General features: G+C 35.0%; 5 protein-coding genes, 3 long non-coding RNA genes and 4 pseudogenes across 18 annotated transcripts; 5 read left to right on the top strand and 7 right to left on the bottom strand.

Moving 5' to 3' along the window:
- Positions 1 to 31,025: 31,025 nt before the first annotated feature.
- Positions 31,026 to 44,431, top strand: LOC306665704 (protein LEG1 homolog; the record flags this gene model as incomplete). Its single annotated transcript, XM_079147355.1, has 6 exons — positions 31,026 to 31,326; positions 32,387 to 32,470; positions 33,917 to 34,101; positions 35,358 to 35,458; positions 42,086 to 42,324; positions 44,340 to 44,431. The coding sequence occupies 6 exons, from the start codon at positions 31,026 to 31,028 to the stop codon at positions 44,429 to 44,431; spliced, it is 1,002 nt and encodes a 333-aa protein (XP_079003481.1).
- Positions 44,432 to 49,955: 5,524 nt separating this feature from the next.
- Positions 49,956 to 73,031, bottom strand: LOC306665703 (protein LEG1 homolog; annotated as a pseudogene). The gene is made up of 7 exons: positions 72,732 to 73,031; positions 68,449 to 68,535; positions 67,548 to 67,732; positions 66,558 to 66,659; positions 54,494 to 54,732; positions 51,534 to 51,691; positions 49,956 to 50,082 (listed from the first exon to the last, which is right to left on the bottom strand). The product of its transcript is annotated as a protein LEG1 homolog (transcript).
- A 37,030-nt stretch (positions 73,032 to 110,061) lies between these two features.
- LOC306665702 (protein LEG1 homolog) lies at positions 110,062 to 118,890 on the top strand (the record flags this gene model as incomplete). The annotated part of the gene is made up of 6 exons (XM_079147354.1): positions 110,062 to 110,362; positions 111,761 to 111,844; positions 113,704 to 113,888; positions 114,762 to 114,862; positions 118,248 to 118,486; positions 118,790 to 118,890. The coding sequence occupies 6 exons, from the start codon at positions 110,062 to 110,064 to the stop codon at positions 118,888 to 118,890; spliced, it is 1,011 nt and encodes a 336-aa protein (XP_079003480.1).
- A 50,859-nt stretch (positions 118,891 to 169,749) lies between these two features.
- LOC306665701 (protein LEG1 homolog) lies at positions 169,750 to 184,386 on the bottom strand (annotated as a pseudogene). The gene is made up of 5 exons: positions 184,083 to 184,386; positions 183,091 to 183,177; positions 181,040 to 181,224; positions 180,446 to 180,582; positions 169,750 to 169,930 (listed from the first exon to the last, which is right to left on the bottom strand). The product of its transcript is annotated as a protein LEG1 homolog (transcript).
- Positions 184,387 to 255,850: 71,464 nt separating this feature from the next.
- THEMIS (thymocyte selection associated) lies at positions 255,851 to 451,691 on the bottom strand. 3 transcript variants are annotated; one of them, XM_079148197.1, is made up of 6 exons: positions 451,355 to 451,472; positions 409,438 to 409,596; positions 386,252 to 386,710; positions 369,172 to 370,220; positions 269,163 to 269,315; positions 255,851 to 257,744 (listed from the first exon to the last, which is right to left on the bottom strand). In XM_079148197.1, the coding sequence occupies exons 1-5, from the start codon at positions 451,443 to 451,445 to the stop codon at positions 269,184 to 269,186; spliced, it is 1,890 nt and encodes a 629-aa protein (XP_079004323.1). In that variant the 5' UTR covers positions 451,446 to 451,472; the 3' UTR covers positions 255,851 to 257,744; positions 269,163 to 269,183. The 3 variants fall into 3 exon arrangements, with proteins under 3 accessions (XP_079004323.1, XP_079004322.1, XP_079004321.1); XM_079148195.1 differs by having other exon boundaries at positions 255,854 to 257,744; positions 269,185 to 269,315; positions 451,355 to 451,691; XM_079148196.1 differs by lacking the exon at positions 269,163 to 269,315 and having other exon boundaries at positions 255,853 to 257,744; positions 451,355 to 451,691.
- Positions 451,692 to 490,609: 38,918 nt separating this feature from the next.
- On the bottom strand, positions 490,610 to 491,832 carry LOC306665217 (glyceraldehyde-3-phosphate dehydrogenase-like; annotated as a pseudogene). The gene has a single exon. The product of its transcript is annotated as a glyceraldehyde-3-phosphate dehydrogenase-like (transcript).
- A 19,469-nt stretch (positions 491,833 to 511,301) lies between these two features.
- PTPRK (protein tyrosine phosphatase receptor type K) lies at positions 511,302 to 1,072,598 on the bottom strand. Of its 4 annotated transcripts, none has more exons than XM_079148160.1 (31): positions 1,072,250 to 1,072,566; positions 952,966 to 953,088; positions 872,263 to 872,534; positions 795,213 to 795,294; positions 793,079 to 793,194; positions 775,231 to 775,405; positions 746,971 to 747,264; positions 641,921 to 642,223; positions 636,417 to 636,526; positions 628,523 to 628,724; positions 624,637 to 624,742; positions 607,433 to 607,706; positions 604,106 to 604,142; positions 553,568 to 553,706; positions 545,395 to 545,555; positions 543,545 to 543,580; positions 538,600 to 538,787; positions 536,766 to 536,853; positions 535,620 to 535,696; positions 532,687 to 532,723; positions 531,148 to 531,245; positions 530,403 to 530,519; positions 524,276 to 524,430; positions 521,920 to 522,055; positions 521,549 to 521,698; positions 520,483 to 520,656; positions 518,506 to 518,637; positions 518,245 to 518,370; positions 515,171 to 515,334; positions 514,503 to 514,638; positions 511,302 to 511,867 (listed from the first exon to the last, which is right to left on the bottom strand). In XM_079148160.1, the coding sequence occupies exons 1-31, from the start codon at positions 1,072,350 to 1,072,352 to the stop codon at positions 511,814 to 511,816; spliced, it is 4,365 nt and encodes a 1,454-aa protein (XP_079004286.1). In that variant the 5' UTR covers positions 1,072,353 to 1,072,566; the 3' UTR covers positions 511,302 to 511,813. The 4 variants fall into 4 exon arrangements, with proteins under 4 accessions (XP_079004286.1, XP_079004283.1, XP_079004285.1 ...); XM_079148157.1 differs by having other exon boundaries at positions 553,568 to 553,703; positions 1,072,250 to 1,072,487; XM_079148159.1 differs by lacking the exon at positions 543,545 to 543,580 and having other exon boundaries at positions 553,568 to 553,703; positions 1,072,250 to 1,072,598.
- Positions 540,532 to 541,634, top strand: LOC306666248. Its single transcript, XR_013765252.1, has 2 exons — positions 540,532 to 540,956; positions 541,104 to 541,634. It is a non-coding gene; the product is annotated as an uncharacterized lncRNA (long non-coding RNA).
- On the top strand, positions 646,982 to 648,642 carry LOC306666224 (BUB3-interacting and GLEBS motif-containing protein ZNF207-like; annotated as a pseudogene). The gene has a single exon. The product of its transcript is annotated as a BUB3-interacting and GLEBS motif-containing protein ZNF207-like (transcript).
- Positions 1,043,362 to 1,050,424, bottom strand: LOC306666243. The gene is made up of 2 exons (XR_013765248.1): positions 1,047,736 to 1,050,424; positions 1,043,362 to 1,047,510 (listed from the first exon to the last, which is right to left on the bottom strand). It is a non-coding gene; the product is annotated as an uncharacterized lncRNA (long non-coding RNA).
- Positions 1,062,735 to 1,072,242, bottom strand: LOC306666245. Its single transcript, XR_013765249.1, has 2 exons — positions 1,069,099 to 1,072,242; positions 1,062,735 to 1,067,762 (listed from the first exon to the last, which is right to left on the bottom strand). It is a non-coding gene; the product is annotated as an uncharacterized lncRNA (long non-coding RNA).
- Positions 1,072,599 to 1,072,672: 74 nt separating the features above from the next.
- Positions 1,072,673 to 1,104,813, top strand: LOC306666234 (uncharacterized protein; the record flags this gene model as incomplete). Of its 2 annotated transcripts, XR_013765239.1 has the most annotated exons (4): positions 1,072,673 to 1,072,994; positions 1,073,341 to 1,073,549; positions 1,100,803 to 1,100,885; positions 1,104,461 to 1,104,813. XR_013765239.1 is itself a non-coding variant. In XM_079148220.1 (2 exons), the coding sequence occupies 2 exons, from the start codon at positions 1,072,673 to 1,072,675 to the stop codon at positions 1,073,352 to 1,073,354; spliced, it is 336 nt and encodes a 111-aa protein (XP_079004346.1). In that variant the 3' UTR covers positions 1,073,355 to 1,074,147. The 2 variants fall into 2 exon arrangements, 1 of the variants encoding a protein (XP_079004346.1); XM_079148220.1 differs by lacking the exons at positions 1,100,803 to 1,100,885; positions 1,104,461 to 1,104,813 and having other exon boundaries at positions 1,073,341 to 1,074,147.
- Between the last annotated feature and the right edge of the window lie 48,620 nt (positions 1,104,814 to 1,153,433).

The raw sequence follows: 1,153,433 nt of genomic DNA, 5'->3' as shown, positions 1-1,153,433 counted from the left end.
CTGATCTCTTTTCATTTTAATTTTGGTGTTTCATTATTTTTTTCATTTGAACATTTTGAAAAAACTTTTAATATCCCCATCAAAAAAGGTGGATTCCAGTCCTTGAACTCTCAACACAAGTTCTAAGCTTCTTGAAAGCAGCACTGTCTCGCTCATCATTACATGGTATTGTGTCTCTCAATCTAACCAGTATTCTTTGCATTCCTTCCAGAAAGATTTGCACATGTGAATTATATTGTTATATTACCATATTGTTTTTCTCACCAATTGGTTAGGAATTTGTGAAGCCACATCATATGCTTCTCAGTTTCTGGGGCAAAACTTCACGATTTTTGAGTGATTAATTTTGAGTGTTTTTAACTAATGAGAATACTGTGACTGGGAAGATGAATTTAAGCAAAGGAATTGAGAGCTGTAGCACAAGTGCAGGAAGGAGGGCAAACTGAAACACACAATCTTTCTGTGAAGGCATGGCTGGATACCTTCAGTAGTTCTCCATGGTCAGGTAGTAGAAACACCATCTTTCTAGTTATTTAATTCAAAGTCTTTGGTTCCTTTCTTTCTCCTCGCACACTACCCCAGTCAGTCACGAAATCTTGTCAGCTCTACTTACAAAATAAATTTCTAATAGAAACCCCTTTCCTTACCACTTTCACTGCTACCATCGTAGTCCAGGGGAAACTAGTGTCATATTTGAAAGAATCTTTAAAAAACAAAACAAAACATTTTTAACCCATAGTATTTCTTATTGCAAAGACTTGGAGAAGGGGGATTGAACACAGCACTTTCAAAGTGATAAGAACTGTGTCTTTTTCAAGTCATGTTTTTACTTTTGTTGTATTTTATTGTTCCACCACAAAGCAGGTAGTTGTAACTTGACCTGCATACTAGTCAGCTCCAGTTTAGGGAATGATTCTGCTGACTCCAACAGTCATAAAACCAATCAATGAGTCCCCAGCTTCTCTCTGGTTCCCCCTCTCACTCTGTTCTCATTTTAGGAGTTTTAATAGGTAGTACACTGGAATAATGGATTCTCAAGATCCTGTAGTTTTTAGACACAAACACACACACACACACACACACACACACACACACAGAGAGAGAGAGAGAGAGAGAGAGAGAGAGGAAATCCAATCCAGAATTGGTTTATTGCTTTGAGGTTCTGCACTGGACTAGAACTCCTAGTATGCTTTGCTATTACCTTTGGTTTTTGATTTCTGAGAACTTAACATTAAAAGATACATTTACCCTATTATTATGTTATATTTTATTATATTTTTTAAAATATTTTTATTGTTTGTTGATGAATCTTTTTTTTTTTTCCATTTATTTGTACATGGTACTGAGAATAGAACCCAGTGCCTTACACATGCTAGGCAAGCACTCTACCACTGAGCCACAATCCTAGCCCCTACCCTATTAGTTTATAATGGTCAAATCTGGACCTTTATAAATGAACAAAATAAAATTACATCATTCACCTACCTTCCACAACTATTGAAATCCTCAGTAACAGAGTGTCTGGAAAGGCTGAGTCATTTAGACTTTTAGGATTTTAGTGATGGCTTTATGAGGTAACACCCACATGCAAAGTGCTTGGCATGTTAAGCAGGTGTATCCCTTCAAGCTTTTTGTCAGTTTTAGTGAGCTGCTTCAATCTTATTCTCTTTCTTTTGCCTTTTCCCTCTTTTGCATTTTCCCTATTTTGGGATTATTAAATATGATGGGAGTTAAACAGACTGTAAGGTAAGGACTTAAATTGTTCAGTTACTCTCCAGAATGACAATTCTCTTGAGTAACCACCTGGATTGGTAAGAATTCCTTCTGTTAAAGTCTCTGTAACCTCAAAGTAGCTGGAGCAAAATAAGTATTTACTAGAAGGACACCATGTTATTGAATATGATTAAAGAATGAGTAATCTCCTGGACAGGTAGGTCTGCTGTGGGCTTCAGGAATAGCCAGAACCAGGAACATGAACACTGACTGCCAGGACTCCTTATCTCATCCTGTTGTCTCTGCTATTCTTTGCATTACAGTTTCATGTTTTCCCCCTTCTCAAGATCAGCTTCCCTCAGCACCAGCATTTCACATCTTGCTGCTCCTACTACCAGGGAGACACAAGGTAGTTTTTCCTAAGTCAGGTTTGAAAAATCTCAGGAAGGATTCTGAATCACTCTTCTCAGGTCATAGAAGCGTGCTTGATAGATTCAACCAAGATCAGGACACGATGTTGTGGAATTCTATACCAGAACCAAAATCTTCGGCATACTTAATAGATGAGGAAACTGAGGAAGAAGGAAGATAAGTGACTTGTCCAAGGTCACTCAGCTAATATAATATTATTTGACATTGTCTATAGAAGTTGACAAATAATAATTGTGATTGAACTTGAAATTGCTAAGAAACCATCCCCAAAGTCTTAAGCAGAGAATAGCAAAACGAGGAAGAATATACCAGTTTGAATAAGTTTTATAGTACCATCTAGTGATGATCTAGAGAATTTCAGCATTACAGATATTTCATTTTGTAACATCTGAGGCAGGTTTTTTTTTTTTTTTTTTTTGAGGTGATCTTTATAAAGTTATTATAAATTGAAAATATATTTATAATAACATTTATTTACACATTTTATGGCTCAGCAAGAGAATAGCACTAAATTACAATTAATATTTGTAAAACTCATTTTTGTGCTAACATTGCAATAACTTTGAAAATAACTGGGATAAATTATCTTGCAGAAAATAGGCACTTACTCTCAGGTACAATATGAAAAGAACCAGATGTCAAGGTTTGCAATGTATAGTCTGGTATGGGAGCCTGCATTCTGGGAAACATAGGTGGGCTTAAGTGCCGGGGTCCAGCCCTAGCAGGAGTCCATGGGTTCCACACTGGTAAACGGGGCGCGGGGAGACAGCGTCCGCGATGGATGGAGAATGAAAGACACAGACTCTAGTTCTGGTGCAATCAATCCCACTTTATTCTGGGGAAGGCTGGGTTTATATACATTTTTCTTTAGGCTTTGATAACAGGCTTGTCACTAATAAAATCAAAGAAGTTTCCAAAGCATAGGCAGAAATTGTTTTTACCGAAAGATTGAGAAAACAGTAATGGTACAGATTATCCTTACTAAATCACAATTATTTTAAGAATATCTAACTATGTCAATGAGCTAATACAATATTTATTTCCTTAATATCTAAACTATATATGACCTAAGACTATCTTTATTATTTTTGCGGTAAAGCGATAGACAAATAATGTCATGTGACCATCTCTACTAGGTCCTTCTGGTTAATATCTAAATTGCTGAGTTAAGGGTTACAGGAGGGCAGTGGTCCCAATGGTTATTGTGTACCAACGTTTATTATAGGGGTGACATATTTTTTGTAGGAAGGAAGGAATGTTATGAAACCTTATTTTTTTACCTTACCACCACACATAAACAAAACCATCATCTGGATTAAACCACCCTGGAGGAGACAGGGGGAGATCTATATCTACCTTCTCTAAGGGCTTGCCTTTAGGGGGGTACCAGGGCTTGCCATAGATAAAATAAGCTAGTCCATATCTAGTAGCTACTGTGGGAGGTGCTTTGTGCTTAGAACTTGGGGAAACATTGTTATATATAAATTTATGTGGCCCAATAGGTTCTGGCTGTGCCAGTAAATGCAGTGTTTGATTTTTAACATAATAAAAACATTCTCCTGTAGTGAGGTGAACATCACAGGGTTTCAACATGTGTTTTGTCTCCGTGATGTTTTTCTGGAAATTTGTAGAATTATTCCCATCACCTCTAGCAAGATCCTCAGACTGAAGTGAGTAATATATTATTGGGAAAACTCCACAGAATAACATCCAAGCTAGGGAGGCATACATCTGGCATACAATCCTTTTAGGATGAGTCTCTGCAATCATCCTTCAGTGGAACTCTGTCAAGCACTGCCAGGAGAGCCAATTGCCCCCGCACTTAAGAATGAAGTAATGAGTGACAATTAGTGCAGGTATGGGTTATACATCCACAGTGACACAGCACTGTATTAACCTCTTGCCATCCATTTCTTCTTGGGTTCTTTCAATGCCTGTCCTGAAGAAGAAAATTGAATAAATATGTTTCTATCATGTTTTCTTCAGACAATGCAATGCCATGAGAGACTGCTACTGACTTGTACAGCAATCCCTTTATGGTCCTCATTTTCGTGAAGTTAGACCTCTGAAAGACATAAATAACTGAGAAATAAATAAATCTAAACATATGTCTAGAACTTCTTAGACCACACAAGTTCCCCTGGATGTTTTCATAAATCGATTTCTTCGGATAGCTGATATACTTGTATGAATGACCTTGGGAAATACCCACTCTCTTTGTTTATCTAAGTAACCTCTTCCACTAGTCTACCTTGGTGGTCCCTGTTCCAACTGTCTTGGGGCAGACTGAAGCAGCACCATATTTGATCCAGTGCTGAGAAGCATGTATCTGAAGACTTGTCATGGGACTTCCTGGATCTGTTCTATCTTCTCTGGTTACCTATGGTCATCAAAGTCTCCATTCACTGCTTATGAAGGGCTCAACATGAAGGACATACAACAGATGCTGGAAATCAGTGGGTTACTCTAGCCCATTCTCACATCTTTACTTCCTGTGTAGTAGGTTTCCTTTTACATAAAAAAATGATCTTCTCAAGTTCATTTTTGGATTATCTTTTGGTGACATAATTTGATAGGTTTCTCTTGATCTGAAATGGGTTTCCAGTATTTTATCTTACTATTTCTATAATTACATGTTTTCATTAACTCTTTTAAAAATGTTTTTCTTTCCTTTTTATCTGCTTCTTTTCTTTCCTCCTCCTCTTCTTCCTCTTCCTTCCTCTTATTTATTTTTGGTTTGATGTAGCATTTATTTTTTCAGAGATAGTGGTCTAGTTGGATTTTTCAGAAACTGAGACCAATATACAGTTCAAAAATCAAGATTATTTGAAACTCTATTTTTACCACATGCCAGATTTTTCAAATACTTGGGCCAATTTCTTGACTTCTACTTATGTTCCATCTGTAGGTTTGTTCTTTAACCATTACCAAATATCTTTTTTCCTTTTCTATTTTCTTTCTTTGATTTTATTTTCTCCAAAGGTTGAAAAGCCTAGATTTTTCTACCTTTTCTTTTTTATGTATCAATAGCTCATTATTTGTCTTGGATTTGTTCGGTAAATGATTTGATTGCTTGTAAGCGATCATAAATTGGTCTTCTTTTTCAATTTGAATGCTCTATAGATTTCCTTTCCTTCCTTTCATCAGTTCTTTTCCCCCTTTTTCCCTTTCTTTCTTTGTTAAAACTTTCTAAACAATGCTGAACAGTAATAGAATGTTTATCATATCATATATGATATCATATATATTTATTTCACCTTCTCTATGATTCCAATCATAGGTTTGGTTTATTTTTTTCAATCAAATATAATATAATATTTCCTGTTGTATTCACTTACCATTGTACCTTCTGGGCCAAATGCAAGATGGAAGTGACAGCCTGTAAACCAGCCTCCAGGGCTGCCATATGTACAGGGTGAGGTAGAAAGCCCTCTTTGCCCTTCCTCCCTTACCATTTGCTCTGCTGTAGGCTAGCCTTGCCTACATTCCCAGCCCAGTAAAGCTTGATTATGTTTTCAGACCTTATTGAAAACTGTGCATTGATTTTCCAGGTGAGTGAGTGAAGTGCTTGCCTTATACCAAGTTCAGTCTCATTAGTTTCACATCTTCTAGAGATTGCTTGAAGTCACCCTTTTCTGAATTCCCTTACTTTTTGTAATAGTTATTTGGAATTTCAACAGAATGTTATATAAACAAATAAGCTCACCCAACCCACTTGAAATGCTTAGAAAAGTAAAAATTTATCATATTCAAAAAGTAAAATTTATCATAGTCAATTTTCAAGTGTCAAAATATATATGAATCCTCCATTAAGTAATAAAGACAGGTAGAAATAATTCATTACAGTTTAGCTTCTAACATATCAGGGATGGTAGCTCCCTTAAAAATATTATCTGGCTTAATTTAATAAGCATTGGGATTAAAACTGTGTTTATAAAGTGAAAATATGTACACTAATAAATTGTTCCTTTCCAAGAATAGTGAAAATCAACTACATGCACTGAAAGAGTATTTCTTACTTAAATTATTTGCTGAATTATTTTTCTTTTTATTTTCTTAATGTTAGTAAAGACCTTTCCTAAGAAACAATGTTGAATTTTAGATCAACACAGAATATTAACTAGGAGGAAAATCCTCTTATTATTCTGGGTGAATAAGAAGTATTTTTTCAGTGGGACCACTGTGGTTTTGTGCATATTAATGCCTGATTTTTCAAAAGACTTACTACTGTGATCCCATGTATTGCAGCACTAGCTTTCCTTGTGCCTTTTATAGTGAAATGTCGTCATTGTTTGAATCACATTTTTGGCAGGATGGTGTTTTGTTAGGTTTCATGGGAATCATGGGGGATGGAGAAAGGAGGGGGATGATTTCTCTTCTATGAAAGTTCATGCATAGAATTTTTGTTTTATGTAGAAAATTTCCCCCTGTGTATGATAAGGACATTAAATAATTTTGTAATACTTGATCAAACTAGTTTCTTCTACCAAAGGAAACTCTTTTCTTTGAAAAACTCTTTTCTCTTTTGTTCATACACTTTTAAACTTAGTTCAAAATTCAAATGAATTTGAATGCTGCCTCTACATCATTGCACCCCAACTTCTGTTCTCATATCCTGTTTCTTCAAACAGCGAATATTCCCATTTTATTCCTTTAGTAAAGTTACACAACACTCCAGTCCCTAACCCAAACGTGTTCTCTCTGTCCACACCTCTTGTTTAGAATCTTTCCTATTTCTTTTTTCATTTACCTCAACTAATCCTCTGCTTTTTTTTTTTTTTTGACCCAGTTCCCTGATTTTCAAGGGAAGAACTGGCTGATGCGTCAAACTAATTCTAAATCCTTCTATTGTCTTCTCTATACTACAATTTCACATTAATTCATTATTATGACTGTGTTAGAGATGTGATAGTATTATTTTTCAGGAACTGAATTTCAGCATGACATGTCTTTGTCCTAATTATCCTGAGCATTTATACTGACTCCCCCACTTTCAGGCTCACTGAAACTATTATATAACTAAGCTGTTATCACAATTAAAAAAAAAAAAACCCTGAAAATATTATCACCCTCTTCAATAGTTTTCAGATTAAAGGAACTTAATATATCAGAATTCTGAAAAGTTCCCAAGCGTATAATCATCAATGACACAGACTGGATAGTAAGATTGTTTCAGGGCTGGGATCTGCTGGGAAACTGAAGCAGCACAGAGACCCCTATTTGAACATCAATTCTTGTGATCAAGTCAGAAATATTTCAGACATGTCACTCAGAGTAAAAGGTATGAATTTATGTTATTAATTACTTCATTAATTAATTTATTTTTGGTACCAGGGATTGAATCCAGGGGCACTTAACACATTCCCAGCCCTTTTCATTTTTAATTTTAAGACAGGGTTTCCCTTAGTTGCTTAGGGCCTCATTAAGTTGCTGAGGCTGTCCTTGAACTTTTTCCTGCCTCAGTCTCCCAATCTGCTGGGTATAGATGTATGCCATTACTCCCAGTAAGGCATGAGCTTATTAGAAGGAATAGGTAAGGGAAAAAGGGGAACTCAGGGAGACAGTCGGTCCTCTCAGAGAGGAGAGGGACAGCATGCCTTTCCTGCCCTCCAGTTTTATGTGGATCCCAGGGAAATTTCCAGAGAATCCTGTCTAGATTTGCCCCTTGATTTTTGACTGACAGCAGCATGATACCAAATTTTCAAGTCCTTGCTGCCATGACAACTTCAAGTCATTTTGGCCCATGCTGACCCATTCTAAATGGAAACTGTTCTTATAGATTTTATTGTTAGGGAGAGTTATGCTTATGTCCCTGAGTTCTGGGATCTGGTTTGTGTAAGAGTCACAAAAGTCCCCCTCTTCAGGATAACTTGTGCTCTACTTATTGGCATTTTGGGGTCTGCATTTCTCCTGCAGATAGCAGGTAGTTTGCTGAGGAATGTAACATTTCCTGTTGACTCAAGCCAGCCAGGGCTATAGCATGTAGTGGCGGCACAGCGGGCCCATTTTATAAAATTATTCCTTTAACTTCATGCTTCTTCCACATACATCTCTCTGTTCCCTATCAAGATTTACCAAGTTGGTTGTTTCTTAGACTGAATCATTTTTCCAAAGGGCATCTGCAAGCTTCCTGCTGGTTGGTAGCTTCAATGATGAGGCCACTCCATGGATGGAAAGGCCCACCTGTTCCCTGGAACTGCTTCTTCTTCTTTGTGGCCACAACCATCTCCAGCTTACCCTCTGTCACAGGGCACCAGTTTTGCAAACAAAAGTGTCAGATAAAGATCCGTAAAACTTAGACTCTAGGCCTGGTTCTATTCCTGACCCAACAAGTTGTTTTGGGAAAATCCTTATCTCTAGACTAGACCTCAGTTTCCTAGGAAGTGTGAGTATTTTGAATTATATGATATTTAATGACACTGCCTATTCTAAAGTTTTAAAACTCTTACTTACTTCAAGATTACTTTTCTGCTCGTTTAAAACTTGCTGTCTTGGCCCCTTAGCTCTGGGGAGAGAGGATGAAGCAAGCTACTAAATGTCAAGTCTACATTGCTAGGAAACTAACCCCTATCCCAGGTTTGTGTTTTATTCTTCTCCATGTAATTCATCCCCACCTAGTGGCTCAAAGCTGAAATAACAACCCGTACTTGAGAAAAGGGATTCTACTTATCACGCTCAAATGATACATTTCTTTAGTGGGGAATAATACATAGTGAAGGCCATACTTCCTAACATCATTGGTATGGCTGGACCACAGGGTAATCCTCTTCTACCAATCCTACATGGTGAGTGAGTACACAGGCTTGATCTGGCAATCAGAAAGGGCCAACAAATTAAGAAAAGAAATGGGAAAAGGTCATTTTCCTAGAAGCTGGTAAGAAAACTTTATACCTCATGACAATGATCAGAATTTTTTGGTGTGTGCTTCAGGTCTTAAAGTTTATTTGAGTAATGAGATTTGAAGACAATGAATCCCTGACAACATCAGAGATAATAGCAGAGATCAAAACAGGCTCATTTTTAAATTCACTCAATTTTCTTTAGTCTCCTAAAGTGGAATCATAGGTTATTAATTTTAGATTTTTTAACTACCTCTACAAGCATTTAAAGCTATAAATTTCCGCTGAAGCATGACTTTTAATATATCTCACTAATCTTCATTGGCATATTTTCGTTTTGATTTCAAACTATATTTTAATTTATTTTGAGACTACTCCTTTGAACCTATTATTATTCAGAAATGTGTTTAATCTCCAAATATTTGGGGATTTTCCAGTTAATTTTCTGGTATTATTTATCACTTAATTTTATCATGGTATGAGAACATACTTTGTCTCAAATCTATTACTATAAACATTATGTAGAAAGATAATAAAAGTGAGAGCATAAATTTAAAGACAAAAACTGATTATTTGAAAAGATCAATAAAATATATAAACCTCTAGCAAGGTTAACCAAGACAAAAATTTAGGGAGAAGTCATGAATTATTATATCACAAATGAAAGAGAGTCATTGCTATTGAGCTCGTGGATGCTTAAAGCATTCTCTATATTTTAGGGACACAAACTTAATTTCTAAGTTTGATAACTAGGAAAGTGGGCCAATTTTTAAAAATTTGGTAATGTTGCATTTTTTTAAAAAAATTTCAGTTGTAGATGAACACAATACCTTCATTTTATTTATTTATTTTTATGTGAAGCTGAGGATCAAACCCATTGCCTCACACATGCCAGGCTAGTGCTCCACCACTGAGTCACAACCCCAGTCCTTGGGCAAATTGTTTGAAGGACAAAAACTAGAAAAACCAATTCAAAGAGAAAAGAATAACATTAATATCCTTATATACATTTATGCACTAAAGACATTAAATAATAATTTAAAACCTTTTAGAAAAGAAAGTACCTGATTCAGCTCCACAGGTAAATTCTCTACAAAAACTAGGAAAGAAATAATTCTCTATAATATCATCCCCAAAATTAATTGAGGATATATTTCTTATTTCATTTTATGATGGCAACATTACTCTAAAACCAAAACCAAATAAAGATGTTACAAGAAAAAAAATCTTACAGACTTTCTTATGAATACTGACAAAAATTAATTAACAAAATACTAACAAACTGAATTCCACAATATGTAAAATAATATATCATAACTAAGTGGGGTTCATTTCAGAAACACAAAACTGGTTCAATATTCAAAAATCAATTTTTATGCCTAGAAAAGAAATATCATATGATTATATCAAAGGATTAAGAAAAGAATTTGATTGTCTAATACCCATTCAGGATAAGAATTTTTAGAAGAATAGGAATATTGGACAGCTTTGTTAACTTGGTGAAGGATATTTATAGAAAATCTACAACTAACAATATACTTAATGGTGAGAAACTGGACATCTTCCTCTTAAGGGGGAAAGCCATTTATTTTTTTTTTAACCATCTTTAATCATTATCTTACTAGAAGCACAAGTATGTGCAATAAGACAGGAAAGAAATAAAATGTCTACAGATTGTAAATAAATAAAAAAATTTCTCTATCTTTATTTGCAGATGATATGATTCTGTATGTAGAAAATGCCAGAGAAATTAAAAACAACAACAACAACAACAAAATTTCCTTGGAATGAATAAGAGAACATATCTAGGTTGAACCCATAACAATAACTGGAATTAGGAATAAGAAGCATAATATTGCCAAGCATGGTAGAGCATACCTAGTGTCCTCGCTACTCAGGAGGCTGATGTGGGAGGATAATATAGGCTCACTCAGCAGAATAAGGAGACCTCCTTTTGCAAAAATCAAAAAGAAAAAATCACCAGGACTGAGGATGTAGTTTATAGTAGAGTGCTTGCTTAGCATGCATGAGTCCCTTTGCTAAATACCCAGCACTGCGAGGATAAAGCCAGCAAGGAAGCCAGCCAGCCAGTCACCATGATGTAATTACAAATGCAAATATTTGGGTACAAATCTAACAAAATATATATGGGTGTGCATGTGGAAAACTACAAAAATGATGAAATATAAACAAATGGAGAGATTAATTATATTAGTTGATTAGGAGATTCTTTATTGTCAATTCTTACCAACTCGAACTAAAGATTTAAAATAATTTCAATCGAAATCTCAGTAAGCTTTTTGTAGACAATGACAATTTTATTTGAAAATTTACATATAAAAGAAAAGGACATTAGACAGAAAACAATAGTGAGAAAGAAGAACAAAGCTGAGGGGTTTACACAATGTAATTTCAAGTCCTATGATAACCCTACAGTAATCAAGACACAGTGACATTGACTGAAAGAAAACTAGGCATATAGACCAATGGCAAGAGAATAGACAACCCCAAAAGAAGCTCACTCAAATATGCTCTCCTAATTTTGACACAAGTACACAGGCACTTTACTGAAGAACATATTATTGTTTTAACAAATGATGAGGGAAAAATTGGATATTCCACAGGCAAAAATAGCAACTAAGACCTAGACTTTGCACTTTAGGCAAAAATTAACTCACTATAGTTCATAAACCTAAACATAATACCTAATGCTGTCAAACTTCTGAAAGAAGACAGGGGAAAATTGATATGCCCTGGTTTTGGTGATGAATCTTTAGATACAATACCAACGTGATGATAAGTGAAAGAAAAATAAATGTTACTTCATTTCATTGAGATTTAAAACTTTTGTTCTATGAAATTATGCAATAACCTTACCAAATGCTGACCTAAGTTTTATGCAACTGAGTGGAATAAAGGCTAACAGAGCTATACATAAGCACTATACTCCATTTGTCAATAGTGTGTCCATAGAGTATGGGTCAACAATTCTGAAATACCTGAGCATACATGAGAACTGAATTACGTAAATGCATAACAGATAGTGGGAACTTGGTTTCTTAATTTTGGAGTTGGATGTTACAGACAAGCAAAGGGTGAAGGCTAGAATAGTGTACATTGTAATAGATCTGGAGTTAAAGACACCAATATAAACTCATGTTTAGCTTAATAGAGATACAAATAGATATTTAGAGAAATAGTTGTAGGAACATGGGTTGGCATATAAACACTTATTTCTATGTTCTATCAGCTTAGAGATCCTAGAAGAAATGACACCACAGTAATAATGAGCACACCCAGTGCCCAGATCTTTGTTTCTAATACCATTCTTTAATATAAGAAATCAGGATACCTTGGAAAAAATGATTGATACTTAGACTGCAGCAAATAAACCTGGGAGATGAATCTGACTATCTTATACCACCAGAAAACAAAGTGCTGAAAACACATACAACATCAACAACGAATAAACAAAAACCCCACAAAATACATAAAACACAATGATAGGGACATGTCAAAGAAGCATAGAAGACAACTGAAAGAACTCTCCATGGCTAAAAGTAGATCAATTTGGGCAAGAAAGTGAACAACAAAGTATCTATTGAACCCTTGTTACAAAAATAAATCTATTATCCATACTGATAAATAAATGATTGAATAAATAGTTTCCCACATGGCAGGTGTGGACTGTGCATAAGTGACTGCAAAGATAGCAGTGGAAGCCTCTTTGTGTTTTTCCTTCGTCTTTTACTAGGGACGCTGTGCCTGATCTTTTTTGTCACATGGTGGTAGCACCTTAACACCACCTTTTGATTTCTTCCTGGCTGTGCATCCTGCTCTTGCAAAACCAGGCTCCTACAGTCTGATTGGAGGGGCATGGTTAATTGAGACTTCCTTGTCAAGATTGCTAATGTCCTTTGTATTGCCTTCTTACAGAAATACTGTTAAGGAAGAAGAAAATATCTAATGTTTGATTGCTGTTTATGAAAATTATGTATATTTTAGGACACTGTAATTTTTAGAAAAAATCTTACGAAGGCATCAAAAAAAGTTACTCTTCAGTACTAGTAAAACTTCAGTACTAAATTTTGGTACTAGTAATGCTTTTGAAAGCTACTCATGCTTTTATTTTTAAGTCTAGTCTCGTAAAAAGAAAAATTTGATAATCCTAATTTAAAGTACTCTTGCTGCTTCTTATTAAAATTAAATGCAAAATGTGATTCATATGTTTTCTGGGGCAGGTGAGTGGAGGAGGGAGAACACTTTTAAGATATTGTATTTTAGTTTCAGGACATTAGGTTGTGAACATGCAGGAAGGTACATAATTTCCATGTTCATGGTTCTCTCCTTGGTACCTAGTACTTAGTCTGGAATGAATTAATAAATTAACGACTGCCTTTCAATCACCATCTAATGATTCATCTTTCTTCAAGCTGCTGTTTTGACAAATCCTTAATATCATCATAGAATTATGCTGAAAATTGTTCTTAAAGTACTTCTAAAATGGATATGCATTTGTGTTAAATACCTGATTAACATGTATTTAATATTAATACAAAGAAAAACAACACTTTAAACACCTTTTTTTCACTATGAAAATGTGCGTTGGTAAATATAGTTTTTGTATCACCTGTTAAATGGTGGTCTGTGTGAGATGACTATATATTCACATAAGAACAATTTTAGAAATATCATTTGGTCAGTTATGGTTAAGAAAATCTGCCTCTGGTTAGACTTTAAAAATTTCTGTTTAGCCACATACTTGGCTGAATGTCTTACATGCTTAAGTTCTCTAAAACCCAATTTTCTCATGTATTAGGATGAAAAGTCATCTCTTACAGAGTCTGGGAAGATTCAGTGTGATAATGTATGTAATAAAATTTTCACAGTGCCTGGAGATAAATGTTATAAAAGGCACTCTAGTTACTATTATTTTTATGGAAACTAGAGAATATACTTCTAAAAATGGGAATACTCAAGTCTCTGTATTATAGTGAGATCATTCATTTTGTAAAGTTGAAGAACATGTTGCATGAGACAACTGCATAGGGATTCATCACCAATTACAGTTGCAAGGTGAATGCATGTTTGTGTGTATATGTGTGCACACAGGTGTGCGTATTTGAAGTAACCTTAATCTAGTAGATGGAATAGGTCAATACTGAGTCTCATTCTGGCCCTATGAGAAAAAGTCACACAAAAAATTCCATTCTGTTAGTTCTGGTTTTTCTCTACTTGGTGTCATCTTGTGTAAAATATCTCAAAGACTTCAACTGAAAAGCAATGATTTTTGACCATTATTCGTATTTCAAACACGTATGGCCATTTTTGCATGTTTGTATTATTTAATATGAATTTTATTATACTTGGCCAAGTTCCCAAGTTTTGGGTTTGCATTAATTTATCAATCATAACACATCCATCTGTAGCAAAACCTGATTAGATGAGTCTTGATCAAATACAAAATTGTTTCCATTTCTTGAGGGGATGAAGAGGTAAATATTGAAAAAAGCATAATTTCTCAAGTTTCCATTGACTTGTCTATAAAAATTGCAATAAACCCTCAATATTACCATTATGAGAGAGGAATTCACAATCATATCAAATGAATCAGTGAGTGATGTGAATAAAGGAAGATTTGTATATCAGTGTCATGGTTGATAAAATGCTATTCCATATAAGCATATAGACATATAATTAACAACATATTCAGCTTTTTGTGAAATAAATCAAAATAATTTTTGAAGGTTTCCAAAGTATTCTTTACCTGATAAACGTAGTTGTTAAATTCTATTCCACAAAGTTATTTATATGTCTTCCATGTCACCATTGTCTGTCAGAGTGAAAATTATATATTGCTATAAAAAGAGAAGTTAAACTAGCTGGACATGGTGGTTGTAGTCCCAGTTGCTCAGAGACAGGTAGGAGAATCACAAGTTCAAAACCAGCTTCAGCCACTTATTGAGGTCCTAAGTAACTCAGTGAGATCCTGTCTCTAAATAAAACATAGAAAGGGGTATGTTGCTCAGTAGTTGAGTGCTCCTGGGTTCAATCCTCAGTATATATAAAAAACAATTAAACTAGAACACTAAAGAAGGAATATTTTTCTTTGCCATGCCCTCTCTTGTACATTTTCTACTGCATTTTTCCAAGAGTACAGACCTTTTTAAATAAAATATACTGCTTTGAACTTAACATTTTCCAATGTGTTGCCTAAAATATGAAAAATCAGTTTTTCATATTTTAAACAATCATATCAATTTATTTGTTCATAAATTTAATTACTACTTTTGAAAATTTTCTTATGGAAAAATGAGACTTCATGCCACAAGCTGGATTTCATCTCAGAATTTCCAAGTTGTTTAATATTATAAAATATATTAATTTAATCCACTAAATTTATAAATCAAAAGAAGAAAATAAGAGATTCAAATAATTGGATAACACTCAACCTCAGCAAATGATACAGCACTCTAAGCAATCACTGAATAGACATGAATTTCCTTTTTATGATAAGTGGTATTTTTCAGAGGCCTGGAGTAACATAATTTCTATTTAAATACAGGAACAAGATAAGAATGCTCCATTTCCTATATAATTTAGCATTGTATGATAATGTCTATGGTAAAAAATAAATATAAATAACACATATAAATTAGAAAAGCAGATGAAAATCTGTCATTATAGTTAGATATGTTACATTTATAAAATTTAGAGAGTTCTAATAATACAGGTTAGAAATAACAAAATCTTGTAAACTTGTCAAATGCATGATTAATATACAAAAAGCAAATGCTTTTGGATGCAGCAATAAAAATCCATTTGACAGTAATTTCATAAAGAGTATCATTTATGAATGATTGTAAAATACTCAGGAGTATACAAGTCTCTTTAATTATAAATATAACTAAAAGTAATGATATACTTGTGACTAAGAATACACAAAAGTCTAAAGACATCAGGTCTTTATAGATTTGGAGCAGTGAGAATTAAAATCTCATAGGTACTATTATTTGTAAATTGTCGAGTTGGTTTTAAAAGATGCTTAGAAGGACAAGGTAAAGAATAGTCAAGAACATAAATCGGAATTTGCCATACCAGATAACCAGATATAAGGACAGAGTATAAAACAGTTCTTATGAGTGGCAGATTAATGGATCAAAAGCACAATGGTTTAAATAAGATCGATGCTTGTTTTTTCTTCCTCAGGAACATGTAGGTGAGGGGGTGATTCAGGCTGGTAAGCAAGCAGATCTGCCATCCCGATCTTATGACTTGTTATCTCATTGTTCAAATTTCTTTTATCCCCCAAACTGTTTTTGAGATTATAGAAGCATTGATACATCCAGACACACAAAAAACATCAGGAAACACCATTTTCAAGCACACTAAAACAACTACCTGTAAGTTCTAGAGGAAACTCCATCTCCTAAGGGACATGGAGTGGTGGGAGAGAGGCTAGAGAGGTGCATATGAGGCAGTCCTCTTGCTTCCCACTGGATACAGATGGACCAGGAATTTCTGTGTAAGAAGACACAAGTTCTAAGTGGAGTTCGTGACAAATCAACCATACCCTGAAGTTACATGACTCCTAAAGGTCAGACAGTTCCTTGGCAATCATTGACTTACCTTCCTGCTATGCTGTGGCAGAACCAATCACTATTCAGAGGGCAAGCAGGGAACCAAGAAACCTTGGTCACCCACTTCCTCAGAGCAAGAAAAGTTTAACTGAAATAAATGGTAACAGATTCTTTCTGTAAAAAATAATTTATTTTCTGAATCATCTGGGTGGGTGTGACAAGATTAAAAATATTTCATAGCTAATGTTCTTAGACTGCACAAAAGTTAGAATATGTGCATTTTTATATTCATAGAATTTTTGTATGTACAGCCAAATTGGGCAGTATTTTGTGGAAGCAAGTACAATATGCAAATACAGTGGTTTAAGAATAGTTTGAGATCTTGCCAAAGTCAGAACAAATGGCACATTATTTTATTGAAACATGAACTTTAAAACAAACACTCCAATATGATCTTCTTTACTAATCCAGATTTCTACCATATATGTACCACACTCAGATGTCAATATTATTCCTAATCCATAATATAACCCTCTGATTTTGAGTAGTAATAGTAAAAATAAAGCAAACATTGTAAAGAAGCCACTGAACCACAATCAAATGTGGACCTTTCCTGGAGGTGATTTCTATAAGTTCCATTGAAGCAGAGTAGCAGGTGGGATGTATTATGAAAAGAACATTATAAACACAGAAAAAAAAAAATAGAAAAGTAGACTGTAAATTAGGGTTTCAAGTGTAGAACCAGCATAGATTAGAAGTGCCCCAAAATATTAAAAGTACCAAAGGCAGACTTGCTTGTACAAAGCACTGATTATCAGGGACAAACACAAATAAAGTCAATAATCTAGGTGTGATCAGTAAAAGATCCAAAAGGCTTATCATGGCATTTAAATAATCCTGGTCTGAAAATGTGTCATCCATCATCTCATCCTTGAGGCATTGGTAAAAGAAAGACATATTGTTCTTTACAGAATAGGGCCTCTTTGCAACAGATATTTCAGACAGAGCAGGTGATGAAAACCTGAAGAGTACAACAGACCATGGAAGCATTTCCTGTAAAACAAAAACAAACCAAGGCAGAATACAATGGAGCGCTGTGGGCACATAGCATCAGGGCTTGCAGCACAACACCCCCATGTGGCACCTTGGGAACTGAGAAAAACTGCAGAAACAAAAGTGCACTCTGAGTTTCCCGTCTTTCCCTGTGAGAGATAGATATAGAGGGGTTTTCTGACCCACCTCACTTGAAAGTAGGTCATAACACTTTCACTCTACTGGGGCTCTGCCTTGTACCCCAAAGCAGAGGCCACTCCAGGGAGAGGCCAAGGAAGATCTGAACACACAGGCCTTGCTGAGGTCCTCCCCGTTTCGCTGCTATTAGGTCATGCATCTTTTTGTCCAGCACATTTCTACAACTGTCCATTCTTTATTGGACCAAAGCATAAAAGTACAATTTCTCTGATGTCTGGTCCTTTCCCTTCTGAAATCTCTTGTGCCACGTGGAACATGTATAAAGAAGTCAGTTAGTGCTCTTCCCTTGCTAATCTGCCATTCGTTACAGGGATATCAGCCATGACTCTTGCCATGGGTAAGTAAAGGATGTTACTTTTTCTCCTCTACAATACAATATACAAAAAAGTGATAGAACATAATAATGTAAGGTAAAGTTACACTAAATTTAAGTAAGAAGTTATGCTCAACTTTCATAATTCAAAAAGAAAATATTTCCAATGTATTAATTCATCTATATTTTATAGATCAGGATTCAGTAGAATAATTGGTAAAATGTATACATCAATGTGTCATTTACAAAACATGAATAAATACCTGAAAAAATGAATTATTTTTTTATGGTGCTGGGAATTGAACCCAGGGCCTCTTGCATGCTAGGCAAACACTTGACCATGGAGCAACTTTCCTACTCCCAAAATCAAAATATTTTGAATTGGCCTTTAACATATGCGTATTTAAAATGACAAATTTTTAATATTAGACTTCCTCAATATTACCCTAGGTGTTCTGTTGATAAAAAGTTGTGGGAACAATCTGAGGAAGCAAAGAATTATTATAAACATTATTAAGCAATATTGCTAAGTATGCCCATGTAAGAATAGACAAAAGAGGGATGAAAAATTATGATAATGAATAAATACAAATTTCTGAAATTTATAAACCCCAAGCATCACAAAAAAACAAAAATTAAAACTATTATATAATTTTTTGCCTTATTGATTGGAGACAAAAAAGAAAAACTATCTTTAAGCATTGGCCTGAGGGTAGGAAAATAGACACTCTTATTAACATCTATAGTGAAAAATTATAAATTTCGAAGAGAGCAATTTAAAGATATGTCCATATCTTTAAAAATGTTCATATCCTTGGATCCAGAAATTTATTCAAGAGCTAATAGAACAAAGAATGTGATATACAGTAGCAACAGAAAAGTGGAAAAGTTTGAATTTGGTTTTAGTTTTGTTTCTTCTTCCTCTAAAAGTGCTGAGTTTTGACTCTCTCCTCCAAGATTAACCTATAGGAAAAACACCAAATAAAAAACAGGAATCTGGAAAAATCTCTGGAATGATGGTTTAAAGATGGTGGTAGTTTTCACCTGGCACAGGGGCAACCATGTAGTGAGACAAATAACTACCTCAATTCCTGCTGCTACTAAGAAATGGAGTTGCTGAAGAAAACAGGAGAGGGCAAGAAAACTTCTGGAAGTCACATCCTCGCTCTATCTCCTTTAAACTACCAATATGGATGAAATACGAATCTTTCAGATTCTGCTTTCTGGGTAACAAAGATGAAATTCCCACCTGAAAGTTTATTTTACTGGTTGAGAAATAATTGGAGTTTCCTCTTCCTTAGAACTCTTCTTCAGGGTCTGTAATGGTTTGGATATGGAATGCCCACCAAGGGCTTATGTTTTTGTTGGTCCCCAATGCAGCAGTGTGCAGAAGTGGAGCTTTAATGAAGCAATTGGATAATGATGGCTCTAGCCTCATTGGTGGTTTAATCCATTGGCAGATTAAAAATTTGATGGAGTTATTGGGTGGTTGTGAAAACTGTAGTAGATGGGGCCTACTCGGAAGAAGTAGGTCCCTGGGGAGGTGCCTTCGAGGGTACATGTTGTTCCTGCTTCCTTTTGCTCTCTTCCATCTCTACTCACCAGTCAATGTGAAACATAAGCAGCTTTCCTCTACCATGCCATTTCACCATTCATGGTGTTTCTGCCTTGTTACAGGTTATAGGCCTGAAGGCAATGGAGGCAGAGGATCATGGAGTGCCATCTCTAATACTGTGAGCCAAAATAAGTATTTCCACCTCTGAATTGTTTTTTTCCATGCATTTTGTCACAGTGACCAGAAGTTGACTAATGCAGAGCCTAACTACTCTCCACTGAGCTTATTGAGATGATACAATATGATACTAACAAAGTATTCATGAACATGAAATTGAAGAACACATTACAAAGGGCACAGATATTTCAAAGGAAATGGATCCTTTTAATCATAGATTCCATAAGGAGTAGAAATGTTTAAATAAATGATAAAAGAATTAAAAATTAGTGTATGAACATACTTAGTTAGATGTTACTTTCAGGATATAAGAAAACACAAAAAGAACCAAACATAAGAATTAAAGAACTAAAATAAAAATTCAATATATGAATTCCCAAGAGCTAGAGAACAGAATGGTTGGTCTTGAGGAATCATTTTATGACACTGGAAACCAGATAATGAAAATCTTCTAGTGATGGAAAAACAAACAAGAAAATGATTTTAAAAAACTAAGAAATATGGGAAGTGCTAATATCCACACAAAAATGGAGCAAGGCAATATTTGCAGATATTTTGATAAAAATAGTTACATTTCCAAAAATCTTAAGAAGAAGTGATAAAACAGTATGTAGAATGAAAAACAGAAAAATAATGAAAAAAAAAATAAAAGAAAGGATAGAAAGCAAGCAAGTTTATACCTGGACACATACTAGCAGATTTAAGAATATAAAAAATATATACATACTAAATACACATATACATACCAAAATACAGAATATACATACTAAAAATTTCCAGAACAAAAGCAGATAATATACAATAGTCAGATGACATATATTTCACTAGCAACTGCATAGAAAAAGACAATGGAATTGCATTTTTGAAGCATTGAAAGGAAAAAAAAATTAGATCCTAGGATTATATATCTAGTCAAATTGTCATTTAAATTTAAGGACACAGAGATATATTTTCTTTTCTGAAATCTAAGACCTCCAAATTTTGCAACGAATAAAACCTTGAATGAGTTTTAAATATGAGAAAAAGTATCTATATGAGATGTTACAAGAGATCTATGAAGTCGATGTGGTCAAATGAATAAAATTACTCTAACAACCTTGGTAAGATTTCTTTTGTCTTTGAAAATTACAAAAGATAAAATATATGTGCAATACCTATTTCAAACACATAAATATGCAGACACCTATTTTTATGTACAAATATTTACATGTAAACATAATTTAAAAATACGTATCTGAAACGAAAACATTGGATATTATCAATAACCTTTCCATCAACTGACAAATGGACAAAAAATGTGGTACATATACATAATGGAATACTTCATCCATAAGAAAAGAATAAACATTACCTAAAATATCATATATCACTTGTGACATCATGGATGGATCTATGTTAAGTCAAAAAATCCAGGCACAGAATGACAAGGTCTGAATGTCTTACTCATAGGTGAACTCTGAAAGGCTTGTTCTCATAGAAGTCAAGAGTTGAATGGTGGTCACAAGGGACTTGAGAGAGTAGTGGAAAGGGAGGAGTGGAGAAAGTTTGACCAATGGGTTTAATTCACAGACAGGTATAACAAACTATGGTATATATACCTATGTTGAAACTTCACTTTATATTATTATGTCCACTTTTTATGGATTTTTTTGTGTGAATAAGTTGAAAAATAAAACAAAATGTAAAAAAAATCCTGTTACTATTTCTCATTCTTATTGTGCAAAATTATATATTAAAATGTTGGTAGTGCTCAATCTATTGAAGAACATGGTATGACTTTAAAATTGTTGGATTTTATTAGTATATTAGTATTTTTCTTCCACAGAAGATTGAACCCAACCTCAAGCATGCTATGCAAATGCCCTACCACTGAGCTGCACCCATCCCAATTTTATTAGTATTCTTAAATTCTTTTTTCATATATGCCGCGTACATTTCCTGCCACTCTGACACTTGACACGGTCTGTTGGAATAAGGGACTCAACACTTGACACGGTTCTATTGATTGTCCTCCCTCTTGGGGGCCATAGGCGTGGCATGTGTAGTTGCTTTTTAAAATATTAATAATCAATATATCATTTAGAAACTTATTGGAAAAACATTGGGAAAGTTTTACTGTATTGGGACACAAAATAGTGCACAATAAAAATTTGGCAGTATTACATAGATAAAATATATAAAAATAAACGATTGTGGCTGTGCTTGAGTTTAAAGGAGCCTGTGATTGCTTTAGTATAATAATAGATGGATAAAGAGGCATTCCTCTGAGCTTGGAAGCCGTGTTTAGCCTTTGTTGCTTTCTTAGTATTAATAGTTGATTCTAGAGGTACTTTGCATAATAAAAACATTTAGGTTAGTCATAAATATAATATGTGCTTTTCCTATGTTTAGTCTAATTCTTTGAGAATCAGAATAAGATTGTAGTCCGTCATTGTGTGAAATTAAAATAGACTAAATGTTAATTATAAGTTGATTTCTTTGCCCTTTAATAATAGTAAAAACTTTTCACTGGTAAACACTGGAGTTCATGGTGGGGGTGGTTTCTCAGAAAATCTAGTGATGTGTTTGTTCTGAAGGTTGAAGGTTGGCAGATCATGGTGCCCTCAGTTTAGCTGGGAGACAAGATTTTTTTAATCAAGCTGGGAAATAAGATTGTTTTGGTCTGGACTGACATACAGAGAGAATGTGTACTTTGAGAAGAAGCATAGATTGTACTTTTGAAATTTTTCTTGTTTTAAACTAACCAAAAATGATCTAATCATTACTAAAGAAAAATAACCTATAAAAAGACTAGCAGAAAAAATACAGATTCAACCTCAGAACACTTGGTGTCTCTGTGTGCTGTTTCTCCACTGCCGACGCCTCCCATCCACGGAGAACCCCGACCCCTGCTAGGGCTGGACCCTGGCACTTATAGACCTAACAACTATTTATTCCTGAGATGTTGACCCTTTACTGATGTTGTAAGTGGGGACTTTCTTCCATTATATATTCATCTATTGTATTTTGTAATTGTCTTATATGTAAAAGTTCTTTTTTAAAAAATTAGAGCATTATATTTATACATAGCATTTGGGTTCCTTTTGGCATAATTATACATACAAGGAATTTGAGTTCAATCTACATTCCCCTTCCACTTACCTCCCTTACTCCTTCCTGCTGTTCTCTCCACTCTGCTCTAGAGATCTTCCATTCACTCCTTTATTTATTTTTGATTGCTACTTTTTACATATACATGAAGGAGATAACCCCTTTGGTTCATTTATATATATATATATATATATATATATATATATATATACCATGATTCTGTTAGATTCATTCTGTATTTCTTGTCCTTTCCCTTCCTTCCTCCCTTCTTCTCATTCTCCTACTTCTACTCCACTGATCTTCCCTATACCTTTATATCTGATCCCCTCCCCCACTGTTATCTTTCCTTTATTTACTTTAGCTTCCATATATGAGAGAAAATATTTGACCCTGGATTTTATAAGTGGGGCTTATTTCAGTTAGCATGATTTCTCCATTTCCATCCATTTATTGGCAAATGCCATTATTAAGTCCTTTATGACAGTAAATTTCCATTGTGCACTTATACCACATTTTCTTGATCCTGTCATCTACTGATAGGCATCTGGGTTGATTCCATAATTTGGCTATTGTGAATTGTGTTGCTGTAAACACTATAGTAGCTGTGTCACTAAAATATGTCAATTTAAGTTCTTTTGGATAAATAATAAGGAGTGGAATAGGTGGGTCATATGGTGGTTCCATTCCTAATTTTTTTTTTTTTTTGAGGAATCCCTACACTGCTTTTCAAGGTGTTTGTACTAATTTGCAGTCCCACCAACAATATATGAGTACCTTTTTTCCCCACATCCTCATCAGCATTTATTATTATGCATATTCTTGATAATTACTATTCTGACTAGAGTGAGATGAAATCTTAATGTAGTTTTGATTTTATGTCCCTAATTGCTAGAGATGTTGAACATTCACATTTTTTTTTTTTTTGGCTGTTTGTGTTTCTTCTTTTGAGAAATTTTTTAAAAATTTCTTTTGTCCGTTTATTTCTGTTTGATATTTGTTTTTTTTTTTTTGGCATTGAATTACTTGAGTTTTTTATATATTCTGAATATTAACCCCTGTCAGATGAGTAGCTGGCAAAGATTTTCTCCCATTCTGTAAGCTCTCTCTTCACTCTCTTAATCATTTTCTTTGGATGCAGAAGCTTTTTAATTTGATGGCATCCAATTTATTGATTCTCAGTTTTATTTCTTGAGCTTTTGGGGTCCTATTGAGGAAGTCAGTTCCTGAACCTGATATATGATGAAGTGTTGACCCTATATTTCTTCTAGCAGTTGTAAAGTTTCTGATCTAATTCTTAAATCAGTGGTCCCTTTTGATTTGAATTTTTATACAGGGCAAAAGATAGGGATCCAATTTTATTCTTCTATATATAGATATTCATTTTCCAAAGCACCATTTGTTAAAAGACTGTCTTTTCTCCAGCATATATTTTTGGCTCCTTTGTCAAGTATCAAAGGGCTGTAAGTATATAGATTTGTCCCTGTGTCTTATATTCTATTCCACTGGTCTTCATGTCTACTTTGATGCCAATACCTTTTTTGTTATTATATGTGTGTGGTGTAATTTGAGATCAGTATTGAGATGCCTTCTGAATTACTTTTATTATTAAGAATTGCTTTGGCAGGGCGCAGTGGCACATGCCTGTAATCCCAGTGGCTAGGGAGGCTTAGGCAGGAGGATCACAAGTTCAAAGCCAGCCTCAGCAAAAGTGAGGAACTGAACAACTCAGTGAGACTCTTCTCTAAATAAAATATAAAATAGGGTTGGGGATGTGGCTCAGAGGTCAATTGCCCCTGAGATCAATCCCTGGTACCTCCCCAATTAAAAAAAAATAATAATTGCTTTGGCTTTTCTGGGTCTCTTGTTCTTCCAGATAATTTAGGGACTTTGTTTTTTTATCTGCTTCTGTGGAGAATGTCATTGGTATTTTGATGGCGAATGCACTGAATCTGCATATTGTTTTTGGTAGTATGGCCATTTTGACAATATTAATTCTCCCTATTCAAGAAGATGGTCTTTCCATTTTCTGAAGTGTTTTTCGATTTCTTTCTTCAGTGTTCTATAATTTCATCATAAAGATATTTCACTTCTTTGGTTAGATTAATTCCCAGGTTTTATTATTATTATTTGGAGGATATTGTAGAAGATATAGTTTTTCTGATATCCTTCTCAGCTGATTTGCTATTGGAATATGCAAAAGTTACTGATTTATAAGTGTTTATCTTGTATCCTGATACTTTGCTAAATTTATTTATCAGCTCTAGGATTCTTCTGGTGAAATCTTTTGGATGTAGTATCATGTCACCAGCAAACAGTAATAGTTTGAATTTTTTTCCTATTTGTATCACTTCAGTTTCTTTCTCATGCCTGAATGCTTTGTCTAGAGTTTCAAGAACTATATTGAATTAAAGTGTTGAGAGTGGACATGCTTGTCATGTTCCTGATTTTAGAGGAAAGGCTTTCAGTTTTTCTCCATTCAGTATGATGTTATCTCTAAGTTTACCATACGTAGCCTTCATAATGTTGAGGTAAGTTCCTTCTATCCATAGTTTCTCCAGCATTTTAAACCTGAGTGGTTACTGTATTTTATCAAAGTCCTTTTCTGTGTCTACTGAAATGATCATAGGGTTCTTAATTATATTTATGTGTTGAATTACATTGATCAATTTGTGTATGTTGAATCAACCTTGCATCCCTGGGATGAAACCCATTTGGTCATGCTGTATTACCTTCTGAATATGATTTTGAATATGGTTTGCTAATATTTTATTAAGGATTTTTGCATCTATGGTCAACAGGGAGGATGGTATGTAGTTTTCTTTCCTAGATGTGTCTTTTATCTGGTTTTGGTATCAGAGTTATACTGGCTTTATAGAATGTATTTGGGAGAGTTCTTTCCCCTTCAATTTCATGGAATAATTTGAGAAAGACTGGTGTTAGTTCTTTAAAGATCTGACAGAACTCTTTTGAGAATCCATCTGGTCCTGGGCTTCTCTTTGTTGGTAGGATTTAATTGCTGGTTCAATTTTATTACATGATATTGATCTGTTTAGGTTTTCTATATCTTCTTGGTTCCATTTGGGCAGGGCATATGTGTTTAGAAAATATTCAATGTCTTCCAGAGTTTACAGTTTATCAGAGTATAAATTTTCAAAATAGTTTCCAATGATCCTCTGCATTTTAGAAGTGTTTGTGTTGATATAACCTTTTTCCTCTCTAAGTTTGTTGATTTGGGTCTTCTCGCTCTTCCTTATGGTTGGTTTGTCTAAGGTTTATCAATTTTATTTATCTTTTTGAAACACCAACTCTTAGTTGAATTTTCTGTGCACTTTTAAAATTTCAATTGCATTAGTTTTGGTTCTGATTTATATTATTTTCTGTCTTTTACTGATTTGGGAATTTGTTTTTTTCTTTTTTTTCTAAGGCCTTGAGGTGGAGCAAAGCTTATTTGGAATCTCTGTCTCTGTCTCTGTCTCTGTCTCTCTCTCTCTCTCTCTCTCTCTTTGGTACAAGGGATCTAGGGAGCCAATCCAGGGTTTCTTAACCATATCCCTCAGCCCTTTTAATTTTAAATTTTAATTTTGATACAGGGTCTCACTAAATTACTTAGAGCCTTGCTAAGTTACTGAGGCTGGCTTTGAACTTGTGATCCTCCTGCCTCAGCCTCCAAAGTCATTGGGATTACAGGTATGTGCCACTGCTTCTGGCTTCTTCTTTTTTTAATGTAAGCACTCAATGCAATGAATTTTCCTCTTAGTACTTCTTCCATATTGCCCCAGAGTTTTTGGTATGTTGTATCATTGTTTCTATTTGTTTCTAAAAATTTCTTGATTTCTTTCATCCATTCTTTATTGAAAAGAGTATTCTTTAATCTCCATGTATTTATATGGTTTCTATTATTTTGTTATGATGTTGAGTTCTAGTTTTATTCCATTATGGTTTAATGGGATGCATGGGATTATATTTCTCTCTATATATTTGTATTTGTTAAGACTTTATGATCTAGAATATGGTCTAATTTGAAAAGGTTCCACGAGCTGCTGAAAAGAAGGTAAATTCAGATATTTTGAGGTGAAATATTCCATACATGTCTATTAGGTCCACTTGATTATTTAGGTTGGGTATACCTTTGTTAATTCTATGCTGTGATAACTGTCTATTAGTGATAGGGATATGCTGAAGTCACCCAGTATTATTGTATTGGGATCTATTTGGTACTTAATGTGAAGGAGTATAGTTTGAAAAATTTTTCAATGCACTAACATTTGGGGCATACATATTTACTATTGTTATATCTTGTTGAATTGCTCCCTTTACTGGGATGTAATGATCTTCTTTGTTTCTCTCTTTCTCTCTCTGTCTCTTTTTTTTTTTTTTTTTTTTTTTTGGTGGGGGTACCAGGGATTGAACTCAGGGGCACTCGACCACTGAGCCACATCTCTAACCCTATTTTGTATTTTATTTAAAGACAGGGTCTCACTGAGTTTTTTAGTGCCTCACTTTTGCTGAGGCTGGCTTTGAACTCGTGATCCTTCTGTCTCAGCCTCCCAAGCCACTAGAATTACAAGTGTAATCCACATGCCTGGTCTTTCTTTATCTCTTTTGATTAACTTTGCTTGAAATCAACTTTGTCCAATATAAGTATAGCTACTCAAGCTTGCATATGGATTCTGTTTTCATGGAATATTTCTTTTTCCATCCTTTACCTTCAGCCTATGAGTGTCTTTGTCCATAAGATGAATTTCTTGCATTCTGCATATAATTGGATATAGTTTTTTGATCCATTCTGTTAAACTATGACTTTTAATTGGGGAGCTGAGACCATTTATATTCAGTATTATTATAGATATGTGTTTGTGGTTTATTGCCATTTTGATATTTTGTTATGTATAATTCTGTCTTGATTCTCATTTAGCTGATTAGTCTTTTATTGATTTTCATCTATTTGAGAGTTTTGGAATTTGTTTTTGGGTTCCTCACTGAGAAGTTTCTTTTTGAGAAATCATTGTAATGTTGACTTTGTTTTTATGAATTCTTCTTGTTTATACTTATGGAAAGTTTTTATTTCGCCATCAAATATGAAGGAGAACTTTACCAGATCTAGCAATCTTGATGGGTAATTGTTTTGTATGGAATCTCATTCCAGGCCCTCCTGTTTTTAGTGTCTTAGTTGAGAAGTCAGACTTGAGTTTTATTGATTTGCTTCTATGTGTGAGTTGATGTTTCTCTCTTGCAACTTTTAACATTCTCTCCGTATTCTTTACGTTAGACATTTTGGTTATCATGTGTCTTGGAGAAATTCTCTTCTGGTTAGGTCTATGTGAGATCCTGTATGACTCCTCTATGTGGACATCTATCTCCTTTCTGATATGGGGAATTTTTTAATTCTGTGATTATCTCATTAAAAATATCCCAATGCCTTTAGCTTGTTCTCTTCTAACCCATAGATACTTAGATTTATTCTCTTGATGTTGTTCCAAAGTTCTCATATATTCTGATCATGTTCTACTTTCCCTTTATAGTATTCTGTGTACTCAAATTCATGTATCCTCTCTTCAAGGCCTGAGTTTCTGTCTTTAAGCACTGAAGTTTTATTTTCTATGTAATCTAATATGTTGGTGATGCTTTCAAGTGAATTTTAAATTTGATTAATTGTGTCTTTAGTTTACAGGATTCCCGATTGGTTTCTTTTCAATATTTCCATTTCTTTGTTGACATGGTCTTTCATCTCCCATATTTGCCCTCCTAATTTATTCTTTAGATCTTCTTTTAGTTTATTGAGCATTTTAATGATCAGTTTTTTATAATCTTTCTTTGGTATTTTATCCTCTTCTATATATGTGGAATCTTTCATTGGGAGATTATAAATTTTGGGGGGGATTGTTTTGCTTGTTTCCTTATGTTTTCAGAGATACTGAACTTTTGAATCAATTGAAATGCACTCCCCTTCCTCTTTCATATGCTCGTCCTTATGTGTGTAGTTCTTTTTTATTCTAGGATTTCTCTCTGTTTGTGGCATATGTGTAGGTGACAAGGAATGTGACCTGAAATTTCTCTATGGTTGTTCTTTATAGGGGCCTGGTTTTTGGTTGGTGTTTTTGTATCCCCAATTGTATGAGTTGAAGTGATGTGTAGGCTCTGGTGGGGCTAGGTAATATGTGTGGTGAAAACCATCATTGCTTGGCCAAGTTTTGAGTACTTCTCAGCAGCAGGATCTCTACTCTGTGGTCTTGAAGTGTCCCAATTATTTCTAGCCCCTTTTAGAGGGAGAGGGAGCCAGCAGTATCACTAATTTCAGTTGTAGATGTATAGTTTTTGAGATGAATATCCAATATTAGATTTATTCCACAGTCTTTAGCCCCCTTCCATTCATTCCCCTTTGTGCATCTTGCCTTCCCCTCCCCCTTTATTGTGGTTTAGCTTCCACATATCAGCAGCACATACATTTTAAGTGTCTGAAATGCTTGTGTTCTTAATGAAAAACACAATAGCAAGTTCTACCACTTCCTTTTTATATTAGGAAATTTTAGCAATTAATGATCAAGTGACTGTTGGGTGAATAATATGACAGGAATAATGAATTAAATTATGTCGAGGGATATCTAGTCTGAACTATACCAGAAATGAACAGTACCATTGAAATGTTATGAAGAATATGGATATAGTTATTCTAATCATTGAGATTATCAAATGAATTGCTTTATAATGATGCAAATTGATTATGTGTGAATGAAACCCAAACTGTGATTGAAATGAGAGCAAGATTTTTTTTTTAATAAGGCAAAAATTCATATCTAGGTAGTCAGGGCTATCTCATGTTCCCCATTCCTCTGGGACTCAGGGAACCTCCACTTTTTCATTCTGAAATCTTTAAAATTGTGCCTTGTGTTATGGATCAGGATTGAGGTTTATAATCCACAATCCAAGCCAAAATATGGAAGAAGGGAAGGGAAAGTGGTATGTACCCTCTACTTACCGATGTGTCTCAAAATTTGCGGACACCTGTTTGCGTCTTATTTTTCACTGCTGTGATCAAAATACCTGATAAGAACAATTTTAAGGATGAAAAGTTTATTTTGAGCTCACAGTTTCAGAGATCTCTGTCCATATAGATGGCTGAAACTACATTCCTCGTGGCCTGAGGTGAGGCAGAACAACAGAAAAGGAGTGTGTGGCAAAGGAAAGCATGCGGGACACAGCACTAGGTGAGAGAGGGCTCTGCTCACCAAGAAAAATATCTAAATCTTTCTCCCAAAGGCGTTCCCCCAAGGACCCACCTCCCTCAACCACACCCCTCCTGCCTTCAGGTACCACGTAGTTAATCCCTATCATCAGATTAATGCACTGGTTAGGTTAAGGCTCTCATAACCCAACCACTTTACCTCTGAGCTTTCTTTCACTGTCTCATGCATGAGTTCTGCTTATGTCCCAGTGACCAGCACTTATTTACGTGTTTGTTCACTGGAGTGCTAGTCAATTCTATAAGACTATGTTCTCAGGTAAAGTTCTGAGATTCTTTTATTGAAAAGAATGCAGAAAGGAAATTGGGAAATAACAGCTCCCCCCACCACAACCACCAATAAACAAGTTTTATGTATTTGGACTACTTGTATATACTTTAAGCTTCTTTCTTGAAGTAAACACTGTATTATAACTGGTTCACACATAATATTTTAGTGCACCTTTTCACATTATTATAAATTGTAGTATTTCCATTTTTAATTATTCAATATTTTCTGTGAACGATATAAAAGTATGTTAACGAGAGGGAAACATTCTAATGGCATTGGTGATATAGTTTATAAACATAATGTAGGGTGATAAATTCTGGAAGACTTTGTGTGAACAAACAGTTTTATCCAACCTGTTAAAACAAGCCTACTGAAAAGACAGCAAAACTCCAGTTCTCTTAAATGTCAAATAATATACCAATTTCCTCTACATCTCTGCCTTATCCAAAAAGAACAAAAAAGAATGCCAAGTGGTAGTAAGATATGATGTAAGAAAATAGTGTAACTTCCTCCTCATTCCATAATAAAAGTCCTGCCACAACCTTAGTCTCTAGCTTTGGCACCATGGCTTTCCTTCCTTCCTGGGTCTGTGTACTAGTTGGTTCCTTTTCTTTTTCTTTAGCAGGAGATTTAAATTTCTCACATCTGTATCCCCCTTTGTGGAAGGAGAGTCCTGGTCAGTTCAGTGACTATACAGTGGAGAATGGAATATACATTATTGATCCCTGGGTATTCCCAGAAAGACTGGGGATGTATAAAATTCTATTGAACCAAACAGCCACTTATTTTGAAAAATTTGCTTCAGAAAATGAACAAAACCTTTTATGGGGATTGCCTGTGCAACATGGTTGGCAATATAGTTCAGGTAAGGAAGACTGCTATTTTTATTCTCTCCATCTATCAATATTACCACAAAACATTTAGAAAATCAAACTTTTATATAGTTCAGATACGAAAGACTACTGTTTTATTCTAATTATATATCTCTCTATATATCCATGAAGTATTTGAAAAATGGGACTCTGTGAATCTTATATGGGTTTTTGAAAATTAGATCTTTTACTTCCCTCTTCCCCCCCCCATAACCATTTTTCTTCTCTTATGGATTATCCTTCCCTTATGGATTATCTGTTCCTACCAGAAACTTCAGTGAGACATAAGGCATAATGACCAGCCTCAAACACTCATTATATCTAATCTGTTGAACATTTTACAAATATTTACTAAACTCCTACTAAGTGGTACATTCCTTTCTAAGCACTGGGATGAACGTAACAGTGAAGGGAATATACATCCAAAACAGAACACAATGCCATGTTAGTTTGAACTTCTCAAGTTTTAGCTGTGGTTACCTGATTGTGGATATGAAGACATAAATGCACATTGTCTGTAGGCTCATTCTCTCAAAGTGATTGCACCCTCTTGGAAATAAGACACCTTCCAGTGCATACGAAGAAGGTATGTGCCATGAATATTATTGACTCTTTTACTCTTTGTGAGTATTGCTTCCATAAAATTTATCAGGAGGTAGAGAAAGCAGTAATTCATATTTTGTGAATATTTACAAAAGCAAAATATCTAGGACCTATAATTCAAAGGTCAAAATTTGTAGAATGGTTAAAAAAATTGATTGAAAGGTGGGAAATAAAAGATAAAGAGCAATACTAACACCAGTAATTCAGAGATGAATGTCAGGAATTTAGAATGAGGAACGATGAAGAAAGGAGCTACTGATCTTCATTGCAAGGTCATAGTAGTACTAGATCTTTTAAAACCTTGAACAAATATGATTTTAATAAAATGAAAATTAAATAAGAAAAATGTTTGTGCATCTACAAATAAAATGTTTCTAGTTAAGTGATGGTCATACTTCATTTTACACTGTGGATGACAAATACACAGTGTGCATGTTTGCTCTTTTCTAGGCAGATTAGCTGATCCCAGCCGAAGGACAGACTGTGGCTATGAATCTAATCATCTGTGCATCTCTGTGGACAGTTGGTGGGCTGGTAGGTTCACTTTGAGAACAAAACAAATACTACCCTTCCACCTCAGAAAGTATTCAACCTAAAATTATAGGGTCAGAGATAAAACAAAAATAATTTGTTCCTTTTGAAAAACAAATGTACATCACCAGAGACCCAGTGATCTTTGTGTCATGTTATAGAATTTAAAAGTCACAATGCCTGTAATTTTTTAGGACACATTTATCTTTTCACAGAAGGATTGAAACAAATAATTACAAAGGTCAATGGCCTCTGAGTAAGCAACAAAGGCAGTTAGATGTCAGGTCTCAAAAGTGACAGGGAATCTTTGGAATAAGGAAGGCCGAAAAGAGTGAGACCAAGACAATAATGCTTTTTAATTTTGTTCCTAGCATATTTGATAATATTGAAACTCATAATCTTGTCAGAAGTAAATGCCAACTGTACTTCATTTTATCAATCAGTAATCTACATTTTCAGTAGTATACTTAATGCTACAATCATCAGAAATTATTTTCTAATTATTTGATTTTTTTTGTTTTAGTTGTGAAATTAATTCACACAATTATTTCTTAGAAGTCTTCCCAATAATTAGAATGAAGATCACATCAAATTTCACTTCCTCAGAGTGACACTCATAGTGTGCACTCCTATGTATTTTCATCATAAACTGAATCAATCTTAAACACTCACAAATAATCATGCCCACAGACCTGGCATTCAACCTTTATCTTGCTCGGATTGGCTTAGGAGTTTGGAATATCAGGCTGCTATGCTAGGACTGCATTCACAAACTTGTCTATGATGAAAAATATTTTTTAACACTGATTTCCAGTGGGTAATCAGTACAAGTCTAAAATCTAACTAAATCAAAGCATTTAAATCTACTGCTATAGTAAGCAATCTGTAGGTAGGAATTTTAAAGAGTCTTATTTGATTGTCAGTCCAATTTTTATTGTTCTAATTGTCTCTTGCCAAAACTCATCAAAAAAATCTTGCTTTAAAGACATAGTGACATCATATCTACAAATTAAACATAATATCTATTTACCAAAGCTACTGTTAGAATTCTGTTAGAATATTTTAGAAGAGATATAACTCATAGTACAACCTCAGTGATAGGTTTTAAACCTTTTCTCTAGACAGTTTGATAGTTTTCTTCCTTTTCAAATGTAGTGCTTTAAAATTCATATTACCAAACCCATTAAAATTAGTTTAAAATACAAGGTCAAGAACTTTAACCAATATATATACATGATCAGAGCATTATTAACAAAGATATATTCAAGTTATATAGATGTATGATCCTTAGTGGGATTTTGTTCAGTAATTTTTCTTAGTCCTTAAATTTTACCCATTGCTTTAGGAGCTGGGAGTTTTTTCCTTAATGACTTAGGGCCTCGTTAGAAATATATGCTTTGAGATTTGCTAGTGCTTCATGTAATACTAATGAGCCTTTTGTTCTTACAGATTTAAATTATTTTCTTTGTGTATTACCTTTCCTTGCTGCGGTTGATTCTGGCATACTGGGGATATCATCAGACCAAGTCAGGCTTTTACCACCACCTATGGATCAGAAGAGGTTTTGCTATGATGTGTCTGGCTGCCTTTTATCCTTCCCCAAGGCAATGAACAAGTGGAGTGACTTTTACAAGGTTCTTTCTTTAAATGTTGTATTTTGTAATTTTAAGACATGGCAAAATAATCCTTTTGTTGTACAGGCTTCTTTGTCTAGGGTTTTTGTGCTTTGTGTAATAGTTTTCTTAACATGACACTGTATATTGATAATGCTTGATATAGTAATAACATATGTTGCAATAGGACATTGCCTGTCATCGGCACACATTGTCCCAGTACAGGGCCAACATAAAATTTACGCATTCTTCACACCTCAAACAAATGACACCACAAATAGTGAGCATACAACAATATTTTGATACAGGTGAAGGGGCTAGCATGGTTAATTAGAACTCTAAGTCAACTGTGAGATTTTAGGAAGAATGTGATTATAGAATTGGTTTTAGATCAGTTGTAATTCTCATAGCCCTGTTGTATTATGGCAGTGAAATGTGTTATGAAGATATCAAGGAAGACAACCAGAGATTGGACATGAGATATCATGTTTATTGAAAAATGGTTACAGGGAGATCTAGTGGCAAGTGGCTGAATGGCTGTTTCACCAGAAAGTCCAGTGGTGATGGGCTGAACAGGTACACCACTGCTCCACACAGTACTTCCAGTGCCTTACCAGAAAGTAGGGCTTCTCGTATATATATATTTCCTTGGTTATGATTTTTGGGAATAGAAAGGGGCATTCAGGGACATAGTATTTTATTGTTGCCTTCTCTTTAAGGATGACACACCAATCATCTTCTTTCAACTAAACTAAAAAGTGATCACATGTGGGTAGAGATAAACAGTTATATGGTGTTCTGAACTAAATATTCAGTGATCAAAACAAAATACATTGGCAAAACATAGATATGGAATAAAATCCATGATGAAAAGATAGATTTATTAGTTCTTTCGAAGGCTTATTAATTGCTTTATGTATATTTAAATTTAACTTTCAAGCAAAAATTTTTCTTCTTGCTCTTAAGATTTTATGGTAATTTTAATAATGGTGGGGGGGAAATGACAAAAAGACTCCTGGTCTATATGAAATACATTTCAGATATCTTCTTTGAAGATATTTGAAGTTCATTTCTTCTAGATGTGGGTGCTTTACTAACTGTAAAGCATCTTTTTTGCCCTTTACAAGGGTTAGACACTAATGGTCTTACATATATTAATTTTTAGAAACATTTTCATTTCACGTGGAATATCACTCAATTATGTATCTGAACCAGTTGAACTTCAGGGAGGGGAACTGTTAGAGTTGCTTAAATACTAACAAGTTTCTCCTCTTTAGTATGTGCTTTCACCTTCTAGTACCTTTGATGACCTACTGAAGTACTTATGGGATGCACATATCTTCACCTTGACTAACACTCTCAACACATTTGAAGATAGGTAAGAATGGATCCAAAGTCATCTCTCTTTAATATGCTGTGCTGAATGATGTTTGTCTTTTTTTTTTTTTTTTTTGGCACCAAAGATTGAATCCAGGGGCTCTTAACTACTAACCCACTTCCCCAGTCCTTTTTTGTATTTTATTTAGAGAGAGTCTCACTGAGTTGCTTAAGGCCTCACTAAATCGCTGAGACTGGCTTTGAACTTGTGATTCTCCTGCCTCAGCCTCCAGGCTGCTGGGATTCTGAGTTTATGCCACTGCACCCGGCTGAATTTTGTCTTATTTATACTGTTTTCTTCTTGTAGAGTGATGATGATTTTCATTCTTAATATTAGATAATACATCTAACAATTGGCATTATAGTGATGAGTTGTAAATATTTTAGCATGACCTAGCATAGAATGTCTTTTATAATGAGGGCCAAAATATGAGAATAAAGGTTGTATTTTAAAATCACATCCATGAAATGAATTTTTCTAAGTGTGGAAAACAAAACAGAATTATGAATATGTGGATGATTTTTATTGCTTTGGACCTAGATAAATGGTATAAACATACATGAGTAACTATCTGCTGGCATCATGGTTAGCACACATGGAACTCTAGAAGATTGTCAAGCCACTCCACATCCTGAACACAGACTAGCAGGAGTAAGAATGACTTGAGTTGGGAAGTGAATGGCACCATCTAGGGGGTGAAATCTATCATCTATAGTATGGTATGAGGCAAAGAACTAGATATGGCAGAAACAAAGAAAGGGCTTCAATGGTGGTGAACAAGTAGATATATATATCTACTTGCCTAGGCAGCAATTTCTGAGTCCTTCATATTTCACTCACTCATGTTTTTTTCCACTCACCATCACTAAAGGTAAAAGCCTCCATCATAGGGAATTTCCTTCTCTTCCTATTGATTCAGTTTCAAAACTGGGTATTAGATTAGGCAATGAAGGAGTTTAATCCCTTGGCAGTGTCTGTGATATAATCTGAGGTTGCATCCATCCCAGCAGCTGGGACTCAGTTGTTGGTTCTGGGTGATGACGGAAACATTTGAGATTATTCCTGTGCCTGGTGGATCTTGAGTGCTGATGGTCAACCTTGATATTTTGATTGATAGTAAATGATTATTATGGTTTTTGTTTTCATTTACAGATTTTTCATGTTTATATCAAAAAGCAAATCAATAGAAAAATATAACTTTGAACATAGAAAACATGAATATTTTGAATATTTAAAATTTGTGAAGGGTTGAAGAGATAGCTCACGGGTAGAGAACCTGCATATATGAGACCCTGAGTTTGATCTCTAGTACTGAAATAACGCAACTACAAAAATTCGTGGTGATTAAAGATTTTTTTTAGATATATTTTCTTTCCCTAACGAACTTAGATATTCAAGTAGCTTGTATTTATTCTTATTTATGCAATGGAATTATGTGTGGGAAAAAATCACATTTTTTACATGTACATGACAGAATAGTCTATTTTGACTTATTGTACATACATGGAGTGTAACTTATTCTAATTAGGATCCTATTCTTGTGGCTGTACATGATGCGGAGTGACCCTGGTTGTGTATTCATATACAAGGAGGAGAAAGTTATGTCCAATTAATTCCACTGTCTTTCCTATTCCCTTCTACCCTCAGTTCCCTTCATTCCCCATTGGCAGATTTTTTTAAAAAATTGTTCCAAAATCACATAACATGAACTTTTTGGTGAGTAGATTTAAATTTGTGCATGACTATTTTGATCACCAGGAAATAACTTAAAAAGTATTTATTTAATGGGTAATTAACAGAATCCCATCTTCACTGATTACAACAAAGACATTGTTTTTGATCAACACATTCTATTTCTTGAACTTCTTGTCTTTTAACTTTCCCTTTCCCTTAGGCATCAATAAATTTCCTTGTAAATAAAATTTTAAACAGCTATAATTTTAAGTAAAAGAATAAAGTACATTTTAATGTAATAATAAGTAAAAGAAAACTGTACTAAATACTCCCACGTAATAAAACTCATTTCAAAATCATTGCTTTTACAAGATAACGAATCTGTCCCTGAGTGTTTGGTACAGTGCTCAAAATCTCACAGTGAATGACAGGACAGGTATTCAAATTCCTTAATTCACCAGTCCATCTTCTTACCCTGCATGCTGCACAACCTAAAATGCACAGATTTTGCAAACTGCATTCACAGATCAATTCCACTAAGGTTTTCTCTTTTTCTTAAAAGCTAAATTGAGAATTAAAAATATGCTTGAACATTTGCAAGGTATAATAAGTAGAAATGAATGGAGCAAAAGTAAAACCCAAGAAACACTTCTTTTTATGAGGACTCTTTCAATCCTAAGAAGAGATAAGTCACAGCTGCCAGGTTAGAGGACAGGTGAGTGTAAGCAAAGCCCCCTCCCCCCAGGGAATGAGGAAGGACTGTCCTTGGAGGTGGCCTGCTGATTCTGCTGCAGAAATCTTTCCTTCTTTCTGTTTATTTTCAACTGAACTCAGGTGTGATTTTTTAAAAAAAAGTTAGTTTGTAATTATATACTTTTTATATGCTAATGGTTTAAAGAGTCAAATAGTTTGATATTCACTTTCTTTAAAAAAATAGAACACCACAGCTGTATTCAGAGAGATCATCACTATTACTAGATATTATTCACTATTTGTGCATTTACTATGATATTTCTAAAATATCTAAATGCACTATTTGTGCATTTACTATGATATTTCATCTTCCTCATATTTGGGCATTATCCTGGGAACTAGTGGTTTAACTCACATCATCCCCACAGCACATGCCAAGCCGTTCTCAACCAGCCCTCTGTAGAGTGGATGAGTAGTTCATGCTGATGCTCAGAGTTCACATTATTTTGGCTGTAATCACTTTTCACATCTTTGGCCTGGAATAAACTGTTCACTGGTACTTTTCCTCATCATCTTAATTCCCTTAGAGCCGATCATGGCCCAGGGTGTTTGATTTCTTTGTAGTCCATTCATTTAACACTACTGTACTCCACATCAGCAAGCCAATGACCTGTCTTCTCAAGTTGCTCAAAGCTTCAAGAATCCCATCCATAGCCTCTTCTTAAAGAACTCTGTTTCAGAGCCATTTACTGGCACTGATCAATGATCATGTGATGTCTCCAGCTATGCTGCTGGAGATTCTCTCTGCCTATTTTGTGGTGTATCACCCGGGATCTTTGTATGTAGGACACTCTGCTCACATCCCCTGCTTTCTAGGTGATGTCCCTCCCTTCCACTATGATGAGTTGACTCAGGGCAGATGCAGGGACCCTCTGCTCTACTGGCTCCAGGGTGAGGAGCAACAGGTCCCCTGGAGCTGGAAGCAATCTCTGTGCATGCTTTCCTGTGCTCTTTCCATTTCCCTGACTCCAGCCTCTCCCTTCTCCCCATCTTAAATTGGCGGAATTGTACAGAATATCTCAGCATTAGTTCTCTATGCAGGCTCCAAATTGTGTCACTCTCTTCCTGTTTTCTGAGTATGTTTCTTGCTATTGTCATTTTAATGGGAGCTTTGGTGGGTTACAAACGTATAACTGTTACCAATGGCATTTTTACTCAAAATCCTTTAATTTGAACATTCTCTTTTGTTGTTAATTTGGATCATTTAAGAATACTTCAGGGGGCTGGGGATAGAGCTCAGTGGGTAGAGTGCTTGCCTAAGGCCCTGGGTTCAATCCCCTACACCACTTAAAAAAAAAAAAAAAAAAAGAAAAGAAAAGAAAAAAAGAATACTCCAGGTGTATAATGGATAAATTTATAGGTAGTCTCACTATTAATTCAGGTTACAGTATGTATTTTGTACTAATCCACCTCACTTGAGATTTCAATAATAGCTCTTCAGGCAGTTTGAATCTGTCTAAAGGCCTACTGGTAAAAGGCAAACCTCTTAGTAATGACTACCACGGAAGATTCCAAATGTCTGTTCAGGTGTCCTCTCATTTGTTACTCTACCAGTTGAGGAGACTTCTGGTTGTCAAGTTCTGTGAGCTCTGTTTTGTAGATTCTAAGTGGTTGATAGTTGCTGAAATACTGTAACAATGTATAGAGTAAGATCTCTTGGTTTGGATTTTCACAGATCTAATTTTTAAACCCTGACCCCATTTGACCTGGGTATCCAAAGAGCAATAAATACTTTACTCATTTTTGAAATGGCGATAGTAATAGTACATGCTACACTGAGTAATTTTGGCGATTGAGAAACACATGCATCAAGCTTAACAAACCACTGCACATGGGATACGTTCAGTATAAAGTACTGATTATTACCAGAACAAGAGGCAGGGAGAACAGTAGTAAAGAATGTGGGTTTGAAAGGCATACTGTCAAAGTTAAAACCTGGCTCTGCAATTTTTCATATATGTGACCCAGTGTTTTGTTAGCTTCATTAGGATAAATAAGAAAAAGAAAAGTGACAGCAGGACCCACACTATTCAACCTCAGTGGCATACCATGGTGTTTCCTGCTCACATGTGTGAGTTCAGCAGGGGGCTCTGCTGGTTCCTCCTGGCCTCACTCTCAGGTGGGCTGACTCTTACCACCCCCAGCAGGAGTGAGTGGGGAAGCTCAGCCCTGATGCACTTGTCGCCTTCATCCTGTGGGTCTGGGCATTGTCCATGATGGTGGCAAAGTTGCAAGACAGACATCAAGTATGAAAATCCATTTCAAGCTTCTGCTTCATCACGTCAGTTAATACCGTGTTGTCCAAATCAAGTCAAATGACTGAGCCAGGGAAAGGTGTTTCTGTGTCTGACCAGATATAGGGAGAAGGGGTCCTGGAAGTTACATGACAAAAGATAGGATTATAAAGTTATAGGGAGTAGGGAAGAATTGGGGCCACAGTTGCAACCTACTACACTTTGGTAAACAGCCTTAGAATCTTATCAGTTACTTTCTTTAGCCCAAAATACTAAGAGGTGTTTATTTAAGTGATACTATTCTAATACTCTGTAAACTATGTAAATTCCAATCAAATTCTGGTCTTGGATTAGCTAGTTCACACATACTTATATTTTTTTATTTGAGGACCATAAAGTTTATTTATTTAGTTTCAACCACATTCAGTCTCACTCATTAGATCAACTGACCACTGAATCATTCGTCCACAGAATTTGAAAAGTTTTCTATTAAATTTCATTTCTGCTCATGCACCTTTTGTGTACTGAACTGGTGTCTTCATTCTCTTTTCTCCTCTCCCACATTTCTGACTTCTTTGCAATTTACCTTTCTTTTTTTGCAGTACTATGGAGTGAATGCAGGGATGCTCTAAATTGAGCTACGTGCCAGACCTCTATTTGTAGATAGATAGGGAATCAATAAATTGCTGATGGTAGCCTTGAACTTTCTATCCTCCTGCTTCAGTCTTCTGAGTGGTGCAATTTCTTTAATATACTCTTAGTAGGGCTTAGTGGCCCTTGCTCAAAATCCTTATGAATTGGCTTTTCTTTTCCTTTCATTTTTCTTTGATAGACAACCATGACATGTCATGGAGCATTGAATCCCAACACAACACTTGCCATCAAGGATCCATGTCTGTCTACTCTACAGTGTTCAGGCTGGGGGAAGGGAGAGTCTGTCAGAATGGGCCCCAAGGAGACAGGTTGTGTCCTCTGGGTTATGTTATGGTTTACTTACTACCTAGGAGCATAATGTAAACATCTTATATTTTGTGGATCCTACATATGTGCTGTCGAAATAAAATTAGATGGTCTAACTTCTGGAAATTAGAATATAATCTAATGTTAAAACAAAACCTCAAATATGTGTATGTGCTGTCAAAATAAAATTAGATGGTCTAACTTCTGGAAATTATAATCTAATATTAAAGCAAAACCTCAAATATGTGGATGTTGCCATGGGATAGGCAAGAGTGGGAAGTCATTGATTTTGATTTAGGTGGGCTGGAATACTTGTGGAGGAAGTCTTATTTGTGATGAGACGTGAAAGAGATTGTTCCTGGTGAACCAAATGGGGAGTGTACAGCCTTTTAGGAGAACAAAAATGTTTGCAAAAGTTGTTCAGTGTATTTAAATAGTTCATAGGGACAGGAACTGTGAATTACATAGTTATAAAACTATTTTCTGTAGTTATCAGCAAGAAACTTAAGGTTTGAAGACGTTTTCCTCTAAGAGCACAACTTTTAAATTCCAATTACTTAGAAAATTGGACATGACAATCTGGCCTGTATCCTAGGATGATCAATGTTTTGGGGACTTCATGACTAAAGGAAATCAACAGTTTCATAACATGTCTCAGTCCAGTAATAATTTTGATTTAGACCTTTGATATCTTTCTCTACATTGTCAGAGAATATTATTTAAACATGTTTTATATAGTTATCTTAATATTTTTGAGTATAATATGATTAATTTAAATATATAAAATGCAAAGTAAATTATTAGTAAGAAATGGAATGATTCTTCCCAGACTACATTTTAACTATGCATCTTCACATCTCCTGAAAGATGGATAAAAATCATCATATTAAAATCCATTTTCTATATCATGAATTTTGTAGAAAGAGATAATCTTTTCTTAAGGAAGTGAAGTTGAAATTCTGAGGTGATTAATCATAAATAAATACTTTTTCCATTTGTCTTTTAGATATGTCTATTATTCTGAACAAGAAGTAAAATTTGAGAAAGACTGGTCTGTTGCTGTGGAGTATATAGGTGTAGCCCGCATTCCTACAACCTTGATCAGAGTACATGAGTCCCAGAAGGGTCTGCCACCACGAATCCTCAATAAAACAGACGAAGACCCTGAAATCAGTGACTTTACTGCTCTTCAGAATACAGTGCTGATGGGTCTAAATGTTCTTAGCTCGGTGCATAAACTTACAGGTAAGAATTTTAAAAGAATACTTCACAAAAATCAAGACAATGTTGAACAGTCATTGGTAAGCTAATTAAATCAGAAGTATAGATATCATGACATATACTCCAAAAAGAAATTTTTTTTTTTTTTTAATGGTGCTGGAGATTGAACCCAGGGCCTTGTGCTTGCAAGGCAAGCACTCTACCAATTGAGCTCTATCCCCAGCCCCAAAAAGAAATTTATGATTTCCTATGATTATATTTTACATTTCATTAGGAATAATCACCGTATGACCATTGATAACAGTGTTCCTTACCCTCATGTCCTGTCCTTCCGTCTGTAGTCCATATTGAAACTTGTAGTCTGCATATCAACTAAAGCACACTTTTGTTCAATACACCCCTATATACTCATTATTTTGCGCATCAGAACTTTTCTTTTTTTAAACTTTGTACTTTGATCTTAAAAATTTAAAGAATATAAGAGAATTTCAAAAGCAAACTTGCCACAATTAATGAAATTACTAGCAATTTGACTTCTCTGTGTTTCTTTGATCCAATATTTTTATTCATGGAACAAGTTCTTGCCTCATTACTTCAAATGCTGAGATCTCTAGGAGAGTGAAAGCAGAAGGACTGTATAATTACAGGTTTGAAAATTATCATTTCATCCCTATTATCCATTCATGTACTAAGCCGCTGACCCAAACTAAAAGCATAATTATAATAGTGTTTTCAAAGCAAAAAGTTTGAATCTGAAAGCATATAAATAAATAAAGCAAACAAAACATGAATAAATTACATTTTTGTTTTTAAAAAACCCAAATGTGTTACTTGGATTAACAAAAATTATCCAGACAGTAGGGTCATGATGCAATTCAAGTTTTTTTCTTAGAAGTTTCCTCAGGAATCAGGGCTCTAATTAGACATTGTCAGTCACAGGTAGCTTTCCTTCACACAGCAAGTAGTGAAACAGGTCACTTTCCATATATGGGAAATCTTTCTTAGAGCTTTATCCCAGAAAACGGGTCAATTCCCCTCATTATGTTTAATAGATATGAAGCATTTCATTTAAGGAATGTACTGCAACTATGAGCATTAGTTTTTATTTTAAGTTATTGTCAACACGACAGTGGCATTCTACATATATTTTTCTTGTATAATTTATGATTTCACCACTAAATTCATAGAAAGAATGAAATAAAATTGGTAGGTCAGATATGCGAAATAATATTACCTATAATGCAATGGTGAAAGCCATGTTTATTTCTATTAGTATAACTGAAGATATTACTACTAATTAGTAAAAAGAAAAATGAAGGAAATTTGATTGATCGTGTATCCAAATGGAACTAAACCAAGCTTGCAGAGTTCATACATAATAATTTTGTTATTCTTCCAGGTTCATTTTCTTTGACTTCATGGAAAATTTTAATGAGTTCACGAGATTCAAGGAAGCAAGTTCTAGAGGTTTTTGACAAACTTTTTGAAATACCTAATTAAAAACTTCCCCAAATAGTCAATGAATTAAAAGTCAACCACTATAATTTTTTGACAATTAGTAATTTTGAACAAATAAATATGATCATAACCATGTAGTCCTGCCATTTCTGGTGATTTAGATTTATGCTCACTTGTTAAGAATGTCCATGCATTCCTACCTGAAATCAAATTAATACTATGATTTTTCTGCTGAAGAAATATTTATTTTTTAAAATTCACCAATACCTAAATTTTAAGATCTAAGGAGATTGCATGAAGCTACCAAAAGAATCATCATTTAATTAATAAAAGGCTGTTATTCTTCTATGGCTCTTTTGGCATTATCCTGTGTCCCACAATTTCATGAAACTTGGAGGAATATAGTTTGTTAATTTATAACTAAAATCCAGAAAAATTTGAAATGAAATTCTGAAAGTTAAGTTAAATGTATGAAACTCATAAAACTGAACTGGCAAAGAGTACACTGATTCATCATTTTTTTCCTGCGAGGTTTTGCTGACCCTAAGTTTACTGATAGCGTTTCCCTCTTTGACCCACAGTTGATAATCAGTACTTCAGAGTCACGTTTGTCAGGACTGCTCTCTTTAGGGGGAAAGGATGCACTGGCCAGGACGTGGTGATTTCTGGCTGATATGAAACTTTTATAAAAAGACTTTGCTAAGGGTTACATACACAGACTAAATATATCCACCAACTATTGAGAAGTGAAATTGGAAAAGTTGATTTGAATAGCAAGAATTGCAATAGGAAGAATATAGCTCATGAGAGCTCTGTCATTTGCCGGGTGAAGGTGCTTGGGCAGTTTTTCTAGCGCTCTCAAGGTTTCAGTTTGCTTATTTGTTATGTTGATTAACATTAAACCTACTCTGAAATACTATATTTGGGAGTCGATAAAAACATGAATATAAAGTGACTAGTACACTTCCCAACATGTGGAAGAGGTGTGCAAAAAACAGAGGTCGTCACAATAATCAAGCTGAGAGTTATATGTATGCTGTATTGGTGGGATAGTAAAGCACTCTATGATGAGCCAGAACCAGAAATGCATTTTTGTTGAATTGAAAACCATGCATGGAATTTCCTGATAGCTGTAACAATGGATGCAGTGTAATCAACACCCTCCCAAATCTCCTTAAAAAGGGCAAAATAACTGCATCTATGAAATGTCTATTGAAAACAGCATTTCTTGAACACTGACCATACCGAAGTGGTAAAAACTTAGATTAAAAAGCGAAATACCAACAAGCATACATACCCTAGTCCCATAGACTTCTACTTCATCCCACAAATCAAAGGTAGTTTGCAAAAACCTTGGGGAAAGACCCAGATAAGACAGACCCTGAGAGTTGGGTAGAGTGACCACCAGAAAGATTAAATCCAAACTGATTGTGAAAATAGCAAAATGCATGGGAAGATGAGGGCATTTCAGAGCCAGCTACAGAGACAGATTTCATAGTAGGAGCAGCTCAAAGGGCCAGGCCTTGGATTTAAAGGCAGCAACTAATAAGGACAGCCTGAGTGAAAGGGACAGGCAGTTTCTAGTGACTGTCTTTCAACAGCATAAATTCCAGGAAGAAAAAGACAAACAGGAAGGGATCTAAATGTAAAAACAAACTAACAAAAGCACAACACAAATTTACTAGAATTATGGGCAAATTAATCTTCAGATTTGTTTTGGTATAGCCTTTGTAGCTAAAAGTTAAAATCTACAGACAAAAAATAATAATTGACTTCGTCACATAACAATTGAAAAACTGTCATGACAAAAATAGCAAGCAAAGAGACAGTGAGATTTATCTGGAGGAGAAAATATTCATAAAATCAACCTTCAAGATAAATTAGACATTATTACCCTATGTACATATATGACTACATGATCAGTGGAATTCTATATCATGTGCATTCACAGGAATGAGAAGTTATACTACATTTATGTATGATGTATCATATGCATTCTATTGTCATGCATAACTAATTAAAAAAGGTTAAAAATATAGAGCCAGTTCTCTTATAGAGAAGAAACTTTTAAAATTTGAGTAAAAAAGATTAAAAACACAGTAGAAAAAATGGAAAAAGACATGAAGAGACAATTGATAAACAACATATAACAATGATATAAAAGAAATATGAAAAATATATTAGAAGTAGCCCGAAAAAATATTTAAACTCAGTTATAGACATGCAAGTTAGAACATTGAGATACTATTTTTAATCCAACAGACTGAAAAAAATTAGAACATGTAGTATTTATTCCATCAGTGAGCCTGTGGGAAAGCAGGTGTTATAAAACGTTTCTGATATGGATGTCAATTAGTTCAACCCTTCAACAGGCAAAGTTGGCAGGACCTAACAAAACTAGGTATTTGATTTCCCTTTAAACCAGTGGTCACACATGTAGTATTTCTTTGGAAGATATGTTCCTACTATTAACAAAATAGAAACTTGGAAGTTTAAGTGTTGTGCCATTATCTGTAATTACAAAATATAAAGAACATAAGTGCCCAAAATAAAAGAATGTTAAAAAAAGATTGCTATCCATCTAAGAAAAAGGGTGATGAAGAGTGCTATGAAATGTTGTGGTATGATTTGCAGGACATGCTGTTAAGGAAATAAGATGCATTTTAGTACATAAGAAGATAACATCACTCTAATCAAGTGATAAAGACTGACGTCTTTGATAACAGCACTTTGACATTAGCAACCTCTTAGTGGCACACTGAGAAGGACACACAACTTTTCTGAAATGTTCTTGTCAAACCTGATAATTTTAGTCCTTCAGGTATTCTTTAAATACATGGGATGAAACACCAGCTCATCCCTGTTTCTCTCTTTTTTTAAATTCTTCTCTGGCTCTCTGAAGGCTTATTAGTTGTCAGATAAGCGATTACATTTGTCTTCTATCACTGTCCCCCAAATATAATCTAAGGCTACGAATACATATTACTTTGTAGGGTCATACGTCTACAAGAAGATAGCACACATTAACTGACTTACTCATGTTAAACATCTAAATTTATAAGATATTGTTTATCAGAAAGAAAGCAGTGGAATTTGTTGTACATTATCAATCAGCTATGAAACTGTGCTTAGAGGCCACTATTTTGCAGACCAAGGGTGGGTAAGTGCCCAGTAGGAAGGGACACTCTGCAGGACATCCAGTTTCTCCTCTCACTGGCATTTTCTGAGGGATTTACTGCATGACAACCTCATTTAATCAAGAAACTACTGGTAAAATTGACAGGGTGACTGTTGCTGAACATTAAGTATATTAAATTATATGTAATTGTAAAAAAGTATATAAGAACAAGCGTGAAGAAAAATTTTAAATGGCATATATTCTGATAGATTATCTTTAATGCAACTAATAAAAATACGAGGACAGCAACTAGAATGGAGAAATTAAAAAATCCTTATCAATCATCACTTAATAAGGATTTAAATGCTGTCATTTAAACCTGTCAAATGAAATATTAGAATGTTAATTTAGAAAAAGTATTACCAAAGACATTAAAAAGACATTTTACAAAACCACTAGAACACAATGAAATATTTTAAATCTGAAAGACAATCAGATGAAAAAGAAGTAAGGAGGGAGGAGATAGAGAAGAAGGGATAGAAAGATTATTAGAGAAATATGTGCTAACAGTTAAGAAAAAACATATATGCATATTGAGGAATGTTAAGGGACTTGACATGAAGAGAGGAGAACTTTTCAAATGATTCACAGAGCCAAATCGCGTTCTTCCATGCACATAAAACACCTAAACCCCACCAGTGCATCTCAAAGACAACTCTACCATGGAATGGCTGGCTGGATTTTTTTTCTTCTTTTGAGCCAATAACCACCAGAAACACCTTTTTTCCCTTTTCTGAAAGAATGATTATATGTTGTTTTATCTAGATGGTTGAGATATTTAATGTATTTATGGGACTTCATGGTTTTCTTTGTGTCAGTTGGTAAATGTTTATACATAGCACCTGTTAGTGTGCCAGACACTGAGCATTACACAATTATCTAAAGACACAGTCATTTGTTTCTTGCTCATAGATGAGGCAGACAGATTTGCAAACACATTTATCCAGGTACATGATATAAATGATAGTACCCGAAAGTATAAAAATCCATCTCCACAGGAGTGGGACTCAGATAAATGAAAATCCATCTTAATAAATGTTTATAATAAATGAAAGGATAAGTTGATGTTTGACAGAAATCGAGGGCAGGAAATAGCACTTCTGAAGGGCAACTAACTTGTGTAAAAGTATGAAGATATGAAAGATAACAATGTGGTCCAAGAAATATTTTGGTTTGTTTAAATACATGTCCAGAAATTGTTTTAAAGAAGACTGTTGTGGAAAAACTAAAATCAAACAGATAAATGCAGATTGAAGTATCCCAAAAGACTAGGCAAAGAGGATATGAGAGAGAGGTCTTCAGTCACATCTACTTTGAAATAAACTTTTGACCCAGCGTAAGCTGCACATCATTTCCCCAGCATACTGAAACCCCAGAAGACACAACATGCTGCCTCCTGTTTGTACCTGCTGACTGCTGTTGTTTCATCTATGGCAGAACACTCCAGACTTACAGATAGCCTCCAGGCTCATCCCTCCCTTACCTCCCTTCCTTTCCACAGGCCTTCTCTCTCTCTCTCTTTATGTTTTGTGCTCCTCCCTCCCCATTTCAGAAAAATGTGTTATGTATTCTTTGAGTTCCTCAGTCCCTTTCCTACATGGCATCTTGCTACTGTGCCTGTACCAATCTCAATTCTCGACAAAGAACTGATGTAATAACACTTCTTTCCAGGTGTGCTTTTGGCCTTTAAAACTTGTTTGAAATCTGTTGGACCCTGGAGCACACATTCAATCTGTCTGAATCTGTGTGTCCCCATTGCAACTCTAGTCAGCCCAAATAAATCTTTTTGTTTCTTAATCAATTTGTGTCTTGGTTTCTCTTAAGGGTCAACCTTGTTAAGATATATTGTTGGTCAGATCACGAAACCTGACATGCAGTCTAATAAAGAAAAGGGGAAATGTTTAAGAGTTTTAATGATGGGGGTGATATGACTAACACATCATCCTTAGCCAAAATGTTGTTTCATTTAGGTCGGAGTGCAGCAATCTTTTTTTTCTTTCTTTCTTTCTTTTTTTTTTTTTTTATCTCAGAGCCATATCTAGGCATCTCCTTGCTTTCATAAGTTTGTTGGAACACACCATATTCATTCTTTTATGTATTCTCATTGTTCTACAAGAGCAGAGTAGAGGAGACATGATAGAGTGGCCTGAAGTAACTTAAAAAATTTATCATTAGGTCCTGTTAAGAAAAGGTTGACTGATAAGTGTAAGCAAATAATGTAAGTAAATAAGCCTGCAAAAACATCCAGAACATTTTTTTGTTTTCTAGGAAGAAAAAAATACATATAGTCCCAATTAATTATTAAAGTTACCTGTTTAGCCACATTCTTTGGGCTTTATATTTTGTCCCTGGTGAGTGGGGCACCCTCTCTTTCTCTCTCCTTCCTGATTGTCAATGTCCTGAGCTGCTTTCCTCCACCATGATGTTCTGCCTCACTTGAGGCCCAGAGCTATGGAGTGAGGTAACCATGGAGGGAACCTCTGAAACCTTGAGCCAATTTTTACAATGTATTTTAAGCACTATTTCAGACACTACTAACCACCATTTCTGATACAAAATAAAACAATTCCTATTGTATTAAAGCTATTAGTAGATAACACTTATATCACTTTGTAATAATGCACTCCAATTGATTGTATACATATATACATATATTGCAGTGAAACTACATATGTACCATTTTCTTATGTATTTCAGTACCCACAAAGTAGAGATAATCTTATGAATAGTATGATAGCAGAAATAATGGTCCCCCAAAGAGTCCATGCCTGAATGCACAGAACACTTGAATATGGTAATTTATGTGACAAAAGGGAAATTGCAGATGTGATTAAATTAGGATGTTATATGGGAGATTATCCTGGATAATCTGATTTACCCCTTATAATCATGATGATATTTTAAAGTGAAAAAAGGAAGCAAGAGGATAAGAATGAGAAGGACTTGAAGAGACTTTTGAAGATGACAGAAGGGGAAATGAGTCAAAGAACAAACATGGCCTGCCAAAAATGTCATGTTTTTACACTTCCAAAAGCAAGGGAATAGATTCTCCTCTGTAGTATCCAGAAAGCATTTCTGTAGTATCAAGAAAGTAAATTTCTTGATTTTCTTCCAGCGAACCCATTTCAGACTTTTTATCTCCAGAACTGTAATATAATAAATGTGTGTTGTGTTAAGTCTCTAAAAGGGTGGTAATCTTTTATAGCAGCAATAGGAAACTGATACAAATTGCTAAAACTTATTAGCAAATAAAGAAGATTGCTATGATAATAAAGTTGGTATAATTCAATATACATATAGTTCCTGACTTTGAATTCCTGGAGTTTTATGGTTTAGTAATGATTCATTTTTTTATTCAAAAGAATTATTTTTCTCTTGTTCATCAAATGGGTATATTCTATGCAACAATTACAGTATTGCATATTATACTGGATGCTCATTAGCTTCTGGTATTGAGCTAATACCTTTTTATAAGAAAAATCTTGTGCACTTTCTTTTTGGTAATTTTCATTTTTTCAACGTCTATTGAAGTACAGGGCAATTGAATAGTTTGAATAGTTTTGACCAGCTGATATCAACTGAAGAATGAGAAAACTTAGATGCAAATTGAGGTCTTTCCAACATCAATGCCCAGGTTTTTTTTTTTTTTTTTCCTTATTAGTATATGGTGTTTTTCTTAAAGGAGAGAATATTTGCTCTCCACGACCCTGAAGCACATATAAAAATTATGTACTGTGTTATGGTTTAGATGTGTTCCCCAGAAGCTCATGTGTGAGACAATAAAAGTTCAGAGGTGAAATGTATGATTGGGTTATGAGAATCTTAATCTAAGTAATCTCCTGATAGGAATTAATTGGGTGAGGGATTAACTGGATGGTTAACTGTAGGCAGGTAGGGTGTGACTGGAGGAGCTGGATCATTGAGGGCAGGACTTGAGGTATATATTTTGTCTGTTGTGAGTGGAACTCTGCTTCCTGGTGTGATGTCCTGAGTGGCTTTCCTTTGTCACACCCTTCCACCATGATGTTCTGCCATACCTTGGGAACAGAACAACAGAGCCAGTCATCTATGGAGTGAAAACTTTGAAACCATAAATCCCAAAATAAACTTTCCTCGTCCTTAAAACTGTTCTTGTCAGGTCTTTTGGTCACAGTTGTGAAAAAACTGACTAAAACATACTGAAAACCAGAAATGTTCATAACATAGATTTTCAAACTTTGAGATAACTGACAACCTTTGAAAATATTGATACCAGGAAGTATATTTTAAGCAAAGTTCATTTTTAGAAATCCAAATGTATCAGCCAAAACTTTTACTTACTTAAATCTTGTGACTTTTGTCCATAAAATCTCTTATTTTAAATTTCGTGAAATTAATTTAGGCAGAACAACAGCCAAAAGCTTAACTAGTTTTTATGGCCTTTTAATATATCAGAGCTGAATCTACATTGAATAGTAAACATTCTAGTTATGATGTTAGTTCAATAATTATTAACTGGGAAAATTAACATTAACATCAATTCAAATTTTAAAATATAGGCACATATAATAAAAAAATATGCATATATGCAAAGCCAAAGACAAAGTTTTGAAAGTACTCTTGCTTGAGAAAGTAATATTGTGTTTTTATTTTATCATAGGTTTCCAGAAGCATTAAATTTAAAAAGTGAAAGATATATTCTAGAATCTCTAGAAAAAGTTTTCCTTGCAACTTTTAACTCCATTAAAGTTTTCCATACAATGAAAGACAATGTTCTTAGAAAAAGAATGAAGACATGTTAAAAGTTACAGATAGATTTTTTATTTTGAGACCAAATATTAAAATTATTTAAAACATAGCCCAATTTAGTTATTATCAAATCAGCAAATGCTTCTATACATTTTTTTAAATTAAGCATGTAATATTTGCTATTTGAAATTATATTTTATGCTTTCATGCTCAAATTTATAAAGTACATATATAACTGAAGAGAATGGTAAACACAGTGATGATTATATAGATAAAACATAAAAAGTTAATTGCCATTTTTTTACATATAGAACTGTTGCAAATTAAAAAGTTCGTTAATACATACACATTTGGTGTCCATGCGGAAACATGAAACTTAATTAGTTCGAGTATTTTTGCTTTTGTTTCAGCAAGAATGTGATCTATAGCACACTTTTAAATTTATATTTGGCACTATTTAATCTATGGATTCATTTTTAGTAAATCTAATAAAAGTATACATTGAATGTCACTTTTGCATTGCCTAAGCCTTTGAAAAAATATAAATCCATTCAATGGAAATCTATGTATTACATAATGAAAATGATGTATGCTAATGGTCACTGACTTACTAATATCCCAAAGACTTATAATGAAAAAGGTACAGCACAAAACAATTCTGTACATATACTCTATTTTATGCAAACAATTAAGTTTCTATCAAAAATTTATTCTCTTATTTACATACACCAATGTATATAATCTTTTTTTGTAGGAGTGAACACTACAAACACATGCAACACAGAAAAAAAATCCCTAAAAAATCCAGTTAAAAATAAATCTATGAAGGTTAGAAGGTATGATTAATTTGTATTAAACAACTTTACACAGCAGTTGAATTTTTAATAATAAACATATTGAATGTATTTTAAAATAGTGAAATTATAGCTATAAATATTAAGTGTTATCAAGTTTTGGAGAAAGAGTATTTAGTAACAGTATGAATTTTGAGTATAAGAAATAGATCAGGGTAGATAGATAATTTAATGTGCAAGAAGGGAACTATGCAGAACTCTGGATTCTACTGCACTAGCAGTAAGGCAGTATAGTCATCCTATTAAGAGACCAGTTTTTCAAAATAAACTTGCTCTTAAGTAACTTTCCCTTCACCTAGTTAAGGTAAATAAAGGACTGTTTTTAGAAATGTCAAAATGCTAAAGATTTAAAGCATCAAGAATATCAAGATAAAAAGACTTAAAATAAAAGGATGTTCAGTCCAGTGTACAGTGTAAAGTAAAACCTGAAAAATTCTGATGCAATGTAGCTGAAAAACATGTCAAAAAGTTTACTTAGTATGTTTTTATTGACTGAACATGCTCAAATGTAAATATATTTAAATTTTCACACTTTATTAAAGGTATTCTCTTTATTTAAAAATTTCTTTTCTATGCTAGACTTTAAAAAGATCTCCCAAAGGCTTCAGTACTGTTTCTGAATTCTGAGTATTGCTAGGAACAAGCAATTACCAGAGAGGATAGGAAGCAAGGTAGCTAGCTTAAACACATTCCAATTTGTCATTTTGTTTCTTGCATTATTATTGTTTCATTATTGTACCTCTGATAATTGAATAACATCTCATCAACACAAATTCAAAGCTAATTGTAGTAAAACTGGTACCTAGAGGAAACTAAAAATCTATTGTATACATTCTTTAAATATAATTCTAACCATGCATGATCCTTCATTTTTTACATCCTAGGAAATTAGCAATTGTTTATAACATCTGGGCCTAGAATGTGCTCTCTGTCCCTGAGAATGTGGTGAAGATGGCTGGCGGAACACCAAATTCTGAGATTCTCCTCACAGAGAGGTTGATGTGGGAGTTGAACTTTCCCAAGTCCTTCCATTCCCAGATAGTGGGCTTCTGTGACTATTCATGCCAAAGGAAAGTGAGATAAAGTTAGGTCTTTCATTTCCAGTTCTGAGTCTTTAAAAAAGGGGCTCCTTTCTTTAGGTTCTTTAGTTCCTTTTACTTTGCTAGGGGTTTACAATGGAGAAGTTGTAAGGGTAGATGGAGGCAGAGATGGAAGAGCCATAGGTCCACGAATCACCATGGAGTAAAGCCTCCGTCAATGAATAAACATCCTAACTCATTGTGTGAGTCAGAAATAGAATCCCATGACTTGTGACATCAAAATTTGAAGGTTTATTCATTAAAATAGTGTGTCCTACGTAATGCATATGATTTTTACATTTAATATACAATGTATTCATTTTAATTTTTTTCATATTTGGATTTTATGTTAGAGAATAGAAGTTACATATACATATCTGTATAGTACATTTTGTTTTTCCTCCATAGAGTAAGAACAAATGATATTTAAGGAATCAAATGACACAATAATTTTCAAATATACTATTATGAACTTTCTTCTTTATTTTCTACTAATAGCCTAGGATTTGGAAATTTTGGAAATATTTACCTTTTTCATAACAGGAATTTTTGGGGTCAGATTTTTTCTTTATATCTATAATCATAGAACTCAATGGGACAGTTTATTTAACACAATTCATTTTGTTGTTCCTTTAGACAAGGCAAGAGTCATTGTTATTTTCATTTTAAAAAATGGATGAAGTATATGAACGTGAGACAAAATAAATCTTATCCAAGAAAGTGCATGCTCATTAAGTGAAATCTATCATCAGTCCACAAGGATTGCTGCCAAAACTGAAACTGATACAGGCAGTCAACATTCCTTTAGATAATTATTATTTTAATGTTTTTACATCATTCATAAAATCAACACAGCATGTAGAATTTGAGAAATATGAAGCCTAAATGTCTTTTACCTGAATATTTATACATTTTATGGAGGAATTTTAGACCAAGTAGAACCTTGTTCTGAAAGCCAGTAAAGTCACTAATGAAGTGGACTGAATCCTCACGAATAAGTACCCGCGGTGGCAGGCCTTTCTGGAATTCAAATACTCTAACCAAAGTTGAAGGAAAGAGTGATGGAGCCAAATAATCCATAAATAAAGCCCAGTTGCTCTGAAAATTTGCTTCTTGTTTAGAATAATATTTGGACCTAATAGAAAATGTGGGATTTGCATTTAAAATAAGTCTACTCAATTTTGCTAACTAAATTTTCAAAATAGTTGATTTGTTTATTCTACCTTCAAAAATATAGATTTTTCAGACGGGGGATGTAGTTCCATGGTAGAGTGTTCCCCTAGCAAGCTTGAGGTTCTGGGTATGATTCCCAGCAACAGACATCCCTACACAATGAGAGAGAGAGAGAGAGAGAGAGAGAGAGAGAAAACGAATGGATTGTATAAAGTTGTTGTTGATTTAAACACCCACATTTGAAAATGTGAAGAGGAATTATTCAAATTTTAAATGTGGAAATTGCCATTTCAAAAAATCTGTATAGATTCCTATATCTCACCCTGCATAAAAATCAATTCAAATCAAATTAAAGACCTAGGAATTAAACCAGAAACCCTGCAACTGCTAGAACAAAACATAGGGTCAACACTGCACAATGTAGGTGCAGGGACTGACTTACTTAAAAAAAATCATATAAAGTGTAAGAAATAAAACCAAGAATCAATAAAATGGATGCTATCAAATTACAAATGTTCTGCACAGAAAAGAGTACTAAGAGAGAACCTACAGAAGGGGAGATCTTTGCTACCCATTCTTCAGACAGAGGATTAATATCCAGACTACATAAAAAACTCAAAAAACTTGGCACCAAATAACAGATAACCTGATTAATAAATGTGCAAAAGAAATATACAGACTCTTCTTTAAAGAAGAAATACAATGCCTAATGAATATATGAAAAAATGCTCAACATCCCAGGCAATCAGAGAAAAGCAAATCAAAATTATACTATGATTTCATCTCACTCCAGTCAGAATGACAAATCAAGAACTCAAATAATAATAAGTGTTGGTGAGGATATGGGGGAAAAAGTACACTGAGGCATTGTTGGTGGGAGTGTGAACAGATACTTCACAGAAGAAGATATACAATCAACAAACAAATGAAAAAATGATCATCATCTCTAGCAATTTGAGAAATGCAAATCAAAACTACTCTAAGATTTCATCTTATTCCAGTCAAAATGGCAATTATCAAGAATACAAGCAATAGTAAATGTTGGCAAGAATGTGGGGGAAAAAGATACACTCATACATTGCTGGTGGGACTGCAAATTGGTGCAGCCATTATATAATGGACATTCCTAAGAAAACTTGGAATGGAACCACCATTAGACCCAGGTATCCCACCCCTCTCTTTTACCCAAAGGACTTAAAATCAGCATACTACAGTGATGCAGCCACATTAATGCTTATAGCAGCTCAATTCACAATAGCTAAAATATGGTACCAACATAGATGCCCTTCAACAGATGAATGGATAAAGAAAATGTGGTACATATACGCAAAAAAAAAAAAAAAATTACTCAGTTTTAAAGAAGAATGAAATGATGACATTTGCAGGTAAACAGATGGAACTAGAGAATATCAGGCTAAGTGAAATAAACCAATCACAAATAACCAAAGGACAAAGATTTTTGCTAATCAGCGGATTCTGATCCATAGTGGTGGAACAAATAGGGAAGAAGGAAGGAAGTTTGGGTTGTGCAGAGGGAAGTGGGAGGAGGGGTGGAATGGTAGGGATGGGAAGGACAGTAGAATGAGACAGACATTATTGCCCTACATACATGTACGATTTTACAGCCGGTATGGCTCTGCATCATGTACAGCCAGAGGGATGAGAAATTATGTTCCATTTGTGTACAATGTGTCAAAATGCATTCTACTATCATGCATCACTAATTACAACAAATTAAAAAAATTTGTACAACCACTCTGGAAAGTAGTATGAAGATTCCTCTAAAAACTATGAATGGAATCACCATATGATTGAGCTACCCCATTGCTTGGCATTTAGTCAAAAGAATTAAAATCAGCATACTTTTGTATCAGCATATCAATATTTGTAGCCAGCACAATTCATAATAGCCAAGTATAGAATCAGCCCAGATGTCTGTCAACAGATGAATGGATAAATAAAATGTGGTATGTAGACTCAATGGAGTTTTACTCAGCCATAAAAAAAAAAAATGCAATTTTGGCATTTGTTGGTAAATGAATGGAATTGAAAAACGTCAGGCTAAGTGAAATAAGCCAGGCTCAAAAAGTCATGGTCAAAGCCAGGTCAAACAGTCAAGGTCAAGTGTTTTCTCTCATATATGGAAGATAGACCAAAATAAGGGAAAAAAAGGGGAGGGAATCTCATGAAAATAGAGATCAGTGCAATAGAAGAAGGGGATTGAAGGGAGGGGAGAAGGGGTGGTAAAAGGGAGGAATGGTGGGATGAAACTGACAAAATATAGCTAACTTTTATATGTATATGAGTATACGATAGTGAACTTCACTTTTATGTGCATCTACAATAAACTAATTAAAAAAAAACTATAAATAAATGTGAGAAAGACCATATGTGGATGAATGAAACCAGATCGCTTTCTCTTATCCTGCATAAAAGTCAAGTAAAACTTGATCAGAGACCTGCAAGTTAGACTAGAAACCTGCAACTGCTACAAGAAAAGGTAGACTCAACACTGCATTGCATTTCTTTGGAGAAATAGCCATTCAAATATCCTTTCCATTTTTAAAACATGGATTATTTATCTTTTTTTGTTAGTAAGTTGTAAGAGTTTTAAAATATATTTTGAACAAAAGTGTCTTGTCATATACAAAAATTTGCCAGTATTTTCTCCCATTCTTTGTACTCTTCTGCTTTTTCAGTGGTTTCATTTATAGCATCAAAATTTTAAAATGTTGTGTTTTTTATAATTTTTTAATTTTTTTTTTTGCCCCTTGTACTTTCCACGAAGGAAAAATGTCTGAGTTAATATAAAAAATTTTATTCTAAGAATTTGATAGTGTTAATTCTTACATTTATGACTAGGATACATTTTAAGTTATTTTTGCTGGTTATGGAAGGCAAACTTCATTTATTTCCACCTAGATTTCCAGTTTTCCCAGAACCATTTGTTGAAAAGACTATTCCTTAATTATCTTGCAACTTTCTTGAAAATCAAGGGACCATCAATATAAGGATCTATTTCTGGACTCTAAATTCTGTTCCATTGATCTATATGTCTCTTATTATGTCAGTATTACACTGTCTTATTTATTGAGGTCTAGGAATAGAGATTAATAAGGATTTCACTGACTCTATAAATCAATTTAAGGAGTGTTTTCAACTTAATATTAAGCATTTACTTCCATGAACATAAGAGGTCTTTCTCTTTAAATGGATATTTCAACATCTAGAAGTCAATAAATGTAACTTACCACATCAACAGACTTAAAGTTAAAAGAATCTTTAATTTTTTTCAACAATATCTTTAATTTTCCATGTATCCAAATTTTGTGCTTCTTTTTTGAATTATAAAGATTTTATTCTTTCAATAGCATTGTAAATATATCTCTTTTCTTCATTTTATTTTGTGATTTTTTTCATTGTAATATATAGAAATACAGCTGATTTTCATATGTTGCTCTTTTATCTTGCCAGGTTGATGAGCTCATTTACTAACTGTATTTTTTAATGGATTTTATTGGGAAATAGACAAAGTATTGGTTCATTTTTTTCATCTGTAGGGCTTTTATTTCTTTGCTTACGGAATTTTCCTCACCAGAACATTCAGTTCAATGTTGAATAGATGTGCCAAGAGTGAGAAAAACAGGCCTTGTTTCTAATCTTTTAATATTATTCCATTATGATGTTAGCTATGGATTCTCTAGATGCCCTTTGTCTAGGTAATATACTGTTCTCTTATTTCTAGAAGTTTTTTAGTGGGCTTTTGTTTTGTTTTGTTTTGTTTTTAATTATGAAAGGGCATTGAGTTTTGTCAACTCCTTTTGCTCTGTCTCTGGTGATCATCACACATTTTTTACTTTTAATCTCTTAAACTCAAATACTATATTGACTGATTATCAGATACTAAACCAACTTGCATTACTGGAATACACCTCACTTGGTTGTGGCTTGTGATCATTTTTATTAGTGTTTTCATTCTATTTACCATTTTGTGTTGGGGACTTTTGTTTCTGTATTCATAAGAAGGGTAATTCCATTGTTCTCATTCTTTGTGAAACCACTGTCTTATTTTGGTCTAATATTGACAGTTAGCTTAGCTATTCATTCTTATATAGTTGCTCTTACTTTCCATCATTGCTGCTGTGGTTACCAGATATTTTTTAGTGCAACTATTTAGATTCCCTTGTCGTTTTTTTCCCTCTCTCTATGCACACATGCATGTGCATGCACACATTTATTCTATTTATTGAATTGTGAATTGTGTACTGAATTGTGTATGTATTATACGTACATACACACCAACATATTATATAAATACAATTAATTTTCTGTTGCTTTTAGGTGATGGGATAATAATTGCCATCTTAATATAACACAGCTTATTTCATGTTAATACTGATATTTCAGTTGTTTACATAAACTGCACTGCAATTTAGCTCTAATCCTTCACTCCTCCTTCATGTTATTGTTGACCATTCTATCTTCATCACATTATAAATCCGTGGAATTATTTTCTAACTAATGCCTTTGGCAGTTGTATTTTAAATGAGATAGAGAGCAAACTGATAGAAAATATACATTTGCACTATCTTATATATTTGCCTATAGAATTCCTTTAATAGTAATGTTTATTTCATCAAATGGATTTGAGTTACTCTCCAAGTATCCTTCATTTCATGATAAAGGACAACTTTTATTATTTCTTTTTTTTTAATACTTTTTAGTTCTCAATGGATGTTTTATTTATTTATTTATTTATTTACATGCAGTGCTGAGGATTGAACCCAGGGCCTTGCACATGCCAGGCAAGTGCTCTACCACTGAGCTGCAAACCCAGCCTGAACTTCTATTATTTCTTGGAAGGCATATCTACTAGCACTGAATACTATCAGTATTTCTCACAAAATGTCTTCATTTCTTCTTCCATTTTAATTGTTAATTTTGTTGAACGTATGTTTTATTGTTGACAGTCATTTACTTTTATCATTTAGGATATGTCTTCTGACCTCCCTGGTTTTTCAGAAGAAATGAATTTTAAATTTTATTAAGCATTTCCTATACAAGGGGTCACTTTTATCTTGTTGCTCTTAAATTCTTTCTTTTAACAATTTGATTTTAATATAATTTGTTCAAATGTGACTCTTCTGGAGCTTATCCTGGAGTTCCCTGAACTTCCTGGATATATAATGTACCTGAATCAAGTTAGGGAAGTTTTTGCTCTTCTTTCCTCAAATATTCTTTCTGTCCCCTTTTCTCCTGCTTTTGGAAATCCCATTATGTATATGTTGTACCTTTGATGACATTCTATAGGTCTTTGAAACTCTGTTCATTTTTCTTCATTCTTGTTTCTTTCTGTTTCTCTAACTGGACAATATGAATTTGCCTATAATCAAGTTTACTCACTCTCTTGCTAGCTTATTCTGCTTCTGAATCTCACCTTGAATTATTCTGGCTATTGTGTTTTTTTACTCCAGAGTTTGTATTTCTTTTTCTGTATATTCTGTTTATAGATATTGTCAACTTAGTCACATTATTGTCAGTTTTCATATTTTCTTCAAATTTTGTGACATGGTTTCTTTGATCTCTTTAAGCATGTTTATAATAACTCATTAAAAATTGTTGACTAGTATGTCCACCCTCTGTACCTACTTAGAAATAATTTTAGTTGACTGAATATGTGTGTGTGTGTGTGTGTGTGTGTGCACGTGCTATTTTCCTGACTCTTTGCATATTTCCTACTTTTTGCTTTTGAACATTGGCAATTACAGAAAATATAAAGTACCATTTCTGAAAATCAGATACTCACCCTCACCAGGGTTTGTTGTTGTTTGGTTGTTTGTCATTGTTATCTTGATGACTTGCCTGGACTAATTGTGGGTATTCAGTCTGCATTCTCTGTAGTGAGTCATCACAGAAGTGTCTGCTCAGTAAGCTTGGCTGTTAGCTAATGATCAGTTAAGGACATAAATTCCTGGAGCCAATATGTCTTCTACCCTTTGCTGAGGAGGTCTGGTGTGGGTGCGCGCATGGGTGTGTGTTTTATGTTCAAGCATAACTTCAATGTAAGTAAGGCCTTGTGCAACTCCACCTTAGCCTTCCCTTCTTCCTTGTTAAAGGCCTCCAGGTCAGTCAGGGGTTAGAGACTGAGGCCCTCTCAGTTCCTGTCTGAGTATCTCCACAGTCATGCTTGTGTCTGTAGCCTTCCAGATCCCCAGGAATAGTTCAGAACTTTTCAGAATCTTCTATGGGTTTCTTATTTCCCAGATTGTCCTTTTACATTCTGGGTCAACGTCTTGTTTCTCCTAACTGCTGTATCAGTTTCAGGGACCAAAGATGTTTATGATTATCTGTTGCATGAATAATGCTAATTTTATCTTCAAATGCCCTGGGCATAAGGCTTTTCCCCCTAGAATGAGAAGTATAAATAACTGCAACACTCTGAGATGCAGCTTTTCCAAAGAGTTGTAAGTCAAGTGAAATAATGGCATAGCTCTGGAAAAGGGACTTTTTGAGAAATGCCAAGTCCAGCCCTTTCTGTAATGGCACAGCTGCTAGTTTCCCCAGTAGAGCAGTTGCTAGTTGCTGGTGTTCAAGGCCACTGCAAAGTTAGGAAAATGGTAGAAGCTGAGTTAAAATATCACAGACCCTATTTTTCTTATCAATATTCTTTACTTTTTTGAATAACTTTTTTTTCAGGAACTTTTAAGTCATTGGTTAATTCTGATAATTCTGAAATTCTGATTTTTATCAGGAGTTTTATTGTTTTATGAAAGAACAAACTTAGATCTTCATTCTTCTATTCTGGAAATGTTTCCTGGATTATTATTTTTTTCCTGATAGATGAAGAATGGAGTTAGGTAGAGAAAATTATCTAATTTTCTACAACTGATAATAGGCAAATCTAGGATTTAAGACATGATATTCATGGTTCTAGGGGCATATATTTAGTTACTTATCCAGTATGTTTTGGAATAGAAATCACTTTATATTCATCTCTTTTTCTCTGGCATAAGTTATATTATAGATGTTATATGTATTTATCATATTGGGTTCTGCTATTCATCCCATTTTACTCGTGCAAAATGGATTAGAGACTTCTCAAGTCCAATAGAGACAGGATTTAATACTCAGATTGCTCTGACACTAAAAAAAAAATGAACTTAAACTCTAAAAAAGTATTTCTATCAAAGAATGATTAATATGTTAACAAACCAAATATGACAACATCTAAGTTTATAAGCTATGAGACTTATCATCAGGACTTGAGATTTGCATACTATTAACACGCATGATACCTACCTCCCATCGAAGGGTAACTTTGGAAGGAATATTGGCAGCATGACAATCATACGGTGAAGTAATTTTTCAGCAGTTAATAAATTGTGGTATTTTAAAAATAAAACTAGTACTAAATAAGTTCATAAATTTATCATATTACAAAAAAAATTGCCAAATAATAAAATTTTGTCTAGATTCTTAAGCATAAAGATGATAGAAGACCTGTAAGGTAAAGATGGATATTTGAATACATGCATCTCTTTTGGCTCCCTGAGCAACCAAAGCTGTAGGGAAATAGAAGAAACAATTACATGACCGTTAGGATTGAAAATCAAATGGATGAGCAAAAAAGGGTTTAGCAGGTCCTGGAAGTCTCAGTTTAAGCAGCAATGGAGAAAATATATACTATATGTTGTGTAGAATTCTCAAAACAATTGTGTGTTACCAAGTGACTCGGATTTAGGAGCAAGGGTGAATTTCTGAAAAAAGGAAGCATTCTTTGAAAAGCTGCTAAAAAGCAGGCAGATCCAAAGGGTCCTACTGAGCTACTGTACAGTGATGAGTTGATTATCTGGACTTCAAAGCAGTGGGTTTTGAACTGCATTAAATTGGGCACAAATGAAAGCAACAACAAGCTGGATATTGAGGTCTTAAGTGAACATAGACACTTCTCTCACTGGACTGTCATCATGCTCTGAGTTGGGCCTTCCCTCTTAAAACAGGAAATGGGAAATATATGGTAAGTTCAACCAACTCAGGAAGAAAGGCATAAAATTTGTGAAAGAAAAGTTACTCAGTTTAATTGCCCAGATCTACCTATGCTCTACACTACACAGTAAGCAAGCATTAGTTATGCTCAAGAGATTTGAGTCTGATCCTTAATGCTCCTATTTTAAATATCTAGGAGTTAGCATAAATAAAACATACCACACAAAACAAATAATGAAAAGCAACAGAAAATACTGGAGAACAAACAACTATCGCTAATATTCTGATATTCACAGAGGTATGAAAAGTAATTGCAAGGGAAAAGCAATAGCAAGTTACTATAAAAATCCTCATAGATACAGATTCTTTGAAATCAGAAATAGTACAGTAAGTAAAATATTAACAATGGAGTTAGAAGATAAAGTTGTGGAAATTTGGTAGGACGTTGGGAAAGACAAGAATGTGGAAAATGAGTGAAAATTTTACTTAAATTAGAGCTGTTAAATAGGAGATTTAATGTTGAATATGTTGCTGCCCGCAGCAACAATCCCGCAAATATTTGTTACTGCCTGCAGCAACAATTGCGCGGGTATTTATCGGAGGTGGACTGGAAATAAACTACTTCTATTTCTGTGCTGCTTCCTTCCTTGCTTGCTTATTTAGAAGAAGAGAGGCTTCTTTGAGAGGAAGGGAGACTTTGCTTAGAGGAAGAGAGACTTTGCTTTTAGATGAAGTTTTTAGAGAAAGAGAGGCTTCCTACGCTTATCAAAGGTCTATTTCTTCTTAGAGTTCTGCTGCTTCTTCTAAGTGGTAGGTCCCGCATCCTGTGAACTAGGTGCTATCTATCTGAGGTGCTTCTTAGTGGTGTGTCCCCCGTACTGCGATCTGTGATCTATGACCTAGAGGTGTGTTCTCAGTTCTCAGCTTTACGATCTGCCTTCTGCCGCTGCCTGCTTCTTACTGCTTGCTGCTTCTTCTCTCTGCTAGCCGCTTCTTTCTGCTTGCCGCTGCTGCTTCTTTCCTTCTACCTACTGCCCGCTTATATTCCTTCCAGGAGGAAGAGGGCAGGGCCACACCAGTTAAGAAGCCAGCTGCCCTATCACAGCAAAGGTTAAAAAACGAGCAGGCCTGAGCAGGAACACTGGAGAACACCTGTGCATGTGTTGTGTGCCTGGACTTAATTGAATACGGCCAATGATAAATCACCTGGGTGTGCTTATATTAATCAACCTCCTCACTGCCGATGTGATCAAAACAACCTCCAGCTGGCCGCCAGGTGCCATCCCGGTGCAGCCCATATGGCACAGCCCCCAACAGAATAATAATAGATTGAATGTTGAATATTATAGATTCAACATTCTATAACAATGAGAGAAAACATTTTAGATAGACTATGCATTACTTGAAAAATAATATAGTAAGATATAACTAATTGAAATTTCAGAAGCTGTGTGGAAAAAACATTCTACAATATTCTGGAAGGACAAGATATATTGAGAGGGTCAGTAGACATAATAATTCAGACTTGTTAATAGCTAAAAATTAATGGAAACATTTTTCTATATCTGAAATAAAATATTTTAAATCTGGGACCATATAATTAGCCAAATAATGTTGAGCACCAAGGTGGAATAAAGCTATTTTGAATCTATAAAGATTCTATTTTACCTACCATCAACCGTTCTTCTCCACTCAGAAATGGGAAGCAACTAAATGAGGGAGAAAACTAAGGAAAATGTTGACACAAAACACAGTAAAGTAGATGTGAGGAGAATGTTTGTTTACTTTATCTGATAAAAGTTTTGATGTATTTCAGTTCATTTTCTAAAATTCTTTATGCAATAAAATCCATCTTATATTTTTGTATCAAAAAATGATTATCTAATTCACTGTTTTGCACATCAGAGCCTTCAGGAACTGATACTAATTGGTTAACCTATATCCAAAGAGGAAGAAGATCTGTGGTTGACATTGACCTTTGGACAATATTATGCAAAAGCATAGTTTCCTAAATAAATAAATAAATAAATAACAATGAGGATAAAAGCATGGGCTTTTGAGCCAGGCAACACTTCAAATACTTTCTGCTACTGATTATCTGTTCAACTTCAGAAGAGTTACTATATATCAAAATGTATTGTTGTAAGAACAAAGTGAGAGATGATAAGAAAATCCATAGTCCAGATTCTGGCACATATACTTCTATTACAAAAAAAAAAAAAAAAAAATACAAACAAAAAAACCAAAAAACTTTACATGGCTAGAGATTGACATCTATGTAGACTCATATAAGAAAGACAGAAGCTCAAGAAATAAAGTCAATATGTTAGTTTAAAAAAAGAATTCTTAATTGTACTTATATATGTCGGTCTTTACTAGGAACAGGAAAAGAGAGTTTCCCCTGAGTTAGTGTGGGAAAAAACAAACCATCCATCTTTAAATAATGTGGGTCTTGTTTCATCTTTGATTATTTATAAATTTGGTCTATCCAAAAATTGGTTAAATATTTCCAAATTAGTTACATTTCATAAGAATAAATAAAATTAATATGAAAAAATAAGAAAGTATGAGAAATAAATGATGGAAATGATATCTGTTTCTGAGTCTCACCTGGGTAACTTGATACAGATGATTCAATTCAGTACATATATGAAAATCAGTCCCTGAGCTCTGAACTTCTACAAATTTCTGCAAGATAAGCAGATATTGATGTTGCTCCTGACTAGCCTGGCTTATATCCCCTTTAGGAAGCAATTAATTTAGCTCTGAGTTTTTCATTTCAAATACTGAGTGTGAAATTCCACTACCTCAAGAGCTGCAAACTTCTAGATAGCTGTCATTTTTTAAGTGATGGGGAAAGCCTATATATGAAAAAATAGTTTTTTTCTAAACTATTTTCTATAATGACTTGCTCTAAGATCTAGTCTTGATGTTGGCAACCACTTCAATACTTGTTGGCTAATAACCTCACTTTTCTTTGTCGTCATCAGAAATAGATTGAGCAGTTCATTATAATTCATCTCAAAGATATGCCATTGTAGAATATGAACATCTGCTCTTTAAATGGATACTGAGATAAAATACACGAAGCTATGTAAGCTTCCTGACTCTGATTTGTTTTTCTAAAGTGGATTTAGGGTCAGGTGGTTAATAAGAAATCCCCAACCACAAATGCTTTGTTTATAAATAGTCCTATAACTAATCACACATTCTTCCTTTTTTTCTATCTGTTGTCTCACTCTGGATAGCAGATACCATTCCTAACACAGTGTTTTTTGCTTTCCACCAAGTCATGCTCTCTTTTTCAATTTCATTTGCTATGCAATGGGGAGAAATTTGACTTTATCTTAGATGTCTGTTATAATAAAAAAGATGGTAATTTGATATTTCCATCCTAATATGTTTTAGTCAAGCTGTAGTCTCTGATCAAAATGGAGCAGAGATTCTATTACTATGTCCTTTTGTTTTATAGATCCTAATTTGTGTTTAAACAGCTTTTAACAACAGCAACAACAAAAAAGTTTCTCTTTTTACTTCTGGCTATGTTTTGTTTTATTATTTTTATTTTGTTATACTTTGGAGGCACAAGTCCACTGTTCTTATTTTTTCCATCCTACTATGAAATACTTTTTGAATTTATCCAGCAAAATGTTTCCTGTCAGTTTTCTTTTTATCGTGATACTACTCATGGTCAACATATGGGTAAAAAAGTAAATTGATAAAGAATTCAGTGAAAAAGATAGTAAAAGATGGGACCATTGTTATTGTCTTATAATAAACTAGCAATAGGTCTGTTCTTACCTACTCTGAAAATTCTTACAAGCAATCTCCAGGAATGAAATGTGTGCAGCCCACATATACTTCAACAGGTCATCAAAGGTACTAGAAAGGTGACATTGCACACTAGAAGGAAGGAAGCCAAGAAGGAAGGTATTATTAATTTTTAGGAAATTACACAATCTTTCTTCTTGAAGAACAATAGTATTTACAAAAAATGTTTTTCAATTTGCTAAATGAAAGGAGAATATTGTTTTAAAGAGTTAAGGTATGACAGGTTTAATGCTTGATACTTTCCAAAGTGTTTAACATTAGTAATATTAATTAATAATGATAATGAATATATCTGAAAGCAATAAAGCAAGATTTTTAAACATTTTTGAACTATTCAAAATTTTACATTGTTCAAAGCCAGACCTTTAGTACTTCATTTGTTTTTCTCTGGCCATGCGATGAAATTTCCAAGTCTAAGGTGTCAGAAATGGGGGGAAGAATAGGAGCATGTGATCTAATCATATGCAATAAAATGATCAGTTCTCAGAAGGAAACTTTTTCATCCATGATACATTACTTTGGGTATCAACATTTAATTCTGATTGTCAAATGATCATTTCAGTCCACTCATAGGTGATTGGTTATCAAGAAATGAAATAGAATTATCAAATGCATGAACTATTCTAAAATTCTGTATTATACGAATTATTGTTCACTTACCTGAAATTAGGATGAACCAGAGCACTTTATATACCATAAAGTCATAATTTCTGTGGTCACACATCTGTGTAATATATTGGTGTTAGAAGAGTGCATATAGTCTGCTCAATAACGTGTTGGGAATAAGGATGCTGATGAGATATGATGTTAGGTGGCAATCTAGTCCTAGTAATATTACTAACATCATCATTTTGGAAATTATTTCTTAGCAATATATCGTTCAGTGTATAAAAATACTATATAAAATAACAAAATCTGACTACCTTTGAAGATTACTAATTAGAATGTTAAAAAAAAAACCTTGTAAAATTTATTCCACATTTTCATTGCTTCTGGAAAAAATGAGTGACAGCTGGAAACGTTATAACAAAAATTTGTCTGATCCTTGGATGGTGGCAGAAAAATGACAGTATCTGGTGATGTTCTCAGTATGCCAGAATCAACAGCAGCAAGGAAGGGCATTGTGGAGAGATAATAATTAAGGTCTGTATAATCAAAAAAGTTACTATTAGTGTTGCTGGTATAGAGAAGAAGCTGTTTTTAGATAAAGAAATCTATCATAAAAATTCCACAGATATAGAAATATGTGGTAAAACTTAAGCATTAATTTTGAGCACATTGGAAATTGTATCAAAATTTCTCTAAGGATCATATGCAATACTAATATCCTACTTAAGAAAACTTACTCTAATGAAGAAAAATGGATTTATGCTGTAGACATTATTTTAAATCACAATAATACAAATTGATGGCATTTAAAACACTAAATTCCAAAGCACAAGTAAAAAGGAAAAAAATGATAATTTTATAGATAGCTCTACTTCCCATTTTTCCAGAAGTTTTTAATTCTAAATTTGAGTCTAACTTATCTTCAGATATTACAATATATAGATTTTTCTTGTTAACAAAATTTTATTTTATGACATGACATGTATTTCTACTGCTGTCCTATGCATTTAGAACAAGTTTTGAGATTACTAGTCTCTTCCAATTGACATTTTCATAATTGAACACACTAAGTAGCAAATTTTAAAAATATCTATTTAAAAATTAATTTCAAAACATTCAGAACATTTAGGTCAAACAATTGCCTTTTGAAAAGCAGGAATTAGAGTTTGGTTATTTGCTTTTGTAATTGGCATTCTACCTTGAATTGATTCTTTATAGAAAGTCATCAATTTGAGTCATACATTAAACTCACCAGCCCACCAACTGTCCACAGAGATGCACAGAGGATCCCCAGAGTCGTGGCCACAGCTCGCCCTATGGGTGGGATCAGCTAGTCTACCTAGAAAACAGAAGATGCAGAGTTAGATTTATTAGGCCCACTTCTAACCAGCATACACAAAACTTAACTATATATAAAGAAATCTATCATAAAAATTCCACAGATATAGAAATATGTGGTAAAATTTAAGCATTAACTTAAGCTTTAATTTTGAGCACATTGGAAATATATATATATAGTTGAGTGTTGATCCTAACTCCTAGGCAATAGTTTTTAAATCTTGGTACTTCTTGTCTCTTCTGCTTAATAAGTTCTTTATTCTGTATTAACTCAAAGTTAAGGAGTCCATATCCAGGTATGTTAAAAATATCTGGATTTCCTTTGCCTTAAGTCAAATTCCTTTCCATTGCTTATTCACAGTTTGACTTTGGAAGGATAAGTTCTCTAAGCTTTAATATTTGAGTCTATATACTAAGGATCTAGAAAAAAAATTACCTCTGAGGGTTGGGGAGTATTATATGAAGACAGACATACAAAATGCCCAAAGCAGTGAACATATGCTCCATAAATATTAGCCATTATTCTATTTCATTTTCCTTTCTTTTCAGAACCTTCTTTTATGTCTTACTTTCAAAATTTCCCTGGCTCATTCCACATTTGGTTTTGTTATCAAATGTACCTTCTACATATACTCCCTACATATCCCTTTAGTTATCTTCTGAATCCATGCCCATCCTTCCCCTACCATCAGTTTCCATACTTGGCTTCTGCTCACTAACCTTGCTAACCCCATTTTAACCTCTATCTTCCCCCAGTGTTTTGACTTCACTCTTGTCCCTCCAGTCTCTCTCTTACCCAATCCTTGCTCTGCCATTGGGTACTTCCATTTGTTTTCTCCTAACAACTCTTTTTCTAACATATTTGGATTTTTCTTCTTTTTCATTCTTTCCCCCAATATTGTATTCTTTTCCTCTCAGCAGTCCACATGTGTTTCTCACAAACCTATATTATTTCCTTTTTGTTTTGTCTTTCTACATTCTCTCTTGACTTTTCTTGTCCTACTTACTTTCAAGTGGGCAAGAGTAAAGAGCTGGATAGTTTTGCTAATGGATGTAATTTCTTAAAATTAGTATTTTTTAAACTGGAATACTATTTAATTGACTGTTACAGGAAACACTTCTTTTTTAGCTCTTGGTTTTGTTTCATTGGTGATGTTTTGAACCTGTTTTTAAGACTCTCCCTTTTAAATTAATGTTCTGAGTGAACCTTATGCTGCTCACTTCCATATCTTGACCTCTGAATCCTTATTATACTCCATTTCCATCTTTGTTAAATTTCCACAGAGTTACTCCATTGGTAATTCCATGCCATCTCCAACAAAGCATGTCTGAGACCTGGTTCTTGATCTGGAGAGCCAAGCAAGGTTACTTGTAAACTTGATGTTTTTGTTATTAACCGGTTTGGTTTTTGGCAGAGCAGTTTCCTTTTTATTCTTAACATCCTCAGCCCTTCCTGTCCCTTCTTGATAGCCAGCATGGGCCCACTTTCTTGGAAGATGTTTTTGCTAGCCTTCCCATGGAAAGAAATACATTGTTCTCAATTAACTTGACTAAGAGCTGTATTTTGTCATATCTTCTAAGGACAAAATTAATGCTATAATTACTGCTATTCAAACCCAAATTCTTGCCCCATATTTATCCTACTTTCCAGCTATATTATTTCTCTAGCATAAGTTATACATCTTTCATACTCCCAACGTTTTCTTTTTGCTCTTTTTCTTTCCTACATTCCAAACAAATTTCAAATGTTTTTCTTTAGTTCATTCTATTCTTAATCCATCAATATTTCATTATTTTAAAAGATTCACTTCAAATTTTATTCTACTCCCAGATTTTTCAGTCCTGTAATGCTCTCACTTTTATTCAGTATCTTGTGTTTTGACTCTTTATTGTCCTTTGGTTGTTTCACTTCTAACTTTCTTTCCCAAGGGTTGTAAGCACTTGGAGGGAAATCATGAAATCCACCTTAAGTTTTTGTACACATGCTATGGTCATCCCCTTTAATCTTTGATGATACTTTTTTTTAAACCATACTCCAGACTCCTCATATTTTCTTCCCAGTTTCACATTTTTTCTGATTAAAATTTCTGCTAAGCCATAAAAATGCATGAACTCTTGATATATAACAGTAAAAATGCATGAAATGTCAACATATGATTCAAGATGGATGAATCTCAAAACATTCATGACAACTGAAATAAACCAGACCAAAAAAGAGTACAGAGCTGTTCATGTGAAAATTCTAGATAATGCAATCTCATTGGTAGTGATAGAGACAGGTCAGTGGTACCTGTGAAGATGGAAAGTTGAATGGGATGATTAATTGAAGCATGGAGGTTGGGGAAGTTACTGAAGGTAAGAATTCAAAAGGGAAACATTTTTTAGCATCATACCTTTAGTTATTATCAATGGTGGTGGATTCAGGGCCATATACATACCACAAAATTCATCAAACAATACATTTTTAAATGTTTAATTTATTGCATATTTATTACACATTAATAAAGTTTAAAAGCTCTGCTGTGCAAACAAGAAACAAACTTTTAAGATATTTAAGTATTGTGCAAGCATTTAGTTGCTAAAGGGTTTAATTAAAACACCTTAGTCTGACTTTGAAGACATCTCTTAAGCTGGCCCTAATTGATTTTTTTAAATTTACTACTCAGTAGTTGTTTCACATCCCAATTTCCATGCCAATCTATTCGTCTTATTCCCAATACAACCTGCTACCTTGCCATCTATCAAGTAGTACTCCAGCAATGTTTCCTGCAAGCTCTATGGTTCCACTTCCTTCCCATCATTATCTTAGGCTGTGGTTTTCACTCTTTCCTGAATTACTCTGGTTACTCATGGTCCTTACCTTGTCTTTGAGTTTCAGTGAGGTGTTGAAGCAATACTTTTGTAGACTATTTTCAGTTTTTAATCCCGCTTTCATTTTCTCTGCTTATATCATTTGGTTCAACTCAGTAAAATACTAAGTAAAACCAATTGTTAAGTGAAAATGAAAATTCGAAAGGCATCCAATCTAACATTCCACCTTCCCATTTGCTTCTTACTGAACCCAGAGTAAAAAACTTTCCTGGGAGTTAGCATGTGTCCCATTCAAAGGCATTATTGTTTGCAACGGGTCTTATGTTTGGGCTCCTCCTGAATTGTGTTTCAGAGTTCAAATATTTCTCTTTTCCATGCCAAGGACAGTAAAAATAGTTATACCAGGTGTCAGGAGATCACCTGACAAGTGTGAGTGTAATGCCAGCCCAGGGTGTCATCACAGATCAGATCTTGCCAGTCTCCTCTCTTTGTCTTTCCCACAATAGCAACCCTTTGCTCATTGGGTACTTTCTGCCAAAACAGTTTCTGGAAGGTGATAGAGAAGGTTCCTTACTTCTTGAGTTTCATGGTTGACCAGAAAAAGGTAGCTTTGAATTTATAATGTTTTTGTCCCAAAACAAATCTCTACTCTAAATCCTAAGTGTAGACCCTATTTTTAAGAAGGGAATATTTGAAATGTTCTCCTACAAAGGTTTTGCTCTCCTGTGTCCCTCTACCCTACTTAGTAGCTAATCACACTTGAAGTTGTAGATGATGCAAACTAATTTTTTCTACTCTCATATATTTAATGCATATCACCTAAATTGTTTTGCTCCTGCATCTAATTCTCAATGCTTGGAAATGAGTTTAGTCTTAGAAGGACCTTGTTTAAAAATAGTTGATAGTGTGAACTAGGTCTAATATGCTGTATATCAGTGTGATAATCACCAGGACTTGCATATTTAAATTTAAATCAATTAAAATTAAATAAAATTAAGACTTCAATTCTGCACAAGTACTAGTCATTTCAGGTGCTCAATAGCTACATGCAAGAGCATGTGAGCACAGTATGGCTTCTGCTTCTGTACTTTACAATGGAAATATGGAAGATTTTCATCATTGCAAGCATTTTTTTTTTGACAGTGCAGGTGGAAAACTTGTGCACATGGAGATTCTAAAAATGCTTGGTAAAAAGGGATTCATGAAGAATGAGGGAAAAGATGAGGAGGAGTGTGAAATGAAAGGCAAAAAAAAAGGAATAGGAAGGAAAAATTAAGAGAATGTCGATTATTTTTCAGAAAGAAAATCTTATTTATAGGCTACTATGTTCTAATTAATTTATGGCTAAATCAAAATGTCATTGTAATGAAAAAGATGAATTCTTACCTGTATGATATTGCCATCTATGATCTACAGGCAATCCCCATAAAAATTTTTGTTCATTTTCTGGAGCAAATTTTTCAAAATATTTGGTGTCTGTGTCAGTAGAATTTTATACATTCCTATTCTTTCAGAGTAATTCCAGGGGTTAAAGAGGTACTTTTCATTTTCTACACGATAGTCACTAAGCTGACCTGGGTTCTCCTTCCATAGAGGGGGAAACTCATCTGAGAGATTGGAAACTCCTGCTAAAGAAGCAGAAATGTAACCAATTAACACACAGGCCCAGGGAGGACTGATGGTCATGGTGCATAAGATGGAGAATGAGATTATGACAAGTCATTTATTGGGAAGTGGTGGAAAAAGTCATTATTATTTTGACCTCTGCCAATCAACATTTCATTCCCTTTCTTACAGGGTGGAGATAAGAATGTCACACCAAACATAATAGAGTACCTCACTTGCTAAATATCTCCTAGTTAAATAATGTTGACCTGGTATCAGTCTGGAGAATTTTTAGTAAGACTTGCTTTCTTTATAAGTTTTTTGCTCTACTATCTAGCAATACCTGATCCATTCCTTTCTAATAATTTACTTCATGTTCATTTTAACAAGTAAGTTAACAAAAATACATATTGAATACCATTCTTCTATTGCAAAAGACTAAAATTGGAAATAATGCAAATCCATTCAATGGAAATCTCTATTTTCTAAAAATCTTTATAATGTGAAGTCTTTTTTTATTCATTAATTCATTTATTTATATGTGGTGCTGACAATCAAACCCAGTGCCTCACATGTGTGAGGCAAGTGCTCTACCACTGAGCCACAACCCCAGCCCTCTCTATTTTTTTAAAGAGGATGATGTGACCAATATTTGATAATTTGTCAATATCCCCTAAAATATTATTTGTAAAAAAGGTTACCAAACAGTAATAAGATACCGACAAATTCCATTTTTTTAGAAACGACAGTTATGTTAATCATTTTCTTATTAATTTATTTTAGAGTGAGTTTAAATTTATCTTCAGAAGAAAATTGTAAAAAGTATTTAAAAATATTGAGTAAGGAATCAAGGCTTGATGATGGAAAGCATAGCATTTATTTTAATTTAAATTTTTTTCTGTGCACTTTCAACTTTAAAAATAGATAAAATTTAATATATTTGAAAATAAGCATAAATTGAAGCTATTAGAAAATGAAGACTTATGAAGAAACAAAGGTAATTAGTAATGGTATGAAGTGATTTTAAGTAGAAGAAATATGCTAGGTTTCAACTAATGTGTAAAAAATAATCACTTTCAAGGACACAAAAATCTTTGTTAAGTTTATTCCTTGTCCTTATTTCCTTTAGGAATCAAGGAGACATGGTGTATGGTTATTTTTCATTGCATTTTTCCAGGAAATGTTATTTCTAAATATTCCTGGATTATTTCCCCAACCCTCATTCTTTTCTATGGAGATAAAGGAAGGTATTTAGACAATGATTGACAAGTAGTTGGAACTAATATGTCTGATCTCCCATGACACCAGCACCTTGTATCTTTTCCTCTTATTTCCCATCCAGTAAATCAGCAATTTTATGAAAATGTCCATCTTTTGCAAGCTAAACTTTTCCTTGTGTTTGCTTTCTCAGCCCCAAAATAACACAAGCAGAACAAACTTAAAAAAAAAAAAAAGCCACAAATGAAGGTACAAAAATGGAAAATTAACTAGAAGCCTACAAAAATGTTAATTGTATGTTTCAGTTGAAATACAATGAAATTTATCACTTTCCTGCATAATATAAAATCATAACAATTCTGATGTCCTAAAAGTAGCCAAATGTTATGCTAAAGGCTTGATTAATATATTAATATATTTACTATAATCATACCCAGGTTTAAAAGCATTTTAATTAATATATTAATCATATAATTGATATATTAATATATTTACTATAATCATACCCAGGTTTAAAAGCATTTTAATTAATGGTTTTCTGGCCATAAATTTTCCCTATATCTTCACATAATTAAAAAAAAAATCTGTCCAGGCAGTTGGCCTGAAACTAGAGCATCAGTGGAAGTATAAAGCCACTAGATGATGCTAGATAGCTAGTTATCTTGTTTTATTACACTTCAGTTTGTTATTTTTACCTGTAGGAGGAACTCAAAAAATCCACATTAAATCTAATACCAAGTTTCAGTAAAAGGGAATTCCATACAATTTAGACACTTGTTTCCCAGTCTCGAGTGAAATATTCCTGTCTATTCAAAGCAAGAATGTAAGAGTTTGTTTATGTCATTCAGGAATAGAATATAATTGTTACATCTGATGAGGTGAAAAAAAAGTCAGTTAGATCATTCACTTTTATGCTCTTCCTGTCAGTGGTAGAGACAAAAGAAACCCTTTCCTGTAGGGGTGCCAGGCTAGCTCAGGCGCAGGTAAGAGCCGCAGAGTTAAGACCCAGACCCCGGGAGTTGGGTAGGAGTAAGCTTGTGGCGAGCAACCTGCAAACTCATTTATTGCAGGAACAGGTATACATTTTATAAGTTTCTTGCCCAATCACAATGTGCCATGGGGGAGCAGACCACCAGGCCCCTATACAGCTTCCCTTGGTAACACTAGGTCAACTTGGAGCAGTTGTTTACATTCCTAGGTGGTCAGACTGGAATGCTCCTCTCTGCAAGCTTACACACTTGAGACATTAACTGCTGCGAGCCAAGAACTAGGATTTCCCACCAGCCCACCAGTCCCACTACCCTACCCTGGGTAGTTCCTGTGACTGGTTCTTGTAAATAGAATGTGAGATGAAGTGATGTGTATCACTTCTGGCCCTAGGCTTTTAAAGGAAGTGGTGCCTCCTTTAAGCTCACTACTTCTTTTTATTTAGCAGATGCAGACAATGGAGAGACATAAGGGACAGTTGGATCCACAGATGGAAGGATCCAAGTTCCCTGAATAACTGTGGAGGAAAGCATTCTGACATGGAGAACATGGAAAGCAAAAATAATGAAAGGAGGGTTAGTATATCTGGAGCATGTGCTCACTGTACTGAGCACTCTTCCCGGTTACTATGAAAATACCTACATCATTGCTCATAGTCTGGTCAAAAGTATATATAAATTATTAATTATCATTATTATCGGTTGCTGTTCTAATTATAGGTGAATCTATAGGGTTGTTTTGATTCCTATTTCCAAATATCTTTCCTTTTAAATGTACTTACTCTCTGATGAACTTCACCCATTACACTAATATGGCATTTTTCTTCTATTGCCAGTGTCCATTAGCATCAGCTGAATCCTCCCTGGAGTTCAGTCCTGTCTTTGTCAAGTCTGTTGAGCTCCTTCATCTAGGATTTCAAGTCACTGGGAACTGAACATACCGGAGACTGAACCCATGGTCTTGAACACAAAGGGAGTCTGCTTTGTGAACTTTTTTTTCTTTCTTTTGGAAGAATAATGTCTTTTTCAATAAAATAATAATCTGTGTAGGGAAAACTATGAGATTAAATAAAACCTGAGCTTGCAAGTAAATTTCTTTACACATCTGTTTCAATACACATCCTTATCTTTTTGACCTTCCTTTGTGGTCTATCTGTGCCAGCATGTGCCTACTTTTTCCTTTGAATGTTTTTGTTTTGGTTTGCTTCCCTTGGCCACTGCTTAATCCAGACTTGCGCCTTGTACGTAGATTACTTCTACAGTGTCTGACCTGGTCCCATTGATTCAGTTTTCCTCTTCAAGGCAGACATGTTGTTTTTTATAACCCTGATCAGCAACAACAAACAACAAACCTGTTTCTCTCAAATTTCTTTCTTCCTTTAAGAAACGAAGTAATTCTATGCTTCTTACTGCCTCAAACTCAAATTCCTGGTTCAGGAATTATCATCTTTATAATTATTTTATCTTTTAAGAAAATGATATGTGTTGCTGCTCTGACTGGGCCTTTCCTTCTCTTTTCCCCCTTTCCCCTTCCTTTCTCTTTTTCTCTTTCTCTCCCTCCTCCCTCGTAGACACCACACTACTTGGAAACCCCCTTTTTTCTTATTGTCATTATAGTTTTTCATTTGTATATATACATACATACATATATGCTAATATTATTTCTTTTATTCATCCAAATTCTACCCATTTTTGAGATTTATCCCATTTTTCCTTTCCTTCAGTGATTATTCTAGCAGGCAATACTCTTTCTCTTCTGTGAATCTTAGCACACTACTTCCTACTCTTATATCTTGTCTTCTTATTGATCAATGGTTGATTCCTTCCTTTCCTTCCTCCCCAATGAGTTGCAATGTTTTGAGGGAAGACATGAAAATCTCCCTCCAATTCCTTGCGTCCTCTCCATAGCCCTGAGAATTGAGCTACAGATTGGATACAAACAAATATCTCCTCACCAGGTGTAGTCAGTCTTGTTCCTATTCCACATCAAACTCTGAAGTCAGTTGGTAGTTGTTCAGTGCTCCTCCCTTTTTGCATTCCTATTTATCCTTCTACAAATTCCCAATATCTTTTCCCTGGCTTCATTGTTTTTTCTTCTTATAATCGTATGCGAAAGAAAAAAAAAAAAAAAAAAAACTATATGTATCTCTAACCTGATAGGTGAATTTCCAAACATGCATTCCTAAAAAAATAAAAAATTGTGTTGGACTTTATTTATACAAAACTATAGAAAAAACAAAGAACTACATAGTTAGAAAGCTGAAGCATGGTTGCTGAGTGTAAGAGGTAGTAGTGATGCTGGGAGGCAAACAGGAGAGGAATGCATAGTGACTTTGAGGGTAATAGGTGACAAATGTTTGCAATTCATTATGTCAATAAAACTGTTTTTGAAAAACCCTCTGCTAAATTAAGTAAGAAGCAAACATAAAGTAGACTTAATTATTGGGTGAGTTCTGCTTCCTCACTTTTAGCTAGGACCACAAACCATGCCTTTTATAATTTCCTTTAAATCTTTTCCCCAAATGACACCAACTTTCTCACTAATTCTTGATACTTACCTCCTCAATTGCTTTGGTTGAAAAAAAAAAAAAGATAATTTGGATTTATGATAATTTTTGCCTCAAATCTCCAATTTATTTCCTGAATGTGGATGCAATTTTTTGAGTGGAAAACCTTTTTAAAAATGTTTCTCTGAAACACTTTTTCTTGTCCTTATTATTCTAATTTCCTCAATCACTCCAAGCAGAGATTTTCCTATATATAGCAAGCATACTAATCTTGTGCAGCCTTATGTCTTTAGTTTGGCAATGTTTGTGGCTTTACTACTTCATTCCTGGTTGCATTCTCAGTGCTGAGAACTGAGCCTAGCGCATAAAACGAATTCAATTAATAGCTGTTGATTGCAGAATGAATTTTCTTTAAGTCTCTAGAGGTTGGCAACCATGTGTTTTGCCTTAGTTAATACTCACTGTCTACTATCTTTCTAATACAGTAGCAACTAGGCACTTGGTCATTTAAATCTGAATTAATTCAAGTGAAACAAATTAAAAATTTATCTCCTCAGTCACACTGGCATGGTTTCATGTGCTCAGTAGCTACATTTGGCTATTGGTGTCATACTGGAAAGTGGACATGCATAATACTCATCAAGCAGGGAAGTTCATTTGGCCAGGGTACAAAATCTTGAACATAAAAGCATTCATAATTGCTTAATTCAGAAAAATGAGAAGAAAAATGTGAGACATAGGAGAGGGAGGAGGTAAGAAAGAATATAACAGTAAAGAAGCACTACAGATTCAAACTCAAAAATCAATCTCACTCTTCTTGGTCTCTCTTCTGACCACAGCCACTGCATCTCTGACCGCTTGGGCTTTTGGCTTAGTTTTGCAGGTGCAACCTGACAGCTTCGGTGTTCCTCTGTACCTCATACCAGTTCACTCCTCTGCTGCTATACGGGGGCAGCTGCTAGAACTTGTTTGGACTCAAGTATGTGCAACCAGATTGGCTGGATTGTTTCTACGCTCTGGGATTTGCAATCTAAATACAGCAGTGATTTAATTTATAAGTTATGACTGAGTGATGACCCAGGCCAGTACCATTGAAAGAATTTATACCTGGGCTCCCATCATTCCCTGCCCCCAAGTACTAGCCACTGAACCTAGGAATGCTCTACTACTGAGACATATTCCCAGCCCTTTTTACTTTTTGCTTTGAGACAGAGTCTCTCTAAATTGCCCAGGCTGACCTCAAACTTGTAATCCTCCAGCCTTGGATTCCCAAGGAGCTGCATGTGTTACTGTACCTGACTAGAATTTCTACTCACATTTCTTGGGGGAAGGGAAAGTGCCACACCACACAGGGCCACAGGGAAACATCAGAATGATCAGTAGGCAGATGACAGGAGCAAAAGAAATCAGGTTAGAGTCCTTTTTGGAGTTTCCATGGAAAAGTTTAGGATTGGATGGTTTGAATAATTCCAGTAGCCTGGAACAATGGAGGTGTTCCTTAGATGCCTGGTAAATGGCCTTGTCATGATTTAGGACAAGGGAAATATTGGCTTAGTGTATGAGTGGTACATAACAAGGTGGTTGGGCATGGCCTATTTGTACACAAAAGACGTTTGAGGCAGCAGTACAAACCTTTAGGCACTAGCTAGCCTTGGGAAGGGCACTGTCTCCCCAGGTCTGTGAGGCTGCCAAGAAAGTTATTATTAAATAAATCATTTTCTTTTCAGATTTATCAATATCAACTATCATCTACTTACCTAATTTTAAAGTATACAATTTTATTTCATTTAAAAATAGTCATATAAAATACTGTAACATAACATGGATATGTCATTATTTATTCAAAGATCAATTTGTTAATAAGAATTTAATAAATTTGCATCAAAATATCTTTCCTATGTAAACTTTAATATGGATGCTTTCACACCTTTAAATTGTATTAGCGAAGTGAAATGAAGAGTTCATGAAATTTATTTTCATATGAAGTTGAGTAAAAGATGCAATTTCATTTATTTTTCCAAGTAGTTAATCAATTGACTCAATTACATGGACTAAGTAATTCTTTCACTATTTTAAAGAGCCATATTTTTCATATTGCTTTTTTTCTTTTTTGGAAAATATAGAAGAAATTTTCCATAGGTTATTTCTTAATTCAGAAATTCTTTTTCAAAATTCTACTCCAATGAGCAAGTTGTCTGTCTAGGGCTCATGTCTATAAAGACTGTTGATGTACAGTAAACTTAAACACTGCATTGGATAGCCTCCAAATTTATTTTTTTCATAAAAAATTTCTGGTCATTCTTACATATAAAGAGCCACTTAGTAAATATATTGAGGTCCTCAGGTCATTATGTCTCTATTATTATTATTCTACTCTGCCCTTGAAGGATGCACAAATAACCAAAAATGCATAAAATAACAAGCATGGTGTGTTCTGGTAAAATTTTGTTTATGAAAACAGGTTATTTTCTGGATTTGGTCTTGAGATTACTCTCTACTGATCTAGATATAATTTGTAATATCTTGGGTAATGATAATGTATTGACTCATATCACCCCTGTCATTAAAACTTATAATCCTTTTCCCATTTTTTCACTAGGCTATATTAGAGCTTTCATCATCTGAGTTCAATCCCTGGTACCAAAAACAAAAACAAAACTCCCCAAAACTCTTAAAGTTAAATACAAAGAAAAATAATTCAATTTCAAAACAGGCAAAGTACTTTTTATGGTTTTGATTTGAAATTCCTCTCCAACAGCTCGTGTTCAAGGTTATGTAGATTGAATTGTGAGAACTTCAGCCTTATCAGTGGATTAATCATTTAACAGATTAATAACTTGAATGTACTACTGAGTGATAATTGTAGGTAGATGGGGCCTGGCTGGAGGAAGTATGTCACTGGAGTCATGGCCTTGAGAACTTTATCTGTCACTGACAACTTCTTCCCTCTTTGTGTAATTATAGACAACAATTTAATGGCAGAATTCCAATTGATAATTATAGTAGGAATGGGGGAAGTTGAAAATCAATATTAGAACATCATAGTAATAATTGCCTCTGGTATTCTCTCCTCCTGAAACTCTAAAGAGAAACAATATTCCCCCCAGAGATTAATTACTGTGGTGGTTCTAATACATGTTCATAAATGCTGATACTCCTGCCCAGTATAATTTTATTGCCAACCTCTTGAGTGTTTCATTAGACTTATCTAATGAATAAAATATAAAAGGGAACATTTGTAACTTTACAGTGAAAGAACCTTAATAGACACCACTGTAACCATCAACCAGAGTTGATAGCAAGTCATGTTAATATCATGCCACAAATGATTATATTCATTATGTTCTTTCCAAAGATCTATTACTTTGGTCTGATCATGACAAAATAACTGAAAAATCCAAATCTAATTATTGATATTGATATAATTCAACCCCTTTATGGATTCTAGAATACAAAAGGGGGACCAGTAGGAAAATGAGAAAATCCAAATGGAGTTCGAGATATTAATGTTATTTTCAATATTTTCATGATTTTACCACCAATATCATGAAAGCACCTAGGTGAAGAACATAGAGGAATTTTCAGAGGTAGCTTTGTTTCTAAATTGCAGGTCTAACATTATCCTAAAATAATATAGTCAAAAAGTCAAATAAGTACAATAATGTAAATACAGAATCTTACACTGGATATTATTTTAAATATTGTCTTATAATACATACTTACATTTATTTCACTGATAGTAAATGAATGCTTGACAGATTGAACAAGGATCCAAAATTTCAAAAATTTCACAACTGAAACAAAATCACAAGGTTTCTAATTCCAGTCTTCTGTTCTCTCTACTAAGCCAACCTAATACTATCAATACAATAATTATGGGAATATGAAATATAAAACAAAATAAAATAAGGGAACAAATATTCTTGAAAAGGCATCATAGTATTTGAATCTTTCTACTATCTTAATAGTAACAAGGCAATTTAATGAATTCAATAAATCACAAAAGTGAACACCTTTCTTGTGAAGGATGTCATACTAACCAAATCAAGAAAAATGGATAGAGGGAAAAATCACACAAAGCAAAAATAATACCATATGTTTAGTCACATTTTCTGCATACAGAAATTTCAATGACTACATTTCTGAAAGACATTTTTGAGCAACGTCATAATGCAGTATTAATTTATAATCTCATTTGTAGAATTTAAAAAATTTAAGCAACCCAAAAGGGCAATAAAATGTTACAATAAAGAAATTTATTATGCTGTATTATTTTTTCTAAAAAGGCTTATCCAATCAGTGACAATTGTCATGATGGTTTGACAAATGTCAAACATACAAAAGTACACAAAAACTCATTTTCTTTTTGATACCGAGAAGTGAATCTGGGAACCTTAACCACTGAATCACATCCCCAGCCCTTTTTTTTGAATTTTATTTAGAGATAGGGTTTCACTGAGTTGCTTAGGGTCTCACTAAGTTGTTGAGGCTGACTTTGAGCTCGAGAACCTGCTGCCTCAGCCTCCCGAGCTGCTGGGATTGCAGGAGTGTGCCACTACGCCTGGCCTCAAAAACTTATTTTAAAAATGTCTACTGTTATCAGTTTTATGTGAATGATCACACTTGATAAAATTGTGTTGCTCAGAGTTTCCTACCCACAAAAGAAAAATGATATATGACATTAATTGTCTTAGATATAATATGATTTCCAAACAATAATATGAACTTTCTCCTTATTGGTATCCCTTGTATTTCCTACTCATGCCTAATTGCTATGGATAGAATTCCAATTAGTATAATAAACAGAAGTAATGAGAATGGCAACAGCCAAAACAATTCTAAGCAAAGAAAAGCAATGTTGGAGGCACTACAATACCCAACTTCAAATTATTTGACAGAGCTATAATAACAGTAACTGCATGAGACTGGCATAAAAATAGACACAGAGACCAATGGAACAGGATGGAAGACATAGATTCAAACCTACATAGATGCAACCACTTGATATATGACAAAAAAAGCCAAAAACTTATGTTGGAGAAACATAGCCTTTTTAGTAAATGTTGCTAGGACGACTGACTACCCATATGTAAAAAAAATGAAACTCAATGCCTGTTTCTCATTCTGGACACAAGTCAACTCAAAATGAATCAAAGACCCAGGAATTAGACTAGAATCTTTGCAACTTCTAGGAGAAACTATAGGATCAACACTCCAACACAGTGGTGCAGAAAATAGCTTCCTCAAAAGTACTCTTAAAGCTCAGAAAATAATACCAAGAATTAATAAATGAAATGGCATCAAATTAAAAAGATTCTGCACAACAAAGGAAATAAAAACATGAAAGGAAAGCGTACACAACGGGAGAAAATCCTGCTAGCTACTTGTATTAGGGTTCTCTATAGGGACAGAACCAAAAGGATGTATCCTCATATGTGTATAATTTTAAGAGGGGATTAATTGGATGCCCTTACACAGTGAGGTGCTGGATGGTCTCACAATGGTCGTGTGGCAGGCTGGAAAGACAGGAAGCCAGTAGCTGCTCAGCCTGAGGATCTGGAGCCTTAGAAGAAGGGGGCCCAGTGATGGGGCCCCAGTCCAAGGCTGAAGCCTAGTGAGATTCTGCATTGGAAGCGTGAAGGAGCTCAAAGTAGCTGGAGTCCAATGTCCACCAGAGATAGCAACAGCATTAGATACATAGGCTAAAGAAGAAGGAAGCATGCATCTGCTGCGGCTTCCTTGTTCTTTCAACTCTTTGTTCCATCCAAGCCTCCGACCTATTGAACTATGCTGCCCACACCTAGGATGGATCTCTACTTCAGTAGGCTGTCCCACATGCAATCACTCCTAGAAATACCTTCATCCAGACATCCATAAACCTCTTAATCGTAGGCATCTCTTAATTCAATCAAGTTGACAATTCAGATTAACCATCACCCTATTCTTCTGACCAAGGATTAATACTCAGAATACATAAAGAACTGAAAAAACTCATTATCCAAAAAATAACCCAATCAGTAAATAGGCAAACTAATTAAATGGACACTTTTCAAAAGAAGAAATACAAAAGACCAACAAATATGTAAAAAGCAATATTCAATAGCTTTAGCAATTAAGGAAATGCAATCAAAACCATACTGAGATTTTATCACTCCAGTTGGAATGGCAGTCATAAAGAATACAAATAATAAGTGCTGAAGAGGATGTGGAAGGAAAAGAAACAATTATACACTGTTGGTGGAATTGTAAATTAACATACCTTTATGGAAATCAGTGTGGAGTTTCCTCAAAAAACTAGAAATATAAACTATTCCAAATTATGGTATGTCCATGTATAAATGTACCACAATAAATCATGCTCACATAATTATAGCACACTGATTAAAGTAACAATAGCAATAATAGAAGGGAGATAAAACAGATTAGAAGAGGAAGGAGGGGATGGAAAGGGAAAATATTGGGGAACGAGATTGATCACATTATGTTATATGCATGTCAGACATGCATACCCACATTTATAGAAACACAATTCACAATAGTCAAACTATGGAACTAGCCTAGGTGTCTGTCAATGGATCGTTGATAAAGAAAATGTAATATGTATACACAATGGAGTTTTATAAGGCCATGAAGAATGAAATTATGTCATTTTCAAAAGGAAAATGGATACAATTTGAAAGCCTTATGCTAAGTGAAGTAAGTCAAACTCAAATAGTCAAGGATTCTAAATTTTCCCTCATATGAGGAAGTTGGAGAGAAAAAATAAAAGTTGTTGTTGTTGGTGGTGGGGGGAATATCATGGAAATAAAATGGAGATAGGTGGAATAGAGGGAGGGGACCAAGTAGAGGAAGGAGGGCAGGGAAAGGGGAGGGACTGGGGGATGAAAGTGACCAAATATATTGTTATATTGTGCACACGCACAAATATGTAACAGAGACTTCCACTGTTATGTATAATTACAATGCACCAATTTAACAGAAACAATAAAAAAGAATTTATAAAACAAACATGTCAGATCTATTTGGGGATAATCTCTAAAAAGATGGAAAATTCTACCACATCAGTAATATAGGATATGATTAATCTATGCCAGAAATACAAAGAAAGCTAATGATAGTTTGTAGAATTATGTTAACAGAAGATACTATATATAGAATAACTTAAAAAAAGTAGGTTCCCTTTTCTGAATAAGCTAGAGAAATGCAAAAATCCTTCTATTATCTATTCTTAAGAATTGGTAATGCCTCAGACATCAGCTTCACGACACAGCTCATAAGCTCAAACCATTTACTGATTTTGTCCAGATTCTGTGTCTCTAGGGAAATTTGGCTTTCTTGCTAGATTGCTCAATAGGAACAAAATACTATGTTCAGGGACATGAGTATACAGCTTAGTTGGCTTCTCTATTGTTCTGTTCTGTGTATATGATATGGTTCTTTTCTACATTGTTCAGTTCTGTGTTTAAAATAGGTGGTACTTCTGTGTGTTGTTGGTTTTTTTTTTTTTTGACCTGGATAATGTAAGCAAGTTGTACCAGTTTCATTAATGCTGGCTCCAGGCACAATTAACTTTTCTCCATAAAGATGAACACCAGACCCTGGATGAGATGAATAAACCAAGTAGTCCTTGTCGTAAGACGCGGCCAAGTTTACCTTTGTCACATTGCTTTTAAAATGCCTCTGTTTGTTTAGGTTTTCAATAATTGATCCAACATTTACTGAATGCTTATGATAAGCTTGACTAACACTAAGTTGTGGCCTGGGAATATAGAAATACAAAATTTCAAAAGGTAATTCCTACTGTAGTGGTGCCCTGTCCAATTTAGGAAACTAAGCAGATAAGTGAGCATGGCTTATATAACAATTGCTTTCATCTATGTGTATGCAGGATAGTATTTCCAATTCAAGGAAAGTCAAATATTATTTCCCAATTTAGATTCACATAGGTTTGAGGGAAAATGGTCCTTCCTAAGAGTTCTGTTTATCCTTAATATGGGGTACTATTGACATTTAGGTTGTGGATAGAGGGAAAGATCTGGAAATACACAAGAAAGTTACACATGAAGAAAAATGTGGGGAAGGGAAGATGGCAGATTAGAAGTAGCCAACACTTACTTTCTCCTCCAAAAGGTGGAATCAAAACAGCAAGACAGCTGCTCACTGAGGTGGGGGCTATGGGGAACATGCCGAATGTCAATAGGGATAGGCAGGGGCTTGGGGAAACCCAGAGAATCTGAACAGTAGAGCAGGAAGTTTAGGAAATGTCTCAGCATGGAGCATGTGGCAGTGTGGCAGAGTTCAAGGTTAGCTGAGGGAGACCAAAAGAACACAACCAGCATAAAATTTGGCACAGTACAGAGGGTCAGTAAGAACCCCGCTGTTTAGGGATCAGCAAAACAGGCTTGTGTTAGAGGAAGTCTCCGCATTTCCCAATGTTGACTTGCAGTTCTATAATGAGAGGCTAACATAAGAAGGTCCTGTGTGAACTTACTGTTTGGGAAAGAAAAACTTACATTTTCCTGTCTCTTGGAACACCAGTGTAGATGTTGCTGCATTGTCTCAGCTTGAGACCTAGTTTGGTCTCATAGAAATGCAACCTAAACAATCCCACTGAAAATTTTATATTGGATACACAGTGACATGGAAAGGAGCAGAATTTTCTTCTCTATTGACTGTGGCTGAGTAGATATTGGAAGAAGAGCTGGGGAATGAGTTAGTATGGCACGTGGTGGAGCTAGAATTTGAGTCACCACAGTTCTGGGTGTTGGATTGTGAAGAAGCTACCATGCCCCCTCCATGCAGGTAGTTGCCCTACCTTCCTAGTAGGGAGTGGTCTTTGCAAAGATCTCTAGAGACCCAGAGGTGCTATAACACTCTGCCTCAGCATGGCTGTGGGAGAGTGTTGGGCAAATCTCTCTGGAATAGATTTCCACTGGGGGAAATTTGTGTTCCATGGTAGATCCTATTGGCAAGGAAGAAAGTTCAGAATTATTTCAAAGGGATCCAGTCCCAAACAACTCCCACTGGTCATGTGGAAATCAAGGCAAAAATAAGAACTGAGTGGTGAAGATCACCCCAAACTTTGCTCTCTCTAAGAGGTATATTGCCAAGGAAGACACAGAAAGAAAAGCTGAGAGGAATAGGTAGCAACGTCCTCTCTTACCAACATCATCAAACAACTCAGTAGGGACAAAACTTCCATTTGTATTAAGACTTCCTTTAGATTTGCTATGTGGTGTGTGTGTATACACACACACACACACACACACACACACACACACACGCACACACACACATATATATATATACATATATATAAAATATGTATTCTTTTAAACTTTACTCTCTATTTGAATTATTTTATTTAATTTTCTTCTTTTTATTGTTTATGTTGTTACTTTAACTTTCTACCTTTCATCTTTCTTTTGTCCTTTTACATTTTTTCCTCTTTTAATTAATTTTGATTATCATTTCCAACTTTTTAGTTTATTCTGTCAATTTTGCCTCTGACATTCCTGTTATTGGTGGTATCTTAGATGGCACAGTTTTTACATGTTTTTCACTTCATTGCTCTACCTAGTTTGATTTAGTGGTTGCTAGTGTTATTCATGATCCTTTTTTTCTGTGGTTCTGGGGGTCAAGTCTGACACTTCAAGAATGTTGGATATATGCTGTACTGTTGATCTACACTCTCAACCTAGCTAAATCACACCTTATTCCACCCACACCCAGTCCCACTCAAAGCTAAGCAAATACCTCACCCCGATGAACAGGAGAAAAAAAAAATCCCCAGATACTTACCTGGCCCCAAGTAAGCACAGCTTGTAAGCGACTGAAAACTGATCCTGGGCAGCCACTGCTACAGAATTAGCAGACAGAAACAATACAGATATCATAAAAAGAGCACCTACAAGGGGTCTTGGTATTGGTTGTTCCCATACCTTTCATACCATACATTGCTGATAAAACCAGAGGTATAACCACAGAAGGTATACTCCATATACCTTGTTTTGTATAATACAACTGCCTGAAGTACCAGAGGAATCCCACTCTTGTGAGACATACAGAAAAAGCAGGAATCTCGGGTTATGATACATTATGTTTTACCATGAAACCTACTAATCACGAGTAAAGACACAACATGGAAACCATACTACAAAGTCCAGTTGGAATTAAACTCAACACTACTTAACAAACTAATAGCCCATTAATATCTTAATGTCATCAAGAGGAGGCAGTTCCCTAAGGAGGCACCCAAATAAATGTGGCCAACAGAATCACAAAATGAAGTAGAACAAAGTCAGACTTAATTATACAATTACCACCTACTGTAAGTCTCATTGTAAAGTTACAATAACCAGGAAAGTATGGTACTGGCAAAAATAATAGTCAAATATGTCCGTGGAATAAAATAGAGATTCTAGAATTGCAACCACACAGTCAACTGGTCTATGAAAAAGGAATAAAAGCAATACTTGTGAAGAAAGATGGAGTTTTCAGCAAATGATACTAAAACAACTAGACACTTGCATAGAACAAAAGTGAAGCTACTGCAGATATTAATACAAATTTACTAAAAGAACAACTTAAAGGTAAACCAAAGAGGTAGGGAAGAGCAAGGGATGAATAGGCATAGCACAGTGGAATTTCAAGTAGTGAACTAATGGTAAATGCATGCCATTATACATTTGTCAAAACCCATAGAATGCCTATCACCAAGAGTGGACCTTGATATAAACTATGGACCGATGTATCAATAGTAGAATCATTGATTGTAATAAATGTACCACTTTAGTGGGGTGTTGATAGTGGGATAGGCTGTGCATGTGTCAGGTCAGGAGGTGTATGAGGACTGTTTTTAATTTCCATTCCATTTTTCTTTGAATCTAAATCTGTTCTGAAAAGTAAAGTCTATTTAAAAAAAAAAATGAATGCTTACCAAGTTTTCTTGTGAGAGAAAGGAGTAGAGAGGCAGGGAATAAATATTCCACCAATGCCGAATTACAAACAGAGAGCAAGAACTGTTGTCAGGCATATGCAATTGTTTAATCAACATTAGAAATATGAAATCAGAAGTTGTTTAATGGAGGTATTGCTAACTGGCTAGAGACTGGAGACAGTGAGAACAATGATAATCTAATTCAGTTCACTGTAAGAAGAAACAAGCAGGAAAATGTGTGAACTTTCCAGAGATAGAGAAATATAGAGGAAGAGAAAGTGATTAGCTCAGCTTTTTAAAATTAGCAGGGAATGAGAACTTTATTTTTTCTTTTTAGTCTTGACCTTTAAAATAGCGAAGTGAAAATTTTAAACACACCAAGTGGAAATGTTAAACACATTGAGACATTTAGTAGCATTGTTTTCCTATTCTTAAATATTCTTAGCAAAAAAAAACAAAAAGAAGAGGAAGAAGAAGAAAAAAAAGAAAGAGGAGGAATAGGGAGAGGAAAGAAAATCTAGGATATTGCCAGATGGGGGTGACGGATAAGAGTATGTCTCATTTTATTTTAAATATATGATGAATGTTTTTCTCTTTTTATTTTTTACTGGTTCTTTTTAATTATATATGAGAGAAAATCCATTTTGACATAATTATACAAGCATGGAATATATCTTGTTCTAGTTGGAGTACTATTCTTATGTATGTACATGGTGGTGGGATTCACTGTGCTGTTTTCATATATGTACATGGGAAAACTATGTCAGGTTCATTCCACTCTTTCCTTTGCTTATCCCCGCTCCCTTCCCTCCATTCCCATTGTCCAATGTACTATTCTTCCACACACACCTCCCCCCTTTTTATGGTTAGCTTCCCCCTATCAGAGAAAACATTCAACCTTTGGTTTTCTGGGACTGGTTTACTTCACTTAGCATGATAATCTCCAGTCATTCATTTACCGGCAAATGTCATAAAGTCATTCTTCATGGCTGAGTTAATACTCCATTGTGTATGTGTACCACATTTTCTTTATCCATTTATCTGTTCAAGGGCACCTAGGTTGGTTCCATAGCTTAGCTATTGTGAACTGAGTTTCTATAAACATTGATGTGGCTATATCACTGTAGCATGCTGATTTTATCACCTTTGGATATATACCAAGGAGTGGGATAACTGGGTCAAATGGTGGTTCTGTTCCTAGTTTTTGAAGAATCTCCATACTGCTTTCCAGAGTGGTTGCACCATTTTACAGTCCCCTCAACAATAAATGAGTGTGCCTGTTCCTGCACATCCTCACCAACATGTATAGTTCCTTGTATTCTTGATAATTGCCATTCTTAGTGGAGTGAGATGGAACTGTGTAGTTTTAATTTGTATTTCTCTAATTGCTAGAGATGTTGAATGCTTTTTCATGTATTTGTTGACCATTCATATTTCTTCTATGAAGTGCCTGTTCAGTTCCTTTGTCCATTTATTGATTGGTTATTTGGTTTCCTTTTGGTGTTAAGTTTTTTGAGTTATTTTTATATCCTGGAAATTAATGCTCTATCTGAGATGCAAGTGGCAAAGATTTTCTCCCATTCTGTAGGGTCTTTCTTCTTGCTCTTGATTGTTACCTTTGCTATGAAGAAGTTTTTCAGTTTGATGCCATCCCATTTATTGATTCTTGATTTTACTTCTTGCACTTTAGGAGTTTTATGAAGGAAGTCAGCTCCCGTGCTGATATGTTGGAGTGTTGGGCCTATATTTCTTCCAGTTATGTACAGCATTTCTGTTCTAATACCTAGAACCTTGATCCACTTTTTTTTTTTTTTTTTGCCTTAATTCACTGTGAGCTGAGTCTTGTGCAGAATGAGAGATAGGGGTTAAATTAATGGTAGAGGGAAGCTTCAAGAAAGAAGACACATAATCCTCAGTTTTAAAAGGATGAGTAGGACTTCAACTGGTTAGCTGGGTGAGAGAGGACCTCAGGTCTGGTGATGGCACACAAGACATTATAAAGGAAAGCTCCTGGTGCATGCCTAGTCAGTTAAGAGTTAACTAATGTTAAGAGTTGGATATGTGGTGTCTCTAAAAGATCATGTGTGAGACAAGAATATTCAGAGGTGAAATAATTAGGTTATGAGAGCTTAATCTAATCCTTGGGTTAATCCACTTATATACAGTAAGTAGGTGGTAACTCTAGACAGGTTAGGGTGTGGCTGGAGGAAGTAGATCATCGAGGGTGTGTCTCTGCTTCCTGTTTGCCATGTCTCAAGAGCTTTCTTCGGTCAAGTCTTTCTGTCATGATGTTCTGCCTCATCTCAAGGACCAGAGCAATGGAGTCAGCTATCTATGGACTGAAACCTCTAAAACCCTGAGCCTTAAATAAACTTGCAAAGCCAACTAAAACTGGGATGATGCAAGAGATTGTATAGTTGGGACACTACGCATTGATACTGATGTTGATATTTAGTTTTTAGTTAGTATCTCTCTTAAAGAAATCCTGTCTTTTGAACAAAAGAATCTAACTTTGGGGCAGAATATTATCACAAAACTAGTAGATTTTTAAGAAGTAATGGCAGTTCTTTCTCAAAGATGCTTCATGTTCTCCCTGATTTTAGCAGAGCAACTTTACTAAAAGATTGTCTGATTCTAGCAGAAATGTTGTCTCACTGCTTTTGCTTTCTAACTCTATACTTTCAAGGAGTGTTATTAGTCATGGCTCTAGGCAGTGGTATTATCTGATATTCAATTATTAGATAATAAGTATCATTACATTGGGAAAAGTAAGTAAAACTAAACATTTGATAAGAGACTCTTTTGTAAATTTAAAGGCCTACGTACTTGGTTTCACATTCCCATACAATAAAGGGAAAGTCACTATCATCTCCAAAAATACATATTCTACCGAGTAAAATTTATGCACTTAGTTTGAGGAGCAGATAATCATTATATCATCTTTTTTGAAAATTATAGGAAGTGAGATTCAGAAAAATACTAAATTTGCATTTATTTCCACTTTCCTTACCTTTGAATATTATGAAGCATAATTTATAAGAAACTGGGCTTTATTTGAGGACTGCAATCTGTATTACTATAACCTTGATAAGTCTTTGTTCCAGAAACCAGTCACCATGCATCCTTATTATTGGAGATAAAGACCTGTTTAGTGGTCATAGATCTCTTTAGAGGTAGATCATACATTTATCAGTGGCTTTTGTAATTCATGTATGTTTTTCCACAAATCACTAATTTTTCAAGTAAAAGCCTTTGACACATTTGGCATTGTATGGTATGAACAAATGAAAGCCCGGTGGCTGAATCATAGATATAAATCATTGCAATGCATTCTTGAAGATAAAAGTGTGACTCCCTCTCAATTTTGTTCAGTGTTTCAGTCACAACTGTTTATGGGGACATCTATGGTCCCCCCACAATTGGCTTGCCTTTACACAGGGATCTTAGGCAGCAGGCCTCTATAATATGCCCTCCAAGTTACCTGGAGCTCATATGAACCCTTTCTATCTTGCTTTACTGGGTCTTATTGTTTAAAATTGTTCATCACATTTAAACAGAAAAAAAAGGTGAAAAACAGAAAACATGCCTGATTGATGGAAGCAATTTGAAACTGCTTTACCAGAAGTTTGCCTAACCTAATCTGTTGATTGTGGACATAAGAAAAAGTCACATTCCCAAATCATACTTATCTGCTCCAGCAATTCCCAACTCTTAAGTTACATAGCAAAGAAAGTGTTTTCAGCAATTGAATGTTTGAAAAGCATTCATTTCTCCTGGTTCTGGAATAAAGTGCCAGTTGAACCAAGTTGTAATTAAATCATTCGAAGTCACAGAGCAAAGAAATCAAAGTTAAAATAGAGGTAGATCATATACTTCAAAAATTACATGATAAATACCATTTGTGTTAAAAGTATTTTCTAGATTAGAATGGTTAGATTTTAGAATGTAAAGAAAATAGGTTGAATGAAGAGTCAGAAGCAAGTTTTTAAAATTTTTGGTTTTATGCATTTTAGCTTTTCATATGATCCAAATTTACTCAAAGTATTCGATTAGATATTGTGTTAAAAAAATTGGTAAAAGGGAGAAACAAGCTTTAATGGAATCCAACTGCTTAGATTTATAAGCTAGATAAGTAGCAACATCTAGTGGTCATATCCATTGTTACAACTCTGTTATAGGCTAAAAGGATGAGCAGGATTGTTGACTTAAATAATAATAATAATGATAACGATAATAATAAAAGAACTCAGAAAACTAAAATTAAGCATTAGTTTTAATGTATATATATTATAAACAGACATCACACAAACCATTATTTTCAGCAGTTAGTGTTCAGTTTATGATCAATAGAATTTGATACACTGAGTAAAACTTATTGAAGAAAATGTTCAGCTGCTTTGCTTATCATAAGAAAGACTGTTTTGTTACACACACAAGACAGGACTTTGCAGGAATTGAGAAATGGGACTTGATCAAGTTAAAAAACTTCTGCACAGCAAATAAAACAATTAACAGAATGAAGAGATGGTCCTCAGAGTGGAAGAAAATATTTGTCACCTACTCTTCTGACAGAGGATTAATATTTCAAATATATAAAGAACTCAAAAACCTTAACACCTAAAATCAAATAATCCAATAAATGGCAAATGAATTTAACATGCTTCAAAATAAGTAGAAATAGCTAGCAATTATATGAAAATGTGTTCAACATTTTTAGCAATTAAGGAAATGCAACTCAAAACTACATTGAGAGTCCATCTTACCCCAGTCAGAATAGCTATCAGCAAGAATCAATTTTCAATTTTCCCTCTTCAACACGATGTTGGCTTTGATATGTCATACTATGTTGAGGTAAGATCTTTCTATACCTACTTTCATCAGGACTTTCATCATGAAGGAATGTTGAATTTTGTCAAACACGTGATCTTTTTAGTGTGATATTGAATTCATTTAACAAATATTTTGTTTAGGATTTTCGTTTCTATGTTCATCAAGCATATTGAGCTGTAGTTCTCTTTTATGTCATGTCTTTATCTGGTTATAGTATCAGAGTAACACTGGCTTTGTGGAATTGGTTTGGAAATATTTCTTCCATTTTTTCATGGAATATGAATCCATTTAATCCTCAACTTGTGTTTGTTGGGTGACATCTTATTATTGCTTTAATCTCACTGCTTGTTATGGAACTGTGTTTAGGATCTTTGCATTCTTTTGGTTCGATTTTGGTAGGATATAAGTGTTTAGAAATTTATCAATTTCTTCTAGGTTTTCCAATTTGCTTAAATATAAGTTTTCAAAAGAGTCCCTAATGATCCTCTGGATTTCAGTGATATTTGCTGTACTATCCTCATTTTTAAACCTAATTTTATTAATTTGCATCTTCCTTCTCTTACTTTTGATTAGTTTGGCCAAGGGTCCATCAATTTTTTTTTATCTTTTCAATAATTCATCTCTTTGTTTTATTGGTCCTTTGTATTGTTCCTTTAGTCTCTATTTCATTGACTTCAGCACTAATTTTTATTATTATTTTCTTTCTACTAGTTCTGAGTTTGGTGTGCTCTTGTTTTTCTAAGAGATGCATCATTAGGTTTTTCTAATTTGAGTGCTCTCTGATTTTTTAATGTAGGGACTCATAGCTATAAATTTTTCTCATAGAACTTCCTTTGCTGTATCCCACATACTCTGTTACATTCTGTTCCCATTTTCATTTGATTCTAAGAAAACTTTTATTTTCCCCTGATTTGTTCAATGACCCACTGATTGTTCAAAATTGTACTGTTCAATATCCTCTTAATTCCTCTTGCTATTGATGTCTAATTTCATTTCATTATGATCCAATGAAATATATGAAATTATTTCTCTTCTTTTTGTATTCATAAGGTTTGCTTTATAGCCTATAATAAAATCTTATTTGAGGAACGTTCTTGAGCTGCTGAAAAGAATGTGTATTCAGCTGTTGTTGGATGGAGTATTCAGCAGAAGAATGTGATGTCCATTTGATCTATAGTATATCTTAATTTTGGTGTTTCTTTGTTGATTATTTTTTGTCTAGATGAAATATCTATTTGTGAGAGTAGGGTATTAAAGTTACCAACTGTTATTGTATCAGGACCTCCTTGCCCCTTTATATTAAATAGTATTTATTTTAGGAAATTTCACCAATATTCAGTGAATAAATATTTACACTGGTTATATTTTCTTTGGTAGATTTTTCTTTTAATCAACATATAGTAATCTTCTTTGTATCTTCTGACTACCTTTGTTTTGTAGTCTGTCTTGTCAGATATGAGTGGAGCTAATCCTGCTTGCTTTGGGGTTCCATTTGCATGGAATATCATTTTTCATCCTTTTACTCTATGTTTTTGCTGGCTAAGTGTTTCTTGTGAGAATAAACAACAGAATCTTGGTTTTTGATCCCTTCGGCCAGTCTCGGCTTTTAGTTAGAGAACTAAGACCATTTATATGAAGTGTTATCATAGAAAGTATGTACTAATTCTCATCATTTTGCTTTATTTCTAATATTTGATTCTTTCCTAATTCTCACTTGTTTATTTGCTCTTCTAGTGAGATTTATTCTTTCCCATGTTTTCATGGTTGTGTTTATCTTCCTCTTCTGCATGTAGGATTCCTTCAAGTATATTCAGCAATTCAGGCTTAATGGTCATGAATTCCTTTAGTTTATACTTATCTTGTCAGGCCTTTATTTCTTCTTTGAAGCCAAATGAAAGCTTGTCTGGATATAGTAATATCTATTTATAGCTATTTTTTATAGACTTAAAATATATCATTTAATACCTTCCTGAACTTCAGGGCATCTACTGAGAAATCTGTTATTACTTTGATGGGTTTAGTTTTATATATGATTTGTTGCTTCATTCTTGCAGATTTTAATATCCTTTAATTATTTTGAATTTTTTGTTATTTTAGCTAAAATTTGTTGATAAGAGGGTCTTCCCTGGTCATGTCTATTTGGGATTCTAAATATCCCCAATACCTGTATATTTATGCCTTTCCCAAGATTTGGGGATTTTTATGCTATTATTATTGGAAACTAGTGATTGAGTGGGTTTCTTTTGTTTTCCCTGTTCTTTGTATTCTTATCTGCAGCTGTTTCCATGCATTTTTATCCAATATGCCTCTTTCTTTTTTCCTTTGTGTTACCCTCTCCCTCTGCCAGGTCCCTGTGCCACTGCTACAGGCTCAGTGACCAAACACCAGAATCTCTGGGTCACTCCAATGCTCTGATTTTCCAATATTGAACTTCATGTCTTCCCTCAGTGACCTACCTCCCTGAATAGCTATTCTAAACTGCTGAGATTCTGAGCTGCAAGAAAGCTAGAAAGTATTGCTTGCCTCCACTCTGCCATCTTGGCTCCTTACCTGGTAAGCATAGTTGTTTTTTTTTTTTTATTTTTTAAATTTTTTTTGGCATCAGCTGTTAAACTTGTGGATCATAGTGATAATGCTGTGTGAGATGACTATAGGCTCACATAAGAAAAATAAAATTATCATTGGGCCACTTATACTTAAGGAAATTTATCTCCTGTCATATTTTCAATATTTCAGTGTGACCACATGTTCAACTAGATTTTCTCTTATAAGTTACTTAATTCTCTAAAACTCAGTTTCTTCATCCACAAAATGAGGGTAAAAATTAAACTCTCATGGAGTTCAGGATTCAATGGGATAAGCATGTAAGGAGTTTATGGTAATACCTGGAGCTAAGTGCAATCAAAGGTGCTCTAATTCCTATTATTTTGATAGAAACTAGAGGAAATACTTCTGGATGTGGTCTCTGCTTTACAGTAAAACAGTTATATAACACAGGAAAACCATTTTGTATGATGCAGACTACACAGTAGTTCATCACCAGATAATTAACATAGCTGATAAGGTGAATGCTTGTTTGTTTCAAGAATATTAATTTAGTAGATGGAATGACCCAAAGCCAACACCAAGCCTCCTTGTGGGATCTGTGTGATAAAAAGTGGGACAAAAAATTCCGTTCTTCATTACTTCAAAAGGTTTTCTCTACCCAGTGTTGTTGCATAAATATATCTCAAAAATTTCACTACTACAGAGTAAAAAGCAATGGTTTTCAATATTTACTCATATTTCAGATGTTTCTGAGTGCTTTCATGTTTGTATTCTTTAACACAAATTTGTAATAATGGGAAAAATTCCCAAATAATTACTTTTGGATTTGTTGGGTTTGCCTTAAATTTTTGAATCATAACATTTCCTTCTCTAACAAACCTAGCTAGATCTGTCTTGATCAGATGTCAAAATTATTTCCATTTAATAAGGGGGTTAAGAAGTAAATGTTGAAAATGTATAATATCTTAAGTTTCCTTTGACTTATCTATAAAAATTATAATAAACCCTGAGCTATTACCACTAGAGTGAAGGAATTCATAATTATACCAAGTGAAGCAGACAAAGTGGGAAATAAAGAGAATTGTATGTCAACGTTGTGGCTGATAAAATATTATTCAAGACCAATATATAGACATGTAATTAACAAGAGATCTTTTTAATATAAAATAAAGCAAAATAAGTTTTTTGCAAGCTACTGAAGTCTTCTTTACTTGATAAATATAATTGTGCAATTCTATTTCATAAAGCCATTCATGTTTCCTCCACCCATTATATTCTGTTTGACTGAGTTAGGTTAAATGTTGTTACAAAAGAGGAGTTAAACTGTAATTCTAAAAGAGGAATATTTCTCTTTTCATGACATCTCTTCCACATTCTGTGGTGCATTTCCTTAGTTTATAAAATTCTTTAATAAAACTTCTTGTTTTGAATTTATTTCATGATGTGTTGCCTAAAAATAAATTATATACAATCCTATCAATTTGTTTTTTTCATAAACTTAATTATTACTTTTAGAATGTTTCTTATGGCAAAATGAGGCCCTATGTCACAATTTAATTTTAGAATTTCATAGTTGTAAAGTATTATAAGATATGTGAATTTAATCCACTAACTTTGTAAATTAAGAGAGCAAAATAATATGATATGTTAAATAATTGAATAATACAAGTATTCACCCAACATCCACAAATTTCCATTTCATGATAAAAGTTATTTTCCAAAGGCCTAGGGTAAAATAGCTTCTTTTTAAATTCAGTAACAAGACAAGAATGCTCCACCCTTCAAACAATTCAGCATTATACAGGAAGTTCTAGTATCTATAATTAAAAATAAAAATAAAGTATATAGGTTAGAAAAACATAAAAATCTGTCCTTATAATTTTATATTTATAAAACTGCCAGAGTTCAAATGATAAAGGTTAGAAATAAAGTATCTTGTAAACTTGTCAAATGCTTGATTAACATATAGAAGATCACTGCTTTTCTATGAAATAATAAAAATTTTTTGGTGGTGCAATTTTATAAAAGGTATCATTCATAATAGAAAATTCTAAATAGCAATCTTTGTATTATACAAATCTTTGTAAGTATTTTAAAAATTACAACTCTAACTAAAAGTACTGCTATCCTTATTACTATGAAGACACAATAAATAATTATGCCTTATCTTTATAAACTCTAGATTTGGAGCAATGAGAATTAAAATTCCATGGGCACTCTTATTTATAAATTGACCAATTGACTTTAAAATATGCTTAGAAGAATAAGGTAAAGAATAGACAAGAACCTAAATTGGGAGAATTTGCCACACCAGGTAACCAAATACTAGGACAGAGTATAAAACAGTTCTTACGAGTGGCAGATTAATGGATCAAAAGCACAATGACTTAAAAAAGACTGACACTTACATTTTATTCCTCAGGAGATGTAGGTAAGTGGGTGATTAAGCTGTGAGACAGATCTGTCATTCTGATCACATGGTTTGTTACCTCAGTGTCTGACGGAGATTGGAAAACGAAATGTTTAGGTGGATAGAAAGGAGTACAACTGAAACTGTTAATGTATTTAATAGTAAAGGAGGGCTCAGTACCTCTGACAGATTTCCCAAATTCATCTTGCTGGGACTCTGACACCCAGTGCCATACCACCCCTCATTACAAGTTCTCTCCTCATCATGCTTGGGGTTGTGACACGGGCTACCAACTTTTCTTGGTGGAAAGCCCTCTTCATTGTGCTACCTCTGGCAGCCCAGCCCAGAGCATTCCTCAGGTTAGCACCTTCCTCCCTAGTCTTGAGCTCTGATTCCTGACACTGGATGCCCCCTTCTGTGGGCACTCTTTTCACTTCGTCTGTGCCTCATCACTCAGCACTAGGTATTCCCAGGGCAGGGATGCCCTCCTCATTCTGCCTGGTCTCTGGCCTCTCATGCTGGTCCACTCCTCTCTGCAAATACCTGCTTTGTTCTGTCCCTGTTCAAGGGCTTTAAGACTCAGTTTCTCAGAAAGGAAGCAAAAAGGAAGAATATTCTTAAGGGAAGGGAAGAGAAAGTAAAGAAAAGGAAGGGAAGAAATGGAAAGAAGAACCAATCTTTAATTCTTTTTTTAAATTTTTTATTTTTATATATTTATTTTTATTGTAAACAAATGGGATACATGTTGATTCTCGGTTTGTACATGGAGTAAAGGCATACCATTTGTATAATCATACTTTTACATAGGGTAATGTTGTTTGATTCATTCTGTTATTTTTCCCTCTACCTTACCCCACTCCAATCTTTAATTCTTAATTATAAAATATTGAAGACTTGAAATAAGAAAGTGTTTGCTTATTGTGGGGATTTTTTGGTGACAGCATCTTAGCTGCATCTCAGGCTTGATTGAACATTTATGCTTTTGACTAACTTTCAGATTATCTGAAATTTTATTTTGATTCCCTTTAAATTAGTTCATAATTAGAAGACTTTTTTAAATTCAACATTAAGAAATAAAGTGAGGTGATTTTTAGCATTTAAAAACATTCATTGGAAATACATTTATCATTATTCACATACATATCTGAAATTATTTCATGGAAATATGAAAATAATGCATAACTTGTACTTTTTAATTAGAATGAATAGAACATTAAATTTTATACATTTTCCTGATCTTCTCAATTTGAAAAATGCTACAGTAGTCCTCCTCTTAGCTGTGATTCTGTTATCTAGGGTTTCAGCTATCTATGGCAAACTGCTATCCAAAAAAGTTAAATGGATAATTACAGAAATAAACAACTGATAGGTTTTAAGTAACTTTTATTATGGTATTTTGTTTTAATTATGCTATTTTATTAGTAGTAATTATTGTTAATGTCTTATTGTGTCCATTTTACCAATTAAAGTTTGTCACAGGTATGCATGTATTGATAGGTCAAAATGTATTTCCAGTGTCCATCCATGGTTTCAAGCGTCCACTGAGAGTCTTAGAGTATATCTCCTGTGGATAAGGGAGGGCGACTGTATTTGCCACGCATTCATTCAGCAAACATTTCCTGAGTGTTCATGATCTGGACATGAATTTAAGCATCCAGAATGCATCAATGAAGGAGTCTGACACAATTTCTACCCTCTTGGAACCAGAACTATAGAGATTCTATATGACAGACTATAAACAATGATAAACAATGAAACACAGAAGCTATATTATGTCTCTGATAAGAATAAGTGCTGTGTAGAAAAACAACAGGGAAAGAAACAAAGGAATAATTAGCTTGATAGAGTTTTAGGGAGGAAAATGCAGAACACACTTTTTTCCTTTGTAAAGGAAAAAGATATGTTAAAACAGACTTAAGATATTTGATTTTGAGCCGTTCCTGTCAAGAAGAAAGTGATTGCTCTAATGAATTCAAAGTTGTATATCTTCCTAATTTAGGCATTTCTAGTCAGTTTGGTAATATCCAGGTACAAATTTTCTTCCATGTTTTATCTTCCTTCTCATCTTCTCAGAGTTCAATGCATATTTTTTAAAAATCATGAAAACACATATTTGAAGATAGCAAAGTTTGCTTTTATCCTTGAATTTCAAAGTGGCAATTTGAATTTTTCTTTTTTTTTTTTTTTTTACTATGCTTGGGGATCTCTGAGTTTTTTGAAACAGCGGCTTGGTGATTCTAAGTTAATTTTAGAAAAGTATATCTGATTGAATTCCTTTTCTCCTTTTTTCTTCTTATATCCCCATAAAAACATAGAATATTTTAAAATTGTGTCCTTAAAGGGTGTTATCCTGTAGTATTCTATTCACCTAGTTGCCGTAAGTAGAAACTCTGAGCATTCTTAGACCCTCTTGGATGCTCTGCATGAGTTTTTTTTTTTTTTTTTTTTTTTTTTTAACTCATATTTTTCTTCTTATTTTCTGTTTCATTTGGAAAATTTCTATTGGTCTATTCTCAAATTCAGTTTTTTTCTTATGCTATTTTTAATGGTGGTCTCAGTTTCACAGAAGGAATTTTTCATCTCTAGTAGTGTGCTTTTCACTTCCAGCATTTGCATTTATTCTTTTTAAATAATTTCCTTCTCTGATAAATTTCCAATATTTTCATACATATTTTAACCTAATCACTAGATGCTTTAACATATTTATCATGACTTGACTGATAGTTCTAATGTCTATGCCCTCTCTGTGTCTGTCTTTATTGCTTTATCTCTTTACTACTGAAAACTATTTCTATTGATTTTTGAGCATGCCTAATAGAATTTGAGTAAAATTCAGAATTATGTGTAATGTATATTTAACAACTGACATCATCAGTTTTATATCCCCTAGTTAGTATGCATCTTTGTCTTCGGGCTCTTAATTTGTGAATTTGAAATAACAACAAAGTTTGGTTTTGATGTTTCTATTGCTGTCATCAGTGCATCAAAGAATTCAAGTCCATCTAGGGGTGAACTGCTCCTTCCCGTGCTTAGTGCAAAGCCTGGAGTGCTGGTATGTTTTTGTAGCATTTGGTAGTGACCAAATTCCAGCAAGACTTACATAATAATCCATTCCTCTGTGGACTATAGGCTGTTCTTTGTAGAGGAGGTCTGCAGCTCCTGCTGGGTAATGGGCAGAATTCTCTGTTCTCTGCCAATCTGATATATGCAGGGTCTTCTGTGCCTGGAGCTGGAGTAGGGAGAATGCTCTTCCTGTCTCTTCCTGTCTCTTCCTGTCTTGGCAGGGGAACTTTGCTCTTGGTGGTCTTGTGTGGGAGTGAATTGACCACCTCTCTCTAGCAGCAGTAGTCTTTTCTGTTGGGTAGGGTCTTGGATGTGAGGAGATTCTGCCCCTCTCACAATGACCAAAAGTTTTTGCTTTTTTTACTCTCTCAGCAGCAACCAAACTTTGCTTGTGAAAAGAAACAAAAGTTCTTCCCTCCTGCAGCATCAGGGCTTTTGCTTTATGTGAAAGAATGGTCCAGATATGATTCCTGTCTCTCACTGACAGCCAAACATCACCTGCACATCTTCCTGCAGAGTGAACGTTGCAGCTCTACTGTACCACATGAAGAGGTTCAATGAAGAGAGCTGCTGAGAGGGCTGTACTCCCATTATGCTGGACTCCCATGAATTCTGACTGTCACCTTAGCTTACACAGTTTTTAAGATTGTGTTAAAATTTAGGTTGTTTTTCTCTAACACATATTATGGCTGCCACTTCTTACCCTGGCTCTGCCTGAGGCAAAACTGTTCATATGTCTCATCTCTCCGTGGAAGGATTTCATGCCCTGTAGAATTTGTTTCACCTAGGGGCCTTTGCATTCCTCTGATGGGCTCAAACAAAATTATAATTTTTTTTTTAGGTTATCTGACTTTTTCTTCTTAGAGTGAAAGTGATAGTCTGATATCTACCTCCAACTTCTGCTGAAGCTGAAACAAATCATCTGCATTTTTGTAGATAATAGTATTTTGGTCTTCTCAGTTCATAAAGTTCTTAAATAGTGTAGAAAAGACACTTCTGCTCTACCCTAGGGTACTCACAGCATGTGATGTAGAAAATTAGAAAAAAGTGAATTCCTCTTCTACTTATCCAAGTGTATACGGAGAATAAAAGGGGCATGAGGCTGGGCATGGTGGCACATGCCTATAATCCCTGCAGCTCAGGAGGCTGAGGCAGGAGAATTGAGAGTTCAAAGCCAGCCTCAGCAATTTAGCACTAAATAAAATATAAAAAAAAGAATGGGAATGTGGTTTAGTGGTTAAGTGCCTCTGGGTTCAATCTCCAGTACCAAAAAAAAAAAAGAAGGAAAGAAAAAAACAATCCGAACACCCGAGTAGCAACAGGAATCATTCCATAATTCCTTTATCCCCCAGACTTAATGTGTTTGAGATTTATAGAAGCACTGATAGATCTGGGCTCCCAAAGGACATTAGGGGACAGATAACCCCACTTCCTCTGCAAGATAATTTAAACTAACAATAAATGTTAATAGGTTATTTCTCCAAAAAATTATTTTTTGAATCATCTAAGTGGATGTGGTAAGATTCCAACACTAGAGTTGATCTTATATCATTTATAAGTATTATAGCACATATAGTCTTAGAAGCTTTATGCACGTAATTCCAATTTGGGGGGATTAAGTTGAAGTAAGTATAATATGCAAATGTAACAAGTTGAGAATATTTTGAGATCTTAAATAATTCAGAACAAATGGCACACTATTTTACTGCTAGATAAAGTTAAACACAATCACTCCGAAGATCCAAAAGTGATCTGTACTTGTCAAGACCTCTACCATACTTGTGCCACACTCAGCTATCAATATAATTCATGATCCATAACATGACACTCTGATTTTGATCAGTAATGTAATAGTAAAAATAAATATTCTAAAGAAGTCACTGAACCACAAACAAATATAGACCTTTCTTGCAGATGATTTATATAAAGCTAACCTCCACTGAAGCTGAGTAGGTGAGATGCATTAAGAAAAAGTCAAAATCAGCACAAAAAGATTAAACATAAAAATAGATTTTTTCCCACGACTAAGCTATGTCCACAACCCCTCTATCTAACTTTTTGAGGAAATAATTCCCACCATTAGTTGTGAATTCTGAATTCTCCAAATTTGTCATTACCTTTTTTATTATAATCATCCTAGTCTGTGTGGAGTATTATCTCCTGAGATTTTGATTTGCATTTTCCTGATGGCTAATGATTTTCTTTTCATGTGTTGATTGACACATAACTTATTTTGAGAAATGTCTCCAGTTCTTTTGCCCTTTTGAAAAAAAGTTATCTTTTTATTATTGAGTTTTTTTCAAATACTCTTTATTTTTTCTAATTATTTATACATGACAGTAGAATGCATTTCTGACACATCATACGCAAATGGAGTATCGCTTCAAATTCTTCTGGTTGTACATGATGTGGAATCATGTAATCATAAATGTACATAGGGTAATAATGTCCAATTCACTCTGCTGTCCTTCCTATCCCCATATCTCTCCCCTCTCTTCACTCTCCTCTTCCTAATCCAAAGTCCCTCTATTTTTCCCTAGCTCTCCCTTATTGTGAATTAGCATCCACATATCAGAGAAACATTCAGCCTTTGGTTTTTTGGGATTGGCTTATTTTTCTTAGAATGATATTCTCCAGCTCCATCCATTTAGGTGCAAATGCCATAATTTCATTCTTCTCTTAGGCTGAGTAATATTCATCTGTGTTTGTATACCACTTTTCTTTGTCCATTCATCTGTCGAAGGGCATCTAGTTTGGTTCCATAGTTTGGCTGTTGTGAATTCAGTTTCTATAAACATTGATGTGACCGAGTCACTATAGTATGCTGATTTTAAGTCCTTTGGGCATAAAACTCAGAGTGGGATCCATTCCAAGTTTTCTGAAGAATCTCTATACCACTTTACATAGTGATTGTACTAGTTTGCAGTCCCACTAGCAATATATGAGTGTAGCTTTCCCCCACATCCTTACCAACATTTATTATTGCTTCAATTCTTGATAATTGCCATTATGACTGGAGTGAGATGAAATCTCAGTGTAGTTTTGATTTGCATTTTCTAATTGCTAGAAATGTTGAACATTTTTTTGCATATTTGTTGATTAATTGTATTTCTTCTTCTGTGAAGTATCTGTTCAGTTGTTTTGCCCATTTATTGATTGGGTTATTTGTTTTTCTGGTGTTAAGTTTTTTGAGTTCTTTTTATATCCAGAGATTAATGTTCTATCTGAAGTGCAGGTGGTAAAGATTTTCTCCCATTCTGTAGGCTCTCTCAGCCCATTACTGATTGTTTCTATGTTGTGAAGAAACTTTTTAGTTTGATTCCTCCCACTTATTGATTCTTGATTTTACCTCTTGTGCTTTAGGGGTCTTGATAAGGAAGTGATTTTAAAACAAGTGTTTCAAGTGTGGAGTCAGTTTAGAGCAGAATTGCTAGAAGTAATTAAAAGTAACAAAGGCAGTAGAGCAGATAATATCTACTGATAATCAGAGGACAACTGAACACACACAAAGAAAGACAGCAGTCTTGGCGTGATCAGTGAAAGAGTCAAAAGGCTCATCATGGCATTTAAATAATCCTGGCCTGAAGACATCCATCATTCATCCATCATCCATCATCCCATCCTTGAGGCGTTGGTAAAAGAAAGACATATTGTTCTTTATAGAATAGTGTTCTTTGCAATGGACATTTCAGGCAGAGCAGATAGTGAAAACTTGGAGTACAACAGACCATGGAAGAATTTCCTGCAAAACAAAGACAAGCCAAGGCAGAATACAATGGAGCGCTGTGGGCACATAGCATCAGGCCTTGCAGCACAACACCCCCAGTGTGGCACCTTGGAAAGTGAGAAAAACTGCAGAAACAAAAGTCCATTCTGAGTTTCTCCATCTTTCCCTGTGAGAGCTGGAAATAAGGGGTTTTCTGACCCAGCTCACTTGAGAGTAGGTCATCAATCTCTCAATCTACAGAGGCTCTGCCCTATAGCCAAAGCAAAGAATGCTCCAGGGAGAGGCCAAGGAAGATCTGAACACAGGCCTTGCTCAGTCCCCACATCTCGGTACTATTAGGTTGTGCATCTGTTTGTCCACGCGTTTCTACGACTGTCCATTCTTCATTGAATCAAACATGAAAGTACAATTTCTCTGAGTGTCTGTTCCCTTCCTTTCTGAAATCTCTTGTGTCACATAAGACATGCACAAAGAAGTCTATTAGTGCCCTTCTCTTGCTAATCTGCCTTTTGTTACAGGGGTATTAGCCAGGGGTAAGTAAAGGATGTTACTTTTTCTCCCCTACAATACAATATACAAAAAAGTGATAGAACGTAATAATGTAAAGTTACTTTAAATTTAAGCAAGGAAAAAAAAATCTATTCTCAACTCTAAAATTCAAAAAGAAAATATTTCCAATAGGTTAATTATACATTAATTAATATTATACATATAAATCAGGACTCAACAGAATACCTTAAAATGTATGAGTTTATGTGTTATTTACAGAACATGAACAAATGCTTGAAAAATAAAAATTTAAAAATTGGTCTCTAATGTGTGTACTTAAATAACATTTCAAATCATTAGACTTTTTCAGTATTACCATAGGTATTCTATTGAGTCTGATCCAAAGAAGTAAAGAAATATAAACATTATTAAGCAATACAATTGCTTTCTAATTTATATGATTTACTAAGACAAAGCTAAATATGCCCATAGAAATGTTAGGCAAAAGAGAGGTTGAAAAACAAAAAAAAGAAAGAAATATAAAAGGTTGATAGATTTACAAAAAAACTATCAACAAAAATACATCCATAAAATGAAGATTAAAACTATCAGACATGTATTTTTTCTTATTAAGTGAGGGGAAAAAAAAAGTCAGACCCATGTTGTTTTGAGTGTAGGAAAGTAGACATTCTGATTAATAGACAGGTTGAAAATTTTTATTTTTCAGATAGCAATTTAACAATATGTGTCTAAACCTTTAGAAATGTTCATATCCTTGAATTTTATTCAAGAAAAAAATAGAGCAAGGGATATGATATGCAGTAGCACATAGCAAAATTAAGGAAAAGTTTGAAGTTGATTTTAGTTTTTTTTTTTTTTTTTCCTTCTTCTCCAAAGGATAATTTCTGGCTCTTTTATCTGAGATTAACCTACAGGAAAACACCAAATTAAAAAAAAAAAAAAATAGAACTCTGGAGAAATCTTTGCAGTGAGTTTAAAGGTGGTGGCAGTTTTCACCTAGAGCAAGGGGTAGCCTGACAGTGAGCCTAAGACCCTACCTCAATTCCTGCTGCTACTAGGGAATAGAGTTGTTGAGAAAACAGGGGAGGGCAAGAAAACTCTAGGAAGTCACAGCCTCACTGATAAACCACCAATATGGATAAAATACAATCCAAGGAGAAACTCTTTCAGATTCTGCTTCTTTTTGGGTATTCAAGACGAAACTCCCATGGAAACTTTGTTTGAGTAAGAGGTAATTGATAGGGGTTTCCTGTTGCTTGGGGCTTTTCTTAGGGGTTATCTATTTTCCACGGATTTATCAGTGGGTCAGTGTAATCTCACATTAACAAAGAAGTCAAACTTTGAGGGGATTGTGAATTTACAGCACAAAACACATGGAGTACAGATATTTCAAAGGAAAATGACATATTGGACTATAGAGTCTATTAGAAGAAGAAATTTTAAAATACATGCTAAAATCATTTAAAATTAGTCTAAAAGCATTCTTAGCAAGATGAAATGTTACTTGCACAAAAAGGAGCCAAACGGAATATTAGTTTTAAGAATTACAATGACTGAAGTAAAAACTCAATAAATGTGTTAAAGAAAGTAAAGGGCTATCAAGAGGAAAAATTTTTTGACCTTAGAAATCAGAAGATGAAAATCTTCAGGACGTGAAAACAAAGGATAAAATTAATAGACAATATCAAAAAATTAAGCTAAGAAATGTGGACTTAAAGTGGAACAATGGAAATATTTAAAGATATTTTGATAACATAGATACATTTGCAAGAGTTTTAAAGAATGACAAAAAATGACAAAATAGAAAAAGAAAACCCATATCTGGATATATAACAATGAATTTAAGAATATAAAAAAGTCATAACATTATAAAAATTTACAGAAACAAAAATCAGAGCATATACAATAATCAAAAACACTCCACAATGGAATTGTGTGTTTCAAAGAACTGAAGCAGGGAAAGAAAAAACCTGAGGATTCTGGATCTAGTCAGAGTGCAATCTAAGTTTTAAGAGATATGCATCTATTTTCTGTGATCTAAGTTTTCCAAGTTTGCCATGAAAACCAACCTTGAACAAGTTTTGGGTGAAGATTTTTAAATAAGTGAAAGAATAAGTCTGGAGATGTTGCAAGGAATCAATTAAGTTGTTGTACTCAAATGCATAAAATTAACAAAATATCTAGACAAATTTTATTTTTATCTTAGAAAAATTGCTAGAGATTAAAGTGCATGGGCCTCAAATATATGGATACGTACACACATATTTCACATAGATATATTTATACATAAACATAACTTTAAGACACATATCCAAAACTTGAATGCTATATATCATCAACTAAGTGTCCATCAACAAATAATAGATAAAGAAAATGTGGTATATATACACAGTGAAATACTATTCAGTCATGAATTAATAAAATCCTGTCATTTGCAGCAACAAAGATAGAACTGGAGATTATTCTGCTTAGTGAAATAAGTCATACATACACAGAAAGACAAGTACTGCATGATCACATGAATATGTGTAATCTAAAAATTGTCTCATAGGAGCTGAGATAGAATGATGTCTACCAAAGATGGGAAAGAATAGGGATACAGAGAAGGCTGGGGAAAGTTTGATTGATGGGTATAGTCATGGTTGAAAATAGTAAAAAGACTGGTGCATAGTAGGATGACTGTGACAACAATTATGTCCAGTATATTTCAAAAAGCTAGAATAAAAGAGTGTTTGTACCATGAAAATTTGGCAGTCAAGGAGATGGATGTTTAACCTGATTTAAACATCATACAATGTATATGCATATTGAAAAATTGCATGGTACTTCATTATTAATTCCAATTTTTATGTTTTTATGTATCCATTAAAAACAAAATGTAAAAAAGTTAAAATCTTGTTAAAGTTTCTCATTTTATTGTATAAATTTACAGATTAACATACTGCTCATATTTGGTCCATCAAAAAACATGGTATGACTATTTATTTTTTGATAGGTACCACAGATTGAACCCAGAGGCATTCAATCCCTGAGCCACAACCCCAGCCCATTTTATTTTTTATTTTGAGACAGGATCTGGCTAAATGGCTCAGGGCCATATTGTAAGGTCTCACTACATTGCTGAGGCTAGCCTTGAACTTGGAATCCTCCTTCCTCAGCCTCTGGAATGACTGTAATGGGATTACAGGTGTGCACTACCAAACCTGGCTATATTGTTATACTTGGAAAGCTGAATAATCAATGATCAAATGACTATGGGGAAAATAATATGACAGGAATAAAGAGTTAAATCATGTTAAGGGATATCTAACTCGAAAAATACCAGGAGTGAAAAGTATTCTTGACATGCTATGAAGAATATGAATATAGTTATGCTAATAATTGAGATTTTCAGATATATTGCTTTTTAAAGAGGCAATTTGACTATGTGTGAATGAAGCCCAGATAATAGTCATTGAAATGTGAGCAAGATGTTTATTTCTAAGGTAAAATTCAGATCTAGGAATTTATGGCTATCTCATGGTTCCATATGCTCCTGGTCAAGGAACCCCCTGCTTTGCATTCTATAATTCCTAAAATTGTGCCATGGGCCTAGGGATCAGAATTGAGGTTTATATTCATAATCTAAGACACAATATGGAGGAAGGAAGGGAAAGTGGCATGTCTCCTCCACTTAAGGACATGTCTCAGGAATGTGGACACCATTTCTGTTTATGTCCCAGTGACCAGCACTTACTTACATGGTTGTTTGTACAAGGGACACTGGAGATCTTGTCTTAATTCTAGGAGACTCTGTTCTTTGCTAAAATTTTAAGATTTCTTTCTTGAAAAAAAAAAATGGAGAAAGGAGATTTGTAGTTAATTAGCAGCTTTTTTAACAATAAAATGACTTTCAGTTTCTTTCTTGAAACAGAAACTTCTAACTGGATCACACATATTTTAGTATACCTTCACATATTACTACCAATCCTAATATTACTGGTTTAAATTATGCAATATTTCCTATGAAATATGTGAAATTGTACATGAGAGGGAAGCATTTGAATACTATTGGTGATATACTTTGTTATCATGAGCTAGACTAGAAAAACTTCTGGAAAATTTTATTAACAATAGTTTCATCTTATATACTATAAGAAGCCTACTCTTGCATTTAGTTTCAGGCACAATGTGGTAATACTGAAAAGGTGACAAAACTGAATTAGTTCAACCATTAACTAGTATACCAATTTCCTCTACATCTATCTCTATCTGATCTAAAAAAAAAAAAAAAAGCAAAATGGTAGTAAGATGTGATGCAAGAAATTACCATGACTTCCTCCTCCATTCTCTAATAAAAACCCTGACACAACTTTAATCCCCACCTTTGGCACGATGGCTTTTCTTACTTGCTGGGCCTGTGTACTAGTTGGTTGTCTTTCTGCTTCTTTCACAAGAGCTTCTGACCTCTCGGGCCTGTGTCCCCCTCTGTGGAAGGAGAGTCCTGGTGACTTCAGTGGCTACACAGTGGAAAATGGAACGTACATTATTAATCCCTGGGTGTTCTCTGAAAAAATGGGGATGTATAAAATCCTACTGAACAAAACAGCCATTTATTTTGCTAAATTTGCACCAGAAAACGAACAAAATCTTTTATGGGGATTACCTCTGCAGCATGGCTGGCAATATAGTTCAGGTAAGGAAGATCCTTATTTTCATTCTCACCATCTGTTGATACAACCATGAAGAATTTGAAAAATAGGCCTCTGAATATGCCATATTTTGAAAGTTGATTCTTTTTCCTTCTTCCCTCATAGCTACCATTTTCACTCCTCCTTCGCCAGAAATTCTTCTCTTTTTTCATTTTTAAAATTTTATTTGTTCTAATTAGTTGTACGTAACAGTAGAATGCATTTATACATTTTGATAGATCATATATAAATAGAGTGTAATCTCTCATTTTTCTGATTATACATCTCTTAAGGGTTGTCTGTTTCTATTAGAAATTTCAATGATACAAGCCATAGTGACCAGTCACAAAAGATGTCATACTAATGTATTGAACATTTTATAAATATTTACTGCATGCCTGTTAGGTGGTACCTTCCTTTCTAGACATTGGGATTAATAGAAAAGAAAAGGGATGTACATTACAAACAGAAGGTTATGTCACACTGGTTTAAACTCTCTTGAATCTTAATTGTGATGGCCTGATTACGGATATGAAAATATAAATGAGCAGCTTCTTGTTCATGGGGATTTTTTTTTTTGCAAATGCCTGCTTCTCCTTGAAAATAAGGTACCTTCCAATGCATACACAGAAGATACATTTTGCTATTAACTACACATGAGTCAAAATATATTTTTTTCTTGATGACAGAGAGAGCTCATGAGAAAGTGGTGATGATGACTTTTGCCCAACACAGATGATAAATAAAGTATTGAGAGAGAGAGAGAGAGAGAGAGAGAGAGAGAGAGAGAGAGAGAGAGAGAGCTCATGAGAAAGTGGTGATGATGATTTTTGCCCAACACAGATGATAAATAAAGTATTGAGAGAGAGAGAGAGAGAGAGAGAGAGAGAGAGAGAGAGAGAGAGAGAGAGAGAGAGAGAGAGAGAGGGGTGGTGGGAGGTGGAAAGGGAGGGAGAGAAAGAAGTAGGGAAAATGGCAATTTCATTTTAAGGAGATAAATATTATTTTCAAATGTTTATGACACATAGAGTTACCAGATGAAACACAATTGACGGTTCTTCTCACTTCACACAGCAACCTTGGTAACTCTTTTACTCCATGTAAAATTATTTCCATAATTTTGATCAGGAGGTAGAAAAAGGATGTAAAAATGTGAATACTTACAAAAGCCAAAAATCTAAGACCTATAACTAAAAAGCCCAAAACTATAATATGGTTATTGAAAAGAAAAGCGATTGGTTGAGAGATGGGGAATAAAAGATGAAGAGTGATGGAAATACAAATATAAGTTACTCAGAAATAAATGTCTGTGCTTCTGCAAATAAATACATCTCATTAAATGATGATCATAACTGTTTCATACTATGCATGATAAATACTACTACACATTTTCTCTCCTGTAGGCAGATTAGCTGATCCCAGCCAAAGGACAGACTGCGGCCACAAACCTGATGATTTGTGCGTCTCTGTGGACAGTTGGTGGGCTGGTAGGTTCACTTAGAGCACAAGATAAATATTACCAATTTCCAAAAGAAGACATTCAACCTAAAATCTTTGAGACTGAGACTAACCAGAACCAACACTGTTCCTTTTAAAAATGAATCTAGGGCTAAGGTTGTGGCTCAGTGGTAGAGCACTCGCCTAGCATGTGTGAGGCACCAGGTTCCGTTCTCAGCACCGCATAGAAAAATAAATAAAGTTGTTATGTCCAACCACAACTAAAAATGTTCTTTAAAAAAAAAAAAATGAATCTAGGGTTGAGGGTGGAGCTCTGTGGTAGAGTGCTTTCCTAGCTTGAGTAAGTTCCTGGGTTCAATCACCAGCAACACAAATAAATTAATGAATAAACATTATACCAGAATCAGTTTGCCATGTCCCTAGTTCCTTTATGTCATGTTATAGAATTTATAGAACTTAATAGCCACAGTGTTCACATGATTTTCGAGGCTATATTCACCTTCTCACAGAACTGAAACAGGGCACTACAAAAGGCCATGGTCTCCAAGAGACCATGACAGTTAGATGGCATGTCTGAAAGTGACAGGGACTATTGGAAAGTGGAAGACTGAGAAGTGTGAGATTAGAAAATACTGCTTTTCATTCTGCTCAGATCAAATGTGTTAAGTATTAAAACTCATAAACACGTCCGAGAATAACACCTACTGCACTCCATTTTATCATTCATTAATCAGGGGCTTCAGTTGTACATTTAATGCTAAATAACAAGAAATGATTTTCTGTATCTTTAATTTCATTTTTAAGTCATGAAAATAAATTACAGAACAACTTTTTAGAAATATTTCCCAATAATTAAAAACAAGAACACATTAAATTTCACTTTCTCAGAGTAATACGCATGATATATAACCCTAAGTGTTTTCCTCATACTACCCTGGGCCTTTATTCCCCCAAACTCACAAACAGTCCTACCCACAGATCTAGAATTTGAACTTTATTAGTCTCAGATTGATTTAGTAGTTTGGCTCATCATCCTGTTATACTGGGGCATAGGACTGCATTCATGAATGCTTGTCTATGGCAAAAAATATTTTGCCACCACCCAGAGACAATGAGTATGAACCTAATATATAAGTAAATTAAGGTATCTAAATCTTCTGGAATAGGTTAACTGTAGGGAGACATTTTAAAGAGTATTATTTAATTGTCAATCTAATTATTTATTGATCTAATGATCTATTGCCAGAACTTAACAAGAAAATTTGCTTTAGAGACAGGATAAATCAAGGACCTAGTGATTATATGCTTACAAATTAAACTTAGATATGTTAAATAGAAAAGATATATTAATCAAAAAACTATATAATCATGTTACAGTGTTTTAGAAAAATACCATACAGCGCTCTCTCACGCTCTGCTCTCTCTCTCTCTATCTCTTTCTTTCTCTCTCTCTCTCACTCTGCAGGCAGACACTCTGCTTGTCTGCTTAATAAAATCTCTTAAAAAAAAAAAAAAAAAGTACCATACACAGCAGTACCTCAGTGAGAGGTTTTGTACTTTTCCCTGGAAAATGTGACAGTTTTCTTCCCTTTTAGTTCTTCAAAAAACGAATATTGCCCAATCCATTAAAATTACCTTTTTCTTTAAAATATAATCAAGTACTTTAAATAGTATATATTCATTATTATAAGATAACATCAAAGTTATCTGTGATTCCTTCATCATATGATTCCCACAGGGATTTTGTACAATATTTTTTCCATGTGCCAAAATTTTATAACGTTTCTGGATCTGTGAATTTCTCCTTAATGACGTATGGCTTACTTAAAAATGTGCTCTTCAACATTTGTTACTGCTTATGGTAATAATAAATATTTTGTTCTTACAGATTTAAATTATTTTCTCAGTGTAATACCTTTCCTTGCTGCGGTTGATTCTGGCATTCTGGGGATATCATCAGACCAAGTCAGGCTTTCGCCACCACCCAAGGATCAGACGAGGTTTTGTTATGATGTTTCTGGCTGCCATTCATCCTTCTCTGAGATGATGAATAAGTGGATTGACTTTTACCAGGTTTCTTCTTCAAGTTTTATAATTTATACTTTAGAATTTATTTTGCTGCATAGCATTTTTTAAGGATTTTTGTGCATTGTACAATATTTTTCTTAATATAAAAATGTACAATTGTTATGCTAGATACATTGTTAATGTATATTTTACTAGAGCATCGACACTATTGGCCCAATGCAACATTAACAAATTCTATGCATTCTTCTTTCCTCAAACAAACTGCAGTGCAAATTGTCAACACAGGCTATTCTACTACAGGTGAATAGGTTAGTACACTTAATTGGAACTTCGGGTTCATTGTGAGATTTTAGAAGAAATGTGATAATAGAATTGTGTTTGGATCAATAATCTTATTTCAACTAAATTAACAAATAATCACCTGTGGATAGAAGCAAACGATTATCTGTTGTTCTGAACTAAATATTCAATGACCAAAACAAAATACATTGGTCAAATATAGATATGGAATAAAATCTATGATGAAAAGATATATTTATCAGTTGTTTAGATTAATTCATTACTTTAGGTATAATTAAATTTAACATTCCAACAAAATTTTTTCTTCTTGCTCTTCAGATTTTATGGTAATTTAATATTTGTGGGAATAAAAGTGACAAAAAGATTCCTGGTCAGTACAAAATATGGACTCTGAAGATAATAGAAATTTTACTTCTTCTAGATGCATGTGCTTTACTTAATATAAAAATTTTTCTTTTGCCCTTTACAAAGGGTTATAGACTAAGGTCTTATACATATTAATTCTTAAAAACAAATTTTCCTTTTGTGTAGAATATTGTTATATATCTGAACAAAATTAAATTTCGGGGAGGGGAATTGTTAGAGTTACTCAAATCCTAATACGTTTCTTTTCTTCAGTATATGAAGTTACCTTCTAGTAACTTTGAGGATCTGTTGAAATACTTATGGGCTGCACATACCACATCCTTGAAAAACATTGTCAAATCTTTTGAAGATAGGTAAGAATGAATCCAAAGTCATTTCTCTTTAATATACTATATTATTTTTGTCTTATTCATACCATTTCTTTTTCTTCTAGAGTGATAGTGATTTTTAAATCTTAATATTTTATCACAGGTCTAATCATTGGGGAGTACAGTGATGAGATGTAAATAATTTATCATGATCTGGTTTAGAAGGTATTTTATGATGGGGAGAAAATATAAGGAAAAAGTACTGAATTATAAAACAAATAACATGCAATGAATTTTTCTAACTGTACAAATCAAAATAGAATAGAAATATGTAGATGATTTTTAATACTTTGTTTATAGATATATGGTATAGTGGTATCTACTGGAGAAAATATCAACTAAAACATGGTTAGCCACAAAGTATCTAGATTACCAATCTCTCCATATACTGTGTGACACAGAAAGCAGGTGTAATAATGACTTGGGTTTGACAGTGAACGGACCACTCTAGAGGGTGGAAATCTAAATGTGGCAAAAAGCAGAAACCAAGTAAGGAGGGTTCGTTGGTATTAAACAGGTAGATAAGTAAATCCAGGCAGTAATGTGTAAGTCCTTCATATACCACTCTTTATTCTTCCAAAGTAAATGCTTGATCAGCTGATCACAGGGTGTTTTCTCCTCCTCCTGTTGATACAACTTCAACAACTGGGTACTAAATCAGTCTAGGAAGGAGTTTAATCCCTTGTGGTGTCTGTACTTTAATTTGGGGCTACATCCATCACAGCAGCTGGAATGCAGTTGCTCCTTCAATGGTGGGAAACACAGATAAAATGATGCAGACAGGATCTTGAGTGGTAATGGTCAACCTTGGTATTTTTGATTGATAGTAAATTAATGACATAGACTATGTTTTTCATTTTCAGATTATTTCTGGTCTCACAAAGTAAATCAATAGAAAAATATAACTTTGAACACAGGAAACGTTAATATTTTAAATATCTAAAATTCACAGAGAGCCAGAGCTTTAGCTCAGTGGTAAAACACTTGCTTAGCATTGTGAGGCCCTGAGATTGATCCCCAGCACTGAAAACACACATGCACACAAAAAGAAAAATCAAAGATACTGCAGATTTTTTGCTTTTTAGTTTTGTTTCTTTTCCCTTATGGATTTAGATGTTCAAATACCTTGTCTTTATTTCTCTTCGTACAATGGAATTATATTTGAAAAGAAATCATATTTCTAACAGACCAGATTTATTTAAAAATTGGTTCAAACTCAACATTCCTTTTCTTGATAATGAATCTGTGCCTGAGTTGTTCATTAAAGTTCTTAAAATCTTACATCAGAGCAGAATGGCAGGCCAGGTATTCAAATTCCCTGACTTGCCAGCCCATCTTCTCATCTTGCACACTGCCATCTGTAATGCACAGGGATTGCAAACTGGATTTCAAAGATCAATTCTACAAAGAAGTATATTCGCTGTGTGACCCAGTATTTTATTAGCTTTGTTCAAAAGAAAGCAGCACAATCTACACCATTGACCTCAGTGGCATACCACAGTGTTTCCTTCCCAAACGTGTGGGTTCAGCAGGGGGCTCTGCTGGTCCTTCCTGGCCTTACTCTCAGGTGGACTGACTCTGATCAGCCCCAGCAAGGGAGACTGGGGAAGCTCAGCTCTGATGCACTTGTCTCCTTCATCCTGTGGGTCTGGGTGTTGTCCATGGTGGTGACAGAGTTGCAAGAGAGAAATCAAGAGTGAAAATCCATTTCAAGCTTATGCTTCACCAAGTCAGTTAATACAGTATTGTCCAAATCAAGTCAGATGACCCAGTCTGGAAGTGTTCCTGCCTCTCACCCTACTGCTGGCTGGCAAACAACCTTAGAATCTTATTAGTTACTTCTTCAGGCAAAAACACTATGAAAAGTTTATTTAAGTGAGAAAATATAATACTGTGTGACCTACACAAATTTAATAAAATTCTGTGGTCCCAGATTCTACGATTGGTTGGTTCATAGGTATCTGTGTTTTCTATTTATGAGAACCATTTAAAGTTTATTTTTTTATGGACACATTCTATCTCACTCATGATCTTAACTGACTGATGATAAATCATTCAAATGAAGCATTTTCAAGCTTTCTTCTGAATTTCATTTTTGCTTATGTGTCCTGTGTGTTTTAAACCTGTTCTCTCATCTCTTTTCCCCTCTCCTATGTCTCTGTCTCCCTTGAAATTTGTGCACTACACTGTTACTAGGGTTTAGAGGTCTTTACTCAAAATCCTTATGAACTGATATTTACTTTCATCTTTACTTCACAGAAAACTGATGTATTAAGGTTACTGAAATCAATTCCAATCCTTGTCATCAAGGATTCATTTCGGTCACTCTACCAATTCCATGCTGGAGGCAGGGAGGATCCTACAAGCCTGGGGATTAAGGCGACAGGAAGTGTCCACTGGGTTGTTTTATGATTTACTTAACACTGTCAAGCTTCTTTGGTCTGGTGGATCCACATGTGTAATGTCAAAATAAAGTTAGATTGTCTAACTTCTAGAAATTAGAATATAATCTGATGTCATAACAAACCTTCAAATAAGCCAGTAGTGCCATGGGAATGCAGAAGAGTGGGAAGGGGTTGATTTTACTTCAGGTGGAGTGGAAAACTTCTTGAAGAAGGTCATGTCTGTGATGTGACTTGAAAGAAAATGTTCCTGGTAAGTCAAGTGGGAAGTGTAAAGTGTTTTGTGGAGAACAAGAAAGTTTGCAAAACTGCAAACTTTTTATCATGCTTATACTGCTCATAGAGACAGGAGCCCTGAGATATAGTTATAAAACCATTTACTACTTTCCAATGTAGTTATTTATCACCCAAATAAATGACATAGTTCAGTTTTTAAGGGACTTCCTCCAGTAGAATTTTTTTTGTAACTCAAGTCGTTTAGCAAGCTACACAAGAAAATTAGACCTCTATTTCACTAGAATGCTTAATGTTTTCAGGACTCCCTGACAACAGGAATCAAATTTTGCAAAAAATGTCTGAATCCAGCAACGATTTTTACTTAGATCTTTTCTTTTTTCTCTACATTGCCAAGGAATATTATTTAAATGTATTCTTACATTCAGTTATTTTATGGATTTTAAGTATAATATGCCTAATTCAAAGCATAAAATATAAACTAAAATATTAACAATAAAATATTAAAAATATTAAAATATCAGCAGATGGGTTGACCCTTCCTAGACTGAATTTTTAAATTATGGTTCTTCACATTTCCTGAAAGATGGGCAAAAGTTATCACATTAAAAATCTAGCCTCTAAGTAGGTAAAGTATGAATTTTATTTATCAACAAGGTACCATATTTTGTGAAAGAGGGAGATTGAAATCCTGAAATGATTTACCAAAATTGAATACTTTTCCCATTCTTTAGATATGACTTCTACTCTAAAAAGGAATCAGAATTTGCAAGAAAATGGGCTATTGCTGTGGAGTATATAGGTGCATCCCGCATCCCAACAACCTTAATTAGAATACATAAATCCCAGAAGCACCTTCCACCACGAATCCTTGTCAATACTGACACAGCCCCTTTAATCAGCGACTTCACTGCTCTTCAGAACACAGTCCTGTTGGGTCTAAATACTCTTGGCAGAGTGGATAAAACTTCAGGTAAGAATTTTAAAAGCATACTTCACAAAAATCAAGATTATATAAAACAGCTAACCAATGAATTAATTAATTAAATCAAAGTTTAGATGTCATAACATATATTTCAAAAAGAAATTTGTGATTCCCTATAGGTACCTTTTGCATTTTCTAGGTATAATCACTCTGGATATATGGCAGAACCATTGAGGGACTATCATCCTCACCCTCGTTGCCTGTTCTTTCACTGGGAGTCCATATATACAGCTGGGAGTATAAAAAAGTTTGCAGGATTTAACTATAATAATTTTGTCATTTTTTCCCCAGGTTCATTTTCTTTGACTGCATGGAAAATTGCAATGAAGACACAAACTTCAAGGAAGCTACTATTAGAGCTTTTTGATATACTTTTAGAAATATCTGATTAAAAACTTCCCCAAATGGTTGAAGACTCAAAAATGGACCACTCTTAATTTTTGACAATCAATGTCTTTTAAAAAATTAATATTATCACAATCATGTAGCCTCGTCATTTTTGGTGTTTTAAAATGATGCTAATTTGTTAGGAATTTGTCCATGCATAAATCTAATTTGTTATTATGATTATTCTTTTAAAGTAATAATTCTTGGTTTTTTAATTCATCAATACTTAAATTTTAAGATACAAGGAGACTGCATGAAGCTACCAGAAGAATCACTATGAGATTAATAAATAGCTATTAAACTTGTATGCCTGTTTCATGGTATCCTATGTAACATAATTTCATGAAACTCAAAGGGATATATCCTGCTCATTCATGACTAAAACACAGAACAGTGTGAAATAAAATAGTAACAGTCAATTTAAATGTATACAATTCATAAAATTGAATTGTCAAAGTGTATACTGATTCATCAATTGTTTTCTAAATGTTTCTGCAGACCCCAAGTTTCTAGCAATGACTTGATAGAGTTTCCCTCTTTGACCCATAGTTGGTAATGAAAAATCCAGGGTAGTAAGATCAGCTAAAATTATTGCTTCCTAAAAGGAGGCCTAATAAGGAACAGCATTTCAAATGCAGAGTACTGATCTCACTAGCCTTTGAGAGTTGTTATCAGAAATGTTATCTTTAGAGCAGTATAGTTTCACAGTTGATTGGGAAAAATCTGAAAATTAAAAAAATAGTATTTCATAGATAATACTTTGCAACTCTAGTGACTTGATCTAAGATCTAACTGTGCTGTTGACAATCCCATCTCTTCTTGGCTAATGGCCCTCCTACCCTTCTTTTTAATCCTTGGAAATAGGTTCAGTAGTTGAGTCATAGCAGTAAGCTGTAATGATGGCTACACCTAATTATCTCACACACATGCCAAGAGAGTGAACTCTTGCATCATGCAATATAAATATCACCCACTAAAGCGACACTAAGAGATAAAATACACAAGGCAATGTAAGCCTCCTGGCTGATTTATTTGTCTAAAGTGGAAATAGAATCAGTGGGAAAGATAGCAGCAGGTAGTTAATAAGAAATCCTCAACCACGTATGTCTGCGTTTGTATTTATTTTGTAAAACAGTCACCCATTCTTTCTTTCTACCTGGGACTCCACTCTGGATATATGACACCATTCCTAATACAGAGTCTTTGCTTCCAATTTTGACATTATCTTAGTTGTCTGCCGTAATAAAAGAGATGATTCTTTGAGATTTCCTTCCAAATGTGTGTTAACCAAGCTGTAGTCTCTAATCAAAATGATGCAGAGATACCCTGCTATCATTTGTCATTGTGTCATCTTGGTTTATAGATCCCAGTTTGTGCCAAACTTTAAAAAAAACAATCTTCTTGTACTTCTGGTTACATTTTGTTTAACTGCTTTTATCTTTTATTATACTTTTCTTCACATTTTTATCCCCTATTATAAAATATTTTTGAACTTTATAGATAAACATTTCTTGGCAGTTTTTAATCATAATGTTTATCAATTGACATATTGGTATATAACCTAATTGAAAAAATCTTCAATGGAAATAAATGATGGCAGAAGGTGTAACTATTCTTATTACATTATAATAAAATCACTTTGGGACCATTCTTACTTGAGGTGAAGCAACTTCCAATCTCAAGAGATGAGGTCTGCAGCCTATATATGTACTTTCCCAGGTTTTCAAATCTGCCAAAATCTACATGTTATCCAAGAAGGAAAAGATTAATATTTAGGCAGTTGCAACAATCTTTATTCCTAAAAAATAACTATTTACAAATAAAACAAGTTAAATGAAAGAAGAATTATGTTTCTAAGAAATAAGGTATAAAAAGTTTAATGCCTAATAGCTTCTTGAAGAACTTAAAATTGGTAATTGGTCATATTTACTACTAGTAATTCTGAATCTATTGAAAAGGAATAGACTGCAAAATTATTTGGTTGTTTTTGAACTTTTCAAAATTTTGAATTATTCAGAACCAGACTTTCAGTACTCTGTTTTTCTCTTGCCATGCAATTAACTTTCCATAAATTTTACAAGTCAGAAATGGGGAGAGTGGAAACATTTGATCTAATCAAACACAATATAATGAACAAGTTCTCTAAAGGGGAAATTAATCTTTGGCCAGGCATTTTTTCATCCATGACACATTACTTTGGACATCATTATTTGATGCTGTTTGTCAAATGATCATTTCAGGCAATACATATGTAATTTGTTACTAAGACATTTGAAATAAATGATTGCCAAATTCAACACCTTTTCTATAAGTTTATTATACAGGCAATTGCTCACTGACCTAAAATTATGAAGTACCAGAGCACTTATATACTCTTAAGTCATGCCTTTGCTGTTCTCTGTGAGTAATTTATTGGTGTTAGAAGAGTGCATTAGGGTTACCTCAATAATGTGTTGGGAATAAGGATGCTGATGAGATGTGATGTCATGAGGCAATCTATTCATAGCAATACTATTAACATTAAACATTTCATATTGGGAATCACTTCTTAGGAATATATTGTGCAATCTACATAGTATATAAGGAATTAGTCAAATCTGATGATTATTAACTAGAATGCTTAAAAAAACCTAGCAAGATTTATTCAGCATTTTTGTAGTTTCAGTTAAATATGAATGAAAGCTGGAAATATGATAACAAAAATGTGATTCTTGAATGGTGGTAGAAGATGGCATTATCTTATGATATCTCAGTTATGCCAGAATCAACCTCAGCAAGAATGTCATTGTAGAGAAATAACAATTAAGATTTATAAAATAAAAAATGTATTATTAGTATTATTGATATTGAAAATAATCTATTTTTGTTGTTGTTGTTGTTGTTGTTGTTGACTGGGGTGGGAGGGTACCAGGGATTGAACTCAGGGGCATTCGACCATTGAGCAACAGCCCTATTTTGTATTTTATTTAAAGACAGGGTCCCAATGAGTTGCTTAGCACCTCACTTTTGCTGAGGCTGGTTTTGAATTTGCTATCCTCCTACCTCAGCCTCCCCAGCAGCTGGGATTACAGGCATGTTCCACAGTGCCCGGCAATAATCTGTTTTTGAGGTAAAGAAAAATCTATCATAACAGTTGTTATGGTTTAGTTATGAAGTGTTCCCCAAAAGCTTATGTGTAAGACAATGTAAGAAAGTTTAGAGGTGAAATGATTGGGTTATGAGAACTTTCACCTAATCAATGCATTAATCCACTGATAGGGATTAACTGGGTGGTAACCATAGGCAGACAGGGTGTGATTAGAGGAGGTGGTCACTAAGGCTGTGATTTGGGGGTTTATATTTTGTCCCTGGTGAGTGGAGTGCTCTCTCTGCTTCCTGGTGCCATGTCATGAGTCATTTTCCTCCACAACACTCTTCCACTGTGATGTTCTGCCTCACTCAGGCCCCAAGGAATGGAGTCGGCCATTTATGGGCTGAGACCTCTGAAACCACAAGACCCCAAATAAACTTTTCTTCCTTTAATTATTTTTGTCAGACCTTTTGGTTACATCAATGAAAATGCTGACTATTGTAATGGTAAATACCACAGATTTTGAAAAATGTGGTAATATTTTAGCAGGACTTTTGGGCACTTTGGAAATTTTATCAGAATTTTTCTAAAGATCACATGCAACATTAATATGCTACCAAAAATCTGTTTTCATAAAAATGCATTCATGTTGTAGATATATTAAGTTGCAAATAATGCTAATTGGTGACATTAAAAAACAGCTAGTTAAATTCCAAAGCACAAGGTAAAAAGATGAAAAAAAAAAGTAATGTTATAATTAGTTATACTTTGCTTTTCTCCAGAAGTTTTTATTCTAAATTTGAGAATGTGATATATGTTTTGAACATACTAATATTCTAGATTTGTTCTCGTTAACAAAGTTTTATTACATGACATGTATTTCTACTGTTGTCCTATGTATTTAGAGCAAGTTTTAAAGTTACTAGTCTCTTCCAATTGACATTTTCATAGTTGAACACACTGAATAGCAAATTTAAAAATTATCTATCTAAAGATTCATTTTAAAATGTAAGACTTAAGTCAAACGATTGTCTTTTGAAAAGTAGAAATTGTGTCTTGGGTTTTTGTTTCTGTAATTGAGATTCTGGGTTGAATTGATCCTTTATAAAAAGAAATCAGTTTCAGGTTTGTTATATTAAACTCACTAGCCTACCAACTCTCCACAGAGATGCACAGAGGATCCCCAGAGCCATGGCCACAGTCAGCCCTATGGGTGGGATCAGCTAGTCTACCTAGAAGAGAGGACACAAAATTGGGTTTGTTAGGCCCATTTCTAACCTATATACTTAAAAACTTAACTATTATATATATAATATATAATGTAATATATATTGAATGTATAATGTATATAATTTATATATAACATATATAAATATATATATATAAATATATATATATATATTTGTGAGACTATCCCAAATGTTTATTCTCCAGAAAAAATTGTTCCCTTCTCATTGTTTTCCTTCCACCTCAGAGATCTTGCTTCTCATCTCTCATTCATTTGCTTACCCTTTCTTTATCATCATCCTCTACGGTGTCTCCTAGGCATTCATTTCCTTAAATACCTTGAGTTCTTAATTTTCACTTCATAATTCTTCTACTCTTCACTAAGTCAAAGTTAGGAGTCAATATCTATGTATGTTATAAATATCTAGATTTCATTTTCCTTAAATAAATTCTTTCTTACTATTTATACACTGTTTGGCCCCAGATGATTAAGTTGAAACGTACAGTTTAATGTATATTTTTGCACATTCATAAGGCTTTAAAAAAATTCTGCTATGGAAGCAAGGATCAAATATTTAAATATTGTGAACCATTGAGTCCCTATTGCTATAGGGCCTGATTAAAATCCCTTAGTGTTTCTTTGAAGATACATATTAAATTGAACCTAACTGATCTTCTCATATTTACCACCCACTATTCTTTATCACACTCCAGTAACCCTAACTCCTGTCAACCTAGTACTCTTGTTCTCAATACTACCTACTACCATTTCCATCTTGTAAACACAACTCTAGCAATGGTTCTATTAAGATCTCTTGTCTTAGTTCCCTCTCCAAATGATTTCAGTCAATGAAAAGATTAATTTTCTGCTGAATTCCACCAGGTCTTTTAAAGAACTAAGCTTAAATCTCCTCAGATTACTCAGATTATTATTAAATAGAAATAGGGGACACTGTCAAATACATTCTATGAGGGCAGTATCACCCTGATACCTAAACCAGATAAGGACACATTAAGGAAAGGAGACTGCCAGACAAATATCCTTGATGAACATAGATGAAAAATTCTTTTATAAAATATAAGCAAATCACATTCGTAAACATATAAGAAAGATTGTAGATCATGATCAAGATAGTTTAATTCCAGGGATGCAAGTTTGGTTCAACAAACATAAAACAGAAGATGTGATTTGCTACATAAAGGGAAAATAATTAATAATCATTAATTAAAGGGAAAAAATCACATAATCATTCTAATAAATGCAGAAAGAGTTTTGACAAAATTTAGTACCAATTCATGATAAAAACATTGAACAATCCAGGCATAGATGAAACTAAGATCAATATCATATAGAATATAAAGACAATTTTGTTGTGAATGCTGAAAACAAAAAGCATTTCCTCTAAAATCAAGAATAAGACAAATACATGAACCTCCTTCTCCTATTCACTTAAGTACTTGAAATTCTAGCCATAGAAATTAGGCAGCAGGAAGAAATAAAAGGGTTAAAAATAGTTATGAAAGAAGGCAAATTTTTACTTTTTTGCGGATGATATCATTCTATACTTAGATCCAAAAGCTCCATTATAAGACCTTCTAGAGCTAATAAATTTAGCAAAGTAGCAACATATAAATATCAACGTAGCAACATACAACTATGAATAGCTTTTCTACCCACTAATAATGAATCCTCTAAAAGCTATTTGGGAAACAAATCAATTCACAATATCCCTAGCATGCCTGCCCCTCAAGAAACAAAACAAACAAACAAACAAACACAAAAACAAGGAATAAATATAACCAAGGAGGTGAAAGAAATCTACAATGAAAATTACAGAACACTGAAAAAAAAAAAAAAAAAAGAAATTGAAGAAGACACTAGAAGATGTAGAAGATGGAATGACCTCCCATGTTCTTGGACAGTCAGAAATAATATAGATAAAATTATAGTTAAGCTCTTTACAGATTTAGTACAATTCTTATCAAAATACCAATGGCATTATTTACAAAACTATGAAAATCAGTCCTAAAATTTATATATAAAAATAAGACCTAGAATAGCCAAAACTATTCCAAGAAAAAAAAAAAAAAAAAAAAAAAGAGCAATGCTGGAGGCATCATATATGCCCAATTTTAAATTATTCTACATAGGTATATTTACAAAAAACAGCATGATACTGGCACAGAAACAGCACATAGAACAATGAAATAGGATAAAAGACACAGAGACAAACCCCCAAAGATTCAATTATTAAGTCTTTGACAGAGGAACCAAAAAGCACACACTACAGAAAGATAGTCTTATTACATACATAATGGTGTTGGAGAAACTGAATATCCATTTGTATTAGAATGAAGCTATCTTTATCTCTCACCCTGCACAGAAGTCCACTCAAAGTGGATCAAAGACAGGGAAATTGGACCAGAAATACTGAAACTGCTAGAAGAAAACAGGGTTAACACTGGTAACACTTACATGCAGGCAACAACTTTGTAACAAGATTCCTACAGCTTGGGAAATAATACCAAAGAGTTTTGACATCAAATAAGAAACGTTCTGTAGAGCAAAGGAAGCAATTAACAGTGCAGCAAGAGCCTATAGAATGGGAAAAAATTTTTGCCAGCTACCCTTCTGACAGAGGATTAGGAATCAGAATATAAAAAGAACAATCCAAATAATAATCCAATCAATAAAAGGGCAAATTAACTAATCAAATACTTGTCAAAGAAGAAATCAGATGGTCAACAGATGCATGAAAATATTTTCAACAGTTTTGCAATCAGGAAAATGCAACTAGAACTACTAGATTTGATCTCACTTCAGTTTGAATGGCATCATCAAAAATACAAATAATAGTAACGTATCTATGTTTATAACAGTGAAATTCACGACAGTCAAGTTGTAGAACCAGTCAAGATGTCCATCAGTAGATGAATGGATTAATAAATGTAGTATATATACACAATGGAGTATTATTATAAAGAAGAAGAAAGTTATGTCATCTGAAGGAAAATGGATGAAACTAGTGAGTATTATGTTAAGTGAAATAAACCCAACTCAGAAACTGAAGAATCATATGCTTTCTTTCACGTGTGGAAGCTAGAAAGAAAAAAAAAATGAAGAGAGGGGGTCTCATGGTTTAGAAGTGAGGTGTCCCTCAAAAGATCATATATGAAACAAAGACTATCCAGAGGTGAAATGATTGGATTATGAAATTTATAATATAATCAGAGGATTGATTTACTGATGTGGATTAACTGGGTGGCAATTGGAGGAACAAGGGTGTGACTGGAGGAAGTAGATCACTGGGGGCATGCCTTTGAGGGATATTTTGTCCCTGGTGGGAGGAGTGTTCTTTCCTTCTTGGTTGTTATGTCTTGAGCTGCTTTCCTCTGCAATGCTCTTCCGCCATGTTCTGCATCACTGTGGGATGGGAGCCATGGAGTGAGCTGCCCATGAACTAAACCTTGGAAATTGTGACCCCAAATAAACTTTTTCTACTCTAAGTTGTTCTTGTCAGGTCTTTAATCACTGCTAAGGGAAACTGACAGAAACAAAATAGAAGGGAGACCAACGGAATAGAGGAAGAGGACCAGGGAGAGGGAGGAGGGGAGGAAAAGGGAGATACTGAGGAAAAAATTGGCACATAATTATGTGATGTGCATGTATGAACACGTCACAATGAATCCCACTATTATGTATAATTATAATGTGCTAAACATTAATTTTTAAAAACTTAAATAATTAGGTTTAAATCTAAGAAAATATGTAAAGGATCTGAAATATGAAAAGCACAAAATGATAAAAGAATCAAACAAAACATATACTTACAGCAATATGCCATATTGTGATTTAATAATCGTAATGATATCAAAGTTTTCTTAATTTAACTAAAAGTTAAACATAATTTCTACTGACATCTAAGCAAGATTTTTCTAGATGTAAATCATCGTGTAAAATTTATAGGAAAGGGAAAATACTTTTATAAGAGCTAAAAATTATTTGGGGCTGGAAGAATAAATTGGAAGAAATTATTCTTCCTGGCTTACTACACAGCCATATTAACCAAAACAGTGTGGTGCTACTAGAGGAACAGACACATAGATAAATAAAAGAGGATAAAGAATCTTGAAATAAATCTACACAAACATGCCCAGTAAATTTTTGAAAGAAGTTGCAAAAGCAACCTAATAGAGAAGGGATGACTTTTTAAGTAAATTGTGTTGAAACGATTGGGCTCCATAAGCAAGCAAATAAACCTTAGTAACGTACCTTATAAAAAACTTACTTCAAAGTAGATCAGGGACATAAATGTGAATCATAAAACCATGATGCCTCTAGAAAAAAAATAGGGTTGTTTTGGAGCCTCGAATAAGCAAAGAGGTTTTGAAGACATCATGAATAACAGGAAAATAAATAACTGGATCTCAGCAAAATATTCAAAATTCGATTTTTGAAAAATCTTTTTTCACATTTTTTAAATTATTTTTTTATTTTTTATTTGCATAGACTGCATTTTGATTCATTGTACACAAATGGGGTACAACTTTTTGTTTCTATGGTTGTACACAATGTAGATTCACACCATATATGTAATCATACATGTATATAAGGTAATGATATCTGTCTCATTCCACCGTCTTTCATACTCCCACCCCCTCCCTGCTCCCATTTCCCTCTACATAATTAAAGTTTCTCCATTCTTCTCTCACTCCCACTCCCCTCCTCCATTATATATCATTATCCACTTATCAGAGAAAACATTTGGCCTTTGGTTTTTTGGGACTGGCTTATTTCACTTAGCATGATATCCTCCAATTCCATCCATTTACCTGCAAATGCCATAATTTTATTCTTCTTTATGGCTGAATAATATTCTCTTGTGTATATATACCACAGTTTCTTTATCCATTCATCTATTGAAGAGATTCTAGGTTGGTTCCACAATCTAGCTGTTGTGAATTGAGCAGCTAAAAACATTGATGTGGCTGAGTTACTGTAGTATGCTAATTTTAAGTCCTTTGGTTATAAACCAGAGAACTGGGATAACTGGGTGGGTCCATTCCAAGTTTTCTGAGGAATTTCCATACTGCTTTCCAGAGTGGCTGCACCAATTTACAACTCCACCAGCAATGTACAAGCATGCCTTTTTCCCCACATCTATGCCAACACCTATTAATGCTGTGTTCTTGATAATAATCATTCTAATTGGAGTAAGATGAAATCTCAGGGTGATTTTAATTTGAATTTCTCTAATTACTAGAGATGTTGAACACTTTTTCATAATGTTAATTGCCTATATATTGTCTTCTGTAAAGTGTCCAGTTCCTTAGCTCATTTATTGATTGGGTTTTTTGTATTTTTGATGTAACATTTAGTAAGTTCTTTATAAATTTTGGAGGTTAGTGCTCTATCTGAAGTGCATGTGGAAGAGATTTTCTCCCACTCTGTAGGCTCTCTTTTCACATTATTGATTGTATTCTTTGCTGAGAAAAAAACATTTTAGTTTGAATCCATCCCATTTATTGATCCTTGCTTTCATTTCTTGAGCTTTAGGAGTCTTGTTAAGGAAGTCTAGTCCTAAACCAAAATGATGAAGATTTGGGCCTACTTTTTTTCTATTTAGTACAGGGTCTCTGGTATAATTCCTAAGTCCCTGATCCATTTTGAGTTGAGTTTTGTGCAGGGTGAGAGATAGAGGTTTAGTTTCTCTTTACTGCATATGGATTTCCAATTTTCCCAGCACCATTTGTTGAACAGGCTATCTTTTTGCCATTGTATGTTTTTAGCTCCTTTGTCCAGTATGAGGTAAATTTATTTTTGTTAGTTTATCTCTATATCTTCTATTCTGTACAATTGGTCTACCTGTCTATTTTGGTGCCAATACCATGCTGTTTTGTTACTATTGCTCTATAGAAGAGTTTAAGGTCCGATATTGTGATACCTTCTGCATCACTCTTCCTGCCCAGGATTGCTTTGGCTATTCTGGGTCTTTTGTTCTTCTAGATGAATTTCATGATTGTTTTCTCTATTTCTATGAGAAATGTCATTGGGATTTTAATTGGAATTGCATTGAATCTGTATACCACTTTTGGTAGTACGGCTATTTGACAATATTAGTTCTGCCTATCCAAGAACATGGGAGATCGTTCCATCTTCTAAGGTTTTCTTTAATTTCTTTCTTTAGTGTTCTGTAGTTTTCATTGTAGAGGACTTTCACCTCTTGTTAGATTTATTTTTTTGAGGCTATTGTAAATGGAGTAGTTTTTCTAATTTCCCTTTTAGAGGATTCATCACTTATGAATATAAATGCATTAGGTTTATGTGTATTGATTTTATACACTGCTACTTTGCTAAATTCATTTATTAGTTCTAGAAGTTTTCTGGTGGAGATTTTTGGATTCTGTAAATGTAGAATCATGTTGTCAGCAAATAGTGGTAGCTTGAGTTCTTCTTTTCCCATTCATTTCCCTTTAATTTCTTTGGTCTGTCTAATTGCTCTGGCAAGTGTTTCAAGGTGATGTTGAATAAAAGTGGTGAAAGAGGGCATCCTTGTCTTGTTCCAGATTTTAGAGGGAATGCTTTCAGTTTTTCTTCATTTAGAATGATTTTGGTCATGAGCTTAGCATAGATAACCTTTACAATGTTGAGGTGTGCTCCTACTATACCTATTTTTTCTAGTGTTTTGAGCATGAAGGGGTGCTGTATTTTATCAAGCATCTATTAAAATAATCATATGATTCTTAACCTTAAGTCTATTGATGTGATGAATTACATTTATTGATTTCCAGATGTTGAACCAACCTTGCATCCCTGTGATAAACCCCACTTGATCATGGTGCACTATCTTTTTAACAGGTTTTGTATACAATTTGCCAGAATTTTGTTAAGGATTTTTGTGTCTATGTTCATCAGGGATGTTGGTCTAAAGTTCTCTTTCCTTGAAGCATCTGGTTTTGGTATCAGAGTGATACTAACTTTGTGGAGTGAGTTTGGAATGGTTCCCTCCTTTTCTATTTCATGGAATACTTTGAGGAGTATTAGTATGAGTTCTTCTTTGAAGGTCTTGTGGAACTCAACTGAGAATCCATCTGGTCCTGGGTTTTTCTTGTTTGGTATGCTTTTGATGATTTCTTCTATGTCAGTTCTTGAAATTGTTCTGTTTAAATTGTGTATATCTTCCTGCTCCAGTTTGGGAGGATCACATGTTTTTAAAAATTTGTTAATGTCATTGATATTTTCTATTTTGTTGGACTATAGATTTTCAAAGTAGCTTCTAAATATGTTATGCATTTCAATGGTGTCTGTTGTGATCTTTCCTTTTTCATCACGAATTCTAGTAATTTGTGTTTTCTTTCTCCTTCTCTTCATTAGTGTGGCTAAGGGTTTATCAATTTTGTTTACTTTTTCAAAGAACAAACTTTTTGTTTTGTCAATTTTTTGAATTATTTCTTTTGTTTCAATTTCATTGATTTCAGCTCTGACTATAAGTATTTCTTGTCTTCTATTACTTTTGGTGTTGATCTATTCTTCTTTTTCTAGGACTTTGAGGTGTAATATTAGGTCATTTAGTTGTTGACTTTTTATTTTTTTAATGTATGAGTTCAATGCAGTGAACTTTCCTCTTAGTACTGCTTTCAGAGTGTCCCAGAAATTTTTATATGCTGTGTCATTGTTCTCGTTTACCTCTAAGAGCTTTTTTTTTTTTATCTCCTCCCTGATGTCTTCTGTTATCATTGCATCATTCAATAGCATATTATTTAGTCTTCAGGTGTTGGAGTAGTTTCTGGTTTTTTAATTTTTTTTGTTGATTTCTAATTGCATTCCATTATGATCTGATAGAATACAAGTAGTATCTCTATTTCTTTGTATTTACTAGTGGTTGCTTTGTGGCATAGCATATGGTGTATTTCAGACAAGGATCCATGAGCTGCTGAGAAGAAATTGTATTCGCTCGATGATGGATGATGGATGAAGCACTCTATACATGTCTGTTAAGTCTAAATCATTGATTATATCATTTAATTCTATAGTTTCTTTGTTCAGTTTTTGTTTGGAGGATCTATTCAGTGGTGAGAGCGGTGTGTTAAAGTCACCCAGTATTATTGTATTGTGGGCTATTTGTTCCCTCGAATTGTGAAGGATTTGTTTGATGTGCATGGATGCATCATTATAAATATTTACAGTCGTTATGTCTTGCTGGCTTATGCTTTCCTTCAGTAGCATGAAATTTCCTTTATTTCTTCTGATTAACTTAGGCTTGAAGTCCACTCTATCTGATATGAGGATGGAGACCCTCATTTTTTTACTGAGTTCATTTGCATGGTATGTTTTTCCACATCCTTTCTCCCTTAATCTGTGACTATCTTTTTCTATGAGATGAGTCTCTTGGAGGCAGCATATTGTTGGGTCTTTCTTTTTATTCCAATCCACCAGTCTATGTCTTTTGATTGATAAGTTTAGGCCATTAACATTCAGAGTTATTATTGAGATATGACTTGTATTCCTGGTCATTTTGGCTTATTTTTGGTTTTTAACTTGATTTGGTTTCTCCTTTATTTGGCTATTCCTTTAGGGTAGTTCCTCCCTTTGCTGACTTAGATTGTTGCTCTTCGTTTCTTCCTCATGGAGTATTTTGCTGAGAATGTTCTGTAGTGAAGGCTTCCTATTTGTAAATTCTTTTAACCTTTGTTTATCATGGAAGGATTTTATTTCATCTTCAAATCTGAAGGTTAGTTTTGCTGGGTGTAAGATTCTTTGTTGGCAACCATGTTCTTTCAGAGTTTGAAATGTATTGTTCCAGGCCCTTCTAGCTTTTGGGGTCTGGGCTATGAAATCTGCTGAAACCATTTTGGTTTCTTCTTATATGTAATCTGACACTTTTCTCTCACAACCTTTAAAATCCTATCTTTATTTTGAATGTTAGGCATTTTCATTATAATGTGCCTTGGTGTGGATCTGTTGTAATTTTGTGCATTTGGTGTTCTATAAGTCTCTTGTATTTTATTTTCTGTTTCAATCTTCAGGTTTGGGAAATCTTCTGATATTATTATTTCATTGAACATGCTGTCCAATTCTTTGGTTTGTAGCTCTGTGCCTTCCTTAACCCAAATAATTCTTAAATTTGTTTTTCTCATGACATCCCATAATTCTTGGAGGTTCTGTTCATGATTTCTTACCATCTTCTCAGTTTGATCAACTTTATTTTCAAGATTAAATTTTTTTCTTCATTGTCTTAGATTCTGTCTTCCAAGTGATCTATTCTGTTGGTGATGACTTCTAGTGAGATTTTAATTTGGTTTATTGTTTCCTTCATTTCAAATATTTGTGGTTTTTTTCCCAGAATCTCTATCTATTGAAATGCTCTTTAGCTTCCTGCATTTGCTCTTTTATCTGTTTATTGGAATGATTATACATTGCCTGCATTTGCTCTCTTATCTTATCCTTTGCTTCACTGATTATTTTAATAATGTACATTCTAAACTCAAAGGCTGTCATTGTACTGCCATGCTGTCTTTGGACTCTATTAAAATGTCAATCTTGTTTTGTTAGCAACACTTTCTTCCCCTGTTTTTTCATGTTGTTATTGTATCTTCCCCTCTAGCAATGAGAATCTCAGGTATTGCACTTTCCCCTCTGTAGGTTTATTGTGACCCCACAGGTTTCCAGTACCTCTCCTTTGAGAGAGAGATCAATATTAGCATTACTCAATACTAAAAATATGCAACCCTAAACCAGATATCCTCTATAAAGATGTTTAAAGTATTCTAATAAACAGATAGGATGTGTTCGATTATTTATCTACAGTATAGCTAATAGACTTGCAATGAGATCTACAAGTTCTAATGATGGGCAATGAGGACAGGGAGGGGTGTAGGATGTAACCATTAATGGGATAAAAAGTGAGAACATAGAGGTACTAGATCATGGGAAGAGTGAGAGCGGAATCAAAAGAAGTTGGTTATTAGCATATGAGAAAAGGAAGAGAGAGAGACTCTGAGAAAACAGTAAATAAAAAGAAAATAGAGTGAGAAAAAATGAAGATAAAAAATTAAAAATTTAAAATTTAAAACCTCTATGGTATAACAGTCATTTACTATTCAAACCTCCCAGTCATTCAGTATTCCAATGCAAGAGAGATAGATACCCAACAAAGAACTCCCAGTCTCCAGCAGGCATCTCAGGATGGAGTTGTCCCACCTAAAAATGGTAGCTTCTCCTTTGGGGATAATCCAAGATGGCTGTACCAGTTTCTAAACATGTTGGGGAGCTGCAGTGCGGGCACCACAGTGGTGTGGGTGCTGAGTCTGTGTGTGGCACAGGTGGGTGGGCTGGGGTCCAGAAATGGCAGGCAGTCTTGATACAGAAGTGGAAAGATAAGCTATAGACCAAGAGAAAATGTTTGCAAACTACGTACTCTATGTTATATTTTAGATATGATGTGTTCCCCAAAAGCTCCTATTTTAATGTAGGGATGTTCAGATGTGAAGTTATTGGATTATGAGAACTTTAACCTAGTCAGTGGATTAATCTACTTTATTAATAATGTAAAGACTTCTGTACTGGATAGTAACTATAGACAGGTGGATCCTGGCTAGAGAAGGTGGATCAGAGCAGGCATGCCTTAGGGAATCATATCTTTTCCCTCTGGTTTCTCCTTCTTTCTGCTTTCTAGATGCCATAAACTGAGTAACTTTTCTTTGCCATGCCTTTTGGCCAGGATGTTCTGCCCTACCTCAGACCTAGAGCAATGGATTTGGTCAACCATTGATTAAACCCCTGAAACCATGAACTCCAAATAAACTTTTCCTCCTCTGTGGTTTTCTTGTTAGGTATTTTTTCATAGTGAAGAAAAGCTCACTAAAGCATCCAAAAAAACAACCCGTATTCAGAACACAAAAAGAATTCTTAAAACTCAACAATAAATAATCCATTTAGAAAATGTTTATAGCAGTTCAATTCACAAGAGCTAGATCGTGGAACCAACCCAGTTGCCCTTCAACAGATGAATGGATAAAGAAACTGTGGTATGTATACACAATGAAATATTATTCAGCCATAAAGAATAATATTATATCATTTGCAGATAAATGGATGGAATTGGAGAATATCATGCTAAATGAAACAAGTCAATTCTAAAAAACCAAAGACCAAATGTTTTCCCTGATAAATGGATGATGATATATAATGGGAGGAGGGTGGATGGGGGGGGGGGTGAGAGAAGAATGGAGAAACTTTAGATTACATAGAGGGAAATGAGGAGAGGGTTATGAAAGATGTTGGAATGAAACAGACATCATTACCCTATGTACACGTATGATTATATGAATGGTATGAATCTACATTGTGCACAACCAGAGAAATGAAAAGATGTACCCCATTTGTGTGCAATGAATCAAAATGCAGTCTGTAAAAAATAGAAATGATAAATATTTGAAAACAAAAAAGAAAGTGTTAAAATGGCACTAACAGTTTATTAAAGAAAACATAAAGATGACAAATAAATCCATACAGAGATGTTTAAAATCATTAGTCACTGAAGAAATAAGAATTAAAACCACAATAAAGCTATTACTGCATGCCTATCACAGATGCTAGTGAGGATGTGGAGAAACTGTGTTGCTTCTTTGCCAGAGGGAGTGTAAAATGGTGCAACCACCCTGGAAAATAGTTTGGCAGACACTTTTAAAATGAAAAATGCACTTACCAAAATCACCTGTCAATTACACTCATGGAAATGATAACTTATCTCCTGACAGGAAGTTATGCACAGATATTCACAGTACCTTTATTTGTAATAGCCCATAACCTATATTTACTTTAGTGAATGAATGAACAATGGTGCATCTATGATACAGAATATTATTAAGCTATAAAAATGAATGGAGTGTTGATCCATGCAGCAACTTGAATGAACATCAAGGAAATTATCCTGAGTTGAAAAAAATCAGTCTTATAAGGAAACTTACTTCATTATTCCATTTGCATAATATTTATGAAATAGTCTAACTATCACCTTGATAAACAGATTAATCATTGCTGGGGTAGAGTATGAGAAGGAATAGGATAGATGTGGAAATAAAGAGCTAGAATGAGAGAGTCTTGTAGTGATGTATAGCTAAGTATCACAATTTTGTTAGTGACACAGTGCCAACAGCCTGGATTTGATAACGTAAAATGTTGACATTGGGAGAGTTTAGATAAAAGGATGCAGAGAATATCTCTGCACATTTCTTTGCAACATTTTATGTATCTTTAATTATTGAAATATAAAAAAATTAAAGAAATTTATAGGTTGTTATTATTGACCAAATTCTCCTGTAAATTTTGTGATATTTTGCAATGCTGCTGCTATTGAAGGTTTTAAGCTGTCAAGCTTTTTGCTAATTTCTGAGTAGAGATTGGTATTCCAGTATTTGTTTGCACTTCTCTCATAACAAATATGTTAACACAATGTATATAACTGTCAAAGAATAGTCACACAAATCATAAATTTTCCCACTCCAATCTTGACAAAGATTTCAAGTATATAAGCAAAAGCTAGACCCAATATAGTTTTAGAGAGGAAGAAATTTTGAGATGCTGCATCCTAATTCTTATGCTGTAGCAAAGTACAATTTGAAGTTGTATTTGCACATCTTCTGAATGATGTATACAAATGCAGTTTTATTATTACAGACATAAAATGCCTACATGATTAACTCCCATCACCATCTATGCCCAATAAATTTATGAATTCTATGTTTATTTGCAATAAGTGATCACAAAGATGTCTGGTACAATTTATTTTTAAAGAGAAGGTTTCTGTTAACATTCCACCTTTATCTTGTTTACTGAGAGATCTGTTATGGGTTATTGACAGATGCATAAAGGTATCTGTTTAAATTGTTATCTACACCGTTCTGCTTAGGGAGTGTTGAAACACATGCCTGCCATTCAATTTCTCCCACTGAATGAAGTTGAACAGTTTTTTTTTTTTATGTTTAAGTGACAGTTAAATATTTCCTTTGTAAACTTCCTTTTCATGTCTTTTGCATATTACTCTATTTTATTGTTTTCTTTGAATTAAATTTATTTTTAAGTAATATATTTTATATATGTACCAAATTTCCTTTAGCTATTCAGCAGTTGATGAACTCTTAGATTGTATCTATTTCTTGACTTTTGTGAATAGTGATACTATAAACATGGAATGCAAACAGTATTACTTTGACATACTGATTTTATTTACTTGGATATATACACTGTAGTGGGATTGCTGGATCATATGGTAATTCTAGTTTTAATTTTTTAAGGAAACTCTGGAGTGCTTCCCATAATGTTTTCACTAATTAAATTTCTCACCAACAGTATGCAAGCATTCTCTTTTTTACCCATTCTTAACAGCACTTGTTATCCTTTTGATAATAGTCATTCTTATTGAAGTGAGGTGACATCTGATTGTGGTTTCAATTTAAATTTCCTTGATAATTAGTGATGTTAAACATTTTTTCATATACCTATTTTCCTTTAGTAGTAGATCTTCTTTTGAGACAAGCCTATTTATATCAATTATTCATGTTTTTTTGGGTTGCTTTGCTATTGAGTTTTAGATTTCCTTATATGCTCTGGATATTAACTCTTTGTCAGATGCATAATTTGCAAATATTTTCTCCCATTCAATAGGTTGTCTTTGCACTCTGTTTCCTTGGCCATGCAAATGTCTTCAAAGTTGATCAACTTTGAAACTTTTTTTCTGTTTTTGCTTACATTTCCTGTGCTTTTTAGGTCTTCTTCCCAAACTCCTCGCCCATCACAATGTCCTAAAGCACTTGCTTATGTTTTTTTCTAGTAGTTTTATAATCTCAGGTCTTATGTTTAAGTTTAATTATGCACTGATTTTTGTGACTAATTAGAAATAGGGGTCTCTCATAGGCTTCATTCTTCCGTATGTAGACATCCAATTTTCCCAGCAAAGCTTATTAAAAATCCTGTCTTTTCTGCAATACACATTTGTAGCAACTAGCCTCTCTATTCTGTTCCATTGATCAGTAGGTTTATATTTATAGTAGTACCTTGCGGTGTTGGTTATTATAGCTTTGCAGTACATTTTAAAGTTGGGTGGTGTAATGTCTACTGATTCTTTTTTCTCAAGATGCTTTGACTTTTCATGGATTTTTGTGGTTCATGTAAATTTTAGGGTTAGTTTTTCTAGTTATGTGAAGAATGTCATTAGTAATTTAATAGAGAATGCATTGAATCTGTATATCATTAGGGTATATGGATATTTTGATAATATTGATAATTCCAATCCATCAATATGAGATTATCTTTCCATTTTGGGGGGGTCATGTTCAATTTCATTGGTCAATATTTTATGATTTTCACTGTAGAGATATCTTTCACCTCTTTGATTAAATTTGTTCCTTAGTGTTTTATATTGTTGTAGCTATTATAAATGGTATTGTTTTCCTGATTTCTATCTGCGATTATTTGCTATTGACATTGAACAACACTAGCAATTTTTTAATGTTGATTTTGTGTCTGGAAAATTTACTGACTTCGTTCATTGGTTCTAACAGTTATTTAGTGGAGTCTTTTGGGGGGTTTCTCTATGTTAGATCCTGTTATCTACAAACAATCATAATTTGACTATTCTTTTCCAACTTGGTACTGGGGATTGAATTCAAGGGTGCTTTACAGCTAAACTGTATCCTTAGTCTTTTGTTTTTTATTTTTTTAAATTTTTCACTGAGTTTCTAAGACTGCCCTTAAGTATGTATCCTCCTGCCTCAGCCTCCAGAGTCACCGGGATTACAGGAATGTGCCACTGCACACATCTCTTTTCTCTTTCATAATCTGGATACCTTTTATTTATTTTTCTTGCTTTGGTGTTCTTCATAGAACTTCTAGCACTCGGTTGAATAAAAGTGGGCTTGTTTGTCTTTTCCCAGATCTTAGAGAAAGATTTCAGCCTTTCTGAATTCTGTATGTTAGCTGTTTGCAGTTTATATATGGCCTGCAGTATGTTGAGAAATGTTCCCATTACACCTGATTTACTCAGTATTTTTATCAAGAAGGAATATTGAGTTTTATAAAATGCTTTTCTCTATCTATTGAGATGAACATATGTTTTTGTCCTTCATCTGTCAATGTCATGCATTTTTTTTATTGACTTGCATATGTTGAACCCTCCTTTCATCCCTGAAACAAATCCCTCTTGATATTAGGGAATTATCAATCTAATGTGCTATTGAATTCAATTTGCTAATATTTTGTTGGGGATTTTTAAGTTTATGCACCTCAGATATTGGTCCATGATTTCTTTTCTTCTTCCCTTTTTTCTCTTTTATCTTTCTTGGTGTTCTTTGGTTTTGCTCTCAGGGTTATGCTGGCCTTATTGAACAGGTTTTGAAGAATTCCTACCTTCTTCCTCTTCTCCCTGCCTTCTCCTTCTTCTGGAATAATTTGAGGAGAATTTATATTAGTTCTCCTTTCAATGCTTAAAAGGAATCGTCAGTGAAGAAATCTGGTCCTTAACTTTTCTTCGACGGTAGAAATTTTTTTAGTGATTCCATCTCTTTAGTTGTTGTTAGTTTTTTCAGGTTTTATACCTGTATGTGATTTGGTCTTAGTAAGATGCATGGGCCCAGGAGTTTGTCCAGTTCTTCTAGGTTATGAATTTTTTTCATGTAGTTGTTCATAACAGTATCTAATGAGTCTTTGCATTTTGTGGTGTCTTGTAATATCCCCTTTTTTATTTCTTATTTTATGAGTCCTCTCTCTCTCTCTCTTTCTCTCTCCCCACCCCGCCCCTGCTAGTGTAGCTAAGAATTTGTCTGTTTTGTCTTTTTGAAGACACAATTTCTGCTGTGATTTCTATGACTTATTTACTTCTATCAATTTTGAGTTGATTTACTCTTATTATTCTGGTTCCTTTGAATGCAGTGATTTGAGAACCTGAGCAGTCACTGATTGCTATAAACTTCCCCCTCAGTACTGCCTTTGCTGTATCCCTGTGCTAATCAGATTCACATCACTGTGACCAAAATACACAGCATGAGCACTTTAGACAAGGAAAAATTTATTTAAAGTTCATAGTGTCAGAGGTTTAGTCCATGGTCAGTTGACTCTGTGGCTCTGGGCCCAAGGTGAGGCAGTGCACCATGGCAGAAGGGCATGGCAGAGGAGTACTATTACCTCATGGCAGCTGGGAAGTGGAAAGAAACAGGGGACAGGAGAGAGAGAGACAGAGAGAGAGAGAGAAAGGCCCTCAGTGACACAGGTCCTGTTGCCTGCAGTTACCACTAAGTTGATCCATTTAAACTAGGATGGAATAATGATGTTACAGTTTTTAAAATCTAATCATTTCACATCTGAATATTCCAGCATTAACACAGGAGCTTTGAGGACACTTCATATCCAAACCATAATAATCCCATTAGTTTTGGTATGTTATAGCTCCATTTTCATTTATTTCATGAAATTTAAAAATTTTCTTTTCCTTCTTGATTTCTTTTTTCAATCCATTGGTTGATCAAATTTGTTTAGTTTCTGTGTACTTTTACAGTTTCTAAGGTTTTTTTTTTATTATCGACTTTTAGTTTTATTGAAATGTAGTCATGAAAGATAGTTGATAACCTTCAATTTTCATTAATTTGTTGAAACCTGTTTTGTGGCCTATCATATAATCTATCCTGCAGTATACTCCAGGGACTAATGAAAAGAACATGTACTCAGTAGATGATTGATGGAATCTTTAAATATCTCTTAGTTTTGTTTGGCTTAGCCTGCAATTAAACTCTGCTGGGATTTTTTTTTTTTTTTTTTTTTTTTTTTTTTTTTTTGGTTCTGTTGATTTTCTGTCTGTTTTATGTGTCCAGTGTTGAAGTATTTAACTCCCGAACTATTATCCTATTGGAGTCTACCTTTCCCTTTTACTGTCTGTTTTATGTGTCCAGTGTTGAAGTATTTAACTCCCGAACTATTATGCTATTGGAGTCTACCTTTCCCTTTAGGTCAATTGATTTTTGCTTTCTGTATTTGCGCGCTCTGATTTTGGATGCACATGTATTTAAATGTATTGTTTCCTCCGGATGATTTGACCCTCCTCGTCACTTTTTTACTGATTTTGGTATAAAGTACATTTTGACCTATTTAAATATGAGTACTCCTGCTTTCTTTTTTTATTCCATTTCAGTGAAATACCTTATTCTATCCCTTCACTTTCAATCTATATGTACCTAGAGGTGAAGGGAGTTTCTTGTAAAGGAACATATAATTGGATATCCATTTTAAAAACTCCATTCAGTCACTCTACATCTTTTAATTGGAGAATTTTTTTCTGTACTGGGTATTGAACCCAGGAGTCTTTTACCACTGAGTTACAACCCTAGCCATTTCTTTTTTCTTTATTTTGAAACAGGGTCTCCCTAAATTCTTTAGGGCCTAAGTTGCTAAGGCTGGCCTCAAACTTTGATTCTCCTGCCTCAGCCTTCTGAGTGGCTGAGATTAAAGGCATGCACCACCATGCCCAGCTTAATTGGAGAATTTAATACATTATCATTTAAGAGAGTTACTAATAGGTCAGATCTTACATCAGATACTTTGTAACTTGTTTCCTAATTTTATTGTAGTTCTTTTTTCCTTTCTCTCTCATTTTCTTATAGCCTTTCTTTGTTAAATAATTAGCTCAGGTAATGCATTTTGATTACTTTCTTTTTTTTTTTGTATTTATTATAGATTTTCAGTTTGCTGTTACCATAAGACTTACAAAAAATATCTTTTAATTATTGCAAGCTGTTTTGAAATTATGCCCACTTTGGTACTGTGAAAAGAACATAATTGTTAGGTTGATAAGGAAAGAAACAAAAGAATTAAATACTCTTAATAAAGCTTTTACACTTCTGTTACCTTCACACTCTTCACAACTTTGCATATTCTTATCACTCAACATATTACTGTAGTTATAGTCATTTTGATTGTTTAGTGTTGTGTTCAAAATGAAGATATGAATGTCTTATGCACCTGTTTTCTTCTTACTCACTGATGTTTCTTTCTTTCATTTTGAAGAATTCCCTTTCTCATTTCCTATGGGACAATTACGGTGGTGATATATTCTCAACCTTTTTTTTTTTCCTTCTTCCGCCTGAGAATGTCTTTATCTCCCCTCCACTTCTAACAAATACCTTTGCTAGATAAAGTATTCTTGGTTTGTAGTTCCCCTGCCCACACTGCGGTACTGTGAAAACCTCCATACTACTTTCTCCAGTCCTATTATGTCTACTGAGCCCTCTGCTATCAGGAGAATTGGGACATACGTATGTTTGAGCCATTTCTTTTCTCTTGTTGCCTTGAGTATCTTCTCTTTATCTTTCACGTTTGAAAACTTGATATAATATATTTTGGGGTAGACTTGGTTGAATTAAATCTGAATAGTGATCTTTGACTTTTCTGTATGTGGATATTTATATCCTCCTCTAGGTCTGGGAAATTTCCAGTTGTTATTTCTTTATATAACATTCCTGCCCCTTTATTCCAAGTTCCTCTTTGAACTCCAATAATCCACATTTTTTTTCTTTAATATTGCTTCAAAATTCCTGTAAGTTTTATTCATTCCTCTTTTTTCCTCATCCTCTGACTATATAGTTTCAAAACGTAAGTATTGGAGCCTACTAATTCTTTCTTTTTCTTGATCCATCCTGCTATTGATGCCTTATATGGTCTTAAATTCAGCTTAAATATGTTTTTCAGTTCATGGGTCTTTGGGTAATCTTTAAAGAATTGTTTCACTTCTTTTTTGCATTTTCCTGTAAGAGTATTGAATTATTTCTCTCTGTTTTCTTGAGGTTCACTGAGTTTCCTTGAAATAGGTGTCTTAAATTCTGAGAGTTCTCCTGTCCTGATTACCACCTGGTCAGTTTCTGGCACTTTATTTTGCCTCTTAGTTTAGGACATCATTTCCTGAAAGTTGTTTATGCTTGTTGATAAGCAATGCCATTTGGACATTGAAGAATTAGAATCTTATTTCACTGTTCATAATCTGCCTTTGTACCTGTCTTTCCAGAATTTCTAGTAAGGAGGCTTATTGTATCTGAGTCTGCGGTCCCTTTCACTATTTCAGCAATGCATGATGCTCAAGTCCAGGTTTACCACAACACTACTTTGGAGTATTGTCAATGTTTGGGGAGTACGGGACAATTCAAGTCCAGGTTTTCCTCATGTTTGCAGTTGGTGTGTTGTTGAGAATCGACCAGGGGAGTGTCTAGAAAGGGTAGTCCACCCCATTAAGACTGTCCCTGTGACTGGGGTAGGTCCAGATGTCTTATTCACAGTCACCAACCTGTTGTCATTACTGCAGGATTCTTCCCAGCTTTACCCAGAATCGACATGGATAGATGAACCCAGGTTTTTATATCATGACAGTGGCCATCAATGAATAAACTCTGACGCCCCAGCCCACAGCTGCCAATACCAACACTGCAAAATTCCATGGCCCATGCTGCCATGGGCTGTCTGTTGCTGAGGCCCAAGACAATTGCAGTTGATCACAGTTGATGCTGGAACAGAAATGCCCCCAAATGGGCCTATGTGTCTTTCCCTGGAACCAGGGATATTTTGTAGAATTTCCCTATGGGAAGTCCTTGGGATGGGGGACATTAGGATCTGTCTTGTATTAGGTTTAACCAGCCTGCCACTAAGTCCCAAGACAGAGTCCTATGATTACTACCCTGTTATGCCTCTGGCAAATGTGGATATAACTTCCCACTGTGCTTCTTAAAGTAGTGTTGGTAAATCCCTTTGCACCCAGGCTGATGCTAGGCTATATTGTGCTTGAATCACATAACTGCACAACAACCTGCACAGTCTCAGGGACGCACCAAGTCCCATACCACAGATGGCGGTGATGTAGGCTGAAGCATATCTTCATTCTACCAGGGTACAGTCTCTGTCTGGTACTGAGGCAGGTATAGAAATCCCTCTGTGAACAACGACCTGGTAATAGCTGAACTACCCAATGTTGAGCAACAGACATTCTCTTGGATACTAAGGCTGATGCTAAACTGATCAGAACTGATTCTCACAGGCATAGGGACCTGCAAAGTTTTGAGTGAAAAGAGTAGCCTAGGTCCACTTTAAAGCTGTCAATCATGTAGGCCCAAACTCAATTCTGTTCATAGGCACATAGTTCTCCATCTGATGCAGGGTAGGTTTAGAGGCTATTTCTTTGAATTCTGACCTAGGTTTGGGCTTTTGGTTCAATTCTGGTGCTCACCATAGCAGGTCAAGAACTCCAAGAGGAAGTCCTCTTCTTGCTTGTGTAGCTTATTCCCCAGCAGGTATGGTCTTCCTCTGCTCTGCCACCTAAGGTAGAGGAGTCAGGTGAGGAATTCTCTTTCCTGTTTGATTAACATAGTTACAGTTGCTCAATCTATGAGTATTAGCCATGTGGTGTTGGCCTTGGAGCTTTGCCCAGTGCTGGACCTGTATTAGGTTTCAAGTCCAAGGCCTGGAATTAATTCCCCTTTCCAGGCATCTCTCCAACTATAACTTCTTCACATGGGGAGAAGGGTGAAGTAGGCAACTGCCTTCTTCAATGCATGCATTCATTTTGAAAGAATACTAAAAGTAGGCACTGTGGCCTACAATCTGATTTGTTTAGCTCTTGTGAGGGTACTTAGTATGTGAACAGCTGTTCAACTTGGTATGTGTATAGGGAGTGATAGTCCAAGAATTTTACCCAAGCACTATGTTTCTATACCCTCTTTCCCAATTTTTTTAAAAAATTGGCCTTTTGCCTTCTCAGTTGATTTATAAGATTCTCTCTATAATTCTTGAGCTAAACTTACAATTCTCCCACTTTGTCATTCAACTTTGTACTTTGCATATGTGTGTATGCTGAACACATATCCAGAATTATTCCTATATCTATCCATCTGTACCTGTATTAAACAGAGTTTATATTGACAACTCTGCCTCTAAGGTGACACCACAGGGTTCATTCTGGCCTTCTCAGGACTCTACAACGCCCTTGTACTTACTTGTATCTTCCTTTTCTGATATAGATAATCCCACCTGGTTCTGACTGCCTATACAGAATTTACTTTTTTGGTGTTCCAATTAATAGTTCCAGAATTAGTACCCTATACCCTATACTTCTTGGAGAAATAAACATTTAGGGTGCATGGGAACAATTGCTTTTAGCATCATGGTATCCAGATCATTTTCTAAAATTACTTAGATCAAAACCCCTCCTCCATTTCTGCAGAGGTGTGTGTTTGTCATGCATTTACAATACATTCAATGTCATTTGCTGCAGTCTGCATTTCATCCTGGTTTTTCCTAGTATGATTAAGAATGAGCTGGGTATAGTGGCACAAGCTTGTAATTCCAGCAGCTCAGGAAGCTGAGACAGAAGGAGCACAAGTTTAAGGCCAGCCTCAGCAATTTAGCAAGGCTCTAAGCAATTTAGCTCTAAGCAATTGTCTTAAAATATTTTTAAAAAGAGTTAGGGATGTGGTGGCTCAGTGGTAAAGTGCCCCTGCTTTCAATCCTCTGTAAAAACAAAAAAACAAAAACAAACAAACAAAAAAAACCAGAATGAAGCCCTTTTCCCAGGTGACCTCTGGAGTTTGGAGACAACACATACTAATTAGGGCATGCTATTCTGATTCACTTGTGAAGTGACCTGAAAAGCTGACAATTTAGTGGTGCCTAGAATAACAGAACACTGTCATGAGTCAGAGCTGTTATGCAACATGCTCCCTCACTCGAGCGATGTGAATCAACAGACTGGATGGCTCTTGAAGACAGCGAGGAAGACAGGTTTGTCAGGCCCTTATGTTTGAATCAAAGTCATAGCCTTGGGATTCCTGGAGTAAAAGGATGTCTGTCCTTCTCTTCAGATGAAGACTTTCCTTTTGAGAAGGCGCTTCTCCCTGGTTTCTGCCTCTGATCTAGCAAGTCACCATATAACTTGGGCTATCCCTCATGATAGGATGTTGTCTGAACACCAGGCCCGTCGCATACTACAGTGATATGGGAAAGACTGATCTTGAACAGATAAATTGCCTGAGGGAGTTGCTCACTTTCCCACAACTCACAGTCCTTCTATTTTCTCTATCATACCTCTCTAATACTGATAAATTGGGTAGTACATTAGCATTTAACAGTTCAATTTTGTTTGTCTTAGAAATACAAATTTTCTTTTAAAATCTTCTGCCTTTAGACAATGGACCCTAAAAATCGATTTCTGCAAAATTTGCAAAATTATACTTCAAAGAATAAAAACCAAAATCTAGTAGTTTTCAGATCTTTTATTAATTTATCAGCACTTTTAGTAATTTACCTGAACTTATGCTGGATTTAAGTATTATAATTATTGTTGACTACTAATTCAAAATTATTAATTAGCCAATTAATAGCAATAGAAATCTAAATTTATAAAACTGTGTTAAATTTGTATAAAACTAAGAATTAACTTTAATAGTGTTATTCCTTATGATGCTACATTGTGAATTTTTATTTCATTGTACCTTTTCGGAAACATTGGATTAGATACTGAAGTATAAGTTCTGAAATATCTAAAAACGTTTACTGGAAATTTGTAAGTTTGTTAAAATTTTCCTCATAGTTCAAAACAATATTTCTAGAAAAATAAATAAAAGTTATTTTAAAAAACCATTGGTTTAAACTTAATCTAGCTACCAAAAGATTGACAATATTAAACACACAATTCAATTTAATTAATGTAAAGATAGTGTATTTTCATATACATACTATAATAAATCACATGTTTTAAAATTTAAAATTAGTTTTTTATATTTATAGTGATATTAATGATAATTTAAGAAAAACAAATTAAATAATGGATAAAACAAACCACAAATAAAGAAAATAGGGAAATAGCATTTTTCATGTCAGATGAGCACAAATTTAAATATTTTCTAGACCTCATTGTCAATAGCTTTATAGGATAAAAATTCTTAATAAAAATTTTGTTGTTTTTGGAGGAACACAAAGTACAACATTCTTATTAAACAACTCTTTGGTAATGCCTGATCCATTAATTCATTTCTAGTAATTTACTTATTTATTTTAACAAACTAAGATAATACAAATACATATTGAATGTCACTCTTATACTGCTTGCAAATAACTATTATTGGAAATTGGAAATGATACAAATCCATTGAATTAGATCTCTAAATTCTTTAAAGAAACTGATGTGGCCAATCTTTGATGGCTTGCTAATATCACCTGGAAACATAGCTAGTGAAAAACAATAATATGAAAAACAGTAAGCAGTAATAGGATACCTACAAATTCCATTTTTGAAAACAACAAGGTTTTAATAGTTAGTTTTTCATTTATATTAGTTGGAGTTGCTTAAATCTATTTTGTAGAAGATGGCAAAAGTTATTTTTAAATACTGGGCAAGGAATCAAGGCCTGGAGATGGAGAGGGTAAGTTTTATTTCCATTTAATGATTTTTTTTTCCTGTGCAGTTTCAATTTAAAAAATAGCTACACATTAAATACATTTCACAATGAAACACTAAAATTTTCCAGCTCTGAGAAAATAAAGAATAAGACATGAAGTAAAAGAATTTAGCAATGTTGTGAAGTGATTTTAAGTAGAAGAAACCAATCAGGTTGCTTTAGCTAATGTGTTAGAAATATAGTTTTCAAGTGTATGGGAATCTTGATCTTAAGCTCAATTTTCTTTTTTATTTCTTGTTGGAAACAAGGAGACATGGTGGATGGTTATTTTGCCTTGCTTTTTCTCCGGGTAGTGTTATTTCCACAAATATTCCTGAATTCTTTCCTCACCCTTGTTCTTCTCCGTGGAGGTAAAGCAAGGTACCTGGTCAGTGATTGACAATTGAATGGAACTAAAATATCTCATTTTCCAAGAGATATATTAGTTGCTTATATCTTCTTTCTTTCCAGTAAGCAACAATCCTAAGAAAGTACATGCCTTCAGCAGATTCAATTTTCCTTTCATTTGTTTTTTAAAACTCCACCTCCTCCCCCACCAAAAAAAAAAAAAAAAAAAAAAAAATAGTCACAAAGGAAGGTCAGAAAATGGAAAATATATTCTGACTTCAAACTTACAAAAATGTTAATTGTACTAAGGTAAGACTTAAATGCAATAAAATTTGGTTAGCTTTCCTGAGTAATATAAAATTATAACCATTCTGATGTCAAAAAAGTAGCTGAATGCTATGCCGAAAGGACTGATCAATATGTTAATTTACTTACTATAATCAAACACACCCAGGTTTAAAAGCATTTTAATTAATGGCTTTCTGTCTATCTTTTTACTCTTTTTTTAACTCAATTCAAAACATCTGTCTAAGCAGTTGGGTCTGTGCCTGAAAACTGAGCATGAGGGGGAATACAAAGCCACTAGATGATGCTAGGTAGATAGTTATCTTTTTAAAAAATTATTTCATTTCATTTTCTCATTTTTACCTAGAGGAGGAACTCAAAAATCCACATTAAGTCTAATGCCAAGTTTCAGTAAAAGGAAACGATGTATAATTTAGACCCAGCCTCTAGTGAAATAATCCTAACTCTTCATTCAAAGCAAGAATGTAAGTTTGATTATGTCATCCAGGAATAGAATGTAACTGTTTTATCTGAGGAGGTGAAAAAGAAGTCTGTTAGATCACTAACTTTTATGCTCTTCTGTCAGTGGTATAGACAAGAAAAACCTTTCCCCTATTTCCCACCAGCCCACCAGTCCCACTACCCTACCCTGGGTAGTCTCCTGTGACTGGTTCTTGTAAATAGAATGTGAGATGAAGTGATGTGTATCACTTCTGGCCCTAGGCTTTTAAAGGAAGTGATGCCTCCTTTAAGTTCACTAGTTCTTTTTATTTAGCAGATGCAGACAATGGAGAGACGTAAGGACAGCTGGAGCCACAGATGGAAGGATCCAAGTCCCCTGAATAACTGTGGAGGAAAGCATTCTGACATTTGAGTAAACATTCTTAATCATTGTGCAAATGATAAATAGAGAAATTCTATTGGGTTAAGTCATTAAACTTTGGAGAATTTATTAGTTAATGCAACTAGACTTAGTCAAGAGATGCTGACTCTTGTAAAAAATTAATATGCAATGTGTTTATTTTAATTTTGATGTACTTCTTATTTTTAATTTAAATTTTGCCTTAGGAGATTAAATGCTTGGTATTTAATAATAATGATAATTAATAATTTATATATACCTTTATCCAGAGTATGAGCAAATGATGTGGGTATTTTCATAGTAACCAGGCAGCATGCTCAGCACATGCTCCATTTATGCTAGCCCTTGTTTTATTTTTTCTTTTCTTTTTCATGTTCTCCCTTAATCTTCTATTTTGAAAACTTAAAAAATTGTTCTGTAAAAATCTATTTACCTTCTCCATGTGCTCCCTGCCTACCCTTTCAGCTGTCCTGACTCCATCTCTCTCCTGCTTGTTCCCTGTGCTCTTACTAGCCTCTCTTCTTCCCTAGCTTCCCTTCAGCAGGGTCAGACTTTTCCCTGGCACCACCAGCCTTACTCTCCTAATGGGTACATCCCCTGTTTTCTCCAAGTCCTCTTCTCTGCAATCCTCACTGTTTCTTCTACCTCACTTCCATCCTACATGCTGTGGAATTCACTGTGTCCTTCCCACCAGTTCTTCCTGCATCCCTTTTTTTTTTTCTCTTTTCCCTTTCAAGTTTCTCCTTTTGCCCGTCTGGACCTCCTGACCCTCAAGTGGGTATGGGTAAAGGTCTGGAGCATTTCTTCAATGCATGTGAATTTTTACCTAAATCATAATTCCTATTTTAAATGGAATAAAATTCCAGATCGGTTTCACATTTCTATCTTAATTTTAGGTAAACCTCTTCTGAGGGTGTTGAGAATCCTGCTTCCATATCTCTTCCTTTTAAATCTACTCACTCTCTGATGAACTTTACTTTGGGATTTTCTTTCGTTGCTGGTATCCTTGTTCTCTGAATCCTCCCCAGAGTCCAGGTCTTGTCTTTGTTAAGTCTCTAGAGCTCCTCCATCTGGGATTTCAAGTCACCTGGACCTGAACATGCCTGAGATTGAACCCACGATCTTTTTTTTTTTTTTTTTTAAATTTAAAATTTTTATTGGTAGATTACAAATACAGTGGGATTCTTTGTTACACATTTGCACATGCACGCAAGTTGATCAATTTCACTCCCTAGTATGTTCCTTTCTCCTCCCCTCTGCTCCCCCTTTGGTTCCCTTCCTTTATTATACTGGTCTCCCTCCTATTTTCATGAGGTCCCTTTTGTTTAATTTATTCTCCAGCTTCTGCAAGTGAATAAGTTTCAGAAAAAGTATGACCCTTGACTTTCTGAGACTGGTTGATTTCTGGCTTATTTCAAATGATGCTATCCAGTTCCATCCACTTCTTTGCAAATGATATAGAGGTAATCTACATTAATATGATTATTGATATAGTTGGGTTTCGATCTATTGTCTTTTCTATTGTGTCCCTTCTTTAGTTCTCAGAAGGGAAGACAACTTGGATGAACTCTTGGTTTGGCAAAGTGAGACCTATGTCAGACTTCTGACCAACAGGACTGCAAGATTTTCACTATATTGTTTAAGTCACTAGGTTTATGATCATAAGCTCCAATATAATAGAAAAACTAATATAGATCATTAAAAAGAAAAATAAAATGAAATCATCAAAGAAATATTTGATGAATCCAATAGAGAGAATAAAATGAAGAAAGGAGGACTGAACCCATGATCTTGAACACAAACAAATCTCTATTGTGAACACTTTGTTCTTTTGGAAATAAAAGGTCTTCTTCAATAAAAGAAAAACAGTAATCTCTATAGGAAAAATATAGTGGGATAAAGAAAAAACAGAGTTTGCAAGTTAACTAATTCTTTTAGACATCTTTATCTCTTCATCCTTTCTTTGTAACCAATCTGTGCCAGCATGTGTCTCTTTTTTCCTTTAAACATTTTTTTATTGTTTTCTGTCTTCCCTTGACCATGCTTAATCCATACTCTTTACCTTATATATAAATTAGCTCTATAGTGTCTGAGCTATTCATGGTTACTCAATTTTCTTCTTGTAGTCAAACACATTGTTCTTTATAACCTTGAACAACAAGAAAATCTGTTTCTTTTCAATCACTTTCTTTCTTTAATAAATAAAGTATGTCTATATTTCTTATTGCTTTAAACTCAAATTCCTTGCCCACTTACCCAATATTCAAATTATTTTATCTTTTAAGGACAAAATATATATTGCTGCTCTAAGTGGGCCTTTCCTCTCTTAACCCACTTTTCTTCTCTCTCTCTGTCTCTCTGTCTCTGTCTCTCTCTCTCTCTCTCTCTCTCTCTCTCTCTCTCTTTTTCATACATACACACCCACACCCTCCCACACACACCCCAAAATACTTACAAACTCTTTATCTTAATCCCTTTTTGTTTTTTCCTATGTAATTACTATTCTCTTTTTTCCTTTTATCCATCTAATTCTACTTTTTCAAGATTTACATTCTCTCCCCTTTCCTTCAATTATTACACAGCAAACCACACTTTTCTAATATATACATCTAATCACACTAGTATCTACTATCTTATTTTTTGACCTCTTATTGTTCACTAATTTATTTTTTCCCTTCAGTGATGTTGCAACATTTTAAGGGAAGGCTTGGACCTGTTTGTCACTAAGGCATGTCCATCCAGAATAGCTGGAGAGTTTCTAACCATGGGGTGGTCACTTCTAATTAAGGTATGGATTTTATTTCTAATGTATGACTTGGTGCTGACACTGGGGCCAGTGCCTTTGCAGGAAGAATTTCTACCTACATTTCCTGGGGGAAGGAAATGTGCCCACACCATATAGGGCCATAGGGATACGTCAGGATGATCAGCAGGCAGATGACAGGAACAAAGGGAAGTCACGCTAGAGCCTTTATTGGAGTTTCCATGGAAAAGTCAGAGCAAAGAATTTAGGATTGGATGGTTCGAATAATTCTAGGGAACAATGGTAGGGGTTCCCTACCTGCTCTTGAATGATTTAGGGCAAAGGAAATAATGGTTTGGTGTGTGAGTAGTACGTTAGAATAGGGTTGGGCATGGCTTTGGATTGGCCTGTTTGCACAGAAAAGGCACATTTGGGGCAAACTGTCTAAACTCTCAGGAATTACCTAACCCTGGGAAGGGCATTGTCTCTCCAGGTCTTTGAGGCTCCCAAGAGATTTTTTTATTAAATAATTTATTTTCTTTTCAGATCTATCAACTATTTATGTACTTACCTAATTTTAATGAGCAAGATTTTAGCTTATTTTAAATAGTTGTATAACATATCACAAGAGATATTGTTGAGAACAGGGTGATATCTGTGCAGCTAACTGTCTTAATCACCAGGATGCAGGCAGTTGCGACTGCACCCTCAAAAGCCAATACAGCACAAACAGGACTGCTGAGCCCCCATTCTTATCGAGGTTGTTAAGAAATATTTGTCTGAGAAATGTGCAGCTGCCTAGAAACCTTATCTATCAAGGACAGGGGGGCCTAACTCCAACTCATCTCCTGCACAGTTCACCCCTTCCCTCCTCCCTTCTTCCTCTAGGACTGTTCAGTTCTGGTGGGACCCAATGAGAATCAAATAGATTGGCAGGACCCAACCAGAGGAGGACTAATGTTTAGCTGTTCAAATGTTAACCAATTAAAAAGAACACTGTAAAACTATTTGCCTTTCATTATAAAAGCCTGCTGAACAAAGGCTCAGGGCCTCTTAGCGTCACTGGTTACCGAGTGCGCGGAGGACCAGGCTTGAGCTTGCTAATAAATGACTCTTTGTTGCTTGCATTGATCGTGGTCTCTGGTGGTCTTTGTGGGGTCTCGAGCCGCTGGGCACAACAATATTTTATTATTCAATGATCAATTCGTTAATAAGATTTCAATAAAGTTACATCAAAATATCTTTCCTGCTTAACTTTAAAAAATACGTCTTCACATCTTTCTTTAAATTATATTAGCAAAATTAAATGGTTGAAGAGTTCATAAAATTTATTTTCACAGAAAGTTGAGTAAAAGATCCAATTTTGTGTATTTTTCAAAATAGTTAATCAAGGGACTCAATTGCATAAATTTAACAGTTCTTTTACTTTGTTCTAAAGTGCCACACTTATCATATACCATTTTTTATAAATATGAAATAAACTATTTTTTATAAATATGAAGAATTCAGAAATTCTTTTAAAAATTGCTTCACAAGCTAGTTATCTGTCCAACTTGTGCATCACTCAGTACTTATATCTATGAAGATTATGAATGTATCGTAAATTTTAATATCTGATCAAACAACCTCCAGTTATCTTTTCCAGAAAAAAAAATTGTTCTATCTTACAGGCTTATTTATCTACACTAGGTATTTTCCAACTTTTTATACAAAGGACAAATTTGTGAATATTTTAAGCTCCTGAAGTCATTAGGTCTCTATCACAGCTACTGCACTGTGCCCTTTTGGGCAAAAGTTCAGTTAACAATATATAAATGAATTAATGTGGTGTGTTCAAGTAAATTTTATTCATAAAAACAATGGATATCTGGATTTGGTCCTGATCCAGAGATTGCTGTCCTCTGATCTAGATATAACATAATATATTGGCTAAGGATAATGTGCTGGCTCATATCACTCCCATCATGAAAGCTCTTAATCCTTTCCTTATTAGGTTATATGTCAGGTTTCATGATCTCATTCAACACGTACCATAATGGACTTATTTTCAATAATTTCTGCACATATACTCAAACATAGCAAAATAATTTTTGGACCCCACTATGATTTTTTGTATCACCAGAGTTCTGCACAAATTTAGTTGCCATTCAGAAATGCTATTTCCTGCCTTTGATTTCTGTCAAACACCAACATATCCTTTGGTTTATCATAACACATCTGCGTTAATATGGATTTTCATTTGTCTGAGTTCCACTTTTGTGCAGATAACATTTAATACTTTCATGAATTATCATTTATTTTCTTTATCTGGATAAATTTGTTTGCAAATATGTCTGCCTCACCTATGAGCAAGAAACAAACTAATGTGTCCTTATATATCAGTGCCTAGTAAGCATTTGGCATGTTTATAGGTGCTTTATATAATCATTTACCAACTAAATGAAATCAGTGAACACTATGGACTAACATAAATGTGTAAAATATTATGACTCTGTCTAGATAAACTTCATTCTATTTTTCTTCTAGGAAAGCTCAAAGGGGAGGTTCTGGGGCATATCTGTTCAAAAGAAGAACTAAAGAAGAGAAAAACCCATGGTAGAAACACATTTGAGATACCCTGGTGGTATTTAGATGTTCTCTTGTGTGCATCGGGGAACTGGATTTAGCTCTGTGAGTCCATTTAAAAAGCTCCCCTTACTTCATTCCAAGTTCCTTAACATTCAATAACATGCTGATATGTTTCTTCTTAAAATTGGCATATTTTTTACTCTTGTAATCACTTTTTTGCTGCCTTTTCCCCTTTTTATCTCCCACCCTCCTTCCTTCTCTCTCATCTGATTATGTCTGACTTTTGTATTTGAAATATTTTCATTATGCTCGAGTGATTACACTTATAATGCTTTCCATGCCCTTGGTGACTTTGTTTCTAATTAATATTCTAATATTTCACTGGACTTTTAAATTACACCATTTTACTTCCTATTGTGGGATGATCAATGAGGATTTTACATTTGCATTCAGTATGCTTCACCCTCTTTTTTTATTACTTGCATTGAAAATAATATATCAGAATACATGTCATTTAAAATTATTCTTCACACTTGTTCTCATATTTTTTACATATGCAATGTAATATATTTATTGATTCCTATCCATCATTCTCCCAATTTGATCAGTATTTTCTCCCTTAAATGAGATTATCATGCAATAGATTCCTCAGGAATGGCTAGTGAAAGGAGAAACTGGGTGTCTACATTTCTCTTGGACCTTTGCCCACTCATTATCTGCACAATACTGGCCTCTAAACAGTTTCATGGTTGATTGAACTAGACATGACAATTGAAATAGGCAAGAATTTTATTGCTTTCTTTCAGGTACATAAAATCTATCTCTAATAAATTTAGACATGGATAGGTAAGTCATGTGTGCTATATTCTTATGGACATATAAGCAAATAAAGTAACAAGCATTCTTGGGTTTTGTTATGGTTTGGATGTGATGTGTTCCCCAAAAACTCTAAAGTGAAACAATGCAAGAAGTTTCAGAGAAGAAATGATTGGCTTATGAGATCCATAACCCAATCAATGAATTAATACCCTGACAGGATTAACTTGGTGGTAACTGAAGGCAGGTAAGGTGTGGCTGGAAGCAGTGAGTCACTGGGGGAGTGCCTTTGTGGTATATATTTTGTATCTAGCAAATGGAGTCTCTCTCTGCTTTCTGATCATCATGTGAGTCATTTCGCTCCACCACACTCTTCTGCCATGATATTCTGCCTCACCTGAGTCCCAAGCCCCACGGAATGGAGTTGGCTGTCTATGGATTGAGACTTCTGAAACTGTGAGCCCTCGAATAAACTTTACCTCCTCTAAAATTGTTCTTTTCAGGTCTTTTAGTCACAACAGTGAAAAAGCTGACTAAAACAGGCTTAGAATATGTTTCAAGGAAAGTGATATTTTAGGACTAGGTATAATTGCAGATTTGAAAGTCTGCAGAGAGCCAAAGGTTCATGAAGGAAATGCTCAAGAAGAAACAGAGATGAGCTGGAATTTTATTCAGGTATATAAAGAATAACTGGAGAACTAAAAGTATCCACTTTTGACAATGAAACCACAGAAAAGCTAGAACACCTTCTCGGTGCATAACTAAGAGTTTGCTAATGTCAACATGTTATTACTGAAGATGACTTGGTTAAGGTGATTTGTTCTTTTCACTAAAATGCTCTTTTCCCAATAACACATGTCCTGCAAATCAGTCCCAAATAGTTCATTTTCACAATCAGTTTATATTTAATCTTTCTGGTGGTCCCTCCACCCGACTCTCAGGCTTCTTTACTGCCTGAGCTTTGACCTGCAATTTTCCTCAACCTCCCTTTGCTCAGTGAGATGAAGTAGAAATCTGTGAGGTGAGGGGTTTTTGTTTCTTCTGGTTTTATTTCCATATTTTTTATTAGTTAACATAATGATAGGATTTTTTGTTACATATTTATACATGTATTCAATATAACAATATAAATTGGCCAATATCACTCCCCACATTGTCCCCTTCCTCACCACCTCCTACCCCTGGTCCCTTTCTTCTACTGATCTCCCTTTGATTTTCAAGAAATCCCCCCACCTTTCTTTTCCTTTTTTTTTTTAAGGCAAAATAATTAATTTTATTTCTTAAATGCCTACATAGTTACAATAAAAAATTGTTATGCAATATATAACTTATGACATAATATGCTTTCACATTTGTTAAAAATTAAGAATCTTAGAAAAATCTAATTTAACCACTTAGAAATAAATTAATGGCTCATCAGCAAATGTTAAATTACTTTTAGCCCAAGATTTTATCACAATCATTAGTAGCATTTAATCATGAATACCACCATTTTACTTTTAAAACTATACTTACATAATTTAGATTAAAATCTTATATGGGGGCACAAGATGTTATGCTGAATTACCATCACATATGGAAGGGAGTTTTAATTCAAGATTTGATTATGGTCCACAGTATAAAGATATATTTTAATGAGGATTACATGATGAATAGCCAGCAAAGGAAATATTCTAGCAGAGAGTAGTAAATTGCCAACTAAGCATGCACTGAATTAACAGACTGCTAGGCCATGATAAGTCCTTGATTATTGCCAACTTTTCTGTAATATTCAGGTTCTAATGGAAATGCAATCCACTTTTAGGCCAACTGACCCACACTCAAACTACTAGGAATCTTAAGCAGAAGATGATCCTTCCTGTCAGACTAAATAAACCATGTTCCAGTCTGTTTCTACTTTTCTGAATATGAATTCTATTTTCCACACACCATTCTCCCATCCAAAAATGGTCAGATTGTTATTCAAAACTCGAACATAGTGAATGATCTTTCACAATATTGTAACGAAGGTGGAGTTGTTTAGAAATCTCCTTTTCAGAGGGAACGAATAGGGCTCCCTTTCTCTCTAGACCCATTTCACCTTGGGCTACTCTCCAAGCCACTGACCCAGATATTCTTTCACCAAGCTGTCCAGGTTTAGGAGTTATGAGAGATGTAAATTCAGCAAGCTGAAAACATAAGACCCTTAACCTTCTGATTTTGACTTATTTTGCTGAACATAATGGTCTCCAGTTTTACGCATGTTCCTGCAAATGAAATAATTTCATTTTTCTTTATGGTTGAGTAAAACTCCATTATATTTACATGCCACATTTTCTTTATCCAGTCACCTGTTGATGGACACCAAGACTGGCTGCATAATTTGTCTGTTGTGAATTGTGCTGCCATAAACATGTGTGTGCATGTATCACTCTAGTATGATTAATTCATTAGGATACATACCTAGGAGTGTATAGCTGAGCCATATGGTGGTTCCATTCCTAGTCTTTTGAGGAATCTCCTAGTCTTTTGATTTCCATAGTGGTTTTACTGATTCCACCAACAGGGTAAAAATGCTCCTTTCTCTCTGTATCCTCTCCAGCATTGATTATTATTTGTATTCTTGATAACTGCCATTCTAACTGGTGTGAGATGGAGTCTCAATGTAGTTTTGATTTGCATTTTCCTAAGCAGTAATAATAAACTGAGTTATTTTGCTATTTTCAGCACTGTCTATCTTTAGGTGATGTGAAGGGTTTAATTTTAAATTGACACTCCATAGATGAAAAGTTATTTCACCTGATTTGGGCAGGAGACTTGGGAAGATGTTCAGAACACTGACTACATTGTTTACAGCAACCAGGAAATCCTCTGTGTGTTTTGGATTGAACAAAAATTTATTCACAGTCTAGGTCCATCACAGATGTTTTTGCTTTTCTACCAATGGAGCATACATCCATCTCTCAGCTCAATGATGGTGACAGTTGCTGCTGTCTGGTGCGTGTTGGGGAGATTTTTAATCATTTTATATTTTTATTGATTCCTCAAAATAACCTTGCAATGTAGGTTTTGTAATCATCATTCTAACAGTATGTAAACAGAGGTACGGATAACACTAAAAAATGCCCCAGGTCAATTGGAAAATAGGATTTGAAATTTAAACTACATTTTTCCTACTTCAGTTCATGCCATTGAAACCAATTTATCCAACTTTATTTCCTGACAGTTCTTTGGATTATGCCCTTGAAAAGCTTTCATATGAAAGCTTCCTGTCAGCTGTGGAAATCATGTCTTACCTCAAGTGTTTATTACTAACTTTGGATCAAAGGAAGGGAATTCTATCATGCCAAAGGAAACTTGTGGTCTACCAAAACAAGCAGAAAGTTAGTCAGTTAATAAATTCTATTTGCCCGTTCAGTTTTATAAGTTTTAAATTGACTATCAGTATTTATTTCAATTGTTCTAGTAGTTAATTATAAATCAGCAAAGATATATTGCCCTAAGTTTCATGAAATTAGGTCACATAGAATAACTACCAAAACAGTTATAAGTTTAATATCTGCTTATTAATTTTTTAGTGATTATTTGGTTGCTGTATCCAATCTTCTTAGATATAAACATTTTAAGTATTCATGAATTTGAAAAATAAGAGTTACTGCTTAAGCAAAATAATCATGTCATTAATTTGAATTTAAAAGTTAGGAATGCATAGGCAAATATTTAACACATGAGTATAAGTCAAAACATCAGAATTAATAAAGCTACATGGTTGTGATCATATTAATTTTATGAAACTACTTATTTGCAATATGAGAAATTTATTTTTAATTTATCAATCATTTCTAGAGATTTTAATTAAAACTTTCAAAACTATCTCAACAATCTGTAGAATTTGCTTCCTTGCAACTTATGGCTTCATCAAAATTTTCCACATGGACAATGAAGCTGGAAAAGATACAAAATTATTACTTATAAACTTTTATTTAGTAGTACATAGCAATAGCTGACCTTCCAATATTACTTCATTTCCTTTCTACTAATTTAGTGGTAAGATAAGAAATGATATGAAGAAAAGTAAACATAGCATATCATTGTTGCATTACTGACAAAGCTATTTGGCAATATCTGGCCTAACAGTTTTTATTTCCTTTCTGCAGATTCAGTGGTAAAATCACAAATTGTGCAAAGAGAACATACATAGAATGCCACAGATGTGCTATTGGCAAACCCATACTTATAGTAAATTCATTCAGTATACTACAGTAATGCAGCCACAGCAATGTTTATAGCAGCTCAATTCACAATGGCTGGATTGTGGAACCAACCTAGATGCCCTTTAATAGATGAACGGATAAAGAAACTGTGGTATATATACACAATGGAATATTACACAGTCATAAAGAAGAATAAAATTATGGCATTTGCAGGTAAATTGTTGGAGTTAGAGAATATCATGCTAAGTGAAATAAGCCAATCCAAAAAAACCAAAGACTGAATATTTTCTCCGATAAGTGGATGCTGATACATAACGAGGGGAAGGGGGTAAGGGAAGAATGGATGAACATTGGATTGTGTAGAAGGAAATGAGGGGTGGGGAGAGGGTGGGATAAGGAAAGATGGTGGAATGTGACAAACATCATTACCCTATGTAAATGTGTGACTACACAAATGATGTGACTCTATATCGTGTACAACCATAGAAATGAAAATTGTACCCCATTTGTGTGCAATGAATCAAAATGCATTTTGTAAAATTAAAAAAAAAAGCACATCTATGAAACACATTGAGTCAGATCATCTCATTTTTAGGGTGAAGTTTAAGTAAATATTTGTGCAGATGGAAGGAGACTGGGTCTATTAATAATTTTGTGAAGAAAAGCTACCTGCTACCTGACAGTGCAGCTCTAGAGTCTTGTTTCCATAAGAACTTCAACTGCACCAAGTGTTAACGTGTTTTGATGTTTCATTATTTCAAACAATGCAAAGGTTTTTAAAAATATGTAATTTATTTATGATAATTAACCCATCCATATTTTTTAGATTATTCAAATACTTTGCTGCGAACAACTCTAATAATATAATTACGTTTTTAGTTTGGCTTAATGTTTCAGTGTAAATATGGGAAATGGGGATGATATGGTAATTTTCAAACTCGTAATTATAGAATCCTTCTGTTTCTCACTCTGATAGGGAATCCTGCCTTCAAAGGGCTGGAGCGAAAGACTTTATCCTTGAATAATAATAGTATTGAATCAAAGAAATCCAGATAAGCCAAGTTGCTAGTAATTTTGTTAATTTTGGCAGCCTTTTCAAAAATTGTTTGATCTTTCTTGTAATTAATAACACAGTGGAAAGATTTATTTTAAAGAGCTGATGTGTAAAATAAAAAAAATATATGGGTGTGTGGTACGAAAGTGTGCTTTTGTTGATATGCACACCAAGGTGCAGTGTGGGCCCTGGATGAAATGACAGGCCATGAGTGTGAGGACCAAAATATGTGTTCCTTCAGTGTTCCTGCCGTGTGTCAAGAGTGACGTTGGTAGAGAATGGAAAGGATGTCCATGGGGAATAACTAATTTTCTTTTATTTTTATTTTTTTTATTTTTACAGACTGCATGTTGATTCATTGTACACAAATGGGGTACAACTTTTCATTTCTATGGTTGTGCATGATGTAGAGTCACACCATTCATGTAATCATACAGGTACATAAGGTAATGATGTCTGTCTCATTCCACCATCTTTCATACCCCCTTAATTTTCTTTGTAAAGTATATTGTAACTTCAAAATTCTGATTTGATTGTTATTTCTTCATCTATTCAATATAACATTTTTAAAAAGTATTCTTTCAAAGTATACTCCATGTATATTTAGCCACACTGCAAAAATACTTAAACCAAACAGGACTATTTTGAAAATGAATAAAATCACAAATGAAAGAGGCTGTGTCAGTAGAAACAAGGATCCGTGGCAGCAATGCCCTAGAAGTCAGGTACTCTAATGGCTATAGGAAGAAATGATGCAGCTAAAGTCTCCACAGGCACATACAACTTCTCTAAAAACAATTTTCTGGTTTAGAATAATCTAAAGGACAAGTGGACAAAGTATACAATTATAATTAGTATACAATTATAATTAGTGACTTCAGAATTTGAAGCTTATTGGCAACAAACAACATTCATGATTTCACTATTTAGAATACAGGTTTTATCATGTGATATCATTTTCTGTACCTCAGGAAATGTGGAGATAACTGTAGAAAACTTAAAATCTAGGTAGGATGACCCCACCTGTTGTTAGTGTTTATTTTTCATTTTATCTCTTTAAGTTAGGCACAATATACTTGAATGTCACAGAGTAACAGAATACAAGGCCATATGTAAATCATACCTTTGTCGATGTAGAAATAAATATCAAATGTTTAAGGCAAATTCTTTGTTGGACTAAAACATCTTTTGTTGATTTTCTCAAAGTCATTAAATTTTTCTGAGGAGGCTGAGGCAGGAAGATGGCATGTTTGAGGCCAGCCTCAGCAACTTAGAGAGGCCCTAAGCAACTAAGTGAGACCGTCTTAAAAAAAAAAAAAAAAAAAAAAAAATTTAAAGAGGGCTGGGGAGGTAGCTCAGTGGTAAAGTGCCTCTGGATTCAATCCTCAGTAGCTCCCTCCCTTAAAAAAAAAAGGCACCAAATTTTGAGCATCCTAAAAATATCAGATATCTATTTGATTATTTTCAAAATATTTTTTGTTTTGCTTTTGTTTTTACTGAAGGAAAATGGGAGTTGACCCTTCATCACCTTGACTGCCTTGTTGACCGGCTCACTAGGGTGGGGAGTGGATTCAGTATTCTTGATACGTCAGTTTTCTACCAAGTAAAAAAAAGGAAAGGTGGTTTATACAGATTTCGAGTAAGGGCCACTAAGCCCTAGCGACAGCATAATAAATCGCAAGTGAACCAGAGGGGAAAAGAGATGAGGGGACTGGTTTATAACACACAGGACACATGAGCTAAAGAGAAATTCAGAGGAAACCTTGAAAATGCTTCATTTGAATGGTTCAGTGTTCAGTTAGGCTAATGAGTGACACAGAATGTGACTGTAAAAATTAAAAATAAACTTCAATTAATTATCATAAATTAAAAACCTAGCTATACATGAACCGGTAAGTCTTAGAACCAAAGACCACAGAATTTGGCTGGAGTTTATGTAGGCCATGGATAATTAGTATTGTCTCACTTAAATAAACACTTAATTTTTTTTTTTTTTTTTTCCTGAAGAAAGTAACTGATAAGATACTAAGTCTGTTTGATAGATTGGAAGCTGCGGTTCCAGTTCTTCACTTCTTATAATCCCTTCTTTTGTTATATGACTTTTCAAGGAACCCTTTTCCCTACATCTGGTGAGAGGCCAAGACTCCTTCCCTTGGCTCAGTCATATAATATGATTCAGACAGTACGGTATTAATTGACCTGGTGAAGCATAAAGTTGAAAGGGATTTTCATATTTGATTTCTCTTTTGCAACTCTGCCACCACTGTGGACAATACCCAGACCTGCCTGACAGAGAAGGGGAACTTTGTATCAGAGCTGAGCATCCCCAATCACCCCTACTGGGGCTGGTCAGTGCCACCCCACCTGAGAGTGAGGCCAGGAAGGACCAGCAGAGCCATCCAGCTGAGCCCACATGTGTGAGCAGGAAACACTGTGCTGTGACTCTAAGGTTTAATAGTTGTGAGTCCTGCTGCTTTTTTTTTTTAATGTTGTTGTTGTTTGTTTTTCTTCAACGAAGTTAACAAAATACTAAGTCACACACATAAACAGTCAGGTGTTAACCTGTCAATATGCCTTAAAACCCACGTTCATTACTATGATTCTCCCTGCCTCTCGTTATGGTGGTAAAAGATAATTTATTCTGAGTGTGTTGCATGTGTCAGTGACTTGTTAAGCTTGATACATGTGTTTCTTAATTAATGACCCAAATTACTTGGTGTGGCGTGTATTATTACTATTGCCATTTAAAAATTAGAGACGGGATTTATAACTCTCTCACTGCTACTTTAAAAATGAGAAAATAGGACTTATTGCTCTTTGGGCTGCCAGGTGAAATGAAGTCAAGATTTAAAAATCAGATCTGTGGAAATTTAAAAAAAAAAATTTATTCTACACATGATTACTTTAATTCAAGGAACAGTCAACAGCTTAGAACCTCCAAAACAGAGTTCATAGAACTTGACAACCAGATGACCCGTCAACTGATAGATTAACAAGTGAGAGGGCACCTGAACAAGCATTTGGAATCTTCCACCGTAGTCATCTCTAAGAGATTTGCCTTTTACCAGTAGGCCTTCAGACAGATTCACACTGCCTGAGGAGCTTTCATTGAACTCTCAAGAGACATGGATTAGTAGACAATGTGTATTTTTTTTTTTTTTTTACAATGTGTATTGTGACCTGAATAAATAGCAAGCCAATAAAAATTTTTATTCATAATATGACTATTTCGAAATGATCCCAATTAACAACAGAAAGGAATGTTCTAAGTTAAAAAAATTTTTTAATAAAAGTGTCAGTTGTAACAGAGAGGTATACATTTGCTACCCACTTAAGCCCATTAAAATGACAGGAAGAAGAAATAGACTCAGAAAACAAGAAAGAAACCATAAAATGTGAAAGCTGGATATTAAAAAGGACTATCTAAATCCACCAAAACAGAGGGGAAAACTCATAATCAATGTTTATACCATTTGTAGAATTTCCCCCAATTTAAGGCAGGGCTGAGCCCTCTGGGAGAAGGGAAAGACTAGAGTCAGGAGGTGGGACGGGCACAGGCAAACATGCACACAGATGTCACCTGTGACCTGCTGCTTCTCACCCTGGGTAGGTATAGCAGAGCATCCACTTGTCACAATGGAAGGGAGGGACTCTGTCTGGGATTCAAGTGACCAAAGTGTCCTGGATGGTGAGACACTGCCTCTGACTCTGGCTTCCCGGTCTTGACTTTAACAATATCAGCAGCCACGTCTTCACTTTCCCTGCAGGTGTCTGAAAGACCCTCTTCTGGAGAATTGGGGGAACTCAGGATAAGGGCATTGACACCAGCTCAGAGCTTCTAAGTGCTAATTTAAATATGAATGGATGACTCAGTTAACCAGATACCTCAGAAGCCTCCACCATGGGAAAGAGACATCAGAAAAAAACAGCAAACAGGAGGGAAAATAAAAGAGTAGGAAGGAGAGGTTATATAGAGAAGATGCACCATCTGACTATATATAGACTTTTCAACAGCAAAAGTGAAGTTAAAATTTAATGGAGAAAAGACCAAGATACTAAAATTTACCATCCTGGTTTCCTGTACTGACCTAAAGCCTCAGCCATTAATAATAATAGAATAAAGACTATTCATATATACAGTGCATCAATTTTATCCATCATTTACATGTTCAGAATTGACTGAGTGCCCTACCAAAACAACATACATCAAGAGATACAGAGATATGGCATTTAGAGATGGGTGATACAACACAAAATGGGAAGAGAGAATCTCCAGCAGGAAACACTCCAGCATGAGACATCACAGAGTCATTAATCAGTGCCAATAAGTGACTCTGAAACAGAGCTCTTTAAGAAGAGGCTATGGGTGGGATTCTTGAAGATTCTATCAACTTGAAAAGACAATTCCTTGGCTCACTGATGTGGAGTGCAGTAGTGTTTCATAAATGGACTACTAAGAAATCAAACACCCATGGCCATGATCAACTTATTCCAGGTCAAAGATTACAGGATACAGTGTTTACAACCAAAATAATGTAAGCTCTGAGTATCAACATAAACCACTAAACAACTCTACAGATGGAGTACTGGTTAGGAATGGATTCAGTGTGTAGTGAGTACGATGTGCACTAAACCATGATTTTCCAGAGGGGTGATTCAAAGGATAATACCTAAAGCTGAAGATAAGTGAAAACTCCTATAGTAATATTTTTCTGGAATATCATAATAAATACACAAATAATCACAAGTGGTGGTCTCTTTGGATACAGTACCCATTCATATTAAAAACACTGAAGAAACTAGGAATTTACCTCAACACCACAAAGACTACATATGAAAAACCTAAAGCCAACATCATAGTAAAAAGAGAAAAACTGAAAGCATTTCCCCTAAATTAGAAATAAGACAAGGATGTCCATTTTTGTCACTTCTATCTGACATAGTACTTGAAACTCTAGCCAGAGCGATTAACATGAAAAGAAAAGTAAAGGAATATCAACAGGAAAAGAAGTAGTCGAATTATCTCTCTTTGCAGATGATATGATCCTATACAAAAAGATGCAAGAAACTCCACCAGAAGACTTCTAGAGTAAAGTAGCAGCATACAAGTTCAAAAAACAAATATCAAAAGCTTTCTTATGCATCAATAATGAGTGTGTTGAGAAAAAAAAAATCATAAAAACAATTCCATTCACCATCGCCTCAAGAATGATTAAGTAAAAATATGTGAGAAGAAATCCAATGAAGAAGATGAAAAACATCTACAATAAAAATGATAGAATTGTGAGGAAAGAAATTGAAGAAAACCTTAGAATATGGAAAGACCTCCTATGTTCTTGGATACCCAGGTGGACAAAATAGTCATATTACCATAAGGGATTTACAAATTCAGTGAAAGCTACATTACAATACCAATGAGATTCTTCACGGAAGTAGAAAAATGCTGTCCTAAAATTCATATGGGAGAATAAAAGAACCCGAATAGCCAGAGCACTTCTGGGCAACAAGAGCAATGCTGGAGGTATCACAATACTGATCTCCTATTACACTGCAGAATTACAGTAACAAAGTCAGCATGGTTTTCCCATTAAAGCAGACATGAACCGACAATTAAAATAGACAATGGAATGTAAAGAAAGACTGACTCAGAAACAAATCCACGTAGAAAAAGTCATCTCATCCATGACAAAGGTGCCAAAATTATATTTTGGAGAAATGGTGCTGGGAAAACTGGATATATCCAGTTGTCTAGATCCCTATCTCTCAATCTGCATAAAAGTCAACTAGAAATGGATCAAAGACCTAGAAATTAGTCCAGAAACTCTGCAACTGTTAGAATAAAACACAAGGTCAATACTTCAACAAATTTGCAGAATCAACTTCCTTAATGAATCCTACTTTTCAAGAAATAAAACCCAGAATCAATCAGTAAGATAGTATCAAGTAAAAAAGATTCTGCACAGCAAAGGAAACAATAAGGAGTGTGCAGAGAGAGCCTAAAAAATGTGAGAAAAATCTATGCTGCTATCTTCCCACAGGGGATTAATATTCAGAATATATGAATATATGAAAAACTTATCACCAAGAAGAAATAACCCAATCAATAAGTGGGCAAATGACCTAAACAGGCATTTCTCAAAAGAAGAAACAAAAATGGCCAACAAATTTATAAAAAAATGTTTTACATCCTTAGCAACAAGGGAAATGCAAATCAAAACTGCACTGAGATCTCATCTCACTCCAATTAGAATGGTTATTAAGGATACAAATAACAATAAAAGCTGGTGAAGAGGTGGGGGAAAAGTACACTTATACATTGTTGGTGGGACTGCAAGTTAGTACATCCATTTCGGAAAGCAGTATGAAGATTCCTCTAACCGTTAGGAATGGAATCACCATATGACCCAACCATCTCACTCCTTTTTATTTACACAATGAAAATCAGCATACTATAGTTAGTTACATAGGCATACCAATGTTTATAGTAGTGTAATTCACAGTAGCCAAGTTACGGAACCCACCTAGATACCTGTTAACAGATGAATAAAGAAAAATTGGTGTATATAAACAATGGAGTTTTACTCAGTCATTAAGAGAAATGAAATCGTGTCATTTTCTTAGGAATGAGTGTCACTGGAGAGCATTATGCTAAGTAAAATATGCCAGATTCAGAAAAAGGGATCTCAAGAAAATACAAGGGAGACTAACCAGAGTAGAGGTAGGAGATTGAGAGGGAAGGCGTGAAGAAGCACTGGGGAATGAAATCTACCAAATAATGCTATTCCATATGTGAATATACCACAATGAATCCAATTTTTATATATAGGTATATATGGCATTAATTAAAACAATGACAATAATGATAATAATAAATATCAGTAAAGTAGAGCAAGCCAATCAGGGAAAGGAAGAGGGAGGGAAAGTGAAGATACGAGGGAATGAGAGTGATCAAATTATAATGCACAAATTTAAAAAAAGAAAAAAATGTAAAACCTTAAGTACTATTGCCTGCCATAAATGTAGTTATTTGCATATTCATATGTAAGTCTGACATTTTTTTAGAATTTAACTAGACTTCAAGTCGATGTGTAGTTAAAATGGGGTGGAGAGATTATTGGCTAAATTCAGAAATTCAAAAATTTCAAGGGACTAGAAGGAACCAGACAAACCTCCATAGAATAGTGATTTAACAATTTATTGCTTTTTATTATGAATTAAATTGACCAACATATAATTAAATATTTCAGCCACTAAATATTAGGTATTAAGAGTAGATTTTTAATAATGAGCTGTCCCAGAAACTGAGCTACTTTTGAAAAATTCATGATCTTCTTCCATATTGTTAGAAACAAACCTCCTGAAAAAATAGGAACGTTTATGATTTCCGTTAATGAAAATGTGAACACAACCCAGAAATCTCAAAATATACAACATAAATATTCTAATTACAAGATGTGTAGACTATAGTAATAGCTCGACCTGACAATTAGATTTGGCATAGATATAAGAAAATGTGAAGTGTTGGACATCTGACAAGAATGTTATCCAAAAATGCCTTAACCACAATATTATATGGAATCAAAAAAGGATAATTTCTAAGTTTGGTCATGCTACTTCAAATTTTAAAAATTAAAGCCCACAGTCATACCCTTCTTACCCCAGTTTAGAGTGTTTTGTTTTTTGTTTTGAAAGTTTTCCTGAGAGGAAGGGGACATGTTTATTATCTAAGTGTCAATAAAACTAAGTGATATCTGGCAAGTTTATTCCCCTGGGCTTAGAGGCAGTGCATGAAAAGATGGTCTGCAGCTAATTAATCTATTCAGTTCTCTCTGATTCTGAAATGCTGAAATTTAAATGTATAATATTTATTAAGTCATTGAGATCTCAAAATTTTAAGGAAGATATGCCTATCTAATGAAAAAAATACCCTCAGGGATTAAAGTTAGCTTCTAGTTTAAATCTGTTTTAGATTTAATATAAGGTGTATGACTTTGGGCAGTTATTCATCTTCATTGGAACTTTTAACTGAAAAATAACAATAGCATCACCCATTCCATATAGTTGTTATGGATATGAAATGAAATGATATATGAAGATTTTTTTCCTTTACATATAATTAATTCTCAATAAATGTGAAACTACCTTTATCTATGCCTGGTCTTTCTACTTTCACCTCAACCATCTCTATAACTTGTTATATTCTCCATCTTGGTGAACAACATTAATTTTCACTCCTTTAACTAAACAAACAAAAAATTGGTGAGTCATCATCCATGCTCTGGTTAAATACAGTTGCCAAGTGTTAATGATCTGATATCTCCAGGCCCACTGAAATCTGTCTTGTCTTGTTGACTTCCATTACTATTGCCATATTAATGTCCTTGAGAATCCTATCAGGAATTCTGGATTTGAACCTTTACAATTCACCCTCCAATATCTCTAGTCATTGTAGGTTCTAAGTCTGAAACATTATATCACTTCCCTGCTTCAGAGCTCTTAGTTCCCCTTTAATCAGTCTAAATAAGAGGGCACTGTGCAACTCACAGTAATTTCCACAGTTATCTATCTATGGATGCTCATTTTCTTTAGGAAAAATCACTGCTCCTTCCCTACTTTAGACTCATGACCTAAATGGACATAGCAACCTCTTACATATTCCCCTTTTCCTAAATTACGATTATGGATCAAAACTTGGACATCTGCCCTCAGTTTAGCCAGATAGAGTTTAATCTAGATACTGGAGTCAAAAACAGCAAAATAATCCTGTTTTTCAGTGCATAGGAAGAAACTAACAAGCAAATCATTACATGATTGTACATAATGAAAAGGGTAATAGTGGAGAGTCTACTTTAATATAGTACGTGATAAGAATGCAATTATTTTTATTACTATTGGTACTGGGAATTAACCCAGGGGCACTTAACCACTGAGCCACAGCCCCAGTACCCCCCACCCCCCGCCTTTTTTCTTTGTATTTTATTAGAGACAAGGTCTTGCTGAGTTGCTTACAACCTTGCTAAGTTACTGAGGCTGGCTTTGAACTTGCAATCCTGCTTCACTCTCCACTCAGGGATTGCAGTTGTGCACCAGCAAGAATGCAATTCTTGATGGAGACTTAGGTTAGCCAACAGAATGGTCAGGGGAGTGGTCAGAGGAAATAGACCTTTAGAAGAATTGAAAAGAGGAGCAGGGTCTGTCATTGAAGCAATACAGGGAGGTGGATGACTTCAGGTAGCATGCTATGCCTGGGAACTGCAGCAGTCTGACAGCCAGGGTATGGTGCTACAGAGCCAAGTGAGAGGTACATAGCGATAATACAGGACCTGATTATCACAGATTGTTGAATTTTAATCTTAATCCAGAAACCAGAATGCCTTTAGGGTAACAAAAACCATTTAAGACACATGTTAAGATATTTATTTTAGAAATGCTGTTACTGCAGTAGCTAGATGATACATTGAGGATAAATTACATAAAATCTAATTAAGACCACATAGAGGGATAATGATGAAATTTTTTGAGAAATGATAAAGATTTTCCCTAGGAAAATCCAGATAACAGAGAGGAAGGAACAGAATAAAGTCTGAAAGGATTCAAAATGATAGAACTTCATAATTTAGGAGAAACAACTTATAGATGAACATGACAGTATGATACAGAAAATGTAAAATATCTATGAGATATATAAGTGAAAATTTCCCAGTGTTAATGTAAGGGTAAATGTTCCAGAATTAATGTTCAATAGTTAGGTCTTGACTGGATATATGAATGAACAAACTGGTGTTAATTCAAACAAAGTGCTTTGGAGTTTCATTCAGAAAGAGTGAAAAGAGCAGCGAGTTGAGGACAGAAAGCATCCCAAAAAACTGAGGAAATGGAAAAGTCTAGAACAAACAAAACATGTTTTTTTTTATGAATGATTTAACTCCCTCTGTGCTTTTTTTGTATGCTATAGCACAGAAGCAAATTTTGAGTATGCATATTTTATTGTATTAATTAAAATATGTTGTCATCATTTATATATCTATTTTACTTGTTAATATATGAGGTCTTAACTTTTTGTCATAATTATATTCAGTTTACTAAAAGAATGATAAATCATAATTCTTGTTGAATGAATTATTAAATGTATTCAGATCTCATATGACTTTGAGTCACTCAAGTTGCATTTGTATTATAGTTCATAGGCAATTGATCTGTGCTGGAAAGGAGCCAAACAGAGTTCATCATTGCTTTTCTCATATGGTGAAGTCTCTTGTGAGAATTGGATCATCCTGATCTGTGGGTGACCTATGTGAGAAACCCACCAGAAGTTCTGTTGAACTTTCAAAGGGGTGATATCTTGCTGCCTCACAAAATTTTATAGTAACTAGAAAGTCTTGGGTGAAGTTTCTTTCAGTCGCAGAAGAATATTGGAATCTAAAAGAGATAATTAGCAACATGAGTTACAAGATGTTTTATTATAAATGTAAATTAAGCACCAAATATGTGTTTTCTCCTATGTTCCTTAGAGTTACTATGCAATTTACTGACCAGTTTATTCTCCAGAATCTACAACAACAGTGTGTTAGAGTTAATCCCCACAATGTCTTCTGTATTCTACCTGGTTGGACAATCTCTTGTACAGGAAAAGAGAAGCCTAACTTTTGAATTATAATTTTTAAAAAGATAGCATATAACAATCCCTCTCTTAACTTCCATAAGATTTATTCTTCATGATTCCCCATTGTATTCTCCTATAGTTAATTTCTACCCTACTGATTTCTTTGAGCATTAATTGCTATCAGTGAAGGAAGCGCAGGTACTGGGTAAAATGAGTTAACATCAGAGGGTTATCTGATAGCAATTTCTTAGAATTTTACAACAAAAGCATATTTGACATTAATGTTTATTAAGTTCAGATTATTAGGATACTTTTTCATTTGTGGTGAATAAATGGATTCAGAATTTGCTGTAATAATTAAAGTACCTTCTTGGTTGGATTTAGTTCACAAACAGTTCCAAGTTTCTTTTGATTCCATTTAACTTAAAGGGTTTTTTTAATTCATTTTTATTGTAAACAAATGGGATACATTTTGTTTCTCTGTTTGTACATGAGGTAGAAGCACAACATTTGTGTAATCATACATTTACCTCGGGTAATAGTTTTCGATTCATTATGTTATTTTTTTCTCCCCTCCCATGCCTCCCACCCCTCTTATCACTCTATAGAGTCCCTCTTCCTCTATTCTTGCCCCCTTCCCACCCCCTATATGTGTCATCAGTGAGATCATTCGTCCTTTGGTTTTTGACATTGGCTTATCTCACTTAGCTTGATATTTTCCAACTGTATCCATTCGCCTACAAATGCCATAATTTTATCATTCTTTATGGCTGAGTAATATTCCATTGTATATATATACCACAGTTTCTTTGTCCATTCATCAATTAAAGGACATCTAGGTTGGTTCTACAATCTGGCTATTGTGAATTGAGCAACTATGAACATTGTTGTGGCTGTATCTCTGTAGTATGCTGATTTTAATTCCTTTGGGTATAGGCCAAGGAGTGGGATAGCTGGGTCAAATAGTGGTTCCATTCCAAGTTTTCTAAGGAATCTCCACACTCCTTTCCAGAATGGCTGAACTAATTTGTAGCCCCACCAGCAATGTATGAGTGTACCTTTTTCTCCATATTCTCGCCAACACCTATTGTTGCTAGTATTCTTGATAATCACCATTCTAATTGGGGTAAGATGGAATCTTAGTGTAGTTTTGATTTGCATTTCTCTTATTACTAAAGATGTTGAACATTTTTTCATATGCTTGTTGATTGCTTGTAGATCTTCTGTGAAGTGACTATTCATATCCTTAGCCCATTTTTTGATTGGGTTATTTGTATTCTTGGTGTAGAGTTTTTTGAGTTCTTTTATATAGTCTGGAAATTAGTGCTCTATCTGAAATATGAGTGGCAAAGATATTCTCCCACTCTGTAGGCCCTGTCTTCACATTGCTGATAGTTTCCTTTGCTGAGAGAAAGCTATTTAGTTTAAATCTATCCCACTATTTAGTTTAAATCTATCCCAGTTATTGATTCTTGCTTTTATTTCTTGTGCTATGAGAGTCCCGTTAAGGAAGTCTGATCCTAAGCCAACAAGTTGAAGATTTTGACCTACTTTTTATTCTGTAAGATGCAGGGTCTCTGGTCTGACTCCAAGGTCTTTGATCCATTGTGAGTTGATTTTTGTGCAGGGTGAGAGATAGGGATTTCGTTTCATTCTGTTGCAAATGGATTTCCAGTTTTCCCAGCATCATTTGTTGAAAAGGTTATCTTTTCTCCATTGCATATTTTTGGCCCCTTTGTCTAGTATGAGAAAATTGTATTTATTTGGGTTTGTGTCCATGTCCTCTATTCTGTACCATTGATCTACCTGTTTATTTTGGTACCTATACCATGCCATTTTTGTTACTATTGTTTTGTAGTATAGTTGAAGGTCTGGTATTGCAATACTGCCTGCTTTACTTTTCCTGCTAAGGATTGCTTTAGCTATTCTGGGTTTCATATTCTTCCAGAAGAATTTCATGATGCTTGCTCTATTTCTGTGAGGTATGTCATTGGGATTTTAATTGGAATTGCAATGAAGCTGTATTGCACATTTGGTAGTATGGCCATTTTGACAATATTAGTTCTGCCTATCCAAGAACATGGGAGATCTTTCCATCTTCTAAGGTTTTCTTTAATTTCTTTCTTTAGTGTTCTGTAGTTCTCATTGTAGAGGTCTTTCACCTCTTTTGTAAGATTGATTCCCAAGTAATTTATTTTATTTTTTTGAAGCTATTGTGAATGGGGTAGTTTTCCTAACTTCTCTTTCTGAAGATTCATCACTTATGTATAAAAATGCATTGGATTTATGAGCATTAATCTTATATCCTGCTACTTTACTGAATTCACTTATGAGTTCTAAAAGTTTTCTGGTGGAATTTCCTGGTTGCTCTAAATATATAATCATGTCATCAACAAATATTGATGACATATTCATTTCCTATTCATTTCCTATTCATTTCCTATTTCCTATTCATTTCCCTTTAATTTCCTTGGTCTCTCTAATTGCTCTGGCTACAGTTTTGAGAACAATGTTGAATAGATGTTGTGAAAGAGGGCATCCCTGTCTTGTTCCACTTTTTAGGAGGAATGCTTTCAGTTTTTCACCATTTAGAATGATATTGGCCGTGGGCTTAGCATAGATGGCCTTTACAATGTTAAGGAATGTTCCCACTATCCCTATTTTTTCCGGTGTTTTGAGCATGAAGGGATGCTGTATTTTATCAAATGCTTTTTCCGCATCTATCAAAATAATCATGTGATTCTTGACTTTAAGTCTATTGATATGGTGAATGACATTTATTGATTTCCTGATGTTGAACCAACCTTGCATCTCTGGAATAAAATGCACTTGATCATGATGCACTATCTTTTTAATATATTTTTGTATGCAATTTGCTAAGATTTTGTTGAGAATATTTGCAACAATGTTCATTAAGGATATTGGTCTGAAATGTTCTTTCCTTGATGTGTCTCTGTCTGGTTTAGGTATCAGTGTGATATTGGCTTCATAGAAAGAGTTTGGGAGGGCTCCTTCCTCTTCTATTTCATGAATTACTTTGAGAAGTATTGGAATGAGCTCTTCTTTAAAGATTTTGTAGAACTCAGCTGAGAACCCATCTGGTCCCGACTTTTCTTTGTTGGTAGGCTTTTGATGACTTCTTCTATTTCATTACTTGAAATTGATCTACTTAAATTGTGTATGTCCTCCTGGTTCAGTTTAGGTAATTCATATGTCTCTAGAAACCTGTTGATGTCTTCGAAATTTTCTATTTTGTTGGAGTAGAGATTTTCAAAATAGCTTTTAATTATGTTTTGTATTTCAATCCTGTCTGTTGTGATATTTCCTTGTTCATTCCGAATTTTAGTGATGTGGGTTTTCTCTCGTCTTCTCTTTGTTAGTGTGGCTAAAGGTTTATCAATTTTGTTTATTTTTTCGAAGAACCAGCTATTTATTTTGTCAATTTTTTGTATTGTTTCTTTTGTTTCAATTTCATTGATTTCAGCTCTGAGTTTAACTATTTCCTGTCTTCTACTACTTTTGGTGTTGCTCTGTTCTTCTTTTTCTAGGGCTTTGAGTCATAGTGTCAGGTGGTTTATTTGTTGATTTTTTCTTCTTTTATTGAATGTGCTCCATGAAATAAATTTTCTTCTAAGTACTGCTTTCATAGTGTCCCAGAGATTTTGATATGATGTTTCTTTGTTCTCATTTACCTCTAAGAATTTTTAAATTTCCTTCCTGATATCTTCTGTTATCCATTATCATACAATAGTGTATTATTTAATCTCCATGTGTTGGAGTAGTTTCTGTTTTTTACTCTATCATTTATTTCTAATTTCAATCCATTATGATCTGATAGAATACAAGGTATTGTCTCTATCTTCTTGTATTTGCTAACAGTAGCTTTGTGGCATAATATACGGTCTATTTTAGAGAAGGATCCGTGCTGAGAAGAAAGTGTGTTTGCTCTTTGTTGGATGGTATATTCTATAAATGTCTGTTAAGTCTAAATTATTGATTGTGTTTTTGAGATCTATGGCTTCTTTGTTCAATTTTTGTTTGGAGGATCTGTCCAATGGTGAGAGAGGTGTGTTAAAATCACCTAGTATTATTGTGTTGTGGTCTATTTGATTTCTGGATTTGAGAAGGATTTGTTTGATGTATATGGATGAGCCACAGTTTGGGGCATAGATATTTATGATTGTTATGTCTTGCTGATTTATGCTTCCCTTAAGCAGTATGAAATGTCCTTATTTATCCCTTTGACTATCTTTGGCTTGAAGTCCACATTATCTGATATGAGGATGGATACTCTGGCTTTTTTGCTGTGTCCATGTGCATGGTATGTTTTTCCCCTTCCTTTCACCTTTAGTCTGTGGGTATCTCTATGAGATGAGTGTCTTGCAGGCAGCATATTGTTGGAATTTTCTTTTTCTTTTTCTTTTTTTTTTTTTTTTTTTGCAGTACTGGGGATCGAACCCAGGGCCTCGTGCTTGCAAGGCAAGCGCTCTACCAACTGAGCTATCTCCCCAGCCCACTGGATTTTTCTTTTTAATCCAATCTGCCAATCTATGTCTTTTTATTGATGAGTTCAGGCCATTAACATTCAGGGTTATTATTGACATATGATTTGTATTCCCGGTCATTAGGCTTTTTTTTTTTTTTTCTTTTTTTTTGACACGACTTGATTTCTCCTTTATTTGGTTGTTCCTTTAGGATAGTTCCTCCCTTTGCTAATTTACATGGTTGTTTTTCATCTCTTCCTCATGGAATATTTTGCTGAGAATGTTCTGTAATGCTCGCTTTCTTTTTGTAAATTCTTTTAGCTTTTGTTTATCATGGAAGGATTTTATTTCATTGTCAAATCTGAAGGTAAGTTTTGCTGGGTATAAGATTCTTGGTTGGCATCCATATCTTTCAGAGCTTGAAAAATGTTGTTCCAGGCCCTTCTAGCTTTTAGGGTCTGGATTGAAAATTCTGCTGATATCCATATTGGTTTCCCCTTGAATGTAATTTGATTCTTTTCTCTCACAGTCTTTAAAATTCTGTCTTTATTTTGTATGTTAGGTATTTTCATTATAATGTGCCTTGGTGTGGTCCATTGTAATTTTGTGTATTTGGAGTCCTATAAGCCTCTTGTACTTGATTTTCCATTTCATTCTTCAGATTTGGGAAATTTTCTGATATTATTTCATTGAATAGATTGTTAATTCCTTTGGTTTGTTTCTCTAAGCCTTCCTCAATCCAGATAATTCTTAAATTTGGCCTTTTCATGATATCCCATAGTTCTTATAGATTCTGTTCATGATTTCTTACCATCTTTTCTGTTTGGTCAACTTTATTTTCAAGATTAAATATTTTGTCTTCAATATCTGAGGTTCTGTCCTATTGGTTATGCTTTCTATGGAGTTTTTAATTTGGTTTATTGTTTCCTTCATTTCAAGGATTTCTGTTTGTTTTTTTTTTTTTAATATCTCTCTTTATTGAAATGATCTTTTGCTTCCTGTATTTGCTCTTTTAACTGTTGATTGGTGCGATCATTCAATGCATGCATTTGCCCTTTCATCTCATCCTTCAATGCCTGCATTTGCTCTTTCATCTCCTCATTTGCTTCCCTGATCACTTTGATTACGTACATTCTGAACTTCCTTTCTGACATTTCTTCTGCCATGCTGTCATTGGATTTTATTGCTATACCATCTAGGTTTGTTTGGGACATTTTCTTCCCTTGTTTTCTCATATTGTTCAGGTATCTACCTCTGTAGTAGTCAAACTCTGGGATATTGCAGATTTCCTCTATTGACTAATATTGTCTCTGTAGATTTCCAATAACTCACCTCTTAGCCTTCAGTAGCCTGAAGTCTTGGAGGAACTTGATAATGCATTGCTCCACTAGGAAGCTGGCCTTCTAGGGGTGGTGGCCTTCAGGTGGGGTATATTCCCTAGTGGCTCTGAGTTGGTCCCGAGTCTCTCAATACCTCCTCTTCTTGGCTCCTGGGTCTTGTCAGGGGTCTTCTAGCCTCCTGTAGGTGTCTTAGGAAGGGAGATGCCCTTCCAATGATGGTGGCCACACCCTCAGGAGTAATTCAAAATGCCTGCTCCAGCCTATAAAGAAACTTCTGGCTAACTCCATGATGGTGACAAACCTCGGGCATGGTGGTGGGTTGGGTTGTTCAGTGATGGCGTCTGTCTTTGGCCTGGTGGTTGGGCGGGTTGGGTGCCCACCTGCTACCTCTGTGATGCAAGTGGCCTGATTCACCTGCCAGCTGGCTGCGCAACTGCAACCAACCAGTGATGGCACCAACCTAAGTGCAGGGGTCCGGTGGGGTCGCTTAGTTAAGATGTCTGTCCTTGGCCCGCTGGCTGGGTGGGATAGCTGCCCGCTGCCTACCTTCGTGATGTAGGTGGCCTGGCTCACCCGCCAGCTCCCTCTGTGACTGTGACCAACCCTAATTTAAAGTTTTAAAGTTATAAATTGAAAGCTAATTTTTTCTTGGAGAAAATAATTGTAAAAGTTTCATAAAAATATGATATTAAAATTATATGTTTGATGATATCAGAGAGGGAACAAGTTTTGAGAAATTATAAAAAAGGAATTCAGGAAAGAATGGAAGTCATGTGATAAATATAATATATGTGAATATTGTTCACCCAAAACAATAGATGTTTTTGAGTGTAGTCTTTCTCTAATCCACATCTTCCCTTGCTTTTGAAAACTGTGGTTTGAATGTTAAGATGTGAAGAGTCTGAGAAATCATGGACAAGGAGAAGAAAAGTTATAGTTAATGACTAATTACATAGGAGAGAACATGATATATACTCTTAAATTTCATGTAGGATCAGGCACAAAAATAACTCCCCCTGAAGTAGAATAATACTATCGTTAGGCAAAAATTTTTCTCTACAATTTTCAATTGCGTTTTCTAGCACACAATCCAAAATATCTGACTAAATAATAAAATAACTATCTGAAAAGCAGGAAAAATCACACAGATACATGGGCATTCATGCATAATAAGAGGTAAAGTATATGCATATATTGGAGCTATTAGGCATGGACTTTAAAATAGACATGATAATAAAGGGTAAATTGATAAATTTCAAAGGACAGCTTATATATGAAAATTTAATCAAATGGAATTTCCTATAGTAAAAATGTAATGATAAGTTAAGGTCTCAGTGGATGAATTCAACAGTATAGCCCATGTAGCAGAGAGAATGAAACAAAAAATAACATCAAATCATGAATCCAAAGGTGAGATAGAAAAAAAATACTTAGAGAAAAGAAATAAAAGTAATGAAAGTAGGAAAAAATCATGAAAATTTCCTGTGGCACCTGAAACAAAAGGCTTATTCTTTATTTAAGGAAGTTTCTAAAGAAGAGAATTTATACAAATGGATAAAAGTAATATTTGAAAAGAAGGTGACTACAAATTTTCCAAAACTGATCAAAGATATCCAGTTACAAATTCTAGCAACTACAAATTCCAAGCAGATTCATTAGAGGTTATAAGTTAAGGAATATCAAAGTAAAATTACAGAGAAGGCAAAGAAAACATTTCAAATTAAACAATAAATTTTTCTAAAAAGAAATCAATAGAAAGCTAACTTCTAGACTTTAAGAGTAGAAGTCAGAAGTAATGTGAAAAAAAAGTTCTAATAGAAAATACAGTTAAATATATATGCATATATACACATGTATATTTTTGTAGAGGAATATATAAATTTATAAAAGTTAAATAACAAATTAAAATATTCTTTAGAAACAGAAGCAAAATCACAATATTTTAGACAAACATAAATTCAGAGTATTTGTGATCACAGATCTGAAAGAAAGCAATTTCTAAAAAGATTTCTGAGGAGAAAGAAACAATATACCAGAAGATAATTTAGAGACTCAGAATGAAATGTAGAGGAATGTGAAAAAATATAATGCATGTACAGCTAAACAAATGTTACTTTTAAAAATAATTTGAAATAATATTTATCAAGATAAATTATGAAAGTTGTACACCATGCCCCTTTCACAAATAGTAAAGACCCTATTTTTAATTCCTCCAGAATATCAAACTTAACAAAGAGCAAGGCAGGAATATAAGTGACACCTCCTTATGGGAGTGCACATGGGAAATTTCTAAACTTGTTGCTCCAAAAACCAAGACTCAACAAATTGCAATGGATTAAAATTATACACAATTATTTTTTTACTTCACAAATTTTTCATAACAAAAAAGAAAAACAGGAAACTTCATATAATTCAAATACTTGGAAATAACATAACATATTAAAACTGGGTCAAAGAAAAATTCACATTGAAAGTTAGAAAATATTAATTCAGCCTATCCAAGAACATGGGAGATCTTTCCATCTTCTAAGGTTTTCTTTGATTTCTTTCTTTAGTGTTCTGTAGTTCTCATTGTAGAGGTCTTTTACCTCTTTTGTGAGATTGATTCCCAAGTATTTTATTTTTTTCGATGCTATGGTGAATGGGGTAGTTTTCATAATTTCTCTTTCTGAGGATTCCTCACTTATGTATAAAAATGCATTGGATTTATGAGCATTGATCTTGTAACCTGCCACTTTACTGAATTCACTTATGAGTTCTAACAGTTTTCTGGTGGAATTTCCTGGTTCCTCTAAGTATATAATCATATCATCCGCAAATAGGGATAGTTTGAGTTCTATTTATTAAATGTAATGAAAATATGGTATGTCAAATTTTGCAATATATAGATAGAATCATATCTAAAAGAAAGCTATAGTCAATGTATCGGAATCATCTAAATTTTCATTTCTTGATGTGAGTAAAAATAAGAACAAATAAAAACAAATTAACTGAAACAGATAAAATTACAGTTAGGAGATATAATTAATGAAACAGAAAATAAACCTAAAATAGAATTCTAAAAGTGAAAAATTATTCTTGGACAAAATGTGAGACAGAAATTATACCAAGTTTACACAAAATCTTGTAGAGATACTTTACCACTCATTCTCTGAGCCAGCATACCCTTTATAGTCAAAGTTAGACAATACAGGAAAAGAACATTTCCATAAAATCTTGCTGAAGAGTATAGATGAAACTTGTTAACAATTTCAGTTTATCAGATGACATAACATATAAATACACAAGCAACCATGTTATGACCAATTTGATTTATTCCAGAGGTGAAAGGTGAATATGTCATTTGAAGTCAATATACTTTTAACATTAATCAAAAAATGGAGGAAAAAACTCACAATTTTCTAAATATGTACAAAAATTATTCAGTGATTCAATATCTATTGACAAGAAAAAATAACAAAGTAGGACAGATGTTATCTGACAAGTTATCTATCAAAATTTTTATCCTGATTTTATCATTTTCATTCAACATTGTACAGTAATGAAATAAGACAATAAAATAAACATCAGAATTAAAAAAAATAAATTCTCAGTACTTACATAGTAATTTATATATATAGACCATGAAAGAAAAATATCAAGCCTATTTGAAATTAATTAGTGAATATAGCAAGATTCTTGGATACTAAGTTATTCAAAAAATTCACTTGTATTTATATGTACTTATATATATATATATATATACATATATACATATATGTAGCAAAATAAATGGAAAAGATTAATTACATGAAATGGCTATTTATGTTTCAAAAACAGAAACATATGGCTCAACTTAATAAGTTATGAATTAATGGAGGATAACTGTAGGCAGGTGGGGTGTAGTTGCAGGAAACAGGTCACTGAGGGCATGGCCTAGTTTATATCTGTGTCTCTGTTCCTTCTTTCTCTCTCTCTCTCTCTCTCTCTCTCTCTCTCTCTCTCTCTCTCTCTCTCTCTCTCTCTCTCTCTCTCTTTCTCTCTCTGCTTTCTAGCTGCAATGAGCTAAGCATCTTTCCTCTACCATGCTCTTCCACCATGATGTTCTGCCTTACCTCAAGCTCAAAGCAATGGAGTAAGTCGATCACGAATTAGGATCTCTGAAACCATGAACCCAAAAGAAGATTTTCCTCCTCTAAGTTATTCTTGTCAGTTATTTGATTACAGTGGTGAAGAGTTGACTAATACAGACATAAGTACTATTTTAGTATAAATAGTATTGTCAGAGAATGCCAGGGAACTTACATCTGAAAAAGTGTATGCATCCAACAATCCTTTCATTCTTCTCTGGTAGACTAAATGACTCTAATTTGAGTTACAGATAAAAACAGTAAAGCTATTTCCTGAGACACTCTGGAAAATATAAAAACTGAATATTTGAGGGAAAACAAAAACACCATACATGTTATGGAGTACAAACTACAAAGAAACTAACATTTAATTGTGTCACAGAAGGTAATTATCTTATAAAGCTTTGAACCTTGGTTTTCCAATATCAATGGCAGCTTTATAGGCATCCCTCACACAAAGTATTGCTGTGTCTTTATCAGTGTTGTACACAGAAGTATCTTTGACAATAGAAAATGTCTTCCTGGACTGAAAATACTTCAGAAAAATGTAGAATCAATTGTGAATAGAATTCAAAATTAAATTAAAATAAATTTAATCACTCAACTCATAAACTCCTGATTGAGAAATACTAGACTAGGTGATTGTGTAGGCACAGATTTATTATCAAAATAAAATTGAAGAGTTAAAAATGGCATTTGCTTTACACAGAGATTTATGCTAATTTATTTGTAAAATCATAATATGATAATTATATCTATTGTACTGAAAAACTTTTTTACAAATAAAATTATATTAGCTTATTACTACTTCTCCATTTAGTATCATTGCAAGATACCAACAAGAAGAATTCCAGAGGGAAAGGGATATCATTCTATACTAAGAGTTTTATACTCCTGTAAATGTTTAGTAAATTTTTAAACCATAAATCCAGTGAAAGATCTTCAGTGTCTTCATTCATGCAACTCAGAAAAAAATCACTGCATTCTTTTACCTGGTAAAACTTTGTGGCTGCATCCATAGCTTGTGGGTAGGATGCACAACATTCCTCAATAGAATAACAGAAGTCAGATCTGTGTTCTTCCGGAGTTAGAAACACTATCTCGTGGGATATGTTTTTCAAAAACCCAGATTCAGTTGCAGCAAGTAAATACATCATAATCACACAGAAGTTAATGCCTGCAAACTAGCAGAAGAAAGGTGTCTGGAAGGGAAGAACTAGCAAAATGCCTACAACTCTGCCTATGCAACTCAGTCAGTTTATTCCACAAACTATTGTATTGGAATTTGTTCTCTAGGAAATGCAAAAGACTGGGAGAACTTAGGGTTCATCACACTCAGGAAATCTTCCACATCGTACCTTAAATCTCCCTAATTAAACCAAATTCACAAAAATATATGTTATATATATATTTATACTCATATCTGCTCAGATAGGAAGTATACAAAAAGATTTGACAAAAGGAAATATATCCCTCAGTTGGGGTATATATGTACATGATACTTAATACATGTAACTTATGGAAACTCTGCCTAAATTGAGGAAGAAATTTTGCATTAACTCTTTTCCTACCATCCTTTCAGTTCTTTGAGATATCCATGTTTCTTATTTCCTTTCAAATCAACCTGCTAGACATTTCCTTAACTTCAAATTCAATATATTTCTTTTGATTCTTAAGGCTTACTCATTTTACCAAAGGGCTCACTCTTAGACTCTTACATAAAGAGTGAACAAGTTCTCTGGATTGTTCATCTATTTCTGAGTCCCTGTGTTCATCTTGTGTAATAGGACTCCATCAGCTTCCAGGTCTGGGTTTGTCCTAAACTGACTGCTCAGAGTGACTTCTGTGTTTACAGGTATGATTCAATCCTTTCTGTCAGTATAGCACATCCTCCAGAGTTTCTGCTTAACAACCAGAGAATAATTATGACTGTCAATATGGTTGATAAGGAGAAGCAAAGATACTAATGACACAAAACATGAGGGCAAAGACACAAATCATAGACAAAGAATTGCAAGGAACATTCTTCTGTCATATGGATGGCAAGTCATTTCCTCATTATTCAAACCTGGTATGCTAGGTGACTTCATTCCACTTGTTTAATATGAATCATCACAATTGAATGATTAATAATAAAATCTTTACTTTGTCTGTAATAGACCTAAAAGAGCTTTATTCATTGCAAAGTATGATCATAATTTTGAAATGTGCATTTATAAGATTCATTTTAACATTTTGTCTCTAATGGGTTTTGTTTGGGAATGAACCTTGAAATCAACAGATACATTAGAATTAGCCTATAGTGAAATTCTTCCATAAGGACTGAAAAAATCTTTCAGTTGCAAAAGTGAAATCGCTATCAAGTTTTTTGTAAATTCTTTCTTGGAGATTAGGGATTTAGGAAAGCAAACTGTCACAGCAATTATAAAGTAGACTTTAGAGGTAGGAGGGTGATCTATTACTATCTTTATACAAAGAAGCAAATTACTCAACCTCTTTTACCTTCTATTTGAGATCTGTATTATAGGAATAGTAATACTGTGGTAAGGATTGAATTAAAATAATTCTCTGAAGGGCTTCAGTAAAGTTCTAGAGTATAGTTAAGTGTGAAATAAATAGTGGAGTTGGGAAAGGGCCTGAGAGTATGTAAAACAAGCAGCAGAAAGTCTAAACACTATATTAAAGAAGTTTGTATTTTCTTTTTTTTTTTTTTTTTTGCGATACTGGGGATCGAACTCAGGGCCTTGTGCTTGGGAGGCAAGCACTCTAACAGTTGAGTTATCTTCCCCGCCCTGTATTCTTTAATATATAACTAAACATAATAATATGGTATATATCATAATTTAGAAATACCCATGGTAAGAATTATCTTTTTTATTTTGTTTTTAGAACTTTTGAATCCCTAGGGAGATGGAAGAGAAAATTGCATATTGTTACAAGAAAATGTCAGGATTTACCCTAACCTATCCTGTATGACATAAAAGGAGTACAAGCCACCTAGTCACAGATCAGTAAAGAATCATGGGGCAAAAATAACACTTACCTCCCCAGCCACTGTCCATTGATATACAGCCAGTGAACCCAGTCTCATAAGAACAGACTGAACTATTAGAAGGCTTGGCAAATCATTCTACAGAATCAACAGAGTAAGTGAAAAAAAAAAAACCCTCTAAAACGAAAGTTTAAACTTCAATAGAGAATCATGAAAAGAGAGGAAAAGGCACACATTATTCCTGAGCAAAAAAAAAAAAAAAAAAAAGAAAGGAGGATTAATTCTTGCTGGTGATGTGATCCATTCACCACACCCCATTTGTTAGCCCATACTTTGAGTGTTGGAAGATTTTCCAAGACATCACGTCTGTCTAAGTCTTTCTTGACTAAACAGACCAACAGAGCATTTCACTTCCAAGGCAGCCTCTACAAGTCAACTGATTCTTCCTAAATAAACCAAGAACTTCCTAAAGTAATCAACTGTACAAGAAGTGATTCTCTACACCAAAGCATGACATTTTAATACTGGACTCAGACTGAGTTTCTTAGGGGTCTAGTCACATCCACAGAAGACAAATTTGAAAAATAATTTCAGGAGATGTATGACAGTTCAGCTAGGCAACCTCAGTAATAAGAAAACTTGTCCAAGGATTAGAGAGAAGGTATGCTAGGTAGAAAAATGCTCCCAGATACGGAAAGAAAAGAGAATTTTCTAAAAATGCTGAATTCTAAATTGAAGCATCTAATCTCTACTTGATTTTCCCAACCTATGTGTTTCAGTACAAGAAGTGAGTGGTTTAGTCACTTGTAATGATTTTCCCTATTTTCTTTCCAAAGGGACCAAATACTAAGTGTGATGTCTTATATTCTCCCTCCATTAATATTATATGAGGCAAAGCTTAGGCTTTTAAGAGAAAGTATGTTCTTTCCTTTATTTTGAATGAAATTTCTCCCTTGATTTTAAACACTTTTAAATACATTAAAACTCTTAGTAATGAAAAAAAGAAAGATGCAAATTTTTTTGGAAATAATTAAAATATACACACCTGTTCTATATAGCTTTCCATAAAATAAGGTGAGTCCCCACAGCACATTGCCTGTATTGTGTTTTCCAAATTGAACAAAATATTTGTTTGATTCTTTTATAAGGATTTTATATATTTGCAGTCAATCCTTATACTTCCAGAGATCAATGATTGTTTTGTTATCCTTTACTGGAAATTCTGCTATGTACCTATTAAGGAGGGTAGCTGTCAATTTCACCTGTGGCTGACCCTGGAATTTGGGCTGATACCACAGAAAAGCAGCTCAGGAATAGAAAAGTGATGATCTTCAAAGCAAACCACATCTTCTCACTGTCCTTTGGGGTTAAGCCTAGGTCTCAAACAAGAACAAATTTATAGTTTGTTAAAGTCAAATAATCCCTCTGCCAGTTGAAGAAGGACAAATCTCTGAGCAGATAGTAAGCTGATCAAAGTGTGCCTATATAACTAATGAGCAAATAAATGGACACCCACCTGTCAACATATATTTACTAAGATGGTTAAAGGCCATTTCAAAATGCCTTAAGCAAATAATTTTAATAGAACATTTATGGCAGATAGTAAAATGGCCAATTATTTCTTATATTTTAAATTAAACATGGTCAAGTTTGCCAAAATAATGCTTTGAGTATTCATTCAACCCAAATTAATACTTTAAATATTTTGTGAAGGCTGTCTCACAGTTGACAATAATCAACCAAAAACAACACCACCAAACAAAAAGAGAGAGAGAGAGAGAGAGAGAGAGAGAGAAGGAAATGAAATTACTTTTTGCCTTGGGATAGATTAAAAGATAAAACTAAATTCTACGTTCAATATCATATATTAATATATTTTTCTTTCTTTCTTTCTTGAAAGGGCCTTTTAAATCATTGTTATATATAATCTTAAAATAGTTCTATGAGAAATACATTTTTATCACTACTTGAAATATTATAAAAAAGAGTAGAACCCAAAACAAAAGATTTAAGTATCATTGCCTGCAGTTTACATAGGATATAAGTGATGTCTATATCTAAAGGGTAGATATAAAAATATCATAACTCATGGGTCATTGTGTAGATAATACAGAAGTTATACACCTCATAGTCAATTAATCAAAACTAACAAGAAGTCATGATGATATATCACAGAGGCACTTCACCTTCAGTGTGTTCATTTCAAAGATTCATTAATTCAGTCTAATCATGAAAAAAATGCTAAAAAATGCAAATTTAATAAGTGATATTTGATATTATGTATCCTCTGCTTGGATTCTGGAATATAAAAGGAAAACTAGCAGGAAAAATTGAAGAAATCCAAATGAAGTCTCTGGATTATTATATTATATCATATTAATATTAATTTCTTAGTTTCAATATTTCTACCATAGTTCTATAACATGAGGGCACCTCAGTGAAAAATAAAAATATACAGGAAATTCAGCAATAACTGCTACTCATTTGTAAATCTAAAATTATCTCAAATTTAAACCAAAACAATTTAGTCAAAAACTTAAAAATTTAATGTAATCAGGTAAACAAAATTATACACTGATGATGACTTAAGAGTTCATCTTATGATACAAAGTTCATTTCACTGACAGGTAAATGAATGCATGGCAGAGATTTGACCAGGAACTCAAAACTTCATAAACTTCACAGCCAAAACAAGATCACAAGATTTTTAAGCCTAGCTCTCTAGTCTTTCAACTAAGTCAATCTACTACTGTCCTTAAAATTATTGTGAAAATATGAAAAACAAAACAAAATTTAAAAAATTCTTGAAAGATCATTATTGAAGCATATTAAATTTAGATAGGAACTTCTAACAATATTTGAATTCAGCCATTATCTTTATAGCAAAAAGGAAATCTACTAAACTCAATGAATCACAACAGAATGTTTATTCTTTATGAATGATACCCATTCAAGAAAAATGGATAAAGGATAGGGGAAATTCTAAATAGGGAAGATAATACTATGTATTTTGTTATACCTTCTGTATATACAGGCATACCCTTCAAAGTCCAGTCGTGATAGGGCAGTGGGACAAGTTGCTGAGAACCCAAAGAAGACACCCAGAGATGGGACATAAGATGCAAGTTTATTGAAAACTGCTTACTGGAAAGATTCGGTAGGATGGGCTAGGAGAGGTGCTTTACCAGAAAGTTCAGTGGCAATGGACTGGATAAGTGCACCTCCATTTCGCATGTTGTCTCAGGTGCTTCACCAAAAAATAGCACCTGCATTCCCCGCAATGTTTTGTTCCATGGTGGTCAGCTGGACAATCACTTCCTTCTCCACAGTGGTCTGATGTATATCTCTTGCTATCTGGAGGGGGTTTTTATAGATGAGGTAAATATGTTGCAAAAGCAGGGACATTAGCTTACCTTGCTTTGTCTATTATATAACCAGCATCCCAAGGAACTTGGCATACACACAAGAAAACAACTTTCTACTTACTAACATTAACTTGCCCTAATTCCTTGTATTCATGAGTGAATGTCAGAGTCTTTCAAGATTGTATGTATCTGGACATTCTGTCCCAGACTTGCAGACTTGCTCTTCTTGTTCCCTTCACTTGGCTAGGTTCTCAGGTACAGAGGGGCCACTTCAGGGGACATAGTGTTTCATGGTCCTCCTCTTTCCCAGGGATAACACTCTCTACCCCCATGTGCCTAAATTCCTTTGCATTTTTACTACATCCATCTTCTGTGATGCATCTTGGGTACCACACCAGTGTGTGCCTGCTAATCAAATTCCATAACAACAGTACAAAGAGTAATAAACTATAATAAGAGTAATAAACTATAATAAGTCATGCTATAAGAGCAAGGAGACTGAATAAAACATAAACAGTATCAACATTAAGTTTATATAGACACAACATTCTGTTTTAGGGAAGGAATATGTATCTCCCTGTTCTGTAATCAGCATATCTAACATCATTCTGTTCTGAAGTACCAATTTTTGCTGTTGGTGGTTTCTTCATTAAGCAAGGCCAGTGTTTTTGGGTATTATTTAAGTCAACAACAGTGTGTTAACTGAAGCTTCAACTCAGAATTCAACATGTATTTTTTCTGACGGAGGGGAAATTATACCAAGTGGGCAAAACCACCAGGCAGCTTGAGTTACTCTGTGCCTCTGTCTTTCACTATGTCCCCCTGTAGTGGGTGTCATAGACAAAGTGGGAAGTATGAAAGCTGGTATGTGTGGTCCTTCCCAAGGACATCCAGTTATAAGGAAGGTATGTCCACCCAGGGGTGCCCATGCTCATAATCACCTCCATGTGCAGTTGACTTTTCCTTTCTATGCAGGTAGCAACTCTAAGTATAATGGTTAAATTGCATTGCTTGATGAAGTCCAGCCCATAGTTAGAGACAGTAGAGAAGTGTTACTTCCAGGGACTTTCCCTCTCACTTTTATCTGTGTTTCACTTAGCCAGCTCAGCCCACCCAATATAGTGTACCCAAGCAAAGGCCTGGCCATGTTCATTTGTTCTTGTGCCAAGCAGAAGTCATGATGTTGGAGTTCCAAAAAGTTTGTGAATTTATGTTTAAGTATAGTAGAATTGGTTGACTGTGTCCATGTGTCAGCTGTTACTCCACCTTAGCAGCCTCTTCCTTCATGCCAAGACATCTGATTGTAGATGCCAGAGGAGACAAGTAGAGGATGATGATGAAAGGAGTTCATTAAACCTCCAACAATGCATTTTTCTCTGCACTTACGTAACAGCATCCACATTTTTTTTGCAAATAGATTAGCTGTAAAATAGTTTAAATATGTTAATGAAGACATACCTTTATTATCCAATAAGACACAAGCAACCTGATCATTTCCAGTGAGAACAGTACTAGCCTGCAGCCCCATCCATATGTGAAATATGTAAACCATATTTTCTGCCCTGTTTGACCCTGTGGTTTTGGCAAAGAGTATGACAATGGTAAGGTTGTTACAGACCACAGTGAAATGTCATATTCTCCTTTGGAGAATAATGGTCCTGGGTTACTAATTTTATTAGGGGAAGAGAAATCATATAATTAGTAGTTGTATTTCTATGTCTTATTTTAATCTTTTCCCCCATGGTTCTAGGAATAAACACCATCAAGGCCTTTTTTGCCATTCTCATAGTCAATATATGCTATGGGTCCTCTGTGCTGTGTCCTGCATCAGCAGCAATATCAAATTACTTTGTGTTTCCATTCATGTAATGCAAATGTCTTATTAAGTATTACTACTTGAATCCAGATTATATTACCAGTTCTTAGCATGAACATTGGTAGGCATGGGCCATGTGCTGTCATGCACATTCAAGGTTTTGAGGATCATCTAGCCATCCACAGTTGCTTTGTCCACATTACCACAGATTCTTTCATCTTTAGTTTTTGTTTTAGTGGGTCATTAATTAACTCATTCATTCATTCATTCATTCAATTGGTCTTGCTACAGTTAGGTTATAAGGTAAGTGGAAATGAAAATACATGTCAAAATTCTCAACCCATTTGTACATAATGTAACCATCGAATTGTGTCACCATGTCAGTATGCATGTCAATAGGGGTTCTACATGCAGTGCAAAGCATTTGAAGTATGGCTGCCTTCTGTGTGACCTTTACCCAAGAGTATTCCTGTAATACTCTAGTATGAATGTCTGCACTTGTTAGGAGGAACTTGCAACCCTCCAGTAAGGGCAGGCTCTAATGATGTCAAATTGCCATAATTGTGCAAGTAGTCTCCCCTGAGCTATATGTCCCATTACATATATTTACAATGTCTGATGATCTTAATAGGAACCCCTGCTTCTTTGTTATGGACCAGAGAGCTTTATTTCCCTTGTATCTCTTTTTTATTATGTAGCCAAACAATCATGTCTTCAGCTGGCACATTTTCCAACCATTCAACTTTGGCTTGTTTATCTGCTTATTGATTGCCTGTCAAAGAAGTGTAGGCACAAGATACACAGGCAGTTCCAGATGTGGCAATCACTTCCCAATGTCTTTCCACACTTTTAATCACTATTAGGACTGATATTTTATGGTCCACTTTTTAGAGGTCCAGTCACTGATCTGTACAAGCAATCGCTTACAGGCAGAAGAACTGGCAACATACATAGCAAGGAGATTTATTTCATTAGCAAGTACCATGGGTACAGCTGATAGCTCAGTCTTTTGACAGCTCCATTCAGTCCCTGAATCCAGCCACAAGTGGCAGTAGCAGGTTAAATGGCAGCTTCTGTCCAAATTGGGTTGTTGCCCCTTGTCATTGCCTGAGTCAGTAGGGGTGCCATATATACCGCAAAGCATTTGAAGTTCTGGTATCTCTGTCCTTCCTTGTCACATTGGATAGACAGATGAGTGCCACAATATCATCTAGTACTTCCTTTTCTTTACTAGTTTAGTCCTAAAATATGTATAACTACATCTAAAGGACTGGAAGTCAATGTGCTCCTTTGCTATAAATATGCATGCCAATTGACCACTGTGCCTGCTTCTGATGATTCAGATGCTGCTCAAAAATGTCCCACAACCATCCTATGATAGGAAGATGTGTGTTCCTCCAGTATAGAGCTGCATTAGTGATGGTCTCCACTTGTTGTGCCAAATTTGTAGCAAAAAGAAAGCCCCCACTTTCCAAGGCACTGTATTGTATTTCTGCTCCTTTCCATAGCTGTGACTGAGATAAGGGGAAGTTGCTAGGCAGTTAGGCAGAGAAAACTGGCTCAGGCAGGTGCTCCTCTCCTCTTCTTCCTTATCACAAGTTCGAATGGCCCTGAGCTCAGGACCACAGGAAACAAACAACACCAGGAAGTTAAAGTTGCCCTATCACCTGAGGTTCCAAGGCATGGATCAATCAGCAAACCCCAGTAATAGTCACCAATTCTATAACACCAAGACTCTAATACTCAAGCCCCAATCAATAATTTAAAAAATCAACCAGTTCCATTTTTCTGCAAATAAAAGTAGGACAGTTGGCCCTAGTGGGTGGCACTCTTATCCCTTCCAGTCACTGTGTGGGAGCTTTGAGCTTTCTTTTTCACTTTTTTTTTTTTTTTTTCAATAAAATTCCAGCTTGGTTCCTTTCCTGGAGGGTGTTCATTCTTCATCTCCATGAAACAGGAACTTGATCCTGACTCCTGCATATAACTTTTATGACCCAAATCCTATGGGAATTTGAATGTTGCCTTGCCATTGCCAAATGCCCCACTTAAACTGTCAGGGTAGATAGAAACATCCAGTTCATAGGCTCATTCTTGGACAAATATTGTCTCAGGCTTGTACTTGCTTATAGCTGTTTTTGCTTGTGAAATGTCCTCAACTTTTTTAGGTTCTCAATCTCAATGGGCTTCATTTTTTATAAAATGGCAAGATGGTCTTAACATCTGTGCTAAACATGAAATGGAGAGGCACCAGTACCTTAATGATTCCAAGAGAGTCTGCAACTGGTTGAGATTATTCAGGGTAGGGGAAGCTTGTATTTTATAATAGTAGTGAGTACCATTACATTTTTACCTGAACGGATATTCCCCAATTATTTGATACATAGCCACATGTTGGAAATTTGGGGCTACTGACAGTCCATCCTCTCTCTTGGAGATATATCACCATCATTTGAGCTGCTTTTTTCTAGTTGGGAAATAGACGAGATTCATAGTTCATTGTCTTTAAAATTAGTATCCAGACAAATGCATTTCAGTTGAACTCCTTGAAGCGTTTCTCCTATAATGTCCAAGTAACAACTGAGATCTCTTTTAACCCCACACAGGATGGCAGTGAATGGTAGGGCCTAAGACAACTTTCTCACTATCTGCACTATGTGTGTTTGTGCTTATTTTTCTGGGGTTGAGTCAGAAACAGTAGAAAGAACACTGACTGTTAGCCATGTGAGGAGTGCTGGGTGGTGGCTTTCTCATTCCCAATCCCAGTGGCAGGCTGGACCATCTACTTCTCTCCCATTGTTGCCATCATCTCTGCTGTGACCAATCTGCATCCACTGCCATGACCCTCTACCATGGCCATCAGTTTCCAGAAAGGAGTAAGAGGGTGGCCACAGGTGGTGTGTGGGAATAGGTATGTGGGCACCTGGAGAGCCCTACCCCTTTTGCCTCACTTAGTTGTGAACACTCCAGGAAGGCAGGTGCATGGTATAGCTATTTGGCACAACACCAACTTGACACTCAGCATCCACTGTACTCTCTACAGCCATGAGGAGGGGCTGCCTCACAGCTGCTGAAATTTTATCCAGACCTTTCCTTTACCTTTAATCATAATGCCACCAACAAGCAGCAATATTCTGTCTGTGTAGAAGGTCCTCCCTGTAATCACACAGTAGCTACCAAACACACATAATAGCTGCTACCACACACACAGAGGTAAAAGACCATCCCAGAACTTCCCTCCAGCATATCTCCTTTTTCAGTTGCCATAGTCCTGATGTCCATGGAAGTTTCTTTGGTCTCCTGGTTGGCCTACCAAATGTATTTTCCACAGCCTGGTTGTGCTAGCAGAGTGGGATAAATTTCTGAGAAATGAACAAACAAAAATGACTAGCCAGGCATGGTGGCACAGGCCTGTAATCCCATGGGCCTGGGAGGCTGAGGCAGGAGGACTGAGGATTGCAAGTTCAAAGTCAGCCTCAGCCACTCAGCTAGACTCTGTCTCAAAATTTAAAAGGGTTGGGGATGTGGCTTAGTGGTTAAGTGCCCCTGGGGTCAATCCCTGGTTTAAAAAAAGAAAGGTAGAGTGTGAGATATACCTTTATTGAGAAATTTTTGCGGGGAGGGTGGAGTAGCAATATGCCGAACAGGTACTTCTCCAAAAGATCAGCAGTAATGCATTTGACAGGTGCTTTGCAAAAATATCTGGTGGCAATGGGATGAACAGGTGCTCCATCAGAAAGTCCAGTGGTGATGGGTTGAACAGATATACCTTCATTTCACATGGTACCTTTGGTGATTCACTGGAATATAGTGCTTCCATTCTTCTGTAATGCTTTGGCTAGTGGCAGCTGGTGGGATAAACACATCCCCTTTCACAGTGCGTTGATCTGAAACTGTTATCACAGGAGTGGGGGTGTTATAGGCTAGGTAACTAGGTGACAGAAGCAGTGACATTATTAGCTTAGCTTTCTTTGTCCCATTGTATAACCGGTATCCCAAGGAATCTGGCATGTATACAAGAAAGCAATTTTCTACTGATAACACTAATGTGCCCTAATTCCCAGTACTAAGATTATATGTATCTAGACATTCTGGCCCAAACTTGCTCTTATTGTTTCCTTCACTTGGCAAGGTTTTCAGGTACAGAGATGGGTATGTCTGGGACATGGCTTTTTATAGTCTTCCTTTTCTCCAAAGATGATATAATGAGTATTAATAATTATCTTTAAAATTCTGGAAAAAAAAAGACTTTTTAAGCAATTTAATACAACTTTTTAAGTATTGCAATCTCATTCTAGAAATTTTTTAATTTAAACAACTATAAAGGGCAATAAAATGACACTGGAAAGAATTTATAATGCTCTCTTATTTCTTTCAACAATGTTTACTTATGCCAGGGGGAATGGAGCACACCGACAATTTCAGCAGCTTGGGAGGCTGAGTTAGGAGGATCACAAGTTTGAAGCCAGCCTCAACAAAAGGAAGGTGCTAAGCAACTCAGTCAGACCCTATCTCTAAATAAAATACAAAATAGGGCTGGGGATGTGGCTCAGTGTTCAAGTGCCTCTGAGTTCATTCCCTGGTACCTGCCCCCTCAAAAAAAGTTTACTGATAGTAACAATTTTTAGCAAACATTAAATGTACACAAAAATTTCATTTTAAAAATTCCTATTATTATCAAGTTTACATGAGTGATCACAATAAAAACTGCTGCTCAGAGATTATCATCTATGAAATTATACAACATTAATGCTCTTAGAAATGATTTCTAAGCAACAATATCAGCTCTGCTGTCCCTAGTTTGCATGTGATCCAAATGCTGATAATGCTGAGTTCCTTTCCATTCAAAGGTTCTTAGTGTTAAAATTACCCAAGCTCTCTTTAAGAAGACTATACCAATATTGCTGGAACTAGCAGTTATGCGAGGGTTGGAGGAAGTTTAAGCACTTAGTAGAATACTTCACATGTTAAGAGTGATCAAGTACTTTTGAGGATATAGTAGATGATTTTAATGATACAAGATTAGTGTAATTAGAAATTGATTTTTCAACATAATGGTAAATAACCTATACACGTCAGATCTCTGTCTGGGGAAACCATCTTAAAATGTGTGATATGTAGTTAATTAGTACGTGCCAGAAATACAAAGAAAGCAAATGACAGTTTGAAGAATTGTGTTAGCAGAAGAAACTACGAATCCAATAATTTTTAAAAAATAGAATCCAGTGTCTCCTGTTCTGAATAGGCCAGAGAAGTATAATCATCCTTTTGTTAATTTGTTTTTAAGAAATGATAATTTATGTCCCAAGCCAATATGGTCTAAACATTTACTGATTTTGTCCAGAATCTATGTCCATGGAGAAAGTTGGCTTCCTTAGTAGTTTCCTGTATGGGGACAAAATGCCATTTTCAGGAGACATGAGTGTACAGCCAAGATGGCTTCTCTATTTTAAATAAATAATTCTGTTTTGTTTTTTAAATAAGGTGGCATTTGTGTATGTGTGTTTTGGCTTAGTTATGTGAACAAGTTATGCAAGTTCCATCAATGCTGGCACACAAGCACAATTAACTTTTGTCTATAAGGATGAACACCAATCCTTGAGCAAGAGGAGGAAACCATGGAGTCCTAGCTCAAGGAATTGGCCAACTTTACCTTTGTCACACTGTTTTTAAATGCCTCCATTTCCTTAATTTTCTAATAGTTGAGCAAATATTTATTGAGTATTTATCATAAGGTACTTAGGTACTATGTTAGGGCCTGGTAGGATAGGAATTTAAAATTGGAAAAAAAAAAAAAAAACTATAATTCCTACTATACTGGAGCTCAGTCCAGTTTAGGAAACTAAGTAGATAAGTAAATGAGGCTTGTATGAAAAGTTCTTCCATATGTAGTGTACTCTGACAATACAGGAAATGCATCAGCAAGGAAGGAAAATCAAGTATTATATCCCAATTCAGGTGCAAATGGACTTGAAGGGAAAGGGGTTCTTCCTGAGAGTCCTGCTCATCCCAAGGACTGGACACTGACTGGCATTTAGTATAAAGGTAGATAGAAGAGATCCAGAGACATACAGGAAAGTCACACAAAGAAAAATTTGTCCTATAGCCATACTAACTGAAGCACTCATGTAGTTGTAAGTAGGTAATTATTTGAGCCTAACTCCTAATTACATTAAAGGAATTCTTTTATAATTTCAATATAAAAGTCATTATAAGGTAATTCAAAGTAAGATTGATAAAATTTTTGTCAGTTGATAGGTTCTTATGTTGGTAAAAAAAATTGCCAATAGAAAAGCTGTTGATAGATTTCTACTTTCAGCAAAGCAAGTATATATAAATCTACATTTGCAGCAGTCACCTTAGTGTGGCCTTATCTATTGGTATGAGCATATGTTTTATTTTATTTTGCAATGTGTGTTTGTGCGTCAACACTGGTATATTAAATACATGTTTCATTTTATGTATTTTTTTAAATTCTTGTCATGTTTCTATTAGGAGTTTTCAGTATTTTCTTATTTAATTGAGGAGAGCTTACATTACTTAAAAATTTTACCTCATGATAAAAGTGAATATAAAAATATTTATTCTAAAAATATTTTATTTAAAATAGTTCTCAAATAAGTTAAACATATAAATGTACAAATAGATTTGTAAGGCTAGGAAAGAATGCGTTGAAAGCTACTCAGGATTTTTAAAAGGAGGTAGGAGTCAAATTTATAAGACCCTTGTTACCAAAGAAGAAAATTTAATTCTGTTCTAATTTTGCTCTCCTGTAGACCCACCTCCTCCTGAGTCTGCCTCAGAAATGATGTGAGCCCTGACTAGTTTAACTAAACTCTTGGCTGAAAATATGGTGATATCCTAGGTGTTATAACCTAATAGGTCTGTTTATAAAGCAATTGCATCTTTGGATTTGAAGGTAATCTTATTTTCATATTTTTTTATTTTTTAATTTATACAGACTGCATTTTGATTCATTGTACACAAATGAGGTACGCCATTTTGTTTCTATGGTTGTGCACAATGTAGATTCATACCATTTGTGTAATCATGCATGTACATAGGATAATGACATCTGTCTCATAATCTTTATAGTAAATATTTTATATATATGTCCCCAGAACTTTTGGTTTGGAGGTGAGCCATCTGGTGAGCAGTTTGTTGCTGCTAATTTACCATTTTTGTGTTGCTAGCTTTCTTTCATCTAAATGTACAGAATATTGACCTGAGTGTTTTTGTTGTTGTTGTTATTGTAAGGCAGCTTGGGACCTGCGGCAATTCTAGCCACTGCTGCGAGATCCCGCTGAACTGCCACCCGCTCCCTCATCTGAGTTGCGGCTCGCCAATACCTCCCAGAAAAATGCACCCGCAGACACGAGGTTTCATGCAAGAGACTTTATTATGTGGACGACTAACACATCTGCTCCAGGGTAAAAAGAAAGGAGAAAAAAGAAAGATGGCGTGTGCACTTCTCCCAGATATTGGAATCTCCAGGGCTGGAAGGAACCAGTAGCTGAGGAGAACACTTGCAAGCTGACTGATGAACCAACAGCTATTTAGCATGTTAGGATATAACGTGGGAAGCAGGAAAATGGCGGCAGCGTAAGCCGGAAATTCCTGTAACATAAGAGGCGGGCAGAGCGCAGATTGACAAGTGGTTGGGAGGCAGAGTATCAGCTTTATATTACAGTTATTGTTGTTGTTAAATTGTTCTGTGTCTTTTGAATGCATTGGGTGTCTTCAGGAGAAAGATAATAAGTGTAGCTCTGATGGGTAAAAGGCAAATTCTTTTTTTTTTAACTTCTAGTAATAGGAGTTGTATTGGGGGGGAGTAACTGACTTGCCAAAATGAATACAAGGAGGTCCTTAAAAATAATGAAAAATACTTCACAAGAATAGTCAGCTAATGATAATTTCAAATTAATCTCTTAAAACTATTATATCCTAAATTAAGATAATACCTCTTTGAATAAATGTTTCTCTTCACAAGCGATTCACATTCCAACTATCCTTTGTGCTATTGTTTTTATTTCCCCCAAATATATCCTATCCTCAGTTTTTCTTTCTTTTTTTTTTTTCCCCCAGAAAAACAGTAAATACAATATCCCCATAAAATTGAAAGTCTGTGATTCAGGTATAGAAAACATGAATTTGGGCATTTCTCTAGGTCCAGAAAGGGATAAAGCAAGGCAGAAAAAAATTTAAGACAATAGACCATTGTTCTGTACCATTACACCCACAGAGACACACATGTGAATTTTTAAGTATCCAGAATAATTTTTTAAAGAAAATTCCTTTCTCCTGTTTATTATATTATTCATTGATTTTTTTCAGTTCTGTGTTATTTACTTTCCCTAAAATTAAATAGTGACTTAAAAATTAATTTATTTCCCCTTGATACTTGGAAAATGAAATGATCAGTTTAGGGAATGGTGCTCAAAAGACATTTGAACAACATAACTCAAGCATCTTTAGCACTAATTGAACTATTACAAAACTCATATTTCTGCTTTCAGAAGGAATAATAATTCCCTTCTGGAGTAAATGAATTGGTTAGATTTGATCTATATAACTTTTTATAAATTATGATATATTCCTCAGAAATATACTGCCTCAATAAATAGGCCAATTACACATGGAAAAATATTTGGTTCCTAGTTCAAGGATTCTCATGCATTTTCCAAGGCCACAGAAAAATCCAGGCATCTATGCATTATTTTGCCTAATCGCCAAAATATTTTGTTTCTACAACTCTTTATCCTCTTCTAGGGATAGGAAAACTTTTGTTTTGTTTTTCAACTAAACTCAATGCTGAATTTTGGGTAAACTCAATAAAAAAATTCAGTTTGAGATAAATGGAATCCCTCACAGCATTCCATCTTTAACTGACTACTGTGTTGGCAAGCAAGATGCTCACAGAATCATATTTCAAATGGAACAAATAATTTATACCAACATGATATTTTTTTTCCCCTTACATGATTTTATCCAATTCTCTCAGAGATGGTACTTTGGACAGTGAGGAGTCAAGTTCCAGGCCCAAACCTATGTGTGATCTTTCAGAACATCTAGTTAATGACAAATCTTCACCAAGCAGGTCTTTTGGGAAGGGACTCTTCCCCAACTAGACATGTTGAACATCCAGTGCATCACCATTTTCTGGAGAATGTTGTAGTTAAGAACTTAGCAAACAAAGAGCACAATACACACATAGCGCCCCTGGGTGAGTGATTCTGGTGTGTGAATCTGCATTCTAAGCCCAGCCGCCTTTCTGAGGTTTCCTTATCAAAGTTCTTGGAAGAGGCCCTTCCTAGAATCATGTTTATGTGATGATTAATTTAACATGTTAGCTTGACTGAGTCATGAGGTTCAGATATTTGGTTAAGCATTTTTTCTGGTTGTAATGGATAGAATGAGATTAGCCTACCATAGACTGGATGAAGCAGATGCCCTTCTTATTGTGACTGGACACCATTTAATCTTTCTCAAGGACTTGACAAGGACAACAAGGTAGAAGAAGGTTAAACTCATTCTCTGCCTAACTGCTTGAGCTAGGACATAGGTTTTCTCTTTCCCTAGACCTGGAAATTTACCATTCCTGGAAAGAAACAAACCTGATTGTTGTCCAATGAACACTAAAACTGAGTGATATTAGGCATCTCAGTTCACCCAGGCCATTGAGTCTGTCAGTGAAAAGATGGACTAAAAACTAAATACTCCACGTAATAATCTGAATCACGAATCCTGAAATTCAAATATATAGTTTTGATTAACTCAGTGATAGTTTAATATGTCTAATGAAGGTTATATTGTGCCCTGGGAAAAACTTGCCGGAAGTTAGACAACTCCTATTTTAAATTAACTTCAACTATATAAAACATGTAATGACCTTGTGCTTGATATCTAATATTAATGGTCTTTTTTCCTCAAAATTAAGGACAATGCCACCCATTTCTTATTTTATCATATACATTAAATAAATGGTGTGTAGGAAGAGATTTTATCTAATATAAATTGTTTAGTTGATGCTCAAAAATGTCACAGAACTACCTCTGTGTACATCTGTTCATCCCAATTCTATCCTGACCATCTCACTTTTTTAATATAGTTTTCATCTCCGTGGACGACATTACCTTATTCATCAACATAATCAAAAAACACTGAGGATGACTTTCACTTCCTTTCTTTCCCTCAAGTCCTACAGGCAGGTCCTACAGATCCAGTGCCTTCCGTGCCTTCATGTCATTTAAATCCATCATAAGGATACACACTGATATTGTCATATTAATATCCTTGAGAGACCTATCAAGAGTTCCACACTCAGGGTCTTATCATTCTTCTTCCAAGACAGTTAGTCTTACTAGTTTTCTAAACTGATTGCCATAGACCTTCCCTGCTTGGAAGCCTGTAGCACTGTAGTCAATCCCCAAACAAGGTGGATGTGCAACTTAAATGGCCTTCACAGCTGTCGTGTCTCCTTTAAGGAGAACTTTCCTCCTCCCCTGTTCTGACCTCATGTGCTAAACTAAAGCTGCCTTCCTCCCAGGTGTGCCCTTCTGTCACTGCCTGTGGCAATTTGTTACCGCCTGCAGCAACAATTGCGCGGGTATTTATCGGAGGTGGACTGGAAACTGAGCTACTTCTATCTTTCTCTTTAGTGCGCTGCTTTCTTGCTTGTTTATTTATAGAGGATAGAGGAAATGAGGTTTACTTGTTTTGAGAAGAGAGAGAGAGACTTTGCTTATCAGAGAGAAAGAGAGATTTTGCTTAAGAGAGAGAGAGACTTTGAGAGAAGGACAGGCTTTGCTTAGAGCTTAGAGGAAGAGAGACTTGCTACGCCTTACTTAAGTTCTGCTGCTTCTTACTGGTGCGTCCTGTATCCTGTGAACTAAGGGTGCGTCTACCTAAGGTGCTTTAGTGATGCGTCCCGCGTACTGCGATCTGCCTGTCTGTGATCTGCAACCTAAAGGTGTGTTCTCAGTTCTCCGCTCTGTGATCTGCCTTCCGCCGCTGCCCCTACTTGCTGCTTCTATCTGCTTGCCACTTCTTCTGCTAGCAGCTGCTCCAGCTGTCTTTTCTTTCTGTTTGCCGCTTCTTTCTGCTCTCAGCTGCTTCGCTGTCTCAATCCACCTATGTTTATATCACCTCCAGGAGGTGGAGAGCAGGGCCATGCCTCTTATGCAAAGATTAAGCAAGACGCTAGATGTCCGAGCAGGCACAATTAGGAGTGCTTGAGAACACATGTGCATACATTGTGTGCGTGGACGATAAATCACCTGAGTGTGCTTATGTCAATTAACCTCCTCGCTGCGGAGGTGATCAGGCATCATTCTGGTGCCGTCTGCATGGCACAGCCCCCAACACCCTTCTTCCTGGACCACAATGATAGGTCCTGGCCAGACACCTGACCAGGCTGCATCAGTTATGAATTTTTAGCTTAAGGATCAATTTCATCAATTTTCAAAGCACAGTTCCTGATAAACAGACTTCCTCTCTGTCTCCACTGCCCTCTCTCCCTTTCTGTTTCCTTTCTTTTGCTTTTTTCCTTTTATTCCTTTCTTCCATCTTTCCTCAGTTCTTCTCTTTTGTTAATAAATATTTCTGAAAATATTTTAACTGCACTATCTGAGGTACCTGGAGCTGCTGGTTAAAAAACCCTAAGCTTCTTAGTCCATATAGAGAAACTAACAATTAAATCACTGTATGATTGCAGGTGAGAAAGGCAATGGAGGTAATTTCTCTCCTATTCCAGTTTGAAGAATGCAGTTACTGCTATTGACATGAGATGGGCAAGGGAGGTCAGAGTAGTAACAAGAAGAAATGAACCTTTAGAGAAATAGAAATAGGAACAAGAATGTTATTTTATTTTTAAAAAAATTTAAAAAGAATATTTAAATTTTTTTAAAGAATGTTCTTTTATTTTAAAAGATAAATTCATTATTTCATCTACTCCAGATATTAGAAAAAATTATAAAAATTGGCACCAAGACCTGGTACTTCTCTTGACTACCTACTCTGAGTAGCATCCTAGTTAGGTTTTTTATAACAAAAACTGGGAAGGAACTTTAAGGAACCAGTGAAAGGAGAAAAAGAAGGAAAAGAGGTGCATTTATTGGTGGTGGTTCTTAGAAGCCACCCCTTTCCTTCTCCACGAGACCCTCAATCCCCTGAAGATGTTTGTCATCATTGTGAGCAACCAGGGTGTTAGAAGAAAGACTGTCCCAATAAGGGTTGAACCCTAAAAACCTTTATGTGACAGGAGAGGCCACTGGAGAGTCCACTGCCCTGAAACATGTAGGGGCCTCAGATCAGATGTTCTCCAAATGATGGCCCAAGAACAAGGAGGCCTTCAGGATCAGCCAGCACCCCACAGTCAACATCAGAAGGGATGAACCTGGAGGGCAACTTTGGAGGTAGAAAATAGGGTCATTCAATCCTTTTGGATACTGGTGCCACTTCTAATGTTTTAACCTCATTCCCTGGACAGCTCCTGCTTATTCCTGCTTAGTAGTGGAAGTCAATGGAATACTCAAGGTAAGATGCTTTATCCCTCCTCTGTGTTGCAGTTGGGAAGATATAATATTCACTTGTTCTTTTCTTGATAATGGATTAATGTCCACTTCCCTATTGAGTCATGATATCTTAACAAAGTTAGGAGCTTTTCTACATTTTCCACTCAAGGCACCTAGTTTTTTTCTTTTTATGTCAGTAGATGAACAGTCAGAATAATTGATTGATAATACCGTGTTGGGTATCTCTCTATAAGGGAAGGACTGAATAAAATCACAATCCTTAACAATAAAACTAAAACAAGAGATGTACTCATTACAAATTACTATCTTTGCAAGTGTACATTATGGCCTATGAAGGGACTTTGTTACTTAAAAACTTCTCTTTAGAGCAAACCAACTTCCAAGGTTTTGCAGTCATTAAGCCACATTTGAGGCCAACTGCTCCTCATCTCCAACAGTTCATGCCATAATGTCAAAGGTATAAAAATGGTAACCATCAAATTTGGGATGAATATATATGACTTATTCCAATCACAGGACATCTAGATCAGAAAACCCCAAAATGATGGAAACAACTACATTTATGGTAAGAGGCATAATTCTATTCAGGAGTTAGGATGGACCCATAATCTTTTTTTTTTTTTTTTTTTTGAGACAATAATAGTTAAGTTTATTGCTGCCAAGTAATCAGACTAAAGGGGACACACAAACACAACTCCAGCAAAACCAGAGTACTCGCTATTCCATAAACAAGTGTGAGACTATCCTGCATAATCTTAATGTCAACATAATGTGATTTTACTTGATAATTGGTATGGAATGAGTTGGATCTTTAGGCCTATAATTAGAAGTTTAACATCAAAGGGGACTCAAAGGATATGTGGGACCCATTTTTGGCCCTGACTTCCTCTAAGCTGTTTGTGAAGATGCAGTATAGGGTACCCATGGATGCAAGGAAGGTGGGCGTATAAAGCAGGACCACCTGCAAACCTCCCCAATTGCAAGCAGAGATGGGGGCCATCTGTTTTTCATTGGTATGATCATTTAGTTTCACAGTTTATCCCACAAATTGGTGTAGGGGCCTTAATCTGGCACGTAGAAGCTCTAATTATAACCAGAAAGCTTTTGATGACGTTGAGAAAGGTATGTCCTTAACACAGAGGTGGCACTCACGAGAAAGCTGTTTTAGGAAACTGAATGGCCCTGAATTTTTTTTTTTAGCAGCTTGGGGTGACACTTGTGTCATCATCCAGAATGTTGCGTTTGCATTCCTGATAACTCTGACGACCTGACTCAAGTTCTCAAAGATTTGCACTACCAAATAGATGCTGTGTCCTCACTGGCCTTGTCATTGGGACAGCTTAATCATTCCCTGTTTTCTGGCAAGTTCTGTGGAAGAAATAGCTGGTATCCGTAATTGTTGCCTTACTCATTGGTGTATTCAGGTATTGCCTGTTTATTGCTGTATTAATCTTTCTACTGTTGCAGTCACAGTGACAAGCAGATATATTTAACAGCAAAGCACACCAAATGAATACTGTACAATGAAAATTTAAATATGAAATTCACCTGAAGTTCTCTTAGGTCAAAGAACATCAATATTATTTTCTTAAAAATCTGAAATACAAACAACCAGAACTGCATATATCAATGAAAACATTGTACATTATAGTTTTAGCCTAATAATAATGGCCAAAGTTATGCCTAAAGAGAAAATTATAGTTCAAATTTCTTTATATTAACTATATTAAATGACAATATATTATTTAAAAATTTAAAAGTTATTTAAAAAGAACAACATAATAATCTTTTCCTAATATTTACATCTTCTTATTTTTCTTCATCTAGGGCATCCATTCCCAAGATGGCTTTACTATCTACTGAATCAGAGATTTACTGTGGCCCCTTAGGTAGAATTTGCTCATAATCAAATAATTTCACTGACAGCAAAGACTGGCAATACCTATCTTTAAGCCTTATACCCTAATGAACAGGAAGTAGTTAATAGTTTGATTTTATTAACTCTAATCCCCTATATGATTTAGGTCTCCAATCTTTGAAGGCAGGGAATATTAGGTAACAGTTAGTAATAGTGAAATGGAAACCAACAGCATAGCAGGGCCATGGGATTTCTTTGAATCACCTTTAATGAACAATCAAGTAATGGTATCTACCAAGTAAGCATTTGTTGAATTACTTGATAACCCTTTCATTCCAGGCACATATCTGTGATAACTAAAAATCAGACATGATTTTTTTTTTTTAATTTCTGGAAGGAGTTTTGCTGTCTTTTTGTGAATGTTGAAGTCATTTTTTAAGAGATGGATGTTCTTGGGCTGCCCATTCACAATGAAACTGTAGAGATTTATACCATGAGAATTTGGGTTTTGTTTAAACTCAAAGGAGAATGTTGGTATTTTTGTTTTAGTAGTCAATCTACTTGCCAAATCAATATAAGTCAGACTGTGAATTTCTACCCATCTTCTGCAGACTATTTTTTTGGTGTCAGTGAAGTTTTAAAATCTTCAAGGAATTTCCATACTGCTTTCCACAATAGTTGCACCAATTTGCAGTCCCACCAGCATTGTATGAATGTACCTTTTCCCCCACATCCTTGCCAACATTTATTGTTGCTTGCATTCTTGATAACTAACATTCTGACTGGAATGAAATGAAGTCTCAGTGTAGTTTTAATTTGTAATTATCTAATTGCTAAATGTTTAATACTTTTTCATATATTTGCTGACCAGTCATATTTCTTGTGCAAAGTACCTGTTCAGTTCCCTTGTCCATTTATTGATTGGGTTATTTGTTTTTCTAGTGTTAACTTTTTGAGTTCTTTATATATCCTGGAGATTAATGCTCTATCTGAGGTGCAGGTGGCAAAGATTTTTTTCCATTGCATAGGCTCTCTCTTCAGATTCTTGTTTCCTTTGCTGTGAAGAAACTTTTTAGTTTGAGTCCATCCCATTTGTTGATTCTTGATTCTACTTCTTGCAGTTTAGGACTCTTCCTAGGAAGCAGCATGGACATTCCTTAGAAAATTTGAAATGGAACCACCATTTGACCCAGCTATTCCACTTCTTGGCCTATACCCAAAGGACTTAAAATTGGCATATTAAAGTGACACAGCCACATCAATGTTTACAGCAGCTCAACACACAATAGCTAAACTATGGAACCAATCTAGGTGCCCTTCAACAGATGAATGGATAAAGAAAATGTGATATATATACACAATGGAATATTACCTAACCTTAAAGAGAAATGAAATTTTGGCATGTGCTGGTAAATGGATGGAACTGGAGAATATCATGCTAAGTGAAAAAACTCAATCCCAAAAAATCAAAGACTGAATGTTTTCTCTGATACACAGATGCTAATTCACAATAAGTCTGGAGTGTGTATAGGGAAGAATAAAAGTACTTTTGATTAGACAAAGGGAAATGAAGGTAAGGGAGGGGGAATAGGAATAGGAAAGATAGTAGAATGAATCAGACATTACTATCCTACGTACATATATGATTACACGACCAATGTAATTCTGCATCTTGTACAACCAGAAGAATGAGAAGCTATACTCGATATATGTATAATATGTCAAAATACATTCTACTAGCATGTTTAACTAACTAGAACAAAACTTTTAAAAGTCTTTGCAGTGCCCCAGGGCTATTTGAGTTTGCCTGATGTTCTACATTACTCTCTGGTCAATCTGGAACCTGTTCAAAGACTTTTATTTATTCAGGTCTCAAAATCTGTGACATGCTACTTGTAACCAGATGCAGGTACATGAATGTTAATGTCAAACTAGAACATAATAAATAATTGTATTGGTGGCTTTCTGGGCTGTTCCTTCAGGAATCTGGATATTAGGTCTATCAATTTAGTTTGTGGCCTTTTAGGTTCATCCAGATAATAAAAGAATGAATTAAAACCATCTTACAAAGAATCTATCCAATTTAAAGTAAATAAAAATACAAAAAAAGTCAAATACACAAAATAAACATTTTCTGAAAATTGTTATACAGTTTATTCCTGTGTAATAGCACCACCCTGTGGCTTTTAAACTCTTTTCTAAGATTTAAAAATATCACAAATTGAGTTTTCCTTTAGACTATCTCTTGGTTCTGCTTCGTAAGAAATAAAATTACAACCAATTTAGCTTAAAGATCTAATTGAGTTGCATCTCATTCTACAAAAAAGACCAAGTGCTCTAATGGGCATTGCTGAACAGTTGGTTTGGATAATGTGGGAACAAGAAAACACATTACTATTATAAAAAAGATTGGTTAAAGTTAGGATACTTTTTTTTAAGGGCTCAAGAGGGAGGTCTTTCCAATTATACTGACTCAAGTTGGCTGTGCCTTTTCCAATCCAATTTATGACTGAAAAATCTGTTTTTCAGGAAAATATTACAAGTATCAATGACTGTGTTAGATTAAAATGGGGAGAGGAAACTCATGTTTCTAGAAGTCTAGTTTTTTTAAAGTGACAAGTGGTACAATATTTTTGGTGGGGGATACAGGGGATTAGACTCAGGGGCACTTGACCACTCAGCCACATCACCAGTCCTATTCTGTATTTGATTTAAAGACAGGGTCTCACTGAGTTGCTTAGCACCTCGCTTTGCTGAGGCTGGCTTTGAACTTGGGATCCTCCTGCCTTAGCCTCCTGAGCTGCTAGGATTATAGTTGTGGGCCACTGTGTCTCGTCAAGGGGTACAATTTGAAAGAATAGTTACATTAGGATTGTTGCTAAAGTGAGCCATTGGGTGTGCTAAAGAATCTCTTAGGTAATGGACAGATTTGTGCTTGACAGATCCATCACTCCATCAGATTACCTACATTTGCTTCTGTTTATGAAAATCTAATTACTACATAATCCTGCCAAGCAAAAGAGGAAGAGATAATAAAAAAAAATAGGAGGGTTCAAAATTTCATTATCATGGGACCTCATATGAGGTCTGGGGAAATGCTGTCCATAACTTGAAGTTCTTAATCTCTTATTCTGGTTTATAGCTCAGAGTTCTCTTGTTATGGCATCAGGCATTTCAGTTAGCTCTCTGCATGTTCTACACCTCAAGTACAAGAGTTATTCTGGTCTTCAGGAACAGGATAGTTACTGTTTGTGAATCTAAGCCAGAAAAATCAGATCCAGTATTGGAGGAAATTTGAAAATTTCAGGATCCAGCCCAGTCCACAAAATAGATAATAAAATCTTATCTAAAAATCTCTGAAGGCTAGCATGCCAAGACAAGCCTCACCATCAAATTTTGCCTCTAAGATCTATAGGTTTTGGTAAATTCCTCTCTTCTTGAGGCTTCGCAAATATCCCAAAGTTCTAGAGTCTGCCAGGAATCGACAGTTCTTACTCACTATAGGACTGGGAATACTTGAAGCAAGGTATTCCAGGCACATTCTCAAATATAACATCTAAATCAAAGCCTTGGTTGTTGGGGGCTGTGCCATGTTGGCGGCGCCAGGATGGTGCCTGATCACATCAGCAGCGAGGAGAGGAGGTTAATTGACATAAGCACACTCAGGTGATTTTTCTCATCCACGCACACAATGTATGCGCATGTGTTCTCGAGCACTAATTGCCTGCTCAGAGGTCTCGCCTAATCTTTGCGAAAGAGGCCTGGCCCTGCTCTCCACCTCCTGGAGGTGATATAAGCGTAGGCCGAGCGAGACAGCAAAGCAGCAGCCATTAGCATCAGAAAAGCAGTAGCAGAAGACATGCGGCGGGGCAGTAGCCAGAGAAGACACGCCACAGCAGCCATTAGCAAAAAAGCCAGAAGAAAGAACACAGCAGCGAGTAGGGGCAGCGGCGGAAGGCAGATCATGGAACGGAGAACTGAGACGCATCACTAGGGCACCTTAAAGTTCTGAGGAGAAAGGAAACACTGGGGAAGAATTAGAAAATAAGGAAACCAGTGTAGATCATATGTTCAAACTCTAGCAGAAATAAGCCCAGGGTTTATAGAGGAAAAGTTGCTCAATGCGCCACAAGGGGATCTTCATAAACAGGAGGTGGACGTACCCTTAGTTCACAGGATGCAGGACTTTAAGGCGTAGCAAGTTTCTCTGATAAGCAAAGTCTCTCTCTCTCTCCTCTCAAAGCAAGTAAACCTCATTTCCTCTACCCTCTATAAGTAAACAAGCAAGAAAGCAGTGCACTAAAGAGAAAGATAGAAGAAGTGCCTCAGTTTCCACTCCACCACCCATAAGACCCGTGCAAGTTGTTGCTGCAGGTGGTGACAAATATCCACGGATTTTGGAACCGCAAAGAGCCAGCGACATTGGTAATACGATCAGTATTTACAATTTTATTCTGTTATAAAGAGAACAACTCTTATTCAAAGTATGACAATAACTATATCATCATAAAATAAGAATATTCTTGGGATTATCCTGATATCAGATGCCCCCAGCATTGCAGAAGTTCCTTCTCTTCTCCTCTTCTCAAATAAACCCTATTCATGTAAAAGAAAAAAATATTTAGGGATCAGGTAACAAGAAAAAAATAAATATTTCAATTCTATTTACAAAAGTAAACATTACCAATCTGCATTTAGGTATAAACAGCTTAATTTAAAAAAAAGAAAATGAAAACATTTCCTTAGATCTGGAATACTCTGGCTCACATTCCACATGGGCGAGGGAAAGGGTTCCCATTGGAGAGATGGGCTGGCTGTGAAATAAAAGCTATGAAAGTAGAACCACAAAATAGACACAGAAGACCAGAAATAAATTTTAAAGAACGGGGTCAGTAACCAGTTAAGCCTACCAGAGGGGTAGGGCTTCTAACAAAGTTGGAGCCCGAGCTTGCTTAGTTTATAGTGGCACAGATCAAAGGTAGGTATAAGGTTTCAGTGTGGGAGAAATCTTGTCTGGGTGCGTGCTTCTTCAGGGTAAACAGGATATGAGTGGGGTTAAGCAGGCTGTTTAGCTCTTACTTAGCAGGTTACTCCCATATCCAAGGCTGTGCTTGACCCTGAGCGGTGAGTTAGAACAGGGGCGCCATGTGAATCAGGCTTTTGAATCAGTGGATTCCAACTGGGAGTCCCCAAAACCAGGCTTCCCTGCCTAATGGCTTGAATGTGGCTTAGAGATGGCTTCCCGCAGAAACAAAATGTTAAAACATGAACAAGCAGATTTTCAAGTTAAAAAGTCAAAAACATCCTCATTAGCTTCTTTAGTCCAACATAATTCTTGCTTTTCTTGATCATTGGATAGTTTTATGAAGCCATGGGTTTCTTCATTAGAATTTTGAATATTCATAACTAGTTCAGTGGTCTTAAAGCAATTAACAAAGGTCTGTATTTCAGAGTACCTGTCAGTCTTCTCCATGGATCTCCTTGAAGAAAAAGCAGTTTTGTAGCTGGCGGGAAAAAGGCTTTCAGAGAAAAATCAAAGTAAAACATCTGAGTCTGAAAAATAAGCTTAATATGGTTATGGTTAAGGATTTGATGGAGGCTCATTAAAATAATAATGTAAGTGACAGGGAAATTTGGTTATTTCTGTGTCATAAAACATTTTCATATAATAACATCATTATTAATTATAAACACTCTGGATATGTCAATTTCCAGAAATTTCATGAAATTTCTGGAACACTTATCTCAATAGCACATTTATCTCATATAACTTAAAGAAGGTTTAGCATCATTTATTATTTAACAATATTTGCTATATAATTTAACATATCAAGTAAACCTAATTAGTCTAATATCTCTGCTTCTTTATAAACCCTTTTAGATTTTTCAGGGTACCTCTAGAATGTTCCAAATTTAATTCAAGCTATCAACAACTGAATTTAGATTTGATTTTGGATGTTCACAAAAAATTTCAAAATATTTAAAACAATCAAATATGATCTTGTTTTCTATTTAATTAAAATGACAATAAAAGTTTTCATAAGGAAGGACAAAATGTTATATGCTATAAAGAAGTCCTAACTTTTTAAATATTTAGGAGATTTAGTTATCTTAAATAATCAATAATTTTATAACAGGGCATTTTTAAACTTAGGAATTTAAAGAAGCTTTAACTTGTCTTTCTTTTCCTTAGCCCCAGCTTCCTTTAGACAATATCTCTTGCTGGAAGAGGAATCTGCTTCCCCAACCACCATGAAGTAATACTGCCCATGGGACTCCCCAAATCAGAATTAAAGCAGACCTCTCAGTTGGCAGGTCTATAGCCTGGTTGAATATGTATATTTTTGTTTTGTTCGGTGTGCACGATCTGTCCTATAATTGTTCTATATGAATGATCTCTCCTATTGCTGCTGTGGGTTCAGGAGAGGCAGATTTAAAATGGTTGCCTTCCTGGTTTTGAACAAACCATGAAAAATCCGTTTCTTATTTTACCATTATGTCTTTTTTGTTATCTAGACTCCCAATGCAGGTGGGTCTCTGAATCCAGTCTGTTCACATTGCCTTTTTCAAGCCTCTAACTGGAGTTCTTGGTAATAAAATGATTATAAAAAATAGCATCATGCACAAGAAATTATCTAAATAAAACACATAGTCTTCATTTCCTAGGCAATTACTTAAAGGGGAAAAAACTCCTTTGTATTCTCAGACCAATACTCCAAAGAAACTTAATTTTTTGCTGTTTTATAGAGAAGACCAAATTCTACTTTGACTTCAGTGCACTATTAGTACTAAAGATTATTTTAAGTAGAATGCTATAAATAAATCTTTCCAATCTCAGTCATCTTCAACCACATAAAATAAAATTTCCACAATCATATACAATCTATTTTCATTCTTTTTTCCTCCCTACAGTTTTCTCTTTTTCAGTTTGACATAATTACTTATTCTACTTTATTACAGAATTAATCCCTCTCTTTAATTTCTTTAAAGAAAATACATCTTCATGCCTTAGAACTTTCATTTCCCAAATTTTCATTTATGTGAATGTTTTACTCATAGAGCTGTTTCCCTTATTATTTGCAATAGTTCTATTTACATATATAAATTATAATTTTAATGCTTGGTAACCTAGCTACTGGAGTTTTGGGGCAAAATTCCCAGCTTTGGGTGTCCCCATAGACGAAGTGTCCATCCATCCCAATCTGCCAATCAAAAAGATAAGCAGTGGAGAACTGAAAAGGAGCTTTTGTCCTCACTGGGAAGAACAGATATAGAGGTACAGTGTGTAAAGATCTGTCCTCGATGGGAGTATTAGTATTCTGTAAACAAATATCACCTCAATTTCTAGAAAATATTTCATCATAATAAAAGTTTTCATGTTAATTAACAAACTTAAATATATTTAGCTTTTCTCTACTGTATATAAAAGTCTGCCAAAGTATACAAATTTAAACTTAAGTTTAGAAATTCTTTGAAGAAGTTTAGGTTCCAAATACCAAGAGAGAAATCTCCCTTTGTTGCTGCCACCACCCAAAAGCTATTGGGAGGACATCTATTCATAGCTGCTACACAGGAACCCAAGTTGGATACCTGGTATTTTGTATTTGTAGCAATGAAGGTAAAACCTGTGGAGGTTTAGGTCTATATTCTGAAGTGATTTTACTGGAGGCCTGGGAGATCCAGATGTCCTGCAAAGACTGGCATCTCCCTAGCAATAGGGCATGTGGATCAAATTTCAAATACCCACCAACAGAGTTCCAAAGTTTGATCAAGACTAAACCCCAACACTACCGGGTATTCCAATTTAGAACTCTACATCACCCCTGCTACAGAAATACACAAATTTTGAGCATCCCCCATGCCTTCTCTATCCCATTCTATACTGGGAGACTAAAAGATGACATCTACGACAACCAGCTTTGCCTTCTAGCCACAAAAGCTAAGTGAGGAACACAAAGGCATTGGATTTAATAACTTCAGCCATTGACCCAAAGATTATAGAGCTATTATAAAGAATAAAAATCCACCCCTGCCAATAGTTTTGACCACCTTAGTAGAAACAAGCTCTTTATTTCTCAGTGAGATTTTTTTTTCAATTTTCTTATCTTTTTCTTTTTTCTTTCATTTTATTTTTCTGTATTACTGTTTTAAATTATATATATTTTTATTTTTAACTCTTCTTTATAAAATTTTGACCTTTAAAAATTTTTTAAATATTATTTCATTATATTTAGTGGTTTTTACTTTTTTCTATTCTGCAAGATTTTGTGTGTATGTATGTGGGTATGTGTCGGAATGTGTTCTTACTGTGCAAATAAGTTTGACACGTGTGCTGTGTAATCTTGCTTTCACTTTAACTTCTGTCTGTTTAGTATTTAGCCTTGGTTTGACATAAGTGAGGTATAATTATACCTGGTGTTGAGTTGTTTTGATCTTACATTTGCTTCTTTGTGTGCACCTTGGTGTTTGTGCCTTGTATTCTCTCCTCTTCAATCTTTTGTCCCACTAAAAGTCAAATTTTCCTTTTCCTTCTTCTTTTCAGTTTTTTCAATACTTTCAGTTAATTTTTTATTCTTCCTTCTTTACAACTGATATCTTCCTCCTATTTTATACCTCTCCTATGTTTATTTTTTAATAATGCAAACTTTTTCTAGCCTTCCTGCAGTATTTTTTTCTTCACTTAAGAAACCATAATCAGACTAAATAATAGAATTATATAGTTCATGTAACTTTGTTTATTACTATTATTTTGTTTATTATTACATTCATGTTATGACTATTATTTTGTTTATTAATACATTGGATGTTATAGTACACTCCCATTGTCTAATGCTTGATCTAGTTCGTAATTTTATTGCCAATACTGTTGTTAAATGCTGACCCCATAAATCCTGTGTAGGTGGCAACCAGAGTGATAGATGTCAAAGTAGATACTGGGCATTTATCTTAAGGCATACATCTGTTTCTAATATTAATGATATTCCTCTAAGAGTGACTGGAAAGATATCAGGACACTTCAAGTTTGAAGAATAGAGATCTTGCTGCAGAGAAATACTCAACAATTCAGCCAAGTAACAGTTAATATCACCTCATACACTGAGCCTCATTACTTTATCACATAGAACTAGGGAGTCATAAACCTCAACACCAACAACCAGGCCCAAAGGAGGAACAACCATATAGGGTCTTCAGGTCACACCCTGGACATCTACTCATTTCTCAAAAATAGAGAAGTCCCAGAACAGCAACAACAAAGCTACACACAAAAGGACACATGTATAAAACAGGAAGGGAAATTCATCTCAATTTTTGCACAAGTCCAAGATCTCTGAAAACTTGAGGAAATAGGCAAACAAATCCCCTGCAACATTCACAACCCCCAAACAAATGATCTCACTTATAGGGAAGGAGAAAAAATTCCAGAGAAAGAGCCCAAAAAACTGATTATTAAAATGTACAATGAACAAAAGGAAGACAAAAGAAATTAATTAACAGAGAATATACAGAAGATTAAGCATTTTTCATGGAAGAAACAGAAATATTGAAAAGAAATCAATCAGAACTCCTAGAAATAAAAGATGCAATGAATCAAATTAAAAATTCACTTGAAAGCATCACCAACAGATTAGATTGTATAGAAAATAGAACTTCAGACCTTGAAGACAGAATATCAGACCTTGTGGATGGGATATACAAATTTAAATGTTCAGTATGCAATACACTTGGGGGAAAAAGACCATGATCAGAGTATACAAGAAATTTAAGACACCATCAAGGGAACATACCTGAAAGTGAATGGGATAGAAAAGAACATGGAGATGCAGACTAAAGGCATTAAGAACATTTTCAATGAAATAGTAACAGAAAACTTTCTCCATGTCAGATCATCAATATATAGGAGGCAATCAGGATCCCAAATAGAAAAGAAATTCTCCAAGAAATCTCATAATAAAACCTAACATAGGAAATAAGAAAGGAATATTAAAAGCTGGATAGAAAAACTTCAGATCACATTTAGAGGCAAATCAATAAGGCTCACATCCAACTTCTCAACTCAGACCCTCAAATCCAGGAAGTTCTGGAATGAGATACTCCAAGCTCTAAAAGAAAACAGTTGCCAAGATTGCCATATCCAGCAAAGCTTTCCTTCAAAATTAATGGGGAATATAAAAGCTTTCCTTGATAAGTATAAACTAGAACAATTCATAAACACTAAGCCAGGACTACAAAGAATGCTCAAAGATATACTGCACACAAAGGAACTTAGAAGAAACATCCACAGTCCCAAAGCAAATGAAGATCACTAGAAGAATAATCAACAAAGTGAAAATAAAGACAGAATTAAATAGAGCAAACAAATTGAAATGGCAGGAAACCACAAACACACATCCAAATTAGCACTAAATGTATATGGCCTCAACTCCCCAGTTAAAAGACAGCTTAGCAAAAAATAAGATCCAAATATATGCTGTTAACAAAAAGCTCAACTCACTGGCAAAGATACCAATAGGCTGAAGGTAAAGTGATCCAAAAAAAAAAAAAAAAATTCATGCAAATGGAGTCCAAAAATAAGTAGGATTAGCTGTTCTTATATCTCAAAAAGCAGATTTCAAGTAAAAATTAATCAGAAGAAACATACATCTGGGTGAACAGTGATTCTTCTGAAAAACCTAAATAAAAATAAAATTAATCTGGGCATGGTGGTGCACTCCTATAATCCTGGAGGCTGGGGAGGATGAAGCAGGAGGATCACTAGTTCAAAGCCAGCCTCAGCAACAGCAAGGCACTAAGTAACTCAGTGAGATCCTGTCTGTAAATAAAATATGAAAAAGGGCTGGGGATGTGGCTCAGTGGTTGAGTGCCCCCAGTATCCTCCCCAAAGATTAAAATAAAATAAAATTATTTGGGAATTAATGTAACTAGGGAGGTGGAAAATCTCTACAATGAAAACTATAGAACACTGAAGAGAGGAAATGAAGTTGATCTTAGAAAATGGAAATACCTCCAATATTCTTGGATAGATAGAATTAATATTGTCCAAATGGTCATACTACTAAAGCAATATACAGATTCAGTGAAATCCCCATCAAAATACTAATGAAATTTTTCATGGAACTAGAAAAAAACAGTTCTTCAATTAATTTGGAAGAACAAGAGATCCAGAATAGCCCAAAGCAATGGTGAGCAAGAAGAACAATGTAAGAGGCATCATGATATCTGATTTTAAAGCTATAGTAACAGAAGAACAGCATGGTATTGTCAGCAAAATACACATGAATACCAGTGGAACAGAATAGAAAACACAGAGACAAATCCACATAAATTCAGCTATTTGATACTTGACAAAAAATATATGTTGGAAAAAAGACAATCCTTTTAACAAATGGTACTGGGAAAACTGGATATCCACATGTAGAAGATTGAAATTAAATAGCTATTATTCACCCTGCATAAAAAGCCAAAGTGAAATGAATTGAAGACTTAGAAACAAACCAGAAGTCTTGCAACTGCTAGAAGAAAATAGGATCAACATTCTATCACTTAACTTCTGGCACCAAATTCCTCAACAAGACCCCTAAAGCTCATGAAATCAAACCAAAATTCAGTGAGTGGGATGGCATAGAATTTAAAAGCCTCTGCACAATAAAGCAAATGATTAAGATCCTGAAAAGAGAACCTGCCAAATAGGAGAAAGTCATTGCCAACTGCATCTCATACAGGGATTAATATCTAGAATATATGAAGAACTCAAAAAACTTAACATGTATACACACAACAAATGACCCAATCAATAAATGGGCAAAAGAACTAAGCAGACATTTCTCAAAAGAAGAAACACAAATGGTCAACAGGTATTTGAACAAAGGTTCAACATTTCTAGCAATTGGAGAAATGCAAATTTAAACTACATTAAGATTCTATCTCACTCTAATTAGAATGGCTATCAGGAACACAAATAATAAAATATGCTGGCAAGAATGGGGTGTATACTTACACATTATTAGTGGGACTGCAAATTAGTGCAAACATTCTTGAAAGCAGTATGAAGATTCCTTAATAAACTAAGAAAACTACCTCTACCACTCATGGTATTTATTCAAAAGAACTAAAATCAGCATATTATACTGATATAGCCACATCACTGTTTAGAGTAGTGCAATTCACAATAGTCCAGTTATAGAACCATCCCAGATGCTAATCAACAGATTAATGGATCAAGAAAATGTGCTTAATAGTTTTACTTAACTATACATAATGAAATTATGGTATTTGTCAGTAAATGGATGGAAATGGAGAACATCAGGCTAAATGAAATAAGCCAGACTCAGAAAATCAAGAGTCTGATATTTTCTTTCATATGTGGAAGCTAGAGCAAAATAAGGGAAAGAAAGCAGTGGGAAGAATCACATTTCAGAAGTATATAGGGAAGATCAGTGAGTAGGAGAATGAGAGAGAGAGGACAGGGAAGGGGAGGAAATACGGAAGAATTTAACTAAATCTCATCATATGCATATATAAATGTACCACAGGGAATTTCACCTTCATGTATATATAGAGAGTACCAATCAAAAGTGAATAAATGAGCAAAATAAATGAGGTTACCTACTCAATAAAGCTAAAACTCTTAACCAACATTTGTGGAGACTTTTAATACTTTTCAAACAACTTGCCAGTTTCCACATATTTTCTTCCTCTTTTAGACAGAAACCTGATGCTTCTTAACAGAGATCTTGAAATCTTAAGGTTTCATTCAAATGTCTGACTATATTTTTTTAGTTTTATGGAAGAAAAATCCAGGCATCCTGTCTCCAAATCTTTATCTTGATTCTTCTGTCCATTACTCTGTGCAATTACCAGTTAGGGTTTTCAATGTAATTTCCATCTTTCAGCCACTTAAACTTCTACAAATGGTTAAACTAAGAGACCTGATTTGAGGTTTTGTAAGTTTGCAGAACTGATGTGTTGTTCCTCTGACTCACCTGATCTTTGCTAATACCATATAAAAACACTGTTCTCTAAAATGAAGAAGGGTGTAGGCAAAGGCTCAGTTAAGACTAGATGGTGAGTAAAAGTGAGGCTTGTTTTTTCAGAATAACTACCAAAATGTCAGAAGGCATATTTGGAGATTAATTTACTTAGGATATTTTGGAACTCAGTTTGTCTTTTAACTAGATGACCACTGAGGGAGCAGCCTTTGACAAATAGGACATACAAGCATTTTCTTTCTTTCTTTTTAAAAAATTTTGTTCTTTATAGATATACATGACAATAGAGTGTATTTTGACATATTATACATATGTGGAGTATAACTTATTTTAATTAGGATCCCATTCTTGTGGTTGTACATGATGTGGAGTTTCACTGGTTATATATTCATATATGAATATAGGAAAGTTATGTCTCATTCACTCTACTATCTTTCTTATTCCCATCCTCCCTTCCCTTTATTCCCCTTTGTCTAATCCAAAGTACTTCTATTCTTTCTTCCCCCCACCCCTTATTTTGTGTTGGCATCTGCATATCATTTGGCCTTCAGGTTTTGAAGACTGGCTTATTTCATTTAGCATGATCAACTCCTTAGATGACCACATTCAGGAGGCAGTCATAGATGAATAGAGCAGTCAAGCATTTTCTATGCCTGGACTAAGTATTGATATCTCCAGGCTCAAAGCTTTGACCAAAGAGTATAAATGTGGTTAAAGAAGCAAACATGGTTGGCCCGAGGTTCTAGATTTCTTCTCAAATTCAGGTTGAATGGTAACTAAGCCAAAGACTAATAAATTCTTAACCATTAAGTGTTTCAACTTTTCATGTAGATTTTTTAGGGCATGTGGAGAGTAGGCTGTGCCCTGCCCTGAGTTACTCCATGATGTATAGAACAGTAATTCTCAGACTATGCCTAAACCTGCATTACTCCAACTTATAAAGCAATAGTTGATAAAAAAAAAAAATAATAATGTTTGGAAAATTCTCAAGAATCCTTGAATTTTACTTAATTTGTGAAAACATACTCATAAATAAGTACTCTTTGATTAAGACAAGAAGTACAAAAATGCACTCCAATTAGCTGTGAAACAACTCTGGGCATTACATGGAAACCTATAACTTTGTCAGAATGAAATAATTATCATATTTACACTTTTTTGTTTGTTTTATTCTCCACTTGATTCGATTTCTTCACATCAACCACCAACTGCTTGCTCATGCAATGGTGGTGTCTTAGGAAGAATTCCACTGAACTTCAGTTTTGTTTTTGTGCCCTTGGTGTCTGGATCTATTATCCTCATCCCTTTTCTTTTATGTGCTGCCTACTATCCTGCAATTTACTTACTGTCTGGATATGTGTTTGTTAAAGCTTTGCTGTCTTTACTGAAAATACTTAATGATTCGCTTTTCTTCTCTCCTGTGTTTGACAGGCAGGTGTGGTATATTGGAAAAAGCTTTGGCCAATGAAATACCAAAACAGAACAAAGTCAGAGGACTGACACCACTATATCTTAATGCTTACTGTACACCTACAGCAATCAAGACGGGGAGGGGCTGGCAAAAGGATGAACAAAGAGACGAATGAAATGGAACAGAGAGCTGAGAAATTGAACTATTCAAGTAAAATCAACTGATCTTTGAAAAAAGAACAACAGAAATAAGGTGAAGAAAAAGTCTTTTTAACAAATAATGCTGAAATCACTAAATGTGCACGTGCAACAAAAGCAAACAAGACACAGACCTTAAAACAAATTAACTCGAAATGAAACAGACTTGACTATAAAACACAAGAGGTTAGGAAGAGTGAGGGATGAATTGGCAGAGCACAGAGGACTTTTAACAAGTGAAATATTCTGTGTGTCTTCTAGTATTATTAGAATAATAGATGACATTATTTGACAGATACACATTTGTTACTATAGACAAATATATAATGTCAATTTGCATATTTGACTAAACCATCTCTGAAAGTAAGGTTTATTTAAAAGGGGGGAAAATATTGAATGCTTATCAAATTTTCCTGGGAGACAAGGGAGTAGACAAGCAGGGAGTAAGTATGCTGCCAATATCAAATCCCAAACTGAGAGCAAGCTCTGTGGCCTGGCTTATGTTACTGTTTAGTCAACATTAGGAAATATGATATCAGCAGCTACTGTATAATGGAGCATTGCTGGGTGGCTAGACACTGGGAGATCTGGAGAGCAAAAAAAAATCTAATTGTGTTCACTATAGGGTGCAAGAAATAGGGGAATATGTGATTTCTACGAAGTTAGAGGGATATGCCAAAGTGATTAGCTTGGCTTTTAAAGGTACAGGGAAAATGCCAGACAGATGACCCATAATCTTCAGTCCTGAAGGATGAACAGGGTTTCACCTGGTGAGCTGGGAGGGAGGGGAGCTCAGGAAGGGAGATAGCATTGAAGACAGTATAACAGAAGCTCCTGCTGCATGCCTAGGCCGTTAATGGGATTGGCACAGGAACTGTGCAGTTGGAACACTATGTTTTGGCTTGAATGTTTATTTTTAAACTATTACCTCTTGAAGATGCCTTTAAGTCAGGAAAAAACTAGCTTTGGGGCAACTATCAAAGATAGGTAACACTTTTTAAAAAAGAATACTAATTTCTTTCTCAACAGTGTTGTATATTCTAAGTTCTCCTTGGTTTCAGGCAAAAAGTGTTACTTAAATGATTTCCTGATTCTAGCAGAAATGTTAACCTCATAATTTGGCCTTTTAATTCCAATTCCAGTGTTATTTAGTCATGGCTCTAGATGGTAGTATTTTCTGATATTGAATTATACTAAGTATGATCACATTGCAAAAATAAGTAAAAAACATTTGATGAAACAATCCTTTATGGATTGAAAGGTCTAAGAATCAGGTTACACTTTGCAAAAGAATAAATGATAAAATATGTTCGGCTGAGTGAATTCATGCACTTCGTTTGAGGGGCTGATAATCATTTAGTTATCTCTCTAGAAAATTATGGAAGGTAAGACTCAGAGACAACTAAATCAGTTTGCATTTATTTCTATTTTCAGATTTGAATATTGTGAAGCATAATTTGCAAGATGCTGGCCTAAGTTTGAGGACTACACTCTTATTCCTACAACCTCATATCTTTTTTAACAGAGGACCTGTCACCATGTATTCTTACTTCTAGAAATAAAGACTTCTTCATTAGTGATCTTGTTAATTTTTGTATGCTGTCTGACCTGAATTTTTTTTTTTTTACAAATCTCCTAATTCTTCAAGTAATAACCTTGATACTTTTCATATTGTATGGCCTGGATAAATGAAAATTTAGAAGTTGAATCATAGGTACAAATTGTTTCAATGACTTCTCAAAGAAAAAATGTGACTTCCTCTTATAATCTTGTCCGAAGTTTTTGCCTCAATAGTTAATAGGGATCTCTAGGGTGTTCCCACAGTGGGCTTGCACTCTGCATGGGGTTCTTAGCTGTGAGCATCTGTTACACACCCTTCAACTGACCTCTTCCTTTCCTTGGGCTCATTATTTTGTGTTTTCCATTACTATTCAATGGGAAAAAAATTGAACACAAAGCCTGCCTACTTTACTAGAATTTTGCCTATCTAGTTTGTGGATTTTGTACATAAGCCAGAAAAAAAAAAAAAAAAAAACCCAAAATCCCTTCCCCAAATCCCAGACTTCTGATGAAGTCCTCCCTAATTCCTAGATTATGCAACAAAGGAAGAACAGAAGCAATTGAAAGTTTTAAAATTATTTCTGGGAAAAATGTGCTCTGTTGAACCAAGTTATAATTGAATAATTTGCAGTCCTATAGCAAAAAACTAAAGAGGGTATAGGAGGAATCAGGGTATACACTTTTAAAGTTACCTTAAGAATAACATTTCATATAGTAAAACTATGTTCTAGATTTGGATGGTCAATATTTAGAACACACACAAAGAGGTAGAGTGAAGAGTTAGAACTTTTAAAAAATTTAGATGTTATACATTGTATGACAATTCAAGTTTACTCAAAATTGACATCAGATTAGATATTTTATTTGAAAAAAAATCAGTGAAAAAAAATGGAGAAGCAAGCTTTTGCAAATGCAACTGCTTAAATATATAAACTAGACAACTAGCAACATCTAGTGGTCATTTCCATGATCAAACTGTCTCTTCATTTCCATTGTTACAATTCGTTACAGGCCAAAACTTTTGGCAGGATTTTGAAGTAAGTTTAAACAAAAACATAAGAGAATTAAAAGTAAGCACTAGTTTTAATGTATACCTAATGTATTCAGACAACTCATAAACTACTTTTTGCAACTGCTTGTGATCAGTTTATGATCAATATAAATATGTTATATATAATTATTATATATGATCTAGAATATAAATATTATCAATATAAATATGATCACTGAGTAAAATTTATCTAAGAAAATGTTCAGAAGGGCTATGATTTGGCCATACACCGGCGACGGAACTGTGACAAATTCAATCTTAAAGGTTGAATTGATACTTCAAGTCTTCCATTATAGAAAATTCCATCATCTAACTAATAGAGTTGACATGAATTTTGAGCCTTTATTTATACTTTATCAGCTATTTAAAGTTCAATATAAGGACAGCAGCTTCTAATCTGTGATATATATGTGTATATATATGTATATATGTAATTACTGCCAGATTAAATACATGAGTTCATTCACATAAAAAATAGTAATAGCTAATAATAATTTGGCAAAGTAAAGGTAGCCTGGGGCTTTTATATTTTTCATGGTCAATCTGCAAATAAAGAGGAAAAGTTGAATATAGATTAAAATCTGCCAATAAATGATGATTCCTACTAGGATAATTCAAATGCTCTAAAAGATTATTTTACATGCTGATAACAAACCTTCTTGACTCTGAAAATGCAACAAGATTGCACACTAAGAGCAGGGAGGTGAGATGGAGTAACGAAATTAATGGTTAGCCCACCCATTTCAAGCTCCAGGCTCTGTCTGTTGCTTCATGTATTTCCATCATCCTCCTCCATCCCCATGACAATTCTGGAAGCAGATGGCTTTGTCCCTGTTTTTTTTTTTAAATTTATTTTTTAAATATATTATAGACTGCATTTTGATTCATCGTACACAAATGGGGTACATCATTTCATTTCTATGGTTATACTCGATGTAGATTCATACCATTCATGTAATCATACATGTACATAGGGTAATGATGTCTGTCTCACTCCACCATCTTTCATACCCTCCCCTCATTTCCCTCTACATAATCTAAAGTTCCTCCATTCTTCTCTCACCCTCATCCTCCCACCCCCACTGTATATCATCATCCACTTATCAGAGAACCCATTTGGTCTTTGGTGTTTTGGGATTGGCTTATTTCACTCAGCATGATATTCTCCAATTCCATTCTTTTATCTGCAAATGCCATAATATTATTCTTTATAGAAGAAAAAATAGGGGAGTCCCACTTCTGTGATCACACAAAGGTGGATCTGAATTGAACCCAATGCAACTCCAAAATTATATTCCCAGAGTTTATGAACTCATCATATACACTAAATTTAAAGTCTGGGCAAAACATTTTGAATAAAATATCAGATTTTTTGGTATCGTATTGTTTCAGGAACCTGAAAAAAAGTGGATCCAAGGCCACATATTGCCTCAAAAGATTTCCTAGTGGTCAAATTTGACTTTTATCCATCTGTTAACAAAGTCTTTCATTTCACACATTCAACTCTTATGCTAGGCATTCATGGGACTGGAAAATATAAAAGGAGGAATGTTGCCTTCATGGATCTTACCACCTCTTTGGGAAAGACAAACATGTTTAAAAGATAATTCATCTGTGCAAAGCATGAGAAGAGAAAATACAGAAAGTTTGGAAGTGCACAGTTCAGGTATCAAAACTAGAGAGGGTGTTTATATTCCCCAGTATAAAAATTCTTTTATACTGGGGAATATTAATCCCTGTTAGAAGAGTAACTGGAAAAGATTTTTTTTTCCCATTTCATAGGCTTTCTCGTCACACCCTTAATTGTTTCCTTTGCTGTGCAGAAGCTTTCTTTTTTCCTTTTTATTTTTTATTTATTTATTTAATTTTTTGGTGCTGTCCCACTTATTGATTCTCGATTTTATTTCTTGAGCTTTAGGGGTATTATTGAGGAAGTTGATATTACATCATATGTTGGAATATTGACCTTATGCTTTCTTCTAGCTATTGCAAAGTTTCTGGGCTAATTCCTAGCCAGTTTGAGTTGATTTTCTTGCAGGGTGGAAGATAGGGATCCAGTTTTATTCTCCTACATATGGATATCCCTTTTTCCCAGCACTGCTTGTTAAAAACGCTGTCTTTTCTCCAACAGGTGTTTTTGGCATCTTTGTCAAGCATCAGATGATTCTCTCTATATTGGTGTTTTTGATCTGTTGTAAAATTCGAGATCAGGTATTGTGATGCCTCCTGCCTGCATTGCTCTTCTTACTCAGTTTTGCTTTGGATATTCTGTGTCTTTTATTGTTTCAAATGAATTTTAGAACTGTTTTTTTCTAGTTCAATGAAGAATAGCGTTGGTACTTTGATGTAGATTGCGTTGAATCTGTATAATGTAATATGGCCATTTTGACAATATTAATTGTCTACCCAACAAATAACCTCATCAATAAATGGGAAAAGAAGAAAACAGGCATTCCTCAAAAGAAGCACAAATGCCCAGCAGATATGTAAAAAAAAATGTTCAACATTCCTGGAAACTAGAGAAACACAAATCAAAACTATATTGAGATTTCATCTCATTTCAGCAAGAATGGCAATCAAGAATACAAATAATAATAAACGTTGGCAAGGATGTAGGGGGAAAGATACACTCACATTGTTGGTAGGACTGTAAATTAGTACAACCACTTTTACAAACAGTATGGAGATTTCTCAAAAAACTACTCATGGAACCACCATATACTTCATATATCTTGGTAAATATCCAAAAGAACTAAAATCAGCATACTATATACATCGAGGCACATTAATGTTCATAGCAGTGCAATTCACAATGGCCAAATTATGGAACTAGCCCAGGCACCTGTCAACAAAAGAATGGATAAATGAAATATGGTATGTATACACAATGAAATTTTACTCTGCCACAAAGAAGAATGAAATTATGGCATTTGCTGATAAATGGATGGAGAACATCATGCTGAGTGAAATAAGGCAGACTTAGGAAATCAAGTGCTGAATGTTTTCTCTCATATTCAGGAGCTACAGCAAAATGAGAAAAAAAAAAAAAAGGTTGGGGGGAATCTCATGAAAACAGAAGGGAGATCAGTGGAGTGAGGGAAAGGGATTGAGGCAGGGAGAGAAGGATGGGAAAAAGGACGAACTGTGAAATGAAATTGACCAAATTATGCTATGTGCATATATGAGTGTACCACAGTGAATTTCACCTTTATGTGTATCTATAAAGCATCAATTTAAAAACAAATAAATAGAAGGAAGACCAGTAGATGGAAGGAAGGGAACAGGGGTAGAGAGGTAGGGAGGAAAAGAGGAAGTACTGGGGACTGAAATGGAGCACATTATATTCCTTGCATGTGTGATAATGTCAAAATGAACCCCATTGTTATGTATAACTATAAAGCACTAATAAAATATTAAAAAATAGCCATGGCAAAGTAAATTAAATTTATACAGCATTGGAGATTTGTTCATTCAAAAATCATATATTTTGCAACTACAATGTGTCACTGAAGATGCAAAGACAGATGACACAAACAGTCTGAACACCAGGAAGTCAGTGAAGACACTGCATACAAATAGATTCACAATACTGAAAATCTGTTATTGTATGGGATGTGCTATGGTAATAGAGGACATGAGGGTTGACTGGGTTTACATGAATAAATCTTGCAGAATTTACAGAGATGTTTGAACTCTGCACCTGATGAGTTCATTTGAGGTGGAATGAAAGATCATGATAGTTAGAAAGAAGAATCCACATAAGGGAAAGAAATGCATCATCTCCAACATAAGACCCTGTTGACATGAGAAGGAGCTATTGATACTGGCACATTATCTGGTTTAAACTGACATGCTCCCTTCCCTGACACCACTCCAAAATAGCTCATAATTATTCATTTTCAGTTTCTGTAGCACTTACCACTTAACATAGTTGAAACACTGTTTCTTAGTCATTTTTAAGTATAATACAATTGCCATCCAAAAATTGAACCATATACCTCCAAAACAGGCCCTCAACAAGAAAGGGCATAGTTTTAAACGTTTTTATTAACATGTATTCATTGTACGTATGAATGTGGTTCAGAGTGATATTTTCATTCATGCATACAGCATGCACTGATCAAATGCCATCTCTCATTTCCCACTCCACCAACATACCCTTCCCAGTTCCTAGTAATCACTCTTCTATGGTTGTGGCTCAGTGGTAGAGCACATGCCACTCATTTGTGAGGCACTGGGTTTGATTCTCAGCACCAAATAAAAACAAATAGAGGGGCAATCCAAGATGGCGGACTAGAGGGTGACTGCATCTCCAGTCGCTCCAGAACCCAGGATTCAAGAAGGGGAGGCATTGAGAGAATCGGACTAAAATAGAGCCTCAGGGTGAGTCTCCCCCACCCGGTGAAGCGCTGCCCAGGCAGTAAGCCCAGATTCGGGTGGCTTATTAGAGTAGGGCAGAGCAGGTAGAGTCCTCCCCAGGCAGCCCTGCGCACTCTGGCGGTGGGCTCCTCCCACAGAACCAGATTCTCCAGCATCTCGGAGCAGGCCCCCCAGTGAGAGCCTTTCTGCACAGAACCAAGCTTCAAGTCCCTGAACCAGGGAGGCGAGTTCCGGCCCACAGGTTGCTTCAGGGACCAGGACAGGGCAGCCAGGGACTTCGCCAAGCAGCCCGCAGCCTGGCCCCCTACGACGAGAAGCGCCTTTCCAGGCTAGCTTCTCAGAGCAGACCCCCCAGTGAGAGCCTTTCCACACAGCGAGCTCCAAGTCCTAGAACCAGTAGCGGGCTAGGGGCAGCTTTCCTTGGAAGCACTGCGTAATCAAGGTACTCCAAGACATCAGGTTACTGAAGGCAGGAAGGTGATACACTGGAAATCTACAGGGACAATATAAGCCAATAGAAGAATTCTGCAATATCACAAAGTCCCACTGACATCTGACCAATATGAGAAAACAAGGGAAGAAAATGTCCCAGACAAACCTAGATACTATGTCAATAAAACCCAAAGACAGCACAGCAGAAGAAATGTCAGAAAGGGAGTTCAGAATGTACATAATTAAAACAATCAGGGAAGCAAACGAGGAGATGAAAGAGCAAATGCAGGCATTGAAGGAGGAGATGAAAGAGCAAATGCAGGCATTAAATGATCGCATCAATCAACAGTTAAAGGAGCAAATACAGGAAGCAAGAGATCATTTCAATAAAGAGTTAGAGATATTGAAAAAAAAAAACAAACAGAAATTCGTGAAATGAAGGAAACAATAAACCAAGTTAAAAACTCCATAGAAAGCATAACAAATAGGATAGAACACCTGGAAGACAGAACCTCAGACATTGAACACAAAATATTTAATCTTGAAAACAAAGTTGAGGAGTTTCAAGATGGCGGCCTAGAGGGTGGCTGCATTTCATGTTGCTCCAGGACTCAGGATTCAAAAGAGGAGATATTGAGACACTTGGGACCAACTCAAAGCAGCCAGGTGACTCTCTCCCGTTGGGTAGGCGTCCCGGATGGGACAGTAGTCCCGGAACGCAGGGAACTTTGTGAAGTAGAGCTGCCGGCGAGACGCCCCTCCCCCCGCTGGAGCAGTGAACTCAGACAACTGGGAGCGCCGTAAAGGAGGCCACTCAGCACAGCGCTGGGACTCAGAGCAAGCACTGGGGCTCCGGCGGCTGCCCAGGGGAGGAATGGCGAGGAGAGCTGTGTAGACTCAGAACACCAGGGCCTACCCTGAGGATGAGGAGGAGGAAGAGGAGCACAGCTGCTTGGATTCGGAGTGACTACACCAAAGCTACAGGCGGTTGCCAGAGGAGGGGCTGCGTGGCGAGCTGTTTGGACTCAGACCACTTCTGAACACCGGGGCCTGCCCGGAGGAGTAGGAGGAGGAGGAGGAGGAGCACGGCGGGTCGTTTGGACTCGCAGTGACTGCATTAGCTCTCCAGGCGGCTGCTCAGAGGAGAAGGCGAGGGGGGAGTTGTTTGGACTTAAAGTGACAGCGCCTGAACACAGGGGGGCTGCCTGGAGGGAAAGCGTGGTGGGTCCTTGGTCTCGAGTGACCACACCAGAGCTCCGGGCGGTTGCCCAGAGGACGCGTGCAGTGGGTCACGTGGATTTAGAGCCACTCAGAGTGACTGCTCCTGAACACCCGGGGGGTACCTGGAGGAGGAGGAGGAACAGGGAGGGTCATTTCGACTCAGAGTGATTGATTGCCCCGGGTTATGGGTGGTCGGTGGGAGGAGGAGGCAGGCAGTGAGATGCTTGGATGCCTAGTGACCGCACCGGAATACTGGGCAGCTGTCTGGAGGAAGAGGCGTGTGGCGGGTCTCTGGGACTCAGAGCGATTGTACGGGGCCCCAGGTGGCTGCTCAGAGGGGGGGCCGCATAGCCAGGCGATTAGGTGCAGAGCAGGGTCCCAGGATCTAGGAGGCTTCTGGGTGGAAGAGCCGCACAGAGGCAGGCTTAGGGGCGGAGCGAAGGCTCCAGGCCTGCAGGCAGATTCTCTGAGGAGGGGCAGCCTAAGGAGATTCATCTGTGAAGGGTGAGGCTCCCAGGCCCAGGAGGTAGGGCCGGGTCCCTGGGAACTTTGCAGAGGAAGGCAGCCCAGCCCAGGCGGTAGCTGTAAATTGAGGGGAACCTCTAGGAGGGAACTGACCAGCGAGACCTCCCCACCGGGTGAGTCTTCCCTGCCGGGTGAGGTTTCCTCACAAGGACGGTAAAACCAGAGATTCAGGACTAAACAGGCCTTGCCTCAGCCTGCAGCCTAGGTCCCCTTTGGATGACAGTTGGTCAACAAGTGGAGGCACCTCTGCCCACTAGCAGGGATTATACCCCACCTGAAGGCCACTACTCCTAGAGAGGCAGCATCCTTGTGGAGCACCGCATTATCAACTTCCTCCAAGACTTCAGCCTACTGAAGGCTAAGGGGGGATATATATAGAAATCTTCAGGGACATTGTAAGTCAATAGAGGAAATCTGCAATATCTCACCGGTCCACTGATACCTGAACAACATGAGAAAACAAGGAAAGAAAATGCTGCAAACAATTCTAGATGTTACATCAATAAAACCCAATGACAGCATGGCAGAAGAAATGACAGAAAAGGAGTTCAGAATGTACATAATTAAAATGATCAGAGAAGCAAACAATGATATGAAAGAGCAAATGCACGCACTGAATGAGATGAAAGAGCAAATGCAGGCATTGAATGATCGCACCAACCGACAGTTAAAAGAGCAAATACAGGAAGCAAAAGATCATTTCAATAAAGAGTTAGAGATATTGAAAAAAAAACAAACAGAAATCCTTGACATGAAGGAAACAATAAACCAAATTAAGAACTCCATAGAAAGCATATCCAGTAGGATAGAACACCTGGAAGACAGAACCTCAGACATTGAAGACAAAATATTTAACCTTGAAAACAAAGTTGAACAAACAGAGAAGATGGTAAGAAATCATGAACAGAATCTACAACAACTATGGGATATCAAGAAAAGGCCAAATTTAAGAATTATTGGGATTGAGGAAGGCCTAGAGAAACAAGCCAAAGGAATGAACAATTTATTCAATGAAATAATATCAGAAAATTTCCCAAATCTGAAGAATGAAATGGAAAATCAAGTTCAAGAGGCTTATAGGACTCCAAATACACAAAATTACAACAGACCCACACCAAGGCACATTATAATGAAAATACCTAACATACAAAATAAAGACAGAATTTTAAAGGCTGTGAGAGAAAAGAACCAAATTACATTCAGGGGGAAACCAATACGGATATCAGCAGATTTTTCAATCCAAACCCTAAAAGCTAGAACAACATTTTTCAAGCCCTGAAAGAAAATGGATGCCAACCAAGAATCTTATACCCAGCAAAACTTACCTTCAAATTTGACGATGAAATAAAATCCTTCCATGATAAACAAAAGCTAAAAGAATTTACAAAAAGAAAGCCAGCATTACAGAACATTCTCATCAAAATATTCCAAGAGGAAGAGATGAAAAACAAAGAAGCAAATCAGCAAAGGGAGGAATTATCCTAAAGGAATTGTCAAATAAAGGAGGAAACAAGTTGTGTCAAACAAATAAATAAATAAAATTTAAAAAATGAACCAAATGACCGGGAAACCAAATCATATCTCTATAATAACCCTGAATGTTAATGGCCTGAATTCATCAATCAAAAGACATAGACTGGCAGATTGGATTAAAAAGAAAGATCCAACAATATGTTGCCTGCAAGAGACTCACCTCACAGAAAAAGATACTCATAGACTAAAGGTGAAAGGATGGGGAAAAACATACCATGCACATGGACTCAGCAAAAAAGCTGGAGTATCCATCCTCATTTCCGATAATGTGGACTTCAAGCCAAAGTTAGTCAGAAGGGATAAAGAAGGTCATTTCATTCTGCTTAAGGGAAGCATAAATCAGCAAGATATAACAATCATAAACATCTATGCCCCAAACAGTGGCTCATCCATGTATGTCAAACAAATCCTTCTCAATTTAAGAAACCAAATAGACCATAACACAATAATACTAGGTGATTTTAACACGCCTCTCTCACTACTGGACAGATCTTCCAGACAAAAATTGAACAAAGAAACCATAGATCTCAATAACACAATCAATAATTTAGACTTAACGGACATTTATAGAATATACCATTCAACCAAGAGCGAATACACTTTATTCTCAGCAGCACATGGATCCTTCTCTAAAATAGACCATGTCTTATGCCACAAAGCTAATGTTAGCAAATACAAGAAGATAGAGACACTGCCATGTATTCTATCAGATCATACTGGATTGAAGTTAGAAATAAATGAAAGAGTAAAACACAAACTATTCCAACATCTGGAGATTAAACAATATGCTATTATATGATGAATGGATAACAGAAGATATTAGGAAGGAAATTAAAAAATTCTTAGAGGTAAATGAGAACAAAGAAACATCATATCAACATCTCTGGGACACTATGAAAGCAGTACTTAGAGGGAAATTTATTTCATGGAGCACATTTAATAGAAGAAGTAAAACTCAACAAATAAACGACCTAACACTACAGCTCAAAGCCCTAGAAAAAGAAGAACAGACAGCACCAAAAGTAGTAGAAGACAGGAAATAGTTAAACTCAGAGCTGAAATCAATGAAATTGAAACAAAAGAAACAATACAAAAAATTGACAAAATAAATAGTTGGTTCTTCGAAAAAATAAACAAAATTGATAAACATTTAGCCACACTAACAAAGAGAGAAAACCCAAATCACTAAAATTCGGAATGAACAAGGAAATATCACAACAGACAGGATTGAAATACAAAACATAATTAGAAGTTATTTTGAAAATCTATACTCCAACAAAATAGAAAATTTCAAAGACATCAACAGGTTTCTAGAGACATATGAATTGCCTAAGCTGAACGAGGAGGACGTACACAATTTAAATAGACCAATTTCAAGTACTGAAATAGAAGAAGTCAGCAAAAGCCTACCAACAAAGAAAAGTCGGGGACCAGATGGGTTCTCAGCCAAGTTCTACAAAACCTTTAAAGAAGAGGTAATTCCAATACTTCTCAAAGTATTCCATAAAATAGAAGAGGAGGGAACCCTCCCAAACTCATTCTATGAAGCCAATATCACACTGATACCTAAACCAGACAGAGACTCATCAAGGAAAGAAAATTTCAGACGAATATCCTTAATGAACATCGACGCAAAAATTCTCAACAAAATTATAGCAAATCGCATACAAAAATATATTAAAAAGATAGTGCACCATGATCAAGTGGGTTTCATCCCAGGGATGCAAGGTTGGTTCAACATCAGGAAATCAATAAACGTAATTCACCATATTAATAGACTTAAAGTCAAGAAGCACATGATTATTTCAATAGATGCAGAAAAAGCATTTGATAAAACAGCACCCCTTCATGCTCAAAACACTAGAAAAAATAGGGATAGTGGGAACATTCATTAACATTGTAAAGGCCACTTATGCTAAGCCCATGGCTAATATCATTCTAAATGGTGAAAAACAGAAAGCATTCCCCCTAAAAACTGGAACAAGGCAGGGATGCCCTCTTTCACCACTTCTATTCAACATCATTCTTGAGACTCTCCCAGAGCAATTAGACAAACCAAAGAAATTAAAGGGATACGAATTGGAAAAGAAGACCTCAAACTATCCCTGTTCGCTGATGACATGAGTATATATTTAGAGGAACCTGGAAATTCCACCAGAAAACTCTTAGAACTCATAAGTGAATTCAGTAAAGTAGCAGGTTACAAGATCAATGCCCATAAATCCAATGCATTTTTATACATAAGTGATGAATTTTCAGAAAGAGAAATTAGGAAAACTACCCCATTCACAATAGCCTCGAAAAAAATAAAATACTTGGGAATCAATCTCACAAAAGAGGTGAAAGACCTCTACAATGAGAACTATACAATATTAACGAAAGAAATTAAAGAACACCTTAGAAGATGGAAAGATCTTCCATGTTCTTGGATAGAAAGAATTAATATTGTCAAAATGGCCATACTACCTAAAGTGCTATACAAATTCAATGCAATTCCAATTAAAATCCCAATGACGTACCTTACAGAAATAGAGCAAGCAATTATGAAATTCATCTGGAAGAATAAGAAACCCAGAATAGCTAAAGCAATCCTTAGCAGGAAGAGTGAAATGGGGTATTGCAATACCAGATCTTCAACTCTATTACAAAGCAATAGTAACAAAAACGGCATGGTATTGGTACCAAAATAGAAAGGTAGATCAATGGTACAGAATAGAGGACATGGACACAAACCCAAATACATACAATTTTCTCATACTAGACAAAGGGGCCAAAAATATGCAATGGAGAAAAGATAGCCTCTTCAACAAATGGTGCTGGGAGAATTGGAAATGCATATTCAACAGAATGAAACTAAACCCATATCTCTCACCATGCACGAAACTAAACTCAAAATGGATCAAGGACCTCGGAATCAGACCTGAGACCCTGCAAATTATAGAAGAAAAAGTAGGTCCAGATCTTCAACATGTCGGCTTAGGACCAGACTTCCTCAACAGGACTCCCATAGCACAAGAAATAAAAGCAAGAATCAATAACTGGGATAGATTCAAACTAAAAAGCTTTCTCTCAGCAAAGGAAACTATCAGCAATGTGAAGAAAGAGCCTACAGAGTGGGAGAATATCTTTGCCAATCATACTTCAGATAGAGCACTAATCTCCAGAATCTATAAAGAACTCAAAAAACTCTACTCCAAGAATTCAAATAATCCAGTCGACAAATGGGCTAAGGAAATGAATAGACACTTCACAGAAGAAGATCTACAAGCAATCAACAAACATATGGAAAAATGTTCATCATCTCTAGTAATAAGAGAAATGCAAATCAAAACCACCCTAAGATTCCATCTCACCCCAATTAGAATGGCAATTATCAAGAATACGAGCAATGACAGGTGTTGGCGAGGATGTGGGGAGAAAGGTACACTCATACCTTGCTGGTGGGGCTGCAAATTAGTGGAGCCACTCTGGAAAGCAGGTGGAGATTTCTTAGAAAACTTGGAATGGACCCTCCATTTGACCCAGCTATCCCACTCCTTGGCCTATACCCAAAGGACTTAAAATCAGCATACTACAGAGATACAGCCACATCAATGTTCATAGCTGCTCAATTCACAGTAGCCAGACTGTGGAAACAACCTAGATGCCCTTCAATTGATGAGTGGATAAAGAAACTGTGGTATATATAAGATGGAATATTACTCAGCCATAAAGTATGATAAAATTATGGCATTTGCAGGCAAATGGATGAAATTGGAGAATATCATGCTAAGTGAGATAAGCCAATCTCAAAAAGCCAAAGGACGAATGATATCGCTAATAAGTGGAGGATGACACATAATGGGGGGGAGGGAAGGGTTAGTGTTAGGGTTAGAGTTAGGGTTAGGGAGGGGGGCAAGTATGGAGGAAGGAAATACTGTATAGAGGGAAAAGAGGGGTGGGAGGGGTGGGGGGAAGGGAAAAAATAACAGAATGAGTCAACCAACCTTGTTCTATGTAAATTTATGATTACACAAATGGTATGCCTTTACGCCATGTACAAACAGAGAAACAACATGTATCCCATTTGTTTACAATAAAAAAAAATAATAAAAAAAAAAGAAAACAAAGTTGACCAAACAGAAAAGATGGTAAGAAATCATGAACAGAATCTACTAGCATTATGGGATATCATGAAAAGGCCAAATTTAAGAATTATTGGGATTGAGGAAGGCTTAGAGAAACAAACCAAAGGAATGAACAATCTATTCAATGAAATAATATCAGAAAATTTCCCAAATCTGAAGAATGAAATGAAAAACCAAGTACAAGAGGCTTATAGGACTCCAAATATACAAAATTACAACAGACCCACACTAATGCACATTATTATGAAAATACATAACAAACAAAATAAAGACAGAATTTTAAAGGCCATGAGAGAAAAGAACCAGGTTACATTCAGGAGGAAACCAATAAGAATATCAGCAGATTTTTCAATCCAGACCCTAAAAGCTAAAAGAGCCTGGAACAATATTTACCAAGCCCAGAAAGAAAATGGATGCCAACCAAGAATCCTATACCCAGCAAAACGTACTTTCATATTTGAAGATGAAATAAGATCCTTCCATGATAAACAAAAGCTAAAAGAATTTACAAAAAGAAAGCCAGCATTGCAGAACATTCTCAGCAAAATATTCCATGAGGAAGAGATGAAAAACAACGATGCAAATCAGCAACGGGAGGAACTAGCCTAAAAGAATAGCCAAATAAAGGGGAAACCAAATCACGTCAAAAAACATAAATGAGTCAAATGACTGGGAATACAAATCATATCACAATAATAACCCTGAATGTTAATAGCCTGAACTCATCAATCAAAAGACATAGACTGGTAGAATGGATTAAAAACAAAAATCCAACAATTTGCTGCCTGCAAGAGACTAATCTCATAGAAAGAGATACCCATAGACTAAAGGTGAAAGGATGGGAAAAAACATACCATGCACACGGACACAGCAAAAAAGCTGGAGTATCCATCCTCATTTCAGATAATGTGGACTTCAAGCCAAAACTAGTCAGAAGGGATAAAGAAGGACATTACATACTGCTTCAGGGAAGCATAAATCACCAAGACATAACAATCATAAATATCTATGCCCCGAACATTGGCTCATCCATGTACGTCAAACAAATCCTTCTCAATTCCAGAAATCAAATAGACCACAACACAATAATACTAGGTGATTTTAACACACCTCTCACCTCTGGATAGATCGTCCAAACAAAAATTGAATAAAGAAACCATAGATCTCAATAACACAATCAACAATTTAGACTTAACCGACTTATATAGAATATACCATCCAACAAAGAATGAATACACTTTATTCTCAGCAGCACATGGATCCTTCTCTAAAAAGGACCATGTCTTATGCCACAAAGCTACTGTTAGCAAATACAAGAAGATAGAGATACTACCTTGTACTCTATCAGATCATAATGGATTGAAATGAGAAATAAATGACAGAATAAAAAACAGAAATTTCTCCAATACCTGGAGATTAAATAATACACTATTATATGATGAATGGATAACAAAAGACATCAGGAGGGAAATAAAAAATTCTTAGAAGTAAATGAGAACAAAGACCGTCATATCAAAATCTCTGGGACACTATGAAAGCAGTACTTAGAGAAAGATTTATTTCATGGGGTACATTCAACAAAAGAAGTAGAAATCAACAAATAAACGACTTAACACTACAGCTCAGAGCCCTAGAAAAAGAAGAGCAGACCAACACCAAAAGTAGTAGAAGAAAGGAAATAGTTAAAATCAGAGCCGAAATCAACGAAATTGAAACAAAAGAAACAATCGGAAAAATTAACAAAATAAATAGTTGGTTCTTTGAAAAAATAAACAAAATTGATAAATCCTTAGCCACACTAACAAAGAGAAAGAGGGAGAAAACTCAAATTACTAAAATTCGGAATGAACAAGGAAATATCACAACAGACACGAGTGAAATACAAAACATAATTAGAAGCTATTTTGAAAATCTATACTCCAACAGAACAGAAAACCTCGACATCAACAGGTTTCTAAAGACATATGAATTACCTAAACTGAACGAGGAGAACATTCACAACTTAAATAAATCAATTTCAAGCAATGAAATAGAAGAGGTCATCAAAAGCCTACCAACAAAGAAAAGTCCGGGACCAGATGGGTTCTCAGCCGAGTTCTACAAAACCTTTAAAGAAGAGCTCATTCCAATACTTCTTAAAGTATTTCATAAAATAGAAGAGGAGGGAACCCTCCCACACTCATTCTATGAAGCCAATATCACCCTGATACCTAAACCACACAGAGACACATCAAGGAAAGAACATTTCAGACCAATATCCTTAATGAACATTGATGCAAAAATTCTCAACAAAATTTTAGCAAATCGCATACAAAAATATATTAAAAAGATAGTGCACCATGATCAAGTGGGTTTTATCCCAGGAATGCAAGGTTGGTTCAACATCCAGAAATCAATAAATGTCATTCACCATATCAGCAGACTAAAAGTTAAGAATTACATGATTATTTCAATAGATGCAGAAAAAGCATTTGATAAAATACAGCATCCCTTCATGCTCAAAACAGTAGAGAAAATTGAGATAGTGGGAACATTCCTTAACATTGTAAAGGCCATCTACGCTAAGCCCATGGCCAATATCATTCTAAATGGTGAAAAACTGAAAGCATTCCCCCTAAAAACTGGAACAAGACAGGGATGCCCTCTTTCACCACTTCTATTCAATATCATTCTTTAGACTCTAGCCAGAGCAATTAGACAATCCAAAGAAATTAAAGGGATACGAATTGGAAAAGAGGAACTCAAACTATCCCTGTTCGCTGATGACATGAGTATATATTTAGAGGAACCTGGAAATTCCATCAGAAAACTTGTAGAATTCATAAGTGAATTCAGTAAAGAAGCAGGATATAAGATTAATGCTCATAAATCCAATGCATTTTTATACATAAGTGATGAATCTTCAGAAAGAGAAATTAGGAAAACTACCCCATTCACAATAGCTTCGAAAAAAATAAAATACTTGGGAATCAATCTCACAAAAGAGGTGAAAGACCTCTACAATGAGAACTACAGAACACTAAAGAAAGAAATTGAAGAAATCCTTAGAAGATGAAAAGATCTCCCATGTTCTTGGATAGGCAGAATTAATATTGTCAAAATGGCCATACTACCAAAAGCGCTATACAGATTCAATGCAATTTCAATTAAAATCCCAATGGTGTACCTTACAGAAATAGAGCAAGCAATTATGAAATTCATCTGGAAGAATAAGAAACCCAGAATAGCTAAAGCAATCCTCTGTAGAAAGAGCGAAGCAGGGGGTATCGCAATACCAGATCTTCAACTCTATTACAAAGCAATAGTAACAAAAACGGCATGGTATTGGTACCAAAATAGACAGGTAGATCAGTGGTACAGAATAGAGGACATGGACACAAACCCAAATAAATACAATTTTCTCATACTAGACAAAGGTGCCAAAAATCTGCAATGGAGAAAAGATAGCCTCTTCAACAAATGGTGCTGGGAAAACTGGAAATCCATTTGCAACAGAATGAAACTAAATCCCTATCTCTCACCTTGCACAAAACTCAACTCAAAATGGATCAAGGACCTTGGAATCAGACCAGAGACCCTGCATCTTATAGAAGAAAAAGTAGGTCCAAACCTTCAACTTGTTGGCTTAGGATCAGACTTCCTTAACAGGACTCCCATAGCACAAGAAATAAAAGCTAGAATCAACCACTGGGATAGATTCAAACTAAAAAGCTTTCTCTCAGCAAAGGAAACTATCAGCAATGTGAAGAGAGAGCCTACAGAGTGGGAGAATATCTTTACCACTCATACTTCAGATAGAGCGCTAATTTCCAGAATCTATAAAGAACTCAAACACTCTACACCAAGAATACAAATAATCCAATCAACAAATGGGCTAAGGAAATGAATAGACACTTCACAGAAGAAGATGTACAAGCAATCAACAGATATGTGAAAAAATGTTCAACATCTCTAGTAATAAGAGAAATGCAAATCAAAACTACCCTAAGATTTCATCTCACCCCAATTAGAATGGTGATTATCAAGAACACGAGCAACAATAGGTGTTGGTGAGGATGTGGGGAAAAAGGTACACTCATACATTGCTGGTGGGGTTGCAAATTAGTGCAGCCACTCTGAAAAGCAGTATGGAGATTCCTCAGAAAGCTTGGAATGGAACCACCATTTGACCCAGCTATCCCACTCCTTGGCCTATACCCAAAGGACTTAAAATCAGCATACTACAGAGATACAGCCACATCAATGTTCATAGCAGCTCAATTCACTATAGCCAGATTGTGGAACCAACCTAGATGCCCTTCAGTTGATGAATGGATAAAGAAACTGTGGCATATATATACAATGGAATATTACTCAGCCATAAAGAATGATAAAATTATGGCATTTGCAGGCAAATGGATGAAATTGGAGAATATCATGCTAAGTGAGATAAGCCAATCTCAAAAAACTAAAGGACGAATGATCTCGCTGATAAGTGGATGAGGACATATAAGGGGGGGTAGGAGGGGTTAGCATTAGGGTTAGGGTTAGGTTTAGGGATAGGGATAAGGAGGGTGGTAAGAATGGAGGAAGGAAGGACTGTATAGAGGGAAAAGAGGGGTGGGAGGGGTGGGGGGAAAGGGAAAAAATAACAGAATGAATCAATCAACATTGCCCTATGTAAATTTATGATTTTTAATTAAAAAAAAATAGAAAAAAAGCTATTGTGTTCATCTATAACTAAAAATATTTTTTAAAAAGAAGGGAATTTTCAGTACAAGTTGTCTTTACAATTTTTTGAAACAAATTGAAATGTGTTTATACACTCATATACACACACTCTCCACAACTGCACTGTCCCTTATTTATCTCATATCTGTGTGTCTCATAGTGGTACATATTAATGAGTATTTAAAGGTTTGCAATTTTACACTATTAAAACAGTGTCCATCTGTTCTTCACCCCTGGACTGGACTAATTTGTGATTATAGACTACAATACATTCCTGTAAGTAAATACATAAGATAAAAAAGAAATGATTTTTAACAGATTTTGCCAAATTGAACTCCAAAATTTTGTGTTATTTTATGTAGTCACCAAAAAACATTAAAGTTCCTATTTCTTCATTCCCATACTCAATATAGGAATATTTTAAATGTGTGCCTCTATCATAGAATGAAACAGAGTACTTAAACATTAGGTTAATTTGCTTTTATCTTGAGTTTGTATACTCTGTCAAGTTTTAATTTCATAATTTATGTTTTCTTATTGTTTTGTATGTGTACTTTGAAATGAATGAATAAAACTTTGTTATTAAATAAACATTTCATTTTAATTAAATTGAGTTTATTTAAAAATATTTTAAAATTTTATTCTGTAGTTTAAATTTTAACCATGATCTTCTGGATATATTTTCCAGAAAAATTTAATTATTTTTCTATATGGGAACTTGTAATGAAATCACAAGTTTCAAAGAGGCTATTTTGAAATCTTTCAGAATTATTCATTCAATTATTTAGTAATTTCAAATCACTTTTATCTCCTCCATTTATCAACTGATAACTTTGATTCTAAATTCTAAAGTAAAACAGTGAAGCAATCAGAAGGGTACTTTCACAACTTCTGCTATGAATGTAATGTTAGTGTCCCTTACCCAGAAATTTCTGTTGAAATTCTAATTTCCAATGATGGTATTTGCAAATGGGGCATATGGTAGGTAATTACATCATGAGGAGAGAGCCTTCACAATGGGATTACTGCTCTTATAAGATGAGATAAAAAAGCATTTGCTCTTTCTCTCTTCTGCAGGAGGATGCAAGGAGAAGAAGGCAGTTTGCAAAAGACAAAGTCTTTACAAGGAAACAGGCCAGGCAACACTTCGTTCTTGAATGTTCCAGTTTTCATAATTCTGAGAAATAAATGCTTGTTTTCCCGGTCGCCCAGACTTGGGTAGTTGTTAGAGCAACTTGAATTAAGACAACTTCCCACCATCACTTCTGTCTTCCTGTTTCTGGGCCTGTGTATACTACATTCACTCTTGTTCTTAGGGATGAATCATGCATATTTCTAACCAAGGCCAATTCCACTTTTAGTGTAATATATCCAATACTAATTTTGAAACAGGATTTTACAAAGATTTTCACTCTCCTTTAGACCCTTTATTTTCCAGACCACCAATAATTCTCAGTTACGTGATTAGAAGCATTTCGCTGTTCCTCAGTATACTACATTCCAAGGTGTAGTAGTGTGCTCTAGGGCTTAGCCCTTACACATTTTCTGGTATTTATTGGGGACCTTGTAGGGTGTTCTGTTCTTGAATTAGATAAATAGTTATAAACACATAGATCATATATATAAACATACATATGTATTATACATACACATATAAATATATGTGTATATGTATATAAAATATATTTATATATATATTGGTTATGTTATGCTTACCTTAAATTATATGAATAGTTATAAATACTCATGCCATATATAAATATGCAGTTCTTGCTTTACACAGTAGTTCAGGATGATAAAAATGATTATCTGAGCTGAACCTGAGCAAAGTGAACTTGATAATCACTGGGAACTATAAAAATTCTGCCACAATCTTTAAAAAGTGTCGAAATATTTTTAGAATCTTACTTTGAGTTATGAATGTATAAGATGAAAAGAATGAAAGTAATTACCCAGTTTACTATAATTTAAAATACTAGGAACCTTGAAAATTAAAATGTGTTACTTCTTCATAAAGCTCATCAAGAGCCAGTTATCAGCTACTTGGAAGATTGAAGCTGCAGAGATCCCTGATCCCAGGAGTTCAAGGCCAGACTGGATAGCAAGTGGAACTCTGTCTCAAAGACAAAGGGAGGAAGAGAGAAAAGAAGGAAAGGAAGGAAAGGAAGGAAGGAAGGAAGGAAGGAAGGAAGGAAGGAAGGAAGGAAGGAAGGAAGGAAGGAAGGAAGGAAGGAAGGAAGGAAGGAAGGAAAGAAAAGCATCAAACATTGTGAAGAGTCCTTTCCTTCTTTCACCATGTATCCCACAATACAGAGCAGGCATACTGTGGTAATTTGTCTTACTCCTTTCTAAATTTGGATCATCTTCCAGTATTGCATCCTTTCAATGATGTGAAATATCTTGGAGAGTTCCCTTAATGTGCTGCCACAGCCTCCTCTGAGTACCTGCATTCTCTGTCCAAACCGGTTTCCTCATTATCATGGAGTGCACCCTCACTGAGATCCTCCAACTGCATACTAGAGTCCTCACAAGTCAGCAGTGTGCACCTCCTCCCACTTGGCTATTGTCTCTTACCCCCATCCCATTTGATTCTGATTTCACCATCATGTTATCACTCTTCCTTTCTTTGCTGTACTTTCAAATCTGTTAGCTTCTGTGCCTCTTTGGATCATCCACTTTTATAAAATGTCAGTGGAATTATCAGTGGGAGACAATTTTGTATCTGTGTGAACTGAATTATAGATCTTACATGACCCATCAGCAATTCTTTAAAAGAAATGACACAATTGTGTGTGTTATTTACATAGAGGAATGTGGACTGGAGAGCTAGCTAGCAGTAGTTTTTCAGTCAGTTTCTTCATCACTGCTGCCAAAAGAGTCAACCAGAACAAGGTGGAGGATCCAAGGTTTATGTGGGTCTCATTGCTTCTGAGGTGAATGGCTTAAACGATAGAAATTTACTTTCTCACAGGTCTGGAGGCAAGTGTCTGAGATTGAGGTATCTACAAGGTTGTATTCTTTAGAGGCCTCTCTTGGTTTGTGTATGGTAGTCTTCTCCCTCTGTTTTCTTGTAATCTTTCCTCTGAACTTTGTGAGTAATTTCCAAGTCCAGTTATACTGGATTGCAGCCCTCTATTTAATTTCCATTTACTTTACCTCTTTAAAGCTCCTTTCTTTATGAACAATCACATTCTAAGGCACTAGGGTTTAGAAATTCAAGATATGAATTTGAGGAGCCTCATTCATCCCATAAGACTCCACCCTATGGCCTCCAAAACTTACTTCCTTTTCAGGTACAAAATATTTTGATCCTTTCTCACCATCCTAGTATTATTATTAGTTTATTCTAGTATCAACTCCGAGCTCAGAATTTCATCTAAATATCACCTAAATCAGGCATCTTGGAGACTCAAAATATGATTTAGGTGAAGGCAAAATTCTTTCCAAGGTGAATCTGTGAAACAAGACAAGTTATCAGCTTTCAAGATTCAGTGGAGAGACAGGCATAGAATATGCACAGCCTTTCCAAAGGTGACATGTCAGAATAGAAGGGGTTCTAACAAGTCCAAAAACCAGCAGGTCTAATTACATTACATGGTGTGGCTTGAGAATAAGGCTTTATTTATTTTTTTCAATACATTGTCCTCCAGGCCAATTGGAGGTGGTGGCCCTGCCCTCCACATCCACTGCAGTAGTAATCCTACTTCCTTGCCCTTGATGGAGGCACTCTGATAACAGTTGTAACCCCACATTTTGAAACTGAGGGAGAGACATCCCTGTCTCTCTGGCCTAGGCCTTTGGACACAGAATGATTCTGGCTATGGTGTGAATCTCTAATTTACCTTGAGATCATTCTTCCTTTTCTTGAAGTATAATACTTATTTGCCGGCAGATAACTCCGATGGCCCATTATGTAGAATCCTAGAATATGATAAATCCTTTTTTTCATTTTGTCCCATCTCAGTCACCTTTAGTCCAAGCTGGCAAATTTTCTACAGGTATGAAATTCACAAAAGACTTTTTGGCTTGCTGCGTAATTCACAGAGGTCCAAACCATCATATACATACATTGTCCTCCACAGATCTTCCCTGGAAAATTCTATCTCTATTCCTGGCTTCTGCTGGATGGTTAATTAGTTCCATGAGTCACACCCGTGATCTAATTAAATCACTACCCACTACTCCTTGATCTTCTCTCCAAAACAAACCGTTCTCATTTATTGTCATATGATAGACAGGATTTTCTAAATGTTCATGTTCTTTTAACTTAATATTTCTTTGATTCATCTCTCCTTTTGTATTTTATTATAAACAGCAAGTTGAAATCTGTCCCTACTTCTAACAGTTTGCTGAAAAACCACCTCAGCTAAATATCTATGTTCATGATGTACAAGTCCTATCTTTCACAAAGAATAGAGAACATTTTAGCCAGGTTCTTTACCTCTTTACAACAAAAGTCACCTTTCCTCTGTGGCCCAAAAACGTGCTCCTCATTTCTACCCAAGGTCTTATGATAAATGCTCTTAATGGCCATGCTTCTACCAGCAATTTCTTCAAGGTAATCTAGGTGTTTCCAACGTGGTATTAATAAGCCACTTTCACATTTCTGGTTACTTGTGATAGTAGCCCATCACTCCCCATGCCAAAATCAGTATTGGTTAGACAGGAATGCCATAACAAAATAACACTTGCTGGAGCTGAGGGTGGGGTGTGGTTAAATAACAGAGATTTATTTTCTCACAGTTCTGGAGGAAAGATTGTGAGATCATGGTGTTAGTAGGACTGGTTTCTTTTGAGACCTGATTCCTTGGCTTGTGGATGGCTTTCTGACTTTGTCTTCATAATGTCTCTCCCCTGCACATGACCTGGGATTTGATCTCCAACACTACAAAATAAATACATAAAACAAAAAATAAAGATTCCAGTCAAATTTGATTGGGGTCCAATGATATGACCTCATTTTACTTTAATTAGCTTTATCCCAACTATTATCACATTCTGAGGCCTTGCGTATTAGGACATCAACATATAAATTTGGAAGTAATACAATTCAACCCCTAAAATATGCTTGTGTGTGTGTATGTGCGTGTGTGTGTGCTACTCTAAAATCTGTAATTATAGTCTAGATAATTGTTCTGACCCATATATTCCATTTTTTGATGACTTGTAAGCATCCAAAATTAATATGTCCATTGTAGACATGAATTAAAATATCATACTGTAGCTTATGAATATGTACAATTATTAAATATTAATAAAAAATTTTAGAAATGCTTAAAGAGATAGAGATACAAAATAATTTGATCATTACAAATCATACCCATGTATTTTATCACACATTACCCCACAAAAAATTAAGTGTCCAAAACTAAGACTCAGATTTACCCTAAATCAGTACCTTCTCTGGTTTTCCTCAGCGGTAATTCCATTTGAATAGGCCAAATTTCTTTAATTCATCATTGATAACTATCTCCCACAATTCATCCATTCCTTCCAGTAATTTTATAGCTTGAACTTTCAAAAATAAAAATAAAATTTGATTCTTACCCTTACCACCTTGATTCAGTCTACCACCATCTTTGGAGAATGTCATAATTACTGTTTCTATTCTTCATCACATAAGTTGTACTCTAAAATAAGAGCCACAGTGGTCCTATGAAAATAAGGACCATGCCTTCTTGCTCAAAATCATACAAGGACTCTGGTTTAGTCAACATTTTTGCCACTGTGACCAAAAGACCTGACAAGAACAATTGTAAGGAGGAAAAGTTTAATGTTCATGGTTTCAGAGGTCTCCGTCCACAGATAGCTGACTTTATTCCTTAGGGCCTGGGGTAAGGCAGAACATCATGGCAGAAGGGTGTGGCAGAAGAAAGCAGCTGGTGGGAACATGTCACCAGGAAGCAGAGAGAGAGAGAGAGAGAGAGAGAGAGAGAGAGAGAGAGAGAGCTCTCCTCACCACGAAAAAATCTAAATCCCAAAGGCTCACCCTCAATGAACCATACCCTACCTGTCGACAGTTACCATCCAGTTAAACCCCATCAGTGGATTAATGTACCATTAGATTAAGTCTATCACAACCCAATCATTTTACCTCTGAACTTCCATTCATTGTCTCACACGTGAGCTTTTGGGGAACACCTAATATCTAAACTATAACATCTCATTCAAATTAAATGCTAAACTCCTTAATGTTACCTATAAGGCTCTATTATATCTGGCCCTTAACTTTTCTGACTTGTTACTCTGACTATACCTCCCATAATTCTTGCCATATCAGCAACCTCATGGTCACCTTCAAGAGTTTTCAAGGGTTTCAACTCCAAGAGATTTGCATTTGCTAGTGTCACTGCTTGGTACTCTTCTTCTATATATCCATATGACTTATCCCATCACTTCCCTACGATCTTATTCAGATTCATCTTCTAATTGAGAAACTCTCTGGACATCTGAGTTTACACTGACACTTCAAGGGCCCCTTCCCTATATTAATCTCTCTCTTTGAAAGTTATTACTACCTAACCTATTGTATATTTTATTTGCTTATGTTATTATTTTCAGATTCATCTTCTAATTGAGAAACTCTCTGGACATCTGAGTTTACCCTGACACTTCAAGGGCCCCTTCCCTATATTAATCTCTCTCTTTGAAAGTTATTACTACCTAACCTATTGTATATTTTATTTGCTTATGTTATTATTTATCTTACCCATTCCACAAAGGCAAAGTATTTATTTTATTCAAAACTATATCCCTAGCTATTAGAAGAGTACATAGGAAATAAGAGATTCTCAATACACATTAGTTGAATAAATGACAAAAAATAATGAATTAATCAAACTTTAATTTTTAAAAAAATTATAATAAAATAAATACATAATATTAAATTACTGAGAAATTGTAGTTTTTAAAATGGTCAAAATCAAGTTATTTTTCTGAATCTAGTGTTATGTGTTTATTTATTTTTGTAGACCTTTTACTATGTAGGTTAGTATTGCTCCATATGACTTGCCAATTAATTTTTATGCTGCAGTTAACAAAAATGTGTAGAAGAGCATTTATAAATTTCTGTGGAATTTAAAAAAGTTTTGTTCAATTTAATTGAATAATTTATGGTTGTTATCAGTGACTTTATGTTATGTGTTACGGAATCTTTATCAGGGGCATGACCTTGAAGGATGTGTCTTGTCCCAATCCTCTCTCTCTCTCTCTATCTCTCTCTTTCTCCCCACCCTGTTTCTGTTTCTCTGTTTCCTGGTCACTATAATGATTGCAGCTTTGTTCTGCTATGCCATGTCTCTGATAATCTATTGTCAGATGCAAACCACTTCAAATCAGTGTAAAAGTGATTTTTGAACAGAGTACACAAACTGATTTATCAAATTTTTATATCAGTTCTTACCACTTTGCCCTCATTGTTTCCATCTTGTCTTGGTCCACACTGCAAAAGGGTCAAAAACGGTAGGATTGCTGTCTTTTGGGATAATATAAGGACAATATGGTAATAATATTCCTTTACATCATCAAAAAAGATTACAGTGAATTGTTGGTATATTATACAAGTGTGCAAAGAAGTTTACACTTTCTGTCTGAAAAAAGCCTGTGAATTTTTCTTCTCTTCTTATAATGTCCATCCTTGATTCAATCAGCTGTGGACAAGGAATAGTACACTCAGGTAAAACGTTGTTACGCAGGTCTACTCTGGTGGGTTTGGGAGGACATATTTTAAAGACCTTACACACTACATGTTGCCTGAAAAGATATAACCAAATCCAAAGTGGTAGACCTCCCGTGTTAGTTGGCTTCCCATAGCTGGGACAAAATTGCTGAGAAAATCAATTTAGAGAAAGAAAGATTTATTTTGGCTCATGATTTCAGAGGTTTCACCCTAAGGTCAGCTGGTTCCATGGCAGAAACATCATGACAGAAGGGCAGGGCAGAGCGAAGCTGATCATTTCCAGAGAGCTAGGGAGCAAAGAGAGACAGAGAATGGGATCAGGGACAAGATAAACCCTTCAAGGACAGATCTCCAATGGCCTTTTACCTCTCACTACGTTCCACTTCCTGCAGTCTCCACTACTTCTCAGTGGTCCATTTAGCCATGAATCCCTAGGGATTGATAACATCCTCATGATCCAATCACTTCCCCAATGCTCTGCCTTTTAACATTGTTGCTTTGGGGACCAACCATTCAACACATGAATCTTTGAGGGACACTATATATTTAAATCATAACATTTACCCCTCGTGTTCAGAAAAAGGAAATTTCTATACTGTTATTAATTTAAAAGTTTTTCTTCACTTTGTGAACTCTCAAATTGTATAGCTTAATAAATCATGCATGATATTTTTGTAACATTGTGACTAGTATCCCTGTTGCTAATTAGTCAATTTTAAGGGAAATTAATAAAAAATTTAAGAAGATAATTCTAGAGTTCAGGAATTCCACAGAATATCACAGAAGGTACATTTTTTAAAAAGGAAAAAAAAAAAATCAAGGCTTGGTACAAACATAATATCTTTATTTTCTTTATATTTCTAGAATATTCCAAATAAATATTCCAAAACCTAAAAATAGAACTATCATTCTGCCTAGCAATCTCACGTCTGGATATTTACCCAAAGGAATTGAAATCAGGATCTTAAAGAGATAGCTGTAGCCCCATGCTCATTGCCACTGTGCAAAATAACTAAGATACAGAATCAACCTAAGTGTCTGTTAACAAATGAGTGGATAAAGGAATCTCACACACACACACACAGAAAGTTAACCATATGAGGTGATGAGTATGTTACTTAGTTTAATTGTGGTAATCACTTCACAATATGCATGTATGACAAAATGCATCACAAGCTTTAGATATATACAATTTTTATTAGCCAGTTTAGCTCAGTAAATTCAGGTGGAACAAATAAACAAATGGGCAAAAAAACTATGATTAGGGGAATTCCTTAGATATTTCCAGAAGTTATTACTTTTTTCTTCTTCAGTGTCTTAAGATTCAATTTCAACATGTTTCTCAGGTGATTCAGTGGAGGGTGACTATGAACAACACTTTGAAAAATAATGCAATAAATCAATTGTGAACAACTTTTCTCTCAGCAGTTTTACTCATCACCAACTTTACCATTCCTGAATTTCAAATAATTTTAAAATCTACATTGAACTCTAATTTACATAGTTTAGAATATTAGAATTCAAATTTTCTTGGACCTGTCCATCAAGTTGTTACAAAACTTGTAAACATGGGTCAAAAATTTCACTTTCCCAAGACTTTCTTGTGACAATAGGTTGCAATAGTATTTTGAGTAAAATCAGTCCTATGTACCAGTGGATTCTACATTAGAGGATATAACCTATCTTGTATAGAAAAGAAAAAAGAAAAAAAGAACAAATCAACACAAAAAGCAGTGGAAAACAGGAAATACTTAGAATTAGAGCCAAAATCAATAAAATTGAAACAAACTAATAAAAAGCAATTCAAAAAATAGACAAAACATTTGGTTCTTTGAAAAAACAAATAAAGTCAATAAACCCTTAACCACGTTAATGAAGAAAAAGAGAAAGAAAACCCTTATCACTAAAATTCATGATAAAAAGGAAATATCACTATTGAAATACAGACCATAATCAGAAACTATAAAACAGAGAATCATGATGATGTCAACAAATTTCTGGAGACGGGTGACCTACCGAAATTGAAAGAGGAAGATATAGAAAATTTTAACAGATCAATTGCAAGCAATGAAATTGAAGACACCATCAAAAGTCTATCAACAAAGAAAAGCTCAGGAGCAGATGGGCTCTCAGTCAAGTTCTATGAGGCCTTCAAAGAAGAACTTACACCAATACTCCTCAAATTATTCCATGAAATAGAAAAGGAGGGAACACTTCCAAACTCATTCTATGAAACTAGTATCACCCTGATACCAAAACCAAAGACTCATCAAGGAAAGAAAACTCCAGACCAATATCCCTAATGAACACTGATGCAACAATTCTCAATAAAATTCTGGAAAATCACATACGAAAACATATTAAAAAGTAGTACACCATGATCAAGTTGGGTTCATCCCAGGGATGCAAGGTTGGTTCACCATAGAGAAATTAATAAACATAATTCACTACATCAATACAAGAATTATATGATTATCTCATAGATGCAGAAAAAGCATTTGACAAAATTCAGCAGCCATTCATGTTCAAAGCACTAGAAAAACTAAGAATAGTAGGAATATACCTCTACATTGTAAAATCAATATATGCTACCTAAGGTCAACATCATTCTAAATGGAGAAAAATTGAAAGTATTCCCTCTATAAACTAGAACAAGACAGGAATGCCCTCTTTCACCCCTTCTATTCAACATCGTCCTTGAAACTCTAACCAGAGCAATTAGACAGAAGAAATAAATTAAAGGGATCCAAATAGGAAAAGAACTCAAATTATCACTATTTGTTGATGACATGATTCTATGTATAGAAGACCCAAAAATCTCCACCATAACACTTCTATAGCTCATAAGTGAATTCAGCAAAGTATCACAATATAAAATTAACACCCATCAATAAATTGGATTCCCCAGTGAGAGTCAACTGAAAGATAAATCAGTTATACAATAGCGTCAAAAAAATAAAATATTTGGTAATCAATCTAAGATAAGAGGTGAAAGACCTCTACAATGAAAACTATAGAACACTAGAGAAAAAAATTGAAGAAGCTCAAAAAATGGAAAGATCTCCCATATTCTTGGATAGGCAGAATTAACATTGTCAAAATGGACAACTTCCAAAAGCGCTATACAAATTTAATGCAATACCTATTAAAATGCCTAAGAGAAGAGAAAGTAGGCCCAACTCTCCACCTTGTTAGCTTAAGAACTGACTTCCTTAAGAAGACTCCCAAAACACACGCAAGATGTAAAATCAAGAATCAATAAATGGAATGGAATCATATTAAAAAGCTTCTTCACAGCAAAGAAAACAATCAAGAATGTGAAAAGAGATCCTACAGAATGGGAGAAAATCTTTGCAACCTGTACCACAGATACAGCATTAATCTTCAAGACATATAAATAACTCAAAAAACTTAACACCAATAAAATCCCAAATAACCCAACCAATAAACGGGCAAAGGAACTGATCAGGCAGTTCACAGAAGAAGAAACACAGTCAACAAATATATGAAAAAATGTACAACATTTCTAGCATTTAGAGAAATGCAAATGAAAACTACACTGAGATTCCATATCACTCCAGTCAGAATGGCAATAATCAAGAAGACAAGTAGGGCTGGGGTTGTGGCTCAGTGGTAGAGTACTCAACTAGCATGCATGGAGCCCTGGGTTCCATCCTCAGTACCACATAAAAATAAAATAAAGGTATTGTGTTCACTTACAACTAAAACAAAATATTAAAAAAATAAAAGAAGACAAGTAATTGACACCATCCAGCGGAGTCAATTTGGAGCGGGGGATAAAAGAGTAGCAAGGCTCTTGAATTCCAAACGGTTTATTGATGAATCAGGAAACCCAGGAACTGGAACCTCCAACCTGGAACCTCGGGCCTCGAACCTCGAACCTCGAGCCCCGGTGCTAGAGGAGAGCAGGCTTATATCCAGGCTTATATCCTTCACCTCCAGGAGGTGAAGGCTAGGGCTGACGCCAATTATGCAAAGATTAGGCGAGGCGCTAGCTGCCCAATCATGGTAAAGGTCAAAATGAGCAGGCAAGATCAGGAGCACTCAGGAACACCTGTGCATGCGTTGTGTGCTCAGACTTAATTGGATACTGCCAATGACAAATCACCTGGGTGTGCTTATGTTAATTGACCTCCTCATCGCCCATGTGATCAAAGCAACCTCTGGCTGGCTGCCAGGCGCCATCCCGGCACAGTCCGCATGGCATAGCCCCCAACAAGTAATAATAAATGCTGGTGAGGATGTAGGGGAAAGAGTACACTCTTACATTGCTGGTATGACTGCAAATTGGTGTAATCACTCTGGAAAGCAGTGTGGAGATTCCTCAGAAAACTTGGAATGGAACCACCATTTGACCCAGCTATCTCACTCCTTGGCCTATACCCAAAGGACTTAAAATTAGCATACTACAGTGACACAGCCACATCAATGTTTACGGCAGCTCAACTCACAATAGCTAAACTATGGAACCACCCTAGGTGTCTTTAAACAGATGAATGGATAAAGAAAGTGTGGTATATATACAAAATGAAATATTACTCATAAAGAAAAATGAAATTATGGCATTTGCCGGTAAATGGATGGAACTGGAGCATATCATGCCAAGTGAAATAAGTCAATTCCAAAGAACCAAAGCCTGATTTTTTTCTCTGATATGTGGTTGCTAAATCACTATAAGAGGCAGGGTGTAGGGAAGATTAGAAGTACTTTGGATTAGACAAAGGGAATGAAGGGAAGAGAGGGGAAATGGGAATAGGAAAGATAGTAGAATTAATCAGACATTATTATTCTATGTATATATATGAATACATGACCAATGTCATTCCACACCATGCACAACCAGAAAAATGGGAAGTTATACTCCATATATATAATAATATATTATATATAATGTCAAAATATATTCTACTGTCATGTATAACTAATAAGAACAAATTAAAAATCCACCCTGCTGTCATGTATACCTAAAAACAACAAATAAAAAAATTGCACCTGTACTGAACATTTACAGTCTTTTTTCTTGTCACTATTCCCTAAAGAATGCAGAACAGTAACTATTTATATAGCATTTACCTTGTGTTCAGTATTATAAGTAATCTAGAGGTTATTTCAATATGGGAGATGTGCATATGTTATGTGCAAATTCTACACTATTTTATATAAATGACTTAAGCATCCACAGATTCTGGTATTCTGAGGGGCAGGGCTATTACCAATCCCCTGTGTTATCAAGGATTACTGTACATCTTTTTATATACATAACAAAATCAAATAATTAACTTATTCATGCACAAACCAGTTTAAAGAAATATAAAATAAATTATATGGTATATTTTCCAATTCCAAAAGAGATGCTTGTCATATATCTAATAAACTGGATTTCTATTTTGAATTTTTAAAACCTAAATAAGAAATATGTGTGAATACCTTTTACATTTTAATACTTTTAATCTATATAAACTTAATTATTTTCACATAATGAGGAGAGAAATATTATAGCAGGCTTCCTCCAGTAGTATACTATTGCTCTAATCAAGGATAAGAGCACTGTAGAAACATTTTTGCTACTATATTACTACTAATCTCCAGCTTAGAAATATTATTCTTTACCTATCTTTTCATTCATTGGAAATATCCAACCATAGCTTTCAGTTTCCTAAGAATGCAAACAAAAAAAAAATGTCAGGGTTATATCTTAAAGAATACAAATATTATACATGTTAAGTACTTTATATACTTTGATAATATAGAGTGGAGAGGTTAGCTTTCACTTTTGAATACTGCTCAAAGATAAGAAATTGAATCACAATGTGGAAAGCATTTATTTTCAACAGAAGAGTTTCAGGCATTTTAAGGAACATACTGAAGAAAATGTACTTCTTATCTTTTATTAGTGTGTAGGATAAATACAAGAAAATATTTATGAGACCATTCCAATGGAAAAATGTATGCAAGCAAGAAAGCTGAGCAAATGTGTATGCCTAAGAACATGACGTATAATTAAATAAAGTGCATACAAAGGATTCTAATATGTATTTTGAGGGAAGTTTGCTGAATATCTGCCCCCACTGTTGGCAAGGTTAAATAGTAATGCTCTCCATAGGCAGTTTTTTCTTCTATTCATTATGAAATATTTCATATGTACAAAACACACACACACATATGTATGTATACAATGAGAAATATAACCCTGCCAATATAAGTCCCATAGGCTCCTTAACCTCCCATCAATATTTACTTCAAGGGTAAGTATTATTCTGAAATTTATGCTTACCATTCCATTTCTTTGTCACATATACATTGCACAATTCTAAAGTGTAAAACTTAATGAATTTAGATCTATGTATATCACATATAACTGCAGTGAAGAAGAATAAACTGTATCATTTCATTGTATGATTACACTACATTTATTAGTCTACTGCTCACGGACATTGGTTGTTTCTAGTAGGGAGTTTTGTTAGATTTACACCACGACTGGAAATTCTGGGTCATAGGGTACAAATGTGTTTAGTTTTTAAGGATACTGCCAGTTTTCCTTATGATGTATCAGTTTAAATTCCCACCAGTAATATGTGAAATTTCTGTTTGCTCTATGTTCAGCACTTATTCTTGTCACTTAAAAAATTAGCTATCTGCTGAGTTTGTAGTGATAATGTCTCATTGGTGTTTTAATTTGTATTTTCCTAAAGATTGCCTATGATTTTGAGCACATGGTCACGTTTATTGGCACTATTTGGATAGCCTCATTTATGAAGTACTGCCATAAGTTCTCTATCCTGTCTTAAAATTAACTTGCCCGCATTTTTCTTAGTTATTTTTGGGAATTTTTCCTTATGCATTCTGGGTAGAATTCTTTGGTTGTATATCTATAATACAAATATATTCTCCCATTCTGTGAGTTCTCTTTTAACATACTATTTCGACTTTATTTTCAAATCTTTCTCCTGGATTTATTTTCTTTATTAGTGTACATTCCTTAGATATTCTTGTACCAAGGATTTAATTGACTGCAAACTTTTTTGTTTACCTGTATAAGTGATTTATTTTTATTTTTGAGTATTAAACTGTATTCATTATTCTTAATGGAAAGCTTCCCTGGCACCAGCATTTAGTCTTCTGACTTTTGTATTGAGATTAGAAAAGATTATTGTTGTACATTTGATACCTAGTCTTGTCTTTGTATCTATCTCCTCAAATTTCATTGATATGACTTTCTGGAATATCATATTCTAAGTGGCATAAACCTATACTACCCTCAAAAATCTAAACCTCACAGGGTGATGGTCTCTGTCATATTCCCATCTAATTTAGCAGTTGGACTTCATAAAAACTTGATGTAATACGGTAGCTGATAGTCAACTTAATTCTGTAATTGCCCTAATTATAGCCACTGTATTTATCAGTGTTAAAAAGACTCTATTGTGTACCATGTGATCTCTGATCTTGCAATTACATTATTTTTAGTGTCTATGAGGAACAATCAAAATAGTTCTTGTGTTAGTTTGACCCCAGGGCAATGCTGACTCTTACGCTTTCTTTCATCATAGCATTTGAAGATGCAAAATCACCTGGAAACATTGTATTGGTCCACTATATGTCAAATATCATTATGTTGGTGAGATGTAAAGAAAGATATTCCCTAGTAAGACATATGCATTCAGGGACTGCTAGATAAATTCTATAAAGATTCAAGATGTTACCCTGTGGATAATGTTGTTAGGATTTCAATAATCTTGGGAAGTCAGGATGTCTCTTCCTCTAAAATGGAAAATGGCCACAACAATTTATCAAAGAGCTATCTACCATTTGGAAGGCAGCTGTCACCATGCTACTTGGCCCTGGCAGAGACTGCATAGATGACTATAGAATATCAAACTATCAAGACTGCAGCTGAGGGCTGGGGATGTAGCTCAGTTGGTAGAGTGCTTGCCTTATAAGCACAAGGCCCTGGACTGTGCAATCCTCAATCCTCCATCCTCAGCACTGCAAAAAAAAAAAAAAAAAAAGACTGCAGCTGCCCTCATAGCTTCTATGAGACACGCCAATTCTCAAGATCAGGAAACTACTGTAAGATAGAAGTATCATATCCAGAACTGGGGTTGAGCAGGTTAAGATGATACAAATGAGCCAGGTGAATGAGCAATCAGACCCTTAAGTTACCAACTACTGTTATGCCCACAAGATACTATGGAGCTAATGGTGAGGTTCTTTATAAAAGTTGATAAAATAGATTACATAGAGGGAAATGAGAGGGAGAAGGAGGTGGGGTACGAAAGATGGTGGAATGAGACAAACATCATTACCCTATGTATATATATGATTATGAATCTACATCATGCAACAACCATAGAAATGAAAAATTGTACCCCATTCGTGTAAAATGAATCAAAATGCAGTCTGTAAAAATAAAAAAAAAAATTAAGAAAGTTGATAAACTTTAATGACAAATGGCTAAACTGAGTAATCAGACGCCTAGAATGCAATGAATTATAAGATGAAGAATAAAGATACCTTTAGAAGGGGATGTATATATGCCTATAGTAGAGTAGAGAGTATAAATTTTGGGTAATGCCTTTAATGTTTATCAAAGAGCATCCACTGCAGAGGATGCACTATGCAATCAATTAAACAAGATGACTCAATCTCTAGGTGTCAATCAACCCTTCTGCATTTTCACTCCAGAACTATGCAAAGGGGTCCTGAGTAGAGTAACAATGGTGGCTGATATGAAGGTAGTTCTGAGGCTAGCAACCTAAACTCTTTCTTCCAAAGACTGATACAACTACTGAAATAGCGTTCAAATTCCTGCACCAAGACCATTGCTAAGTACTCTCTCCCTGATAAGATACCACATTTTGAAGATGTCACCTAGATATTTAGCTACAACTTTATTACACTGGAATCCTTCCATCATGGAATAGTCTACGGTTTGTCCTAACAGGAATCAACACCTATTCCAAGTATGCACTTCCCCTTCATTTATACAGTGTCTTAGTCAGCACCATGCATTTGAGGGCTTGCAGAATTTCTGTTCTCCCAGTGTGAGATCTGCATAATATCGCTTCAGGGAGACATACACCTGAGATCTTTTTGTCCTATCAGATACTAAATCATCTGGAAACTGCTGACTTTCTGGAAATGAGAGGAACGTTTGAAGGCTGAGCTGAAGGACCAGCATGGTCCTGTTGCAATCAGGCTGGAAAGATGAGTTTGGGCTTGTCATGATACCACATATTTGCCTAAATTTTTTTGTATTGCCTATTACTTTCACTTCCACACAGATTTCTCTTAAGAACACTCTTTCAAAACACACTGAAAAAAAAAATCTCCTCCCTAGCTTATGTTTTTAGGAAATATAATTTAAGACAATAAAGGATTAGACAGGTATTTGTTATGGCACTTGATTGGAAGTGGGAAGACAAAAGCTAATGGAGAAAAGATGCAAGTTCCTAACAATAAAAAGGCTTAACATTTCACACATTATTTAGGGGGAAATATATTTTTCATGCAATTATAACAGATAAATATGTTAAAGACTTAATCCTTGTCAGGCAAAGCTCTAAGCACTTTGAATGTACTTATTCACCAAATTTTCATAAGAAACCTATCATGTAGCTTCTATTTTCATCCCAGTTTCTCACAAAAAGGAATCTGAAGCAGAAGGAAGTTGACAGACATACCCAAGGAAACCTAATAATCAAGTGAGTCAAAATTCAGACCTGACCAGTCTGGAATGACTATGTTTTTAATTCACATCAATTTATTCAGCAAATACATAAATGAGCATCAACTATATGCCAGACACTATTCTAAGTGTCCAAGTAGACTGAACAAACCAAACAGAAATCTGTGCCTTCGGGGAGTTTACATGTAGAGGAAACAGAAAAGAAATGAAACATGTAAAATATATAATAAGTGAAATTTATTATGAAGAAAACTAAATCAGGAAAGGAGATGGAAAGGACCAGGCAGAGTTGAGGTTTTGATTTGAGAAAGAGTGGTCGGGACAGACAGCACTGAGAGGATATTATGGGTAAAAACTTTAAGAAAGTGAGTGAATGACTTTCATAGAAAGCCACAAAAACATTCCAGGCATGAAACACAGCAAATGCAAAGACCCTGAGACAGGACCTGTCCTGTCTTGGCTGATGAACAAGGCCAAGATCAGTTACTTTCGAGTGAAAGAAGAACATCAGAGAGAAGTGGCCAGAGGGATGGCAGGAATAGATTATGTAGGATCATTTTAGGAATCTGAGTGAGGTATGCAATGACTGCTATATGTAGCTGATTTTTTAATGAGATCATCATGGCTATTGCAGTAAGAATAGATTGACAGGTAGCAAGGGAAATAATGCAGAGAATGATTATCGAGTTATTGCAGTAACCTAAGAATGATGATTGATGCCTGGAACACAGTAGAAATGGAAACAGGAAAAGGTGGTAGAATTTTGGAAATGTTTTATAGTGAATTCAGAAGAATACTTTCATGCTGTTGGATTCTAGTTTTAGTATCCCACCCTATCAAGACATATTTATATACCAATTATTGCTCTTTCCTTCAATATATTTTGTATATTCTCTTCCTTTCAGAAGTCACTTGAATCATAAACCTTTGGATAAATATCTGGAAGTCATATTAAATATTGACTTGAATCTTACAACAGTATTTTTTAATTAAAGTCCTTGTTATAGGAGGGTAGGCAGCTCATCTCAAGGAATCACCTTTTCTCTATTACTCACTTCCTTTACATTCTAATTCCTAAACTGCTTCAATGGCTAATTATGAAGAAGAGAGCTTTATTAATTAATAACATTAATAACTGGTTGTCTTAGCATCTATCTATGCAGCATACCTATACTACAGAATTTAATCATTGTGATTGGGCCCAACACTGCAGGGCCACTGGAGATGGGGAGAGCATGGAAAACAATTCTCTCTGGACTTCTTTAACACCTGCAGCCTTGTCCTTAGTAGAGAAAAACTTATTTCAACCCTACTTGTTTTAGTCAGTTTTTTTCACTGTTGTGATTAAAAAATCCCTGAAAAAAACAATTTTAAGGGAGGAAAGGTTTATTTCACAGTTTCAGAGGTCACAGTCCATAGACAGTCAGCTCCATTCCTCTATCCTTGAGGTGAGACAGAACATCATGGTTGGAGATTGTGGTGGAGGGAAGGAGCTCACAAGATGATCAGAAAGCAGAGAGAGACTCCACTCACCAGATAAAAAAATATATACCCCAAAGGCATGCCCCCAGTGACCTACCTCTTCCAGCCACACCCCACCGGTCTATAGTCACAACTCAGTTAATCCCATTAAGGGATTAATTTACTGATTGAATTAAGGCTTTCATAACCCAATCACTTCTATAAATCTTGCATTGTCTCACACATGAGCTTTTGGGGGACACCTAATATCTAAACCATAACACTAGATATATAAATTTTAATTTAATAGTTATAGAGAGTTAGTTATCTTAAAATTGGCAGAGAACACATACAGATGGAAATTAGGAATTTTATTTTCAATTTTCTAACATCTTCCATAGGTGAGCACAAAGTTTATTATACTTTTAATATCAAGACAATTAGAAACACTGTATATAAAAAATGTTAAAATGTTCTAAAATGACTTCTGACAAAAAAAACCTTGATGATTTATAATCAAAATAAGATATATGCATTTTCTCAATTTTCTAATCAAAGAATTGTGCTTACTAAAAGTATAAATCTATTCTCATATGCCTAATTAAAAATAATAACTATTCACTAATATTTGAAAAATAACACATTCTGTGAGTCCAAAAACACCTGTGGTGCAGTTTGCTACTGTTGTGGGATTAAGTTAGGACTCTCTCTTGTCTTCAAAATTAGACTTTGAAAATGTCTTGCTCTTATAAACAGAAGTAAAACTATCTCATATAATTTCAGAAATCGTAGATACCAAATGATATTACCACAATTCAACCACTAAACAATCCTTAGGGCATTGGAAATCAGGATTTATTGCAACTTAAAAGGAGAAAAAAAATGTTTTTTTCTCCTTTTAATAAGGGGAAGTAAGCTACCTCAGAATCTAAACACTGGAGCAAAGATCACTAACTCTAATTTTTTTTTTTTTTCTGCTGAAAAGTTGTGTCATGATTTATTATTCTCAGACACTCTTTGGTGCTTAACCATCTAATAAGTTCTCCACATAGTCCAAAATGATTATGAGGTCAAAGTGAGTTTTTATAAGGACTGTGACCTATAAAAAAGTCTAAGGCTTTGCACGTAACTTTAACCAGATAAATTTGGTTTCTTCATTTTTATAGGGAAAAATATCATTCCTATATACTTTGTACCTAATAAGATAAATTGTCAAAATGTGATTGTTCTTTAAGTATTTTTTTAAAATCTACAACTTTAAGTGTTATTTTAATATACAATTAGAGTCATTTTGGCTTCTAGTCAACCAAATTTATTATATTTCATTACTACTCTGTTGCCCTTCTATTTCCATCAAACATTATGATTATCTAAGTGGTTTTCCTACAATTCTAATAAACATTAATCTAAAGAATTTTCTATATAGTACATAAAATAATAAGGTATAATATATTTCAGACACAAACTCAGAATTTTAAGGGGCTAGATGAAGAAGTTTTGGGAAGTTTCTACAATTCACAAAGAGTTTGCCTATGAGACTCCAAAACATTTATTTACTGTGCATTTATAAAACAAACTACCAAATAAATTCATTTCCACAATTCTCAGGGAGTCACATAAGAAACCTGGGTTTTTAAATCACTCTCTGATATGATTTTTCTTTAAGTTAGTTAAATTTTCTTTAATGTTAGTCTTAACATTTATAATGATATCACTAGAATAATGGCAAAATAAATTAGAGAAAAAAGGATAAAAATGTTTGGAGAGCTAGCATCCTATTTTTAAGTGATTTTACATAGAAACTGAAGTCTAAAAATATTTTCCCTTTCCATTATTGGTAGTAGAAATAAGAACCTCAAAACTGTTCACATTAAATAAATGTGTCCTAGTGAAAAGACAATATATACAGATTTGGGCACAACAAAATAGTCAGTGTGAATTCCATATCACAGGATTCTCTTTGAGTTTTATCTGTTAGAATTTTAAGATTGTTCTCTCTTCACAGTGGCCAGTCAAGATTCTCCTGGAGTCCTTTGGGGATAGTTGGTTTTCAGCTCAAGGCAAGGTTCCATTTCCTTTGCAACATTTATGTTCACTGCCCAAGTGACTTCCATCGCATCTTGTTATTTTTGATGTTTTTCATTTTTGAAGATTTCTACAAGTAAAGAAAAGAAAAGAGGGGCCCATCAAAAATATGTATTGGATCCATCCAGCACAGAAACCATCTACTTTCAAGTACTGTTTGTAAGACACTCACTTGCATATATGCTTTTCAGAAATAATTGGGAACCAAATAAGAAGAGTCAAAATGTAAAATAAAATAAGTGGAAGAGATGCAAATTCTGTAGATTCAGGATAGACTTTTCTATGAGATAGGAGATAATACCTTAAATTCCTAAAATGCTTTTCAGTTGACAGAATGCTTTTCCATGCATTTTAGTTTATCCTTGTAACAAATCTATTTTATGGGTCATGCAAGGTGAGCCACAGCAAAGTTGTGACCTGCCAAGCAAGCACACAGCTAGTAAGGGGTTGAAGTTGATTGTGATCTAAAAATGTCTGATTCCAGATCAGCACTGTTTGGTCTCAAGCAGAAGCTACATGATCTAAAGCTGCAAGTTAACCTGCATGGAGACCTGACACTAAGACAGTCTTTCCAGACTCTTGAGTACAGCAAATAGGAATTCTGTCTTCAGACAGGACCTTCCACTCCCTTGCACTGTGGCTTTATGAAGAGTGAGGTGAATGGTTTAAAAAGCCCCGCTAGCAAACACTGCAGTTATCAAGAAGCACAGAGACCCAGAAATCTACAGCTTGCTCACACTTTGATCATCTTAGAGACCTATGGAGGGCTGGTCACTGGATCTGGATGGGAGCCCTCTTTAGCTTTTGCTCCTGAGTAGTCATTACCTAAGACAGCCTTCTTTCCTTCCTTCCTCTCTCTCAATTTCTTCCTTTCTTTCTTCTGTTTCCTTCCCTACCTTTCTTTTATCTTTTGAACCCTTTCTCTGTCACTAATAGTAACATAGTTAAAAGTAAAGTTACTTAACCCTACGGGCCTATTTACTCATCTTTAAAAACAGGAGAGGGGCAGGGATAATAATGCATATTTTATGAAGTTACTACAAAGATTAAATAAGTCTATAAATACTAAGAGCCTAAAACTGTCTGAACAACTCTTAGTAAATTTTATGATCCATGTGAAACATAAGAACAAAATATACAGCTTTGTGACTTCTGAGTTCACAAACTGAGAAAAAAAAAAAAGAAAGATGATGTCAAAATACTAAGAAATAGAATTTCTCTGAACATCATGTGAATCCCCCTAATGACAAGAATGTATTTCTCTGTTAACCACCCTCTTCTGTGCTCACTGGGGCTAGAGTCCGGGATCTCAGTGGCTGATGGGGAAGAGAGCCTGGACCTGTGTTCTCTTCCCTTTAATTCCCTCTCCTCATGATCCCCCAAATGCTGTCTTTAGATCTTTTAGATCTTTCTTAAATCACAAATATCAATACAACTAGCCACTGTAGAATATACATTATAGATAAAAGAAACAAGATTTTTAGGCAGTATGCCCAGATTTAATTCCCACTTCTATTAGTTACCATCTTTAAGATTTTATCTTTAAAAAGGGATAACAACAACATTTCTTCCTTCACAATGTTGCTTGTTTTTGGTGGGTGATAAGGAGAAATGAAATAGATATATAGTATTACAAAGAAATGGAATCTGAGAACCTAGGTCTGACTTCTGAGTCTATGACTCAATGGCCATGTATTTGAGTAATCTCTGAATTTCATTTTGTTATCAGTAAATGAGGTTTGATAATAATAACTGAATCATAGAGTTGAAGAAATATCAAATGAAATAATGGATCTGCAAGTGCTTTGTAAAATATAAAGTGCTACAGAAATATTACCTGCTATTACCATCTCACATGCACATAAAACTATTACAGGCCTGTAGTTGGAAAGTTCAATCTGTCATCTTGACAGTTATTAGTCTCACTCTCCCTTGTCAATAAACTGATTTAAGATAGTACACAGTCAAGCAGAAAAATGGGAAGCAAAGAAATTAGAATAAATATGTTATTTCAAGATGAAATAATGGGACTTAACCATGTGAATTTTAGAGGGGTTTTTTTTTACTTGCTCCCCCCTGCCTTAGCTGGCCCTATCGTTATCTGAGCGGGGATCCTCTAGAGATCCTTAGTCTGATGACCAGCTTAGTGGATAGAGCAGAAGAGTTCACATAGGATAGAAACCCTGTTCTTCATTCCATTAACTTTCAAGAAAGCTCAAAATGTGCAGAAACTGGTTTTTCTCACAATTATTTGTATTTTAAACCCTAATCTTTTTTGGCATTCATCACCCATTCCTTTTGAAAATGTTCCAAGTTTAATCAGAGGTGGTCTTTTATATTGCATTGGATATTTACCAAACCAAATGCTTAGATGATGAATTAACTGAAGAATTCAGAGTCAAATAGACTAAGTTCCTAGGAGAGCAAGCCAAACACTTCATCTATAATGGAACAGGCCGAGTTTTATTTTGTTTTTCTCTGTAAGACATATAAACCTTTAAAGAAGTGCCCTTCAATAGTCAGAATATATACTTTAGTAAAAATAATCTGTTGTTCAGTCCACAAAATGAAGTTATGAGCATAAAATCAGAGGGGTAATTCTTTGAACAAAAAGATTGAAGTGACAGAAAATCTCCATTTCCTCATATTTTACAGGAATCAAGATCAAGTATATCTAAAACTGATTTGCATTCCCTTATAAAGCCAGTGTTTCCTAAAGTGTTAATTTGAATCAATGCTTTTCACACCTCATGCTCCCTCTTGGGAACTTTGGGTGCCAGACTCCTAAAGTTGCTCAATCTGATGTAGAACAGTAAAACCTGAAGTCAGCCAGCCACCTTCTGTGATTGCATTCTATTCTGAATATTTCATGGAATCTCTCCTCAACAGTTTCAGCGGGATTTCCATCCATCTTCTCCTATCTGTACCAACCATCTACTTTCCTTTCGTTAGTACCTTTTGTAATGACATCGTTGGCTGAGTCTGAATAAACAAATGGTACACATTAATAGCTGATTTATTCTCTACCTCATTTGCAGTGATTAAGTGGTTACTGCACCATTGTTCTGAGATGAGTCATATTTGTACTTCTGGCAACTGTTTTTGCATACAGAAAATATATTATCTGTCAAGTACAAAATAGGAGCCTGGGGATTATTTCTTTATTCAAGAAATAGGTGACCTATAACAGGTCAGACACTTCCCTAGAATTTGAAGTAGAGAAAACTGGTGGAAAAAAATCCCCCATTCATAGTACCCTTACTCCAGGGAGGTGACCAATAATCAAAACAAGAAAGTATACAAAATATATAGGTAGGTTAAAAGATGTAGTCATACCCAGAAAAGAGGGTTATACTTTTGGTTAAAGTGTCTATGGAGGGGATGACCAGTAGCTAACTGCTAATGGAAGGCCTATAGGGGAGACAACACCTAAAACCATAAGGTCACTAGGGGAAGATTAAACCAATTAGAGAAAGCAGCTAGTGTGAGCCTTCAGGATAAAGCTCCTTGGAGTTTTTGAGAATCAGGTAGGAGGCTGACACAGCTAAAGCAATGGAATGGGGGAAGAATGGAGAGGCTACTAAGAATTTTTAGAGGAGTTCCATGATTTGACTAAGGTTCCATCATGTTGATTCTGGCTTTTGTGTTGAGAATGGACACTCTGAAACAGGGGTGGAAGCAGACAGACTAGTGGGAAAGACCCTATAAAAATCCTGATGAGATGATCATTGATTGCAGTGCATAGCTTAGACTAGGTTGATAGAATTGGACTAGAAAGGAAGTGGTCATATTTGAGATATCATTTGAAAATAAAGGCAATATGATTTTTCTGGTGGAGTATGTGTGATAAATGAGAACACAAGAGAGATGATTCACAATTCTTATATTACATTATTTTTCAAAGTGTGGTTCATAGACACACAGCATCAAAATCACCTGAAAAATATGCTGAAATTGGTTTCTGGTATACCTTAGGATCTCTGAGTCACTCTCTAGAGTAAAGATTAGTAAACTTTTTCTCTAAAGGGCAAGGTAGCAAATACATGTCACAACTACTCAACTTTGCTGATAGAGCATTGAAGTAGTCAGAGACAAAATGTAAATGAATGAATGTGGCTAAGTTTCAATAAAACTTTATTCATAGACATTGAAATTTTAATTTTCTGTATATCAGAAAATATAATCTGATAAGTAAAATCTGTATTTTTACATTTCTAACAATTAAAAATGAATAAAATGTTTTAGCTCCTGGGCTTTACAAAAACAGGCAATGGCACAGTTTTGAATGAAGATATAAATCTAGAAAAATCCCCAAATAAGTGTTTTTAACATGCACATTAAGTAATTTTTCTTAATTCACAAGAACTCTTCTGTGAGGTAGACATTTTCACTCTAATTTTGAATATTGCAAAACAAAATCACACAGAATGTGTCATTCTTTGAATGAGAGTTCAATCTTGGGTGTTCCTTGTTACAAAGCCTTTCCAAATTCCACTGTACCCCACCACCTTGTAAAACTCTCCCAATGAATAATGATCCGGTCCAACCATAGCCTGAGCAGGAAGTAAAGTGAAAAGGAAAAGAAAAACATTGCTTTTTATAGAGAATTGTCTTTTTTCTTTCAACATAGTATATGGCTTTGCTTTTATAATTAACATTCTGCTGATGAGAGCTCCCATTGGTGAAGGCTGACGAAGAGGCTTACCACAAAGAGCAAGCACTGCAGGAAATAAATTAATCTCTAGGGAAGAAGAGGGGCAAGGTTGTCAGTGCTCACACAACTGCCTAACAGGAAATGATATTTCAGAACTGTTCAAACAATAAAATGACTGTGCTTCTTCCTCCAACACATTCTTAAAACATTCAGACTCTGAGAAGAGGGTTGCTATAAGATGAAGAGTGATCTTGTAAAATTTTACGTTAGAGTCATAGTAAGTATATTTTACCTATGATAGCATTCCCTAAATAGGTAAGGGGAATTCTACCAATATAATTATTTTGTTTATATTATGAAAAATCTGCATTAATATTAAATGGAAGGAAGAAGCAATAACTTACTATATATTTTACAGAAAACTAGAAATGAGAACCCATAAATAAGTACAAAATAAATAATAATCAATTAAAAATAAATCACTAATAAAAATAGAACTCATTTGGCCCAACAATTTTAAAATTAGCATGAAATCTGAATTGACTTTTTTGTTTGCCAACTTAAAGTTATCCAATATTTTAAATGACAAAATTTCTAGTCTTTAGAGCAAAAATAACTATTGGACTTAGAACACTATTTAGAATAACAATGGTTTGTAGTTATTCCTTAATTAAATCTGAGGAAACAAAATGTATTTTATGACAATGCTATTGAAAATACCTGATTTTTGATAGTATATAATTGGGTATTTGATCAAGGTCTTAATAGGGATCCCTACCTTATCTAATTCTCTAGTCCTAAGAGGGAACTGATTTATGTTAAGGTTTTGATATGGGGTGCCCCTCCAAAACTCCTGTGTTTCTGCAGGAACATTGAGAGGTCAAATCATTAGATTATGAGAGCTATAAATTAACCGACCTATTCTGGTTTGAATGGATAAACTAGGTGGTAACTATAGTGAGGTGGGGCATGACTAGAGGAGGCAGGTTACTTGGGGAATTCTCTGGAAGGGTTGTTCTTCTCTGTAACCCCTTATCCTGACTCTGCTTCCTGACCCTACCATGAGTTTAATGACCCTCCTCTGCTAGGTCCTTCTGCCAGGATGTGATCCTTTTCTTGGTCTAAGAGCCATGGAGTCAGTTGTCTATGGACTAAGACCTCTGAAACTCTGAGTGACAAACAAACTTCTCCTTCTCTAACTGTACTTGTCATGTGTTATGGTAACAGGAAGCTGACTAAAACAGAGATTGGTACTGAGAAGTGTTGTAGCTGTGACTAACCTTACAATGTGGTTCAGAAACCCTTGGAAATGATTTGCAGAAGATATCTGGAAAAGTTTGAAAATGCAGGTTGGAGAGTCTTAGAATGTTGTAAGTGGAGATTAATGGGCAATTCTAGAGAGAGTTCAAAAGACCAGAATAAAGATAGGAGTGCAGACTGTATTCATGAAGTTTTAGAGGGAAATGAGGTCTCTACTGGTAATTGGAGTAGAGGCCACCATTAATATTGTATTCTGGTTGAAAAAAAAAAATGAACTTGTGTATGTTTTGCCCTTATACTGAGATTCTGTGTAAGATTGAATTTTAAAATGATGAAACAATTAATCTAGTGGCGAAAATTTCAAGGTAGCACAGCATTCAATCAGTGGCATGAATATTGCTGGCAGCTTTTATCCAGAATTACTGTGAGAATTGGGAGCAGAAAGTAAAGGATTTTAAAAACTTGCCATTTGGCCAGAAAAGTACAGGTAAAGCTGAGGCCAAGGAAGCTGCACTTGAAGAAATTATAAATCTTAAAGAGATGCTAAGTACTTTGCACAGAAACAACAGGAAATATGCTTTGAAGGCATCTCAGGTATTTGCAAGACCATACTCACTACAGGCTCCAGGATACAGAAGAGAAAATCCCTTTGAAAGGATAGCATGAGATCACAAGATGCCCTGCTCATACAGTGGGGCCTAGGAACTCTTCACCATACTGAGTTAAATAGACACTCAGAGGTCACTACAAATATGATGTCAAAGGGCCCAGGTATTGTGCAAGCTATCATCCACATGATACAGGTTCTGCAGAAATGCAGGATGCTGGAGTTAAGGAGTCATGAAGACTTCCACCATGATTTCAAAGGAAGGCCTGGGAGACCAGGCAAGATATAACAGGGCTGAAGTCCTTCTGGGCTGCCTCTGAGAGGGCAGTGCATGAGTTGTGAAGGTGAAGCCAAAACTGGAATGGAGACCCCCAGGAATGAAAAGATACCAGTAATGTAAACCGCTGAGAAAAGCTGCTAGCTGTGGAGACAGGTAAAAGAGAGTCCATGTGCCTACAACCAACAAGACCAAAGAGGCAGGACTGTCCAAGTTATTCTGAAAGCACATCACATAGTCATGTGTCCTAGATGCTGTACACAGAGTCAGAGGCCAAGTTCGAGGATCTGTTTGCTTAGCTGAGTTTTGGTCTTACTTTGACCCCAACTGATTTCTGTTTTAGTGAGCCTGTGTCACTGAGTCTGAAACATTATATAAGTAAAACATTATGTAAGTAAAATCTTAAGTTTAGATTCAATATTTAGATTAAACTAAAGCTCAATAAAAAAAACTTCTTTACATTTCTACAGATCTATTCTCTATTCTATCCTCATTGACCTCAGCAGGGGACTTTGCATGGAGTTTGTTTCCTCTCACCTGTTTAGTTTCCCAAAATAAAGGAAGATCCTAGATGTGGAGAATCACATGTATATGAGTTTATGTAGAGATGAGACAGTTTGAGCTCTACAGTCTCAGCCTGTTTTGATATCAGAAAAGGTCACTGAATCAAAAGCTTTCAGAATTGACAGGATATGAAGATTACCTTGTGTACCTCCTGGTTTTATGAGGAAAGTGAAGCTCAGATAAAGGAAATGACATATGAAAAGCTACACATTCAGGTTTTAGCAGAGTTGATACTAGAACTTAGGGTACTATTTTTTGGTTTTGGGGCCCAGGGTTCCACTCACTGGTTGACTAATTTATGGCAGATTTGGGATAGTTCAAAGAACACAGTAGAATCTGCAAAAGGAAGGAAATTGCATTAGAGACCATGAATAGGAGAGTACAAAATTTTCTTGATAGAAAGTATTTATTTAGGGCAAAAAAAAAAAAAAAAAAAAAGGTATATTTAAAAACCATACTTTCTGGCAAAGACTTTGGTTTCTAGAGGGACACATAAGGAGGAAAATGAGAATAGCCCCTATTTAGCCAGACAAATCACCAGAAGCAATTGTAGTAATTAATGAGTGACCCACATAATAACCAGATCCTCCTCATAACTAAGCAATAACCCTATTACACCAAATGACTTTGCCCTTGGCTGAAGAAAGCCACCTTGTACACAGTCAAGTCCTGTCTCAGGGACAGCTGCACTCTATTATTGACTGATGCAGGGGGTAAACGAGCCTACCCCTAATTTAGAGCAACTCTCAAGACCTATGCCCACTCCAGAGTTGCCTTTGGGACTTTCTGAGGTCTTTGATGTGACTATATCATGATTCATCTCCTCCCTCTGCCCAGACATATTTCTGTTACTCTGCCTCTGCTTTTCTTGAGAATACTTCCCAATAGACTTTCCATGTGCAAATCAACCCAGGGAACTGGATGTTCATCAAACAGCTTAATGCAAACATTTCTTCTTAACACATGTTATCTACTAAAAATAGTATTTAAGCTGATTAAGAAACCCAATGCTTTCCTGAAAAACTGCTGCTGAGGTAGGATGGGTAAATAGTCCATTAGAGAGAATAAGATGATCCATGTGTCTCCAATGTTTCTTAGACTCAAAAAGTAGGAATGCTGCCAAAGAGGGTTTCTCATTCCTTCCTATGTTGATAGCATTAACAAAGGCCATACAATTTCCAAGAGGATACAGTTCTCAAAAGAAAAGAAAGAAAAAAAAAATATCAGTATGCCAAGGGACTGAGAGTTACAGTATTAAATGACTATAGCCAACACTTTGTAGAGATGTTGAAGGGAAACACAGTCGTCCTGAGCAACTAACTCACAAAGACTCTGTGGTTAACTACAATAGCAATGACTTATTTGGAGTTTATTATATAACTATACTAACTTCCACCTATTTGAACCAAAATAATGTTGAAAATAGCCAGTGGTATAATATTAACCCAAATTCACAAATAAAGACATAGAGACTACAGTAAATTTCTGTTGGTACAAAGTTAGCAAGTTGGGGAGAGAAAAATTAGACCTAGAATTCTCAATTTAGACTCCAAAGGACTGAACTTTACCCTCATGCCACTTATTCATGCTACTTTTAGAAAAGCATACTATTATTTATGGCAAAACAACAGGCAGAGTTAGTGATAATGTTCTTAAAATAAGATGTGAGCATTACCAAGCCATCAGAGTGAATTAAGGTCCACAGAAGAAGGTCATCTGAGATGTGGTGAAACATTTTCATCAGTTTCTTAGTGAAAGGAGCTGGTCTGACAGCAAAGGTCTAGAGTTATAGTTTATTATACTTCTGGCTGCAATGGAGTCAATTGTTATTATATAATTCATATTCAGCTGTTCACAGCAAGCCCTCCAAGTTGTTTACACTGAATATCTAGATTAAAAAATTCCCTTTAGCAATTATTGATGCATATTTGAAAAGGTTTTACCTCATCTAATTGAAAGAATATATCTGAGGAAGCAAGATCAGAAAAACAGCACCCCATCTTAAATAAGTTTTTTAAATTTTTGTTTCTTTTAGTATTTGATATGCTATAAAGGTTCCGCAATCCGCCATGCTCACCAAAAGAGAAATTTAGGAAATGAAGAACTCTTGTCTAAGCATTAGGAAAAAAGGAAGCTAGGAGCAAAGGCATATGCATGTAATCCCAGCTGCTTGGAATGCTGAGGCAGGAGGATTGTGAGTTCGAAGCCAATATCAGCAATTTAGCGAGGCCCTAAGCAACTTAGTGAGACATGCCTTAAAATAAAAAAAATAAAAGGCTGTGGATGTGGCTCAGTGGTTAAGTGCACCTAGGTTTACTCTCTGACACACATACACACACACACACACACACACACACACACACACACACACACACAAGGAAAATTTAAGAAAGCCTCCCATTTTTCCACTCTGAACACAAAGGTGGCTACTACACATTCAGAGATGAACTATGCACATCAAGTAAGGTAAATGTTAAGCATAAATTCAATTAGTTTTTTTTTTTTTACACAAAGGCACAAATACCATATTATATGAGGAGAAAGTAAAGTTAGAACATTTTTGTTTTGGTTCTATTTCACTTTTATGTTTTTATGTATGGAATTGTCACACATAATTCATAATGAAGAAAGATTCTGCAATTTATTGCATTTAAAAAATGGGAAAAGAAGTAAACCATATTGCTCAGATGTGCATATAGGGTAATTTCTAAGTAAATGCATGTTGAAATTATTCTAAGAAAGGACATTTCATTTTACTCTCTTGAATGAAGTCAGGAAATCTCACTTGCTTAGAACAATCATTTTAATTCCAGGTCCTTTTTGTCTTTAAAAACATCACTTACAGGCATATGTTGAAAGCAAGTGCTTCCCTGGTTTGTGACATACTCTGCATTATTCACTGAGTACAGAGAACCATGGCCTCTGCTGTAATCTCCCAGAGATGCACACCCAAGGAAAGATGAGATAACAAGTTTCTCTATGATTGAAACAAAAACTTTGATCTCAGGAATTGTGTTACCTGGTATTTTTTAGGATCCATAATCTTAAAGGAAAAAAAATTGTTTCCAATGAATTAATAATGGCTTGAGACTCAACACGCGGCAGCAATTTTCACCGCTGAGGTTGTTTCTTTTATAGTCACACTTGATTAGTATTTGAAATGTGGAGGAATTGCAATATGCATGGTTTTCAAAGTCCTTTACAGAATTTCATTTTTATCACTCGGAGAGAGTCAATGAAAAGGTAATAAGAAAAGCTCTATGGGATATTTTTATAGGAGTGTCAGAAGCCAGTAAGCTAACTACATGAAAGAACTCAGATTGTACAGACAGGGTTTGGAGCAGAAACACTTCAGAGACTTTATGTCTAGTATTTTGACTTTTACATGTCCTTGGAGAAAGAAGTGTGCTAGCTACAAAACCAAATAAGGAGGGAAAAGGAACAAATTGTATGCTTAAGAATAATTACAGTTTCAATTTTCCTTCAAACTAAATGTGAAGTTCCGAAGATAAAGTGTAATAGAAACTGAGCTGGTTTGGTGTATCTAAAATATTGCCAGAAATGAAAATTCTTATTTCCTTGCTAACTCATCTTAAATTTCCACCATATGGAAGTGAGTCTGTGTAGCTCAATTGAATGCTATCGCCTTCACAAGTCCATTTGTTTTTGTTTGGTCCTCAGCACAGAGAGAATTTCAGATCATCATCACTATGAACTAAAACATCATAATTCAAGTCTGCATTAGATATCTGATGCTTTTTAAGATTAAAATATTCAATTATTTTAACCTCTTTTCAAGGTATGAATCTTTCTTTTTCATTCTTCTAGCAGAGATGTCAAAATATTATTTTCATGACAATACGAGCAATCTTAAAAGAAAATACTTCCTTGGCAACAAAAACATAAATGAGGAGGAAAAAATTGGTAGTGGAAAACAATGAACAGTCCCATCATTATTGTGAATGTGTATACCACTTGCGGCATTTAAAACTTCAATGAGATTTTCAGGGCAAGGAAATCACTTTGGCTAAGCCATCTATTCCAAAGAAAATAGTAGGAGGAAAATACATATTGTGGGTCCTTCTCATGTAGGCAGTTGAAACCACTATTGTGTAACTAAACTGACCTGTAGTAACATTGGCACTTACTACTGCAGTGGCCCCTGCTTGCTCTTCTCTCTCTCTGCATCAGCCAAATCATTCTGACAACCAACTGGTCCTCTTGAATCTAGGCCAGCTTGATTTGAGTAAAGTTTCTTAGACATGTCTACACGATGACTCTGAAATGACAAAGGCCAGAGTGATTGATTTCACAAGTAACTTATCAGTCCAAAATAAATGTTTCCCAGAGATATGACAAGAATAAACATTTATCATATGGCAAGTCATTTCTATATGTCTCAAAGAGAATATTCTATATGTCAAAGCAAGTTATAAATTATAAGTTCCTCAATATATTTTGATAATTTAACCGTAGAATTTTTAAGGCAATCTAAGTGACTAGAATGAGAAGTTTCTGGGCACAAAAAATCATTTTCAAAGATTTTGTATATGTTACCTTTTTCCTTGTGAAGCTTAGAAAATATTTTTAATTTCAAACATTTTACCCACTTTTATTTTTGTAGTTAAATCATCTATAACTTGTATATTACATATTGTTTAATGAAGAGTGTCATTTCTGTATTATCTGTCCTCCTTACTAAAATATAACATCTATTTCAAATTTACACATATTTTATCAGCATCTTGAAAAGGTGACAAACTCTTCTAGTCAACCAAAGATAATTCATTGTACAAATGAATTATTAAGGCACAGTATCAATGGCCCCTATAACTCATCTCACACATAAGAGATGTCATAGTGCTTGACATTCTATTCACACATTTTATACTTATAAAGAATCATCAGACAGGAAGACCTAAATAGGAAATTAAGCTGAGAAACTTTGATTCATACCAAAATTCAGACTAGAAGTTTACAAGCTTGAATGTGATTGCAAAATATTTGAAGATTCATAGTCAAAATCAGCCAATCAATTTTGGCTATCCACATTAGTTATTTTGTCTCACTGAAGGATAGAATAATGAGCAAAGTTCTCTAAGATTCCTTCTACAGACTAGGATAGCATTAAATTAATTAAAGATTGATTTTATAAAATCAAAGACTTTTAAAGCTTGGAAAGGGCAAATAAGGAAATTAGAGTTCAGTGTGATTAAATAATTCACCCGTATTAGTGAAATGAATAGTGTCGAGCCTCAGGGATTTGTCTCCTGACCCTTAGTACAGTGCTTTTTGTCATCCTACGATTGATCTGCTCAGCTTTTCAGTGCAGGGGACTGACTGGACAGATGGGCCTAATTCTCCACTGTCTTTACATGAAATTTTGCAGAGCTGATCAACTCTGAGTTTTCTCTTGTCCTTTGGCTTCTTCTGGACGAACAGAATGTTGACAGAAACGGAGGCTTAAGAGATGCTTGCATAGTTTGTTTTCTTCATGCTTGTACTTCCACTAGGCCATGAGAGCATATCATGTATGGACTAGCCCACTGGAGTTTGAGCATGAGATGGAGCAGAGTGAGGTTCCTCAGTTGTGCAAGGTGAGGCAATCAACAGCCAGAGGAGCCTAGGCATTTTGAAAGCGGTCTTGAAAATCAGGATGGAGTCTCCATTACCCTGGTGTTGCAGATTGAACACCCAAGAAACACTGAGGCAAGAGCAAAAAGTTCCATTTAAAAAATAGAACAGCAAAAGAGAGAGAGAGAGAGACTCCTCTGGGGAAGAGGGGTCCAGAGTTGGTGCCCAAGGGAATTGGGGGTGTCTTGCCTCTTTTATACATTTCAGGTTTCCTTTCTTCCCATGCCCCCTTCTCCCATCCCTCCTGTTGACCAAAAGTGTAGATGTTCCTAGACGGGGGTCTGCTGAGGGTGAGGATGTACGATGCCTACCTAGTGCACTCAGACGTTGGAGACCAGGCTCTGAAGGCATAGATCTAATTTTACTTAGGATTGTACAGGACATATATATAGACACATTATCCAATCAGGTTAACACGCTTGTTAAAGCATAACAGAATCAGCCTATAGGTGAACTATATGTTGAGATAATGTAAACAAACCAAATATGCCTAAGTCATTCTGCCCAGCAACAAGTCTGAGACAAAAGACCGGGGGAATGGTAAGCTCCTGCACACAGCATGAGGCAAGGCAGCGCAGGCGAGCTCACATCACAGTTTGCTGGGTTGCTTGACAGAACAAGGCCTCCCCTCAGCTCATAACTCAGCCTCAGCAGCTGCAAAGACCTTCAGTCCATGGCAAGTCTTTACCATTACCTCAGTTTCTCTGTCCAGACTGTTTGGCTTACCTAGACCATGGTGTGTGTGGCTGCTGTCAGATAAGCTTGAGGAATGTTCCCTACACAAAAGAGCAAGAAGAGAGCTGACCAGGGGGTACTTCTCCTTAATTTCCATATCTGCCTGAAAAGGCAGGAAGGGAGCTGCCCAAGGGGTATTTATTAACAACTCCTTGCTGGGAGGAACAATTCCCTGGAGGCAGGTGACCTTGGCAACAGGTGCAGAGGAGGGGGAAGTGTTCTGGAGGTACTATCTGGTAGTATCAGCATTCCATTTCCTTCTGAACCAGTCACCATCTTCCACTGACCAGATTGGATCATCTATCTATACTGACAACTTTCCCTTTGTTCTGAACTCAGTTTCAGCAAAACCAGCCCAGGTCACCTGAAACCAATTCAGTTTGGAATTCAACAACCAATTTTCTATTTTATACCAGACGCCAGGTGTGAGGTGAGAACACAGATACAAAAGTGACCTAGTTTCACACTCTAATTTGTTCAAATAAAATTTCTTAAATTGTTTAAAAGCAGAGAATGAAAATGAGTGTGGTAAATCATTTGTAGATAATTCCTGAATTCTTTTTCTAAAAATAATGTAACCCAGTGTTATTGCCAGGAAAACCTAGAAGATCAGAGTTTGAACATCATTATTAACTAGAATTAAACGACTACCCATGTTTACATTTGACTTATCTGCAGCCAATGAAAAAGTCCATCAGCCAGTATGAATTTTGAAATTTGTTGTCAGGCATACATTATCACACAGATTTTGGAGAAAAGTGGATTCAACCAACATTTAAGTACCCCCATGATTTTTAATAAGATGCCTTTGGAAAATATATTAATTTCAAGTTATTAGATAGGTCTTAAATCATACTTTCTCAGAAATGAGAAATAAACTAAAGAAGGAATGTATTTAATGACTTTTCATATCAAATTCAAGTAATAACATTACAACAAGAGGGAAAATCTAACAGGTCATATAAACTATGTGTCTTACATTCTGGAAAGCAATGAAGAAATCCTGAATGAAAAAAAAAAAAAAAATTAACCTTAAACCTTTGTCATGAAACTCCCAATGAGAGAAAATAACCACAAAGGTCCTGTGCTTCTTGGTACAAACCTCTAGCAGATTGGACAGTTTAAAATATTAGTGTTTTAGAAATTAAGAACACCTCTTTGCTGGAGACAGTCCCCACACTGGAGTCTCTGCTAGTCCAGGATGTCAGATTGTCCAACCTTTCCTTTGCTTTCGTATTATATCCTGTGACCTAAAAGGAGGCAGCTACGTCTCAAGCTACTGATCCTTTCACATTTTTTCATCTTGTTTACCTCAGCCTTTCCTTCCACTTCCCTGCATCTGAAACATTTATTTTCTGCTCCAGTAAAATTCCCTCAGTGTTCCATTCTTCATTGTCCTGTGCCTTTTATTAACTCCCAACTCTCTCCCTTCTCTCACCTCTTTCCTAGAGCTCAAATTCTTCCACTCTGCCTTTAGAACTCTGTCCCATGGTTTTCAAACTTCACTGACTATTCCACTTTCAGAACATCATCTCTACCTCTTACTTTGACTAAACCCCTATTCTCCATTGAAGACATCACTCGTCTTGCTAGTGAGGATAACTACATATTCTTCTACATCCCGATCATCCTCAGGTTTCATGCTCTCCTTGTCCTGAGTGCTATTATTGCATCCTTACCTCTTTGCCGCTCTGATATTCCCACAATGTCAGTCAACTTTCCTTATGGTAATAAAATACCTGGGAAAATCTGGTGTAGAGAGAAAAATGTTTATTTGGGATCACAGTTTTGGAGGTTTCTCTCTGTGATCAGGTGGCCCTGTCTGTGATCAAGTGGGCCTGTGGTTCAGAAGCACATCATGGAAGAAGGGCATGGAGGATGAAGCCTATTAACCTTATGGTCCAGACACAAAATAGGGGAAAAAGACTGGCATCCTAAAATCCTCTTTGAGGGCAGGTCTTCAATGATCTAAAAGCTCTCACTAAGTTTTACTTCTTAAATGTTCTTAAATGTTCCTATCACTTTCCAGTGGCACCAAACTGAGAACCAGACCTACAACCCATGAGCCTCTATGGAAACATTCAATACCCTATTTATATTACCCACCATCTAGCTATGTATCATCTCTCCTCTTGTTGGTATCATCTGTCTACTAATCTCCAGTCATCATGCATCCCTCATAAAAACTCTTGGGCAACTGCATTATTACTGTCCCTTTCAGCTTGAGTGTAACCATAATTCTAAATGACATCCACATCTATATAAGAATCCCTTTCAGTATTCCAATTGGATCTTCTTCTTACAAATGAACTTTTAATTTCTTTACCTCTGTCTTTCACTCCCAAAGTCACATCTAAAAATTTTCAACACCTTAAACAACCCCCAAATTACTAAATGGCAATCTCCTGTTCTCTCATTTTCTCAACTCCTGACAATTATCCTATCTCCAAGATAGCTTGTCTATGACTTCACTGAGACCTGAGATCCACTGATCCCGCTACATTCTCTATATGCATAAGGCTCTTGATCTTTTCCCTTTTTTCTCCATCCATCATCCATTCCAGTTCAAAAACTTCAATTTGGCCTGTAACCTGTCAGACTTTATCTTGTTCTTCCCCCAGCCACATCTGACCTGTCTAGTTATTCCCTCTCCTTGGTTTCTGATGTTCTTCCTATCACTCTGAGTAACTCGTTCTCCTTTGCTACACCAATCTCCTTCATCCAAACATTGAGTGTTAAGCATTCTCAAGGAGTTGTTATTGACTCAGTTTTCTTTTATCATCCCCAGGGAAATTCAACAACTCCATGGTTAGTTTATCATCTACATGCTTTTGACTCTAGAGTGGGCAATCTCCATTGTTATAAAATAGGATAAGGGTGATATGGGCTTGTATGTCATGGTAAATGCTCTAATGTCCTTTCCACTTCACAGTCAGATCTCTCTTCCTTTCTGTCTGAAGGTTTAGGCATTCCATTTGCCTGGAATATTCTTCTATTCTTCCCCCTTAATTTTACTAAATCTTGAGTTTCTGAAAGATTTCCTTTACCTTACAAATTTTAGGCAGGACTCTATTTTTTATTTGAGTACCTTGTACTTCTACAGTGATGCAACTTTCATAATTATAATCAAATAATACCGGGCTTAGTGTCTAATATCTCTCTTCCTAATTAAAATATAAACACTCCCTAAAAGTAAGGACTATGCCTACCCCATTCACAGTCCTCAGTTTTTATTTCAATGTCTTAACAATTACAGGTTTTAAGTAACTACACATTAGTAAATGGATAAATTCATGAATCATATTGTGAACTTAATTACTATGATGCATTTTTAGTCATTTATCAGTGACTGCTATATAGTCATGTTATGCACAAAACAAGTTTGTGTTACATCCAAAAAGCACTCCTAATAGTAATACTTTTTACATAGATGAAGGCACATATGACTTAACATGTTACATCTATAAAAATGCATATTTCAAATCCTGTGCTTTTAAATCAACTTGTTACTGAAATCATTGCAAACACTGTAATTATATAATGCCCCATACATCTTTGATTTGAATTAGATTAACCAACTATCAATGGAATTTATAAATCACAATAATTATTATGTTAGCAAAGTGAGACTTGAGAACTGAGACTGTTCACACAGTAGCCCTAGACATGAGAAAGTGTCATGAAAACAATTGAACATATAAAATTCTCTATCAGTCACTGGTTTCATATCAAGTCTTCAACCTACAAGTAGGTTCCACAGGAAATGAATAAAATTAAAATATGTACAAAGAATGGATGGGAACATGGATAAATCTGAATTGGACTTTGCAATCACTCTATCGTTGAACCAAAATTTAATTCTATATCATTTCCAATAGAAATGAGTTTTCAGGGTTTTGTCTGCTAATATAAAATGGCTATTAACTTGTTTTCAGGTTATTGGTTTATAGTTTCCATGTTGTTTTAGTGTTCCCATTAAATAATGATCCAATTACAAAGTGCTTAAATATGTATCTCATGAACAAAGAAAGGAACGAATGAAAATTGCCCCCCCAAAATAAGTTAACCCATAGATCCATTAAAAAGAATCAAACTATTTCCCCAAATCCCATATCTAAGGTAATTTTGTTGGATAAAATCATCCTTTTTCCAAACAATTTTGTAGTTTTGAGATTCCTAGATCATGATGGTATTCTTTGTGCCTCTTTTCTCCAAAGGACTACAGGCTTGCTTTTCCTGAGAGGTTTATGAAGGACCTGTCTTGGGCAGGGATGAAATATTATTCATATTTAAAACAACATGAAGTATCCCAGTTAATGTACATTCCTTTTTACTTTGTGAAAATGCAATCATCTTCTAACTGACTAAAAAAGGAACCTCCTTCTTTGCTTATATAAACAACTGTTCTGTTCCACGCCTGTTCTTTTTCACTTCAGAAAGTAAATTTAAGTGATACTTCAGAAGAAATTTCAAATGGCATTCGAAGATGTTTTTCATTAACTTTCTTTCTGAGAACTAAATTTGATTTAAAACAAAAACCATAGCAATAATTCAGAGACTATATATTACATTAAAATAAAGGAGGATCAAAAAGTAATCATAAGTAATACAGGCTTGTTGTGCATATTTAAACTATCATTCCAGAAGAAAATGCATTCCTTTATATAATGTGTCTTCACCATGTTGCGTAGGGGGTGGTCTCTCTTTTTTGTTATATGGTTGAATTACCATAAATAATTTAATAATTTAGAAGACCACTGAGTTTTTTTTTTTTTTAAAGAAAAAAATACCTAGTGAGCACATGCAATTTCGTGTCATTTGTCTTCCACTACGTCTTTCTACATATGTGTGTGTTCTCTGTTTTTATGATTGAATCACCATAAATAATTTAGAAGATTAGCAAGTGATTTATAAAAACACAAGAAATTTCTCATTGTGCATTATAAAGATCCAATTTAATGGAGGCTAATCTTTGGGATTTTTTTGAGTTAAGTATTTAAACAAGCAAGAATGTAAACTGTAATCTAAATCTGATCACCCATAAAGTCCTCCCTTTCAGACAATATTCTCAGGTTTCCTACAATTATCCATATATACTCTTAAACTGTCTTCTTTACACAGAACAGATGATTCTTTACATAAATTAAAAGACAGTGCTTTGGAGCTTGCTCCACCAGATTCCAAAGGAGCACTGTCTCTTGACGCCTCTCCTATTCTCTGCAGCCTTCTGTTGTTTTTAGAGACTTTGCTCAGGCTTGTATTTTCAGGTCTCACTTCATCAGTCCATTCGAATCACATCCACTCCTCCCCTTCTCCCAAAGCTTCAGGCTGTGAACCTCCGCCATGAAACCTCTTGCTGATATCATTCACCCTCCTCAGTCAGTGTTCTTTGCCCATTAACTGTGAACATCTTCAAATGAGACCTTGCTGACTGGAATCTACTCTGGAAGTGGATCAGGAACTTCACCAGAAGTCACTGGCACATACTTGTGGTTGGGCACTGGACATCTTTGGACCCAATTGTGGTTACCAGATGGTATAGACCTATCTCTCTCCTGCCTATTCCAAGTATCAGCAGAAAGTCAGACATATGAAAGAGATGGGGTTTCTATTTGCCCTGCCCTTTTCCTTGGGTCAGACAAGTGGCAAAAAGAAAGATGCTCGGGTAGGGGAAGCCCTGGAGAAAGGTGGTGGGTGAATAAGATCCTCTGGCATCTCTCCCCACAGATACACCAGGTCAAACATATATTCTTGTACCAAACTACATTCACAAGGGCTGAAGATATCAGTTGAGAGACCACTGTGCCTGCTTTTGATGACGACTCCCCCAACTCCAAGCAGCCCAGTGTGAAGAGAGGTGACACACCTGGCATGGGAAAGAAAATTAAGTCAGGGCCTTAGACCTGAAGCCTAGTACCAGGCTCATGGTGGTGAAATCTAGTGCCGGAAAAAGTCTTATGACCAGGGCTGGGGCTGTAGCTCAGTGGTGGAGCACTTGCCTCCCACATGTGAGGCACTGGATTCGATCCTCAGCACCATATAAAAATAATAAATAAGATATCGTGTAAAAAAAGTTTTATGACCAGGCCAATACTTATAGACGGAACCTCCCTGGAATTGTTTTATGCCAAAGGACTGAATGTCTCCAACACCCTTCCCCAAAACTTAGATGTCAGAGTGAAGCATGTGACTACTGCAGTTGAGGAACAGAGCACAAAAGCTAATTAATACAAGGCTTTGTCTAAGAGTCAAGGGTCAAGTCCAACACAGTGAGACCCAGCACCTGGTACAAAATGTAAGTAGCCATGTAAGGAGACCAGAAGTCACAAAGCCTCTAGACTGGTTTGGCATAAGGTAAAACCTATGCACTGGCAGGAAGACACAAAGTTTGAGGAACTTGGAGCAGACCTGGAGCAAACCCACCTTTTTCCTGAGACTATGAGGGTTTCAGTGGCTGAGATTTATGTACAGCTCAGGTTAGCATCAACTTTGGTTGTAAAGGGACTGTCCCCACCACCAGCTCCCAACCTCATGCAGCATAGCTATTGAAGCACCTGAGTAAATCATCACAGCCTCCAGCCCTGGTTCTACCTGTGGATGGGGCCTCAGAACAGCTCCAGTGTCAGGGAAAGATACATAGTCCTAATATATCATAATTCTATTCCAGTTATCATCACCTGTGGCTGGTTTCAGTAGCCTTGGGCCATGAGTTCATATTAGAAACAGACAACCTAAGTCAGCACAGACCTTGGTTGTAATCCAGTGTTGCACTGCTGTTGATGGGCTGTGGGCTCAGGCTGTGACATAGCTTGGCAGTTTCAGTATCCATAGGTGTGACATAGGTGCTTAGGTTTGGTGTATTCAGTGACTCAATTCAGATCTATGCCACATCCTATAGTATCTGATCACAGACTGATAACTATAGATGTGGCATCTTGGCCAATGGTGACTTCAGAATAGTCACCAATAGATAGTATATAGACAGAATACTATCTCTAGGTACTCTCCTGTTTCTTTCTGAACAATATACCAACAGCGTATTTGGAATTAACCTGGGCTTGGATTTGCCTCTGGGACTGAAACAGTGGCAACATACCAATGGCTAACTCCTGGACCTTGGTGACATCTGGTGTTGAAATACTGGAAGTGACAATATTATCAATAATAATAAGCATCTTGTTCAGAATTTATGAGAGCACAGGGATGCAAGGATGTTTCCACATAGACAAATCAATAAACATAAAACACCATATTAACAGAGTGGGGAACAAAAACCACATGTTCATCTCAATTGATGCAGAAAAGTTATTCAATAAAACCTAATATTTCATGATAAAAATGCTGAACAAATTGGCAAACAAGGAACATACCCCAACATAACAAAGCACATTTACATTAAGCCAATAACTAACATTTTATTGAGTGGGAAAACTGAAAGCTATCTCTCTAAGATCCGGAACAAGACCAGAATACCACTTTCACTACTCATATTCAACATAGTACTGGAATTTCTAGGAAGATCAATTAGGTAAGAGAAATAAATGAAGGACATGCAAATAGGAAAACAAGTCCAATTTTCACTGTTTGCAGATGACATGATCTTTGATATTAGAAACCCTCAAAACTGCTACAAAAGTCTATTAATATCAATAGATGTTTCCAGCAAAGTTGCAGCATACAAAATCAACATAAAAAATTAGTAGTGTTGTTATATGTCAATAGAAAATTATCTGAAATAGAAATCAAGGAAGTAATCCCTTTTATATTATCCCCAATGAAACCAAGAATATAATACCTAGAAACAAATTTAACCACAGAGATGAAAGTAAAAATTACAAAGCACTGATGAAAGAAATGAAAGATGACACAAAAAGTGGAAAGATATCCTATTTTTATGGATTGGATGAATCAATACTGTTAAAACGTCCACACTATCCAAAGAACTTTATAGATTCAATGAAATACCTATCAAAATACCAATTGCATTCTTTATAGAGCTAGAAAAAACAATATTGAAATTTATGTGGAGCCACAAAATAACCCAAGTGGCCAAAATCCTGTGAACAAAATAAAGCAGGAGGCATTATACTGTCTACCTTGAAAACATACTACAAAGCTGTAGTCATTAAAACAGCATATCACTGGCATAAAAACAGACATATGGACTAATGCAACAGAGAAGAGAACCTAAGAATAAACCCACATTATCTACAGTCAATTGATCCTTGACAACGGTGCTATAAACACACATCAGAGAAAGGACAGTGTTTTCAAAAAAGATGCTAGAATAATTGGATATCCTTATGCAGAAGAATGAAACTAGATGCCTATCTATTGTCAGTTATAAAGATCAGTTCAAAAAGAATTAAAGACTTAAACAGGTAAGACCTGAAACAATGTAACTACTGGAAGAAAACAGGAATTTCTTGAAGACATTGGAATGGACAAGGAGTTTTTGGCAATCACACAGGAAACAGAAGCAAAAAGAGACAAATGGTATTAAATCAAACTAAAAAGCTGCACAGGAAAGGAAATAATCAATGCAGAGCAGAGACCACCAAAAATATAAAAATTATTAAAAAATGATGTCTCTATCTATTTCCCTGGTTGCCCTGATAAGAGAAAACTGTCTCATATCCCAGTCCTTCAAGGACATCCTCTTCCTTCTGGACTGGCTAGGATTATATCCAAGAAAAACTAGTTCTAGGATTAAGAATCTCATCACGTATCATCTATCAACAATCTTACCATGTTCTCTGGGAGAGACGTCCTTCCTTTACTATTAAGACTATTTTAAATTTTCACTTTCAAGGACATATTTTAAGAACACATTATATATTCAAAAAAGATATTGCCAGTACTCATATTTCACTTACATAATTCGGCTGCATCTTCTATTTTCCTTGTTGCAACTGGGAAGAGGATAATTTGAGTCTTAGAATTCCCACCATTTTTATTTAATATTGATTTGATTACCCTCTCAGGAAAAATTCTAGCTCATGAATGCAGGAAGAAACTAATATAATCATACATTTTTTTATGATAGAAAAGTTTAATATTGTTTGCCAATGGTACTCTGGTGGAGACTTCAATGCTTTCTATTAAGCTCAATTAATGCTCCTTGCTACTCTAATGCTCTATGAAGTTAGCCAAAGATGAAACGGGCATTTGAAGTGAATGTTTATTCAAGGTATTTTTTTAAGTGTGGCCTCAACAGTTAACTAATTTAGACATTGCTGTTATAATTATTATAAAAAGGATATGCAAAAAGTCCTGCTGCCTTCAAAAATTACCCCTTTACTCCAGACACTGGACAAGCATGACAAAGAATTTGCTATTTTAGAGATAAACTGGCAAATGCCTTCCCTGTGTACAATACCAAGGTCAGCTTGCTTTAAATGTTGATATTGTGAAAACTGGAGTAGCTCTTTGTGTATCGGTAAATCTTCCATTTTCCTTATTTTGCCTTCCAGCAAATATTAAAGTAATTAATTTGCATGGTTATTGTTATAACCTTAACAGCTCCTGTTTTAATGGGAAAATCATAACTCTCAAATTCTAAAAGGATAATCTGTGGCCAAAGGGCAGAAAAATAATCTTATTTTGAATTACAGAAACAGGAATTACAACGGAATAAACTGTGCACCACACTTTTTGGTTAGATTAGCTTTTGTTGAAATTAATTTTGAATTAACAGGCATAAGAATAGCATTTGAACAGTCTCCAGAGAGCAATGCAAGCTGCAGATGGCAGATGGGAACTGTGGTATGCTATATAACAGGTCTGTATGTAGGAAAATTATTCCAAATTTACTTATTAAAAATTGCATTTTAAACCATCTTAACCTTCTATAATATATATGATATATTAGCATATCACCTTTCACATAAGTTTGGCAAGTATATGTCCTGGAAACTTGATTTAAAACATTGCTATGTTGTTATTCAAACTAGAAACAATTTTGATAAATATGAGTCATCATAATATTTCTTTGAGCATTTAGGTTATGTGACATATTAAGGGAATACTTGCCACTAAAGTGTTGCTAAAATATAAAACGTTCAGTTGGGCATGGTGATACATACGAGTAATCCAACTACTTTGGAGACTGAGGCAGGATGAATACAAGTTCAAGGCTAGTCTGTGTAACTGGGATGTTTCTCAGTGGTAGATTATATATATATATTTATATATAATGCCCTCTCCAGTTCATGTCTCCCCTTTTCCATTTCTCTCCCAATATGGTATCAAAGGATCCTAATATTCACACCTCTATTTAACTTTTCTCTTTATCTTTTTAAATGTCTTTTAAGTACAATTAAGACTTGGACTTTATTGTCTTTCAGAAGTTCTCCATCCTCCAGATCTTGGGTTTTAAGCATTCTTCTGTGCTCACACTTGCTGCTGCTAACCCTGCTCTGCCCTCTCATGCTTCTTTCATTTTTGGCCAATGGTCTCCTGATTCAAGGGGTCCTTAGAATCTGCATGCTATCAGCTTGCTTTCTCTATTTTATGAGAGCTTCACTTTCCATTCTGCTTTCTTTACCAGCCCCTAATCATTTATTTCTCTTCTCTCATCCATCTTAGAAAGTCTTTAAAGTTTGCAAGAGGAGAGGTTTGATTGTTTATAGACTGTTTCCAGCAACGAAGGCATATAACATTGGAAATATTCCAAACAATCATTCTCAATACGTTCTCTACAGGATGACTCTTTTTCTACAGTTATTTTCTGTCATATTTTAAGGAAATGACCAGCTCAAGAGTGCTTGTGCAGGTTCCTGGCTACTGACAGATACTTGTCAAAAATTTATTAAATAAATCTTAATGTTAATACACCCTTAATTTTGGAAAAAATGTTTTCTCAGGAGATAATCAAGAAATCTTTAAATACTGAGAAAAAGTGGCAATCTTTCCCCATATCACAAAGTATCATGAGGATTTCTGCTATGTTTTATATTTTTGTTTTTATACATTAACCACATTCAGAACATCCTGCTGAACTTTGTCAACTCTTGGCTACAATTTCTTTGCTGTTGTAACTAGTCTGTAAAGATGCTGGAAAAGCATTTCATAGGTAGATTCATCTCTTTAGTGTTCCTTTAGGATCACTTTTTAAAATTCTAAGCAATGCAGCTAACTCTGTCAGTGGTTATATTTACTCAGTTCATCCATAAACAAAGCTTTCACTAAAGAAGTCATTAAGGGTAGAATAATGGCTTAATACCTAAAAATACTCCTTTATGTATTTTGTTTTTGAAACACCTCCTAGCAACTATAATGGACAAATGTCAGGGGGAAAAACTGATCTCTCATGTGAATTAATATAAAATTTCCCAAACTTAGTTATTTTTTTCCTGCAAATAATAACAGCTAACATTTATTTGAGTGCAGCAAGCATCAAGCACTCTTCTAAGCCTATCACATGTAGCAGCATATTGAAATCTTTGGCATTTTTTTCTAAGCAACTTCCAAGAGTATTTTAAAAATGGTTTTAATTTATTACTGTATCACTTCTTTTTATTGTTGTAGCTATTTTTAGCAAGAAACAGTATGCTCAATACTGTCTTACTTTTTCTTCATCACTGTTAAAAGTACTCCAAAGAGTTAACATTAATTTTAGCGAATTTTAAATGTAATGACATACTGGATTGAATTTAACAATTTTAAACAGTACTGGAAAATTATAGATAATTATCTTCATATTCTTATTGCTTAGTTTTAAAATACGTTGTTAATCATGATAGCTTCATTTTCTCAGGGAATAATATTACATAATAAAGAATAAAATATGGTGAAGTTCATTGTCACAGTGTTTTTGTAAATCTTCATTTCCATCTTCTTTATAATTACAGATTTTGGACTGACATCTTGATGGGCAGGATTAGTTCATCTTTATTCCCTCATAATATGAGGGAATAAAAAACTCTTTTCTTTTGTCTACGTTATAATTACAATAATATAATAAATATGTTTACCATAATATACAGTACTTACAGAGAAATGCACAAAGAATGCAGTTCAATAACTTCATACAAATTAAATATATTTAATTTGTATACCTTTGCAACCTTGCCCAGATCTGGAAAGAGGATATTAATAGCCCCCAGATCTCCCTAATGGTTCAACCCAGGTGCACTTAGGATCATTTTAAAAAAATCTCAAGACAGTGCAGTTATTCTCTTGGTGGTTGTATTTAACCAATGTCCTGATACCTAATATCATAACTTAGTTTTCATTCTTATTTGACAACTTTGTACATTTTGAATCATTTCGTGTCTTCTCTTTTGTTTTGGGCTTCTTTCTTTATGTTCATGACATACAGAATATTCTACTATATGAACAGCAAAACATATTTGTCTATTTTACTATCGAAGAATATTTGAATAATTCAAATTTTTAGCTACCATAAATAATACTGCTATGAATTTTCCTGTGCATGTCTTTTTTTGCACATTCTGTTGGGGTTCACATATGCACAATCTTCTGTAGACATGTAATTACTGGGTCATAGGGTATGTATATGCCCAGCTATAGTAGATCCTGCAAATAATAATTTCCCAGAAAAAAACCACTCTAACCAGGAGTAAATGATGTTATAGGATCTCTAAATTTTTGCTAAGACTTGGTACTATAAGTCTACTTAAAAATCCCAGTGACTCTGAGATGTTGGTGTTATCTCACTGTAGTTTTAATTTGCATCTACCAGAGAACTGAAGAGATTAAATTGCTTTTCATTGTTATATTGGTCATTGGCAGTACTTACTGTGAATACGTGAATACCTGCTTTGTGAAGTAACTATTTCAGTGTTTCCCCCACTTTCTCTATTGTGCAGTATGTATTTTTGTTATTGATTAATAAAAGTTCTTTACATATTCTGAATACACATTCTTTTTAGTATCCCTTATCTATTTGCAAGTAGCTTCCTCTACTCTATCTTACCTTTCCATTCTCTAAATGGTGTCTCCAGTTTTAATGGTGTCTTTAATCTTCAGGCTATTCACAGTAAATTTTGAAATACTTGTCCATTTTTAAATGTTTAGTTTTGTTAGAAGTAGAAAATATAATTCTCAAACAACTTAGCTGTGTTCATTGAATCTGTAACAAAATATAACTCCCTGAAATTAAGGGTGTCACCATGTCCCCCTAAGTGAGGTCTTAGCTGGAAAGACACTCAGTCTTTGAAAACAAAAACAAGATCCAGAACTGTCTGTCTGATAATTTTGAGTTAATGATCATCATCATCAGCTGCTAACTTTCACTATAAGAAATAATAAGGTAGTCTATAAACTTTGATGAAAATGTGCAAGTACTTCCTATGGAGTAGTCTTTCTAAAACCTCAAATTTGCATCTATTAAGCCTTAAGATTTAACTATTTATTCACAGGAAATCAATATAGAAAAACATCTTGGAAGGAAGGTGCAGGCAAAGCAATCTTAGAACATATAATACCTAGAGTATATGACATGTAGAATATGTGACATTTGGTAACCAGAAAAGAAACTGATGCAAAGAAATCACATGTGAAGTACACAGAGTCTTGGAATGGATGTTTGGGAACAACACAGAACACTAAGACATCATTAGTGAATTCAAATTTCTACTTGAGCGACTGTGCAAGTGGCATTTGCACTCTTGTTCACTTGCAACTGAAGGAACATGAACAGTAAGACTCATGCTGTGGCAAACTCCAAGGAACAAATCCAGTTCCTTTAGCATATGGAGAAAAAAAAAAAAATGAAGAAAACCTATAACTAAAAGAGGTGTAAAAACATATCATTCAATTGCAATAATTAACATTTAGATTCTGATTCAAACTGTAGGAAAGCATTTATGAGACAACCAGGCAAATTTAAGCCTTTACCTGATTCATGATGACTTGGAGGATTTTAACACTGTTATTTGTTTCTAAGCATCCCTACCTATGAGAATTATCTACTGAAGAATTTGTATGTGTATTTAAATGAAATGATGTCTGTTTCCCCCCATAAATCCAACAGGGGTGAAGAATAAGGAATATTGATGGATGAAACAAAATTAGTCTTCAGTTGATGGTTGATGAAGTCAGGGGATAGTTTCCTGGAGGTTAGTCAAGCTATTCTATTTTTTTGTGTATGCTTGAAACTCTGCATGATAAAAAGTTAAAAGTAGTTTGGTCTAAGACTTGAGAATAATGATATGCTACAATGTGAGGACACAGGAACATACTGAATTTCAGAAAATGGGCTATTGTTCTTAAATCTTAGGGTCAAAGGTGATGATCAGTATTAGGTTGAAGGGTATTTCTGGGCCACCTATGATCTCAGAGGGGAGAACTTTAGAAACTTGACTATTCTCCAAGAACTGCAAAAGAAACTGTGGTACATACAGTTTTGCAAGGGTGGTGAGCAGGAACCAAGTTGCAATCTAACGATATAGTGCAAGTAAAGTCTGGGATTTTGTAAATGACTTTCAAAAACATCTGAACGATAGAGACAGCACATGTTTCAGGGAAACCTGTAACAGAATATGGGAACCTGCCACAAAAGCAGAAGCTGCCACTGGACTGAAGAAAGAGGCAGATAGATCCAGGATTGCACAATTACACTCTAAGTCCCTAATAAATTATAATTGTGCAATCCTGGATCTTGGGCAGCAGCAAAGCAGGAGGAGTCCTAAAGCCCAAGGAAAAGTAAAGTGCTTATACGCTTAGCTAGACATGGGGTGGGGGTGGGATTGCAACCAAACAGAATGTACCTGGACCTCCTCAAACTATTAACATGTCCAACATTCGTTAGGCAGTTTGGGCATCAGTGGCTGGCACAACATGCTCAGCTTATAATCTTAACGGCTTTGTTTGTGATACAGGGTCACCTGGAGGGCAAAACAATGGTTATGACCAAGACGACTATCCCATCAAGCTGGATTCTTAGAGCATGCTACTACATCAGTTTGAAATAGGTGTATATGTCTTGAGAGAAAAAAAAATGGAATTTTTTTTTTTTTTTTTTTTTTAGTCAGAAGTTTTTGTAGCAGCTTCAGCTTTCCTTAGATGTTCCTATCGGGTCTGAAGGGAGCAATGCCAACCAGTGAATAGGAAACCCATGGCTAGCAGATGCTCTAAGTGCACAGTGATCATTTTAGTTGAACATTGATTGTCCGTTAGGTGAAGTTCTTCAATTATATGTAGAATAAGTATTCTCTTTGTACTCTTACTATACCGAAAACATGTTTGTTGGCTTCAATTATCCTTTAAAAATGAAATGAATTTTCTGCATTCCTATTATTACGTTATTCAAGAAATACTGGTGTTATTATTCCCCGAGTATGTTTGGAATTTTTGAGCCTTCATATACAGGGTTCAAGGTGTTTTCAAAGTCCATATTGCAGATCGTGACAGGTACTTGGAAGAAGAAGCCAGACTACTTTTGTATCAGCTGACACTGTGTCCAACAACTTTGAGCTGGGCTCAAGACCAGGAACAATCTACTATGGATATTGAGAACCTCAGAAAGCCCAAAATGTCATTTTTCAGGATAGCTCCTCTAATTCTGAGCATTAATGGGTAAGGAAACTTTTCTCACATAGGTAATTATGTGTCACTTTCTCAGGGATGCAGGATATAGAGCTTTATTTATTTAATGATAGCCAATGATTTTCCTAAGGAATGCCAAATGATCATCTGGTATGAGCTCTTTTTGAAAGTTTTTAGCCACAAATCCTCTAAGTATTCATTAAACCACTACATTAAGAAAACAGGAAAGGAGACCAGATTGACACTATGTGCAGACAGACTCTCACCTGTTCTTCTGGGGGAAAGATAAAAATATTGCTGAGATAGTTTTTATGCCTAGAGAGACTTTTTACCTACACAACAAAAGAAATTTTATTCACCATACATTTCCTCTCCTCATGCATCCAGAACTAGTACCTCCAGAAACTCCAATTCCTTTCTGCAGCTCAGGACACTAAATTAGCTTCAATAATCTGACCCTCAAGTTTTATATTTTGTGGGGCTTCTGTACACAGCTATGTCATTAAATGTAACTTTACTTCTATTAACCTGTCTTATATCAACTCTTATATCAAGGAACCTAGAAGGGTAGAGGGGAACAATTTTTTCCTCACACACACACACACCATTCACATAGATCTGGACTACCTGGGAAGCTTCACTAGTGGACAATAAGAGGTCAGATTCTCCAGTGTGACCCAGATCACCATCAGTCATGGCATTTATGTTGGGTTAACTACAGGGAGTTAAAGAGAGAAGGATGTTTGGGTTCAGCTGTCTTTTTAACCTGTACCTGAAGTTGATGCTTAAGGACAAAAAATTTAGAAATGTTATTTCTCTTTAGGTTTGCTAGCAATTCATATTTTAAGTTATATATAAGAGAAAATTAAGTTATTGTATATTTATAATTTGTACATTAAATGGAGACACAAATTAAAACTGAAAAAATAGTGACTCTAAAGTACAGTTGACACACCATCTAAAACTGCCTAATATGCTTCAACCCACTCCCATATTAACTTTGGAGTAAGAAATTCCATAAGGTTGGAATTTTTCATTGATAAGAGACATTAAGAACAGAATATTTATTGATATGGTTTTCTAACACCAAAATCTAACCTCAGGATCATATAAATAAGTTTTTTAAAATTATTTATTTATTTTTTATTTTTTACAGACTGCATTTCAATTCGCAATAACTAGATTGTGAACCAACCTAGATGCCCTTCAACAGATGAATGGATAAAGAAATTGTGATATATATATATATAATATATATATATAATGTTAAGTACCTTAAAATCTCTATACAAGTACTACACAATCTGTCATCATTCACCAAGGTGAAACCAGCTGACGGTGGAGCTCTAAGAGCCAAAGCTGATAAAAAAAAATCAAGTAAAAAGAATTGTATTCTCAAACACAAAGCAAACTAGACTTAGGCTAAAGACCCATCCCATTTAGATTACTTTCATTATTTGTCATTTTATTAAATCATCTATGTTCTTTTATCACCTAATGTGGTTGAAGTTGAGTATTCCCTTAGCCTTTTTCACAGTAAGAGGACTTATAATCTTAGTTTTTGAAAACTGGGGAAATAATGAATGAGTTAAAAACTGGATGGTCAAATAGAATCAAAAAATTGTGTCAGCATCATTTTTTTTAATATGGAAGAGAATATGTAAAACAACAGAACAGAAAAGAAGAAATTTTTTAAATAATAATTATTGGCTATGAATTAAGAGGTTATTCCTTTGATCCCTGTAGTGTTCAATTTCAATTTTCATTCCACGCTTGCCTTAAAAGTTGGGTAAACAAGTTGTAAACAAATCCTTAAAAGCAACCTGGAGGTTGACTTGTGTTCCGGTAGTGAGCCTATACGTCCACCAGATGGCAGTCGTCTCTGACTCTTAGCGGCTACCTTTCAGCAGCTAGCTGTTCAATGCTGACAAAGCAGTGACATTATATCTATGCACTCGGTTTGAATATGGGAAATCTGCCAGAGCTCTGTGGCTCCGGGATTAAATGTCTCTCATTTGAAAAGAGATTTCCATGGGCAGAGGTTTTTATTTTTGCCCGTCGTACATATATCTTCAGGACAAAGGCTATTTACATAAACTCTAGGCTTCTGCTGAGCCTCTCAGGATCACAGTTGGCACCTTCTCTTGATGTTGAAGACTCCAACAGGCGGGTAAAAGCACTTGCGAGTGTCTCAGAGTATTGTGTCTCTTAAAGCAGAGCCAACTAAGAAGTATTCAAATGCCACCCATATCCCAAGTATTCTTATCAAATCTTAACTCCTCGAATATTTACTTAAAACATTTTCATTTTCTTGGCAAAGAGCTATGTAAATACATTTAATTTTACTTTTTTAAAAAATACATATGTCCCTGTGACAGCTAAATAATGTGTCAGATTTCAGGATTTTACTCTCCACCTACAAGGGCACAAATATATCTTAAACTAATTCAAGAATAAAAGGCTTAACACAATGATCAGTGACATTTGCAGTCAGGAATTCTAAGCAACTAAGAGTTCAAATCCCTTTACTGCTAGAGAGAACCCAGTTTGTTTTTTAACATTTTTTTTTATTTGTGCCTCTAACAAATTCACACTGCTGAAATGGATCTGTATTAGTCAATTACTTTTTCTGCACAGAAATTCACACACCCTAGATGCTGTCTGTGCTTTACATAGGGAATAGAATGAGGAAATTCTCACGGGATGCCTGTGTGGGACTTTGGGGCAAAGAGACTTCTCTGGGAAGGGCATACTATGACTTAGGGAGGGAGATCTGAGGTGGGGCTCTGTTCTTAATCCCTAGGCTTCGTCCGATTCACACCTAGAAAAAAAAATCATAAACTATGGAACAAAGTTATGGGTAAGTCCTCCCCAGCCATAGCCTCATTCCTTCCCCCACCCCCATTCAACACAGTGGAGCAGGCTGCAAATCCAGAACCTGCAAACTGTTTTTAATATGCATAATATAAAGGAAGTGTTAGAATTCAGTATAAATTTAAGTAAAATAAATACTCATTACCCAGAACTAAATTCACAGTCATCCGCAGAGAATGGGACTGTAATCCAATTTCCAAATAATGTAGCATATGTGAATACAATCATGCATAGAAAAGAAACATTTTCTATGGATGGGGAATTAGGGACCACATTTTTTTAGGTAAACAGTGCAACATGGAGAGACCACAGTGCAGTTTAGAAAACAGCAAGGTCTATCTTATTTCAGTAGTAATGAGTTATAGGTTTTTCATATAAAATTAAAGCTCCTAACTCCTATTGTCCACAAAACGAATTCCAGATGACTGACTGACTGCCACCTTGAAGATTATTCCCCAACCACATTTTGTGCCTCTCTTTCTATGCTTCGCTTTGTAATTCCCTGGGTAAGTCCCTACTTTGTTAATTTTCATGTCCATTCTGCCAACAGTGTTATCCTAGCAGTGACTCACTTGCTCACCTTTGGAATTTTTATTGAGCCCTTAATATATGTGATGAATCAGTTAATCAGGTAGCAAACCTGTAGGTTTTCTGACCATGCTATTTCTGTAAAATTCCAAAATGCCCAGGAAATATATACCCATTCATATTTCTTTGAGAAGTCATGGAATCCTTGTGCATCATATTAGTTTCCTTGAACTATTGTAACAAACTATCACCAAATGGGTAACTTAAACAAGATTTATTCTCTTAAAGTTCTGAAGGTGAGAAGTTTGTCACCCCTGGGCTGGTGGCTGCATTGTCCCAACCCCTGCCTTCATCTTTCCACTGACTTTTCAGTGATTGTGTCTCAACTCCTTCGGCTTCTCCCCTGCAAGGAAATCGTGATGGTATTCAGGATCCACCAGTTAATTCATAAGAAACTCCTGTTCTCAAGATTTTGCCATGTAAAGGAATATTCTAGAAGAATCAATAGAGAACATTTGGGAACTAAGTCCGAAGGAGAATAAAAAGCCCAAGATGAAAACTGAATTTCACGTCCATAGAACAAAAGAATTGAGAGACAGGAAGATGAAACACACAAAGGAGCAAAAATTAATGAAAACTATATCCTGCTGCCTCCAAGAACTTAAGAAAGAAAAAGGCCAGTTGGAAGGAGGCAGTGATCCTGTGAATTGGGAGGGCCTGGACAGCCTACTTACTGCTATTAATATAACAAATCGTGTACAGTGGATAGACTATGAGACTTTTTTTTTATGAATCTATACCATCTGATATTTGCCAATGTTCTTGTACTCCAAGATTACATTGTTTTGATTATTAAAGAGCAAAAACAAAAACAGACTTAATGCTGTTAACATAACAAATTATATCCAGAGGATAGACCACAAGATTTATTTTTATAAATCTACAATCTGACATTTGCCAATATTCTTACATTCCAAGATTGCATTGTATTGATTATTAAAAAAAAAAAAAAAAAAACCAGAGTAATTTTTAATACCCTGAATTGCAAGACTCATACAGCACATAAACATCCATTCTCCATAAGGCTCTTCTGAGTGGCCATGGTTCACATCAGTTTTCTCCAGTATCATCTCTGGCTGTTCCCAAGGACAGTGTTGGAAAACAGTCAATGGAGAAAGAAGCCTTGGGCCTTGAGAAGAGATGCTTCCTCTGATCCTCCAGAGAAAGACGTGGGGTGTTAATTAGAGCAGTGTTAATAAGGTGTTAATAAGAATCTAATAGGCTTTTTTCTGCTTTGAGAGTCTTTTTTGGGCAGGTAAGAAACTTTGACCAAAAAGAACATTTAAATATTACCTGTTAATATTAGATGCTAGAAATTCAAATGCTTTCAAGGCCCATGAAACAGGACTCAGACAGATAGAAAGAAAAAATAAATAAATACGATACGTGTGACTGATTCCAGGATTGAAGTTAGTTGGTGACCTCTGATCAATGAGAGAAGCTTGTCAGAGAAATTCAACTGAAGAAACCCCTCATGGATTTGAATGTTTCTAAAAACCTTTACTGGATATAAAGTGCAAACTGTTAATGGTCATAGTTCAGTGACTTTTTAAAAATTGCAACAAATGTGATTTAATCAAATTCAACTGCATAGCCGATCCAAATGATTCTTCTGAAAACAGTTCTTAATTGGCCTGAAACCTCCCACTGTCATCAAAAAGCATGGCCATATATAAGGCTAGACTTGTTTTGCTGACTTGCTGTAGAAGAAATGAGAGCATAAATAACTTGGCCATTTTTTTTTTTTTCTGCTGCTCTCTGAAAATAAAGTTAGTGTATTGTTACAAATGGCTGTGAAGAAGAGGATTTATTTATTGAAGCAATTTGTGATGGACATAATATTGTACCTCCAGAGCGCACTTATGAGTTACTAGGGCTCCATGATCAAAACTGTGAACCACTTACTACAATATATTTTTAAAGAAAAAGAAATAATAATTTAGAGAGCATTATATACATATATATGTACAGCAAAGACTAATTAACATTCCCAATGCCATTTTAGAATTTTAGTTTTATAATCACATTCAAAAATATTTCCACCTCTCCCCCTCCACTATATAAATAGAAAGACACACATTTGTTTTGCTTGCCTGCACCTGAAAAGTACTTAAATTTTATAGATTACATCTATGAGAACCCAATAAAACACTACAGATACTGTAGTTCAGTGAGAAATTCAGTTTTAAATCTGTGCACCTAGAACCTAACTTCACTATTCCTTAACAAACATGGTTTATAGACACAGAGGAAGCAAAAGATAATAATTCACAATATGTAAGTTATAAATATAGGGTAAGCTTCCTTGAAATTTGCTATTTTCTGGTGCCTTTTAGCACTTTTTAAGGCTCAAATAATTACCTGCACTTCATTTAAAATTAAATTATTATTTTTATTTCCTTTGGTGTTTCTTCAAATCTTGAAACTGGCTATAAAATAGCATCATTTGATATTGCTTATCAAATTTCACTTGGAATATTATAAACTTGGAATCATAAAAGGAACAAGAACCTGCAGAGCAGATTATGAAATCTACTACATAATAAAATAAAGACTTAAAAACTGGGCAAAAGAAGAGAATAAACCAACTAAGGAAAAAAAATTCCAGAATGAATTGTTCAGGCTTGAAGGACACAGAAATCTTATATAGGAAATGCCCTGAAAGCATCCAACTGGAAATTTAGAAGCCTTAATTTTATAATTATTTTCCAATTCCCAAAAGTAACCTTTGGACACCATTCATGGTTACTATCTTTCATTCCATGCTTTGCTACATTAAACCCATTTTCATAATAGACTTGAAGATCTAATTAACTCCTTAATCTGCAAAATGGGTCTAACAGCTAGTGGCTACCCAAAATAATAAGACAAGTTTACATGAGGGGGCTCAGGTTAGATGGAAGATAAAAGGAATCATCAAAACTCTTCAGGTGACAGTTGCTCCCCAAGAGGGTAACAAGCTGGCACTTGTGAAAAGTGACAAAAGAGTTGGTTGGCAAAACAAATAAATGATACTTTAAGCAAGTTCTGGCAAGAGAGCAAACAATCACATGAAACATGGTGGAAGTGGGGGAACCTTAAAGAAAATGAGCCACTGCAAAAACAGTAGAGAGGTTCATCAAATAATGGAGCATAGAGACTGGGGAAGTGACTCAGTGGTAGAGCACTTGCCTAGCATGTCCAAGGCCCTGCGTGTGATCACCCAGCACCACGAGAGAGAGATAGAGACAGAAAACATTATGTCCACAATATCCAGCAATTCCACATATAGTTATATATCCGAATGGTTGAAAGCAGAGATTTTAGCAGCTATTTGTATATCCACGTCCATAGTAGCCTTGTTCATAATAGCCAGAAGGTGGAAGCAACCCATAGAACCACCCATAGACAAGCAAATAAACCACTCATGGTTCATCCCTAGCACTCAGCCTTAAAAAGGATGGAAATTCAGACACCTGATGCAACATGGATACACTTAAAGACACTACGCAAAGTGCAATATACCAGAAACAAAAGCACAAAGATTGTATGGTTTCCCTTCTGGGAGGTACTTGGAGAAGTCAAATGCACAGAGACAGAAAGAGAAGGCTGGTTACAAAGGACAGAAAGAGGGAGGTAGGGAAGAATGGTGACACAACAGCGTGGATGTCCTAAATACCCTCAACTGCACACCTAAAAGTTGTTAAAATAATAAATTTTATATTATCCATATTTTTATATAAACTGTTTTTATTTATTATTATTTTTTATTTTTTACAGACTGCATTTTGATTCATTGTACACACATGGGGTACATCGTTTCATTTCTGTGGTTGTACACCATGTAGATTGACACCATTCATGTAATTATACGTGTACATAGGGTAATGATGTCTGTCTCATTCCACTGTTTTTCTGACTCCATCCCTTCCCCGCTCAATTTCCTCTACACAATCCAAAGTTCCTCCATTCTTCTCTTACCCCCACCCCTGATATGTATTATCATCCACTTATCAGAGAAAACATTCCACCTTTGGTTTTTTGGGATTGGCTTATTTCACTTAGCATGATATTCTCCAATTCCATTCTTATCTGTAGATCTGTTAAAAGATCTGTAGAAGCAAAGTATAGACTTGTGGCTACAAGAGTCTGGAAAGGGCAGGGAAGGATAGTAAGCAGAGATTAGTTAATAAATACATAATTACAGTTAGGAGGAATAAGTTCTAGTGCTCTGTAGCAAAGTGATTTTACAGTTAACATTAACTTACTGTACACTTCAAAATAGCCACAAGAGGATTTTGAATGTTCCAAACTCAAGGAAATAATAAGTATTTGAAGTGATGAATACGTTAACTGTACTTATTTGATCATTGCACATTGTATACACGTATCTACAACATTGTATTGCATAAATATAGGCAATTACTAATTAAATATAAATAAAACACCTGGAAAGAGGGGCATAAAGATTATTTATTCCTAGTTGTTGCAAAAATCGTTTGTTAAGTACACTACTACATAAAAAGAACAAATTATTTTAGAAAGAATATGCAGCATAAGGAAGGTGATTCCTTTTCAAGAATGAAGAGAGAGACAGTGGGGCTGCTCTGTGGATGGTCAGCACATTAATAAGTGGCCCAGTAAAGAATGCTAAAAGGCCAGAAGCATCACTGGGTGACTGTCTCCTCCAGGTTAAAATAATGATGTCACAGCTCCAGTGAAACTTTTGCATTAGAGCCTGTTAATTTCAAATTTATCACTTGGCTGCTAATCTTCTAGGCATCAAACACTGCAGATATGAAGTCTAAGCTTGGGAAAATGCCGCTCCCCTCAATTTTTCTCCCACCCAAAGCCAAGTTAAATGAAAAAGACTGCTTGACATTTAGAAATGTATGGATGTGAATGAAATGAAGAAAAGAAGTTCATGTGAGAGATGCACTTGTGTTTAAGAGGAGTAAAAGAATGAGATTTCTGGAAAAAGAGAAGAACTGAAATGTAATGTTCTAAAGGATGCACCATTCAGTCTTTAAAGGTAAGGGGACAGAGCATAAAAGATTTCTTAAGATGGATTTCTTAAGGAAAATGTACAAGTGCTTCCAGTTGCTAAGGTACTACCTTTGGGCAGATGCTGAATTCAAATAAAACCACAGACATTGTATTGTGCCCCAGGCTGCTTGACATATGTGAGATGGTGAAAAGATGATGATTAAATCAATTCCTTTCATTAAATCCTCACCCAAATTTCTCCACAACACAATGCATCATAAAAGCCAATCTTTCTATTTAGAATCAGTTTTGTTGAAAATAATGTATAAACAGTTAAGAGGAAGTCTGTTTTCCAATATTTTTCCAGTCATTTCTGTATTATGCCTAGAGGTGCTTCCTCTGGTAAAAGAACAACTGACTGTATTTGACTTCCAACAATATAATATACTATCCCTTGAAAATTCCTTTTGACCCAGGAAAAAAAAATAGTACAGACAAATAATTGAGATCTGGAAATAAAACTTTTATTAAATCCTTGAACTTGATCAACTTTTCAATATATGATATCAGGTACAAGAATCAGAGTTTCCCAGACAACACACTGTTTATTGACTACACCAGAAATTATTCTCCAATAAGTTACAGAAGCTTCACGTTTCTTTATTGGGTTACCAGAGTCATCTGTCACTTTGCTCACAAAGTTAAAATGGGGTTGATCTTGAAAATTTTTAGTGGAAATAAAATTTGTCTTTTGTTGTCTCTTCTTACCCATTTTCCTCTCTCAATTCCCTAACCTCTCTTAATATCCTGTGTTATTTCAAACCCTTCACACACTATATAATTAAAAAGTATGAGAAGGAAAAGACTAACATATTTGCAGTCACTGTTTATCACCACATTTTTCACACTGGTCAAGATATAGGAGCAACCCAATGCCCGTGGGTAGATGAATGGATAAAGATGTTATATGTATATATCATTCAGCCTTCAAAATGAAGGAAATCCTATTATTTGTGGCATAATGAATGAACCTGGAAGATATCATGATAAAATATACCTTTCACCAAAGGGCAAATACTCTATGATCCCACTTACATGAAAGGTTTAAAATAGTCAAACTTTAAAAAACGGACGATAGATTGGTGATTTCCAGTGGATGAGAGGAAGAAATGAGGAGTTCTAATTCAATGGGTATAAAGTTAGAGTTATACAAGATGAATAAGATGATACATGTTGTACAATATAATGCCTACAGTGAACAATATGATGTTGTGTGCTGCTTAAAAATTGGTTGAGGGTCGATCTCACATTAAGTGTTGTTAACACACACATGCAAGCAGAATTGTAAAGGGACAGGAAACATTTGGAGGTGATGGATATGCTTATTACTTTGTGGTAGTGGTATCATGGTATCTACATATGTCCAAACTCACAGTTGTATGCACTAAATACATTCAATTGTATTGTATAGCCATAAAGCTACAGGAAAGAGCGAGAAATAGAACGCTATGAAATTTGTGTCAAGAGGCATCGGGTTTACAGATACTTAAACAGAATCCTCTTTCTTCACAAAACAATAGGCCAATCTGACCCAAACAAAACTCTCATGCATATCTAACTAAAGAACTTCAATCATTCTCCTACCCTTATGAGCAACAATTTGAAAATATGTGTCAAGGCCTTTTTAATATGACTACCCTTGACCAGTCATTCTACTTATGGAAAATGTCTGCCTAAGTAATATCAACTATAAAATTCTTTATAGGGAAATATTAGAAAAAAATCATTTAATTTCAAATAATAACAAAAATACCCAAATAATACAAAAAAATCCTAGCCTGTAGCAATTGTGGATCCATAAGGTGACTTCTTGTTATTGTTGTCATTGCTTTCTTTCCCTATGTTGCTCGTGCTGGTCTCCAACTTGAGGGGTTTAAGTGATTCTCCTGTCCTAGTCCCCCAAACAACTGGAACCACAAGCATGAGCTACCACACCCAGCTGCATTTAATAGCTTTTACAGTCACTTAAAAAGATAATGTATAATTTTCATAATAATTTCTGCTATAATCTTATATGGATAAAGCCAATAATGGTGTTGATATGGCTGTACAACGTATCTATCCTATTCTGTTAAATTACAAGTACTAGTCTTTTAGTAACAACATGATGTATTAGTATTACAACCCTTGGGTGCATGTGATTTTCAATTTCAATTCAAAATATACAATTATGTTTTCTCTAGTGCAATGGAAAAAAATAGCAAAGGTTATTTTATGGCAGAATTTGGGTTATAAAAAGCTACACCTGTTCAATTTCCTATTGTTAGTCATTTGCTTATTGGTTTTATTTTTACAGTTAGTTAACCATAGATAATATTAATTAATTGGTATACACAGTCAAAAACATGGTTACTCCATAGGACACATGCATGCACAAAAGACCTACATGGTTAAGGTGAAAATTACCAGTGAATTCTACTTCAAAGTAAAGAGTTTAACAAACTACATTCACTTAAAGAGAGAAAATTTTGTCTGTCCAAATCTCTTTTCTTACATATATATATATATATATATATATATATATGTGTGTGTGTGTATATATACACATATATATATATGTAAAAGTATAATTTTCAAAGATTGTTCATACTACTAAAGTTTAAGAGCATAAAATGCCTGATTATATGAGTATTTAGAATATTGAGATTATTTATTTCAAACTCAGCTTATAACTAGCTATTTCTACATTTATTCCCAAATATCTTCCACTTTGTTCTACAATTATTTATCAAATATCACTAGGTTTGGGCTATTTTGAAAGGAAACACAAAATATTAATGATTCCTTTCTTTTTACTTTTTTCTTCTTCTTCTTTAGGTGATACAGGGGTACTGGAGATTGAACGTGGGACTTTGCACATACTAGACAAAAGTTTAACCACTGAGCCAGAAATTTTCTTTCTTTTTCACAGAAATATACAATACACGTAGACTGTCCACGGTTGACATGAATTGCATAGTACTGGAGGTACAGATTCCTACTCTTCTCTCTCTCTCTCTCTCTTTTCTCTCTCTCTCTCTCTCTCTCTCTCACTAACACTATCAAAATATTGCTTCTGTTGGGTGCATTGGCACATGCCTATAATCTCAGCAGCTCAGGAGGCTGAGGCAGGAGGATTACAAGTTCAAAGTCAGCCTCAGCAAAAGTGAGGTGCTAAGCAACTCAGTGAGACCTTGTCTCTAAATAAAATACAAAACAGGGTTGGGGATGTGACTCAGGGGTCAAGGACTCCTGAGTTCAATCCCCACTATTAAAAAAAAAAAAAAAAAGATATTGCTTCTTTCTTATAGTTAAGAGGGTTTCTGAAGCTCCAGCCATCACAGTTACTCCAGTGACCAGCCCTACATTTTAACCTCCCTTAGAGACATTTCTTGCAATTTACATATGCAGGTACAGCTCATTGACCCTAACTGTGCACTCTGACACAGCTCTAAGAGATGATGGGGAAAATCGTGCTTATACTGGAAGCCATACCTTAAAAATTAGGGCTTGTATATTATTAAGGAAGTAAATGAACATTCAGAAATTAATCAGTAATATGATACACAGTCGTTGCTCTTCATTACAACAAAATGCTTATCACAAAAAGGTGCAAAGGAAATATTTGATAAGTGATATATTTAAAATTTAATTCAACTGTGGTAAGAAAATTTAATCATAAAGTTGGTAATATGACATAAAAATGTCAATTCTAATTATATATAACTATATATGTATATATGTATATAGTTATAAATAAAAACTGCTTAAAGATTAAATAAGGGTGCTTTGTATTAACATGCTAAAATTTATAAAAATAAAAACATAATACAAGATTGATTATACAAAAATTTACAATATATCCATAAAATATAGTATACACAGAAAATGTTGGCTATATGTAAAATCAACTAAAGAGTTGATTACAAATCATACTGAACAGAAGTAAAGAAAAGAAGGAAATTCATCAAAATTAAGATGAAGTATAGGCAAGTTTATGCTCAAGTTGGTTATTTTTTTTTCTAATGTTTTTCTACAATAAGCACTTTTACAAAAGATTGCTCATGATAAAGTTATTTTTAAAAATTACATTGGAATGTGTAACATCAGCATCAAAGGGGTTAGTGCCCATAATTCACACCGAATACACATTCTTCTCTCTATTAAATGTACTTCCCTACTTTCCTCTCATTCATCTTTAGGTATTTCCTTTATTCAGGCACCAGCCCTCCCACCCGCACCACACACATACACATACACTAGCACACAGCACACTTGCACAGAAAACAAGCTAACTATAAATGAAGAAAGGAATAAAGAGAATAAACTTCTGGGAAAACCATAAAAACTGTTTAAATTGGAAATAGCTTAAAATAATGCCATAATATGAAGATAGCCCATACAAAAAGAGATTCAATGTTTCACTAGTGTTTTCTATAACTAGAATTAGTTTTGGGCTAGTGGCTGGCCAGATCTGCTGCCATCAAAGTGCTAATCTTGCCTCCATAGAGTGGATGGTGTGTGTTTGGGGCTACTTACTGGAAGAGCCTACTTTACCAACACATACAACCTGATGGCCAAATGCAAGTGTCACGGATACTGCAGCAAAATAGGAAGCAAAAATGCAATAATCTCAGCTCTGTTACCACTACTATATAACCTTGGGGAAGTGACAGATTCTCAGAAACTCAATTTCCAAGTTAACCTATAATAAAGTAATTTTGTAATATTTAGATGCTTCACTGAATTTGACATTCAGTAAAATTTATGCCTAAAATTATTACACAGTGAAAGCAGCCCTAGACTGAAAGACGAATTTCAATGTCCAGTCTCAGTTCCATTCCAAACTCTTTATTGGTATTAGTCTAGACAATGCTACTGGGAGCTAAACGTCTATCTATAAATGAAGAAGTCCTATAAGGTGAATTCTAAGACCTCAATGAGTGTAACATACTATGACTCTTTGAATGTGACCTCTAAGACAATTTTACATCCCAGAATATTGCCTTTGGCAAAACTCTCTTCATAGTCAAACCTGACCTAACCCAGAGGCTATTTCATCTACTGAATCTAGAGCTCACCACAGAGTGAAAGCTATTCTTCCTGTAACTGGAAAAGCATGTAATTACTGAGCCTATGCCCCTCACAGTGTGGGTAGCTTCATCATTATCCATTGTTCATATCTGACAAGATCCTAAAGATATGTGGTGATTATAAACTGACTGTAAGCGGGGTAGCTGAACTCTATATTTATCCAAATCCCAAGATTGATGCTTTCTGTGTCAAGTTAAGGGGTAAGAAAAATCTTCCTGAAACTAGATATGAGGTCTTGCACATCAGCATCTTATTTTGAAAGATTTGAAATAGAAGAATGATTTGTATTCCTAAAAAGCCCTATCCCAGTTTTAATTCTCTCTTAGAATTTTTGCTGCATGTGCCATATGCCCTCATAGGAATGTGCATCTCTAATGCAGCAGTAAACTTACAGGTAAGTCTGAAATAGATGCTGTGACAGGGTCAGAGATATTTTAGGGAATTTGTGAAAGGGGGTTGACTCCAATTAAGTAATCTTATTCTATAAGACCCTGACAAAGCATTATTGGGCCATAGGGTTAAATGTTTCTGGACCTTACTAGATTGAAGATGAAGTTTAAGCCATAAAATAGGCCTTATCCCTTGGACGTATAGCTGAACTGAAAGTTTATTAGAGTATAATACATCATAGAGAATTGCTTCTGGCTCCATTGACCACAATAACACCATGTCACAAATTTTACAGAGTATAGGAACAGATTTGGAGTTTTGAGTAGACTAAGATATTAATAACAGGTACTTTGTTTGATCTTTTCCTGTGGTGTTAATAAAAAACCCTAAGCTCGGTTCATTCCTTTCCAGAATTCAGTCACTACATTCTAGAGCATTTGGAAATGCTTATCATTTCTACAAGTATCATTGTCCTAAAAAAATGTTAATGCTTTCATTTTAATTATTGTTATTATGGAGGTATTAACCACATTTCTTTCTGGGACTTAGTCAACTTACTCAACTGACCTGACTTGTAGTGAGAAAGCTATCTTCACAAGAGTCAGAAAATTACTGGTGTCCTTTTCCAATTAATAGTATATTGTGATTTCCTTTAGTTGAAAAAAGAAAATTTCTCCCAAATAGGAGAAAACAGGAGATTATATAGTTTACATATCAATCTATTGAGTCAGGTATATGCATTTTTATAGCCTTGGCCTATAAAGAAAGTATCCCTCCATAACTAATTTCTAAGGATTGACTTTGTTCATTTATTGTATATACTTTATATAATATATCCTATAGTCAGTCCAAAGAAGAAAGCACAAAACTACTCATTAATTATAGAAACAGTTTATTCACGTCTGATCATAAACTCTAAATCAGGCTGTCAATGCATCATTGATATAAGAACTATTCTCTTAATAAAAGTACAGGTTTGGATTCCCTAACAGTGGCACAAAACAGTCAAATGAAATCTTTTTATCTGATCTGAGGTGGGAAAAACCTGCTTGTTCTCAGATTGACTGGATAATTACTGCTACTATTTTAAGTTAATGGTTAAAGTTTATGAGAAAGTTAAAATATGGTAAAGAAGCTGCTTATGAAATGTAGTAAAATAAATTTTAAGAGAGAAGTTTGCAGCAATAATTGTCAGTGTTTTAAAAAATCAAGATTTCAATTTTACAACTTAATTCAATATCTCAAGAAACCAGAAAGAGAATAACTAATCCCAAAGTTAGCAAAAGGGAAATATTGAATTAGTATAGAAATAAATAAAATAGATATAAGAAAAACTATAGAAAAGATCAATAAAACTAAGAGTTTAGTTTTAAGAGAAACACTCTTAACAAACCCTTAACTAGATTAAGAAAAAAGGAGACCTGAAAAAAATTGTGGATAAATTGTAGATAATTGTACATTATCCAAAGTATAATGGAAAACAATGAATGATTCTACACCAACAAATGGGAAAACCTGGAAGAAATGGATAAATTCTTAGACACATACAACCTACTGAGGCTGGATCATGAAGAAAATAGAAAATCTGAACTGATCAGTAATGTAAAGAGACTGAATTGGCAATGAAACACTTCCCACAAAAGAAAATATCTGGGACCTAACGGCTTCGTTGGCAAATCCCATCAAATATTTAAAGAAGAATTAGCACACATTTTCTCAAACTGTTTAAAAAATTAAAGAGGAGTAAATGCTCTTAAGCTAATGTTGCTAGTCAGGATTACCCTATTATCAAAGCCAGATAAGGACACTGCAAGAAAAGAAAACTATAGGTCAATATCTTTGGTGGAAAAAAAAAAAAAACTAGTAAACTGTGTTTACCAATACATTAAAAAGATCATAAGCCATGATCAAATGGGATTTATCCTTGGGATGCAAGAATGGTTTAACATGTGTAAATCAGTAAATATGGTATAGCATACTAGCAAAATGAACAATAAAAGTTGCATAATTATCTCAATAAATGTGAAAAAACTCAATAAAATTTTACTTGCATTCATGAAAAAAAAACTCTCAACAAATTAGGTATAGAAGAAATATATATCAACACATTATAGGCCATATGTGTATAACAAACCTACAGCTAACATTGTACTCAAGGGTTAGAAGTTGAAATCTTTTCATTGGAGATCAGGAAGAAGGAAAGACTGCCCTCTCTTGTCACTTCCATTCACCATAGTACTGGAAGTCCTAGCCAGAGAAATTAGACAAGAAAAAATAGATAAGATATCCAAACTAGAACAGAAAGAGTAAAACTATCATGGTTTGCAGATGACTTGATATTATATATTGAAAACCATAAAGATATTACCCAAAAACTGTTAGAAATAGGAACTGAATTCTATATAGTTGCCTGACAGAAAATCCACACTAAAAATACCAGTTACATTTTGGCAACAATGAGCCATCTCAAAGAGGAAATAAAAGGTTTTTTTTTTTTTTTTTTTTTCTTTATCTTTGTTAGTTTGGCTAAGGATTTATAAATTTTGCTTATTTTTTAAAAGAATCAACTTTTTGTTTTGTCTATTTTTTGAATTTTTGTTTCAATTTCATTAATTTTGGCTCTGATTTTTATTGTTTCCTGTCTTCTACTGATCTTGGTGCTGGTATATTCTTCTTTTTCTAGGGATTTGAGATATAAAGTTAGATTATTTATTTGGTGATTTTCTGTTCTTTTAGTGAATGAGCTCAATGCAATGAACTTTCCTCTTAGAACTACTTTCATAGTGTCCCAGAGATTTCAATATGTTATCTCAATCTTCTTGTTTACCTCTAAGTTTTTTTTAATTTCATTCTAGATTTCTCCAGTTATTCATTAGTTATTCAAGAACATATTATTTAGCTTCTCTTTTTTATTTTATTCTTAATTTCTAATTTCATTATCTGATATAATATAAGGCTTTATCTCTATATTTATGTATTTGCTGAGAGTTGCTTTGGGGACTAAGATGTGGTCTATTTTATTTTATTTATTTATTTATTTTTTTGTATTTGCTAAATATCTATGATATGCCAGCTATAGTGATATGTTGATCAGCCACAAATTATGGTCAGTCATTTTTTTTTTTTAATTGTAAACAAATGGGATACATGTTGTTTCTCTGTTTGTACATGGCGTAAAGGCACACCATTTGTGTAATCATAAATTTACATAGAGTAATGTTGTTTGATTCATTCTGTTATTTTTTCCCTTCCCTCACCCCTCCCACCCCTCTTTACCCTCTATACAGTACTTCCTTCCTCCATACTTGCCCCCCTCCCTAACCCTAACTCTAACCCTAACACTAACCCTTCCCTCCCCCCCATTATGTGTCATCCTCCACTTATTAGCGATATCATTCGTCCTTTGGCTTTTTGAGATTGGCTTATCTCACTTAGCATGATATTCTCCAATTTCATCCATTTGCCTGCAAATGCCATAATTTTATCATTCTTTATGGCTGAGTAATATTCCATTGTATATATATACCACAGTTTCTTTATCCACTCATCAATTGAAGGGCATCTAGGTTGGTTCCACACTCTGGCTGTTGTGAATTGAGCAGCTATGAACATTGATGTGGCTGTATCTCTGTAGTACGCTGATTTTAAGTCCTTTGGGTATAGGCCAAGGAGTGGGATAGCTGGGTCAAATGGAGGGTCCATTCCAAGTTTTCTAAGGAATCTCCACACTGCTTTCCAGAGTGGCTGCACTAATTTGCAGCCCCACCAGCAATGTATGAGTGTACCTTTCTCCACACATCCTCGCCAACACCTGTTGTTGCTCGTATTCTTGATAATCGCCATTCTAATTGGGGTGAGAAGATGTGGTCTATTTTAGAGAATGTTTCATGTGCTGCAGAAAAGAAAGTGTATTCATTCATTGATGGATAAAATATCCTATATATGTCTGTTAAGTCTAATTGATTAATTGTAGTTTTTAGTTCTATAACTTTTATTTAGTTTTTGATTTATAGATCTATTGATTGGTGAGAGGCATGTTGACATCACCCAGTATTACGGTGTAATCTATTTGATTCTTGAAGTTGTGAAGGGCTTGTTTGACATTATGTAGATGCTCCATTGGGGCATAAATATTTAAGACTTCTATGTCTTATTGATGCATAGTTTCCTTAAGCAGTATGAAACTTCTTTGTCCCTTCTGATTAATTGATTTGAAGTCCACTTTATCAGATATGAGGATAGAAACCCCTGGTTGATTGCAAAGTCTATCTAAATGGTAAGTTTTATCCCATCCTTTTACCTCCAGTCTGTGGATGTCTTTGCCTATGAGATGAGTGTCTTAGAGATAGCATATCGTTTGGTTTTGTTTTTTAATCTACTCTGCTAGTCCATGTTTTTTTTTTTTTTTAATGATTTTTAGGCCATTTACATTCAATACTATTTTTGAGAAATGATTCTTATTCCCTGTCATTTTGAATTATTCCTGGTTTTTAATTTGAAAAATTTTTTTTTGATTGACTATTCTTCTAGTGCAGTTTGCTGTGCTAGATTTGCTGGATTTTATTTTTATTTTTTATTTCTTCTTCATGAAATATTTTGTTAAGAATGTTTTATAGTGTAGGCTTTTTGGTTGTGAATTCTTTTAACATTTGATTATCAAGGAAGGTTTTTCTTTATTGTCTAAGCTGAAGCTTAGTTTTTCAGGCTATAGTATTCTTGGATGGCATGCATTTTCTTTCAGAGCTTGGTATATATTATTCTAATATCTCCTAGCTTTAAAAGTCTGGGTTGAAAAATCAAATGAAATATAAATTGGTTTCCTTCTAAATGTTACATAATTTGTTTTTCTTTGGCAACCTTTAGAATTCTTTCCTTTTCCTTAAATTTGTGATGAAAAAGAAAATATCACCACAGACACCACTGAAATACAGACAATAATCAGAAGCTACTTTGAAAATCTACACTCTAATAACATAGAAAACCTTTAAGGCATTGACAAATTTCTAGAGACAGGACCTACCAGACTGAATCAAGAGAACATAGAAATTTTAAACAGATCAATCTCAAGCAATGAAATTGAAGATGCCATAAAAAGCCTATCAACAAAGAAAAGCCCTGAAGCATATGGACTCTCAGTTGAGTTCTATGAAGTCTTCAAAGAAGAACTTACACCAATACTCCTCAAATTATTCCATGAAATAGAAAAGAAGGGAAGCCTTCCAAACTCATTCTATGAAGCTAGTCTCACCCTCACACCAAAACAAAAGACACATTTAGGAAAGAAAACTCAGAGCAATGCCCCTGATGAACATGGATGCAAACATTCTCAATAAAATACTGGCAAATCACATACAAAAAACATACCAAAAAGATGGTGGTACCATGATCAAGTGGGGTTCATCCCAGGGATGCAAGATTGTTTCAAAATGGAAATCAATAAATGTAATTCACAACATCGATAGACTTAAAGACAAGAATCACATAATAATCTCAAAAGATGCAGAAAAAGCATTTGACAAAATTCCGCAACATTCCTACTTAAAACACTAGAAAAACTAGGGGTAGTAGGAACATACCTCAACATTGTAAAAGCTATATATGCTAAACACAAGACCGACATCATTCTAAGTGGAGAAAAATTGAATGTATTCCCTCTAAAAACTGGAACAAGACAGGGATCCCTTTTTCACCACATATATTCAACATAGTCCTTGAGATCCTAGTCAGAGCAAATTAGACAGAAGAAATTAAAGGAAACTGAACAGGAAAAGAAGAGCTCAAACTATCCCAATTTGCCAATGACATGATTTTATATTTAGAAGATTCAAAACATCTATAAGAAACCTAGAACTCATAAACAAATTCAGTGAAGTAGCAGGGTATAAAATCAAGACCAATAAATCAATTGCATTTCTAAACACCAATGAAGTATTAGCTGAAAGAGAAATCAGGAAAACTATTCCCTTTACAAAAGCCTCAAAATAAAATAAATAAAATATTTGGGAACCAACCTAAGAAAAGAGGTGAAAGATCTCTACAATGAAAACTACAGAACATTAAAGAAAGAAATTGAAGAAGACCTAAAAAATGGAAAGTTCTCCCACAGTTTTGGATAGGCAGAATTGATATTATCAAAATGGACATACTATCAAAAGTGCTAGACAGAGTTAATACAATTCCTATTAAAATCCCAATGACATGCTTCATAGTAATAAAAAAGTTCATCATGAAATTCATTTGGAAAAATAAGAGGCCCAGAATAGCCAAAGCTATTGTGATACAGGAAGCATCACAATACCAGACATAGATTATACTACATAGCTTTAATAACAAATCCACCATGGTACTGGCATCAAAACAGACATGAAACCAATGGAACAGAATAGAAGACACAGAGTGAAACCCATATAATTATAGTTATCTCATCCCAGACAAAGTCACCATAAACATACATTGGAGAAAAGATAGCCTGTTCAACAAATTGTGCTGGAAAAACTGGAAATCCATTTGCAGCAAAATGAAATTAAACCCCTATCTCTCCACCCCACACAAAAATCAACTCTACGTGATTCAAGGACTTAGGCATTAGACCAGAGATCCTGTGCTTACAAGAAGATAAAGTAGGCTCACTTTCCATTATGTCAGCTTATGAACTGACTTCCTCAATAAGGCTACTAAAGTGCCAAAAGTAAAATCAAGAAAGATAAATGGGATGGTATCAAACTAAAAAGTTTCTTCACAGTAAAGGAAACAAACAAGAATGTGAACAGATAACCTACAGAATGGGAGAAAATCTTTACCACCTGTACCTCAGATAGAGCATTAACCTTCAGGTTATACAAAAAACTTAACACTAGAAAAATAAATAACCCACTTAATAAATGAGCAAAGGAATTGAACAAACATTTCACAGAAGAGTACAATAGATCAAAAAAATATGAAAAATGTTCAACATCTCTAGCAATTAGAGAAATGCAAATGAAAACTACACTGAGAGTCCATCTCACTCTAGTCAGAAAGGCAATTATAAAGGCTATAAGTAATAATAACTGCTGGTGAGAATGTGGAGAGAAGGGAACTCTCATGTATTGTTGGTGGGCTACAAATTGGTACAACCATTTGATCCAGTTATCCCACTCCTTGGCTTATACCCAAAGGACTTAAAACAGAATAGTACAGTGACACAGTAACACCCATGTTTATAGCAGCTCAACTTACAATAGCAAAGCTATGGCAACAACCTATATGCTCTTCAACGAATAAACTGATAAAGAAAATATGCTATATATACACAATAGAATATTACTCAGCCATAAAAGAGACTGGAAGATGGCATTTGCTGGTAAATTGATGGGACTGGAGAATATCATGCTAAGTGAAATAAACCAATCCCCACAAACCAAAGACCAAAAGTTCTCCTTAATATGTTGCATTTACCCAAAACAAGGGAGGGTCTAGCGAGGAATCCAAATCCTAGGTCCTTTGGATTAGACAAAGGGGAAGGAAAGGAAGGGCGAGGGCAAGGGACTAGGAAGGACAGTAGAATTAATTGAGCATAACTTTCCTAGCCTTGTATTTGAATACATGACCAAGGTAACTCTGCATCATGTAGAACCAAAAGAATGAGGTCCTAAATTGAATAAGTTATACTCTATGAATGTATAATTTGACAAAATACATTCTACTGCCATGTAGTATAACAGACCAAAAAATAAAATAAAAAATAGAAAGCTAATGAATTGATTTTAAAAAAGGAAATAAATGGAACAATATCTGTGTACATGGATTCAAAGCATTAATAGTATTAAGAAATCCATACTACCCAAAGCACTCTACAGATTCAATGCAATCCTTATCAAAATTCCAATGGCATTTTTCACAGAAATTTTAAAAAATCTAAAATTTATTTGGAACCACAAAAGACACCAAATAGTCAAATCAATTTTTTAAGAAAGAATAAAACTAGAGGCTTCATACTTCCTGACTTCCTCAATAAGACTCCTAAAGTGTCTTATAAAGTTATGGTTATTAAATTGTTACGGTACTGGTATTTTAAAAAGCACATCAACCAACTAAACAGAACAGAGACTAAAACATTAAAATAAACCCAAGCATATATTGTCAAGTAATTTTTCACAAGGATACCAAGAATATAAAATGTAAACGAGATTGTCTTCTTAATAAACTGTGCTTGCAAAACTACATAGAAAAAAATAAAATTGACCCATATGTTGTACCATACACATTAATGAACTCAAAATGAACTAAAGGCTTAAACATAAAACCCGAAACTATAGAAACTCTTTAAAAATTAGGAAAATTATTATTATTTTTTAAGTACCAAGGATTGAACTCATGGGCACTTGGCCCCTGAGCTACATCCCCAACTCTCTTTTGTATTTTATTTAGAGACACAGTCTCACTGACTTGCTTAGTGCCTCACCATTGTTGAGATTGGCTTTGAACTCATGATCCTCCTGTCTCAGCCTCCCAAACCACTGACAGGCGTGTGCCACTGTACCTGGCTGAAATGTTTCTTTCTTATTTTTTTTTAATATTTTTTTAGTTGTAGACGGACAAAACATCTTTATTTATTTATTTTTATCTGGTGCTGAGGATTGAACTCACTCCTTGCACGTGTGAGGCAAGTGCTCTACCACTGAGCTAGAGCCCCAGCCCCAGCCCCTGAAATGTTTCTTAACATTGGTGATGACAAAGATTTTATAGATGATATCAAAATCACAAACAACAAAAGCAAAAAATAAACAAGTGGGATTACATCAAACTAAAATGCTTCTTCCAGCAAAAGAAGCAATAACAAAATGAAACGGTAACCCACAGAATGGGAGAAAATTTCTCAAACTAGGGTACCGGGTTAATATCCAAAATTTATAAGGGGCTCCTAAAACTGGGTAGTCAAAACTGCCAAATAACCTGATTTAAAAATGGGCAAAGACCTGAACAGATATGAAACAAGATATGCATATGGTCAACAGATACATGGGGAAAATGATCAATATCACTAAGAACCAGGAAATGTAAATCAAAACCACAATGAGAGATCATATCATACCTGACAAGATGGCTATTACTAAAAAGTTAAATAAAACACAATAAGTGTTGGTGAGGATACAGAGAAAAGGTAACCCTAGTTTACTGTTGGTAGAAATGCAAAATGGCAGAGTTGCTATGGAACACAGGAAGGACAATCCTCAAAAAGATTAAAAAAGGAACTACCAAATGATCCAGCAATCCCACTTCCAGGTATTTATCCAAAGGAATTGAAATCAGGTTCTTGAACAGATAACTGCAGCCCATATTCACTGCAGCATTGTTCATGGTAGCTAAGATGGGAACAACTTAAGTGTTCATCTCTGGGTGAACACATAGAGTATGTCGTATATACAAACAGCAGACTCATATTCAGTGTGGTAGTCCGTTTTTTGATGCTGTGACCAAACAACCTGGCAAGAATAATTTTAAGGAGGAAAACTTTATTTAGGGGCTCATGGTTTCAGAGGTCTTAGGTCCATAGATGGCTGACTCCATTCCTGGGACCAAGGTGAGGGAGAACATGGAGGAAGAGTGTGGCAGGGGAAAGCAGCTCAAGACATGTCTCCAGGAAGCAGAGAGAGCTCTGCTGAACAAGGACAAAATATAAACCCCAAAGACACACCCCCAGGGACCCACGTCCTCCAGTCACACCCTACGTGCCTACAGTTACCACCAAGTTAATCCCTATCAGGGGATTAATGCACCGATTTGGTTAGACTTTTTATAACTCACTCATTTCATCTCTAAGTTTTCTTGCATTGTCCCTTGCATGATTTCTTGGGGACACCTAATATCTAAACCATAACATTCAGCTTTTAAAAAGAAGGAAATCCATCAGATTTTGACAACATGAATGGCCCTGGGAGATGTTATGCTAAATGAAAACCAAACACAAAGAAACGCCATTGTGATCTCACTTACATGTGGACTGTAAAGTATCAAACATAAACAGAAAGTAAAATGCTGATTTCCAGGAGCTGGGGAGATGGAATGGGGAGATGGGGTCCAAGTACAAAGTATATGATTCATGGTGCTCTATTCTATATAATAATGCCTAAAGTCTACAATAATATATTGAACACTTGAAATTTTTAAAGAGGATAGATCTTATATTAAATTTTCTACAACAAATTACAATAACAATAATAATAATAATAATAGCAGGAATAAATTTTGGGAGATGATAGATATGTCTGTGGCCCTGAAGACAGAGATGGTTTCATTGGCATATACTTACCCCAAACTCACAGAGTTATGTACATTAAATATGTACATATTTTACTTGTCAATCATAACTCAAAAATGTGTTTTTTAAAAAGAAGTTGCTTAATATTTTATTTCATATTATTTAAACATTTTACAAAGCATATATTATACAAGTAGTCCCCAACCTATAAAGAAGTTGTATTTCTACTCTTGGGTAAAAAGCTTTGGAGATTTTTTTTTTTTTTCTGCAAAATCATCCTGAATCATCTTTCTGGACTTCCAGGTACTTCTACAACAGTTGCTTTAATGTAATGGAAATTTAACCCAAGTATACTTTCATAAAAACTTATATTATTTACTAGGTTACATTTAGTACACAATTTATATGTTAAAATGATGAAATGTGTACAAAGTTGCAACTCAGGATGCTGTGGCCTAGTGATGCCACATGAACCTAGATTCTTGCTCTCTCTCTTCTCAGCAATTCTGAGCATGTCAATTTTGCCTGCTAACCATTTCTTCTCATGGTCATAATTACTAGCTGTAATGCAACAAAATTCTTCTTAATTGTCATCAACTGGAAAACAGAGAAACCTCTTCCTCAATCAAGGAATATAATTTCTTCCCTTCACTCTCTCCAGAACAATAATAGCGGACACAGAATTGCCTTAAATGAATGAGAACATAAACTTGGCGCTTGGGATGGAGGTTTATAACAGGAAGAAGTCAAAAGCAATGCATTCTGAGCTTTCAGGAGGCAAAGGGATTTGGGAAGGGCAGCAGTGGAGACAGTAGAAACAACTGAGCAAAGAGTGGTTTGTGGCAACCATTCAAATCAGTGAATTGTTCATAAATTATCTACCTCAAACTAACTGATATGATGGATGCTCATAATATTCATAATAAAATATGTATATAGGGTTATGGTTTTTAGAAATTATTGCAACACATTGGGATTGCCCCAAGAAATCAGATTAAAAATTATCTTAAAACTATCACACCCATTTCTTTTTAAAAGACTCTCTTTAAAGAGAAAAAAAAATGACAACTTATTACTTTGGTAATAAAATTTTTAAAAGACAAATCTTGGTCTGCTGATATGCAGGAAATCTTCCCATTAAAACTGCCAGAATCTACAGAGCACATGTATTTCAGGAACACATATTGCTTCAACACTATAACTGACATAAGCATCATCATCACCTACTATATCCAGGAGACATAATTTGCAGTTATAGTCCATGATAGGCACTGAATCTCTAACTAAAAAAATACTTGACTACTTTTCAAATTAAAAGTATTTCTAAGTGACTGGTTAGTTTGGTTTCCTGGTCTGAGCAAGTTTTGGATTTCTACTGAGACAGCAACACAGAGGTTGAAGAACAAGAATTACGAGGTTTCCAATAAAATGTTTAACATCTCACAGTGTATTCTAAAGTACAATTTCTCTTTCTCTCTCTCTCTCGACTGTTGGAAAAAAAATCTGGCATATAAAGGCATCATCTTTTTTAAAGATTGCTTTTTATCCAGGTCTCAACTTACTATAACTTTTAATTGGATATTATACAAATATTTTCCACAAACTAACAGTAAAAAAATAGCAACATTCTCATTATACATATTATAATTCAGCAATCAATATTCAACACTAACCAATCTAAGTATAGGAAAAGATTCATGGTAGGTAACCAAGGCTTCTCATTAAATAATCCTCCTTTTCAAAAGAAAAGGATTGGTCATAAGTTTCTTTAAAAAAAAATTAGGAATTTCATTTCAACACAGTTCAATCAAACTTCCTAAAAATTCTAAAATACATAAAAATATCAATATGCAAGCAGGAACTCATTTTTACAACTATACAAGTACAATTGTACAGAGTTGCTGTCAGTTTAAAAAGTAGCACACAAGCATCTCATTAACTTGTATAGCAATGCCACAAAAGCAACTGTAAAATCATGGACAGATTTTGCTATACTTAAGGTTATTACCAATCAATTTCACTTTTGCAGCAGACAGAAAAATTAAAACTATTGTGACAGTCCTTCACACCAAGCTTCCATGACCAAATTCAACTTTATTCAAGATGGCTGTCTTCCCACTGCTTCTAATGGCAACATTTGACAGGAGGATAATAAAAATAAAGAGAAGAGAATGATTAGTGTACAAAACTTTTCAGAAAAAAATTCTAGCACTTCTAGAGAAGCTCTTGTTTCTTCCCCCACAATTTTTCTAATTGTCACTCAAGTGCATCATCTTACATATTTCACTCATTATTAACTATTTACTGATATGACAGCCACTTTATTTAGCCAAACGGGGGGAAAAAACCTGGAGTGATAGTGTATTTTCCAGTATTTTAAAATGCTATCAAATTAATTCCATAAGTGAGTAGCATCAGAGTGGTTCACTGCTTAGCTCTTATAAGAAAAAAGCAGTAATACCACTTTGAACTCCAAAATATGTCTTTCCTCAGTCCAATAATTTATATCCTAATAGAAAATTCCACCATAATTAATCTTAGATTTTTTTTCTGATAGATGTACAACATATCATGAGTTTTCAATTCAGACATTTTCTCATTAGAATATTTCTGCCAATTTTTTAAATTGTTTTGTGGTAAAAAAAAAACTAGTACCATAATTTAAAAAATGGTTATCATTTTGATTTAAAAAGGAAAATCAGGAAGCCAAAAATATCTGTACTTCAAGTCAAAATAATATTCATTTCTTCCATAATAAAATTTTTCAATAGAACTATCTGTTACATTCCAGTAGAATATCTATTTCTGTACAGGTATGGAACAGTTAGCAGAAGAACTTGTCTGATTTCCATGAATAATTGTAAAGGGAAAGTCCATCTAGAAAGGAAAAGAAGAGCATGATTTAGTGTGCTCACCAGTGCACTCTTTGGATGATTAAAAATTCTCTATCCTTGATGTGCATCATATACTCCTTTTTAGTTTACAGAATGCTTTTGCATATGTTGCTATCTCATTAGATGATCAAAATCAAGACTTCTGTTGTATCTCTGGCTGGGTTAGCTAATTAATACGATCTTAAAAGTTAATTTTGAAGAATTGAAGGTTGTTTGAGACTGGTGTTTCTGAGCAACACTAGACTTTTGAATAATAGAGATTAATATTAGAAATGACTTAAAAACAAAAACCTGAAGAGAAGGCACTTGTGTGAGGTTTGCTACTCTCCTTATTTATCACGACCCATGAAAAAAACCACCTCATCCACTTGCAAATGATGAAAAATATATAATTACAGCATGTCTTCCTTTACCTTTATTTTTAGCTTATTCAGATCTGCACTCTTCTATATGTAAATATCAGTCAAAAGAGGCATGCAATGTAGCTAATCTGAACTGAAATGTGTGTAATATAATAGACACAAAAGATTTTCAGAATTTCAAAATGAATATAAATGATCTCTAGTAATATTACATTGGTTACATGTAAATCAAAGACATTGATGATATTATGTAATTATTAATGTAAAATACATAAGTAATTTTACTTATTTCTTTTGCTTTTTTATATGGTTATGAGAAAATGTAAAATTGAGGTGCATACATGACTCAGCGGTAGCTCACAAATTGCTGCTGAATAGATAATTCTGAAAGGGGAACATAATACAGAAATCTTACTCCTGCTTAAAACCTTATTTAATTTGGGGTAAGTAGGAAGACACAAATGAGAGAACAGGACATCTATCACCATTTTAAAAAGAGAAAAGTCTGAAAATAATCCCTCTCAAAAGATTGAGTTTTATAATTGGTAACAATTATTTACTACTTACTAAGTGTCTGGCATTGTACATATTTATCCCACTTAATACTTATAAAATCCCTATGAATAAGAGAATAAATCAGGAACAAACTAATTTTTTGAGATTTTTTTTTAAGTCATTTTCCACAGCTTAGCTTCTCTCTCTTACATTTTCTTGACGACTTGAGGTTTTTTTTTTTTTTTTTAATTCTAATAACTTCAAAGCTTTCCTTTAATTTTAGGATAGAAACATTAAGATGTTAAAAATAAAAGGCGGTTAAATAAGATATGTGTACAAGAGAATTCTGTGATCAACAGAATTATATTTATATTTTTATAATTGCAATTGTTTCTTAAGTGTATACAGAGCTATCATTACCTCACACAGAACCTGAATGGGACACTGGTCCCCATATTCCTCACCTTGTTCACCCCTTGTCTATTTAATGCTCTGTTTCCTACAATGATGTGCTTGGTAGTTACACTGATGGAAGTCAGTTCCCCTGGAAGAGTGTGGAATGCAGGCATCACCCTAAGGCAATGGGTATCATGTGTTAACCAACCTGAAGGGTTATGGAAAATAATATTCCTACAAGACAGGCCCTGGGGAAAAAATGGAATGACAGTATGGCTCAGGAGGTAGGAGGAAAATTAGCCAAACATTAAAAATCTCCCAGTAAATCCTCTTCCAGGAACCCTGAAGGGAGGAGGAAGATAGTGAATGACTGGGTCCTGGACTTTTACTCTTTCATATTGCTGATGAGACCTGGAAGGAGAAAAGCAAATAGTGAAGCTCTGGGAAATAATGAATCCCAGAGGAATGATAAGGATTTGAGTATTCATCCCTCCGGATCTGAGCTCCTATCTCTCCCGGTAAAATGAGTTTCAAACTTTTTACACTGCCTTCCTGAGATAAAATTATAACCTGCAAAACTAGATCCCTGGTTGTCCAGTCGGGATATCTTTAGTTTTCAATGATCCATTCACCCTCATTGTAAACTGTAAAACTCAGACTCCTTCTGTAACCGGGGGGCCATTTTCATACCCAGAAAATGAGCCCTTCCATTGCCTGACTGTTTGATTCTGCTTCTGAATAAAAGAAAGCTTGCCAATGCATCTGAGGTCTGCTTCTGTACTGGTTATCTGTATTTCCATTATGGTGCTGAAACCGTGTTGTTCATTTTGTGCTAACATGATCTATAGTATAGTTCAATCAAAACTGTGTCTTGTTTTCTTTTTTTTCTACCTAGTCTATTATTGTATTTTTGAGTATCTGTATTATTATTATTATTTTTACTTCTTACTTAAAATCTCCAGAAATTGTTTCAACTCTGCTTTTCTTGACAAAAATTAATATAAACATTCTTTGTTTTACAACCTCTTTCTATATTATCATAAAATTAGATCCACCCCCAACTGCAGCTAGAGTTTCAGCTTTGATTTTTATTCTGCCATCTTCATTTGTATCAGCCACCACAAAGTAAAACCTCATTAACTATGAATTTCAGAGCTTAATGTAAACTACAAGTGTCCCATAAATCGAATTCTGTTACTGGAGCCCCTTGCATTCTCAAGGGACACCCTCTGGGACTTTCAAGAATTCTTAAAGACAAGAACACTATTATAATCCATAATTTCTTCCTTAAAAATTGAATAATGCAGAAAGAAAAAAATGTAAGTGGTCTCTTCAGACTCTTGATGGTTCTACAAACACAAGGCCAAATTCATGTAGAAAGCTATTCGAGGGATAACAATTGCTACTTTCTTTTGACTCTTTATTACTCACCAAATTTGTCATTTGGCTATTGTCTAGGAAATATGAGCTTAACTGTGTAGAAAATGACCAAGGAGAATAACAGAGGCCCAAACTGGGATGGATTGACAACCTAAAAATATCTGTGAGGAAACTGATTCTAGTTCATCAGCTTTGAAGAATATGAATCTCAATTTCAATTGGGCAAATTACAAGTTGTTGCATGTTATTGCACCTGAAGATTATTTTTAAATAATGAAGATAATTTTGTAATTCCAAATGTAAGGGTCTACTATGCAAGCTCTTTAATTGAAATTGAAATATATTGGTATATTTGAATTCCAGTTTCCAATACAAAATGTCTTGGGAAAAATCTGCAATTATTACTAAATAAATTGTTATTGATACTCATCCTAAACTAAGGATTTATCAAGAGGCTAATGGTTAATGTAGAAGCAGAACAAAACTTAGCACCTAAATTTCAAAGCATTAGCCCTTATGACTTTCAATTTGTGACACATATTTAATATCATTGTCTAAAATTTTCTGTCCATATTATCCTGATAATCAGAATTCTAATAGTCTCTCAATTATCATTAGTAGAGCCCATTACATTGCATTTTTAGCTTCTCCAATAACTGCTTAGATCCTTATATATTTGTGATGTCCTCAAGGAATTCCCAAAGTAAACTCACAAATTCTATATACCTTTTCTGTTTGTTTAAAGTAGTAACCAACAGTTTAGTTTAATGTAGCATGAACCATAAACTATTAAGTAGCACTTGGAAAGCTTTGTTTTTGTCTCATGTTTAATTTAATATTTTGGTTAAAAAAAAGTTGACTATTAGATATAAGAGTTAGCTGCTTTTCTATTCTTCTCCCAGATATAAGAAATTACCTTCCTCGGGTAAATAAAAATGTAACATTTATTCCACAGGTACAATATGATAAAGGTCTTTATTGATGGTTATGATAGAATCCCCCAAATAGTCACAACTATAACTTTACTGTCTATTCATGATCTCCTTGAATTATAGCACACACATAAACAAATATACAATTTGTGCTCTTTATCCTATTTAATGATTTTTTTTCCATTCGCACAGATTATAAATTGGTAGAGGAATGATACTTCTTTCATTTAATTGAGGGAGAGTACTTTCAGAGTGAAATAATTGTTAACTAACACTATTTGTATTCCAGGGATTCATCTTCCATCCCTTCTAACTAACTTAAATGCCATGCTGTGTTTCTGGACTCGTTAGCAACTCCAGGCACATTTCCCTCCAATTGCCTCTGTCAACCCAGCAAGCTGTTCCTTCTGACTTCAAAGTGTAAATATTTTTGCTTCATCATCAGTTTTGTAGTCTAAAGGGAGAGTTGGCTTACCTAAAAAGAAACCATACTTTGCAAAGAAAACAATAGAATATAAATGCTAATCAATGCTTTCTTTTAAAATATGTATGCCTTTTCATCCAAAATGGAAAAGACAAGGGAATTTTGTTTTATGAAAGAATAAAGGCTAAGTGTAAGAGATTCCATCAAAGAGTATAAATTGTATTTTTAAAATTCAGGTTATTAAAATCACACAACACATTTAACCAAATTATTTATGTATTCATGTATTCAGATGATTATTCAAATCAGGAACTGAACAGTTCCCAAAAAAATTTAAATGTTTCTAAGCAAAAGTTCCCAAGTTACTCATCATTTCTGCAGAGTTACCTGAATATTACTGCATAATGAATGATAAAGTATCACTTTTTATTCATGTTGGTTTTGCTTTCAACTAACAGGCTTTAATCCTTTTGGCAGCCCTCATCTTAGATTTTAGAGTACCAAAGCAGACTTTCCAGCTTAACTTATGGCAAAACCCTGAAGAATCTTTCTACCTGGAAGTGACACAATGTTAAACTCAATCTAAAAAGGAAGTGTTGCAGGCAGGGTTTCCAAAATCCTCAGAAAATAGTGTGTATTTCCACTGTGATTTGCAAATGTCTTTGTCAAGTGACTGCCTGAACTCTGGTCAAATTTTATCTTTGTGGGGAAATGACAACCTGAATTATACGTGGGCATTCATTTGGTTTCTTAAAGCTACACTCCAAATGAAAGTTTTAATGAGAAAAAAAAAAATAGATGGGAATAAAACTTTTAAGGATCCCACTGAATTGGATAAATCATTTGAGTTAGTGCACATTGGCTTTCTTCAAGTTTTTCTAATCAGTAATTGAAGGAGCTGTTTTAAACTTCCAAGATTATTATACTTACTATGAGTAAATGGAAAAAAGATGCCAATTTTTAAGACCTATCATGTCTTGGCAGTGTCTGAAGTATGATCCTCTAAAACCTTCTTGGTCTCCCCAGGGACTTACCAGATACACAGCATTTCCTCATTTCACAAGTGAAGAGAGAGACACACAGAGTCCAGCAACATGCTCAAAATTGCAAAGTTTATACATTCAGGCATTGCTCTCCACTGCCAATCATACTTATTGTCTATGCTTAAGAATATTTTATTTCTGTCTCATAAGATAGAGGACCTTACAGATTACCTTTATATTCCACAAAAAACTACCTTCACGTTGGAAGTTGGAATGGTGAAAATAATTATATATAGTTCACTTACACATCACTTAAACATAAAGATGGAATTCTTGCAAGTTGTAGGATGGGTTTTCTTCCCCATTCTTTTTACTTCTCCGTAATTACAAAACTACCATATGCATATGCCTTACCTCACTAGTTCTCTCTCCTACCTCCCCAGAGTCACTGCAATCAGTATTGTGTATATCATACTATATACATGTATAGTAGTATGTATATGATCATGTGGAAATGCATGATTTTGTGATTTTCTTAATGAATGGAAAAATATTGTGCATTTTGTCTCACAACTTGCTTTTTTCACTCAATAATATATCTTGGACACCTTTTTTTTTTTTTTTTTTTAGTATATCTCTTAAGTCAAAAAGTATACATACAGTTTATAAAAGAACCTGTTTCCTCACTCTCCCTGATTCTTAAGTTTTCTCAAACCATATTTTTTTCATATGCGCCCTGTGAATTAAAATGTCTAATTTTAAAACTTGCATATTCTTGAATTTTAATGCTGCACATATTTATTGGTCATATGCATTTCTGTAAATTTTCCGTTCATTGTATGTATCTCTCTCGCACACGATGGGAAAAACAGCATCATATACCCATTTTTCAGAGAAAATGTACATCTGTTTACTTAGGTTTTTTAAGATCTTAAGGGAGTTCTTGTAGCTGACGTAATGGCGTTTGCTTCTTAATTTAACTGATTAAAGATCAAGTTCTTGAGGCCATCCTCAGAAAAAGAAAAAAAAATTTGGATGTAACGTTCCGTTTCTGTATAGCCAGAATCACTCAAATATATTTTTGTTTCTGACATTCCAATGATTCCACTCTCCTCCTCTTTAGTAAGCATGCTTGCCAACAGATTTTAATTCATATGGCTTTTTCTTGGAAACAACAATTATATCTTTCAAGTCCAATGTCATTATGATGTTTACTCTCTCAGAGAAGTCTAAAAATGGAAGAAGTTCTCATGACTGATTTAGAGGTTCAATCCTTTCATTTGTAGTTCACTGAAGGTGGGGGGGAAACTTTGTCTTGATGTAATTCTTATTTCTATCAGAAGTCAAAATTTGTTAGACTTGACTCTGCTAGTCATGACATAGTTTGTAAAAACTTAGTTATGTTAAATCAATATGATAGCATTGGATAAGATCCAGAATTCAATGTCTTCATGCATATAAAGATTTGCTGACTCTAAGTACCTAAACCTCCTCAGCAACTTTTTGCATGATTTTGAAGACAAAGAAAGCTAGAAGTAATTCCTAAATTTTACAGATAAAAGGATAGAACTTTGGCCTGGAATATACTCCTTTGGTGAGCAAGACAAACAATGTAGCTTTTTATAATACTCTCATATAAATAAGCTAATGTGGAAAAATAGAGACCTATCAGAAGATTTTTTGATTTACCATTTTATGACTCTGATCATCACACATATTCCTGATATATTTCAGTATGTCTAGTATGCCAAGTTACAGCATCAGAATCTTCCAAAATAAGAATTTACATTTTTAGAGTATGTGAATTTCTTTATCCCATTTTTACCATTAAAATTAGAACATTGTTAAAACATATTCAGAGATCTTTAAAATATCTATTTTTAAAACTGTTTTTCTATGGTCAATAAGCCGCTAGAAATCTAAACTTCCACTGAGATTTTAAAAAGATCTTTTCATGACAACAGGAAGATTATGGGTATTTTCATCACATACATGACATCTGGTATCTTTTTTCCTGCCAAGATCTATAAATGGTTTAAACTGTCACTTAACTTTGTAAAAAACCACCTTAATGAAGAAGCCAGAAAACTTAAAAAATAATAAAAAAAAACCAACTATATAAGGCCTTAATAATGGTGACTATGTAATTATATGCTAGAGAAAAGGATATAAGATGAATAAAAGTTCAAAGTGAAAAAAATCACAATTAGTAAATGTATTTGTTTTTATTCTAAGTAATCTTAAGTTCTTATACATAGTAGTTTAAAAATCTCAGTTACCTACTGCTGCATTAACACATCACCCCAAAATTCAGTAACTTAAGACACCATTCCAATAGCTCCATAATTCTATGAATAAACCAGATCCAGCGCCATATGATGCTGTCTGGGTCTGCAACATCTAACACAGCTCATTACATGTCTAGCATCTTGTTGAGGAAATGAGGCTCTTGATCCAGCCAGATAGCCAATTCTTTCACATAGCAGCTCAAGCCTAATCCACAAAGTGAAGCAGAACCCACCACTACTTAGGGCTTAGGCAGAGAACTAGCCCAGTAACATATCACATTCAATCAGTTAAAGCAAATCACTGGGAAAATGAAAATCCAATATGGTAGACAACTACACGGCGGCAGAAGATTAGGAGAGGTGGTTTACTGGGAGTCATTTTTGGAGAATAACTTCCACAGTTAGCCCTCTTGCAAGAATGTTTCATGTTACTTCCACTTTGAAATGTACTCACCAATTTCCTTTAACCTCCAAAGTCTCACCTCCATCAGCATCACAATTTAAGTTCAGGATCTCATCACATAAACCAAGTCTAGGTGCAGTTGAAGCTAGCTAGGGGAGCTCTAGCCTGAACTTGATCAGAAGACTAGAATAAAGAAACAAGTTATATGTATTCCACATAGCCAACTTGCAAGACAGGGTCAGAAGAATCATAAATAGATACCTTCACTCAAAAGTTGGAGTAGGCGTGACGTATAGTCACTAGTCTGAGAAAATTCTGAGATCCAGTAGAACACAATTGTCATTTCACTTTGCTCCGAAGGCAGGGAGCATGTTGATTAAGACTCAAATATGTTCCCTGGGAATTATACTTGGCTTCTGGTCTCATGTGTTTAGCACTGGGTACTACCCTCTGAATTATCCTTCTGTGCTTTAAAAAATACACCATGTTTGCAGCTGCATAGTGTTCTCAGTCTGCTTCCTGAACACAGGAAGTTGCAGTCTCAAAGGTCTTTTTTATACTTTATACAGTTTATACAGCTTTTTTATATTTTATACATCTTTTATATTTTATACTTTTAACACCTGTGGACTTATATACAATTTATAATCAAATTCTTTTGACAAAACTTGCAGCCCCATGTATTTCTGGTAAGGTCTTTCTCTGTTTGGAATCATTTATGAAAATGCAGAAGTGAACAGCATAGAGGATCAAAAATGTAAGTCCTAGCTGGGCATGGTGGTGCTAGCCTATAATCCCAACAGCTCAGGAGGCTGAGGCAGGAGGATCAGATCACAAATTCAAAGCCAGCCTCAGCCAAAGTGAGGCACTAAGCAATTCACTGAGACCTGTCTCCAAATAAAATACAAAATAGGACTGGGAATGTGCCTTAGTGGTCAAGTGTCCCTGAGTTCAATCCCTGGTACCCCATCCCCCTAAAAAATGTATGTCCTCAGGATTCTTAGAGGCAATTTCTACTGAGAAGGAAAATAAGATGCTCAATTTTTTTTTTTTTTAATTTCAACAAAAGTACAGTCAAATCTTTGGTCTGATCTTGAACTTAGTTAGGCAACAATACTTTACTGGCATTACTCTGGATTTAATCTTTTTCTCTGAAAGCTTTTCATCACTTAAAAAAAAAAAAAAAAAACTTCATTCCTCTTTGCAGTGAATGTTCCCCATCACTGACAATAAATGATCTGCTCTCTGTTGTCATAGGTCAGTTTTATCTTTCTGTAATTTTATGTAAGTGGAATCATATAGTATTTACACTTTAATATTTGGCATCCTTGAGACATTCATTCATGCTTTTTGAGATTCATTCATGCCTTTGTATTCTCTTCTCTGTTGAGTGATATTCCATTGGGTGACCATACATTGATGTGTTTATCTGCTTATCTATGAAGGGACCTTGATTGTTTTCACTTTTGGGTTATAATGAATAAAACATATATAAATACTTTTGTTCATGTTTTTATGTATATATGTTTTCATTTCTCTTATAAATACCTAGTAATGGAATTGCTAAATCTATGGTAGGTTTATGTATAACCTCTTAAAAAAACTCACAGAGTTGTCAAAATAGCTTGAATTACTTAAGGGCCATTAGCAATGTATGAGAGACAATTCTAGTTCCTCCACAAGCACACTGAGCATTGTTATTTATGACATTTTTAACTATAACTATTTTGCAACTCTTTCTGGTTTACCAATGATTTTAAACATGGAACATATATTCCTGTATTTATTGGCCATTTGAGTGTTGTCTTTTGTAAAATGTCTGGTAAGACACTCTTCTCTTAAATTGTGCTGTTTTTCTTCCCATCGTGAAGATGTAAGGGCATTTTTTTAAATGTATAACAAATGCAAGTACTTTTTCAAATTTGTGTATCACTAATATTTTCTCAGACTGAGGCTTTTCATTTTCAAAACAATATCCTTAAAACACAAGAAGTTTTTAAATCTGTTGAAGTTCAGCTTAACTTTTCTTTATGGTTCATGCTTTTACGTTCTATTTTTAAAAATATCTTTGAGTTCCCAAATCGTGAAGACTTTTCTCTTGTGGTTGCGTCTAAAAGTATAATTTTAACTTTTTAATTTAGATGTATGGTTCATTTTAAGTTAATTTTTGTTCCCGCTGTCAAGCTAAGTTTAAGGTACATCTTGCCCCAACAGATATCAAGTTGTTCCAATATCATTTGATGAGAAGACTATTTTTCTCCATTAAATTATTTGAGCAGGCTTGCTGAGAATCAGTCATTTATGAATGTGTGGGCTTGTTTCTCTGCTCTCTCATGGTATGTTAATCTGTACAGATCTGTCCTTATGCAAACAACATACTGTTTTGATTACACAGATTTAATAGTAGTACTAAAATGAAATTATGTTATCCCTATGACCTTATTCCTCTTCCTTCAAAATTACTTTAGCCCTTAAGGGCCTTTTGTATTTCCATATATTTTTTAGTATTCGTTTGCCAATTTTTACTTTTTAAGAAGGCAGCTAGAATTCTGTTTGGGCTTATGTTGACTGTCCAGATTAATTGGGAGTAATTAACATCATAACAATGAAAACCTTCAAATTAATGATCATGACATATCTTTCTATGAATTTGAGACTTCTATAACTTTTTCAATGTTCTTAGCCTTTTCAAAGAACCAATTTTAGTTTCATGGATTATTGTTTGTTATTTATTTAATTTCAGCTTTTACCTGTATTAATTCCTTCCTCTTGCTTACTTTACATTTAATGTGCTACATTTTTTTTCTTTTTATACATTCTTAAGGGGGAAGACAGATCATGGAACTTAGGTAGTACTACTGTAAGTACTTGAAACTATAAATTTATCTGAAATGTTACTTTAGGTGCATGGTAAAAATTTCAATATATTGTTTTATTTTTCATAGGTTCAAATCATTTTATAATTTCCCTTGAGATTTCTTTGATTCACCATTCTTTAGAAGTATTGTTCAAATGACAAATATATAGGCATTTTTTCCATAAAATGTTTCATTATTGATTTCTAATTAATTTCACTGTATTCAATAAATTTATTCTCTGTAATTGTTTATTCTCAATTTGTTAAGATTTTTTTAAAGTGCCTACATATATTCTGTGATAGTTTATAAAATGACCACTCCACCAATGCTTGCTGCCTCTCACATTCATGTCCTTGGGCAATCCCTGACTTTAAGTGTGGACTGATTTAATAACTAGCTTCTAGCAAACAAAATAAGACAACAGAGATTGAATCTCCCTTCTGAAATTAGGTTGTAAAGAGACTGCAGTTTCAATCTCAGGGGCTCTTTCATGAACCTCTCACCTTGGGGGAAGTCAGCTGCCATTTTGGTTAACAGCTCTATGCAGAAGCTCTTGCAAACAACCTTGGGTTAGAACTTCTGAGGCTGACCCCAAGCCAGAAGTTCTGAAAGCAGAACCTTCCAGAAACAAGATGAGGGCAGCCCTAGCTGATACCTTGACTATAGGATCATAAGAGACCTTGAGTCAAACCACTCAGGTAAGCTGTTCCACCAGTCTCCACTCAGTGAGAGTGTGACATGCTGAATGTTTGTTGTTTCTATGTCTTGTATTTTGGGATAATTTGTTATGCAGCATTAGCTAATACAGATGTTAGTCATATTTCTTTACTGAATTATCAGGGACTTAAAAATAAGTGTTTTTGTTATTTTTGAATGGAATGTTCTATAAAATAAAAATAAATCAATTGATGGAAGTCTTGTTCTATACTTCTATATGCAAACTCTATTTTTTCCTATGAATTACTGTTATATTAGTGTTGCAAATTCTCAAGACAATGGTGGATTTGCCTATTTGTTGTTCTATTTGTTGAATTTTTAGTGTTTGTATTTTGAAGTTTACATATAAGAACCAGGATATCCTTTTGGTGAATTGACAGTTTATCGGTATAAAATTTCCATTTTTATATGCAGCAATATTCCTTGCCTCGAAGTCTATTTTGTCTTTAGAGCCCTTCACCTTTTCCTGTTCTTTCACTTTTACTCTCTCTGTATCTTTATATTTACAATGAATTTTCTGTAGACAAATATAGGTGGATCTTTATTTTTTGTATTTGTTCTGACAATTTCTGCTTTTTGCTTGGAGTGTCTACCCATATACATTGAAGTGATTATTGATAAGCTTGAGTCTCAACCTCCAATTGTTTTGTTTGTTTCATATTTCCTTTTTTTCTTTATTTCTTGCCTGTTGGTAATTGCATGTCTTTTAGGATTTTGTTTTATCTCAACAATTAGCTTATTAGCTTTACCTCTTCTATTTATTTTCAGAGGTTGTTTTAGGATTTACAATACTAATGTGTAATCTGTGACGGAGTTGTTTCAAAAGATATTATAACTGTTGATTTATAGAATATTCATAATAACGCCTGAGATATCATGATCAGGAAAACACTTCTCAATTAAAATTGCCAGTATTCAAAATATAAAACAAAGAAAAGATTGCCATATGACAGAGTAACCAAATAAAGATTCAATCTTTATTCAAATAATTATATTTTTAAATAAAAGCAATTTTAGTTGTTGAAGATAGCATGCATGATATTTATTCTTTTAGACTGTGAAAACTTTTTTTAGTGCTGAATCAGGAACTAGAAAAGAAGCACTATGTAGGAGATAAGGGATAAAGACCATCAGGCTTTGTCTATGCACAGTTAACTTCAGATTATTTGCTGCTTCCAAATTCAATCAGGAACTATTTATATAAAAGTTATTTAAATGATGATAAAATTATTCATCATATTAAAAACATTACTTAGACTTTCTCAATAGGATGATTCATTAATGATTGCATTTTTGGTTTACAGTATAAATAGAAAAGCCATAGACATCGAGAGCTTGACTGATATCTCTGGAGGGGTGACAAAGTTCCCTGATATACATTCACCAGAATCTATTTGTGAAATCAAGCTCATAGGAATGCTGTTTTACTTAACTATTACAAAGGTTGGACCTTGACAAATGCATAAATGTGAAGTACTACTGAGTTCCTTTCATGACTTTGTTAGACTGAATGTAGAAATCTCAATGCAGGAGGGATTACTGAGGAAATGAAATAATAATTCTGGGGGGGGGGGGGGGGGGGGGGGGAGAGTGGGGAATGTGCAGACATGCATCTCAAAGCCAAGGCTCAGAAATAGCACACTGGAATGCAATCTCTAACAAACAAATGCAAACATGAAAAAAAGATGCCTTTTGATAAGCTACCCTATAACACAAGATAAGGGAAAAAAAATAACAGAATGAATCAAACAATATTGCCCTATGTAAATTTATGATTTTCAATTAAAATAAAAAAAAGAAAGAAAAAAAAAAGAAAATGAAATTGGGACTGAATTAGAGTTTTTAAATGAGCTAGCTTTTCTTATTTTTAAACTCTTCTTCCTTCTGAATGGTAGATATCTGTATAACCAATGAACATAAATTTCCACTCTTTTGCTTTCAACTTGTGCTTTTATATTTAAAATATATTTTCTATTGACCACACATAGCTGGGTCTTTACTTTTTATTCAATCTGACAATTTCTGTTTTTTAATGAAGCATCTACCCATTCACATTTAATGTGATAATAGATGCTTCCTCTTTCAGGGATTCTGCTAATCAGATGAACTTTGAAATTTCTTACCTTTAACTTGTTTTAATTTGCCACCCCTTGAAAAAGCAGGCAGAATATTGTAGATAGGTCACTAGAGTAATCGTTTTGTCATATATAGACCATTTGTTCATTAAAAGGAAAGCCCTAGAGCACAGTTTCATTTTCTTCATGTGTATAGTTTTGTATTTTATTTTTAGTAGGTTACATGTGATAGTATTTCATCCAGCCAGACTACATTGAAGTGTTCATTGAAGTCTAGTCCTAAAATTCATTCAGATGGAAAATTTGTTGCCTTTTAAAATATTTTCTTTCCTTTTATTCCTAAAAAATAGTGAAATGAATGGGAGAATAAAGAAATACTATCTAGTGGGTTTCTTGAACCCAAGTTTTCACTTCATGGGGTCCATTTTATCATTTTGCACAAAAGCAGATTCATCTAACTTAGGAACTACCTCATGTTATGCATCTCCGGGAAGTACATACAGAGTCATTACAAAGTTCTATATCTCTTGAGAAACATAGGCAAGGACTCAATGAAAGAAAATTTCTGCAGAGAATGGAAACTACATACTGCCTACATGTGATGATCAGTCGGTCTGTTGAAATAGATGGTTAGGAAGCACACCTGGGGTTCAGCACATTCCTCTGAGTGCCCCATCTCACTTACTGCAGACTTCATCATCCTTTATGAGGAACTGGAAGCCTTTCTCTCTGACTGATCCTTCCTGAGGCGTTAAACAATGATAAACTGCGTCTTTCAATAGAGTTCCACTTTAGACACACTCCCTTTAACAATATACCCTCCTCACATCTCTCAGTGATTTAGTAACAATCTTGAATTTATTTGAGCATTATCTTCCAGAAAGGAAATATACGAGTAGCTTTTTCAAGTCAATATTGAGAAGAGATAGTGAAATTAACCGTCTTCAGAATTTACCCAATCACATAAAATCAATCACCAATCATTTGAGTCATTTTACTTTAGTCATTCATTTACCAAATGAAATTTTAAGTCACTGAAATATGCTCTGCTTCACAGAATAAAATACCTGCCTTGAAGGACTCAGATGAAAGACAGTATTTCTAATGCAGTGTAGTAAGTGCTATAATAAAGGTATGAATTGATGCCTGTAATTCACCCTTCTCTAATACAATGGAGTCTGTCAATCTGAAAATCAAATTATTTTAAACTGTATGATATAAGACAAATTTTGTAACCTCTCTGGCCCCTCATTGCTCCATCACTAGAAGACACTAGAGGGGCCACTTTTTAAAACCTAATATATCCAATTATACTACTCTATATAGCTTCATTTATCCTAAAGTTTAAAAATTCAATTTTATAAGCAATAGTTCTTAGCATGTATTTCCCCTTTATAACATTCTCCATCAGAAAATTTGTTTCCCCAGAGTCCATTTTCCCTCTTCAAGAAAAGTTCTGACTCTCACATATGTTTTAACCCTCTACCCAGTTCACATGATCTAAATAGGGTAGGATGCCCATCTCTAGAGCAGAATGTGCAACTGACAGTCCATCAGCACATCACATCCTCCTGGACACACACACACATGTACACATACACTTCAGGGATGCACATAGGACTCAAAGCAGGTCAGATGGGGAAAACAAAACTGTTCTGTGGCTTTTGTTTGAGGCATTGCTGAAGCAGGCATCTCACTTTTGGTGAACCGAAGTCCAGATGGCATGTCTATTAAGATCCTGGGCACTGCAATAGAACTGAACAAAACTACTCAGGGAGGCACAGATAAGACCTCTCCTGTAATTTGCCCTTAATGCAGTGCTTCTGGGTTTTCAGATTATATGTATATTTATTTACTGAACCCAGTTTGGGATGAGTTTTCTATGGTTAATAACTGAGAATCATATCAAAGCACTTATTTAATTCCAGACTCACAGAGGCAGCCACAGGATCTACGTACCTACCTATGTACTTACCTATCTATACACACACACACACACACACACACACACACACACACACACATACATACATACACATAATAGCAATGGTACATGTGAAAAATTATATAAAACTAACTCAGAACTTTGCTTCTTAAGGAGGAAATTCTCGGCGGTATCTGTAGTGCTCGCCTATGATCCCAGCTATGCAGGAGGCTGAGGCAGGAGGATCACATTTGAGGCAAGCTTAGGAAAATTAGCAAGACCCTGTTTTGAAATAAAAGGGATTGTAGCTCAGCAGTAGAGCACTCCTGAACTCAATTCCCAGGACCACACACACACACACACACACACACACACGGAACACACGGAGAGAGAGAGAACAAAAGACAGAAATTCTTTCTCCAGATTAATACATCTAACAAAATTCTGTGTGGACTATTTCTTATCTTTAGATCTGTTTTGGTGTACTCTTTATCATATGAAAGGATTTTAAAAGCCCAATCATGAATATATTTCAGTTCACTCTTAAAAATGAACAACTGGAGAACTATTGTAAATGTCTTTTCTAGATTGTTCAAAAATCTGAGCCTATATATCAAAATAGAAGTAAGAATATCATTAACAAAATGAATCATTATAAAAATATTATACTTAAAATCATTTTTATAGAACGGAAGGTAAATGACTATGTTTCATAACTAATTTTTATTGCTAAAGTCTCTAGATTAGCTACGACTTTTATATGTGAAACCCATTCATGGAACGCCCATTACCCTCACTAACTGGTTAGGCCCTGAAGGAGACCTACCCTCTGGCACCCGCTTGCCCTCAGGGGAGCAGGGCAGTGGTCTCTTGAGGATGCAGCTTTGTTTGTCATCAAATATTAAGATGTTTTATGAAAACATCAATGTCATTGATAGATGTAGGTACCCAACAAAATACATTTTTTATTTGCACCCTGAGACAATCCTCTCAAAAAGTGCTATTTTATAAACCACATTGAAAAAATTACATAAATACATTTAAGACAATTATTTCTCTGAGGTCACAGAAAAGCAAAATTACCCTGTTATGGTATGTTTTTCACCCTACATATTTGAACAGTAAATAGAATCATAATATCTCCAACAGCTTGGCCATCTGTTATTGTTCCCAAAAGCTTTAGGGAATATTCAGTGTAATAGAATATAAAATAACATTATCAAATGCTATGGTCTGAAGGTTTCTGACATATAATCTCTAAATCTTCCTACCCAAATAAACCAATTTGGAAAAAAAATAAAATATGACATACTATAAATATGAATCTTAAACTTAGGATAAAAGGGATAGGCTTGCTCAATCTGAATGTATTTATTTTTATAATTAATTTTAACTGGCATGTAAACACATTAAAGGGATGTGTGTGTGAGTATTAATGGGAACATGTGATGTTTTGATGTTACATATTATGTAATATTTAAATCAGATTAAACACATCTATCTCCTCAAACATTATTTCTTTGTGGTAAAACCTTAAAAGAATCCTTTCTTCTAGCTTTTTGGAACACACAGTCATTACTGTTATCTACAGTCACTCTACTGTGCAATGACACACTAGAATTTCTTGCTCCACTTTAAGTGTAACTTGGTACCCATTGATCAATCTCTTTCTATCCCTCCCTCCCTGCTGCTCTCCCCACTTAGTCAACCCCATTCTACTCTCAAGTTCTAGGAGATCAACTTCTTCATATTCCACATGAGTGAGATCATGCAGGACTTGTCTTTCTGTTCCTGGCCTATTTCACTTAACTATGATCTCCAGCTCTACCCATGTTGTCACAAATGACAGAATTTCATTTTTTATGGCTTAATAGAATTTCATTGAGCATATATACCACATTTTCTTTATCCATTCATCAGTTGATGGACACTTAGATTGATTCCATATGTCATTTGTGATTAGTGCTGCAAGAAACATGGTAATGTCTCTTCAATGATATAATTTCCTTTGGATATATTGTTAGTAGTAGGATTGCTGGGTCATATGAAGGTTCTATTTTTAAAATTTTAAGGAAACTTTATCCTGTTTTCCATAATTTTTTACCAACTTACCTTCCCACCAACAGTTGTAAGGGTACCCTTTTCTCCACATCCTTGCCAGAATTTGCTATCTTTAGTCTTTTTGATAATAGCCATTCTTACTTGAATGAGATGAGATTCTGCTATGGGTTTTATTTGCTTTTCTCTGATGATTAAACATGTTGACAACTGATTCCGCTTACTCTCAAGAAACAGCCCTACCACTAGGGTATTTATTAAAGAATCAACTGCAATTATTTAACATTGCATCTTCCTGAGGTTGTGAGTCCAACTGCAACAAACAAGACACAATATGTCACTGTGTCACCAGTATGCTGATGTTAAATTCTTTGAGTATAAACCAAGGAATGGGATAATGATGGTTTCATTCCAGGTATTCTGAGGAATCTCCATACTGCTTTCCATAATGGTTGCACCAATTTGCATTCCTACCAGCAATGTATCAGTGTACCTTTTCCCCCACATCCTCACCAATATTTATTGTTTCTTGCAATCTTGATAACTGTCATTCTGATTGGAGTGAGATGAAATCTTAGAGTAGTTTTGATTTGCATTTCTCTAATTACTAAAGATGTTGAACACTTTTTCATATATTTGTTGATTGATTGTATATCTTCTCCTGCAAAGTGTCTGTTCAGTTTCTCAGCCCATTTATTGATTGGGTTATTTACTTTTTTTGTTGTTAAGTTTTTTCAGTTCTTTATATATCCTAGAGATGAATGCTTTATCTGAGGTGCATGTAGTAAAGATTTTTCCCCAAATCTGTAGACTCTATCTTCCCATTATTGATTGTTTCTTTTGCTAAGAAGATTTTTAGTTTGAATGCATCCCATTTATTGATTCTTGATTTAACTTCTTATGCTTTAGGGGTCTTGTTAGGATATCAGATCCTAGGCTGACATGGTGAAGATTTGGTCTACTTTTTCTTCTAGTAGGCACAGGATCTCTGTAGCATCTCAACTTATAATAGATAACTGTGGAACCAACCTAGGTGTCCTTCAACAGATGAATGGATAAAGAAAATGTCATATATATATATATATATATATATATATATATGATGGACCGTTACTCAGTTTTAAAGAATAAAACTATGGCATTTGCTGGTAAGTGAATGGAGTTGGAGAATATCATGCTAAGTGAAATAAGCCAATTCCAAAAACACCAAAGGCCAAATGTTTTCTTGGTTATGGGGATGCTAATTCACAATAGAGTTGGGGGGTGCTAGTGAAGAATAGAGTTACTTTAGATTAGGTAGAGGGGAAAGTGGTATGGGGGTAGGAAGGATAGTAGAGTGAAACAGACATTATTACCTCATGTACATATACGACTGCATGACCAATGTGATCCAACAACATGTACAATCTAAAAATGTGAAATTACATTCCATTTATGTATGATGTATCAAAACACAAAATGCATTCTACTGTCATGTACAACTAATTACTACAAATTAAAAAAATAAATACATAAATAAATAAAGATACAATAAGTAGGTAATCCTTCCATAGATCAAATCTCACCAACTTGTAGTTTAATTTGCCCCTGGTTCCCTCTAGCACACTGGCATATAAACACACAACTACACACACTTGCACACTTGCTGCCTTCTTTAGCCTGGAGGAAAACAACAGCAACAACAAAACAAAACCTCCCATATCTACTCATATAGATAAAATAACCTAGGGATCACCAGTCTGCTATGTTGCAGCATGAGTCCAGTTTGTTCCTAGCTGACAATCTACTGAACACATGCCACCAAATTCTTGTATGACCTAGTCTTAAGCTAGCATTGTTTCAATGAAATTCAATCCACCATCACCAGGAAAATGTTTTCATCTCTGCATTTCAGCAGTCCTACAAACATATACAAATACATACGTAAAGAACTTCAGGAGAGTTTCAAGATGGTGGCCTAGAGGGTGGCTGCATTTCATGTTGCTCCAGGACTCAGGATTCAAAAAAGGAGATATTGAGAGACTTGGGACCAACTCAAAGCAGCCGGGTGACTCTCACCCGTTGGGGAGGCGTCCCGGATGGGATGGTGGTCCCGGAACGCAGGGAACTTTGTGAAGTAGAGCTGCCCGATGAGACACCCTTCCCCCCGCTGGAGCAGTGAACTCGGACAACTGGGAGAATCAGAGAGGAGGCGCTCAGCACAGTGCTGGGACTCGGAGCAACCACTGGGGCTCCGGCGGCTGCCGAGGGGAGGAGTGGCGAGGAGAGCCGTGGGGACTCAGAACACTGGGGCCTGCCCTGAGGAGGAAAAGGAGGAGGAGTGTGGCCACTTGGATTCGGAGTGACTATACCAGAGCTACAGACAGTTGCCAGAGGAGAAGCTGCACGGCGAGCTGTTTGGACTTAGAGCGACTGTCCTGAACACTGGGGCCTGCCCTGGGACGAAGAGGAGGAGGAGCGCGGCTGCTTGGATTCGGAGTGGCTATACCAGAGCTACAGGTGGTTGCCAGAGGAGGAGCTGCGAGGCGAGCTTTTTGGACTCAGACCGCTTCTGAACACCGGGGCCAGCCCTGAGGAGGAGGAGGAGGAGCGCGTGGGTCGTTTGGACTCGCAGTGACTGCATTAGAGCTCCAGGCGGCTGCTCAGAAGAGGAGGCGATTGGTGAGTTGTTTGGACTTAAAGCGACCGCTCCTGAACACAGGGGGGCTGCCTGGAGGAGAAGTGCGGTGGGTCGCTTGGTCTCGAGTGGCCGCACCAGAGCTCCGGGCGGTTTCCCAGAGGACGTGTGCAGCGGGTCACGTGGATTCAGAGCCACTCAGAGCTACCTGGGGGGTTACCTGGAGGAGGAGGAGGAAAGGGGAGAGTCATTTCGACTCGGAGTGATTGATTGCCCCAGGCTACGGGTGGTTGGTGGGAGGAGGAGGCACGCAGTGAGTTGCTTGGACTTCTAGTGACCGCACCGGAATACTGGGCGGCTGTCTGGAGGAAGAGGTGTGTGGCGGGTCTCTGGGACTCAGAGCGATTGTACGGGGCCCCAGGTGGCTGCTCAGAGGAGGGGCCACATAGGCGATTAGGTGCAGAGAAGGGTCCCAGGATCTAGGAGGCTTCTGGGTGGAAGAGCCGCACAGAGACACGCTTAGGGGCGGAGCGAAGGTTCCACGACTGTGGGCAGATTCTCTGAGGAGGGGCAGCCTAAGGAGATTCATCTGTGAAGAGTGAGGCTCCCAGGCCCAGGAGGTAGGGCTGGGCCCCTGGGAACTTTGCAGAGGAAGGCAGCCCAGCCCAGGTGGTAGCTGTAAATTGAGGGGAACCTCTAGGAGGGAACTGACCAGCGACACCTCCCCACCGGGTGAGTCTTCCCTGCCGGGTGAGGTTTCCCCTCAAGGACGGTAAAGCCAGAGAAACAGGCCCAAACAGGCCTTGCCTCAGCCCACAGCCTATTTCCTCTTTGGATGACCATTGGTCAACAAGTGGAGGCACCTCTGCCCACTAGCAGGGAATATACCCCACCTGAAGGCCACCACTCCTAGAGAGGCAGCTTCCTTGTGGAGCACCGCATTATCAACTTCCTCCAAGACTTCAGCCTACTGAAGGCTAAGAGGGGATATATATAGAAATCTTCAGGGACACTGTAAGTCAATAGAGGAAATCTGCAATATCTCGGCGGTCCACTGATACCTGAACAATATGAGAAAACAAGGAAAGAAAATGCCGCAAACAAATCTAGATGTTACATCAATAAAACCCAATGACAGCATGGCAGAAGAAATGACAGAAAAGGAGTTCAGAATGTACATAATTAAAATGATCAGGGAAGCAAATGATGAGATGAAAGACCAAATGCACGCACTGAATGATGAGATGAAAGAGCAAATGCAGGCATTGAATGATTGCACCAATCGACAGTTAAAAGAGCAAATACAGGAAGCAAAAGATCATTTCAATAAAGAGTTAGAAATATTGAAAAAAAAACCAAACAGAAATCCTTGACATGAAGGAAACAATAAACCAAATTAAGAACTCCATAGAAAGCATATCCAGTAGGATAGAACACCTGGAAGACAGAATCTCACATTGAAGACAAAGTATTTAACCTTGAAAACAAAGTTGAACAAACAGAGAAGATGGTAAGAAATCATGAGCAGAATCTACAAGAACTACGGGATATCATGAAAAGGCCAAATTTAAGAATTATTGGGATTGAGGAAGGCTTAGAGAAACAAATAAAAGGAATGAAATAATATCAGAAAATTTCCCAAATCTGAAGAATGAAATGGAAAATCAAGTTCAAGAGGCTTATAGGACTCCAAATACACAAAATTACAACAAACCCACACCAAGGCACATTATAATGAAAATGCCTAACATACAAAATAAAGACAGAATTTTAAAGGCTGTGAGAGAAAAGAACCAAATTACATTCAGGGGGAAACCAATACGGATATCAGCAGATTTTTCAATCCAGACCCTAAAAGCTAGAAGGGCCTGGAACAACATTTTTCAAGCCCTGAGAGAAAATGGATGCCAACCAAGAATCTTATACCCGGCAAAACTTACCTTCAAATTTGACGATGAAATAAAATCCTTTCATGATAAACAAAAGCTAAAAGAATTTACAAAAAGAAAGCCAGCATTACAGAACATTCTCAGCAAAATATTCCATGAGGAAGAGATGAAACAGAAAGAAGCAAATCAGCAAAGGGAGGAATTATCCTAAAGGAATAGTCAAATAAAGGAGGAACCAAGTTGTGTCAAACAAATAAATAAATAAAATTTTAAAAATGAACCAAATGACCGGGAAACCAAATCATATCTCAATAATAACCCTGAATGTTAATGGCCTGAATTCATCAATCAAAAGACATAGACTGGCAGATTGGATTAAAAAGAAAGATCCAACAATATGTTGCCTACAAGAGACTCACCTCATAGAAAAAGATACCCATAGACTAAAGGTGAAAGGATGGGGAAAACATACCATGCACGTGGACTCAGCAAAAAAGCTGGAGTATCCATCCTCATTTCAGATAATGTGGACTTCAAGCCAAAGTTAGTCAGAAGGGATAAAGAAGGTCATTTCATACTGCTTAAGGGAAGCATAAATCAGCAAGATATAACAATCATAAACATCTATGCCCCAAACAGTGGCTCATCTATGTATGTCAAACAAATCCTTCTCAATTTCAGAAACCAAATAGACCATAAAACAATAATACTAGGTGATTTTAACACGCCTCTCTCACCACTGAACAGATCTTCCAGACAAAAATTGAACAAGAAACCATAGATCTCAATAACACAATCAATAATTTAGACTTAACGGACATTTATAGAATATACCATCCATCCAAGAGCGAATACACTTTCTTCTCAGCAGCACATGGATCCTTCTCTAAAATAGACCATATATTATGCCACAAAGCTAATGTTAGCAAATACAAGACGATAGAGACACTACCATGTATTCTATCAGATCATAATGGATTGAAGTTAGAAATAAATGAAAGAGTAAAAAACAGAAACTATTCCAACATCTGGAGATTAAACAATATGCTATTATATGATGAATGGATAACAGAAGATATTAGGAAGGAAATTAAAAAATTCTTAGAGGTAAAAGAGAACAAAGAAACATCATATCAAAATCTCTGGGACACTATGAAAGCAGTACATAGAGGGAAATTTATTTCATGGAGCGCATTTAATAAAAGAAGTAAAACTCAACAAATAAACGACCTAACACTACAGCTCAAAGCCCTAGAGAAAGAAGAACAGACCAGCACCAAAAGTAGTAGAAGACAGGAAATAGTTAAACTCAGAGCTGAAATCAATGAAATTGAAACAAAAGAAACAATACAAAAAATTGAGAAAATAAATAGTTGGTTCTTCGAAAAAATAAACAAAATTAATAAACCCTTAGCCACACTAACAAAGAGAACACGAGAGAAAACCCAAATCACTAAAATTCGGAATGAACAAGGAAATATCACAACAGACAGGATTGGAATACAAAACATAATTAGAAGCTATTTTGAAAATCTATACTCCAACAAAATAGAAAATTTCGAAGACATCAACAGGTTTCTAGAGACATATGAATTACCTAAACTGAACGAGGAGGACATACACAACTTAAATAGACCAATTTCAAGTACTGAAATAGAAGAAGTCATCAAAAGCCTACCAACAAAGAAAAGTCCGGGACCAGATGGGTTCTCAGCCAAGTTCTACAAAACCTTTAAAGAAGAGCTCATTCCAATACTTCTCAAAGTATTCCATAAAATAGAAGAGGAGGGAACCCTCCCAAACTCATTCTATGAAGCCAATATCACACTGATACCTAAACCACACAGAGACTCATCAAGGAAAGAAAATTTCAGACCAATATCCTTAATGAACATCGACGCAAAAATTCTCAACAAAATTTTAGCAAATCGCATACAAAAACATATTAAAAAGATAGTGCACCATGATCAAGTGGGTTTCATCCCAGGGATGCAAGGTTGGTTCAACATCAGGAAATCAATAAACGTAATTCACCACATTAATAGACTTAAAGTCAAGAATCACATGATTATTTCAATAGATGCAGAAAAAGCATTTGATAAAATACAGCACCCCTTCATGTTCAAAACACTAGAAAAAATAGGGATAGTGGGAACATTCCTTAACATTGTAAAGGCCATTTATGCTAAGCCCATGGCTAATATCATTCTAAATGGTGAAAAACTGAAAGCATTTCCCCTACAAACTGGAACAAGGCAGGGATGCCCTCTTTCACCACTTCTATTCAACATCGTTCTTGAGACTCTAGCCAGAGCAATTGGACAAACCAAAGAAATTAAAGGGGTACCAATTGGAAAAGAAGAACTCAAACTATCCCTGTTCGCTGATGACATGATTATATATTTAGAGGAACCTGGAAATTCCACCAGAAAACTCTTAGAACTCATAAGTGAATTCAGTAAAGTAGCAGGTTAGAAGATCAATGCTCATAAATCCAATGCATTTTTATACATAAGTGATGAATCTTCAGAAAGAGAAATTAGAAAAACTACCCCATTCACAATAGCCTCAAAAAAAAAATAAAATACTTGGGAATCAATCTCACAAAAGAGGTGAAAGACCTCTACAATGAGAACTATACAACACTAACGAAAGAAATTAAAGAACACCTTAGAAGATGGAAACATCTTCCATGTTCTTGGATAGGAAGAATTAATATTGTCAAAATGGCCATACTACCTAAAGTGCTATACAAATTCAATGCAATTCCAATTAAAATCCCAATGACGAAACTTACAGAAATAGAGCAAGCAATTATGAAATTCATCTGGAAGAATAAGAAACCCAGAATAGCTAAAGCAATCCTTAGCAGGAAGAGTGAAACAGGGGGTATTGCAATACCAGATCTTCAACTCTACTACAAAGCAATAGTAACAAAAACGGCATGGTATTGGTACCAAAATAGAAAGGTAGATCAATGGTACAGAATAGAGGACACGGACACAAACCCAAAGAAATACAATTTTCTCATACTAGACAAAGGTTCCAAAAATATGCAATGGAGAAAAGATAGCCTCTTCAACAAATGGTGCTGGGAGAATTGGAAATCCATATGCAACAGACTGAAACTAAACCCATATCTCTCACCATGCACAAATCTCAACTCAAAATGGATCAAGGACCTCGGAATCAGACCAGAGACCCTGCAGATTATAGAAGAAAAAGTAGGTCCAGATCTTCAACATGTCAGATTAGGACCAGACTTCCTTAACAGGACTCCCATAGCACAAGAAATAAAAGCAAGAATCAATAACTGGGATAGATTCAAACTAAAAAGCTTTCTCTCAGCAAAGGAAACTATCAGCAATGCGAAGAAAGAGCCTACAGAGTGGGAGAATATCTTTGCCAATCATACTTCAGATAGAGCACTAATCTCCAGAATCTATAAAGAACTCAAAAAACTCTACTCCAAGAATTCAAATAATCCAGTCAACAAATGGGCTAAGGAAATGAATAGACACTTCACAGAAGAAGATCTACAAGCAATCAACAAACATATGGAAAAATGTTCAACATCTCTAGTAATAAGAGAAATGCAAATCAAAACCACCCTAAGATTCCATCTCACCCCAATTAGAATGGCGATTATCAAGAATACAAGCAACAACAGGTGTTGGCGAGGATGTGGAGAGAAAGGTACACTCATACATTGCTGGTGGGGCTGCAAATTAGTGCAGCCACTCTGGAAAGCAGTGTGGAGAGTCCTTAGAAAATTTGGAATGGACCCTCCATTTGACCCAACTATCCCACTCCTTGGCCTATACCCAAAGGACTTAAAATCAGCATACTACAGAGATACAGCCACATCAATGTTCATAGCTGCTCAATTCACAATAGCCAGAGTGTGGAACCAACCTAGATGCCCTTCAATTGATGAGTGGATAAAGAAACTATGGTATATATATATACAATGGAATATTACTCAGCCATATAGAATGATAAAATTATGGCATTTGCAGGCAAATGGATGAAATTGGAGAATATCATGCTAAGTGAGATAAGCCAATCTCAAAAAGCCAAAGGACGAATGATATCGCTAATAAGTGGATGAGGACACATAATGGGGGGAGGGAAGGGTTAGTGTTAGGGTTAGAGTTAGGGTTAGGGAGGGGGGCAAGTATGGAGGAAGGAAGCACTGTATAGAGGGAAAAGGGGTGGGAGGGGTGGGGCGAAGGCAAAAAATAACAAAATTACTCTATGTAAATTTATGAATACACAAATGGTATGCCTTTACTCCATGTACAAACAGAGAAACAACATGTATCCCATTTGTTTACAATAAAAGAAAAAAAAAAGAAAAAAAAAAGGAATAAATTGAACGGATCCGGTGTGGGTGCAGAGAAGCCTTGGAGCATCCTGAACTTTATACCGGGCAGGTGCTGGATCCATAAATACTATAATTCAACATTTATAATAGTTAAAATAAAAACAAATTCATATGGGTCATAAAAGAAAAAAAAGAACTTCATACTTTGTATACATATTTCTGGAAACTTTCATTGGGATGAATCAGAGAACAAGTGACCTACATAAACTCTTGTCACCTCATACCATAAAATGAAACTTGTTTCTCATCAGTATGAACATTAACATGGCATGAGTCTCATGAAAAAGACATCAGTATTAAATGTGAAATTGTGAATGGCTTGTGAAATTACTCTACTTGTAAGTTAAGAATCCAGTCTGCCACAGTGATAGGTGGGTAGATGGGTAGACAGTAGGTGATAGTAAGTAGGTAGGTAAGAAGACAAGTAGATAGATAAAGGGTATATAAGTAAATTACGAGGTGGGGAATAAGGGGAAGGAGAGAGAGAGAGACAGCCCATGTCAGAACCCGGACCATTCATTTTTTTAATTCTAAGTACATTTCAATAGAATAGAGAGTTCTCTAAACTCCACAGAATCAACAAACAGTTGGCCCTCTTTATTTAGAGATTCCTCATCCATGGTTTCAAAAACCACAAATCAAAATTACTGGAAAAAATCATGCTGAATATCTATAGACTGTCTTGTCATTATTTCCTAAACAATAAAGCATAACCACAATTTACATAGTATTTACATTGTATTAGGTATTATAAGTAATCTAGAGGTGATTTACATTAACAGCAGGATAAGTGTAGGTTTAGATGCAAACACTATATCATTTTATATAAGGAAATTAAGCATCTACAGATTTGGGTATTCAAGAGGCAGGGGGAACAAATCTTCCGTTATTTAGGAAGGACTGTACTATATCTTGCATAACATATTTTCTATTCAATCCTCTTTTAATCAACTTTTCATGTGGTCTTTCCTCAAAAAGGTTAGACTGTGTGACAGCTTGAAAGAATTCATGGAGCACTACTTCTCAATAATCAGAATTACAAGTCAAGTTTAAAAGGTATCGTGACCTTTCCTGATTTATTCAATAGTTATTATTGAATAATGGAAGATTGGGGATTTAATATGACCCTTCTTATTCCATGAAGGAGAAACAAAAAATGTTTTCTTTGGTATTATTGACATCAATCAAACATGTGAATGAAACTTGTAATTATTGTCTTATTCTATACTACCTGAACTCTAAGTGTAATCATTTACTAGAAATTATGTTATTAAAATATATTTTTAGGGCAATGATGTCTGTCTCATTCCACCATTTTTCATACCTCCTTCCCTCTCATTTTCTTCCACATATTCTAAAGTTCCCCCATTATTTTCTCATTCCCCATCCCCACTTCCATTATATATCATCCTCCACTTATCAGGGAAAACATTGGGCCTTTGGTTTTTTGGGCTTGGCTTATTTCACTTAGTGAATCTACATTGTGTACAACCATGGAAATGAAATTATGTACCCCATTTGTGTACAATGAATCAAAATGCAGTCTGTAAAAAATTAAAAGCTAAATAAAAATAATTTTAAAAATTAAAAAATTTAAAAAAGAAATAAAAAATATATTTTTAGATTGTAGATTGATTCTAATTGAAAATAAATCTTTTAAACATTTTAGCCTGCATCTTTTTTTAAAAAAGACATGAAAAAGATGATCATACCAGCAGACATTCTTTCATAACTGAAGAAGCAATATAGTTTTACATTTTATAAATAAATTCTGCTCACTTGATTCTAACTTCTGCCTACTCTCCCATAAAATAACAAAACATTAGAGTAATGAAACCCATTTTATTTACTTTCACATAGTAAAAATACTTTCAAATAAATTTCAGAATCAAGACAAAATGGGCCTGATATCTGAATCATACTTAGGAACAAAGTTTCATTGTTCTGACCATTACTAATCACTTAGAATTCTCATAGAGTAAAAGCTTTTTTTTTTTTTTTTTTTCATTTATCTATCTATTTTGGTACTTAGGAGTGAACCCAGAGTGCTTTACCACTGAACTCCATCCCCAGTCATTTTTATTTTTAAATGTTCAACAGGGTCTTGCTAAGTTGCTGAGTTTGGCCTTGCATTTGTGATTTTTCTGCCTCAGCCTCCCAAGCTGCTGGGATTTTAAGTGTGTACCACTATACCCAGCATAATAATTATTCTTTTAAAGCAGAAATTATGTCTTCACTTACACCTCCAAAGTCTTTGATAGTTTCCAATTACAATCTTTGAAAACAAAATCTGAGGACTTTCAATGGCTTATAATACTCTATATGGCCTGCTCATCCTTGGTAATAGTATTTTGTTTTGATAATTTTACTATATCTACATATTTCAACCAACTGATAGATTATTTGATTAAATAATTGTGTGTGATTATCATGCAGCAAAAAAGAAGTCTTAGAGCTATTTAGCTTTGCCCTGAAACGTTATAAATTCAGCATATAATTCAAATATTTTCACTGGGAGATTTTTCAGGTGGCAAGAAAATTTGTTCTCTTGTTCAATACTAGACAAAGATTTATTAAGCATCTCTTGAGGACTGTCATGCACGTGTTCAGAACATGGTATTTGCTGTACAGAATATCTCAGTCTAACAAAGGAGATAAGACATGCATATAGATACTAATATTACCAAATAAAGCAGCAAAGTAAAAAATGTTAATGAATTCCAAGCAAACTATGGTCCAGATCTCTTGATTACTTCATTCAAAAATTCTATTCAGTGAAATTCTCCTGAGTGAAGTAAGAAATTTCCAGAAACTAAATCTGCTTGGAAGAAGATAGAGAAGATTAGAGAGACATTAATTTTATGAAGCTAAAGAAAATAAATGTGTTGTAATGCCAGCCTATGATTCAAGGGTATTGGCTATATGCATAATGTAGGTTCATCTGGGTAGCATGCAGAACTATAGACCCAACAAGAAAACTGCTATAAAACACTTTTCTCTCCATTAGCATGTCAGCAACACATTTTTGTGCAAAAATAGAAAGATATTTGCCTCTAAACTTGTTATTGATAAACAAAATCACAATATCTTTCACTGAGAAAAAACAATTTATTTCAAATCATGACACATATGAAACTACTGAAATTATCTCTTAGGTGAGACCATATTAAATATAAATATATATAATATACATATATAAATATATATATACATATATATATATAAAATCTCTATTATTTCTATGGATTTTGTCTGGACAACCACCCTGTGAGGAAGGCATTGTTGCTCTGCCAATAGCAAAAACAATAAACATGGCTTCCATGCAAATAACAAAAGAGCTGAAAAGTTGAAAAAGACACTCATAGGCCACCTTCCCAGGATGCATCACGGAACAAGTGCCTGGGTTCTCCTGGCAGAAGACCAGAGACCCAGGCTGGCCTGACACCAACTGTGAACCTCTGAAACCCATGGCAAGTGTCCTCAGCTATAAATGATGACCATGAAACCTATTTCACAGGATTGTGTTCTATTGGTCAAATAAGTGGAACTACATGAAACCACTATGTTTTATTATTACAGCTGCTGGAAGAGACACAACTTAAAAAATTTGCAATGTATTTATTGATAACCTGATGTTAGGAAAATTCTGGGAAATGTCATTTTGGATTCTGTTTCTGGCTCTTTCCGAATGTTCTTCATTTTGAAACTGTTCCCTGAAAAGCCTAGGTCGCCAATCAAACCTGAATTACTGCTTACCTCTACAGGACCACTCTCCCGAAGACTGATTACCTTTTAACCATGATTCGCAATTTAGTTTTCATAATAGGAAATAACAGTTTCGCAGAGTGGCCTGGCAGGGCTTTATAGAAAGCTCCAGTCAGGCTGACATGTGCTTTTATTAACCATATTTCCTGTAGCTGCACAGACAATGAGAAATCCACTTCTGTGAGCAGAACCAATTATAACTGAACAGGTACACTTTTTCCCCAGCCTGGTCATGATGTCAAATGTTTGATTAGAAAGGTCTTGTGCTTTTAGCTAAATGAGGCTAAATTTCTTTCCATTTGCAAGAACAAGCTATTTCTGCCTTTCACTGCACAGCCTCTTAGTATCTTAATTCTGGTCTCTCAATGGCAAATAGAGTCACAACTGTGAAACTCTCGAGATGGAGAAAACAATATTGTTGTATTTGTTTGAAAACAAATCAAGTTAGTTTCAGGAAGAAATAGTCTGCACTTCTGCAGTGAATGAAGGCATCAATTGATATAGGAGGGAATGGGGACAAGCTAAAGGTGAAGAATGGGTCCCCTTGGGGGTAACATGTGGGCAGGGTCGGTAGCCATGGAGAGGAATCTCAAGAAGAGGGACAAGAAAAGAGGAACCTTAAAACCCAACGAGTAGAAAGCCAGGTAGAGTACTGCCAGGTGCTTATGGGGAATGATAACAACCACACTAGATCAGGTTTGGACATCACTGAAATGGGGAGGAGTGGTTCTGAACAGAGGTAGTCCAGAGAATTCCTCTCTGAGAAGGTAGGGAAAGAGGAAAGCAGAAACCAAGTTCCTACTATGTGCAGAGTTATAAGGGAAAAGCTGGACCCATTAAACCAGGCATTGCCTGCAACACTCCTCTTTAAGTGTCAAGCACAGAGAGATTTACAAGACAACGTCACCAGGAAGACCACTCTCCTCCAAAATATCACAAGCTCATTTGGGAATCCTTCCTGTTTCTTCTCCTTAGAATTCTTCAGCTATAACAAAGCAGCCTGTTGATAGCTTAAGATACTCAAAAGTTTTAAGGGCTGGGGAGATAGTTCAGTTGGTAAAGTACTTGCCTCGCAAGCACAAGGCCCTGGGTTTGATCCCCAGCACTGCAAAAAAGAAAAAAAAAAAAAAATAGATAAATAAAAGTTTTAGTTATTTTCAATCCTTTACTGGTTAGTGTTTAAATATAGAATCATAGGCTGATAGCACATTTAAGATAGAAAAGAATACAATCATTCACTCTAACCCCAATTTATAAGCAAGGATTACCCCAGGTCACTGCAAGCTAGTAAGAGGACCCAGAAAGGAACCACATTCTCTTAATTTCTAGATCATGTTTTGTTTTGTTTTGTTTTACCATAGCTATCTAAATTCAGACTTAATTTTCAACATGTTCCAAAAAGAATTGCTGCTATATAAAGAAATTAATAAGAAAACCCAGGAGTAGGAGTAAGAAAAAATTTAAAGGTCAGCAGTAGGAAGTTATAAAGAATCCTTACTGAAAGCAAGAACAAAAAAATGTAACCAGAAAGAAGTACTTTTGACTTTGTACTAAAAATAGATAGGAAATGAACCATGTCTTACTACCTCCCTCATTCCCCTCCTGGCAGCATCAGGTATGGCAGCGTCCTCTTAACTGGTCTGCCTCTATTGCCCCCCACCAAACACACACACACACACACACACACACACACACACACACACACACACCACGCACAATGCTACTGTCTAATCACAGCACAGAATCAGAATGAGTCCTTTGGAATACATGTCAATTTATGCCATTTCTCCACCCAATCCTCCAGTGGCTTAATGTCTCATGAAAATTTAAGTCAAAATCACGATAATGGCCTCTTAGAAGCACTGACGGAATATGTTTCACACATTTCCTCTTGAATCTCATTCTCTTTTATCTCCATTAGTTGCTACGTTCAGTCATCCTATCCTTCTGGCTCACTCTTGAGCACCTTAGGCACATTCCTCCTGCCTTTTGCATCTGCCGGTAACACCTCCACCCCGCACCACCCACTGCACTGCTCATCTCACCTATTGGAGACTTTGGACAGAAAGAGAACTTGACACATCCCTTTGTGAAATTATTCCATCCTCATATGCTCTTATTCATCCTTATTTTTCTTTTATTTCCCTACAAGCAGGACTTGTCATGTGCCGACTTTTACCTCATCATTTAACCGTATCATTTACTCCCTCTGGCACTGGCTAGGTTTGCAGCTCAATGGTACTTGCCTAGCATATTCAGGGCCCTGGATTCCATCCCCAGCACTGGAAACAAACAAACAGAAAAGGATGTAAACACTCAAAAGAGTACCAAACCATTTATCAAGGTGTTTTGTTACTGATGGAAAAACAGCACTAAAAGTAGTACCTAAAACATAATCATATTTGCTCAGTGAGAGACTTCATTAAAAGCAAGTGATTGCCATTTCAAAGACAATCTGGTTTTACTCAGAAGGAAGTATATAAATCCTACACCATAGACAGTACCATAGCACAGAGGGTTCTTAATGATCAAGGAAGAGATCTAATATCTCCATTATGAATTTGAATAAATATTAGAAGTACACTAGAATTTTTAAGAAAGATACACATATCTTTAATGAGACTATTTACCTCAATAGATTAACAAACTATTTATCAAGGTAAGCAACCAAAATATAACAATTCAAGTTCTCCCAAATCAACATATGTTTAATAAGACTTCATTCAAAAACCCTACCAGCTTTTTATTTTTTATTTTTTATTTTTTATTTTTTTATTGTAAACAAATGGGATACATGTTGTTTCTCTGTTTGTACATGGCGTAAAGGCATACCATTTGTGTAATCATAAATTTACATAGGGTAATGTTGTTTGATTCATTCTGTTATTTTTTCCCTTCCCCCCTACCCCTCCCACCCCTCTTTTCCCTCTAAACAGTCCTTCTTTCCTCCATTCTTGTCCCCCTTCCTAACCCTAACTCTAACCCTAACACTAACCCCTCCCTCCCCCCATTATGTGTCCTCATCCACTTATTAGCGATATCATTCGTCCTTTGGCTTTTTGAGATTGGCTTATCTCACTTAGCATGATATTCTCCAATTTCATCCATTTGCCTGCAAATGCCATAATTTTATCATTCTTTATGGCTGAGTAATATTCCATTGTATATATATACCACAGTTTCTTTATCCACTCATCAATTGAAGGGCATCTAGGTTGGTTCCACAGTCTGGCTATTGTGAATTGAGCAGCTATGAACATTGATGTGGCTGTATCTCTGTAGTATGCTGATTTTAAGTCCTTTGGGTATAGGCCAAGGAGTGGGATAGCTGGGTCAAATGGTGGTTCCATTCCAAGTTTTCCAAGGAATCTCCACACTGCTTTCCAGAGTGGCTGCACTAATTTGCAGCCCCACCAGCAATGTATGAGTGTACCTTTCTCCCCACATCCTTGCCAACACCTGTTGTTGCTTGTATTCTTGATAATCGCCATTCTAATTGGGGTGAGATGGAATCTTAGGGTGGTATTGATTTGCATTTCTCTTATTACTAGAGATGTTGAACATTTTTCCATATGATTGTTGATTGCTTGTAGATCTTCTGTGAAGTGTCTGTTCATTTCCTTAGCCCATTTGTCGACTGGATTATTTGCCTTCTTGGTGTAGAGTTTTTTGAGTTCTTTATAGATTCTGGAGATTAGTGCTCTATCTGAAGTATGAGTGGCAAGGATTTTCTCCCACTCTGTAGGCTCTTTCTTCACATTGCTGATAGTTTCCTTTGCTGAGAGAAAGCTTTTTAGTTTGAATCTATCCCAGTTATTGATTCTTGCTTTTATTTCTTGTGCTATGGGAGTCCTGTTGAGGAAATCTGGTCCTACGCCGACATGTTGAAGATCTGGATCTACTTTTTCTTCTATAATTTGCAGGGTCTCAGGTCTGATTCCGAGGTCCTTGATCCATTTTGAGTTGAGATTTGTGCATGGTGAGAGATATGGATTTAGTTTCATTCTGTTGAATATGCATTTCCAATTCTCCCAGCATCATTTGTTGAAGAGGCTATCTTTTCTCCATTGCATATTTTTGGAACCTTTGTCTAGTATGAGAAAATTGTATTTCTTTGGGTTTGTGTCCATGTCCTCTATTCTGTACCATTGATTTACCTTTCTATTTTGGTACCAATACCATGCCGTTTTTGTTACTATTGCTTTGTAGTAGAGTTGAAGATCTGGTTGCAATACTCCCTGTTTCACTCTTCCTGCTAAGGATTGCTTTAGCTATTCTGGGTTTCTTATTCTTCCAGATGAATTTCATGATTGCTTGCTCTATTTCTGTGAGGTACGTCATTGGGATTTTAATTGGAATTGCATTGAATCTGTATAGCACTTTAGGTAGTATGGCCATTTTGACAATATTAATTCTGCCTATCCAAGAACATGGGAGATCTTTCCATCTTCTAAGGATTTCTTTAATTTCTTTCTTTAGTGTTCTGTAGTTCTCCTTGTAGAGGTCTTTCACCTCTTTTGTGAGATTGATTCCCAAGTATTTTATTCTTTTTGAGGCTATTGTGAATGAGGTAGTTTTCCTGATTATTCTTTCCAAAGATTCATCACTTATGTATAAAAATGCTTTAGATTTATGTGCATTGATCTTATATCCTGCTACTGTATTGAATTCACTTATGAGTTCTAAAAGTTTTCTGGTGGAATTTCCTGGTTCCTCTAAGTATATAATCATATCATCAGCAAATAGGGATAGTTTGAGTTCTTCTTTTCCTATTCATATCCCTTTAATTTCTTTGGTCTGTCTAATTGCTCTGGCTAGAGTTTCAAGGACGATATTGAATAGAAGTGGTGAAAGAGAGCATCCCTGCCTTGTTCCATTTTTTAGGGGGAATGCTTTCAGTTTTTCACCATTTAGAATGATATTAGCCATGGGCTTAGCATAAATGCCCTTTACAATGTTAAGGAATGTTCCCACTATCCCTATTTTTTCCAGTGTTTTGAGCATGAAGGGGTGCTGTATTTTATCAAATGCTTTTTCTGCATCTATTGAAATAATCATGTGATTCTTGACTTTAAGTCTATTGATATGGTGAATGACATTTATTGATTTCCTGATGTTGAACCAACATTGCATCCCTGGGATGAAACCCACTTGATCGTGGTGCACTATCTTTTTAATATGTTTTTGTATGTGATTTGCTAAAATTTTGTTGAGAATTTTTGCGTCGATGTTCATTAAGGATATTGGTCTGAAATTTTCTTTTTTCGATGTGTCTCTGTGTGGTTTAGGTATCAGGGTGATATTGGCTTCATAGAATGAGTTTGGGAGGGTTCCCTCCTCTTCTATTTTATGGAATACTTTGAGAAGTATTGGAATGAGCTCTTCTTTAAAGGTTTTATAGAACTCGGCTGAGAACCCATCTGGTCCCGGACTTTTCTTTGTTGGTAGGCTTTTGATGACTTCTTCTATTTCATTACTTGAAATTGGTCTATTTAAATTGTGTATGTCCTCCTCGTTCAGTTTAGGCAATTCATATGTCTCTAGAAACCTGTTGATGTCTTCGAAATTTTCTATTTTGTTGGAGTATAGATTTTCAAAATAGCTTCTAATTATGTTTTGTATTTCAATCATGTCTGTTGTAATATTTCCTTGTTCATTCCAAATTTTAGTGATTTGGGTTTTCTCTCGTGTTCTCTTTGTTAGTGTGGCTAAGGGTTTATCAATTTTGTTTATTTTTTCGAAGAACCAACTATTTATTTTCTCAATTTTTTGTATTGTTTCTTTTGTTTCAATTTCTATGATTTCAGCTCTGAGTTTAACTATTTCCTGTCTTCTACTACTTTTGGTGCTGGTCTGTTCTTTTTCTAGGGCTTTGAGTTGTAGTGTTAGGTCATTTATTTGTTGAGTTTTACTTCTTTTATTAAATGCGCTCCATGAAATAAAAATTTTCCTGTAAGTACTGCTTTCATAGTGTCCCAGAGATTTTGATATGATGTTTCTTTGTTCTCATTTACCTCTAAAAATTTTTTAATTTCTTTCCTAATATCTTCTGTTATCCATTCATCATATAATAGCATATTGTTTAATCTCCAGGTGTTGGAATAGTTTCTGTTTTTTACTCTTTCATTTATTTCTAACTTCAATCCATTATGATCTGTTAGAATACAAGGTAGTGTCTCCATCTTCTTGTATTTGTTAGCATTAGCATTGTGGCATAATATATGGTCTATTTTAGAGAAGGATCCATGTGCTGCTGAGAAGAAAGTGTATTTGCTCTTGGTTGGCTGGTATACTCTATAAATGTCTGTTAATTCTAAATTATTCATTGTGTTCCTACCAGCTTTTTAATTTTTTTTAAAAAATTAAAGATGTACTTTCAAAGTTCATTGGAAAGAACAGGCAGCTGAGAACCTAGATTACTACTGAGTAAGAAGAATACAAATGAGAAAAAAATACATATCAATATTAGGTTTAAGACAAGTTTGGCAAATCTAAGACACAGAATAACAAGTTGGGAAAACTGCTTCCAGAACAGATGAGGAAAAAATGATTTAGCCAAGAACTGAGGGGATATCTCAAGGATGGAGAACACATCTAACATGTTACATGGGTTTGATCCCCAGCACCACAAAAAGAAAAAGAGAAAGGAAAGATGGAAAGAAGAAAGGCAGGAAGGGGAGTTTAATCAAGATATGCTGTTGGGAAAATGTATAAACCTTTTGTTTAAAAAAATATTTTAGTCACACCTCTTACAATATAAATAATAAATTCTCATGGATTAAAAAGTTAAATAAAAATAAACAAATATTTTAAATAAATTATAAGTGAGTGAATGTCAAGGTAAATAAAGCTTTCCAAAAGCTTTACTCTGAGAATGAGCATTTGAATGCATTAAATTTGCTTATATTACTATCATTATCATTAATTACTAAGCAAACATCCTATGTGGGCTGGTACTGAATGAAAAAGCTGATTGTGTTAGATAAAAACACTAGGTGGGGCTGGGGCTGCGGCTCAGTGGTAGAGTACTTGTGTGAGGCACGGGTTAGATCCTCAGCACCACTTTAAAAAAATTAATTAATTAAATAAAGTTATTTTTTAAAAGCTAACATTAAAAAAAAAAACACTTGGAGAGGGTTAAGGGTCAGAGATCATTCATTAGGCATTAGGGCTTAGAACTTTCATCGCTTGTTCATAGTTATCAACAAACCTTCAACAAATTCATGTTTATCCATAAGAGCACTCTGAGAAGTTCCTCGAAAAATAAGAGCTTAAATTGAATCTATAGTTTGAGTCACTAAAGATCATAACAACCTGATGCCATTGGATCACCTGTATTGAGATGACCCAAGGTGACTGAAAACTAAGAAGAAAAAGTGAAGAGCAAGAGAACAAAGGAGACTAGAAGAGAAGAAGGAGACTAGACACAAGCACACTTGATATAGGAATTCCCAAATGAAGAATACCACATTTGGGGATTAATGGAGGAGGGACTGCCAAAAAACATGAATTGAGTTGATCTTATGAGTTTAAAAAAAGACCTTAATATCCAACAGGATAAATGAGATAATTGTATTGCACATGCACACACATGTACATCATATACATAGATATGCACACAAAAATGCATGGGTATATACATATGCAAACACAGACACACACACACACTGCATGGGTATATACATATGCAAACACAGACACACACACACACACACACACACGGAATTTGTTGAGTGAATTTGACCACATACGGTATGATCAGGAACAATTTGATTCTTGCTCTTTTATATCCCTTCAAATCTCTGAACTAGTTGTTCTATTCCTGAAAAAAAATCTTGGGGAAATCCCATAATTTTTTAGTGAACAAACAGTTCATAAAAATTGACATTTGTATAATAGCTACTTGACTCCAACTCATTTTAGAAAAATAGCAAAGCTCTGAATGCTTCCCTAATGCTAACTTCTTCCTGTGTTAGCTTAAGCATGCTTGAGTCTTTCCAGTCTACAACAGAGAAGCTTAATAATGAACGCTTTCTATTTCATTTCTTCCCTTTCTGACCTCTCTCAGCACAGGGCTTGGGGAGAAAAGGCAATAAAGAGAAAGAGTACACACTCCTGGGCTGTGATATCTCTGACATCTAAATTTGATGTGTTAGGAGTCATAAACTCCCTTTCAGTTATAGGATGCTTCTGCAGATCACATGGAAAGCATTCAATTGAGAGCCACACTGAAGCTTCCTTCCTTGACGAAAGCAACAACTTACAACTATCCCCCTCAGCTCCTTTGTTTCAGAAAACACACCTGTTAGTCACGGTCCCTTCCCCTTCCTCAAGTTTACATCTTGAGAAACTACACCATCTCTCTGCCATTGATGAAAGTAATTCGCTTAGAAGCCCTAGTCACAGCATCTCTTACCTTCAGACTTTGTAAAAATGCCAGTTTCTATTTTCTTCAAAGTCCCAAGGACCTATCACAAGGCCTTCAAATGACATCACTTGAAGGTGCCATCACTAACTTGAGTTGAGGAAGAAGAATGCAAATTCCTTTGCCCGTAATCTCAAGGGTAAAAAGTTCATAAGACAACAAAATGATTTTCTCTTTTCACTTTGCTAACTTCTTCATCTTTCTCTTACTTGATCTGAGGTAAGAAAAATGGCCTTAGTACTTAAAGACACTTTTTCCTGGCTTCAAAGAGGGGAGAATGGCTATTACTGCTGTCACTGGATGTAGGCCCTTCACGTTCCAAGTCCTGAATAGGTGTTCCAGCAACTCACTTTTAAATGCCAGGTTCATGAACTTGCACTTTGTTCTTAGGTTTTAGGCCTGCAATATGATTTCAGGAAAAATAATCAAATGTAACAATCTGTTAAATTATACACGTGTACATATGCATAAATATCCATACATGACTCATTACCAACACAGATATGATGTGTGTGCCCAAGCATAAGTGTGTATGGATAATGGAAAAGTAATATTGAAAGAACAAAATATTAATGTGATTAGAGTGCTGTTGATTTTATTTTTTCTGTTTTTTATTTTTTCTCTTTCTTGTAATAAAGTATACCTTACTCCTAAAACCATAAAATTGTGTATCTACATATAAACATAATGATGGATCTCTTTGTAAAAATGTGCTCTCATTTCAAAAAAAAAAAGATCACTGGAAAAATAAGAAACAGACTTCTACATAAAGATTTGTTATTTCATAAAGAAAGCATCAGAAAATTGGAAAGAATTATTTAATAAATGGTTATGAAATATTTTGGAATTATCACCATAATAAATATCAGACAAGTTTGAGTATATAATGTATGCACATTACACACACATGTGCATACATATATATATTCTATGTATGTAATGCATATTCTATTTATGTATGTATATACACATGTACATACATATTTAAGTGACTAGAAGTAATAAAACTGATGAATATGTATTAATCACTGAACTGTAGGTAAGTTTAAAAATGATATAAGTAAGCATAAATGAAAAGGTCAAAAGACTTTGTTTCATAAAGATTTGATACTTCCATGTACCTAATAAATGGGAAAGAGCCAGAATTCTGGAAACACTTCAAACTATGACAAATGTGCGGACTATTTTTAATATATTGACTGCAAAAAAAAATTGATTTAGAGAAAAATAAAATGAAATTTCATTTCTTCCTTCCACAAACACTTACTGAGTGATTGCTATATACCAGAAACTTTTCTAAAAACTAGGGAAGCAAACAAATTACATATTCATAGACCTAAAAAAGCAGAGACTAGTTAGGATGATAGTTAAGAGAAAGAACCCATTAGAACACTTTACAGTAAGGCTTATGGCTCCAATTTTCACACCCTGTTATGGAAACTCAGAATAGGGACACAAAATATAGACTGAGGTTGGAAAGTAGAGGAACACCAAGGAAATTTCCTAGAACAAGGAACAACCTTTAGAGAGGCCTGGACGAAGGATAAAAAAAAAAAAAAAAAAAAATGGTTTAGATGCTCTAATACTTACTGGAAGCATTATATAACTGGCAGTTATTCTCTGAGCCTTGGTTTCCTTGTCAGTAAGTTGGGAATCCTAATAACTTTCATAGTGATACTGAGAGTACTTAATGAGAATTATTTAATTATTTAGAATTAAGTGCCTAATAAATGACTGTTAACAACAGATGAAAAATCACAAAATTCCATTTGAAAGATTAGGAACTCAAGAGAGAATAAGGTCTGTGATCTCCAAATTTTACAGTATGCTAAAATGCTGAATGCATAAGTACAAAGCAAGGTATGGAAAGCAGTAGGCCTGGAAAAATAAAGAGTTGGTGATAAACCATTAAAAGGACTGCCACTAAGGATTCTGAGCAGGAAAGTTATAAAATAAGATTTTCATCTTAAGCTGATCAATAAGACAGTGGTATGGATAACGAATTTGAATATAGTGTGACCAGAAACAAACAAACATGCTACAAGATGAATTCAATAATACAGACAAGAAATGTTGAAGACCTGAAGTGAGAAGATATGTATACAAGATACATTTGAGACATGCCGAAGAGGTAGCACCAGTAGAACTTGCAGACTGGCAAATTGAAAGTGGAAAGAAAAGGACTTCCTAGATGCCTGGTTTAGGCTAGTTGGCAGATGGTATTGTTATTTCCAAAGATAAGAAATGTAGATGAACAATTAAATCTAAAGGAGGGGTTTTGTTGTTGTTTTTGTTGTTGTTTGGTTGAGAAAGTGTGATAGTTCTTCTATTATTCACTAGTTCCCAATCTTTCCTTCTAGGCTAGTAAAATATTATACTTTCTCACCCTTATGTAGACAAGGACTGTGATTTTTTTTTTTCTGGCCAATTAATAAGTGTAGGGAATAGGGATAATTATTTCCTATTTGTGGGTTATTTTGATTCCCCATCTTCCCTTTCTCATACCATGATGACTGACCATATTCCAGTATAAGGAGTCAATTGAGGATGAGGCTTCTCAGAAATTCTTCCATTGACAACTCAGAGTTCTGTGAATTTTAAGTTACTACCTGAGTACCTTAATTATTTCTACGAGGATTTGTGAGAACCAAAAATAAACACCAATCACTCATTTGAATTTTGATTCTAAAATCACAAATGTTTTCTCTGGTACTGAGTTCCTAAAAGTATTTTTCATTATTTCTACTTGAAAAATAATTATCCAGACTTACGGGATGAACTTCACTGTTTTTTGTGTGTGTGAGGATTAAAAGAGTTTATAAGTGAAGAAAGTTTGGAACAGTGGTTGATTCACTGTTAGCCTTCACTTAATAAAGTCTGCTGGGTCCCATCTTTCAGGCTATTTTATGTGTTTCTTTTTTTCCTGGTATTTTAGACTTCCTCAGAGAATTCCATCATCTTCTCTCATGGGCTGCACACTCTGCCTTCCTCTGTCCCTCTCACAGAACTTCATGTACCATTTTTATCTTCTGACATTTGAATGGTCATCCTCAATCCAGGCTTCTTTCCTAAATCACAGACCTACTGTTACTGTCATTCTAGACTTCTCATCTCCAACACTCAGACATTTCAAACACAGCACACGTTAAACCTGAACACTTGCCGTAGAAGCATCCTTCTATATCCTATATTTTTATTTTAATGAATTTTAATAAATTCCACCATATTCACTTTGGTGCTTATGACAGAAACCTGGATTCTGTCCTTGTCTTGTACCTTTCTTGTTCCCTAATTGGTCAACCACACACCTTACAGACCCTGTATCCTCCAATCCTCTTCAATGTGTCTCTTCCTCTTGCAGAAACAAGCATCTTCTCTCTCATATCATTTCTTTAGTTGCCTAACTGATGTCCCTGCCTCAATTTGAATTCTCTTGCTGTAACTGGAGTATTTTAATAGCTTTATTCAGTTGTGATTAATGCTGTCACTATTGTAACTCAACAATTCATTAATTTTAATACATTTATAGAGTTGTGCAACGCTGAGCACAATCCAGTTTAGAACGTTTTCATCACCTAACTGTTCCCTCAGGCCTGTTTTCAGTTCACCCATACTAGGTCCTACCCACAACTCTAGGAGACCACTGAGATATTTTCTGTGTCTGCTGGCTTGTCTTTTCTAGTTATTTTGTATCTAAAATAGAAGTTTTATTGTTATTTTCCTGCTGAGAATGCTAAAATGACTTCTATTTTTTCCCTCTGTGGAAAGTTTAAGTTCCTGAAATATTAAAGCAGTTTGAGAAGGCTCAGTCTTTTTCAATATGGAACAAAACTGATTCTGTTTTTCTTCATTCTCTCCTGTGCTAGCATAATGAAATGTTCTATTTCTTTTATATCAATAGAAAGAAAGAAAGAAGGAAAGAAAGAAAGAAAGAAAGAAAGAAAGAAAGAAAGAAAGAAAGAAAGAAAGAAAGAAAGAAAGAAAGAAAGAAAGAAAAAAAGAAAATGGGAATAAATTTGTTTCAAGTCTAAAGTTTGAGCTATGAGTTTAACCGGGCATTAAGGTTTGTTGTTAAAGGAGTGAGGATTGAAGAGAGTGGAGGGGAATATCGCCCGAAAAAACAAAATGAAGAGAAAAAGTGGCTAAAAAGAAGAAAGGGATGTAATGGTGGGTGGAGTCCTTCAAAAACCTAGGCGCAATCCATGGGAAGTTGGCCAAGGAGAGAGAGAAGTCCAAGTTATGTAAACCTGATGGCTGAAACCAGCAGGAGGTTGAGTTCAGAAGCCTGAACAGAACCTGAGTTCGCACCCTTGGGAGGGCACAAAGTGGCAGAAAACCTAACAAGATGGCGTTTGGGAAGCCTCGTTCCCCATCCAAATCAGAAGATTAAGAAGTGACTTGTACACCTGACAACCCTGAGCGAAGAAACCTGGTAACGGCACAGCTTTCACGCTCTGACTCTCTGCTCTTCCGCATCCCGACCTTCCCTCTCTCCTCCAGTCACCATCGACCCCTCCCAGATCCCAGCAGAGTCAGGCCTGCCCACTGCCAGCCACACACCAGCTTCCCTCTGACTGGGCCACAGGACACCACTCTGCCTCCGACCCCAGCTGACTGAACAGGTTTCAGCCTGGACACTGAAATTAACTTTTCTGATATCAATTTTTTTTAAATATCAAATGTTAGTAAGTTGCCCCCAAGAATTCCTGTGCTCCCCATCTAATAATATTTTTGTCTACAATATTCATGTTTTAATTGTCCATTTCTTGACGTTAATCCATTAGAAAGTCCGCTGAGCATAAGCTGTGATCTTCATTCACCTAAGGAATCGCCACTGCTTATCATACCAAAGGCTGATACTAAGGCTGCATGCCTGATGAATTAAAATAAGAACCAAGAATAATAGCAATAATCATTATTTTAGCATTTTTAAATAATTATAGATAATTTTAAAATATTGTACATACCATGTACAATTAGAGTAATATTTGAAGAACTGGAAACCAATAGATTTGGATATCTTTCTCCTCCATTTTATTACAATTTACATGGTTTTGGTTTTCCTCTAGATAGCAGTTATACTTTCTGGATTTTTCTTTGCTTATGAAGAATATGACCACTATTCTGAACTCACATATTAATTCTTATTGGACTTTCCCCTAATAAGATCTATAACTTCCATGATGAATAGAAGTCTTCACATTTTCTCTGGATTTTGCACTATCATCTAGTTGATATGAAATCACCAAATCACTGCTTCTGGTGCTAATCTTAGTTTTATTTCCTAAAACTTATTTTAGCAAAAGCCTGTATTGTTATGAAACAACTTTTGCAAATGCCAAAGTCTATCAGCTAAACTTTTACGTCTCCTAGAGAGTTTAAGGTATTCTCAGCCTACTACTTATCATTGGACCAAGAAGGAAAACTCCTGAGTTTGATGGACCTGCATTTATAAGAAGAGCATGTCAGCAGAAAGTCTCTTTCCTCATCTGATGACTACCCCTGACCTTTGAAGTCTTCCATAGGTAGAGGTGAAAACGCGATCATGGATACAGATCAAACACAGTGGTATAGCCTGGCACCTACCAAAGACTGAAATATTCTTAAAAGATGACATCTAAGCACATTTAAGCAGATTTTAAAAGAAAAATTTGGCACGATTAATGGTTGCTTTCCTTGATGAATTTATATATATAAATACTTTTGAGAGCTATGTCATATGCATAAAATAAGAAATTCATGAGTGTGCATAGGAACTTAAGAAGTGAGGCTAGATATAGAAGACATTGAAGACTGAGCTCTAAAGCACTTACAATAAACACTGCAAAAAAGAGAAGAGAAAATTTGATCACTGTAGTATAAGGAAATCAGGACTGCATGATATTCTAGAGAGACAGGGGATTTCAAAAATGAGGATATGCTTAACTATGTCATTTTCTACCTAGTATCCAAGAAATACAAAGACCAAAAATTGGCCATAAAATTTGGCATCTGAGCCGGGTGTGGTAGCAGACACAGGTAATCACAGTGAGGAGGTTGAGGCAGGAGAATCACAAGCTTGAGGCCAGCCACAGCAACTTAGTAATACACTAATCAACTTAGTGAGGCCCTGTGTCAAAATAAAAAATAAAAAAAAGCTGGGGATGTAGCTTAGTGGTAAAGCACCCCAGGGTTAAATCCCTGGTACAAAAAAAAAAAAAAAAAAAATTGGTAACTGAGTCTCAGTGGTAACTAGGATGCATACATACCTCTCAATCTCAATTCCCTCATCTGCAAAATGGGATAGTAATAGCATCCATTGTACAGAGCTGTGTGGGAACTAAACTGGAGAGTAATATTTATAATGACCTGGTATAGTGCCAACAACAAAGGAAACAGGAAAAGCTCACTCAAAGGGGTTCACTGGGGTTTCTATAGCAGAAGCCTGTGATCAGTATGGATCACAGATCTTAGGATTGAACACAGGATGCTTGACAGTCTGCAAAAGAAAATTTGGTTGAAGCAGCATCTAGAATGAATAGAAAATGCAGAAATGATTAAAGCTCAAAAGAGAAGCTGGAACCAAAGCGAATGGCAGTGGGGGAGCACGGAACAGCAGGGCTAGACAGCGCCCATCTTCGGATAACAACTGAGAGCACACACCCTACCCAAGTGACTGTGCTTTACCCCATTTTACAACTAACAATTGTGGACTTTTTAAACATTAAGATTTTACAGCATTTCAAAACAAACTTGTATTAAGGAGAAGTGCATGTAAAATATACTCATCTGAATGAGCATAATGTCACAAGTTAGACATTACAACAGTGAATGGTTATTTATTACTTTTATATATTGAATGACTATAATTTTATAATCAGTCACTTTCAAGTTGTGTCTGTAGATATAGAAATGAATTGAATATACACTTCTCATTGATTTTAATGTATAAAAATATTACCATTTGGCTAATTTTGTAGTTAACAGCTTTCTGATTTTATAGATTCCTTCTTTTTTTCTTTTCTCATCACAACTAAAATTAGTTTTGTCATTGGCTTATGGTAAATATCTTTCTTGACAGCATATCCTACAAAGTAGCTAACAGTAACCTGTTCCATTAGAATGTAACTCGATAGTTAAATACAGGACAGAAACTTTCAAAGACATCATAATGGTATTGAAGTTAGGGTCTGGACAAAAATATATGAAAAAATGTTCAGGACTATAAAAGACTGGCTGAGAGTTTTTCCTTAAATAATACATGCATGAATCATTTCTGTATGAATTTTTAGAGCACATATGGGCCCTTGGTCTCTTAAATTCAAAGTTCATTTTTATTTTCTACTGTCTTCTGTTTCTCAGACAATTTCCCTGAATTTTTCTCCTTTTCAAAATTTGAGGAAAAGGACTGATTTTTGGAAACCTATCCTTATGCATTCTTTCATAGATATCTGATGCTCATTTTTCTATCCTAACATTTACCCAGGAAAATGCACAAATATTTTCATTGATATAGGTCTTCTTTTAATGAAAATATCACTACAAGATTAAAAGTAGTGGTTGGCTTGCAAGAACCTAGGAAGTTATAGCAAAATTTATATGCTCCCATATATAGTTTTTATCATATCAATTTATTTATAGGCAAGTTTTTATTCTAAAATAAATTCTGATAAATATAGTAATATACTGATAAATATAGTAATGGAAAAAAATCAGATAAATCAGTTTCAAAAACTACAAAGCTGGCTGGATTTTAGATAAATCAGTTTCAAAAACAGGAAAACTGGATGGGATTTACCTCCTCTACTTTTCTCCAACCTCTCTTGATTTTTTGATCATATCTTTTTAACCTGTTAATTTAAATTCTGTGAACTATTAAAAATTACAAGCTTTCAAAGGAAAATTATTTATTGAGTTCTCTTTTGGCAACTTTAGGGTAAATTCTTTTTATTTGTTCTAATTAGTTATATAAGACAGTAAAATGAATTTTGACACATCATACATAAATAGAGCATAATTACTCATTTTTCTGGTTGTACATGATGTAGAATCACACCAGTCATGTAGTCATACATGTACAAGGGTAATAATGTCAGATTCATTCTGCTCTCCTTCCTAATCCCATAACCCTCCCCTCCCTTTACTCCCCTCTACCTAATCCAAAATAAATCTATTTTCCCTAGCTCCTCCCCACTTTTGTGAATTAGCATCCGCATATCAGAGAAAACATTCAGCCTTTGGTTTTGAGCGATTGGCTTATTTCACTTATCATGATATTCTCCAGCTCCATCCATTTACCTGTGAATGCCATCATTTCACTCTTCTTTAAGACTGAGTAATATTCCATCATATATATATATATGATATTCCATCATATATATATATATATATATATATATATATATATATATATATGCCACACATTTTCTTTATCCATTCATCTGTTGAAGGACACTTAGGTTGGTTCCATAGTTTAGCTATTGTGAGTTGAGCTGCTGTAAACGTTGATGTGGCTATGTCACTATAGTATGCTGATTTGAAGTCCTTTGGGTATAAACCAAGGAGTGGGATAGCTGGGTCAAATGGTGGCTCCATTCCAAGTTTTCTGAGGAATCTCCATACTGCTTTCCAGAGTGGGTTGCATCAATCTGCAGTCCCACCAGCAATGTGTGAGTGTACCTTTTCCCCCACATCCTCACCAATGTTTATTGTCTCTTGTATTCTTGATAATTTCCATTCTAACTAGAGCGAGATGAAATCTTAGTTTTGATTTGCATTTTTTACTAGAGGTGTTGACCATTTTTTTCATATATTTCGCACAGTAACAAAAACGGCATGTGTTGATATCAACACAGACCGATAGTACAGATTAAAAGATATAGAGAAAAGCCCACATAAACAGAGTTATCTCATACTAGACAAAGTTGCTAAAAACATTTACTAGAGAAAAGCCAGCCTATTCAGTGAACGGTGCAGGAAAAATTAGAAATACACATGTAACAAAATTAAATTAAACCCCTATCTCTCACTCTGCATGAAACTCAACTCAAAGTGGATCAAAGACTTAGGTACTACTTCTGTGACTACTAGAAGAAAAAATGGGCCCAAATCTTCATCATGCCAGCCTAGGATCTGACTTCCTTAACAAGACTCCTAAAGCACAAGAAGTTAAATCAAGAATCAATAAATAGGATGGATTCAAACTAAAAAAACTTCTTCACAGTAAAGGAAACAATCTATAATGTGAAGCAGAGCCTACAGAATGGGAAAAAATCTTTATCACAAGCACTTCCGATAGAGCATTAATCTCCAGGATATACAAAGAACTCAAAAAACTTATCACAAAAGAAAAAACAAATAACCCAATCAATACATGGGCTAAGGAACTGAACAGACACCATTTTGATTTTTTAAAACTGAAAAAATTCAACTGAATGTAGATAACTCAAGGAACATTACCTAAATACCTAATAAGCCCACACTCAATTCAGTGTTTTCTGGCACTAAAATCCCTACTCTATTATGGTAAGTTGGTGACTCAATGCTTTCGTTTCACACGTGCTACTCCCACAGTCTTAGACCAGAAGCTGACTTGGGCTCCAACAAAAGAGGTCCAGTCACTTGCCCAAAAACCAAACAGAAAAGATAATGGTAAAAAAAAAGCACAAAAGGAACTTTAACCGGTGTAACTACACCAGGAAGACAAGGGACCCACCTCTTTAGCCTTGACCTTGAGGGGGTGACAATGAACTTGAGGTTTTAGGAAAAGGGGAGTGAGGCAAGCGTCAAGGTTTGCATAGCTGGTGGCTCTGCACAGTTGGGAAGGCAGGTCATCTTGATCAGTTATGGTCTGACCCATCATTATCCTAGGATTATTGGGGAGTGTCACAGAGAAGAAAGTTACTATTGCCTGGGGGCAGGTAGCTTCCACTCAGAGCAAAGGAGATAGATGCAAAATGGAGGCAGACATGCCTAGCCTTTAATTCCTCGGTTAGTCCCCCACTGGACATTTGCAGGCAAAAGTGAAGAGTCTAAGTTCTTGTTACAATACTGTGCCTGAAACACTCTAAATTTCTGTTATTGCTGCTGGTCATTTCAAACAAGGATTTTGTCATGGACATTTAAGAAAATGCAAATTATTCTAATTGTCTTAAAAGCCAGAAATCTAATGCAAAGTAATTTACTGCAAATTACACACATTTTGCTAATTTACTGGGAAAACACTTTTAATTCACATTTTTCTGTGTTGAAAAGAAATAATCACTAAAATTGAAAATATGAAAATCACTCTTTGGTGGTATTTTAATTCTTGACACCACAGATAAAGGGTAGGGAAACAGTATTAACTAAAATTTTTCATTACCACTCCTGGATAATAATATTCTTAGTTATTTGAAAACTCAAAGAGGACCAAAATTCAATCATCCCAGAATAAAATAATGTTTTTTTGGTTTTTTTTTTTTTGGGGGGGGGCAGGGATTGACCTTAGGGACACCTAACTATTGAGCCACATGCCCAGTCCTATTCTATATTTTATTTAGAGACAGGGTCTCACTGAGTGACTGAGTGCCTTGCTTCTGCTGAGGCTGGCTTTGAACTTGCGACCCTCCAGTCTCAGCCTCCCAAGCTGCTGGGATTACAGATGTGAGCCACCATGCCCAGCAAAACAATGTTCTTTAAACATAAATTCTCCAGAGAAATTTAATGTTTGCTTGTTAGTTTTGTGACTTGTCCATTGTTTGTTAAAATTCTTTTAAAATCAGGCAATGTTCCTGAATCTTTTTCATTTAAAACTCACTTAAAACAGTCTTCGGTTATTCAGCTAGGAGTGTGAACATAAACCATGTCACAGCTAGAGCAAAACTATAAAACTTGGAACTACTCTGTCACTCCTACAAGCACCAGAGGAACTTATAAATATTCTGTACATTCCACTGGGCACAGATTTCTACCTGGAAGGTTTCAATTGTAACTCAAGCTGAGCCAGTTCTCAACCCAGTACTCCCTTCTTATTCCTGCTTCGCCCTCGTCTCCCATCCTGTCCACTACAGCTGGCTGTTTACAGTCCACGCCATTTACTAGACCAACCTCAGGCAACTCAAAAACCATGATTTATTAATCTGTATGTGTCATGCCCTAAGACACATATCTGCTTTAAAAAATGCTGAAATTGTATCTTGCAGTTAAAATTCGTTGCTTTTTAAAAGTAAGTGCCAGAGTCACCTTTATTTTTCTCATTCCCAGATTCAGACATCCAATTTTTAAGCATGTCCACGGTCCACCTTCATTGCCTATGGCCTTTGAAAATCAGTATAATGATCTTCCCTTTTTTGAGGGAAAACAGATTTGCAGCTTGTATATGAGAGCAAGCGTCTGCAGAAGCTCAGAGGCAGTGACAAATTCACACCCTCGATGTCTTTATACCACACCCAGTTAATAAAAACAAAAATAAATTGCATCGGTTGTGACCGAATCCTATCAATAACAAATGAGTGGAGATAACACTCTTTTCTATTCTCTGAAGATCTAGATTCAGCCCAGGAGCGTGGGCTTTCTCAATACATTTCAGCTAGTCTAAGTGTCACAGCAGATCAGATGCGATGTTTGGGCACCAGCAGCAGCTGCTAAAGTGCTCTCTCTGCTCTTCCCAGGAACCATAGCCTTCCTCTGCCTTTCTCTCTCTCACTCTAATTCTGGTACAAGTTTCTTTTCTGCTTATTGCACAGTGCCTCGCCATCACTTCCCTCTCTTGCTCTTTGCTTTAATGTCTCCTGTGGGTGTTCTTGTCCAACAGAAATCCAGAAATTCTAGCAACAAAGTGGACACTTGGGTATTAAATGGCCAAACAGAGTTAGTGAAATGTAAGATTTCTGGTCCCAGCTGCCGTCTCTGAAGACGTGGAATATCTCATCTTTCAACCCAAGGTTTGTTTTTCTATCTGGTTATAGGTCCTTTCATCAGAATACAGAAGTTACATTTCTCCTGTGGGGTACTCTGAAGTCATGGCCATATATATCCCCGACAAGCAAAAGCCCCAGTGAGAATCTGTTCTTCCAAACTACCTGAAACTACTTCTGACATAGAAACTAACCTTCAGGAAGGAGAGTCTACCCACAACATTCCTAGGTTTTTCAGCTAGGAGTGTGATTTTAGGCACAGCTTTGTTTATTTAGCTACTCTGATATTGTTTCCATCTGATTAAAAATCCAAATGCACAGTTTAAAGATACAATTTCTGTATTATGTCCTAAACCTAAAGAAAAATTTGAGGAGTCACTTGGTAGATACCTTTATTTAGATTCTGTGCCTATTTTCCCAAACAGTTGTTCCATTTAAAAAATAATAAAATCCTTCCATGTAAAACTGCATAGTCCATGAGGGAGGCTGTCATTTCTTCTGGTACTCAGGACCCCATCCTCACCCACACCTGCCCATACCTAAATAATGAGTCAAAGTCTCTCTCTGTCTCTCTTTCTCTCTCTCTCTCTCTCTCTCTCTCTCTCTCTCTCTCTCTCTCTCTCTCTCTCTTATTTAGGAATTGCCAAAGTTAAGAGAATAATTAGTTGTAGTCTCCTTAATCTTACCTTGAAAAATAAATCTTTCTATTGCATAGAGTTCTTATAACTGTCTCCTTGTAGTCTTTATTTCCAAACATAACTGGCAACAGATATCTGCTATAGGTAAATTTGACTAAACTAAGTGCATTTTAGATTCTAACTCTTAAACTGCCCATACATCTGTCCTGTTACTTAGCAATGCAAGAAATGATCTAGTAAAGTTAATGATCCATTAGAAAGGCAAATGTAAACTCATATAATAAAGCATCTAGTACACTTTTCTATGCATGTAAGGAGGCATTTTAATGAACTAAATGAATCTGAATATTTAAACTCCAAATAACCTTTACAAATTGTTCTTTGAGTTTAAAGCAATATTCCATATGCAATCCAAAACCTTAGAAGCTTGTTTCCAATAGCTGCTTCCTGCCTATAAAGCATACAAAAAAAGTTCTAGCCAATCACTTCGAAACAATACATGTTAGAGAAAACTTTAATGTAGTTATCAGAAGAAACATAAAAGAAATACATGAAAGGGTGACTTTGCGATAATAAGACATAGTTGGTCATAGAACTTTTTTGAGTAGATTATGCAGGAACTAACATCTTCTGCTTGTATTCCTAAAAATGATCCACTAAGCAGATTCCTATCTTCATGGTGAGAAAAATTATCTAAAATGAGGCAGTCAGTAGGTCTGAACACAGGTAAATTATAGCATCTTCTGACATTTCAAAGTGATTGCTGATAAAATATAGTGCTTTATTTACTACAGTGGAATTGATGGAGCTAACCATAAATAGGAGTTGTAGATTCTCCTCAACTGATAATTCCCAGTCAAAGCAAGAAAGCAAGGCTCCTTGGACAACGTCACTGGCCTATAGGCCCCTATCTCCTGCTGGAAACTTTTTGGGGATAATATCTGTTCCAACAATTTACATTAACAATGTGCTCCCTTTGACTTAAACCAATGTTGAAGGTATTTAATGAAATATAAGTCTGCATTCTTTGCCACAGAGCAGTTCTTTAAAGGTATACTCTATATCATCTTGTATTAACTCCTCAAGTTTAGAGTGTCGCTCAATTCCTTCAACCTGTCCCTCAAATGAAAACAGCTCAAGGAGCTTTTAACATCTTAACAACTCTTTAAAAACTCCAGTTAATTTTTCTAGAGTGGGACTCAGAACTGGACACCAAGAATCTATGTGGGAGCTGACCAATAAACAAGCAGTTAGAAATTATTCTGTTGATCTGGAATTCAATATACATGAATTTAGTCAAAGACTATATTCACTGTATTTTAGTAGCTGAGACATAACATTGTTGTTTTGACAATTTCTCTCCTAATAAAATACTTAGCTGGGCAGGAGGCTAAGGCAGGAAACTGCAAGTTCAAAGCCAGCCTCAGCAATTTAGCAAGACCTGTCTCAAAAAACAGTGAAGGGTGGTGGGCTGAAGATGTGACTCAGTGGTTAAGCATCCCTGGGTCCAATCCCTGCTGCAAAAATAAAAAAAATAAATAAATAAAATACTTAAAAATCATTTTCACTTGTCAAAGGACAGTTTTAAAAAACATTAATCTATTCTTCCTCTATGAATGTTTTCTTGATGGCGTACAGGATTTTTTTTATCTTTTCTGATTATAGAGGATATCTATTATTTTGTACCTCCTAATCTTCACATACTATGGCTTTAGCATTTCTATTATTTGAAGAAACCAGACCTCATTTCCTTCCTTCCTTCTATGATTTGAATGCTTTGGCTCCCTCCACAATGTGTTAGAAACTTAGTCACCAACACAATAGTGTTTAGAGGTGGGGTTAATGGGAGGTGTTCAGGCCATGAGGGTTCTGCCCTCGTGGATGGATTAATGTCCCTATAAAAAGGGTCTATGGGATTGAGTTCCCTTTCTTCTGCTCTTCTATCTAAAGGCAAAACATTCCTCCTCTCTGTAGGATGCCGCAAGAAGGAGCCATCTTGGAACCAAAGAACAAACACACTGGCAACTTGATATTGGACTTCCCAATCTTCAGAACTATAAGGCAAACTTTTTGTTCTTTAAAAATTACTTAGTGTATAGTTTTCTGTTAAAGTAACACAAACACTAATACTAAAACACCCATCAATCTAGCTTCTGGTCAGGATACCCAATAAATTTATTAAATTAGGACACAGGTGTTTGATCCAACCAACATTCTTTCCCTTTTAAAATTCCAGCTACACAATAACACAGCATTCTTTTCTAGTGATAAAACTTCGAAATATGAGATGCAAAAACTCTCAGCAGTTGTGTCACATGTGAACAAAAATAGCCTGGAAAAGAAAAATAAAGATCGTTCTGGTCATTTTCAAGACCCCGGTTCCAGTTGTTCCTTAAGCTGAGCTATACTCTTAGGTTGTCCAGGGGCATGTGAGCTAATAAATTCATTAAAACAACAACAACAAAAAGCATTCCTTTTCAACAAAACAAATCCTTATAAATACACATATATATTTTGCTAAGAATTTTACTTATTTCTTCCTCTGAACTTTATAGCACATATTAATGCATATTATAATAAATTACCATAAATTTGGTGGCTTAAGTAATATAAATGTATTATCTTATAGTTCTATAGATCAGAAGTCTGACACAAGTCCCATTGGCTCAAACCAAGGTATCATTAGCTATGTTCATTCCTCTCTGGATATTCTAGGGAAGAATTATTTACCTGTCTTTTCTAGCTACTGAAGATCATATGTATTCCCTGATTCACAGCTCCCTTCCTCCCTCTTCAAAGACAGCAAAACTGTGTCTCTGAACATTCTTCTGGGTCACATAGTCCTCTAACTCTGATCCCAGCTGGAAAAAGTTCTGCTAAGGACCATGGTAATTAAATTGGACCTACCTGGATAATTCAGGATAACTTCCTCATCTCAAGATCCTAAGTTTTAGCACATGTTGGTTTCTTTTGCCATATAATGCAACACAGTCACAAGGACTGGGAATTTAAGAATATACATCTTTGTGTATTCTGCCCCTATTCTGCCCCTTAATAAAAATGAGGAAAACATTCCATTTCTTACATCATTCCACTCAGTAATAAATATGTTAGTAGAAAAAGCCACAGATACCTCCACATTAGTAACAACCTGTTAAATCAACATTATTTGGAAACTGGTTTTTGGTTTGGGTTTTTGGTTTTAATGACTGAAAATTATTTTGTAGAAAAGGAAATTTCTGTCGGTTTTATTTTATTTTTTTTCTGAAAATGAGACTGATAATCCTTATTGGATTTCCCCAGCACACAATCAAAAAGGAATCTTTGAGAAGTAGAATTAAAAGTATTTCCATATCCATATATGAGCCTTGGAGCCCAAGGCTACTGTCTTTCCAGAGTACACACAGTAAACATGGCATCTCTTTTGTTTTACTAATTGCTTCGTTTCCCTAAGCTGCTAGCACAACATCTGCCAGGATAGAACACTCCTTCCACACACCATAGAACCACAGCCCAATAAACAGTCTGAACATTCTGGTGTAAGGAAGGGCAAGTGCAATTCAGGCAGCCAGCAGGCAGTTTTCAATAGGCAAAGACCTCAAGTGGAAATGAAGCTAAACCACCACCCAAACTCTTTAGAGTGGTTATAGACTTGTTAATTCTGTCATCTCATACTGTCGTAATTTTATTGATTTTGCTTTTCAATAGAACTGTTAAAGATTACAATTCTAAGATAGGCAAAATGTGGGCAGATGCTCACATTCTCACACACAGTTCTGCCAAGATATTTTTATATCTTTCTGCACATAAAACAAAATGAAGACGTGTTATAGATGCATGTTACCACTAACCACCCAGAAGAAGGGAGTTTATTGTATGCTCATTTCCTGGATGAAGTATTCAAAAAATTCTACCTAGGAAAAATGAACAGCACTTTCAAAATAGAAAAGATTTGCTTCGGAGGCAACTTATTAAGCATTCTTAATTGCCAAAACCCATTGAAATGGCAATTTGGGCCATCAAATCTAAATGTCACCCCTGCTAGTTCTAATCAATACAGAGTTCATGCCACATCTACAGGTTAAACTTGAAAATACAAAATGCTGCAAACGTTTACCTTCTGTTAATGTCATTCCAGCCACGGTGCATCAGAAAGTCTCATTCCAAATATGGCATGAAAGAAAGAAAAGCAAGCAAAACGCAAACTCAAAACAGACTTGAAACCAATTGCCTCAAGAAAAACACTCCAGAGAAAATCTTCAAAATCACAGTCTTACCTTGGGAGACTTAGGCAGGTCTACTGTCCTTCCTTCTGCTAGATTGAGCAGGGTTAACTTCGTTTCCTCCACTGAAGGATGTTTGGGAGGGCGAGGTGGGGGGTGCAAGAGAGAACTCTCATATCTCCGCATCATGTAATATTGTTCTTCAGTAATCTCTTCCACCATGGTCCTGACTAAAAATGGTCCTGTGTCCCTAGAAAAATTACTAACTAACTGAATTGTTATATTCAAGCGACCAATAGGAATTTCCCAACATTCCCTGGGGTTGGCAAAGTCACTTATGAGTAGATAAGAGTCTGTGATACCTTCCTCCAGCTGCAGTCCTGGGGTAGCTGCCAAAATGTCCTCTTCAATGGAAAGATCTCTCACAGACACTTTCACATTGAAGGGCAAGCGGAACTGTTTACAGAGCTCAGAAATCTGGTACTGTTTCTTGTCGTGAATCACCTCTACGAAACCTCCTTCCATGTACAGAGGAAGCAGGGCTGCCTCATAGGACTTTTTGAGGATCTTTTCACAGGCCAGAACGTTCACCACTTTTTTTATTCCCTCGCAGAGGACTTCAGTAGTCTCTGAATGATGTACTAGAAACTGGTCCCCAACAGATACAGAGGACAGCTCCTCATGAGGAGGATGAAAGGCTTTGGTGGCCACCACGTGCAGGGGCTCCTTTTCACTCTTAGCTATCTCTAGGTCATAGGCAGTTGGGAACTCCCGAGGTCGCCGCTTGAATTTGCCTTTGTAGCTAGTAGGGATCAAGAAGTGTCTCTTAGGAAAATTGCTTCTGATTTCTGAAGCTAAGATCCTTGAAGCCTGGTACTTTTTGTGGATCACAATGGTTTTTCCAGGCTGTAAAACACTTCTGGACAGCTGGTTTCCTTGAGGTGCTTCTATGACTTCAGCCACTATAGGAAACTCTTTGCTGGTCATTTCAAAAAGATCTTCTGTAGATAACAGCTGAAGAAACCAGTTTGTATCATAAGAGTCAGTAATGTCTTTGACTTCAACATCTAAACTGGGGAGAAGGCGGACTATATCTTTTCGAACTGAAAAGGAAAAAAATGTGTGTATCAAAATGTTTGTCAGCACTCTCTTAGCGCCATAGATAAAATTCATTTAGAAAGAAATTAAAATGATCATAATATAATTTATATGTGGACTTACTTTTTTAAACTTTTAACATGGAAGAGATTGTATATAAAACCACCACCTGAAAACCTATGCTCAGTTTAAGAAATAAGCTTTAACCAATTTCTTGGCACTCTATAACCTCACAGAATCACATCTTCCTCACCACTACCTAAGGGGAACCATCCTCCTGATTCTAGTGTTAATCACTCTGTGTTTATACTTACAGTTTTATGACACATAATTCAAGGATATAGATTGTGTGAATATGCATATAATGTATATGAGTGAAAGTGATATCATTTTATCATTTTAAGGCATGTTCTTGAGGTTCAGACCTCAAATGTAAAATTCCTGAAGAAGAAAGTTTTAGTACTTCCAGTAAACTCCTTCACTTATAAGACCTAAAGCATACATTCTTTACACAAAATTCTGTCCTCTGGGCTAAGATAACATTGAAAAATCATGAATTATAAGGTACTTAAGATTAATATATGGAAATGGGTATCACGATGCAATCTTTTTCCAACTCCAGAGTTAATTTCTTTTTCCACCAGTGCTATATTATACCTATCTGTACCACACAGATGGGTCAGTCAGGGGACCACTCAGGATCCCCAGGTATACTGGTAGGTGCCTACCAATGTGTCACTAGGAAAAATGAGTTTCTGTCTTCTTTCCAAGAAGTCTTTTTTGAGACTACGGAGATGTTTAAAATATTACCATAACATTATTTATCTGTTCTCTATGTACTAGCCACATAATATCACCATAACAGACTTAAAAATAAAGTTATGTGTTATTATTAGGAAGTTTTTGTAATAGGTTGTTTTCTTGACAATTCTCAAACTCAAGTTTCATATCATTTTCATCAATCAATACAGTCTCTTAATATTCTTTCTTCCCTTGATATTGTTGAAAATGATTTAACAAATTAAAAACAATTTGGAAACCATAAAAGAAACTATTTTCTCTTATAAAACATTACTCATTATTACCTTTTATAATATTAACTGTTTATGTAGCATCTGAAAACACTTTATCATTTGTGTTATATAGTCTGGTTAATAGTTTGTGAAGACAATGTGAAAAGGTATTGTTTTATTTTCTTGAGAAGAAAAAATAAAAACTCATGGTTGCCTATAGACTAAAGTTCTATAAAAATGGTAAATGTTCTTTAATTTCTGGAAAGGAAGAAGAGGACTGGAAAGCATTTCTTTCCTTGATCAGTTCATTGTACAAAGTTTTGCATCCCTTGACTTTTGAGATTATTCTCACTGGCTCCTCTGAACCCTACAGCAATTTTAGAAACTAAAATTTTGTTATTTGGATCAAAATTAACCAGTTCTAAGAATTTTAGGGCTAGCTCTCAATAGGCATCTTAGGCTCAAGATTCCTCAAGTGCAGGGAAAAACTAGAGACTGGTAGAATAAATGCCATCAAGGACTTCCCATGATCTCTCAATTAGGCCATATGTTCACCTGGGCCTCCTTACAAACTAGATCCCAGTGTACATCCATGTACAGTGGGACCTGTGGCCACCAGTAGCCTTATTACCTTTGCCTGATTTTATTGGTGCCAGAAAAAGCCTCCAGGCCAAACCATCTCAGCGTGGTTAAATTTTCTGTATCCAATAACTGACCTACCTTCAAAACTTCTGTTCCTAGGTAGACTAAAGTAATGCTATCTTATTTCATTTCATATCATGTATTAATAGCATTTGACAAAGTAGATTCGACTCCCTATTTTTGACATATTTCCCTGTTATCATACTTGTGATTTTTCTCAGTTTTTTTTTTTTTCTGGTTTTTTCTCTTTCCACACCACCCACCACTCACACACACACCATTTAGTAGGCCTTCATTCTTTTCTTTTCTCTTCCTACACTCATGCTTACAGTGATCTTATACAATCTCATCTTTTAAAATATCATCTATATGCTTATGACTCCCCAAAGTAAAGCTCTAATCAAATCATTCTCTTGAATTCCAAGATCTTCTGTTTAAGATCTTCACTTGTACATATAGTAGATGTCTCAAAATTAATGCACCCAAACTGTAATCTGATCCTCTCCCCACTACCCTCCACAAAAAAATTGACTATCTGGCACTTTCTCATCTTACTTATTGGGAACTCCTTTCTCCTTCTTCATTCCATAAATCTTAGGGACATCCTTAAGTTTCCTCTTATTCTAGCACCTGAAGTCCCTTATATCTGGATTACCCTGATCTATACCACATTATTTCTTACTTGCTTTATTGCAAAGATTTACTAACAAGTCTCCAAACAGTCAGAACTCAGTGGAGTGACTAAAGATTCTTTTTAATGCTAACTCAATTGTTTCTACTCTGGGAGACTGAGGCTGGAGGATCCCAAGTTCAAGGTCAGCCTCAATCACATAGCAAGACTCCATCTCAAAATAATAAAAAGAATATTATGTCTGCCATAACGTCTATTCTTGGACCTACAATGTCAATTCCTTCACTCATAATACAAGCCAATGTCTTTACCTGGTCACTTGGATTGCATCTGCTACTATCTTGTCTCACTCTACCTCACTGCTCTTTCTGACTTCCTTGTTGTCAATCAGATTTTTGCATGGCCTGTTTCCTGTGCCTGCTACATCCTTCAGCTAGATGTGTTCATGGTTGACTCTTTTTTTCTTTTCAAGATTGCTTAAATATCATCTTGTCAATGAGGCCTATTCTTTTTTTAGTATATTGTAAGTCATACATAATAGTGGGGTTCATTTCAGTAAGTACTCTTAATAGTCTATTTAAAATTGCAAATTCCTGCCCTTTGCAAGATGGTTCTCTATGTTTCATGTCACCATGCACCTTCAATTATTCCATATAACTTGCTTATTTATTATGACTATTGTCTATTATTTATTTACTACATTGGAACATGTGTTCCCTGGGGGCAGAAGTCTGATTGTTTTGTCTATCAATATACCTATCATTGTACAGAATGGTGCCTGGCCATAAGTAGATATTAAATACATGAATTTAATGAATTAAAAACAATTGTCAGCACAACAGATTCAAGCGTTGAAAGAAGTGATCTGGTAAACAATGTAAATTTCATTGAGGAGAAAAAGGTTTCCACTGTTAAAACTCCTGCTATACATCATAGCAGATATTGCATATTTCATTTAAAACATGATATAGTTTCTCTTGCTCAGTGACCTATTCTATGAAACAAATACTCATATTGTTGAATTTCTATAAAACAATAGAGATATTAAGCTATAAAATAGGGGCAGAGTGAAGTCTTTTCACCCAAGATTTCATTCTTAAGTTAAAAAAAAAAAAAAAAGAAGATTCAATACAAGGGAAGTACATGCAGTCAAAATCCACAACTCATTTCAGATCCTTCAGAAAATTGAGGTCACAGGACAAATTGCTACCCCAAAACTAGATAGTAGATAAACACAGAGAGTCTCAGCCAACTGGGAGCAGAAACCACTGCTGAAGTTCAGCAACTGGTAACACATAAAGGATAACTGACTAATTGCTAGAAACTAAGTGTGGAATTGCTTGAGAGATCAAAGCCACTGGGGGCCATGCTTGGGAGTACCTCCCACACTTCCCTGAGTCTTTCTTCCAGGAGCCCCACCAGGTCCTCAGAGCAAAGACTGAAGAAAAATCCCCCCTCCCTGTGCTTTTGGCAGGGTGAGGGGAAACACAACAATTTTAAAACACGTCCAGAGTACTCTGCTCTCCTTTTTAAAAAAAATCCTGTCTTCAAGGAAAAACTACTTCACTAAAGTCTAACCAGCTTATTGAATTTTACCAAAACCTAACTGACATGGAAGAAAGGAATCTCCCAACCCCAACCTCTGCATGGTGAAAGCAAATGCTCAACTTCAGCCTCCTCTATACTTCTACAAAGGAAGGGGAAAACCCAACTCCAGACCCTGCCAGCCACTTGGCCACCACTAATGGAGAGAAAAAACACTGAGAATAACTTATAAAGGTCACATTCCAGATGTGTAGGCTCACTAAATCACTAAAACCTCAAAATTTATGGTCACATCAACAGGGTTTCTGTATAATAACTGTGTATTCCAACTGAAAGAATGACATTCAAGGCCCTACTTAAGAGGGAGTCTCTAGGGTAATACAAGAAGAGAGATAAAAACAAACACTACAGGACATGTTAGTCTCTCATGCCTATAACTATAGTAAATATTGAAAAGAGCCTAACTCCTAGCCATGTAAGTGTAAAATTTCACTCTAAAGGGCTGTTACCTGAGTTTCTTCCACCTGAAACATTCTGCCTGTCTGGTTTTCCACACACAAAAAATTACAAGATATATTAAAAGGCAAAAGGCACAGTCTGAAGATAAAGAGCACATACCAAAACCAATATCAGATATATAACAGATTTTGGAGTTACAGACTATGGGTTTAATATATGATTAATATGCTAAAGGCTATCATGGAAAAATGGGACACTAAAGAAGAAAAGATAGGAAATATAAGTAGAGAGATGGAAACTGTCTGAAAAAAATTACAAAGAAATGATAATAGCCAAGTATGATGGCACACATCTACAATCCCAGCTACTCAGGAGGCTCCTGAGGCAGGAGGATAGAAAGTTTGAGGCCAGCCTGGGCAACATAGCAAGACCCTCAAATGAAAAAACAGTGTAAAGAAGTGATAGAAATTAAAAACACAAGAGTAGAAAGGAAAAGTGATTCTGATGGATTATTCAATAGACTAGACACTGCCAAGGAAAATAATCAATGATCTTAAAGACATAACAATAGAAACTTTCTAGATTGAAAAGCAAAAGAAAAAGGATCAAGCTCTCTCTCTACTTCCTGGGTACCATATCCTGAGCTGCTTTCCTCTGCCATACCCTTCCACAATAATGTTTGCCTCTTCCCTAGCCTAAAGATTCAGAGTCGGCCAACCACGGATTGAACCTCTGAAACTGTTAACCAAAATAAACTTTTTTCTCTGAAAAAAAAAAAAAAAATAAAGAAGGAAAGAACATAAAAGGAAGAAAATAACTATTTAAAAAATATCGAAGCATTGTAGAACAATTATAAAAGATGTAATAAACGTATCATGGAAGTACCAGAGAGAGAGAGGAAAAGGAAGAGAAGAAATATTTGAATAAGACTGAGAAGTTTTTTTAAAATCATGGAGCACATAAAATAATAAGCATATTAAGTACCAAAAAAATCTACACATAGAAAAATTGTGTCCAAGCCTGGTACAGTGGGATACACCTGTAATCCTAGCTACTCATGAGGCACAGGCAGGAGGATCACCATTTTAAAGCCAGCCTCAGCAACTTAGAAAGACCCTAAACAAATTAGTGAGACCCTGCTCAAAATAAAAAAATAAAAAAGGGCTGGGAATATGACTCAGTGGTTAAGTGCCTCCTGGGGTTCAATCCCTGGTACCTTGTCCCCCCCAAAAAAAATTATATTTGAAACCACATAAAATCAAAAACAAAGAGAAAACTTGAAGGCAGAGAAGGGAAAAACCTTACTTACAGAGAAAGAAGTATAAGATATACATTGTAATTATCTCCGTAAATCATGTAGCAAGAAGCGTAGAATGACAAACTTCAAGTCTTGAAAGAAGAAAACACAATGTAGAATTTAACACTATGTAGCATTTTATCCAGCTAAATTTCAAAATATGAAGGGGAAATAAAGAATTTCTCAAGCAAAAATTCAGAGAATGTTAGTAATAGACCTGCTTTGCAAGAAAAATTTTTGTAAAGGTTTTCAAACTAAAAGAAAAAAAAAAAAAAAAAAAGGTCAGACACTCAGAAGTACATAAAGAAAAGGAATAGGGTTAAGGAGGAATAAGATGTTTTATTGTTTTATTGTTTCATTTTTAATTGATCTAACTGGTAATTGCTTGTTCAAAATAATAATATGATGATAGTTCGGTAAGTGAAAAGGCTGACGGAACTGCTATTAAGGAATGAGAGAAAAGAATTGGGAATATTTTATCCTAAAGTAGCTTCACTACCCACGAAATTATTTTTATTGTTTGAAAATGGACTTAGATTAGTAAATGTGCATTATAAACCCTCAGGCAACAATTAAAACACAAGAGGTTTTTTTTTGTTTTGTTTTGTTTTTGTTGTTGTTTTTTTTTTAAACAGCATAATTCATATGTTTTGGCTTTAAACTGGAATACATTTAATTTTTATGGAAAATATTATTACGTCTAGGGAACTCACCTAACAAAAGATAAAGAAACCAACACTTTTTGGTTTTATTAGGAAACAGTAAGTTACATGCACTTACAAAAATATTTAAAATGTAAAAAGGGTAAATAATAATCTTTAATAAATTGATAAAAATTTTAGATTACCAATACTTACATTTTGGTATATATAGTTCTAGTTGTGTGTGTGTGTTGTGAATTTTTTAAACAATTGAAGCCAGAATTCAAGACAGGCAGTACAGAATAGGTGATCAGTCCAATGGAGAAAATCGAGGTCCATTCGAGTCCAGGAAGTTGGAAACTGGTTCATGTCTCCAGGGCCCTTGGATACCACCCCTCCCCAAAAGATTGATAATGAAGCAACTCCTGAGCAGACAGAGAGCTACTAATCACTATCCCCTGGGCTGCGACTCCCTTCCTGCCTGGCACTCCCACCTTGGCCCCTCCAGCCTACCTGATCACCCGATGGCCATTCCACCCACATCCCCAGTCACTATACAGGATGAGGAGAAATGAACAAGATAAGGGAGAAGAATGTAGGAGAACAAAGGAAACTTTAGTTGTCTAAAAAGGACAAGACTTCCTCATTCCACAGATTCTGCCCTTGAGTCCCCTTCTTCCACCCAGAGAAGTCTGTTTTACTATCCTTCGATAAAGTTTCTTACTTTCTACTCTACTCCTGCCTCGGCCTGCTTCTCTAGTGTCACCACTTCAACATCTGAGGAAGCAGGTAACTGATAACTGGCAGTATCACAATCATTTACCATTTTACAACTGGGAAAATATAATCTTCTCTCCACAAAAAGTATATATCGGGAGTACAAGCTAAATTAGAAAATGACGTTTTCCAAAAAATTCTCTTTGACTTCAGAATGATAGCGATAAGAAGTTACAACTCAGAGCGTGAGACATTCAGGAAGGTGTTCATTACACATTTTCTAGTTTTAAATTAAACTGAAAGAAAAGCAAAGTACAGTTACAGAAACTTTGTTTAGACTTCCCAAATGTTCCTTCTTGGTGGGTGGATATGAACTGTTGTCTGGTTCTCCAAAGGGAGCACCTGTGAACAATTTCCATTCCATTTGCTCTAACAAGGTAGCACTGCTTTCCCCCCTTATTCTGCTGAGTCATTTCACTTAACTTTATCTTTCTGCTCATTCTTCAGGGGAAGTCCCTCCACAGTGTGGACAAGTGTAATCATGATGTGGGACTTTTCTGCATGACCCACTGCAGTGACTCTCTTAGCTAAGTTTTTGAAGAACCCACTAAAAATTATCTTTGAAAAGAGAATAGAGTTATTTTAAGCTTCCACATTAGGCGATCATGTTTCTTTGGATGGTAATAATATTAATATTCACTCATAGGATACACTCAGTCCCAACTGAGCACAAGAGGACTTATTCTTTACAATTGAGCCTAAATTAGTGTAAGACTGGAAATCTGCAGCGTCTCATTCAAGTCTTGAAGGCATAATGATTATTTCTACATATTTTCAACTTTTAGACCTCTCCTCCCAACTCTGGTCTCTCCTATATTATTATATGATAGTAATAATGATAATCTACATTTGTACATTTGTACATTTTTATTTTCTAAGTTGGTAATGGGTTCCAATTAAGATTCTTTTTAAAATGTAAAGCCAGTCCAGGAAGTTAACCTGTAGAAACATTCCAAACATTCCAGTCAACTCCTTTGTCCTGGGGAGGTGGAAAAAGATAAGTGGGAAAGGTAAGGAGTTCAGATCTGAGTGAACACTGCAGATCCAAGGGCTAACTAAAAATCTTCACACTTTTCCAATACCTGTTTATCATAATTTTGAACAACAACATCGGTACTTTCCTAATACCTACATAGCACAGATTTTGAGCAATCACATTCATACTTTTCCAGTACTTGATTAGCAGAGATATCTATTAGTGTCCCTTCCCAGTAACTGTATAAGCCCCTAGATAATACACTAACTTGGCAATCCCCATTGGGTCCCCTCTGGCCCTGCAGGAACTCTTTTTCTTCCTCAATTGAATAAATCCTATTCTTTTATACTTCCTCTTCCTCTTCTGTGGATTTCATTCTTCAAATTTATGAGACAAGAACCCACAAGGCAATGGCAGGTGGTCAGGTGTAGCACTAGCCTCACTACAGCATCAGGGCTGAAAACCCCTTTCAGTCAGATTTGTCACTTACTTTTCAAGACTATATACATATTTTTCTCAAAAGTATTATACATGTGACTGAATGTAGTGGTCCATGCTTGTAATCCCAGCAGCTGAGGCAGGAGAACTGCAAATTCAAAGCCAGTCTCAGCAACTTAGCAAGGCCCTAAGCACATAGTGAGACCTTGTCTCAGAATAAAAAGTAAAAAGTGCTGGGATGTGGCTCAGTGGTTAAGTGCCCTGGGATGGAATCCCTGGTGTCCAAGAAAAGAAAAAGTATTATGAACTTTATCCTGATGTCTTATTTATTCCATGAATTGTTTTATTTTTGTATTACATATCTCTATCATATGGCAGTTATTAGACTTCCTAATAATTTCTGAGTTCTGCATCGTTCCAAACTTTTTTTTTTTTTTTTCCCCTTTGTGGTGCTGGGGATTGAACCCAGGGCCTTGTGCTTGCAAGGCAAGCACTCTACTGACTGAGCTATCTCCCCAGCCCCAAACTTTTAAACTAAAATTTATTTTACAGTTTATTCATTTTATATAAATTTTCTTTGTGGATATTCTGTGATTTATTTTTTTCCATTTATTCCCTTTCATTTCAACTTGAGAGAAGCTATACTATGAATTTTCATTGTGCTACATGATCTCTGGCTATTCTGCCATTCATATTTTTAAGGACAGAAAGTGTTTTTAGGACTGCTTTCTAAAAACAAATGATCATGACCCTCATTGAGAAATCAGGAGTCATATAAAATGATTATACTTGCTTTGGATATAGATCACTGTAACACCACTCCGCCTTTCACACTTCCATTTTTATTGAGGTTTTTTTTTTCTGTGTGTGTGTGGTGCTGGGGATTGAACCCAGAGCCTGTGCAAGCCAGGAAAGCACTCTACCAACTGTGCTATATCCCCAGCCCTGAGTTTTAAATGTTAAGTTGAATTTAAGCATTTTTTAATACTAGGTTATGTATTTCAATATATTTTCCATTGATAGTGTGATGATAAACTTAGCTAGGCTATAATACGTAGTTACTTAATTAAACACTAATCTAGGTACTGTTGTGAAAGTATTTTATAGATGTAGTTAATATATAAAACCAGTAGCCTTCAAATAAAGAATGTTACCCTCTATAATGTAGGTGAACCACATCCATCAGTTGAAGGTTAAGAGCCAAAACTGAAGTTACTTGAAGAAAAAGAAATTCTGCTTCAAGGCTATAGCATGAATTCACGCCCAAGTCTTTAGCTTATTTGTCTGTCAAATAAATTTAGAACTTACCAACCAGCATAAGTGCATGAGCCAATTCTTTAAAATAAACAATATAATATTATTATTTTAATATTAACAATATAAAATTGTTAATTTAATATTATATTATTAAATATAATAATTAATATTTATTTATAATACTATGTATATTTGTATATAAATTTCTTTGGATAACCCTGAAAGACACAATATTAATATTTGGTACTGTAAAAGTAATTATGAACATAATGAAAACGTGTACCTTCCTCTTGAACTCTATTTGATATTTCTGTTAGTATTAAGTCTATAGTCTAAAGGAAAGAATGAAATGGAATCTTGTGTACCTACTGGTTCTTAATTTCATGTCATCACAGTATTTTCATGCATGCATTAGGGAAAGTACCACTAGTAAAAATTAAAACAGTTATAAGAAAATAATTGATATCAACTTGGGATCCATGAAGTTAACATTATCCTTAGCTATTGAAATCATAAATACATGTCATAATAAATGAAATCTGGACATAAGGAGTGAGAAAACATCTGGTTACTTAAATAGGAACTTTTTACTATGCAATATAAATATATATGCACAAACAATATTTTAGTTGTTTTATTCGCTCATATATGTACTTGATTTACTGAATAGTCATTGAACATTTACTGTATCTCAAACACTGAAAAGATAAAAGAAACAAGACATTGGCTCTATTTTTATACACTACTAAAAATTATGTTGTACTAAAAATATTAATTTAAAAAAATTATACTTAAAATTTACCAGCAATAGCAACCAATCCTTTAAGAGATTACAGCGGGTTTGGGTAAAACTCTGGGCTAGGACTAATTTAAGTAACTAGTGAAGTTTACAGGTGAAATATATACCTTGCCAAAACTTTTATCCCTCAAATTTACCACAAGGGCAGAAAAGGATGAGATAGAGAGAGAGAGAGAGAGGGAGTTAGTTTGAAGTATCTAAAAGATATCTGCCTTCCTTAACCTAAACAAAGACAAATCTTTTCAGATGAAAGAATGGTAAATGACCATGGAGAAGGGAAAAGAGAATTATCCATGTGCCTAAACAGGCAGAGTTCTGTGAAAAGTAAGCCTTTCTTGCCCCATAGATTTCCTAAAACTTTGGACCTGGACACATAAGTCCCCTCTAAATGATGAAATAAAGCTAGGGCATTAAAAACAAGGAGTTTATATGAATGTCTGAGGAATAGTAGAGTTCATGTCTTCACTCTAATCTAGGGAAGATGGGTGACCACCCCTACTTCCCTCCCTACAGAAAATAGTAGAAGTCAGAAATTAGGCCTAAGTAGAAAAGAAGCAAGATTCTAAAAATAAATAGAATTAGTCTAAATCTTTAAAGAAAGTGGTGAGATGGTAGCTACCCCCTATTTATATTCAGTAATTTAATAATTATTATTAATTATTATATAATATAATTATATATTTATATATAGTTATATATTATGTATTGTTATATTATATATAAATATAATAATATAATAATTATATAATTATTATTAATTTAATAATAATTTAAGATATTGGAAAGATTCATTCAGAAGGATTCATCTCCTGTGAAGCTAAGTAACTTCCAGAGGAAAGAACCCTACTGTGGGAATGCCCCAGTCAAAGAGAAGGCACAATAAGACCTAAAATTCATAAGCTTGTATAGAAATAGTATCTCACTTGTAAATTTAAAATAAAAATTACCTCACAAGTAAATACAAACTAATGACAGACACTCACCAAGCATTTGATGTAAACACTTAATAATCACAGACCAAAACTTAAAAAATATAGATGATTTGAAAGGAGATAAAATACACACAACAATAGAAAACTTTAAAGAAAATTTAAAAGTTTCTCAAAATTTTCCCAGAGATAAGAAATCGCATCCTTTAAATGAGATCAGGGTTATAAAGTGATGTAAGAAATAACTCTTGGAAATTGAAAACATGATAGCTGAAACTAAAATTCACTAAGATAGTTGAAACTTTAAGGAATTTTTGCTGAAGGTAAAAGAGAAAGAAATACAGAAAAAGCCTAGAAGATCAAGACTGGACTTTCACGTGGGATTAGAAGTTAAAGACAAAGAGAAGACAAAATGTAGTGGAGAAAACATTGTCAGGTAAATCATTTCAGAAATGATGAACCTATATTTCCAGAATGAAACTGCCATCCTAATGAAAGAATGGATCCAACACAAGCACAATGTTGTGAAACTTCAGGATGCTATGGATAATCTCTCAAAGGCAATACTGGATTATAGGATATCAGGCACCAAAGCTTTCAAAATTCTAGGGGAAATTATTTTCAACTAGTAGATCTATAAATAATCAAACTGTAAATCTAATGTGTATGTAGGATAGAGAATTTTCAAACTTGAAGCTTCTCTAACGAATTAAAATCCCATGTGCTTTCTCCAGAAACCAGTGGGGATGGGACCATCAGAACTGAAAGAAAATCAAGGAAAAGAAAGTTAGCTATTTCATTGCAAAAATCACCGATCAACATAGAAGCAGAACAAAAGGAAATTACCAGATGATTTGAAACAGGACAGTGACTGAGCAGTAGTTCTACAAAGCAACCAATTCAGATAGTAGTTTAAGAATGGGCGATTTCAAAAGGAACACTTTCATAGGAAAAGAAAAAATGTCAATTTACTGAAGGTTTGGGCTCTGTAGATAATTATATTGAGTGGCTTTGTTTCCACAAAGATGTTAGAGATTTAGGAAAGAAAACAATAAGGTCATCATTACAGAAAACCAGTTAGGAAATACCACTGGTTCAGCAGTGAATTGTCACAACAATGGAAATAACTTACTATATACTGAGACAATGGGGAAAGGGAAGAAAACTTAGAATCCCCCTTTCATGGCCATATGTGAAAGTTAGTTGTGACTATCTAAAATCAATGACTTGAAAAGCAGTAATATTCCTACTATTTGGAAGTGTGAATGCAAATAGAAAAAACTAGCAGAAAACACTTAAATCAAGTATTTATTCTACTATTCTAAGATAATATGGGGAAAATTTGGGGGAATGGTAAAGGGCACAAGGTTTACTGATAACTTTGTTATAGCTTTCTTTATTACCATTTGGCTTTTTAAAAAAGAATTTTTATTTGTGTATTATAATCATACATAAAACTTTTTATTTTGATGAATTTTGAAATTATTTTTTAAAATTAAATGAGAGAAAAAGGAAGTCTCAGTACTAAAAACAAAGTACTTTTTCTACTAGCTTTTCATCACCTAAGTACAACACTCAGATTCTGAGGCTCTTTCAGCTCCACATTTATAAAATGAATTAGTATTTTATGTATCTGGTTAAAGACTGTACTGCAGTTTTGAGGCAGCATTAGGGCTATCTTCCCTCACCCCCCGCCCCCCCAAAAAAACACATTGTACAATACTGAAATTTTCAGTTAGGTAAGGACTAATTATCAATCTATACATCAAAATATAATTCTATTTTAAAACATCTTAACAGTCAAGACCTGCATTTTTATGAAGCAAATTTGAATGACTCAATTTTTCATTTGCAAATACTATGCATTCTATTTACTCCAGTGATATGAGTTTTATATTTCTGTGCAAAGAACAAACACATCATAAAATGACTTATATGCAACCAGTAGTTAGAGGTCTTAGATTGTCGTTTATATCTGTTTTCCCGAGAGGTATAATTTTTTGAAAAATCACTAAATATATGGTGAAAGTTAATGAGATTTCAGGACTATATGGGACTTTGACCAAAAGTTCCAGAAACAAATATTTCATTTAAACATTTCTGCTTCTTTTTTTTTTATGAAGCCTAAATTGTCACATTAATAACATATTAAAACCTAGTAACACCAGTAGAATATTTGTATTCCCTCTTCTCTCTACTTATTTGCCATGTTCTCTTTTCAGCAAATCAATATTTCATAGCTTTCTGTAGCCCTCAGTCTTTTTCCTCTTGTACTTCCCCTAAGGTTTCTATAAAACTTCTATCCCCACTCTGACCTGTTCTTTTTCTTGTCACTTTAGAAAGGAAGGGCTGAAGCCAAGAGGGGTTTGGACTCTGCCTGATACTCAAGGCCTGCAGAAAACCACTTCCCAAGGTCCCTCGACTTCATGGAGTGTTTGAGTCTTTAGCTGAAGAAAGAATAATGTAAAACAAGACCACAATTTGCTATGCATTTTATATCTAGGGAGAAAATGCCTACAACAACAAGAACAGTTTTTAATGGGATGTTCGTGTCCACACCCTCTACCCTTTTCAGAGTATTCAGTAGTCAATACACATGCAAGCCAGCACCTGTCCTGAGGTGGCTAAGAGCGACCATCTAAAATAATACCCAAGAAGTGAAGGTCCACAATAATCAAAATAAAAATTTAATTTTGATATCATTAAAGAATGGAAATTGGACTAAAACATTTTGTGAAGGTTTCTATTGCAATCAAAGACTCCTTTTGGGATACTGGTTAGCAGGAAACAGTATTTAAGTCCACCTAAACAATTCTGATAGTGTTTTCTATTCCTCTAATGGTTATATTTAATAAGCTGCCCCTCCATCCAACCAGTACATCAAGTCAGAAGGCTGGGAATAAAGTCAATTGCTTTTCCAATATACCTCCAAATCTGCTCACTATACAACTTAAATAAACATTAAGCCCAACTATCTTTCTCTGACTTTCCCATTGATATCTGTATCATATAAACCTGAATAGCCTACCATAGACCCAACTAACATTCTACACTCCTGTCTCCGTGTCTTCCAGTTTAAACCCTTTCTTGATTAGAACAAGTTTCAACCCCTTCAAATATATTTCAAGAACTTCAGTGACCTACTGAACTCCCCCTTGCATGTTTCTATGTTTGTCTCACTCTACCCTCTTTTTTCTTATACCACCTGTCCTTGAGTTCCCTCCTCTTGCCTGCCTGCTTACCTGTAAGCTGATTCTTCTTCCTCCAACTTATGCCTTTCTCTTTTATCTATCTCCTTTTCATCCTTCAAGACCTGATCCCTAATCTAAACTCATATCCATGTGCTAAGGTTCTGGGTTCGCCCTCACTTGCAACCATGTGATAAGTAGAAGATGCCAGTAGTTTTAGAAAATTAACAGATTTTTAAAGTGAGAAAATGTTACCTACTTTTATGAAAATTGAGAAACATTCAATCTCCCATTTCAATCGCATGTTTGGGGACAGCTAACAGAACACTAATGTGAGGTCTAAAATTTGCTGTGACCTCAATTTTTTTTGTAATGTTAAAAAATTGTGAGTGGAACTCCTATGTCTTTAGTTAAAAATGAATTGATCAATTTTGGTTAGATATTTGAGAAAACAATTTAACACAGAGATCTAAAACTTGTGAAAATATTTATATTATTTTTTCATAATTGTATGGGTAACACTGAGAGCAAAGAGAAATAGATTTTGAAATATCCAAGGAGACACCTTCTGACCAAACATTTTCATGTACGGCTTTACGTTCTCAAGTGTATTATATATAGTTCTCTAATAGTAACTTATTTCACTCTCAGAACAACTCCAAGTGATAGGTAAAAGGTTAGTCACCAGAAAGTTTAAATGGCTCATACAAAGCTACCACTTGAAAGTTATTAATCCTTTTGATTCCAAGTTCAGAGCCCTTTGCTCTATAGTTGCCCAATGTAAGGGCCATAATCTTGAAAATTCAAGTTGTTAAAACTTTAGACTAACACTGCTCCCTCCAAATATTCTGATATTCCTATTTTTAAAAAAAATCAATAATTCAATGAAGATTACATATTGCAACACAATGTGGTAATTTTTTTTTTTTTTATCATTTTTCCTTAAGTCAGGGAAACTCCATACTAAGAGAGATTTGTGACCACTGATAGGTGGTTGGAGGGGAAAATGGTTTATCACATTTCATTAATGTGGATTGGGGACACATTAATGAAACGTTGCATCCTTAACGCTTTCTATTTCACCTACCTCCATACAAGAAAGTCGATTTCTAAACAGATGTGCTCTATTTTAAAAAGTAGTTCTGTCCAATCATGTTTAGCTGGCACTAATAAAAATGAATTAGTATTTTGCTCTGTCTGTATCTGACAGTTACTGTATCTTACATCTGAATAGTGCAATACAATTTATAATATACTTGTGTGTACACTATCCAATTTGATTCTCACAATAGATATGTGGTGTGCATATGATTAGAGCAGGAATCTAAATCTGAGAGACTTGAGTGAGACAAGGACAGAGGCCCATTCTTCAGCCTCTAAAACCTTTCTTCCCAAACCCCACAATTCTCATGCTCATAGAGCATTGTTTTCAATGGATACTTACATTTCATCACGCCTTGAATTTCATAAACAGGTTTGAGAATTAGAGTACCATAAAAGTCTTTAGGGAATGGATTTATTGAATCCCACTTATTTGAAAAATCTGTAAGTTTCACAGTTCTTGTTCTGTTCTTGGGAATCTTCCATTCGACAATCTCCTTTAGGGTATAAATATGTTCATCTTCACACTCGTAGAATTCTCCTTCTTGTGCCAAAGGCAAAGTAAATGAGTGATTTTGATGATTCCTTATTACTCCACAGTTCACCATTATTTCTCCATCAATCTCTTCAACTGAATTGAGCATAATTTTCTCACCCTGCTTTATGGTGATACTTTCTAGTTTTACATCCTTCTGATGATAGAAGCAAGGATGCCCTAGTCTACTGGGTCCAATATGAATGGTTCTTGTAATTTCTTCCATAGTAAGGTATGGAGTTTTATCAGCCATGATCTTAAAGAGACCTAAGAACAGAATTGTATGAATTAGAGAGGCATTACAATGAAAGTTCTCTTAAGAAAATCGCGAGAAGAGTCATACAAAAAATATAGTGTAGCTTTCCAAAGCACCATGCTTTTTTGAAAGATACTTTTTTAAATCCTGACTTCTTCGAGGTAAATGCTGACATACTGTTGGAGATTACTGAATTATCGTATCAGGCAATGTAAACTGAAACAAGGGTAAATATCTTGGAACAGAAAATGCCCCATGCTTGGAAATGGGAAGTCTCTAAGTAGAGACTCTGCCTCCACTACCAATGTGATCTAGGAAAAGGCAACTGGTCTCTCAAGATCACTTTTTTTTTTTTTTTTTTTTGCAGTGCTGGGGATCAAACCCAGGGCTTTGTGCTTGCAAGGCAAGCAAGCACTCTACCTACTGAGCTATCTCCCCAGCCCAAGATCACATTTTTTACTTTTAATTTTTAGAAAGAAAAGATTGAATTAGATTAAGTTTTACATCAATGTATTCTTTAGAGACACCAAAATTAAAAGCTATTCCCAAAGGAAATTGATTCACAGCCAAATTGATTGAAAAGTTGTATTTCTGTAACCAGATGATGCTGATTGTACAATATTATAAATATATCAAATGCCACTGAATCGTATACTTTATAATTAAAATTTTTTGTGTGTATTTTAACATAAAGAAAAACATCTGCATAGTTCCAATGACTTAAGACTTTTCAGAAACATTAGATGCACTGTGACTCTCAAAAGGGGAATAAGACATGCAGAATTTCCTGAATTTCTTTCATTTTAAAACTCAGGGGAAAACACACATTCATAAATCATAGCATAATATATCAGAGTATATTGGTGCTCCTTAAATCTCTCCTTGGAAAAATGCCAGGCTAGATCATTGTTTTGACTATGTATTATTTTTTTTCTTTTGCTTATTTAGCTTTTCATTAAAAAAGTTCACTGTTTTCACTTTTGCACTAATTTCTGTTTTGTTAATTTTACTATTTGACATTTTTCTCTAATATTGTAAGCATAAATCACTGCCTCAGTGCATTTTACTGAGAAAGAACTTCTTACAGTTGAATGTTTACATGGTTCTCCTGTTTGAATTGCTTTGTTTTTATTTATGGGCACATCTGCTTCGCCTCACTTTCAGAAATTTATTTATTGAAAAATTTTGGTAAATTGCAGAGAAAATAAAAAATGAGTTAACTAATTTCTCAAACAAAAAGTTAAGGATATTATATAGTAGCATGCTTTAAGAAGAGCATATTTTAAAAACTTATGAGAATGAGATAGCTTATTAGTTTACTCAACAAATGTATTCCAATTAAACTCACCTATAATTCAAATTATTTATTAACCAGGTTATGGTATATTTATGTATATTTAGAATTACTGTATAAACACTTCTAATGAGGCATTTTTAAATCATGCTAAAAGGAATTTCAATTATTTTTAGATGTAAACTTCCTGAAGAAAATGTGAGTGACATAATTCTATAAGGAATTACTAAGGTAGCATGTGCAGTCTGTCCTAAAAATCTTTAGAAATTGAAAACTGTTCATTCACTACATGGCATGTTTGAAGGCAGTAAGGAAAACAAATGGTTACTTTGAGAGAATTATATTATGCCTTGTATCAGGGAAAAGCTAATAAATAGTGTACTTGAATTTGCCACAGTAAATGAATTTGTGTGTGTGTGTATGTGTGTGTGAATTTAATCGCATTTGTCAGTGTGTGAAGATTTATTTCTAGGAGTCCACAATCATTATCAGGGTATAGAAAATTCAGCAGTTTTGGGGAAATAAGTTTTTAAAAAAATAGCTACCTAGAATCTCATAAAAGTAGAGACACATAGTTTTATTTTTATCCCAGCTATATTGATGACATAAGTCACCAAAAAATTAATTCAGCATCATCTTTCTTGGGGAATAGAGTTCACCTAAGGTAATAACAGACCTAAAATATTATGAAGTAGAAAGAGCCTGAAACCCTAAGGGCCACTATTATTTCAAGTTAATCACACTCCTCAGCACTGTCTTGTTGGGTGTCTCTATTGCAAGAAAAATATATCTGTGAATCAATGTGTTTTCTCTTAGAAGATGATGTAGTGCACAAGTTAGCATACTAAGTGGCAGAATATAGGGAAAAAGAACTTGACTAAATTACCACATCATATACTATTGCAGTCAATCCAGTGTGCCCCATATAAACAGTCATTTCATACCATGTAAACTAGGGCAAATTTTTTTTATACGATGTCACATTAAAAATTAAATTTTCTAATGAAATAAGTTAAATATAAACTAAAACATCACCAGAATGGATTTAGCTATAAATTGGTTAATTCTTCCTCCCTCTTTTCTACAAAGAATATAAAGAGCTTAATACTGGGGAAAATATGCTTTATTATTCTTCCAATGAGAAATAAAACATGATTCAAGAACTAAGTAATCATGAGAATTATTATAAAATAAGTCAATATGTGATATTTCTAAAATAAGTTAAAAAACAAGAAGAAAATTGATTTCTATTTCCACTTTGGATTGTGGGTTATTAAAATAGATTTTATTGTTATTTTTAAATTAGGAGAAATTGTTCATAAAGAACATGTCACTTGAGAAATAAAAATTATAAAGAAATGCAATAAATGAAGTTACTGTAAAATTAGCTAATACATGAATCTACTCTTTAGCATCTTTTCCCTGAATCTTAGGTTTGGCAAGAGTTTTTACTTTAAACTAATGCTTAATGATTTGCAATCATTTTTATCAATAGTGACAGCAATAACTGAAATTTGTTTAGAAAGTCACAAGTTTGAATAATGTTTTCATATGCATCATTTATCTTCACAATACTTCTGAGAACAGTAAAGCCAATACTATTACTGGGAAATATGGAAATGGTCACAGTTTTCACAGGTGGTAACTGTGGCTCTAAAGTCTCAAGTCAGAACTTTGACATCCAAATGTTGCATTTTGCCACTAAGCCAAGTTGCCTCCTATTACTCGTGTAACTTATAGGGACGTCGCTCACAAGAACGTGTTTATTCTGGTTCACAAAACACATTTGTGAGTCTCACCAGCGGGTCCTCCTTTGCATGCAGCAGCCTCTCACAAAACCCCCCATGAGAGAACAGCAAGAACCATATCCTGGTTCACTGTGCAGAATAGAGGGCACCAGACTTTTTATCTTCTGTTTTTTTCTTTCTCCTTAATTGATATCCACCCAAATAGTAACTTTAAAATAATAACTTTAAAAATTAGATTTCCTAACAATATATCACAAGGTACATGACTTGAGATCATTGTAAAGATTTTGCAATCTTCTTTTCCTGGTCCAACCCCTGGCTGCTTTCCTAGCTCTGACCAAATCTCTTTCCTCTGGTCTAGGGTGGGCAAGAATGTCCTCAGGAAGTGGTGCTTTCCAGCTCTGGGCAGTTCTGTCTGAAACTCAGGGATCCTCAAGTTTCCAAAGGCACCTTCATTCCAGCCTAATCCCAGCTTCTCCCCTAGGTATTTACAGTGACACTGGGACACACAGAAGCACAGACAAGTAGGGAACGTGCTGCCTTTGGAACTTTTCCTGCTGCCCCACCATAATGTTTTCATCTCTAGCAAACCCAACTGGGACAAGAAGAATGATTTCTGTGACCAAGCAGACAAAACAGCCTGGCCTGTAGTTCCATCTAAAAAAAAACTGCTTAAACCAATTCCCTCAGCACAAGGCCACCTGGAACAGCTTCGGGGAAGATACTCGGGGCTCCTTTCTAGGCCAGCCGTGATGGGTCACCTAGGTACTATCCTTGGGAGCCTTGTGGCATCCTGTGGATCACAACACACAAGCTTCTGAGACTGTACTCATCACACCCACTTGCTCAAAGTTATTTGGGATTCACCCTGTGGGATCTCTTTGGTGACAAATCCCAAACTTCCTGGCAAGTGAACTAATATAAGCAATCTTGAAGTGAATTTCCTATTGATTCTCATCCTCTTCTCACACATCACCAAAATTAGGATTAATGAAATATAATCAACTTAGCATGTGGAAGAAATTTACATATATGATATAATTTCATTTTCAAAATAGCAATTTGAAGTAGCTCATATTAACAAAACATTAACATATCATGGATAAGGACTAAAAGCTTTGAAGAGATGTCATAAATTCTCTATTATCACAAGCTCTAAGACAGAGTAGAATTTTGTGCCTCCAAAGTTCAAAGCCTTAATCATGGAATTACATGTTTTACCTTTTCATTATTATTCCAAACCATAACTTGTACAACTTTTCATAAACTAATAGAAATGATTCCAAAGTGAGCATTCATTCTCCCTTTTGGATGCAGAAAAACATTGAACTTTTAAAATTTAATAGTATAAGAAAGCGAACTCTACTGATATTTAATACAGATTGACACTTGTCTCATCTGTGCAGATACTTAGGTGAAGTCTTGGAAAGAAGACTGGCACTGTACCAGGTGAAGTGTTTGCAATGCTGCCCACACAGATTCATGTACTTTCAGTGGGTTACAGTTCACCTGGATATATTTATGCAGGTTTCCAGAATATATTATTGTACATTTTAAACACAGTAACCCTTATAAAATGGATTAATACCTTTACACATCTCCTCCCCCAAAAAACAAAACAAAACTATGTATTGAAAATAATACCAATACAAACATAAGTGAACAAAAACAAAATAACAGTGCTGAAATTTCTATTCCTGAGTTTTACTTTAGCCATTTTATGAAGTAAAACAATAAAATACTCTAGTTTAAAAATATAAAAATTGACTAAAACATTTTTAATACTTCAAAGCTATCAAAATGTGAAGTATGTCCACTACCATTATAAAGAAACTTGCCTTTGAGACATAGGTAAAGATAGGTCAAATACATACAAACCCTTGCACACACAATTTAAAGTAGATCAATATATGTATATGTGCGATGCATATTCAAAAATTTGTAACAGACTGAGGTATGTGAAGAAGGCCTGGAGATAAATTATATTGCCATGTATTCTGACTATGAATCTTGTCCCTCCAAAAGTAAAGCAAAGCGTCTCTGTCCCTTTGAAAATGCTTTGTTCAGCAATCACATTACTAAATATCCTTCTTACTGTGTATCTGATGATTACAGTTCTCATTTCACATAGCTTTTCTATCGTTTTGTTGCATTTCCAAGAAATTTTTAGGTCAGTGTATACTGCAAAACTGTTTTCTTCAAAATTGTTCCAAAAGCAGAGCTTCTAGTAGAAACTCTAGCCTAGTATCTGTATTTAATTTCAGATCGAAATGGTGTGCATAAAATAACCTATCAAAGCAAATAAAAAAACAAAAAATAAAAAAACGTTAAAATCCATGAGCAAATTACTAGAATATACAATAATAATGTACAAACTGAGAAAATGTTCAGATTTCTGAGTCAATTATAGGATTATTAGACACTACTAATTAGTGTTTCCAACAATTTTCATAGAAGAATAGTTAAAGTCTAAATTTGTGTAAGAAAACCTTGTAGAGAATTAATTGAATATTTGAGAGGAAGAGGATAGATACATCAAAGACAATGAACCAGTCTGTTAAATCTTAGATGAGATTAAGCCCAGGTGCAGAATTCCTATGTGCAAATATCTTTACATTAATAATTGAAGTATAATTGTCTATAATAGCTGTCAACAATTTTAAAAACACTTCATAAAAACCTTTTGATTCATTTTTCTCTCTTTGGTTTGACCAGTGCACAGATAAAAACAATTTATTTCTTAATAACATTTCAACACTTTGAGTGGAGTAACTGCCATATTTAACATGTTTGAGATGTGTAATAATTTACATTAATAATGTTAGATCTTGAAAATCAGATAACATAACCTGATACATATGCCTAAAGCTCTGTCATACCCACAGCTTATTAATGAATGTGCCATACTTAACTTGTTCATGTTAAAACTCTCTCCCAAGCAGGGAGAAAGACTAATAAACCTAGCTGAGGAGGGAGAATGTTTCTGTTTGTCTCATAACAGATGAAAATACAGCTCCTGTACTTTTCCCAATTCTGCAGTTCTATATCTTGTGTTACCAAAAGACACATGGAAAGCTTCAGGGCTGGAAAGAACTTCTACAGACCTTGGTACCCCACATCTCTCACTAAACTTGTTACGAGGATCTTCAAAATACTACAGATTTACTGCTACTGGCACTAGGTGACTTTGGGCAGAGGAACCTTCAGGGTAAGAGCACACAGCTGTGCCAAAGATAGAGTGGAGAGGTTCAGAGCATGGATTGTCCTTTCGGACTGCCTGGACTTTAGCTCTCAGCCCTTGCCTTGCTGGGTACGTTTGAGAACTTAAACTCTTGGGGCTACAATTTCCATTCCTATAAAATAGGGAAAAGTATATCACCTGCCTCATTAAAGTCATCATGATTATTAAATGAGTTAAGATGTGTAGCATGCTTAGACAAGTACTTAACTCATGGTAAGCACCCCTTCCCAAAAGGCAAAAAGTTAGAAATAAATAAATAGTAATTATTCTCTCTCCTCATTTTCTTACACTGTAGCATTCTAAGCCATTGGAGGATGTTTATGTCAGAAATATTAATACCACAGGAAGTTCAGCGCCCAACAGGACACTATTATTTCACTCTGGATATTAGAAGAAAACAAATATATATAATTTACAGTTCAGCCTCTGACACAGATTGAGCAAATTTTCTCAGCAATAATAATTTCCACAGATTTTTGCCAGAGGACTTAGAAATGGAAATGGGCCTCAGGTGACCTCTTTAGGTGGACTGCCTTTGGGGAAGCATTTCCAGGTTGCTTTCAGGGGATGGTCTGACCCCATGCTTTGATAAATGACTTAGAATTTAACTACTATAATTTCATGCCCATAATGAGCAGATTACTGGATAGGGAGAATAAAAGATGCAAGCACATTTTAAATGCAAACACTGTGCTGCTTGTAGTTATTCACAAGGTATACATTATACACAGTTACTGAAGTTCCCTTTGAACAAAGGAAACAGCAAAATGCCAAGGTATTTTTGAAAATGTGCTTTATTCATGACTCTGAAAGGTAGTTGAAGCCAATGGGGGGAGGAAAATACCCTCCCTCTATTTTAATGATCTTAATTTTCTAATGGAATGTTAGTGGAAAGAGTTTGGGAGTCATGTGGAGCTGATTGTGTTGTTCAGTATTGATGTTGCCTGCAAATTAAATGTACCTAAGTAGCCACCTGTTTATGCTTATGATTATGTAAAGCCCCATATGTTTCTCTCTCTACACATGGGAGGTAAATATTGAAAAAATTATTCTGGTGTGAAGGGTGAAAACAGCAGCAATTCTTTCATAACTGCCAACATATGCCATGGTGTTTCCTTGTAATGTTGTGCTTTGTCTGACATATTTGCTGATTTTCGCCATGCAGTGTTCAGAAAAAATACGTTACCCATGGTTATACAAAACAATTAAAAATCAGTTTACATTAAATTCAAATTAGGAAGAGGTATAATTTTCTGATATAACCATAAGTTTTAAATGGATTTCAGAGCTTATGATTTAAATAGATTTTGATTTGCATAATAAAGAAAACTGAACTTCCCCCACCCCCGAAATTCACCAGCATAGAAAAAAATGCATGTTCATGTACTCTATAAGCACAACCAGTTAGTTCCATATACTAGTCAACAAAATGAACTCCAATAACACGAATTTGCAAATCCCACCTAAAATCAGCAGTGGGCTCTTCAACTGGTTAGCTAGTCACTCCCCACTCTAACCTACCCATGGAGCTTCTGATCTGGAGAATCGCTTGCTGTTCCCTCTCAAAGAGACCAGACATGGCACCTGTCAGCAAGAGCACTTGAGCTGTTTTGAGATGAGCCTCTTTCCTGAACTGGGACATCTGATGGAGGTAATTCCTAAGGTGCTGCCTTAAACTTATTCAGAGAGTGAGCCAGACAGAAGCTTCAAGAAAAGACCAGATGGGCAGGAATTGCCATTGTGTTCATTTTAGACACTGAAGATAAACAAACTGGGTTTTTCCGTGTTTTGTGTCTGGTTAAGAAAGGTTAAAATATTGACATTTCAGCAACCCTAGGCTCAGATGTCCCTGACATCCCAGTAAAGTATTCACAACAGGACACAGAAATTGACAGAAAAAGATGAAAATTACCACATTATCAAAAACTACATATAATAGACGAACTACTTCAAAAAGCCAGAAAGATGTGACTTTCAACATAGGGAGGACTGAGAAACAGGAGATCCTCTGAATTTTTTAAAGATAATGAGAATAATATTAGGTAAAAATCATTCAGCACTCCCTGTGTGCTAAGATTAGCAAGCGCTTAAAGTGAACAGCTCATTTAATTTAATTATCAGGAGAATTTTGTGGAATAAATAATATTAATGTTTTCCCAGATTCATAGATGTGGAAACTGATAAACTGAAACACTAAGACACATAAGTTTATTCATCTAAATTTTTATTTGAATGTGTAGGGGTGTATATAATCTATTTATTGATGTATACATATTCTCTATAAAACTTGAATATGTTCAAAATAAAATCACTTATAGTCCCACTAGACCAAAACAGACCTTAAAATTTTGGTTAATTTTTTTTCAATCCTGGAATATATACAGGTAGATGGAAAAGTTTATAACAACATTGAAATGTTACAAAATACATTCATTAGGATTGTCTAATTTAGCACTGAACCATAATTAAACCTCACACTTTAAAATATTTTCAAAAACAATTTTAATAACTGAATTTTATGTTGTAACAGATGTGTATAGCTTATTCTTTTCTGCATTTGGGGGCATTTAAATCGATTCCATTATTTTGGTATTCCCAAATAATTCTAAAATGATTATTTCTTTAGAATTTATTCTGATATGTAGAACCACTGACTTAAAGCCTTAAACATTACAAGGGCCCTTTTTTGCTGGGGATGTGGCTCAGTGGTTGAGTGCCCCTGATTTCACTCACCAGTACTCCCTGCCCAAAAAAAATGGTTGATTTATTTTTACGGTTGGTGTTTTAAGCAACTGCATTTGGAGTAGTTTTTAATTCAGTGATAGCTAACTGAATAGGGGGATGACTTTTTTTGTGTGTAAATCTCATAGAACTTTTGATTCATCAAATTCAATGCATGTACATATTTTAGTTGGACTGTTACAGTTTTAAAGGTAAAAACAAATAAGACAAACAAAAAATAAAAACAAAACAAAACAAAGGCCCTTTTTTCAGCAGACTATTGACTGTAGGATGACAAGACCAGGACGTAAATATCATCAATCATTATCTCTACACACACACAAAATAAATATTTGTTTAGTAACTGATAGATGGCATATGAATTAATATATTTTCAGAAGAGTTAATCTATTATCAAATTTATTTTCAGAAAGATTCCAATACTACCCTTCAGTCTGGTTTGAGAGTCACCATTTAATAATATCTTTATTATTCATAATTATAAAAACAGCTAATTAAAGAAAAGTTGTGTTAATTTACACTAATAAACCCAAACTAATTTCTAGATGGTTACATACCATTTGAATTTCTTTTACCCTATGTCCATTCCCAGTTAGTATTCTACTAGACTTTTTATTAATGTTTTTGTTTTACATTTTAGAAATATCTAGTCTTTTTGAAATTGAGTCATTTCCACATTTTATTATTTCCTTCCTCTTGCACTTTTAGGACACACAGCAAGTTCCATTGTTCTATTCTATGTAATCAAATACATTGTTTATGGCTTTTCATTATATTTATAACCTGAAAGTTATTTCAAATAGAGACATAAGCCACTTTTACTTGAAATGAAACTTTTTTTATTCTACTTCAAATTTCTTTTGCTGTGTGTTACAAAGTTAATGATACAATTTGACCTATTGTTTTTAGATTGATAAATAGACGAGCAATCAACTAAATAACTCTTCTTTCAACTCCAGATGTGCAGTTTCCACTTTATCAAATAGAAAGTAATACACTATAATAACGTCAGTTTCTAAGCTAGAAAATGAATGCCTGTTTGGGCACAGTAGAATTGAATTCAAAGCATTATTTGGATGTCTCTATGACAACTAGTTCTGCTATTATTAAGGTAATTTATTGATTCAGCTTTTGATTTTTGGTAATGTACATTATAATTTATAATAACCTTGTTAAATTTTAATATTGGAAGGATAAATCCTCCCTCATTATTCTATTTTTTAAATATTTGTGGAATATTTTGTTTGTTTATTCTCCCCAAAACCCAAGGACCAACATTATAATCATTATCATTATAATATAGAAATTATGTTTATCATTGGATGAAACTTAAAAATAATTCAGATACAAATGATTTATTTATAATATGTGGTTTTCTGATTTAAATATTTAATGTGTTTATTTTTAATAATAAGGAAAGATTATAGTATTTTTAAGTAAATAAATAAGGCCAAATATATAATATGCAATACATATTTACTGAATGGTTATAAATGATATTTTGACTAAATATATATTCCTTTTAATACATATGTATTTTACATACATATTTTTACTTTATATATTTGGTTTTTATTCTGTTATCTCACCAAACTCACAGATTCTAACATTCTAATTTTTATTTCATTTGATTCTATTAATTTTTGGGATATTGTTACTATCTGCAAATAATGATTATCACCTCATTTCTAAAAATTTTGTAATCTGTACATTTCTGGCCATATTTACATATCTGAAAGTTGAAAACAATACTAAATCAGAGTCAAAATAAACACTTTTATGGGAACAACATTTCTTTTGTGTGCGTCTCCTGAAGTGCTGCATTTCTAAGTGCCTCTACCTGACTCCAGCACACACTTGGCCCTATGACCCTCAGCCATATCTGTCTCATGCTCTGCATTTATTTTCTAGAATTCTAATGGTTTAAATTTTCATGTTGCTTAAAAAAAAAAAAAACTAGGGCAAAGATACCAAAAACCATTCAACTATATACTTCCAACAGATTAATTTTACTGTATGTATAAGTTACATTTCAGTAAAGGTATTAACTTAAAAAAATTGGAGGTAGGAAAGATGAACAGTTAAATTACAATATCAAAAAGTCAGTTGAACTGACACTCTTGAAAATTCCTAGTAGGAATGCAAATTGTGAGAGTCTTTATGAAGCAAGATTTGGCAATACATATCAATGTTTTAAAAACATCTTTACTTATGAACCTATAATTTTATATGTGAAATTATAATTATTAGAATGCAGGTAAAGTTTTAATTAAAAAGGTTATTTGTTATAGTACAAATGACCATGAGTAGATTTAATCTCTCTCTCTCTCTCTCACACACACACACACACACACACACACACATATATATTTAATGACATAGCCACATTCTTGGAAACTAATTTCTATTATGTTAAATCATGTGTCTATATATGTGTGGGTGTATGTTGCACTAGAAAACAATGGAAATAAATGTGCCAAATATTAATTCTATGTAGCTTTGGAGATAGAATTAAATGGAATTTTTATTTACATCCCTGATTTTCTTCCATTTTCTAATTTTCCACAAGATGCATGTCTTATTTGTGAAACTGGGGAAAATAAATTTTTTTTATAACTTTTAGAAAGTTAGGTTCCTTATGTCTATACAAAATCCTGAACATGAATGTTTATAGCAAATTAATTTATAATGTCAAAACTTAAAAGTAATCAAGAGGTAATTCTGAAAGTGAGTAGATAAATAAACTGTGGTACATGCAGAGAATGGAGTATTATTCAGTGCTAGAAAGAAATGTATTACAAAGGGCCATGAAAAGCTATGGAGGAATATTAAATGCAAATTAGAAAGTAAAACAAACTAATCTGAAAAGGCTAAATTACCATATGATTCCAACTATATGACATTCTGGGAAAGGCAAAACTATGAAAATTGTAGAAGGATCAGTGGTTTCAAGGGGCTTGGGGGTAGAGAGAGATAAAAAGATGGTGCACAGATGATACTTAGGGCAGTGAAACTATTTTGTCTGATACTATAATGGTGGACACATATAGTGATACATTTTTTTAAAAAGCCATAGACTATATAACACTTAGACTGAACCGTAATGGAAACTATGGACTTTGGGTTTTAATGATATGTCAGTAAGGACTCATCAATTGAAACACATGTCACTCTGATGTGAATTTCTGTGGGTAGCAGGGGAGAACTGTGGTATATGTGTTTTATAGGGTTTAGGGCGTATACGGAAATTCTACTTGTGTTCCGATGGAAGAACCTCTAAATAAATTCAGTGTAAAAAGAATAATGTGTCCTACTCATCAGTTAAGAGTCAAGGACCTGAAGACCTAACCACACAATTTAAGAGCAATCTGGTTTCTCTCATGGTCCTTCCATGGTCATACTGTTGAGATGACAGCATAAGGAGTTTTCAGAAGAATTGTGCAAATAAGAAAGTGAGATAGTAAGAACAAGGAGTTATGAAACAGATCTTAGAAGATAGACATAAAATATTATCACAATGAAAACTTGTATAATGGTACCAGCTGTGGAACAGTCTATTTTAAGTGTTCTTTCTGTCAAAATTCTTTTCAGATGCTCAAATGCACAAAGGTGGGAAAAAAGATTATTTTAACCTAGAACTGCAAAGTCTTTTTGTCTTCCAGATAATACACATAGTTGTTATGCAAAGACCAAGGACTTATAGAAATAATCTGATCATGTACTAAAGTGCGGAGGGAAAGTTGACCAAAAAAAATAGAACTGTCAATTACTGTAAAAGCTTGAATTTATTTTGCATGTTGATGAATTCACATTTCTCAATAAATTTTGAACAGAATATTCCTTTTTTATAGGAAAGTATTTTGTATAATAGACACAGCAGAAATTTTTAAAAAAACTTTTGCTTAAGTGAGCACAGTGGGAAGAAAGTGCCTTCAGAGAAACTGACCCAGAAAATTTGGAAGAATGCCTCTTAGTTCCTTGGAAAGCAAGTTGTCTGAAAAACATGTAGCTCCAGGTATGGCTATTCTATAACTAGTTCCATCATAATATACAGATAGAAAAACAGAAGTAAATTCTGCCTTATGTCTTTTTAAAAATAAGTCCTTCAAAAAACAGAATATAGAAATGTTATTCACTCTAAAGCTATTAAATATATTTTAAACATCTTTGTAATAATTTTATTAGAGTATTATACGAACGAATTTTAGTCAGATAAAAATTATCTATAATCATAATAACATGGTTAAAGATGAAATATTTAGTCATTTCAGTGGTACATTAAAATACAAAGACTGACTGACCATTGAAGGTAATATCATATATAGTCTTTGAGGACATTATCCAAATAAATAAGACATTTTATTTTGAAAATGTTAATGAGTCACATATTTTGGAACCAGGCAGAAAGGAACACATTTCATACATCCTAATCATTTAATCTGAATCAATTTCATGTGGAAGCATTTCTATTAATCCAATTTTTGTCATGTTTTATTCTTAATACTTTCATAAATATTTCATATGTTCAGAAGAGTATGTAAAATAAAGTTAGTAAACATGGTAACTTCAGACAAAATAACATAAATGTGGCTACTAGAAAATTTAAAACCATTAATGTAGTTCATATTTTATTTCTATTGAATGGTGCTGGTATCAATTTCACAAAGATATTTACTAATTGCTATGGTTTGCATCTAAAATGTCTCCCAAAGGCCATGTGTTAACAACTTGCTTTCCAGGCTGCAGCAACATTGGAAGGATGTGCCTTTATTAGGAGGTGGGACCAAGTAGAAGAAGTGAGGTCGCTAGAGGTGTTCCCTCCAAGGGGATTTTAAGCCCTGGTTCCTTCCTCCCTCCACCAGCCCCCCTGATTTCTGGTCAACATAAGGTGAGAAAGTGTTCCACCACATGATCCCTGTTCTCATATTTGGCCCTGTCACAAGCCCTAAGCCATGAAGACAAGCAACCATAGATTGAAACCTCCAAAACCATAATTTAAAAAAAAAAGAAAACAACTTTTCATCCTTCAAAGAAGGAAACTGAAACTTTCTAAAACTTAAGTTTTAAAAGAAACTTTTTCCTTCTTTTCTCAGATGTTTTGTCACAACAGCAGACATCTCACTAACACACAGTGTGACTCTGGGTATGTTAGTTGGCCTCTCGGTAACTATTTTCTCATCTGTAAAATATGAATTCAACCCATAACCTATCTAAATGTAATAATACTCAGAATAGAGTCTGACACCTTATCAGTACCCTCATTTGGGTGTGTGATATGGACAGGATGGAGTATAGCATAGAACACTGTCCATCTCTAAATTTACTTCCGCATTTCCTACATACCTCCTCCTTCCTTCAGAAAAAAAAATTCCTATGTAATAATACAAATCACATAGTAGGGTTTAAAAATGTGAAAAGAATAATTTTTTTGGTCTACCTTTGTAAATTTTAAAAGTAGTTTACAGATGTTTCCTCAGCATTCCTTGAACATATGGTTGAGAGACACAATGTAAACATGCTATTTGGGGGATGGCAGGGAAGGACTGTTAATCATAAAGATGTACTGAAACATATTCAGTATATTTCTCATGACTAAAGAGGAGACATTTATTATTCATGCTTCATAACACTATAAAGGAGGGATAAATCTTCTAGGAGGTGATCTAGAAATTTGGATCTTCACTATAAACCAAATGTTATGTGATTTACCAATCTATGGGGATAAAGCAAGCAACTACCAAGTATCAAGATTTATTTTTGTTGTGTTTATCAAGAATGGTGTGGTTTCTAGATCATAAAAAAGTCTCAACTAAGAGAGCTATTTTTTAAAGAACAAATTGTGCTTCTAAAGCAGTTTGCTTATTCCTATAGAGAACTGAAATGTTAGCTTTTTATTTCTTTTAATTTAATTGAACATTATTTGAGTTGAGATAGATATACAAAAACATTTTATCGGATGCAACCAGTGTATATATTGGAAGTTCAGTTTCCCATTTATATTGTAGCAAAAAATCAGATTTCAGTTTGATTCATGAAAGTTGCTTTCCCAAATTCCTGAAAAACCTTACTTCCTTGACTTTTGATTGAGCTCAAATTTTCTAGAGTTCCATCTATAAAACTGTTTATTAGTCAAAGGACAGTATCTTTTTCCAGTAGATTTCCTTTCTATTAATTGGAAAGAAATAATTCTGGGGACCTTCCCAAGGTTTCTTTAAAACTTCTGAGTTACCATGTGGAATTGAAGATCTATGTTTACATATTTTAATTCAAAAGAATGAATGATGACAGCCAGCAAAAATGGTGGAATAAAGACTTCTAAATTGAAAATCTGGGTTACATAAAATTTTAAAATCCTCTGTCCAGATGCCAGTTTTCCAGTGAACTGAGCAAAGTCTTCAGTACCTACACATGACAAAGGATGTGGATTTAACTCATTTAGTTCAAAAAAGCTATTAAACAGGTGATAATAACAAGCCCTAGAGAAGAGAAGAGAATACAATTTTTACAGAAGCTGACTAGTAACTAGCTAGTAGGAGCTAGTAACTTATTTAAATCCTCCAGCTTTTTTACAAAAACAAAAAAAATTTATGGACCAAGGAAAAATAAAGAATGGACAATACAAGGATAGGGGAAATAATCCATAGAAACTGTCCTTGAGGAAGCCCAAACATTGGACTTAATAGAGAAAAAATTAAAAGCTCTCTTAAATATATAAGAAAAAGGAAATCAGGTTTATAGAACTAAAAGAAAATACGGGAATCATGTCTCAAACATAGATACATACGCCAAATTTTAAAATGTGCCAATTATGATAAAACAATCTGAGGAAGAGAAAAAAATGTATAAGGAAAAAAAAAAAAAAAAGGAGTCCCAAAGACATATGAGACAAAAGCAAGGCAAGATGTGAAAAATGGGAATTCCAAATAGAGAAGGGAGAAAGGGGTAGGGAAATATATAAAGAAAAAAATGGAAAGATTTCCAAAATTTGATTTTAAAAATTTACACATCCAAGAATCTTAATGTACTCCAAGTAGGATAAATTTAGAGATCTGTGCCTAGATGCTACATTGATCAACTGCTCAAAAACAAGGAGAATTTTGAAAATAGAAAAACAGAAATGATCGATTATATAAAAAGATCTTGAAGACGATTAAAAATTTAGAGCTAAAGGTATAGCTCACTGGGAGATCATATGCTTAGCGTGCATGAGGCCTTGAGTTCTATCCTCAGGGGGGAAAAAATTAAGTGAATTTTTCCTCAGAAACCATGGAGGCCATAGAACACTAGATGATAGATTTAAGATGCCGCAAGAAAAAAGATATCAACAAGAATTCGAAAAAAATAAAATACCTGGGAATCAATCTAACAAAAGAGGTGAAAGACCTTTACAATGAGAACTACAGAACACTAAAGAAAGAAATTAAAGAAAACCTTAGAAGATGGAAAGTTCTCCCATGTTCTTGGATAGGCAGAATTAATATTGTCAAAATGGCCATACTACCTAAAGTGCTATACAGATTCAATGCAATTCCAAATAAAATCCCAATGACGTACCTCACAGAAATAGAGCAAGCAATCATGAAATTCATCTGGAAGAATAAGAAACCCAGAATAGCTAAAGCAATCCTTAGCAGGAAGAGTGAAACAGAGAGTATCATCGCAATACCAGAACTTCACCTATACTACAAAGCAATAGTAACAAAAATGGCATGGTATTGGCACCAAAATGTAGATCAATGGTAGATCAATGGTAAAGAATAGAGGACACAGACACAAACCCAAGTAAATGCAGTTTTCTCATACTAGACAAAGGTGCCAAAAACATGCATGGAGAAAATATAGCTTCTTCAACAAATGGTGCTGGGAAAACTGGAAATCCATATGCAGCAGAATGAAACTAAACCCCTATCTCTTACCCTGCACAAAACTCAACTCAAAATGAATCAAGGACCTTGGAATCAGACTAGAGATGCTGCATCTTATAGCAGAAAAAGTAGGTCCAAACCTTCAACTTGTTGGCTTAGGATCAGACTTCCTTAACAGGACTCCCATAGCACAAGAAATAAAAACAAGAATCAATAACTGGGATAGATTCAAACTAAAAAGCTTTCTCTCAGCAAAGGAAACTATCAGCAATGTGAAGAGAGAGCCTACAGAGTGGGAGAAAATCTTTGCCACTCATACTTCAGATAGAGCGCTAATTTCCAGAATCTATAAAGAACTCAAAAAACTCTACACCAAGAATACAAATAACCCAATCAACAAATGGGCTAAGGAAATGAACAGACACTTCACAGAAGAAGATCTACAAGCAATCAACAGATATATGAAAAAATGTTCACCATCTTTAGTAATAAGAGAAATGCAAATCAAAACTACCCTAAGATTCCATCTCACCCCAATTAGAATGGTGATTATCAAGAATAGAAGCAACAATAGGTGTTGGCGAGGATGTGGGGAAAAAGGTACACTCATATATTGCTGGTGGGGTTGCAAATTAGTGCAGCCACTCTGCAAAGCAGTGTGGAGATTCCTTAGAAAACTTGGAATGGAACCACCATTTGACCCAGCTATCCCACTCCTTGGCCTATACCCAAAGGACTTAAAATCAGCATACTACAGAGATACAGCCACATCAATGTTTATAGTTGCACAATTCACAATAGCCAGATTGTGGAACCAACCTAGATGCCCCTCAATTGATGAATAGATAAAGAAACTGGATATATATAATGGAATATTACTCAGCCATAAATAATAATAAAATTATGACATTTGCAGGCAAATGGATGAAATTGGAGAATATCATGCTAAGAGAGATAAGTCAATCTCAAAATACCAAAGGATGAATGATCTTGCTGATAAGCAGATGATGATACATAATGGGGGGTAGGAGGGAGGCAAGAATGGAGGAAGGAGGGACTATATAGAGGGAAAAGAGGGGTGGGAGGGGTGGGGGGAAGGAAAAGATAACAGAATGAATCAAACACCATTACCCTATGTAAATGTCTGATTACATAAATGGTATGCCTCTACTTCATGTACAACCAGAGAAACAAGTTGTACCCCATTTGTTTACGATAAAAAAATTAAAAAAAAAAAAAGAATTCTCTATGCAAGGAAGTTGTCCTTTAAAACTGAAGAACAATTTGAGACACTTTCACATGAACAAATCAGAGAGATTCTGTCCCTATGAAACTTTCCATAGAAGAAATACTAAAGGGAATCCTTCAAACTGAAGTGAAAGGACACAGGGCAGGAAGTCTATTCCATATGAGGAAATAGAGTTCTGATAAAGGCAACTACAGAAAGAAATATGAAAGATAGTTTAAATGTAGCCTTTTGTTTGAAAAGATTGCTGTTTCTTGTTACTTAAAAAATAATTGCATAACCAATAACTTTAAATCTGTGTTGTTGAGAATACAATGTATAAAGAAGTAACTTATAATAACAGCGTCAGGCAGAAATGGAGTTACAGAGGAGATAAGCTTTATAGTTAAAATTAAATTAGTTAAGCCAAAATAGATTGTTACAAATTAAAATGATAATTGTAAACCTAAGGAAACCACTTGAAAACAATAAAAAAAAATATTTTAAAAAATGGTCTGCTGGTTTCCATTTAAGAAGTTTGACAGTTGTCACTTGACACTTGACTCTAACAATAAGAATAAATGTGAACAAAATGAAGAATCAACAACTTTTCTTAGATCTGAGGTCATAGGGTAAATCACTGCTACCCAAAATTGAAGACAAAGGCAAATATCTAAAATCACAACTTACCAGAGCACAAATTTCCAAGTAAACTCCTCCAGGGGAACAAGTACTGTAGAAAAAAGTCTGAACTAAAATTTGGGAAATTCCTGGAGGTTTAGAGGGGACAAGCCTAAGAGTTAAAAACTTGAGGGGACCTAGTCATAGGAGGGCCTTTATACTTTCATAATTTTTACTGCCCAAAACTTGACCAAATTCTCCTAGTGAATATCAGAGATAAAACCCCATATGATTCTAGCAGGAGAGAGGGTAAAGGAACCATTTTGAAATAGGTCAGAGCATTCTGTCTTAAGACATTTCCTTAAAAAAAAATAATTTACCAAATACTAAACAATTAGGATTTTATTACATCTTAACTGACCTGAGTGAAGAACAATACCCCAATCCAATGTACTCTGATCCTCCACTTTAGGGGAGGAAAATACCCACCTCCAGCCTGATCTACCCATCCTATCCCAAGGCAAGTGACAAAAAGTATTTGTACAGAACTATAGAATGCTACTCCTCACCCTACATATTACCACTATATTACTTAAGACCTGTTTACTACAGTTCTTTTTACCCAGCATGTCACATCTGGCTATAAAGTAAAAAATAAGAAAATAAAAATAAATAAAAAATTACAAGGTATTCTAAAAGGCAAAAACATACTTCAAAGATCAAAAACAAACATGAAAATCAGACTTAAATTTGGTATGGCATGTTATAATTATCAGACCAGGAATTTATGATTAACACGCTGCTAATGGGTCTACAGTAGAGAGCATGCAAAAACAGATGGACAATGGAAGCAAACAGATGGACATTCTAAGAAATTATTTAAATGCTAGGAGTCAATAATGCTGCAACATAAATACAGAATGTTGGGTTGATCGGTAGACTTGACAGGATGGAGAAAGAACCATTGAGCCTGAGGATATGTCAGTAGAAATTTCCAAGATAGCAAAGTAAAGAAAACAACAACAACAACAAAAATACCCCAGAATACTTAAGAACTGAGATAATGAGACAATACTTTTTAAAAATTTGTAAAATATTCTTAATGGGAATACCAGAAGGGAAAGGCAGAAAGAATAGAAACAATATTTGAAGCAATAATGACTGAAAACTAATACCAAATTAACATTATATACCAAACCAGATTCAGAAAGCCAGAAAGCTCAGAAAACAGGAAGCAGGTAAATGAAAAAAAAAAAAAAAAAAGAAAGAAAGAAAGAAAGAAAGAAAGAAAAAGAAAAGAAAAGTTGATATTGAAACTTCAGGAAATCGAAAATGGATATTTATCTACTATTTCAATCAAAAACAATAGATTATACATTCTTTTCAGGTTAACGTGAATGTTCACTATTATAAACCACATTGTGTGAACCATAAAATACTCCTTAACTAATTTAAATGGATAGAAATCTTAAAATGTCAGCTCTCAAACCATGATGGAATTAAAATGGACATCAATAATAGAAAGACAGCTGGAAAATCTCCAAATACTTGGATATTAAACAACATGCTTCTAAATAAATAAAGTAGAAAGCTTAGGAAAAAAATTTTAAAAATGTTGTAAACTAAACAAGAGTAAAGATATAATATCAAAATCTGTGTGATCCAGTAACAGATATTCTTCAAGGGAAATTTATAGCATTTTATGCACATATTAGAAAAAGAGAAAGAAGTTTCCACCTTAAGAAACTGGAGGCAGCGGGGATTGGGCATGATGGCGCATGCCTGTTATTATCCCAGAAACTTCAGAGATTGCACGTTTGAGGCAGGAACTAAAAGCAAACAAAACGAATTGGAAAATACACAATTCAACAGTAAGAGTTGGAAAATTCAATACTCTACTTTCAATCATGCATAGAACTAGACAGAATATTTACGAGAAAATAGAATACTTGAACAACACTATAAACAAACAGGTATCTTTAGAACGTTCCATCCAAAGATAGTAAAATGCACTTTCTTTTTAGGTATATATAGAACATTGTTCAGTATAGGTCATTTTTTGCTATAAAACAAACTGCAATGGGTTTTTAAAAACTGAATCATATGAAATATGACTTCTGACACAACAGAATGTTATTAGAAATTAATAACAAGAAAATTTGGGGAATTGGGCAAATAAGGCAAGATGTTTTAAAACAACACTGAATTTTCTTAAATTTAAACTCTAAATGGAGTTTAAATTCAAAGTTTTAAATATAGAGTAAGATTTTGCTGCTGATGAGATTTATTAAAAATAGTAATGGTTTTATTTTTACCATTCTTCCTAGTGGCAAATGTAGAATTACTTCTTTATCTGAGATCATTTTCAATACCACCCAGAGGTCCTCTCTGGAAAGAAACATTCTCTGATCACCACCACTGTATCCCTCTATTTTAATCCTGATTCTTACAATAAAACTAGTTCATAAACATATTTTTTAAGTTTTTGTTAAATATGCAAAACTATCAGACCAATTGAAATTGAAAGCTGAAAGGGTTATTCAAAAGAGCAACTTCCCACATTAGACCTTACCTGAAAGTTAAGTGTTTTCACTATTCTAATAAAAAACACCCTTTCTACAAGAAAATTTTAGTCATTTTAACTAAGTAAATTATTATTATGTATATCTTGTCTTTAACACTGTAGAGATCATATCTATAAATAAGATTCAGCTTTAACCCTCGGCAACCTTATTATCTACTAGGTGGATAATGTCAGGCAAGCATGCAGATAACTTCAATTACATACAAAATGCAATACATACAATAATTAAGACATGCAAAACAACAATGGTTCCAAAAGGGAGTTGTTATATCTAATTAGAGTACTTAGGAAAGGTTTCTTATAAAGCAGTGATTCTCAACCTTGGCTGTCTGTTCGTGTTACCCCAAGAACTTTAAAAAACCTTGGTGACCAGTGAAAAAAAATTGAATATCTTATGCGAATGACCTAATCATCAAGAATTTTAAATCTCCCTAGGTGATTCCAAAGTGCAGACAACTTTTAGAACCATCGTTGCATATGACAGAGATAAGGAGGGAATTGTTAGACTTGAACAATGGGGTAAGGTTAGAAGTGAAAGGTATAGGATATGAAAGCACTTGGAAGAATCCCCTCCTAGATAACAGCTACTTTATTTTCATTTTCAAACCTCAGCTCAATTACAGCATTCTCTGAAAAGGTTTTCTGGAATTCCTCAATGATAGCAATAATAATCTTAATAATAGTAACAAAAACTGATGCTTTTTTGTGGCCCATGTTATATGCCAGCTATCATCCCAAGACCTGTAAATATATTTCAATATTAGTCCTCCCACACTCCAGGAGATATATAGTATTACTAATCCCATTCTACATGAGAGGAGGAAAAGTATCTTGTCAAGGTTTCATAACTAAAAAGTGGCAGAGTTGGGATTGAAATTGATTTCAGAATTCATGTCTGAAACAGGACCAACTGCAGTCTGATGCTCTATGAAGCCTTGAATAGAGCCCAGGAATACTTCAATCATACTATGAAGTACATTATACCATAAATACTTCCATGTTTTCACTTCCACTACTCTATTTATTCAACATACAGTTATTGAGCATTTTCTCTGTGTCAAAAAATGCATTTGGTACCTGAAGTATAATGTTGCATGTGACAAGGACTCTGAAGGAATTTTAGTCTAGAGCAGAGATCTGCAAATTATAGGCTAAATCCTACTGGCCACATGTTTTGTAAATAAAGATTCATGGGGCCACAACCACAGTCACTGGCTTATATATACTCTACAGCTACCTGTTAGAGTGGAGTGCTTTCTATTTGTTCTTAAATTGATTGAATTAAATGAATTATATATTTTTTAAGAACAGTTCTAGAGTAGGGGAAAAAAGCTACCACTTGTTGATTATTTTTAGAGATGTACATAACTATTAATAACATAGTTTTACAAATATGAAGCGGTTATAACGTAGTATACCTGGAAAATTCATGGGCAGTTCAAATGGTTCTGGAGACACACAACCTTCAATATTCTCACAAATTTCAGCTATAATCTTCTTAATTTTGAGACCAGTGATTTTAATCACTTCTCCTGTTGACAAACAGCATTCATTTCCAAACATTTCGTAAACAGAGCCTGAAAGGAAAGAAAAGTAAAAGCAGATTTTAAAAAGGAATTAAACAGTGAAGGACAAAGTAGGGGTAAAAAGTCTCATGTGAGGTGTTTTTGCTCAGTTCCTCTCTTAGTTCCCTACTAAACAGGAGTTTAATCAAGCTTGGCAAATTGTACACCACGTACCAGGAAGTATATTAGATTTTCACTCTATCCACTGGGCAAAGTGTAAACAATCTTGTTTTTGCATTATTATAAATTGAATTTGTGGTTTCCTCAGTACCTTTAGCTCATCTGTCCAAGGTCAAACGACAAACATGCCTTTCACTGATGGGACTTACGATCTATTTTTGTTGAGTCATAAAATTAGGCTCATATAAGTCAACAATGATTTAAGTAAGTAATGCAAACAGGATTGTAATACAATCCCAGATCGAAAGACAGGTCTGCACCCCAGGACTTTATATGAAAAGCACCAAATTTGTTAGATCTGGTCCTCTTCATTATTGTGAATATAAGACTGTCCATTTTTATCTGTTGGTTTTTCATATACTGAAAACAACTTTCAATACCTTTATGGCAATAGGGGGCAGACCAGCCCAGATAAACAGAATCTTCACTGCAGTTCAGGATTTTCAGTCTCCTTCTGACAAACCTTTCATCATAGATTCTAAAGTTAAGCTTTTCATCCATTTTTCCTTTTTTTGTCCCCTGATGAAAGGACAAGGGGCAGTGAAATAACCAGAGAATGAGCAATAGGAAAGTGGAGAAGCAGTAGTGCTGAACAATCTACCCCAGCAAAAAGAGAACAACCCCAAACCATGACTCCGGCATGCTACTGCACTACAATCATGAAGTAAAAAGGCCGATGTAAGTTAATGCAGAACTGAAACTTTATTTAAATGGAATATTAATTTTCCCTAACCTTCAAGGTGGTTCATATCTTTTTTTTTTTTTCCTCATGGTGCTGGGGATTGAACTCAGGCCCTTATACATGCAAGGCAATCACTCTACCATCTGAGCTATATCCCCAGCTCCAGTTGATAGCCTCTTAACCACACTAAATTTAAAGTATATGAGGACAAAGTTTTAGGTTTGCTTGATTTCTGAATACTCCTTCATAGACCCTGGCCTAATATATAGTAGAACTTGAAAATATTTTTATGGCATTAATGGTTATCTTTAAAGTTATTAAGCCTGGCATTCATTCTAGCTCTACAATTCAATTCTTCAATTACATTGGAGTCCCAACAGGTAAAGGGACACACTCAAATTAAAACAATTTAAGACAGTTTAACATATGGGCTATTTGCATAGAGGCACCGCCAGCCCCAGGCAACCCAAGAAAATTAATGTCCTGATCTTGTGCTTTTTCCAAGTACCTCATTAGACAATTTCCTTCAGAAACCAAAGGACTAGGGAGCTGTTAATAGCCCCATAAAGGTCCACCATCCAGAGTGGAAATGATTCCAGTACACCAATATTACTGTCCCTTAGCTAATGAAGAGTAGTTTTGTAAGCTAGTTTGTATTTGTCCCTCAACAACACCCATTTTTTAATCATATTATTTTATCATATTATTTCCTTAACTAGTTAAATTCTCATAATTTCATTAACTGTAATATATAGAATTATCAGCAATCTCAAGTCTTTGTGAAACAAACTGAGGCATGAAAACAAACAATAAAAAAATCCACAATGGCATTTCCTCTGATAAACTTAGAGTAGCTGTTGCTATGATCCTCATTTGTCAATTAATCCCATGCTAACATTTTCCCTCCTAAGTTTTACTCACCCTGTGTTTAACTTTTTGTGAATTTAGTTTTTATTACTTCCAATTCAATTTCAAACTTTATTAATAACATATCAATCTCCCTTCTCCACTGAGTCAGCAAATGTTAGTAAAAGCCTACTGTGGATCAGGTTTTGTGATTGGCAGTAGGTATCAGACAAAATGCAGTCAACTTCACCAGAACCTTTGCTTGGAAGAAAATAGACAAGTACTGCTAACGATTGCAACAGATTATGAGAAAGGTGTAATATAGGCAATAGAGGACATTGTGGGAGCACATCAGAGGTGTTTAATTAAGTAATTACATGGGGAAGAAATTACAGGAGAATTCCTGGAGGAGATGAGAGCTGAGCTGGGTTTTAAAGGATGTCACAAGATTCTAGGATAGGCAGAGGAAATAGTATTTGAAAAGGCCCTGACATGTGAAAGAGTCTGACACATTCTGGAAACTTCAAGTAGTTTGTTATGTCTAAACTGTAAAGTAAAAAAAAGGGAAGTGGTTAAAAAAAGAGACTAGAGAAGAACATAGAGGGAGTCAGATTGTGAAGTCTTTCGAATCAAAAGTATATAGGAAAGATCAGTGGAGTAGAAGAAAGAGATGGAGAGGGAGAGAGGAAGGATAAGAGGAGGAAATGTGGAATGAACTTAAAATCACGTTATTTTCACATATAAATGTCCCATAGGGAATTTAACCTTTATGTGTATATAGAAAGTACCAATAAAAAATAGATTTAAAAACAAGCAAAAAGGGGGGCTGGGGAAATAGCTCAGTCGGTAGAGTATTTGCCTTGTAGGCACAAGGCCCTGGGTTCGATCCTCAGCACCCAAAAAAAAAAAAAAAAAAAAAAAAAAAAAAAAAAAAACAAGCAAAAAGAATGAGTAGAGGAAGGAGAATAGGGAGACAGAGGAGAGGAAGGAAAGTGAGGTTGGGATGGGGAATGAGGACTGAAATCAAAGTCCGTGCATGTATGATTTTGTCAGAATGAACTCAATTATTGTGTATAATGAGAAGAAAAATGCTCTAATTTAAATAAAAAAAAAAAAAAAAGGAGCCATTTGAAGTCTGAAGCATCCTCAAAGTCAAAGAATCTTCACTTCCACTTCTCATGGTCCAAGAACAAATTCTGATTTAATAACAGGCCATTTGTACTCTAGACATTTGCTATCCAGAGTGTGGTCCACTGTGTCACCTGGGAGCTTATTAGGAGCTTACCCAGACTCCAGATCTGCTGAATCAGAACCTGCATTTTTAACAAGATCCCCAAGTGATCTATAAGTACATTACGTTTGTAAAGCACTGGTCTAGGCAACAAAAGTATAGCTGAAGTGGTCTCTATTTTGAGACTGTTACAAAACTAGTCAGAAAGAAGAGGACATGCCACACAGAGAAAATCTCTGGTGTTATTGAGATGAAAGATGCTGTTAGAGGGGACGAGGGAAAGGGAGGATTTTTAAATAGAGAAGTGACATAGTAAGATTTTTCTTTGTCACCTGAAGCAGAACATACTTTATCCTCCAATTTCAGCTGAAGTCTATTGTACTTAATTTCAATGCAATGAGCATCTCATTGTAAATGTTACGTATAGCCAATGGACTAACTTGAAATGCCATCTCTCAAAAGTTTGACCAGAATTCAAAATGAAAAGATAAATTTGTGTGAGATTCTGTATGTATTCTCCAGGACGAGAAACTGCAGAATTCTATGAGGAGACAATTCTGTGAGTTTTGGTAACCATAGAAAAAGCTTTTGACTCTTCAGTTCTCTTTTTAAGCGTCTGTCTTATTATTCTCCAATAAATAAATAAATATATAAATAAATTCACTTCTTTACATCTTATAAGAAAAAGAACGTCATGCAAATTAGGTTAACATTTATCATTTCTTTTTAAGGTTTTGTGACTCCTAATGTTTTTTTAACCAAGAAAGCTGTTAATTCAATTAAATAAAGAAATACTTAGTGATAGTCAGCATTAGAAAGTTAATGACTAAAGTACAGGTGACAAGAACATAAGGCCAATATCAAATCCCTGAAATTGGAAAGTTTCTTGCATTTTGCTATCGCCATTATAATGTCTCTTAAAATACATCTGGCCTCAGTTTTAATATAAAATGGTGTACTTTAAAAATAGACATTTTTAAAATCTCAGAATAAACACATATGTGTAATTGCTTCTTAAATTTTTTCTGAGATGTGTGTCTGAAACATGTTTGTGTATATATAGACATACATATTAAAATGGCTTTTGTTTTATTTTAACCACAAGACATGTACTTTGAATATGCAAGTCTCGAATCTCTTACATCTTTACAGACTGATTCTTTCCAAGTCAGAGCATATGTATTCAGGATAATGCCAAACATCAGAGAAAACTGGAACAAAGCAGCCTGCTTTCAGTGATCAAACATTGCCCCTGAAGGCTGTAATGAAAGAGCCACGTGCCTTTGAAATCACCTTCTCTGTAATGCTACTTTGCTCAATAAAAACGACACGTTAATATCCTTTTATGAGCTCATCCCTTGTTGGACAATCCAAATAAGCAATGCTCTGATCATATCAGAACAGCCAAAACAATTGGTTCAATAGATTTTATTCCCCTCAAAATGAGGCAGGCAGGAAGGAGAAAACTACTTGTTTGGAGGTTTTCTCCTCCTTACTCAAATATACTCTACCCTATACCATAACAAGCCACTCATTCTTTCACCAACTGCTCAACCTGTCAAAGTCCAACCAACTCTAAAGATCTAGGTCATGCTCATCTTCTTCGAAGGGGTCCTTGATCCCCACACCTATATAAGAATTAATTCTCTTCTTGGTGCTCTAATAGCGTTTTGTATGTATTTTTATTATAGCTTTTAAGATGTTATTATCACAACCTGCTGTTAGGATATTATTTTCTGACCATTAATATTATGTATTTTTTGGAATTTGTTTCTAGTAAAGAGATATCATGTTAACCGCATTTACACTCACACACACACAGCTAGAATCAGTTTTTGTCACTTAGTAAATTCTCAATGAATGTTATTACTTTGCTCTACTGTGAAATGACAGCAAATTATCATTTACAATGATGTAGAAGTGGTTATTCTCCATCAACAGTTTAACATACTTTCGACTGAAGATTTTGGTGTGAGTTTTATTTTCAGTTGCTGTGTTTACTATCAAAGATACAAACACATGTGAGATTAGCTGGCCACTTGTGAATCCTAGGCAAGAAATATTGAGGGTAGGTGACTCTGTAGTATGATATTTACCTCCTGAGTTTGCCACTTTACCACTATTAGTTTGCTATCTCTATATTGCTAGACTTGAGGAGGGGGCTCATGTGATGACCTGAGATAAATATGGAGGAGTTAGGAAATTATGTCTGCTATGTATGTTTGATAGTATATGATAATGTATACAGAACCATATTAGATGGGAGTAACTACTGAAGATACCTCTTGGCTTCTCATAAATAAGTGTGACTATTCTTTGCTTAAGAATAGCACAAATTATCAAGAATCAGCAGCACCAAAAGGGGAGCCTTTAAGTGCACAAATTCTTTTATTGGAACCATATTTCTAAACTTGATGGTTGATAAGCCATTAAGAGACCATTAAAGAAATATGCTCAATTTTATATAGTTCACTATAGTAAGGAAGTTTAATGGAGACTATGATTGCAACAGACATTTACATGGCCAGTCGTCCATACAGAGACTGTATCCATTCCCTACAAGGTAGAGACAAAGTCTTTCTCATTATCTAAAGAATACATAGAAAAATAAATGACCACAATATTTGAGTGTAGTACACAAATAAGAAGGTGTGAAACAGTCTGTTGCTTTACTATGGGTAGATAGTAACAGTTTTTTTATTGGATAAAAAATGTATATGCCACTAAGGGCATACCTGCCCATTGATAAGAAATGATCTTTTAAGGTCACTCTTTCTTCACCCTAACATATCAGTATGGGGTGGGGGGACACTGGAATGGAGTGGTAAGCTAAACGATGCCTTCACTAGGAAGAACTAAGCAGAAACCTCTCCAACCTCTAAGGAAATGAGGTTCTTCTTGGTAATTGGGGGTTTAAGTATTATCTAAGACAAGCCTAAAAACAGGAATATGCTCGAGACTGCAGTGTATGTTGGTGGGTCTTTAAAACTCTGAACATGAGGAGAAATGAAAGGTCGGAGCTTGACAACCTAAAACAGCAGATCAAAATGCTAGTAGGACTGCAAACCAGAAAATCCAGCTTTTCCACCACTCTGAGTAAAGTGCATGGCTTTCAGATGCCCAGGTTTTAGCGACATAGGAGGAACAAGTCACAATTTCATATATATCCTGAGAATTATTATTTTATGGCGGAATTTATTAATATATTTTAAAAATTGTACTAAGAGTTTGCAGGAGGCTGTCATGATAGAAGTCATCATCGCAGCTCTTTGTGTCAATAATTATCAAAGCAAATGGATTGAGGATGTGGGTGTATGAAATTAATATCCCTCCTACCTATCCACAAAACATTTGCCTATGATGGTGGAACAATTCAGTGGTTCTTCATCTTCTGACTCATCCATCAAACACTTCTCACCTTTATTCAAATGTCAACCCAAAATGACATCACAAATAAGAGAAACCGTTCTTAAATGAACAAAATTGCATTGGAAATTCGTTTACTGTTTTAGGGGGGACTTAGTTTCAAGTACATTTTACATATTTTATATACTTGCCTATGCTTTATAAATTAAATGTTAAGTAAATCTACTGGAGACCTCTATAGCCACTTAAAATTATAAACCTGTTCTCCACTTCCATTTAATGAATATAAATGTACTGATTGTATTGATTATACAGGGCCTCAACTGCACTATAAAGTGTTCACACAATACATAATAAACAAAGCTTTACTATGCTATATACTTCCCTAAGTTCATTAACATTAATAAAGCATTTCATTAACTATTCTGCTTGTGAATTACAGTTTAGAAATCAGAGTCAAAATTCAGATTTTTTTTTAATAGAAATGTTGGAGACCCTGTCCATTGAATTAAATAAAAATGATTCTGGTATTTTGTGTCTTTAATTCTTTTACTTAATTTTTACCATTTGTTTATATTGTATTTTTTTGAAGTATTAGTCCATGATAAATTGGAAGAAGAAAACAAATTGGGCTTTTACCACACATAGTTTGAAAGCCCTTCCTAAATGCACTAAGTTAAAAAAAAAAATGACCACAGACAAAGCAGTTTCAAAGAATTAGAAAGAATAAAGAGTAGAAGTCAAACATACTGAGAAAAGGAAAGTTATAAACAAATACACAAAGACTTAGTCTGTGTTATTAACTCTTCTATCTCAATGACACCAGTGGCCTGGGTTCCCTAACTAAAAGAGAGAAATGTAATCAACCTGATAGTAATAGCTCTAATTATGATTTATTACCTTGAGATTCAGATTTCTACATTATGCTCATCTGGGTTGTGCAAGTCACTGCTTGAGCCTAATTGAACTGGGGTGTTTGAATTACTGAACCTACTTATCTAAGTTTTGAAGCCATAAGCAGGGGAAAGCCCCTAGCTGAATTCTGTGAATTTTACCTAAATAGCATTCCAGGTATTCTCCAAGAAAGAGATGGCAAATACCTGAAGTATATTCTGCCACCAAGAATCATCTATGATGTATTTCCATCTAAGTGCAGATGTGGCCTAATAATTGTCTTCAACATGACTTTTCGAAAAGATGGTTTACCAGGCATAAATTATTGTCATCCCAATCCTGCACTGTGACTTGACTTTACTTTTTTTTTGTCCCTTTGGCTGATATTACTTTCAAAGATTTTAATCCTTAAATTGTGATAATTTACCGCCAAGTCTTTTTCAAAAGAAATCTTTTGAAAGATTCTGGGGCAACTGTCTGCATTTAGGTATAAAACATCTAACTTGATAGTGATCACAGCTTTATGTAGTTCAATGGCAGCTGGAGAATGATTTTAAACTTTATTTATATCTCTAAGCAAAATTCTACCAAGTCTAAAGATTTGTTGAATCACTGATCTCTGTGTCAGGAACTTAAATCCCATATGATCTTACTAATATGCTACAGTGACTGAGTCCTTTCCTATTAGTTTTACCAAGTGGTTGTCCAAACTATAGTTGAACATTTTATTGATGAAATTCCATTTATTTTAAGGATTTTTAAAAAAGAACTTATTTTAAGGTAAACTACTTTTGAACAATTATCACAGTTAAAATCCTATTCACTTTGTTAAATGTAATTCCTGTTCAGATATACATATTAGGACTATTTTAGCCCTTGGAATGAAACACACAATTATTTTAGCTCTTCTTCATAGAAGCCTTAAAATGTTTGAAGACAGCTGTCACCAGTTGTCCTTTCTAACAAGTAGAGCTGACAAACAATTGGAGAATAGCCAGGGCTTTGGCTTACCATGTAGAAGCCCATTATAAAATTATTTGAACCACAACTTTCATGGTCGTAAATGTATTCTTGAAGTTTTATAATGTGGTATCCTGCTCATGTGCATAAGCGTTCTTGGAGAGGCTAGATAGTACCAGTCAGGGATGATCAAAGGAAGTTTCACACCAGAAAATAAAATCTTTGTATGAAGATCAGTCAATGGTGAAAGTAATTCCTATAGTATAAAAAGCAAAAATAACTTAAAAATGAGTAGCAAATTAGAAAAACACTAACCTCATCTAAAGCTGGATAACTCCCCTGCATACTTTCCACCATTAAAGTCAAAACATGAGGATTATTTCCCAAGGGAAGGTAATGGAAGTTTTAGTCACTGCTTAATTCTCAGACTTGAAGAATTTTTGAATACTTAGGGAAATAACAGTCTTGAAAAAAAATAGGTTTTATTAGAAGGAAAAAAACGTAGCATCATTGCCAAAATCTTTCTTTATGAATATAAGAATTAAATAACGGAAGACAATTATCATATAGTAGATTTTAAACCAAGAGGGATCTGGTGCATGAAGGAATTTCCCACATAGAAAATCAGAACTTTTTTTCTAACTACAAAGAGAAAAATGACAAATGCACTGTATCTTGCTTCCGAAATTGTTCTTTGTGTTACATCAGAAAAAAAAATGTTTTGCAAATCAAAGCTTTAAGTTTACAAAGTGTTTATGATTTAAAGAGGTAAAAGTCAGGTTTAGAGGAAGAAGGTCAAAGAATTTTTGTTTTGCAGGAAAGAGAATAGAGGATTCCCAGCCTATCTTCTGGGAGAACACCAGGGAAAGAGAAAGGTAAGTTCAATGGAGAGTTGCCCTGGAGAAACTCCTTGGCCTGATTTGGAGAGGCCGTGTGGAGAAATGCATTTCCAAATGACTAAGCGTTCTGTATGATCAACTTCAGGATGCTATTGCTGAAGACTGTGACTAACAGTCATTCAACTAAACTTTAAATCAACCTGAAGAAACAAGCCCAGTTTCTCAGCTTCTCAGTTCTGTCTATTGAAGTCCTTCTTCAACAGTTACCCAAATGTCCAGCAAAATAATATCTACTGATATGTATCAGAGGCAACCACAACCATCTTCAGGTTAGATGATTTACTACAAGAACTCATCGAAGTCAGAAAAGCTGTTATACTCATGATCACAACTTACTACAGAGAAAGGATACAGATTAAAATGAACAAAGGAAACATATTCATAGGCTTAAGTCTAGGAATAATTGTCAGTTGTCCTCTCTCCGGAGAAACATGTACACAGAGCATAATTCTCTAAGCAATGATGGTAAGCAGCATGTCAAACTACTGCCAACTAGGGAAACTCACCTGACCCTTACTGTTCAGGGAATTTATTATTAGTCACACAGGCACGGGCGGCCCATCTGATTAACCTTAACTACTCAATATCCAGGTCCCTCTCCAAGGTAAAATTAATACAATGTGCCCCAGGAACTCAGACAAACAAAAACATGCATTCACCATAAATCACATTGCTAAAATAAACTATCTGTAGTGACCTAAGATAGAGTATATATTAAGACATTCTTACCAGGCAGGATGTTCTAAGAGCTTCTAGGATATGTCCAAGGAGGCCAAAGGTCAGTTTTTTGTTTGGAACAATGAAAGCTGAAACACCCAAAGCTTACTCAGTTAACCCTATTGAGTACTATGTCTCAAAAACTTTCCTTTAGCTTATCAGGAAAAAAAAATACTGTCTATACTGTCTAGGGTTTGGAAAGGGCAAAAAAGATTGTTGTATGTTCTTTCAGAGGAGAGTTGGATATTGCTTACTACACTCTGGGGAATTGTTACAGTCTATAGAGATCTATATCTTTGGATGACATTATATTGCTTTATAGAAAATGAATAGAAATGTATATTATTCTTATCCATAATAATGCAGATAATTGTTTTCCATTGCTATATTTTTCTAGTAGATATAAAATTGAGCTATATCTTATAGAAAAAATAACCCTAAGCATTACATGATTATGGCTGATAATCAGGGTTGAATATACTGTAAATTCATTTTAGTATTTCTGGTTGTATTTGTGTGTGTGTGTGTGTGTGTGTTTTGCTGAGGATCAAGCTCAGGGTCTTATACATGCTAAACATGACATCTACCACTGAGATACTACCTCACCCCTGAACTGGTTTTAATATTTCACTGATTCTCTTTTTTAATGAGTTAAAATCTTTCACACATACATTTTATGTTTATATAGGAGTAAAGTTTTTCACTTGGTGAAAATGTTACTTTATCAATTTCATATTAGTTGTGCAGCATTTGCATCCTCCTTTGTATATGCCTAGTAATTTATAACAGAGAGTAAGTTCCTAGATTTCCAGAAGAGGCTTGAAAATAGAAAGGAAGTCTCCAATGGCTATATTTGGTCTGCATGGTTTTGAAATTCACTCTCCTTACATTTGTAAAATATTATACTGAATTTATACTGTAGATGTTGTCCCTTGTATCTCTATTTTTTGAAAAATTTTACAATGACTTCCCTTCCTTTGTTTACTGACTTATTGACGATTTTTTTTAACTCAAAGATAATAGAATATTAAAGATCTAGCTTATCCTAGAAATATACTAAGTATTCTTGTGTCCTTCTATAAAGTACAATGTTCATTATGAGTTATCTACCTATTGTATCTTATCATTTTGCTTTATAGAGTTTTTCAATGGTTAAATTCTAAAATAAACACTAACTAAAATTATTATAGAGTTATGCCCCTTAATAGGTTTTTTTCAGCTCTACCTCTCTTTTTGGTAAGGATTTTTTAGTCACATTAAATTTAAAATACATAGAATTTCAATATTTTTGGAGTAATGACTTTTTTCTATTTTATGTTCAAAGGAGTCACTGGGAAATTTAAAACTACCATAAAATTCAAAAGTGCCTTCCAAGAGCTCATTTTTCCTGTGTTTCTATAAAGTTTTTAAAATAATGTGGAAAATTTCATAACAAATTAAACTGACATGCATAGTATTAAAGAATTCTCAATATTCACTTTTTTATTAAATAGTTTCTATCACCCATTGAGAAACTAATATTGTCTAATCCAGAGCACCAAACCAAGTACTATCTAAAGATATTTTTAAAAAAAAGCAAAGAATCTCTTTTCTTAAAAGGCATATGTTCTAAGTAGCTGGAGAAGAAGGTACACACAAATATATAAAGAACAATATCAAACAAACTAACAAAAATGAATACCAGGTAGAAAGAGCTTTGGATACAATTAAGATTTTTTTTTCAATCATTAATAGTATTGTTAGTAGCCAAAAAAAATGGTTTTCTGTACTTTAGAAAAGGAGGTATGATCACTATTTTCTGATAACTGCTCCTTTTTTCTAGGGTAAAAAAGCCTAAGAACTTTCTAAGTTACATAACTCATTGCCAGTCTTCAGAAAACTGACAGAACAATTGACTTGAAGGTCCATAAGTTTAGCCAAGTGATTTCCCTGTGTTAACTTTTATGCTTGCTTCTTTGGGATTCAAAATAGTGAATGGAAGAGTTGGTCATGAATCCACCCGAGAACCCTCATTCTGCTGATGAAACACATCCCCAAATATAAATTACTTAAACAAGAAAGTTTATTTTCCTCTCTCAGGTAACAACCTGGTCCTAAGTAGTCAAGGTTTACATGGAATCTTCACAGGGTCTGTTTTACTTACGTTGCTGTTCTGATCTCTTCACCAGGTCTTCCATCTTTTATGCTCTTAAATGACTGTTCAAGCTCCTACCATAACATCTAAGTTTCAGCTAGTGAGAGAGATGAAGAAGAAGAGGAAACATTCCTTTCATTTTAGTGGTGCACAACAGAAATCTCACACATCAAACGCCATCTCAACTCAATGACTGAAACATAATTGACAGGCCACATTAAGCTTCAAGAGAGCAGAGCAATCTTGTCTTAGTTGACATTGTTACAACCAAGGGGAAGAGCAGGTATAGTTCAAGGACAGTTAACTGTGTAAAGGAAATATGTTATATTATTTAAGTTAGATTGCACTGTGCCTGTAAAATCTTACATTGTATTATGGGAAGATAAATGTGTATTTTTATTTCAAATACCAAAGACAGGAAGTCTGTTGCTGAGGTTGAAACTGCAAAATGAAATTTCAGAACTGATTGCTATCTGTATTGAGGGAATAGATCTCTCTCTCTCTCTCTCTCTCTCTCACACACACACACACACACACACACACACACACACACACACACACACACCTACCTTTCTCTCTCCATTCATTCTTAGGCATTTAACTAGGAAAAAGTTGCCAATATAAATTGCTTTCGTGGTTGGAGGGTAGGGGTCTAGCTCTGTAGTAGTGCTTGTGTTAACTATGCATGAAGCCTTGGAGTTCAACCCTAGCACTAAAAAACAAACAAATGAAAATAGAAAAGAAAAAAATAATGCTTTCTCTAGTGTCAAGTTCAAAACCGTAATCTCCAGTCGATTGATGTATAACCAAAGCCACTTCTTCATTGGTTAAATAGGAATATGCCTTATCCCTTACTTTTCATATGAGGATAATATGACTTCAGATAGTTGTTTTCAGGCTCAAGTAAGCTAATCTTAAGTGCACAGCCCCAACACATGATATCTATTTAGGGCTTAGTATCAGCACATATTATTTCTATGATTTTTACTTCTAAGACTGAATGATCCAGTATAGTTTTATACTTTCGTGTGTTGGTGTGATTGTTGTGATCAAGATGAAGGACACTATCTCCTATGGATGGCATTATGGTTTAGATGTGAGGGGTCCCCCAAAATCTCTTGTGTGAAATTATGCAAGAAGATTCTGAGGAGAAATGATTGGGTTATGAGATCGTCAACCCAATAAGTGAATTAATCCCTTGACAGGATTAACTGAGGGGCACCTGAAGATGGGTAGGGTATGGCTGGAGGAGGTCCATCATAGGGGGGTGTGCCTTTGTATCTGGCAAGTAGATCCCCTCTCTCTGCTTCCTGATGAGCATGCGAGTTGCTTCCCTTGACCACACTCTTCTGCCATGATGTTCTGCCTCACCTCGAGCCCCGATTGAGACCTCTGAAATTGTGAAGCTCTAAATAAACTTTTCCTCCCCTAAAATTGTTCTTGTCAGGCCTTTCAGTATAAAAAGTTGCCTAAAACAGATGGGGTGGGGTTTTCTTTACCGAAAACTGGTATTTCCTCATTAATCATTCTAAGAAGGGAACATCAAGGAAGAGAACATAGAAAACTGAGACAATGGATTTGGATTGGGAATGAAGATATATTCAAGGTCAATGTTTCTTGAACTTCTGCCTGAGAACCCCAGTATGCCACATAACCATGTTGGACACATGGGTTACATGTATCTAACCTATTGAACTCCTCATTCCTCGAAGTGATCAGATTAGGTGGTTCTGGAATGAAAGGTAGCTTAGGCTAGTGACCCCTGGCTACATGTTGCCTTGTCTGTTTAGGGTGCCGAACAAATATTCGTTGTGTATTTGTATCTGCCATATGGTAAAGGGTTAGGAGGAATAGTTCAGGAACATTCCTAATGCAGAAGATAAGCTGTTTTCTTTCATGTGGAAATTGGCAGAGAAGTAACTGTTATCCAAGCAAGGATAAAAATCTATAGCTATTTATAGAGGATTCTTGACACTTAATTTGTTCATTTATTGACTTACTTTGTTTTTTATGTATTCAGCAAATTAATTAAATACATGGTATGTTCGAAACAAAAGGACAATTATACATAAGATTGATATATTGGTGAGCAAGTGATATATGTTGTCAATCTTCATGAGATTTTTAATATATTGTAAGAAAATATTTTAATGAAATAATCATACAAATATAGGTTTGCAAAATATAATTACTTGAAGGAAAATCGCATGATACTAGGAAAAAGGGTCTGGGCTTCTGAGCTCTGAGAATGTACACCTGTATCATATTTACTTAAAACTCAATTATCTGGGACTTTCATTTTTGGGAAAATGGAGTAGGTATGCATTTTCCTACTCTTGGACAGTCCAGATTTGAAGCAGAAGAAACTGGAAACCTAAAAATGCCAATGGGTATAAATAAAAAAGCTCAGCAAAAAAGCCTGTTCTCTGTAGCCAAAAGACCAGGAAAGGAGCAGTCTATAGGACAGAAGTCTTTATACCATGAACCACTCCACTCCAGCCAAGTACCACAGAAGAAACTGGCTGTATGTCAACCCCTGCCAGTAAGAGCCAAGTAGAGGCCAAATAGAGGCCCTGCCAGCCTGTAATAAGACATTCCCCCAGGCTTTTGCTTGGGTGGTATCGGAAAAGGGAGAGTTGACAGAAGCAGCAACAAGTACCCCAACCCTACTAGGGAAACTAAGTGGAGGGCCTGGACTTCATCCCCACCCAAAAGTGCTATGTGTCCTTTTTCCTTTGCACTGGGGATCACAGCATGTCTGATGAAGAATCAAGAGTTGGACACCTCCCTGCCATGTGTGGTGAGGAGAAGCTCTGTTGGGAACAGTAGTAATGTACATCCATTTCCCTCCCAGGGTCATGTCACAGTGAGGAGCTGGACTCTCAACCACCTCAGCGGTGAAGAGATCCTCTCCTGGTTAGTTGTCACATAGGCTGAAGGAGAAACCTGGATTTCTACCTCATCTGGCAGTAATGAGGCAGTACACAAGGTCCCCTGTGAGAACAGTGTTAAAGACAAAAAAACAAACAGAAAATTGAACATAAAATGGCAGGCCAAGGTCCACCATATCAATATTTACATTAAGTGCATATGACCTAAATTCACAAAATAAGATTGATTGGCAGAGTAGATTAAAATATATATAAAAACAAATATATATGTATACATAAAACCCATATATATATATGTATACACATATATATAATGTATACATAAAACCCATACACACACACACACACACACACACACACATATAAAACCCAAATGTATGCTATCTAAAAGAGGTTCACTTCAAATGTAAATTTCAGATTTAAAAAATTGGGTGGAAAAAATATATATCATGCAAATATTTGCCAAAGAAATTAGAAAAGGAGATATTAATATCAGATAAAGTAAACATTAAAGCCCAAAAACTTATGTAGAAAGATCCATTACAAAAAACTTAAATAGGTCAATCCACCAAGGATATATGGTGATACTCAACAGGTATTTGCTAACCCACAGAGCTGAAAAATATGTGAAACAAACGATTATAACCAAAATGTGAAATACACAGATCCACAATTACAGCTGGAAACTTCAACATCCCTCTCGCAACAACTGATAGAAGAACTAGACAAATTATCCGCAAGCACACTGAGAATTCTACAACACTGACAACTACAGCATCTAATCTCCATTAATAGAACACTTTACCTAACAGCAGCAGAATGCACAATGTTTCAAGTGCCCACAAGGACATAGCTACAATGCACCGTGCCGTGAAACAGACTTCAGCAAAGTTAAAAGAATCATATCATGCTCTTCTATGAAATCAGTAACAGAGAAAAGAGGAAATTCTCCATACACTTGAAGGCCAAACAGCATACCTCCACATAATCTGTGAGCCAAAGGAAATTACAGGAAAAGATAAATAGATATATATACTGAACTAAATGAAAATGAAAATACAACTTATCCAAATTTGTGGGACACGACCAAGATAGTTTTGACAGGAAAATTTTTAGCACTAAATGCTTATTTTAGAAAAGAACAAAAGTCTCAAATCAATGATCTAAGTTCCTATGTGAAGACACTGTTCAGAGAAACAGAAAAACAATAGAGAAAATCACTGTAGTAAACAGAAGGTTCTTTGAAACCATAAAGAAAATTGATAAGTCACTAGCAACTCTGGAAGAAAAGATAAGAAGGCAAATGATCAAAGGAGTATTGAAACAGGATATCTTACAGATCCACAAGACATCAGAAGGATGATAATTTTACTTACATAATTTGCCAATTTAAGTAAAATGAATCTATTTCTCAAAAAAAAAAAAAAAACACATCTCACCAATATGGAACATGTAATTTTTTCAGTCCTACAACTATTAAGGAAACTGAATTCATAATTTTATAACTCCCCCTAATCAAAAAAAAAAAAATCTCCAGGTCCTGATTATTTCCCTGGAAAATTCTGTCAAATTTTTGAGGAAATTTCATTACCAAGTCTATATAATTCATTGCAAAAAATAGAAGAGGGAAAATAACCAATTTAGTTGGTCAAGCTAGTATTACCATCATACCAAAATGAGACAGCGCAAAAAAGAAAACTATAAACCAATATTCTTCACTAATATAGACACAAATTCTTCACAAAATATTAGCAACTAGAATTCAGCTATATATAAAAATAATTATACACCATATAAAAATAATTATACACCATGACCAACAGTGGCTTATCCTAGAGATACAAAGTGGTTGATTCAAGCACCATAAAGCAATCAATGCCATCACTGTACTAATAGGCCAGAGAAGAAAAGGCATGTGAGCATACCAACTAAAACATTAAACATTTTGAAAAAAATTAAATAGCTCTTCAAAATAATAATAGGAACCAGTCTGAAAAACTAAGAATACAGGGAACTTCCTCAAATAAAAATTACATATTAAAAAGAAAAAAAAAAAAAGAACACTCAAAGCTACAATTTTACTTGATGGTAAAAAACTGAATACATTTTCCTTAAGATTAGGAACAAGTGAAGTACATCCACCTTAATTACTTATTCAGCATATTCCTAAAAGTTCTAGCTAGTGTAGTAACACAAGAATGGAAAAGAAAAGACTCGTATCCTGGGAAAAAAATATGTCCCTATTTGCAAATGATATAATCGACTACACAGAAAATCTCCAAGAATCAAAAGAATTCCTAGAACTATTATGTGAGTCTACCAAAGTTACAGATTACTCAATTAACATACTAAAATATGTTTTATTTTCTATCACTGACTATGAACATGTGAACACCATAATTAAAAATATCATGTATCATTGCTCAAATGGTATTTAGCTGTACATATAACAAAACATGTATAGAATGGGTATGAAAAAAACTAAACAATGTCAATGCTAAGAAATTAAATGGAAAAACATATTGTGTTCATGGATTGGAAGTCTCATCATAGTAGAGATATCAATTTTCCCCAAACTGATGTATAGGTAAATGTAATTCTTGTTAAATTTCAGCAAGATTTTTGTTGTAGATGTAGACAAGATTATTCTAAAATGAATATGTAAAGACAAGGAAAGCTAAATAATTTTGAAAAAAATAAAGGAGTGGAGAATCAGCTGAGTACCATGGCACAAGCCTGTATTCCCAGCAAGTTGGAAGGCTGAGGCAGGAGGATCACAAGTTCAAGACCAGCCTGGGCAACTTACCAAAATTCTGTCTCAAAATTAAATAATTTAAAATGGTTAGGAATATAGTTCAGTGGAAGAGGACTTGTCTAGCATGTGCAAAAGTCTTGGGTTTAATTCCTGGTACCTGGGGTTAGTGGGGAAGAGGAGAATCAAACTATCTAAACTCAAAATGTTATTTAACTAAAATAATCAAGACTGTGTGATACTGGCAGAGGAATAGATAACATACATTCTAGAAATACTACCTAGAAACAAGCCCATCTGATTTTTTACATAGTCACAAAAGTAATTCAATTCAGGAAAGATAAGTTTTTAAACAAAAACAAAACAAATAAGAATGGGAGAAAAATCTGATATTCATAAAACAAAAATAATAATTTGCCTAGTACTAAACCTCACCATATACTTACAAATACTGACCAAAATGGATTATGAACTGAAACATAAAACTAAAGAACTTCCTTTTCTAAGCACAAGAAAATCGACATATGTAGTAGTTAATATGTGATTATAGCCAAAATGGATCAATCTCAATGGTTGCTTATTAATATTAATGGAAAGGACACTCCAGAGAATAAAAATATCACTTTTCAGAATTATACAAATTAAAATTTGTTAAAGGATTATCTGACATCCAGTGTCTTTCTAAGATGATTTGATATAATAAAAAAGTCAATGGTTAGAAAGAACTGACGGAACACTGATTTGAAATGCAGACAATAATGTATTATTCTGAGAAAGTTTTCTTAAGAGCTGCTTTCTTTCAGAGTGGCAAAAGACACTAGGGGCAATGAGATTGTTCTAGGGTGATGCAGGCATGCAAAAGCACTCAGGTAGGGAGACAGCTTCCAACATCAAAACTGTCCAACAGGACTGGATGAAAAGAAAAAAATCAGTAGAAAAATAAGACTGAACTGACTAACAGATTCAGATGTTGGGGTACAAAGATGAGGGGGTACTAAGATTCATTGATATGGAATATTGCAAAGGACATGCAGACTTTAGTACTTGATATATTGTTTCCCGTGTCAAATGGTCATCTTTAGGCAGAGAAGGTCCTATCTAGCTCCTTTTAAACAACTGTTTTCAGATAGGCTGCATCAGAATGAATAGGGAAGATTTTAAAATACAGATTTCCAATTTTCTCAATCAGATTATAGATGTAGAAGCCAGTTATATGTAATTAAAAAAAATTTCCCTAGTAGATTTCAAAATTTAAATAGGCTTACAAATATTACTACACATTACCAAATAGATAAAGGAAAGTCAAAACACTATCAATCAACTTGAAATAGCATATAGATTTAGGTGTTAGCTAAAATCAAAAGCTGGAAACAAAACAAAACCAACACAACTAACTCTTCGGTTAGATCTGTTCCACAAAAAGTAAGAGTAGAGCATCTGAGTGTGTAGAGATAAATATTTAAGATTATTATAAAATGTATGTAATTTACTTAAAATATTTCAGCATAGAAAATGAGATGCACATGTATGTGTTCAATATTTTAACCCCTGGGAAAAGATAAGGAAAATGCTGGTTAACATTGAAGTACACTTACCAGAAAGATAAACCCAGGATGGCTAGTCAGCAGGCAAAAGTCCACAACCACCACAGATATCACGTACTCTTATCCCCTATCAACACACATTGCATTCATTGTAACAATGGTTATTAGTAAGTTTGCTTCATACGTGAAATTAGTGGTGCTCAAATACATTGATTAGTTTCGAATACAACATGGGCATTCCTCTTCTTGCAAAGGTGTGTGAGAATCTAGTGAGTCAAATTTGGGCTCCGTGATTTACTGCTAGGGTTCAGAGTTTCTGATGAAAAGCAATTTTGTTATCTGATTCTAAGTAGAAGGGTAGCTGAATCCTGCTGCTGAACATTCTTGAAGTCTTTAATGAACTTCTCATGCAAGATACTGTCAAAGAACTTCAAAGGACAAATAGCTGAGACTACATCAAGTTCACATAAGGGTCATATAACTGATTTTATGCTTGCCTGCAAAATATTCTTTTACACATTTGGCAAAATTTGATCTAAGGCTTTTTTTCATTGTACTAGACCAATTCATTTGTGGGGAAAGAGACCAATAGCTGTCCAGGGACTGAAGGCTCTCTGTATCTGCCAAAATTAACCTCATTTTTAAATTAATTTGGCAAATGACCAAATCAACTCTGGTCTGTTTGCAACAATAATCATTTTATCTAGAAAGTCTGGTGTGATTTTTTTCCAACTGTCTTTAATAAAAAACATGAAACTAAAATTAATCAGTAGGTTACTTTAATAAATAGGAATGACTGAATTTTACTGAACAATGAGCCTATGATTTTTTTTAAACACAATGCTTCCTTGAATCACTCTGCTTCATTTTGGAAAGCAATTTGAATTTTAAAAGCAACTAGCATGAAATCAACAGTAAAAATGTAATGTGAGAGATCACTTGTCAGATGAATGGCATCTTTCAGAGTTAATTTGAATCAGTTAATTTTTTTAAAAATGAAAACTCACAAAAGAATGAATTTTTTTCCTTGTAGGAAGAAATGTTTTTAAAAGTAGAAATTAAAATTTCTATTCTTGCTTCTATCTTCAGTAAATTAAAACATTTAATTTAAGTTTTAAAGCATGTATTACAATAAGATCTAATTTGTTAATTGTCAATTTAGGGAGGAAAAAGTCTTTTACAAAATATAATTTCTATAATGAAAAGGGAAATTCCCCTTAGGTATATCATGTGAAAATTCAGATGGTCTAATTAATAGTTAACAGAAACAATATCAATCCAGTTGTCATCCGACCTGTTGAACAAACCTTAATGTATAGCATATCTTGAAATGTTTTTGTAACTACTAAGTCTGACTTCACAAAGGTGGCCTTGAATACTTTCAGAGTCAGGACCATGATGATTTCTAGATCTTTATTGCTCTAAATTCATCATACTATGAGTATTAGGAATCCACTTAAAGAATACCAGCTGAATAAACAGATATTGTTGAACAATTTATCACTGATTTAACAAAACGTTTCTTTATGTTTAAGTTTCATTAAGAAAAATAATTGATGCTCTCATTAATATAAAAATTTTTATGATCCTTTTTATTAATGAGTGAATGGCATAATTATATACAATCTGTGACTTCATCAATAGACCTTAAAGAAAAGAATCATAGGATTATCTCAATAGATGAAGAAAAAGCACTTCACAAAATACAGCACCCATTCATGTTCAAAACTCTAGAAAAACTAGAGATAGTAGTAACACACCTCCACATTGTAAAAGCTATATACATTAAACCCAAGACCAACATCATTCTAAATGGAGAAAAATTGAAATCATTCCCCCTAAAAACCAGAACAAGACAGGGATGCCCTCTTTCACCACTTCTGTTCAATATAGTCCTTAATACTAGCCAGAGCAAATAGATGAAAGATGAAAAATCTAAAGAAATATGAATAGGAAAAAGAGCTCAAACTATCCTAATTTGCCAATGACATGATTCTATATTTAGAAGACCCAAAAAAATGCTACCAGAAAATTTCTAGAACTCATGAATTCTAGAATTCAGCAAAGTAGCAGGATATAAAATTAATACCCATAAATAAATTGGGTTCCTATATATTAGTGATGAATCAACTGAAAAGGAAATCAGGAAACCTATTCCATTCATAATAACCTCAAAAAATTAAATATTTGGGGGTCAATCTAACAAAAGAGGTGAAAGACCTCTACAATGAAAACTACAGAGCACCAAAGAAAAAAATTAAAGAAGACCTTAGAAGATCTCCCATGTTCTTGGAGAGGCAGAATTAATATTGTCAAAATGTCCATACTACCAAAAGCAATATACAGATTTAATGCAATTCCTATTAAAATTCCAATGACATTCTTTATAGAAATAGAAAAAGCAATCATGAAATTCGCTTGGAAAAACAAGAGGTCCAGAATAGGCAAAGCAATAATCCTCAGCAAGAAAAGTGAAACAAGAGGCATCACAACCAGACCTTAAACTATACTACAGAGCTATAGTAACAAAAATGGCATTTTATTGGCACCAAAACACACATGAAGACCAATGGTACAGAATAGAAGACACAGAGACCAACCCACAAAAATACAGTTAACACATACTAGAAAAAGGCACCATAAACATACATTGGAGAAAAGATAACCTCTTCAACAAATGGTGCTGGGAAAACTGGAAATTCATATGTAGCAAAATGAAATTAAACCCCTCTTTCTCACCTTGCACAAAACTGAACTCAAAGTGGATCAAGGACCCAGTTTTTAGGCCAGAGACCCTGTGCCTACTAGAAGGAAAAGTAGGCCCAACTTTCCCACATGTCGGCTTAGGAACCAGATTCCTCAATGAAATTCCTAAAGCGCAAGAAGTAAAATCAAGAATCAATAAATGGGATGGTATCAAACTAAAATGCTTCTTCAGAGCAAAGGAAACAATCAGTAACGTGAAGAGAGAGCCTACAGAATGGAGAAAATCTTTGCCACCTGCACCTCAGATAGAGCATTGATCTCCAGGATATACAAAGAACTCAAAAAACTTAACACCAAACAAACAAAAACAAAACAAAACAAAACAAACAAACAAAAAACAAATAAACCAATGAATAAATGTGCAAAGGAAATGAACAGACACTTCATAGAGGAAGAAATACAATAGGTCAACAAATACATGATAAATGTTCAACATCACTAGCAATTAGAGAAATGCAAATTAAAACTACACTGAGATTTCATCTCACTCCAGTCAAAATGGTAATTATCAAAAAGACAAGTAAAAAATGTTGGTGAGGATGTCGGGGGAGGGGGGGAGGTACACTCCTGCATTGCTGTTGGGACTGCAAATTGGCACAGCCACTCTGGAAAACATCATGGAGATTCCTCAGAAAACTTGCAACTTATAAACTCCCCAGCTTATACACAAAGTACTTAAAATCAGCATACTATAGTGATGTGGTCACATCAACGTTTATAGTATCTCAATTGACAATAGCTAAGCTATGGAACCAACCTAGGTGCCCTTCAATAGATAAATGGATAAAGAAAATGTGGTATATAATACACAATGGAATATTACTCAGTCATAAAGAAGAGTGAAATTATGGCATTTGCCAGTAAATGGATGGAACTGGAGTTGATCATGCTAAGAGAAATAGCCAATCCCAAAAAACCAAAGGCCAAATGTCTGCTAACTCACAAGAAGAGGGTAGGGAGGAAGAATAGAAATCCATTGCATTAGACAAAGGGGAATGAAGGAGAGGGAGGGGGATAGGAATAGGAAATACAGTAGAATGAATCTGATATAACTTTCCTATGTTCATATATGAATACACAACCAGTGTAACCCACATCATGTACAACCACAAGAATTGGAAGTTACACTCCACATATGTATAATATTTCAAAGTATACTCTACTCTCATGTATATCTAAAAAGAACAACGAAAAAAAAACTTGTAAACCAGATAGACAGAAATATCTGTAAATCTGAAGTTAATTTAGGTGACTTAAAATGCTATGTCATTCTAAAATAGAGTAGTTTTATTAGGAATGTAGGAAATTACTTTTTTAAAAATGGGCAAATTATGTGGGGGCAGGTTATGTGAAAAAAAATTAAGCTTAGGACAGCCTTGTTATTAATTTGAAAGCCAGAATAGTCTGTGTTAATGACTGATTAATTAAAAACTCCCTGGATATGGTGGTACATGCCTATAAACGCAGTAGCTCAGGAGGCTGAGGTAGGAGGATCACAAGTGCAAAGTCAGCCTCATCAATTTAGCAAGGCCCTAAGGAACTTAGTGAGACCCTGTCCCAAAATAAAAGTAAAAATATAAAAAGGGTTTTGGATATGGCTTGGTACTTCTGCCACCCTGAGTTGCTCAACCTCAGTGCAAAAAACAACAACAAAAAAGAACTCATGATTCGACTTTAAGAGTTCCAGGAAAACACTATTTTGATGTTTTAAGTTTTTCATGAAGTCAATAGAGAAGTTTAAAAGAAAAAAAAAAAAGAAAAGAAAAAGGCACTTTGGTCTGTGGTTAGAATTCACACATCCTTCACAGGCAGGTGTTCTTTCCTTAACTGAAACAAATGCTGAATCACTAAAACCAACCCTTCTACCCTAGAGAAAAACTCTTTTAGTTCCAATTACTCTGTTTAAAAAATTAGAAAGCTGAATGGTTAATCTAATTATGTATGCTTTGGAGAAAACTGACCTAAGAAAACTTTTAAAAAATTATCTTTCTTTAAAATAACAACAAAAATAGTATTGTCAAATTGTGACTTCCCGTTTCCATGTTAAAAAGTATTCTTTCACGTGAAAAGGTATGAATTTTATTTATGTACCTTTCAAGGCAGAGCTTTTTTAAAATCTTTTTTAAAAGATTCAGCCATTCCAAATATTTATTAGGAGTAAAAAAAAATTAGATGTTCCAATTAAAATAAAAATTTTAAATTCAAGAGGTTAAATACTGCATCAAAGAGACATTTCTACAAATGATTTTGTCTTTTATACACTAATTTCAAGTACTTTATCTTTCATTTCAACACTTAGTCATGAGTCACTTAGAATTGCCTTGCAAAATCCACCAGTATATAATATACAAAAATATAGCTACTACTTTTAAGGCATCAATTTTATTTCCTTTAGTAAATGTCGTTCCATGATAAATAATTGACCAATAATTTATGTCTATTAAAATGAATCATAGTCAAAACTCCCATTTGTTAGCATTTGAAAATGATGCAGTCAACAAAAATGTAATTTTACTTAATCTTTTGCTCATTATTTATTCATATTTTAAAAATTAAGAAAGCATATGATCTATATTTATATGGTAAGCTGAGAAATCACTGGTTACTTTTATGCATAGTCAAGGTTGGTATGTAACAACACATAAAAGAAACTTTAAAGTGTGAATACTTTACTATCCATGTCAATAACATACCCATTGTACAAAAATGTCTGCATTTTGGCACACTTCCACTTAAATAAACATAAAAAATGTTTTGGCAGTTATTTTCCTCTACAGTTTTTGAAAAGAATACAACTGAAATACTTTTATCTAAGCTCTTTGTGATGCACCTGTTTTAGAACTCTTTTCTAAATAACAAGTCCTGCTTAAGCTAAATTTTGTAGAGAAATGTGTTCCACACAAGCACACACATTAAAAATACACTGAAATTTTAAACTTCAATTTTTTATTCTTATTTTAAAAACACAATGTCTAATTACACTAAACCTGTAACTTCTTACTGATCTATAGTGTTTGGCCAGTTGATTTTGACAGTCAGTGCATACAGACGGTAGCTGAAGTGTGAGTCTTAGATTTAAAAAATAATAATAATGAATAAAATAAAATAAAAACAAAAATAAAACAGAATAACAGTTCCAAAGTTTTTAAAAGGAAAAAACAAACAAACAAACAAAACCATTTCAGGCAAGTTTTTGCCTGTAAGAATGTAGTTCTAAACATAATTTTTGTACATTGTCAAATCAATACAATCCCAATATTGTATAGTTACCAAATTTAGTTTGGACAGTCTTTTAAGTGCTCAACCATACACCATGCACACAGAGCAAATTTACATTTATTTAATAAATCATTATCCATTATAAATTTCAAAAAAAGTCAATTTCAATGTCTAAGAGACAGTCCTGGCTTTCAAGAGCAATTTCATACCTTGGAAGCACAACATGTAAGCACATAGAGAAATTCTACTTTAGACATTTAATATTTGTCCTTCTTAAATCATTACAAAAGTAAGTTCATGCAAAAAAAAATTCCATTGCTCTGTTTTGTCTAAGCAAAATTATTTTTTAAATGTGACACGTCTCGTCATTAGACTAATTCTGTTCCACTGGAGTCTATGTAATCCAATATGCATATTGTAAATTCTTATTAAAAAGTGAAAAAAAGATTTTGTTTTGACTAAATATCTACAACCTACAAAATGTGAATGAATGCAACTAGGATATTAATTCTATAATTTTAAAATTTGCTCTGATTTTACTATCATGTCCCTGGTTGATTGGATTAAGCTAGTGAAAGATTAAATTTAATTAACCATGTAAGAATTTTGTGGATATTAAGATAGGCATAATTTTTGTTACATGAATTCTCATACAAACATCAAATTCATATTTATCTTTATATAATGTGTAATTCATTAAATATCATTAATTTCATTGGTCAGTATACTTATTCAATCAGATTTAGAGTCAATTCTTCAATTTCATATCATTAAATTCTTATCAGTAATAAGTTATTTGAATATAAGACAAACAGGTAGCCACTACTAGTTATTACTTATTTTTACCTAGGCAATCAAATTTGGGTAATCAAATTGCCATTGGTGAGTTATTAGAAAATATCTTAAAAGACATTGCTGATTCTATAATGAGAGGATTCACTATAGAATTTCTCACTTAAACTCTTCAGGAGGACACAACAGGAATAAACTTTAAGTTTAGCCCAGGAGCAGAGGTAGGTGTTATGGTATAGATAGGTGACCCTGAAAAATGGCAATCAAAATAATAATCTCACAAAAAACTTCCAACAGTTAAATAATTTTTTAAAATCTAACGAATTAACTAATTTCAACAGATTAAATATATATTTGTACATATATATAACACAAATTTGTGTGTTGATAAACATATAAGTATTAATTATATATGTTTGTTGCACTACTTCACATATTTATGTATAGACAAACATAAAATATATTTGTTATGCATGTAGTATATGTGCTTATATACCCAACTTACATACAAAGGGTGTACAGTGTCCAGCCCACAGTAAACCTTCAATATATTCAGCTATCAATCATTACCATAAACCACCTGCTGAAACCAAACGCTTATCCCTCTCATGCTTTCAATCTGATGCTCTATTTTGTTTCTTTCCACCAATAACCACTCTACTCTGTAGCTTCTCCTCCCATACAGAAACAGATTTTTTGGTTTTGCAGATTCTCCCTCTACCCACCCCTCCCATGTTGGTGTTCTTTGGGACCCACATATTTTTTCTTACATGGCACATGGACCATAGGACAATCCTGAAATAACAAGACTTACAAATCTATATTGTCAGCCCTGACCACTCCACAATTCCTTGTACTTTGAGATGCATGCTTTTGGCTGTCTCAGGTCCATTTAAGAATGATTTGTAGGGCCCTCCAATTCACTGGAATATACCTGAATTATTCAGTTTATGTTTTTATTGTCTACCATGCTACAAGTCTAGAAATTTGTTCCTAGCTCCTTGCTGTTTATCTCTTTTTCATATCCACTGGTTAATCTCTGCTAGAATAGATATCTGATCCACTCATTCAAGGATGATGTTTTTGCTTTAAAAGGCTCAGAAATTCTTTAGTGTTTTTTTTTTTTTTTTTCTTTTTTTGTGTGTGTGTAACTTTCAAAATACCTATAATGGCTATCTTTTAGTTCTGCGATCAGGAGAACAGCTTGTGGTAGCTAGTTCTACCATGACAAAATACCATTGGCTAGGTATTTTAAACATCAGGAATTAATTTTCTCCTAGTTTTTACTCATTCAGTTTCTGTGGTGAGGATATTCTTCCTGGCTTGTACACTCTATCTCATGGCATGGCCTCATATGGCTCTTCTCTATGCAGGTGGGGAGAGAAAGAGAGAGAGAGGGAGGGAGGAAGAGAGGGAGAGAGAAACACTCTTGTGTCTCTTCTTATGATGACATTAATCCCATCAGATCAGAGTCCCACCCTTATGACCTCATTTAACTTAATTGCTTCTTTAGAGTTTCCTATCTTCAAATACAGTCAAACTGGGAATTAGGACTTCAACATATTGATTGGGGGTGGGCAAATATTCAGCCCTAAAAAGAATTTATTTTATAATGTCCTCTTGATTACAGTAGAAATTCAATATCCTTATTGTAATTCAGGAGCCATTTAAAATATGATCACAAATTGCATGATTATGTATTCTCCCTGAGCAGCAATTGGATCACATTTTGAATTTTAAAACTTGTATAACCTTCTAAATACTTTTCTTTCATTCTGAAAGTTTCTTATTTACATAGTCATCTTTTATTTAGGCTAGGCTGCAAACACCAGCAAAATTATTGCCACCTCCTGTTACACTTTCTCTGTCTTTCATGGAGTGGTGAGTTACACGCTCCCTAGTGCTCTCAAAGTGTTTATGTCAGAGCATTTTTCACATTGTATTATAAATATTGATTTAAAAAATACATCCATTTCCTTTCACAGTCCTTAGGAGTCCTTCAGGGCAGGGATCATATTTGTTCATTTTGTAGAAGAAAAGATGTATGAAATAAAATTCTAAAAAATGAAGGGATACATATGTATAATTTTAGAGAATGATTTCCATGATTTTAACATATTTCTGCAGAACCAAGAAATATATAACATTTACTATATTCAAAACATGATACTTAAAAATTTTAGCTCCAAGAGTGAAAAAACATTTTTGACATTTAAAAATTGCTACAAGAAACACTTTTGAGCATCTTATTTATGAACTCAGACAAAATTATGCTTTGACTACTGCAAATGTATGATTTTTCATCAGCATTTTTCTTGATAAAAAGTGGAAATAAATGGCTTCTGCTTTGTAAATTCATAATGAAGAAAAATGTCTTCACAGTTTTTAGCTTTTTGCTAATTTAGGTTGTTATCTCCAGGTTCCCCATCATACATTTCAGGTTCCAAAAGGACTATGCAAGATTCTCCACCTTTCACCTCTGATAACATTTCTGATCCCTTTTTCTCTCTTTCCAGCCTCAATGGTTTCTCATTTTCCCTCAAATATGCCAATATGTTCCTCCCACAAAACTTTGTTAAATAATGATAAAACATAACCTTGAGTATAAGAGTTTCTGTGAGTCATGTGAATCCTAGAAAATCATCAAACCCAGAGTGGTCCTTGACACACACCCATCATAAAAACAGAAAGGAAATCTTTGTGACCTTGAGTTAGTCAACATAATACCAAAAATAGAAGCCCTAAAGGGTAAAAGATAAACAAGCATAATTTGGATTTTATCAAAATTTAAAACCTTTTACTTCAAAAAAAGATTAAGAAAATGAAAAGGTCATAAAGAGAAAGAAAATATTTGCAAATTAAACATCCAGAATATATAAAGAATTTTTATAATTCAGTAGCATGTAACAAACAATATAGTTAAAGATGGACAAACAATTTGAGGGGACATTTTATAAATGAAGGCAAATAAATTGCTAATGAGCATAGGAAAAAGTGCTCAGCATCATTTGTGACTAGGGAGATGTAAATTAAAACCATAATGAGATAATACTGGCTATAATAAAAAAGACAACACTAAGCTTTAGTGAGGATGTTGTAAAATTGGGGTCCTCATACATTATTGGTGAAAATTTAAAGTGGCACATTATTTAATATCTCCAAACATAAAACAAACTGAGCATCCTTCAACTGGCATTGGGTAAAAAAAGGTGATATATCCATACAATAAAACATCATGTAGCGATAAAAAGGAAGAAAATACATGCTACGATGTGGATGAACTGCAAGAAAATTATGCTACCTGGAAAAAGCAAGATGCAACAGACTACATTTTGTATGATTCATTTTATACGAACCAACTCTGAAAGGCAAATTTATAGACAGAAAGAAGATGAGTGGTTTTCTGAGGCTGGGAAAGCAAGTGGGGATTGATGGCTAACTACTCCAGGCAATTCTCTGAGGTGGTAGAAATGGTCTTAAATTGATGCTGACTGCACAACTCCATCAATTTAGTAGAAACTATTAAATTGTATTCTTATGAAGAGTGACTTTGGTAGTATGTAAATTATACCTCAATAAAGCTGTAAGAAAAATTTAATGTGGGAAGACAGAAAAATGAATAATAAATTGCTTGTATGTAAGAAGGAGATCGGTGTTTTGGTAAATAAGGAAATAAAGAACAAGAATATGGAAGATAGGGAAAGGATAGTGGGAAAATTGCAGGATTTATAAATCCCATAGGAACATGAGTTGGCCAAGTCAATGTCTGAATACAGGACCCTTCCAGTTCAAGGAAAGCATGTGAGCAAAGCTTTCAGGCAAGAGAAGAGCCCCGAAGCTTGAGGGCAGGAAACCAGGGCAGCAGGAAGAAGAAAGGATAGGAGACAATAAGCTCAGGGAGACAATGTAGGGCTTTATTACTCACTGAAAGATTTTTATTTTGAGGGGAAACAAGTGGAGTCATTGGAGGGTGTTTAACAGAACATAATGCTAAAAAACTGTGAGTTTTTAGTTTTTTACTAAATTTTCAAATCAACACCAAAATGGTTACTAAAGTAAAACAGGGGTGAGGGATACTGTTGGCAATATGAAGCATAGTCAAAGATGCATCGGATCATTTCCTGAATACAAAGTGGTGAAGTTACTCTCCTATGAACAGGTGGTAGTATCATTACTCAAGTACTTTTCCTGACATTACATGATTCCAAATATGTGTGAAGTCTAATTTTTTAAATTGATAACAAGTTCAGTTCCATCCATGACAAATATAACATTGCTTAATCATATCAGTAGGAAAAGCTTAGGTTATGTTAAGATAATAAAGACCATCAAAATATCAGAGATTTAAAAATAAGGTATAGTTCTTATTCTACTTCATGTCCAATACAAGTGGGTAATGATAGAATCTCTGCTAAATAGAGTCACTAAGCAACCCAGGATGGTGAGGTTTCCATTTCAATGGAGTCTTTGAGGATGGAATATGTTAAATTATTTGCTGGTCTGTAAGGCATGTGCTTCAAAATGACACTCACTACTTTTGCTGTTATTATATTCTGGGGCATTTCATATGACCAAAAAGGGCTGGGAAATGCAATCCTACCATGTATTCAAGGTAGGAGAAAACAAATCATCGAATACTATTTTTTGATTTCTCAAATTTGTTCCTTAGTTATAAACTATTGTTTCAAAGAATTGAAGATGACATGATAGAACAAGTCAATTTATCTATACATATGTCATAAGTAATTACCCAGAACTTGAATCTAAGAGGGACTTATGGTGGAAATTATGTTATCTCCTAGCAAGAATCTAAAAACTGGCCTGCACATTTCAGAGAGTATAAGAGGTAAGAGAAGCAAAATGTTAAAACTTCATATTAATTTCTATAAGAAACAAGAAAATTAAACAATACCAGTATTTAATGTAAATATAATTTCTATAAGAAACGAGAAAATTAAACAATACCAGTATTTAATGTAAATATTTACCAATATTTAGTTTTTAAACTTACTAGTATTTACTGTTAAAAAGTCCTCAGTTATTGTTACATCAGAGTCATATTACTCGCGTAGTATACACTAGACTGAGACAGATTGGGAATCCCAAAACATGAGTCAAAAGAATAGTCCTCATTCATTCATTTTCTTTCAATATGCTTTCCTATAATAGAGTTAATGCATACCACGTTAAGAATTGCTATGCTCTTAATTTTCATGATACCAGCCCTCATGCAATAGACAAGCACTTCACAAGATACCTACAAAGCCAGTCAAGTACTGGAGATTGCAATGAGCCTATCAAGACGAAGATGGCAGAGAAGCACTTCTAGTAGAGGCGTGGTATCAGCTACATACAACCGCTGTCTAATGAAATGGCCAAATCAGATTTATGGAGGTTATTTCACATATAAGTTGATAGTCACAGATATTAATGATAGGTCTCCTGTACGTGTACATTATGACATATCTTTCATGGTTGCCATTCAAAACAAGTACTGAAATAATTAAATTAGAACCATTTGACTCATCATATTATATAGTGTTTAACCAACATTATTGGTAATAAAAATATTTAGTATACAAGTGTGCCATTTTTCCCACATCCATGCCAACACTTATTATTGCTTGCGTTCTTAATATTGGTATGGAGATTCCTCAGAAAACTTGGAATGGAACCACCATTTGACCCAGTTATCCCACTCCTCAGTTTATACCCAAAGGACTTAAAATTAGCATACCACAGTAATGCAGCCATATTAATGTTTGTAGCAGTTCAATTCACAATAGCTAGATTGTGGAACCAACCTAGATGCCCTTCAGCAGATGAATGAATAAAGAAACTGAGGTATATATACACAATGGAATATTATTCAGCCATAAAGAAGAATAAAATTATGGCATTTGCAGGTAAATGGGTGGAATTGGAGAATATCATGCTAAGTGAAATAAGCCAATCCCCAAAAAACCAAAGACCCTGAAAAGTGATGATGATACATAATGGGGGTAGGGGTGTGGAGGGTCAGAGAAGAATGAAGGAACTTTAGATTATATAGAGGGTAATGAGAGGGGGGAGGGGGCAGGGATATGAAATATGGTGGAATGAGATAGATATTACCCTATGTACATGTATGATTACACGAATGGTGTGATTCTACATTGTGTACAACCATAGAAACAAAAAGTTGTACCCCATTTGTGTACAGTGAATCCAAATGCAGTTTGTAAAAATAAAAAATAAAAAAAAAATTTAATAGTTACAATAATTTGATGCAATATTGCTTTCACTAAAAATATATTGTTAATGTTAAAATAAAGTTAGCAAGTTTTATAAGAAAAAGTTTTGCATTATGAATAAAAAATTAGAATTTAGAATTATTTAAAATATTATTGTTGTCTTTCATCTTAAGTACTGGGAATTAAACCTCAGGGCCCTCTACCACTGAGTTACATCCCCAGTCCTTTTTAGTTTTTATATGGAGATAGCGTCTTGCTAAGTTGCCCAGGCTGGCTTTGAAATTGTGATCCTCCTGCCCTAGCCTCCTAAGTCTCTGGAATTACGGGCATATGCCAGCACACCTGGATAATATATTCTTTAGAGTGAATGCAAATATTAATAGAGAAATACAATACATACATGAAAGATACATCCTCTTTTTCTCAAATTGATGAAATTTTTGATCAAATAAAGTCCTGATCTATTAAGTCATAGATGGAGCCTTCCAAATCATGGTAAGCTGCTTCTATGGCTAAAACTAGATTTTCAATTGTCTACTTGAAATTTCCACCTGGATAAATAATATTTATATTCAATGTGTCTAAAGCAGAACTTTTGCTATTTTAGCCAAACCTAACCTCCCTTGCTCTCTACCACTTTGTCAAATGCACAAGTATTTGCTCAGTGGTTTAATGTTCTTGTTTCCTCAAGCCCATATCACATCCATTAGCAGGTCTTAACATTTTTACATCTAAAGCACATCTTAACAGTTCATTTCTCTTAAACCTAAAGAAAGACACCATCACATCTCGTCTGGATTATTGTGAGGTTTCTGATGTGCCTACTTATTCCACATTTGCCCCACATCATCTGTTTTCCCCTAGGCACTTAATGATCCTCCTAAAAAGACACTGTCAATCTCTTGCCTCAAGCAGATTATTGGTATTCACTTCTTGTAATTCAAAATCTTTGAAATACTCTCACCATCTCAAACCTTCTCTCATTTTACTCTCCCTCCTGCTTCCTATATGCTGGAGGTATAGGATTATATTTTCTCTTCCTCAAACAGTCTAAGCTCTTTTGTGTCTCCAGATATTTGTTCTGTCTATTCACTCTGGAACTCTCATTTTCTAGATCTTTTCTTGACTGTTCCTTCTCCCTATTTAGGTCTCTGCTGCAAAATCTGCTCTTCACAGTGGCCTTCCCTTACCACCTTATCTTATAGCCCTAGCCATTTCCTCAGCCCTACTGTGTGCGATGTTATATATCACTAAAATCTTTGAGGCCTATAAGATTTGGGGGGTGGGGCATACCCATGTGTGTCTCTGGCCTTTGGTCCCATGTCCTTTCCTCTCAAATGCTCTGCTTCAATTCCTTTGGTTTCCTCCCTGTGTCTTAACTCCACAAAACAAGCTTTTAAGAAGTTTGTACTTGCTCAGTCCCCAGCAAGAATGTTCTTCTTCTAGATGTTTGCAAGCCTCATTTCCTGAGTTTATTCAGACCTCTGTTAAAGTTTCATATCACCAGCAATATCATAATCCAGAAGAGAGATTATGATGCCTTGATTTAGGTTTAAGAGAAATTAACTGTTCAAAATATGCTTCAGGAGTAAAAACATCAGCCCTGGTTCACGTACATGAGAGCACAGGAAAACTAAGGGATGAATCCTGGTTACCATATCCAACGATCTCCCCTCTACTTCATTTTATTCTCAATTATATACTTGAATACATTAAAATCTATCATTTGTTTTTCATTCATCCCATCTACTGGATTATCAGAACCAAGAGGGGAGGGTCTTTGTGTTTTTCCAAATTATAATTCTAACCCCTTGAATAATGCCTGATAATGTATCATGGAAATTTATGTAAACTATACCATGATGAAGCTTGCTTAATGTCCATATAAAAATACTTCTATGAGCATTCTTATAATAATCCTTATTTTTCCTTTCCTTTTAAACAATTTCTAGAGGTCAGATGTTTAAGCACATTCTACAGTTGATGCAGTTGTCCAATGGCTGCCTGGAAAGTCTATAAGTTTATACAGCCACCACCCCATGCCTCACCTCCTTTCTAACCATCTGAGCCTACATTGGCCTTTGTGAATCTTTTTTCTTACCTTTGACTTTTAAAAGATAAATATTGATTTATTAGTTCATAAACATTTTTTGTTAGTAGATTTGAAGATATTTTTATATTTTTATGGCACGGGAACTGCTTTTTACATTTTTTTTTTGATTCTTAAATTTTAGACCCACTTTTGTTAATGTTACATAGTAATTATAAAAAGATACTCACATTCTGTCTGCTGTATATGCTCTGATTATTTTTCTAGTTTATAGTTTGTCTTTTTCCATACATATTTTTTGGAGATTTTTGAAATAAGAAAATTTTTTATTTTGTGAATTTAATTTCATTTTTCAAGTTCATAGCTTAATAGTTTTTAAAGCTAATGTTATGATTTTTACAATTTTTTTCTATATTCAATTTATGTTCATGTATGAAGCAGTAGAAGAATTCAAATTAGCTCTGTTTTATTTTTTAGAAATGGTTCATCAAGTTTTTCTTCTCACATATGAACATCTAGGTAATAATACTAGTAATGATTTACTGCAATATTAATGTGGGCCAATCATTTTGTTAAATAGTTATTGCACAATAGCTCAATTAATCTTTACATCAACCTTCAGGGTTACAATAAAGCCCACTTAATGAGAGCAAAACAAAGGCTAAATGTTTTAAATTGGCTATAGAATCATTTCTCATTTGCAATTTTCTTAGGAAACAGAGTTCTGAGTTTATAACCTGTAGTTCTATGCTTGACATCAGTAGGACAAACTTACCTTCCTAAAATAATGAGTGTTTGGGCAACATGTTAATGAGAATAACATGTGGTTGTCAATTGGGACTATTCTATCCAGTACCTCACAACCTCACATTACTTAATGTCAGTTATTTTCAGTTTCCCTCAGACCTCAAAGCAGGACATGTTTCTTAATGTAAAGTAAAGAAAACCTCATTCAATTCCAAAGAAACACTATAATTCATTCTATTATTCACCAACAAATACAATGAAATTATTATCATCATCATCCTTATCATCATTGTCATTATTATTATTGGTACTGGGGGTTGAACTCAGGAGTGCTTTATCACTGAGCTACATCCCCAATCCTTTTTATGTTTATTTTAAGACAAGGTCTCAATAAGCTGGTGAGGCTGGTCTCAAAGTCGACATCTTTCTGCTTCAGCCTCTGAATTACAGGTGTGTGCCATCACCACATCTGGTCAATAAAATTATTAATGAAAAGAAAAAAGATAGCTAAATAAAAATTCATGTGCTATATCAATAAATACAATAGAAGTCATAGAATTTAAAAGAAAATAAATTGTAATTAAAGCTGAGTAAGATTGGAAATTCTATATGACAAAAGGTAGGGGAAACAGTCAATAAAAGTATTTAGAAAAAGTTAATTTTAAATATGTTTATCAAGAAGCAAAAATATGCCTTAAAAATGAATATTGATTCAACAGAAAAGGGGCAAGAGAGCAAATAGAGAAGAAAAAATACTGAAGATTAGATTAGAAATCAATATAAGAAGCAAAACAATGGAGAATATGAGCAAAATCACATTCTGGTTTCTCTTCAAAAATTCCATGTTTGATAATTTTTACAAGAGAATTCTACCAAATGTTAGGGAAGAACTTAAAATCAATTTTTAGATAATTACCTCAGAACATAGAAAACAAATTCTATGTAGCTCATTTTTAGAAAGCTAGTGTTATCTTAAAACTAAAACAGAAAAAATCCATTAGCTCACTTTAATCATGATTAAATGCAAAAATTCTGAGTATGATAACAAATATCTATATTATATTTCAGGAATGCATACGTGATAGTAAAGAATTATTCAACACTTGAAAATAAAACTTGCAAAGTAATTCATATGAACAGACTAAGGAAAGTAAATCACATTATTATCTTAATGATGAAATAGCATTGATTAGGTTCAATACCTATTTATTTTGAAAACACCTAGAAAGTGAAGAAAAGAAACTCCTTTATTTAATAAAAAGTTAAATTTGAAATCTTAAAGCATTATACATCATAAAGGAATCTGGATGATTTTTTTATGATTAAGGCTTTTACAGTAATTCCCACTATTGCTTAGCATAGTGCTAGAGGGCCTGGCCCACACTGCTAAGTTAAGAAAAAGCAAGCTAAAACGGCAGGAACTGAACAACTCTGAATGATATCTAAAGATATCAATATTTAGTTAGGAAATTCAACAAAATAAAAAAGATAAACTATTAGAAATCACAAGATGTGAATTTACTATTGCTGATAATATTTCATCACATTTCTCTACCTCAATGAAAATCAGTAAGAAAAGAAATATGATATGAGGTCAACACAGTAATATTAATACACATATGTATGTGTGTGCATTCTAGGTACTAGCCTAAGACACACAAGATCTCTATAGAAAAAGGGGGTGGGGACATTTCATGAAATTAGAAGAGAGACCAGTAGAGGAAGAAGATCAGGGAGAGGGAAGAGGGGGAAGGAAAGAGAAGATCCTGGGGAATGAGACTGACCAAATTATGTTATATGCCTGTACAAATATGTTGCAATGAACCCCACTATTACTTCTAATTATAATGCACCAATAAAAAATTAAATGGAAAGAATGAAAAATAAAAAAGATCCCTATGGAGACATTTTCCTAACTTTCATAAGTGTTCTGGATGTTTTATTTTGTTTTTTAAATGAAAAAAAAGACACTATGCCCTGGATGGGAAAAACTACTATTAAAAAAACTGAAATTATAATTTAAAACATTTCTACATTAGAAATCCCTGTTCAAAAACGACTTTGTAGGAAATTCTACTAAATATTGAAATAAGAAATAACACCAAACTTTTACAAAATCTTTGAAGGAGTCGAAGAAGACTCTACCCAAGAAATTCTACAAGTTCAACATAACTTGGTTTGATATGAGAGCCTGGCTAGGACACTATCAGTAAAAAATTTCAGCCAATTTCATTCCCTAAAAGAGATACAAAATTCCTTTTTAAAAAAATAGCAAAACAAATTTAAATTTGGCAATATGTGACTGATTTGGTTTTGCTCCGGAAGTAAAGACTTTCTTAACATAAACAAAAATTCAACATAGGACTGGGTAGAGCACTTTTACCTAGCATGTGCAAGTTTCTGGGTTCAGGCCCCATTACAAAAAAAAAAAAAAAAAAAATCAACATACAAGAATGAAATCATATAGTTATCATAAAAGATAAAGCATATTCGGTAAACACATTCATGATTTTTATTTTGGAAAATCTTTTCAAAAACAGAAACTTCTTTAATCTAAAATGAACATACTTAGCGCTCAATTGCTGACACTTTCTGTGGTTGTGAATGAGGCAAGGAGGTCTTTTATTCCTAAACCTATTTTCTATTATACTGGAAGCAGTGGCCAGTGTTTCAGTTCAAGGGGAAAAAAAACATAATTCATCGGAAAGAGAAAGAAAACCTATCCATATTCATAGAAAACATGAATATACTTTTAAAAAAATCAAAGATAACAATCTAAAGATATACTCTTAAAGTTCAACAAATGCAACAAAGAGAAAATGAAAATGTAGAAAGATACTACTCATAATGGCATAAAAAAAATCAAGAAACTAAAAATAACTCTGAAAAAAATTTCGAGTTCTCCATAAAAAAATTATGGAACATTATTGACAGTGTAAAAGGAGACTTATGTTACTGGGGAGCTATACCCAGTTCATGGATCAGAAGACTTAATTTAAAATGATGTTAATTTTCTCCAAATCAATGCACTGCTAATCAGAATTCTGGGAGGACTTTTGTGAAAGTTGATAAGTTAATGCTAAAATGTATATGAAAATTCAAAGAGACAAACTTGAAAGAGAATAATAAGCTAGAGAGCTTATTCTACAGTAGTAGTTCTCAAATTTGGCTGTATTATCAGGGAGATTTTTAGAAACCTGATGGTGACACCTTATCTTTTTCATAATTAAATTCTTAGATCTAAAGGAAAAACCCAGTCATCAACATTTTTAAAACATCTCAGGTGTTTCAAATATGCAATCAAGTTTGAGAATGAAGGTGGCATATTATTTTTTATAATATAAACTAAATTTTATATTGTTGCAAATCTGCATTAATTTAGAGTAAAGTTGGTGTAAAGATAGCAGTTAAATGAATGGAACAGCATAGAAGTTCTCAAAAGAGACTCAGGCATGTACATAGACTGTACAAACATAGGAATGCATTAGAAAAATAATAGTTTTTCAATGTCACTGTACCAATTGGCTGTATAGAAGAAAAAAGTAAATCTTGGCCTCAACTTTAAGCCATATGCAAAAATCAATTTCAGGTAAATCACAGATTTGAAAGTATAAATATAATTTCTTGAAGATAACAGAATAATTTAAAAACTTAAGATACAGAAAAAGTTTCCTCAACAACACATGAAAAGGCATATAGTTATAAATTGATCACACTAAATCTAAAATTAAAAACATACATCCATTAAAAGTTACCATTAAGGAAAATGAAATGTTAAGCTACACACTGACAGGGGATATTTGCCACACAGACAATTGACAAAAGACTCAGTTTTAAATGTATTCCATAAAATCAGTAATAAAAATTTATAAAATCTAATAGAAATGAGCAAGAGATATGAATGATGACTTAAAGAGAATGTTCAAATAGCTGAAAAGCACATGAAAAAGTGTTAATCTCACTAGTCAAAAGGGAGATATAAACTAAAACCATGAGCTACCACCATATTAGGAGAGTATCTAAAATTTAGAAGACTAGTAATATCAAGTGTTATCAACATATGGTTAAATTGGAAATCCCATAGACTGTAGGGAATGCAAATTGGAACTGCTTAGAAGACTTTTCATTACCTACCATGTCTGAATATGCACATATCACATGACAGAGCAAAACATCTTATTTTTATACCCAACTGATGCATATACATGTAAACATGAACTTAACAAGAATGCTCATGACAATGTTACTGGTAACAACTTCAAATTGGAAATAACTCAAATTCCCATTAACAATAGAATGATAAATACATTGTGGTTTATTCATCCAAGAGAATATAATATACTCTAAAAATGAATGAACTATATAGAAAAACATAAGTTAGTTTCTAAAACATAATGTTAAACATGTGTCAACAAGAAAAGAACACATACCATAATTCTTTCTTCTTGTAAAGTTCATAAATGGACAAAAGTCACCATAGTGGTTAATTTGGGTGAAGATGATGGATAACAACTGAAAAGGGGCAGGCACAAGATAATTGTAATTTTCTCTTTCTAGACCACGGTAATAATTACATAAATGTGTTTACATTGTGAAAACTTCATCTTAATTGAATTACAACATGGTAGTGAAATAATAAAGTTTAAGATGGTCTGAGAACATGTTTCTTTTGCAAAGCAATATAAAAATGCCACTTCTTCCCAAGTTAGTATATTGAATTAGTACTTCCAATAAAAATCCCAGTTGGATGTCTTATGGAATCAATTGATTTTTTTAAATATATTTGCAAAGTCTATGAGAACTTAGAAAAAGGGAATGAAAACCAGTGGTCTGTACATTGACTACACATTAACATATTTCAGAGCCATTTTTACAAAAGTAGTGTGATCATTGGCACAATTAAGGAAATAATAAACTAAAGGAATAGAAAACATATGACAGAGACATACTGATTCATATGTGAGCACATAGTATGATTCAAAGGTGGCAATGCAAATCAATAGTGAAAAGATAGCCCATTATAGTATAAAAAGATAAGACTATTGTATAAAGAAAATTGAAATTGGATCCTTCTGTACCTCATGGCAAAATACTCTCCAAATGGACTAAAATTCAAATGTAAAATATAAAACTGTAAAGTTGGCATAAAATACTAAAAGAGCACATCTTTCCTAGACATGAAGAACTTCTTAAAGCCTTAAAAACAAACTATGAGACAAATGATTTGGGGTTGGCTTAGAAATTAAGTCCAAGTATGATACACTTGACAAAAGATGGTTTGGTTCCAAATAATCAATCTACAAATGAATTAAACAAAACCATATAATGAGCTGTACCAATTCATTATTTTACAAGGGTGTGGAGTGTGTGTGTGCGCGTGTGTGTGTGTGTGTGTGTGTGTGTGCGCGTGTACATACAAGCTAGAGCTGACGTGTCCATCTCTATTTTATGACACCTAACATATTCCTTGACTGTAATGGGTGTACATCATGATAAACCCATTGTAATTTGAAAATATCATAAGTTTAAAATCCATTTAATACACTTCACTTACTGAGCTTTATAGCTTAGGCTAGCCTACCTTAAACATCTACCCGAAAGCCTACTTTAAATAAAACACTTAATATTTCATGCAATTTGTTGAATACTGTACTGAAATTGAAAAACAAAATGGTTGTATGAGTATACTTTTAGACCATCATAAAGTTGAAAAATTGTTTCCTTTCTAAGTCAGAGACTATGAATGGAAAAGACTTACCTACCATCAGTTCTTTAAATGATTTCCCAATGGTTTGACTGGGATCTGATTCTACTATTTCTTCAATTCTGTCATTTTTTTCCAAAGTCTTTCTTTCCTTTTGTTTATTTTTTGGGTCCTAGGGACAGGACCTAGGGCCTCATGCACACCAGACAAGTGCTCCATCACTAAGCTATAACCTCAGCCCCAATTCTACCCTTCTTGTGAGCAAACTTACATATTTACCTAGAAAAGTAGTTCTTGTATCTTGCATATGTTCAAGCTAAGCACTTAAAGATTCCAGGTTATGTATGAGAATTTTTAATTATCCTCTTACCTGTAGTAAGTTATACCAAACTTACTGTAATAAGTTATACCAAAATTCACCAACTTATTTTTCAATCATTTTAATTGAACTACGACTTTTCAATTTTTTAAAAAAAATTGTGATGAATACTCATCCTTTCTTGTTTTATTTATATTGACCTCAAACTCACAATCCTTCTGCTTCAGTTTCCAAGTAGCTGGGAAAATAGGTATACAGCACTGCACCCAGCAATGGACATCAATTTTTATACCTTCAAATAGAAATTGCCATTATTTAAGAAATTAGGAGTCAGCTGCAACTAAAAGAGTGAGAGAAGCATTGATGAAACAAACATTTAGAAGTAGTAAGAGCTTGGGGAACATTTCTTTGTAAACATGTGCTTTTGAAATGTGTTTTTGTTTTTTCATTGGCATTTGTTTTATATTCTAGAAACAAACATCAATAACTAATAATTATTATTATTTAAAAAATTAATATTTTTTTTATTCTTGATTACAACCAATTTCAAAGAATAGGCAGAAATGATTTACCATTCATGGCGAACTATTGAATGCCTAAAAAAATCCCAAGAAGCTTCACCTAATTCCTTATCCTTGTCCACCCCAATGACCTACCTCCTAGGTTCTTCCTTCTTTGGTGCTTTTGGGTCTTGACCATGCATCTGTTAATTAACTGATTTTCTTTTTTGTGATCACCATTCCTTTACAGAGCACATATATTCTTTATAAAAATTTCCCCCATCAATTCCCAAGAGTATGGACTTTTGAAGCACTTACTAGCTAGAGAACTAGAGAATTCTTACCTTCAAAATAGATGCCTGATTGGATTTCTAGGACCCTGGGAAGGGTCCTCAGGTCAAGGGAGTGGACAAATTCTTCCAATGATAATGCCATTGCTCTGGCTTGAGTTGCGTGTAGACCTGGTCCTTACAAAAACTTGTGGCTTCTGTGTGTTACTTGTCTGCAGCTACTGTGGTTCATAATTCCTCCCTCAGGCAGGCAGGATGTCACACTGGAACTAACCAGGGTGGAGCAACTCTATGTGGGGAGGTACTTGACTGCAGTTGCTGTCCTTGCTTATAATCCATCCATGGTCAGGCAGACAGAATGCCACACTGGAGCCAAACCAGGGTGGAGTGGCTCTATTTGGGGAGCACAATAAGAAAGGTGAGAGGAAGCAGGAGACAAAACGTTTTACAGTTCTTTTTGTTCTCCTTGTGGCTTCATTTCCTTCTGACACAAGTAGAACAGGATGGGGTGTGGGGTGATTGTGTCTGAATAGACTGCCAAAAATATGAGAATTGGCAAGTAGCTCACTCTGTCTTTGATGGCCCAGGTGTGCATCTACAGTCACGGCAAGATTTTGGGGTCAGAGTTGATGGTGGCTTGTCCACTAGGAAAGATCAGAAATGTACAACTAAAGTCTAATCTTAAAAACGACACCACGTTAATTCATTATGTCTCCAGTTCATTTCAAAAGTTTGGCTTTGTGCCTTATTTGCATACTCTCAGTGCTTTTGTATGAAGTTTGGTTGCAAAAGTGCTTTGTGTCAGCTCATTTTAGAAATCTGATACTCTGGAGAGAGTATCGAAACCACTTTTTATTCTTCCACATTAAAAATTTTGCTGAATCTTAAAAGAGGGTGGGGGAGGAATACAATATGTAAAGTGATACAGTAATTAATATAGTAAAACAAGATGAATTTTCTAATCTCCACACTGTAGTGGAAAGTATTTAGATCAGGTGCTAGGAAACCTGGGTTTCCTAGGCTTAGCTCTGCTTTTGATTTACAGGTAGAATCCAGGGTGTCTTCTCCCATCCTTATTTGACTCATTTTTTAAATGTAAAAAAATAAAAATAAAAAAAAAAAAGCAGAAGGAATAAAATAAATTGTATAATTTCTTCTGAGACCAAAATTCTACAATTTTAATCGTGGTCCAAATTTGGAGCTGAAAATGCTCACAGTCAAAGCAAACATGGGAAGCTTCATGAAAACTAATCTTTTAAAAAATCTTCTCCTCGCTATTCTCTTGTATTTAACTCAAACAGTATTTTTATAGCCAGAGTATACATTTCAAAATAATACTTTTTAAACATTTTAAAGTAAATAAAAAGATTGGTTGATAGAGACACATTTGAAAGATACCAGGATGCTACACATTCTCCTTATAAACTGGCCTCTTGGCTCCCTACTACTGGCAAGCTCTTTTGGCTTTTGACTGCTGGGTTCATAGCAAAGACAGAGACGGTTCTGGTCATTCCTGTCCTATCGTGTGCTTCATGAAAGACCTACGAAGAAAAATACTGCCTGATTTTGTTATAGAACTTACCAATTTCTTGTTTTCATAATCATATTTGACACTTAAAATAATTCGCCCATCTTTACTTCTTTCTTTGCAAAACTGGAATTTATGGTGGGTTACCTCAACTGGTTTTTCATCAGTAGCTTCAACTTCCTCGCTTGAAATGTTTTTACCCACAAATCTGCAAACTTGATCAATCTATCGTCTTCCTTTTCCCCCTCAACCAGCTACATTGTTTACAGCCTAACGGTATGCTTCACATGGTTGAATATTGGGAAGAGGCTGCTATGGACTGTTTCTTAAAAATTGTGCATTCATTATAATGTGTGCCATAAAGCAATTTTTTATGTCTAAATCTAAGCTGGACTTAATTTAAAGAAATTCCCATATCAGCTTTTTATAATTCTAGCTAAACCTAGTATGATTTCATAATATCAACGCTCTTTTGCAATTACTATTATACCCCTACTTCTGTTCTTTTGACAGGTGACCTTCCTTCTGTTACAATCTGCTTCTGTTCTATTCCCAATCTTTAGCTAATGATACTACAGTCCCTCAGTGTCCCAAGTCAGAAGGTTTAGAGTCCTGTGAGATGCCACATTTTCTCCAGTCTCCAAATCCTTGGAGCCCCAGGGATGCCACCACTCAATACCATTCCCTCCATCCTTGCTCCCAACTCCACATTTCTACCACTTTAGTCCAGATTGAAATTGCTTCTGTCACTACAGGCAAAGTGTGAAGAGCCACAATAAAGTTGACAATATTGAGCAGAGTCTTGAACTACCAGGTAGTAAAACGAATTATTAAAGTTTAATCATTAAAACAGCAGATTGCAGGTAACAATAGGTTAATGAGCATACAGAAAACAGATTATATATAATAATTTACTTATGTAATATGTGGAAAATTGGAATTCCCAAGCAGTAAGTAGGAAAGAAAGTTTTACTTGGCAAATGATTGTTAAATAATTTTTTTAAAAATTCCATAACATGCCATGAAAAAATAAATTTAGATACATTTCAAGTCAACTTTAAATGAAAATAAGGCAAAGGGGAAAAAATAGAAAAGTGCCTGGAAGAGGGTAAAACAAAAACATTTTAAAGCATTAATTAAAGTGTAAAAGAAAAATATTAATAGATTTGACAACAAATCTTTGGAATACTACACATCAAAAAGTAGTTTTAATAAAACAGGGAGAAAACACACTTCAAATGAAGAATGAATGTCCTGTCTGTATACAGCATACTGATTAATCAGTGCTCAAAAGATATTCAAGGATTTCTGCTTCTGGATCTGAGTTTGTATCTGACCAACTCTATTACCAAAGGCAACAGAAAATCTGGATGATTTTTTTAGAAGTTCTCTGAAAAGCAGCAGAGCTGTCAGAAGCAGTTGGGACGCGAGAAACCTAGATCCGGGTGAGAGGGGAACACAATGAGAAATACCCAATATTCTGTACTTCTCCCTTGAATATGTGGATTAGTAATTGGCAGCCTTCTAAGAGGCTGAGAAGTAAAGCAAAAACTGGTGGTTAAGAAGGAACCAAGGTGTAGCAAAATTTTAGCAGTTTCCAATAGTTAGAGAGAACAAATATTGGAATTTGGGACTAGCAAAGCATCTAGGAAAACTGAGAGAAATGTTTTTGTTCAGCCCCACATTTCGCCTTCAGGATTTTGCCTGCTCAAAAGCAGCACAATGTTGACTGTATGAGGCACAAATTAGAAAGCAATTGGTAAGAAGCTGAGCAAGCCAGCGGCGCTTTCGACAGCATAGAGAACTGTGAAGACAGGGCCTGCCAAGGATGGGGGGAGGCCTGCAAATGCCAGCCTCTCGGTGGGGGCCTCTGAAGGCTGACAGACAAAAGCAAAAGTAAATGCTCTCGTGGAGGAAAAGCAGCCAGAATTTTGATAATTCTTTTTAAAACACATCTAGAATTCAATTTTTAAAAAATAATAATAAGGATGCCAGAAAAAAAAGAGAAAGAGAAAAAAAGAAAAATGAGAGGTCAGGGTATAGAACAAAACCATGGTGTGACTCCGCTCTTAGAATTATTAGTCAGGCAATTTAAAATAAACTTCCTGGGTCTGAGGGCATGTGCCTATAATTCCAGTTACTTAATAGGCTGAGGAAGGAGGATTACTTGAGTTGAGGACTTCAAGGCCAGTGGGCAACTTAACACCTATTTCAAAAACAAAATTAAATATAATAAAATAACCTTGATGAACATGTTCAAAACTAGAAGAAGAAAATTTTTTTTGAAGAGAATTGCTATCTATATAATAAATATCCAGTGAAAATTCTAGAGTTCAAAAACACACTAACTAAAATTAAGAATCCAATACTCTACATCCAGTAACAAACAGTACATACTGTAAAAGAAATGTTAAATAGGAAAAAAGAAAATATTCGCCTTCTACAGAGAGATTTGTTTTAAAGTAGGACATCAGAAAAGAACAGAGGGGACATTTCAGACATAGCGAATAGGTCTTATAATGGACACTGAGTTCTAATATGAGAAAGAGAGAGAAGCAATATTTCAAGAGAGAATGGTTAGAGATTTTCCAAAGTTGAAAACAATATAAAACAATTGTTATAGTTTGCATAAGAGGTGTCCCCCAAAAGCTCGTGTGTGAGACAATGCAAGAAGGTTTAGAGGAGAAATGATTGAGTTATGAGAACCTTAACCCAATCAGTGAATTAATCTTCTGATAGGGATTAACTGGGTGGTAACTAAAGCAGGTGGGGTATGGCTAGAGGAGATGGGTCCCTGGGAACATGCCTTTGGCATATACGTTTTTTATTTGGCAAGTGGAGTCCCTCTCTCTGCTTTCTGATCGTTAGGTAAGCTGCTTCCCTCCACAACACCCTTCTGAATGGAGCCTGCTGTCCATGGATTGGGACTTCTGAAACTGTGAGCCCTCACATAAACTTTCCCCTAAAATTGGTCATTAGCACGTCTTTTAGTTACAGCAGCAAAAAAGCTGATTAAAGCATCAATACTCAGAAGTTGCCAAGAACATCAGGGTAAATGCAAAGAAAAGTATACCAAGGAACATAATACTAAAACTTTTAAATGTTAAAGTTAAAAAAATTTTAATGCAATCTGAGGGGGAAAAAACATCATATTCATAGGATCAGAAATAACACTATAGCTACTTACTAACGAAACCTGGTAAAACCAGAATTCAGTGAAAAAATATCATCAAAATGCTGAAAGAAAAGTAACTATCAACTTAAAATTCTAGATGCAGAGAATAAAATCTACAAACACAAAGGAAGAACAAAGACATTTTCAGACTTATAAAATCTATGAAAATGTCTCATAAGTAAACCTACACTAAAAGAAAGACTAAAGGGTGTTCTTCAGGCAAAAGCAAAATCATCTCAGACAGAAAGTCAAAACTGCAGGAAGAAATGAAGAGGATAAAATCATATGTGGGCAAAGTGAATAAATATTAACTGTGCAGAATATTAATTGTCATGGCTTACAAAGTATAAAATGTGTGAACAATGTGAGTTTCATGCAATATATTGCAATACATATGGTAATGTAAAAGAAAAACTGACAAATGATGTTAAAATGTTCTAAGGTCAATCTTTTAGAGAAGGAGTAAAAGTAATCATTAGCATTGGACTCAAATAAGAATGCACATTGTAATTTCAAAAAAAAAAACACTAAAATTTAGTAAATGGAATGATAGATTATTTTTTTCTTGGTGCAAGAAAGGCAAAAAAAAAAAAAAAAAAAAAAAAAAAAAAAAAAAGAAGCAAGAAAAAAGGACCACAGACAACTAGCAAATAGTAAGATGGAAACCTAAATTCAAAATATATTCTTGGTTGAATTAACTTAAATCCACGTACAATTAAATTTGAAATAATAAGAAACTACTGTTGGCATATCTTCTTTTTAAAATATATCAATTAAAAAATACATATATGCATATATATACATATATACACTGTAATTATAAGTACACAGTAAGTCTAAAGAATGAGAAAAAACATAGCATGAAATGTCAATTAAAAGCATTTTAGGAAACTACACCAATATCAGATAAAGGCGAGAAGTATTACTAGAGACAAAAAGACCATTTACTAATGAAAAAGTGATCAATTTATGAAGAAAATTCATAGCATGAAATAACAGTTTCAAAATATCTAAAGAAAAATTAATCAAATCAAACAATGGAAAGTATGAAACATTTACACACTCACACAAAGCTGCCAGAACAAAAAAATATATAATTTATAAAACCCATCTTGCTGAGGATGCAGTATTTACTTACTCATATATTCTGCAAACTCATATATTCTATCTTAAAATCAATTTTATATGGTGATTTCAATTTACTCATAATCAGATACACACACAAATTTATTTAAATCTTTAATTGATGCATCAATTACTTTTGTGGCCACAAAAATAGAAAAAAAAGAAGAAGAAAAACATATCTAATATTATTCTAATAATCAATCATGCTTGGAAATTGTCAGTTGAAAAAAAACCCTACTCACACACTAGGCTTGCCCCTTGATAACTCTGGCTAAAGAACAGAGATGGACCTGTCCATCAAATGGTGTTGGAGTTACGGTTAGCGTCATCATTATCAATAATTTCTGCCATCAGAGAGCATTGGTGAAAAAAAAGGCAGAGAGAATAAAGAAAGGAAAAAAATGCACATTTTTTGCTAAACTCTGTAACTGCTTTCCTAAAAGTGAACAGAACTGGCTGAAAGTTAAAAATATTATCTGAGATCTTAATTTTAAAATCAAAGGATTAAAGCCAATATGTAATATCTGAACATGAGTAGTATTCCTTTGAATGAAGTATAAACCTTAGAGATCCTTTCAGTACTAAATCATTTCATTTTCTGAAACCTCTTGTTGTTTATTACTAAACAAGAAAATATTTGGCCTTCCCTAGAAAATAGGAATTACCCCCTGATTTTAGTTTAACTAAAATGTGGCATTTACTGGTTCAAGCCACTGAAAGGTTATACAGCAGTCTGAGTTACAGGATAAGCTGGTTCTAGGAAGACATTCTATTTCACTGAGGCAGTAAATCTAAGCTTGCTTTTACATAGGTTGTATTTCAGGAGATCTGTCTGTTAATGGTGATCCCTGGAAGTTTAAAAAATGTTTTCATAGATTCATAGGGCAATGAAAGGGACTATCATTTCCTAGTTGTACCAAGAAAAGTCCCAGAATAAACTATTGGATCCAACCTTGGATCACATAACCATTTCTCGGTCAGTCACTGTACATGAGGAAATAATATACCTTCATTTTCCAAGTCAAGGTTATGTGTTCTACTTTGAATTTTATTAGACAGTTGTCTCAGCTAAATCACAAAAATAGAGTTGGGACATGAGAGGGAGGTCTCAGAGGTAAATACCAAGATGTTACCAAAACATAACCAATCAGTCAAATGAGGTGATACAGACCTGTAATCGAGTAACTCTTGAGGCTGAGGCAGGAGAATCACAAGTTCAAGGCCAGCCTCAACAACTTGGTGAGATCCTGTCAAAATAACAAGGATTGGGAGTGAAGCTGTACGGTAGAGCACCCCTGGATTCTATCCCCAGTACCTCCCTCCAAAATGAATCAATGTTTGATAAGCAAAATCACAATATGCCTACTGTGTTCCCAGTATTATCAGTTGTTCCCTAATTTTGCTGTCCCTTCATCAGCATGCTCTTCTGTCTGCAACTGTATGTACATTCTTATTTTTAAAAAGACTTAGGAACTTTTTCACAATTTAGAAAGAAAAGGGCAACGTTCTACAAAACCCCTTCCTCCTCTGTGATTATACAAGGCATTGAGAATATAAATAAGTCCTCAGAGAGGTTACATTTTAGCAGACATTATGCACACAAGTTAAGAACCAATCCAGTGAATAAAACTCACTACAGTGAGAAAAGAGTACTTCAGGGAAACACACAAGAGGGACAGCTAACTCAGGAACATCAAGAATTAGGAACAGATTTCCACAGGAGGTTAAACTTAAAGGTAGAAAACAGTGAGGTAGATAGCCTGCTCACTTTGAGAAGACTTCACTCATATGAATGTACCTGTATAATATTTGCAAAGGGTTCTGCCTTTTGACAGCAGAAATGCAGGTTGAAAGGTGAGTCTTGGGAAGAGGAACCAGGAGAATGAATATTGGTGTTATGTGAATCTTGCCCTGACCTTTCCCTCGCTCTAGATCTCAGCTCTTCCATAAAATCATCATCGTTGATCAAATATAAATCCCCTTCTCAGCTGGAAGATTTTCTAATTTCTCTCTCCAATGGTGGAGGTTCTGTGATATAATTCCAATGCTTTCCCCTGACTTTTATACAGCATTTAAAAAAAGCTTAACCGAAATATGCCTGTAGAAAGGATATTCCCACTTCAACAGCTCTTTTCTCCTTTTCACACATATGTTATTTCTGAAAGAAAAATCAAGAGTGCCATTTGCATTTCTCTGTGATAACGTCATAGAACCTCAAACAGCTCACTCCTAAGCAGTATTAAAATAGATTTTAAAAATGTAGTTTTATATTGCAAATTAAACATTTGATAAGTTGCCAATGCCCTAAAAATCAAGTCTTTTATGCTTCAGACCTAAAAATAAAATATTAAGTACAAATTGTATTAGTAAAATATAATATTTAAATATATTTTAAATATAAATCATCTAGCTTGATAAATTCCACTTAGGATATGTATTTATCTAACCAAAGTCAGCATATTGAACAATAGACTATTCTCTTAACCTAAAAAATGTATACATGAAACTATTGATTACAGATTTTTTTTAGTTGAGGCCCTCAGACTGAGTCAGGCTAAAAGGTGCCAGATAACTAAAGCTCTGTGATATTAACAACATATTCAACTGCCTATGTCAAATTGACTTATAGGGAAAGTGATAGAGAAACAAAAAGAAGTGTACAAGCATAAAATTACTCCCCCCTCCCGCCCCCCAGCCCCACAACACACACACACAAGGGAAAGTAATGAATGGTGTACTTGGTCAGGATCCCTCCTTTCTAAAGTTTCAATAAGGAAAGAATCAACTTTACTCACTTGGCAGATCATCAATGCATAGCAGAGGACATTATATTTCCAAATGAATCCCTATTTTACCAACTAAGCACATGATGCACAATTCAACTAAAATATCTTCAAAGGGGAAAAGTCAGAGATCCAGTGACAGGGACTACTTACCCCCCAAATCCAATCTGTTGAGAAACTATCCCCTAAGAAAAGTCTTCAAGACAAGGATTGAAAGGGTAGAAACAGTACAGATTTATAAGTTCACTTCACATAAAAAGAATGACTTTAGATTTCATTACTTTCTAGTGTATCCAATTTCCTTTTTCTTTTCTCCTTTTTTTTTTCCGGTTTATATGAAATAGCTAAGAATAAATGAAGGAAAAGCCTGCTAGAGATGATTATTTTTCATGAAGATTTATAGTCACAGTTCAAATTACCTTCTCAGTGACTATGTTTTCCAATTAAACTCTAAGCATTGCATCAAGCCTCATCGTTTTGTGAGTTCATTGTTTTAGAAGATGTATTTATTTTATTCTTAGGAATTATGAATTTATCTTCCAGAGTTTTTGTCAGGGAAGAAAATTCTTGGTATAAACAGTAACAGTCACATTATGGGAATATTTTTTTTCTTATGGCATGTATTCAAAAGCAATTTTTTTCATCCATTTTCTGAAACATTATTTCCAGAATAAAATTCAATAGAACCAGGTATTAGGAAACCTGTTCCTGCTATCACCATGCTTCAGGGAAGATAATTAGAGGACTTCACATTTGAAATGGAATTTGTAAAGTATAACAGTCATCATTTTTTAAGATGTTTAACTAATTATTTAAATTTAGAGTAGGTTGTAGATTCATAGAAAACTATAAACATGGTACACAGTGTTCCTTTTATCTATACCCATTTCCTCTCTTTTAACTTCTGACATTATTATGGTGTATTTGTGATAATTTAGAAAATATAGAGGTATTAACCAAAGCCATACTTTACTGAAACTTATTTAGTTTTTGTAACATTCTTTTTTATTTTTCAACATCCCACTGAAGGCACCTCATTTCATCTAGTCAGTATGTCTCCCTAGGTTCCTCAAGGCTGACAATTTCTCTGACATTCCTTGTTTTTGAGGTCTTCAGCATCTGAGGCACAGTGGTCAGGTATTTTGTAGACTGTTCCCCAACGTGGGTTTATCTGATGGTTTTCTCATGGTTATGTCTTTGGGGAGGAAGACCACAGAGGTGAAGTGGTCTACCCGCTTCTACCAACGTGGCCCCACTGATGATAACCGGGCTTATCTGACTGCTATGGTAGGAATTTCACATGAGTGTGCCCTCAAGGGTTCATGTGCTGGAAGCTTGGACTCTGGTGTGGTGATATCAAAGGCGATGGAACCTTTGTGAAGTGTGAGGTCATTAGATTATTGGTGGCATTGCTCTCAGAAGGGATTAATTGCTGCCAGCCTCATGGAGTGAGTTAGCACTTGTGAGATCCAACTGTCATAGAAAGAGTGAGATGCTACCCTTCTGCTCTCTGGTTTCCCATCATATCATGTATTCTCTTCTGCATATGCTTCCTCCATTGTGATGCCATTTCTCATGAAGTCTTCACCTCTGCCAAGCAGAAGCCTGCACCAGGGATCTTGGATCTTCAGAACTCTGAGTTAAGTAAACCTCACTTCTTTATAAATTACCAAGCCTCAGCTATTTTTTAATTGCCATGGAAAACGGACTAATACACTAACCAAGGTAGTGTTTACTAAGTTTTTCCACAGTACTGTTAACTTTTCTCCTCTTTCCATACCATTCTCTGTGGAAACAAGTCAGTAAGCATCACCCACACTTGCTTCAGCTCCTTGTAGGAGGAGTATCCACATAAATAATTTGGAGTTCTTTTGCATTAGAAATTTGTATCTCCTCCATGAGTTGCTAATTTTATTCAATCATGTATTTACACCAACATTTATTTTAGGTTTTAATTTAATATTAAGTATATCTTGTAGCTTAGATTATTCCAGTTTTGACCATTGCATAAGGCACATATCTATATTTCTATATGTATCTATCTGTATTTATATTTTAAGCTAAACAAAAGTTCATTCTGATATCTTCAACTTTAATCTACCATGGTTCATTCCAGTTTGGGTGGTAGTTGTTTTCTAATTTCAAACCCTTCACTCCAATTGTGAGAAACCTGGCTCCTATCATCTACCAATCACTTGTTTGTTCAATCCAAACATACGTTTACAGATATTTCTGAAGTGTTAAACCACACATAAGCACCTTTGGGAAAAACAACTTTATAAGCTAGAGTGCAATGCTTCTCTCTCTCTGTGTCTGTTTCTGTACTTTTTCTTTTCTTTTTTTTCACTACTAGAGATAGGAATCAGGGATTACAGGTGAGCACAACGATACCTGGTTTTTAACGATTCTTATAGTCTTTGGTTCTATGTTTTTCAGTCATTTTCACATTTACCTAGGTCCATACCTCTTCTTTCCCTCTTCCTTCATTGGGGTTATAGTATAGACTCCTAACACAGATTCTTTTGTCACAGTCTGAATTCCATCCTGGGATTCCTTTGGGAGCCGTGGTGTTTATTAGTTCTGAATCACTTAACAGTGAGATTCCTAATTACCTTTTCTACAATGCAGAAGAGCAGCAGCAGAGTACACATGAGTATTAAAATTCTAAGTTACTAATTATGCTCTGCTATAAGTAAATATTCAGATGAATGTTAACATGATTGTATATGTGAATTGGATAAAAAATTAAAAATAATTCAGAACAATAGTAGAAGAGTAAGTACAACAATGCCTATACTTACACTCCCCATAATCTGAATATTTTTATTATGTGGACTTTCCTTGATTTTTCCTCTCTTTCTAGACTGTAACTTCTTTGGGGGGAGGATGTGTGTCTAATTCTGTGGCATGCAGTCTATAGCCTTGAAACTACAATGCTAGGAAATATTTCTAAAAAGCATACTCGGGAGGCTGAGGCAGGAGGATTGTAAGTTCAAAGCCAGGATGTGGCTCAGTGGCCAAGTGCCCCTGAGTTCAATCCTGGGTAACCACACCCCTAAAAAAAGCAAATGAACATTCTTTGTATATTTGCTGCATTTATCTTATTTTTATATTTTTAATTTTTTGATACTGGGAATTAAACCATGGGCCCTTTACCATGGAGCTACATCTCCAGTCTTGTTTATTTTTTATTTTGAGACAGGGTTTTGCTAAATTGCTGGCGGTGACCTTGACATTGTGGTCTTCTTGTCTCAGCCTCCCAAATTGCTGGGATTACAGGTGTGCACCACTGAGTCCAGCTATTTGCTGTATGTAATTGAATAACCTGAAACTGAACCAGGCTGCCTTCTGCCTCAACCCTTCTATTCATCTCAAGATGGCAGAGTAAAGTATGACCAGACATGGACATTAGGCCAGCACTGAGGCATTTATCCCACTGCCACTGAGAGACTTCTCAGTTGAAGCAAGATGGAAATTCAGGCTTTTAATCTTCAAAGAAAGATCTAATCTGTATGGAAGTAAATATCGACCATATACAGAAGCTGAGTGTTTTTCCCTTGAGTAAAATTTTATGGCTTATACCTTAGAATTCAATCACATGTTCTATATTCCTAAAACACCAGTATTGATTGGTAATGACAGTTAAGGACTGTGGGTTTCCACAGAATTAATCTGGAGAAAATGTTGCTTTCACACCCTCTAATGAAGAGTACCCAGAAATGGTAGAGACCAAATCTTGTATTGTTATTCTGGAAGGATCTGTCTGTGAAGATATTATGAAAAACTTAAGATTCCTTTTTCTTATTGTTTCACACATTTCTAGGGCATGCATCCCTTATGCAGAATGTCATTTCATCTAAAACAGAATTTAAAGGATGAAGGGAACTTTCAAATCTACCTAAACACTACTTCCTTTGTTTGTCCTCTATTTTACAGAAAAGGCAAATGCTTTACCTCATCACAGAATCTGTATGATCTTTGTAAATTACTATTTTTTGAAACAAAATAATATTGCAGATAAAATTCTACAATAATATTTTTAAGGTACATATAATTTGGTGTTTAGAAGAATGAATGAAAGAAATGAAATGAAAACCGAGTTTGGCTTTATTTTATATACTAAAAGTGAATTTGAAGAGATGTTAATTGTTGATACTGAACCATTTTTAGAATCAAGTCCATATAAATTTAATGCTATATATATATTGAAGTCCCATTTTAATTGTTCATCATGGGTGGATCAGTCTTGGTCCTTCCTATAAGAAATTTACTTTTAGAAGAACAAAAGAATACTCTCTTAAAGCTTTTTGGAAGGTATTAATGGGATGTATCATAAATCTCTTTTGGACAAACAAAATTCAAAACAAACATCAGAAACAAACTGACGATGTCCTTTTGGAGTTGTTTTGTTGCTGTCTGTTTTGGTGCAGCTGGGTTGGAGAACAGATCTATGACCATGGACTACAAGTAGACATTCCAACCACATTTCTCCAAGTCTAGAGTTCCATATGGACAGCTGAGAGACTTGCAGTTCCAGACTATAATTTAGGAAAATTCACAGCCTCCACCACTAGTCACACTTTGGGGTCTATCTGTAGAAAACAGGCCTTGGGCTACGATTTAGCTATGTTTACTGAATAGGGTAGGAAAAGATGATGTGGGGGCAGGATGGAGGAGAAAGAAAGAGAGACTGAGCCGTACCTGCACCTTTGTTCCAGTCTTACCAGAACTGCAACTTCTTACAGGTAGAACAAGCAAGGAAAAAGAATGGGCAAACTTTTCTTTCCATAAGTTATTCTGAAGCGCAGGAATTTCTATTTTATGAGTGTAGAAATCTGGAGAGAGTCACAAAATTAGCCCTATGTATGTTTGTTTGACTAAAAAATGATTTCACATTTGGAAATCAAGAGAGAGGGTAAAAATAAAAATTCCATATATTTTAATATTACAAATAAATACCTTGAATGAACAAAAAAAAGCTAAACTGAGGAATTATATGCACAAATGTATAAAACATTTACTATATACATTCAATTATAATAAAATTCCTTTATTGAAAAAAACTTTAGTTACCTTCCAATCAAAAGTCATTTAGACCCAGTCTCCACCACTGTTCCCATCAAGAACCAACTTTTTTGTTGAGATGCCTCCTCTCATGACAGGGATGCAGCTAGATGCTGCCTTTGACAAGATGACGCTGGTCAAGATAAGTGGTCCCCCCATTCCAGTGTCTAATTCATGTGTGTCACACAGGGGTCCTTCTGCCTAGCTCAAGAGGGGATCACATGACCAAAGCTAGAACCATGTCCTGTCTGGGAAACTTGTATGTTGAATATAGCAGGAGAAGAGGGGAAAAAAAATGGATAACATTCATTCATTTCAGTGGCTGGTAATGCTAACTTAGACAAGAGAGTGAATTACCTCTTGTCTGCTCTTAGATTCTAAATCTGATATTTTCATAGTCTAATAGAACCAGCGAACTCTCCAATATCCATTTTTAAAATTTAGTTTTTGCTTAGCCAGAGTCGGTTTCTATTGCTTGTAGTCAAGGACTTCAAATGATAAACTACCAAGCGATCGTTTCAGATGGCCCTGAGTCACAGAGCGAGATAGAAGCCATTAAGCTGATGAACACCTAAGCTCAAGTTTACTGATAAGGAACAGAAACTTCAAAGCCACAACTAGAATTAAGAGTTTAATTCTGAAATAGCATCGATTTAGAAATCTAGTCCGTATAGAGTCTAGACAATGGATATGTACAGATCTCTCTGCATCTTGCATGGGGAGGGAATAAATAAACCGTATGGAGGTGTGGGTGAGCTGGAAATAAAAGTCTAAAAATGTAGTATTGAGAAATAAAGACAAAGGACACAAGAAATATATTTTAAGTGGGGTTTAGGGGTAGAGAAGACCTGATGGATCCTAACAAAACAAGAAAGACTGTCAACCTTTATTTTACAGGGGAACACATCAAAGGAACTCGTTGTTAGGAAGGGTTCTTTAAGGTAAATGAGACCAGAAGCTGTGAGAAATTGGCCTGACGGGAGGCCTTATCACCTGCGCCGTGATTCTTCCTCCTCCAGGCAGCTGGCTCCTCAAGGCTGTTTAGGTGCACTCGTATCTCTTCCACCAAAGACTAGGAGGCATCTAAACTCAGAGCTATCATAAATTTCATTCCAGCCATGGATCTTCCCCATTAACAGTGGCGGCCTGCAAATGGCCATGTCTTTCTCCACCTTTGCATGGAAAAGAGTCCAGATTCGGCAGTCAAGCTGTCCAAGACTATGGCGTTCAAAGCAATAATTTATTTGACACTCCCGACAGAAGCAGATAAACAAAAAATTTCAGAGTTGTCTATCCACAGCAAACTAAGCCTTGTCAATACAAGGCATGGTATTATTCAGCCTATCCATAATCCCAACTCTCACAAACTAAGAAGATGGGTTTTAAAAGTGCAACGCTCCCCACAGCTATCTCAGATGTGATCTGGGAGTCAATGCCAAGAGAGCTCGATGGAGTCTCCTCCGGTTACATTTGGGGTTTTTAACACACAATAGGTATTTCTGATACCAACCTCTATATCAACTAATAGTCCTTTGGTTGCAAACAATATAACACTAACAATACTGTACACAGAATTAATAATATGCTGAAAACAGGAACAAGGGCAGTGGCATCTGGGATTCTTGGGCACTGTACCTGGTCTTCCTCATTAACTCTCAAATCAGCAGTTTTAAGTGGTTCTCTGTGTCAAAGCTCCTCATGACGGACATTGTTTCAAGCACTTACTCCAGCTGCTCAGCCCTTATTCATATACTTCCCCTTACAATAGCATGCAGTCCCTTTAGCCACATTTATATTATCTGATCAATTTCTAGGCCACAGTTAAATTGAGAAGGGACCTACACCTGAGACAAGCTGGGCCAATCAGATTCTCTTTACCAGAAATTTAGAATTTGAACTAGAAAATATACTATACATGAGGAATTAAATATTAATAAAGATAAAAATGTTGAAGCATTAATCAAAAACTGTTTTTGAGACCTATTGTTTTGAACTTCCTTATTTCAAAAACCTGGTGACTAAACATTTCCTTTTATTCCACAAGGTATCATAATAGACTTCTAATGTACTTCTCCCTTTTACTTAAATTAGCATGAGTCATCTTATTTCACTGATACCTGAGAGAAACCTAATCAGTACACTCTATTAAATCATTGCAAGAGCTAGTGTTGAATTTTAAGGATCATACATGGGTAGACTAATTTTGGAAGTCACAGATATTAGCTTGCTGGTACTATAATAAAATATCAGATATAATTAAATTAGAAGAGATAAGGTTCATTACTTTGGTTTTCTGTAAGGGTGCCACATGGCAATGGTGGGGAGCATGCAGTTGAGCAAACTGCTCGTTTTGTCAGTCAGAAAGTGAAAAGAAAAAGAGGATGGGGTGGGGTTGCACAACCCTTTGGAGGGCATACTTCCAGTGATCAATGGACCTCCCATAGACACCAGTTCCAAAGGTCCACAAAACCTCCCAAAAGCCCCATCCTGGGGACCAGACCTTTAACATATGCAACTTTGGTGGACCTTCACCCAAACCATGGCACTGTGTTTTATATTCTTAGGTAGGTCCTAATTCTATAACAGACATAAATTCAAAGCTGCTTTTGCTAAAATCACAGAAAATATACTTGCACTTGCAAATGTGTAATGAGTAACTAAAAGCAGAATAAAAACTTGGCATCTCCCCTCCCTTTTGCATCTCTCTCCTTTGTTCTGTGTCATTCTCTCCTACAGTCATCTCGAGTTCCAAGAACAAGAGGTCTGATAGGTAACATTTTGTGATGAGTCAAAACTAGCTCCCAAGCAACAGCAACTTGCTTATCTCTGCCACTCCTGACAAATTCTAAAATAATGATCAACTAGACCATAGCTGGGACATATTTCTGACTCCCTTCCTTTATATTAACTGAGGGTTCATGTTAGTATCCCTGAGGACAGGGTTCAGAGCACTGATCCCCTTGTCTTCTACTATAGCTGCACTGATTAGAAGTCCTTTCCTGCCTTTCACCATAACTTTGATTTCTTTGGGACAAGAGGCCAGACCTGACTCATTGGGACTCCCAGAATTTAGCCTCTGACCTAGGACTCAGTAACAATCTTAGTATATAAATTGACTCATCATTAATTCCCTACTAAGCATTTAAGACTCCAAAGGACAGACTCCCAAATTTAAAATAAGCAAATAACACATATTATGGTTTGGATGTGAGGTGTTTCCCCAAAGCTCATGTGTGAGACATTGCAAGAAAGTTTAGAGGAGAAATGATCAGGTTATGACAGCCTTAACCTGATCGGTGATCTAATCCCCTGATGGGATTAACTGAGTGCTAACTGAAGACAGGTAGTGTGGCTGAAGGAGGTGGGTCCCTGGGGGCGTGCGTTTGGGGTATATATTTATATCTGGCAAGTGGAGTCTCTCTGCTCTCTGATCATCATGTGAGCCGTTTCTCTCTGCCATACTCTTCTGCTATGGTGTTCTGCCTCACCTGGAGACCCAAGGAATGGAGCCAGTTGTCTATGAACTGAAACCTCTGAAACCATGAGCCCCCAAATAAATTGTTCCTCTTCTAGAATTGTTCTGGTCAGGTCTTTTAGTCACAGCAGTGAAAAAGCTAACTGAAACAACCCAGGTATAATATATACCCTATGATCAGTATTTTTAAGAACACATGCAGCTTGGGAACAGGTAAAAAATTGAAACCACAAGTTGAAATTTTTTTTTCATATGTCATGAAAAAGCCTAAGGAGCATGTCCTATTTACTTAGGCCATTTTAAAAGGGGGTAATAGAGAAACGTAAATCTTTTGCCTCTGGTTTTGAGTAATTTCTACTTCACTTTACTCTGCTTTGAAAACAACCAAATTGGCTACACACATCTAACTCCTGTCTTCTACTAAATGGTGAATTACAGTATGGGAATAGGTCTTAAGTGAAATTGATGAATATGTGCATGATGTCCCCTTCTTTCTATCTTTTCTCCTATCTGCTTCTTTTTCAACGCAGTATAGTAGTAGGGTCATAGACCATGAAGTCATGCAGACCCAGCTCAGCATCTCTCTAGATGGACCCTAAGCAAGTCATTTATTTTATCTAAGTCTTGATTTTTTCATCTTTCAAAGAAAGAAATGTGGGGGTTGTATCTCCTGCTGTATATTGCTGTGAGAGTCAAAGGAGATAATGTACAAGCACAGCACCCACGATACACCAGCACACAGCAAAAGTTTCAACAGGATGGGACCAGCTAAGGGCATCATTATTCTCACTTCAGTTCTCCAAACAGTTCTGCCTCTCTAATCACAAACACTGCAGACTTCAGTGATCTCAAAGCGGAGTATTTATATTTATTAAAATAATCTTAAAGTGTTTCGGGGGAGGGGGGAGGAAGAGGTGAGGTCAACAGGTGAATTGACTTTCATTTGGGCCCTAATCCAAGTGTCAAAGTCTGGTTGCCCATAGAGAATGACCAGTATTTCTGGGCGACTGTCAAACCTCTACAATGCCACAGCACCTGCTGAGTTCACCTGTGGCATTTACCAAAGCCAACCCCTGCCAAAACAAAAATCTCCCTCCTCCTGGCATGCTCAGTAAGAGATCTAGATGCATTAAACATTTACTGAGACACTTCAAGATAGTCTCAGGTAACAGGAAGTGTTTTGAGATTTATTTGTCATACTTTAAGTGCACATAAGACAGCAGGAGGCACACAGGGAATGTTCCTGGGATTTCTTTTTTCTTTTCAATCAGCCGCCTCTGTGACTTTTACACTATAATTTATTTTTAAAGAGGCATCATAGTTTTCTGAGTGCCATAACAAAATCTAAAATAAATGTTTTCGCCCGGATAAGCACTATTAAAAGGAAAGGATACTGAATTCATTTAACTACATTTGCAAAAGATTGACTTTCTCAAGGGAGTGTACATATCCTATTTCTTTAATTATTCTTGAAGTTTTGCCTATCAACTGACAATTTCTTACAGAAAGGAAGCCAAACAGCCTGGGTTTCCTGACAGCAAAGAGTTATAATAATACTAGAATGAAAACGGGTTTGTCACTTTCCTTATCTGTTCTAATGACTGAGTTACTGGGAGTCAGAACTGTAATAACCCCATGCTAGTGATCACAGTTGCTCAGAATATATTAAACTGAAAGGTAAATTCAATGTCAGTTTTCTCCAGTTTTTCAAGATTAGTTTACTCATTCCTACTAACCAGTATGATGTTGTACAAAATTAGAGTAAAATAAGGTCATATTTGCTTGATTTCTTTTTAATGACCACTTCATCACATCTATCTATCTATCTATCTATCTATCTATCTATCTATCTATCTATCTATCTATCTATCTGTCTATCCCAAGAATTGAACATTGAACTCAGGGGTACTTAGCCACTCAGCTACATCCCAGACTTCTTTTTTTCTTTTCTTTTCTTTTTTTTTTTTTTTTTTTTGAGATAGGTTCTCACTAAGTTGTTTAAGGCCTCACTAAGTTGCTGAGGTGGACCTTGAGCCTGCAATCCTTTTGGCTCAACCTCCTGAGCCACTAGGATCGCAGGCATGTACCACCTTGCCCAGCTTGCCCTGTATTCTTTTTACAAATGAGTTTTCTTCCACAGGAGTTTTCACCTACTGACAAAAACTACTTAGCATTAGGGTGACCAATCTTTGTACTGAGAGAACTAAGGAGTTCAAGCAGCCTTATCTCCCCAGCTTTTGCCACTCCTACAGAGTGTCCCTGTGGAAAACTGATCCTGATCAATCCAGTTACTATTTTTCCACTGTACAAGGATGATCTTGCTTCACTGTGCCATCCATCTGACAACAGGGTTTATAAGCAATGCATAAGCATCAAAACAAGTCCTCCCCAACCCTGCACTAAGGGTAGGTCAATAAGTCCCAAATCTACCTTCTGTCTTAGCACAGTGCTTCTTTTGGAATGCAGGTTCTTTTTGTCATTGATCACAGTTCAGGTCTTCCTTATTTTGTATGTGGTGGCACAGGGGCTTTCTTCCCAGAGAGCCCTGTGTTTTTTTTTTTTTTTTTTTTTTTTTTTTTAATCCCCAATAAATCTACAATCTCTATATCTTTGAATGCCAAAGGCAAAGGCTTCTTATGATAATCTCAGATATACAAAATAAAAATTTCCCTTTATAACGATTCCCTTCTTTTTTTAGAGATGGAATATGATTTCCCTCACCTTGAATCACTGTAGGCTTATGATGCACTTGAAACCAGTCAAATGTAACAGATAATATGCTGAGCAAATTCTGAGGCTAGCTAATTGCAGGCAATTCATCTCTTTTACCTGCTGAAACAATTACATTAGATCCCTGAACTGGAAGGTAAACAGTCCAACTGTCCTGAGACCACCAAGACAGAAGGAAGTCCAAAGTAGCACACACTGAGACACAGTGGGGAAGCCCTAAGACTACATGGAGAGAGTCGAAGCCCTTAGCTGCTCCTGCTTCAGTCACTGTGAGATTGCAACTGGATGAGACCCTGAACCACAACTGCACAGCCAAGCCCGTCCAAAATTCCAAATCCATTGAAACCATGAGAGGTTTATAAAATTATTGCTATCTCTTTTGAATCTCTAAATCTTTATGCAAAAAGAAACACCTGAAACTGAATTTGGTACCTGAAAGTGCAGTGGCATGATAAATACCCAAACCATGTGACATCAGATTGGGGATCAGGCAGAAGCAGCAACAGCCTTGTGGAGTCAAGTAAGAAAAGCTGAAGGGGCCCAGAGAAAAATTTTAGCAGAATCTTAAAAGGCCTCAAAGAAGCTGTCAGTGAAAACTTGGAGGACAGGGAGGAAAATTGTTAGAAGGCTAAGGGAAAGAATTCCGTTTACGCAGTGACAGAGTTCAGCAGGGCTGTCATCTGAAGTAAGGGAAAATGTGTCTGAGGAACATGGTGATGTATCTAAGGAGATTTCCAGGCCGTGTTGAGAGTGTTACCTGGTTTCTTCTAGCCAACTATTATAAAATGAAAAGAAAGAGAAGACTAAAAAATTGAAAACATTATTCAAGTTTTAACTGAATTTATATGATTAAAAAGAAAAAAGAAATAGAGTTTTCAGCTAGCAAAAGTTTCCAAAATAAAAAAAGTGTCTCATGACAAAGATAAAACTTAAAACTGTGACCGGGGATTCTCAGGAAGACTTAAAGCAGAGCTTCAAGGCACCTTTCAGACATACAAAAAGGACTCAAGTATCTTAGGGACATGCCTCATGTTCCAGGGTCTTAGGCCATTGTCTCTCAGATCCTCACAGGTAAACCCAATATAGAGAATGGCTTATTTTAAAGCAATCTGTGGGTGTGGCTTTTGCCTAATGAGATAGATTATAAGAAATTGTGTCAGAAAGATTTCAAAATTAAAAGAGGCCCTTGGACTCTTGAACTTCCAAAGACAGAAGGCAGGATAAGGAAACGAATCCATTGCCAACATGAGAGACCTTTATTGGAATAGACAGATGACTTAGAAGGTACAAACAAAAGCCCAGGGAAAGGAGCAAAGGCACAAAGGACAACTTCTTGGAAGTAGTAGTAAAATCCAATCCAAGAACTGTGCCTGGTTACACACCAGAATCGCTACAGAGCAGTTGACTTCTGTGTACCTCCCTTTTTGAGTGGCAGTGTCTACTGTGGTGACTGTAGTTGTTCCACCATGGTACATTGTGCAAGGGGCAGGTAGGAGGCCTCTGAGTTCATAGGTCTTCAGGTGCAGACCAGTACTCAAAGAGGCAGATCCAGCCACCTGAAATCAGTAGACCTGATTTAAATGATGGCATCCTGCCTTCAAACCCAAGCCAAATGCTAAAGTAAGGCAAGAATTGTGGGAGGTCTTTGTAAGGGATAAGGGTGTTTTGCACATATGTGGGATTAATGGAGATCATAGGGTACTCTGTGACAACTGCAGAGGGATGATGCCCTTTTTGGGAATTTTTTACATAGCAACAAATACCCAGCCTTCCTTACCTCAGCAGAACTACCAACAAACTGAGGCCTGTATTTTCTTATTTCATAAGCAAAGCATCAGAGAATACAGCTCACTCTGTTTTATGAATATAAACTGAATCATGATACTTCTTACCACCCCCTTCACTTCTTACCAAGTCACTGTTGTCTCTCATCTGGCCCCTTCAGGAATCTCCTATTTTCTAGCTTCCACTCTTTCCTTGAAAATTTTCTTCAGACAGCTGACAGAGTAACTGCAGTATAGATTATAGTGCTTAATTCTCCTCTTAAACCCTCCCAATTCTTTGCCTTACACTTGAAATAAAATCTTCATTCTTCATGATCTGAAGGTGTTGCATGATCTTGGCCCGAATATCACTCTAGCTCATCTCCTGTGACTCTCTTCAGCTAGTTTGTTTGTTTTAATAAGCCAAGGCCTTTCCAGCTCAGGAGATTTCATTCATTTGCCCTTTGGAATAGGAAGGTCTTCTATTAATCTTCAGATTGGTGTCTGTTTTCTTATTATGTACTACTGAGTTCAAAGGTCATCCGTCTTCTTAAAGACACTTCTGGACCACATCTCATATCCTTCATACCTCACACCTACTTTAGTCACTCTATCACACTATTGTTTTCTTCTCTTTACAGAATCGTCCTAGTTTGAAAATATTTGTTTCGTCACTTGATTTTTGGATTCCTCCTAAGTTACATTACATGTATCAAAAAAGAAGATGCCATTTGCTGTCTTACCTACCAAGTAGAACAGAGATCAGGATATAGTTGGGATTTACTATTTATTGAATAAAGAAGCGAGGGAATCCTGTTCTCATGGCCTCCAATTCTGTTAAAGTGAAGACACTGCTGATTGGCTAACCCTAAACCAATTATCCAAACTATATTCCCTCCTCTCTTTCACAGCATTCTTCAGGTAGCCACGCAACCCAGTTCTAAACAATGAACTATAAGTAGAAAATGCTGGATGACAACTCTTGGAAAACCTTTAAAAGTAAACATCTTTGACATAAACTTTTTGGACTTTTATCGCCTTTACCTCTTCACATGAATAAATAAGACAAGGACAAGCTGTCCCGCCACCATAAGGACAAACAACAATACTAAGGATGGAAAAAGGAATGATTATATGGAAGAAAACTTCACTGAATGGGGAAAAGGTGCTGACACAAGTAACTTTAGAAATGAGTGGAGTCAGTAAGACTAAAGGCAAAGGGATTTGCACCTAAGCCAAAACTCTGGTTGGTAAACATTTCCCATGGACATATGAGCGAACAATTGTGATATGGAGATATACGTGTGTACTGGTTTGAACAACTAAGTAAAGAGATGGCAGAAGGTAGGAACCAGGCTACTCAATACAGTAGTAGAAGGATAAAGATAATACATGGAATGGGTTTTGGTAATGGGTTAGCACTGGATTCATCATCAACTCATGTTTAGTTATACAAACACATATAAAATATTTATAAATATTTATAAACATATGTAATACTTTAAAATGCACATATATTTCTTTGTTGTGTCATCTAAGAAGACCTAGAAGCAACAAAACCCCAGTAGCAATGAGTACACCTAATAAGCAGATCCTGGTGTCTAGTACCATCCTCCAAGAAAAGGAACCAGGGTTCCTTTAAGAAATGACTGATTTTAGGACTAGGGAAGAAAATACACAAAAGAATCTACAGCATGTTATTCTTACATAAAGGAATTAGTTGAAACAATAAAGAAAATTAAATGCATATAATTCACATTGATGGATTATGTCAATGGGACATAGGAACTGACTGAAACAGCCTCACTGGCCAAAGCTGAAACAACTTGAATAAAAAATTAATAACATATTTCTGGATTATAATCCAGAGTACAGAATAAATATTCATAAGTCCATACAGATATAAACAAATGATTGAATAAATAAATAAGGATGGCAGACAAATATCCTAGGTGAGAGTGTTCCAAATACTTTAAGTAGCTATTACCTGTCTAAGGGAGGTAGAGGATAAGTCCTTATACCTCAATGCACAGCAACTTTCTTCCAAAGAGTTAAGTGTAAAAAGTGGGGTAAATGTTAATCTGATGATTTAATAACTCAACAAATACTATCTTAATTGGTAATCAAAATCAACACCAAAAAGTGACGTCACGTTTATAACCTACCCTTGACATGATATAATGCAAATAGTATTTCATCTGTGTAGTCTTCCTCCCCAAATTTCATAGCTCCATCATTAAAAAAAAAATCACAAACTGAGGAGAATTCTACAAAATTCCTGACCAGTATGTCTCAAAACTCTCAAGGTCATCAAAAATTGGACAAGGCTAAGAAATCGCCACAGTTATGAGGAGCCTATGGAGATATAACAAGAAAGTATAAGAGAGTTTAGTTAATGACAATGTGTCAATTTGTATTTATTAGTTGCAACAAATGCATATACTAATCAATGTCAGTAACAGTGGAAATTGGGTATGACTTATATGGGCATCCTCTATATTATCTTTATAATTTTTCTGTAAATCTAAAACTATTCTAAAATAAGAATTTTAAATTTTAAAGAAAAAAAAAGGAATTGGGGAAGGATTGGGTCATAATGGCATCACAGAGTAGCTATGTCAGTGTTAACTTACCTATCATAGAATTTCTTCCTTTTGGGGGGGGCTGTACTGGGGATAGAACTCGAGGGCACTTGACCACTGAGCCACATCCCCAGTCCTATTTTTGTATTTTATTCAGAGATAGGGTCTCACTGAGTTGCTCAGTGCCTTGCTTTTGATGAAGCTGACTGAATTCACGGCCCTCCTGCCTTAGCCTCCCAAGCCACTGGGATCACAGGTGTGCATCACCGCACCCAGCGTGGAATTTCTTTTCGTATCATGAATTTCCTGTGTTTTTAAATTACTCCTGATACGTTGCTCTAATTCTCATTGTCGGACAAGGCAATGATAAATGAGCATACTGGGTCTCAGAGTTGTGAGAGAAAAATAGCAAGACTGAGAAAAGAAATCATAAAAAGGAAAAATCTTTCAGAAGCAGTATCATTATCTTAAGTACCCAGATTGTAGTGTCATAATTATGAGAAAATTGAAAGGATTATTCATTTTCTGCAATTGAAGAAAAATCTCTAATTGTTGTTGTGGGTTGTTCCCCACCCCAGAAAAATATATTTAAAAACATGGAAATTAGAATCTAGAGATATTTAGAGGCAGCAAATGGAGTTTGGCAGAAAAAGAAAAGGGGGAGAAAACAAAGCTGAAAGAGTAATTGAGAAGAAATTGTTCACATTTGGTATGGAAGGAAGATAACTGGACAAAAAGTTCTTGTCACCGTAGTTAAGAATACCTGGTGTTACCTCTAACCCTCACAGAATTGTTCTCACTTGTCAAATTTGAAGCTTTTACTATGTGCAGAGCAAGGAGGTGATAAATTCAGCTGACCCTTATTTGTCTTTGAGATCTTGTTTATCCCTGACCTGGTGCCAGGGTTCAAGAGTGAATGTCTCATGAGACTCCTCTGAAAGGGCCTAGGCCTCTCCTATTGATGATTTGGAAGGTTCAACCAAGGTCAAATATGCACATCCAGATCATCAATTAAAGGGGCAAAGAACTGAACTTATGTTAGAAACCTAGGTGCCTGTATCTGAGGGGAAATAAAACCAACAAAATAAAAAAAACACAGTGAGGTCAGGAATAGAAAAGACAAGCCTCATGCAGTTCAGCAGTGAGGGTATGGTGGAGCAAGGAGAAGACTGGGATTTTGATTCTTGTGCTATTTAAAAGGAACACACAAAACCAAAACATTGAAAGGGGAGTTATATTTGTTTGCTTCCTTCCAATTATACCTTTACCCTTTAGAAGTCTATGAAGGTCAAGACCCCCATCCTTCTTACAGGGTTTTAATGGGGTGGAAATGGAGGGCTAATTGTGGTTCCAAATTTTGATACTCTAGGAATAGAAGGGGTTCTAGAGAAAAACTTTGCATTTTACTTCCTTCCAGAGATCCCCATGTCTCATTTTATAAATTAAAAACTTAGCATGATATATTTAATTGTAATTTCTTCCTCGGCCTATGTAAAGTTCATTCTGAAACAATTTCAGAGCGTTTCATTTTAATGACTCAAATGTGTATTCAATTCCTATAAAAATCCAAAACTCCATTCCAAATGCAGTTGACATTCTCCAGCACATCATTTAAATTTCTCTTAGTAATTTTCTGCCTTCTGTGAGACAGTGATATTACATCGCCTCAAGGCATTTTGCATATTTTGTGGATTTTAACATTTAAAGTCCTGGTGGTTTTTTCACTCTTATTATGCCCCTGTTTGTGTCCCATAATTCCCTCCACTCTTTTCTAGGAACAATGAGAAAGTTTAAATAATCTGCATAATTTTAAAAAAGTAATTTCTCTGAGATGGGGACAAGTGAGGATTTGAGGCAGAAATGGAGATGAAGATATGAGGAGTCAAGAAAGCAATTTGGTTATGAAGCCTGTGAGGATAATATGATGGAAGTTTTCTACCTCCTATGTGAAGTCCACAAAATACAATGGAAGTCAAGGACTAGAATCACTTTCATAAAAAAATAAATTTCTAAAGTACTATATTATTTGAAATCTTTTAGATAAAAGAATAGGAAAGGCATGGAGATAAAAATGATGAAGAATTCCAAGTCTCTGACTTTTCAAAGGTGAGTCTGTGGAATGGAGAAGAAATACTTGAATGAAAAAAGGAGAGAATAGGAAAATCTTATCAACAGACAGTGCCAGGCAAAGAGCCCTTATGTCTGGTACAATTTTTTTAGAGAGTTCCATTCCAATCCTGTAGTTTAAAAAGGAAGAGCTGTTATGTCTACTGTTACTATTATATATGTTGCATATTTTGCTTATACATTTCATGTCAAATATCTAGAATATGACATATATTCCTAGATAGTTTTAAAGTTTAAATAGTAATATTTTTATAAGTATTTTCATTTTTAATTCTTACCTCCCATTTGTTATTATCCAGCTTCATTCTTTGGTCTAGATATTTTTTATTTACCCATTCTTCCATTAAACACTTACTGAGAAATACTAGATGCTGAATTAACGACGCCTGCAAATTCTTTAACACACTCCACATTGAGAGCTAAGATCTATTTCTACTCCTTGTAGGTGTAGGTGGGCTCTGCAAGAGCTGACTGTTAGAAAAATTGACCAAGCAGAATACTTTTCCTTCCCTCTTCTCTCCTCTTCCTTTATTTTGACAGGTTTTACAAGACTGGGAACTTCTACTTTTTCTTTCTTGAAATCCTTTATCTGGAGGAAACCAGCCACCATACAAGATGATCAATGATCCCGAGTCAACCATGGTATGAAGAGGCCCAAGGTAAGCACTTGCAAAGGCAATGAGAGAAACGGACAGGTACTCCTGAGGACAGGCATGGGGGTAAAGAAGCTTTCTGATGCTCTAGACAAAGGTGATCTGACTGCAACTGTATAAGTGACCCTAAGAAAGAACCAACCAATGAGTCAGTGAACACCCAGGAGAAATAAAAAGTAAATTGTTATTTTAGGCTGCTAAGTTTTTGGGTAGATTGTTATGTAGCAACAGACAGCCAGAACAATTAGATTTGGTGCAGGCAGGTACCTAGAAATATAAAACAAGAGATTCCCCTCCAAGGAAAGTAGAAAAGAGTTTTTTAACTAATGTTAGAAGAAGCATCTTGAAATTGATGTGACTAAGTCTGGGGAACATAAAGAAATAAAGGATTAATTATCATTTAAGTCAGACTTTAACCCACATCTGGCTTATTCTAAAACTTGTTCTCTTTCTATTATCATTGCTTTTTAAAAAACAATAAAACTTGACTTAAGAATAAACACATATTTAGACTTTATTAGGGTTCTCAAATTTAGCAAGTAAAAATAAAAATTATGCATTACTTATCTGAAATTCACATTTAATCAGGTCTCTTGTTTTATCTGGAAGACCTATGCCTTCTATCTTTTTAGCTGTTAAACTTAAAATAATTTTTGATTTTTCTTTAACTAGTGAAAATCAGAGAGCTCACCTTTTGGCATTGATGCCTTAATTTTTTTTTTAAGTGAAATCTAGTTGAGAGGAATCATGTTTTTGTGCTAGACATCTCCCACAGACTAACTGATTATTTTCCAAACAGATTAAGAGTGCTTCTTGGAGAAAAGGATTTTCACTCATACTTGTGTCTCTCAGCACATACATAACATATATGGGACTCTTTCAGAGTTCGTCAGCTTTTCATCACTATGACCGAATTATCTGATATACAGTTAAAAGAGTAAGATATTTTGACTCACAGTTTTAGATCACAGTTGGCTATCTCCATTGCTTTGTGTCTAAGGTGAATCAGAATATCATGGTGGAAGGGTTTGGTGGAGGAATGCTGCTGGGAAGCAGGGGGAATGGAGGAAGAGGAGGAGGAAAGGAAGACAAGATTTACCCTAGTGACCCACTTTCTCCATCTAGGCCTGACCACCTACAGTTTCTACTACTTACCAATAGTGCCATCAAATATGGATTCCTCAATGGATTAGTCCATTGGTGAGATCAGAGTCCTCATGATCCATGTCTTCTCCAGTTGCCTTCTCTGAACACAGCTGTGCTGGGGACTGGGCCTTCAACACATGAGACTTTGAGGGGCAGCCCTGATCCAAATCATAACAGACACACAAAAAATACTTGTGAAATGAAGACATCAGTCAAGTATTCTTAGGAAGTGGGAAGATTGTGCAGTGAAAAACAATGTCTAGCAACAAATAAGGAGAAGCAATTAACTTCGTGTAGTTGTTTGGTGACTTACAAATTAACACTTTCTTTTTTTATTCTACAACGAGAAGAAAGTCCAAATTCACTTACCTATGCATTAGGTAAACACTTTAAGTATTCTCTTACTCATGTTGACGTTCTAAATAAACAGAATAGACTGATACTAGCATATCTGGAATGTACCATACTATGGACCAAAAACCAATTCAAAGCCATATTAAAGCAAGAATATTTTCATAATCATCATCATCATCATCATCATCACCAAAACCACCATCACCACCACCATCATGTTACACCTATTAATGTTCTGTATCAGTACTTTAGAATTACATTTAATAAGAAAATCACAAAGCTATGTAAATCTTTTGGTGAGGGAAGGAAAGCCCTGGTTAAGGTTTAACCACAGGGAAGGGCAATAGAATCTCTAAAATAAAATCATCACAAGAAACAAGAGCAGTGAATTGACATGGAATAAAAGGAAGGAAAATAATTATTGATCTATGAGCTGGAAATACTAGAAGAAGAGCTATCCCAAAATGGACAAGCATACTGGAAAAGTGTGTTAGAGAACTTTTTGTGCTATGAGCAAAATACCTGACAAGAACAACTGTGAGGTAGAAAGATTTATTTTGGCTCATGGATTCAATCTATGGTCAGATGGTTCCAAGGCAGAAACATGACAGATGAGAGCTCCTCAGCTCATGGAGGTCCTGAAGCAGAGACACAGATGGGGGCGGGGGGCAGGGAGATGATAGGCCCTTCCAGGGAACACCCCTAGGGACCTGTTTCCTCCATCTAAGTCCCACCTCCCAGGAATCCCTTCAGCATTCAATGGATTAATCCACTGTTGAGGTTAGAACATTCATGACCCAATCACTTCCCCAAAGCTGCACCTTTGAACACACCGTAATGGGAAGCGAATGCAGGTAAAGACCTGTAGCCCTGAGGCCCTGGTCAGCTTGTGCATGGTGCTTTCTAGACAGTCTCTCTGAAGGGGTTATGCTCTCTGACCAGGCTGAGAATCTGCACTATCCGCCATCCAAAGGCAGGGGAAGTAGATTAGTTCAATCAAACCTCTCTGAATTTCAACAGTAATGTGGCACTTATTTACAGCAGGCAATTCCTTTACTTTATATGAACTTACACAACTTTAACATCTCTGGGTTCCCACTTTCTCACCTGTGAAAATAGGGTTAATGATCTAAGAAACTCAAAAAATGCTCACCATTAATTTTACTTATTTTCACTATAGATATTGTATTGTATAACAACAGTGATTTATTAACAAAATGAAGTACTTTTATATATTAATAAAATAAAATTAATATTAATATATTAATAAAATAATAGTGCTTTTATAATCTACAGCCTCAGGATCCCAAAGCAGTTTTAGCCTTAACATATTATGGCCTTAATATAATATGACAACATATTGAGAGAATGAGAGGGGAATTTCCTCTTTGAGGGTCCATGTGTCCATGAGTAAACAAGTTTTCCAGCTCTCTCCTCTATTTCAGCCACCAATTTGCAGGCCTAGTGCTCTTAGCAGAGTGTCAGAGCACCTCAGAAAACTGATAAAATGGGAATGCGGAGCATTTTCTACCCAAGAGCACACACCTGGGCATCAGTAATGGTGCTAAGCACACACAGATTCCTGGACATGCACAGGGTGAGTGAGTCCCTAATGAGGGCAGGCATATGACCTTTATGCTTTATCATGCTCTTACACAATCACATAGGCACAGGAGGGCTGGGAAATAGCTCAAATATTTATCCTGCAAGGAAGAGATACTTTTGGGTGAAAAGCAAAAAGATGAGCATTGCTGGTAAAGAAAGAATAATACCATGTATTCTCCTGATACAATGCCGCCTGTGTTTTCTATTCTCATAAGGAAAAGAAAAAAAGGTTACAATGTCTGTATCTCCTTTCTTGGTACCATATCCATTTTCCCCTTAAGTTTTGGAAGCTAAAAATAAATTTTTATTTCTTTATTCTTTGCAACATTGTGTGTTTAAAGTTTTTGGCAACTATGGAATATGGCTGAAATCAGGAATTTGCTAATAGAAAAGTAGTATATACATTTCATTTAAAAAATAGAAAATGTTTCTTACCCTTTGAATAGATTGTATTCCTTAAAATTCCAAAGCATTTCTTTGGAAAATTGTAAAATTGGAGGAACAGTAAAAGAATTCTGCATGTGTTCATTTCATGCTCCTGATGAGTCATCGTATTTTCATTTTGCTGACTCACTCTTTCCATGAGTCTTGTGATCCTAAGGCAACTAAACGGTTTAATGTTTTGTTGTTGTTTTCTAAATCCACAGGTTTTTGGCTAAAGCACATTTACAGCTGCTTATTTTCTTCTTTGCTCCCATCAGTTCTCAATACAAACACATTTATTACAATTTAAAAATGACAGTACACACATCTCTTTTCAACACTTTCAGGAATATATTTGGTGGCATGTTTGTGAATAGCAAAACAATGTCAACACATTTATCCATCTGTCTTTCTACTACATCATAGATTGGCTCAGACTATTTGATCTATACAGTGAATTTTAAGTGCTGTCCTCTACATTTCTCAATATGGGTTATAACATTTTGTTTTGGTAACAAAAGCTATGCACATAAATTCATGATATTTTGTTTAGAAAGGGAAATCTACACATTTTGGAATACTTTAATTCTATGTTGATTCTTGCATGACAGAAATGTAATCTTTGAAGATTATAGCTAGAATTTTCTTCTTCAAACAAGCGAAGTAATAAAACCCTCTTTCTTGCAGAGAAACCCATGAAAGTTTTTCTTGGAAAAAATAAATGAAAGCTCATCAAATAAGACTTTAATGTCCGTTTTTGTCTATGGTAATATAGTTTAGGACAGACCAATTCTTCCACTGAGAACAACTAAAACATCCTGAATTAAATAAATAAAAAATATTATTTTTTGAAGACTTTGGGAAATTGCTTAGGTACACAGAACAAGGTACATTTGCCTTTTTTTTTTTTTTTTTTTTTTTTGAGTAAAATGAAAGAACAACAGGAAGCAGCAGAGAATCAACACAAGTTTTTCAAATATCAAGGTGCTGAGAAAGATAAAACTTGGAGTTTAGGACTGCCAAGCAAACAACACTTAAAATTAGTAGATGAATTTTAAATTGTATTGAATGCTTTATCCACAAAACAAAAGGGTAATATGAAAAAGACTGACAATATCATGCACAGGTGAGCATGTGGTCTGACTGAACCCTCATGCAGCGTTGATGGAGATTGATGTCTTACAGTCACTGTGAGCAGGTGTTCAGGGTTCAACATCTACTAACAGCAAACATGTATATTCCATGCCCAGGTGCCATGGCAGCACTGATTTTATTTTGATTTTTTTTCTTTTTAAAATATCTTTGTTGATGCAATATAATTATATATAATAGTGAAATTCATTGAATTTTCATACATGCATACAATGTAGCAATATCACTTGCTTTCTTTCTCCAGTTCTCCTTTTCTTTTCCTCTCTCCCCTGGTCCCCTTTCTCTTCTACTGTTCTCCTCTCTATTTTCATGAGATTCTTCCTCCCTTTTTCCTGTTATCTCTCTAGCTTCCACATATGAGACAAAAAAAACACATAATGCTTGATTTTAGAGTCTCTTATCTCACTGATCAAGTTCCATCTATTTTCCTGAAAATGGCATAATTTAATCCTTTAGTGCTAAATAAAACTCCATCGTGTGTATATATACACATTTTCTTTATACATTCATTTGTTGATGGACACCTAGGCTGGTTCCATATTTGAGCTGCTGTGAATTGTGCCGCTATGAGCATGGGTATGCTTGTGTTGCTAGAGTATGCTGGCATCGCTATTTTCAAGAGAAAAACAGGACAGAATCCAAATGTTCAACACAGTGGGATGGATAAATCATGTCATGCTCAAACAATGAAATACTATATAGTAACAAGGATGGATGAACTACTTTTAGATGTAATAGCACAGCCTAATCTCACAAAATATGTTGATTGAAAGAAACCAGACAACAAGAGTTTTTCCTGTTTGATTCTATTTATATAAAACTCACAACAGGTGAAAGTAATCTATACTTTTAAAATAAGGATTATGGCTACCTTGGAGATGATAGTGACCAGAATGGTCATGAGGGAAGTTCTGAGATACTGCCAACATTTTATTTCTTATCAGGTTTCTGGTTATGTGTTATTTTCTCTTTAAGAGCACTTATTGAGGTTGTGCCTTTATGATTGCTCATATCTGTATGTAGGCTATATTTTAATCAATAATCACTTATAAAAAGAACTTGCCCAATACTTTCAGTTTTTAACTCCAGGAACCCTACCAGACTTTCCAAGTAAAAAAGAACAAAGTAATATCCCATCTTAGTCCTGAGAAGTAGAGAAAAAAAGTAGTCATTTGAAAAAACACTTAAAGCATTCTAATTAACAAAGACCTATTCTCCAATGGAAAAGACTGACTTATTCCAACTCCAAGGAGGGGAGCTTATCTGGCTCCTGCTCCCTCCAGCACTTCTGTCTCACTGAAGGTTGGGGTGGGGTGAAGGAAAAAGCTAAGAAATACTTGTGAGGCCAAAGGTCAGGGGCAGAGGCTAAGAAGTTGAGGTTTAATCAGAAGAGTAGAAATCACTTCCCCTCCTTCATGCCTTACACCTGTAGGCTCCAGCATAATAGTAATAGATTACATCTGAAAGGGTGGCAGTGTGCAGATTCTATCTAAGAAGCAGTTTCTGGGAAAGCCACAAACAATAGGGAACAAAACCCAGGACACAAGAGAAATCTGAAGCCAGTGGCACCTCCAGTACAGCAAATGTTGCATACAGCCCAATTCCTGGCCTGATTAGTATATCTCACACTATATATATTTCCCTTGATTCTTATTATCTCCTACCTGTCTTTCAACAAGAACAATAAGTCACAAGCATGTTAAAAAGGCAAGAAAAAGTTCTCCATGATGGATCAATACATAATTTTTGCATATAGTATAAACTGTCTCCTGAAAAACCGAATCAATCTACTTAATTTAAGATAATTTTCCTACCTTAGCTATGTGACTTAGTTACCTATCTAAGTTAAAATAGTAACAAACTTTGGAGACTGTTCTGCTGAATTTAGCACATTTTCTGTTAACATGCTAAAACCTGGTATCTCTGCTCAAATGTCACCTCATCAGAGAGTCCTTCCATCTTAAAATAGCAGCCCTCCTCCAAACTACTCATCCACCCTCACCGCTTTATTTTTCTCCATTGCACTTACCTTTTCTGATACATTCTTACTTGATTGTTTATCAGTTCTTTCCTCTCAATAAGGCATGAGTTTTATGGGAGCTGTTTTGTTCCTTACCCCTCCCAAAGTGCCTACAAAAGTTAAGGGTTTTGTTAATATATGTCGAATAAATGAGTAAGTTCATTTAGACATACACCAATAGTTATGTACATAAATACATATACCACATTGTGCAATGCTGGCTAACATTTAATTTTTACTATGCATTAAGAACTGTGCTAAGCAGCTGTGAGTTTTACATGGATTATCTTATTTAAGCTTCACAACAACTTTTAAAGTAGGTCCCATTATTGTTCCTTTTTGAAAATGAAGAAACAGAAGAAGAAATTAAGTAAATTATCCAATGTTCCCCACAGATAAAGTGTACTTTTCCTATCTCTTAGAATTTTGGTTAATTTACCAGCATTATAATATAGTGAAAAATGATAGTAACTTGGTCAAAAGAAGAAACACTGTCCGTACACATTTAGGTAATACTTTTTAGAAGTCAAATAAAACAATCCTACCATCGGCAGATCATTATCCACGTTCAAAGTATACAAAGAGAAGATATTTAAGTCAGCTGACCTGACCATAATAATTGTAGAGGAGGAAAAGTTTATCTGGGGGCTCATGGATTCAGAGGTCTCAGTCCGTAGTAAATCAGTTCCATTTCTTGGGCCTGGAGGTGGATCAGGATGTCATGGAGGAAGAGTGTGACAGATGGAAGTAGCTCACATGATCAGAAAGCAGAAAGATACATAATATATACCCATAAGGCATGCCCCCAGGGACCCACCTCCCCCAGCCACACCCTACTTCAACTAACATTCAGTTAATCCCATCAGGGGGTTAATTCACTGATTAGGTTAAGATTCTCATTACCCAAACATTTGTTCTCTAAATCTTCTTGCATTGTCTTAAACATAAGCTTTTGGGGGACACCTCTCATCTGAACCACAAGAGAAGACTATAAATTTGGATCATATTTCTTAGTAGTGAAGTAGTCTTTTGAGGTAGTCATTAGTAAACACACAGAATGTGCTGTGGCTTTTCCCATCTTCCCTTCTCCTTCTTTATTCCCCCAAGGCTATGCTGCCCAAGAGAACAATTCTGAGATGGTTACTTCACTCCCATACTTGGTGAGCTTCAGACACTCACATACCCTCCCTATTTCACTGCCCCAAGGTGATGTGCAGTGAGAGAATTCTCAGTAGCCTAACTGGTGTCCTCTGGAGGTTAGACAGGAACACAGAACCAGAAATCTGTCTCTTATCTGGATAATGCTGGGATTAAATTGATAGCAAAAATAGCCCTTGATGTCAGGGACTGAGGAGAGGGAGCCGTATACAGCCACCACTCCACCAATTACAGCAAGCAAGAATTCATCCTTATTAAACATTCTCACTTATTAAGATGTATTTCTGGGCCAGCAGAAGGTTAATAGGTGCAGAACATGGGATACACCCATCAGATGTCAAATTTGAGCTGGGCACAATTAGAAGGAAGTCAGAAAGAGCATCACCCATATCAGGAATTCCTGCAATATAGAAGTCCCCAAAAGTTCTCCAAGGAACTAAATTCAAACTTGCATTTGGGTGTACATCTCAAAGGAGGCACCAGCAGCCTATCTGCCAGTGGTATCCAAGAGAAAATAAAACTGCAGGACCAAAAGGGTAAAAATTAAATCCATAAAAAATTCACACCCTTTCTTCTAATTCCTTCTCTCCTTCACTATGCTACTTCGGATTTATTCTATGTCAGGTAAGAAGGAGGAAGGGTAAAGAATAGTCTTCTCCACCAATGCAAGACCATGAACCCCGCATAGTCAGCACAAGTTGGAATAAGAAAGTGTGATGGGCTGACAGATCTGACTCCATGAGAATGTTATAGGCCAGACTCTAAGGGAAATGACTAAACATACTCCATTTTGCTCGGAGACTCTATGTTATGTAGGAAATAAACTTCTCCCATAGGAACACCCTGCCTCTGTACCCATCATCAATTACTTAGTGTGACATATTTAGCAATACAAAATGACAATTCTTATGTAATGAAAAATTGCTCTCCTTTGATCTCTACTGCTCTTAACCAATGTACCATGTAAATGGTGATTGTGTGGATGTTAGTAACCATTCTTTAGTTTGTACCTAGGTAAGGGTCATTTTGATCTACTTCCCCTCTGTTGATGATCTCATGATGTTAGTTTGTAATTTTGAATCATAGCAACAGACACTTATGATCGATGTGATTTTTGGTCTAAGAACCCCTACAACCCCTACAACCCTATGTAGGGCTGTTCTCCCAATAGCCATATTTTAGAGCATTGTGTGAGATAGTCAGCAGCCGGCTTAATAAAGACTCTCAAATTTGGACTTCTCAGTGGTGATCGGTCTGTTCTTAAGTTGCACCCCATAACAGAAAGGATTTTAACTTGATTAAGATTTACTTCATGTTGTAGTCGGGTTTGAAATACATGCATGTATTTTAAATCACTTCTTCTAATTGAAAGTTATCAGAAATCTATGGGCTTTGTTTGTCCTAGATATCATCAAGGAATGAAGAAGGCATGATCAAACAGAATTTGTTGAAAGAAATGGAGAAAAATTAAATTTTTTTGCTTGTACCCCAGCAAGATGGGATTATTCACTAAGCAAATTATAGTGATAATGCTGATACAATATTGAGCCTTAATCTATAAGAAAATAAATTATTAGAAAGGAATATAAAATAATCCTCATGATCTCTAAAACACATTTAAATATTATAAAATCTACACTGAGAATCCCAATTTTCTAATTTGGTACCAAGAACCCAGATTGTGGTGTCAGTCCTGGCATAAATGAGCTATTTTTGACCCAGTGCCACATTTACACCATCAGCCCTTTTGCATCTGCTCCAATGGCCACGTGTAATCTGAAATATGCACCAAAGAATACTCAATAGAGAAAATATAATTAACAGCAAATCCATCTGCTAAGAGACCATCAGATTGTCATATTAAAACCTCTTTAGATGACAAAATAGCAATCACTGATTGAGTTATACCACTCATTATACAAACACTTTACTTATTTAATTATCATGGTCAACCTATGATGTAGGTGTATTATTATTACCAATTTACAGATGAGGAACTTGAGGCACAGAATACATTAAGAAATTTGTCTGTAACCAGCTAGTAGTGGCAGACAGGACTTGAACTCAGTCTACATCCCACCTAATACTTATGTAAAGGAGATGTCTCATGTGGCAAAACTGAACTGGCCAAAATTCTTCAAAAGCCGTTAAGATGAAATTATATGAGAGTTGCTCCCCTGTGTTTCTTTAAGAACCCAGAACTCCTAATGCCAGAGGTGTCAGTTTTGAAAAATTTCCTCTGCCCAAAGTTGATTACAGCATTATTATTAAATTCTCAGTGCCTATCTCTTCTGGGTCTTCAAACCCAGTATGGTGGGCAGGGATTTCTTTAAAGTCAAATTTAGCTGCAGGGAAAATATTAATCATTAAAGGTGGATTGGCCCCAAAGGCTTAGCGTTCCTGTTCTTTTATCTTTGCACTTACTTCTTGTAATACAAATATTACAAGATTATATATTTCTGCATGCTTTTTTTCTTTCTCAAAAGCCTGAATGCATATTGACTTCATGTGCTCATTATTACCTCAGTTGAGATGAATGTTAAAATCTTCAGGATGATTGCATTAATTCCTTCAGCTTCAGGTTGAGTTTATCTCGAGGAGTTGCCCTTGGCTGAAAGAAGTTGCCTCAGTCAATATTCAGAAACTTCTTTGAGTGCTGATTGAATTTAGTGCATAGTCAAAGTTGTAGCCAAAATATCTTTTTCCCTTTGCTCATCTGAGATAATTCTGAAGGGCTACTCATGAGATCAGGTGAGACCTCTTTTGCAACATGTCACAGTTCAATTTCACCCTCTGCCCTATTTTTGCCCCTCAGACCTCATTTATGTTGTTCCCCAAGAAATGCACTCCCCAATAAACTGTGTGCAAGCTCTAGGGTCTTAGCTCTGTTTTCTGGGGAATCCAACGTGTTAGTCAGATTTTCCTTGTTGTGGCAAAATACCTAAGAGAATCAGCTCAAAAGGAGGAAATAGGTATTTTGGCTTATGGTTTCAGTTCATGGTTGGCTGACTTCATTGCTTTTGGGTGTGTGGTGAGGCAGAACTTCATGGTGGGGTGTAGAGAGTCACCTTATCTAGCAGAATCAGACAAGGACAAGGTTGAGCCATGGGACACAGAGGCCTGACTTCTAGGAATTGGCAACCACGGAGGACTTTCCCAGATATCTGGGGAGTATGTGGTGCTATGTGGGATTGGTTCCCTGTCTGGTTCTTTGATCATTTCCCTGAGCAAATTGGCTCCCATAACTCCACTCCATTTTGTTCATCACAGAAGAAGCCCCTCCCAGTCTGGGACCCTTTACGTGTGTGACTATAAATGAAAGAGAGTTGGGTTACTTCATGTTGTTAGAGGCCAGATCTGGTATGGCCTGATCCGTCATGGCCCCTCTCATTTAAAAAGAGTATTGGATCTGTGTGTTTATTGATTAGATAAGTTTATTGGTAATTGATTGATTGATAGCCAACATCATCCTCCGGCAGTTAACCCTTTTCTTATCCACACCGGACGTGGTGAGAAACCACCACAGTGGGGAGCACATGGTAAGCTAAATTACTCATCTTGTGGTGGCCCAGAAACAGAGAGAGGGAAAAAAAGGGGGCTGGAGTAGGATCCCAATGTACCATTTAAGAGCACACCCCAAACGACCTACTTCCTCCAACTAGGCCTGCTTCCTTAAGTTGTTAACACCTTTTAATAATGTCATCAGCTGGGAACCACGTCTTCAATGTATGAGCTTTTGGGGAACAATTAAGATCCAAACTATAACACAACCTAAAAGAGTTGGCAATAGTCATCTCCTAGGAAGTACACTCAGAAATGTGTCATGGAAGCTGGAACCCCTGGTGACCATGTGGCATTAAGATCATCACTACAAGTAGGTAGCGCTCACAGCCCCTAGCATGCATTTGCAGTGTAATTCTTAGAACTTTGCCATTGGTGACTTGGTATGAAATATGGGCAAAATACAGGTGCAGTTTCCTAGGATGTTGAGAGGTTTGAGGGAGGTGATTATCATAAGAATAACAATATCAGCTAGTTATGGATGGGACAAATGAATTATAGCAAAAGACAGGGAATGTTGAAGATAATTAATCATCAACATGAAATGATAAAGCCAGAGAGTCTCCTTGACTCATATAGAATCTCCCATTTCCTTTAGCTAATGAGTAAAAAACTGAGGAGCAAACCCAGGACTTAATGATAAGAGAACCTGTCCGGAGCAGATTGCATTCTCAAACTTGGCAGGTGTGATATGCCAAGGTCAGAGCACTAATTGAGAAAGAATGGGACCCTGTGACTTGCAATGGGAACATCTGGAACAATTTACTGAAGGATCCTTAAGCCCCAGAATCTTCTGAATTCCTAGGCTACGGAAATATCTCATTCCTCACGCTTCCTGATTTTTATTCTTTTTTTTTTGGGGGGGGGGTGCAGTGAACATTATTGATGGTATGTGATAGTGGTGCTCCCTAAGCCCCTCCCTTTCTTCAGGGGATCTGGGATGGAAATTAGGAAGAGGGGAGATTCTCAGTGTGTTGAGGGACTGAGTTAGGGGCAGGGATTCCTGAGCAGCTGAGGGCCTCTCTCTTCCTCTGTGTTCTTGCTGGGGAAGGCGGTCTAGGGGCTCTTACTCCTTGGAGGCCATGTGGACCATAAGGTCCACTACCCTGTTGCTGTAGCCAGATTTGTTATCATACCAGGAAGTGAGCTTGACAAAGTGGTCATTAAGGGTAGTGCCAGCCCCAGCATCAAAGGTGGAAGAGTGGGTATCACTGTTGCAGTAGCAGGAGACGACCTGGACCTCGGTGTAGCCCAGGATGCCCTTGAGGGGTCCCTCTGATGCCTGCTTCACCACCTTCTTGGTGTTATCATATTGGGCAGCTTTTTCCAGGCGACAGTTCAGATCCACAACTCACACATTGGGGGTGGGCACACGGAAAGCCATGCCAGTGAGCTTCCCATTCAGTTCAGGGATGATCCAGTCCACAGCCCTGGCAGCTCCAGTGGATGCAAGGATGATATTCTGGGCAGCCCCACGGCCATCGTGCCACAGTTTCCCAGAGGGGCCATCCGCAGTCTTCTGAGTAGCAGTGATGGCATGGACTGTGGTCATGAGTCCTTCCACAATGCCAAAGTTGTCATGGATGACCTTGGCCAGGGGAGCTAAGCAGTTGGTGGTGTAGGAGGCACTCTGACGATCTTCAGGGAGTTGTCAAACTTCTCAATCCCATCACAAACACACCCATCACAAACATGGGGCATCAGCAGAAGGGGCAGAGATGACGACCCTTTTGGCACCACCCTTCAAATGAGCCCTGGCTTTCTCCATGGTAGTGAAGACACCAGTGGACTCCACAACATATTCAGCACCAGCATCACCCCGCTTGATGTTGGCAGGATCTCGCTCCTGGAAGATGGAGATGGACTTTCCATTGATGACAAGCTTCCCATTGTCAGCCTTGACTGTGCCATTGAATTTACCATGGGTAGAATCATACTGGAACATGTAGACCATGTAGTTGAGGTCAATTAAGGGTCATTGCTGGCAATAATATCCACTTTGCCTGAGTTGAAAGCAGCCCTGGTGACAGGTGCCCAATACAGCCAAATCCATTCACTCCAACCTTCACCTGTGACCTTCTCATGACCGGCATTGCACAAGTTGAGAAGAAGCAGCTGTCTGTGGAAAAGGGAGGAGCAGAGAGCCTTTATTTTCCCTTTGCTCAGAGACAATGCATAGATTCTGATGTAAGGACTATATGCTCAAGATGTAACCCCGCTTTCTCTGTTGACTGCTAGAAAAATAATATAATAATAATAATAAATAATAATTTACAACATAATCAGGCCAGAATAGTGCAGTGCCTACTAAGGGAAGAAGGTCATCTACCAACGGCACCAAAAACCTGGCAACTTGTATAGGTAGGAGCTGGGAAAGGATGACTGAGACTGGATCTTGAGCATGCTCCATGAAGGATGGAATGCACAGTTGAGCAAAGCTGTGTTCATCAGTATGGATCACTCTCCAATGTAGAATTCAATATACTGGCAAGAACCTCAGGAAATGGTGCTATTCCACTGCCAGATTGGTTCCAGGAAGTTTGGAAAAAGTGATGGCTCATACGAAGGAAAGTGGAAATATAAAAAATTTCAGCACAAATGGTGGAGGAAATAAAGAGTATAGAAATGCCTTGTTTGAGTTGATAGTCTATACTAACAACAGATCATAATTCACTCCCCAGTTTCTAGAACTGAGCTAGTTCTTAGATCTGGAACCCATCAACCAAAGAAGAGCCTGGATAACTATAAGAAAAGAACTTGCAGTACCATTGCAGGTATACAGGTAATGATTTCTCCAGCCTTCTTCCAAAGGGAACAAAGACCATTTTTCCAGTGATTGTACATTGGAAAAGGGGAATACTAAAACATTCAGAAGACTATTATAAGTATACTCATTCCCAATCCCAGCTCGATTAGGGATATGAGAGGCAGAAGATATAGTCTTGACCTAGGTCTCTCCACAATGAGTTCACTTAGTCCGTGTGCACACCTGGCAGTCATTGTTCTAGTCTCCAAATGTCTAACTCAAATGGATATTTTGGTAGTCAGTTAAATTTTCACATTGGTACCTTGATCATTGAGGTCAGAGCTACTGTACTAGTGAAAACCAAGGGGAATTCTCTGAAATTTCCTCACAAGAAAGTGAGTCAGAAATCATATTCTCCAACTGTGATAGTATACTCTTAAATATTGAACTGTGCAGTTTAAATGCATGAATTGTCTGATATGCTAATTATATCTCAATTAACCTGTTGAAATGCTTGCAATTTTTAAAAATAGCATATATGTCACCCTTAAATACTGAGAAGATGCAGGAGGGGTGGTCCTATTGTATCCCTATTTAATTCACTAACCTGGGTAGCAATGTACCCAGTACTCATCTGCCAGAAATGTTGATGATAATCAGATTTTAGCTGAATGCCTTTCCAGGATTTACCCTTGGTTTGCAGAAGCTTCCTCATTTAAGTTTATGTCGTTAGCCTCTAGCAAGATAGCAGTCAGTGATTGGTCAATGCTGGGATACCAAGGCATATCCTTTTTGCCTAAGTTAGGGCTACCCTGAAGGACCACCCAGCTCTGTTACAGCTGTATCATGGTTATTCCTCTCTCTTCCCCAAACTGCTTTCCTTGCCTATCAGATATGTTGTTCTCAGGAGTATTCCTCAGTAAGCCACCTGCACACTGATTTCCATGTCAGGGTCTCTTTTTTAGAAAAACTGACCTGCAACATTTACTACATCTATAAAATAACACTTCTTTTTTCTTTCTTAGGCCACTAAAGATGTTTATGGGTTCATTTCTTAAAAGGTGTTCTTCTAAAACAATTAACAGTACTTCTAAACTTACTTGTAAATGATTCCTTCATTGGTCAAAGACCTAGTGTCAAATCTCATAAAACCTCCTTTCTCTTGTCATCTCCATAAGACCACCAGACCCAGGTAGCCACACACAGAGTCCAGGAGATCTGCCTTTTACTTACCTACTGTTCAAGAGTTCCATAATCTATACCCTTTATTGTTATAGCGATGGTATGAAGAAAAACCTAGCAGCAGCTCCTTTTAATATGAAACAACTCAGTTTTTACTTTACCAAAGCCATCAATTTCCTGTATCTTTAAGCCTCTGTCTCACTTCAAGAACCACAAAACCTGTCATTAACAAAAGCCAACAGTATTTCTCAGCCTTAATTCAACTTCAATGTTTCAGTTTAAGTTTTAACCACACACACACACAAAATAAAAGGCCCCAGAAAAGTGCCTTTCTGGTTGCCTGGATAACATTTCATCAACAATAAAATAAAGTCCAAACTCCTGCTGTGTCAGGTTCTCCACACTTTGTCTTTAAAGTAATCTCCACTGTGCTCCAGCTAAACCGGCTGATGTACAAATCACTAAGATATCTTGTCCTTTTTTTGTCATGCCCTCCTCTCTCACAACTCCCCCACCCATTAGTCAAGCTCCATCTCTTATGTCATCTGTGATACAGTTTCATGACCAACAGAAAAAAAAAAAAAAAAAAGCCACAGCTTATGGGAGAAAGGCCATAATCCCTAATGCTGTGTAGGAGGTCCTTTATTCTATAGCCTCTTTCCATCTCCAGCTTTATCTGGCACGTTGCTCTGATTTTTCAGTCCCACTGGCTTTTTTCTCTTTATAATACCTGTCTTAGTTAATTTTGTAGCTGCTGTAACAAAATGCTTGAGACTGGGTAATTTATAACGATCAGATCCTCACATTTCTGGAGGAGAGAAAGTACGAGAGCAAGGTCCTGTACCTGGTGAGGGCCCCCTTTCTCCGTCATTATATGATAGAAGGTGAGAGAGCAAGAGAGAGAACAAAAAGAGGCTGACTTTGCTATTTGATAAGGAATCCACTTCCTTCATAACAGCTTTAATCCATTCTTGAGGGCAGAACACTCACATTCCATTATTTCTCAAAGGTTTAAATCCTGATAGAGTTGAACACAATGGCAATTGAAGTCATGCTTAGAGCCAAGTCTGGGAGAAATCCTGGGTAGAAAAAGTCATCAGAATTCAGAAAATCATAAAGTGCAGAAGTCACCTGCAATCAGGGTGGGCCTATGTGGCTAATTCACCAGAGAAAATCCAGCAGCCACTGACAAAACCTTCAATCAGCCAGTCACCAAAGACCATGCAGTCTCCTTACACCCTTAGGGGGACACTATCTTGGGCTGCTTTTCTTCCTTCTAAATTTCCTATAAGCGCCTCTCATTAATGGTATCTAATCTGCTGGTAGAAATTCTAGGCCATGTAGTTCTCAGGCTTCTAGATAAGTTTGACTCAAGTTTTCTCTAAAAGACCAGATAGTATTTTAAGCTTTGCTGTTATAGTGTGCAGAGCACTCGTAGACACTGGAATTTGATGATGTTTACATGTTACATACTCTTATTTTTCTTTGGATTCCCTCCCCCAACTATTTAAAAATATAAAAACCATTCTTGGCTAGTGAGCCTTACAAAAACAGGTGGCAGGCTGGTTTGGGCCCAAGGCAGTTGTTTGCCAGCCCTTGTTCTAAGCTCTGTGAAACAAGGAGGGTGAAAGTGGCACTGAAATGCCAACAGAAAATCTGTTCCCTCACTAACAAAATCGCTATTATTTTAGCGTCTCAGTGAGGCCATAGATGTGAGTTCAGGGAGAGGCAGTGAAAAGCAGGTGCGGAGGCCAGAGGAGTGTGAACCACCACTTCTGAAATTTACTTGTGGTTTCTTGAGCTGCTCAGGCTCAGTCTTACATATTCCATTCACATTTCATAATGCGGTACTGAAGCACACATCCAGCTTGCCTGTCTTGGGTCTCATAACAACTTGGATTTCTATGGTAGCTCCATTCTTACATTCACTTGGTGTGCCATATCATCGCCAGCTGTTCCTTTTCTATGAGGGCCAAGTTGCTAACTAAAACAGCTTTACCAATGGAGAAGAGTGGTTGGCAGAAGTGAAAATAGTCTTACTCAAAAGGATCTGCAGTGTGATGATACTGTTGTTGGCAACTCAGTTTATCCCCTTTGGTCACAAATACTTCAAATACCATTCCGTCAGCTAGATCATAGGCCTAAATGACAGGCAAGTTTGTGCAGAGACTAGTCTTGCTGCAGAACCCCCTCAGGTTCCAAACATCTCTTAGAACAAGTAGACTTACAATTTACCTGCTAGAGGGACCAGAGCAGAATATTCAAATAAAGTATTTGTGGCCTCCTAGTTTCAAAGAGATGTGTGAAGGGCTGGGTCTCTTTCTACTGTGGCCTTTGGAAAGTATGGCAACTTGTCCCTTGTTTGAGAAGGAGCCTAACATTTTCATACCACTGTACCGCAAGAAACGTCATAATGTCACTGGGCTGCATGCTTTCACATGATTTGTCTCCTTTCACATGTGCTTGTCTTCCCTGAGGCTTCCTATCATTAGCTGCTTTTTGGTGATATGGGTGAATTGGAATGCTCCAATATGTGGAATATCAAGACATTCAAGCTCCCTCTAAACCTGGAAGCTGCTATTCAAGGTACCTGTGTGTGCATGGATGAGGTAAGGAGTTTGCACCAAAAAATAAATCGATGCACTGCTCCTTCATAAAAACAAACAAAAAAAATGAAAAAAACAAACCAAAACAAATAAGAAAAAGTAATTATCAGCTAAACCAGTGTGCTTAGTGACCTAGTTCTCATTCTGGTGCAAACTTCTTAATTCACTGGGGATAAGTAAAAAACATAGACTAGAAACCAATTCACAGGCAACACTTTGAGGATCACTGCTCTAGTCCAGAACTTAACATGACAAGAGATCAGGCATAGCTTCGATAAAAGACAGCAAAGTCATTCTGCTGAAAATCAGGGCAAAGGTGAGGTGTTGTAGGTCATATTTCCTGATGAAAACTAAAAAGGTAGCATTTGCTAGGTCAGTAGGTTCATATCACATGCCGGAGGCTGAAGTGTTTTTGCAAAGATACCAGCCATTGCTTGCCTCAGATTACCAGAGGTCTACTTCCTCCTGGCAGAGAGTCATATGCTCATCAAATGTTTGAGTGACCCAACCCACTCACACGATTTGATGGACTGTGCCCAGGCCATTTCTGGAAACAACTGCAGTATATAAGTCAAGATATATTTAGGAAATAGATGGCATACTAAAATAGTTAATTGAGGAGTTTTTAAAAAGACTATTTACAGTGGTGCTAGCAAAGGGACAAAGAAGGGTTGATAAAGCAGTCAGGAAGTGGAAAAGCGTGCCTGCTAATCTCATGTTGGTGCCTTGCTTTGGCCAAATCCATCTCTGATTCAGAGAGCAAGGAAGTTCTAGTGATGTGATCCTAAGAGGTCAGCCTCCATGACACCCAGTCAGGTAGGGAAGGGCAGAGACTGGCTCAGAAGAAAATAGAGAGTAACATGCATTCTTGAAGGCAAATAAAGAAGAACATTCATTCACCTATGAGAGAAAGTTTTGAAAAATAGGTTATATCTTTATAACCAAATATGATATAGAAATTGAAAAAATGAACTAGCTTTCTAATGTAGATAAATCTCAAAAACATAATAAGTATAAAACAAAAGCAACAGCAGGATACTCACAGTATAACATTTATATAACATTTAAAATCCAGTGAAACTGTATTTATGGATACATATATATGTATGTAAAAGATGTTCTTGCAGTAATAACCAATAGGGATGCAGTTTTTTATACATCACTGTTGTAAGATGAATATGTCTGAAAATATCTGTGTTCTACCTTCATCCATCAATGATTGGGCTGAGTGTGTTAATCATTTATTACTGTGCATGGTGGGTTGAATTGCGTGCTTTGTAAAGACATGACAATTTCTAATCTACTTCAGAATGTGACCTATTTTGGAAATAGGGTAGTTGCAAATATAATTAGGTATTTAAAATGTGGTCATACTATAGGGTGAATCCCTTAATCCACTATAATAGGTGTCCCAAGAGGAGAAGAGACACTGGGGGAAATACCATGTGCATACAGAAGTGGAGGTTGGAGTAATGTAACTGCAAGCCAGAGAGGCCAGGAAATGCTGGCAAATGCCAGAAACTAGGAAGAGGCAAGGAAGGATACTCCCCTAAAGGTTTCATAGGGAGCATGGTCCTGCCAAAGCCTTGATTTCAGATTTTTAACTCCAGAATGGAGATAATAAATTTCTATGGTTTTAAGTCACCCAATCTGTGATACTTTGTAAAGGCAGCACTGGATGGAAATCTAATAAAACCTGAGGTCCTAGGATGAGTGGCATGCTTCAAGGCTATGGGGCCTCATGAGGTACAGGTGGGTGATTCCATCACTTGGTCAAGGGTGTCGGCTCCTTCCCTGGCTGGTGTAATTCAGGTCTCAGCGGAAGTGCTTTGGCTCAGGCGCTCCCCATCTCCATGGACACACCCAGTTCCCACAGCTTCAGCCCCTACTTACAGCTTGGCTTTCTATTTTTATTGTGGGAAGCTCTTTCCATTTCTGATATATGAGATTTCTCTTTCTAGTTTCACAGTAGGCTCTGTGTTTATAAAATATGTTTATATGTTGCTATCATTTATGAGTTTGGACTGGAATGGAGGAAGATTTTGTTTATATTCAATCAGTGATATTGAACTGGATGTATGCCATAGTCTCCTTAGACCCAGATTTATTTTTCTGTTTCTCATGGTCCTGAGTCAAATTACTTACTAAAGAGCTCATTGAATTCATGAATACTATAAATGAAGTGCCAAAGTACTTAGGGGAACGAGCTACCCAGTGTACTCAAACGACAATCCTGGAAAGGTCCCAGGAGCAGATGCCTTTGGGTTTCATTTATTTGTATGCTGTTTTAGAAGCAGAGACACTGTTTGATGTAGTGGGAAAAACACAGGAAAAGAAAGAAGCCTGGATTCTAGACCTGGCTTAAATTACATGTAGTAAACATTTGTTGAAATCTACCATGTGCAACGAAATGCTTGAAGCTCTGGATTATGCAGAGTGAGGGTGGACAGAATGGAGGACAATGATGAATAATGTATCAAAGCTCTTGGTTGTGCTTGAAAAGCCCCACAGGCTGTGTATTACTCTGGCTGACCTCATATTGTACCACCATCCTCAGTGTGTCCAGCCTCACTGGACACTCTGGTCTATGTAGGCATCCAACTTCTTCCCATGGATTGAAGGAATCCTATTGTTCTCTTCAGCTACTTAGTTCACTTGTCAGAACATCACTTACTTGTAGTCACTCTGAATAGTACATATCACTGTCCAACATTTATCTTATTAATTTGCTGTATAAATTCTTTTTGGTCTTTCCATCTTCTTATTTTGTTTCATTCCCTTGGACATGGTATTGGAAAAGCACAAGATTTTGATTTAAATCTTCCCTGTTCCATGTTCCCTTTTCTCTAGATGCTATTACTCCAATAGTAAGAAAAAAAATATGCTACGAAATGTATTTTTTTCCCATCAGACAAAGAGATTATGAACTTTGGAGTTAATGACTACAAAATATTTTTTCTTTGGATTCAATGAATGGAGTTGACTTGAGATTATCTGCCATAAGGGAGTGGTTTAAAAATTTTATAATTGTGTATCAGATATAGTTGGATTGTTTAGTGGGCCACATGTGTAGAGGGTATATTTTTGAAAGCATGTTAGAAATGTGTATCTGAGCATACATTTTAAATGTGCACATGTATCCCAGACACCCTAGGACTGATGGCTTCCCATGTCCAAATGATTTCCCTAAGGGGCTGCATCAGTGCTTCCCTGTGGCTCAGGCAATGACCATCTCTGTTGACTGGACCAGGGACAGAGACTTTAAAACAAAGAATGAAAATTAGAGAGACTTTCCTCCATATCATAACCAATATAACAATCAGAACGTTCTGCTTTTGGTCCCTGACACTTTCACTTTGATACTAGAGACTTACTTCCCAGAGGACACAATAAAGGTTTTATTGAGCTAGAAGTTGAGTCTGCCACCTGGCCTTTGAGGCATCTCATGTTTTAAACTATAGGCAAGGGAGTGCACGGGACATTGGGTATTTGTACTCATGCTATGATTAATCCTAATTATCAAGTATATAGGGCTGCTGGGGCCAGGGGTAATTTTGTTTAGAACTCAAGGGATTTTCTGAAGGAAATTATGGCTATCCAGAACCTGTGAATGTGATATTATTTGGAAGAAGAGTCTCTTCCGTTTTAATGAAGTTAAGGAACTCAAAGTGAGATCATTCTGGATTATTGGGATGAACCAAGAGTCTAACGGCAAGTAGCCATACAAGAAGAGGTCCCAGGAACAGGGAAAGACATGAACACAAGAAGAAAGATGCAGAGAAAACCATGTGAAGATGGAGGAAGAGATTGAAGTAAAACAATATCCAGGAAAGGAATGCAAAGAAGCACAGCCTGCCACCAAAAACTTGGAGAAACGTGGGATGAATCCTCCCTCAGCGTTTTAAAAAGGAATCAATTTTGTTGACACCATTGTTTCAGACTTCCAGCCTCCAGAACATTGAGATGATAGATTTTGGTTATTGTGGTCACATTCCTAGTGATTTGTTACAGCAATCCTAGGAAACTCAAGCTGTTTCTTAATGTCTCTCAGTCCTTTTTTGCCCAGTAATAAAATTAACAGAAAATCAACATACCACAATAAAAGTAGCAATATCAAGGTGTCAGGTGCTTTTGATATTAAGATTTGGATTACTCCACTCTGAGGTGCTGGCTGTGGGACATAGAATGGGTCTTATATTCTGTGAAAAGGAAGCCATAAATGCCAACCACAGCAGCGTGACCAGTGACAAATGAAGACTATAGTGGCTATGCATATTTTCTTCCTTCTCTGCAATGTATATTTTATATGCTTTAATTGTATTTTTCCTTTATTCACACTTTCATTTTCCTTTGTTAGTTAGTTCTCTATGCAATTCAAAGGTACTACCACAAAATCAGAGACTTAAAGCAACATACATTTATTATCTTACAGTTTCCATAAACTGAAAATCTGGGCATGAACTTAAGTGGGTTTTCTGCAAAGCTGCAATCTCCATTCCCTCTGTGCTGAACTTGAGGTTCTCTTGCAAGGTGATGGTGTTGTTGGCAGAATTCAGTACCTTGAAATTGTAGGACTGATATTTCTAAATCTTTTCAACTACTGGGTCTACCCTCAACCTTTGGAGACCCTTATAGATGTAAGCTGCCATTTGCAAAGGGTCTGCCTCCTGCAACTTGGGAAGTTTGCTTCTTCAAAGTCAGCAGAAGGATCTCTGTCTTTGAATCTCATCTTTCAGGGAAGCTTGAACTCTACTTTTTTTCCAAAACTAAAGTAAAATATTATGACCAAAATATAGACATTGATACAATCCACTAATAGAATTCAAACTTACTGGTTTGCTCATGTGGGTGTGTGTAGTTCTTCACAATTTTGTCACATGTTATTTCATACACTCATAAACATAGTTAAGTGGTTCCATTTACACAAATATTGCATCTACATGCCCCACCTCCAATTCTAATCTCCGGCAATAACTTGTTTATTTTTTACTTTTAAACATTTGTCATTTAAAAAATGTTATGTGGATGGATCATACAGCATGTAACCTTTTGATACCTGCTTTTTTCCACTCATCCTAATTTTCTGGGGATTCATCCAAGTTGTTGTTCTATAAGTAGAACATTCCTTTTTCATTAATAGTGGCATTTTCAAGTATGAATGTTCCATAATTATCTATTCACCCCTGGACTTTTTCTGGTGGACTTGGAGGGCAGAGAATTGAGCTTCTCCAGTACTAAAGTTTTAATTATGCTTGGGACCTGTCACTCTTTCGTATTTCTCCTTTTTAGAGTTCAAATGTGTGTCCTGTGGCTCTCCTACACTGCAGTTTGGAAGCAAGAAGAATTTTCCTCAGAATAAATTGTCTCTTCTGTGTCTGATAGAGATGATACTTATGTGAGACTCTAGACCTTAGACTTTTCAACTGATGTCAGAACAAGTTCAGCCTTTCAGGGGGATTTGGATGGAATGAATGTATATCTCAAGTGAGAAGCATAAGAATTTTGGAGAGGGGCATGGAAGATTGACTGTTTATTTCCACCCCAAATTCATATGTGGAAAATCCTAATCTTGAGGTCATTAGGAAGTGGTGATTTGGGGATATGATTAGGTCATTAGGTCATGATGAATGACCCTCATAAATGAATAAACTTTATGCTCTTATAAAAGAGACCACTGAGAGATTCCTTGCCCCTTCTCCCTTGTGACAACACAATAAAAAGAGTGGTCTATGAATCAGGAAATGGGCCCACAGACACAAAATCTACCTAATTTTGGTCTTGGGCTTTCCAAGCTACAGAACTGTGGGAAATTTGTTAGTTTTTAAGCAACACAGTCTATAGCATTTTGTTATAGCAGCCCAAATGGAGTAAGACAATGAGTTCTTATTTTTCTGGGATAAATGCCCATAGCTGGGTTGTATGTTATTGCATGTTAAGTAAGAATCTGCCATACTCTTTTCCAAATTGGCTCTAACATTCACATTCCCACTAGCAACATAAGCATAATCCAGTTTCTCTGCATCCTCACCAGCATTTGGTGTTTGATATTGTCACTAGTTTTATTTTAGTCATTCCGAAACTGTGTAGTGATAGCTCATTATGGTTTAAATTTGCATTTCCCTAATGGCTAACAATGTTCAGCATCTTCTCATGTGCTTATTTGCCATCTGTATATCCCCTTCAGTGAGATGTCTTTTCATGTCTTTGCTCACTTTCTAATAGTGCTTCTTTTTTTTAATGTTAAGTTTTGAAAGTTCTTTATACAGCTGCCTCAATACAAGTGTTTTTATCAGACTTTGCAAAACTTTCTTCTAATCTTTTCCTCCCTTCTACTTATGTAGCCTTTCCCAGAATAAAAATTTTTAATTTTGATGAGGTCTAATTTATCAGCTTTTAGGGACTATCATGTGCTGGAGGCCAAGTATAAGAACTCTGATTAGCCCAAATATGGAACATTTTTTCTATTCTTTTTTTCTAAACCTAATACAACACTCTCTTGATTAGTATGCCTACATAGTAAGCCTTAATATTGGGTAGAGTGATTCTTCCTACTCTTATTCTTGGTCAAGATTGTTTTAGATAATCTTACACTATTGCCTTCTCATATAAATTTTAGAATAAATTTAACTATATCTACAAAACTCCTTGTTGGAATTTTTATAGGAATTGCATTAAACCGCTAGATTAATTGGGGAAGAACTGACATCTTTGCTGTGCTAATTCTTATAACCCATGAACAAATATATATTTCCATGTATTTATGTACGCTTTGATTGCTTTTAAAAGCATAAAGTTTAGCATATTTTTTGAGAATTTTAGTGTAAAATTCCCGAGATGTTTGTTTATAGTTTTAGTTTTTTTCTTTATATTGTCTTTGTCTTCACTAATGGAATATAATGACTTCATGAAATTAGTTTGAAAGTGTTCTTTCCTTCTCTATGTTTTAGAAGCGATTGTACAAAATGGCTGTTGGTTCTTCAAACATTTGATACACTTCTCCTCTGAAACCATCTGGACTTGGAAATTTCTTTGTGAAAGCTTTTAATTTATGAATTTAATTTCTTTAATTAAATTATTTTGGAACATTTCATATTGAGTTTTAACAGGTGCTGGTTATTAGAAATTGGTCCTTTTTTCAAATTTGTTTAATTTATGAGTATTAATTTTTTCAACATTTTCTTATTATCTTTTTAATGGTTGCAGTATCTGTGTAGATGTGCTCTTGTTTCAATCTGATTTTAGTGATGTGTTTTTCTTTTCATTTTCTTATTTTTTTCTTGCTGAAGGCTTAGCAATTTTATTGATTTTATTAAATCAGAGTTTTGTTTCATATTCTTCTTTGTTTTCTATTTTCCTTTCCATTGATTTCTGCTCTTACCTTTATTATTCTCTTCCTTCTGCTTATTCTTGGTTTCCCTTCTTTTTCTCTTTTCTTGAGATAGAGACTTCTGTAACTTGTTTGATCTTGCTTCACTTCAAATGTAAGTATTTAGTGCTATCTTGTCAGCAATCTTGCTTCACTTCAAATGTAAGTATTTAGTGCTATCCTGTCAACACTGCTCTTGCTGCATCCTAGATATTTAATATGTTGTCCTTTCATTTTATTGTTTGAAACTTTCTCCTTGTCTGATAAATTATTTAGCAGAGTGTAATTTAATTTCTCTATGTTTAGAGATTTGCCTGTTGTTTTCTATTACAGAATTCTAGTTTAATCCCTTGATGGTCAAAGAAAATACAGACTTTTTTCAAATCTTTTAAGTTTGTAGTTTTTTTTTTTTTTTTTTTTTTTTTTTTTTTTTTTTTTTTTTTTTTTTATGGCCCGGTTACTTATCCATCTTGGTGAATGCTCCATGGGTGGTCCAAATAAGCATATCTTGCTGCTGTTGTTCAGGGTGTTCTATCATATTTGCACTTTAAACTAGACTCTTGTTGAAAGTGCTATTCACTCATCTTTGCTGATTTTCTGTCTAGTAGTTCTATCAGTTGCTGAGAGATGGCATAGTTTCTGATTTTCTGTTTGTAACCAAGAATTCCTCTAATTCTTTTACCTCTACCAGATTTTGCTTCATGCATTTTCAGGCTCTGTGGTTTGCTATGCACATTCAGTGTCGTTTTCCTTGTGTGTTCATCTGTTGATCATCATGTAATCTCCTTCTGTGTCTGTACTAATTTGACACTAATTTGTATCATTTGCTCATAAGTCTACCTTATCAAATGTTAATATAGCTGCTACTACTTTTTTAAGTAGAATGTTTGCATGATATACATTTTTCAATTCTTCTGGTCTCAACCAGCCCATTGTATTAAATATGAAATGAATTTCTTATGTATAAAATACACCTGGGACATGTTTCTTGTTGCTTCTGTTTATTCAGTCTTCCCAGTCTGTGACTTTATATTGGCATATTTACACCATTTGAAGGTATCGTTGATAGTTAGCACTCAGATCTGTCATTTATTTTTTCCCTTTCTTATTCGTCTGTAACTCTTTACCTTCCTATGTGTGGGTTATATGAATATCTTTTAGGATTTCATCTTGATTCATTTATGGTGCTTTGACTGTATCTTTTACTATAATATTTTTAATGATTTATCTGGGTATTATAATCTAGTAGTTTGAATAATTTACTTCTTCAAGTGAAGTATGGAAATCTTACATTTAGAACTTTTTATTTTCTATTTTTAATTATAATTTTCATGACTATCAGATGGTGTTACATATTTTTGTCTCTATCATAAAATATAATAAAACAAGTACGTAACGAAGGATATTCTATTATATATGTGTATATATATACATACATATATATATAATTTTGCCCTTTCCATTGTTCACTCTTCTTTCATAATGCTTAAAAATTCTTTCTTTCATCATTTCCTTTCTAGTTTAAGAAACAACTGCAGCCACTTTTTAAGGGGAAGTCAAGGAACAAAGCTAACAGACCAGTAGCTCACAAATCTCAAAATATTTACCATCTGGCCCTTTAGTCATTGATACATGATTTCTCTAGGTTTTAATTTAACCTTATTAATAAGCGCATTGGATTTGATGCTTTCAAATGTTTCTCTTATATTCTATTGTTCCATAGCTAAAATCAATCCTGTGATTTCTTATGTGAAAGTAGATATTTTCCCCCTTACTGACCACATTTCATCTTAAGTAATGAAGAATCGGACATTGGAAAATAAGTAATTAATACCTATGTACTCACTTTATCATGCCAAAAATATAGCATGAAAGTGGAAAGAAATCAATTTCAGTCTGCTGACTCTGCTTCAGGGAATTAGATTTATGGAAGTAGAGTTCAGGTTTCCATTGTGGGCTGGCAGGAGTCCATGCTGTTTTGCACCTGCCATGGAAGTCAGCATGTGCCATCACAATCTGGAAACATGGTTCCACAGATGCTGTTCTGCACTCATGACTCCAATGGGTCAAGCCATCCCCCGGCTCACAGAGCAAATGCCCTCCATTTGAATTTCCAAAAGAATTACTTTCTAGTCATCGTTTTGGAGATGCTTACTAGGGGAAATGTGTGAGTTACTTTCTGAAATATGCTTTTCTGATTCAATCCAGGTTCTAGGGAGCAGAAAGAGACATTGATCCTTTTATTTTTTTCTAACTTAGAAGTTAAGATTCATCTACACATATTTTTAAAATGGAAAACAAGACAAGGAAGAAAAAAAAACCTGTTAGCTATTTTGAAATTAAAACTCATGTTTCTTTTAAAAAAGTTTTAAAAGGTCAAAACAAGAAAGTACAGTATTCTGCAATGGTGTTCATGATCCAGGAGTCTGGAGCTCCTACACACCACACCAGACACAGCCTTCAGAAGGTTTTTTTTTTTTTTTTTTTTTTCTTCTTCTTCTTTTTCTGAAGAGGTGGGATCAAAGGTTTGTTTTTGTTTTGCTTGTTCTTTTTAACTAAATTGGTCACCAACATTAAAGTTTTTTAAAAATATCAACATTTTAATGTCTACACTCTCTTGGGAAATGGGACGAGAAAGGGTCCATATTCCATGCAGCAAATGCTAGTGGGAGGTCTGTGCCATCCTCTTTGGAGATTGAATGTGCTTGTAACTCCAAGTGGGAGTCAGCCTCCTCATATTTTGCCTCTGGGCCTCTATGTCAAACAATAGATGCCATTTATCAGCATCACTCATGCTTCTAGGCCTACAGTAGAGCTGAAGATGGCAGAATATCTAGTCTCTGTGCTTCAATCCACAGTGAAAATGCAAGATGAATCAACAGGGGCTTTTGTTTAAATAAAAGAGATGAAACATATTCCTAGTAGAAAATACATGTTTAATATATCTGTCATAATAATAGTACCTGAGTGGTCATTCATAAAAATCCATGATCTGATTCCCTTCTCACAGTACCTCCAAGACCTGTGGCCATGAGTTTTGTCTCTCAAATGACAAATGGATCCATGACAAACATACTTTCTCTCCTTTTGCAATTTGATTTTGTCTCTAAGACTCTGCAGCATAGGGTAAATGTATGGCCTGTGCCCACCTGTGCATTCTGATTTCTTCTTAAGAAAATAATTCATTGATTGTTTGTATATCTGGAGAGATTACATGGCCTACGTCCAAGTAGTATGTGTCTCTGTTTGGCTTAAATGCTACATACTCCAGACTGAATCAAGACTAGTAAAACTTAAGAGTAACCAGATGTTGAGACTGATAAAACTGCATCAGAATAAATCAGCACTCAGTTTTCTGTGTTAGATTTTAGGTATTGTAGATCATTTTCTCCAATTGGCAAGTACATTACAAGAGATGTTATCTGTCATAAACTATCTCCCTTCTTTCCTCCATGGACAGATTTTAACATTAAAGAAAGAGCTTTCAGGCATTCTATGGGGACCTTATGTTTGTTTCAGTGGACTAGAAATCCATCCATTAATTTATTTTAGGATTTGATAACAACAGTGTCTCTCTGGTGTTTGTTATCTTCCAGGTTAGCATTTCAATTTACTTTGGAGGATGCTGCAAGTTCAGAAGTGTTATATATCTATCAAATTTCATTGATTTTTTTGGACAATTTATATTCCAGGAGTCACTTACACCTTACTTAAAGTCGATCCCAAGACAGGACTTTTCCTTTTAGTTTCAGAGAGATAATATTCGAATACTCTACAGACCACTTGAATAGACCAGAGGTGTGAACAAATTCAAATAATATCACTCCTACTTCAAGCCTCCCTAAGCTGTGGGGAGACTTTATGAAATAATATGTAGGTAGAAATTAAGTGAGGCACAGCCAGCTGTCTTAAGAATATTAAATAAAATAGCATATCAACCCTATATTAAATAGGGTTATGACAGAATATTGATTTCTATTTTGTTATGAAAAAAGAATGCTTACAAAGCTCAAAAAAGAAATACAAATGTACAATTTTCACTCCTCTATGAAAACTAGGCTAACCTCAAGAGTGGTCTTCCTGAGCTAAAAGACTCTCTTACTCCTATTGAGCTACAGTCATTACTGTCCTAAATTTAATATTTATTGGTGTCTAGTAAGTTTTTCAGATGCTAGGTATGTTTCCTTATTGGTACCTTTTTCTGAGAACAGAGCAGATCTGAGAAGGAATAGCTGTTGGTGTCTGACTTCCACGCTTGTTACAAGTGCCTGGAATTCAAGAGATTTTTGGTAAAATGAATTCTGAATAAGCACACCAACATGTCAGTGCCTGGGTAAACTTGTCTTCATGTCCAGGAAAAAAAAAAATCTTCCTTTTTGTTTATTCCTCAAAGACAGGGACTTTCATCCACAGATCTTTCCTTTCTCCAAAAACCAAATACTAGAAAAAGAGTAGGAAGTCAGCTCGGACTATGGGGCTAAAACATTTTCAAAGGAACTTGATTAAAACTTGCAAATTCCCACTTGCCTGTGTGTCTCTGGCTCCACACACTTCCAACATTTTCCTACAGATAATACATGGGAAGGGGGTCTGTAAAGTTCAACTTCCTGACAGCCACTTAAGGAATGACTGACACAGGGATAGGAGAGCATGAAATTAAAAGCATGTCAGCTTTTAGAGCTCAGCCAACACATCTTCCTAGAGGGCCACGTTGGGTAGGACATGGCCATTTATAGGTTCACTAAGGAAAGTCCTCAAGGGTATGAAATATGAAATTTTGAATATAAGTTTTCAGAAAAACAGATTTAGGCCCCCTTCACCCATTGTCTCTTGATGAATTGCCCTCTGTGGTGTCCAAACAGAGCAAGCCTAATATTTCTATTTCTTAATGTAGAGAAAAAGAACACCTTTTGTTCTTTGCTTGGATTTTGGAGTCTGCATGGACTGCTCAACTTCATGAATAGCTGTTTTCATGGTGATTTTGGTGGTGTGTGGTATAATCATGTAAGTAGAAGTGAAATCAGAATCATGTAAGCAAGAACAGAATCCTCAGTAGTGAGGAAGATAGTGAACATACTAGGCAAAGAAATCTTGAATGAGTTCGTAGATTCTTTGTTCGATATTTCTGCTATGGTTCGTTCCTATCAAAACTTGTGATTAGGTTTGGCTCCTAAAGTGGCAGTGTTGGGAAGTGGGGCCTATTGCATGGTATTTGGGTCATGGAGTGGAATTTTTATGAATAGATCAGCATCTTTCCCTTGAGAATAGATTAGCTGTCCTGTGTTGGGTCCCTCTCTCTCTCTTTCACATGCACCTGCTGGTTTTTCCTCTCCACCATGAGTTGAGACAGCATGAGGCCCTCACAGGAAGTGAAGCAGGTATAGTACCGAGAACCGCTGCTGTTTGCCGATGGGCTGCTTCAAGCAGCTCCGGTTATGGAGGAAAACTGTGGCTTTTTTCCCTTTTCGCTTACCTAAAACCGCCGCTTCTCCCACTTACAGCCCGACCAGCGGGACAGAAGACACGTATGCTTCAAAGGTTCATGAAGCAGCTTCCCCTTTATTCAAATAACACCCTCAATATATAAGCAGTCTCATGCATAAGCAATTGTAACCAGATATGTCCATCCAATCCTGTTAAAGGTCAAGCGATCACTCACTCGAGCATACATGTAAAGTATATCTGTCCACGTGCTAGGCAGCTGAACTGATTATCATACAGCCAATTGTAAACGCCTTCTGCTTTTCTCCATGCATAATCAGAATGCGTTTGCTCTCTGCCAGTCCCCATCTTTGGATGCACGGGGCGTAACCCTGGGCCCCGGTTCCGCCCACCACAGTATAGGTAAAAAGCTCTTGGACTCTTTAAATCTTCAGAACAAGGGCCAACATAAACCTCTTTTCTTTATAAATTACCTACACTCAGAATTTCTGTAATAGCAACAGAGAATGGATTAAGACATCCTCCATGTTTAATAGTCAAATGTCTCCATGTTTACATGAAAATTAGCCTTCCTACAAAAACAGAAAGTCATTTGAGGTCTTACTAGTAAAAGTCACAAATGATCTAGTAATACATGTAGCAATTGGGAGCTTGAGGGGGCCCATAACGGTAACACTTCACCAGAAAATCAATTAAAGAGAAACAATAGGAACAAAGTGTTCATCATTGCAATAGTCATGAAGTAGAGTATTTAGTGGATGGAGAGGGGTGCTAAGTTAGACCCAGATTTAAACCTATTAACAAATTAACCTTCTTTTAGTTTTAATTTCATCATCTGTAAAAAGCAGAAGATAATTACTACTTCTCAAGTTTGTTATAAAGAAGTAAGAAAGTATGTTATATAAATGGATAGTGAAGGCTGGGGTTGTGGCCCAGTGGTAGAGTGCTTGCCTAACACATGTGAGGCACTGGGTTTGATCCCTAGCACCAGATAAAACAAAATAAACATCTCATGTCCATTTACAACCAAAAAGATTAAAAAGAAATAAGTGGATAGTGACATATAAATATAGAAAAGTAAGGAAAAAAAAAGATGTCAATTCTTTGTCTGTTTCCCTCTCCACTCACCTGGTCATTTTAGCATTCAATGTAGGGAATCAAACTAAAACAAACTATTGTCAGAGTTTGGATATTGGTTATACTTTTAATAGAATTTCTGTGGCTTACTTGTGTCAATGAGCACAGGAATATGCTATTTATTTGGAAGTGAAGGATGAAAATTAAAAGGAGAAAAATGATGTACAAACAAGAACTGTTGTAATTATAAAAAACTTTATTTCACTCTTACTTTAATTAAATCTCTATAAGCACCATGTCATGAACTGGCAATCTAGAAAGAGGACACTGGAATGCTTTAGTCAGTAACAAACTGCAAGCTGATGATGTGAAGTTACAGCTACAAGGAGCATGTGAACAAGACCACATTTAGAAAGGTTCACTTGAGTATCCTGTGACAACACTCAAACAGGAATCTGGCATTGATTCGTTTACACTTTCTATGTTCAGAACTCAAAGCATGTGCACTTAAACATCAAAAGGAACATTTCATCACCTTGACAGTTTACAGTTTGCTAAAACTTGACCTGGAAAGCATAAATGTTGCCATCTTCTGTTCTTGACCAGTGCTTGGCCACAGGCTGAAAAGATCGATTCCTTAAAAATCTAAACAATGCTTAGAGGCTATGTCAACATTGTGCTAGTCACTAGCAAGGCCTTTTAATGTGTGCATTTCTCGTGTATGATCACCAAACCATTGTTTACCTAATGAAATTGTGAAAAACTATACATTTTCAGCAAAACGTTTTAATTTGGTCCTCTATTAAAAGACAATTGCCAAGGTGTTTCACATAAATTTAATTCACAAGCATGTACACAAGAGAATCACTATAAAGAACATTGCTTCCTGGTTTATGAATAAAAAGTTTATCCTCTACTTACACTAAAACATACAAAAAATAATCTACAAAAATCGTTTACAGTTGATTTTAGCTAAAGAAAAAGCTTTCTTCAGAAACAAAAATGATTGTGTGGTGGTAGTATTTTAGCCATCAAAAAAGGAATGTAAGTAACCAATAAATATAATGTGCTTTCTCCATATAGACATATTTACACTTGAGTCTTTGGCTTATGTTATTTCCTAAAAAGAACTTTAAATGATCCAGCCATCATTGCACATTAAAAGAAAATAAGCCAGTTATATATATTTATATATTTATATAGAGATCTGCTACACTTGGAACATATAAAAAATGAAATTTACTATGAATTTGCACAGCTTTTTTTCTTCTTCCTTTAAAGGTTCAACAGCTTTTAATTTAAAAAGGGAGAGAAATGCCACATAGAAAGTATGAATTCATGCAACATGTGGTGGCTGTCTGACTGAAACAAGGAGAAAAGCTGCATATTCACTGTACAAACACTGATAAGTTCTCATTGGAATCTGGTTCTTATTAAATATAATTTATGTGGCACTAAATGTGGACACTTTAATACAGTAATAGAAACTAATCAAGTCCTTTTTATTAAGATACACAACTTCATAAGAAAAATACTTTTACCTCTCAAATGTAAAAGCCTCCCACCCCCCACATTAAAATCTTTCTGCACAGGTGTAACAGGTACAACAGCTGCTGGCTCAACAGGTGAATGGGTTTCTGCTTGGATGCACTGTAAAAAGTCTCACCCAACTAAGACGTTTCCAGGTACTCCAAAGCTACATCATAGCAGAAACGGTACTGTTCCTAAAAAACATTAAGACAAAAGGGTTGAGAAAAGTTTTAAAAAGGCTAATGGTGGATAATAACTATTATTTATCTATATACAAGATGAACATCTAGGTATGCATATTTTATACTTGAGTCAAAAGACCCCTGTTTAAAAAGAGAAATGATGTTAAAGGACAAAATTTTATCTTTCTATATTTTCTATCAAAAAATTCATTAATGTCCAGATTTTATATGATTACAGTAGCAATACCTCATCATTACAGAAAAATTTCTCAGCACATAAAAATATAGAGAATCAGAAAAAAAGCTATAATTCAACCATAAGAACCAACTGTTTAAATACTGCCTTAGTTTGCTTCAACCTGCTTTTATACATGGTTGAAATAATTATCTCAGAATGAATATAATTACATCTTTTAGAGTATGGTTTTATATTTTACTTTCTTTTATGTAACAAGACTTTTTCCATGCTATTTAATATCTTTTAATATTACATAAAAACTATCATATTGAGTGTTTGACTCAAGTTGTTTTTTAGTGTGCAAATACTTTTCTCCACATTTTATATTATTTTCTTAGAAAGAGAAAGAAGGTAGACAATTGTTTTAAACTGCCTTTTGCAATTTCAAGTTTTTAAATTTTGCTATAGTTCATGATCCTTCAGAACCCAATTTAAGCAAAATTTATAAGAATATTTCTTAAATAAAATAGTGGTTCTTAAAATTTTCAATTCGATTTATATCTAACAATTTCTTTCTGCAACCTCTAAGACAACTTAGTTGCCAAAACGTTTCTGAGTTAAAATTACCTTTCCTTTAAATGTATCCATTGACTTGATCCATTATCAAGAATTTAGAAAAATTCAGAGATCATATTATAAATTCTGACTTACAATATGTAACTCATTGAAAACTTCCCAATTCAGTCCATGCAGGTAAAACTTCAGGCTGGACTGGCATACAGTCTAAAATGTCCATTACTTCTAAAGAGAACTTCCAGGTGTCACTAACAATGAACCTGGGTAATAAAACTTGCCTCAAGAGGAGTTCATCATTTTTATACTAATTACCAAAGTGAATATGATTTAAATTAACCTAGTGTTGTGGTAAATACATATAGAAAGACCCAAAAAGTGCTTAGGAATTTGTGTCTTTTTAAAACAGTCTCCATCAATTTTGTTTAGAAACCAAATGTCCTTACCAAACTCAGGTCAACAATAACTAATCATTAATCTTGATTAAACAGGATGTTTAGTCAGGATTCATGGGGCAGGAATGTAAAAGAAAATAGTAACACACTGTAACATTCTAGAATGGCAGAGTTTAACTACAAGATCTTAATTTAAAGAAAAGCTGGGATATCAAACTTAAAATTCAAGGTAAAAGTTGAATTCTGAGCTAGGAGTGAACCCCAAGATGATTTTAAGATGACTTGATCCTCGTGAGGGAAACAGAGTTTAAATTTTATAGGTTACAAACCTTCAAATGATAAAAGAGTTTAAGGGCATAACTATTATTTATCCATTTTGTAAGAAGATCTGCCGATTGTGCCTCAAAAAATCCCTCAAATTCATCCTCTGTCTCCTCAATTGTCAACACTTCAGACAAAATAAACCTCATCTTGTCCAACATGGAGAAGAGGGGTTGTGAGGGGTCTTGAGAAAGGGTAGAAATCTGCTACCACTTGTAAAAGCGAAACAGCATAATTTTCACTCTTTAGGTTTTTGTCTCAGGAAGCAATGCACATCTTGTGTGAACAATCCAGGAGCAGGAAGTGGTGAAAATACTTTAAGGCTTATTGAATTGCTCATTTTAGTTATCTGATCATCTTGATAAATGTAGGGCAAGTACAATGATGCCTTGGTTTTTCTGGTTTACTTTTCTTTGAGCATAAACTACACAGCTGCTCCTAACCTAATCCCATTATGTACATATGTGTAACTCACAGATCTCTCTCTTTAGAAGGAAAATGTGTTACAGAGGTAAGAACTTTCTTTCTTACTCTGCATACAGCCTCACCCAGATGAAACTGTGCATACATACCTATCAGCTGATATTCTCCAAGCTGTATTCTGATTTTATGAGCCCAGACAAACTCATGAAATACCATATGAACTGTTCTCTATAGTTGTAAAAGCTGGAAACTGTGAATAATGGTAGCTTAACAATTTATAGTTTGATCAGGAAAAGAAAAATTGTGGATAAAGACTAAGATAAATTTCATTGCCCTTTAAAAACACTGGGTGTCTAAGGTACTGAGTTGACCTAGTATGACCTCAGATACATGTTTTCCCAGTTATCTCAATATGCTTTAAGAAATAAAAATAAGTGAGAATACAGCCTACATAGAAGGATTTAAATTTTTTTAGAGACATTCACCAAGGGTTATTATAGTAAATGTTTGTTGGATATAATAGGGAAAAAAATCCTACGTGTTTCCCAAAATTAATTTCCTTCATCATTAGCATTTTATGTGATGTTCAGTAAATTTATGTGGTAGAGGAAGATACTTCACAATCTATCAGTTAGGCAGGAAAGTCCCTGCAATTCATCTTCACATCTGCTTCCCCTGGTGCATGAAGTCAATTGGTAAGTAGATATATGACTACGTAACCTCTAAGACCCCTTCTAAGTCCAAGACTGTGACTCACCGGGGCTTCCACCATGTTTGGCTTGCTGTTCCTCAGTGTCTTTACCGCATGGAAAACATCGACAACGTTTTGCCGTTTCACCATTTCAACAACGATGCCTATGGCACAGAACATGCCACTTCGACCACCACCATTTCTAAAGCAGAGAGAGCAAAGGTATTTTATCAGCTTTGGGGACCACTTGTCATACTGTAATATATGTTTGCAAAAACAAAAATTGCCTTTAAATTTTTTTTTTTCATTCGTGTCTTCCTCTTGCTTTATATGCATGACTATATGTGTAAAGGTCAGAGAGGAGGAAGCTTGAGGATGAGGTGAGCTTAATAGCTTGCATTTAGGAATATGCTATAGGCATAGAGACCTGAAACCTAGATTTCTTGAGATTCTGACAGATCTGTAATGTGTAAATCAGAAGTTGTTCAGAGTAGTGTTCCAAAGAGTTTAAACAAGATGAACAACTATATAATAATCAATATTTAGAAAATATAAAAATTAAAGTTAGTAGTTAATTATAATATCATAAGAAAGAAGCTCTACTTTGAAGTAACATCTATGGGAGGTCTGTTAAGATATGAATTAAGAGTTCTTCAACATAAAAATTGCAAAGGCTAATGAGGAAATGCCCACCAAGGTCCCCCTGACCGTCCAGGTCAAGCTGCCCAACTCACAGGCAGTGGATGATCGTCCGGCCTTCCCCCTCCTCACATTCTTCCTGCCATTTTTCCACCTGCAGGATCAGCTTCAAAAATGATCGTTTGGAGCCAGGCACTTCTCGATGAGAAGCCCATCCTAGATACTGAAACTGCTGCACCATCAGATAACCTTCCTGTGGCTGTGGAGGGAAATGGATTTTTATTGTGAGTTGAGACTAGAAGTTAGGTAAATTATGCGAATGGTATGAATCTACATTGTGCACAACCATAGAAACGAAATGGTGTGCCCGATTTGTGTCCAATGAATCAGAATGCAGTCTGTAAAAAATAATAAATAAATAAATAAGAATTAAAAAAAGATTTGAATGAGGAAAAAAAAAGGTACATTCAACTTACAACACAAATGAAACTTACATTGGATTGGGCCTACTTGATTTCAGTCCCAGTATGTACATGCCCATATGGAGACATTCCAAACTACAACAGCAAAAAACATGGGAATCTTTGTCTATACCTGCTTCCCTCACACTCCAAATCTGGTAATGATCCCTATCTTTATGCTTCCTAAATAACTTGTAAATTTATCTCTTTCTCTTTAGGCCATTGCCAATCACATTTGCGACAATTACCTCCTAATTGATCTCCCTGAATGAACTTTGATCTCCCTCCAACCCCTTGTTAATATAGGCATCATAATTATTTTGAAATGCAAAAATGTTCTTGTCATTGCCTGCTTTAATGGCTTCCAAATGAATGTTAGCATAAAATCAAAATTTCTGCCATAATTTAAAAATTCTTACATAATCTAGCCCCACCTCCTTCTCCAAATTTATTTTTAATCTAACATGGTATTCAAGTTTTAGAGAGATTTTTTTAGACACATTGACCTTCTTCAATCTATTTATCAAGTCACTTCTTGCCTGGGGGATTTTGTAAACTGTCTCTTTCATCTTGAAAACTTCCTTCTTGCTTGCCCTTTTCAATCCCAAGAAGAGTGAACAACTTGACATAGGTTTTCTGGGACCTTTTCAAACTTGGGTATCCTGGGAAAGCTCTCTTTGTTGGGCAAACAAAGATGGTTGATTATTAGCCTCAGCAACTTAGTGAGGCCTTGGGTAACTTTTTGAGACTGTCTCAAAAGAAAAAGATCTGAGGATGTGGCTCAGTGGTTAAGTGCCCCTGAATTCATTCACTGGTACCAAAAAAAAAAAAAAAAAAAAAAAAAAAAATTTGTGGTTACCTCACCCTGAAATAACACCTATCTGTTCTTCAATTTTGGGCTTAAAATACCTCGATCTCGGAGAAGTCTTCTCTGATCACTGTTTCATCCAATGAAAACTTCTTTATATTGGGCTTTTATTCCTTATCATATGAAATCATATTAGTATATAAATGATAATACAATTAGTTGCTGAGTGCTTATTTTTTCTTGACAAAATATAAATTCCTTAAAGGTATGGAAATCTTTCTTTTCTTCCTAAACTCTATCATAAGAAGTGTGCATACCACTTACCAAATAGTAATGCTGTTGAAAGAAATCAAAAGCTTAAAACACCATGCAACACATTGAGTAATCTACATTATCGGGCATGCAATCCTAAGTTCCACATGATAAGGGTTTATGCATCTCTTGGTAGGACATAGGTCCTACCTTCTACAAACTCAATTTGTTATTTGTGCATACTAAAATTTGATGATGTGAATAGTACTCAATAATCAAACAGGGAAGAGAAAAAAATGTAACAGAGGGAAAAAAATAAGTACCAGGATGCCAAATATAGAAGAAGATAAATAAAAACAAATAAATAAATAAATATGCTGGGAAAAAAAGTAATACAGATTTGAGGTCTTGTTCCTAGAAATTTTTTTATACAAACATCTCAATTCACAGATGAGTTTTACTTTCTTCGTTCAGCAGCTACAGTTTCTTAGCTAAAATATTACTAGAACCATAATATAACAGATGTGCAGACATAATGAGATTCCATTTAAATTAACATCTAAGATATGCATGAGTATTACGACATGATTGAAGTTATCCTTTTCTCCCCACTGAAATGAGCAATAGAATTGGATATGATTTTATCCCTTGCTCATAGTTATATACATATAGACTAATTAACATGACACACATATAGTCATTTGGATATGAGAAACACCGAAACAAGACAATCCTAATCACACACTTAAAATAATACACATACATAGAACTGGTGCTTTAAAAAACACAGCAATTTCCCTTGTAAAAAGCACAAATCTATGGGGGCTACTAATGTTTTCTTTTTACATTCTGTTTGCTCTCTGATTACATAAAACAGTATTTATTTATTACAAGTATTTTTTTTTTTTTTTTTTTTGGAGAGACCCTCAAACTTGCCATTAGTGCAAAGCATATGAACAGTAAGGGAAAAGACTCCTGAAGGACACAACTCTGACTTAGCAGCTGGGAAAAGGCACAGGGGCATCAGCACTGACTCTTTGCCTTTAAGATCTGGACAGAACTGGACATTGGGACATTAATAGAAAGACAAGGTTGTGGGTTGGAAGAGAATCAGTGATGGCTAGGATTAATCTTCTCCTTTGGTCTTGGATTTCTCTCTTATGTACAGGTCTTGGAATAGTGACATTGGTCTCTCCTATAGGCTGATCTGATATATCCCGTCATCCTGGGGTAAAGCTTCTCTGTCATCATCATCTCTATTATGTTCTTATTTCGTAATCACATGCCTCTGTTGGGTGTCACTACTAGAAATGCAGTCATCCTTTACATAAATGCACATCTCCTCAGAAGCCAGGCCCGGGCCATCAAGCCTGATTCTTGATTGAGCCACTGCACCTGAATCTAGATCACTATGGGATATGTTAGTCTAGTAACTGACCCACAAATCTAGCTCAAATTTCTAATTTCTTGTATTTGGAATGTCCTTTTCCTTGTACTAAAGTATAAGATGCTTACTAGCTTTGAGATAAGATTATGTAGAGCTTATTAATTCTTCACTCCCTATTGTCTGAATTGGATTATACCCCATCATGATCATGATCGACTTGTTCTGAATCAGCTTCCTTAGAATGACCCAACAAAGACTTACTCTTGTTAAATTACATATCCTAAATATCCGGTTGATCACATCACAATCCATTGAACAAGACATACATTCCACTTGAATAGGGCCATATCGTAGCATCCCTTCTTCTGGCCAGTACTGAGGGCAGCCCTAGGTGATGAATGTTTTGAAAGAAAAAGAAAAGGAGCATTATTTTTTCTAATTAGAGTACTGTAAAGCAGGAAATAGCATTTTGTTACTTCTTAAATTGTAAACAAATATACAAAGCAATACATGGCTATTAACCTGGGACAGGTCGACTTCATTTAGCATCACAATGGAAGTACAGCCGTAATCATACACTAATCTCCAGAAGTCTTTCACAGTGTTTGGCAGTGGGTATTGTGTGACAATGAAAGCAGCTGGTTGCCTGTAGCTCTGTGAAGAAACAAGGTAGATAGAGAAATATAATAACTCAAAATGCATGATTGGATAAGTTGTCCAGATTCAACACACTTCAATGTAGGACTGTAGAGGTGCTAGCCACACATAGAGATGGAGCCAGAGAGTTGCCTAAGCCATGGGGTCACTGGAATGCAGTGGAACTAGTAATGTATCAGTTTTGTGGGAAAACATTCATGGCTCCAAAACAATTCAAATCAAGAACTGAATTTTTACTTCAATGACAAACATAAATATGGGACAAATTCAAAAGATGAAACTAAGGAATTCTTGAGGTAAAGATGTTCCATGAGATATTTGTTGGACGGTTTCAATTTCCCAAAGGTAGTGAGTCTCTGAAAGATTGAAGGAAAGTAAGCACAAAATCCCCAGTATGTTTGTCTGTCAATCTCCTGTGAATGTGTGTGTATATGTGTGTGTAAATAAAACTGTTTGACTCTCCTTCTCGTCAAATAAGAAAAAACACAGGTACCTCCAACTCTCCTGTTTTTATGTTGTGTGGGTATTCACAGCATATTTTGCAATAGGCAATTCACTTTCCATGGTGCCTGGGCCATGAACATCAATGAACTTCAATGTTGGGAATGACAGTTTCAATCATTTAAAATCCTCAAGTGACAAGAGAGTTAACAACAGTGCACTTCTTGGTCCTACTCAAGGGCATGATGGCACCTTCTTTACCAAATGCCCTTGATTAGGACTCAACACATTATCTTTGCCCAGAGGAGGGGATAACAAAGGCAATGTCTATCTGGCCTGGGAAATCTGGTTTTCTTCAGATTCATATCTCCACTAAAATAGAAATATATTTTTCTATGTATTAATTTATATCACTGGCAAGACACTAGGTATTATAGCAAGGATGAGAGCTTTTCATTTGAGCTGTTTCTAGATTATTTTACTCTATGTCACAAAAAAGAGCAAAGTCACTGGATTAGATTGGTCTTGGGGGTAGAATGTGGGCTAATCTAAGTTTCTACTCCATACAAGGCTATTAATTTGAAGATGGTAATTTTAGAAAACATAACAGAAGTAACAACTTAGCCTCATTATAGTCAGAAAGAAAAAGTTTCTAACTCCAAATTTCTCCTTGATATGATTTCATAGTTAAAGGGCGAAAGCTAGAAATGAAGGTAGTAAACTATTTAAAATGATCCTGAATCTTGATAATCTTCTTGCTTTTTCCCAGGTTAACTAAAAGTAAGGTAGCCAAAGACATGATTTAAAACTCTCTTTCCCTGTCACTGTATTTATGGGTTACTAGCACACCAAGTACATGTTGGAGCACTCACATTTGATGAAAATTAGAATGAGATAAGATATCTCTTTCAAGAAAATGAGTGGATTAATATTGTATTGCACATGAGTTCCTTAGTTACTTTTAAATAGTCTCTATTAGTAAATAAAACAAAGTATCTATAAATTACTGAAATATTAAATACCCCCAAATTTTCTAAAGTAACACAACTTTGGTAGGATATAGTGTTTTGTCATTTAAAACATTCATTCCTGATGATATTCAAAACAGATTAGGCATGGCTTTCTTTTTCGAAAATAATTAAGATGAGAAATGTAGCCTACAGTTTATCCTGTATAATAATTGACAATCAAGCTTTAAATCTACCAAAAAACTTCAACAGGTATAGCTACTAAGAGTTTCTGTAGGGAAAAATCTAAAATCATGCTCCAAAAAATTGTATTTCAAAGTTTCCAATTTTTCTAAGCCATTTAAAATTCCTAGAAAAGAAAACTAGCCAGTTTTCAGTTGTATTATATAGATTTTCATGGCACTTTACACTAACAAAGAAGGCAGTCTCTTACATCCATAAGAGCAGCATTGATGTAGTTACTGCTCTCCCCATCAATTGTAATTAAAAAAGGCAGACATCTGTCAGGTGGCAGCATGTCCATGAAACGGTTCTTGTCATGGTTCCTTGGCAGGCATGCTATACTGCAGTCTTCAGCTTGTAGTCGAGGGGTGACTGAATTCAGAGTCTGAAAAGAAAAGGGAACCCAGGTTAAAAGACAGTGACCCATTTAATAGCATAACACAGATCCATCAGGAATTTAGGAGGCCAAGTAGAAAGTGAAGGATTCATGTGGGCAATGGTAGTTGCCATTATGACAGGCTGATAGACTTTTTAGTTACAGCTAATGAAGCCTGAGAAGTGCAAAGAAACTAGATGCAGATTCTTCCATGCGCTGCTTCTCAGAGGAAAGTGAAGCTAAAAAACACAGCTACCTGTAAGATACATGAACTAACCAAAGAAAACCCAGTCAGGGTGGCCCATGATGATGATGATGACCTTCAAGGTCGGAAATTGTTATTCGCAATCACATTTTGGCAAACTGTGTTTGAAGACATAGTGAGTGTTAGGAAGAGTGCTAAATTAAGATTCAAAGGATTAGAGTTCTAGTGCTTACCCTTGACTTCATTTTTCACCTAACTTCAGGATTGTTTTAAGGGCAGTAAAAACATTTGGGGCTATTTAGAGACAAAGTTTAGTACAAACTTCAGCTATTTTTCTTAATGTGCTTGATCTCTTCACATTGTTAATGGCAAGAAGGTCAAGATCCACAAAGTTACACGGGGAAAAAAAGGTTATAAATACACACAAATCATTACCAAATTTGACTTTTACAATATTTTGTCCTCATTCTCTTTCCTGAGTATGAACTCATTTGCCCTTCAGGATACAGGAAAAATGAGCTCATTAATACAAAAGTGACTCCATAATATGTATAATGAAAGAGACAGGTATTTTATTATACTTGAAATAGGGTCAAAGGTTATAAATTTGACTTGAAAGACCTTTCTTAAAAGAACTATTAGTGCCCAGAACAAATTGTACTAAGTCATAAAAGAGACCTTAGAAATAGTCCATACCTGAAATTCATCTTTGAGATGTGAAGAGTTAGTCTGGGAGTCTATTCTAATCATATCAAAATATGCAGCTTTAAATTCACAGACAGGGATAGCAGTTTCTCCACATAAGCAGGCTTCTAAAATGGCATCATGAATAAAAATATACTGTTCCTATCAAAAGAAAGGAAAAGAAAATTTTATGCTATTTCAATAAAAATTTTGTGTCAAAAGTAGATGATAATTTTCTCTCTTTGAAACTATTATTGTACCTTAAATTTCCTATATGATTTGATGATCTAACATTGATTATATATTTTTAAAACATCTACTACTATTTTGTTTTATAGGTGATGGAAAGAAAAAAAAAATTCACTAGAGGTAAATCAATATACCTCTGTCTGGACCATATTGATACGGCGAGATCTTAAGGCTTTGACACAGTTATAGATGTCAACAACACCTTCTCTTTCAGCCATGTCCAGCATGATGTCAATCACAATGTAGCAGCCAGTTCGTCCAGCCCCAGCACTGTAGAAAACATTAAATTGAAGAATTGCGAGAAACGGGTTTATCATTATGGTCTTAAATAAAGATATTTTCACTTTGAGATAGGTGAAATCAAATTGCTTTAATGAATTGTGAGATGCTTCATTTGTAAATGCTATTTAAAAACTTATTAATGTAGATAACTTCCTGTTGAGTATCTGGCTTGGTATAAACTGAAGATTTGGAAAAAGAGTTTCAAAGTGTTTCCAAATTGAAAATAATGAATATATGTTGTTCAAGTTTCATACTTTTCTCACATAGTCTGTATTTCATATTAATTTAATACATATAATTTTAAACTCATAGGATTGATTAATTGGTGAATTCAGACTATAAATTTTAACTCCAAATGGAAATTATTTCACACTTATTGTGTGGGCCCCCTGACAACAATGTGAGAATGAGGCTCAGCCTCTCAGAGACACACATGTAAAAACCGGGGCAAAAGAACATTTATTTCAAAGCCTTTCAGAGGGAAATCTGAGGAGCCACAATTCACAGGAAATGCTCCTGGGACAGGTGGGAAGAGAATGATGGCTATTGAAGAGAGGACTCAATAGGAGAAAGAATATTGGAATCATGATCTGAAGGGAAAATAAAAATGAATTGTTAGATGTAGATTGATTCCCAGCAGGTCACAATAGTCACTATCTTACTATATTTAAATAAAAAAATGAATAGTAACATACTTTGATTATTTTAACTCCAGGGAATGTCTCTCCAATTTTATATAGAGAAGTCAATAGAGCAAACAAGATAAAGGAGATTTTTTAAAGGGGGGGGGTCGCTATATAATCAGAGATGCGTGGGTATTAATTAAGTGGCAGATGAAACTTCTGTTTTAAAAGAGTATCTGAGACTCCTGGTGCACTTCTGAAACAAGCAATTTATGAGAAAGTAAACCTCAATGATTACATAAAGAAATTCCTGAATTGAAACCCTATTTATTTTATTTTCTAAATGCTTAGATGGTCTAAAAACATGATTTCTTTGTTATCCAGACTCGGTCACTTCTTTTAAACTCACTGTTCTTTTAGAAATTTAAGCAAGAGATATTGTGTGTGTCTCCTTTTTTTCCCTGACCATCTTCTCAATCACTGTTCCCAGGGTTTGAGACAGGAAAGTAATTGAGGAGTACATCAGATTTCTTGAGGAGAATTGAAATGAAGGTTTCTTTCCCAGGGCACATAGTATCTGATCCTTATGGAATACTTTACTTTTGCTTCATTCTCTGTTGCTTTCCCCCCTTTTTATACAAGGCCATTTAAGTCCTGAATAGGTTGGATTTTCAGAAAGAAAAGAAATGCTTTAGTACAATCTATTATGTAGCTTGTAGGGCTAGTGTTTGAGAATGGTGTGCAGCAGTTAGAAAAGCTTTTCCGATTCACTACTTATTTTTCTGGTCACATCTCAATATGAGGCCATGTAATTTGCTTTTAGTGTCTCAGAATGCTTATTTTAAAGAGGAGTTTCTAATCAGAAGAAGTCTGGATATAATGTTCATTTTGGGGGCATATATTTGCTGAATTTCACTGATGCACTTTTCAAGGTCCTCTGATGAATGGTGTGTTGAAAAAAATTTTTTTTAAATCGCTGTTTTGCCGCACAAATTCTTGTAATTTAGGCCATTTAGTAACTCAGTATGTCTCACACTTAGTTTTAAAAGCTGGAGATTCTAGTGGGAATTTACTAGATTGGCAAGAAATCTCTATTTTAACCTACCATTTCAGACAATATGGGATTTGCAAAAGTGATAAAAAAAAAAAAAAGACCCCAAAACACAGATGTTGCCACTAAAAGTCAGTTTCCACACTTGTAATTGTGGATAACACTACACACATTAGGATGAATGTATGTATTTCTCAAGTTTCTGTTTTATATCCTACTTAAAGTTAACTTTTCTTTTACTGCATTTTACGTTATCTGAAATGCACGAAAGCTGGAACTTTGTAAGCACACATTGGTTTTTGTGCTTAAAAGCTTTGCCTTGATACTTTCTTATTTTTGGTATTGTGAATTGAACCCAGGAGTGCTTAACCACTGAGCCACATCCCCAACCCTTTTTATTTTTTGTTTTGAGACAGGATCTTATTAAGTTGCCTAGGGCCTAGCTAAGTTGCTGAGGCTGGCCTCAAACTGTGATCCTCCTGCCTCAGCCTCCAGTAACTGTATACAGCCAACATTATTTGGACGACCACTCACCTGCAGTGCACAACAATGGGGCCTGCACTCGGAGGGTTGGATAACTTAACTCTCCGGATGAAGGAAAGAAGCCCTGTAGCGTGGTATGGCACTCCATGGTCAGGCCAGCCCGTGAAATGGAACTGTTTAACTTCACGAATTTCATTATATCCCCTCTGTGTAAAGATGAAAAGAAGTGTTTTCAAAAGGACCAAAATGAAGCTATTAAACACCATTATGGGTGCTCAAACTGATTGACAGTGATAACAATTAAAAATTTACCAAAGATGATGCCTTTTCTACACAAGGATGCAGGCTTAGTAGTTTACCATTATTGTCAGCTAACTGCCACCAAAGACAGAAAAATAGAAGTTTTTCTCTCAATTCTGTAAGTCTGGGCAAATTTTATTTCCCTTGACAGCCTGCTTCTTACTGGGAAGGCCAACTCATAAAATTATTAGGGGAAAAGGAGGAAATGGAAAGCCTAAATGTTGCCTTATTGACTCACTGAACTGAGATCTCCAGTGGTGTATAGAAGCAACGGTCCAGCTTCTCAACTCACAGAAATGTTAATGCCTTGTTTATCCATGTTCAAAATGGTTCTGAAGCATAGCATGAGGGGATTTCCAGCACAGTGTCACTCTAGATTTGTTTATAAAAGTGGGTAAACTAGTTTTTTTAGCTCCCTGAAATAACTCTGCACTTAGAGTATTATGGATAGCAACCAAAATGCAAAATGAAAGAATCAAGGCATCCACTGTGTCTCTCCTGTGACTTTAATCTATGTGACCCTATAGCTGTACATTTTTAAACCTCTTCCTTCATTTTCGTTAAAAGATGCATGGAGAATGGAATAGTAAAACTTGGAGAGCACAAGTGAAATAGTGCAAAATTCATTTTTAAGAATTCACATTTATAGCAAAAGAAAAAACAATTGTAATCTTGATAGTCCTAACTCTATTGTGAATTGGAAGATGCCAATCTCACTTATTCAATCAGAAAAGGTAAAAATAGTACATGAAATAAATAAATCAAAATGAGAAAGATTATCTTTGGAGTCTATTAGAAATAAACTGATATTACCCAAACCTTGGGAGTCAGGTGACTGTGTCTTATAATTCTTTCTGGTTCCAGTTCCTATCGCAATATACTACACAAAGCAGGCTCAACAAATGCTTACAACAGTGATCGCAAAACCACACAAATGGAAAAAAAAAAAATTACCTTCTTTGCTAATTTTCAAGTCAATTTTAGAGATGAGGGCCATAAATTACTTTAAGATTTAATTTTAGACAATTATTTCACCTCCTCTATATTAACCCTTTTACTGGAGTGGCTTTATGGGCCTTGCTTCATTTTTCCTGTTACCTGTACAAGACTTTCTTTTTAAAGTAAATTTTCCAATCTGGCAGTGGACCTCCCTTATTGTTCTTTTAATTTAAAATTTCCTGAGTAACTATCAAATATATGATTTCCCCTATGACTTCCCAAAGCACTCTTTTTCAATTAGAATCAGTAAGTTCAAAATAAAAATCCAGTGATTGTATTAAATGTGTAAAGTGATATTAATGTCAAGTACTCCCATGTTCTGGGACAAGCTGCAAATCTCCATTCATTCACATCTTATCTTATGTCCTCCAATACACTTTCGTGTTTTATTCAATTACGAGTTGTATCTTCTTAAGCATATTCAAAGATGTCTTCAAATTTTTATTATTGTGAAAGAACTTTAATGTTGATCTCTGTTGATGCTAATACAAAGAAGAGCTATGATTTATGGATATTAATGCTGAATTAGTCATTTAAACAAATGTTTATTAGTTTCATTTAAAAACATTATCTCCAGCTTTCTTGATATAAAATTCTTGTGTATTTTCTAACTGTTAATAGTAAAAACTTCCAAAAAATGTTGAATACTAGTGAGAATGATTACCCATATCATGTTCTTAATAATAATAGTAATAATGGTCCCTTCATTAGTTTATTATAATAAACTAACAGTGCTTAGTTCTCCACTTATACCCTACTAGTTATTGTTGAATCTTTTTTTATCAAGTTTAAGAAGACTCCTTATTTTCCTCATTAGAGTATCACTATGTATCTTTTAAATAAAATTAAATACATTCATCTACTAATAAAATTCTATAACTTTGCTCCTTTTCAGTACTGACATAATGAAATATCTTATATTCTTAGGGAAAAGTCATGATAAATCACGTTGTTGTATTTCCTTAAAGCACTGCTAGATTCAATTTTTCAAAATTTTATTTTGAAATTTTTTCATGTTAAATTGATCTGCAATATTGTGTATTCCAGAGACAGAGAGAGAGAGAGAGAGAGAGAGAGAGAGAGAGAGAGAGAGAGAATATGTGCTTGAGAGAGTAAAATCTTTATGAGTTCTATTATCATAGTTACATTAGATTTTCAAATATATCTTGTTGATTTTAATGGCTTTTTTTTTTTTTTTTGGTTGTGTTGAGGATGGAACCTAGTGCCTCACACAAGCTAGGCAAGCACTCTACCACTGAGCCCCAGCCCCAGCCTGATTTTACTGGTTTTCTATGGCTAAAAATTTAAATAACACAGGTATTGGTTATTCTTTTAAAGGCTAAAGGGTAAAGAGAATTCAACTATAAAATCATTGTGCAATTTTAATGGTATATTTAACAATTATTCTGTTTTCTTCTACCATCTGTTCAGGATTCTCACTCTTCTTGGGCCAAGTTTTAGAATTATTGTTTGCTAGGAAATCAGTGTCTCTAGACTAAAATCTGCCTGAGTTCACATGTAATGTTCTTCATAACTTTCATAATAATAAATATAACTGTAGTTGTATCTTCCTTATGTTCATACATAGGTGCGCGTGTGTTCCTGGACATGAAACCAGGGGCTTTCTCCACTGAGCCCATCCCCAACTCCTTTTATTTTCTTTGTTTGAGACAGTGTCTCACTAAGTTGCCAGGCTGGCCGCAAACTCTATTTATCTTCCTGCCTCAGTCTCCCAGGTCACTGGGATTACAGGTGTACACCGCCATGCTCAGCCTTCCTTATTTTCTATAATAGTATATGATTTAGTTACTTTATTGATGTTTTCAAGGAACTAGATTTTTAGTTTTTTAAATCATGTGTTCCTTTTGAGTATTTAATTTTCCTTTGTTGTATTCTATTGATTTTTTCTCTTTTTGGTTTTCTGATTTTGGGGATTTTTTTCACATGCTTTTAAATTGAAATAGTTCATGAACCTAAATTTTCCTTAGAGGATAACATTAGGTGAATTTTCATATAAACTGCTGATCTATAAAATTTCAGTTTTCAGCAATCATTCATTCAAGGATTTGTTGATTTCTAAGAAGCTAATTTGTAATGTGATTGGTAAGTGATCTGTTGTTGCTTTCTATCAGATTTTGGAAACATGCTAAAATTTTAAAATGTATTCAGGTTTCCTTTATGACTAAATTCATGATTGATTTTTACAAGACTTGTATAAATTTAAGAGAACACATATTCTACATTTTCTCTATGTATAATAATGAGATCCAGTTATTCATCAAATCAAGCTTAATGGTTCTGTTTTTGAAATCTCCTGTAATCATTGCTTAATTTATTCTATTTGATTCATCAAAAAAATTTCCCTTTAGATTTTATAGTTGTGATAATCACAATTATGCTGTTCTTAACAATGCTACTTTCCATTTGATATTTCCTCTATTGTTTCATATTGGTAGAATTACTTTCAAATATCATTGTTGAAGACCATTTATATAATAATTTAACTATTCCCTATTTTTGCTAGACATATATAATTATCTATAATTTTCCAAGACTATAAAGGAAGTCATTGTATATACAGAAATTCCTAAGAATAGATTTATGTAAGATAAGCTTCTCAAAGAACATCAGGATTTTAAAGTTCTGAAAATATACTGTTTTATTGATTTCTAGAGGGTTTAAAGCCATTTAACTCTGTGTTCAGCAACACATGAAAATATTTCACCAACACTGACAACCAATGAGCATTATTCCTCATTCTAAAAAAATTTCTTGCTGATTTTAAAATAAAATATGGCACCCTATATAAGGTTAAATCTTTTTAATAGACATGCTACTAGTTGTCTTTCTTTGGAGATTCTAGTATCTTTCTGTTTGTGTGAACGCTAAGAATTAGGGATACTGACAATCATAGGTTTTTTATTCTGTGTGTGTACTTTTTAATTTTTTTTTTGGGGGGGTACTGGGGATCGAACTCAGGGCCTTGTGCTTGCAAGGCAAGCACTCTACCAGCTGAGCTATCTCCCCAGCCCTACTTTTTAATATTTTTGATACAGATAAGTTAACCCTTCTAGGTGGTCATATTTATTAAGCTTTTCTGTAGCACAGCCTGCTTTATGTCCTGTTTCATTTTATAATACCACTTCTCTGCTCCAGTTGTTCCCCTTAAAAATAAACCAGATCAGAGAGAGCCTACAGAGTGGGAGAATATCTTTGCCACTCATACTTCAGATAGAGCACTAATTTCCAGAATATATAAAGAACTCAAAAAACTCTACACCAAGAATATAATAATCCAATCAACAAATGGGCTAAGGAAATGAACAGACACTTCACAGAAGAAGATGTACAAGCAATCAACAGATATATGAAAAAATGTTCATCATCTCTAGTAATAAGAGAAATGCAAATCAAAACTACCCTAAGATTTCATCTCACCCCAATTAGAATGGCGATTATCAAGAACACAAGCAACAATAGGTGTTGGCGAGGATGTGGGGAAAAAGGTACACTCATACATTGCTGGTGGGGTTGCAAGTTAGTGCAGCCACTCTGGAAAGCAGTATGGAGATTCCTTAGAAAGCTTGGAATGGAACCACCATTTGACCCAGCTATCCCACTCCTAGGCCTATACCCAAAGGACTTAAAATCAGCATACTACAGAGATACAGCCACATCAATGTTCATAGCTGCTCAATTCACAATAGCCAGATTGTGGAACCAACCTAGATACCCTTCAGTTGATGAATGGATAAAGAAACTGTGGCATATATACACAATGGAATATTACTCTGCCATGAAGAATGATAATATTATGACATTTGCAGGCAAATGGATGAAATTGGAGGATATCATGCTAAGTGAGATAAGCCAATCTCAAAAAACTAAAGGACGAATGCTCTCGCTGATAAGTGGGATGAGGACATATAATGGGGGGTAGGAGGGGTTAGCGTTAGTGTTAGGGTTAGGTTTAGGGTTAGGGATAAGGAGGGTGGTAAGAATGGAGGAAGGAAGGAATGTATAGAGGGAAAAGAGGGGTGGGAGGGGTGGGCGGAAGGGAAAAAAAAACAGAATGAATCAAACAACTTTGCCCTATGTAAATTTATGATTTTTAATAAAAAAAAAAGAAAAAAACAATAAAAAAAAATAAACCAGATCATGTTGTCCTCAGGTTCAAAACCCTCTAATGGTTGCCTGACTCCCTTGTACAGACTAACATCATCCGAATTGTCATAAAAATCGGACTCCGTAATTTCTCCGAATTCATGCTTGTTTTTGTCCTTCACTTTCCCACCTCAGAACACTCTGGCTTCCTGATCATTTTTCCTTATGAGAGAAATATGTAAGTCTTCCAGTCACTGAAATGACTCCCAACCTTTGCCAGAAACCTGTCGCCTCCATATAACCTGTCACACACTCACTTCCTCTGCTGTGTCCTTACTCATGTTGTTTTCTCCCAAAGTCCTTCCCTAATCATCCTTCTAACATTGCAAACTGTTTCTTCTCCCATCTCAACAATAGTCCCTAAATTCCCAACTGTATTTTTCACCTTAGCATTTACCACCTTTATTCCCTCAATAAATGATAAGCTGAAATGAATGGGGATTTTAACACGTGTCCCAAGGTTTAGGCCTGGAACAGAGTAAGTTCTCCAATAAACACTTGTGCAGTGAATGAATGAACGGATTTCATGCTATAATCAAAACAAACCTGATCAAATTATGTTATGTGCTTACATGAATATGGCATAATGCATCCCTCTATTATGCATAATTATAATGTGCCAGTAGAAAAAAATTTAAAAAGAAGAAAACCTGACAGATTTTTAAGATAAAATATAGTTTTAATGTGCATCTTTTAAATAGAATTTTATTCTTACCCTTTCCAGGGTGAATGTCCGAACTACATATTCAGCAAGTGGTTCCATTTCTACGCAGGTCACTTTGAAGTCACCATAAACTTCAGTATCATCAGGCCAATATTTATAGCATTTAACCTAAATGACAAAATGGATACTTAGTTGTACCTGAATACATACTACACATGAGCCCAGATGATTTAATTTCATGATGATTTTTTTGGTCACACTTAAAACACAGTTAAAAACAAATCTATAACCAGGCACAGTGGCACATGCTGTAATCCCAGTAACTCAGGAGTCTGAGGCAGGAGGATCACAAGTTCAAAGCCAGTCTCAGCAACTTAGTGAGGCCCTAAACAACTTAGTGAGACCCTTTCTCTAAATAAAAAATAAAAAGAACTAGAGAGAGAGCTCAGTATTTAAGTACTCCTGGGTTCAATACCCAGGACCAAAACAAAAACAAAAAACAAAAAAAAAATCTACAAATAAAAAAAAATCTGTTACATGATAATTAGAAAGACATTATATACTCTCTTAAAAATACATAAGCCTAATAACATAATTGATTTTAGTATAAAATCAAAGTTTAATTTATTATTTAATGAGAAATTAAGTAATTATAAAGGTCCACTTAGGAGAACACTCAACTGAATTGCCTATGAATTTTTAAAAATCATTAGCTGATACTGTCTTCAAGTGTCTTGTATGACACTTCTCAGATATATTCATGTTTACTGACAAAAAAACACCTTTTTTCTCTTACCCGGCCAACCTCAACTAAGTTCGTAACCATCACAATGCAGGCAGACTGCTCTTGCCAGATCATTCTCCAGAAATCATACACAGTTTCATGAACTGGGCCTATAAAGAAATTGATTTTAATATTATGTTATCAGAGAAATTTCAGTAAGAGGTTTAGATAAGATAAAAGCAGATAAAATGAGCTAAAAATGATCATTAAAAGTTCAATAAAAATGTCACTGGAACTACTTAAATTCAGCTCTTATCTAAATTAAAACTATAAGGCGCAAACAAGTTTTTTTTTTTTTTTTCCCCCCAATTTGCCTTCTATACTTCCCAATTACGAAGAAGATATCACTAGATTCTCGGTTATTTACATCTCTAAGTCACTTCAATGTATTTTCAAATACATGTGAAAAATAGAATTCTTGTGCCACCATCAACCAAATAGCATTTATTACTAATTCAATACACGTTCATCATTTATGAATAGCATGTATTTATAAGTTAATGAAGAAGCATCCTTACACATGATGACACATCCTAGTATTTTATCTTTTCAAACTGTAAAAGCATGTGCAGGGCTATACGCAGCCCTATAAAGCTAAACTGCTCAATACAATGGTTGAACTTTGTAACTTGAAAGAGCATTTGATTAAACTCAATTACTCCAAAAATATGTGAAACAGTTAGAAAATGACTTCTGTCAAAAAAGCAAATGGCTTTTTTTAGTTGCTTCTTGTATAAAACAGATGCACAGGTTTTTCTTTTGATGGTCAGGAGTCAATTTGGAGAGATAACTAAAGATGTTCTTTGCTTGGCTACTTTTATTCCCCAGTGTACCACTGTAAGAATATTTCTCTACTATTTTCTTATTTTCTATGAGAAATAAGCTTGACTAAATTCCCTCTAAATCTCTGTTTTGTTTCATTCTTGACTTGCCAAAAAATTGCCAGAAGGCAGTATAATATCTCATTATAACAATATTGGTCCAGGTATTATTACATTCCAGGCTGACAAATTGCTGTAAAAACACAGGCACCTTATACAAGAAGAAACCTCCTCACTTTCCTTTCATCATAAATAAGGAATTCCTCTGCCCAGCACTATTGACTGGTGCTTTGAGATATCTGGATACCAAGGACCAAAGCACTGAAACTACCTGCAGATTTTCTTTTACTTTTAATTAAAAAATAAATCAGCCAGGTGCAGTGGTGCACACCTGCAATCCCAACTACTTAGTTGGTGGAGATAGGAGGATCACAAGTTCAAGGCCAGCCTGGGCATCTTAGGGAGACCCTGTCTCAAAATAAAATAAAAATGCCTGTGGAGGCAATGTGGCTCAGTGACAGAACATTTGCCTAGCATGTATGAGGCCATGGGTTCAATCCCCAGGGCTGGGAAAAAAAAAAAGGAAAGTCATGTTTAAGTTTGCACAGATAAAAAAAAAAAATTGTACAAGTGAGTAAAGAACCATGTTAGTCAGAAGAGCTGATTTTTTTTATATGAATGCATAAGCAAGCTTGTTCAATCTATAGCATTTATGAGTACAAAGTTTTACCTTGGGTTGCAATGTAGTGGCTTGGTCTCTGGTAGCCCTAAAATAGGAGAATGAACTGATTATCATATTGCATCAGTATCAGAAATCAATGAATGAAGGCATAAAAAGATGAAGACAACCACCTGTTAAAATTAAGTTATAGTAATAAGTCCAGACATGAGAAGTGAACACATAGTTCACTTCTCAAACCTACATTATCTGAAAGGTAAACATAAAACAAAATTAAATATTTTAAAGGCTCTTATTAAAATATATGTTGTATAATTGAGTTTTGTTTGCTACAGAATAACCTCATAGATTTTGATTGGTTTCACTAAAATGTTTATGCCTTCATGTTTATCTTTAGTCATTCATTCCCAGTAAAATTGTGTTTAAAAATATTTATTCTTACTTTATCATCCAAAAGTACAACACACTGCATTACAAATGGACGAGGACATATTAGAACCATAAAAAAACAAAAAAACAAAAAAAAACAGAACATTCCAATGTTAGAGCTGGACAATGCATGCGTGCATCAAATCAAAGTCCTGCTGGATTTTTTATTTTAGAGAGTATTCCTGTATTATAATATGTTCAGGAATCTGCAAAAACTATTTTGTGTGTGTGCTGATAATGTTAATTTAGACACACACATAATTATAGGTACACACATATATAGGGAAAGAGGAATTTTCAAAAATGCATCTTATCCTGAACAAAAAATTTAGCACTTTTGTTTCAGTGTGCCAAAAACTGTGTAAACATTTAATTTTGTTGCAATAAATTATTTCTCATAAGGAGTTAATTATTAGTTGCTGTCAAACAGTTTGACTTACAACAAATGCTGAGCTGAAAAATTGCTGATGGTATGACAGGGTTAAGTTTTGAATTAGTCATGCATTTACCAAACAATTTCAGTAAAAGGTCTGTGGTAAATTCATCTGCATTTTGATGTGGACAACTCAGTACATGTGCACTGAGATTTCCAATCTAAAATGCAAGAGTGTGTGTGGTACACTGTTGCAAATTGTGAATATTTCTACTTCTTAATTTGCCAACATAGCATAAGGTTTTACTGAAAAACTTTTCCCATATTTTATAAGCAAGTGCTAAAATAATATTGTTTTTGAAAATAATCTCATTTTACTAATATTTACTAATAACAGAAGATATCTCTTAAGTATAATAAACTAGGAGAAGGAAATTATAAAATTGTGTAGTAATTAACTAAAACACAACAGGGTCCTCTTAATGGAAAGATTGGACACAAAGTCTTGTTTAGAATACAATCGTACAGTGTGAACCACAAAGTAGTGCTAAATAAGGCTCCACTGTATATAGGCACAAAACAGAGATTAAACTAAATAAGTAAGAGCAACTAAAAATTTATAAGAGAAATATTGGTTCCTTTTATTCTGAAGAGTAGACAATTACTTTTCTGTGTTGATATTATAATAAATTTAAATACTGAATGAGAATAAATAAGATTATGATCAGAAATTTAACAAATACAAAACTTAACACACTAATTATAACTCTCAAAATTACTAAAACACAAACTTCATAGTGCTATAAATATTATTTTCCATTTATGAAAATTAGAAAAATTTGGGTCTTACATTTCATTTTTTGTATAAAAATTATGCAAATATGCAGTAATATTTTACTTCCACATTTTGCTTTATAATTATGCATACTTTGAATCTGTCAATTTCAGCACATCAATTTTAATTGCTAAAAAAAGCTGAAGTCTAAAGGAGTGCTAAATATGTTCTAGGCATTGTGCTAAATGTCCAATGTGCATAAATTCATTCAATTCTAATATGAAATCAATATATACTGTTATTATTATTATCATTACTGTAAACAGGAGGCTGAAGCACAGAGGGAGAAGTAACATTCCCGAGATCTCCAGTGTGATTTTGAACCACGTCATATGACCAAAGAGCCTGTCCTCCCTATGTATACTATAATGTATTACATCCTTAACAATATATTTTATTTGATAGCTACTTTCCCTTAAATAATTTGCATTTGTATATATGTATGTAACTAAAATTTAACAATGGAATTTATGATCAAAACAAACTTTCATTAATATGATTCCAATATGTATGTGTGATATATGTATTATACAATTGTAAATTAGTAATTATTTTGCATGAGTAATTTTATTGCTTTATAAGCCAATACCATACCACACACCACAAAATAGTCTCCCTGTTTATTTCTTTTTTGTTTTTCCTTTTTTTTTTTTTTCTTTTGCAATGCTGGTGGTTGAACCCAGGGCCTTGCACCAATTAAGCCAGAGCTCTACCACTGAGTTATACCCCCAGCCCTCCCTACTTGTTTTTAACCTCAGAAATCAAATATAAAATAAAATTTCAGAAAAACTGATACACATCATACTATCCAGCTTCTCACATGTTTGGGGAAGGGTAAGAATAAAAGCCAGAAACAGAAATCATCAACAAATAAAACTCGAGTACATAATAAATTGTTGAAGCCAAAAATGATCCTGTTTTTCTAAACAAGAAAAGGGAAGGAGATAAAATAGATCTTACACATGTAAAAGAATTACAAAAAAATGAACATAGATATACTGTATGAGGCTAATTAGGTGAAGCATGCAGAAATAACTAGTAGTAAGCATTAGTAATAACCATAATTAAGAATATTCATATTAAATATTTATAATAGTGTTCTGTTATTTACATATAGTGGTACTTACATCCCTGTACAGCCAAATCTACAGCCCAAACCAAAGTCAGGTGTGAAAGAAAGCACAACAACGTCAGTAAGTACTAGGACGTGGAACAAGGAAAAGTGTACAGTTTGTTCTTTATTTTAAAAGCTAGCAATCACTTTATAGGCAATAACAAGCAAAAAGGTTCACAGATATAAGCTGATAAAGTAAGCATACTATAAAATATGTACTATGAAATACTTACATCTATATAGTTGGCATTGATGTAATCTGAAGAAGGGTCATCCTCAACAGGTTGTAAAATTACTCTGGAGTGATCATCTAAAATGTTTAAATGATAAAATGAAAGCTATTAAATTTCTCCCATGGTGTGAGACAATGTTACTGGTAGAAATTCAAAATAATTCAGTCTTATACTATAATCTACACTCATCAATCCTCTATACATAAATTACAACTATCAAATCAGTAATTTGAAGACCTGCAAGAACTTTAATGAGCTTATTACTTGTTACAATTATAATGGTCCATGGCTTGCATCTTGAAGTTGGGAAGTTTGAAGGCAATTCGATAATATCTGATGAATCATCATTTGGCCCATAGACTTATCTGATGACCTGCACTTCCCTAAACTTCAAATTTTGCTTCTTAGAGGCATGATTAAAATCCTTAAAGTCCTTTTCCTCTGCACTTGACAGCAAACCGAGCCATAAAACTGGACTGTGAATTTTCAACCTTGCTCTTATCTCTTTCCTTGAGAGTCAGGGTTAAATTTCGATGTATTTTAAATACTTTAAAATTTAAATTCAGAACAGAATGATTTAAGTAAGTCAGCTGCTAATTGCAAGTTAAACTATTTTCTAATTTCTTTAGTACTCCTATGGTTTCCAATGGCCATTTTATTTTTCTCATGTATACATTGTGAAGACTTAATCAGGAGGAAGTCCCCAACGCTGACTATCTTGAGGCAATCGGGGTTCAGTTGCTGGCTCCAAGAAAGGAATAAAGGTATGTGTAATGTGTCACCCTCCAACCTTGAATATGTTTGGTCAGCATGTTATAGCAATTTATAACTGAAAAGATCTTTACTCTCCTGATATTCTTAGCTGTTTAATAACAGCCCCCTGCATTTATGTTTAAACATGAACACAGACAGCAAGTTATCTCCACAGGGTGAAGAGTCTGAGGCAATTCAATAAATCAGAATGACAACTGCAGTTATTGCTCATAGTCAATGCTGTTTTTAATATTAAGTAGATTACTTTATAAACAGATGTGCCGTGCTTTAGGATTCTTTAAGTTTAAAAACCACATAAGGAGGAACTGCAACTCACTACATATCTTTGTATACACAATATTTACATTCACCAAGAATAGTATGGGAACTTACATGCTATAATGTTTCCATATCGGTTTTTTGCTCTGTTTTGATCTTTTTTAGCTACATCCCAAGATGCTGATTGACCTTCAAAAAAACTCTGGGAAAAAGAAAAAAATTAACAGGCAGATTGAATCGAATTCTGTTTTTAAAAACAGGTTTATGTGTTCAAAAGACGAAAATGGTAAAAGCCACTTTCTCAGGGAGGCAGGAATTTCTAGAGTAGTAAACAAGCTTTAACTCAGACCTCAAAGCTGGTTAGTTGGATTCATACTTGTTCATCTTGGATTGGACTGAGTTCAAATTAAAGACAAAAAATAACCTCAGAAGGAATAAAAGGCCCTTGAAAGTATTTCAAGTTTCAGATGGCTATAACTTGGTGAGATGGCAGTAGAAAAAGCATTCTTTTCAAAACACACTGAATAATAATGCATTAAAAACTGCGAAAATTACTTTTAATGAGTATCTTTCCAATGTGTGTTCTTTAGCATTTGTAGTAGGAAAAGAAATAAACCTCTGCTTCCTTCTATAATTATTCATTAAATTGTGTGCAATACATCACATTTCATTTTCTTTGAAGATCATGAAAAGGACTGAGTCTCTACAACAAGGGACTACATGAAAATTAAAAAGAGTTCCCTTCTGCAAGAATATGGGAACAGATGAAATTGTTGATTGATTTAATTACCACATGCAGCAATTTAAAATATGGGTAAAGATTTTTCTTTGCAGAAAACTTAAACTTTGCTTCAACACAGGAAATGGGGTCTTCAAAGAGCAAAGAGTCTTTGAAGCAAAGTACACAGGAATACACATGAAATGAACAAAAGAACCAGCTCTGGCAGAGTATTCTAATTCCCTGCATTAATTTTGTTAGTATGGCATAGTATCCCAAAACATATCTGAAACCAGTATTCAAAATTCAAAGGTAATTTTATCCACTCCCCAAATGAGGTTTGAGAGCAGTTTATAGATCAAATATAGAGTATGAAAGATTTTTCATGAAAATGGATGTATTATGGATGCGCTTTCAAAGTAAAGTATTACTTGGGCTCTTTCACTCTACTTGTGTGTGCTCTGGGTGGTAGGTGCAGTGGTATAGACATACTTCTGTGTCCCAGGCTGACATTTCTCAGTACAGGCAGAATAGCAAAAGAACTTTTACCTGTTTGCTGTATTATGTTTATTGGAATGTTCAGTTTAAATCACTTCATAAGATAAATCCTCGTATTTTGGTTTGAGTGGGAAGAGGAAATAAGTTCGAAGAATTCCCCACATCCTTTTTCTGGCTTCTTAATGGTTTTTATGGATTTGCGGTGTTCTCTCTTCCCTACCACTCTCAACCAACAATCTAGGAAATTAACCTGAGGGAAGAAAATACTACATTGGAAGCACAGAGCTTCTTTCTCAATGATAGAGTTAATAAGCAGAGAGAAATGCCTGGTACTTAAGTCATTGAAATAGAATCTGTAATGTATAATGGAACTCCAGGTATCTTGCTTACTGAATTTTTGAATGGGAAAATATAAGGAAGGTCTAACAAAGTGTATTTAATGAGACAGTAAGTTATGGAATCAAAAGTTAAATATTCTGAAAATGAATGAGGAACCAGATCTATCCTTGGGAAGTACTCTCTTCTTTCATCTCTGTCCCTGTTTGCCATATGTGAGTGTGTAGCTATCTATGTATATGAATATGTGTATATATACACTTGATTGTACATTTATAAACATTGGATCATGAGGTCACAGAGCATTCCACTCCTGTTACTTTGTAAGGAGGGAAAAACTTTAAATTCCACCATCCTGGTTAAAAATAAAATTTAACTTAGTACTGAAGCTTTCACCTCATATTCCTCTTTGAACCCGTAGCTGTCTGATGTCTTCATGAGGTTAATGTGTTGCAGTAGGTCAGCTACCCTGATGGCTGGATGCAGTTGTCCCGTCTGATAAGGGGATTCTGTCCCCTCACAGAGGTAGCGAGGGACGTCTAGAAGGCGACTGGATTCTGCTGTAGCAGCGCTGTGGTTCTCATCTGGCATTTTTCACATTCCAGAAGATTAAAAAAGAGATAAAGTTATCTTGTTTAATATACATCTATGCAAAGAAGATTTTAAGACCTTAAGATCTTTCTGATATCAGAAGGAAAGGAGAGAAATACCAGCCAATAGGGCCTAGGACAGGATCCTCATAAAGACAAAGCTTTAACCTTCTACTACAGCTCAAGGGTTGAGGTCAGAGCATATGACGTGTGTATCAACAAGATGCAGGGTGACATCTCACCCCATGGTTGCTCTTTGTCATTGTTGTTTTTGGTTTTGTTGTTGTTTTTTGGTTCTGTGGCTCAAACCCAGGGCCTCAAGCATGCTAGGCAAATCCTCTACCACTGAGCTATGTCCCTAACCAGCTGATTCATGTCCCCCCACTTCGTGTGTGTGTGATACTGGGGGTTGAACTCATAGGAACACTACCATTGAGCTATATCCCAGTCCTTTCTGTTTTTTATTTTGAGACAGGTTCTCACTAAATTGCTTAGGCTGACCTCAAATGTGCAGTATTCCTGCCTCAGCCTCCCGAATAGCTGTGCCACTGTGCCTAGCTCTGATCCAGTTTTACAAAGCTTGGAGGAGGGCTTTAGCAGAGTTCTTACTGTTTGTTGCATTGCAGTAATAGCAGTATAGGATGGGACCAGAGGATCAAACTGTCAATTGGAGAAGTATTTTCATTGTTGAGTAAGTTGAACAAACCCTTTCCCATGCATATCTCAACCTCCCTCAGAAGCCCAATCTAAGCAACCCATCTCCCCCAAGGCTGATCTTCTTGCCTTTGTGGCCCTCCTAAATGCCCTGTTCTCTGGGGCTTTTAACAAAACACACCCAGGACTGGGAAACATGGGCATTCTGTATGATCACCTCCTCCCACCACCCTGCCTATGAGTCAGGTTATATGTGTATTTATATTCAATCTCTGCCCCCTTGGTTTCTTCTTATTGTTATTTTGATCACTAGTATATTTTGACTCTTCCAGCCACCAGGTGAGAGAAACCAGGGTATGCTTCTGGAGCAGAGTGTGTGAACCTCCCCTGGATTTCTTCCCAGGCCTTTCTAGGCTGAGTTATGAAGCTACGTATTTCCATGACCTCCTGCTTTTTAATATCTATTTACATTTCTATTTTCTTACCTAATCCCAAATGCTTAGAGTGTGGAGACAGTCAGATTTTTCTTTTTATTCCTAGAGTATAGCAGTCTTTCAATAAATATTTCAATAAAATATTGGTTAAAATCAATTGAATCCCTCACCACCCACATTTAAGTGTAGGCCCCATACCAACTGTGTTATTAGCTCAAAACAAAAATTAACTTTAAATTCTCTTTCTGTTATAAGGAGGAAGAAAAGAACAAGAACATTTTGCCTATGAAGAATAAACAGTATTTTAATGACCAAAGTACTAATCATTACAATGAGAAGCATGCTTATATTTATCACATTTAAACTTACCACTTAAAAAAAAAGACAAATGTTTTAAGGGGGTGTTAACTTTGAAAAGCATTATACTGTCATACTCATTAACAGAAAAGAAAGTACACTCTTAGGGGAACTTCTGTTTTTAATGATAATGCATATTGTAGAGAACGATATTTAATTAACAGTTAAAACATATTTCAAGTGATGGTACATTTGCCTGTTCTATCACCAACTCTACAAATAGGATATGGCAAAAAATGAATTGTTGTCCCCATGATAAACATTTTTTCTTCCTGGAGAAGGAAATAAAAAAAAAAAAAAGAACCCTACAATCAGATTTGTATGCCTCTATAATTTAGCTTGATTGCATTTATCTTTACCCGCTCTTATTAAGCTGAATGTATTTTCTTTCTTTCTTTTTCTTTTTTTTTTTTTCACATTTACTCCTAAAAATACTACATTAAATAGAAAAAACCCTGGTGGATTCAGTTGTGATCTAACCCCCCAAGTGAATTAATGCCCTCTGCTTAGGTTTTACCCACCCCTCTACATACAAACATTTGCTGGCAAACATGATTTATGAGCGTTAACCTCTTCTTACTATAAGATTATGGTCAACTGATCTACTTTGCTAAAATATTATAATCAATAGACTGATATAAATATATATACATATATGTGTGTGTGCATGTGTGTGTGTGTGTGTGTGTATGTATCCCCAGTAAAATTAAGTGTGTGTGTGTGTGTGTGTGTGTATAAGATTATGGTCAACTGATCTACTTTGCTAAAATATTATAATCAATAGACTGACATAAATATATATACATATATGGGTGTGTGCATGTGTGTGTGTATGTATGTATCCCCAGTAAAATTAAATCAGAAGTAACTGAGTTAGGCACTACCACAGAACATACAATTGAAGGTGAGAAATAAAGACAACAAATAACCTCAGGGAGCCCAGTGCAACCATCAAGCAGGCAGTCAGGGATCTACAGAGCAGCCCCAGAGATCACACTGCACCTGCTGGGGCTGCAGAAGGTTTACAGTTGCAGAGCTCAGTGAGAAACACAGAAGTCACCCACACTACAAATCTTACAGATGATTGTGCCCCAGTATGAAATAGACAGTGCCTTTGGTGTTGCATTAAGTTTTAATACAGTAGTACAATAAGCAGTAAGGTCTTTAAGATAATCACATATGAAATATTTATCTCAATACATTTCCACCTCATTAAATCACCTAATAATGTGACTGCCAGTGAGGGTACATATACTAATTATTATCCTTATTACACATTTAAAAATAATCACTTCAACTATATCCTTGATTGAAAAGTTTTCTAGAGTTCTTTGCAATACACTTACCAGTTATAGGGACTTAAACCCAATGAAGCAGTAAAACACACACACACACACACAAAAACAAAAATATGAATCAATATGAAAAGTTTCTAAGCCCTTTTAAAGCAGTTAAGTAAATATTAATATTAGGCAATATTTGAGGTGATTTCAAAATTTGCTTTATAAATACAAAATCAATTGAATGCAAAATACCACAATCCTATGATAAAAATGCAATAAATTATTTCTTCATATAATATGATTAATGAGAGATTTAGCTCTTAATATCAATTTAAAAAAATCAGCTTGACTTTCAAAATGAAATAAAATGCATAATGACTGTTTATATAAATAGGTCACATGGCTAATGTTTTAACTCTACAATATGCCTTTCACAGGGAAAATAATTACAATAATTGTTTAAACTTTATAGTTTGTAAAATTCTCACACATTATCTCATTTTTCTCTTTATAAAACTCTGTGAAAAAGACATGGTAGGAATTATTGTACTGTTTTGAAGATGGGGAAGGAAAATGTATGGTATTTTTATGAATTCACATTCTAAATTCGAAAGGGGGACTAGGATTTGGACCTAATTCTCTATGCTCTTAAAAAATTAGTATAATGAAATTTTAATATTTAGGCAACTTTTTCCAATGAGTTCCTCAATATCTTAATTGAATGTTACTTATTCACTTGACACTGACAACATTCTAAGTGCTCAACAGAAGATGACATTTGCAGAGGCATCTGGTGTCTCCTCATGATGATCATTCATGGTTCCTCCCTAATGCAATCAAAACACTCTGGGGACAAGTTCAGTTCACCTCCTCCTGTTATTCATGCAGGTTTCACAGTAAGAGTGGGGTAGGAAATAGGCGGATTCTCTGAACATACATTTTTATCTCAACAATAAAATCATAACTTAATAGTGAATAAGGGGTATAGTCTACTTAACTGAATTGTATAGTTCGAAAATATTTTAGAGTGTAACTGAACATTGAATATATGGATACCAAAACATAGATAAAATATAAGCTTATGTTTGGATCTTCATAGAAAATGTTAAATATAAATATCAAATATGACATACGAATTTTTAAGATATAGTTATCTAAAAATTTTTGTATTTCTTTGGTTAACTCTTAAGTAGAAATATTGGGGTAAAACTGATAATGAAACTTGTGAACATACAGCAAGCTGGCCAGAAACATCATTGATGTGTAATTAGTTGAAGAATGAAGTACAATTTGAAATGAAACTCATTTCATTTTGAAGACTATAGCTACATTTAAAAGTTAATGAATTTAACATCTGAATGGTCCAAATTATCACTAGCAATATCAACTGTCTTCGATGCTATAAAGACATAAACAAAGTGGCTTATTCTAAATTTTTGAAAGATAGCACTATTTACCATGTAAGGTTTATATACAATGTCAAGCCCCACATCAGGATTCTAGCAATTTTACCTGCATTTGCAAATTCTTGGTAAAGATCAATTGAAAGCAAATGTACTGGTCCTAATGTTCACTTAAAAATGTATTCTACTGTTCTTATAAAATCAGTAAGATTTAGGAAATACTTTTCCATCAGGTAGACTTTCATATAAAATCTAGTTAATTCAGTCATCATTGGCCCCTGAGAGCTAATGCATTTGGATTCATTCCACTAACTTGGATATATTAGCATTAGTCATGCATTAGGGGCTGCAGAACTTTTGTTCCAAATCTAACAGAAAGATTAATTAAAGAATAAAGTAAACCTTAAACAGTATACCTTGCTAATTTGAAATCTACTAGATTTGATTATGTTGAACAGAGAATAGCTCTCTCTAATAAGACCAGAGCTATCTATTTTAAGCATCAAGACACTTTCAGAACTGCAAATAATTTACTATGGACAAAGCTACAACCCATGCAAGGAGTTGTGATCCATGCAAAAAATAAAATAAAAAGGAATGATAAAGAGTTAGGGCCTCACCTAACACAGCAGTCGGCACAAGTGGATCATTGGGCACTGTAGGAAAACAAAGCTCATGAAGGAATAGATTGTTCTAAAATTATATTTTGAACTCTTCTTTCTTTATAACAATTTATGCATTCTTATGAAATACAATTATTAAACTTTCTTTGATAACTGTACCTACAAGGGTGGTCAAATTCTCTCTTCCAGCTTGAGTTCTCTCAAAATATCAAGAAATGTATCTATCTATAATTATAGTTCAGTACTCTGTTCAACTTAAAAAGCCAGAAGATTCAACTTTACATTATAAAGATTATAAAGTTAGGGCAAAAGAAACCATGCAGTTTGGATCTATCAAGTATAAGGTACTTAGAAAAATAATTATCTCATATTCATTCCAAATATTTTTTTTCAGTTTAACTGTGGGAAGTAGATTTAATCCTTTCTCTAAGTTTATGAGTGCATATTTATAGTTATACTGTTGAATTAAAACTTTCTAATAAGGTTCTAACATAGGCAATAGAGAAGTTTGGGGAAGAGAAATGCTTTCAAACCTATAACTGATTAAATATTAAATCAAGTACTTAGATGATACATTTATTTTCAGCAAAACTTACTTTCAACATTAATAGTATTTTATGTTCTTCCCTGTCATTTATGTTATAGTGAAATAAAAATAAAATAGATCAGAAAGGCCCCATCATGATTAAAATTAAATTTCAAAATGACTCATACAGCATTTCTAACTTCTAATATGGTGTAGATATACATCAAGACAGGCTGCATTCAGCTCAATGGTTATTGAAAAATTTCACCATGCTAAACACTTCAGAAACAAATTTCCCCTCTCTGAAACAAATAAAAGCATTCAGCCTAAAAATACTTAATTTTTACCTTACCACTACAACATAATTATAATCTGTATAGAAAATAATTCTATTGTTTATATCCTTCGTTACATCCATATTTTTCAAATTGGAATAAGAATATATCTAAATGCTGTGACAAAATGCCTCTGGGTACAAATGGCCAATGGCAAATCTGATTTGTCTACCTCAAGTATCAATTTTTCTTGAAGATTTGAAGAAACAAAGTAAGGTAAGTTAATTAACAAGTGTAGGTACTATACAACAAAATGTAAAATTCACAGAAAATTTGAAGATAAATAGTATTACCAAGTCTGAGATAATTATTCAAGTCATCTGCCATTAAACATTACTTTGGTAGAAATAGTTTAAAAGTCCTGCCTTCATAGATCAGTTATTAATAACCCTTAAGATGGATGCATAGATTTGTGGATTTCACCATTCCTTTTAAATTCTCCAATCCAAACATACTTTTAGATATCACACTATATTTAAGAGCATATAGGATGCTCTTTCCCCTAGCTAATTTTTTAGTATTGATATTCCCTAGGACTCCATAGTATATTACTTTACTGGAATAATTTTACCAATACCATTACTTCCCCAAAAGAATTACAGATTCTTCATATTGCAAAAGAAACTTTAGCCTACACAAAGGAAGATGCAAATGCTGAAATAATTATATATTCTGACATGAACCAATTTTATGTAGGCAATCTCATATTTAAATTAAAGCAGCAAAAAATGATATGGTCTGAGTAGTATATATTTAGAATTTATCTTATGATTGAATAATAAATTTCATGCAGTTTGAAGTTAAACGAAATTTAGTATCAAGTCTGAACACAGAACTTCTTGTAAATCCCATAATATCCTCTGTCTCCTTTTTTTCTTTCTAACTACTTCTTCCCTTCTTTCTTATTATTTAAGTTAACGTAGAAAACTTCAAATAAACTTAACAAACTTCAGAATCACTTATTAAGATTTCAGTGAAGAACTTACATCTTGGACTAAAATTATGTTGGTCCATGAAGGTGATGGAAAGAGGATCTTCTGCATGCAGAGTGCTCTGGTCAGCGTAGCTTCGGTCCATTGCATTCACCATGTGAGTCATCTCTTGCCGTGTGTTGCCCATAGCATCTTTGCGCTTTTTAGCCAGTTTGCTGCCAACGCAAATACAAAAGGGAACCCTGAGTGTGAGGCTTGAAGGAAAGTTGACACCAGAAACAAGTAGTTCAAGTATGCCCAAAGACAAGATAACAGATATGGTTTAGAAGACCTAAGAACTGGTAACTTCTGGAATGTAGTTGACACTCAAGCTATGATATTGCTCAGTTGCTGTAAAACTATTTGATTTGTCAGATATAGTAATATTCAAGCTGTCAATCCAAGCTTCTCATCATTTCCTGTACTTCATTCTGTTAACTTTCATAAAAAGTATAACTACATTTTACCAAAATATAAACAAACACTTGTTCAGTAAAGGAGTTCAAGGAAGATTTAAACTAAAGCTAAGTTTTGGTCTTCGTCCTAAGTTATCAATTCCTTTAACCGACTTTCAGAGGTTCTTCTTGGGAATAACATGACTTAAGTTTGTTTTAGCATAGTCACCCAATTAAGATAGACAGAGAAAAATCCCATTCTTAATACTCTCTCTTATTACTAAGTAAAATTGCAACATGTATAGCATTAATCTATATAGTGATATATTTATAATATTAATAAAAACCTACTCTGTAGTCTTTTAGAATCAATGACAATTCAGTTCAAATGATTATATGGGATTGAATCATATACTGTGTAAGAGAGTACTGAGAGAATTTTGGAAAAATCTTATGTAAAATTATAATGCAAATAATCATCATCTTGGAGTACTGATGTGGTCAAATTCTAAAAACGAGATTTAGAACCCCAAGGCAAAACATCCACTAGGGAGGTCTCTCGTGAATTCCAAGCAGGGCGCATCATTGATGGGATTTGGAAATTAGCAGAGTTAGCATTTTGAACTCCTCAAATACAGACACTTTTATCTTACATATCAAGAATGTAAAATATATTTTGATTCTCTCTGTGAATGTTACACATGAAACTTGCAAGGAAAAAAACTGTTAAAGTTACATAAAATATTTAAATCGCATTAACCCGGCAATTTATATATGATATAAATAAAGACACTGTAAGAGTCTGTAGCAGGGAAATTATATCACCAAGTTTATAGCAGCCATTTATGCTGCCTTGGAAATATTCTTTAGTGGTTTTAAGAACCCCATTTCTCAGGTAGATTATAAGGTAAGATGTTTTCTTCTGATCCTCACTAGTTTCTGCACTAAAGTACTACAAATATTTCAAAGTCTCAGCTCATAGATTGAATTTGTGCCCCAAACCTTTTCCTTTAAAGAATTAAGCTAGCCCTTGTCAGCATAAGGCTTTAAGTTCAATCCCCAGCACCGCAAAAAAAAAAAAAAAAAAAAAAAAATAATAATAATAATAATAGGCTAGCAATCTGAGATATGCCCCGGTGTTTTTTTTTTTTTTCTCTGAGAACTGCAACACTAGATCTCACCAGCACACACCCACAACACACCACACATTGGCACAACAGATCTGGTGCCTGAATACCATGGCCGCAGATTAAGACACAGAGATAGAGAAGATTTTGTTTCTTTTAGAAGTACTAACCATCAGCACCAGAGTATGTATTAGCAATATTTAAGAAAACAGTGACAGAAATAAAGTTAAAGACTAGCACCACCTCCATATCTACCGCTTCACATCACTCCCTTTGCCACCATCTTCATTGGCCATATTTACTCTATACACTGAAACAACTGACCCCCTCTACTTTCTAGGCCAGATGATAAAACCCTTGAACAAATATATAGGTTTTAACACGTAATGTAAATACGTGCTACTGCCAGTGTTAAGACTCCAGACGGACAATGACTCTGTAGAACTCAGAAGCAGTGCAGGGGCAACTTGCCTGAGTGGCTCCTGGCATTTCATCTGAGCATCAAAATTCTGATTTAAATTTTTCCTTTTTAAAAACAAACCATGATTCTGAGTGTTTATACTCTTCTTGATTGATTTCAAAGTGTTTTTATTTTCCAAACTAGCATATAGGCTTACTTAAACATTGTGTTTGAACCTGTAGACACTACTTTCTTCCTCTAGGCCACCATGTAGGATTTTGTTCCTGGACCTACAACATCCTTTAGCTTCTAATGACTGGCTAACGTCCATACACTGTGGCTCAGCTTAAAAGACACTGCATTAGGAAAGTTTTTTACAACTGATTCCAGTTTCAGGTTAGTTTTCCTGCTCTGTGATTTCCATAGCACCACCACCACGATTTCCCCCTATAATAACACTCATCACAGAGCACTGCAAGCAGTTTTCAATCATTTTCCCATGATGTGCTCCTTGAGGGGAGAGACTGTCTGTATATCCTTTGCCCTTGAAACAATGCTGTCACATAGTAGGCATTCAATTAATACTTTTCACTATACAAATTAGACCTGTTTTATGCATGTCACTTTTCATTTTTTTAAACTCAATTCTCAGCTCAATCAACTGAAGATGGCATAAGGGTTCTAATTGTATAGATGAGTGTGTTAAGGCTCAATGGAGTTAAAAAAAAAAAAAAAAGCTTGCCTGAGGTATTTATCTAATCAGCAATGAAGAAGACCTGGTGACAAACCTAAGTTCTTATCGTATATCCAGTTGCTTACATTGTTTATATTGCCACATTATGAAGCATATTCTAATATAAATAACTGCTTAATCTAAGAATTAAAGACTGGTTGCTTTATAATTAAGAAGAATATGAATATGGCACAAATGTGTTGCCATTTATAAATCATAAAACAGCAGAAAAATATTTTTCAAAAACATCCAATCTCTGTTTCTTGGGCAAGATGAAAGAATAAATTCATTCCCCCAAAAACATGAGAGAATGACTGGATAAAAAAAATAGCACAACCTGGAATTTGGATCCAAATACCATTAAAATCATGAAGGTGGACATATAGAAAATAGCAAGTAGAAATGATGCTTTTAAGCTGAGGTTTTACTTCAAAATGTGTAATTTATGTGTACTTCATGACTGGGGAAAATAAAGAAGCAATTTTTTCAAATGCATGAAAAGTAAAGTTCTCATGCAATAAAGGACTTCTATTTTTCAGATTCAAAACTCATATTAGTAGGCAAATGTCATGGGAATATAGTATTTGTGGGTACATGTCAGTCATGCATTATCAGCTTGGTCTTACACCTAAATCCTCACAACAACCCTGTGAGGTAGGCTTTCATTCAGATTATTACAAAACAAAGAAAAACTAACATCAGCATTAAGTATTTTCATCAAAAACTGACATTTATTATGACATTGCCAATGAAAATTAGCTCAAAGATCACACGTGGTTTTAAGTGATATTCTAGGTCATTTCTACCTTTATAAAAAAATCTTTAATTCAGATTAGTATCACTAGGTATATTTAAATAGCCTTTAATAGCATACCTCTGTGACATTTTTTCTAGTTAAGATTTAAAATGGTAGTAGCCCTCTAAATATCACAATAACATTAGCATAAACTACTTACAGGGATTAGAACATAGAAATGTTAACCGTGTACCAAAAATGGAGTCCCACTCTGATTTTACAGATACACTGATAGTTAATGGTAGGCTTATTGACATTCTCATAATTAAATACTTATCGATTCTAGTATGTCTCATGCTTTGTCGTCCCTGAAGCAACCAGCATATATAATGTGCACTTCAGGACAGTTAAGCAATTCATTTTGCAAGTACTTGAGTTTGACAGATGTGCAAATGACTTTCATTATCAAAGCAGCCAACAGCATAAACTTCTGCAGGTGGATGTATGGGTGGGCCATAAAGGGGAAAAGTACTCCATCATTGTATGAAATGGTATGGTTAATTACTTTTGGCTTCATCAAACATGATTTAACAAGTATATTATGATTCATCACAATAAGCTAGGAGCACTGTTAGTTTACACCTGCTTGTTCTAGCAGATTTAGGAAGCCAAATGTTTATAATATTTAAATTGTTGGCAGAACTGTGTCATAGTGATTGACTCGTAAAAAAATTGTTGTAAAGCTATCTTAAATTTACCTAGTTAGATAAATGCTGTGGGACATATGCTCTTAACATACTTAATCTCAATCCTTAAACCTTGAAAGGTGTCATATCATTTCTTTGGATTGGCTGAATGACTACACTGGCATCTGAAGTGATAAACTGAAAATAACTCCAAAACTAGAATGGACAATTCCCTCTATCCTTATGCAAATGAGTTTGTCATACCTAAGTCTAAGATTAGCTAGAGACTCTGGAAAAGAAAAGGATACTGGTCACATGTATGCTTGTTCCTGCGTACATTGACGAGGTTTTTTTGTTTTGTTTTAACCTTGATTTTATAAAATCTTTGTTGCATTTAGTTACAGTAAACAAACCAAAATTTTCTTCTCTAAAAAAGAATTTTTATTTCTTTGTCCCTGCAACATTGTGATTGCATCCATTCATTTTTACAAGTGCATACTGATTGTCTTAATGGCCAGACTGAAGGTATTCTGAAGTTACAACCATCCTGGATTCCTGGAAATGAGGAAAGAGGTGTTATCACTTGCAGACCTGATCTGATGTGTATCCTGTGAAGGCATTTTGAATGTTCTTCTATGAATACATGACTTAGCTCAGTTTCTTAACTCTAATGATATCACATAGAGATTAGGGAATTATAACCACTTTCTCTGCCAGATGAATGAGGTGCCTTATTGCTAAAATAGGGTACAGTTTGGACTTAAGTAACTGAATGTTTTTCTCTGTAGACTAATGCTACTTATGGAAAACTATAAATAAAAATTAGAAGTGGCTGAACATTCAGAAATACAATATCCCTTTTAAAAAAGATTAGGAAAATAGATAATGGTTTACAGTTTTAGAGTCCACAAAAAGATGTTCTTTGAAATATCACCAAAATTATGAACATTGTTTGTTTATTTTTTTTTGAAAAGGGATACTGCATCTTTAACATATGTAAAGTTGTACATCACCCATTTTCTACTTACAGGTAGTAGGAGTAAGAATAGTAGCTCCTCCTGGCAAGCAAATCACAGACAGTGGAAAAAGAGAAGCAATGGTGAATGAAAAGCGTGACTCTGTCACATTCAATAAAGCAGAAAAATGTGCGTTAAAAAAGAAAACAAAATAAAATAAAATTCATGTTTTTTGCTTTGCATTTTAATTTGCTCATGCATTGTTAGATCTCTTTTGCCATGCAATTAAACAGACAGATATGCAATAGAAAACTAAAATTTGAAATACATAATTTAGAAAAAAGAACATGCTGATATTTCTTTTATTGCCAAAAAATTGAAAAATTAAATGGATTGTGTATTTTCAACATGCAGTTAAGCATAGTATCATCCATTACCATTTAAATGTCATGACAGATGGAACAGCTGTGTATAGAACTTGTATACTAGACTTTTTCTTTTGATACAAAACACAAAAATCTATTATGTTAAGTTTTTTATATACAGAATAATAGCTATAGTTCTGTAAGTAAGTCATGTCTTAATGGTACACAGGCATATATACATATACTATGTGAATATACATATGTACCATACAATATATACACAAAGATATTTCTACAGTAGATGCCTGTGTACATGATGTCATGCACAAACATTTACTGTATTGAAACATAATTTCAAATTTCTGTCTGGAATTAGTAATGTGTTCATGCTGCGTATTTAATATATAATACACAATCAATGGAAAAATGGCATCGATTTGGAAATAATTCAACAGCAATTAAATTAAAAAATGACATTGCGTTCTGAAAGATGCAATATCCCTTTTCTTAGCCTAAAAACTTACTTTGTATATACCCTCAGTTGTAAAGTTTTACTCAGTTGAATTCCAAACCATTCTTTTATAAAACAACTCAAAACACATGGAATTTTCTTCAACATGAGAAATATACCTACATATACTATTCCCAGTGAGGGATAAAGTCTTGAAAAATTTAACAATATCCTATAAAAATGCAGACAGTCAGAGGCTAAAATATTTTGCTTTTCTATCATTTTTAAAATAAATTTGTATGTTAAAAGGGAAACTCCAGTATATGCTAAAATTTTAACTAGACTTGATAATATCCACTACTGCTATAATATTCATGTTTTTATGTATGTATAATAAACATACTTGTGTTTAAATCAGACATGATCCATGTGCGACACCCCCTACATATTGAGTAAAACTCATTACAAAATTGCTCAGGAAAGTAAGGAGGTTCAAGTAACTTAGATATAATATTTCATATAAGAAGGTAACATTTGAAACTTTATCCACTTAAAAAATATAACTTTTCCTAGTCATAATGGTACTGGTGAGGAAGAGAAGCAAAAGCCCTAGATACTTTCTATCAATTAAAGCATATTTATGAAAACTCAAATGTTAACATTTTAATAGAGGCTCATTTATCCAACCATTTTAAATATGAACCAGAAAAAGAATTTGTTCCGTTATGCAATTATAGAGCTGTCAGAGCATTTTATTCACCCCCCACCCCAATCTTGCTTAGTGACTGTTCGAACATACTGCAAGAAGTTTAGTTTTCAAATTCTTCGTTATTTCTAAAAGAGAGAGCCATGGATTTGGAGAGCTACTAAAAAGTAATAAATGTTTTCAAATAAATAATAAGTAAAAACTAAGCTCATTCCAATTCTGAGTGAGGATACGATCAGAAGTCACTTTCATGCTCACATCCAATTTGAAGTTGATTAGAATAAATTTAATTGTGAAGCCATGTTTACTTAACTTTCTAAACTGTTTAGTTTATGTCACTTTCCAAACATAAATGTAAACTAAACAGAGATATAAGATCCCAAGTTTCTATCCTATGATTTCATTGATCTTTATTGGAAAATTTATGTTTCTAAAATACTTAAATCATCTTGCCTCACATATGATGTATTTCCCACCCACAGAAGTAGACAACAGCAAAAAGAGAAAGCACTAGTTGGGGAAAGCACGTATGTAGCTAATTTAACACAAAACACTATAATGCATACCTAATGTTTCTAATGCAGATGTGTCTTCTCCAACATATATATCTCCAGTGGATAATTGTAAAGAGGCAATATATTAAAATAAACTCTGATGGAATTGTTAAAACATGTAGTATGAGTCTTATCTATAATGTTAATGCTTTATTTCAAGTACAAACTAATTATCATAGTATACTATTAGATTTAATGCAATATAAGCAACATCATTTATTAAATTATTCAATAGAATTCATAAAGTATAACCATTTTTATACACAAAACTGGGAATGAACTCTGCATATATCAATTCTTATTTTAAAAAGTCCTTCCAAACTGAAATGTCATTCAAAATACATGATTAGAAGGATTGATTGGATGGCCAAATTAATTTCTACGACAGTGATCCCCAGATTATGACTTTTTATAATGGCCAAAAGGTCAGATTACAAAAATTGTGTACTTTGAAAATTTTTTTTTTCAAGCAGGAAATATACTTTAATTTCTAGAAGAGACCAGTTGAAGTTTCAGAAAATCTTAATATCTTTATGCAATTCCTAAAGATGGCAATATTGGGTGATATAGTAAAAAAAAAAGATAATGTTCAATTAAAAAATTCCTTTTTATTTTAAATTTTTAGTCAGTGAATATTTAATATACAATGTCATTAAACAACATTTATATTCTCCTCATATCTTATTAGCAGCTGGGATTTAGAGAGATAGAGAATAACAATATAATTCACTCTAGCCCAAATGTATCACAAAAAAATCCAAATTTTGTCACTCTTAATAATAATACTTTAAATATAAGATAAAATAGTACCTCAAATCTCTCTGCATTTGAGCAATTTAAGTTCTTACATTAATTTCAAGGTTAACAAAAATATGTTTATATCCAAAATTAAAGAGCAACTTAATCAAATAAGAATTTATTTGAAAAGCCCAAGTAAGAGACTCTGGTGCTGATAAACCTTTAAAATTAAATTCTTGTTTGTTGTGATTTAAAAGAGCTCAAAGGAAAAAAAAAAAAAAGTGTTTGAAAACTAGTGACATAAAAGGAAAGTGAGCTGCACAGACAGTATCAGATCTTACCTCTTTTTTACAATCAATACGACAACTAGGAGGAGGAGGATGAACACCAATATTCCAGCACTAATTCCTGCGATTTTCACCACTCTGTCTGTCTGCTTGGCAGGATCTGGGATCACTTCTGGTTCTTCTGTTGCTGCTGCTAAACAAATCAGAAAAATAAGTTACTGAAAGCAGCTAATTATCACAGAAAGGAAAATTATGCCCAGCTCACAGTTACTATAAAAAGACAACTTATTTATTGTATTTCAATAAAACTCACTTGAAAATAAAAATAAGGAAGTTTGCTGAACTGCAGCATAAGACATTTTGGGTTAAGAAGAAAGATTTCACACTAGATTGTATTTTAACACACACACACACACAAATACTAAAACAAAACAAAACAAAACAAAAAAACCCACAGAAATAACTATCCAAGGGAATGGTGAACTATTTTTCTCCCAAGATCTTTAAAAGTCAAAACATGGGATTTTTAATAAATAGTACACTGGGAAGAGATGAGGTCAGATTTGGAGATCAGTCCGTTTATCAATTCATTCAGCAAACACCTCTAGACTCAGTTGAAGGTGCTGTGCTTGGTGTGTTAAGGTAGGGTCAGTGACACTTATCTAAGTCAGAGGGTTAGGTTGCATAAATGCCTAATCCAACAGCCAGAGGCTTAAGCTTATAATTCAACATATAAGATTTAAGATGAATACTTGGTTTATCAGTAGAAACAAATATTTAAGCAAAAAAGATACACCCAAGAATATTTCACATTCTCTTAACAAATAAGATCCAGATAATAAACTTGGGAAATAGCACTTGGAGAACCATGGTTTTCTTCTTAGTCTCACTTCCTTTCTTTCTTAAAACCACACTCACTCCCCCGTACCTATATATACTCAATAGAAATTAAAAACTTTAGTCAGTATATCAGTCCTAGGAAACTGGAGACTTTTTCCTTTTACCTCATTTGCCTTGAAAACTGGCAGAGAAATTATTATTATTTATACTGTAAAGATACTAAAACCCTGCAGCATAGAGAATGGGGGAGAAATTATAAATTGCTCAAGGACAGAGACAAAATTTGATACATCTCTTATCTTCTAACCTATCATTTCTCAGTTTCCATACCTGTTGACCCTACTGCCAAGAATCTGTGTAGCAAAAGCCAAGGGATTCTTAGAATTACATCCATTCAGGAGCTGTCCTGTGGTACCCAAGATATCAGCTGGTATTTGGAGTCAAGAGTTGAAGGCTGAATAAACAGACACACAAACAAGTTTCCAACTCTAACCTCATATCTTTCTAAAGGACAATTTATTCATTCTCTGGAAAAAAGTTATCCATTTTCCTATATTCCAATTCTTTCTTCAGCTCCTCTTCTTGGCCTTTCTCCTCCTGAATCTCAGATTTTCACATCTAAATTTCTGTTCTGTTTTTCCACCAGCCATGGTTCTACCAAAAGGGCACTTTGATAAGATTAAATTTTAATTTTTTCCAAATAAAAAATTTGAAAGAATAAATTTTTCTAATATTATTTTATAAAATGGCAATTAGAAGTTAAACCAGTGGGAAAGACAGTTTGAAAAAGTGTTAAAACACAGTTAACGTTTTAAAGCAATTCACTATAACTATTTTAATTGCACAGGATAAAATTTCCCCATGGACCAGTAATCGGTAATTACCATTCTCAAGCAAAAAGAAAAAAAAAAAAAAAAAAAAGGCAGAAAGCAAGCCTACAGTTTGTTCTTTTTTCTGGTAAGTTGGTAAGTGAAGGAAGTTTTTATGACTTGATAGTTTCCATACATGCAGGCTTCAGGAAATTTCCAACCTTCAACCTCAATTATGTAAAGAGGTTGCCTAGTGCTTAACACATTTCAAAAAATCTTATAGCTCTCAATTCATCAAAAAAGTAGTAAATATGTTGGAGAGCTCTTTCTTTCCAGGGTCGACATACATATATATGTATGCACTTGTGACTTTAGAAATACATATATATGTAAAATATAGACATAAATAGTGAAAATGGGTGGAGTACATTTCAAAATTGAATATAAAATCCAAAGCACATTTATTGATTTAAATTCTTAAAATTAGACATTTGATATAGATAGTACTTCGCAGGAAAATGGAAGCAGAATGTTCAATGTAGAAATCCCTAGCAAAAACTTTAGTCCATGAAACATATTCTCATTACTGACTAATTAAATCCTACTTTTATCAGGTTCTATGTTTTACTTGGGTAAGGAAAATGAACCCTTTGTGGTTTTCTTCATACCTGACTTACAGAACTAAATGCTTCTGACAATTCTTTGGAATATGAGTTCTTATTTGATAGGTCAATATTTTTAATATAACTAATTTAATAAGTATATCATGGTATACTTTTTCTAAAAACTCCAGGTTCATTTATTTGAGTTGGGTTAAGAGTGCTTTGTCTATCATGATTACAATTTTTGTGCAGTTGTTCATCAATCTTCAACATAATTGTTGAATGAGGATAGAAGGCTAATCAGATTCTCCAAGTACATATGATTTGGTGGTTGCATTCCCTTGATTGTGAATTCTCTTCAAAGTCTTTAGTAATGACATTATTATTACTACTACTACTACCAGCAATTTTTTTTTCATATAATATGTCTGTATAAATTTGTTTCCTTGGATACTTAATCACATATGTCCTATTCTATTTAAAATCATTCAAGCTTAGAAGATTCATTAGTGGAAATACAAGTAGTAACCCCTAAGTGAGCATCTTCTTCTTCCTCAAGGAGGAGGGTTGCACCACTGGGGCCTGTTTATAATTTATGCATATATACTAAGACAATGTGGAGCACCTTCTTTCAGAACTGCTTTACTTTGCCATAAATTTTTACTTTTTTTGTCTACCAAAGAACATTCAGAGAATCCCCAGTGTTCTAAATTCAAAAGCAGTACAATTTTTTGTATAGTTTTAAAAAAAAAAGGCACTAAGAAAGAATTTCATGCTTATTTAGCAATTCTAAGAAATTTTGACGGGGGTGAAAATAACTAAAGTAGCTTTATAAACTTTAAAGTCGCACTGATTTATTTAAAAAAAATTACAGCTAGCCAGACATGGTGGTACAAACCCATAATTCCAGCAGCTTCGCTGAGGTAGAAGGATCACAAGTTCAAAGTCAGCCTCGGCAAGTTGGTGAGGCCTTGGTGAGATTCTGTCTCAAAATTTAAAAAGTAAAAAATGCTGGGGATGGGACCCAGTGGTTAAGTGCTCCTGGGTTTAATCCCTGGTATTAAAAAAAATAAAGATATTCTAATAGCTGGAGTCAAACAAAATTATTCTTCCAGTTTCATGATGGACATTAGAGATGAAAGTCTCTAAATACAGCATGTTAGGTGATCAAATAGCATCTTCAGAGACAACATCACTCAAATTCTGGGAATCTTCCTGGTATTCACTAATGCGTTCTTTTATCAGTTAGAGTTCTGAAAATTTGCCTATATTTCACATCTTTTTATTTTTTAAATAAGAACTTATTTATTTTCCAGTTATGAATTGACTCTTTCTCTCTCTCTCTCTCTCTCTCTCTCTCTCTCTCTCTCTCTCTCTCTCTCTCTCTCTCTCTCTCTCTCTTTCTTTCTTGTACCTGGCCTTGAACTCAGGGGCACTCGACCACTGAGCCACATCCTCAGCCCTATTTTATAGTTTATTTAGAGATAGGGTCTCATTGAGTTGCTTAGCACCTGCTTTTGCCTAGGGTGGTTTTGAACTTTCGATTCTCCCACCTCAGCCTCCCCAGCCTCTGGGATTACAGACACACACCACTGTGCCTGGCTCATATTTCACATCTTAATTATTCCTTAAACCTCTTACAATCAGTCACATAGCCCCCCAAAACACCAAACCACTATGAACAATGATTTACAGAATTTAATAGGCACTTTTCCTCTTATTTTTCATGACCTCTAAAAAAGCATTTGACCTTCCTGTCCACTCCATCCTTCTAGCAACACTTTTCTTGGGGCTTCTCAAATCAATACATCTTTAACCAACAGCTCCTTCTTTAACTCCTAACACAAATTGTCATCTGATTACTATGTCTTCCCTTCAATGTACGACAGTGGTCTTACATCCACCATGTCCAAAACTGAACTCACACCAATTTTTCTCGTTTCTCTCCTTTTCAGTAAATGAAAAATTATCCACATGGTGGTTCAGACCAGAATAATCCTCCTTTCTCTCTTTGTCTCTAGAAATAGCATCTAAGTTATCCTTTGGTTTCAGATGCTTTCGAAAGTGAAAGAGGATACTCAATAATTACAACAGACAAAAACTGGAGTTCTCCTGTGCAAACATGGTCACTTTACTTCTCATTGTTATGCAATTAGTTACAAAGAACTCCTACTTCCTAAATATCCTGCCTCCACTTTTTTTCTATGCCCACTGTTACTATTTCCTTCAGATCAACATCATCTCTTACCCAGACCACACGACTGCTGCCTGTATTTCTCCCTCACTGCACTTCATCTATTGTACCTCAAAACCCCATAGCATTTCTAATACTTCAATAAGCTGGTATCACTGATTAGAGTGCTCTCGTAGTTTCTCACTGTTAAGTCCATGAAAGCAGGAATCAAGTTCATTTTATTTATCATTGTATGTCTAGAGAATGCTACAAAAATATTAGTTGAATAAATAGAAGAGTGACACTAATCCTGCCTACAGTAGATTGTATTAACATAAAAAAAAAACCAGTAGCCTTCCTAAAACACTGATTTTATTGTTTTGGATATTAGCCAAAGATGAACTTGGGATACACTTTAAAGTTTTACTTGGGCACATCAAAACTTGGTGCTTGCTGCTCCTTTACAGAACTGTTCGCACCATCTGCCACCACCTACCTCCAAACCAAACTACAAGGAAATTCCAGTGTACATCACAAAGGATTTGGAATCAGGAAGGCTGTTTTCATTCTTAGTTCCCTTTATTTGAAGAGGTAAATTATTCATTGGACTTAGATCTGAAGAAGCTACTCAGAATAAAAAGAACTAGGCACACACACCTTTCACACAGCACAACATATTATAGAGTGACCGGCGTTACAAACCAAGCAATATGCCTCTTAGAAAATAACAGAAAATCCAGAAAGTGTCTCATGGAGTAGTGTAATTTTGACCTAGGACTGAAGTGGCTTTGTGGATCATTGGATCAATTCAAAACCTGTGCACACTATAACCAAATATTTGGGCATGCAGTGTGGAGGACCAGAAACACTCCTTACTGTACATCAGTCAGACCCAGGAAGCAATTCTATATCCATTCAGAATTATATGCTGTACGACAATGAACAAGTTAAGATCTCTTAGAGATGATACCTTTTCTATACAATAAAATAATAGAAGCATCTACATTATGTACCTTTTAGGAATACTGAGTAACATAATGTGAAAAGTTCTTATAACTGAAGCACTTATGAGAGAGCACTAGTAGATCCTCCTGGATAGATGTGACCTAGAGGTTAGCTTTCTGGGTCCATCATATAAAAACAAACCCTGTGATCAGCGGAACTGACATTACTGAAGAACAGCTTTAAAAAATCTTAGCAGTCTATCATATAAATATATAATGATTGGTTTTGTAAAGTGCATGTTATTAATTAAATAGTCTGCCACCTTGGATGCCTGAGCCTTACGGGCATCTTGAAGTATTTATTATTTAACTCAAACATCCTTTGAAGTCATTGCTTTAGTACCTCATATGATCTCATGAAACCTGTCTACCCTTGGATTGCTGACTATAAAAAAAAGGGTCAATCAGAGATTTTAATTGGTGAAATAAGAAAAGAGCTATGTGTCACACATTTTGTCTAAACAGTAGCTGGAAAATAATTTAATAATATTTAATAATGTTTAATAATGAAATTTTGGTGAAAATTTCTGAGAATAGAAGCACAGAAATCTATGAAGACTTTAAACAACTATGAAATCAAAATACAGAACAATATTATGAGTATTTAAAATTAATTTCACACTGCTTAAGGTATCTTCTTCTAGTCATTGGTTCTTTAAATTTGTTTCAGTTTTAAATTTACGGTTCAAAGTACTATGTAAAATTATGAAAAAAATGATAGAAATAATTTTAAAAAGTGTCATGTTCTAGAAGTATATATAAAGGAAAAAATGTGGACAATATTATCTTGCTTCATAGTAACTTAAGGACATATATTTTATTGTTCATATGTTTTTCATCAAATTTTCCATTTAGCTAAAAGCATGAAGTTGGGTAAAACAGAGCCTTAGTGTGTTGTCTTACTTATTAACACCGTTGAGTCTATTTTTTTTTAAGTATTTCTGAAATTTATCATAGATTCTTATTCTTTAAGGGCCTTCAAGACTCAATTATTTTGATTTTTCACTAAAATTCCTGCTTCCTATATTGGTCTCCTTAGATTTAGACCATATTTTGCTACCAGGATGGGTTTTCTAAAATGCAGATATAATTAAATAACTACTTTACTTCAAATTCAAGATGAAATGGCAAAAGTTATAGCATCTAAGGCTTTTCATAATCAGATTCCAATCAACATTTTCAACCTCATATATTTACAATTCTTTAGAGTATCTATCATATATCCTAACTATTTAGGACTATCTCCCACTGCCAAATAAACATCCTCAGTCTATTTCATGGCTTGTAAATTGTGGCTCCTGGGTTGTATCCAAGCCATTTGGACTGAAACAAAGATTGTGAATAGTCAACTTTACAGGATAATGCTTAATTGCTACCATTTTATATTTCCAACAGTGGGGTATGTTATCTCCATTTAAATTACACCTTAACACTTTGTATCATCACACTTCTTGTCAGTTTGGTGGTAGAAATGAGATCTAATAAACATTTGACTATGATGGAAATGATTTTTGAGTACTTGGGATATTTCTATGTTTCTTCTCTGAAATGCTCAGTGTGTAACTTTGACCCTTTTTTCTTTTTCATTTTGTCCTTATCTTTTTCCTTCTATTTTACATACTAATTATTTGTGCATACTAATTATTTGTCAGTTATCTGTATTGCCCACACCTTCTCCTATCAGATGGTACAGAGAAGGGAAAATACCTTTCCTTTTAACCTTCTAAATTCATGGCTAGGACTCCTAGAACAAAAGACATATTAATAAGAAAAAAGAATAAAATTTTATTTATTGTAAGTTTTATGGGAGCCTTCATAAGGAAATGAAGTCTCAAAGTCGCAGTTAAATCTTTGGTTTTTTTTTTTTTTTTATATCAGGATTGATGAATGGGGACGGTCATAGAGAAAACAAAGACAGGGCATAGAGGTATGAGGTGAGGAACCAGGATAGACAGCAAATCCTATTTGTTCAGATTGCTTCCTTTCTGTGTCTATCATCTTCAGAGATAAAGATTCCTCTTTTCTTCATATATAAGGAAGGACACCTCTCATAGGAGGGTCTTAGGACCATCAGGGGAAGTCAGAAAATCCTTTCTAGTTTTTATAGCTTGCTTCAGGGCAAAAGGATGGGTTAAGGTCAAAGAGATCCTCTTGCTTCTGTCATTTTCTCAAATTATTTTCAACTTAAAATATTCAATACACCAAGATGCCATATTTGGGGCTAATGAATGTGTCCTGCATTCTATCAGTGGCTTTTCTTCTCACTTTATTTATGGCATATTGGTGAAGAGTAGTTTTAATTTTAATGAAGTTGAATAAATCAGTCTTTTCATATGGTTAGTGTTTATTGTTTAATAAATCCTGTTCCATTCTGAATTCATAAAAAATGTTTTCTTTTTTGTTCTGAAAATTTTAGAAGTGTGCATTTCACATTTAACTCTGGATCAATGCAGAATTCTTTCTGAGCATGAGTAAGAAATACTTCAGGCCCTCCCTTCTTCCTACATAAATATCAATTATCTGTATATAATATATGAATTGATTCAATGATCTACAAAACCACTTCTGTCCTACATCAAAATTACAGAATTGCATGAGTCACTTTCTGAATTTTCCATTATTTTCAAGCAGCATATCTATTCCATGCTACTACATGGTTTTATTTTCTATAGGTCTGTAATGTACTGTTCCATATGAAGGGCACATTCCCATGTACATGGCTTCTTGAGCATCTTAGCTCTTCTTAGTGCTTTACTCTGCATAACGTTTTCAGATTTGAAGTCCAAGTAATAATTTATCTCTTTACGTCAGTCAAATCTTCTATTAACTCGAACACAAATTTATTTTTAAACTTGGAGAACTTCTTTTCTTTCCTATTAAGTTCTATTTACTTTTTGGTAAATGACTATTTGTTTGGTACTCCTGCTAGCATCTTGCTAATCTTCATGATCCACCCTTTATTCCTTTGTTTTGAATGCAGCTAGTTTACATATCATAGTTGGCAGTCCCAATACCTGCAGTCCTGTGAGGATTTAGATCTGTTGCTTCTGCTAACTCTCACAGTGAGTTACCTTCAAGAAAGCTTGGTGACCTTTGATTGTGAGTTAATTGCTTTCTGTTAGTCTGTGGGAATCCTACAGACCTAAATGGATCATGCTTTCATCTAAAACAGAATTTGTATCTTCTTCTACCAGTACCTAAGAGGCACAACAGGACTCAGACCATCTCTGCTGGCTCTCTGTGGCAGTCTCAGACTAGGTCACCTTCTTAGGACCAGCCCTAAGATCAGTGTTTTAAAGGCAATATAGTTTTAGTGTTTCCCCACTGAAATACCAAGCCCTTTTTCTATTTCTCACCTTTATCAGCTTTGGTCACACTTTTTTCCATTTGTTCTATGCTTTTCTTTCTTCTTTTGTTTTTGTTTTTCTTCCTTTCTTTTTTTTTTTTCTGAATAGTGAGTCCTTGGAGGTCTTTCCTCTCTGCTGTGGGTGCAGTTACCTAAAGATGGCGCCTATCCAGGATAGAACCGTGCTGCTGAGGTCTTCCAAGCACCCAATCTACTAGGTTTCAAGAACTGTAAGTCAGGTCATGGGATCGTACATTCTTTATTTTCCCCAAGATTTTATCTATAATTAAACTCTCACCTCGAAACACTAGTTAATATTTTTTTTTCCATAACCCACAAATAAAATTGCATTGTATGTAGTTTCAGAAAGTCTGCAACATACATGGATAGGGAGCTGGTTGAGAACAGAGACATAATCTCATTCAGATTTTCATTTCATCTTACTTTCTGTGGTGCTGGGGATTAAACCAAGGGATTAAACCTTGATGTGCTAGCAAGTGCTCTACCACTGAGCACTTGTTTCCTGGTCCTCATTCACATTTTCATGTCTAATAATTTCTACAACACATTGCAAAATGTTTGTCTTACAAATATATAAATAACAAGGGGAAGTGCTCATAATTTGTCAAGGTGTGTAACCTATATAAGAACAAACATCAACTACAAGATACTGTTAGAAGCTTTAGCATATCTGAAATTACTGCTAGGATTAACCCTATGAACTTATAAAGTCTGTAACCATTAAGAAAAAAAAAGTCTATTCTACATTGTATTAATTAATAAACAACTCTAGTATATACAGAAAGCACACTAATAGGGAATACTACAATCAGGTGGAATTCAAGTATTCTGGTAAAACAAAACCATTAACCTGGGTTTGAATTCCAGCTTTTGTCACCTATCAGGTGATCTACAGTAAGTTATTTAATCACTGTTCCTCAGTTGTTCTCACTGGTAAAATGGAGATGAATAAACATACCTTTCTTTTAGGTTGATACAAAAATTAAATGTGTTAAAATTTGCAAAGTGCTTAGAACAATACCTGGTAATCCACTTAATAAGCCTCAGTTAAGTGTTAAGGGTACATAGTATGAAATTCAAATATAATCCTTTATCCACATCTTGAGTGTTGAACAACTGGTATTATGACTTAAATAAGCAGCATTAGATAGACAAAAATTTAATGTCTAAAAGTACAATGATTATCTTATTATTCAACACGACACAAGTTGATTGAATATTTGATAGGTATAAAACACTGAAACAATAATAACAACAACAAAACACCCAAATAAATAAATGTTCTTCCTTTAGTAGGTGTATAATCGAGAAGTAGGGATGTGGTAAATACTCAAATGACTAGCTGTTCACAGATTATGACAAGAACTATAGAAGAGGTACAGTCACCCTGCATAGGGGATGGTATTATATCTGGATAGTTGATATCTGAACCAGTCCTTAAAGTCATTCAACATACAAATCCAACAATGAAAAACAACTTCAGACAAGATTAGTGGTCTATTCATGTTCATACCATTAGTTTTTTGACAAAATTAAAACCATGGCTAATGTTTCCTGACTTCCCATGTTTACTCAGGAGAAGTGTGATTAGCTGTCTACAGGTAATTTTCACCACTGTAAAAAAAAAGGTGGGGGGCGGAGAGAAAGGGGAATACAATGGAGTTGTCAAACTCAACTCAACTCTACTTTAAAAAAGAAAGAAATTGAAAAGATAGAGATGCAATCAAATTGGCAATTGGTCACACCAAATTCTTTCAGGAGAAAAAGTAGACTTAGTTGGATGATTGGAAAATGGAAGAGAAGTTGGAGGAAGTCATGAAAGTTTGAAAAAGGAAAACATGCTCCATGCCCCATCTTACACCTACAAAGGAGTTTCTTGTGTTGTTTTCTTCCTTCCATTAATTAAATAAAGCACCAATTGTTCAGGGCATATGTCTGACACATTTCAAAGCTCTGTAGAATCATACTAAACAACACAGAATATCTCTGCTCCATGCAGATATGTTGTGAAACTTTTTAGTTAAGATGTGGAACAATGTATTTCAACAAGAGCAAAGTCGTTCTAAGTGTTTTGTCTATGTATTAGGAATTATAAGGAGTTCAGAGATTATGGAGCTGTTTAGTTCAGTAACAAGATTTTCCCCTCATCTCAAGTCACAAAGGAGATAAAAAAATAATAATTCTACTTATATGTTTTGGGGAAGTCAAATAATACAAGGATGTACTCCTGGGGAATAACAAGCCCTTCCATTATACTGACATAGATACAGGAAAGGAAGAGTGAAGTGTGAGTGATAAGCAACTACATCACTCACTTATTGATTATTAGGAGTGGGACTTAGTGGTAATGACCCATTAAGATTAAAATGGGTTCAGCTGAAGATTACTGGGAAATAAGTAAAATAAATAATGCTGAATCTTGTATCTATATACAGTATGTATAGCAGAATAGGCTATGAAAAAAAGTAAATATAAACCCTAAAGTGAAATGTTTATAAAACAAAAAATGTGGATATCTGGAAAGGTTAGGGGGAAAAGGCATTATGATAATATCAGACATATCTTCTCCTCCCCCAAACTGTAGGATCAGAAAAGTCTCTTCCTCAGGGAAAATTTTGGAATATTAAAGTCTAGGCACTGCATGTAATTAAAAGGCAAATGCACTTGACATTTTTGTTGGCACAAACTCAGAATGCCAGATCTGGGCCAGTCATCCAAACATGCCATTCAAAACACAAATGGCAGGGGGGTACCCACACGTATTTGAATGCATTATAATTTGAATATTAAAGAAATAAGTAGAAATCAAACAAAACCTATAATAGTACTCAGATTATGAGGATGTGATATGATCTAAAATAATAAAGATGACCTACTTTTTAACTATTTGTACCATTCTTATTTTTAAATCAAAGGGTTAAGACTGGTTGCTTTTTTGGCTGCTTTTTGTTATGAATTCTATTTTCATTTTGAGCAGGTCATTTTCCACCAAGGCTTAGATAATTCATTAATCTGGCATATCTCAGGAGAACACACAACATGGTTTAAATCATATTAATAGAGGTTGCAATGCAATTTTCACAGGTGTTTATTTACTAAATTAGAGGCTGCCTTAATATTGGGCAGAGGAGCCAGATTAAAAATGATTTTATTTGAGTTACAGCTGTTCTGAGATGATTTAGTATAAAGTCTAAATTATTAATAAATGTTTTGGAATTCAAGAGGGGTTTTTAATCCTAAAATATCTTTTTACTGCGGGTGAATGAATAGATAGGAGTCATATTTTTATATGGACCCTGAATGTTCAAAATTATCTAATGACTACAATTCACAATTTCTAAATCTCAAAATATCAGACCCATAGTTGTATCCAAGAAAATTTTAATGGATTATATTTTGTCCCTTTCTAGATAATAAATCTTTTTTTTAATATTCAAAGCCTTCCACTTGTCTGAATAGAACCCTTTCAATATAAGAAAGTACCATCTTTTCCATGAAGTCTTCCCTAACCTTTCAGTACCATCCTGGCTTTCTGAATTCCTATGCCCTTGTTGGTTTTGTTTCTTATCTGTACTCTAAATTAAAAAGAGCAAGGGTTTCTGAGGTCACTTCTCACTAATATATATATACTAATATATATATATATATATACTAATATATATATATACTAATAATATATAGAGAGAGAGACTTGGGGAAGTTATATAACTTCTTTGTCAAATTTTTCACTTATAAAATGGGACAATAATATTCTTTCATACATACACTACAGATTAAATAAAATAATGTTGAAGAAAGGTCATAGAGGTCTGTTCTCTCTCTGTTTCCCATGTCTGTCTTCCTGGAGGGTATATACCAACCAGCATGTTCAATCTCTAGCAAAGAGAAAGGATTCAGGAAATATCTGATCAACAAATCCCTTACTTTACATTAGAATTTTGGTGTAATTTGCCTCTGTTTGGTAAAGAGACTTTTACAGTATAAATGCAAATAGGCTATTAACCTTTTGCCTACTATCACCCAAGCTACAGTATTTGCTATAAATTAGTTCTTAGAAGATATTAAGTGCCCGTCAGTGGTACCTTTGCTGTTCTCATACTCTGAGCAACATCCTTTTCTTGGTAAAATCACAGGCTGTATTCTATTTTTCTTACCTTTTTTTCTTTTCAAGAAAGAATTATTTCTTCAGTTTTGCAAATATATAAATTAGGTTTTATTCTAATTCTTTCATTTCCTTCTTTCAATTTTTTTTCATTTCATTTCCTCTAGCTAAAATCTACTATGTTTGCTTCATATTTCCTTTCTGTATCATATTAGATCTGTGAGATGTCTCCAAATAATCTAGTTTTGTCTGCAGAAAACCAGAGCAGTGGCATGGAGAGGCGTCTCCTGGAGGCTTCTCCCGCTTTCCTGCTCACACACTTTGCATGGTGGTTTCCATGCTGCATTTATGGTGGAATGAACTGACAAAACTCTACCTGCTACTCTCATCATCAGCAGACACAGAGTCAAAAGAATTCAATCCAAATTGGCATATGAAATCTGGCCCTGTCCATCCATGATAGCAAAATGAATAAGCATTGACAACTAGTATTATTTCTCTTGGGAACAGGCAGTTTTCAGGTAGAGTGAACTGAGCCCAGTGTTTCTTTGCACGATGGTGGGTATGCTGACCTGCTAAGGGAGAGGGAGATTGGGTAGGTCTCATTTTGCTAAATGATGAGGCTGTAATCATGCAAAATATAAAATATCCTATCCTGAGCTCCGGTTATATAACATTCAAAGAAAAAAAAAATATTCTTACCTCTGCAAACAAAGGGACTAATCCCAACACAACCCTTGCCAGAAAGGAAATTGCGTTAATATTACAACCTACTCAGTTTGCCTTTCTAACACCCCCTGACCTGACCCACAGATCTGAAGAAATGGAACATCTGGCCAGCATCTGAGGGCTCCAGTTTATAACATGAAAGTTCCAAAGTGTGACCATTCTTTTGAGGGAACATCCACTGGGTTCTGACAGAATTAGAACTCTGCAGATTGTCCAGGAAGCTCTAAGAAGGGAGGGACAGGGAAAGAAGGAGGGAGTATTCTTAACAAAAACTTCTTTTGGAAGGTGTAAGTATAGAAAGAAGTAAGTAAGTATAGAAGTTGCTTTCCCAACTGGTAAAAATCATAGGATAAACTTAGAGCAGTCAAAATTCTTAAACTTATTCCTTCTCCACTATTAGGTACTTCCACAGTTTTCCTTCCAGACAGGATAGGACCAACAAGATAGGACCTTGGATATCTATTTTCCAGTTTGAACTGCTTGGTCTTGTGGGGGGGGGGGGGGGTGCGGTGAGGCGGGTTCACGGCTAGGAAAGGACTGGCCAGATCTACTCCATTTTTGTGAACCTAGAAAGCTGCCTGGTGCTTAAAGTAGGTCAGTAAACCATAATATTATGTATCTTCTTATTTTGGGGGAACAATTTTAATGAAAAGAAAAAAAAATCTTGTTCCCTATTATAATCTTTTAGTTAGAATAAATGTACAAATTGAGCATCAGGTACAAAAAGTAATAATTTAAATTTTTCATAGAGTATGAAACTAGAACTACATGTTAACTAATATTTGAAAATGACTAGAATTTACCAGCAAATTTACAGAGAATTCTAGACTGCACATCACAGTAAGAATACAGGGTTTTGATTGCTCTAGACAGATGAGTGAACGGACAGGGTGCCCAGCCACATCAGTGTTCCAGTTAAGAACTGGAAGGAAAACAGAGACCCTTTGTGTGAGACCAGTGGTCACCAATCTCTTGAAATAGAAATCAGCTTCCTTCCATAGAGAGCAGCAAACAACCTCACTCTACTTGGTATGGTTTGAATGTATCCATCAAAGCTCACATTGAAATCCCCATTGCCAAGTATTAAGAGGATAAGTGAGAACTTAAATCTGACTGTCGTATCTGTAGATGGAAACTTTGGGAAGTAATGAGAATCAGATGAGGGCTTGAAGGTGGGACTCTAAGAGGAAGAAGAGAGACCCAAATTAGCAAGTGTATTGTGTGTCAACATGTGATTTTCTATGCTGCCTGGGACTCATCAGAGTAACCACCAGCCCTAACCAGTTTCAGCCCCTTGGCTTTGGGACAAAGCCAGAACCATGAGACAAATTAGCCTTTATTCTTTAGAAATCACTGCCAGTGGTGTTCAGTTATAGCAACAGAAAAATGGCCTAAGACCATCACTCTGTTTTTATGATGTAAAATCACTCTCTACATGCACTAGCTTCTGGCCTTGAATAGTCCAGTTCTGTTCATTAAACTTCTCTGGAAGCTGGATTCACAGTCCCTCCTAATTTTCGCCTTTCTTGTTTTTTACCAGTCACATTTTTTTTTTTTAGACACTGAATTTGTCTCTCACGTGTCCCTTATCCTCCTATGGTTTCCCATTAAAACTCTGTTGGGAAGTATTCTTTCCAAGAATATGATAAAACAAAGAAATGCATAATTACTTTTCATCTAGCATATTTTAAAACAGAACTAAACTACTTTATTTTTTAATTTTTAACTTAGAGAACGTCTGTAGGGCAATCAGATAATTTGCAGATTTTAGTCTCTGTCCATTTGTACTATTTTTCTTTTTCAATAGGCATTTAACCTACTCCTGTAGTTCAAAGTTATATAAATATTCGAAGTCAAAATAGTAACTTAATCCTTTAAGCATATAACATTTCAACCCATGTGAACACACTAAAATAATTCCTGTTAAGAGTTGGGTAAACATCTGTACAAATCTTTCCTAAAATAACTCCATGTACTTTGGTTAACTGAAAGTCTAGTCTAAGCACATGAGTATAACCACTTGCATTGTAACGGATGATGTTGTCAGTATAAGATTATGTTGCTATGGCATCAGCAAGACATGATTTTATGAAATCCCTTGTTTACCAGGAATATTTTCAAGGAAAAAGATAAAATTGTTGGTTGCCTATTATATGTTTACATTATAAGAAATGTGAACTCAGTATCAAAGAGGAAAATTAATACGAACATTTTGTTAGTACACAAAACCCGAACCACATTCTCACTAATCTCTGATAACATACAGAATTTGTCAGTAGATCCTGCAGTGTATGGTTCTGCAATTCATTAGCATGTACCAATAGAAAGCATATGAGAGAATAAAACATAAATTCTAATATTTACTTTTTCATCTAAGGTCACAGAGTGTTAGTTTATTTTGCAATATAATAAGTATATCTTTGACATATGTGGAATAAATTCTACAAAGCTGACAGAATTTGCTAGTCCTTTTAAATTAGATTATCTCAAGCTATTCCTAAATCTCCAACAAACAGTGAGACACAGTTTTGCATTCTGCATGTATGAACTTGGCTGAGAACAAAGATTTGCATAAGACACTCTCTTCCTCTGAGGCCAATTTTGTTTTCCTTCATTAGTGTGTATGAATTCATATTCCAAAGTCTTAGACTCAGACAGATTGTTTTCTTCAACTTTTGTTATATCAAAGTTATTTAAACTGAACCTCAAAGGATACAATACATTCTTATAAATCATCTGCTAAATTGCCTACCTTATAGAGAAAGAATAAGCAAATACGTTTACCTGAAGTGAAAATCAATCATTTGTAGATTAGAAAACTCTGGTTTTATCCCAGTTCAATAAGTAAAATGCTGACTGAAAAACTGCACCTCAGAGAAAAGGTCATAGAATTATTTTCTATGTACATATTAGTTTCCCATGGCCACTGGGGGAAAAAAATACCACAAACCCAGTGACTGAAAATAACAGGTTTATTACAATTCTGAGAACCAGATGTCCGAAGGCAGTTTAGCTGGTCCAAAAACAAAGTTTTGGTAGGGTCAACTTCCCCTTTCAAGATCCTTTACTCAGTCTACATGGTAAAGACTTCTCTCCTTAAAAGGTTACATTCACAGGTTCCAGGAATTGGGACCCAACAGTTTTAGACAGCCTATGTAATTTCCAATGTGTTTCAAAAAATGTTTTTGAGGTGCATGCTTTAAGTACTCAAGAGAATACAATGAGGACTATGTGCTAGGAGAACTGACAATATTGCAAAGTAATGAACCGAAGAAAGACAAAAATTATCAAATCATTGTTTGAGAAACACGGGTGGGCAAGTCTATTTCTCGTATCCCACTGTTTCCTGTGTTTGCTGCTAAGAGAACCTCTTGTCATTTTCCACTCTTCCATAACAAGCACCTGCTATAGAAGGTCCTGCAACTTGTTCTATTTTATTTTTGTTCTGTTTGTTCATGGGTCAAATGGTCTCTCCTTTAAACCAAGTAAATAACATAAACCTTATTGTAATAGCTGTGTCCCAAGAGCTAAAGAGCTGTGTTTAGAAAAGGGATGAGAATCACTCTCTAAACTACAAAAAAACTTGAGTCAGGAAAAACTATTGTGAGATCTGGAACAAGTTACTCTTCTTTGTTTTGAGACTTTTCATCTTTAAAATGAAATAAATAATTGCTGTGCTCTGGGTTGGTTTCTAAGATTATCAAATATATATTTAAAGTACCTAGAAATCCCTGGCACATAGCAGGGAATTAATGTACAATTATCAGTTTTAGTTTGAGTGAGAAATTACTGGCATATAACATACTAATTTTTGACAAAGTTACATAATTTTGAAAAAGAAAAGCATTCTTTTTATATAGAATGTATAGTGTATAGTGTATCTTACATAACAGTCTTTTGTTTATTTCTTTGCTTATGATGGAACAGATATTTAGATTTAGAGTAGTTGATTAAGTTTCATTCATTTTATGATACTTTCCTTCCCATTGTGGTAAGTTGAAGATAACATGACAGTAAAATTGTGATTGACCCAGCTCTCTGACTATGTCCCATTCCTTCACTCTGCATTTTTAAATCTGCTTGGTGAATATTTTTAAGCACCTGTTGTACTACCTGCAGAGGCAGGTTTAAGTCTCCTAAAGCCTGCAGACTGGAATAGGAGGCAGATCTTAAAAAAAAAAAAAATTCTAACTTATTTCATTGCTACTCAAGAAAAAGACAATTTAGTCCTTTTTCAGACTTGTATTTCATAGTGCTCAGAAACCTTTGGGATTCTGGATGGATCTTAACACCTAACTCATAATTTTCTCCAAGCACTTGTTCCCACCTAACACACACTTATTACTGGTAAGAGAAGAGAGTACCTATCACCACTGGATGACTGTTTACTTACTTGCCACTTCTTGGATTAATGGATACAGCAATTCCTTCAAAAGAAGACTCTCCTACCATGTTTCCCACTAGGCAATTGTTTGCCCATTTAACCAACAGGCATCTATTGCCTGGCCATGCATTAGTTCATTCCCTGAAGAAATATGTTGGGCAATAATATAAGTCACATGAAATGAATAAGGCAGAACCCACATTCAAGTAATTCAGTCTTTTGGGAAATTGGGTGCCTAAAAGTCAAACTGACCTTTAAATTTTTTTTCCATAGCTTCCTGTGTTGAATGACTGATCATTTAGGAGGTTCATAAATGCCAAGTTCTTCTAATATATTATTGCAATTAACTTTCACATGTACCTCTGTGGCCTGCTGTATTTCCTTTCAGAAATGAGGATGAGGATGCAGAGGTGGGTATCAACACTTTCCCTCACTACTTCTGCAGTGGTTCCCTTACTGAGGTTTCTGACTCAAGTCCTGCTCATCCTGATCCACAGTAGCTTTAAGATGTGCATTTTTCGGACCTAAATATGACCTCATCATTGCCATGTTCAAAAGCATGCAAACCCTTCAGGGAAAATGAAAATGGAGAATGTAAAGTATAGCAAACACATGATTTATGACAGTATTTAGTCACTTAAAATAAAAGTATACAATAAAGAAGGAAAAGCTCAGGAGAAAACAGTAACTACAAACAACAGCAAATCAGTCACTGCACTAAAATCAGTCACTGCTTCCATAAAAAAAATATGGGAGCAAAGAAAAAATGACAATAGTTGTTTTAGACATTATTTCAGGACAGAATATTTTATTATGTTACTTAATTGTTTTAATTAAAAGACAGGAGAAGATGAATTCCTTAAATCATTGTTAATAGTAACCTTGCAAGGTAAAGTTCATCTTGAGACCTTCTATAACTCAGTAAAAAAATACCTTTCTAGCCTAATTTTTTACCCACTTTCTACATAATCTTCTGGAATATTCTATTAGCTTTCCTGTCTACAAACTTTGGTTCATGTTGTTACCTATGTGGATATGGCCACCAACCCCTCCATTTTATATGGAATTTATATGCCATTTTATATGGAATCAGGCTGTCAAATGCCCAGGCATATTGAAAACAATCATTAGCTCCTCTATCAGGGTTTCCCACTGTTCACAACTTCTTAGGAGTGTGGACTTTATCATTCACTGTTAGTATTTTCTTAGTGCTTTAGCATAGGACATGAAATAGAGAGTAGGTATGAAAAAATTAAATATTTTTACAAACTTTCATAAGTGAGAACTTTTTTTTAATTGTGATGCTCTGATGTTTTGGATGCATTAGAATATTAAATGGATTCCATTTTGACATTACAGTTATCCTACTCCCTGATTCTGCCACGTTTCTAATTCTTCAGTGAGCTAAGAATTCAAAGTAAGGTTAAAATTGTGCTGGAGTACAATTATGCTGGTGACTTCAATTATGCAGTTTTTAATGGGAGTCCTTGGCCAAGTGAAGGTCAACTTTCCTACTTGGCCTACTCTTCATAAAGCTTGTGAGCGCCATGTTCCAGATGTGCTACAGAATGAGAATGAAAGTTAAAGGAAGGCAGAATTTATGTTCTTAAAGCTATCACTGTCTTAGGTTAGGTTCCCTAGAAGCAGAGCCTGAGATGAGGCTTTGGGTTCACATGATTTATTAAGGAGCACTCTCAGGTGAAAAGAGAGAGGGAAGCAAGATGGGACATGGACAGGAGTTGAGAATGTTATCCTGGATGGTCCAGCATCAACCTAATCTCATAGGAGCTCCAATTGCCCCAGAATTGACTCTACCTTTAAATGAGGGACCGGAACTTTTTTACTCTCCATGTCAGTGAGTCATTGGCTGTGAGCTGATAAGGTGGGGAGGTAGGTGCCTAAAACTGGTCAAAACAAATACTTTTCTGCTGTAATTCTGAGACATTAGCAGCAACACAGCAACTGGAATTTCTACAAGTTTGGTAAAAAGAATCTGGCAAGGGCCCCAAAAGCAGTGGAAGTCACACAAAATATAACCCTCAAGTGACAACATAAGGGCTCTGTAAGAAGAATGTGAAGCAGAAAGAAAAGAGACACACTTTGAAAGATAAAAACCGAAAGATTTATTACTTAAGCAGCAGTGTTTCTAGTGCAACCAGCAGTGGATCATATTTATCTCTATACCCTGACATTATCTGGAGAAAGACTTTAAAACTCGATTCTTACAGTAGGTGACTGTGTCATGGGAGGCATGGATGTTTCTTAGCTCCTACTTCTAGCTGAGCATCTCAAAATTGCATCCTTGGATTATTTTAATCTCATCAAAGCCTTCATACATTTGACTCATGCTGAAAAAGGCGGGCTACTTCATTTCCACAGAAGTCCTACAGAGCTGATCCAATAGTGACTGGTTATTATTTTTAAAAGCAGCACAGTCCCTGTACAAATCATGTGCACATCAGGTTTGCTTTTTATTTCCCTAAGTCAGAAATCAAGTTCAAGAAGAATTTAAGCTAATCATAAAAAGATTCTCCTCAAAAGTCTAAAATGCCATTTTCTACTGGCTACCCTAAACCTTTCACATGGAAATTGTTATGAACTTCTAGATATTGCATGACTGAGTTGTAGGATTCATTTTCTTTCTCTATAAATTTTTAAAAAGAGACTTATTAGGTCCAATGGAATACACTGATTATTATGACAAACTGAAACAAAATGAAACTTCAGGTCTGAAAGAAATGCTGGACCCTATCACATCAGTGAAACTTTTATTAGAAATGGACATTTTATCTAAAGTAACTCTATTCTTCCCTAACCTCCCCCTCATTGTGAATTAGCATCCACATATCAATAAAAAACATTCAGCTTTTGGTTTCTTGGGATTGGCTTATTTTGTTTAGCATGATATTCTCCAGCTCCATCCATTTATGGGCAAATGCCATGATTTTAAGACTGAGTACACACACACACACACACACACACACACACACACACACACACACACACAAATACATTTTTATCCATTCATCTGTTGAAGGACACCTAGGTTGGTTCCATAGTTCAACTGTTGTAAATTGAGCTGAAGAATAGTTACTTTAGATTAGGCAGAGGGGATTGAAGGGAGGGAAAGGGGGTCTGGGGAAAGGAAGGATAATAGAATGAATCAGACATTATTACCCTATGTACATATATAAGAATACAACCGGTAGGATTCTACATCATGTATAACTAGAAGAATGAGAAAGTATACTCCATTATATATGATGTATCAAAGTGTATTCTACTGTCATGTATAATGAATTAAAACAAAAGAAGTAAAATAAAGAAATGGAAATTTTTTAAATGAAATCAAATCATAGAGAAGCTCAATAGATGAAATAAATGAAAGGGCAGATACAGTAACTGAAGCAGAAATAATGGAAACCAAGGTTTGAATGCTCTGACTTTCTTTTGCCCCACTTGAAACCACTCATTCAACTGGATTTATAGTTTAGGTAGCCTAGGTGATTCAACTATGGCCACACACTGGGTTTGTGTAACCTAGGTACTCTGCAACCTGGGACAGTTTCTTTTAATTTGCAGTTAAATATATGATTTCTGCTCTTTGAAACTCAGGGAAAGAAAGAACAGCAATGATACAAGTGTGTAAGACCAAAGCATATCAATGGTGGGGATTCAAAAGAGAGGGAGATGTGAAACAGAATTCCACTGAATCATTCTCATAAGAAATTGATGAGAATTTTTGACATCTGTGTACAATTTCTAACTGTTCAGTGTCAGAATAGACCATGGTAATTATCTTTTGTTGTTGAGGGCAGGGAGTAGTTAATGACAAAATGCCAAATAATGAAAACCCCAATTACATGTTTTAAAATGATCTATGTTCTTTTTTCCTAATAACCTACTACCCTTAAATTATTTTGCAATCAAAATTGCTTGAGCTTTACCTTATTTTCTCTTTTCTTTCTTTTTTAACCTTTTCTTTTAGAGATCCTCAAATAATTTGAGACATTTTAAAGAACTGACAAAGATGTATTCCTACTTTCTTTCCCTATGGGAAAAGCATCTGAAGTGTCCAATGATCTGTCTGAATTAGCATCCTTAGTCCAAAGTCTTTTTCTGCACCTTCCCCCAGTGCCCTCCAGGTGTGACAGATACCAAGCTGCATGTGTGGCAGGCTTCAGCAGGCCACAGAAAGGACCTCATGCAGAAGGCAGATGTTATTTGAACAACTGTGTGGACTCTGATCTCAAGGTTCTGCCTGATTTAGATCTATGACTTGTTCTTAATGTCCAGCTTCTGCATAATGCAAAATACTGTGGCTTTCTTTGGCTCCTTCCTCTCATCTTTGAACTCCCTATAATCACTGTGTCCTCACTTAGTCTTCCCCTCTAGTCAAAGCTGGTTGGTTGGTTTGGCCCCACTTTCCTCCTGCTTCTGGGTTTCTCTGTGTTGTGTTTTCTAACCCCTTGTGATTTTCTTTCTTTTGCCTTCTGGTTCTATGTGAAGGATCATGCTGCTTCCCCTGAGTTTAGTCTGTCATGTAATTCAGATCAGTAACAGGAGATTGATTGACTCTTCTGTTACAGGTTTGTAAAGGCTATTGCTCTAACAGTTTTATTTAGTCATAATTCTAAGAGAGTGAGTCTAAGCTCTGATGATGGGGAGGTCAAGAAACAATCAATCAAGTATAGGTCATTATTTATAATAGCTAACAGCCTATTAATTGATTGCAAGTAGATATAAAAAGTCAAATAAACACCAAATATGAATAGTCAATTTAACAAATGGTGAAAACATTCCCCTCTTTTAGAAGGATAAAAAGGTTCAATAATTCCAGTTTTGAAGAGTTTAAAAACTTACAAAATTTGGTAGGTTCTACATTTTTAATATTCTAGTTCAATCTCATGAAGAAGAATCAGTAGCATCTGCCACCAGTAGAGACCTGGTTACTGGAGAAATACCAGCCATGTGACCAGCAAAAGTATTTAGTACCATATTGCCTGGACATGTCCCCAGATCATATTTCTTTGGATGATAAATATTTTCAAAAATCAATTTTGATCACCCAGAAGTATTCTGTGCATCACTGCCAGGCTTTCCTCCCATGGAAGAAGCAGCTGAGTTTTCATCTGAACAACCAATGGGAAGGTAAATGAAAAAAATGTGGCTATGTTGGAAAAGGGAGGCGGGGAGATGTGGAGAAGCCAGGAAAAGAACACATTTCTAGTAGTTCTAAATTGCTTCCAGTTGTTTGTACTCTCTGAGGAGCAATGTGGAAAAGCACTACTAATTCTGGTACAGAAGGGTAGCATTGGGGCCTGGCACAGATGGCAGAACTATGATTTCAATCTGACAGTGGATGTTGCTGGGGAATGTCAGGGGATATTGAGGGACAAAACAATGGAAGAAGAGGCAGTTGTTAAAGTTGCACTTCCAGCTGACAAAGCTCTCTTTCCAAAGGGTTTAGGTTGTCATGAAACTCATGAGCTCATAGGTATCTTGGAACTTGTCACCTTGTCAGATTTCTGAAAATTTCAGAACAGTGTATGTCTGCTCTTACTGTATGAAGATAAATGTTTTATTTTGCTGAAACATCAACTTAGAAATTAATTGAAATGGTTAGCCTACATTTAATGAAAGATTTTTGTATTAAGAGATAAAATTGGGGATTAAAGGTCATTTTCACAAGTCAGGGATAGCTTAGTATACAATATTATTAGTGTCCTGTGAAAGTCAGAGAGTATTTGAACTTTTCCAATACTACCCACCTTCATATAAAATGAAGTACTGCTCTATCATTAGGACCAACTCCTTGCATATAGACTGGTCTACCACCACAAGCCAGGCCTTTGATCAATAGTGTACAGACTAAACCATCCTCAAAATTAAGTTATCATGCTTTTATTTAAACAAAGGGAAGTGCATTTTAAAACAATCAATAGGAAAATACACATGCATAGTTAAAAAGATGAAACCTATTAGCTTCTCCCCTGTTCGCAGAAATAATCTGATGATCAAGTTTTAAATAGTAGCATTTCAACCATTAATGTGTTTAATACAAACTTACCTGTGGTAAGGAAAAGAAACAGCAAAATATTCACTGATGAAATACATTTGAATGGTTAACAGGTTGTATTCATTCTCATTCATTCATACATACAATTAGTATGATAATACTAAATATCCAGAGTTGTATAAAGTAAATACTTTGATTTGGAGACAGATTCAAAAGACAAAGTTTCAAGATCTGTGAAATCTAAAGTCCCTTCTTTACATTATTAAACAGGACCAAAATATTAGTTTTGTAACTTATAAGTCCACTTTGGGGATGGAATAGTTGGGTCAGATATCTTTTTATTTTGTTTTTAATTTGAAGGAAGAGGATTAGGCAATTAGAAGTAGATACAAACATTTTGATGACTGAAACCTAAACTGGAGTTATTTAAAGTATATACATCCTTAATAAATATTTGTGGATTGAGTGAAATATGTAAATCAATGTGAAAAATGTGTTATAAAGAGGCACATGTCTGAAGTAACATTAGGTATTTCATAGCAATGTCAGAAAAAAAACACATTAACAAGGAGAAAGAGCTCAGTGACACAGACACAGAAACTGTCAAACTGTTTTATAATGTTTGTGCTGGTTAAAGAAAACTCAGGAGGTGCTCATTTTCTGCTGCTGATATTGTTTTTCCACTCAAAGGGTACTGTCTATTAACAACAATTATATTTATTGTCTTTTTTTGCAAAACATCACTGGATTCTTCAGTGCTTTCTGCTGATCTCACATGGGGACAATACGACAACATGGTCATGATACAATATCACCAAAGTCAGAATTTTATTTTATGGTCTTCCACTTGAAGATGCACTCATTAAAATAATCATGCCAAGTGTGGACATATGTGGGCACTATATTGAGGGAAAGAAGAGAAAAAAAAGTTCTAACTCTAGGTGCATATGGAGAATTGAGAGCATAACTTTCCTTAGAGCAGCACAACAGAAGTAGGTATCAAAATTAAGCCTTAGTATTGGGGTTAGATTCTATAGCATGGATTTCAGTAGGGCTCAGTGATTTCTGAAGCTAAACAACCATTAAAGTTGAGGTTCCACAACATTTAATGGGAGGAGGGCAGGCAGTCTGCATTAGCAGTTGTTGCATTGTATACATGTTACTTTATTTCCTTTGGCTCTTTATTAAAGTTAGAAAATTTGTTTATTTTTTGAAATTATATATATTGACACATGGAATGGACTGTGGTCCATGACAGTAAAGAGGGTCTTAGAAAACAATGGTTGGAATCTGGTAGAATTGGGCAACCTCTGTTCTACTGGTTTGCCTCAAAATATGAACAAAAAGAGGCACAGGCAACCAACTCCTGTCCAAAGACTGTGAGAGAATGAATCCAACAAGACCCTGGAGTTAGATAAGAATTTATACTCAATGTTGGCTGCAACACGTTCCTGGGAGCGGCTACCCTTGGGAGAGGCTTTAGAGACAAATAATTAATCTTGTCTAAGTAACCAAACTGGAAGACAGTTATGCGCAACCGAGTTGTATATAGAAAGTAATTCTAGAGGTAAGAAATCACAGCAACAATAAAAAATATTTGTTAAGAAGTGATAATTATCAGTCATGAACAAGAGACAAGATAACTTTCATTCATGGGTCAATGGGAAGACAAAGAAGGTAGAAATTTGACTTGGAGTGACTGCCTTAAAGTTAGCACACATCTTATTCATGTTTGTATTCTTGAGACTGTCAATACATGACAGGAAATTGCAAGTATTTAATAAAACAGGAAGTTGAAATAAATAAGGAAATGAAAGAACAAGAATGGCAAAAAGTAGATACATCACACAATTATAAAGGATGCTTGGAAAATACTACAGATCATTCTAATCCTTTTGACTCAGAATGACCTGATTTGTCAGTCTCCTCCCTAATTCATTTTTAGTTGTATTTGGAAGACAGTTTTGCTAACTGTAATACCACCTCCCTCCTCCCCTTTTATTTTGCACTACTCAGATTTTTCTTCCTCCCCTCAGTGAACAGGACTGTACATTTGATCCCGAGACTTATCTCTCTATACCAAGATTTTCTTTGGGAAAGAAAAGAGCCATCATATACTAAGTCATTTAAGTCATCCCATATTAAACAGAATTTATTACATTTCTGGGGAAACTTAAAACTCGAGTGTTCGATCCTGATGCCCTCCTGTTGAAAAGTTAAATCATTTTCTGATACACTGAAGATGGGCAACTGTTCCCATGAATGAAATGAAATCAAAACAGGATGCAAATGTGGGGCAAACCAGTTCTCTGAGTTACCCAACTAAGCTCTCTAGAACCTCCTAGACCATTTGTCTATCAAAATTTAAGAATGTGTATCTTTAAGTAATATTTAGAAAATACAATTTAGAGTGTATTATTCACTTAACATTAATATAGCAGGAAATAAATTGAACATAGAATTTTGCTTTATATGTATTTCAATGAAGTCTTGATTAAAGAAAGAAAAATGGAAATCAGATTTAAAATATCTGCAAAAATTACGTTAGCATTATTTAGTTAATGACTCTGTGACAATGGATTGGGCAGATGCACACATTACTGGTTATTTTCTAAAACTGAAAAGGTCTGTAACTAAAAAAAAATTAATGCATTTGGCAAATATGAGCATACTACTTTTAGATCTCTCTCTCTCTCGTTCCCCATGTGTATAAAATTTGACTTTATTTTTTCAGATTTTTAAAATTATTATGATATTGAGAGGAAATCTGAATTTTGACTATATGAAAATTCCATGTGGTTTTAACACTGATTTCCAAAGCCATATGTTCTTTATCAACAAACAAGATATATATCTTATATGTTTCACAGCAATGTGAGGCAGAGATACCATTATACTGAACACTGAAAAAGACTTCTATCAAAACATCTGGTAAACAGAAGTCAAACTGAACTTAGCTAGTGATGTGCATATTTTTCTAACTTTTTTTCAACCTGTTATATATCTTTGAAGAGATGTAGCTATTTTTTTCCAAGAGAAATTTAAAATACTAATGTACTTCATGAATTTTTTATGATTGTTGTGACATTCATCTTGTTGTCATTTCTTCACAGTATTGTGTGAATTTTTTCAAACAGAGTCTTTAAGACTTCTAAAAAAGTTTCTCTTCACAGTGCATTTAAAAATACTCTTCACATTTGCTTCTGCCAACTGGCTTACCTAATGTATCCCAACCAATTTGTGTGGCTACTTAAGATTTCTTCCTCTTTGATTGTTTTTTGACACATTTTACTTTCATTAAAGAATAAAAGTACAGGTTTCTCAACTTTCAGATGCTGTCCCTCTCAATGTGAGAATGTCTGAAGAATTCTGAAATCAGAGACTGTCAATGATTAATGAAGTTATATCACAACCCAAGATGATTTAAAATCCACTGCAGTTCAGGAAATGTGACAGGACCATTATATACTTAAAGACATTCCAAAGCAAGCTGAAGTATTTCCAGTCTTCCCCTAAGGAGCAGCCTTCAATAGAAAAGGATAGAGTGTTCGCTGAATTTTTTCATTCATCTACTTGAAACAAAAAGCACTATGTAAATCGAATAGTTAACTGCATTCATCTCTTCATTCTTCATGCGACAGTTTTAGAAGGACAATCAGTATCATTATGTATATCATTTAACAATGAAACATCATAAGATGTTAATAATATCTACCCATCAGATAAATAACATTTTTAAATTAGTAAGAGAAGGGCATCAGGGAATGAGAATTCTAATATACTATTTGGAAATCTGTATGATTCTTTTTGATGGTAATTTAGTGTAATTATTAAAAATATATATACATATCATATGACCTAGTAATAATACTGTTTCTAGAAATCCATCCTATATCAGAGAACATAAAGAGCTTAGCTAAGGATGATTATTGGATTGCTATATGCAATAGTGAGAAATCTGAACAACATAAATTGTTATCAATACAGAAAGGATTAAACATATGTTCATACAATGGATTACCTATGTTTTCTAACTTAAAAACATGCCCAAGACATAGTTTAACTTAAAAATTGCAAGGTTCAGACCACTGTTTTTAGACGACAGAATTTCAAAATATTTTTCTATCTATAGATTGATGTATAAACACAAATAGACCTGGGACACATTAAGTAAATATATAATAAAACCAGCTGTAGAAAAACATACATATATAAAATTTTCTACCTACAACATTGGATTTATTTCATAAAATCAGAACCAAAAAAATCTATGTACATTGTAGACAAGAATATAGTTGGTTAATGTAGATTATTAGCAAACTCTAAATTATACCTAATAACATAGAAAGTAAATATTCTATTGAAATGAAAAGGGAAGTACCCTCTTAACAATGGGTCTTGCTGAGCTGGCAAATCATCATGAGAAAGATCAGACCTCATGACTCATGAGAGATGTTGCCAGTGTCTACTTTTACCACAAACCTACTCTGCAGAGATTTTGCATACTGGTTTTGCACTGTCCTCCTTCCTTCCACCATCTTTCTTAAAGCTCAATATCTGATTCAGTGACTAAAAGTCAGGAAGCCCAGGACAAAAGCTTTCTGAGTGATGACCACATCCCTAATGTTTAGCAGCTGGTGGAACAGTGATGTGTCGAACATTAAGCAATGGACAAAGATGTACTCAAGGGATGGCTACTCTTGCTATGATAATGTGAAATTAAAATTTATAAAAACTCACACACCAATAAAGTGGTTGCTACTATTGTCTTTAACCTATTTTAGCTATAAAATAGATTAAAAATCTGAATTACATGAGGCAAAACTCTTCACTGGAGACTTATGGTCTTTAATTTTTTCTCTTTTATTTCTCTACTAAACTTCTCATTTGCTCTAGTCTCTAGCACACAGTTAGACCACCAATAACAAATCACATTTGCTTCAAACTCTCTGTCCTAGAGGCTGAGTTTGTCAGAAAAATAATGTACAATGCAAAGTAGAGTTTTATAAAGGAGTCAGAGAAAATCATTATTAGGGTGGATAAAGAAAAGATTTACTAGTAACAGCAAAATTCCACCTCAAAAAGTGTGGCCCACTTAGGCTTTCATCTAGTAAATAACAGCAGCAAACAGAACAAGAAAACAGGAAGTATACAAGAATTGGGTGGTTTCCTCAAATGAAGGCCAAGGCTGGAATTGTAAGAGGCAGATGCAAAGCCACATGTTGTAGATGACAGCTGCAGACAGCAATTCAGTTCCCTGAATTGAGAGAAACCACACTGCACCACACCTGCATACACAAACATCTATCAGAAGAGGAGCATTGTTTCAAAAATGATAATTTGTATTTTTACTCGAGGGTCAGTAACACTCAAGCTGTAAACTTCTTTCTGCCAATACCAAGGCTGTAGAAAAGGTAATGAGCATCCCTTTATCAGTTCTCCTATTATCTGGGCAAACACCTGAAATCCTATTTGAACAGTGAATCAGTGAATAATATGGATATGGAAATTTGACAGTTTATGAGAAAGCAAAAATGGTAATCTCTTTACCAGCAAATCCAGCTGGACCTCTGAAAAAAAATAGAAACTATAAAAAGTAGAACACATTCCAAAATTTGAACCTCAGCTGAAATTTGTGACAAAAACAAGAGGTGACTAATTTAGAACTAGACAGGTATTGGGATAAGATGTGTCTTCTTGTACACTTGTATATGGCATTTCAACATCTTTTTGTAAAGTTAAATATATAATTATCTTTAAATAAATTAGAATTTCTGTAATCTTTTTAAGTGTAAAAAGGATCATATAATTTACTTGAGAAAACTGATCACTCACCAAAAATTTCCTAATCTAAAATAGTTTTAAACACATAAAACAAACTTAAAATACATAATTTGTTATCTTTTCCTCTATCAATCACACATAGTGGTCACTGCTCATTCAGGAAAGATCCAATTAACTTTCTACTCAAATACCATTTATTAAATCAGAAAGTAATCTTTAATATAATCCAGATTTCATTAAAAACTAAATAGAATTCATAATTTCAAACACTAAACTGATAGAGGATAAAGAGTATTTTGTTTGTCTATAATAGAGCAATAATCATAAGCCAGTGCTCTATAACACTCTGCAAACGTGTCTTAATGACACCAAATGGGGTTTTAATCTTTTTTTCCCTACAATAGGATAAATGTAGAAAAAAGACTGGCAGAGATCATGTTACCATAATATTGCAATAAAACCAAAATAATCCTTTTGATGGAGGAATTCACTCTAAAGACCTCTTTTTAATTGCTAAGAATAAAATACTTAGACTTTTCTGTGATTTAGCATTTCTCTTGTTCAAACTCAAAAGATTAAAATTGGGAATCTGTACTGTTCCTTTATACATAATAATATCAATACATTTATAATATGTGTGCATAAATATTTATATGTGTACACATATAAATATGAATATGTATGGGGTGGTGGTGGTGGTGGTGTGTGTGTGTGTGTGTGAGTGTGTGAGCACACACTTGCATGTTTGTAAAGGCTGCATTTCCAACATTGCTTCAAAATATCCTTAGTCCTATCCAAATGCATCCTTTATAAATTTTCCTTTCCACATGACTGCAGGACACATTCAGCTAACTTCTACCTTATAGCAAGGATTCCTTTCCCTCCAGTTTCCAATAACATGTTCTTCATCGTCTCCTGAGCTCTACTTAGAAGGCTATAAAATTCATACTTTTGCTAGAAGTCTGTGGAAAGAAATCTAGGCTTTCTCTATAGTGCTCCTCAAAATTCTTCCAAGCTTTTGTCCACTATCCAATTCCAAAATCAAGTCCACAATTTTTAGAGTACTAATTATAGTAGGAATATTCTTCCAGCTTTCAAAACTTGTATTAATTAGCTTTTAGTGCTGTAACTAATTATGATTAATTTGTTTGCTAAAACAACACAAACTTTATTATCTTACAGTTCTGGATGTTTGAAGTCCTCAGTGAGACATATGGGACTAAAATCAAGATGTTGGCAGAACTTTGTTTATCTGGAGGTGCAAGGGGAAGGTTCTTTTTCCTTACTTCCCCCAGCTTTTAGAGGCAACCTGTATCCTTGGGCATATGGCCTCACTCTTCTTCAAAGCACATCACTCTAATTTTGCTTCTAGCATCACATCCTTTCTCTGACTTTGATCCTTTCTATTTCCATTTATAAGGACTCATGGGATGACACTGGGTCCACATGGAAAGTCTGAGAGATCATTTTCCCATGGCAAGGTCATTTCTGCCATGAACAGCAGCATCACCTTTACAGCATTTGGGGTTTAAAGGTAGACTACAAACAATGTATACTTAACAGAATATAATTATCTTAAAATGTTTACTGCTTTGGTTTTGATGGCTTTAAAAAAGAATTGTGCAGGAGATATCATGAGTCTTGCCATCTTTGCTTTGTGATAAATATCTATGAAAATATTATATCAGTTATAAAGTAAAGGTATTTTAGTCTCCTCTGTAGTCACTTAGAGCAATGTACTAGAATTAAATTTAGAATTTGCTATTATTCGAATGAAACTCTGAATAATAAGATTCTAAGAAACAAATGGCAGCCTCAGTTAGATGCTATCAGTATTACTATACCATGTAAAAATCTCTATATTGTTCTTTAATCACATTACAGAAATAATTACTATCATGGGCATCTGGTGATTATATTGCCTTGTATGATATAAAGAAGGAGACTAAATATCTATAACATTTAAGCTAGTGATTCTAGATTGGCAGTGTAGAATAAATGTGGCTCCCTGAAAAAAAAAAAATACAGAAAATGGATTTCTTTTTTTGGGTGCTGGGGATCAAACCCAGGGCCTTGTGCTTACAAGGCAAGCACTCTACTGACTTAGCTATCTCCCCAGCTCCCAGAAAATGGATTTCTGATTTAACACTTTCAATAGTCCATTCTGCCTGAGAAAATCAAGTTATCACTGAACATCAGACTGCTTATCTATCAGTAGAGTGAAATGACTTACCTTGGGGGTTTCAAACTTTTTAGCACAATATAATTTGGTAAAAGAAATATTAAATGGAATATTTTATTAATAAGTTTGTAAGTTAAAACTGACTTATAAACTGATACCACTTTTATTTCTTATTATAAAGGCAATCAGTGAAAATGTGTTAGGTGGTAAATGTGAAATCAGGGGATTAGGATGACAGAAGCAATAATATAAGAATTATTTACTTTAATATTATATTTGTCCATTATCAATATGCAATGGCAAATGATAGCATCTTCTTAGTAATTATTCTTGCAATTTCAATATATACTTAAACAGAATTAGGAAGAAAAGTTTTATTTTTTTACATTTATTCAGAAATAAATTTATGGAAAAATTTAAAGGGAGATACTTGTTAATATTCTGCACATAAAAGAGTTGTATGTATAAGCATTGATTTCAAATTTAAAATCAGTTCATTAGAAAAATTGAAAGAATATTCATGAAATTCCTAAATTTCTCCAGAATTAACTAGGAAAGTCTTTGTAAAATGTAAGTGCTCAATAACTTTTGAAAATTTTATTAATCTATTTTTCTAATGATAATTTTTCTTCTACAACAAATCCTACATTTCAATCCTCATATTGTTAGAATAGCATTGAATTAACTCAGGAATTTCAACTCTTAGATTTCAAAGAGAATACTTTCCTGTAAAGTATCATACAACCAAATGTAATAGCAAACTGATCCACTTTGTTACACAAGTCGAAAACCTGTTGGCATTAACTTCACTTTCCTTCATTTATTACATTTAGTTTATCAACAAGTCCCATGGATTTGTATCTCATTTCCATTGACACTACATTAGTTCTAGCCACCATCGTGTCTTGCATGCACAATTGCAGTATCCTTTTTAATTATTTTTTAGTGCATCACACTTATGCCAAGTATTGGAGATAATTTTGAAATATTCATACAAGCATATAACATACAATTTGCTCTCAATATTCAGCACTTCTCTTTTCCCTTCTCTCCTTCTTCCCCCTGAAATCCTTCATTTATTCTACTGGTCTTTCTTCTATTTATTTATTGTTTCTTAACTGGTGCATTATAGTTATACATAAAAATGGAACTCATTGTGACATATTCCTACATGCACATAGCTTCTTTTGGATGATTTCATTCTGCAGGTCCTTCCCTTTGCCATTCCTCTTCTCTTTCCCTCAATTTCCTTTGTCTACTCCACTAGCCTTTCTATTTTCATAAGATACCCCCATTCAAAAATTATTTCTCTTTATCTTCTACATATGATAGAAAACTTTTGACCCTTGACCTTCTGAATCTAGCTCTTCTCACTAAGTGTGATGTTCTTTAGTTTCATCCATTTACTAGTAAATGATATAATTTATTCTTTATGACTGAGTAAAATCCCATTGTGTATATATTTTATTTATTCATTTATATAACCTAGGGTGGTTTCATGATGTGGCTATTACGAATTGTGCTACTATAAATATTGGTATGAATGTATCACAACTGTATGCTGATTTTAAATCTTTCACATAAATACCAAGTAGTTGGAAAACTGAGTCATATTTTGGTTCCATTTCTAGTCTTTTCAGGAATCTCCATACTGCTTTTTAGCATTGTACTAATTTGCAGCCCCACCAACAATGTGCTAAAGTATCTTTCCTCCCACATCCTCATCAGCATTGTTATTTGGATTCTTGGTGATTGTCATTCTAATTGAGAGAAAAGCTCAGTGTAGTTTTGATTTGCATTTCCCTGATTGTTAAGGATGTTGAACATTTCTTTATATATTTGTTGGCCATTTGTAATTTCTCTTTAGAGAAATGTTGTTTAGATCATTTGCACATTTATTTATTAGGTAATTAGTTTCTTTCAGTGGTAAGAATTTGAGTTCTTTATGTATTCTGGATATGAATCCATTGTTGGAAAGGTAGATGGCAATGAATTTCTCCCACTCTGTAGGCTCTCTCTTTACATTTTAATTGTTTATTTGTTGTACAAAACCTTTTTAATTTTATGGTATCCCACTTACTGGTTCTTGGTTTTATTTCTTGAGGTTTAAGAGTCTTATTAAGGCAGTTAGAGCCGAGGCTGATGTGGGAGTGTTGATCCTGTTTTCTTCTAGTTGCCATCTTTTTGGTCTGACTCCTATGTCTTTGATCCACTTTGAGTTGACATGAGAGATAGGCCTATAGTTTCACTGAGCTACATGTGGATATCCAGTTTTCCCAGCACCACTTTTTAAAGACGTTGTCATATCTCCAAAGAATGTTTTAGTACCTTTTTCAAGGATTAAGTGACTGTATTTATGTGTATTTGTCTCTGTGTCTTTTACTCTATTCCATCATGTCTGCTTCTATGCCAAAACCATGCAGTTTTTTTGTTACTATAGCTCTGTAGTATATTTGCACTGTGATGCTTCCAGTATTACTCTTACTGATCATTATTGCTTTGTCTATTGTCAGTCTTTCATTCTTCCATATTGAACATTAGGACTATTTTTTTCTTCTTCTTCTGTGAAGAATGTCATTGGTATTTTGATAGGAAGCCCATTGAATTTGTAGATCACTTTTGGTAATATGACCATTTTGACATTATTAATTCTTCCTATTTGAAAGCATGGGAAGTTTTTCCACCTTCTGAGGTCTTCTTCAATTTCTTCAGTGTTCTTGTTCTATAATTTTCATTGTAGACATCTTTTACCTCCTCCTTTCCATAGAGAGATCTTCCAGTCATTAAGATTCTTCAGACCTAAAGTGCTACTTATCAAATAGACCTGATAGACATCTGTAGAATGTTTCTCCACCAACAAACAAATTCACTTTTTTCTCAGCTGCACATGGAACATTCTTCAGAATATACCATGCTTCGGATACAAAGCAAGTCTTAGAATATACAAAAATAATTAAGACAATTCCTTGCATTTTGACAGATAATAAAGGAATGAAATTAAAAGTCAATAACAAGACAAAAATCAGAAACCATTTTAATACATGGATAACACATGGAGATTTAATAATACACTTCTGACGAAGGAATAGGTCGTAGAAGAAATCAGAGAAAAAAATTTTAAAAAATTCTTATGCAAATGAGAACAGATAGACAACATATCAAAACCTCTGGGATAGTATGAAGGCTATTCTATGAGGAAAAAAAATGTATAGTATTGAGTGCCTACAAAAAATAAAATAAAACCAGACCCTAAGAATAATCTAATGCTAGACATCAAGGTCCTACAAAAGCAAGAATAAAGTAATTTAAAAACCAGCAGAATATAGGAAATAAAGATCAGAGCTAAAATTAGTGACTTTGAAAAATACAAATGATCAATGCAACAAATACTTGGTTCTTTGAAAAGATAAAAAAAAAGATTAATAAACCGTTAGCTCAATTAAGTAAAAGAGAGAAGACCCAAATCAACAAAATTAGAGTTGAAAAGGGGATATTTCCACAGATACTTCTGAAATCTAGGGGATCATTAGGAACTATTTTGAAAATATAGTTCAATATTTCATATTGACCATATATTTCAATAAGTAGAAATTCTAGCAGACATTGACAAATTTCGAGACACATATGACCTACCAAAATTGAAACAAAAGAATATAGAAAACCTAAACCAGATCAATGTCAAACAACAAAACTGAATCAGTGACTACGTCTTCCAATAAAGAAAAGCCTAGAATCAGATGAATTCTCAGCCGAATTCTACCAGGTCTTTAGAGAAGAACTAATGCCAATCTTCCTCAAATTATTCCATGAAGTAGAAAGGAAGACAAATTCTTTTTATGAAGCAGGTATCACCTGGACCCCAAACCAGACAAAGACACATCAAGGACAGAAACAACATACCAATATCCCTATAAACATAGACACAAAAATCCTAAATAAAATATCAGCAATATGCATTCAATAACACATTATGAAAGTCATATACCACAATCAAGTTTGCTTCATTCCAGGATACAAGGCTGGTTCAACGTACACGAATCAGTGAGTGTCATTCACCACATAAATAGAATTATGGTAAAAAAAAATCATGTGATCATCTAAACTGATGCAGAAAAAGCCTCTGATAAAATTCAGCACCTGTTCATGTTAAAACACTGAAGAAATTAGAGGTGGAAGAAACTTATCTCAATATCATAAAGGGTGTATATACAACAAACACAAAACCAACATCATACTAAATGGAGAGGAAAAAAGTGATATCAGTATCCTTTTAAGTAATGTGTGCTCTTTTAACACAAACTGACATTATCTTCTATTCCATGGAGCATCCAGAGTAATCCTTAAAAGCACAAAGGAAATCATGATTCCTTGTTTCGATGCTCCAGTGGCTTTCCTTTACACTTAAAGCAAATTGCAAAAACTCTCTACAATAGTTTACAAGGCTTTTGTGATCTTCACTATTCCTAGAATATCCAAAGTTTCTTTCTTTTATTTTGTAAGCTTTTCAGGCAATTTATATAATGGGTTTTATTTCTTTGTTTCATTAAAGTCCCAGCTCAAACATCACTTCAGAGACTTCAGAGAGGATTTATCTGAAATCCTACCAGACTTAGCTTTACTCAGGGAATTCACTTGACACTACATCATACTATTCTGTTTCTTCCTTGAATATATCAACAATTTTAAACTCCTTTGATTATTTGTACATGCACATTGTCTGTCTCCCCCTCTAAAATACAAGTTCCTTCACAGAAGTGGCATGCTTAGTTCACCACTCTAATTCTGTCACCAAGAATCAGGACTGATATGTAAGTGGTGTTTAAAATTTCCCTGTTGAATAATGAACGATTGGGTTCAGGGAGATCCTCACGAAACTTGTTAGCTTCGACCGTTCTGTTTTTTGCTTATGCCAGTCACATTGTTAAAAGTTCAAATGACTTCACAAGATAGATTAAAATTCATCATTTCTCAGACACTTCCATAAGAAACCATTGCTGTTTTTCAAAACTCCCTTTCCAGGATATCTATGGATCACTTACATTACGTATAAAATTTTTACTGCATTTCTTTAGACTTTAATTTTTTTCTCACTTTATTTTAGTGTGAAGAATTAGATCATAAGCTTCTCGAGTCAAAGTCATTCATGTCATTTGCTTCCTCTATTTACAGTAATATTCTTCAGGGGAGGGAGATAAAAGTTTACCTATTTTTAAAAAATATTTTCCTCATGGTGAACTATTAATATGAGAGAATATGATGAAAATTAATTGAGAGAGAAGGGAAATTAAGAACTCAGGCAAAAAATTTCTCTATTTTTGTCAATTCTAAGTCTAGAATAATTTGGATTGGGATTGGGGGAATGCAAAAATAGAAAAAGTATTGCTATTTGTATTAATGTTTTGTATTATTTTTTAAAGTACATAAATATGATAAATCTGTAATAGAAAAAAAAGAAAACTGAATTTCTTTTTTTCCTTTTTCCAGAACTGGGGATTGAATCCAGTGGTGTTCTACTACTGAGCTACATTCTCGGCTCCTTTTTTATTTTATTTTGAGATCAGGTCTAAATAAATTGTCCAAGTTAACCTTTAAGCTCTGAATCTAAGCCTCCTGAATCTCTGGGATTGTAGGTGTGCACCATTATGCCCAGGTGAAAACGGATACAGCTTCAGGGCAAGGAAAAGAAGAATAATTCCAAATTATTCTACTGAACAATATTCTGAATAATAATTGTTATTAACAATTTCATCTGTTTGAAACAGATATAAGGAGATATTCACCTCCACCCTTGTAAACTTTACCATCCATCCAGGGAGTTCATTCTGATAAAAAATTTCTGAGTAATAAGTAACCTGACCATTCAGCCATTCAGACTTGAATCCATTGTGAAAATACTACTTTTTAATTCTCTAGGTTTTCAAATGCAAGTTTTTTTTTTTTTTTTTTTTTTTTTTTTTAGTTTTTCAAACAGGTTGAACAATCCATTACTTGTTAATTTGTTAGTATTTTTCTATTAAAAAAAGAATTATAATGATAAAGACTGACAAAGCAAAGGAAGTACTGGTTTCTAACAAAGGTTAGTTCCAAGTCATGTAACATTGATTAAAGTTTTATTAAAATTGTACTTGGTCCTGGCTTGGCTTTACTTAGATATGCTTTCATTTCCCTTGGGCTGAAATCCATGACTCTATGACTAGGATACTTTTACATAATTTTCTCTCTTCTGAGTTCAAGGAAAATGATACCTCACATCAGATTAATTATTACAAACAAGAAGTAGGAAGAATGACAGGTGCTTGTTCCCTTGCAGGAGAAAAGAATGTGAATACCAGCAAGAGCACTCAGGCTCAGGAAAGATGACAGAGTGGGGTGCACTGGGTACACATTTTCAGAAGGGCAAGCAGCTTCCTCACAGCTAATCATCCAAAGGACCAAGAAAAGCCTTACCCGGTCTAGTTTCTCAACAACCTGACTGAACCATCCCTGTTGACCCCCATCTCCATCAGCTTAAAAAAGTGGTATAAAGAGGTCTCTTAGTAAAATTTAAGAAATTAAGGTTAGGATTTTAGAGTGTGAAACCAATTTAAATGTATTTCTTTAGGCCTCACCTCTATTTTTAAACCACCTTCTCCTATGGTAAGTTCAGCAAGGGATAATGCACAAGGCTACTGTTTGAGAGGAGACTTTGTTTTATTTTTCATTTTTATTTATTTATTTTTGGTGCTAAGGATTGAATCCATGGGCACTCAACCACTAAGTCACATCTCCAGACCCCCTTTTAAGTTTTTTTTTTTTTTAATTTTGAAATAGGGTCTTACTAAGTTGCTTAAGGTCTCACTGAATTGTTGAAGCTGGCTTTGAACGTGTGATCCTCCTCCCTCAACCTTCTGAGTCAAGAGAGGAGACTTAAGATTTGTCCTGAAGTTTAAGTTCACTAAGATTCTGTGAGGATGGCTCTTACACACATGGAGTTACAAGCAGAGCTTCTGTAGTTTTACTGTAACTTGACAGATTTGGTCTTCCTTTTCTTCTCATGTTTGTTATTTTTGAATGTCTGTCACTTAAAAAGCCATTTGAAGCCATCTGCACACTCAGAGAAAGGGCACGGATGAAGATTTGAGAAAACAGCATGAGATGTTTGAGATAAAATTAAGATTATGAAGAAAATTCTTTTTAAAAAAACATTCTCTTTATCTAGCAATTAGAAAATAGACAGCAAAAGAGAGATAAATAAAAGAATTAAATAAACATTAGTTGTTTTCATGATTTACAAACTTTGTAATACTGACTTTTTAAAAATACTGTCATACATGGTTAAAATGCCTACTAGCGCTGAAGTCAAGATTTGTTTCTTAGTCTTATCACAGAGAATTATTCAGCCTCTTGGTTCTTATTAATAGTTGCTTGCTTTACGTTAAGAATAATTTTGTGTAAATGAGTAGAAGGCTCTATAAATGATTATTTATGTATTGAGAAAATTTTAAATGACACAGTATGCTAAATATTTCTGAGAAAAAAGAAAATTTCAATTGAAATGGATCTCTTTATTAGTTTAATGTGAATGAAGCATAGTTCCAGGGAAATACTTTAGAAAATCTTTTGAGTATATTTTATTATACTTTATATAATGTTTGTGTGATTCACTATTATCTAACAATAGAAGTGTTACTTATTAAACAATTTTCTTATGAAAAAATAAAGATGCCACAATATAAATACTGTATGACAATATGGCATAAGATGTTTAGCTTCTGACTTACAAATAATTATGTGTATGTATGAACATATACTGAATAAGAGCAATGTTATAAATTATATGTAAAAATAAAAAGCAAACCAGTATCAGAAAATATAAAATTATTTTTAAGTAGAGACCTGAGTCTAAAGATGTCAAGCATGCAAATTATACAAAGTTCCCATCTCATACAAAAACCACTTTTTTAAAGTTCTGGTTTCATCTTTTATTTTTCCTCTTCCAGGTATAGACTTAGTCATGTCTTCAAGAAGTTCCAGTTACTTTTATTGGATAATGGTATTTAGACACCAAAATTTGGATACTATGGGTGCTTACTATTATTAGTGTGTCATTATTCCCAGGTCCTCTCAGTGAACTGAGTCATCACCTGAGTTATGAAACACACACACACACACACACACACACACCTTCATGTTTCTCTCTCCTTCTGTGTGTGTGTGTGTGTGTGTGTGTCTGTTTGTGTGTTACCTCTGCCCTCTCAGCTGTCACTTCTACCCCTGTGTGTTTGTGCTCCTCATTCCACACAGATTCAGTCATCCTATACATGAACACATTTCTACTTGGAGGTTCATCCACCTAGGTTAATGCTATTCAACACACTGCATGGGCTGCCCTCCTTGGTTGACATATTTTCCACACAACTCAATTTGGTGTTCCTTACCCAAAGTTTTTTCACCTCATTTGGGCTCCAACACCCCATGCCATGTGTTTCCCCTACATAGCCACCCTTCTTCTTGGACTCCAAAGCCCCAGTATCCTAGCTCCGCATGTAGATACCTGCTCCTCCCTAAACAAACTTGGACTACCCAGACTGGGCTATGCCACCCACCCATGCTGATGACATAAGTCTGATCAGTCTCTGACACTAAGCCCAGTACTGCTCTGTGGGACTGCCTCCCTCACATGCTCAGGCTCTGACCTGGTCTGCAGCTTTTCCCCATTCCAGCTGTGCATATGTTCTTGCTCTGCTCTACCTTAATGGATTTGGGATGAACTGCTTAAGAAATGTGGGAAGAGAAAAGGCTGGGAAAGAAGGGGGGAAAGTCTGCACCAAGTTTTCAAATACTTTTTTTTTTTTTTCTCACTTCTACTCTCTTCCTGCATCAATGTAATATATGTGCTATTAAGAGTTGTTTTTTTTTTTTTTTTTTAAATACTGAAAATATTACAGAGAACTGGAATTTAGTTGCCATCCTTTCAAAAACTCTCATTGTGACTGTTGTCTTTTCAGTGCAGTTGGATATCAAGGCCCTGTCAAACAGGAATATAAACTTTCTAGTCTTTTCTTCCTCTACATTCAACATAAATGAGACTTACTATACTATGAAACCATTATTCTTTTGGTATACGATGATATATTTTCCAGTCCTCAAGCTTTTGTTCTACCTAATTACTTCTATCTTGAATTATCTTGCTTTTCATTTCCAACTGACAAAATAACATCCATCTCTCAAAGTACAATTTAATATGCTACTTACTCCATAAAATCCTTCTCTTAGCTTCCTAACCATGAGTAATTATGAATGTTAACAATGAAAATAATAAGAAGGAGCTATAATAGACATTTACTGAAAATGTCTCACATGTAAGGTACTTTACTAGAAAGTTAATATCTATTATTGTTGGTCTTACATCAATCCTTAAAATTAATTATGTTCAACACCATTTCATTGTACATTATCTTTAGTGAACAGAGGGTTATGAAGTTTATTTTCATAAAAAATCCACAGATTCCAATTTTTAAAAACAATACTCCCGCAGAACTTTAAAAAGAACTTATCAAAGAATGAGAAAAATACATGTAAAACAATAGCCCAAACTGAAAAGAAATATTTTAAGTTAAAAATAATCTATAGCTTACACATATAAATAAACTAACCCTATGATAGCTAGTTTAATTTTTATAATGTAAATGTGGCTGAAAATTTAAATAATGAATAGAGAGTGAGATGTCTTTTTTCCTATCCTTTTCTACCCATTCATTTATTTGGTAAAACAGAATTTTTTTACTGATGTCTTTATTTTATATTATAATTTTTCTTTCTTTCCATCATCTTAATATTCTCAAGTCTTTGCCTCAGCATTTCTCCCATTGCTAATGGCATTCCTAAACACTGGTTGCTTTAACCACAGGATCCATAGATCAGTTCCCAGGCCTGCTAGTCCTGGAAGTAATCCTGGGATCAGCATAAGCAAAGTGGAGTACATGGCTTTCTTTTTTTCCTGTTTGTTCACTTTAGGTTGATGCTCGTTCTAAGTGAAATATGATTTGGGGATGACCTACAGATGCCTCTGTGAAGCTACTTCTGTGTTTTTTCCCCTTCTCCTCTTTAATTTCACTGGTTTCCAGATTTGGTTCAGTAATAGTGAATCTGAGTAAGGAACATCAATGAAGGGCCTAAAGTCAGGTTTTTATGGTTAGATAGAATGTTCCCACCATTTATTACTCTATCTTCCCTTAATCTTCTGTTCAATATTAGTTTTATGTATCACCACAATTCGCAAACTACACGTTAGTTTGGTTTTTCTGTTACTTTCTTTTCTCATATATGAAATATGTCCTCACAGATCTATACTTACCTATTCAGGAAAGAGTCTGAAAACCCAAATCATATATACATTGGGTATTGAAAAACAGTTAAAAATAGGTAGTGGGAAGACAAAATTGCTTCATTATTCACAAAGACTAACTGAAACAATGAACTGAGGTGTGAGTGGATACATAATCCTAAAGGCAAATGACAAAATAAAATATAATTTCTTAAAAGGTTCTAATAAGTATTTTCAAGAATTGCTTTTCAGAGTGTTTTAAATCACTAACAAGCCCATATTCTCTAGCTAGAGCAAGCTTAGAGGAGGCCTCAATCCATGGGTGACTAGATTATACCAATCCCCTCAACAAATGGGGGTCATTAAATTATTACTCACATTCACATTTCTCCTTCCCTTATAATCAATTATAATTAATCATTTTTCAAATATCAAATGTTCTACTTTCTATATAGTATGTATAACATTTGTGATTCTCTCCAATTTCAATTTTTTTAATCTCTTGGGACATTTTAGATAGATATTGTCCAGGAAAGGTTAACCAGGAGGCCTGACTGCTATTTACAGAAAGGCCGTTTGCAAGCCTTGGCTGGTGTCAGGGAACTTGGTGTCAAGGAACTTGGATTTGGAGAGGGTTCTCATCATTTCATGATTGTTAAGAGTTGATTACTGTCCCCAAATTATGCAAACAAAGTGGTTCATGCAGAAACATGCCTTCCTTTTGGGGAAATAAAAAATCTCCATTCTGCTAAGCAGAGGATGTCTATGTGACTAGCACCCAATAAAAATCTTGGGCACTAAATCTTTAACTAGCTTCCCTGATAGCTATTTCATTTATGTTGCCCCAATTCAATCCTGGAGAAATTAAGAATGTTCTGTGGCTCCTTGGAAACTTGTTTCTGGTCTCCTCTGAACTTTGGTCATGTGAATTTTCCCTTTGCTAATTTTGCTTTGTATACTTTTATGTAATCAGTCACAGCCATGAAAACCACTCTTGAACATGACTGGAAGACCTCCTAGAGAATCACCAAACCCAGAGTAGTCTCAGGAACCCCTCACACAGATATATATCTGGATCATATATTTAAATTGTCATACATCTATATAGAAATTGCACATAACTTTATTCTTTCAGTAGGCATTTTATTTTTCATTTTATAGAATAGAATAGAATAGAGTATATTCTATAGCTTTTTCATTCAAATGATGCTTATTTTTTCATGTACAGTATGTGTGTAAGTATAGATGTTTATATTCTTTGCTTTAGAGCATTGCAATTGTGTGAATATACTCAATCAATATAACCAGTGTACTAATGACTATTGTTAGGTGTTTTCAGATTGTGGCTTTTGCAAATACTTCTGCTATATGCTTTGTACTACATGTTTTTTGGTGCACCCACACACATATTTCTTTTGAGAATATTCCTAGGAATGGAATTACTGGGCTACTGATTAGTGTACCTTCAATGTGTGCTGCTGGGCAATTTTCTAAGTGATTATATTATGTTAACTTCTACCAGCAGCACAGCATAAGATTTTCAGTTGCTCTCCATCCTTACCAATGTTTGGTATCTTCTACACTTTTCACTTTTACCATAAAGGAATCATATTGTGGTTTCAATTTGTATTTTCTTGTTGAGTATCATTTCATAGATTTATTGATTATTTGGATATCCTTTTCTGTTAAATGTTAATTTGTCAACTTTCTAATAGACTTATTTCCTTTTCTTATTGATTTGTAATATTTTAAAAGTTTTAAATACAAGTCTTTTGGGGGATATATTTATTGTAATTATTTTTTTCTTACCATAAGTATTTTGATCTGCATATAGTGGTCTCTGATGAAAAGATGGTCTTACATGGAACTTATCATTTTTTTTTTTTTAATGAAGAGCACAGTTTTTGTCACCTGTTAAGAAACCTCTGTCTATTCTGACACCAAGAAGTAGTTTTCCTGTGTTGCCTTCTAAAATCTATAATGTTTTACTTTTGACATTTAGTTCCATGTTTTTTTAACATATTGTGATTAGCAGTCAAAAACATTTTCCATATAGATTGAAAACCAGTACCATTTGTTGAAGAGAGTATCTCTTTCCCTTCTCCCTGGAGTTTTACCTTTGTCAAAAATAAGGTAACCACATATGTGTATGTCTGGGTCTGTATTTTCTCTTTCATTAATCAGATTATCTATTTGTATCCTAATAGTACACTGAATTGATAGAACTTTATAATGGGATTTGATGACATCCAGAAACTTTATTTTTCTTTAGGATTTCCATGAATTTTGTTGGTCCTCTGCATTTCCATTTTAATGTCAGAATCAGACTGTCCATTTTGAAAGAAATTAGATTTCTGATTGTTTTCAGTCTATAGATTCATATAGGAAGAACTGACATTTTACCAATACTGAGTCATCTAACCTAGGAACTTGGCATGTCTTTCTATTCATTTATGTCTTGTTTAGTTTCTCTCAATAACATATTGTATTTTTCAGTGTAGAAGTATTATGTATCTCTCATTAGGTATATTCTTACTCTGGTTTATTTAGACATATTGTATATTGAAAATAATTGTTGCCAATAAGCTATTGATTTTTAACATTAATTATATAATCATCAATCTTAATGAATTATTTTCTGAAATGGATTTTCGGTTACTTCCCCTGGGTTTTCCCCAAGGGGAATCTGCTATTTTCCCGTTTTCCCCAAGTATTTGGTTATACAATTATTATTTAGATTAGAAACGGTCCTTTATGAAATGAATAGTGACAGTTTGATCATCTCTAGCATTAATGCCATCCCTCCTGTCCTATAGACTGAGCCATAAATGTAAGCCAGTGGGCTTCTCAGGAAAGAGTGGTAACAAGTTTTAATTTCTAAAACTATAAAAATGCTTGAGTTATTCTTAAGAATTCATGCCAAGAAAATGAGTATTTATAGGTAGAGTTAAGTGCTGTCTATGGAAACTCCTTCGGTCACCATCTGTGTTATGGTTCAGATGTGGTGTACCACAAAAGCTCATGTGTGAGACAATGCAAGAAGGTCCAGAGGACAAATGATTGAGTTATAAGAGTCTTAACCCAATTAGGGAATTTATCCCCCGATAGGAATTAACTGAGTGGTAACTGAAGTGGTAGGATGTGACAGGAAGAGAAGGGAATTGGTTTTGGGTTATATTTTGTATCTGGTGAGTGGAGTCTCTCTCTCTTCCTGATCATCTATGTGAGCTGTTTCCCTCTGCCACCCTCTTCTGCCATGATGTTCTGCCTCACCTTGGGCCCCAAGGAATGGAGCCTGCCTCTTATGGATTGAGGCCTCTGAAACAATGTACCATGAGCCCCTAAATAAACCTTTCTTGCTCTACAATTGTTCTGGTTGGGGCTTTTAGTCATAGCAGTGAAAAACTTGACTAAAACCACCTGCCTACTTCATGACTCATCTGGAAGTAGGTAGCAAGGATAAACTGAGAACCACTTAACCCTTTTTCCCTATACCATTCTTCCTTTTGCTATTTACTTTTCTTATTCATCCCTATCTACTAGCATCTTATTACTATGACTCTATCAGATATAATCAGAAGCATAATATTCCACATGCAAATAATAATCTCCCTGATTTTAAATTAAAAAAATTATTTAACTTCCAGCTCATTGAGGATTGGACTGAAGAGTGAGCATAACCTTTTGAAGATCTTCAGCTCATGGCCTTTTCTGCTTTGGTGAGCAGTATATTTTTCTGGAAACAAGATGGGAAGAAATTCTACTTACTCTAACAATAGGGGTAGAAAGATAGTGTCTATTTTGTGGTGACTTAAGAAGAAATCATTAGACACAGATTATTCCAGATGTGCATTAGGTATGAGATAATGGTGCCAACATTAAGAATAATTCAAAGTATTATGAAAAGAAGACTGAAAGAGCACACATGATGGCCCCTTTTGATTTTTAGATCTAATATTATGTTTAAGAACCATAAAAGATATTCAGAGTTCTTATTTTTACTTTGACTATAAAAATTAAATACATCTAATGAAGTCAAAGAGGTTCTCCTTAACAAAACATGATACATTCTTGTGACATTGAGTTATATTCATTCATATAGCACTTAATAGAATTTCAATCTTTTATCTTAATGATTACTTCCAGAATCTAAGTCTTAAGAGGTAATAGATTTCCTTTGGACCCTCTGCTCTGATACATCGCAATCTTTAATTCTGACTAAATCAATAGAATAAGCCCTTCATATTGAAATGTGCACAGCAGGAGAGGAAAGAAGCTATAGAATAGGAAATAGTTATAAGAATAGCAGTGATCAAGTCGAGGAGAGAATTTCAGCTAAACTATCTTTGAATTTATCCTAACAAGTAGCCATTTGAATGAATAAAAAATCATTGATTATCACTGAATTCACAAGAAAATTCATTTGAATAAAACTGATACAGAGAAAGATTAGGATTATAAATCCTAAATATAGTTTATAAACTATATTTCTAACCAACTATGCTCCACATAGAATCAAATAGGGTCTCAACTTTGGGAAAAAGTATTCTGTATTAGAAGGTAAAATATGTTTCACAATATAAATGTACATTTAAATAGGCAAAAAAGAACCACTCCAGTTGTATATTAATTTGTCTTAATACATCATAAACTATCCTAATACTTTTAGAATTTCAGATAGTACTGTGACTATACCTGAAACACCTATCCTAAATTTAGTTTAAATTCTAGTTATGGATTCAACAAATATTTGTTATACTTATATGACTCTTATATTGCACTTGTTCCTGTCACAGTGATGTATAAGATAATCATACAATCATACCATGATGTGTATGACAGCATTAAATTTAGCTAATTTAAGAATACAAGAAAAAGCAGGGCACTATTACATATGGTTTGAACCAAGTATGTGTGGTGAAAAGTCACTGCAAACTGGAAAGCCTTATAGAGCAACTCCAGCATTTCCAGGGAACCTAGTTCTTTTCAACGAAGCTGACCTGGGCAGGAAGGAGATTAGGAAAGGAGTGTTCCAGCACCTTCACGCACACCTGAGTCTATGCTGGTAGGTCCAGGTCAGGGTCTGATTGATGGGCAGATGAGACACAAGGCATGCCATGGGAGTCCTGCAGGATAAAGAAAGGTCCTTTCTACACTGTGTGTTTGGCCCAGGCAGTCCTGGGCAGGGATATCCCACTCATTGGAAGGGGCATGAAGAGTAACAACCCATGTTGTTCATGGAGGCACACCTACAACCATGCATCAGGACAGCCCTCCAAACCGCAGAGATTCCCTGTGCACTACCTGTTGCTTCTACCTATGGTCATGCCATTTTTAATGTTTGATTAGTTTTTATTTATTTTAAATTGAGAAATACCTACCTTCTCTTGTGCTGATATATAGGCACATTTATAATAGTAAAATTTACACATTTTACATATGTAGCTTAACAGATTTTTTCCAACATGTACACATTTAATTATTGAGCAGGTTCTTTATTAGAGGGCTTCTCGAGTTCCTTCATGGTCAATATGATTATGCTCTTTTGACTATAAACTGTGTCTTCAAAATGTCCTCCCAGAAAATTTTTATTTTCATATCAAAAAATTTCATACCAAAGCTGACCATACCTCCCTGGTGTTAGCTTAAAATATAGTCATGTGATAAATTGATGATATTTTATAAATGTGGTTTTCCTATAAGTAAAGATCCTATAAGTAAAAGTCTTCAGAGCAGAAAATACATCAGATATAGGTAGAAACATTGAAAGAATAAATAAAAATCATCCTAGTTTTTCCCTAAGCAATTTCTATCATGAAAGTTTAGTAAGTTTAGCATTTATACAGATTTCTTTTATAACTATATAACATAAATTATTTCTCTCTGAAGTAAGGTGAAAAGTTATTATGAGAATGATAGGTCAGCAGTTAACACATGTGTAACATTTATAAAAATTCACAGTACAGTAGCACCCCCCTCTCTGTGGGAAACACATTCCAAGACCTCCAGTAGTTGCCTGAAACCACAATAGTCCCAAACTCTATATACTGTTTTTTTTTTTTTCACTCTACATACATATCTATAATGATGTTTAATTTATAAACTGGGTACATTAAGAAATTAACAATGATTATAATAAAATATTACAATTGTAACAATATATTCTAATAACATTGGCAGCTTCACTATTCTTGCAGCTTGGGGCATTATTAAATAAAATCAGGTTAACCTGAACACAAGGCAAAGCAATACCTCAAAAATTGTTCTGATAACCCAGGTGGTTACTAAGTGACTAATGGTTAGGTAGCAAATTCTGTGTGAGACACTGGACAAAGGGATGGTGAAAGTCCTGGGCAGAACAGAACAGGACAGTATGAGATTTTATTACACTACTCAGAATGGCACACAACTTAAAACTTAAGAATTGTTCCTTCTGGAATTTTGCATTTAATATTTGAGGATGTGGTTGACTGCCTGTAACTTAAGAAGTGGAAGCAAAATTTCAGGTAAGAAGGGACTATTGTATAAATTATTTTAATCCTCAATAAAAATAAGGGGCAAGTACTCTTATTTTGGAAATAAGACCTTATATACTTTGTCCAATGCTAAAGAATTACTAAGGGACAAAACTGAGTTGTGAAGCCAGATAGTCTAAGTCCAGTGTCCTTTCTCTTACTCACTGCACCATTCTGTCAACCTAAAATAACTACCACAAAACTTTCTTCTTGCTGTTTTTGGCAAATATTCTATGCCACATAGTAAGATTGATTTCTAAGACCTCAAGTTGCAATCTAAATATTACATAGTATTTGTCAGCATGATTTTAATTGTATTCAGAGAAGGACAAATTGTTACTTAAGCAGGTCATTCAAAAGCAAAAGAAAATTTGAAATGTTTAGAATCATTTATAGCTTTCTTTCCTGAGTTCTAGAAATGTAGTATTATCCTAGCTAAAGAAATTTTTCAGAGGCTGATGTGAGAGCCTTTTATATCACTAGCTCTACTTTAAATCTGGGAAGCACAGGTGATACATACTTAATGTTTTCTGTCATTAAACTAAAAATTTCAACTCTAAGTCCTGATCTGTAAGCTACATTTTTAAAATAAAAATAATTCTTATGCACTACATTCCCCTGAATATATTTTCCGTTTACTTTTTAAAAAAGCCTGCTTAATTTTTTTTAAAATTATCATGAGGAATCAGTATTTGAATTAAACAAGTATGTTTATTTTTTCTTCTGTGAAGTCTCTTTATTCTCATGAGTCAAGGGAAAAATCTATATTGCCTTTACAAATCAAGAGTAAAACACAAATGCTAATTGAGCAGATTGATGATTAGATGGAGAAAAATGATAAAAGGAAAAATGCCAGTATACACAGAATATGGCTATCATTTGAGCCCCCAATGAATCCACTGCTGCTCATGAATGTGGGTCTAATACTAATTCTGGCAACAATCCACCCAGAGGACTACCCTCTGAGGAGCCCCTGGCTGCATGCAGGCAGCTTTTTATTATTTCTCTTGCTAGAACACATGAAGAAGGAGCTATCTCTCCCTCGTGTGCACAATCAAATAACTCTTAAATGAAGGACTATAAACACAGAGATGTGGAGATTCCCTCTCCACACTTTGAACTCTAAACACTCATTCAAGGATAACAGTATTTTTTCCTCTCAAAGAAATTAGGTAACTGAGTCATCATAGGTCAAGTCAGCAGGAACTGCCCTGGTGATTAGCTATCACATATGTAATCTCTCAACATTAGTAGAATTAAAAAAGAAAATTAATCTTTAATCCAAATATATGACTGATGAAAATATGGAGCAATCTCCACACCTAAACTTTTATATATTTATTGAATTAATTAGCTTTGTTCTTTTTTGTATGATCCTGGATCACAGAAAGTTACAGTGGTTTTGAAACAAATGACTTGCTATTTTCAACTGCTATTACTAAGTTTTTTTTCCCTAATATATCGCTTGATCAGCCCCACAGACCTGCCTTTACTAAATGGCAGAAAGAAGTCTTTCTAAGGTTTTCTAAATCCTTCCTATTCTCATAACAAGATTCCTTTAGTCAAGTATTAGAGGATGGGATGCAGCACCCCATTATGTGTTAAAGACACCCAAGTGATCAGAAAACTTGGCTGGTGATTTAACTGGGTCCTACTACAAATACTCAGTAATAGAAATGCCATATTTAATTAGCCTGAAGCAGGGAACAAAGCTTTTTCATTTTAAAAAGGTGGTGAATGGATTTAAAAAAAGAGAAGTGAAGGCAAACCTCTTACCTTTTGTAGCAATTCGTACACACTGGGTTTTAGTTTCCTGGTGGAGTAAAAAAGAAAGAAAACAATCAATGTATAGATAATGCTTCCTATTTCATAAACTATAACTATGACCAAGATCAATCCATGGTCATAAAATAGGATTAAATAGAAGTACAATGTTGAGACTCTCGGGCTCTTCTTGGCTGATATTTTAATGACTTTGCTTATCCTATAGGGTTTAGGATGTGTGCCAGAGGTACCTGGTAAGCAAAATGGTTGTTACATGAAATTTTAAGGATTTTTTGTTGAAGAATTACAATATTAAGGAAGTTTATGTTTTTTGATATATTTTCTCAGAGAATTGCTCAAAATGTAAAATAAATATTTTAAGAAAATTTCCAGCATTTTCTAAAGATATTAGTATCCATTTTTACCTTCTAACAAAGCAGGCTAGTTTATCCAGGTCAAATAGGGTAGAATTATATTTGCATTTATTGTCGATTCTAAAGCCATCATAAAGGCAAATATGTTTGCAAAACTAATGTAAATCAGAACAAAATATACATTCAATTTTCACCTGATGATTGTAGTCTCAGATCAAAACTGAATGTCACATACTCTCACTTGGATCATAGCATGATTAAAACACTAAGAGACAGTAGTTAGAAAGGTCCTCAAAACACTGCATCATCATTGCAGGATCATTTATCAGTTCTATCTTTTCTTTTAATTTAGTTGTTAAATGTTTTTCAATATAGATTATTTTCTACATCTTGCCAGACAACAGGGTAGAAAAAGGTAGAAGCAAAAGTGGCAAGAGGGATTACTAGACTTTCAACACTTTGGGGTGGTAATAGGAGATGCGTGTCCCCACAGCTAATTTAGGGCCCGTGCCCCACTTTTCACTCAGTTTAGTTGGTGTCTATCATTGAACGCACCACAAGTGTGAAAAGGCGTCAAAGTCAGGGGTCAGAGGCTATCTGGAGGCAGCATGATCTGACTACAACTGCCTTGGCTATCATTGCCATTCTGCCCATCAGATGCCCTGCACACATCACAAACCCTCTAGTAGGATAAAGTCATTAAGATGGCTGAGTGTATCGTGCCAGCCGCTGACAACTAGACTGTTTCTCAAAGTTGGACATATTACTAGTATTTGAAAAAGCCCAGTACAGTCCAGTTGTCATGCTCCATTTTTGTCTAGCTTAGCATGTAAACACTGTCCTCCTTCCTTGGGCTGTGGTATCTTCCTGCTTCACTCCTGCCCCAAATACCCAGGTTCCTAATAAATTTCATTCTGTGCAATGCTGTGTCCCTTCTCCTCTTTCTTAAGTCCCTCAGTCCTATCTATCTTTGAAGGCAGGTTCTCACACATTGGAAGTAGATTTTTCTGAAACAGGTTATTCGTTTTCAAGATGCATTTTTCTCAACATCATCTTGAGTAGTTCCATATGTTGATGAAGCAATTTATCATTTCATCTTGTGTTTATTTTGAAATTAAAATAGAACACTGATGAGAGAATTAGTAATTTAAAAAAGATTGTGTATTTGTATTATTTAATTGTGATCCTTGACCTTCATAGTAAACTCTTAAGAGCATTGTTCATATTCCCGTAAAGCCCAAAGAAATTCTGATTTCCTAAAAGAAACTCTGTTGGCTTTCTTTAGGCATTTCCAGTCTCTGTTGGTGGGAGCCACATCAATTTTAAAATTCTTTGCCAAAAAGATTGTGAAATACATTGTTGCTACTCTGAACTTTGATTAAACTACAGTGTAGTAGATATATCAGAAGAGAAAATTCATATCAAAGCCTTTAAACTGTGCCAAAGAAAATTCTTTATAAGTAACAAACACTCATTAACACTCTTCTCATACAACAAACCAAGTCACAAAAGTTAATTTGAAAATTCTCACCTCTTTAAAGAAATTCAAATAAAAGACTGTTTCCTATCTTTGTGCTACTTAATACACAGAATGGATTGATAACTCTCATATTGTTCTTTTTGGAGCCTCCCAGTTACACCAGTGCTCTGCAATGATGTGTATACAGGAAGTAGGCATTGGTCTAGCTTCTGAAGACTCCCATCTGTGTAGAAGGGAACCAGAAGGAGAGAAGAGCATCTTCTTCCATGAACATACTCTGGCTTTGGAGAATATCTCTGAAAAGTCTGTGGCATTTTTCTTTGCCATAAACTATAAGTCAACCATATTTGTAAGCAGAAAGATAACACGTTCATTCAAAAGCAGCTTATCAATAACCAAGTTTTTATGGCCCCTGTAGAAATGCAAATGGGATATGTCTTCCAATTAAACTATTCCAAGACATAATATGACTGAGGCAATTAGATATCACATAGTTCACATCATCTCCCAAGGTGCCCACCTTGGGACTCAATTATACAAAACTGGCAGTTTCTTATATAGCTACAAGTCCATCAGAATGTCATTATTCAAATGGACTTTAAATGATGGAAGCTTCTATTCTCAGTAATTTTGTTTTTCTGTCCCTTTCTGCCAAAATATAAACAAATAAGTAAAAATAAAATAAGTTTTTAGGAGAGAAAATTTTTCAAAGAGAACAGCAAGAGGCACAAAAGGCCAGGTTGTTTCTCCACATAGGGAACCACGGGCAGTTTCTAATGTCCTGTTGTGTTTTCCTCTTCAATATTCATTTGGGATCAGCAGCAGTGTTCAAAAACAACTGTGTCCAAAATGGAAAAAGGAGGGGCCGCCAGGGAAACGGGGAGCAGACTTCTGTAATGGCACAGCCATCTCGCCATCCCAGGCACCGTCTGTTAAGTTTGGTCAGCTATACCACAGGCGTCCTATTACTTTGTAATCAGAGGATTGTTACTTGTTATTTACTATTTGGCTTGTATCCCCTGAAAAGTTTATAAGGGTCTATTAGCCTGCTGTGGAACGTGCATTCTGTTTATCCTGCAGTAAATTTAATCTTTAGAAGTGTGCCACTACTGAGCAAGGAAGGCAGAACAATGCCTGAAATTTACTGGGGGTGGAGTCCCGGCAGCAGCACCCCCGCCTTTTCAAATCATTTTACTCACAATTGCCATTGTGGGCTTTCCTGAAGAAGGCCCAAGCAGAAGCAGTTACTAGGAAACAGGAATCCTGTGAAATGGAACTGGCATGCCGCCCCGGCCCTCTCCAGTCAGCCCCAAACTGCACACTGTTGGCAACAGAAACAACGCCCCTACACATCGATTTTCTCTTCTTGCTTTTTATTTTATTTTTTTATTTGCTTTTTCTTGACAAATGCTACTGAGTACTTATAAAATGAGGCTCTAGCATTTCCTCTGAGCAATGAAAAGTCAAATCTCAGAGGAAGCTTACCTTCTCCACGCTGCTCATTGCCTGGAAATAGATGTTGTATCCTTTTCGTGGAGCCAATGGAGGGTTCCAGAAACCTTGATAGGTCCGATTGTCACCCACTGTGAATGGAGCAGGTTCAGGTAGATTCCCAGGGGGTAATTCTGCAGCAAAGTAATAGGGTGCTCCCCCACTCATGGCATTTTGGTAGGTGACAGGAACCTGATAGCACTCCATGGCCCCGGCTTCTCTCTTTGTTCGATGTGGGTGTAGCTCTTCCACAACAATTTGATAAGCACTTTTGGGAAAAAGAGAAGAAAAAAGTACACACTTATAAATTTGAGATATTAAGTTGTTTTGTTTATTAAAGAACAAGGGGTTTAAAAGTGAACATGTTTCATCGTAAAGTGTGTAAACCTAGTCTTAACCCGTTGCATTCTTGCTATCATCTATTTTGCAATAAAACAGAATATCCCATGCATTCTGTGCCCCTCACCAGCATGGTTTAAAAGGAACTGAGAAAAAAAAACAGTAAGAACCATCATCACAGAACTCTTCATATTCTTAAATACTGAGAGACGAGATCCTCTAATAAGGAACCTGACATTAACCAGTGTCACATCAAAGACTAAATTCTTTGTCTGATATTTTAAAATGTTTAAAGTTAACATTTTCTCCTGAAATGATACCATGGAAGGCCCAGCTCCAAGGCCCAACAGAATGACGGCCTCAGGGTGGAGCTGGAAGCACCCTGTTGCAGTTGTCACAGCCTTGGAGACAGAATGTGCTGACAGGCTTCCCCACCTCTTGACCTTGCCACGGCATCTACATTGGCTCTGAGCTACGCAGATCCAAAGTACAAGTGACATGCGGCAATACCAGCACAGATGGACGGAAATCTGTCCTCGCCACTGAAATAGACCGCCTCTCTCTTCTGGAGTTGTTAATAATAAAACGTTACAAATTGCAGAAACAGATGGCATTTGGCCTATTAAAGCTCTAACCTGAACCTTCTAATACCTTTCTTGAATGTCTTGAAACTTTTCTACATTAGCTGTTATTTTGTACAGGAAAGAAAAAAAAAAGCAACTTTAAAAGAAGATTTCCCTGATCTCTAACAATTCTTTTTTTGATGAGTTTATGAAACTGATATATTAATACAATTCTTCCTTTGTAGAAAATTCCTTAGTGGGGAAAATATTGATGTATAGGACATTTAGGAAACTTGACATTATTGAAATATGTAATGCATTATTAATATGTTTAAAAGAAATACATATCAAAGTTACTGAAAGTTACAAGAAAATGCAATGCACTAGTTTGTGTAAATTCAGTATAAATGAACTCTGTATAGGGCTGCTTGTTGAATCATAAGAGCTTAGGCAATTATTCCTTTTATTCCTTCTACCCAGGGAAAACGGCCATTGTTCCACGCATCTTCAGCAGGAGAAGATAACAGACTTCCATAAAGAGAAAGAAAGGAGGGGTTTGGGGTAGAGAGGGAGAGAGAGAGAGAGAGAGGAAGAGGGAAAGCATGCGCACACTGAATTTGCATGTCAAAAAATTAAAAGTTTAGAATCTGGTATAAAATTTCAGATCTTGTGTATATATAACACTATACTTACATATTTATGTCAATATAAATATGAATATATAAATATAAATATTCCTACAAGCAAAAGGCTTTCATGGATTAAACAGAAGGATTAAATTATAATTTACACATCAATCTCTTTTCTCCCTAATTATTAAATTTCCCAGTTTTCATAAAAAAGTTGCAAGACAGGGGAAGGCTGGTATCTATCACCTTACCTCATGAAAGAGGACAGAAATTGTATCAATGCCAGAAATTGTGATTTGAGCAAGTAACTGAGACAGAAGTCTACACTATTTCAAATGACATGTACTGCATCGCTCTCTGTACCTCTGCCAAGTTGGGTCACTAAGCTTGTAGGAATGCTACTGACAAGGTGCATGCTCTCTGAGGCGTCCACAGAGCCGGCACTTGTCAATTTTAAAATACAGGACACGCGTAAGCATTGCCCTAGAGAATGAAGAAAGGAACGATCATAATTGATGTATGTTATGTTAAGCAAACCTAGCCCTTTTCTTGTTTTATTTTAATTTATAATTCATATTTATATGTTATCTTTGTAGACCCTGTAGATATATCCATGTATGCTTATAAACTCACACATGCATACGCCCTAGGAAGATCTGACCTTATATTCTTGTCCTAATGAACAATAATGACAACTACTCGTCCATGCTAATAATTCAACCTAATCCTCAAAAAATACATGTCTCTTGAATGATCCCATACACCTAGAGAAACCAAGAAAATCTACTGAATATTCAGTCTTTTCTAATTCTATTAAATTGAAATAGATCCCACATTTTAAATAAGGATACTTTGTGCCAGATAGCTTAGGGCTCTCTGGATTTATTAGAAGCAAAGCAAACTGCCAGTGCAAGAGAAGAGAAGAGAGAAGTATCAAAAAGGATCTGCTCTTTGGGAAAGAAACTTGAGTATGATTCCACAGAAGATAAAAATTAACACCTTGGATTGAACTTTCAGATTTGGCACAATTTTCAATTAAATGAAAGAGAAATTATTTCAATTTTATACAAAATTAAGAAAAATATTTCTATACATACATACACTCAATTAACATATATTTTAATCTTCCAATGCATATTTTATTTACCAGTATTATTCATTTAGTCCTTGAATGATCATTGATCATAGAAGAAATGAAGTGTTACGTTTTTGATACTATTGAGAAACTAAAGTAAAGAGAAATTCAGCTATCATTAAAACTATACTATGAGCCTCATTCCTTCTTTTCTGTTTTATACTATACTGTTAAGAGTGAATTTTGTGTTCCCCCAAAAGTTACATGTTAAAACCCTAACCTCCAACGTGATGATATTTGGAGATGGGGGTCTTTGGAAAGTAATTTGGTTAAGATGAGAGGCCCTCATCAAGAACTGAATCTTCCAGTACCTGATCATAGAATTTCTAGACTTTAGAACTGTGAGAACTAAAAACATGCTGTTTAAGCTACCCTGAATTTTGTTAGAGCAACTCCAGCAGACTAACAAGTATACATATAAAAAGACTTCGGTAAATTGGCTTCCAAGCATATTTTCTAAAATATTCTTTGTGTGATGATTGACATCAGACAGAAAGCAATATGGAGATTGTTAGATCTTCTCACCTCATTCCCTCCCACTCCAGCCTGCTACTGCCAGGACAGATGTCTTCGTGTTACTATACTTGGTTCAGATTCTGGATATTTTTCAACCTCCACTATGCTTAACTCTACAAACTAATACAATAGCCATCACATTTTATATTCAAGTATGGTTTCATAAAGGATAATGGGAATTTAAATAAGCATTTTTAGAATGAATAAATTGCTTTTGCTTTTTGTGTTGATGTTTTTACTTACTTAAAACATATCCAAATCACTTTTTCTTTCTGCATGAAAGTACTTTGTTTTGCCTCAAAAAGTCTGAACGCTATTTGAATAATGGATTTCCTCAACTTTCTTCCTGTGACTTTACATTCACTCCTTCATTCACTCAATAATTATATTAGTTCCACACAGGCACTTAAGATAAGAGAGATGAACCAAAGTCCCAGCTATCTTGGACATTATATTTGATTTTCATTTTTGAAATCATTAGAGTTCTATTTTTAGAATGCTTTCTAACCCTCTTAAGTTTGATGCAATTTAAAACAACAACACAAACCAAAATATCTACTTTCTTTAAAACCATCCCCACTTACAAACCTGTAATTGTCCCTGGTAAGCATTGAAAGTGACTTGAGAAAACCACTCAGAAGTAGATTTTCAGAGTCATCTTAAATTGTCTTTCATATTCCCTTTTTCCCATACACCCAAACAAGCTGAAATTGATTGTACTTTATCTTCTATAACATAACCCAGAAATAGCCCTTTGGAGTTTAAAAATTGAGGTTCACATCTGTGTGTTGTATTGCTCTTTCTTTTGCAAACCCTCTCAGCATGCTACCTGACCAGAATACAGGAAAAATGAAAACTAGCTTTCCATGTAATGATACTGCTGAAAATGTTCTAGTGGCATTTTACTATCATCAGTTGGGCTCAGCCTTCAATCAGTTCCTTCAAGACCTATCACTTTGTACAAACCTATTTCTATAGTTCTTCATGAACATGAAGAAGGCCTGTGTATAATCTGCACAGAGATCTACTGTAATTATGGCAACTTCTTGTAGCAAAAAGTAGCAACAAAAATAATCAGAAGTCACTATAGGGAGAAATCTCATTCGACTTGTGATGGAACTGCAAACAGAATTATAAATTTCATGCTTAAAAGAAACTGTCTTTTCTTCCTCATTCATTTTCAGAGGGTATGCTCCAAAAACATATTTGCACTTTTGAAAATCTGTTTCTATACCTGTTACCTTCTAATTTATCAATACAAATTGATTGAGGAACAAAAAATAATGAGAAATCAAATTAAAAGTGATTTGACTGATGACATGAAATGGGCCTGTACTTTTTCATTGTCATGGTTGTCTAATTATTTAATGGTACTTAACTTTAACTAGATCTAAACATTATTACTTAGTACTCTAGCAATTAAACATATTCCAAAGCCTCTTTAATATGTTTATTCATTCCGCCCACACTTCATATATTCCCCATTCCAAGTAAATTTTAAAAATATTAATACAATTGAGTTCAAATCAATATACTGACATTATGAATCCTTATTCAATACTCAAATTGTGATTGCCTTATATTTAAAAACTAAAACTGACACTAACTACTTTAATCAAATTTGACTGAACATGGGTTATAGTAATATTTAGTTTGGGGAAGACCAAATGATGATTTCTCTTTATACAATTTTCCCTTAGTTTCAAAAGGGTAAGAAAACATGAGGGAATTTTGCTATTAGCTTAAAAAGAGATTATATTTAAAAAATGCCATGTTTTCCTGACTTAGTGATTAAAAAATGTTGAGCTAAACCCCAAATTACCTGCAATAAACTGCCATAGATTTTTTTAAAAAAATTTATTTTAAAATTTTTTACAGACTGCATTTTGATTCACTGTACACACATGGGGTACATCATTTCATTTCTATGGTTGTACACAATGTAGATTCGCACCATTCATGTAATCATACATGTACATAGGGTAATGATGTCTGTCTCATTCCACCATTTTTTGTACCCCCCTCTCATTTCCTTCTACATAATCTAAAGTTCCCCCATTTGTCATAGATTTTTAAAAATGCATTACTAAGTAAATTCTCTGTGAATATGTTCAGAGTTTTAGGTTATGCAATCCTTTGCACATAACAAATTATACAATGGTATATAAACTTCCTCATATTTACCAAAAAATTCTCCTTAAGCTTTAAGGGAAGTTCCCTAGCTCCAGTGTTTTACTCTTCCTCTCCTGAACAGACTTTCCGAGATCCCACAGACTCCATGACTGTCTTGCTCACTGTCCATGTTCTGTCCGTCAGGAGAGTGAAAGTTCAATTACCATTCCTGGCTGCCACTGTATTCTTGCTCTCCACCTTGAACACACAAACCGCTTCTCTTATGACTTCCCTGTTTCTATAGAGGAGTCATCAGTTACTGAAGTTTTAGTAATTGAATCAGCAAAGCTCAAAAGCCTGGCACTAATTTTAATAAATCCTATCTCACTGTAATCTATCTTTTTTATTTTATTTTTACAGACTACATTTTGATTTGTTGTACATGAATAGGGTACAGCTTTTCATTTCTATGGTTGTACACAATGCAGATTCACATCATTCCTATAAACATACATGTACACAGGGTAATGATATCTGTTGCATTCCACCATCTTTCATATGAAACTCTGCCCCCTTCTTCCTCTCATTTCTCACTATGGAATCCAAAGTTCCTCCATTATTCTTATCCCCCCCACTCGCCCCCATTATGTTTCATCATCCACTTATCAGGGAAAACATTTGGCCTTTGATTTTATGGGCTTGGCTTATTTCACTTAGCATGATATTCTCCAATTCTATCCGTTTACCTGCAAATGCCATAATTTTATTCTTCTTTATGGCTGAATAATATTCCATTATATATATACCAGTTTCTTTATTTGCTCATCTATTGAAGGGCATCTAGGTTGGTTCCACAGTCTAGCTATTGTGAATTGAGCTGCTATAAATATCGATGTGGCTGCATTACTGTAGTATGCTGGTTTTTTAAATCCTTGAGTATAGACCAAGGAGTGGGATAGTTGGGTCAAATGGTGGGTCTATTTCAAGTTTTTTAAGGAATCTCCATACTGCTTTCCAGAGTGGCTGCACCAATTTGCAACCTCCCTAGCAATGTATGAGTGTACCTTTTCCCCCACATTCTTGCCAACACCTATTGTTGCTTGTATTCTTGATACTAGCCATTCTAACTGGGGTGAAATGAAATCTTAGAGTAGTTTTGATTTACATTTCTCTTATTAGTGGAAATGTTGAATATTTTTTCATATATTGATTGATTGATTGCAGATCTGTGAAGTGTGGGCTACATTTATTGATGGGTTATTTGTATTCTTGGTGTAAAGTTTTTTGAGTTCTTTATAAATTCTGGAGATTAGTGCTCTATCTGAAGTATGTGTGGCAAAGATTTTCTCCCACTCTGTGGGCTCTCTCTTCGCATTGTTGATTGTATCCTTTGCTGAGAAAAAGCTTTTTAGTTTGAATCTATCCCAATTATTGATTCCTGCTTTTATTTCTTGTGCTTTGGGAGACATGTTAAGGAAGTCTGGTCCTAAGCCAACATGATGAAGATTTGGATAATGTCTTTTAATATACCATTTCTTTCCCCTTCTCTTCACTCCCATTATTTCACATGTCAAATTCTGTACTCTTTATGCTGGGGTTAATATCTTACCACACCCCTGGGCTTATATTTCTGTTCACGCTCTTACTATTTCCTGATAAATATTATCCATTTGAAACTGGTGTGACCAGTGGCACCTCAACATACTATACACACTGCTGAGGTTTTCCTTTTTCCTCCTCATCTAGCTTCTCTGCTTTCCCACAAAGCATTCTCTGACTAGTTCACTCCTCAGTACTCTGTCTGCTAAAGCCAATGGAGGTAATTTTTGAGGTGGAGGTTTGTTGAATGATACAGATGTTGAAGTCATAAAAACACGGGATTTTTTTTCAACCTAATAATCTGACACCTACTATAGTGCCCAAGACCCACGTATCAGAACCCCAAAGGTGTCCCCAGAAATCCTGGGATTGAAATAAGTCCAAGAATCCCTTTCTTAATAAAGTTCACTGCTCATATCATGAACAAGGGACATAATAAGTACTAGTTGGTATTAGACTATAATAAATTCTTTAGGTGTATGTGTTTTCTTTAATAAATTATGAATTCATTAGAGATAGTGCTTATCACAATTGTGATATCCCCATTTAGTCACTAAATATTTATTAGGCACCTGTGATAAGCCACAAATTATTGTCAGCACTTGGGATGCAATAAAAGAACACAGTAGTCAAAGTCTCTTCTTACATTTCAGTGGAAAAATGTAAGTAAAATACATAAATAAAACAAAACATATATAATATGTCAAGAAGAGATAAGTGCTCTGAAGAAGGTAAAGCAGGATAAGAGAACAGGGAAATGCTGGGAGTGGAGAGTGCTATTTTGTAGGGAGAGGTTAAGAGAGACCTATGTGATAAAACATTCTTTGAGCAGAAACTTGATGGAAGAGGAAATTTTAGTTAAGTGAATGTATGTATTAGTTATCTCCTCCTACATAACACATTGCTCTAAAACTCTGTGGCTCAAAGCAACAAACATTTAGTAGCTCATAGTGTATCTGTGGGTCAGGAATTTGAGAGTGGCTTTGCTAGGTGGGGCTCCAGGTTTTTCACAAGTTCAGAAGGGAACTGTTCACTGGGGTTGCTTTCATCTCAAGGCTGGAGAGATTTAACAGAAAGGGCATTCCTCCTTTTAGAAACAATTCTACTGCTATGATTCTGCAGTATAAACATGAAATTAAAATAACCTTTATTTAATTTGGACCCTGTGCTCTTTATGCACAGAAAATGACAAAGAAAGAGTATTTTCATCTTTGCAATTTTAAGGCACTTCTATTTCTAATTCACATAAATTCTTTGTCATGCTAGTGATTTCTTTAAATTTATGAGATAAAACAGACTATTCTATAAATGAATGACGATGGGAGCTGCTTAAAGCTGTATCTCTGTGACTGTTGTGGTTTGGATCTTAAATGCCCCTCAAAAGGTCATGTGTGGGGCCTTTGCAAGGTGATTAGATCATAAAGGCTCTGACCTCATCAATGGATTAATCCACTTACAGACTCATAGCTTACTGGGTTAGGGGAAGTGGTGCCTGGTTGGAAGAAGCAGATCATTGGAAGTATTCCTTTGAGAGGCATATTTTATCCCTGCCCCCTTCTTCTCTCTCTTTGCTTCTTGGCCTCTTTGAGGGGAGCAACTTTGCTCCACCATCTGTCCCACCATAGACCCCCAAACAAAGGAGCCAAGTGAGAATGGACTGAAACTTCTGAAACTCTAATCTAAAATAAGTGTTTCCTCCTTTAAGTTGATTTTCTCAGGTATTTTGCCACAATATTGGAAAGGTGACTAACACAGTAACCAGTAACCCAAGGAAACCACTAACATATATAGTTTGAATGCATCACATCTGTGCTTAGATATGTATTTCTGTTATGTTTTCACTGAACTTTTTAGACAAGTTCTTTTCCTAATTGAAGAGAAACAGTGGTTTGAACTCTTTTTCATGACTCTATATCCTAATTACCTCACTTTAAAAATATAGGTTTAAATGCAAAATTAGAGTATACTCAGAAGGGCTGGGGAGATAGCTCAGTCTGTAGAGTGCTTGCTTTGCATGCACAAGGCCCTGGGTTCGATCCCCAGCCCGGCAAAAAAAAAAAAAAAAAGAGTATACTCAGAAAATAAATTAACTCTAGATTGGGTAGCTTCTTTCCAACTTAACAAAGGTACAGCTTATAATTGAAAACTTCTGAAATAAAATGCACATTCATTTATTATACCTTATATAAACTGAGTTATCACAGAGGAACTGTTCTGTATTTTTACAATATTCTGCTGTACAGAGAAAAATCAAAGAAGTTACATTTTACAGAACTGATTCTAAATGTGGGACATAATAATTTTGAATGAATAAAATAGCAATGATTGTCACGTGATAACATTCATAAGGCTAGATCTCAAGGTTATAAGTAGGGGCAACATTGTAGTTGTGTCAGTCAGTGACTTTCCATCTTTAGAAGGATCATGAAATTAAAAAATGAGTTTTACTAGAACCAACTGGTAGAACCAGCTTGCCAAGATCAGCTCACATGTGTTGCTCATCAGTAGGGCTAGGCAGGCTTGCTGGGTGACAGGAGGCCTGCATGCCTGGTATTACTGTGTTGTCCGGAAGGGGGTTTTTCAATGGGAAATCTGGTACTCCTCTGCTCACCATGATGTCCTAGGGATAAAGTACTCTTCATTCCATAAGAAGAGTGTACAATTTTGATTTGGGGTACTGGTGCTAAAAATATTTGTTCCTATTCAATAACTTAAAGTCTTTGATAATTTTTTTTTTCTCTGCTACCACTTCTAAAATAAAAGCTACCATCATCTCTCATCGGAAGTCTGCACCCTGTCTCCCTTCCTTCCAAGACTCATACATCTTACCTAACTAGGACCTGGTGTGAGAGCCACCCAACGCTTGCCTATGCTTCCAATTTCCCTGTCTGAGGGTGGCCATTAGCTCTAGTCCCTGGGACTTTCCAGGCTTCCGTCTCCATTCTCCATGTTCCTACCAGAGTCATCCTTCTAAAATGTAAAATGGCACATGGTTGCTTGCAGCCCTGGGGCCACTTTCAGTTTTCAGGCTGGCACTACACAGAGTCTCCTCCTGGCCTCTGCTCATCTCTTGAGCATCTGCTGTCACCTCTCTGACATACCCTTCACTGTCAATGACCTGAACTCCTCGCAGTTCTTGAACTCGCCTTACTAGGTCACGAGTCCCATCATTTGCTTTGCAATCACTTGGAAGGCCTACCATACCTTCTCTTCCCCCTTTATTAAAAATGACCCTGGGACTGCCTTATGTCTCCCTCTCCTTCAAAACCCACCACTAGCACCACATTTTCTTTTTTCATTTTTATTAGAGCATTATATTTATACATAATATTTGGGTCCATTGGACAAAATACAACATGCAAGGAATTTGCTTTTGACCTCGATTTCTCTCCTTTCTTCCTCCTTCCCACCCTTGTTCTCCCTCTTCTCCTCTATCTTCCTTTCACTCCTTTATTTATTCATTTTTGACTGGTATTTTCTACATACACATAGAGGTGAAATTCTTTGGGGAACATTTACATATGTATATGTAACATGCTATTGTGAAATTCATTCCCTATTCCTACCCCTTTCCCTTTTTCCAGTCCTCCTTCATATTTTACCCACTCTCTGATTGACCTTACGTATTTATGATGTCCTTTCCCCTCCTCTGCCTCTTCTTCCTTCTTTTCCTTACTTTGCTCTAGTTTCCACGTATGAGAGAAAACATTAGACCTTGACTTTCTGATTCTGGTTGATTTCACTTAGCATGATGTTCTTCATTTCCTTCCATTTACAAGCAAATGCCATTATTTCATTCTTCTTTATGGCTGAGTAAAACTCCATTATGTATATATATCCCATTTTCGTGATCCATTTACCTGTTGGTGGGTATCTGTGCTGAATCCATCATTTTGCTTTTGTGAATTGTGCTGCTGGAAATATTGAAATGGCTGTCTCATTACTGTATGCTGATTTTAGTTCTTTTGGATAAACACTGAGGAGTGAGACAGCTGGGTCATGTGGTTGTTCCATTCCTAGTTTTTCTGAGTAGTCTCCACACAGCTTTCCATATGGTTGTACTAATTTGCAATATGAATGTAGCTTCCCCCCACTTCCTAGCCAGTGTATATTATTGGTCGTGTCCTTGATAACTGCCACTCTGACTAGGGTATGATGAAATCCTAGTGTAGTTTGTTTTGCATTTCCCCGGTTGCTAGGGATGTTGAATTTTTTTGTTTTTCATAAAGTTGTTGGCCATTTGTATTTTTTCTTTTGAGAAGTTTCTATTTAGTTCTTTTGGTCATTTATCGATTGGGTTATTTGTGTTTTCAGTCTGGAGGTTTTTTTTTTTTTATTTAGCTTTTAATTTTTTACAGACTGCATTTTGATTCACAGTACACAAATGGGGTACATCATTTCATTTCAATGGTTGTACACAATGCAGATTCATACCATTCCTGTAATCATACATGTACATAGGGCAATGATGTCTGTCTCATTCCACCATTTTTCATACACCCCTCCCTCTCATTTTCTTCTACACATTCTAAAGTTCCCCCATTATTCTTTCATTACCCACCCCCACCCCCATTATAGATCATCCTCCACTTATCAGGGAAAACATTCAGCCTTTGGTTTTTTGGGCTTGGCTTATTGCACTTAGCATGATATTCTCCAATTCCATCCATTTATTTGCAAATGCCATAATTTTTTTCTTTATGGCTGAATAGTATTCCATTGTGTATATATACCAGAGTTTTTTCATCCATTCATCTGTTGAAGGGCATCTAGGTTGGTTCCACAATCTAGCTATTATGAACTGAGCTGCTATAAACATTGATGTGGCTGTTTTACTGTAGTTTGCTGATTTCAGGTCCTTCGGGTATTGTGTTCTTTTTATGTTCTAGGTATGAATACCCTGTCAGAGGAGTGGCTGGCAAAGATTTTATCTCATTCTGTAGGCTCTATCTTCACATTTAATTGTTAACTTTGATGGGCAGAATCTTTTTAATTTGATGTCATTCACCTTATTGATTCTTGGCTTTATTTCTTGAGCTTTTGGGTTCTAGTTGAGGAGTCAGTGCCTGCACTGTACGATGGAGGGCTGACCCTGTGTTTTCTGCTAACAGTTGTGTGGTTACTGGTCTCATTCCTAAGTCTTAGATCTATTTTGATTTGACTTTTGTACAGGGTGAAAGATAGGGGTGTAATTTAATTCTTCTACATATGGATATCCAGTTTTCCCAGCACCATTTGTTAAGAAGGCTGTCTTTTCTCCAACATAAGTTTTTGGCACCTTTGTCAAGTATCAGATGGCTATAAGTATTTGGGTTTGTCTTTGTGTTTTCTATTCTACTCCACTGACCTTCATGCCTACTTTGATGCCAATATCATGCTATTTTGGTTCTACAGCTCTGTAGTATAATTTGAGATCAGGTATCACGATACTTCGCACATTGCTCTTCTTGCTCAGTATTGTTTTGGCTATTTTCAGTCTCGGTCTCCAAATGAATTTAAGGACTATTGTTTTCTAGTTCCATGAAGAATGTCATTGATCTTTTGATGGGAATTTCACTGGATCTGTATATTGCCTTTGATAGTATGGCCATTTTGACAATATTAATTCTGCCTGTCCAAGAACAAGGGGTGTCTTTCTATCTTCTGAAATCTTCAATTTCTTTCTTCAGTGTTCTTTAATTTCATTATAGAGTTATATTAACTTCTAACTTCTTGGTTAGATTAGGTCCCAGTTTTATTTTTTGAGGTTATTGAAAAAAGTATGATTTTACTGATTTCTTTCTCAGCTGAATATCAATATTGGAGTACAGAAGAACTATAGATTTAAATTTCTTTCAGTCTTTAGAAGATTTCTGATGATTTTTTTTTGCGGGGGGAAGGGGACATCTAGATATATGATCATGTCATCAGCAAACAGTGATAGTTTGCCTTCTTTGTTTCCACTTTGTATCCCTTTACTTTCCTTCTCTTGCCTGACTGCTCTGAATAGAATTTTGAGAACTAGATTCATTAGAAGGGGTGAAAGTGAACAATCCTTGTCTGGTAGAGACTGTTAAGAATCTATCCTGTCCTGGGCTTTTCTTTGTTGGCAGGTTTTTAATTGTAGTTTCAATTTCATTACTAGATATTGGCCTGTTTTGGTTTTCTATATCTTCCTGGTTCAATTTGGGCATACCATATGTGTCTAGAAATTTTCAATGTCTTAAAGACTTTGAGTTTATTGGATTATAACTTTTCAAAATAATTTCTAATGATCCTCTGGATTTCAGAAGTATCTATGGAGATATTTCCATTTTCATCTCTAATGTTGATTTGGTTCTTCTCCTTCTTTTGCTTAGTTTGGATAAGGGTTTATTTGAAAATTTATTTACCTTTTCAAACAACTATCTCTTCATTTCATAGATCCTGTGTATTTTTTTATTCTCAATTTCATTAACTTAAGCTCTGATATTTATTATTTCCTGTCTTCTAATAATTTTGGAGTTAATTTGGGCTTCTTTTTCCTAAGGCCTTGAGATGGAGCACATGCTTATTTATTTGGTATCTATTTTTATAATGTAGGCCCTCAATGCAATAAATTTTCCTCTTAGTACTGCTTTCATACTGTCTCAGAGATTTTGATAAGTTATATCTTTGTTTTCTTTGCTTCTAAAAATGTCTTGATTTTTTTCTTATTTCTTCTTTGATTTATTCTTCATCTCAGTGAGTATTGTTTCATCTCCATGTGTTTGTGTGGTCTCTGTTATTTTTCTTCCTGTTGATTTTTGCTTTTAGTCCGTTATGGTCTGATATGGATTTTATCTTTTTTATATATTTTCTGAGAATTACATTGTGACTTAGAATATGGTCTATTTTAAAGAAGGTTTCATGAGCTTTTGAGAAGAAGCTAAATTTAGCTGTTTTGGGGTGAAATATGTTATAGATGTCTATTAGGTTCAACTGATTTATAGTATTATTTAGGTTGGTATATCCTTATGAATTTTACGCTTTGATGACCTGTCTTTTGGGATAAGAGTGTGTTGAAATCTCCCAGTATTATTGTATTGGGGTTTACCTGTGATTTAATATCAATTAGAATTTTTGAAATGTAATTGGATATACTGATCTTTGGGACATATATCAAATATATGAGAATATATATTAACTATTGTTATTTGTTCTTGTTGGATTGTTCTGTTTACTAGGATGTCATGTCTCTTCTGATTTATTTTGCTTGAAATCTGTTTTGTCAGATATGAGAAAAGCTGCTCTGGCTTGTTTTCAGACTCCATTTGTGTGGAATTTTGTCCCCCAAGCTTTCGTCTTCAGTCTGTGAGTTTCTTACATATTAGATGAACCTCTTGCAAACAGCATGTGGTTGGATCTTGGTTTTCTTTCTTTCTTTCTTTCTTTCTTTTTTTTTTTTTTCTTGTTCTTATGTATTCTGCTAATCTATGTCCTTTAATTGGGGAGTTGAGACCATTTACATTCAGTGCTATTATGGATCTGTGCTTGTGGTTTAGCACTGCATTTTCTATCTACTATCACTGCAATTACACAGTATTGTTATAGTCTTTAGTTTATGAATCTACCACTCTTATTCCTGGGTACATACTAAACTCCTTTAGGCAATTTCTATTCCAAGTATCTAGCTCAGGTCTTAACACTTAACACACATAAGATATCATTGAATCTATAAATTCACGGAAACCATTATTACTTTTAGCCTTCATAGTAAAACTAAGGAAGCCTAACATACAAACTCTATATAACAAGGATTTTCCAGTTAGAATTGAAGTTTGACACTAAAAACACCAGACAGAAAGAATATACATTTCCATTGGAGTTGGTAAAACTGGATGGTAAACTAAAAAGGAAAGAGACTGATAATGCTATAAAATTGGAAGGATATCAGCATTTAGGGGCAATATCAGTAGAGAATCAATTGCTGGATGCTGTCAGGAGTTTGAGCCAATACTAGGTAGATATTTCTGACTTGTTTGGGAGGCCACAGTCAAAGTGGAATGACACCAGGCAACACCTACCATAGAAAAGACTCTGATACACCAACATTTCAAGAAGAAATTGAGCAGAAAGTCAAACATTTTCAGTACAGCTGATGGGAGTGAAGGAGATTCAAACTAAGATTTGTAGAACCAGGCCATATAATCAGTGGTATAATAATTGATTGATCAAATTGGGTTCTCATTTAAAAAAAAATTAGGGCACTGTAGTGGATAGTCTCATGACAAGCCTTCAGGTAGTGATAGGCAGGAAGGTCATCAGAGGGAAAAAGAGAGGACTATCTGACAGGAGAATTCAAAAAGAAAATAAAAAGGCATAGCTCTAGCAGCCAAACTGTCCAACTAGACCAGGTTGGTCCTGCCCATTGGCCCCAAATATAACTGGGCAAGACTCTACAAATAAACAAAATATGGACTTAGTGGGATTAGAACATGAGTTGATATTAGATTTTTTTTCTTGGTAGGTAATTACATATTCTAAAAAATTATTGCTTATATTATTAATTATTTTTATAGGATTCTAAAATTTAATTTTTTAAACTAATCTCTTGGAGTGTAAAATTTGTAGTTGTCAATTAGTGATCTCAATTCTAGAAAAGATCATATAACTTGCCAACAAATATAAAAAGTATATTTCTATGTCAGAGAAAGAAGATATATGATTACCTACGATATTTTTGTACAACTAATAGTTTGGACTAGATGAACTCTTGTTAATTAGAAATTATGCAATAAATAATGGTAAACAAAATGGAAATGTGTTATAGATAGTACACTATGTTCCTGAAAACCACCTACGAGCAAAAGGTTTACAAGGCTGCAGGTACCTCTGATTCTTCATGATAAAATCTGGGCAAAGGCTTTATGGCTTCTTGCAGTCCCTTTATCTTTCATTTACAACTCCAGAACAGTGACAAGACTTAATGCATGTGACTGAAGTTTATGGAAAAACATAATTAAATGACTAAAGAGTTTATATAAGTTTATATAGCACAGCAAAGTAATAATAATAATAATTATATACTATGTTTGCAACTTACATTTGTAGAGTTGAATTCACTCAAATATGTAACTCTTAAAAGACAAATGCAAGTATCTGAGAACTCATTTAAACGACATTAGCAGAACTGAACATCTATAAAGTAAAATTTCATCACAGGTAGGAATGTGTGAATGACCCTGATTACCTGTCAATAGAGAAAGACATTGAGTGCAGGCATTTTCTCTTTCTCCTTTGGATCTGCAATCAGATTCACTCACAGATCACTGATTCATGAATAGCGCTGTGTACTTTGAATTTTCAAGTATCCAGTGCTTTACTAGTGTTTTTGTTACAAGTACTCTCGAATGCTTCACTTTTTCTGTAGTGTGGGTATTCCCTGATTTTTAGCCAGAATCAAGAATTTTCTTTCTGACTCTTATTTTTTATCAATATATTTTTTAATTAAGAAAAATATTTATATCCTTTCAGCCACATAGGATTATTTGAATGGTTAATATGTACTCATGAGGTCAAATGTGTTCATTTTACACATAAAGATAATTTTTTCTCAAAAAAAAAAACCTATGTAAATGATTTGAGATGAATCAATTGTGAAATATCTACACTTAGTTTGTGCCTTGATTTACTTCTAAGTAGAAGTCTGATTTCAAAATTCTCACAAAATCTACTAGTTTCATGTTATTCATAACGTATTTATTGCAGTGGACAAGAATTATTTCCTCATCCTATTTTTGACAAATATTTGAAGGTCTTATTCCAGAGATTCCAACAAAGGAACTGAAACGAAAAGGGGCTAAGGAAAAAGAAAGAAAGATAAAAGGATCAGCGTTGTTGCTGGGTGCAGTGGCACATGCTTGTAATCCCAGGGGCTAGGGAGGCTGAGGCAGGAGGATCCCCAGTTCAGAGCCAGCCTCAGCAAAAGTGATGTGCTAAGCAACTCAGTGAGACCCTGTCTCTAAATAAAATACAAAATAGGGCTGGGGAAGTGGCTCAGTGGTCAAGTGCACCTGAGTTCAATCCCCGGTATACCCTCCCAAAAAATGATCAGCATTTTTAAAGCAAACAGTGTAGAATGATTTTGTTGATGAATATCTCCTACAGTTTTGTTCTTAACTATAAGTCTAGTTGCAGGCATTGTCTAAGTGAAAAACAAAAACAAAAGAAACATAAAACCTTCATGACACTAATTGTCAAATGAATATCTCAGAAATGAACTGCTTTATTTGCTGCTAAGCAACCATTGAGAAAACCTCTCTCCCACTCACTGCTTTTTTCTTTGACTGTTAATTCCCCTCTTACCTGATAGGTGCACCTTTGGCTTGTGCTGGTCTTAACAATACAGTTATTGTGGTGGCAGTTTCATTGAGAGATGCATCAACTCCTTCATAGTCTGGCAAAGTTGGAGCTGATAAATGATCAATGAAACAAAAGAACAAAACATCAATCGAGTCATACAACTATATCATGGGTCAATATGAACAGATGCTCCCAACTTAAGGAAAAATCAATTTAAGCCCTAACTCTCTACAATACAATACACCATATTTTGTAGCATAAAGTCAGCTACTAAAGCTTAAGTCCAGGAATGTGAAGCATAGATATCTATAAAATCAAAATTATCGCTGAAATTTTCTAAAAGTCTGTCAACTCATGATTACACATTCTGATCATTTTGGGAAGATGTTTTCAGTTTCTGGAGACTTTCAAATTGGCAATGAAGGAATGGGGAGAAGGTGGTGATAGCAGACTCTGGGTGACCTGTGAAGATCTGGAGGTATGAAGGGCAGAAGCCACGGGAAGCCTGCCTGGCGAGATGGAACTGTTTACACTCTAAATGTTGCAGAAAGACTCAGTGTTGTTTTCTGGATCATTTTCCTCTCTGTGATCACAATGGAAACATATCAAGCAAGTGTGGTGAGTGGGCGTCTTACCTTTTATTTACCAAGAACTAGTGTATTAATTGCCAAATTCTTAAAAGATAAAGAAAAGTATTGAATAGTATCTAATTGGGAAACAGGGGTTTCCTAAACTTAAGACGGGTGAATGAGTAACTACAAATTCCTTTGAACTATTTTCATATAGAAAGATGTTTGGAAGGATATATACCCAGTGAAATGTTTCTATTTCCAGGAAAAAAAAAATGAGATAATATGGTAGGTAATAAATTATTTGAAGAATCTTATCCATTCGTTGAACAAAGAAATTAATGTTTTATGAAGCATGAGAATCTTTTAAACAAAATTATAGCAAATTGTTAATTGAGCCAAAGAGGAGGACTGTTAATTTGTTGAAACAATGGTCACCATATACCTAAAGTCAGAAGCACCCTGGGGGACTTCTTAAAACAGATTACTCCCATCTCCTCTACAGTTACAGTTTCAGTAGTTTTGAAAAGAGATCTGATCCTGGGCATTTCTAGAATTTCCCTGGTAAAGTTGGTCTGGGGACCATACATTTTACATTTGTGCTGGGAACTAGGACAAAGAAACAGGGAAGATTTTATGATTTAGGACATATTTGAGTTGAATCTTAAGATAGAATTAAAAATTCATCAGCAAGAGAAAGCATGGACATAGATTGTAGAGAGAGGAAGCAGAATGTTTGAAGTTACAATACCTAGAAGGATCCTGCATGTTCTACCAGGTACAAGAAATTTGCTATACCTGGACTTTGGGTTCATGGGAGCAGTGGAAGATGAGAGGAGCCATACAATGAGGAGCCACAGATGCAAGTCATGGGTGGGTGAGTGGACTTTATCTTAATGGATACATTAGCATTTGAAAATACTTGTTTTAGTTTAGATATGAGGTGTCCTCCAAAAACTCCTGTGTGAGACAATGCAAGCTTCAGAGGTGAAATTATTGGGTTAGGGAAGCCTTAACCCGATCAGTGGATTAATTCCTTGATAGGGATTAACTGACTGGTAATTAAATGCAGGTAGGATGTGGCTGGAGGAGGTAAGTCATCGGGGACATGCCTTTGGAATATATATTTTGTTCCTGGTGAGTGATGTCTATTTCTCTGTCTTTCCTGGTGCCATGCTGCCTATTGCTTTCTTCTGTCAAGCCCTTCTACCTCCCCTCTGGTTCACAGCAACTGAGTCAGTCATCTATGGCCTAAGACCTCGGAAATTGTGAACCTCCTAAATAAAACTTTTCCTCCTCAAGTTGTTCTTGTCAGGTCTTTTTGTCATAGCAGAGGGAAAAATACTGACTAAAACTATATTTAAGAAGGAAATACAGGTTGTATAAAATTTCATAGAAAAATATATTGAAAAATGGTAAGTCTGAGGGCTAGGATACTACTTAGATATTTCAAACATGCTTAAAATACGGTACAGATGAATACAAAAGAACCAGTGATATAAGAAGGAGTTAAATTAGTAACCGAGTATAATTTAGGAAGTAAAATCTAAAATATTAAATAAAGTACATGCCACTATGTAAATATGTATTATGTATATGTATTTATCATACACACACATATAGACCTCCAACCATTAAGTTAATTTCACCTTCCTCTTAATTGCTTTAAAAATGCTGGGAGATGTAACTATTGGACTCAAGGTATAAATAATAAATTACTTTAAAATTACAGATAATGCTGAGAACCACACTAACCACTGATATTATTAGCTTGGCTGTGATTTCTACTTGATTCCAATGTGTGGAGATGGCAAGGAAGTTTTTAAAGTATAATCCAATATTCATTGTTCTTAGGTTGAGTCAAGTAAAACCGTAGTTAAATGATTCAAAGAAAAACTAGATGAATATTCTTTTCTTTATATTTTTGTGTTCAATGAAAACTTAGTACCTTAGTCTTTCGAAATAACACCCCACCACACATACACACATATTAGTTCTCAGGAATTTATAGGTGTTCAATACTCTCAGTTTTATAAGCTTATACAAAATTTTTAACTCTTTCTGTGGAAGATCTTAATTATTGTACTACTGCTAAGTCTAGAGGTTAGCAACCATATCCTAGTACATCCTAATATCACCAAATGTTATTTTTTATTGTCTAATAAAGTGATTCAATAAACATTTTGAATTCATGGTTTGGAATTGTTACATCAGGAAATAAAATGACAACCTTAATAAATTGTTATTTTCTAGGATAATGGATAAAATTTTTAAATGCAATTTTATTTGAATATTAAGATAAATAAAATGTCACACAAAGTAACACACAGAAATAGATAATTTCATTAGTGATACAAATTCTTAAAGTTTGCACTATATTAAACAGACTTAGAACAATGTAGAGAATATGTCTCTTCTTTTTGATGCAAATTGTAGTTTCGGAACAATGTTAAAAATTTTAAATGAGTAGTATATTTATATTCTATATAGAACTGTAATGAAAATGAAAATAATTGATAAAGTCAAAATGAATATGTTAATATATGTATAGCTGTTCTTTAAAACATTTATTTGTAAATTTAACTGGTTACATATGTAATATAGATTTATTTAAGTAATCTTAAATAAATATGATGAAATGTTATATAAACTGAAGTAGATTTAGGGCACATTACAATGCTAATTCCTAGCAAGAATTTAATCAGGTTTAACTGGTGATTTGATTGAAATAGAAATAACATTTGTAAACAAAGTAGTCAAATGCAAACTATAAAATTGTTAATAGAATATGAAATTTAATTATATTTGTTTATCAAGTTAAAATTCTCCTGCATGTTCCTGTTCTGAAATTTAGATGAATTTATGTGAGATTTCCAAGAGAAAAAGAAAAGCCTATATTTATTTAAACTTATGAGAATGTTAGGGAAAATGGAATAGAGATAAGGTACGTGGCACTCTGATACGATGCTCTACTGTTCTTTTGATAAAATCCATTTGTAGAGATCTGATACCACAATAATTATCAAAACTATAATAAGGCCTATTGTCATTTATAATGAACTTTGGAAGGTTTTTAATAAAAATATATTATAAATTTTAAAAAGATCACTGCCAATTAAAAGTGACTAAGAAGTGTTTGTGATTGGACATTTAACTGATGATTTGTATTTAAATGAATCTTTAAAGTGCTTTCAATCATGCATAAATATATTAAAGATTCAATAAGTGAGATGAATGACAGTGTATACATGAATCCCCAGGTCATGCTATTACAAAGCTAGAGTATGATCAATACTATTTGTACTTTATTCATTGCATACCTGAGATATTGGTGGTCACGTTGATGGCAGTTGCTGGCCCAAAGCCTTTAACTGTGCTGGCTCTTATGAAAAACTGATAGGTAGTTCCAGGGTGGAGATGCATAAAGACATGGTGTGTGCTGTTCCATAAATTGGACACTGTCTGGGGAGGTCCAGCCACTGGAACTGCAGGATCAAATGACCGTATGCTGCTATAACTGACCTGTTTTAAGAAATACATTTCCATATGAGAATATAACTGAAATATAGATTTAAGTAAATGAATTTAAAGAAGCTGAATTAGCAGTTCAAGGATAGTTCCATTCTAAATTTATTACATAATGCCAATTTAGGTCTGAAAATGTATTATCATACACTATTCCAAGTGTGGATATTAGCATTACATTTACTTTCTATGCTAAGTTTGATTTATTGTTTATGATCATTTACTTATTACTTACTATAATATGCAATAAAAAGATTGTTGGAAATCATAAAAAATACATTTCCTATTATACATCTACTATAAGTCAGATTTTGTAAATAACCCCCCTTTAAATATGGTAGTATGCAAAGAAGACCCAGTTCTTCCCCACTTCTTTTCTTTTAATTTTGATATGGTTATTTTTCATTCTGTATTTACATCTATAAATCACTATTGTTTAATAGATATACCTAGAGCTATATCTGACAATGAATATATAGGTATTTTCTTCCATCAAAAATAAAATAACGACAAAAAAAACAACATAATTTGACCCATATCCCTCGCCGGCATTCTCCCCTCTCTCCCCCATCCCTTTCCTCTACTGATTTCCCTTTGATTTTCTTGAGATTCCATGCCCCTTCCAACTTTCTTTTCCTTTTTCCTTTCTAGTCTCCACATATGAGATCTTCGGAGTTTGATTTAGTTCACTTAAAATAATAGTCTCGGACTGAACCCCATCTCCAGGATCCCTCAGCCTGACCGATCACTCCCCGCCTCTGGGGCCCTCACATCAACTGACTGCTCCCTGCCGCCAGGACCCCCAGACCAGCTGACTGCACCCTATCACCGGGATCCGAGACCGACTGCACCCGGCCTCCAGGATCCCACAACTACACCAAACACACCCGACCTCCAGGAACCCTGCCGGACCAACTGCATCCTGTCTTCAGGACCTCCAGCTGACCACGTCCAACCCTGAGCTGCAGCCCCCCATTTGCCAACACATTTGGAAGCCAGAGCAGCCATCTTGGATAATCCTGGAAGCCCATAGCTCTGATCTTCAGGTGGGGCAAATCCCATCCTGCGACGCCTGCCAGAGGCTTGAAGCTCATTGTCAGGTACCTCTCATGCATCAGGCTACTGAACACTGGGAGGTTTCATTAGTATATGACTGTTATACAGTAGATTTTCTTTTTTCTTCTTTTAAAAAAAAAATTAAGTTATTATTTCTTTACGTTTCTTGCTCTCTTTTCCTTTTGTTTACCTGTTCCATCAGAGTCTCTTTCTCCCTTATTTGCATGCTAACATCTGATTTCTTTTGATTACACTCTCACCCTTTCTATTTTCTAGAACTTCTATATATTCTTTTCTTATCCCATTAACAGCCATATTCTACATCCCTCTGCATCCTCTTTGTCCTCCATTAGAAACTGCAGACCTTATTGCAAACTAGTTTGTTTTACCAAAGATAACATTTGAACTCATTTTGTTTATTATGACAATTTTGTTATTGTCCCCATAGGGGCTATTTGGTCTAGGATTGCATAGTGTCTGATTTGTGCACTGCTAATATTGATCTCCCCTTAAAGAAAGGGTTTTGGAAACCTATAGGGCCACTATAAGCCTATAGGGGGAAATCTGCAATACCCCAGATCTGCACTGTTACAGGGGAAGATACATGAAGAACATGAAAAAACGAGAAGAAAATGATCCAAACAAATCTAGATTCTATAGTAATAGAATCCAATGACAGTATGTTAGAAGAAATGTCAGAAAAGGATTTCAGATTATACATGATTAAGATGATTCGCAAAACAAAGGATGAGATAAGAAAGCAAATGCAGGCAATGAATGATAATACCAATAAGCTGAAAGGGCACCTGCAGGAAGCAAAAGATCATTTCAACAAAGAGATTCTCAAAAAAACCAAACGGAAATCCTTGAAATGAAGGAGACAATAAACCAAATAAAAAACTCAATGGAAAGCATCACCAACAGACTAGACCACTTGGAAGACAGAACCTCAGACAATGAAGACGAAATATTTAATCGTGAATATAAAGTTGCCCAAACAGAGAAGATGGTAAGAAATCATGAACAGAATCTCCAAGAACAATGGAACATCATGAAAAGACCAAATTTAAGAATTATTGGGATTGAGGAAGCACAGAGGTACAAACCAAAGGAATGAACAACCTATTCAATGAAATAATATTAGAAAATTTCCCAAACCTGAAGAATGAAATGGAAAATCAAATACAAGAGGCTTACAGAACACCAAATGCACAGAATCACAACAGATCCACACCAAGGCACATTATAATGAACATGCCTAACATTCAAAATAAATATAGGATTTTGAAGGCCACGAGAGAAAAGCATCAGATTACATATAAGAGGAGACCAATACGGATAGCAGCCAACTTCTCAACCCAGACTCTAAAAGCTAGAAGGGCCTGGACCAACATATTTCAGCTCTGAAAGAACATGGATGCCAACCAAGAATCCTATACCCAGCAAAACTAACCTTCAGATTTGAAGATGAAATAAAATCCTTCCATGATAAACAAAAGTTAAAAGAATTTACAAATAGAAAGCCTGTGCTACAGAATGTTCTCAACAAAATATTCCATGAGGAGGAAATGAAAAACAAAAATGGAGGCCAGCAAAGGGAGGAACTACCTTAGAGAAAAACCACTCAAAGGAGAAACCAAGCCAACTTAAAAACCAAAAATAAGCCAAATGACTGGGAATACAAATCATTTCTCAATAATAACCCTGAACGTTCATGGCCTAAACTCCTCAATCAAAAGACATAGACTGGCAGAATGGATTAAAAAGAAAGACCCAACAATATGCTGCCTGCAAGAGACTCATCTCATAGAAAAAGACATCCACAGACTAAAGGTGAAAGGATGGGAAAAAACCTACCACGCACATGGACTCAGTAAAAAAGCGGGGGTTTCCATCCTTATATCAGATAAAGTGGACTTCAAGCCAAAGTTAGTCAGAAGGGATAAAGAAGGACATTTCATACTGCTTAAGGGAACCATAAATCAGGAAGACAAAACAATAGTAAATATTTATGCCCCAAACAATGGTGCATCCCTGTACATCAAACAAATCCTTCTCAATTTCAAGAATCACATAGACCACAACACAATAATTCTGGGTGACTTTAATGCACCGCTGTCACCACTAGATAGATCTTCCGAACAAAATCCAACCAAAGAAATCATAGAACTCAATAACACAATCAATAACCTAGACTTAATAGACATATATAGAATATTCCATCCATCAACGAGCGGATACACTTTCTTCTCAGCAGTACACGGAACCTTCTCAAAAATAGACCATGTGTTATGCCACAAAGCAGCCCTTAGGAAATTAAAAAAAAAGAGAAATTGCCTTGTGTTCTATCAGATCATAATGGAATGAGAGTAGAAATCAATGACAAAATAAAAAAAGGAAATTACTCCAAGACTTGGAGACTAAATAATATGCTATTGAATGAAACATGGATAACAAAAAACATCAGGGAGGAGATTAAAAAATTCTTAGAGGTCAATGAGAATGATGATACAACATATCAAAATCTCTGGGACACTATGAAAGCAGCACTAAGAGGAAAATTCATTGCATGGAGCGCATTCCAGAAAAGAATGAAGAGTCAACAATTAAATGACCTAACATTACATCTCAAAGCCCTAGAAAAAGAAGAACAGAATAACAGCAAAAGTAGTAGAAGACAGGAAATAATTAAAATCAGAGCTGAAATCAATGAAATTGAAACAAAAGAAACTATTCAAAAAATTGACATAACAAAAAGTTGGTTCTTTGAATAGACAAACCCTTAGCCACACTAACAAAAAGAAGGAGAGAGAAGACTCAAATTACTAAAATACATGATGCAAAAGGAAATATCACAACAGACACCACTGAGATACAGAACATAATGAGAAGCTACTTTGAAAATCTGTATTCCAACAAAATAGAAAGTACTAAAGACATTGACAAATTTCTAGAGACATATGCTCCTCCCAAACTGAACCAGGAGGACATACACGATTTAAACAGATCAATATCAAGCAATGAAATAGAAGAAGCCATTAAAAATATACCATCCAAGAAAAGCCCAGGACCAGACGGATTCTCAGCCAAGTTCTACAAGACCTTCAAAGAAGAACTCATTCCAATACTTCTCAAAGTATTCCAGGAAATAGAAAAGGAGGATACCCTACTGAATTCATTCTATGAAGCTAATATCACCCTCATACCCAACCAGGAAAAGACACATCAAGGAAAGAAATTTTTAGACCAATATCCTTGTTGAATATAGATGCAAAGATCCTTAACAAAATATTGGCAAACCGTATCCAAAAACATGTTAAGAAATTGTGCACCGTGATCAAGTGAGGTTCATTCCTGGAATGGAAGGATGGTTCAACATTTGTAAATCAATAAACGTAATCCATCATGTCAATAGACTTAAGGATAAGAATCATATGGTCATTTCATTTGATGCAGAAAAAGCATTTGACAAAATACAACACCCCTTCATGCTCAAAACACTAAAAAAATAGGGATAGTAGGAACATACCTGAACATTGTAAATGCTATTTATGCTAAGCCCATGGCCAACATCATTCTTAATGGAGAAAAACTGAAACCATTCCCTTTAAAAATGGGAACAAGACAGGGATGTCCTCTTTCACCACTTCTATTCAATATTGTCCTTGAAACTCTAGCCAGAGCAATTAGGCAGACTAAAGAAATTAAAGAGATACGAATAGGAAAAGAAGAACTTAAGCTGTCACTATTTGCTGATGACATGATTCTATATTTAGAGGATCCAAAAACCTCCTCCAGAAAACTTCTAGACCTCATCAATGAATTCAGCAAAATAGCAGGCTATAAAATCAACACACATAAATCTACAGCATTTTTATACGCAAGCGACGAAACAGCTGAAAGGGAAATGAGGAAAACAAACTCCATTTGCGATAGCCTCAAAAAAAATAAAATACTTGGGTATCAATCTAACCAAAGAGGTAAAAGATCTCTACAATGAAAACTACAAAACATTGAAGAAAGAAATTAAGGAAGACCTTAGAAGATGGAAAGATCTCCCATGTTCTTGGATAGGCAGAATTAATATTGTCAAAATGGCCATACTACCAAAAGTGCTATACAGATGCAATGCAATTCCAATTAAAATCCCAATGACATACCTCAGAGAAATAGAGCAAGCAATCATGAAATTCATCTGGAAGAATAAGAAACCCAGAATAGCTAAAGCAAACCTTAGCAGGAGGAATGAAACAGGAGGTATCCAATACCAGAACTTCAACTATACTACAAAGCAATAGTAACAAAAACAGCATGGTATTGGCACCAAAATAGACAGGTAGATCAATGGTACAGAATAGAGGACCCGGACACAAACCCAAATAAATACAATTTTCTAATATGAGACAAAGGTCCCAAAAATATGCAATGGAGAAAAGAGAGCCTCTTCAACAAATGGTGCTGGGAAAACTGGAAATCCATATGCAACAGGATGAAACTAAACCCCTCTCTCTCACCCTGCACAAAACTCAACTCACAATGGATCAAGGATCTTGAAATCAGACTAGAAACTCTGCATCTTATAGAAGAAAAAGTAGGTCCAAATCTTCAGCTTGTTGGCTTAGGATCAGACTTCCTTAACAGGACTCCCATAGCACAAGAAATAAAAACAAGAATCAATAACTGGGATAGATCAAACTAAATAGCTTTCTCTCAGCAAAGGAAACTATCAGCAATGCGAAGATAGAGCCTACAGAGTGGGAGAATATCTTTGCCACTCATACTTCAGATAGAGCACTAATTTCCAGAATGTATAAAGAACTCAAAAAACTCTACACCAAGAATACAAATAACCCAATCAACAAATAGGCTAAGGAAATGAACAGACACTTCACAGAAGAAGATGTCAAGCAATCAACAGATAGATGAAAAAATGTTCAACATCTCTAGTAATAAGAGAAATGCAAATCAAAACTACACTAAGATTCCATCTCACCCCAATTAGAATGGTGATTATCAAGAATACAAGCAACAATAGGTGTTGGAGAGGATGTGGGGAGAAAGGTACACTCATACACTGCTGGTGGGACTGCAAATTAGTGCAGCCACTCTGGAAAGCAGTGTGGAGATTCCTTAGAAAACTTGGAATGGACCTACCATTTGACCCAGCTATCCCACTCCTTGGCTTATACAAAGGACTTAAAATCAGCACACTGCAGAGATACAACCACATCAATGTTTATAGAGGCTCAATTCACCATAGCCAGACTATGGAACCAACCTAGATGCCCTTCAATTGATGAATGGATAAAGAAACTGTGGTATATTTATATACAATGGAATATTACTCAGCTCTAAAGAATAATAAAATTATGGCATTTGCAGGCAAATGGATGAAATTCGAGAATATCATGCTAAGTGAGATAAGCCAATCTCAAAAATCCAGAAGAGGAATGATCTTACTGATAAGTGGATGATGACACTTAATGGGGGTGGGAAGGGGACAAGAATGGAGGAAGGAGGGACTGTATAGAGGGAAAAGAGAGGTGGGAGGAGTGGGGGGGAAGGAAAAAATAACAGAATGAATCAAACATCATTACTCTATGTAAATATATGAATATGCAAATGGTATGCTGTTACTCCATGTACAAACTGAAACAACATGTATCCCATTTGTTTACAATAAAAATAAATTTAAAAAAATAAAATAAAATAACAAGTATTATTAACATGTAATGACTTAAATATGTATGCACACATACAAAACTTTGTAGTTACATACTTTAAAAGTATCAAGGACTGAACCCAGGGACACTTAACCATTCAGTCATATCCCAGCCCTTTTTCATTTTGAGATGATCTTGCTAAGTTGCTTAGGGCCTTGCTAAATTCCTGAGGCTGGCTTTGAACTTGCAATCCTATTACCTGAGCTGCTGGGATCACAGGCATATGTTACCACATGTGATTTACATTAATGTATGAAACACAGAAAGTGCTCAAGATACGTACATTATTAACATCATTTTATACTCTGTTCAAGGTATATAACAAATTTCATGAAAGTAATATTCAAATATGTTAACATAGGCACAGACTATAAGACTCTCTTAATGATTCTCATTCTCATGTTTCATTCTGCAGTCACCAGAAATTTCAGAATTTAGGCTTTAATCAACACTGACTATGCAGGAACAGCAGTGCACATTTGTGCAATTAATATTATCCTTTCACTTCTTCTCTTAATATTTGAAAATACAATGATTTATACTCAAATTTGCAATGAAAATATGGAACAGGTTTATAATTTTTTGGGGGGAGGCATTAATTCATCGCCCTGAAACAATTGATATTAATGGCATCTTCTAAAAAACAGTGTTAAATGAGTTTCTTTATTGTATAAAAAGGGAAATGAGGTTTGTATATGTGATGATTCATTACAATCATCAGTAAGTCTGTTGACAACAATTACGCTTCCCTAAAAGAGAAACAAAAAAGAAGTATTTACTTTAAGAATTTGAAAATGATTAAATTCTCATCCTCACTTCTTTTCTATTATTTCCCTCTAATTTTTCCCTTTGTTTCTCTCTCTCAGTCCTTCCATCCACATTTCAATGAACTTCCTCATTCTCCCAGTACCTCATATTGAGTGATGATTCCATTTGGATCCAAAGGTTCTTTCCAGTTCAAGAAGATCTTGTTTTCAAAGGATGTTCCTTGAAGAGATTTGACTGGGACGGGGCCAGGCACTACAAACACATGCATTTGGAGTTATAAGAATACTTACATCAGAAATAGAAAAAGTAAATCATGTAAACTTGATAAAGAACTATAAAGAAATATAAATTAAAACAAATAAAAATGTATACTTAAGAAAAGTGAGCTATATGACCAGTTTTGTGACTTGACTCTGGTATACAGGAACTTAGCCTGTAAGTTTCTAAGACAGAAAATACAGAAATGCAAAGTTATATTATTCAAAAGAATATTCCATCACCTTAGAGAGTTGCATAAATTATGTAGTCTAGTTTTCTCTCTTGCATACCTCTAATAACACGAAGATCTTATTTGTAATTCGTTTCAAGAACAGTCATATTTCCCTGCAAGATTTTTTGAAGATTATAATAATCCCCCTAAGAGTCTCCATAAACAAAGTTCATAAAATAATGAATTATAATAATAATTAACACTCTCTGGACTCAAAAGTCAAATTACATAGCACAGAATTGAAATGCCCATTAATAATCACCCTGACTTTTATTGGTATAATTATTAAATTCTTTACAATTATAAAAAGACAGCATTGATTTTTAAATTTAAAAACAGTTGTTCAAGATGAATAGGTTCAAATGTCATTGCTTCAGTCTTTTAAATGTAATTTACTTTTTCATAGCTAAGAATCAAAGCAGTTTATAATATCAAAACAATTTAGGACTGCATAAGAATCTGTTTTATTTTATTTTTGTTGGTTTGGGGTGTTTGTTTCTCTTTCGTTTTTTTTTTTTTTTTTTTTGGTTGTTGTTGTTGTTTGCTTTTCATAGTGGTGTTAGGAATCTAAGCCAAAGCTTCACATATGATAGACAAGCACTGTACCACTGAGCCACAACCCTTGCCCTTTTGTATTATGACTTTTGAGGCATTTCCAGGTCTGACTAGAGTTGAGGAGCTTTCACTCAAATCCTTATTTGGGAGTGTCATATAAATGGCAAAACCCAGTGGTAATGCTAAATGATGTGTCAACTTCAGTTGCCAAAACATAAGATACTCTGCTATCGTGCAGTTCCCTTTTATATATTTTACTTAAATACTTAACTATGTAGTCACACAAATATTCAGATTTCACCTTAGATAATGCTTAAAATACATACTATCTAGCATACTTGGCTTTAAGTCTTGCTTCCTTTTGAAAATATCAACCCAATGTTGGGCAAGTATGATTTTTAATTAATATTTTCCCTCAATCTAACGTTTCACTGAACTTCACACATGACATTATCTAGAAATGCCGTTTCAAAGTACAGAGCAATTTTGTGAGGATTGAAATAAATTAAAAATCATTGGATCAAAGGAAATGCATTGCTTTGTGGCTAACAGCATCAAGAAATTCTGAATGTGTCACAAGGGTAAGATTTACTTGAATCTACAAGGAGCCTATGAATGATGCTATGACCTCTGAGACAGAAAACATAATTTGGTACTTAATAATACATTCATAAAGGAATGAAACCCATAGGAAAAAAAGAAACCCATAGTAAACAGAAAAGAAGCCAGCCTAAACTTTGGGAGATATGCCTTGCATCTGTCAATGGAAGCCATCCACTGTCCCCAGCCCATGGCATCAGTACAGATGACTCAGCCTGTCAAGGCAGGAGGCCCACAACCTCCACTCAGTGCAACCTGTGGCAACGGCTGAGGCTGCCACGGGCACTGTTTTCCACAAGAATATTTGTTGTTTCCATTTTATTCAAATGACATAGTTTATGATTGTAATTAAGGAAAAGGTATTTCTTTACCTATCTCTCAGAGACAGTGGCAGATGGAAGAGGAGGAGAAAACCCAAATAATGAGGAAGTGCTCATTTAATGGCATTATAAATGATAAATGCTTATGGTGACAATGCCATTTGACCTGTAAATGCTATAAAATGGCACAGGTGTATTTCAAATTGTTCCCAACTAGGGATGATTTAAAATGTTTGCAGAATTTTGCATTGAAAGAGGGAGAAATTGGAAGACAACTATCCTGTACTATTTTTATTTCTATGCCCTTCTCACACGTTCCCCTTGGTCATCAGAATTTGCTTCAAGAACCTACAGGTCGTAAGAGGAAGAGTGTATAGGAAAATTAAGTATAAAAAGTGCATCTACTGATTTTTACCTGAACTAGTATAGCAGGTGAAAGAAAGTTGCACTTGGGTGAACTAGAGCACACACATTAAGAGGTGGGGGTGAGGTGTGGGCACTGAACAATTACATTCATTAATTGTTCCCATTTGAAGAAAGACAAGGTCTATATGTACAGACAACGTCTCCACCCACTTATGACTTGTGTAAAACCAGCATAAAGTGACTAAAGTCATTGTATGGCAGTCTACAGATTGCAAGGAATGTCAGTTCACATTTCCACATCAACAACTTTTAATAGAGACAGAATGCTGACTTTTGTTCCTCTGCTTGTGATTTATATGAGAGCTGTTTCAGCTAATTTTTTTTTCAGTATAAGAAAGTCCTTTAAAATATAACTCTAAAAATGGAAAAGAAAGGAAAAATGAAATGTGGGTGGGACAAGGTTATATTAAATAAGCATTATAGCCTTTAAAATATAATAAATATACATTTAAAAATAGCTCTGTATTCTCAAAAAAAATGTCCTCAAACCAGGCTTTTTGCTGAGCTAACTTCATAATATTGATTTTCATGAATGCTGGAATAAAAAATGAAAACAAAACCTCATACAAAAAATTCTGCCCATGCATTAAAAAATGTGTGCAATAAATTAAATATAAATTCTACCTTAGGGTTCTGGTGGGAAATCATTCTAGCTTTGCTCTCATGATTTATTGATGTCCCCAGAATTCTTTTCCTATAATTATACCCTTTTATTACATGGTTGATAATTTATTCTTTTTCTATGTATATAGGGCAGCAATAATTTAGTAAGACTGACTTAATCAGATCATCATAATCCATCGATCTTTGCAACAATGGGTTATGATTTAGATATTTTTTTCTCCCTCAGGAACATTAAGACACATCAGGCATTCTGTGTAAAAACTGAAGCTCATATGGGCAAAAGAAGACTGAGCTACTTACAAATACCTCATATAAGTTTGCACACAATCATTAAATATTATATATAAAACAAAAAGGAAAAGAGTCACAGAAGGAATTAGCTTGTGTCTATACCATGAAGTAATAATATGGAAATTAATATTATTAAACTAGTAAACATTATTCAAAGTACAGGTTAAAATAAAATTAGGCCTAAAAATAATATTGAAATTAGAATAAGTAGTGCTATTTTAATTTTACAAGACTATTTCTGGATAAAACAAACAGCAGTTTATATTTTGATCGATTTAGGGCAAGGTTCTATGGCAATTCATTCCCAGATTATTAATGTAGTTTTCTGTCTCTCAAAAATATACTTAGTTTAAAAATTTAATGCAAGATAAAAAAGATTATAAAAGCCTGGCTGTATTCTTTTGTTTGTGGGAAAGGCAAACTAACAAACCATACTAGAGAATATCATCAAGATAAATTATATTGGTAAAGGACGATTGGCTAAAAAAAGCGTATAACTCATGGAACCGAGTCTAAAATTACCAATTAAGAAATCATGCTTTTAACTTTTAAGTGCAGCAATAAAACATGTGAGTACTCTCTAATTACTGAAAACATGGGTTACAAAATGTCTAATGTGACCCAAGAGTCACAGCATTTATCCTACTTTGTAAGAATGAGAGAGAAATTTTACAGAGATTTTGAATCCATGCTTAGGCTTCCCATTTTTATTATTCAACTATGAATCAATCACTCCTTGACCATTCTGTTTTGCACAAACAAATGTTGAGTGTGTGTGTGTGTGTGTGTGTGTGTGTGTGTGTATGTGTGTGTGTGTGATGCATGGGATGGTGGTAAAGAGTTTTTGCCTGTATGTATTAGGGCACTCTGCCACTTTGGTCAGGCAAAATTCAAACATAATAGCTAAGATGGTCATGTTTGATTACCTCAAACATGTCAGAGTACATTCATCATAAATAAGTCTCAGTCTTCTCCAAAATTTTGGTAATATGGGAATAACTCTACACATAGTGTTTGGATTATGTTAACTGTTTCCTTCAAAGTCTGAGGTAAATGTGGGTAAAGGGTCTCACTTCTCTTTATTATAATAAAGCAACAGGACAAAACAGGGTTGAAAGGTTTCCTTTCTCAGATTGGGAGAACTTGAAATAATATTTCTAGAAACTGCAGGATATGAACCTACTTTTATAGCAATCTCATACTTGGTACTCACCAAAAGGGACTCTGAGCATAAAGTTCGGAACTTGAGGGAAGTTAGGAACTCCTGGCTTTAAAATACAACCTGTTTTCTGAAACCAAACAAAAATGCAGCCCTACTCTCAAGCTAGTCAAGAGGGTTTTAGGAGGGGATGGAACCTTCCAGATTCCCTGATTAAACCCCATTAGATATGAGAGTGGAGAGCTGGAGAGGTTTTAAAAGGATTCATTGAGGTGACAGAGAGACTAAAGCCAGGACTTAAAGTCCAAGATTCTTGATTCTCAGTTTATTTTTGCCTCAATTCACTAAAGAACAGGCTTTGTGCCTACATGCCTTCATTCATAAAAGGAAATTTTGAAATGAAATATCATACACCAAAAGAATATATTATTATTATTAGAATATTGCCATTTGTAGACTTCTGTGTATAATTTTGCTCAATCAGAAAATGCATTCACACTTACAATAATGATCATGAATATACTGCTAAAGTAGGTGAGGGCGTCTTACAATATTAATATAAATATTTGTCCTTATCACTTAATTATTCCAAAATCAGACAAAGTGTAGTTCAGTTACTTGGATTATAACAGGATATAAAAAGAATAAGAACCTGCCAATACCTAACAAGGGCCTTTATTTAGACTTGAAGATATGAGCTGGGGCCCACTTTTGTATTCAGGCTTATGTAGATCATTTATAAATAAATGGAATAGGTAGCACCTATTTTCAAATATTAGAAAAACAAAAGAGCTAGTAATGGTTTGTAAAATGCAAAATCCCCAAAACTATAATCAAGTGAATTTTACCAACAGGCAATTGATATAAAGTGACATGGATAGGGAAAATTATTTTTTAGCATGTGATGAGAAAAACTTCAACTATTTGGTGTAGTGGTCACTTTAACATCACTGTTTTAAAAGAGAGGACAACAGAGGTACATTTCATTTGATATTTGGATTTTTCTCTGGAGAATAAAAATTTTGTTAAAGGCAAGCTTTTTTCAACGTTAACCGTATTAAGAGAACTTAGCAGATTTCTGAGTCCAATTCAAAATTCAGTAATCTAGGGAATATTGTAAGAAATTAAAATATTCCTATTACATAATTTCCTCTTTTGAAAATAATGAAATATCAGCATACCATCTTCATCTGTTTGAATAATTGTCTCCTCACTCTCCTTCCTTCCTTCTGGATTGGTTAGGATCATCTTCAGGCTGACGTTGGTATAAGGTGGCAGATGGTTCACAACATGCTGAGGGGCTTTGGGGTCCATGTCCAAACAGTCTGCCTTGCTCTCATTGTGACCACGAAAATAATGGTAGCAGATAGTGACATTGAAAGTGTGGCAGCGAGTAATGTTGTAACCCAAGGATTCCCAGTCCACAGCAATGCGCCTCGCTTGTATCTCAGCAATCTTTAAAGTCTTTGGGGTTCGCATAGGCTCTGAAAAACAAATCAAAGTTGCAGACAGCTGTCAACTTTACCAAAAATGATCTGAGAAAAGTAACACGCCGAGCATAACATAGCATATGCAAATTCAGCAAAAATGGAAGTCATATTTCGTTTTCATGTATTTAATTTATTCATTGTCTTATTCTTGCAATTTTCAATCAGGTACTATGATTTACCGATAAGAAATAAAACGTATGATAACAACAATCCTTAGTACCCAGGAACTTGGCAGAAACAGAAAAACCTGGAAATGTGGCTGCAATGCCCTTATTGTTGTTGCTGTTGTTCCTCCTCAATTCCCTGTTGTTCTCTTCTTTGGTCATTATTGAGCAAGTGAATTAGCTAATACATCATAATGGAGAAGAGTCAACATGTTCTGCTCTATGATTTGTCATGTCACTAAGCTATGGTGTATACTAATTAGTCTAATTGTTAACACTAAACTACCATTTACAAAAAATGACACATTAATTAACATTAATTATTTCAATAATGATGTTGTTCATCAAAGCAAAAAAAAAAAAAATCTGAGAAAAACCTACAAGAATACATGTGGACATTAACATTGTCTTCTTTTCTTCTTGATCTCTTTCTGACTTTTTCTAGAAAACACTTAGTTCTAACAACCCATTCACTGTCATACAAACCAAATTGGGAAGTGAATTTCTATTCAACTGGAAAATGCTGGCAGGACTGAACTCTCCGAAGATTGGAGTCCATCCATCACTGATTCCCAAGTGTATTCTTTCCTCATGCAAGACTAACTTTAATCGTCTAACTTAATCAAAATAATTACTCTATGAAAGTCATGGCCCTGGCAAAGGCTACATAGTAAAGAAACCAACACACAGAAAAACATTGATTTGACAAAACTAAAGGTCAAGACCAAGGTCAGGGCGTTGCTAGTGCCTCCCTTACCACACTAAGGAAAGTCAACTCTCTTGTTAAATGGAAATCAGGAGGGGAGAAAAAGAAGAAAAAAAAAAAAATACAAAAAAAGTCTTACTTGGGTGTTTTTATACATTTATATTTTTGAGATCAGAATCTCAGTTCTGTAAAAGTAATCAGCATGTTACACAGATGGTGAGCCCAAACTGGGAATCTGGTTCAATGTATTTAATGTGGAATCTGAAATAAACTCTGGTGGCCATTTAATTTAAAACCTCAAAACTACAAAAATCTACATCCATAAATGCAATTTAAACTCTGACAGAATCTAGTACTTGGGTTTCAAATGCTGTTTGCCAGTCTTAGGACCACTTACAGCACCGGGCTCCCAACTGTTGTTTCCTGTGCTACGTTGAGCACATATATAAGCTGGAAGAAAGAGGCTTTCTAATTATTATGTTAAACTGCATTACGTATCTAACTCGAGGCTAACATTTTCCCAACTGGACTTAAGAGTAAAGTGATGATACTTTCAATTCAGTCTTGTTAGACTGAAGATGCAGCTTTTGGTATCATTTTCACGAGCTAACCAGGCAGTTATAAACTGTGACTTGCTGCTGCTAGGTAGCAGCCAGATCTTATTCAGTGGCCACATTTAAATGGTGCACACTGTTCTTTAGGTATCCAGAATGAGAAGGTAAAATTTCCCATGAAAATACCTGGAGTATCTGAATGAACAACTGCCAAACAGCAGTGACAGAAAACACCAGTAAATACTTAATCCTCTGTTTAGGATGTCTTTGGTCTAGCATTTATGTTTATTTTCATAGAGTCATCATTTTGAATCTGACATTTCTCCTTCCTATGACTTTCTCTACTTCTGAGTCGTCGTCCTCTTTCATCAGTCTTTACAGTTCATATCACTACTCAGTTTTTATTCTAAAATCTACTATAATTTTAAAAGCATACCCACACATCTGTAAAATAAGAATGTGTAGCTCTTTATTTTCAATTCCTGCATATTCACAAGTCAGTAACAATTACATTACCTATCATGGGGAAGATGCATAGGGCTCACTTTGAAATTTTTGTTTTGTGTTTTTATTTTATATATATATAGTATTTATATATATATATTTAGATATTGATGAACTTTTATTTTATTCATTTATTTATATGTGGTGCTGAGATCGAACCCAGTGCCTCACACAGGCTAGGCAAGCACTCTAGCACTGAGCCACAACCCCAGCCCTTGCTTTGTGTTTTTAAATGTTGCTTACTTTGACAATCAGAGTGAATTATATTAAAAACTCATTTAAGATCAAGAAAAAAGTAGCTTTATTAATCCTATATGTATATATAAACTATTACCATAATTTCAGTGATCGATACTTCATTAACTCACTTTAAAAAAAGAGTTTGGGAAAAAAATATTTTTCTGAAATGAAAATAGTCTTTCAATAAAGTTGATATGTTACTTATAATTCATATTTCTCTTTATGGGTCAAACAAATGCTGCAAATTGCCCTGTTGATGCTAAAATACTGCTTTAAACTTAATTGCATTCTCATCTTGCACCAATATTTAGAAACATAAATACAGAATAAACACATACATAAAGAATTAAGAGTTACTGTCTAATTATATTTTCTAATTAGAATGTGACTTTTAATTTTTTCTTAACTTCTGTTGAGGTGCAGCCTTCTCAAGTGTGGTATGTGTGTGTGTATGTGTGTTTGTATGTATAAATATACTATATACATATGAATATGTGTAGATTTATGGATGCATAGGTAGTACGTACAGTATATAGTATACATATGGTGTGTATATATACATGTATATGTATAGAGTGTGTGTATATATTATATATATGTACACATATATGTATGTATATAATACACAACCCCATATATGATAGGGTCTTTACCTTCTACCTCCTGTGGATTCTATTAGGGTTAACATAGGGTAACAATATGCATATGGGTTTTTATAAACAGTATTGACTTCATATGGTTTTACTACTATGAAATCCATTCAAGGAAAATTTTATCAAGATCTCAACAATAAAATTTCTTTTAAATTTTTTATTTGTTTTGTGATACATGACAGTAGAATGTATTTTGACACATCATACATACGTGGACTACTTCCCATTTTTTGTGGTTGTACATGATGTGAAGTTACACTGATCCGTGTGTTATTCTAAGAACATAGGAAAGTTATATTCGATTCATTCTACTATCTTTCTTATTCCCACACCTCCCTTCCCTACATTTCCCCATATTTAATCCAGTTAACTTGTATTCTTCTCTATCCTCTCCCCTGGCTTATTGTGTGTTAGCATCTGTGTATCAGAGAGAACATTTGGCCTTTGGATTTGGGAGACTGGTTTATTTCACTTAGCATGACAGTCTCCAGTTTCATCCATTTACCAGCAAATATCATACTTCCATTCTTCTTTATGGCTGAGTAATATTCCATTGTGTATATACACATTTTCTTTATTCATTCATCTGTTGAAGGGCACCTAGGTTGTTCCATAAATAAAATTTCTTAAATCCCTCACTTTAACACAGATTTCTAATGCTTTGCCAATAACTACATTTTATTTTAAGGTATAATGCACAAACTAAAATTTTAACTTTCTATAAGAATAATTATTTGAATTGACATTGAATAACTGAAAGCAGAAATATATTGTTTGGAAAGTACTCTGCTACATAAAAGCTTGGCATCAGCTGTATCTTAGGATTGAATGATTTTAAAGAAATGTTCTAAAAGGGGAAATGTACATGGAGCAGTAAATAGTACTTATAATAACAAGAGCAATGGAAATACTCTTCACAATGGCGAAACAATGGAGACCACTCTCATCAATGCACGATGGGTCCATTGTTCTTGGATTTACCGAATGTTTTTCTCCTCTTCGACTTCTTGACTTTCATTTTACAACTTTTATTGAGTATTTCATATACATGATTTCATATAACAGTACTCTCTCCAGTGCACTCACTTTTCTGCTAAAATAGAATTTGAAGAAAAACAAGAAATTGAAAAGAGCTGTAGGGAAAAATTTCATCAGAAACTTGGGGAGAAATGTAGCAATAAAAGAACCTTAATGCAACAAGTGATCATATAAAATGTTTAGATCGAATAGACTGTCTACTAAGAATACTAAGCCTTATGGAAGGCACTAAAGCAAAATACTATATTAGATCTCAAAGAGCTTACCATTTCTTTCTTTAAGGTGTTAAAACAAGAAAAAACTCTCATTCTGTGTGTGTGTGTGTGTGTGTGTGTGTGTGTGTGTGTGTGTACATATTTGATATAGTGATATATAAATGGAAAATGCTATGGCAATCCAAGAGGAAGAAATAACTTCCACCTGAGAACTGGAAAATATATTTGTATTGTATTTGTATTGTATTCATATTGTCACTAAATAGAGGCAATATCTATAAATACAATTTGGGTAAATAATACAAAAACAGGAATTTAAGGATGAAAATATAAAAAAAGATGGATAAAATGTAAAAAACTGATTAGAAAAAAATCCAATGTAAGCCCATTTTGTTGCTGCATCTTGTAAGAGAAATGTAGCAAAGATGGAGCAAACTTTGGCAAGAGGTTGAACTTGAAGGCTGGGGTGTAGCTCAGTGGCAGAACACTTGCCTAGTACATATGAAGGTACAATCCTCCGCACTGCATAAAAATAAATAATAAAGTAAAGGGAACGAGGGCGTCGACCATTCGTTTCCTGTGGGACACGGTGCTCCTAGGGTCCAAAAAATCAGCGATTTATTTCAAGTTTTTCCTGTTTCTTTTGTCCTCCCTTTAATTTGTTGGTAGGATACAGCTATGAGTCACAAGAAGAAGCAGCAGCTGACGCCGTGATGCTGGTATTGTAATAGAGATTCTGATGACGAGAAGATCCTTATATACCACCAAAAGGCAAAGCATTTTAAATGCCATATATATCAACAGAAATCATATACAGGACCTGGCTTAGCTATTCATTGCATGCAGGTGCATAAAGAATAGATTCTGCACCAAATGCAATACCTGGGAGAACAGACATAGAATTGGAAATATATGGTATGGAAGGTATTCCAGAAAAAGACATGGATGAAAGACGGCAACTTCCTGAACAGAAAACTCAGGAGAGTCAAGAAAGAAGCAACAAGATGATTCTGAAGAATATGATGATGACTCTAGCCTCAACTTCATTTCAACCACAGCCTGTTCAACCTCAGCAAGGTTCTGTCCCCCTGATGGCTCAGCCAGGACTGCCACCACTTCTAGAAGCACCAGGAAAGCTTTCAGGCACACCTCCACTAATGCCAGGTATTCCTCCTCTGGTGCCAGGAATACCACCTCTTATGCCTGGTATGCCGCCAAGTCTCTCTGCACCTCTCCCCCCACCCCCAATTCCACATCCTGGAATTCCTCCAATGATTCAAGCTCAGGCTGTGTCAGCACCAGGTATCCTTAGTAGACCACCTGCACCAACAGCAACAGTACCTGCTCCACAGCCTCCAGCTACTAAACCTCTTTTCCCCAGTGCTGGACAGCCTCAGGCAGCTGGGTAAGGACCTGTTGGTACAGATTTCAAGCCTGTGAACGGTAACCCTGGAACAACTACAGAACCCCCAAAGCCAACATTCCCTGTTTATATACAGTCTATAGCTTTAACCACTAGTACCACAAATAGTACTGCAGCAAAACCGGCAGCTTCAATAACAAGTAAGCCTGCTACACTTACAACCCCAGAGCAACCAAGCATTGATCCATCCAGATGAGGATATATCTGGAAGAAAGAAGGGCATAGTTACCTAAATATCAGTGTAATCTTCCTTGGCCAGGAAAGGCCCCGATAGGCAACCCACCACTGAGACCACTTGGAGGTAAGATGCCACCACAACCAGGCATCCCAGAGCAGCAAGGCACGAGACTCCCCCAGTGCCACCTCATGGTGAATGCGCTATGCCTCCACGTGAAAGGGGACCACCAATGGTATCCCCTTACCAAGGCAGGCCTCCCGGACCTCCAATGAGAATGAGACCTCCTGTAATGTTGCAAGGTGGCCATTACTGGCCTTGCTTCATTCAGTTTAATAGGTTTGGAGATCAAACCTTTTCTCAACTTGCACTGTTTATATAGCCAAGCTTCCATCAATAAGGCACCACTGGACTTTACCAAACATCATCAAGAACTATTGGACATTTATTTTACATGGGAAAAAATTATTTGGAAAAACAAAGCAGAAACTTTTCCTGAAGTTGCAATTTATACCGTATGGCTTCTTTTTCATGTTTCATCTAGGTTTTTAGAAGTGAAGTACAGTAAATTTGATTCGTTAAATTGTGAAGGTGTTGGAATTACATGAACATACCACCTTAATAAAGGCAAGTTCTGCAAGCTTACGTTGCTATCTGTAAAGTTACGCCTTCACAGCATTTCAGATGCTGTCGGACTTCATGTCCCCAACCTAGCTTGATGAAGACTGTAACTGTTTCCAAGTACCTTGTAACTGTTTCCAAGTCTGAATGTATAACAATATTTAATATATTTAGAATTCCTCATGTTGTGGGGTTTATTGACCCTTGAAATTTGACCCATGAAAGATCAAAAGATCATATGACTTTCTGTTCTGTCAAACTTCCTTGTAACAAAATGAAAGAAAAATTCATGCCTTTTTATTCATAACCCAGCTGTGGACCACTGCCTGAAAAGTTTGTACAGATGCATGCTACGGTAGATGTCCACATAATAAAATTCACAGTTACCAAGGCAAAAGACATAAAAATAAAAATAAAGGTATTGAGTCTACCTACAACATCCAAAAATTTTTAAAAGAGGGTGAACTTGATGATCTGATAGATTATGGGAAGTCACTGACGGTGTCTCAGAAGGAAATTAATAGTCAAATAGCTGCTTTTGAAAGAATAATCTGTAGGCTGTCAAGTGTGGAGACACTGAGGTAGAGAAATCAAAAGATTTCATTGTGTTAGGGGAGAATCAGGGGTTAAGTAAGAAGGGAAAGAGCACGAATAGACAGACTAGGTGGCACTGATGTGGAAGAAAAATCAAAACACTTGATGGCTACTTGGATTTGAAATACGTGAATGGATACAATATAGTCAATATATTCAGACTGAACAACTGAGAAAATCATGGTGCTCTTAAAGGAAAGAGAGAAATTAAGAAGAGACACAGACTGAGAGATGAAATGACCTAGTAATTCAGTATTATTTACTTATTGCTCTTTGGTGACCACCAGGATGTGTACTAGAACCTAAGAATACAAAGATCAATGTCCTAGTCTAGGAAGCAAAGCATACAAGGTATATTTAGACTCATATCTGTGTTAAATAACTTGCAGAGCATTCTGGGGAAAAAAAGAGGTCTAAGGCAGTGTCCATCTCAGAGAAAAGAGGAAGAACAAGAGGGAAGATGACTGGGAGCACAAGAAGAGAGAGGAAGAAGAAAAAGGAAAGGGAGGGGAAGAAATGGAGGGAGGAGAACAGTAATGGAGAGAAAGAGTAACAGACAGTGCTTACCAGAGAGCAGAAGAGTGAACCTGTGAGTGGGAAAGGGAAGAGGTTCTTGAATACCTGTCATGTTACAAATTCACCTGAGAGGCAGAGAGAGTTGGATAAAATCTAGTGCCTACTTTAATTCTATCCTGCCCCATATAGATGGACCAAAAAAAAAAATAATAATAATTCTAAGGGAAGTCAGTCGATTTTTCTAGAGACCTATTAATTCAACAATAGACATCAGTATCAGGAACCAGATCTTCAGACTGTTAGGTCAGCATCCCTCCTTACACAGAGTGGATCCTGTCAGGGGCCATCCCAGGCTAATATCTGAGCCACATTTTACAGGTCCTCTTGGACAGTTTCTAGAATGTTATTTGTGCCTCCACTACAGTGGCATTCCCCACCGATGGTCTCTTCACTTCTATTCTTGGCACCCTTTACCACACAAGCAGACACAGAAGAAACACGACCTCACCAAATAGCTTTAAGCACATGTGATGCATTCACATTGCTTTAGGACATGAATTTAACAGTCCGTTTACTCTCATACACTTAGGTATTTTTCATAGCTAAATTCAATCTATTATATTTGCGGCTAAATTTTCTCTATAGTTCTACCACTACTCTGTAGCTGTCTCTCATATTTCATCAATAAGGGATCAAGGAACCATGAAAACCATGCAGTCTAATCTCTTAATTATATATTCAATTATAGTGATTATGCTAATGAAGTAGTTATTTCAGTAATATTAAAATAATTTTTAAAAAATATTTATAACCTCAGTTACTAGATTGAGATTGATCTAATAAAGTCCCTGAATAAACATTTTGAAAAAACACTGAGGCTCAGAGTGGTAAACTGTCCATAATTATACTCCACGTACTTGTCTTCTCAAATATTGGGAATGTTGTATGTCATGAATGGCATTGGATACGTCAAACACATGGAACCTGAATCTCTAGGGCTGAAAACCCAAATTAATTTTTATATGTGAGAGAAAACATATTGAATGGTTTCATTCCTTATTTAGGAAAATGTTAGGAGATTATAACACAGGATTAAGAGAAGAGCTTATCTGTACATCCAAATATAGATAAATATCCATATATTTACATATGGACATATAGATCTACAATAGTAACTGGAGGAAATTCTGTGAACAGTTAATGTCAGAATCCTCATTCAGAAGGCTATGAAGACTAGTTCTGAGCTCAGCTTAAATTTTGTTTCTTTCTATTAAATTAGTCTTGCATTTTTTTCTATAATGTTTTGCTTCTACTATATATTTTAAGATTTATTACCCTAACCTGTATTAAACATGGGTTAGCTATATTTTCTTACCATTGCACCCCTTCTGCTACCAGAGGGAAATATATATATTGCTAAAGATGTCAATATAGTTGTGTGAGTGTGTTTCAAAAGGAAAGAACAAAAGAACTGCTTAATAAAAAGTAAGAATTCAAACTAAGGAGCATGAAAGCATTTTGTAGAACTCACCTACATGGTTTCTTTATTCTGTATAATAATGCTGACTCATATAGGAGAGAGAACATGAGCAATAACTTAACTTCAGGTTGGAGATTTGTGAGTCAGGAACAACTCAAAGAAAAAGATTGTAAAATATACACCTTGAAGTCAAGCTTTCTCTGATGCTTACAGTTGTTTGGGAATCTGTGTTTAGTACACACATTCATCCAACTTTCTCCTAAATCATTGACCAGGAGGTTCAGACTGGGCAAAGTCTAAGAAGTGAGAACTGAGCAGAGGAATTAAGAAGCTGCATGTGTTGTGACATATCACACTTGAAGAACAGGGTGGGAGGGGCAGGGGGAACTTTCAGGCCAGAGAACTGGAACTAGAAGAAATCCAGTCCTTTTCTCATTTTACTCCTTTGCTGATGACTCTCTAGCTCTCTTATTATGTGTCCTGTAAACATATGTTGAAGGAAACTGGCATGAGGTTCTCTTCCACTTATTCTTTTCCAGTAAATCCTAGGAAAACACTTACCTACTAAATTAAAAACACACACACAGAATGATAAATGTCAGCATTAGATGGAGTTATCTCTGCCAAATGTTGATCAGCAAGGTTTACTAGCTTTTCTCAATTCTTTTTAGCCTTTTACTGTCCTATTTCTTAGAGGTCATAGTGGATAAGCCAAAGTGAAATCAAGATGACAAAAAAAAAAAAAAAAGAGAAATTTTTCATTCAGATCTTTAGCCATTAGTACATAATTAGTAAGTAAATAAAGAAGTGACATATTGAAATAAAGAAGTGACATATTGATCTCTTTACTTAAATTCTAAATAGATGAAGCATGGGATTTATGCTTATAATAACTTGTAAGTCAAATATTTGACCCAAACTGATAGGGAAATGAAGAACTACTTGATAATTCTCCAAAGGTTAAAAAAAGTAAAGGCAGCATGGACAGAGCCTTTGACTCCCAGTCACCTCTCAATAGCAGGAAGATTTAATAAGTACTTCCAGATAACGGATAAAAGAATTTGTTTTATTTTTTTGGTTGATAAACAACACGTGACAGGATAAGTCAATATCCAGGTCCTTTTGTAGTGATAATCTCCAGTTATTCTGAAAGAGTTGTGAAAATAAAAGCTTTAGCAGCTACAAGAGAAAGGAGGGCAGGGATCATATTTCCCTCAAATCAGTTTTTAATGATAAAACTTATTATCCAGCTGTCAGTCAGAGAAAAATAGAAGATATCCCAAAGCACGAGCTAAGAAAAAAAGGAAGATCTTGTCAAAGATGTACACAAACTAAGAACACTGAAGCATGACAGGAGCCTTTTGCTCCTGGCTGTCTTTTCATCAGAAATCTTCGCAGCTGACTGCAAAAAAACACAATTTCCATTCCATTTATCGAAACACATGCAAGGGAAGTGAATTTTCTGGCTGCCAGAAAAAATATTTGCTAGTGCAAAATAGAAAAGAATTGAGGTAAAATTTCTGAACACATGCGAATTTCAACAAATAAATACATGGTGGGAAAATGGTGCCATACCTTGGGAAAAGAACAGCTTCAGATCTTTGGAAGATGCTGCCTTTTACCTTTAGGTGCTTTGTATTTTTATTCTTTTCTCATGGTGGGATTGAGGCTGATCAAGGTTTTACATTTCACATCTTTTCAACGTTATGGCATCATTAGTAATGCCAAATAGACTTCATCCATGCTCCCAGGGGTCAAATTGAGTTAATGGTAAGCTGAAGAGATGACTTGATTAGTACTGTAACATGAGGGAGCCTGAGGACCAGGAATAATCACAAGCCAACTGTCAGTTCTTTTGGCTTTCTGGCTGAGTTGCTGAAGTGACATGCTTGGACTCGGGGGATGTTCAGTGACAGAGGGTGCATGGCTCACTCAGCTTTCCCGCAGAGTTCCAATAATATTTACCCAGTGCCATCAGAACCATACTAAGGACATCATTACATTAAGCCAAAGCAAGTCATTGCCACTTCTCTCCAGGGTCTTCCTGAAGTTCAGCAGATAATTCTAATAAAATGAATGTGGAGTCTCTGTACAATAATGCCAAGGAAATAGTTTGCTTTTTAAAGAATAAAGTGACATAAGAAATGAAAAAGGAACAAGACAAAGAAAAACATGATTCTTATTGCAAGGAATACTTCCAATGCATGTCTTCTCATGAGACATAATTCTCAACGTATGGGCAGCTGAAAATTGGGGACCTTTTAATGTTTTCTTAGATATATTTTTATGTAATAATATTAGAGTGTGTTGGAAGAAACACATGATTATAATCAATGAGTTCACTTTGATTAATCTGATTACAGATTAAAATTATGTTATTTAAATAAAACAAGATATTGTCCATGCTAGTAGAAAATAGAAAATAAAGAAAATTTCTTAATTAATAGAAGTAAACAAGAGAATGTTCTACATCTGTAGAAGCAAGTTTTACTTTTCTTAAAATTATTTAGCAACAGCATTAAATTATAGACACAAAAATGATAGAGAATTTGTATGTAATCCTTTAAAATATAATATGTAAAACTTCATAATATGTAGCATAACATATAAGGTGACTTTAGAAGAGTTGTATGTAGTGATGACAAAATTTGTAAAGAACATTTTTAATGCTTTCTTAAATTCCTTCAATCCAATCAATCATTTAATCAATCAATAAATTACCCATATCTTTGTTTTGAAAAGTGAGATAAATATTTTGTATCCCAAGCAGTGCTGGCCTATGCACAGTATCTGCTTGGCTAATTTAACCTTAGGAATAATAAAGCAGATACTTTCAACGTGTTTTAAGCTCTAGAACTAATGAAGACAATGTAAAAATCCAGGTGTCTTCTGTGGGATTTATGATGACTCCAATTCATTCTTCTTGTATTCACACTATTAGCCATGTAACTTTGCAATTGGTCACATCAAGGAAATGGAACTATTTCCCCATCCTGTGATTTCGGCCTTTCCTTGTAATTATTTGCTTAATAGAATGAGGCAAAGGTAAGTGAGCTAGTTTCTATCCAATATCTCAAAAAGTTCTATGCTCTCTTGCTTGTTCACATACCTACTAGAATGTGAGCCACACGTGGCACAGGGCTAAGTTGCTACAGTTGTGCCAGCATCTGCAAACCAACCGTCACCCACCAGCAGATCTGTGAGCCAACTGAGATCATCAGAGGCTTCTCCCAAACACCCCATAAGTATCATCCACATGTGTTTACTCTGTGCCACCGACGAGACTGATGCAGCAGTTATGCCAAAATTCTTCATGTAATATGCTATAAATTAACTTAATATTTACATGAAGTTTATGTCTACACAGAAGATATCTACACAGAAGAGTACAATGATCTAAATCATTTTTTTTCTCTACTAAAGGGTTATGCTAAGCTGCCATGAGCTTATTTAATATTCTGTATTTACTAATAAGAAATATTTACTAAGTACTGGCATATGGCAGACACTGTTTTGTCTGTTATTTGCTTTAAAACACAATTTTTTAATGCATGTATTTTTTTGTCTGTATTTTCTAAATATTCTTTGAAGGGCAGTTAATTTCTTCACAAAGACTAATAAGTGTTAGAATATAATAGCAATTCTATGATCAATAAGACTCATCAATACCTCATACTAATGTATAACAATTCAAAAAGCTGCTTACTAGAAAATTGCTCCACCATTGCAACATATCATTTGTTAAAGCATTTTCATTTTTACATCAATATGGGTTTGCAGGTGTATGTAAAAGTCAATCTGCAATGTGGTTTAAATTTCTTTACTTATGAATGGATAGGACTGAGAGAAAAAAAAAATACCTTTTTTTTTTGATACCAGGGATTGGACCTGGGGCACTTAATCATGAGCCACATCCCAACCCGCTTTTTAAATTTTATTTAAGACAGGGTCTCGATGAGTTACTTAAGGCTGAGGCTGATTTTGAACTTGTGGTCCTCCTTCCTCAGCCTCCCAAGCCCCTGAGATTATAGGCATGTGACACTATACCAGACTGAAAAAGTAATTTCTATGTCTTTTCATTCAAACAACTATTAGCAGTGCTTAGATGCAAAATAATACCTTTTATTCAACTACACAACTCTTTGTAAACATTTTATATCTGTCCTTGAACAAGTCAGTCAGTCCATTCAAATTAAGAAAATCATTATAAAGTATATTATATAATGAAATGTGAGGAGGACTTTAAGTGAGGCTTTCTTATGATATGGGACTCTCCTCCCCAAATCCAAAAATTAACAATAAGAATTACATTACCATGATATTCCAAGAATATATCCTGCATTTTGTTCCTTAGAAAGATTATGATTTTATTACTTTAATACAGGTCTTCATTTCATTCCTTCTAGAAACTTATTAAATAGACTGAATTGCTTTTGCTCACATATCTGAAGAAAAGGGAAAGCTTCTAAAGTATAACAGAAGCAAGCTATACCATGTAAGTTGCAAAGTGATCATGGCTACTGATATACTTCAACACGCCATTTGATTTTATAAAATGCAAGTGCCTGGTATCATGCTTGCTTCAGGGGAATAAGAAGAAAGATAAGGACTGCAAGGATGATGATTATTTGTCTATTTCCTTTTCTGAAGCCGCCATTTATTCTACACTTTCATGCATGATTAACAGCTTGCGAATCCTTCACATGTAATCAATACTTGCGAAGTTTTATATTAGGTTTAGAGATTAGACAGCCTTGATTATAAATTTTATCGATTTATACAGCTTAGCTGCAGAAATCCCTGTACATTTTTCAGAGATTAAATTAAAAGGAGATATATGGCCTGCACATACTAGAAATGCGACTAGTGTGATTATAAGGTGTGACCTCTTTATACTCATTCCTCTAGATGAATAAAACCCATCCAGTGCACTAAAACATGAATCAGCACGTCAACAAGCATCAAGCTGAGAGGGTAAACACAGGGAAAATGTGACAAAAGGAATTACAAAACTGCTAGGAAACCTGCCTAGGACTATAATTAATACAGGCAACTTGCAAGGATTAATTGCTTCAGCTCATTTGTAAATTAGGAAATTGACAGAGATAAGAATAATGAACTCCTTAACTCGTTCTACCTGGCAAATCTGAGCCAATATTAAAACTGAAGATTCACAATCTCTCTTGAGATAAAGGAATGACGATGATTTTTTTTAATTACCGGAATAAATATGGTCATTTTAAAGTTAGCAAATAACATCGTGACTATAAAATTCATAACCAAATCTGGTTTATGAATGCTGTCAACCAGGACATTAAACAATTAAAGTGCTATCATATATTTTATGCACACTATTTTAAGGTCTCAGATTGTCCAGAAAAACATTAGTGAATATCTACAGACTCAATAAACATTAGGGTAGACTAATATTTTCAACATCAAAATCTTACTTTTCTCTTTCATTTTATATTATGGATTTTTGAATATTAGTGCACCTTTTTTTTTCCTTCAGAAATATCTTATGATTCAAGTTGATTATGTCTCAGATCTGTATAACTTTTATATGATAAGGTATATGCCAGAAATAAAGGTGGTTCATCTGATGTGCATCCTGCAGCATTCATTTATCTTTGAAACAATACTCAAAAATGTTTGAGAGCATCACTGCCCCCAGTCAGTCTGTAGGATTAGTTAAATGTTCCATTATTATTTATATTGGCCTTGATGGAAAATTTAATCCACTTAAGTATATAAGAAAAAAAATTAACGTATCATTCAATATTTTACGCAAAGTATTTGATGACGATATTTCTGCTAAGATCTATCACAGTGTTTGAAGTGTCCCACAGGAACAGAATGCAGACAATGCACGAAAACGACAACCTCGGCTTGGTGCAGAGACACATCCAGGTTCTTGGGAAGCTGAGGCAGGAGAATCCCAAGTTCAAACCCAGTCAGGGCAACTTAGTGAGACCCTGCCTTCAAATAAAAAAGTAAAAAGGGGTGGGGATGTATGTAGAGCGCCCTTGGGTTCAATCCCCAGTGCTACCGGGAAAAAAAAAAAAAAAGACAACCTAGAAGACTGATTTATTTCCTCAAATGTCCTGGTAAAACTACAGTTTGAAATACTATGTTCCTAATTCCTGCAAATATTGTCAGAAGAATAGTAAACAAGGGAGGCAGGTGTAAAGTATAAAAGCACCGGAATTATTTTATGTTTGTTCTGTACATATGCTACTTTAGTAATCACATTCTTTCCACATCCAAATCTGTACTGCCAGTTCCAACCCATTTCTTGAATCTGGCTCTAATTTCCTAACAGCCTGTAGATTTCCATCTGGATGCTAACACACTATATCATTTAAAACAAGATTCATTATCTTCTTCCCATAAATGCCTCATTCTAACTTTCCAACTCCTCTTAAGGGTTTCAGTCCCCAGACTAAAATTTTGAAGACATCATTGGCTGCACTGTTCGCTGAATAGTCCTTCATCTGTTGCCAGCTCTATTTACTACATCACTTCTTAAAAGCACTAGCATTCTTTGGTAACTCTTCAATTCAAACCCTAATTTTCACTCCCTTGAACTATAAGGAATTCTTGCTACTATCAGTATTTCTAGCACATTCTTCACCAGGACCTTGCAAGGCACAGCTTTGATTAAATAACTTCTCCACTCAACACATTTTGGAGGTTTCCTATTCTGAAAAAATAAAACCTAACTCCCTGTCCTAGAACCCAAAGAACTAAAACATAATGTCTACTTTAGTTCAGCTATCTCATCCACTGCCCTACACTCCTGTCAATCTATTCATCAGATACCAAAGCTAATGCAACACTGGCCAACGTAAGTACCACTGTACATTTCATCCATCTAATTAGAATACATTCTCCAGTAGATCTTCCTATTTGAACTATTTCAGTGTTCAGTTAAAAGTACACTATTCCCACAATGAAAGCTAAGAAGCCTGACAATGTAATAAGTGAGCACTAATTCTCATCTGTACTTCCATTAAGTAATTTAATGCCTAATGTTATCTACTCATTTTGTGTCTGTGTGCTCAGTTTCCTATATTCATGTGTAAACTTGAAATCAGAAAATATGCCCTATATATAGAGAAATAATTTATATAAACTAAGCTGTGAAAAAGCAATGCTCAATAAAGCATTAAAATAATTAATAAGCAAATACATTTGCAATATATGGATTTTTAAAAACAGAATAAACTCCAAGATCAGTTTCTACTGGACACTTAAGTACCAAGAACAATTATCTTCATCAAATATTTTCCAAGTAAATACAAATGGACCAGACAAATGGGTTTTTAAATAGGTCAGACTATTTGCTTAGGATTTGTTAAGGTTTGGCTATGAGGTGTCCCCCAAAAGCTCAAATGTGAAACAAAGTAAAGCTGTTCAGAGGTAAAATGATTAGATTATGAAACCTGTAACCTAATTAGTGGATTAATCCAATTGAATGTATTAACTGGGTGGTAGATTTAGGCAGGTAGAGTGTCACTGTGGATGTGCCTTAGGGGTTTATATTTTGTCCCTGGTTGGTTGAGCTCCGAGCTTCCTGGTTGCCATTATCTGAGCTGCTTTCCACCATGATATTCTTCCTCACTCAGGCCTCGATGTATGGAGTCGGCCAACCATGGACTGAACCTCTGAAATGGTGAGCCAAAGTAAATGTTTCCTCCTCTACATTGTTCTTGTTGGGGCTTTTGGTCATGCAACACAACACTGAGTACAACAGAATTCAAAGGTGGATGAAGGCACAACTACTTCTCTTGCCCAACTCACAACTGATGAAGGCACAGACAGACGACCTGGTAAGTTCTATTTTTCATGTGGTCAGAATAAAACATTGTTGGGACAAAGAGGTACATGACATTTCAGCTTTTATGATAGGAAAAATAACCTTCCTCACCACAGACATAACCATCAAGATCTTTTCCAAATGATGACTGGGTGTTTTTATTGGGAAGGGCATTCCAAAATAACAGGGTTGCAAGGAAATCGCACACAGATTTTAGACAGGGAAGAACTTCCACCCTCACTGCCAGTAATTCTTTATAGCTCTATTCTTTCATTACAAATGAAACAAAGCATGCATGGAGAAGGTGAGCTTTCCAAACCTTACTCTTTAGCTGGACTTCTGCCTCAACCCTAGACTCAGAGTTGCTTACCAAACATCTCAATGAGGTTGCCTAATGGGTGTCAAACAAAAATATCCAAATCTGGGCTAGTGCTATTCCACAGACTGTTTCTGGAACAGTCTTCCCCATCACAGAAAATCAGCTCCAATTATTCCAGCTTTTCAAGGCTGAAAACTTGGACTTACCCAAAAGCTTTCCTTCATCTCATCCTCACATCATTTCATCAGTCAGTTCTTTTCAACCTCTAACCTCTGTTTAGAATTTGACCATGTAAACATGAATGCTACCACTGCTTTTTTTTTTTTTTTTTTTTTTAATCTTAGCCATTATCACCTGGGATAGCAGTTAGTCAGTCTGCCTAATTGGAATGCAATTTGCTTTTTCTTTGGCTCCTGGTTGCAGTTGTCAGGAGAATCCTGACAAACTTGCCTACACAAGTCAGGCTGGAAGGGAAAGTCCTGCCAATGAGTTTCCAGGTCCTGCACATTCTGCCTCTCACCCCACCAGCCTTGCTCACGACACTCCAACATGCCATCCACATTTCCTGCCTCAGGCAGGTCCTCTGTACTTGCTCTTCTTCCCATCCTGTTGAGAACCTTCTTCTACCAGAAGGTCACGGATGTTACTCTTTCACTTCCTGCAGGGCTTTACTCAAATATCACCTGAATGATGCTCTCCTTGACCAACTCTTTTAAAATCTATCCATTTACTTCTTTTTCTCCCTAGAATTTGTCATCATTTACTACCACTTATATTTACCTACTCATCTTTAATATTTTATATCTTCACAAACTAAAATGCTTGGTATATAATTATTGTTCAGTGAATATTTGGACTGGGAAATGACTGATTGGATCATGATATGAATTACTGAGTCCTTGCATTTTCTACAGACAGCAGGTTCCTGGCAGAAAATGAGAAAGCATCACATTTTTGCTGATTGAAGATTGTACTTTAATAACAGAAAAGCCACCAATGAAATTCTGTGGCTGAATTTATTTATGAGATTTAAACAACTGACCAGACTCATCTTCTTGAAACAGCTTTGAAAGCTTAAGAAACAAAGAAATATTTAATTGTGAATAACAAAAATTATTGGTCGAACTCAAATTAGGGAACAGGAAAAGGTTACCACAGACCTTTTGAAAAGTAAGATGGAAAATCTTTGAAAAGAAGGAAGTGTACACTTAAAGATGGAAATTTATAGAGTACTTAAAACATTTTATCTGTCATGAATATCAGACCAGATTAGTGATAATTCATTTTGAACTAACTTCTATTGTTTTGATCTTTCAAGTACTTTTCTTATTTTCTCATCTAAAAAGCAAGTTTCTTCAGGGCAAGGAACATATTTACTACTTCACTTATTTTTTATTCAGTGCTAAGCATAGGGTAAAAAAGCAATGAATATATTAACTTTAAGCAATTCTACCCTAAAGGATGTGTTATGAAATCTAAGGGCTTTGAACATAAAATATCAAAATAAACCTCATCAAGATAGAGGAAAAAATACAATGAAGTCAATGGATGCTATTTCACAGCATGGGAAGACAGACCTTTGGTGCCTTAAATTATTTGATATTCCAGCTTACAAATTAGATATCCTGCATAAATAGAGTTTAATTCATAAACAATTGATTTTGTTTTAGATTACACTACGAACATACGGTGCCATTAAATGCACATTAAACTTCTTTTCCATTTGCATAGAGACCTAAAGAGTTAGTTCTTTAATTAGAGCCTGTGTCATTAACGTTTTACCATGAAGTTTACTGTCAATCAACCTCTCTGATTCCTGGGCTAGTGTTCCTTTGTGCACTACTTTTATTTTTTACTGGCTTGATTATTACAGTGGCTTAAAACAAGTTTCCCAGGACTCTACTTGTTTCTACATGACAAAAACATTTTATTTTACCAAGTACAGCCACACCAGGAGGTTAGAGTACCCCATTGTTGAGAAGACTATATATTCATATGAACAAAGGGAATGGGTTGTGGAATCAGACTGCAGGTAACTTAAATGAAAATTACTTAACATATATGCACACCAATTCCAAATTCATAAAATGAAGAAAACAGTACCTACCTTCGAGAGTTTTACCAGAAAGAACATAAGATGCTACATAGAAAATACTTAAGATGCTACATATGAAGTACTTAGAAAAGTACCTGGAATATATTATGAATAAAATATGGCTATGAATTTTATTATGTCATATATTTGTGTTCATTAACAATTAAGATTACTAATGGCTCAGCATTATGATTTATGAGAATAAAGTCCTTGAAGGGCTTGGGAAGAGTTTTTTCTTTTTCTTTCCTTTTTTTTATTTTCTTTCTCCAAACTCAATGAATGATATGTCATTTGGGCTATTTATCCATTCTGTTCCCCAGGAGGATGGCATGAGCATTAATTTTTAGTTTTTGAAATGTCAAGCAAAATAACTTTGAGGAAAAAAAGCATGACTTTCTGTATTATTCTGCCCATTTCAAGTCTCCGAAGAATATGTGTATTGAATACTAGGGAAAACATCTAACTTGAAATAAAAACAGCACTAACATCTAACAGAAATCTAACAAATAGAAAACTTTACAAAAGAGTAAGTTATGCCACTGATCACAAAACTTTTCTACTAAACCAAATCCCTTGGGCCTACCCACTCATTTTCATACATGAATGCAAACTGTCTTTTCTTCTACAAGTGAAGTTTTCAGTATATCATTAGATGTTAGCACTAAATATTTCAAGAATTCTCGTATTGAATGTAAACGCTATAGGGAGAATCGTGTAAAACTTTTTGTTGTTTATATTGTAAAAGTGGGAGCAGAGCACATTTCCAGCACCAAATGTCATGATCAAACTATAGCTATTTATAATATTCCAATATTTTGTAATGCATTCTTACAATATTAGAGTATATATTCTGCATATGTAATAAAAGTTTGGTAACTACAAAAAATTGAGGGCATAAAAAATTACTTTATGAATTCTTTCAAACTGAGTTAAAAGAAATAGTTACATAGTTTTAATTTTTGAATTGTTCCAAATTAAATTGAATGTGTATTGAATAAAGAATATTAAATTCAGAAATTTATAGATAAACAGACCCAATTAAGTTAATATATGTAATTATACTTCATCAATAAACACTATTGATGAGTTGCTAGTATGTTTTGTCTATTTGCTTTTAGGAAACATTTAGCAAAAATGGAGGGTCTTAGGTAAATTATAAAAAAAATAGTACTTAGCAATTGGAGTATGACAGTTTCATCTATTTATTTGTTTTGTGAATGCATTTTTGCATACATTTTTAAAGGGACAAGTATAAGTCTTTCCTCTGGTTCACCAAATACTAAAGTACACCAGAAACAAATACATATTTTGGAAACATTTTGAAACATTTCCCCTACAACAGAAGGGCATATTAAGTTTTTGAGCTTTGTACAATGCAAAAGTGATGGAGAAGTAAACAGTCTTTATTCAATATCTTTAAGCATTATTCATATTCAAGTAAAAATATAATTTTAAATAAAACAGTGATTATTTTTATCAAAAATTGAAACAAAAATGAAAAGGGTTAATAGTACATCAATTTATCTTGTGTTATACACATACCATTCCATTGCAGTTTTTTAAAAAATGTAACAAAATATTTGTGTTAAGTCATAATTCTGTCAACAATTTGGGAAATGAGGATATTTAAACTTCTCCAGTAGAAAACCTGATTCTTTCACTGTGGATTGGCATCTTTGGGCAAAGGCTCACACTGAGGCCTATAATTGGGATGGCACCTCCTGCTGAACAAGACAGCAACCCTTACAGAGGCACATGCTAGGGACTGTACCACAAGAGGCCTCAATTTTCTCTTTGACACAATTGTATGTTTTTGCCTTTGTCAACAAACTCATTATGGCAACTTTCCTTTAATTTCATGTGGATATGAAAAAGATCTCTTCACTGTTTCGACACTGAAATAAAACCTTAAAACCAAAAAATAAAGTATGTGAATATATCTTTAAATTAAATTCAGTTTTCAAAAATTCATACAGTAATGTTTATTAGGTCCTCAGATTTTTGTACTTTCCATTAAAAATAGTTTAAAAAAATCACTCGAAATTATTTATTTCCAAGCACATTCTTGGCTGCAGAAATTATTTTAGTGTCAACATTGCTTAAAAATAAAGTCTAAAAATTCTCCATAGTGCTAAAATGATGAGCTGATTCAGTTATTCTAGTGAATCAAAAGTAGCCAAATACTTAAAAGTTGATAAAGATCAATAAAATAACAAAAGATGAAAAATTTTGTAACTCTTTAATATAATTACCAAGTACATAGAGATTAAAAAAAAAAAGTAGAGGCATCTAACTCATGTAATGCATGCTATGGAAGAAACTTTAAGCATATTATTTCTTTTGATGTTGACACACACTCTAAAAGGCAAGTACCCTCCCTTTGAGTTTACAGAAAAAGAAAATGTAACTAACAAGAGATTTAGCAACATGGTTCCAGCAAAATTCCAATCCAATTTTGACAGATATAAAAAATCCTCATGACCTCATATCACCTAATTATCTCCCAGAGGCCCAACTTCCAAGTATCATCACATTGGGGACCAGGGCTTCAACATACCGGATTTTGAGGGACCATAAAGATTCCCTTCAAATACATAGAAAATGATTAAAATATACTAGAACATTAAAGAAAGTTAAAATCACTCATATGTGCCAATAGTTACATTTAATTTATACTGATATGACAGAATCATTATCAGAATTAAGTTGAAATGAACAACCACATCAGCCTTCTAAATGTGCTCCATGATTTCCATCCTTGCTCTTTTTCAAATGTTTCAGAAGTTTGAAAACTAAGATTAATTATGATTTTCAATGTAACCCACTTATGTTCTTAATAATTGTTACATTATTAATGGCTTGCACCTGCTGGTCCAGTTGTCTCATTGATCTTATTTTTCCACTGTGTATTATTTACATTTATTAATTGTGCTTTCTAAATTGTTACTGCTTTATTACCATGTGGCAACAATTAAAAATGTATCAATGTCTCAGGATTGGGCCATCAAAATCCAAAAATAGTGATAAACATGGCCAGGTCTTTAATGTAATAAACAAAACCTTAAGTGACAAATTAACATAAAATGTCAAAACATAATGTGAGTCTATGCTCACACAAGCAGTGATAAAAGATAGGAAGAAAATGCAGCTAAATACTTGACACTTGGATATTCTCACATCAATGACCCATTCATTTCTGGATCTCAGTGTATGGTCTGTAATAAAATATTTTCAAATAGTGGCTCGAATCCATCAACACATTTTCATGAGTTTCAAAACAAGCTGAATAAACTCTGTGTAAACCAAACATGTTTTTATAGAATACGTGAAAAGTAATGTTTTCCATGGTGAAATTGATAACTTTAGTCACCAAAAATGAGCAAGGATGAAAAACTGAGACTTCGAACTGTTTCTCCGAGAATCGAAAACACGAATATCCACATTATTTGTGAAAGGCTTGTAAGGTCACTGAGAAAATGAATGATAATTATTATGCACTCAAAAATTCAGGAAAAAACTACTGGCAAAGTGTCTACCTCAATGAACACTGTTCAACACTGCAGACTGCCAACATGGAGGAATTACACAATGTGCAAATGCTTGTCTCCTGGAAGTAGTTGTAGACATTTTATTTAACAGTTGAATAAGCCACTGATGCTCAGAGGACCTGCTCTTGATGGATGTGTGGAATAAGTAAAAGTTTCCACAACTTTCAATACCAGTCATCCCTGAGAACCAGGACTACTGATGCAGGGAAGAGGCAGGGGAGGCATCACCAAAGGAACACAGATATATATGCAGAAGGGAAAGCTGGCACTTTGAAAGAGAATTAAATAAAACTCGAATGTCAATACATGTATTTTTTTCATTTAAGAACAGCCAAAGAGTCAACCATAATACTACTTGATCTAGATTCAGTGTTGAAATAATAAAAATTGTGAACATAATCATCTTATAGTTTCAGCACACTGAGGAAAGAACTGCAGTGAATACAAGACTTTCACAATCAGAAGTACGCTATCAAGGTTAACAAGCTCACATGTGTTTCAAAATAAAGGTGGAGATCAACACATTTCTTGCTGATATTGGTCATGCTACTAAAGACCATTTCAATGACTTCAAGTGGCATACTCAAAGAATAAAATTTCTGCAATATATTCAATTTACATAAGAGTATAAATCTATCACATCAGGGTCCCAAGATCACTGTATTTAATTTTGAGGAACAGAAAAAAATTTCTTAAGAACACTGAATAGTGGGACAAATGACACAATTATTGCAAGGTTAATTCTATTTCAATATAATGGCTTTCTCTGTTTTTAGAGGAAAATATTGATGTCACACTGGTAGGCATATCTGAAAACAAATCTAATGCTCTAGTGAAACATGAAAAAATAATTTTTATTCCTGAATGCAACAAGAGCTTATGCTATGTCCCAAATTAAAACACTGAGCCCTCTAGCCTCTAAGTTAGCCATCTTTGGCAGCTTTCAAAAAGTGAAATGTCTTCCAGTGAAATGTCATCTTTCTTGGTTTCAAAATAGATCCAAACTTCCCAAACTGCCCAGTTACCAAATACTTTCTAGGGATCATTCTCATTGGCCTATAATTCTGAGTTAGTACTTTTAAGGTAGAACAAAGAGGAAGAAAGAGAAAGTAAGACCTAAACCTAGAATTTCAGTTGTCTCTCCAAATACTCACCTTAATACTGAATAAAAATAATGAAAATTGCTATTAGCGACATCATGTTTTTGATATGAAACAAATATTATCATTTTAATTTGAAATATAGTTTCACACTTAAAAAAGCTACTTATCGCTGTGTTTTCAAATTCCATTAAACTCTTTCATGTCATTCATAAGATCTCAAAATCATGAAAAACACAGACCTACTGGCTTGTCAAGAAATTTCTTAGCAAAGTATCCAGACTCCACTTACCTCTTCAATGCCTCTCTTCACCACTGCCTTCCTGTTCATGCTTCCAGAACACTGAACTATCTGCATTTCCCCATGTCCACATGCATTTTCTTACCTCCATCACTCTTTTCTTGTTGTTTCCGCCAGTATGACACACTGGGCCGTGGCGGCCCCTCACTCACTCAACCATCCTATCTGCTAACTTCCTGACTATCCATCAATATCAACTGTTTTCTGGTCCCTCATTTGGCTCAGATGGTTGATTTCAAAATGCTTTGTGATTCTGGCATTGCAGACCTTATATTGTTACATTACCAGTTTATGTGCCTGTCTCTCCTCCTGGAGTATGAGTACCTCTAATTTCATTTTCATTTTTATATCCTCAGAATCTGGCACCATATCTAACACATTGGAGATGTGGCTATAAATGTCTTTGGACTGAATGAATGCTCAATTTCACCTGTGAAGATGGAGGGGAGGGTGTTGGTAAAGGTTTTACAGCTTTAATAAATTTATTCTAATGCTATCAGTACTCTCACTGCCTATGTCTAAGATGAATGGTGAAATAAATCTTGATGAAATAGACAGCTGGTTGCGAGGGGTAGTTATGGACTTGCTCACCAAATGTGTAACTTTTAGAAATATACCACAAATTACAATGTAAACTTTTAAATGTATCATTCTTAATATATATTTTATTTTAATGAAACCAAGCCTATGTTTTCTATACTTACTTGGGATTCAACTGCAGAATTGTAAGAGTGAGAAAATTATGGAAAAATAACTATATTGAATATAGTACCTATTTATCTATTTTTTTTCAAAATGTGTATTATGGCTTCATGGATAAAAAACACATTAAAAGGCAAACCAAAGGATTGAAGAATTAGTATTTTCTAAGTTAATATGAAATCACTCTATGACGGAAAGACTATATTTTAATAAAGTATGATGAATTCTCACTGCCTTAGCAAAGGAAAAATAATTGCTTTTGAAAACTGTTACACACTAGAAGCATGTGACAGTGTCAATATAAAAAATAAGTATATTATAGGTTCAGAGTTCTGGAAGAGTCCTCAACAGGTTATCTAGGTTGGCACTTGCTCTGCCATGGCAAGATCATTTTCAAAACTCAGCAGACAAATGCTTCTGTGCATTACAAAATATCTCCAGGGGAAGAGGAGCCATAATCTCCCTTAATAATTTACTAAGCCTTTACGAACATAGAAGCTAAATATAGTGTAACACATAGAGTTCAGAGGCCAGATTCTTTTTCTTTCTCTTCAATGGTGAATTAGAACAGCCTAATTCACTAGGTCAAGGTGGTTTGATTTCTTAAGCTCAATTCAAACTCATGTCAGTCATTGAATTCAACTTTTCCAACTCCCTTTCCAAATTGTTTCCTCCTTCTCTAGTCACCCACACACTCAAACCTGAGAGTGACCCTGGAGATACTACTTTTCCCTCTCTTCTACAAATTTCCTCAAATCAACCTCTAATTCTGTTTGTTATTTTGAAGTCTTCCCCACTGTTCTGAGATCTCAGAAGTATGAAATAGGCCTCCTAACCGATCTCCTAATATCTGGTTCATCTGTCCTCTCCTTGTTTCTAATTACATAGGAAAATTTTCTTTATATGATAGTTATACAAAGATAGAAAATGCATAAAATGTAACTAGGGGCAAAAATATACTTGTATGTACACAGACTGGAGGAAAAAATAGCATTATATGAAAGTATTAACAGTTTTTTGGGCACATTCACAATTATCCTGCCTTAGCAAGATTATTTTCAAATCCCAGAAAACTAATTTCTTTGTGTACTTAGAAATTACCTCTAGGGGAAGAAGAGCCATCTCAACACACATATATATACAAAAATATACACATTTTTACATACCATCCTTAAAACATAATGTATGTATCTTAATGCTATCCTGTGTCATTTGATTAAAATTGTGCTTAATATTATTAAAGAAAAACTACAAGGAACAATGAAAACATATGACAAGGGAATCTCCCCCCCCACACTTGGTTTACTTTTCTCTTTTGTTTGTTTGTTTGTTTGTTTAATCAGGTATCAAGAAAGGTTTTCTTGAAGAAAAACCACATGAGTTGCACCTTGAAGGATAAACAGGAGGAACTGATTACTCAGAGGTGTTGGTGGAGTATTCCAGGTAGATGGCTCTGGGCAGTTTCAGGGGCAAGGCAGAGGGCAGCCTGGAGGAGACACCAAAGTCAAGGGAATATGCAGAAGCAAAGAAACAAGACAGAAGAGGTGATATCTGTAACAGGTTGTGACATACATGTGTCATAATCTTTGTGTTCTTTTTCAATCACTTCTCTATGTGTTTTAGTTTATGATAGCAAAAATATTAATAATTCTATTCTCCAGGGTGATATTCATAAAATGCAGTTTCTTGTCACACTCATGACAATGTCAAACACCCCAGGGTACTCATCAAGTACTTTGTACTCTGACCAAGTTCTGTATCCTGGCCTGCACCTCACACCACGTCCCATGATCATCCTTGGCTCCAGTCAGTCTGAGGAGCTCAATGACCCTGGTTGGATAAAGCCACTTTCAGTGTCTAAGTGAAACATGCTAAACATGCTTGTCTTCTGGGCTTATACATGCAGGCTGATCAGAATCAGGTCCCAGTTGCTGCAGCCAGTTCTCCAGAAAACACACTCTCTGTGGTCACATATAAAACTAGGAGTGACCACCCTGTCTCCACTTATGCATGTACATCTCTCCAGCACATTTCAAACATAGGCTTAAATGAAAATGGGAAGAATGAAGAAAAATATAGACAGGCATATGTCACAAGAGAAATGATTTCACCAAGAAAAACTTATAAGAAAAAAATTAAAAAGTAATTACCTGCTATACAATAAAGCTATTCAAGATTAATTGAAAGAATAAAGAGAGAAATTTCAAACTAAAGTTTTATAGAAGTTTTTTTTTTTTTTTCCTATTAACAGAATAGGAATGCTGATTTCTATTTTAAAACAGGTCTGAGGATTGATATGGTTATGTCATGGAATAACATATAAAATTGATTGTATAATATGCTTAAAATATATTTTACTACCAATACTGAGCTTAGAATAAAAAAATCCATTAATGTCACATGCTATTAAGCAAGTCTTATTCTAAGACACTTTAGTTAATATACATGACTTTTCTATGAAATGAATAGTTTTCAAAACAATTTGTAATTCTTAATGCATACTAGTCACTAACTTAAAAATATTGCATTTTTCAATTGCAAAGGCAATACACAGAATGATAACGTACATTCACATAACCCCCTGAACTTTATACCACTACTGCTTTCTTTAACATTTCTCCCACAAACTAATTGCACATTACTGGTAATATATTTATATGGTACAGCTTATTTCCATACTTTTTTGCTTTCTACAGAATTCTTCCATTTTTTATATAGTTTTGGGGAATCTATGATGCTTCTAATTGCATCTTCAATACTTGATGTCCTAATCTGTTTTCTATCTACATTATCAATGACTGGTCAGGAATGGATTCAGTTTAACTAGGACACAGAATTACCTGAATTTAGATTTAGGATTCACAACTTCTTAGATGTAAATTTTCTATGCCTCTTGTCTTTTTAAAGTTATAATTAATGTTATCTATAATCTTAGAAATGTAATAAAGATATAATCTGAACTTTATTTAAATCATCAGCCTATTTGAGTTTTTCTTGGATTATAAAAAAGGTCATGTTAACAACTATACATCTGTGGGAAATCACAAGTTTTCTCCACAATAATCTTTCAAACAGATAAGATGATTCACAACCAAAGAGAAGCAGATAAGAAATGGCAGATAAGATATGGAACATCCAAAGAGAAATGAATCAGAAGATAGAATAAGAAATAATTTCAGGACTCCAAGACTGCAAAGGGAACACGCAACCCTATAATAAAGTAGCAAGTGACAATTTGATGCAACAGAAAGGAGCAGACAATTGGAGCCGGACCATTAGGTTCAAATTGGATCTACGATTAGCTGGGTGAACTTTGGCACATTATGTAAAGTTTTCCAAGTCTGAATTTACTCATCTGCAAATTGTTGGTACAGACGGAGGATCTTTTGGTAACCAACAATATATGAATAGACACAATTGTTATTATTAAAATTTAATTTCAAAATTTGACATTTACAATACTCATTTTAAATATTAATTAATACAAATTGATTAATGGGAATAGCAAAGTTGTTTTGATGAACAAAAGATATTTGAATTCTATACTTATGGATGATGATATTTATGAAGCCCTAAAGCTCCTCAAGGGAAGATACAGTTCAATGAAGTATAGTGTGGAAAACATTTTCCTACCCTAAGGTTTGTGTAACTTGGGGGATGAATTATCAATATGTATTCAATAACAATTGAGCAATACAAATTGATTAGGTAATACTAATGCAAGAAGTGTGACATTTAGAGATGTACAGACTTATTAGCTTAAAGAAGCTACTCAATAAGTTTTACTGTACTGGCAACAGAAATAGCTATTTCCCAAACATAACATTTTGTAATCTACTATATTTAAATTCTGAAGCTTTATTTTTAAGTCTCCAGTCTAATCCATTGTTATCAATTAATATTTGTAGGTTTTGTGTGTGTGTGTGTGTGTGTGTGTGTGTGTGGTCTGATTTTCAGGATATAAACATTTACATTGTACTAAAAAATCTTTTATTTACATGAGGAAGCTATTATTTATTTTATTTTATTATTTGTGATAGGGGTAAATTTGATCTGAGACAGAAAATGTACAAACCCCATAATGGGGTGACCTCAGAGTAGAAAGTTGAAGTATTTCATCCATCTTCCATGCAAAACATTCATAGGCAAACAATGATATCAATAATAGTCAAGGGGATCTATGGTTCAAATAGCTTCATTTATTCTTCTACCCATCCAACTTTCCATTAAAGGAATTATGGCATGATTTACATATAATGACAAAAATCTCAGTCACCATGGACTTGCACTATAGCATGCTTGGGTCATACACACACTTTGACAATAGCCTTAGCTACCCCGTGCCAATTCTTGGGGAAAAAATGCTGCATAAGAACTAAAGAAACAAATTGCTGTAAATATCACTCTGGTGTATATATATATATATACACATATACATATATATATGAATGCATATATCTGTGCATTTTTCTCTAATATAAAGAATTCTGTTTGATGAGTATAGACTATAGATTTCAGGAAAACAAGAATAATGACGAATTTCACACCACCTGTTGCTTTTACATTACCACACAGCTTTAAAATTTTCTTTCATCAATTCCCGTTGAACTATTATATACAAAATAGAGGACAGACAAAAGTTTGGAATTGCATTTTGATTTTCATTTCTGAATTTCAAAAAATACACTTGTTTTCTTTTAGCTGTGTCCTTATTCTTTCCCTGTTTTACAGTATGATAAAATGATGCATCAGCTAAGTATCTGCAAATTGTCTTCTAAATCATCAATAGATTTAATACCATAAATACTAAAAACTGATGGGGGGGCAACTCTGCTATTCACCTTTCCCCACTTGAGAAATAAGGCATTTACTTCTGGGTTCCTTTGCATTCATTGTATGTTTTAAATTGGAGAAGAATATTTTTCCACTGAATCCAGGATCATCTTTCCACAGCCTTTTTTTTGTTTTGTTTTTTTAAGAAAAGTCAACTCTTCAGGAAGTTCTTAACTCTGAACCACACTAGCCCTCTTGGGGCAGGGAACATTTGCCATTCCACTTAATTATTGGATTTTTCTCAGATAAGGCTCAGTGCAGATTTTAACAGAACATTCAAAAATATCATTTAAATACTCAAATAGTACAATGCAGCTCTATTTTAAAAGTCAGGTAAATAAATTAAGTAACATGAGTGCATTTGAACTTTACCTATCTACTAAAATAAAGCAAAATCCATCAATCAAAGGAAATCAATTAAACTCAGAAAGCATACCTATAGGAGTTTAAGTCTCTTCAGTAATGAAAACATATTTTAAAAAGTTTTTAGCACAGAAACATAATTAAATAGAATAATGACAAGTTAAGCATGCGTTAAAACATATTTACACTTTATTTCTTTAAATTAAATTTCAAAGATAAAATGATAGTTTTTGATAGATTGTTACTTAACTTGATTTTACGGGCTGGGGAGAAGGCTCAGTCGATAGAGTACTTGCCTTGTAAGCACAAGGCCCTGGGTTTGATCCCCAGCACCGCCCCCCACCAAAAAAAAAAAAAAAAAAAAAAAACAGTTTGATTTTACTACCCAAATGAAGAATGTAAAGTCTTAAAATACATAAGATTTTGAATATTAACTTTTTGCTAAAATATATTTCACATATTTCCTTAACTATAATGAAAAATTCAGAACTATAGACTACAGACCTGAAAAGGTTTTCTCAAAGGATTTATATCTAGTGGTGCTGCTGACTTTGGTAGTTATTTTCAGGAGTAAGATAAAGCTATATATGAGAAAATAATAGCCAGAAAAGTAAATTTACTCAAGGACCAAACTGACTTTATCCCTCAAAGGAAAGATTTTAGTTTTATATAGGTTTTTCAATCATGGTTATTTCTGCTTCTCCATTAATTCCACAATATCGTGATGGAGTTAGGTAAAATGGAAAGCCAGTAACTATAATGAATATGAAAACAGCACCTAAATTATTAACACTAGATATTCCTCATTTTCAATGGAACCAATGGGTATACTTTAAAAATTAATTAGTGTCAGTTAGCATGTACGAGGCAACAACTACAGGCCAGACCCTTTTTGAAGGGCTTTATATGTTATTTTCCTTTCATTCCAGAACCACCATACAAGATTGCTCTTATCATCACCTTCATGTAGAAATAAGGTTAAGTAATTTTCCAAGGCTTCAGTGTTACAGAATGAAGTTCAACTTTTCAATATTGTATTATGAATCAATGAAATCTGAAAAAATATTTAACTGAAATAAATGTTCTTAAAAAGTAAGTGTTCTTAACTAAAGTAAACTATAACTTTTTAGTTTTATAATATTTTCTTCTCATTCCACAATTTAGTCTTAATCCTACTATCAAGGATGACTACTACTTTTTAACACACCAATTCATGTCTTTTTCTATGCAAACCTATTCAAAGAGATATGGTTTAAAATTGATATTATATTCCAGATAAAGGTTTTGGTATTTTCCTCTTAGTATTAAGAAATGATTGAAAATATTATTTTATAAAGGTCTTACATGTGGAAGTGCAACAATTTTCTTTTTTGACAATTTACAGATGGTTTTGATATAGTAATTCTATTACTGTATAACTATCAGAAAAACTACATACATATTGCCATGTGGCAATTTGTGAAAATTATTTAATGATCATTGATTACCAACTCACAACCTAGGAACAAGGAAACAGTGAGTGTATATACCACAGATTGTATTTTAGGTCTGTAATGCTTGTGGAAAAGTTTTCTTAGTGAATATTTATAAGGATCAAAGTTGAAAGATATAATATGCTTAACTGAATAGGAAAAAGGAGAAAAAGCATCAGGACTATTGGAAAATAACTTAGAAACAAGAGAAATCAAAGTTTTCTTTTCAGTTTAAATATTTAAAAACTGTATTTCAACACATAACAATGTTTTAATCATCTTCATAGGGAATATAATGCTAAAAGAAAAGCATAGCATCTGAAATGGCAATTTTTATTACTAAACTACAAATTTTCATTACAGGGAAAAGAAGAAAATAGTACAGTAAATATTTAACCCCTTAGTAATCTGCTTCTGCATATTAGAGAGATGTTACACCATTAAAATTATGGCACCAAAATGTGTTTCCAAGTAGTGAACTGATCAATGGGGAATGTGTTATACTAATATTTTAGAGTAAAAAATTTCATACCCTTATCATCTAGAACTGGAATAGAAAAAAACATAATTCTAGAAAATAGTTATTTAAGGCCAAGTGTAGTGGCATGCACCTGTAAACCCAGTTCTGGGAGGCTGAGGCAGCAGGCCCACTGGAACCCAGAAGTTCAGATCAGCCTCCGTTAACATAGCAAGACCTCGTCTCCAAAAATAAAGGTTGTTTATATAGGTTTTTTAAAAAAAAATATTTTTTTTCTTTTTTTCTCCTTTTTACAGACTGCATTTTGATTCATTATACACAAATGGGGTACATCATTTCATTTCATACCATTTGTGTAATAATACATGTACATAGGGTAATGATGTCTGTTTCATTCCACCATTTTTATACCCCTCCTTCTCATTTCCCTCTATATAATCTAAATTTCCTCCATTCTTTTTCACCACCCACCACACCTCCCCCATTACATATCATCATCCTCTTATCAGGGAAGACATTCAGCCTTTGTGTTTTCGGCATTGGCTTATTTCACTTAGCATGATATTCTCCAATTCCATCCATTTATCTGCGAATGCCATAATTTTATTCTTCTTTATGACTGAATAATATTCCATTGTGTATATATACCACAGTTTCTTTATCCATTCATCAGTTGAAGGGCATCTAGGCTGGTTCCACAATTTAGGTATTGTGAATTGAGCTGCTATAAACCTTGATGTGGCTACATTACTGTAGTATGCTAATTTTAAGACCTTTGGGTATAAACCTAGGAGTGGGATAGTGGGGTCAAAAGGTGGGTCCATTCCAAGTTTTCTGAGGATTCTCCACACTGCTTTTCACAGTGGTTTTAAAAGCTAATCTATCAAAAATATTCATTGAGTCATAACTCTTGTCCAGAAATAAATAAGATGGCTGAGAGGAGTTGTATTGGTGTTCAAGAACTTTACAAAATGTTTATGAAACTATTACTCTGTAAAACAATAACAACAAAACATTTAAAGGCATGAATTCAAAAATAAGCAGCAGAAATAACTGAGCTATACATTATGAGGCTGAGAGTAGTTGAAATGCAAATATTCAGAGCAAAGTAGCAGGGAGAAAACTTTCAATTTTAATCAGATTAGATAATATCATTCCAAGTGGAACTGAGATTCAGGATTTAATACTTCATTGCAGGCAATGTTACAAATATTACATGGAAGTAATCAAGTCTTCAGAGTAGAAAAATAAAGTAAAAGTGACGATACTTGAATGACCCAATTAGTGTATGTGAGTGTGTGTGTTTTAGAGTCTCTATATTTTCAAAGATTTTACGTCAAAATGATTAAACATAAAAATGGTAACATTAAAATTATAGATTCACCTCATTCTAGCACAATACTCTCAAGGCTATGGAGAAATATAACTACAAACTTATCTACTTTGAAAACTTTTCCTTTTTTTTTTTTTTGGAAAATGGTATAATAATACCATTTTGCATATGAAACTCAGGTAATTTAAAGAAACTCAAAGGAATAAGTCATAACAGCTGCTACCTTTTCCCTAAATGATTGCCTGTTTGGACTTTGTACCTTCCAAATGCTGAGTGAATTTTAAATGTCTTTTAATGTGCATTTTTTCCCACCCCAGCAATCAACCTGCAGATTATACCACACCTGCTCTACTGCTTTAAGTTTCACTTTTTCTGAACTTAGCACTAAACTCCAAGAACTGAATTTAGCTTTCTGATTCATGTCTAAAAATGAGCCAATAGAAGTTTTCACTAATTTGTGACCATCAGTCATTTAACCGTGCCTCTCCAGTGTTTGGAGATGTCTCATTCCATGGTAGAAGGGCAGTTAACACCTGTAAGGTAATTATAGCTACCAAATGCTGTTGGCCAGGAATATGAATATGTAATTGTTTCTGCCATCTGTTAATTGTTCTATTTGAATCATTTACTTCATCATATACATTTGCTTAGCATCTATGTATTTCTAATAGCCTCAAGAAATGCTACATTTTCTTATGCCAGAGTTTATAGGTCTTTACATTATTAAGATGGGATTTTTAAGTCCTCAGGGGAAGTCAGAAATTAAACAGACAATAAAGTATGGGTGGGGGTTCACCTAGTGAGGGGGGTTCACCTCATGAGAAGGCAACGTGAATAAGGAAGTAAGTCACTTTCAGGGGGAAACAAATTTAATAGAGAAAATAAGAGTTGATTGGAAAACAGATAGTGGAAGTGGAATCTTACCTGAAATCCTAAAAAAAAGAAACAAGCATTATTGATTTCTGTCACAAGGACACCCAGCAAAGAGGACAGATAAAGCTTTACATCAAGAAGCTGAAAACACATTTCATGAGAAACCTTTTCTCCATGACCGTAAGCCTTACCACAGAACCCTGAAGTTCTATGGAAGCTTTCAGACCTCCTGAAAATATTTGATATGCATTTTATTTGTGTGCCAGTGTGTGTTGTTATTGTTGTTGTTTACACTGCTACAAACACTATTAACAGAGGTTTGAGTTTTACCAGCTATGTGATGTTAGGCAAGTTTCTTTAGTTTTTAGTGCCTTGGCTTCATTAACAACAAATCAATGATTATTGCAAGATTAAGAGTGCACAATCAGCATACTACAGAGATACAGCCACATCAATGTTCATAGCTGCTCAATTCACAATAGCCAGACTATGGAACCAACCTAGATGCCCTTCAATTGATGAGTGGATAAAGAAACTGTGGTATATATACACAATGGAATATTACTCAGCCATAAAGAATGACAAAATTATGGCATTTGCAGGCAAATGGATGAAATTGGAGAATATCATGCTAAGTGAGATAAGCCAATCTCAAAAAGCCAAAGGACGAATGATATCGCTAATAAGTGGAGGATGACACATAAAGGGGGGGAGGGAAGGGTTAATGTTAGGGTTAGAGTTAGGGTTAGGGAGGGGGGCAAGTATGGAGGAAGAAAGTACTGTATAGAGGGTAAAGAGGGGTGGGAGGGGTGGGGGGAAGGGAAAAAATAACAGAATGAATCAAACAACATTACTCTATGTAAATTTATGAATACACAAATGGTATGCCTTTACGCCATGTACAAACAGAGAAACAACATGTATCCCATTTGTTTACAATAAAAAAAAATAAAATAAAATAAAACTCAAAAAAAAAAAGAGTGCACAAAGGTAGAACATTCTTACCAATGAATAATAAATCATGAGAGGTCAATAATTATTACTATTTTTGTAATCATCATACTTGGTAGAACACCAGTTTGTTCATTTGTACTGAAGGTTATTTTGCCAAGTTTATGCAGGTGTTTGTACACCTCACAGATACACATGGTGGGAATAGGTTGAATAGTGGCCCTCGAAATACCTATCAGAACCTGGAACTTCAGAGTGGGACTTGATTTGGATTAAGGCTCCTGGCAGAGGTAATCAAGGTAAAGATCTCAAGAAAAGATCATCATAGATTAGAGTAGATGCCAAGTTTAATGATGAATGTTCTTTTAAGAACAGAAAATGAGAAAACAGAGGGAGCGAAGCAGTCATGTGAGGTGGAGGCAGTGGTTGAAGTAATGCATCTGGAAGTGCAAAACATGCCAGGAAAGTCAGAAGTCCAAAGAAACTGGCAAAGGAAGAAAGGATTGTCCCCACAACCTCCAGGGGGTGCATGGAGCTGCAGACATTCTGGATTCCAACCTCCAGCCTCCAGAACCATAAGCAAAATTTACAGTACTGAAACCCACTCAGTGTGGGGTAATTTGTTCAAGCAGTCCTAGGAAGTTAATGCAAATGGTTAAGGAAGTGATTAGCATGTATTGTTCTTTTTTCTAAATTTTTAAAAAAAATTTTACAGACTGCATTTTGATTCATCGCACACAAATGGGGTACATCTTTTTGTTTCTATGGTTGTGCACGATATAGATTCCACCATTCGCGTAATCATATATGTACATAGGGTAATGATGTCTGTCTCATTCCACCATCTTTCATATGCCCACTCCTCCCCCTTTTCATTACCCTATATGTAATCTAAACTTCCTCCTTTCTTGTATTGTTCTTTTCAAAATCAGCCCTGTATAACAAATCTAATAACCTGCCCAAGAAAGAACATTACTTTTTAAAAATAAACTCTTTAGACAAGTTATAGATTCATAGAAAATTTGAAGACTATTCAGAATCCTCACAGACCTCACACTCAGTTTCCTATTATGAGTGTTTATTGAACCAGTATCAATAAATTAACTAAACTTCTTACCTGATTCACACACTTTGACTTAGTTATTTTTACCTAGTGTCCCTTTTTTATTGCAGATTCCCACCTAGGATAATACACTACAGATACTGATCATATCTCCTTCATCTTCTTACATCTGTGATTAGTTTCTAAGACTTTCTTGATTTTTTAGGAACCTTAACAGGTTTGAAAAATACTCGTCAGGTATTTTGCTGGAAGTCTCTTTACTGGACTTTGTCTCACATTTTTCTCATGATTAGACTGGGTCTGCAAGATTTGGGAATGGAGACCAGAAGTAAAATGTCATTTTCAAGCCATGCCAAGGGTACATACTACCAACATGACTTTTCATTGTTGATGCTGACCTTAATAATCTGGTTGAAGTGGTGTTTTATGGCCCATCCGCTTAGTACCCACAAATACAAGGCCAATTATTTTCATCATTCAATCTCAATCATGCTTCTCTTTAGTACTTAATCATATTTGTGAAACACAACTGCTTAACACATGTTATCATATAATAATTCAATAATATTCACAGCCTAGACATATAAGTAATATTAGCATATTCTAGGGATTAGCATGTGGAATGTTTATTTTGGAGGGTCACCATTCCACCATTATCCTATAAATATGGTATCACTGTTTCTTTGTCTGACTTATTCAGTTCTCTTCTCCTCTATGAACCCCAAACAAGCACTGATCTCTTCATCTTCTAGAATGGTCAATTACATGTGTCAACTTGGAAGGTGTTTTGGATGAAAATATCATTGTAACTGATAAACTTTAAGAATATTGCCTTCCCTAGTGTGCACAAGCCTCAGTTCTGTACCTGAATAGCCCAACACGAGCAGCCTCCTTGACCAAACCCTCAGACTTCATCTGCAACACTAGCTCTTCAGATCTTAGCTGCATATCAGTGACACCAGGGTCTCTGGCCTGCTGAGACCTGGACCCACCACCCTTGGGTCTCCAGGATGAACCTTCCAACTACAAACACACTACTGGCTCTCCTGGGTTTCCAGTCTGTTGGCCTTAACTACACATTTTGGACTTGCCAGCTGACAAAAAATTTTAAGTGAATTCTTTTTGTTTTTGTCAAATGATTTTTAAAAATTTGTTCATTTTAGTTAGACGTGACCATAGAACGTATTTTGACGTATCATACATACACGGAATATAACTTCCCATTCTTTTGGTTGTCCATGATGTGGAGTTACAATGCTCCTATATGTACATGAACATAGGAAAGTTATGTTCACTTTAATCTACTGTCTTCCATATTCCCATTCTCCTTCCCTAGCCCCCATCCCCTCCCTCGTCCAATTTGGGGAACCTCCACTCCTTCCCCCACCTGCCTACTGTGAATCAGCAAACACATATCAGAGAGAACATTCAGCCTTTGATTTTTTGGGACTGGCTTATTTCACTTAGCAATGATAGTCTCCAGATCCATCCATTTACTGCCAAATGCCATAATTTCATTCTTCTTTATGACTGAGTGATATTCCATTGGGTATATATACTACATTTTCTTTCTTTTGTGGTACTGGGGATTGAACCCGGGGCCTTGTGCTTACAAGGCAAACACTCTACCAACTGAGCTATCCCCAGCTCGCATACTACATTTTCTTTATCCATTCATCTGTTGAAGGGAACCTAGCTTGGCTCTGTAGCTTAGCTATTGTGAACTGAGCTGCCATAAACATTGATGTGGCTGCATCACTGTACTATGCTGATTTTAAGTCCTTTGGGTATATGCCCAGGAGTGGGATAGCTGGGTCAAATGGTGGTTCCATTCCAAGTCTTCTGAGCAATCTACATACTGCTTTCCCGAGTGGTTGCACTAATTTGCAGTCCCACCAGCAATGTATGAGTGTTTATAAGTCAATTATTTATATAAATCTCTTTATGTATAGACACATGCTGTTGGTTCTTTTTTCCATACAATCCTAAAACGCCGTCTCTGTAGTTTGTCTTTTTGAAATATAATTTAACTTGAATTATAAAGTACTTAGCCTATTCAGAATGACTTCTTTCACTGAGCATTATGTATTTAATATTCTTATGTTCATATATGATGGAATAGCTCATTCTTATTCTTTCCTTTTAACTATTGGAAAGAATTCCACTGAATGCATGTAAAATAGCCCCTCTTATCCACAGTTTTGTTTTTTGAGGTTTCAATTTCCCATGGCCAATCAATAGCTGAGTATATTAAATGGGAAATTCCAGAAATGAACAATTTATAATGTTTAAATTGCATGCAAATCTGGCTGGTATGAAGAAAGCCCATGCCATACAAACTGGTCTTACCCAGGATGTGAATCATCCTCTTAGCCCACATTTCCATATATATACTACCATGCATTAGTCATTTAGTAGCAGCCTTATTTATAAGATAAACTGTGGTGGTATCAAAGTACTTGTGTTCAAATAACCCTTATTTTATTAATAATAATCCCAAAGTATGAGGATAGTGATTCTGGTAATTTCATTAGAGTATACTGCTATAATTATTTTATTATTAGTTATTGCTGTTAATCTCATTGTATCTAATTTATAAATTAAAATTTATTGCAAGAGTATATAGAAGAGGGCACATAGGTTTTGGCACTATCTGTGATGTCAGGCTTCCACTAAGCATCTTGGAACATAATTCCCCTGATAAGTGGGGGCAGCCTACTGAACCACAGCTTCTTTATTCCATCACCAATTGAAGGTATGTTTGCTTTTCCCAGGTTATGGTGATTATGTATATACCTGCTATAAATTGTGATTTAACCCCCCCAAAATTGGAAAAAGTCACATTTGTGGGACAATACAGACTGTATTTAATTTTGTTAAAAAAAAATGCCAACTGTCTTTCAAAGTAGTTTTATCAGTTTGTATGGCCACTGATAATAAATGAAGATTCCTGTTTGTTCCACATCCTTGTCAACACCTAGAACTTTCTTTCTGTCTTTTAGTGCTCATCAACCAATTTTCTAAGTGTAGAGATTCTACAGTGATGCAAATTTGCAAAGTTGAAAATATTATACTTTTTCCCTTGACTCATTTTTGTATCTTTACCAAAAAGCAGTTCACTATATTTGTTTGGGTCTATTCTGAGTTCTCTGCTGCATTTCATTGATAGATGTGTGCATTGATCAATGCACACATTGATCAATGTGTGCATATGCATATATGTGTGTGTGTGTATGTGTGTATAAACATATATGTTCTTTTTCTGATACTATACTATCTTGATAATTGGAGCTTAATAATTATCCTTGAAATTGGGTACTGGAAATCCTTTGTTTTCCTTCTTAGGTATTATGTTGGCTATTCTAGGGCTTTGCTTTCCTATATAAACTTTAGAAATCAGTTTATTGTGATTTGAATTGGGATTTTCTTGACTCCATATATCAAGTTTAAAAGACTTGCCATCTTAGAAGATTCCATGAAAACAGAACATCTCTTCACTTAATTATATATTTTAAAATTATTTTATTTCTTTCATACATGTTTTACAGTTTTCTATGTACAGATACTGTGCTAGATTTATTTCTCATCATTTTCCTTTAGGAGATATTTTAAATGGTTGTTAATTTCAAATTTCAGTTGTGTAGTGTTATTACCTAGAAAGGCAACTGACTTTTTATGCTGATCTTGTAGGATATGACACTGTTATATTCACTGTTATTTCCAGGAGACTTTTGGTAGATTCCTAGGAACTTTCTATATGAACCATATTGTCTATGAATAAAAAGTTTTATTTCTTCTTTAATTCTGTATAAGTTATTTCTTTTTCTCTTCCTATTGCATATCATAATTTGGGGACCATCACTATACTTTCACAGTAGTGGAAACTACAAATTTAAACTTGAGATGTTAGCAAGGGTTGAATCCTTCTGGAGGTCTGAGGGATGCTGTTCTTGCCCCTCTCCTACCTTCTCAGGGTTGCTGGCAGCCCTTGGTGTTCCTTAGCTTAAATGCCATGACTCCAGTCTGCCTCAGTTTTCACGACCTCTTGACTTCTGTGTCTTTGCTTGTCTTATAAACGTATCAGTGAAAGGATTCAGGATCCACCTTGATCCAGTATTACCTCACCTCTATTACACCTCAGTTTCGACTGCAAACACCCCCTGTCCAAAAATGGTCACAGTCACAGGTACCAGGGGTTAGGAATTAAACCTATCTTTTGTAGGGACACAATTCAATTGTTATACTTATTATATACCAAGCACTAGTTAATTATTTAACAAGTGTTAGCTCTTTTAATCTTCACAATGCAATAGCATGAAATAGGACTACATTTATCTCATTGTTTGGAAGATTGGGGGACAAAGAGGTCTACTAAGTTGCTCAATGCTGCTGCACAGTGAAGACTCTTATAAGAATGCTAAGGCAGTGGTGGAAGAAACCACAGAAGAATCTTATTGAAAAGTTAGGGCTTAACTGCTTTCAGGCAGCTATGATAAGTACCTGGTCTTTGCTAAGTTCAACACCTTTCCAACCATTGTGATACAACATCCATCCTTCTATTTGTATTTTATATGCCCGTGCAGTCCTTAAATTACAGCACTGACTTTTAGAATTTCTTGTTACAAACCAAATGCTCACTAGTAGTCATGAGGCATGTTGTTAGTGGGCTCTTAGGAATGAAATGAACAATTGCTTTTAAATTTTTGGTGCTGAAGAGACTTTATTAGATAAGAATCTCAACTAGAACATATTCTTAGGATTTTATTTAGCTGAACAGGCTCATTATGTTGATGCAGAGTCACAACGCTCAGTACAGAAAAGGGTCTTTGATGAAAGTAAAATTCGCAGTTTAGATTCAACATGTAAAGTAAGGTAAACATGACTATTTATAAGCTGAGCAAAATATTGATGTATTTGATTACATTAAAATGGTACCTTGCAATACTTTGCTTTACTTCACCCAAATTAAACTCTCTGTGCTTTGCATTGTGAGCAGCGATTAAATTCTTAGTGATTCTTACTGATTGGAAAATAACATTTTCCAATTATTTCTCTTTCAAGTTTATGAATCAGCTTAATAAGAGATTATCCTGGGACGGCAAAATGAACTATTAATTACATTTTTTCAATTATATGTATTATCTATACGAATTAGGATTTTTCTGACACTGCAAATCCAAAACAAAATGCTGAAATCAACTGGATGTGCAGGCCAACATAAAACAGCAGTTTTTATCTAAAACCAATGACATTCTTTTTTTTTTTTTTTTTTAATTTGTATCAGGGATTGAATCCAGGGGCGCTTAACTACTGAGCCACAATCTCAGGTCTTTTTACTTATTTATTTATTTATTTATTTATTTGAGACAAAGTTTCACTAAGCACTCCCGCCCTTGTCAAGTTGCTGAGGGTGGCTTTGAACTTGCAATCCTTTGGCCTCAGCTTCCCAAGTTGCTGGGATTAAGCTCAGTTTTTGGTTTTACTGTTTTGTTTTGTTTTGTTTTGTTTTGCACTAACTTGCTTATAAGAAAATTTTTGTAAACTTGGTATGATTGTAAATTAATACAAATATTTATGTACTTTCATAATGATTTTATTATTTATTATTAAAAATGGCCTTCAGTATTAAAGAATCACTGACACACTATATGAGGACCCAAGTCTTTAGCCCATAGCAAACCAACCAAGGTGATGTCTATTCATCTTTGCATCTTCATCTTCAGATACCTCACCCCCTCCTACAGCCATATTTCTTAAGCAGGTGTAGGCAACATCCTTTGCTGGAATTTTCCTTCTGTTATTCCCATTCTACCAAGAACATTCCCATTATTCAAACTGAAATTATCCTTAGCAATGAGCACAGGAACAGCCACTAATTTCCCTCCCAAGACTCCCAAAGTACTCTAAGTAGACACATGCTACACTCCATGGTAAACTCCTTTTTATTACAATTTGCATGATTTCGTTTCTCCAAAGAGAGTAGGTACACATTCACAGGACACAGGAGAAACCACAAGATAATTATGGTCATTAAAAATTATGATAATTTTTAATTTTAAAAATTAAAAAATTACGATAATTTTCTAGATACTGAAGACTTAGGGCAAAAATTATGCTAGGATACCACAAGAAAGAGTGCAAAATTCACACGTATTTTTAAGATACAGCAAAATCTTCCCCCAAAGTCATATTATACCCTCAACTCTACCAGAGGTAGTTAGTCATTGTTCTTTAATGCTAAAAATATTTGATAGGGAGATTCTGACAGGTAAGTTACTTCTGCTGTTGTAAAGTATCAAAAAGGTACTTCTGGAATCAGGGATAAATGACTGCCAAGGAAGACCCAGAAATCCATGAACTATTAGTTTTGATAGGAAAATGTTACTGGTGCCCATTCTGAAAACAAAGGCTATCAAAAGATGTTATTATCAAAAATATGAACTACTGCTCCATCTGAAAAGTGAAGCTAGAGCGGGCCTATTGATTTAATCAGGCATTATTTCCAATAATTTGAATATACTGCTATATGACTCCTGATTATAGAGCAATAATCTTAATCTGAGTCTTCTTTCTTATTATGAAAATTACATAATTTGGCTTATCTTGATTTATCCTTTACTGTTTAAGTTGGTTGGTGACTCTGATTACTTCTATTTGCTTCTTTTTATTCTAAATGTTAAACACTTATCTTCAATGTTTCCACAATTGATTTTTTTGTACCTGTCGAATTAACTATCTTACCTCTGCTTCTTAGGATATTAGTTGTACATGGTGCATATTTTCATTATTAATTTGGCCTATTTTAAAATATAACAAAAATCCCTGCTTTTAAATACCTCAGCATATTGCTACCATGTAATAGTGCTCTTTATTATTTGATGAGTGATTGGTTTTGATTAACAGTAATTAAGTATCCATCTAAACCAACTGATGCACTGAGATTCTTCACTTGTGTTACTCTTTGTACAGCACCTTAAACACAGAAACTATACAGCAAATGTTTATTAGATGGGACTGAAGAGAATCAGAAACACTATCGCTTTTCTGAGATAGAGAGCTAAAGGCAAAAGTGAGGTGATGTATCACTCCTAACAAAAATAGTATACACACATAGAAGTATAAATGTAATGGCAAACAACACATTTATAAGATGAACATCATTGCCTTCAGAACAATCTCAAACTCATAGTATTTAGAAAAAAAATTAAGGTGGAACATTTTATTAGGCATGTCCCTGCTACCAGTTGGCATACACTGTACTATCATTTCATGGCTAGATGTGTCACCATAGCCTTTGAGAACATTAATCTTGCTTAGACTCAAAGAAAAAAAATGCCATTCAAGGAAAGCAATGAAGCATTTCTCTATATCTTTTATATTTAAAGGCTTTCTGTGTGTCATCAGATAAAGTCACATCCTAACCTCATCTCTATGTACTACTCTGCTCTTAGTGGTTGGAGAGAAGATGTAAGAATATAGTAAGAGTTATGATCTGGTATATTTATTCTAAGTCAAATGATGTTTTCAGATGTCAATAATGCAGAAATTAAACAATTTCTAAGGTCAAAAGATTTTAAAACCTCTTAAGGTGGCATATGATTGTTCTACTTCATTTTGGTTATGACTTTTTTATCTCACATTTGTAAGTTCCATTTCTTTGCATAGCTATAACACCCAATCTATTTCTGCAAATATTACATTTTTTCAAAGGATGTACTCTCAGTCATAAGTCTTACAATGTACAGACTGGCATACCTTTCCTTAATTCAAGAAAACTAGCCACACTTTTTATACCAAGACATATATGAAAGTTGAGGGAAAAAATCTCAGTGTCTCATCTCAGTGAATGATCCAGCAACCACTAAGTCACAAACCCCAAACCTGGAAACCTTATTTACCTTAACTCCTTACTTCTCCCTAACAAAGTATTATCAAGGTTATATTTTGGGGTCTTTAGAATTTATGAATTCTCTTTTCTACACATTAAGCTAATATAGTCAGATAAAAATAGGTATGGGATAAAAAGATTTTATTCTGAAAATGCTGTGTTGAACAAATTAAATAAGACTGCCCCAAGAATCACTAAGCCTCGAGCACATTTATTTTGACTATAAATCTTCAAAGCACATTTCGAAAATTCACTTTGCAATGACATAAAATACTTGGACACCTCTTAACCAAGCAAAGGACTACATTCCTACAAACTAAAGAATGGTATTGGTATGGAAACAGAGAGGTTTTACCTTTAATTTAGATACCCAAGACTCTGGAAATGACACATTAAAAAATAATTAAAGACTTGATATAAAATATCATCAAACAATTGAATGATTATACTATAGTTTGAAGAATACGGTTAAAATTGTAAGTTTCTGGGGTTAGTTCTTCCACCCCAGAATTATATAATTTGTTGTGGCATGAGGAGCAATGGTTGTCTTGTGTCTTATAATTTCCATCCATTTTGCATCCTTGTGGGATTGTAAATGCTTACTTTTTGCTCTATTTCCCAGACACCTTGTGTTCTATTTTTTTCCCCCTCTCTTCCATTTTAAGGGAAGAGATTTGAGAAAGGGTGCTACTCTGAGAGGAAAAAATCAATTCCCTAAGAAGCAATAAAAAGCATAACTGAAATAATATACTACAGATTGCACAGGGACAGAGCTTTGAGCATTCAATTCATACCAAGGCTTTCTTTCAAAGTCACTAGAAGATAAAGGAGCAATTGTACTTGGGCAATCTTCCAAATCTCAGCTGTGTGCTTGAAAAACTGCTCTTCTGGTAGCCAAACACAGATCATCAGTTGGGGGCTGAATAAGGGATGTTAGGCCTAATAAAAACCCAAGGGGAGCTACATCAGCTGAGAGACAGCCACCATGAATGCTCTAGTCTGCATCCCCTTGTGGAACACAGGTAGCCTATTAGCTATTGTTCAACAGTAAAATTAGCTCAGTTCTGTTCATAGGCACCTCGGCACCTCAGTATATAATAGAAATCCATCTCTCACTGCAGTCTGGCTGAAAATCTTCCAGTGCCCCACCAGTCAGAAGTAAAATTTGGACACCTGCAGAATAAAACACCCTCATTTATATCAAATACAGTGCTAAACTAGTGCTTTTTAAAAAATGAGGCTGACTTTTAAAACTGTAATCAGCCTGTGTATAAATGCATGATTAATTCTTCAAAGATTAGTTTTTTTCACTGTATTTATTTACTGTCAAATTAAAGGTAACTAATTCTATGATAATATTTTGTAACATGAAGCAAAAGTTGAAAACAGTCATTAGTAGGTTGTGGTTATATTTTTCTTCAGCCTTTATCTCTTCATTAAACAGAAATATTGTACTGGTTAATAATTTGTATATAAACTATTTAAATAAATGAATCCCATTGATGTTCAAAAATTATACTTTCAAAGGTCAAATCAATTTTTCAGGCAAATAATTACAAACCATTGTACAGCTAAAAACTACTTCCATAATTAAAGCAGAGAAATAAAAAGTACAATAAAATATAGTATAAGAGAAAATGTCAAGATTAAAAGTAGGTACAGTGCAGGCTGTGTACTTTTAAACAAAAACTAGTATCATGAATTGTGGTTTTTCCCTCTGATTCTCCTTTTTTCTAACTGGATCCCACTTTGCAAATCTACTAATATTGAGCTTTGCTCTGGATCTTTTGTGTCACACCAATGATGACAGGACTCCATGAACAAAATACATGTGGCTTAGACTAATTACATGGCATACTTTATTTTCATTAAGTACATGAGTATCACACTCAAAACGTTTCCTACCACACAGCCTGGGTTCTACATATGCTTCTGCAAGTCTAAATTGATCAAATAGCAAACAGTAATAGACATAGCAAGCCATCCTTCATGTCATTTTGTAAAGGCACTGATGTCATGTAAACTAGAAAAGTGTCTTGATTTTTCCATCAGCCATATTTGAACAACTGGTTGTAAACACCAACCATGCCAAGAAGAGAACAATTCTCTACAGAAAGACACTGAGAAGATACAGAGATTGACAGGTTTAGTCATACCACCACAGCTATAAAATGAAATAAGAGTCATGAGTCAAAAATTCAGTCTTAAGAGATGGAGGTAGGCGCCATGGCGGAACACTTGTCTAGCATTCATGCAGTCCTGTATTCAGTCCCCACCACCGCAAAAAATATTCAATCCTACAAGAGAGATGCATGAGGAAAATTTTAACTCAGGGTGGTTATGGAGGTAGAGATTCCTAATTCCTACTTAAACTTGTATGTTGAAAATGAATATTTAGAGTTTGGGCAAATAATTTACACAAATTTGTTTGGTTCTCTATGCTGTATAAAATATTTTAGTTTGTAAAACACAAGCTGAATAATGTCATTTACAAGATACCACACTGAGAACAGAACACCTGTTTTTGTTCTACCTCTAAAATTTGTATCATTTTGATATTCAAAATAGACTTTAGAAACACAAAATATTTTCAAACATGATATACACAGTCGATGAACTAAACCAGAGTATAAGGAACCTTGGAATTTCTTATTTTTATGGACAAAATTGCAAACAGTATGCTAACATTTTGGATTTTACTTCTTTGAAACATCCTTATGAAGTGATTACATTAGACATAAGTTTATATGCTCATGATTGATGAGCAAAATTGCCTCTGAGCTATCATTTTTAGACTTTTTCAGGATAAAAGAGACAAGATTTATATTTTGAGGAAATGCATTCCACAAAGTTAAAATTAAAAGTGAATATCTTAGTGTGCAGTTAAGCAGGAAAGTTACAAGTAAAAAAAAAAAAAAAAAAAAAACAAAAAAACTTTCTTATCTATACGACATAATGACAAAAGAATTTACAGATTAAAAAAATAATACCTTGATGTTGCAGGACTTCACCTATTTATGACAACTCCTTGCCATTTATTTCCCTAAACTTTCAGTTTCAAGGATTTTAGACTTTTGTACATGTTAATCAGTAGAACAATAAAAAAATTCAAATACTGCAAGATTTAAATCCTACTCCTTGTAAACAAACCAACAGAAAAATTTTTGTAAAATAAGTTCTGATGTTTGATTCTGAATGAATCTAACAATAATATTATTGCAAGAAAACACAAAAATATTCACCAGGGATTAGCAACACCAATTAAAGTAAACTGTGTTTGTGGGATTCATCCATTTCCATGTGCACACTTAAAAGTATCTGTATGATAAAAAACAAACATACCTGCAACTTATAGCTTTTCTTAGGGCATGCATAAACTAAAAAAATATTTCTGAGTTCTAATCATCCTTGGACTTCCTCTCTCTTGTTTCAGAGTCCATATTTTAAAATTTCTACTAAGAATACAAACATCTTTCTAAATAGCATGATGAAAGAACATATTCAATGTATTTTTCATCACTCAATTTCCAAAAACATTTCATAGGCCCCTGTGGAGGCTACTTTTATGTCAGGTAGGATATGACACCCCGTATTTAGTCAGATGCCAGTCTAGATGCTGCTGTGAAAGGTATTTCTAAAATGTGAATAACATTTAATAAACAGACTTTAAAAAAAACAGATTACACATCAAAATGTGTGTGCACATGTGCATGTTTGTGGGTGGGTGGGAAGCCTCATTTAATGAGCTTAATTTAATGAGCCTTAAGAGAAAAAATGGAGGATCCCAATAGAGGAGGAAATTTTACTTCCATGTGGTCTTTGGACTCAAGATTGCAACATCAACTGCTCCAAGAATTCCTGACAGGACAGCAAGTCCTGAAGATTTCAGACATTTCTGTCTCCACAACTGTATGAGTTAATTGCTTAAAATAAGTATTTCTGTATATACCCTGATAGTTAAGTTCTTTCTCTCTGCATACATCCTAACAGTTTAGTTTTGTTTTTCTGCAGAACCTAACATATCATCATGTTGTTTTCATTTCTATTTAGTTCCAACCAGGCAAGGTCTAGCCCTGATTGACATGTGTTCACACATAAAGCATGTGGGATCTGCCTTTTGCACTCTCGTGGTTTTCACGTTGAACTCTGTGTCTTATCTTACTAGAGGGCTGGCTGATGGAGGGAGCTGCACCCAGAGCTGTGGTACTCTCTCTCTCTCTTTTTAAAAATCACAAATAATTTATTCTTCTGTTAGAGTTGATACAGTTTTAAATAGCAGCAAAGTACACAGTGCTGGAAAATTGGCACAGAAGCTATAAGCATTTCCCAGTAAGGCTGTCCATGCTCAGAGCTGTGGTGCTCTTGCCTGCTGGTTTGGTAAAGGCACATCCATGCTCTACCTTTCACTGTGGCTTTGGATTCAGGCATAAGGAGTTGCTATACCTAAGAAACATTTTGCTGCTTTTATAACTTGAAGAAAGCCCTGTTGCCTTTCCACTTGTTATCACAGACATAGGAACCTTGGGATTTCCCAGCAGTGCTTTTCAATGCTGCACAGATTCAACCTAGGAGGAGAGCCTGGGTGGTTGATGCCAGTCTGTCCTGATGCACCCTTATATTCTCTCCAAGTGGACATCTGGGGAGGTGCACTAGCGACGGCTCCATTCACTTTCTTTGATGAGGAAGATCCCCTTTGCTAGCTGCCATGGTCCTACTGTATCTCCCTGAATCTGCATTAACAAACCCCCATGCAATGGGGTCTTTAGAGAGACATTAAATCATGAAGATGGAGTTCTTGTGTATGAGATCAGCAACCTTATGAAAGGAATGGAGAGAACTTGTGGCACTCCTGCTGTAAGAACTTGAATTCTTGAAGATTCTTCAAGATATCTTCTTGAAGATACAACAAGGTGCCACATTGGAAGCAGATAACAGACCCTCACCAGATCGCCCTCACTTTGGACTTTCCAGCCTGCAGAACCATGTGGAAATATATTTCTGTTCTTTATTAATTATATATCTCAGTAACTTATTGCTACAGGAGCACAGACTAAGACATCAACTCTGCATTAGGATATCTCTGTATTTTCTGAATCTCTCAGTGTTGCTAATTTGAAATGCAGTTGATTTGTAATGATGAAGCTGAGTATATGAGATGTGCTCTGAGTTGCCCCTGAGTGTACAACCACCTGTAGAGTGGACCTTTGTTATTAAGTACTTAAAAAGAAAAGCACTGGACAGAGTTTTAAGAGACCATTCAGTATATCAATGAATACAGCATTACGGGCTAAACTGTGTCCCCCATGCAAAATTCACACCAAAGCCATGAATCTCAATATCTCAGAATGTGACTACATTTGTAGATAGGGCCTTTAATTTAAATAGGCAAAGAAGTTAAAATGAGGATATGAAGGTGGGCCCTCATCCAATCTGGCCAGTGTCATCACAATATGAGGAAATCTGGACATACAGAGAGACATCACAGATGTCTGTGCACAGAAAAAAGATCAGGATAAGACACAGTGAGAAGGATGCCAACTGCAAGCTGAGGAGAGAGGCCTCGGGAGAAAGCAAACCTGCTGATACATTGATCTTGAACATCTAGCTAGAACCGTGAGAAGATAATTTAATTTGTTATTTTGTTATGGCAGCCCAAGCACTCTTATACATATGATATTAAATAATGAGGAAATACTATATCTGAGGACAGCACTACTGATGGGTCTTAAGGTTCTTCTACAGCTGCACAATCTACCTATCAAACACACATCCCCTCTAAATTCTTCAGATCAGGGATTCAGATGTGCAAGGGAAGAAACCCAATTCTTTTAATAACACAGCATCCTCAGACTCTTTGGATTCATGGAATTTATATGTGGGTGTATTTGTTTTCTTCCTCCCGCTCTCTCTCTCTAGTGTGTGTGTGTGTGGGGGGGAGGTGTTAGAGGGGACTGAATCCAGGGTTATTCTACCACTAAACTACATTGATCCCCAGTTTTTCGTTTTTTTTTTTTTTTTAATTTGAGACAGGTTCTCACTAAATTTATCAGGCTGGACTCAAACTTACAGTCCTACTATCTCAGCCTCCCACGTAGCTGGGGTCACAGGCGCATACCCTGCAGCCACTCAGTGTGTATTTTCTTAACTCGGCCTTAATAATAGCTCTTTGATGTTGCTTTCTCATGTGAAGACAAACTTGTCTGGTAAAAAAAAAAAAAAAAAAAAAAAATTCTTTCTTTGGTACTTACCCTCAAAACCCCACAGTGCTATTACACATTTTTAAAGTCTCTGTGATTTCTTTCTGTTTATATGTTTTGAGACACTGTTGGAGATACACTAAAGTTGGGCTAATGTCCCAAAAAGACAGTGAGTCCTTTGTTCATGCCCCACTCCTTCTATGATGAATGAGCACATTCTTCAAAAAAAGAATGAGGTAAGTTGATTTGCAATGGTTCCTATCGAAATTGCAGAATCGAGCAGATAGTGTCTGGTGAAGTGACACAGTTCTAAGGTGGACCTTATTCTTCCACTGCCCAGAGCTCCCACGTTGAAAACAGCTAGAATGTGGGGGTGGGGGGGAATCACCCACATAAACTGTTCTTTGGAGTTTGACCTCTTCCCATCTCTTTTGTTTGTAGTGGTTCATTTGTGGGAATTATATTCTGCAGAGAACGATATGTAACTATGAGTTCCCTCCTGCCTATTTTTCATTTGGTCACTTGCTGAATAGATTTTAAGCAGGTACTTGCAAAAGGAGTTGTCCAACTCTTTACATAAAAGAATTTTTTTTAAATTTCAAGTCATGCCCATATAACTTTTTACATTTGTTTTATAGACAAGCACAGTTAGTTTTACTTCTAAAAGCATTGCATAGGTAAGGTGACATTTGCATTTTAAAATGAAGTTACATCAATAGAGAGATGGGTATATATGTGATAGTGAGTAAAACACTTCAACTGAGATATTGGATAGATATAGGTGCCCACTATTTCAATTGCTGTATTTTTGAAATGTTATATAACTAACATGGTATTTCAAAATTCCTCCAAATTCTAGCAATAAGCAGACCATCAGTCTGTATTTTCCATATTATCAACTGTCATCTTTAGGTCTTTTTTGTTTCTTCAGTCAATTTATTGGGATATTTGGGAAGATTGTGCCCAAAATTTGTTTCTAGGTTTGTTTTCTAATCAAGTGCTATTTTAAATTAAAATCTTAGTGTGTTTCAACACTAATAAATTGCTATTTGCTGACCCTAAACAGCATCCAAAATTCTCTTTTAGGCTAAAGAGGGGCTCACAATCTAAAGAAGAATCAAATTAATTACACTAACTGTTCATACTACCTTAAATAATACAGAGCAACACAAAATTTTCTAGATCATCTGAAACTATCCAAAAAATGAATGCAGCAGTTATTTATCTCTTAGGTATTAATTCAAAATATATCAAGTATTAATCAAGAAAAACAAATGGGGAATATGATACAAAATTGGTATCCCCCATTTCAGGTCATTTCCTTGTCCATTTGAAATAAAAAGCATGCCATGTAGTTATGAAGACACTGATACTTGATTTACAAAATGTACAGCATTATAAAAGTAAAGGTTTTCATTTATCAAGAAAAGACATGTACCTGGACCTGTGAGAAAGAACTTATACCCAGTATCCAAATTAAATTTGGAAATAACATCTGTGTTCTTGTTTAGGTTTTAAGAAACATGAAATAAATGTTGAACATGAACAGTCAATATAAATACCAGGTAGTGGCCAAAGTAATTTTATCTTGCTTAGCAGAGATAATTTGCTAGTCATCCCCATATGCATATACAATATAATTTGCATGTCTCAGTCTTCCCCTTTTTGACTTTTTACTGTTCTTCAATAGGGAAGAACAGATGTACAATCGGGACTACTGAACAATGATCAACAAGAATGGGGAAGTCTTATGAAATCTCATTTATCTGTGTGACAATTAAATAATTTCATTGTTTTATTCGAGAAATTTCAATGCTTCTGCCATACCCTAGAAATAGGTATTCTATGAACTTATTCTATACTTCCTCTTAAATTCTTGGATGCTTTTACCACATTGACTATTACTTTTATGTTCTAAAACTAGCTCTGATTTTTCTCACTTCTCCTTCAACTGTTAGATTACCCTCAATTTTCTTTGTGTTCATTTGGTTTGCTAAACAATTCACTTTTTAAAATTTTTTATTTCCCATCACCTGGAACTCCAGGGAACTAGATATCCTATTTTTGAAGCATAAACATTACTTGCTCTTTCTGAGCCTTTGTTTAGTTTTCAGAGTGGCAGAATAATGGGAGATAAAACAGGGGTCTCGTACTTGGGAAACCTAATGGACACATTCTATAATCACTTGAGTGCTTTCTCTGCACACAGCACTCCTCATCTCGCAAGTCATGTGCAAAATAAAAAGAAATGACAAAGCCCCTGTCTCCCCAAGAGACTTCAATCAAATGGTGGATGGAGTAGGCAATTAAGCACCACATGCAGAGGTATCCATCAGTAAAAGTTAAAAGAATGAGGGAAAATGTGAGCTAGAGAAGTTGATAGTAAATAGGGTGAGATGAGGGGAAAGAAAAGACTGTGTCCAGTGGGAGGGAGGTTAGGTTGTGGTCAGATAAGAATGAGAGGCAAAACTGAACAGAGAACAACCAAGGTGAGGAGAATCTTAAACACCAGATGGAGAGTTAGGATTTTCAGAAATCACAGAGAAGTCTTTGCAGGGCCTGAGCAAAAGAGCAAGTGTGTTAAAGGTAGTGTAAGAAGACACATCTGCTGGTGTGTAGGAAAGCCTGGCAAGCCAGGTTCACCTGGAGCAACTTGATACTCCAGCTGTGAAGATAGGCGAGCCCAATGCACTTAAAGCAGTCTCTGATATTTCAAGGACAAAATGCCTCACTCACATGCACAGAGTCACTAACATAAAATGAGTGGAATTTCATGAAACTATAGATGAAAGGGTTTCTATCTTCTTTTTGCTAAAGATCCCCTATTGAGATAACAGTTGGGAATTATGAAATGTGAAACTCAAAAGATCATCTTTTGAATACTTAGGGTGCTTTTTAATCTTAAAGTAATACAGTTAATGAATCTCTCAACTTCTCTTTCTTTTTTTCTCTCTTTTTCTCTTTTCTCTTTACAATGCTGATCAAAATATATAAACTTATCTAAACACAGTATCCATTCATTGACAATTTCTGAATTTCTAAGGAGCAGCCCAGGAGTTCTGGGTAAAATACAGGGCACTGAAGAGTTAATGAGCGTAGATTCTGCCTTTCGTTGCCAAATCCAATTGATATCACATACCAAAAGCTTGGTTAATTCGAAACTTTAGGACATCATGTTTTGCTTTTATTTCTCTAGCAATAGTTTTTTTATTAATAAAATTTTAATCCAAATAAACTGATGTTGAATAATTAAAAAGAAAAATGAGAGCCCAGACAGTGGCACACCAACAAATACCATGAACAATCTTGGGCTTCTCAGACACTGCTATCAGGTCCCCATTTTTTCTGCAGTAAAGGAAGATAATTTCTAATTTCCTGTATAAGATGTCATTGTGCTCTTGTCTTGCATCCAGATGCACAAGGTGCAATAATGCTTCCTGTTCCTTAACTTTGGCATTATGTAGAATTCCCTGAGTGCCTGACAATAGAGATGTGCTACATTCACGGCAGCTAATGCCAGTGTTTCACATTATTCTAAAGCATAACACTAAACATAAGGGATCATTTGTAGTTAGAAAATAAAATGAGACTATACTAAGAGCCTGTAGGTATGAAAGACACTTACTGCAAAAATCCTTTGCCATTGGTAAAAGCAGAAATACAGCAGTCATTCTCCTGCCCCTTATTTTGAAACATTACTTTGTAAATAAATATCTCAAAGTATATGTTACAGTCATCAAGTATCCCATAATAAATGTCAAAAGCTTATCCAAAATGCCTCTACTTTACTATCTTATCTCCAGGTTCAATTTTAGCTAAGGTGTTCTTCAGGTGCCTGATTCTTGCAACAAAACTGATTTGAATGCATTGACCAATGAGTCATATACATGTAATTTTCAACAATTTGTAGAAAACACTTTTTCAAGAAGAAATAAATTGATTATTTGAGCTGTTGAGTACATATACTCTCAGAATTATTATCATCATTGTTATTATTATCACCAGGATGCTCATTTTACAAGTAAACATTTTCAAGACAAACAGCCATATCAAAATGAAGGTAGTAGATAAACACAGTTGGCCTTTCAGATTTAATTTCTTTCTTTTCTTTTGTACTAGAAAACATTTTTAAATTCATACAAAAGCTTAGTTTTCATTTAAAATAATCATATATTGGTAGAAATTATTTAATATCCCTTAAATATGGAGATTTAAATATCTAAAGACAAAAGAAGCATTTTGCTTTTACAAGAGAGAATTAGACTCTCTTCAGAATGAGAAATTATAAAGGAGAATTGTTTCTAGGGCTCTAGGTCTATATCTGTGCCTGTTGCTTTTACTTCAGTAAACTTACTTACATCCTCACATTCCATGCATTTTGATCACCTGTTAAAAACAACCTGATTTCTTGATTGTTGAGAAAAACTGTAAGCACCTCATTTCTTGATGAAATATAACTTCAAAGAAAGATCTAGATTATTTTATTTTATATGATATTTTATTAAACAACATTCAAAATTAATGTACCACAAATAAAACTTTGAAAATGTGTCTATCATTTTATTGTGTTATACTAATGAAAACTTCCTTATTGTTAGGAAAACAATTGTGACCAAGAAACTTAAATATTCAGTATGGATTATTGACAAATATTGTCATGTCTCTACAGATAAAATAATATCCTTTTATACACTTTGAAAGAGATATAGGTTATAAATTAACATGAGATAAATCTTTATATCTTCAACTACCTCCAGGAAAGTTACAAAGAACATAGTAGCTCTTTATAACAAATGTGTAAGAAGAACTTAGAATACTTTAGTCATTCATATGTATATTAAAAAGAAAAATAGAGACAAATAAAATCCCTCGTCTAAAATCCTGTGGCTATGTGGAATATGGAGTCTTCTAACAGGAAAAAATTTATTAGAACAAAATTGATTCAAATGCAAACCTCAGATGCAGCAGTTTGACTACCTTCCAACACATTTTACTATGCTAAAGCGACTGTTCTAAGTGGTTACAGATGTATTGATTCCATTAGGGCTGAAAAACCAATTTTTATTTATTTACTTTTATTATAAACTGATACCTTTTCATCTTGGTCTTGGGTTTCTGAAACTGCCCTTTTTGATGTGGTAAAATGAGTTTAATAATCTGTTTAACACTCACTTCATGCAGAACCCAGGAGTAAAGCACTGAAATCATTTTCTGGTTTCACCTTCAATTTTATAAGACAGTGCATTTTTCAACAGCAAATGGGATATTACTTCATTTAAATTAAGGTAAATTTTCCTTCTCTTCAAATGTCATTCTTCCTGATAAATTTTCATTTCCCGTTAGACACACACACAAGTTACATATTAATATTTATATGTGCACTGGGTTACATATTATCAATGTGTATATGCACATATATGCCCATGAATGTATAAATGCACATGAGTATTCACATACATGTGTATTTATAAAGACCATATAGATATATCATAGCCATTCAAAATGTCAACCTATGTACTTACTCTCCATTCTCTAGTTATCATCCCAGAACCAGAGAGCAGTAGTTATTCAGAGCATGGGTTCAACAAGCAACACAAATATATTCATTTTTACTTTAAAATTAAAATTGAGAAGCCTGCAAAGAAGCTGATAAGCTGTCTACTAGAGTATAAAGTCTACCACAGGCCATAAGATCTTGCACAGGTGGATTATGTGTAATGTAGGAAAAGGAATAAATATCATCTAAGGTGAACAAATCCATCACAGCTCTCACCCAGGCAAGGCTAACATTCAAAGCAATGGGAAATTATGAATACAGCATTCCATTGAAAGGTAACAATATAAATAACAGCACAGTGTGGTATATGCATGTGTGTGTATCTTTCAGAGATGTGTCTTCCAATGCAAATAAATTTCTCATAGATGAAAGTACAAAGAAAAATTCTGATGTGTCTTTTTGCTTTTTCATAGAGAAGCAGACTCAAGAAAATTATGTGTAAATACAAAAGTAAATGAATCATAGTTTTCAATGAAAATATTAACTTAATATGATTTGAATGATCTATCCATACAATGCTTCATCATGTGTGTATCCTGGTATCATACATGTGTATCCTGGTATCAAAGTGCATTTTATTTACACACAAAAGGAAGCTTTGGTTCTGTCAAATATAGAGAAAATTGTTTTTAACAAAAGTCAAATATAATTTGGTACAAGGTTTCTTAATAAAATTTCAAATCATTATAACTATCCAAGATATTAATGGTTTCTGAAATAAAATATTATCTTATTTTTCAAATATTTTTAAAAACTTATCCATGCTAAAGAAAATAGAACATTCAAAACTATTTTTCCAAAGTTGCTTGGTCCTAAAACTTATTACAGTATCTCCCTTCTCTTCTGTAATGCAGCTCTCTCCAGTATAAACCCGTTCCCTTCACCTCTCAGACACAGGAGAGCTGAAGGAAAGAGCAAACAATTGGCACTCAGCTTCCTGACAACAGACACCAATATAACTCAGTTCTCCCTCCTTTATTCCCATTCTTCCAGTATTGTTATATTTTGAATCTGGAATGTCCCTCAAAGTTTCATGTGTTGGAAGCTTGGTCCCCAGTGCAGTGATGTTTCGAGGTGGGGATGTGGGAAGACTTCTGGATGGGGAGGGCTCTGACCTCATCAATGGATTGATTTGATAATATATTTAATTGATTAAAAATTTAAATGGACTACACAGCAGTGGTGGAATTTGAAAGTCAGTGGGGATCGGTGGAAGAAAGTAGGTCACTTGGGGGCATATCTTTGGGGTCTAATTGTGTCCGTGATTTATCTTCTCCTCTTCTCCTCCCCCTCCTTCTTATTCTCCTCCTTCTCTACTCCTCCCCTCCCCTACCATTCTCCCTCCCTCCCCTTCTTTTCCTCCTCTTCCTTCTCCTTACCTCAGTCTGACCCTGGACTGAAACCTCTGAAACCATAAGCCAAAATAAACTTTTCCTCTAGTTTACCTCAAATATTTTTGTCACAACAATGAAAAGCTGACTAGTACATCACCATGTATTTCCCTCCAAACAGGTTCATCTCTCACCAGATATAGAAATGGAAGGGAACCAACATTCACTTAAGTAATTAAGACTGGACATATAGCTCAGTGGTACAGTACTTGCCTAGTGTGTGCATGACCCTGGGATAGATCCCAAGGAAGAAACAGAGGGAGGGAAGGGAGGAAAAGAAAAGAAATTGAATTAATGAATGTCTCTTTAATGTTCTGATTTGCAATGTTAAGTATCACTAGTACACATAAATTTTTTTTCGTTCTAATGATGACTGACTTCACCCAAAACATGGTATTGCAAAACTATCCTCTCCTACATAAGTTTGATAATGAAACCAGCGTTGTTTTAAAACATTACCATAATAAGGTGAATTTTTTCCCACTTCAGTTATTACCAGTAATTGCGCCATTTCCAAAACATCAATTTGGGTATCCTTCTTACTGATTTCCTGCCCATACCTGTGGGCTTATGGTCTCTAGTGCTCTCACTCAGGGATTCTTGACCTCACTGCCCCTTCTGGCCCACTGATATTTTTATTGACCATCATTCCCTATTGCTTCACTTCCCTGTTCACCCAGCTTAGATTCCACTGAGAGCATCCATAATTCTCATTCATAAACTCTCAATTCTTCTTTTCCTCTAATATTTTGCTAGAGAAACCCCAGTGAAACCTATCTTCTGGCTATTTTGCATTTATAATTAGGTAGCTAAAAGTGACTGAATAACAGCAGAAGTATAACCAGGATGACTGGTTCCATATTCTATTTTGATTACAAACCTGAAGTGACTCCATAGCACAGCTGCTCGACTCAGCTACTCCCCATATCAATTTACTCTCCTGTGAACTATTTCTCATTCTCCCACTACATCCTCTTTATGCCCACTCTTACTCTTAGCTTGGTCCTTTCTGAACTCAGAAAGAATATTCTCATCATTCTGTCCTAGCTAATTAAACCGAGGTCGTCTTTTCCCAGTGCATGCCAATGGCCCCCTTCTCTTCCTCTAACAGTTTCTTGAATCTCTCTGGTGCAGGACCAGACCTCCACTCCAGAAGCTACTGTGGATCTACACTTTTGTAACATACAATAATAACAAATTACTAAATAACAAAATGAAAAAGTGAAGACATGCAACATTTACCAGATTCAAAACACACAAGTACTTCATCAAATTATTATCAATGCTTACTTTCCAGTTTTATCTTCTTCTATTGCACAGCAGCAATACATTACCAGCCAGGTGAGCACACTGTGAGTAGCACACCCCAGCATACCCAGTATTACCCAGCTCAAGTCTAGCTCTTATTGGTTACCCTGCTGGAACATTATGCCCTTAGGGAGTCATAGATCTTGTTCCTCACCTTTTTCACCTCAGCTCAAAGGTCACCACCTCAGTGATAACTCTCCTGACCATTGTATCACATTTCTCAAAATCTTGTCATCACTTTCCCTCATCTCCCTGAGCATTATTTTTCTTCATAGCACTTATAATTTATATGGTATTCTTACCCAATTATTATTTATTGTTTTGTCCCCCAGTATAATTTCAGTTCTATGATAACTTCATATTTTTACTACTGAGTTCACAGCATTTAAATTATGCCACTCACACTGTACATACCTAATGGCATTGAATGCACAAATTACACCAAACATATAACCAAATATAATGGTCACAGGTTTTAATAGAAGGGCAAAAAAAAAAAAAAAAAAAAGAAAGAAAGGTAAAAGATATCTGTAGTTCCTTGAATACCAATGCATAGTTTCTTAGTTTCTGTCACAATAACATACATTTAACGCTTTTCTACCATGTACTCCAAAATCAAGGGAGGAATAAAACAAAACAAAATTGCATCTCTCTCTGGTGACAGGGGCTAGATTTTTACTATTAAATGTGCTTTTAAAATAAAGTTGACTTGACAACAGCCACAATAACAAGAGTTGCAATTATTTTGGGATGCTTAGAGTGAAATCAACTAGAGAAAGCTTCTGTATGGAAGAACTTCCCAACAAAATGAAAGTATGGGCAATTAAAACACACTGCCTTTCAAAAAAAAAAAAAAACTAGAGAGAATTTATAAGATTGCTTACTGTTACTTAAAATTTTGCAAAAGGACAGAACTCACTTTAAGTGTTCTGATCACACTTATGCAAAGCAATGATAATAAAGAGGACAAGAGGCACCTTGCAGGTGTCAGATAGGTGTGTGGCAGTGATTGTGATGATGCTCTCATAGGTCTACACTGATGCTCAAGTTCCTGGAGTTGTGTACGTTATGTATGTACAGCTTTTTGTATTTTAATCATACCTCTATAAAGTGGTTTAATTTTTAAAAATCATGCTTCTTTATTTATAAAGGAAACTAAATTTATTTTAGTTTCAAATAGATTTACTGTGTATTCATCACATTAAACAAAATGTGTATGAAATTCAAAACATGGAGAAAGCAAATTCAAGAAAAAAAATCATAACTCATTCTTGAGGGTAAAGAAACAAGAGTGAAAAACATTACATTTTGAAGAATTAAAAATGATCAAGAAAGATTGTCTTTTGAAAATATTAAACATAGTTCCTTAAGATTAAATTTGGGTCAAATATTTTTCTATTACATTAGATACAATGTGCATCTTATTTCCTTACAAATTTCTTGAAGTTAATATATCAATTTTTCTGATATGAAAAAATACACTATTTTTAATGATCTCATTAAAAGGTATTGATTTTAATTTTATGTTCCCAAGCCCTCTGCTTTAGGAAACAGTAAAGATATTCTGGAAAGTGATCTTTTCTTCTATTTGACTTGATGGGAGTTCAATCTTCTCAAAAACACAGGCTGAGCCACTGCTGGGTCATCTGCTAGATGTGGTTAGAGGGTCTGAGAGAAGCCCCTTACCTAAGTTAGGCAGCCTGAGACTTCCCAGTGAGTCTGCAGTAAGGTTAATGATGGGGGTACCACACAGTGGGAAACAATAAAGCTAGCAACACTAAAGTTTTCCTACAAAGGGAAACAAGCAAACTCTGCTGAAGTAATGGACAGGTTAGCTATCTTGATCATGCAGGGGTGGGTGAAAATTCATATAACTATACACCAAAAAGGACAAATTTGACTCTCTCTATATAAACTATAAACTATACTTTAATAAAGCTGATTTTAAAACTTAAAAATTGAAAATAATGCTTCACAAAACAAGTTTTAAAATTGTTTTATATATACACATATGTGTGTGTATACATATATATTTATATATATAAACACTTGGAAAAACTATATTTTTTATATTTTTTGATTCACTGTACACAAATGGGGTACAATTCTTATTTCTCTGGTTGTATACAAAGTAGGGTCACATCATTTGTGTCATCATACAAGTACATAGGGTAATGATGTTTGTATTGTTTTTCTTTGCATTATAATCTGCAAATATTATGTAAGAGACCTTGACAATGTAGTAAATGAACACTCTAATATTCTATGGAGTATTGTGTAATACTCAACAATTTCATATCTTGTTTATAAAACCTCAAGCATTACATACTTGCCTCAATTAAGAACATGCTTTAATATAAATGAATGACCTGAATAAAACAAGCACTTGAGAACCAAAGTGGAAACATTTTTCATATTCCAATTTAATTGACTTACTCTTCCACCTTAGTTTGTTCTCCTGTTATCTTCTGAGGTAGTGCCTTTTACGAAAGAATATTGCTTCCATTTTTAATTTTTTGTCTAAGCAGTAAATTCATCATTATTTACCATATGTATATAAATGTATCCTGCATATCATATGGAAGGTAAAATGTAAATAGATACAACGAACATTTTGAATGAAGACTATATTTAGAAATGCTTAAAATATTCAAGTAAAGAAATATTCTGCTTAAGATTAAATAGCTATAATAATGTTTTCTACAGTTTTTAAATTTCAAATTATATGAAACCAGGGGCATTTTGCGGTTTTAGAGAAATCATTCATCATCCTTTAGTACTAAATAGGAAAATCCAAATTCATCTTCTAGGGTGGCTCTTCAGATGTTTATCATTCAAAAACATTCATCACTGTCTCCCTTCCATGGAAGAAGTTACTTCTATGCATCTATAACTTTTCAGAATTTGAAGACTATAGAATGAACAAACATATAATATAATCGGGAATAAAAATCAAACCTTTAAAAGAAAATGGATCCAACAGGTAAATCTCAATATCAGTACTCATACAGAGAAATCTTTCTGGTAGCAGCATACCATTCGCTGGATTGGTTGAACTGAGTGGTGCAGATGTTTTTTAAGTTCCCTCATACAAATAAGTGTGTTGGTGTCCTGGTTCAATACTAATTCATATGGAAATAGCATAAGATTTAAAAAGTCAGATAATTAAACTCACAAATTGAGGAAGTACTCTCCATTAAAAAAAAAAAAAATACGTGATGGGAAATGGGAATGTAGCTCAGTGGTAAAGTGCAGGCTTGGTTCAATCCCTAGCAACATACACATATCATATATGTGATGAATCAGGAATTATTAACATAAGTTTACAGATTGCCCTCCATCTACCCACTCAAGTGAAGGCTTCTTTGCCTGCTTAATCCTCATCTCAAACTCTTAAAATGTACAGATTTTCCTTATTGTGGAGAAAGTTAAAAGATCAATTTATGTAATAATAAATGTGAGGGATAGAAAAACAACATTAACAACAAAACAAACAGAAATTTGAGTTGACTGATGAACTTGAGTCAAGGTAAGGCTGGCAAGAATTGCAATGCAATCTTGGTGACCAGAAAGAAGAAGGTAAAAACTTACTGCACCTAGAACTGGTTTAACCACTGCATGTGGAGTTCAGTTCTTCATGTCATATTTTAAGAGAGACAGTGAGGAACTTATTCCAATGATGAACATCTGCTAGACCATTACAGAAGATGGGATTTAGCTCCAGTATGGTGAGAATACTTTTGACTTGAAAGGTAGATGCTATCTAAACATAAAAAGGGTTACTTTTTGAGGTGTATTTCTGATCATTGGGATTTTAAAATATCAAAGACTATGAAATGCATTATGAAATTACAGATAGTAATGATAACAATACCAAGTTCTTCCCTCAAAGAATTTCTTCCATAGCCATATTCTCCCAGGTACTAGAAATTGCTGTGTTGGAACTACTGTATAATGTGATCCTCTCTTATCAGGGAAAAGACACAAATGATTCTCTATAATTTCTTCTGATTCAAATGGCTAATGCATTTTATTATTTCTTTACTGAAGAGACATGATATGCCTTAACAGGCTACAGGTATATTATTAGCATTTCTTCAATGTACCAATCAGAGCAAAAACTAAGAATTGGCTGATTGTGCAAAAGGAATACATTAGTCTTTCATTTATTACCTTTGCAAAAATTCCAAAATATTTTAGAGCTATCAAAAAGTAAAAATAAAAAATTGCTTCTTAAAAACCATATGTCCAGCTTGCATTGATTTACTTAGTATGAACAATAGCTAGTGCGCAGGAAATTTATTTGCATGTTAATTAACTTTGGGGGAATGAGACCTGATTTACTCTAAGATTATATAATGTCTTTCCAAAAAAAAGAGCAAAGCCAAAGTTTGGGGAAATGACAGAATTTAATTACTGTTTCCATGATTTCAAGGGGAATTCATCGACCATATCTTACATAAATGACTGATGCATTTTAATCAAAAGGAACCATGAACTTAATCAGTCTGCTTTGATATGATGGTGTAGACTGTCACTGAATATCAAACAAAATCTCTATGGCATAGCATAGCTAATAAAATAATAGGAATATTAACATTGATGATAGTAATTCTAAAATAGAACATCTATATTAAAGGTGAGATGTACTGCAACGGTGTTCTAAATTTGTCTGATCTAAAGATATTACTTTAAGTTTTGAACAGGTGCTATTTTGCAGTAGTAATATAATGTTATACACAGATGTTATAATTGGCTTTGGAATTAAGTAGGTATATAGTCTAATTTCAATCTAGTATCCACTGTGTGACACTTAACCTAATCCAAGGTTACTTCTTCATTTATTTTAAATGAGGTTAAATACATACATCATAGGGCAGTTCTGAAAAATCAAACAGATAAGTCATGCATGTAAAATACTTGGTTAACAATCTAGCACTTTGTAAAGTCTCAATGAAAACTTTATAAAACATTTGTACAATAATATTTTATGTTGAGACCTTGAGGCCCATTTGTATTACAGTCATCACTCCTTCCTTGTTCCTGCCAAAGTAAATTAGCTTTGGATTTGTGTGCATATAAATGATAGGTAAGAGAAGAAGTAGTCATTGCTGAATGCCTTTAAAATTGAGATCACTTCTAGCTAATTGCAGATGTTCACCATGGGGAGTGGTGTTCTGAGGTTACACATGGTGGGATTTCATGAGAATTAGGATCTTCCTCAGTAACTCTAAGTGAATCTTCTCATTCCACAGGGTTGTAAAAGATAAAGAGTGTTAGCTCATGGGCTAGGAACAGTACATAATCATAAGCCATTCATTAGCATAAAGTTGGGTTACAAGCAGTGCCAAAAAGTTCAATGAATTTGATTAACTTTTTCTACAAGCAATATATCAGCAAGCCAAAAGATAAAACCTCCAGTGTTGGGGTGGGAATGGGTAAAATATTGATAATTACCCCCACTGACCTTACTGCTGCTTCTTTGAGTGTTTAATAACATCAAAACATTGTTTGCGATTTTACTCCTTTTGACTTATACAAATACATTTTGAACGTGGCTGAAGAGTTACATAACCTTTGCTTGTTTGTGAGGGAAAAAAATCCTAACTTGAATAAATTACTACAGGTCCCAACATTCTAGCCTCATCAGACTCTGAAGGATCCATATGATACACTCACCATTCTCTCCCTTGGAAATATGTCACCCCTCTGTTCCCTTTCTGCCTTGTTCATCTTTCTAGAGGCACTCCAAATGCTACTCCTTCTGTCTACTCTTCCCTGCTTCAGTGAAACTTTGAAACAGTTGACTGCTGTTGATGTTTTGAAAGTGCATGCTGTTATCGTAATACATAAACATCTGCTTATCGATCCTTTTCCTCCTTGATATCACATATCACATTTTCATTGAAGACTCACAAGTATATAAATCTACAGATACAGGAGGGAAGTGCAAGCCTTCAAAAGGATAGATTCAAGGTCAAATCCTGTCTGTATCTCTATGACCTGGGAGGATTCAGTTACATTTTCTGTGTTTATTCATCATTAAAGGAGGACAAAAACCATTGCACCTCCAGGTTTGTTTTGAGGAGTAGACATAAAGAATGTCAAGTGATTACTGTAGTGTATAGTAAAAAGAATCATCTTTTAAAATGTCAGTTATTATGATTTTTTTGTTAATAACTCAAATATGAAATACCATGTGATACACATTTTAGCAGGAAAAAAAATAAAATGCTGAAGGAAAACAGTGTAAAAAAAGTAATTTTGATTGAGATCCAAGAGGTGTGAAGCCTGTCATCTAGAATTCAAAAATGATTTGTAAATTGACTTAAATTTCCAGACTTGTTGAAAATTGAACTGGGAGTTAAAATCTTTAAAAAGCCTAAATAGTTAGAAGGAGCTTTTCCCCCATTTTATGAATTTCAACCTTATTCATTTAAAAGGTAATCTGAGCTAAAACATCAAGAAAAACCCATATGATTGCTATTCTAGATATCATTTTATGAATAGATATAGTCATAAAATACAAGTCAAGGGTCAGGGGAAATAAAGAGAAATTAAAGTATTCTTAAATAAAGAAAGCGTTTTATCTTCACCTATAGCTTTATACATCTCTGTAGTGATTATTTTGTTGCATTAGATATAAGAAGAAAATATAAATAATAAAAACCCATCCACAACCAATGAGGTATTCTCCAACAACAACAAACAAACAAACAAACAAAAACAACTATAAATTCTTCATATATAAAAACCTTATCAAATAATTCTTAAAAAATACAAATATGAACACATACACCCATAAGAAGGTAGTATAAATACAAGTGATTTTCATCTTCTAGAAGGTTTAATGAAGTAATCAAAAAACAGATTAACAGATGATTGACTAAATAACATAATGACAGGAAATACAGTGTAAAAAGGGAATTCCTTAGAGACCTATAAAGTGAAGAACAAAAAAAGGATAGAGTACCAAGGGAAAAGTGTGGTCAAAATAAAATTATTTTCAATGAGTTGATTTAAGAATATGAATATTTGTAGACTGGAAGATAATCAGTCTACACTATGATAATATGGTTGATGAGAAATAAATGAGATTGATATTTTGATGGGAAAAGTCCCTGGAGCAATAAGAGCAGCTAAGATCAAGTGAACAAGAGAAGGAGATATGAAAAAGGTACAAGATGTATTTGTCACTGCTTAAAGAGAAAGATAGGAAGGAGTGAATTCTGAGAAGCATTTTTCTGAGGAAAGAAAACATAATCATGGAGATGGTTAGAATACTTTAATGGCAGTAACTTTAGTTGAGGAGTAAGTGAGTGATTAGATGCATGAAAGAAAGGCACATTATAAAGTGGCCAGTTGCTTTTGAGAGAAAGAAATGCAGAGAGATGATGAAAGAACTGAGGAAAACAGAACTTAAAGTCTATCTGCACAGCAAAAGGATTTCTGCTATCATCATATCATGAAGGGGCCCTGTGCCGTTGACAAGGAGATGTAGCAGGTCCAGGAAGGACATCAGGGGAGAGGCAGCCTAGCCAGAGTGGGGGGTACACTGGAGAAATAGTCTAGCAACAGAACCTGACACAGTGGACAGAAGAAGAACTGAGAGACACAGGAATTTGAGTTCACAATGGGACTGGGAAACATACACACACATACCAGGAGCAGCATATTGAGGTAGAAAGGTGAAAGTAATTGGTTTGATGCTAGAAATCACAGGAACTTAAACAGCACATGGGTGATCATTAAAAAAGAAATACTCTTAAGAAATGTGTTATCTGTCTGGCTAGTTAAATCACCTCCAATGACAGTAAAAAGCAATTGGGAAAAGCAAGAGCCAGGTGACAAAACGATGACTGAAAATGAAAAAGTTCACAGAGAGTTAGTAGATCAGTTGTGACTCACAGAGGGGGAGCAGATCAAGGTGAAGAGGGTGAGAGAATTAACAAGGGCTTCACCTTGGTCTCAGGGGCAGCACCTAGTGGCCTGCCCGGCACAAGTTAGAACTCAGAACAAATCTGTTGCACTGACCTCGCTTTAAAACTGCAGAATTCACAGGTTCTCGCTTTAAAACTGCAGAATTCAATTGCACTATAACTTTTCACAAGTCTTTCATCTCTCTAAAACCAAGTACAATGAGAAAAATGACCCAGAACCTAGAAGAGCTTTTACCTTAAAGGAGGATTAAATGTATTTGGTAATAACAATAAGGTATATAAAGAAATTAGCTGGAAATCAGCTGATTGACAACACAAAATACAACTGGAGTGCATTTTATGTGAAACAAAAAATCAACAGGTAGAGACCTGAGAGAAACAGGATTTCAATAACTTAAAATGACACCATGAAACACAGTAAGATGGTGAAGACTGACAAAAAGAGGATCTTGGTGACGTATGAGGTAAGTGGAACATGATTGAGAAAGCTATTAAGACACAGAATAAGAAAAATAGCCGGGTGCCGTGGCACACACCTGTAATCCCAGTGACTTGGGAGGTTGAGGTAAGAGGATGGCAAGTTCAAAGCCAGCTTCAGCAACTTACAAGGCCCTAAGCAATTTGGTAAGATTTTGTCTCAAAATAAAAAAATTTATAAAGGGGCTGGGGATGTGGTTTAGTGGTCGAGTGCACCTTAGTTCAATCCCCTGTACAAAAAAAAGTAAATCTATTTAGTAACACTCATCACTCTCTAGCATGTGGGGTTTCCTATTCATTACAGTATTTGCTATCAGAAGGAAGAAAATGTTTTCCAGAATTTGATTTAAAAGACTTGGGTTCTAAACATATACTATCAGGTATCTCGACTATTAAAACTACAATTTTTCACCACAGCTCTACAGTTTGGAATCCATCTTTCCAGATACAATGAATATGAGTAAATATGTTGCCTCCCCTTTAAGAACAACCCAGATTAAAAAGAATTTAAGATACAGGCATTATAACACTGTCCTGACAGACAGTGACAACATTTCTGATACAATGCCTGCTAAATGAAAAATATGAAATTCAGCAAGACATTGTTAATCATCTCATTTGATGGAAATTTATTCATTCAATACTCCCAAGAAAGAATGTCCTTTTTCTCTGAAATATTAAAATAGGTAAAAAGGGCTTATGATATCTAGCATAAAGGTATAGTTAGGACTTCCATTTATCAAAATGTGCTTCACCCTTCATGATCTTAAGAAACAAGTGAACTCTGCAAGTACTATCAATAATAATGGTGGAAGCTTAGAAATTCAGAATCATGCATTCTTTAGCTAAGAATTGATTTATGATTGGAACAGGCCACGAGTGTGATAAAAGAATTTCATAAAGAGAAAAACCTGAGTCCAGGTGTATTTGCTCAGACTTAACATAGGGGTCATAATTGTGATGTATAATTTAGTGATCTCATCTGCATGCCATATATAATAGATATATTTGTTAATAAATAATTGCTATATATTAATAATTAACAAATGAGATATTGTATATTGACAAGAGATAATTCAATTCATAATGAATTTATAACAATCATGAATCTATTGATGCATACAGCTTCAGAGTACCAAGATCAAAAAATATTAGGAAAAAAAGGAAAAATTGAGCAAAATTTATTTTATTTGTTTATTTTCACTTTTTATTTATTTATTGTGTGGTGCTAGGCACAAGATTCAGGTACACACACATGCTCTACAACTCACTGAGCTCCATCCCTAGCCCTAAAATTCATTTTTAATTCTCTCTCTCATTAGCAACTGTAAAGATATCTGTAAAAAAAAATTACTCAGCAGACTTTATTCATATAAAAACAAGAAAGGTTTAATGATGGTAATCTACCAAAGTTTAGAGGAGAATTCCTTCTAACACAGTCTACACATCTCTGTAAAATAAAAATCAAATTGACCTGGTAAATGAAGTAAAGTTTTTAAAAATACCAAAAAGGCATATAAATTGAACTACCTCATTTTGTGGCCACAATTCAATGTAAATAACAAAAAATAACTGGAATTGGGGGGAAAAAAACCCATGTAAGATGTACTTCAACAAAAAGGAAATAAAAATGCAATTAGAGACAATTTCAAAAGTAATAAAAATGATACCCAATTTCAGCTACTCCAGAATGTCATTATTTGTACCATGGGGAGTAATAAAAGATGAAAATACAACTAGGTGAACAAAGTTATATTTCATTTTATGATTATTTAGAAAAGTTTAAACATATAGAAAAGCAGAATGATATAATATTCATATACTTAGTTTCAATAATTATTTGTTGATTCATTCCAATAAGGATCTAAACTATGTGCATATATTGCATTTAACTGATATGACATTTATGTCCCTTTTAATTTATAAATTCTCTCTTTCCTCTCTCCCTCCTTCATTGCATTTTTGTGACTAAAGAAGGATAACTTATCCCACTTTTCTATATGCTTAGTGTTACTTACACATCTCATAATGCCCAGAATTTTCTGTAAATTGGTTGGTTAGTTATAGACACTTGATCAGATTTAGGATTTAATTTTTCCAAGAGAAATTCGTTCTTCTAGGAGGCACAGAATGTCACTGGTCTTTCTTTCAGAAAGTTTACAGCCATTAATCAACTAAATTCATTTTCCATTTACAAAGAGAAAATATAATTCCATCATTCCTTCTTTAATCATTAGTTGGAATAGTTCTATATAGGGAGCCTTCTGTCTCCTACTATTTTTTTACCCTGAGTTACAGTAAAATCTAGTAAAGGCAGGCTTGAATCTTTCCCTATTATTTGCAACTTTTCAGAATATGTTGATTTCCTAGCAACATCCAAAGATTATCAATGATATAAATTTTGTAAACTAAAATTATAAACTTATTGTGACATATTTGTTTTACTCTGTTGTAGCTATTTCCTACTTCTATTAAACTTTCCTTCTTTTCTTTCTTTTTTTTATTGTAAACAAATGGGATACATGTTGTTTCTCTGTACATGGTGTAAAGGCATACCATTTGTGAAATCATAAATTTACATAGGGTAATGTTGTTTGATTCATTCTGTTATTTTTTCCCTTCCCCCCACCCCTCCCACCCTTCTTTTCCCTCTATACAGTCCTTCCTTCCTCCATACTTGCCCTCCTCCCTAACCCTAACTCTAACCCTAACACTAACCCTTCCCTCCCCCCCATTATGTGTCATCCTCCACTTATTAGCGATATCATTCTTCCTTTGGCTTTTTGAGATTGGCTTATCTCACTTAGCATGATATTCTCCAATTTCATCCATTTGCCTGCAAATGCCATAATTTTATCATTCTTTATGGCTGAGTAATATTCCATTGTATATATATACCACAGATTCTTTATCCACTCATCAATTGAAGGGCATCTAGGTTGGTTCCACAGTCTGGCTATTGTGAATTGAGCAGCTATGAACATTGATGTGGCTGTATCTCTGTAGTATGCTGATTTTAAGTCCTTTGGGTATAGGCCAAGGAGTGGGATAGCTGGGTCAAATGGAGGGTCCATTCCAAGTTTTCTAAGGAATCTCCAAACTGCTTTCCAGAGTGGCTGCACTAATTTGCAGCCCCACCAGCAATGTATGAGTGTACCTTTCTCCCCACATCCTCGCCAACACCTGTTGTTGCTCGTATTCTTGATAATCGCCATTCTAATTGTGGTGAGATGGAATCTTAGGGTGGTTTTGATTTGCATTTCTCTTATTACTAGAGATGTTGAACATTTTTCCATATGTTTGTTGATTGCTTGTAGATCTTCTTCTGTGAAGTGTCTATTCATTTCCTTAGCCCATTTGTCAACTGGATTATTTGAATTCTTGGAGTAGAGTTTTTTGAGTTCTTTATAGATTCTGGAGATTAGTGCTCTATCTGAAGTATGATTGGCAAAGATATTCTCCCACTCTGTAGGCTCTTTCTTCCCATTGCTGATAGTTTCCTTTGCTGAGAGAAAACTTTTTAGTTTGAATCTATCCCAGTGGTTGATTCTAGCTTTTATTTCTTGTGCTATGGGAGTCCTGTTAAGGAAGTCTGATCCTAGACCAACAAGGTGAAGATTTGGACCTACTTTTTCTTCTACAATCTGCAGGGTCTCTGGTCGGATTCCAAGGTCCTTAATCCTTTTTGAGTTTAGTTTCGTGCATGGTGAGAGATATGGGTTTAGTTTCATTCTGTGGCATATGGATTTCCAATTCTCCCAGTACCATTTGTTGAAGAGGCTATCTTTTCTCCATTGCATATTTTTGGCACCTTTGTCTAGTATGAGAAAATTGTATTTATTTGGGTTTGTGTCCGTGTCCTCTATTCTATACCATTGATCTACCTTTCTATTTTGGTACCAATACCATGCCGTTTTTGTTATTATTGCTTTGTAGTAGAGTTGAAGATCTGGTATTGCAATACCCCCTGTTTCACTCTTCCTGCTAAGGATTGCTTTAGCTATTCTGGGTTTCTTATTCTTCCAGATGAATTTCATAATTGCTTGCTCTATTTCTGTAAGGTACGTCATTGGGATTTTAATTGGAATTGCATTGAATTTGTATAGCACTTTAGGTAGTATGGCCATTTTGACAATATTAATTCTTCCTATCCAAGAACATGGAAGATCTTTCCATCTTCTAAGGTGTTCTTTAATTTCTTTCTTTAGTGCTGTATAGTTCTCATTGTAGAGGTCTTTCACCTCTTTTGTGAGATTGATTCCCAAGTATTTTATTTTTTTCGAGGCTATTGTGAATGGGGTAGTTTTCCTAATTTCTCTTTCTGAAGATTCATCACTTATGTATAAAAATGTGTTGGATTTATGGGCATTGATCTTGTAACCTGCTACTTTACTGAATTCACTTATGAGTTCTAAGAGTTTTCTGGTGGAATTTCCAGGTTCCGCTAAATATATAATCATGTCATCAGCGAACAGGGATAGTTTGAGTTCTTCTTTTCCAATTCGTATCCCTTTAATTTCTTTGGTTTGTCTAATTGCTCTGGCCAGAGTCTCAAGAACGATGTTGAATAGAAGTGGTGAAAGAGGGCATCCCTGCCTTGTTCCAGTTTTTAGGGGGAATGCTTTCAGTTTTTCACCATTTAGAATGATATTAGCCATGGGCTTAGCATTGCTGGCCTTTACAATGTTAAGGAATGTTCCCACTATCCCTATTTTTTCTAGTGTTTTGAGCATGAAGGGGTGCTGTATTTTATCAAATGCTTTTTCTGCATCTATTGAAATAATCATGTGATTCTTGAATTTAAGTCTATTAATATGGTGAATTACGTTTATTGATTTCCTGATGTTGAACCAACCTTGCATCCCTGGGATGAAACCCACTTGATCATGGTGCACTATCTTTTTAATATACTTTTGTATGCGATTTGCTAAAATTTTGTTGAGAATTTTTGCGTCGATGTTCATTAAGGATATTGGTCTGAAATTTTCTTTCCTTGATGAGTCTCTGTCTGGTTTAGGTATCAGTGTGATATTGGCTTCATAGAATGAGTTTGGGAGGGTTCCCTCCTCTTCTATTTTATGGAATACTTTGAGAAGTATTGGAATGAGCTCTTCTTTAAAGGTTTTGTAGAACTCGGCTGAGAACCCATCTGGTCCCGGACTTTTCTTTGTTGGTAGGCTTTTGATGACTTCTTCTATTTCAGTACTTGAAATTGGTCTATTTAAATTGTTTATGTCCTCCTCGTTCAGTTTAGGCAATTCATATGTCTCTAGAAACCTGTTGATGTCTTCGAAATTTTCTATTTTGTTGGAGTATAGATTTTCAAAATTGCTTCTAATTATGTTTTGTATTTCAATCCTGTCTGTTGTGATATTTCCTTGTTCATTCCGAATTTTAGTGATTTGGGTTTTCTCTAGTCTTCTCTTTGTTAGTGTGGCTAAAGGTTTATCAATTTTGTTTATTTTTTCGAAGAACCAACTATTTATTTTGGCAATTTTTTGTATTGTTTCTTTTGTTTCAATTTCATTGATTTCAGCTCTGAGTTTAACTATTTCTTGTCTTCTACTACTTTTGGTGCTGTTCTGTTCTTCTTTTTCTAGGGCTTTGAGCTGTAGTGTTAGGTCGTTTATTTGTTGAGTTTTACTTCTTTTATTAAATGCGCTCCATGAAATAAATTTCCCTCTAAGTACTGCTTTCATAGTGTCCCAGAGATTTTGATATGGTGTTTCTTTGTTCTCATTTACCTCTAAGAAATTTTTAATTTCCTTCCTAATATCTTCTGTTATCCATTCATCATATAATAGCATATTGTTCAATCTCCAGATGTTGGAATAGTTTCTGTGTTTTACTCTTTCATTTATTTCTAACTTCAATCCATTATGATCTGATAGAATACATGGTAGTGTCTCTATCTTCTTGTATTTGCTAACATTAGCTTTGTGGCATAATATATGGTCTATTTTAGAGAAGGATCCATGTGCTGCTGAGAAGAAAGTGTATTCCCTCTTGGTTGGATGGTATATTTTATAAATGTCCGTTAAGTCTAAATTATTGATTGTGTTATTGAGATCTATGGTTTCTTTGTTCAATTTTTGTTTGGAAGATCTGTCCAGTGGTGAGAGAGGCGTGTTAAAATCACCTAGTATTATTGTGTTATGGTCTATTTGGTTTCTGAAATTGAGAAGGATTTGTTTGACATACATGGATGAGCCACTGTTTGGGGCATAGATGTTTATGATTGTTATATCTTGCTGATTTATGCTTCCCTTAAGCAGTATGAAATGACCTTCTTTATCCCTTCTGACTAACTTTGGCTTGAAGTCCACATTATCGGAAATGAGGATGGATACTCCAGCTTTTTTGCTGAGTCCATGCGCATGGTATGTTTTTCCCCATCCTTTCACCTTTAGTCTATGGGTATCTTTTTCTATGAGGTGAGTCTCTTGCAGGCAACATATTGTTGGATCTTTCTTTTTAATCCAATCTGCCAGTCTATGTCTTTTGATTGATGAATTCAAGCCATTCACATTCAGGGTTATTATAGAGATATGATTTGATTTCCCGGTCATTTGGTTCATTTTTTAAATTTTATTTATTTATTTGTTTGACACAACTTGTTTCCTCCTTTATTTGACAATTCCTTTAGGATAATTCCTCCCTTTGCTGATTTGCTTCTTTGTTTTTCATGTCTTCCTCATGGAATATTTTGCTGAGAATGTTCTGTAATGCTGGCTTTCTTTTTGTAAATTCTTTTAGCTTTTGTTTATCATGGAAGGATTTTATTTCATCGTCAAATTTGAAGGTAAGTTTTGCTGGGTATAAGATTCTTGGTTGGCATCCATTTTCTTTCAGGGCTTGAAAAATGTTGCTCCAGGCCTTTCTAGCTTTTAGGATCTGGATTGAAAAATCTGCTGATATCCGTATTGGTTTCCCCCCGAAATTAATTTGGTTTTTTTCTCTCACAGCCTTTAAAATTCTGTCTTTATTTTGTATGTTAGGTATTTTCATTATAATGTGCCTTGGTGTGGGTCTGTTGTAATTTTGTGTATTTGGAGTCCTATAAGCCTCTTGAACTTGATTTTCTATTTCATTCTTCAGATTTGGGAAATTTTCTGATATTATTTCATTGAATAAATTGTTCATTCCTTTGGCTTGTTTCTCTAGGCCTTCCTCAATCCCAATAATTCTTAAATTTGGCCTTTTCATGATATCCCATAGTTCTTGCAGATTCTGTTCATGATTTCTTACCATCTTCTCTGTTTGTTCAACTTTGTTTTCAAGGTTAAATATTTTGTCTTCAATGTCTGAGGTTCTGTCTTTCAGGTGTTCTATCCTATTGGATATGCTTTCTATGGAGTTCTTAATTTGGTTTATTATTTCCTTCATGTCAAGGATTTCTGTTTGGTTTTTTTTCAATATCTCTATCTCTTTATTGAAATGATCTTTTGCTTCCTGTATTTGCTCTTTTAACTGTCGATTGGTGCGATCATTCAATGCTTGCATTTGCTCTTTCACCTCATCATTCAGTGCATGCATTTGGTCTTTCATCTCATCGTTTGTTTCTCTGATCATTTTAATTATGTACATTCTGAACTCCTTTTCTGTCATTTCTTCTGCCATGCTGTCATTGGGTTTTATTGATGTAACATCTAGATTTGTTTGCAGCATTTTCTTTCCTTGTTTTCTCATATTGTTCAGGTATCAGTGGACCGCTGAGATATTGCAGATTTCCTCTATTGACTTACAATGTCCCTGAAGATTTCTATATATATCTCCCCTTAGCCTTCAGTAGGCTGAAGTCTTGGAGGAAGTTGATAATGCGGTGCTCCACAAGGAAGCTGCCTCTCTAGGAGTGGTGGCCTTAAGGTGGGGTATAATCCCTGCTAGTGGGCAGAGGTGCCTCCACTTGTTGACCAATGGTCATCCAAAGGGGACCTAGGCTGTGGGTTGAGGCAAGGCCTGTTTGGGCCTGAGTCTCTAGTTTTACCGTCCTTGTGGGGAAACCTCACCCGGCAGGGAAGACTCACCCGGTGGGGAGGTCTCGCTGGTCAGTTCCCTCCTAGAGGTTCCCCTCAATTTACAGCTACCGCCTGGGCTGGGCTGCCTTCCTCTGCAAAGTTCCCAGGGGCCAGGCCCTACCTCCTGGGCCTGGGAGCCTCACCCTTCGCAGATGAATCTTCTTAGGCTGCCCCTCCTCAGAGAATCTGCCCACAGGCCTGGAACCTTCGCTCCGCCCTAAGCCTGTCTCCGTGTGGCTCTTCCACCAAGAAGCCTCCTAGATCCTGGGACCCTGCTCTGCACCTAATCACCTGGGTATGCGGCCCCTCCTCTGAGCAGCCACCTGGGGCCCCGTACAATCGCTCTGAGTCCCAGAGACCTGCCACAGGCCTCTTCCTCCAGACAGCCGCCCAGTATTCCGGTGCGGTCACTAGGAGACCAAGAAACTCACTGCGTGCCTCCACCTCCCACCAACCACCCGTAGCCCTGGGCAATCAATCACTCCGAGTCGAAGTGACCCTCCCCGTTCCTCCTCCTTCTCCAGATAACCCCCTGGGTGTTCAGGAGCGGTCGCTCTGAGTGGCTCTGAATCCACGTGACCCGCTGCACGGGTCCTCTGGGCAACCGGCCGGAGCTCTGGTGCGGCCACTCAAGACCAAGCGACCCACCACGCTTCTCCTCCAGGCAGCCTCCCTGTGTTCAGGAGCTGTCACTTTAAGTCCAAACAACTCACCACTCGCCTTCTCCTCTGAGTAGTCGCCTGGAGCTCCAATGCAGTCACTGCAAGTCCAAACGACCCGCCGCGCTCCTCCTCCTCCTCCTCCTCCTCCTCCGGGCAGGCCCCGGGGTTCAGAAGTGGTCTGAGTCCAAACAGCTCGCCGCACAGCTTCTCCTCTGGCAACCGCCTGTAGCTCTGGTGCAGTCACTCCGAATCCAAGCGGCCACGTTCCTCCTCCTCCTCCTCAGGGCAGGCCCCGGTGTTCTGAGTCCACACAGCGCTCCTCGCCACTCCTCCCCGGGGCAGCCGCCGGAGCCCCAGTGGTTGCTCCGAGTCCTCCTTCTTTTCTTTGTTCCTCAAATTATCTCATTTTTGGCAAGTGGGAACAACTTCAAATTGGTTCCTCAATCTTTACCTATTAGTAAACTGATTCCTTCCTTATTTTTTGGTGTTACAAGATGTTTCAGGCTCCTGTATAATTTGTGGTTCAAATGCAGTAAAAGTCATTTCTCCAAAGAGCCACAAAAGATTGGATAATTAAAAAATTACAAGATGAGTAATACATTATTACATACTATATGAAATGTGAGGAAGGATCATAATTGCTGAGGTTGGCATCAGTAAGCATGGTACTGTGGGCAGCCTATACATTCCTGAATTTCAACACTAGCTTTAAGAACTGCAAGTTCTGTGTTCATGTGACATTTATTATAAATTTTTGTAACTTAGAGTTTTGATTATATTTTTGTTCATGATTCCATTATGAGTGCTTATAATTTGTCACCTAAATATTTTTTTTGTAATCATTTTGTCACAGAGTTGCAATTCCTAGTACAAACTATGATCTCAGAAATCATATCTAGAATAAAAAGGTGGAATTTCTTAAAAATCAAACTAAATATAAGATATACAAAGCTCCCATAAAATTATCTACAGAAATAGAAAAAATAAGTAATACGCATTAACAAATGAAAGACAAATGTGATATGAGAATTATTAGAAAATAATCTTTATTTAAAACAATCATATAAATGTATAGAATTTCCAGGATGTGCTTCTAAATGACTCCTGATCAATTGCATATACATATGTCTGTATGTGTACATGACACAGAAATGTTTATCAGAGTGGCAGGTAGCATCCTGTTAGGTACAAATAGCGTGATAGAGTCAGATTGCCTGGGTTCTCCTTTTAATAACTGTACACCCTGAATAAATGACCTCACTCTTCTTTACTTTGCTTTCCTCGTTTTTAAAAGGAGTCTAATAAGAACTTACAATGTTATTGTGAGAATGTAAATGAGTTAATACAAGCCCACAATCATTTATATAAAAATCAGAGAAAATGCCATGGAAATCAGAAGTTTATTTAAATTTTGAACTATGATGAGGCAGTTTAGACTTTTTAATTATCCCCCCTGCTTTGTCTACAGAGGTATTAGCATGTCTGATCACAGGATGTTTCTCTTGACCCCACTGGAGAATTATTATGCTTTCATGTCTGAGCACAGGCTATTGATTTTCTACAAAAATCTCTTTAAACCTCTTGAATATTACTGCATCCTGTCAACATCTTATTTCACATTTTTTTTAAATGGGAAAGATATTTCAAGACTTGCCAACATTCGTTATTTCTTAAAACATAAGTGATATTTTATTATGATTATGTAGCTAGATATACATTTCATTAGTATTTAAGTGAAGTAAATATATAAAGTACATCACAGGTGACCAAATAAAACAAGAAAACTACAATGAATGACATGCTTCCAACTGCTAAAGTGTCTTGACACTTGTTTTGTATTCTTACACAGCTTGTGAGTGGTCAAAAAAATTCCATAGCAATTAAATACCTATTTTTATCTCTCTTCCGAAGGCATTAAATATAAACATACAAGAAAAATAATTTTAAACCATCCATGATGAAACAACAACTTTTTAAATGAATGGCCTCTTTGTCTAATTCGCATGGACAAGTTGTGTTTACTGTGGAAAGGGAACAAGGTGCACATTTAATAGAGGAAGGTCAAGGCCACTGAGGAAAGTCTGAATGCTTTAACCACGATACATAGACATTTTAAAATAAATCATGAGGAGTTAATTTATGTAGAGCTACATAAGCTTCCTGCTTTTTATTTCCTGTTCTTTTTTTCATTCTTCATCTAAAGCCACATGAAGCACTAGTGCTCTCAAATATGTGACCTTTAAAGTCACTCAAAACATCCTTGCACAGTGACCACTTCAGGCTGCTCTTTTCCTCCCCCAAACCTGTATCAAATGGTCATGTGTTAGAGCTTTTCATTTTTTTCTCCTCATTTGAATTTTGAAGACTGATTACTTTTTCCCGTGCCCCAACTTAAAATTTGTACCTATGCTTCTTTTCTATATGTATTGGTATTAATATTCTTCACAGGTAGTAATTTTCGAAGTTTTATCTTAACTTTTCAGGATAAATAACATGAAAATCATTTGAGGTCCAAAATCTTGTTTTTGATTCATAGTATAGCATGCCGTTTAATTGTTGAATAAATGTGGGTTAGTCAATGAGACCAAAATTGGTTTTGAGTAACAAATGACGCTACTGAAATGCCTTTCTAAGATGTGAAAAATTGTAACATTCAGTGTAGAATAAAAATAACTTTCATGGAAAAAATAAGTGGGGATCATTGTATAAGGAAGAGGTTCTAAAAACTAAGCTTTATTATGTTAATAAGTGAATATTGGGTATAATTACAAAAGGGTATGAAACATTTTCTATGTTTCAAGATTCAATTGATAATGTTTTCAGTTCAACGAAGTAGTTTGAAGCCCCCAGTCTAGAATTTTCTACAGACTACATATAGAAGCTCCAAGTAACTTCCATCACCTTTTGGCTTCTTTCCTTAGTATGAGAGCCTGTCAATGAGGTTTATTCCTCACTGCTTTATTTTTTTGCATAAAATGACCAATCTAGATATATTCAGTTACCACAGTTTCTTGGCCACTGGTTGCAGGATAAGTTTATATTTAAGATAAAAAATAAAAGTTGAAGATATCCCATTATGGCTTTATAAGAAATTATGGCATGAAAAGCAATGTTTTTGTATATTCAAAGGTACCAATTTACAATTCGTGTATTTTAAAAGAAAATGAAGATGACCATAAAAGGAGGCACATTATCTTTAAAAGTCCACTATTTTACCAATAAAGTCTATCTTTTTTCTGACAATCTCCTTAAAAAACTACTGCAAAGACCTGAAGATAAATGTGAGGTATCAATCATCTCAATTACATCAATAGATTGTGATGTCAAAACAGAGGACTGTGGATTTATAGTAGGAATAGGTTGTTTGTGAATAAATAAAAATTTTGTTATAAGTTCTAAATAAAAGACAAAATAACACAAATTATGTTTGCTTATATCCTGGGGGGGAATTTTTGCAATAGCACAAGTTTTATATATATATAAACTTACCACACAAGTGTTAAATTTCAATTATGCCCTGATATTTATATAATTTTTCAAAATTATTCCTATTTTAGAGTATTGGAAGGCTCAAGTAATTTTAAAAGGTGATAATTACTACTTGTGATTTAATATTCCTTATAACAAACTAATATATGATTCATCTTAAGTAAAACAAATGCCTACTTACACAACAAAAAGAACAATATTGATAAACCCAATTCATTCTCAAGGGGATCAATATCATTCCCAAGGAGGTAAAAGTTGGGTCTTTGGAGAAGGCAAAAGAGCATTACTTTTTTTGGAAAATCCAGTACATAAACAGGTATTCAATATATTTGTGGTTTTAAAATTTGATCAGGAGAGATTGGGAGGAAAATTCTCACATGGTAGGGTGGGGTGATAAAAGAAAAGACATTTGAGAAACACAAGATATATTTGTAAGGCTGAAGAAAGAGCTAAAGGATAATGGGAAGTGGGAGAACATGAAAGTGTACCTTCAAGAGGAAATAAGCCGTAACTCTAACACTAGGAGGTAGTATAGAGAGAAAGAATTGCCATATCTTAGATCCAAATTTTTCTGTGGCCACTATTTTAACTTAGCCATGTGATCTGGCCCTATCATTTATCTTTCTTGAACCTTGCTTTCATAAATTCATAATGAAGATAACAAAATATAAGCTCATCTGGTTATTGAATGGAATGCAATAATAGAGGTGAATACTTGGGGCAATGTCTAATGGATTGAAAATAATCAGGAAATAGTATGACATAAATAAATATTAGTATTTTGTTAATAAATTTATGTTGAGCATTTGAAACACTGAGGCTTATTTAGAATTCAAAAGCCCTTCAAATGATGTTAAAAGATAAATTTAAATAAAGTAAGTTGAATATAATATAGACTCCCTTAGCAGTTGGAGGGCCAAATGAAAAACTGAGCTATTGAACAAAGCTTTAGAATGTCTATTACTATAAAATTTTAGGCACCTCTACCTCCATCTGTTGAAGATGATTTAAACATTTATGAGCCTTAAGGAGAGAGGCCAGGCCAGATGGTCTTGAATTCTCTTCCACCTCTATTATTTTTAAACTTCCAATAGCTTGTATTAAACAAATATGTTAGCTCAAAATCATATATTATGGATATAATGGAAAGAATAGGACTTGTAAAGAGCACAATAGCTTATACATTTGGAAACAATTTTAGCATGTGAAATTCAATCACAAATACCAAATGATGCTTACATTCACAATTAAGAGTTCCCTGACTTTCTTGAATGTAAATCAGAAAGAAACAATATTTGATTAATGCATTACTGAAAGTTCATGTTCTACTAGCCCTATGTGAATTGTCAGTGTGTATTCCACAGCTCGTTATGATTTATCTTCATCAGCCATAGGCCAAAATTACCAGACTCCAATTACTTTGCTTCCCAGTTTCAAGAGAGAGAGAGAAAGAAATTATGTCAGTCCTACCACAGGAGATGGCTTAAAAATGCCCGAGGTAAAGAAAGTAATCTACTGTTCTCTGACATTCACTGCCTGAAAGTCATTCACATTAACAACCATTCAAACTTGTTTAGTGCAAGCCAATTGCTCCTATTTCCCTCTTGTCAGTCACATTAGCTTCAATTCAAATTTAACTCTTATAAAATTAAAAAAAATACTACTCTACCAAAGTCTGTCAAGGGCATATATGGGTCTTAACAGAACATAATGCTTCAGAATTTACCAAATTTAATATAATAATTTTCAAATTTTGATTATAAAAAAAAAACACTCTACTCTTTGAAACATATGTTCATTTTCATTCTTTTTTTTGGGGGGGGGTGTGAGGATGGGCAGATGAATAAAGTTGTTAAGATAGAAAGAAAAAATAAAATTATTCACTTATTCTAAAGACAGCAGCGGCGGGAAAAAAAGTCCCTAATTTCAACCAAGACTATGTCATATTTATGATCATGAGGTAGAGATCAAGTTACATTTCAAACTGCATAATATAATCTAATATTCTTTCACTAAGAACTATTAAACTCATAGAACAGGCCATTAACTTCCAGACAATTTAGAGCTTACAAGGTTAACATCTGCACTACAAAAATGAAATTGGGATGACATTTAAATAACAGCAAGTGCCAATACCCTATTATACAGCCTAATGAGGATACTACTTTTGATGTTTATCTATTATGTTGAACTAAAAGATTTTCACATTTTATAAGCTAATAAACTATTTGTTTATATTCTTCAAGACATAAATCTTACATGTGTGAATAAAAATATATGATGATATAATACAACTAGCATTGAACTGAAACTTACATTTTTCCCTGTAATTTTACTCTATTTTATCTCATTTTATTTCCTGTGTTTCTGGGTATTTCCCATGTGTAAAAGAGAGAAGAAAAAAAAAAAATCTTGGCTTTTTCTGGGGCTTATTGTGTCATATATAGTGCAGAAATCAGAACGTGGGCACAGGTCGTACATTCTCTAAAAGTGTCTTAACAATTTTCACACGCACAGAATGAGCCTGAGGCAAAAGCCATAGATCCAAATATATTTAGAAATAATTAATTGTCAAATCCTTGGTGAAAGCTATATTTCAACTCAAGAATGAGTCAAATGCCTCTTTATGTGCTCGATTAATGAAAGAAAAGAGACATACCCAGTTAACAGTTGACTCTACCTGGAAGAGGTCCATTAGTGGTGAAAATTGGTCAATAAAACAAACTGCAGAAAGCTACAAATACTGACAAGGTCCGCAGAAAACCCTGCTCAGGGATGGCCATCAAATCCCCAGGGAGGATAGTGATGGGACTTCAGAACTCAGACTTTTTGATTTCTGATTTTGATTACATGATCAGCATAATTTTAGACACTGATTTATCACTGTGTAAAGTATTTCTGTTAAAATTATCTGAGGTTATCAAAACAAAACATAAGACTATTGAGGCATAGAAGAAACTTGTTGTATTTCCATGCCATCACTTATTAGAACAAAATACATTTCTTTTCCTAATGAGAAAAAAAAAATTAATGCAGTTTCATTCTACCTTTTCTTCACTGTGAAGTTTTGAATGTCTTAGGATGAGATGGCCTTTACAAAGTTACCAATCTTTCTTTATTCCTTATGATACTGGCTATGTGTTAATCTATAAAAATTAGACTATGAGTACAACTTTATAGAAAAATATTTCTCAGTTTCCTATGTAACTTTAAGTTTGATAGTAGATCAAATGGGGAGAGGTGTAGCCATGAGAAACAGAAGGGAAATCACAAACAAGTTGAAGTAGTTTACCTCTTGGAGCAAGGGTTTTACACTCTATGTCATGAATCCCTTTGGCAGACTACTGAGGTCCAGGCCCAAGGGAGAGGAATGTTTAAAAATTCACAAAATAAAGGCTCAAAAAATGGTACCAAAAATCACTTGTTGTCAATTGCAGTCACTAAACTTTGGTTTAAATATGTGATACTTTGATAAATATATTACTTTATTAGTGCATTAAATAGAAGCAGGTTGAGTAACTACAACAATTTGAAAGCAGACAAGAATACTGTGAGTGGTATTCCAAGCTAACAGCAACATCTGTAACATGATATGAATCAGTAGTGTTTGTTGGAGACAAAGTCATTGGTGCTACTAACACAATTGTAGGTTACATACAAGTCACAAAGAAAGGAAATGCTAATTTGGAGTTGGAGATTAGTGGAAGAAGGAAATTATTATTTTTTTCATGTGCTGGCTCTCCAGTGGCCTAAATTTACCAAGGACATCCAATTTAAGATTCCTGGTTTTAGAGGGATAACTTCTAGTTCCCTCCATCATCTTCCCTTGACACAAATCACTTGTTCCTTGTTTTCTTCTGGTGGACACCCCATAGCTAACTCTATGCCTCTACCAGCAGTGGTAACTACTGAAGCTCTTATATAACAAGTCCCTCTCCTTCTCCCACTGGTAGCCACTGAAGCTATTTTATAACAAGTTCCTCTCCTCTCCCTCTCCCTCACACACAAATATTCATATATAAATAAAGTTATTTGAAAGGGAACATTAACGATGAATCAGGGATAGAGGAAACACTTTAAGACAGTAATTGTTCAAATCCAGAGTTACAGAACTCATGGGAAAAAAAAAAAAAAAACTCTTATTCTTCAACAAAGCATAAGCCTGTAATTCTCAATCTCACAAGTCATAACCCTGTGTTTATTCTCAGAAATATTTTTCATAAAAGAAAATCTTCACCCACTGGTTATACTAGATTACTAATAGCTTCATATTTAAGTAGGCTTTGTATATGAAATCACTAAGTGGACTCAACAGTTCTATTATTGTTTATTTTGGTAAAACTGTAAATCTCCAACTCTTCTAACTTATGATAAAGAACAATATGCATCTGCTCCAATACCATGAATATCTACAACTTTAAAAAGTCATTAGGAGGGCTGGGGTTGTTGCTCAGTGGCAGAGCGCTTGCCTAACATATGTGAGGCACTGGGTTTGACTCTCAGCACCACCTATAGACAAATAAAATAAAGGTCCATTGACAACTAAAAAAATATATTTAAAAAAAGTCATTATAAAATACAGAACTAAAGCCTTAAGCTAATTTCTACTTTTCAATTTTTAACTGAAACCAACTGGTTTGCTAATGTACATATAATGAATGCAGCTTTAAAAAGGCATACAATTTTGAAAAAAACAGGTGGAGCTGGAGGAAGATTAAAAACATTTAAAAAAATTGTTGGGTGTGGGAGGAAGGCCACAGAACAGGAACATTTGCAAAATGGCAGAGAACATATAGAAAAATGAAATTAACTGAAGAAAAACTGGGAAATATTCAAGTGTTTTACACATTTTGAAACACATTTCAGACAATAAAGTTTCTCTAAACTCTTACAAGGAAAGTTCAAAGAATGAAGAACAGAAAAAAATTATGATCAACATTGATTTGGCAGACTTTGCTACGAAGGAACTGTCAAAATCCAGTAAGCAAATGAGATGAAAGCACTTTGAGTAATTAGGTATATAAAGATAATTGTAAATATAAAACCAGTTATACACTCAGTTTTCAGTTTTACACGTATGCGGCCCAGAGTTAAAGCCTGACAATATAAAATTCAAGTGAAAATACTCAGCAGTTGGTACTTTACTAGAGGAAACAATAAACACGACACTTTGGAACAGAATTTCACAATATCTAATCAAAGATATCATATGACATTACCATTCTAATTTTATGTATATTCCACTGATATATGGTTTTAAAAAGACATCAATAAGGATGTTCACAATAGCATTATTTGTATTTGACAAAAAAAAACTGGAAATAATTTAAAGATGATAAGTCACAGAATAATTTTAGACACAAAAATAATATTCCTAATTTATGTTTCTACATGAATGAATATATAAAAAAAACTTAAAACTAAAATTAAAATAGAAAAGTCATCTTATATACTTAATACTTTTAAAAAAGAAAACTTCAGTATACAATATTCTTCAAAACAATCTGTTGGAAAAGTTCCAGTCAAAAGAGATATAGCAAATAAAGAACTAAAGGGAAGATAAAAAATGAATAAGCGGTCATAAGCATATAAATGTGAAACTAGGCTGAGATAGAAGTGAAATCATGCCCATAAAATGGAAGACAAATATTATGTAATTTTATAGTGTGAAATAATGAATCTAATGAATTGTTAGTTAATCATTAAAGTGGAAATAAATTAGAATATTCCTTTTTTTTTATAACAGAAAGCAAAAGTTATCATCAAAAATAAAAACTGAATATCAGAACATAACCAATTTGAACCCTTAATATATTCCAACCCATGTTTTTAACTCCTGGAATCTTTAAAATATACCTGAACTCCTTAACAAAATTAGTTTTTACATATTGTAACAAACATAACACTCCCTCATATAAATTTTAGATTTGCAATTTTACATATATTTGCATGGATATATCTGTCCTGCAAATTCCATGTATGCAAGTTATGCTAAAATTGCCATTAAATCACCTAGGACTTTTTGGAAAATGGCGCTAAAAAATATAAATAAACCAAAGAAGGAGTGAAAGAGAAAAATAAACTGTTGTGCTGGGAAATTTTTACCTAACAGTAATTATTTCAGTTTTACCTTTGTTTCCTATTTGATTATATAAAAATAGATTTTTTTAGAAGCATTATATATGGGATATATTTTAAATATTTACTTTATCCAAACTTTAACCATTTACCTCTCTGTATTTTTTGTTTTTAACCACAGACATACACATACACACACAAAGACAAGTATGAAATGAAGTTCTCCAAAAATTAATGATGACTTTTTTTCTTTTTATATGAGAGGAATTTTGGTTAATTTTCTCTTTTCTGGTGGAGGAAAGGAAAGATTTCTATGGTCCTATAATTAGGTCTCAGTCTTTTGGTGTGTGTGTCTGTGCCCTGAACTATGAGCTTTTTGGTCCCCCACCCAGCCCCTGCCTTTAGGTAATTTTTTTTCTTTTTTTTCTGCATTCATATGCTTTAAACTTTCAAGCCAATGATAAATGCATCAGAAAAATCAAACTAACTTTAAGAGCCCTGAAAATTAGTATGTGTGTAATATAATATATATATATATATATATATACACACACACACACACAGCATACAAAAAATGTGCAGAAAATTAGGGAAAAAAATTTTATAACCAATGAAATGATTTTTTTTTCACTCACTGCATTCACATATTTCAAATATATCACTGCTTGGATAAAATTAGTTATTAAATTTATTATAACTTCATAAAGTACTATGGAAGAATATTCAAGTATTAAGGAAATATTAGTGGAACTAAAACCCAGTCTATCCTTTTCATACAAGCTTATGGCATAAAACAATTGTAGTTCAATAGGTAAAAGCAGATGGAAAAGTAAAACATATAGAAAAAAGTTTCAAACTATTTAAAAGTAGTACTGTACTATGATTTGAATATGAAGTGTTTCCTAAAGCCTCATATCTTGGTCCTCAAGGCAGCAATGTTCAATGGTTGGGATTTGGGGAAATGTTTGTATCCTAGGGCCTCAAATGTATTAATGAATTAATCCATTGAGGGAATCAAGTTTGGTTCTATGATTGACGTTGTATAAACTGGGTGGGACCCAGTTGGAAGAAGTAGGTCACTAGAGGCATACCCTGGAGGCATACATGTTGGCCCCAGCCCCTTCCTCCTTCTCTCTTCTCTCTTCTCTCTCTCTCTTTCCTGGTTGCCAGGAGGTAAGCAGCTTTCATTCTTTGCGCCTTCTGCCATGAAGTTCTGATTCACTTAAGGCTCAAAATAATGGAACCAGCTGAATGAAACCTCTGAAGTTGCAAACTACAATTTAAGTCTTTCTTCCTCTAAGTTGTTTTCTTAAGTTGTTTTCTTCTCAAGTATCTTATCCACATGACAAAAAACTGACTAATATACACTAGATATTTATCAAAATTCTGAATGATTTTGGCATTTCTAAATCTCTTAGTACTTCTTTAAGATTTTGATAAGGACAAAGTTACTAAAACTCAGACCAAAAAACTTCTCCCTAGCTTTAATATAAACTCCTCATAGGAGACATACTTTTTGGAAACTCGATTTGCTCACAGCCTTAAGACAAAAGTATTTGGAAGCAATGAAAAGCAAAGAGAGATTCACGAGTATTGCCTAAAGGATATGTATCACAGATCTTCCTCTGGACATTCTCTATTTGATTCTTAAATCAAGTCTGTACCCCCACAGGATATATATTTTTTCTTGTCCTCTGAATTACGACAAGTATTTTTTTCTGACTTTTTTATCTTATAAAAACTGTGACTTCTTCAGATCGGTTTATGGATTTTGGAATCTTGTCTGGATTCACTTCCTTTATCAACCAGTTAGTAACTATATGACTTCATTTCACTTCTCTTAGATTCTGTTTGTAGAAATGCAAAATATAACAACATCACCAACTTGTAAGACCACTGCAATAATTAAATAAGATAATCCTTGTCAAACACTGAGCATAAAGTTTAGAATATCATTGATAAATATTGTTTCATTTTAAGTAAAACTAGTACCATAGTTATCAAATAATTTATATTTTGCTTTAACATTCAATGAATTCAGAATCAAATTCATGGTCTCTTAATAACATAAAACTATGTGACATAAAATTTTTTTATATTCATAATTTCTTTTAAACACTAGTATCATTTTTTCTTATTTATATCAATTTATTACTCACCTGTTAAATCTTTTATATTTTATTAAATTACCTCGAATTGTTCTTGACATTAGGAAGGATCTAAATAACATATATGTATAAATTAAAAATAAGGGATTTGAGTAATATTTTGCATTTTGAAAACAGCATTGATATTATGTTCTCTATTACTCAAGATTCTGTAATTGTCAATATCCTCTGGAAACTACTAGCAAAACATATACAAACTTCTGGATAGAATATTTAACATCCTCCCAAACTAGGTGCAACAGTAAAACCAAAAAACTCTGGAATCAATCAGATGTTTTACTTGAAATATAGCCCATATTATGCCTTATTCATGAGTGTAAATGAAAACCCATCCCACCACCAACAAATTCATACAATGTGATTGATAAGAAAATAAAAATGGCTCAGAAAGAGATACATAGCCAAGAAAAAAATAATTGAAATTAAATAATAAGGATTATGAACATATCTTTGCTGGCAAGAGCTCTAAGAAATGAAATAATCTTAAACATAAATGTTTTAAAATGATATGCCAGAAGTTTAATAAGCTAGTTATGTTAATATTCAGCATGAAAAAAATCTATAACAACTGATTTAAAATTGAATACAAAGCACGTATGAAATTATTTTCTCATATGTTTTTCTACTGTCCTTTTTCATTTGACTTATTATGGTATTGACTTTGTCTTTTAATTCAGTATTTCACAAAATGGCCACACTCCCTCAAGTAGGGTTTAATGCTACTTTGTATTATTTGGTTGCTATGCAAAAGTATTATGGGTTGCACAACCAAGTGGGTTACAACAAATCAACGATAAAGAAATAATTCCTAGAAAATTTTCAAATGCACTGCATTACCAAGCAGTCGAACTACAATAGGATTCTCTTCCATGAAGATTTCAAAAGGTAAGATTTAAAAACAGAATGGAAATTATATAAATTTAATTCATGTAGTTATCATGATGCACTTATTCATTACAGTCCAATCACAAGATAGATGATTCACTTTCTTATATATTATTGATACTCAGATACTATCCCATAATTTAATTTAGGGCTGATTCTAGTCACTATACCTGACCTAGCACTTTATTGAGTTATAAATTAAATAAAGTTTATGAAAGCACTTATAGTCATCAAGGATGTACTTAAAAAATTGAACTGAATTATAGTTGGAGCCAAATATCATCAATTTTGAGAAATTTTAAGAATGTAATCTTAAATGATATTCTTAAAGCAGAACAACATAAAAGATTTTAATGTGAAAACAGAAAATGTTACTCAGAAGGTGAAACCCCTCCACACTAAGTTGTTGGAATGTAAATGCTTCTGGATGAACAGCAAAGGATAGAAAATGTGTTCTCCTTAAAAAATATGATGAAGTAAATCTTGTGACATCCCCCAAATAAGTAACAGCTCAATTTAATTCTCTCATGCATTTTGATTGAAATGAAAGTAAAGAAGGATTTTACTCAAAATAAAACCAGCCCCAAGTGTTGGCAAGTTTGTGGAGAAAAAATAATTGTTGCATACTGTTGGTAGGAATGTAAATTGGTGCAGCCATTATAGAAAAACATTATGGATGCTCCTCAGATCTTATAAATAGAACTATCATATGACCAAGAAATTCCTCTTCTGGGTATATACTCAAAGGAAATTAAATCAGCATTCCTATGGATTTGCATGTACCCTTCAGCATTATTCACTACAGCAAAGATATGGAAACAAAGTCAGTGTCCATTAGTGGATAAATGGACAAAAATTGTGACTGAGTGTGCTTGTGTGTATATACAAACTAATATGCATATATTTAATATGTGTATATACAATATATACAATTTGTGTGTGTATATATATGTATACATGTATACATACATACATACAAATATATATAAGTATACATGCATACATATATATATATGGAGGTACTGCCATGAAAACTTCCATGGCAAACCTGGAAGACATTATGTTAAGTGACATAGCAAGACAAAGGCAAAAAAATACTTCATGATCTCAATTATATGAAGAACAAAAAATTCAAATAAATGGAAACAGATTAGTACAGGGGTTTCTTTGGATAAGAAGGGGAAGGAAATAGGGAGAAACAGCTCTAAATATTTGAGAAATTTAGAAACAGCCAACAACAAATTTTGTTGTGCTGAGAACATGACTATAAAATAACTCAATTATACATATTAACAGAAAAAATTGTGTGTATCCTAAACTCAGTGCCCATTGTGAAACTATAAAGTTAATAATATATTTAGTCCTTATAATGACCCTTCATGGTAGTTTTATCACTCTACTTTTAAAAATATGGAAACCTAAGTCAAAGCTTAAGAGTGCTATACATTAAAATCTCATTTATTCCTATAAAACAATCTCCTCTTGTTATTTCCTTCCTTGGTAAAAGTTTCATTAAAATCATTTTTATCTTTATGAAGAAAATTACTTTAAATGAAACTAAGAAATGAGAAAATTGCTATTAATATGGTTACCTAATATCAGCAAGTATTGTGTTATTTTTACATTTGTTCTTTGTTTTATGGTTGTTTTTTTTTTTTTTTTTTTTTTTTGTGACTGAGGATTAAACCTAGGCATGCTTTTCTATTGAGATACATCCCCAGCCTTTTATTATTTATTTATTTATTCATTAATTCATTCATTTAGAGGCAGAGCCTTGCTAGGTTACATAAGACCTTACTAAATTACTGAGGCTGGCCTAAGACTTAGAATCCTCCTGCCTCAGCCTCCCATATCACTGGGATTATAGGCTTTTACTACTGTGCCCTGTTCATGCAGGATATATTTTTATTGTTTCTTCAGCATTCTTCGATTCTGTTACATGGCTTTATATTTTTATTTCAAATTAAGGCTTTAGGTGTGTAATTTTAATGGCTGTGCATCTATATTGAGATATTATGTAATTTATAAAATAATTTCCTTTTGTCGATCATTTAGTTTATATCCAGTTTCTGCTACTATAAACACCATGTTTTTTAAAAAATATGTATGTGTTCCTTATTGTAAGGCTAATAATACAACTGAGACAAAGTAAATTTTAATCATAAAGACTATGCCCCTTCCAGAACAATGAGAGAATATACTAAAACTTGATTTGAAAAAATAATCAATTAGCAGCTATAAAATTCATATTGAACCCTAGTGAATAAATTTATAAATGACAGTAGGTGACTTTTCATTTTATTTGCTTTTTTTACTTAAATTGTGCATAGGATATACAAATTTTAATAATGGGAACATGGATTTTTTTTAAAGTATAACTTAGGCTACGATAAGTAGTATTTTGATTTTTTTATTGGAAAAATTAAACCACACACAACAACCACTCCAAAATCTATACAGCAGACCCTGAGTACTGCCTACAGGACTGCTTCTGAGTACTAGGGATGAGCTAGATCCCTGTGAAGCTCACAAACAATGACTGGGAAAATGTCTACATCATCACTGTATCTATATCTACATTTAATTTATATCAATCCATATCTATAAGCATAACTGTAACTATCACTATGCATTTACACAGCACAAATTGATGTACCCGGAAAGAATCAAAAAGAGACTAAAGAGATAATTATTTTATAATCCTATTTTCAGGCTTAAAAAACCATTGAGTTTAGTCTTCATTTTCTAAAGGCATTTCTTAAATCAATCACTTTATTTAAAACATAAACAGATATTACCTGGCATGTTAATTTACCTGTGACCTCTTCTCAGGAGTGAGTTTGGGAGTTTACACATAGAATTCATGGGTCACTTTTTAAAGTAGCAATGTTGTTACCTTTCATTTCCTCTCCCTGAGAGATGCAGACGTTTTTACTAAAGAAGGAAAACTTAAAAGCAAAACAGTACCAAACCCTGCATAACTGCATAAGACATTTCAGGAGAGAGAACTCCCAAGTAGAAAATCTTAAAGGCAAAATTCAGAAGGTTCATATTTCACACCAAACAACAGATTATGGATGACTTTAATAAGCTCATGTTATAGACACTGTACAATTACTCCTTTTAGAAATAGAATCCCAGTAAGAAAGTAAACAGTTACTGCAAAACCCTTTAAATTTTTGCACTGGTATGTGTACATACACAATACATACACAATAGAGAAAATAATAAACAAGCAAATTCACATTTCTGTGGAAACTTTCCTTCAGGTGCACTGTAAGACATTTCTTGAGGATACTAACACGGCTTATCTAAGAAGGAACAAGGAAATAGGAGGAATCTGAACTCTAGGAAGGAGTAAGGGCAGGTTGGGGGAGGGAAAAGAGAAAGAAATGCAATGATAAAGTTACATCTCAAGTAAAATTTCACTTCACTCGATACAATTAATCCAACGTCATTTCAGCTGGAATGTCACAACCTACTCTTGCATCAACATGGTGTGAGTGACAGAAAATTTTCCAACCAGAAGTGATGCAATATTTGTCAAAAAGATTGAATTGCACTTTCATATTAGTACAAAAAATATAGTGCATGATTATTGCCACAAGCATGAGGTTGTTTAGGGAATAATGTGAGCACCTTAACAGTAGGTAGTAATGGAAAATGTCTGACTCTCTTTCTTTCCTTTCAAGGCAGGCTCTTGTAATATGCCTTGTTATACTGCCAAACCATTTCTCACTCCCAAATCCTTAAATACCACCTGTCCAAGACAAGAATATATTTTTAAACGAAGACATATGCAATAACCAGTGCTAAAACTCACAATGTAACAAATGCTTTGCTAGTCCCATGGAAATTAAATATTATGTACTGTTTATAATATAGGAACAGCACTGTTTCATTGTTCTGCTGCAGGCAAACACATGTTTATTTCTCTATTATTCATAGACTTCAATGATTTTTATATTTAAGGACTATAATTATACCATTTTGATTTTTAGAAGAATATTTCTTATTCCGAATTAATTTTTTCATTAGAACATTTTTTTAAATCCTAAAATGGAGAAAAACAAAAATTGCCCATCTTAACATTATTGATACAGGTATATAGGCTTCTGTCAAAAAAACATAGGTCCAGGAGCTTAGCAGAGTTTCAAATTTGTTTAACTCAGAGTAAGTTTCATATCAGTGGTGATACAATGCATCATCTTAAAAGATTATAGAAGGATTGATCAGCCAAACTTAGCATATTGCTATACTTTGGATCTTGTATTTCCCAAAGATTTGTGGTCCAAGTGGTGACACCTTTAAGAGGCAGTAGAACGAATCGGACATAACTTTCCTATGTTCACATGTGAATACTTGACTAGTGTAACTCCACATCTTGTACCACCACAAGATTGGGAAGTAGACTGCATGTATGTATGATATGTCAAGACACATTCTACTGTCATGTATAACTATAAAGAACAAATAAAAAATAAAGAGTTGCTGCCTATTAGGAAGTCTTTAAGTCACTGGGGGTGTGCCCTAGAAGGGTACTGCGGGACCCCAGTCCCTTCTTCTTCCTCTTTTTCAATTCCAGGTCATCAATCCTATCCACTCAATCAAGAACTGAAAGCTCTAAAAATGAGCCAAAATGAACCACTTTTCTTAAGTTGATTTTGTTACACTAAGAGAAAGCTAACTAATACAAATATATTTTGAGACTCTTTTAAACTGCATATAGATTAAATAACTGATTCGACTATAGATTTAGAAAAAGGCTTATTGGTTATTTGCAAAAATTTTAAAATGTTGTAACTGAAGGGAAAAAAAGATCAGCTAAGAAAGTGAAAATCAAATTATCTTATTCAAATATAATTACCATTATATTCAGACTAGGACTGTTCAATAAGGAATGAATCACTAGAAATTCTCCCCAGCTTTTCTTTTTAATAGGCAACTATAGAGTCATTTCCTTAAGATGATATTTGTACTGCTGTTCTAAGAATAAAATAAATTTGTCTTGCTGACCTACTTTTTACTTTATAAGAATTTCACTAAAATCTGACTGAGAAAAAAACATTTATTTCTGCTCTTCACCGAAATTGAGATAAGTATTTCATTTCCCCTACTTCACTGGAAATTCTTGGAAAGTAAATATTTATGTTTGTCCTAAAGAGGCTTCTGATTTGAGGCTTTGAAGAATGAGATTAATTGTTATACTTTATAATCAAAGCACCCAAGTGTAGAATTTGATACAAAGTTAAAAAAAATTATTATCATTGAATGTTCTAGTAAGGTATCAATGTACATTGTTTATCCTATACCAATAGCCCAAAGAATGAGAATCACATACCAGTGCTACTGTTAATCCCTGGTTCACATGTTTCAGCCTTGCCTAAAGGACACAAGTGTGGCAAAAGGGCCCTTGAATCTTTAAGAAGGAGGACAATGGGGGAAGTAAAAGAGCAATACTATAAAGAAGACAGAGATAGACCCAATCAAATTAGCTTATTTGCATGTATGCCAAGTACTGATTTTGAGAATCCATTGAACCACATGTTGATTTTGTTGGTTGCATAATGCTCCAAGCTGCCCAACAGGAGGAACCTGTAACATATACCTATGTCATAATTTGGTGAGTAAAAAGAATAAGTGAACGTGCTTAAGAATTTTAAACAAAACAACAAGATATATATTTTTAGGTTGTGTCTGCTAAGCATCATTTAGTTTGTCTTAATAGTTCATGCAATAACATAATAATGTGTACAGTATAGTTTCCCCTAGAAAAAGAGTACAATTTCTGATTGTGTTAGTCAAAGAAATTTACTTTAATATCCAATTTGAGGAAAAAATAGAACAACCATGACTCACACCAGGAATGAAATGCTGAAGACACTCAAATCTGTATGTCATGCTCTCTGCCCCTCTCTATTGAATCACAGAGCCAGGAATATAATTGCCTATCCACTATCTCATTTCTCAAAATAAACACAGAGATCTTCCTTCTAAGACTTTTCCCCACTGTTTTACTACTTCAAGTTAAAACCTATCACTAAACCTTAATTTCCCAAGCCAGAATTCCCTTCCAATGTGTCACCAAATTCTACTGATTGCACCTCTCAAATCTCTTTCAACCCTGCCTCCTCATTGGAATTCTTATCTCTACTGCTTCAGTTCAAGCACTGATCAATTTTTGCTTAGACTGAAGTAGCAGCCTTCTAATCTCTCAGAAATCTCCTTTCAATCCTTTTCCTACATGAGCACTGGAGAAATATTTCTAAAACACAAATCATTCTAAACATTGTAATAAAAATTCAAGCAATTAATTCCTTAAAAAATATCACTTCCTTGGAGAAAATATCTTAACATATTAAGAAACTAAGATGCCAATAGATTAATCTGAAGATGGATAAGTGAATAAATATGGGACATCACACATACAACAAAAGGTACATTATAGTGGGGAATATATGTGTTCACTCTATAATTTCTTCAGATTTTCTGTGTTTGTGATTTTTAAAATATGAGAAAAAATATTTTTAATGTAATGGCTTATAATGCAATGAGGGCTAATGTTACTAAGTTTGTTGTCTATGGCACAAAATGCTGAGTAAATACTTTGTATGAATTATCTGCAGTGGAATGCAGAAAAATGTATGATACATGGTTTTGGCTCTTCCAAAAAAGGTATAGTGTGGGAAAAAAATCTGGACTTGAAGTTCTTGTCACTTCTCATATTATAATATGCCACTATAGTTTAAAGTTTCAGAAGACACAACTGGGAAAAAATGGGCTTAATGCCACCAACAAACAGATAAAATAGACACATATATGATGTCATATATAAAAGTCATTAGGAAATTTTGAGTATGTACCCTTGTGCTTAAAATATGTTTGTTAAGTTTATATAATTTTTATGTCATTTAACAACTAGAAAATTTCTGAAAATTTAACAATTGATGTGTAGTTTTAGAATAACATTGGTTTGCTCACAAATGTCAAATTAGGTTCAGTTATTGATCCAGTGAAGTTAAGTCACTCCCCATTATTAAGTATTCGACCCAGATTTTGAACCTAGAGTTTACTAACTTCCAAATCTTAACTCAAAACAGCTAATTCTCCTGATCTCCTACTTCATAAAATCCTACTCTTACTTCAGGGCTTCATTGTACAACTGTAGATCACGTCTATTACACTGATCCTTGGTTAAATTATTTACCCATATGTCTATCTTCCAACCTCTAGCAGTAACTCAGAACAGAAATGCACTCAGGGAGCATTGACTTGTATCTAGGAGTTTGCATTAGTGCCTGGCAAACACAGGAGACTTGCTAAGGTCATGATTCTAGGACTTTGAGTACCTAGAAGTCAGAGTCTGCATTTCAGAATACCTGGCAGTTTCAACAGTGCCTGGCACACAGGAGATTTGTGAAAGAAAGCAATGTAAATAATATTCTTTACATTCTTTTCAAGCAGCTATTTGATAGTGATAAAAATCACTTTACTATTGAGTCCAAGTGCCCAGAGTGGCAATTAATAGAGGAGCAGGACTTGATTAATTATACAGTACTTTCTCCTACTTTATGGTTGGGATGAGGTATCCCCAGAACACTCACAGTGAGACAATGTAAGAAGGTTCAGAGGAGGAGAAAATTGTGGGTTATAAGAGTCTTAACGCAATCAGTGCTTTAACTCCTAACAGGGATTAACTGAGTGGTAACTGAAGTGGTAGGGTATGGCTGGAGGAGGTGGAAATTGGGGCGTGGCTTTGGGTATATATTTGTATGTTAGGAGTGGATTCACCTCTGTTTCCTGATCACCATGATGTGAGCTACTCCTGTCCACCACACTCTCCTGCCATGATGTTCTGACTTACCTAGAACTCTGAGGAATGGAGCCATACTTCTATGGACTAAGACCTCTAAAACCACAAGCCTTCAAATAAACCTATCCCACTCTACAGTTGTGCTGGTCAGGTTCTTTAATCACAGCAGCAAAAAAAGCTGACTAAAATAGCTACTAAAACGGTTTGACTACGTACTCATCTTTGCTGGTACCAGCAATGTTATAATACTTAGACGGTACATATCAAGAACTTTTTAGTCACAAAGAAAGAAAGATACATGCTTCATCTTCATTGAAGCATTTATAATACCAGTTATTCCAAACTTCTCGTGATAGAAGAAAGATAAAAATCAATTGAAGTACATACATCCAGTAGAACAATTAAGCAGGCATTAAGGATGAGAGAATGTCCTGTAAACACATGGGAGGTAACCAGGCATGGTGATGCATGCCTGTAATCCCAGCATCTCCAGAGGCTGAGGCAGGAGGATTACAAATTCAAGGCTAACCTCAGCAACTTAGTGAGGCCCTGAGCAACTCTTAGAGAGACCCTCTCTTAATATAAGCTGGGGATATAGCTCAGTGGGAAAGTGTTTCTGGATTCAATTCCAGTAACAAACCAACTAACCATGGAAGGTGGGCTGAGAGAATGGCAAGCCAAACAAACAGAAGGTAAAACTGCACATATCTTATACTTAACAACTAACAAAATCTCCACAGGGAAATAAAGAAAAATAATAGTTTCTTGACAAAAATGATGACAGTTATATAAATGTTGTAGCATTATAGTGCTTTTTAACAATACTAGTTGCAAAATTTGGTATATTGTTGTATTCCACATAATTTACAAAACAACCTGGGTTTATGGATTCCATGCAGTCTTTATAGACTCTGAGAACTCCAACAAGGACCCTCCAATTCTATAGATAATCAGTGCACCCCTGTGACATTTTGACATTTTGTCTATTGAAGCAGTAAAGCTGATTCTTTTAGCTATCAGACATATGCACCATGCTCACAAATAAAGTACAGAATTCACTATAAGAGAGATAAAGAGCAAATATGAAAGACTTGATTAAGTATTGCCCAGGAGTATAATTATTAAGATGGTATCCAAATTGCCAAAATTAATTTTATATATATAATGTGTGTGTATCATACATACACACATATACATATATATATATATATATATATATATATATATATATATATATATATGACCTTCTTTTGGGAATCAAGTTCATGCTCATGAGTAACAGTACAATAAAAACATGATATTTAGTATATTGAGCAGAATATAACGAGATGGAACATAGTATCTGTTTAAGTAATTTAAATAATAGGTAAAAATAAGACATTTTTCTGATTGCTTAATAGTCTTTGGTTATGGAGAGATAATACACAGGGTGGGAAATAATGACATAGTCAAATAAAGATGAATTATTTAAACTCAACTTTCTGAGATGATTTAGCTGAGACAATTATAATGGACATCACTCAATGATTTCTAGGCCACATCATATGTAGTGACAGCTGAATTTGCACAGGTTTTGCCTAGGGTGACATGAAAGGCATGGATTCCTATCCTTTGAAGTACATTTTCTACTCAGTTCATAAAATACAATATTACAAGTAAGACTCCAGATTGGAATTTGCTCATTATCTCTTTCCTTTTCATATGCTTTTTTTTTCCCCCTGCAGTTTACATACAAATTGGTTGAAAGGAAAGAAGATGGAGGAATCATGCCTATAGCAATTTTTAGCTATAAAAATGCCCTATCTAGTAGTAAGACAGCAAAGACCTGAAAGTGAGTTCTTATGCTGATACTCCCATGTTCAGGCGTGGGCTGAGTCAAATTAAATGATGAAAATAATGAGATACATTCATATAATGCCATTTTTTCCCATCAATAAATTGCACCAAATGAACAACACTCACCCCAAATGCGAATTATAAACAGGTTGGAACTAAATGTGAGTTCAGTCTTCATGATCTTTTAGCTGTCCCCCTCTCTGCCAAGCCAGCTCAAAAGCTTTGGTCCCCCACCCCACCCCAGATCCTGGTTTAGTTTTCTTTCTTATTCCAAAGTGAAGAATGTCTACTATAATTCAAAAAAGGAAATAAATAGACAGTGACAATAGCAGGCAGAGGTAGCTTCTTCCCTGCTTAAAAAAGAAGAAAATCAGGACCAAGTTCATGTACCATTGTGACCACAATGGCACCATCAAAGGAAGTCAAAAGCTCACAGACTGGGGGCGCTCTTGGATTTGTTTTCATATCTGGATCATATCTGTATCCATATCTTTTTAGTCTTTTTTTTTTTTTTTGGTCAGGCACTTCTATGTTATTATCATTCAAGACATGGTTAATATATCATTTTATCTTTAAAGACATTTCCATTTCCTGGTATCAAATAAAATTCTTAGGACTTGAGGGGAAATTCAGGACATAGCATGAGATTGATGCTGTTATTCAAATCGTTTCCACCTGTCAGCTTGATTGCAGTATGCAAAATTCAATAAAAACAATGAAGCCAATAAAAAGAGTACTTAATGATACCATTAACAGACTCAACATGTGGTAAAGTACTAAGGATAAATAAATATAGTGTCATTTTCACTGGTTACCAAACGCTTTTCGCCAACAAATGTAAGTCAGATGAGAAAAATTTAAGCTGAAAACAACCCAACTCTAGTTAGTAAAGGTAATTACATTGTTACTGATGACATCTCCTCTAAGGAGATGTGCCAGGAATTGAGATGCATGATTAGCTATATGTCCTGCTCCTGAAGTAAAATGAAAAAAGACAGTAGACAAGATGATTTCATATTCCCTGAACTTTCACAACTCTTATCCTGGGAGCTTCTAGCTTTATAGAGTCTTAGCAGAATGTTCGTGTCAATTACAATGTAAGTCAGGCTTGGTCTCATTCTCATATCTTTCAAAGAAATTTATTGAAAGAAATTTCTTGATTATTAGAAATGATAATATCTTCCAAAAATATAAAGAATTCCTATTTCTCATCTACAATGAAAGATGCAGTACAGTGATTATTAGCGACATCTATAATTGTTTTCATTTTCTCTGCCTCCAGTCCTTCCTTAGCTCTAGCCTATCTTTCACAGAGGTGGGATGGACTCCCTAAAATCTAACCTGGTAACATTGGTCAGTTTCCCAAAAACAACTGAATAACAGATCAATTACATGAGACCAAGCTGCAGACTCTCTGCCATCTTAAATTCAACCACAAGCCTAGAGTAAGCCCGAGATCTACTGAATCCATCTATTTTCAGAACCTAAATTATCGGCAATGTTTACAACTGAATTAAACATGCTGTTCTCTCTGTTTTGAATTCTATTCACATCTCCTTGCATTTTATTTTGTTTATGTCTGTCTCCAGTGACCACTAGGCCTTATGGTCAAGGCACTGCTGTGGAACATTGGAGACCTGGCACTTAACCCATTACTACTAAAAAGAAAGAGGCCAAGGAAAGGTCTTCTGAATGAACAAATGTTTTTCAAACAGAGATGTTCTCTGCACAATCTGAAAAACAAAATCAGGTTATTACTCACTAAAAAAGGAAGGAAACCTAAATTAGGATTTTACTCTTAGATTCTTACAAATGTTAAAGAACTTTTTTCTGTTAAAGATTTTTATTTGTAGTTGTCCTGACTTCAATAACAGTAGTGTTGCGTTTTAAAATTCTTGCTCAAAAGCAATAAAGAAAACACATAAGGCTCTGTGGTATGATCATTTGGCTAGCTAAGCGAGGCTCTGGGTTAGAATTCCCAGAACCACAAAACAAAAACAAATTGCACACACATATGATTATATACAGGTTAATACATTTCAAAACAAGCATTGATATAATCCTTCAGTATAAATCAAGTAGTAAGCCATCCTTATACTATAAACTAATTCTTACAACAGCTGTGTATTTTGTTTTAAGCTGTAGGCTGAATGTCAATGGATAACTAATTTTTATGATTGATATCTATCTTGGACCAGAAGAAAAAGTAATATATTTCCATTTTGCTGATGAAGCTATAGCCAAAAGACCAAAATTTAATGCCCCATTTTGAAGTTTCTGGTAAATATCTGAGCATTATTCTATTTTGTTTTTTCCTTCCATTTTGGATTTAGGACAGAAAAAAAAATGCATTTATAGTAAATGTTTACATTTAAAAGAAGACACTTTCCTTTTTACTGCTTCATAAATCTACGTGTTTCAACTAAAAACTGCCGAGAGCATAGAACTTCAATATAAGAGTAGAGAGTAGTTTTCCCAACTGTGTAAATATATTACATTCTGGACACTCTGAACTATTGACCTTCCCTATGAGGGAGATGCTGCTAAAATGTCAGTTAATCATAAAGCAGTTCTACAATGGGCTACCCAGAAGCAGAAGGCAATTTAAAAGAGCAATTTTAATGTGCAATTGCCAAAGTATGCAATGCAGACAATTCCTGATGATGGCATATTTTATTTCCCTTTAATAAGAGAAAGAGAAACTGTATTTTCTTAGCTTCTATACCAGATGGTGTACCCAGAGGAAACAAACACAGAAAAAAAGCAAGCATACTTTTTCCGATTGTTCAATGGAGTTTTTGAATTCCTTCCCATTTAAGACAACTTCACGTTTATGCCATTTTTTAAAATGTATGAAATGCCTGAAGAAGCATTATGTGAACAACAACATGGGTCAGGCTGTAAACTAACAGCGAAATAATCATACCCCTCAGGTTCATAGAGAAATCTGAGGCAGGCGTAGGTGGCCTGAGCCACCAGAGGCTGTAATTACCACCTCTCCTTACTTGAGAGACCCTGAAGCAAGTAATTGCACTTACCAAATGATTTTAATGTACTTTAGAAAGTAAACAAAAAATAGCTTTGGCAACCAGGCAGGACATTTTCAGAGAAGGATAAAAACACTTCTTTACACTTTTAAGAAAAAACAGCTGTTTAAAGTATTTAAGCACAGTATATATTTGATTGTTAAGCACCAATCCACTGTGCTCTCAATAGATAGGAAGCTGCAAACATTAAACTATACTTTTCTTTGGAAACAAGTAGACATGCAGAAGCTGTTTTTTAAAAGTTATGTGTCTTCTGGATTTTACCTGCTATACTTCTAATTTTTCATTCTATACTACTAGGAAGAAGGGAAGTCACCTGTGGTGGGGGTAGAAAGGAAAACACGTAAGGCTTTTAAAGTACTGAAAAATGGGTTTGAGCCCCGGCTGCCCAGTAGCTTTCCCAACGGTGTAATGGTATTACACTATAATGGACAAGTATCAACTATGTTGTCTTTCCCCTGAGTCTTAAATTTAACAAAAACAAAAGTAAGACAATAATATACTAACTGACAGATTGGTAAGGACATAAAACATCATGATAGATTCAATTGATATGCTGATTTCAAAGTTGAATGAATCCACACATAGCCACCAAAAAGTCTACATTTTCCTCAGAAAATATAACATTTTATTCATTATACTTATAAGTAAAACCTTTAACCTAATTTTCTAGGAAATAAAATCTATTGATGAATTATTCCCAAGCAAGAAAACATTTACCAATGCCCCAAATAAAATATTAATGAATGATGTGTATTAAAATGGAATTTTAACAATGGTAAATAATAACTAAATTATTCTTTGGTACTTAGGAATGACAAAAATCATTCCTCTGTGATAAAGTAAAAAAAGGAGATAAGAATTTCTGGATATCAGCAAATAGCCATCATTCTCTGCAACCTACAAAGCATCCATATGAAAATGATTTCAAATATATAGCTAAGTATTTATCCTTATCTTCAAGGTTTCTTGATAATCTAATGTGCATGGTATTAAACTTCAAAATAATCAACATTTATTTAACCAGATGATATTAATAGTAAAATTCAACAATTATGAGGGAATACAACCAGTTCTAAGTAAAACAGGATGGCTTGTAGATCGAGTACTCAGTGCCCTTAGAGAAACAGTGGTAACCAGGGAATGAACAATTTAATAGAATTAGATGACAATCTCCCCCAAAGGTTATGCTTGGGATCCCAAAAGGATCATTTCCCCTGATTATGAAGAAATATTCAACTTCTGAAATCTTTATCAAAAATTAGCTAATATCATGGTTAGCATAAGTTGTGTTCTATTTTGCTGATATGGGATCCTAAGCTGAGAATAATGGTGTAACTGATGAAGTCTGAATGACTTTAAATTTTGGGAAAGGGAAATTGATCTTAAAGAGTGGAAACAGCTGGACATCATACTTTAATACTGACCTTATACTTTGTTATACAATGTTTGTCAATTATATTCAACTTCTGGTTTTCAGAAATTGTTTAAAAATCTGTACCATATATGCTTCCATGAGCCTGCCCTCCTTTTCTAATATTAGAGCAAATTAGTAGACACTCCTTATGAATCCGTAACCATGGTTTCTCTCAAATCTACAGTGTATTTGAAAATCTAGTCTATAGCACTTACCCTCTGCAAAATTCTGCATCGGACATGCCTTGCAAAGATTTAATTAATGATAATAAACATGGTGACAAAGATTCATCACATGTAAAAGATGGTTTTAAAAATAAAATTTCTATAGTTGAAAGTGAAATGACAAGTGATTGAGTCCGATACCATTTAATTCCATAAAGAGTGCACAAATAAAATGTTTCTCAAAGAATCAGATAAAAAGATCAATATGATTCCAAAGTGTCAATGCATTTTCTATGTTAGGAAGTGGCTATGGCATGTAAAATATTTTTACTTTATCCCCTCCCACACAGATGAGGCTATTCTCAGAAAAAAGTACCTCAAATCAATGTGCAGTCATATTTTTACCTATTGCAGTTCAATGCACACTCTGAACATAAGCATTCAACAGGGATAAATCAATGTTCATTAACATGGTGCTGTCACTCACCTAATAGAGTGCATACAGCAAGCTTTAAAATACAGCCTCATTTACTTGTAATCTCCACGGCTCTCATAGCAAAGGCCAATTTCAAATAGTTCCTAGCTTAAACAAAAACTACACTACACTAACATAGACTGCTAATTTTTAAAGACATTTTGTTGAAAACAAAGGATAAGAAAGCAGATGATTAACAAGCATGGGCAAAGGGAAGATCATGGGAATAGCAAATTATCATTGGTTGGTTAATTTGTATATCCATTATGAAGATTCAATGCAGTAAAAAGGCAATTTTACTAGAAAGCACGTAAGTAATACCCTCAGTAAACCAGTCTTTTGTTCTCCATTTCATTGTCAGCACAGGATATTAAATTTGGAATACTGAAGTTACTTTGAATTTCCACACTGTTTCCTATTTCAGTGACTTCTGTGACTGAGGTGGTGGGTTTCCACATGCCTTTCCCCCCAAAAGTTTAGTATTATAAGAACAATTTGTAACATGACCTCAAACAGAAGGATATACTTCTGTAGAATGTGCAAAAGTTAATGATGAGATTGAGGCTGAGTCTTGTAGACCACCCAGCCTCTTCTAGGTGAAGCTGCTTTGCAAACACCAGATGCGAGTGTAGGACCAATCACAAATTAGGGACTCTCTATTTGCTAAATCTCAAAATAATGTTTGAGCACTTATTTTCTATTAATAAACATCTTTAAATAGTTGCTATTAATATATGAAATGTAGCTAAGTTTAAAAATATATATGAAAATTTTATGGGTTTTGCTTTACTGTTGATTAGTATTCTTGGTGAGTAGCCCCATAATATTATAAATAATAAACAGACATTCAGGAAATAAAAGACATCATACAAACATTTTTAAAGATTCTCTGTTTTGGATTTCAATTTTCATAAACTAATTCATTAGATATTAAAGATACATATGTTCATGTGCTAATCTGTAAGTATTTCAACATAATGCACGATAGATGCGAAAAACCCCTTTAAACTGAACTAAAAATTAAATCATTTTCAACAATAAAATATGTAGGACATGAAAAATACACACAAATTACTTAGATTATTAAAAATTTTAGTGACTTTAAATAGCTAAGAATTCTTCCCATTATAACAATAGTATAGTAAGGAATTAGGACTTATGATTACATATTTTATTCACTTCTTATTCTTTGTGTTTTTTTTTTCATACTCTATTATTTTCACCATTCTGTTTCAAGCATGAGGAGAACAATTATCAACATGAAAGGAAACCTTTCTGTATTCTAGAGCCAGGGGTCGGGCTGCTGAGATCATTCTCACCAATTTTCTGAATACAATAGTTGTTTTTTAAGGCATTATCCAGAGTAACTTTTCATATCCATACTATACAACATGGCCTCTGTGCTGACTCTAACATTATTGAGGAAGACCATGTGTATGTGATAAAAAGGTAAGTTATCAGCATTTGCTTGAACTGGAAAGGTCTTCCTCAGCCACTAATACTTTCATCTACAGCTGCCATAAATGATTGGGCTACCTACACAGGAGGTTCACCAAAATGATCAAGAAAGAAAAGACTCCAGATGCAAAACAAAAGTAGAATAATAATAAAGAAGCACATATACTGCTCTTATGTCATCCAAATATGACAGTCAATTATTCAATCACTTAGTTCATTGAACTTCTTAGAATAGTGTGATATCATATATTAAGTAATCAGAACATTAAACATTGCATGTGTGTTAGATATCCTATTTTAGATTCCTTCACAAGTACAGTGGCCTGCTCTTCAGTCTTACCTGCACATTTGGTTCTGGTGATTAATGGAGGTCCTGGAAGTCCTGTTCCACCTTCCCCAGGTCTCGTAAGTAGTACGCGGATCTCATATTCAGTATCTGGATCTAAATGCCACAATTTATAAGTTGGAGCATTGACTGCATGAGTTTCTGTCCAGGAGCCTGATGTCATTCGATATTCTACTTCTTTCAGGATAATGGGACCATCTCCAATGATTGAGTTGGCATTCAGTTGAATCAGCAAATAGGTAGGTCCAACGCCAAGCAGCTGGGGAGGAGCAATGGGTCTTGGCGGTTCTAGTGGAGAAGAATGTGTACTCTAATTAGATAACAATCTGCAGCATTGTAATACAGAGATATATTAATGTCTCTTGAAGCCAAATTGAATGATTTACTTTTTATTACATGGCAATATTTAAAAGAAGACCAGGACAGAAGTCATCTGGCAACTACACTTTTAAAGAGCAAATACTTCTATGAAGGCTTACAACCATATTGCACAAATTTTCTTTCATCAGGAGCATGCCTTTCCAGGAGATAAAACATGTAAAGACATAATAAACAAGGGACATAAAAAAATATTTAGAGATGAAAAGCTCTTATTAGGTAATAGCAGAGTTGGTTTTTACTGCTTTATTTCATTTATGGAATATGGTGAAAGGGTATTTTTTGTTTTTGTTTTGTTTTGCTTTCTACTTCTTCAGAGGTCCTACAAATGAGACCAGGTTAGGGTTCAGCATTACTGAACTGTTCACATACCCACCTCCAGAGTGAGAAACTGAAATTTACACCTAGGCAAAAATCACAAATGACTCCATATCACTGGTCTTTGGGAACAGCATGAAATAAGGCAATATATCGCATATTAAACTCAAATGTCAAAGGTGCACTACAATTTAATTTTGGCTTGCTTATGATATTTTGTTTCAATAAACTTGGGGAAATATCATTTCAATGTCTGAACTGATAGAAATGATGAATGATGTACTGGAGAACATTTTACCCCCTTAACAACCAGGCAGATGAAATGAAAGACTGGCCTCTGAAGGACTCCATTTCCCCTGCCCTGTCCATAGGGTCTTTCCACAGGGAACATTAGGCCATGAAGTCATAATTAGCACAAGATCAGGTGGGGTTTTCTGTGAACATCTAGAACAGTGTTTCTCACATTTTTAAGGAGGTTGAAAGACTTTAAAGAAAACTGTTAATAAAGCTGTAATTGTCCCAAAATTGATTCACCAATTATTTCTAAGAGTTAGAACAAATCAAAGAAAAACTATGAAATGTAACCAGCTAATGCTCTCTCACCCTGACCCATCGCAGGCAGGAGTGGATTGGAGATAGATACAGTAAAGCCAAGAACACTCTGCCAGAATCCTTCAAACTGTATTTTCTACTTAATAGCATTGTATTCCATAGGAAACAAAAAAAGTCCATAGATAGGTTTTACCTTCATATCATGGTTTAAATGAATGAACAATTTTTAGTTAGGGCCTAAGATCTACATTTTAATTCTGGTGATATAAAACTTACTAACTTGTATGTTCCTGAATTACAAATATCCCTAATAAAAGAGATAAGACAAGATGACTTGGGATTCTATACACTGTAAATCATTTTCAAAATCTTTCTTCAAAATTCACATGACAAATATTTACCAATTACTAATTGCCAAGTTGTTCTACACATTGGGTAACCATATAATACTGTGAGGGAAAAATAGTAAAAATAAATCAATAAATTTATTATTTTAAGTTGATTGTTATATAGGAAGCAAATAGTATCCTGTAATAAAGAATAATAGAGGTAACAAATTTTTTGTTACCTTAAAAATCTCCTTATAAATAAAGGTAATCCCCCTTAAGTAATCAAGGCTCATTAAGGTAATAGCTTTCAAACTAGTACAGAAAGAATAATACAAACTTGCAGCTAACTGTGCTCATGTTTAAAATAAAAATAAAACTAAGATCAAAAATAAAATATGCTATATAAACTGCATATTTTTTAACTATTTCTATTGAAAAGTATTTTTTAACCCTTGATTTATAAACTTTAACCACGAAATCTATTTCTAATGATTTCGAATTATTTCAACAATATGTAGTTAAAATTTTTTTCTAGGTGAACTATTTTCAATTTCATGAATGTATTCAATGAAAGTATTTGCAACAAGAAAGTTTAAATGAAACCAAAATAGTTTAGAATTTCATTTATCAGTTAAAAGAGTTTCACATTCCATAGAATGGAATTTTACCCAAATTTTATAGTCAGAGTTTATAGAAGTTTTAGCAGACAAGAAAAAGAAACTTAATATATTCTCTAAACCCTAAACTAAAAGGAAACTGAATAGAGAAATGAACATAATACAAAAATGCAAATGTCTTCCCTGACTCTCTAAATGCACACATATTTAAAACAGCAGTGTGTATTTTGTGAATAAACTGATTTGCCACAAATGTGCAATGTTTGTTTTCATTCCAGATAGTTCATATACTGACTAATTTAAGCTAAAGTTGGAAACAGTGTTAAATTCATAGCACTGGGCTTCTACTACAGAGCAGCAAAGCTTCACTTACTTTATAGTTCAAAGATGACTTGAAGAGATTTGATTCTTAACATGATGAATGCACAGAAACAATATACCAAGTGAATTATAAATAACAAACCCTGGTTGACCTACAAATGTACCGGTGCTCTGAAACTCGACCTTAAGCATGTCTATCAAATGTTAGATCTCACCCATCAAAACCCTGAACACTCTTGCCATAGAAAATAAGAAGGAAATAACAGAGAAGAGCAGAAGTTGGAAAGCAGAGAAAGGGAGGGAAAAGTCAGAACAAAACACATTAGAAACAAGCACAGGATTTCTTCTGTCATTTCAATCTTTAATGAAGTAACATAAAAAGAAAAGAAAATTTGAAGTCAGGAGGCCTGGTTTCAATAATGCATATGAAATAGTAGATTAAACTTGAATATAACTTTTAACTTGGTATTACAATTTCTTCATTAATGAACTAGGCATTCTTTGAAGAATTTTTAGAGATGACATTTTACAATACATCAACAAGCCCTATTTGTGATGCTATTTTCTTTTTTGCCAGAACACAGATAAATTTTAAACCAGAAATTAATATCCAACACTAGTGTTATGTATAAATAAACAAATGAGGTTGATGTCGTCAGGATCTTGGTCTGAGGAAGGGCAGTAGTTCACTCTGTTCAGTTTTCTATCCCATGTGTTATGGTCAAGCACACAATGATTGGTCCAATACTCAAAGCAATAGCTCAAATCTGGTACTGTGGCAATGTTAAAAGAGACCTATAAGCATATACATTGATTAACAGCATGATTATACAAAGTGAAACTCACATTAATGAGACTAATATACCACAACATATTAAAATTTTTATGTTGGAGGTAAAAAGTAGACTTATATTAGCATGTGTATGTTGTTTTTAGACCCTGGAGAACAAGGAGATTTATTTATAAAATCTCTATTCATTTCAATAAATTATGCATGAATTTTAATCAGTTAGCAAATGAACAAGTAATTGTTCTGCAGCAATATTAATATTCTTCATAACTTAATACACTACCAGACCCAGAGGTGTGGTGCAAAGAAATCCCAGTTGTACACTAGGTATCAACTGAAGCATGCAATCCAAAAATACAAGATAAACTTTGCCAATGTTACCAATTAACTTTCAATTAATGATTTATATTCATTATTCTAGAGTCAGCCTATTATAAAATCCCAATTATATATTCAGCTTGCTTTATTTGTTTTTATATTTCAATTTTTAAACGTGTCTTAAAATCAAGTAAATCATTATGAAAGTATACTCTCATCCAATTATTCCATTATAATGCTATTTTACAAACATGTGTCACTTATCAAAATTCAGTTGATCAATAAAATGCAAAATCAGTAATAGAAGTCAGGAAGTCAGAAAATGTCAGTAACAAAGTAAATGTCAAGACAAATAACACTTCTACCACCATCAAACCAAACAGATAAACTGAATACCTCTCAATGCTACCTCTTTCTTAACTGTTTTATTTGCTTGTCAATAAGGCCTAGACATAGAATTTCCTAAGATTAACTCTTCCACTGTAGAAGGAGACAAAGATATTAATTACATGAGTCTTCTATGGCAGCTATAACAAATTACCATAACCTGGTGCCTAAAAGAACAAAAATTTATTCTCTCAAAGTTATTGAAGCCAGAAACTGGAAATCAGTGTCACTGGACAGAAATCAAATGTTAGAAGGCCATACTGGCCCTCAATATCTAGGTAAATAATGAATTTATTCTTCTCCTAACTTCTGGTGACTGCTGATATTTTTTGTTTTAGAGTTGCATCTCTCTAATCTCTGTCTCTGAGCTCACATCACCTCCTCCTCTGCTGTCTGTAGGTAAATCTCCCTCCATCTTTCACTCACATTGTGATTACATTTAGGGTCTCCATGGATAGTTCAGGATACACTCACCACTCCAAATCCTTAACATACTACTTCTGCAAAAAATTATTTTAACACACAAGGTAGTACACTCAAGTTCTACTGATTAGGAACTAATAAACTTGGGAGATATTTTTTACAGTTTACCACAGTCATGAACTGTGATTTCATTGTTCTTTCTAGGAAGTAGCTCAGTTTTTTTTCCAACTTGATGGGAACCTTCTAAATAGAGAAAAATTTCACCAGAAAAAGGTCCCTAGCTAGGTAAAAAGCAGTGAAAAAATACGAAAAAGCTTAAAAATATATGTGTTCTCCTTTTGTATTTACAATATATTTGTTGTAAAAAGAAATGAAAATAGAGATGATGAACATCAAAATGGCTATAAGACTCAGTGCTCCCTTGCCAAATATAAATTCCTGCAAAACTCAACATTAGAATATTTTTGATAGAGACATTTTTTTATTTACTAATAGTTGTTTAAATGAATGGATCACTACAAATTGGATTTTATTCTATTTCTTATTACCCTCTCCACTGAAATTTTCATCTACTTCTTGTTTCTGTTACACAATAAATTCACTATGTTTATGTTTTTTGTTTATTTTTCTTATCTGTCACCTACCAGATGTTCAAGTAAAGACAAAGGGACATTAGAGAAGCTGAAGGAAAGAAGTATGACATCGTTGTACCACATAATTCAGGTGTTCATATGGTCCCCTATAATAATTTTTAAATCATTTTTAATTGTCCTCAAATAGAGTAACAGCATAATTTAATGGTACTTGAGTGCTTCAACAAATTTGAAATAATATCACTGATAAATAGGACAATAATCTTTGCCCCAACAAGAAAAGGAAAGCAAGTTATTCATAATTAGAAACATTTTCTTTGGGCATTTACTACTACATATATGATAACATAATTTTCTTCATTTTTGTTTAGATGTTAAAACATTAAGTATACATCTGAAAACTTTAAGGTTTATTTATTAAGGTTTCTTCTATACCTTAGTTTATGAACTATAACCCAGAAATATTTATGAAGAGAGTGATTTTTTTCATGATTTTCAAATTGTTATTTTTCTGATACTTAACATTTTTAGTCTTAAAAATTCCTTAGGAAATCAAATACTTATCCATCTACTTTTTTGGCTACTATCTCATAATTTTTACTCATACAATGATATAGCCAGATATTTCTACAAATTTTCATTCTTATAAATTACTGTTATTATATTTATGTATTTATATATTGAGATAATGTTAATTTTTGTTTATTACATTAATATCCCTTTTTAAAAATCCATCAATCCACTTTATGGGTATATTTTCAAATTATACCATTTAGGTGGCTCAAAATCTCATACTGGTGGTGTCAAATTAAAATGTTGACAAACCTGAGGTCCCTATGCTGGCAATATGCTAGGCACAGTATTAATCAAAGGGAACTATTACTACCTATTATCAACTCTATGGATGTTAGCACATAGTTAGGCTGAAGTGTGGAAAGAATGTGTGTATGCTGTGCTTCACTGCCTACACTCACAAGATTACACACACAAATAACTTCTCAGAACCATGAAGTTTCATGGTTTCAGAGGCCAGTAGGGAAATAGATAAGAAAATAGTACACTGCTTATTTGTATCTAAATTCCACTACTTTTATTTCTTCTATAAGCAGAATAGAGCAGAAGTTGAAGAAAGAGCACTGCACAGGTGCTCTTTTGTCCTAACAGGCTTGACCAGTGCCAATAAAGCATAGGTAAATGAGCATTCCAGTACATAGCTTGCTCAAAAGCAAAGGAAATAATAATGTTTTTGGAAAATAATTCATCAATATATATCAAAGTTAATCTTCTTCTGGGAATTTATTGTAAGGAGCTAGTTTAAAAGACACAAATATTTAATCAAAATGTTCAACAATAGCCAATTATCGTGTATCTATTCAATGAAATTCCCACAAGCCTTAAGAAGGCACACTGTAAAAATTATTAGTTTCATTTAAAAAAAGTATAAAGTATATACTGGGAGTACCACCACCACCAGAAGAAAATGTAGCAAAAAACTACTACCTGTAATTGGGGAACTATGAGACCATGAATAAATTACTTTTTTTCTTTTATTCCTATAATCCAATAAAATTTGTAAGGTGCCCATAAAACTACCTCATTGTTATAGTCCCAGTGTTTCTTTCACTGTCTGAAAAAAATTTAATGGTATTATAAGGGCTGGGGACATAGCTCAGTTGGTAGAGTGCTTGCCTCACAAGCACGAGGCCCTGGGTTCAATCCCCAGCACCACCAAAAAAATTAATAATAATAATTTAAAAATGGTATTATAATAGAATAAATGGCCAGCTCAACAATGCCTTAAAAATAAGTTACACTTCCTGAAAAGAAAAAGTATCTACACAAACTCTACCTATTCCTTACAATACACAGTTTCAGCACAACAATCTTCATTTGGAGATGGGGATATTTGTGTACCTTATTTATTAAATTTATTTTTAGATGCTGAAATCAAGTCCTCAAAAGTCAGATTTACTACCTCCTCCTTTGAACCATGGAGCCAGCCAATTGCTCTGACATTGATACACAGCACCTACAAAATGTTACTATTTAATTAAAGGAGTTAGTTGACTGGAACAAAAGAACACTTTCTAAGCAATTGCTTAGTGACCAAGTGGCATCAGATGATTTATCCATATTGTAAAAAAAAAAAAAAAAAAAATCTAAACCTAGCAATAATTCTTTTTTGTTTTTTTGGTCAAATCAGATTAATTAAGATATTTTTAAAAGAACATTTTCATTGAACATGTGCTCCCTTATATATTTTAAGTAGTTTAAATATAAATCGTAAATCAGGAATGATATAAGAACATATCATTCTACAAGCACCAGAAAATATACATGTGATATTTCTTGAACTAAAATGTAGCTCAGGGTAGGAGAAAATTCTGATGATAAATATGCCACTCTTTATATGGAACAACAATTTTGTACCTGAAGTTGCTATCTGACACCTATTCATTTTTTAAACTTCAAGATGTGTGGAATCAGACTATTTAAACTCTATGACATGGCTTTTACCTGCTGCCTAAAGTGCTGAAATAAGAAGAATCAGTTCATCATTGAAACTGCAAATTTTACATTCTGAATTTTATATCCTATGCATTACCATGGCATTTTATTCACCTTGATTTGAAAACATTGCTGCAATAACTTTATTACATGCTGGAAATAAAAAGACACAAACAGTACTCTATTTTTGATCTGTCAGCAGAAACTGAAAACAAGTTGAGGATTATATTTAGGATATCTGAAAAGATAAAGGGATTTTTGATAAGTAATTTTGCTTTTTAGTCTGTAAAATCAAACTGTAAGATAATATGGATTTGCATCTCATTTTGTTCAAAAACTATTTTCTTCTTCATTAATCTCTTTGTAATAAATTGGTTCAGAATTATGGATTATTGTAATAATTCAACAACTTTACAAAAGCTTCTCTGTTACAATCCACAAGACAACAAGTCACATATGTTATGATGAAAATTATGGATCCTTTTGCATGAGTCACAACCTAATGAATACAGAGGAGTTCTCTTATGGTCATTTAATCCCTCATGTGAGCTTTGTCAGAGCTCAAACTGTTCGTAACATTTCAGGGAAAGAACATCCAGGTTATTCTAAGAATAACAAGCAACTCAGTAGTAAAACTAGGAAAGCCCTTCAACTCTGTTTAATTCCCTTAAATCTAGAGTCATAAATGGGCAGTCATCACTGTTTCATCAATCACATTTGTGAGACAGAAGAATAAAAAATATACATGGTGGGATAAAGGAGGAATATACATGGTAGAGTGAAGGAGGAGAACTGTGTTTGGCAATAACAATGCATGTCCCAGTAACATGCTAAATATGCCCTAGGTTCCATAGGACAGGCTCTTACTACATTGTAGATAACTGGCAAAGGAATTTAGAATACAATAATATCATTCATATTCATTTTATGTTAGCACATATTGAGACCAAACGCCCAAATCCAGTTTAAAAGAAAAAGAGAAAGATCAATTAAATGAAAAATCTCTACAATAACATTATGATATCTCTGTATATATATGCATAAAACATTTATATGTGCATGTAATATTTTATGTATAATAAATTAAAATTATTTAAAATAATTTGTATCTTCCAAATATGAAATATAAACACATTGAAGAACTCAATGAGACTAAATTCCAAATTTTAAGAGATTTGGAAACTGCAATGAAAAGAATTTCCCAGCACTTAATTATAATCAAACATACTACTTAAGTTTGCCAACTTGCTCCCTAGGTCTTAACACTCCATTGTGTTGACTGGCAATATAATACATAATAAGCATATGTTCCTTATGAATACACACTCTGTGATCATTCCAAGTCCATTTAAAATGTTACATGGGGTTTTATGTATATGAAGCTACAAACAGATGGCCATTATTTCAATGTAATGACTCAGACTGGCAATGGAAGCAGGAGCCTCTATTTGCTACCTTCACTAGTTACCCTGATTTCCAGGCAGGTAAACTGAAGACTTGATCAGAGGGACATTTAGCTTTTATTTCTAACTGACTTTGGAGGGTACAGAGTAATCACTTGGGGATGGGGTGTTGGGGGCTCTGGCATATCCATTTATGCAACAAATATTTATTTTTCATAATGAAAATGAAATTTCAATGACCTAGTAAAACCAATTGAAGAAAACCTCAGCATTCTATATGTAACAAATGTTATGTGAATACTACTAACTCTAGAGCAGTCGTCATTTTATGTCTCTTTTCAGTTCAAAAATGTAAACCATCAGAGACTGAAAAGATCTTCATAGCAGAAAAACGTGGCACTGGCATATGCACAATGTTCAGTCCCCAAATCATATAATATAAATAGCAATTGTACAAAATGTCCTCAATTTGAGGATTCAACAGAACAAGAACAATCATGTGTCTTATTGGCTGAAATATCCTCGATTAAATCAGGACACAGAGGACCTTTAATGAGATTTGAGTTCAATACATGTGGCTACTGACTCCAGATAAGCACTTTTCTGATCACAACTATTTAAAAGAGTTGAGAACTGAATGGGGACCAGAGAACCTATGTGCTTCTACTTATGCCTCTGAACTAAGAAAATCAGGTTTTTAGGGGTTAAATTGAACATACACAGGCATAATGATGAAAACAAAGGACAATGCCACAAAAATAAGAGCCATCCTGGTGGTTGCCATAGTAATAAGGACTTCTGAAGGATCATGTTAATCATTACCAAGGTGCAGATGTGGTTCATTCCCTAAGGGTCCGTACATTGGAGACTAGGTCCACAGTGTGACAATGTCATGGAGGTAGTGGGACCTTTAAGAGGTGCAGCCAAACAGGAGGTTCTAAAGTCATTAAAACATTGTCCTCTGAAGAGATGAAGATAGTTTTCCTGGGACCTTGAGCTAATTGTCACAAGTGTTGCCATAAGAAACACAAGACTGGCCGCTCCCTCAGCTTTGGCTTTCTGTCCCTCCCCTCTCACATGTAGAACTACAACAATTCCATCTACCATGACTTGTTGCAGACATGGGTTCTTGCCAGGGCTGGTGGCATACTATTTGGACTTCCAGTCCCAAAGTAGAAGCTAAATAAACCTCTTTTCTTTGTTACGTACTCAGACTCAGGTAATTATGACAATCATCCACTAACATGACTGCTCAACCAGCAAAAGAAACAAAACCAAACAAAACTTTTATACCTTTAAACACCTCGATTTCCATACCTTAATGAGGCATCTAGACATTTAGAATATCAAAATAAATCATATCAACTAAAACTTGTTCTGTGATCTGTTAGTAGACAGAAAATAAAGGTTTTTAAAATAGTTAAATAAAGGGTTTCTAGATCCCAAGTTATACAACTTTACAGGTAAGTGTTGGGCTTTTCTTTTATAGATACCAAACCTAAGTGATAAGAAACTTCCTTTGTCTATTTTGATAAATATTATGCCTATTTAAAAATCAGGGCTTGAAATGGCTGGTAACACAGACAATTCATATACACTTTACTGTGAACTTCAAATTTCCCATAATTTTCCAACTTTATCCACATCAACTGGAAATGTGTAGGGGAAAAGTATGATAACAAGTAATAGGGCTAATATTTTCATGGACACTGAAGATTTTAATAAACAGTACCTCAAACAGCAACTATTAGATGATAAAAGAACTGAGGGGGGAAGTCTACCCATATTTTAAGTCGTATAAAGAGGAGAGGAAAGTATATTCTTTTGGCATTTGTTTTTTGTACAATGATGAACTAATATAAGAAAGTGGTTGAGAGATCTTTATATTGTACCTTAAGGGTACCACCATTTTCTGCCCCAAGGATATGTTCTTATATTTTAAAATGTCTAGGTTGAGGTGTTAAAGTAAAAGTCTGACATTGGGCAGATATAAAGATAGTTACTTTGGGAATTAATCACAAAGTGTACCAGATGTATCATTACTGTAAGACACAACTGTGTGTTTAAAATGCAAAGGCACTAATTGGTGTGTGGATATTTTTATTTTATATTAACATATACACACAAATCATGTTGAGGAGATAAATAAATTTACTTATTGTAAATATTTTCCTCCTTTAAAATCACACACCAATTATGTGGTGAAGATGAGGTCAATGCTCAAGACTGTGCTATCTAATCGTGGTTTCAGCTAAGAGATATTTAAATCACAGGCAGAATGGCCGGGGGGGGGGAAAAAAAACTGTATAAGACAGTTTTTGTGACTATCACAATATTATAGATAATATAAAAAATGAAATAGAGGCATAAAATACAAATAATCACCATGATCTGAAAACATGGTCATAGATTCTTTTCTAGCTCTCCCAATAAGAGGTTGGGCCCATCCTCTAGCCTCATCAATCTAAGAACTTCATGCCCAGCTCAATAAATAGAGCACAAAGGAAGGAAACGGAATGAGCCTTCTTAGGCTAGATCCTGAGGGGCCATCTAGCTTCCCCTCTGTTCAATAAAACCTGGAACCCTTGTTCTTAGAGCCTGAGACACAACATAAAAACTGCAATTAGCAGGCTGGGGATATAGCTCAGTTGTTAAAAAACAAAAACAAAACAAAACAAAACAAAACAAAAAAAAACCCTCAATTAGCTAGAGAAGTTATTCCAGTTCAAGTGCCAGATATGCACAGGAAATCCAAACAATTCTAGCCTTCAGGAGTTTGAATCACCTTTCAGCTGGTCATTTTGAGACTTTTTTAGCCCAGGATTGAAATATTATGACACACAGAAAAATCATCACTGTCACGACTTTCCAAACATCTGGCCCACAGGAGCAGTGAGCATTAGAGAATGGCTAGTTTTATGCCACCAAGTTTTGTGGTATTTTACTGTACATTAGTGGAAAAATGGAATAGTATGTCTTATTAAGACAGCTGAACTGAAGGTAATCTTCAAGTAAATCTGTTTTGCTTTGTTTTTTGTTTTTTTTTTTTTTTTTGTACTGGGGATTGAATCCAGGTTTACTTACCTACAGAGCCACATCCCCAGCCCTTTTACAATGTTTTTAAAATTTTGAGACAGAGTCTCATTGAGTTGCTTAGGGTCTCACTAAGTTGCTGAATCTGGCTTTGAACTTGTGATCCTCCTGCCTCAGTCTCCCAAGCCACTAGAATTGTAGACATGTGCCACCACGCCCATTTAGATGTAAAGTTTTTAAAATACACTGCCCTTTCATGATCTATCCATGATTACCTGTCCAACTTCATACCTTGTCACTATCATTTCCAATTACATGTTCATGTTTAGTAACTGGTATTTTGCAAAGGAACAGCCTCTCTTAAAATCAACCCATCTTTACCTTTCACATACTGACTGGAATGGAATTTTGCCATTTATACACTGAGTAAAATCATCCATCTTAGAACCTCAGCACAGTTATTAATGACCCTGAAAACCCTTCCTCTCCAGACTGCAATAAATGCAACTTTTCTTATAGGAAGCTTATCTATATTTTTTTAATATATTTTGTTTCTCTTCATATTAAGCTCTTTGAAGGTATGGATTTTATATTATTACCTTTGAATTTGTATCTTCAAGTGCTTGACATATTAGTAACCAATCAGTGTTTGTTAAAAGGGGACACTTATGGACAAATGAAAGAATTAACACTAGTTTATTAAGAATGGAAGGTAGAATCATATCAAGCGTTGGCAAGGACATGTAACTATAAGACCTTTCATGGCCAAGTTAGAGTATAGATGTGTACAACACATTGAGAAAACCATTTCATTAACTTGTAAAACTAAACATAAGCATACCTTATAACCTGGCAATCCTACTTTCAGATACATGCTACATCAACAAGAGAACACCTGTTCCTAAAAAGTCATGTGGGAGAGTATTCATACAACACTATTGTACAGAGATGAAGAGTGAAATAACTAAAAGCCCTCCATCAATGAAAGAGATATATGGTGGCAAAGTCAAACCACAGAGTGTTTAATAACAATGATGTCACATAATGTTCACTACAGGTAATAATATGAATGAATTTTGCAAACAATGCAGAATGAGAAAAGTTAAATAAATAAATATGAACTATGTAGGCTTGCACTGACTTAAGTTAATCACTGCCATTGAACAGTAGTTATCTGGGGCAGGAGGGTATTAATCAGAAGTGTGTGAGGGGAATTTCAAGAGTATTAATATTCATCAAGTATGTGTGTTTAAAATATACATAAAATAGTTAAATATATACTTTTCTGTATGTCTACACTAAGTAACCAGTCCTAAACTCCTGCCCTGAAAACCCACTTAGACCCCCATCACCAGAAGACTGTTAAATCCAGGTAGAACTTATCCTGAGATTTCTAATACTATTTCACCAAGCTGGAAATAATACAACAGAGGCAATGATATGTAGAAATAGAAGAGAGAATGAATGGCTGTGAAGGAGAGAGAAAGGGAAAAGTAAAGGGAAAGAGAAAGAAGGAAGGAAGGAAAGAAGGAAGGAAGGAGGGAAGGAAGAAGGGAAGGAAGGAGGGAAGGGAGGAAGGGAGGAAGGAGGGAAGGAAGAAAGGGAGGAAAGAGAAAGGGAGGAAGGAGGAAGGGAGGAAGGAGGGAAGGGAGGGAGGAAGGGAGGGAGGGAGGAAGGGAGGGAGGGAGGAAGGGAAGGAGGGAGGGAAAGTCAAAGATATTCATCTAATTTGATTAAAGATGACTGGGTCATAGAAAACCCACCTTACTCAGTACCACCCAGGTGAGTCTTTAATATTCATTTACAATTAAGAATAAGAGCTGGGCTGGCGTTGTGGCTCAGAGGTAGAGCGCTTGCCTAGCAAGTATGAGGCACTGGGTTCGATCCTCAGCACCATATATAAATGAAGAAAATAAAGGAAAAAAAACAAACAAAGAATAAGTGCTGATGGGCATTCATTGCTTACCAGGCAACATAACTTCAGAAAGAGGATAAATTATTAAATTCTGAGCATTTTTTTTTTCAATCAGGGGAGCTCTGAAGTCAAAGAATTTCATCAGGAGGAAAAACTTACTAATTTCTCAGCTTTTTATATTCTACACTTGTGCCAACTTCTTCCTAGTTTCTAGCAAAGCCCTCCTGGGCTTGCTGAAATATTGGTTGAATGAGCTCATGAATGAACATGAGTGTGCACGGGTGTGTGCACATGTTTATGTCAGTTCATCAGAATATGGGAAAAACATGTATGAGGTCACATGTCATTTTCCAAATTCTAAGCTTGATTTAGAAAGAATTTTCTATCTCTTACACCTCTACTGAGAATAGGACTATAAAATGATAGGTTTTAGTTATAATGTCACTTGTCAGGACAAGACATAGTTAAAAACAATAGCCAAGTAACTTAAAGTAAATACAATGTCTCTAAAGTTACAACATCATAACCATAGTAATCTCCTATTTAGCTTCATTGAAATTTAAGGGAAAAAAAATCTCACAAATCTGATTCTTCTTCATCTCCAGTGGCATTTTTATTAATACCACTACATAAGTTCAGTTAATTCAGTTAATAGCCATGATGAAACAGAAGAGTAAGAGAGTAGGAGTCTAAGTCTACCTTTCCAGACCCATGTTCCCTGTGGAAAAAAGGGATATTAATAGTTGTTATACTAGATGAGATAGATAGATATAGATAGAAAACCTCTGTCACAGGACCTGGAACACGTGTATGTATTATCAATAGGTGCTTCTTCTTTACAACTTACACTAAACTTACTTAGACTCTGTTTCATGAAATTTACACTTACTAGAAATAAGAATAAATCATTATACTATGTTCATTATCTCCCATTATATCAGTTACTGAAATAAGCTTGTCATTTGGAGCTATACTATCTTAACTACTAATAGTTGTGAAAAACAGACATTCAAAGCAAAAAACAAAAACAAAAACAAAATCATGAAAGAAAAGAGAAGTCTCTAGGGACATGTCGTGCTAATTGACATGTCACATTCAAAAGAAAAGGGACATTTCCAGATAGCATTTTAATTTCCATAGAATTGTCATTAATTGAAGCTCAAATATTGGGAAATAAGTATTTGTTGAACAGAAGAAGCTTTATGAACTTCTTGGACCCTCATGAAAAGAAGTCATATGGGCTAAAGGAATTACAGAATAAGGGGCAAAAAATATGCTTTAACTTAAAGACTAACTCATATGAAACCTTAAAGATTGTGTATTTTATCCATTTCATTACCAACAAACACAATGACTAATCTAACCAATGACTATATTAGTAGTTTTTTCATGTTTGTAATAAAATAATTTTGTTATTTAGAGTGAACTAAAGAGAAAGGGAAGATAAAGGGTAAAAGTTTGCTGATATCCAATTTATTTTATATTGTTACTGGGGAAATATTCTTTTGTAAAATCAAAGTGAACACATACATTCAGTAAGAAGGTACACTTCCATCACCTGGCAGAAAAGAGATAATGAGAAGGGTATTCATCAAAACCATCTCAAAGCATCTGACACTATTCCCACACCATTAGATCCAAGCATTGATACCAACAAAATATTTTCCAAATAAAAATAAGATTATCATTATTAATTTCTAAAATCCACAGCAGATAAGCAAGATGTTTAAAATACCTAGAGGAATAAAAGGAAAGAGAAAATTTGGATGTTGTAGAATGTTTTATTAAAATACTATTGTCAGGGACAGACAGATGAGGATGGTGGGAACATAAGGTTAAGAGAATAATTCTGCAAATGAGTTCACTGTGCTGACCCCCCGCATGCTTTTTTTCCCAAAAAGCAATTTACCTGCAGTCCTACATGGCCCAAGTGGACAGGATAAGTCACATTCCTCAGAAAACTATGTGTTGTGTGCAAGAGAAATGCAGGCCCAGAATAATGTTGATAGGAGGAACCCAAGTTATCCTGAAGAGGAAGATGTTTTTGACAAGATCCTGAAACTCTGGGAGATAAGCATAGTTCCCCTAACTATAAAATCTATAAGAATGTATGTCTTATCCAATTAGAACTCAGCATGGGCCAAGATGACTTAGAGTTGCCATGGCAGTGGTCTTGACAGTCTGATATCATTTTGAAGTGAGTTAAAATCAACAGGTGGACCTGGGAAGGGCTCCCTGGAAATTTCTCTGGGATCTGCAATAATACTAGAATGCAGGAGAGGCACACTGTTCCTCTCCTCTCTGAGAGGACCCACTCTTCTCTCTTGAGAATGTCCTCTTGTCCTTTCCCTGTCCCTTCAATAAACTCATTCCTGTCTCTGAGCAACATGTCTGAAATCTTCCTGACTTAATCACAAGAATCAGGGTTTGAAGTGAGGATCTTCCCACTGCCTCTATTTCTCAGAATGCCCCGGCTCTATAAGACTGTGATGGATTTATTAAGCACCTAAGAATAGTTTCATATAACACCATAGGCTCAAGATGATGAAAGGTCACTGATATATTGCCAAATGCATTTTTATGAGATAAATTCAATTATAATTGCTGCAACCATTCCAGCCACAATTTAGACATAGAATCCAATTATCCATTTCATTTTCATTTATACCTCATGGGCTAGATCATTTATCATGTTTCATGATAATGATCAGAAGACACATGGAAAGTGATTTCTGGAGGTAACAAATTACCTACCATATTAGCATAGCTTACAAGTTCCTGTCAACAACTACTATGCATAAATATGAGGTAATTAAATTTACAATGTGCAGGAGTGTTTGATATGCTACTTGTTTCTTTCACAGCTGCCAAAAATCTGGTTGCTAAATGCAGCAAACCCGTTTGGTTGCAAATCAGGAATCATTACACCCTAGAACTTCAACAGGTAGATAGTATGCTATGGCTCTAGTTGCTGAAATGTATCTTTCATCATCTGGTATTATTACTTCTAGCCACCAAACCATCCATCATTACTGCTGAGACAGCTTGGAATGATAGCCCTGGACCCTCACATTACTGCTCCTTGAACTCTGTCTCATCCATCTTTTGCATCATTCCTGATTCACAGCTAAGTATCCTCTTCTGGCTGCAAAACCAAGTGTGAACCTGTAATGCCTTTAACCTACAGTGCCTCTCTAATAGTAATTGATTTCTCTTTATCATAAGCCACTATTCAGAAAAGACTGCCCATGACTGCTGATGCTGAAAGATGATTTTTAAAAGACTTGATGTACAGAATTCCAATAGTTACAGGAAATGCATGTTTTTTAAGTTGGGCTTCTGAATTGCATTCATATTTCTTTTTGAATATTTATTCATCAAAGTTAGAAACAGAAAATAGACACAGTCAAACCCAGACAACTCTGAGTACACAATCCTAAATGAAAATATAGTATGTGACATGTATATTAATCCAACATTAAAATGAGAAAATTATTAACCAGAGTTTCAAATATGCTTGATAAAAGGCAAAATTTTAAGGTACTTAATATGTTGAAATTGCAAAACATGCTGATCAGTAGCACAATGCAAAGGAGAAGGATTTAAAGTTAGATTCAAAAATATAAGTGTGAAAATTGCCTTATAGTATAAGTTCCTCACTCATTCTTCTCTTCACTCATTGCTAAGAGAACCTTCAAAAATGATACCAATAACACAGGGGTTAGTGTATCATAAACTATCTAAGACTAAAGCTTTTAATTCAGCTCCATCTGAATGTTGTTATAAAAGTTTAATAAATCAAAATGATCAAAATGTTCCCAGTGGCAGATTGGGATTCGGTTTCCAATTCAAATTCTCTTTAATATATGGCTTCTCTGACATCTTGCAGTTTTACCATCCATGTTGAATTCCAAACACCCTGCTTTTCATCATTACCATGCATCATCCAGTTTGGTCATGGTAACTACCTTTTAGCAATCCGGCACAAAACAAGAAATGTCAAACCCAGTGGGAGTCTTAACATAGGAAAATTATGACAGGTGGGAAAGCTTTATCTACCCTTAAGTAAATATTTTCAAACCACCCAATGCACTGAGTGACATTCTTTTAGTATTGAGAAATGCTGTTGCTCAAAAGTCCTAGAAAGATAACTCCCTCCTCCCAACCCTTTAAAACATTTTCTGTAAGAAAAAAGACAGCTCTAAGAAGATTGTTATCAGGAGCATTCAAATTCTGAAAAGCAGAGAAAGTGGTAAATACTTTAGAGAATTTGCTTCATTCCTATAAAGTAAAACATTTCACAGAAAATCTGGGAAAAATATTTCACTTGACGTCCAGAAATCCACTTGAAGTGTAAGGAAAACATTTACACAGTGTACACCTTATGTATGTTTTTATATGTGGATAATATCAGCACAAAGAAAAAAACATATTATGTTTAAATATGTTAGGATCTTAAAAAAATACTACTTAATTGAATACATGTGCTTTTATCCTAAGCTTAGCAACATTAAAATGTCTAATAGTATTGCCTAAGGCTATGAAAAAGAAACTGACAAAATACAAAGAATTTCTATGTAGTAAGGACCTATCGATTTGTCCTGTACTGAATCCATACACACACTGCTATTGGTTTAAAAGTTACCCTCATGCCTAAAGATTTGAAACCTGGATATCTTCCTTTCACTGCAACTGAACGTTTACAATTGGAATTTTAATCTATCTTCCATAAGTCTTCCAGGTTATTATCCATAATACCATATTTCACCTGGAATCCCAGGCTAAAAATCTCAACAGCTCCTCTGACCCCTCCCTTCAGACATTCCATCATATCCATAATAATATTTCTTCCGTAACCTCTCACCCATGACCAATCCATTCCGGCACCTCTCCTTCTCTAGGACTGCTCACCATTTCAAGATTTTAGGATTGACAGAGCCCCATAAACTTACTCTTTGAAAACTTATCATCTGCCAGATCATGTCCCAACCTGGTTTTTCTGAGACAGATACAAATGCATGTGTAACCAACTCCAGATCCCTCAAAGATTCTCAAATCAAATGACACAATACATCTACATGTCTTAGTCTATACAGCACTCAAATTCCTCTGCAAAATACAATTTCAGATTCATCTTGTTTGTTCCCTGAGAAACATGGTATAATAGTTTATATTTAATACTTGTCCCCAATGCCACTGTTTCTTCTAATAACGTCTGTTACTCATTTAAACTGTAACAATTGCAACTACTTATTTCAACTGCTCAGATCCTACACATCCATCAGAGTTCAAATGAAATTTCCCTTCCTCCTTACTGTATCAAAGGAGTGACGAGGCTGCCCTGATCCACTCTACATATTAAATTCGTGATATAAACATGGCACTTACAACTTTGCTTTTGTTTCTTTGATAGCAAACACTTCATTATACTTTCTGGACTTTGGTTACAGTACTGGCTAGAGAGACACAGTCGAGAACAACAAAAGGCAATACTTCTTGGTTTCATCAATCTAACACAGGAGGCAGATGTTATGAATATAAGTTTCTGGTTGTTGTTATTTTCTTTTTTGCTTTCTTTTGCTTTTTTAAGGACTGTTGAAGGAGCACTACAGGCAGAAAAAGCCAAGGTCCTAAGGTAGGAGAGACCATTAAGAGAGTAAAAGAAAGTGAATGTTGCTAGAGTTTGGTGAGCAAAGAAAATCTCATGAGGGATTGAAAAATGCAAGCACAAGTAGAACAAGCAGGGCCCTCAGACTGTGATGACACATCTGGAATTTATAGTACATAAGTAGGAATCCAGCAGAGCCACAGAGAGCATGTTCTGACTTACTCTCTGCCATATGGACGTTCTGGCTGCTTGCTAAAGGCTGATTTGGAGGAGGTAATTCCTGGGGGCAAGAGACCAGTGAGGAGCCTTCATTTTTCACTTGTAAACTAAAGAGAAGACAGTATTGTGGACAAAGTGGTGGCAGAGAGGAAGACGGAAAGGACGGGCACTGAGGACACATGCAATAAAATACAGAAAAACGAAGGAAGTCATCAATTAGCAAAGTGTACGGACTGTACTTCCAACAATGCAAAACTCTTTGAGACCATAGTCTTGCCCTATACATATTACCCAGAATAGGCACTGCATAACTATCTTTTAAAAACTTAAGAGCTGAATAACTTTGAAAACAATAAGATCTTATAAAACAAAATTGATGAATTCAGTTCTGCATTGCAAAGTAATTGCCATTTGGCCTTTCAGTATTTTGAAAAAAATCTGAGGACAAACCTGAATAAAATAAAAATGTGAAAGCCTGCATATATTCAAGAAAAAAGAAGTGAGTATAGCAAACTTAAAGATACTAAAACAAGAGTACTCTTAGAAGGGTTGGTATGTCTGACATGGACTAAGGAATGTGAATGTTAGGAAAGAAATTCGGAATGGTACTCAGGAGAGAGTTCATTTGAGTCCTTGTGGACAGCAAAGGACTGGAGCAATGATATGTTTCTCCTCTCTAATGTAAAGGAAGTCACTGCAGGAGGCAGCATAACATGGCAATAGCAATGGAATCCTCCATATATTTATAAAGATGAAAGAAAATGGCAATGATAATGAGGAAGATATAAACAACAATGTGGGTGAAATTTCTCCCTAACAACAATATAGGTAATTATTCATTTGTTTTTTTTTCTTTGTTTTAATACAATCACAGATTCCATACCATCACATCTAAATCTGATTCCAAATTGTGTAACAGGACAAAGAAGCAACAAAACATTTTCTTGGTTTAAGGCTCAGAAGGCAGAAATTGGAGAGCAAAAGAAAGTCATCTTCCAAAGTCTATGCTAAAGAATAAAAATAACCCTGTTCCCAAAGTAAGAAAAGAGAACAAAAACATATATAGGGCATAATTTTCTTAAAACAAACATCAGAGCTAAGATAAGGCTGCATGAGAAGAAACTAGTAGATTCATGTGGTGAGAAAAGTTGCCACATATCTGACCCTATTATTTCATCTCTATTTCTCCATCCTGAAAATCCTCCTTTAATACTGAAAGGGTAAAATTTTTTTTCTTATTTTCTAAAAACAAATGATTGTACCAAACAAATTCCATGCTGCGGTCTAACAAGACATAAATATTTATCTGCACTCAAGCTTGTTGACCTTATGCTTGCTTTTAATTATTATGAAACTAGATATTTTCTAGGAAAGGAGAAAATGTTATTTACATTAACCCAGAATGAAAGGAAAGGAGTTTATATAGTAGCATGATAAGCTTTGAGCTTAACAAGTTGGCTTTGACTGATTTATTCAAAAAATACAAATACATATTATTCTCTGCCTTCTTTGTAAGACTTGTAGCTTAATTTTATGAATGTTTTCTGTTTTTCATGTCTTTCCTTGTTCATAGTTTTAATAATAGGCTCCTGATTACATTTTACTAATAAGCAGAATGTGTATCAGCTAGCTTTTAAAAAGATGAAAACATTTAATAGGCAAATAATTTATGATAACTGCATAATTAAGCAAAAAAACCCACCCACAGGCCAATACACTGATAGAGAACTCAGCTATTATGGATTTCCTTGAAGATGAAGTGGGGGGAAAGGAAGAGGGACTCAAGAAATGTCACTAATGAAGTAATGTCCTACCACGACACTTCAGTCACCAGCTTTGCTCACGTACCACCAAACACGATGAATGACCTCTGTGCCATTGCTGCCTGATTTCAATTTGTCAGCTACAGAGCTTCTAATCTATGAATACTCGATCAGACTCTGGCAATGTAACTCTATTGACTATATTAGGCATTAAAGGGTTTTCATACATTAGCTGCTTTGGTTGGGTATTTTTAATTTGTTTAGGAACCATTTTTCCCTTATAAAATTAAAAATGCAACCAAAATCTAAGCCAAAATTCTGTACCAAAATAGTAATTCTACATTTTGCTACAGAATTAGTTGAGTTACACATCACTTAAGGGCTAAGACTCTGAAGTTTCTTTGGTGTTTTTCAGTACCTATTAGCACTTTAAGTAATCGTCACAGACTGCTGGAGGATTTTCCAATAAAATTGCAAAGGAGCCCAGAGAGACTGAGAAATCTTAGGACAAACTGACTTTGCAGCTTTCTTTGGGGTTTTGGATAAGAGAGAAAAACAGTGAACAGGAAACAATATAAATAATGAAGACACTGTCAGCCCATGAAGTGGACAGTAGTCCTTTGGTAAAAGTGGGCCACTTACATTTATGTCAAACTCAAAGAGAAGTGAAAGGTATAGAAGAGCATAGAGCTAGAATAGATACACTGAAATCAAATTCAGTCAACTTCTACAAAAATAGTCCTTTGACATGTAAATGATTCTGCTTCCTCCTTGGAAGAACAGACCGGCAAAAGCAAACTGCCTAAGATTCACTTGAAAAGTGGTAACCACCACCCCTGATACTGAACATTCTGTGAATTGCACATGTGAATCACCCATGGAAACATTCTGCTGTCTTCTAAAAAAGGTCTCTTATGGCATTTTTATATTTTAAATGAACTTAGAGAAAATAAATGAAATGAAAATGATCACAAGTGAAAATAAGTACTGCACTGTACCATTTTTATAGACTTACCTGCAAGGAAACTCACAGGAGAAGAATAATAGCTTACAGAAATGGGTAAAAAGGAGTTTTGGTAATAATACTGAGTTCTAGTCAATGTTAAATGTAAGATTATTACCCTATTACTTTGAAAGAGAGAGTACTATCATTAATTCTAATATTTTTCAACATTGCAAAAGCATTCCTAAACTGATTATGTGAACAATTCAATCAGTATCCAGTTTCAGGTTGTACCAGAGTACACCATCTGAAATAAGGACATCTAGTATTCTCTTGCTCATTTTGAATTTAAATATGTACCAGACATCTTGAACACTGAATCACCTGAATTACAAGTAGGTATTATGAATGAGAGGAGACTCCAAATTCTCCTTTTATCATACTCAAGGGTAGCAGAATAAAAGTTTTAAATATGAGATTTTTGAAATCTCTATTTTAAGATATTTGATAAACATGGACTGTATGTGCTTTCCTAACTATATAAGGGTATTTTGGGAAAATTAGTATGTGGTTCATAGATGTGTCCAGAGACTTTTGTTATAATTTCCATTTTATAAAACATAGTTCTTAAAATTGTACTTTCTCAAAATCACTCCAAACTGCCTGTCCAGTTGACTAGTTTTTACAATGAAAATAAAGAAAAGGGATCTTCAAGTAACCATTAAGAAAAAAAGATCTTTATATGAATTACTGAGTCTGACATCTGTACCATGAAAACTAGTTAAAAAGCAATACTGAATGGTATTAAACAGAATGCTGAAGATCTTAGGCTAGAAATCCCATGGCCTATAGCCATCAGCTAGCAAAAGTGTTAGTTAAATATGTCATATTTTCCACTTCTCAAATGTTTTGGTTGCTAATATAAGAATGAAATACTCAGACTTGACTTTTAACTGGTACGTACAGAAATACCAAAATACTAGACTAGAATATTGGTCAAACCAAGATTATTTTTCAAGGTTAAAGTATTTTATGATAAACTTAAAATCACCCTTACTAGTTCATTTGAGAAGGGAAAGAGACTGAGTCAGATACTAAAGAATATCTGACACCTGCATACTTGGTTCCATCTATAGGTTGGAGGGGCATATGCTGTCCACTGCCTGTCCCCTACATCTTCCAGGGTCAGCTTGACTGCTCTGACTTCAACTATACAATTGTATTTGTTAATTTTGAGAGAAATATTGATCATCTTTATATAAAGACTGAATTAGGTGCTGAAGTAAAAACAGATGAACTCAACAGGCACTAATGGAATAAAAACTGCAAATATTAGACCAAAAGCTGAGTCTTGAAAGTTCCCATGAAACCTTGTGTCAATTTGGACTTCTCTACTTATTTACAAGAGTACTGGTTGATTGATACCAAGTAATTGATTTCGTTGCTAGGTCGCCATTCACCAAACAAGCCTACCGATTACCTAATGACCCATACTGTTGCTTGACACAGTATAACACCCTTCTCCAATATCACCATATTCCAGTCTGTATGTCTTTTGAGATTAGTTGTTCCTTCTCTTGAAACACTCTGTCAGTTACTATTTCACCAAATAGAATGAATAACTACCTCTAAATATTATACTCTGGACACCGGTATACAAAAGTTCTCTAGTGAACATTCTACTTGTCTCTCCAACACTTTTCATTCTTTCATTTCCTTTTACTCCCTCCCTCCCTTTCTTCCTCCTTCTTTTCTTTATCTGGATAGATATGTAATGTAGAGCCCTCTTTATCCCCAACTTCATGAGCCCAAGGAGTATTTTTTTTTTTTTTTTTTTTTTTTTGCGGTGCTGGGGATTAGAATCCAGGGCCTTGTGCTTGCAAGGCAAGGACTCTACCAACTGAGCTATATTTCTGTGCTATGACTATGAGGGAGCTTAGCTTAGGATGGAATCCAGAACCACTGGTTATAGTGTAAAGAACCGCAAAGAGTGTAGATCCTTAGAGATCGGCTGTAACGACCCTGAAACCACCTCTGCAAGTACCAGTGACAAAAGTCAATAACGCTCTTGGTTTTAAGCAGAGTTATTATCTTGCAAAGGGCAGTATCAACATCAATCTGAATTTTTTACAATTTTAAACAACTCTAAGTTAATTTGGGTATCTATTTTGAATAAGATTGGGTAAATAGATTTATATTCACCCCAATTTGTAGAAAGAGTTCACTGTCACTAATTAGGAATAGGTAAGTATACTACTGAATACTTTTATGTGCAGAGCATTTGACAATGGCTAGCAGTGGACAGTAAAATGCAACAATCAACCATTAACAATGATTAAAAAAATAAGCTGTACTTTTCAAATTAAAGAACTAAAAATGTAATTGTACTTTCACAGGTAAAATTGGTAACTGGAGCAACATAGCAAACAACTCAGAATAGAAATTGAGTGTCCGTTTTAGCACTTAGAGAACTTTATTAGAAGTTTATTTTGGGTCAATTGATTAGCAATGTAAGGGGGTCTTCGATTTAGACAGGTGGAAAAGATATAAATCAGGTAGAAATTGAGCAAAACTAACAGTAACATAATTAGACTAAAAAGTTGGTGTTTTCAGTATGAAACTGGTAACCACCCCCAATATGTATTTCACATCCTTTACACTTCAATTTTGAGGAATCACTGAGCAAAAAATGTCTATTCTGCATCTCATCTCAATAAAAATTTAGTCAATAAAGATCGGCTCTCACAAGCTGCAGAAGTTATCATTACTCAAAATGATCTGGACGCAACATTAAGTCATGACAAAGTAAATTCTGTCTCACCATGTTTTCTTGTTCTTCCTGTGGCTATGGGAACACAGAGATCGATACTCTTCAGCATGAGAATTTTGCAGGGAAATTTTCATTTATAACAAACAGCAACAAAAAAAGCCTTAAGCGCACCCTGTCACTTCCAGTTTAAGAGAAAATGCACTAATAAACTCTTACCCATGGGTCATCTTTGACAACAGGCAATACTATGCCAGCTCTTATTAAAGACTATTCATATCACTGCCCCAAAAATTTCCTTTAAAATTACCATCTTTTGTATCCATGTAACAGGATGTCAGCTCTAAAAGTGCCAATGAGCGATAGGACCTGTCATCATAGTTAATTCTCAGCACTGTTTCAACACCAGGACAGCTAAGCCCCAAGGGTATGTTTTTGGTTAGCAATATTTATTTGGTGGTTATCTGCACAAACAAGAAAGCTTATTCCTCTACATTGGATTTCAAATAAAATAGCAAGCAAACTATCACCTGTAAGCATTAGATACAGATCCTAAAATCTGTTGAAAAAAATAAATAAAACTGTCAAAACTATCAAAATATATTTCCACAATGTATGCAGACTCTGGATAACACATGCAAAGCCCCATTATATTTTAACCCAACTTTTCTAACATAAATTCTAAATAAAATATATAATAAATAGAAGGACTTTCTTTAAAAAGAAAAAAGGAAGGACAAAATTCTCAATAATATTTAAGAACCATCCTTCTAAAATTTTTATTGAAACATTTAGTTGTTTCTAGGTAAAGAGATCAAGGCATGGATAAAATGAAATTTATTTCCTAATTAAGACAAGAAAAGAGTGCTGGAGAGGTAGATGTGTGGTAGAACACTTGCTTAGCACCCTGAGGATCTGGGTTTGATCCTCATACCCACCCCCCACCCAAAATAAAAAAAAAAAAAGAGAAATAAACTAGAGAGATCTAATAATGACAAAGTAGCTCTCTTTTAAAATATAAAAGGCAAAAATGTTCACACGAAAGAAAGAATTAGAGACATAAAGAGGAAACTTTAATGAAAACATCAACACTCTCTTCTATTTCCTCAAAAAAGCTTATGTATTAACTTTATAGATAATGTAATGCAATATAATATAGCATACTTAACTACAGGTATTATACATGCCATAAGGTATCCAAAAGCACTCAAGGTACCCTGTCAAGACACCATCTCCTTCATGGCTGCACACGGGGAGAGCACATGTGGCACTTTGAGGATACAGGGAGTACGATGACTCAGTGACACACCCCCATCCCTGTAGCCACAGCACCCTGAAGGATAACTTCAGCTTTAAATTAGGCTCAGTTAGAAATGGTGGAATAGAATTCCACAAAGGTGAATATGTGAACATGAGATAAATTGTTTCTCTGGACCCTAGAGTCAAATATTATCATTTTCTCTTCCTTTAATAAATGGGACTGTAATTCCATGAACTTGTGCAGGTGATATGAGCTGACTAGAAATATCAGAGAAGTTTCAGCCTATATTGAAGATAAACATTTTTGTTTTTAAAAATGAGCTTTCGAGATTCCCAAAACAGAGGTATACAAAGAGCCTAATAGGATTATTTGATAATGTTAATATGAGAGAAAGCTGAACTGTAAAAGAGCAAGCTCACCATTACAAGATAAGACACATGAATGTATATTCTGGCTCCATCAATTATTAGATTTTTGTGGCTCTGGGCAAACTATCAAATGACTTGAATTTCAATTTCCTTCTTTCTATAATTACTAAAGGTTAAATAGTAAAATCAAGTAAATCTTGAAATAATATATGTAAAAGACATTTTATGTCAAGTTTTATAAAATATATTAACTTGAATATGTATCTCATATTTCATTCCAGCCCCTGGGCCTTGTCATATGCTGTGCTGTTTAGGACTTGGTGCTTCTGAGTCTTATCCCTGCCCCAACATCTATACCCCTCACCTGGGCAACTTTCTGTCAGTCTTCAAATCCTACCTCAAAGAAGATTCATACACAAATGCCTTTCCACATTCTTCGGACAAATCTCAGTTCAGTTTAGATGGTTTTATTATAATCTCCTAAAATTATCCTTGAAGAGACTTACAAAATATATCATCATTTTCATTTGTGTCAATATTGATATATGTGTGATACCCTATTCAACAAAGCTGCTTTTCCTCTAAATTGTTATATGGCTTGAAGTCTTCATTTTTTTTTTTTTTTTTTAAGTTTTCAACTCAGTTGTCACCTTTTCAAGGACATCTTCTAAATCACTATAACTAAAATATCAATCTCCATCACTTTGTGTCTTTTACTTCATAACACATGCCACATTTTTAGTATCTTTGTACAAAAGATGCTTAAAGTACCATTGTGTTAATCCTATGTGAACATAACTTTGTTTTCATTTACAACTATATCCTCTGAGCTAGAATAGTGCTGGGAAATGATAGTGACTTAGTAAATTTTGATTAAATGTAATGTTTTATATGTTTACATTTTCCCCCTAGGATTCACTACAGATACATACTGATATATCCAATCCTTCATAAACCTGTAGTCACTACTAATTTTCTAAGATTGAGTAGGGGACCATAATTAGTGAATATTAAATATTGGGATTGTATATTAGTAAATATACAGGTCTACATCTCAATAGAATCTTTGACCTTGACCTCACTGCCACAGTGCATCAAAGAACAACTCATTGCTGCAATATATGGGGAAAGGTTTTAAACAGAAAGAAACAGATCTAATATGAACTTATGATAGTAACACAGTGAGATATTTTAAATGTTTTGTCCTATTAGAGCATTAAAAAGCAAACTCCTTTTGATAAGAAACACTTGCAGACTTCAGAACAAACATTGCAGCTAGCATCTTAATTTACCTTAAGACATTATCAGAACTTTTATAATGATATGACTTTTATAGTCACTTGCGATGAAAATCACTGTGGTTTAAAATGAATCGAAATGTCTAGAGTTGATTTTTTTCTAATAAAGACATGAAATTTCATGAAGTGAAAACAATTTTACCTCTCACAATAAGTTGAGCAAAATTGGACACACCAGAACCTCGTTCTGACTGAGTTACACAGCGATACAAATCCTGATCAGTTTTTGTCACTTCTTGCAATCTAAAGGAAGCAGCAAATCTTCTGTGATTGATGTTTTTAGTCTGGGCTACAGGTATATCTTCTCCATTTCGTCTCTGCAAACAAAAACCAATCTTTAAAAACAGGTTCTTCACCTTTCTATAAATCCAAAGCATCTTAGCAAGCAATATCTATGATAAATTATTCTTGCTGCTAAATTGGAAGGCAAATGTCTACGTGGATCCACAAATTTTTACCACTGTCATTCAATCAGAAAAAGGATATAAATAAATACTGGCATTCTTTAAATGGTTTAAGCATGACATGATGTTAGTAATCACAGATTTCGATAAAATTGCTATACCCAAGTATATGAATTAACAAGAGCTAATGGCTTCAGTCCAAGTCACTGACTGCCCCCACCTCCCAAATGTGTGTACCACCTTCTTTTGACCTTCATAGTATACTGCGTGTGCTGTCCTGTTTGTTTCAATAGATCAAGATGCATCTCTTCATTCCAAATATGAAATGTGTGTTTACCACAGAATGACAATTATTACTGATGAATAATTTAGAGTCAACACAAAATCTCTATTCTGTGCAAACTCCTATCTCTTTGGCATTAATGACAGTCAATTTACACACATTCCAGAAGTAATAAAAAAAGTCCTAAATGTTAAAAGCATGCCTGTCAACTTTCAAAATGAAAACTTGGAAAACATATTTATGATATTTATGATATCAGGGCATCTAACACAAGACCAGTAAGCATAAACTACATAGGAAATGATTGGAATTTTCAAGTATAATAAAATTTATAACTTCCATATGTCAAAAGACATTATAAATAGAGTGGGAAAAAATAAGCCATGAATCATGATAAGATATTCATCAAAGAAATAACCATCAAAAGATAAATAGCCAGGATATGTAAAGATCTTCTATAGTTCAATAAGAAAAAAGATAAACAACCCAATCAAAAAATGGAAGGTTATAAAAAGAGAAAATGTGTATGTCTAATACCCATGTAAGGAGATCATAAATCTACATTTTAAATATCATATATGTCAAAGATAGACAAAATGAAACAAAAAGCCCTAATTTCTCTGGGAAAGAATAGATCATGACTTTCAACCTCATTTCCTGCCTATGAAATGCTAAATATCCCTGGTACTCTTTCATAACACTTGAAATATCATTTCATAGTATTAGATATGGGAAACAAAATAAATAAATAAATAAATTACAGGATATAGCTTAAACTGTTAGAATAATTTTATTAAATTTTTTGCTATTTACAAAAGATGAAAATGCAAAAATTTCAGCACACTGCAAATCTACTTCTAGGTTTCTACAGTTAAATCACTCTTCTCAATGTGAACAAGGAGATATATACAGGAATGTTGAACTCAGCACCATTTGTAAGAGTTCAATATGGGAAAGATCTAAATATTTCTGAGTTTTACTCATCCAAAAAAGTAGCCGTTAAACTAAGTAAACTAGGACTAGTCATGTGCTGGTAAAATATGACATTTAGTTCTTTAAACAAAAATATAAACTTCTGATTTGTAGCATTTACCAGATTCTGGGGTGTGAATATTCCCACAATGGCCATGTTCAATCTCTCAATGTGATATTATCTCTTGATATTTCTGAAAATTAACAATTCTCTGGTACTCACTAGATCCAGCATTTCACTGAGTAGTACTATTATACATGTGCATACGAACATTACTTGAAAAAGAGGCATAAGACACATATGTAAAATGTTCAAGCCTATTAAATTAGGGTGGGGATAGATTAATAGACATTTTAAAAATGTTTTCTCTGATGTTTTTGTATATTTTGATGGTAGCAATGTATTGCTTTAATGATTTTCTTGTTTTTGTTTTGTTTATTTGCAGTGTTGGAAATCAAAACCAGGGTACTGTAATAATTTTCTAAATTCCAAAATGCACACTACCTATGATATTTCTCCATATCTGATATTATACATGTGCAAATTATACATTACATATTTTCCACTGTAATGAAATGTATAACCTCTATATTTCTATATGTGTAAATTTGTGTGCATACACATACATATATACCTAAGGAAACAAAGTCCCAATTAAGATTGTACTGTTTTCTTATACATTGAGTCTTTTCTTAATTCTTCTCTCTTTACCCACCCACTCCATAAATTTTTTAACAATAACTCCTACTCATCTCTCTGGATAATAAGAAAAAGCAGCTTATGTTCAAAAGTCATGAAATACAAATCCATAAATCAGTCTAAATTCTTTCCCCACAAACCACGTAAAAAATCATTATACATGCAAATCTCAGCCTGTATCTTTTTTTCCAATTGCATATCATCTCTGTACAATCTTTCTAATTCGAAGGCAGACCACAACTTGGCACTCCTACCTCTTCTACCACCATGGTCTAGGCTTCCTCTAATATGTCCCTCCTGCTGTGCCCTTGCCCTCTGTTACCTTTAGTTCTGCCACTTACTCTTTATTAACTCTGACAGGCACGCCAACTCCTGATGCCTGTTCTGTCCACTGGGTTCTCTTGCATGTGTACAAACTTACCTAAGCCTTTAAATGCTATGTCTTTTTAAGTCCCTCCTCCTCTTGCTGAGGCTGGTCTCAAACTTGTAATCCGTCTTCCTCAGTCTCCTGAAGAAGCTGGGTTTCAGGTGTATGCCACTAAGCCTGGCTAGTACTCAGTCTTTTTACCTTAATTTGAGTCCCTTTCATAATAGTGTCTCAGTGGTGAGTACATTTTCTTTGTGTACTTATCCCCTCCCTCCGAGAGAGTTCCCATTATTCCAGTTCCTAACTTGCAGAGTCCTCTTCCACATTCTCTCCCAACCACCTCTCAACTTCTAGAATTCTCAGTGGTTCCAAACATCATATCCATCACTGTGAATATTCACAGACCCAATTATCATCCCACCACAGTCCTGTGGAAATTCTCAGTTGTCTAAAAATTTACACCAGCATAGCCTCCAGCACTACCTTATAGCATCCACGTCCTTAGGCTGCCCAGGTTTCCTTTTGAATCACAATTGCCCATGTGATTTCTTTCCTCCAAATGCTCAGTCCTCTACACTATCAGTGAGACCTCACTTTCTGCCCCCTTTGCTTTATAACCAAGGATTTCAAAGGAGTTTTCACTAACTTCAAAAGTTGTTTCTTTTATCTCTCTCTTGCAAACTAATTGCCAATATTGAAGTTGCACTACTTCTTTATTACTGAATTTGGATGAATTTGTTCATTTGCTCTTATAAAAATATTGTTGTCCCAAGAAATTAGCATCTCTTAAACATTCCTATTTGATTTCTACGTGACTTCCATTTTGGTGTGGCTCTGTCCTCTCTGCCTTGATGTTCTATCTCCATCAGGTTGTACAGACTCTTCACTTCATACCCTGCTGGTGGTGTCATGGATACTGGCTCAAGATATCCATCAAAGGTTATGACAGAAACTACTATCAGTGATGTCTTGAATTTTTAATGTTATATTCCATATGTGTCCTTTTATCTCTTGTGTACTGAAACCGTTCTGAAGGTAGGATTTCATGTTTCACTTAAACATATTTTTTCTATCATGCCATACATTATCTTTATTTAGTAGGTACTCAGATACTTTATGAAAATGAACTAAATTCACTGAATATTTTAGAGAAAAGAATCATGTGAATCCTTCCACTTCTATAAGTTATTATCTTAGAATACCATCCAGAAATATCTCTTAAACTCCATTTAAGACTTAGAGAATTTCTTCAAATAAAACAATTATAAAAATTATTACAGTCATGATATTAGACTTATAAAATCATTTAGATAATCAAATCCTTGTGCCTGACATTATGTCAACTATTATCTTAGTTTGGTCCCTTCTGTCTCATATGTACATAGTGTCATAGCAAATGTTCATTAAAAGAGGAAAATATCTGAATTCACAACTATTATAAGATAAACAGCCTATAAGTAGAACAACAAAAAAATCGAAACCAGTTTTGATAACTCTAAATCTAGCAGTATTTCCTCTAAAATAAATCGAAGCTGATTTTCCTTTTTATCAGTTCAATGATTTGATTATTTACTGCTAAGGCTTGATCAATGCACTGTTCTGAGAATTATAAGATACTATGCTATGCATTGCTTTATTTACATAGCTTCTAGTAATACATTACACTTAAATGTAGCCAGTTATAGCATATACATTCTAGAAAGGTTTTAAGAACAGAGGTTGAGGTTTCTCTGAAAAAAAATTTCATGCCTGAACAGCAGCATCAGTCTGTGCCATGAGCTCCTGCCTGCTGTTCCCAGGGATGTTCCCTTCAGATCTCAGACTTTCCCAGTCGACCCCTGTAATCTGTATAAACCAATTTCTTGATATAAGTCTGCTTTACTTGCTTGAACTCTGACCACTGAAAGAGATAATTTCAGTACCAGAACTTGTTCTGAAGAAACACATTTTTAAGGCTGGGCATTCTAGTTCTAGATTTTCTGTAATATTTTCTTTAATCTGACTAGACTTAAAAGCATTGAGTCTCTTGACAGAGATAAAAAAATTTTTAAAAAAATGCCATTTCATACCTTGATGTGGCAACAGAGATGCAAACGACCACCATTAGGTACACTCTTGGTCAAATATTGCACCAGGATGAAAAGGGAAAAAACAATCATATGAGTCTAGAATTATAAAATTATTTAATTCACAGTAAGAGGGAAGTTGAATAGAGCAAGAAGAGCAATGTAATTTACCATTAGGTCTGAGGGATTTGGGAAGTTGGCACCAGTACTTTTTCAGTCTTTCTGAATGTGGCCACTGAAAACAGATACTGGAAGAGAATAAGGAAAAAATGTCCAGACAAAAGTGAGGATGATCCAGTGTTACAAATTTTGGTAAAATTAGAAAGTTTACATAAATAGAAAAAAAAATAATTTTTATATCTAGGGAAAAAAGTATATGATTTAAAAGGAAAAATATAATTGGACTCAGCAATCCTTAATGACAGAATAATATATGAAGGAAGAATGTAAGGAAAGACAATGTGAAAATTCTATATTATGCACAGTCACCCTAAGTATCATGGGTGCAGGTAGCCTATTATCAACATCTAAGAACTGAGGGTCTCTTATTCCTACCAGCAATCATCAGCTGCAGGACACACATCATTTTTAGCAGCACATGGAACACCATCATGTTAGAGGAGATGATGGCCCACAAAACAAACCTCATCAAGTTCTAAAAAATTGAAATCCCATCATGTATCTTTTGCAACTATAATGCAAATAAACCAGAAATCAGTAACAACCAAGCAATGTGTCAATGAAGAAATTAAGATGGACATTAAAAATTTTTAAGATAAATGATAATGGTAATGTAACATACTAACATCTCCAGCATACAGCAAAAAAACAGAGCAAAGATAAAACTTCGAAGCAATCAATGCCTACGTCAAAAAAATAGAAAAATCTCAAGTAAACAACCTCCAGATGCTTAACAAGAATGATAAAACCATGAGCAAACCAAACTCAAAAATTAGTAGAAGGAAAGAAAAAATAAAGATCACAGCAAAAACAGATCAGATTAACCTTTAGTTAGACTAAGGGGGAAAAAAAGAAAAAATATTCAAATAAATAAAATCAAATATGAAAAAGATGTGTCAACTGACACCAAGGAAATACAAAGGGCCATTAGACTAATATGAATAATATGCCAACAAATCTGATAATCTAGACCAAATGGGCCAATTCCTGGGCTCATTCACATTACCAAGATTGAATCATGAGGAAATAGAAAACATGAACAGACCAAAAATGATTAATGATATTGAACCAGTAATAAAGTCTCTTTTCAAAGAAAAGCACAGGACCAGATGGTTTCACTGCTGAATTCTACAAAACAATTAAAGAAGAACTAATATCAATTCTTCTCAAATAATTCCAAACAAATTGAAGAGGAGGGAATTTTTCCAAACTCATTGTACAAGATAAGTCCTACCCTGAAACCAGAACCAGTCAAGTGTAAGAAAACAAATTAAAAAAAAAAAAAAGACCAATATCCCTGAAAATATCCCTGAACAATATAAATAAGAAAAAAAATTCCTCAACAAAGTAGTAGCAAATGGAATCTAACAGGATATTAAAAAGACCCATTAGTGTGATCAAGTGAGAGTCATCTCAGGCCTGATAAGATGGTGCATCACACAAAAATTAATAAATATGAAAGCATTAACAGAATGAATGAAAAAACTATAGGGCCATCTAAATTCAATATCCATTCTTGATAAAGCTCAACAACTATATATAGAAAAAACATACCCCAACATAATAAAGGCTATATTTAAAAAGACAACTGCCAACATCATCCTCAAACGAGGAAAGCTGAAATCTTTCTTTAAGATCTGGAATGAGCCAAGGATGTACACTTTCAACCGCTTTTATTTACCACAGGACTGAGAGTTCCAGCCAGAGCAAGCAGGAAAGAGAAAGAAATAAAGGGTATCCAAATTGGAAAGAAGGAAGTAAAATTGCATACTACCCCTCCCCCCCAAAAAAAGATTAAGAAATACATTGATTTTTAAAAGGGCAACAAACCTAAACATACATTTCTCAAAAGACGATATACAATTGGTTGACAGATATATGAAAAAATGTTCAACATCACTAATCATCAAAGAAATGTAAATCAAAACCAAAACAAGGTATCTCCTCACCCCAGTTAGAATGATATCATCAAATGATAACCACTGACAAGAAATTGGAGAAAAGAAAGTCCTTACCTACTGTTGATGGCAATGTAAATTAAAACAGGCATGATGGAAAACATTATGGGGCTTCCCCCCAAATTAAAAATAATCTACTGTTTGATCTAGCAATCCCCCTTCTGGGCATATATTCAAAGAAAATGAAATGGATATGCCAAGGAGACATCTGTGCCCCATGTTTATCACAGATTCATAGCATTAGCCAAGAAATGAAATAAAACTAGGTGTCCATCAATGGATGAAAAGGTAAAGAAAACATGGTACATATGCACAACAGAATATTCCTCTTTCATTAAAAAGGATCAAATACTTTTATTCGTGACAACATGTATGGAACCAGATGACACTATGTTAAGTGAAATAAGCCAAGAACAGAAAGACAAATACCACAGAATGTCACTCAATCTAAAACAAATCAGCCTCATAGAAGTTGGGAGTACAAGAGTAGTTATCACAGGCTGGGGACAGAAGGGGACAAGGAGTAAGAAATGTTGGTCAACATTAACAGGCAATAAGTTACAGTTAGATAAGAGAAATTAGTCTGGTGTTACATTGCACATTAGGATGAATATAACTAGGAATAGTGGATTATGTATTTCAAAAAATCTAGAAGAAATGACTGAATGTTTTCACCATAAATTAATGACAAGTGTTTTAGAAGATAGATATGCTTCCCCTATTTGAATTTTAGACAATGTAAATTTTACACATCACACGATTTCCCATAAATATGTATAATTATTTTTGGTCAGTTAAAAATAAAAGTATACAAAATAAAAAATAAAATGTGGTATATACATAAAATGAAATATTACTCAAACTTAAGGAAGGAAATCCTGTCACAGGCTACAACACAGATGAACCTGGGCATATACTAAATTAAATGAGCCAACCATAAAAACATGCAATGTCTACCCACCCTCATGAAGTATCCAAAGTAGTCAAATTCATAGAAAAGGAGGTTAGAATGGTGGTTCCTGTGGGAGGAAGGTAGGAGAAATGGGCTGCTTCTTCAAAGGGGAGAGTCTTAGTTTTAAAGCAAAAAGGTCAGGAGATTAATTGCACAACAATGGGAATATATGTAATACTACTGAACTATATGCATGTAATCATGGTTAGAAATACAAAGTTTATGTTTTTGTCATAATTTAAAGTAATAGAATTTTAAAATTGAAAAGAATGAGTTTCAGAAATACAAATATTACCGGGAAGATATGACATATGGACTAATACTGCACTTTAAAAAGTGTTACTCAGACTAAACAAGGGCTTAGAAGGAGAGTCCATGATATATATATGTATCTACATGTTGACAATGGAGCTATAAGTCTTCAGAATAACATGAGATGAAACAAATGAGTACTTATGAGATGTTCTAAACCTATCTTCCCTGTGTTCATTAACAGCTGAGAATACTAGAGCAGGAAAAAAAGAGATGAAACAGAAATTATAAAACATAAAACATTAAGTAAAAAATCTGTAAGTTTGAAATTGGAATATCAATATGAATGCTTTAGGCATTTTTATCTTTCAGTGTATGTATATATAGATCTGATCTGTCTTCACTGAAAATTTCTAGCAATGAGCATCCCTCAGTTCTGACTATTGTCTTGAAATATAGTTTCTCACTAAAACAAACTTAGGTACATAAAAAAAAGACTGATTTCAGATCTAGAGGATACAACAGAACAACTCACAAAAGCAAATAGCAAAAAAACTCTCAAAGACTACCACAGTCATATCTAAAAGACTCAGGAGTCATGGTGAAAGGCCTAAGTGGCCTAAGATGGGAAAAGTTGAGATTTTTAATATTAGTATTTAATATTAATTCAATCACATTAAAGTCCACTAAATATGCTTAAATTCAGGAGTTCATAATGATATATTACAGGGGAAAAAAATCAGTCATTTTTGGAGACTGTTCGAGAACCAACACATATTGAAAATTAGTAAATACAGATTGGCTTGTTTATCTTTTTGTCCTTAGTGAACTGTAATGCTGGGTGACTACATAGAAGAAAAGGAGAACTATTTGTTTATAAACTAAACAAATAAAAAAGAAAGAAGATATAAAAAGAGGAACATTGGCTTATGTAGAGGACTATGAGGGGAAGGGAGAGGGTGTGAGGAAGGAAAGATAGTGGAGGGAGAGAGACATCATTACCCGCTGTGACTCTACATCATGTATAACCAGAAAAATGAAAAGTTGTACCCTATTTGTGTACAATGAATAAAAAATAATAACAAATAAAAATAAAGCTATCTCTCATATTTCAACCTCCAGGAAAGAATAGAGGCATTAAACATCAGCAGCTGACGAGATCACACAAAGAAAGACAACACATTTCCTGTCTCCTGCAATTACACCAAGCATCACCTAAACTGTTGCCAAAGGAGCAAACTTGACCCTGGATCTGGCTGCGAATTTGCAGAAAATTCAGAGGAGAAGGGAACAGGTGGAACAACAGAAGAGGATATTAGCATGCAACTAGCAAAATACAGACTATAGGAAACTAGACATCAAAAGGCCTACATTCCTCAATAGACAAACCATGAGGAAAAGAGAGATGAAGGTCAAGCTGACAGAGTAACAGACAATTAAAAAATATTTTTAAGAGCAGATAAGACTAAACTCAGTGCAAAGAATGCATACATAGAAGTCATAATCATGATTATTTTCAGGTGCAGGGAGATAGCTCAGAGACTGGGCATGGATACATGGAAGGAACCGCTGGAATGTCAGGCAAAGTTTCTTTCCTGACCTATGCAGCATTTGCCTTATAAAAATTCATTGAGTCATAACAGACTTTATATTGAGGCAATTTTCAATATCTACGTTTTATTGTGCAATAAAATGATTTTATAAATTTTAGATCTATTTATTGTCAAAGCCCCATGCTATAATGCAGATCACAGGAGCTATATGAAAAGGTCATGAAGTGCCTGATTGGATGAATCCAGAAACACACTGGGCAGGTTCACCAACTATGAGTTCACCATTTATGTACACAGAGAGCAGTAACTTGTTAGCCACAGATATTGATAAGAAAGAAGTCTTTTGGCTTCTATGATTGCCAGGCTTTTAGAGTCATGCTCTAGGGATAGATAAGAAAGGTAAAGAAGATGCCACACATTATTCACTTATAATCAATTATGTAATCTGTAGATGTTATGCCCAGGGTTTATACATTATTAAAGAAGGAAAAGGATGCACTGTATTTGTAAAGCACTGTATTTTATGTAGAAAGCCACCTAACACCAACCAAAATGACCTTAATTTTTAGGTTTCTTACGTATCCCTGATTAAACTTTTGCATGTTCATTATTACACACATACACACATCCAAAATGCCAGAAAGTAAAAGATAAACCTTATAATCCATGATACATGGTCAGTGATTTTTCTCTCAAGATCTGTGGGCAGAATGCTTTCCATAAACCCATGAAGGAAGAATATAATGCATGAACTAGAATAATCCAAAGGCCCAAGGAAAAGCAAGCCTGACAAGAGTGATAGCTATTAGCTACTAAATAGGACATGGCCCCTTCCGTGGAGTAGAATTAATTGTAGACCAGCATGTACACAGAAAAAAATCTCTACTGCTCAACTAGAGGATTAACTGAAAAAATTAGAATTAAATAGTAGGCTAGTATTCTTCTGTCGGTTTAAGTCTAAGGAGGTTATAAGAAATTGGGACAGCACAAAAGGCAATGTTTGCATTCTTCTTACTCCTATTTTGTGACCACAAGGTACACAAGAAACCAAGGCTGAAGGCAACAAGGGATGTCTGATAAATTAGTTTCCCTCAGAGATACCAAGACTACCCAGAAACTGCCTTAGCAAACTTTCAATAAGGTTTAAAAAAGCCAAAAGGAATTGGAATATCTCATTTTTCACTTCTTAGGATCATTTATATGCAATTATGAAGGTAGAAAGAGGGAGAACAGAAACAAGGATTTTAACAGTCAAATTAGTTCCACCACAAGTAAATGAGAAAATAAACTCATTAACTACCTTTAGAAAATAAACTGAGGAAATTTAGAAAACTCTCTTTTTAATTTCACTTTCATATCATCTCAGCTGGTATTAGCCGGATCCAAATCCATTTGCCTTCTCTAATTTGTCCCTCTCCTTTTCTATTCACAGATTTTCTAATTCCACTGACACTGTCCAGTCTGAGACTTTCATTTCTTAAAGTCACATGACCAGCAGCAGTCACTTTTCCTTCCAGGGGCTCCCTCACAATCCATTCCCAGGCTTCCCACAAACTGTTTAATTTTCATTCCTCACTGTGAGACTTCCACTTCTCTCATATTCCTATTCCACTCCACAGATGTGTACACTGTTGTGCTTTCTGTCTTCCAAATCTGCAATAATAACGAGGCCCACTTAGTCTTTGCCTACTTAAGTGCTACGTGCTTCAGTCTCGAACAAGTCTTCTCCAATGATTTCACCAATCCCTGTAGTCTATGTTGCTCACTCTTATCTCTGAAATAGTATAGCCCTTGATTCTAGGCAGTAAATCCCTCCTCAGTTGCAGAATCATCCCTTGGGCCTGAAAGGATCATGTAAAGCATTCAGCATCAGACTTGACTGCCCTCCAAATCTCCAGCATGTGCTTGTCCAGATTATGCTTGGATACTTGCACTGATTGTAATTTCACTACCTCCTGGAACAGCTCACTCCTGCTTTGAGCAGCTCTACAATGACAAAGTTCTTCCTTAAAATCAGCTTATGTGTCTGAACGCACAGCTTCAAACCATAAGTTGCTATTATAGTTGACGATCTATTAAGAGCAACTGACACCCCTCTTGTCTATTCCCTGCATTCTAACATTTTAAGACATTGATCTAGTCTTCCACAAATCTCAAAATGTATTCATGCAATGTCCCTTTAGTCATTCTGACATCACTTCTTTGTATTTATTCCCTGTCTTGGTAATTACATACTACTTTGTTATTCTAATATTTCAGAAGCATGTCGGTCACTCTTAAAACCAATTACATAGGCAATGTCAGAATTTTGGAAAGCCTTGACTGTAAGAAAGTTTGCAATATATGACATTTTCTTTTTCTTTTCTCATGATACCTAATGTGGAACTCATCACATATGACATGTTTAATCCAGCTAATTTGAAAAATTCTCAAATTAGTTTTCAATGAATTTCCTACTATACATTGGAGTTTCTAGACACAGATAAACTTCTTCAGAAAAACTTCCTTCATGAAAATAAGTGTAAAATTTCCAAATATTTTCTTTAAAAGAAATAGTGCCAGGGACAGTAAAATCTCTCACAGAGATTAAATAGGCTACAAACACCTGAGTACTTTACATATAAGTATAGATAAACACTCTGCTGGATGGAAGTATCAGAAAATAGGGTGCAGGCAATGACAACATAACATTTGAAATAGGGTGGCCATACATTTCACCAGCTGAAACTGTGTACTTTCAAATGAACTCAGTTTTATAAAATCATACTTCAGAATTTCCTTTATGTGGTAGTATCCACATGTAGTATAAGGAAGAAAGCTACAGCATTTCCCTGGATAGGTGAAATCATGGACATAAGCTTTAGATCACCATTTTTATTGACCTTAGCTGGCAACAGTTGGTACTCCAAGAGGTCAAGCTCTCTGGTTGTTTTTTAGAGCAGTTTTTATCTCATTTTCCTAATTTCACTCTCCAATTATAACTCTCAAGCCATTGCTTAAATTATCTGTGGCTCCATAAGGAATGACATTTCCTTTGGCTGAGAAACTAGCTGTATCACACTACATTAGCAGTGATGAGTCTCACCAAGGGCGAAGCAGTGGCTGACTTTTCTGCTTTGGCGGGCCCACTGAGGAGGCGCCATGCCAGCACCTGAGGCGACTCCTGACAGATTGGCCCAATTGCCACAGCTTTGATGGCAATCTGCACAGGATTACCAGTCACACATTAAACAGCCTCATTTCAATTCACCAAAACAAGTGGTGCCACCAAATCTACCCACACAATTTGCTACTCTCAATAACTCCACTGTGTGAATTTCTCTGCCCAATTCAATGACGCATGTCTGCCAAGCTCTGTGATGATGGATGAAGTCATTAGCATTTTAGTTTCTACGCTGAACCTGAAGCCAGAGCATATGGTCTGACAGATGTTCCAGCAATGGGTTCTATTTGATTTGCCATGTAGGTGTCCACTTACACTGGACCTTCATGAAAGAATACCAATTTAAAAGCTATAGTACAACTCATTTCAAACCTCTCTCATTCTCAGGTTACAAGGTGTTCTTAAATCAGAAAACTTAGAACATGCTTTCTTCTATATATCATTTGGGACCTCCAATTACATGTTACCTCTTAACCTAATCAAATAGGCACTTCCAATAGGCAAGATGGACAAAGATGTAGGTGATGTTTATAGGCTATTGCCATCTATGGCTTGATTAGTAGTATCAGTAAGTTGGATATTTCAAAAGGGGTTTGATATGTTTACTTTTTCCTCTTTCATGATTATTTTGGTAAAATGTATATATAGTGCATTGGACAGATCTTAACCTTTGACATATGTGTATATACCCAAAGACTCAATTCCCTAAAGAAGACATATGACATTTACACTACCCCAGAATAATCACCCTGCCCACTTCTCGCCTAATCCTAATTTCCTACAAGCAAACATTGTTGTAATTTCTAATTTTGCTTTTCTGAAAATTAGTATAAATGGAATCATTCCATCTACACTCTTTTGTGTCTGCTTTCTGCTAACATGGAGTCAGTCTCATGTATATTGTTACATGTCAGTAGTTCATTTTCTTTTTATTGCTAAGCAGCATGTCATTCCTTAAATAAATCACAAATTCCTCATCAAAAAAAAAATTTTTTTTTTTTTGCAGTGCTGGGGATTGAACCCCAGGGCCTTGTACCTTCGAGACAAGCACTCTACCAACTGAGTTATATCCCCAGCCCTCCTTATCAATTTTATTACTAATAGACATTAACATTTTTTTTAATTGTTGGTTATGCTGATTAAGCCTCTTATACACATTCTTATACAAATATTTTTGTGGGCACATCTCAATTTCTCTTGACTACATACTTAGGAGTGAAACTATTGTACCATAATAGCAGCATGCTTATATAGTTACTTTTCTCCTGCAATCGCTTTAACCACTTTTCATATTAATAAGACATGCTATAAAAAGGAAATGACCAACACTTTTAATCTAAAAAAAAATTGTATAGCCTAGTTTTGATTTTTCCTATATGGAAACTATGCTATACTTCTCAGGAATATAACTGATGTTTTAATATGCTATTTCAGTATATGTGATATGTAAAATTTCCTTTGTGATATTATTTCCCATAACCTGAGCTTTACCATAAGACTTGAGTTATGAACCACAAATATTCTACCATGAGGAGTACCATAGGAAGCCATAATCAAAATGACTTAGTTCTAAAACATGGAAGAATTGAAAAATGCCAGTTTATATGGAAAAACATAAATCATTACATTTCTAAAACTTTTACATTTATGTATAGAATACACATTACTTCATTTAGGTTTATGATAGGAGAGGAATTTGAAAGTTCTTTAAGAGTGACCGAGGGAATCATTCCAAGTTCCTTTTATGACATACAATACTATATTTTTAACACAGGTACTCTATGTTTTTTAAAAGAATATCCCAGAAGGCCTCATGATTTCACCATATTTCTAGTCTGTGGACACTAAAGAAATTACTAAAAGTATTCACCCATGTATTTTGTGTATCATCAGCTTATTCAGCATGTACAAGGAGGTTAATCTGAGTTATACATTTCATTACATACCTAGAGTGAATGACCTCCAAAGACAAATTATATAATCTGATTTTTACAAGAAAGAGTACTTCCTACAGATATTACCAGAACCACCAGGATATGCCTTATGAATTATCTGTGAATAGGTTTCTCTAAGTGTCTGCTTTGTTCTCCCTCCACTTTTCAATTAACTTAATTGGTACGTCATTTTAGATAATAAAAATCTGAAATATGAATCAAAACCTAGAAATAATAAATGAATGAAAATATGCCCTAAATGTATTTCCAAGTGCAAAGTCTTAAAATATCAAACATGATCAGTTATTATGTTCAGTTCCCTTCAGTTATAGTGTCATTTTTTTTTAAATAGAAAACTGGCTACTTTTTTAGTTGTTGTTAGTTTACTCCATATTTAGACAACATTTCGCAAACTGAAGCAAGCTCAATTCAATGTAATCTAAGTTATTTGAAGGACTTAAAAAAGTTGGTCATCATTTATTATTTCACCTAGGCATGGCAGGGGTAACAGCTACTCTATTATTCCATTACTTCTATGATAGAATACAGTGACCTTTCATTGAGTTGCTTCAAGTACATTCATTCTCAGTGCTCTCAGTAGATATTTTCAGCACTTGTTCTCACAATGAAACTTAATTTAAGGGACCATTTTTCCCTATACAAAACTAATAACATAAAAATTTTACATTCTTCCATCAAACAAAAAAGGTTATCAAGGTCATGTTTCAGACCATCCAAAATAATATAAAGACCTAATTTAGCATCTTACAGCTGGAAGGGATTTTAGTCTCTATCCAACATCTCCTTTTATAGATAAGAAAATAAAAAGGGCCAGAACAGTTCAATGAATTGCTAAGCCCTCCATACTTCACTAGGTTAGAATGCTTGGAAGAGTAACAATTAAGACTACAATTAAGAACCAGGCCTCCTGAACTCTAGGATGCTATTCTATACCAAATGAAGGTAACTTGACATTTACTAGTATGGGTTACCTAGTAAATTCTCTGTGGTTCCAGAAATCTTCCTGCTTTATTGTATTTTTTTTTTAACTATTATCAGCAAAAGATGTGTATTTTAACAGTCACTTCTAATAGACTCACTTATAGGCTTATGGAGTTGATTGTTACATTGTATCACTACAAAGAAATTTTTAATTTTAATCTGAAAACATCCCTAAACAAAGTGATTGATATATTTCCATGTTTCTTAAACATAAGGAAAAATTATTTAAGAGAATAAGTTAAGATAATTTATGTGGTGTTATGGGAAAAGGTAGAACACCCTTTGAATAAATAAGGTGAATACGCACATTGTTGAGGAACTGTGCATTGTCAATGTCAAAGTTGAAGAGAAATACACCAAGTCACCTATGTGTCAAATGAAAGAGGAGGACAGGGAGAGAAAATAAAGCAGAATAGAAGTATTTTCTCTCACTTCTATTTGAGAAATGGCAAGAGGAAAATTTTAAGAAACCATAATGAAATGAGCCAATCTACAAAATAGGAAATAACAAAAAATGAGAACTATTGACTGCAACCCACTCAGACCAGCACGGTCCAGAAAACCTTTGTTGCCACAAGGCAGCTGGCGTCTGTGGACATAAAACCTTTTTATTTCAATGTCACATTAAATCCTGGGGCATAAAACGAGCAGGGACTACAGAGTCTTTTCTGGTTTCCCAAGAAAAGACTATATATGGCTCACAACTAAAGCCAAATTTCAACTAATGTTTCCATTCTTGTGCAAAATAAGAAGCAAAATAATTGGAAAATGTGTCTAAAATCACTTTTTAATTGATGTGCTTTTGGGGGGAAGGAAGAGGGTGAGAGAAAAGAAAGCTGACTTAACATTTAATTGACAAGACACATTGTACATTATACAAAATGTTCTTCAAGAAAACTTATCCTATATTTCAATATGTATAGGGGAAATTTGCATAATGAGAGAGAAAAAAAGAAGTCTCATTGTCTTTTTCACATTCGGGCAAAAAACATGGTGTCCTGATATTTGCAAATCAAATAAGTTACAAAAGTAATGATAATTAGATTAATGTGTAATATGAATTCCATCTGTTATAATATTCAAGTAGATTGTTGTAGGACTTATTACCACATATAGATCCTATCATATCAGACAGTATAGTAGAGATTCAATAATTTATTATAACTATCTCCCCAGATACCTGTAACCTAATAATTATCACCAATACTATGTTCAAGAACTAAGTTAAATTTATAATTGCTTTTCTTTTTGTTGTCTATCAGCACTCTCAGGATTTTAAAATTTCACACTAATTAAATTCCTTTGTTCATACTAATAAAGATATAACAATACTACTACTACTACTACTACTATTAGTACTTACTACTACTAATAAAGGTGTTTAAAAGTTATTGTTTCTTACATATCATCTAGCTTAAATATTTAGCTCAACAGCTATCTGTCTTAGATCCAGTTTCTTGGCTCCAGAGATGCTCTAAGCTCCTCCTACCCCCAGCCTCAGCACCCCAGGACTGAGAGATACACTGTCAATAAATTCTCTGAAAGCAAATTATATTCCTTGGTCTATATTTCTTTCTGATTCTTTTAAAGCTTTTTATATGTCCCATTTACATTTCCCCAATATGTATGTTAAATCATAACAAATACAGATTTATTAAGTATTTAATATGTGCAAGGCACATGTCTTAATCTCAGATCTGTGATTTATTCTCATATACAAAAATTCAGGAAAATTTAATTGACTCTCTTCTAATTTATATTTCCTGAAATACTCTCAAGGGATTCTTAAAACACTTTAAAAAAATTGAATAAAGTATGACAGGTCCGATGTAAGTACTACGCTCTTATAAGTTCAGTTTTCAAAACATTATTAAATATGAAAATTTTCATTTTCATTTCTATTTCGAATGGATTTAAAATTTTTTTCCTTAAAGTTTGAACATAATTTTAGAGAATCATTATGTTTCACTAGATCCAAATATTTATTAATTATATACCCTCAAAGTTTTATTCATATTCCACCCAAGAAAGGCAATGTCTGATATGAATATGCAGCCAATTAACACACAGGCAGCCTATTTATGCATGCACGTGAACACACACACACACACACAGGAAAAGACCACAAACAGTAGTGGAATGTTTTTTGGTTTGTTTGTTTTTAATCAAGGTAAGTCTGCATTCAGCTGCCACCTGGGCCTTACCTGCAGCCATAACTTGTTATGCACAGCATCTCTCCCTGTAGCAATACACTGAAACGTAGCATTCTGCCCTGCGTTGACCTCTACATCCCCCAGACGGAGGAAATGAGGAGATTTATCTGTGAGAGTAGAAAGAAAGTTATTTTTTCTCCATGAAGAAAATATGCCATGTTACTTTTCTTCAACAGAACATTGTTCTGAATGTTTCTACCTTTGGCCAAGACTAATATACAGAAGAAAATGGACTTTTCTTTGTGCTAGACGATATCATTTCCTTTCTCTCTCACAGTTCTACTTTCTCAGTATCTACATTGCCTATTGCCACATAATTGCAAGAGTACTGTTCTATGCAAAGTGAGCACTCAACAATTAATATTAAGTGAATGTTGTAGCAGGTTGCACAAGAAGAGTAATAATGTTATAAGTCAAAGTAGCAAAAGAGATTAAATAGGCACATACCAGAGCATACTATAAAAATATAAAAACAAATATTTCTAAAATCCTGACAGTTACATGGTCGTTGAACTATTTTCCTACAATTAGATTTTCTTCCTTCCTTTTTTGTTTTTTTAAACTTCAGTAGTTATAGCCCTCTAGTACTTCAAAGAACAAGGGAATATTTAGTTTTTCAAAAGTAACAATATAAACTTAACTGTTATTAAGTACCTTCCCCACTTCTTCATAGGTACAGGAAAGGTACCTCCCAAAATATCAGATCAACAAAAAGTGATAATTGTAGTCAAAATATAGATGAAATATATATGGGAAAAAATACATTTATATGACTGTCAAACAACTATTCTTTGCAATTAACTTTCAAAACTGAAACCTCCTTGATATTTTCCATAAACAACAAAAACAAGGATTCAGTGAGTAAAAGAAAAACTGTTGGAGAATCAAGGCTGAAATTGCTATTTTTGTGCTCAATTCAAAATTTTGTACTTATTTCCTCATAAAAGACTTTCTTGACCATCTGCCATGTAGAAAGTGAACATTCATTCTACAAATGAAAGAATTTTGTAAGTCAACTTGAACTTGAATAAGGTCATTTTGTCCTTTCTTATAACATACCCCATGGAATAGACAATGTGACCCTTGCCAGCTACATCTTTCCTAGAGCCTTAGCTCACTAGGAGCTCAGGGAAAAGAAATGCTTGAGCTAGATCATGAGGTAGAGAAAGTGTTCTTCATGTCTTAACTCCAGACACAAATTATCAGGCCCACCCCAAATGTAATGAATCAGAACCAGTGGAGTAGCTGAGCAGTGTGTGATTTCCCAGAGGTAGAAGTTCTGAAGCACACTGGCACAGTATGACAACACACAGTAGGGGGCAAGTCAGAGCCTTGCACATAATGGCCCCTGTACATTCTATTCAGTATGATCGAGATGTTTCTACCCAGAGAATTGTGAACAGATAATCCAGAACACATGATTCCTATAAGATGCTGCTGCTAAGAAACCTAAGTAAAAATTTAAATTCATGAATGGGGATTTTTACCTGGGTGCATAAAAAGCTTACAATAACTGTCTTTTTGGTGATGTGGTTTCAACACAAATTTAGGTACACCATCCAGAAACCACTCGATGTGTGATGAATGCCATAATAAAATTGCTTTAGTTAAGTGGGTTTTTGTTCTTTATTTTTTTTAAAGGGCACACTAACCAGATATTTATTATGACATCAGAAAAAGAAAAAAAAAAAACCCTAATTTTAGAATAAGGTGAACTTATTCATTCTCTTCATTTTACTTAAACCTAAATTTAGTACATCAAAGAATGAGTGAGGCTTTTCTTTATTTCCTTTGTGTTGATCTGATTTGTTTTCTCTTTCCTACACAATTGAATAATACTAAAGGATGCAACAAGTTCTACCAAGAGTTGCCTTTGTAATTAATTTTGTTCTCAGTAATTAAATAATCTAAAAGAATGCCTGACTATTTGTATAGTTACTTAGAAGTTTGAAAAGTACACGATTAGAAAATTCTAGAAATATTTCACCATTTTTTTAAAACTTAAAAGAAGCTAGGGTAACAACAAAGACAGCAATGACCAATTGGTAAACAATCAACAGCCAGTGTCAATTTAAGATAAGTGTTGAAAGGACATCGAAGAACTCAATTCTTAATCACAACCTACCACAAGGATAACTCAGTACTTGGATGTCATCAATGGCAATATAACCGCTTCTCCCTCCTGAGACTTCAGCTTCAAATATTACCTGTCAGAAAGAAACAGAAAACATGTACAACAATCATTTTCCAAGCATGTCCACAATGGGAGGAGGACAACTGTAATATACTTAAAATTAAATTTCATTTTTGTTCTCTTAAGTACTAAAATTTAATTTTATAATGTATAGCAACTTCCTAAGCCTAAAAAAAAAGTAATTTGAAACCAGTTAAATTACTGAGATACAACACCTCAAATTTTTTGGGCAACTAGTATTAAGCATTTTAGATTCTGTGAATTAACAATATAAAGGCAAAATGGAGGCTAATACAGCAAATCTTTATGAAAGTAAATTTTCTCCTATTGACTTCCTTCATTTCTGTTATTTATTTAATATCCCTTGAGCATTGATCATGTTCCAAGCAGTGTGCTAACCACTGAAGATATCAGATGAATAAAGATAAAAATCTGTGTTTTAAAATTGTTGAATTTTCAAGGATGAAAATCAACAGATAAATTACTGGTGTTTTGAGCATTTCCCAGAGTATCAGTAGTTCCCTGGTAACCTTTGCCAGGACAGTTTTACTCTAGTTGTGGAACAGCTGTTTGATTGACTAGGTTGCTAATAATAATTATTGAGCAGTTATTGTATAAAAGAGATTGTACTAAGCTGGCACACACATTCACACTGACTTCTGTGTTGTTTATCTAAGTGCATTTGCTATGAGCACATTTGCCATGTCATATGGTAAACACTGGAAAAAAGGGATTAGCAAGAAATAGAGAGCAAAATCCAAAACTTGAAATAATATATAACTGAGGCCATTGCAGCAGAAGGATACTTTCTAAGGGATGAGAAATCTGTATCAGACTTCAAGTTCTCCTATTTACAATTCTTGATCCAATCAGAAATTTGAGGTTTGGGACTTTTAGAGCTAAGGCCCAAGTCTATTATATGCATATGACATAGCTTTAATTATAAAGTTTTATGACAATTAAATAGCAGCATATTGAAAAGTGCTATGTAAACCAAAATGACTATCACCATTGTTCACATGCATACTGTGTAAGTAAACCCTAGAAAAATAAGCTTTATTTCCTTTAATGGCAGTTCAAGGAAAGGAAAGATATAGAAAGAAAGAGTAAGAAAATTGTTTTTGAAGAAAATTACATTCTAAAGAATAAACCACACATCTGTGTAACAGTTAGTCACTGTTAGCTATTCCAGTTTTGTTGTTGTCAGCACTGAAGACTTTAACTTCTTGACTTACCTTAGTGTTACTTTCTAGAATGGTTTAACATCCTTGCTTCATATAAGCAGTAAGTTTAAATAAGATTATTATACCCCTGAGAAAACTGAGGTTCATTCAAGACAATAAATTTAGGCCTTGATTTTAAAGGAGGCAAAACGATTGGTTCTTTATTTTAAAAAAAGAGGGGGGGTCCTCTTTTAGTGACCTCATTTTCCCCTCAGTACTAAGTATTGTCTTTGCCTCATTAACAAGAGCTAGAGGAAATTTCTAAGATCAGATTCCTTTACTGCTGAAGATGTAATCAGCTTTATCACTTCAACAGAGCCCTCACCTTGTAAGGCTCTTCTGTCCAGTCAGGGGAAACAAATCTTAACAGCTTAATTACGCAGAGCTCACTTGGGCTAATGCGCAGGTCAGAGCTAATGCTTGGTGTCAAGTGGTCAACCAGGACTTCCCAGAAGCGGAGAGCACTGGAAGCCACACCAGATGTCAACTTTAACCTGTCCAGGAGCCCAGCCCAGGAACAAGATGAATGGGCTCTGCTCTTCATGCTGTTTTTACTTCACTCCATTACCTGAAATACTGAGGTGATGATTCTAATCAAAATTCTGCTACCCCAGCAACATTCCTGGATTATTAACCAAATAAATGAAGTAAAGTTGAATTTAAGTAGGGGAGGAAAAAATGGCAAACTCTAAAGAACAAGGACAATTTTATCCTGTGGCAAACAGTAAATGCAGAGGAGAAAGTATCTCATAGAATGGAAAGGGGAACTTGGTGTCAGAGAGACTGGGGTCTAGATGCTAGTCTGGGGTCATGTGTAACCCCAGAAATTAATTTAACTTGTCTTTGTAGCCTCATCTGGATACTGTTCTTGTATCTATCACAGGTTTGTCATGAAAGTTGAATGGTACATATGAAATTATTAAATAGCTTACAAATACCATGCACTATATTATAGGCGCTAGAGAAATCTGAAATTTTTGCTCTTAATTCTCTTTCAATATGTCATAGCAGTAAGAGTCAAGCGCCAAAGAAAGCTCTCACTTTTAAACTTGAATAAAAACTTATGTAGAGCTATTTGTATACTTACATAAAATTTAAACATTGATTTTTTCCCTTTTACAAAAGAAACTATGACTATTCATTCAGGGCTTTAGAGGATTAAATGAGATAACACACTTTCAACATTGAGCACAAGTCCTGCCGCACAGTAAGTATTGGATGTCAGTTGGCAACACTGCCATCGTGGGAAGAAAACAAAAACTGTAAAAGGCACATGCATTAAAATTAAATTCCTTTCCTTTCCCATCTCATTCTCATACAAAACCTAGACCCTCCCATTTGGAAAACAGAGAATAAATTGGTATTTCCTTTCTATAAACCTCTGTATGTCTACATTAATGTGATTTGAAGTTTTAAACATCAAATTTAGCTTTCAAAGACAGAATATGCCAATTCAAAACCTATTTTTTCTAATAGTCATTTTGAAAACAGTACAAATTTCAATAGTGAATAAATTATTCTTCTGTAGCATACACAAATATAACTAATGCTATAAACTCAACCTTCTGAGATAAAGCACATCTGCATCTCTCATTACAGTACAAGAACTCACATTGCACATATTTATAAATATATTTAGATGTGTATATATAAACATATGTATAAGAGTCAATTTAAAGCATCATCATACATTTGACCCAGTTATCCCACTCCCGGTTTTATGCCCAAGGGACTTAAAATCAACATATTACAGTGATGCAGCCACATCAGTATTTACAGCAGCTCAATTCACCATAGCTAAAATATGGAATCAGCCTAGATGCCCTTCAACAGATGAATGGATAAAGAAAATGTGGTATACATATATATATGATGGAATATTACTATATGTATAATATATATATGATGGAATATTACTATATGTATAATATATATATATATATATATGATGGAATATTACTCAACTTTAAAGAAGAATGAAATTGTGGCATCTGTTGGTAATGGATGGAGTTAGAGAATATCATGGGAAGTGATATAAGCCAACCTCCCCCCAAAACAAAGTCTGAATGTTTTCTCTGATATGTGGATGCTAATTCACAATAAGGGCAGGGGGGCGGAGGGAAGAGTAGAGTTACTTTAGATTAGGTAGAGGGGAGGAAAGGGAGAGGAAGTGGTATGGAGGTAGGAAGGATAGTACAGTGAAACAGACATTATTACCTCATGTACATATATGATTGCATGACCAATGTGATCCTACAATATGTAATCAGAAAAATGAGAGATTACACTTCATTTATGTATGATGTATCAAAATGCATTAATGCATTCTACTGTCATGTACAAATTAGAATAAAAAAAGGATCATCATTAGACATAATTGATTTCTCTCTACCCTGTGAACTTTAAACACTGTAATTGCCTGAAGGTCTCTTCTAGATCTTCTTTCTTTTCCCCATATTTTCCACACTGACAAGATTGAGGTAGATAAGCCTACAAAGAAGGGGCAGAAAAAGAAGTTTAAAGTATATAGCAATGTGAAAAAAAAAAAATGTCATGGAAGCTAATAAAAAATATTTGAAGGGCAAGAGATATTCAGGACCAAATGTTGGTCAAATACTAGGTGAGATGGAATTTTAAAATGCCCCTTATTTGTGATATTTAAACCAGAAGTGTCCACAAAAAGAACTACCTGTATGAAGTAACAAAAGAAAACCATATGGGCACTGAACAGAGTAGAAGAGTGGAGACAGAAGTTTTAAAACTCCTACAAGAAGTTTTCCTGAGGGGATAGGAAGATATGAGATCAAGGAGAGTGGTTTTTAAATTTTTGTATGCTTTTTTTTAAGATGAGAAACATCTCATCTTAAAAAAGATATTGATAATTATTGCTCAAATTGACAGGGAATATTTAAAAGTACATGAGAGAAAAATGATAATGGTCAGTGTGAGATAGGTAAGATCCCAATCTCTTGCCACAAGAGGTGTGCTACCTTGAATAAATTATGAAGAAAGGAGAAGCAGGGGGTTAGAATATGTAGGACTGGTAGATAAGTGAGTTTCTGTAATATGGCCACAATTTTCTCAGCTATGAGAAATGAACTCTTATGAAATGAAAAAGAGGAATGATTGAAGTCTGGAGAGAATCAAATGAAACAAAGTGAAAAGGAGAACAAGAAAGAAAACTGAACAGATCAACAGAGTAAGTATTGTCAGAACAACTGAAGTCAATGACTATGAATTTCTTTGGCTTAAAATCTATCATACGGTATATTTTTTTAAAACATCACTTTCTGGAATTTATACCAAGGAAAAGTGTACAGAATTAAAGGAAGTAAAGAAACAGTGAATGTATAATGAAAATAATCATGATGAAAAAAATTTTGATATAATAAACAAGCTGATAAACTGGCAAAAGACAGACAATTTGATGGACTGGAGCTCGCCAGAAAGCCGAGTAAAGGGAATACAGTAGAAAGAGAGGAGTTCATGAGTAGGAAGTGAGAGGTATACATATAAAGTTGGAACACTTGTGAGATATTACAACACCCCTTTAACCAAAGCAGCAGGTTGCTGAGGTAAAATAAGGAAGATGAACTTTGGAGGTGGTGAAGTAAACTATCAATGGACTTTCTACAATATACTGAAATCATCAGGATGATATTAGACCTTGGAATTGTAGAGATCAATGCTAAACAGTGCTGGTACCAAAGCTGATGGCAAGTAACACAAAATGACTCTAGGGACCAGTGAAATGCAATTGTAAGGATAATGATGTGGACGAAGGGGAAGAAACCAAAAGAGGCAAAGAGGTATCTCCTACCCATTGGCCTGGTCATAAGTTACAGGGTAATTAATATAGAGAAACCACAAATAGACCATGACCACAATTATAAAATTAACTATATAAATAAAATTTTGATGTTTATCACCTCTACTAAAATGTAAGGTCATTGAGGGCAGGGACTTGCCACATCATTTTTAACATCACTGAACCACAAGAATCCTGTGAAAGTCAGGGCTGGAAAGAGTGACAATGTTATAGAATACAACTATGTAATGTCAGTGGATTTGAGTTAATGGTTTTGCCTCCAAGGGAAAAAAAGGATTAGATATTTAGCCCATTTTTTACCTTACTCATAAAATTTTGTTGACATAATAAAATGACACTCCCTTGAGAAAGTTCCAGATAATTTTACCAAGCTAATTTAGAAATCATGAAAACATAATTATTTCCCTTGAATAGTTGAATAATGCCATAAGGCATAAATAAATTTCTGATGATAGGCCTCAGAAGATCTTCTATAGAGTGAGTCAAATATCAATGTGAAAACTTTTAATTCTAGAATATAATTTCTTTTCCAACGTCAATATTCTGTTTCTGTCCATGAAGGCACACAGGGCAGAGAGGTGACACCAAAGTCCAAGGTGAAACATATAGCAGCTGTCACCCAGGGTAGCTCCTCTCAGAAGCACTGTCAGTTTGGAATTCTGCTTTATCAACTGAGGATTAGCTAGGCGTGTTAGAAGAGAGAAGCTTCTCTGTGTCAGACCCCTGCATGCCAGGCTGGCCTGCCACCCGACTCATGTAATAGCTCCCTTCTAAAAGTTTAAAGTGAGAAAAGGCCTTTACTAACGGCCCGTGGGTTCTACCTAACTAATGAATTTTTTAACAACCCTCGCCTACTGGTTGTTGTTTGTTTAGTTTCTGAAGGAGATATAAACCCAAAATCCAAAGGCACATAAATAAATCACCAGCAAAGCAATGCTGAAACATTCTTTGCCTTTAAAGCTGTGCCTTGGAGTCACTAGGGGGCTCTAATTGCATGCCAACTGAATACGGAAGGCAGTTAAGACATACAATGAAGCCCCAGTTAATTCTTCATCTAAACCCTACCATGTTTCAGATTTTAGATATCTTTTAGCACCTCCATGGTATAAATGCATACGGATTCAAAATCAGTTATTTTCCTTCAGATGTCCTTTTGCTCAGAAGGACTAGTGCTATCAAAACTTCACATCAAGACTATAAAGTCATTAGGTCTTTAGATACTCTAAAACCAATGCCCTGTAACCTGAGTATGTACAGGCTTTTCACATAGTTGCAAGTATCTGCCACCCAGTGTGTCAGCTGAATTGGTTTAAATGTTGTCTCTCTCTGTCTCTTTCTCAAATACAAACACACGCGCACGCACACGCACGCACACACACACACACACACACACACACACACCTATGTATCTACCTACCTACCTATCTTAACAGGAATATAATAGTGACATGTTAATTTTAGAACTCAAATATTATGCACAGTGTCACCAAATATTCTTGGATAAAACATAAATGTATGCCATTATGAAGGTTTTTGATTACAAAACTACACTGAGGTAAGCACTGGTAAGCATTACATATTGCCTACGGGATGACAGGGGTAGCACATTAAGCAACATGGATGGCAACATTAGGTGTAACAAGACACCTGCATGTAAAACAGCAATAATCTCCATCCAACCCACAGTCCTTTTCAGAGTGATATTGTTTTGTCTGATAAACAGTAGAACATCAGTCAAAGTGTATGTGTGTCCAGTAAACAGTAAAAATGCAGGACCATATATCTAAAGGAGAAAATAAAACCTAAAAGCTTTCACACCAAAGTAGACTGTCTAAAAGAAGCTCCAAGAGGAGATTTTCAAAAAGTTCCATACTGAAATGAATATGCAAGCATGTGTATTCCTATGCTTCAAATTAGACCAGGGAGTAGGCTACCCTTAATGTGATCACAGAGGTGTCTAGAAGAAATAAACTAACAATTTCTAGAGCTCATGCTAGACTATTTTAAGTTCACAGTAATGGTCCAATAGTCACATATTAATTCTTCATTCCTAAAATCATGTACTCGTAAAAAATATCAGAGGTCTTTTTAATTTCATAGATAGTGATGCAGGTTAATATGGATCAAGAACACATGATTTTTTAATCATAATATGATAAACAGTGATCTTGATAAACTATTCCTCCCTGAAAACAAATAAGCCCAAAACCCGAACTAAAAACAAATAATATTCACAAAGTAAATCCAAGAAGTTCCATGTATTATCTGTAGCAAGATGACCCAGCTTCACCATACATGTAGAGAAGCTGACTGAGACAAGAGACCACAGTACAAGTTGTACCACCTCTCTGATCTCTTTAGAGCTCTTCCAATTCCAGTATATGCAGACAGACAGGCAAAGCATAACAATATATGCTAAATACCTTGGAAATATGTATTCAGAAATAAAATTGAAATAGGACCCACGATCCATGGCAGAGTCTCATTTATGTTAGATTTAAGTTTAGCAAAAGACAGGAAAAACCAAAAAGGCAGTTAGAAGAGGAAAATGAAACAAAAGTTTACTGAAATAAGCTAAGATCTAAAAATGCCACTAAACACATTTTTCATCCTATGGATCTGTCCTTAGATACATAAGCAAGCAACTTACACCATAAAAGGTTTTGTATAAAAATGAAAGTGGGGAAGCAAAGGGTAGCAGAAAATTCATCAGCAAAATGTCATTTCTGTATCTTTACTATCATAGCTCCACCATCTGGGTTATATTTTACAGTTACTTGTCTGAGCCAAAAATAAAAGATGACTGGTTAAGGTTTCTATTTCTATCAACATGACACTGAATTACAGTACTATTTTCCCTCACTTCCAGAGATGTGCCATTTGTCTTCCTACAATCCACAAGCAGAACCTTTTAAATTTTAGCACCAACAGTCCAATCTTACACACAGCAGAAGTAGATCACTTCACTTCCACAACTGTATCTGAAAATATGCTTTCAAAGTAAAACAGTAATTCTGCTCACTACCAAATTTAAGTGACTTTCGGGAGCATTAATTTACTATCACAAAGTTCAATTAAGAAACTCAAAATGAGTAGCCCACCCTATATGTATCATGATAGAAAATACCAATCCTCATATGAAATACAATGACAATACACACAGTAAAAAGCAAACTTTACATAAACCCAGTGATTAACTGCAACTAAAAAATTGCCATAAACTTATTAGTCTACAATCATTTCAATCTACAATAAGTCCAAAGTTCACTCAAATGCTGAACTAAAGCTGTCACATCACAAATTCAAACATGTTAATAAATGTTTTGTCAAAACCACTTATAACGCCTAAATACATCATGTGATTTAAGAATGAAGTAATTTCAAAAGTACTGTAAACTTTCTAAAATTTTGTTAGAGCTGGGGCTGGGAAAGATTTTTACCTAAAATTCATTAGAGTAATGAGTATATGTACTCTTAGTTGATTTTAGGGATAGAAAGCTCATGAATTCTTTATTTTATTTTAAAAGCCAAGGATAGTGATATCTTTGGCTAGAAGGATTAAGTGGTATAAATAAAATTATGTCTTGTATAATTTATGATGTTTCTGCTTCTAGGTAGCAAATGATACAGAACTTTTTTTTTTTTTTTTTTTTTTTTTTTGCGGTGCTGGGGATTGAACCCAGGGCCTTGTGCATTCGAGGCAAGCACTCTACCAACTGAGCTATATCCCCAGCCCCAGAACCTATTGATAAGGAAAGGTAATGAACAATATATTTAATAGTCAACTTCTACAGAAGAAAATGAAGGGAAATGTTAAAATATATCCTAGACCAGAAGAGTGTAGGCTAGACCTGCTAAAAAATGGGTGCACATATGTATTTATCTTTGTTTTTTAAAATCTACTTAAGATGAACAAATTTAAAGTATACAGTTCATTTACTTCTTTGCACAAGATCAAACATTTGGTGACATACTTAAAATATTCACATGTATAAATCTTTAAGAATTTAAGAATCTTTCTTGCTAAAAATTTTGAGTCAAAAAATTGATATCTAGAATATTTGAAGGTGTGAAGTTAGACGAAGAAGAAGAGGAAAAGAAGGAGGAGGAGGATATCCTTTCCACATACAAAGTGGACATTAGTTTTGAATTACACTCATGACCTATCTGAATATCTGGCATTCAATAGAAAACGGGTGTTTGAGGCAAAGGATTTAAGAACTTAAAAAAGTAAAAAGAAAGAAATCTTTGGAACTCTTCCTACAACTGCAAAGGCCTGAAACCACATTTGTGTATGTATATGTGTGTGTGTATATTTTTTTAATGCAACCAATTCATAGATCAGTTTTGTTACTCAAGTAAAACAAAATGGAATGATATAAAACTGAGCTTTAAAGATAGATGGGGAGAGATAATGAATTTGGAGATTAGAATAGGAGAGGAGAGAAAGCCTTACTTTTATTGGAAGGATTTGGTTATAAATAAGGGAAAGTAAGAGATATAATCATCAAAGGCTTCCTTTACTTTATGAAGAGTATAAAGAACAGAAACCAATTTAAAGTGGATTGGGGGACCTAAAAGAGATTGTCATTTAAACGATTCTAATATCTGAAAATCAAAGGCCATTTCCACAGACATTAGGAGATATTTACCCTACTTAACCTTTACACAAATACTACAAATTGGCATCAACATAACGACAAATAATATAGATGTTAAAGGTTATAAAATACCATAAGAGACACTAAATTAGATATTCTGAAAATGCATTCCTGGCACTAGAAGCTGTAGCAGCACCTGGGAACTTCTTAGAAATACTGTGGGTGCCTGGACATGCTGGAGCATACCAATAATCCTAGCAGCTCAGGAAGTTGAGAGAGGAGGATCACAAGTTCAAGGCCAGCCTCAAAGCAATTTAGCAAGGCCCTAAGCAACTTAGTGATATACTGTCTCAGAATAAAAATAAAAATTAAAAGAAGGCTGGAAATGTAGCTTAGTGGTAAATAGCCCCTAGATTAAAAATCCCCATTCCCTCCTCAAAAAAAAAAAAAGGGGGGGGGGGAAGGAGGAGGAGGAGGAGAAGAAAAAGAGGAGGAGAAAGAAATAATAATAATAATAATAATAATGTTGTCAGTGGGACCCAGTGATCGACATTCTCACTGACCTGCCAGGTAGTCATAATGCACAGCACTCATCCCAGTTAGATATTATATAATATTCTTTGAAATGCAGTTGGAGGAACTGGTCATAATAACCAGTCTTCTTTCATCAATACCTTTTTCTTTGCATGAAAAAAAATTAATCTATAGGTGGATTCATGGGTTTTCTTCAATAGATACCCAGCTAAAACAAAAAGATAAGCCTGTATAAAATACTAATTTTGAAATATTTAAATAATTGGTCACTTGTTCATCAAAATGTATGGAGTGCCTAATATCTGATAACAAGAATTACCTAATTTTTGGTTCCAGTCCCAAAGAGAGTCACAATATGGCAGAAGAGGTTGACATATTAAAAACTGACTGAATTGTACATCTGTGTGATAAGGCAGAGCTAGAGAAGTGAGAGAGTTCAGAGGAGAGAGAAGATGACTCCCCTGGGGGTAAAGCAAAATACTTCAGACATGCTTATCTTAAAGTGATTCTCTAGTCAAAAGAAACATCCTTCACTCACCAAGCGTTTGGTGAGCACACACTAAATATTCCACCACTGTAATAGAAGGATGGATAGAACACAGAGTCACAAGTTCTAGGGGGTGGGGGCAGGGTCAAGACCTATGATATATGTAGAGTACAGAACACAGCAAAGAGTTGTTGAGCTACTTTCTACTGGGAAAGCAGACAGTGATGGACAAACAAAATTATTCAGAGCAGAGTTTTGAAACACAAGGCAAACACAATACAGATCACAAGGGGTTCATTTACGAAAACAAAACAGTTGGAAAAGGCATGCTCAGCAGCATAGTTGGGAAGAACAGAACAGAAGAGAAAGGCTGGGGAGACAGGAGGATGGATCTGAATCTTCCAGAGTTTTATGCTTAAAGCTGGAGTCTCTCCTTTATTCCATCAGCACTCTTAACACATTTGAAGGACTACACAACTGGGATAATGTGACTGACTTGCACTTTAAAAACATTAGCGTGGTAGCCACAAACAACTAAAGGACTGGGAACCCATGAGAAAAACCCATCTAATAGCATACCTGAACATACTGGGATATTAGTTAAGATACATTTATTGTACACCAACAATGTACAATAATGGAAGTTTAAGTTACAATTAAATTGCAATCATCGATGTATTCATGGTGATCATACATGCATTAGTATGTCACCAGGTAAACATATGTGTGTGCATGTATGTGTTTTTTCTTTTAAATCCAAAATTTGATAACAAAGCAACAAATGCTTAAGACAAATAACTAAACATTTCAGACAGATTTTATTTAAAGTTAATTTGAGACTTAAAGCTATAAACATTGTCTTCATCCTAAGATTTATTAAGAGTGAGTGAAGTTGGTATAATAAAATGCCAACATTTTACTCCCTTCACTTTATGTTATATCCAATTGTCAGAGAAAAGTGGCAAAAATTCATCCCTAATTTTCTCTGTATTTCATATCACCAAAAAAATCAACAGGACTTACTGAACTAATCCAATTCAAAGTTCCAACTCTCAAAAATATGAGAGTTCTCTTATTAGTAAACAGACCTAAATATTACTGTCCATAAGTTCATAAACAATCTCAGCAGGAGGAAAAACTGTTCAGAAATCAATTAGGACCACTAAGAATTAATTAAACAGGGCTATTTGAGGAAATACATTCAGGTAGGAGACTGGAAATAAAACCATTTCCTTTACATTTAAACTTCAATTTTATTTTTTAAATAATGCTTTAAAAATGAACTATACTATTTTTAGTATGTAAGAAAATTAGGATTATATGAAATATTAAAATTTTTATAAGAACCAATACATAAGTTTAAGTCAAGCAAGGTAATAATTAAAACCTCCATTTGACTATATTAGAAAGATCAAATATCTTACATACTCAATGATACCACAGAGTTGGGTATGCACTTTTTCTAAGACCAGTTTGCTGTGAAAATAGCCTGTCAATGGAAAGAAGGGAAGCTAGGAACATCACAGGGAGACTCATGTTTGAGGTGGGAAACTGCAGGATCCTGCACCACACAATGCTTCCAACAAGATTTCACATCACGAAATAAAATTGTAATAGCTATATGGCACCTTGGAGTAAGGAGAGAGGGCTGTGCATAGTTCAAAGCTGTCATTCATTACCCGTGTTGTCCCCAAATCAAACCTCTTTACACCTGTAATAAACCTGCCAGGAATGCCGGCATAAAGCACTAACCATGGGTGTGAGAAGGCGTCAGATCAGGATAGGTGGCTTACATACAGGATGTGGAGAGGAGAGCTTTTCACAACATACTACTTAAAGAAACAAAAACATTATGTATTCCTGTTTGACTATCAAGCACATACACAGATGCCTCTGCATGCACACATACACATTTATATCCAGTGGGACACGCATCAAAATATCAGTAACCACCTCAGCAGAGAAAAAGGTTGCGGGTACCTATCACTTTCTGTATTGTTCTGCAACTATTTTACAATTTAAAACAAGTTCACACTGGTTTAGTAAATGAGAGGTGGGATGTGTATGTGTATGTGAGTGTGTGTGTGAGAAAGTTTAAATAGTATTTTCCTCCTATCAAAATAAAATGTCCTTTCAACCAAATTCTCAAGATTAGAGAAAAAGAAAAATTGAAGGTATATTTTAGAAGAATAGTTCATTGTTTTCATTTATTATTTAAAATCATAAATCCTTAGGGAAGTACCATAAACGGTCTTACTACTTTTCTAGCATTTAACTTAAAACATGATCCTTCCCGTGTCATTTTAATGAAGTTAAAATAAGCAAAGAATATGACTTGCTTCTGTAACATATAAGAACTTGTCCATGCAATTGCTTTATGCATATATATGTGTGTGTGTGTGTGTGTGTGTGTATATATATATATATATATATATATATATATATATAAAGCAAATGGGCAACATGGATATAATTTCATTTAAAAAGGATTTAAAGCCCAACAAATGGTAGTTACCTGGAGGGAGGGTTTTTGTGAAAGGGATAGAGTGATATGAAGGAAGAATTACACTTTTAACTTTATTGATGTCCATATCTGAATTTTTATATATAAGTAACAATATAAAATGTATAATGTAGAAAATATTTTTAGGCAGAGTATATTGATAGTCTCTGGATTACACTTTTGATGACATGTCTTCCTTGAAAAACATTTTTTGAATTCCACTTTTCATTTTGAAAAAAGGAGATTGTATGTTATATTAAATGTCACAGAACGGGCTTAGGGCAGAGCAGTGACATAATCTGAATTATGATCTTAAGAAGCTTATTCTGAGGACTGTGAAAAGAAGTGGTTTCTGGGAGAGCAAATGCCAGAAGCAGAGTCAATAATAAGGAGACCACTGCCGTTGTGAATGAAAAGAAGATGGCATTACCTTACGGGGATGGCCAAGGGAGTGGAGAAAATGGCCTTATCTTTGCTATGTCCAATATCTACCATAGCAAGTGGATGCAGTGTGCCTTCCATAAACACATCTTCAGGTAAGAGGGAGAAGAAGGGAAGCCAGCCAACTGGAAGACTGGGCTCACTTGACTGCTTTTCTAATTTGAGTTGGAGAAGTAGACCATTTCTCTTGGAAATGCTTGTATAATGTCCATTTCTAAAAGCAGTTGATGGTTCCCCTAAGATATTAAAGATTTATAAAATCACCATTACAACAAATTTGGAAGCAAGTGAGGTGAAAATTATTTCAAAACAAACTACTTTATCAGTTCAATTTCATTATTAAAGCATGCTGTCACTGAAATTTGAAATGCTGGAAGGTATTGGCAAAAGAATTTGAGCAGAGCCACTCTAAAGGTACTTAAGAAATACTTTAATAGTCCAATATTGAATGGTACAGTTCTCCTCTAAAACCCCCCCCCAAAATTAATCTAAATTACTAAACTGATTTGCATTCCCTTGCTTTTTCATCTCTCTTTTAGTTATAAGCTGATGTTTCTACTCAGTATTTCATCCTGACCCTGGATAGCAATATATATATATATATTTTTTTTTTAACCTCTCTTGATCCATCACTCTGTCAAGCCTCTGAATTTAATTTTATATTTTACCTGCCCAAATATAAATTCTATCTTGTCTTTATTTTTTCCTATATCAAACTCAGTGCTTAAAATAAAAATTTCAAAAACTACTGCAATTCCTACTGAAAACTGTACCACTCATGGCTTTATTTTTTCTGACTCAGAGGACTAAAGATGTAAAAGTGGGAAGTCAATATTCATACAGATTTTTCAATAGTTCACATGGATTTGAAATTTGAGGGTAATGTTTTTAGGGGGAAGAATGTTAAAAACAACAAATTTATAACAGTTATTTTTCCAAGCTAGTCCTTAAAATATTGTAGTACATAATATAACTTAAACAGTATACTAGAAATATCTCACAGATTCATTTTTATTATATTTTCTTTATGAATTACATTGTCATCAACTATGAATGAGGAAGGTGCTTAAAACACAGTAAAATCTAGCCACATGTATATAGTTATTGAAGGATAGATACTGTAGGTATAAAACTTCCCAGTCTATATAGCACAACTGGCCTATAAAATTCCTCGCCACAATGGAAATGTTCTGTATCCATCCTACATAATGATTTCTAGCCAGAAGCATGTGGGCACTGAGCATTTGATATATGGCTAGTGTGACTGAAGAAATGAATTTCTAATTCAACTTATTTAAATTAAATTTAAATTATCACAGCTAGCCAGTGGCTATCTTGTCCAACAGAAGACCTTTGAAATATGAATTTCATCAAATTTGTGAAACAGTATTTAGGATACAAATTAGTGATTATGAAATCAAACATTAAAAAAGGGGGGGACTGGTATGTCACTACAGATTTCCATATAAGTATAATATAAATTCCCTAAGAGTCAAAAATATAGGTTCTACTCTTAAAGACAACTTCAAGTTGGACTCTTACATGGTGGACTAATTATTTCATAGCACCAGCAAGCAAGAGTGACATGACTAAGTTTAGAATCCAATACCAGGAGTTACTCAGCCTGAGAAAAGTCTCTCTCCGTGTACGAATTATGGAACAAATCAAGTGTGGTTTATGTAGATCAAGAAATGCTGGATGACTTGCCATTACAGTCAAATACTACTTTCCAGGTTTGGATTTCATCCCAATTTTCTGGATGACAAATCAAACAGCATAGTGAAAATGATATTGCAACTCAAAATTGTTCATACACCAATTTTATGTCCAGTTTCCAACATGTTTTCTCCCTAGATTCAAATAGTGTAGGCAAACTGAAGATTAAATTACTGAATCCAAATAACTTCACAACAGCGAAATGTATTCTAAATTATATTACTTAAAAGGGAGTATTTATCTTAAGGGAATCAGATTAAAAATCTTAATTTAAAATACAAACCCTGATACTAAGTTCTGTTTTTTCCCCCAAGAGTGAGTTCTTCTGAAGAGTATTTGACTCCCCACATACAAAAAGAGAATACTAAATTCCCAAAGAAAATAATTAGACTGTTTATTTGCTTAAGTTATCTTTAACAAAGGTAAATCCTAAACTAGACCTAATTACAGGGGTATGGAGGGGGTTGGGAGCCAGAAGAAATGAGAGAGGTATAGGAAATGATATGTCACGTTTTCCAAAATCAACTAAACTCAGTTGCTTTGAAAAAATCAGTTGAAGACTAGGGACTTAGATAACAGAAATGCCTATATAACACACGTCAATGTAAAGTGTATGTAAAGCATTTACAACACATTAAAAGTCTAGTTTATGAAATTTTTAAAATTAAATGATTTTTTGTTTGTCTTTTAAATAAGAGGCTGTTACTTCTTCCTTCCAAAAATTTGGAGCTGAGTCCCGTGAAACAAGGAGAAAAAAAATGTTCTAAGTACTTTACATTCTAGATAATTCACAAACGACTCAGCCAATCCTCCTTCAGTGTTTGCTGAGAAGTGGCAGACCCTGCCCTACAAGAGCCCACTGCCTATAGACACCCAGATCTGAAGAGAGCCCCAAAAACAAGTGAGAGAAGAGCAGTACTGAGAGTGACAGGCTTCCCTCCATCCCCAAAGTAAGGGGAGCCAACACTTGGCCCACAGGAACCTTCTAGGGGCCACAGAGAAGAATGAATCTAAAAGAATTACTCAACAGGATTGGGGTGCATGTGCAAAGGGAAAGCAATCATTTTGCTACCAGATAAATGCTCTATGAGACAGTCTTGGGAGAACTTGGAACATTTTTTTTTTTTTTTTTAATGAAGCAGCAGCTCCTTTCTCATTGTGGAGATTGTTAAGGGAGGGACACATTCAGTTGTAGCCTGTAGCAGGAGTACCAGAAGAGAATAAAATGCAGTGAGCCCAATAGTTTTACTAGTAAATGTTCAACAAATGACTGGAGGTAAGTAAGACAACACATCATGATTTGTGGCACCATGGTACGAAGGTCATCTTGGCCAATTTCAAGCCATCATTATGAAGGCAGTAAATGTGCTATGGGGAGAGGTATATAGCAACACCCTCCTATCTGGTATTTTCCAGCATAAAAATACAACATATGTAAACCACAAGCAAATACATAGATAGCAAACTAAGAAGCAATAAGTCTTAAGTATTTATTACTTTGTTTCAAATATAATCTTTTGGATTACTCATTCAGCAATGAATGTATTAACAGCAAGATCAAAAATACCTCAAAAAGTATCAGCCAGCTCTCTTGAGCCAATACAAGCCAGGTGAGTGGATGGGAATTTCCCTGTAGTCCTGGATAAACAAAGGAGGTTCATTGGTCTCTACCTGGAAGAGCACCTTGTAGAGGTGATGCTATGTTTTTCAGCCTGGCCATGCAGCATTGAAATGAGAGACACTTCTCTTGGAAAAGTCAGAGGAGGGGAGAACTCTGGTCTGGCAAATGAATAGCTACATCTACCCCATGGGATCCTTGAGGATGATAGTAGGTCCTGGTGTGAGAAGAATAACCTGCCCAGTAAACCATACCATCAGCTATAGGAAAGCAGCATACCATCAATGGAGTTTGCAATGAAGCTAAAAAACTACAAAAGAAGAAAAGACAGAGCAAGGTCCAGGGGTCCTCCACATATCTGATCCAGCTAAGGAAGAAGACACCTGCCTTCTTTATGCTGGTTTCCAGGCTCAGTCCTGGGTAGGAGAAAACAGGAGAAAGAGCTGTCTACATATTGAGTCCCCTTCTTCATCAGTCAAGCTGCAAGTCCAGGTGACAAGAGGGGCAGGGAATGTGAAATAAGAGTATTTAGATTTAAATCTAATACAACTAAATTTTAATAGCCAAGATGAGCCAAACTATCCAATCTGTCTAATACATTGTTAAGAATCAGGGAAGAGTTAATCGGGAAAGTGAAATTGAAAATAACAGCTGTTATTAGGGAAATAGGTTACATCCTTCTTGATTTGAAATGACCAAACTGGCAAAATATATGTTGAAGGTGTTATTATTTAGAATATTGTGCTCAGTATACCACTGCTAACAATAAAGTTTTAAATAAACAAAGATAAGGGTCTTTTGTTTTTAAGTAAGCAGTTTGCTATTTTGAATACTGATATCATGAAAATGATGACATGTCTATATATATGCATATACATATATATAAATTGTTATTTTCCTGGGGGCATTTTCCATCATTGATTTATATCAAAAGCAAAGAGCTATGAAGTACTTGAAATAAGCAAGTCATCATCATTAAAAGTAGTAACGCTACAGTTAATACAGATAGGTCTTTACAGTTTAGAAAGTACTTTAATGCAAATTATTTCCTTGGGTCCCAACAAAAGACTTAGGTAGGTAAATTAGACAGCAATAGTCAGTCACATCTTGTAAATAATAAAAATGAAGCTGAGAGAAATTTGACATGCCCACTTCAAAGTCAAAGTTTGAATATTCTTGAAGTCCTGTATAGTCAATTACCCAATACACCTTGTTCTATGTACATATCAATTCTATCACAACCAACTACATGACTGAGTACTGATTTGACTAGTGTAAGTATTGTAACTAATGTGTACACATTCTTCTGGGTGAAACAATTTCTTTATAACAAAATTTCAATTTTTAGGAAATTACAAATATTAGCAGATCATATTTTTTGTTATTCATATATAAACAAACAGATAATGGTGACCATGTACTAGAAACTACTCCAATTGTTTAAAAATATTAGATAGTTTGATCCTCATAGTAGCTATGTGAGTTAGGGGCTATTATTGCTGATGAAGTCATAACAGCAAAGAGAAGTTTCTTTCCCAAGGTCACGCAGGTACTGAGTGGCTGCTTCAGGATTCAAACCCAGATGAAAGGCTGGCACTACAGTCCAGCCTGCCCTTCAGCGTAAGTCTTGCTGTGAAACACCAAATGTACACAAATTTATCAATGATTTCACCTTTGGAGAGTATCCTGAACTACAAATTAAAACATAAAGGTGTATTTTAATTTCTAAGGTGGTACTGAATTTATTTAAGTCTTTTAGATGGCATGTTATTGACATTTAGAATATTTAAATTAGCACATACTGTCATCTAAATGTTTATGTCCCCTCAAAATTCACATGATGAAATCCTAACCTCCAAGGTTATCAGGAGTGGGGCCTTTGGCAGGCAATTAGGTTATGATCCACCATCAAAGGATCATATAAAAGAGGTGCCAGAGAGACCTTCCTGCCTCTGCCATATGAGGTCACAGTGAGAAGATGCTATGGACCAGGAATCAACTCCTTAGCAGACACCAAATCTGTCAACATCGATTCTGGGCGTCACACCTTCCAAGACTGTGAGATATTTGTGTTGTTTATAAGTTACCTACTTTGTGGTATTTTGTTATCACCTGAAGGTACTGAGATAGCAAATGAATTTTCCTGACAGAAAGTGTGATAGGAGGTTGTAGAAACAGAACAAGAATCAATCAAGGCTGACTGTGCAGAGGAGAGGCAGGCTCTGAAGAGACAGAAGGACACAGATGTGTTATTATTTGAACTATGAAGAATATTTGTATATGGTGCACAATGCTCATTGCATAGCAAATACCTAAAAAAATGTCTGTTTCTCTTTACTTTCTAGGGGCCCAGAGGTAATTGAGGGTATGGGGTAAATGGGTTAGTTGGGTCCAAGTTGTAATCCTGGTCACATTATTTACAGTTTTGTAATCACTAATCTCTTCCTTTGTGAAATTTAGTCATTGAACCATAATGCCTAAGATCTTTCCCAGAATCATGATTCTATGTTACTCACACCAAAGGCAATAAACATAGTCCTAAGACCAAGGAATTGATAACACAGTCAAGAACATGAGACACCAAAAGAAAGTCTTCACCACCACCCTACCGGATGCCAGAAACAAAACAAACTCATGCTAAGCCTCTCTCAGTTCAGAGAGTTTTATGTACTTCCTGAAACTATGTTTCCAAGCTTGCCTAACCAAGAGAGAACTTGCAGGTCAAATAAACAAGAACACAAAATTAAAGTGAGATGTATAGGAATGTAGAAGAGTGCTTTCTGGGAAAAAAAGATTGCTAAGCAATATGGATGAAAATTTTTCTCATTTTGTTATAGCAATAATCAAATAGCACTATGAAACACTGTATTATTTATTTACATGGAATATTATGTTACTAATCTTATAACAATATTACAAAATCATATAGTTAATTAAATGCTAATTTTGACATTTCAGTTGTCACCAACAGGCAAAAACAAAAATACCCACATATTTATGTACACACAGAAATTAACAAATCAGTATCATTGATGAGTCAGAAGGAAGCAAACGGAAAAGAGGAGAGTTTGTGATTCATCTACAAGTCATAAATACACTTTTGTAAAGGAAAAACTGTAACTCATTTCTTCAGCAAATTTACCCAGTAGGGAATCACTAGGAGAGTCAATAAAATATGGATTATGTTATGTCTTGCCCTTTATCTCTATCTTATTTATTATTTCACCAAAATCTAAATGCCTTATCATTCATTATAACTGATTTACTCGGGGTGGAGTGCTCTTCCTTATTTTTGTTGTTCATATTCATAATAAAAATAAGGATACAATGCACATCAATGTGCACATGTGAAATATATAAATAATAATTAGCCCTAATTATCTAATTTAAATAAACATGAGCTATTATATTCTAAAGTAATTAAAACATCAGGAATCTCAAATTACCCATCCTAGGACTTAGAACCAATGCCTGGGTGTTCTTATTTCTGTTTCTTGTGCAACACTATTAATATCCACCTTGAACCCACCCATCCAGCCAGCACATGTACTCAACCAAACTTAAATGTGATGGCCAACGTGAGAATAAAAAAGAAATTGCTACTATTTATTGTACATTTATCTACCAGACAGTGCTTAGGCACTTCTGTACAAACTGAAGCCTAGACACAATAAGTAAATTCAACAAGGAAAGCAATAGCAAGTGATTCTGCTGGGATTTCATTATAACTGGACTTGATCCTAATGCCCATGCTCTTTAAAACCCTGTAACTCTTCCTCCAATATTTGGCTATTATTAATAATTCACAAAATAGCTTCCTCAGAAAAGTTTATATAAAGTAATTGACAAAGCAAGCCATAGACTCCACAATTAACAGTAAGAATATCCTTGTCTCTAGTCCTGGGACTGGGGCTACAGAGTTCTTAAAACATTGAGTACCTATGTTAATTATTATCTTCAATATTCCTAGGATAATAGCAGTTCAAAAACACAAAATTTCACATTAAGATTGTCAGTAGGAATAGACTGAGTTCAAATAGAACATTTCTAAAAGAAGAAATCTAGTGATTCTTATTGGGAAAGGCATGAACAAAAAAACTGAAGGAAAAAACCTGCATTTTCTATTATTTTAACTATATGTGCTAATGCAATGTTCTTATTTCCTAGTGATAATAAAAGGATGTACAGTTTGGCTATCATGTATCCTGAACCATCGTAAAACCATGAGCATTGTATCTTAACGCACACACACAAAATCTATTACTCTCAGCCTCAGAGAAGAGTGGGGGAAATCGATGCCATGGCAGGGAAGACTGGAATGGAATCACTCAGTTATTCTGAAATAATCACTATTTCAGAGGAACAGATAACATTTGCTTGCACCTTTCCCATTCATTTGCCCCAGAGGTGTGGGATTATTTCATAATCATTGCTATTCTCTAGAGAAACACACTTTGCTTCATGATATAAATTTTTTAAAATTTATTGCCTGAGGTGCTTATTAAATGGATGATGATGATGATTTAAATTAAACTACATTTGTCACAAAATTCAAAGGGTCATTCATTATTGAACAAGAAAAAACATTTTCTACATGAGCACACACACAAAATGCAAAGAAAGTGAGAGAACCATTAATAAAAGTTTATATAAAAGAAGATAGAAAACTACAAGAAGGTCTTATGATTTCTGCCTTTTTGGAAATGGGGTCCATATTCAGAAAGACAGAGCATCAAAGACTATCATAAAGAAGAAAACATTTTACTTATATTTGCTGACTGCACTACCAACAGAAAGTAATTATTCTGTAATAATAATTGTAATCCAGTGAACAGTAAAATTATTTTTAACAATTCATTTGTTTTACAATCTCTAAAACACAATGACTCTCATTAAATTACTGTACAATAACCTGATCAAATAAGTTTAAGTTAATCCTTTATCTGTAGTTCTAAGTATCCCTTAAAAATAACCATCTAAAATAAAATAGTTTCAATATATTGAATCCCTTCTTACTATTTTATTCTTTGCTGCCTATATTCTACTAAAATAAAATAAAATATTCATCAGTGTCTACCAACAAAAGCAGAGGGTTTAATATATTTTATTGAAAGATGCTTTACAAATTTCTCCTCTCACCTTGGTAAGAAATTGGAATTGTATGTTAACACTCCTGAAGGAATAATCATTAGTCTTATCATTTGCTTCCCACCAATAAAATGTAAATGTGAACTCTTAATGAAGATGACTTGAGACTGTACATCTATTATGTGATTTTCTTCAGTCATTTCCTGTACTATTACCCTCATCAAAAGAAACTATTCAGATGAAATAATATGTAATAAACTATCACTGTGATGTCACCTACAGAAAGAAAGACCACATCAATCACTAATACCCTTGTCAAGTAAAATCAGACGGGAGAGAACTACCTGGTAATAAATATCTCATATCTCACATGCTAAGGGCTAATTACTTCCAGCAAAGTCCCAGAGGGCATGGATTTATTCTCTTCAATAAAATAAAGGCAGTTTAACAAAATGGCCTCTAAAATTCAGCTCTAAAATTCTGGAGTTTATCAATCTTATAAGAAAAGGGAATTGGCATCTAATTGTCCTGTAAAACTGTAACTACTGCATTCATTAAGTTCATTAATTTTTCCATTATTAAGAACTAAATACCCTAACAATGCACTAACTACCTCAGGCAAATGTGGCATACCTATCAGTATTAAGAAAAACTAAATTCTCACAATTAAATATATAAAAAGAATTATGGGAAAATCTATGAGAATTAATAAAGCTAATGATGTCCTATACAGGAAAATACCTGTGAAGTAAAAATCAACATAAATCAAGAATACATAAGAAACTACCATAAGTCTCAGGGGGGAGATTCTTAATTTTATCACCAATATGTGCCCAGAACTGTGTAAGAGAGTATGAAAAAGAGAGTAAAGTAGAATATATGGTTCCAATCCTCAGTAAAAGAAAAATCTTGTTAAAAGAATCTGTCTTATATATAAAGTACCAGGCAGTGCTGTTGGGCATTGTGAGACAAAGCTAAAATAAAAACTACCCCAACAGTCAGGAAGCCAGAGACTAGAAACATAAGGGTGGTTACCAGAGAATATTATTTGGGTTATGATAAATCTATCCACATAAACCCAATGAAAGGGAGAGGAAAGACTGCCCAGTGAAGCTAAAGAGGTTCTTAAGGTCACAGACTGATTCACAGGAAGGCAAAAAAAGAGTTGTGATTGGAGAGGACCCAGAATCTGGAAAATGGTTTCAATTCTCATAGTCAATGAGAGTGTTTAAAGGAAAATTATTCAGTAGCAGTTTTCAGGATGCTCTAACTTGGGCTACTGATAGCAGGGAGGCCACACAGGAATCCAAGTGATAGTGAGAATAGAGAGGGTCCCTGAGTATGAAACAAATTACAAAGACAACATACAACTCAGGAGCTGATTTTAATACAGAAAAAGGAGGAGAGGTTCTCATTGCATAAAGATTGAGTTAATTCTAGCTGCAAACTTGCCAGCCATAAAGACTCTGAATGATTGTGTCACAGACATATGGAAGTTGCAACATAGCTAGAATGTAAAACTAAATGTAAATAGCTAATTTGCAAAATGTAAATGTCTTAGGAGACTGAGGCAATTGGATGGAAGCTCAAGGCCAGCATAGGCAACATAGGAAGACTCTGTATCAAGGGAAGAAAGCCAAACAGAATTTTTTTTTTTTTTTAAATAAACTGCAGATAGCTAAAAACATAAAATTGCCAGCTCTAATTTGCTAAAATCTTTATTTATGTGCATTTATTTTACTACCCATATTGTCCTAGGGATAAGAACTGGCATATGAAAAGGACTATTAAATTCAGACAGTTATTTTCAAGTTTCCTAAAATTAGTGATGTAGTCTGTGAAAGACAATACATTCTCTGAAAGCAAGTCCCCTTGTATCATACACTGCAGTTTCTCCATGTAGTGAAACGAAATCAATTTAACATTCTCCGTGGCTGCAAGAGTCTTTATACCAATTAAATTAACCTTCCCTTCTGCTGACTGTACCTGCTAGTCGATTATCCTTAGCCCATAACAGGCAGCTCTTGCTTTGGGGCAATAATGGTTTCTTGGAAACCACGTCATAAAACACATAGTTTTAAAGCACAATGTGCATTCCCATCAAACCAATGTTATAATTTGGGTAGAGTTTTTGACATGAATAATTGACAAAAATGCAAACCTATAATTATACACAAATATAAACATTTTAAATAGTAAAAATGTTAAAGTCATCTAGGAATTTTTTAAAACCTTTCTTATAGCTTTATTATCATTATTCTTTATGTGATGCTAAGGATTGAACCCAGCTCCTCACACGTGCTAGGAAAGCACTCTACCACTGAGCCACAACCCCAGCCCTCATCTAGGATTTTATGCCGAGGAAATCTGAGAAAGTATCTAAAAGTACAACAACATCATATTCTTTTAAAATGAGAAAAGTAACACTGCTTAAATCTGACTCTAAAGGTTTTAGTATGTTAGAAATAGGACTTGGAGTTCTAGTAATTCAGACATCAAAGTATTTTAAATTCTATTGTTATACTTCACTCTTCACCAACCTGACAAAGCTACATATAGTACCATAATTAGCACTCATTAATTATAAAAGAGGAACTAATGTTCCACATGAAAGTTGCATTTTCACTATATCCAATTGTGAACATCTTCCATGTACAATATAATGTTAGAAAGGTTAGAAATATTATTTACACATGTGTTTTGGAGAGGGTGTGTTATGCAGCATCTTGTAGTCTTAACAATGTATTCTTGGAGTTATTTTATTACATTACTATTTATTTATATTTTTAGCAGTAGCAGGGATTAAACCCAAGAGTTCTTTACCACTGAGCTACATCCCCAGTCCTTTTTTAATTTTTATTTTGAGACAGGGTCTTGCTTAGTTGCTGGCCTCCAACTTGTGATCCTCCTGACTCAGACTCCTGATAAGCTGGAATTACAGGAGTGTGCCACCACACTCAGCTGGATTTATTATAGATGATACGTATTTCTTCAAAATGCAGATCCAGAGAATTTTGTTTCTCATCCCAAAATGAGAAATAAAATGATCTCAGGAATCATTCTTTTTAAATGTAACTGGCACAGAATCTTGTCATGGAGAACAGTGTGATAATCAGGCATCATGAGACCAAGAGTCTAATTCCTGCTTTGTTTTTTAAGTTGCAGACATGCTATATAAAAGGAGAGGGCAGGACTGGGTAGCAAAGGTCTTTTTTTATCCTCAAGTGCTATGATTCTGACTTCAATTGTCATTTTTTGGCAAGTAAAATTTGCTTTATTCAGGTCTTTAACATCGGGAGCAGCCTTGGAGGAATAAAAAGGACAAAGGACTGCATGAGTTCTGCAGTCTATGGAGGGAGGGAATAGAAGCTGAGACACTTTGCCTTGATAATAGAGAGAGAAACACAAACCTCAAAAACAGTCTTCTGAAGTCAATCCAAGGTAACAGAGATGGCTGGCAGAGGACCAGGTGCCGAAGGAGCCACAGCGGTTGCCAAGTCAAAAGCAAAGAAAACATGGTACCCAACTGCCCCAGTCAGAGTAGTGATTACCAGTTAAGTGCTTTAAACCCTGACAGGGATGGAGAGGGGACTGACCAGGTGTTCCCACTGTAGATGTGGTCCTCCCAGGTTCTTAAACAAATCAAGATGAAAGCACCACAGGGAGGTTGAGAGCAGATGATTTCATTTACCCCCACCCTGTTATCAGCTTTGTAAGAGCTGTAGCTGGAAAATGGCTGATAAAACCAATGTACTAATCTCCCCTGCTATGCTTTGATCTGGTTTTCTGGCAGAAGCAGCTATTAACTACTCAAAAAAAGAAAGGTCTGATCAGGTGCAAATCCCTATGGGTACCCTGGCCTAAGCTCAGAAACCCCCCTCCTCAGTGAAAGTTTAAAGCATTCACGAAATGCTAGCACACTAGTATCCTCGACTTTGAAGAAGAAATCATTACTTAGGCTTGGCTAACTGTGATTATTATAAAACTTCTGGTTCTCTTCCAAGACTACTGATGCATAATCTCTGGCCAATGCTTTGAGTCCTTAGCACATTCGATTGGTTTATTCACTTTATTTGGAATAGTTGGAACAAATGCACTTAAAATTAATCTCAAACTGAAAGACTTATTTTGAAATTATTGACAAAACAAAAAGTATTATATTAATAACAGTCTTTAATGTAGTTGCAATTCAATTTCCTAAAACAAGAGACCACATATCAACTATAATGAAGTTTGGCATAAGTTAATTATACTGGATTTACCAACATGTGAACTAGTTATTAAAACATGTTAAAAACAATAGACAATAGATTCCTTTTTAGTAGACATTAAAGAAAATATCAACTGCTCACAGAAAGCAGTGGTACTTAATCTCTGTGGAGTCCTAGAAACCCACTCTGTGCAAACTGAAGTTCCTCCTCCCAAATGAACTGTGTAAAATTAAGTTTACAAGCCTTTGAATTGCCAAATGAAAGATTATGAGTCTGGACATCTAAAACTCCTTCAAATTGACAGTCTAAATTTCAACATCCTCTTCTGTAATCACTTTAAAATTGAATTCCAGGTTAAAATTTATCTAGATGTCATGGACAAATAGTTCATCTACTTAAGATACAGGAATGTCTAGGGTCATCTCCCTAAAGTATACTCATGGACTCTCCAGTTAAGCAGCATTCCAGCAAGACATGTGAAGAACACTAGTCAACACAGAAGTGCCAAAGTATTATAAAATGTCTCAAAAACCACAAAATATGAATTTTATAAGCTTTCTTCATACTATAAAAAATCGCTCAGCAAATAAAAGCTATTATTATGAAATTATGATCCATTACCCCAAATACACACATGTAGATATAAGCCAAGGCTCCTTTTTTATTAATAATATATTTTGTCGAATTTATTATATTAAGAGTGAAAATAACAGAAAATACTGAACGAAACGCACTAAAAGGTCAAAATTTCATTATGCAAATTTTCCCTTATTAAAGTTTGCTTGGATTCTTTTACAATAAGACATATTGATCAGGGGATGGAAGCTGTGCCAGGGAGGTGAGGCTGCTCTTGCTGGTTACCAGAGTCAGGGCTGGGGCTGCCATAGAAGGTCCTGGTCAGGATGGGAAGGCCTCAGTAGTAATGCCTGGGACCGGGACATCAAAAGTGAAGAGCATGCTCAACCAGCAAACTCCCTCAAGAGTGGAAGGGCAATAGATTAGAAAACTTTGACATAGTGAGAGGGAGGCCCATTTAAAAGAACCTCCAAGACATTATATTTTTCTTTTGAGACATACATGTTTTTGAGGAAACATGAGTGAGAACAATTTGGTGACAGCTTGCAGTGGGAAACATTGCCCAAGAAAGAGTTCATCTGGTTTACCAAGAAGCCAATGATTCTGTTATAGAGAGCTAAATGGAGGTGTACAGGTATTGGATTGAAAATATTCATCTTTATTAAAAATGATGGACTTTTAAATTAAAAAAAAAATAGATATATTGGTCAGTAGCATAGCAAGTGTAAATAACAACCCACCACTTCAAATTAACAAGATGTTTACAAACTATAATACTAAGATGGTATTTTATTGTTATTGTTTCAGTTTACTGGATGAAGTGTAGTCTAGAACACAGTGTTGGAAAACTACAACTATAATCCAGTGTTTCACTAAGTATACTGTGGACCTATAAAGATAACTTAGTAATCATTACAACAACTTGAAAATGCTTTGAAAAGCATGGTAAAATAACCTGTCTCACAATAAAACTTTACCTGGGATTTACAATTCTCCTAAATAAATTATATCACAGTCCCACGGGCAGATGATCTACAGACTCAGTCATTGACATTCACATCTAGATTTTAAAAACTCAGATTTTTCCATTGGACATCACATAAATAGTCTTAAACATGTTTTCATTCTGGGTTCAAACAAGTGATTCATAAATGCCTCACCAAAGTAACAAGGTTATTGTACTATCAGCTCACAAAGAAACATAATCTGAAATCTCTCCTGATTTTGCTAAAATGAATGAGTTTCTGTACCATTTAAGATTATTAAAAAAAAAAAGTCAAAAAGGTTTATGGTTTAAGTTACAAACAAAAGCAATATAAATGAACATGGCCTTTTGCTGCTGGTAAAGTCTGACAACTAAAATTATTCAATGTTTGAAAGCACCTTGTAATACAACAGTTACAGTTACACTATGAGCCAAAGTGTGTTCCTGTTTCAAATGCGGATGGGATATGTCAGATGTTAATGTGTGCGCTTAGCATGCCTCACTAGCACGGTGCCATGCACAACACTCCTTTTAGTGATAACAGCATACTTCTGACATGGGTTTTATCCCCATTTGGGAGATGAAGATGCAAATCTTCAGAAACATGAACTCACTTGACCAAGCTCACAGTAAATGACAAAGAACTAAGATTTGAACCCTCATGATTTGTAATCCTGAACTCCTGTTCTGCATTCAAGGCTTGCTCCAAGTATTATTTCTGTATGTATTAGGTTTTTCTGTTTGAAGTGGAGTGTTCAGAACCTGAGATGGTTCACTCATTTATATTTGCTTGGCTGTAGAGTATTTATTTATGTATAAAAATACAGGCGAACTTCATAATGATACATGTAAAGAGTAAAGAAAGCATTCAAAGGCCTATACAGCAGAATTTTCACTTAGGGGATATTGGCTTGTGAAGAGAAAACCACCTGATCAATTGGTAGGGGAGAGCAGTGCAATTTGTTTTAAGAATGGTTACAGTGAGGAGGAATGGAAAGGGTAAAAACAACAAAACAAGACGTAAAGGTTGTACAAGTCATTGGGAATAATGATTAGATGACACTATTTGAACTTATACAGGGGCTGATAATGATCTCAATGACAAGGAGTTGAATACTCATTCCCATGTTCAGAAATGACAATGGACTATAGCAATAGAAGGCATGGCATAATACCAAGAAAACAGGACTGGTTGCCAAGTGATACGACATAAAGTCTCACTTTGCCAATAACTAAGCCTGTAATATCACGTAAGTGGAAAATTTTTTCAGGATTTCAGTTGTTTTCATCCATAAAATGAGAAGGCTGGACAAAATGCTCTCTAAGGACCATTTCAGTATTAAAATTTCATGAAACCAAAAGATAATTTGTTGTGTTTGATGAATTATGTGTACACTTTTGCATTTCTTTTTTCTTTTCTTTTCTTTTCTTTTTTTTTTTTTTTACAGACTGCATTTTGATTCCTTGTACACAAATAGGGTACATCTTTTCATTTCTATGGTTGTGCACAATGTAGATTATACCATTCGTGTAATCATACATGTACACAGGGTAATGATGTCTGTCTCATTCCACCACTTTTCATACCCCACCTCTCATTGCCCTCTACATAATCTAAATTTCCTCCATTTTTCTCGGGGTGAGAGGAGAATGAAGGATCTTTCAAAATTTAATCTTACTTTTTTGCCACATGATACATTCTTTTTCTTTTTGTTTTGTTTTGTTTTACAACTCAATTCATAACTTAACTTGACCTCTAAAATGGGGCAAAGTACATAAACTAGTCTAAAATGGTGTAATGTACATAAAGTTTCATAAATGTATATAAAACTTTGTAGAATATTTCACAAATGAAATAATATACGTAAAACTTGTTTCAAACTCTAAGCATACACAGTATATTAAATATTGAATTAAATATTACATGACTAAATATTTAAATCATTTGTTAATATAAGATAGTATGCCTTAATTACAAACATCAATATACTAAATTATTCAATAAACAAGAGCATAAGATTCTGCTTCAGGCACCACATATAAAGTTTTATGATATCCATAAGTAATTTAAACATGAATTTATTTATGTCTACTAAAAGCATTTACCAGGGCATCTTATTTAAGACAGCAGAAATATTTTTGACCACAGAAGTTGACAACAAAACAAATTCATATCCTTTTCTTCTACAGATGTTTTGTATTGGATTATTTAGATTCCGACTTCACTCTAGAAAAAAAAAAAACTAATGACCGCTGAAAGAATACATTAACCACAATGAAATTCCATAAGTATAAAATTGGAGAGAAAAAAAAATGAGAGAAAAATAAGAATAAAGACATCAATTAGAGCCAGGAATAAAATTCAAATATGTTTACCATAAACATTTACACACTTCTTATTAGAGAGCCAAAAATTGGCTCTAATCTTTCTAGCAATAAATGCAGCAAGTGGCTCCCAGTGTAAATTGATTCCATAAAACCATTCTGTTGGGAAGAAAACTGATGTTTTCTTTCCTTGGACCACATCTCCGCAGATCTGATTTGATTTGGGGTTGGGGTGTAGAAACAGAGGAAGAAGGAAATGCCTGCTTTCAAACAATCTTCCCCAGATACTGTTTCTTTATGGTATAGGCACCAATGAGTTCCATGAAACTGTTCAATAATGCCATTTAAATGCATACCCAGTTGTTTTAACAAACCCTACGTTTTAAGAAATTATGCATACAATGCATGTATCCTCTAAAAATTTGAAGATACAATCCTATGGCCAAAGGGTTATCACCTTTCTAGACAAGGACAGAGATTTCTTTAGAAAAGAAGTTTTTTCTAAATCTTGTCTAACCGACCCCATGCCTCAAGAGTTTTTTCCTTACATCCCTGCACACCAGTGTCAGTATTTCAGTTTCAATAACCGGAAAACAGATTTCTACTCAAGTACATAAAGAAAGTGATCCAATAAAACACACATTCAATGTTTAACTTAGAGGTAAGCTTTATAAAAAATACCTTTGAAGCTTAAACCAAGGTAATTCATTGAATGGGTCTTTTCAATAGAAGAGTCATATTACATTCACCAAAGAAATAACACAGTTGTAAGAGCAGTTGTCACTTATGTCACTTTTTGATTAAGATAACAAACTACAAAACTGTCATGTAAAAAGTGAATATATTTTGTCCTCTGTTAGGTAACCGGCAGGCATGCAGGAGCTCTGTCAAAACACTGAAAATCAAGTTAAAGAGAGGAGAGGTCAGAACACAATCAGATGTCGTCCTAATGAAATATGTGACCTGCTCTTCAAAACAATATTCCTGCTGACCCTGCCTCTTAAAATTGTTATAATAGAGACAGATTCTGAAAGGAGATCAATAGTTGGGGTGGGAGTGTATGTTGAGTTTGGGCAGCCTAACTCATAACTGACTCTTGACCAAAGAAGTAAAGGTTGGGGAAAGGACACACATTCATTTCTGTGGTTAAAATAACATTCTAGCATGATTTATGAATCAATCTCAGCCAATGGCTAAGACGTGAATTAATGCCAGTCTCCCGCTCCCAACAAGTAACATCCTAAAACATGGAGAAAACTTGCAAAGGTATCTGGCCCTTCTCTGGAACCTAAAACTAATTGTTGAATGAATGGCAGAATGATCTAAGGTGTTATTTGCTAATAGTGAGGATAATAAAAATGAACATGATATGACAACATGGGGACAAATACAGTCTCAGTATTTTAAACAGAAAATAATTGAAGGAAAAAACCAACAGCAACAACAACAACAAAAAATACCTACAAATCAATGTTTTCAAATTACCAGTGATATTCTAATGTTTTCAATGAAGAGTTCCTAGGTATTTCTAACAAAAAGCCAGAAGTAGAACAATAGTAAAAGAAATGCTGCAGTTCTTTATTTGTCTATATTTTTAAAAAAGAAATAGGCTAATCTCTCACCTCCCACTTACGGGCAAGATACAGAAACGAGAGATGGATAATAACATAGAATGTCAGTTTATGACAAGTCTATCCTCTGTATAGAAATGTTTGATTAATGCATTGTTACCATCCCAGAAGAAGCCTTCCAGCATAAGGCCACAGGGCTTAGCCTTTAGCTTTAGTCTATTTTTTATTATTATCAAACACTTGAAAGAGAACATAACTAGCTAATACTTATCAAACACAACAAGACTATAAAGAATATCTAATGCACTAAGAAAATTAGGATAAAATTCTTAGGCTGTGATAATGAAATGCATTTAGCAAAATGAAATTTATTAGGAATAAGGTACAACTTCAGCTTTAACACAAACCTCCCCATTTCTCAGGTCAGAGCTCTTATTACACTTCAACACATTCATACATCGAAAGAGTGCACACTTCGTATCATTAATAAGAAGGGTCCAGGAAGGAGACCTGAGCAAAGAGGTCAGGGATAGCAGTAGAACCAGGACCGGTTTGATCTGGTCTTCAGTCCACAAAGTGCTGTATGTTTAGCTTTCCCACTTACTCATTAATCATCCTCAGCATTTACTTAGAAGTCACTCACACTGTAACCACTACATGTAGGCTATAAGGGAGTGGGAAGTCCTACCAAACCCAGGGGAACAAATCTCACGATGTCTACAGAGGGCAAATTTAAGAAAAGAGAGAGAGATGGAAAATTTGTTCAGTGCTTAAAACTGTTCTTTGACTGTAATCTAGACTGATTCTAATTAACAACAAAAAATAATATAAATCAGATTCTAGAAGAAGAAAAACGGAAAGATATTGATTTGTGATGTTTGAGAAAATGGAAAAGCAACAGGTACTAGAGCATTAGACACTTTTAATTAAAAACACAAAGTAAATAGACTCATTCCCCAATGAATGGCTTTCCTTAACAGATTACAAAATTGCTTATCAGCTAAATCTGTTAGGGCAATAGCCACTTTGATAGGGATCAATGCAGTTGGAAGCCAAGTAGATATATAGTCTAGGAGTAAACCAAAGAGCAATTTGGGTTTTTTTCCTTCACTTTTTAAAATTGAAACCAATGGAAGATGTATACTCTGACCAAGAATCTTTTGAAACATTATTTCAGATAGTTAGACATAAAGGAAAATGCAAAATGCATCCCCAAAGTGACCTTTAAAATATTATTTTAATTTTGACAAAATAGTTATACAATTTCTGCTGCCCTCCCTCTACCCCCAATTTTAGTGCAGTGAAAGGAGTGCAGAAAAGCCCATTGTTGGGCAGTAAAAGCTTTATTAATTACTAACTTGTAGAGAGACCCATTGAGAGTGTGTGTCTATGTGTGTGTGTATACAAAGATTCTGCTTTCTTTTACCAGTAGCAAAAATTTTAAAAAACATTCAAATGTATGACAGATATCAAAGTTTTTAGAAAAAATAACCTCATCTCTATTTCTTAATATCTGAAAAAATAAATTTATACTACTGTATTTCCTTATTTGATTTAATATTTCCTCTAGTCCTCAGTCCAAACCTGCCTGACAGCCTTTAGCTGTTTCTTGGTAACCATCTCTCCTCTGGGCCTGGAGTATTAGGGGAGGGTCTTCCAGATTCATTACATGCACAAGCAGTTAGTACAATAATGGCTACCAGGAAGCTTCTAAAAGGTGATGAACAAGTTTTAAGATACTTTCTATTCCATTTTAGAAAGCAGAAAATTAGCACTTTCTTTCTCTTCATAGTGAATGTCAGGAAATTTTATCAAAGAAGATAATATTACCCAATAAAACACAAACTTGCAAAGTAACTTATGATAGCATAATACTTTCAGAAAGTAATTTAACAATACAGCTCATTAGTATCCTTTCTAAGTTCCAAAGTCATCTTTGCAGAATGAAAGTCTACAGAAATAATATAGATTATGTTTTTAAAAGCATGTAAAATGTAAGTAAAAAAAAAAAGGACTCAGTAGAATAAGTAAGCGAACTATAATAATTTCTTAAGCATGTTTTAAAGTCTTTGAAAATTATGCTCTCAAAAACAATGTCAAATAAGATGGGGAAACTTATTGCATTAAAACATTTAAATTTTTAAAATAGATATGGTTGCAGATATGAGAAAACATTTAGAAAAATCTGGAAAATGCTATTATATTAACTGCACTAGATATTTGATACTTAGAGTAATTTTAAATCAATATTCCTTAAATTGTGTAACATGTTATTTGAATAATGCTTTTCAAAAACTTCTTGATTTATTAAACAAATCAAACTTTGGGGGGGAAACAATCTAGGTGATAATGATTTAATATTTTGACCCTTTAGCAGGACGGTAGGAGGTAAAAGAAATCTATACTTGCAAAGAGGGGACCACATTACAGCACAAAGCAGCAATTATTTCTCTACATCAATATACAAAGACAGCTTGACATCATGCTGACCCTGCAAACATGATCCACTCTGCTGAACCCTGCAGAGCTGGTCAGGGATCACAGGGCCACCCAAGGTCAAGCAGGGGAAGCAGAAGAGCTGAAAACAGAACAAGCCTAGATGTGGACTTCTCCAAACAGGGCTAAGGCAGGAGGTGCTGAAGGAACTCTGGGGTCCAATGGTAAAGAAAATAATCTTCAGTCTTTACAAAATTAAAAAAAAAAAAAAATCCACATTTTAAGCATACTTTATAAAGAATATAATATTCTACTCTTTTTTTCTCCTAATGTGAAAGGGGCAAAGGCTGAAGGGAGTTCAAAAGTTTCTGAAGCTAAGCTCAAGTTAAATTTGTTTCTTCAATTTCACTTTTCTCTCTCCCAATTCTCCTCTCTTGAAAATCTCCAGATACTCCCCTATTCTCTATTCCAGAAGTAGCTTCTCATACAATATTGGAATCCATTCTCCCCTAACTTCTTCCCAGAAAAAAACACTCTCTCTGATTCAGTGATAGGAGAACCCATTCCATGTTCCTGTGGCCCCTGAGTCAATAAAGGAAAAATCCCTATCTCCACACTGAACTCCCCACCAATTCCAAACCCACCACACATCCCTCTTGGATGAAATCCTAAGGGAAGGCAGGGCGGTGGAGACCACTGCCCACACACTGGTACACCAACTCATTTTTCCCACAAGTCCTTAAGCTCTGGGGCTGCTGCACCCAGGAGTCCCAATCAACCTTCCATCTTTTTGTGTTTAGAAGGAATATGAATCTAACAACAGCTGTACTTTTCCAGTGTGTTCAATAGCAAGAAGTTGAAGGGAAGGTGGAGGGAGAGAGAGATGGAGAGAGAAAGTGATAACAAAGATGTGCCTCTCCAGCCCTTTCCATTCCTGGTTTATTTGCTTTGTTCCCAGTGAATCTACATGACACAGTGAAGGAAATACTCAGGCACCTTAGGACTGTATATTGCTTTCAATTAAAACATACTGGAGCTGCTTCTCCTACAGGGAATTGTCTCCAGGGTGTTTTCTTAGCAGAAGGGAAAATCCATAGGACCCAGGATAGAACACCTGACTAGGTTTCCATACATATTATCGATATATCAACACAAAATTGCTCATTATATAACTCAATTAAGCTATTATATGTATGTATGCAAGTCACACACATGCCAGAGGAGATTGTTGTAATTTTAAAATAATGCTATTGAGAACCTGAATTTGTCACTTGCTGAAATCCCAGTTCAGTAGCTCACTGTCCCCTTTTGCTCCCCAAGAGGCAAGATAAAGGAAACAAGCTACCCCACAGAGGTTTCCTGTGTAGATCTAGAATAATTCTTTAAACACCAGAAGCTGATAAAACTTGCTTTACAATTTCAATTTTATGCTACAGGCATGTTCATATTTTTGCCAAGGGATTCAGTTTACATCAATCTCTACAAATTTATGTGCTCAGTGTATAAACATTTTAACATAATAATAATCCTCTATCATAATAGAGAGACAGCATGGTCTCATAATTTGTGTGCTGAATTCCTTATCCAGCTCTATCTACCTCACAAGGATTCTGTAAAGATTAATTAGTAGATACCTTTAGAAACTACTGCAAGCATCTTTGTAGAAACAGTTTACAAATACCATGTATTTATCATACTGCAACTTATGAGATGAAGGGGAAAAAAGAGAGGCAACAATATAGCCATAAGAGGACAAAGAGGAATGGTAGCTGGGATCAAAATGAATGAGGCAGTCCCTGAAGGAGTTTATAGGACTGATAAAGTACAGGACACATGAATGCATTAGCCCCACAAACACAAGCAGTGCAGCAAGCCAGCCCCCTCTACAGGTTAAGACAGGCCAAGCTCTCCCTGGGCAACTGTCCCTCACGGTTCTTCCAGGAGGGAACAGCCAGATCACAGTTTGACTATGACTTCACTCACCCTACAACTCGCTCCACACTGCCCTGGTTCCAGAGTTCTCCCTCTACTCCTGTCTTCCACAGACCATTCATTTCTCCAGGGCTGCCCCAATCAATTTAAATGACAAGGAAACAGGAAAACAAAAGGAGAAGCTCTGAAATACAGCCCAATACAGTCAACCAACAGGAGTCAGAAATGGGTATTAGGTGAGGAACAAAAGTTCTTTGGGAGAGCTTACAAAAAAAATATTTTTTTATTAAGAAGAAGAGTTCACAATCATTAAAACACATAGAAGATAGTTCTTCCTTCTCCTAACTTGAAAGTAATATTACTTTTTTTTTTTTTTTGGAGGGGGAACCTTAAAAAGCATATTTATGTATGCAAATCATTTTTTTACTATCATAAATTTCTAAACATCACCTGGTAAAATTAATAATTCCAAAGTTTTAATCTATAAAATGTAATCATTCCTTAACTATCATTTTTAGACATAGGAATGTAGACTAAAAGAATAAATAAAAGAAATCCAAAAACAATAAAATATGTTTAAATTAAAATTAATACATTAAGAAAATAGATTACTTAGAAACAATGAAACTAAAATGACCAACTAAGAAGCCTGCTTGATTCCATACAATCTACATGTGCCCCCCCCAAAAAAAAAAATAATAATAATAATAATAATTCCCTGAAGGAATATCTAAAAATATTCAGTTCAGGTAAGCTTTCAGAGAGGGCTCTGGATTTTTTTTTTTTTTAAACTGAATATGACTCAAACTTTCTGGTATGGCATTCATAGCTCTTCACAACCTGGCTTCATTCAATGTTTTACATTCTCAATTTCTGTTTAAAAACAAATCCTAAATTCTACTTCATTTGGACTTCTATAATTACTAAAAATGTCCAGTTCCCAAAGCACCTTTTTAAATGTCACTCTCAGTTTCTATGACATCTCTCTCTAATACCACTGGAGTATATCCTAACAACACCAGTGCCACTGCTTCTTCACGTTCTTCACATCATGATGATGAGCTCCTACCTCCATGCACAGCAGCCAGCCCCACCAACCCCACACCCAACCCTACACATTCAGAGCCCCTGTCCGAGGATAATCCCGTGACAATTTTCTTTCCTTTCTTTCTTTCTTTTTTTTTTTTTTAACTTTTACAGACTGCATTTTGATTCATTGTACACAAATGAGGTACAAATTTTCATTTCTATGGTTGTGCACGATGTAGATTCCCACCATTTGTGTAATCACACATGTACATAGGGTAATGATGTCTGTCTCATTCTACCATCTTTCATACCCCCACCCCCTCCTCCCTCTCATTTCCCTCTTTGCAATCTAAAGTTCCTCCATTCTTCTCTCACCCCTCCATGACACTTTTCATAAACCAGTTTGACTATAGATACTGACCCATGTGTGTGCATGGTGTGTGTGTGTGTGTGTGTATGTGTGTGTGTGTGTGTGTGTGTGTGTTTTCTAAGAGGGCAGAGACTCTTTCTTGCATACCTCAGCCTCCAGTGGTGCCCTGCTTCAAAAGGTCATTCAATTAAATGTGCTGAATGCAAGAACGAATGTTTCCCTTTAAACAAAGTTTAGAAAGGTTAGTCTTGATTTCACCAGAGTTTGGAAGGACAAAACCCACAATAACCTACCTTAAAAAGGCTATGTGATATTTATAGAAAAGATGCTTTTACAGAACATTCTACAAAGTACACAAAGTTTTATAATTATCCTTCATAATACATACAAAGTAGTTCAGAAGAATCATCTTCCCTTAAGACTAAGGAAACTAAACTGCAAATAATATTTCTGTAAGGCTCTATATAGTTATTTAGCAGAACTTCAGGCCATTTTGCTACACTATACGAACTGGGAAATGTGGAGGGCTTGCATATATTTTTTAATCTTAATTTGTTTCTGGTATTGAATGATTTCACCTATTAAGAAGAATATGGAAAAGTTTTTTTAAATATCATAAGTCCCAGGCTGTGGGCCTGTCATTATAAAATGCAATGAGAATATAAAGTTGAATTAAGCAAACATAGTCCTTATTCTTTGAGTTTATATACCAATAAGCTATACATATACAATACTAAGAAAGATTTTTGTCATCTCACCAAATTTTTATAAGACCAGCTACAACCTAATTTTTACCAGCTTTGTGCAAATGTAGCAAAGTACATCAGTGTTCTGAGAGCACACTGGTAACTCAGAACCTCAGCAGGTTCTATCACCAAAATATGAGCCAAAGTTAGGAAAAGTGGAGTCATTCATTATCATCATGGTAATTATCAGGCGCCAGAAAACCCTCTTACTTTTTCTGTGTAAGTTCATGATTCCCTTTTTCTTCCTCCCCAAAACCCTATCCCACATGTCCTCAGGAAGATGTCTGCCATTGGTAGATTCCACCCTGCATGCTGCTTTCTGTCTGAATCCAGGACAAAGATTCACCTCCCCCGCTTGCTACAGCAAGTAGGTGTAGCCATGTCTCTTTTTCTTTGATAGCTTTCAATTTTTTTCTCTTTAACACAGCATTCAGCTACTGTATTATGAGGTGCCACGGCATGGTCTTGTTTACATTTGCTCTGATTTGCATTCATTGTGCTCTTAGGTGTGTGAGTTTTTAATTCTCATCAAACTCAGAAAACATGTTCTCCTCTTATTTTGTGAAGCCTCGATTACACGTTAGACAACCTGATACCCACTGCTCACTGCAACTATTCAAATCTCTTCACATTTCTTGTTCATATTTCATTTTCAAAAATTTCTATTCCTATGACCTCATAATAGAACTATCCCTGGAAATTCCATTTTTGTTCATTTTTATGTGTCCTATTACTCTCCATAAATGCTCATATTTTCCTCTCTCTGGAGCACTTGGTACCTAATGGCTGCTTATCATCTCTATTTGCTAATGTCTGCTTTCCCGTAGTGGGTTTCTATTGATTTTTTGTTTCCCAAGACTATAGCTCATATTATCCTGCTTCTACACATGTAAGCTAATTTTTATAATGGATGTTAAACATGGTGGATTTTATTTTGTTTGGTGCTGGATTTTGCTGTAGTCCTTTAAAGAAAGTTAAGTTTTGTTTTTGTTTGGTTTGGTTTTCTTTTCTTTTCTTTTTTAAGGGAGAGGTACTCTTATGCATGAATCAAAATCATCATTTCAAGGGTTGATTTTAAGCTTTATTACAGTGTCCCGAAGAAGACTGTAGAGAAAAGCAATTGATCCCCCCTGTAATTTGATATTGTTCCAAGCACTCAAAGAGGCACTTTATATTATGAATGTTTTCCACCCTGGCTGTTGGGAATGCAAACTATTCCTAATTCTTTCTGAATTTTGAGAATTATTTGTCCCATCAATTTCTAGTGGTTCCTGCCCTTTGGACTTTCACCTAACACACATGCCAATCTGCAAGAATCCCCCTGCAAATCTCTGGGGCTCTGGCTTTCTGTGCAGTGTCTTTCTCTCCAGTTCTCTCTCCATAGATTCTCACTATGTTAGCATCCTCAACTCTGATCCCAGCACCCTCCTTTCTGTGATGGTGCTAGCTTCTGAAGGTTTAGGTTCTTTTTACTGTGCCAGACCTGGAGACGTCTCCAGGTAGTGAACTGAGTTAATCTTGGAATTCCCTCATTTCTTTTCCTTCTATTGGGAATTGCAGTGTGGTACTGCCTTTTTATTGTCAAATGTTTGAAAACTCTTGGTCAAGAGGAAAGCTCCGGTAGCAGTTAATCCTGCCTGAGCAAAAGCAAGGTTTCTTCCAAGCATAATAATATAAAATCTCTTTCACTTTCTGCTTTTTCACCTCAGAGGGACTTCCAAAGATTGATCTACCTTAAGCCCCATATTTGAACATCTAAATTCCTCTCTTACTTGTAACCTCGATTCTTCGTGCCCCCTCCTATTCCTCAACCTCGCATACTGCAGTAAAGCTTTCTGTCTCAAACTTTATTAAGAGAAGTCAAAGAAATCAGACACCGCTACCCTTAACTTCTTGCCACAAAGCTAAAACTGTCTGTGCATCATCACTATTTTTATTTCCTTTCCATCATCCTTAGATTAGCTGATCTCACTTTTCCATAGTCAGCTCTATCTTTTGACTATTAACATTCCTTGATCTCATTCCATACATCATCAATTTCTTCTAATTCTTTATCTTTTCCTATTTACTCCTGTCCATTAGTGTTTTGTCAATATGCTCAAGTACTCACTTTCTTTAAAAGCCTTCATTTGATCGTTGTTACCCTGTGGCTACCATCCAAACATTCTTTTTTTCTCATCCAAATTTCTACTTTCTACCTGCTTTCTATATTTTATCATCCCCTATGGTTTTACTGACCCACTGAGCTATGGCTCCTTCACCCAAAATTCTCTTGGAGCTTTCTCCTTGAAATAGTGTCTAATCATTAAATGCAAAGGACATTCTTCAGCTCTCTGGCTCTGTGAAAGCTTTCTTCTTGACACTTGATTACTTTGGGGTCTGCAAACCTTAGTTTTTATTTCATTATCTGTTCATTAGTTGCTCTCCTTTCTGGGTTCTCTTCATATTGTTTCATAAATATGGATGCACAGAAACATACCCTTTTTTGCACACTAAATACTACATTATATATAAGTGCATTATAGATTTTTTTGAAGTCTATGACTATAAGCTATGGGTATAATAATATAAAAGCTAACCTAGATGATGTCCCTACTTCATATGAAAAAGATTTTCAAGTGCATGTTCAATTTTGTGGTGTACACTTTCTCAAATGATAATTTTCTATTTGTGTTTCGATGAATCCCAGCATTTTTATGGTGATACTTTGAGAACTGTCTAATTAAAAGGACTATGGAATAAATAGTATAGGAGATAGAAGGGCATGGAATCCAGTACCTGTGACAAATTTCATGCCACTTTTTGTGATGTTTCTGGTTCTGCTTTTAACCTTGGAATTTCAAGGAAGGTATCACTCAAAGAATATGAAACCAAAACATTTAAAACCCTTTACCAAATTATAAGCTCTTTGGAAAGAACTTTTTTTCTTGATAATACTCTAAAGGAATCCTCTCCTTCATATTGTATAGTCAGTTAACATTAAATACATAATTTAGTAAAACCCAGCTTTGAAAACTGAGAATTCCTTACAAATTGGCAGATACCTTAGTGCTTTTGAATTAAAAAGTATGAAATTCCCTCTCTGGTGTCACTGCCCTCTGGTTCATGATGTTCAGTCTTTCTTATCATCAATATGTTGGCCTGTTTCCATTATCCATCTGAATCTCAGCTTCAATGATCTATTCCTCTATGGTTATAATCAATGCTTCTCAAAGTGGGGTCTCTGAATCACTTGCAGCAGAGCCACCTAAAATACAAATGAACATTTCCAGATCCTGCTAACAATTTAGTGAGTTATTTCTGTGTAGTAGAATTTTGGAAGTGTATGTTTAAGAAGAACACCAGGATGCCTGGCACGGTGGTGCATGCCTGTAATCCCAGTGGCTGGGGAGGCTGAGGCAAGAGGAATGAGAATTCAAAGCCAGCTTTGGCAAAAGTGAGGTGCTAAGCAACTCAGTGAGACCCTGTCTCTAAATAAATACAAAACATGGCTGGAGATGTGATTCAGCGGTCAAGTGCCCCTGAGTTCAATCCCTTGTACCTCCCCCCAAAAATAAAGAACCCCAGGTGACTCTTAGGCAATACAACATTTATAAAACCCAGGAATATAACCTAAATTCTAAAAATTGTTGTTCACATCAAACTTTTGGAAGCTGTGTCTATTTCAAGTTTCAGAAGTATCCAAGTATATTGTTTTACTAAGATATTGCAATCAACATTACTATTATACCAAATAAAATTCATTATGTGATTCTCTTTCAGGAAATGAGTCACAAATCAAATCGGTAAAATCTAAATCCATCTGCATACAAAAGTATTGAAATAGAATATCTGGTTTACATTGTTTAAATGCCCCAAATATCAAATTACTTCAACAATGCATTTGATTTTCTATTATTGTCCAATCAATGCAATGACATAAAAAATCTCTAGAAAATCATGCTTTTTCAAAAAGAGCAATTTATTCTACAGGACTATACTTTTTAATAGCATACTTGAAGGTTTTAATGAGACATCTTTGAACTCTGTTTTCTCTTTTTAAAGTCTTAGCCTCTTACCACATATGGAAATACAGAAAATCTGACCTGTGTCACTTAACAGACTTCATGAAGATGAAATAAGGTTTAGAAACGTCCTCTATGTTTTTACACCAAAGTAATCTGAGTTTAAACATGACACAAATTGTTAGGTATTTTTATGACTCAAGGACAATTTTTCTAGGAGGTGTCCAACATTATTAATGTAACGTTTTATTTTTCATACATTATATAACAATGAAATATCTTGATACCGCATAAACGTCATGTTGCAAAATAATAGCACACTGTGTTTAGTAACTTCAAGACAGTATTATTAAAAGACACTTGATTTGTGAAACAGTAACACAATAAGATAGAGAACATTCCATTTTGCGATTTTCACAATTGAAAAACAGTCTGCTAAACTGACTGAAAAGAAGATGGGAAGTTACCAACATCTCCAAATAAACCTTGGTGGGCTTCTCCTTCTTGACTCTGGCACAAATTCTGATATCTACTCTTTGCTTAAAGCTTCACTTTAAATAACAGTACTTTTGAGGGCTGATAAGTACCTTGGGATAAAGAAAAGATGCTTCTGCATTTCACTTAAAAATTGACACTTACTACCACTACCTAAATCTTTTTGGCATTTGGAGAGCAAGAGGCAAAAAAAAAAAAAAAAAAAGAAAACCAAATTAAGCCCATTTTCTTCACAGTTATTTGTACAGCAGTGGTTCTCCAAATGTGGTCCCAGCATCAATATCCATTGGAAATTTATTAGAAATGCGAATTTAGGTCCTGCTCCAGTCCTGCTGGGTGAGAAACTCTAACTATGGGTAGGGGACCCAAGGTCTGTCCATCAAGTCTCTCAGGCATTCTGGTGCCTGCTCAAGGTTGGAAAACACTGGCATAGAGACTAGGGGACCAAAAGCATGAGACTCTAGGATAGAGACATGGAAGGTGCTTGAAAGGACTGCACATATAAGCAATTTAATTTCTTTAAGCTCTCAAAATTTCTAACTCATTCAAGGTTGTGCTTCTATGGTTATTAATTTTGAAGCAACACACTTAAACTCCTAATAGCCAGAGAAAACCTCTGAAGATTGATGTTAGAAATAAAAGCACAATAAGTAAAAAATTAAATGTGTAATACAAAAAGGAATATAGGAAATAAGAAATAATAGCAGATATCACTTACTGAATTCCTACCCTATGCCAGCTGTTAAGACAAGGCATTTCATACACTTTTACCTTTTAGTTTAATTTGCACAGTCATCTCATTTCACAAATAAGGAAAGTGAAGATAAAAGTTAAGTATAGTAGGCAGAATAGTGGCTCCCTGAAAATGTCTACATACTAATCCTGGAAGCCTGGGAAGTTTGTTACCTGGCAGAGAGGAACAGCTGACTCTACACAGGATGATAGCCTGACTGCCATGTGGGCAAAGTCATAATAAGAGCTTTTAAAAGTAGAAGAGGGAGATGAGTGTCAGAGGTAGGTAACTACAGAACAGGGTAGGGAGATGCAATGGGCAAAGGGTTCTATTCACGGCTGGTTCTGAAGATGAAAAGGGCCAGCAGATGAGGAAGGGGAACAGGCAGACTCTTGTAGCTATGAAAGGCAAGGAAGTAGATCCTCTCCTGAAGCCTGTAAAAGAAGCACACTCCTAGGGAAACTTCAAGATCAATGAGACCCACCTCAGACTTAACACCGATGGAGCGACCACCTATATGATCTGGTCATTTCAAATCATTAAATTTGCTGTGATCTTTTATGGCAGCAATTAGAAAGGGAACACAATACATAATAGTATCCAAGGACACAATGCTACCAAGGCACGCTAAGCTACAATTTGAACTCAGATTCAAAATTCTTGCTTTTTCCCTGTTGCCATGTTGTCTTCCAATCAATAACCACAGACATTCGATATTCAGTAGTTCTTACAGAAAACTCATTTTTTCAGGCTGCTAAGATCATCATTAGCAATGTTACCAGGAGTACCACACCCTTTCCCAACTGGGATCATCTACCAGCAGAGTAGTCTTGTGGATGTGTCATTTGGTTGGCACACTGTCTTAAAAGAAAATAATCTCTATGTCTCTGGGCTTGCCATTTTCTGTCTTCTGCAGTTAGCTCAGTTCATACATTCATGCTATCAATGTGGCTCTAACAGGTATTTGTTTTTAACCATTCTTAATGCAAATAAATGGGGAATTTGTTTCATCATAACTTTTACCTAATATGACCACTTGGGGGAAATCTATGGTTTTAGAAGTTTCATGCCAATGAATATATCATGAAAGAAAACTGTATACATACCACTTTTAGAATGAAAAAGATAAATGGGCAGTCTTTGCAGATTATATCGCTGCCTACTCAAAATATTTTTATAAAACCTATTTAAAGTATATTGTTTAGTCAGATATCAATAAGAGAGATTACTATACATTCCAGTGACTTTAAAAAAGCAATAAATTTTTTTAAAAAAATTATAAAAACAATTGAGGATACAGAGATGTTATTTTGTCACAGAAAAAAAAACAAAATAAGTATTAGAAACACTTACAAAAATGTTTTAGATAATTCTATTGTTTACTGCATGAGTGTAACCTGTACGTTTCTCATGGAAACTATGCCGTATATTCCAAAAATAAATTTTGTATTTATTTGGAAAAAACAACCAAATGCATTTTTAAAAAAGACTGAAAAGTATTGGCCTAGATAAACACAATATTTGTTATTTTTTTTCTTGGTGCTGTAATGTAAACAGGGCCTCACATAAGCTTGGCAAACCCTCTACCACTGAGCTATTTCCAGGTCTTTTGTATTTTATTTTATTTTAAGATAGGGTCAACCTTCCCAGCCTGGCATTGAACTTGTGATCCTCCTGCCTTAGTATCCCAGCTAGCTGGGATTACAGACACACAACTGCACCTATCTCAGAATATTTTTTAAACATATAAATAACAAATCAATTGAAATTCTAATTGTAATTTTATAAAACTAAAATAATTAGTATGTGGATTAATAAGAAATTAACATATCTCTCTCTTTAGAAGCATTGAGTTTTATTTCAAAAATGATTTTACAAGTGTTTTCCCCAGGCTCCAGATACAAAGAAACAATTCCTAAAGCATCTCTTTCATAACTTGGTGGACTTGAATGTATTATTTTATCAATCTGTCCTGAACTTTCACCTTTTCCAAAAAACAGCATGCAATATCCATTAGGGACAGAGTGCATAAGACCTGAGAATTCTTTTTTTGCCAATCTCAAGCAATAGGTAATCCTTTTCTGTGTTACCTACTACACTGATAGGCATCCATAGTAGCACTTGAATTCTCATGTGGTTATTTGTTGACTCATACTCATCCCTTATAAGGCATGAAGATATGTACTCTACGGTAACATCTGTGAATAATTTACATTTGTTTTCAAACACTGAAAGAATTCCTATCTTGTAAAACTTTGAAGTTATCATCCAACTGATATTTACTATCTTTATGACTTTGGATTAAAAAATTTCCTCAAGTCATTTAGTTTCGCTCTTTACAAATGGACACTGTAATGTTTCATTTTATCTAACCCATATGAAAAGCAAAATAAATAATACAAGTAAAGATAGCAGTATAGAGTAAGTGGAAACACCTGTTATTCTCAATCTGATCTGTATTGCTAAAACAAAATACCTGAGACTGGGAACAAAGGTTTATTGATCTTATTTCAGGAGTCTGGAAAGCCTAAAATCAAGGCACAGGCAAGTTTGGTTGTCTAGTGAGGACTAATCTGTGCTTCCAAAATGGCACCATCCTCAGAAGGGAGGAAGTGTCTTCTTATGGCAGAAAGTGGAAGGGCAAGATGCCGTTTCTATTAGGACCCTCAGCTCAGGTGAGGGAGCCATCACTTTCACATAATCACCTAATACTACCATATCAGCTGCACTTGAATTTTGGATAGGAAACATTCAAAGCAGAACAGTAATGATCTTGTATTACAAATCTTTACTAACACTTTGATCATTTGACTGTGATTTCTGAAACCTTAACAGAAATACCAAGCATCATTTACCAACCCATTTTATGACTTACGTAAAGTGCCTAATTGTACAGAACACGAAGCTCAGACTTTTTCCGAAGCAATATGCCAGGTCAAAATATTGTTCCCAGGAATTATCTGTGTTATAAAATCCTCTGTCCATACAATTAAATAACAATAATACAATGAAGCTATCTGAAAAAGAAGGTAATCACACTGACTAAAACAGAATTCATTCCAACCATCTTTTTGTGTCTGCCTAGTACAGATAACTCAAGTGCAAAAAGCACGAGGCAGACATACATCAGTTCCCTACGCACACCCTGTGATCTGATGGACTGAAACAGACAATAACACATCTTACAGAATCTGAGGCAGTTTTCCTGAGATCCCATTCAGATGAAAACTTTGTGCTTCTAGCTGGGAATAATACTTTCTAACAGTCTTTCCTCAAGATATTCTCTTCTCCCCGCTCTCTTGGCATGGTCTGTAATGACATCTACCTTCATTTTTTTTTTGTTTTTTTTTTTGTTTTTTAAATTTTAATCCACTGCACCCTGAAGTCAAACTGTTGTGTGATAATCATTTCTATTTTGCCACCTGAATTACCACACTGGTCTTCTTTGGCTTTGTCCTGTATTTCAGACTCTACCTTCTTGTTTCTGTCTATGATTAGTGGATTCTGTAAAGGTCTGCAAAAGGCATTTTGTATACTTAATTATGTTATGTTAACTTATCATATTAAATTTTAGGGCCAAAGATAGAGCAAACTGCATTTCATCTCTCTCATTTTGGTAGACAGAGTGTATATTTGAAATTAACCTGAAATCTACCTGCCACAGTCAACATTTTAAGAGTTAGCACAGATTACGTTAGCTAAGAACCCAGTTTTTGCTTATCCACTCTTATGACTAAAGACATGGCAAATGCAGATATTTTACTATCTGTGTAAGCTTTATACCAAAAACAATTATATTTTATTTATTTAATAAGTAAATATTTTATGATATTCATGATATTTCATAATGAATGCAAAAATAATTACAATTTTGTAAATATAAATAAGTGGTAGAGCTAGGCAGTTCAAAACAAAATAAAACAAAACAAAAAACCCCGTATACTGGGAAGCAAAACCAGAATCATTAAATACACACACACACACACACACACACACACACACACACACACGTACGTGTGTGGGAGGGTGTAGTTCAGAGGTAGAGCACTTGCCTTACATAAATAATGCCCTGAATTCCATCACTAATACCATAAAAAATTATAATTGTGTAGAATTATAGTATGGAGCAGACAACACATGATGTCTTACAGAGGTACATAGTTCATTATGTGATTTCATTCTACTGTGTAGAAATGCTTCAATTAGTTAGCTATAAGATTAATTTGCATTTGAGACACATTCTATGCAACAAACTCTTACATCGCCATATGTTATGGTTTAGATATTAAGTGTCCCCCAAAAGCTCAAGTGTGAAACAATGCAAGAAGGCTTAGAGGGGAAATGACTGGGTTATGAGAACCTTAACCCAATCAGTGGATTTGTCTCCTAATGGGATTAACTGAGTGGAAATGGAAGGCAGGGGGAGTGTGGCTAGAGGAGGTGGGTCATCCGGACGTGCCTTTCTGGTGTACACTTTGAGATTATCTGTAAGTGAAGTCTCTCTCTCTGCTGCTGCTGATCATCATGTGAGCTGCTTCCCTCTGCCGTCTTCTTCTACCATGAAGTTTTGCCTCATCTCAAGCCCCAAGGAATGAAGCCAGCTGTCTCTGATTGAGACCTCTGAAATGGTGAGCCTCCAAATAAACTTTTTCTCCCATAAAATTATTCTTGTCAGGTTTTTTAGTCACAGCAGCACAAAAGCTAAGATACCATAGTATTTTTGAAGAATTTTTTTCTTCAAATTTAAAATAATTTTTAAGAACTTTATATATCCAGGCTGTATTTATTATTTTTTTTCAAAGCTTAACATTCATTTGGATACTGTATATGCAATTTAATATCTAGTTTATAGAATTTGGCATAACATTTCTTGCCTCTTTTTTTTAACTTAACATTATACCATACATCATTTCTTTATTTTAATAAAAACTTTAAAAATATAATTTTAGTGATTCATAATATTCAGTCTTACGTTTGCACCATTCTTTTTTTTTTTCTTTTTTTTTATCATGGAAGGTTTTTTTTAATTTTTTTCATTTTTTTAAATTAAAAATCATAAATTTACATAGGGCAATGTTGGTTGATTCATTGTTTTTTTCCCTTCCCCCCCCACCTCTACCACCCCTCTTTTCCCTCTATACAGTCCTTCCTTCCTCCATTCTTACCACCCTCCTTATCCCTAACCCTAAACCTAACCCTAACCCCTCCTACCCCCCATTGTATGTCCTCATCCGCTTATCAGCGAGATCATTCGTCCTTTAGTTTTTTGAGATTGGCTTATCTCACTTAGCATGATATTCTCCAATTTCATCCATTTGCCTGCAAATGCCATAATTTTATCATTCTTCATGGCAGAGTAATATTCCATTGTGTATATATGCCACAGTTTATCCATTCATCAACTGAAGGGCATCTAGGTTGGTTCCACGATCTGGCTATGGTGAATTGAGCAGCTATGAACATTGATGTGGCTGTATCTCTGTATATGCTGATTTTAAGTCCTTTGGGTATAGGCCAAGGAGTGGGATAGCTGGGTCAAATGGTGGGTCCATTCCAAGCTTTCTGAGGAATCTCCACACTGCTTTCCAGAGTGGCTGCACTAATTTGCAACCCCACCAGCAATGCATGAGTATACCTTTTCCCCCACATCCTCGCCAACACCTATTGTTGCTTGTGTTCTTGATAATCACCATTCTAATTGGGGTGAGATGGAATCTTAAGGTAGTTTTGATTTGCATTTCTCTTATTACTAAAGATGTTGAACATTTTTTCATATATCTGTTGATTGCTTGTACTTCTTCTTCTGTGAAGTGTCTGTTCATTTCCTTAGCCCATTTCTTGATTGGATTATTTGTATTCGTGGTGTAGAGTTTTTTGAGTTCTTTATAGATTCTGGAGATTAGCGCTCTATCTGAAGTATGAGTGGCAAAGATATTCTCCCACTCTGTAGGCTCTCTCTTCACATTACTGATAGTTTCCTTTGCTGAGAGAAAGCTTTTTAGTTTGAATCTATCCCAGTTGTTGATTCTTGCTTTTATTTCTTTTGCTATGGGAGTCCTGTTAAGGAAGTCTGATCCTAAGCCAACAAGGTGAAGAGTTGGACGTACTTTTCTTTTCTATAAGATGCAGAGTCTCTGGTCTGATCCTGAGGTCTTTAATCCATTGTGAGTTGATTTTTGTGCAGGGTGAGAGATAGGGGTTTAATTTCATTCTGTTGCATATGGCTTTCCAGTTTTTCCAGCACCATTTGTTGAAGAGGCTGTCTTTTCTCCATTGTATATTTTTGGCACCTTTGTCTAGTATGAGAAAATTTTATTTATTTGGGTTTGTGTCCGTGTCCTCTATTCTGTACCATTGATCTACCTGTCTATTTTAGTACCAATACCATACCATATTTGTTACTATTGCTTTGTAATAGAGTTGAAGATCTGGTATTGCGATACGCCCTGCTTTGCTCTTTTTATTGAGGATTGCTTTAGCTATTCTGGGTTTCTTATTCTTCCAGATGAATTTCATAATTGCTTGCTCTATTTCTGTAAGGTACATCATTGGGATTTTAATTGGAATTGCATTGAATCTGTATAGCACTTTTGGTAATATGGCCATTTTGACAATATTAATTCTGCCTATCCCAGAACATGGGAGATCTTTCCATCTTCTAAGGTTTTCTTTAATTTCTTTCTTTAGTGTTCTGTAGCTCTCATTGTAGAGGTCTTTCACCTCTTTTGTGAGATTGATTCCCAAATATTTTATTTTTTTCGATGCTATTGTGAATGGGGTAGTTTTCTTGATTTCTCTTTCTGAAGATTCATCACTTATATATAAAAATACATTGGATTTATGAGCATTGATCTTGCAACCTGCTACTTTACTGAATTCACTTATGAGTTCTAAGAGCTTTCTGGTGGAATTTCCAGATTCCTCTAAATATATAATCATGTCATCAGCGAACAGGGATAGTTTGAGTTCTTCTTTTCCAATTCGTATCCCTTTAATTTCTTTGGTTTGTCGAATTGCTCTGGCTAGAGTCTCAAGAACAATGTTGAATAGAAGTGGTGAAAGAGGGCATCCCTGCCTTGTTCCAGTTTTTAGGGGGAATGCTTTCAGTTTCTCACCATTTAGAATGATATTAGCCATGGGCTTAGCGTAGATAGCCTTTACAATGTTAAGGAATGTTCCCCCTACCCCAATTTTTTCTAGTGTTTTAAGCATGAAGGGATGCTGTATTTTATTGAATGCTTTTTCTGCATGTATTGAAATAATCATGTGATTCTTAACTTTTAGTCTGTTGATATGATGAATGACATTTATTTATTTCCGGATGTTGAACCAACCTTGCATCCCTGGGATAAAACCCACTTGATCGTAGTGCACTATCTTTTTAATATATTTTTGTATGCGATTTGCTAAAATTTTGTTGAGAATTTTTGCATCAATGTTCATTAAGGATATTGGTCTGAAATTTTCTTTCCTCGCAGTGTCTCTGGTTTAGATATCAGGGTGATATTGGCTTCATAGAATGAGTTTGGGAGGGTTCCCTCCTCTTCTATTTCATGGAATACTTTGAGCAGTATTGGAATGAGCTCTTCTTTAAAGGTTTTTAGAACCCGGCTGAGAACCCATCTGGTCCCGGACTTTTCTTTGTTGGTAGGCTTTTGATGACCTCTTCTATTTCATTGCTTGAAATTGATTTATTTAAGTTGTGTATGTCCTCCTCGTTCAGTTTAGGTAATTCATATGTCTCTAGAAACTTGTTGATGTCTTCGAGGTTTTCTGTTTTGTTGGAGTATAGATTTTCAAAATAGCTTCTAATTATGTTTTGTATTTCACTCGTGTCTGTTGTGATAGTTCCTTGTTCATTCAGAATTTTAGTAATTTGAGTTTTCTCCCTCTTTCTCTTTGTTAGTGTGGCTAAGGGTTTATCAATTTTGTTTATTTTTTCAAAGAACCAACTATTTATTGTAATTACTATTTGAAAATAAAAAAGAAAACTTTGCTAGCCTAAGAATAATGAGATAGTTCATAAAGAAGAAATGTAAAATATCCTTAATGTGACTGGAACCATTAAGGAAGTATGTGCAAAGGCACCTAAGTTCCAGAATAAACAAGTACAAATAGAAACTTTTACATAAGAAGTATAGAATAGAAAAGGGGAATGGATTTTTTTAATTAAAATATTCTCCTATATATTCAAAGTATAAACATAATTGGCATAACTTTCTAAGATTCAATACTCTGAGATAAAATTTGCTATTTAGATTAAGTTGCTTTAAGATTCCTTCAAACACAACTTTAGCTAGGCTCTGCCATATGGGCCTATAATTCCAGTGGCACAGGAGTTTGAGGCAGTAGGATCACAAGTTTGATGCCAGCCTCAGCAGCTTAGGGAACATTAAGCAGTTTAAAGAAACCCTGTCTCAAAATAAAAAAGAAAAAGAGTCGGGGATGTAACTTAGTGGTAGAGAGCTCCTGGGTTTAATCCCCAGCACCAAAATAAAAAACAAACAAAAAAACCCTTTGAGCTCCTTCCTCCAAAAATGGATTAATTATCTTAAGATGGAGGAAGATAAGCTAAAATAGAGGAGAAGTTCAGGCAAGCCCATTTCAAGGCATAGTTCAGTCTTTAGCCTTTTAGGGTCTAAGTCCCTGGGGAGATTTTCAGAAGGCAGTCTCAGGTTCCATGCTATCCACAGGTGAAATCAGAATTTCTGGGAGTGATGGCCAGGCACATGATTTTAACAAGCTTTCCAGGGAATTCTATATAAAGAACAGAAGCACTGCTCTACAGCAGAGGATGGAAGACTTTTTCCTAAAGGACCTGAGAGAAACTAGGGCATTTCTAGTCATGTGTTCTCTGTCACAGGGACTCAGAGTTCTACCATTGTAGCACAGCATCACAGACAATAGGTAAAGGAATGAGCATGCCCATGTGCCAATAAAGCTTTATTTATGTACACTGAAATTTGATGTACAAAAACAGGCCACAGGCCAGATTTGGCCTGATAGTTATAATTTACCTACTTTCTGCTACAGGATATGGGAAAGACCTTAGGGCATGTACATATTATAAGTCTCCCTGGGAAAGTATAAAGAAAATATATTTAAAAACTGGTCGTCAGGAGGAAAATAGGATTGGTTTTTTAATATAGTAGTTGAAAGGAAAGACTCCATAGTAGAGGCAATGATATACCTATACCTGGTCAGAGAGATGTGATTTAAGTGGGGAAACTGGGCCTAGATTGGAAGAAAATAAGTAGAGACTGAGTTCAAATTTGATCATAGTAGCTACTTTTTGGTTCTTGTTTATCATTATCATTCATGGTTAGGAGAGCTAAACCCGAACCTAAAGCTAGCAAAACCAGCTGGGTAATCTTAGTCAAGTTAGTTTCTACATCTACAAATTAAGGTGATCATTTTAAATAAATCATAATACTCCAAAACCAATTTATTTCTTTTTTAATTCTGAAAACAAAGCATATGTAGTACTAATATAGCTTTAATTTCAGGATCCTATTAAGTCACACAGCAATCCCGTACATACCCAGTAGGCTACACTGTAGTAACTATCTATACTTCACTGTTGTCAATATTAAGAAAAAATAAAAGTTCAAATTTATATCCTCATAGAGTGTGTGCTAAAGAACATGAAAATTATTAACATCAACAAAATCAACTTGCTATCAAGTCCATTCTCTTCTCAGAGACTTTCAGTGAGTTCCATGCTCTTGGAGTACAAATAAATCCTTCCAGGACACTGCATGTTTGTAAGGGACCTGAACCAGATCTTTCCCTGACCTCGCCTCCTCTCCTCTTCCCCTGCACACCAGCCACAGAGGATGCTTGCTACCCTTGGACAGGCATTCTTCTACCACAGGGCCCTTGCACAGGCTCTTCCCCTCCATGAAATTTTCTTTCAGTACATAGCCATATGCCATATGCCTCATTTTCTTTGTTCAAGAATAATCTCAGCGAATCCCACCCCGGTTCTTCAGTGTAAATTTATGACCCACCCTCACCTCTCACCTTTCATCATATACACCCTTCCTGCTCTACTTTCTTTGCCATAGCAGTTATTACCATCTAGCCTTACTTACAATATTAGCTGTGTATTGTTTTATCCATGTTCCCCACACCACCAAATTCGCATAATAAAAACTGGTATTTATTCACTGGTACCTTATTAGTCACCAACGTAATGCCTGCCACAAAGACCTCTGTAATATATTTGTTGAATAAATAAATGAATGTTTGCCTTAACAGAAGGTAAATATAACAATTTTTTAAAAATACAAGGTAATGACTCAATTGTAAAAAACAAAATTTTGGCATTACTTTAAATACGATCCTATTTATCCCAAAATAATGATTTTTTTTTTTTTTCAAATTATCTATTTTGGATCTTAAAATCAGAAATTTTCTTTTCAGTTTGGTCAAATGCCATGATGTTTGGTGCTAGGTACAAAAACCAACATAATATTTTTCATCACTGTCTAAATGTTTTAAAGTTAACAGGGGAGTATCCACATATCAAAGACAACATTCAGCCTTTGGTTTTGAGGGATTGACTTATTTCATCTAGCATGATCGTCTCCAGTTGCATACATTTGTCAGCAAATGTCACAATTTCATTGTTCTTTAAGGCTGAATAATATGCCATCGTGTATATATACCACTTTTTATTTATCCCTTCATTTATTGAAGGGCACCAAGGTTGGTCCATAGTCTAGCTATTGTGAATTGAGGTGCTATAAACATTGATATGGCCACACTAAAACACAATAAGGAGGAAGAGGGGAGCAACAGAAGTTCATGGTATTAGACAAAAGGGAATGAAGGAAAAGGAGAGGCCAAGAATAGGGAAAGAGAGAAGAATGAATAAATGACCAGAGTAACTCCACACCACGTTCAAAGACAAGAATGGGAACTTAATTAGGATAAGTTATATTCCATGTATGTATATTATGTGAAAATATATTTCACTGTCATGTATATGGAAAAAGAACAAATAAAAAATAGAAAGTTAACAGGTAAGCTCAGTGCAGTGGCACATACCTGTAATCCCAGCAACTGGATAGGCTGAGGCAGGAGGATCTCAAGTTTGAGGCCAGCCTCACCAAATTAGTGAGGCCTTAAGCAACTTAACAAGAACCCATCTCAAAATAAAAATAAAAAATAAAAAGGGCTGGAGATACAGTTCAGTGGTAAAGCATTCCTGGTTCAATCCACAGAACCAAAAAAAAAAAATAATAATAATAATAGCAGGTAAAAATATCTATTACACTAGAGTATGGCAAATTTTGCAATTAATTTTTACTTGCTTTAAACATAAGACAGCACTTCAAAAGTTCAGAAGAATGTTAAACATAAAAATTTATTATGCTAAAGGTAATGATAACAAAAACAGCATGGTATTGACACCAAAATAGGCAAGAAGATCAATGGAATGGACTATAAGACACAGAGAAAAATCCACATAAATACAGTTACCTCATATAAGACAAAAACACCCAAAAACACAAACTGGAAAAAAAAGATAGCCTCTTCAAGAAATAGTGATGGGAGAACCGCAAATTCGTATGTAATAGAATGAAAGTTAGACCCCCCTCTCTCACTCTGCACAAAAATCAACTCTAGGTGCATCAAAGACCTAGGAATTAGACCAAAACCCTGCACGTACTACAAGAAAGGGAGCCCAGCACTTCAACATGTTGACACAGGGACTGACTTCCTGAACAAGACTGCTAAGCACAAGAAATAAACTCAAAAGCCATCAAATGGGATGGCATCAAACTAAACGGCTTATTTACAGCAAAAGAAACAATCAAGAGCATGAAGAGAGAACCTACAGGAGAAAATCTTTGCCACCTGCACTTCAGAGACAGCATTAATCTCCAGTATATACAAAGAACTCAAAAAGCTTAACACCAAAAAAAAAAAAAAAAAAAAAATCAAATCAATAAATGGGCAAAGGAACTGAACAAACCTTTCTCAAAAGAAGAAATATGAATAATCAACAAAGATATGAAAAAATGTAAAAATGTTCAACATCTCAGGCAGTTAGAGAAATGCAAATTAAAACTACCCTGAGATTCCATCTCCAGTCAAAATGCAAATTATCAAAAACACAAGTAAAATAAATGTTGGCTAGAATGTGGGGAAAAGGGATGCTCATATATTGCTGTTGGGACCTCAAGCTAGTACAACCCCTCTGGAAAGCAGTACGGAGATTCCTCAGAAAACTAGGAATCATACCACCATTTTACCCAGTTATCCCACTCCTTGGCATATATCCAGAAGATTTAAAATTAGCATACTACAGTGATGCAGGAACATCAATGTTTATAGCTGCTCATTTCACAATAGCTAAGCTATGGAAAAAATTTAGATGCCCATCAACAAATGAATGGATAAAGAAATTGTAGTATATATACACAATGGAATGTTACTTAGCTATAAAGAAGAATGACTTTATGGTATTTGCCAGTAAATGGATGGATCTGAAGAATATCATGCTAAATGATATAAGCCAATCCCAATAAACCAAAGTTCGAATGTTTTCACTGATATGTGAAAGTTAAACCATAATAAAGGTGGGGAAGGAAAGAAAAATAGTTCCATGATTAGGCAAAGGGGAGAACGGAATTGGAAAGACAGTAGAATAAATCCAACATAATTTTCATATACATACATATGAAATTACCTAAGTTAACCCCACCATCATGCCCACCCACAAGAATGGGATCCTAATTAGAAGATATGTCCTGTGCTTGTATGCTAATATCAAAATGGATTCTACTGTCATGTATAACTAAGAAGAACCAATAAAATAAAATTTTAAAAAAGGATAATAGTAACAAAATGCTACCATCTTTCAAGTGCTTACTTTGAGTCAGAGGCTTTGCTAAGCATGTTACATAGCTGATGTCATTTAATCCTCTAACATATCACTTGAATCCTATTCTCCCTAATTATAGAAAATAAAGTGTCAGAAAACTTCAGCAATTGGCAGGTGGTCACAAAACTAGTAAGTAGCAGAGTCAGGACTAAAAAGAATAAAAGAGTGATTTTTACCTATGATCATGTTAGGTATGACTTCATGCCATGCAGTCTAACAAGTGTATAAGAAGTCAATGTGGTATCAAGAAATAGTTGAGGGCTGAGGTTGTGGCTCAGTGGTAGAGCTCTTGCCTAGCATGTGTGAGGCACTGGGTTCAATTCTCAGCACCACATACAAATAAATGAATAAAAACTAATGGTTTATCAACATCTAAAAAATTATGTTGAAAAAAAAAGAAAGAATTGAAGCCAGGACACTGATCAGGATCCAGGTGTCAATCCTGGTTAGATTTCAGGGTAGATCTGCTGTCATTCATTTTGAATATTCTGGATTTTTTGATGTTTGTTGTGAGATGTCTTTGTTTGTTGAAGTAGTTATTACTCCATTCAGTGGTACTTTTCAAAATTTAATGTGCATGTGTATTACATAGGATCTTATTGAAATGGAGACTAGTTCAGTAAAAGAAAAAAAAAAGCATTGAATTGTGGCATGTAGTATCTACATTTTAAATAATATTAATTACAGTATAAACAGAGTATTTTATTTAGGTGAAAACTGACACTCATAAATATTAAAAGAATATGTTTATTTGCTCCATCTGCACATATATACTATTATGGTCCACTTTAGAGTTTATCAGTCATCTTTTTGAACATATCATTTGATAAGTAGACTGCCTGTTTCTACTGCTAGAGAATTATATTACTTCATTTTTCCTTTTAGGATAAGGTATTACCATAATGACTTATGTTCTGAATCTCTCTAAGCTAAAATAAAATGATTTACATTTATTGTCTTGTCTCTTACAGGTAGATTATTTTATAGTACATTCAAAAATTGATATAAGAATAGCAGATAAGACAGATAACTTCATTCTAAGTTCCTACTAGTAAATTACAAATAAAAAAGTAGCAAATCAAACAAACTAAAACAGCTCTTCTTTTTCTTAAGACATCAGAAAAAAATAGAATATCCTCTACCTCAGAACTATTTACCTTTCCTTTGCTCTATTTTCTATTCAAATCAAAAACAATGCCTTCTATGCAAATGTGGTTGAGATTTCTGTAGGATTTGGTACTCTTCCCTAGCCTCTTTTGGAAATACCCTCTTCCCTAAAATTCCTGTCACTCAATTTCATAGGTTTCTCCTAATTCTGTATCTTTGCTAACTCTGTACATTTCCCTTTTCTGGCCCCACAGCAATCCAACTATTGGACACTTCCACAGATTTTCCAAGTGTTGGTGGTCATGACACCTTCTCCTTACTCTATTTATTCTCCCTGGGCACTACAGACTCCCTCAGCCTTCTATCAGTATCATCATGCCAATGACTCCAGAATCTGTTTTGCCTAGTTAGATCTTTCTACTGACTTATACTATATTCAAACTATGAGTCAGTTCCACATGTCCACATGGCTGGCCAATAATCACCTAAATCAGCATCTTCCACCACCTCAACTCCCAAAACCACACATACACACACACACACCTGCCTTTTTCCAATTAACCTGTATCCCAATAAATGTTATCATGGTCTACTATACTTGTACACCTCGAAAACTGGACATAACCTCTGCTTCTGTTCCCTAATGCCACATGCCACTAACTCTCAGTGCCTATCAATTACAGGTCCACGCTATTTCTGGAATCAAAAAGTTTCACACAGCCTTCATTGCCAGTGAACTACTTCAGCCTCTCCATCACTTTTTCAGACCTTAGGGGCCTCCTAAGTGAGCAGACTTACTCAAGTACTGCCTACTGGTTCTTTATTCCCAACTAGATTTTCCAAAGTCAGCCTCCCTATTTTTGATCACAGAACTCCACCCCTAGATTCACTGGGACTTTTCACTGTTACTAGCATTGCTTGAAGGAGCTGAGGTATCTGCCAGTCTACGAAAAGATGTCCTCGAGAAGCACAGGACTATGTGTGTGAAGGTGTCCCTGGGCTGAAGAACGGACAGAGTATAAATACCTGGTGGTCCCACCTAGTACTATATCAGCCCTATTCTATTTCTCAATTTTCTTCCATGCCACTGCCTAAGTTATTCTTGTAATGAAATGATTTAATGTGGTTTGAGACCATTCCATGTGAATACATAGTACTCCTTTATAAATTGTGTATTCTCTAAGTAGATATGACTCTTTATTACTTCAAGATGGTAAAATAATCTCTGCTATAATTGATTATCTTAAGTAAGAAGACTTAAGTTAAAACTGTGGTATAAAGATTCATTATTTTTTTATTCCATTTAAATAAATTGTTCAAGCAATTATTCCTAAAATGAAAAATTTGTTGTTCAAACATTTGGACAATTGTTATATCAAATCTAAAGAGTATAAGATTTCTACAATGATGGCAGTTCTAAGATTTGATTATCTCTATTAAAACACTTCATTTAATAGTTATCTGAAGTCTAGAGTTATCTAAACTAGCACAGTTGTCAAGCAACAATAAATGTTGGCAAGGATGTGGAGAAAAAGGTACACTCATACGTTGCTGGTAGCACTGAAAATTGGTACAACCATTATGAAAAGCAGTATGGAGATTCCTCAGAAACCTTGGAATGGAACCACCATTTGACTTGGTTATCCATTCTTTCGTTTATACCCAAAGGATTTAAAACCAGCATACTACAGTGATGCAGCCACATCAACGTTTATAGCAGCTCAACTCACAACAGCTAAAATATGGAACCAACCTAGATGTCCTTCAACAGATGAATGGATAAAGAAAATGTGGTCTGTATATGTTTACAGATACACACACACACACACACACACACACACACACACACACACACACACACACATATATATGATGGAATATATTATTATTCAGTTCTAAAGAAGAATAAAATTATGGCATTTGCTGGTAAATGGATGGAGTTAGAGAATATCATGGGAAGCAAAATAAGCCAAACCCCAAAATCCAAAGGTTGAGGGTTTTCTCTGATATGCAGATGCTAATTCACAATGAGGGGTGAGGCCTAGAGAAGAATAGAGTTACTTTAGATTAGGTAGAGGGGAGTGAAGGGAGAGGAAGGAGTATGGGGGTAGGAAGGATAGTAGAGTAAAACAGACATTATTACCTCATGTACATATATGACTGTATAAGCAGTGTGATCCTACAATATGTATAATCAGAAAAATGATAAATTACATAAATTCCATTTATGTATGACTTATGAAAATGTATAAATGCATTCTACTGTCATGTACATGTAATTAGAACAAATAAAAAAATAAAAATACAAAATAAAAAAAAGTCAAAAACTGCATACGAGTCAGAATGAAACACACCCATAGAAGATCCTATTATAGCCCATGACCTGTGCAGTTGTGGAGCATTAAAATTATTCTGAAGTGTGTTGTCTGTAACTTAAAAACACCAGGAGAGCAGTCCCAGTGCCTTCCACTCTTACCTGGTACCCTGGTAGTGTTGGAAGAGCTCTTCCACACATCTTCCAGGCAAAGCCTAAGCAGAGTGCTGAGAGGGAACACAAGTTCTGCAGTTAATGTTACTGCCAAACAATGACACTAAATGTCACTGTGCTTCAAATCAGGGAGGCCAAGCTTTACCCATGTATTTTAAGTTATTTAACTATTCATAATTCAATATATCATCTAGAAAAAAAATAGTTCCAATAAATGTAAATGATAAAACATACAAAATAACTTTTGGTTTAAGGATAAAAGGTGATTTGATTGTTAAATATATAAAACATCTAAGTGATCCTAAGCATAGTTCACAGAAAGGACATCCTGGCTCTTTCTGACACTGTCTGTGTATGACGTGCAATGGATCATACGGTTCCGTGAGTCCCTACACCCCGGGATTAGATACAGTGAACACTGAAGCCCATCCCATTCAAACACGTGTGACTCTACCAATGCTAAGTTGAAAAGCCATTTTCACCTCTATGAAGAACCATGGCTCAAAGAAATGCATCTCAAGGTTGGTTTCTTTCAGAGAACTGAGAGGAATACTAAGTGCCAAGGAATACATTTTAGCAATCAGTATATGCTCCCTAGTCCTACTGGGAGGATATTAACAGAATGATAACCTAGGGGTGGAAAAAGACCAGGCACATGTTTAATAAAGCAAAACTCTGAACAAGTCGAACTCAGCACAACAGTTTAAGAGATGGGTCGGACACTACTATTCAAACAGGTATAGCAAATGGCAATTTTCTCATTCATCTATTTTGCCACTTTATTTTTTTTTCTTGAATACAATTGTTTTTACAGAAGAAAAAATTCTACTTTTTTTCCCAAGCATTTTCTTCTTGATTTCTACCAAAGAGAATTACATAGTAAGTGTGAAGAAGACATGAAATGTTGATGTGCTTCTCCGTGGACTTTTGAAGAACTCTTTTCATGGCTGTCACTTCATGGACACATCAGAACATTTCAGTGCAGATCAGTTAATACTTGAAATGAAGTTGCAAAATGGAAGGATCTGAGCCAGATTTTCCTTTAATTTTTTTCTACTTTACATGAATCACCAAATAATATTGGATTCATCTTCCATATCATTAGCTTAGAGGATTTCAAGTTATCTTTTTTCCCCCAAGAAGTCATAAAAATAACAGGCTCAAATAGTTAGTCTAGGCACTTCTACTATGACATGCCCTGTTTACAGAAAACGGAAAAGGAGTAAAAAAAAATCTTCAGAAAAGTAAAAGTATTATTCCTAGAGGGGTAATTTACTCTTCTATGACTTAGAAAGTCAAAGACACAGAAAGAAAAGAAAAAGGAAATCCAATAAAACAAAAATAGAAGTTAACCATTTATAGTTTACATTAAGAAATGCAAATAATTCAGGAAGAAGAAAGCATTTTATGTACATTGAAGACTGGATTTTTTTTGAAAAATATAATATCTGTCAGTTATCCTAAATAAAACTCAAATGTTTCATTTTCACATAAAGAAATCAAGAGCACCTTTTAAACTCTCACTCCTCAAATCAAACATTAAAAGAAATCACCCAGGAGAACTCAAATACAATTTCATTGCATAAAATTAGTGTCCATCTACTAATGAATCCAATAATGTTTATCTAGTCCATGCTAGGTATTATGATAGGTGCTACAGGGAATACAAGGAATTACAAGAATCAATACCTTTGGCTCAACAAAAAGCATTCAGGGAAGTTACAACTCAGAGAATCATGTGTACCAAAAGAACCAAAGGATGACTTTGATTTAGGTTTGTAGGAAAGTAGAAGAGTGGATACAAGCTAATGAGCTCATAAATTCAAATGAAAAGTATGAAACAGTTTAAGGAGAAATAAATTTAGAAAAAATTATGTTATAATAGAAGATATGGTTACATAACAGTTTGGGCTAAACATAAGCACTGGAAAGAGTCTTAGGGACTAGATACTTTAGATGAGAACAGCAAGAGTTACAAGCACTGTAATTTGGGAGAATCCAAGTCCTGTTGTAGAAAGATGAATACTAATGTGCATCAACAGCACATGATCTGGGTGAGAAAACAGGTGCAGGAGGTCTGCCTGAAATACAGCAGAGGCCTGAGGTTCAGGTCACATGGAATCAAATAGGCAAGGAGTAGGAAGGAAATCTCATTTCAAAAGAGATGGTCAAAAAGAATCCAGAAACCAGTTAGATGTCGGGGTGGGGTTGTGAAGACATGAGAAAAGGAGTTCATTTTAGATACGATAAGTTTTAGGTGATATGCGTGAAATTTCAACCAAGCAGTTAGAAATGGAAATTTCAACCAAGCAGTTAGAAATGGAAATTTCAACCAAGCAGTTAGAAAGAGGATTCGGAGCTCAGAACACACACACACACACACACACACACACACACACACACAGAGGCTAAGTGCATAAATCCGGCACAAAGAAAGATTACATAAAATATTCCAATTGATTCCATCTATAAAATTATTTCTAATGTCCTCAAACATATAAATTTGGAAGGCAAATCTTACTTTGGTAGGAAGAAATATAGAAAAAAGTAGCTTTAGAGTTAGGAAAGGCTATCAAACCAATGTCTGGCTTTTTTTAAATCTGAAAATGAAAAATCAATAAAATCATCAATGTTCAAACATTTTGCCAAGCACAGAGTCACACACCTGTAATACCAGCAACTAGAAAGGCTGAGGCAAGAAGATTGGAAGTTTGAGGTCCTAAGCAATTTAGCGAGACTTTGTGTCAAAATAAAAAATAAAAAAGGGCTGGGGATGTGGTCCAGTGATAAAATACGTCTGTGCTTAATCTCCAGGACCAAAATGATAATAAATCATTTTGTCCAAGGAGCTCTATGTAAAAATAATAACAATAATCCCAAACTATGAAGAATACATGATTGTCAAAAGTTTCACTTCTACATTAAAGAAGACCAATCAATTGAAAAGAAAGAGATAACCCAATGGAGAAATGAATAAAGACATAAGGGAACATTTTAAAAAACTGAAACACAAATAACAAACACTTAAGAACATGTTCAACCTCAATGGTAGGGAAATTCAAACACCAGAGAATTTGGACCACAATTTTACCCTTACTCAATGGAAAGAAAAGTTTGAAAATGTACAACTACAAGCACTGATGAGAATATGTGACACTAAAAATACATAGTAAAGACTGAAATCCTAATGGTTCAAAGCATTTTCAACAAAGAACATGGTGTCATCTTCTCACATAAATAATATATCACAGGACTTTGTGATACAACTTAGCAATAGTATACACACATCCAGGAACACTCAAACCAACTTTGGTTTTTAATATAACTTTTAGATTTTGGTGGAATGAGACAGACATCATTACCCTATGAACATGTATGATTACACCAATGGTATGAATCTGTAATGTGTACAACCATAGAAACGAAATAATGTACCCCATTTGTGTACAATGAATCAAAATGCAGTCTGCAAAAAAATAAAAAAATAAATAATTAAATGAAAAAAGATTTTAAATATATATTTAAATATTTATATATATTTATAAGATATATATAATATATATTTAAAAGATATATACACATATCTTTTAGAAAACCTAGAAACAAAACAGTACCCAGAGGCAGAAAACTGATTAAAAAATTGTAGATTATTCAAAAATAAAATACTATACAAAAAAGAATTAATTATACCTACATAGAAAATAAATGTGAATATGGGATCAAGTTGCAAATGAAAGCACAAAACATGAAATCATTTATAGAATATTTTTAAATGTAAAAGCTTAAAATATTCAAAGTATGTAAGGGGAAAAAAAAAACAAAGAAATTAACACAAAATTCAGAACACTGCTTTCCTTGGGTGAGAAGGAAGGTTTTAAAAGAGGGACTCTTGAGGGATACTAGCGAAAGTATTTAAGCAGAGGCGTATGTGAGTGCATGCGTGTGCTGTGCTAGGGCCTTGCACATTATAGGCGAGCCTTCTGCATCCTCAGCTTCTACTTAGGCAGGTGTATGGATATATGTGCACATACATACGTTTTACTACTCTATCTTTTGTGCATAGTCATATATTCATAAAAATATTTCCTTAATAAATATTCCTGAAACAAAACTGACAATAAGAATGAGAAAGAAGGAAAGATCAGACGTGAAAAAGTGGTCAGAGAAGTTTGTTTTGTTTTGCTTTGTTTTTAAAGGATAATACACATTTTCAGGTCTAAGGAAGGAACAGAGGGACCAGTCAAGTCAACTGTCCATGAAAGTCAAGGAAAATAAGGACGTGGTGAAGTTTAGAGACATCTCGTTATCTTGAGACAGTAATTTTCAGATTCATGAAAGGGATAACAACCAAGTTACAAGGTATGAGAGAATGATTTGACAGAAATTAGAGGCAGAAGGTAAAAACCACCCCCTGGGAAAGTCTGGCTGACAAGAAGACAGACAGAACAATGCACTTTTTTATTTTTTACTTTTTCAATGAATGAAACCTTTACATGTTTATAGAAAGACAGTCAGGCATCATTGGGCACATGGTCTGTCCTGAAGGAGGCCTGGAGAAAAGAAAGAAAGATGCAAGAAAAAGATAATTTGGAGGATTATATGTCACTTTTAAATTAATAATACTATAATTTTGAGCACTAAAAAAATGATAGGGATACTCTTCCCTATTAGATGACTTACCACTGAATATTCAAAGAAAATAGGTCAACAGGTTATAAATTACAACCCTGCTATAAAACTGCTTAGTTCAAAGACTGAAACTTCCTCATTCCTTTTTAACATCTCACAAAGGCTAATCCAGTTGACCTTTTTTTTTTTTTTTTTTTAATGAGTCTCAGTAAATTTTACGGCAGAGGCATCACCTCCTCCACGCTCTGATTTTCTCCTAGTCCTAGTACAAGGACAAGATTCTCTCCTAACAGGAAGTTGTTCCAAAGGGTCAGAAATGATAGGTAAAGTTAAGGTACAAAATGGGGCCTACTGGACGGATGCGGGGGCAGAAAGGGGTGGGAAAGTCCAGAGTCCAGGTGGCTTCAGAAGTCTCTGAGGATCATCCAAATAGCAGAAAAGTGTCCATGATTGGATGCAGGAGCCCTATGCAAGAGGCGATGGCCATGCTGGAATCTGGTGTGACTACTACATTAAAGAGCAGAGCCCTCCTCTCACTGGAGTGACTGACTCTAAAGTCCGTTACATAAGAAACTGTCACTAACTTCCTGTTGGCCTAACTGAAGAAAAAACTTTTATAAAGCTCAGGAATTAAATAATTTTTGCATCGCCAGGTCGGAATAAACAGTTCAACTGTCTCTCTAGTTTGTATTTTCCAATCAATTCTCTTGAAATTTAAAAAATTTCTTCGACTTTTCAGTTTAGTCAATAACTCCCCTTATTACAGAATATTTCCCATTCTCAGACTGGTACCATTTCATTCCCTCAAAGCAACATGATCATAAATAATACATTAAGAATCTCCCTTACCCACTGTCTCTAGAAGTAGAGAGAGACTGAAGAAATAATTTTTAAAAATGAAATCTTTCTGTGTCTCTCCCTATAAACCAATGTTATCCATTTATATCATGGTTAATCACTGAAAGTACCATACCTTACTAAGTTGGTTATAGACAAGGCTTTTGCTTGGGGAAGAGAAGTGACAGTTAAGAAGTGAATAGTTAAGAATAATGGATAATTTTTACTCCTATATTCTCTGCTTATTAGCTGTTCCAAAAAAGTACCCTGACCAAGGAAGGAAGATCCAAAAACAAATTCATTTAAAATTGCTGTAGCTTACAAGCTCAGGACCATGACTAAGTAACAACTGGCTCCAAACCGAGCTACAAATGGCAATGAGAAAAGAAGAAGGACCTTTCACTGTATCACAAAGGTAGTATGCCAACAATTCTCAGAAGCTAGAGGACCTGCCGAAAAGAACTCTCCAGGTGAACCAGGAGGTTCCTGCTGCTAATCAGTGGGGCACTGCTGGCTGGAGAGTGAGTGAGTACCATTTACTAACTGGGTTGCATTAAATCCAGCAGGTCCATTTGTAAACACCATCCACTTTATTTTCCAGGAGATCTAGGGAAGTTGCCTGCCCTTTTATAGCACAAGGAAACTTCCTTGGCATGTGCAGCAAAGAACTTACCCAACTTGGAACCACTGGCACATAAAGCAAATAAAGGATTAGAAGTTACCCAGGTGTAGGAGATTAAGGACTTAAAAGGTAGATGGAAGAGGACATCATCTGGACATCCTTCATCTTTCATAAGGGGAAGTTCCCAAGTGATCCCTCAGAAAGAATAAGCTTAAATGAACAAAATTTAGCAATTCTGGTGACAAAGGAGGAATTCTTGAATAGACCTTTAAAAATAAAATGTGAGTTTGTCTGCCAAAACCTGATTACCTTTCATAACAAATCAATCTCTACCAAGCAGAAAGGAACAAAAATATCCCTTGCTGCACAGGTCAGCATCCAAAAATGTTGAACCTCACAATTCAAGAGTCCAGTCTGAACAGATGGGATGTGAAGCACAGCAGTGTGTGCAGGACCAGCAAATGCTGAGCTGGGCCCACCTTTTATCTGCTAAGCTCAGTCATAAGAAAGATTCCTAAAAACCACCACAGTCATCACACCATTCTGCTGGTCAGCCTCTTCTGAGTGAGCCAAAAGCATATAGGAATAAAAATACACAGACAAGCCTCTGGACTTAGGTTTTGGAAATTTCTCAATAATAGACCAAACTATTCAATGCAGTCTATCATTTCTCCTCATTTCAAAACCCTCCACTTTAGCCAGAGCAGTGTGGCTATCTCCCAAATCAGTATGATCATTCTTTCTTCTGACCAGTAAGACTGCTATCTGTGCCATGCAACAGAAAAGCCTAAACTGCCTTTTGCCCCATTTCTTTACAGGCCCATAACCAGCTCAATTTTGTCTGACCTCCGAGCTTTCCTACCTACTTGGAGCTCTTTCAAACCTACTGTTTTCTTCATTGCTTTGCATCTCTAATTCAATAGCAATATCAGGCAGCTACCATGGATATTTTATCTCCACCATAGCACTTTTCCTAATTGCTTTAATTGTGACTTTTTCAAGCATATATAGAATTAGAGATAATTATTTAACACCTCTTATTCAACCATCACCTAACATCAAAAGTTATCAACACATGAGAAATTGCCCTAATTGACTCTATATTCCTGGCAAAAAAAAAAAATAGTAGGAAATTTTTTTAGTACCCTTTTGCTTGTTCTTCCCCTGGGCTCAGTTTACTGCTAAACACGTAGTGATAATTTAATACTTGCTTATGAAAGTGAATTGAAATTCAGTTCAACAAAGTTCTCCACTGTTCCTCAAGTATGTATTCAGTTTACTTCACCTGTTCAATGCTTAGAATGACAATCTGTAAGTGTTTTAAAAGAAATATTAACAATTAATGCTAAAGAATAATTTTCCTGAGAAACCATACGGACATAAAATTACACCATCAATGAAAATTGAATCAGCAAGCCACATTTTCTTTTAATACTAAGACTGCAAAGAGTAGTAAAGAACTCATCAGTAAAGAGTTCATCAATAAAGAATTTGCACATATAAAGGGACTGGAATTTCACAGTAGCAGAAAGGAGACCTAAGTCACATTTAATTAGCAATAAGATATTAAATAAATCACTTGTCCTAAAGAAATGTAAAATAAAAACAATTGTACTTTGCCAATGATTTCATAATGCTATTGTGAAGATTAATTCCCTTTTTTATATTTTCTTGTAGTACTGGGGATTGAACCTGGGGGTGCTTTACCAGTGAGTTACATCCCCAGCCCACTTTTTTATTTCATTTTGAGACAAGGTCTCTCTAAACTGTCCAGGCTGGCCTAGAACTTGTGATCCTTCTACCTCAACCTGCTGAGCTGAAGGGATTACAGGTGTGCACCACCACACATGGTAGATTTATTCATTTTAATTTGTCCATTGCCTTCTAAAATACACCATATGTTAAATAAATTGACTTTATCACACACTCAGATCCTTTTCAAAAAGGGTCTATAATCCATTTGGGGATATAAGACATAAAAGTCTCTTAAATATAACAGACTAAGTTTGCAATGCAGGCAGCACAATGCTTGGGGAGAGATCATGGAGTGCTGAGCTGTTTGCCAGAGGTTTTTGGGTAAAAGTGGGCATACAGTTGGGGCTGAAGGGATAAATAGAACATGGATAGGAAAAAAGAAACAAAAGCAGTTCAAGAGGGAGATATATCTGCTGTCAATTAACATCAGCAACAAAAAAAGCCCAAATTGTCCAAAGAACAATTAGAGCTCTTTTACCAAAGCAGGGCGTGCCTTTGAATAAGCAAAGGTGAAAAGATTGGCCTAGTTGATAGAGAACAAACTATGAAGGAGCACAGATGAGGACTAAGATTTGACTTTAAGGGAAGGGTGGCAACATCTGAAGAGCTCATGTCAACAAATTAGCATCACAACAAAAGTAACTAAGTTTAATGCAGGAAAAACAATTAGGAAACTTTCCATTATGGAGATAGGCCACAGGGAGCTGTGGATACAGGAAGCAGTAAAAAAGACTAAAAAAAAGACAAATTTGAAACATGTAAGCATATGAGACCAAGAATGAGTTAATAGGATCCATTGACCAAAATCTGAAGAGCATTTGCTCTTGACTAGGACTATGAAACACCAGGTAACTGGAATCTGCCCTCTCATCTTGAAGCCTTGAATTCTATGCCTGTTCCGGTTCATCTGCAATGCCAATCTCTTTCCAGATTTAAGGGCTTGGAGTAGCTGGGGTGTTATCTGGTCTAATTCATTTCCCCTAATCTGCATATGTAGTTATTTTTTGTCATTCAGATCTCTAGTTGAAGGTTACCTCCTCAAAGAGTTATTCCTAGAGCAACTGTTCTATTGTAGTTTCTAAGATTCTCTCATATTTTTCAATTTTAATTATCTGTTTTGTACCTATCAGATTGTGGTCTTTTTCTCATTTATTTTTCATTTATTTTCACCCCAACCCCTCCACCCTTCAACCCCTGGTGTAGAATTCTAGGGGATAGAAACCTTGAGACTTATTCAGTAACCAGAAAGAATACTGTTGAACATGGACTAGGTTGCTCAATAAAGACTTGTGAAATGGATGGATAGATAGATGGATGGATGGATAGATGGATGAATGAATGGATGGAAAAATGATAGCAGACATTCAGGAAGAAACTGTACCTTGGCTGTAGTTGTCAAGCTATTCTGAGTCCCTGTCTTCACTCTGTGTATTTCATTTCCCATAAGTGCTTCCAGAGAATCCCAAATCTATTCAATTCTGTACCTTATTTCCTTAGTTAAGTACTACACCTTGGGCCTCTTAAAATGCAAGAGTAGTGAGCATACCAGCTACCATCCCCTAATGCACAGACTGAAACTCAAGACAGTCATTCTCTGAGCATGGTGGCCTTGACCAGATGGACATGATATTGAACAGAGGTCAAAGGACATCTAGTCTAAACTTTTGGCCTTTACCCAATGTACAAAACAGTCTACTTTTTCCTCTACCATCATATGAAAATGAGATCTTCTACTTATAATTAGGATGCAGCATACCACAATGCCTAATATAAAATACATAATAAATAGCTATTTGTTCTATGTTTATTATTCTGTTAATGATGAACCCTATTCCCTCCCTCAAACCCACCTCTCCAAAGAAGGCAAAGGTGAAGGAGGAGGAGGAGGGGTGGGGGGAGAAGAAAAGAAGTAAACAAACAACAACTAAAATTCAAACACAGGAACCCATCCTGGTATTAATGGAGAGATGGTGATTTCATTCCATTGTAAGCCTACATAGTGAAGATCACAACCAAACCAGAAGTATGTTTGAAAAATCATTAATCCAGGGAAGCACTGTATGTGTTTGTAAGTATTGTATCTATGCTGTTGTTACAAAACAATGCAATCTTAAGATATTTAGCTTTATACCAAGTCTTGTTCTCTAGGTGCTAGAAATTTTTCATACCCTATTAATCTACTGAATTATTCCATGGCAAAATTTATGCCTGCAGACTTTATTTTTAAATATAAAATAAGAATTAATTTACTGCTTCTAGATAGCTAAAAAAAAATGATTTTTAGAAGATCATACAAAGAATATTAAGAATCTAATTCTCACCAGGGGATTTCAGTGGTGAGTGAGTACAGGGGTTATTTGTAATAACATGTAGCAGCTAGTTTTATAATGACAGTTTTAAGAACACCTTTTAAAAAACAAGACAGCTACAATTTACTATAAATTGTCCACTATATTATATATGAATGGATGTTTACATACACAGTTTCAGAAGTTTACATTTCCAGTTCCCAAAGTTGGAATTCCTTAGGTATTCTAACTTGTGGTACTAATATCTGAATAATGAGATTCTATATATAATCAAAAGAATGATGAAACAGATACAGATTATATACACATCTGATATGTTCTCCATACTACCTTCTGATTGTACTTTCTCAACAGAAATAACCCAAACTAAAATAGATGATTGCACCTTTTCTTTTCTATTATTTTCAAAGAAATGAAACTGAAGTCGTCACAGCATAAAAGTTAAATTTTAAGTAAAAACATAATGTCACTCACTTTTGCTTTTCTCTTGAAGAGCCAATATTTTGTTCATAACCCACACGCAGACAAAAATGAAGAAAAATCAATCTTCAAAATGAGATGGAAAAAGAGGTCACACAGAAATTCAAGTTGAGCAGAAAGTAGAAAGCTCCAAAAAGACCAATTCTAATTAACTATCAAAGTCAGCAGACAAAATAACTGGAGAAGGAATTAACCCAAAATTGGCGCCTATATTTCTCATGTGGAATATGGCATTACTTTGGTAAACGGCATAGTATTTGTCAGAAACATCATTAAACTGATTAGAAGGAAAGAGTTATTTGTTGTGTGTTTGACTACTTTTTTTATATTGTGAGATGAAGATTAGTCTGATAAGTTATGCTAAATAGTTACAGGGAAATATGCAAAACAAGAAATAAGAGGACAGTTAACTAAGACTGGGCAAATAGAACTGAATGCAGGTTGCACAAGCAGACAGGGAACCAGGAACGTCTTCCACTGCTCTCTGGCGTGCCTGTCTTCCCCAGGATAAAACAAACTCCTGGGGTGGGGAGGAATGATATGCTGAACAAACAATGCAACAGTGCCTACCTCTCCTTAATGCTCATTATTTTTTCATCAGTTACTAATAGGAAATTAACTTAATTTCATGGAAATATTTTTCAAAATGAATAATAAAAGGTCATTGTGACAGTTCCTGCTGCTCTGAATAAAAACAGGTATGGCCGAACAAAGTAAGAAAAGACTTCTGTCACACAGACACACACACACACACACACACACACACACACACACAATTATTATTTTGCTAGATAACAGAACTCTTTTGCTCATTTGTTTCTATCAATTTACACAACCATAAATTTCATCGTTGAATCGATACAGAGCTAAAGATCAAAGTGGAGCATATGTTTTATAATAAAAGCAAATCACTGTCAGGACCCAGAGAGAAGTCTCACACTCATAGGGTTATAAAAGCTATGAAACCAATGACTATAACAACATGGGAGTCTTTCCAAACCTACCAGGAGTATTTTAAATGCAACTAAGAGACTTGTGAAGATTTAAATGCAGCAAAAGGTTACTTTGTAAATAGCCTATCAAACAGAAGGCAATATTTTACCACTATAAAATGAGCCACATTGACCATGTCTGGCAATTACTATTGTCATAACTAAAATAAGCCTATCTAATTGTGACTAAATTCAGAAGTTATTGATATGGTTAATGTCCAAACTTTTAAAAGTCAGTAAGTTACTTCAGAGGAAAAAGAGGAGTAACTCTGACCCACCACTGAATAGTCAGCATATCAGTCCATCTATGAAGATGTTGCATTTACTTAGCATTTGATCAATTATTCAAACAAATTAAGATGGCATATATAAGATGGCCCAGTCCAGTGTCCTATAATGTAGACACAACACATTTTCTTTCCTTACTTTCTACCTTCCTTAAATCATTACTCCATTGTCTTACAGCTTATTAACTTTTTGAAGTGTGTACGTTGTCTTCTATCTCTAACTAGATTGGATAATATGGATTCTTTAATTCATAGAAAAATATGCAAAATTTTAGTTCTGCCATGTCTCCCATGTCTACCTACAGACAATATGTTGACAGTTCAAGAAAAATATGACATGAATGGATGATTACATATAGTTGTATACCATGCTGAAAAGGATGCTTTGGACTGCATAATGGAATACTCATCTAAATGCTGTTCAAACAATTGTTGGTACATTTACTACTACTACTACTACTACTACTACTACTACTACTACTACTACTACTACTACTATGCCTTAGGTATGACCCAGGTTCCCACCATATTCTCTTCTATCACCTTCAGTTGGTCCACTACATCCTTCTTCAGAGTAACAAAGTGGCTGCAGTAGTACCAGGCATCATGTTTTCTTGCAAGAACATCTCCCCACTACCTCTCTCTCTCTCTCTTTTGATTTATTGTTATTGCTTTTAATCAAGAAGGAAAATCTTCCCTGAAATCCCTGGCAGACATTCCTTCTAGTTCATTAACCAGAATCATGTTATATGATTATATGTCCCATCCACAAAGAAAATTAGGGAAGCAATTCCTCAACATGAGGAAATTCTACAAAATGAAAGACAGGAGAATAACTATCAGATGAATAACAATATCTATAACACTGCTCAATATCCATGATACAAAGCTAGTCACTTGTAATACTTACAAATGAAGAAGTTACAGCTGTAAAATATATTTAGGAAGATGGGCACGGTGGTCCAACCTAATAATTCCAGCTATGTAGGAGGTTGATGCATGAGGATCTCAAGTTCAAGACCAATTTGGCCACTTAGCGAGATGCCGTCTTATAATAAAATTTAAAACAAGGGCGGAGAATATAGCTCAGTGCTTGCCTAATATGTAGAAGGCCCCAGCATGGGGGGCAAAAAGAAAAAAAGAGATATGTTTAGGAAAGAATAATCTACCTTCATTCCTGAGGTGGGGCTCTATATGAATGGATGAGCAAAACCTGAAGGAGTTCTAAGAGCAATGACAGAGGAGTGTCATCCCCTCTTCCTCATTCTCCATGGGTTGGTTCATGAGCATACTCTTCTTACATGAGCCCCTGTGCTTCAAAATTCTTCTTTTAGAGCTTTTTTTATTCAGTGAAACAGTTTCTTGGTTTAAGTCCCAAATTTTTAGACCCAATGCCAGTAGGATCTCTGGAGAGTAGCAATCTTTCTACTGCCAAAATATCAGTACAATACATGTTAATATAACCCTTTAAAAAGGAGGACAAAACCAGAAAATCCCATGCTTATCCACTTACATTTTTTCCCCCAAAACTAATGGAAAATCTTAAGAAGAAAATGAACTGCAGAAGTTCAGTGTTTGTTTCTCCATGAATTACAGAGGAAAACGGCACACTCCGCAATATTGTCACTTTCCAATTTCTGGCCAAACCCCTGTAGTTTTCATCACGCATCATTTTTGTGATTAATGATGTGCACCCAGTTAGTGGAAAACAGCAGATTAGGTTTCCACTAATAGTTTCGCAAGTTATGTATGTCGTCTGTCTGCCTCATTTGGTAACAACCTCACTGTTCACTAAGAAAGTAATGGATTTAATCCCAAAGCAGAACTTAGTTTTATGCATACAAGACAGGTCAGATTTCCAGAGTGGAGAAAATTACCCTTTTAGAGGTGTACAGATCTTCAGTTATAATGTAGCAGCGAGATGATGCCTTGGGAGGACTTTTATTTTCTTTCTTTCTACTTCTATTTAGCAACCAATTTAAGAAACTGCAGTACTAACTTGAGGCCTATAAAAATACATGTCATGGCATCCTGCAAACATGGCATATAAAACAATGTCATATGATTTTATTAGTAGTATACCATGCTGAAAAGACGTCTATTGTTCTGAAGACACAGGTAAGAAATAGTTCCTTATATATGTGAGTATTACTACAATGACTGTAAAAAACTAAATTTTCATTTGCTTGTTATCTTTGACTAAATATATGCAATCAAGGGCATTTTCTGCTTAAAGGTGCCTGGAATGAAAAACATAATCTGCCCTTCTATGTGGCCAGTATTCTTATCCATTTATGAATTGGACCAGACATGAAGAAGTGCCAATTATTGGCGGAACAAACAGATTTCCATGAACTACATTAAAAAACAAACTTCAAATATGAAATGCCAAATACTGAAATTCAATGGGTTGGTTCATTTGTTAAGTTTGTTCACAATCTGAAGCTAATTTATCCTGGTTAAGTCTAATTATATGTTCTATAAAAATATTAGCTCTTTGATGATGGTTAGAGCTAAAGTAATTTATGGTCAGTAATGTGGTTCTGGGTTTTGTTTTATTTTTTCTTAAAACAAAGTTATTTTGTTTTTAATTCTTTTTTTACTGAAAAAATATTTATGAAATCCATCTTATATAAAATATTTCTGGACTCTTAAATAATTACTTAAACAGGTTTCATTAAAGAGAGAGAAACTTGGAATAATAAGTTTGTCCCTATGAAAAACAAGTCTAACAAGTACTTTGGTAGATATGAGGTGGTCCTTTTATCACACAAGAATAGAAATGAAACCTCCAGATTTCCATACAGAATTTTAAAACTGGCCTCTGATAACTCATATTTAAAGCAAATACATTTCTCTTTAAATATGGAGAATATCAGCACCTAAGTTCCTCTCAAAAAATTCTACCAGGTTCTGCCCACAAACAAGCACTTACAAAAACTTGACAACTATTTGATCTTGAAAGCCACTGACAAGGGAGTACGGGAGATTAATTTTTCATGGCATTTTCTAATAGCAAAAATTTTTTCATAAATATAGTGCATAGTGTGCTGGTTGTTTGTAATAATTGATACCTGTGCAGGTACAACTAGGTATCTAAATGACGGAATGGATAAAAATACCAATTAAGTAATTTTTGAGCACTAGGGACATGAGCCCTTAACACATATTTACTTTTACTGACTAAGTTTTACAGGTTTAAGAAAAGAGAAACAAAATAATCATTTAAGTAATTATCTATGGCTCAAATTGAATCTTCAACAATAAGACATTTACCCATATGTTCCATGTACTTAGTCATTTATTTTTCTAACATCTCCAACAATATCTCACTGGCTGGTCTGAAACTCATGCAGACACTTTTTGCACTGTTTGTCTAAATACACCACAGGCACATATAACCTAGGGAGCTTCATCATGCAAAATGAGCTGACCAAGAAAGTATTCCTCCAGTTCGAGGGACCAAAATTCAAAACTAACATTGCAATAATCTGTGCCACAAATATTAATGATAGAGCTCTTCAAAGTTTTTGAATAAATAAAAATATATACATCATTTCTTAATTATGAAGGGAAATAAGTCAACTGTTCGATATATCGAAATTTACTACCATATTGTACTGTTGTTGTTTTTAAGGAATAATTAAGAGTTTGATTCCTGAAAGAATTATCTGCCCAGATAGCAGATAAGGGCAAATACAGAGTTGAATACTGGCTATGTGATTCCAGAACCCATATGTAATAATAATATTGTTAGATTAACTCATTATTTGGAGTTTTACTTTATTTTATGGAGGATGAATGTGCTGACAGTCTTATTCTGGTGAATCAGAGCTTCTTCCTGGTGTTATGTTGAGCTCTAATGACAGATTCTCATGAAATCAGTATACTGATAAAGCCGTGTGAGGTGATCCAGCGAAGACAGCTATCCCTTCCCCTTTCAGTCAATGCTTCGGTAGCAGGGACACATGCTCACAAACAACCCCCACCCGACAACCATATATGTAGCCCTTAGGAAGTCGTGGGCCGTAAAAAAGCACATGGCTCCCACATTGAAGAGAAACATCCATCTGTTCAGGATTAATAGAATCAACTCTACCTAATGAAACTCTATTGAAATCTCATCAAACACATAACTTGAAAATGAGAAGCTTAACTGGAACCATGCCTATGATGTAAGAGACTTTCTAATACAATTAAAATATCAACTCAAGAAAAAACAAGTAAGACAAAGTCATGTATTTTTTCTCTTCAGGAACAAAAACAAGCCTAACCTGAAGAGTTCATTTTTAAATAAGAAAAAATGAAGCTATTTTTACCTTATATACTACTCACTATTATAAAATATGCTTTTACATAAATGAACTCTCATTATACTCTATATTAAACTACAAATAGGGAAGTCTTCTAAAAGTTTGAATATCAAAGTCTAACATGCACAAGAAAAATGAGTCTGTACAAGAGATAACTGTCTGTTTTCAGGCATTGAACCTCACAATAAGTTTCACTGACCAACTCTCTAAAATAGTAGACAGACATCTTTTAAACTACATAACCTCAGTCACACAAACATAAAATAAGCATTGACACTATTCAGTGCCTACTTAGTCATAGTCAGATTAAGTATTTCTAGGGGAAAAATCCAGAGACATTGTGGGCAACTTGTTATTATAATTTTACTTATTTTAATATTCCATCTAACTGACAATATAATAAACAACCAAAATGCCTCTCCCTCAAGATAACATATTTTATAAAATAATATTTCATGTTTATTTTCCAAAATGTTATTTTCAGGAAATCAGTAACACAATCTAATTTATTACAGTCAAATCAAAAGGCTATTTCTTTCTGAAAAGAGTCACAGAAATACATCTGTCAGTAAGCAGCTCTTTGCCAAGCAAATGACCAATTTTGGAGCTGGACCTACTTTCTTCCTTCCATAGAAATATTTTCTCAGTTGGAAGGTTTTGCTCCAACTCACTCAAACTCTTCATGCAGGGGGGTACAAAGAAGTGCAAGGGACAAACTCCCTCTTACCATGGAGCTAGTATTTTCATCTAAGTATTCCACGTACAGTGAGATCCAAAACATTAAAGCATAAAACAGAAAAGCACAGACAATTACCTGATATTCATTCGGCCAAAAGGTGCTCACTGCTAGCTCAGCCCGAAGCCACTCTCTACCAGTGAATCCAGTCACATTCCAAATTGGATTAGCAAGAGGTCCTTTATTCACCCTAACAAGTATGTTCAGAGTGCCAGGGTTCAGCCCCTTCTGGCTGTACAGCAGGTAGCTGAAGTCAATGCAGTGAGTGTCATTCTCCTTCATGGTGGGCAGCTGCAGTCTGGCTTTCTCTCCAGGGTCATGATCTGAGGAGTCCACTACCATGTAGGAACCTGAAACGACATTACAAATGGCAAAGAGAAACAGACCAGTAAGCCAAGGGAAATATATAACAATAAAAGGATGCTACACTGTTCTGAATATTTAAATTCAACTCAAAAAGACCACATTTCCAGAACAGAGTCATAGAAAGGCATCCATCCAGTAAGTAGAAAATTGCATTCTTTTTTTTAGAAAGAAGTTTTTTTTTTTTTTTATTTACCACTGATATTATGGCATATAAGAGATACCTATCTACATAACATATTCACTTAGGTGGTTTTTTTTCATATTTTATCTTTAATTTTTTTTTTTTATTTTTACAGACTGCATTTTGATTCATTGTACACAAATGGGGTACATCTTTTCATTTCTATGGTTGTGCATGATGTAGATTCATACCATTCGTGTAATCATACATGTACATAGGGTAATGATGTCTGGAGACAGACAATTGCATTCTTATTAAATAATAGACATTGTTCAAAGTATGCACCTGTATTAACTCATTTAGTATTCATAGCAACATATAATTATCCCTATTTTACAAATTAATAGATTGAGGCACTATCAAACACATACACTAGACCAGGTAAAAGAAACCTGGTTCAAATCCAGATCTTACTCAAAAAATTACCTAGTCTTATTAAGCAGTAATTATTTTACTATTTAATAAACTACTGACCCGACTGATAGAAAGGGTCTACCAGTTTTATTGCAGGGAGATGGGCTAAAAGTGATAGCAATGGAATCATTTCTGCTTTCTAATTCCAAGATCATTTTTAAAAATATTTATTTAGTTGTTAATGGACTTTTTTTTTTTATTATTTATATGTGGTGCTGAGAATCAAATCCAGTGCCTCACACATGCTAGGCAAGTGCTCTACCACTGAGCTACAACCCCAGCCCCTGCGATCATTGTTTATCCATGTTATATGATATTTTGCAATGGAGTAACCACTTTGAACCTCAGTTCATGGAAGAAGGACAATTTGTAGAGTTACTATGAGGGCTAAAGTCAAAATTATTTAGAGTCAAGAATAGGGCACATAATAAATAATGCCATGGAGTCTCATCCACTACACTCATCACCACTGCTACTTGCTCCAAAAACACATGTGCCTGTTTATCATACTTCCGGTAGAACACAAATTTTATTATAAAATGTTTTTCCCTAGGATATAATTTTTTTTCTGCATATCAGGATGGAGATTACACGTACCCTCATTTTCTTATTAAATTTTTTTACAGACATATTTTGATTCGTTGTACACAAATGGGGTACAACTTTTCATTTCTATGATTGTGCACAATGTAGATTCACACCATTCATGTAATCATACATATATATATAGGGTAATACTGTCTGCTTCATTCTACTGTTTTTCCATCCCCACCCGTCCCACCCCTTTTCCCTCTACAACATCCAAAGTTCCTTCATTGTTATCTTCCCCCCATCAACCCCCACCCCCATTATATATTGTCTTGCACTTATCAGAAAAAGCATTCAGCCTTTGGTTTTTTGGGCTTGGCCTATTTCACTTAGCATGATATTTTCCAATTTCATCCATTTACCAGCATATGCTATAATTTTATTCTTCTTTATGGCTGAGTAATATTCCATTGTGTATATATACAACAATTTCTTTATCCATTCGTCAACTGAAGGGCATCTAGGTTGGGTTCCACAATCTAACTATTATGAATTGAGCTGCTATGAACATGGATGTGTCCGCATCACTGAAGTAGGCTGATTTTAAGTCCTTTGGGTATAAACCGAGGAGTGGCATAGTTGGGTCAAATGGTGGATCCATTCAAGTTTTCTGAGGAATCTCCTACTGCTTTCCAGAGTGGCTGCACCAATTTGCAACTCTACCAGCAACGTATGAGTATGCCTTTTTCCCCACATCCACGCCAACACTTATTATTGCTAGTGTTCTTGGTAATAGCCATTCTGATTGGAGTTAGATGAAATCTTAGGGTAGTTTTAATTTGCATTTCTCTAATTACTAGGGATGATAAGAACTTTTTCATATATTTGTTGATCACCTGTATATCTTCTTCTGTGAAGTGTCTACCCATTTCCTTAGACCATTTTTTGGGTGTAAAGTTTTTTAAGTTCTTTATAAACTTTAGAGATGAGTGCTCTGTCTGGAGTGTGTGTGGAAAAGATTTTCTCCCACTCTGTAGGCTCTCTTTTCACATTATTGATTGTTTCCTGTTCTGAGAAAAAACTTTCTAGTTTGAATCTATCCCATTTATTGATTCTTGCTTTTATTTCTTGCGCTATGGGGGTCTTGTTAAGGAGGTCTGGTCCTAAGCCAATGTGATGGAGATTTGGGCCTACTTTTTCTTCTATTTGGTGAAGAATCTCAGATCTAATTCCTAGATCCTTAATCCATTTTGAGTTGAGTTTTCAACAGGGTGAGGGATAGGAGTTTAATTTCATTTTACTGTATATAGATTTCCAGTTTTCCCAGCACCATTTGTTGAACAGGCTATCTTTTCTCCATTGTAAATTTTTGGCACCTTTGTCTACTATGAGGTTACTGTACTTATGTGGGTATGTCTCTGTGTCTTCTATCCTGTTCCATTGATCTGTCTATTTTGGTGCCAGTACCATGCTGTTTTTGTTACTATTGCTCTACAGTAGAGTTTAAGGTCTGGTATAGTGATACCTCCTGCATCACTCTTCCTGCCCAGGATTGCTTTGGTTATTTTGTGTCTTTTGTTCTTCCAGATGAATTTCATGTTTGCTTTTTCTGTTTCTATGAGAAATGTCATAGGGATTTTAATTGGAATTGGGTTAAATCTGTATAGCACCTTTGGAAGTATGGCCATTTTGATAATATTAATTCTGCCTATCCAAGTACATGGGAGATCTTTCCATCTTCTAAGGTCTTCCTCAAATTCTTTCTTCAATGTTTTGTAGTTTTCATTGTAGAGATCTTTCACCTCTTTGGTTAGATTGATTCCCAAGTTTGTTTGTTTGTTTGTTTGTTTGTTTGTTTGTTTGTTTTTTGAGGCTATTGCGAATGGAGTTATTTTCCTAATTTCCCTTTCAGATGTTTCATTGCTTATGTATAAAAATGCTTTAGATTTATGTGTGTTGATTTAATATCCTGCTATTTTGCTGAATTCATTTATGAGGTCTAGAAGTTTTCTGGAGGAGTTTTTTGGATCCTCTACGTAGAGAAACATGTCATCAGCAAATAGTGACAGCTTAAGTTCCTCTTTTCCTATTCGTATCCCTTTAATTTCTTTAGTCTGTCTAATCGCTCTGGCTACTATTTCAAGTACGATGTTGAATAGAAGTGAAAGAGGGCATCCTTGTCTTGTTCCCGTTTTTAAAAGGGAATGGTTTCAGTTTTTCTCCATTAAGAATGATGTTGGCTGTGGGCTTAGCATAAATAGCCTTTACAATGTTTAGGTATGTTCCTACTATCCCTATTTTTTCTAGTGTTTTCAGCATGAAGGAGTGTATTTTTGTGAAAAACTTTTTTCTGTGTCAATTGAAATAACCATATGATTCTTATCCTTAAGTCTATTGACATGATGAATTACATTTATTGATTTACACATGTTGAACCAACCTTGTATTCCCCAGATGAACCCCACTAGATCGTGGTGCACTATCTTCTTAATGTTTTTGGATACTGTTTGCCAGTATTTTGTTAAGGATTTTTGCATCTGTATTCATCAAGGATATTGGTCTAAACTTTTCTTTCCTTGATGTGTCTTTGCCTGGTTTGGGTATGAGGGTGATAATAGCTTCATAGAATGAGTTTGGTAGGATTCCCTCCTTTTCTATTTCCTGGAATACTTTGAGAAGTATTGGAATGAGTTCTTCTTTGAAGGTCTTGCACAACTCAGCTGAGAATCCGTCTGGTCCTGGGCTTTTCTTGGATGGTAGGCTTTTGATGGCTTCTTCTATTTCATTGCTTGATATTGATCTGTTTAAATTGTGTACGTCCTCCTGGTTCAGTTTGGGAGGATCATATGTTTCCTAAAAATGTGTTGATATCTTCAGTATTTTCTATTTTGTTGGAGTACAGATTTTCAAAGTAGCTTCTCATCATGTTATGTATTTCAGAGGTGTCTGTCATGATATATCCTTTTTCATCACAAATTTTAGTAATTTGAGTTTTCTCTCTCTTCTTTGTTAGTATGGCCAAGGGTTTGTCTATTTTGTTTACTTTTTCAAAGAACCAACTTTTTGTTTTGTCCATTTTTTGAATTGTTTCTTTTGTTTCAATTTCATTGATTTCGGCTCTGATTTTAATTATTTCCTGTCTTCTACCACCTTTGGTATTGTTCTGTTCTTTTTCTAGGGATTTGAGCTGTAATGTTAGGTCATTTAGTTGTTGACTTTTTATTCTTTTCTTGACTGCACTCCATGCAATGAATTTTCTTCTTAGTACTGCTTTCATAGTGTCCCAGAGATTTTAATGTGTTGTATCGTCATTCTCATTTACTTCCAAGAATTTATCTATTCCCTGATGTTTTCTGTTAACCATGCTTCATCCAACAGCATATTATTTAGTCTCCAGGTGTTGAGTAATTTCCGTTTTTTATTTTGTCATTGATTTCTTATTTCATTCCATTATGATCTGATAGAACACAAGGCAGTTTCTCTCTCTCTTTTTTTTTTTTTTTTTTTTTTTTTTTTTTTTTGCATTTCCTAAGGGCTGCTTTGTGGCATAACATATGGTCTATTTTCAAGAAGGTTCCATGTGCTGCTGAGAAGAAAGTGAATTCACTCATTGATGGATGGAATATTCTATATATGTCTATTAAGTCTAGGTTATTGATTGTGTTATTGAGTTCCATGGTTTGTTTAGTTTTTGTTTGGAAGATCTATCCCATAGTGACAATGGTGTCACCCAGAATTATTGTGTCATGGTCTATTTGATTCCTGGAATTAAGAAAGATTTGTTTGATGTACATGGATGCACCATTTTTGGGGCATAAATATTTATGATCGTTATGTCTTTTGGATTTAGTGTCTACCTTAAGCAGTAAGAAATGTCCTTCTTTATGCCTTCTGACTAACTTTGGCTTGAAGTCCACTTATCTGAAATAAGGATGGAAACCCCTGCTATTTTACTGAGTCCCATGTGCATGGTAGATTTTTTCCCATCCTTTCATCTTTAGTCTGTGGACATCTTTTTCTATGAGATGAGTCTCTTGAAGGCAGCATATTGTTGGGTCTTTCTTTTTAATCCATTCTGCCAATCTACATCTTTTGATTGATGAGTTTAGGCCATTAACATTCAGGGTTATTATTGAGATATGATTTGTACTCTCAGTCATTTGGGCTTATTTTTGGTTTTCAACTTGACTTGGTTTCTCCTTTGAATGAATTTTCCTTTAAGGTAGTTCCTCCCTTTGCTGACCTCCATTGTTGCTTTTCATTTCCTCCTCATCGAATATTTTGTTGAGAATATTCTGTAGTGCAGGCTTTCTGTTTGTAAACTCTTTTAACTTTTGTTTATCATGGACAGATTTTATTTTGTCTTTATATAAGCACAGTTAGGTGTGTTGTTATAAAACCCAGGTTTAGAAGCGTTATCCTTGACCCTCTCCTCATAATATGTGCAAATAATCAATCCTCTGTATCCCCACCTGAAAACATAAGTTGAGCCCATGGCACATTAAGAATGCCAGTCTAAATAGTTCAATTAACCCCAATAACAGATTCAAATCACAGCAGAGAGGAAGGCTTCAACTAGGTAAGAAACTAAATTTCAAATCTAACCAATGCCCATTGAGTGGTACTTTATGGTTCAGAGCTTTTTTGAAGATTTTATATGACATTTTAGTACAGTCCAGGTATAAAAATGCACATATAATAGTAACTGATATTATTTACTTCAATTTCCCAGATTTCATCTTGTCTTGTAAGCTGAAATTCCTTTGTCTCCTTGATTTTCAGATGACACATTAATAGAATAAATGGGCCATGTACATTTTTAGAAAGATTGTATATTTTTAAATAGGATATCCTGAATCTTAACCCAACTGGTTAGATGCACATTCTAAAGTCAACAGTTAAGCCAGCTGTTGGTGCACACCTATAATCCCAGCAGCTTGAGAGGGTGAGACAGGAGGAACACAAGTTCAAAGCTAGCCTCAGGAATGTATCAAGGCCCTAAGCAAATTAGTGAAACTCTGTCACAAAATAAATTTTTTTTAAAAAGGCTGCAGACATAGTTCATCAGTACACTGACCCAAGATTCAATCCTTAGTACCAAAAAAAATTAATTAATTAAAAATTTTAAAAAGTAAAATCAATAGCTGAGTTAGCAAGATGTCTTTCAGATTCACCATTGCACAGTAAACCAATAACTGCTCTTAACTAAGACAAGACCTGAGATCTTAAATATGTTACTTTGGGACATTGGACCCTAGCTCTTCACAAACCCATGACTTTTTCCTCCACTGCTATAACAATTTGTTCAGTGACACATTATGGCAGTAACACATTTATATTACTTTTACAAATTTGCAATTATGGCTTCTGATTATCAGTCTTAAAGTAGTGATCTCTAAAGGTTTTACTGGAGAAGGGAGACCAGTACAGTAAAAGAAGAGGTTCAAGGGAGGAGAAGTAGAGGAAAAAACGGGCACTGGGAAATAAAATTCAACAATTTATGGTCTGTACATATGAAAGAATATTACAGTATGTATAATTATCATGAACCAATAAAAAAAGAAAAACAATACATGATTTATTGGTTCTCTAATACTTATTTTCTTCTATTATAAAATAAATTTTGGAGTAAAATATGCCTTATGTCACACTTTAATTATACATTATGATATTTACCATTAAAACCATTTAGCAATTTTCAGCCAGCAGCACTTTTAAGCGACAATAATTTTCTTATGAAAGAAATGGGAAAAACTAAACTATTCATTTGTATGCTGTACCAATTTGATCTTTAGAAAAGCAAAAGACACAAAATAAAAGCACAACCAAACTATTTCAGAATTTCAAGGTCATTGAAGACAAGTTAAATAATTAAAAAAAAAACAGTGCCAATAATTCATTTCTGTAGAATGTTTCTGCTATAGGGCCTATTTCAATGCTGACTTGTATTGCTGTGGAATAATAATGCATTTATTGCACTGTTTTGGAAAGGAAGAAGCAAGCACTAGCAACAAAAAGCCATCTAAGCCCTTCTGCCTAGTGACTTGATACAATGGCCTTCAGCACAGCTTGCTCCATGGATGTAGCTGCCTGTTTGACAGGAGATTCCCCCCATCACCAAAAACATCAAGAACCCCATAATTATTACCAACTTCTATTTTTTCTACAGTCTCCCAGAATAACTGACCCTCAAACTCTACAGTCTAGAAATCCTATAATACATACTTCCCTCAATCTTTATGTTATCACTTAAGCTTATTTACTATCATTCTTATTTACTAATTGTTTACTATTGTTAGTTCAGATAACTAATCCCTCAAATTTCTAATTAGAGTTCAATTGTATTTAGTTGTGAGTTTAGCTATCCCAGAGTTTAATAATGAAACATCTGTGTTCACTCCCAAATAATTTACTTAGCATAACCACTTTAATGTGGCCTTACCAACATTCATTACAATCTTCAGCAATGAGCTTTCAAATACATCATTCAAAATACTGAACAAAAACATACATGCTTATTTTTTTATAAAGTATAACTCTCTGGAAAGCAATTTGGCAATGAGAACCAAAAGCCTTGCACAAGGCCCTGGGTTCAATCCCCAGCACCCAAAGAAAACCGGAAACAAAAAAAAGAAGAAGAAAGAAAAAAAAGGATCAAAACATGTAAAGAAATATAATCTCTCTGATCTGGTAATTCCAAGTCTAAGAATATGTATTAGGTAAGTAATCACGTATAATGCACAAAGATATGGCTAAAAAAGATGTTCACGTCAACATTCTACTGTTTAAAATGACAAAAAAAAAAATGGATTTGAAATATTAACAATAGGTAGTTTTTAAAACTTTGGTTAATCAATTTGATGAATAATCATGCAGTCATTTAGAATGATATTACAAACATGTCACAGAAGATATTTACAATATAAATATGTAAGTCAGAAAATATTATAGTCATTTATAAAAATATACATCAAATATATTTTGTAAATGTGTATGTATTCACTTAGATACACACACGAATATGCAAATATGTCTGGAATAAATAGAAAATATGTAACAAAATGTTAATAGTGTATTATGAGGGGGACACTAATTGTTTTTGTTATTTTCCTTATTTACCTGTTCTGAATGATTTATAATGACTAAGAATTAGATTTGTACATATCTATTTAAAAAGAGATTAAGAATATGGTCTTCCATAAGAAAGATCAAATGAAACGAGAAATACTATGTAAATAAATATAGAGTTCTGGTCTTTGAAAAATAAATTTTCTTTCCATCCTACAGATTAACAGCATCATGGCATTAAAACACACATACACACACACAGACAGAATACAAAAATCAGGTATTTCTTATTTGAATGCTTAGAAAGAGAGAGAGAGGCAGAAAGTACTTACACTAAATGGCAACTTTGACTAAAAAGAATGGCCAAAGAAACAAGTCCCACATTCCTAAACATCCTTCTCTCATCTACAGATGCAGAAGTACTGTCCTATGAATTTATTCTATTAATAAATTTCTTATCTTTAAGCTAAGCTTCTAGGAATAGCATCAAAATATGAAATAAAATTAAGAGCAAAGAAAATAGTGAAAAATAAATAGGTTTGTAATAGGTTTGTATACTTCATTCTTAAAACTTTATATGTTGCATATATGTGTTTATAACATTACTATGTTAAAATATTCACCTTAAATACTGGACACTGAGCCCTTAGCCTCATGTGTGCTAAACAAGCACTCTATCACTAAACTATATCTCTTTTCATTTAGAGACACAGTCCAGATAAATTCTCCAAGCTAGCCTTCACATTTTGACCTCCAGCCTCAGCCTCCAGAGTAGCTGGAATTTTAGGGGTGTGCCACCATGCCTGGCTAACATAATATTTTCATTAGGCTAATTTTATTCAAGTCCACTGAAGATGCTGTATACAGAGAAACTTCTACTTCTGTGCTTGGCATTCACTTCCCGCATACTCTTGCTCAAAGGTTCTTTGGTTATTTACCTTTCACTTCTCTTCACAAACCACCTACTCCAATCTCACTCCTCACTATTTTCTCCACACCGAAACCAGTTTTCTCTTTTGTAACTCACCTATGGTTTCTGAATTTCTGATTATATATTTCTTAATTATATACCTCTTTTAAACACATTTTAAATAACTTACATGGGGTTCATTTATAGGGGAACATCCTCCCTCAAAAAGATAGCCCTGTTCTCTCAGCAACCACCTGATATACTCGGAGACCAATCAGAACAGGGAAGCTACACAGTCGATTTACTAGCAAACATTTAATATAAAGAGCTATAACCTAAAAGAGGACAAAAAAGTTAAAGTTTAAAAGACCTACCCCCCTTGATGTACACATGAGAAATTATGTAAGTCCTCAGTAAGTTGTTCCTTTGGATATATTCTTTCCTTTCTGGACCACATAATACCATCATATGAAGGAATGTGTGAATCGAACATTTTCGAAGGTTAAAGACATGGAAATTTCTAGTTCTGTGGCCCTTAACCCTCACAACCTTTCTTAACCCTTCCCTCCTCTACTCTTTCCTTTGTCCCACTAAGTCAAATTCTTCCTGAGCTCTTTCCTTTTGGTTCTTCTCTAACCCTGCCTTTCTTGCTCTTTATGTAAATTTAGAATATTCTTCCCTCCACCCCAAACCCAGAAACACACACCCCCAAAATTTAAAGAACTCACAGATCTAAGTTTAAGAATGCCTACTGTAAGATTCTACAGTATCTGTGACCCCAACATGCTGCTATGGCTCTCCAACCTGCACAGCTTTTATGTTTGGCAGAACTGAGATGTTTTGAAAAGTAGCTGCTAAAATGAAAAGCAACTTGAGAGAGTATCATCAGAGTGGCATTACCCTACAATGCAAGGCAGTCTTTGTCCTGCAGCCGATTTTGCAATCATCACTTGCCTTTTCAAAGGAACCCAGATTGCAATGAACAAGGAAAGATAAGAAAAGGTAGCACAGCAGCAATCCCTGGAAAATGCCTCAAGATTAAATATCATACAAAGATTCCATCCCGTCATCTGGATACACGGCAACCCTATTAATAATGGAGGCCAGAGCTGAAGGTTAGTAAAGAGTGAATATACAAGGCTTTCACATTTTCCATATAAAGCAGTATTCCTAAAGTCAAAACATTCTACTCAGTAGTCATATTATATCTGAAGGTACCAAAGTTCTACTTTCATATAGTAGAGAACAACAAGGCCTTAATTTGGATTCAAAGTGAGTAACAATTATTAACTACTCAGTTGTTACCCTAGTAATAATGGGAACTATGCCAGAAAAAATAAATGGCAAACAATAACCAATCAGAGAAGAACTCAGGCTAACTAAAGTTCATAACTGAGTTCTCAGGCTCAAGTATGATCAGGTCCCAGGTGCAGCGCAACTCCCAACCAAAGAAGCAAACTCTTCCTTCAGTAAACTCTAAGAACCATTGAAGTTGCTGATTACAATAGAGAACACTTCATAAAATATCCACACATTGGAAATAAGCATATATGTCACTGTTATTCAAATGAAAGCACATTCCTGTTTATAAAGAGGTTAAGAATTCAGGCTCGGATTGAGGGGAGACTCGATGTAAGAGCCAGTCTCTGCCACTTACCACCCACCCCAGCAGTCAGCCTCTCCTCTCTACCATTTCACTGATGAAAATCTGAGACTCAGAAAAGATAAGTGTCTTGGATATAATAAAAGTACTGTTTGAGAGGACTGTTGTGCGGATTACAAAAGTAGGAACTATCAAAGTAAAAACATGGTTTTTTTTTGTTTTTTTTTTTTTTGTTTGTTTTTCACTTACAAAGTATTACCTAAACCAAGAATCTCTTTGCTTGTTTGGATTAACAGTTCCATGTTAGAAGCCCCAAAACAATCAAAAGAAAAGCCAAAGAGAATACAAGCAAATAGATGACAAAAAATATAAAAGACTGAATAGAAGGAAATTTAAAAAGACCAATCTGGAAGAGAAGATGAGATAAGATTGTGCTTTCACTTTAAAATGTGAGGTCTAGGAAGACATGAAGAAAGAGCAAGGACCTGAGTAGTGGACAAAATGGGGCCATGTTCATGTTCTATCTCTTATACAAGTTTTATCACCCACTCAAATATGGTAAAAGAAAACTGAGGTCACGGAAAGACAGAAGCAAAAGAGAGTGGCATAGTACCATTATCTCAAATGTTGAGATTACTGCAATTAGCAACAGGATAATTTTTTTCCTATAAGTCAAGATTTTGATATAAACTTTAAAAGAAGACTGAGTTTCCTCTAAAATCTTATAAACCTAATGTTAATTTAAGGCAACTCTTTTGGAATTAGTATTTCCTAATACTTAAACTGGAATGGTGAATCATACCATTGTTCTCTGGGATGAATTATTCTACTTCCTGTGCCACCAATCCAGTTACTACTTTAAAGAAAAGGAAAATAATGGCCTCAACATACCTTGTCACTTATGAATAGCACACTAATACTTCTGTGGTTTCAGCAATTGATTCAACTTCCTCTCAGCAAGCACAATCACCCAAGGATATTCCTCCAACAAAACATTCCTTTTAAACATAACCAGAAAAGCTGCATGATCAAGTGACCTCCATTCCAACTGTGCTTTTTTTGCCCAGTGAGCAAGTAAGGACTGTACTTCAATGTTTTCATAAATGCTAACTTAAGACTCAATGGGTGAACACAAACACTGAGAAATTGTAGACTTGCAGTTCCCACACTAACTTTTTAAGGCTTTCCTCTAGGGTGTACTGTAGAAACTAAAATAGAAAACAGCTTCAGCCAAAACAAGTAGCAGTTGGATCTTTGACCAACAATCAAGTGCAGGTGTCTCCCTACCCACTTTTCCCAAGTCTCTCTCTTATGAAAGGGAAGGGGGAACGGAATGATTTTTGAAAAGTTGACTTCATTTCTTTCAGTCTACTGTTGAGATACGCTTTCAGGATTCATTAGTATTCATCAGCTAAATGGAAACTCGAATCAAAGAAATAAGATCGGATTTACCTCTTGCGAGAATAACCATAAGAAAGGATATGGCTCTGACATTGTCTCCTTCTAACTACAATACTATCAAGTGTCTCCAAGAACTGGCTGGGTAACCTAAAAAGGAAGAATTGCTTTGACACAATCCTACCAGCAGTGACTGAAGTTGATAATTATCAAGAATTGACAGTGAGTAGCCTACTTAACAGTAACATATGTTCACCAGAAACAAATAGCACAATCCTCTTGGCTGAAGCAATTAACAGCATGTCTGGGCACAGTAAGAACTACACACGTGACACTCAGCATCCCCACAAACCTGGACTATGAACCTCCACAATGCTCAATGAGCACTAACCACCAGTAAGAACTCCTAGGTTCCTAGTTCATAATGATACAATGTGCATTTCTGCCTTGATTCATACTCCTTTGTTTGCTTGAAAGGTTTGTATTATCTTTTTCTCTCCCAGGGAACTTTGATCTTTCTCTATGAATTCTTATGTTCAATTACACACTTTTTTAGGTAACAAATATTACATTCTTTACCTTTTATCACTACAGACTATAGAATTATCCAAACTCAGTACTGAACTTCTTAAGGGCTATTACCTCCCATTAGCCTTTTCGGCACAGTGATCTACACGTGGAAGACACTCCAGCAGTGAAGTTGATGAGGGGGGCTTAGGTGAATTAATAAAGCAGCTTACATCAATCAAATATCTTATTTGATTCATCCAGACTTCTATTGTGAAAGCTGCTAAATACATAAAGTTCTAAATACAAAGAATACTCCAAAAATTTGAGGTTTAAGTGGTGAAGTAACTTGCTCAGGATTCAATCCAAATCTAGCAGGACAATTTTCTTTAGTATCTACACTGTGCTGCCTATCAAAGAAAAGAAGTTTTTAAATTGTATTGAAAATCTATTAAACATAAAAGTACTCTAACAAATGCCATTTTGGTCCTTTTCCTTCATGAGGCTTCTTCCACAAGCCTCGTACATCATACAGGTAATCAAAGCATAAAGAAATATATGTCAAAATAAAAGTGTGATAACCTGGATAAAAAACAGGTTGGCTATAAAGTAATATAAGGGGAGCACATGACTACATCAGGCAGAACCTGAAGAGCTTCCTGAGAAAGTGATCCTTGGGTTATGATCCAAAGAATCGAAGAGAGCTATTAGTGAAACAAAACAATGAAGATATTTCCAGCAGAAGAAACTACTGTGAAAAGGACCAGGGACAGAGCCAGGTATAATGAATACAGAGACTGTAAGTCTGGCTGCCTAGAAGAAAATCTGGGAGTTGAGGATGGAGATTTAGAAAGTACACAGACCAAGGGAGCTATGTCCACAAAGGTGAGGAGTTTTGTCTTTACCCTCAATTTTATAGGAAGGCACAGAAAAGACTTATGCTGGGGGAGATGAAAGTTGAGATTTACATTTTGGAAAATGACTCTGGCTCAGAAGTGATATGGGGAGGTGAGCAAAATGGATAAGGGAAACCAGAAAGGAAATAGCAATAGTATTCAAGTTGGGAAAAATCATACTTAATAATGGGAGTAGATGGTAAAGATGATGATCCAGCTGTAAAAGATCTATGTGGGAGGTAAAAACAGAACAACTGGTGATGCATATCAGTGTAGAAATAGGTATCCAGAATGTACAACTGTATTTCTGGATATTCAAGTAGATATTGTTGCCATTTTCTGCACCCAATATACTGGATGTGGGACAAGTCTGGGTGAAAGATCAGTTCATGTTCTTTAATGTAAATAGCAGGATCCACTGTGCTTTTGAAAAGGGGAAAAAGCCTAATTAAAGGATATTAAAAAGATGAGAGAATGATCAGAATACACTCCAATACCCCTCTAATGTTGTAGACAAGCAGAGGTTAGGTCCTACACTTCGCTGCTTCTAACAGATGAAGTATCATTTGCTTCATCATCTGATGATAACAATGAAAAATTATTTGAATCAATGTCATCATAATGTTTAGTATTTTTTCTTTAATAGTGATTTTTAGCCTCTGGTTCATTTACCAATAAATTCAACAATGTATCCCAAAATGAAATTTAAAAAAAAATTAAATCTGTTTAATAAAAATTCTTCTCTGGGTGTTTACACACACATCTAGACTTCCACTCCTATAGGAGGAACTCTTTATGATGCCTTCTGTCACTATTCATTAGCTTCCTAATCAAATTCCTGCAAGAGGTCTAAATGGTGATTTAATGGCCTGTGGGTATCCTACCTTTAAGAAGAGCTGAAAAATTGAGTTTTTTATTTCCTTATTAAGTCATAAGAAATCATATAGCAAGAAATTCACCAAATAAAGGAAAGACCACCAAAAAGAATAACAAATACTATCTAAGGAAAGAGGTGCTTTAATTTTGCTGAGACACACAAGAGAAGATATCAAGTATGACATGGATATATGAAATTTTCTCAGAGGAAAGATCTTCACTATAAACATTTGTGAATCATCTGCCTATGTATTTACACACATAAATCCCATAGAGCCATTATGAGTTTCACTCTTTAAAATTTTTTCAGAAGAATCTATAATATTTTATAAATAAAAGGGTATTTATTAACTTAATGCTGCACTATACGTTACGATGGAACATGACATGTAGCAATCTGGTTATAAACTTTTTTGCAACTTGAAATGATAGAAATGCTACAGAGAACAAGGAAATGAAATTTATTCTTAACCTCTAACTTATACGCAACTGGCTTTTATAACTAAGAATTTTCTTACCACTTCTTACCAAAATGTTATTCCAAAACTGATTAACAATTTGGGTAACTTCCAAGAACCCACAATAGGTTCTGTCTGCAGCTGGATAAAAGTCGTTTAATCTTGTCCTCATAAGCACACATAACAACTTTGGGCATCACAAACATATTCACCTCTTGACCCTCAGGAAACACATCTTGAATCTAAACAGCCATCTTCTGATTTATTTCTTTCAAATACAAAACCAAAATTCCCTGTTGAGCATGTTGTACATTTATCCTGATCTGCATTCAATTTAAAGACAATGTGTTCTGGGGAAGAAAAAATTGACAAGACGCTACAACAGACTTATGAATCTGGAGAGGCAAAATTGGAACTAATTGTGATTGAAACACAATTGTGATTACCCTCTCCACAGTAGTTTTGGCCTAAAATTGCTTCCTGGAACACAGAAAAACACAAAAATATCTTACTATACCTAAGAAAAGACAACAAGTAAATAAATGAGAATCTAACAAAGAAGTTCAGGGTGATAAATTGCTTGAGACAAACTTCCTGCTGGGCTTCCAGGAAGGCCTGGAGTCTAATGACTTCCTTAGATTTAGAGAGGGTCTCCTGAGGTGCACCAGCATACCACAGGGCCTGGGGCTCTATTGTTATGGGTAAAAATGACCCCAGGAATAAGTCAGGTATGATAGAAAGAGGGTAAAATGTAAGAAGTGGTGTTACCCTTCATTCTAGTAGCCCAGGTTAAATATTAGGATTAAATTAAAAGTTCAAAATTACTACCATCACTGCCCTCCAAAAGAGAACCAGAAAAGAATGGTAGAAATACAAGTCTTCAAAGAGCAGAGCATACAGAAAGATGCAGGGACTTGGAAACTAATTGTTTAACAAACTTAGTAGATTTGCTTGGACGACCTTCAAGAAGGATCAATTTGTCCAGTGGCTAGAACTACCTATTAAAATAAGTCATTCTGTCTAAGTACAAACTATTTCTTGATTCTCTATCAAGTTAGTAAAATTAGCTAAGAGTTCACTGGTCCAAACTACCGGAGGCAATCAATCTGGCTCCTAAGATAAAAATGGCAACCAGATAGGTTTCAAAACTTCTGGTGATGAATATTTCTTTCAGACACCAGTCCCAGGACATTAATTTTGGTATGGAATCCCCCTCGTTCTAGCAGACCCAACAAATGGTAAGCACTAACTCTTTTACCTTTAAAACCTCCAAGTGTGCAAGAAAGTATGCTCTGTTAATTCCTTGTGGGATGAAACAATTTAAGGGTAAACTCCTGATTCAGTGTTTCTGAAGTGCGAGTAAACTACCAAACTTTGAAAAAGAAAACTTCTCATTGACTTCAGCATTTTCTTAAACTCTGCACAAATACCTGAGTTTTAACTTGTTTTTCTGAACATCTCTTTAGAAGATTCAGAACCCCTCCCCTAATAAAGATGAGTGAACAGCCATCATTATTTTGTATGGTTTCTCTTTGCCTGAAGCTTTAGAACTTGATACTAGGAAAGGATTTGTAAAGTAAAAAACTAAAATGACTGTGTTTCCTTTTCAAGTTGTTTACAAAGAAACTGAGCATCTAATTTGAAGGTCAACTAGAACAGTAACATAAACTTTATTAGCTGGAAAATTCAGGTTTATCTGCCACACACTTTATTTTATAATCACATTTGCTTTCTTACAGTGCATTAGTCTTGTTCCCCTTATTTAGAACTCATTGCTATTTATGTAATTGTCTTACAGGGAGACCACCTCAAATTATTTGTGAAACAATGGAATGTACAGGAATATACAAAAACCAAGTAACAAATGATTAGTAATATGAAGATGGTCTCTACTTGGGACTAAGCCCAAATTTTCCAAAGATAGATATACTCAAAGATAGATATCTCTCTCAAAGTTTAAAAGCAAATTCTAAGTAAAATTTTCAGTGGAAGTGGTCAATTGTGTTTATCTAGTAAACCATAACTAAGTAGAAGAAGTAACACCATTTACAGTTTATTTATCTTGATTTTGAGACTGAATATATTAAGTCAAGAAAACAGATACACCCCTGCCCTACAACACTGTGCCTTGAGCACCTATATACTAGGTTTTAAGCAGGTAATAATAAATTGTATCAAGATATATTATAAATTTCAAGTTGATCCCCACATTTCGAATAAAGTGAAATATCAGAATAGTGAATGAAATTGAAATGGTAGAACCAAGGGAAAAAAGTGTCATACATTCAAAGGAGACTTCTAAAACCGTTCGTATTAAAAAAAAAAAAAAAAAAAAAAAAAAAAAAAAAAAAAATTCCTTCTAGCAACTTTTCAAAGAAGAAACTTTTTTGAATAAAATATTTTTTCTTATTATGAAAATGCATTGAAACAAAAACCTACATCAACTACAGTTTTCATTGGTGAAAATTCACAAATAGGCCTTTGTAAATCAGGAGTGAACAAAAGATGTCTCCTATCTTTGTTTCATTTTGTTACAGACATCTGGGATAGTGCAACAAGAAAGATGATATAAATGTCTACATAAAAATAGAAAACAATAAGAGTAATGCAAGATTTCTAGCACTTGAAGACTAGAAATAAAAATTAAATTTAGAAACAGAAGCTGATTTGATAAAATGCAGTTCACACAGGTTAACTCTATAGTATAGTAAAGTTCTATTAACAAGCTTCCTTAGAATAAAGAATTTTAAATAGAAATTCAGTTGGTTAAATGCTTTACTCAAAAATATTTTATAAATTGTGTGAAGCAGTCAAGCTTTCATTTTTTTATCTGCTTAACAAAATATACAAGGGCAAAGTTCTTATTTGTCCCAAGTACTGTTGAAATAAACAGGAGAGACTGTAAGCTAAGAAACACCTGCAATTTTGTCTATTTTTTTAAGCATGTAACTTAGAGAAACTCTGAAGTCAGATTAACCTTGGTTCAAATCTTGGTACCATCACTTGAAGGTTAAGTGATATTTATAACTCAATTCCCCTTTACATAGAGTTGGAATCTATTTGTAAAAAAGCAAGAACACAAGCTGCCAGATAGGGATGTGGAGAGGCATTCATGAACCATGGTTATTCCCTCAAATGTTTAAAGTGCTGCAAAGAAAATACAGTGACAGCGCATAAATTTCTGTGTTTTGCTTTCTAAGGTCTCAAAAATACTTCCTCTCTTCTCACCCAAAGGAAGCTCAAACTCCATGCAGATCCTCCATTCTAAAGTGAACCAACGGGGCCTGACCAACACTGCCAAGGTAAATGTGTTTCTCATCCCATCCTCTCTGAATCCTATAATATTGCTCCCTCTCAGAAATCCTCCCATCCCCCCAGAGTCAATGAAATCATCTTTCAAAGGCCAATTCAAATCATGTCAGGATTCTTATGCTGAATTCACTTAACAAGTAGAGATCTAAATTTCCCAAAATAGTGTAGAATAAACAGCCAGATTCAAAGAAATAAAGATATGACTATCAATCCTTCATCAATTCTGTCTAATCATCCCATATTATCAAAGAGGGCCTTTGTGTGTACTGTTAAAATTTTGTTTTGCCTCTTGGGATAGAAGAAAAAAATAGGGGGAGAATGTTTTTAAATCAATCTACAGAAGCAAAGTTATGTTATTTTGTTTAATTAAGGATAAAAAGTCACCTGGGGAACACACACACACAAAAATTTGAAAGTAGTTCTCAAAATCTAAGTCAAGGAATTTTTATTTTTTATTTTATTTTCTTTGCAGATACACAAAATTAGAGCAACTACTATATGATGTGAAAGTTTGAGAGTCAGATAAAGAGGGATTTCTCGCAAGTTTCCCTACTCGTAATGGTATGTATCATACACAGACATGGATACATAAATACATAAAAATACATATATCTGAGTCTTCAGTGAATGCATGCTACGTTTAACATTTCAAATTTTGAATATATTTTCCTGTTCACATGATACTAAAGAGAATTCAGCCTTTAAATATGAGCAAGAAAGATAGAATTTTGTTTCCATTACATACATGAAACGTTCAACTCTGAGACTGGCACTGAGTAGGCACTGAATAAATAATAGTTGCTCCCATCCTGCTATCTATTGTGTAATTACTCGTGTGTGTTTGCCATCTCCTCCACAAGATAAGTCATTTTGTTGATGGCAAAACCCTATAGTACTTCAAACTACAGTGTCTAACATTGTACTGAAGAAGGGGTCAGGAATCAATAAGTATCGGCTAATTGAATCACTGACATTTGAGAAAATCCCAACATCAGAGAGAGAAATAATTGAGTTATGATGTGAAGCTCAGCTTCAAGAGAAGCAGGAATGTTTTCCAATTTATTTCTCTTCCAACACTGTTCAGGATTCCTCTTTAGTACATAACTCAGACTCCAGAGATAATATTGTGCACTAATCACCATGCACGGGGATATACTGCATACATTTCTATCCCTTCTCCCTAATGTGTCTTGTACCATGAAGCTGTTTAAAACATTCTTACCTGGGATTCCAGAAGTTCTGAGATAATCAACCTTAATGTATAAGCCTTACTTCCATTAGAATTAAATATGTCTAATTGTCAAAATGGAAAACAATGTTCTCTAATTACAAAAGAAGCATAGGTATTTTTTTAAACACTGTATCTATTTTCCAAGTTATATTTTAAAAGGATATAGATTTCACACAGTAAATGTTTAATTTTAACTTACAAAAAATAATCTACTATTACCTTGGTATATTGTCTACTGTTTGAAAAATTTTCCAATGAATAACAAACAGAGGGAGGAAAGAAGAATAACACTAGTACAATACATTAGTGATGCTTTCCCATTATGTTCTGAATGCAGCCACAATCTCACAGGATCCTGAGGCTTTTAAGCATCGGGGAGATCATTTGATTTTGCCATGTATACATTTTATAGCTTAAAAATCATAAACAGATTGAATTTAAGCAATGCATGGCAAGTATCTTAAACACTCAAGGAAAAACAAAGACGAAAATTGAAAAAACGTACTTTTATTTTTGTACGATCACAACCATGTTATTTTAAAAAGTTTACATTTTTATCCAACTTTCCGATAGTTGGATAAAACTTTCACAAATTTCCTGAATACGACTTTAACAGATATGGGAAGGAAAGTTCCAATTTGAGATGTTTTATAAATTACATGAAGTGGAATTATTTTTCTTTTCAATTGCCTGATATATTAATCCAATGCAGACTTCTCTCTGTAAACAGGCAGATCTTAGGGAAAGATAAAACACAAACAAAGCTTATCATCATTTCCTACAATGCAACTGAGGTAAGGACAACCAAGTTTAATTGCTGGCACCATCCTTATCAAGTATATGCATTTCAACAAACTATTTCCTTTATGAAGCACAGGTACTTCATCTGTCAAACAGGGATGGAACAGGCAGCCACACAGGTTGCCATGAGGAATATATTAGAAAACATCAGCACAGCATTTCACTTGAGGTTTGACACACAGTAAATGAACAACTAATGAAAATCCCATGCTTGCAATCCCTATAAAAACAAGGAAGGAATAAAAAAAATTAATTATGTACATCAAAAGTCTAATCTTAAATGATAAAACTGACATTCACTAAAAATAGTAAATGAGGCTCCTAACAAGTTACGAAGGTTATCTCACTAGAAACAGGATACTAACATTTTAATCACTATTTTAATCGTTGACTTGTAACTGCAAAAAGGAATCACGGCTGCTGCCTACTTTTTCTACTTGTTGGAAAAAGTGAGAACAATGGGAGAGAGGGGGAAAGTGGGCCCTGTAGAGGCCTCTGGGTTTGCCCTCTTGAGACAATCACATCCTGTGGCACTATTCATAAACCTCTCCATACATGTGTTGTTGTTGGGGCAGCTGAAAGAATTGACAAAATTCATTGCATATTGGAATCTACCATTTTGGGTTGATCTCTAATGGAAACTGGACATAAATTTATAATGGAAAAATGATGAATATAATATGTTCAGATTTGTTTCCATTTGTTTGTTTTTTTTATTTTTAAGGAGCACAAAAGTCCATTCTATACCAAAGAACTTTTAGTTTTCCATTTAATCTGTAAATTGATCTATGAATGTGTGAATGAGAAGGAAAGGGATAGTAGGTGCATACAAAGCAATCTTGTTACTTTCCTCACATAATATACAAGGCTTTTTTTTTTTTAAGGAAATTAACATTTCACCATCTAAAATTGAGTTATTGAACTATATTATCTGGAAATAAACTTATTAAGAAATCTGAGGGGCTGAGGTTGGGGCTCAGTGGTAGAGTGCTCGCCTCCCGCGTGTGAGGCACTGGGTTGGATCCTCAACACCACATAAAAATAAATAAATAAAGATATTTTTAAAAATCTTTTTTTAATAATTTAATTAATTTACAACACTTCAACCTCTACATTATTTTACAACTAAAATTTAAAGTCTAAACCACCATTAAAACTAATATTCCATGGATTGCAACAGTAATAGGCTGATTTCATTTTACTTCAAAATTTTTAAGTTCTTGAAATCTTTGTCAGAAACATAGTATTCATTGAATTTGACAAGAAAATTCAAGAATTTGACAAAAAAAATTCTAAGACATGGTTCTCAAGTATAAATCATTTATTGTAGCTTTCATAAAACACATATACTTTGATAAAAAGTTATGAAGAATAATATTATTCAGAAGTTCCCATAGCATTATCAGTATTATGGAAACATGAAATGAACCTGTATTATTTCCAAATATGTATTTATTTATATTATTTGCAAATAAATTTTGTAATTAATTTATTCAGCATAAAAAAGAGAATATAATATTAATGAACAAACCTGATGAAACCAAGCTCCTAAATATAAAAATCTGGCAGAAATAAATTACTTTAGTCAAATCATGATGAAGAATTTTAAATCCAGTTTTCAATTTAATATCTACCACCTCTAGGCTACAGAAGTATCTTCCTTTTGCAAATGAAATGACTATTAGATATATTAAAATAGTTTATCTTAGCTACAATAACACAAAACCATTTCTCAAATCTTTAAAACTATTGCAACTAAGACCTATGTTTTTGCACTTTATTCACAATAAATATTACAGCCATAACAATCTAGAATATATTTTTTCTAAGAAGCACAATCCCAGTGCACTTTTGTTAACAGAAATATTTCAATTTATTTGTGTTTCCAAATACACAATCAATTCTTATTCTTTCCTATTTCTATTATATGCTATTATATGAGAACTTTTACTAGATATATAATCCTAACAAACTGAAGAGAATGCTTTTAAGTTAATTATTAAGTCTTTTCAGCTATGTTTCTGATAAGTCATGTACGAAAACTTGGAAGCTCTTTAACAATTTGTTTAATTTCTAAGTTGGAGGTAGAACAAGTCAAACTTCCTTTTGAACACTGATAAGAAGAAACAATCACTAGTTTGACTACTGAGGAATAGAAATCTGTGGGCACCACTGCACAGGAATGATGGCTAATTTATTAAATAAAAAGGCCAACCAAAGCCCAACTATCTGAAAATGAATGTTCTAATTACTGTGGGCTTTTGTAATGGGAGACTTCTATGCTATCCCCACCCTCCTTTATACTGCACTAGAAGGCAATTAGGAATAAAGGGAGACATGAAGGTAAATGAGAAATCACAACAAAAGGTATGGATTAGGAACAAGAGAGAATTTTCATGAGCACTGCAAGAACACTCAACTGTGAAGTCCAGAAAAGGGAAGAAAAGTTTAGTCTCTTCTGTTCATTCATTTAATCAAGGAAACAAAACACTGAAATAAATTTGCCCACAAATATTCCTTATTTTTTTTTTTTTTAATTTAAGCCTAGAACTGTCCAGCAGTAGTATATAACAGAATGAACAACTGCAGATGAATGAGACAGTAGCTTTATGCCTTCATGATTTGGGCCTTGTCATCTTCCTTTTTATTGTATCAAATATAAATAAATGAACAAGTGGAATGTGAGGCAAGAGTCCTACTATAGCAATTTACATGAAGAGTGCTGACACTTTTACTGCTTAGTTAACAGCAAACCAGCATATCTTCAGAAGCTGATTGTGTTACAAGGGAGAGAAAGATCACACAACATTCACACTGTTCAAAATTATATGCACATATATGTCTCTGTGTGCATGTGTGTGTGTGTGTGTGTGTGTGTATGTGTACATCAGCTGCTCTATTTGCAAAACACATGAAGAAATGTGATTAAAAAAGGTGCTGTTGAAAAGGCATTGGTGTTATGTTGTGCTTGGTTTTACCTGTGTAAAAGAAAATTTTATTCAACTGAAGTCTATTCAAGCATTGGGACTTGGACAAGGTTGCCAGCAGTACAAACTCAGTAATGATCATAGGAGAAAAGGCTGTAGGTATGGTGACCATGTTAGTTTTCCTCCAAAGCATAACAGAGTTTTGAACAGAGTTTGCGCAGAGAAATGGGGTGCTATTAATAATTATTCTCAGGAAAACATATATGAACTAGGACTATTCCAGGAAAATCAGGACAGATGGGCAATTCACCTATCAGTTCCAAAATGTGGAGCAGTATAATCATGTATGAAGAAAACTGTGTAGTAAGTCAATAATAAATGGACCTATACCCATATCCAGTTGACGGAGGGAACAAAAAGGAAGAAATAAAAGCTCCAGGTAACAAGATAGGAGCCAAAAACAACAGGCCAGAGGGAGTAGTTAGAGGATCAAAGGCACTAAATTGTTACAGGGCACCTATGGATTACAGCAAGGTAGAAGGTACTAAATTACCAATATGGGTCAGATCTAAAAATGTTCTTAGACTTCAAAGGTTTCAGTCTTTTCTAAGAAGCAAATCAACAGTTATTATATGTGTTAGAGTGAGAAGGGAAAAGACTTAGAAGAAGGTAACTTAAAATTCAAGGACAAGACTGGACATGGTGGCACACATCTGTAATCCAAGGAGCTGGGGAGTCTGAGGCAGGAGGATCATGAGTACAAGGCCAGCCTCAGTAAACTTAGAAAGGCCCTGAGCAACATAGAGAGATTCTGTCTCAAAATGAAAAATAAAAGGGCTGGTGGTGTAGCTCAGTTGTAGAGCATCCCTGGGTTCAATCCCAGAACCACAAAAAAAAAAAAAAAAAAAAAAATCAAAGACAAGGAGACACGAACAGAAGTACTCCTGGTTTCAACTAAAGCAATACAATTCACTAAAGCATATACTAGATTAAGCCTTTCAAACTGATAAGGAACAGTAAAATCTGTCCACAGAAATGTCTTCTTTCATTTGAACAGGGACTTATAAATGTTTAAGCCAATAATTTTAAAAGAAAATTTTAACATGAAAACTTGGATTCCTAGTTTCTTTAAAATAACTGAAAACAATAAAAACACCAGGCCTAAATTCTGTGTGGCCCAAGGGGGGAAAAAAAAATCTCTGGAATTAGGTTATTATTTAATATTCACACTTGAAATGTAAAAAAGGAAATTACGAAGCTAGCTTTTATTACCTATTTATTGGCTACCATATCTATGAATTCGTGAACCACATTAGAGCCAGATTACTGGTATTTCCCCTCCAGTTTAATGGTGCACTCATTTACATGTTAACCTAGAAGTTATTAAGGGGTGGGGTTACAGGAAAGATGATGTTAACCCTACTCTTCAATTCTAAGTACCTCTATAAACAAGTATGTGTGATGTATCTCTAGGTGCTCAAACACCAGAGATGCAAATTCTGAAATAAGAAAGTAATCTTAGAAGCCACTGAGACAACACAGGAAACATGAGCCAATCTTGTAATGTCTACCCTAGTCCTTGAAGTCCAAGGGCCTGCAGAGTGAGGAGGCTGGAGACATAATCTCAGCATTTCAAGTAAACAGAAGGCGCCATGTATGTCCCCTAAAAAGCACATGAAGTACATATACATGTCAGAATAAATGGCAACTTGAATCAGGTACACAAAAAAACACATCTGCAAGTCCAAACAACCAAACTCCTATTTTATATAGGCAATGAGACTAGTGTGTTTCATGTGGCAGAAAATGAACTGTGAATTTAAATGGCAAGTTTGGACAGGTAGGATAGAATGAAAACCATCACTATAATTCCTTCAAGATCTGGAGAAACATGTGTGATAGGTAGCTGTAAAGAACGCAGGAACTTCAAAACTAAAGAAAAAATATCTCAAAGGATAGATCATCAACTTCTCACATAATTTTCACATCTGAAATTGATTAACTGGAAGTTCCTGGTGGTTCATTTTCTCACCTAGTTCTTACTAAAAATGTACTCCAGAGTTTAAAACTTCCCTTCTTTAAATTAGATGTTTCCAGCCTAAAGTCCCCAAATGCTAGGGCATGGACTTTCAAACATTTCTTCACAGAAAATCTATGTAAGAATAAAATCATGCAATGATATTAACACAGAACAAATAAAACCTAAAATGTCATGGCTGACATGGTAAGAAACCTTCCTGCAATGTGACTGAGCACAGGAACATTGTATTCAAGTTTTGGAGATATCCTCAGCCCTCTTTTGTATTTTATTAAGATATCTGGTCTTGCTGAGTTGCTTAGGGTCTCACTAAGTTGCTAAGGCTAACCTAGAACTTGCTCCTGGCTCAGCTTCCCAAGTGGCTGGGATTACAGGCATGCACCATTGCAACCAGCTAGACTGAAAATACTTATGCTTAAAAAAATTTTTAAAAACTGTTAAAATGAACAGCCAAGCCCCGTAGGACCCCTGGCCGGACTGACTGAGCCCCATCTCCAGGATCCCTCAGCCCAACCGACCACTCCCTGCCTCTGGGGCCCTCACATCAACTGACTGCTCCCTGCCGCCAGGACCTCCAGACCAACTGACTGAGCCCTATCACCAGGAACCCAGACCGACTGATTGTACCTGGCCTCCAGGATCCCACAACAACACCAAACACACTGGACCCCCAGGACCCCTGCCGGACCAACTGCATCCCGTCTCCAGGACCTCCAGCTGATCACGTCCACCCCTGAACTGCAACTCCCCATTTGCCAACACATTTCGAAGTGAGAACAGCCATCTTGGATAATCATGGAAGCCTTAGCTCCAATCTTCGGGTGGGGCAAATCCCATCCTGAGACGCCTGCTGGAGGCTTGAAGCTCATTCTCAGGTGCCTCTCATACATCAGGCTACTGAACACTGGGAGGTTTCATTAGTATATGACTGTTATACAGTAGATTTTCTTTTTATCTCCTTTTTTAAAAAAATTAAGCTTTTATTTCTTTACTTTCTTGATCTCTTTTCCTTTTGTTTACCTGTTCCCTCAGAGCCTCTTTCTCCCTTTTTTGCATGCTAACATCCGATTTCTTTTGATTACACTCTCACCCTTTCTATTTTCTAGAACTTCTGTATATTCTTTTCTTATCCCATTAACAGCCGTATTCTACATCCCGCTGCATCCTCTTTGTCCTCCATTAGAAACTGCAGACCTTACTGCAAACCTGTTTGTTTTACTGAAGATAACATTTGAACTCATTTTGTTTATTATGACAATTTTGTGATTGTCCCCATAGGGGCTATTTGGTCTAGGATTGCATAGAGTCTGATTTAGGCACGGCTAATATTGATCTCCCCTTAAAGAAAGGGTTTTGGAAACCTATAGGGCCACTATAAGCCTATAGGGGGAAATCTGCAATACCCCAGATCTGCACTGCTACAGGGGAAGATACATGAACAACATGAAAAAACAAGAGAAGAAAATGATCCAAACAAATCTAGATTCTATAGTAACAGAATCCAATGACAGTATGTTAGAAGAAATGTCAGAAAAGGACTTCAGATTATACATGATTCAGATGATTCGCGAAGCAAAGGATGAGATAAGAGAGCAAATGCAGGCAAGGAATGATAATACCAATAAGCTGAAAGAGCACCTGCAGGAAGCAAAAGATCATTTCAACAAAGAGATAGAGATTCTCAAAAAAAAAAAAAAAACAGACTGAAATCCTTAAAATGAAGGAGACAATAAACCAAATAAAAAACTCAATGGAAAGCATCACCAACAGACTAGACCACTTGGAAGACAGAACCTCAGACAATGAAGACAAAATATTTAATCGTGAATATAAAGTCACCCAAACAGACAAGATGGTAAGAAATCATGAACAGAATCTCCAAGAAATATGGGACATCATGAAAAGACCAAATTTAAGAATTATTGGGGTTGACAAAGGCACAGAGATACAAACCAAAGAAATGAACAACCTATTCAATGAAACAATATCAGAAAATTTCCCAAACCTGAAGAATGAAATGGAAAATCAAATACAAGAGGCTTACAGAACACCAAATGCACAGAATCGCAACAAATCCACACCAAGGCACATTATAGTGAAAATGCCTAACATTCAAAATAAAGATAGGATTTTGAAGGCCGCGAGAGAAAAGCATCAGATTACATATAGGGGGAGACCAATATGGATAGCAGCAGACTTCTCAACCTAGACTCTAAAAGCTAGAAGGGCCTGGACCAACATATTTCAAGCTCTGAAAGAACATGGATGCCAACGAAGAATCCTATACCCAGCAAAACTAACCTTCAGATTTGAAGATGAAATAAAATCCTTCCATGATAAACAAAAGTTAAAAGAATTTACAAATAGAAAGCCTGCACTACAGAATGTTCTCAACAAAATATTCAATAAGGAGGAAATGAAAAACAACAATGGAGGTCAGCAAAGGGAGGAACTACCTTAGAGAAAAAGCACTCAAAGGAGAAACCAAGCCAACTAAAAACCAAAAATAAGCCAAATGACTGGGAATACAAATCATTTCTCAATAATAACCCTGAACGTTCATGGCCTAAACTCCTCAATCAAAAGACATAGACTGAGGTTTTCAAGATGGCGGCCTAGAGGGTGGCTGCATTACGTGTTGCTCCAGAACTCAGGATTCAAGAGAGGAGATATTGAGACGCTTGGGACCAACTCAAAGTAGTCGGGTGACTCTCACACCCTGGGGGGGGCACCCCGGATGGGACGGGGGTCCCGGAACGCAGGAAACTTTGTGAAGTAGAACTGCCGGCGAGACGCCCCTCCCCCCGCTGGAGCGCCATAGAGGAGGCCGGCGGCACAGCGCTGGGACTCCGAGCAGCCACTGGGGCTCCGGCGGCTGCCCGGGGGAGGAGAGGCGGGGAGAACTGTGTGGACTCAGGACACCGGGGCCTGCCCTGAGGAGGAGGAGAGGAGCGTGGCCACTTGGATTCGGAGAGACTGCGCCAGAGCTGCAGGCGGTTGCCAGAGGAGAAGCCGCGCCGCGAGCTGTTTGGAATCAGAACGACGCTTCTGAACCCCGGGGCCTGCCCTGAGGACGAGGAGGAAGAGGAGCAGCCGCTTGGATTCGGGCGACTATACGGGAACTACAGGCGGTTGCCAGAGAAGGGGCTGCGTGGCGAGCTGTTTGGACCCTGACCACTTCTGAACCCCGGGGCCTGCCCGGAGGAGTAGGAGAAGGAGGAGAAGGAGCGCGGCGGGTCCTTTGGACTCGCAGTGACTGCATTAGCGCTCCAGGCGGCTGCTCAGAGGAGAAGGCGAGTGGTGAGTTATTTGGTCTTAAAGTGACAGCTCCTGAACACAGGGGGGCTGCCTGGAGGAGAAGCGTGGTGGGACGCTTGGTCTTGAGGGACCACACCAGAGCTCCGGGCGGTGGCCCAGAGGACCCGTGCAGCGGGTCACGTGGATTCAGAGCCACTCAGAGGGACTGCTCCTGAACACCCGGGGGGTTATCTGGAGAAGGAGGAGGAACGGGCAGGGTCACTTCGACTCGGAGTGATTGATTGCCCCGGGCTACGGGTGGTTGGTGGGAGGAGGAGGCACGAAGTGAGTTTCTTGGACTCCTAGTGACCGCACCGGCATACTGGGCAGCTGTCTGGAGGAAGAGGCCTGTGGCGGGTCTCTGGGACTCAGAGCGATTGTTCGGGGCCACAGGTGGCTGCTCAGAGGAGGGGCCACGCAGCCAGGCGATTAGGTGCAGAACAGGGTCCCAGGATCTAGGAGGCTTCTGGGTGGAAGAGCCGCACAGAGACAGGCTTAGGGCGGAGCGAAGGTTCCAGGCCTATGGGCAAATTCTCTGAGGAGGGGCAGCCTAAGGAGATTCATCTGCGAAGGGTGAGGCTCCCAGGCCCAGGAGGTAGGGCCGGGCCCCTGGAAACTTTGCAGAGGAAGGCAGTCCAGCCCAGGCAGTAGATGTAAATTGAGGGGAACCTCTAGGAGGAAACTGACCAGCGAGACCTCCCCACCGGGTGAGTCTTCCCTGCTGGGTGAGGTTTCCCACAAGGACGGTAAAACCAGAGGCTCAGGCCCAAACAGGCCTTGCCTCAGCCCACAGCCTAGGTCCCCTTTGGATGACCATTGGTCAACAAGTGGAGGCACCTCTGCCCACTAGCAGGGAATATACCCCACCTGAAGGCCACCACTCCTAGAGAGGCAGCTTCCTTGTGGAGCACCGCATTATCAACCTCCTCCAAGACTTCAGCCTACTGAAGGCTAAGAGGGGATATATATAGAAATCTTCAGGGTCATTGTAAATCAACAGAGGAAATCTGCAATATCTCAGCGGTCCACTGATATCTGAACAACATGAGAAAACAAGGAAAGAAAATGCTGCAAACAAATCTAGATGTTACATCAATAAAACCCAATGACAGCATGGCAGAAGAAATGACAGAAAAGGAGTTCAGAATGTACATAATTAAAATGATCAGAGAAGCAAACGAGGAGATGAAAGAGCAAATGCAAGCATTGAATGATGAGATGAAAGAGCAAATGCAAGCATTGATTGATCGCACCAATCGACAGTTAAAAGAGCAAATACAGGAAGCAAAAGATCATTTCAATAAAGAGTTAGAGATATTGAAAAAAAACCAAACAGAAATCCTTGACATGAAGGAAACAATAAACCAAATTAAGAACTCCATAGAAAGCATATCCAATAGGATAGAACACCTGGAAGACAGAACCTCAGACATTGAAGACAAAATATTTAACCTTGAAAACAAAGCTGAACAAACAGAGAAGATGGTAAGAAATCATGAACAGAATCTACAAGAACTATGGGGATATCATGAAAAGGCCAAATTTAAGAATTATTGGGATTGAGGAAGGCCTAGAGAAACAAGCCAAAGGAATGAACAACCTATTCAATGAAATAATATCAGAAAATTTCCCAAATCTGAAGAATGAAATGGAAAATCAAGTTCAAGAGGCTTACAGGACTCCAAATACACAAAATTACAACAGACCCACACCAAGGCACATTATAATGAAAATACCTAACATACAAAATAAAGACAGAATTTTAAAGGCTGTGAGAGAAAAGAACCAAATTACATTCAGGGGGAAACCAATACGCATATCAGCAGATTTTTCAATCCAGACCCTAAAAGCTAGAAGGTCCTGGAACAACATTTTTCAAGCCCTGAAAGAAAATGGATGCCAACCAAGAATCTTATACCCAGCAAAACTTACCTTCAAATTTGACGATGAAATAAAATCCTTCCATGATAAACAAAAGCTAAAAGAATTTACAAAAAGAAAGCCAGCATTACAGAACATTCTCAACAAAATGTTCCATGAGGAAGAGATGAAAAACAAAGAAGCAAATCAGCAAAGGGAGGAATTACCCTAAAGGAATTGTCAAATAAAGGAGGAAACAAGTTGTGTCAAACAAATAAATAAACAAAATTTTAAAAATGAACCAAATGACCGGGAAACCAAATCATTTCTCTATAATAACCCTGAACGTTAATGGCCTGAATTCATCAATCAAAAGACATAGACTGGCAGACTGGATTAAAAAGAAAGATCCAACAATATGTTGCCTGCAAGAGACTCACCTCATAGAAAAAGATACCCATAGATTAAAGGTGAAAGGATGGGGAAAAACATACCATGCACATGGACTCAGCAAAAAAGCTGGAGTATCCATCCTCATTTCCGATAATGTGGACTTCAAGCCAAAGTTAGTCAGAAGGGATAAAGAAGGTTATTTCATACTGCTTAAGGGAAGCATAAATCAGCAAGATATAACAATCATAAACATATATGCCCCAAACAGTGGCTCATCTATGTATGTCAAACAAATCCTTCTCAATTTCAGAAACCAAATAGACCACAACACAATAATACTAGGTGATTTTAACACGCCGCTCTCACCACTGGACAGATCTTCCAGACAAAAATTGAGCAAAGAAACCATAGATCTCAACAACACAATCAATAATTTAGACTTAACGGACATTTATAGAATATTCCATCCAACCAAGAGTGAATACACTTTCTTCTCAGCAGCACATGGATCCTTCTCTAAAATAGACCATATATTATGCCACAAAGCTAATGTTAGCAAATACAAGAAGATAGAGACACTAGCATGTATTCTATCAGATCATAATGGATTGAAGTTAGAAATAAATGAAAGAGTAAAACACAGAAACTATTCCAACATCTGGAGGTTAAACAATATGCTATTATATGATGAATGGATAACAGAAGATATTAAGAAGGAAATTAAAAAATTCTTAGAGGTAAATGAGAACAAAGAAACATCATATCAAAACCTCTGGGACACTATGAAAGCAGTACTTAGAGGGAAATTTATTTCATGGAGCGCATTTAATAAAAGAAGTAAAACTCAACAAATAAACAACCTAACACTACAGCTCAAAGCCTTAGAAAAAGAAGAACAGAACAGCACCAAAAGTAGTAGAAGACAGGAAATTGTTAAACTCAGAGCTGAAATCAATGAAATTGAAACAAAAGAAACAATACAAAAAATTGACAAAATAAATAGTTGGTTCTTCGAAAAAATAAACAAAATTGATAAACCTTTAGCCACACTAACAAAGAGAAGACGAGAGAAAACCCAAATCACTAAAATTCGGAATGAACAAGGAAATATCACTACAGACAGGATGGAAATACAAAACATAATTAGAAGCTATTTTGAAAATCTATACTCCAACAAAATAGAAAATTTCGAAGACATCAACAGGTTTCTAGAGACATATGAATTGCCTAAACTGAATGAGGAGGACATAAACAATTTAAATAGACCAATTTCAAGTACTGAAATAGAAGAAGTCATCAAAAGCCTACCAACAAAGAAAAGTCCGGGACCAGATGGGTTCTCAGCCGAGTTCTACAAAACCTTTAAGGAAGAGCTCATTCCAATACTTCTCAAAGTATTCCATAAAATAGAAGAGGAGGGAACCCTCCCAAACTCATTCTATGAAGCCAATATCACACTGATACCTAAACCAGACAGAGACTCATCAAGGAAAGAAAATTTCAGACCAATATCCTTAATGAACATCGACGCAAAAATTCTCAACAAAATTTTAGCAAATCGCATACAAAAACATATTAAAAAGATAGTGCACCATGATCAAGTGGGTTTCATCCCAGGGATGCAAGGTTGGTTCAACATCAGGAAATCAATAAACGTAATTCACCATATTAATAGACTTAAAGTCAAGAATCACATGATTATTTCAATAGACGCAGAAAAAGCATTTGATAAAATACAGCACCCCTTCATGCTCAAAACACTAGAACAAATAGGGATAGTGGGAACATTCCTTAATATTGTAAAGGCCATTTATGCTAAGCCCATGGCTAATATCATTCTAAATGGTGAAAAGCTGAAAGCATTCCCCCTAAAAACTGGAACAAGGCAGGGATGCCCTCTTTCACCACTTCTATTCAACATCGTTCTTGAGACTCTGGCCAGAGCAATTAGACAAACCAAAGAAATTAAAGGGATACGAATTGGAAAAGAAGAACTCAAACTATCCCTGTTCGCTGATGACATGATTATATATTTAGAGGAACCTGGAAATTCCACCAGAAAACTCTTAGAACTCATAAGTGATTTCAGTAAAGTAGCAGGTTACAAGATCAATGCCCATAAATCCAACGCATTTTTATACATAAGTGATGAATCTTCAGAAAGAGAAATTAGGAAAACTACCCCATTCACAATAGCCTCGAAAAAAATAAAATACTTGGGAATCAATCTCACAAAAGAGGTGAAAGACCTCTACAATGAGAACTATACAACACTAAAGAAAGAAATTAAAGAACACCTTAGAAGATGGAAAGATCTTCCATGTTCTTGGATAGGAAGAATTAATATTGTCAAAATGGCCATACTACCTAAAGTGCTATACAAATTCAATGCAATTCCAATTAAAATCCCAATGACGTACCTTACAGAAATAGAGCAGGCAATTATGAAATTCATCTGGAAGAATAAGAAACCCAGAATAGCTAAAGCAATCCTCAGCAGGAAGAGTGAAACAGGGGGTATTGCAATACCAGATCTTCAACTCTACTACAAAGCTATAGTAACAAAAACGGCATGGTATTGGTACCAAAATAGAAAGGTAGATCAATGGTACAGAATAGAGGACACGGACACAAACCCAAATAAATACAATTTTCTCATACTAGACAAAGGGGCCAAAAATATGCAATGGAGAAAAGATAGCCTCTTCAACAAATGGTGCTGGGAGAATTGGAAATCCATATGCAACAGAATGAAACTAAACCCATATCTCTCACCATGCACGAAACTAAACTCAAAATGGATTAAGGACCTCGGAATCAGACCAGAGACCCTGCAGATTATAGAAGAAAAAGTAGGTCCAAATCTTCATCTTGTTGGTCTAGGACCAGACTTCCTTAACAGGACTCCCATAGCACAAGAAATAAAAGCTAGAATCAACCACTGGGATAGATTCAAACTAAAAAGCTTTCTCTCAGCAAAGGAAACTATCAGCAATGCGAAGAAAGAGCCTACAGAGTGGGAGAATATCTTTGCCAATCATACTTCAGATAGAGCACTAATCTCCAGAATCTATAAAGAACTCAAAAAACTCTACTCCAAGAATTCAAACAGTCCAGTCAACAAATGGGCTAAGGAAATGAATAGACACTTCACAGAAGAAGATCTACAAGCAATCAACAAACATATGGAAAAATGTTCAACATCTCTAGTAATAAGAGAAATGCAAATCAAAACCACCCTAAGGTTCCATCTCACCCCAATTAGAATGGCGATTATCAAGAATACGAGCAACAACAGGTGTTGGCGAGGATGTGGGGAGAAAGGTACACTCATACACTGCTGGTGGGGCTGCAAATTAGTGCAGCCGCTATGGAAAGCAGTGTGGAGATTCCTTAGAAAACTTGGAATGGAACCACCATTTGACCCAGCTATCCCACTCCTTGGCCTATACCCAAAGGACTTAAAATCTGCATACTACAGAAATACAGCCACATCAATGTTCATAGCTGCTCAATTCACAATAGCCAGACTGTGGAACCAACCTAGATGCCCTTCAATTGATGAGTGGATAAAGAAACTGTGGTATATATATACTATGGAATATTACTCAGCCATAAAGAATGATAAAATTATGACATTTGCAGGCAAATGGATGAAATTGGAGAATATCATGCTAAGTGAGATAAGCCAATCTCAAAAAGCCAAAGGACGAATGATATCGCTAATAAGTGGAGGTTGACACATAATGGGGGGGAGGGAAGGGTTAGAGTTAGGGTTAGGGAGGGGGGCAAGTATAGAGGAAGGAACTACTGTATAGAGGGTAAAGAGGGGTGGGAGGGGTGGGGGGAAGGGAAAAAAAAAAAAAAAAAAAAAAAAAAAAAAAAACATAGACTGGCAGAATGGATTAAAAAGAAAGACCCAACAATATGCTGCCTGCAAGAGACTCATCTCATAGAAAAAGACATCCACAGACTAAAGGTGAAAGGATGGGAAAAAACCTACCATGCACATGGACTCAATAAAAAAGCGGGGGTTTCCATCCTTATCACAGATAAAGTGGACTTCAAGCCAAATTTAGTCAGAAGGGATAAAAAAGGACATTTCATACTGCTTAAGGGAACCATAAATCAGGAAGACATAACGATAGTAAATATTTATGCCCCAAACAATGGTGCATCCCTGTACATCAAACAAATCCTTCTCAATTTCAAGAATCACATACACCACAACACAATAATTCTGGGTGACTTTAATGCACTGCTGTCACCACTAGATAGATCTTCCTAACAAAATCCAACCAAAGAAACCATAGAACTCAATAACACAATCAATAACCTAGACTTAATAGACATATATAGAACATTCCATCCATCAACGAGCGGATACACATTCTTCTCAGCATCACATGGAACCTTCTCGAAAATAGACCATGTGTTATGCCACAAAGCAGCCCTTAGGAAATGCAAAAAAATAGACATACGGCCTTGTGATCTATCAGATCATAATGGACTGAGAGTAGAGATCAATGACAAAGTAAAAAAAGGAAATTACTCCAAGACTTGGAGACTAAATAATATGCTATTGAATGAAACATGGATAACAAAAAACATCAGGGATGAGAATAAGAAATTCTTAGAGGTCAATGAGAATGATCATACAATGTATCAAAATCTCTGGGACACTATGAAAGCGTACTAAGAGGAAAATTCATTGCATGGAGCGCATTCCAGAAAAGAATGAAGAGTCAACAATTAAATGACTTAACATTACAGCTCAAAGCCCTAGAAAAAGAAGAACAGAATAACAGCAAAAGTAGTCGAAGACAGGAAATAATTAAAATCAGAGCTGAAATCAATGAAATTGAAACAAAAGAAACTATTCAAAAAATTGACATAACAAAAAGTTGGTTCTTTGAGAAAGTAAACAAAATAGACAAACACTTAGCCACACTAACAAAGAGAAGGAGATTGAAGACTCAAATTACTAAAATATATGATGCAAACGGAAATATCACAACAGACACCACTGAGATACAGAACGTAATGAGAAGCTACTTTGAAAATCTGTATTCCAAAAAAATAGAAAGTACCAAAGACATTGACAAATTTCTAGAGACATATGCTCCTCCCAAACTGAATGAGGAGGACATACACGATTTAAACAGATCAATATCAAGCAATGAAATAGAAGAAGCCATTAAAAATCTACCATCCAAGAAAAGCCCAGGACCAGACGGATTCTCAGCCGAGTTCTACAAGACCTTCAAAGAAGAACTCATTCCAATACTTCTCAAAGTATTCCAGGAAATAGAAAAGGGTACCCTACCGAACTCATTCCATGAAGCTAATATCACCCTCATACCCAAACCAGGAAAAGACACATCAAGGAAAGAAAATTTTAGACCAATATCCTTGATGAATATAGATGCAAAGATCCTTAACAAAATATTGGCAAACCATATCCAAAAACATATTAAGAAAATTGTGCAACACAATCAAGTGGAGTTCATTCCTGGAATGCAAGGATGGTTCAACATTCGTAAATCAATAAACATAATCCATCATGTCAATAGACTTAAGGATAAGAATCATATGGTTATTTCAATTGACGCAGAAAAGCATTTGACAAAATACACCACCCCTTCATGCTCAAAACACTAGAAAAAATAGGGATAGTAGGAACATACCTGAACATTGTAAAGGCTATTTATGCTAAGCCCATGGCCAACATCATTCTTAATGAAGAAAAACTGAAACCATTCCCTTTAAAAATGGGAACAGGACAGGGATGTCCTCTTTCACCACTTCTACTCAACATTGTCCTCGTAACTCTAGCCAGAGCAATTAGGCAGACTAAAGAAATTAAAGGGATATGAATAGGAAAAGAAGAACTTAAGCTGTCACTATTTGCGGATGACATGATTCTATATTTAGAGGATCCAAAAACCTCCTCCAGAAAACTTCTAGGCCTCATCAACGAATTCAGCAAAATAGCAGGCTATAAAATCAACACACATAAATCTATAGCATTTTTATACACAAGCGACGAAACAGCTGAAAGGGAAATGAGGAAAACAACTCCATTTGCGATAGCCTCAAAAAAAAATAAATTACTTGGGCATCAATCTAACCAAAGAGGTAAAAGATCTCTACAATGAAAACTATAAAACACTGAAGAAAGAAATTAAGGAAGACCTTAGAAGATGGAAAGAGCTCCCATGTTCTTGGATAGGAAGAATTAATATTGTCAAAATGGCCATACTACCCAAAGTGCTATACAGATTCAATGCAATTCCAATTAAAATCCCAATGACGTGCCTCACAGAAATAGAGCAATCAATCATGAAATTCATCTGGAAGAATAAGAAACCCAGAATAGCTGAAGCAATTCTTAGCAGGAAGAATGAAACGGGGGTATCGCAATACCAGAACTTCAACTATACTACAAAGCAATAGTAACAAAAACAGCATGGTATTGGCACCAAAATAGACAGGTAGATCAATGGTACAGAATAGAGGACACAGACACAAACCCAAATAAATACAATTTTCTCATACTAGACAAAGGGGCCAAAAATATGCAATGGAGAAAAGATAGCCTCTTCAACAAATGGTGCTGGGAAAACTGGAAATACATATGCAACAGAATGAAACTAAACCCCTATTTCTCACCCTGCACAAAACTCAACTCACGATGGATCAAGGACCTTGAAATCAGACCAGAGTCCCTGCATCTTTTAATAGAAAAAGTAGGTCCACATCTTCACCTTGTTGGCTTAGGATCAGACTTCCTTAACAGGACTCCCATAGCACAAGAAATAAAAGCAAGAATCAATAACTGGGATAGATTCAAACTAAATAGCTTTCTCTCAGCAAAGGAAACTATCAGCAATGCAAAGAGAGAGCCTACAGAGTGGGAGAATATCTTTGCCACTCATACTTCAGATAGAGCATTAATTTCCAGAATATATAAAGAACCCAAAAAACTCTACACCAAGAATACAAATAACCCAATCAACAAATGGGCTAAGGAAATGAACAGACACTTCACAGAGGAAGATGTACAAGCAATCAACAAATATATGAAAAAATGTTCAACATCTTTAGTAATAAGAGAAATGCAAATCAAAACTCCCCTAACATTCCATCTCACCCAATTAGAATGGTGATTATCAAGAATACAGGCAACAATAGGTGTTGGAGAGGATGTGGGGAAAAAGGTACACTCATACATTGCTGGTGGGATTGCAAAATAGTGCAGCCACTCTGGAAAGCAGTGTGGAGATTCCTTAGAAAACTCGGAATGGACCTACCATTTGATCCCACTCCTAGGCCTATACCCAAAGGACTTAAAATCAGCACACTGCAGAGATACAGCCACATCAATGTTCATAGCGGCTAAATTCACAATAGCCAGATTATGGAACCAACCTAGATGCCCTTCAATTGATGAATGGATAAAGAAACTGTGGTATATATATACAATGGAATATTACTCAGCTATAAAGAATAATAAAATTATGGCATTTGCAGGCAAATGGATGAAATTGGAGAATATCATGTTAAGTGAGATAAGCCCATCTCAAAAATCCAAAAGAGGAATGATCTCACTGATAAGTGGATGATGACACTTAATGGGGGTTGGGAGGGGGACAAGAATGGAGGAAGGAGGGACTGTATAGAGGGAAAAGAGAGGTGGGAGGGGTGGGGGGGAAGGAAAAAAAAAGGAATGAATCAAACATCATTACTCTATGTAAATATATGAATATGCAAATGGTATGCTGTTACTCCATGTACAGACTGAAACAACATGTATCCCATTTGTTTACAATAAAAATAAATTTAAAAAAAAGAAAAAAACTATGAAATTGACAATTACATAAAATTATGGAATATAATAGGATATTTAGATGCGTGTATACATTGAGGAATGATTGAATCAAGCTAACAATCTGTCACTTTGATTTATTTTTTATGGCAAGAACATTTAAAATCTACTTTTATCAGTTTTGAAATACACATTGTTATTAACTGTGGTAACTATGCTCTGCAAGGTCCCTAAAATTTATTCCTTCTAACTGAAACTTTGCAGTTCCTCCACCCCCCCACACCCCTAGACTCTGATAAGCATCATTTGGTTCAGCTTCCATGTAAATTCATCTGGTTTTATAAGAGATAAAAGCAGGGACTTAAAAAAGCTTTTTAATTATTTTATAGATATATTTTCTTCATACTGGGAGTTTTCTCACAAGAACTGTGAAGGGTTATGGAAAATAATATTCCTATAAGACAGCTCCCCAAGAAAATGGAGGGATGGTGTGGTGTGGCTCAGAAGGTGGGATGGGAAATTGGTCAAACATTAAACTTCTCCCAGTGCATTCCTGATAACAATGGGCCCTAAAGGAAAGGGGCGGATCCGGAATGCCAGGCCCTAACCCTTGAACTTCCCCCATGTCAAATTAGTCCTGAAAGACTATGGGCAAGATTTGAGTACTCATCCCTCTGGTCTGGTTTTAACCTGTACAACTAGCCCCTGAAGGTGCATGGTTTCCAATGATTACAACATCCTCTTCCTACCTTATAAAACCAAAATCCCCTCTGTAACTGACATCTATTTTCCCCATCCGGAAAATGGGCACCCTAGGGCGAAGTAATAAAGGCTTCTCTGAATCCGTTGAGGTTTACCTCATGTTCTTTTGCACTTACGAACTGAATTTAGAAAATTATAACGCATGACTTTCCTCTCAGTTATTTTTGTCCTTTACATCTCTCCCCCAATTTTACCTCTTTGGTGAGTAAACTGCAGAGTTATGTTTGCAGTTTTCAAAAGTGACTTCTTAGAAGTGAAACTTGCACCAGTTTTTGTTTTGTTTTGTTTTGTTTTTTTCAATCTCCAACTGCAGGAGTTACATTTTGACTTTGGATTTGTTAAAAACATACTGAGTGTCTGATAAATGCTTGGAACTTGTTTTTAGGGAAAGAAATACTGTTGAAATGGAACAAAATCTTAAACTTAAGGCATAGTTTGAGGCCTTTTTAAAAATATTCTAAGACATTCCCCTTATGTGAATTGTATTTTGTTTAGTTTAAGATTGAAAACCCTCTGAAACCAGGAAGAATGTTAAGAAACAGAACTAGAATAAATTTTTTATTTACAATTTACATTAAAAAAAAAAAAAAAAGATTTGGAGAAAGGATGTCAAGGTTTGAAGAGATGTTGAAAGGGAATCAGGTCTCTGTGATCTAGACCATTCACCTCAAGTTCATGCAAAGTAGCTCCATTTCCATCAACTTAACATTTTGTTATTGGAACTTCATTTGAAACATTCTATTAATAAAAATCATCCCCTATACACAAACACCAAAACAAACATAAATACTAAAACAACTTGGAATGCAGAACACTTCTACAAATACTCAGTGTATTAATTGCATTATCCTACAATGTATTCTCCTTTCTGCAGCCAGAGGGAACACCGTGAATTGCAGATTTGATTGCCTATCTCTTGGCCCTGCATGAAGACCATGAGTTTCAACATCAATGTGATATTTTCCTGACCCTGCCTCCTCCTGTCTCCACAGTGTCTCTATTGCTTTATTGTATTTCCTCTGAAATGCCATATCCTCTCATACCTCAGTCTGTATATGCAGTTCCCTCTGCATGGAAGATGGCCCTGCCCACACCTCTGCCTGGCCAACTGCTGTTCTTCACAAATCCCAGATGAGAATCCAAATTCTCATAGGCTATGGACTTCCAGTCACCCTGTATGTCGCCTAAAAAGCACATATACACGTTTTAATGACCACAGACCATCCTAGCTTTGCACAGTGCTGTAGGAATGTAAACTAGCTAGGCAGGCTGAAACTGCAAATAAATATAATAAAAGATAAAATTAATGACTGCTAATAGCCTTTGAAATTTTTCACCAAAACACTAAAAAATACTCTTTGTTATAAATTTAAGTGGAAATGAAACTAATAGTGACACTAGTAATTATTTACTACATTGAAATATGAAACATTAGAAATGTTAAGAAAACACATTAACATAAAGGAAACTAAAACTCAAAACATAAAAACAAGTTAGCTAATTAGAAAAATGGACAAAACAGAGACGTTTCAATAAAGACATTTCACAAACACACAAAAAGGAAAGATATGTTATTAACCATTAGAGAAATGCAAACTAAAAGTACTATGAGTTCACTAAACATCAGAAAGACGAAAATAAAAAAATAGTACTGGCATAAAATGCTGGCGAAAGTGCTGAGAAAATGGATAACTCACACTCTCAGCTGAAATTTAAAATGTTGCAGTCACTTTGGAAAATAGCTTGAAAGTCTTTGGCAAAACTGAACGTGCATTTACCATGCTATATAACGACTACAGTGTTGCACATTTGCCCCCCCCAAAAAAAATCTTATTCAGACAAAAACATGTAGGTGAGTATTCAAATTAGCTTTATACATACTAGCCCAAAAATGTCCCTCAATGAGAAAATAGTTAAATAAACATTAGACACACACACACATACACACACACACCATTGGAGACACAACCCAATAGGATCATTGTTAATTGAAAATATTATTAGTAGCAAATGCATCTAACACAACTTGACCTACCAAACATCACAGTTTAAAAAAAAACAGTACATTGCAGAGTACTGACTATTGACCTTTGTGATTGCCTTTATCAGCCGCTTTCCTCCTTTGATCACCTACTTTTAAAAATTTTCAGGTAAACTACCGTTGGAAGACAAGGAGGCAACCTAACTGCATATATGCCGTCTGCAATTAAACTGAACCTGTGATCAATCATAGATCAGGATGTACATCTTTACATAGTGATTTTTGGGCTGAAAACATGATAAGGTTCGAACTTTCTGTGATTATGCATAGTTAATAGACCACAGTTACAGAAATTTGAACTACATTGTTGGGAGAAAGTTACTTGTTATAGTACAAGTAAGAAGCACATACATGTGTCACATACTGACCAATACACAATCTGCTGCTTTCCCAGAGGATCACATAGTGATGCATATCCACATTTTTAACAAAAATTCTTCATCCTATCTTCAACTTCTTATGTAAATATCTGGAGAGACTTTGATGAGCCTTTCCAATAAATCTGCACACTCATAACAAAAATGAAATCCCAAAGCTGAAAGAAAACACATACACCGTCAGATTGCCATTAAGGCTCATGGTGAAACTGAACTCTAGTGAGAGAACACTATAGAGATCCTGGAGTCTAAAATCATTTCATGATTATCTACTGTTAATAAAGAAAAGCAAAACAAAAGTCTGCAGAAATAATTTACACATGACTTGCTAGGTTTTATCTTTTTTTGTTTTCCATTTTACTCTTTACCCAGCAATTAACATGCTAAAATGCTGGTTTTCGTTCTTTGAACAGACACCCACTGACATCAGGATGAACCATCTCAAAGTGTGCAAAAGAATTTTATTCCAGGATGTGAAATCTGCTGAAAATGCCCAGTTAATTACTATGCTCATTGATTAAACCCAGAAACTGCTTCAATTTCTTAGTGGAAACTGCATCCCAGATATAAAAAGACTTATCTTGCATTCTTGTTAACTTTGCTTTTAATGTCCAAATATTTCATATTTCAATTTATCTGTATAAATTTATAACAAGTACTATATACTTATAAAAGGAATACATATTTCTTATAGAAAGTAGGGAAAATATAAAAATGTCAAAATTAAATTAGAAGCAACTATACCCAGGGATAATTACTATGTATGTATTTATTTATTTTTCTGTTCTTTGAAAATAACTTTTCCCTAAGACAAAAATTATATTCCTATGACACATGTTCTTATAAATTGCCTTTCTTTACATAAAATAATCTTCATTTGTTACAATTTTATTCAATTTTCTTTTACCACCTAAAATGAGAATCCACATAAGTGGAGTTAAGAATGGCCAACATCATTAGGAAGAGTAGGGTGATATGCTAAGTATTAACTCTTCCAAAGCATATGAAAGCAAAAGGACACTTTCATTGTTCCTGTTTTATATGGAATATGAGGCCTTGTTTGAGTTTGCACAGGTGACAAATGATGGAACTCAGATTCAAGTCCAAGCCACTTCTGTCTAGAAGCTTCCTTTCATCAAATCCTTTCTGCTTCCCAAGGTCAGCTCTTACTTGTTCAAGGTCAATCTGAACTAATTGGGTGCTAATTTAGTTAGATTTTAAATTGAATAGTTAATTCACTGGCAAGTAGTTTACAACAATCAAATAATTCAACACAGCACAAGTAACCAAGATAAATTTAACACTTCAATGGAGAATTAAAGTTATTTTTACAGGACTCAAAAGCTACATTTTTTCCTTTGGTAATAGCTAACACTAAAAGGTATTGTGACTTTGCTATTTCACACCAGTAAAATATCCTCTCTTTAGCATTATTTACAATTGGAATACTCTCCTGTAAAGAGGAAAGTTTTCCTGCTCCTACATGCAGAACAATGAAGTTTAATAATATACCATGTCCAAAAGTGGGAGCGTATAGGCTGAAAATGCTTTGCAATCTAGTTTCTCATTACAGCAAAATAAACTTCTATTCATGATATCCAAATTATATGAAGCTTACAGTAGTAGGACTGAAATACTTAAGATTAAAACATGATTTGATACTGTCACTTCACTTCACTTTCTTTTTTTTTTTTTTTTTTTTTTTTAATCCAGAGAAAGAAGTTTTTTAGTGCCTTTAATAACATACAGTCAACATGGATTTCTGGAGAGCCTTGTTTATGGAGAGCAGTCCTTCTTTCCCAAATAATAATGTATACATTATGGTTGATTTATAGTATGACATGTATACAATATCAATTTTCACTCCCTTTTCTTAACATACACCTCCTAAAACCCCTGGATGACTTTTACATGCTAATAAGATAACTGGTGGCTTGCAGCCCTAGGTGGCTCACAATGAGAGCTGGTCACAGGAAAGATCCTGACAGGATTAGATGACTGGACTTGCAGTCTCACCTTTCCACAGGAGAGGGTTGCTGAAGTTTGAGTTGAACACATATTGTGAGTGATTGAGTCAATTATGCCTATGTAATGAAATTTCCATAAAATCTCAGAAGGGCTGCGTTTTGGGAACTTCCAGATAAAGGAACATAGGTTAGTCCCTAGGATGGTATGTCCTTTTCTGCATCTCTTTATCTACATCCTTTGTATTATACTTTATAGTAAACCATGAAGCTTAAATAAAGGGCTTTCCTGAATTTTGTGAGTCACTCTAGCAAATTAATGAAATCTTAGAAGTGGGTAGTAGGAACATCTCATTTGCAGGTGACACATCTGTGAAAGGTGATAACCTAGTACTTGAAACTGACATCTCAAGTGAGGGCAGTTGTGTAGAAATGAGCCCTCAACTTGTAGGATCTGAGGTTACCTCCAGGTGGGAGGCCAGGGGTGGGGGGGTTGTTCTATATACCAAATCACTAAAGTGGTGTGTGTTGTGAGAATCCAAAGGTGCTTCACATCAGAGTTTCACTTTGTGTGCTTTTAGTTACTTATAGCCAACCATGATCTGGAAATATTGTTAAATTTTTTTTAAATGATTTTTAAGTTTTAAATTGTGTGCTCTTTTGAACAGGGTAATGAAATCTCTAGCTGTCCTACTCTGGATGTGAATCATTCCATTGCCCAGCATATTCACACTGTGAAGCCTACCCACTCATGCATCATTGAAGAGCTATGTAGGTTAATAGGTTATCAGATCCAGATGGACTGTCACAATATCACAGGGCTTACATATAGGATTTGCTACTATTATTGGTTTCAGATATCCACTGGGGGTCTTAGAATGCTAGTATTTCCTGTGGACAACAGGGTATGACTGTAGGAGATGCTGGTTTTGTTATTTTCTATGTCCTTACACACATGTGCACACATGCACTTGAATATTGTGTGCCTATTTCAGAGATACTACAAAATTCTAGCAATTGGGAAGTAAAGATTCAAGTAAATTTTTAAAATATTTATATCAGAGTTTCCAATTTTTCTGCACATAAATATTTTTCTACTACAGTTTCATAATTTAAGGATACAGCTAACTTCAAATAGCTCTCTACCCTTCCTTCTCTGTGGTTGTTAAAAATCAATGAACCAAATTTTAGCTTTGGGAAAAGTAATTAAATGGAAAAAAATCACTTTATACACAATGTACTTAACTCAGCCTAACAGGGCAATGTCTGTGCCCCAGGAGTTACTCACCCTAAGCTTAAGTCTTCCTTCTGTGTTATCCCCCTTTCCTGCCATCTGTTAGTCTACCCTCCTGACAGATCCAGCCCCTGCCATGATCTTCTCTACCTTCATGGCATTAGCAACCATCGAGTTAGGTCTGGATTCCTCTCCTCCCAAGCTTAGCAGACTTCCTTACTTGCACAGCAAGCTCACCTCACCACACAGCACTCTTGCCCTTCTGCAGTTGAAATCAGTTCCATCAAGGTCACCAATGAGCTCTTATTGATCTATTTAGCCATTTTCATTTCTCATCCTATTGTATCTTTCCAAAGCAATAAGAATTATTTGCCATTCTTCTGTCTCCTTGAAATTCTCCTCCATATACTTCACAATATAACTGGAATTATTTTTCCTGCTACTTCCATGATGAACCTCTTCACTCTTTCTCTGCCAATCCCTCAACTGAAAGGTTTCATTCATTTCTTCTTTCATCACATCATAAATTGCAATGTTTGATGGACAATCTTAAGCACCCATGGCTTCAGCCATCAGTTTGTGTTGTGATTCATGAAACTGTATTTCTATTTCAGATCGCTCTCATAATGAGTATAAAGAAAAGAGGTCTGGAAACAATTTTATTGGTGCCATGTCACTCAGATAGCCAGGATGTGAGTTGAAATCGTAAGCCATACCCTTTGACTTCATTTTCATCCCATACTTTTTCTAACATAACACATAGCTTCTCTAATTTTACAATGGAGGAAATGCTAAGTTTCAAAGAAATGTGAATTCCAGGGCTTTACAAGATGGTCGTGCTTCATGGTGGAACAAGGGCTTGGATATAAGCAAGGCTTAAAATAAGTAGAGGAGAGAATTTCTAGACATAATTTAAGAAAGCAGAGGAAGCCTAGAAGTGTGGGAGGATGAGCGAGGACATAGGGATTCATCTTCAAAACCAATAAATTGTTCTTTTTTGGTTCTTCTTTTTTTGTTTGTTTTCTGTAATTTCTATTACCAAATGAAAGTTAGGAATTATGTTATTATATCTAAGCTTGAAGCATGCTCATTCCGTAGGTGTATTTTAGGAGTTATTTCATCAGATACAGATCAGAGTTCACATTTTAATAGTCTCACATGACAACACAATAGTAAGCAACAGGAAAAAAGTAAATGTAGAGATTCTGGACCTCTGATTATTAACTACCTTTTACACATTGTGTAACATAATTTATGATATTGTCACTTTCCTTAGAGGGCAAGAAAGGCAGGAAGAGGAAAAAACGTATGAACAGGAGACCTGTACTTCAGGGCCCAGGAGGAGAGCCGCAGCTACCAAACAGCTCTACCATTAATGTTCAGGATTTAGCGATTCTGGTCACTGTCACAGTACACACAGTTCCCAGTTTCAGTCTATTTATATTTATAGAATAGCTAGTTATGCATGGCCAGAAGAGAACAGACCATCCAAATAATTATAAATATTCATACACTCAAGAGTAACCGTCTTTAATTTTCAAAAAGAAAAATACAATGATTCCATTTTCGGTGCCTTACTACAATTATCTTGTTGCTGATCTTATTATGCTGATCATTAACTGTTGTTTATATATAACTGTCCAACATTGACTGTAAACATTACTTTTATAAATGCATCCTTTTCTAGAAACTTAACACACAGTCTCACCTTTGTGAATAGATGAAATGCTGATTTATATTACCAGTAACTACTAATGATGTCCTATAAACATCACTATATTCATTTCTCTTTGCAATCCTTACAAAGCAATTTTCTACAAAATACCATAATAATGGCAACGTATCTATTATATGATTATTTCAGACCTATGAACTTATCCAAGAGTGAAATTTATTCATATTTTTATAATTTTAATACTAGCATACATCAAAATTGGTTACCTCCTTCAAAAGTTAGCATGATAAAAGCAGTGAATGAAATTCTAGGAAGTTGTGATAAAGCAAGAACCAAATTTCACCTGATGTTTGATAATACCAATTCACTGTAATGGTCAGGCCAGAGCCTCCCAATCCCACTCAGACACTCAGGGTGGGGCAGGAGCAGAGCTCACTTCACCTGGTGTGCAAACTGACTCTTCCCTTCCATTCACTAGGGTTCATGAAGGTGGAAGAGTTCAACACCTGCTATCTGTTCAGAGCAGCCCAACAGTGTACAGCTGAATGAAACACTGCTTAATCGCAGTGAAATTTTAATAGACGGGGTCTATTTCAGCTAGTGTAGAAGAATGAGGAAAAGATGAAAGGGAGAACCCTGAGCATAGCTTTGGGGTATTTTTGAAACACTGGGATGCTTAGTGTACCAAAAATTCTCACTGGACAGCAATAACTCGATGATACAGTGCTGTCTTCAGCAGCAGGCTACCTGGAAGTAAGATGTCTTTCTAGGACTGCTGTTTCAAAGCAAATAATTATCCTGATAAATCATGCAAATAGAACTCTTGTTCAGCGGGATGACAAAAATATTCCCTGCACTATCTCAGCACATGGGTAGGCAGAAAAATAATATGAAATGAGATGCAGGTTTCCATTTTTAAGTTATCTGCAGGCAGCAGTTGGAAAGCAGCAGTACATTTCAGGTAGGAAAGTAGTTTCTGAAATTATAATAGACTGTTCAGATTTGAAGGCAAAAGAAAAAAAGTGGGGAAATTGATATAGAGAGAGAGATAGATAAAATTTTTTCCCTATGTGAGACTTATACTAATGGTTTTTTTACCATGTAGCTAGTTAGAAAAGATATGCAATGCAGAGAAAACCCTATTTGCCCATGTTTTCATGAAGATACAGACATTAACAATATATTGGCACCCAAATATCCCATAGGATCCCACTGGAGGGCAACCACAGTACCCAATGGTTGTCTATTAAGGAGGAAAATTTCCAGATTCCCCATCCAGATATTCTGAATCTTGGACCCAGAGTCTCCCTGTCATAATAGGCGCCTTAATAAGTTCTGATATATGGCATTCTTGGATCACACTTTGAGAAACAATAATAAATATGATGTCCTAGCTCCATAACCACTCCTCTGTCCCTTGGCACCTTGGGAGGGGAAGATGAGGCAAAATAAAAATAAAAAAAAAAAAATGAATGAAGGATAAGTTCAAGGAAGTTTTATGAAAATATGTTTATGTAACACTAGAGCAATTATACCTTAGCGAACTCCATAGAGTCTTATCAAGTGAGAAACAATTTTAGAAACTGTTTTAGATTTTCTAGTTGGATAGCCCATCACATTATTTATTTTCTGCTTAAATTCTGTGCCTCATGGATAACTATACAATATTGTATTTTATAGGCATGATTAAGTACTTAAGAATTGTGAAGTTCAATTGCTTGCAAAAATTCTTGTGTTAAATTTGCAGTAGTACCTATACCCTATACAAATTAATTATATTTTAATTTTATTCAATTTAAAAGAAAATATTTTCTGAGTACAATCTAATGTTATTCTATGAGTGATGATACAGTACTACAATTTTCCTGAAATAATAAGTTTTTTTGGTGGCACATGCCTATAATCCCAGAAGCTCGGGAGGCTGAGGCAGGAGGATCATGACTTCAAAGCCAGCTTCAGCAACTTAGTGAGACCCTAAGCAACTCAGTGAGCCCCTTCCTCTAAATAAAATACAAAAAAGAGTTATGGATCGGGCTCAGTGGTTAAGTGCTCCCTGGGATCAATCCCTGATACCAAAAAAAAAGAATAAATTTTTATAACACTGAAAAGCAATTCAAAAATTAAAATGGTTTTTCCTTTTTGCTTGTAGTTAAAAAAAAAATCCCATAACACATTGGTGAGTGGATGTTTGCTACTAACCCAGTTAATAAAAATCAAAATTAGCCATAGACTACATTATACACAGCTATATTTTAGTAGATCCGCGCATGTGACATTATCCCTTGGCCGAGAGTTAAAAGAATGCTGATCTCTGATGGATACTCTTTACTGTCATAATTCAAGTCACTGATTCTTGAATGATATAAGATAGAAAAAAGACTTTCTTCATCACTATATATTTATCCCAAATTAAAACTTCTTATTTCTCTTTGAATATAAGTTTTCTTTTCATTATTTTTGTTGTTGTTACTTGGGGTTAGAATCCACAAAGATTTTACAATTCAAAAGAAGTCATTTACAACAACCAAAATAAGAACTTCTCAAAATATTTTGAGAAAGCAAAGCTTTAGAGAGCATTTTACAAAATTATACCATTATAACCTAAGTCTAAGAAAGTTTAAGAACCATAATTTCCTTTTACTGCCAGGGCCTGTTAACTTTACAATGAGAAAAACAAGTTTACAATTAATATATTCACAAAGTCAGAGTACTAAACCTTGGCACATATTATTCTTTTAATCTTCATTTAATCTCTATATTTCTGAAAAGGAAGCAATATCATTAAAGTCATGGGCTCAACAGTAGCAGACAGGATTTTAATATTTTCTCCTATTCAGTACCATCACCTTGAAATTCCATCAGTCAGAACAAAAGAACTAGTCAAAGAACATTGTGCTGCAGCTACTATTATATAATGTCAAGGTGAATCACTAATTAGCATTTGAGACATATATATGAAGTACTAACCTAACATGTATGGTGAGACTGAAGCTAGATATTCACCTTCAAAACTTTTCTACTTCCCTTGCAGAACTCCCTAGACTAATTCTGCAAACTGTTCATAAGGCAGAACAGGATATGACTCCCTTCATGGTGATTTCAGCAATCAATAAAACTTCAACATGCTTTTAAGTAAACAATAACAAAATTAATAACTAGGGAACTAAGCAAGGTAGATGGCTATACTTTTTGACACCCAGTGACAACCCACACTAGCCTTGATTTGTTTTCAACATTGCATTACTCGCACTCAAATTCTTCTTGGTTTTTAATATGTAAATAAAACTAAAACCAAAGCTTCTGAGTAACATGAAAAATCTTATATTAAAATTCTGAAATAATACAATTTCAATGAAAATCAGCCAATACTTTAAATGCAATAAAAAGTTTATAGTGCTAAATGTGTAAGAACTTTTTTTGAAACATTTAAAATGCAATATAGAATATCCAGTGCCCAGCTCAATGCTTTCAGAGCAAAGGGAGAATCACTGACTACTTGAAATTATATAGCTAACTGCTGAATATCTACAAGGACTATCTTTCCAGTCATGTAGAAAGTTTCATAATTAGAACAATTTGTAGGGATTCAAGAAACTATTTCAACTATTCACTTTATAAACCATATATGAATAGTACCTGGATGAAGTCATATACATAAGTAGTTTCATGGGCAAACTACTTACCCATGAAAGGATCTGCTCTCCTATTTCCAAGTTGTGACAATTAGTGGTAAACTGGTAAACTAAACCTCAACTTCTCCATTTAAAACAAAAACAATCTTCAGTGACTTGTTATTTTTTTCTGCTTTGATTGCTTTATTGCACAAGCATGGTTCCATGCAGGTGATTATGTACCCTGGATTATGCTTTAACTTATAAAATATATAGGTTTCAGTTAATATGGAAATTTTCATTTTAAATAATTATTAAAATTTAAAAAAATTAAAGTAATTTAAGTAATTTAGAGAAGTTGCTTGATCTAAATATAGGTATTTTATCAATTTATAAATGTCTTCCAAATAGTATGTTTCAAAGATTACAACTTATTCTCAACTACTCACATACAATGATGCACAATTGTAAACCCAGCTACTTGGAAGGTTGAGACTGGCAGAAAGCAAGTTCAAAGCCAGCCTGAACAACTTAGCGAGACCCTGTCTCAAAATCAAAATAGAAAAGCCTGGGGATATACCTCAGTGGTAGAACACGTCTGGTTTTAATCTCCAGTATTGAAGAAAACCATGGAAATCAACACAAGCCATATTCTCATTGATATAAATTTATCTTTGATATTCTAGACTACAAAAGGGAATCTTCAGTGTATTTAATTTGTCATGGAGTCTATAAGGAACCCTTGCATATAATCAGGTCATGTTAAGTATATAGTATTCTAAGAGGATTTATAAACAAAGATCTGAATTACAGCTTAATTTGATTTATTAAGGTAACTATAAATTCCTCAATGATCAACAAATTTAGAGAAAGAAGGTCTTTGCAATTTTTTGCTAATGTGTAACAGGAATTCTGGTTTCAGCATTAAAAAAGGCAAATTGAGCACCTCTGAACTTCCAATTTTACTAAAAGGAAATTTAAATATTAGGTGAAATTTTTAAAAGAGCTGTATCAGATAAAATGGCATTGGTAAATGGAGGCAAAGATCACATTTAATACCAAAGAGGAAAATTACAGAATATAAATATATATATATTTTTTCAACAATGAAAGCATTGAATTTAAGCTGAAATAAGCAACCATGAATATACTTTCCCCTCAGATAGCAATGTCAGTGTGCCAATGACTGCATGAATTGGAATTTGACATAACTCTTGAGAAATAGGTCCTCATAAACTGAAGAGCCCTATATAGACAAAGAAGTCTATATAGGAAGAGAATTTTTGTAAGTACAGTAATGGAGGTCAAATTTGTTTTTATTAATATAAGTACTGAAACCTAAGAAGGAAGAAAGTTGTAGGAAACTCTTCTACTACAACTTCTGTATGAACTCACTGAAGTGCATCAAGCATTCCATCTGCTCTCTACCTTGCCCATCAAACTGTATCTTTTGTCCTTTTATGGGAACAAATGTTATATACACAAACTTGTGTAACAGAAGTTTTCATTCCATTTAATGAATTTGTACATATAAAAACATATAATTATAAACATACAATTGATTGTGCCACCTGAATACAAAGGTTCAGTTTGCTGCCAAGCATTAAGTAAATTTTATCAAGTAAATAACCATCATTGATTTCTTCCCAAAATATTAAATAAATAATAACCTCCTCACAAGCAGCAATACATGAATATTTTCTTTTTAAAATATATGGATAATCATTAGTCATCATAATTGCCCATGCTACATATGTAAACATAGCCTAAACACGTACATTCATTTAAATGTTGAGAAGAATAAACATATCCTTCCGCCTGCATACTAGTTTTTCCTGTTAGTGTGAGCCACAGACCTAGAACATTGCTAATGTTCTATATCAATTTTTAAGAAGTTTTTTTATCATTTTTTTCTATCGGATATGTCTGAAACTGAGATTATTAAATAGTCCTGTTGTACTGCTGTCAAGAGTCAGTGACTTCATCTCTTCGCAGTTGCAGCATGGTTTTGGTAAGATGAGTGTCAGCATAATTAGGGGTTAATTTGAGGACAGGCTAGTATAAGAACACTGTATGCATATACCTACATTAGATATGTTTTGAAATGGCAAAGAATGCCTAATGAACATTGTGATTCAAGCCTAGTTTTTAATTTCTTCAGTGTCCTGTACAATCTAGGACAATATGCCAAATAAAGTAGACATAGGCATAAGTAAACACAAGCATCATAAGCCAAATTCTAGCTCTTATCACAGGAATAATCCATAGGCTCAATTTTTTTCCTAACATTTCTTATCTAAATCTCCATAGCCACCAACAATCAAAGATATTTAGTCAGTTTAAAAGTCTTTTCTGGGTTTAAAATGTAAGTGACTAAAGTGACATTTGAGATCTTATTTCATTTGAAGAGAGAGAGAAGTGAAAAGGAAATCTGAGGTCATGTCTAACTGTAAACAAATGTGTTGACGAAACGAAAATAACTTTCAGAAGATCAAAATTCAGATTACGAGAGACCTTCCAAAGTCTCTGATAATTGATTTCAAGTAGAACTGGCATTTATTTCAACCACCTACCATTAACACATACAAGCAGTAACTCAATATTATGTACCCACAGCAATGGCATGTTTGACTTAAGCTACTGATAGCATTGGGGGCTGTATTTGAGTTTGTTATGTAACATACTGTCACTATCAGCTTGTGCCTATGTACTTACAGAACAGGTACAGGTACACCTCTTATGAGTTGGGTGTTTTCCAAGTCAATATTCTTATGCAATGTTTAAGTCGACCCCAAAACAGAGAAATCCTGATAAGACTGGTTTAAAACCTAACCAGGTCTGATACTCAAATGCTAGGCTATTCTTAATTCTCAGGAGAAACACACAAGAGTGATATAGATGTGCTAGTCACACACCCCTGCACCCCGCCACCCAACAATCAAGCTACAATAAGTAGTGTTTAGTGGGTTCTGAATGCTTGGGCAAATGTTGGGTAAGAAGTGATCCAGCTATCCCCTTATTCTGAGAAGTCTCCGAAAAAGAGTTATTTGAGTAGAAGACAGATAAGCCTTTCCATAGAATACAATGATGGATGAACCCTTGCCAGAAAAATGTGTCAGTATCAGGGTCATACAGAGAAGTCCAAGGCAAGCAAATAATTGAAATGGACCTCAGATACTTCTGGGAATCACTCTGATTAGCTCTTTAGGCACAAATTGTCAATGTTAGGTCATGCTTTGGGAAAAGTCTGTAAACTTTTTCTTGGGATCACTTAGGGGAAAACCTGGTAGCTATCCAAGAAAGTTCTGACTAATACAACCAGTTTAAAGTTCTTAAACTCTGGATGAAAAACAATGAAGATTACTTCACACCTCTTCTATTGTGATACATTCAAGTTCTTATACTTAGACATATTTCTCAATTTTAAATATTAAATAAAAATTGTCACTCAAAAAGAACACAAATACCTCTCTTTACTAAGCCTCTGTGTGTATCCAGTATGGACTAAGGGCTTTACATATCTCAAACACGTACAAGACCCCTGTAAAATGAGTATCAAATAGCCAATTTATGGGTGAGTAAATAAAGGTAGGTGTAGGAAGTTTAAGGTAACATAAACTACAGGAGACAGACATGAGAAAGAAATCAAAGCCCAGAGACTTTGTATCCACAATGTCTCTCCATTAAGGCACCCATGTGTATCATATATTATCATACATTAAACCCCCTGTATGAGCTCATGAATCAGGAAAGATTGGATTAGAAATATGGTGACAGTTTACATGCTTTTAGACTTAATAAGCATGTATATGTCAGATAGCCAACACCGATTCACAATTCCATGCACCTTGTCACTTCCTTTCCACCTCTCACAGTATTAACTTGCTCAGATGCAGAGAAAAAGTCCAGTGCCTTAAGATACTTCACAGAAGCAGACTTCTAACACCAAGTGATCTTCTCATCAGATGTTCAACAGTTTCAACCCTGGAGAGAGAGCTAGCTGTGCTGGACCTTGATTTCAGTGTGGCACCTTCCTCCAGGATGTAAACTCCAAAAGGAAGAATGTTTTCCTGTTTTGTTCACCTTTCTAATTACTGTGCCTGGTACATAGCAGACTCTCAGTAAATATTTGTTGATGCATGTTTAAATTAAATGCAGTTTTTACTATATCCTTCCTGCTGGTTTTCCAATACTGTCAATAGATGAGGCTTTAATTCCTTTCATTGTGATGGCATTTACATAAAGAGAGGTTATCGATAAAGAATTCTGGAATTGAAGACATATGTAAACCGTCCATGGCAACACCCATACATGGGCCTAAAGAAGCAGTCTTCAAATCCAATTCTTGCCAAGTTCAGTGATTCTCCTCATGCTTCTAGCATTTTCCACCCTGACAAACGTTGGAGAACTCTTTCAAAATCCAATATGCAGGCCCTATTATTAGTGGCTTAAATTTAAGTGGTCTCAGGTGGGGCCTACACAGCTGATTTTTTAAAAAAATTCTAAAGGAGTCTAAGCAGCCAAGATGGATCACCACTGCTCATTGTCGAATCTCTGAGTTAAGAGGTGGCAAAAAGACCCATGCAAACTAAAAGATAGCTTTAAGTATGGTAACAGAGAGCATCTCTTCTTCTAAGTTGTTTCATATATAAATCAAACTCCTAACTTAGGCTTCATTAATTCTAGCTCCCTACATCAAATACAGGTCTCTTAGCACATAATAGTAATGCTAAAGTGGAAGCCATTAACTGCTATAAAAAAGACAAGGCAATGCTCTACTGGAGAGTTTAAGAGAGCCTTTGGGAAAAAATACTTTCACTTTAATGAGTTACAATGTTGGATCAATTTTATAAGACAATGTGCAGAAGGAAAGCTATGACCTAATTTTTGAGATCTGACTCTCTAATGTGACTCCATAACTTTCACCACATCCACGACCAAAAAAAAAATGTGAAATGTATAAACATCATCTTATTCCAAAATTGCTGAACCCCAGGTTTAAATCAACAGGTCTCAGGAAATTTCCAGGTAGCAATTTTATTGAAATATAGACATGAAGAAATAAAGCTGTTTGTTTGGGGCGAGCAGGGACAACAGGAAGCAAAGACTGAAAGGGAGAATAAATTAGAGGGTTTAAAGACAGCAGAGAAAATAAACTGAAGGAGGATCTGAAACAAAAAGAAAGGGTTAGGGCCATGATCCACACTAACGCTATTTGAAAAAACAAAAACAAAATCAATTAATGTAAGAGTTATTCCAATAAAGGGAGAGGTGCCTTAGCAATTAACTGCTCTGTCAAAAAAATAAAATAAAATAAAACTGAAGGAAAAAGTCAAAATACGGCAAATCTGTGACAAGGCCAATGAGCAAGATCTTGCCTTTACTGGTTGCTTCCTCTGACTAGCTGGAACTTCCTGAGTAATCCTAATTTTTTCCTCAGTGAATCTTTGTCATTCTTTTCATGTTTCACATTTATACTAAACACAAAATAAGTGCTTCTGACCCAAGATTGCTACTAACTAGAAGAAGGAGGATCTGAATTAGAATTCATTCTCCTTTAACTCTTTAGGGTAGGACATCAGACTGAGGGACCAGTAACCATGATTATAACTTTAAGTAGCTCTGTGCCCTCACTAAGCAAGTTTGGACAAAGTTTTCATAACTGTAAAGTAAGGAAGCTGGGTCAGGATTCTAGAGTACTACAAGATTATAGACTATAATAATGATCTTTAAATTTTAAGTACTATAAAATATTTCCACTAGTCAGAGAATGCATAAGAATAGAACACTTCACTTTTTCTCAAAAGAACAAAAATCACCAAAGAGCTAAGTCACACAGTTGACTTAATTCACCTTCTTTAAAAACCTTAACTTTGCATGCAATTTAAACCCCACCACTACTTCATGGTCAAGCTTTCTACTTTTAGGATATAGTGGGCATTTCACTAATGGGAAAAAAATTCTCCTGCAAGTATATCTATATATAGAGTTTTTCTCCTGACTGTCCCACCACATTTTCACATAAGTTTTACTAATTCCCAACTTCTGCAGTCCTGAAAAAAAAAAGATGTAGTTTGTGGAAATAAATAAGTTCAGAAAGTAGACTTTCTTCCAAAGCACAGGTTTACTTCTAAAAGCTCTGAATGAAAAAATAAAAATGCTCCATATTTAAATAAGGTTCAAAGACTGAGTGTTCTATGTAAAAGCTCAGAGAAAAGGACAACACAAACATCTTCTAAGACATTCAAAATATATCTGGCCATGGTTATATACAACTGCATTAAATCTTGCTTTTTGCTGCATAAAATAAAATGTTATAAATCAAAAGTGACTGTTCTTCATCTCTAAATGCTATTTCAAAGAAAGTTGTTCCAAAGAATTAAATTCAGCAGACTAATTTTCAATAAACTTACAGAAACCAATATACCTTTACTGAGAAGATGGACAGATGATGAAAATATAACAATTTTAAAAAATTTAGAAGATTTTAAGAAAGAATTTTGTTTAAGTCCCTTCTCTTACATTAAACAACTATGGTGGCATATGTCATGAAGTTGTGAATGTCATGTTTATGAAAAATATTCTATGGTACCTTTGTAAGGAAATTTAGTCAAGAACTAAACACTTTTTGGTGATGACAGAAGATAAGAAGGGGGTAGAACTCAAGCTCCTTTTTCCAAATCTGACAGACAGAGGAAGAAACCAAATTTGAAATCATTAAAAATATTTACAGCCTAAATAAGCATTCGTAAATTATTCACCATGTAAAAGATTTAAGACAATAACAAGGGGGAAGCTACATTTCAGGGACTCAAATCTGCCAGAAAGGACATGTTACTGGTCCCTTCACATAACAAACCTAGAATAAATATTTTTAAAACAATCATTAAAAGAAAAGCGGTTCAATGATAACAGCTGTGTTCATGTTGTAGTCCTTGCCTTCCCACCCACAGAGCCTCATGTACTAAATAAACATCATCATCCACCAGGGCATCCCTGTTATTGATATAGCTAGAAAGTATTATTCATTCCTTACCCAAATGAGGAAAAGATTTTGGAACGTTAAATTAGTTGCTCACAACTACAGAATTAACAGTAAAATAGGGAATAGAACTCAGGGTTCCCCAAGCTATTGCTCCAGATTTTTTTCATTTCCTAAACAAGATATTTTCCCTTTATAAGTCTTTAGGGGTCTTAAGCATTTTTGATAGCAATATTATTCATGAAGTAGTGCATTTTTAAAACAACAAGATAACTAATCATATTGAGATTGCATTTTTCTATTTTAAAATCTACTTAAATGGGCGTTATTTTTTTGTAGACAGCAGAGTGCATTTATACATCTTGATGGATCATACATAAAGGGAGTGTAATTTCTCATTTTTCTGATTATACATATTGTGGGATCACATCAGTCATGCAGTCATATATGAACATGAGGTAATAATGTCTGTTTCACTCTACTATCCTTCCTACCCCCATACTCCTTATCCTCCCTTCACTCCCCTCTACCTAATCTAAAGTAACTCTATTCTTCCCTACCCACTCCCTTATTGTGAATTAGATCTGCATATCAGAGAAAAGATTTGGCCTTTGGTTTTTTGGGTTTGGCTTATTTCACTTCCCATTATATTCTCTAACTTTATCCATTTACTAGCAAATGGCATAATTTCATTCATCTTTAAAGCTAAGCAATATTCCATTATACATTTATACCACATTTTCTTTATTCATTCATCTCTTGAAGGGCATCTAGGTTGGTTTCATATTTTATCTATTTTTCTGATGGAAAATTTCTAATCAATAAAACTCTTAAGTTTTAAACTCAAAATTACAACAGAAACATTCCAAACATTTATATAAAAGTCCCACCAACAAATCATCATTTTAAAAATTACTTTTAAAACTTTGCTACTACCATTGCAAAACAAAACAAAACAAAACAAAAAACCAACCAACCTACCTTATTAAAAAGAGCACTCTTAGCTTATTACTTAAAGGATAAAAAGATTACCTTATGATTTGCTATAAGAAAAATCATTATTAAAGTACAGTCTGTTTGCTTTAGAACTAATTTTGAATATTCGGTTCCAAGCAATAGCACAAACAATACTAAATAAGAGTTGTGTTTCCCGTCTTTGCCCTTTGTTAGCTTCAACAATAACTTCACCATGTCTTGTGGCTATTGTTTCAGTATAATTGAATTCTTAGAAGATTTCATTTGCCTCAAAACATTTCAAGAGAACAATATGAACAACTCAATTATAACCAGACAACTCAGTGAACTGAAACTGAATAAACAGAAATACTGGGATTTGTCCATGAATTATACAGTACCACACATTCCCACACTCTTTCACTCGTATCACCCCATCAACGAAACCTCAGAAGAATACTTGCTTCTTTCCCCTGACAATTATTATCTTATCCTGTCAGTTCATTTTATTAGTTATACCGGCTTAATGAATTTGGACTCCATCTGCACTAAAGTTAGTAAGAAAAAAATGGCCATTTTACTATCGATCACATGAAAGAACAATTTCATTGCAAACTATTCCTTTTCAAATCGACAGTTTGTTGTCATATGTCAAATTTATATATTTTCATGAAAAAAAAAAAAAACCCTTTTCATGCAATCTATTTAGATTTTGGCTACAGTTGACATTGTCCTTCCTCTTGCGGGTCTAAATTGGTGGTTACATTACATGGTGGAACAATTCAAAATTCATTAATCATCTGACAAGTCCTTCTCACACCTCTTCAGCATATTTCAATCTTAACTCCTTCCTTGGAGAAACAGTTGGCTTAACAATGGTAGGTGCTAAATTCAAATTAGATACCAAGAGCACCCTAACTACTAACTCACTCAACCAACCACCAACTTTTCTTCCCTGAAAAAACAAGTAAATGTATTAATCTCAAGAAAAAGAAGCCATTCTAGATTCTATTCTTCACCCCTGGTTTCTCATCTTTATATTGGCTCTGTTTAAGTCAGGGGTTCAATGACATGTTACTTCAAGGAAAATTGCTCAGAGATTAGGAACTCTGGGCAACAGAAGTACATGGTGTGACCATTGGCCTATCTCCTTGGGTCTCTCCCTTTTACTCTGGGTCCCACTTAGTTCACGCCCCTATCTTGTAGGTAAATTAATTAAGTGGTCTTCCCAGGCCTTAAGCTAAAGTCTTTTTATTCCATGTCCAAGTTCAGACTAGATAACTTTTGAATTCCTGGATAGCATTTTCTGTGACCAGTTCCACTGGCAGCTTCTTAGAACAAAGGAAAAAAGTAATTTTAGAGGCATGGCAGAGGGTACCAGGGAATGGTGATAAAAATAAAGAAGCAAAGAAGTAAAGTTGAGGGAGAACCTACAGAAAGGAAACATTTTTAAAGTGCTTTGGTTGTGTTGGTTAAAACGATGCTCATCCACAAGATCATATAAGAGCAAATGAATCAAACCAGAAATTAGGCCTTTGCTAATCCCAACATTAAATGTACCTGAGAGAAAACCACAGGGGGTGACAGAGGTATATTAGGCACATTCTACACATTGTTCATATAATCCTTAAAAATAATTTTTAAGGAGTTGAAAAATAATCCAGATATCTGTGGGTAAATAAGGGTTATCTGTAGTTAGATAACTGGTCCTTCCTACTTTGTTATTGAGGACAGATAACAATAATGAGTCTGTAATAAGTGCTCACACATGATGCTCTGATGAGGCTGAATGATTGACTCCAGGTACACAGACAGACCCCTACCTGGCTCTTAGAAAAGCCTTTAACTCCTTGGTACACCACAAGGACACTTCTGGTAGGTCACTGTTTTAGTCAGCTTTTCACTACTGTGACTAAAGGACCTGAACAAAACAACTATAGAGGAAGAAAAGTTTATTTGGGGACTCACAGTTCCAGAGGTCTCAGTCCATAAGAGGCTGGCTCCATTCCTCAGGGCTCAAGGTGAGGCAGGACATCACGGAGGAAGAGTGTGGCAGAGGGAAGCAGCTCACGTGGTGAATAAGAAGTAGAGAGAGAAAAACTCCACTCTCCAGATACAAAATACATACCCCATAGCTACACCCCAATGAGCCACTTCCTCCAGCCCCAACCCACCTCTCTCTAGTTATCACTCAGTTAATCCCATGTGGGATTAACTCCCTGCTATAATCCAATCATTTCCCCTCCAAATCTTCTTGAACCCCTAAATAAACTTTCCTCCCCTAAAAGTGTTCCAGTCAGATCTTTAAGTCACGACAGCAAAAAAAGTTGATCAAGTCATTGTCCATAATGTTTATATCCATTCTTTGCCACAATTTGAACAAAATTGTGAAATGGAAAAAGGAAATAAAACAGAGAACAATACAATGATATCCAAGAGTTTGCTGTGTATATTATTACATGAATGCAACACACACCACTGATGTTGGAAAATAATGAGAGAAATCATTTCAAGACAGAAATGGTAACTTAAGACTGGAAACATTCCAATAATAATTTTAGTTACTTTTTTTAGTCACTGTTTTATTGACAGTGTTCATGGCACTTGGAAGTTCTTACCAAAGATTTTGTACCGAAACTGCTGGGCAACCAACTTGAATCATTCCTAGTGTTTATGTGTTATTTTTAGAACTTTTAAAATATACCAAATAAAATTTCTAGGTTTAGGTTGTTGGATTTTATTTCTTACAAAGTTGTACTTGATCACATTTGGATGTCTAGCACATACACAATCAGACATTGCACATTCAATATAGGATAACTATTGTAACAAAAAGTGCTAGAAATGGAGTACATAAGACATGTACACACACTGCCTCTCCTTCCATGCTTTGTTGTTTATCATAGTGGCACATTAGAATCACCTGGGAACTTTTAATAATCTATGTTCTAGCCCTCACTCAACCAATTATACAAAAATTTCTAGGCGATTTGACAACATCTATTATAAAGAATCCCTGCTTACTCCAAAATGCAGCCAGCTTTGAGAACCAGTGTTTCAGAGTTCTCTCACATCATTGCCTAACTTACTTGAAATTTTTCCTTTGAGGACTAGTGTCCTAATTGTCCATTATGCTAACAATAGGAGGTAATATTATAAAGTACTAAAATGATTACACATCAATATGCATCCATATACAGTGGTCTGGAGTGTAAGCTTCTCCATTACTTATTTACTCTTGTGTTAGTGCACACTCCAAATTTTTGCTTCTGAGACAAACCCTTGCTGGCCTACAGTCACCCATTGGTCTCTGTACTAGAAGTTACTATTCTCTTGAGCAACAAAATTATTGCCATTGTATGTGTGACTATCTTATGTTGCAATCAATTGTATTCCATTTTTCCTACTTGCTACATGAAAGAAAAAACATCAAAAAGATGTAGTCCCCATCCTCCAATTTTCCAGAACTTCTCGCACATACATTTTAATATTAACTACACACCTTGTTTGATATTATTTTCCTTCCTTATTCATATACAAAAGCACAGAAATTTTTAATTCTCTTTTATTCTAAATTCGCCCACATCATTCTTAATTTGTTGATATATTTGTCAATATGGCTCATATTCTTTTGAGGGCACAGGCCACTTCTAGCTTCCTTTGTGTATTTCTTTTCATCTTCAATCTCTAAACATTGGCATAATAATAACTTAGTCCTTGGAACTCTTCTACAATTTACACCTAACACAAATACTATCCACACAGACTTTCAAATATTCATGGTCCTCTTCCCTGAATATCAGACTTGCATATCAAACAGTATTTCAAACTTGCCATTTCTAAAACCTAACTCCTGTTCTTTTGCAAACATCTACTTCCCCCACATTTAACCTCATCTGAGTCTGTGACCACTGCATCCTTCCACCTGCTCTGGCTAACAAAAACAATTTTTATTCACTGAGGACTCCAATCTTACTCTTGTGCCACAATTTCAATCCCTTGCCAAATTCAATTGACCCTAATATTTTACAATCATCTCTAGTTATATCTTGGTCCCAAGTTAAAACCATCTCTGATGTGTATTATCACAACAGGTTTCTAACAGGTCTCTCTCTTCTTCCTTTGGTTTGTCACAAGGTCTATTTTCCACATTCTATAGTCAGTGTGGCTCTGTCAGGATAAAAGTGAAATCACATCATTCCACTGAAAACTTGGCAAAGTCCTGTTACATCCTGTAACAAAGTCCTGTAGCCATCTACTACAATCAGTCTCCTCTTACTACCCTGACTTTATCTCCTGAAACAATGCCTCCCAATTTCTACTAAAGCCACACTGGGTCATCTTACTCTCCAGCAAATGCCTGGCACACCCTCACTTTCCACGTGCCAATCCCTCTGGCTGAAATGCTTTTCCCTAGATATTTGCATGAATGCTCCATCGCACTTTTTAGGGCTGTTTTTAGTTTTTTGTTTGTTTGTTTGTTTTGTTTTTTTCTTTTTTTCATGGCACTTAGAAATACTGCATATTGTCTTCGTACTGTTGGAATAGTTCTAAAATTTTTCCTTCAAATTACATGTTTCTTTAGAGCAAGAAATTTTTGTCTTTTTTCATCAGGGATTTATCTTCAGTGCCTAGGAGAGGGCATTCCACCTACAGAATCAAACAAGTATTTATTAAATGTATAAATTAATGAACGGGTTGGAAAATAACAGATAACTGTAACTGCCTAAGTTCTCTTCATCCTAGCATTTTGATTTTTTATTCACAATCTTGAAGAAAGTTAAAAGGGAAAGAAAAGTGATCAGACATACTAAAGCAAAAAGGAAACAGAAAGGGGGACAAAACAGAATCAAAGTTTACTAGACAAAGAAAATGTACTTAGCTCCAAAATAAATGGGAAAAAAAATGTCCTAATTAACATGGAAGGTCAACTAAAATGAGAACTACATGCAATTTTCATTCACTCTACAGACTTTAATCAACATCAGAACTGTTACAAGCATATAAATTAGGTTGTATTTTAAACACTTTAAAACTATTCTTTCTTAATTTTGCAAAAGATTCTTGTTTCATTATTCTGCATGCCTCCAATAGCAAGAACTATGCTTCAGGTATAATCTGCAGGTGGTTTGCTTCTTAGGCTCCACAGTTTTATAGATTTTTATGGAAATACAAGTTTACCACACATATTAAGGTGAAAGTTGTATTTCAATAAATATGAACTCTAAAATGATTTCACATGTATATATTGACAAATCAGTATATTGATACAGTAGAGAGGAAATAAAATAGAGTAAGTTAAAAAAAAAAAAAAAAACATAAATTAAATTCTGCTTCTGGACAAGACCAGATTGTTCCTGTTGAACCAACTTGCCAAAGAGGAACAGTAGGAACTATAGAAACTCTGGATATTTGCTTCAGTATTAATTATGGCAGCAAAAAAAATTATATATGTTAAAGCATCATGATTTTATACATGAGTGTATACACACACACACACACACACCAAAAAAACCTCTATGTACACACAAATAATGATTCTCATTAGGGGGAATAATAACCACAAAATACTGGTGGTTTCTCTTAGTTATGAGACTAATGTGTATGTTCATGGATTTCAGTTCACTTCAATCTTTGTACACTGTATATGTACTAGTTTTAAAATAAAAAGAAAATTAGCTGAAAAAATTTCCCTGAAAATATAAAGAAATATTGAGGAAAATATCTTTCAGAATCTGACTGCCAAAAATCAGACCTGAAAATAATTATTGTTCATGTAAATCTCCCCTCAAGGAAGTTCAATGAATTTCATGTAAATATGCCATTAAATTAAATAACATTGGAGAAGATTTTACGGAATAGAATTTTGTCACTTTCTGGATTCATCCATTTTCTGTTTAAACATGCTATTTTTGCCTATGCATAATTATCTTTCACTTTTATCTCCATTCCAGTATAATTGTTACACTATGCAAAGTTCAAGACAGAAAATAATAAAATGAAGTAATGAGTTATTTGTTATGGGTAAAATAACCTTAGAGATTAAACTCTGAGGTAATTTTAATTATCAAATGTCTATCACAAAAAAAAACTATTCTAGACAGTAGGAAAGCAAAAATACATCAGAGTGCCTAATTATTGGCCACTTGCATTGACCCTTAAATTTTGCTGCCATATTCCCTGATATTCTCCTACAAGTCTGTAGTGTCTGACCAAAAATTCTACTTTCTGTTCTTTCTGGAACTTCATTACCCCTACTTCAGTCACTTTATTCTTGCATACTCCAGTTTACCTGGTTCTTGCTTCCTATTCTCTCTCTTCCTCAACTCTCTCATTGCTACCGGAGGTCATGGGCTTAAACATGAATCAACTGTTACATAATCCTCTATCATAAACCATATAATTCACTCCCATTCTTTGAAGTACTGGCTAATAAAATGAAGGGGAATCATTAAAGATCTAAGGCCCAATCCATGTACATAACCAACAGGATACTTTGACTTGATCTTATTAAAACCTACTTTCACTGTTTCCAAAGTATGTTCACAACCATGCATTATTCTGGTCCTTACAACTCTCTCCATGAAAGGAAGGCCCAATATTAATATCTTGATGTTACCTTTAAAGAAAAAGAGGACCATTTGTTCAAGTCATGTGGTATAAATGTTAGAATCTAGAGCCAGAACATTCCAAAATAAGAAGCACTTTGGTAAAAATGCCTCAAGTGCTTCCTTTTCTTCATAAGGTACTCAAAAAAACAAATACCTTATGATATTCCCCCAAATATCAAATCCTTTACAGAGTGCAGATGCTCTCAGACTCTTGGAAAGTATGAGTCATATGTTTCTTTCAAACACTAGCCAGCTAGATTACTGGACAAATCTTTGGTCTGCCAGGGTATTCTCTTTCAGTTCAGACAGCAAATTTCCTTGGTTCTTACTCTGTTGTTAAATGCTTGCTAACATTTTGCTCTTTATGAAGTTTGTGTGCTTACTTATTTGTTTTTACCTAGAACTTACTTAGAATAATCAACAAGGAGTTTACAGTAGAAGAGGAACATGAAAAAGCTTAAAGTAATTTATCTACCAGGAGAGTAGAGCAAAGAGTAGAGGGGGAGAGAAAAGAAGAGGGGAAGATGCAGAACTGGGGATGGAAATGTAGCAAATTATACTCCATGAATGTATGACTATGTCAAAATGAAACCCCCTATTATGTATAACTATAATCTACTAATCAAAACATAAAGAAAGAAGAAAAATAATTTATCTAAGTTTACCCACATATGGAAGAAAAGGGAAGGATATTTGTCAACTCCTGATCAGCAAGTGGGTTTCAATCCTAATAGTTCAGAGCATCAATAACTGGGTTTATCTAGTATAGAAAAAAAAAATTAAAAACCTACAAACATTATTCTTACTAGGGAAAATTTCCTAAAATAATCTTCTGAGAATAATAGATTTAGTTTCAAAGTTTAAATCCTTTAAACTGTGGACATGGCTCTCTTGGAAGTAGTGAAATTAAAACTAAAGGGGAAGAGAAGAGACTTTTAAGAAGACACCATCTTTGAATGATTCAGTACAACATGCCACACAAGAGATGATCAAAGTGGGAGTTCTGTTTCCATATGAACTTAGCCTTCCCCCAAGGACTGTGTCTCAGGGAACTCTCCATTTTTAACTATGAAGAATTCTGTTACTATTTTGTGTGACCTTTCTAATATTCAGTGTTGATTTCGTTTAAAATCACATACCTATATATAGACATATACAAACATACACATGTACAGTATGCTTAAATGATTCATAAATGCTCAAAAACACATGACTCCTTAGGTTTAAAAAATCTGTTTGGAAGGCTAAGGCAGGAGAATTCCAAGTTCAAAACATGGTCTAGCAACTTAGTGAGGCCCTGAGAAACTTAGTGAGACCCTATCTTAAAATAAAAAATAAAAAGGGATGGGGATGTTACTCAGTGCCCCTGGGTTCAATCCCCAGCACCAAAATTAAATAAATAAATAAATAAATAAATAAATATCAAATTAACTTAGAATTCATTAGTTATTATACTATGTAGAAAAGTACACAAAAAACTGGGAGAGTTAAACTTATACTTCTTTTATTCATTGAAAGAGGTAGCCAAAGCATAGATATACCAGTCAAAATAACATACTTTCTCAGCCAGGTGTGGTGGTGCACCCCTGTAATCCCAGCAGCTCCAGAAGCTGAGGCAGGGGATCACAAGTTCAAACTCAGTCTCAGCAATGGCGAGGTGCTAAGCAACTCAGGGAGACCCTGTCTCTGAACAAAATACAAAATAGGGCTGGGGATGTGGCTCAGTGTTTGAGTACTCCTGGGTTCAATCCCCAGTACCCCGCCCCCGACAATAATAATAATTATGCACTTTCTCATTACAAGAACCCACAACTAATACCCTGTATGCAGCCTTGTAGCTGATACAAGGTTAACAAAATAATTAGTCAATTACATAGAAACCAAATAAGTAGTTGTAACAAGTTCCACTCTAAACACTAAAATTTATTTCCATGATAGAACATACAGATTTTAAATACAATAATAATAAGCTAGAACAGTCAGATGCAGACTTGCTCTTTCAAATCTAGATATTTACTGGTTCTTCACTGAGAGTATTTGTATAGTAATGTGCACTCGACTTTTGCAGGACAAGACATTTTTAGCAATATTTTCCAGTTTCTCAGTGTGCTAAAAGTTGTTATTGCATTTCTCTTTACCTTTATGACACTATGGGCTGCAGGGGAAAAAAAAGATGCTCTCAATATTAAGTAAAATTATGTATTTCCTCAAGAAGACAATGTCTAAATAAGAATGGTCACAAAGCAATTTGGTAACCCAAATAGGAGAGCTACATAATAACTGACTTAAAGAGCTGAGAAATAATAAACCTTTTCCAAACCGATTTTCATACCTCAAATGTTCTATCTTAGTTAAGAATAAGATTTGAAAGTTCAAGTTGACCTACAATACTGTTTCATGGAAATCATTTTCAGATATCATTATGTATCACAGTGCAAAATACCTGCATGTGGTGAACAATTATGTAGGAAAAGTAATTTTCTGAATTGGACATAAAATAATTCCTAATGAGCTACTGAAAAATTATAATGGGGAAATGCAATTTATTCCTTGCTAAAATGAGTAAGTGAGAGGAATGCAAATCAATTTCTTACAGATTAATGAGATTACTAACCAGCCATGTCACCTTGGGCCAAAGGAAAATTGGTAGATATTTATTAAGCAACAACTACGTGCTGGATATTAGCAAATGCTGCACATATATGTGTTTTGCTGCACTGGTACAAAACTGCAAGAATTTTTTATTCCTAATTCATCAATGGAAAAGTGAAAACTCTCAGAAAGGTTAAATGTCATGACTAAACCAGAAGCAATTAGAACCTGAATTTAAATTCAGTTTGCTGTGGTTCCTGCATCAGTTTACAATTACAATATTCTCTTTTTATAAAATAAAAGGGTAGAATAGCAATAATATCTAAAGTCTCTTAGATTTAACATAATTTTATTTTGATTATGTTAAGGGTTATTATTCTGGTATTACCACAAATATATTCTATAAGATATAATGAGATTGGAGATTATGTATGTCAAGACAAAGAAAAATTGAGCACAAAGAAATGGTATCTTTTCAACTGTATAAATTCAGTGTAAACAATAAAAAATGGACGTAAATATTTAAGAGCAGCTTGAAGGAAACTTTAAACCTTATAACTTCTTTTGCTTATCACTCATTTCTCTTTATTCATTCCACTCTAATGATTTTTTGGGACCTGTAGGTGTCCATTTACTACACGTAAATGTGGAGCATAAAAAATTTCAAAAATCTTTGGACCACTGCCATTGGGCCAGTAAGAAAATTACTCAGCCTGCACACTAAGAGAGTAGTATGAAAGCAGTTCTAGTTTTTAAAATAGCTTTTGGTAAACATTATGACTAGGAAGAAATTTGGACTTTGAGATGAGGAATGTAACTTATAATAGCACCAGTCAGTTCTTCCCACTGACTTGTTTCATTAATTTTAATTTGATTTCAATTTTGAGTAGAAGAAAACAGAATAAATAGTTACCTCTAAGAAGTTAAGGAGAGTCTGTTACTTAGTTTCACTAGAAATGAATCTATCTGACAAATCCGGCTAAAAAATCAAAGTCAGGGCCCAGTAAAGCAAAGCCTGTCTCAAAGGAACCCTAAAGCTCAGGAATTAATGACAAGGGTTAATATATAATAAGATGGCATCAAATTAAAAAGCTTTTACATGCCAAAGAAAACAATTAAGAATGTGAAAAGAGAATCTGCAGAACAGAAGCAAATCTTAGAAGACTACTCTTCCGACAAAGGATTAATATCTACAATATATAAAGAACTCAAAAAATGTAACACCAAGAAAACAATAACCCAATTAATAAATGGATAAATGAATTAAAAAGACACTTCTCAAAAGAAGTAATACAAATGGCCAAAATATATATACATGTATATGAAAAAAAGGTCAACATCATTAGCACTCACAGAAAAGCAAATCAAAACTACACTGAGATATCATCTCACACCAGTGAGAATAGCAGTCATCAAGAATGCTGGTATAGCTAAGTGGTAGAGAGCTTACCTAGCATATGTAAGGCACTGGGATCCATCCTCAGCACCACATAAAAATAATAAATAAAATAAAGGTATAAAAAAGGAATACAAAGAGTAATAAATGCTGGAGAGAATATGAAGAAAAAGAACAATTTTACACTGTTGGTGTGACTATAAATTAGTACAACCACTATGGAAATTGGTATGGAGCTTCCTCAAAAGGCTAGGCATAAAATCACCATATGGCCCACCTATACCACTCCCTGGTATTTAACATGAAGAATTAGAAGTGGTTAATAACTACAGTGACACATGTACACCCCTGTTTATAGCAGCACAATTCATAATAGCCAAACTATGAAACCAGTCTAGGTGTCCATCAACAGATTGAATGAATAAGGTATATATATATACACAATGGAGTTTTATTAGGTCATGAAGAAAAATGTAATTATGTTCTTCACAGGAAAATAGATGGAATTGGAGAACATCATGCTAAGTGGACTAAGCTAATCTCAGAAGGTCAAGTTTCATATGTTTTTTCTCATTTGTGGAAGCCAGAGGGAAAAAAGGAAAAGTGGCAAGAGTGGAGTGGGGGTATCTCATGAAAATCAAAGAGAGATCAGTAGAATAGAAGAAAGGGACCAGGGGATAAAAAGAATGGAGGGAGGGGGGAAGTGCTGAGCAGGGGTATTGGCCAAATTATATTGTTATATTGTGTGCAAGTATGAATATGTAACAACACATCCAACCATTAGGAATAAGCATAATGCGCCAATTAATAAATGTGGACAAAAAAAATCAATGCCTGTTATATTAAGAAAGCAAGGTTTTACTATCCCAATAGCCAAGTTAAACTACATAACGTATAAAATATCATTTTCAAATAAAATTGCTACAAAGATCCAAACTTCCAAAAAGTTGGCATAGGATGTGTGCAGTGCATGATGATTGCAAAGCAATGCACTGTAAGCAAAGCAATCTTGTAATAAAAATCTTGTAATAAAAACCATAATAATTATTTGCTGGTCAGGAAAGAAGTTTTATGCATTCTACCATCTACTTTAAAGTCTATTCCAAAGCAGTATGGAGATTCCTTAGAAAACCTGGAATGTAACCATCATGTGACCGAGTTATCCCATTTCTCGGTTTATATCCAAAGGATTTCAAATCAGCATACTACAGAGAGGCAGCCACTTCAATGTTCACAGCAGCTAATTCACAATAGCTAAGCTATGGAACCAATCTAGGTGCCCTACAACAGATAAATGAATAAAGAAAGTGTATTATGTATACATAATGGAATATTACTCAGTCATAATGAAGAATGAAATTATGGTGTTTGCAGGTAAATGGATGGAACTGGAGAATATCATGCTAAGTGAAATAAACTAGTCCCCAAAAAACCAAAGACAGAATATGTTCTCTGTGATATGTGAATGCTAATCTACAAGAAGGGAAGGGAAGATTAGACACTGACTGGACTAGACAAAGGAGAATGAAGGGAAAGGAGTGGGGTAAGGAAACATTAAAGACAATAGAATGAATTGGACATATCTTTCCTAACCTTACGTATGAATACATGATAAATGTAACTCCACATCATGTACAACCACAATAATGGGCTCCTAATTGGAACAAGTTATACTTAATGTATATATGTATAATATGTCAAAATACACTCTACAATTATGTATATCTAGAAAGGGCAAATAAATTTAAAAAATAAAATGAAAAGAAGAAAATCTATTCCAGTCAGACATTTTGGTTTGAAATCTAACACACACTTTTTTCCCACTTAATAGAAAATTGGGGTTAGGGGTGTAGGTGAGTGGTAGACTACATGCCTAGCATGAGAAAGGTTCTGGGTTTAATCCCCATCATCACAAATATAATAGTGGTGGTGATAATGATAGAAAATTGACTCCTGTTAGCACACTCACACTGAGCATCTGATTATCAGAAACAGACTTTTGACAGTGAGTGGAAATTCTATGAACTAAAAGATGATGTATTCACTGCCAGAGAAAAATACAGTAATTTTATCTTTAAAAAAAGTGTGCTTGGTTGTTTTAGAATGTGAAAGAAATTAATGACAAAACTTCAATGGATATAAGAAATTGAGAACATTTGTAGAAAAAAATTATTTGCCTTGGAACAAATACCTGTAAATGATGAATTCTGAGAAAGCAATGAACTGTATTTTACAGATTCTGGCAAAGTTGGCTTAGCTTTATAGACTTGTCTTTTTTCTTTTCTTTTTTTTTTTTTTTTTTAAGCTTTCACTGCCAAATATTAATGTCGAATTGGAATTAGGGTTTTCTCTCATGAAAATAATAACTTGATCTCAGCATTTTAGTCTCTTTTGAATAAGAGGTTGTAAAATTTGTTTTTGTTTCTCATAGAAGTCCTGGGCTGAATTGATCCTCCTGTGTCAACCTCCTCAATAGGTGGGACTACAGTTCTATACCACCACATCTCAATAATAAAAATTATTCTTAATCTTCTGCTTAATCTAAGAAGGGATAGTGTATCTCTCCGAAATAATTCTTTGTATATTAAATTGATTTTATTATAGTATTAATGATAAATACTAATTCATTACTTCTGAAAGAGCTGTTTCCTTCAAATTGTGTTACCTTCTGCAATGTTTTTAAATATTAAAATCAAGTACTATATTAATATAGTTATAATTACCATAAGTATTAACATTCACAATGTTAAAATATTGATATTATTCCTTATTCTTTGGCACCTAGGCCAGAACTGCATGATGTGATGCTAAATTCAGTAAAATAAAAATCTCAAATCTTTCTTTTAAATTCTTTCGGATTTCTTTTAGGGCTTTGGACAACCATAAAGATAAATTTCTTTACTTAATTCCTACCAGAACCACTAAAATAATTAAACTTGCAGTGTTATGCTCCATACTTTATAAACAGGTGAATGCCGTTGTAAGGATTACATAGAAAGAACTTTATATTAATTTTATTCAGAAACATTTTATTAATATAAAAGGTATGTCTAAGAAAATTTAATTTATAGGAAGAACTGAGTGATATGTTAATACTATAATTGTTCAGGGAATCTTCAGGGAAAACAGTAATAAAATATGGAAGGCCTTGGATTCAATCTCCAGCACACAAAAAAAGTCTTTGTTTTTGTTTTTTAAATCCCACATATTAAAGAACCAGGGGAAAGAAGGGTGTACCAAAGTATATAACCACTTAGTGAAGTTTGTGAAACTGTTCTATTTTACTCTCAAAAGCTTTCAGCAAATAATTCAGCACCTACCTCTGTTGGTAAGTAAAGATTTTAGGGTGCTGTGGGCCTTTTTATGTTGCTATGTGCTCCACATATATAAAATGTGCACTTTTTTGAGATACATTTATCAGTGAATAATTTTTTTCTTTGGGGGCAGGGGAAGAAAAGAGGCCTTTACAAAAATACTATAGTACTCTCAACAGAAATGAAGTTTGAAAACCAACAGTCTTCTGAAATTTTAAAATGTTTTATATATGTAGTAATAATCTATATGAAAGCATAGCTATATATTTTTCACAACACTAACAATATGAGGTCATTAAACTGATAAGAACAGATACTTAGCCAAAAGGCTGAGAAGCGATACAATATGAGGTCATTAATATTGTATATATTTTTAAGTAATCCCCAATTTAATTATTTTCTTGTATTGGTTTTTGGTGTACTTGTTTGCATGGCATTCTTGAGTTTGAAAAATAATAAGCTTTTAAACCGAGATAGGTTGTAGCCATCATGAGACAAGTTTATTTTGGGAAAGGTAAAGTATAAGGTCATAACTGTACTTTCAGTCACTCTTCTCCCAAGGAAAGTCATTTTGCGTCTTTGAACTATGTATTGATTTTACGGTATATGTTAAAGGTGACTGTATAGACTTTGAAATTACTCTGCATTCTTATCTCTAATTCATTTAGGAGTTTGGAAGTTCTGTAGCACTGACACAAATATATTTTTTCTATTTTTTTTTTTTAATACTTGGCTGTTTTCTCCCCTGAGATATATTGGAACACATCTAACTTAGATACATTATGTACCTGAAATATCAGGAGAAAATTCCTGTCTCAGCATGCCATTTCTGTTCTCTGTAATTTAGACATTCTTCATGCTGCATTTATGTCCATAAGGGTAATAGTCCTTACATTAAAAACCAGCCTTCATTTAGTGGTTCACCCTTCAAGTAGTCCATTATAGCCTTTCACTCTCTCACCCTGCCCTGCCTCCAACACTCACCATTTTTAATAAGCAACTCAAATGCAGTAAAAACTATCTTCTCTGTGCTCAGGGCAAAAACACTAACAGACACATGATAACATGTTTTTGAAGAGCACATTGAAATAAGCCCATAATTCTTGTCCTAAAATACCCCACTGCAAACAAAGTCTTGAAATCATTTTCAAACCCTAGACTTTAGTCTGATTCCTTTAGCCCACGATTTTTTCCTTCTACCATACACGCTCTAATGAGAAAGCAGATAATATATGTGTTTCTGAAGGTTTGCTTAGACAGACATGCAGCAAGTGTTCATCAAATGACTAAAAATAACATGCAGGTAAATCAAAGAGAGGGCAGAGCATCTCCCCAGGAGAAGAGTATATACTGAGAAACCCTGAACCTCAGCAGCAATTCCAACAGCAGCAAACCTTAGATTCTAATTCATTTAAAATTCTGGAAAGAAATAGTATCTTACATGAAGTGGTAGAAAACCAATGTGGATTAAATAAAGTAAACTAAACGGCTCATTATATAGTGGATTTAAATGTCCATACCAAAGAAAAGGAAATTTGTCCACTAACTGCAGTGATAAAGTAGGATGATATTGTGACATTGATATGAGACAGACCTAAGTTCAAATTCTGTCCCTGTGTAGCTCTATACAAGTTATTCACTCCACTTCTCTCTAAAATGTCACTATTCTGAAGGGTTCTTTTGAGGATTAAAATATATATAATAATATCAAGTCGCTAACATAACAAAATTCAATAATCTACCAATAAGTGGTAACTAAGAGTAACGAACTTTGCTCTCGGAGATGCCTATCTGAAAGGGCTTGAGTTTATAAAATTACTGTTTTCAAACTGTCCCTTGGAATCATACACCTCCAAGTGTTTTTCACAGTGGCCACCTCCATGGAGCAGGAGTGGTGGAGAGGAAATGTTTGAGTCGGGACCTGGGACCATTAGATCCTTGTTATTGGTTTTATAGATTTGAGTAAATGGAAAATTTGTGGTTTTTTTCCTAAAGAATTCTATTGTTCAAAAAAATGTGAAAACTGCTGAGTGAAGCATAACCTTTCAGAGTTAAACTTCTATGACTTGAGACGCCTTAGATTCTAACTTCCTCCCATATCTAGCACTTTGAGGTCAGCCCAGCTATGTTCATGAACTGAGGTTAAGTCATTCTCCTGCCCTTCCCTCCCCTTCCTGTTTCCCTTCCTTTCTTCTCCCCACTGCCAACCCATTTCTCAGTTCCCATCAGGTCTACCTTACATATTTACACATATAGTTTTACTGGTGTTAACAGACAATGCTAATTCGATGACAGAAAGGAAAGAAGCCAGCATTTTGGTCTGATTGTCTCTATCCTCAAACACAAAACCAGTCATAATATTAGAAACTCAGCATCTCCTTACCAACACCACATGCATATAATTTTGCTCCCTACTCTCTGCCATGTCTTGTTGCTAGCAGATTTATTGTCAGATAAGTCTATCAATTCAACTGTGTGAGATTTTTTGGCAGTTACGATTCTAAAAAAATACATGCCTTATAATCAATTGTGTATAACAGGGATGCTTAACTTTTTTTTTTTTTTTTTTTTTTTTTTGCATTTTATTTAGAGACAGTGTTGAATGAGTTACTCAGGGTCTCATTAAATTGCTGAAGCTAGCTTTCAACTCACGATTGTCCTGCCTCAGCCTCCCAAGCCACTGGAATTACAGGTGAGCACCATCACACGCAGCTGTGATTTGCTAATTTTAATGAGTGATTATTGTTCCCAGAAAGAAAGACTATAGATTAGAAATGGTAGATTAAAAAATTTCTTTGAAATTTCTTTTCAGATATATTAAAATGTGTAGCACAACCTACAAAATATTACATAAAAATATTATGTAAATATAACTTAGAATTCTACAATACTGAGACTATTATCAAGTGGAAAACTTAGTTAAAATTGTGTTACCTATAAATGTTATCATTTGCATCAAATTGTGGACATCAATGTTTTATGTATTTCTTACCACATCATGCTATCAGAAAAAGCCAGACACAAAACTCTGTGACCTATGCACACTCCCTATTGAATACACGAGCAACTGAATCTCACCAAATAAATATTTGAAGAAGGCAGGCCCCATTTTAACAATCTGGCTAATGATTTATGCTTAAATCTAAAAGAACTAAAGATACTTTGTTTTACAAGTAACAAACTAATAAAAAGGCACTCTCTTAATAGAATTATTCCTTTTTCTTCCTTGTCTCTCATCTGTGTTCTACATTTTAGTTTGGGAACCTGAAAGAGAGAAAGACTTGAAATCCAGCATAGCCTTGAACTAGTGAATCACAGCTCAGTAAGTTTTATAAGACAGGATGGTTTCCTACTTCAATTTTTAGAATGATTTAATGACAAAGGGCTTTTATTTTTTACAATATAGAAAATGTGTGCATTTTAAATTAGGAACTCTGTACAGTGATTTACATTATTAACAGTAAAAAGTACCAGATTGAAGGTGGAATATAATGTAGTCATAATTTTAAATACTGTCAAAGAGTACTCTAGAGACTCCAAACTAAAATTCAATTAGACATTTTACAAAAACTTGTTAAAAAGGAAAAGCAGTTATAATTACAATGAAAGATAAATACAGCAATGTCAAACACAGTTCCTGCTCTCAGATCAGGAACAGATGACATAGTAAAACGGTCACATGAATTTGTTTCATGAGGTCATAAACATAAAATACTTGAGGAACAAGATCACAGATACAAATGTATTTGAGATCAAAGAAGAATTGCTAGTTTGCATGCAACATTTCATTCTCTATAGGTCTATGTTATATATTTACAAGACAAATTTTTGAGAAGTAGAACATTGGATTAATTTCACAAGCAGAAGACAGAAAGACAGAGACAGAGAGAGAAATACAAAGAGAAATGCAAAAGGAAATTCTTGGTAGTCATTAGTAACATTTAGATATAACTAAAATAAATAGGCAATGTCATTTATAAAGGCAAAAGCCTAGTATTAATAATTATGTGAAGTTCTAGTTGCATGAAAATATGAACTCAATATAATATTTGGGAAAAGGGAGTTTTATTCAATTAATTTTTTAATCCAGAGAAAAATAGCTTTACTATTTAAACTTGGACCAAAATATTTTAAACCTAATATTAAATGGTTGACATTTTTATCTAAGTAAAATAGCATATTAGGAAAATCAAAATTTAAAAATAAGGTCTATACTCATGATAACATTATAGTCTAGTAGGAAAAGAACATATAAAAATGATAATATAACATCAACAATTGAATTATACACAAAGTATAGTATAGCCAAGTACACATGAGGCTATGAGAATAGAATAAAAAAAGTTTTAAGCCATTCAGGAAAATCTTCCCAAAGCAGAGGGAACTTGTACAGACATAACAACAATATGTAAGGGTATGGTCAATGGAGAAGTGGACAAAGAAATACCTAAGAAGAGGTAAGGGAATACAAAAAGGCCCAAAAAATGTCAAAGTACAGAGAGAGAGAATGAATGTAGAGGGATTAGAATGTGAGGGATTCTTTATCCAAGATGGTGGATAAAGAATTTGGACCCATTTGAGGTCTCATGTTATGTATCTTTTATTCTAATCTGTGACATTTTAATTATCTTAGTTTTCCAGTCCTATTTTTGTGAGCACTGATTGTATTTGTTACTTTTTATTAACCTATATGATACATACAAAACAGTACACAACTCACCTTCAGGCCGTCTCACAGGTAATAACACCCTGATTTCCAACTCACTAGTTAGTTTTACCTCATTCTGAAATTTATGTAAATGCAGTATAATACATACTCTTGTGCCTGGTATCATTCCCTCAAGCTTGTGGAAGTGACATTCCTTCATATTGTTGTGTATAGCAATCATCTACGTTCATTGTGTAAGATTCCATCATGTAAGTATTTCATCATTTATTTGTCTATTGTACTGTTGTTTAAGGTGTTTTCAGCTTGGGATTGTTATGAATGTGCATGCTATAAATACTCCTATACACGCCTTTTAGGGAACATGAGCACTCGGTTCTGCTGGGCTTATATACCCAAGAATGAATAAGCAGGTCAGTAGACTGCACAAAGTAGTTGTAAGGATTTATATTTGATAGTATTCTATGCAGGTTTCCTTTGCTCTACATTCTCAGCAATACCTGAAATCACGTTTGCAGCAGTTTGTCATTTATGGCTTTCATTTGCATTTCCTTGATGACTAAGTTGAATAGGTGCTCATATTTTCATGTCACTTATGGACAGTAAGACTCTTTCACAAAGTGCTCATTCTTTGGCATGCTATTATTAAATGTATTTAGTAGGCCTTTTAGCCATCATTGTCATCTAACAGAAGTAAAACGTGGAACTGGGAACTGCGGCAGAGTGTTGTAAGCCATTTTGGATAGCACTGTATCTTTTCCATGTGCAGACATTATTTTCTTCCTTTCTCTACTCTTCAACCCATACTCATTCTTGTTTTAGTCTAAATTATTTATTCACCCTATATTTCTTCCTCCCCTCTTGACATCCAATCCAAGAAGGTCAATTAACAGAAATCAATTAGCAATGTTCAAGTGCTGCATAGAGTTCAATAACAAGTTCATGTCAGAGAGGCAGCCTTCTTGCTACAGTGGTTTCTGATGCTTGGGATTTTGGGTTGTATGTGTGTTTGTGTGTGAATTTTTAGGTAAACAAAGAAGGAAGCATACCTGTCTATGTTTTTGAAAATAAAAGGGGGCTGGGGCTGTAGCTCAGTGGTAGAGCGCTTGCCTGGCGTATGTGGGGCATTGGATTTGATCCTCAGCACCATATAAAAATAAATAAAGGTATTGTGTCCATCTACAACTAAAAACAAAATTAAATAAATAAATAAAAGGATCATTCATAAAACTTTAATAGGGGAAGTGTACATGTCTCCTTTTTGCCAATTTATGGCAGATTAATGTTCAGTCAGCACTTTGAAGGAATATCATAAGGAAAATTTTTAAAAAAAGCATCTTGTATAAAGAGAATAAAAATGGTGCTTTCTTTCAGCTCTCTTCAGAACTACATACAGTTATATTTGGCAAAAACGAAATGGCCATGACCTTTTTCCCTCCTTTGTGTGATTAATTACTTAATGTCCTATTAATTGGACGATGTGGCTGAATTTCAAACACTTTCATTTTCTGTGCATATCATATTGTATTGTAACCACCGATTAAGTTGTGCATCAAAGGTGAGCCAACAAGGTCATCTGAGCAGTATCTCTTCAGCTCTTCATTATCTACCATCAATGGTAATTAACAGTGGCAACATTTCCATAAATCAACGTCTTTCTGATTATTCTCTGATGATAAACAGTCAAAATGTGTGCATTCCAGCCCACCCTCTTTAATTTTACATGAAAAATTCAGTCTAAATATACCACAGAGAAAATTCAGGCCAAAAATTGCAGTTGTTTCTGTAATTAAAATGCACCACCAGCAAAATAAGGTTATGTACCTTTGAAAGAAAAATACAAACTTACGCACAAAACTAAATGAGTCTGCTGACAATGTTGGGATCAAACACAAGAAGCAAAGAATGTCAACCGTGAAGTACCATTTTATTCCTCTGCAAAGGAAATTATGGCTCAATCCAACCTCAGAAACAACCACGTGTCTACTCAGTCATGGAAAATGACAATTCAGAATAAAAAGATGATTTAATTCATGTACATATCACGGCGTAGAAAAACAAAAATTTTTTCAAGGAAAAACGTGGTGAAAGATAGATCTTATGAAAATAAAAGAGAGACAAATCACTAGAGTACATGAAGAAGGTCAGACGGTGGGGAAAGGAAAAGAAAATTGGCCAAATTGCTACATGCATGTACGAATATGTTAACATGAATCCCATTGTTAAATACAATTATAACATGTCAATAAAAAATTAATTAATTAAAAGCAACATTTTTAAAGGACTTATTTACTATATTCATTTACACCCCCAAAATATGGAAATATAACTTTTAGATTTTCCTTTATTTGCTTTGAATTCTTGTGATATTGTTTATTGTTATTTTTTCTTTTTGTTTTATAAATCATACTAATTAGCAAGTTCAAGGATGATACTAGTAAAAGGGATTTTTGTCCATCACCAGAATTGATATTTTCACTTCTAATTGTCATGTCTAAAATTGTCTATCTAAAGTTCATACTCAGTTTAGGAAGGACTTTCTGAATTTGGAGAAAAATTAATTTTAAACCATTTTATTTAATTATAATAAAATACTAAAAATATATTTTTTTAAAATTGTTAGTAATGAAAAATCAGAATACCAATTGATGATAATATAATTACATATTATATTGTATACATAATTATATAATTATATACTATATTTGTTTCTAAAAATTGAATAGTTTGTTCTCTTTACTATTGTAATTTTGCAATTCCTGTTTATAGTTTTAATTTTTATAATTTAACAAGTTGTTGCTAAACACAGGACTCAAAACACAGGACTCAGTAATATGCCAAACTGAAAGCACGAATGTGAAGCCAACACTGTATAAAATGATATTTTCTATTAGTGTGTTTCTCACAATCAAAAGAAAACAAACCAAACTGCCTTAAACAATCAGAAGATGCATTATTCCACAAAAGCAAAGGATATAACAAGATATTAACAAACAATGAACAGGTTTCAGCCCTATTTCTGTCATTCACTCAGAAAAGACTTTCTCCTTTTGATAACTTTCTCTAAATTGTCCCCATCAGAGGCACTGGCTTACTCAAGATCAGCAGGAGCAGGAGACAGTCTCTCTCCAACTATGGAATAGAAGTCCTTCCCCTCAGTCTAACTGAATCTAACATGGGTAATTTTATTGAATAAGTACCAAATGAATCGATGTCCCAAGTGTAAGATTTTTTTCAATAGACCTTTTTATCGTCCTGATTTTTATGTTTGTATATTTTGGTTTGTCATTCTGATTTCATATTAAGTAGAAAAAAAACAATTAGTAATATATTTTTTCATAGAGATAAGAAAGGTATAATGAGAAATCTTGAAGAATACAGGGTTAGAGAAAGTTACTAAGGAAAATGCAAAAAATAATGTAAGACTAATATATGTCATCAAGTAGTACAGTAGTTTATTATAACAACTAATCATTATCGTTATATTGAAAATAAGAAAATGCTACATACTCTGAAGCCATTTCCCCATGGCTCAGTAAAGAAAATGGTTCTCAAGAGAAAGTGCTGGGGATAAAAATGAGCAAATTATATTTCATGCATGTTTTATTGTGTCAAAATGAACCCCAATTTTATGTATAACTCTAATACGCTAATAAAAACACTTCTTAAATTAAAAAAAAAAAAAGAGAGAGAGACAGAGTGCTTCTCACCTTGAGGCATTTCAGGTGGCAGATAATGGGGCTCTTGAGCACTAACATGTACCCACTCGAAGTCATCATATAGATCCTGGTGGTAATCACAGGCCCCTGGACCATCATCAAAAGTACAGCCACCTAGAAAGGGAAAAGAGGACTAGTATTATATTTTAAACACATGTTCTAAAAATGGGGAAGCAAATGCTATATTGAAATACTTGACATGGCACTCATAATAATCAATGGTACCCCTATTTATTACTATTCTCTTTAAATTTCCACATAAAATAAACATCTACCAGCATATTCTGTTTAAATAAAAAACCAGTTTGAGCCCCAGAAAGAAGGTTGAAGCACAAATTTTGAATTATTTTTAAAAATAGAAGATATGGTTATATGACTGAGTGTGTAAGGATGGATAGAGAGAAGGAGAGAATTGTGAAACATATAAACTACCTAAAATCTAAATAATGTTTAACAACTTTTGTGAAGAGGAGAAGGAGGAATAATGAAAACTGTCTTTCTTTGTAATGCTTGCCCAAATAGGTAACATTTATATGTACATCTTAACACATTCCGAGTATAAAAGAACTCTATGAAATCTGCTCACAATAGCAAATGAGACAAATTGAACTGTATGGAATCTAAAGCAGTTGAGGTCTGAGATACACCCTCCCATAGTTATTTAGATTATTTTCATTCATAATTATGATTTAAAAGTAGGGGAACTGAAGCACAAATTCAACCAAGTTAGCTGCTAATCACTACTTCCCCTGTATTTAACAACCGGTTTTCTAAAATGAAAGTAGCCTTTCCCTTTTTACATCAATATTTTTTTTGGGGGGGGGGCTTTATTTTCAAGGGTAATTGTATGGCAGAAGTAGGCACACACAAGTCAAAATATTTAGTTTATTTAAATCATGAAAATAAGAACTGGCCTCTATGTCTAATCTTGAAAGAAAATAAATTACAACTAATAAAAATCCAACAGTGTCTTTAATGAGAAAAACCAATAACCTGACTCCTTTCAAGTAGCTTTTTTTTTTGTTTTCCATAGGGATCTGTGTGAAGAAACTCAACAAATTCTTGGACCAGTAACAACAAGCTAAGGGGTGGTAAACTCTGGGCCTTTAAATTCTTCTCACTGTGCTCATCAAAAATTTGGCCCTTTGAGTATGAATAAAAGTCACATTCCTCACCAATGACAGAGAAGAGTAGCATCAAAGTCAAAACAGTACATCAGAGGTGTCCAGATGACACCACAGACCTAAAACCTTTTTCAAAAGCAAAAGGGCCTATCCTTGAATTCCTCTTATGAACACACCATTCCTTTAAAACAACCCAAAGTCCAGCAGCTTGAAAACTTAATATTGTCCTTTAAATATGCTATAGACCTTTTATAAATGCTTTCATGAAAAATGATGTATTTTTTGGTTTAAAATTAATCAGTTAAAAGAGGTTACAAGGAAACACAAATTCATACACCAAGGGAGAAGATTTTTCTCAAAAATATTATTTGTTGTCCCAATGCTAAAGTGAATTATTACTTTCCAACACACACCTTCAGGGTCCCCATTACCTTTTTATTGGTAAGAATGCCTCTGTATATAATTTAAACTACCAATGGAACCCACATTGACTCATGTGGAAGACAAATGGCCTTATTTGTTGTCCTTCAGAGCCACTATTAATTTTAGACTCCAGCATTCTGATTAACAATAACACCTAAGAGTAGCTGTATAAAATAAGTGGGTCAACATGACACATCATGCCAGGAACATGTCAAGAGTGTCTTGAAAGTCACTGCTGGTCTTCTTGACTTGCATGATAATAACATGTTAAAAGATAAATTTTTTTTTCTTTAAAAGATAAATTTTTATCTCCAATTTACAATAAATTCTAATCCCAGGGTTGCCATCTACCTATTTGCCACATATATAATGTTATTTCTAAATCTTTGATAAGAGGTTTTTCCAATTGGTTTTGTAAACAGCTGTGCATCTCAAGGTTAAGGACTAAAACAGTGTAGTAAAGTAGAGGACAGGAAGTATGAAAGTAAAAACAATGCTGGGCTCATGAACCAAACAGTGCTTACATGGGATAACAGTGTGATTGGAATTCTAAGAGCAAAAGAGAAGGGGCTGCCTGTGCCAGGGATGTTGAGGAAGACTTCACTGAGTTACGCCTGATGAAGGTGGGTAAGAATGTGCCAACTAGAATGGAAACAGGATTGCAATCAAAGGAAAGGCAAGAGAAACATCAGAGAAGGCTAAAGCAACATGTGATGGTAGGGAATCTCAAATAATTTCTGTATAATGAACATGAAAAGAATGGAGGAAATAGGGAAAGCTAAACAAGAAAGATTTTAAATGTCATAAAAAGGAGTTTAAATTTTCTTCTGCAGTTGTATTGAAAGCTCTGAAAGATTTTTACCCAGGAATAAGGCACAATTTAAGTCTCATTTAAGATTAATGACAACAACTCAAAATAAAAGATAAAAAGGGCTGGGGATGTGGCTCAGTGGTTAAGTGTCCCTGGGCTCAATCCCTGGTACTAGAAAATAAAAAAATAATAAAATAAAACAAAATGAAATAAATCATACTTAATACTTACAACAGTAGCTATCATGTAGAATAGAAAGTAGAAGAGGCAAATGGAAGTAGTTTGGTTCAACCTTACAAGAGACAGCACATAGAATACATCCTGAGCTAATTCCATCATTCACTATCTCTACTGACATTTAAGACTCACTAGAAAGCCCTAAATAGAAAACCTTCTATGCTACATAGAGTCCTATATACCCATGCTTCTGATCCGCAGTATTCCCATCTATTAAAACAGAAATGTCAAAGCAAGATTCTCATTCATAAATTAAAGCATAGCGCATGAATTTTAAGTTTCACTCAACTAGATAGCAGAACAGAAGATGGCAACACTGAACTGGCATTCAAAAAATTTAGTTAGGCAGAGGAGAGAAAAAAAATGAGCGAGGAAACATCTTGCATTTTCAACTGTTGTATTTGCTACTGGTGCTAAGACTACAAATGAGTAGCTGCAAATCATGCCAGAGAAATGGTGACCGTCACTCTTGACCCTGGGAGGAAAATTACTTCTGAAAAGCATTTCACAGATTGCTAATTCCTCTCCAGCAGACATTCAGCTGAGGGACAGCTGCATCACTGCAGCGTTCTGCTTCCACCATGGAGAGCCACTTGAAGGTCTCTGCAACCTGTTCTCCTGAAAATAAAAATCAGACGGATTTGAACTTGCCAGAATTTATTTGTAATCTATTCATGGAAAGGACTAGTCCTAAGAAATATGTAGTATCCCCACCCCTCTAAAACAATTCTCACCTCAAAATTATACTGTCTAAATATCTAAAACATTTAGAGGAATTCTGGAGAACTTAGTCAAACAGTAGCTCTATGAGAAATGTAGAAATAAAGAACCTTTCTGTAGAATTATGAAAAAACGAGTAATACTAAAACTCAAATCCTTTCTGAAGTCAAACTTTTCAATAAAACCAGGGTCAGGTTAACTTCATGTTGAACTACAAAAAAATTAAAATAAAAAATAAAAAGCTATTAAGGCCTTGGATTGCCATGAATATTTTGTGAGTGGTGTTCTTTTAAAAGATATGTGCTAGGATCTTCCACCTTCCACAAGGCACTGACATATATGTAATTTTCTGACTGCATATAATAGCAAGAAACAAATAGAATTACCTTTTGTGGTTCTATACAGAACAAGTTTCTCTTAACTAAAGATATAAAATATTTTCTTAATTTCTTATATCATGTAGAATATATCAGACTTTAATAAGTAAGAAAGTTCTGGACCAAACATATTGGCAAATACAATATCTTCAGCACTGTTAGATGACTCTTAAAAAATCAAAGGTTGAATGTTTTCCCTCATAAGTGAATGATGATATATAATGGGGATATGGAGGTGAGGGGTGAGAGAAGAATGGAGGAACTTTAGATTATATAGAGGGAAATGGGGGACAAGTATGAAAAATGGTGGAATGAGTCAGACATCATTACTCTAGGTACATGTATGATTACATGAATGGTATGAATCTATACCATGCACAACCATAGAAACAAAAAGATGTACCACATTTGTGTACAATGAATCAAAATGCAGTCTGTAAAATAAAAAAACTTAAAAAAAGGACAAGCTAAACTTCTAGTGTGAATTAAGCTATAATACACAAATCTGAATGTTTAAGTAGTAACCCAATTTAGAATAATATTCCTTCCACATAGAACATAGAGAAAGATTAAGATATACCTCATTAGACATACGAAATACTAGGTTAAACTAACTTCAAATGGGTCCTCTTTAGTTATGCTAATCTGAGCTCATAATATAAATTTACTACTATAGTCTCAAAAACACATATCAAGAAGCCACTATATTTCAAAAGATATTCAGCTATTACTGAATATATTAAATGTAGTTCCACTTATAATTTGAGTGAACAGTTTATTTATAAAGGTGTTTTATCTTTGGGGAAAAAAGCATAGGAATTGATGTTTTTAAATAAAGTTCATATTTCTGTGAAATATAATGGGATGTCTTAATAGATTTTTTTCCCCTTTTAACTCTATACTTCTGTTGACAGTACAAAATACCAATTGACATATTTGATCAATGTTTAGGTAGTATGCATCTGCTGTAAAGATAAGCAACACTTTTTCTCAATGAAAAAGAAATACTGAAATCAAAATACAGGAAAAAATAAGTCAAGAAGATACAAATGCCTTTAAGTACATATGGATGAATCATGGATCATAATATATTGTTCTAGAGAAATACCAAAGAGGACCTACTAGAAGAAAATGAAGAAAATCCATGAATAAGAGTTCTTTAAAAGGTCATCAATTCAAACCCAGAATAAAATGCTTTACACTGCTTGTAATTAATTGGTATGCAAAATATTATTAGAGTCTATCTCCTTCATAAAAGAAAAAGAACTAGATACACATTTATGGAAATTCAGACCCATCATTTGTTGACAGGTAGCAATAAATCTTAGTGATGAGAGAAGAAACCATTTCAAACACACTCATTAATTATCTAATTATTCATCCCTAGAGTTCCATCTCTAGCCAAGAATGTATGTTTAATATATGTAAGACTAGTTAGCTGTAAGGCTTCTATTCAAATTGTCTATGAGTCAAAGCAATGTTATATTTTAAATAATCATCCTTCAATAAAAATGAATGGAATAAGGACATGGAGTCCAATTCCATATCCTCCATCTTTCCAGAGAAGTAATATTAAAATTGTCTGTACCTCGATTAATAAAACTTAAAGAATTTTAAAGTACTGATAGACACCATTCACGTATGTGGAAGAAGGGTATGTATGTACCTGAACGAGCATGAAGTAATGGTTAAATACATACGTAGCTTTACTACTTTGCTTCTGGGAATTTCAATTTCTTCCCTAGTAAAATCAAGATAATAATAGCTACAGTACATTGGTATAAAGGATTAGCCCTAATTCATGTAAGACTATTTACACTAAATGAGTTTTTATAAAGCAAACTTATTATTTTTCATGTACATTTTTTAATAGTTTATCCTATATATGTGCTGTAATATTACAGTTTGGGTCACATGCACCCAAATATAATGGGATGCACAGGACCCAAATTAATCCTAAGTGAAAGAGAAACACGGTTTCCATCTAGCTTACTCAGAAGAACTAAAGAGAGTTGATATAAAGACAGTATGATCATAATACAGAAAATAGTTTTTCCTAAACATTCATCATAAATGTTTTCAAACAGGAAATACATTCCTTTAGGTCAGGAGTTAGTACACTGTACCTGTACAATGTTAATTACCCATCCCATTTTTGTCATAACTGCACAACATTTATTGTAGCAAGAAATCTGCCACAGAAAATACCTAATAAATGGGCATCTTTGCACTCAAATATACAGCTTTATAAAACAAGGGGCAGCCTGGATATGGCCCGTGGGCAAAAGTTTACCAAATCCTGGTTTAGGGGACTCTGATCTTAAAAATCCTTTAATAATATTGGTAGAACACAGTCTGCTTAAAAGCTTACAAAAGGGTCTTAAATTTCAGCATCACCTCCATATGACTCAATTTTCTTTCCCATATATCAAGATAAGTAGAATGACAGCACTTGTTTGAAATCAATTCAGTCGCATAGCTGGACAGCAGTACAAGTCAGAAACCATGAGTCTGAAAGAGATGGAGACACTTTCAAGATTCTCTAGTCCAAAGACTTTAAACCCATAAGCCTACAAAGGAAAATACATGTACCTTGCAACTCTGCATAAATATGCATACAAGTATGCAAATTATCTCCTAGTATGGGTTGCTAAGTTCAGTGTTCTTTCCATAAGTTAAATAAAATGAAGACTAGCTATGTGAATCAGGTAAGCAGATATTAAAAGAAAAGAAAAAAAAGACCAGGTTATATGTATTTTGTCTCAAATACATATAACCACGTGTCTATTGCAGAAGGGAACCCAGAAGACAAGTGTGAGCAATCCAAATTTCTCCCTAATTTCTTTCTAATTTTCAGGTCTCACGCACAAATTGGAATCCAGAAATAAGACTCTGAGACATGGTCGGCTCTGACAGTATATATGTGACTTCATCCAACCTCATTATGGAGCTAATGGGTGATTTCATGCCAAATAGCCTTAGAAATGATTTCACAGATGAAAAGAGGTTTATTAAAATGTAAAAGGAATGTATTAACGAAAAGTGTTTCATAGAAGACAAAAATTAGAATCGCCCATGGTAACAGAGCAAGAAAGTATCAAAACCAGAATCTGAACCTAGGCACCATGAGTTCTTAACTCTTAATCATTACACTAAATGGCTCCCGAAAATAAGGCAGAATTAGACATTTTCAGAATTATCCAGTACAGACCCCTCCCACGGCCTCAGCCCCAATATCTTATCCAACAAAGACACCTTTCCCATCCCACCTATGCAAGAGTGGTAAGGTGCTTCATTCTTTGAGGATAAAATGTAGTGAACTTTAAATCACATCACATGTCGAAGTCTCCCAGGCATCCTGGATGCCACAAATAGGAAAAAGCCTTTATTGAATAAAGTTATAAAAGTCTAGCAGATTAGTAATTTCAGCAAATAAATTTATTTACACAGGTTGACTGAAGGTTGAAATTTTGCATGATAATAACATTGCCCTATTGCTTTTGCTTGGCAAGTTTCACTTTTCAATACATCTTCCCCAAAACATGTATAAATGAGTTACTTTACTATCTTTAAAAACATTAAAATAAAAACATTTAAAGATGAAAATCAATTTTTTGTGACTGCCCTCACACTAACTGAAGGATAAGATACCAGGTATTTTCCCAAAGAACATTAGTGAGTGTATATAGCCAAGTTTCTTTTTCTTTATTCTTTTAACTATTCCAGTAAAAGCTCAACATTTTTGCTTAGTGTTAGATACACAATCTGAGAAACCCACTGAACAAAGTAATTGAGAGTAAATGTAGTGAAAAATAAAATTCCCAACTGAAGACATATTTACATTTTGGTAAAATTGGAAACCACCCAAGCTCACGTTTAAACCTCTCTTTGTTTTGTTTCTCTGAAGGGATTATTGGTGGGCTCCACTTCACCCACATCAGACATGTTCTGGCTTATTTCAGCAGTTGCTCCTGATTTAGATCAAGTATGGTGGGTGATGGATCATTTTTCATTAGTGAAGGGAATTCTATGAAAGGCTGAAGCCATGTAAAACAAATTCCCTGATCCAACCTCCCAGAGAAGAGACAAAGACCCCACTCCGAGGCATCGGATTTGAAACTACTTATCAGATTGGCAAAGAAATCATAAGGTGCTCAACTACATTTTAAGAAGTTTGAAAATTCAGTTAAGACTTTTAAATATAATTCAAGGAAAGAGATAACCAACAAGTTTAGCCAATAATTAAGAATACAACTCAAAGGTTAAAAACGCTTTTCATATTTTTCCTTAATGTGAAACTTCCTTCCTATCAAAATGTTTTTGGATGTGATTAATGTAGAAGATATATAGGCCAATGTCTGAGTTTTTCATACCTCTATAAACATAATTTAAATAATAAAGAGTTATGGTTTCTTTGAAAATTTGATATCACCATCATTTCAACCAGGGTATTGCTATTGCTGCTGGCCGTCTTCACCAGTTCTTCTCATTCCAATCATCATTTAGGACAGCCTGGGCTTCTATCAGATTCACAGCAAACAAGCCACTCACATAAGAAGCCAGAATTCCAACTCTCTCCTCATAGACTTTTCTTAGTAAGTGCATATGGCTACCATTTAGTGGAACTGCTTAAAAAATAAAGATCCCTCCGCAGCAAACAGTACTGTTACAGACAGACACTTAAGAGGCCCTTGTGTCAGTGACCATTCTAACCTATCAGAGAGTTTCACTGGTGGAATGGCAAGTGAGGTTTGACATTGGGCCTCGCCAAGATTTAGGTCTTCTCATTTCTATACCACAAAAGAAACCATTTGGCCTTACTTTCTCATCTCTACTTCCAATGACTATTTAGGAATAGTGTGCCAATGAATTTGAAAAATCTCTCCAGAATATCTCATGACTCTAGGAGGGAAGTGTTCTGTACATCTAGGCAATCATTAAATGAGGCTTTTAGTTAGGAAAACATACAGGTGATATTATTGTTCCATATTTATATGAAATTTTTAAATGTAAATTAACCAATAATTTGGTGGACTAGGAAACAGCAGTTGAGCTTACAGTATACTACCCATCGCTCCTGAGCCCTTGTGAAAAAGGTAAAACAGTGAAGTGATAATATATTCAAAACTAGAGGCCACTCCCAACTCTACTCCCTGGTAAAACTCCTAAAATGCACAATTCACAACTACCACAATTCAACTATTCTGACAAGAAAGTATTTTAAAGATGGTGGATCTGCTTCTAGGTTTTCATGGGAAAAAATACAAAAGAAAAAAAGAGATTCAGAATGAAAAAGAAATCTGGAACTGGAAGAATAATTTAATAAAGATAAGAAGTTAACTTTCTTTTGTTGTAAATTCCAGCAGATCAGGATTCAGGGTTCCCAAGAACAGTAGCATAAAAATACCTATGTACTTGGAATATCCTAGCCCCACCAAGTTCAGATGATTGGTTGATACAGTATAACTCATTCTTCAGTATTTTTTAAATTTTCCCTCCAGCATTTGCTCTAAAACATAATGACCAACTTCAAATCAATCAAATTGTAAGGTTTACTGGAAAAAGGCAAACACGTTTCTTCAAAAATTGATATAAAAACCTGGAAGTACTTTAAGATTTTTCTATATGAGGGGAGAAGCTGGCAAATACGATTTGAATAATAGATTAAAGCAGCAGCAGTGTGAAGATCGCATTTGAAGTCTGGTGTCTCTGCAGTGTGATGGCTTTCTTGCCTCACTCCTCACCTCAAGCCATAGCTTATGTTTGAGAATTTTCAAATCTTCAGAAATAGATAAAATGAAATATATTATTTCAATGTCTTGCTAGAAAGGCCATACTGATGAATGATTATTTTTAAATGCCCCTAATTAATGTTTTAATAAACATAAGAAAAGTCTCTCCTCTTCACTACTCATGTAAAGGGAAATTAACTAAAAAATGAGGAGTTCTACTTATCATTCGCAAAAAGTCAAAGTACTAACATTATATAGGGCTGAGCAGAGATAGAAACAATAGGAGGAAGAAAAGAGACTGCTTCTGAGCATCATTTCCTTTTATGTATCCAGAATTTTAATGCGCTTGCCCTTTAATCCAGATACTTTATGTCTACAATCTACCCTACATAAATGTTGGCATATGTATATTCCTGAGTCCCACAAATACAAACTAGGTCTACCTCCCATCCCCCCCAAAACAAAAACAAAATATCAGCTTCAGAGACACCTGTAGGTAACAAGACTACCTTCAACCTTTAAGAGGAACTGATAGTAAAATTGCCTGCAGTTCAAGCTTTAGACTAATGACCAGTGGCAAGCTATTATAATAGTTAATTCGTGGAAATAAGCTAAATATTCGACATTATTAATTGATGACAACAAAGCATATTTTAAGAAACAACACAGAAAGCAACAAATATTTGAACAAATGCTGGAGGAATTAAGAGATCCAAAGATATTACTGCAAGAAATGTCAAATCACATGTACAAATGAAAAGAAAAAAGTGTCAGAGGAGATTGGTGATATAAAAATATCCCCCCTTAGTCAACGATCATTTCAGCTGTACATTTAGCAGGTTGAAAAAACATATAGAATAATTTCTTATGGGAAGTAGCATTTTATGATAAACTACTCAAGATGTGATTGATGACATCAACAGTCTTGCTAAGTCATCCAAAAATAAAATTATTTAAAAGGATGACTTTGAGTATAACTTCCTGGAATTCTTCTAACATCTTATAACAAAACTTACCTACTTTTCACTTTTTTTAGTGCTTCAGGCCTTATCTGAAGTTATAAACATAATGCACAACAGATTAAGGTATCATGGAGAGCCAAGCCTATCAAAAGCATCTGTGATGCTACTTCATCCACAAAGGATCAGTTTATAACTTTGCCAGAGAAAATATACATATGCATATTTCCATAGGAAATGCCTGGACTATAATTCTGATTATCTAAATACTATTACTTATCACATTATTTAATTCAGTACTGGCCTGTTATTATAAAACATTATAAAACATATTATAAAATAAAATACTATAAAATATAATATATTCCCAGAAATTACATTGACATTTAGTAGAAAATACAATACAATGAAGTAGTTAAAATACATGTTAAATGTATTAGGGAGAGTAGGAAAGTAGCTCCCAACATTAAGTCCCTTCCTGACCCTGAGCTCTTAGCTCTCAGTATTGCAATTAATTTTAGTCTACAGTTTGGATGTTGCCACAGGTATTACCCAGATCAAGATAATGCATGGAAGAAGTAGGACTAGAGAAAATAAGAAATGAAAATCGTAGTATACAGCTCACAATTAGCTGATATTCCAAATAATTATATTTGATTAAGATTTTCAGAAGATGCTCTACAAAGTGCAAACAGGAAGTGGGGCTGTTGGATCACAGAAAAGAGGCTACTGGATTATAGACAGAGGTGACAGAAATCCAGAGAAAGGCACAGAAAGGAATCTACGTGGGAAAAGTTAAGAAGAAGGGCTGAAGACTAAGAGGTGGAAGGATACAAGAGGGCACAGGCTGGTGGAGGAGACTCCTGAGACAGGGACTAAATGAGCCCACTCAATTTCAGTGACCCACTTTTTCTCAGCGGCAATAACCATAATTCAGGAGCCATAAACATGTTGCTGATGATCACATGATCACTTTAAGAACAGCCTGCAGATGCACAGAAGGCAGGTAAGTAAGTGGCATTTAGATTTGTGTTCAATAGGTTTCAACCTACAACCAGTAGAACTGACACTTGAAGATAGAACTGTGTGAGATTCAAAATCCAGTCCCAGGTGTGATCACACCTACAAGTAAATATCCCCCAAAGATGAGCATTATCCATCAGTGAAATTCTGCAGTCCACCCTCACTCCCTTTTAAGTAATTTCATAGAAACGGAAAATAAAATAGTGGTCACTAGAGGCCCAGAGAGGTAGAAGAAACAGGAGAGAATGAGGTCAGGAACAGGCACTAAAATACAGTTAGGAAAGAACAAGTAGTAGTACTCTACAGCACAGTAGGGTGACTGTGGTTCATCGGAATTTATGATATAAACATTTTATTATTCTATATTATTTTATTTTAAAAAATCAAAGATTTTAAAGGATCCTAACACAAAGCAATAAATGTTGAAGAAAATAAAAATGTTAATTGCCCTGGCTTATTACACATGGTATATATGCAATGAATTTCACAGTGAATTCCATAAATATGTACAAAAGTTTTTAAAAGACACAAAATATAATCCCTTCATTTCTGTAGACAAAAGTCAAAGACTCTTTTATTTATTATATGCTTCTTTGGTTAATTAAATGTGTTGCATACCGAAATTTTCTGAGATTTTTTTTTGTAAAGTTTCTTTAAATTTTCTTTATTACAAATAAAGAAAAATATATAGAAAATATAAATATGTTTATATTTTCCCCAGAAAAAGGAGAGGATTTTAAAAGTGGATTCTTAAATTGAGAGCAGTTTAACTTCAGTCTTATGACCAAATCTATTCTCCACATATTTACAGTTTTAAGCAGCAAATATAAGAAACAGCAAAATAGAATGTGTGCCATTTGAAATGGAATTTTACAATTATAATCTTTAGATGCATTAGAATTCACAAACAAAACTCAGAAAGGCTTTATGGATCTCAAAGGGGATTAATGAAAATATTTGGTCAGAATACAAATGAAGTGAAAGCAAACAGTTATTTTTAAAACACACAAAATATTTAACACAGTTCACAGCATAAAGTAAGCACTAAATAAACAACAGGTTTTCTTTTTCATTTAAAAGACCAGGTATATTCCCACCAACCCAACAATAAGTGCTAATATTTTGGTTTACATCTCTTTCTAACCTTTCCCATATTGTATTTCCTTGCTGTTTATTGATGATATTCAAGGAAGCTACCATTTCTTTGAAAATTTACAGTTTCAAATCATCTTGCTGATGATCTAAATTTAATAGTTTTGCAATTGATGCTACTGGGGTTTCTAAATATAAATTCATAATGTCTGCATAATGCTAAATTTGGTTTCCTTTGCATGCATGTAATTATTTAAATTCCTAAGAATTTCTAAAACAATATTAATAATGGCAATACCGACAGATGTTATTAATTAGTGCTTTTCCTATCCGCTGGAATGTTGCTTATTGACGGATTAATATCTGCCTCCATTCATCTTCAGTGCTCCTTCCACTAAGGACTTTCTTCAGACAAAAGTTAAGAACCATGCAAGAGGTTGCAAAGTTCTGGAAGGAGAGATAGCAATGGGCATCCTTCAGCACGCAGGGAAACACCAGGAGGAACAGTAGCAGAAGCAGTGACTGCATCCAGTGATGACAGGGTAGCTACTCCATATCAGGCACTGTTCTCAGCACTTTATATGAATTCTCCAAGTGAAAAAGATGGGAACTAATAGTATTTCCATCTTATTAATAAAGAAACTAAGGTAGAATTTAGTTTATTTAAGGTCCTATAGCTAATGAGGTTCCAAGCCAGTGTCCAGATCCAAACAAAGCAGGCACTTCCCAATTTTTTTCAAATGGTTGGAAATAAGCACTTCAAAGGGGAAGAGTAACATCAAACCCGAGCAGACAGCCAACAGGCAAGCCAGGTCTTACCAAGTCATGGCTACAGGCTAACGAGCAGCCTCTCAAACCACAGGTCAGAAGCCACTGGCATTTTGACAGACACAGGAAAGATCTCTGGAAAGAGAAGGTGTATTTTTGCACAAATTATAACCAACTGCAAGAATTCTTAATGAAAGGTGAATTTCACGCTCCAAACACTCCCACATAGCGGAGTAAGGGCAGCCTCTTGTCCCAGGTATCTCGTAGACTTCTGAAGCCAGTGAATTCTAAGTAAGCTACTGGCATTAATTCTCTTTCACTCCTTTCTCCCTGTTTCTTCTCCTGCAGAGCAAGAGGGAGGCATAGAGTCATTTTAGCAGCTGTGACTCAGCTGTCTACTCTACATGCCTGCACTAGGAATTTGGACAACCCTTTAGAGATGCCATTTATAAGTGAGAAATTGTTGGGAGAGTGAGGATACATGCCTCTTTCAGTTAGCATTTCTTTCGTGTAATAAATATTTTTAACACAGTTTATTTCAGCATCTACAACCTGTATATTTCCTCCATAGCAAAGGACATTTAATTTCCTAAAACCAGTTATTTGGGGATGGAACTGTATTTAAGTCTGCCCAGACATCACTATAGCAGGACAAGGCAATGATACATAACCTGCCTCATCGCACAGCCCAAAGCAATGCCAGGAAGGAATTAAAAATAACAGGGCATCTGCCAAAAGACCTGAACTTGCCCCTTTCTTACATGAAGTTCATCCTAGTTGTCTAGGAAAAGCCTGAGCTCCACTTATTCTAAATGTTTATTTACTTAAAAGGAAAGAATTTTAAAATGTGAGGAATTGCAAAAGAGTCTCAAGGTTCACTGAGTACAACTCTCCACCCAGTATAGGAATGTCCTGTAGAGTCACAGGACAGATGGCCTTTCTGCATCTGCTTAGACATTTTTCACATCCTTCATCTTAAGAAAGAGCAGGACATCTGTGACATCGATGGTATTCCTCTGGGACGTCTCTGAAATCACTTGACTATTCAGATGAAAAGGCATGGCAGTTTTGAGAAATTAGACCTTCCGCGAAGCTACACCCTATTGTATGTCATACAACCACAATACCTCAGAACTGGGAAGGGCCATGAGGACTGCAAGCACAGGTGACTCTCTACACCTAGATCACAATACAGATTCCTTAGTAACAAGGTGCACACGTGAAAACTACTATAATGGTCATTTTATGAAAATGATCCTAGTTCGACCCAAATTTTTCTAAACAAAGCTTCATTTTTGTTAAATTTCCTTACTTAAATTAATGTCCACTTCTTAATTTTTCTCTTTTCATTCTATTTAATTATCCCTAACTATTATGTTTTGAAAAAGACTACTAAAAAGTTAATAAGTACTAAAAACCCCAGAAACTATAGTGCTGGGATTCTGATGTCTCATGGGTCAAATCTGGGAAAAATGTGAAGGTAGAACATACAGCCTATAAGAATTGAATACCAAATTCTCTAGGACACTTTCAAAACTCCAAGGCACAAAGAATTATGTATTATATATGCATGTGCCATATTGAGTAAAATAAATGCTCACAGAGAAAGTGCACATTTTCTTCAACTTCTAGTATTAAAGTTTTAGAACAAGATGGAATGTCAAGATTTTACCTGAATCAGTTCCCAATTTCCAGGTAGGAAAGTACCACCATCTGTTTTTACATTGGGGATGTCCTAAGGTTAATTGATTTTCCTAGACTCATAGGGAAGGATGAGACTCATCCCAGAATCCTACTTGACCAGTGCAGCAGTTCTTTCCCTATTGCACTCCACCCTGCAATGTTTATTATTATTCAGTTGCCTCTGTGAGTCAATTTAATTTTTATAATTTTTTTTGCTAGCATGCACAAATGAGTTTTCCTCAGAGTGGAATTTTTTTATAAAGATAGAGAATATTATATGTCATTCACCTAATTAAAAAAAAAATGAATGAAGTAGGTGAGAAGTTGGATTTCATTGCCACTACTTATTTTTTAAAACCTCATCTTCCAGAGGAGATTAGTTCTTTTATTGCTCTGTCCAGTTGATCTAAAGTAATAAAGTCATTTCAAAGCTTTACTAAAAGTGGTATAGAGAAGATGAGAAACCAAACACTTCAGAAAAAGATTAAATTTTTTAAAAGAAAGAAAGTAACCTAAGTGGTTGTATTAAATCACATATCACATGTCAGACACTGCAGGTGGTACTTTCGTTTACTGTTCACGAAACTTTCATTGAATTATATATAATTTAATATCCATGAATATTAATTTTCATACTTAATATGAAATGTTAAGATTACATTTAACATAAATATTTAATTTCATTTAATACTTACAAACAAGGTCACTCAAAATATTCTCAGTTTGCAGTTCAGAAAACTGAGGTACAGAATGGCTCATGGAGTTGACCAGGGTCACGTAGCTGTTAATTGATAAATGAGACCTCCAGCTATCTGATTACAAAGAATCTATCTGATTCTTCAATCCACCTAAAAAGGAGAGCAACCAGGGTCTGCACACAGTAGAATGAGGAAATGGCAGGAACTAATCACAAACATTTGATCTAGGTTGGGCAAGCATTGCTAAATTAGGTAATTGGGGATCTTTTTTTTTTTTTTTTTTTTAATAAAAATCAATGTTTGCTCCCTTGCTTACATATTCAAGGTTTAACACAATCTTGGAGAAAACACCATCAGTCAGTGCTATTCTCTGCAAGTCTCCTTCCAAGCCTTCTCCCCAACAATTAATGCCAAATTAAATCTGGGAAAGCTAAAAGGAAAAGAGATTCCTCTCTAAGAAATTTGGTTTTTATTCTGTTAAAAATATAGAGGTGGTATCATATTAAAAATGTAATTTGGGTTGCTCCAATTAAAGAAAGGTTTTCCTTTTAATGAATGCAAGTCAACCATTATCTTAACAAACACAAAAGAGCTGTATTCATATTTCAGTAGTGAAAAAAGCACTATTTGAGACATATAGTGAGAAAAAAAAAAAAAGCAAAAAACCCAAAGATATCATTCTCACAAATCATTCCCACAAAGCTTTGGCAGAGAAGACTCCTGAGGATAATGTCCCCTTTTCAAGTCCTCTCCTCTTCTGAGGGAACACACTGCAGGAAAGGAGCAGCACCTGAACCTCAGAGGCAGCAAAGGGGACTTTGGAAGACAATGGCATGAAAAGCAAACCCTAATTCAACAAATGTTAAAATTAAGGTAACATTAAGCCCCCCTCTATAAAAGATCAGTGATGCACATACATTTGGTCAGAGTTACCTGCGTGAATCCAGCAGGGTTTATGACACAAAGGAAGGTTTAAATACTATTCAAAATCACTAAAATTGTAATGTGAAAATTTCCATTCTTAGAGACATGATTTTTTAAAACTTGGTTGTATTAAATGTGTGAGGGTTGGGATTAAATGTTTTGAGCTGATAATACCTTTGTAGGTGACATGAGAACTCACAAAATCAAGTTAACAATTAACAGTAGCAGTGCTGCACTCAGTATTGGGAATACAGAGACAATACAAGTGGTTTGTCATCAGTGGAACTTGAGATACACAGGTAAATAATCATATCATGAGAAACGTACACCATGTGTACAGGCAGCATAGGATAAGTGATTAATAAGCACTATACTTGAGAAGATGGTCAAAGAGACTTCACAGAAAATCTGACAGAGGAGCTAAATTTTAAAGATAGAATGGAAATCACCAGACAAAAGCAGCATGACTAAACTTCGAGGCCACAATCAAGTTTAGGAGGGGAATGCTAAGACAGGAGCTGGAGAGATAAAGAACACTTGGTAACGACTGGCTTTGATGCTGTGCTGAGTATCTCAAACTTACAGGTTAGACACACCAGTGAGATTTGTGTTCTCCAAAGATTTCATCAGCAATAGCAAGAAGGATAAATTGCAGGGGCGGGGGGTGCATCACAAACAAGTTGAAAAGTAGAATTTGAAGAAATGATTGCAATTGTCTGGGCAATGGTTGACGAAAGTCTGAACTAACCAAGGTTTAAAACCAGATCTACTGTTGGTGCCATGACATAGAGATGCTTCTTTTCTACCAGGCTTTGGGGAACATGGTATGAAACTACAAATGTGTAAGCATTATGTACTAAATTAGAAGCAGCTTATATATCAGCAAGTTCTTGGATTTCCTTTAGAATTAAAATTGGAAGAAAATGAATGAATACATAAAAGCAAATGTATACATGCATATACTCACACATACAAATGATTCAAAGGATAGACCAAAATATTTCAGATTCTAGACAAAAAGGATTATAAGCTTTATATTTTCAAGTTCTTATTTTATCTTAAGATCATTCTTTTCAAACTAGGAGAAAAAAAAAAAACTCTTTAAAAGTCAAACAAGAATGTTTATATCATATAGTAGATACTGACTATATGTATCGATGTATGTATATAGCATATGAAGTAGAAATTTTTTCTAAAATCCATGTTTTCCCTTTATATAATATATATATATATTAGTGTGTGCATATATATATATTAGTGTGTGTGTGTATATATACATATATATATGTATATGTATATATACTGTGAGATACAATGGAAAAAGAATTGCAGTTTTCTTCTTGTGCAAATGTTTACATTATCAGAACACAATCTGATATAACAAGCGGTCAAGAATTAAAGATAGATGTACATATAAGAGGTTAGGCAGCCTGAGGGGTTATAATACTAGGCAACACAAGCCATTGCACAGGTTGTACATAGAAGGATGTGTTAGTGTTCAGAGACCAAAAAAAACCTGACAAGAGCAACTTAAAGGAGGAAAAGTTTATTTTGGCTTGCAGTTTTAGACGTTCAATTCATTGTTGGCTGACTCCATAGCTCTGGGCTCAAGATGAGGCAGAACATCATGGTGGAAGGGCATGGCAGAGGAAAGCAGCTCAGCATATGGTAACCAAGAAGCAGAGAGAGAGCTCTGCTCAGCAGGGACAAAATATAAGCTCCAAAGACACGCCCCCAGTCACCTACTTCCTCTAGCCACACCCTGCCTGCATACAGTTAGCACCCAGTTTATCCTTATCAATGGATTTACCCCAATTAGTTTCCACTTCTCATAATCTAATCATTTCACCTCTGAAAATTCTTGCATTTTCCCACACATGAGTTTTGGGGAATACCTTATATCTGAACCATAACCAAGGACAAAAGGAAGATAAATGTAATTGCAAAATTGCTATATGGATAACATAATTCTCCCTACATCTCATGAATAGTCCCTTAGTAGCAGAAACTCCAAAGAAAGTTTTATTAACTATTTATACATAGAAGAAATGTAATGGTTAATAATGCAAATTTAAAAAACAATAACCTTATAATGAAGAGCATCAGAGTTGTTTTATAATATTAACAGGTACAAATCACTGTAATACAAGAAAACTAATTTGTTGGTATATCATTAAGGATTCTGAGTCTGTCACTATTATAAACCATCTGAGTTCACTAACAATTAATAATCAGGCAATAAAGCTGATTCTACCATCTTACATTGCTGAATTATAAGAAAATTTCTTTAATAATAATAGTATTTCTGTCATTTAGTTCCTCTTCCTTAATTTTCCTATCTTAATAATATTGCCATGAACTAACGGCAATGGACTCTATTATTCTATGATGAAAAAGCAGCATTCCATATGAATCTTACATACCTGACATGAGAAGAATAAAATGGAAGGAACACAGTCCTCCTTGTCTCTAATTCCCAGACACATCCCCAGAAACTCCTGTTTGTGTGTTCCTCTCCCCTTCGTCACAGTATGGAGTAATATACCACATTACTTCCCACTCACACCTAGAGAAAATAAAAATGCCTACATACAAGGGAATTTGTTTTTTAATTAAGAATTTTTAATGCAGAAATAGGTGCTAACGTTCTATAAGACAGTTTCTTGTCAAAAAAAAAAAAATTACAGCTCACCTTTACCAATACTAGATTTCAGGAATTCTATTAATTATAAAGTATTAAACATTTAAAATACATGGGATGTCTTTTTTAAAAAAATCAGAATTCCTCCAAACTCTTCCCCAAATTTCAAATGTTCCACATAAAATTGTTCATTTAGGAAAGATGTGGTGTGAACTCAGACTGCAATTCTCATTTAAAACTGGTTCTACACGTCTGAAAGCATCCATGCCCTAAGCCTCTTATTCAGCACCAGAACACTCTTAAAAAAGTAGCTAGAGAAGGAAGTGACTTAAACCAATCACACCTCTGCAAAATTTTGTCTAGTATAAAATGTCATTGACTTCTTATCAAACTACTTTCTTGCCTGCATCATTGTCTTTGTTCGTTCCTATTTTTGATACCTATTCCTGCTCAGAAATAATTGACTGTGATGTTTCCCGCTCCCAGTTCTGCAAAGCACACGAACACACACCACTCCCCCAATATATTCAATCACATAAGAGTTCTGTTCTCATTGTCTTCAGAAATTCTTACCAGGAATTTAGGGAGAAATAGTCAAATGTCTTCAAAGAATTATCATTCACTAATCCCAAATAAAGTATAAATGGTAAGTACCAGAGTGGTGGTGGTGGTTGTTTTATTATCCTTTTACACGATGCTCAAAGAACATTAAGAAAAACATTAGGGGGCAGGGGACCATTATCTGAAACATATATATATATATATATATATATTAATCTGTGATCAAAGAAGGAAGATAATGAAAAATAAAAGAAGAAGTTATATAGTCTCTTTCAAATCATGGAAAGTGAAAAGATAGAGAACAGAAATTCAGTGGAAATTCAATCTGTGAACCTATCTAAGACTTAGATTTCCAATATGCTTGTTGATTCTAGAATTGGAGATGATTGCATGCTTGATGCTTCTAACCAAACACTGCTAAGCAAAAATGTTGAGAAGAATAATGCCTTCCAAAATCTTCCACCTATAAATAATGTTAATAAGGATCAAAAGCTATGCTTCAAAATTCCCAACATAAAACCTTTCCTTCTATGGAAACCAAGACTGATTTAGTTAGGTATAAAATCCTTTATGATAAATGTTTAGTACTGAAGCTCAATGAGCATTTAGCAAATGAATAATCACACATAGAAACATGTATAAGATGTACTATGTTGTGAGTATATACCATTTTGTTTCCAAATGCAGTTGCATTCAGTCTACCTCAAACTTGACTTAAAATATGGTTGCTTGTTCTCCTTAAAAAAGGGAATAGTGTCATTGCTTATAAAGTGTACAGAGAAAACAGTCATCCCTAAAATAACTAAATGAAAATGAATATACATATATATATATATATATATATATATATATAGTCTTAATTATAGTCTCGACGACTTTGATGTCGAGAGAGAAAGGTCTTTTATTTCCCCTTATGCATAATGAAAATAATCATTAAAATAAGCCTCAACTCAATTTATTTGCCAAACTGTGCCTAAAATTCATACTAATAGAAAACTAAAATACATATTTTTCCTTCTTCAATCTGTGACTTATGTTCTCTTTTCAAACAGTAAATGTTTAATTACCACCTATATTTAAGACCCTTCAGTAGACAAGTAGAATGTGTCTCAATGACTGATACACTGTTGTTCCCTCAGAGAGCTTAAAGTTCCATGGAAAAGCCAGGACACAAAGAAAATAACACAGAGCAATCTGTGGACACTACAGCAGAAAGTACAAGCAGAGTTATGTGTTTAGAGAACAGCAGGAATGCAATTCTACATTTGCCATTTATGGTCAGGAAGAACTTATGGAAGGGACAGTACAGGCAGCTGAAAATATTTTGCCAACTGATGCTGGGGGAGGACATACAATTATGGGAACAGTATAGGACAAAAAATCATAGGGTACATTTGGGAATATTGCATCATGTAGCTTTGATTTGAACTGGAAAAAAATAATGGCAGATGAAGACAGAAATTGAATCATTAATCTCAGTATAACCATATTCAAATCTGGGCAAAATGATAAAATGTGGTAATAGGATGATGATTTCTGTACCTATACAGAATTATATGGTAATATACCCTGCAGGCTTCACCTCTCTCTCTTAAACTTCAGAATCACTTTTGCTATATCAATTTCTAGCTGCTTATACAAAATCATCCATTTTCATATTCTTTAAAATAAATATTTATCAATGGCAGACTTGTTTTTCCTAATGTCGCTTTTAAATAAATAAAAACATTGTTTTATAACACTGTTAAAGAAGACAATCAAAACATTTTATCTTAAAAATTATATAGCAAACAAATTGGGGGGACAAACAAATCTCAACACATGAAGTGCAAAAATATAATTTTCAGATTCATGAGTTTGGAAAAGTGAGACCAAAAGAGGGATGTGATAAAGAAAAAAACTAGGAGGATTGGTAGTCCGTAGCACTTCATAAATATTTAAAAGGAACTCTGGAGTTTATGGCAGAAGATATGAGCCTATTATCCAAAAGAGTGGGAATGAGAGTGGGGAAATAATAAAATTGTTTATTATTCAGTGTTTTTTCTTCTTTCTTGAGAATTCTAAAGGATATACTCATCTTACAAAGACCCAAACCTTGATGAAAACCAACAATAAGAATTTTTACAAAGCATTCAAGAAAACTCTTCACGAATCTTCCACCTTCCAGCGTTACAATCAATTTCAAGAAGGGAGGACTCAGTAACTAAACAAGAGCACCCCTCTGTTTCCCACATCCTACTATAATATACCCAAAATTTACTGCTAATAGAATTAGGCAGTACTGCTATTCTCTTTTACCCAAAAATCACAAAGACCAGCATACACAAAGCAAGAGTTGGAGACATAATAATGACAAAGTTATCATCCAGTAATATTTTTTTGCACTCTGTAATAAATCTGAGTAGACAAAATGTTCTTAAAATCTTCTGGCATAAAATAGGGTCTGGTTTGGTTACCCATTTGGCAGGCTTGTAAGAACACCTAACTCTTGTAAACTAACAATTCATGATTCACAAGGCTAGGCTCACTCAAACAAGAAAATACACATTGCTAAGCAACATACAAAGCTCACCTACCTTAGAGCCCTGGCCAGCAACCAGCAGCCCACAAAGTTGCTCTGCACGTCCAACTCAGAGTTCCCCTGCCTGCAACCCCTTTTCTGTGTTCTTTTTTGTTTTGTTTTGTTTTGGTTTTTTGTGGTGCTGGGAATTGAACCCAGGGCCTTAGGCAAGTGAGGCAAGCACTCTACCAACTGAGCTATATCCCCAGCCCCCTTTTCTGTGTTCTATATTTTCTCAACATGGCAATAAAAGGTTATGTTTAATTTTTCATCATGCTTTTTCCCTATTACACATTTTTAATCAGTATGCAAGGTATAAATCTTGCATTGCAGTTCTTGTGTGTGTGTGCACAATTGCAGGGGTATGTGTAAATTGATTTTGATACCTTATACTCTCTCTAATAGTCAAAATCTATTCCTTCCCCACCTTCTCACAACAAATATAACTCTTTTCTTTCCCTGTGAAAGATCTAAATCACTACATAATTCTCAATGTTCATACTACTGAAAGAGAAAAAGATGTGTAACTCAAAGAAGGAAAAACAAAAGCAGCTCACAGGGAAAACAGGCTGAGAAGGTGAGGGGAAAAGGTACAGGGCTCTGTGTCCCAAGTGCTTTGTTCCAATGCTTCCCTGAACTCCCCAGGCAATGTTGCTTATGGATCTTCATCAAATTCCCACATGTCTCTCTAATATACTCTATTTCCTCTTGCTAACAGTCAGATCTCTGTCTATAATCAAAAGATTCTTAACTAGCACATTATTGGTCCCATTTGTTGTAGCAAGGAAGAATGCTTTTTTCCCAAAGAACTCAAAATAGTTTTAGGCACTTTGCAGATGTTTTTCATTTGAAAAATAAATAAATAAATAAACAACTGAGGATTTCTGCTGTTCGGAAATGTTTTTAAAAGAGAGATTAAGAAGCTGAAGTGCTCAGCATTATAACCTAGTCAGTCAGTGGTATACTACTGTACTACAACTAAAATTTTCAAAATTATATCTCTTTGTTCTCTAATCTCATCTTAAAACAGGTTCAGCTCTCTTGCAATAAAATCTCTTCATGAGTCAACTTGAGTCTGGTATCTTCAGATTACCTAAAATCAAATTAATCTGCTTGGCTGAAAAAAGTTGAGAAATCCAACTTTTCTGATTTAAAAAGAGGCAATCATTTGTGATTTATTTTCTCTTGTTCTTTATATGGGACCTGACCACTGGTTAGGAATATAATCACTGTGATTAATGATGTAGAAAAAAACATTTCAGTCTCTTCTCATGATCTAGGAATATTATCAATCTAAAAATGTAAAAGAAAAATAAAAAAGCTTAACATGTCATAAAGTGATTAAACTCTTATCAAACCATAACAGACAAGTTTCTGGGAATTTTTCTGAGAAGGGAAAAAATAGGTTCATTAGTTTCATGACATTCATGTAGGCCTAAAGTCAAACAATAAATTCCAGAGCAATATAAGAATTCTGTATTGAATAAACTCTGTGCTTTTTCATTAAAACTGTATTGAATTAATATTGCTGCTTAGGGGAGGGCTTTATTTTTATTTTTTATTTTTTACTATTTTCTATTTAATAAATATTCTGAACTTTTTAGACCATAAATATAGAATGTATGCTAATAAACACATGCCAATTTATGCAAACTTTTTATTTAAAGTAATAGATTAAATTACTCAAGAAAACTATAGGATATAGAATGCTTTAGTGCAAAAATGTTTATTTTTAAAACCAGGGGACAAAGGTCTATTGCAGAAAAACAATGGCAGACTGAAAAGCCATTCTGAGGAAGTTTAGGCCTACTCATCTTGTCAAATTAGTAGTTAGAAGATCAAGGGTAAGGCCTGCACCTCCCAACAAAGCAGCCTTTTACTTAAAGACACACTATGCACAGCTGGATAAAGTGAGGCCAGTGAGTGAGTGAGACATGTCAAAATCACCAGTAAAATTCATGAGGGACTCTTGGTTCACTCTTATTCTCTGAATTAAATCAACATTTTCTTTGGTCCAAAAGCCTGGAGAATGTGATTCCAGGGCTGCTTCTCTTAAGGAAAGCAATGGAGAATATCCTACTCTTAAAACTGCTCAGGCCCAAGTTACTCTCAATAATCCTTTACCTCAAAAATATCCTTGACACCAATGGTATTTCAATAAATCTAACATCATGTACCACTAAGACCGAAAAATGCTAATTATTAAGGGTGACTAAATACTAAGATACTTCCTGATTTCAGAGGTGTTAAAAATTAGGGCAGGAAGGTGTTTTAGAATTTTTTAAAAAATCCATATATTATCTACAAATAATCACTATGAAAGAACTTCTCACTCTGCTCCTGCAATCGCATACTTTCAAACCTTTCCTCCTATTATCACCATATCCACCTCAATTAGATCTTATTACCTCAAGCTCAGCTAAGTTTTCTGGAAAAAGCTCATTACTGGATGTCCTCCACAAATCTCTTGCCAGTTTTCAATGTACTTCACCTCATGCATTTTCTGCTGATTGGCTCATGGCTTGCCCACATTAGAAAACTTCCACATATACATCCACAAATTCTTCACTCTGGTATTCAGGCCTTCCACTGCCTTATTTCAACCAGACCTTGATGACTAATAAGTATCTGTAAGAAACTATTTCTTAGCATTTTTGTTCATTTTATTTAAAAAAAAAAAGATTTCATAATTAAATAAGCTTATATAAATAGCACTAAATACATTTTTATTAGAAGTCTTCTCAGAATCTTCAATGCCTAGGGTTTGAAAGTCTCCTGGAGGCAGATACAGTGTCCAATGTTTCCAAAACTAATTTCACCATAGAAACCTCTGTGCATGTTATCTCTTGGGACTAGCATTCTTAGAGAAATAAACTATGACTTGCTGCTTCCCATAATTACTCTTCTGATTCCTGCCTCGGGTCCTTGTACATTCCAATCTCTTTGTCTAAGATGCATTTTCCCCTCATGGCCTCCAATGTGTATCAGAATTTATCAATTCTACTTTTGTTCAAGGCCAAGTTCAAATACCAGTTCATTTTAAAAGCTCTCACTGAGGTCCCAAGCTAGGAGTAACATTTCCCAGAGAACACTGATTTCACCTTTTTTTTCTTTTTTCCAGTGTCTACCACTTTCTACTTGCTATTAAAGCTATTTTTCTGGGTTTTGTTTTTATCCAATCTGTATAATCCTTTTGAAAAGTGAATCTGGACTTTATTCATCTTTTTATTCTTCTCAGCACCCAAGAGTGGGGCTTTAGTTATTTCTTTAGTGAAAAATTCAAATGTAGCCTGATCCTTATAACTTCTTATAACTCCCTGTGACCCCTATCATACACCAAGCTTCTTCAAGAGCTTTGTGCTTTGAGAAAAATGAACAAAAAGTGCCAGCGCTCCCAATATTCACCACATCTCTAAAATCACACGGGAACAAAAGCTAACACTTTCAGAGGAGAAGGTTGTAGTTTTAAAGTTTCACTGAAAATTTTGTCATTTTTGTCTTGTCATTTCATAACCCATGTTTCAGGGGAGGAGGAGAAAACAAAAATATTTGTTCTTGCATAAATTAACCTTATTGAGTCATTTTTTTCTTGATTTATCTATAAATTAAATATACAACGTTCTTACAGTAAGAACTGTCAAGGAAGTATTTTTCTTTTTTAGTAAGCTGATCCACACATGAGATTTCAGAGCCATGACTTTCCTTGGTATTAATTTCCACCTTTTCGTATGGGAATCCTTTACCTAACCAAGACTATGCCTGATGAGGCACATGTTCTCCTTTGAAAACACAAAACACCAGAAAGGGGAAAGTCTTGTATTTATTTATAATTATAGGAATAGAGGCTGGGGCATGTAACTCTCTGGCAGAGTATATGCAAGGCCCTGGGTTCAATTCCCATGTGCTTCAGGTGCTTGATCGCAGTTCATGGTCACAACAATGCTAGAAAGAGAGTATTATTATTACCTCCACAAATAAGAAAACCTAAGGGGTGTTACATAATTTATCTGAGTTTGCCCAACTAGTAATGATAGGATTTTCACCCAGGCAGACTGACTCCACAGACCAAACTCCAAGTCCCCATGCTATTCTGCATATCTTCTATTAAAGGCAACTAAGAAATACTACACAGTTAAGTTCATGGTGTGAACACTGTCTATTAACAAGCACAGTTCCTGCTATTACTGACAATTCAAAGATGTGTCAAGATACTGGAAAGCAATGTTGCTTTCCTAGATGATGTTGCTCCTTCCTAGATGAGTGAGTATGTCCTCTAGGAAGTAGATGGCATACAATTTGAATGTGAGTTTCACAATTTTATAATTTAATTTATACATTTATAGATTCATTAAGTAGATTTAATAAGTCTAGTAATAACGTTTGTGCTCCTCAAAGTAAAGTGGAACTTTGTCAATTCCTGAATGACTACAGCACCAAATCTTCTGAACTTTTCCCTCCACCCAGCATCCCCATACCCTGTGCTAACGAGTCATCAGCTAGTAAGACCATGTGAAACAAAACTCGCTGCATTGGTCTTTCCATACACAGTAAAATAAAAAACAAGAATCTGTAGACACTGTGGAATGATGAATTCTTTACCTAAGGACTCAACGGATTCTTTTGCTCATAGCTAACACTGAGTCTGTTCTTGAAGTATTAGTATTGAGTTTAATTGAAGTATTAGATGCTCAAAATTTTAGAGCAGGACTACCCATAATTGACCATCATACCCGTAGACTCAGAGAAAACAATTATACCAACCTAAATATGCTCATCAATACTACAACTAGGATCGTAACAGGACAAAGAAATGTTCATGAAAGTGTATGCTTCACAAGCAATGGCAGACAGATCTGGGAATGGAACAGAGAGGGCTAGAAAGGATACCTACCTGAGAAGCTGGAATAACAGAAAGAAAGATGCTAATGCAAAGGCAGGTGATTATGAGACATTGCAGGCAAGCAGTATGATCTATGAAATGCAAGAGCAACATTTAAGTAAATAAAACAGGGAATTTGAGATGGACTTTTCACTTCATAACCAACATTTGTTATCAAAACTTGGCAACATGATTTGACTTCAAGATAATAACAAGTTCACTAATTAACCTACAAACTAGAAGGACACACAGAATGAATTTCAGTTATCTAATTAGATCATCTCAATTGTCTGATTAGAGTACATTCCTGAAGAGAATTTAGGGTCTTCCATGCAGCTTGTGCTACTAGGAAGGTGTGATTGAAGGCAAGAGTCATTTCCACATCTATGAAAAAGGCAGAAACAGGTTGCAGTAAGTACCTTCTAACTGGAAATTTCCACAGTGCTATGGTCATAAGGTCTGCATTTCGGTTGCTTTTCCAAAGTGAATAATTAATTTGTCCTGTCCATCAATCATTGCCTTGTTCTACCTCCCTGGTGACAGAGTAGACAGGAAGTATATCAAACATGTGCCCAAGAGAGACTAAAATTATGATCCTCCGGGGATAAACCTATGATCAGCAGCTGACCATTACATTATTCCAAGCAAATGAACTAACCACCAATATCAAAAACATCTTGGCTTCTTGGTAACATCAAGATTCATGTTCAACAATTTTATGTTATTAATTTTTAAAAAAAAGCAACATATCTGAAAATAAGGTACAAAATTCTGTATTTTTAACAGTAAGGTCAGACTCAATGAAACAAAGATAATAAAGTCACTGCCAAAGTGATTGCAACATAAATTTTGATAGCTGAAAACATCCCCATCATCTCCTCTATAAAATGCAGACCCCCTTAAAATGTGCTCCAGTGCTTTCTAGTGCTAAGACACAGGGGCAGGAACATCTCTGTTTAAAAAGGAAAAAAAAAAAAAAAAAAAAAATCATAGAGGCCTTTCTAGAAGTTTGCCTTAGTGATTCAGAATGTAAACTTGCTCTGCTTAATGAGGTCTGAATTATTAATTAGATAACTTCTGCCTTGAGAGACTTGCAATAATAAAGATCAAATATACTCAGAACATCCACTGTGATGGGATATGTTTCTATAATCACCAATGCTATGAAGTTTCCTTTAAATTATAGGTGTTTTTTTTATTTTTTTAATTCACTTCTTGGGTATAAAATTTTATTCCTTAAAATAGCAGATAAACTTTGATAGTTTATACAATACTTTACCATGATTGTGAGAACAAAAAACATTACATGTAGGAATAATGCAGGTGGTCACCTGGATGGATGTGTTTGAAATTGGGGTTTTTACATCATATGATCAATCAAGGAAATAAACTCAGATTTTAAAATGGTCAACTCTACCAACAAGCTTATTCACAATTGAAGAAAAAGGAAAAATCTTCAGAAGCATGGAAATTCAGTCTCAGGAAGCAATTTAATACTGTTATGCAAAGACAGACCAGGAGAAACACTAGCTTTGCCCTTTTTAACTTTTAGTTTCCTCATCTGTAAAATAGAGATCATACCTTCTTCTCACCCAAAATTATTTGAAAGAGTATATGAGCATTGAATTAAAATGCTAGGAAATCAATGAATATTAGTTCTCTCTCCAAGGTGTCCTATTTGACCTTATTTGATTCTGTACATATTTACTGGGTGTCCATTAAATTCAGAGAGTATATTAAGTGCCAGGGACAGAAAGATGACTGAAAGGTGCTCAACATCTATAATAGCAGAAAAGAGAGAAATGACAAATGCAACATGTTATTCAGGATCATGAAAATATATAAAACACACATGCAAAACAATTAATTCTGCTGGGGACAAAATAACAACAAAAAAGGAAAGGTGAAAAGAGGTGACTTTTAAATATCACCTTGGAATATAAGCAGGGATTTGCCATCACAAAAAGACAATGGAGGCCATGTCAGGAAAAAAGGAGACGTTAATTCAGTAAATACTTCTGGAGAAGTCTAGCTTCTGTGGCACCAGGCACACTCAGGCGGTGCCTGAAAGAACCAGTATGTACGTACTGAGCACTTCCTCCCCAGTGACTACCCCACACTCCCACACACACACACACACAAATACTTAAATGAACCTTTAATGACTTGTGCTTTTTAAAATACTCATGAGGCAAATAGAAAGACTTCATATTGTGCTGAGAATGTTTTCTGGGGTTTTCTATGAATTTTAAATAAATATATAGACTTTAAACCACAAGCACCTATGTTATCCAAAACACTTATTTTATTAATTTTTTTATAATTATTTGTACATGACAATAGAATGCATCTATACATTTTGATAAATCATACATAAATGAAGTAATTTCTCATTTTTCTGATTGTACATATTGTAGGATCACATCAGTCATGCAGTCATAAATGTACATGAGGTAATAATATCTGTTTCACTCTATCTTAAGAATACAAAGTATCTTTGTGAGTAGTCTGAAAAATGACTTATTTAATAAATAAGACACCACATTCCAATCTCTCCTGCTCAACTAGTGATCCTGTCTGAGGGGTTAGAATGAAATCATTTTTCCAAAATATGTTTTAGCATTTAGCAGATGCCACAAATAATGTAAAGAGCATATCAACCAAAATGTAATGTCGTTTCTGCTAGGGCAAACCTCCTGTGAACTGGAAAGGATGAAGAAATGTTCCTGTTAAACCACCAAATGTTCTAGCATTCCACTAGATTCAGTTGCTCCTTTCTTTTTTCTTCTTTAATGAAGCAACAGATTCTGATAAAATTTCATTTAAATAAACAGAACACCTTAAAAGTTTAATGTGAGATACCTTTTAATCACAGGAACCTAATAGTAGATCTTACCAAAGACATGATTAAGACTTGGCCTCAGGTCAAGGCAGACCTACCATGCCAAACTGACATTTCATGGAAAATGTTCTGTTCTCTACTCCCCAACACCACTGACCCTTTAGAAAAAGTCTAAAGATATAATAGTTTATATTTTCTTACTCCAATGGAAAAAGAAAGAAAGAAAAGAAGGGAAACAATTTTTTTGAAAACAACTTCGGATGGATTTCTAATATAATTTATTAAAATTTTTATAAACCAGCACAGATCACCACCTTCATAGGCATTATTTTGAAAAGACTTTGTTTTGATATGCTCAAAACAGAAATTTTAAAATGTTTCTGAAAATCATTGTTCCTAACTTACTCAAGAGGTAGATGGTGATAACTTATTAGATGAACCTCCAAGTATAATTTAAATACAATTCAGTTTTTTAATGAAAAAAAGCTGACATAAATTAAACTTCTTAGAAATTACTATAAGATATAAATCAAAGTATACCTTTGGTGCATTTGCAAGTGCAATAATGTAATTGAGAGCAATTCTTAAGAGATAAAGGGCTAAACACATGCAAGTTGTTATTATAAAACCCTTCCACTTACAGTTATGTAGCTATGGACTGTGAAAATTTATCTTGCTCTATATGAAATACTGGACCGATTTAGACCCATTATAAACCATTAAAATTATCAGCCCTTCTGTGAACTTTATAAAACTATGCCTCATGTCCCTTTGTGGATCTCAGGATGAATCTATTTTATGTGAGTCATTAATTCAAGATTTTCAAAGTGTTAATATTCTCACAAAGGGCTCAGTTGAGTGTTCTGAGCACAGGTATAAAGCATGGGAAAAGTTAAACAATGTTACCTCTACCATATAAGAATGTTGTGACCACAGATACATACACAAACATATATACACATATTAACTCGTTGTACTTTATTCAATTTTACTTTTGTATTTTTATTATGAACTTTTATTATTACCTTAGTTTAAATTCTTTCCTTAATTTAGATATACTCCTTTAATTCTCTTCTGATTTTGTAACTACATTGTGTAAACCATATGGAAAACACAGTAATAATTCATCTTTATTTTGAATGGTTTTGTGTTAAACCACCCCGCATTCCAATTCAGAGATCTCTTAGGCTGACACTTGATCCTAGTGATCATTAGCCAATAGCAACTAACAAATTCGCTCATTTAGACAAGAGTAAAATTACCCCCACAGGAAGATGACAGACTGGCCTCCAAAACAGCCCAGGTGAATTGAAGCAAAAACATGATCTCCTCATTGGGACAGTTCACAACCTCTTGGAGGAGGCAGACGAATGTACTAAAAACCAGTCTCTGAGTACAATTACATGATTGTAGCTTTTTCTCCTGAGTAAATCAGCCATGGATAGACAAGAGGGCACATGGGACTTTCCTAAGAAAGTGTTTTTACTCCATTTCAAAAGGACTCATAATACAACATAACTAGATACTTCCGAATCTTCCTTTCAGCTTTTTTGGAAAGTCCTACACAAATAAGGAAGCAAAACATAGTGTGAGCAATCAAAAAGCAAATCCCACCACTTAGTAGCTGTAAGACCTTGAACAAACTTACCCTCCTGAGATCTCAATTCATTGATTTACCACATGAGTCAGTCCTAGGCTTCCCCCATATATTCTTGGGAGCTTGTCTAGCACTTAAGGAATTCAATAAATGTAAGTAGTTTAAAAATATACCCAATAATTCAAATGTAAAGTACTGGAATCTCTTATGCTGGCCCATTCCAAAATAAACTTGAATAAATGGGATTTCACTCTAAGAAAGGAACTTAAATATGCCTCATAAAGAAGCCTCTCCTACCTGCTAACTTTATGATAAAACTCAAGAAAACACCTATGCTTCAGATTGTCTCAATAGTTTCTACAGTTGTTTAGAACAATTTCACAAACTTGAAATTTCCAAAAGCTTAGTTTGCAATGGCACCCTGACAAGTCTCATTTTAAGAGTCACACAAATGCTCAATTAAACTAGTTGGTCTTCTGCGGATGAAACAGTTTGATTTGAGGTATATTAAACATCCATTACCAATAGTAGGGATTTGTTATTAAAAATTCTTATCTTGATGCAAAATTGATCTCAATATGGCCAGTAGCTTAGAACTGAATTTACCATAGCACTTTGCCCGGAAAAGACTGGGCAAAGACCAAGAGTCTTACAAAACAGCCTGGGTCATTGATGAAAGTGGAAGAAAATGAAGGTTTTCTACCTTGTTGGTAGATGATTTTAAAGCAGTTTCTTATCTGTTACTTCAAAGAGAAATACTGACAACCCTTAGTGACTGTTCTTATGGGACAGGTCACAGAGTACAGAAGAATAAAGGGCAGAGAACAGTAGGGATGTTTGCAAAGAGGTAAAAAGCTCCTGTATTAGTATAACTCAGCCACTGTGCGAAGCTAAACATAAATTTTCAGAAAAGCCCAGTACTCAGAAATTATAATGAAAGCAAGTTGCATGCTTTCTAGTTGTCAAAAGTATTCTAATGAAAACAGAACTATCCAAACATATCAGAGATAAATAGTTTGGCATCATGACTGGCTGCACTGTAAGAAGAGATATCAACTAATTGGTCAAATACTCTAGCCAACTGGCTAAAATGGTTTAGAAGTTTTAAAGCATCACAAATTATACTTTAGAAGTTCTGAAGCAGCCAAAGGATATGGGAATAAAAAAAAAAACACTCTTTTTTTTAATTTGCAACTTGTTCTTGAGTTCTCAATCAACATTTTTCCAAATTATCATTTTGAACAATGTGACATTTCCTAGGATAACTCCCCAAAGACTACCAGGCTTTAAGTTCAGTTTTAAAGTACAGTTTAATAGGAAAAGTGACAAAGTAATAAAATACTAACAATTAAAACAGTAAAATGATCTAACTGAAGGAATCTTTTAAAACTATATTTCATGTGTTAGACTGTAAAGAAAAAAATGATTTCAAATTTTTGAAGAAGAGGAATATTTTGAGGCATATGGAAGTTTCTAAAGACAATTTTCGACATTTTCACTTACTATAGAAATTGATGTAAAGTTACTTTCTTTAAAACAACTTTTTTCTTTTCTGTGCTTGAAGCATATACTGACACTAATTTCATCAATTGAGATTATTTACGGCACCTAAACGAACAGGCACACTGGCAGCTAAACAATAAAAACTAATAATCATGAGTGATTTTTCCACATAAAATGATATGCTGAGAATTCTACAAGCAGTATTTTATTTTGCCTGACAGTAGGAAGCAAAGTCATATAGTATAAGGTCACTTGCCCAGATCACCAGGAAGGAGGAGGATTAAACCCAGGCAGTGTTGACCTTTCCTCAGTAACTGGCATGACTCCTCTTATGACCTATATAAAACAATCAAATTTAAAAAAAAAAAAAAAAACAGAAAATAGAATGGTGGTTGCCAGGTTCTGGAAACAGGGAGTAACTGTTCAATGGTGGTATGGTGTAGATGTGAGGTGTCCTCCCAAAGCTCATGGGTGAGACAATGCAAGAAGGTGTAGAGGTGAAATAATTGGGTTAACACAATCAGTGAATTAATCCCCGGATAGGGCTTAACTGAGTGGTAACTGAAGGTAGGAAGGGTGTGGCTGGAGAAGGTGGGGCATTGGAAATGTACCTTTGGGATATACATTTTATCCTTGGTGAGAAGAACTCCCTCTTTCTGCTTCCTGATCATGTCTTGAGCTGCTTTCTTCCACCATACTCTTCTGCCCTGACATTCTGCTTTACTTTGGGCCCCGAGGAATGGAGCCAGGTGTATATGGAATGAAACCGCTCAAAATATGAGCTTCAAAATAAATTTTTCTGCACTAAAATTTTTCATGTCAGGTCTTTTGATGACTGCAATGAAAAAGCTAACTAAAACAAATGGGCATGAAATTTCAGTCATGTAAAATGAATAAATTCTAGAGGTCGGCTTTCCAACACTGTGCCCATAGTTAACAATATTGTACTGTGCACTTAAAGTTTTGTTAATTTGCTGAGGCAAGTGTTCTTGTTACAGTAAATAAAAACAAGTAAATAAAATTATTTTGAACCACAGGCAGACTCCAGAGGAGGAATCATTATTTTGGCTACAGTTTTGGCGATAATTAAGCTAAAGGCAGGAAGAGAGAACAGAATGAAAATAAAGATGTCCTTGTTACAACAGAATGAGATAATATTAAAAGTGCAGTAAACAGAGAAATAATAAAGACATACCCAAAAGTAACAAGCAGGCAGTGCTGATCCCTGAGAGGATGGAGAGTGTGAAAACAGGACAACGGCAAAAAGCAAATGGACGCTGACAGTAAGTAAGAGGAACATACAAAGCTCCAACCTTTGCCCAGAAGTGTGGCTATTCCCAGGCATCCAGAGTTCAAAAACTCAAAAACAGATATATGTTAGGGATGAGTCTCTGGATTAAAGTTCCTAACATCCCAGGAGATTCTGAAAGAGAGGCTGTGTGGCTGACCCCCACTGACATGTCCACCTCTGCTCACAGGGAGGAGATAAGTGCAGACTTGGCATGCTGCTTCTGAATGATGCCAATCCCCGGCTGTTTGCACCACCTACTGCACTGCTATACACAGATTAACAGTATAACCATAATAATTCTTCAACTCTATGTTTCTTCTTTGAAATGCAATTGCCAGCAGGGATTTCTCTAAGAAGAATGTGCTTTATCACTGCCAGGGCACACAGAAGTTTGAATTAAGGAAACAGCTGGCTGCTTGCCACAGGCAGGGAATGGAGAGGAGAGAGCCAGCCCACATTCATCTCTCTACTTCTGCCCAACTAACTACTTCTAGCTCTCTTCATCTGCCCTCATCTTACCTCCTTTGATTTAGGGATCAAATCAAAGGGCCATTACCCACCTCAAATGCAATGCAGTATCAACTTACAAAGACATATGAATAGCGAACTAGGGCTGCTCCAGGTGCCGAGTGAGGCTGCAAAAAGCCTAAAGACAAAGGCGTTCACTCCAAGATGGAAACTTGAACACGCTGCCAAATACAAGCACACCACTCAAATCTTCCTCATCAGCTGCTTCTAAATTCATCACCTAATAATGGCTAGCATTTACAGAGCTCCTAGTGTGCCCGGACACAATAGATACCTCTAATCCCTGCACTGACTCAGAAGTAGCGCTTGCTTTCCTATTGAAACTGAAGTTCAAAGAAAAAAATAACCTAAATAATGCCATGTAACTATTAAATGATGGGTCAATATTCCAACCAAAACTCCAAATTCATCTTCCTTCCCCTACACAATACTGCGTGTCTAAGCCCAAGGGCAGGCACACTGTAATGTGCTTACAAACAACTTTACAATAACCCAGAAACTGCTGTTCAAAAACAAGAAAATTTCTTAGACCAAGATGCCACAAAATGGTCAAAGTTCTTTACTAAATAAGAACTATTTAGAAGGCAGAAACAGTGGTGAACAATCATGCATTTCCCACTTTCCCTCCTATTTCACAATGAAATTATGGTGGGAAGGGGTAATGAACGGACAACGTAGTACCTGTATCTAAAAGACTAAAACAGAATGAAGGGCGAAACTTTGTCTGAATCACCCACCACTAAATCCCCAGAGCCAAGCACAGAGTCTGACCAACAGCAAGAGTCCATGTATTTTTAATGAAATAATTAAGAAAAATGTACATTTATTCACACTGATGTAATTTGAAACAATCATCCTTCACACATAGGGCTAATTGAACCATGAAAGAATTATAGCTGGTTTATAATAACAGAACACTTTATTCATGATTTCCACTTTGATTTCAGAATTCTAAAATCTGTGCTATATGGTAAAGAGAAAGTATCGAAAAAACAGACCAAATACTAAAGGTAAAGTTCATGATAATCATGAATGACAGGGTCTATGACCCTGTGAAAGATTATATGCTGTTCCTAATTAGTCTTCCAAAAGTTTGAGAATTATTTCACTGAAAATTAAAATGCAGTTGCAAGTAGTTACAGACATCTAAACATGAGTAATGTTCTCAGAGAAGATAATTAAATATATTTGGCCTATAATACACCTCAATCATCTGTGAATTCAAAGCCTGACTTTACATTCTCATTTTGATTATGATTTAACTTCTGACTCACACAAAACATAAGAGAATGAATAAAGGATAATATCCCATCCTGTCTTTTGCTTTGCTTAGAGTTAATGGTTGTAGGTAAAATTTCAACATAGTTTAGGGCAGCCTTTGGCATCCTTCATCTATTTTCTTGCAAACCCCTAATACCTAATTTCCTCTCTCAGGGGGTCCACCCTGTCCCCATGTTGGTTATCTGTGGGTTCCTGCCTCATCTAAAGACTAAGTGCTTAGTTCCTCCTATCCTCCCAAATCATTAATCTTTTCCCCCTTATTTCAGATGAGTGTTAAGAAGGTAACAATGTAACTAAGTTAACTTCACATTGAGATGGGATATAAGAAATAGGAGCGGAGACATAAAGTAAGGACAAGGAAAAAAGATTTTAATTCAGAAGTTTTCCAGGCCTAACACTCTCTAAACCAGTCTATTTCCCAAGCCAGTTACTCCCAAATTCCTGGGAAATCTATAAATCTACCTATGCACTGTTACTTAATCCCCCAATAAATTAAGAGATATGATATTTTGAGAAATCTATAATTTAGGTGTCTTCCCAGCACTACCTACTGATCAAATAGGAAAGACCACACAGCCTGAGGATCCTAAGATCGACCAACCACCAGAAACCATCTTGAGATTTCAGGACAGCTATTTCAGGACAGCTTTAATGGCCATATTTTTTAAATGAAATAATTATTTTTAATGTACAACTATTCACACCACTGTAACCTGAATACCCTTCCACATCCACCCTCACCAAGTTTCCTTTAAAAGTTTTTGGGAACCCTCAAATTGTGTCACTCACTCTCAAGCTGGTCCACATTCTCCCTTGAATGGGTATTCCTTGCTTTAACCCAAAAGACATCTCTCTCTTGAGACTGTTCCCATGTCCCCTGAATATGGAAGTAAGTACTTTCCTAAATAAACCTTTGTCCCTATCTTCTTTCTTTGTGTAAATATGTATATAAGCAAAGAAGAAGGAATATACCTTCTTATCTTCTCTCCTATTTTATAGGAGGTTGCACAATATACATCCTGTCGGATACCTTTCTAAAAAACCTTTAATAAAATGTCTTGACCTTTCTGTATGAGTACATAAGTAACTACCTCATTATTCTAAATTTTTTAACAGCTGGAAAGAACTCCACTGGATGAATGGGCTATAATTGACTTAAGTAGTTCAATCTTTTGCTATTAAAAATAACAGTGCAATGAACATTTTGTACATAGATATTTTGAATAAATTCCCAGGGGAGGTGTTATTGGATATACACATCTATATTTGATGGACATTGTTAAATTGTCCTCTATGGTGTGTGCTCCAACTTACACACCAAGCACCAGCTTATAAGAATGCCTGCTTCCAAAACCTTTGCTAACAAAGAGCATTATCAAATTTCTGGATATTTGCCAAACTGATAGGCGGAGAACATGACATTTCTCCATAATTTCAATTTGCACCTCTTTTTATAAGAATAATTGAGTACTTTTCCCATTTGTTTAAATGTTTATATTCCCTTTTTGTGAATAGTTTCTTCATATATTGACAACAGTATGAATTTGGGACAGTCACTTAAACCTTTTTTTTTTTTTTTTAAAGAATCTTAATCACCCAAATTCATTCTTAAGTGGTTCTAGTTAACAAGAAAATGTGAAATGAAAACTTTAGGCAATGGGGAGAACATGTTATTAGGCAAAAGTAAGCAACAAAGGGCAAGGTCAGCCTGGCCTGCATGTTTTTAAGTGCTCTTTTATAAATAGGAAAATGAAACATTAAAAAATTAAGCCAAATGATAAACAGCATTTGTTTCCGTGTCGCGTAGACCCAGAGCTTACACTGAGAGTTCCTCTCCCAGAGGTCAGTCCTCCAGCCCTTACATTAAAGGCCAGTGTTCTTGTTTCTTCTCTAGATGGACCAAAAAAAAAAAAAAAAAAAAGGCTAATCTCCATAAGCTCCATCTTCTATGAAAATAACAAAGGTATAATATAGTCAGCTCCCCCCCCCCCGAAAAAAAAAAGGATTAGAAAGACAGATTCACTAAAATTGGCCACTAAAAAGCAATCATAAAACAAGTAATTGAAGCAGAGAGAGAGTGGTTACACATGAAAGCTAGGCAGCTGGTTTTATTCACTATTAGAGTAATAAGAAAAAATTAGGAAAGTACAAATAGTCCTACTATCATCCTGAAATAATACATCATAAAAGAAAGCCTAAACAAGCAGAAGAAACCATAGCTAACATCCATATTCAGCGGCTACAATAAGTCCCACATCTAAAGAAAAGCCCAATGGAAATTTGAAAGACCTCACTGCCAAAGCCAGACCACCCCCCAATGTCAGCAAGATCAGATTTCAGGTACTTTATGGATATTGACTAAAAACAAGTAAAGATGAATACTAGTGGACATATCCTCAAAACATTTCATATATTCTTTCTAATTCTGAACAGAGATATGCATTTGTAAATGTTTAAACATGCAAAAGGTCCCGAATGATAAGCAGATTAAGTAGGTGGACTTGACCTGCAGAAATTCTTTGGTTGAATCTTTCCAACCGTACCAGCAGTCACCTCATTTTTCTGTACATTCCTTGCCTTCTTTTACTCTATCATTCCATGTATTGCCCCCCAGCATTCATTATTTTCTGTCTATATTCTCCTCCTTTCCTTCAACATGGGTAGGATCAGAGTTGATCAATGATTTATGGTTCAACAACCTATCTATCTCCTCTCAAAATCACATCAAGTAAAATCACATCACATTCCAAATTAATATACATTTCTGTGCTATCATAAAGGATTCCAAAACAAGTCCCTTGGCCTCCCACCTACAACCCCAGTCAACGTGAGTCCCTCCTATGTAAGCCTTCCTATGTAGACAACTGGTCGCCAGTGCCTACAAAGCTCACCTCCTCCTTCCTAACTCTGGATCCTTTAACCTACCTGAGCTCTCCCTCACACAGGTGAGATTTCAAAGAATGAGAATATATCCTCATATATGGTTAAAAAAACAAAAAACAAAAAAACTTCAAACTAAAACTGTGCCAAAAAAATTTAAAAAATAGTAAGTCAGTCTCCACTGTATCCTTTATCCTTACAAACAAGCAGAGTCAGGGGACAAAGAAGGTTCAGAGAAAAGGTCTAACCAATTTTCTAATTGACTCTTGCATCTGTGTGGGTCTAATTAATATAGCCAGTACATCAATACATCAAGACAGTATGAGTTAAGAGACAATTGGGAAACTTAAGGAATAATTTAAAAGAAAAATCAAGTTTTTCTGTAGAAAGAATTAAAATTTTTCTTCACCAGTTCTCTTCCTTACGTCACCTCACTCATTTCCTTATCATTTCTCCCTTTACCAGGTACCTGGCAGATGGTGTGATAAAGAAGTCTGTATTTCAGTAAACTTTGGTGCGTATTAATGATTTAGACTGAGCATATTTAAAGATAGTGTACTGATGACCATCAGTGTTTTTTCCTACTACTGTCTTAGTTCACTGTCTTAGTGCTGCAATAACAAAATATCAGAGACTGGGTACTTTATAAAGAAAAGAGATTTTCTTGTCTCATCATCTGGTAGTTGGAAACTTCAAACATTATGGTGCCGTATGGTGAAGATACTCTTCAGGGCCAAATTTTTGCTGGTCACTATAATCCCTCTTCTCAACAGGCCCTGAGTTTGCCAGACCTGCATAGCTCAACTGTAGCAAAACTCCTCCTGATCAGGTTAACAAGAATGCCCCACGCTAACTCTGATAAAATTCCTCATTTCCCAGTATGCCTCCCGTGAAATCAGATCACCCAGTCTGCCACAAGCAAGACCCCTATCATGTCTATTTAACAAAAATGTCCCCTAATCCTTGATGATTTCTCTTAGTAATTTCCATCCACTGATTCCACCACTACCCTGTTCCTTGGCTATAAATTCATGCTGTGCTCAGAATTTAGTTCAGTCCTACACTGAGGCCTCTTTTCCTCTATTGCAAAAGTCCCTGAATGAAGTCTGTTTTTACTGCTTTGGCAATTGTCTAGCTCTGGTTTTCTTAAGAGGTTTAGGAGAGAGGCCAGGACTGGAGTCATAAACTTAGAGTAATGAATGAGTTTATGGATGGTACTAGTAGCTATAGATTAAACATCATGGGAAGAGCTTGGAATAAAGAGAACAGGGCCATTACAAAGCACCAAGGACATCAAAATAAAACTTAAAGTTCAAGTAAAAGATAATGATCTTCCAGTTTGAGCAAAGTGGAGTATCGAAAAGGGTAGGAGAAAAAGAAAACAGAAAATGAGATCAAGAAAAACAAGAGAAGTAGCTTTTTAAGAGCTTATCACCCAAACAGTATTTCTTGTTTATTCAAAGAACAATAGAACTTCCTCAAAATCCACAAACTACACTTATAAGGGCAGGTGTAATTCACATACTACTACTTACACAGGCAAGTGTAATTATTGAGGGATGAGAAGAACTTGAGCCTTAACACTTGTGTAAAAAATAACCTCACTGGACTGCTAGGATAAATAATGTATATATACTATACATTCGTACAATACTAAAATATATTTTAAATAATTATGTATAATATACTTATAAAACATGCTTGTGTGCATACAACGTGTACATAATTTCTGGCATATACTGATGCTAAAAAATAAGAATTACTTTCTTGAAACTGACAGACTAAGAATAAAAAAATGCATTAAATACATTTAAATCTAATTACAACATACATTCTTCTTCCTAACATCTCATCAACTGTTAGTAATACAGCAGTGTCAATAGGTACAGAACAATTATAGATCTTGATTTTTTAAAAAATGCTTTAAATATTTTGGTTTTGTTTTAGGTGTATATATTAAAATACATATTATTATTAGAGGTATACAAACCAAGTATAAAAATGCATAATAACAATAAGATTGTTCATTTGAATTTGAGGAAGTTTCCCAAATAATGATTGTTGGATTGTTGGATACACTGTTCACAATGCTGAATTATTTGCCTCTCTGTGTTTTTGAGACTGAGCAGTAATTAACCTTGACACAGTTTCCAGGCACTACCATGTATAGGCAGAACTAACAGGTTCCATCTTGTCCAGGTGAAGAGTGGGCCAGTTTTCTTTCCTTAGAATCCAAAAGTGGCCTATCGCCAAAAGACAAGCTAACTGAGGGATCAGAACAGAAAAGAAAGGAAGGGAGGGAAAACCAAAAGAAGGAAGGGGTAGAAATGTAAGGGAAAGCAAAAAAAAAAAAAAAATCTTCGGAGTTCTCCCAGTAATGGTGATAACTCACCTAGGACTCTGCAACCTGTAACTTCTCACTCATGTTCTAAAATGTCTGGCTGGATAAGCGATTCCCAGATAAACAAGAGAAAGGGTAAAACCTCTTTCAGAAAACTCCCTCAATTAGCAATCACCTTCATTTAGCAGCAGCACCTCTACCATGCCAGCTGCAGGGGAAATTAATTAAATTTAATAGAAGCCACGGGGGAAGTAATTAAATTTAATAGAAGTCATGGATCCCAAATGAAGATAAACTGTATTTGTAATCAGACCTACTGTGTCACTTATTCACTCCAGGTTTGTAAAAGCATGAGCCAAGTACAAAGCCCCTCCATAGAAACTGAGTTACCTGGAAGCACTCTCTCATTTCCACTTCATAAAGCAAAATGATTGATACAGTACTTTAACAGAAAGCATCCTTAATTTTTCTTGAATTCTTTTTTTCAAAACAGAAAATCGGCAAGACTGCTACATGTCAATTATGTGTAAAGGAGCCCATCTGAATAGCACAGAAGCTGTAGCACAGACAAGAAGTAATGAAAGGTTGGCATGTTTGCTTTGGGAAGGAAAACTAGCAGCCCATTCATCTAAATGCAGTTATGTTTCAATTTAACTAAATTACAAGGTTTGAAATTAGCTATGCTTCAAGCGCCCTGGGCTACCGCTCCCACCAGAACACTTCATCTTTAATACCTGCTCCAGCTTGCAAATAAAACTAAGGAAAACAGTAGGGCAAAATGCTCAAAACAGTTTTTTAACAAAGGCCTTTTCTAACAACTGCAATTTTATGTTTTTTTTACCCCTCAGAATATCTAAAGCTTAAATGAGACAAAGCTAATACTTGTTCTTCAAAAAAATATGAATTTTGCACAGTTACTTAAATATTTACGTTATTTATCATGATACAGTATAAGCTTCTTATGGATAAAAATAGTTTTATTTTAAGTTTCTTATCTCTAGAATACTTTGTGCAGTGCTTTGCCCATGGTGAGTGGTTAAAAAATATTTATTATCCCACTTTATTGGAAAAGGGATAACATCACTCTAAAAATCATTACCAACAGGAAAGTCAGCTCCTGGTTTGAGCAAGTAAGATTACTCTCTTAGTTGGTAGGGCAGAGCCATGCAAGAAAGCCAGGATTTCTCCCCAACCTGTGAAATAAGAGAAAATAAGAAAAAAAAAATCCTATTTGGAATTATTTTGAGAGCTAAATGCTATGAGTTTATTAAACTGCTTTGAGAGAAAATAATAATAGCTAATATACAACAAGCATCTACCATATGCCAAGAACCAAGCTAAGCACTTTACATAGATTATCTCATTAAATGCTCACAAAAAAACCTTAGGAGCTGGCTACTGTTTTTATCTCTAATTTACAGTGGAAGAAAGTCAGGTTTAGAGATATTACATAACTGATCCAAGGATCCAAGAGCTAATTAGTGGTGGGATTTGAACGAGGATTAACCTATTATGAGTGCTTAAGGTAGTGGGAAAACCTTGGCTGTTTTCCAGGGTACTCCGTAAAGATAAGAAATGTCTACAGCACAAAAGCAAAGCCCTTTTTTTTTTTTTTTTAATTCAGATACACTGTTTCCAAGTGAACACTAGAAAATATCCCATGATTCAGGAACATCCTCTGACATTGTGGCAACCACAAGTGTCTGGTCCATAAAGCCAGTCACCAACCCTGGGAGATGTCCCTTTGCATATTCCATCTGCAGACAATGAGCACATGCTGTGAAACTATGTGACAGTCCCACCAGACTGCAGTTCACATTCATGCCAGCACCTCCAGAGCCTGCCATATGACAGATGCAATAGATACTTCATAAATGTCTCTGGACTATGTGAAGAACTATTAATTTTTTATAATCTTGGTTCTAGAGTTCTAGGGAGACAATAAATGCTTGCTATTTATCATTATTAAGTCATCTGAGTACATACAATTCTAACTGGTCACCTGTCTTGCAAAGACTTTTCCGACCTCCTGGCCTTTCTCTTTCTCTCACTCATTCTCTCTCCCTTTCTCTCTCTCTCTCTCTCTCTCTCTCTCTCTCTCTCTCTCACTTTCTCTCTCTTTCTCTCTCTCTCACACACACACACACACACACACACACACACAACCAAAAAAACAAAAAAACTGAACTCCCACCAAGACTACAGTACACATTTCACTTACTTTATAACACTTTTTCCCCTTTTTATGTTCTCTTCTTTTAAAATATAAAGACATATCTCTTTCATTCTCAGCCATCAGCACAGAGCATGGCACATATTAGGCACTACATAATTTTTGAAAATAAATAATTTATGCGTACAGCTTTATGACACCTTGCCCCTTGCCCTCAAGAATCAAAGATTTTCTACTCTGTGTATTGAAGGTGAGATAGGGATAGGAAATATCAATATCATTTACTACTTAAACTTTAATCACTATGTGCAGAAATTATTAATCAAGCACACCATTTGAAAGGGATCCCCTAGGTTGGTTCCACAATCTAACTATTGTGAACTGAGTTGCTGATATATAATTGGGGGTCGTGGGGTGGGGGTGTGAGGAGAGTAGAGGAACTTTAGATTACATAGAGGGAAATGAGAGGGAAGGGGGTATGAAAAATGGTAGAATGAGACAGATATCATTCTCCTTTGTACATGTATGATTACATGAATGGTATGAATCTACATGCACAACCATAGAAATGAAATGATGTACCTCATTTGTGTACAATGAATCAAAATGCAGTCTGTAAAAAATAATAAATAAATAAATAAATAAATAAAATTAACAAACAAAAGGGATCCCCCTAACAAAATGTTTGGTGATCACATCAGATTCTCACATATTTCTGTCCTGTGTCAGGCCAGTGTTATGTTTTTAAATGGATGCACTTAAGTGATTTTTAAATGTAAACAAATGCATATACGTATGAAATAGGCTTCACAAAAGCCTCATCCAATACACACAGTTGAAAAGTGGATTCCTTTAAAATTCTATCAATATTTTATTTATTGATACCACTTTATATTATTTTAAATAAATCATTATTAATAGTTATATTTTATGGATTATTTTATTAGAATTTACTGTTTTGTTCACCCATGGTGTTTCAATCTATAGAACTATTCTTAGCACACCAGCAAAACTTGAAAAGAAATGCTTTATAGGCCTTATTACTGTGAGGACACTTCCCATATGGCTAACTTTATACTTTCATGTTGCTTTTTATCCGGAGGAAAACTGAATGAAAGCAGGGAAAGGGATGGGGCAGAAAACACTCAAAGGATTTACATAATCTAATCTCTGCTTTCCAGGAAAATAATGTTTCCCCCCCAAAGTGAAATTTTTTAAAATTGACTATTAACCAATGGTAAAGAATAAATAATGAACTTGTGTGTAGCATAGGCCCTGTGTGTTCCATAACTAAAGAGTCAAACACATGCCCGCTCAAATTATTTTTCCCATACACTGTGTAAAATTGAACTACAGTAGCATAAAAATCAAACCAAAAACTCCATGAGAGAGAGATGATTAATACTCAAACACTAGAGATGTCACTTGCTCAAACCATATTTGCTTCTAAGGATTCATACGTGGTTCTAATGATGAGCACAATCACTTCAGAAATTCACTTTCAAGCATTATTGTACTTAATTTATTTGAAAATTAAAAACAAATTATCCTTCTTTTCTGTAATAGCAGTTTAATTTTCCAAGATGTTAATGAACCAATTAAACAAAACCATTTATTCTAATGCATGGAAGAAATTCTTTTAGAACTATATACCAAAAGAAATTCTTTTTATGTACATGAACACTTGTGTTACTGTACAAAACAATCATCCTCTATGCTAAATATACTCAAAGTATGCATTCCCAGGAACCCTTCTAGGAGTCCATGAGATACAACTTTCCATGATAGCACTAAGAAACATTTTCAGTTTCTGATGTAATAATAATGTTGGTGGGTGAATTTTTGATGCCATTAGCATGAATCAAGACAGGCACAAAGTTTACTACTAACCATTTTATACACACATAATCACAGTAAATAAAATAGTTTTACTTGAGAATGTCTTTGATAAATCAGTAGAATATCTTAATTTTTAAAATCACAACCCTGGAGTATATCATCCCAGTATTCTGTGTGATGAGGTAAGTGTAAGCATTTCTGTCAAACAGGAGGGACGAGTCATCTCAAAGAATGGCATTTATGAATTGAGATCTAAGCTGAACCAGCCAGTTTTCCCAAACCATCATTTCACTTGAATGAATGACTGAAGATAAACTTTTTCAAACTGATCATGACCAATAATGTTGAGAAAAAGCCTGAAGTAAGAAAACTGACATTTGTTGCCAATAATAATTTGATCTTGTAATCAAAAATCAACATCTTGAAGCTCATCATCCTAAGAGTGGCAGCTTCCCAACACTTAAAGCATTTTCTGAGATTAATAAATGTGACTGATTCATAATGGAAGGTGTCAATATTTGGAAAATCTGCATAAAGACATAAACAGATACTTCCCAACTGACCAACACATGAAATCCAAAGTGCAAAAATTAGCAACGTGTTTTAATCTAACAAAGTACAAAATGTTGATTGGTAAAATTATATATTCTTTATTCAAACTCTTTAAAAATCAGAATCTGTATTGTTCTGATATAGTATCAAAGGAAACATCAAATATTTGAAAAGTCTCTAAAGACACACTATTTTTCTGGTTAGATATCTGTATGGGGCTGTCCCGCCCACGGCAACAATTGCGAGGGTATTTATCGGAGGTGGACTGAAACTACTTTTCCTATATTCCCTAATTTATAGAGGAAGAGAGACTGTGAGAGGAAGAGAGACTTTGCTTAGAGGAAGAGAAACTTTGAGAGAAAGATAGGCTTTGCTTATAGAAAGAGAGACTTTGCTTAGAAAGTTTTTAGAGAAAGAGAGGCTTCTACGCTTCTCAGAGATCTATTTCTTCTTAGAGTTGCATCCCGCATCCTGTGAACTAGGTGCTATCTATCTGAGGGCTAGCTGCTTCTTCTAGCTGCTTCTTTTCTCCGCTAGCTGCTTTTCTCTGTTAGCTGCTGCTGCTTCTCTGCTTCTTCTTACTGCTAGCTGCTGCTACTTGCCTTCTGCGTACTGCCTGCTTATATTCCCTCCAGGAGGCGGAGGGTGGGGCCGTGCCCGTTGAGATCAGGCAAGGAGTCAGCTGCCCTATCACCGCAAAGGTTAAAATGAGCAGGCCCAAGCGGGAACACCTGTGTGCGTGGACTTAATTGAATACGGCCAATGATAAATCACCTGAGTGTGCTTATGTTAATTAACCTCCTCACTGCCGGTGTGATCAAAGCAACCTCCGGCTGGCCCCCAGGCACCTCCCGAGGCAGCCCACATGGCACAGCCCCCAACATGGGGCTAAATTTATTTTCATATTTTCTACTGAAACAATATATTATAAGAGAGAATGAAGAAGCATATATGATGATCCAGTTGTCTTCTAGTTACTAGATATTAGAGATCTGTAAAATATACTTTAAAAAAAACTTTTCATTAAATTATTTATTTATTTTGGAAATACAGGGGTTTATTTTTAAAATTTATGTCAATATATAATGGGTACTTAGTTATTTTTTTTAGTTTCACAGTTTTAATTTCTTCCATGGTAAATATTGATGGACATAATCCACATGAACAAGTTATTTTGGGTCCTCAAGTGATTACTTAGAACAAAGCATTTGAGAACCACGGGGTTCCCGCTAAACTCAACTACCAACTAGTTTTCTACATTTCAGCATAATTCTCAAATAGAATTTTTGCCATGCTTCCCTAATAAAAGTGCTCTTAATATGTGCCCGTAAGGAAAAACTACCAAATGCCAAGCACCATGTTAATTTGTGATGATGCAATATGAGAATGCTTAGTTCTTGCCTGCAAGTTGCATGCCATCTGACTAAGAGATATCCTGTCATACCAGGATGGTTTAGGGAACAGCCATGTGCAAAATTGAGCCTGCCCTTAAAATTTACACCACTGTTCAGAATGCATCTTCCAGATCTAGTGCCACCTTTTATCTCTGCTTATCTTATTTTGTTTTCTTTATTTGTTTTGGTCTCCTTTCATGTTTTCTGTATTTCCCAACCCTTATCTATGAAGGCCATTAAATAAATATGGCCATCAGAATCCTCCCTTCTTTTTACTTAAAGTGTACACAAGTGCATTTGCTACTGTTTCCTAAGTTAATTTGTTGATGGTTGATTTGTTGATTTTCTTCATTACCAATGACAGTCATGGGGAACAATCATAGCCTCTTTGCAAACTTTTATATATAAAAAATTCTAATAAGATAAAAGATGCACCTCATAAAATCTAAGCTTAAATCACGGGAAGAAATAAGGCAAGCTTATGTTTCTTAAATTCCAATTCCACAATTATAATGAGGCAATCTACACAAAATAAGACACACAAGATCTCGTCTCGAGTGCTCATTTCCAGATAATGAGCAATACCTTTTTTAAAAAAATCAAGCACAATTCTGAGCTGATCATGATCAGTAAATACCTTGTTCCTTCACTGTCCCATATTAGGGAATAACTAAAAAATGAAAACAAGCAGACCATAGAGATGTGACCAAGTCTGACATGGAGAGAGTTAATTGGATTAACATCTCTAAAATTCAAGTTATTAATTACTGTATGAGGTTTCTTGTTTTGATTAGAAAACAACCTTAAATTGGCTTCTAGAGCAGTCTATTGTCCAAACTCCTGTTAATTCCTACTAACTCTTCCCCTGCCTAGTCAGCATAATGTGATTAAGAATAAAGCACTAGGCAATCAGCTGAGCTGGGGTTCAAAGTTCACTGTGTCACCCAGACTACTCAATTTCCACAAGCTTACTTCCTCAGACATAAAACCAGCTAATAAAACCACTTGCATATTTAATGATTGATATCATCATGACAAGTAAAAAGCACTGCATCCATCAAAATGTGACCATTTAGAAAATGTGAGCTATAATGGTCTAATCGAAATACAACTATTATATACAACTGTACATATGTCCATCCACTTACAGTAGAGTTGATGATTAAAAGCAGTCTTTTCATTTCTCTGTGTCAGAATGGAAGTAGAAAAAATCCACACCAGTGAAGGGATTAGAGATGTGAAATACTCCACTCTGAGAGGAACAGGGAATTGGGATTCACTACACAAGTTCTGGGTCTCCCAGCCATTTGCACCCCTCAGCCCCTTCCTTTGCTAGCCCCATAACTTTAGATGAATTTTGCTTCTGGTTCTTCTCTGTTGCATGAGGAATTCGATTATCTACTTCATGGGGTGCTACAGAGGTCAAATGAGCTAATAGCCAAAAAGGGCTAAGCTCAACATTGGACACAAAATAAGCTCTGAACAAATGTTAGCTATTGCATTATTATTTTCAGGTTGCCCTTGGAGTGTTTCTTCTACAGTTCATTTACTTTAGTTTGTAGATGAACAAATATAAGCAAGCAACTCCCAAAACACTCCTACAGAAATTGCTTTGAATGAAATCCATATACTTGTGATAAAGTTCAGCAAAGAACATATTATGTGGTAAAAACAATAGCTATCTTATAAATTTGCTTTTATAATAAGTAATAAAACTTTGATATCTGGGATACATCCCAGCTCCGAGTGGATGTTTCTGTACCCTGACTGCACATAAGAATCACCTGAAGAGACTTTGAAAAATACAATGCAAACTACAGCACCAACTTAGTAGGTGGAATACTGATGCATAAGTAAGAGAATTGTCCCACCTAGTCATTAAAACCTGTATTTCCAAGTAATCAAATAGCTCTAGCAGATAAACTTCTTCCACATTTAAAAAAAAAAAAAAAATGAAGATAATAGATTGATGAAAAAGCAATATAATAAGAAAAATCTCTGTTTTGCACCACTTAATGGAGTAACAGTGATCAATGAATGACAGAAACACACACTGAAGGATGATGAGGAATTCTACAATAAAACAATTGGTCTTTTACCACCACAACACTGGCCAACCTTACCAGGACTAAACGTGAGACACTCATTGTATTCCTTGAGATATGATTTAATAGAAAGCACTTCTTGGGACATTGGGGAAAGAAGAGAGGAAGACAGGAAGACAAGGAGGGAAATAAGGGGAATTCGGGGAAGAGGAGGAAAGAAAAAAAGGATAGCAGGGAAAAGGAGAAGGGGATGGAAGGGTTATTGGGAAGAAGAAGGGAAATGAGGAAAGTGAAGCTGCGATTGAAGCCACAAGGTCAGAGTGCTGCATAGAATCTTGAGGTTTCAGTTGTTGATTATGGTTGGTCCTGAAATATAACATGTTCTCGTCCTTTAGGAACTAAGCACCCAATTTCCTTATAATGACCTTTTTCTGTTTGTTCAAGTTAGTCAATGTCAGTTCTATTCCTTCAATCCTCAGAATTCTGATGACTACAACTATCAGAGAACAGAAGGGGGAACTATTTAATCCCAAACTTACTACACTTACATACACTTACAGTAACCATTTCAAGACTGATTATTGGCAGGTATTCCCAAATTCATGAAATTAGAAAATGAATGCAATCAATAATCATTTATTCCCATTCAGAATTGCTTCAGTACAATTAGTATAAATTGGAATTCTAACAAGAATTTCATTAAATTTCAGTGACCACTCAAAATGTTAAAATGAAGAAAATCCGCTAAGACACAAACAAATTCTCTGCATGTACAGGAAATGTAAATCTGGATGGATGGACAGATGGAAGAAAAACAGAAAGGTAGGAAAAAACGCTTCATTCAGTTCATGATATAAATTGAATGTTCATGTTCCTACAAAATTCATATATTGAGCCAGGCATGGTGACATGCCTGTAATCCCAGTGGCTCAATACACTAAAGGAGGAGGACCCCAAGTTCAAAGCTAGCATCAGCAACTTAGTGAAGCCCAAAGCAACTAAGCAAGACCCTGTCACAAAATAAAAAATTAAAAAAGGACTGGGGATGTAGCTCAGTGGTTGAGCACCTCTGGATTCAATCCCTGGTTAAAAAGAAAAAAAATTCATATATTGAAACCTAATCCCAAATATAATGGTATTTAGATGTGGTGGCTTTGGGAAGGGATAAGTCATGAAAATAGAACCCTCAAAAAAGGGATGAGTACTCTTATAAAAAAGAGCCTGGAGAACTCCCTCACCCTTCAATCATGTGAGGACATAGGCAGAACATGGCTGACTGTGAACCAAGAACTGTTCTCTTGCACTTTGACAGAAGACTCTCCAGCTTCCAGAACTGTGAGAAATAAATTTTCATTGTTAATGACCCACCCAGTCTATGATAGTCGGTTACAAAAGCCTGAACAGACTAAGACAAACTCTGATGATGATTTTAAAAGTGTTGTATAAACAGTATAGATTTGTGCAGTGATAACAAACACCTCAAAAGACAGATCCTAGGCTAAGTTATGGCTAGCCAGCCTTGAAAAAATGATTTTACTGTTCTCTCTTCATGTCAAATCAGTCTAAAAAATAAGGGGTCTTGTGGAGATTAAATGTAGCATTATACATGAAAGCTTCTTGCAAAAAGTTGATCTCTAGGTAGAAAACATTAAAATATCTTAAGAGTCAATTAATAGCATAAGCAAGATTGAAGACATGTAAAATAAACTATGCTAAGTAAGTAACTCAGAAGCTTAGTTTTTCCAACTCCTAATTGATAGGCTAATCATATGTATCAGAAAAATAATAAAACTTAATTTCTCTAAGATTGTTCTGCGATTCAGACATTTAGTTAATTCAGACAGGTGTTGCCTACAACTCATCTAAATTAGTCAGTTTTTATTGCAATGCTATTAGGCTGCACAGAAAAAAAATTAAATGAACCCTAAATGGGTATATTTGCTCATATGAAATCTCATTACAAATTCTTATCATTAAGTACACTCATTTTCTTCTTAGCCTCTTGCCAATTCTCTGCTTCTCTGACCTTGAAAGCAGAGATGCTGCAGGTGAAAACTACTATTCCCACTTAGGGAATATAGAGAGGTATGCTCAGAATCTGGAAACACATTCACCTTCCAATTGTCAATTTAGAAAAATGAAAACATAAGCAACATAACCTACTTTAAAAATGATCTATCCTTCTGAATATGAGTCCAGAGGCAAGTGCCTTAACTCCAGAATTAGATTTGAAGCCCAGCTCCTCCACTTATTCTGGGGTATCTTCTGGGGGTAACTATACATTTCTCTATCTCTTCTCCCCTCTGTGTTATAAGGAGAAGAACAGCAATTGTCTCCTAAAATCATTAAATGGTTTAAACTTGAGGATGCACACCAAGCATTTGGTACCATGTCAGGCACAGAGCAAACCCCTCCCATACACTGGCAGTTGTCCTCACAGGGTGCACTCTCAGGAACGTTACAGCAGGAGCACATAAGCAAACTATGACAAGTGTATTCACACTCTGTTGTCTGAAGTGATAATTAATGGAAGAATGAAGATATGAAAGTCATGTTAGAAGAGGCAAGAACATAATTGGTGGTGGTGTTTGTCCATTACAGTGAAGAGTGAGAAATCACTTTCATCCTACAGATGGCTTTCAGGTGTCTGGATAGAAATGTCTAGAGACAATTTATATAGCAAACAACACCTAATTCACCAAGTGCCAGGGCTGATTCTCCCAGGAGCCATCTGAACTATAATATGATCCCCTGCATGGACTCTGTCATCAAAACAAGTTAATAGAGAGACAGAATAAGGGAATCATTACCAATTATACATCATAAGTTAGGCTTCTCAGTTTGCTTACTATGAATCCATCTCCTAAAAACAGATAAAGTCAAAAATGGAACCCTGCAAAGCTCAAGCTCCAGCAAGGAATGAGGTGACCCGATCAGTATTTTGAGAATACACAGAAGAAATAGTCCCTTCCTCCACAATCAAGCAGGGAGGCAGAAGTCAAAATGAACTCCAACATAATGAGCCCAGCCTTATGGTAACTACCTACCAAGAGCCGTGGAGCAGAAAATGTCTGAAATATTTTTAGATTCAACAAAGATTTTTAACAGGAATCAAATCTAATTGTTTCTCCTGAGTATTAGCAATAAAGTATGAATGAGTAGAATCATATCTGGAGTAAGTTACAGAATACTAAATATCCTTCATTGCAGTAAAATAAGACACAAGACCAAAACTCTGAAGCTATGAAGTCCACACAGTGTGAAGTAGGCCATAGTCTTGATACCCTCAATCATAGATGCAGAGATGGTATCATTTAGAATTGAGATACCCTACACCCACACACACACACACACACACACACACACACACACTTAACCGAATATGATAGTTCTGGATTTGACCACTCTGTCCTATCTACAGTCTTCACTACTTCCAATTTTAAGCAATCAAGTCAGATTCAAACTTTTACTTATAACTGTCATGGAAAACAAATGTCATTCATTTTATCTACATCAATAAAGAGTGACAGAAGAGCATTCCTTCACACACTTTATATATAATGTTATATTTTTCTCTTTTAAAATAAGCTTAAATTTAAAAACAAAAAAAAAATTTTTCCAAAAATATTTCTATTTCCCTTATTTAAACACTTGTACTTTAATAAGAACTCCCAACCAATCCTTGTAATCCAAATCCTATTTGGTCCTGCAGTGAAGTCAAATGTGGGATCCTGATATCAATTTGTTGCCATGGAAATAATTGAGATGTCAATGTTTCCGCATTATGATTGTACCATAGGAGCAGATGGGCAGACAAGGGGGAAAATCTTTGGAAACATCTCTCTAATAATTAGCCAAAGCATTAGGTACTATTCTAAATTTGCATTATTATAAAAACTTGAGCATGATCTATCTAAATGGCACAGAACACATGAATTTCAAATTGCAAATTTGCTGGAGGAAAATGCTTTCAAATCACAAAAAGAAAGGTTCATCACATTCTTTTATTCATTTGATTGTTTTCTTGCTTGTATCACTTTTTGTACTGCAGAAAAATAAACACATAAGTTCAGAAGAAATCAGATCTGACAAAAGCAAACCTTGTTCCACAAAGAAAAGGAGATGAGTGAGTTGAAAAGACAAACTTAGTCTTTCAACTTCTTTATACTGTCCTATTGAAAATATTTTTCTTACATAGAATACTAAACTTGGCCAAGTTATCATACAGCTAATGACTTGCAATATATCTTTGCTATAAAAATGTTTGCCAAGTCCTATATTTGTCACTCTCTTATGAACCTGTTCCAGAACATTGGGCACTTGAATACAAAGACCAAATTCCTTTTTGTATCCTTCATAGTACTTAGACATATCTCCTGGACTAAGCTGAATTAATAAGTCACTTGTAAATTCAGTTAGAGAGAATTTTACCTAAAAATGTCAAGAATTAGTTTAGATTACAACTGGTTGGAGAATGTATGTGTTTGTGTGTGTGTGTGTGTGTGTGTGTGTGTGTGAGAGAGAGAGAGAGAGAGAGAGAGAGAGGTTTCTAAATCATGAGATATAAAACTGTCACTCTACTAATTTCCATAAGGTAGTGTCATTTGGAACCTTTTACTCCACCACCCACAGTGAGTCCTTTCTATCCAAACATGACAGTGTTGTTCTTCCCCATTGTGGGCTAATTGCACCATCTGTTTAGCCACAGTACTATTAATGTTAACTCCTTAACACTCCCACATGCCCTGCCCTCAAACTCCTTATACCATCAAATGTAGAGAGTGGTAGAGAAGGTAAGGCAATCAGTTTCCCAATTTGCATACTTGACTTTCTCTCCTGGGGCAAAACTAGCCTCTGTAGAGACTTCAGCACTCAGCCATCCCTACATCTCTTTAGTTTAATCCTGCAATCTCTCAAACAATAATAATAATGATAAAAATCAATTACTTTCCATCTACCAATGTTAAAACCTGGAAAACATATAACTGTTTTGGGAAGAGAAAGGCACAAAGTCAGCAAGGGCAGAGTAGATGAAGATTGAATAATCTGTTTGGCATGGTCATGCACACCTATCATTCTAGCTACCCAGGAGGTTGAGAGAGGAGGATCACAAATTTGAAGCCAGCCTTGGAAGCTTTAGCAAGACCCTGTATCAAAACAAAATTTTAAAAAGACTGAAGATGTAGCTCAGTGTTAGAGTGCTCCTGAGTTGGATCCCCGCAACAAAAACAAACAATCATCTGACAGACATTTCTTATCCTTGAAATTAAGACAACTCGTTTATTTTCTTTATTATAAAATAAAATTGATAAAAAGATAAAAATCTCACTGATTATGCGCATGCAGTCATATACCCAATATAGAGCAGATTATTCTATATTAAGAATTTAAAAATATAATCTTAAGATCATAAACTGGATATCTGAATACTGAATAACTACTGCATAAATTGTTGATACACACACACACATACACACACACAAAATAGCAATTATGTGTGGTGAAGGATACATTAGTAAACTCAATAGTTGTAATCGTCATATAACTTACAAGTATATCAAATCATCACATTGTACACCTTGAATACATACCATTTTTATTGGTCACTTATACTTCAATAAAGCTACAGAAAAAAAGAAACCATACCATTAGAGCAATAGAGAATTTTTAAAGATGGTTATTTGTTTAAATATATGAAGAAATCCATTGTGCTCTTCTCTTTATTGTTCCCTATACCCATCTCTATCACTGACAGAAATACACACGCAGTATAAATAACAAGGTTCCAGTGATCATTAGAAATATTTCATTAACTATTAAAGCTCACAGAACTTTGGAAATTCATGCATTTATGCTAAAATTAAATGCACATAGAAAGCTATTTTCATAGCTTGAAAAATGGAACATTTAAAATGGGTGCTATGGGTAAAAAGGACTCAGAAGGTAGGAAGGAATTAATGATAAAGCATGTTTGGATATTTAGCAACATCCTCATCTGGAAAATGAGGATGAATTTGATTCTCTCTATATTCCAGATCAAGTCTAATACTCAGTAAATAATAATATTTTCTTATAATTGGATTAACACTAATACACTTAGCTTCAACAAAGTTCAGGACATGATACCAAAAACTTGGCAAAGAATATCATATTCCATAGTTTTCATAACAAAAAGGGAAGAAAGACAGAAAACTCATAGGATATAGTACTCCTTTTTATTCCTCAACAAGTCCCACCATGGGAGTCCATTGCCAACCATCTTGGTCCATTCTGATGACTCTGAAATGACTTAGAAGAAACCTTTGTACCCAAAGCTGCCACTACAAGACAAATTGACAACCATAGTAGCAAGAAATGGAATCGCCTGGACTACTTTTTTTTTTTTTTTTTTTTTGCACTTGGCCATTCTGTTTTTCTTTTTTATTGTAAACAAATGGGATACATGTTGTTTCTGTGTTTATACATGGAGTCAAGGCATACCATTTGTGTAATCATAAATTTACATAAGGTAATGTTGTTTGATTCATTCTGTTATTTTTTTCCTTCCCCCCACCCCTCTTTTCACTCTATACAGTCCTTCCTTCCTCCATTCTTACCACCCTCCTTATCCCTAACCCTAAACCAAATCCTAACCCTAATGCTAACCCCTCCCACCCTCCATTATATGTCCTTATCCGCTTACCAGCGAGATCATTCATCCTTTAGTTTCTTGAGATTGGCTTATCTCACTTAGTATGATATTCTCCAATTTCATCCATTTGCCTGCAAATGCCATAATTTTATCATTCTTCATGGCGGAGTAATATTCCATTGTATATATATGCTACTGTTTCTTTATCCATTCATCAATTGAAGGACATCTAGGTTGGTTCCACAATCTGGCTATGGTGAATTGAGCAGCTATGAACATTGATGTGGCTGTATCTCTGTAGTATGCTGATTTTAAGTCCTTTGAGTATAGGCCAAGGAGTGGGATAGCTGGGTCAAATGGTGGCTCCATTCCAAGCTTTCTGAGGAATCTCCATACTGCTTTCCAGAGTGGCTGAACTAATTTGCAACCCCACCAGCAATGTATGAGTGTACCTTTTTCCCCACATCCTCGCCAACACCTATTGTTGCTTGTGTTCTTGATAATCGCCATTCTAATTGGGGTGAGATGGAATCTTAGGGTAATTTTGATTTGCATTTCTCTTATTACTAGAGATGTTGAACATTTTTCCATATCTTTGTTGATTGCTTGTACATCTTCTTCTGTGAAGTGTCTGTTCATTTCCTTAGCCCATTAGTTGATTGGGTTATTTGTATTCTTGGTGCAGAGTTTTTCGAGTTCTTTATATATTCTGGAAATTAGCGCTCTATCTGAAGTATGAGTGGCAAAGATTTTCTCCCACTCTGTAGGCTCTCTCTTCACATTACTGATAGTTTCCTTTGCTGAGAGAAAGCTTTTTATTTTGAATCTATCCCAGTTGTTGATTCTTGCTTTTATTTCTTGTGCTATGGGAGTCCTGTTAAGGAAGTCTGATCCTAAGCCAACAAGTTGAAGATTTGGACCTACTTTTTCTTCTATAAGATGCAGGGTCTCTGGTCTGATTCCGAGGTCCTTGATCCATTTTGAGTTGAGTTTTGTGCAGGGTGAGAGATAGGGATTTAGTTTCATTCTGTTGCATATGGATTTCCAGTTTTCCCAGCACCATTTGTTGAAGAGGCTATCTTTTCTCCATTGCATATTTTTGGCCCCTTTGTCTAGTATGAGAAAATTGTATGTATTTGGTTTGTGTCCATGTCCTCTATTCTGTACCATTGATCTACCTGTCTATTTTGGTACTAATACCATGCCGTTTTTGTTACTATTGCTTTGTAATAGAGTTGAAGATCTGGTATTGCGATACCCCCTGCTTCGCTCTTTCTCCTGAGGATTGCTTTAGCTATTCTGGGTTTTTTATTCTTCCAGATGAATTTCATAATTGCTTGCTCTATTTCTGTAAGGTATATCACTGGGATTTTAATTGGAATTGCATTGAATCTGTATAGCTGCCTGGACTACTGAAACAGTGCATGCTCCAAGATTGGCCCTGCCTCTGTTGACTGTAAGAAGCCTCCAACAGTTTAGTTACTATCATTCTTTAAATTTAAATTTCTCTAGGCTAGGTATGTAGCTCAGTGATAGAGTACTTGCCTAGTACGGGTCCTGGATTCAATCCCCAGTACATCATTCATGCATTAACAAATAAATAAATAAATTCTACAAATAACAAACCTGCAAGAGTTGCCACCACCTCCCATGTGGTTTATTTATCTCATGGTTCTGGGAAACAAACTCAGGGCCTTGACCATGCTAGGCAAGTGTTCTACCACTGAGCTATACCAACAGCCCAAAGGTTGCCATTTCTAATAAACAAGACCACAATGGTGCTTACCTTTCAGAATAATGACATTAAATTGAAAATAATAATTGTCTATAAATGTGAAAATGTACAGTCATATTTCTGATTATAGGTTCATTATATCATCAAAAATGTTCTTTTCCTTCTAAAAGTGATAATCGTTATAGACAAATATAGATGCAAATCTGGGACTTCTTTGTCCATTTAGTCATTCCCATAATTCAAGTAACTATAAAATTTTTCACTTTGAAGGAGTAAAACACAATGTTCTCTCAGTGCAGCTGAGAGAAAAAAGAAAAAAAAAAAAAAGCTTCCCTACTTAAATCAGGGAACTTCTGAAAGGAATGACAAGACATGGGACTTTCATTTCCTACTTTTTCTCACTTAAGGTCAAATCAACCAAAGTTTAGTTTTAGAGTTGTTTACGTACATATTTATTCTGAAGTTTAGAAAAGTATCTCAAAATGGAGGACAGACATAGGAACAATTAGAGGGATAAATATAAAAATAGCATTGACTTAAAATACTGCAGTTTATGGCTATCTTTAAATGAAAATGATGGCAAGCAAAATGCAGGTTGAAAGAAATTGTTGAAGAATTACTCTTTAGTACTAATCTTTTTTCATTTTTATAATGGATCAATTTATCCAAAATGTTTCTCTTCAGCACACAGACCCCTTCATTGTCCAGAGTTGTTAAGGGAAAAAAAAAAAAACAAAACAAAAAAAAAACACACGTTTATACACTTGGTGTATAAATAGATATGTGTAACCACCTTAAGAAAAGGATTTTTCCTTTTCATTATTCTTCTTTTGTATATGTGAAATCCAGATGTCCTAAAGAAAAGCCACAATTCATCAGCTGTTAGACCATCATTCAAGTATAAAGAAATAAGTAAAAGCTATAAAAAGGCACTAAAATCACACTTAAATACATTTGCCTAACAAGTCCCCTTAGGGGGGAAACCGCATTAAAATAACAGCTCTGCATATATACCAATTTTGAAATGGGGATTGTAACTGCTTACAAAAATTCCAACCCACACTGACCTATTTCTTTTCATTTTTTAAGATAAAATAACATGACCATTATTAACATTAACAAAAACATACACTTTAATAGCTAGGAAACTAAATCGATTAACACAGGATAAGGCAAATTTTTCCTTAAAAATAAGAAAGTGAGCAGACTACCAAACAAGACCAACAGGGAACACTTCAATGTCATAAGCATAATCTGGTGCTTATTTTCAATAGCTATTGAGATGTAAGTTGTATTCCATAAATTCACCCCTTTTAAAAGGTACTACTTGGGGGTTTTACTCTATTCAAAACTGTGAAAAAATCACCAGTATCTGATTTTACACTACCCTAAAAGAAACCAAGAATGGCCAGATGAGGTGGCATATGCCTAATCCCAGTAACTCAGGAGGCTGAGGCAGGAGGATTTCAAGTTCGAGGACAGCCTTCGCAACTTAAAAAGACCCTGTCTCAAATTTACAAATTAAAAGGGGATAAGGATGCTGGGGATGTGGCTCAGTGGTAGAGTACCCCTGGGTTCAATCCCCAGTACTGCAATCAATCAACAGGAAACAAAAGGGAGAACTACCAGTAATCATTCCTCACTTGCCCTCACCGCTACTCTAGGTAACCATGCCCTGACCACTTTCAGCCTCTTTGGATTTACCTGGTGTAAACATTTCATATGTAACTGGAATTATGTGGTATATGGTCTACTATGCTGCCTTCATTCACTTAGTGTAATATTTTTGAGATCTATGTGGGAACATTTTATCAATGCTTAATTGCTTGATACCACAGAATAATATTCCATCTAACATTCATTTTTAAAGAGTTTTAGGAGAATTTTCTGTTTTCTAATTTCAGGCCCCCATGAAAATATGTTTTGAGAAGTGAAAATAGAATGAGCAAGGACATGTTCTAAGATAGGTGGTGGAAATCTCAATAAAAGAATCTAGAGAAGCACTCTCTGATAGAAATATATCCATGTATGTAATAATTATAAATTTTCTAGTAGTTGTATTTTAGAAAGAAATAAGCACTTGAAATTAATTGTATCAATACTTAATGTAATCCAAAATATAACTTCAATGTGTCAACAATATAATAAATTTCATATTTATATATACATACATACACACATATATATACGTATATATATATACATTCATGGCATAAATATATATATACATATATATTTGAACATTACATGGTACCCCATTAGTATGTATAACTTATGTGTGTATGTGTATCAGTTAAGATTTTTATTTTTAACTTTTGTTAGAGGAAATAAAAACACACACACACACACTGTTTGGTACTTGTGCTCTGATCATCTGGAAGCCACCAGCATACTAATCCCAGGGTTAATAATCAGCTTAGAATTTGGATCTCTTATGTGTTGAATATCTCTGATATACATTCACTTCTTCATATTACTAAGGTTTCAATTTATCTGTCTTAATGCTACATCTAGCCAATGCCCAGTATTGGACTTAATAGTATATACTCAATATCACGGATACTCTTTTTTATTCAGTGTTGGGGACTGAACCCAGGGCCTTGCACGCACAAGGCAAATGCTCTGTTGCTAAACTACGCTTCCATTCTCCTTACACCATTGATTTTCCATCCTAAGCAGTGTTATAGAAAACAAGTTTAATTTTTAAATTGTGTGCCCTTTCAGATGACAACAAAATTGAGGCAGCTATTAATATAAAAAGTGAAAAAATAGAAGCATTTTCATTCAAATTTTATTTAGCTTTTACAAAATGATTCAGCCTTCTCCGTGAAAGTCAAATTTTACTTTTAAAGTAATGGTTCTACCCATGAATTTCCATGACAAATTTAGAGATAAACTAAATTATGTCTGGAATACAAAGCACATATTCATTATTGCATAATATTTTAGGCAACAAGCCAACTTACAATAAATAAAAAAAAAAAGTTTTATACATCTTTATATAGCTAAGCATTTGCTGGGAAGTCATTTTAAAAGCCACAAATCCAACTATCAAGTCAGAGGGGCGTTCTAACCCCTAGATGGGGAGAAAACGTGAGGTCCTAAATCAGATGAATGCTGGTATAGAAGCCAAAGTAAATTCCTTCAAATCCCTAGAATTTGTGAGAAAGAAAAGAGTACATTAATGTCCCTGATGTCCACACTTGTGATCTGCCCTAGGAGACAGTAAGGGAAGCACGAGGCTGATTGGGGTAGAGCCAACTAGGCAGAATGATGACATCTGCTGTCCTGATAAAACTCTGAATTGAAAGTAATAGATCAATAACTTTTAAGATCTCATTATTCAACACACCATACCAAGTCCTATGGAAGCTTTGTTTTAGTTTAAAAAAATACAAACAGGGAAATTAACAATAGGACAGATGGCCACACAATGGCTGCAGCACTTTCCAGGAGAGTACCTTAGACAGCAGCAAGATAAACTCTTTCAGAATGCCATGAATAACGATCTTTTTTTTTTTTTTAACTTCAATGAAAGTAAGATCATTCTGGTTAAAAACAACAACAACAAACACACTGCAGGTCTGTCTGCAGGAGTGGGAATGACAGAGGTCACAAAGTTATAGGGGGAAAGATTAAAGTCAATCTCGTCTCTGTTCTTGGGCTTCTTCTTTGTACTCAAAGGTTTGGGATTTTGCCATGGGCAGCCCTACACTGCTCTGATGTATTAAATGTTCCCATGCAAAGCAAATATGACCTTCGATAAAGCAATCATGTCACATTTCCAATGACTGCTGAAGTAGTTTGATGACTTAAGCCAACCAAAGGAAAGAATGGGTCAATGAACAGCAGGGACAGGAAAGGGTAGTGAGTGACTAGTGATGATGCAGAAAAATGGTACTTAACAAGCTCCCAGGGCTGGGGATGTAGCTTAGAGATAGAATGCTTGTCTAGCATGTGCAGCCCTGGGTTCAATCCCCAGCACAGAAAGAAAGAAAGGAAAGGAAAGGAAAGAAGGAAGGAAGAGAAAGAAAGAAAGAAAGAAAGAAAGAAAGAAAGAAAGAAAGAAAGAAAGAAAGAAAGAAAGAAAGAAAGAAAGAAAGAAAGAAAGAAAGAAAGTCTTCAACTACTAAATCATGAAATAAAATCTTAATATAAATCCCAATAAATTTTTAGTGAACAAGCAGATTATTTTTCTAACAGTCAGGGCAAAAAATACTGTACATATTTGAAATCAATTTTTTAAATTTGTTTTTTAAATTAAATATTAATTTTATTACTACTGTTATGGCATAAAGCTCAATTTAAAAAAAAATAATGAAACTATATCAGGACTAACATGATCTTTGGAAAGATAATTACTATGAAAATATATTTAGGAATTCTTAGGGGTGTATAAATACAGACAAATCTATTTTTCATAGCATGTTTCAAAAAAAAACTAAAAAATTGGGGAATCTCATTTTACTTTATTTCTAATACAAACAATAAGTTACAAAGGTAAAATTTGCTTCTAGGTACTAGTTTACTATTAACGATTTTCAACTACACAATCTGCCCTGAATAAATTAAAATGTGGGGCCCTTTATTTAAATACCAGGAAAAAGTGATTTTGCCTTTCTTTTGAGTTATCTCAATTTCTCGTAGTACTTTTGTATTTGGTATTGAATGTCAGGCTCTCTTGGGCATGGGGATATTCATCGGGTGACGACAGGCCCTCCCAGTCCCCTGGGGTTCTATATCATAAGCTGTAGGAACATGCCTGACTCACCAGTTCCTACATAGGTGCAACAGGAGACGATGGGAGGCTGTGAGAGACTGTGGGAGGCTGTGGGAGGCTGTGGGAGGCTGTGGGAGGCTACTGGGAACTGAGTTCAGGGTGGAAGCCTCAAGCTCTTGGTCCACTGTCCCATGGTGCTTCAGACTAAAGGAAAGAGTTGCTGAATAGTTTTTATTGTTGTTGTTTTGTTTTTGCTTTGTAGCAATGACTTCTAGTTTTCTTTACTGAATCTATCTGTATAATATATACTGCCACACCCTGTCAATGCCATAATTACAAACAGGAGAAACTTTAAAAGAAGAAAAACACTGGATAAACAATATCTCCCTAAAGGCAAAACATACACACACACACACACACACACACACACACACACACACACACACACTATAAAGAAGATAATAACATGGTCAAGAATGGCAAAGATGAATATACAAAAAAATAGATTTTTTTTTATGGAAAATAAAGCTATTACAACTGAGGTGCTTCTTGTGCATAATGTACAAGAACTTCCTACTGGCCCCAGCATAACAACTGTTAGTAGATAAATTTCAGGCTTTTGAAATGTCAGAATGACCAGAAACATAGGATCATTAGATTTGTAATAATTAGGGAGAGGGATAATAGAGCAGTCTGATATTTGGATATTTAAAAAATAAATTATTTTTTATTTAGAATGAAAAACAATCTCATTCTATGAGTACAAAGGAAAGAATATGTGGCTCATTCTAATCAGCAAGCAACTGAATACACAATTTAAATGAATCAATAGATAAGATGTGATGCACTTAAAAACATGCATGCACTATTTTCTTTGTGTGAAGGTACTTAATATACATAATATTTAAGTAAAACAATAAAATAACAACACAGATGAAATATACCCTGAAACAATGGTGATAAGGCTAAAGTTAAGAATGAACTAAAACTAAAAGATCTAAAAACAACAAAAGAGACTTTTACTATTATGTTTTACGCAAAAGGATTTTAAAAAATGCCCCCATCAGGGCAGTAACAGATGGTGTTCCACTAACAATGGCAAATCCTATTTTGCTAATATCATTCAGTTTGATTTTGAGAATGTAAGATAAATATCACCAAAGAGAAGAAGTAGCAGTAAGTCCTGAGTACAGATGGGAATTCTATAAGAGAAAATGACCACTTCCAGTAAGTTTAAACATTCACTCCCAGAAGAATTACACTCTTATAAGAAAATCTGTAGGTTTGTTACCTTGTCCAAGGTCACTGGGGATTGTTGTGTTACCCAGGCAATACACATTTTCAGCATGCATTGCTCTTGTTTCAGAAAAAAATAATACAAATGATCCCTCCCTACTCTTCATACTCTTGGTTTCCATGATGTATACCTACTAGTTTCTGCCAAACTCTGGTCATTCTCACATTTCATTTGCAGATTCACAGTCCTCTCATTAGTCCTAGAATATTGAGATTCCTTATTAGCAACAATTGCTCAAGTAAAACCTCATAGAATGTCTCACTGAAGTTAAATTCTCTAATTCAGACATGTCCTTTGCCCTTTGGTCCAATCACCTAATAGATCCCTATGACTTGCCTGCCACAAAGGCATTGCAACTATACCCACACACGTTTTTAATCTGTACCCCCATTCTCTCCCTCAACTGTGTTCTTGCTGGACCTGGATCTCACCTTCCTTTCCATCTTCATCTCAAACACTTTCTCCCACTCTACTCTGTGAACTCTAGCACCTTCCACCTAGAGACTGTATCCATTGTTCCCGCAAACTGGAATGATCTGCCTTCACCTCTACTGCGTCCCCCTTATCTTTATTAATTTTTGTTTATCTCTCAGATCAAAGCTCAGGTATTTTGGTGACTTTTGTCAGATGTACAAAAGACCATGTGCCTGTCTTTCATTGCACACTCAGACTGAATGTGTAATTAACATATTAATATGTATCTTCTTTAGACTCTAGAAGGATGGGACTCAAATTTGCTTGTATTTAGTATCTCACATCTAGCATGTGAGCATAATACTTGACAATTAGTAGACACTCCAATTCTTGACTGATTTAAAAAATCTTAAATGATAATGGAGAAGACAACTTTTTTTTTTTAATGAAATCTGAACTATCGGACAAACTAATTTGGGACTCACAATTTCTAATAGTACAGACTGGTATGGTTATACTACTAAAATTTCAGTCTGACAGTAGCATATAAATTTTAAATTTCAAGCTTTTCATTAACTACATTCATCAGCAGGAATTTATCAGGACCCCTATTTAAGTGCCTGTCAATACCATAGCTTCCTTCTTACCATGTAATGTTTATTTTCACATAGTCTAATTTGTCTCTGTTGAGACTCCTTTCTTTTGGTGTTCATGTTTATATTACTGTTCAATCTATTATCTTTGAAGTTTCATGAGTTGAAAATTGTTCTGGAATAGATTTAAAAGATTTCCCACCAAAACCACCAGCAACTAACTGTGTGACTTCTGTGAACAGCATCCAAACCTCCTTGTTGATAATTCGCTTCTAGACATGTGCACGTGCATATGAAAAAGACTTCTATCGGTTCTCTTTTATTTTCTCTTAAAATAGATGAGAGGTACTCACCTCTCATCTAACTATTCTTTGGCTCTTTCCTTTAGTCAGAGTTTTTTCTACCCCTTTGAAAACCTGCAATGTTTCTATTTCATTCAGAAATAATTTTCCCAAATCTTTATACCAAACAAAAACACTGCCCCAGGCTACAGGAATTCAACATATATATTGAACATCTTCTCAAAAAGAAGATGTTTCAATGTCTCTGATTTCACCAACACAGGATGGGTTCCTTTTCCAGAGAAGTTCCCTTTGATAAATTAAACTTGCAACTTTAAAACATGGTTTGGTAAACAGCAATGATAAATGTACTTTTCACATTTGCAGAAAAATGAGATCACAATATCCATGGCAAGATTAAGAAAAGTAGACAGTATCTAACCTTGAAAAAATAGAAATGATCACTATAAATGGATGCTTTCCTCCATTTATTTTATCTAGCCAGAAAGCATATATTAAACTACCTATCAAGAAACAAAAGGTTATCTTGTGTACTTAGCTGGAGATGGATGCCAAGGAAGGTGCTGTTACAAATTAATAAAGTAAGAACACACACAAGGAGAGCTTGCCTGAGTCCCTCAACTTCCAATAACCTGCAGCTACCTCCAAATTTATATTCTGACCTGGAAACCCACTTCAAATACAATGAAATAAAATGCTGGCCATTTCTTGTATTATTACAATCTATGAATGCCCTAGAATAGCTTTAAGCAGATGTTCAAACATGAACTTGGGGACAGAAGATAAAACGGGAGTAAAACAATCAAATAAATTATGTATTTGTGCCTCCAAACAAATAAGCATTTGGTTCCTTTTATCCCCCATTTTAACATGAGTATTCAGATTCTTTTGGGTAGGTGGAAAATGCTCCTCTCTCCCCTGCCAGGGTCAGTATCCTAACCCCTGGACCTAAGGATAAAGGAGGCTATATGACTTATGTGGCAAAGAAGAACTAAGGTTGCAGAAGAAATGAAGTCTACTAATCAACAAACTTAGAGATTGGGAGATTATTCCAAATTACCCAGGTAAACCCAGTGTACTCCCAAGTGTCCTTAAAGTGGATGAGGAAGGCAGAAAACGAGTAACAGAGAGATGGCAGTGTGGGAAGGACTCAGTCTGACATTGTTGACTTTAAAGTGTTGTGTGCCAAGGAAGGCTGGTGACTTCTAGAAGCTGAACACAGAGAGGAAATGGATGATCCCTACTTTTTCAGAGGATACCTATACCAGGCACCCTGGTAAGCTCCTGACCTGCAGGATTCAGTGGCTTTCACTGAGAATAGATTTGTGTTTTGAAGTCATTAATCATTGCAAATCATTGCAACAGTCATAGAAAATTAACATAATACTTACAATTAACAAAAAATATACTTCTTTCTTTTACTAAGCATAATAATAAACTAAACATTTTGTTCCTTAAAATTTATAATTTAAAAATAAATGCATGGTCTACCTAAAATAATTAGTTAAGTTACTTCTCTTTAGGTCTCATTTTCTTTTCTTTCTTTCTTTTTTTTTTTTTTAAATGGAGCTCATTTGGATGTTCTAAGGTCACATAGAGCTCTGATGTTCCTTGTGGCTTTATCTCCTGAATGCTGAGTGCTAAATGTTGTTTGTGCTTTGACTTTTCCAATGACATCATTTTGTTAACATCTAATGAGCTTTTTAAACAAAAGTAGTCATGTTAAAATAAATCTGATGTGAGTTCATAAAATTATTCATAATAATCTACTTTTACTTTAGGTTTCTAAAAATTCTTTGCTTTACTATGCTACTTCTCTTTCAAAAATACTGAGGTTAAGCAAGAGAATACTTCAGTTAATACTTGGAGGCAACTTTTTTCTGTCAGAAGAAGCAAGACCAAAAAAAAAAAAAAATCAATATAGTATAGAATTTTGCTTTTAAATAATTCTTAACATACAGATCTTTACTGGTTCAATAAGACATTACCTAGAATAAGGAACAATACTTTTGGTTTTTTAAAATGGGTAAAAGGCCTTTCCTGTAAACTATAACATGTCCTGATCATACTGCTTAATGTCTATAGTTAAGGAGAAAAGAAAACAAAAAAAACAAAAACAAAAAAACTACTCATTTTCATGGATTTTGACCACGTAGTAAATTGCTGTCTCTTAAAAAAAAAAAAAAAAAAAAAAATGGGGGCAAAGGGCAACTGAGGAGTAGGAAATGTCACCAAATTGAAAAGAAACTAGATAAGGAAAGTTAAATCCATATTATATTAAGGGCAAGGCTAAGTCTCCTATAAATTGGAGGATTATATTTTTAAAGGAGAATATATAATGCTTTCAGTAAACATCACAAAAGGACATCAATTAAAACTAAATTTTATGCAACAATGTTCTCTTGACTTTAAATGAATTTAGTATTCTTAGGAGTAACTGACAGTCAAGGTCAATGGTAGAAAACAGTTAAAGAATACATTTATGCAACATTTTCCCAACCACTGTCATAAATATGATAAATACTAAAGATATTTTGCAGGAGGTCCAGTTTTCTGATATAAGCTCTGTGAGAGAGATTTTCTGTTTACAGTATTACTCAACAATATAAGATGTTTGACTTTTAAGACATCTGGAAGTACAAAATGGATCAGGAAATGAATAGCAAAAAGAAAAATACATGTGGCAAAGAATTCGAAATATGATGAAAGATGAGCAGAAAAGTTGGGACAATCCTGTTGCAGAAGAAAACCAATGATAAAGGCAAGTTGTAAGGTGGAGTCTGGGATAAGGTGCAACTGGGTCAATAGAGATGAACGAGGGCTATATTATAGTCCAGAAAAGAAAGGTCTTAAAGGGAAGCAATTATAAATTAATGAGGAATGTAAATCAGAAAAAGCATCAAACTACAAATGCAGAAAGAAAGAAAGAAAGAAAGAAAGAAAGAAAGAAAGAAAGAAAGAAAGAAAGAAAGAAAGAGAAAGAAAGAAAGAAAAAATGAAAAAAAAAACACAGGACAAAAGCAGGCCAATTCCAATGAATAAAAGGAAAGTGGTCTGTGAAAGGGACCAAGCAAATGGACTCACTGGTGAGCACACTGCTTCCTATTTTGAGTGGAAAGCCAAGGAGGATGGGAGATGGGGGTGGGGGAGGTGGGGGAGAGACAGAGAGAGAGAGAGAGAGAGAGAGAGAGAGAGAGAGAGAGAGAGAGAGAGAGTTTAACACTGGATGCACATTAGTCTGAAGTTGGCTTTCAAATGATGTGAATACAATCATGCTGATTATGGTCTTTTCAATGATTTTAATTGAGCTAATGCAGAATAAGAACATGTCAGAAGCTAGTAAGTCCATGTGACAGGTTATGAGAGGGAGAAAAGGAAGATGGAAAAAAGGCCATTATAGATGCAAGGGAGGGAGTGGGAAAGGTAAGGGCATGTAGGAAGACCACAGCAACTTCACCACCTACAGCAGCAAACAACCCTCTGCTTTCTCCCCAAGATTCTTCCCCCAAGAGAGGGGAGAACCCAGTGGAATCTGGTGATTCTGCTGATCCTTTGCTCCTAATTCCATTCTTTCTTTCTCTGCTGTTATCTTTCCCTCATGAATTGCACCTTTGATGTGTGTGGTCCTCCACAGCCTGGCTCTTGGTCTCTGTCTACTCACATGGTTCAGTGCATCACAGATGGAGCAACACAGCCGAGCGCAGTCAGTGGGTGTGCACTCTCGAGCACCACTTGTCAGTTTTGTGTTTTGTCCCCTCTCTCTCACTTAGTTTGGGGAACTCCCTTAGTTTATTTTGAAATGATTTCAAACTTCTAGAAAAGTTGCAAGAATGAGACAAAGACCTCCTATATATCCTTTGCCCAAATTCACTGATTTTCAACATCTTGATACATTTGCTATCTCTCTTACACACACACACACACACACACACACACACACACACACACACACACATTGTATTTTACATACTGATATAGAATTTATTTATATTTTCCATACAACTTGCTTGTAGGCTGCATTCATTGTGTATTTTCAAACCAAAAGAACATTCTCTTATGTAACTTCAGTACTATTATCAAATTAATAAAATTTAACATTGACAGGGTATGATTATATAATTCAGGGATTATCAAACTGTGGATCAAATCCCACCTGATTTTATGACTGAAACTTCACCACTACAGAGCTGTAGCACTTCCTTTTTCTATTATCTATGGCAATGACAAGAACAACAGCAGAGTTTTGTTGCTGCAAGAGATGAACTATGATTTGCAAACACAAAAATGTTATTTGGGGCTGAGGAGATAGCTCAGTTGGTAAAGTGCTTGCCTTACAAGCACAGGGCCCTGGGTTCAATCCCCAGCACCGCAAAAAAGAAAAAAAGAAAAAATGTTATTTGGTCCTGTACAAAAAAAAAAAAAACAAACAAACAAAAAAAAAAAACCTGCTTATTTCTCACATAAGTCACAGTCCATATCTAATTGTTAATTATTTCAATAATGTCCTTTTAACTCCATATTTTGCAGTTTGTCCCAAACAGTTCCTTCACCTTTCTGTCTTTCATGACATTACCATTTCAAAGATTATTGCAATACCAGATCTTCAACTCTACTACAAAGCAATAGTAACAAAAACGGCATGGTATTGGTACCAAAATAGAAAGGTAGATCAATGGTACAGAATAGAGGACACGGACACAAACCCAAATAAATACAATTTTCTCATACTAGACAAAGGTGCCAAAAATATGCAATGGAGAAAAGATAGCCTCTTCAACAAATGGTGCTGGGAGAATTGGAAATCCATATGCAACAGAATGAAACTAAACCCATATCTCTCACCATGCACGAAACTAAACTCAAAATGGATTAAGGACCTCGGAATCAGACCAGAGACCCTGCAGATTATAGAAGAAAAAGTAGGTCCAAATCTTCACCTTGTTGATCTAGGATCAGACTTCCTTAACAGGACTCCCATAGCACAAGAAATAAAAGCTAGAATCAACCACTGGGATAGATTCAAACTAAAAAGCTTTCTCTCAGCAAAGGAAACTATCAGCAATGGGAAGAAAGAGCCTACAGAGTGGGAGAATATCTTTGCCAATCATACTTCAGATAGAGCACTAATCTCCAGAATCTATAAAGAACTCAAAAAACTCTACACCAAGAATACAAATAACCCAATCAATAAATGGGCTAAGGAAATGAATAGACACTTCACAGAAGAAGATCTACAAGCAATCAACAAACATATGGAAAAATGTTCAACATCTCTAGTAATAAGAGAAATGCAAATCAAAACCACCCTAAGATTCCATCTCACCCCAATTAGAATGGCGATTATCAAGAATACGAGCAACAACAGGTGTTGGTGAGGATGTGGGGAGAAAGGTACACTCATACATTGCTGGTGGGGCTGCAAATTAGTGCAGCCACTCTGGAAAGCAGTGTGGAGATTCCTTAGAAAACTCGGAATTCACCCTCCATTTGACCCAGCTATCCCACTCCTTGGCCTATACTCAAAGGACTTAAAATCAGCATACTACAGAGATACAGCCACATCAATGTTCATAGCTGTTCAATTCACAATAGCCAGACTGTGGAACCAACCTAGATGCCCTTCAATTGATGAGTGGATAAAGAAACTGTGGTATATATATACAATGGAATATTACTCAGCCATAAAGAATGATAAAATTATGGCATTTGCAGGCAAATGGATGAAATTGGAGAATATCGTGCTAAGTGAGATAAGCCAATCTCAAAAAGCCAAAGGACGAATGATATCGCTAATAAGTGGAGGATGACACATAATGGGGGGGAGGGAAGGGTTAGTGTTAGGGTTAGAGTTAGGGTTAGGGAGGGCGGCAAGTATGGAGGAAGGAAGGACTGTATAGAGGGTAAAGAGGGTGGGAGGGGTGGGGGGAAGGAAAAAATAACAGAATGAATCAAACAACATTACTCTATGTAAATTTATGATTACACAAATGGTATGCCTTTACGCCATGTACAAACAGAGAAACAACATGTATCCCATTTGTTTACAATAAAAAAAAAAAAAGATTATAGGCCACATATATTTTAAAACTATTCCTCTCTTTGGGATTCTGACGTTTCTTCATGACAAGATTCAAGTATTGCATTCTTTATCAGAATGCTACAAAAATGATTTTGCATTCTTATAGGTCTTGATCCTGTCTGGAAGAGATGAGTCTTACAACCTATAATCAAACAATATAGGTGTGAAAATTTCTTTATGGGCAACACCTGCACAAAAAGAAAGGTGAAAGTTTGAATAATATTTTTAGGTTTTATGGCTGGGATTGGAAAAGAGATCCTGTTTCTATAGCCAACCTTGGGGAAGAAAAATTCTACTTTCTCTGGCTTGCCTGGGTGAAAGCCAGGAAATCAGAAGGGCAAAGACAAACTTTGCTTCAGAGGCCTTCACTTTGGGGTATTTTTCCTGAGCTTCAATAACCAAACGGAAATTAGCAGAGTAGGAGAAAGGGACCATGAAAGGAAGGTGGGGAGGGAAAGGAGAAACACGGGGGAATGACATTGGGAAAATTCTATTGCTATATTTTGTACAAGTATGAATATGTGACAATGAATCTCACCATTATGAACAATTATAATGCACCAATAAAAATGGGAAAAATAAATAACAATAAAAAGGTAAATTCAATCATTAGAAAATAATAATAGCCAGAAGTATATAATGTCTTTCGGGCCCTCCTTAATAGTATTAATTTTTATGTTATTTAGTTATTTCTTGTTCTTATAATTAACAAAACACAATCTATAGAGAGATCTATATATTTTGCTTTCCATCAAACATTTGCCCCCAATTTAACAACCAATGATGACTTTGGCCCAAATCAATATTTACTATTATGAATGTAAAATGGTAATTTTCCTAATTCATTTGCAGTATCTCAGAATTCAAGACAGTATCAGTTTATGATCAGAAATCAGATGTTCAGAAACATTTAATGACTCATCTGTTGCTAGTTATTTCTCAAAGACCTCTCAGAGAACTTTCAAAACTCTTAATTTCAAACTTTCCAAATTTTCTCAGAATGCCTGAATAAATGTTCTCAAGAATCCACTGACCAGAATCTTCTACATCAGCACACAGAACCTATCTTGTGAAGCTACCACTCTGTTAAAAAGCTACATCTGAAACTCTTTTTTTTTGTTTTCACTTTAAAATGAATATTCTTATTTGCAGGACAATGTAGAAAAGGAACATGCAAGACAAAATAACCCCAAATCAAAAACTAACACATTTTGTATACTCTGAATTTTGAGTTTGCCTATAAATAATTTCTTTCCATTTAAGCTACCAGGTCTACAGATCATCATTCAATAACTACTATTTCAGGCTTGAGGTCATAATGACCAATAACTAAATTCTATTTAAAATAATTGCCAGTATTTTTTTTTCAGGTAACACTAAACCATACTTAATTATATACTTGGCTGTCCTAATTCAAAGAAGAAATGGGATGATTTTTTTAAAAACCTGAAAGTGACCCAGGAGCATATGATGGCTAACATCAAACAGATGAAGGGTTCTCACATGGAGGAAGTATTAGAAATTGTTTTTGTTTGTTTTGTTTTTTAAGTCATTCACTAAAGTTTTATCTGTGTGACCAAGGAAATACAGCATTTTTCAATGAAAAAAAAATAATTTTTCTAAGTCACCTGACCTTAGAAGGAAGTCAATAATGTCAGAAAATTGGATAAATGCTCTAGAATAAACTGAACTGAGCAAATGACAAATAAAAAATAAAATTGGCAAAATGAAGTTGTATAATATGTTGTATTTGCATATTTCTTTTCTCAAATCAAACCTAACTTTAAGATTAAAAGCCTTCGATGGTTCTGTCAAAATTTTAAAGATTTTTGAACTTCAGCAACAACTGAAAACTCATGACTGACTCAGGCAAAAGCAAAAGGGAAAATAACATACCAAGACTTACAGCCATTATATTTTTCTCTGCAGGAAAATGTATGCCCCAAACTGTCAACAACACAAGGTCAGAAAAAGACAATGCTAAAAGGAAAAGATCATGCATGAGTGTTGCAAATGCATTTAAAAATGTCCAATGTCTCAAGTAAAACTAAGCCATACAATGCAATAAATAGCCTAAGAACCATTAGTACCTACATAGGTCAAGAACCAAGGCCTCTAAGCATCAATTTTATAATAAAAAAATTTGAAACAATCTTCTTTACATTTTCAGAAAGTGGCAAAGCAGGCATCATTCATGGGTTTATGATGATATAAAATTGGCCCATCCTCCCATCCTCTCTGTTCACTTTGAATTTCAAACTCTGCCTTTATGAGAAGCTCTCCAAATTAAAAGCATTGTAGCTTGGTGTTTACCAATAGGGCATCCAGCATCGGACTGCTTGTTCCAGGCGCTTTTGTTCTGTAAAACTGAGATAATAAGGGTTAGCACTTCATTTAGTTGCTGTGAAAATTATACAAGATAATACTTTTAAAGATTGTCTTGTATGTGGAAAATATTTAACAGGTGAAGCTATGTTCATCTGGGAGACTCTGAACATTTAAGACAGGACTCACATTATCAGATTTTTGTTTCACATAAATCACTTTGAGAGCACAATGGACACTGGACATTAGATTGGTTAGAAGAGGCTATTTGTGAAACCAAGGAACACAAACGAAAGGCACAAAAGTCCAGGAATAATATTCAAAGTCCTAGCAACAACAAAACTGTAATAGGTAGGAGGCACAGGAGATTTTAGGAGACTGAAAAAGTTGGGGTATAAGGAAGAATCAAGGTTGCTCTTAAGTTTCTGACTTGGATAACTAGAACTGAAGGATGTTAAGTATGCTTGACCACAAATAATACAGTTGCTTTTCTGAGGATTTATGGTACCTGGAATTGAACCCAGGGGTGCCCTACAACTAAGCTGCATGTCAGATCTTTTTTAATTTTAATTTTGAAACAGAGTCTCACTAAGTTACTGAGGCTGACCTTGAACTTGTGATCCTGCTGCCTCAATCTCCAGAGTCCCTGGGGTTACTGGCATGTGCTACTACACCTAGCTACAGCTGCTTTGAAACATGATGCAGTAAGGTCCTCTAGGTCATCTCTGTGGGTTAAAGTCTTAAACGGATCTGAAATACAAAGGAGAGTGCAGATCTGGGATACCTATTAGAGTCATAATTTCACTGATGAAGAAATATGTATTTTTAATTTATTGTAAAGAAGAAACAGGTGGCATGTCCTAATAAAAGAAGGTGTAATTTTACCCACATTCCATTACAATGTTCAGTGTCAAGTATTTGTGCACATCAGTTAATACAGATAATTACAATTTTTCCATCAATTTTCCAAAACCAGTACTTGCTTTGATGAACAAATTCCTTTTTCTTACAATTTTACAGAAAGTACTTTACCAAATTTTCCTTATGGTTCGAACATTATTTGGCTCATTAATTCCCCAATGATAACAGTGATAGTGCAGTTACAATTCTGCTGCCCAAGAACTACCTGCCCCCACCCCTGCCCCTACAATTCTTGTGCTGACATCACCTTCTCCTTTCATACCAAAAGACCAGGCACAGGGTTGCATGCCTGTAATCCCAGTGACGCAGGAGGCTGACAGGAAGATGTCAAGCTCTAGGTCAGCCCCAGCAACTTATCTAGGCCTTACCTTAAAACAAAACAAAACAAAACAAAAAACAAACACACAAAAAAAACCTATATAATTTTTAATAGGGTCACAGAATCAGACCTTTAAAAACACCCTGGGAAACATACCCAAACGCAAAATTGCAACTATGAATGATGATGAATTTTTAATTATTTTGACTGTGGTAATCATTACACAATTGATATGTGTAGCAAACCAATTAAATATTTAAGAAAACAAACAAAATCCATCTCAGTTAGCAAGGTGGTCAGGAACATGCTCAGAATGCCCTGTGCAGTGGAAGTCATTCTTGTCCGAGGTCAACAAATCCAAGAGTATGTCAACAGTACTACTTATCAGCCAGGAATAAATGTTGGGATTAAATGTGTATAATAATAGACAGGAGAATCATTAGACCATTAACAAAGTAAGCTTAGTCTAATAAATGTATAAAGCACATAGATTTAGTTTTACTTCAAACTTTTTAATATTGTATACATGGTAGTCTTGAAAATTATTTTATCTCATTTATGACTTAAGAAAACAATTTGATTCTGGTTTGATTCAGCAAATGTGTTCCTATTTTTCAGGTTTAGCATTTGTTTATTTCCTGGAAACCTGCAATTAAGTATTGGGGAATTTAGAGTATGTGATAATAACGTCTAAATGATGTTAAATTTCAACAACTGTAGGTTCTTTTGAAATTGATTGATTTAAGAAAATCAATCTTAAGATTCAAAAAAGTATTACTACAACATTACATCAGTAAGTACAATAAAGATGCTGCCATGTGTTTAGTTTCCCAAGCATTTAATAAAGAGGCAATAAAATGTAAAAATGTGATTTTCAAATTTTATGAAGTCAGAGCAATCAAAAGTCAAGAAGAATAAAATGTTTATCCATTTTGGTGTGAAATTACCCCGAGTGAAATTTTTAAAAAAAGTAGCAAGCTTATTGCAAATACAGAAAGCCCATTTTATTTCAGGAAACCAACAAATTCTATTAAAGAAAATATACACAATTACACTTAGGAACTGAGTGAAGGTGCAATAACTAGGAGAGAAAAAGGTAACCTTTTCATGGTGGCATTCAACATTTACCACAAAGTTGCAATCTCTTCTGTAATTTAAAAATTCTAAAGCTAAACCTCAAGACCAAAAAAACTATGTAACAAGCAACTGACACATGTGATATAAATCTGACACAGAAAATACCGAGGGATACAATTTAGACACAAATTATCTCCCATTAAGAGTAAAGCAAGGAGACCTCTACAATGAGAATTATACAACACTAAAGAAAGAAATTGAAGAAAACCTTAGAAGATGGAAAGATCTCCCATGTTCTTGGATAGGAAGAATTAATATTGTCAAAATGGCCATACTACCTAAAGTGCTATACAGATTCAATGCAATTCCAATTAAAATCCCAATGATGTACCTTACAGAAATAGAGCAAGCAATTATGAAATTCATCTGGAAGAATAAGAAACCCAGAAGAGCTAAAGCAATCCTTAGCAGAAAGAGCAAAGCAGGGGGTATCACAATACCAGATCTTCAACTCTACTACAAAGCAATAGTAACAAAAATAGCATGGTATTGGTACCAAAAAAGAAAGGTAGATCAATGGTACAGAAGAGAGGACATGGACACAAACCCAATAAATACAATTTTCTCATACTAGACAAAGGGGCCAAAAATATGCAATGGGGAAAAGAAAGCCTCTTCAACAAATGGTGCTGGGAGAATTGGAAATACATATGCAACAGAATGAAACTAACCCATATCTCTCACCATGCATGAAACTAAACTCAAAATGGATTAAGGACCTCGGAATCAGACCAGAGACCCTGCAGGTTACAGAAGAAAAAGTAGGTCCAGATCTTCAACATGTCAGCTTAGGACCAGATTTCCTCAACAGGACTCGCATAGCACAAGAAATAAAAGCAAGAATCAATAACTGGGATAGACTCAAACTAAAAAGCTTTCTCTCAGCAAAGGAAACTATCAGCAATGGGAAGAAAGAGCCTACAGAGTGGGAGAATATCTTTGCCAATCATACTTCAGATAGAGCACTAATTTCCAGAATCTATAAAGAACTCAAAAAACTCTACACCAAGAATGCAAGTAATCCAATCAACAAATGGGCTAAGGAAATGAACAGACACTTCACAGAAGATTTACAAGCAATCAACAAACATATGGAAAAATGTTCAACATCTCTAGTAATAAGAGAAATGCAAATCAAAACCACCCTAAGATTCCATCTCACCCCAATTAGAATGGCGATTATCAAGAATACAAGTAACAATAGGTGTTGGCGAGGATGTGGGGAGAAAGGTACACTCATACATTGCTGGTGGGACTGCAAATTAGTGCAACCACTCTGGAAAGCAGTGTGGAGATTCCTTAGAAAACTTGGAATGGACCCACCATTTGACCCAGCTATCCCACTCCTTGGCCTATACCCAAAGGACTTAAAATCAGCATACTACAGAGATACAGCCACATCAATGTTCATAGCTGCTCAATTCACCATAGCCAGATTGTGGAACCAACCTAGATGCCCTTCAATTGATGAATGGATAAAGAAACTGTGATATATATATATATATATATATATATATATATATATATATATATACAATGGAATATTACTCAGCCATAAAGAATGATAAAATTATGGCATTTGCAGGCAAATGGATGAAATTGGAGAATATCATGCTAAGTGAGATAAGCCAAACTCAAAAAACCAAAGGACGAATGATATCGCTAATAAGTGGATGATGACATAATGGGGGGAGGGAGGGGTTAGTGTTAGGGTTAGAGTTAGGGTTAGGGAGGGGGGCAAGAATGGAGGAAGGAAGGACTGTATAGAGGGAAAAGAGGGGTGGAAGGGGTGGGAGGAAGGGAAAAAATAACAATGAATCAAACAACATTACCCTATGTAAATTTATAATTACACAAATGGTATGCCTTGACTGCATGTACAAATAGAGAAACAACATGTATTCCATTTGTTTACAAAAAAAAAAAAGTCTGTCTTCAATACTGTTGAACTACACAAGAATGCAGACCTAACTATTTAAAAAATATGTATCAGTACAAAGAAATCTTTGTTAGGTTTATATAAGAATAAATATGTGAATGAAAAAAAAGAGTAAAGCAAGGGCTGGGGACATAGCTCAGTTGGTACAGCACTTGCCTAGCATGCATATGCCCTTGGGTTCTGTCTCCAGCACCACCAAAAAAAAAAAAAAAGACTAAAACCAATCCTGGAGTTGGAGTTGGGGTTGTAGCTCAGTGGCAGAGCGCTTGCCTAGAATGTGTGAGGCACCAGGTTCGAGTCTCAGCACCACATATAAGTAAGTAGTAAAATAAAGGTCTATCAACATCTAAAAAAATGTTTAAAAAATAATAAAGCAAATGCCATAGTTTCATTCTTTTTTAAACCTGAGTAATATTCCATTGTATATATATGACTGCATGACCCATGTGATCCTGCAATTTGTACAATTAGAAAAATGAGAAATTATACTCTATTTATGTATGATTTATCAAAATGCATAAACACATTCTACTGTCATATATAACTAATTAGAACAAAATTTTTAAAAGAATAAAGCAAATCTGATGAAAATAAAGTTCATATTAAAAGCCACCTTCTTTTCTTAAGTCAACAAGAAGAGGTGCTGTTCAACTCTGAGGCATTTGGAGTCAAAAAAAAAAAAAAAAAAAACCCAGCTTCTCTTGCCATTGTTCTTGTGCCATGGCCAACACCACCATAAAGAAAGGGTCTCGAGAAAGAACTAAGTACTATGAGCAATTTAAGCATCACCTTTGTTAGCACAGATGTGTTGAAACCAGGTAAAATTAATAAAGGAGTGCGCATGGTGTTACGACCTACTTGGAATAAATGAATGCAGGCAATCCGGGAAAGTGTGTGTGATCCTAATATTCAGGGAGGAAAAACAAGTAGAATAAAGACTAAGCAGTGGAGCGATGGGCACAATCTCACTCAGGGCTCAGAGATGCCTGCCCACCTTACCAACCTCTCCTCACTGTGCAATCGTTTTCTGACAGAACATCAACAAATACACAGTCCCTTCATTTTTTTTAAACCTACTCATGGAATCCAGTCTGGAGTGGTATCTTTGCCCAAGCATTGGGAACTGAAGGGGATGCACCTGCCCACGTATGAAGTACTCTTGTTACTTTTACCAGAATATCTGTGCTGGGACTGCTGTGACCTGCTTTTGGTCATCTTTCTACCCTGGGAAGTATTCAGTGAGCCCTCACATGACACTTTCCCTGACAAAGGCAAACAAAATAATGCTACAAAAATAAGAGTATGGCTATAAACTATTTGACTGTGATACGTTTGACACTGTAGGAGAGAGGATCTCAACACAGATGGGTTTGTTTGTTAGCAAAAGGAGGCAGTCATGCTTTGAGTGTCTGCTACTCAGCGGAACATTTTCACAGTTGCTTTACTCTTCACCCACATCAAAGCAGTACTATGGAAAAGAAAAAAAATTAGTAAAACAATTTTTAATGCCTGCTAATTGGCAGGCAAATTAAGAAGTGCCTCCAATGATAGGTCAAGATATATTACTAGGAAAGAAAATCCTAAGATAAAGAACATGTAAAATGTAGCCTTCGAGTCACCTCTTTAAAAAGTCTCCTGTTCTTGCTGTTGAGCAGAATCACAGCCTTTGGGACAGGAGTCCCTGTGTTCCTCCTTTGCTAGCAAAGTAATAAACTTCTTTTTTCCTTTCTCTCAAAACCATGTCCTCGTTATTGGATTGGCATCAGGGAGAAAAACCAAGCTTTCAGTAACACTGATTCCACTTCCTCTTTGAAGGGGTGAGTTGAGCACTCAGTTCCATACCAAATTTTCCCTAGCAACATCCAGCCTCCGAATCTTTCTCCTATGCAGAGGGGTTCCCATTCCTTCCCAGAGAGCTACAAAGAAAGTCGGATGCCCTCAGTGTGTTAGAGGGGTTAATTTAAGGCTGGGATAAATCATTGGCAAACAAGGTCTACACTGGAGTGTCAGTAGTATTGATCTAGCTGAAAATCTCAGTGAGTAGCCCCAACTCTAAGATTCAGAAGGCTTTCCCTTCTGGTCTTGTCGCAATGTTTACATGTGTTTGATGGTCCAGAAGTCCACAGGTATCAATAAAACTAAATGATTTTAATGCAAAAGTATCACAACTAATTAGATATCTCAGAAATAATTCTGCATTTTATTTCTGAAATGATTCTCACAGTGAACCAAAAACCCAATAATTTGGACCATGCTTATGCAGATCACTAGAACTCTTGCTTCAAGCTCTTATTTACAAAATAAAGACTGATCAATTCCTGTATTGACTCAATCCCAATCTATGTCCAAATTCCACTGCAACAGAATCCACCTTAACCTAGAGACAGTGTTTACAGAGGCCGTAAAAAAGTCAAGCAGAATACGGCTTCTTTGTAAGACAAATTGGGAGGGGATGGAATTTTAATATCAGTAAATAGGAGATTTCAAACATGAAATATTTTCTCTCTCTGCATCCTGAAAGAGATGCCATACATTTGAATAGATGGTAGAGGACAGTTCAAGTAGCATTTGAAAGCAAATTGATCTGAAGGAATTGTTATTTGTTCATTGAAGGCAAAAAAAAAAAAAAAAAAAAGAAAGAAAGAAAGAAAAGAAAGAAAGAAAGAAAAGAAAAGAAAAGAAAAAAGCAAAAAAGCAGCCTACCTTTATTCTTACCACACATTTAAATTTAAATATCTTCAACTTTATTTAACACCATTTTTATACTTACTAGAACTTCTATTCTTGGGGGGTTTGTTTTTGTTTAAAAAGGACTCTAAATCTCTAGTTCCTCCAAAAAGAATTCTTTCACTTCAATATCAGAAAATAGCTCAAGGAAAATGCCCAGAGGCCACCTATCATCTTAACCGAACTCAATGAATGGCTTTCTCTCCACTTTCAGTACCCTAGGCCCCACCAGTGCATGCTTCTACTTCCCTACCTTATTTTTGTCCTTGATTTCCACACTGTTGACTCTGAATCATATGGAGGATTCTCCTCCACTCCATGGCCAAACCTTGGGCTAATTCTTTTTCCTCCCCACTCCTCCTTCCATGAGCTCATTTGCTTTCTGGTCTAAAGACAGCCTGAAGGTGGCTGACACCCAGGAGCCAGCCATCACAGGGCTGACCTCTCCCATTCTCCTTTCACACTGGTTCTCCAGATGCCTGCAGGACATCTCACTCAGATGTCAACTAAAATTGAGCTCATCTTTCCCCAACAATAAGCAAGTGTTCACAAATGTTCTGTCAGCGTTCCCTCTATCCTCCCAGTCTCCTAGCCTCCTGCACTTAGTTATTTTCAACTCTCTTCTTCATCCTCAACATTCAACCTGTGAACTGCCTGCCATTTTCACTTCTACTATATGTCTCTGATCTATCCTTTCCTCTTCCATTTTAAATGTCATTCCAGCCCAAGACCTTATTCCTCACACATACATTAAGTCCCTAGGTTTATCCACAAACCTTCAGTTTGTTTACAATACCACATGATCCGAACAACTTTCACACAATGCAGAAGGCAATTCATAGATGAGTTTAACACCCTCTGTGTCCTGAATACAAAACTAAGAACCAAAGAGAGGAGACAACTTATCTAAGTTTACGTATATGGTTGCAGATGGAGCCACTGTTACAGACCCAGAGTTTACCACTCCCAGTCCAGTGCTCCATCCTATGGGATTAGGAGGCTACATAATTCCATGCTGGCCACTGTGATAAATACAGAGTCTGGTGGTCCATTTTCAGAAGAGTGTTCAACCTTAATTGGAGCCAACTGTAACTATTTTAATTATAGCCCTTCACTTTGCCTACCCTAATTTTAAAATTAGCCAATCGTGTAGATTATAAACCCGAGTTCTCCAATCCGGGTGCAGAGCAGTGCTGCATTAGGTATATAAACAGGCAGACTGGCCACCAGGTGCACTTGCCAGCCAGGTTCTAAAGCTCTCCATTCAGTCAGAAGTAAAGTTCTGCCTTGCCCACCCATTTTCGAACATGCGTTTGATTTCTGTGGCACTTCATTATTTCTAACACACCCACGGCCAAGGCCCAATCTCGTTTCCAGGCACCAAACTGTACAAAGCCTAAAATCTTCATTCAAACCACCACAAATTTTCACTGCTTCTTCAAATTCATTTCTCACTGCTCATCACTATGACCTCCCAAGTCACCTCTCTTTGTTACACCCAAACCAACAGAACTCTTTGCCCCACTGCTAGATCTTTGTATATATCACACCAAAGAGATGTTTCTGTTGTTGATACATAGCCCAGTCCTGAAAATAAATTGTAAGACAAATAGTGTCAAATATGTTTGCATTTCTAGTCCAATTTCAGAGAGGGGAAAAAAAAAATTAAAGCCCAAATAACACCTAATCTTTTGAGGTAATTTAAAAATGTGTATTATCATTTCATACATATTATTTAATTTTGTCCTACTGTTAAAACTAAACACACAATTAATTAACAATTAATTGGACACTTAGCTCTTTGCCAAGATTTAAAACAAATCAAAACAAAAAATCCTTTTCTTTAATTCATAATTTTGCATACCAAATGCTTTGCATCTTAATGGCTTTATATCTTTGGGTGCTTACAACTTGCAAAATGCTACTCAATTCAGATCTGGAGACAATGGGCTGAGATAAGAGGAAAGAGAAGAGACTCACTTTTATTTTCCTGTAACAAAGACCCACTTCCCCTGGCAGTCTCTACAGCACCGCATTGCAGGGACTGCTCATCAGGGCCCCAGTGGTTAAGAATCCCTTCCACACCTTTTCCTCTCCCAGTTCTAAACCTCCCTCCCTCTTTCTTGGTCTGAGTCAATAATCATCCTCATTTACTTAGAGATACTTTGAGCACATCCCTTCAGATCAAATCCCTCAAATTTATATTGCTGTTCATTTGTTGAGAGCTAATCTTTCAGCTTCTACCAAGGCTTTTCATGACATATAGCATAGCATATGCTAGTATAGCATAGGATTTCCCTGAAAACAAGCCTCAATAAAGGCCTTTTTACCATCCCTCCCCCCACCTGCTTTTATTTGTGCTGGGGATTGCACCCAGGGCCTCCTGCATGGTAGGCGAGTGCACTACCACTGGGTTACAACCCCGGCCCACAATAAAGACTTATTAACTGCTTCAAGAGGGATCCTAAAATAGACAACCTAGCTGCTGTGAATTATCTCAGAATTTAATTTTGTTCTTATCCATTAAGTTGTCCCCAAAATAAATGAATAAATTAAAATTCTGCTTGCACAGAGTCCAGGCATTAGCACAAATTAGCAATTTATGTGGTTCCTTTTATGTTGTTTATTTGTTTTTAGTATTTGCCTCTTGCGGTTCAAACAAGAAAACTGACTTCTGGGCCTAATGGGAACTTGATGGGTACTGAATAATGTTGGAAAACATTCTCAGGCTCTTTGAAGGGGTGAAGTACCAAGTGAAATAGCCAAGGCTATAATACCCACCCCAGTCTACACTGAAATTGAAAATACATTCCAGTGGCTCATCTTGGGCTGCTTTTCCCCATAGTTCATACTGTATTGTAATATATCCATGTTGAGCAACAATGTGTTGCCTGCACTACTCTGAAATGGGAGCAAAGAAAATTCTTACTGTGAAAGATGTGTGGTCACAGGACAAGAAATAAAAGGAGAAACAGGTGGGAAAGAAAAGGGGGAGAAACAGGCCTGTTTAAATAAAATATGTGTATCAGGAGAGAAAATCAGAAACATACTTTAGGATATAGGTTCAACACAAAAGCTATGGATGAGTGAACCTGCAATATGGGTATCTCTAAATGCTGGGCGGTTTCATCAAGGTACTACACCACAGCAAAATCCTAGAAAAGGAGTATCTACTCAAAAGCCACAATGGGCCCCTTTGGTGAATCAGCCAGCTGAACGGTGTCTGCTACTGAGGGACACACATGAGCAGGAAAAAGCAAGGTGTGACAAAACACAGAGAACCCCTCTTCCACTGCTCCCTATCAACAAGACACCAATTGTTCTAAGCTGAATGGCTTATTCTGGGAATTCTTCTGACTGACGGGAGGGATCAGATATCATCTGTCTCCTACAAGTAAAGGCATCAAGCCAGTGAACAGTTCTCATTATTCCAGAGAACAACAAATGAAGTCAGAGCAAGGAGGAACCAGGTGGTATCCTGCTCATAAAACCACTTGAGGCTTCAACACCCTGCTTTTTTATTGGCTGAGCCAATTAAGGGCTAATGTCCCTAGATAGATGATTCCTGATAAAACAAAACTTTACTAGTATGCATGCTAGTACGTCTACTTTATTAAGTATTCAGTCATGGCCTTTAAACTATGCACCACAGCCACCATCACTGAGCCAAGTAATTTCTCTATTTATTATTCATTTTTAAAAGTTTAAACAATGCATTATATTATTACAATAAAGCTCAATAAAGCCTTAAGAGTGAAATTTGTGTCTGTCAACTTTTTTTTCCTTCTGCTAATTCATTTTCACCTTGCTTCTACCTGAGTATTTAAAAGCAAAAAAAAAAAAAAAAAAAAAAAAACCAGCATGACTTTTATAAAAATAATATAATTCAAACATAATCTGATATTTCACTTTATCTTATTAACTCATTTACACCTTTCATTTCATTAAAAAGAAAAAAGATTTTATTTTTTAAAAATTCAAAAATAATTTAATTCTGATGTTTCACTTTCCTTTTCATCTTTTCCCTTTCAGATTATGATTTAGTAATTAAGTAATATTTACTAATAGTAATATTGAGCCTGACTCTCTAAAAAATGGAGTAACTATTTATTCATAAAAATAAGCAAAGGAAACAGAAAAGAAACACAGTAATGAGTATCTTAAATAGTAGAGGCGCTCACACATTTCCCAAATGCCCAGAATACAGACATTACACTGAGCATTCATGGTCATTTTGCATGCAATCATGGCTCTCACTGGATAGGAAGAGCCAGTCCTGAATAAAATTTCTGTATTCCATCATCAGATAGTAAGTGCCTGCAACTGATTCAAAATTATACTGTAATTAAACTGAAACTCGAATTAAAACTACTGGGCTGATGGGCTATGAAATATCCACAGGCCAATTATGTCAGTTTGCCATTGTCCTCTGGAGTGCATAGATTTTATCTTTTTATAAAAATAACAGAACGGAGATTTGGTAATGACATCCTGGGCAGGATGTCCTAATAATTTCCAGGGTCAGTCATTTCCTTTTCATTTATTTTCCCCTCTTCATGGTTCTGTTATATATCCCAAGTTTCCCTGGATTCCTCAAAAACACATCCAAGTTGTTGACCAAAATACCCTTCAAATAGAGTAACACATAAATCCTAGATATATACATGTTGCAGTTGCCATGTTTATTAAATAAAACAAAAGGGGAAGAAAACATCTTTCTCACTTGGTATTAATGATTCAATTCATTACCCTCAGTACTAAGTTATGTCCCAAACAGACAAAGTAGACTTCATGAGCAGTGATCTTTTAGTAAACCTATGTTTTCCCAAAAATAGTGGTGTTTAGTTCCACAAACCTTTTCTTTCTACTTCCTTCCCTAGAAGATTTAACAACACCTGCTTGGCTACATTCTAAACTCATAATAGTAAAATTAAAATCTAATTATTTTGGAAAAGTAAAACTTTCTATAGTTATTTTCAAACTGGTATGTTATCTTAGTTTCATTTTCAAGTGAATTATTAACCTGCAATAAACTTCTATCTACAAGTCTTAATAAGTTAAAAAAATTTAATACCAGCTTCAACAAATTTGAATAAGGCTCAGTTTGTGAGCTAATTTCCTTGTTGCTGGCTCCTAAGTGATAATACTAACATATATTTGTTCTCAGAGTCAAAAGTAAACTCAGGATGAAGCTATTTCTGGTGAAACCCTTACATAGTAATTGTTTTTTTCTTTCTAACTTTTTAATCTCTTGTTCTTGGGTGGCAGAATTTTAGCATAGACACCAAAAATACATGGTTACCTGAAGACCCAGAAACACTTTAAATTGTCATTTTCAGTTCTGATATTGGACATTCTGTAACTAATATTTTGAACAGTGGATTTTTAAAACATGAATAAGTCACTTGTAAATTTTGTTAATGCTCTATTTTTAAAAGGAAGGGTTAAGAAAAATTTGTGTTATACTTCTGCAATGAGAAAAGAGGCAAGAGAAAACTGCCACATTTGTATTTTTTCAAATAGTGTCCTCAGAAGTAAATAGAATTAGCAAGTTTGTTCAAATCAAATCCCATTTTAAAACTCAATGGTTTCCTTCCTTTCAGAAAATACAAATCAAATGCATAACCCCAAGTACTGTAATTTAAATTTGCTTCACAACACATACATGCCTCATAAAAATTAAATTTCCATTTTAATAAGTAGACAATGCCAACAGGATGTTCACAGGATCAAAAGCATTAGAGAGGGGTCTCTGAACCCACAATAAAAAGGAAGAATGATCTACATATAACATATGCAAATTATATGAAGTTTTAATTTTCCCCACACATAAATATGAGCTATATAATTACTATTCAACTATATGATTATGAAAATTATCAGAAATACCTACTACTCCATAAAAATGTTAACCTATGGCTTTGTTGCAATCAACCCATAATCACATTTTCTAAAAAAAATCACTTAAGTAATGACATTCTAAATTTAGACCAATTGTTTATAATAGCACACATTATAGTTTTCATCAGGTTCTAAGAAAGTAAGAGCTCTCATGCAATTCAATCCTTCCTTGGTCCTGCTGCCATCAGATTTCCAATAATTTCCTTCATGGGTGGGGGAACTTTTCTAGCAAATGATACTAACATCCATAATAATAACATCCATAATAATAAGGTCTTTTATGTAGTAAACTATTCATTGAAAATGCATGCATACACACAGAGATGATGCCTACCCATAAAGTGATCATACTGAAAAGCCAAAGGTCCCAGTCATGGAGAAGAGACAGAGAAAAGCCAGGTGTGTTGCTGTGTGAAATAAAATGAAGGAGAAGGAAAGAACTGAGTAAAGACGAGATAATTCTTTGAGCCCCATCCACTGTCAGGGTGAGGGATGCTAGTAAGCAAAGAGGAATCCCACAGAGGAACCACGGAGTAACCCTCTCTAGAGGACTAAGACTGGAAGTAATCTCCACTACAGAAATGATGTAGAAGAGAAGCTAACAGGGCCCAGGGAAGAAAGAGAATGGAATTGCTGCTGGAAAATGTTACTGAGGAATAAATTAACAATCATGAGATAAGCAATAATGGAAAATACCTTCTGTAATAAAGAATAATTAGCAGTTTTCCTTGAGAGTTAAACATATTTTATTTAAAAATCTATAGACCATTTTTTTCATTTCATTTTCATAACAAAGACAGAAGACAGATGTTATCATCCTCATTTTGACCAAGAAGAAATTAAACTATTATTTCACTAATGCCACTTAGACAGTGATTGGCAGCAGTGATGGGCACAAAATCCATGCTTGTTTATTAACAGTAGCACCTTTTTCTTAATAACCCAGCTTACGGAAATTAACTCAGTAAATACTACTAAAAATGCAGAAAGTTCTTTTTTATTTCCAGTAGCTTTTTTAAAAAATAAAAAGGGGTAAAAAGAAATGTAAACATTTAACATGGGTTAAATGGTAAACTATGATACAAATTCATATGTATATGGGTTTTTTTATGACAACTAAAAAGAAAAGATTTAGGAAAAGAAGAATGTATTCATTGGATTTTTTTAATTTGAAAATAAGCAGAAAACAAAATTCTTTTTATGCTGTAAATATAATTGCTGAAAATAATTTAGGCCTATGAAAAAAGAATATGAACACAGAAAAGATAATTTGAGGTGACTATCACTTTGGTCACACATCACAGAAATGGAACTCAAACTAGTTCGGGTAAAGAGAGAAATGAGTCTACCTGAGGAATCAAGGGAAATGTTGAATAATGAAACCCCACGTGTTCAGGAAGGAAGCTTGCTCTCATAGAAAACTGGACCCAGGGGATTTTAACATGGTGGAGCAGTCCCAGCTCCTCCTCTGAAATGCTCTCCACTGCTCTGTCCATACCCAGGAAAGATGGCAGTGCAAGTTCTTACGTTCAAATCTTACAATTTTCACCACCCACGAGACAACGGCTTTCTAGTCCCAGGTTAAGAAATTCTGAAGGCAGATTTATATTTTCTGGTGTAGTTCTGCTACCCACCCTTGTTCCTAAGGGAAGGAAGAACATCCTGACTGAAAGTCCCTTCCAAATGGCCCAAAATGTGGAGGGTGTCATTTCCCAAGGTAAAATCTGAACAGGGCTCTCTCCAAATGGGGAAGATTCTGGGCTCCACAAACCACAATTGGCCACTGTAGGATCTAGTAGAATATGCTATTTGTAACATTAACCAAAGTAGATAATTATCTTTGAAACAGGAGTTCCACCTCACCTTTTATGTTGAGCATGATGGATAATTATAGCTTAAATAGCTTATTCAAATGTTTAGAGCAAATCCTCCATATATGCAGTTAGTTTTACGGATAGATATCTTGGATTTGCATTTTGGAGATGGAGACAGAAGGGAAGAAGCTCATTATAGTGTTGGATTGAATAGTGTTGGAGTTTTTTAATAAATGTTTTAAAATGTCCTTTAATTCTTTAAAACTATGAAAGTAAATTATGAAAATAAAAGTTAATTTCAGCTATAATAAAAAAATGCAAATATTATTTTTTAGCTGTCACGGACACAAACAGAATCATTTAAAACTAGAAAAAGTTGACTCACAGAAAAATTTACATGAAGATATACAACCACCATTTCTAATGAGAAAGGAAAAAAAGTCTCTACTGTATATTAAAATAATCTCCTTTACTCATAATTTACATTCCTATATTTTTACTGTAATAGGCATGAAAAAGAGCATAACTCAAACAAATAAATAAGTAACAGTTCATGTGATTCTCTGGTAAACTGCCCAAGCATAAGCCCAGAGCTTTGAAAATATTTCCACAGCAACCAATTTTAGTAGCATAAATAAAGGGCTGTATCTTCAGGTATTAATAAGGTAACTTTTAAGGATGAATGCTTTATTTTTAAAATGGAATACATTTTCTACTGAGATTTATACACAGAAATACAGAGATAACAAAGTGGTTCCATGATGGGAAAAAATTCTTAAGTCATTCCAAAGGCAGTTTATGTTTAAGAGTTTCACACTTGAAGAGGAAAGCACCAGTGCATTCTTCTAATCCGGGTGAGAGTCCCTGCACAGAGCAGGCAATGGGTTGGCCCTTGAGCTAGATATAAACCCCACATGGAAATCACATGTATGCTCAGGCTCCTACCACGATAAAACTGAGGTAGTATTAGCATGGCTTCAGAAATTAACTCTGTTTATCATACAATTCTTTGATCATATAAATTTAAATGTAAAATCAAACATATTCATCAATACTATTTAATTGTATTCTTTTTATCTCTGCCCACATGTATAACCATCAAATTATACAATACAAAAGGCACATAACAGACCACACAAACTGCTCTTTGTGTAATTATATCATTACAAGGAGCATTAGGAAAAGTTCAAGTGTTCGGTAAAGTTTTGTTCTCCTAAACAACACACAAAATTACAAATTTATAGGAAATATTTAATAAGCTTAGAAGTACATTGTTTTATTTCCTAAACCAATCCCAGCATAGTTATCTATCTGCATTGTTTATCTGCATTTACAGGGTTCTACAACTTATCCTCGATGATCAGTGAATTACATAAAGTTCCAAGAATACTGTCATATTTTACAGAGTATTTTAAAAGGTATATCAAACATATTTTTAAATAACCAGAATGTTCTCAATTCATAAGTTACACCAGTCTTAGATATGAACATGGTCACTTTAATTCAAATAGTATCTGTTCCTTTCTCCTCTTTCCTTCTTCCTATACTTACACACACACACACACACATCTTTTTCAAAAAGGTAGCAGAGAGAGATAGTACAAATGCAACCTTTAACAGAAATAATGAGACTAAAGCTGAAGAAAAATGAAGGTGAGTTTTGCTATTATTTGAAAAGTTAATGCATGACAAGAAAAAATTTAACAGTGTTTGCTGACCCTGCTCATTCTGAACCATGAAATTGCTTGAGCCAGAGCAAATTACCAACCATGACAAGAGTAAGGGATTCTGCAGATGTATCATTCCTACACTGTACAGCTCAAAGCGAACACTCCATGGATATTGTGCACTAGAAGGAAAAGGGATCAGTAAAGGAGAGGAGGGAAAGGAAAAGACCAGAGGCAGTACGTGGCCACACCACCCAGGCCCCGATACCGGGAAGTTCTGCCTTCATGAGAAATTGGAGAGCATGGTATTTAACAGCAATGATTTCATAATCACACTCCCCATGTTTGAATCACAATTTTGTCATTTCCTAGTTGTGAACTGATCCAGTTTTTCAACCTCTCTGTGCCTCTGTTTCTCCATGGTGGAAAAATGCATAAGGCTGGCACCACAGGTTAAGAAGCTTTAAAGAAAAAAAAAAAAAAAAAATTAGTTTTCTTGACATTCTAGAGATGAGAAATCCAAGATCACCATACCAGAAAGGGTGGTTTCTCTTGAGGTCTCTCTTGGTCTACAGATGCTGCCTTCTCACTGGTTCTCTCTTGGCCCTTTTTTCTGGTGCACGTCCCTTCCTGAGATCTCTTCTTATAAAGTCCCTAAGCATAGTTGATTAGAGCCCCAACCTTAAGACTTCTTTTAATCTTAACTACCTCTCTAAGGCCTATCTCCAAAACACTCATACCAGGGATTGGGCTTCAATATATAAATTTGGGGGGAACACACTTCAGTCTACAAGAATATATAACAAGGACACCCACCTCACATGATCCATGAAGATGAGTAAGCACGTTACTCTACATAAAGTGCTGGGCACACAGCAAGTTGAATGTAAGAGCTAACTATTAGGTAGGTGCTATTACATTTACATGTCTGACAAGTACTCATAAATCTCAGCATTAGTTGGTCAAAATATTTGTAGTCTGTCTTTGAAATTTCTTGTATCAGAATGGTGATATCTTAGGGGAAAATGTAGGACACATCTTGCTGATAACATTTATCTCAATTTAAAACCTGGTGGCTAACACAGAAATGTTGGAGGTTTCTAACCAGGAGCAAAACCAATAGATAGGTTTGATTTTCTCACCTTCCCAGTGGACACAAAGGCTTTTTGTGTCTCAGGATTACGCTCTGATAAAGAATGCGGAAAGAATGTTTATGAGGAAGCAGACAAACAGCCAGAACAGCCTGGCTCCTGTGTATCCACAGTTGGCAGCTACAGCGCAGTTTGGGCTACACCAATAATTCTCAATTATTTTACCTGTGGTCAGTTCCTAAACTACTGGAAACTGTAATGAGAACATAAGATTAATTTAGATGGATCCAAGCACTCATAAGAACAATAACATAAACCACCATCACCACACACACACACACACACACACACACACACACACACACACACACGTAATTAGGTTTACATGAATCTGTAAGATTTTCTCTTATTACTTTTTCAGTTGTCCTTCATGATTATGGCTGGGAGTTTGTGTAGTACAAACATGATGAATAGAAAATGGAATGGTGGGCAGGAAGCAAAGATAACTATAAGCTCAAAACACTGAAGCTACCAACAGCCTTAGGGTCAAGGCAGGAAGAGTACTAGGCAATGAAGCTTCCCCTAGGAATTGATTCACTATTTTTCACATTTAAAAAAAGTGATTTTGACATAACCTTCTAAAAATTGGAATCTGATTCTGTCATTACTTAAAACCCTTCAATATCATTGGTTTGCCTCTAAGGTGAAGTCACTGCCCTTAGTACGGACGCAAAGTGCTCGTGACATAGTTCCATCATTTAGCCACAGTCATTTCCAACACCATCCAACACACCAATAGCAGTGTCTAGTGCTTTTGGGCCTCTCACTACCTAAAAAATTATGTGGCTGGGCACAGTGGTGCACACCTGTAATCCCAGCGGCTTGGGAGGCTGAGGCAGGAGGATTGTGAGTTCAGAGTCAGTCTCAGCAAAAGTGAGACCCTGTCTCTAAATAAAATACAAAATAGGGCTGGGGATGTAACTCAGTGGTCAAGTGCCCCTGAGTTCAATCCCCAGTAGCCGCCCCCCCCCCCCCCCAAACACACACACACAAAAGAAAAATCAATGATGCCATTTTGGGTTTATCTTTAGATTTCCACACTGGTATCACATCCTTGACAGACTCCATCCATCCATTTACCAAGTGAGTTGTTGGTCTGTTCAATGTTCCCACAATATCCTAAATCTAACATTATTCTTGAATTTATCAAGCTGTTACTTTGTATATACCTAAGGCCCTATTCAAAATTTTCAATGGCATCTATCAGCTAGCAATCCAAAAACCCAAAATTCAATGTATTATCATTGCTGAATTCAAACATCTCTACATCTACAAACTTGGGTTTGAAACCCAACCCTGTCATTCACTACTCATGTGGCTCTTAAAGAATCTGTCACAAAGACAAGCAATAATACTTATAGGATATATATATATAAATCCTATATTATAGGATATATCACATATATATATGGTCTTCCTCACACTTAGACATGCTCTCCCTTCTCTATAGATAACCCCCCAAAATGATTTCGGGAGGCATGGGAAAGACTATTGTACATTGACTTTTGTGGCAACACAAACCCCTACTTTTTCCTCAGTCTAGAGTGTGGTGTTCAATGAGATACCAGAATGTAAACCTGAAATTAAATGGAAAGGGCTAGAATGTGTATTTTTATTGTTCCTTTAATAATATGACACATACTAGGCACTTAACAATATATGTTAAATGAATGAATGAATTGTTCTTCTGCAAAAAGAAAGCAAACACCTTCTTCGCTTTTTCCCAGAGCATATTCTATTTAAGAAACTACATGTACAACCACAATAATGGGATCCTATTTAGAATAAGTTATACTCCATTTATGTCAAAATACACTCTACTGTCAAGTGTAAAAGAACAAATAAAATAATTTTAAAGAGAAAATACAATAAGAACTGGTAATTAAAACTGAATTTTTAAAAATTGAGTATAAATGTCTTCAACCCAGTTTTAAAACGTACAGCACTATACTTAGACTATCACTGATTCACAGAACAAGAAAAGAACTTTAAAATTACCAAATACAAATGCTTTATTTTAACAAAGTAGTGACTTGGGTGTCCCAGCCCTTTTCCTCCCTCTCTTATCTGCAAAATCCAAGGGTAATATGTACTCCAACTGTCTCCTCCTCTATGATATCTTCCCAAATTCTTCTTGCAGAGTCAGTTCTTCTCTCAGTCTTTTTCTCAGCACTTTACTCCTTAGTGAGCTATGACAATTTTCAATGTTTTCATTTTGCAAAAGGGACAGAAGCTCCTTGAGGTTTTGCAAAGGCTAAATACAACCCAATGTGGTACCTGGCATACCCTAAGTTATTTACCACATTGCTTGTTTTTAATGTTGAAGAGTAAAGCCTGCCAGTTGATATATGTACCTTTGTTTATGTAAGACTATGCTTTATGTTGAAGTTCACTGTAAGCATTTTCAAAGATAGTTTGGTTAATTAAATTGGATCTTATATTAAATTTTTTTTAAAAAAGCTGCAGTCTAGTAATTTCTTACAAAGCTTTCCCTTCAAAATATATCCCTTAAAATTAGTATCTTGTGCTTCAGATAAGACTTGGGAGGCTTTCTGATCAGCCAGAATTACAGTGTGTAAATAAGGAACAACTTTGAAACCGCTGCCCAGCAGCTGGAGGGCTCAGCAGGAGCACTGGAGTAAAAAACACTTTTGTTTCCCAGGGGCGAAAGGTTAGAGCCAAACACAATAGTACAACAGAAACAACAAAATGAGAAAAAATGTTTACAGGATTTATCTTGACTCTTTGGGAAAGAAAATAAAATATTACAAGCCTTCAATCGAAGTGGCACCATGCCGTCATGCAATCCAAAAGCATTTTAAAATCTGCCCATGATGTTTTTTCTAGTAAACATTTCCGAAAAAGCCTGCAACTCGATTTATGTGCATGAAAGGGAATTAGAGTATACCTCCCTACACCTTACAATTCACATTAAAACGTCATAATGCCTTCAAAGTATGTGGGGGAGAGCAACCATTGAATTCCTCTCTTTCTGTCTTTTCCAAGAAGCCAAATTGTAAAATCTTTGCTACTCTCACAAAAAAGTAATCTCAGTTCTCAAGGTTTGAGTATGTGTCCATTTTCTAGGGCAACCCCTTACAATATATATCTAAAAATTTTTAAACTTTTCTTCCTTTCTTCATGTTTTATTACACAACAACTCAGCACAGTCTAAAAGAAACTGGGTGAATGGAAATATATATACAAAGAGATACGCACACACACACACACACACACATATACACGTGTATATACATGCACACACACGTATATTCATATATAGTCCAGAGAAGAGAAAGTTAACAGGAAAGAATTTCAAAAATAGTAAAACTTATCAATAAGGGAAGCTAAGGTGAAAAGAACAGAGACTCAATCTGGAAATGTGCCTTAGGATCCAACTGCTTGGAACCAAAACGGGTAATTTTAACTGATTAAGGTTTTAAACATATGCATACACACATATGATTGCACTCATACCTCAAACTGTAATGTAAATGGAAGTAATTTTTAAAAATAAGAATATTCAGTCATGTTACCAAAAAAAGAATTATGTAAAAAATAGGAAAGTGTAACCCGCGAATTTTGTTTATAAATCCTCTTAGAGCAAAGGCCCAAGAAACCCAACCAACTTTAATGTTCTTTATCTTGGTAAATATTACAGTTCAAAGTGGGTACTCAAAAGGCATCTCTCACCCTTTCTTGACTCTCGGTGTCCACAAACCTACTAGTAAACCCTTTCATTACTACCTTTCTCCAATCCGTGTACTTATCTCTGGCTCTGCCTTCATCTAGACTAGACTATTTAGATTACAACAACATCATCATAATTGGTCTCACCAAATCTATATGACCTCTCCAAACCATTTATCAGACTGTGCTCTCAGAGACCCTTACAAAAGGAGTATCTGACCATATCTTTCTCCTGCTTTGGTTCCACCATTTCCTTCTTGAATTACATCTTCATAATCATAGAGACCTGCATGGCCAGGCATCTGCCTGAAAGCGTTGGCCCCTCTCAGCCCAGTTCTCCCTCAGTCCCCTTTCCAACATGGTGGGTGGGTTTCTCCGAGTTGCTTCAATCTTATCATGTCCTCTGCAGTCTCCATGTCCTCACACAGGCTGTGCTCTTTGCCTAGAATATTCTGCCTGGCTTTCTTCATATCAAGAATTCCCACTGACTCTTTGATTCTCAGTGACCAAAAGACAAGGACAATCTCCCTGAAGAGATACTCTCCTAACTCCCTGTATTCTTTATAGCATTTATGAATTTATGATAATTTATTTATTTTTTTGCAGTACTGCGAATTGAACCCAAGGGAGCTTCACCACTGAGCTACAACTTTTTTCTTTATTTTTAATTTTTTAAATTTTTATTTATTTATTTATTTATTTATTTATTTATTTATTTATATGTTTTGCTTTGAGACAGTCTCATCAATTTGTCCAGGTAGCCTGGAATTTGCCATCCTCCTGCCTCAGCCTCCCAAGTAGCTGGAATTACAGTTGTAATCTACTGGGCCCAGCTAATGATTCCTTATTTACAAATGCCTGTTTAACATTCAACTACCCTGGAATGTTTAACCATGATTTAAAAGTCCATGATGAAAACAATCACATTCACAGTCCCTAAAGCATTCCATAGTGGAGGAGTTCAGTACCTAAAGAATTACTAAGGGTGTCCTCCAAAATCTTAGGAGAAGAAGCATTCCAAAAGAGAAGTGTCACCTCAGACTTCAGCAGTATGACTGTTAGAAAAATTATTTTCCTAAATTTTAAGGTAAAAAAGTTGGACAGATAAAGAAGGGAACTAGTACTAAAACCCTGTTCAGGAGTAAGATACAGAACAGAGAATTTTAATTATGAATACTACCTCTGATTATTGTATATTTCATTCAGGGAATTTAGCATATACTTTGTTTCCATACAGCTTTTACCAAAATCCTGTACATAAAGCTAGTATTTAACAAATATCTGCTAAATGACAATTATTAATGTAAAATATTAAGCCAAGATGAAGTAACATAAGTTTAATTTAGGATCTTGGGATTTAAGACAAGGACCAGATTTCATGCGGTACTGCCCTAGAGAACAGAGCCCATAATCTTTGAAATAATATAACCTCCTCCACTTTGGCTATTAGGAGCAACATATATAGCCTTTAAAATTATTACTGCCTTATAAAATCTACTGTTTTCTAAACAAATAAATATATAAACCAAATCAAACTGCTTCCAGATTCATAAAAAGCTTAAAGTGCTACACAAGATATAATAAACAAATGATGATGTAATGTGACATTTTCAGGTATGGTTTTTGAAATTACAGTACTCTCATTTTATAATATGATTCTTTACAAAGAGGACTAGAGTTCTCTCACAAAATTTTATTCAAAATGTTTATAGTGCTTGGCATCACAGTAAACTCAAGAAGGCTCCATAAACCAAGGTGGCTCTGGAATCAGTAAAACATCATAGACAGTGTAAGGTATAAAGCCGCTTGCCTTTCCGATTACAGGAATTTCCCACCTCCCAACCACTTGTCAATCTGCACTCCACCCGCCTCTTCCAATACAGGAATTTCCGGCTTACATTGCCCTCATCTTCCTGCCTCCCACATCACGTCCTAACATGTTATTGGTCCATCAGTCAGTCTGCAAGAATTCTCCTCCGTGATTGGTTCCTCCCAGCCCCCGAGATTCCAATATCTGGGAGAAGCCACGCGCCATCTTTCTCTTTCACCCCTTCATTTCTCCCTGAGTGGACCACATAAATAAAGTCCCTTGTGGGAGACCTCATGTCTGCGGAGCATTTTTCTGGGAGCTATCAGCAAGCCACAACTGCCCCTAACATCTGGTGCTATATTTTTACATTTTTTTATTTTTCTTAACAGACAGTGTTGGGGCTTAGAAAATAAAACTCCAGAGGCTCAGTAGCAGCACACTTGGCAAGCATACACAAGGTCCTGATGCCATCCTCAACGCAGCACAAAACAAAAACAAAGTAAATAAAAGAAAGTTGCTTGGAACCATGGCACACGCCTGTAATCCCAGCAGCTCGGGAGGCTGAGGCAGGAGGATCACGAGTTCAAAGCCAGCCTCAGCAACTGCAAGGCACTAAACAATTCAGTGAGACCCTGTCTCTAAATAAAATACAAAATAGGGATGGGGATGTGACTCAGTGGCCAAGTGCCCTTGAGTTCAATCCCCAATACCCCAAAATAAACAAACATAACGATGCATATAATTCCAGTGTGACTAGTGAGTCCCCTAGGCCACCCCTATACTCATTTGAAAAAAGAAAAAGAAGGAAAAGAATACTCCCTCATATGGCATTTTGACAGGCTGAATATTTTGAACTGAAGAATATTAAAAGACCTCAGAAGCGGCCCCAGAACCAACGTCTCTCTGCCCTTTTCAGCCCTTCTGTTTCTCACCCCTCATTCTCTCCCAAAGTGAATCACAGAAGCCAGACTTCCTCTTCCCCAAGCTGAGTCACAGAAACTAGAACTCATTTTTCCCAAAGCAGACCATACAGCCTAAAAATATTACTTCAAACTTCCCTGCCTTTCTATGTAAGAGTTGTCCATAAAGAAACTAATTCTCTAACCTACTTTGTCTGATAGGACACCATAGGAACCCCATCTTCAAGAGTTGCTGACCTAAACCCAGGAGGAAGGAATGCTCCCCCTCACCGGAGACCTGGAAGAATCCATACAGGCCCTGATGAGTTAATAAGGTGCATCATTTCTTCCAACTATGTGGCTACATATCTATCCATTTTTCATCCAATCTAAGCATAAAAATGGACAGCTTTCCTTGGGTTTGGGGGTCTTCATTTTGAAGACTCTGAGTCACATAAAACTTTGATGAAATAAATTTGTTATGTTTCTCTTGTTAATCTGTCTTTTGACACAGGGTGTCAATGATGAAGAAAAAGTATTATGTATTTCCACACCTCCAGGAACAAACATAAGAATACCTATAAACCCCAAAAGATAACACCTTAATAAAATAACCAAATAACGATGCCAAAACCCTCCCACACACATAATAGCATATGATTAATCATCTGTAAAATTGTCTTACATGACTGTATTCTATACTACCAGCAATTAAGTTTTAACCTCAGAGTTACAAAAAAGTAGTGAGTACTAGCCAATAGCAGAACTTCAATCTTAATAGTTGGGAGCAAAAGTAATAGCTAACATTTAAGTAAGCTCACTTTAAAAAATATATTTTACTTAATTATGTCTGTCATATATTTTGAAAAAATTAACACTAACAGAAAGTAAAATTATTCTTAACACTTAATATTTTATTTTTGTTTGAAATGAATGAACATAAAATTTCACATTTCAATCAAATAAACATCAAAATGAGAGATAAACAATTACAACCTTGGCTATCTTCTTGTGATTGAATTTATCCTATTTTCCCTCTTCTATTTCTTTTTTCTTAGTAGCAACACATCCATGTGTTGATGAACCTTGTTGTCTCTATTTGGATCCAAAGTTTATGTAAGAATCATTTATCAAAGGGTTGGAGGGTTTTGTTTGTTTGTTTGTTTGTTTTTTGTTTTTGTTTTTATTTTTTCTTCTTTCTGTGGGATGTAGCTAACATAGAAACAGCAAAATCTCATTAACTGGAGGTGGTGTGAAATGATTCTGTGAATCACTGTAAAATCTGAATTGAAGAACATTTTCAATAAATATGATTTTTATACTTTAAAGTATTTTTTTCCTAATAAGAAGTATTCTTTTAAACATGTTGACTAATAATAAGTTCTCTAAAGACTGTTTTTCTCAAGAACAGGTAGTCATTGTGGTAACTGAAAAGAAATTCCCTGAAACTATAGTCATCTATTTACTTAAAACTATCTTCCAGCCTGGATATTAAATAGACAAATCATAGCCTAGCCTCCATTCCAAGCATCCTCACTTCCAAACTATGGCCAGTTTCCCATTTCAAAACAGGTAGCTTTCCTAGCCTAGGCTCCTGGGTGCTGAAGGGCTCATGTAATTGACATTTCGAAGACATAAAGAGAACTCTCAGTATTGGAAGAATGCTGGCTTTTCCTGCCCACTTAAACTAACCAGCTCCCTTGAACCCATGGGGGAGACATTTACTCAGTTCAATAAACAACACTTGGCAAAGAGCCCTTCCCCTCCTGATTAGCATCTCAACATCCTCCTCTGCTTTTAGCAAGACTAGACTAAGGGGCTGCTGGAGAACAGAGGCATCAATGGTCCTCTGTCCAGAAACTGCCTCTTCCTCTAAATGTTGAGAGATGTGTCTAGGTATGATAATGTCCATAACTCTAAGACTTCAAGATATACTGAATTATGAAGTAATGCCATACTATCATTCAAAATACAAAATGTGCCATTCTATCCTAGAATTAAGACAGGAGAAATATAAATAATAACATATCTTGACAAAAGGTACCCAGATAGATGGATTTTCTGAGTCTCAACAATAGAATAAACAGAGAAGAGGTAGGAGACAACCTCAGACAAAAAACTACTTTAGTAGCTAAAGGTTTTGTTTGTTTTCTGTTCCTTTGTTTCTTCATTTTAAGTCTTGATACCTTTTTATGAGTCAGAATTTCTTAAATGGTCCATTCAGTATCACCATGGGCATTTAAAAGCATTTTTTTCTGCCAATCAAGCTTTCTTTGCATAATGTTTTGTTTTAAAATCAAGATACAGGTTTATTTGAAGACAAATGTGAATAATGAGACTGTACAGGTATATCCAAAGAACATTTGCCTTCTGTTGTTTTGTCAAGAGTAGTACCAAAATAGGAAAAGTAAATATCAATAAAAACCCTAGTTTCTTTATTCACTACAACATCTTGTCATAAATAAGAAACAAAAGACTAAAGTACTCTACAGGACTACCCATACTTCTGAAACACAGAATTGTACATTTTTAACTTGAAGATACTTCAAAAGACACTTAATCTGAGCTTCCCTCATCAAACTTGGCAGTCAATTAGTATCTGAAGAGCCAAAGAACAAGCCACTGCCATAAGAACTTATGTTTGGGGTTGTAAATGCATATTCGCATAAATTACCTGACTTGATCTTATACACTGTCAGTAGCTGCACTGGTGTAAATTATTATTACCATGACTTGCTCTTTGGTCCTCCAGATACCAACTGACTACCAAGTTTGGTGAGAGAAGCTCAGATTAAGTATCTTTAAAAGTATATTCAAACCTAAAGAATAAATACTAAATTAAGGAAAACCCTATGATCTTACAGTCCACCAGAAGTGCCACAACCTAATGGTTAAGAGAATGATCTTGGAGTTTACAAGCTGTGTGACTTTGGATGAGTTACTTCATTGGATTATGGTAAGCACCATATGAAAGAGTGCAGAGGATTTCCAACTTTTTTGGATCAGGTTCACAGGTCATGTGGTAACCCGGTTCACAGACACATAAAGGTATGTAAACTATTCAATTAAAACCAAAGTTTCATGAAACAACAATTCCCCACCTTCCTCTCCAAGATGCACGATTATTTCTGTTATCATTATATTCTCTTCCACTATTTTACCTACTGAACTGAATTCACTACCCACAAAATGGGTGGTTACATGCAATTTGAAAACCCTGAGGTAAGGGTGATTAAGTACTTTTAGCTCAATACTAAGTTAAAATGAAATACACAAATAGCAGTTATTGAAAACAACATCTTTTAAAGTTACATCACCGTAAGTTAGTGGACCCAAAACATGAAAAAGGATCTAAGGTTTGCCCCTGAAATGATAGGCTAGCCACGACATGTAGACAGCACACGGGAATATACTCCAGTGGCCTCGACTTCTGATGGGGAGGCAGGCAAAACTCATGCCCAGCTTTGCTGTCATCTTGTCATCAGGCTTCAGCAAACAAGTGGCTAAATACAGTGAGAAATGAAGTACAGATCTTTATCAGGCCCTGCTGAATAAGCAAAATGTAGAGATACAAAGTAACAGAAATTAGAAATTGTCTGTCAAAAACAGATGCTCTAAAACGGGTCATCCTGGTTCACATAATCATGTGATTAACTGAGAAAGGGGAGGATCTCATTTTAATGATTGTGGTCACTGTTTGTAAGCTCTCCAGTCTTATGAATTATAATCTATCTCGCATACTTACATCTGTGACTATGCTTAGCCAACCAGGCCATCATTTTGAATACCAATTAACTGTTATATTATTATAGGTAGAAAGGCGAGAAACTAAGTTTAAGGTCTACTGATCATGCAGTAGCAATATATTTTTAAAAATAAGTCCTTGAGAGCTTGTGCTAACATACGCCTCTTTCCTGTAACCATGTAGGTGCAGAAAACAAAACTTCCAGGCCATTCAGTGTTTCATCTGTACTAATTTTTGAGTAATATTTGTCACTTCCTTTTCTCCTACTTGGTTTCCTCAAGGGAAAAGACTACTAAATAGTGTGTTAAAATCTATATTTTGTTTTGCAGTCTAGAAAATTTTTCTTAGGAAATCCACTTTTAAATTGTGAAGTTTAGAGTGCTTCCATAATCTTGAAACTGCTCATATGAACCAAAGTAAATTGTTTCCAGATATGAGACAAAAGATTTTGTGTAAAACATACACAAAATCATAAAAAATCCCTTTTGCCAAAAGGAATGATTTGGAGAGAATTGGCACTTTGTCATATACAGATGCTCCTTGGCTTAATGATGAGATTACATCCATGTAAACGCATCATAAACTAAAAATATCATAAGTAAAAAAGTGCATAAGTATGCACTTAATGCACCTAACCTACCAAAAATCATAGCTTAACAACACAGTGCACTGTTGAGTATCAGTTGCTCACCCTCAAGGTCACGGGAGACTGGGAGCAGTAGCTCACTGCTGTTGGCCTGAATCATGGAAGAATGGTTCTGCCTATCTATAGTCCAGGAAAAGATCCAAAATCAAAATTCAAGTTATAAGTTCTACTAAATGCATATCACTTTCTCATCATTGTAAAGCTAAACAATCTTAAAGTCATAAAGTCAAAACTGTACTACTACAGTTAATTCTCACACACACACCCCACTCCTAAAATCTGAAGAAAAACACACACACATAAAATATATTTATACTATGCCAATCAAAACACTAGCATACAGTATACTCTGGACTATAAGAATAGCTTAGTTTTAGACAGCAACTTCTTTGTGTCCAGAACTAACACATATGAACCATAGAGGAATTTTAATTTAACACTACATAAATCCCATAGGATTTTTTTGGGACATGGAATATTCTTGTTCTATAGAAATAAGCATGATAAGAGCATGTAGTAAAGCAGGATTAAACTATTTTATATATAACAATGGTAGAAATTAAATGAGAGAAATTTAAGAATCAAGTAAAATACACAAAAGTAACTTTAATAACTATTAAAAATATACTAGTTAGAAGTAACTGAGTAGAAAATACTGACAAAATATTATTAAGCCCAAAACTTACACTGTAGTATTAAGATGACAAACGTGTTTTGTTTAAAAAAAATAAAGATCTTGTAAATGTTAATAATTGCACATATGCCAAAAAAAAAAAAAAAAAAAAAAAAAATCCATGAAAGCAACAATGTATACCAAGTTTGGATACAAACCTATTCACTTTTGTTGACACATTTATTCTTCCAATATTTTTGAACAACTTAAACACCAGGTGTTCTTGTGGACCACAAGAGAGATGCTAGTACAAAGATAATATAATAATTTTCAAGTTATGTTTACTCGAAATCCACCATCTATTGTGTAACAGTAAAAAAATGGTGATTAGTGTAAAAAATGTACATAACTTGAAGGCAATGAAAAGCTGGCCTTGAATGTGGTCTTAGCAGGGTTCCATGTTCACAGCCCTTAAGGAGAGCTTGAATAGTCTTGCCAACACACCTGAAACCAAAAATAGCCATTGTGTGCGATGGGGAAACTCATTTCCTCAAAGTCAGTCTTCTTTAAGGGAATTTTCCCAAAAAATAGGCTCCAAAGTGAGTGAACCAAAAGTCTTTGGCATCAATATTTTGTATCAATCAACCTAAATCTTGTTGATAACTAGACACTTGCCAATGATTCAAATTGGAACAGACTTTTGTACACTGAACTCTGTTCATTTGGGAAAGAGTTATAGAAAGTTCTCATAATTAAAAGGGATTTACACACTGGGTTCCTCACTCATATCCAAAATTATAATGCATAGAAAGAACAGTGTGAGGAAACTAGCCCATACCAGTGGCTCCTGACATCTATTGTTATAATGTTCAAGAATTTTGTGAGCTGGTTGCTACTTACAGTCATTATTTAAAATCAAATTATATAAGCCTACAGTTGAATAAATAATGTTAAGAACAGTGGTAATAACTAAAAATCATCACCTCCTAATTATTTTACTATTATCTTCACTAGGGTAGGGTCAATTACTTCTCTTGCATCTGTATGCAATAAATATTACATAATTAACGGTGTAACTGTGCACCTCGTTCCAACTCTGTGTTCAGTGATGTCACAGTGGTAGTTAAAAATCAGCCATGGTGGGAGTTATTTGCACCATGGAGACTGGCAAATTGTAAACTCTGAATTATTTTGAGCTGATTGTTACACACTTACCACCAATGTAACTACCTCATTGCCCATGTGCATTGTGTTCCTGTACTCAGGAATTTTTCTGGTTAGGAGCTTTCTGACCTAGGTAGGACTAATTACCCCAGGAGTGAGTGAGTGACTGCCCTTACTCCACATCCTAATGGCACTCGGTCATTGTACTTCCCACTTGAAATTGCGACTTAATCATTCATGGATCTTCTACATAGTCTGCGGTGTCCTTCAATGTAGGGACTTGATCGATTTTTTCATCTTTTTGCCCTCCATACAGCCCGACACAAAAGGGATATGTATTTAATATTTGGTGTATTTAATCAGACCAACAGGTAAAAGCATGAGACAAGCTCTGCCATACACATTTTGTTGAATGAAGAGGCCATTAGCTCACTCTAATAGGGATCCTAATCAATCATCTAAATGCACAAATCAATGACTTCTGCCTCAACAAGGTGTTGCCAGCAAGAACATGCTAATAATTTAGACTGCTATCACTTGCTTTAACCAGCTCTAAATGATATATTTGACATATTATTGTAAGTTCAAATCACAATATACAGAAAAGACAGTTTCTTTTTGTCACTGCTCCAAAAAAGTCAATGCTTGAGGTAGCTATAATCTCAACCATGGATAAGGCAACAAGTACCTCCAACTAAAAGGAAGCTTCAAGAGATTTCAAGGCATCAGCCCCTAAAAAGGTAAATGCTGGTGTGACATTCTGCCCCTCCCTCTCCCCACCCTTAACTACATTGAAAGCAACATTTGACATTCTTAACAAAATCACATTTTTCTAAAATGTGTTGGCAACTGGTGAAGTTTGTGGTATCATTGTGAATGAGTGCTGGGGTGGATAGAGTACTTGTATCCAATGGCGTGCTGACTCCGAACTAAGGAAAAGTGCTGACTAGGAAAGAGCTCAGATGGATATTTACAGGAGCAGCATACAACTGCAAAATCCAAAGGATTACCCTACAGATTTTTGTGCCTAAACTAGAGGTGAAATTGCCTCAAAGCAATTTCCTGACTTCACCTGAGATCTGCATTCCTGATTAAAAAACAGACAGGAAAGGATACAATCTACACTGCAGAACCTAAGAGATTTTACCTTAGAGCAGGCAATCACAGCACCTGGGAGATTCTGAGGCTATCTGCTCTAACCTTTCATGGTTATGGCTTTCTTCAATTCCCTAGTGCAAGAGGTTAGAAGCCACAGCCCAAACCATGTTGGACAGAATTTAGTTTCTCCTGTATGTTATTGTATGTAAATGTGCTGTCTATTGCATTGTGTTTTCAATCCATATATAGGTCCTCCATTTTTTATTAATCATTTTCTAATTCCATAGCTTTTAGGTGTTGTCAGGACAGGCATATGGAACAGTTGGCTTTCCAAATAACTGAGTCATGATTTTGGACTTCAGGAGAGTGTAGGTATGCATTCATTCTTAGATAATTGTTCAAAGTTAAATGTACCACAGAAGTTTTGGATTTTTTTTTTTTTTTTTTTAATGCTCCTTTTCATTAGGTCTGTGAAGTTGATCAAATAATGTACCAAAATAACAACATCTGGAGAAACATGCAAGAAATTAAAAGAAAAAAATTTAAAAGAAGAGGAGCTTTTGAAGACACCTCCTGCCCCTACAATCACAAAGACTTATTAGCAGAGGCATCTAGTCAGGGCACAAAATAGCATTACGATGGTAAATTAAATATGAGAGCATTATTTCAGTGAAATTCAGGCTTGCAGTGAAAAGAACTTCTCTGCTAAGAAAGTTAACAGGAATTTTTGCAAAGCTGGAGAGTAAATATTTTCACAAGTATAACACAGGGAAAAAGGAAGTTGGTTTCAATAAAGTTAGAGAAGATACTATAAAACAGGTGAATAAGCACAAGACATCTGAAACTTGAGTAGAACACAAAATCCTTGTCAAAGTTTAAAGAGGATTTCCTCTGCATGGACTAGCCAAAGAGTCAGCCAGTCTGCAAGTGACCTAACATCAAACATTTTAACAGACCATACCATCGTGTCCCAGCACTGAAGTTGGGTTTACCAAGTAGACAAGAGACTTGAAAAAGTTTTGGAGTTTAAAAGAATGTGAAACTATCTCAATATTTTGTGAACTAACAAAGATGAAATCTCCATACAAACGTCAAAAAGAAAAACAAAAATGTTACCTAAAATTCACAGGTAAATGGCTATTTTAAAAGGTGAGTGTTTGCTTAGCACATATGTCAAGGGTAAATAGACTACTGATATCCTTTTCTCGTTCTATAACCTTTGGTGAAATAACATTCTTTAGGAACTGTAGAGATCTCTCTCTTGTATTTCTTCTTATTTTGAATTCCCTCATTTCTAAATCTGAGTGCTGCTCCTAGACAGGACATTAATATCATCATCACAGACAATGCTTGAAGTGGCAGAGATTTCTCAACTTTTGGTTCAATTCCCATTTAATCTTATTCCCAGTATAGGGTTTTGATATTTTATCTGAGACCAAATCTCTCCAGGGGGTAAGGAGTTCTATGTATGCCAAAAACTTCCAACTACCCCTCCTCCAATGTGCTTAAGACATTTTAATGCATTTTCCAAAGATCTTGGGAGTATTTTTATAACTAAAATTTTAATTCTCTCACTCGCTAGCACCCTCGCCCACCACTTCCACTGTTTTTCGTCATTCATCCAAAGATTCTGACTCTTAGGAATCTGTGTAAATTTGTCTCTTGTTTTCATAAACATTGAATTATATTCTTGATAGTACTGTCTGTGGTCTTTGTTAATCAGCATATTGAGTTAGTTTATTTCTGTTATCCTATTATCTATTCTCTGCTGATTTTATTTTAAAGTAAAAGATAATGCAGTTAGAAGGTTTTAAAAGATAACAGCATGGGATTAACTATTCTGCAAACATTAGTTAATTCAGTCCAGCAATAATAATGATAATAATAATAGCTAATGTGAATGAATTTGATCAGTGTGCCAGGCACTCTTTAAAGCACTTCAACTTAGTAAAAGATAATGTACTTCTCAAAATGCACATCTGGAATAGGGACTTTCATTACCCCATTTTGCAGATGTGGAAACTAAAGGGATTTGGTTAAATCATGCAGCAAAAAAAAAAAAAAAAAAAAGTCAGTGTCTTTATTCACACTCAGATGGCAGATTCCAGTGTCTGTAGTCCTATACATTATGCAGTATACTCTGAGTGGAGATCAGCACTTGAGTGTCTTTTGCTTAAGTATAAAATGGGCACAAAATATTAGTGAGTCAAGTAAAACAGTTTCTAAGTTTCCACTTTTGAAACTTGTGTTTATGTCATTTGGTAATTTTAATTTTTCGTGGGAAACACCTCAATTAAGATAGATATTCAAAATCTCCACTTTCTTGTAAGACATCTGGTATATTTCAATGTCAATTCTGTTCATAATGACTGACCAAAGAGCCAAAGAGTGTACTTCTGGGATGCAGATGATGGCAGAGGCACTTAGGGGATGGTCACAGCCCACTGTCATCCAGGACTGTCGGGCCTCTCTAGCGGGTGGTCTGTCACTTAGTGGCTGTACGCCACTCAAGGCAACGGGCTCCACGGAAGCAGCAGCAAAGGAAGGCCTTTCCAAGTCCAAACCAGGAAGGCAGTTGAGAGCAGCTGTAGATCATAGCATCGTGTAGATCACGAATCTGCAGCTGTGCCGTAGGGGATTCTGCAAATGAATGTTCGGGTTATATGAGTGCATTCATATGTGCTATGATCTTCCTGATCCTGGTTCCAGCGGGAGAGGTACTGACTGTAGCCTTCAAAAAATAAATATGTTCCCTCCTCCCCCCTATTTGTTTATACTTCGGATTATTCAACTTTGGGAAAATTCCACTTGGTGGAATTTTACTATACTGCTGGCAATTTTTGTGTTTTCTTCTGCAAAACTTTTGCTCTTCTGTGTGTAGTCTCAAAGATATGGGAAGACAGCTGGGTGGACTGGAATTGTCCTGGGCAAGTTCTGAAGTGGATCAGCAAATTGTAAGAGACACACTGAGCTCTGAGACTTTCCAAGCCAAGGAGGTATGGTCAGTTACAGAACAGCCCCAGGCTAATTGTGAGTCACTGGATGTGGAGCTATGCAAAGGTTACCATTCCCTAAGTCATGCAAGTTATATCTGCTCCCCAAGCCTAGGGACAAGGCTTGGTTTACAAGTTAGCATGCCCAGGCTACTGTGCAGCAATGGCATATGATAAATGCCCAGAGACATGGAGAGCAGGAGAATACACAAAGGAATATAAATCTGATCGAGATCATGCTCTCACAAACCAGAAAAACCAGCTTGTATATGGCAAAAGCATTCTCTATTTCCTCATTAAAATATCTGAAAGTGAAAAAAGTACATATAACTATATTCCTTGAAACAAGTGTTTAACCTTCTTTCAATATGACTGTCCTACAATACATCATCTTTATTGACATATGTGAAGAAAATACAAATATTATTTGGTAGCATTCAGGTTTACATGTGTGTGTGTGTGCGTGTGTGTATACACACATATATATGAAAACAAATGAGCAGGGTTGCACTTCATGATATGTGACAGCAGTATTATCCACTTCACAAGAATTGTATGAACTCCTATTCATCCTGCCAATTTCTCCGAAGATTAGGCGGGCAACACATAACTTACATGTGAAAATAAATGAAGCCTCTGTTGCTCCCATTTCCATTCTTCAGCATATATGCTTTTTTGTATCTTCAATGATACTTTATCACTGAAGTTTATATTCCTAACAAAAACAATTCACATTTTATGGTAGTTTACAATTATAGAAGGACTTCCACATATATTATTCATTTTACCTTTAAAATGCCTGATTGAATAATTAGACAAGACATTGAAATGATTCTTTACTGTCCTTTGTCCACTTTAGTGATAAGGAAATGAAGGGTCAAACAGAAAGGAATTCCACACAGATGTCAAATGGTGATGAAGATAAGACTGGAGCCAAGTCCTGTGGCAAACCCCGTGCTGTGTCCTAACAGCCTCCCACACAGAGCTCCAATGCCTTTTGCTCTCTCTGACCCAAGTCACTGCAGTCCCTTCACCTCAGTTGTTAATATATCTCAAAGAATTGAAATATAAGCTTAGACAAAGAAGCAATGATGAATCAATTCTACAGAGCAGTCTGCTTCAATCCAGTCGGGTTGTTAGGGCAAATTATGACAAACTTCATCACTCAGGACTCACAATCATCGCAACCAATAAGGACATAAGCAAGGAAGAACAAAGGAGTCATACAGAAAACAGGCAGTAGGCAAAGGATAAGTCTGTTATGACACTGTGAAAGGGAAACAAGATGAATTCTATGAACCTTCCTCCACAACCACTGTTTTCACCTCCAGATGCCAGGCCAACTCTCTGGTCACAGAAAGCCTGTTGGCACCCAGGAGCGCCAGGGAACCATTGTCTGGCTTAAACTGGCATAGCCATGGTCCTCAGTTCACCGTTTTAGTCCACTAGCACCATCTGTCTAACACATGCTGGGCAAATCTCACTGTGAGCGGAGCTAGCTGGGCAAATACCTGCTTCCTCTCTGCATTTTATTTGGTATTCAATACCTCAAATATTTCTTACAGCAACTCTTCCTAATATTCCATGTTGCTCCCACATGTATTAGAGTTAGGCAGCAGAGGTGAGATCAAAATTACACACAAACTTGCGTTCTCTAGTGCTTTTTACACATTAGTTTTCAAGGAGTAAACAGTTAGTAGGTTTTATTAATTTGTCATGGTTTAGCTTACCCTTTGCCTTCTATCAAAAATTAATATATACATACATATATACATATATCTGTAAATACATACATCTATAAATAAATCCTGCCTGGACACTAGAAAACCAAGCAGATATCTAAGATGGTCTCTTTCATTTACACACACATTATTGTCACTTTGTATCTGGATTACTATTTCAATAAAAGTCAATCATTAAGACAGGTTGGTTTTTGGAAACATTGTTTTAAAAAAAATTCGGGATACAGCTGGATACAGAGGTACATGCCTATAATCCTAACTACTCCAGAGGCTGAGGCAGGAGAATCACAAGTTCAGGGCCAGCCTGGGCAACTTAGTAAGACCCTGTCTCAAAATAACAAGGCTGTAGTTCAGTGCTAACAGTGCCTATGGGCTTAATCCCCAGTACTAGAAAAAATAAATAAATTCTGGACACAAACTAAAATAATTACAAATGATCCTAAAAAATAATTCTTTATATAAATAACCATGAAACAAAATGACCCATATGTTGTAATAACACTGACCCATATATTAAAATCTAGATTTTGAGTTCTGGTTCTTCCACGATATATGACTCTGGGCAAATTATGTCAAATGAAGGGATCATTAATTTTAATGTTGGACTTGTTCAGCATTGAGGCAAGGAGAATAAAATAATAAAAATAGTAAAATTCATACTTTTAAAGCAGGACTTACAGGAAAAAGCAAAAAGTAAAAATTCCCTAAATTATGATCATTTGATCTGTAATGCATACAAACTTGCCAGGCAAGAATTGGTTCTTTCCTGGCTTCTTCTTTCCCCCTTAGAAGCTAAGGCAAGGTTTAGGCACTGGGTTCTCCTGGTGTTGCAACCTGGTCCAACTGTCCCTTCCCCACTACCTCCTTTCTTGCCTTCAGAAGGATTATAAACATGCACAAGTATTCCATGATTCTTTTACTGTTCAAGCCCCATTTAATTTCATCCCAGACACACACTGCAGTTTCCTTTCCAGAAGCCACTTCCCTACCAGTGAAGAACAGATGGTATGAGGACCCACAGTTGCCTATCAGTACACAAACAAGCTGGGTGGGGATCTAGGGCTAAACCCAGAATGCTGGACTAACCAATCTGCACCTCTTCCATGCCATCAGAGCCACAGATTCAACAGCTAGATACCTGATCTGCTGGATTCAATCACAGTGAACCTCAGGTCCTTTTCAGTTGCAACCAGCAGGTAAGTTCACATTTCATGAATGGACTTAAACCTAGATTTTGTGATATGAGAGCTTCCATAACCATCTTGCCTCTATAAGGAGCCTAAATGGTTCTGGAAGCCTCTCAGAGCTAAGTTGAGCAAGCAGAGAGATATCATGTCCCAGGGGAATAATGGGAGCTTCTAAATCAGGTTCCAATTTGAATTGCCAGTTGAGAAAGACAATAAATGCCCCTTTTGTTATCTCTAGGCTGGGTTGTATTTTCTGCTCATATGCAACAACAACAAAATGTCTAATCACTATGCATATGTGTGTACATTCAACAATGAATCCTGACACGACAGTTCTTCACATAGCCACTTGAGGCAAGTTATTACTTCCCCCTCCCAGCCTATTTGTACAATGGAGATCGTTCTAATCTGAAAGTTTTATTGTAAGGAGTTGAAATGGGTAAAGCACTAATCATAAGTCCTGGCAGGTCACAGGCTCTCCATAAAGGGTAGTTTCTATCACTGTTTCTGCTATCGCTTTGGGAAAAACTGTCCTCTTTAACATGTGAGAGAACAAATGACCCTAATTATTGCTGACAGGAATAAAAGTAAAGGCAGTAAGAAAAACAAGCTCTAGAATTTGGAGTAAAATTAGAAAAAGTAGCAGGTTAGAACATTATAACTCTGAAAATGACTTTCAGAGTTTTTCTATCACTAGCTCTCCTCTTTTCAGTGCTCTGTCTTCAATGAGATCTCTTTCTTTTAACTTCCATGTTAGAATTAATAAACATGGGGGTCATACTGACTATTATGGATCTAACAACTGTTTTTTTTTTTATTTTGTTCAAAGTAGATTTTAATTCATAGTATCAAAAATACAGAGAATACTGCCATCTATTATACCCAAACCCAGCTTATATCGCTACGAGCAACTATTATGGGTTAACATTAATTTATACTTGTTGCCTTTCATTAGTCCCTGCAATAGCCATGTCATTATGCCAGTATTTTTCTGAATCACTAGTGAATGGCAAAAACAAATATACCAGTTGTGATTTAATCAGAGACCTCACTGTTGAAACAGCTAGCTCAAGTAGACACATTTAGAATAGTAAATGGATAACAAAAAACACTTACAGGCTCATTAATAAGAAGGCAATTAGGTCTTCTGGGAAAATTCATTTTCTAAAAGAATGCTAAAGCAAGCTATAAAATGCAAGCAAAATTGTGTTTTGACATGAATAGTGTACACTGTCTATTACATCATAATTTTTCTCTTGAGAAAACTGACAAGAACCTCTGCTCTTAAATATGAGCACAAAATATAGCAAAAATAATACTAGTGATACTTGACGCAGTCTACCTAGTAACTCCCTTTCATTAAATTTGACTGTCCTATAAATCAGCTCCTTATTTAAAAAGATCTTAGATTATACTTGGAAGAAAAAAGAATTATAAAGCAAGAGACCAACAATGTCAAAAGGCAATGCTAGTTCCTGTGCCAATATAACATGCTAAGTAAAAATGATTTGCATGTAGCACATCTGGTTCCTTCAATAGTATGTTTACCTCTAAATATTCTTATACAAAACACTCATAACCCAAACTAGACTTATTATTATTTTCTTATGAAAATATTTACTTTATATTGTCTGAGTATTCTTTAAAAAGAAAAAAAGCCTGCGTGATATTGTTCTGATGAGTCTGAAATGTGAAATTATAATCATGTAAATACTGATAAGAATTATAAATCCAGGGAAATTTGTTTCACATTATAATTAATCCTTTCACAACAGTTTTACAATTCTACAATAAAGTGCGTGTGGCAATCTTTTCAAGCTGACTGTCTTTGTCCTACAGTAGTGTTCTCAAAATTAAACATTCAAGAAAATTACCTGAGGATTTTTACTAAAATACAAATTCTGACTCAGTAGGTCTTGCACTGGTTCTGATCACAAATCATCACAAGTTCCCAGGTGGTGGTGCTGCTGCTGCTGGTCCATGAACAACAATTCAAGTCTCAAAACCCTAGGGCACCTTGCAGTGCAGGATTCCAATGGCCATAAAACAGCCATCTCCCCCTGGGTGGTAGTAATGACCTTAGAAAGGCTTCCTCTCTCCATTTGAATTGCTGAAGGACCCAAGGCAAGTCACTTCAAGAAGCCGTGGCAAGAACACCAGCTAAGCAGCTGCTGGGTTACTCACTGTCCCAGGGAGGATTAGGAGAATTTCTGTGGTTGGTCAGCTGCAGCTTGAACAGGGTTTGGAGAATCAGCCTGAGCAGCTGGTTAAGGAATAGGATTCAATGGGAAGGTTTTATATAAAGAGACCCCAATCTGAAAGGAGATTTATTATTCGCTCATTATAAAGCATAGGATAGAGATGGGTGGGGTGGTGCGTACCTGCAATCCCAGCAGTTCGGGAGACTGAGGCAGACAGATTGCAAGTTCAAAGCCAGCCTCAACAAAAGCAAGCCACTAAGCAACTCAGCGAGACCCTCTCTAAATAAAGTACAAAATAGGACTGGGGATGTGGCTCGGTGGCCAAGTGCCCCTGAGTTAAATCCTCACTAGCTAAAAAAAAAAAAAAAAAAAAAAAGCATAGGGCATAGGATAGGTGGGGTAGGGAAGGACAGACTATATAGTTCCTTTATTTTACATTTCAATTTCTCCAACTATAGAAAAAATAATGACCTATTTTCCATACTCTTTCCAATAATATAAGTACAAAGTTTTGATCCTATCCCTCGATGCCTTTCACGTCTTTCGAACCTGGAACTTAGGACAATGAAGTACTATCACTGTTAAGAAATACTCAGCTTTAAGTTTTCCCAGCAAAAGAAATGCAAACGATACTCAACTATACATTATTTCATTTGACTTTATTTCTGAATTTCTCTTATTAAAAAAAAAAATGCTAGAATGACAACTGAAGAATTTATTCAGCACTGCCGCCTTCATAATTTTTATGAACAGAGTTCAACAATTCAAGAGGAAACACAAATTATTTCATTAGACTGCTTACTTTGCTTCTAAAACAACTGTAAGTGGCAAAATAAGCCACTTAGAATTTTTATGAATTATCAACACACAAAGGAGAGCACCGAAAAATTCAACCAGGGTCAAGTGGGGAAAAGTGCCAATGTTCTGCCACAGAATCAACAAGTGTCTCACAGTCCAGGCCCAGTGTCTTCCCAGGACCCCAGCAATCTGGAAAACCTCAGAGAATAAAGTTTTTTCAAATTACGTAAATTCAGTTTTTATTACCAAAATGTTAACTGCAAATCAAAAGAATTACCACAAGAATCTAAAATGAAAATAAACACACCTCTCAAAACAAAATCTTCATGGAACTTATAAAACTTATGTGCAACTACATTCTTTAAGAATGTTTTCATAAAACACATTTGCGCTAAGCATCATGTTTGTGAACTGTCTATCTCAGAGTTCACATTGTAAACATTCAAATAATTTTAAAGAAGTTTTCCAAAGTGTAGTTAGATGTAATTTATTTCATTTATCTCAAAATAATCAGCCAATGTTGTAGTCAAGTTTTCTATTCCCATTTACAAAATGAAACAAAGTCTCTCTTTCATTCACAGATAAGCATAACAAATAAACATTCTGTGACATTAAAAGATTATTTCATAGATATGGAAGTTTGCTTTTGACTTCAACTGAAATAAAAAGTAGCCTGACTGATGTATTATTTACTTTGTTATCAAATACCACTTAAAGATATATCATGAATTGATATGTCTTGTATTATTTTTCAGTAACTATGACAAACAGCATGAATTCTGATGAAAAAACAAGTCATGTTCAAAAGCAATTACAACCTTTTTAGGTAGGGAAATATCATTTGATAAAAGAACACAGACCAGATACATATGATCAAAGGGTAGAGTCTGAGAGGAATACACAGAGGGAAATTTTTACATTGACAGAATAAGAAATGAATCTGTTTGGACAAAGGCAAAGACTGATTCCAATAAACAAGTCAAAAATAGGACTCTTTTTCCCTCTTCCGAAAATTAAGAGATCAAACACACACATACACACACACACAATCCCTGTGGTCTTTTGTTTTGTCTGTAAGAACAATCTGTAAACTCTCTTGATGTTTCCTGTTCTCAATCTTCCAGCATTCCTCTTCCTGCCCTTCATGAAGAGCAAATATGGGAAATGGGACCAGCACAGATCCATATTTAGTATGATTTGCTCTCTTTTAATAACACCTGGAGTAAACTGTACATTGCACTTCAAAAATATTAGTAGGAACCAACACACTTCCTGTGTATGAAATTATGCTGTGTGACTATCCTATTTAAGGCTATAAAATATATAATCAACCATCATTGCTAGTCATATGAGATCGGGCAGGAGAAATGGCCTTGGTCTTGGGTGGTGGAAGGTCATATTGCCCATTTTTAAGAATATGTCTGGCTCCAAAAGAAATCACAAAGCTTGTGGTTTTGTATATATGTATGTGGGACTTTTTTGTTACAAGAGAGGAATGGGAGGAAGTGTGGGAAAGGGGTTGAGTAGCAGAGGGGTTGATTTATTTTTCAAATGCACAAAGAGCTGTCAACAGCACACGTGCCAATGCCCAAATACCAGCCAAACCTGCCTCTTTCCGTCTGGGCAGGCCAGACACAAATGACATCTCGCAATCTAGGAAAATCAACAATCAGATATAAGGGGGCTAGGGAGGGGAAAACCAATCCCAGAAATGTCCAGTTATGTATCATTGCTAGTGATTAGAATTTGGAGTTTGAAGGCATGGAGGCAGCAGGGGATGATGGACAATCAAAACCAGAAAAGTAAAAGGCAAACCTTAAAACAAACAGGCTACATGTATCTTCCTAGTAGGGAATAAGTGTAAGAGCAATTAATTTTGTATCAGAGACAACAAGGAGTCAGACAGAAGGAACATGGCACTGCTTAAATGAGTTGCAAGGTCCTCAGGGATCAGCAGTATGACCTGCCAGGAACCACATCCAAGGCCTGATCTTGAGCTGAATTTCCAGGCTAGCATCACACTAAAGAGACAATAGTCCCTCTCTAGGTCATTGATAAGACTGCATCTAAAAGCTGCATGTCATTCTCCACACAAAGATGAGAAAAACTGAATCAACTGTTGAATAAATAGTTAAAGAAACTGATTTAATTTTTTCCCCATCGTTATAATACTAGGAAAATTCACAGTGATTCTTCCATAGGCTTAACTCATATAAGGAGCTACACAAAGTGGGTAAAAAGAAAATTTTTGAAGAGCAATATGCTGATACAATTATGGTCAGAGCCATTCTAGAATGTTTACGTTTCACAGTGATTAAAATGGATGACTAGTTGAGTCACACACACACACACACACACACACACACACACACACACACACACACACACATCTGAACAGCCTGTACTCACTAGGGGGAAAGTTCTGAGAATTCAGAAACAGTAAGTGAAGGGCTGAAACTAAGACACTTCAGCTACCTCAGTGAAAGAGGATGTCCCAGGAACCTGCACAAAGCTTTACACAGACAGTGCTAGTTCACATAAAATATTTCACTGGATCCTCATAAAAACTATGTTGGATAGGTCAGAGCAGATATTATTATCCCCATTTTATAGAAGAGAAAGCCAAGTCACCTCATCTGTGACCGGTTTTGTGAGTCATCTGAGTCCTACAGAAAACTTGCTTACAAGATGATAGATAACCAAGAGATGATAGCTACACCATCCAATAAGTTTATTTCAGTACCTCTTTGTACTTCTATGCCTCAGTTTTCCCAGATAGAACAGATATGACACATGTCATTTTAAATGACAAACTAGATTGAAAGAGTGTAAGTTGAGATTTATAGGAAGCTCTGATTTGAAAGATGTTTATCATGGAGCAGTTTTACACCTTAACTCAAAAAGCTAAGAAAAATGCCATAATCATGAAATTATTCTTAAATTTGTGATTTAAGCAAAGCAGATACAATTCTCAGTCCTTAAGATTTTATCAAGCTTACTATATTAGTAACTACACAATAATGTTGAAAAGTGGTAAACTAAACATAGTAAGTTAGATTTAATTTATTTGGAACTAAGCTATATTTGGAACATTGCTTTCAGATTTTTAAAACATATTAAATGCTCAAAAATTTCATCAAAGTAGAATATTTTTTTAAAAAAACAAGAAAGAATACACCTCCAATCTCTACTACATGTCCAATCCATGTCTTTGCAATAAATCTGACTGCCTATAATAGAATTTGAAAATAGTAAAATACCACAAGATTTATGATAGCCAGAAAAAGGGAATATTTACAAAACAGACTTTTAATTTATGAAGAAATACAGCTATATCCTCAATCTGTCTTTAAACTCTGGAAGTAAAAGACATTCATTTCTGGGCATGTATGTATATAGCGGAATGGCAAAATTTTAAGATACAATCCTGTGAGAACTGCATCTGTTAGGACTGTACATTCTGTTAATAAAATTTAACATAAAGTTCAAAGTTATGTTTTGCCACTAAAGAAAAGCCAGACATATTTACCTAAATCACTCAGAACTGAATGTCTCAGAATATAGTTGTTCATTTACGATACCTAACCTACAGGTATCAGAAAAGCACATCTGAACATTATGCTGGAAGAAATTTAATATTTACTTGCTCATGAAAGGATAAATAACACTTAAAAAGAGAAGTTTCTTTACTATTAAAAATATATCAACTGTTGAGACATTAAGTTACAAGTCTTGAATACATGTGAGTTGAATCATACAACTGGTAGAGTTCAAACTTTCAATTAACAAACTACATGTCTTTTCAAGCGTAGGCTCTCTGTGGAGTGACAAACACTGTGCAGAAATCAATACTCTCTCCAACTTGCCTGCATATAATGAGTCACATCAAGCATGGTTCCAATACTAACGGGCATTGTATGTCAGAGATGCATGCAGTAATGCTTAATCCAAAGAGAATTTAATTAAACCACCGGATCACTCATTGCATAGAGCTGTTGCCCTCTGTGCCCATCAAATATATACAAGGCTTTCCTTCTGCGTGCTATCATTTCATAATCTCTGCCTGGGTGGACGGCACATGCTGCCACCTGAATCTGTTGTGGACTAACTCCTTTTCTACAGTTCCAAAGAGGGGAGCGGAGTGGAGAAGGAAAGTAAATAAACGATGACTCTGGAAAACAATGTGAGTTTATTTCCAGGAAATTGGGCAGCCACAACAATGAAAGAAACTGTCAAGTACAAAATAAGTTCTTTCTCCGCATCCTGCGGACTTAGGCGCAAGGCTGTCGCTTTTCCCTTCTTCTCCATCACCTCTCGGCCACCTCTGCGTTTCCATCTGCACCGCGAACCAAGGCAGCAGATGCGCCCGCCAGCCAAGCTGAGCTGGATGGGTTAGCCAGAAAAGTTGTCACAACCGGCGGGAGGCAGATGAGCGCCCGCGAGCCCGCTCCCCAGCGTCCACCTGGTGAAACTTCAGAGCCCCCAGAGGAGAAAAGGATAGAAGCAACCAACCCACAGGACGAACTACAAAACTGGAAGGGAACAGGGACCCGTTCGGGAGAGCTGGGGTCACGGACTCATTTGAATGGCTTTACCTAAACCTAAAGGGCTAACATTCAAAGACTGCTCGCATCCCTCTTTTGAGGTTCCCCAAGCGGACAGCAGTCGTTCGGAGCCCCCATCACGCCGGCTGGCTCCGAGAAGTGGGGAGCCAGTTTCTCGTTGGCTTTGCGGAAGAGCGGGCTCCCACACGCGGCTCAGGATTCCGGGACTCGGCGCCCAGACCTGGCTGCACAGGACGGCCCTGCACAGATCCTTAGAATCAAAACATCTTAAAAGATTCGGCCAACAAACACATATTCCAAGAAGTGCCCTGACCCACAGGACAAAACCAGGAGCAACGCAGCGCTGGGGGAGGAGAATGGGGACTAGGGGAGAGACAGGGAAGTAGTTGGACAAGAGTCAAGGAAGGTTATTCCCGGGACAAAAAGCACCTGGCAAAGCGCGCCGAGGTCAGTGCCCTCGCGTCTCCTTTTCTGACAATGGCTTCCCGGGGAATTTTTTGAACACTCTAGTGGCTGGCAGCAACAATCCCACACCGCGAGCAACAGCGCAGTTGTCCCCGGAGTCCTAACTACTTTTTCTTTCTCTCTCCCCTACTAACCCAGTGCAGCCTGCGCAGGACACCGAGGCCACCAGTTTCCCCAAGGAAAGCAATATCTCCACACACTCCAGCACAGCCATGCAAATCTGCGCCCCGAGCAAGCCTCAGGGAGGAACAATGGGTCGCAAAGACCGAAGTTACCTGCGCCAAGTGACGCCCAGCTCATTGCCCCGCGTCCCACCTGGCACAAACTCCGGGGACATCTCTTCCTCTCCCCTGTGACCGCCTCCCTCCGGAGGGCCACGAAAGCTTCCCCCAAATCCTTGCCCCCGGCCCAGGCAAGGGGCCAGCTCCATGTCTCATAATCCCGAAGCTGTGGGCATTGGTCGGGGCTCCGGACGCCCACGTCACCCACACGCCACCCGGGGCACTCACCTGCAGAGAACTGGCCTTGGGCCGACCCCAGGAGAGGCCAAGGGGAGAGGAGCAAGAGCGCCACAAAAGCAGGCAGTGCCGCCGCCGCCGCCGCCGAATCCATGTCGAGTTTGGGAGAAGTTTCAAGCAGCTTTGCAAAGAGCTGCAGGGGGATCGCGGCGAAATCCACGACGGAGCAGCGGGACGGGCAGCCCAGGCTCAGGACCCAGAGTCCACCGCCGCCCGCCAGCACTTTTTCCTTCTTCGCAGAAACCAAACTACCTCGGGGGCGAAAGCGTCTCCCGCGCCGCCGGCCGGCCGCAGCCGCCGCTCTCCATGCTCGGCGGAGGCTGCTCCTGTTAGTCAAGAGTTACTTTGCTCGGGGAGGGACGGGGGCGGAGTCTGGGGTGACGTAGGCCCGCGGGCTCCAGGCGCTTCTGAGGAATGCGGGCTCGGGCTCGGCGCCGCCGCCGCCTCCTGCCGGAGAGACGCGCGCCAGCCTCGGCCGCGCGCTCCGTGCCCCGCGCCACTCGCTGCCTTTGTTCGCCGCCCGAGCCCAGCCGCCCGCAGCCGCTCGGGGGCAACGAGCGGGAATGGATGCGGCGCAACTCTCTGACCTGTACTAGAAACCGGAGTTTGAGAGGCGAGTTTGGTAAACAGTGTGGCCGGACTACCGAGGTCGAGCGCAGAGGAGACGGCAGCAGCCCGAGGAGAGGCGTCCGGGGGTTATGTCCCCAAGGCGGCGGTCCCACCAGAGCGTTTGCCGGTAGGAAGAAAAGGGACTATAAAGCAACCCCTAAGGCAGTATCGACCTAGGGGGAAATTAAGTTCCTTATTCGTGCAATAAGGAATAAGACACTCCTCCGCCATAGAAAACTTGTTGTTCCTTGTCCGTATAATAAATAAAACTTGGACCAAAATAAATGCTCGGTAACTTTCCAGTGTGAACAGCTGGCGTGTCTCGTTTCTGGTTTATTTGTCATTTGCCAAATATTTGAATTTACTTTCTGCTTCACTGACTTTGCTTCTTGTTCTGAAACCTTCTGGCCTCTTTCCATTTCTCCGTCACCTAAGAATTGCATCAGGGCTCATTATTCTTTCCTTTCCTACAGGTCTAATGGAGTAGAAAAGGTTTTTGCATTTTTAAAAATATCTCGTAGCTATTTAAGACATAAGTATTTAACAAAACGACTCTACCCCGACCATGCAAACAGAGATGTATGATTGATCTGCAGGAAAGTAAAGCTACCACAGTGAAGTATTTTACTTCTTCAGCAGCTTGGAGTGTTTTTGCCATATGCCATCCTGACTTGCTTCTGTGGTAAGAACGTATGGTACATACTTTATTCATTTTTGTAGCATGTCACAAAAATAAGTGTGATCACAATGGAATAAATAGAACTTAGAATTTTTGTGTCATATAATTTCTAACAATAGTTTGTTGATTGACATATGTCACCCAGACATCTTAAGATATGCATCCTCATTGAGTTAGTCATTTTAAATCAAGACAATGTGAAATTCAATTTATATGACATTCATATAATTTACCTAGCCACATATTTCTTTAATCAAATATATGTTGCTCATGACAGGCTTTGGACAAAGCCTAGAATTATAAATGAAAATAAATATCACATGTATATACAGGCATTTTGCATATATGTATATTATACATACATGTAAGGAAGGAAAGACTTCTTTAAAAAGCTGATCAGAGCAGAAGTTTGATTAAACAGAATGTTGAGTCCTGTGGCTTGATAATCTAGCACATCTACCAGACCCTTACTTGTGGATTCAATTCAGCATAGTTAAGTTTCTCTTTTCTTAGGGTACAATGTTTTAAACACATTAATCTATGACTTTGAGCACACTTCACCATTCCTATTTCTTAAATTTAGGAAAATTCCTAAGTCACAAGTAACCAAAAACTGAAAGGCATGTGTGTATGTATGTATGTGTTTATATATATATATAAATATATAATATATATAATTTTTTTTTCTTTTTAGGGACTTAGTAGACTTTTGTAACATTGAGCAACAATTTGCCACAATAAGAACAAAGTCCTACCATCTGTATACTAATTCATATGTTCATATATACTTGTAAGAAAGATGAAATTCACTGCTTTGCCATTTGTTCGTTAAAATACACAAACGGCTTCTTTAAAGATTGACAATATGGTGCCACAGTTCTTGCCTTGTCCATTTCTTGAATTCATTTCACTTTCTCTATCATAGAAGTAAGAACAGTAACAAGTAATGTTCAGAGAGTGCTTACTGTATGCTAGGCACTGTCTTTGGGACACACAATTGTGCATGGAAACATCATGATGCACAATGTTTCATTGAGTTCAGGCAACAGTCCCTTGGCTTAGATACAATTATCCTCATTTGACAAAGGAGGAAATAAGACTAGACATTAAATTACTTGCCCCATGACACCTATACAAGTGAGAAGTAAAGGAGGCAAAGGAAGAAAAAAAAAAAAGGAAATTCTCAAGGAATTGGCAAACTAGCAAAGATGTCTTTTCAGTAAAAATTTGAACAAGTCATTCCTTTTGTCCTTAGGGTCCTTAACTAATGCCAGCCCATAGGAAGTAAAATCATGTGAGTGGAGATCATGTGTTTCTTCCACATACCAAAGTTCCTGGCAAATATTAGAAACTTATATTAAGTTTTCGTTTGTTTAAAAGACTGAATGAATATGTCAATCAAAAGATGAATTAAAAATTTTCTGTAACTTTTAGAAATGATTCAATAACATTAAAAATCACTGATAATATTTAGTAGCTATTCTAAGGAAATATTTTAAAATATGAAAACAATACAGATACACAACAGTAGGCAGATTCATGGGCATTATATGGTAGGATATTTCATGATCACTAGAAATGAAGATCATAAAGAGTGAAATGTGAAATGGAAGAATACTTATGATTGAATGTTTGGTTAAAAAAAGAATAGAGAGTTTTAGTTCAGGAAGATGTAAGTTCTAGAGAGGAATGGTAGCGAGATTGTATGACAATATCAATGTATGTAACAACAGGGGAAGCATGTGATGAAAAGAGTCCTTCAGCTCATGGCTGCCAAAAGAGAAAGGGGTTGGGTAGCTGAGCTCCCAAGATTCCCTTTAAGGACAAACCCCACTGACCTAACTTGCTACCCCTAGTCCCCCCTCTTAAGACTGCAAGTGAGGCCAGTATTATATGTATATTACTATAATAATTTAAAAAATCAAGACAACAGAAGTCTACGTGTACTGTGAAAACAACCACGCAAAGAAAAAGAGAAGACTGAGGGAAAACCCATAAGCCATAGTATTAATTTAATTCACAATAGAGATAGAATTATAAATTTTTACAACTGCTATTCTCTCTTTTTCTATTTTTTTGGGGTGTTTAGTTATAGTCTGTCTTTTAAAAGAGCACAGACTTACATTCATACAGTTACTAAATCCAGTCATGAACTTAGCAAGACCTGCACTTGGCAATAAAAAAATGTTTTCTGTAGAATCTAGTTCTATCACACTTTAACATGTCATTGAAAAATAAGGTCTCAAGATCAAATAAGCTTGAGAACTCTGAACTAAGCAAAGATAACTAGGTTTCTTTACTATAGCACCTTTTCCATAGTTACTAATATGGTGCTGTGCACTGGGAATCTGTTTGAATGGAGAAGAACATAGCATATCTCAAAGTGGTCGACCACAGAACACGTTAATAAACAAGTATGTTAGTCAAGCTTTCTGTTGCTGTGACAAAATACTGAGATATTCAACCTATAAGGAGGAAAGATATTTGGTTCATGGTTAAAGAAGTTTCAGTTCATGGTCACTTGGCCCCATTGTGGAGAAACAGTACATCAGGGGGAAGCACATACTGAAAGAAGCTGCTCAACTCATGGCATGAGAAAGAGAGAAAGAGAGAGAGAGAAGAGGTCTGAGGTCCTAATATTCCCTTTAAGGACACACCCCAGTGACCTAACTTGCTACCCCTAGATCTCTCATCTTAAAAGTCCCACCACTACCAATAGCACCATAAGTCAAGGACCAGTTCTCACCAAAGGATCCTTTGGTCAACGTTTAAGACCCCATCTGTGGCAAGGAGTATCTCTCAGGACTAGGATTACAAAGAACAAAATTTGGGAGGCACTCCCTTAAACAATAATTAATATCTTTATATCTCAATTTTCTTCAGAGAAAAAGGAGATTCAAAAATCAGATTTTTCAGAGGATTGAATGAAATATGTATTATTCTTGGAGATGTAGACTTGGTTGCAGATATAGATATGAAAGGGCCTGAATGATAATAGATGCTTAGTAAATGTAGTTTTCTTCTCTGAAGGAATATATGCACAAACCCATTCCAGCAGAAGCGAGGTCTTATTTACCCAATGATAGTGTGACTGTACACACAGCATGCATTTATAAGCAATTAGATAATATTCTCAGCTTGTTAATAGAAACTAATTGGTTATATTATGCTTTTCAGTTTATAAAGCATATTCACCATGTGATCTCAATCCAGCCTCCCTCTGATCCTGGAAGAAGGCAAGTCAGGTAGTACGTTATTAATTCCCCTTAACTGATGAAGAAAGCCACAGCTCAGAGGGATTAAAATACTTGCCCAAGGTTATGCAGCTGGTAATCACAGGGCTGTAACTCCGACTTGGGTCTTCTGACTCTACATCTCAGTCCCCACCCCAATTCCCAAGTACTTAATTCTCATCCTCAATTCTCATTGCCAACTTATCAGGCAAAGCCTCTTGAATAGGTATTTGGAAATTCATTTCTATTTGCTCTTTGAAAGGTGAAAAAAAAAAAAAAAAACTAAACTAAACTGAAAACAGTTTCTTTCAGTAAAATTCTTGGAGTGTTTGTGTATTGTCAATGCAGTACCCAGGGAAGAGAACAATGGGGAGTTTCTGACAATAAAGCCCTTGGGTAGAGCAGGAAGATCCAGAAAGGAGAAAAAGGGTTTGTTACACCCTTGGAAGCTGTTGTTCTGGATGTGTGTTGGCCTGGTGAGCTAGAGGAAAGCCTAATCACTCCCTGGAGTTGCTCTCTGACCTGGCCAGTTCCTACTTAGATCTCACCACCAGAGTCCCTAGGACCTAGTGAATGGCAATTTGCCTGAGTCTCTAAGGAAATTCTCTTCTCTAGGCAATTTTGGATCAGATGAAAAGAAATACACTATATTGAAAACCAGAGTTATTTTGTGAGTCCCTTGAACCCTTTAAAATATCCATAACTGGGGATTAGTTCAAAAACAAGAGTCAAGGAAATGCATGCTCCAAAGGTTTTATCAAGGGAAGGAAAAAAAATGTGAGCAGCTTGAGAGCTCAGTGTTGCCAATTTGGAAGAGCAATTTGCCTACAGCTGGATATAATTAACAAGCCTGGGTCAAAAAAGAAGCCAATCATAAAAGTGCGAATTAGATTGAGGTAGAGGAGTGGGACAGTGACAGTCACTTCCAAAGCTGGTATATTCTCACTTGAGAGCTTTCCCCCATTTTTAGAAAACCTAGTTCAGTGATCTTAATAAGAGATGAAGTTTTGAGGGATAAAAAAGTTTGACCTTACAGTAGTCTGGTATGAGTTTTTAAAATTATTTTTCTATGACATTACATCATGCCCTATTCTCTGTTTATACCAGTGAGTATTTTTCCATACCCCTCCCCAAAAATGTATTTTGTTTTACCAGATTCACTAGAGGAAAAAAAGGTATAAAAGGCACCTTCTTACAGCATCCCATTGAATCCTATTTAAATTCCTTTGGTTTGAACGTGTGCATTTTCCTGAGATATTTTGTGTTTGTTATTTTAGAAAAGCCAGGAAGGAGGATAACTTAAAACTAATTAAATAGACCATGCATTCAATAATACATTTTGTGGGGTTAAGAGCTCATATGCAAAGTTGCAGCCTGATGAGAATTAACACAGCTGAATAAGAAATTCTCTAATGATTATGCTCCTTTCTGCCTCCCACTTATTTCTGAAGGGGGTTAGGGGGCCGGCTTCACATATGGAACCCTGTGGCTCTTGCCATCTTTCTTCTCTGTTTATTCTGGTCTTCAGACAGAATGAAATAGAATTTTGAACACAAAATGCGGTGCTTCCAAAGCTCTGGAGATTTTTCTAATCCTCCAAATGTTCTCCAATAAAATCCTCCCTTAACACTGTTGGTGCTGCCACAGCATTCATAACTGGGGGAAGCCTGACAAGAAAATGAACCACTGAAACCTACACACCAGCACAGGGGTTCATTTCCATGCTGAAGTCCTCTTTAAGCAAAGCAAAGAATTCATTTTGTCATTTGCAAGCATTTATTAAGTGTACAACACAGTGCTAGTTACCCTATGAGGAATGCAGGGAAATTAGCAGTTTACATGTGAGTTTAACAGGGAAAAAAAAAAAAAAAAAAGTGACAACAAACTGCTCAAGGCAATAGGAAGATAAATGAATAAGTGTGTGTGCATGTGTGCGCACGCGCATGCCTGTAAATGTGAAGGAATAGAAAGCAAAGTACTAAGCCACGGTGAAGTGTTGTTGGACGGGAAGGCTTTTACAATGGCTAGCTTTGAGCTGCATCTTGAAGCAAGTGACAGTTGTGGCAGGCAGAAACAGAGACCTGAGGGGTCAATCGCTTTTTGGAACTTGAACTTCTAACTGGAATAGGCTTCCTGGGTTGTAGCTGGCCTTGATAACTGACCAAAGTGTGTCTTTCATTGACTGTGATACTTGTCTATCCCGAGGAGGCTTTCTCATTTAATTGAAGAATTTTTGAAATTCTCTGAGAAGCTTTGTTGGAAGATGCATCAAGTACATAACAGATTTCTCATAACATCAGATTATATGCTTTTAAATCACCACAATTGTCTAAAACTAAATAAGCCCAGAGAAGAGTTCATTAAGAAATAGCCACATGAGCACAGTAAAGTATTAAAAAGTCACATGCAATTTCTTTGGGACCATAATAAAATAGTCAATTAACTTTTTTACTCGTTGACAACTACAACTGATAGAAACTAATGGTCCCATGATCTCAGCAGAAAGCCAAAGAACAAGAAGTGAAACAGTCTGGGGAAAGAAGCAGAGGCTGATTTAATCAAAACCCAGTTTTATTTCAGTTTCTATATAATGCAAAATGGTCATCTAACTACCTTATGCAAACTTCATAGAAGCTTGTTAGACAATTTAGATATACATAATATGTAATATTATCTAAATTAAACTATACCTTACATGATTTAGTAGGCAAAATAGTGCCAACTCCCAAAAATGAAATATATGACCTAATCCCTGGAAGTTGTGAATGTGTTACCTTACAGGACAAAGGAACTTTGCAGATGCAATTAAGCTAAGGATCTTGCCAAGCTATATTATCCTTGACCCCCTGGGTGGGGTTTGGTAATCCAGGATGTCCATATAAGAGGAGACCATTAAAATCAGAATCAGAGAGAGAAGATGTAGGATAGAAGCAAAGGTCATAAAGAGTAGAAATTGCTATACTTGTGACTGAAAATGGAGGAGGCTACAAGCCAAGGAATATAAGTGACTTCTAGCAGCTGGAAAAGTCAAGAGAAAAGATTTTCCCCCAGAGCCTTCTCATGAAACACAGCCCTGCTTTCTCCTTGGCTGTACTCCAGTGAGACCCATTTCAGACTTCTGACTTCCAGAGCTTAAAGATAAATTTGTGTTAGTCACTACTCTGTAGTAATTCATTACAACAGCAATAGGAAGCTAATACACATGGGTCACCTCAAAAAGTCTTTAAATATCATACCCATTTTATAGATGAAAAACTGATGCTCAAACAGGTTAATCCATGTAGTGAATGGGTGGAACAAAAGTGTTTAAGCCCATGCACTCTGATTCCATAGTCTATACCTTTGAGATACACTATTTCAAAACATTAATTTAGAATGGCAAAAATATATTGTTAGCATATGAAGGTAAGTCGTGATAGCAAGTTTATAAATTTTGTTGACTAGCTTTACAACTTTCCTTGTATTCACAGTTAATATAATTCTTAATATTCTATTATAGCTCCTTTGCCCTAAATGCTAACAACCATATACTAATCTGGTATAATAACATTATTTAGCCAGAAGAACACATGAATTAGGAGATAACCTCTGTCAGTAGTTATCCTGAACACCAATCATTATGTACAATTGGAATATCATGAACTTTTGGTATATTTCCTGACATAACTGTCATTATGGACTGTAAGCCATTGAAAAGTTGAGACTGTATTCCTCTCCGTTCTGCAAGGCCCACAACCCATGTCATTCCATCCACTATCTTACATCCACATGCTATTATGATTCTGTTGGTTATTAATGCTGGGGAGTCATTGCCTCCTTATTGCCCAGTTCAAGGGCTATAACTTTGATTTCCTGGAAGTGGAGGATTGTATATTGTTTATTACTGTATCAGCCCATAAAACAGTTACTGTCATACAGTCATTCAACTCAACTATAGTTGAGAAATGAATGAATGAACATACTTTCCAAGGCCAAGTGGCTTTATAGGCGGGCAGGAGAAGTAGAATTTTGACAGAACGACAGAATGAACATCTGAAGAGAGGGTTTAAGAATAACAATAGCTGGGTGACATGACACTCAGCTAGAGTACCGATTATTCAGGAGACTGAGGCAGGACTGAGGCAGGAGGATCACTTGAGCCTAGGAGTTGGAGATCAGCCTGGGCAACATACCAGGATACCAGACAAGAGAGAGAGAGAGAGAGAGAGAGAGAGAGAGAGAGAGAGAGAGAGAGAGAGAGAGAGAGAGAGAGAATTCTTAACTTCCATAGCCATGTGAATAGTTTAGAAGTATCATTCTGATGCAGTATACTAAAGTTCATTTTCTTCTAATATTTTTCTGTTTTATAGCTCTAACATTATTCAAGAATGCAGACATATTAGTTTCTTTTTGTATTCTTCCTGCTGTCTGATGAAACTCTTTCTTTTGTGCATAACAAACAGTTATTAACATCACTTATTTACATCCAGAGACATTGAAGGTTCATTTTCATAAGTCATTGTGTGACACTCAGAACTCACTTCTTATGGGAGTTATGAGAGCTATGAGTTTAAGTCTAAGGCATTCTGGATAAAGTGCAAGTGCACATGCAAACAATTTAGGACAGTTCAAATTACCTTAGACCTCAGCAGTTCAGGTTTTCCCTTTCTAGATATGTGCCAGAAGAGAAAGCTACATACATACATACCTCTGTCTTTTATATATATATCTTTTATATATATGTGTGGTGTGTGTGTGTGTGTGTATGTGTGTTTGTGTGTGTGAATGAAATAATGGAGGCAGATGGACAATAAAAGGAATCATCCAGAAAGAATAACTTCCTGTAATTAATATTTTAATATCTGAAAAAAATCTGAAGAGGACTTGTTGTACTTTGCTTCCCAAACCAAGACTAGATTCAATGTAACAATGTTTTCAAAAGTAAAAATTTAATTCAGTAGAAAAAAAGAAATGTATGATGAATAGACCAGTTTTTTTCCTTCTTAACCATGGGTATTTATATTTTATGAGTAACAGTGTAGCCATCTGGCTTTCCACTTTTACTTGGGCTACTAGGGTACTCAGAGCTAAATTTGCAGTCATAACAATTATGTACAACTTATTGGTCTGCATTGTTACATACTAAATTTCCAATGGTCTTACTTTACCATTCTACATGGGTTTCCTTTCACTTTGATTGTTTTATTTGTATTTTAATGTATTGATTTTAGGGGCTAAGTCTACTGACCAATTAAGCAAAACTTCCCCAGCTAGAAGGGATACTTTTGTTTTATGCATTCATAGAATAAATCAAGAGTGTCTGTCTTCCTGTTTCTTAAATCTTTTTGGATTACAAAAGCCAAGTCACAGATACCTTGTCCAAGATTTTCAGTGGGTTCTCAAGCATAGCTTATTAGCTAGCTAATTGTTGGCTAACTAACCACGGGAGTGGGGAGTAGTTTCTGCATTATGAAGGCTATCACTTAAAAGGTAATCTATTCATCTTTAAATCACGGAATTCTACTAGCTTTTTAAGTTTACTTCATGTGATATTCTCAAGCTATCTTTAAGTTTTTGTGAGAGAAACAAGTTAAAAAGAATTAATCTTGATATAGAAGCTATAAATCATAGCAAATGGATATGTTTAAGGAAACTAGGTAAGATATTTGAAATGTCTCTAAATTATTGCAATTATATGATTCAGATTCAAAGTATGATTGCTCAAAGAAATATGAAACCTGAGTTGGTAAATGACAAGACCCATCACAGAGCTATTTTGTACAGTAGTAATGCAACCCTGATCAGTTTACTAAAGAGCCCTAGGGGCATATTAATTATTTAGCGGTGGAATAAATTGAAAAGTTGGCCCTAACTACTTCAATACAAATTGAAACAGCAGACTCTGCAAAACTCTCAGCAATAATCACAGAAAAAAAATGCAAGTGCATTTGAAATCAGGTTTTACATTTGGTCTCCCTTGTCTTCCTCTAGACCCCCAAAATTCAGTTTCCCCACTGCAAGCTCATACATTTCCCAGCCTCCCTTCCCACTCTTGACACTAATCATTACCTTCCTAATACAGTAACTCCTGCCTGCATCTTCCCTCCTTCCTTGCCTCCCCCTTCCTTCCTAAATATAATATACACAGGGCATCAGGGGTAGCTTACAGAGCACAGGACTTCATCTGTTCAAGAACATGAGTTACCATCTAATGGTGAGTGTTGGGGACAATGATAATGACATGTGAAAAAAAGAATTAGAAATAAACGCAAAAACAATAGGCAAAATTGAGGTACAACCTGCTGTGAAGACACAGATGAAGAGGTAATTAATTTCTGTCATTTTCAAGCAAGGGTAGGTGACAAATATCTTCACTGTGTTTATTCTCCTCCCATCTGTTTCTCTCGCTTCTAATGGGGACAATTTGGGATCTGGATTGTCAGATTCTGCTACCAAAATATGAAACTGGAGGATGAAATTTATTCTGATGTCAACCACAGAAGATGCCGGATTTAACTTAATACAATGAGGGAGCAGTTTAGTGATGAGGTCTCTGTAAGGAACAACAATCCATGGTCCCTTTGGCATGTTGCTGCTTTTCAACGCCTGGTGTTGGATGCTTTCAGCCATTCTCTTTCTCCCTCTCTGCAGATTTCCATCTCTTCTCAGGATTCCTCAGTTGTTAGGCATTTGCTACCTCATCGGTACCTCATACCAGGCTATTCTAGTTGTCTTGTGCTTCACGTACCAACCAGACCTTGTGCCAAGATAACCTGGTTGCCTATGGGTTGTGAATTTGGAGATATTTTCCACAGTCACTTTGTCAAAAATGCCAACATTCTCTGTGCCTTATTTCATGTCACTGTGAAGTCAGAGCAGAAGGCTCTCAGTCACTTACTGTTACAGTTACAATTATTTCATCATATCATGTTTTCTAAATATCTGGCAGAGACGAACTACCCTGGGGAGGCCAATTCACTCATTCAGCCTCTATTTACTTTGAGTCCTATTATATGTTGTTACAAAAATGAGTAAGACTTGTCTGACTCATATGCAAGTTGGGGAAAGAAACACACTGTATTCATTTATTTTTATGTTTGTTTACTTGTTTGTTTTATGGTGCTGGGGATCCAACTGAGGACCTTGCACATGCCAGGCAAGTTCTACCTTTGCTTTACAACCTCACCCCCACAACTGTAATTTTAACAAGTGATAATTATATGGATAATTTGCCAACACTGCCTTGGGCATTGGCTAATGAAATAAATCAGAGATTTGAGATGAATCTCAAAGATTAAATTGCAGTTGGCCAAAACTAGGGAAGGGGGAAAATATATCAGAATTAATACTCTGAAATGGGTAGTGTTTGAGGGAAGGCGGGGATAAAGATCTCAAGCAGCCCAGAATGGCATGGGACATTGTGGGTAGGGAAGAGGTAGATTAGATACCAGGAAGAAAAGGGCAAAAGGGAGAGTCATGGAAGGGTTTAAGACGGCCTTTGATTATTTTTAAATTTTCGCCATTGAGAACTTAAGAGGCAAAGAAGTCACACTCAGATTAGTGGGATACTTTGGAAGAAATCGGAACATGAATAATACGACTGACAGTGCCGGAATTCTCAACTTTCCTTTTAATCAGTTTTTTCTCCTCCTCACCTAGAGATCCCTTCTCTAGGTCACAGGTGTGTGTCATTTTGTCATACACAAACATTGAAGAGTGCGAGTCTTGGTTCTACCATTAACTTACTACTCACAAGTCCCCTAAACATCCAGGGATCTAATTTTTCATATTTCACAGGAATGCATGAGACACAGTGATCCTTAAGATTTCTTTTAGTTTTAAAGACTATAATTATTTTTTTATTTTGAAAGAATTGTGCTGTAAATAGCACTATCTAAATAGACACAACTTCCTCCTACCAGGAGCAGAAGCTTTACCCAAATGTGGCATTAAAGAACTCAGGGCTTTATTATTATAATTTTAAAAAGAATTTTTTCTTCAGTTCCAAAATAATGTATGTTCATAACATATATTCATAACATAATAATATGTGTTCAGGAAAATTAGAAAGAATAAAATTGTAAAACATCACAACTCCCACCCACTCAGACATTATATGTCTAATACTGGGTCTATAACCTTACTAAGAAGACTCTTATGTTGTGTAAGAAGCATTAAATAGGTGGCGACTTATTTTCTATTAGAAAAAAACTTGCTTTCTTCCTTCTACTAGTGCCAAGAGATATCCATACAAATAACTACTGAGTGTTTCACGGGGTTCAAGGAATCTAGGCAGATTTGCATCTGCCTACAAAGTCAATCAAACATACACTAAGAAAATCCAGAGAGAATTACAAAGTTAATATAAACATCTTCCCTGTGACTTCAGATTAATGCTTCCTTAAAGCTCTTTCAAAGATAACACTCAAATATTAATAGCAGCATGTACCAGGCACTGTACAAGGTACTTTCTATTCATTAACTTTAAACCTCATACTAGTAATTTAAGGCAGGTATTCTGGATCCCAGTTTTACAGATAAGATTTCAGAGGGTGGAGAGGCTGACTTTATTACAGCCACTTCCGTAGTAAAGATCTGAGCCAAGAATTAAACCCCAAAACGCCTAGTCCCTAAAGTCATAGTGATAACACTACACCAGCATTCACCAAACAGCTTTTGAAATTATGTTAGTATCCAGTGAGGCAATGTTCCATTAAAAAAAAAAATAAGCTCTATTTTCAATTATGTTTCTAAGACTCTACATTGCAGGAAAGATACATGTTTAACTCAAGGTAATTCTTGATTTAAAAATCTTACTTGATAAGAAACTGCCTTTTTAAAAAGATGTCGTGTTTTGGGGGACACATATTAGCATATACAGGTGACTGCATTTTTTTCCTAAAAGCATGAAATTGATTATGAGAAATTTGCAAATCTTCCTTTCCTCTAACCAACATTACGAAGGTAATGGAAAATATAGGATCACTTGGTTCTTTAGACCTTTTTCATATATATCTCCATAATTTAGTTATTGTGAACTGAAAGGAATGATAATTATGTGGGGACCAAATAAAGTTACTGTCTACATGTAACCTCAAGGTTTATTGTAGGTTACTGAAAATAAATTTATAAAACCACTTACAGAAAAAAAAAATCTGTAAAACTGTTTCACAGGGCACATTTTTTTTCTTAACTGAATGGGACTCAGTTTCCTTGTCTTTAAAATGGGGATGATAATACTAATATATAATTAATATTAATTATGGAAGAAATGTGTCAGGTTGTGGGAGAACCTTAACTGTCTTAAATTGTAAGAGAAGAAATATAGATTTGACGTAATAGAGTGATTTACATAACAGAGTGATCAAACTCTTTTCATCAGGCTGGTTTTAAAAATATTGGGGTGATGGCATTATATAGCAGAGATTACAACAGTTTTCTTTAATTTGGTGAGTCTGGCATTTTACCAAAATGCCCTCCTCCTCTCTAGCGTGGGCTGGAGCCATTGGCCAATATCTCATCACTATCGTCAGGACTCTTGATTTTAGTTTGTCTCAAGGATTTAGTTCATGGACTCAAAACTGACATCCTCAAGTTTCACTTGATTGTAGTAGGTGACTTAAAATTTGACAAAGTTAGGACTGTGTTTTTTAATTATTTCATAAACAGAAACAAAGAATTTTCTAAGCTAGAAAACTTGAAGAGAATGACTTCAGAGGTAGCAAGACTTATCAATATTAAAGAGATAAATGAAAGAAAGTCAGTCCTGGCACTTGAACATTAACAAATGCCCCCACTGGTGGACTGGCTGTCAGCCATAAAACCCTAATGCCAACTCACAGCAGCTCGGGGTAAGGAAACCCAGGAAACATCCACTGAGCCAAGTTCTTTCCTACTCAGTACAATCGAAATAACCCCTGCCCACTAGAAACATGACCTTTAAATTCAGATAACCCTTAAATAATGGAGCATAAAAATACCAAAAATAACTATTTTCTTCATGACCTCCAGGATAAAAAGAAATTGATTTATTGTGAAACCAAGTTAATAGAGTTTAACCTATAAGATCTTTGAATGAACCCCTTTTAAAATTTTGGAAAGACATGAATTATGTCCTTATATGATCATAAGCTTTTGTAAAAATTTGCAAGTGAAATTATTATATTTGGTTACACCTTTGTCTTTCCTCTTCAATGTGCCCTGTACTGTATTTTGATAAATATCAAAATAGGCATTTTTGGTTGGTCATTGATAAGAAGAGTTGGGAATATAATTAGGTAAGTCTATAGTACAGTGATTCTCCACTGGGGTGATTTTGCACCCCCCCCCCTCTTTTGGAACAATTTTTGAGAATCACAATTGGGACAGGGGTTGGGGGTTCTAATAGCATCAAATAAAGAAGGAGGCTGCCAGACACTCTGGAATTTGCAAAATCTCTCTCCCCCAGTACGAATTTATGTAGCCCAAAATGTCAATAATGCCAAGATTAAGAAACTCTGGTTTAGTGGATTGCATTTTTGTGGTCTGCAAGCACTTTCACATATGGTTACATTATTACTGGTTGTTTGGGTATAGAAATGGTTTCCAGGAAGACCCTGTGCTGACTTGCTCAACATGGTGATATGAAGATATAGGACCAGAGAGTACCATTAGATGAACTTGCTCTACATTAACTGACCCTAGACATATATATATATATATATATATGGAGGTGAAGGAAGAATGTTTCCAATAAGCCAGAAGTTGGTTGGAGATTATTTTTCCAAACATTGGAAATGTACAATTAAGGAAGGATGACTGGGCAAAACAGACTTTCTCTTCTGTCAGGATGTAATAACACCGAGATGAGAATGATGCAGAATGGAATGTATAGAATTCGTGTGATTGAGGGTACAAACTTACAGCAATACTGTTAAAGCCACTTATACCTTTTTTTTTTTTTTTTTTTTTTTTTTTTTTTTTGGTGGTGCCAGGGATCGAACCCAGGGCCTTGTGCTTGCAAGGCAAGTACTCTACCAACTGAGCTATATCCCCAGCCTAACTTATATTTATTTTTAAAGTCACTTGTTTTGTGCATCCCAACAAAGGGAAGTCTTAGCATAATATTATCAAACATGAATAGTGATGCTGAAAGAAAGTTTTCTACAGTCTAATGAGCTAAAAAGTATTTTTGATTCTAGGTGTGGTGGCACAACACTGTAATCTCAGCTACTTGGGAAACTGAGGTAAAAGGATCTAAATTTCAAGGCCAGCCTGGGAACTTGGTGAGATCTTGTCTTAAGATACAAATTAAAAGGCCTGGGGAAGTAGCTCAGTGGTAAAGTGCCCTGAATTCAATCCCAGTATCGGCCACTGTGTGTGTACACAGTATGCAATCAAAATGCTGAGGAAAAGAAATACACTATGACAGGCATTTGATTATCTAATTATAACATTATATTTTCTTGAATTTTTGTGATTTTTTTATTTTGTCAGTTTTAAAAATTTGCAATTTGTTGTGATTTCTTTTACCATTTTCAATATTGACTTTTCAAAAACTAATTTTGAATGTGTAAGTTTGATTAGTTTTTCTTAAAAATGGTTTACAAAATTGTATAAATTTTGGACCCCATGAGACCTAGCTATTCCTCCTAAATATACATTTTATTGTGAAATAAAATTTTGAATTTGTTATTTCTTTAGAGACAATGTTTGCTTCCTGCTCGTTTCAGAAAGCAGCCACACTGAGAAATCCACATTTATTCTTTTCTGCTCTGTCTTTCTAGAACTAAAATATTCTCTTCCATTTCCCTTACTTAATGGAAAATGAAGATGCAAGGAAAAAAATCCTATTACTTCTGTGAAACCTGCTGCCCTAAAGTCACAAACATAATTTATGGATTCTAGCCATGCTTGCATTCCTTGCCATGCCAATAAAGTTTATTGAAATTGGAATTGGAATTAAAAAGCTTAAACTAAAAGAACCAGTCCAGAAGTCAGAAAAAAATATATATATAATATATATTTAGGTTTTACCCAAAGAAGAATATTATTCAGCCAGACTTCATACCAGTTAGCACTAAGTAGTCAGTTTTATTTTTATGCCAGCTAATCATGTGAATGTTGAGGAAAATTTTCACTTTTACTTATTATTTTATGATCTAAGACTTGCCATCCCATATTGAAATGAGGGTCCAAGAAAAAGGGAACTTTTCGCCTTATGCTTTAGACTTTAAGGGCGTTAAGATTTAGAAAGAACATGACTAAAAAAAAATGTCTATGTAAGGCCAGAATTACTAGTCAGGGTGAACATTATAAAAATGTAAGTAAAAATGAATTTAAAAGTGATATGAGTACATTGAATTGGTTGAAACATAAAATCCCATGGTGAAGTATTTGTGGATTGCTGCAGGAGATCTACATTAAAGTACATTATTTCATGCAGAGAGAATCTTGCTGAAATTATAAAGTACTCCTATGGCAAGAAGGAAAGAACAACCCACAGCTTTATAGCAGCAGCCAGAGTAACAGCACACATCTCAAAATAAATCCCTCACACTTTCAGAGGGATGACTTCTGCTAATCAAGTATCTCAAAACATCTGGGCCCCACTTGGAATTGCTAGAGCATTCCGACCAAAGAGACAGAAATGTAGATTCCAATAGGGCATAATATTATTTCAGAGGCGCTGCTTTTGAAGCATTTCTAATTTCATTTAGTCTCAGAATGCCCCAGACTAATAGGGAGACCCAAAGATGATGAGTATCAAGAGTCCTCAATTGCAGATAAGGGAATATTCAAAGCTGAAAACAATTAGTAGACTGGAAGTGTGGGAATAATAGCACAAATGAAACATTTCCTAGCTCCTGATTCAACTTCTTATATTCTACTTCATATAACTCTGGAGGAATCAGTATTGTTGTCAGAAACTTAGGGAATATGCATCGTTCTTTCATTTGTAGAATTTAGTTGAGAATTCTACCACTTACTTGCCATTAAGGAAAATACCAAAACAGTTCTATAGACTTAATCTTTTATAGAATAAGGGAAAAAGAAAGTAGTCTGATGTAAAAAATAAGGCTACCAATCAAGTGATAGAGAAGCCTTGCATGACTGTGACCTGGGTAAATGTCTGAACTTTGTCTGTAAAATAGATAATATTGCACACAAGAGTGAGTTGTAATGAAGATTAAATTATAATGAGGTGCAGGAAATTTCATGTGGGGCTAGGGACAGAGTGGGCTTGTTGTTGCTGTTGTTGTTTTAATAGTTCTCCTAATAATTTTTTTATTTTGTTCATTGTACACAAATGAGGTACAATTATCATTTCTCTGGTTGTACATGAAGTAGAGTCGCACCATTTGCATAATCATACATGTACATAGGGTAATGATGTTTGTCTCATTCTATTATTTTTCCTTCCCCCACCCCCTCCCCACCACTCATTTTTCTCTATACAATCCATCCTTCCTCCATTTTTGCCTCCCACTAATTTTCTTTCTTTATATATGGGTAACCATTTTGAAATTTGAGGGAAATGCTTATAACAAAATTCAGAGAAAATCTTACTCATGAGCTGGTTCACAAAATAATAAAGAGTTCTTATTGCTGATAAGCAGGAATGGGAACACAACATTCTAAAGTTATCTCACCTGTAGAAGTAGCCATATTACTTTGTATACTTAGAAGTTCTTTGATTTCTTTTCAAATAAGCCCAACCTAATATAAATAAAAATCAGGTTTTCAGTAAACAAAATTAGAAATTCATGCTGAAATTAAATCAAAGTAAAACTACTTGAAAAAGTATTTTACTTCAAGTAGAAAACTTGGGCTAACAATTTCTACCATCACATTTGGAAATGTCTAATGCATCCGCCATAATGAACTATACTTTATGTAATTAACCTTTTGGATAGAATAGAAGTCTGTTGGGTATAAACCTAGGATTGGGATAACTGGGTCAAAAGGTGGGTCCATTCAAAGTTTTAAAGGAATTAAAATTAGAACTACAGTAATGCAGTCACATCAATGTTTATAGCAGCTCAATTCACAATAGCTAGATTGTGAAACCAACCTAGATGCCCTTCAACAGATGAATGGATAAAGAAACTGTGGTATATATTCACAATGGAATATTATTCAGTCATAAAGAAGAATAATATCATGGCATTTGCAAATAAATGGATGGAATGGAGAATATCATGCTAAGTGAAATAAGCCAATCCCAAAAAACCAAAGGCTGAATGTTTTCCCTGATAAGTGGATGATGATATATAATGGGGGAAAAGGGGCAGGAGTGAGAAGAATAGAGGAACTTTAGATTATGTAGAGGAAAATAAGAGGGAGTGGAGGTAAGAAAAATGGTGGAATGAGACAGACATCATTACCCTATGTACACGTATGATTACACGAATGGTATGAATCTACATTATGCACAACCATAGAAATGAAATGATGTACCCCATTTGTGTACAATGAATCAAAATGCAGTCTGTAAAAAATAAAAATTAAAAAATAAATAAATTTTAAAAAGACAAAAAAAAGTCATTTGGGTCTCAGTATCAACTACTATTATTTTAAACCTAAAAGATTTCACTACAATATACTTCCATATAGGGTTGTTGTACATTGACCCTCATTACAGCATCTTAAGAAGGTTCTAATGTAATAGAAATATATTATACTATCATAAATGTACTGTAGAAAGTATGCATAGAATTATATCTTAAATATACTATATGAAATTTTCAATTACTATTTTACCATATTACCATTCATAATACTTGAGTTGTTTCCTCTAAAAATAATAGTATTGAAAATAGAAATCCTTCTACATTCTTTTTTATCTAATTCATGTACAAATCACTGACAAGCCTAGCTGTTACTTGACTTTAATTGTTCACCTAAAGTAAGCAACATAGAAATATTGACTTCATTAATCCAAAGCTACACTTTTCAGAAACCACATAGCTACTCTGTAAAATTTCTGGAAAAACTAAATGGAGATACAATCATTAAACTCTTATGAGCCAAATTCTTTATTATTAGCAGTTTGAAAGTTGAAGGAATCTGTTAAGATGTATGCATATTTTTTTATATATTTTTCCTCCCTTTTTAAGATATTGAAATCATATGTCCACAAAACTTTATCTGCAAATCCAAAATTCTAAATGATCTGAATGCCAAGTGGTTTTCTGAAATTCATTTGATGACAAACCTACCCTGACTAAACATGAAGTTATTTATGGTCCCTGTTTTGTATGCATATGGATGTTCATGCATTTCCCTGAAAAAATAGTCATGTCTTTAATAAAACTAGATATATGTACTCTATGGTAAGTGTTTCACATCACTGTCTAAAATCCTAAGAATTCTTGACTTTGATATACATCTAGCCCAATAATCAGGAAAGAGATTGTGACCTGGATTTCCTTCCGAATTGCTCTTATCTCTGATTTCAACTTTTTATCTGTTTCTATTTTTTAAAAATTCAGTTATTTGTATAACTTTAAACATCTGTTGTGTTTAGAAGTTGATCAGGAGTTAATAATTTAGCACCTCTTGTGAACTATCAAAAGTCAAACAAATTATTTTGGTTACAGAGAAGGGGAAAATACTAGATTTCAAATAGATGTGTGCATTTGAAAATAAAGATATTATTCCTTATTATGGAGAGAAGTAGGATGGTAAATTTTAGGCAAACTCATTTAAACGTACAGGTTTTATTTTATCAGCACATCTCATACAGCAGATGCCTGGCACTGTATACTAACTGCTAAGAGTCCTATGATTTTCTACCATAATCCAGCTGTTTTCAAAGTTTCTGATGGATAGTCCTTACTGCTCTGCCACCCTGCTCTGTGAATCATGTAATTGTTTACTGTCCTGGTCCATTTAACTCCCATTTAGGACCATATCTCATACATATCCAGAGTATTTGCCCTTCTTTCTTTGATCATAAAAGAAAAACCAAACAAAAGAATATTATCTTTAACAAATTTTGATGCATATGGAGTCCTTCTCTTTAAATACAGTGCTTCTTTTCCACACACAGAAGTTAAATTACATAAACAGTTCTTTTTAAAACATAGTTATAATGAATTTTTGTCCTTATTGTAAAGATGTTATAACAATCAAAGGATGAATATACAATTTAAGCAAACATGTATGTTAATGACATTTTAGATGGATTAAAAAATTGAAATTTGGAAGTAAACATCTCTAACTTGGTAAAATATCCAAATCAAGTCAGAAGGTTAAAAATGTTGCCCAAATTTGAAGCATACAATCTGATAAATTCCAGGCTTAAGTATGCACCTATGAATCAAGACTTAACATTTCTATCATCCCCAATTGTTTCTTCCAGACTAAGTCATCTTCCCTTCCATCCCACCTGGATCTCCCTGCTATTTTATGTATAGACAATCACCAATTTACATTCTGCCATTGTAGAATAATTTGCATTTTCTAGATTTTACAGCACTGGAATCTTACAATGTATATTCCTTTTTCATAAAACTCATTTTCTTCACTCAGTATAATTATTTTGAGATACATCTAAGCTGTTAGTAATTGATACTTTATTCCTTTTTAATGCTGGATAGTATCATATTGCATGGATATGCCACAACTTCTTTATCCATTTAATTGTTCGTAGATCGGTTTGGATTAATTCCAGTTCTTGTATTACAAATAAAGCCGCTGTAAATACTTCTGTATAGGACATAAGCTTTCATTTTTCTTGAGTAAACACATGGAGTGGAATGGATGGATCACATGGTAGGTGCATATTTGACTTTTCAAGTACCTGCTCATTGTTTTTCAAAGCAGTGGTAACATTTAACATTCCCATCAGAAGTGTATTAGAGTTCCAGTTCTCCACGTCTTCATCAACATTTGGTATGGTCAACCATTTAGTCTGAGACATTCAAGTAAGTGTATAGTGGTATTGAATTATAGTTTTTTAAAATTTTTATTTGTTCTTTTTAGTTATGCTTGATAGTAGAATGCATTTTGATATAAAGATAGAATAAATTGTAGTTTTAACATATTTTTCTGATGGGTAATGATGTTGAAAATCTATGGGATGATCTTTCATTTCATCTGTGTATCTTCATTTTTTTTTTTTTTTGGTACCAGGGATTGAAACCAGGGTTGCTTAACCACTGAATCACATCCCCAGCCATTTTTACTTCATTTTTATTTTTTATTTTGAGGCAGGGTCTTATTAAGTTGCTTAGGACTTCACTAAGCTGTTGAGACTGGTTTTGAACTTGTGATCCTCCTGCCTCAGCCTCCCCAGCCACTGGGATTATAGGCATAAACTATCACACCCACCTCATCTGCATTTCTTCTTTCAGGGAAATGTATTTTCAAATCTTATACCCGTACCTGAAAATTAACTCTATCTTTTAGAACCATTTTAGAATTACAAAAACACTGAAGTGAAAGAGTGAAGTATTCCTATATACCTGGGGTCCAGTTTGCCCTAACATCATATATTAGTATAACCTATCTTTTAAAATTAATTAACCAATATTGATATATTATCATTTACTAACATATATAATCTATTCATACTTCCTTATTTTTTACCTGTGTTTATTCCAGGATTCCATCCAGATCATCACATTATATTTTGTTATCATTTCTCCTTGGGCTCCTCTTGTCTATGACAGTTTCTTAGACTCTCCTTGTTTGTGATGTCCCTGATGAGTTTTGAGGAGTATAGATCAGATGTTTTGTGTAATGCTCCTATAATTGAATTTGCCTACTATTTTTCTAAGGACTTTGATCCAATTATAGCTTTTTGGAAAGAAGACAACGATGGTAAAGTTCCATTTTTATCATGTCATATTAAAGATGTTCACTAAAAATGTATCAATGTTAATGTTTACCTTTATCACCTAATTAAGGCAATGTTCATCTGGTTTCTACACCATGAAGTTACTCTTCTCCATCTTTTGCATGCTATACTGTTTGCAAAGAAGTCACTTTTTTTGAGGGCAAAATGTGTATACATACATTATTTGGAATTCAGCATAGGAGATTTATCCCGTGTCCTGCAGGGACTCAGACACTAGGAAACAGATTCCGGGATCCTGCCAGACAAAGGAAGATGTGAAGTGCAGTTGGAATGTAGACATGTTTTATGTGGAGGTAGCAGCAGCCCATAGCCAGCCCCCTGCTCCAGCCTTCAGCCCCTGAGTCTTTCCACAGGACTTATATGCCAGCCAAAGAAGGCCCAGTGCCCACATGTTACATAAGTGAGCACACGCTTACAAGCAGATGCTTATGGCCTTGAGTACATATGATGAATCCAGGTATTTATGAGCTTGACCACATATTAACACATAGCTGACCAGAAGTCTTGCTGAGGGAGCCTAACTATAGCCATCTTGGGTCTGCCCCACATCCCTTTTCCCACATGATTTAATTTAACATTTCATTTACATCAATAAGGACTGATTCATAAAGAGTTATTTTGTACTTTCAGTTTTATTTATTTAATACAAAACTTTCTTTTGTTGTTATTGCTTAAAGCATTCCAACTCTGGTTAATGGGAGGTCTTTCAGTTAGTACTTCTCCCTTTGACCCACCTTCTTGAATGAAGCCTCCTTTTTACTTTGTAAGAAGCACTTCCTTGCTTTGTGGTATAAAAGATGCTCCAGCTTTTTATTATTGCTACTCACTTTAAATTGTTGTTTCCTTGTTCATGAGATTTGAGTGTTCTTTAAACAATATTTGATACTAAATCTTTATCAAACATAGAATTTATACATAAAGTCTGTGGCTTGTCTTGATTTTTCTCAACAATGCATTTTGAAGAGCAGAAGGTTTTATTTGCTGAACTTCCACTTACTATAGTTTTTAATTTAAAAAAAAATTTTTAGTTGTAGATGACAAGTTTATTTTATTTATTTATTTACTTTAAGTGTTGCTGAGGACTTAACCCAGTGCCTCACTTGTGCCAGGCAAGTGCTCTACCACTGAGCCACAACCCAGCCCCTAGACTTTTTATAATTAGGTGCCAAAAACAGCCTTTTAAATAAATGTGCTGGAAAAACTGGTTATCCATACAAAGAAGAATGAAACTAGACCCTTATCTTTCACCCTGCACAAAGTGGATCAAAGATCTAGCAATTAGAACAGAAACTATGCAACTCCTACAGAAAATGTAGGGTCAACACACCAGCATATGAACACAGGCAACTACTTTCTCAATAGGACCCCTAAAGCTCAGGAAATAAGGCCAGAGTTAATAACTGAGATGGCATCAAATTAAAAAGTTTCTGCATAGCAAAGGAAACAACTAGGAATGTGAAGAAAGAACTACAGAATAAGGGAAAATCTTTGCTTATTTTCTTCTGACAGAGGATCAACATCCAGAACATATAAAAACTTTAAAAATCTTTACACCAAAAAAATCAAATAACTTAATTAATAAACAGGCAAATGAATTAAGTAGACACTTCTCAAAAAAAGAAATACAAATGACCAACAAATATACAAAAATATGTTTGACATCATTAGCAATTAGGGAAATGCAAATCAAAGCTACACTGAGATTTCATCTTACACCAGTCAGAATGGCAGTCCTGAAGAGTTCAAACAGTAATAAATGCTGAAAAGGATGTGGAGGAAAAAAACACTTTTATACTGTTCATGGGATTGTAAATTAATATAACCACTATGGAAATCATAATGGAGGTTCCTCAAAAGACGAAGTAAGGAAGTACCATATGACCCAGCTATACCACTCCTTTTTATTTATCCTAAAGAATTAGTCATCATAACTACAGTGGTACATGCATACCCATATTTTGCAGCACAATTCACAATAGCCTAGGTGTCCATCAACAGATGAATGGATAAAGAAAATACATACAGACAGACACACATACATATATACATGGAACTTTATTCAGCCATAAAGAAAAATGAAATTATGTCATTTGCAGGAAAGTTGATGGGACTAGAGACCATTATATTAAGCAAAATAAGTCAAACACAGAAGATCAAGGTCATATATTTTCTCTCATATGTGGATGCTAGAGAGAAAAAAGGAAAAGGAAGGTGAGAATAGGGAATCTCATGAAAATCCAAGGGAGATCAAGAAGAAATGGGCTAAGGGGGAGAAGAAGGGGAGGGAAGGGGTAAATGCTGGGTTGTGATATTGGCCCAATTATATTGTTATATTGACTGCATATATGAATATGTAACAATAAATCTGATCATATGAACAACTATAAGGCACCAATAAAATTGTGGGAAAAAACCCAGAATTCTTTTTATTTTATTTGATAGACAATGATTTCAGTTTTTAATGTAAGAAATCGGTGCCTAATCCACTTTCATGAATTTTTCTACTACTTTTCTCCTTGATTTTTGATAGTTATACGTTTTACACCCAAGTTCATGACTTACTATCATCCATCAGGCTAGGGATTTAACCAAGGAGCACTGTGCTACCACTAAACTACATCCTCAGATCTTAGGATTCATTTAGATTTTTCTTTATGTATGTAGGATGAGGTATGGCTTTGCCGTTCACTTAACTAATTAACTAATTAATTAATTTTGGTGCTGGGGATTGGACCTGTGGTCTTGTGCATACCAAGTAAATATTGTTCTGCCGAGGTCCACTGCAGCCCTCACTTATTTCAGCATGTTTAGCCCAATTTGATGGAGAGAATAGTGAATTCCCTTGCACCTTTGCCAACACACGATTGGCCATATTGATGTGTGTCTACCTCTGGGCTCTGTATTTTCTTTCTTTGATCTTTTTTTTTTTTTTTTTTTTTTTTTTTCTTCACCCCTGTGCCACACTGTCTTGATTATTGCACCTCTACATTGTCTAGAAATCAGGTGATACACTTCTTCCAACTTGGTTCTGCTTTTTCAAATTTGTTCTATTTGCACCCATTACATTTTATTTTGTTATGGGCAGGAGTTGGGATCTAGTTTGAGTTCCACTGAGTGGAAGAATGAACACTTGAATGTCCCCACTGAGGTAAACAAGGGAGCAGAAATTTTATTTCAAAGGAAAATGAGAGAAAAATTCAGAATTCCCATCGTAGCATGCCTGGGAGGGCCAAGAGTGCCATTTAAGTCTTACAGCCCTCTTCCTATTAAAGGCATGTAAGAAGTTGATTAGCTTCTTTTCATTGGTTTTGATATTTCAATTGTTTCAGATTATGCAGTCACTTTCAGCAAGATGGAGACTTCTGCCCTGTGATGGCTAATTTGAATTGTCAACTTGATTGGATTAAGAGATGCCAAAGATTAAAAGGCTTCTGGGTGTGTCAGTGAGGGTGTGTCTAGGAATGATTGACACATGGAATAGTAAATTGAAAGGGAGACTCTTCCTAAGTGTGGACAGCACCATCCAATAAGGATGGTGGCTTGGATGGAATGAAAGTTGGAAGAAAAAGGAAGCAGCAACAGATACGAGCTCCATTCTTTTTTAAAATTTTTTAAATTTTTAAATTTTTAAAATTTTTAAAATTTTGTTCTAATTAGTTATACATGACAGTAGAATGCATTTATGCATTTTGATAAATCATAGATAAGTAGAGTATAATTTCTCATTTTTCTGATTGTACAGATTGTAGGATCGCCATGTTTGCCTTAGGATGTCAGACTCTTGCTCCTTCACTCTTCCAAGGTGGATTCTGCCAGTGATTCTCCAGGGAGTTTCCAGAATTCCTGTGTCTTGGACTTGGGTAGCACTTTCGATCTCTCTTGTTCTGAGGCTTCCACCTCTTGAACTGCACAGCTACCAATTCTTCCAGCTCTCTAGCCTACAGACAGCCATTGTGAACTATCCAGCTTCTGGTCCTATAAGCCAATTTAATAGATCCCCTTTTTATAATCATACTTCCTACTGATTCTGTTCCTCTAGAGAACCCTGATTAATACATGCTCTTCCTGAGAAACAGGAATCGTCTTATAACATGTTGGGCCCTCTTGATGTCTTTACTGTCCCTGGCCTACTCACCACTTCCTACCCTTTTCTATCTGTTTCGGAAGGCATTTTTAGAATATTTGTTTTGTGAGTACTCATTATTTTCAAAAGAAGTCCATAAGTTTTAGGAAATCTGTTGGAAAGATGACCCATGCCCTTGAAAAAGGGGCAACAAAACAGTAAATATCACATTGAGAAGGAAGAAATAGAAATAATAAAAACAAAAAGGAATGCTTCATGTAATTAATAAAGTAATGGGTATCTGTGAATTAGGTTTTTTTTTTTATTCTTAAAAGGGAAACTATTTTAAGTGATAATAAATATTCAAGGCTGATGATAGCCTAGAAAAACAGGCATTACCATACACTGCTAGGGAGAGGCTAACTTGATAAGCTTTCTGCTTTGCAGTCTGTGTTAAATTTTGGAGGTTTTCCTCAGATGTGCTTGAATTCATAACCTGATGCTGGTGTTATGAAACATGGGGAATGAAAGAGTTGGTGGTTAGTGGGCGGAATTTTAACTATTCAGAATTTACTCTTTGAGATAAGGCTAGTACTTCAGTATCTCTAACAAAACCTGTGTCTTCTGTTGGAGTGGGAGAAGTCAGGTGAATGGGTTCCAAGGCATACCTCTGACAGCACTGGTACCAGAAGCAAACATGTCACCAATCTTTCCAGGATTCCGAAGACTGACCCAGCTAGTTGCTCTTTAATATTCTCCTTTGCAGCTCTTAGATTTCGTCTTGCTCTGCCAATTTGATTACCACTCCTCCATCTGTTTTTCATCTTCCAAAAATTCATTCACATCTCTCACTTGCTGTTGTCTTCTCTCTAATTCCTTTTGTCCTTGCAGGTTTATTCTTTTATTAGCAATAGCTTTCATTACTTTTATTTCTAGAGGGAGTGAGAATAAGCAGTAGAGTTCAATCTGCTGCACTAATATGAAACCTGCTTCCTAAAATTACCATAAGAAATATGATTTAATTTAAAAATTTAAAAAGTTGCTTTAAAATGAATGCTAAATTTGACAGATGAGAGAGCAGCTCCATTTCTTTATTTCTATGATCCTATAATTAAGCATGAATCAAACAGAGTAAATTGACTTTTATAATGTCCACATCCCATATCAAAAGAGCCCTATCAAATACTGTATATTGATAGTTCACTTTCTGATTTTAACTGGAAGTTGGACTCTTTTTTGGGGGAAGGGGTACCAGGGATTGAACTCAGGGTCACTTGACCACTGAGCCACATCCCCAGCCCTATTTTGTATTTTATTTAGAGACAGGGTCTCACTGAGTTGCTGAGTGCCTCACTTTTGCTGAGGCTGCCTTTGAACTCTCAATCTCCTGCCTCAGCCTCCTGAGCCACTGGAATTACAGGCCTGTGCCACTGCACCCAGCTTGGAAGTTGGATTCTTAATGTGCTGAACTACTGTTGATTCAGGATGGCTGCACAGGGCTTCCAGGTGGCAGAATGAACATCAGTATCTTGTGAAGGAAATCTTCAGGGCTTAATTCAGGGAATGTTTGCAGTTTGCATCTTCTAAGTCCAAAATGTGGGGGAATTTATGAAAGAAACAACTTGATAACAGTATTAGAATTTTTTTTTTTTTTTTTTTTTTTTTTTTTTTAACCAGCTAACCACTAGAAAAGTTCTGGAAAAATGTTAACTGACATGATAATTTTTTTAAAACTCTCTTGGCTTATGTAGGATGCTATTGATTTGTTAACATGGATCAACTTTTACAGATGTTTTCCTAAAAATGTGGAGATAGAAATTAAGTTTAATTAATGCTATCTGATGTGTAAATACCTACCATATGAATGTACTTACAGGTTTATATTTTCCTGTGGACTATAATATTGTACTGTCAATGAGAAGCTTTATCTCTTCGGCTCTATAATTGTTTTCATTTCCATTAAAAGAGAAAGGCACAAATAATAGATAGAATGAAAGCATGCAATCTATGTTATGTCACTGAATCCTTGATATCTATTAAAACTCCACCTAAACTTGTAATTCCCTTGACAGAGCACGTAGGAAGGCCTTTCTCCAGCTGCTGTTTTTGCTGATGAGATGCCAAATGTCTTTACAGATACATCTTCAAAAAAAGAGGGGGTGGGGAGATGGGAATGCAATTACCGGAGCTCTGCTCTTAAAAGAAGTGGTTCAGAAAAAGTGAGTGATTTTATACTTACTTGATCACCACACAAGGCTGATTTTAAATGATGTTCCTTAACAATAAAAGACAGTTTTATCTGATTTTTAAATATTGGTTTATAGCTAATAAATGATGTATGAAATGTCGGTCAACTGCCACTCAAAACTATGGAGCTTCATTCTGGCAAGATTTTTTTCATTAAAAAATCTTTAAATTTTTAAACTTTGCACACTCTTTTCATTTACTTGGAATCCAATTTATTTTTACACATCAATACTGTGAGCTGTGCTCTGAAGACCTGATATGCTACAACAAATATAGAAACATTCATTATATAAATATTACTTATTTTCATGCATACCTTGTTTTGTGTATAATAATGTAACAAAGGAATAGCATTGGTGTTGTAAATAAAAATGCTAAATCCAGAAACAAAAATTTTATGAATTTCCTGTTTTCAGTTAAAAAAAATCTAAATCATTTTTATTACTCCTGTTCACACTAGCTTCCAAATAACTTGCTCCCGATTGATATTGGTTTGGATCAATACTTTTATTTGTGAACATATTATTGGCATTAATAGTCTTTGATGAGGATCAGCATATAAAAAAAATCTAACTTTAAACTTAGGATTTTAGAAATATTTATTGTTTGCATCTTGCTAAATTCTTTAGGGGTTTGCAATCAAGATTATAACTTAGGAAATAGAAATCTCCAAAGGCAAAAGCAAAGTAAACAAAATAACACGGTTGTTCAACTGTTGCCTTTTTCCCCTTCTCTCCTCCTTTCTCATCTCTTTCTCTCTCCTTTCCCTTCAGCCTCCCTTTTCCTTTCTTCTTTTTTTTTATGATAATAAACCTAGCAAATTGAGTTCATAGCTATTTGAGTTTGGATGATATTTCTTATTCATCATTAAGTTCATTTATGCATCTGTTTTTTAAAGCATCAAATTGTTACAAAAGGTTGTAGGAAAAATAAAACCGCCTCTGAGGCTGGGCAATACATTTTTACTGTTCTTGAATATAGGTGTAAATTAAAATGGAATAAAACAACCAAGAGCAAACAAGGTAAGAATTAAAAACACTTTGTCTTTGTTCTTTCATTTCCTTCACCACAGAGTCTAATCAATACTTTACAACAGGGTTAATACGCTGTCTTCAAACATGCTATTATTCTTTCACAAGAGCACAATAACTTTATTAGTTATGCTGTCTGCAATGTTTCCAAAGTGACAAGACTAGGCGGGTGTGTCGATCGCAAACATTTCTTGGTGCCCTCTGTTGGAATATTTTTATTATACACCAACATTAGAACAAGAACCATACAGCTGCAGGTGATTTAATGGTGGATGTTCCAATTTTAATTAGTATAATTAACTGAAACAAAACAAAACCAAAAAGGAGGGGGGAATTACTCTTTCCACTCACTAGTTATTGAATATTCAGATCTTACATCTGCTCTTCATTCAAGTGAATCCTGAGTTGCATTACTTGTTTCAAAGCAGTCTTAGTTTTAACTCATATAAGAACAATAATTCAACTTCTTTCTGGATATTTTAGCAGAGCTCAATGTTGCTTTTTGTAAGTAACATTTGCATATGAGTTTTTGTGTTTCCAAAAATATGTCTAAAGTGAAAGCAAAATTATCTGAGCACCAGTTGATTCCATTGCTAAGGTTTGCATTTCAACCTGCATTTTACGGATGAAAACAGAAAACTCTTTCTCTCTGGTGGTTGTCTTAACATCATTAAAATGACTAATATTGAAATATTCTAATTGAGAAACAAATCAAATACCAGGAGTTCAACATTTATAGCCTATATAATATTGTATTAGATAACTCGCAGCCATGATTTCAAACGGAAGGGGAGGAAAAACATCTATTACGGGGTGAATTGTGTTACCAAAAAAAGATGTTGAACTTGTAGCTTAGCACCTACGAATGTGACTTTATTTAAAAATAGGGTCTTTGTAGATGTAATCAAGTTAAGAAGAGGCCATCTTGGATTACACATGACCTCATCAATGCTGGGTTCCTTATAAAAAGAGAAAACAGAGATACAGAAACACAAAGATATAGACATGAAGGAAGAAGGCTACGTAAGGATGGAGGCTGAAATTGGAGTTAATTTGCCACAATTGAAGAAATCCCAAGGATTACCAGTTATGACCAGAATCTAGTAGAGCAAGGAAGGACCCGTCCCCAGAACCTTTAGAGGCTTCCTGGTCCTGCCAGCATCTTCTCTGTAGCTTCCAGCCTTCAGAACTGTGAGGCAATACTTTTCTGTTTTTTAAGCCACACAATTTGTTTTATTTGTTATTGCAGCACTACGACACAGGTAAGGTATTCTCCAGTCAGGGGAGATTATAGCTAAAAAGATTCTCTTATAAATGAAAGTCCTAAAAGCCCCCATACCACATGACTTGACTAGGGGTGTAGGCAATGCTGAGGAAACAATTTGTAGGAGAGGAAGACATGACAACTGCTTTTGTATGCGATGACAAGAGGACAATTACCTAACACCCAAACACTGAAGCCAATGACCAATGTGCAATAACAGGGCTCATTTTGACTTTCCCAAACACTGAGATTCTAAAAAGGGAAAGTGCAATATGTGCATCATTACCTTATCAACTACTTAACATGGCTGATGTTCTCTTTTAAGAACATTCTTTGGGCAAATACCAAAGTGAAGAATCATCAAATACAAAAGAGGTCCTTGAGTGAAAGTTTCAAATGTTAGAACTAGAAGTCTTAATACCAATCATATAACCTTATTACTGTTTGGTCTTTTGCCCTGGCCCTTGATTTTTATGCTTTGGCACTGGCTTATTACAATCCAGCATCAGTTTGCAATATTACTTGTAAATATTAGGAGTCCCTTAATACTGAGAGAGCAAAATAAGGATGATCCAAAGAGGATAAAGTATTAGATTGATGGAGCAAGAAGATAGAAACAGAACTAATAGACAGATTGCGTACAATGTAATTAAAAGATAGCATATTATAATCAAGGAGAGGAAATAAACATAGGAGAGGAAATAAATATAGGAAAGGAAACAGAAGAAAGAAACTAAAGACAGTGTCCTGGAAACAATAAAGGAGATAGAAGTAATATTTGAGGCAGGAAAAAAATGACCTAAACTGAATATGAGAGCAATATTTTAGAATAATATACAGGATCATAATTCCAAAAATATCCATATAAAGTGATAATTTAATTCAAACAACTATTAAACAATTATGTCTATACAGCTTATTTTTAATCAAATATGCTATTGGAGAGTTTTGTAAAAGCTTTGTCAGAACTGTACAGAATAGATGTTTAGAGGTCACAGCATTATTATTAAGTTAGCATTGTACTTGCTAGTTGAATAAACTCAGGAATGATAGGTTCACTAAGCTTTTCTCCTTTAGATATTTTTAATAGGAATTTCTATGATATTTAGTTAATTAGTGTTTATAAAATAATCACTCACAAAATGTGATACAAAGTTTCATAGACAACTCTCAGAATTTTGTGTGTGTGTGTGTATGATAGTATCCACCCATAAGCAATACAATGCCTTTTTGTTCTTGTTTTGTTTTGCAGAAAGCCTTAGATACTCAAATAACGTTCACACTCAATTACTCCTGTGATAGGAACAGGCTCATGTGCTGCTGTGAACAGTAAGAGGCACAGAGTATGCAAGAAGAAAAAGGAATGGAAGAAACACTTTATAATTTATGAAGATCTGCTGTCAGTAAGTTATCAAAAAAGCAAGCAAGCAAACAAACCTATAGACACAATTACTATAAGGACATTACATTCCTGTTTGCTTTTCTCTATGCTATTTTCTCCTTTGTTCCAATCATTTTCCATATTCCCATTTTGTTTGTTACCTAAGTCCTTAAAATAATTAAATTTTTAGAATGCTATTAGCCTGAAAAATGCATATTCTTTCCATTCACATTGGTCTATACTACCTTTTTTCCTCTTTTCATAATTTCTCCCCTCTCCCCTCTATAACCTAACAGGCACTTTTGTTTTGTCACCATTCAAATTATATTTGTTATAGACCTATACATATTACACCAATTTGCTAATTTTCTAAAGAACTGTCCATCATGTAAACATTATCCTTACAGTTTATTATTTCATAAAGATAAGGATAATTTTACCTTTACAATGAATAAATGAGGGATGAGGGATGATCTGGGATGATGAATATCAAGTTCAATTTCAAATTTACTCAAATTCCTCTGTACGATGGGGGATAAAATATTTCTTTAGGAGTGTATTGCACATATATATTTCTTTACAGAATATATGTAAAGAATTAAAAAGTCAAAAGCTATGCATCTCAGATTGTGGCAGAGGCTGGCACCTTTGACAGTTCTCATTCCTCCCAGTTACTTCTTCAAATACCCAGGACTAGATGCCTTTGACTGTTTCTAAAAGGATTTAAACAATTGTTTTCTGTTCAAGTGCAACACACAATCTATTCTCAACTAACATTTTAGTGGATATTGTCTATGAAGATGATTCAGATAGGCCTTGGGAAAAAGAGAGAGAGCCTTAAGAAAGCACAGAGCCTGGGATTTCAGAGAGACTCTCAGGGAAGACACACAAGGTGAAGGAGCACAGGACAAAATGTCTTACTTTGATGGCCCTGCAAACTATATGTGCTACACAAATGTTCAGGTGTCCAAATCGTTGGCACAATGTCCTTCATACCTTTCATCTCCTTCTGTAATTTAGAATTTCTGACCATTTGATTTCAGAGACACAGGGAGTTTTCCCTCTTCCATATCCTCCCAGATACTTTTACTGAGACATCCTTGAAAACATATTTGTTTGCTATGGACTCAGATGTATTAAATAAATTTGCTATTTGGAAATAAAGTATAAAAATTTTATGAGAAAGACTTGGGTCTCCTCTTTGGGTTATTTTATAGTTTGACTCTAAAAGACTGGTTTCCTTTTTCTGATTTGGGTTGTCATCTCTATAGCACAATTCTTCATTCTGTTGCTGCACACCATAACATTCAGACAATTCTTTAATTTTTTAAAATATATCTTTTGATTACTCTTTTTTCACCTTCGTTTTGTGTTTATTTTTTCCTCAATAAACCTGTGTTCTTTATATCCTTCTATAGGATGTTCAAAGTCACCCCCCCTGCCCAATCAATGACAGAGGAGAGAGTTTTTGCTCATTCTTGTTCCTCACTCTTTTCCGAACTGTCTAGAATCCACTCTGCCCTTTCTCTCCACACCAAAATCCATCTCAGCCCCTCGCTTCACCTGGATTGTTAGGAGTTCTTTCCCCTTGGTGCAATAGCTATGACTCTTGTCTTCAGCTTGCTCACTCTTTTCCTCATTTCTAATCCATTTAATTTCCCACTCTGAATGATTTTGTTCTCTTAGAAACTGCTGCATTTTTTCAATTCAGTTCTTCATCATAAAAAGATATCCTTAACTAGGGGTGGTGGTACATACCTGCAAGCTAAGCTACTTAGGGGGCTGGGGCAGAGGATCATAAATTTGCAGCCAGCCTAGGCAACCTAATGATACCCTATCCTGAAATAAAAAATAAAAATACAAAAAGTGCTAGGATAGCACTAGGTGGTAGAGTGCGCCTGGTTTTAATCCCCAGATCTGCAAAATAAAATAAAATAATAAACGATAAAATCCTTTATAGCTAAAATCCTTCAAACTCATTTGCCACATCTTGTGATTTCCTTTAAATGTACATATTATTGATTTTGGTAATGAATGATGTGTGCTTGTTTTTAAAACATGATTAGTCCAATGAGAATTGGCAAAACCCACAACTGTAAAAGTGTAAAATTGGGATGCAAATTCAGAATGGTACAAATACAAAATAATCCCTGCTCCTTCAATTAACAGGTAACCCCAGAAAGACTGAGTGATGAAGGTGCAACAGTGTTGGGGATCTGAGTAGCCTGATTATGTGAATGAAATAAAGCCTTGTTTATTTACACAAGTTCAGCAGGTCTTTAATAAAGTTTTGTTATATGAGTAAGTGTGTTCCTAGTGATATGAAAAACAGATAAGTTGGAGTAACTGTGCATACTTTGTAGGGAAGAATAATTTAGTAACTTATCTTTGGACTTCTCATATTACTATGCCTTCTTTGTGCTTAAAATGAATTATTACCTAAAGCACTAATTATCTGGGCTACAGAATTAATGTTCTGGATACAACATTACACTATTTCATAGCACCTAATGATTATTCCTTCTAAACATTTCTCATCTGTCCTGTTCTCATGATTCTGCTAATATTACTTTAGTGTGGGCCTTCTTTAATAATTAACTAAATGATTATATTAGCCCCCAGACTGGAATTTCTTCTTCTCATGTCCCCTTTTTCTCTTTCTCCCTACCCATCCATCTACCCAGGTATTTATTGCCCACTCTTTACCAGATTCTTGATGAATATTTGATGATACTATCCTGATGTCAAGATGTTGCTTACCTTAAGAATCTGACAAACTAGCTGAGTTCATTAATATTCAATGGATCCTTATATTTCACGTTTTCAAAACCCTGTAACATTTTTCAGTGACTTTTAGGATAAGATTCAAATTTATCAGAGCTTATAAGACCCTTCACATTTTGGCACAATATATTATTCTTCGGGGGACAGAGCTGGATCCAGGGATGACTGATGTCCTACAATGTCCAGGGCAGTTGTGTGTAACAAAGGATTGTCCCACCCTTGCATGATTTCAAATTCCTTACAAAATGTCTAAAGAGATGAAAATTTTATCTGAACCTAGAGCCTAACTTTGTATTTTTATAATGTGCAAAATGTTTATTTTTTTTGAATGGTTTTAATATGCACTCATTCTGATGCTAATTTCAACCAAAATACTGAAATAGCTCGAGAACCTGATTTCGCTCCTATTTTCAACCTTTGGGAAGCAGAACAGGAAAATGAAGAGCAATGGAGGAAGTCCTGTGCCATGTCCCCTCTGCTGCCCTCTGGACGATCTGTTAGGCTACGTGTGCATGAATGTGAGTGTGTGTGTGCATGAAGATGATTCTGTCTGGGATAGAGGCAGCTTCATAGAGAAGTTACAGGATATTATGGTTCAGATTTGGACTATCCTCCATAGACTCACGTGATACAATGAAGACTTTGTTCCCAAGGTAGCAATATTTATAGGTAGGGCTTTGGCAACTGATTGGATAATCAGGCTCTAATATCATTCATGAATTAATCTACTTATGGGTTAATAATTGAAGGGATTATTGGGAGGGAATGGAAACTGTACAAGGTGGGTCCTGGTTGGAGGAAGTAGGTCATGCCCTGGAAAGGAATGTCTTGTCACTGGCTCCCTCCTGCCTCTCTCTGCTTTCCAGCTCCGTACCATGTGCCCCAACCCCCACCACAATGTTCTGCCTCACCAAGAACCCAAAGTGATGGGGCCAAGTGACCATGGGCTGAAACTTCTAAAACTGTGAACCAAAATAAATCTCTCCTTTTAAACTGATTTTCTTGGTAGAAACTGGAGTTTGAGAGGTAACCCCAATTCTATTGGTGGGTAGAGTCTGCATAAGTAGCGTGCCCCTGTAGTTCAGAAATTCCATTTTAGGGTTAGCAGCTAATCACAGCAGGGCAATGCCTATCTGCTCAGCTCTGAGGGTTGTAGCTGGCAAAGCCTGATTCTTCTCCACTACCATTGAGTGCTGCAACTGTTAACATAGGCCATGCTCTCCAGTGTTGAAGCAGACCCCAGCAGCTTACCACCAACTTATTTTCAGCTTCTTGTCTTCTAAATCAGAACAACGAAATTCACTGGGCAATCTAGGCAAGAGTAAAAGGAATAAAATTCATTCAAGTGTGAAGGATAGAAACAAAATTCTGGAAAGGGCAGGAGAAGACCCTATAGAAGTTGCCTCGTCAGTATGCTAATCTAGGTTTTTATATAGGGTCAAGGCTATTGGTTCACATTTATGCTAATCAGGGTTTGGAAATGTACTAACACTATTGGTGAATCCTACATTCTGTACTTCCATTCAGGTCTGCCCCACTCCCTTCGCTCACTTCTCACCTGCAATCCCAGCTTCCCTTAGGAGGTTGAGGTCATCAGATGCTTGGGAGTTCCAGACTGTGGTGCTTCTGCACTTGCCTACCTGGCTGTCTCTGTGTGAAACAGTGCATGTGCCCTGACTTGCTCCCCGCACTTGCATGGTGGGCTCTTTGCATGCTGCCTGCCCTCTAGCTGGCCTAGGCCTCCACACACAGCTCCAGGACAAGGGTTTGGCTTCAGGTTGTCAGAGCAATGGAAAGCTAACACAGATGGTATGTAGAAAGAGTACAGTTGGAGTTCTGTTCTTTCCTCCTCCCTCCCATTATCTTGAGACAGAAGAATCAGCTTTAAATTTTGGTTGAGAACTCTTGTCTCAACATCCTCTCGGGTAAATTATGGAAAGTAAAGCATGTCTTTCTTTCTGAGGAACTGAACTAAAAGAAAAATATACAAACAAACAAATTAATGAAACAGGTGGGGACCATCTGACCTCAGGTAGTTGTGCTGCCACCCCTCAATCTCCAAATTCCTGGGACAGTGGCAAACAACCTTATTGCACAGTGGAGTTATCTATGTAAATTTAAGAAATACAAATCCCTGGATCCCACCTTAACAACTCAATTTAATTGGTTTAGGGTGTGTCTTGGAAATTGTAAATGGGTTTTCTCTACAGCCTAGGATTATGTATTATAGCTTAAGAATCTAATGCTGATTCTGCATATGGTGATGAAAGCTGAAAGGTGAAGAAGATACCCCAGATTTTGGGGGAATTGGGAATTGAGCATGTCTTGGGTTGAGGCTGTTCATCTTACCAATCATTAGTCTCCCACTTGCACAGACTGACACACTGGAAAATACCCATTGTCTGAGAAATTAGCCAAGAATCCTAGAGAAATGTTTCCTAAATTTCGCTGCACAGTGGAATCACCTGAACATTTTTCAAAGGGTACTTACACCTGGCTCCCACTCCTAGACATATTTATTTAATTGCTGTGGGGTGGGGCCTAGTTTTGGGATTTTGAAAATTTCCACAGATGATTCTCATGGGAAGCAGAGAAGCTTAGGACACAGCTCTGGTGAAGGAGAACTCTCAAAACAATACAGCAGAACAGTTGAGAAGAATTGTAATTTCAAAAAGTATTCTGGAAAAAAAAAAAAAGTATTCTATGTTCCAGATACTAGAGAAGGAGAAATATTAAAACAGATTGTGAATTTAATATTAGGATATTTTAAACATAAGAAAAACAAACAGAAAACATACATAGGAAGTGGATAGCCAAATTCACAACATTTACGCATAAATATCTATGCCAGAACAACAATAAAGAATCTAAAATCGGAATAATATTAGATTTTTCAATAGCAAACACTGAATGCATGAAGATAATGGGTATTTTATAAGAACTAAAGGAGAAGAATTTAAAGTATAGAATTTCCTGTCAAGTCAAAGTAACTTCAATTATGTAGCATAATAAAACTATTCTCAGGCATGGGAGGCATCTGGAGGTTTGCCATTCCGAGTTTTGCATGGACAACAGTTTGGGGTAAAGTAGAAGAGAAATCCAAGATATGCTTTATAAGTTGTTTGAATTAAAGGAAATTAAATAGCTTGGCAAAGTGTGTTCTTGTCTTGGCCATTAGTTAGTTTTTGTCACTGTGACAGATAACTGAGAAAAACAACTTAGAGGAGGAAAGATTTATTTTGGCTCTCAGTTTCAGAGGCTTCAGTTCATGGTCTACTGGCTCTAAGACAGAAACATCACAGAGGAAGAGCGTGGTAGAAGAAAGATACTCAGTTTATGGAAACTGGGACGCAGAGAGAAAGTGGGAGGAAAGGGTCAGGGACAAGACATGGTCATCAAGGGCAGGCCCACAGTGACTTTCTTCCTCCAACTATGCCCACCTGCCTACAGATTTCACTGCCTCCCAGAAGTCCATTCAGGTCTCAAAAGATTTAATCCACTGATGAGATAAGAACTTTCATGATCCATTCACTTCCCCAAGCCCTAACACTGAACATTGCTGCATTGGGGATCGAGCCTTCAACACATGTCTTTGGGGGACACTTCATGCCCAAAACATAACAGTCATTTAAGTCAATTAAAAAGAAACAATATGTGCATAATAATCCAAAATTAAAAGTCTAGGAAAAACTACACAATGTGATTTTGTGGAGGAAGAATAAGGGACTTGAGTTCACTCATTTCTTTTCTTAATAGGAGTATCCTCCCTTTCTGTTTTAAGAGGGAGCATTAAAAAAAAAAAAAAAAGGATAAATAAAAATAAGGTAAATTTGCAGAAACACATTCAAATAATAATGTTGAATATAAATAGACTTTACTCACCAATTTTGAGCTCGATATTGAAATATTGGGGGCTCAGGATGTAGCTCAATGGTAGAGTACTTGCCTAGCATGTGAAAGCCCCAGGGTTTGATACCTAGTACCACCACAAAAGAAAAAAAAATTGCAAAAAAAAAAAAAAAATAGGTATATAGTATAAAAGCTACATGGACTTCATTCCCATCCAAGATGAAGCAAAAGGAGATTTACCTTCTATCAGGAACAATGACCTAGATCAAAGTCTAGTTAAGACTTGACATCTAACAAGAAAGGCCAGTGATCCTGGAAGAGAGGAAACAAGTGAGGCAAATTCTATAACTTCATTATCTTGGAGAATTTCCATAAGGTGAGGAAGATTAGGTAGAGACCAGTGAACTACCTGAGTAGAAGAGATGAGAGCTAAGGATCTAGGGACACAAACACAGCTGAACTTCACAGAGAAACCAGAGCACCAGAGAGAAGAGATCCACACAGAGATAAAATTCTGGACAACTACCGAGAATCACCCTCTCATATTCAGTAAAGTTCTTACCAGAGGAAGCATTTGAGGAAGGTACTTCAATAATAATGGAGAGGAAAAAACAACCCAAATGACTAAAGAGAACAGGATTTAGAATTCATATAGGATGAGATATCACACTTGTTCCCACAGGCCAGATTGGAAGACACACAATACACAGGATTCTGGATCAAAGGATCCTTGGAAGTGGATAATAATTAATACTAGACTAACTATGGTGTTATCATTCATAACAAATTTTATAAGCAGTACACAAAAGGGTCATACTATTTCCAAGGAACTTTATTACATTTGAGAAAAGGTTCAAAATGTTTTTAGAATATAAAATATCCAGTATTCAATAAGGTAAAATTTGCATGCTTGGTATATAATAAAGTATTAGGCATGGTTAGGTGCAGTGTGCATGCTTGTAATCCCAGGACTTCTGAAGCTGAGGCAGGAGGATTTCAAGTTTGAGGCCAGCTTCAGCAACTTAACGAAGCCCTAAAGCAACTTAGTGAGCCTTGTCTCAAAAAAAAAAAAAAAAAAAAAAAAAAAAAAAAAAAAAAAAATTAAAAAGAACTAAGGATGTAGCTCAGCAGTAAAGTACCCTTGGGTTCAATTCCCAGTACCCCGTCTCCCCCCAAAATATCAGATGTAAAAGGAATGGTAAGAAAGGGCTGGGAATGAGGCTTAGTGGTTGAGTACATGCCTAGCATGCACAAGAACCTGTGTTCAATTCCCAGTTTTAAAAAAAGAAATGGAAATAATACGTTCTGTAGTAAGTAGAAAAAAAATCAGTTGAACAAAATCAATCAAAGAGAACTGACAATGATGTTATAATTAGCAGACAAGGATATTAAAATCCTTATGACTATTCTATATGCTAATATAGGTAGAAGAAAGACTGAATATAATATTAAGAGAGAAACAGAATCAGAACTTCTAGGAATAAAAGTTTCAATCTCATAGATGAAAAATTATAAAAATGGTATTAACAGCAGACAAATCATTGCAGAAAAAATTATGAACTTATAACAACAAAAATTGTAATACAGGTACAGAGAGACATAACAAGAAAATATCTTTTAGTTGTGGAATCATTTCCAGATATCTAATGTATATATAATTGTAGTTTTAAAGGGAGAAGGACAGAAAAGAAACATTTGAAGGAATTTGTATAACTAGCCAAAAATTTTCTAATATTGGTGGAAGAAAAGGGCAATGAACCCTATGAAGAAGAAATAGATATAAACTATACTAAATCATAATAAATTTGGTCAAAATAAGTGACAAAGATGAAACCTTTTAAAAAGTGAGAGGAAAAAGAGAACCTATAATCAAAGATCAGAGATAAGGATGACAGCAGATTTCTCATTGAAACGATGCAAGCAAGAAGATAGTGGAGTGGCATTTTTAAACAACTCCCTGTGTGTGTGTGTGTGTGTATGTATACAAACCTGGATGTTCACCTAGATTTCTATAACTAGCAAAAATATATTTCAAATGTAAAGGTAAAATAAAGGTTTTTAAAAATGGTAAACTATGAATAGGAATTAAGAGATCCAGAAGGGATAACATTGTGGGTACATATGTAAGAATTTTCTCATCTCATTCAAATCTCTAAATGATAATTGACAGTTTAAATTGTTATTCAGGGTATTTTTGGATTTCTGACTATACTGAAGTAGTAATTGTATAAATATGGAAAGGAAACAAATGGAAACATGTGAGTATAAGAATGTCATCTGTAGTGTGGCATGATATCACTAGAAGCTAGATCATAAAGAAGATAAAGGGTGCAGCTAAAATATAACAGTCTAAGATTGAAAATGAAAAAATGGCAAAAAAAGAGAAGGTATGAGTATATTAGGATCAGATAAAATGACATAGAAAAGATCATTGTAGATGGAGAGAATCATTCCAAATTGATAAATATTTTTTAGAAATATTCATTTACCTGATAGTCTCAAAATATGCTGAATAAAAATTGATATGAGTGCTACAGAGAGAAACTGATAACTCCAACATCATAATGAGAATTTTTAATACATCCCTTTAATTTTTATTTGGTTGAAGTGAAAAAAGAAATAATGCTAGGTGCAGTGGCACATGCCTGTTATCCCAGTGACTTGAGACACTGAGGGACAAGGATCACAAGTTCAAGACCTGCCTTGACAACTTAGAGAGAACTTGTCTAAAAATAAAAAAAATAAGGAGACAGGAAGATTGCAGAATAGAGAGGTCACTTCCCTAGTGGTTCCATGGCATGAAACCAAAAAAAAAGCAGACAGACAGCTTTTCAGTGAGATAGGTGAATGAATGAAAAATAGGGGGTACTTGACCTGAATTTAATACTGGACACTCAAAAGAGATTGAGGACTCAGGAAATTGAATATAATAAAATAAGGAAGAAATCCCCAGTGCCACAGCTGTGACAGAAGCTGGAGGCACAAGTCAGAACAGTCCCTCCATGAATGTAGTAAAGCAATAAGGGAATTAAAGGAACCTCCATTCTCATGAGGACTGAGGAGTATTGGGGTATGGAAAGTTTAGAGATCAGAGTCACTACCTGACTAAACAGTAGGGTGTGTTGCACAATCTCCTTGTACAGGAAAGAAGCCACTATCTCTCCCAGGAGCACAGGAGGACAGCAGAAGGATCCATTTTGTAGCTGAGGTGTGGGGACCAGGAGCGTGAAACACAAGCTGGGCAAATGCATGCTGTTTGACAGGGAGTGTGCCTAACTGACCCAGAGAAACCCAACCATTGAGAGAGGTTTACACAGGGGAATACTGGTGGTAGAAACCCACCCTGCTTCTCCCGCCCCTTGCAATGCAGGACTGGCTAGGAGAGCATCACCAGACAGGAAGTTCAAAAGGGCAGGAGTGGGAGAGATTGAGTTTGAAGATAGAGTTTGGAGACCAGAAATCATGTGGTCTGAAGGTGATATAGTGGGCTAAAAACTGTTCCTATACCACACAAGTAGAACCCAAAGGAAATTCCTGGGGTGTAGTCTTCCAATGGACCAGCAATTGCTAGGCCCTGGAGGTGTGCTGATTTAAAATCATCAGACCAACTGGCATTCAGTGAAGAGACTGGGGCATACTTAAGCCTAAACCCCACCTCCAGGAATTCTGTCCCCAGGATTAACCCTCCTATCCTAGCAACCCCACCCTGAGGGAAGAGCAAGCATCATACTCCAGACAACCCTACATAACTGCTGAGAAGGGAAGCTGAAAATATTTTGAACTCCAACAGAAACAATTTTTCATTGAGATCTTTCTTTTTTCCTTTTATTTTTATTTTTTCTCTCACATTTTTACCACTTTTTAGAACAATTATTTTTTATACATCAGTTTATTGAGGACCAGGATGTCTGATTAATATATTTAAGTTTTGTGTTGTGTTCTTTTTATTTTTCTTCCTATTTTAAATTTAAAAGATTTTTACTTTATATATTTTTTTCTCTCACTTATCTGTTTCCCTTGATTCTGTCTCTTTTTTCTCCTGCTAAGAACCAACCTCTATTATTATTGCTCCCTCCTACACCATTCAACATTTTACTTCTATCATCTCTCTTCTTTCCTCATAAACATCATATCCTACACCACTTCTGTTCTTTCTTTGTCCACATTAGAAATTGTAAACCCTTTTGCAAACTTACTCTTTTTGTTGTAGACAATAACTGATCATATATTTCTGTTTATTGTGACAAACCTGTAGATATCTTAATAGGGACTCTTTGGTTTAAGGCTGTAAATTGTTTACCTTGGTTGCTATTATTATTTGTCTCCCACTTAATGGTGAGGTACTAGAAAAGTTCAGGGACCTAGAAGTCTATAGGGCAGAAACTGTACTGCCTCAGGTCCATACTGCTAGATGGGTAGACACACAAAACTATGAAAAAATCAAGAAAAAAGTCACCCCCAACAAACCAAGATGCCCCAATAATAGAAGCCATTGACACCACTGTGGAAGAAATGTCAGAGAAGGAGTTTAGAATGTATGTAGTTAAAGTGATGCCTGAAGTAAAGGAGAAATCAGAGAGAAACTTCAGGAGGTGAAAGATCATTTCAATAAAGAGATACTCTGAAAAGAAATCAAGAAGAAATCCTCAAAATGAAGGAAGCGATAAACCAGATTAAAAATTCAATGGACAGCATCACCAACAGAGTAGAACACTTGGAAAACAGAGTTTGAGGCAATGAAGACAAAATATAATCTTGAAAATAAGGTTGACTATGGAGAAAACAGGTTAAGAGACTATGAACAGAACTTCCAAGAAATATGGGATAACATGGAAAGATCAAAGTTAAAATGATAGATGAAGGCATGGAGATACAAACCAAAGGAATGCACAGTCTTTTCAATGAAATAATACCAGAAATGTTTTCAAACCTAAAGAATGAAAGAGAATATCAAATACAGGAGGCTTACATGACTCTAAATTAGGGAATTACAACAGATCCACACCAAGGCACATTATTATGAAAATGTCTAACATACAGAACAAGAGTAGAATTTTAAAGATTGCCCAAGGGAAAAAAGTCTGATTACATTTAGAGGGAAACCAAGCTGCATCTCAACTGATTTTGTACCCCAGACCCTCAAAGTTAGGAGGTCTTGGAATAGAAAATGGATGCCAACCAAGAATACTACCCCAAGCAAAATTAAACTTCAGATTTGAACATGAAACCAAAACCTACCATGATAAAAAAAAAAAAGATAAAAGAATTCACAACTAGAAAGTCTGTGCTACAGAATATTCTCAGCAAAATATTCCATGAAAATGAAATGAAAAAAAAAGAAAAAGGTGAAAACCAGCAAAAGGAGGAACTATACTAAAGGAATAGTCAATAAAATGAGAAACTAATGCAAATTAAAAATCCAAAATAAACCAAAATGACTGGGAATATAAATCATATCTTGATAATAACTTTGAACATAAATGGCCTAAATTCATCAATCAAAAGACATTGACTGGTAGATTGGATTAAAAGGCAAGGTCCAACAATATGCTGTCTCCAAAAAACCCATCTTATAGCCAAAGATATTCACAAACTAAAGGTGAAAGGATGGGAAAAAAATATCACTCACATGGACCACATAAGCCAGCAGGGGTTTCTATCCTCATATCAGGTAAAGTGGACTTCAAGCTAAAGTTATTAAAAAGGGACAAAGAAGGACATTTCATACCACTTAAAGGAATAACAAACATAAATATTTATGCCCCAAACAATGGAGCATTTATGTATATCAAACAAACCCTTCTCAATTTCAAGAATCAAATAGAACACAACACAATAATACTGAATGATTTTAACATATCTCTTTCAACACTGGATAGATTCTCCGAACAAAAACTTAGCATACAATAAAACTCAAAATGCAATCAATAATTTGGACTTAGCAGACTTAGTGTATTTCATCCATCAATGATCAAATACACTTTCTTCTCAGCAGCACAGGGATTCTTCTCTAAAATAGACCATATATTAGGCCACAAAGCAACTCATAGCAAATACAAGCAATTAGAGATAATACTTTGCATTCTATCCGATCATAATAAAATGAAATCAAATACCAATGATAAAATAAAAAATAAATCTACTCTAACACCTGGAGACTAAATAATATGTTATTAAATGACCAATGGATAACAGAAGAAATCAGGGATGAAATAAGAAAAATCTTAGAAGTAAATGAGAATAGCAATAAAAATATCAAAATCTCTGGGGCACTACTAAGGCTGTTCTAAGGGAAAAGTTCTTTGCATTGAACTCATTCATTAAAAGACTAGAAAATCAACAAATAAATAACCTAACATTACATCTGAAAAGTCTAGAAAAAGAAGAACAAATCAACACCAAAAGCAGTAGAAGACAGGAAATATTTAAAATCAGCACTGAAATAAAAGAAATTGAAACAAAGAAAAATTTTTAAAAATTGACGAAAGAAAAAGATCGTTCTTTGAAAAAATAAATAAAATTGATATTGTTAGCTGTGCTAAAGAAGAGAAAGGGAAAGAAAACTCAAATTACTAAAATTTATGATGTACAAGGAAATATCATGATGTACATTACTGAAATATAGATGATAATCAGAAACTATTTTGAAAATTTATGCTCCAATAAAATAGAAAATCTTGAAGACAGCGACAAATTTCTAGAGACACGTGACCTACTGAAGCTGAATCAGGATGACATACACAATTTAAAAAGATAAATTTGAAGCAATGAAATAGAAGATGCCATCAAAAGCCTATCAACTAAGAAAAGCTCCACCAGATGCAGTTTAAGTTGAGTTCTATAAGACCTTCAAAGAAGAATTAACACCAATACTCCTCAAAGTATTTCATGAAAGAGAAAAGAATGGAACCCTTCCAAACTCATTCTATGAAGCTAATATCACCCTGATACAAAAACCAACAAAGACACATTGAGGAAAGAAATCCTCAGACCAATAACCCTGATGAACATAGATGTAAAAATTCTCAGTAAAATACTGGCAAATTCCATTCAAAAATATAGTAAAAAGATAGTGCACCACAATCAAGTGGGGTTCATCCCAGGGTTGCAAGGTTGGTTCAACATATGGAAATCAATAAATATAATTCATCACATCAATCAACTTAAAGACAAGAATCACATGATTATCTCAATAGATGCAGAAAAAGCATTTGACAAAATACAACACCCTGTCATGTTCAATACACTAGAAAAACTAGGGATAAGAGGAACATACCTCAACATTCTAAAAGCTATACATGCTGAACCCAAGGCCGACATCATTCTAAATGGAGAAAAATTGAAAGTATTCCCTCTAAAAACTGGAACAAGACAGGGATGACCACTTTCACCACTTTTATTCAACATTGTCCTTGAAACTCCAGCCAGAGCAATTAGAAGAAATAAATTAAATAAAAAAAGAACCCAAACTATCCCTATTTGCTGATGACATGATTCTATATTCAGAAGACCTAAAAACTCCACCAGAAATCTTCTAGAACTCATAAATGAATTTAGCAAAGTAGCAGAATATAAAATTAACACCCATAAATGAATTGCATTCTATACATCAGTGATGAATCCACTGAAAGAGAAATCAGGAAAACAATCCCATTCACAATAGCCTCAAAAAAATATTTGGCAATCAACTAACAAAAGAGGTGAAAGATCTGTACAATGAAAACTTCAGAACACTAAAGAAAGAAATTGAAGAAGACCTTAGAAGAATTAAAGATCTCCCCTATTCTTGGATAGGCAGAATTAATATTGTCAAAAGGACTATACTACAAAAACATCATACAGATTTAATGCAATTCTTATTAAAATCGCATTGACAGTCTTCATAGAAATAGAAAAATCAGTCGTAAAATTCATTTGGAAAAATAAGAGACCCAGAATAGCCAAGCAATCCTTAGGAAGAAGAATGAAGCAGGAGGCATCACAATACTAGACCTTAAACTATACTACAGATCTATAGTAACCAAAACAGCATGTTATTAGCACCAAATCAGACACATAGACCAATGGTACAGAATAGAAGACACAGAGACAAGCCCACATAAATATAGTTATCTCATCCTTGACAAAATGCTTGGAAAACTAGAAATTCATATATAGCAAAATGAAATTGAACTCCTATCTCTCACCTTGTATAAAACTAAACTCAAAGTTGATCAAGGACTTAAAAATGTTCTTCTAAAAGAAGAAAATGTAGGACCAAGTCTGCATCCTGTTGGCTTATGAACTAAGTTTCTGCACAAAACTCCTAAAACACAAGAAGTAATATCAAGAATCAATAAATGAGATGGAATCAAACAAAAGCTTCTTCTCAGCAAAGGAAACAACAATGTAAAGAGAGATCGCACAGAGTGGGAGAAAATCTTGCCACCTGCACCTTGGTTAGAGCATTAATCTCCAGGAACTCAAAAGAACTCAAAAAACTTAACACTGAAAATACAAATAACACACTCAATAAATGGGCTAAGGAACTGAACAGACACTTCACAGAAGAAGAAATATGATCAGTCAACAAATAAATGAAAAAATGTTCCACATTTCTAGCAATTAGGGAAATGCAAATTAAAACTATACTGAGATTTCATCTTACTCCAGTCAAAATGGCAATTATTAAGAATACAAGCAGTAATAAATGTTGGCAAGGATGTAGAGAAAAATGAACACTCATACATTGCTAGTAGGACTGTAAACTAGTACAACCACTCTGGAAAACAGGATGGAGATTCCTTAGAAAACTTGGAATGGAACCACCAGTTGACCCAGCTATCTCACTCCTCAGTTTATAGCGAAAGAACTTAAAATCAGCATACTACAGTGACACAGCCACATCAATGTTTATAGCAGCTCAATTCACAATAGGTAAACTATGGAACCAACCTAGGTGCCCTTCTATGATGAATGGATAAAAAAACATGGTATATATGCACAATGGAATATTACTCAGTCATAAAGAAGAATGAAATTATGATGGTATTTGCCAGTAAATGGATGGACCTGGAGGCAATCATGTTAAGTGAAATAAGCAAATCTCAAAAAAACAAAACAAAACAAAACAAAACAAAGGCTGAATACTTTCTGTGATTTGCAGATACTAACTCACAATAAGGTGGTGGGGGGTAGGGAAGAATAGAAATACTTTAGATTAGAAAAAGGGGAATGAAGTCAAGAGAGGAGGAAGGGGAATAGGAAGGGTAGTTGAATGAATTGAATATCACTATAGTATGTGAATATATGATTAAATGACCAATACAATTCTACATCATGTACAACCAGAAGAATGGGAAATTATACTCCACATATATGTAATATGTCAAAATACATTCCTCTATCTTGTATAACTAATGAGAACAAATAATAAATAAGTAAATAAATAAATAAATAAATAAATAGTACTGGGGTTGTACCTCAGTGGCAAAACACACCTGGGTTCAATCTCAAGTATAATAAATGAATGAATGAATGAATAAATAAGAAAGATAAATGGGGGGGTGCAAATAAGAAAAGATAAAAACACAACGGAGGAACTTTACGTAGAGGGAAATGAGAGGGAGGAGGGGGCGGGGTATGAAAAACAGTGGAATGAGAAAGACATCATTACCCCATGTACATGGATGATTACACGAATGGTATGAATCTACATCATGCACAACCATAGAAACAAAAAGATGTACCCCATTTGTGTACAATGAATCAAAATGCAGTCTGTTAAAAAATTATAAAAAAAGATAAAAACACGACTAATAAATATGTCTATCACGTATAGAATTCTGCATGCCACACTTAAGAGAAAACACACATTTCTGCAGAGGACTCATAAATCTTATAACAGGTCTTTAGAAAAACATAACTTCCCATTATAAGACTGTTAAGTTACAAGTTAGCACATATGACAACCAATTACTAGAAATTAAGAACTTAGCAAGAATTTTCTAGAAATTCAACTTTGGTGCAAACAAAATTATATTTTGCTTGAAATGTCGTGAAGTATTTTTGCATCATTTTGGAAAAATGACATCACATTAATTGTGTTGCTAGTATTTGACATCAGGGCATTTACAGTGTACAATGAATCAAAATGCAGTCTGTAAAAATTAAACATAAATAAGTAAATAAAAATTTTAAAAAAGAGTTAAATTTGTAATCCTGGAACTTAATACAGGTCAGATATATTTTAAAATTTTATGTCAATAAGATAATAAAATTATTTCTGTAAATACAACAAAAATATTTCATATTTTCTATCATATATTTTAAATGTATTATATGACTCATTGGGAAGTAAATTACTGTGGAAAAAGCACAACAAAATTATTTGTATAATCCTGAGTTGACAATTTTGTTCAAATTTCTCAGTTACCTTTTCTGGAAGACAACTGTACTGCTTCTTCATGGGTTTTTGCTGTATAGAAAGTTTACTTGTGTATTTCCTCTCCATCCATCCCTCCTCATTTCTCATCATTAATAGATATACTTTAAGTTCTAAGTAAATTTAAAAAAAAAGAAGAAACTATCATGTGCCTTGACAAGTCCTTGACCTTCCAGAAATAAGATGAATTTTCTGCAATGATGTGAGTCTCATTCCATGCCATGATATGAGGAATTATAATTCTTATCAACAAAATTGTTTTTTCTCTTCCAGTTCTCAAGGTTAACAGGCTCAAACCATGGTTTTGACCAGAGAGTGTTCTATTCCCTTTTGGAGAGACTAGGGGTGAATTTGTTACCTTGCCTTTTCCAACTTCTAGTGGCTTCCAGCATTCCTTAACTTGTGGTCTCCTAGTTCGTCTTTGGGTCCAGCGAAGGTGAGCTGTGTCCGTTTCACATCCATACGTCTTTGACTTGGCTTCTGCCTACACACCTGTTTTCCGACTTTGACTCTCATCTACTTTCATAGACCCTTATGATTACATGGGCACACCCAGACAATCCAAGATAAGATCCCTCTCTTAAGGCTAGCTGATTTGCAGTCTTAACTCCATCTCTGCAACCTTAATTCTTCTTTGTCCTGTAACAATATACTCACATATTCCAGGGATTAGGATGTGGACCATTTTCTTTCCCCAAGAGGAGGCACTATTCTGCCTACCACATTTTTTCCCCCCTAACATCAGCCTTTGTTCTAGCATTCATGCATACTTCTGTGCCTATACAACACCCTACCTGTCACAAATCACATCTCATTCATTTCAAGTAGGTGCAAGCAACTGACAATTTCCTATATCTTCTGGTGTACTTGTGTCTAAGTCCTTCCATGGTGAAATATAAATTATTTTGAGTATTTTCCTATTATGGAAAGTTTTCTTTTCCTATTAACTGTAACTTTATAGTTAGACCTTCCTTCCTTTTCCTTCCTTCCTTCCTTCCTTCCTTCCTTCCTTCCTTCCTTCCTTCCTTCCTTCCTTCCTTCCTTCCTTCCTTCCTTCCTTCCTTCCTTCCTTCCTTCCTTCTTCCTTGAAATTCTGTGTCTCTGAGTAGGAGCCATTTAAGCTCAGTCTCTAGGAAGACAAAGAATGGGGCATAGAGAGATCCTAGGGGATAAGAGCATTCCAGGCATGCACACCAACCAGTGTGGAGGAGGGTGACTCATCTTCAGTTTGGGTAAGACTGGAGAGGTCATGTAGGTCAAACACTTTTTGGAGAGTTATTGACAACATCCACCCACATCTGAAATACATTTTATTTTTTTCAAATGTAGCATTTCCTTTTCTTGTAGATTTTTAAAAACAGTCTTGCATCTGCAAATGAGGCTCCGTGAAATCAGAGAAATCTTTCCTTTGTGAATGGTGAGCAGGAGATGAGAACCGAGGTTGTAGTTAGTGGCTGTTTCTTCTTTTCCTATCTTCTGAGTTATAAGTTAGAATCCTCCATTTTAGATTTTTTTTTTTTTTTCTGTTTCAGATAGAGATCTTTCCTGGAATAGTAATAAGAGAATAATGCACAGCCACATGCTGGGCTGTATTGAAGGTGCAATCCTAAATTTAATGAAGAAAAAGTTTATTTTGGTAAAATAATATCTTTTCAGCTGTCTTAACAGACACCAGTGAGAAATGCCCTCTGAGACAGTAGGGTGGTGGGAAGCTGTCGCAGTTCCCCAGGGGCATGCCTTGGGCTCAGTACTCTCACATGATGTCTTGACAAGATTGTAGCCACACCAGTAAAACCTGCTCTGTGGGATGGAATCAGGCTAGATTTTTTTTATTTGTGCTTTTGTTTTTCTATAAAGCACTTTTGAGTTTCTGATTCCCAAGTCTGGAAGAGACAGGCATGTAATTTTGGCAGAGTTTTTCCCGGAGATTGTTTTAGTTCTTTTTATTGTTTATTTAGAGTGTGAGGTGATGCATTAATGAGGAGACGGGTACTGTGGGTGAAGACCAGGCAAGTTCCATTTACAGCCCTGCCAGGACTCCACATTCTAGGCAAAATTGAGGGTTCAGCCAATTATCCAGGTAGTAGAAACGAAAGGTAAAAACAAAGGGGGGATGGCTTAGAGTTCCCCCACATCTACTTGTGTTAATTGGGTGATAATCGCAGTATTCTGCTGTATTCTGGCTGTGACTTGTGATGGGAAATACACTCTGTCCAGCTCAGTAGGCCGTGACTTCTGTGTGTGAAACATAAAGATGCATGAGGTTAACTCAGGCATGTGGATAGAAACGATCCATACCCGGTTCAACACGTACTCCCTGTTATTTTCCTGTCCTCCTCTTCTTCCTTCTCCCTTTCCTCCTTCCTTTCCAGTACACTCTTAAATCTTAAGCAATTTGGCATCAGTATATTTAATTCTACGTAAAATTCTTCAGGTTCAGATCATGTGGTCATTTTAACGACCAGTAGATTTTACCTCCTTCTCGTTCTTCTTTCCTGTCTCCAATCCTTTTGTCTCTCCTATCATAGACTTAGGATCTATAACATACCAGACGTTGTGTTACACATTAGTAAAACAAAGTCCTAATAAATTCACATTATAGTTGTTGGGGGGAAAATATAAGTAAATAAATAATTATAATACTTTGACAGAAATATACATTGGAAGTGGTTAGCAAATAATATGTCTACACACAGAGAAAATATAGAAAACCAAATAAACAAATAACTAATAGTAAATAGGAAAGTTATTCAAAAAGGAAAATTCTGAATAGTAACACCGATACTCATTAATATGACTGTACAATAGTATTATAGGAAATAAACATGGCTTACAATTATTGGTATTCTAGGAACACGGACGGATTGAATGAAAATAATTTTTAAAAAGAGGTTTATTTTCTTTTTCCCTGAGTTGTAAATTTTGTTATAGTATGGGACACGTTGGTTGTTGGTTGGTTGGTTGGTTTCCAGTACTGGGGATTGAACTCGCTGAGCCACATCCCTGACTCTTTTTATTTTTTATTTTGAGACCGCGTTTTACTAAGTTGCTGAGACTGGCCTCTACCTTGAGATCCTCCAGCCTTCTCCTCCCCAGACACTGGGATTACAGGGATGTACCACCATGCCCCAAGGGACATGTTTCTTTCTTTGAAATATCTGTGTTTTTTGACATACAATAGATGCCTAATTAAAATATATGGAGGAAGGATTAAAAATACCACAACATAATGGTTCTCATTTTGTAGGAGTATTTCTAAATCATGTACTTCTTCGTATAAGAGCAACAATCAACATGATTTACCATTTCTTTCAGAACTCAGTCATTATTATGAGCCATAAGTAGGAATTGAACTTTAGGGGTACTTGCAGATGAAGATGTAGGGCAGAGGGCCAAGTGGGTATCAACATTTTCTTTCTTGGAAAGATCGCTGTCTTGATGAATGCTTGCTTCTAGTTTATTTTCATGGCTTATTGTTTGTTTTGTTTTTGTTTTTGTTTTTTTCATGTATGTCGAAAAAAGCTATGTATTGCTTGGTCCTGAGGGGTAGTCTAATGTGGCCATTCTTTCCCAATGTAAATAATGAAATAAAAATATAGAATCTTGTCATTAATTATTTTCTTACCTTCTAGAAAATTTATCTGTTATTGCCAGTTGATTTTGCAGCAACATTCAGATCATTATGTCTTGTTCCAAACTATCACTATTAATATACTGGAAACTTCACTATATTTTCTATTTAGTTAAACTAACATTTGTTGAACGAATACTTATTAAACACTTCCTATGCATAAGGCATCATTCTAGAAGTTTAAGGTATATTACTAAGCAAAACAGGCAGAATTCCTAGTTTTGTGAATTTTATAATCCGGCATGTTTAACTGAAGTTTCTTTCTCACTATATTAAGAATTTGTCAGGGTAACTGGGAGGGCTCTTTTGAAGTACAATTTATAAAGGCAAGATTACCAATTCACTAAGAATTTTATAATATTTTGCAGTGGGAAACTCACTTTCAGAGGATACAGTTCAATTACAATTTTATAGCAACTTGTAAGATAGGTTGGATGGGTGCTATTGTTTTTTGTACTGTACAGATGCAGAATTTGGGCTTAGAGTCAATTACTTGTGAAGGTGACTCAAGTATCAATGGTGGCACTGAAATGTGAATCTATAATGTGTAAACATTCAAAAAGCACTTCAGTACATTTTAATTTATGAAATGTTAAAAGTACAATATTTAATTGGTTCTTTATAGCAATCTACTCGAATAAATCCATTAATTAACTTGTTCTTCACAGTACTCTTCTGGTGGTACTGATGATGTGGGCCAAACACTCCTGGTTGGTAATTTTGGAACTGGGAATCCAACTGTGTTCATTGAGAAAATCAACTCTGATGCTAAGCACCACACCAACCTTTTGTTTAATGTCTCTATATTCTTATAAGCAAACAAAATTTTAAGACTTCATTGTAAATGTGATAGACATTTTGAATGCTTTATAAATTAATTTCCCATGAAATCAGCTTTTCTTGTAACGTTGTATGTTCTGAATCACACACAGGTATACAATTTGAATAATGAGGTGACAGTGGTAGGCAGAAAAGTCACAAAACTATTAAATAACACATTCTGCTTTTTGGAGTAAATTCTACAATTTTCTTAAGTGAACCTATCATTCAGGCAAGGCTTTTAAAAAAGTACATTGCAGGTGGCAAAATAAGTTTAAAATAAGCAGAAAAACAAAACAAAACAAAACAGAACTCCGGCCACCTATCTATTAACACATGCCTTGTAAATATAGAGCTAGAAATGTACATTATTTCTGATGGACAGAATTTCCAGTAGTGAAGGTTTTATTATATAAAAGACAGCAGGAATGGTATATGCAAAAGCTCTGAAAGTACCCTTTTCTTTTTAAACTCAGTGGTTTGAGATTATTACTGTTTGTCAAGCAAGAGCAAATGGGACCATCATTTCAGCAACTTTCTAGAAGTATTCTGGGAGACGGTGTTGATAAATGAGTTTGAAAACGCCATATACCTTCCTTGCAGCTTCATTGTTTTATGACTTTCCATGGACACACTCAGTCCTCAGACCTTATGTCTTATTGCTAAACATGAAAGTTGCTTGTCAGAAATCAACTGCTTCAAGAGGTACACAAAGAGCTGACTAGGGCTAGAGGTAGCTCAGTGGTAGAGCACATGCCTACTGTGCATGAGGTTCTGGGTTTAAGCCCCAGCACCAAAAAATAAAATCAAATGAATCCAAAAAAATCCACAAGAGCTTCTGACTTTTTGCGATAGGAAATATAATCTGTTTTCTATAGAACTTATTGTTAGCCTCTTTATATATCCGAATGCTGTCCTGGGCCTTATGGCAGTGTCTGTTGCCAATAGATTTATACTCCTTTGAGGGGTACTTTGCACCATACTGTCTGGGGGTACTCTCAAGATGATGACCCCTCAATACAACAATGCCTTGAAGCTGTGTGGGTGATAGACTCAGATTTCCCCCATCTGTGCAGAGTCTAGGTTAAATATAGCTATGTAGTATTTTGTTCTAAAGGATTACTGAGGTGTTTAGCATAAGGGGAAGAGAGAAAATTTTCATGTATTGCATACCCATTAAGTGCCAGGCACTGGGAGATGCTTATTTAATTGTTGTATACATAATAAAAAATTTGGTAAGATCCATATTTTCTATCCTCTGTTTACAGATGAGAAATCTGATACTCAAGAAAGTGAAATAGCTTCTATAAGGTCAGATAGCAGAGGTTAGGATTTCACACTCAGATTTATCTCACTCCCAGTATTGTGCTCGAAATTCTATTTACCATTTGGTTTACTGGCTTAATTTGCCCTTACACCAAATGATAGTGGAAGAGTTTCTCTTCTGTCAGGCAAATAGGCATTTCAAATTAAGTACTCTTGAAAAGTCCTTTATTTCCCATGGCTCTGTTGTTTGTTTGCTCTCTGTTGGTGAAAATAGAGCACATAAACTCAAAAGTCAGTCTGGTTAAGGTAGGATTTTCCAAGTTTGGTGGAAGTGCCACTGCCTGACTGTTTTTGTCTAATCTTGCCCCAAACCTGGATTGTAATAGGCAGGCAGAGTCTCATCAGTACATATATTGGTATTTGACAATAGGCTAGAAAGATTCTTTGAAACTTTATGCAGTCAACTGAAAAACTTAATCAGAATGACTAACAGTACTTGGGAATGGGAATTACATTCACTTTCTGGGAAGATAACTGAGTTCTGCGTAGGGTGGCCCTGGGAAGTACTCTCATATCTGGTTGTCCTGGATGCTCCATGTCCTCTATTGTTGAGTTCTATCTCCTTTTAGTGGTTTATCTACGTTCTCCTACCTGGAATTGCTGATACTTTGTTTCACAAATTTTATTAACAAGATTTTGATTCTTGCATCTACGAATAGTCAAAGTTCACTTTCTGTAGAATGTTTATCAATAGATTTCTATGAAGACTTTGCACACCTTTGATATGCTTACTGCTTGATTTATTAGTGCTTAATTCTTAGCTCTGTACCTGTTTAGATAGGAGTGTTTCTTTTTCCTCTTAATTTATTTGTTTTACTTTTGTTGGAAGAATAGAGTACTGTCCTTGAGTTGGATTAAAAATTAAAAGTGTTTAATCCACTTATATAATTGAAAGTTTTCATGGTAGTGTGGACTTCTGGTTCTGATCAATGAAGAATATGACTTGATTTTCTCTGCTGTTCTCTTGCCTGTGATCCTGGAAATTTAAACTTTGTCCTAAGTCTGACTTGTCTTGTAATGAAATGGCTGCCAGCAACTTCTGGGGTGACCTGTTTCTCTGTTAAGGTTCATAGAAGAGAATGAACATTTTTTCCCAAAACATTGAGCTGAAGTTCCACATTTTTCTCTAAATGGACCTTTTATGAATAACCAAGATGAATGAGATTATCCTGATTTGTTTTTTTCTAATTAAGGGGCATCCCTGGAGGTGTTCATATGCACCACAAACACATGTGGTTTCTATACATGACACATCCTTGCTGGGAGATACCCTCAATGCCACAACACTACAGTGAATCTAAACATTAAATTTGTTTCTTTTCTCTTTTTAATCTCTTTTGCCCTTAACACTACAGCAAAAAAAGTTAGAGGAAGTTTATTAGGATCTTTCTGATGAGAAAGTCACATTCTTTTTGTGTGACCATGATGAAAACAGATTATATTACTCATGTAGTCCTTGGACACAGTGTAATAAAGTGCTTTCAGAACAGTTAGTATAGTCAAATCAAGTGGTCTAGCGAGTGACTCTGTCTCCCAGTCCAGAAGTACCAGCATCTCCTGAGAATGTATAAAAATGCAAAATACTGAAACAGAAACTCTGGGCATGGAGCAAATCTGAATTTTAGCAAACACTGAAGTGAGTTTTGATCATGCTAAAGTTTGGGACCATGACTCCAATAATTATATCCACTGCCACAATCCAGTGGTTTGCACGTGTACTAACAGGCTCATTTACTTTCCTATAATTGATGTCTGAGACTATGTGGCCAGACAAATGAGCCACAGATAAATTATTTCTTATTTTTGAAATTAACACAGATTATATGGTGAATTTTAATATGATGATAAGTTTTTTAAACTGTGAATTTGGTCCTATGCAATTGATACATTGGGAAACAAATTTAGCATAAGGGGAATTTTGCATTTATTTTTGCACTATTTCATCAGCTAGACAAACAAGGTGAATGTGGAAAACTGCACACAACTGAGATGGCTCTTTTAGGAATACACAAAACCTAAACTCTCATTTCACAAGTATAATCAACAGTTCACACACATCCACGTCTAGTGTGACAACTTCTTGTCAATTTCAGAAAATGTGTTCCGTGCAAAGTTTTCATTTTATAATCACTATCATTTTGCTTCCTTTTTAATTGTATAAACATGGATTTAAAATGAACAATTAGGGAGGGGCAGCCTTTAAATTATTGTTAGTCTTTATATCGATATATTTTGTTTAAATCTACCATTTCAAGCTTTAGATACTAAAACATACCCATTTTTATTCAAAACATTCCAAGAAAATAATTGCATTTCTCTTTAGTATCCTCTTTGATGACCAATTATCACAGTAATATACAAATACCTGAAAATTACTCAGATTGTCCTTGCTTGAAACCAAGATTTATTTTTATGAGCCAAAGATTTTTTTTCAAAAATATGAGTTTGACATCACAGTAGAAAGAATTAAAAGTAAAGGTTGTTTATAATTATTATTATTACCCTTCAATCTATATTTGCCTGATTTACCTTTTCCCTAAAGATTCTTTCTTTATTTTTCAATCAACTCTTTAAGTAATGCCAAAAAAAGAAAACAAAAAACTTATTTGTTTTTTATAGTTGTCCTTGTTGTATGAAGGGGGAAAGGTCTTTGGTGATTAGCTGTGCACACACACCATTAAAACAAGTGGCTTAGCCTTAGCTGTGTCTTACTTCCTCATCAGGAGGAATAATTTGCAATATTATTGTTGGAATCCCAAGGATTGGCTCTGGGATGGATGAACATGGGCATCAGAGTAGATTTCTTGGCCTATGCGATAAATGGAAAATATGGACAAACTCACACACAGCTTCCTGTTTACAATGGGGGAGTTTATGCTTCATAATTCTGGACCCATCTAATGCACTAAATATTCCCAACCAAATAGGTTTCTTTTCTATTCATTGAATTTGTTTGTGCCCTTTTGAGTTTTTTTGTGGCTAGAGTATTCATGAGAATGAAACTACTGGGCTATCTGAGGGGTTAGAGTGCCTTTTGAGAAGATATCAATGGATACTGGATTTATTCTTGTTAATGAAGTTTTAAAGGCTGTACAAATTCTCTAACATGAAATGTGAAAAAGAATGAAGAACAGCAGTAAAAGAAGCATCAAGTGAAAATACAGGAAATTTGGGCTAGAATTTCTTCTTGGTATCTAACAGATAAATTTATCATAGAATATTTTCCTGCTAACCGATACTGACATACCAAAGATGTTAAGTGATGTTGTCTTTTTCGGTTTTAGAAAATAAACTTCATTTCGACAGCTATAAAATTGGATAAAATAATTATATTTTTACTACCCCTGTAACAGTTTTTAGAGATAACATTTCTCATTTTCAGAAATTAATGTAGTCAGAAAGCAAGATCCACCAAGCTGAGAACTCTGGTCAGCTGATCATCTTTTCTTACAGTACTCTGCCTTTAAACAGTATGAATGAGAGCATAGTATTTCAGATATATATGCAAGACTATTTCCTGAACAATAAGATGTAAGAAAGGAGCAGAAGTAAATAATTTTTGTAATTAAAGTAAACCCTTGGCTTAAGTGATGTTGCATAGCAATGACTCTTTGGATTATTTACTTCTCACTACCTTCTCCACCTACCCACAGCCCTTTATCTTGTGCAGTGATAGGCAAACATATCTGGAGTCATGAAAGTTCAACGATGAAATAATAGCACCTGATGGCCCTTTAAAGCATTTAGCAATCAAAGGTGCCTTGTCCAAAATGCATTTACCATGAACAGAAAAACAGTGAGACTGTGAAGTTTTATCTCTCTAATTATTCATTGCTTATTATTTTGCTGTTTACATACCCTCTATGCTTTCCACATCACTGTTATCTGTCTTAGATTATGATCTGTCTTGACCTAGACTCTGTTTTCTAAATTGCTCTGTGCAATTAAATGCTTTGTGATCATGATAAAAAGCATCATTATAACTGTTAGATTAGAGGTCTACACACAAAATTGTATCCCATGGAGAGCAGCTACTGTCACTGAACAACAGCTGAGTACGCTGTGTAAAGGAGGGAGTTTTAATCATTCACTTTAAAACAATTGCTTATGTTTATCTTTCAATACAGAAGACCAGGCCAGCATGCATGTGACTTGCTATAGCAAAGAGACTAACCCTAATATTGGGTAATGCAGGAAGATCAATGAACATATTTGTTAATGGAAGAGTTTTGTTGACTTCTGTTGGCTTCTTAAATCTTTAGTCTTTATTAGACTCACTAGTGACTCTTAGTAACTGGTGAGGCATTTAGCTGTGTAAATGTATTTAAAATATGACACTTTATAGCAATGAAGTTGCTGTAAATTTGAAAAGTTCCCAACAATCTCCTTTATTAACTTCCATTAATATTTGCTTGATGTTGGTTATGACCCTCCATAACCAACAAAACATTCTAGTCCAAAATTGAACTAATAGTTTTTGCAGATGTTTACTTTAAATAAACAAACAAAAAAGAACACTCTTACACAAACCAGTTTCAGGGTTGAGTCATTGACTGTTTTATATAATGTATAAAAACATGAAAAAGTACGAATAATCATTAAGGATTATTTTACCCAAATGAGTTCTTATTCTTCAACTTGCGACCAAATACAAATTAGGACTTAAAAAGGAAAAGGAAAAATGTTTATTAGAAATAAATGTTCAATTAATACATTTAAACCTTTGTACAATTAAGTACACCCAAATCCTTCATGAATGAACATCTTCTTTATTTTCATGCTTTAACCTTAAATTTTATTTGCCTTTATTCACTAATTAGTTGGAAAAAGCAACAAGGATCATCAAGCAAGGAAAAAACAAATAAAATGACAGCGATAAATGAACACCTTGAATACCAAATGGACTTTCAGGTATATATAAACTGACAAACATTTTTACATGTCCAAAGTAAATTTCCAGTCTTTAAGTTATTCTTCTGTAGTGCACAAAACTCTTAAGTCTTCAAAAAAGCACTTTTTTTACTTTAAAAAACCCATGAAGTTTGAAATAAAAACATATTTGAGAGGTTTGGCGAGAAAATAATCCATTAAAGACAGCTTTATAAACATAAACTGCTGGGGAAAAATAAAAATTTTAAAAGGCAATGAAAACTTTCTGGCACCTCAATGGAATTTAGCACTGATGAATATATCTCATAACTGAAGTCTTTGTTTTCTAGTTCTGGCTCTTCCATGAACTCAGGTTTGACCTTGGGCAGGTCATTTAATCTCTCAGGGCCTTGTTTCTCTTATGTCAAAGGAATATATTTGTTTTTAACAACTTTAAAGTCCTTCTGCTCGTAAATATAATAACATTTTTTATTCAGTTAAAGTGGCATGATTTTTGAAAATTGTTTAAATGCTTACAGAATAATATTTTGAATGTACAATATACACAGAGGTGCTATGTTGAAAATCTCAGAAGCGTCACTTGAATATATTATTTCTCGGATGACTATTACTGGAGAGGGATGTAATTTTTCCTCTTAAAATTTGTGTACATACCTCAAATTCTGATGGAGGAAAATACATTAATGTTTATAGTAGAAGCAGAAAATTAGCTCAAATTTATAGTAATAGATATGTAGATAGCACACATCATTATCTACAAATTACTTGTTAAATTTAATAACCTCTAGTGCTCAACTAATTGTATTAAACTCCTCATTTGTATAAGTGTGTTTATCTTAAGTAAAGTTTATTTTAAAGATTATTGCCTCTGAGTTAGATGGAAAAGGCCAAAACTCTTAAATCAGTCCAATGTATATCAAGTAAAGGCCTTGATCTAATGGTATTTCTTGTTATTCTTCCAATTGCAGGGTAGAGAAGAGATAGTAGCACAAAGCAGGTATTTTTCTTCAGATAGTTCTATTTAGTGAATGTTGGGCTAGAAAACCATTAACAATATAAAAAGGTTGCAAAGGCATATTTCTTATTTGTTTGCTTTTGTGTTGTCAACTACCCTGACAACGAAAAATAAAGCGCATGTAGGAATGGGTAACCCTTGTTTCTCTGTTTCCTGAGCTTGAAATAATTGGCAGCGTGAATCTGAAATGCAAGCACAAAAAGTCACCCGTGATTTGATGCCTTTTTTGTGGGTGTGTATGTGACTTTTCATGTTTTTATTTTGGTGTATTTTCCCCCTGATATGAAATACTACCTTAGGTATTAAAAAAAAATATCAAGAGGGGGAAATGTGAAGAGGAAAGCAAGAAGAATCAGCTCATTACTCCTTTTCTGTCTATGTTTGGGCTCTTGTGATTGGTGCATTCAACTTTGTAGTGTCAGTTCATTTCTTTCTCTGTAAACATCAATACTAGCAAATGAAAAGCAAACCCTCAAATGTGAGGAAAAGCACCAATTATTTATGTATGTACATAGTCTGCCTGAGTTTCTAGTTATTGATCTTCACATGACTATCTAGGCTGAAGTAGATTTAAATGTATAGGTATCTGCACTGTATCTTTACATTTATTGTAATTAATATCTAGAAAAACAAGAAGGAAAAGACAAATTATCTCTTATAATTTCCCCCGTTTGCCTCTGCAAAAGTAGGAGACAGAAAGATTACTTTTTATCTACCTGCAACAGACATTTAAACTATAGTGAATTAAAAATCCTTAGGCATTTTCCTTAAAGTTTTCTTTAATGAAAATTGATAGAAATCAAAAATTTATATTAAAAAAGTTGCCAGGACATTGCTCTTAGCAGAGTTTTCCAAATGATTTCCTAGGTCAAGCAATCTGTCAACTATTTTCCTCTAGATCATAGGATTAGTATATCAGATCAGATTCTTATTCTGTGTAACACTGAGTAAAGCTATTTTTGAAATATGACAGAGTGTATGATTTGACACCCTAGAGGAGACTTTTAAAGATTTTTCCTTCCAAAAAACTGAGTGGATATTACAGGAAAATATAATTCCTACACAAAATACAGCTGGAAAAACTAAAATGCAGTTTGAATACATTTAAAATGAGTCTTCAATACTTTCTTCATTAAATAAAAAGATTGCAAATTAAAAGTACTCAAAAATTGTAGTTGACATTCAGAAACTCATTAGCTTCATTCTTCTCCAAAATCACCATAGCAATTAGTCTTAACTTTAATTGGTCAAAATTGTTCATCATTAAAACACTGATTTTTTTTAGAAAGACTATTTTTTTCCTTTGCCATGGACTTTTTTTTTTTCCTCAAAATTTTAAATCCTGTTCCACTACCAGTTCATGAAGTGATCAAGCACATTTGCATTTTATCTGTTTGTCTTCCATTGAACTTTCTCATTCTGATTTTTTCTGCTTGTTTAAGTGCCATGTGAGAATCCTGTGCTGATTAGCTGTGGATTGCACGACAATCTATATTTCTTAAGAAAAGTTGAAAAAATGTGTACATAGGGTACAATTTATATCAGAAATTTCTACTAGGAACTTTTGTATATTCTTACTCTATCTTCATGATATGGTCTTCACATTTTCATCTCAATTTAACTTCTTCAGTTTAAGATAATGCTTCCTTATTAACATAGTTACCATCTTAAAACTATCCACAGTTACTTAATAGACACGAATGTTTATATTCCTTCCCTCCTACTTTCAAGTGTTCAATGGATCAGCCATGTGTTAATTCTATATTTTCCATTGTTGTTGTGTGAGAAACATGGAATAAGTAAAGAGATAAGATTGATGATCAAAACATATTTTAAAGGTACGATAAACAAAGTACATTTAAGTGTTAAGAACACAGAATCTGTAGAATATGCAGGATATGCGGTGGCCAAAGGAAGGAATGGTTTTTACCAAGTGGAAGGCAGGTGATGACCCAGAAAGCTTATATGTGCAGATGGGGCATGAGCTGAGTATTCAAAGGAATTTTTGCTGATGGTCAGTGGTTTAAGGTGCTCTCTCTACAGATGGACAACGAGAGGGAAAGCTCAGTACAGGAAACTGCAGGATGGATTCAGAGAAAATAATAAATCTGGCTAAAGAAGAATGAGAAGGGACAAGACTAAAGAAGGGACTAATTAATGGATGATGCCACAAAAGAGGGTTTGTATTTCTGACAATAAAAAATGAATTCAGGGAGAGAAGCAGCCATATTAAGCAAGAAAAACAATGTAACATTTTTTTTTCTTTTAGAGAGAACATACTAGATCCTTGAAGAAATAAATGTAAAACATTTTAGAATTAACTTATGCCAATCTTCACAAAAATGGAGTGAAAACAGAAGTAAGGGGAGAGAAAGAGAGAGACAGATAGAGACAGACAGAGACAGAGACAGGTTTTTCTCCAGGGAATAACCAGAGGTGTGGACTACAGAATTCTGGAAATGTGGGAACTTCAGCACAGGTCCTCAGCTCCATCTCTTTCACCAAGGCTTGAGTGTAGTGGGTAAATACAAAATTATGTTCAATTAATTTTGTTAAAAGCCATGTGATGAAAGCCAAAACTATATATATTTGTAGAAATAATACATATGACAAGAGCAAAAAAGAAAAAAAAAAGGAGTGTATGTATAGAACTCTTATTTTGCAAACTTCTTATATTTTCTTTGAAGTTTACAAAGTTAACTGTAACTAGATTGTGGTAGCTAATTATGCATATGGTAATTCTCTCAACATGTACTAAAAGTAATGTAAAAATGTATATTTAAAAAGGTAATTGAGGAATTCAAACCTAAAATCAGTTAAGTGAAAAGCAGGCAAGAAAGGAAGAAGAAACAAATATACAGAAAACACAAATGAAAAACAATGGATTTTGCTTTGCATTTTTAAAAATCAGATTAAGAATCTCTGTGTTTTAATAAAAGAAAGTAATTCATTTTTACCAAATATAATTATCAATTAAGTTTGGTTTATCCTGTTAAAAACATATTTTTTAGTCTGTATTAAACTGTAAGACCTACTTATATCTTGCCTATAAGATAAAAACTTTTTTAAAAATACATATAGATCAAAGCCATACATTGGAAACATTATACCATGTGAACACATATACATTTTACCAGTAAACATATGAGGTATGGAAAGGCTATATTAATATAAGTTAAAATAGACTTTAATACAAATAGTACTATCAGATATGAAAAAGAATATTACCCAATGACAAAATGTTAATTTATTAAGGAAATATTTTATATATATATGTGTGTGTGTATTTGTATACATGTGTGTGTGTGTGTGTGTGTGTGTGTGTGTGTGTGTGTGTAATGAAAAATCTTCAAAATTAATGAAAAAACTGACAGGACCAAAAAAAGAGAAATAGACAATTCTAAGTATAATAACTGTATACACACACACACACACACACACACACACACACACGTTAAGTATATAGAATAGCAGAACAATAATATCAGCTATCTTGAGCTAATTGACATTGAAAGAATACACCCAGAAACTGTGAAATATACATTATTTTTAAGTGCACATAGAATATTCAACAATATACATGGTGTGCTAAGCACTAAAACATGTCTAAGTAAACTTCAAAAGATTACAGTATTGCTGAGTATATTCTTGACCACAGTACATGTAAATTAGGAAAAAATAAGTGCCCAGAAGAGTGAAATATTTGGAAATTAAATAACTGACTCTAAATAACATATCAGTCAAAGGTGAAATCACAAGGAATACAGGAAAGTATTTTAGACTGAGTGATCATGAAAGCAAAACTCAAAATAATTTGTGGGATGGGATGGTAAATTCCCTTTTCTTTCATGAGGGACTAAATAACATAGGATTTGACCTTTCTTTGTAAACAAAAGGAAAACTGGGTCAAGTGCATGAAACAAATGTTTTCAGACATTGGCATATAGATAATAAAAGAATGTTATTTCTTTAACAAATGAGTTAAGCCCAATCAGTGAGAAGGAAAAATAGCATATGAGAATGATAGTACTCTTCATAAACATTGTGAGTCATAAAGTTATAAAATAATGTCTTTAAATTGCTACAAGGAAAGTAATTATCAAGCTAGAATTCCACATCCAACAAAATACAATTATCAAAAGGCAGACAAATAAAGAATTTTTTAAATGAACAAACACTGGAACAATGTGTTCCCAGCAGATTTTACCCATAAGACATATAAAACAAAATTCTTTGGATTAAAGGAAAATAATATGAGATGGAAATCTAGATGAATGAAAAGGGGTGAAGAGTGCCACAAATGGTAAATATGCAGCAAATAAAACAGTTTCTTTTTTCATGGTAAAATATAGATAGCACAATATTTTTTGATTTTACTCTCGGAGAACGTAGATCAGGGTATTATATACTTTACCATTGCTATGCATTCCAACATTCATCTCTGAAACTTTTTTCATCTTCTCCTACATTCCTTTTTTTTTAAATTTGTATTTCATTTTTCATTTGTATGAAAGATCTTCTACTATTTGAAGAAAAATTAATGACAATGCATTTTGTGACTTATAATATAGATGGAAGTGAAATATAGAACAATTACACAAGTTAGAGGGAGGTATAAGCTTACCATCATAATGTTCTTATACATAAAGAGATATAGTATTGTTGAATCATACTATTTTCTTTGAATACATTATTTAAGTAATTTAGTAACTAAGAAAAGTATATTGTGAAAAATTAAAGATGCACTTCGTAAACCATAGAGAAACCTTTGTAATTCAAAACCACAGTACTTTGAGAAGTGCACCTATAAGATCAGATACAGAAATTGATGTCATTCATAAGAAGCAAAGAGGAAAAAAGGGAACAAAGAACAAATGGGATGAATAGAAAATGAAAGCAAGATTGTGGACTTAAATGCCACTATATCAACAATTACATTAATTCAAATGATCTAAATACTTTAACCAAGAGATAAAGACTGTCAAACTGGACAAAAAATGACTCACCCAACTAACTATGTGTTGCCTGTAAGATACACTCTTAATGTACTGACTGAAAAGTTTAAAAGTAAAAAGTATAGAAAAATATGTACCAGGCATTAGAAAACTATTCTGATACACTGAGGCAGAAACAGCATTGCTTCTAAGGTAGTCCTGCCACAAATATGTGTGCTGAATCTCATCATGATAGACAGAAATCTCACAAAATAACTGGCTTCTACAAAAGTGTCAGGTAACAAAAATCCAGGAAAACCTGAAGAATTGCTGAAGAGACCTGCTTGTGGGGATTATGAAAAGATTCTTTAAGTATAAACATTATTGGAACAATTGGCCAAACCTGAAATGATCCAATAGCAGATTGTGGAAAACACAATCACAATAGCAGATTGTGGAAACCACCTAGATGCCCTTCAATAGGTGAATAGATAAAGAAACTATGGTATATATACACAATGGGATATTATTCAGTCATAAAGAAGAATAAAACTATGGCATTTGCAGGTAAATGGATGGAGTTGGAGAATATCATGCTAAATGAAATAAGCCAGTCCCAAAAAACCAAAGGCCAAATGTTTTCCCTGATAAGGGGATGATGATATATAATGGGGGAATTAAGGTGGGGAGTAAAAGAATGGAGGAAATTTAGATTATGTAGAGGGAAATGAGAGGGAGGGGTATGAAAAATGGTGGAATGAGACAGACATCATTACCCTATGTACATGTATGATTACATGAATGGTGTGAATCTACATTGTGTACAACCAGAGAAATGAAAAGTTGTATCCCATTTGTGTACAAGGAATCAAATGCAGTCTGTAAAATTAAAATTAAAAAAAGAGTTAAAAGAACTAAATGACAGTACACGATCAAAGTTAATTTTCTGATTTTGATGGCTTCATTTTATAGCATAGGAGAATATTAATGTCTTTGTAGGAAATATACACTGACATATTCAGGGTGTTGAGGCTTCTGGTGGGTAACTTATTTTCAGAAGGTATAGGAAAAATAATTCTGATATTTGTGCAACTTTTCTGTTTGCTTAAGAAGTTTTAAAATCCATCTTTGAAATTCACCACAACAATGAGAAATATTGGAACAACACTGAAATTCTGAATAGTAACACTAGATGCTGGAGATGGTATAGTAGTGCCTTCGAAATTCTGAATGAAATTGTGGTTCACCATAGAATTCCATATCCAGATTATTGATGAATCAAGCCTAAGGGCAGAATAGTAACATATCAGATACAGAAGAACTCAGAAAGTTTATCTTCTGTATTGGAAACTAGAAAATCGATTCTATTAAAATGAGGGAATGAAAAAACACAACCACTGTTAAAGAGAAATAATAAAATGATGGTATTCAGATGGTATGCCTGTCAGCTTTTCATCAGTTTAGCAAACATACCTGACAAGATCAAGTTAGGAGAGGAAAGTTTTATTTTGGCTCTAGGCTTCAAGGGTTCAGTCTGTGTTTAATTCAGTTTCAAGCCAGAACTCACATGGCAGAAGGGCATGAAAGAAGAAAGCTACACAGTTTATGGCAGCTGGGGAAGCAGAGAAAGAGGAAGAGGCTGGAGAGAAGATAAATCCTTCCAGGTCATGCCCCCTAATTACTGATTACTTCCTCCAACAAGTTCCCACCTCCCGGTAGTACATTAATAATAGTAGTCAGAGCCACCATGATCCAATCATTCCATAAAAATCCCTGACTTTGAACCTTTCTACATTGGGTACCATGCTTTCAACACATGAACTTTGTGGGAGACATTCCATATCCAAACCATAGCAGAGAGTCTAAAAATTTAAAAGAGGAGCTCAAGGTCAACATGGTTAGGAATATATATATTTGAGAAAAATTTTTTTTTTCCGGTTAAAATAAGAGAAATAGACATGGTGCTACAACCTGAAGGGGAGCCAGACAGTGGGTGATCAAATAGAAAGTAGTAGGAGTGCTTTTTCACCAAAGCTGATCAAAGGGAGAAGCCGTCTGGTGTAGAAAGAGGTAATTTGTAGTCTTATGTGCTGCGGAGAGCCTACTTTTCTCCACACAAAGGCATATGTTAAGGAAAATAATAGAAGCTAGGATAAAGAGGATTGTAAAGCTTGAAGAATTGAAATAACATTTGTGCCTCATAATTGAGGGAATTAAAAGAGGGACACAGTGGAAATGCCAAGTAGCACGGGTGGTCCCCCTGAGGTGGTGAGCATGAATTTTTAGCAGCACTAGCCATATGTTTGTATTTTTTTTCCCTTAAGTTCTTTCAACAGGCTGGTTATAGATGCTTAATTTAGATTTGAGGTTTGCCAAATGGGCCAAAGCTAGTTATGACCCAGGTGTGATATAAACTGAAGACAAAAAGGAAGAGGAAGTATGTGAAGATGATGTCGAAAAACTGGATGTCAAAACTGTTGTTACAGTGGGATTAAAGGAGAAAAAAGCTGGGATGATGTGAAGGTGTGGTCCAAAAAGTGGAAGGTGAGCAGCAGAAATTCAGAACTGGAACTGACTGGTGGAAAACAAACCATAAGTAACCAGGAAGAAGGAAGAAAGAGCACAGTGCAGAGCTGAGGGAACATGGCACCTTCTCTTGTTTTCAGGGAGTTAGGTTGACCTAGGCTTCCTGCTGTGTCCTTGCCTGTTGGGGTGACTTTCCTTGGATGAATAAACCTCCACAACATCACACCAACTGGGGGTGATAAACCACCTACTGTGAACTTGGCCTTTTCCAGGTTTCTATCCTGGCACCTATTTAACTCCCAAATCCTGTCTAGCAGGGCTGTTTTGTTTTTTATTTCCTCTGCATTTCAGTGATAGTTGTCTTGGCACACAGTCCCAGCTGCAGACAGCTTTTATATTTAGGTTTCCTTATTCGAAAAGAGTAGTCTCTGCTTAGGGATTTCACTGTCATTCTAAGCCTTCCACCGAGCTACGACCCTGCAGCTCTCTTCAAATTCAAGTCACTGGGGAGGCCTTTTGAAATTCTGAAAAGACAAGACAACATTTTGTACAAAGGGGAAAAAGCAACCAAAAAGGAGATTCCAGAACCAAGTAGATATCACGGGGAAAATAAATAAATAAATAAATAAATAACCCAAACTAGAAAAGTGAAGACAATGACAGGAGCCAAAGGACAAAAGATGATACATCATCAAATCCTTAGTAAGCCAGTCAGAAACACCCAGCAAGTCCAAGGGCAACCGCTCAGATGTGGAAATTTGCACACAGGGAAGGAAATTTTTGCTTCATAACTCTCCAAAGTGCTACCCATGTCACTACAGGTCATACAATATTTCCTCATATTAAAATAAAGGAATTTCTTTTTGGTCTACATTATTAGTGACCTAGTTAGTTTTGGGAATCCCACCTTGTAACTCATTCAGGTATGGATTTTCGAAGTGGTGAGTACATTATTTGAGTGAAACAATCTTAAATGGAGCCTACGTTCTAAAAAGGAGTAATTTAGTTATGTAGACTCGTGTCTGGAATTGAAACTATATTTATTTAAGCATTGTCATATTTTGTAATGGCTGTTAGCATCTCTTTTCCAAATATTTAGCAACCCTAGCTATGATACAAGATAAACTAAGGATAAGCCACCAAGTAATTGTAATCAAATATAAAGGTACAATTGAGGGCATGTGTAATGTGCCTTTAATACACTGGAGTCTACAGCAATATGCATTTTACATGATGCCCAAATATGCTACATTTCAGTCTGTTCATGGAGCATGACACTTATGATGGTCAAGAGAGGATGCAGGAAGCAAGACACACAGCAGATGCACAGTTGTAAGAGGAATATCCTAGAAAGCTTTAAAGTCTGAGTTTATCAAATGGGGTTCTTTTTTGCCTTAAAATGCTTTAGGAGTGATTTCCCCATCTTTCATTCCCTGAAAATAAATGGCCTTTTCATCTAAATTACCTGAGGCTCTTGAGGTAGACTTGTAAGAAATACTAGGAGCTGCTTTTGTGCCCCAGGAACCATTTCCATGAACTCAGTGATGGCCTGTCCTGCCCCCACCCACAGAGTCCTTCCTGGCTGCTGCCTTCTGCTCTCTTCATGGTGCCCTGTCCAGGCTGGCTTGCTCTGAGAACAGTGAGAGGGAACTTGAGGGGCAGAAACAGGAGAGCAGGCTGCCTCAGGCCTGCGTCACTCCTGCGTGGGTCAGGCCAGTCCTGTCTCGTCTCCTCTCCACTTTCCACATTTCTTTGGCTCTCCTGACAATATGTGATAACCTAATTCCTTGATGACACATTTTGCTTTTCTCCCCACATTTCTGTTGAGCACTTACAAGCTGTCTGCTGGGGCCTCTAAAATCTCTGACTTGTGCAGGGGGCGTTGGTGATGCACCCCTGTGATCCCAGCAACTTGGAGGCTGAGGCGGGAGGTTCACAAGTTCAAGGCCAGGCTCAGCAACTTAGTGAGACCCTATCTCAAAATAAAAAAATAAAATGGAGTAGGCATGTAGCTCAGTGGTTTAAAGGGCTCCTGAGTTTAATCCCCAGTACCAAAACCAACCAAATAAACAAAAAGATAAGCAAGAAAAAACTTCTTGACTTGCATTATTTATGTCCATTTTCTCAATCCCTCTCTTTCCCAATTTTTCTGACATTTTAAAATGTGTCTCTCCCTAGTTTTAGCTCTACTCCTGACCTCTTATTTGCCTTGCCCCTAGATATCCTGTCATAATTGATGTTGAATGGAAGCTAATCAAGCATTACTCAAATTTCAGACAAACTATGAAGAAAAAAAAAATCCTATACTTTCCCCATTATTTTCCCAAAGATTTGACTCTTATTCTTTATGCAGGGACATCAGTGGCAAGTATCTTATGGGGGTTGTACGATCATTCTGGGTCAATCCCTCCATTCATATCCAATGAGTCCTTAGTTCCGACTGTGAACTGGTATTAACTTTGCCTAATTTGCAAACACCAACAAGCATTTTGGAGATAAACCATAGTTACTTTAAGAACTGGCTTTGGCATGATTTGGGCTTGATTTCCTAATACAGCTCTTCCATGTCAAATCTTTAATCAGGATAACAATGTTGGACCTGAGAGAACGATGCCCCCAAGTAAAGACAGCAGAGCAAGTTCCTCTCTGATGTTCTCCTGATCTCCTGTTTCTCACTTCTCATTATCCTTTACCCCAAGGTGGATCATAGAAACCAAAACCTCATTTTCCCAAAGTTAGCTATAAAACCTCAAAATATCACTCTAACTTTCCCTTGCATTTCCAGGTAAAGAAATTCTCTGATCTACCTGATTTGATTTTAGGTCAAAGACTCCCCATTCCAGACTCCCCATTCCAGGATCTTTTGCTCCATACCCAGAAGGAAGGACTGCTACACAAAAATGCCAAGAGGAATCTCAACAATTAGGCCTTGCTGGGATTCTACCCTCTGTCTATTGCTATTAAGTCATTCCTTTTTCCATCTAATCAATTAGCTACATAACTGTCCATGTTTCTTGGAACTGAAACATAAAAATAGATAGCTAACCCTGAGTTTTAGGTTCTTTAATCTGAAGTTTTCCATGTCACATAAAACTGTGATCAATTAAATTTCTTATGGCTTTTCTCTTGTTAATATACTGCCAATTTATTTCAGTAGACTCAAACATTTAATCTTCAGACGAAAGGTTTGAAATTCCTATGTAGTAATGATGATAATAATACTCTTCTTCACCCTAGTCTTGCCATAGAGCTTGGTTCGTAGAAAGTCCTCAGTATTTATTAAACATTGTGATGATAAGTAAAAAATGTTCAATGAAGAGCCAAGATTTAGACTGACTTTTAGAAAGACTTTCTCAGCAGGTGTCTGACTTCCAAAATTTCTCATGTCGATGGCATTCACTGCAACCCTGGCAGAGCTTGCCAGCATCTGCTGTGAAGTGTCCTGGTATTTTGTTTTTGTTTTTGGTACTGGTTATTGAACCCAGAGGCATTTTGCCACTCATATACATCCCAGGTTCTGTTTACTTTTTTTTTTTTTCGATACAGAGTTTCAATAAGTGGCTGAGGATCTCCCTAAGTTACCAAGGCTGACTTTGAAATTGCAATCCTTCTGCCCCAGCTTCCCAAGTCTCTGGGATTGCACCACCACACCCTCCTTGGCCTGGTTTCTTGAATGTCCACATCTACACTTTTGGTTACATGGAAACGCTGACCTTCCCAGTCTATGCTGACAGTTTCCACCTGGCGTGATAGTCCCTGTTTATCAGATTTCTGGCCTGGGACATACTTCCCAGAGGCATGTCTCTCAAAGTTCAGAAGCTAACCTTAGGAACCACTTGGAAAGGTTACCTCCTGCATATGACTCAATATTTCTAGCTGAGATATTCATTCCTCATTACCAAAGGCCATTGGGAAACAAGGTCAGGAGGAAATTGGCACTCACCTCTTTTACTATTTCTTTTCCTGATTCTGATTGGTCTCACAATCTTTAGATCAGGAAGATTTGCATCTGTCTGTTGCTAGACTTCTTCCTTTGATCTACAGCACTTGCCACTTGTGATCATAGTTGGTTGTTTTCAGCTTGTCTCCCCTTCAAACTTTAAGCTTAATGAAAACAAAAGATACATGTGCTCTTTGATTATTGCTATAACCCAGCTTCCAGCACACGGATTGGTATTATCACATGGTGGGTAAGAGCTTGGGATCCAGAATCTAACTGCTTCGTTCATCAAACTGCTCATTTACAGTACCACTTCCTATTGTCTATGTGAATTTAGGCAAGTTATTAAATTACTTCTACTTCACTTTACTTATCTGAAAAATAGACATTTTATTTTATTTTACTGTGGAAGGAATAAAGGGATTGATCTCAGGGGTTCTCTATCACTGAGTCACATCCCCAGCCCTTCTTATTTTTAATTTTGAGACAGGGGCTTTCTAAGTCCCCGAGATTGGCCTTGAATTTTGATCCTCCTGCCTTAGCCTCCCAAGTAGCTGAGATTATAGGTACATGTCATGGCATTTGGTCAAAATAGGCATTTTAATAGTGTCTGCTTCTTAGAGGAGATTAAATAAGTTAATATTCATAAGCACTCAGGATAGTATTTGGCACAGAGCAAATAGTTATTAAAGTAGGTGAATAAATATTTGATGAATCAAGATATGTCGAGGTAGGTCCAGTCATCAGTATTCTGTAGACATCATTTAATCAATCTGAATAGTCCAGCTGCTTTGAGATTCTTGATTTTTTTTTTTGCACTTTTTTTTTTTATTCCCTGCCTCTCAGGTTTTATTGTATTTATGTCAAGTCCACTTGTCTAAACATTTTAAAAAGGAAAACAATGTTACATGGCTTTAAAAACCATTATAATTTCACCCCATGGGTTTCTAAACATCATATAAAAGTGTTAAGCCTCATTCAAGGTTTTACAATGCTGATCAAATCTACTCATTTAACAGGTGTGTAGTAACGTGGAGTGTGGTGTGCAAAGTAGGATGTTAGCTCAGTGTGTGTGTGCAGGTATGTTTGTGTGTCTGTGTAACTTGTATATTTGCATGTGAGTGTGTGTTGGGTGGAACTGGCGATGCCAAAGTTATAATAAGATGAAGTTTCGACTGCATTGAATCTTGAAATTTAACAAAGGAGATAGCCATGCAAACAATTAACTAAATCACAAGGTACAATCCTCTGTGAGTCCACGAGTAGCTGCATCTTGCTCTGGGAAAGTGTAGCATTCTCTCTTGGTGTCTATAATTTTACCCAGGCTGGCATCTGAGTCAAATTGTAGGCTCCTAATGTTTCACTTTATCAGTTGTACAATGCCCCACATCTCCGATCACTAAAATAAAATGCTGCCATTAGCACAATGTGAAAACAATGTGTTTTTTTTCCCCTGAAGGGACAAAAGTGGTTCCACGAAGCTATAGAAAAAGGTCTCAGTAAAAAAACTTTCCTTAAAAGTATTTCCTAGAAACATTTTAATGCTTTTAAATAAACAAAACAAATGAGGAGAGTTTAGACCTATGTGCCTTCCATGTTCTCTCATCCTGGTTCTTTTTACCTTTAGTGATTCACTTGTTTTTTTTTTTTTTTTTTTTTTTTTTTTTTTTCTTTTCTGTCATAATACTAAGAGAATTCCCAGAGGGGAAACTATAGAAGTCTGTCAGCAGCAGAAACACTATTCTATAAAACAAAGAACTACCTTTCCCTGTACTTCACAATTTCTTCCTCAACACATGGGCTAAATTCCTGCACCCAGTTTCCTCCTGAATGTCGGGGTTGGGTTGCCCCACTCTCAGACATCTCTCTTCATTATTATCAGTGCTAATGCCATGTCATTAATGCTCGTGGGCATACGAAGGCTTCGCAGGAATGAATGGGAAGGTCACCATGGAAACATTTGTCTCCCTAGCTGACTCACTGCAACCCCGTAACTGCTGAGCCACATCCTGTCTCCTGGGTGCCCAGGATGAAACCACAAATTTGGCATCTCCTATAAGACCATATTCTTTTTAAAAAGCTATTAAAAATCTATGCCAGGGAAATGTTCCTCGGACTCACAGTAATAATACTATTTGTGATGTGTTTAAGTGGGTGATGCTATGCAATTAGCTGTTAACAACTTTTAATAAAGGCACTCAGTAAACATTACCTGTGGTTTTTCGGCTCCTGGTTTCTGTACAGTGTTGTCGTCTCCGGAGATAGGTACTGGCAAGACAAAGTGCATGTGGAAACTAAGCAAAACATTTGCACTCTCACATTTCAGACATGATCCCCCTTCGGGGTTAGTGTGGTCTGTCATCCTGTAGCCCAGTGAAGTGGAGAAGAATAAGAAAGCTTTTGCTGGGTATATACATATATTCTTGGGCTTCTTCAATGAAGAAAGTAAGATAATCCATGTAGAAAAATTACATTTGAGGTCTGCAGACTTCTTTCTCGGCCTTATCACAAGAAGGCAGGATATCAGCATTTCCTAGATGTGAAACTAGGTCTATGTTGGGAGATATCAGACTTAAATAAAATCACTTGAGAACTGTGGTGCACATCCCAGTTCCCTCAGTATAACTAAATGTAGCAATCTGTCCAAGTTGCTGTGTTCAGAGTTGTCCCTAGCTACACGTACCTCTGCAAGCTTGGGAGGGAGGAAGTCAGTGGATTTCATCCCACGCTGTGTGCATTCCCTAGCTCTCCACAGAGACAGATCTGGAGTTCTTGTTTATACTGTGGATTCCAAGTCTAAGTTTTAAACATGGGTGGTAATAATAACAGACATGTATATAGCACTTGCCTAGTTTATTTGGTTCTGTAAATGATGATATAATGTAGGGAGGATTCTTCTCTCAGCAGATTGAGAAATTGAGGCATGGGGAGCTCAAGCGATTTCCCCATGGTTACATAGCTCTTAAGTGGCTGAGTTGGGACAAAATTCAGGCAGTCGGCCCCTGGAGTGCATTTACTAGGCATCCAGCTATGTGCTTGCCTCTCGTACTGTCATAGTTAATCCCTCTCTCTCCTGCTTGTCTCCCTCCCTTTCTCCTCTCTCTTCCCTTCCCTCTGTCTCCTCTCTCACCTGCGTCCCACTGCTCCCCTCTATCTGTCCCCATCTCTCCCTTATAACCGTGCTCAGGCGCCACCTTTCTTCTCTCCCTCTGTCCCTCTCTATCACTGGAAGTCCACCAGCTGGTCCAGAACAAGGACATGTGGCTTTTCCGGAACTAACTTCTACGCGCGGGGAAAGCTGGTCCTTACTTTCTAGGTCTCGCCTTCCCACCACCCTCCTTGTCCTTCTCCTGTCCCTTTCTTTTCCACAGGTCCCTGGTTTTCCTGCACACTGTTCCCCTACCAATTTTTCCCTCTATGGAAGAAGGGGATGCCTTAAAGTCATCACACAGCAAATGCAAACTCTTCATTTATATTAATGTGTTCTCACTTTATGGATCTTTGCCTTTTTTCTTTGTTACTGAAGAATAATGTGTGAATGGTGATATAGATTGAACCGTGAGGAAATAGATTTCTGTTGTGTAAGACATCAAGGACGTCATTTTTATGGCAGACCCAGAAGATTAATACATAGGGCAAAATACATAAATCTTTTATAACTTGATAGAATTCTATTTATTTATAAATTCACCGAAGATCAAGAACTAGGACATTCCCAGTATTCCACAAAGCTTCCTCCTGCTCCTTCCCACTCACTTCAGCAACTTGTGCCCGTATGTTCAGATCTGTCCAACTGTGGACAGGGTTAGCTTAGGTCTGCCTGTGTCATGGGGGGAGCTCTGCCTCCAAGGTGCCCACAGAGCCAGTGCCTGGGTGGGAGAGTTGTTCTGGGGATCAGGGCTGGCGAGGCCACTGGGCCAGAGATCTAAGGCGACATTCTCCAAGCTTCCTCACAGGTGGAAAGTATGACATAATCTTCATCTGATTTCTGTGTCTCTTTCTCATTTTGTTCCTGAACTGTGGAGGGAAAAAGAGTTTAGTCTTAATCCATTTTCTGTTACAATAGCATACCTAAGACTCTGTGAGAGAAGAAAAATTTAACTCATGGTCTGCAGGTTGGAAGTCTGAGAGCGTGGTTCCAGCAACTGCTCGGCTTCTGATGAGGGCTTCATGCTACTTCAGTTTAAGGCAAAAAGGGGAAGGGCAGGTGGGCATATGCGCAAGAGGCAAACAGGAAGGGAGGATGACCTCACAGAACAACCTGCTCCCCAGGTAATTAATCAAGCCTGAGAGAATGAGAACACACTACAAATGAGAATTAACCCAGTTCTATAGAAAGACATCAATCCATTCATGAATGCTCTGCTTCTCTGACCCAAATACCTCTCACTAGGTCCCACTCCCAACACTGCTACATTGAGGAATGGAGAGTGGGGGACACTGGGGGACACACTCAACCTGTAGCTGCTATTACTTAAAATATAACGTTTTGATGTTTGGTTGGCCCAGTTCAGAATTTTACAAACTTGCTTACTATTTTTATGATAAACTATTTTAGACATTCAAAAAATAGATATAAATATAATGGATTTACAACTTAATTTTAATATAGTAATACAATTTAATATATTTGCCTGAAAAAAAATTTAATTTAAACTACTCTAATAAATCATAGACTTTCTTTCATTATTCTTGAAACCTAAAGGCTTTGGATTTTGCAAACAAATGATGAGTCCCTCTAAGAGAATCAAGAATCATGTAAAAATGGAAAATACACGACACTGCCATAAGTGCCAATTCTACTTTTTATCTAATGTACTTCCCATCATGTTCCTTACCATCTGTTAATCTAATGAAATGCTCCAAGTCTCAGAGTGGTACATTTTAAAACTGTTCTTTTCCTTTGATGTGTATGTGATAGAGGATTCCTTCCTGATTTGGATTAGACATTTGATGAAGTAGTGGGACCCCTACAAGTTTAGGCAGATTTGGGGAGGCTGGCATCATGAATGTCATTTGTCTCAGTCTCCAGCCTCCAGTTGAGAATGGGTCTTAGAATCTATTTATTTACCACCACCCCCCCTTTTTTTCCCCAGCCATACATTTAAGAGGAGCAAGTGATGAACAACCCTTAAGGAATGGGCAACTATGCCAAATAGTTACAGAAAATTGGAACAAATTTGAGAGAACAGAAGCATGCACCCTTCAATGAATGACTGGATACGTATAGAGGTGACAAGCTATTAGTAGTAGAGAGTCAGCAGGGAGAATTCTAGGTCCTGAGAGAACATGCTGAAATGATGAGAAAATTGGGACTTGAAGAGGAGACATAAATTAAAGGTGGGGTACGCAGAACATTAAATTCAGGCCAGAGTTTGTTCTTGTTTTGGTGGAATTATCTATCTAATCTAGGGTAGTGAAGGTGAACAAATATGGATGTTTTTGAACACATGAAAGTCATTAGCTTCATGTGCTTACTCCAGAGATCTAAGGAGAATATTTGAAAAGCAAATGGCCAGGCCTGGAGAAAGAGAAGGAGGGAGAGAGAGAGAGAGAAATTCAGAAATTGAGAGATGAAGTAAATAGAAAGTTAATTAGTTATGGAAAACCTGCAAATGGTGAGAGTCCTACATAAGGTTGAAAAGAAAGAGACCATAAACAGGTTAAGGCATTAAGGGGTACATGCCTTGATTAACTTATATGAACATCTTTTAACTTTTTAGACTAATGTGAATGAGCAACTATGTGACTTCTAGTAATAAAAATATCTTACACTAGGGTCACATCCCAGTTTCTATCCAGTCCTCATGGTAACCTTTTCTCAGGAGAAGGAGGAACTTGTGAGTCTGAGAGCAAATATGATTAATGTAACCTTTCCTCTTGCTGTTTCTTCAATCTGTCTTCCAAAAGAAGGGTTGAATTGTTGTCTTCTCTGCCATTTGAGAAGGACTTTGTCCCCAGGGAGTGGGTCTGTAGCTCCCTAGCTATCATTATGGCTAGTGAGTGACAAGTAAATTTGTCCCATGTTGGGGGTAAAGGTTTATTAACAAGTTCACACCGCCCAATATCTAAGTCATAATCTACATTCAACTTTATTATTAATAAAGGTGATATTGAGATGTTATTTGGCCCCGAGTTTGAACATGATGGAAAGGGATGTTTTATTTCAAAATATACTCAGCAATATTCTGCAATAGCCCATAAATAATTGAGTAGAATTAAAAGAAATTTATAATAATATACTAATGTTAATAAGTAAAAATTAGTAATGAATATGGAAATTAGGACAGGGGATGTACACTTGGTCAAGGTAGGAACAGAATGAAAGGTCTTGAACAGTGATGATCAAGCTAATAGCTAATATTTACTAAGTGTTTATCCTCTCTGGTTAATTTATAATTACAGGTCCAATCTTTTGGATGAAGATACTGAAGCATAGTAATGATGACAGATGACAGTCAATAAGAGGTGGAGACTAGATTCATAATCAAGGTCCTGAATTAGAATTGGTTCTCTTAGTTTAAAATATGAAGAAACTTTATTAAAACAAATTTGTTTTTGAACTTCCTCGAAAATAAAACTTGGGTTATTAGTGTACAATTTTCTTTTGTCTTTTGTTGTTTTTTATATTACAATCAATTGCCAGGAGAAATATAATTTAATGCCCTATTAAGACATGCTGCCAAAGTAATTCTCCAAAAAAGTTTTTCTAATTTATCCTGCCACTAAAGGAATATGTATGCAATTTTAATTTGTCTTGTCAAAATAGGCTGCTATCACTGTTTGCATGTTATTTCAGTCAGGACCATCTATGGTACTCAGTAAGAAGCAACCCCCGAAATTTTGTGACTTAAAACAACTTAGGTTTGTATCTTGCTCATGTTGCACGTCTCTTGCAGTGTTGGTGGGTATGCTTATCTATGATATCCTCTGGAATTCCACCCAGGAGACCTCTGAAGGATTTTGCATCAGCTATTAAGTGATTCGACTGAGAAGTGAACAATATCACTAATGTTCTCCACCTCATTAGTCACACATCTCATGGATTCACCCAGTTATAAAAGAACCATGTACAACAACAACAAGGGAAAAAAAAAAAAAAAAGGAAGAGAGCTAGAAGATACTTTGTGAAAAACACTAGGATTGCTATACAATTTTGTAAGTTTCACAGCTGCAAATGGCCACTTGCTTTTTTTTTTCATTTATATTATAGCAATTTATCTCTTGTGAATTGTTTATTCATGTTCTTTTTGTTTTATGTATTAAGTTGGATATGTTGGTGGAACCTGGTTGAAAACCTGTTTGGGTAAATTGTTCTCATGTTATCAGTAAGGATTATCCACCACCTCTTCCTGATCCACTCCTTCCTCCTTCCCACCTAAGAAGTTCCACATAGGGAAATACTCTGGAGGGTGGAGTCTACCTGATCTGCAACATACTCTATAAGCAATATATCTTATAATGAATTCAATAGGGGCACTGATTTTTAGCAATGTTTGTTAACCTATGAGTGACTCATTTTTATAGCAACATAAAGTAAGTCATAAACTTGACGTACTCTGCCAAAGACACATATTTTTCCAAGGTGTATTTGTTAGGTATCTCAGCTGGAAATGACAGAATTCCAATTTGAACTAGTTTAAAAAATAAAAATATATGACCTCAGGTAAAGAATTGAAGGAATATAAATGGGTATAAATGTGAAGTCAAATAATATATTCAGAAATTTATTTCCTTCTCTCCATTTCTCATGCCTGTATTTCTGTGTTAATTTTGATATTTGATTAATTTTCCCCATATGACCACAAAGAGAAACTTTGTAGTTTATAGGTAAACTTCAGAGCTATATCATTTTTAAAATAGAAATTTCAGAAAATATAGTATGACCTTTTACACATTTAAAAATTAATTTTGATTATCAAATTTAGTTGTATATATTTATGAGACACCATGTTATACATAGTGATTAAAACAAACTAATTAATAGATCTGTCACCTCCTATACTTATTTTTTTTGTGGTATAAACATTTAAAATCTAATCTCTTAGTAATTTTGAAATACATACTACATTACTATTCAGTAAAGTAACCATGCTGTGTAATAGATCTTAAAAATGTATTCCTCTTGTCTAACTGAAACTTTTGGGTTCTTCAACCAACATCTCCTCATTCTCCCAACACTCAGCCCAAATTCTGATATCCACCATTCTATTCTCTGCAAACTAGCAAACTAATTCCCATCCCCACTCATTTGGTAGCAGTTACCTTCCTATCCTGTGAGGGGGTAGGTAAGGCCCTTTGATTTCTCACCTCACCACAAACTCTGGAGTGGAGACAGGCAGAGGAAAAGAAGAAGTTCTAGGACTCAAAGGAGGGAGTGACACAAGACACACTATAACTGCAGATGACCATGACGTGAAGGGCAATTCATTTGCCTTCATGCAAAATATCATGATTTTGCAAGATTGTTCAAGAGGAAATTTATGATTTATGATAGGTTTTTCTAAAATTAAAGTTGCTCAAAACATTTAGAGCTTCAAATTCAACAGTAGTAATTTAGCATAAGTTGGAATGGCAGCTGAGTATGGTTCACAAGACTCTTGCACCAGTTGCATCTCAATTTGGATCTTAAACTCATCCATTTATTACTAAGATTGCATTCATAAGGTATTTGGTTCTATGCCTACAAATTAGGGAATAATGATAC

The sequence above is a fragment of the Sciurus vulgaris genome (assembly GCF_902686455.1).
Source record: "Sciurus vulgaris genome assembly, chromosome: 7".
Classification (NCBI taxonomy): Eukaryota; Metazoa; Chordata; class Mammalia; order Rodentia; family Sciuridae; genus Sciurus; species Sciurus vulgaris.
Note: the sequence above shows the minus strand (reverse complement) of the source record. Positions and strands in the feature narration are given on the sequence as shown.

Coding starts and splice junctions, on each gene's coding strand:
- THEMIS (XM_079148195.1), bottom strand. CDS start 451,445: ATGGCATTATCATTGGAAGAATTTGTCCACTCCCTTGACCTGAGGACC. Junction 370,221..386,251: donor AATTCAAGGCGTGATGAAAT/GTAAGTATCCAT, acceptor TTTCCTTTTCAG/TTCGAAAAGATATAGTCCGC. Junction 269,316..369,171: donor ACCTGCCTAAGTCTCCCAAG/GTAAGACTGTGA, acceptor TTGTCATTTCAG/AGTCATCGTGTAGACATGTC.
- PTPRK (XM_079148160.1), bottom strand. CDS start 1,072,352: ATGGATTCGGCGGCGGCGGCGGCGGCACTGCCTGCTTTTGTGGCGCTC. Junction 793,195..795,212: donor AGTACTGAGTTATCCTTGTG/GTAGGTTGTGAT, acceptor CTACTCTCACAG/ATAAATCTCCTCATTTCCTC. Junction 518,371..518,505: donor ATGAAGTCGACCTGTCCCAG/GTTAATAGCCAT, acceptor TTCATCACCTAG/GGCTGCCCTCAGTACTGGCC.